At 45.0% G+C, this 966526-nt stretch overlaps 4 protein-coding genes across 11 annotated transcripts; 2 read left to right on the forward strand and 2 right to left on the reverse strand.

The window, feature by feature from the left end:
* Positions 1-74528: 74528 nt before the first annotated feature.
* On the forward strand, positions 74529-331895 carry GIGYF2 (GRB10 interacting GYF protein 2). Of its 5 annotated transcripts, none has more exons than XM_069727756.1 (28): positions 74541-74678; positions 113392-113473; positions 120534-120663; positions 130547-130642; positions 162970-163090; positions 186416-186524; positions 188720-188760; positions 210038-210223; positions 231871-232088; positions 232339-232519; positions 232598-232771; positions 257078-257337; positions 258931-259078; positions 259180-259340; positions 260370-260461; positions 261675-261782; positions 261898-261998; positions 280239-280339; positions 284011-284133; positions 284396-284656; positions 286363-286569; positions 290571-290687; positions 298180-298413; positions 318052-318248; positions 319741-319895; positions 329169-329338; positions 329606-329732; positions 330982-331895. In XM_069727756.1, exons 2-28 carry the CDS (start codon positions 113433-113435, stop codon positions 331047-331049), a joined length of 3927 nt encoding a protein of 1308 aa, XP_069583857.1. In that variant the 5' UTR covers positions 74541-74678; positions 113392-113432; the 3' UTR covers positions 331050-331895. The 5 variants fall into 5 exon arrangements, with proteins under 5 accessions (XP_069583860.1, XP_069583861.1, XP_069583857.1 ...); XM_069727758.1 differs by having other exon boundaries at positions 329169-329329; positions 330982-331189; XM_069727757.1 differs by having other exon boundaries at positions 74639-74659.
* KCNJ13 (potassium inwardly rectifying channel subfamily J member 13) lies at positions 189040-196425 on the reverse strand. Its single transcript, XM_069727761.1, has 4 exons — positions 196019-196425; positions 194198-194340; positions 190631-191122; positions 189040-190501 (listed from the first exon to the last, which is right to left on the reverse strand). Coding segments are annotated over exons 2-4 (1125 nt in total). The 5' UTR covers positions 194199-194340; positions 196019-196425; the 3' UTR covers positions 189040-189869.
* Positions 331896-333753: 1858 nt separating the features above from the next.
* SNORC (secondary ossification center associated regulator of chondrocyte maturation) lies at positions 333754-474526 on the forward strand. Its single transcript, XM_069727767.1, has 3 exons — positions 333754-333956; positions 392132-392305; positions 474389-474526. Exons 1-3 carry the CDS (start codon positions 333881-333883, stop codon positions 474496-474498), a joined length of 360 nt encoding a protein of 119 aa, XP_069583868.1. The 5' UTR covers positions 333754-333880; the 3' UTR covers positions 474499-474526.
* Positions 474527-475648: 1122 nt separating this feature from the next.
* NGEF (neuronal guanine nucleotide exchange factor) lies at positions 475649-724282 on the reverse strand. Of its 4 annotated transcripts, none has more exons than XM_069727764.1 (16): positions 724175-724282; positions 723501-723633; positions 703425-703756; positions 626928-627174; positions 565412-565554; positions 554900-555174; positions 552565-552725; positions 551549-551701; positions 536704-536833; positions 501633-501707; positions 499485-499574; positions 489775-489938; positions 489203-489358; positions 487324-487403; positions 483092-483196; positions 475649-475940 (listed from the first exon to the last, which is right to left on the reverse strand). In XM_069727764.1, the coding sequence occupies exons 3-16, from the start codon at positions 703678-703680 to the stop codon at positions 475756-475758; spliced, it is 2220 nt and encodes a 739-aa protein (XP_069583865.1). In that variant the 5' UTR covers positions 703681-703756; positions 723501-723633; positions 724175-724282; the 3' UTR covers positions 475649-475755. The 4 variants fall into 4 exon arrangements, with proteins under 4 accessions (XP_069583865.1, XP_069583864.1, XP_069583866.1 ...); XM_069727763.1 differs by lacking the exon at positions 724175-724282 and adding an exon at positions 486574-486609; XM_069727765.1 differs by lacking the exons at positions 626928-627174; positions 703425-703756; positions 723501-723633; positions 724175-724282 and adding exons at positions 486574-486609; positions 621218-621553.
* Between the last annotated feature and the right edge of the window lie 242244 nt (positions 724283-966526).

A 966526-nucleotide genomic window follows, 5' to 3' on the forward strand; every position in this document is an offset into this window, starting at 1 on the left:
TGGCCATTAGTCTAAGGATGAAACGCCGAAGAAAAAGACAAATCAATGCCCATCCTAGCACAAAAGGCCCGCCAAAATCTAGAGACAAACTGAGAACCTCTGTCAGACACAATATTCTCCGGAATGCCATGCAAATGAACCACATGCTGAAAAAACAATGGAACCAAATCTGAGGAGGAAGGCAACTTAGGCAAAGGTACCAGATGGACCATTTTAGAGAACCGGTCACAAACAACCCAGATAACAGACATCTTCTGGGAAACAGGAAGATCCGAAATAAAATCCATGGAAATATGCGTCCAGGGCCTCTCAGGGACCGGCCAAGGCAAAAGCAACCCTCTAGCGCGGGAACAGCAAGGCTTGGCCCGGGCGCAAGTCCCACAGGACTGCACAAAAGCACGCACATCGCGCGACAAGGAAGGCCACCAAAAGGACCTAGCAACCAAATCTCTGGTACCAAAAATGAATTAAATGCATCTCAAAAGAAGGAAAAAAAATTCTGAGCCATTTTTTTTTTTTCTGTGCTCTGTTTTGTCTTTTTTTTCCTCTTGATCTCTGGGTGGTTCAGGATTTATGCTCTGGCATGGATGTTCAGGGTTTGTTTTCTCGTGTGGATCAACTTGCTGCAAGAGTACAGAGTATCCAAGATTATGTTGTCCAGACTCCGGCTTTGTAGCCTAAAATTCCTACTCCTGATTTGTGTTTTTGGGGACAGATCCAAGTTTTTGAACTTTAAAAATAACTGCAAATTGTTTTTTGCTTTGAAACCCCGTTCTTCTGGTGATCCCATTCAGCAAGTTAAAATCATCATATCCTTGCTGCGTGGTGACCCTCAGGACTGGGCATTCTCCCTTGAATCAGGGGATCCGGCATTGCTGAATGTAGACGCATTTTTTCAAGCGCTTGGATTTTTGTATGCCAAACCTAATTCTGTGGATCATACAGAAAAAACCCTGTTGGCCTTGTGTCAAGGTCAGGAAGCGGCAGAATTATACTGCCAGAAATTTAGGAAATGGTCTGTGCTCACTAAATGGAATGAGGATGCTCTGGCTGCTATTTTCAGAAAAGGTATTTCTGAAGCCCTTAAAGATGTTATGGTGGGCTTCTCTACGCCTGCTGGTTTGAGCGAATCTATGTCTCTAGCCATTCAGATTGGATCGGCATCTGCGCGAGTGCAAAGCTGTGCACCATATGGTAGTGTCCTCTGAGCAGAGTCCTGAGCCTATGCAATGTGATAGGATTTTGACTAGAACAGAACGGCAGGAATTCAGATGTCAGAATAGGCTGTGTTTTTACTGTGGTGATTCTGCTCATGTTATTTCTGATTGCCCTAAGCGTACTAGGAGGGTCGCTAGGTCTGTTACCATCAGTACTGTACAGCCTAAATTTCTTTTATCTGTGACCCTGATTTGCTCATTGTCGTCCTTTTCTGTCATGGCATTTGTGGATTCAGGTGCTGCCCTGAACTTAATGGACTTAGAATTCGCCAGGCGCTGTGGTTTTTCCTTGCAGCCTTTGCAGAGCCCTATTCCTTTGAGGGGCATTGATGCTACACCATTGGCCAAGGATAAACCTCAGTATTGGACGCAGATGACCATGTACATGGCTCCAGCACATCAGGAAGATTGCCGTTTTCTGGTGTTGCATAACCTGCATGATGTTGTTGTACTGGGTTTTCCATGGTTACAGGAACATAATCCGGTGCTGGATTGGAAAACTATGTCTGTGACTAGTTGGGGTTGTCAAGGGGTTCATAGTGACGTTCCTTTGATGTCAATTTCCTCTTCCCCCTCTTCTGAGGTCCCTGAGTTTTTGTCGGATTTCCAGGATGTATTTGATGAGCCCAAGTCCAGTTCCCTTCCTCCACATAGGGACTGTGATTGTGCTATTAACTTGATTCCAGGTTGTAAGTTCCCTAAGGGCCACTTGTACTGTTATGAACTGGTGGTTTAGGAGCAACATGGGACGAGCTCTGAAGGAGGTGGTACCTGTACTGACCGCAGTCCCTAAGCTCAACACAACACTAGAAGTAGCCGTGGGATGCTCCTATCACTCCCTAGGCACCTCGTCACAGCCTTAGAATTAACTACCCCTAAAGATAGAAACAGGAAAACTATCTTGCCTCAGAGAAAATCCCCAAAGGATAGATAGCCCCCCACAAGTAATGACTGTGAGTGGAGAGGGAAAAGACATACACAGAATGAAACCAGGATGTAGCACAGGAGGCCAGTCTAGCTAGCTAGATAGGACAGGATAGAATACTGTGCGGTCAGTATTAAAAACTACAAAAATCCAGAGTTTACAAAAATCTCCACACCTGACTAAAGGTGTGGAGGGCAAATCTGCTTCCCAGAGCTTCCAGCTTAACTGAATTAATCCATACTGACAAGCTGGACAAAACATAGAATGCACAGAACGAATAAGTCCACAACATGTGGACAGAAAAGAGCAAAGCAAGGACTTAACTTTGCTGAACTGGTCAGGATATCAGGGAAATCCAAGCAAAGATGTGAATCCAACCAGGAACCATTGACAAGTGGCACTGGCTGAAGATAGAGCCAGGCATAAATAGCCGAGCAGAAAGACAATCAGTGGAAGCAGCTGCAGACAGCTAAATCCAAGGAGCAGCCATTCCACTTAAAACCACCGGAGGGAGCCCAAGAGCAGAACTCACAAAAGTGCCACTTACAACCACCGGAGGGAGCCCAAGAGCGGAATTCACAACAGGTTCCTGAAGGGCGGATTCCCTCGCTCGGTGGTGCTGTCATGGGCTCTGAAAAATACCGTTATCGGTAAGTAACTAAGACTTTTCCATACTGAGAACTCTCCAAGCCATATAACTGCAGCATCACGTCTGTTGTAAGGACAAGCTATAGCCACGTGACTACCTCTGGATTCTCAGCACGGACCTAGAATTAGATCACAGCATATCCTTTGCTTTATATCCCTAAATACTGATGAAGGTCCAATGTAGGACCGAAACATTAATTTGATACAGATTGCCTATTAAACATTTTCTATTTTTCACCGCAACCTTTTGAGTGCCAAGTTTTCTCTACTATATTACTGACGGGTTGGAACTCTACTTGGGCACCTCTTCCCACTACAGGAGTGCCATATAGTTAGCAGCAATAAACAGGGATAGAAATCCTTCTTCTGCTCAAATGTACCAAGGGACCTGGAAACTGCTTCTTTCAATTGCATTACTCACCTTATGAGTATATCCATTGTTCTTGAAAGTCATAACAGTGCGTTGTCCTTAACTCTCAAGGGAAATGTCTCTGACCTTTTCATTTAGTTAAAATAATCTTTGGCAGGGAAATCTGCCTTCTGCATCTTTCAACAGTGAGTGACCCACAGGATTCTAACCTACTGTCATCCAGTGCCCCTCTGGGATCTCAACTGGAGCTCAATGTTAATTTTTGAGCCCCTCAGCAGTATCTCTGCTCTACTTGGTCACTTTTCTGATCTCTCCTGTGATGCATCAATGTGCCCAACATCCTAACAAAAGTAATATCACATCAATAAGGTCATTGTCCTCACCTCTTTTTTTGTCTCTCTCCTTTATAATCAAGATAATTTTCCCTTAATAATGTTGGGTTTTTTTGTACTCTGGTGGCAACCAAGTCAATCATCATCTGCTGGAACTTCTCAGCCATTGTTACCGCAAAAAAGGGACCAGGATACTGGGAGTCTTGTGGGCAGTTCAACATCGAGCCTCAGTTTGCAGTTCTGCGGAGCTTTTTCTCTTAGCTCGATGGTTGTGATTATACCCAGTCATGTGATCACCACCTCCTAAAATTGGTGGCATTTCACAATAGAGGTAGTCACCACTAGAGAGTTGCAAGGTGAGTATGTGACAATATTATGTATATTGTGGGTAAAAAGGAAGCAAGACCTAACAGCTTTGACGTGAAAAACTTGTTCTTGTGTTTTGAAAAACACTTCAGTGCGTAATAAATGAAACAAGACGGCAGATCATGCATAGCTAGCAGCACACTGCTGCGAACAGTGTTATAGTAGAGGCTTTTCTTTGCTTTTAAGGATTATTTGAGAACATAAAAGCAGGAAGTAGAACAATGAGTAATGTGCTTCTGGGTCCATTACAGGTTTTATTTTCTAATAGAAGGTAGAGGAAACAGGGAAATCAGCCAAGTGCTTCCTGTAGAACCTTATTGTAACCACAAAAAAAAAAACTATCAAAGACTTCTTTATTAGCCCCAGACCTTTTCTATTACAATAATTTGGATTGATACAGGGGTTAGACTGTTTTTTTTTTGCAGCAATTTTTCAAAATTAAGACCAAAACATTTGTTTCCTTTGGAAAATCACAGCTAAACATCTTAAATCCAGCCTTATATCTCCCATTATCGAGGGATTTGCTCTTTACACAAATAGCATATAAGACACACACACAAAAAAAAATTAACATTCTGCCCCCATACACATTACACGGTTGGCCAAACCAGTCGATATAGGCGAGTTCAGCCAATATTAGTCTAATGTGTGTAGCAGCCTTAATGTCAAAGGGGTAAGGTTTTCTTGTGGAGAGTGATATACCAGCTCTGGCTTGTCAGTGTAAGGAGGCTTATTCCACTGTGCAATGCTCCTCTGGGAAATTTAATATGCAAATTGCCTCTTCAGAGAAAAAGAGGACTTGAACTCTATAGCGCCACCTGTTGACGACACCCCATTATCGAACTACATGAGAGCCATGGAGCCTATCACATGCTATATGGCGAGCTTAATGCCAACCCGGACAAATTCGCGGAATATACCAGGATGTCGCAAGACTCTTTTCGGGATTTGCTTGGTCGTGTCCAAGGAGCCATCCGGACACAGGACACCCAGCTCCGTAGAGCGATTCCACCAGAGGAACGTAGCGATCCTACTTCCAACAGGTGGCGCTATAGAGTTCAAGTCCTCTTTTTCTCTGGAGGCAATTGGCAGCCTTAAGTCATTCTTTATTCTCCTCCCCCCCCAAAAAAAAAAATGTGGACTCTGCAGCAGGAGGATCCCCATTGCAGGATCGTGCAACCACTAGTGTGAGGAGAGGTATTCTGGCACCCATAAAATTTCTTCTGGTACTCAGGCTTAGGCTAGTTTCACATTTGCGTTCGAATCCACAGCATTTAATCCGCAAGTGCAGGAAAAACGTATAGAAACACGTACAAATGCAGCGTTTTTTAGACGCATGCGGTTAATAAAACGCCGCGTTTTCATGCTTTACCATGCGTTTTGTCATGCGTTTGCGGTTTTTGTGCGCATGGTGGAAAATTTTACAGGAGAAAAATCTAGATAACCACACACCGCCAATGGGACTACACAGGGCGTGTATTATGGGATATCTATAAATAGACCCTAGGACTGCTGAAATCTTAACAGTGTGCTACTGGATCCTGTGTCATGATGGATCTTCGTATGGAGAGCTTTTATTTCAACCTGGATTTAAGCATCAAGCTGTTTCTTGCCTGTGCATTTGCTTGGGAGCAACACAGAAATCGCGATGGAGAAGGACACGGCGTAGGCGTTTTTGGCGACACCCCATTATCGAACTACATGAGAGCCATGGAGCCTATCACATGCTATATGGCGAGCTTAATGCCAACCCGGACAAATTCGCGGAATATACCAGGATGTCGCAAGACTCTTTTCGGGATTTGCTTGGTCGTGTCCAAGGAGCCATCCGGACACAGGACACCCAGCTCCGTAGACCGATTCCACCAGAGGAACGTCTGCTGGTTACATTAAGGTACATAACAATTCTAAACAAATGTAAGTCCTAATTTTGGTTGTTCTGACATGTATTCTTTCTATTTTCCTTCATGTCTTTAGCAGAACAACACCATAAATAGAATTATTAGAATAAATTATTTTTTATTTATTTTATTACAGATTTCTGGCAACCGGAGAGAGTTTATCATTCCTCCACTTCCAATACCGGCTTGGAATTTCCACCCTGTCCGGAATAGATGCAGACACCTGCCGGGCTTTGTGGACTGTTCTCCGGGATGAGTTTATACCCCTACCCATCACGGACATGTAGATGGAAATTGCAGAGAAATTCTGGAGTGTGTGTGATTTCCCCAACTGTTTGGGAGCGGTGGATGGAAAGCACATCCGCATTATCAAACCAGCCAAAACTGGATCAGAGTACTTCAACTATAAAAAATATTTTTCTGTTGTGCTCATGGCAATAGCAGATGCGGACTGTCGCTTCCTCGCCTTGGACATTGGAGTTTTTGGCCATGGCAACGATTCCCAAACTTTCAAGAACTCGGATATAGGCCGACATGTGTATGGCAAAAATTTTAATTTTCCACTGCCACGACCTCTCCCCAACACTCAAGGCCCAACTATGCCATTTGTTATGGTTGGGGATGAGGCCTTTCAGATGTGTGAAAACCAACTGAAGCCATATTCCAGTCGGGACTTGAACCACACTAAAAGGATCTTTAACTACAGACTGACCAGGGCCCGAAGAACAGTAGAGTGCACCTTTGGGATTCTAGTCTCAAAATGGTGCATTCTTGCAACAGCCATTAATCTAAAAATGGAGACAGTCGATGAGGTGATCAAAGCCTGTGTGGTTCTCCACAATTACATAATGGCTAAGGAGCGACCCAACATTGAACTAGATGAACCAGTTGCAAACCCATTGCCAGATTACCAGCATCACCCGCTGTGGTCAACTGCTGAAGTTGGCCACATGCGGGACCAATTTGCTGCCTTTTTTGATTCTGATATTGGACGTGTGGCATGGCAGGACAATATTGTGTAAAATGTCCTGTTGGGTTTGGGTCTGCACCAGTTATGTTTTAAATGTAAGTAATATTTGTTGTTAATAAACTTTATTTTTTTGGTATCTTGACCGTGTCTCCTATGTATTGGCAGGAGAAGGGGCAATGAAATTACTTGGGTCTGGCAGATCAGAGATGGAGCTCGACGCATGAGAGGGTGGAGACACACTGGAAGGGTGAGACAAACCTGACATAACAGACACATTGGGAGGTGAGGGGGGAGGAATAAAAATAGTCCGCTTTTTTTTCCCATTTTGAGATCGGCGCTGCGGTCTTGGGAGCCTCAGCGGGCTCATTTCTTGCGGCCTGGTCATAGTGGCCAAACTGTCACTGTCTTTGTCCCGCTGCTGCTGCATGGTTGCAGTAGGAGTTTGGAAGGCCATGCCAGGGTCCTGCTGCATCATGGTGGCAGAGCGGAAGGCCATGCCAGGGTCCTTCTGCATCGTGGTGGCAGAGCGTAAGGGAATGCCAGGGTCCTGCTGCATCGTGGTGGCGGAGCGGAAGGCCATGCCAGGGTCCTGCTGCTGCATGGTGGTGTCAGTGGAGGAGGTCCAAGCAGGAGCAGCAGTTGTCATGGTGGTGGCGGTGGGCTGTCATACAGCACTCGGCATGGTGGTGGTGCCGTAGTGGTGTCCGGCAGTGCTTGGAATGGAGGTGACCATGCAGTGGTATGCAGCAGAGGTCGGCATTGAGGTCAAGAGTGACAGTGTTAGCATAGGTGGATATGCCGCCACTGTCTGCTGAAAATACCGACTCTGCTGCATAGCCTGCACTTAACCCCTTTACCCCCAAGGGTGGTTTGCACGCTAATGACCGGGCCAATTTTTACAATTCTGACCACTGTCCCTTTATGAGGTTATAACTCTGCAATGCTTCAACGGATCCCAGTGATTCTGACAATGTTTTCTTGTGACATATTGTACTTCATGATAGTGGTAAAATTTATTTGATATTACCTGCGTTTATTTGTGAAAAAAACGGAAGTTTGGCAAAAATATAGAAAATTTCACAATTTTCCAACTTTGAATTTTTATGCAATTAAATCACAGAGATATGTCACTATGTCACACAAAATACTTAATAAGTAACATTTCCCACATGTCTACTTTACATCAGCACAATTTTGGAACCAAAATTTTTTTTTGTTAGGGAGTTATAAGGGTTAAAAGTTGACCAGCAATTTCTCATTTTTACAACACCATTTTTTTTAGGGACCACATCTCATTTGAAGTCATTTTGAGGGGTCTATATGATAGAAAATACCCAAGTGTGACACCAATCTAAAAACTGCACCCCTCAAGGTGCTCAAAACCATATTCAAGAAGTTTATTAACCCTTCTGGTGCTTCACAGGAATTTCTGGAATGTTTAAATAAAAATTAACATTTAACTTTTTTTCACAAAAAAATTACTTCAGCTCCAATTTGTTTTATTTTACCAAGGGTAACAGGAGAAAATGGACCCCAAAAGTTGTTGTACAATTTGTCCTGAGTGCAACGATACCCCATATGTGGGGGTAAACCACTGTTTGGGCGCATGACAGAGCTCGGAAGCGAAGGAGCGCCATTTGACTTTTCAATGCAAATTTGACTGGACTCGAGATGGGACACCATGTTGCGTCTGGAGAGCCGCTGATGTGCCTAAACATTGAAACCCCCCACAAGTGACATCATTTTGGAAAGTAGACCCCCTAAGGAACTTATCTAGAGGTGTGGTGAGCACTTTGACCCACCAAGTGCTTCACAGAAGTTTATAATGCAGAACCGTAAAAATAAAAAATCATATTTTTTCACAAAAATTATCTTTTCGCCCCCAATTTTTTATTTTCCCAAGGGTAAGAGAAGAAATTGAACCCCAAAAGTTGTTGTACAATTTGTCCTGAGTACGCTGATACCCCATATGTGGGGGTAAACCACTGTTTGGGCGCATGGGAGAGCTTGGAAGGGAAGGAGAGCCGTTTGACTTTTCAATGCAAAATTGACAGGAATTGAGATGGACGCCATGTTGCGTTTGGAGAGCCACTGATGTACCTAAACATTGAAACCCCCCACAAGTGACACCATTTTGGAAAGTAGACCACTGTTGTGAATTCTGTTATCGAACTACCTCCTGTGGTCATGAATGGTACTTCGGCGAGTTCTGTCCATGGACTCCCTCTGGTGGCTGTGAGTGGAGCTGCTGCTTCTGAGGTTCCTTCCACAGGTGACTTAGTTTATTCTTTGGCTGGCTGCTCTATTTAACTCCACTCAGATCGTTACTCCATGCCAGCTGTCAATGTTCTTGTACTGGTTCAGTTCGCTCTTGGATCTTTCTGGTGACCTGTCTACTCCAGCAGAAGCTAAGTCCCTGCTAGTTAATTATTTGTTCATTGTTTTCTTGTCCAGCTTGCTATCATGATTTTGCCTTGCTAGCTGGAAGCTCTGGGATGCAGAGTGGCACCTCCGCACCGTGAGTCGGTGCGGAGGTCTTTTTGCACACTCTGCGTGGTCTTTTTGTAGTTTTTTGTGCTGACCGCAAAGATACCTTTCCTATCCTCAGTCTGTTTAGTAAGTCTGGCCTCCTTTGCTGAAACCTGTTTCATTTCTGTGTTTGTGACTTTCATCTTAACTCACAGTCAATATATGTGGGGGGCTGCCTTTTCCTTTGGGGAATTTCTCTGAGGCAAGGTAGGCTTTATTTTCTATCTCTAGGGCTAGTTAGCTCTTAGGCTGTGTAGAGGCATCTAGGCAGAGTTAGGTACGCTCTACGGCTATTTCTAATGTGTGTGATAGGATTAGGGGTTGCGGTCAGCAGAGCTCCCACTTCCCAGAGCTTGTCCTGTGTTAGTTTAACCATCAGGTCGTTCCGGGTGCTCCTAACCACCAGGTCCATAACAGTACAGCTGGCCCAAAGTGTTAATGCATCTCAATAGAGGGATAAGAGAAGTTCTGAGACCATTTTTTTTTCTCTGCAGTGTGTTTTATCTTTCTTTTCCCCTTAACCTCTGGGTGGTCCAGGACACAGGTGTAGATATGGACATTCAAGGTCTGTCCTCTTGTGTGGATCATCTCACTGCAAGGGTACAAAACATTCAAGATTTTGTGGTTCAGAATCCGATGTTAGAGCCTAGAATTCCAATTCCTGATTTGTTTTCTGGGGATAGATCTAAGTTCCTGAATTTCAAAAATAATTGTAAACTGTTTCTTGCTTTGAAACCCCGCTCCTCTGGTGACCCCGTTCAACAAGTAAAAATCATTATTTCTTTGCTGCGTGGCGACCCTCAAGACTGGGCATTTTCCCTTGCGCCAGGAGATCCTGCATTGCGTGATGTAGATGCGTTTTTTCTGGCGCTTGGATTGCTTTATGATGAACCAAATTCAGTGGATCAGGCAGGGAAAATCTTGCTGGCTTTGTGTCAGGGTCAGGATGAAGCGGAGGTATATTGTCAGAAGTTTAGAAAGTGGTCTGTGCTTACTCAGTGGAATGAGTGTGCCCTGGCGGCAATTTTCAGAAAGGGTCTTTCTGAAGCCCTTAAGGATGTCATGGTGGGATTTCCCACGCCTGCTGGTCTGAATGAGTCTATGTCCTTGGCCATTCAGATCGATCGGCGCTTGCGTGAGCGCAAAGCTGTGCACCATTTGGCGGTATTCTCTGAGCATAGGCCTGAGCCTATGCAATGTGATAGGACTTTGACCAGAGCTGAACGGCAAGAACACAGACGTCGGAATGGGCTGTGTTTTTACTGTGGTGATTCCACTCATGCTATCTCCGATTGTCCTAAGCGCACTAAGCGGTTCGCTAGGTCTGCCACCATTTGTACGGTACAGTCTAAATTTCTTTTGTCCGTTACTCTGATTTGCTCTTTGTCGTCCTATTCTGTTACGGCATTTGTGGATTCAGGCGCTGCCCTGAATTTGATGGACTTGGAGTTTGCCAGGCGCTGTGGTTTTTTCTTGGAGCCTTTGCAGTATCCTATTCCATTGAGAGGAATTGATGCTACGCCTTTGGCCAAGAATAAGCCTCAGTACTGGACTCAATTGACCATGTGCATGGCTCCTGCACATCAGGAGGATATTCGCTTTTTGGTGTTGCATAATCTGCATGATGTGGTCGTTTTGGGGTTGCCATGGCTACAGGTCCATAATCCAGTATTGGATTGGAAATCTATGTCTGTGTCCAGCTGGGGTTGTCAAGGGGTACATGGTGATGTTCCATTGCTGTCAATTTCGCCTTCCACTCCTTCTGAAGTCCCTGAGTTTTTGTCGGATTACCGGGATGTATTTGATGAGCCCAAATCCAGTGCCCTACCCCCTCATAGGGATTGCAATTGTGCTATTAATTTGATTCCTGGTAGTAAGTTTCCTAAGGGCCGACTGTTCAATTTATCTGTGCCAGAGCACGCCGCTATGCGGAGTTATATAAAGGAATCCTTGGAGAAAGGTCATATTCGCCCGTCGTCATCACCGTTGGGAGCAGGGTTCTTTTTTGTGGCCAAGAAGGATGGTTCTTTGAGACCTTGTATTGATTACCGCCTTCTTAATAAGATCACAGTCAAATTTCAATACCCTTTGCCGCTGCTGTCTGATTTGTTTGCTCAGATTAAGGGGGCTAGTTGGTTCACCAAGATAGATCTTCGAGGGGCGTATAATCTTGTGCGTATTAAACAGGGCGATGAATGGAAAACAGCATTTAATATGCCCGAGGGCCATTTTGAGTACCTGGTTATGCCATTCGGGCTTTCTAATGCTCCAGCTGTGTTTCAGTCCTTTATGCATGACATCTTCCGAAAGTACCTGGATAGATTCATGATTGTATATTTGGATGATATTTTGGTCTTTTCGGATGATTGGGAGTCTCATGTGAAGCAGGTCAGAATGGTGTTCCAGGTTCTTCGTGCGAATTCCTTGTTTGTGAAGGGGTCTAAATGTCTCTTTGGAGTTCAGAAGGTTTCATTTTTGGGTTTCATTTTTTCCCCTTCTACTATCGAGATGGACCCTGTTAAAGTTCAGGCCATTTATGATTGGACTCAGCCGACATCTGTGAAGAGCCTGCAGAAGTTCCTGGGCTTTGCTAATTTTTACCGTCGCTTCATCGCTAATTTTTCTAGTGTTGCTAAACCGTTGACTGATTTGACCAAGAAAGGTGCTGATGTGGTCAATTGGTCCTCTGCGGCTGTAGAGGCTTTTCAGGAGTTGAAGCGTCGTTTTTCTTCTGCCCCTGTGTTGTGCCAGCCAGATGTTTCGCTCCCGTTTCAGGTCGAGGTTGATGCTTCTGAGATTGGAGCAGGGGCTGTTTTGTCGCAAAGAAGTTCTGATGGCTCGGTGATGAAACCATGTGCCTTCTTTTCTAGAAAGTTCTCGCCTGCTGAGCGCAATTATGATGTTGGCAATCGAGAGTTGTTGGCCATGAAGTGGGCATTCGAGGAGTGGCGACATTGGCTTGAAGGAGCCAAGCATCGCGTGGTGGTCTTGACGGATCACAAGAATTTGACTTATCTCGAGTCTGCCAAACGGTTGAATCCTAGACAGGCTCGATGGTCGCTGTTTTTCTCCCGTTTTGATTTTGTGGTTTCGTACCTTCCGGGCTCTAAGAATGTGAAGGCTGATGCCCTGTCAAGGAGTTTTGTGCCTGACTCTCCGGGTGTTCCTGAGCCGGCGGGTATTCTCAAAGAGGTGGTAATTTTGTCTGCCATCTCCCCTGATTTGCGGCGGGTGCTGCAGAAGTTTCAGGCTGATAGACCTGACCGTTGTCCAGCGGAGAAACTGTTTGTCCCTGATAGATGGACTAGTAGAGTTATCTCTGAGGTTCATTGTTCAGTGTTGGCTGGTCATCCTGGAATCTTTGGTACCAGAGATTTGGTGGCTAGATCCTTTTGGTGGCCTTCTTTGTCACGGGATGTGCGTTCTTTTGTGCAGTCCTGTGGGACTTGTGCTCGGGCTAAGCCCTGCTGTTCTCGTGCCAGTGGGTTGCTTTTGCCCTTGCGGGTCCCGAAGAGGCCCTGGACGCATATTTCCATGGATTTTATTTCAGATCTCCCTGTCTCTCAAAAGATGTCGGTCATTTGGGTGGTTTGTGATCACTTTTCTAAGATGGTCCATTTGGTACCCCTGTCTAAATTGCCTTCCTCCTCTGATTTTGTGCCATTGTTTTTCCAGCATGTGGTTCGTTTGCATAGCATTCCGGAGAACATCGTCTCGGACAGAGGTTCCCAGTTTGTTTCGAGGTTTTGGCGGTCCTTTTGTGCTAAGATGGGCATTGATTTGTCTTTTTCTTCGGCTTTCCATCCTCAGACAAATGGCCAAACCGAACGAACTAATCAGACTTTGGAAACATATCTGAGATGCTTTGTTTCTGCTGATCAGGATGATTGGGTGTCCTTCTTGCCTTTGGCTGAGTTCGCCCTTAATAATCGGGCCAGCTCGGCTACTTTGGTTTCACCTTTTTTCTGTAATTCTGGTTTCCATCCTCGTTTCTCTTCAGGGCAGGTTGAGCCTTCGGACTGTCCTGGTGTGGATACTGTGGTGGACAGGTTGCAGCAGATTTGGACTCATGTGGTGGACAATTTGACATTGTCCCAGGAGAAGGCTCAACGTTTCGCTAACCGCCGGCGCTGTGTTGGTCCCCGACTTCGTGTTGGGGATTTGGTTTGGTTGTCGTCTCATTATGTTCCTATGAAGGTTTCCTCTCCTAAGTTTAAGCCTCGTTTCATTGGTCCGTATAAGATTTCTGAAGTTCTCAATCCTGTGTCATTTCGTTTGGCCCTTCCAGCTTCTTTTGCCATCCATAATGTGTTCCATAGGTTGTTATTGCGGAGATACGTGGCGCCTATGGTTCCCTCCGTTGATCCTCCAACTCCGGTGTTGGTCGAGGGGGAGTTGGAGTATGTGGTGGAGAAGATTTTGGATTCTCATATTTCGAGAAGGAAACTCCAGTACCTGGTCAAGTGGAAGGGTTATGGTCAGGAAGATAATTCCTGGGTTTTTGCCTCTGATGTTCATGCTGCCGATCTAGTTCGTGCCTTTCATTTGGCTCGTCCTGATCGGCCTGGGGGCTCTGGTGAGGGTTCGGTGACCCCTCCTCAAGGGGGGGGGGCACTGTTGTGAATTCTGTTATCGAACTCCCTCCTGTGGTCATGAATGGTACTTCGGCGAGTTCTGTCCATGGACTCCCTCTGGTGGCTGTCTTATGATAAGGTAATTCAGTACCACAATGGACATAGAGGTCAGAGCACATACAGTGACCTGACAATAACCCAAAAACATAGAACGAGCTCTGAGACGTGGGAACTCTGCTGACCGCAATCCCTAATCCTCTCCAACCACACTAGAGGCAGCCGTGGATTGCGCCTAACGCTCCCTATGCAACTCGGCACAGCCTGAGAAACTAGCTAGCCTGAAGATAGAAAATAAGCCTACCTTGCCTCAGAGAAATACCCCAAAGGAAAAGGCAGCCCCCACATATAATGACTGTGAGTTAAGATGAAAAGACAAACGTAGAGATGAAATAGATTTAGCAAAGTGAGGCCCAACTTTCTGAACAGAGCGAGGATAGGAAAGGTAACTTTGCGGTCAACACAAAACCCTACAAAAACCACGCAAAGGGGGCAAAAAGACCCTCCGTACCGAACTAACGGCACGGAGGTACACCCTCTGCGTCCCAGAGCTTCCAGCAAGCAGGAAAAAACAAATAGGCAAGCTGGACAGAAAAAACAGCAAACAAAATAGCAAAGCGGAACTTAGCTATGCAGAGCAGCAGGCCACAGGAACGATCCAGGAGGAAACAGGTCCAATACTAGAACATTGACTGGAGGCCAGGATCAAAGCACTAGGTGGAGTTAAATAGAGCAGCACCTAACGACTTCACCACATCACCTGAGGAAGGAAACTTAGAAGCCGCAGTACCACTTTCCTCCACCAACGGAAGCTCACAGAGAGAATCAGCCGAAGTACCACTTGTGACCACAGGAGGGAGCTCTGCCACAGAATTCACAACAGTACCCCCCCCTTGAGGAGGGGTCACCGAACCCTCACCAGAGCCCCCAGGACGACCAGGATGAGCCATATGAAAGGCACGAACAAGATCGGGAGCATGGACATCAGAGGCAAAGACCCAGGAATTATCTTCCTGAGCATAACCCTTCCAATTAACCAGATACTGGCGTTTCCGTCTTGAAACACAAGAATCCAAAATCTTCTCCACAATATACTCCAACTCCCCCTCCACCAAAACCGGGGCAGGAGGATCAACAGATGGAACCATAGGTGCCACGTATCTCCACAACAATGACCTATGGAATACGTTATGTATGGAAAAAGAATCTGGAAGGGTCAGACGAAAAGACACAGGATTAAGAACCTTAGAAATCCTATACGGACCAATGAAACGAGGTTTAAACTTAGGAGAGGAAACCTTCATAGGAATATGACGAGAAGATAACCAAACCAAATCCCCAACACGAAGTCGGGGACCCACACAGCGTCTGCGATTAGCGAAACATTGAGCCTTCTCCTGGGACAAGGTCAAATTGTCTACTACATGAGTCCAAATCTGCTGCAACCTGTCCACCACAGTATCCACACCAGGACAGTCCGAAGACTCAACCTGCCCTGAAGAGAAATGAGGATGGAACCCAGAGTTGCAGAAAAACGGCGAAACCAAGGTAGCCGAGCTGGCCCGATTATTAAGGGCGAACTCAGCCAAAGGCAAAAAGGACACCCAGTCATCCTGATCAGCAGAAACAAAGCATCTCAGATATGTTTCCAAGGTCTGATTGGTTCGTTCGGTCTGGCCATTAGTCTGAGGATGGAAAGCCGAGGAAAAAGACAAGTCAATGCCCATCCTACCACAAAAGGCTCGCCAAAACCTCGAAACAAACTGGGAACCTCTGTCAGAGACGATATTCTCCGGAATGCCATGTAAACGAACCACATGCTGGAAGAACAATGGCACCAAATCAGAGGAGGAAGGTAATTTAGACAAGGGTACCAAATGGACCATCTTAGAGAAGCGATCACAGACCACCCAAATGACTGACATCTTTTGAGAGACGGGAAGATCTGAAATAAAATCCATAGAGATATGTGTCCAAGGCCTCTTTGGGACCGGCAAGGGCAAAAGCAACCCACTGGCACGAGAACAGCAGGGCTTAGCCCGAGCACAAATCCCACAGGACTGCACAAAAGAACGCACATCCCACGACAGAGATGGCCACCAAAAGGATCTAGCCACTAACTCTCTGGTACCAAAGATTCCAGGATGACCAGCCAACACCGAACAATGAACCTCAGAGATAACTTTATTCGTCCACCTATCAGGGACAAACAGTTTCTCCTCTGGGCAACGATCAGGTTTATTAGCCTGAAATTTTTGCAGCACCCGCCGCAAATCAGGGGAGATGGCAGACACAATTACTTACTCTTTTAGGATACCCGCCGGCTCAGATAAACCCGGAGAGCCGGGCACAAAACTCCTAGACAGAGCATCCGCCTTCACATTTTTAGAGCCCGGAAGGTACGAAATCACAAAGTAAAAACGGGCAAAAAACAGCAACCAACGAGCCTGTCTAGGATTCAACCGCTTGGCAGACTCGAGATAAGTCAAGTTCTTATGATCAGTCAAGACCACCACGCGATGCTTAGCTCCTTCAAGCCAATGACGCCACTCCTCGAATGCCCACTTCATGGCCAGCAACTCTCGATTGCCCACATCATAATTTCGCTCAGCAGGCGAAAACTTCCTGGAAAAGAAGGCGCATGGTTTCATCACCGAGCAATCAGAACTTCTCTGCTACAAAACAGCCCCTGCTCCAATCTCAGAAGCATCAACCTCGACCTGGAATGGAAGCGAAACATCTGGTTGACACAACACAGGGGCAGAAGAAAAACAACGCTTCAACTCTTGAAAAGCTTCCACAGCAGCAGAAGACCAATTGACCACATCAGCACCCTTCTTGGTCAAATCGGTCAATGGTTTAGCAATACTAGAAAAATTGCAGATGAAGCGACGATAAAAATTAGCAAAGCCCAGGAACTTTTGCAGACCCTTCAGAGATGTCGGCTGAGTCCAGTCATGGATGGCTTGGACCTTAACAGGGTCCATCTCGATAGTAGAAGGGGAAAAGATGAACCCCAAAAATGAAACCTTCTGAACACCAAAGAGACACTTTGATCCCTTCACAAACAAAGAATTAGCACGCAGGACCTGAAACACCGTTCTGACCTGCTTCACATGAGACTCCCAATCATCCGAGAAGATCAAAATGTCATCCAAGTACACAATCAGGAATTTATTCAGGTACTCTCGGAAGATGTCATGCATAAAGGACTGAAACACTGATGGAGCATTGGCAAGTCCGAATGGCATTACTAAATACTCAAAATGGCCCTCGGGCATATTAAATGCAGTTTTCCACTCATCGCCTCGCTTAATACGCACAAGATTATACACACCACGAAGATCTATCTTGGTGAACCAACTAGCCCCCTTAATCCGAGCAAACAAATCAGATAACAACGGCAAGGGGTACTGAAATTTAACCGTGATCTTATTTAGAAGGCGGTAATCTATACAAGGTCTCAGCGAACCATCCTTCTTGGCTACAAAAAAGAACCCTGCTCCTAATGGCGACGATGACGGGCGAATATGCCCCATCTCCAAGGACTCCTTCACATAACTCCGCATAGCGGGGTGCTCAGGCACAGATAAATTAAACAGTCGACCTTTTGGGAATTTACTACCAGGAATCAAATTGACAGCACAATCACAATCCCTATGCGGAGGTAGGGTATCGGACTTGGGCTCATCAAATACATCCCGGTAATCAGGCAAGAACTCTGGAACCTCAGAAGGGGTGGATGACGAAATAGTCAGAAATGGGACATCACCATGTACCCCCTGACAACCCCAGCTGGACACAGACATAGATTTCCAATCTAATACTGGATTATGGACTTGTAGCCATGGCAACCCCAACACGACCACATCATGCAGATTATGCAACACCAGAAAGCGAATAACCTCCTGATGTGCAGGAGCCATGCACATGGTCAGCTGGGTCCAGTACTGAGGCTTATTCTTGGCCAAAGGCGTAGCATCAATTCCTCTAAATGGAATAGGACACTGCAAGGGCTCCAAGAAAAACCCACAACGCCTAGCATATTCCAAGTCCATCAAATTCAGGGCAGCGCCTGAATCCACAAATGCCATGACAGAATACGATGACAAAGAGCAGATCAAGGTAACGGACAGAAGAAATATTGACTGTACCGTACCAATGGTGGCAGACCTAGCGAACCGCTTAGTGCGCTTAGGACAATCAGAGATAGCATGAGTGGAATCACCACAGTAGAAACACAGCCCATTCAGACGTCTGTGTTCTTGCCGTTCAACTCTGGTCAAAGTCCCATCGCACTGCATAGGCTCAGGTTTAAGCTCAGGTAATACCGCCAAATGGTGCACAGATTTACGCTCACGCAAGCGTCGACCGATCTGAATGGCCAAAGACATAGACTCATTCAGACCAGCAGGCATAGGAAATCCCACCATGACATCCTTAAGGGCTTCAGAGAGACCCTTTCTGAAAATAGCTGCGAGCGCACCTTCATTCCATTGAGTGAGTACGGACCACTTTCTAAATTTCTGACAATATACCTCTATCTCATCCTGACCCTGACACAGAGCCAGCAAATTTTTCTCTGCCTGATCCACTGAATTAGGTTCATCGTACAGCAACCCGAGAGCCAGGAAAAACGCATCGACATTACTTAATGCAGGATCTCCTGACGCAAGAGAAAATGCCCAGTCCTGAGGGTCGCCACGTAAAAAAGAAATAATGATCCTAACTTGTTGAACTGGGTCACCAGAGGAGCGAGGTTTCAAAGCCAGAAATAGTTTACAATTACTTTTGAAACTCAGAAATTTAGTTCTATCTCCAAAAAACAAATCAGGAATAGGAATTCTCGGTTCTAACATAGAATTCTGAACCACAAAGTCTTGAATATTTTGTACTCTTGCCGTGAGCTGATCCACACATGAAGACAGACCTTTAATGTCCATCGCTACACCTGTGTCCTGAACCACCCAAATGTCTAGGGGAAAAAAAAGGCAAAACACAGTGCAGAGAAAAAAAAATCGCCTCAGAACTTCTTTTTTCCCTCTATTGAGAATCATTAGTACTTTGGGCCTCCAGTACTGTTATGATAAGGTAATTCAGTACCACAATGGACATAGAGGTCAGAGCACATACAGTGACCTGACAATAACCCAAAAACATAGAACTCTGAGACGTGGGAACTCTGCTGACCGCAATCCCTAATCCTCTCCAACCACACTAGAGGCAGCCGTGGATTGCGCCTAACGCTCCCTATGCAACTCGGCACAGCCTGAGAAACTAGCTAGCCTGAAGATAGAAAATAAGCCTACCTTGCCTCAGAGAAATACCCCAAAGGAAAAGGCAGCCCCCACATATAATGACTGTGAGTTAAGATGAAAAGACAAACGTAGAGATGAAATAGATTTAGCAAAGTGAGGCCCGACTTTCTGAACAGAGCGAGGATAGGAAAGGTAACTTTGCGGTCAACACAAAACCCTACAAAAACCACACAAAGGGGGCAAAAAGACCCTCCGTGCCGAACTAACGGCACGGAGGTACACCTTCTGCGTCCCAGAGCTTCCAGCAAGCAGGAAAAAAACAAATAGACAAGCTGGACAGAAAAAACAGCAAACAAAATAGCAAAGCGGAACTTAGCTATGCAGAGCAGCAGGCCACAGGAACGATCCAGGAGGAAACAGGTCCAATACTAGAACATTGACTGGAGGCCAGGATCAAAGCACTAGGTGGAGTTAAATAGAGCAGCACCTAACGACTTCACCACATCACCTGAGGAAGGAAACTCAGAAGCCGCAGTACCACTTTCCTCCACCAACGGAAGCTCACAGAGAGAATCAGCCGAAGTACCACTTGTGACCACAGGAGGGAGCTCTGCCACAGAATTCACAACAGGCTGTGAGTGGAGCTGCTGCTTCTGAGGTTCCTTCCACAGGTGACTTAGTTTATTCTTTGGCTGGCTGCTCTATTTAACTCCACTCAGATCGTTACTCCATGCCAGCTGTCAATGTTCTTGTACTGGTTCAGTTCGCTCTTGGATATTTCTGGTGACCTGTCTACTCCAGCAGAAGCTAAGTCCCTGCTAGTTAATTATTTGTTCATTGTTTTCTTGTCCAGCTTGCTATCATGATTTTGCCTTGCTAGCTGGAAGCTCTGGGATGCAGAGTGGCACCTCCGCACCGTGAGTCGGTGCGGAGGTCTTTTCGCACACTCTGCGTGGTCTTTTTGTAGTTTTTTGTGCTGACCACAAAGATACCTTTCCTATCCTCAGTCTGTTTAGTAAGTCTGGCCTCCTTTGCTGAAACCTGTTTCATTTCTGTGTTTTTGACTTTCATCTTAACTCACAGTCAATATATGTGGGGGGCTGCCTTTTCCTTTGGGGAATTTCTCTGAGGCAAGGTAGGCTTTATTTTCTATCTCTAGGGCTAGTTAGCTCTTAGGCTGTGTAGAGGCGTCTAGGCAGAGTTAGGTACGCTCCACGGCTATTTCTAATGTGTGTGATAGGATTAGGGGTTGCGGTCAGCAGAGCTCCCACTTCCCAGAGCTTGTCCTGTGTTAGTTTAACCATCAGGTCGTTCCGGGTGCTCCTAACCACCAGGTCCATAACAGTACAGCTGGCCCAAAGTGTTAATGCATCTCAATAGAGGGATAAGAGAAGTTCTGAGACCATTTTTTTTCTCTGCAGTGTGTTTTGTCTTTCTTTTCCCCTTAACCTCTGGGTGGTCCAGGACACAGGTGTAGATATGGACATTCAAGGTCTGTCCTCTTGTACGGATCATCTCACTGCAAGGGTACAAAACATTCAAGATTTTGTGGTTCAGAATCTGATGTTAGAGCCTAGAATTCCAATTCCTGATTTGTTTTCTGGGGATAGATCTAAGTTCCTGAATTTCAAAAATAATTGTAAACTGTTTCTTGCTTTGAAACCCCGCTCCTCTGGTGACCCCGTTCAACAAGTAAAAATCATTATTTCTTTGCTGCGTGGCGACCCTCAAGACTGGGCATTTTCCCTTGCACCAGGAGATCCTGCATTGCGTGATGTAGATGCGTTTTTTTCTGGCGCTTGGATTGCTTTATGATGAACCAAATTCAGTGGATCAGGCAGAGAAAATCTTGCTGGCTTTGTGTCAGGGTCAGGATGAAGCGGAGGTATATTGTCAGAAGTTTAGAAAGTGGTCTGTGCTTACTCAGTGGAATGAGTGTGCCCTGGCGGCAATTTTCAGAAAGGGTCTTTCTGAAGCCCTTAAGGATGTCATGGTGGGATTTCCCATGCCTGCTGGTCTGAATGAGTCTATGTCCTTGGCCATTCAGATCGATCGGCGCTTGCGTGAGCGCAAAGCTGTGCACCATTTGGCGGTATTCTCTGAGCATAGGCCTGAGCCTATGCAATGTGATAGGACTTTGACCAGAGCTGAACAGCAAGAACACAGACGTCGGAATGGGCTGTGTTTTTACTGTGGTGATTCCACTCATGCTATCTCCGATTGTCCTAAGCGCACTAAGCGGTTCGCTAGGTCTGCCACCATTGGTACGGTACAGTCTAAATTTCTTTTGTCCGTTACTCTGATTTGCTCTTTGTCGTCCTATTCTGTTACGGCATTTGTGGATTCAGGCGCTGCCCTGAATTTGATGGACTTGGAGTTTGCCAGGCGCTGTGGTTTTTTCTTGGAGCCTTTGCAGTATCCTATTCCATTGAGAGGAATTGATGCTACACCTTTGGCCAAGAATAAGCCTCAGTACTGGACTCAATTGACCATGTGCATGGCTCCTGCACATCAGGAGGATATTCGCTTTTTGGTGTTGCATAATCTGCATGATGTGGTCGTTTTGGGGTTGCCATGGCTACAGGTCCATAATCCAGTATTGGATTGGAAATCTATGTCTGTGTCCAGCTGGGGTTGTCAAGGGGTACATGGTGATGTTCCATTGCTGTCAATTTCGCCTTCCACTCCTTCTGAAGTCCCTGAGTTTTTGTCGGATTACCGGGATGTATTTGATGAGCCCAAATCCAGTGCCCTACCCCCTTATGGGGATTGCGATTGTGCTATTAATTTGATTCCTGGTAGTAAGTTTCCTAAGGGCCAACTGTTCAATTTATCTGTGCCAGAGCACGCCGCTATGCGGAGTTATATAAAGGAATCCTTGGAGAAAGGTCATATTCGCCCGTCGTCATCACCGTTGGGAGCAGGGTTCTTTTTTGTGGCCAAGAAGGATGGTTCTTTGAGACCTTTTATTGATTACCGCCTTCTTAATAAGATCACAGTCAAATTTCAATACCCTTTGTCGCTGCTGTCTGATTTGTTTGCTCGGATTAAGGGGGCTAGTTGGTTCACCAAGATAGATCTTCGAGGGGCGTATAATCTTGTGCGTATTAAACAGGGCGATGAATGGAAAACAGCATTTAATACGCCCTATGTTATGAACTGGTGATTCAGAACCACAATGGACCTGGTGGTTACGAGCACAGAAAATGACCTGATAGTTACTAATCACATAGGACGAGCTCTGAGACGTGTGAACTCTGCTGACCGCAATCCCTAATCCTATCACACCACACTAGAGGTAGCCGTGGAGCGCTCCTGACCAGACCTAGGCGCCTCGGGCACAGCCTGAGAAACTAGCTAGCCCTGAAGATAGAAAAATAAGCCTACCTTGCCTCAGAGAAATTCCCCAAAGGAAAAGGCAGCCCCCCACATATAATGACTGTGAGTAAAGATGAAAATACAAACACAGAGATGAAATAGATTTTAGCAAAGTGAGGCCCGACTTACTGAATAGACCGAGGATAGAGAGATAGCTTTGCGGTCAGCACAAAAACCTATAAACAACCACGCAGAGGGCGCAAAAAGACCCTCCGCACCGACTAACGGTACGGAGGTACTTCCTCTGCATCCCAGAGCTTCCAGCAAGCAAGACAAACCAATATAGCAAGCTGGACAGAAAAAATAGCAAACAAAAGTAACACAAGCAGAACTTAGCTTATGCAGGGCAGACAGGCCACAAGAACGATCCAGGAGAGAGCAAGACCAATACTGGAACATTGACTGGAGGCCAGGAACAAAGAACTAGGTGGAGTTAAATAGAGCAGCACCTAACGACTTAACCTCGTCACCTGAGGAAGGAAACTCAGAAGCCGCAGCCCCACTCACATCCACCAAAGGAAGCTCATGGACAGAACCAGCCGAAGTACCACTCATGACCACAGGATGGAGCTTGACCACAGAATTCACAACAGTACCCCCCCCTTGAGGAGGGGTCACCGAACCCTCACCAGAGCCTCCAGGCCGACCAGGATGAGCCAAATGAAAGGCACGAACCAGATCGGCAGCTTGAACATCAGAGGCAAAGACCCAGGAATTATCTTCCTGACCATAACCCTTCCACTTAACCAGGTACTGGAGTTTCTGTCTCGAAATACGAGAATCCAAAATCTTCTCCACTATATACTCCAACTCCCCCTCAACCAAAACCGGGGCAGGAGGATCAACGGATGGAACCACAGGTGCCACGTATCTCCGCAACAATGACCTATGGAATACATTATGGATGGAAAAAGAAGCTGGAAGGGTCAAACGAAAAGACACAGGATTAAGAACCTCAGAAATCCTATACGGACCAATGAAACGAGGCTTAAACTTAGGAGAGGAAACTTTCATAGGAATATAACGAGACGACAACCAAACCAAATCCCCAACACGAAGTTGGGGACCCACACAGCGCCTGCGGTTAGCGAAACGTTGAGCCTTCTCCTGGGACACTGTCAAATTGTCCACCACATGAGTCCAAATCTGCTGCAACCTATCCACCACAGTATCCACACCAGGACAGTCCGAAGACTCAACCTGCCCTGAAGAGAAACGAGGATGGAAACCAGAATTGCAGAAAAACGGCGAAACCAAAGTAGCCGAGCTGGCCCGATTATTAAGGGCGAACTCAGCCAAAGGCAAAAAGGACACCCAATCATCCTGATCAGCAGAAACAAAACATCTCAGATATGTTTCCAAGGTCTGATTAGTTCGTTCAGTTTGGCCATTTGTCTGAGGATGGAAAGCCGAGGAAAAAGACAAATCAATGCCCATCCTAGCACAAAAGGCTCGCCAAAACCTCGAAACAAACTGGGAACCTCTGTCAGAAACGATGTTCTCCGGAATGCCATGTAAACGAACCACATGCTGGAAAAACAATGGCACCAAATCAGAGGAGGAGGGCAATTTAGACAAGGGTACCAAATGGACCATCTTAGAGAAGCGATCACAAACCACCCAAATGACCGACATCTTTTGAGAGATGGGGAGATCCGAAATAAAATCCATAGAGATATGTGTCCAGGGCCTCTTCAGGACCGGCAAGGGCAAAAGCAACCCACTGGCACGAGAACAGCAGGGCTTAGCCCGAGCACAAATCCCACAGGACTGCACAAACTAACGCACATCCCGCGACAGAGACGGCCACTAAATGGATCTAGCCACCAAATCTCTGGTACCAAACATTCCAGGACGACCAGCCAACACCGAACAATGAACCTCAGAGATAACTCTACTCGTCCATTTATCAGGGACAAACAGTTTCTCCGTTGGGCAACGGTCAGGTCTATTAGCCTGAAATTTTTGCAGCATCCGCCGCAAATCAGGGGAGATGGCAGACAAAATTACCCCCTCTTTGAGAATACCCGCCGGCTCAGGCAAACCCGGAGAGTCGGGCACAAAACTCCTAGACAGAGCATCCGCCTTCACATTTTTAGAGCCTGGAAGGTACGAAACCACAAAGTCAAAACGGGAGAAAAACAGCGACCAACGAGCCTGTCTAGGATTCAACCGTTTGGCAGACTCGAGATAAGTTAAGTTCTTGTGATCAGTCAAGACCACCACGCGATGCTTAGCTCCTTCAAGCCAATGACGCCACTCCTCGATTGCCCACTTCATGGCCAGCAACTCTCGATTGCCAACATCATAATTACGCTCAGCAGGCGAAAACTTCCTGGAAAAGAAGGCACATGGTTTCATCACCGAGCCATCAGAACTTCTTTGCGACAAAACAGCCCCTGCTCCAATCTCAGAAGCATCAACCTCGACCTGGAACGGGAATGAAACATCTGGCTGGCACAACACAGGGGCAGAAGAAAAACGACGCTTCAACTCCTGAAAAGCTTCCACAGCAGAAGACCAATTGACCACATCAGCACCCTTCTTGGTTAAATCAGTCAACGGTTTAGCAATACTAGAAAAATTATTGATGAAGCGACGATAAAAATTAGCAAAGCCCAGGAACTTTTGCAGACTCTTCAGAGATGTCGGCTGAGTCCAATCATAAATGGCCTGAACGTTAACAGGGTCCATCTCGATAGTAGAAGGGGAAGAAATGAAACCCAAAAATGAAACCTTCTGAACACCAAAGAGACACTTTGACCCCTTCACAAACAAAGAATTCGCACGCAGGACCTGGAACACCATTCTAACCTGCTTCACGTGCGACTCCCAATCATCCGAGAAGACCAAAATATCATCCAAGTGCACAATCAGGAATTTATCCAGGTATTCTCGGAAGATGTCATGCATAAAGGACTGAAATACTGATGGAGCATTGGAAAGCCCGAATGGCATAACCAGGTACTCAAAATGGCCCTCGGGCGTATTAAATGCTGTTTTCCATTCATCGCCCTGTTTAATACGCACAAGATTATATGCACCACGAAGATCTATCTTGGTGAACCAACTAGCCCCCTTAATCCGAGCAAACAAATCAGACAGCAGCGGCAAGGGGTACTGAAATTTGACTGTGATTTTATTTAGAAGGCGGTAATCAATACAAGGTCTCAACGAACCATCCTTCTTGGCCACAAAAAAGAACCCTGCCCCCAATGGCGAAGACGACGGGCGAATATGACCCTTCTCCAAGGATTCCTTTACGTAACTCCGCATAGCGGCGTGCTCAGGTACAGACAAATTAAACAGTCGACCTTTAGGAAACTTACTACCAGGAATCAAATCGATAGCACAATCGCAATCCCTATGCGGAGGTAAGGCACTGGACTTGGGCTCATCAAATACATCCCGGTAATCTGACAAGAACTCTGCGACCTCAGAAGGGGTGGATGATGAAATAGACAGAAATGGAACATCACCATGTACCCCCTGACAACCCCAGCTGGACACAGACATAGATTTCCAATTCAATACTGGGTTATGGACTTGTAGCCATGGCAACCCCAACACGACCACATCATGCAGATTCTGCAACACCAAAAAGCGAATATCCTCCTGATGCGCAGGAGCCATGCACATGGTCAGTTGGGTCCAATACTGAGGCTTATTCTTGGCCAAAGGCGTAGCATCAATTCCTCTCAATGGAATAGGATGCTGCAAGGGCTCCAAGAAAAACCCACAGCGCCTGGCAAACTCCAAGTCCATCAAATTCAGGGCAGCGCCTGAATCCACAAATGCCATGACAGAATACGATGACAAAGAGCAGATCACAGTAACGGACAAAAGAAATTTTGACTGTACCGTACCAATGGTGGCAGACCTAGCGAAACGCTTAGTGCGCTTAGGACAATCGGAGATAGCATGAGTGGAATCACCACAGTAAAAACACAGCCCATTCCGACGTCTCTGTTCTTGCCGTTCAGCTCTGGTCAAAGTCCTATCACATTGCATAGGCTCAGGTTTATGCTCAGATAATACCGCCAAATAGTGCACAGTTTTACGCTCACGTAAGCATCGATCGATCTGAATGGCCAAAGACATAGACTCATTCAGACCAACAGGCATAGGAAATCCCACCATGACATCCTTAAGGGCTTCAGAGAGACCCTTTCTGAAAATTGCTGCCAGAGCACATTCATTCCATTGAGTGAGCACAGACCACTTCCTAAACTTCTGACAATATATCTCTACCTCATCCTGACCCTGACACAGAGCCAGCAAGATTTTCTCTGCCTGATCCACTGAATTAGGTTCATCATAAAGCAACCCGAGCGCCAGAAAAAACGCATCAATATCACATAATGCAGGATCTCCTGGCGCAAGGGAAAATGCCAAGTCTTGAGTGTCGCCACGTAATAAAGAAATAATGATCTTTACTTGTTGAACTGGGTCACCCAGAGGAGCGGGGTTTCAAAGCCAGAAATAGTTTACAATTATTTTTGAAATTCAGAAACTTAGCTCTATCTCCAGAAAATAACTCAGGAATAGGAATTTTAGGTTCTAACATAGGATTCTGAACCACTAAATCTTGAATGTTCTGTACACTTATAGTGAGATTATCCATCAAAGAGGACAGACCTTGAATGTCCATGTCTACACCTGTGTTCTGAACCACCCTGATGTAAAGGGGAAAAGAAAGACAAAACACAGTGCAAAGAAAAAAAAATGGTCTCAGAACTTCTCTTTTCCCTCTATTGAGAAGCATTAGTACTTTGGGCCTCCAGTACTGTTATGAACTGGTGATTCAGAACCACAATGGACCTGGTGGTTACGAGCACAGAAAATGACCTGATAGTTACTAATCACATAGGACGAGCTCTGAGACGTGGGAACTCTGCTGACCGCAATCCCTAATCCTATCACACCACACTAGAGGTAGCCGTGGAGCGCTCCTGACCAGACCTAGGCGCCTCGGGCACAGCCTGAGAAACTAGCTAGCCCTGAAGATAGAAAAATAAGCCTACCTTGCCTCAGAGAAATTCCCCAAAGGAAAAGGCAGCCCCCCACATATAACGACTGTGAGTAAAGATGAAAATACAAACACAGAGATGAAATAGATTTTAGCAAAGTGAGGCCCGACTTACTGAATAGACCGAGGATAGAAAGATAGCTTTGCGGTCAGCACAAAAACCTACAAACAACCACGCAGAGGGCGCAAAAAGACCCTCCGCACCAACTAACGGTACGGAGGTACTTCCTCTGCGTCCCAGAGCTTCCAGCAAGCAAGACAAACCAATATAGCAAGCTGGACAGAAAAAATAGCAAACAAAAGTAACACAAGCAGAACTTAGCTTATGCAGGGCAGACAGGCCACAAAAACGATCCAGGAGAGAGCAAGACCAATACTGGAACATTGACTGGAGGCCAGGAACAAAGAACTAGGTGGAGTTAAATAGAGCAGCACCTAACGACTTAACCTCGTACCTGAGGAAGGAAACTCAGAAGCTGCAGCCCCACTCACATCCACCAAAGGAAGCTCATGGACAGAACCAGCCGAAGTACCACTCATGACCACAGGAGGGAGCTTGACCACAAAATTCACAACAGCCCGAGGGCCATTTTGAGTACCTGGTTATGCCATTCGGGCTTTCTAATGCTCCAGCTGTGTTTCAGTCCTTTATGCATGACATCTTCCGAAAGTACCTGGATAGATTCATGATTGTATATTTGGATGATATTTTGGTCTTTTCGGATGATTGGGAGTCTCATGTGAAGCAGGTCAGAATGGTGTTCCAGGTTCTTCGTGCGAATTCCTTGTTTGTGAAGGGGTCTAAATGTCTCTTTGGAGTTCAGAAGGTTTCATTTTTGGGTTTCATTTTTTCCCCTTCTACTATCGAGATGGACCCTGGTAAAGTTCAGGCCATTTATGATTGGACTCAGCCGACATCTGTGAAGAGCCTGCAGAAGTTCCTGGGCTTTGCTAATTTTTACCGTCGCTTCATCGCTAATTTTTCAAGTGTTGCTAAACCGTTGACTGATTTGACCAAGAAAGGTGCTGATGTGGTCAATTGGTCCTCTGCGGCTGTAGAGGCTTTTCAGGAGTTGAAGCGTCGTTTTTCTTCTGCCCCTGTGTTGTGCCAGCCAGATGTTTCGCTCCCGTTTCAGGTCAAGGTTGATGCTTCTGAGATTGGAGCAGGGGCTGTTTTGTCGCAAAGAAGTTCTGATGGCTCGGTGATGAAACCATGTGCCTTCTTTTCTAGAAAGTTCTCGCCTGCTGAGCGCAATTATGATGTTGGCACTCGAGAGTTGTTGGCCATGAAGTGGGCATTCGAGGAGTGGCGACATTGGCTTGAAGGAGCCAAGCATCGCGTGGTGGTCTTGACTGATCACAAGAATTTGACTTATCGCGAGTCTGCCAAACGGTTGAATCCTAGACAGGCTCGATGGTCGCTGTTTTTCTCCCGTTTTGATTTTGTGGTTTCGTACCTTCCGGGCTCTAAGAATGTGAAGGCTGATGCCCTGTCAAGGAGTTTTGTGCCTGACTCTCCGAGTGTTCCTGAGCCGGCGGGTATTCTCAAAGAGGGGGTAATTTTGTCTGCCATCTCCCCTGATTTGCGGCGGGTGCTGCAGAAGTTTCAGGCTGATAGACCTGACCGTTGTCCAGCGGAGAAACTGTTTGTCCCTGATAGATGGACTAGTAGAGTTCAGTGTTGGCTGGTTATCCTGGAATCTTTGGTACCAGAGATTTGGTGGCTAGATCCTTTTGGTGGCCTTCTTTGTCACGGGATGTGCGTTCTTTTGTGCAGTCCTGTGGGACTTGTGCTTGGGCTAAGCCCTGCTGTTCTCGTGCCAGTGGGTTGCTTTTGCCCTTGCGGGTCTCGAAAAGGCCCTGGACACATATTTCCATGGATTTTATTTCAGATCTCCCTGTCTCTCAAAAGATGTCGGTCATTTGGGTGGTTTGTGATCACTTTTCTAAAATGGTCCATTTGGTACCCTTGTCTAAATTGCCTTCCTCCTCTGATTTGGTGCCATTGTTTTTCCAGCATGTGGTTCGTTTGCATGGCATTCCGGAGAACATCGTCTCGGACAGAGGTTCCCAGTTTGTTTCGAGGTTTTGGCGGTCCTTTTGTGCTAAGATGGGCATTGATTTGTCTTTTTCTTCGGCTTTCCATCCTCAGACAAATGGCCAAACCGAACGAACTAATCAGACTTTGGAAACATATCTGAGATGCTTTGTTTCTGCTGATCAGGATGATTGGGTGTCCTTCTTGCCTTTGGCTGAGTTCGCCCTTAATAATCGGGCCAGCTCGGCTACTTTGGTTTCGCCTTTTTTCTGTAATTCTGGTTTCCATCCTCGTTTCTCTTCAGGGCAGGTTTAGCCTTCGGACTGTCCTGGTGTGGATACTGTGGTGGACAGGTTGCAGCAGATTTGGACTCATGTGGTGGACAATTTGACATTGTCCCAGGAGAAGGCTCAACGTTTCGCTAAGCGCTGGCGCTGTGTTGGTCCCGGACTTTGTGTTGGGAATTTGGTTTGGTTGTCGTCTCGTTATGTTCCTATGAAGGTTTCCTCTCCTAAGTTTAAGCCTCGTTTCATTGGTCCGTATAAGATTTCTGAAGTTCTCAATCCTGTGTCATTTCGTTTGGCCCTTCCAGCTTCTTTTGCCATCCATAATGTATTCCATAGGTCGTTATTGCTGAGATACGTGGCGCCTATGTTCCCTCCGTTGATCCTCCAGCCCCGGTGTTGGTCGAGGGGGAGTTGGAGTATGTGGTGGAGAAGATTTTGGATTCTCGTATTTCGAGAAGGAAACTCCAGTACCTGGTCAAGTGGAAGGGTTATGGTCAGGAAGATAGTTCCTGGGTTTTTGCCTCTGATGTTCATGCTGCCGATCTAGTTCGTGCCTTTCATTTGGCTCATCCTGATCGGCCTGGGGGCTCTGGTGAGGGTTCGGTGACCCCTCCTCAAGGGGGGGGGTACTGTTGTGAATTCTGTTATCGAACTCCCTCCTGTGGTCATGAATGGTACTTCGGCGAGTTCTGTCCATGGACTCCCTCTGGTGGCTGTGAGTGGAGCTGCTGCTTCTGAGGTTCCTTCCACAGGTGACTTAGTTTATTCTTTGGCTGGCTGCTCTATTTAACTCCACTCAGATCGTTACTCCATGCCAGCTGTCAATGTTCTTGTACTGGTTTAGTTCGCTCTTGGATCTTTCTGGTGACCTGTCTACTCCAGCAGAAGCTAAGTCCCTGCTAGTTAATTATTTGTTCATTGTTTTCTTGTCCAGCTTGCTATCATGATTTTTATTTGCTAGCTGGAAGCTCTGGGATGCAGAGTGGCACCTCCGCACCGTGAGTCGGTGCGGAGGTCTTTTTGCACACTCTGCGTGGTCTTTTTGTAGTTTTTTGCGCTGACCGCAAAGATACCTTTCCTATCCTCAGTCTGTTTAGTAAGTCTGGCCTCCTTTGCTGAAACCTGTTTCATTTCTGTGTTTGTGACTTTCATCTTAACTCACAGTTAATATATGTGGGGGGCTGCCTTTTCCTTTGGGGAATTTCTCTGAGGCAAGGTAGGCTTTATTTTCTATCTCTAGGGCTAGTTAGCTCTTAGGCTGTGTAAAGGCGTCTAGGCAGAGTTAGGTACGCTCCACGGCTATTTCTAGTGTGTGTGATAGGATTAGGGGTTGCGGTCAGCAGAGCTTCCACTTCCCAGAGCTTGTCCTGTGTTAGTTTAACCATCAGGTCGTTCCGGGTGCTCCTAACCACCAGGTCCATAACAACCCCCTAAGGAACTTATCTAGATGTGTGGTGAGCGCTTTAACCCACAAAGTGCTTCACAGAAGTTTATAATGCAGAGCCGTAAAACTAAAACAAACATTTTTTCCCACAAAAATTATTTTTTAGCCCCAGTTTTGTATTTTCCCGAGGGTAACAGGAGAAATTGGACTCCAAAAGTTGTTGTCCAATTTGTCCTGAGTGCGCTGATACCCCACATGTGGGGGGGAACCACCGTTTAGACGCATGGGAGGGCTCGGAAGGGAAGGAGCGCCATTTGGAATGCAGACTTAGATGGAATGGTCTGCAGGTGTCACATTGTGTTTGCAGAGCCCCTAATGTACCTAAACAGTAGAAACCCCCCACAAATGACACCATTTTGGAAAGTAGACCCCCTAAGGAACTAATCTAGATGTGTTATGAGAACTTCGAACCCCCAAGTGTTTCACTACAGTTTATAATGCAGAGCCGTGAAAAAAAAAAAACTTTCCCCCCAAAATTATTTTTTAGCCCCCATTTTTGTATTTTCCCGAGGGTAACAGGAGAAATTCGACCCTAAAAGTTGTTGTCCAATTTGTCCTAAGTACGCTGATACCCCATATGTTGGGGTAAACCCCTGTTTGGACATACGGGAGAGCTCGGAAGGGAAGGAGCACTGTTTTACTTTTTCAACGCAGAATTGGCTGGAATTGAGATCGGACGCCATGTCGCATTTGGAGAGCCCCTGATGTGCCTAAACAGTGGAAAACCCCCAATTATAACTGAAACCCTAATCCAAACACACCCCTAACCCTAATCCCAACAGTAACCCTAACCACACCTCTAACCCTGACACACCTAACCCTAATCCCAACCCTATTCCCAACCGTAAATGTAATCTAAACCCTAACCGTAACTTTAGCCCCAACCCTAACCCTAACTTTAGCCCCAACCCTAACTGTAGCCTTAACCCTAGCCCCAACCCTAGCCCCAACCCTAGCCCTAACCCTAGCCCTAACCCTAACCCTAACCCTAGCCCTAACCCTAGCCCTAGCTCTGACCCTAACCCTGACCCTAGCCCTAACCCTAGCCCTAACCCTAGCCCTAGTGGGAAAATAGAAATAAATACATTTTTTTAATTTTTCCCTAACTAAGGGGGTGATGAAGGGGGGTTTGATTTACTTTTATAGTGGGTTTTTTAGCGGATTTTTATGATTTCTGCCGTCACACACTGAAAGACGCTTTTTATTGCAAAAAATATTTTTTACGTTACCACATTTTGCTTGCTATAATTTTTCCATATTTTGGTCCACAGAGTCATGTGAGGTTTTTTTTTTTTGCAGGACGAGTTTACGTTTTTATTGGTAAAATTTTCGGGCACGTGACATTTTTTGATCGCTTTTTATTCCGATTTTTGTAAGGCAGAATGACCAAAAACCAGCTATTCATGAATTTCTTTTGGGGGAGGCGTTTATACCGTTCCGCGTTTGGTAAAATTGATGAAGCAGTTTTATTCTTCGGGTTAGTACAATTACAGCGATACCTCATTTATATCATTTTTTTTATGTTTTGGCGCTTTTATACAATAAAAACTATTTTATAGAAAAAATAATTATTTTTGCATCACTTTATTCTGAGGACTATAACTTTTTTATTTTTTTGCTGATGATGCTGTATGGCAGCTCGTATTTTGCGGGACAAGATGATGTTTTCAGCGGTACCATTGTTATTTATATCTGTCTTTTTGATCGCGTGTTATTCCACTTTTTGTTCGGCGGTATGATAATAAAGCGTTGTTTTTTGCCTCGTTATTTTTTTTTTTCTTACGGTGTTTACTGAAGGGGTTAACTAGTGGGCCAGTTTTATAGGTCGGGTCGTTACGGACGCGGCGATACTAAATATGTGTACTTTTATTGTTTGTTTTTTTATTTAGATAAAGAAATGTATTTATGGGAATAATATTTATTTATTTTTTTTCATTATTTAGGAATTTTTTTTTTTTTTTACACATTTGGAATTTTTTTTTTTTACCTTTTTACTTTGTTCCAAGGGGGGACATCACAGATCGCTGATCTGACAGTTTGCACAGCACTCTGTCAGATCACCGATCTATCTCAGAGCACTGCAGCCTTACCATGCGCCTGCTCTGAGTAGGCACTTGGTAAGCCACCTCCCTCCCTGCAGGACCCGGATGCCACGGCCATATTGGATCCGGGCCTGCTGCAGGGAGGGAGGTAAGGAGACCCTCGCAGCAACGCGATCACATCGCGTTGCTCCGGGGGTCTCAGGGAAGCACGCAGGGAGCCCCCTCCCTGCGCGATGCTTCCCTGTACCGCTGGCACACCGCGATCATGTTTAATCGCGGTGTGCTGGGGGTTAATGTGCCGGGGGCGGTCGATCGCGATCGTGCCGGGGGCGGTCGATGTCCCCGTGAGCGCGGCCGATCACGTATGACATACTATCCCGTCGGTGGTCATACGGGCCCACCCCACCTCGACGGGACAGTACGTCATATGGCAGAAAGGGGTTAAGCAGCATTGCAGGCCTGTATGACACTAAGCTGGAGATCAGGAGTAAGGTTTTATGACATGCCCTGTTCAATTTGATTAAAAAAATGATGTGCTGGCCTCTGGAGGTTGGCTTTTACTTGGTCAAGGCTTTTGGTGACCTCCTGGATACATGTATTCATTTGGCTAATGGCAGTATCCAGGCGTTCACCCAAAGCCTTGAGTCCATCGTGAAAAACCGAGCTCAAGTGCAAAAACTCGGGCATGAGTGACCTGTCCGATGCCCTCTGCCGTTGCCGGGAGGAGCCCCCAAAAAAGGGGCAGAGGACTGGGAAAGGGGAACACCTGATGGACCAGCTTCCTGGTCTCCAGTTAGTGTGGCAGGCCCACTTGCTGCAGCGCTGCTGGATGGCTGGAATGGGTCCGTGGCTGTCTGATGAAGGACCGTTCCAGAACCTGGGTCAACAGTGCTGCTCCATGTGCTGTGAAAAAAAGAGAAAAAAACTAATACCAAACATTTACAAAACGCCAACTCCTGTGGAATAGAAACATACAGATTATGGCAATACAACACAACCTAATACACCGAAAAAATACTTACGTTCTCTGCGCAAGGACCGGTCTTAAAAATGCCAGAATGCGGTGGTATTTATATTTTTGGATCCTTGCTCCAGAATCACTGGGAACACGGCTCTCTTGACGCAGGTCCTTGTTGAAGCAGTCCTTCATCGAACGCCAATGTGTTTTGACTTTGAGCACTGTTGAAAAAACAAAAAATAATGGTTAGACAATGGACTTTTGGCAGTGCTCACACAACTGTGTGTGATGAGAGAAACTCCTGAGAGTTTATGTCATCACACACAGTTTTGTGAGCACGGCAAAGGTCTCTGCTGCATCACACTGCATTGCAATACTTGCAAAATGCATTTTGGGCCCGAGTTGGGGCGATGTCCCAGCCATCCCACATCGCTTTGGCCACCTCATTTCATAGCTGCCGGATCGTCACGTTGTCCGAGTGCTGGGGAACCCGGGTGTCCCACAACGGGACTCGCTCATGGACCAGGGAGATGAGGATATCTGTTGTGAATTCTGTTGTCGAACTCCCTCCTGTGGTCGTGAATGGTACTTCGGCGAGTTCTGTCCATGGACTCCCTCTGGTGGCTGTGAGTGAAGCTGCTGCTTCTGAGGTTCCTTACACAGGTGACGTGGTTTATCCTTTGGTTGGCTGCTCTATTTAACTCCACTCTGATCGTTACTCCATGCCAGCTGTCAATGTTCCTGCATTGGTTCAGTTCGCTCTTGGATCTTTCTGGTGGCCTGTCTTCTCCAGCAGAAGCTAAGTTCCTGATAGTTATTATTTGTTCATTGTTTCCTTGTCCAGCTGGTTATCATTATTTTGTCTTGCTAGCTGGAAGCTCTGGGATGCAGAGTGGCATCTCCGCACCGTTAGTCGGTGCGGAGGTCTTTTTGCACACTCTGCATGGTCTTTTGTAGTTTTTTGTGCTGACCGCAAAGATACCTTTCCTATCCTCTGTCTGTTTAGTAAGTCTGGCCTCCCTTTGCTGAAACCTGTTTCATTTCTGCGTTTGTGACTTTCATCTTTACTCACAGTCAATATATGTGGGGGGCTGCCTTTTCCTTTGGGGAATTTCTCTGAGGCAAGGTAGGCTTTATTTTCTATCTCTAGGGCTAGCTAGCTCTTAGGCTGTGAAGAGGCGTCTAGGGAGAGTCAGGAACGCTCCACGGCTATTTCTAGTTGTGTGATAGGATTAGGGGTTGCGGTCAGCAGAGCTCCCACATCCCAGAGCTTGTCCTGTGTGAGTTTAACTATCAGGTCGTACCGGGTGCTCCTAACCACCAGGTCATAACAGTACAGCTGGCCCAAAGTATTAATGCATCTCAATTGGTGGGATAAGAGAAGTTCTGAGACCATTTTTTTTCCTTTGCACTGTGTTTTGTCTTTCTTTTCCCCTAAACCTTTGGGTGGTTCAGGACACAGGTGTAGATATGGACATTCAAGGTCTGTCCTCTTGTGTGGATCATCTCACTGCAAGGGTACAAAACATTCAAGATTTTGTGGTTCAGAATCCTATGTTAGAGCCTAGAATTCCTATTCCTGATTTATTTTCTGGGGATAGATCTAAGTTCTTGAATTTCAAAAATAATTGTAAACTGTTTCTAGCTTTGAAACCCCGCTCCTCTGGTGACCCCGTTCAACAAGTAAAAATCATTATTTCTTTATTGCGTGGTGACCCTGAAGACTGGGCATTTTCCCTTGCGCCAGGAGATCCTGCATTGCGTGATGTTGATGCGTTTTTTCTGGCGCTTGGATTGCTTTATGATGAACCAAATTCAGTGGATCAGGCAGAGAAAATCTTGCTGGCTCTGTGTCAGGGTCAGGATGAAGCGGAGGTGTACTGTCAGAAGTTTAGAAAGTGGTCTGTGCTTACTCAGTGGAATGAGTGTGCCCTGGCGGCAATTTTCAGAAAGGGTCTTTCTGAAGCCCTTAAGGATGTCATGGTGGGATTTCCCACGCCTGCTGGTCTGAATGAGTCTATGTCCTTGGCCATTCAGATCGATCGGCGCTTGCGTGAGCGCAAAGCTGTGCACCATCTGGCGGTATTCTCTGAGCATATGCCTGAGCCTATGCAGTGTGATAGGACTTTGACCAGAGCTGAACGGCAAGAACACAGACGTCGGAATGGGCTGTGTTTTTACTGTGGTGAATCCACTCATGCTATCTCCGATTGTCCTAAGCGCACTAAGCGGTTCGCTAGGTCTGCCACCATTGGTACGGTACAGTCTAAATTTCTTTTGTCCGTTACTCTAATTTGCTCTCTGTCGTCCTATTCTGTTATGGCATTTGTGGATTCAGGCGCTGCCCTGAATTTGATGGACTTGGAGTTTGCCAGGCGCTGTGGTTTTTTCTTGGAGCCCTTGCAGTATCCTATTCCATTGAGAGGAATTGATGCTACGCCTTTGGCCAAGAATAAGCCTCAGTACTGGACTCAATTGACTATGTGCATGGCTCCTGCACATCAGGAGGATATTCGCTTTTTTGTGTTGCATAACCTGCATGATGTGGTCGTTTTGGGGTTGCCATGGCTACAGGTCCATAATCCAGTGTTGGATTGGAAATCTATGTCTGTGTCCGGCTGGGGCTGTCAGGGGGTACATGGTGATGTTCCATTGTTGTCAATTTCGCCTTCCACTCCTTCTGAAGTCCCTGAGTTTTTATCAGATTACCGGGATGTATTTGAAGAGCCCAAATCCGGTGCCCTACCCCCTCATAGGGATTGCGATTGTGCTATTAAATTGATTCCTGGTAGTAAGTTTCCTAAGGGCCGTCTGTTTAATTTATCTGTGCCAGAGCACGCCGCTATGCGGAGTTATATAAAGGAATCCTTGGAGAAGGGTCATATTCGCCCGTCGTCATCACCATTGGGAGCAGGGTTCTTTTTTGTGGCCAAGAAGGATGGCTCCTTGAGACCTTGTATTGATTACCGCCTTCTTAATAAGATCACAGTCAAATTTCAGTATCCTTTGCCGCTGCTGTCTGATTTGTTTGCTCGGATTAAGGGGGCTAGTTGGTTCACCAAAATTGATATTCAAGGGGCGTATAATCTTGTGCGAATTAAACAGGGTGATGAATGGAAAACAGCATTTAATACGCCCGAGGGCCATTTTGAGTACCTGGTTATGCCATTCGGGCTTTCTAATGCTCCAGCTGTGTTTCAGTCCTTTATGCATGACATCTTCCGAGAGTACCTGGATAGATTCATGATTGTATATTTGGATGACATTTTGGTCTTTTCGGATGATTGGGAGTCTCATGTGAAGCAGGTCAGAATGGTGTTCCAGGTCCTTCGTGCGAATTCCTTGTTTGTGAAGGGGTCAAAGTGTCTCTTTGGAGTTCAGAAGGTTTAATTTTTGGGTTTCATTTTTTCCCCTTCTACTATCGAGATGGACCCTGTTAAAGTTCAGGCCATTTATGATTGGACTCAGCCGACATCTGTGAAGAGCCTGCAGAAGTTCCTGGGCTTTGCTAATTTTTACCGTCGCTTCATCGCTAATTTTTCTAGTATTGCTAAACCGTTGACTGATTTGACCAAGAAAGGTGCTGATGTGGTCAATTGGTCCTCTGCGGCTGTAGAGGCTTTTCAGGAGTTGAAGTGCCGTTTTTCTTCTGCCCCTGTGTTGTGCCAGCCAGATGTTTTGCTCCCGTTTCAGGTCGAGGTTGATGCTTCTGAGATTGGAGCAGGGGCTGTTTTGTCGCAAAGATGCTCTGATGGCTCGGTGATGAAACCATGTGCCTTCTTTTCTAGAAAATTCTCGCCTGCTGAGCGCAATTATGATGTTGGCAATCGAGAGTTGTTGGCCATGAAGTGGGCATTCGAGGAGTGGCGACATTGGCTTGAAGGAGCTAAACATCGCGTGGTGGTCTTGACGGATCACAAGAATTTGACTTATCTCGAGTCTGCCAAACGGTTCAATCCTAGACAGGCTCGATGGTCGCTGTTTTTCTCCCGTTTTGATTTTGTGGTTTCATACCTTCCGGGCTCTAAGAATGTGAAGGCTGATGCCCTGTCAAGGAGTTTTGTGCCTGACTCTCCGGGTGTTCCGGAGCCGGCGGGTATTCTTAAAGAGGGGGTAATTTTGTCTGCCATCTCCCCTGATTTGCGGCGCGTGCTGCAGAAGTTTCAGGCTGATAGACCTGACCGTTGTCCTACGGAGAAACTGTTTGTCCCTGATAGATGGACTAGTAGAGTTATCTCTGAGGTTCATTGTTCGGTGTTGACTGGTCATCCTGGAATCTTTGGTACCAGAGATTTGGTCGCTAGATCCTTTTGGTGGCCTTCTTTGTCGCGGGATGTGCGTTCTTTAGTGCAGTCCTGTGAGACTTGTGCTCGGGCTAAGCCCTGCTGTTCTCGTGCCAGTGGGTTGCTTTTGCCCTTGCCAGTCCCGAAGAGGCCCTGGACGCATATTTCCATGGATTTTATTTCTGATCTCCCTGTTTCTCAAAGGATGTCGGTCATTTGGGTGGTTTGTGATCGCTTCTCTAAGATGGTCCATTTGGTACCCTTGTCTAAATTGCCTTCCTCCTCTGATTTGGTGCCATTGTTTTTCCAGCATGTGGTTCGTTTGCATGGCATTCCAGAGAACATCGTCTCGGACAGAGGTTCCCAGTTTGTTTCGAGGTTTTGGCAGTCCTTTTGTGCTAAGATGGGTATTGATTTGTCTTTTTCTTCGGCTTTCCATCCTCAGACTAATGGCCAAACCGAACGAACTAATCAGACTTTGGAAACATATCTGAGATGCTTTGTTTCTGCTGATCAGGATGATTGGGTGTCCTTCTTGCCTTTGCCTGAGTTCGCCCTTAATAATCGGGCCAGCTCGGCTACTTTAGTTTCTCCTTTTTTCTGTAATTCTGGTTTCCATCCTCGTTTCTCTTCAGGGCAGGTTGAGCCTTGGGACTGTCCTGGTGTGGATACTGTGGTGGACAGGTTGCAGCAGATTTGGACTCATGTGGTGGACAATTTGACAGTGTCCCAGGAGAAGGCTCAACGTTTCGCTAACCGCCGGCGCTGTGTTGGTCCCCGACTTCGTGTTGGGGATTTGGTTTGGTTGTCATCTCGTCATGTTCCTATGAAGGTTTCCTCTCCTAAGTTTAAGCCTCGTTTCATTGGGCCATATAAGATTTCTGAAGTTCTTAATCCTGTGTCATTTCGTTTGGACCTTCCAGCTTCTTTTGCCATCCATAATGTGTTCCATAGGTCGTTGTTGATCCTCCTGCCACGGTGGTGGTCGAGGGGGAGTTGGAGTATGTGGTGGAGAAGATTTTGGATTCTCGTGTTTCGAGACGGAAACTCCAGTACCTGGTCAAGTGGAAGGGTTATGGTCAGGAAGATAATTCCTGGGTTTTTGCCTCTGATGTTCATGCTGCCGATCTAGTTCGTGCCTTTCATTTGGCTCATCCTGATCGGCCTGGGGGCTCTGGTGAGGGTTCGGTGACCCCTCCTCAAGGGGGGGGTACTGTTGTGAATTCTGTTGTCGAACTCCCTCCTGTGGTCGTGAATGGTACTTCGGCGAGTTCTGTCCATGGACTCCCTCTGGTGGCTGTGAGTGAAGCTGCTGCTTCTGCGGTTCCTTACACAGGTGACTTGGTTTATCCTTTGGTTGGCTGCTCTATTTAACTCCACTCTGATCGTTACTCCATGCCAGCTGTCAATGTTCCTGCATTGGTTCAGTTCGCTCTTGGATCTTTCTGGTGACCTGTCTTCTCCAGCAGAAGCTAAGATCCTGATAGTTATTATTTGTTCATTGTTTCCTTGTCCAGCTGGTTATCATTATTTTGTCTAGCTAGCTGGAAGCTCTGGGATGCAGAGTGGCATCTCCGCACCGTTAGTCGGTGCGGAGGTCTTTTTGCACACTCTGCGTCGGTGCGGAGGTCTTTTTGCACACTCTGCGTGGTCTTTTGTAGTTTTTTGTGCTGACCGCAAAGATACCTTTCCTATCCTCTGTCTGTTTAGTAAGTCTGGCCTCCCTTTGCTGAAACCTGTTTCATTTCTGCGTTTGTGACTTTCATCTTTACTCACAGTCAATATATGTGGGGGGCTGCCTTTTCCTTTGGGGAATTTCTCTGAGGCAAGGTAGGCTTTATTTTCTATCTCTAGGGCTAGCTAGCTCTTAGGCTGTGAAGAGGCGTCTAGGGAGAGTCAGGAACGCTCCACGGCTATTTCTAGTTGTGTGATAGGATTAGGGGTTGCGGTCAGCAGAGCTCCCACATCCCAGAGCTTGTCCTGTGTGAGTTTAACTATCAGGTCGTACCGGGTGCTCCTAACCACCAGGTCATAACAGATATCATTGTCAATGAGGTCCTCATCCCGTTCTGGAACCTAAAAAATAAATTAAGACATTAAGGTTGGAGACATTAACACAAGGAAAAGAAAGAAAACAGAGGCAGAGAAATGGCATGAATAATTAATGAAAGTCAAGATTAAAAAGGAGTCCAGAAAAAAAATGTAAAGAAAGAGGAAAGTAAAGAAAGGAAGATTCAAGAATAATAAAGTGAGGATACAATAAACAGTCAGCCAGATATACTTGCACGCTGCCGCCTTGCTACCCGACCGTGACCCCGCTGCTCCTGCTCACCCTCTGCCGCAGTGGAAGAAGTGCTCTAAAAAAAAAAAATTGTCACGTGTAGATGTGACAGTGAATGCTTACCAATCTGAGGAGTTGAGTACTCACTTCACTGACATGTTAGGCTTGTGAAGGCCCAGGACGTTGCTCCTCATCAGAAGAAGAAGCCATTCTGATGCATGCAGAAAGAAAGAAATGTCTGAAATTAGGACATGTAAAGACAGAAAATAGAAAATAAAGGCATTGGCTAGGATATACTCACATTGTTCAGTCTTGTTTCCTCCAAGGTGCTTTTGTCTTTCTGGTCTGGTTCTCTGTCTGCTGAGTAGTGACCTGCAAATGTCCACTCCCTCCCTTTATCACTCTGTATGTGGGTTGGCTAATTAGTGTCTAGACATGTTTTCCTGTGGTGCAACGCATGCGTTCACAAACGCATGTGCTTGCGGCCACATGCGTTTACATAGACAGCAATGCGTTTTTTGGCCGCATTTCATCCGCTAACAACCACATACATTTCCAGGCGGCAAATTGACGCCTCTAAAATTATTACATGTAGCGTTTACCGCGCCAAACCGCAGACGACGAAACGACGCATGAGTCGTCAAATGCAGCAAAAACGCAATCAAACGCAGACGCATGCGTCCCTAATGTTAAATATAGGAATACACAACACATGCGGATATCTGCGGAAGAAACGCTGCAGACACAACCGCAAATGTGAAACCGGCCTTACTACTGGTTGACTTGGAGCGAGGTCAGAAGGTAGGCTAAAGATCAGAATCGAGAACTACAGGTACAAGGCAGATAAACAACATAGAGAAAAAAAAAACAAAAACAGTTCTGTAGTCTAAAGACAGTTACATTTGTTGTGTATGGAAGAAGCAGTTTACACATTAGAAGAATGCAAAGTAGAAAAATAGTTCCAGTATCTGCAATATTTTGTTTTCCTAAAAGTTATTTTTATTAGACAACTCTTTAAAAAAATCTCAATAAAACATAGAGGAATATTTCTGAAACATAAACTACGCGTTTCTAACTTGGAAGCTCTTAATCATTGGACTATAGCTGTGTGGTATACAAGCTTAAAATTGCTACAGCCGAAGATGACGGCAGCCTAGACATCGCTCATGGCACAACATATAATGATTACACTCAGGCGGGGAAATGGGATGGAAAATAAATGTATCAAATGGTATTAAATATTAGTTACGGTATGTATATTTTTACTACTACAACCCCTGGCAAAAATTATGGAATCACCGGCCTTGGAGGATGTTCATTCTGAAAGTGCCATTCTATTATGAAGGACTACCATAGTTAAATCAAAATGGGAACACGTAGTGATTAACACCTAGTACAAAACTTATCCCTTTCCATGCTGCGGTCTAAAAACTGTGTATCTTGTACAGACAGGTAGCCCTCACATGTTCCAGTGTGTCATCTAATTTTATGTTAGTTTTCTAGAGGTTCGAGTCAGCAGTCTCTTGTTTCTTAGGAACCCAGTGGAGTAGTGATTACTGGCTGCTGGAAACCGAATAATATATTGTCATGAAGTGTGGCCGCATTGTCGGAAATCCTTTATAATGAATTCACTGCCATACACACAAATGAGCAGATGCAGATCAGCAAAACCAGAACACACTGACATGTCTGCTCTCATCATGTTCTCCACTAACAGACCAGTGCACAGCTATATTTTCATCTCTATCTTCCTAAAATGGGTTGTCTGGTACCTAGAATGTCCCTTCTAAATATCTTTACAGCCCAATCACTTTTGCTATGCATTTTATCACACAACACTCGCCTTTCTAATCCTTAACTATTTTTTTTTAAACTTCATTTCTAGTGATGAGCGAATATACTCGTTACTCGAGATTTCTCGAGCACGCTCGGGGGTCCTCCGAGTATTTTTTAGTGCTCGGAGATTTAGTTTTCTTCTACCTTGGGTATATAATCATCTCAGCGATGGTGGACACATACCGGTGCGGGCCCTTTTGTATGAACAGTGTATGGGCCCTTTGGGGTCCAATAATTCTGTCTATGATGGAAGTTGCATTGGATTCAGTAGTGGGCCCCTTACCTCTTGGGCCCCTGCTTTCACTAATGATATCTCTGCTCCTGCATCTCATCACATTTACAATCAGATACAAAGCCTATGTGCACACGTTGCGGATTGGGGTGCAAAATTGTCCGCACAAAATCTGCATCTCCAGGCAGAAAACACAGGTGCAGATTTTATGCGGATTTTGTGCAGATTTTCTGCATTTTTTACCCCTGCTGATTTCTATAATGGAAGGGGTCATAAATGCTGCAGTTCCGCACAAAAGAACTAACATGCTACTTCTTTTGATCCGCAGCGGTTTTCATGCGGAATTTTCCGCACCATTAGCACAGCATTTTTTTTCTATTGATTTACATTGTACTGTAAATCACTTTGTGGAACTGCACCGTTTCTGCGCGGAAAAATCCGCTGCGGATCCGCACTAATTCCGCATCGTGTGCACACAGCCTAAATCTGTGGTGTTTCCAGATTCATCCTGAAGAAGCATACACAAAACATGCGGCAGGGTGGACTGCTGACAAACACATGGCCTTATAACAGGAGGCTGCCATTTCTATTAACCCCTTGTATTCATTTTCGTGTTTTACAATGCTTGCTGCACTGTTGCAATCAGAGTTTCCTTCTCTATGAGATATAATCCATTAATATCCTCTTTTATCTATGATGTGATCACATGTGACACTTGCAGTGATTATTCTCCTCCACTAGACATAATCACTGCATTTTGTATTGTGCCTTACAGACCTGCAGTCAGGGCCGCCATCAGGGCATTACAGGCATCACTGCCGTATGGGGCCCGGTGATGAGGAGCAAAAAGGGGGGCCCGAGCGAGCACGCTGGCAGCCGGTCCGGTCTGCGCTCTGCTCGGGCCCCCCTGACATTTTTATTCAGGCTGCGGCTGCAGTGCCACTGTGCTGTGCCTGCTGTCTCTAAATGAGCCTTGTACCTTTAAGGCGGCGGTGATTCATGGGCCCGCCCGCCGCAAGTTAGTGACGTCACACGCTGCCCTGCTCCACTTCCTCATTCCGGGACCAGAGCAGAACAGCGTGCGGCGGCACACCACGTGGACGGCGGAGGCCGAGGGAGCAGAGAAGAGGCAGCGGGGGACCACCGGACGACGAGGGACCCGGCGGAGGAGAAGAGGCAGGCGGCAGCGGGGGACCGGTCACCGGCAGAGGAGAAGAGGGCAGAGGCAAGCGCCGGCGGCAGCGGGGCCCGGGGGACCGGCAGAGCAGAGGAGAAGAGGCAAGCACCGGCGGCAGCGGGGCCCGGGGGACCGGCAGAGCAGAGGAGAAGAGGCAAGCACCGGCGGCAGCGGGGCCCGGGGGACCGGCAGAGCAGAGGAGAAGAGGCAAGCACCGGCAGCAGCGGGGCCCGGGGGACCGCAGAGCAGAGGAGAAGAGGCAAGCGCCGGCGGCAGCGGGGCCCGGGGGACCTGTCAGTGGGGCAGAAATGCTGGACACAGTGGGGCAGAAATGCTGGACACAGTGGGGCAGAAATGCTGGACACAGTGGGGCAGAAATGCTGGACTCAGTGGGGCAGAAATGCTGGACTCAGTGGGGCAGAAATGCTGGACACACAGTGGGGCAGAAATGCTGGACTCAGTGGGGCAGAAATGCTGGACACAGTGGGGCAGAAATGCTGGACTCAGTGGGGCAGAAATGCTGGACACACAGTGGGGCAGAAATGCTGGACTCAGTGGGGCAGAAATGCTGGACACAGTGGGGCAGAAATGCTGGACTCAGTTGGGCAGAAATGCTGGACTCAGTGGGGCAGAAATGCTGGACACAGTGGGGCAGAAATGCTGGACTCAGTTGGGCAGAAATGCTGGACACAGTGGGGCAGAAATGCTGGACTCAGTGGGGCAGAAATGCTGGACACAGTGGGGCAGAAATGCTGGACTCAGTGGGGCAGAAATGCTGGACTCAGTGGGGCAGAAATGCTGGACTCAGTGGGGCAGAAATGCTGGACACAGTGGGGCAGAAATGCTGGACACAGTGGGGCAGAAATGCTGGACACACAGTGGGGCAGAAATGCTGGACTCAGTGGGGCAGAAATGCTGGACACAGTGGGGCAGAAATGCTGGACTCAGTGGGGCAGAAATGCTGGACACAGTGGGGCAGAAATGCTGGACTCAGTGGGGCAGAAATGCTGGACTCAGTGGGGCAGAAATGCTGGACTCAGTGGGGCAGAAATGCTGGACACAGTGGGGCAGAAATGCTGGACACAGTGGGGCAGAAATGCTGGACACACAGTGGGGCAGAAATGCTGGACTCAGTGGGGCAGAAATGCTGGACACAGTGGGGCAGAAATGCTGGACTCAGTGGGGCAGAAATGCTGGACACAGTGGGGCAGAAATGCTGGACTCAGTTGGGGAGAAATGCTGGACACAGTGGGGCAGAAATGCTGGACACAGTGGGGCAGAAATGCTGGACACAGTGGGGCAGAAATGCTGGACTCAGTGGGGCAGAAATGCTGGACTCAGTGGGGCAGAAATGCTGGACACAGTGGGGCAGAAATGCTGGACTCAGTGGGGCAGAAATGCTGGACTCAGTTGGGCAGAAATGCTGGACACAGTGGGGCAGAAATGCTGGACTCAGTGGGGCAGAAATGCTGGACTCAGTTGGGCAGAAATGCTGGACACAGTGGGGCAGAAATGCTGGACACAGTGGGGCAGAAATGCTGGACTCAGTGGGGCAGAATGCTGGACTCAGTGGGGCAGAAATGCTGGACTCAGTGGGGCAGAAATGCTGGACACAGTGGGGCAGAAATGCTGGACTCAGTGGGGCAGAATGCTGGACACAGTGGGGCAGAAATGCTGGACTCAGTGGGGCAGAAATGCTGGACACAGTGGGGCAGAAATGCTGGACTCAGTGGACAGTGGGGCAGAAATGCTGGACACAGTGGGGCAGAAATGCTGGACTCAGTGGGGCAGAAATGCTGGACACAGTGGGGCAGAAATGCTGGACACAGTGGGGCAGAAATGCTGGACACAGTGACAGGGGCAGAATGCTGGACACAGTGACAGGGGTAGAATGCTGGACACAGTGACAGGGGCAGAATGCTGGACACAGGGGCAGACTGTGAGACCCGGGGGCAGAATGCTGGACATTCGGGCAGAATGCTGGAAATTGGGGCAGAATGCGAGACACGGGGCAGAATGGAGATACAGGGCATGATTGGAGACACGGGGCAGGATGAAAGACATGGGGGCATGACTGGAGACAGATGGGGGAGGATTGGAGACAGATGGGGCAGAATGGAGACACAGGGGGCATGATTGCAGACAAGTGGCTGGATTTCAGACATGGGGGCATGGTTGGAGACATAGGGGGCAGAATGGAGACATGGGGCATGATTGGAGACAGATCGTGCAGGATCATGGGGCAGGATGGATATGATGCAGAAAGATGGGGCAGGATGGAGAGATCACATGGGGCGATCATATGGGGCAGGATGGGGAGATCATATGGGGCAGAATGGATACTCATGAGGGCAGGATGGGAGAACATGTGGCTGACGCCAGGAATGAGACACACGGTGGCCAGGCTGGGGGATATTATTACCATAGGGGCTAATTTAGGGATATTATTACTGCAGTGATGTATTTATTTTATTTTTTGAGGACACGGTTTTAAATGGGGGGGCGGTCCTGTTACTGTGTAGAGTGACACTATGTCGCCTCTTTTTCTTCATGTGGTGTAATGTAGAAGGTGGGAAAAATTAAGTAATGTATTCTACAAGCGGAGCTCGAGATAACTGTGTTATTTCCTGCAGAGAGAAGTCCTGTCTGGATTAAATGATGGCGGTCTGTGCTGGATGAAAGATGAAGGACTTCACCTAGAGACGTCACTGGTGAGTCAGTGTGTTACCTATACACTGACACTATACACTGTATACTGTATACAGAGCTCCTGTGTATAATTTCATCATTGATCACTGTATTATCTGTACACAGACACTGCATACTAAGTACAGATCTCCTGTGTATAATGGCACTTATGGTGATAGTATGGTGCTTTTTTTTAATTACTGATCAGAATTGTAGTATTCAGTCACTATGTGGTGGTAATATATGGTCTGGACATGGTGTTGCGGTATTTGTTCCTTGTATGTGATATTATCCGATCACTGTGGTGGTAATATGTCATCTGGTCATGGTGTAGCGGTATTTGTTCCTTGTATGTGATATTATTGGTCATTTTAAAAATTGAAAAATAAATAAAAATATACCTAAATTGTATTGCATATTTTAACAAATATTTAATAGGTTACAGTAGAGTAGGGCCCGGCCAAAAGTGTCTACCATGTTATGGTGGCGGCTTAAAAAATCTTTTGGCCAAAACAAAAGCAGCCGGCTATATTTATGATCTGGTGATGGGAACTGTTGATGTGTGATAGGTGAGAAGTGGAGTTTTTCCAAGAGAGAGCGGTGGGTCTGTGGACAGTTCGAGGGGTGGAGCGTGGAGGCGGGGCTGGGGTGGAGCCTGGGCGGAGTCTCAAGGGGGCCCCGAAAATTTTGCCAGTATGGGGCCCCGAAATTTCTAGTGGCAGCCCTGCCTGCAGTAGTGTGACCACACACACGCACGCACGCACGCACACACACACACACACACACCATCAGGTTACCCATTATTTCTTTTTAGCTGTCATTTTGTAGAACATGATCAAGCAAAAAAATAAAAAATAAATAAAGATCTGTTTAAATTTTAGGATTTCTCATGTGCATGGTCAGACAGTGTTTCCTGGCCTATTTGGTTGATTACTCAAGAAAGATTCCAAAGAGCCTGAATGCTGCCACCTAGTGGCTATATTATGCATCACCACACTGGCTGTATCATGTGAGAAATGTGCCAGACCCAGTGCCCATAAAATACATATAATCGTCTCTTTCATGGCGTCCTACTGATCACTTCTCTAAGGGCTCATACCCATATGCGAGAAAAAAAAAGGCCCATAATCTGGACCGAACAAACGGATGAGTGCCATGTGAGTGCCATGCGAGTACAGTGCAATTTTTCTCACATAGCATCTGTATGACATCCGTATGACATGCATTTTTTTTCTCTGCAACTATTTTTCTACAATCATTTACAGGACCATTTACAGTGTTCTATGCCACCGAATGGTAAGGTATCTGTAAAAAACGGACGGCGTAAGGATGGTCTGTATGCTGTGCGATTTTTTTCTCGCACCCATTGACTTGCATTGGTGAGTCTTGTCTGAGATACACAGCAAATCGCAGCATGTTGTGATTTTTTCTCAGAGATGAGATTTCACACATTAACCCCTCTGTGACCTTAGACGTACTATCCCGTCGAGGTGCCCTGGGCTTATCTGACCCTGGACGGGATAGTACGTCATAGCCGATCGGCCGCGCTCACGGGGGGAGCGCGGCCGATCGCGGCCGGGTGTCAGCTGCTTATCGCAGCTGACATCCGGCACTATGTGCCAGGAGCGGTCACGGACCGCCCCCGGCACATTAACCCCTGGCACACCGCGATCAAAGATGATCGCGATGTGCCGGCGGTGCAGGGAAGCACCGCGCAGGGAGGGGGCTCCCTGCGGGCTTCCCTGAGACCCCCGGAGCAACGCGATGTGATCGCGTTGCTGCGAGGGTCTCACCTCCCTCCCTGCTCCCTCCAGCCCCGGATCCAAGATGGCCGCGGATCCGGGTCCTGCAGGGAGGGAGGTGGCTTCACAGAGCCTGCTCAGAGCAGGCACTGTGAAGCCTGCAGCGCTGCATGTCAGATCAGTGATCTGACAGAGTGCTGTGCAAACTGTCAGATCACTGATCTGTGATGTCCCCCCCTGGGACAAAGTAAAAAAGTAAAAAAAAAATTTTCCAAATGTGTAAAAAAAAATAAAAAAAAATATTCCAAAATAATGAAAAAAAAAAAAAAATATTATTCCCATAAATACATTTCTTCATCTAAATAAAAAAAAAAAACCAATAAAAGTACACATATTTAGTATCGCCGCGTCCGTAACGACCCGACCTATAAAACTGTCCCACTAGTTAACCCCTTCAGTAAACACCGTAAGGAAAAAAAAAAAAAACGAGGCAAAAAACAACGCTTTATTATCATACCGCCGAACAAAAAGTGGAATAACACGCGATCAAAAGGACAGATATAAATAACCATGGTACCGCTGAAAGCATCATATTGTCCCGCAAAAAAAGAGCCGCCATACAGCATCATCAGCAAAAAAATAAAAAAGTTATAGTCCTGAGAATAAAGCGATGCAAAAATAATTATTTTTTCTGTAAAATAGTTTTTATCGTATAAAAGCGCCAAACCATAAAAAAATGATATAAATGAGGTATCGCTGTAATCGTACTGACCCGAAGAATAAAACTGATTTATCAATTTTACCAAACGCGGAACGGTATAAACGCCTCCCCCAATAGAAATTCATGAATAGCTGGCTTTTGGTCATTCTTCCTCACAAAAATCGGAATAAAAAGCGATCAAAAAAAGTCACGTGCCCAAAAATGTTTTCAATAAAAACGTCAACTCGTCCCGCAAAAAACAAGACCTCACATGACTCTGTGGACCAAAATATGGAAAAATTATAGCTCTCAAAATGTGGTATTGCAAAAAATATTTTTTGCAATAAAAAGGGTCTTTCAGTGTGTGACGGCTGCCAATCATAAAAATCCGCTAAAAAACTCGCTATAAAAGTAAATCAAACCCCCCTTCATCACCCCCTTAGTTAGGGAAAAATAAAAAAAATTGTATTTATTTCCATTTTCCCATTAGGGCTAGGGTTAGGGCTAGGGTTAGGGCTAGGGTTAGGGCTAGGGTTAGGGCTAGGGCTAGGGTTAGGGCTAGGGTTAGGGCTAGGGTTAGGGTTAGGGCTAGGGTTAGGGCTAGGGTTAGGGCTAGGGTTAGGGCTAGGGTTAGGGTTAGGGCTAGGGTTAGGGCTAGGGTTAGGGCTAGGGTTAGGGTTAGGGCTAGGGTTAGGGCTAGGGTTAGGGCTAGGGTTAGGGTTAGGGTTGGGGCTACAGTTAGGGTTGGGGCTAAAGTTAGGGTTAGGGTTTAGATTACATTTACAGTTGGGAATAGGGTTGGGATTAGGGTTAGGGGTGTGTCAGGGTTAGAGGTGTGGTTAGGGTTACCGTTGGAATTAGGGTTAGGGGTGTGTTTAGATTAGGGTTTCAGTTATAATTGGGGGGTTTCCACTGTTTCGGCACATCAGGGGCTCTCCAAACACGACATGGCGTCCGATCTCAATTCCAGCCAATTCTGCGTTGAAAAAGTAAAACAGTGCTCCTTCCCTTCCGAGCTCTCCTGTGTGCCCAAACAGGGGTTTACCCCAACATATGGGGTATCAGCGTACTCAGGACAAATTGGACAACAACTTTTGTGGACCAATTTCTCCTGTTACCCTTGGGAAAATACAAAACTGGGGGCTAAAAAATAATTTTTGTGGGAAAACAAAAAGATTTTTTATTTTCACGGCTCTGCGTTATAAACTGTAGTGAAACACTTGGGGGTTCAAAGTTCTCACAACACATCTAGATAAGTTCATTGAGGGGTCTAGTTTCCAATATCGGGTCACTTGTGGGGGGTTTCTACTGTTTAGGTACATTAGGGGCTCTGCAAACGCAATGTGACGCCTGCAGACCAATCCATCTAAGTCTGCATTCCAAATGATGCTCCTTCCCTTCCGAGCCCTCCCATGCGCCCAAACGGTAGTTCCCCCCCACATATCGGGTATCAGCGTACTCAGGACAAATTGGACAACAACATTTAGGGTCCAATTTCTCCTGCTAACCTTGGAAAAATACAAAACTGGGGGCTAAAATATAATTTTTGTGGAAAAAAAAATATTTTTTATTTGCATGGCTCTGCGTTATAAACTGTAGTGAAATACTTGGGGGTTCAAAGCTCTCACAACACATCAAGATGAGTTCCTTAGGGGGTCTACTTTCCAAAATGGTGTCACTTGTGGGGGGTTTCTACTGTTTAGGTACATTAGGGGCTCTGCAAACGCAATGTGACGCCTGCAGACCATTCCATCTAAGTCTGCATTCCAAATGGCGCTCCTTCCCTTCCGAGCCCTCCCATGCGCCCAAACGGTGGTTCCCCCCCACATATGGGGTATCAGCGTACTCAGAACAAATTGGACAACAACTTTTGGGGTCCAATTTCTCCTGTTACCCTAGGGAAAATACAAAACTGGGGGCTAAAAAATAATTTTTGTGGGAAAAAAATTTTGTTTTATTTTTATGGCTCTGCATTATAAACTTCTGTGAAGCCCTTGGTGGGTCAAAGTGCTCACCACACATCCAGATAAGTTCCTTAGGGGGTCTACTTTCCAAAATGGTGTCACTTGTGGGGGGTTTCAATGTTTAGGCACATCAGTGGCTCTCCAAACGCAACATGGCGTCCCATCTCAATTTCTGTCAATTTTGCATTGAAAAGTCAAACTGCGCTCCTTCCCTTCCGAGCTCTCCCATGCGCCCAAACAGTGGTTTACTGCCACATATGGGGTATCAGCGTACTCAGGACAAATTGGACAACAACTTTTGAGGTCCAATTTCTTCTCTTACCCTTGGAAAAATAAAAAATTGGGGGCAAAAATATAATTTTTGTGAAAAAATATGATTTTTTATTTTTACGGTTCTGCATTATAAACTTCTGTGAAGCACTTGGTGGGTCAAAGTGCTCACCACACATCCAGATAAGTTCCTTAGGGGGTCTACTTTCCAAAATGGTGTCACTTGTGGGGGGTTTCAATGTTTAGGCACATCAGTGGCTCTCCAAACGCAACATGGCGTCCCATCTCAATTCCTGTCAATTTTGCATTGAAAAGTCAAATAGCGCTCCTTCCCTTCCGAGCTCTCCCATGCGCCCAAACAGTGGTTTACTGCCACATATGGGGTATCAGCATACTCAGGACAAATTGGACAACAACTTTTTGGGTCCAATTTCTCCTGTTACCCTTGGTAAAATAAAACAAATTGGAGCTGAAGTAAATTTTTTGTGTAAAAAAGTTAAATGTTCATTTTTATTTAAACATTCCAAAAATTCCTATTAAACACCTGAAGGGTTAATAAACTTCTTGAATGTGGTTTTGAGCACCTTGAGGGGTGCAGTTTTTAGAATGGTGTCACACTTGGGCATTTTCTATCATATAGACCCCTCAAAATGACTTCAAATGAGACGTGGTCCCTAAAAAAAAATGGTGTTGTAAAAATGAGAAATTGCTGGTCAACTTTTAACCCTTATAACTCCCTAACAAAAAAAAAAATTGGTTCCAAAATTATGCTGATGTAAAGGAGACATGTGGGAAATGTTACTTATTAAGTATTTTGTGTGACATATCTCTGTGATTTAATTGCATAAAAATTCAAATTTTGAAAATTGCGAAATTTTCAAAATTTTCGCCAAATTTCCGTTTTTTTCACAAATAAACGCAGGTACTATCAAAGAAATTTTACCACTATCATGAAGTACAATATGTCACGAGAAAACAATGTCAGAATCACCAGGATCCGTTGAAGCGTTTCGGAGTTATAACCTCATAAAGGGACAGTGGTCAGAATTGTAAAAATTGGCCTGGTCATTGACGTGCAAACCACCCTTGGGGGTAAAGGGGTTAAATAACATTGGTCAGAGTGCAATCCGATTTTTTATCAGATTGCACTTGTCCGTTTTTCTAGCATATGGGTATGAGCCCTAATAGTGATTCACGTGTGTACAGCACAGCCATCACTCTCCATATCATTCTGTTCGAACAGCAATGGTGAATCCAGTTATGTAACAGCAATCAATGAGTGATCACTTCTACGAGGACGGATGGGGGTCAGTGCTAAGTGGCCAGAACTGGGGTCTAAGGGGTAACGTTTCTCCTTGTGGAGAGTGACAAGACAAGCCAAGCCTGGCGTTTCAGAGTGAGGAGACCTAAGCACTCTCCTTTGAGAAATTATATATGCAAATTGCCTCTTCAGAGAGGAAGTGGACTAGGACTCTATTGCCACCTATTGCAAGTAGTAACAGTGTCTGCAAATTGAGATTCTGATTTGGCTTTTATTCCAACTCATATGACAAGGCTCGTTAGAGGGTCGATAGTGACATAGGACTGTTACTTCCAATAGGCGTCGGTAGAGTTCAAGTCCTCTTCCTCTCTGAAGAGGCAATTTGCATATTTAATTTCCCAGAGGAGCATGCATGACCTACAAGTCTCCATACACCGATATGCCAGGCTTGTCACTCTCCACAAGGAAAAAAGTTACCGCTTAGATCCTAGATATAGAACAGATGTTTGTTGTGAATACTAGTGGAGATTTTTTTCAAAGTCTATACATTTTCATTACATTATCCAGTGTTGGCCATTTTGGGATCTTCCAGGTGTATTATAGAAGAATACAGTGAAATCCATTGACACTATGGAGAATATAAAAACGACAGTGCCTTGCGAACGTATACGGCTCCCTGGAACTTTTCAACATTTTCCCCACATATCATGCTTCAAACATAAAGATACCAAATGCAAATTTTTGGTGAAGAATCAACAACAAGTGGAACACAATTGTGAAGTTGAACAAAATTTATTGGTTATTTTAAATTTTTGTGGAAATTCAACAACTGAAAAGTGCGGCGTGCAATATTATTCGGCCCCTTTAACTTAATACTTTGTTGCGTCACCTTTTGCTGCTATTACAGCTGCCAAGTCGCTTGGGGTATGTCTCTATCAGTTTTGTACATCGAGAGACTGAAATTCTTGCCCATTCTTCCTAGGCAAAACAGCTCGAGCTCAGTTAGGTTTGATGGAGATCGTGTATGAGCAGCAGTTTTCAGCTCTTTCCACAGATTCTCGATTGGATTGAGGTCTGGACTTTGACTTGGCCATTCTAATACCTGGATACGTTTATTTGTGAACCATTGCATTGTAGATTTTGCTTTACGTTTGGGATCATTGTCTTGTTGGAAGACAAATCTCCATCCCAGTCTCAGGTCTTTTGCAGACTCAAACAGGTTTTCTTCAAGAATTGTCCTGTATTTGGCTCCATCCGTCTTCCCATAAATTTTAACCATCTTCCCTGTCCCTGCTGAAGAAAAGCAGGCCCAAACCATGATGCTGCCACCACGTTTGACAGTGGGGATGGTGTGTTCATGGTGATGAGCTACGTTGCCTTTATGCCAAACATATCGTTTGGCATTGTTGCCAAAAAGTTCGATTTTGGTTTCATCTGACCAGAGCACCTTCTTCAACATTTGGTGTGTCTCCCAGGTGGCTTGTTGCAAACTACTTTAAACGACACTTTTTATGGATATCTTTGAGAAATAGCTTTTTTCTTGCCACTCTTCCATAAAGGCCAGATTTGTGCAGTGTACGACTGATTGTTGTCCTATGGACAGACTGTCCCACCTCAGCTGTAGATCTCTGCAGTTCATCCAGAGTGTTCATGGGCCTCTTGGCTGCATCTCTGATCAGTCTTCTCCTTGTTTGAGATGAAAGTTTAGAGGGACGGCCGGGTCTTGGTAGATTTGCAGTGGTATGATACTCCTTTTATTTCAATATGATCGCTTGCACAGTGCTCCTTGGGATGTTTAAAGCTTTGGAAAGCTGTATCCAAATCTGGCTTTAAGCTTCTCCACAACAGTATCACAGACCTGCCTGTTGTGTTCCTTGGTCTTCATGATGCTCTCTGTGCTTCAAACAGAACCCTGAGACTATCACAGAGCAGGTGCATTTATATGGAGACTTGACTACACACATGTGGATTATATTTATCATCATTAGGCATTTAGGACAACATTGGATCATTCAGAGATCCACAATGAACTTCTGGAGTGAGATTGCTGCACTAAAAAGTAAAGGGGCCGAATAATATTGCACGCCCTACTTTTCAGTTTTTTAATTTCCCCAAAAATGTAAAATAACCAATAAATTTCGTTCAACTTCACAATTGTGTTCCACTTGTGTTAGGGCTGGCGGAACGCACCAAATTATAAGAGAAATGGTATAGGTACGTTCGCAGCCCGGGGTCCACCATGCAGAGATGGAACCTGCTGCTGAGTAATGGCGAACTATATGGCGGTACAATGTGGATACACACACGGGTTAACTTCACCCAGTTTGAAGGAAACAAACCCTGTTGCTTCACAGGGCCATGGTACCGCATCAAGAGCGCAAGGAAGGAGTCTCAGGACTCTATTCCAAGACACAGGATTAGAGTATGTTCAGACCATTTGCGCTCGACACCGCAACTGGGGTGTCAGAGTAACTGAAAATATAACTTAAATGCACAAGAGTGCGTGCTGTGCCGCTCTGGCGGACGCCACTAACCACCCAGACTTGGGATAGGAAAGCGCTCTAATAGCGCACGGCGCCGCACTGGCGGTCACAGCAATTAGACGCTGTTTCGTGTGTTTAATCCTGATAGCTCAGCCGGCCGCGAGATATCAGACATCCACCTTACGCGAGCAGTCATATACAAGGGAGGGGATGATTAAAGAACGACTTGCACTCATCAACACACACACATTTTCAAATGTACACTAGCGCATGGCCGCTCGGCTATGCGAACCTTTTATAGCGGAAGTGGTACAAGACCTTCCAGATGGACCAATAGGAGCTGCAACAGGACCTGAGCATGTGACCCCCAACCTCCAATGGGAGGTCGTCCCGTGGGCATGCTCAGTATGGGAAAAGCAGGACTTAGTCCCAGAAAGACCGCTTGCTGTTGAACATTGCTGGCTACAAGGACAGAGCCTGGAAGGGCAGCAGTAACCAGTCATCCAGTATCAGCCTGAGTCAGACCCTGAGACTGATGTCTCCGCTGAGCAGACTCCATTGCGGCTGGAGAAGAATGGGAGACCGCAGAGGAGATGGTTTGAGATTCCCCCTGTGCAGAGGGGGGAAACTCCACACCTAACAACTTGTTGCTGATTCTTCACCAAAAATTTACATTTGGTATCTTTATCTTTGAAGCATGATATGTGGGAAAAGGTTGAAAAGTTCCAGGGAGCCTAGCACTTTCGCAAGGCACTGTATATAAAATTTATATCATGACAGGCACCCCTCATGTAATCGCCTGCACCATCAGCTCTTCAGAATTTCCCAGGTATAAGAATCATTCCCGGAGCTATAGAAGAGAAGCCTCCTATATTGAGACATAGGTAGAAAAATGAAGATGGAGCGCCCCCAGACACAGGGCCACGAGTTCTCGGTACCGGGCCTCTCTGGTTCGGTTCTGAGGCTGTCACGGTGGCTAGACCCGGTCCGCGACCCTGCTAAGGGGCGTCCAATAAAGGTGGTACAGTCTATCAGGGATTCGTGACGCCACTTGTGGTGTTCGGTCAGGGTGACCGACGCTGCTGTGGGGTCCGCAGGGGTGATGGAATGGTAGCTGGATGGTATACCTTCCCACAGGTGAAGTATGTCCCCAGGGCTTCCCAGTAAGGTAGATGGTAATGGTGTGAGGTACAGTCAATAACGAGGACACAGGGTTGCAGCCTCTTTACTGAAAACTTCAGGATCCACAATCCAGAGCACACTTCCAGAGTTTACTTCGCAGATGGAAATCGTTGCCTACCACTAGCGCCTGTTTGTGTTGTAGTCCTACCCTGCTGAGCATTCGGAATAGTCCTCACAACTGCTGTTCTCGTTCATTCGTTCTCTACAGCTCTCTCTTTCTTTAGTTCCAGATGTTACTAGTTCAACGTCCCCCAGGTATGTTATGGCTAGGACGCACCCGTATGACGGGAAGGCCTGGAGTTCTTCCGGGACCCTAGAGACGCCCCTCTCCCACTGTTGCCCCCTATGTCTTCGTAGGTGTTTAGGTGAGACAGCCAACCTATAATTAACTGTCCTGCGGAGTTCGAAGTAAGGCCTAGAGTCAGTTACTCCCGCGGTGTTCCGGCCACCGGCTTCGCGCCTCAGTAGGATGTTGCCTCGGTCTCACGGCACGACTCCTACTGGTACTCCTTTGTGCTTGATCTCGTTTACACTGTTCCACAATATCCTTCCCTTTGTGTCTCTCTCTTGGATACCGCCGCGGGGTGTGCAGGCGCGGTTCCGTTACGTTCTGTTCGCTAGGCACCTGCCAGGTTCCCACGCCTGACAGGGACCCCTCTGTGTTTTCTCCCTGCAACACCCCCTGCCACGGGATGTTGCCTGAATCCAACCCAGTCAGCTTCTAACTAACTTCCTCCCCGACCCCTAGTTTTACCAGCGTGAGGAGTGGCCCAATAAATAAAGTCCTTTGCTCCCCCTAGTGGCCGGAGTGTGAAGTGTAAAGTGTTCTGGTGATACCTGGTCAGGAGAATTCCATCAGTGCCATCAGACGTACCATCACTCCCCTTAGTGGCAGAGCGTCATACTGCAACAACCAGATCTCTGGGGCGCTGCACTCCCCCCCGGTTAAATCCAGTACTCCTGGACTGGGAAGAAGAACAACAATACATAGCAGCAAAAGACATACAAAATTTTTGAAATGCTAAAACAAGTAAATAGAACAATGCTTCCCTTTATGGGAGGTGAGGACACTTAAACGTTACAAACAAAATTAAATATTTTTAAATAACAGATTGACTATAAATAACTCTCAGTACCCAGCCGGGTATTCTACCAAGTGCAAACTTTGAACAATAATTTAACTTTTTTCCTTTAAGGGCGTATAAGCTGAACCCACTAAAGGCCTACCATACAATACTGTATAAATAACTCAACTTTTCTTTCCATTCTAACTTCCCCAATGCAGGAACGCCTAGCTCCTTGGCTGGGCCTACTGTCATTGTGCCGACCATCTTTCTACAGTTCTCAGGAGGACTCTCTCTTTAACCCCTACAGGTTCACTTTCAAGCTTTCCTGTCCTCAGTCTCTATCAACATTATCAAACTTCCTAAATTTCAACATTATTAACGTTTCAACTTTTATTAAAGCAATCATGTAAACATTCCCTTTAAGAGGGACTCAAGTCTCTAGGAGGTAGTGCAGATTCTCTCTCTGTCTGCAAGTCCACTGAAAGCAAGACCTTCTGCGTCATGTCCAGAAGCATTATCTTCGCAAAGTCTTCTTTCGCTTGTAAGGCTATATTCACACTTAGCGGTTTTTACCGCGGAACCGCCGCGATTTTGATGCTGCGGGTCCGCAGCAGTTTCCATAGCGTTTACAGTAACATGTAAACCCTATGGAAACCGCAAACCGCTGTGCACATGCTGCGGGAAAAACCGCGCGGGAACGCAGCGGTTTACAACCCGCAGCATGTCACTTCTTTGTGCAGAATCGCTGCGATTCTGCACCCATAGGAATACATTGAACCGCTTACTTCCCGCATGGGGCTGTGCCCACGTTGCGGGAAGTAAGCGGATAATGTGCGGGTGGTACCCGGGGTGGAGGAGAGGAGACTCTCCTCCAGGCCCTGGGAACCATATTTGGGGTTAAAAAATAAAAAATCTGGTTATACTCACCCTCTGATGTCCGGAGCTCCTGGGCGCTGCACGCGGCTGTCCGGTCAGAGTTGCTGTGCGACCAGGACCTGCGGTGACGTCGCGGTCACATGACCGTGACGTCACGAAGGGTCCTTCTCGCACAGCATCTCTGGAACCGGACCGCCGGGTGCAGCGCCGAGGAATCGGGACGTCAGAGGGTGAGTATAACCAATTTTTATTATTTATAACATTACTATTGATGCTGCATATTGCTGCATATGCAGCATCAATAGTATAGGCGGAAACCCGCAGCGGAAAACGCGGAACAAACCGCGATAAATCTGCAGGGAGAACCGCAGTTGTTTTGCCCTGCAGATTTATCAAATCCGCTGCGGGAAAACCCGCAGAGGGACGCCGCAAGGTGTGAACATAGCCTTAAACCAGTAGGGAACACCTTTAAGAAGGTGCAAACTATATATACACAAACAGTGTTGAATCATTCACCGTCCATGATCCGGCAGTCTTTTAGGGTATGTGCACACGATGCAGATTTAGTGCAGAATTGGTGCAGAACTGCAGCAGATTTTTCTGCTGCAGAAACGCTGCAGAACTGCACTGTGATTTACAGTACAATGTAAATCAATGAGAAAAGAAAAAAGCTGTACACATGGTGCAGAAAAATCTGCGCAGAAACACTGCAGATTTCAAAGAATTGCACGTCGCTTCTTTTGTGCAGTTCTGTAGCGTTTCTGCGCAGATTTTTCTGCACCATGTGCACAGCTTTTTTCTTTTCTCATTGATTTACATTGTACTGCACAGAAACTGCACAGAAACTGCATAGAATCTGCACAGAAACTGCATAGAAACTGCATAGAAACTGCACAGAAACTGCACAGAAACTGCACAAAAACTGCACAAAAACTGCACAGAAACTGCACAGAAACTGCATAGAAACTGCACAGAAACTGCATAGAAACTGCATAGAAACTGCACAGAAACTGCACAGAAACTGCATCAAATCTGCAGATGCAGATTTAGTGCAGAAAATTCTGCACCACATTTCCTACGTGTGCACATAGCCTTAAACAATGATGAACTTGTGCAAACAAAAATAGAAAAAGAACTATAAACAATAGGGACCCCGGGTAAACAAAGGGACCCCTTTAAGAAATAACCCTGGTCGGGTTTAAAGCAGCAGCAAAAGCAGGAAACAGTCAACTCTTTACATCTTCGGATCTTTGAGGTTTAGTGCTGTAATAGGTGACACGACATCAGCCGGTGGTGACCACGTCCCGGCCGGGGAAGGTCTGGCCCTGTGTCACCGTCCAGCACCGTCTTCATCGGATCAGCAGCGGTCTGGGTACGAGCAGTGATGCCGGTGGCAGACTCCGCAAGCAGGACACCACACGCCGGGGTGGTAGTGCTGGGTCCTGTGGGCTCAGGGGTCAGTGGAAATCGTTGCCTACCACTAGCGCCTGTTTGTGTTGTAGTCCTACCCTGCTGAGCATTCGGAATAGTCCTCACAACTGCTGTTCTCGTTCGTTCGTTCTCTACAGCTCTCTCTTTCTTTAGTTCCAGATGTTACTAGTTCAACGTCCCCCAGGTATGTTATGGCTAGGACGCACCCGTATGACGGGAAGGCCTGGAGTTCTTCCGGGACCCTAGAGACGCCCCTCTCCCACTGTTGCCCCCTATGTCTTCGTAGGTGTTTAGGTGAGACAGCCAACCTATAATTAACTGTCCTGCGGAATTCGAAGTAAGGCCTAGAGTCATTTACTCCCGCGGTGTTCCGGCCACCGGCTTCGCGCCTCAGTAGGATGTTGCCTCGGTCTCACGGCACGACTCCTACTGGTACTCCTTTGTGCTTGATCTCGTTTACACTGTTCCACAATATCCTTCCCTTTGTGTCTCTCTCTTGGATACCGCCGCGGGGTGTGCAGGCGCGGTTCCGTTACGTTCTGTTCGCTAGGCACCTGCCAGGTTCCCACGCCTGACAGGGACCCCTCTGTGTTTTCTCCCTGCAACACCCCCTGCCACGGGATGTTGCCTGAATCCAACCCAGTCAGCTTCTAACTAACTTCCTCCCCGACCCCTAGTTTTACCAGCGTGAGGAGTGGCCCAATAAATAAAGTCCTTTGCTCCCCCTAGTGGCCGGAGTGTGAAGTGTAATGTGTTCTGGTGATACCTGGTCAGGAGAATTCCTTCAGTGCCATCGGACGTACCATCACTCCCCTTAGTGGCAGAGCGCCATACTGCAACGACCAGATCTCTGGGGCGCTGCAAAGACATCACCTAATTGTCAGTAGACAGATTCTGGTTTTCTGCATCTATCTATTGTAAGATTATAGAAAGACAATGATAATTAGTTATGTGACAAATCCACACAATTCCAGAAAAACAAACTATTAAATATCTATAAATCCATATTCAGTAAGAGTCATTTCTTACATACGTAGATCCAGAGGGAGATCAAGAGGATATCACCTCCCAGGATATACATGTACAATGCAATGAATGAATATATGAACTTCAGTATTGCTATAAAAATGTAAGATACTTAGTGTTTTTTTCGATCAAAACCACGTCAAGGTGTACCTTACAATGGATGGTCCCTACTTCTCTATGTTCTAAACAAGACCTCATCTGAATTGGTGAGTGAAAGAAAGCCAGGCGTAGATACTAGCTTGCAGTTAACACCTTATCAGGGAAGGATGTGTAGTTAAGGGTGCTGAGCCATGGAGGGGCTTTTTTTGTAATAAATATTTGGGAGTGTGGCCCCCCTCCACTTAAATTAATAGCACCACTTCCAGTGCTGCAATAAAACAAAAACGGGTTTGTAGTATTGCATCTCAGCCATATTTAAATAGGGATAAACTGCAAAACCAGATATAGCAGATGAACTCTATTAGCGCTGTTTCTGGAAACAAAACAGACCCTTTTTCTAATCCTGGTCACCACTTTTCATTATTGTGCAAATCCAGCTGTTTAGTGACATCTCTTGTGGCCTTATATTACAGAAGAAATATTAGAACACAACTGCTCACCAAGATCTTCCAGCAGTACGGACAGGATCAAAAATTCCCTCAAATTCGAGAGAACACAAAGTAATACACCACAATGTAAAAACGCTTTTACATCTTCTTTACTCAAAAATGAGAACAAATTGGGTGGGATTTAAAGTAATAGACTCCCTGTTTCCCTTTGCACATTTCTCTGCAGATAATGTAAAATCTTCCCTTGCAGTCCTCAAATAACGCATGATGCCTCAGAGTATAGATAATGTAGTAGGTGTTACTTGCAGTCCCATGTAATTCCACAGATAACTTATTGGCAGCAATGTATAGGTGTTATAAGTGTGTCTTGAGGGGACAAAATGTACATACAGCTCTGGCAAAAATTAAGAGACCACCATATCAAAACCCTGTCATGGGCAGCCCAATCTCCAGACCTGAACCCCATTGAAAACCTCTGGAATGTAATCAAGAGGATGATGGATAGTCACAAGCCATCAAACAAAGAAGAACTGCTTACATTTTTGCGCCAGAAGCAGTGTGAAAGACTGGTGGAAAGCATGCCAAGACGCATGAAAGCTGTGATTGAAAATCATGGTTATTCCACAAAATATTGATTTCTGAACTCTTCCTGAGTTAACACATTAGAATTGTTGTTTCTAAATGATTATGAACTTGTTTTTTTTTTGCATTATTTGAGGTCTGAAAGCACTTTTTTTTAAATTTTGACCATTTTTCTTTTTCAGAACAAAAATAAAAAAATTATTGCTTGGAAATTTGGAGACATGTTGTCAGAAGTTTATAGAATAAAAGAACAATTTTCATTTTACTCAAAAATAAACCTATAAAGAGAAAAATCAGACAAACTGAACATTTTGCAGTGGTCTCTTAATTTTTGCTGTAGATGTACAGTCATGGCCAAAAGTATTGACACCCCTGCAATTCTGTCAGATAATACTCAGTTTCTTCCTGAAAATGATTGCAATCACAAATTCTTTGGTATTATTATCTTCATTTAATTTGTCTTAAATGAAAAAAGACAAAAGAGAATGAAGCAAAAAGCAAAACATTGATCATTTCACACAAAACTCCAAAAATGGGCCAGACAAAAGTATTGGCACCCTCAGCCTAATACTTGGTTGCACAACCTTTAGCCAAAATAACTGCGACCAACCGCTTCCGGTAACCATCAATGAGTTTCTTACAATGCTCTGATGGAATTTTAGACCATTCTTCTTTGGCAAACTGCTCCAGGTCCCTGATATTTGAAGGGTGCCTTCTCAAAACTGCCATTTTTAGATCTCTCCACAGGTGTTCTATGGGATTCAGGTCTGGACTCATTGCTGGCCACCTTAGAAGTCTCCAGTGCTTTCTCTCAAACCATTTTCTAGTGCTTTTTGAAGTGTGTTTTGGGTCATTGTCCTGCTGGAAGACCCATGACCTCTGAGGGAGACCCAGCTTTTTCACACTGGGCCCCACATTATGCTGCAAAACTTGTTCGTAGTCTTCAGACTTCACAATGCCATGAACACGGTCAAGCAGTCAAGTGCCAGAGGCAGCAAAGCAACCCCAAAACATCAGGGAACCTCTGCCATGTTTGACTGTAGGGACCGTGTTCTTTTCTTTGAATGCCTCTCTTTTTCTCCTGTAAACTCTATGTTGATGCCTTTACCCAAAAAGCTCTACTTTTGTCTCATCTGACCAGAGAACATTCTTCCAAAACATTTTAGGCTTTTTCAGGTATGTTTTGGCCAACTCCAGCCTGGCTTTTTTATGTCTCGGGGTAAGAAGTGGGGTCTTCCTGGGTCTCCTACCATACAGTCCCTTTTCATTCAGACGCCGACGGATAGTACGGGTTGACACTGTTGTACCCTCGGACTGCAGGGCAGCTTGAACTTGTTTGGATGTTAGTCGAGGTTCTTTATCCAACATCCACACAATCTTACGTTGAAATCTCTTGTCAATTTTTCTTTTCCGTCCACATCTAGGGAGGTTAGCCACAGTGCCATGGGCTTTACACTTCTTGATGACACTGCGCACGGTAGACACAGGAACATTCAGGTCTTTGGAGATGGACTTGTAGCCTTGAGATTGCTCATGCTTCCTCACAATTTGGTTTCTCAAGTACTCAGACAGTTCTTTGGTCTTCTTTCTTTCCTCCATGCTCAATGTGGTACACACAAGGACACAGGACAGAGGTTGAGTCAACTTTAATCCATGTCAACTGGCTGCAAGTGTGATTTTGTTATTGCCAACACCTGTTAGGTGCCACAGGTAAGATACAGGTGCTGTTAATTACACAAATTAGAGAAGCATCACATGATTTTTCGAACAGTGCCAATACTTTTGTCCACCCCCTTTTTTATGTTTGGTGTGGAACTATATCCAATTTGGCTTTAGGGCAATTCTTTTTGTGTTTTTTCATTTAAGACAAATTAAATGAAGAAAATAATACCAAATAATTTGTGTTTGCAATCATTTTCAGGAAGAAACTGAGTATTATCTGACAGAATTGCAGGGGTGTCAATACTTTTGACTATGACTGTATAACACATCTGCTCAGCGTCTGCACACAGAAATAGGCACTTATATTTCTGCCCCACCAAATATAAAGCTTTAATGCTTCCAACATGAATACATATGGAATAATCCTTAAGGGTACCATCACACATAACGATATCGTTAACAATATCGTTGCTTTTTGTGACGTAGCAACGATATCGTTAACGAAATCGTTATGTGTGACAGCGACCAACGATCAGGCCCCTGCTGGGAGATCGTTGGTCGCTGGGGAATGATCAGGACTTTATTTCGTCGCTGGACTTCCCGCTGACATCGCTGAATCGGCGTGTGTGACGTCGATTCAGCGATGTCTTCACTGATAACCAGGGTAAACATCGGGTTACTAAGCACAGGGCCGCGCTTAGTAACCCGATGTTTACCCTGGTTACCATTGTAAAAATAAAAAAAAACAACACTACATACTTACATTCCTGTCACGTTCCTCAGCGTCAGCTTCCCTGCTTCCCCCAGTGTCAGCGCCGGCCGGCTGTAAAGCAGAGCACAGCGGTGACGTCACCGCTCTGTTTTCCGGCCAGCGCTTACACAGTGCATAGAAGCTGAGGCCGGGGGACGAGACAGGAATGTAAGTATGTAGTGTTTTTTTTTTACATTTACAATGGTAACCAGGGTAAACATCGGGTTACTAAGTGCGGCTCTGCGCTTAGTAACCCGATGTTTACCCTGGTTACCCGGGGACTTCGGCAAGGTTGGTCGCTGGAGAGCTGTCTGTGTGACAGCTCTCCAGCGACCAAACAGCGACGCTGCAGCGATCGGCATCGTTGTCTATATCGCTGCAGCGTCGCTTAATGTGACGGTACCTTAACTAGTCAGATGTCACTTCTTTATTAATAGAGTCATGTACAGTGCCATCTGACAAGTTAACAATTGCTACCTCTGTACGTCATAATCAATATGAGTACATCAACAGAAACAAATACAATGACCATAATTATCAATAGAGCACCAGAACCCCTATCAGTAGTACATGAATACTCTGCCTGGGGCCCTGTGTGCTACCTGGGGCCCCTGTGCGCTGCCTTGGGCCCTGCGGACTGCCTGGGGCCCCTATGTGCTGCATGGGTCCCCATGTGCTGACTGGAGCTCCGTGTGCTGCCTGGGGCCTCGTGCGCTGCCTGGGACCTCGTGTGCTGCCTGAGGCCCTGTGCACTGCCCCTGTGGGCTGCCTGGGGCCCCTGTGGGCTGCCTGGGGTCCTGTGCGCTGCCTGGGGCCCCGTACGCTGTTTGGGGAACCGTGCACTTCCTGTGGCCCCTGTGCTCTTCCTGGGGCCCCTCTGTGCTGCTTGTTGCCCTGTGCGCTGCCTGGGGCCCCTGTGCTCATCCTGGGGCCCCTCTGTGCTGCCTGGGGCCTGTGCGCTGCCTGGGGCCCCGTGCACTGCCTGGGGCCCTATCCACTCCCTGGGGCCCCTGTGTGCTGCCTGGGGCCCTGTGCGCTGCCTGAGGTGCCTGTGTGCTGCCTGGGGCCCTGTGCGCTGCCTTGGGCCTTGTGCGCTGCCTGGGGCCCCGTTTGCTGCCTGGGACTCCGTTATTGATTATATCACTCAATGGTTCTCAAAAGGCTGAAAAATCTGATCTACAGCAGCTGGGGTATATTCTGACCTGGAGGGGTATAATCTGGACTAGTCCAATTCATACCCCGGGGTATAGTTTAGGCTAGGCCAGAGCATACCCGGGGTATAATCTGGCCTAGGCCACTTTAACCCCGGGTATATTCTGGGCGGGGGGGGTTGATCTGAAAAAACCACATGAACACATAAAACCATAATAACCACATAGTCAACCATATTGTATTAAAAATGTAAAGGGTTAATCTGGCCTGTTACACCGGCACTGTATATAGGGCATGTGCTGGCACTGTATATGGAGCATGTGCTGGCACTGTATATGGGGCGTGTGCTGGCACCGTATATGGGGCATGTGCTGGCACTGTATATGAGCGTGGGGTTGGCACTGTATATGGGGCATGTGGTGGCACTGTATATGAGCCGTGTGCTGGCACCGTATATGGGGCGTGTGATGGCACCGTATATGGGGCATGTGCTGGCACTGTATATGAGCCGTGTGCTGGCACTGTATATGAGCCGTGTGCTGGCACCGTATATGGGGCATGTGCTGGCACTGTATATGAGCCGTGTGCTGGCACCGTATATGGGGCGTGTAACGGCAGTGTATATGAGCCGTGTGCTGGCACATGTGCTGGCACTGTATATGAGCCGTGTGCTGGCACCGTATATGGGGCATGTGCTGGCACCGTATATGGGGCATGTGCTGGCACTATATATGAGCCGTGTGCCGGCACTGTATATGCGGCGTGTGCCGGCAGTGTATATGCGGCGTGTGGCGGCAGTGTATATGAGCCGTGTGCCGGCAGTGTATATGAGCCGTGTGCTGGCACTGTATATGGGGCATGTGCTGGCACTGTATATGGAGCATGTGCCGGCACTGTATATGCGGCGTGTGCCGGCAGTGTATATGAGCCGTGTGCCGGCAGTGTATATGAGCCGTGTGCCGGCACTGTATATGAGCCATGTGCCGGCACTGTATATGCGGCGTGTGCCGGCACTGTATATGGGGCGTGTGCCGGCAGTGTATATGAGCCGTGTGCTGGCACTGTATATGGGGCATGTGCTGGCACTGTATATGGAGCATGTGCTGGCACTGTATATGGGGCATGTGCCGGCAGTGTATATGAGCCGTGTGCTGGCACCGTATATGGGGCATGTGCCGGCAGTGTATATGAGCCGTGTGCTGGCACTGTATATGGGGCGTGTGCTGGCACTGTAGTAGGGGGCATGTGCTGGCACTGTATATGGGGCGTGTGCTGGCACTGTAGTAGGGGGCATGTGCTGGCACTATATATGAGCCGTGTGCTGGCACTGTATATGAGCCATGTGCTGGCACTGTATATGGGGCGTGTGCTAGCACTGTATATGGGGCGTGTGCTGGCACTGTAGTAGGGGGCATGTGCTGGCACTGTTCATGGGGCATGTGCTGGCACTGTATATGGGGCGTGTGCTAGCACTGTATATGAGCCGTGTGCTGGCACTGTATATGGGGCGTGTGCTGGCACTGTATATGGGGCGTGTGCTGGCACTGTAGTAGGGGGCATGTGCTGGCACTGTATATGGGGCGTGTGCTGGCACCGTAGTAGGGGGCATGTGCTGGCACTGTATATGGGGCGTGTGCTGGCACTGTAGTAGGGGGCATGTGCTAGCACTGTATATGGGGCGTGTGCTGGCACTGTAGTAGGGGGCATGTGCTAGCACTGTATATGGGGCGTGTGCTGGCACTGTATAGGGGGCATGTGCTGGCACTGTATATGGGGCGTGTGCTGGCACTGTAGTAGGGGGCATGTGCTGGCACTGTATATGGGGCGTGTGCTGGCACTGTATATGAGCCATGTGCTGGCACTGTATATGGGGCGTGTGCTGGCACTGTAGTAGGGGGCATGTGCTGGCACTGTATATGGGGCGTGTGCTGGCACTGTATATGGGGCGTGTGCTGGCACTGTAGTAGGGGGCATGTGCTGGCACTATATATGAGCCGTGTGCTGGCACTGTATATGAGCCATGTGCTGGCACTGTATATGGGGCGTGTGCTAGCACTGTATATGGGGCGTGTGCTGGCACTGTATATGGGGCGTGTGCTAGCACTGTATATGAGCCGTGTGCTGGCACTGTATATGAGCCATGTGCTGGCACTGTAGTAGGGGGCATGTGCTGGCACTGTACATGGGGCATGTGCTGGCACTGTATATGGGGCGTGTGCTAGCACTGTATATGAGCCGTGTGCTGGCACTGTATATGGGGCGTGTGCTAGCACTGTATATGAGCCGTGTGCTGGCACTGTATATGAGCCATGTGCTGGCACTGTATATGGGGCGTGTGCTGGCACTGTAGTAGGGGGCATGTGCTGGCACTGTATATGGGGCATGTGCTGGCACTGTATATGGGGCGTGTGCTGGCACTGTATATGGGGCGTGTGCTGGCACTGTATATGGGGCGTGTGCTGGCACTGTATATGGGGCGTGTGCTGGCACTGTATATGGGGCGTGTGCTGGCACTGTAGTAGGGGGCATGTGCTGGCACTATATATGAGCCGTGTGCTGGCACTGTATATGGGGCGTGTGCTAGCACTGTATATGGGGCGTGTGCTGGCACTGTAGTAGGGGGCATGTGCTGGCACTATATATGAGCCATGTGCTGGCACTGTATATGGGGCGTGTGCTAGCACTGTATATGGGGCGTGTGCTGGCACTGTAGTAGGGGGCATGTGCTGGCACTGTACATGGGGCATGTGCTGGCACTGTATATGGGGCGTGTGCTAGCACTGTATATGAGCCGTGTGCTGGCACTGTATATGGGGCGTGTGCTAGCACTGTATATGGGGCGTGTGCTGGCACTGTAGTAGGGGGCATGTGCTGGCACTGTACATGGGGCATGTGCTGGCACTGTATATGGGGCGTGTGCTAGCACTGTATATGAGCCGTGTGCTGGCACTGTATATGGGGCGTGTGCTAGCACTGTATATGAGGCGTGTGCTGGCACTGTATATGAGCCATGTGCTGGCACTGTATATGGGGCGTGTGCTGGCACTGTAGTAGGGGGCATGTGCTGGCACTGTATATGGGGCATGTGCTGGCACTGTATATGGGGCGTGTGCTGGCACTGTATATGGGGCGTGTGCTGGCACTGTATATGGGGCGTGTGCTGGCACTGTATATGGGGCGTGTGCTGGCACTGTAGTAGGGGGCATGTGCTGGCACTGTATATGGGGCGTGTGCTGGCACTGTATATGGGGCGTGTGCTAGCACTGTATATGGGGCGTGTGCTGGCACTGTAGTAGGGGGCATGTGCTGGCACTATATATGAGCCATGTGCTGGCACTGTATATGGGGCGTGTGCTGGCACTGTAGTAGGGGGCATGTGCTGGCACTATATATGAGCCATGTGCTGGCACTGTATATGGGGCGTGTGCTGGCACTGTAGTAGGGGGCATGTGCTGGCACTGTACATGGGGCATGTGCTGGCACTGTATATGGGGCGTGTGCTGGCACTGTATATGAGCCGTGTGCTGGCACTGTATATGGGGCGTGTGCTGGCACTGTATATGGGGCGTTTGCTAGCACTGTATATGGGGCGTGTGCTAGCACTGTATATGAGCCGTGTGCTGGCACTGTATATGGGGCGTGTGCTAGCACTGTATATGAGCCGTGTGCTGGCACTGTATATGGGGCGTGTGCTGGCACTGTATATGAGCCGTGTGCTGGCACTGTATATGGGGCGTGTGCTAGCACTGTATATGAGCCGTGTGCTGGCACTGCATATGGGGTGTGTGCTGGCACTGTATATGAGCCGTGTGCTGGCACTGTATATGGGGCGTGTGCTGGCACTGTATATGAGCCGTGTGCTGGCACTGTATATGGGGCGTGTGCTAGCACTGTATATGAGCCGTGTGCTGGCACTGTACATGGGGCATGTGCTAGCACTGTATATGAGCCGTGTGCTGGCACTGTATATGGGGCGTGTGCTGGCACTGTATATGAGCCGTGTGCTAGCACTGTATATGGGGCGTGTGCTAGCACTGTATATGAGCCGTGTGCTGGCACTGTATATGAGCCGTGTGCTGGCACTGTATATGAGCCGTGTGCTGGCACTGTATATGAGCCGTGTGCTGGCACTGTATATGGGGCGTGTGCTAGCACTGTATATGGGGCGTGTGCTGGCACTGTATATGGGGCATGTGCTGGCACTGTACATGGGGCATGTGCTGGCACTGTATATGGGGCGTGTGCTGGCACTGTATATGAGCCGTGTGCTGGCACTGTATATGGGGCATGTGCTGGCACTGTATATGAGCCGTGTGCTGGCACTGTATATGGGGCGTGTGCTAGCACTGTATATGAGCCGTGTGCTGGCACTGTATATGGGGTGTGTGCTGGCACTGTATATGAGCCGTGTGCTGGCACTGTATATGGGGCGTGTGCTAGCACTGTATATGAGCCGTGTGCTGGCACTGTATATGGGGCGTGTGCTGGCACTGTATATGAGCCGTGTGCTGGCACTGTATATGGGGCGTGTGCTAGCACTGTATATGAGCCGTGTGCTGGCACTGTATATGGGGCATGTGCTGGCACTGTATATGGGGCATGTGCTGGCACTGTACATGGGGCATGTGCTGGCACTGTATATGGGGCGTGTGCTGGCACTGTATATGAGCCGTGTGCTGGCACTGTATATGGGGCATGTGCTGGCACTGTATATGAGCCGTGTGCTGGCACTGTATATGGGGCGTGTGCTGGCACTGTATATGGGGCGTGTGCTGGCACTGTATATGAGCCGTCTGCTGGCACTGTATGAGCCGTGTGCTGGCACTGTATATGAGCCGTGTGCTGGCACTGTATATGGGGCGTGTGCTGGCACTGTATATAGGGGCGTGTGCTAGCACTGTATATGAGCCGTGTGCTGGCACTGTATATGAGCCGTGTGCTGGCACTGTATATGGGGCGTGTGCTGGCACTGTATATGAGCCGTGTGCTGGCACTGTATATGGGGCGTGTGCTGGCACTGTATATGGGACGTGTGCTGGCACTGTATATGAGCCGTGTGCTGGCACTGTATATGGGACGTGTGCTGGCACTGTATATGAGCCGTGTGCTGGCACTGTATATGGGGCGTGTGCTGGCACTGTATATGAGCCGTGTGCTGGCACTGTATATGGGGCGTGTGCTGGCACTGTATATGGGACGTGTGCTGGCACTGTATATGAGCCGTGTGCTGGCACTGTATATGGGACGTGTGCTGGCACTGTATATGAGCCGTGTGCTGGCACTGTATATGGGGCGTGTGCTGGCACTGTATATGAGCCGTGTGCTGGCACTGTATATGAGCCGTGTGCTGGCACTGTATATGGGGCGTGTGCTAGCACTGTATATGGGGCGTGTGCTGGCACTGTATATGGGGCATGTGCTGGCACTGTACATGGGGCATGTGCTGGCACTGTATATGGGGCGTGTGCTGGCACTGTATATGAGCCGTGTGCTGGCACTGTATATGGGGCATGTGCTGGCACTGTATATGAGCCGTGTGCTGGCACTGTATATGGGGCGTGTGCTAGCACTGTATATGAGCCGTGTGCTGGCACTGTATATGGGGTGTGTGCTGGCACTGTATATGAGCCGTGTGCTGGCACTGTATATGGGGCGTGTGCTAGCACTGTATATGAGCCGTGTGCTGGCACTGTATATGGGGCGTGTGCTGGCACTGTATATGAGCCGTGTGCTGGCACTGTATATGGGGCGTGTGCTAGCACTGTATATGAGCCGTGTGCTGGCACTGTATATGGGGCATGTGCTGGCACTGTATATGGGGCATGTGCTGGCACTGTACATGGGGCATGTGCTGGCACTGTATATGGGGCGTGTGCTGGCACTGTATATGAGCCGTGTGCTGGCACTGTATATGGGGCATGTGCTGGCACTGTATATGAGCCGTGTGCTGGCACTGTATATGGGGCGTGTGCTGGCACTGTATATGGGGCGTGTGCTGGCACTGTATATGAGCCGTCTGCTGGCACTGTATGAGCCGTGTGCTGGCACTGTATATGAGCCGTGTGCTGGCACTGTATATGGGGCGTGTGCTGGCACTGTATATGGGGCGTGTGCTAGCACTGTATATGAGCCGTGTGCTGGCACTGTATATGAGCCGTGTGCTGGCACTGTATATGGGGCGTGTGCTGGCACTGTATATGAGCCGTGTGCTGGCACTGTATATGGGGCGTGTGCTGGCACTGTATATGGGACGTGTGCTGGCACTGTATATGAGCCGTGTGCTGGCACTGTATATGGGACGTGTGCTGGCACTGTATATGAGCCGTGTGCTGGCACTGTATATGGGGCGTGTGCTGGCACTGTATATGAGCCGTGTGCTGGCACTGTATATGGGGCGTGTGCTGGCACTGTATATGAGCCGTGTGCTGGCACTGTATATGGGACGTGTGCTGGCACTGTATATGAGCCGTGTGCTGGCACTGTATATGGGGCGTGTGCTGGCACTGTATATGAGCCGTGTGCTGGCACTGTATATGGGGCGTGTGCTGGCACTGTATATGAGCCGTGTGCTGGCACTGTATATGGGGCGTGTGCTGGCACTGTATATGGGGCGTGTGCTGGCACTGTATATGAGCCGTGTGCTGGCACTGTATATGGGGCGTGTGCTGGCACTGTATATGAGCCGTGTGCTGGCACTGTATATGGGGCGTGTGCTGGCACTGTATATGAGCCGTGTGCTGGCACTGTATATGGGGCGTGTGCTGGCACTGTATATGAGCCGTGTGCTGGCACTGTATATGGGGCGTGTGCTGGCACTGTATATGAGCCGTGTGCTGGCACTGTATATGAGCCGTGTGCTGGCACTGTATATGGGACGTGTGCTGGCACTGTATATGGGACGTGTGCTGGCACTGTATATGAGCCGTGTGCTGGCACTGTATATGGGACGTGTGCTGGCACTGTATATGAGCCGTGTGCTGGCACTGTATATGGGGCGTGTGCTGGCACTGTATATGAGCCGTGTGCTGGCACTGTATATGGGGCGTGTGCTGGCACTGTATATGAGCCGTGTGCTGGCACTGTATATGGGACGTGTGCTGGCACTGTATATGAGCCGTGTGCTGGCACTGTATATGGGGCGTGTGCTGGCACTGTATATGAGCCGTGTGCTGGCACTGTATATGGGGCGTGTGCTGGCACTGTATATGAGCCGTGTGCTGGCACTGTATATGGGGCGTGTGCTGGCACTGTATATGGGGCGTGTGCTGGCACTGTATATGAGCCGTGTGCTGGCACTGTATATGGGGCGTGTGCTGGCACTGTATATGAGCCGTGTGCTGGCACTGTATATGGGACGTGTGCTGGCACTGTATATGGGGCGTGTGCTGGCACTGTATATGAGCCGTGTGCTGGCACTGTATATGGGGCGTGTGCTGGCACTGTATATGAGCCGTGTGCTGGCACTGTATATGGGGCGTGTGCTGGCACTGTATATGAGCCGTGTGCTGGCACTGTATATGGGGCGTGTGCTGGCACTGTATATGAGCCGTGTGCTGGCACTGTATATGAGCCGTGTGCTGGCACTGTATATGGGACGTGTGCTGGCACTGTATATGGGACGTGTGCTGGCACTGTATATGAGCCGTGTGCTGGCACTGTATATGAGCCGTGTGCTGGCACTGTATATGGGGCGTGTGCTGGCACTGTATATGAGCCGTGTGCTGGCACTGTATATGGGACGTGTGCTGGCACTGTATATGAGGCATGTGCTGGCACTGTACATGGGGCATGTGCTGGCACTGTATATGGGGCGTGTGCTGGCACTGTATATGGGGCGTGTGCTGGCACTGTATATGAGCCGTGTGCTGGCACTGTATATGGGGCGTGTGCTGGCACTGTATATGAGCCGTGTGCTGGCACTGTATATGGGGCGTGTGCTGGCACTGTATATGAGCCGTGTGCTGGCACTGTATATGAGCCGTGTGCTGGCACTGTATATGGGACGTGTGCTGGCACTGTATATGGGACGTGTGCTGGCACTGTATATGAGCCGTGTGCTGGCACTGTATATGAGCCGTGTGCTGGCACTGTATATGGGGCGTGTGCTGGCACTGTATATGAGCCGTGTGCTGGCACTGTATATGGGACGTGTGCTGGCACTGTATATGAGGCATGTGCTGGCACTGTACATGGGGCATGTGCTGGCACTGTATATGGGGCGTGTGCTGGCACTGTATATGGGGCGTGTGCTGGCACTGTATATGAGCCGTGTGCTGGCACTGTATATGGGGCGTGTGCTGGCACTGTATATGAGCCGTGTGCTGGCACTGTATATGAGCCGTGTGCTGGCACTGTATATGGGGCGTGTGCTGGCACTGTATATGGGGCGTGTGCTGGCACTGTATATGAGCCGTGTGCTGGCACTGTATATGGGACGTGTGCTGGCACTGTATATGGGACGTGTGCTGGCACTGTATATGAGCCGTGTGCTGGCACTGTATATGAGCCGTGTGCTGGCACTGTATATGGGGCGTGTGCTGGCACTGTATATGAGCCGTGTGCTGGCACTGTATATGGGGCATGTGCTGGCACTGTATATGGGGCATGTGCTGGCACTGTACATGGGGCATGTGCTGGCACTGTACATGGGGCATGTGCTGGCACTGTATATGGGGCATGTGCTAGCACTGTATATGAGCCGTGTGCTGGCACTGTATATGGGGCGTGTGCTGGCACTGTATATGGGGGCACACTGGGGTACTTTGCTGCCCGCACAGCCAGCCTCTCACATCAGTCACACACTAGAGTCGTCCCGGGCTATAAGTCTCCCGTCATCTACACATTGTATTACTAGAAAGGAAAAAACCTTTCTGCCACAAGGTGAGAGGAACTGTCCCAACAAAGCAGGAAGTGATGAGTGCGGGCGACTGTGCCCACATCCAACATGGCGCGCTCGGCTGGGTGTCGTCACGCCATTGGCTGCTGACGAGCTGTGCGTGGAGTGTCCCGTCTAGCTGGAAGAACACGGAACTCGCTGGTCGGGCACGCTGCTCTGTCACTGCTGAGGCGAGGCGTGGAGTCGTCAGGTGACGGTGCGTGGCGTCAGCCATCTTGTGTTGTTGGGCTTGTGGATTCGCTTCGGGTGAGAAGCTGAGAGAGAGGTACCGTCATGTTATTACCTGGCGGCTGGCGGGCGGGCGCCGGGTGTGGGCCTCAGTGTGGGGGAGGGGAGATAAGGAGAGACACGGAGGGCGGCGGATAGTGGTCATGTCCACGGAGATGGCAAGAGTGTGGACACATGTGCTGCCTGCACTGCTGCTGACTGGCCGGGAGCATATGGCCGGGCACCGGGGAAACATGGCTGCGGGCAAAGGCGCCCTGCACAGCGACGTGTACAGACAGTGTGTATATGTGTACGTCATGTGCAGTATATGTGTAATATGTCTATGTACAGTGTGTATATGTGTGTACATAATGTGCAGTATATATGTATGTACAGTGTGTATATATGTGTACATAATGTGCAGTATATATGGACAGTGTGTATATGTGTGTACATAATGTGCAGTATATATGTATGTACAGTGTGTATATATGTGTGTACATAATGTGCAGTATATATGGACAGTGTGTATATGTGTGTACATAATGTGCAGTATATATGTATGGACAGTGTGTATATATGTGTGTACGTAATGTGCAGTATATATGGACAGTGTGTATATGTGTGTACATAATGTGCAGTATATATGTATGTACAGTGTGTATATGTGTGTACATAATGTGCAGTATATATGTATGGACAGTGTGTATATATGTGTGTACGTAATGTGCAGTATATATGTATGTACAGTGTGTATATGTGTGTACATAATGTGCAGTATATATGTATGGACAGTGTGTATATATGTGTGTACGTAATGTGCAGTATATATGTATGGACAGTGTGTATATATGTGTGTACGTAATGTGCAGTATATATGTATGTACAGTGTGTATATGTGTACGTCATGTGCAGTATGTATATATGTGTACGTCATGTGCAGTATATATGTATGTACAGTGTGTGTATATATGTGTACGTCATGTGCAGTATATATGTATGTACAGTGTGTGTATATATGTGTACGTAATGTGCAGTATATATGTATGTACAGTGTGTATATATGTGTGTACGTAATGTGCAGTATATATGTATGTACAGTGTGTATATATGTGTGTACGTAATGTGCAGTATATATGTATGTACAGTATGGGTATGTATGTATACATAATGTGCAGTATATATGTATGTACAGTGTGTATATATGTGTGTACGTAACGTGCAGTATATATGTATGTACAATATGTGTATATATGTATACATAATGTGCAGTATATATGTATGTACAGTATGTGCACAGTGTGTATATATGTATACATAATGTGCAGTATATATGTATGTACAGTATGTGCACAGTGTGTATATATGTATACATAATGTGCAGTATATATGTATGTACAGTATGTGCACAGTGTGTACGTAATGTGCAGTATATATGTATGTGTATATGTGTACGTAATGTGCAGTATATGTATGTACAGTATGTGTGTGTATATATGGACATAATGTGTGTGAATACATGTGTACATAATGTGTAGTATATATGTATGTACAGTATGTGTATATATGTACGTAATGTGCAGTATGTATAGTATGTGTGTGTATATATGGACATAATGTGTGTGAATACATGTGTACATAATGTGTAGTATATATGAACGTAGTGTGTACAGTATATACAGTATGTATTTATATTTTGCTCATAGCGCCATTAATTCCAGACATCAGCATGTACATTGAATGTGTATATATGTGTAATGTATGGGTGCAGTGTGTATATTATTTTCTATATGTGTATATACACATTTTGTGTTTGCTCCATTTATAGCATGGATTCTCCGGACGCCATGTTGCACCATGTATGGGATCGGCTGTAGGATTGGGAACATTCTGTGACTTGTGCGGCTTTAGGAAAGTTTTTCTGTGTAGTAACATCCGTCCCATGTAAACATTGCATCTTATACCCCCCAATTCCAATCCTGCCTGAACTTTGTGGCATCCCTACTTGTTGCATGCTGGGGATATCAGCAATCAGTAAAGTTTTGTGATTTTTTTTTTTTTTAAATTTATTTTTTAGATTTGTTATTTTGTGCAGTTATAAATTTGATATTTTCTGCTTGAAATGCCCATACAGATGAATACAGGTGCTTTTCACAAAATTAGAATACTTTTTGATGATATTCTAATTTTGTGCGAAGCACTTGAATGTGCCAAGTGCAGGGAATAGAGTTTCACCTTACGGGCCGGGATTAGCAGGAGATGCTGAGTGCAGTGCAGGTTATGCAGCCACAGATCCACTGATATATTGCAGGAGACCTTGGCGCATTGAACTCGCATGTCATCAAAAATCCATCTTGTTCTGACCCTGTATGACTTGTTACAGTAATTTGCTTTCCTCTGCGATGTAGCAGCGTCATGCAGTCATATATTGCCGCATGACTTGTGTCATGGCCAAAGTTGCAGTACACCACAAGCCAAATGTAAGTTCACTGTGTCTGGAGGAAAAAGGCTACAAAATACGTGCTGCAGATTAAAGGGAACCTGTCACCTCCAAAATCGAAGGTGAGCTAAGCCCACCGGCATCAGGGGCTTATCTATAGCATTCTGTAATGCTGTAGATAAGCCCCCGATGTATCCTGAAAGAGGAGAAAAAGGTTAGATTATACTCACCGAACAGCGATCCCGCTGCTGTCCGGTCAGATGGGCGTCGAGGTCCGGTCCGGGGCCTCCCATCTTCTTATGATGACGTCCTCCTCTTGTCTTCACACTGCGGCTCCGGCGCAGGCGTACTTTGTCTGCCCTGTTGAGGGCCTCTCTGACCTTTCCCTGCGCACTGCAGTACTTTGCTCTGTCCTCAACAGGACAGACAAAGTACGCCGGAACCGCAGCATGAAGATAAGAAGAGGATGTCATCGTAAGAAGATGGGAGGCCCCGGAATGCGACGCCCATTGGATTGGACTGCCCGCCCGCCCGCCCGCCCAGGTGAGTATAATCTAACCTCTTTTTCTCATCTTTCAGGATACATTGGGGGTTTATCTACAGCATTACAAACCAAGAGTTTGTTCGGCATGTAATACTATATTTTGGCCACAAGTGTACGGCTAATTAGGGTTTTTGAGGCTGGACCTGGAGTGATGAGCTGATCACTGTAATAAAAAAATATCTGGGGTTGTGATGAGGGGACTGAAAATCCCTGGGTTCAGAAATCAACTGACTTGACTGCACTCGCCTCATCTCACCAGATTTACAAAGTTTCTGCACCCACAGTCCCCATCAGTCAGCCCATTGTTGGCTTCCTTGCTGTCAGAAGACTTGTAGACTTCTATGTACATAGTAAGTGTAGCAGGTCTGGATCCAGGTGGTTACTGGTATTTTAGAGAATCAGCCAACCAAGATGAACGCTGTGAGCTCAGTCCATTGTGGGATGTATACACTGATGGAGGTAGTAGTTCCCCTCTTCTGTCCTGAGTATGTGATTTGATGGGATGGACATAGAGAACTGAGTGTTTCCGTCCTGTAGATATTACATCCATAGATAAGAAGTATCAACTCTGAGGCCATCTCTGGAGTCTTGTTCATCCCAAGGTGGATACAACTGTATCCGATCTACCAAATATTCTAGGCTGCGTAGTGTGCGCTCAGGCCGCGTAGTGTGCGCTCAGGCCGCGTAGTGTGCGCTCAGGCCGCGTAGTGTGCGCTCAGGCCGCGTAGTGTGCGCTCAGGCCGCTACATTAGCGGACAGCTGGAATGAAATAAACATCTACTGATGCGTGTATCGGACACAGGAAGGCTTGAGTCACAATTGTATCCATCTCTCAGCTGTGATAAGTATTCGTTTAAGGTTCAGGCATATGTCAATAAAAATGTTCTTGTATGTGAGTTTATTAGTGTGTGTATACAGTGCTCAGTATAAATGAGTACACCCCCTTTGAAAAGTAAGATTTTTATCAGTACCCCATTGAATACAAGAATAATTTCCAAAATTTTGACAAGACTGAGTTTTATAGAACATTTTTTAATCCATAGCATGAAAGTAAAATCATATAACTTTCATTATGGAGCTTCAGTGTTACCGCCATTATTTTTAACTAGATGGTGGCCCGATTCTAACGCATCGGGTATTCTAGAATATGCATGTCCACGTAGTATATTGCCCGTCCACGTAGTATATTGCCCGTCCACGTAGTATATTGCCCGTCCACGTAGTATATTGCCCAGCCACGTAGTATATTGCCCACAGCCACGTAGTATATTGCCCACAGCCACGTAGTATATTGCCCACAGCCACGTAGTATATTGCCCACAGCCACGTAGTATATTGCCCACAGCCACGTAGTATATTGCCCACAGCCACGTAGTATATTGCCCACAGCCACGTAGTATATTGCCCACAGCCACGTAGTATATTGCCCACAGCCACGTAGTATATTGCCCACAGTCACGTAGTATATTGCCCACAGTCACGTAGTATATTGCCCACAGTCACGTAGTATATTGCCCACAGTCACGTAGTATATTGCCCACAGTCGCGTAGTATATTGCCCACAGTCGCGTAGTATATTGCCCACAGTCGCGTAGTATATTGCCCACAGTCGCGTAGTATATTGCCCACAGTCGCGTAGTATATTGCCCACAGTCGCGTAGTATATTGCCCAGCCGCGTAGTATATTGCCCAGCCGCGTAGTATATTGCCCAGCCGCGTGGTGTGGTATATTGCCCAGCCGCGTGGTGTGGTATATTGCCCAGCCGCGTGGTGTGGTATATTGCCCAGCCGCGTGGTGTGGTATATTGCCCAGCCGCGTGGTGTGGTATATTGCCCAGCCGCGTGGTGTGGTATATTGCCCAGCCGCGTGGTGTGGTATATTGCCCAGCCGCGTGGTGTGGTATATTGCCCAGCCGCGTGGTGTGGTATATTGCCCAGCCGCGTGGTGTGGTATATTGCACAGCGACGGAGTATACAGCACAGAGCCACGTAGTATAGAAACCTAAAAAAAAATAAAAAATAAACATATACTCACCTTCCGAAGGCCCTTGAAGTCCTGCTATACTCACCCTCCGCCGCCTTTCTCGCTCCTCTCCACGCTCCCGGGATCGCTCCATTGCAAGCGGCAGCTTGCGGTCTGGTGCCGTCCCAGGGCTGGTGTGAGCAGGACCTATCATGACGTCACGGCAGGTCCTTGTCGCACACCAGCCCTGGGACGGCACCGGACCGCAAGCTGCCGCTTGCAATGGAGCGATCCCAGGAGCGTGGAGAGGAGCGAGAAAGGCGGCGAAGGGTGAGTATAGCAGCTTTTTTTTTTTTTTTTAACTATTTTTAACATGACATATTTTTACTATTGATGCTGCATAGGCAGCATCAATAGTAAATAGTTGGGGACACACAGGGTTAATAGCAGCGGTAACGGAGTGCGTTACACCACGGGCCGTTACCGCTGCCATTAACCCCTTCATGACCTTGGGATTTTTCGTTTTTCCGTGTTCGTTTTTCACTCCCCTCCTTCCCAGAGCCATAACTTTTTTATTTTTTTGTCAATATGGCCATGTGAGGGCTTATTTTTTGCGGGACGAGTTGTACTTTTGAACGACATCATTGGTTTTAGCATGACGTGTACTAGAAAATGGGAAAAAAATTCCAAGTGCGGTAAAATTGCAATAAAAGTGCAATCCCACACTTGTTTTTTGTTTGGCTTTTTTGCTAGGTTCACTAAATGCTAAAACTGACTTGCCATTATGATTCTCCAGGTCATTACGAGTTCATAGACACCTAACATGACTAGGTTATTTTTTACCTAAGTGGTGAAAAAAAATTCCAAACTTTGCTAAAAAAAAAAAAATTTGCGCCATTTTCCGATACCCGTAGCGTCTCCATTTTTCGTGATCTGGGGTCGGTTGAGGGCTTATTTTTTGCGTGCCGAGATGACGTTTTTAATGATAGCATTTTGGTGCTGATACGTTCTTTTGATCGCCCGTTATTGCATTTTAATGCAATGTCGCGGCGACAAAAAAACGTAATTCTGGCGTTTCGCATTTTTTTCTCGCTACGCCGTTTAGCGATCAGGTTAATGCTTTTTTTTAATTGATAGATCGGGCGATTCTGAGCGCGGCGATACCAAATATGTGTAGATTTGATTTTTTTTTTTATTGATTTATTTTGATTGGGGCGAAAGGGGGGTGATTTAAACTTTTATATTTTTTTTAACTTTTTTTTTTTACTTTTGCCATGCTTCAATAGCCTCCATGGGAGGCTAGAAGCAGGAACAACTCGATCGCCTCTGCTACATAGCAGCGATCTGCTGATCGCTGCTATGTAGCAGAATTGCAGGTGTGCTGTGAGCGCCGACCACAGGGTGGCGCTCACAGCTGCCGAGGATCAGTAACCATAGAGGTCTCAAGGACCTCTATGGTTACAATTCACAAGCATCGCCGACCCCCGATCATGTGACGGAGGTCGGCGATGACGTCATTTCCGGCCGCCTGGCCGGAAATGATAGTTAAATGCCGCTGTCTGCGATTGACAGCGGCATTTAACTAGTTAATAGGTGCGGGCAGATCGCGATTCTGCCCGCGCCTATTACAGGCACATGTCAGCTGTTCAAAACAGCTGACATGTCCCGGCTTTGATGCGGGCTCACCGCGGAGCCCTGCATCAAAGCAGGGGATCTGACCTCGGACGTACTATCCCGTCCGAGGTCAGAAAGGGGTTAACCCTGTGTGAGCGGGGACTGGAGGGGATTCTGGAGCGGGCGCCGGGCAGTGAGTGTAGGGGAGGGACTAATCGGACTGTGGCTGTCGCTGATTGGTCGCGGCAGCCATGACAGGCAGCTGCCGAGACCAATCAGCGAACGAATAACCGTGACAGAAGGACAGACAGACAGACGGAAGTACCCCTTAGATAATTCTGTATATAGATGACCTCACCAAGTCTTCTAGGCAGGGAAGGAATAAGTTACCGGCATATTGCAGCATCTATCTTTTTCCTTTCTTCAAGTACAAGCTCTTTTAAAGCCCAGTGCTGGATGGGCAGTGATGAAAACTTGTCTCTTCAAAATTCCCCATAGGTGTTTGGTTGGGCTCAGATCAGGAGACACTTGGCCACTGAATCACTGTCACCCTGTTCTTCTTCAGGAATGTGTTGCTGGCCTTAAGGTACCTTCACACTAAACGATGCTGCAGCGATACCGACAACGATCCGGATCGCTGCAGCGTCGCTGTTTGGTCGCTGGAGAGCTGTCACACAGACCGCTCTCCATCGACCAACGATGCCGGTAACCAGGGTAAACATCGGGTTACTAAGCGCAGGGCCGCGCTTAGTAACCCGATGTTTACCCTGGATACCATCCTAAAAGTAAAAAAAAACAAACGCTTCATACTTACCTTCGGCTGTCTGTCCCCGGCACTGTGCTTCTCTGTACTGGCTGTGAGCACAGCGGTGACGTCACTGCTCTGCTTTCCGGCCGCTGTGCTCATAGTGAGTGCAGGAAAGCACAGCGCCGGAGGACAGACAGCCGAAGGTAAGTATGAAGCGTTTGTTTTTTTTACTTTTAGGATGGTATCCAGGGTAAACATCGGGTTACTAAGCGCGGCCCTGCGCTTAGTAACCCGATGTTTACCCTGGTTACCAGCGAAGACATCGCTGAATCGGCGTCACACACGCCGATTCAGCGATGTCAGCGGGAGAGCCAGCGACCAAAGAAAGTTCTGGCCTTTCTGCCCCGACCACCGACATCACAGCAGGATCCTGATCGCTGCTGCCTGTCACACTGAACGATATCGCTAGCCAGGACGCTGCAACGTCACGGATCGCTAGCGATATCGTTTAGTGTGAAGGTACTTAGATGTGTGTTTTGGACCATTGTCATTTTGGAAAATTGCACTTCTACCTTTTTCAAAGAAAGCTGCCAGCAGCGGATCTTAATGATTTGCCAAAGTGCATTCAGTGTGGCCGAACCTTCCTCAGATATCCAGTATTTACCTCATTGATAACAGACAAGGCTGTAAGTGCGGGGGTTTGTGTGTCTGTTGTTCCTCTGAACCATAACTCCATAATTTGATAATTTTTCCCTTCTTGGTATAGCAGTTTCAATGCTGTGTACTTTATATTTGTGTGTGTATATCTTTATTTGTTTGTGAGTGTGAAATCCACATCTAATCTGCCTCTTATACCTGTGGCCTTAAGTCAGACGATATTTATTAGTACTGATTAACTTCACATAGCGCTAACATAGTCTGCAGCATTGCACATATAGTTAAAACAAGCATAAAAAGGGTCCTTCCTGTTCACATGAGCTTACCATGTATGAGACCTCATGTAGTAAAACTCCGTGAGGCAATGTCTTCCTCACACGTAGCAACCAGCCCATGTTTGGCTTGTCTGATGTGTTGGTGGATGAGGCATGTGCCCTGACTTGTAGTAAATGGTGAAGAAATTGGTGCTGCTCATTAATGTCATTTATGAAACATGTCCTCAAATTTATGTTGGGCTTTTTTTTTTTTTTTTGAGGACTGTTCTGGTTTGTGTAAGTAATCGTATATCTAGACAAGTTTCTGTAACCTTACAAGTAAGGCAGTTCCTCTATTATGCAGAACTAAAAATATTTGATAAAGGAACCTGTTGCCCCTTGGACGATTTATCTATTACTATTTGCATACAGATAATTAAATGGTTAAACCAGTCTTAGGCTATGTGCACACGTTGCGGATTAGGCTTAGGAATTTCTGGTGCGGATTCTGCTTCTCCTGGCAGAAAACGCACCTGCGGATTTGTCGCGTTTTTGTGCGGTTCCGCCTCGTTTTTTGTGCATTTTTGCTGTGGTTTTCTTGCAGATTTGCTGCGTGTTTTACCCCTGCAGTTTTCTATAATGGAATGGGTTAAAAAACGCTGCAGATTCACAAAAAAGAAGTGACATGCTACTTCTTTTACACCACAGCGTTTCCGCAGTGGATTTTCCGCAAAGTGTGCACAGCATTTTTTTTTCTCATTGATTTACCTTGTACTGTAAATCAATTGCGGATCTGCAGCGTTTCTGCACTGCAAAAAACGCTGAGGATCCGCAACGTGTGCACATAGCCTTACCTGTATACCTCATAGCTGCGGTGTAGACATTGAGAAATTGATGTATAATCTTTTATGTTAAGGTTTTCTTCCAGGCTCCGGGGCGTGCGGTACTTGGAAGAAATCCCTGCCTCCTCACTGCATTATACGATCACCCTCCTCCCATCAGCGTCACGCTGACCTGGTCGATGCAGTAATCCCGCACATGCGCTGTGTGATCATGCGGTTACGCGATCACTGTCCGCCATGTTACGGGCAGTGTCTGAATTGATCTACTGCGCCGGCTCCGATGTATTGAATTAATTTTTTTTTTTCATCTTGCTAAGGCCGGGTTCACATTAGCGTATGTGTGCGCAACGTATACCTGCATACCGATCCGCATGCATCTTGCGTACATATATTTAACATTGTGTACGAAGGAACATGCGTTTGCATCAGTGCGGATGCGTACGCATGCGTCGTTTAGCAGGGTGCGGCAAACGCAACATGTTGCATTTTTTGAGGCGTCAAATAATTCGATACGCATGCGTAGTTCAGAATGCGCATGTCCAGGAAATGATTTCACCACCACCACCATGCGCATAAACAACGTAAACGCATTTAGACGCATGCACACGCAGCTGTTTTTCTTTTTTTTTTGTGTGTCATGTGTAAGATGATGCGGAGTAAAAACACAGCGTAAGCATGCGTCTTCATGCGTTTTGGCATGCGTTTGCCCATGCGGATGATACGCTGCGCACAGATACGCTGATGTGTACTTAGCCTTACATGGTTTATCCAGCAGATAGGTCACTGTCTGACGCTTCGGGTCTCCCACCCTCATTGTCGAGCTGAGTGTGCATGTTTGAGGATGTGGACCTCCATGATAAAATTCTCGCCCAAGAATGTTGGTTTGCCAAAATAAAACTGTTACTTTTTTGTAGATAGTAGGCTTGTGTTTTCCACCGTCTACATTTTCTGTTTATGGAGCAGTTTTCAGAGTTGGTTTGATGTTTCCATGTTCTGTATTGTGGTCTGAAGCTTACAGTGCAGAATGCCTTGGGTTTATCTCTGTCCTCTGGGACAGATCTCACTAGTGAGGTTCACATCTGTCCTAAATTTTCTATTTTCTGTCTCGTCATAAGAGAAGAAAACCAAAAATGCCTCTGTGCTGTATTTGTCCTTCTGGCATTAATATCGCCATATAGACTATAATTTGGACAGTTGTGGTGCGCTTTATTTCACTCCTGTGCTGCACAGTTTTTACTGCTACATATAATGGAGGCTCTGGAAAGAAAGCCCTTAGGCCGAGTTTAGACGTCTGTGAAGCGGGGTCCGTGTACAGACCTTGCTGTGAATACTGGCCGTGGGTCTCCCAGCCCAAGCTTAATAGCCTATGACACCGTTGAGTTCAGGTTGGGAGACTTGTGGAAAGTCGGTACTTCATGGTCAGCGGACGCAGTGTTTCCCGGATGCCTAATTTAGACATAACGGTGTTGCCGCAAACTCGTCAGACTACTCCGGAGAGTTATTATTTTTATCATTGTTACTATTCTTAGCCCTCCATTCAGATTCCTTACTCCGAAGTCCCACAACTAAACATATGGGACACCTGTCACCCAAGGCACCAGCGTGTTGTGACGTATGAATGAGATTCTCGTTACCACGTTCACTGGGGAGAGGCCGTTGTACTGTAATGTGTGGTCAGGCCTTTCACTAGCAGGTTTGGCCAACGTACGTGTGTAATGTGTATGCCCAGTTTTAGAGCAGTAAAGACTCCCATGCTGATGATAATCGGCCAAAGCAGCCGGACAGATGATGCTGGAGAAGAGAAGGATCTGGCCTGCTGAATTATAATGGCTGAGCCTTTTATTTGGAGGGGAGATGAGCCGCTGTTGTGTGGTAGATCTTCTTAGAGATCACAGGAGAGCTTTCCTGTGTATGTTGGAGGTGGGAGAGGTAGGTGTCGGCGGAAGGGCTTCCCCTATCGTGTATGGCCAGTTCAAGTCTGGATTAATCCTACAGTAAAGTCATAATCTAAAGGTACCATCACAATTAGCGACGCTGCAGCGATCTAGACAACGATCCCGATCGCTGCACCGTCGCTGTGTGGTCGCTGGAGAGCTGTCACACAGACAGCTCTCCAGCGACCAACTATGCGAAGTCCCCTGGTAACCAGGGTAAACATCAGGTTACTAAGCGCAGGGCCGCGCTTAGTAACCCGATGTTTACCCTGGTTACCAGCGTAAACGTAAAAAAAACAAACACTACATACTTACATTCCGGTGTCTGTCCTCAGGCGCTGTGCTTCTCTGCACTGTGTAAGCGCCGGCCGGAAAGCACAGCGGTGACGTCACCGCGGTGCTCTGCTTTATGGCCGGCGCTAGTGCAGAGAAGCAGAGCGCCAGAGGACAGACACCGGAATGTAAGTACGGTATGTATTTTTTTTTTTTTTTTTTTACGTTTACGCTGGTAACCAGGGTAAATATCGGGTTACTAAGAGCGGCCCTGCGCTTAGTAACCCGATGTTTACCCTGGTTACCAGCGAAGACATCTCTGAATCGGCGTCGCCGATTCAGCGATGTCTGTGGGAGATCCAGCGACGAAATAAAGTTCTGGACTTTCTGCTCCGACCAACGATGTCACAGCCGGATCTAGATCGCTGCTGCGTGTCAAACACAACGATATCGCTAGCCAGGACGCTGCAACGTCATGGATCGCTAGCGATATCGTTGTTAAGTTGGCCAGTGTGAAGGTACCTTAAGACCTAATTATCTGCTCTGCTCTTGAAACCGGAAAAGATGAATCTTAAAATACCAGCCTGTATTCAGCGCCAGTGCCGATGCTGGCTCTTCTGAGGCTTGTGTGGTGATATGTCACGTGAGCCCTGCTTGCAATCAGCGGGGCAGCATCACTCTTGCTTCCTTTGGACAAAATGGACATCCAGAAGCATTGAGAGCTGCCGATGGTCTCTGATTTCTTTCAAACGTCGGATTTGTCCTCAGGAAATGAGAGTAAAGTGGCCGCTGCTTGCTGAGCTCACGTGGCATTACAGCTTCATGGAAGTCCGAGCCCCACGTCATTGGGACGGTGCTGGTACTAGAGATGAGTACAGGCTTATAATATTTTACATAAGGGAATATTGTGATTGAGAAGGGTTTGTCAGTGTAGCGTACAACCCCTTTAAAAAGGACGACCTGTCAGAAATGTCCAGTTATGTTCTTATTTTATTCCCACTGCTCCCCTGAATATTTCTTTTTATTCAGTGCACCCAATATGCTAGTTTTATGGTTTTGGTCACAGGATACTTTGGAGGCATGTCTTTAGGCATCATACAATTAGCATATTGTATACACTAAATAAAAAGTCCCATATCTCTGGAAGCATATGGAAGATTTTAAAGCGAATCTGCCACCTGCTTTCTGCTACCCAATCTGAGAGCAGCATAATTTAGGGGCAGAGACCCTGATTCCAGCCATGTAGCACTTACGCCAGCTTTCACCTCCTTGATTGATGGGTCTCTCTCTATGTACACCTTTATAAGGTTTCGTGTACACATACTAAAGCTACGTCCACACAAATGTATTTTGGTTTGAGTGCTTTCCGTGATAAAGACAGCCTTTGGACCAATGATTCACTAGGGCTTCTCAGATGTTCGTTTTTGATATGCAGAATGAACGTCCACATGAAAAGAAAAGTAAATCGTGGGATGCATTAGTCTCCACCATGTTTCAGATGACTTGCCTATTCAAGTCTAAGGGTGTGAAAAAAAAAATCAAATCCCATAGGGATTATACTTATAGCATCCTAGTTTTACAGGTACAGTTCTTCAACATGAGAAACTACTCTTGTAAATTTTAATAACTGCTGATATATAAAAACGTGTTTTTTTTTTTTTTTTGTGGCTGAAAATCGAATGACATATACGGTATACTGCTTAAAAAAAATAAAGGTAACACTTAAAGGGAACCTGTCACCCCCAAAATTCGAGAATGAGCTGCGGCCACCGACATCAGGGGCTTATCTACAGCATTCTCTGTTCGCATCCTTTTTGGATGTTTCTTTAGTCACTTTTGCATTTTGTAATTGCTCTCACCCCAGAGGTACAGTATGAGGCAGTGTCTACTGTACAACCCACAGAAGTTGCTCAGGTAACGGAAATCATCCAGGATGGCACATCAGTGCGAGCTATGGCAAAAAAGGTAGCTGTGTCTGTCCACAACATGGAGCAGATACCGGGAGACGGGCCAGGATCCTAGGAGATGTGGGGGAGGCTGTAAGAGCCCTGCAAAATGACCTCCAAGCAGGCCACTAACATCCATGTGTGTGCTTAAACTAGCAGAAACAGACTCCATGAGAGTGGTCTGAGGGCCCGACGTCCACAAGTGGATGTTGTGCTTACAGCCCAACACCGTTCCGGGGTGATTGGCATTTGCTAGAGAACACCAAGTTTGGCAGATTTGACATTGGCGACCTGTGCTCTTCACGGACGAGAGCAGGTTTACACTGAGCAGATGTGAGTCTGGAGACGCCGTGGAGAGTGATCTGCGCCTGCAACATCCTTCAGCATGACCAGTTTGGCAGTGGGTCAGTAATGGTGTGGTATTACTTTGGAGGGTCGCACAGCCCTCCATGTGCTCTCCAGAGGTAGCTCGACTGCCATTAGGTACCGGGTCTGAGATCCTCAGACTCATTGTGAGACCATATGCTGGTGTAGTGGCCCTGGGTTCTTTGGCCTCATGTGACTGAAGTGTGTCAGCAGTTCCTGCATGATGAAGGCATTGAAGCTATGGACTGTTCCGCCCGTCCCCCAGACCTAAATCCAATCTAGCACATCTGGGACATCATGTCTTGTTCCATCCACCAACGTCACGTTGCACCACAGACTGTTCAGGAGTTGGCGGATTCTTTAGTCCAGGTCTGGGAGGAGATCCCTCAGGACACCATCCACCGCCTCATCAGGAGCATGCTCAGGCGTTGTAGGGAGGTCATACAGGCACGTGGAGGTCACACACACTATTGAGCATCATTTCCTTGTCTTGAGGCATTTCCACTGAAGTTAAATCAGCCTGTAATTTAATTTTCCACTTTGATTTTGAGCATCATTCAGATTTTTGTTTTATTGTTCTCAGCACATTTCTCTATGTAATGAATAGAGTTTTGCAACTGGAATATTTCATTCAGTGATATCTAGGATGTAGTGCTGCTTCAGATGTCCATTTAAATCTGTCCGAACACGGACCGCAATGCACGGTCCCCATTGAAAACACATGAACTCTCAGCCATTTATGAAAAGACCAAACGAGAACTCACACCAGGCCTAAAATAAACCCTAAATCCAATATGGATGATATAGGGGGAAGTAGTTAACCATAGGTCTGGGCAAAAAACAGAGGTACAAAAGGAAATAAAGAACAATAATCTTTATTAGGGTGTCAAATATACACAGAATAATGCTAGAAAATATCAATACAAAGACAAAAAAGGGGCAGCATGAAAAAAGCAGCTAAAAGAATGCATGTACTAGATGGCAGAGTACAATGCTAAGCACAGCATAACGTGCAAAGTCGAGCATCCCACCCTGACTGCAGACCAAAGGGCAGATAGATTATAGATGAAAAATAAATATTATAGTCTCATAGATGCACTAGAGGATACTAAATAGTGCGACTGCAAAAAATTCACAGCAGAATGTCCTAGAGGATACTAAATAGTGCGACTGCAAAAAATTCACAGCAAAATGTCCGGGGACGCAGAAAGTGTGAGACTAGACGAAGGCAGCGTAAGTGGATATGTAAACAATATGTTAAATAGATGAACCGTTACCTTGCGACATGGTAGCAAAAAGAGCCCAGGTACTGCAGGCAGGGAGGGTAACCTCAACGCGCGTTTCACCTAGATGGCTTCGTCAGGAGGCGAAGCCATCTAGGTGAAACGCGCGTTGAGGTTACCCTCCCTGCCTGCAGTACCTGGGCTCTTTTTGCTACCATGTCGCAAGGTAACGGTTCATCTATTTAACATATTGTTTACATATCCACTTACGCTGCCTTCGTCTAGTCTCACACTTTCTGCGTCCCCGGACATTTTGCTGTGAATTTTTTGCAGTCGCACTATTTAGTATCCTCTAGGACATTCTGCTGTGAATTTTTTGCAGTCGCACTATTTAGTATCCTCTAGTGCATCTATGAGACTATAATATTTATTTTTCATCTATAATCTATCTGCCCTTTGGTCTGCAGTCAGGGTGGGATGCTCGACTTTGCACGTTATGCTGTGCTTAGCATTGTACTCTGCCATCTAGTACATGCATTCTTTTAGCTGCTTTTTTCATGCTGCCCCTTTTTTGTCTTTGTATTGATATTTTCTAGCATTATTCTGTGTATATTTGACACCCTAATAAAGATTATTGTTCTTTATTTCCTTTTGTACCTCTGTTTTTTGCCCAGACCTATGGTTAACTACTTCCCCCTATATCATCCATATTGGATTTAGGGTTTATTTTAGGCCTGGTGTGAGTTCTCGTTTGGTCTTTTCAGTTTTGGCTTAGAGGCATGTCCCTCGTTGGCCGCGAGGGCACTGCTATGTAGGTGTTTTTTCTCAGCCATTTATGTATTTGACGGAGTTTGTAAGACAACTGTGTGGCGACAGCTATCATGTATGTAAAGGCACGGATGATTGACCTCGTGGAGACCAAAACATCCAACACCGCGGAGACACCATCACGTGTTTCTCAACGCAGTGATCCAGAACACTGCCCCCAAATATGCAAATGCAAGTAGAGGAGCTGCGGAGACACCATCACGTGTTTCTCAACGCAGGCAGTGAATAGCCAGGCCTTTCACCGGGAAGGAACAACCAAGGGAAGGGCAGCATCCAATAAAGGAAAACATCCAATAAAGGAAAACCACCTATGCCAAGCATGGTATCCATCCACAGACAGCTGTTTCTGGGTTTTTGCCCCTCATCAGTGTGGAGTAGGAAACTGGCTATCAGGAGCAGTGCCTAGTAGAAAGTCTATAAAGGCACGGATGATTGACCTCGTGGAGACCAAAACATCCAACACCGCGGAGACACCATCACGTGTTTCTCAACGCAGTGATCCAGAACACTGCCCCCAAATATGCAAATGCAAGTAGAGGAGCTGCGGAGACACCATCACGTGTTTCTCAACGCAGGCAGTGAATAGCTAGGCCTTTCACCGGGAAGGAACAACCAAGGGAAGGGCAGCATCCAATAAAGGAAAACATCCAATAAAGGAAAACCACCTATGCCAAGCATGGTATCCATCCACAGACAGCTGTTTCGGCGTTTTTGCCCCTCATCAGTGTGGAGTAGGAAACTGGCTATCAGGAGCAGTGCCTAGTAGAAAGTCTATAAAGGCACGGATGATTGACCTCGTGGAGACCAAAACATCCAACACCGCGGAGACACCATCACGTGTTTCTCAACGCAGTGATCGGGAACACTGCCCCCAAATATGCAAATGCATATTCCTACTCCACACTGATGAGGGGCAAAAACCCTGTGACGTGATGGTGTCTCCTCTACTAGCTATCATGTATTATTACTAAAACGTCACTAGAGACAATGTGTATAGTAGCCTAGAGAACAACACCCTCATATAATATACTCAACAAAGCCCATAATGGTGTAATAGCCATAGGACAAAAAAGTGTAAAGGCAAAAAATGAAGTTTAAAAGATAACATCTTTATTATACAATTTTTAAAATAAAATGAAAAAAGGGGGACCAAAACAATAAACAGGGCTGAAAAAAACCTCCGTGGGGAAGGACCAACTGTATAGTGGACGCACCCAATACACTGTAACGTATCTGGCAGTAAATACCAAAATGTAAATATGCAAATGCCACAATAAATATAAATATATAACTGCAAGTGATACAAAAACAAATGTATGGGACAGCGAACACTGAATCTCCACAGCCTATAGCCGGTATAAAGATATGAAACTGCCTGTCTATCTATGCACTTATTAGCCAAAAGATATAATACTGATAAGTCACATCGGATTGATGCCAAAAAAAAAAAAAAAATATATAAATATACAAACAAAAAACTGCTGTATAAGTAAAGGAAAATATACTGACTACAGTGAGTCGAATGGACATAAAACAAACCAGTATAATGTAGGCTGATAAGTATAGTGCAAAAAAACTGTATAGCAAGTGGCCAGGTAAAAGTGCTGATGCCGCAGTGAAAAGATGTCAATATAACAGCATGGCAAGATGCAACAGTGAAGACAGATATCATAGACCAAGCGGTAAACATAACCGGAATACCGGCGTAAAGGCAAAGGTAACGGAGTGCTCACCGCAAAATGCATGGCGTCCAAGAGTCCTTCCCGCCTGCCCGACGGGCGCCGTTTCGCTGCTCGCTTCTTCCGGGGGCGTGTACGGAGAGGGGTGCCGACGCTGTATTTACGTGCAGAGAGAGGATGTGATAGGCTGTTCCACCCAGGTATACGGCGCATGCGTCAGGACAAAATCTCCCCTGCTAAAAAAATGACTTCCGGGAGATGCCTCAGTGGAACGCAGTGAGACGCACTGCGGCCACAAGGTAGACACACTCGGAAGTCATAGGGGATAAGACCCAGCGCATGCGCACCCCGAGTGGGAAAGCAGACCGAGACAATAAAATATAACGTGCAACCACCGGCAAGGATGTATTTATGCAACCAAAAGGATAAAGTAATAGCGAGGCAATATTAATATAACAATATAAGACGAAAAGAATACCTACGGGGAAGGAAATAAAGTGCGGAAAAGTGCCCGATATGAATTAATAATTGTAATTAATAATATATATAAAAAGGAGAACCATAGTTAAAACCAAAAGTGAATCCAATGTGCCATAACCAAAGAATTATATATGAAATAAATAAAAGTGCCAAAAAAGAATATAAATAAATTAAATAAACCTAATTATAACTACCAATAGACCAAAATCATATACATAGGTCCATTAACACGCATAGTGTCATAGTATAAAAAATATTATTTTTATAAATTTTTGTGCATGGAAACTCCAAATATTATATTCTATCCTATTAGTGAAAAATTGTGGAAAAACCACTATAGCATAAAATAAAATAAACACATGGCATACAGCTAACACACAAAAAGATATATACATATATAAACACCCAAAATGTAAAAATATAAAACATTATATAAGACAGTCCAATTGATATGAAGGGCATCATTAATGAAAACTCCAATGGTCCCCGATCATTTTTTCATCTTTAATCCTTAAGATGCTGATTGTAGAGATGCTCAGTATCATCCTTGCCATTAGGAACGGAAATAGATCTGTTAGAATTTCTCATAATATAGCATATTATCCTCAATTCACACTCTCACATAACGAATACTTCTGTAATGATAAAAGAATTGATGTTAAAATCAAGAATAAAAATAACACAAACAACAATTAATTAAAAAGGAACCCCTAACCTAAACTCAGGAAAGTGACCATAAGCGATGACCAACCGTTATCACAAAAATGCATTAAAACCCAAATTCTCATTGAGGCCTTGTGGTGTGAGTGTACCCAGGCGGAAAATCCATCTACTCTCATATTGTGCCAACACTTGGCCTAAATCCCCTCCTTTAATGCCAAGATCAACCTGATCAATCCCCCAAATAACTAGCCCACGTGGATTACATTGGTGGTGGGCCCTGAAGTGCCTGGGGAGAGTTTTCAGGGTGGAGACATCCTCGACTATTGCTGCTTTTTCGATGTCTCTAACATGTTCTCTCACCCTGAGTTTGAGTTCTCGAGTGGTGAGACCAATATAAATCATGTCGCAAGGACACTTGGCATAATAGATAACACCACGAGATGCACAAGTGAGATGTTTTCTAATCCCATAAGTTTTAGATCCATTCCAATTTGAGAACGAGCCTGCTTTACGAAGATTAAGGCAGGCTTTACAGAAGCCACACGGAAAGAACCCATCTTGTAAGGGCCTCTTCTTGATGTTCCGATTTGAGTCATAATGACTATGGACTAACACGTCCTTGATGTTCTGACTTCGCTTGGCCACCATCTGTGGAGATGTCGGAATCACTTCTCGTAAAATGGGATCCGATTTCAAGATATTCCAGTGTTTCGTTAAAATATTTCTGAGTTCATTCCACTGGTTATTATAATTAGAGATAAATCTCACTGGTTCCCCTGTATCAGAGTGACATTTTTTGATAGGGGGATGGATCAATTTAGCACGCGGGGTGTTAATGGCTCTCTTATAACCCCGTCTGATGGATTTTTTACTGTACCCCCTACTGGCAAATCTACATGCCAAATCTACCGCCTGTTCCTCAAAAGTCTCTTGTTGGGAACAAATTCTACGAGCCCGCAGAAATTGGCCGATAGGTATTCCTCTAATCGTGGACGCCGGATGTGAAGAGGAATAATGCAGTAAGGAATTTGTAGAAGTCGGCTTCCTATATAAATCTGTAGTAATGGTTCCATCATCAAGGACCTCAATTTTTAAATCCAAAAAATCTAGTTTCCTTCCGCATTTATAAGTTAAATGGATATTTAGGGAGTTGTCATTAAGTTTCTCCATGAGATGACGTAGTTCATCCATTGTCCCCTCCCACACAAACCATATATCATCGATATAACGCATCCATCCCTGAACTTTGTCCATTTCAGGGATGGTGCCATCTTGGAAAATACTTCTCTCCCAAGCCCCCATAAATAAGTTGGCATAAGAGGGGGCACACGCGGCCCCCATGGCTGTGCCTTGTAATTGGAGGTATGTCTGGTTGTTGAATGTAAAAATATTGTGAGTTAAGACATATTCTAAAAGAATCAAAATCAATTCGGTCAACTCAGGCGAAAAGTTGGTAGATCTTAAATAAAACGCCACTGCCCGGAGGTTCTCCTTTTTATATATATTATTAATTAAAATTATTAATTCATATCGGGCACTTTTCCGCACTTTATTTCCTTCCCCGTAGGTATTCTTTTCGTCTTATATTGTTATATTAATATTGCCTCGCTATTACTTTATCCTTTTGGTTGCATAAATACATCCTTGCCGGTGGTTGCACGTTATATTTTATTGTCTCGGTCTGCTTTCCCACTCGGGGTGCGCATGCGCTGGGTCTTATCCCCTATGACTTCCGAGTGTGTCTACCTTGTGGCCGCAGTGCGTCTCACTGCGTTCCACTGAGGCATCTCCCGGAAGTCATTTTTTTTAGCAGGGGAGATTTTGTCCTGACGCATGCGCCGTATACCTGGGTGGAACAGCCTATCACATCCTCTCTCTGCACGTAAATACAGCGTCGGCACCCCTCTCCGTACACGCCCCCGGAAGAAGCGAGCAGCGAAACGGCGCCCGTCGGGCAGGCGGGAAGGACTCTTGGACGCCACGCATTTTGCGGTGAGCACTCCGTTACCTTTGCCTTATCGCCGGTATTCCGGTTATGTTTACCGCTTGGTCTATGATATCTGTCTTCACTGTTGCATCTTGCCATGCTGTTATATTGACATCTTTTCACTGCGGCATCAGCACTTTTACCTGGCCACTTGCTATACAGTTTTTTTGCACTATACTTATCAGCCTACATTATACTGGTTTGTTTTATGTCCATTCGACTCACTGTAGTCAGTATATTTTCCTTTACTTATACAGCAGTTTTTTGTTTGTATATTTATATATATATTTTTTTTTTTGGCATCAATCCGATGTGACTTATCAGTATTATATCTTTTGGCTAATAAGTGCATAGATAGACAGGCAGTTTCATATCTTTATACCGGCTATAGGCTGTGGAGATTCAGTGTTCGCTGTCCCATACATTTGTTTTTGTATCACTTGCAGTTATATATTTATATTTATTGTGGCATTTGCATATTTACATTTTGGTATTTACTGCCAGATACGTTACAGTGTATTGGGTGCGTCCACTATACAGTTGGTCCTTCCCCACGGAGGTTTTTTTCAGCCCTGTTTATTGTTTTGGTCCCCCTTTTTTCATTTTATTTTAAATTGTATAATAAAGATGTTATCTTTTAAACTTCATTTTTTGCCTTTACACTTTTTTGTCCTATGGCTATTACACCATTATGGGCTTTGTTGAGTATAGCTATCATGTATGCACAGCCTGCTTTAGTTTGGCGAAAAATGTCACCATCCTGACCTCCAGTTTATTTACATGTGATAAGAATATAAACAGCTGCAATTATCATTTTATTCATATTTCGTAAACTGATGGAAGGGGAAAGGGTAGGGGTATGAGAAGGAAAGAAAGGTAATTTTTTTTTTTTTATTGTGTAAAGCTAGGGAAGATGAAAGGAGGCATAGGAAAATAACAAAACAGTGGTTATAAATTAGAAACATACGGTACTTAGAGTTTAACATTTTTGTGAACATAAATTTTAAATGAAATCACAACTTTACAGAGGGGAATACGATCATATTATGAAACAAATATACTGTAATATTAGACATAAAGTGTTGTTGTGCCAGAGCCGCCGCCTCACCATTGCCAGAGCCGCCGCCTCACCATTGCCAGAGCCGCCGCCTCGCCATTGCCAGAGCCATCGCCAGAGCCTCCGCCTCGCCATCGCCAGAGCCTCCGCCTCGCCATCGCCAGAGCCGCCGCCTCGCCATCGCCAGAGCCGCCGCCTCGCCATCGCCAGAGCCGCCGCCTCGCCATCGCCAGAGCCGCCGCCTCGCCATCGCCAGAGCCGCCGCCTCGCCATCGCCAGAGCCGCCGCCTCGCCATCGCCAGAGCCGCCGCCTCGCCATCGCCAGAGCCTCGCCATCGCCAGAGCCGCCGCCTCGCCATCGCCAGAGCCGCCGCCTCGCCATCGCCAGAGCCGCCGCCTCGCCATCGCCAGAGCCGCCGCCTCGCCATCGCCAGAGCCGCCGCCTCGCCATCGCCAGAGCCGCCGCCTCGCCATCGCCGCCGCCTCGCCATCGCCAGAGCTGCCGCCTCGCCTTCTGTCTCTTCCCCACTATCCCATAGAATGTAAGTCCGCAAGGACAGGGTCCTCTCCCCTCTGTACCAGTCTGTCACTGTAAATTTGTGTACTGTAAATGATATCTATAACCCTGTATGTAACCCCTTTCTCATGTACAGCACCATGGAATTAATGGTGCTATATAAATAAATAATAATAATAATAACGATATTAGAAACAATTTCATAAAGTTGTCTAGGTGTTAAATAAAATGTAACTAATTAGAGGAAAAGTTAATCTAGGGCCCCCATCTCTTAGTACGTTGCACAGTAATTATTTCATATAGCATTGGCTCCTCTCGTAAGAATTATGACGTTTTGTCTACAATATCTGCAATGGTGGGAGTGGATGTTTTTTTGCAATTTGCTGTAATGGCATTTTTAGCTACTAGAAAAACATTAGAAAATCAGTTTAAGTTTCAAAGATGGATTTACTAAATCTAAAGATGATAAAGCCATTTGGGGAAGTAAGATAATGTTCTGTCTTGTTGTTTGATTAATAAGTAATGATACAGATTTCCAAAAATGTTCTATGGAAATGTCCTAAACTAGAACGTGTAATAAATCTCCCTTGAGCCTGCATTCACTCCAACAGAGGAGATGCTTTTGGAAAGCCTTTGCTAGTTTATTTAGAGTAAAATACCATTTAAAGATGGTGTTGTAAAGGCCTTATGTTCATCGAGTAAGTGGGTTTTATGTTCGTTTGTCATTGCTCAAGAGAAAAGGTTTTCGTCAAATCTTTCCCAGTTTAACGTAAAGGGAGTTTTTCCAAAAGAGGTACCTTGGTTATTGCAACCCTATATAGTTTTGGTCCAACCTAACAAGTTATTGTTTGAATTGCAAAGAAGTAAGCTTAATGGTTCAGGTACCCGAGTGTTTTTTGTTTTAAGAGGATATTGTTTTCCTTATACTGTTGAGATTTCCAGTACAAAGAAAGACCGCTCTGTGTATAAGCTTCAGGATATTACCACAGTGACCGATGAGATGCGCTGAACCATTTGTGGTAGCAAAGTGCTATGCTAAGGCTGTGTGCACACGATGCGCATTTAGTGCTTATCCGCAGCGTTTTTTTCCGCGCAGAAACGCTGCAGTTCCGCAAAGAGATTTACAGTACAATGTAAATCAATAGAAAAAAAAAAAATGTACTAATGGTGCGGAAAATTCCGCATGAAAACCTCTGCGGATCAAAAGAAGTAGCATGTCACTTCTTTCGTGTGGAACTGCAGCGTTTCTGACCCCTTCCATTATAGAAATCCGCAGGGGTAAAAAACGCAGAAAATCCGTACAAAATCCACATTAAATCCGCAACAAAAACGCACAAAATCCGCATCTGCATTTTCTGCCAGGAGATGCGGATTTTGTGCAGAAAATTCTGCACCCCAATCTACAAGTGTGCACATAGCCTAAGTTGGTATTATGCACATTGTAACAGATCCCACTTGTGCTTACTTTGCATGAAAGAGAAGCTGAGCCTGGAACACGGTGGTTGTATGCCAAAAACTGACTTTAAATGTGTAAATCAACATGCATTCAACATGAATTTATGACTATAGATAGCTATAACCTGTACAACATCCATTTTTTGTTCACATTCAGATGCATGACCTAAAGAAAACAGCTAAACTTCAAGAAACTCTTAGGCTGGGTTCACACTTTGCGGTTTTTACCGCGGAACCGCCGCGATTTTGATGCTGCGGGTCCGCAGTAGTTTCCATAGCGTTTACAGTAACATGTAAACCCTATGGAAACCGCAAACCGCTGTGCACATGTTGCGGGAAAAACCGCGCGGGAACGCAGCGGTTTAAAACCCGCAGCATGTCACTTCTTTGTGCAGAATCGCTGCGATTCTGCACCCATAGGAATACATTGAACCGCTTACTTCCCGCATGGGGCTGTGCCCATGTTGCGGGAAGTAAGCGGATAATGTGCGGTTCCTACCCGGGGTGGAGGAGAGGAGACTCTCCTCCAGGCCCTGGGAACCATATTTGGGGTTAAAAAATAAAAAATCATGTTATACTCACCCTCTGAAGTCTCAGCGCTGCACGCGGCCGTCCGGTCAGAGTTGCTGTGCGACCAGGACCTGCGGTGACGTCGCGGTCACATGACTGTGACGTCACGAAGGGTCCTTCTCGCACAGCATCTTTGGAACCGGACCGCCGGGTGCAGCGCCGAGGAGATCCGGACATCAGAGGGTGAGTATAACCAATTTTTATTATTTTTAACATTACTATTGATGCTGCATATTGCTGCATATGCAGCATCAATAGTATAGGCGGAAACCTGTATAGTTGTTTTGCCCTGCAGATTTATCAAATCCGCTGCGGGAGAACCCGCAGAAGGACAACGCAAAGTGTGAACATAGCCTTAATGTTCACACGTTGCAGTTTTGATGCCTTTTTTTGCTACTTTTTTAATGAAAATTGTAAGCTGCATTTTATAGTACAAGCAAAAGCTATGAGTAGTGTTGAGCGATACCTTCTGATATTTGAAAGTATCGGTATCGGATGGTATCGGCCGATGCCGGCAAAATATCGGATCTCACCGATACCAATGCAAGTCAATAGGACACAAATATCGGAATGTATCCTGGATGGTTCCCAGGGTCTGAAGGAGTCTCCTTCAGGCCCTGGGATCCATATTCATGTAAAAAATAAAGAATAAAAATAAAAAATATGGATATACTCACCCCTCCGAAGAACCCTGGCTGTCACTGCTGCAAGCGTCTGCCTCCGTCCTTAACCCCTTCCCAACATTTGACGCCACGTAGGCGTCATGAAAGTCGGTGCCAATCCGACCCATGACGCCTATGTGGCATCATGGAAAGATCGCGTCCCTGCAGGCCGGGTGAAAGGGTTAACTCCAATTTCACCCGATCTGCAGCGACAGGGGGAGTGGTAGTACAGCCCAGGGGGGGTGGCTTCACCCCCCGTAGCTATGATCGCTCTGATTGGCTGTTGAAAGTGAAACTGCCAATCAGAGCGATTTGTAATATTCCTATTAAAACTGGTGAAATATTACAATCCAGCCATGGCCGATGCTGCAATATCGGCCATGGCTGGAAACACTGGTCTGCCCCCCCACCGCCACCGATTTCCCCCCCCCCCCCCCCCAGTCCTCCAATCAGTCCTGTACACTGACCCGCTCCCCTCCGTCCTCCTGTCCACTACCCCGTGCTCCGATCCACCCCCCCCCCCGTGCTCCAATCCACCCCCCATGCTCCGATCCATCCCCCAGGCTCCGATCCACCCCCCCATACTCTGATCCACCCCCCCGTGCTGCCCCCCACCCCATCATACTTACCGAGCCTCCTGGGGTCCGTCCGTCTTCTCCATGGGCGCCACCATCTTCCAAAATGGCGGGCGAATGCGCAGTGCGCCTGCCGAATCTGCCGGCCGGCAGATTCGTTCCAATGTGCATTTTGATCACGGTGATAGGTTTTATCACAGTGATCAAAATAAAAAAAATAGTAAATGACCCCCCCCCCCTTTGTCACCCCCATAGGTAGGGACAATAATAAAATAAAGATTTTTTTTTTCTACTAAGGTTGGGGTTAGAACTAGGGTTAGGGTTTTGGTATGTGCACACGTAGTGCTAAACCGCTGCGGATTTACCGCTTTTTTTCTGCACATTTCACTGCGGTTTTACAACTGCGATTTTCTATTGGAGCAGTTGTAAAACCGCTGCGGAATCCGCAGAAAGAAGTGACATGCTGCGGAATGTAAACCGCTGCGTTTCCGTGCAGTTTTTCTGCAGCATGTGTATAGCGATTTTTGTTTCCCATAGGTTTACATTGAACTGTAAACTCATGGGAAACTGCTGCGGATCCGCAGCGTTTTCCGCAGCGTGTGCACATACCTTTAGAATTAGGCCATGTGCACACGGTGCGGATTTGGCTGCGGATCCGCAGCGGATTGGCCGCTGCGGATTCGCAGCAGTGTTCCATCAGGTTTACAGTACCATGTAAACCTATGGAAAACCAAATCCGCTGTGCCCATTGTGCGGAAAATACCGCGCGGAAACGCTGCGTTGTATTTTCCTCAGCATGTCAATTCTTTGTGCGGATTCCGCAGCGTTTTACACCTGTTCCTCAATAGGAATCCGCAGGTGAAATCCGCACAAAAAACACTGGAAATCCGCGGTAAATCCGCAGGTAAAACGCAGTGCCTTTTACCCGCGGATTTTTCAAAAATGGTGCTGAAAAATCTCACACGAATCCGCAACGTGGGCACATAGCCTTAGGGTTAGGGTTGGAGTTAGGGTTGTGATTAGGGTTATGGCTACAGTTGGGATTAGGGTTAGGGGTGTGTTGGGGTTAAGGTACCGTCACATTTAGCGACGCTGCAGCGATCTAGACAACGATCCCGATCACTGCAGCGTCGCTGTGTGGTCGCTGGAGAGCTATCACACAGACAGCTCTCCAGCGACCAACTATGCGAAGTCCCCTGGTAACCAGGGTAAACATCGGGTTACTAAGCGCAGGGCCGCGCTTAGTAACCCGATGTTTACCCTGGTTACCAGTGCTAATGTAAAAAAAAAAACCAAACACTACATACTTACATTCCGGTGTCTGTCCCCCGTCGCTGTGCTTTCCTGCACTGACTGTGAGCGCCGGCCGGCCGTAAAGCACAGCGGTGACGTCACCGCTGTAATATGCTTTACGGCTGGCCGGCGCTGACAGTGCAGGGAAGTAGAACGCCGAGGGATGCAACAGACACCGGAATGTAAGTATGAAGTGTTTTTTTTTTTTTTTACATTTACACTGGTAACCAGGGTAAACATCGGGTTACTAAACGCGGCCCTGCGCTTAGTAACCCGATGTTTACCCTGGTTACCAGTGAAGACATCGCTGAATCGGCGTCACACACGCCGATTCAGCGATGTCTGCGGGAGATCCAGCGACAAAATAAAGTTCTGGACTTTCTGCTCCGACCAACGATGGCACAGCAGGATCCTGATCGCTGCTGCCTGTCAAACTCAACGATATCGCTATCCAGGACGCTGCAACGTCATGGATCGCTAGCTATATCGTTCAGTGTGAATGTACCTTTAGTGTTGGAGGTAGAATTGAAGGGTTTCCACTGTTTAGGCACATCAGGGGTCTCCAAACGCAACATGGCGCCACCATTGATTCCAGCCAATCTTGCATTCAAAAGTCAAATGGTGCTCCCTCCATTCCAAGCCCTGACGTGCGCCCAAACAGTGGTTTACCCCCACATATGGGGTACCAGCATACTCAGGACAAACTGGGCAATAATTACTGGGGTCCAATTTCTCCTGTTACCCTTGTGAAAATAAAAAATTGCTTGCTAAAACATCATTTTTGAGGAAAGAAAAATGATTTTTTTGTTTTCACGGCTCTGCGTTGTAAACTTCTGTGAAGCACTTGGGGACTCAAAGTGCTCACCAGATATATAGATTAGTTCCTTTGGGGGGTCTAGTTTCCAAAATGGGGTCACTTGTGGGGGGTTTCTACTGTTTAGCCACATCAGGGGCTCTGCAAACGCAATGTGACGCCCGCAGAGCATTCCATCAAAGTCTGCATTTCAAAACGTCCCTACTTCACTTCCGAGCCCCGGCATGTGCCCAAACAGTGGTTTACCCCCACATATGGGGTATCAGCGTACTCCGGAGAAACTGGGCAACAACTTTTGGGGTCAAATTTCTCCTGTTACCCTTGGGAAAATAAAAAATTGCGGGCTAAAAAATCATTTTTGAGAAAATAATTTTTTATTTTATTTTCATGGCTCTGCGTTTTAAACTTCTGTGAAGCACTTGGGAGTTCAAAGTGCTCACCACACATCTAGATTAGTTCCTTTGGGGGTCTAGTTTCCAAAATGGTGTCATTTGTGGGGGATCTCCAATGTTTAGGCACACAGGGGCTCTCCAAACGTGACGGGTCCGCTAATGATTGGAGCTAATTTTCCATTTAAAAAGCCAAATGGCGCGCCTTCCCTTCCGAGCCCTGCGGTGCGCCCAAACAGTGGTTTACCCCCACATATGGGGTATCACCGTACTCATGACAAACTGGACAACAACATTTGGGGTCCAATTTCTCCTATTACCCTTGGCAAAATAGGAAATTCCAGGCTAAAATATAATTTTTGAGGAAAGAAAAATTATTTTTTATTTTCATGGCTTTGCGTTATAAACTTCTGTGAAGCACCTGAGGGTTTAAAGTGCTTACTAGGCATCTAGAAAAGTTCCTTGGGGGGTCCAGTTTCCAAAATGGGGTCACTTGTGGGGGAGCTCCAATGTTTAGGCACACAGGGGCTCTCCAAACGCGACATGGTGTCCGCTAGCGATGGAGATAATTTTTCATTCAAAAAGTCAAATGTCGCTCCTTCCCTTCCGAGTCTTACCATGTGCCCAAACAGTGGTTTACCCCCACATGTGAGGTATCGGTGTACTCAGGAGAAATTGCCCAACAAATTTTAGGATCCATTTTATCCTGTTGCCCATGTGAAAATGAAAAAATTGAGGCTAAAAGAATTTTTTTGTGAAAAAAAAGTATTTTCATTTTTACGGATCAATTTGTGAAGCACCTGGGGGTTTAAAGTGCTCACTATGCATCTAGATAAGTTCCTTGGGGCGTCTAGTTTCCAAAATGGGGTCACTTGTGGGGGAGCTCCAATGTTTAGGCACACAGGGGCTCTCCAAACGCGACATGGTGTCCGCTAAAGAGTGGAGCCAATTTTTCATTCAAAAAGTCAAATGGCGCTCCTTCCCTTCCAAGCCCTGCCGTGCGCCCAAACAGTGGTTTACCCCCACATATGAGGTATCGGCGTATTCAGGAGAAATTGGACAACAACTTTCGTGGTTCAGTTTCTCCTTTTACCATTGGGAAAATAAAAAAATTGTTGCTAAAAGATCATTTTGGGGACTAAAAAGTTAAATGTTCATTTTTTCCTTCCATGTTGCTTCTGCTGCTGTGAAGCACCTGAAGGGTTAATAAACTTCTTGAATATGGTTTTGATCATCTTGAGGGGTGCAGTTTTTAGAATGGTGTCACTTTTGGGTATTTTCAGCCATATAGACCCCTCAAACTGACTTCAAATGTGAGGTGGTCCCTAAAAAAAATGGTTTTGTAAATTTCGTTGTAAAAATGAGAAATCGCTGGTCAAATTTTAACCCTTATAACTTCCTAGCAAAAATAAATTTTGTTTCCAAAATTGTGCTGATGTAAAGTAAACATGTGGGAAATGTTATTTATTAACTATTTTGTGTCACATAACTCTCTGGTTTAACAGAATAAAAATTCAAAATGTGAAAATTGCGAAATTTTCAAAATTTTCGCCAAATTTCCGTTTTTATCACAAATAAACGCAGAATTTATTGACCTAAATTTACCACTAACATGAAGCCCAATATGTCACGAAAAAAACAATCTCAGAACCGCTAGGATCCGTGGAAGCGTTCCTGAGTTATTACCTCATAAAGGGACACTGGTCAGAATTGCAAAAAACGGCAAGGTCTTTAAGGTCAAAATAGGCTGGGTCATGAAGGGGTTAAGAATGCTGTGAGTGAAGGACCTTCGATGACGTCGCGATCAGGTGACCGGTCACCTGACCGCTCACGTGACCGCTCACCTGACCGCGACGTCATCGAAGGTCCTTCACTCTCTGTATTCTCAGGAACGGAGGCGGACGCTCGCAGTAGTGACAGTCAGGGTTCGCCGGAGGGGTGAGTATATCCATATTTTTTATTTTTATTCTTTATTTTTTACATGAATATGGATCCCAGGGCCTGAAGGAGAGTTTCCTCTCCTCCAGACCCTGGGAACCATAAGCACCGCACACGCCGAAGATGACTGGGAACTTCCGATTCCGATTTCCGATATCACAAAAATATCGGAACTCGGTATTGGAATTCCGATACAACAAATATCGGCCGATACCCGATACTTGCAGTATCGGAATGCTCAACACTAGCTATGAGATTCCAGAATCTCATTAAGGGTATGTGCACACGTTGCGGATTTGCCTCTGGAATTTTTTGTGCGGATTCTGCATCTCTTGGCAGAAAACACAGGTGCGGATTTGATGCGTTTTTTGTGCGGATTTACTGGGGATTTTGAGTGGATTTCATGCTTTTTTACCCCTGCAGATTTCTATAATGGAATGGGTACAAAAACCCTGCAGATCAGCACAAATAATTGACATGCTGCTACTTTTAATCCGCAGAGTTTTCCGTGCAGAGTTTTCCGCACCATTAGCACATATTGATTTATATTGTACTGTAAATCACATGCGGATCTGCAGCGTTTCTGCGCGGAAAAAGACCTGCAGTAAATCCGCAACGTGTGCACATAGCTTAACACAGCTTTTTTCTCCTGACTGAAAACTGCAGCATTTTTTTCACCCATAGAAAGTTATGAGTAAGTGCCAAAAACGCAGCAAAAAAAAAAAAAATGCATGTATCCGGTTTTGCTTCAAAAACCGTGAAGTTGCATCATGATTTCTTGGGCGACACTATCTTTAAAATGCAGCAAAAATGCAGCATCTGAACATAGCCTGATTCCGACTGAATTCAAAGTTGTGCATATCCTGAATACTGCACCTGCAGAGGATTGTGGGCCAATAGGGAGCCCCATGTGCAAGTCCATTGGAAAAAAGTGACATGAAAGTCTTTTTTACCAGTATTATTACTAATACTTAAAAGGAAAGTCCCAGAATCCAAAGTTACCCCCTACTCGAAGTATAAAGAATAGCTTGCTCTTTATGGGACATCTATCCTATGATTCTAAGAATGTGGCTGTGGACCTTTAGCATAGGGAGCACTCTGCAGAGCCCATCTTGACATCTCATACTCCGCCTCCACTCCTTTCATTGTCTGTGAATTGTCGGAAGTTTTTGAGTACAGCTCTCGACTTTCTTTGACAGTCCCATAGACCATGAATGGAGCAGGGTATGTGCCCCACTTGTTCCATTGAAAATGTTGCTCTGCATCTTTTTGTGGGCGATTCGTGCAAAGGCGTTAACATGCACCTTTTTTTGAAGAACAATTTAGGTGGCAAATATTTATAACTTATAAAATAGCCATATTTACTCAGGGCTTGGACTCTATAGTGTGTATGGCAGTAAAAAGTTAACCGAGTGTCTGTCGACATGGGACCATTGGCGGATGTTCATCTAAATCCCGTTTGTGGAGGGAGGGTGTTAAGCGTAATTCCTGAATGCACTGCAGAGATGGCTCTTAGCCAATATTCAGAATGATGTTATTTGCAGAAAATTTACACTGCTGATAACACTGATTTGTTGTTCTAGCATAAAACATTAGATCATCTAATGAACAGGCTTGTTTACATGGTCAGATAATTGCAAATGTATGCTGGTGTAGATGTAAAAAGAGCCTACTGTATGCAGAAATGCGGGGGAAAAAAGCGAGGAGCAGAGTGAGAAAACAAGCAGAGTCAGAGCCAGGCCAATGTGTGCTGATGCGAGTTACTGCTTTAGTACTTCCCACAGTTGGATTCACAGCTACAATTCTCAGGGAACTGAAAATTAGAGCGTCTACAAAAGGGGAAACTGGTGAAAATGCCGTAGATCAGCCTTGAAATGGCCAGATATAGTGCTATAAAAGTGGGATCACAAATTTTATTCTTTCTTTGAGGTACCGTATATACTCAAGTATAAGCCGACCCGAGTATAAGCCGACCCCCCCCCCCCCCCCCCCTAACTTTGCAACAAAAATGGAAAATGCAGCAGCTACGGGTAAATGTTAAAAATAAAAATAGATACCAATAAAAGTAAAATTAATTGAGACATCAGTAGGTTGTGTTTTTGAATATCCATATTGAATCAAGAGCCCCATATAATGCTCCATACAGTTCATTATGGCCCCATAAGTTGCTCCATACAAAATAGGCCCCATATAATGCTCCATACAGTTGATTATGGCCCATAAGATGCTTCATATACAAATATACCCCATATAATGCTACATTCAGTTCTTTATGGCCCCATAAATGTCCCATATAATGCTCCATGCAGTTCTTGATGGCCCCATAGATGTCCATATAATGCTCCATGCAGTTATGGCCCCATAGATACCCCATATAATGCTCCATGCAGTTATGGCCCCATATAATGCTCCATGCAGTTATGGCCCCATAGATGCCCCATATAATGCTCCATGCAGTTATGGCCCAGTAGATGCCCCATATAATGCTCCATGCAGTTATGGCCCCATAGATACCCCATATAATGCTCCATGCAGTTATGGCCCCATATAATGCTCCATGCAGTTATGGCCCCATAGATGCCCCATATAATGCTCCATGCAGTTATGGCCCAGTAGATGCCCCATATAATGCTCCATGCAGTTATGGCCCCATAGATGCCCCATATAATGCTCCATGCAGTTCTTTATGGCTCCATATAGCATTGCGCCACATGTAATGCTGCTGCACTAAAAAAAAAAAAAATGACATACTCGCCTCTCGTCGCTGCCTGCTGCTCCTCAGCATCCCGTCTCTCCGCACTGACTGTTCAGGCAGAGGGCGCCGCGCACACTAATACGTCATCGTGCCCTCTGACCTGAACAGTCACAGCAAGAGGACGCGGAAGATGAGGCGGCGATGGAACGCGGAAAGGTGAATATGACATACTCACCTGCTCCCAGCCCTCCTGACGCCGTCCCTGCATGTCCCACGTCTCCGTGAGCGGCAGCTTCTTCCTGTAGTGAGCGGTCACATGGTACCGCTCATTACAGTAATGAATATGCGGCTCCACCCCTATGGGAGTGGAGTCCATATTCATAACTTTAATGAGCAGTACCAGTGACCGCTGAACAGGGGAAGAAGCTGCCGCTCCCGGAGACCGTGGGACATGCGGGGACCGCGTCAGGAGGGCTGGGAGCAGGTAAGTATTTGACAGGCGTCAAAATTTTCAAAATTTTGGCCTAATTTCCATTTTTTTCATAAATAAACGCAAGTCATATTGAAGAAATGTTACATCTAATTTGAAGTACAATATGTCACAAGAAAACAGTGTCCGAATCGGTGGGATCCATAGAAGCGTTCCAGAGCTATAACCTCATAAAGTGACAGTGGTCAGAGTTGTAAAAATTGGCCCGGTCACTAAGGGGTTATGAGCCGCTGATGACTTTGTACAAACTAATGGCGGACATCATATTCATATTCTATATCCATGTACTATCCCAGCTCTGGCTGAATGTTAGCCATCTGAAAATTTATGGACAAATCTTACCTGCAAATGTCATAATGAAATAATTTTTACCCCCCACAAAGAATAGATAGTTGTGGTTTGCCTTTAGAAGGAGGATACCTGGGTTGGAAAACTATTTACAAAATGTCTTTTTAGGCCATTGTGGATGAATGGAGGAAGCCTGCTGATGTGAATGCAATGCCATGCTGCTCTTGGCTGCTAACAGCTGGGCCACCTCTGTCATCTAGGCCACCGGCCGTCCTGTTCAGGGTCATTGCTCCATACTGTTCAACAGCGACTAAATACAATGCACACAACATAAAAATAAGAAAGCGTTACTCTGCCGTGTACGTGTCTCGTCTTCCTCAGTTCTTGCATAACAGGTCCGCCCTGAACAGACGAGCCTCGGTGACTGAGATACAAAGCCAACAATTGTTTCCTTGATAATAAGTCATGTATATCTCACCCAGGGAATTAATGTACGGTAGTCTGTTTGTTCTTGCACTGCCTCCGATATACGTTTACCATAGAAGAGAATATTCTAGTGTTAGTGAAATCAGGACCTGCTCCTGGCCCTCACCGCTCTGTGTGATGTCCGGTGCTGACCAGAGAAGCCTCGGCGGTGGAGACGCTGGCCAGATGAGGGAAACCATAAGAATGGTCATCCGGGCGCATCTTCACAGCAATGCAACCATCACCTCATCCTCCATCAGGAAGCTTCTCTCTTTGTGCCAGGTTGGGTGGGTGCCCATTGTAGGCTACTCTGGTAATAGATCAGTTGTTACAAGGACATTGCAGAGGATAACCTGTGACATCCTAACATTACTTAAAGGGAATCTGTTAGTAAGGACAACCTCCTCCAGGCCACATGTATACAGCTCTGTGAAATGTAAACCCACTATTCTATCTTCTGTTTATTGATTAATTCCCCAATAAATTAGCAATTGCATTCATATGCAAATTAGGTATTAAATGCTCTGGGCATGACAGAGGGATGAAAGAGAATCTGTCACCAGATTTTTGGCACCTAATCTGAGAGCAGCATAATGTTGAGACGGAGACCCTGATTCCAGTGATGTCACTTATTGGGCTGTAGTTTTCTTAAAATCAGTTTTATCAGCAAGAGATTACCACTAGACGACTAGTAATCCTGCTGCCATGTAGTCCTCCATATTAAGGAGCTCTGTATAATCTCGCCCCCACCATGGATTGGCTTCTTTCTACCTTAACACAGCGTATACAGAAAGCTGCCAATCAGTGGTGTGTGCGAGGTTATACACAGCTCAGCATTCAGAGAACTGCTAGATCTGCAGCAGATTAAATGGTGATTTTATCAAAATTGCAACAATTAGCCCAGTAGGTGATACCTTGCTGGAATCAGGGTCTCTGCCCCTACATCATGCTGACAGATTCTCTTTAAAGTGTGTCTGCCTCACAACAGTGTTTCAGCATCAACCTCTTTAGCTTGATTGATGGTTCGCTGGCCTGTGTGTCAGGAGACAGGCGAGGAAATCTGCCAGTGAGCTGTCAATCAGGCTAATGCAGGCCGTACTGGCTGGGTGAGGGAGGTGCATCCTGGGGAGGCAGCGGCCTGGCCAGTGCTCTCACTCTCAGCACTCTATGCCTTATTTGCATATTAAAATTCTAATTACCGTGGAAAGGAGCAACAGAATAGAGTTAGAATATAAGTTGTCAATGGATTTGCACAGGGACCTGCATGCCGATATATATGATTTGGGGGTGGGATGATGTTACTGGTAAGCTTAAAAGGGCTGCCCAGTTTGGACCAGTTTAATCCCCTGTGGTGTAATTGGATCTGTGCTGCCTGTGATTGGGAGTCATTGGTGGGATGACGTACTCATAATGATGGGACCCTTACTGAGAGCATTTTAAGACTTGTTACAAGTGGTTTATCGACACGAATTAATTCTCCAGCGTTGGACACTGCAGCCCGTTTGTTCTGTAGATTGAGGTGGTGAAGAGGAACAGAGAATATTGCTGTTCCTGCTTCTATAGCGGATATGCTGTGATTCGGGTAACGCTCCGCAGCTCACTGTCTGTTTTGCATGTTCCTTTGTGTACTACAATGGCACAGTTTATGGGGGGAGACGAGTGTTTGTCCTGCAAATGCCAGCAAAGTGAAGAGTTCTCTGTAGGGTGCTGGAGCATCCTGGCAGCGGGGTGACTAGTGAGGACCATGGAGGAACATGCCAGCTCCAGGCCAAGTCCTGCGAATGAAGCACTGACATGTTAGTCATGCCAAACGGCTACTATCCTCTGATTAGAAACTCTCTTGGTGCATGGAAGCCCCTGGATCTCTTCATATTGTCTGTATATATGATAGGGTGCTGGAAACCATAAAAGCTAAAGTGACAGGCAGTGTACATGCAGTATTTATTTATTTATTTATTTTTTTTTACAAACTCTTTCTGCAGCCAAAACCTGCTCTCTTGGCAGTAAAAAAAAATGCTACTTTCAAAACCAGGCTTTGTTGCTTTTTTTGGCGATGTTTTTGTGTGCTGAGTAATTGTGTGATATATTGCAAGTACATGTTTAATAAAGTTAATTTTATTTACCAGAAACACCGTAAAACCTGCAAGTGCTGCATTTTTCTTTGCTTTCTGTGAGTGAAAAAAATTTTACAGCCGCAGATTTCAAAACGCAGTTCTCAAGTTCAGTCAAGAAAAGGTGTGTGCATGAGAATGATGGGATCCGTATGCTGTGTAGTGACTGTCGGGGTATGCTGTGTAGTGACTGTCGGGGTATGCAGTGTAGTGACTGTCGGGGTATGCAGTGTAGTGACTGTCGGGGTATGCTGTGTAGTGACTGTCGGGGTATGCTGTGTAGTGACTGTCGGGGTATGCTGTGTAGTGACTGTCGGGGTATGCTGTGTAGTGACTGTCGGGGTATGCTGTGTAGTGACTGTCGGGGTATGCTGTGTAGTGACTGTCGGGGTATGCTGTGTAGTGACTGTCGGGGTATGCTGTGTAGTGACTGTCGGGGTATGCTGTGTAGTGACTGTCGGGGTATGCTGTGTAGTGACTGTCGGGGTATGCTGTGTAGTGACTGTCGGGGTATGCTGTGTAGTGACTGTCGGGGTATGCTGTGTAGTGACTGTCGGGGTATGCTGTGTAGTGACTGTCCGGGCATCCTGGAGACCGTAGTATACCCTAGCTGTCGCAGGGTGCTGGCACTTTACCTATAGTAATCTCAGCTACATTAGTTGTAACTCATTATTTGCGACTATTACCGTAATCACTTTCCAGTCTGAACACTGTCCTTGTGTGAGTCAGTGTTACCGTACATGTCTCAGCTATGGACCTACATCACTTATAGGTTTTATGAAATATTCTGGTTTTCCGGTGTGTCCATAATAAACGATGGTCAACTGTGATTTCTAGATTGGTTGTCCAGAGCAAATAATCCTGTTCTCCTCCGTCCAGCACCACGTGTTCTGCAGCATTGTACCCATCTGAGGTGCATACATGTGCTAACGAGAGCGTACCCCACCACATACATGTCACGTGCAGAAATTAGTTATACAGTCGGGAGATTTGTCCATATACCTTACTTCTTGCTGTATTAATAAATTGCTACTATGCTTTTTCTTACTTTCTTGCATCCAGTAACATGGGTCTGCTGTATGTCCAGCCTGTACCTCGGGGTCAGAGTCTTTAGGGTATGTGCACATATTAAAGGGAACCTGTCACCCCGTTTTTGAAAGATGAGATATAAATAGTGTGAAATAGGGGCAGAGCTGGGCTTTACATTAGTGTCCTTTTGGTGCCTTTATTCCCCCGGGATGCTGCTGAAATACCTTTGTGAAGTGTCCGTTTTGTCCTGTCAGTCAAGTTGGTCAGGTCGAATGGGCGTTGTAAAATAGCGGTTCCTCCCCCTGATTCTCGGCTTGTCTTTCGTAAACGCGATCTGTGAACAGCACAGATCGCGCTTTTTCTTAGCGCCTGCGCAGTGAATTTGCCTCCGGCGCCTGCGCATTATGTTTTGCCCATCTGTGGGCAAAGCATAATTGACATCATTGCGCATGCGCGGGCCTTCACTTTAGCCGGGGTGCCCCGGAAGTTGTCATATCGGCAAAGTGTTATTCTGGATGCCGTATCTCATCCCACACTGCGAGCGTAAGTTTTGTGCCAAGATCGCTCGCCTGCCTTACGCTCGCAGTGTGGGATGAGATATGGCATCCAGAATAACACTTTGCCGATATGACAACTTCCGGGGCACCCCGGCTAAAGTGAAGGCCCGCGCATGCGCAATGATGTCAATTATGCTTTGCCCACAGATGGGCAAAACATAATGCGCAGGCGCCGGAGGCAAATTCACTGCGCAAGCGCTAAACATAACGCCAACGGCGGAACTAAACTTCGCAGGGAATCGCATGAGGTGGGGGAGGAACCGCTATTTTACAACGCCCATTCGACCTGACCAACTTGACTGACAGGACAAAACGGACACTTCACAAAGGTATTTCAGCAGCATCCCGGGGGAATAAAGGCACCAAAAGGACACTAATGTAAAGCCCAGCTCTGCCCCTATTTCACACTATTTATATCTCATCTTTCAAAAACGGGGTGACAGGTTCCCTTTAAGTGTTTGGTGCAGAAATTTCTGCACCTCTTAGCAGGGAAAATGCAACTTTTTTCTGCCTTTTTTTTTTTTTTTTTTTTTAAACTTGCGTTATTTTTGCACATTTTTCCCCACTTGTTAGTATGGGGGAAATCTGCAGCAAAAACGCTGAAAAAAAAAATCGAAATGTTTCAGCTCTATATCTGAAAGTGACAAATAAGTAACTTGTGCGTGAGACTTCAGGATTCCCATTCACTTTGCTGCCATCAGGACAAATCTGCACTAAAGAAATGCAGCAAAAAAGCAACTTGTGCCTAAAGGAAGAAAAAAAGGAACATTCTCCCCATTGGTAAATGTTTCTCACTTACCCAGAGTTCATTGTGCTGCAGTGAAGCGTGTATTAACTGGACGCCGGTGACTAATAGAGCGGACATCACACTTTTCCCATCAATCCCCGACTACTTATGATTTCTACATCTTTCCAGGCAATTTGTGGTTGTCTGAGTTAATGTTAAAATGCCAATGAATCAGACATGTGCCATAATGGGATCTGCCATCAGATGCGTGCTGACCGGACCACATGCAGCATTAGTAAGGCATCATGGTCCTCCCTCCTTATGTACTCGTGTGCCTTGTTATCTGCTCATGTTTAATGTATTTGTCTATATTTGCCCCGTATTCACATGTAAAGCGCCATGGAATAAATGGCGCTATAAAAATGTATAATAATAATAATAATAATGTATGTTTTATTCTGGACGGGGGACTGTGTCTAACCTTAGGCCGGTCCCAGGCCGGCTTCTCCCAGCCATGAAGCACACAGTCCCCTGCCGGTTTATCACAGTATGTTTTCCCTGAGACTCCTATATGGCTGCAATTGTACAGCATGAAGCTGGTGACCGAGTTCTTTTCAGTCTTTTGTGTGACTGTAACATCACTGTATGGTTAGTGTTGGAAAATGACAGATTTCTCATCAAACACTTTCATTTTTCAGATTTTCATTCTCTTGTATAAACAAAGGAAACAGGAAGCATTATGACAGCCGAGACTCAGACCCTGAATTTTGGTCCTGAGTGGTGAGTACTATTTTACTAGATAATAAACATTCTATTGGAAAGATTTTTTTCCTCTGACATTTTAGGATTCTTTCTTTATTAAAAAAAAAAGCTGCAGGTTAATTGCATTTACTCTGTAAGAAAAATAGTGTTTAGACCACACATGGCTGAATACTGCTCCCCGGCATATTGATTGATGGCCTTCTCTCCAGCACGTCCATCGCAGACTGTCAATCAATGTGCTGCAGAGTGATTACAGCACACTCACACTATAGCGAGCAGTGACTCCTGCACCGCCCCTATGGCTGGATGTGATCAGCTGTATATCTACAGGTAAATGGCATCTCTGGTCCTGACTGGTGGCCTTTAATGACTGCCATCTTTAACCCCTTCATGACCCAGCCTATTTTGACCTTAAAGACCTTGCCGTTTTTTGCAATTCTGACCAGGGTCCCTTTATGAGGTAATAACTCAGGAACGCTTCAACGGATCCTAGCGGTTCTGAGATTGTTTTTTCGTGACATATTGGGCTTCATGTTAGTGGTAAATTTAGGTCAATAAATTCTGCGTTTATTTGTGATAAAAACGGAAATTTGGCTAAAATTTTGAAAATTTCGCAATTTTCACATTTTGAATTTTTATTCTGTTAAACCAGAGCGTTTTGTGACACAAAATAGTTAATAAATAACATTTCCCACATGTCTACTTTACATCAGCACAATTTTGGAAACAAAATTTTTTTTTTGCTAGGAAGTTATAAGGGTTAAAATTTGACCAGCGATTTCTCATTTTTACAACGAAATTTACAAAACCATTTTTTTTAGGGACCACCTCACATTTGAAGTCAGTTTGAGGGGTCTATATGGCTGAAAATACCCAAAAGTGACACCATTCTAAAAACTGCACCCCTCAAGGTACTCAAAACCACATTCAAGAAGTTTATTAACCCTTCAGGTGCTTCACAGCAGCAGAAGCAACATGGAAGGAAAAAATGAACATTTAACTTTTTAGTCCCCAAAATGATCTTTTAGCAACAATTTTTTTATTTTCCCAATGGTAAAAGGAGAAACTGAACCACGAAAGTTGTTGTCCAATTTGTCCTGAGTACACTGATACCTCATATGTAGGGGTAAACCACTGTATGGGCGCACGGCAGGGCTTGGAAGGGAAGGAGCGCCATTTGACTTTTTGAATGAAAAATTGGCTCCACTCTTTAGCGGACACCATGTCACGTTTGGAGAGCCCCCGTGTGCCTAAAATTGGAGCTCCCCCACAAGTGACCCCATTTTGGAAACTAGACGCCCCAAGGAACTTATCTAGATGCATAGTGAGCACTTTGAACCCCCAGGTGCTTCACAAATTGATCCGTAAAAATGAAAAAGTACTTTTTTTTCACAAAAAAATTCTTTTAGCCTCAATTTTTTCATTTTCACATGGGCAACAGGATAAAATGGATCCTAAAATTTGTTGGGCAATTTCTCCTGAGTACACCAATACCTCACATGTGGGGGTAAACCACTGTTTGGGCGCAGGGCTTGGAAGGGAAGGAGCGCCATTTGACTTTTTGAATGAAAAATTGGCTCCACTCTTTAGCGGACACCATGTCACGTTTGGAGAGCCCCCGTGTGCCTAAAAATTGGAGCTCCCCCACAAGTGACCCCATTTTGGAAACTAGACGCCCCAAGGAACTTATCTAGATGCATAGTGAGCACTTTGAACCCCCAGGTGCTTCACAAATTGATCTGTAAAAAATGAAAAAGTACTTTTTTTTCACAAAAAAATTCTTTTCGCCTCAATTTTTTCATTTTCACATGGGCAATAGGATAAAATGGATCATAAAATTTGTTGGGCAATTTCTCCCGAGTACGCCGATACCTCATATGTGGGGGTAAACCACTGTTTGGGCACACGGCAGGGCTCGGAAGGGAAGGCGCGCCATTTGACTTTTTGAATGGAAAATTAGCTCCAATTGTTAGCGGACACCATGTCGCGTTTGGAGAGCCCCTGTGTGCCTAAACATTGGAGCTCCCCCACAAGTGACCCCATTTTGGAAACTAGACCCCCCAAGGAACTTATCTAGATGCATATTGAGCACTTTAAACCCCCAGGTGCTTCACAGAAGTTTATAACGCAGAGCCATGAAAATAAAAAATAATTTTTCTTTCCTCAAAAATGATTTTTTAGCCTGGAATTTCCTATTTTGCCAAGGGTAATTGTTATGATAAGGTAATTCAGTACCACAATGGACATAGAAGTCAGAGCACATACAGTGACCTGACAATAACCCAAAAACATAGAACGAGCTCTGAGACGTGGGAACTCTGCTGACCGCAATCCTTAATCCTCTCCAACCACACTAGAGGCAGCCGTGGATTGCGCCTAACGCTCCCTATGCAACTCGGCACAGCCTGAGAAACTAGCTAGCCTGAAGATAGAAAATAAGCCTACCTTGCCTCAGAGAAATACCCCAAAGGAAAAGGCAGCCCCCACATATAATGACTGTGAGTTAAGATGAAAAGACAAACGTAGAGATGAAATAGATTTAGCAAAGTGAGGCCCGACTTTCTGAACAGAGCGAGGATAGGAAAGGTAACTTTGCGGTCAACACAAAACCCTACAAAAAACCACGCAAAGGGGCAAAAAGACCCTCCGTACCGAACTAACGGCACGGAGGTACACCCTCTGCGTCCCAGAGCTTCCAGCAAGCAAGAAAAAACAAATAAGCAAGCTGGACAGAAAAAACAGCAAACAAAATAGCAAAAGCGGAACTTAGCTATGCAGAGCAGCAGGCCACAGGAACGATCCAGGAGGAAACAGGTCCAATACTAGAACATTGACTGGAGGCCAGGATCAAAGCACTAGGTGGAGTTAAATAGAGCAGCACCCAACGACTTCACCACATCACCTGAGGAAGGAAACTCAGAAGCCGCAGTACCACTCTCCTCCACCAATGGAAGCTCACAGAGAGAATCAGCCGAAGTACCACTTGTGACCACAGGAGGGAGCTCTGCCACAGAATTCACAACAGGTAATAGGAGAAATTGGACCCCAAATGTTCTTGTCCAGTTTGTCCTGAGTATGCTGATACCCCATATGTGGGGGTAAACCACTGTTTAGGCGCACGGCAGGGCTCGGAAGGGAAGGCACGCCATTTGGCTTTTTAAATGGAAAATTAGCTCCAATCATTAGCGGACACCATGTCACGTTTGGAGAGCCCCTGTATGCCTAAACATTGGAGATCCCCCACAAATGACCCCATTTTGGAAACTAGACCCCGAAAGGAACTTATCTAGATGTGTGGTAAGGACTTTGAACCCCCAAGTGCTTCACAGAAGTTTATAACGCAGAGCCATGAAAAAAAAAAATAAAAAATTATTTTCTCAAAAATGATATTTTAGCCTGCAGTTTTTTATTTTCCTAAGGGTGACAGGAGAAATTGGACCCCAAAAGTTGTTGTCCAGTTTCTCCTGAGTACGCTGATACCCCATATGTGGGGGTAAACCACTGTTTGGGCACACGTCGGGGCTCAGAAGGGAAGTAGTGACTTTTGAAATGCAGACTTTGATGGAATGGTCTGCGGGTGTCACATTGCGTTTGCAGAGCCCCTGGTGTGCCTAAACAGTAGAAACCCCCCACAAGTGACCCCATTTTAGAAACTAGACCCCCCAAGGAACTTATCTAGATGTGTGTTGAGCACTTTGAACCCCCAAGTGCTTCACAGACGTTTACAACGCAGAGCCGTGAAAATAAAAAAATCATTTTTCTTTCCTCAAAAATGATGTTTTAGCAAGCATTTTTTTATTTTCACAAGGGTAACAGGAGAAATTGGACCCCAGTAATTGTTGCGCAGTTTGTCCTGAGTATGCTGGTACCCCATATGTGGGGGTAAACCACTGTTTGGGCACACGTCGGGGCTCGGAATTGAGGGAGAACCATTTAACTTTTTGAATACGAGATTGGCTGGAATCAATGGTGGCGCCATGTTGCGTTTGGAGACCCCTGATGTGCCTAAACAGTGGAAACCCCTCAATTCTACCTCCAACACTAACCCCCCCCCACACCCCTAACCCTAATCCCAACTGTAGCCATAACCCTAATCACAACCCTAACCCCAACCCTAACCCTAAGGCTATGTGCCCACGTTGCGGATTCGTTTGAGATTTTTCAGCATCATTTTTGAAAAATCCGCGGGTAAAAGGCACTGCGTTTTACCTGCGGATTTTCCACGGATTTCCAGTGTTTTTTTGTGCGGATTTCATCTGCGGATTCCGCACGGTATTTTCCGCACCATGGGCACAGCGGATTTGGTTTTCCATGGTACTGTAAACCTGATGGAACACTGCTGCGAATCCGCAGCGGCCAATCCGCTGCGGATCCGCAGCCAAATCCGCACCGTGTGCACATGGCCTAATTCTAAAGGTATGTGCACACGCTGCGGAAAACGCTGCGGATCTGCATCAGTTTCCCATGAGTTTACAGTTCAATGTAAACCTATGGGAAACAAAAATCGCTGTACACATGCTGCAGAAAAACTGCACGGAAACGCAGCGGTTTACATTCCGCAGCATGTCTTGTCTTTCTGCGGATTCCACAGCGGTTTTACAACTGCTCCAATAGAAAACCGCAGTTGTAAAACCGCAGTGAAATGCGCAGAAAAAACATGGTAAATCCGCAGCGGTTTAGCACTGCGGATTTATCAAATCCGCAGCGGAAAAATCCGCAGAGAACCAGAATACGTGTGCACATACCAAATCCCTAACCCTAGCCCTAACCCTAGCCTTAACCCTAGCCCTAACCCTAGCTCTAAACCTAGCCCTAACCCTAGCCCTACCCCTAGCCCTAACCCTAGCCCTAACCCTAACCCTACCCCTAACCCTACCCCTAACCCTAACCCTATAATAACATTAGTGGAAAAAAAAAATTCTATATTTTTTTTATTGTCCCTACCTATGGGGGTGACAAAGGGGGGGGGGGGGGGGTGTCATTTATCATTTTTTTATTTTGATCACTGGGATAGATTATATCTCAGTGATCAAAATGCACTTTGAACGAATCTGCGCATGCGCCCGCCATTTTGGAAGATGGCGGCGCCCAGGGAGAAGACGGACGGACCCCGGCAGGATCGGTAAGTATGATGGGATGGGGGGGGGAGCACGGGGGGGGGGAGAATGGGAGCATTGGGGGGGTGGATCGGAACGCGGGAGGGGTGGAACGGAGCACGGGGGGGGGGGGGGGTGGGGTGTGTGGAACGGAGCAGGGGGGGGGGTGTGTGTGGAACGGAGCACGGGGGGGGGGGGGGGGTGTGTGATTGGAGCACGGGGGTGAGCGGACAAGAGCACGGGGGGGGAGCGGAGCACAGGACGGAGGGGAGCAGGGCAGTGTACCGGGCAGATCGGAGGGCTGGGGGGGCGATCGGTGGGGTGGGGGCACATTAGTATTTCCAGCCATGGCCGATGATATTGCAGCTTCGGCCATGGCTGGATTGTAATATTTCACCCGTTATAATAGGTGAAATATTACAAATCGCTTAGATTGGCAGTTTCACTTTCAACAGCCAATCAGAGCGATCGTAGCCACGGGGGGGGGGGGGGGGGGTGAAGCCACCCCCCCTGGGCTAAACTACCACTCCCCCTGTCCCTGCAGATCGGGTGAAATGTGAGTTAACCCTTTCACCCGATCTGCAGGGACGCGATCTTTCCATGACGCCACATAGGCATCACAGGTCGGATTGGCACCGACTTTCATGATGCCTACGTGGCGTCATGGGTCGGGAAGGGGTTAAAGGCCTGGCGAATGTACGAATGCTTGCAATCGGCAGAGGAGAAGCGACATTTATCTACAAGATCATTGCTGTGTAACAGTCTGTTATTTTAGCTGTCCAACTACTGTTTTGGAAAGCGTAACTGATTGACTTGCCAGAAGTTTTGATCAGTGGGGATTTGGATAATGAAAAATTTCACAACCTCATTCACATGAGAAAATCTGCGGTGTAAATTGACCAGTGCTGCGGATTTAAAACCTGTCAATTTTCTGTTACTGGTTTTACAGCGGATTCCTCCCCTTCCGATGCACTTGTTGGAACTCTGTAGATTTTCCACTGCGGAAACTTTCCATTAGGAACAAACTGGGTGCATAGGTCATCAGGGTGCTTTTTCTAATGATGGTGTGCAGTAGTGACTGACACCATTTGTCAGGTGTCTATCAGGAGTAAGCAAGATTACTTTGAATTTTAAAATTTTCTCCCCACTAGGAGGCGCACCATGCAGACATGTGTGATCCTCCGATACTAGTGTGCTGGCAGCATGTGAAAGAGCACAGCTCAGACCAGTGGCACCACCATGTCACTGATTCGACCTATCAGTGTTCAGGAGCGCACTACCCCTGGCAAACAGGAGGACGGCAAGCGCATTGCACAATTTTGCCCCTAAATAGTGTGACCCAGCAGTGTGCGCGCTGACTTATAGACATCCGTCATTAGTAGGGAACCAGTCCTCTAGCATCACTATACGTCATACACCGCTGCCGCCTCTACTGGAAACTGCAACGGAGCAATCAACACAGTTCATAGATGGTTCATGCTGCATTTTAGAAGCAAAAACTGCAATGTCAAATGATTATTGTACTCGCATGCTCTTTGTAGAGTTTGTCTCGCCCTGGGTAAAGTACTGCTGCTTGTCTAATCCTAATGTTATGTAATATGCATACTTTGGTCTCACTTGTCGGTTCGAGAGGTTGTCCCGTGTCCACAAGGTTGTGATTTTCATACTCTGTCACTTTCCGATTCATTCACTGGATTGAATGTTCCATTAAGAGGAGTGGATGAGAATCTAGTCTGGACGTGACTGAGAGAATGCAAAGTGCACACTTGTGGTCACACGACGGCCGCTAGTACAGGCAAGCAGAGTATCCGTATGGTGTGTATGTTACACACTGTTAGGATTCAGCAGCCTGCTGTTCCCATGGCTGGACAATGTAAAATGAACATTCCGTTATCCAGAAGAGTCTTTAACCTTGTGATCATTATTGTTATTTAAAGATGTAGTATCCGGCTTATAACAAGTCTTGTATTTTTACTTTCTAGGCTCAGGGCTTTGTCAAGCGGGGGCTCTGTTATATCCCCACCCCTCTCCCCAGCATTGCCAAAGTATAAACTTGCAGACTATCGGTACGGCCGGGAAGAGATGCTAGCACTTTATGTAAAGGATAATAAGGTAATGTATCAGTGTCTCGCCTTTGTTTCATAGTTCGGGGGTAAGTTGTGCTTTATATTGATCTTCTCAAACCACCTGAAATCAATTGGGTGAAGCAGGTGAGATTGTAGTCGTTATGCGACTTTCATGTTATTCATGAACGTCTTCTTCAGTCCGGTGCTCACAAACCATATACAAGGTATACGAAAGATCAAATCATCCCATTTATGCCAGACCATTAAAATTAACATGTTTGGCATCGCTGTGAGTATAACGGCCTGAATACGTAGACTGCTATAATATTTACACACGTGGTCAAAATTGTTGGTACCCGTTGTTCAATGACAGAAAAACCCACAATGGTCACAGAAATAACTTGAATCTGTGGAAGCATGGTTTAAAAGCAATGTCTGACTTTCATTTGTTCATTTTCATAGATCTTTTATTTACCGTATTATTACTTTTGTCAGATTCAAGTTATTTCTGTGACCATTTTGGGTTTTTCTGTCATTAAACGAGGGGTACCAACAATTTTGACTACGTGTGTATGCCACAGAGTGGATGCCAAAACAAAGTAATCCAAATAGCAGAATCAATGTTTGTGGTCATTTTGCTACCTGAAAATGATACCAAAATGATATCAATATACGCAGGGACTCTAATCAACTATAAGCGCCTAATAGAAGTCCAAAAATATTGGCCAAATAGTTAAAAAAAAAAAAAAAAGTTAAAACTTAAAAGGCAATGTGGAAAAATTAAAAAGTGAAGAGGGGCTCTCTGGGATATTATTACACAGAGGGCTGCATAAAGCGGAAACCAGCCATGTCCTCTGTAGTCCACGGACGTTCCTGCATGTACCGTATTCAAACTACTTGTTTGCAAGGAAGGAGGTGGAAACAGTTGGGGGAGAAATCGGTGGCCATGCCCTAATTCTATCCAATATTGCTTGGATCAGCTAGATTAGCTGGTATTTGGGTTTCGATGTCTTTGCTATTTCTCCCCGGCATTTTCACCTCTTTGACTGCAAACAGGTTGCATTTGCACACTACGCACAGAGTTCCTGATCAGGTAGTTTTAAGCAGGGCTGTGGAGTCAGTAAGCCAAATCTCCAAGTCTGACATCTCAATTTCCATGACATCGGCTCCGACTCCACGACTCCACAGCCCTGACAGGGCTGTGGAGCCAGTAAGCCAAACCTCTGACTCCTACTCCTCAATTTCCATGACACCGACTCCACCAAAATGGGCTCCAACTCCATGACCCGACTCCACAGCCCTGGTTTTAAGAGCAGTAACTTTTTTTCTTGGTTGGATTTTTAGGTTTTTTTTTTTTTTCCTTTTCGTGTTATATGGATCTTAAATTTTTCTGTTATTTTCGTACCTTTATTTCTTCTTCGCCACATTGGGGGACACAGAACCGTGGGTGTTATGCTGGTGTCGCTAGGAGGCTGACACTAAGTTGAGACAAAAAAGTTCGCTCCTCCCCTGCAGAGTACACCCTCATGCTGGCTTCCATAGACCCAGTTCAAGCTTAGTGTCTGTAGGAGGCACACAGGGTCTGCTATTCAGGCCAGAATTTCTCTTATTTTTTGATTTTTTTTTTTACTATTTAATTTTTTACCCGGATGAAGGGGCGACGGAACCTTTCAAGGCTCCGATCTCCCCGAACCAACAACAGGCGAGCACGGAGAGTGTCACCTTTCTGTGTCCTCTCCTGCGATGTGGGATGCCACTGCCTGGGCTGTTTTTAAGGGCGACTGGCCCCTTCAAGGGCACCGATCTCCCCTCCTCCCTTAACAGACGAGCACATGGAGTGTCACCTCCACGTATCCTCTTCTGCAGCCAGGCCTATTGCCGGACATTTTGCCCTGCGCACCAGGTCTTACTCTCGGATGTTCAGAGGCACCCTCCATCGTGGCCTCCGTGCAGCACCCCCCTGCATCACCACTGAAAAAAGCGGATGATGAAAGGAGGCGGACGGTTCCTCTCCACCCCCCTTTTAAGGGGATGGTGAATGGAGGCTCCCCCAACCCTGCACCGTTCTAACTATCCCGGGCACAGCTCTGACCTGCTGCATCTGCAATCCCCTTCATATCAGGGTAAGTGCCACCCAGGAGGGGTCGTTTTCCGGCGCTCATAGGAGGGCTCCATAGCAGCAGGGACTCCACAGGGCTCCGCAGCATCTTTCCCGACGGTCCCTGTCTTCGGCCAAGTGCGGGCCGCATCACGATAGGCCCCGCCCACCGCTCGCATCACTCTTGCGGCTGCGCCCCCAGACCTGGCGTTTCTCGCTCCTTGCAAGACTACCTCCCAGCTCTCGGCAGTCATCTTTCCCCACTGCACAGCAGCTCCGGCCGCCTTCTGCACGTGTCAGCACTCCTGGATGCCGGTCTTCCCCTACTCAGCGCCACTGATCAGATTGCGGAACACAGGACCTTGGTAAGGAGACTGCACTAGGTGCTTCCCTGCAGTTATACCCCACATCGCTTCCACTAGCAGTGTTTTTACTTATATTGGGGTACATCATGTCGCAGTCGAGGGCTAAAAAGACTACAAAGGTACATACCACCTTTTTCACTGCGTGTACCACCTGCCAGGCTCCTCTCCCTTGGCCTCAAAGCTCCCCTCTCTGCTCAGCCTGTGATGCCCAATGTGCCCAGGAGCCCTCCTCCGCTACCGACCCCAGTGTATCTAGCCCCCCCGAGTGGGCCGCATCACTGTCACAATCCATGGCTTCGTTGGACAAAGCGATTGAATCCCTTCATGACCCCTCTGGGGAGCGGGGCACTCGTCTACCTGGGTTAAGAGACCCCCTCCCTTACAGGGGAATCATTGGCCAGCAGGGGCTGCTCTCGCCTGAAGGAGGTACGGACATCCAAAAAACGGATCCGCACTACCTCTCCTGAGCATTCACCATGCCATTCAGCCTCTGGTAGCTCCACTTCTCGCTCACCCTCTCCAAGGGCTCGCAACGAACATGACTCCAAATATGAGCCTGAGGCATCCTTGGACCCGGAGTCTCCGGAGTTTCAATCGACTGTGGACTCCTTAGTTGAAGCCGTCAATCACACGCTAAAGGTTGATGATGATCCTTATTCGGCTCTGGATCATGCGGTATCTTTTAAAAGAACCAAGCGATCCCATAGGGTGTTCGCCTCCCATCCGGATTTTTTAGATATAGTCCGGCGACACAGGGAACGACCGGATAAGCGCTTTACGGGAAAAAAGGCACTGGAAACGAAGTATCCCTTTTCCCACAGATCTTGTCAAAGATTGGACGGAACCTCCTCCGGTATCGCGTTTGGCTACCAAAATGCTTTTATCCGTAACTGATGGGGCTTCGATTAAAAATCCCACAGAACGTCAATAGATTCCCTGGCTCGCTCAGTATATGAAGCCTCAGAATCCTCTCTATCCCCTTCCTTTGCTGCGGCATGGGTCCCAAAAGCAATGGTTTTCTGGGCAGATGCCTTTGCAAAATCCATTCAGGACCAGGCTTTTCTGTCTGAGGCGGCAGATCTCGCCAACCAAATTGCTATGGCTGGAGACTGTGTGATGTATGCGTCTTTAGATGCAGCAAACTGTGCTGCAATTGCTGCCTCAAATGCCGTCACCATTAGGAGAGCACTATGGCTTAGAGAGTGGCGCGCAGATTCCTCTTCTAAAAAAGTCTTTGATTTCTCTGCCTTTTCAGAGCGGACGTCTGTTTGGAGAAAAATTAGACCAGCTTATTTCCGATGCTACGGTAGGGAAAAGCAAATTCCTCCAGCAGCACAGGCCTAAGACTGCTTTTCAGCGTCAGCAACATTTTCGCTTTCAGCCCTTTTGCAGTAGCCCATTCTGGTCCACCTCCACAGCCTTGTCCACACCAGAACGATCTCCACGTACAGAGAGAGACCCTCGGCCCTCATACAGGCCGAATCAGTCCTGGCAAGGTAAGCCTAGGCAACCCAGAACCAGGGCATCCAGGCCCTCCAGATTTCCTTCACAATGACTCTGGGAGTTTTCCGATCGACACCACCAAAGTAGGTGGACGACTACTTCTCTTTCAACATGTCTGGCGTTCATCCACGACGAATGGGTCAGAGACCTGGTGTCTTCTGGTTACAAAATAGAATTCTCCGCCTCCCCTCCGGCACGGTTTTCCCCCCTCTCGTCTCCCAAGTTCAGGAGCTCAGTCTCACGCACTTCACCACGTCATTGAATCTCTCCGCCGAAACGGGGTCATTGTTCCGGTTCCAGAACACGAGCGATTCGGAGGTTGTTACTCAAACCTCTTTGTGGTTCCAAAAAAGGACGGGACGGTGCGCCCTATTTTGGATCTAAAGCTCTTAAACAAGTATGTAAAAGTCCGTCACTTCAGGATGGAATCCCTCTGGTCGGTCATCTCCTCAATGGAGAGAGGAGAGTTTCTAGCATCAATAGACATCAAAGATGCTTATCTCCATATCCCAGTCTTCCCGCCACATCAAAGGTTCCTGCATTTTGCCATCCAGGAGGACCATTTTCAATTCACGACCTTGCCACCGCACCCAGGGTATTCACAAAGGTCATGGCGGCGGTCATGGCCATTCTTCACTCCAGAGGAGTCGTCGTATTGCCATACTTAGACGACCTCCTGATCAAAGGTCCGTCCTATCATGCCTGCGATGCATGCGTCCGCATTACCTTGGAATACTCTTTCACGCTTGGGCTGGCTGATAAACTTGGACAAGTCCTCCCCCGTTCCAGCCCAACGGTTCTCCTTCCTAGGCATGATCCTGGATACATCCAAGGGGATGGTTCTTCTTCCTCGGTCCAAGGCCCAAGCGCTCCATCAGGGAACTCGTACGCTTTGTCGTCCCTTTCCTCATTCCATTCGGTTTGCTATGAGGATCCTGGGGAAAAAGGTGGCCGCAATGGAAGCGGTTCCCTTCTCCCAACTGCATCTCCGCCTCTTACAACAGGCTCTGCTAGACAATTGGGACAGGAGTCCCTTCTCCCTCGATTGGCTATGTCCTCTGTCGCCGCGGATCAAGCAAGCGCTCAAATGGTGGACTTTTGGAATCATCTCTCAGCCAGGGGAGGTCTTTTCTCCCAATTCACTGGCTGGTGGTGACTACCGACGCCAGTCCCCTCTGTTGGGGAGCAGTATTTCGCCACCACACTGCCCAGGGGCGTTGGACGATTCGGGAGTCGAGACTTCCGATAAACATCTTAGAGATTCAAGCGATTAGGTTTGCTCTGAGACGTTTCCATTTCCTTCTTGTGGGTCACCCTATTAGCATTCAATCAGACAACGTCACAGCGGTGGCGTACATAAACCATCAGGGGGGTACCCGCAGCAGGGCGGCGATGTGGGAGGTCTTCCACATTCTTCGTTGGGCCGAGAACAACCGCTCCACCATTCCTGCAGTGCACATTCCAGGCCTCGAGAACTGGGCGGCGGATTTTCTCAGCCATCAGGGTCTCGCCTTCGGGGAGTGGGAACTCCATCTGGAGGTCTTCCAGCAGATTTACCTTCGCTGGGGGACTCCGGACGTGGATCTGATGGCGTCCAGACTGAACGCAAAAGTTCCCAATTTCATAGCACATTCTCGGGATCCCCAGGCCATCGGGGTGGACGCACTGATATCCCCATGGCATCGGTTCCACTTCCCGTACGTGTTTCCACCGCTTCCCTTACTACCAAAGGTTATCCGGAAAATCAAGATGGAAGGGGTTCTTTTGATCCTAGTCGCCCTAGATTGGCCACTTCGCGCCTGGTACGCGGAGCTCGTTCAACTTGTCTCCGATGTTCCCTGGCAGCTACCAGATCACCCAGATCTGCTTCGCCAAGGGCCGATCTACCACCAGAGCTCAGGGGCCCTACGTTTAATGGCTTGGCTGTTGAATCCTGGATCCTAACTCAAGCTGGTTTCTCCCAGCAAGTCATTGCCACCATGATAAGCGCTCGCAAGACGTCTTCTGCTCGCATCTATCACCGCATTTGGAAAGCCTTCTTCTCATGGTGCAGGCTCCGTGGACGTCCTCCTCTCATTTTTTTCAATTCTCTCCATTCTGGAATTTCTCCAGTCAGGCTTGGATTCAGGTCTGGCACTCAGTTCCCTCAAGGGTCAGATCTCGGCATTATCCGTGTTGTTCCAATGTAAGATTGCTGCTAACTTGCAAGTCAGGACTTTTGTTCAGGGGGTCTCCCACGTAGTACCCCCCTATAAAATGCCGTTAGAGACCTGGGATCTCAATTTGGTCCTGAGTGTTCTTCAGGAGTCCCCTTTTGAACCTCTGCAAGATGTCTTGCTGACTGTTCTCTCCAGGAAAGGCCCCCTTCCTTGTGGCAGTAACCTCTATCAGGCGAGTCTCAGAGTTGGCCGCCCTCCCTTCAACCAGGACAAAGTGGTCCTACGTCCATCTCCGTCTTTTCTTCCCAAGGTGGTTTCATCCTTCCACCTTAATGAAGATATCGTTCTTCCCTCCTTCTGCCCACAGCCAAGACATAGGGTTGAAAAGGCCCTTCACACCTTGGACGTGGTAAGGGCTCTCAGGAGGTACATTTCTAGGACTGCCCCCTTCCGCAAATCGGACTCCCTCTTTGTGCTCCCTGAGGGTCACAGAAAGGGTTTAGCCGCTTCTAAAGCCACGATAGCCAGATGGATCCGGTCAGCTATTCATGAATCTTATCGGGTCAGGGGCAGACCTATCCCGGCGGGGATTAGGGCACACTCAACTTGGTCAGTGTGGGCTTCCTGGGCCATTCGGCACCAGGTGTCGGCAGAGCAGGTTTGCAAGGCCGCAATGTGGTCCAGCCTACATACTTTCACGAAGCACTACAATGTCCACACTCAATCTTCTGCGGATGCGGCCCTTGGCAGACGTATTCTGCAAGCGGCCGTTGCGCACTTATAGTCAGTTGGTACACGGAGTTACTTGGTTATATTGTTCCCCACCCAGGGACTGCTTTGGGACGTCCCATGGTCCTGTGTCCCCCAATGTGGCGAAGGAGAAATAAGGATTTTTGTGTACTCACTATAAAATCCTTTTCTCCGAGCCACTCATTGGGGGACACAGCACCCACCCGGTTAGTCGTATGGCTCGTTTTTCTTTTTTTTGGTTTTGGCCTACTCTGACATGTTATACTCTAATATTACGTTATATGTTTGTTAATGATCTCCTACTGCTTTTACACTGAACTGGGTCTCTGGAAGCCAGCATGAAGGTGTATACTGCAGGGGAAGAGCTAACTTTTTTGTCTCAAATTAGTGTCCGCCTCCTAGCGACAGCAGCATAACACCCATGGTTCTGTGTCCCCCAAGAAGTGGCTTGGAGAAAAGGATTTTACGGCGAGTACACAAAAATCCCTATTTTTTTATATATCGGGTGATAAAGGTGGGAAAATAAAGGAAAAGCGACATATTTCCATGTTTTATATTTTTGTGATCACAAAGGATCACATAAAAATTTAAATGTTTCCCTTTCGGTAAGAATTATTTTAAATATTGGGCACTTGTTTTTTAGCCCCTTTTTTAATATTTATTTTACACACTGTGCCCACCATAAAGTTATTAAAAACTTTGTGTGTCTGTGGGGGGTTATTTCAACATTTCAAAAATACTTTTTTTTTTTATAATCCTACTTCTCTTTTAATTAAGGCTGGAATATTAGCCCCAGTTACAGAAAATGAAGCCTCCTGGCTGCATAGCAGAGCTGTCTGATTGAGAAGGCAGAGTCCGTAATAAACCATCTCTGTCTGAACAACCGATTTCCTTCTCCTGCAGATGCACAATCACATGCAGCTGCTCTACAATGCAGGGATGCTTCAGAACATCCGCACACAGCAGAATGCAAATTTCGTAGGCATTTGAAGTCAAATAGTGGAACTACTTTTTTTTTTATTTTTATAAAAATATAAGACCTTCTATTGGGCTACTAAGGACTTGTTTTTGAAAGTATCGAGTAAAACCGCGGCAGTTTGGGTGTCAGTGAGCATCTTACAGACTTCCTTTTAAGAAATATTAAATATCTAAAATATATCCTTTATTTTCTGGGGAGAAATGTAATTATTTTGAAGTCTATAACCTTCATTAACCCATTAATAAAGGGCTTTAATCCTTCCTGATGCTTTTTATGGTACAAACACATGCATTTTGTATTCTGTAAATCTGCAGAGAGCAGGATTTAGGTCATAGGTCCTGGATCTAATAAAATCCAGATCAACTCTGATTGGAACAAATGTGTCAGAGTTTACTCTTGTGCCTGCTAAGAATTCTCCATCATGGGCTATTCTGACTTTTCTGGTGGTACCAGAAAAGGAAGAAGAATGGAAAAATACTAAGGCAGAATTTAATTGAGCACCTGATGGTCTAGAAATCCTTCTAATCTCCCTCGCAGCAAAAAAACGAAAAATAGCCACATGATCAGCTGAATTTTACCTGGCAGTATTTTGAGTCTGCACAATCCAGTGTTCTAGCATTTAACCCTTTAGGGACCTGGGAAGTTTTCTTTTCATGCTTTCCTTTTTTCCTTTCTGCTCCAAGAGTCAGGTTTTTTTATTTTTACGGAATGAGTTGTAAAATTCATTATTACCATTCATTTTCTCAAATAATGTATTGAAAAAATGGAAAATAATTCCAAGTGCAGTACAATTGCAGGGTAAAAAAAACAATTATGCTATTGTTTTTGTGCGTTTTCTTTTATGGCATTCATTTTGCAGTAAAAATGACCTGGCAACATAATTTTCCAGGTCACGCCATCAAACCATTATGAGCACAGTAATACCAAATATATATTTTTTCATAATAAAATCAGTCGCTTATACTTATCACAGAATTGCAGTATATAGTCAAATCGCGGTTCTCCTCTGAAATGCAGCCAATGGCAGGCCATCCACGGGGACCTCATCAGTGACTGCTAGGGCCCCGCTAACCCCCAGAATGGGGCTCTGAAATACCATAAGAGAATAGGGCTTTCCGCTCTTCTCACAGTAGTCAGATGATCCCATGGATAGGCAATAACTGTTAATGATGCGGATAACCCTTTATTGTGCTGTAAAAACGTTGCAGTTCTTGTTCCACTTGAAATAAGATTAATGTAGAAGGACACACTGATCAAGCACATAGTTGAGTGGATAGTTTAGAAAAAGAAAACATTTAGACTTCTCATTTGGTAATTTTGCATTAAAATATTTTGTTTGTATTTTTCCCATTGGTGTCATCATCATTAACTGTCCTTCATATGACAATGGCCCGTAGTTCTCAAAACTGACTTGCGCCAAATCTTTAGAGTACTTCAAATCCGCCACTCGAAATCAGAGATTAGATAAGAATGGGGCACAAAATGTTGAGTTTTGTGCAAATGGTAAACATAAGTATTTGTTCCACTACCTTTGTAAGAGGACTATGACCTGTCTAGAATATGTAACCTTTTTGTGAATAGAAATACAATGTTTTGTTTCATCCCAAGAGGTTAACCATGATCACTCCACTACTTTCTCATCATTGTTCAGTTTTGAAGTGGGTACTAACAATTATGTATTGTATGGGGTAAAACATTGACAAATTTGGTGCACACATTTACAGCACAGAAATTCCTCAAATTGGGCAAATTCTTGGGCGCAAACGCAGTGATATACTTCTCTGTGTTTTATTAAATTTTACAGGATAGGGAGGTTGTGAGGGAAAGGGGGGTGGGACACTGGGTAGAGGGGTTTAGTTCAGGTTAAAGGAAAATATATCAATCTGCTTTGTAATTTTGGTATCTGTCTGGAGTTTGTGTCAGACTATTACATTTTGGATTTATGCCTTAATAAAAATTACTTGATTAAATTTTTTTTTTTTTTTACATGACAGAAATTTGATATTCTTTTACAGTTTGGGCTAGTTGTTAGATCTATGCATTAATAATCCTAAGTAGTATGTTTTGTTCTGTAGGTTCCTTCAGATCTTCTGGACAAAGAGTTTCTGCCTATTTTGAAAGAGGAGCCCCTACTACCTTTGGCACTTGTTCCATTTACTGAGGAGGAGCAGGTAAGGGTCATATAGACTAAAGCGTTCAGTAATTTGTTACTGATCAGTCTTCCTTTCCAACCTATTCTGAATGCAGCAGCCAGGCCCATATTCCTGTGCAGCTGCTAAACTGATGCCTCCACCCTGCCCCAGCCATTGCACTAGTATTCCATCCACTACAGAGTACAGTATGATCTTTATGCTCTTGCTAAAAATTCTCCATTCTATATCACCTATGTTATGTTTACTAATCTAACCTTGCTCTCAGTCCTGTTAATGCATCCAATACTAACTTCCTCCATAATCCAAATCTTTCATTCTCATGTGCAAGATTTTCTTGTGTTCCTCAAGTTCTCTGGAATGCACAACCCCGGAATATTTTGTAAGTTCACAGCCACACGTGCCCTAAAAACACTTCTATTTAGTGTAGCTTCTTACAATCTCTAATTTAATACGTCTCTTGTTTTTTTATTTTACCTTTCTTCTACAGTGTTTCTCAGAAACCTGAACCCTTTATCCAACAATATCCTCCAAACTGAAATCCATTTCCAATCTGTGCATCAATAGATAGCAGCTGGTGACAGGCTCGCTCAGCTGTATGTGTAGCATCTCGTTTTTTTACATATGCATATGTACCTCGTTCTCAAGTCCTCAGCCAGAGTCCTGGAAGTTTGAGGGTTCTGTGCAGGATCTTAGTTGTCCCCAGTACTGAGCTTTTCTGGACAGAGTTCAGATGTTGCTCCTGGGATCTGTTGTAGCCATTCTTCCAACTTAGGGGTCACTGCTCCAAGTGCTCCTATCACCACTGGAATAATTGTATGTATATTTATTACGGTTTTCTATATATTAAAACCTCTCAGCGCTGAATTTAAATCTGGTATTGCTATAATCATTATGACTGAAAGAATAGAGTTGTCTGATCTTTTCCTGCACCGTGAAAATTGCAGAATTTTTTTTTAGTTGGATTCTACCTTTTCTTTTCAATGTTCTTTTTATTGAAAGATAAACACATATACAAACAAAAAGAGAGCATTTGTAGTAACAGATAACAATCATGTCATCATACTCTTTAGATAGTAGTCGATGAATGAGAAGCTCTCTTTAGCAAAGTAAACAGTACAAGCAAGAATGGTAACAATAGGACTAAATTCAAGGTCTCCAACAGTAATTATATGGTGTTATAACTATACCTTGAAGTCCGCTTTATTAACAAGAGAAATTAAGAGATAGAGACGAGAAAGAGGGGGTAAAATAAAAGGAAAAGGATGAGCATTTGGGATAGAGGAGGAGGGTGGGGGGGGGGTCGGGTGTATGCACCGTAGGTCTTACTATTTGGTTCAGTTAGTTTTCAGAAGCTGTCAGCTTGTTGGACGACCTGAATGTGGCCCAGGGAAGCCAAATTCCCTCAAATTTAGATTGAGAATGGTTAACCAAGGCTACCAGTTCAGCCATGTGGTATAATTGGTCTATTTTCTTCAGCACTTGCTGGTATGTTGGGACGCTCGTGGTCTTCCAGAATGTAGGGATTAGCAATTTGGCTACAGCTAGTATGTTTTGAGCTAATATGGTGAGCCATGTGCATCTAGGCCACACAGGGAAATTTAAGCGCCATTTCTGGGGACAATTGTATCCTCTTCCCAGTCACGTCTCTTATGAATTTTTCTATTATTGTCCAGAAACCACGAACCCTCGTACAGGACCACCAAAGGTGAAGATATCCGCCCTCTCCTGTTTCGCATCTCCAGCAGTTGTCATGCGAGATCAGTCTCCAAACCCGAAGCTGTGTTTGTGTGATATACCATCTGGAAATTATCTTATAAGAGTTTTCCTGGGTTTTAACACAGCTTGTGGGACCGTGTGAATATTTATAGATGTGCATTACTTGCGCCTGTGTGAAGGTACATCTTAATTCTTTTTCCCACCCTAAAATATATGCTCTCTTGAGACTTAGCTCGTCTAGTAAAAGTGTTTGGTAGATTATAGAGAGAACTTTAGTGGGTCTGGACGATCTAGTACACAGTGTTTCAAACGAGGTAGGTTTGCGTGTAGTATCCGAGAAATAGTGTATTTTTTTTAGCGTTTCTTTAAGCGTAGAGTATTGTAGGAAATTAAGGTTTGCCAGGTCTGGTCTTTCGCGCAATTCTGTTAATGTAAGAAGCGTTCCTTCACATATCATTTGATCTATTGGGTAGTTTTTAGCTCGTTTTCCAATTGTATTGACCACAATGTCAGAGAGAGTCAACAATGGTGAGGATGGAGGTGAGAGGATGTTGTATGTTTTTGACCATATTTTTATGAGTGTACGGGTGAGGGGGTTTGGGTGTGGAGGGATTAATTTACCCCCCACAAAGGTCAATAGAAATGGTCTGAGCGGGTAGGGTGAGATTTCTCTTTCTATGTCTATTGCTATGCTACTTTGGGATTGTCTGAGTAGGCCAACAGACCTGGATAGTACTGCGGCATAGTAATACAGGTCCTTCTCAAAAAATTAGCATATAGTGTTAAATTTCATTATTTACCATAATGTAATGATTACAATTAAACTTTCATATATTATAGATTCATTATCCACCAACTGAAATTTGTCAGTCTTTTATTGTTTTAATACTGATGATTTTGGCATACAACTCCTGATAACCCAAAAAACCTGTCTCAATAAATTAGCATATCAAGAAAAGGTTCTCTAAACGACCTATTACCCTAATCTTCTGAATCAACTAATCAACTCTAAACACATGCAAAAGATACCTGAGGCTTTTATAAACTCCCTGCCTGGTTCATTACTCAAAACCCCCATCATGGGTAAAGGTACCGTCACACTAGACGATATCGCTAGCGATCCGTGACGTTGCAGCGTCCTCGCTAGCGATATCGTCCAGTGTGACAGGCAGCAGCGATCAGGCCCCTGCTGTGCTGTCGCTGGTCGGGGAAGAAAGTCCAGAACTTTATTTCGTCGCTGGACTCCCCGCAGACATCGCTGAATCGGCGTGTGTGACACCGATTCAGCGATGTCTTCACTGGTAACCAGGGTAAACATCGGGTTACTAAGCGCAGGGCCGCGCTTAGTAACCTGATGTTTACCCTGGTTACCATCCTAAAAGTAAAAAAAACAAACACCACATACTTACCTACAGCCGTCTGTCCTCCAGCGCTGTGCTCTGCACTCCTCCTGTACTGGCTGTGAGCATCGGTCAGCCGGAAAGCAGAGCGGTGACGTCACCGTTCTGCTTTCCGGCCGCTGTGCTCACACAGACAGTACAGGAGGAGAGCAGAGCACAGCGCTGGAGGACAGACGGCTGTAGGTAAGTATGTGGTGTTTGTTTTTTTTACTTTTAGGATGGTAACCAGGGTAAACATCGGGTTACTAAGCGCGGCCCTGCGCTTAGTTACCCGATGTTTACCCTGGTTACCGGCATCGTTGGTCGCTGGAGAACGGTCTGTGTGACAGCTCTCCAGCGACCAAACAGCGACGCTGCAGCGATCCGGATCGTTGTCGGTATCGCTGCAGCGTCGCTAAGTGTGACGGTACCTTAAGACTAGCGACCTGACAGATGTCAAGAAGGCCATCATTGACACCCTCAAGCAAGAGGGTAAGACCCAGAAAGAAATTTCTCAACAAATAGGCTGTTCCCAGAGTGCTGTATCAAGGCACCTCAATGGTAAGTCTGTTGGAAGGAAACAATGTGGCAGAAAACGCTGTACAACGAGAAGAGGAGACCGGACCCTGAGGAAGATTGTGGAGAAGGACCGATTCCAGACCTTGGGGAACCTGAGGAAGCAGTGGACTGAGTCTGGTGTGGAAACATCCAGAACCACCGTGCACAGGCGTGTGCAGGAAATGGGCTACAGGTGCCGCATTCCCCAGGTAAAGCCACTTTTGAACCATAAACAGCGGCAGAGGCGCCTGACCTGGGCTACAGAGAAGCAGCACTGGACTGTTGCTAAGTGGTCCCAAGTACTTTTTTCTGATGAAAGCAAATTTTGCATGTCATTCGGAAATCAAGGTGCCAGAGTCTGGAGGAAGACTGGGGAGAAGGAAATGCCAAAATGCCTGAAGTCCAGTGTCAAGTACCCACAGTCAGTGATGGTGTGGGGTGCCATGTCAGCTGCTGGTGTTGGTCCACTGTGTTTCATCAAGGGCAGGGTCAATGCAGCTAGCTATCAGGAGATTTTGGAGCACTTCATGCTTCCATCGGCTGAAATGCTTTATGGAGATGAAGATTTCATTTTTCAGCACGACCTGGCACCTGCTCACAGTGCCAAAACCACTGGTAAATGGTTTACTGACCATGGTATTACTGTGCTCAATTGGCCTGCCAACTCTCCTGACCTGAACCCCATAGAGAATCTGTGGGATATTGTGAAGAGAAAGTTGAGAGACGCAAGACCCAACACTCTGGATGAGCTTAAGGCCGCTATTGAAGCATCCTGGGCCTCCATAACATCTCAGCAGTGTCACAGGCTGATTGCCTCCATGCCACGCCGCATTGAAGCAGTCATTTCTGCCAAAGGATTCCCGACCAAGTATTGAGTGCATAACTGAACATTATTATTTGTTGTTTTTTTTGTTTGTTATTAACCCCTTCATGACCCAGCCTATTTTGACCTTAATGACCTGGCCGTTTTTTGCAATTCTGACCAGTGTCCTTTTATGAGGTAATAACTCAGGAACGCTTCAACGGATCCTAGCGGTTCTGAGATTGTTTTTTCGTGACATATTGGGCTTCATGTTAGTGGTAAATTTAGGTCAATAAATTCTGCGTTTATTTGTGATAAAAATGGAAATTTGGCGAAAATTTTGAAAATTTCGCAATTTTCACATTTTGAATTTTTATTCTGTTAAACCAGAGAGTTATGTGACACAAAATAGTTAATAAATAACATTTCCCACATGTCTACTTTACACCAGCACAATTTTGGAAACAACATTTTTTTTTGCTAGGAAGTTATAAGAGTTAAAATTTGACCAGCGATTTCTCATTTTTACAACGAAATTTACAAAACCATTTTTTTTAGGGACCACCTCACATTTGAAGTCAGTTTGAGGGGTCTATATGGCTGAAAATACCCAAAAGTGACACCATTCTAAAAAATGCACCCCTCAAGGTGCTCAAAACCACATTCAAGAAGTTTTTTAACCCTTCAGGTGCTTCACAGCAGCAGAAGCAACATGGAAGGAAAAAATGAACATTTAACTTTTTAGTCACAAAAATTATCTTTTAGCAACATTTTTTTTATTTTCCCAATGGTAAAAGGAGAAACTGAACCACGAAAGTTTTTGTCCAATTTGTCCTGAGTACGCTGATACCTCATATGTGGGGGTAAACCACTGTTTGGGCGCACGGCAGGGCTTGGAAGGGAAGGAGCGCCATTTGACTTTTTGAATGAAAAATTGGCTCCACTCTTTAGCGGACACCATGTCACGTTTGGAGAGCCCCCGTGTGCCTAAAAATTGGAGCTCCCCCACACGTGACCCCATTTTGGAAACTAGACGCCCCAAGGAACTTATCTAGATGCATAGTGAGAACTTTGAACCCCCGGGGGCTTCACAAATTGATCCGTAAAAATGAAAAAGTACTTTTTTTTCACAAAAAAATTCTTTTAGCCTCAATTTTTTTCATTTTCACATGGGCAACAGGATAAAATGGATCCTAAAATTTGTTGGGCAATTTCTCATGAGTACACCGATACCTCACATGTGGGGGTAAACCACTGTTTGGGCACATGGTAAGGTTTGGAAGGGAAGGAGCGCCATTTGACTTTTTGAATGAAAAATTATCTCCATCGTTAGCGGACACCATGTCGTGTTTGGAGAGCCCCCGTGTGCCTAAACATTGGAGCTCCCCCACAAATGACCCCATTTTGGAAACTAGACCCCCCAAGGAACTTATCTAGATGCATATTGAGCACTTTAAACCCTCAGGTGCTTCACAAATTGATCTGTAAAAATGAAAAAGTACTTTTTTTTTCACAAAAAAATTCTTTTCGCCTCAGTTTTTCATTTTCACATGGGCAATAGGATAAAATGAATCCTAAAATTTGTTGGGCAATTTCTCCCGAGTACGCCGATACCTCATATGTGGGGGTAAACCACTGTTTGGGCACACGGCAGGGCTCGGAAGGGAAGGCGCGCCATTTGACTTTTTGAATGGAAAATTAGCTCCAATTGTTAGCGGACACCATGTCGCGTTTAGAGAGCCCCTGTGTGCCTATGCATTGGAGCTCCCCCACAAGTGACCCCATTTTGGAAACTAGACCCCCCAAGGAACTTATCTAGATGCATATTGAGCACTTTAAACCCCCAGGTGCTTCACAGAAGTTTATAATGCAGAGCCATGAAAATAAAAAATAATTTTTCTTTCCTCAAAAATGATTTTTAGCCTGGAATTTCCTATTTTGCCAAGGGTAATAGGAGAAATTGGACCGCAAATGTTGTTGTCCAGTTTGTCCTGAGTACGCTGATACCCCATATGTGGGGGTAAACCACTGTTTGGGCGCACGGCAGGGCTCGGAAGGGAAGGCACGCCAATTGGCTTTTTAAATGGAAAATTAGCTCCAATCATTAGCGGACACCATGTCACGTTTGGAGAGCCCCTGTGTGCCTAAACATTGGAGATCCCCCACATATGACCCCATTTTGGAAACTAGACCCCCAAAGGAACTAATCTAGATGTGTGGTGAGGACTTTGAACTTCCAAGTGCTTCACAGAAGTTTATAACGCAGAGCCATGAAAATAAAATAAAAATTTTATTTTCTCTAAAATGATTTTTTAGCCTGCAATTTATTATTTTCCCAAGGGTAACAGGAGAAATTTGACCCCAAAAGTTGTTGTACAGTTTCTCCTGAGTACGCTGATACCCCATATGTGGGGGTAAACCACAGTTTGGGCACATGTCGGGGCTCGGAAGTCAAGTAGTGACATTTTGAAATGCAGACTTTGATGGAATGCTCTGCGGGCGTTACGTTGCGTTTGCAGAGCCCCTGATGTGGCTAAACAGTAGAAACCCCCCACAAGTGACCCCATTTTAGAAACTAGACCCCGAAAGGAACTTATCTAGATGTGAGGTGAGCACTTTGAACCCCCAAGTGCTTCACAGAAGTTTATAACACAGAGCAGTGAAAATAATAAATACGTTTTCTTTCCTCAAAAATAATTTTTTAGCCCAGAATTTTTTATTTTCCCAAGGGTTACAGGAGAAATTGGACCCCAGTAATTGTTGCCCAGTTTGTCCTGAGTACGCTGATACCCCATATGTGGGGGTAAACCACTGTTTGGGCACATGTCGGGGCTCGGAAGTCAAGTAGTGACGTTTTGAAATGCAGACTTTGATGGAATGGTCTGCGGGCGTCACGTTGCGTTTGCAGAGCCCCTGGTGTGCCTAAACAGTAGAAACCCCCCACAAGTGACCCCATTTTGGAAACTAGACCCCCCAAGGAACTTATCTAGATATGTGGTGAGCACTTTGAACCCCCAAGTGCTTCACAGACGTTTACAACGCAGAGCCGTGAAAATAAAAAATCATTTTACTTTCCTCAAAAATGATGTTTTAGCAAGCAATTTTTTATTTTCTCAAGGGTAACAGGAGAAATTGGACCCCAGTAATTGTTGCCCAGTTTGTCCTGAGTACACTGATACCCCATATGTGGGGGTAAACCACTGTTTGGGCACACGTCGGGGCTCGGAAGGGAAGGAGCACCATTTGACTTTTTGAATAAAAGATTGGCTGGAATCAATGGTGGCGCCATGTTGCGTTTGGAGACCCCCTGATGTGCCTAAACAGTGGAAACCCCTCAATTCTAACGCCAACACACCCCTAACCCTTATCCCAACTGTAGCCGTAACCCTAACCACAACCCTAACCGCAACACACCCCTAACCACAACCCTAACCCCAACACACCCCTAACCCTAACCACAACCCTAATTCCAACCCAACCCTAACCCTAAGGCTATGTACCCACGTTGCGGATTCGTGTGAGATTTTTCCGCACCATTTTTGAAAAATCCGCGGGTAAAAGGCACTGCGTTTTACCTGCGGATTTACTGCGGATTTCACCTGCGGATTCCTATTGAGGAATAGGTGTAAAACGCTGCGGAATCCGCACAAAGAATTGACATGCTGCGGAAAATACAACGCAGCGTTTCCGTGCGGTATTTTCCGCACCATGGGCACAGCGGATTTGGTTTTCCATAGGTTTACATGGTACTGTAAACCTGATGGAACACTGCTGCGGATCCGCAGCGGCCAATCCGCTGCGGATCCGCAGCCAAATCCGCACCGTGTGCACATAGCCTAATTCTAAAGGTATGTGCACACGCTTCGGAAAACGCTGCGGATCCGCAGCAGTTTCCCATGAGTTTACATTTCAATGTAAACCTATGGGAAACAAAAATCGCTGTACACATGCTGCGGAAAAACTGCACGGAAACGCAGCGGTTTACATTCCGCAGCATGTCACTTCTTTCTGCGGATTCCACAGCGGTTTTACAACTGCTCCAATAGAAAATCGCAGTTGTAAAACCGCAGTGAAATGCGCAGAAAAACCGCGGTAAATCTGCCATAAATCCGCAGCGGTTTAGCACTGCGGATTTATCAAATCCGCTGCGGAAAAATCCGCAGAGGACCAGAATACGTGTGCACATACCGAAACCCTAACCCTAACCCTACCCCTAACCCTACCCATACCCCTAACCCTACCCCTACCCCTAACCCTACCCCTACCCCTAACCCTAACCCTACCCCTAACCCTAACCCTACCCCTAACCCTACCCCTAACCCTAACCCTAACCCTAGTTCTAACTCCAACCTTAGTGAAAAAAAAAAAAATTCTTTATTTTATTATTGTCCCTATCTATGGGGGACAAATGGGGGGGGTCATTTACTGTTTTTTTATTTTGACCACTGTGATAGATTATATCACAGTGATCAAAATTCACATTGGAACGAATCTGCCGGCCGGCAGATTCGGCGGGCGCACTGCGCATGCGCCCGCCATTTTGGAACATGGCGGCGCTCGGGGAAGAAGACGGACGGACCCCGCCAGGATCGGTAAGTATAAGGGGGGGAGATCAGGGCTCAGGGGGGGGAGATCAGGGCACGGGGGGGCGTCGGAGCACGGGGGGGAGGGATCGGAGCATGGGGGAGAGTGATCGGTGTGCGGGCGGGTGGATCGGTGTGCAGGGGGGGTGGATCGGTGTGCAGGGGGGGGGTGGTTCGGAGCACGGGGGGGGATCGGAGTGCGGGGGGGTTTGATTGGAGCACGGGGGGGTGTGATTGGAGCACGGGGGGAGCGGACAGGAGGACGGGGGAGCGGAGCACAGGACGGAGGGGAGCGGGCCACAGATCGGGGGGCTGGGGGGGCGATCGGTGGGGTGGGGTGGGGGCACATTAGTATTTCCAGCCATGGCCGATGATATTGCAGCATCGGCCATGGCTGGATTGTAATATTTCACCATTTTTTTAGGTGAAATATTACAAATCGCTCTGATTGGCAGTTTCACTTTCAACAGCCAATCAGAGCGATCGTAGCCACGAGGGGGTGAAGCCACCCCCCCTGGGCTAAACTACCACTCCCCCTGTCCCTGCAGATCGGGTGAAATGGGAGTTAACCCTTTCACCCGATCTGCAGGGACGCGATCTTTCTGTGACACAGCATATGCGTCACAGGTCGGATTGGCACCGACTTTCATGACGCATACGCTGTGTCACAGGTCGGGAAGGGGTTAAAAAACACTTTTATTTGATTGGATGGGTGAAATATGCTAATTTGAGACAGGTTTTTTGGGTTATCAGGAGTTGTATGCCAAAATCATCAGTATTAAAACAATAAAAGACCTGACAAATTTCAGTTGGTGGATAATGAATCTATAATATATGAAAGTTTAATTGTAATCATTACATTATGGTAAATAATGAAATTTAACACTATATGCTAATTTTTTGAGAAGGACCTGTATTTCCTTATATCCGGGGCTCCCATCCCCCCCCCTGTTCCTGGGTAACGTCAATGTGCGAAAGGCTATGCGTGGTTTCAAACTTTTCCAGATGTACCCAGAAAACAGGGAATTTACTTTAGTTAAGTAAGAGGACGGTATATGTATGGGCAGTGCTTGGAACATATATGTAAATTTGGGCAATATCAAGCTTTTTATTAAGTTCTTCCTACCCGTCCAAGAGAGATATGGGTCTCTCCATGATTGGATATTTGTGGCTGCTTGTTTGAGCAGAGGGTAATAATTACGTTCCAATAGTTCTTTACCTGTTCTTCCTACCTTAATTCCCAGGTAGTTAATACACCTTTTGGGCCATGTAAATGGGAATGTGTTTTTCGCTTTTTTTTAGAATGTTTTGTGGAATATTTAAGTCCAGTGCCTCGGATTTGGACATGTTAACCTTAAAATTTGACATATCTCCAAATCTATTCAAAATCCCCAAGAGGGCGGCTAAGCTCCCAAGGGGTTTGGTCATCAAGACTAGGAGGTCATCAGCAAAGGCCGCAGTCTTATGATGTGTCCCCCCAATTCTGATGCCTTCTATTTCTTGGCACTGTTGTATAGTAGTTAGCAGCGGTTCCATTGTTAGCACAAATAACAAAGGGGACAGTGGGCACCCCTGTCATGTTCCATTTCTGATGAAAAATCTGTCAGTCACTGAGCAATTAATTTTGATGCGAGCTGAGGGGTCTCTGTACATTTTCATTATGGTGGAGATCAGTTGACTCGGAAAACCAAAGCTCCCCATTGTCTCTTCTAGGTAGGTCCAGTCCACCCTGTCAAAGGCCTTCTCCGCATCTGTTCCCAATAGGACCAGGGGGAGTTTGCTTTTTTTCGCATAGTGCATAAGATGCAATATTTTGTGCGTGTTGTCCTTCCCCTCTCTTCCTCCCACAAAGCCCGTCTGATTTAGAGAAATTATCGTCGGCAAGAATTCAGCTATTCTATGGGCCAATAGACTGGCAAATATCTTCAGATTTACGTTCAATAGTGAGATTGGCCTGTAGCTACTACAGAGCTCCTGATCTTTACCATCTTTGTAGATTAATGAGATTCGTGCTTCCAGCGTTTGTGTAGGGAAACAATCGCCCCCTTGTATATCATTGTACGTTCTCAGCAGATGTGGGAGGAGAGCGGATGAAAAGTATTTATAATAGGCTACCGGGAGTCCATCTGGACCAGGAGCCTTACCTGGCCGGCACCCCGACAGGGTGGACTGGAGTTCCCTCATGCTAATTGGTCTGGTCAATTGGTTCCGCTGTGTTTCTGTCAATTGGGGTAGGTTCAAGCGTGTCAAGAAGGCTCTGATGTCATGTCTCCTTTTTAGATTTTCTGAATCTGACTCAGTTGGGCGTAGATTATACAGTTGTTTGTAGTAGTTTAAAGGTACTGTCACACTAGACGATATCGCTAGCGATCCGTGACGTTGCAGCGTCCTCGCTAGCGATATCGTCCAGTGTGACAGGCAGCAGCGATCAGGCCCCTGCTGGGAGATCGCTGGTCGGGGAAGAAAGTCCAGAACTTTATTTCGTCGCTGGACTCCCCGCAGACATCGCTGAATCGGCGTGTGTGACACCGATTCAGCGATGTCTTTGCTGGTAACCAGGGTAAACATCGGGTAACTAAGCGCAGGGCCGCGCTTAGTAACCCGATGTTTACCCTGGTTACCATCCTAAAAGTAAAAAAACAAACACTACATACTTACCTACAGCCGTCTGTCCTCCAGCGCTGTGCTCTGCTCTCCTCCTGCTCTGGCTGTGAGCGTCGGTCAGCCGGAAAGCAGAGCGGTGACGTCACCGCTCTGCTTTCTGGCTGCCCGGCGCTCACAGCCAGACCAGAGAAGCAGAGCGCCGGGGACAGACAGCAGAAGGTAAGTATGTTGCGTTTGTTTTTTTACTTTTTAGGATGGTAACCAGGGTAAACATCGGGTTACTAAGCGCGGCCCTGCGCTTAGTTACCCGATGTTTACCCTGGTTACCGGGGACCTCGGGATCGTTGGTCGCTGGAGAGCTGTCTGTGTGACAGCTCTCCAGCGACCAAACAGCGACGCTGCAGCGATCCGGATCGTTGTCGGTATCGCTGCAGCGTCGCTATGTGTGACGGTACCTTAAGAACTCTGTTTCTATTTGTGAGTAATTGTGTGTACTTTGTCCGTTGGGTCTTTTAATGGCATGTATATATGTGCGGGCCTGTCGATGTCTTATCCTGGATAGCATGAGTTTTGAGGCCTTATCTCCGTGTACAAACATCCTATTACGCCATGAAGCGTACCATTTTGCTGATTTTTTGTTTAGCATATCTTTCAATTCCTGTCGTTTTATCATTAGTTTAGACATCACCTGTGTATTCGTTTGTTTCTTATGCTGTTTTTCCAGAGAATATATTTCGTTGTAAAGCTCTGTTATTTCCTGCTGTCTTTTTTTGTTTAGGTATGAGGAGACAGAGATAAGCTCCCCCCTCATGACTGATTTATGTGCTTCCCAGACCACCGGAGTTGGCACTTCCCCCGTGTCATTGTGGTCAAAATATTATGTGATGGTTTTGGCAATGCGCGCGCGTATTTTTGGGCAAATTAATATTGATTCATTTAATTGCCATGTTCTGTTTATTTTGAAGGGTTTCGCTAACGTTATTTGTAATGTAATCATTGAATGGTCCGAATGTATGTTAGGGACAATATTAGCAGCATGTGCATTGGAGAAAAGTTGTCTGGGGATAAATATATAGTCCAATCGATGGTACGTTCCGTGAGGATGTGAATAGTAAGAGTAGTCACGGTCTGTCGGATGTAGGTGTCTCCAAACGTCAAGCATCTGCATAGAGCTAAGTTGGATTTTAATTCTAGCGAGGTCTTTAAGGGATATAGCACTTTTTCTCGTCATAGTGTCTAACACTGGCTCCAGCGCGACATTTAGGTCGCCCCCTATGACAAGAGTTCCTTCTCTGAAGTTTTCTATTACCCTTAGCATTCTCAATATCCATTTCAGGTGTTTTTTATTGGGAGCGTATAGGCTACAGATAGTTATTAGATTCCCAGCGAGGAGACCTTTAACTAAGATATAACGACTACAGGGGTCTTGTAGAGTTTTATGGACTTGGAAGGGTATTCCTCTTGCTATTGCAATCTATACTCCTCTAGAGCCCACTTGTGCTGTGGTAGCGTGAAACCATGTATCATAGTAATTTTTTTCAAAGTTGGGTAGCTTTTCGGGTTTAAAGTGAGTTTCTTGTACCATTAAGATGTCAGCTTTCTGCTTTTTAAGATGATCTAGTGTGTGTCGTCTAGGTACTGGCGAGTTAAGCCCATTTACATTAAGAGAGGCAAATGTAATTACCTTATCACGGGCAGCCATTGGAGATGGTTTGGTGTCGCGATTGAAGTCGTCGTCTGGAAGCCAGCCGTAGTTCTAGAAGACCCACGATGCAAGGGGAGATGTGGTGGGGAGAGGGATGGTTAGGAGAAGAGAGGGTATTAAGGTACCGTCACACTAGACGATATCGCTAGCGATCCGTGACGTTGCAGCGTCCTCGCTAGCGATATCGTCCAGTGTGACAGGCAGCAGCGATCAGGCCCCTGCTGTGCTGTCGCTGTTCGGGGAAGAAAGTCCAGAACTTTATTTCGTCGCTGGACTCCCCGCAGACATCGCTGAATCGGCGTGTGTGACACCGATTCAGCGATGTCTTCACTGGTAACCAGGGTAAACATCGGGTTACTAAGCGCAGGGCCGCGCTTAGTAACCCGGTTTACCCTGGTTACCATCCTAAAAGTAAAAAAAAACAAACACCACATACTTACCTACAGCCGTCTGTCCTCCAGCGCTGTGCTCTGCACTCCTCCTGTACTGGCTGTGAGCATCGGTCAGCCGGAAAGCAGAGCGGTGACGTCACCGCTCTGCTTTCCGGCCGCTGTGCTCACACAGACAGTACAGGAGGAGAGCAGAGCACAGCGCTGGAGGACAGACGGCTGTAGGTAAGTATGTGGTGTTTGTTTTTTTTACTTTTAGGATGGTAACCAGGGTAAACATCGGGTTACTAAGCGCGGCCCTGCGCTTAGTTACCCGATGTTTACCCTGGTTACCGGCATCGTTGGTCGCTGGAGAGCGGTCTGTGTGACAGCTCTCCAGCGACCAAACAGCGACGCTGCAGCGATCCGGATCGTTGTCGGTATCGCTGCAGCGTCGCTAAGTGTGACGGTACCTTTAGTCAGGAAGGAATAGAAAAAGAAAGTTTGATTAAGCTTCTTGAAAAACAAGTCTAATACTAAGCATACAGTAAGTGTCATAGTTAAGCACAGTAACTATGCCATTCAGAGAGAGAACATAATGAGGTTATTATTACCTCAAACCAACCCCCCAAAAAAAGAGACTGTAACAAAGGGGTCATATCCGGGGATATGACTCTAACAAAAACTAACTAACAGTCCTTTGATGCTTTCTGGGTTGGTTCAAGACATGTGGAGTCGAGTCTTTCTATAGGATCAACGTAACGTGTTAGGGTCAATGTAGGGTGCCCCTTCATCCAACTTCTTCCTCAGCACCTTTTGAAGATGGGGATTTAGTAGATTTCTTTTCCTGCCTCTGGGATTTTGGGGTTCCAGCTAGTTGCCACGGAGTTGGGTTTATCAGAGGGAGTTGTTGGGAAGCTGCGTGGAAGGATTCCAGGTCTGGGTAGGTCTCCATGGGAATGTCCAGGGCCTTACACACCTCTTTAATCTCCGGGGATGTTCTAGCCTGGAACCTTCTGTCGCCCGCTGTAATAAAGATCCCAAACGGGAACAGCCAACGGAAGCGGTGCCCCTTTTTAGAAAGAGCTTCTGTGAATGGTTTTAGAAGTCTGCGTTTTTTAAGGGTGGTGGCAGATAGGTCTTGGAAAAGTCTAATTTGAGAGTCTTCATATTTGACTTCCTGGGTTTCCCGCGCTCTGCGGAGGATTAAGTCTTTTGTTCTGTAGTCTAGAAAACGGCAGATCACATCCCGTTGGGGGTCTCCCTGTTTGGGTTTGGGTCGGAGAGATCTATGTACTCTGATGATCTCTATATCGTGCGGGTCGTCTTCCAGCAATAATTTGTTAAATATCTCGGTCGAAGCTTTAGTTAGCGCTTCAAACGCCACCGATTCCGGTAGGCCTTTGACCCGAATATTATTCCGCCTCTCCCGATTTTCGTGGTCTTCTAGGGTGGAGTGGATGTAGTGAATTTGGTTTTCATGCTCAGTTAGGCAGCTGAGCAAATTGTTGGTCTGTTGTGATAGGGTTGTTTGAGATGTTTCGACTAATTCTATTCTGTGACCCTGCTGTGTTAGGTCTTGCTTTATTTCCGCCAACTCTCTGCTTACGGGTTCCATAGCCTGTGCTAGGATCCTTTTAATGAAGGAACGGGTCACCAGTTTCTCTTTTATAGTGCTACCTCTGTCAGAATCACTTTCGAGATCTGAGTCCGTGTCTTCCTCCACTTGAGAGTCAAACAGTTTTGTAGCTTTGTTATGGTCTGAATATATTGTTTGCTTTTTTAAAAAGTTGTCTACATCGGCTTGTGTAACCGACTTAGAGACCTTAGATGATCCTTTTGGAGTCTTAGTTCCAGTTTTCCCCATGTCTTTAATGAGGCTTATTGAATTGTAAGAAAAATTTATTGTTCTCCCCCTGTTGGCAGTGCAGCAGGTTCAGCACAGCATTTTGGTTCTCCCACTATCTTGTATGGAAATTATGCTCGTTGTTTCAACTGCAAGTAGTTGTTTAAAGTCTGTCCCAGTCACTGTATAATGATGGAGGTTAAACAAAGTCTGATGCTGGGGTGATGGGGGGGTAGGGGGAGGGGGGTGGGGTGAAGGAGATGTGGTCTGATGTGTGGACTGCACAAGAAAACTGACCCCCAGACCATTTCACCTCTGTGAGTTATGCGGTGCTTATTTAGGTGGTGGAGTCCGGTATTGTTTATGGGGTCCGGTGGGTCAGAGACAGTGTCCGCTCGCAAGCGGCTGTGCCTAGTGCGCTCTGTGCTGCTGCGGGTGGCTGAGATCTAAGATGGCGCCCGCTCCGGGACCTGAGGGAACCCCCGTTTGGCGCCACAACATCGGTCCGGGAGTTCCAATGATGAGCGGCAGGATCGCCCGCTCGGCGTTCGACTCACCGCTGCTGATCGGGATTTCGGCTTTGCTTCTTAGCGGCTCTATCTCCTCCGCGCAGAGTTTTGATCTGGCGCGCTCCGACCGGGTAGGAGCGCTCCCCGGGGTCTCCACTCAGCTGCACAGGGTGGCTCCGGGTCCCAGCAGGCGGTCCCGCTGCGCTCCCGAAGGTAAGCCGGGGCAGGCGGGACAGACCGCAGGAGGGTTCGGGTCGCCGCTGTAGCCTTTACGGGTCAGCCTCTCGTTCGGCTCTGCTGCCAGGAGCGGTCTCACAGCTATTAAAGATGGCGCCCGTTCTCAGCCCCCGCTCCTCTCCGGGTCTCCGGGTCAGCCCAAGCCTCTGTCTCCTCTCCGGCCACACTTGTGTTGCCATTTTTTGAGCAGGCAGCTCTGGGGGGCACCTTAGTGGGCTTTGCCCACCAGTATAAGACCTCCATATCTTAAGATATTAAGCTTTTTGCAGGAGCTCTCTTCTGGTACGTCTTTCTCCTCGTGCAGTTAGGCCACGCCCCAGTTGGATTCTACCACTCAAAATTAAAAATATAAACTGATAAAAAATTACAATCTGTAAGGGTTAGTCAAGCTGGGCAATCCCCCAGGGCCCCCTCTCTTAGCGCCTCATAACGATATCGTTAACGATATCGTTGCTTTTTGTGACGTAGCAACGATATCGTTAAAGAAATCATTCTGTGTGACAGCGACCAACGATCAGGCCCCTGCTGGGAGATCGTTGGTCGCTGAGGAAAGTCCAGAACTTTATTTCGTCGCTGGATCTCCCGTGGACATCGCTGGATCGGCGTGTGTGACACCGATCCAGCAATGTCTTCACTGGTAACCAGGGTAAACATCGGGTTACTAAGCGCAGGGCCGCGCTTAGTAACCCGATGTTTACCCTGGTTACCAGCGTAAAAGTAAAAAAACAAACACTACATACCTACCGCTGTCTGTCCCCGGCGCTCTGCTTCTCTGCACTCCTCCTGCACTGGCTGTGAGCGTCGGTCAGCCGGAAAGCAGAGCGGTGACGTCACCGCTCTGCTTTCCGGCCGCTGTGCTCACAGTCAGTGCAGGAAAGCAGAGCGCCGGGGACAGACAGCGGTAGGTAAGTATGTAGTGTTTGTTTTTTTACTTTTATGCTGGTAACCAGGGTAAACATCGAGTTACTAAGCGCGGCCCTGCGCTTAGTAACCCGATGTTTACCCTGGTTACCGGGGACCTCGGGATCGTTGGTCGCTGGAGAGCTGTCTGTGTGACAGCTCTCCAGCGACCTAACAGCGACGCTGCAGCGATCGCCATCGTTGTCGGACCTTCTCATTTAAAGATTTTTCTGTATTTTCATGACTATGAAAATTGTACATTCACACTGAAGGCATCAAAACTATGAATTAACACATGTGGAATTATATACTTAACAAAAAAAGTGTGAAACAGCTGAAAACATGTCTTATATTCTAGGTCCTTCAAAGTAACCACCTTTTGCTTTGATGACTACTTTGCACACTCTTGGCATTCTCTTGATGAGCTTCAAGAGGTAGTCACTGGGAATTGTCTTCCAACAATCTTGGAGGAGTTCCCAGAGATGCTTAGCACTTGTTGACCCTTTTGCCTTCACTCTGCGGTCCAGCTCATCCCAAACCATCTCGATTGGGTTCAGGTCTGGTGACTGTGGAGGCCAGGTCATCTGGCGTAGCACCCCATCACTCTCCTTCTTGGTCAAATAGCCCTTACACAGCCTGGAGGTGTGTTTGGGGTCATTGTCCTGTTGAAAAATAAATGATGGTCCAACTAAACGCAAACCAGATGGAATAGCATGCCGCTGCAAGATGCTGTGGTAGCCATGCTGGTTCAGTATGCCTTCAATTTTGAATAAATCCCCAACAGTGTCACCAGCAAAGCACCATCACACCTCCTCCTCAATGCTGCACGGTGGGAACCAGGCATGTAGAGTCCATCCGTTCATTTTTTCTGCGTCGCACAAAGACAAGGTGGTTGGACCCAAAGATCTCAAATTTGGACTCATCAGACCAAAGCACAGATTTCCACTGGTCTGATGTCCATTCCTTGTGTTCTTTAGCCCAAACAAGTCTCTTCTGCTGGTTGCCTGTCTTTAGCAGTGGTTTCCTAGCAGCTATTTTGCCATGAAGGCCTGCTGTACAAAGTCTCCTCTTAACAGTTGTTGTAGAGATGTGTCTGCTGCTAGAACTCTGTGTGGCATTGACCTGGTCTCTAATCTGAGCTGCTGTTAACCTGCGATTTCTGAGGTTGGTGACTTGGATAAACTTATCCTCAGAAGCAGAGGTGACTCTTGGTCTTCCTTTCCTGGGGCGGTCCTCATGTGAGCCAGTTTCTTTCTAGCACTTGATGGTTTTTGCCACTGCACTTGGGGACACTTTCTCCTTCGCCTCATTGGGGGACACAGACCGTGGGTGTATGCTGCTGCCAATAGGAGGCTGACACTAAGTGATACAAAAAAAGTGATCTCCTCCCCTGCAGTATACACCCTCCTGCTGGCTCTCAGCTCCTCCCCTGCAGTATACACCCTCCTGCTGGCTCTCAGCTCCTCCCTGCAGTATACACCCTCCTGCTGGCTCTCAGCTCCTCCCCTGCAGTATACACCCTCCTGCTGGCTCTCAGCTCCTCCCCTACAGTATACACCCTCCTGCTGGCTCTCAGCTCCTCCCCTGCAGTATACACCCTCCTGCTGGCTCTCAGCTCCTCCCTGCAGTATACACCCTCCTGCTGGCTCTCGGCTCCTCCCCTGCAGTATACACCCTCCTGCTGGCTCTTGGCTCCTCCCCTGCAGTATACACCCTCCTGCTGGCTCTCAGCTAACCAGTTCTTGCTTAGGGTACGTTCACATTTGCGGTTTGCGCCACAGCGTCGCCGCCGCAACAAAACGCATGCGTCGTGCGGCCCTATCTTTAACATTGGCGCCGCATGGGGCCACATGTGCATGCGTTGTGTTGCGTTTTACGCCGCATGCGGCGTTAGGGCGCACCTGTCTGGGCGCGGCAAATGCAACATGTTGGATTTTTTGTGCGGCGCCGACCTTTTAAAAAACGCATGCGTCGTGCGGCCCTATCTTTAACATTGGGGCCGCATGTGCATGCGTTTTGCTGCATTTTTGTTTGCGTTGTGCGTTGCGGCGACGACGCTGCGGCGCACAACGCAAATGTGAACTTAGACTTAGTGTCTGTAGGAGGCACATGGGTCTGTTTCAGACCCCAACGTTTTTATTTTATTGTTTACTTTTCTGTAAATTTTTATTTTTTAATTAACGGAGTGAAGGGGGCGACGGTTCCTTTCAAGGTTCCGATCTCCCCCGAACCATCAACAGGCGAGCACGGCGAGTATACCTCCCCGTACCCTCTCCTGCGACGTGGGAAGCCATGCCTGAGCTCACTTCAGGGGCGACGGTTCCTTTCATGGTCCCGATCTCCCCACACCAGCAGCAGGCGACCACATGGAGTGTCGCCTCCATGTATCCTCTCCTGGAGCCAGGCCTAATGCCGGACAACTGGCCCTGTCCACCCGGACTGAACTCCGTGGCTGTACAGAGGCCCCTCTCTATGGCGTCCGAGCAGCCCCCACTGTCCCACCACTGTGAAAGCGGATGGCACAAGGAGGCGGACGGTTCCTCTCCACCTCCCTAACAAACGGATGATGGATTGAGGCTTATCCCTGCACCGTCCACGCTGCACAGAACAGCGCTGAAACCCACATCCGCGGCGGCTCCATGCCGGGACGCGCACCAATGGTGAGTGGATCCATCTTCAGTGGGATATCCACATGCTGACAGGCAGCCTCAGCCACTTCCCTGTGGTCCACCTCTCTGAGGTAACGCTCTGGATGGCTGCAAAAATTTAGCACCTGGCTTCGGCCGATTTGTAGGCCGCATCCTGGAAGTCTTGCCTGGAACGACCCACTGGTGACGTCCGCCGGCTACAGAAATTTAGGCCCGTCTTAGGCCTATTCAACATCGTGTCTGTGGCTCCGCCCCCCAAATTGGCGCTTCTCGCTCTCTGCGAGATTTTATCAACTCTGCAGCTCCCGGTGGCCATCTTGGTCCACCCGGCCAGCTCACACTGGGGTGACAGTATTTTTGCATTAAAGGGGCACATCGACGCTACATCAGTACCCGGGTAAGGAAGTTCCTGGTCTTAAAGGCACATGACCAGTATCTCCTGGTCTTAAAGGCGCATGACCAGTATTTCCTGGTCTTAAAAGCACATGACCAGTATTCCCTGGTCTTAAAGGCATATGGCCAGTATTCCCAGTCTTAAAGGCGTATGACATCTATTCCTTGATCTTTTAAAGCGCATGACCAGTATTCCCTGGTCTTAAAGGCATGTGGCCAGGATTCCCAGTTTTAAAGGCGCATGACCAGTATTCCCTGGTCTTAAAGGCGCATGACCAGTATTCCCTGGTCTTAAAGGCGCATGACCAGTATCTCCTGGTCTTAAAGGCGCATGACCAGTATCTCCTGGTCTTAAAGGCGCATGACCAGTATTCCCTGGTTTTAAAGGCACATGACCAGTATCTCCTGGTCTTAAAGGCGCATGACCAGTATTTCCTGGTCTTAAAAGCACATGACCAGTATTCCCTGGTCTTAAAGGCATATGGCCAGTATTCCCAGTCTTAAAGGCGTATGACATGTATTCCTTGATCTTTTAAAGCGCATGACCAGTATTCCCTGGTCTTTAAAGGCATGTGGCCAGGATTCCCAGTTTTAAAGGCGCATGACCAGTATTCCCTGGTCTTAAAGGCGCATGACCAGTATTCCCTGGTCTTAAAGGCGCATGACCAGTATTCCCTGGTCTTAAAGGTGCATGACCAGTATTCTCTGGTCTTAAAGGTGCTTGACCAGTATTCTCTGGTCTTAAAGGTGCATGACCAGTTTTCTCTGGTCTTAAAGGTGCATGACCAGTATTCTCTGGTCTTAAAGGTGCATGACCAGTATTCTCTGGTCTTAAAGGTGAATGACCAGTATTCCCTGGACTTAAAGGTGCATGACCAGTATTCCCTGGTCTTAAAGGTGCATGACCAGTATTCCCTGGTCTTAAAGGTGCATGACCAGTATTCCCTGGTCTTAAAGGTGCTTGACCAGTATTCCCTGGTCTTAAAGGTGCATGACCAGTATTCTCTGGTCTTAAAGGCGAATGACCAGTATTCCCTGGACTTAAAGGTGCATGACCAGTATTCCCTGGTCTTAAAGGTGCATGACCAGTATTCCCTGGTCTTAAAGGCGCATGACCAGTATTCCCTGGTCTTAAAGGCGCTTGATCAGTCCGAGGAGCCCTCCGCCGCCGACCCCAGCTTTATCCTCTAGTTCCCCTCAGTGGACTTCTTCACTGACCAATCCATGGTTCTCGGCCCAAGAGATTGAATCCCTCTGTGTACCCTCTGTGTTTGGAGTGCTCGCAGGACCAATATACATGGTCCCTATCCTACATGGGAGCCGTCGGCTTGCAGGGGCCGCAAGTATTCTAGAAATGTGCAGGCGTCTTGAAACATGCAGGCATCTAGAAAACGGAAGTTTTTCGTTTCCTGCTCCCTCACCAATGATTTGGTGACAACAAGGCTCTGAATATGGATTGGATATTGCCTGAGCTTGCCAGAGCTTCAGAGACTAAACTCCCTCGAGAGCATTTGCCATTCAATTCGGATAAGCGATTCACTGGACAGAAGCCTCTACGTGGGATGCCATGCCTGGCCTGTTTTTTAAGGGCGACGGGTCCTTTAAAGGGCACCGATCTCCCCACACCATCAACAGACGAGCACACGGAGTGTCGTCTCCATGTTTCCTCTTCTGCATCCAGGCCTAACGCCAGACAACCTGTCCTGTCCACCTGGAGACCTGAACTCTGTGGACATATAGAGGCACCCTTTTTGGCGTACGAGCTCCCCCCTCTGCATCACCACTATTTAGTGGATGATGCAAGAGGGCGGACAATTCCTCTCCACTTCCCTGTTAAGAGGTTGATGGATCGAGGGTTCCTAATTTTTATCTCTGCACCGTGAAAAGAGGAGATGGCAAGAGACTATGACCTGCTGGATGCAGCCGCACATTCTGCCATGGTGCAGTTTAACCGGGTAGAATCTCCTGTGGTATACCTACCAGTATCCCTACCTGATGGGTCATCAATTAAAAATACCACGGACTGTCAGATAGCAAATCTGGTTCGTTCCGTCTTGCGGCTTCGGGTCCAGCGCTCTATCCTCCCTAGCGGCCGCATGGATTGCTAGAGCAATGGTCTCCTGGCTGGAGACCTTAACTACCTTGATTCACACCAGCAACAACTGGCCAATCAAATCTTTTGAGCGGGAGACTGACAAAGGATTGTATAAGGATTGTCCAGCACAGTCTAGATCTAAGGGATCTTGGTTCCAAACAGGGGAACGAAAAGTAAGATCGACCCTGGACCTCAAACTTCTAACAACCTTTGACATAGTCCTCCTTCTTTGGATGGAGTCCCTCCGCTCAGCCATTACTTCAACAGAAAAAGGTGCAGTTTCCGGCATCCATCGACATTCGGGTTGCTTGCCCTCTGCAAAAATTCCTACGCCTTTCCATTCGTCAACAGCATTTTCAAGTCACAACCTTGTCCTTCGGCCTTGCTTCCGCACCCAGAGAGTTCGCTTGGGTCATGGCGGATGTCATGTTTCTCTTGCACTCTAGAGGCGTGCTCGTCCTGCACTGTTTGGTCCGTCTAGCCGCCCTTCCAGGACTATGCTGAGTCGTCTATATCTCTTGCGATACCTTCTCTCCTGGGCTGGCAGCTACACTTAAGGTACCGTCACACTAGACGATATCGCTAGCGATCCGTGACGTTGCAGCGTCCTGGCTAGCGATATCGTCCAGTGTGACAGGCAGCAGCGATCAGGCCCCTGCTGTGCTGTCGCTGGTCGGGGAAGAAAGTCCAGAACTTTATTTCGTCGCTGGACTCCCCGCAGACATCGCTGAATCGGCGTGTGTGACACCGATTCAGCTATGTCTTCACTGGTAACCAGGGTAAACATCGGGTAACTAAGCGCAGGGCCGCGCTTAGTAACCCGATGTTTACCCTGGTTACCATCCTAAACGTAAAAAAACAAACACTACATACTTACCTACAGCCGTCTGTCCTCCAGCGCTGTGCTCTGCTCTCCTCCTGTACTGTCTGTGAGCGTCGGTCAGCCGGAAAGCAGAGCGGTGACGTCACCGCTCTGCTTTCCGGCCGCTGTGCTCACACAGACAGTACAGGAGGAGTGCAGAGCACAGCGCTAGAGGACAGACGGCTGTAGGTAAGTATGTAGTGTTTGTTTTTTTTACTTTTAGGATGGTAACCAGGGTAAACATCGGGTTACTATGCGCGGCCCTGCGCTTAGTTACCCGATGTTTACCCTGGTTACCGGCATCGTTGGTCGCTGGAGAGCGGTCTGTGTGACAGCTCTCCAGCGACCAAACAGCGACGCTGCAGCGATCCGGATCGTTGTCGGTATCGCTGCAGCGTCGCTAAGTGTGACGGTACCTTTAGACAAGTTCTCCTCATTTCCAGCCCAGCAGATATCCTTTTTGAGGATGATCCTGCACACTTCTAGAAGGATGGTAATTCTTCCTCGAGACAAGGTCATGGCCCTTCAACAGGGAGCTCGCGCAAGGAGAGTTCTGAGGACTTGATTACTCACCCCCTCATTTCATTCGATTTGCTAAGAGAGTTCTGAGCAAAAATGGTGACGACAATGGAAGCGGTTTCCTTCGCTCCGCTCGTTTTCAGCAAGTCAAGCAGACTTTCAGACAATAGTCTCTGAGCTCCTTCTTCATCCAGGGCCTTTCTCCCGGTTCAATGGTTATTAGTAACTTCCAATGCCAGTCTTCTTCTCCCCATCATTGTTCTGGAGATCCGAACGGTAGTCTTACAGCAGGTCCACTGCCTTCTGGCGGGTCTCCCTATCCGAATTCAATTGACTTACGTCAGTCATCTAGCAGGTACCCACGGTCAGGCGCCATGACCGAGGTACCTCACTTTCTCTGATGGGCCGAAGTCTATTATTCGGTGATCTCGGCAGTATATATCCCAGAAGTAGAACTCTGAACGGCAAACAAATTCAGCCATCAGGGTTCCGCCTCAAGTCAGTGGGAACTTCACCCCCAAGTCTTCCATCAGATCTGTCCTTACTGGAGCTCTCCAGTTGTAGGTGGGATGACATCCAGACTGAAGGCCAATGTACTCGAGTTCGTGGTTCGGCCTCGAGATCCAAGAGCCATCGCTCTCCATGCTCTGGTTCTGCCGTGGTACCAGTTTCCATAACTCCCCTTCCACTGCTTCCGAAAGCCTTTCGGAAGCAGAAAGGGGCCCCAGTGATCCTCAGAGATCCGCACTGACCACGTCCGTTTTTTTGTTTGCGGAGCTAGTATCTTCTCGCCTTATCGCAGCACAACCGCAAGTAGGGACTTTCTCACAGGGAGTTTTCACACGTAGTTCTTCCCTATCGCATACCGTTAGATCATTGGGACCTTATTATTCCTAGGAGCCTTACAGTAGGCTCCTTTTTTCATCCGGGCAGACTTTACTATCAGGGAAAGTCGTCCCGTTCTCCTCTGCGATATTCTCACTCTGACGAGTCTTCGGAGCTAGCTTCTCTGCTCTTTTAGACTTTTTTCCCTTATTTCCTTCGAGGCAAGGTTGTCCTCAGGCCATCTCCATCCCTTGTTACCAAGGTGGTACTGTATTACCACTGTTATGAGGGCATAGTTCTTCCCTCATCTCTTTTGGCTCCAGTCCACAAAATGGAATAAGATCCCCCATATTCTGGACGAAGTGAGTGCTCTGAGTAGGTACGTCTTGAGGACGGCGTCCTTCTGAAGGTTGGACGTTTTATTTGGGCTTCCTGACGGTAGAGGAAGGCTTCCTGACATTTTCAGGAAGGGTTTAGCCGTTTCATCGACCATGATAACATGGTGAATTCTTTTCACCATCCAGGAGTCCTACCGTGCTAGATGTCAGCTTATCTCCCTGTCTATCAAGGGGTTCTAGGCACCAGGCGTCAGCAAGGCACCCCTGCAAGCTTGCGGATTCGTCCAGTCCGCATGCATTCTTGAAGCACTATAATTCCCACACTTCCACAGATGTGAGTCTGGGCAGGCGGACTCTGGAGGCCGCGGTGGCGCGCTTGTAAGTAGCGGTTACACAGGGCCTGATCTGCTGTTGTCCCCACCCAGGGACTGCTTTGGGACGTCCCACGGTCTGTGTCCCCCAATGAGGCGAAGGAGAAATAGGGATTTTTGTGTACTCACCGTAAAATCCTTTTCTCCGAGCCATTCATTGGGGGACACAGCTCCCACCCTGTTATTAGCTGCTGATTGTTTTTTATAATCTGACATGCTATACTCTCATATATAATATGACATGCTATACGCTCATATATTGTTATTGATCTCCTACTGCTTTTGCACCGAACTGGTTAGCTGAGAGCCAGCAGGAGGGTGTATACTGCAGGGGAGGAGCTAACTTTTTTGTATCACTTAGTGTCAGCCTCCTATTGGCAGCAGCATACACCCACGGTCTGTGTCCCCCAATGAATGGCTCGGAGAAAAGGATTTTACGGTGAGTACACAAAAATCCCTATTTCAAAGTTTTCCCAATTTTTCGGACTGACTGACCTTCATTTCTTAAAGTAATGATGGCCACTCTTTTTTTCTTTCCTTAGCTGCTTTTTTCTTGCCATAAAACAAATTCTAACAGACTATTCAGTAAGACTATCAGCTGTGTATCCACCAGACTTCTGCTCAACACAACTGATGGTCCCAACCCCATTTATAAGGTAAAAAATTCCACTTATTAAACCTGACAGGGCACACCTGTGAAGTGAAAATCATTTCCGGTGACTACCTCTTGAAGCTCATCAAGAGAATGCCAAGAGTGTGCAAAGCAGTCATCAAAGCAAAAGGTGGCTACTTTGAAGAACCTAGAATATAAGATATATTTTCAGTTGTTTCACACTTTTTTGTTAAGTATATAATTCCACATGTGTTAATTCACAGTTTTGATGCCTTCAGTGTGAATATACAATTTTCATAGTCATGAAAATACAGAAAAATCTTTAAATGAGGTGTGTCCAAACTTTTGGTCTGTACTGTACATTTGATACATGTGTTCATATGTGCAGTGTGTGTGTATACATGTGTATGTGCAGTGTGGGTGTATATAAACGTGTGAGTGCCCATATACATGTGTATGTATGTGCAGTGCGTGTACATTTCTGCTAGAGGTGCATGGAACTTGTAAGCTTCCTAATTAAGTGGTGTGTGCCTTTCAATGAATTAGGTTGTCTTACCGCAGCAGCCCCATTCATTAAGATTGCCCTGCACAACACCAGTCTTAACCCCTTAATGTCCAATGACGGGCAGAGTCATATGACCGTGGGTCGCCGATGGGGCCATCATGAACTGTATGGAGCATTATATGGGGCTCCTGATTCAATATGGATATTCAAAAACACTTAACCTACTCATGTCTCAATTAATTTTACTTTTATTGGTATCTATTTATTTTTTTTTTACATTTACTGGTAGCTGCTTCATTTCCCACCCTAGGCTTATACTCGAGTCATTAAGTTTTCCCAGTTTTTTGTGGCAAAATTAGGGGTCTCGGCTTATACTAGAGTATATACGGTAAATTTAGCTAGATTTTTTGTTCAACAATAAATGTGGATTGTTGTCCATGGGGAAAAAAATGACCGGTCCTGAAAATATACCCCAATTCATTTTTTGGAGCAAAAAATAAAAAGCCCTGTCTTATATTCAGAGAAACACGATATACTTATATTGCTCAGAACACAGTATGCAAGAACTATATATAAAAATAAATAAAAAAAATTATGTAATACAATAATAGCATGTAGACACACCGTGGTATTGATTATATAAATTTGATGCATCGATCAAAAAGTAATTGTGAGCCTGTATAAAAAAACTATTCTGTTCTGACTCACTCATCCATTACCACCTCGTAAATGTTCGTCCTTTCGATAATTTTTTAAAAAAAAATTCTTAGAAGTAATAATCTGATGGGGCCAAATCAAGACAATATGGCTGTAGATCGACAATTTCGATGCAGGTCTCATTGAGATGTTGCAGGACAATGAGACTTGTGAACGAGCGCATTATAATGAAAAAACAAGACGTATGTTTAAAGTTTTTGCAGAAGTTCCGATCTTCGCCTGACAGGGTTAACTTAGTCGCAATTTCAAAATGACGTAACCTTTTCTACTAAAATTTAAGCATGTGCACTTGTCAAAGCGAATACTTGTTTCCATAGCAACAGGATTTATTTTTGTCTGCTGGAAATATTCAAGGGCAATTATTTATCAATACTTCCCTGTATATATTATATAACGGAGAGAAGTGTTTTTAGGCTATGTGCACACGTTGCGGATTAGGCTTAGGAATTTCTGGTGCGGATTCTGCCTCTCCTGGCAGAAAACGCACCTGCGGATTTGTCGCATTTTTTGTGCGTTTTTGCAGTGGTTTTCTTGCGGATTTGCTGCGTTTTTTACCCCTGCGGTTTTCTATAATAGAATGGGTACAAAAACGCTGCAGATTCACAAAAAAGAAGTGACACGCTACTTCTTTTAAACCGCAGCGTTTCCGCAGCGGATTTTCCGCAAAGTGTGCACAGCATTTTTTTTTCTCATTGATTTACATTGTACTGTACATCAATTGTGGATCTGCAGCGTTTCTGCACCTCAAAAAACGCTGCGGATCCGCAGAGAATCCGCAACGTGTGCACATAGCCTTAGTGTGCAAATTGTAATAAGAAAAAACCCCATATACAATTCAGGTATTGATATTGAATTTGTCTCATCACTAAGACTACTTTCACACATCAGGTTTTTGTCGTCAGGCACAATCCGGCGAGTTTTGAAAAACAAAACAAAACGAATCCTTTTTTTTTTTTTTCCCCCGCCGAATCCGTTTTTTTCTCATATAGTTGTATTAGTGCCGGATTGTGCCTGATGGACACAACGTTTCATCCGTTTTTTTGCCGGATCCGTCTAAAATGTATTTTCCGGCGGACGGAGAAAACATCCATATGAACGTTTTTCTGTCCGTCGAAAAAACGCCCAGCGTCGGTTCCAGCGATAAATGGATGAAACGTATGGTGTATTAACTGGATCCCCCTCTCCAGTTTTTCACAATTTACGCCGGATCCCAAATTTGCCGGATTTAGCCTGAAACCAAAAACATGATGTGTGAAATCAGCCTAAGGTCAGCTTGGTACAGTTTTAGACACACCCCGTGTCCACACAGGCTTAGGGAGGAGTGACAGATTGTGGCCCACGCAGTCACTGACGTGGCACCACACCTCCTACAATCTGGACAGGCTGAGAGACACCAGTGAAACAGCGCCTGGTCAACCTGCTAGGACTGCCACTAGTTCTTCGTTAGACATAAACTTGGTCCGTTAACGGGATTATATCAGACCAGAAACCAACCCAGTAGAATGGAAAGTTAAGCCAAGAATACCCACGTATGGCTCAAGATAAGAGGAGCCCAAGGTTAAATGATATATTTAATCGCCTTAAGTACACACTTGACAATACACTATATACACAATTATTATACATATACAATGGTCAGATATGCAAATATGGGTGAAGTATAAAAGATATGAACAGATGGATCATGTCAATAACCGGTTTGATGTTCGACCATATTTGTGCTGGGCCTTGGGGCATGGGCTGTCAAGTGAATAGCAAGCATAGCCGAGAGAGACCACTTGGCCTTACACAAGCCTTTATCGCCTTGGTTGGTTTCGCCCTTTTCCACCTCCGAGCGTGTTTTTATTCCCCTGCCCTGTAGGGTTTGTAGCTACATCTCCCAGAACCTATGAAAGATCATCACTTCCCATTAGAAGCTCATAGGGCTGCGGTACTGGCGCCATCGGGTCTGTCTGGGCCCCTGTTACGCTTGGGGACCAAACACGACATTGCTATCTGGCTCCTACTAGCCATTCCACATACCTCCCCACCCTGGGCTGCTATAAAGGATCAAGACCCTTGAAGGCATTTGGTCCACTACAGAAATCTCAAAAATGTAACCAGTGTTTGGCTTGGATGTACGATAAGTCAATATTTTCCTCATGTAATCCTAGCTGATTCAACAAAGACCTGTATCACAGGGGGTATTCCTGTGGGAGCTTTGAGACCTGCTGGTTGGGGTGGGAATTTTGCCTCTGAAGCTGAGAAGGCTGGTCCCCCCTGCTGAGCCATATGTCCTGTTACAGCTACACAAGTTTTTAGGAGGGTAGTAAGATGCTATTAAATACCCCCATCCTTCACACTTATATACTCAGTGAATGGCATTATTATCATCCCTATCCTGGTATACATGGCCCCCTCTCATCCTCATCCTGGTATGCATGGCCCCCTCATCCCCCCCATCCTGGTATGCATGGCCCCTCTCATCCCTATCCTGGTATACATGGGCCCCCTCTCATCCTCATCCTGGTATGCATGGCTCCTCATCCCCATCCTGGTATGCATGGCTCCTCATCCCGGTCCTGACATACATGGCCCCCTCATCCCCATCCTGATATGCATCGCCCCTCATCCCCATCTTGGTATGCATGGCCCCTCATTCCCATCCCGGTGTGCATGGCCCCCTCTCATCCCTATCCTGGTATACATGGCCCCCTCTCATCCCTATCCTGGTATGCATGGCCCCCTCATCCCCATCCTGGTATGCATGGCCCCCTCATCCCCATCCTAGTATGCATGGCCCCCTCATCCCCATCCTGGTATGCATGGCCCCCTCATCCCCATCCTGGTATGCATGGCCCCTCTTATCCCTATCCTGGTATACATGGCCCCTCCTCATCCCCATCCTGGTATGCATGGCTCCTCATCCCGGTCCGGTCCTGGCATACATGGCCCCCTCATCCCCATCCTGGTATGCATGGCCCCCTCATCCCCATCCTGGTATGCATGGCCCCTCTTATCCCTATCCTGGTATACATGGCCCCTCCTCATCCCCATCCTGGTATGCATGGCTCCTCATCCCGGTCCGGTCCTGGCATACATGGCCCCCTCATCCCCATCCTGGTATGCACGGCCCCTCATCCCCATCCTGGAATGCATGGTCCCCTCATCCCCATCCTGGTATGCATGGCCCCCTCATCCCCATCCTGGTATGCATGGCCCCCTCATCCCCATCCTGGTATGCATGGCCCCCTCATCACCATCCTGGTATGCGTGGCCCCTCTCATCCCTATGCTGGTATACATGGTCCCCTCTCATCCTCATCCTGGTATGCATGGCCCCCTCATCCCTATCCTGGTATGCATGGCCCCTCTCATCCCTATCCTGGCATAGATGGCCCCCTCATCCCCATCCTGGTTTGCATGGCCCCTCTCATCCCTATCCTGGTGTGCATGGCCCCCCATCTCTGTCCTGGTATGCGGGGCCCCCATCTCTGTCCTGGTATGCGGGGCCCCCCATCTTAGGGCCCCATCAGAAAAACATAATTGTGACATATTGGGCTTCATGTTGGTGGTAAATTTAGGTCGATAATTTTTGCGTTTATTTGTGGAAAAAATGGAAATTTGGCTAAAATTTTGAAAATTTCACAATTTTCAAATTTTGAATTTTTATTCTGTTAAACGAGAGAGTTATGTGACACAAAATAGTTAACAAATAACATTACCCCATGTCTACTTTACATCAGCACAATTTTGGAAACAAAATTTTTATTTGCTAGGACCAGCGATTTCTCATTTTTACAACGAAATTTACAAAACCGTTTTTTTAGGGACCACCTCACATTTGAAGTCAGTTTAAGGGGTCTATATGGCTGAAAATACCCAAAAGTGACACCATTCTAAAAACTGCACCCCTCAAGGTGCTCAAAACCACATTCAAGAAGTTTATTAACCCTTCAGGTGCTTCACAGCAGCAGAAGCAACATGGAAGGAAAAAATGAACATTTAACTTTTTAGTCACAAAAAATTGTTTTAGCAACAATTTTTTTATTTTCCCAAAGGTAAAAATGGAAACTGGACCCCAAAAGTTATTGTACAATTTGTCCTGAGTACGTCGATACCCCATATGTGGGGGGGAACCACTGTTTGGGCGCTCGACAGGGCTCGGAAGGGAAGGAGCGCCATTTGACTTTTTCAATGAAAAATTGGCTCCAATCTTTAGCGGACACCATGTTGCGTTTGGAGAGCACCAGTGTGCCTAAACATTGGAGCTCCCCCACAAGTGACCCCATTTTGGAAACTAGACCCCCCCAAGGAGCTTATCTAGATGCATAGTGAGCACTTTGATCCCCCAGGTGCTTCACAAATTGATCCGTAAAAATGAAAAAGTACTTTTATTCATAAAAAATTTTTTAGCCTCAATTTTTTCATTTTCACATGGGCAACAGGATAAAATGGATCCTAAAATGTGTTGGGCAATTTCTCCTGAGTACACCGATACATCATATGTGGTCACAAACCACTGTTTGTGTACATGGCAAGGCTCGGAAGGGAAGGAGCGCCATTTGACTTTTGAATGAAAAATTAGCTCCAATCGTTAGCGGACACTATGTCGCGTTTGGAGAGCCCCTGTGTGCCTAAACATTGGAGCCACTCCCCCTGTCCCTGCAGATCGGGTGAAATTGGAGTTAACCCTTTCAGCCGATCTGCAGGGACGCGATCATTTTGTGACACCCCATATGCGTCGCAGGTCGGATTGGCACCGACTTTCATGACGCATACGCTGTGTCACAGGTCGGGAAGGGGTTAAAGATTAATATTCATTGCCCTCCAGATAGGCGTGGAATGCAGTGCTTATTCATTTCTCTTTAGCAGCGGGTACAGGAGATAGCCGCGGCTGCCAGCTCCTGCCTCCTATGACCTGCTGCTCCGTCACTGTCGCTCCCCCACCTCCCCATCACAGCCAGAGAAGGTACATCCAGACTATAAGACGCACCCCCATTTTCCTCCCCATATTTGGAAGAAAATCTTCTGGGCTCCTGCTCTGTACCTTGCTGTCCATAATGATTGATTGCACAACATTTTTAAGCTGACAGGTTCCCTTTAAACCATCAACACTAATAGAATATAGTAGAATTTTGCTGCTGATGAAATTATCTGATGATTGTACAGGGAGGATTTCTTTGACGGTGCTGTAAATGCTGATGTTCTTTCCTTATAACCATTTTGTATTTTGATGTTCTAACTTATTTTTTTGTTTTTCTATTTCAACAGAGAAACTTCTCAATGTCCGTGAACAGTGCTGCTGTGCTGCGCCTTATGGGGCGGGGCAGTGGTGGAGGAGGGGGAACAGTAGTAGGGGCTCCTAGAGGTCGGAGTTCCTCCAGAGGTCGAGGTAAGTTATTTTTTACATTCTCTGTACCTTAATGGACATATCTCATTGCCATAAGTACATAGAAGAACAGTGTTACCGTATATGTGAAAGCTCTGGACATGCATTGAACTTTTGGATAATTATTCAGACCCTCATGTGCAGTTTGCTAGTTACAATTGGAGATTTTGCATTCTTACTGACTGCTTACTCACATCTCTCCTCCAGCTTAGATAAGCTCCTAATGGTACACCAGTGAGACACTATATAATAAGGTCCATTTGTACAGAAAATATGAAAAAAAGGGAACCTTACCACAACTTTATTAAACAACTAGCTGAAGAGCCCGGCGTTGCCTGGGCATAGTAAATATCTGTGGTTAGGTATAGCACCTCACTTCTCTTATTTTCCCATCACGCCTCTCATTTTCCCCATCACATCTTTCATTTTCTCCCTCACACCTCTGATTTTCCCCCTCACTCCTCTTATTTTCCTCCTCACTCCTCTCATTCCCCCCTAACACTTGTCATTTCGACCTCACATCTGTCATTTTCCGATCACTCCACTATTTTCCCTCACTACTCTCATTTTGCACTCACACCTTTTCATTTTCACCTCACACCTCTCATTTTCACATCAGTATATACATGTTTGTCATCTACCTTATATATAGTATACACCTGTGTCATCTCCTGTATATAGTATATACCTGTATGTCATCACCCCTGTATATAGTATATACCTGTATGTCATCTCCTCCTATATATAGTATATACTTGTATGTCATCTCCTCCTGTATATAGTATATACCTGTGTGTCATCTCCCCTGTATATAGTATATATCTGTGTCATCTCCTCCTGTATATACCTGTATGTCATCTCCTCCTGTATATAGTATATACCTGTAGGTCATCTGCTCCTGAATATAGTATATACCTGTGAGTCATCTCCTCCTGTATATAGTATATACCTGTATGTCATCTCCTCCTGTATATAGTATGTACCTGTATGTCATCTCCTCCTCTATATAGTATATACCTGTGTGTAATCTCCCCTGTACATAGTATATATCTGTATGTCATTTCCTCCTGTATTAGACCTCGTTCACACGTTATTTGGTCAATATTTTTACCTCAGTATTTGTAAGCTAAATTGGCAGCCTGATAAATCCCCAGCCAACAGGAAGCCCTCCTCCCTGGCAGTATATATTAGCTCACACATACACATAATAGACAGGTCATGTGACTGACAGCTCCCGGATTTCCTATATGGTACATTTGTTGCTCTTGTAGTTTGTCTGCTTATTAATCAGATTTTTATTTTTGAAGGATAATACCAGACTTGTGTGTGTTTTAGGGCGAGTTTCGTGTGTCAAGTTGTGTGTGTTGAGTTGCATGTGGTGACATGCATGTAGCGACTTTTGTGAGATGAGTTTTGTGTGGCGACATGCGTGTAGCAACTTTTTGTGTGTCGAGTTGCATGTGACAGGTTAGTGTAGCAAGTTGTGTGCAGCAAATTTTGCGCATAGCGAGTTTTATGTGTGGTGCCTTTTGAGTATGTGCAAGTTTTGTGTGAGGCAACTTTTGCATGTGTTGCAACTTTTGTGCATGTGGCAATTTTTCCGCGGGTGCAAGTTTTGCGTGTGGCGAGTTTTCCCATGAGGTGAGTTTTGCACGTGTGGTGAGTTTTGCGTGAGCCTAGTTTTGCGCATGGCGAGTTTTGAGCGGCGACTTTTGTGTTTCGACTTTTATGTGGCGAGGTTGGTGTATGTGTGGTGAAATGTGTGCTGAGGGTGATATGTGTTCAAGCACGTGGTAGTGTGTGGCGCATTTTGTGTGTGTTCATATCCCTGTGTGTGGTGAGTATCACATGTCCGGGCCCCACCTTAGCAACTGTACGGTATATACTCTTTGGCGCCATCGCTCTCATTCTTTAAGTCCCCCTTGTTCACATCTGGCAGCTGTCAATTTGCCTCCAACACTTTTCCTTTCACTTTTTCCCCATTATGTAGATAGGGGCAAAATTGTTTGGTGAATTGGAAAGCGCGGGGTTAAAATTTCACCTCACAACATAGCCTATGACGCTCTCGGGGTCCAGACGTGTGACTGTGCAAAATTTTGTGGCTGTAGCTGCGACGGTGCAGATGCCAATCCCGGACATACATACACACACACATTCAGCTTTATATATTAGACTAGCTGAAGAGCCCGGCGTTGCCTGGGCATAGTAAATATCTGTGGTTAGTTATAGCACCTCACTTCTCTTATTTTCCCATCATGCCGCTCATGTTCCCAATCACATCTTTCATTTTCCCCCTCACATCTCTCATTTTCTCCCTCACACCTCTCATTTTCTCCCTCACTCCTCTCATTCCCCCCTAACACTTGTCATTTCGACCCCACATCTGTCATTTTCCGATCACTCCACTATTTTCCCTCACTCCTCTCATTTTGCACTCACACCTTTTCATTTTCACCTCACACCTCTCATTTTCACCTCAGTATATACATGTTTGTCATCTCCCTTATATATAGTATACACCTGTATGTCATCTCCTGTATATAGTATATACCCGTTTGTCATCTCCCCTGTATATAGTATATACCTGCTGTGTGTCATCTCCCCTGTATATAGTATATACGTGTCATCTCCTCCTATATATAGTATATACCTGTATGTCTTCTCCTTCTATATATAGTATATACCTGTATGTCATCTCCTCCTGTATATAGTATATATCTGTGTGTCATCTCCTCCTGTATATAGTATATACCTGTATGTCATCTTCTATATAGCATATACCTGTATGCCATCTCCTCCTGTATATAAGACACAAAAGAGAATAGTAAAACCAAAAACACTCAGTTTGAAAAAATGTTGCAGTAATCCGCAAGTGCTAGTAAAAGATGTAAAAAACAGGGTATTTGGTTGATACGTTTTTTGCAAAAAATGTATACTAAGCTGCTCTACCAATCTTCACGGTATACCCTTATCAGAGCAGTCCTAACTAATGTATGCAATCCCTATCTGATGTATTTAAAAACCTGATCATCTGTATATAACCTGTGTGAACAGGGTTCAGAGAGGAAAAATCCATGTGTGCATACAGGGTAGAACAGCTTTTGTGCAGATAGCCCAAGAGGAGTGGTGGAACTCCCCAGTCTTGTAGACACAAGAGAACAATTATGGAAACAGGAACACATGGGCTACTTGCACAGTGAACAAGTCTGTATGATCATGTTCACACACCACCAAGAAACCTGAAGACACAAAAGAGAATAGTAAAACCAAAAACACTCAGTTTGAAAAAATGTTGCAGTAATCCGCAAGTGCTAGTAAAAGATGTAAAAAACAGGGTATTTGGTTGATACGTTTTTTGCAAAAAATGTATACTAAGCTGCTCTACCAATCTTCACGGTATACCCTTATCAGAGCAGTCCTAACTAATGTATGCAATCCCTATCTGATGTATTTAAAAACCTGATCATCTGTATATAACCTGTGTGAACAGGGTTCAGAGAGGAAAAATCCATGTGTGCATACAGGGTAGAACAGCTTTTGTGCAGATAGCCCAAGAGGAGTGGTGGAACTCCCCAGTCTTGTAGACACAAGAGAACAATTATGGAAACAGGAACACATGGGCTACTTGCACAGTAACATAGTAACATAGTAACATAGTTAGTAAGGCCGAAAAAAGACATTTGTCCATCCAGTTCAGCCTATATTCCATTATAATAAATACCCAGATCTACGTCCTTCTACAGAACCTAATAATTGTATGATACAATATTGTTCTGCTCCAGGAAGACATCCAGGCCTCTCTTGAACCCCTCGACTGAGTTCGCCATCACCACCTCCTCAGGCAAGCAATTCCAGATTCTCACTGCCCTAACAGTAAAGAATCCTCTTCTATGTTGGTGGAAAAACCTTCTCTCCTCCAGACGCAAAGAATGCCCCCTTGTGCCCGTCACCTTCCTTGGTATAAACAGATCCTCAGCGAGATATTTGTATTGTCCCCTTATATACTTATACATGGTTATTAGATCGCCCCTCAGTCGTCTTTTTTCTAGACTAAATAATCCTAATTTCGCTAATCTATCTGGGTATTGTAGTTCTCCCATCCCCTTTATTAATTTTGTTGCCCTCCTTTGTACTCTCTCTATTTCCATTATATCCTTCCTGAGCACCGGTGCCCAAAACTGGACACAGTACTCCATGTGCGGTCTAACTAGGGATTTGTACAGAGGCAGTATAATGCTCTCATCATGTGTATCCAGACCTCTTTTAATGCACCCCATGATCCTGTTTGCCTTGGCAGCTGCTGCCTGGCACTGGCTGCTCCAGGTAAGTTTATCATTAACTAGGATCCCCAAGTCCTTCTCCCTGTCAGATTTACCCAGTGGTTTCCCGTTCAGTGTGTAATGGTGATATTGATTCCCTCTTCCCATGTGTATAACCTTACATTTATCATTGTTAAACCTCATCTGCCACCTTTCAGCCCAAGTTTCCAACTTATCCAGATCCATCTGTAGCAGAATACTATCTTCTCTTGTATTAACTGCTTTACATAGTTTTGTATCATCTGCAAATATCGATATTTTACTGTGTAAACCTTCTACCAGATCATTAATGAATATGTTGAAGAGAACAGGTCCCAATACTGACCCCTGCGGTACCCCACTGGTCACAGCGACCCAGTTAGAGACTATACCATTTATAACCACCCTCTGCTTTCTATCACTAAGCCAGTTACTAACCCATTTACACACATTTTCCCCCAGACCAAGCATTCTCATTTTGTGTACCAACCTCTTGTGCGGCACGGTATCAAACGCTTTGGAAAAATCGAGATATACCACGTCCAATGACTCACCGTGGTCCAGCCTATAGCTTACCTCTTCATAAAAACTGATTAGATTGGTTTGACAGGAGCGATTTCTCATAAACCCATGCTGATATGGAGTTAAACAGTTATTCTCATTGAGATAATCCAGAATAACATCCCTCAGAAACCCTTCAAATATTTTACCAACAATAGAGGTTAGACTTACTGGCCTATAATTTCCAGGTTCACTTTTAGAGCCCTTTTTGAATATTGGCACCACATTTGCTATGCGCCAGTCCTGCGGAACAGACCCTGTCGCTATAGAGTCACTAAAAATAAGAAATAATGGTTTATCTATTACATTACTTAGTTCTCTTAGTACTCGTGGGTGTATGCCATCCGGACCCGGAGATTTATCTATTTTAATCTTATTTAGCCGGTTTCGCACCTCTTCTTGGGTTAGATTGGTGACCCTTAATATAGGGTTTTCATTGTGAACAAGTCTGTATGATCATGTTCACACACCACCAAGAAACCTGAAGACACAAAAGAGAATAGTAAAACCAAAAACACTCAGTTTGAAAAAATGTTGCAGTAATCCGCAAGTGCTAGTAAAAGATGTAAAAAACAGGGTATTTGGTTGATACGTTTTTTGCAAAAAATGTATACTAAGCTGCTCTACCAATCTTCACGGTATACCCTTATCAGAGCAGTCCTAACTAATGTATGCAATCCCTATCTGATGTATTTAAAAACCTGATCATCTGTATATAACCTGTGTGAACAGGGTTCAGAGAGGAAAAATCCATGTGTGCATACAGGGTAGAACAGCTTTTGTGCAGATAGCCCAAGAGGAGTGGTGGAACTCCCCAGTCTTGTAGACACAAGAGAACAATTATGGAAACAGGAACACATGGGCTACTTGCACAGTGAACAAGTCTGTATGATCATGTTCACACACCACCAAGAAACCTGAAGACACAAAAGAGAATAGTAAAACCAAAAACACTCACTTTGAAAAAATGTTGCAGTAATCCGCAAGTGCTAGTAAAAGATGTAAACTCCTCCTGTATATAGTATATACCTGTAGGTCATCTGCTCCTGTATATAGTATATACCTGTGTGTCATCTCCTCATGTATATAGTATATACCTGTGTGTCATCTCCTCATGTATATAGTATATACCTGTAGGTCATCTGCTCCTGTATATAGTATATACCTGTGTGTCATCTCCTGTATATAGTATATACCTGTAGGTCATCTGCTCCTGTATATAGTATATACCTGTATGTCATCTCCCCTGTATATAGTATATACCTGTATGTCATCTCCTCCTGTATATAGTATATATCTGTGTGTCATCTCCTCCTGTATATAGTATATATCTGTGTGTCATCTCCTCCTGTATATAGTATATACCTGTGTGTCATCTCCTCCTGTATTAGACCGCATTCACACGTTATTTGGTCAGTATTTTTACCTCAGTATTTGTAAGCTAAATTGGCAGCCTGATAAATCCCCAGCCCACAGGAAGCCCTCCCCCTGGCAGTATATATTAGCTCACACATACACATAATAGACAGGTCATGTGACTGACAGCTGCCGTATTTCCTATATGGTACATTTATTGCTCTTGTAGTTTGTCTGCTTATTAATCAGATTTTTATTTTTGAAGGATAATACCAGACTTGTGTGTGTTTTAGGGCGAGTTTCGTTTGTCAAGTTGTGTGTGTTGAGTTGCGTGTGGCGACATGCATGTAGCGACTTTTGTGAGATGAGTTTTGTGTGGCAACATGCGTGTAGCAACTTTTTGTGTGTCGAGTTGCATGTGACAGGTTAGTGTAGCAAGTTGTGTGCAGCAAGTTTTGCGCATGACGAGTTTTGCGCGTGGTGAGTTTTATGTGTAGTACCTTTCGAGTATGTGGAAGTTTTGTGTGAGGCAACTTTTGCATGTGTTGCAACTTTTGTGCATGTGGCAATTTTTCCACGTGTGCAAGTTTTGCGTGTGGCGAGTTTTCCATGAGGTGAGTTTTGCACTTGTGGCGAGTTTTGCGTGAGCCTAGTTTTTGCATGTGGCGAGTTTTGAGCGGCGACTTTTGTGTTTCGACTTTTATGTGGCGAGGTTGGTGTATGTGTGGTGAAATGTGTGCTGAGGGTGATATGTGTTGAAGCACATTTTGTGTGTGTTCATATCCCCGTGTGTGGTGAGTATCCCATGTCGGGGCCCCACCTTAGCAACTGTACGGTATATACTCTTTGGCGCCATCGCTCTCATTCTTTAAGTCCCCCTTGTTCACATCTGGCAGCTGTCAATTTACCTCCAACACTTTTCCTTTCACTTTTTCCCAATATGTAGATAGGGGCAAAATTGTTTGGTGAATTGGAAAGCGCGGGGTTAAAATTTCACCTCACAACATAGCCTATGATGCTCTCGGGGTCCAGATGTGTGACTGTGCAAAATTTTGTAGCTGTAGCTGCGACGGTGCAGATGCCAATACCGGACATACATACATAGTAACATAGTTAGTAAGGCCGAAAAAAGACATTTGTCCATCCAGTTCAGCCTATATTCCATCATAATAAATCCCCAGATCTACGTCCTTCTTCAGAAACTAATAATTGTATGATACAATATTGTTCTGCTACACACACACACACACACACACACACACACACACACACACACACACACACACACACACACACACACACACACACACACACACATTCAGCTTTATATATTAGATTAATTTCCATAAAGCCATTAAAAAATAGAGAATGATTTCATTGTAAAGGATAAAAAATGTAAAACTGACGAGTGTTTGCCAGGGGCTATAGTGCTTCAATGGGGTAGTTTATTCAACTAAGTACTACTCAAGCATTTCATGCCAATTTTGGAAAGTGTATACATCCAGAAAAGCACTGTTGCAAAAAAGATTAATATTACCGTATATACTCAAGTATAAGCCGAGAATTTCAACCCATTTTGTTAGGCTGAAAGTGCCCCTCTTGGCTTATACTCGAGTCATTCCCAGGGGTTGTGGGGGGGGGGGGGGGGGATGCAGCTGTGTAATAATACTCACCTGCTCCTGGCGCGGTCCCTGCAAGTCCCTGGTTTCCGGACGCCGGCAGCTTCTAACTATAGTGAGCGGTTACATGGTACCGCTCACTACAGTAATGAACATGGACCCGACTCCACTCCCATAGGGAGCATCAATAGTAAAACAAGTGCAGGAGTAACCCGCAGCGGAAACCGCAAGACAAACAGTGATAAATCTGCAGGGATAACCGCAGCGCTATTGCCCTGCAGATTTATCAAATCCGCTGCTGGAGAACCCGCAGAGGACCCTTCCTACGTGTGCACATAGCCTAATAAATACAGTGGGGCAAAAAAGTATTTAGTCAGTCAGCAATAGTGCAAGTTCCACCACTTAAAAAGATGAGAGGCGTCTGTAATTTACATCATAGGTAGACCTCAACTATGGGAGACAAACTGAGATTTTATTTGCATACTAGCTGAAGAGCCCTGCGTTGCCTGGGCATAGTAAATATCTGTGGTTAGCTATAGCACCTCACTTCTCTTATTTTCCCATCACGCCTCTCATTTTCCCAATCACATATTTCATTTTCCCCCTCACATCTCTCATTTTCTCCCTCACTCCTCTCATTCCCCCCTAACACTTGTCATTTAAACCTCACATCTGTCATTTTCCGATCACTATTTTCCCTCACTCCTCTCATTTTGCACTCACACCTTTTCATTTTCACCTCACACCTCTCATTTTCACCTCAGTATATACATGTTTGTCATCTCCCTTATATATAGTATACACCTGTATGTCATCTCCTGTATATAGTATATACCGGTATGTCATCTCCCCTGTATATAGTATATACCTGCTGTGTGTCATCTCACCTGTATATAGTATATACCTGTATGTCATCTCCTCCTATATATAGTATATACCTGTATATCATCACCTTCTATATATAGTATATACCTGTATATCATCTCCTCCTGTATATAGTATATACCTCTGTGTCATCTCCCTTGTATATATATATATATATATATATATCTGTGTCATCTCCTCCTGTATATAGTATATACCTGTATGTCATCTTCTATATATAGCATATACCTGTATGTCATCCCCTCCTGTATATAGTATATACCTGTAGGTCATCTGCTCCTGTATATAGTATATACCTGTGTGTCATCTCCTCCTGTATATAGTATATACCTGTATGTCATCTCCTCCTGTATATAGTATGTACCTGTATGTCATCTCCTCTATATAGTATATACCTGTGTGTCATCTCTCCTGTATATAGTATATATCTGTGTGTCATCTCCCCTGTATATAGTATATACCTGTGTGTCATCTCCTCCTGTATTAGACCTCGTTCACACGTTATTTGCTCAGTATTTTTACCTCAGTAAGCTAAATTGGCAACCTGATAAATCCCCAGCCAACAGGAAGCCCTCCCCCTGGCAGTATATATTAGCTCACACATACACATAATAGACAGGTCATGTGACTGACAGCAGCCGTATTTCCTATATGGTACATTTGTTGCTCTTGTATTAATCAGATTTTTATTTTTGAAGGATAATACCAGACTTGTGTGTGTTTTAGGGCGAGATTAGTTTGTCAAGTTGTGTGTGTTGAGTTGCGTGTGGCGACATGCATGTAGCGACTTTTGTGAGATGAGTTTTGTGTGGCAACATGCGTGTAGCAACTTTTTGTGTGTCGAGTTGCATGTGACAGGTTAGTGTAGCAAGTTGTGTGCAGCAAGTTTTGCGCATGGCGAGTTTTGCGCGTGGCGAGTTTTATGTGTGGTGCCTTTTGAGTATGTGCAAGTTTTGTGTGAGGCAACTTTTGCATGTGTTGCAACTTTTGTGCATGTGGCAATTTTTCCGCGTGTGCAAGTTTTTCGTGTGGCGAGTTTTCCATGAGGTGAGTTTTGCACTTGTGGCGAGTTTTGCAAGAGCCTAGTTTTTGCATGTGGCGAGTTCTGCGCGTGGCGAGTTTTGAGTGGCGACTTTTGTGTTTCAACTTTTATGTGGCGAGGTTGGTGTATGTGTGGTGAAATGTGTGCTGAGGGTGGTATATGTGTTCAAGCACGTGGTAGTGTGTGGCGCATTTTGTGTGTGTGTTCATATCCCCGTGTGTGGTGAGTATCCCATGTCGGGGCCCCACCTTAGCAACTGTACGGTATATACTCCTTGGCGCCATCGCTCTCACTCTTTAAGTCCCCCTTGTTCACATCTGGCAGCTGTCAATTTGCCTCCAACACTTTTCCTTTCACTTTTCCCCATTATGTAGATAGGGGCAAAATTGTTTGGTGAATTGGAACGCGCGGGGTTAAAATTTCGCCTCACAATATAGCCTATGACGCTCTCGGGGTCCAGACGTGTGACTGTGCAAAATTTTGTGGCTGTAGCTGCGACGGTGCAGATGGCAGATGCCTATCCCGGACATACATACACACATACACACACACATACACACATTCAGCTTTATATAGTAGATTATGGTGGAAAATAAGGCCATGTTCACACGTTCCTGAATTCCCTGCTGTTTTCTCTGCACTAAAAACCGCAGCTCTTGGCAGAAAACGCAGGTGCGTTTTTTGGTGCCTTTTTGGTGCGTTTTTTGATGCGGTTTTTAGTGCGTTTTTTATGCAGTTTTCTCTGCAGAGTCTGTGTATTTTCTAGGAAGTTTTTTTAGGGTTAAAATGGCTGAAAATACCCTAACCCTAACCCTACCCCTAACCCTACCCCTAATCCTACCCCTAATCCTACCCCTAATCCTACCCCTAACCTTAACCCTAGTTCTAACTAGTGGGGGAAAAAAAAAAATAAATAAATTCTTTATTTTATTACTGTTACTACCTATGGGGTGATAAAGGGGGGGGGGAGGTCATTTACTTTTTTTTTTATTTTGATCACTGTGAGGTTATCGCAGTGATCAAAATGTGCCTGGAACGAATCTGCCGGCCGGTAGATTCGGCGGGCGCACTGAGGGGGGGGGGTGGGATTGGGGCACGGGGGGACAGCCACACTCCGCCCACGCACTTCCTGCTGCAGCGGTTCTGCACCACAAACCGCAGAAAACCCGCAGATATTTTTTTCGTCTGCGGGTTTTACTGCGGGTTTGACCCTCACAATGGAGGTCAATGGGTGCATAACCGCTGCAGTTCCGCACAAAGAAGTGACATGGTCCTTCTTTTTTACCGCAGCTATTCAGCGCGGCTTTTTTTAGTGAATCTCCGCATCATGTGCACAGCGGTTCCTGTTTTCCATAGGGTACATTGTACTGTACCCTGCATGGAAAACAGCTGCGGACCCGCAGCGGCAAAATCGCGGCGGTTCCGCAGTAAAAAACGCATTGTGTGAACATGGCCTAAGTATTTGGTCAGAAACAAACAATCAAGATTTCTGGCTCTCACAGACCTGTAACTTCTTCTTTATGAGTCTCCTCTTTCCTCCACTCATTACCTGTAGTAATGGCACCTGTTTAAACTTGTTATCAGTATAAAAAGACACCTGTGCACACCCTCAAACAGTCTGACTCCAAACTCCACTATGGTGAAGACCAAAGAGCTGTCAAAGGACACCAGAAACAAAATTGTAGCCCTGCACCAGGCTGGGAAGACTGAATCTGCAATAGCCAACCAGCTTGGAGTGAAGAAATCAACAGTGGGAGCAATAATTAGAAAATGGAAGACATACAAGACCACTGATAATCTCCCTCGATCTGGGGCTCCACGCAAAATCCCACCCCGTGGGGTCAGAATGATCACAAGAACGGTGAGCAAAAATCCCAGAACCACGCGGGGGGACCTAGTGAATGAACTGCAGAGAGCTGGGACCAATGTAACAAGGCCTACCATAAGTAACACACTACGCCACCATGGACTCAGATCCTGCAGTGCCAGACGTGTCCCACTGCTTAAGCCAGTACATGTCCGGGCCCGTCTGAAGTTTGCTAGAGAGCATTTGGATGATCCAGAGGAGTTTTGGGAGAATGTCCTATGGTCTGATGAAACCAAACTGGAACTGTTTGGTAGAAACACAACTTGTCGTGTTTGGAGGAAAAAGAATACTGAGTTGCATCCATCAAACACCATACCTACTGTAAAGCATGGTGGTGGAAACATCATGCTTTGGGGCTGTTTCTTTGCAAAGGGGCCAGGACGACTGATCCGAGTACATGAAAGAATGAATGGGGCCATGTATCGTGAGATTTTGAGTGCAAACCTCCTTCCATCAGCAAGGGCATTGAAGATGAAACGTGGCTGGGTCTTTCAACATGACAATGATCCAAAGCACACCGCCAGGGCAACGAAGGAGTGGCTTCGTAAGAAGCATTTCAAGGTCCTGGAGTGGCCTAGCCAGTCTCCAGATCTCAACCCTATAGAAAACCTTTGGAGGGAGTTGAAAGTCCGTGTTGCCAAGCGAAAAGCCAAAAACATCACTGCTCTAGAGGAGATCTGCATGGAGGAATGGGCCAACATACCAACAACAGTGTGTGGCAACCTTGTGAAGACTTACAGAAAACGTTTGACCTCTGTCATTGCCAACAAAGGATATATTACAAAGTATTGAGATGAAATTTTGTTTCTGACCAAATACTTATTTTCCACCATAATATGCAACTAAAATGTTAAAAAAACAGACAATGTGATTTTCTGGATTTTTTTTTCTCAGTTTGTCTCCCATAGTTGAGGTCTACCTATGATGTAAATTACAGACGCCTCTCATCTTTTTAAGTGGTGGAACTTGCACTATTGCTGACTGACTAAATACTTTTTTGCCCCACTGTATGTTAATGCATGCACTGTAACTAACAAATGGGGAAATAACACCAGAGTAGTACTTTATAGCTGCTTTTGAAAAGTTTGATATAGTAGTCTATCCTTTTACATAGGTCATGAATATTAGATTGGAGAGTGCCTGGCTCCCACCATTGAACAAGGGCCCACAGGACAGCCCCAGACACTGTGTAGTGGTCATACTTGGATACTGCAGATCAGCTTCTATTTACAGAAGCAGTCCCATTCACATTTTTTCCCCATTAAATATGTGTATATGTGCACATAGTGTAGTGTATTAATCTGCTCACCTACTGCCCCCTTCTCCAGTGTTTAGCGCCATTCTGTTCCTCTTCTCAGTGATGTGACGGGTCATCGGGCTAGCTGACTCGCTCTATACTGAGCCGGAAGTCTCTCTCACACTGTAAGCCTATGGAGGCTCCTTCTGACACTCCATAGACTTGCGTTGTAAAAGCCACTTCCCTGTCACGCAGAGTGCAGTGACCCGAAAAGTCTGCAGAGAGGTGACGTCATTGAGAAGAGGAGCAGAATGGTGCCGTGTCCCGGAGAGAGACGTGGTATTTGAGCATATTCACTGACACTACACACCATACACACACACACACTTTTAATGTAAAAGAAACTATTCATGTGAGAGGTTATTTAAGTGCATGTATCATGAACCTCAGTACTTGGGAGCAGCCACTACACATGGCACAGAGTTATGGCGTCGTGATGGTGCACGTTGTTGGATCCTAGTCTTCGGATGACCTAAATCCTGCACAACTTCTTCAATTTTCACTGGTTGGATTGTATTGCTATTGATTGCATCTGATCGCTGGGGTCCTGACAAGGGGGCACTTTCTGATACTTTATTGCTATCGCTCTTTTTAACAAGGGATTTTCTAAAGTGAAGATATTTTGTGAATGCACATCGCCCATACTTTGTATTTGTGAATATATACTGCATCTTAATAGGATATATCTGCGTGCAGATGCCCATACAAATCAGCCCCTGATAACTTACCTGTGGGACAAAATGTTTCTGGATTTCTAGGTGGTGACCATAGCATTCATGATGGATGCACCCCCAGCTGGCCACATTGGCACTCCTCTTCTGATTATACAGAGACTTTTCAGTGCTGTAATCTGATGAGGCATCTGATATCGTTAACGTTAATTGATGTATTCAGGATTTTTATTACATTTCCTTGACTTTTCCAGCATTGCAGAATGGCAGATTACTTTACTTCACCACGGATAAAAGTGCAATCCCACACTTGCTTTTTGTTTGGCTTTTTTTGCTAGGTTCACTAAATGCTAAAACTGACCTGCCATTATTTTTCTCTAGGTTATTAAGAGTTCATAGACACCAAACATGTCTAGGTTCTCTTTTATTTAGTGTATGTGCACACGTTCAGGATTTGTTGCTGAAATTTCCTGACAAAAAACGGACATTTCTGCCAGAAATCCGCATGCGTTTTTTGCGCGTTTTTGTGTGTTTTTCCTGCTATTTAATGCATTGGGGAAAAAACGCGAAAAATCTGCAAAATTAATGAACATGCTGCTTTTTTTTACCGCCATGCGGTTTTTTTTTTTGCGGGAAAAAAAACACATCATGTGCACAAAAATTGCAGAATGCATTCTAAATGATAGGATGCATATGTATGCGTTTTTATTGCGAAAAAAATGCGAAAAATCCTGAACGTGTGCACATAGCCTTAAGTGGTAAAAAAAAAATTCCAAAGTTTGCTAAAAAAAAATAATAAAAAATTTGCACAATTTTCCGATACTGATAGCGTCTCCATTTTTTGTGATCTGGGGTCGGGTGTGGGCTTATTTTCTGCGTGCTGAGCTGACATTTTTAACCCCTTTACCCCCAAGGGTGGTTTGCACGTTAATGACCAGGCCAATTTTTACAATTCTGACCACTGTCCCTTTATGAGGTTATAACTCTGAAACGCTTCAACGGATCCTGGTGATTCTGACATTGTTTTCTCGTGACATATTGTACTTCATGATAGTGGTAAAATTTCTTTGATAGTACCTGCGTTTATTTGTGAAAAAAACGGAAATTTGGCGAAAATTTTGAAAATTTCGCAATTTTCAAACTTTGAATTTTTATGCAATTAAATCACAGAGATATGTCACACAAAATACTTAATAAGTAACATTTCCCACATGTCTCCTTTACATCAGCATAATTTTGGAACCAATTTTTTTTTTTGTTAGGGAGTTATAAGGGTTAAAAGTTGACCAGCAATTTCTCATTTTTACAACACCATTTTTTTTTAGGGACCACGTCTCATTTGAAGTCATTTTGAGGGGTCTATATGATAGAAAATGCCCAAGTGTGACACCATTCTAAAAACTGCACCCCTCAAGGTGCTCAAAACCACATTCAAGAAGTTTATTAACCCATCAGGTGTTTAATAGGAATTTTTGGAATGTTTAAATAAAAATGAACATTTAACTTTTTTCACAAAAAATTTACTTCAGCTCCAATTTGTTTTATTTTACCAAGGGTAACAGGAGAAATTGGACCCAAAAAGTTGTTGTCCAATTTGTCCTGAGTACGCTGATACCCCATATGTGGCAGTAAACCACTGTTTGGGCGCATGGGAGAGCTCGGAAGGGAAGGAGCGCTATTTGACTTTTCAATGCAAAATTGACAGGAATTGAGATGGGACGCCATGTTGCGTTTGGAGAGCCACTGATGTGCCTAAACATTGAAACCCCCCACAAGTGACACCATTTTGGAAAGTAGACCCCCTAAGGAACTTATCTGGATGTGTGGTGAGCACTTTGACCCACCAAGTGCTTCACAGAAGTTTATAATGCAGAACCGTAAAAATAAAAAATCATATTTTTTCACAAAAATTATATTTTTGCCCCCAATTTTTTATTTTTCCAAGGGTAAGAGAAGAAATTGGACCTCAAAAGTTGTTGTCCAATTTGTCCTGAGTACGCTGATACCCCATATGTGGCAGTAAACCACTGTTTGGGCGCATGGGAGAGCTCGGAAGGGAAGGAGCGCAGTTTGACTTTTCAATGCAAAATTGACAGAAATTGAGATGGGACGCCATGTTGCGTTTGGAGAGCCACTGATGTGCCTAAACATTGAAACCCCCCACAAGTGACACCATTTTGGAAAGTAGACCCTCTAAGGAACTTATCTAGAGGTGTGGTGAGCACTTTGACCCACCAAGTGCTTCACAGAAGTTTATAATGCAGAACCGTAAAAATAAAAAATCATATTTTTTCACAAAAATTATATTTTTGCCCCCAATTTTTTATTTTTCCAAGGGTAAGAGAAGAAATTGAACCTCAAAAGTTGTTGTCCAATTTGTCCCGAGTACGCTGATACCCCATATGTGGCAGTAAACCACTGTTTGGGCGCATGGGAGAGCTCGGAAGGGAAGGAGCGCCGTTTGACTTTTCAATGCAAAATTGACAGGAATTGAGATGGGACGCCATGTTGCGTTTGGAGAGCCACTGATGTGCCTAAACATTGAAACCCCCCACAAGTGACACCATTTTGGAAAGTAGACCCCCTAAGGAACTTATCTGGATGTGTGGTGAGCACTTTGACCCACCAAGGGCTTCACAGAAGTTTATAATGCAGAGCCATAAAAATAAAACAAAATTTTTTTCCCACAAAAATTATTTTTTAGCCCCCAGTTTTGTATTTTCCCTAGGGTAACAGGAGAAATTGGACCCCAAAAGTTGTCCAATTTGTCCTGAGTACGCTGATACCCCATATGTGGGGGGGGGGGGGGGGGGGGGGGGGGGAACCACCGTTTGGGCGCATGGGAGGGTTCGGAAGGGAAGGAGCGCCATTTGGAATGCAGACTTAGATGGAATGGTCTGCAGGCGTCACATTGCGTTTGCAGAGCCCCTAATGTACCTAAACAGTAGAAACCCCCCACAAGTGACACCATTTTGGAAAGTAGACCCCCTAAGGAACTCATCTTGATGTGTTGTGAGAGCTTTGAACCCCCAAGTATTTCACTACAGTTTATAACGCAGAGCCATGCAAATAAAAAATATTTTTTTTCCACAAAAATTATATTTTAGCCCCCAGTTTTGTATTTTTCCAAGGTTAGCAGGAGAAATTGGACCCTAAATGTTGTTGTCCAATTTGTCCTGAGTACGCTGATACCCGATATGTGGGGGGGAACCACCGTTTGGGCGCATGGGAGGGCTCGGAAGGGAAGGAGCATCATTTGGAATGCAGACTTAGATGGATTGGTCTGCAGGCGTCACATTGCGTTTGCAGAGCCCCTAATGGACCTAAACAGAAGAAACCCCCCACAAGTGACCCCATATTGGAAACTAGACCCCTCAATGAACGTATCTAGATGTGTTGTGAGAACTTTGAACCCCCAAGTGTTTCACTACAGTTTATAACGCAGAGCCGTGAAAATAAAAAATCTTTTTGTTTTCCCACAAAAATTATTTTTTAGCCCCCAGTTTTGTATTTTCCCAAGGGTAACAGGAGAAATTGGTCCACAAAAGTTGTTGTCCAATTTGTCCTGAGTACGCTGATACCCCATATGTTGGGGTAAACCCCTGTTTGGGCACACAGGAGAGCTCGGAAGGGAAGGAGCACTGTTTTACTTTTTCAACGCAGAATTGGCTGGAATTGAGATCGGACGCCATGTCGTGTTTGGAGAGCCCCTGATGTGCCGAAACAGTGGAAACCCCCCAATTATAACTGAAACCCTAATCTAAACACACCCCTAACCCTAATTCCAACGGTAACCCTAACCACACCTCTAACCCTGACACACCCCTAACCCTAATCCCAACCCTATTCCCAACTGTAAATGTAATCTAAACCCTAACCCTAACTTTAGCCCCAACCCTAACTGTAGCCCCAACCCTAACCCTAGCCCTAACCCTAGCCCTAGCCCTAACCCTAGCCCTAACCCTAGCCCTAACCCTAGCCCTAACCCTAACCCTAGCCCTAACCCTAGCCCTAACCCTAGCCCTAACCCTAACCCTAGCCCTAACCCTAGCCCTAACCCTAGCCCTAGCCCTAGCCCTAGCCCTAACCCTAGCCCTAACCCTAGCCCTAACCCTAGCCCTAACCCTAGCCCTAGCCCTAACCCTAGCCCTAACCCTAGCCCTAATGGGAAAATGGAAATAAATACATTTTTTTTTATTTTTCCCTAACTAAGGGGGTGATGAAGGGGGGTTTGATTTACTTTTATAGCGAGTTTTTTAGCGGATTTTTATGATTGGCAGCCGTCACACACTGAAAGACACTTTTTATTGCAAAAAATATTTTTTGCAATACCACATTTTGAGAGCTATAATTTTTCCATATTTTGGTCCACAGAGTCATGTGAGGTCTTGTTTTTTGCGGGACGAGTTGACGTTTTTATTGAAAACATTTTTGGGCACGTGACATTTTTTTTATCGCTTTTTATTCCGATTTTTGTGAGGAAGAATGACCAAAAGCCAGCTATTCATGAATTTCTATTGGGGGAGGCGTTTATACCGTTCCGCGTTTGGTAAAATTGATAAATCAGTTTTATTCTTCGGGTCAGTACGATTACAGCGATACCTCATTTATATCATTTTTTTATGGTTTGGTGCTTTTATACGATAAAAACTATTTTACAGAAAAAATAATTATTTTTGCATCGCTTTATTCTCAGGACTATAACTTTTTTATTTTTTTGCTGATGATGCTGTATGGCGGCTCTGTTTTTGCGGGACAATATGACGCTTTCAGCGGTACCATGGTTATTTATATCTGTCCTTTTGATCGCGTGTTATTCCACTTTTTGTTCGGCGGTATGATAATAAAGCGTTGTTTTTTGCCTCGTTTTTTTTTTTTTTTCTTACGGTGTTTACTGAAGGGGTTAACTAGTGGGACAGTTTTATAGGTCGGGTCGTTACGGACGCGGCGATACTAAATATGTGTACTTTTATTGGTTTTTTTTTTTTTATTTAGATGAAGAAATGTATTTATGGGAATAATATTTTTTTTTTTTTTCATTATTTTGGAATATTTTTTTTAATTTTTTTTACACATTTGGAAAATTTTTTTTTTACTTTTTTACTTTGTCCCAGGGGGGGACATCACAGATCAGTGATCTGACAGTTTGCACAGCACTCTGTCAGATCACTGATCTGACATGCAGCGCTGCAGGCTTCACAGTGCCTGCTCTGAGCAGGCTCTGTGAAGCCACCTCCCTCCCTGCAGGACCCGGATCCGCGGCCATCTTGGATCCGGGGCTCGAGCAGGGAGGGAGGTGAGGAGACCCTCGCAGCAACGCGATCACATCGCGTTGCTGCGGGGGGCTCAGGGAAGCCCGCAGGGAGCCCCCTCCCTGCGCGGTGCTTCCCTGCACCGCCGGCACATCGCGATCATCTTCGATCGCGGTGTGCCAGGGGTTAATGTGCCGGGGGCGGTCCGTGACCGCTCCTGGCACATAGTGCCGGATGTCAGCTGCGATAAGCAGCTGACACCCGGCCGCGATCGGCCGCGCTCCCCCCGTGAGCGCGGCCGATCGGCTATGACGTACTTTCCCGTCCAGGGTCAGATAAGCCCAGGGCACCTCGACGGGATAGTACGTCTAAGGTCACAGAGGGGTTAATTATACCACATTTGTGCAGATACGTTTTTTTTTATCGCTCGTTATTGCATTTTAATGCAATGTCGCAGCGACCAAAAAAGCATCATTTTGGTGTTTTGATTTTTTTTTATTGATAGATCTGGCGAATCTGAACGCGGCGATACCAAATATGTGTAGGTTTGATTTTTTTTTTTTTTTTTATTTTGATTGGGGCGAAAGGGGGGTGATTTCAACTCTTTTATTTATTTGTTTATTATATATATATTTTTAAGCACATTTTTTAAAATTTTTTTGGCATGCTTCAATAGCCTCCATGGGAGGCTAGAAGCATCCACTACTCGATCGGCTCTGCTACATGGAGGTGCTGCACACCTCACCTCTATGCAGCAGAATTACAGGCTTGCTATAAGCGTCGACCACAGGGTGGCGCTCACAGCAATCTGCCATCAACAACCATAGAGGTCTCGAGGAGACCTCTGGTTGTGATGGCAACGCACTGATGACCCCCTATTGCGTGACTGGGTACTTCCGGCCGCGCTTGTTAAATGCCACTGTCAGCTTTTGACAGCGGCATTTAACTAGTTAATGGACGCGGGGGGATTGCGATTCCGCTCGTGCCCATTGCGGGCACATGTCAGCTGTTGAAAACAGCTGACATGTCGCTGCTTTGAGGTGGGCTCACCATGGGAGCCCACCTCAAAGCAGGGGATACTGCCAGCTGATGGAATAGCATAATAATTAAGGCACACTGCTTTCATTTTTCTCTGCAGTTTAATCAATTTTGATTTAGCGCCTCTCAATGCATCCACTTTTCATGAAGAAAATGTGTGATGTCTTGTTTTTCAGAAGATGAATATAATAATACTTTTATGTCAACAATCCATTACAACCGTGCAATATCTAAATGTGTAAAAGTGGTTGGAGCATGATTACATTACAGCCTGACACGGATTCCCGTCACTCTGCACGGACATCGGCTTATGTCTGTAGAAGGCGCAGCAGGATAGTAGTCGGCTGGGCTGTTTCCTGAAACTCACAGTATGTGGTGGAAGAAAAAAAAAAAACCACAAAGCCGTACTAAGGCCAAGTTCTCACAGGGCAAATTTGCTGCAGAAAGTTGTTTTTAAGAGTTTTCAAAGTTCAGAATAAAAAATGTGACCAAAGCTGGAGAGTGAAGGTGGGGGAAGGGGTTCTTTACTACAAAGCAAGAAATACTGGACATTTCATGGCTTGCCACCAATATGTGGGACCCTGCCCTCGACATCTCTGTTAATTAGTGCATTAATCAGTATTGTTAGTTAAAGCAGACAGTTATATACAGTACAGTTGTTTTTTATTTTTTTATATAGTGGACATCATCATTCTACTTTGATGTTCAGTACAAGGCTTCTCTTTGGCTGGGAGCTCGCTATCAAGAGCAGGATGAGCTTTTCCAATTGTTGATATTCATGTTAATATTAGCACATTTATTAAGTTATACTCCATTTCCTCATGACCCTCTTCTTTAATCCAAAGTAATATCAATTCTGTTGTGGGACACATCAATTAATCTTATGTGCCAGATTTTAGGGCTCTCTGCACCTTGCACATCAATGATGGTCGGGATTTAGAGACAGGATTTGTAAAGACAACTTTTTTTTTTCCCGCCTTTAAATGTTGAATTTTTTGTTTGTTTTTTTACTCTCAATCCCCCTCAGTAGGTAAAAAGAAAGAAATATCTCTAGGCATACATAAAGATAATTTTATCATACCCTCCTCTCCCTGCAACATTAACCTTAAAAGTACCGCATGGGATACGTTTCCCCTAGTGAATAAGCCGGTAACAACCGTTATGTACCGTATATACTCAAGTATAAGCCAACCCGAGTAAAAGCCGACCCCCCTAATTTTGCCACAAAAACTGGGAAAACTTAATGACTCGAGTATAAGCCTAGGGTGGAAAATGCAGCAGCTACCGGTAAATTTCAAAAATAAAATTGAGACATCAGTAGGTTAAGTGTTTTTAAATATCCATATTGAATCAGGAGCCCCATAAGATGCTCAATACAAAATATGCCCCATATAATGCTCCATAAAGTTCATGATGGGCCCCATAAGATGCTCCATAGAAAGTTTGCCCCATATAATTTTCATCATATCAGTGCAGTTTATGCGGATATGATTGCCGTATATCCTAAATTTCTGCTGCTGCAATAAAAGAAAAAAGACATACCTCTCGTCGCTGCTCCTCTGCGTCGCTGGCTCTATGCAGTGACTGTTCACTAACCACATCGCACCCTCTGACCTGAACGTCACAGCCAGAGGACCCGGAAAAGACAGCGCGGCGGTGGAGCGGGGACAGGTGAATATTGTAAGTGCCGGTGTCCTGAGTAAGTGGCGGCACAGGCACCTGTCCCCCATATTGCGCTGGTGTCCCTGCCTGCTTAGGACAATGCCAACTGCCGGCCCTGTCAGCAGCCACCTTAAGGGTATGTGCACACATAGAAAGCTCCTCTGCGGATTTTTCCGCAGCGGATTTGATAAATCCGCAGGGCAAAACCGCTGCGGTTTTTCCTGCGGATTTATTGCGGATTCCGCTGCGGATTTACATCTGCAGTTTTCTATTGGAGCAGATGTAAAAACGCTACGGATTCCGCACAAAGAATAGACATGCTGCGGAAAATAAAACGTTGCGTTTCCGCACGTTTTTTTCCGCAGCATGGGCACAGCGTTTTTTCTTTCCCATAGGTTTACATTGTACTGTAAACTCATGGGAAACTGCTGCGGATCCGCAGCTGCGGAAACGCCGCGTATCCGCAGCAAAATCCGCAACGTGTGCCCTTACACTTACCGAAGCTGCAGGGGAGCGCGGACATGTCCCGGAGAAGCCGGGGACCTCAGCACTGGGACCATGACTGTATAAGCCGAGGTAGGGGGTCTTTTTCAGCCAAAAAAGGGGGCTGAAAAACTCGGCTTATACACGAGTATATACGGTATATGGATGAAGCGCGCATCTGGTAGAAAGCGCTTCCTTTGACTAAATCAACTCCCATGTCAATATTTCATTATTTGAAAGCCTCAGCAATTAACAATATCTCTGAGATAGATTGGTTACTAGAGGTCAGGGAAAGGGTTGAAAGTAATTTACTTGAAAGTAATATAGATGTTTATAAGGTGTAAATATATAAAACTGTCCAATATACCAGAATTATCAAGCATGTTACTGTCTCCAGATATTGGGGTCAGTCCTGGCAGTGCCCCTCGAGCCACTGCTTAACACAGCAGAACTCTTCTTTCCTTTGTGGGAATGTGTCAGACTTGTTTGCATCTTCATTCTTCAGGTGTGGAAGGCTCCTGAAGGTCGGTAGTAGGCCAGCGACATGGTCCCACTGCTGGTCCGAATGGAGAGCGCTCCCATCCTGCTATCGGGGGTATCATTGCGCCTACAGCATGGGAAAAGCACAGGGACTCTGAAGCTGATCCTGACTGCATCAAGATCTAAACAATCAAGTCTGATAAGCGGCATGCGCTCCTTGCCCAGGTAACTAGCCACTCGACTACAGAGGTGGCCGGTTAGCTGGGCAACAAGCTGTGCACTTTAAAAACTACCCTTTATTCTCAAGAGCATATTTAATTTTGCAAAGTTGCTTGTTTTTTTTACAAGCTTTTTGCAACTTTACTCATTTAAGAACTTGAGACACCCTTTTTAAGAAGAACGTTTCTTCATCATCACTGTTTTACAAGCTGTTATCCTTATGTGCAAGTAGCAACACAGTACTAAATTATAACTTTCATGAGACTTGTTTAGATGTGTTTGAAAGGTAAAAATGTGTAACTCCTTCATGTACCAAGCATTCAGACATCACCAATTCTGATCTGTTTGACACCATGGAGCCTTTTATGTCATCTGTGTTGTGCCATGTATTAGGGGGCTGCTCATTGCTTTTTTTGCCCACCGTTAAGCTATGCCCCTTCTCTATTGGGACAACAGTCCTGACAAAGGGGAGCTGGCTTAGCTACATAATAAGATGTCAGAAGCCCCCTTCACACATGGCTGACCACCTGCTGATATACAACTTGTTGTTTCTTAATTTAATCCTTAAAGTCTAATTGGTTTCCATTTTGTTTCAAAGGCAGAGGAAGAGGAGAGGGTGGTTTTTACCAAAGAAGTTTCGATGAAGTAGAGAGTGGCTTTGGTCGAGGAGCCCGTGAAATGCATAGGTCACAAAGTTGGGAAGAAAGGTGAGTGGCTGAAAAGATGACAGAACGCAGTGTGGGCTCCATCTTCTAGATCAGGGGTTCCCAACTCCAGTCCTCAAGGCCCACCAACAGGTCATGTTTTCAGGATTTCCTTTGCATTGCACAGGTGATGCAATTATTACCTGGGCAAGACTAAGGAAATCCTGAAAACATGACATGTTGGTGGGCCTTGAGGACTGGAGTTGGGGACCCCTGTTCTAGAGCCTTTGTCAGCTCTCGTGACTCGTTTAGTGATTTTATAGCATCTTTAGGATTACTTGGTTAATCTTATTGGAAATGCATGAATGAACTGACAACTGGGTGATCTTTATTATTATTATTATTATTATTATTATTATTATTATTATTATCATTATTCCCTGTGTGTGTCAATACGGTGTGTCCCTTCATTATCTGACTGTCAGCATTGATTTATCTTCGTGTTTCGGGAGACACCCTTTGATATGGGGAATGGTAAAACCTAGCTGTCAGTTTTCTATACATTTCCAGCAAGAACAACAGTAGGACTTTGACTCGAGTTGAGCGAATTTGTTCGGATTCGGTCTCTGAATCTGATTGTGTGTTTTTTGATAGGTTCCAAACATATTCGGTAATTTCTACTCCCATTGATTTTAATGCCGTTCGGCCATGTTCGACGAATATTGCAAAAACAATATTCTCCCCCAATCTTATTCTGAACCGAATCTGAACAAATTCGCTCAACTCTAATTATGACTAGGAGTCCTGAGAAAAACCTCTTCTCCAGCATTGCTAGTATAAGGGTGAAATAGGTATGTCCTAAGTCATGGCGAGGTGAGGAGGATAATTGGTAGGTGCAATATTATGGGTCCATAATTTGGATCCATCCACACCCATAATATTACTGTGTGCCATAAATGAGGTGTGGTAAGTATCAAATACCGGGCACACTCAGGGATTTTTGGTGCAAGATCAAAATTGAATACATACAGTAGCCACTAGTTACAAACGTTTCAGTCGTGATAGACCTTCATCAGTGTACTAGGGTTAATTTTTAGATGCTAGTGTGTCCACCTCTTTGTCTTGCGGAGGACACCGTGACATATGATACTAGTTTGGGTCACAGTATACCTGATTGCAGGTCACTGACCACCCACGCTCTGGGCTACATCCTTTAGCTGATCTTTGGCTACTGTTTGTGTTCTACTCACACTAGCATCTAAAAATGAACCCTAGTACACTGATGAAGGTCTATCACGACCGAAACGTTTGTAACTAGTGGCTACTGTATGTATTAAATTTTGATCTTGCACCAAAAATCCCCGAGTGTGCCCGGTATTTGATACTTAACTATAAGGTTTGGGAACCTACTGTGTGGCACCTCCAAGTTTGGCTGTGCTAACATTTATTCTTATACTATAAATGAGGTGTAGCCTGGAAAACTGTTTTTTTTTTTTTTTCTTTTATGCAGCATTAGGGTGCATGGACACGTCTGTGTGAATGTGGCTGTGCTGTCCAAACCACCGAGTGTATTCGATTCTTATCCTCAATATTGGATCATTATGGGACATGTTCCGAGTTTCACTCATGTCTTTCTCGGATTTGCTATTTTCTTGGATGTATGTACGGATCCGAGAGACTGTTTGTCTGAGTGCTGTTCGATTAAAAGAAAAAAAAAATCTGACATTTCACACGGATGGGTAAATGCTCCGGTGGGGCTCGCTCACGTAGTCGAGTGCTATGTGATGTTTTATCTGCTGTCACTTGGTCCAGTGTTATACTATAGGGCAGTGCTGATCTGCCTTTTTTTTCTCATGCTGATTCGGCATGAGAAATGATTGCAGAATGCTGGGAGTGCATCCGATAATCTGCATACAAGTCTATGGGTGCATGTGACACATCATACTGTACTCGGATGTCATCTGAGTGCAGTCTAATTACTGCGGTCACAGAGAATGGAGAAATAAGTTCTCTGTCTCCTTCACACCTATGCTGCGATTTTCTCACGCGAGAGAATCTGATCACACTCTGCTCCTAACTCTGACCGTGTGATCTGAGTGTCATTAGCGTGATCAGGCCGATTCTCTGGCATCAGAGAATTGATGGACGTGTGACCCAGGCCTCCTAATGCAAAGTAATACTTACACCCCTGCATGACTTTGTGGAGGCGTTTTCACCAGTTGTACATTTCTGAATTTCGTCTCTTTGTACCCTATCAGAGGAGATCGTCGGTTTGAAAAACCAGCACGAAAAGAAGCAGGTAATAATTTTCTCTTACATAAAGTTTTCTTGATCTGCTGTAGGGGACATTAAGATTTTAATTCCAGACATGTAATTTAGTAGCAGTAGGCAAAGTTATCCTTGTTTTATTTTTTTGCAACAATTTTAAAACCGCTTCCCTATTGTGTTCCAGTAATTTGTAATGGCAGATATTAATCCCCTGATCAGAAGAACCCCCTAATAATAAGCTGTGAGGCCACATCACATGTTACTTTCTGCATTCACACATGGAGCCGCAGCAGGGAACTGACTGGAAACACACAGTTTATTCATGTTTATTGTCAGATATAATGAATGGGAGTTGCATGGCCGGCCTCTGTGCAGTCCTGTACACCCTTCCTTCTCCAGAAAAGAGCCCCTCTGGGTCTATGCCTTCCTTCAGCTCCCGTAATCTGCCAGCTAGGAATTGTTAAGGGTTAGTACAGCGATTCTTATAAAAGGCCAAGCGAGTATGTGTGTGCCACATCATATTCCTCACCTGCATGAGTGCATTATATGCATCTCTACAATATACAAATGTGTGATCCTTTACTATTGGGGGACTAGAAAGCATGCACATGTTTCCACTATATCGGTGTACCTGCACTCATCTACTGTGTACCTCTGGCACTTTGCATTACGAGTGGACTCCTGTGTTACATAGAACAGTGCACTCCACATTGAAAGGACAATCTGATAAAACGAACAAACCTTTCCTGTTATATGAACAATCTGGGTTGCTTTTCCCAGTCGTGTCCATTGTATCATTTGCACTTTAGCGTCTGAGTTGGCGTGCTTGCTGTACGTTTCCAAGTGCTAGCCCACAGCCGTCTTTTTGGACTACTCTGCTTTTCATGTTCTGTCACTCCCCTGAGCAATTCTTTATTACAGTTATCCATTATCGGGTGGGCAGAGTCCCACAGACCCCTGTTGTAACATCGGGGACACAGAGCTTGGTGTTCTCTAGTAAGGTATGACAGAACGGTCTTTTGGAGCCTTGATGATGGTGCCCTCATTTCCTGTGTGAATTTCCTTTGGAGAAGCGTCGGCATAGGTATCGGAATGAGGATGGCTGAAGGGACTAAGGAAAGTCATTTGCTTTGAAGTATTTTACTCTCCAAGTCCAGTCTCAGAGATTTGAAAGGTGTCCCCTCTTTGCCCATTGGCACAGACTTCCAGCTCAGTTCTGTAGGTCTGTCTGTGTGAGGCTTGTGGCAATTCAGGGAGTGGATTGCCAAATGTTTCCATACAAACGCGATATCCTCCTTCGGGCCGACGTGTTAGACATGGTGCAAAGCGGTGTCCTTGAAGTATCTCACTTGGTAGATAAGAAGTACGGCTCTGGCAAATTTCCCCCGAGCCTTCCTGAGTAGCAGATAGACACACCACAAGCTCCAAGTGACCTGACAAAGATATAGTTTCACGTTGCGATAAAGCTGCTAGTGGGCTCCCAGGAGAGAGACTGTGAGTGTACGTGAGAGGAAATGAGAAGAATGGGCACTCGCCACTGCCATTTTGACAGTCCAATAAAAAATCCACGCTGCTCTGCTGGATTTGGCCGTCACCTCTTTCTTGGTAGAGAATCCCACTGACTCTGACCATGGTTAATGGACTTGGGCGAGTGTTGGCCACTTGGAACATTAGACATGGCTTTCCTTCCGGACTACCTACCACCGCCAGCCTCGAGAAGAGGATTGACGGAGTGCGATTCTTTGGTCTTGCAATTTTTGCCACAAAAACACCTGTTGAATACAAAATCTGGAATAAGTGAAAACACGCATATGCAAAGCTGGAATAATATATGCATGATATTATTTCTAACCTCTTACAACACATACTGCTTTTGTCACTATAATCTGAGAATATCTGACCTGTAATGAAGGCCTCCAGCATGAGTCCGAGCAGCATTTGCACAGCAAGAAGAGCAATGGCGCTTGGGCAATCTCCACTTGGAAACATAGTGCCGTATCCAATGGTGAGCTGAGTCTCCAGAGAGAATGAGAAGGCAGCAGTGAAGCTAGTGATGTATTTCACACAAATGGTGTGATTCTCAGGTGGGGCATCGTGGTCCAGGGCCAGATCCCCATTCATTTCAGCCAGTAGATACCAAAAAACAGCAAAAAGGAGCCAGTGTGCCAGGAAAGAAGCCGAAAAAGCCAACATCATCCAGCGCCAGCGCATGTCGAGCAGTAGCCCCCAAATGTCACGCAGGTACGACAGTCCCTGCCCCTGGATCCCAGCAGCTTTTATGGTGCTGTGTCCATCTTTAGTTACAAGCCGATGAGAACAAGAGTTGAGCAGGGTGCATCTAGGGGACCTGCTGTGAGATTCCTCCTCTCGATCTGTGCTGACCTGCAGCACCACTGAAACAAAGAACAAGGCTACATCAGGTCCTGCTCATGAGCGGTAATTATATTTTTGCATAAATGCAGTATTAAATCTTTCCCGGTAGTGAACATATTCTAAGTCAACTCGTCCTCCATCACAGTGATGGATTGTAGCTGGACTGACCACATAATTTTTTTATTTTATTATAAATAGTTGGTAATATATCACATTTACAAAGCAGCAATACTCGCCTGTTATTTTCCCTACAACTCGGCATTGACACTTCTGCAGTGCTGATGGTATGACCACTGCAGCAATCATGTGCTGTACTACTGGCATCATCACTCAGGGATTGGAGCCAGCGGTACGTCACATGACTGCTGGCTGGGGCAATGATTGGCTGCAGCGGTCGCATGTAAACAAAGACTAGGTGGACCCCAGGAGAAACTATGCGGTATCACTTTTGGAGATAATACATGAGCTTTCTTGTGTTTTGTTTTTTTACAATACTGCTGGCCTTTTTGTAAAAAAAAAAAAATCTGAATATTGGATATCCCGTTTTTTTTTTGTTTTTTTTTAAATTAATGTGTTGATGTGACAACTCTATAGAGAGGTTAAAAAAAGCGAACAGTACTACAGGAGGGACACTGATGCAAAGGGTCTTACTCTTAAGGTACCGTCACACTAAGCGACGCTGCAGCGATACCGACAACGATCCGGATCGCTGCAGCGTCTCTGTTTGGTCGCTGGAGAGCTGTCACACAGACCGCTCTCCAGCGACCAACGATGCCAGTAACCAGGGTAAACATCGGGTTACTAAGCGCAGGGCCGCGCTTAGTAACCCGATGTTTACCCTGGTTACCATCGTTAAAGTAATAAAACAACCACTACATACTTACCTACCGCTGTCTGTCCCCGGCGCTCTGCTTCTCTGGTCTGGCTGTGAGCACAGCGGCCGGAAAGCAGAGCGGTGACGTCACCGCTCTGTTTTCCGGCTGCCCGGCGCTCACAACCAGAGCAGAGAAGCAGAGCGCCGGGGACAGACAGCGGTAGGTAAGTATGTAGTGGTTGTTTTTTCACTTTAACGATGGTAACCAGGGTAAACATCGGGTTACTAAGCGCGGCCCTGCGCTTAGTAACCCGATGTTTACCCTGGTTACCAGCGAAGACATCGCTGAATCGGCGTCACACACGCCGATTCAGCGATGTCAGCAGGAGAGCCAGCGACGAAATAAAGTTCTTGACTTTCTTCCCCGACCAGCGACATCACAGCAGGGGCCTGATCGCTGCTGCCTGTCACACTGGACGATATCGCTAGCCAGGACGCTGCAACGTCACGCATCGCTAGCGATATCGTCTAGTGTGATGGTACCTTTACATTTACTATTTGCACTTTCAATGTATTATTGGGATTTTCACATGAAAGGCATGAGCTAGGAAAACAGGAGCCCCTGTGTGTGTGATCAGTGGGGTTCCCTTGTATAGGCGATAATGTCATTCCTGAAAACACCTCTCTTAGTATGGATGAGCAGAATAAAATAAATCTATCCACAGCATTAGATGATGGCGAAGTTATTAATCTCTAGCTGACGTCTGACTATGGCAGGGCAAGGCTGCACTGTGTTCTCCTTGCATTCTCCTTTCCCCTTCATACCTGTACGGTTAGCTATGCTGGCCCCCTAATACATTTGTTTTTGTGATGGTGACAAACGTGGTGTGAATGGTTTTTGGGCTGTGTTCCGATTGCATTTTTTGGACAGCTTCTGATTAATGAATGCCTACAGCCATGTTTGTCCTGTGCTCCCTGGTAGTTTTTTTTTTTTTTTTCAGAGCAATCATATAAGACTAAGTTTGCCAGATGCTACATACTCTGCCACAAAATACAAGGGTGCATATATAGTCATACAGCGTGAATTTTTATGGGTGAATTTTATTATGGGTCCGTAGGTGAGGCCTGCTTGGTTATATGGCCAGGATGGTCACCAAGCCTGCTTGGTTATATGGCCAGGTTGGTCACCAGGCCTGCTTGGTTATAAGGCCAGGTTGGTCAACAGGCTTGCTTGGTTATATGACAGGATGGTCACCAAGCCTGCTTGGTTATAAGGCCAGGTTGGTCACCAAGCCTGCTTGGTTGTATGGCCAGGTGCCTGCTTGGTTATATGGCCAGGTTGGTCTCCAGGACTGCTTGGTTATATGGCCAGCTTGGTCACCAGGCCTGCTTAGTTATAAGGCCAGGTTGGTCAACAGGCTTGCTTGGTTATATGACAGGATGGTCACCAAGCCTGCTTGGTTATAAGGCCAGGTTGGTCACCAAGCCTGCTTGGTTGTATGGCCAGGTGCCTGCTTGGTTATATGGCCAGGTTGGTCTCCAGGACTGCTTGGTTATATGGCCAGCTTGGTCACCAGGCCTGCTTAGTTATAAGGCCAGGTTGGTCACCAGGCCTGCTTGGTTATATGGCTAGGTTGGTCTCCAGGACTGCTTGGTTATAAGGCCAGGTTGGTCACCAGGCCTGCTTGGTTATAAGGCTAGGTTGGTCTCCAGGACTGCTTGGCTATATGGCCAGGATGGTCACCAAGCCTGCTTGGTTATAAGGCCAGGATGGTCACCAAGCCTGCTTTGTTATAAGGCCAGGTTTGTCACCAGGCTTGTTTGGTTATATGGCTAGGTTGGTCACCAGGCCTGCTTGGTTATAAGGCCAGGTTTGTCACCAGGCCTGTTTGGTTATATGGCTAGGTTGGTCTCCAGGACTGCTTGGTTATATGGCTACATCGGTCACTAGGTTTGCTTGGTTATATGGCCGCATCGGTCACCAGACCTTACCCAGATGGACGTTTTCTTTTTGGGAGTTATCAAGTTTAGGTATATTCATGGAAACCATGCACAGTTGATAACAGGGTTACCATTTGACTATTCTTTTAACTACAGATTTACTTCTGCCCCCCCCGGTATGTTGTGTCTATAGATAAAGGGAATTAATGATTTTTCCTAGATCTGCTCTTACTGCAGAACAGCGCGGACCCCTGCTTTGCCAGGATACATCAGTATGTGCGCAGCCCGCCGACCTCATCCTAATCCTCGGCTGACCAGGCTGACATTGTCACATACTCACTTTTCAGATGCTCAGAAGCCGGATGTGCCACGTGTCTCCCTGGTCACTGGGATGACCGCATCCAGAGTGAAGGAAGGTAAAGCGTATCCTGCAGCTGTCAGCGATGGCACCTGCTACCTGTGGCGTCCTCCTCTGTGACCGACCTGAGCAAAATGAACAGGGTCATAGACATGGAGATCCCAACAAGTTACTTCTGCTGCCTTGCGTATGGTGTGCAATTTTCACTTATCACGCTGTTTGTTCCCCTCTATTGTCGCCACCTCCCATCCCCTCCATCTCAAGGCACCTGAGCTGACTCTGGCTCTATTCCCTGAAGGCAAGCAGGGGCCTGTGCCTGTATAACCCCGGTGTTCTGAGCCGCTGCCAGACTCTGCAAGGGAGGGGGGAGAAAGTGTTTCTGTTATGATTTCACGCTTGGGGGGGGTAAGCTGCTTTTAGACGCACACATCATAATGTTCATGTGACCTGTCCCGCTGCGGGAAAATATCTCGGCTTTGTTCACTCTGGGATGCATTGGACGGCAGGTAGGATTCACCTGGATGATACCAACGTTCCCGTCCTTGCCATTTGCTCAGTGCGCGGAGCCCAGTCCTTCTCTGTTTGCCTGTGGCACCGGCATTCTTGTCACAGTGTGACGTTTGTTTAAACAGATCTGATGCTCTGTCCCGCTGTGCGAGAGAGGAAGGCTTGTAACATTCGTGAGCTCAAGCAAATCTCTGCGCCTTGCATAAGGATAGTGAAATCTTACGATAGTGCACAGATTAATGTTCACATCTATATCGATTTTATTTTTTGCTAGAAAACTTTTTTCCCCCCACTTTACTTTCACCGAGTTAATAGAGCTCTGATTCAGTAAGAAGTAGTATAAGGTTAGCGCGCGTCGTAAGGCTAGAGCGCGTCGTTAAATTTGCGCGTGTCGTAAGGTTAGGTGTGTTAAGGATAGAGCGTGTTGTAAGGTTAGGTGTCGTAAGGCTAAGGGGCGTCGTAAGGTTAGGGGTCGTAAGGCTAGAGCGTGTCGTAAGGTTAGGTGTTGTAAGGTTACGGGTCGTAAGGCTAGAGCGTGTCGTAAGGTTAGGTGTGTTAAGGTTAGAACGTGTCATTAGGCTAGAGCGCGTCGTAAGGTTAGGTGTCGTAAGGTTAGAGCGTGTTGTAAGGTTAGGTGTTGTAAGGTTAGGATTGTAAGGCTAGAGCGCGTCGTAAGGTTAGGGGTCGTAAGGCTAGAGAGTGTCGTAAGGTTAGGTGTCTAGGTGTCGTAAGGTTAGAGCGTGTTGTAAGGTTAGGGGTCGTAAGGCTAGAGCGTGTCGTAAGGTTAGGTGTCGTAAGGCTAGAGCGCGTCGGAAGGTTAGGGGTCGTAAGGCTAGAGCGTGTCGTAAGGTTAGAGCACAGTTTATTTTTTTGTGCAAGCTATGTGTTTATTCCTAATCGTCAAACTCCTAAATCAAATAGCCAGGGGTTAATCAGAATATTTCCAAAGATTTACCCGGGGTTTTCAGCTTCAATCACAGGGCTTGTACACAAGCTCAATTCATTGGAGGAAGCATCACATGGTCAGCATGTGTTGGCTATCCGTGCTGGCTGAGCGAGGGGCACACGGGCGCTTCACACACACTCGCACTACTGTTACTGGCACTTGCTTTAGGCCCTGCGCGAGTTGACTTGTGCCACCGAGCCCTGTCAGACAACTTCTCATATGATGGGAATTACAGGAAACCAGTGTATGGATCGGCAGTGTATAGCACCTCTGGCCTCATGGAGAAGCGCAATGTGAGAAGTATGGCTCTGTCATATCTTGGACTTTAAACATCAGTCAAGGGTACATACCTGTTGGGTGCCGGGGAGGAGGAAATCCACTAATTGAGTTTTCGTTTGAGAAACCCGTCAGGTAAGTGTCCTTGGTCACTTCAGTTGCCTTATCCAGATTGTATCATGCAAATCCTGTTTAATATAAATTCTTGGGATTTGCAACATGAATGAAGTTCCAGTTTTAGGGGTAGTCTCCAAAAGCTCCTTGTGGGTGCACTTGTGCCCTAGCTGCCACCTTCGCAGTGGTTCCTTGTCTCCGTGACTTGGTGTTCCTGTCCGGTGACACGCTCCTTCTCAGTCTATGGGGGGAGCTCTTGCTGGGTCTGGAGTCATAACCCACATTCCTGCAGTTATAAATCAGGAGGCTGGACGGTTTGGGTGTGACGTGTGATTGGCCATTCCATGGTTAGGGTTAGGGTTATGCCATGATGGGAGTGGTGTGGAGCAGCGCTGCCCCTCCAGTGATTAGTTAGGCACAGTAGGTGCACTTTATTAACAGTCTCATTACTGCCTGCTTGGTAAAGGTGTTAATGGAGCAATGATTTCAGATATGTTGAAACAAAGTGGGGCTTTTACATTTTTGCACATGTAATTAGGGGGCAGGGTGTTCTCCTTGGCAGCGTTGTATAGAGATGCTTCGTGAAAGGGTTTAGGATCAGTACAGTGGAAATAGTTCTACTTATATTCAGTACTTATATTCATGTTTTATGGAAGCCTTTTTTTATTTAACTTTTAACCTAGTTTATGACAATCTTATCACATCTTAGTGAGATGCATGTTAACTATAGCATTATACAAGGTTGGGACAGAAGAGGTCGTGACTCATTCATTACTCCATAGGGTTCATGGTTGAGAGCCAAAACACTCATTTGTTTTGCTGATTCCTTTTTTTTCTTTCTTTTTTTTCGCTGTACTGGACAAAGTGTATAATAGCAGTATATCCTATAAGGACTGGGGGTCCGTCAGGAAAGGGAGCTAGCGCGTCTTCTGTGCATTTCAGAGGGAGTGGGTGCTTGTTTTCCACTGGACTTTGCTCGCCTCTGTCTGGATAAGCCGATTGAAATAAACAGAGCCTTATTGTTCCTGGAGGAGCAAAGCCGTCTTCAGGCCTGCGGTGCTGAATATTAAAGTAATGACCCAAATCCCACTCCCCTCAGGGCTTCTGTTCTACCGTCCTGCCCAAAGTTTGGACCTCCTGCCGTTAGTGGCACGTCAGTGCATGCCCATACCAAACAGCAGAAGGAGAAGCTACGCAAGTATCTCAAACCTTGTCCCTGGATGCAGAATTGTCAGCTCTTTAACCCTTTAAGTGACACTTTTTCCACTTCATAGTGCCAATTCGTGTTTCTTATCTCAAGAAGTTTTTTTTTCCAGCTCCTCTCGTTCTTATTCAGTGGAAAAGTATCTGTCTCCAGATTTCAAAGTCCCTCCCCGTTGAGTGTACAATTTACCATTCCACATGATATCTCCTGCTGCCAAGCCTTCGGATCCCCACCCCCCTATGCCGAAAAGTTATCACTGCGTAATGGAGGGAGGCTGCATAGGACGGATACAGTATTTTTGTGCTTACAAAAATTCTATGAGGCAGAAAAACATTACTGACATAACGGAGGCATTATTTATCCCGCTTCTATTATAAAAAAATAATGAAGTTGTCATTTTTTTTCTGCACTAAAAATAACATTTCAGCATACTTTTAGATATTTTTGAGTCTGACTCACACAAATTTAGTGGTTTCTATTACTGATTGGGTAGCTATAGACAAAAATGTGAACCCTGTATCTGTATAGAATTACCGTATTTTTCAGACTATAAGACCCACCAGACCATAAGACACACCTAGGTTTTAGAGGAGGAAATTAAGGAAAAAAAAAAACTGAAGCAAGAAATATGGTCAGTTCTGTACTTAATATCCCCTATCCTGATATATATGGCCCCCTCATCCCTATCCTGGTAGGCATGGTCCCCCACATCACTACCCTGGCAGGAATAGACGCCCTCATCCCTATCCTGGTATATGGCCCCCTCATCCCTATCCTGGTAGGCATAGTCCCCCACATCCCTATCCTGGCAGGAATGAATGCCCTCATCCCTATCCTGGGATATGGCCCCCTCATCCCTATCCTGGTAGGCAAGGTCCCCAACATCCCTATCCTGGCAGGAATGAACACCCTCATCCCTATCCTGGTATGCAGGAGCCCCATCTCCTCCTAGTATACATGGCCCCATGCCTTTTATGGTATGATTGGCCCCCATCCCGTTTCTGGAATGTATGACCTCATCAGAGAACATTGAAAAACACAACAAAAAAAATTACACTTACCTTTCTGCGCTCCCTCGCAGAATCTTGTTCGGTTGCCAGTAGCTGCTTTATGCTTCTAAGCAGTGCATGGCTGGGATGTCATGCACTGCTCACAAGCAGAGCACAGCTTCTGGAATACTCACTGCTCCCCATGCCAGGATTGTGCGCGCAGAGGGCAGTGAGTATTCATTGCTCTTCAGTAACACGCACAGTGTCAGCCGCTGGCTTCCTGCTGCTGCCTACCTCTACCTCTCTGGGCGTGGAGAGCAGACCATCAAATGTGTAGGGGGCCTCCTGTCTCTTTCCCTGACAGAGCATGTAATGATCCTTTAGTTCTCAGTGGAGATAAGCTGCTGACTTGGTTGTCTGGTGTCAGACTTCTCCGTATCCGCATTGAAAACATACTAATCTGGTTGAAGTGTTCATGTGTATAGGGGAATTGGGAGACCTAGTGGTTGGTCTTTTGACAGCCGAGTTGGAGGAGCACCTTTTAAGATTTATCCGTATTTCACTTTCCTGTCTTGCTCCATATATCTATCTAATCAGACGTATTGTCCTTTGTACACCATAAACTAAAGGGTTATTCACATGTTAGGAAGAGGACGGAAGATGAGGAGAAACTCTTATTGGCATCCTCGGGTGACCGCAGTCTGCCAGCAGCATGGTGATGATGCTGACCAATATTGTTAATCAGTCAGGAAGTCAAAAGGCTGGGGAGCGGTGTGCTCCTGAATACTGTCAGGACAATCCCTGCTCGTTGTGAGTTCCGGTGAGGAGGGGGCGGAGTTTCGGCCGCGCATGCTTGGTCGAAAATGGCGGATCCGACGCACAAAAAAACGTTACATTGAACGTTTTTTGTGCGTCGCAGCCGACAAAAACAAGACGCATCCGTCGCACGACGGATGCAACGTGTGGCAATACGTCGTTAATGCAAGTCTATGGAGAAAAAACGCATCCTGCGGGCAACTTTGCAGGATGCGTTTTTTCTCCAAAACGACGCATTGCGACGTCCGTCACACGACGCTAGTGTCAAAGTAGCCTAAAGCGTCAGAAGAGAATCCTGAGAGCACTGACTGCTTGTAGAGACGATCAAAATTAGAGCCGAATGAAAAGGTCCAGATCTCTGGAATAAAATAACTAGCCTCTTTTAAACAGGTGTCAAGTTCTCCTTAAAGGGGTTTTCTGGGACAATTTTTTTTGAAAATATATGTCTAAAAACTAATCATAGGTAGATGTCAGCCGGGAGCTGGCTGTCAATCAGCATGACGTTGCCAGTTACACCCTGTCAACAGCGGAAGAGAAGCTGCTGCTTTTTCTATGTGACATTAGCAGAAGCTGCAGAGTCGCCAACAGAAGATCTGCGCTGGCAAAGATCTGCATCGGGCAGAACAAAAATACTTAGCAACTACCTGTCTGTTCATTCTCAGGACCATAGTGAAAAAAATAAGGCACCCACAACCCCTTTATAGGGAACCAGTCACCTCCCAAAATCGAAGGTGAGCTAAGCTCACCGGCATCAGGGGCTTATCTACAGCGTTTTGTATCCTGAAAGATGAGAAAAAGAGGTTAGATTTTTTTATTTTGGCATGTTTCAATAGCCTCCATGGGAGGATAGAAGCTGCCATAACTTGATCGCGTCTGCTACATAGAGGCGATGCTCACATCGCCTCTATGTAGTAGAATTACCCCGAAACAGAGTGTCTGCAAATTGAGATCTATTTTGGCTCTTATCCTAAAGGCCCCGTCACACATAGCGACGCTGCAGCGATACCGACAACGATCCGGATCGCTGCAGCGTCGCTGTTTGGTCACTGGAGAGCTGTCACACAGACAGCTCTCCAGCGACCAACGATGCCGAAGTCCCCGGGTAACCAGGGTAAACATCGGGTTACTAAGCGCAGGGCCGCGCTTAGTAACCCGATGTTTACCCTGGTTACCATCGTTAAAGTAAAAAAAACAAACGCTTCATACTTACCTACCGCTGTCTGTCCCCGGCGCTGGGCTTCTCTGCCCTGGCTGTGAGCACAGCGGCCGGAAAGCAGAGTGGTGACGTCACCGCTCTGCTTTCCGGCTGCCCGCCGCTCACAGCCAGAGCAGAGAAGCAGAGCGCCGGGGACAGACAGCGGTAGGTAAGTATGAAGCGTTTGTTTTTTTTACTTTAACGATGGTAACCAGGGTAAACATCGGGTTACTAAGCGCGGCCCTGCGCTTAGTAACCCGATGTTTACCCTGGTTACCAGCGAAGACATCACTGAATCGGCGTCACACACGCCGATTCAGCGATGTCAGCGGGACCTCAACGATCAAAAAATGGCCCAGGCCATTCCGACACGACCAGCGATCTCACAGCAGGGGCCTGATCGCTGGTACGTGTGTCACATAGCGAGATCGCTACTGAGATCGCTGTTGCGTCACAAAACTTGTGACTCAGCAGCGATCTCGCTAGCGATCTCGCTATGTGTGACGGGGCCTTTAGTCATGTGACAAGGCTCCTTAAAGGGAACCTGTCACCCCCAAAATCGAAGGTGAGCTAAGCCCACCAGCATCAGGGGCTTATCTTCAGCATTCTGTAATGCTGTAGATAAGCCCCCCGATGTATCCTGAAAGATGAGAAAGAGAGGTTAGATTATACTCACCCAGGGGCGGTCCCGCTGCTTTCCGATTCTGGTCCGATGGGCGTCGCGGTCCGGGGCCTCCCATCTTCTTACGATGACGTCCTCTTCTTGTCTTCACTCTGCGGCGCAGGCGCACTTTGTCTGCCCTGGTGAGGGCAGAGCAAAAGTACTGCAGTGCACAGGCGCCGGGCCTCTCTGACCTCTCCCTGCGCACTGCAGTACTTTGCTCTGCCCTCAACAGGAGGGCTGCCGGAGCCGCAGCGTGAAGGCAAGAAGAGGACGTCATCGTAAGAAGATGGGAGGCCCCGGACCGCAGCGGGACCGCCCCTGGGTGAGTATAATCTAACCTCTTTTTTCATCTTTCAGGATACGCCGAGGAAGGGGGGGGGAGGCTTATCTACAGCATTCCAGAATGCTGTAGATAAACCTCTGATGCCGGTGGGCTTAGTTCATCTACGATTTTGGGGGGGGGGGGGGGACAGGTTCCCTTTAAGTAAGAACTTCTACACACAAGTACTTAACAAATCAAGTTGTTATAGTTTGAATGAATTAGGTCTTGAATAATGTATATTGTTATTTTGAGTGCTACTGATGTGGCCTCATGTGCTTAGTTATTCCATGTTGAATATATGCCACATTCATAGGATATGCTGTAAATGTCCAATAGATGCATGTCCCACAACTGTCATGAGAACTGCATGGCACGGACATTGCAGGGCTGGCCCCTCTGTTCTTTTTGATTACGGTAGTATGAGAGCTCAGAAACTTGGCACCCACACTTGCACAGCAATTTTTGACACCTCAATACGAAAGAATGTCCTTTCGATTATGGAACTCACTCCATGGGGCCCTGTTTTCAAGACTGATTCAGGTCCCAGCATTGGACCTTTTTAAGGTACGGTGTATCTTGTGGATGTGCCATATTTGTCCAGCACTTATAATCCTCGGCCACTCTAACTTGTTTCCCTGCCCAATATCAACCTCTTTAGCTTGATTGCTATTTCACGGTCTGTCTGACATCTGAAGCCAGACAAGGAAATCAGACCATGAATGATCAAGTCGCAGAGGTTGGTGCTAGGCTATGGAGGCAGTGGCTCCTGAAGTGCTCTGAGCACTTACCACCTCATTTGCATATGAATTAAAATGCAAATTAAGGAATGCAGCAGCAGATTAAAGATGTCAAGGTGTTGATGGTTTTATTTTTCAAAGACTTGCATGCCTTAAGGTACCTTCACACATAACGATATTGTTAACGATATCGTTGCAACGTCACGCTTTTTGTGACGTAGCAACGATCCCGCTAACTATCTTGTTATGTGTGACAGTGACCAACGATCAGGCCCCTGCTGGGAGATCGTTGGTCGTTGGGGAATGATCAGGACCTTTTTTTGATCGTTGAGGTCCCGCTGGGTAGCACACATCGCTGTGTTTGACACCTTACCAACGACCTCGTTGACAGGACGTCCCTCATTGAGGTCTGAATCGTCATGAAATAGCTGCCATGTGACATCGTTGTACAGGTCGCTACAGGTCGCCGCATCGCTGCTGCGTCGTTGAGGAGATCTCACTGTTTGACATCTCACCAGCGACCACACAGCGACGCAGCAACGATCCCTGACAGGTCGTATCGTTGTCGGGATCGCTTTAGCGTCGCTAAGTGTGACGGGGGCCAGATAAATGATGATGGATGGGAATCTATTTTAGAATATGTGACTAAGATCTCTATGAGCGAACCTGGGAGGATGTCTCAATTATATGTGATTCATAGAGCTTACAGAACTCCCGATAGACTGTTCAAGATGGGTTTGAGGTCTGATTCCGAGTGTCCACGATGTTCGCAGGAACAGGCAGACATGTTACACATGCTGTGGCATTGCCCTAGATTGTCTGCCTTCTGGACAGTTGTATTGAATCGGATTGAATTGGTATATAGGTGTGTCATTCCCAGAGACCCTTTGGTCTGTATATTAGGCTGTGGAAGAAATAGCAGCGGTATCTATGGTTAAACTGGCGATTGCTAGACTATTATTCATAGCAAGGAAATTGATAGCTTTGTTCTGGATCAGGGAGGAGCCTCCGACTAGACGAGACTTTCTTACACAGGCGGACCATATAATTTTATTGGAAAAAAGTATATATACTAAGAGAAATAAACTAGATGTATTTCAAAAGATTTGGCAGCCATGGATAGAATGGGATTAGAATTGTGGGGAGGATGCATAATGTTATAGATGATGTTCATACTATACAATTGTATTTGAATTGGGGAAGGAATATCGGATGGGAATTTGGGAAAGCATTAAAGGGGTCTCGAAGGGGGGGGGGGACAGGGAGGGAAAAGGGGGGGGAGTTATGTTCATAAAATATATGATTATCTGTGAATAACAGCTTGATGTCATTTGTTATCATTGATTTTCCTTAATAAAAATTTATCTGATTAAAAAAAAAGTTGTGACGGGGCCTTTACGGTACCTTTATATATGATTTGAGGAGGGGTAATTGTACTGACAGATTCCCTTTAATTGTTTGCCAGTTATTTAATTCACTAATCCACACTAATCTCATGTACGAGTGTCCCAATACTTTGGTTTTTCAAAGATGATAAAAATCGTGATCACCTTTGTCCTGTTGGCACAAATTGCTATCATAAATGGATCATGGATGTGATGCGTTATGGTATTTAACCCCAAGTTGTCTTCGCTCCGTAATAATATCTACTGTTCCGATTAAAGTAGAGACCATTCAATTACTCCAGTATTTTTTTCTCTTGTGTGCCTTGTTATAGGCCAAGCAATGAACAGGTGAGTAGGTCTGCCACAAACAATGTCCAGACTGAGTTCCTGACCCTGTGTTCTCCCCTCCTGCCGACCACTTCACATAGCTGCCGACACACTTCTAGTCTTTTTTTCCTTTTTTTTTTTCTCCCCATAAACAGCACTTTTGGCTTTTGATCAAAAATAATCCACTAATGAGTGCTGGGTGCAATCCAAAGATTTTACTCCTGTTCTTACCGGATCTTGAAGATTTGGTCTGAAAGTAGGCTAAAAGTAAGAATGAATGGTGAAAAATTGGCCGTAATGTAGAGGAATGGTAAGACTGGGTTGTACTTTGGAAGAATAAAACATTTCTAGATAATTGCTATTTATTTTCAGTAAGAGTTTCCTTGTTCGAGAAGGATTTAGCCTCATTTTACAGTAAAAATTTAACTTACAAGCCTTTCTTAAAAGGGGCCTCCAGCAAACAAGTTTTAGCTTGATTACTGTTGCAGGGGAACGTGTCACATTGTATATGAAGTCCGCTCTGTGGACAGCATGGCCACACACGCCGATCCAGCGATGACAGCGGGTGATCAGCGACCAAAAAAAGGTCCTGATCATTCCCCAACGACCAACGATCTCCCAGCAGGGGCCTGATCGTTGGTCGCTGTCACACATAACGAGATCGTTAGCGGGATCGTTGCTACGTCACAAAAAGCGTGACGTTGCAACGATATCGTTCATGAAATCGTTGTGTGAAGGTACCTTTAGGCTAGAGAAATGGAGGATCTGACGGCTGGAGGTCAAAAGATTGCCATCTACCCGGATTATTCTGCTGCAGTTCAGAAACAGAGGATGAAGTTCACTGGGGTCAAGAGACGACTGCGGGAACTGAGAGTGCAATACTCTATGCTGTTCCCCACAAAGTTGAGAGTGGTGGCTTTTGATAAGACCCATTTTTCCTGACTCCAGAGGACGCTACCCAGTGGATTGACACTAAAGGCCCCGTCACACATAGCGACGCTTGAGCGATTCCGACAACGATACGACCTGTCAGGGATCGCTCAAGCGTCGCTATGTGGTCGCTGGTGAGATTTCACACAGTGCGATCTCCCCAACGACGCAGCAGCGATGCGGCGAACTGTAGCGACCTGTAGCGACCTGTAGAACGATGCTATTTCATGATGATTCAATGGGACGTCCTGTCAGCGAGGTCGTTGGTAAGGTGTCAAACACAGCGATGTGTGCTACCCAGCGGGACCTCAACGATCAAAAAATGGCCCAGGCCATTCCGACACGACCAGCGATCTCACAGCAGGGGCCTGATCGCTGCTACGTGTCACACATAGCGAGATCGCTACTGAGATCGCTGTTGCGTCACAAAACTTGTGACTCAGCAGCGATCTCGCTAGCGATCTCGCTGTGTGTGACGGGGGCTTTATGCTAAAAAGCTTAAATAAAAAGGCGATTGACATTTTGGGGAGATCCGGACGGTAGTTATTTCTCTGTTGCTGGAGGAGGAATCTGTGTTTAATAGCACACTGGCTATAGGGTTGAGTAACTGTTGAGGGTTGAGCTGGGCCATATTGAGTGATGGGCCGGAGGGGACAGTACCGGTTAATATGTGTGGGGGAGGAGGGTTATGCGGGGTACTGCAAGTTTGTTTGGTAGTTTCTTTACATGTTTACATAAAATTGTGGGAAATTCTGATAGTCACGGCAGCGGGAGGCGAGTGGAGAGGGTAAAAGCAAGGGAGAGTGTTCGCAATGGGCGGTGGAGCCCTACTATTGATAAGAGGTGGAATGTGTAGTATTGGGTGGGTTAGGGGGGCAAGTTGGGGATTGGTAGGGAGGGTGGGAGGGATTAGACAGCTCATACTTGGGAATAATGTTAATATGCAGGATGACGAGCCACATGATGGGGGGCCACATTAAGATATTGAGTTGGAATGTGAGAGGCCTTGCGGATAAGTCCCAGCGAGAGGCGAGTCTGCAGTATGTTCGAGAACAGAGAGCTTCAATGATATGTCTGTTGGAGACGCATTTGGTGCTGGAAAGGGTGGATGTATTAAATAGGCGCTGGATACAGAGGGCATACCACTCTACCTTCTCTACGTACTCTAGGGGTGTGTCGGTGTTGGTACCTGTTGGAGTGCAGTACGAAGAGGTGAGAACACAGGTGGATGTGAATGGTCAGTATGTGGTGGTGCAATGTAAAATAAACGGAGTGTTGATGTGTATAGCGGCAATGTATATTCCGCCCCCATACTCAAGTAAGAAAATTAGTGAGGTGTTGGAACGGGTAGAACGCTGGTGCCCGATACCATTTCTAATCATTGGCGACCTTAATAAAATATGTGATGACTTTTGGGATAAAAATAAAAACTCTCAGAATAGGACAGTGGGACACATTACTACGTTTGGAACTTATATTCGTGAAATAGGTATGACTGACCTATGGAGAGTTAGACATGTTGGGGAAAGGGGGTATTCCTGTTACTCACCGGCTCATAGTACTCTATCCAGAATTGATCTGGCACTAGACAATCGTCTATTGGACACGATGGTGGGGGAAGTGCAATATTTACCTAGGGCCCTCTCAGACCATAGTGCAATTAAAGTGGAGTTCTGACTGATGGGGACTCAGGCTGCGAACAGGAGAGAATGAAAGATTCATCCTAACTGGCTGCACAGTATAGATTTAGATAAGATATACAGGAGTTGGTGGAGTTTTCTTGTGCTGAATGATGGGAGTGCAGATGCTCTTACGGTATGGGAAGCCATGAAGGCATACTTAAGAGGGCTGTTGCTTAGAGATATTAGTAGATGTAAACCTAAAACTAGAGAGGAAGAGAAGGCAGCGATTGATGGGCTGAGGACAGCAGAGGATGAGATGGTAACAATGGGTACCCCTGAAGCTGGGAACAGATTAAAGGCAGCTCAAAGCCACCCGGGAAAAATTTTGTTGGAAAAGGCTGAAAGGAAGCTGAATTTCTGCAGCTGGCTTATTACCAGGAAGGTGAGACTGTTGGTCACATGTTGTCGCTGGTGGCTTCGGCCCAGAGGAGTACTTCGTTTGTCCATTCTCTGGTTTCCAGGAGTAGTACTAGCGTCTCCGAAAATTCAGAGATTCTGGAGGTCTTTGCAGATTTTTACGTGGACCTATACTCCTCTCGGGTAGACGCGTCGGCGGGAGACACAGTGGCGTTTCTTGAGAGACTGGGGCTCCCGAAGTTGAGTGATGCAGATAGAGAGAGCTTGGAGGCTCCCATCACGGAGGAGGAACTGAGTCGGGCATTACAATCTATGGCTAATGGGAAGGCGCCTGGAGTAGATGGGTTTCCCGCTGAGATCTATAAAAATATGGGGGAGGTGCTGATACCCAGATTAAAGGCGGTTCTAGATGAGGCTAAGAGTAGAGGGTATTTGCCAGCATCCATGAGAGAAGCCATAATAGCGGTGATTCCTAAGGAAGGGAAAGACTTGGGGCAACCTGAGTCATACCGGCCAATCTCATTGCTCACTATAGATGTCAAGCTCCTGGCCAAGGTGTTGGCGACTCGGTTGATAATTGTTATCTCTAACCTGGTGCATTCAAACCAATCTGGCTTTATGCCTGATAGATCCACGGCGGTCAACCTACGGAGGCTGTTTATGAATCTGCCGCTTAGGTCCGACAACTGTGGCCAGAGAGTTATTGCATCCTTAGAAGGCCATAAGGCATTCGACAGCGTGGAATGGGGATATCTCTGGCATGTGTTGCAGTGTATGGGGTTTGGCTCGCAGTTTGTGTCCTGGATTCAGCTGATGTACTCGCGGCCGATGGCCAGAGTCAGGGTGAGCGGGGAGTTATCGCGGACTAATTCATTAGCTAGAGGGACGAGACAGGGGTGTCCACTCTCTCCTCTCTTGTTTGCGCTGGCTGTGGAACCGTTGGCTGCTACACTTCGACAGTCTGATGAGGTGCCTGGGTTTAAATATGGGATGATTGAAGAGAAGGTGGCGCTGTACGCGGACGATATTCTACGCGGGAGGGGGGGGGGCTTATTGAAATATTTGGATCTTTGTCGAGGCTGACAATAAATTGGAGGGACCCGATGGAGTGCTTGCTGGTATATGTGGATGAGATCGGAGTGGATAGCAACCTGAAGACAACTATTGCCAGATTGCTAGCTATGGCCCGAAAGGTCATAGCACGAAACTGGATTAAGGACGAACCGCTTTCAAGAAGACAATTCCTCCAATATGTGAAACAGGGCCTGAGGTTGGAAAAGGGTTTTATAAGAAAAGGGGGAAAATAGAAACGTTTGATAAATTGTGGTCTTCATGGCTTGCTATGGGAGAAGGGGGAGTCAGGGACCTGAATAGATGAGTACATAATATGTGGCCTGCTATTCTAAATGAGATGATAGTCATTTTATGGTTTTGATGGTCGAGCTATTAAAAGAGGTGGGCTGTCTTACTGGGTGGGGGCAGGACAAGTTGTGAATGGGGGGTTTGTTTTGGGGGGAAAAAACTTTGTATCGCAAACAAGAATGTAACATGTAAATTATAATGTTATTCTTAATAAAAATGTATTTGAGTTTAAAAAAAAAAAAAAAAAAAAAATTCGGCATCTTTGTTGTTTGCTTTGGAGCCCGATGAATGAGTACTTTCATTAGGTGTTTGCTTTTCTTACCAGCATTGTGACATGTGCTTTCTGTAGGCTGCACTGAATGGATTGACAGATTGATGCACACGAGCAGCAGCGTTTAGCATCTTCCACAATACATAATGTCATCAGAATTTTGTGTCTTTATCCATTACTGGTAACCAAGCAGCAGGCAACGTGTTCTGGGATATGCAGGTCCACACATGTTTGCCTATCCTGATCTGTAACAAGTATTAGTCCTTAGTACTTGGTAAATGTACTTATACTTCTGACCATAGACTTGCTATGAATTTTGCTGCATGCATGTCCATATTCCACTGGGGAAAAAATCTGCATGCCTGTCCATTCTTGCACCTAAATTCATACAAAAAGTCCACAGTCTTGCCGAATGGAGTAGTGTGGCGTATGGTACGTTCAGTGTCATGGTGCAAAAATTGCCCTTCCAAAAATTCCCTCTTGGCTCCGTCCAGCACTACATGATCTTCTTTTGAATGCCTATTGATCAAGTGAGATTGGCGTAAAAGATCCTAACAGATCACTGTCTAAAAAGCCAGCTTGTTTTATTCTGTGTAGAAGGAGTAACAGCATTTTTCCGTCTGTGCCTTCTTTACCTTCTTTTTTTTGTGTGATATTACTCTGTGCTCAGCTGCCTGTGCTTCAGCTGTGATGCCCATTGATGGCATAAGATTGGCACTCGAATGTGCGTCCGTTGGCCATCACAGTGGGTAGAGTTTTCTGCAAAGTGTTGTATCACTCTTATTATATGGATGGACATCTTTTAGTTCTCACTCACAGGTACCATAGGATAGATGATGAGATAGAGAGTAACTAAACATTCGTATGTATTTATTTTTTATAATCACCTGCATGGAATCTTAATTTCCGTATAAAAAATAGCTTCTAGGAGGCTTTTAAATTCCTGCTTTTCCTGTGTAGTTCTGGCCGTGATGATGGCAGTTATGGGTCAGCACCTACCTCCTCCTCTGAGTGCAGGGCTTATCCCCAGAGTTAGTGGGACACAGGTGCTGAGCGGACACTCACTGCCAGCATCTGTACTCCAAACGAAAGTGTTCTGATATTAATGTAGTGGAAGGCTGGGAAATAGACCTGTGGGACCCCCATCATTCTCAGAACGAAGGGGCTGCAGTGCTGGTTTACCTAGAACTTAAATTATCCCATCCAAATTATGGAAATGAAAAATCCGAACACCACAATCCTTCTGGAGCTGATATATTGGTGAGTGTTGTGTGACAAGAAGTCATTTCAAATCGTGAGTGGGAAACAAAGCCGGGCACTACAAGTGTCAGGAGTTGGTCTGAGTTCATTCCTATGAATGTGCAAGGCTTACACAGCCACAATGGCTGGTCATGTTGTCTGGTGTGCTCATGTGGCCAGACGCACAGGCTTGCTCTTGGCTTTTGGAGTGTTACGATTTTTCTCATGCATGTGTCCGAGTCATTTGAGTCTAGTGGAAGATAAGGTCCTGACTGGTCTCGGGCCACTGGTCTTCTGATGGTGAACCAGGAATGATGCATCTTGGCGGGTCTGCTGGCAATCTGAAGTCCATGGGAGGCTTTAACTTTTGTGTTTGATGTCGATGAGATGTTGCTCAGAAATACGAGTGCTGCTTAGCTGCGGCTTCCTGATCTTAGGAGACGAGCGAGCACATCTGCAGGTGATAGTGTGAGACTAATTCTCTTATAATCACCTCCAGTTCGGCCTGCATTTGAAGAGGGCGGCACAGTACCTGCTGGGAGAAAGTATGAGTTTATCCGCGCGGAGAGTGGGAACTGGCGGAGCCTGAAAGAGGAGGTTAATGGTGAGGAAGAGGAAGGTGGAGGTGTTTGGAGAACTGCAGCACCCAGAAGAGATGGGGAAAGATGGCGGTCTCATAGTCCAGGTGAGCACTGTATACAAATATATAAGCAAAAAGTGACTGATCTGTCGGCGGTGGGTGTTCTGTAATAATGTGCCGATCAGTTTTTAATGTTAGGGCTGTGTTACATAAGGACACAGTTGAGCAACAGCAAACTGCTGTCAGTGCTAACCATGAGATCTCGGCTTCATGAGACCATATGCATGCTGCTGTGGTGCGGTTTTATGTGTATTTGTATTACAAGAGCTTCCTAAAGGGCAGCTGGATATCTTTCTTTGTGGCTGATTGTTCAGGTCAATTGTTTTTACTGTTGTGCTGCCAGTTATAATGCAGACTATTCTGACATGCTGTAAAATATTCCTAATACCTTGATTCATGCATTCGTAATTCCCATTAGAGGGGTTGTTTTATCTTATTAAATGTATAAAGTCCTGGTAAAAACAAGCAGCTCTTGTTAGAAATCCTCTGTTTCTCCAAAACAGAGATTTTTTATTCTATAGTTTACTTTGTGTTGCCTAGGTTACCTACCGGCCACAAATAAATTATCTGTGCTTCCCTTTATGGGAGGTGAGAACACTTGAACGTTGCTAACAAAAACATATTCACATTATGCATATTATAAAAGAGAACAGTTACTAACTTACTATGAAATACAATTACCCATACAAGTATTCTATCTTACTAAGTGCAAGTACCCTCTAAGGGTATACTATCATTAACCCTTAATGTGCAATTTTAACCTTTTCTTTATTCTTCTTCCTAAAATGCAGGACTATCTGTCTACCCCTACGGGCCTACTGCATTTTTCTTCTTCCTAAAACCTTACTTTTATCTAAAGTACGTCATTAACATTCTATCACTTACTAACTTTCTAGCTACATACTATCTACTATGTAAACATTATCAAAGTGCAACAAGTAAACATTCCCTTTAAAGGTACCGTCACACTTAGCGACGCTGCAGCGATACCGACAACGATCCAGATCGCTGCAGCGTCGCTGGAGAGCTGTCACACAGACCGCTCTCCAGCGACCAACGATGCCGGTTACCAGTGAAGACATCGCTGAATCGGTGTCACACACGCCGATTCAGCGATGTCTGCGGGGAGTCCAGCGACCAAATAAAGTTCTGGACTTTCTTCCCCGACCAGCGACAGCACAGCAGGGGCCTGATCGCTGCTGCCTGTCACACTGGACGATATCGCTAGCGAGGACGCTGCAACGTCACGGATCGCTAGCGATATCGTCTAGTGTGACGGTACCTTAAGAGGAAAAATCTGTCTTTTCTGAGGTAGTGCAAACAATCAACAAGTCACTAATAAACTTTAAGACAAGAGAAACTTTCACGTCGTCATCATTAATAGTTTCTTCGCAAAGTCTTCTTTCTTTGTAAAACCAGTAGAGAGCACCTTTAAGAAGGTGCAAACTATATACAGAGGACCGGTCAGGAACCATTCACCGTCCATGATTCCAATGTTCCTTTAAAACCATGATGAACTGGAACAAGATAGGGATCCCGGGTAAACTAAGGGATCCCTTTAATAATTAACCCTGAACGGGTTTAAAGCGGCAAAAAGCAGGAAAACAAACAGTTAACTATGTACATATTCGGTTTTCCAAGGTTTACTCAGATGACGGTAGCGGTTTTACCTTACACACTACCCCTCTCGGCCGAGAAAGGGTAGAACCGAGGATCCTCACCGCGTGATCGTGAGCAGCGGAAGTCACAGTCGTGGTTTCCGCAATGGGTTCGGTTTGCTGATCCGTAGGTGCCGCTAGGAGAGCTGCACACCACTGAACGTCTTGAGCCCACCAGGCATTTCCTTGTTGCCACCGGGTATAGGTCACAGCATCCCCGGGCCGCAGATCCCGCTCTGCTTCATCCTCTCCCCAGCAGGGCTCCACATCGCCCCGAGCGACATGCACCCGGAGTGGTAATCCAATTTCCTGGATGGACCCCCTCCCCTCCTGGGGACTAAAGGTCACGACAACACCCCATTTCGATAGGGGTTCATCTGACAGGGTGATCTGGATTTCACCCTCATCGTCCTTCCTCCATTCCGCCGTCCGATGCCACCGGTATTCCATCCATGGATGGACCCGAAGGTCCGGCCCCCGCACCCCCAGACCAGGTAGCAGGGCGGTCGGGTGTCCCGCAGCCACAGCAGGAGACTGGGCAGATGCCAGATGCAGGTGAATCCGCGCAGTACGGCCAGGACTGGTATCCGCATGAGGTTAAGCTCCCCCATAGTCGGTCTCATCTGCACAGGGGAAGACCGTAGCAGACAGTGACGTGGGTCGCGCCCCTCTCTGAGCGCTTCTTCAGCAGGAGACCAGCCGTCGGACCTCGGCCATGTCCAACCCGCTGCCCAGGGGTTGAACATCGGGCCCCTCTTGCGACAGTGGGCCTGGATCTTCTCCCTCCACTGAGGACTCGCGCTGGGCCGGAGGGTTCCCACGTGGACGCCTGGGGGCCGCCATGTCAGTGACTTCCTCCTCTTCATCTTTTTCTCGCGTCCTCTTCCTGGGGCGGCCCCATCTCCCTGACCCCCGCCCTCCGTAAAGGATCATGAGGCGGACCTCGGCTGCTGACGGGCACGTCCTCAGGACACAGAAACATATAGACTGGGCGGCCATTACTTTTCGCGTTTCTCAATCCGTTCACGCCCACAACTCCACGCCCTTCTTCTCCAGCGCTCCTCGTGGCGCGGCGGTTTTGGCGGGAACTTTTGGCGGTAAATAGCAATACACAATTCTTTCAGCAGAAACAGTTCAAGCACAATTCTGGCACATTTCTAAGGCACATATGACCCGAATTCTCAGGCTTAAGTAGATCCCTTTCGTGACGCCAAGATTTTTATGCTGCGCCCCCCAGGGAAGAGCAGTGGGGTACCCGGTACCGGGTCCTTCAGTTCCCTCTGCTGGGATGTCACGGTGGCCCGACCCGGACCGTGGCCCTTTGAGTGGCGCCCAATAAAAGGGGTTAGAGTTTGCAGATAATGGTAGTGTTCGTGACGCCACCTGTGGTATTCGGTCAGGGTGACCGACGCTGCTTAGGGGTCCGCTGGGGTGATGGAATGGCAGCTAGATGGTATACCTTCCCACAGGTGAAGTATATCCCCAGGGCTTCCCAGAAGTGTAGGTTATGATGGTGGATGGTGCAAGGCGCGGTAACGAGGACACAATGGGTGCAGTCTCTTTACCTTTACCTTTACTGAAGGCTTCAACATCCACAGTCCAGGGTGCCGGATCACAGGGTAGGCAGAGTCCGGCCGGTCTGATGGCAATTCCAGAGTCCCCTTATCCAGGTGGAAATCAGTAGCCTTCCCCTTATGCACAGTAACGTAGTAGGTCCCTACGTGCATTAGCTCCCATAGGGTCCTCACTCTTGTTACTCTTCTCTCTGTCCCCCAGATGGATAGGACAAACCCGTATGACGGTGGTAGCCTGAGGTTATTTTATAGGGACTCTAGTGTCGCCCCTCCTCCGCGTTGCCACCTTGTCTGCTTAGGTTCTTAGGTCGGGCAGCCAACTTGGAGATGACTGTCCTGCCGATCTCTGAAGTAAAGCGTAGAGTCTATTACTCCCTTGGTGTTCCGGCTACCGGATCTGCGCTCAGTGAGAGGCAGCCTGCTTCTAGCTGGTCTCCCACTGGCGTTTTACTCCTGTTGCTACGACTTCGGTGCTCACTCACTACGGCACACTTCCTTTCTTGTCCTTTCCTTGGAAGCTGCCGCATGGGTTGCAGGCGCAGGTCCGTGTCCTTCTTTCCTTCCTGGGCCGAGCCCAGTCTGCTCCTCTCCTCTCCTGCTGACTATCTCCTTCTCCCCCCAGTCAGCTTCTCCTCCAACTCCAACTGACCTCACTTCCTAACCAAACCCCCAGTTTTACCCAAGTGTGAGGAGTGGCCTAATAGATAGAACTTTTTGCTCCCCCTGGTGGCCGGCGTGTGAAGTGTGTGTGTGGCTGTGATACCTGGCAGGGTGAACTCCTTTGGTGCCATCAGACGTAACATCGCTCCCCCAGGTGGAAGAACGACATTACTGCAACGACCAGGACTCTGGGGCGCTGCAAGTACATTATACAAGCACACTACACACCGTACACTTACACGCGCATTTTAATCTAGAAATATTCATCGGAGTGCTTCTTTAAGCTTGAAATGCTTCTCATTGCATCTTATTACGACGGCCCCTGTCCTGCCTCCTCCTGTTGGCTGAAGTAGATTTGCATCAAATTCTGGCTTTTATTCTGGCAGACTCTGCCCATCCATGTATTACATTTATTTAGATGGATGGTATCTAATAAAACATTCTAGTGGGTGCCGTAGGGGAGATGGTAGGAGATTCATTTCCTGAATTGCAGCTGATTCCTTGGCCCTGAGTACAAGGCTTCTCGTGTGACCTCCGCCTCAGTCTGGGAAACTACATTTCCTACAGACACCCTGCGTCTTCTCCTCTTGTGTGCTGCCGGCAATGTTCTTCACCTTCTCTGCATAGAAGCAGTGGCATACATTTAACCAAAAACATTGAAAAAAAATCTTAAAAATCTGCCCTAATATTTATTTACTTAAAAGTCATTGAAACATGCCTGACTCCATTTTCATACTACTCCCAGAAAGTAGGTGGAGATGTAGCAGGAAAAAGTGTGGTAACCACCGCTAGTCAAATTTGTGACGAGTGACGGCGTTCCTTACACTACAAATGTCACTCCAGCCCTGACTGGAGTAATTTTAGGGGCGAGGTGCACACCACTTCTCAGACATGCTGGATTCATTAATAGGGGTGCTCCTCTTATTGAATCAAGGAGCACCTGACTCCATCGTTCCCCCTCATCAGGATCGGCATGGAAAAAACGACAGTCTTTACAAATTTGGGCCAATGATTTTGCTCTTGAGTTGCTTAAATAGTAATTTTATATCGGCCCACGGGTGACCCTGTGAAATGTTGGAGCCCCTGTCCTAAACTTAATCTGACCATTCCACTGAGGCTTGGTAGTTGCACGTACACAATTCTGTATTTTAATAGACTTACAATGAGGTGATTTTTCAAGTTATGTAAGTGGGTTATATGGCAGTCACATTGGGTCTTCATCATCACTTGTTTGAGAATGTAAAGGTTGTTGGTGGGTGACTTCTTATGTTTGGGCTGCTCTCCTTCATTTGTATATCCCTTGGGCCTCTGAAGAAAGATTCATTGTTGTAGAGGGGATGATGGTCAGTTGGTCATGCCTGATGCGTGTGGTGGGGGGGAGGTAGGAGAAGGCATTGCAGGGAAAGGACAATGACTTGTTTGTATAGGAAAAGGTACAAGAGTGTGCATGTGGCTTCTGCCTGGACGTGAGGGTTTTTTGTGATGCAGTCCGATTTTTAGGAATGTGCATTTAGCCAGAGGTCACCCACATGGCGATCATCAGGGAACCACACTTGACCTTTCATGAAGGCAGCCATTTATCTTGCGTCTGTTCCCTCCCTAACTTAATAAATTAGTTTTATGTAAAGCTTTCTTAGAAGTGTCATGTCTGTTTTTTTCCCTTGATTTTAAGTGGTTCTTTCCATTTTTGATAAATTATAGATATTTTTCTCTATTGATGGTAGGCAATTAGTTTTTATAGTAACTTGAATACCTTGCTGTCCTGATACTCAGAAGGAAATTCTTGAACATACCTCTGCAACTTTTCTCATTTTTAAAGGAAATGTGTAAGAGCAGAGTGTGTATGATCTGAAGATCTCCGCCATGGGTGTGCTTTGATGTAATTGAAGTTGGGGCTATTCTCCTCTACAGCATTGCTTCTCCTTAGCAGAAGTACGGTACCTGTCCTTTCAGCAGTAAGGGCGTGAACTTCACGTGCCCCTACTTGTCTTTTTGCAACTTAGCACCGTTATGTTTTCTCTGTGAAGATTAGTAGCCGTAGTGCTACTCTACAGGATACCATTGTACACATATGCAGGTTTGGCCACAGGGAGAAAGTAGCGTTATATTCTCCCTGCAGCCGCTGGCTTCTAGCGAGCTTGCTCCTGCAAACAGTCTGCGATCAGTACATTCTAATCCCATCTGCTGATCTGTGCAGATCCAGCTCTGCAGTGTCAGTGTGCTGAACATGTCGCTCCAGGATCAAAGGGAGTGATTACAGTGCGCTCACTGTGTAGGCGCCGATAGCTCACAGCTCTCTTAATGTGCCTCAAAATTAGCACAAAATAAATAAAATGAACATGGTATACAGTCCAAGTAAGTGGGGCCTATAGGTTTTGATTTCTTCCAAATGGAGATGAAGCATTAGCATGTAATCCCCATCAGTCTGCGTCAACCCCCGGATAATCGATGGTCTTTTGCTTCTTGACAAATTTGTCTTTATTTGCCAGCAGAGACTAAAGTCCTCTGTGACCCGGCTCTAATAGATTTGCTGTTTTCAGCAGCATGTAACTATGTAAATATTTGTAACGATTGCAGGTTTTATTACTGTGGGATTATATCTCTGCCATACACACTACTGGAATTTCAGTTATGTATAAGCACCTTGACAGCCAGGGATTTGGATTATTTGGCATGGTGTGAACGGATGATTAACTCCAGCCTTACTTTGTCCCTTATATAATACAAGGGTTCTGCTCTCCATTATTTGGGGAATTAGCATATTGTTTGTACTCCTTTTACATCATTGCGCCACCATAGTACGTTGCCAACCCGAGCTGACATCTATGCACTATTATAGACATGTGTTTGCTGAAACATGGATGTGATTCGTCTTAGGCCTTAGTCATGAGACAGTGTTTAAGATATTACATCCCCCACAAAAAATGAAGTCATAATGGAAAATACAGAAATGTAAGAAATGGACCAGAGCAAAACGGATCAGGCATATAGATCCAATGGGACTCCATTGCCATGTCAATCCATCTGCTGTCAGCTTGTAACACATACGCCGTATAAATGAGGATGCGGCCAATTAAGGCTAAGGAAGCAATCAGTCAATGTGCGTTGTTATTCACAGGCACAATTTCACAAGGTCTTGTGAATAAAGTCTTAGGCTGAATTTAGAGGAACGTTTAATACTTACCTGTGTTTGACCAGTGGAAACTGGATTAATGTCAACCCCCCCACACTCCTGAGTTAAATCACTTTTGTATCTGAGTGCTTTTCATTTTTCTCTCACTCATTGCCAGTATTGTATGGAAACATCTGAGAAGGAAGGGACACTTAAAGTGCAAGTTGCCCTACAAAGAAAAAAAAAGAAATCACAGAGTATTGTGACAAGAAAAGCAGTGCCCACCAAGGGATGTCTGTATCACAGAATATGTATTTGTATATTAGAAGTAATTTTATTTATCATAAACAAATAAATACAGAATATATATAGAATATATAGAATACAGACATGAAAACACTATGAAAGATATCCTACCAACTGGAAGCATAACCAATGTGGTAAGGGTCATAATAATCTCTCTACCCCCACACCACCTTACAAATGGATAACAAGACCCACTGATAATGCCCCCTAAATAAGAGTGAAAAAAAGCTGTAAAGAATGTTCAAATATGTAGATCAATGTACATAAAATGGACTTGGCAGTGGCCCATGAGAGCAGCGGGGAGGTCCCCCAAGTATATTTTCTGTACCATTGATCTACCTTTTTGAACATATTCTATACATCTGTTTTAATCCACTCTTGTTTAACGGGAACCTGTCAACCCCAAAATGGAAGGTGAGCTAAGCCCACCGGCATCAGGGGCTTATCTACAGCATTCTGTAATGCTGTAGATAAGCCCCCGATGTATCCTAAAAGATGAGAAAAAGAGGTTAGATTATACTCACCCAGGGGAGCTCCCGCTGCGGTCCGGGGACTCCCATCTTCATAGGATGACGTCCTCTTCTTGTCTTCACGCTGCGGCTCCGGCGCAGGCGTAGTTTGTCTGCCCTGTTGAGGGCAGAGCAAAGTACTGCTGTACGCAGGTGCTGGGCCTCTCTGACCTTTCCTAGTTCCTGCGCACTGCAGTACTTTGCTCTGCCCTCAACAGGGCAGATAAAGTACGCCTGCGCCGCAGCGTGAAGACAAGAAAAGGATGTCTTTGCTAGAAGATGAAAGGCCCCGGACCGCGACGCCCATCGGACCGGATCGGACCGCCCGCCCAGGTGAGTATAATCTAACCTTTATTTCTCATCTTTCAGGTTACATCGGGACTTATCTACAGCACTCCAGAATGCTGTAGATAAGCCCCTGATGTCGGTGGGCTTAGCTCACCTTCCATTTTGGAGGTGACAGGTTCCCTTTAAGGGGAATTATACTTACCATTAGTAGTTGTCTCAGGGGGTCTTCTTCAATGTATCTGCTGTGTTAGGGTGTGTGTGGAGGCTTTATGGCCCGTACTGCAGTTTTTGTCTCATGTTAGAATTTCTTTTTGAATGTATTTTTAGGTCCGCATTCCATACATAATTTTATTTATCCAAAACAAATTATATTTCTATTTTATATTATTATATTTTTTATTCGGAGATGTGGACATCCCTTGGTGTTTGCTACTTTTCTCCCACACACTGCTGTTCTAGTTTGTCACATGCTTCTTGGAGTCTTAGCTGCACCCTCACCTGCGTTTGTTGGTTGTGCCAGTCGTCTTTATTTTTTACACTTTTGTCCAAGTTTTGAGAATAAAAAGTTTTTACTGTTTAAAAAAAAATGTAAACAAAAATGATGAAAAGTAAAATTTAGTTTTGTCATCATACTGTGACAGCCATAACATTTTATTTTCCTGCGAAGTGGTTTGAGGACTTGTTTTTTAAGGAACAAGCTGTAATTTTTATTACTACTATTTTGCAGTTCCTTAAAAACAACCCAAACAAACCAGAGACCCCATTATTTTCACCTCCCATACTGGCACATTTCCCGCATTGATGCCTGGTCTCCTGGAGCTTACACAATATTGGTATGCCACGCGAGCGCTGCAGTCAATCAATGGCTGCTTCGCTGAGCTTTCCTTGGATGAAACTCAAACTGGCTGTTGATTTGGCTGCAACACTCTTGTGGCAGAACCATGTTTCGATACCGCCGGGCGACACATCCCAGACATTGCTGGAACGGTACTGGTGTGGAAAGAAAAGATTAGGTTTTTCTTTTTTGACATTTTACATGAGGGGTTGGGGGGGCTACTCATTTAAGAAGGGGACGTCCAAGTAACAGAAAACCTGTTTAATAGGTTGGACTTTTACAAAGACAGCAGTACAAATTACAGTGCCGGCAAAAAAAATCTTTACAAGTTCAATGAAACCACAAAATCTTAATATTCAAGTGGATTCAAGTGTTTTATTGTGGATATTTTATTACAATTAGTATTTTGACATGTCACCCTTACATTTTATCACCATCTGCAGTCGTTTAGGCATGGATTTAGCACCCTACACCATCACAGTGTCAGGGTGTTTAACAGTCTTAACCGTATATTTTGGGTCATACCCAGGGCCGTATTTGCCACTAGGCACTTGAGGGCACGTGCCTAGGGCGGGGACAGGCGAGGGGGCGGCACCTCAGCAAGGTTTTTTTTATTTTTTATATATATACTAGTCCTGTGCGTCCCTTCCTGAAGACAGGGGCGGCAGAGCGGCAGCCAGAACACGTGGTGCTGGTGCCGACTCTCCCTACTTCCCCTGCTGAGAGACAGTGACCCCCTGCTCACAGACTCACTGGTGCCTGGTGGAATGTGACTGCTGAGGTGGAGCAGCGGCGCCCTGTGTCCCGACCCTGGGTCCTGTCCTGGGCTCACATTGCCTGCCTGGAGGACTCGCGGTAGAGCAGTACATACATAGTAAGTAGTGTACTACTGTCTCTAATGATCTCCCTCCTGGCTCCTGCCCGCGCGCTGCCTGCTGCAATGCTCGGCTCTGTCTGTGACTCACCTCACGGTCCTCACTCCTTTCCTCACATTCCTCAGCCTCGTCTCTGACAGTAGTGCCTGAGGCTGGAGGAGCCGTGCAAACACACAGCAGCCCTTGAATGTTCGATCTTTGCTCCCGGCAGACGGAGCCAGAGAGTGAGTGGTGGGGGTGGGGTGTAATACACCCCCACTCACTCTATCTGGGTCCTAGGAGCAAACATTGCCAGTGCTGGTGTGTGTGTGTGTGTGTGTGTGTGTGTGTGTGCGCCTGTGTGTGTGTGTGTGCGGGCAGCAGAGCTGTATGTGTGTGCGTGCACGGGCAGCGGAGCCGTATGTGTGTGTGTGTGCGCGGAGCTGTATGTATGTGTGTATCTGTGCTGTATGTGTGTGTGTGTGTGGGCAGCAGAGCTGTATGTGTGTGCGGGCAGCAGAGCTGTATGTGTGTGCGGGCAGCAGAGCTGTATGTGTGTGCGGGCAGCAGAGCTGTATGTGTGTGCGGGCAGCAGAGCTGTATGTGTGTGCGGGCAGCAGAGCTGTATGTGTGTGCGGGCAGCAGAGCTGTATGTGTGTGCGGGCAGCAGAGCTGTATGTGTGTGCGGGCAGCAGAGCTGTATGTGTGTGCGGGCAGCAGAGCTGTATGTGTGTGCGGGCAGCAGAGCTGTATGTGTGTGCGGGCAGCAGAGCTGTATGTGTGTGCGGGCAGCAGAGCTGTATGTGTGAGTGTGCGCGCGGAGCTGTATGAATGTGTTTCTGTGTGGGGTGCTGTATGTGTGTGCGTGTGCGGGCAGCAGAGCTGTATGTGTGTGCGTGCACGGGCAGCGGAGCCGTATGTGTGTGTGCGCGTGGAGCTATATGTATGTGTGTATCTGTGCGGTGCTGTATGTGTGTGTGTGTGGGCAGCAGAGCTGTATGTGTGTGCGGGCAGCAGAGCTGTATGTGTGTGCGGGCAGCAGAGCTGTATGTGTGTGTGTGCGGGCAGCAGAGCTGTATGTGTCTGCGTGCACGGACAGCAGAGCTGTATGTGTGTGTGCGCGCGCGGAGCTGTATGTATGCGTGTGTCTGTGTGGTGCTGTATGTGTGTGTGTGTGCGGGCAGCATAGCTGTATGTGTGTGCGTGCACGGGCAGCGGAGCTGTGTGTGTGTGCGCGCGCGGAGCTGTATGTATGTGTGTGTCTGTGCGGTGCTGTGTGTGTGTGTGTGCGGGCAGCAGAGCTGTATGTGTGTGCGTGCACGGGCAGCAAAGCTGTATGTGTGTGTGCGCGCGCGGAGCTGTATGACTGTGTGTCTGTGCGGTGCTGTATGTGTGTGTGTGCGGGCAGCAGAGCTGTATGTGTCTGCGTGCACGGGCAGCGAAGCTGTAAGTGTGTGTGCGTGGGCAGCGGAATTGTATGTATGCTTGTGGAGCTGTGTGTGTATGCGGAGCTGTATGTATGTGTGTGTGTGTGTGTGTGGAGCTCTATGTGTGTGCAGAGCTATCAGTGCCAGTGTGTCGCCCCATCCCGGACCAACTTTTTACTATTGATGCTGCCCATGCAGCATCAATAGTAAAAACATAAAATGTTAAAAATAATTACAAAAAATAGTGCTATTCTCACCTTCCTCCGTCCACCGATGCGCGATGCTGCCACCAGCTCCCGTTCCCAGTGATGCATTGCGAAAGTACCCAGATGACTTAGCGGTCTAGACCGCTAAGTCATATGGGTAATTTCGCAATACATCACTGGGAACGGAAGCTGGCGGCAGACCGCTAAGTCATCTGGTTAATTTCGCAATGCATCACTGGGAACGGAATCTGGCGGCAGCATCGCGCGCATCGGTACAGCTTCGGTGGACGCCGGGGGGTGAGTATATAACTATTTTTTATTTTAATTCTTTTTTAACAGGGATATGGTGCCCACACTGCTATATACTACGTGGGCTGTGTTGTATTCAACGTGGGCTGTGTTATATACTGCCTGGCTGCTATATACTACGTGGGCAGTGCTATCTACTGCGTGGGCTGTGTTATATACTGCGTGGGCTGTGTTATATACTGCGTGGGCTGTGTTATATACTGCGTGGGCTGTGTTATATACTGCGTGGGCTGTGTTATATACTGCGTGGGCTGTGTTATATACTGCGTGGGCTGTGTTATATACTGCGTGGGCTGTGTTATATACTGCGTGGGCTGTGTTATATACTGCGTGGGCTGTGTTATATACTGCGTGGGCTGTGTTATATACTGCGTGGGCTGTGTTATATACTGCGTGGGCTGTGTTATATACTGCGTGGGCTGTGTTATATACTGCGTGGGCTGTGTTATATACTGCGTGGGCTGTGTTATATACTGCGTGGGCTGTGTTATATACTGCGTGGGCTGTGTTATATACTGCGTGGGCTGTGTTATATACTGCGTGGGCTGTGTTATATACTGCGTGGGCTGTGTTATATACTGCGTGGGCTGTGTTATATACTGCGTGGGCTGTGTTATATACTGCGTGGGCTGTGTTATATACTGCGTGGGCTGTGTTATATACTGCGTGGGCTGTGTTATATACTGCGTGGGCTGTGTTATATACTGCGTGGGCTGTGCTATATATTACGTGGGCTGAGTTATATACTGCGTGGGCTGTGCTATATACTACGTGGCTGCTGTATACTACGTGGCTGTGCTATGTACTATGTGGCTGTGTTATATACTATATAATATGGTACTGAGGGGGTATAGAGCTGGAGTAACAGATCTACTCCCTCATTTGTATGCAAACCGATTTCAGGTGAATTGACTGAACATGTAAAAATATTGCTGGAATTGTCTTTGAAAGAGCTACATGGGCATATACATAGATTTGGACCCCTTACTGATTCCCTATGTGACTTGCCAACATGTGCAGCACTTGCGGTTTTACTGCTAGCAGCGTTTTTTTTCCCGTTGCTGCAAGTACCGCATTTACCGGATTGCGGCAAAACCGCAAGTGCGGCACATGTCTGCAAGTCCCAAAGGGAATGAATGAGGCCGAACGCAGTGTTGCTGTAAGTGATGCGTTACATGGCAGATGCAGAAAAACTGCCCGATCTGCCGCGAATGGTAAAAATCGCTGATGTGAAAGTAGCCCAAGTCACTGCTGACAGTGTCTGCATTAGGGTACCGTCACACTAAGCGACGCTGCAGCGATACCGACAACGATGACACAGACAGCTCTCCAGCGACCAACGATCCCGAAGTCCCCTGGTAACCAGGGTAAACATTGGGTTACTAAGCGCAGGGCCGCGCTTAGTAACCCGATGTTTACCCTGGTTACCAGCGTAAACGTAAAAAAAACACTACATACTTACCTTCCGTGTCTGTCCTCCGGCGCTCTGCTTTCCTCTGCACTGTCAGCGCCGGTCAGCCGGAAAGCAGAGCGGTGACGTCACCGCTCTGCTTTCCAGCTGGCCGGCGCTCACAGCCAGTGCAGAGAAGCACAGCGCCGGTGGACAGACACGGAAGGTAAGTATGTAGTGTTTGTTTTTTTTACGTTTACGCTGGTAACCAGGGTAAACATCGGGTTACTAAGCGCGGCCCTGCGCTTAGTAACCCGATATTTACCCTGGTTACCAGTGAAGACATCGCTGGATCGGTGTCACACACGCCGATTCAGCGATGTCTGCAGGGAGATCCAGCGACAAAATAAAGTGCTGGACTTTCCCCAGCGACCAACGATCTCCCAGCAGGGGCCTGATCGTTGGTCGCTGTCACACATAACGATTTCCTTAATAATATCGTTATTATTATTATTATACATTTTTATAGCGCCATTTATTCCATTGCGCTTTGCATGTGAATACGGGGCAAATATAGACAAATACATAAAACATGAGCAAAAAACAAGGCAAACGGGTAGATAAGGAGGGAGGACCCTGCCCGCGAGGGCTCAGTCTGCAGGGGGTGGGTGATGAAACACTAGGAGAGGGTAGGGCAGGTTGTGCGGTGGTTCAGTACTGTAAGTTCAGGATCACTGCAGGCTGTAGACTTGTCGGAAGAGGTGAGTCTTCAGGTTCTTTTTGAAGGTTTCTATGGTAGGCGAGAGTCTGATGTGTTGGGGTAGAGAGTTCCAGAGTATGGGGGAAGCACGGGGGAAGCACGGGAGAAGTCTTGGATGCGGTTGTGGGAAGAAGAGATGAGAGAGGAGTAGAGAAGGAGGTCTTGAGAGGATCGGAGGTTGCATGTAGGTATGTACCGGGAGACCATGTCACAGATGTATGGAGGAGACAGGTTGTGGATGGCTTTGTATGTCATTGTGAGGGTTTTGAACTGGAGTCTATGGGCGATAGGAAGCCAGTGAAGGGCTTGACATAGGGGAGAGGCTGGGGAATAGCGGGGAGACAGGTAGATTAGTCGGGCAGCAGAGTGTAGGATGGATTGGAGTGGTGCCAGAGTGCTAGAGGGGAGTCCAGAGAGTAGGAGGTTGCAGTAGTCAAGGCGGGAGACAAGGGTGTGCACTAGCGTTTTTGCCGTGGCGCGGTCAAGGAATGCACGGATCCGGGAAATATTTTTGAGTTTGAGACAGCAGGAGGAGGCAAGGGCTTGGATATGGAAACAGGAACACATGGGCTACTTGCACAGTGAACAAGTCTGTATGATCATGTTCACACACCACCAAGAAACCTGAAAACACAAAAGAGAATAGTAAAACCAAAAACACTCAGTTTGAAAAAATGTTGCAGTAATCCGCAAGTGCTAGTAAAAGATGTAAAAAACAGGGTATTTGGTTGATACGTTTTTTGCAAAAAATGTATACTAAGCTGCTCTACCAATCTTCACGGTATACCCTTATCAGAGCAGTCCTAACTAATGTATGCAATCCCTATCTGATGTATTTAAAAACCTGATCATCTGTATATAACCTGTGTGAACAGGGTTCAGAGAGGAAAAATCCATGTGTGCATACAGGGTAGAACAGCTTTTGTGCAGATAGCCCAAGAGGAGTGGTGGAACTCCCCAGTCTTGTAGACACAAGAGAACAATTATGGAAACAGGAACACATGGGCTACTTGCACAGTGAACAAGTCTGTATGATCATGTTCACACACCACCAAGAAACCTGAAAACACAAAAGAGAATAGTAAAACCAAAAACACTCAGTTTGAAAAAATGTTGCAGTAATCCGCAAGTGCTAGTAAAAGATGTAAAAAACAGGGTATTTGGTTGATACGTTTTTTGCAAAAAATGTATACTAAGCTGCTCTACCAATCTTCACGGTATACCCTTATCAGAGCAGTCCTAACTAATGTATGCAATCCCTATCTGATGTATTTAAAAACCTGATCATCTGTATATAACCTGTGTGAACAGGGTTCAGAGAGGAAAAATCCATGTGTGCATACAGGGTAGAACAGCTTTTGTGCAGATAGCCCAAGAGGAGTGGTGGAACTCCCCAGTCTTGTAGACACAAGAGAACAATTATGGAAACAGGAACACATGGGCTACTTGCACAGTGAACAAGTCTGTATGATCATGTTCACACACCACCAAGAAACCTGAAAACACAAAAGAGAATAGTAAAACCAAAAACACTCAGTTTGAAAAAATGTTGCAGTAATCCGCAAGTGCTAGTAAAAGATGTAAAAAACAGGGTATTTGGTTGATACGTTTTTTGCAAAAAATGTATACTAAGCTGCTCTACCAATCTTCACGGTATACCCTTATCAGAGCAGTCCTAACTAATGTATGCAATCCCTATCTGATGTATTTAAAAACCTGATCATCTGTATATAACCTGTGTGAACAGGGTTCAGAGAGGAAAACTCCATGTGTGCATACAGGGTAGAACAGCTTTTGTGCAGATAGCCCAAGAGGAGTGGTGGAACTCCCCAGTCTTGTAGACACAAGAGAACAATTATGGAAACAGGAACACATGGGCTACTTGCACAGTGAACAAGTCTGTATGATCATGTTCACACACCACCAAGAAACCTGAAAACACAAAAGAGAATAGTAAAACCAAAAACACTCAGTTTGAAAAAATGTTGCAGTAATCCGCAAGTGCTAGTAAAAGATGTAAAAAACAGGGTATTTGGTTGATACGTTTTTTGCAAAAAATGTATACTAAGCTGCTCTACCAATCTTCACGGTATACCCTTATCAGAGCAGTCCTAACTAATGTATGCAATCCCTATCTGATGTATTTAAAAACCTGATCATCTGTATATAACCTGTGTGAACAGGGTTCAGAGAGGAAAAATCCATGTGTGCATACAGGGTAGAACAGCTTGCGGATTACTGCAACATTTTTTCAAACTGAGTGTTTTTGGTTTTACTATTCTCTTTTGTGTTTTCAGGTTTCTTGGTGGTGTGTGAACATGATCATACAGACTTGTTCACTGTGCAAGTAGCCCATGTGTTCCTGTTTCCATAATTGTTCTCTTGTGTCTACAAGACTGGGGAGTTCCACCACTCCTCTTGGGCTATCTGCACAAAAGCTGTTCTGACAAGTAGTGTCACTTGCTCCTGGCAGTTAGTAGGTCATTGGTGACTTTAGTTAGGGCAGTTTCAGTTGAGTGATGGGAACAGAAGCCAGATTGTAACCGATCAAAGAGGGAGAGGTGGGAGGACAGTTCAAGATGGACGTGTTGCTCCAGCAATTTGGAGGCATAAGGTAGAAGAGATATCGGGCGATAGCTAGACACAGAGGATGGGTCCAAGGAGGGCTTTTTGAGGATGGGTGTGATCTTGGCATGCTTGAAGGATGAGGGGAAGACACCTGTTGTGAGTGAGAGGTTGAAGAGGTGCGTTAGAGTTGGGATGAAGACCGTGGAAAGGTTAGGGATGAGGTGGGACAGAAGCGGGTTGAGCGTGCAGGTGGTGAGGTGTGATCTTGACAGGAGGATGGAGAGCTGATCTTCTGTCATGGTGGAGAAGCTGGTTTTGGAGGAGCAGGGTTGAGCAGCTAAGAGGGGCAGTGGGCGCTGTGGGCCAAAGCTTTCTCTGATCGTATCGATCTTCTGTTTAAAGAAAGAGGCGAAGTCTTCAGCAGAAATGAGGGGGGAGGGAGGAGGTGCTGGGGGACGGAGTAGAGAATTGAAAGTGTTGAAATGCTGTTTAGGGTTGTGAGAAATGAGAGATGAGAAGTACGTTTGTTTTGCGGCAGTGAGCGCAGACTTGAAGCTGGTGAGGGACTGCTTGTATGCAGTGAAGTGGTCGGCAGAGCGGGATTGCTTCCATCTCCGCCCAGCGATCCTGGAAGCTCGTCTCAATTCTTTGGTCAGGCTGGTCAGCCAGGGCTGCTTGTTGAGTGTACGAGTTTTGCTATGCATGAGCGGGGCGGCCGAATTGAGTGTTGCTGTTATTGTGGAGTTATAAAAAGTGGCAGCAGCATCTGTGTCATGAAGGGAAGCTATGAGTTGAAGTGAAGGACAGCATCCAGTCCAGGTGAAAGAAATCTCTCTCTATTGTGCCATAAATGCAACGTTTCAACCCAAAGGGTCTTTCTCAACCCTTTGGGTTGAAATGTTGCATTTATGGCACAATAAAGAGAGATTTTTTTCACCTGGACTGGATTCTGTCCTTCACTTCAACTCATGGCATGTACTCTTCCACTTGGGTCCAGTGGAAATAGGACGAACGTCCGTTTTGTCAGTTGTGCTGTCAGCCGCCATTTTTGTATTTATGAAGGGAAGCTATGTCTGTAAGAGGGAGAAGGGACTCCGAGAGTGATTGTAAGTTGAGATGTTTGAGATTTCTGCAAGGGAGTTTGTGGAGTGGGGGTTGCACCCTAGGAGAGGAGAGGGAAGAGAATGTAGGTTGTGGTCAGACAAGGGGAGGGGTGAGTTAGTGAGTTTAGTAAGGGAGCCGAGGCGGGTGAAGATGAGGTCCAGCGTGTGGCCATCTTTGTGAGTGGCCTCAGAGGACCATTGAGTGAGGCCAAAGTAGGCAGTCAGTGATAAAAGTTTAGAGGCAGCTAAGGTGGAAGTGTCAATGGGGATATTGAAATCGCCCATGATGATAGTGGGGATGTCAACAGAGAGGAAATTAAGTAGCCAGGTGGTGAAGGTTTCAGTGATGCCGAGAAAGGAGAGTTTATGGGTGATGAACAGGTCATGGAGAAATGGTAGTTTGTTGCAGACGGAGTGTGCGTTCCATAGTGCTCCAGGTAAGGGGACCGTGGGAGTGGGGGCTGGATGAATGGGTATGAGGTTGTCATGGTTGGGAAAACGTGTTCAGGATCTTGGCAGGGGGTTAGAAATGAGTGTGGGGCTGTGTTGGGGAGGGCCGGGATTTGGGGATATGTCACCAGCAATGAGGAGTAGCAGACAGAGCGTTAGAAGGTGGGAGCAGGATAGGACATGATTCGGCCGTGTGTGTCTGGAGAAAAAGGATTGTATGTGGAGGAACAGTTCTGAGGAGAAGGTGAGATGGCTGGGGAGGATGGAGGAAGAAATGACTAGTTCCTTACTAGGTTGAGGGATTGCAGGAGATTGTAAGAAGGAAAGTAGTATGGGGGTGAAAGAGAAAAGAAACCGAAACATTGTAGTGGTTGGTATTCTGTTACCTTCCAGTCAATTCCAGTCCAATTCAGTCTAATTCAAATTCATAATTAAAAGATGTAATTAAAAAATGGAAGTTAAAAGATGAATGCAGCAGACTGCGTCTGGAGCAGACGCCTGCATGTGAATATATCCCCAGTTAAAGGGCCACTGTCTCCCCCTCCAGCCATTATGAACTAAAAGAGCCACCTTGTGCAGCAGTAATGCTGCATTCTAACAAGGTGGCTCTTTTAGTTTTTGGTGCATTTATTCCCAAAATAAAGCGTTTTACAACTTCTCCCAAATACCTGTCTTTAGACAGGGAGGCAGGTCTTAACCCCCCTGCTTGAAACACCACACTGCCGTCACTCAATTCTTCAGGGGCGCCGCCCCTTCCGCGCTGTTTTCCCATGAAATCCGGCGCCTGCGTTGTGTAGTACTGGCTGGTGCAGGCGCAGTCTGCAAGACTGGATGCGACGTCAGACGGTCAGAGCTCACTGCGCCTGCGCCGCCCCCTCCGCGCTGTTTTCCCATGAATTCCGGCGCCTGCGCTGTGTTGTACTGGCTGGTGCAGGCGCAGTCTGCAAGACTGGATGTGAGGTCAGACGGACAGAGCTCATTGCGCCTGCACCAGCCAGTACTAAACAGCGCAGGCGCCGGATTTCATGGGAAAACAGCGCGGAGGGGGAACCTGTCACCCCGTTTTTTCAGATTGAGATAAAAATACTGTTAAATAGGGCCTGCGCTGTGCGTTACAATAGTGTATGTAGTGTACCCTGATTCCCCACCTATGCTGCGAAATACATTACCAAAGTCGCCGTTTTCGCCTGTCAATCAGGCTGGTCAGGTCAGGTGGGCGTGGTGACATCGCTGTTTCTTCCCCAGCTTTCCGTTGGTGGCGTAGTGGTGTGCGCATGTCCAAGTGCCGAATCCACTGCGCGCAGGTGAAGAAAAAGCGTGCGATCTGCGTTATTACCCTTGTCATCGGTGGGGGCGGCCATGTTCCTGAGGCCGCGTGTGCGCAGATGGAGTGCTCTGCTGCACGGGGCTTCAGGAAAATGGCCGCGGGATGCCGCGCGTGCGCAGATGGAGATCGCAGCGGCCATTTTCCCAAAGCCGAGTTTGCATCTCGGCTTCCAGCGTAAACGTTAAAAAAACAAACACTACATACTTACCTTCAGCTGTCTGTCCTCCGGCGCTCTGCTTTCCTCTGCACTGTCAGCGCCGGTCAGCCGGAAAGCAGAGCTGTGACGTCACCGCTGTGCTTTCCGGCTGGCCGGCGCTGACACAGGATGCAGGAGGAGTGCAGAGAAGCAGAGCGCCAGGGACAGACAGCTGAAGGTAAGTATGTAGTGTTTGTTTTTTTAACGTTTACGCTGGTAACCATGGTAAACATCAGGTTACTAAGCGCGGCCCTGCGCTTAGTAACCCGATGTTTACCCTGGTTATCAGTGAAGACATCGCTGAATCGGCGTCACACACGCCGATCCAGCGATGTCAGCGGGAGATCCAGCGACGAAATAAAGTTCTGGACTTTCCTCAGCGACCAACGATCTCCCAGCAGGGGCCTGATTGTTGGTCGCTGTCACACATAACGATTTCCTTAACGATATCGTTGCTACGTCACAAAAAGCAACGATATCGTTAACGATATCGTTATGTGTGAAGGTACCTTTACAGTTTTACTGCTACACTATACTACAGTTCCACTATTCACCAGAAAGGTAATTCAAGGAGAAGCCGTCCTGCCAGAAACCAGGAAGTGAAGAGACTACATAGCTCTGGGCTACTCAAGACACCTTAAGAAAACTCCTTTAACCCCTTCACGACCTATGACATATAGGTATGTCATAGGTCATGTAACTATCTCTCTCCCTTTTATTCAAGCTTTGGAGCTGAGCCTGCATCTTTTCCGGCACGTGACAGCTGATTTGATCAGCTGCTATATGCCCCAAACTATTCCACCCGTGGCTGTTTTGCTGCTGTCAATTTGTAACAGTGGCATTTAACTTGTGCTTACCAGAAGGACGTCACTAATACCACCTATCGGCGCCCCTGTTAAACAATCGTTGGGCTCCAATGGATTGGCATGACAGCCGGGGGTCTGCAGAAGACCCCCGTGCATGTCACTTCCATGGCCGGCGTTTATAACAGATGATTTTTGCTCAAGCAATCAGAAGATCGCAGCTTTTAAATCTCTTAAGAGGACCATTGAAGCCAAAAAAAAGTAGAAAAAAAGTTTTCAAAATATTTACATTTATAAAATAGGTTCAAATCACCCCCCCCCCTTTGCCCCATTCAAAATAAAACAATACTAAAAAAAATGCCTATATTTGGTGTCGTCACATTCAGAAATGCTTGATCTGTCAAAATATTAAAAGAATTAACCCGATTGATTAACAGCATAACGAGAAAAATTAAATTAAACCGCAGAATTACGTTTTTTGGTCACTGCAGCATTTGCAATAAAATGCAATAACAGACGATCAAAACATCATATCTACCCCAAAATGGTATCAATATAAATATCTGCTCGGCACACAAAAAATAAGCATCCAGCCCCATATCTCAAAAAATGTAGACACTACTTGTCTTGGAAAATGTTTTTTTTTTTTTTTCCTTACAAACTTTAAAAAATGGTTTCACCACATAGATTAAAAAGAACCTATACATGTTTGGTATCTGCATACTCATAATGATCTGGAGAATCATAACTGCAGGTCCGTTTTAACATTTAGTAAACATGGTTAAAAAAAAAAACTATGGAACTGTAGTTTTTGTTTACATTTTCACTTCATTTTTCCCTTTTTCCTGAACATCATATGGTAAAATCAATGGTGTAGTTCAAAAGTACAACTGGTTCTGCAAAAAACGACGGAAACATTTTTTTAAAAAAAGTTACGGCTCTGGGCAGAAGAGGAGCAAAAAAAAAAAATCTGAACATAGAAGCGGAAAATCCCAAGGTCGTGAAGGGGTTAAGCATACTTTTTCTTGCTGGTCCCAAATCTTCCAATTAACGCTGCCCATGTCAAACCTATTTGCCAAAACATGCCTCCTGTTTTCTAAATCGAATGATTATATATTCTTAGGGCCAATCATGTCAGATAAGGTCAATGGGGCTACTCTTGGTTCACAAGCAGTATCAACATGGTAACTGCAGCTGACTATATGATGTATTTATCAGTCACCTACAATCCGCGGCCTGCCTGCATATGTTCTCTGTATTACTTTTTATTTGTAATAAATCGCTATATTGTGAAAGCTTTTAAATTATTTGGAAGACTAATTCGCAATCCTAAAATTTCTCCTTTTATTTAACCAAGATGGCGCTCGAGGACCAGGGTGGAGAGAACATCCAGATCGTCGTAGACGCTTTGACTTTGATTTCCGAGAACGCGATGATGAGCGAGGCTATCGCAGAACTCGTAGTGGCTCAGGAAGTGCTGAAGATGAGCGAGACAGTTTGCCAGAATGGTGTCTGGAGGACGCAGAAGATGAGACGGGCACTTTTGATTCTTCAGGGGCATTCCTACCTTCCAAGGTAATGGTTTTCTTTTTCTTTTAACAGCTCCACGTCTACAGAGGGGTTAATAATTTTAGTACATTTTAGACAAGCAGCTTGGTAGTAAACAGTTGGTTAGATATTAGCTTAGATCTCTTGGTCAGTCGATATACCTCTAATTTTATGCCCCGTGCTTGGTCATTGTTTATCGCCTGTGATTGTGTAGTCCAGCAGTAAATTAGCATTGTTACTTCAGGCGGTCTTACCTCTGAAATTGTTCTTTTCTCAGAAGGTTCAAAAGGAGTGCATTCCCGAGGAGCAGGAGATGGACTTCCGTCCTTCTTTGGATGGGGAGGAGCATTCAGATTCTGATGGAAGCAACTCGGAAGATGCCAAAGAGACAGAAGTGGCACGTGGACGGGAGCAATCGAGTGAAATGAGCAAAAATGAAAATTTTGGCGAAAGAGCAGGTAAAAGACTAAATGTGAATATGATGCATAAGGGGCTTGGATTTCCTTATTTATTTTGGATTTTTAATGTTGTACCAGTGACCACACCTCCAGAGATTGAGCAGCGGACCCCGTCACCTGCAAAGAAAACAGAACCCAAAGCAGATTCCCCTGTCCAGAAGAGTACTACACCCCCCATGGCCAGTAACCACGAGCAGGAAACAAAGTTACATACAAACCCATCAGCAGCAACTGCACCCACATATAAGGAAGGTATGTTATCATATCTGTGCAAAAATATCAGCTTAACTACTATTTATAGTATAGTATGTTTTAACTCCTTAGTGACGGAGCCAAATTTTTTTAAATCTGACCATTGTCACTTTATGCGGTAATAACTCTGGAATGCCTCAACAAATCCTAGTGATTTTGAAATTGTTTTTTCGTGACACATTATACTTTATGGTAATAATAAATTTAGGTCGATATGTTTTGTGTTTATTTATAAACAATATCAGGAATTTGAGAAAAATGTTAAAAAATTTGCAATTTTCAAACTTTGAATGATTATCCCTTTAACCCCTTAATCCCATATGACGTACTATCCCGTCGAGGTGGGGTGGGCTTTAATTCCCACCGACGGGATAGTACGTCATAGGCGATCGGGGCCGGTTGTCAGCTGCCTATCGCAGCTGACATCCGGCACTATGTGCCAGGAGCGGTCACGGACCGCCCCCGGTACATTAACCCCCGGCACACCGCGATCAAACATGATCGCGATGTGCCGGCGGTATAGGGAAGCATCGCGCAGGGAGGGGGCTCCCTGCGGGCTTCCCTGAGCCCCCCGCAGCAACGCGATGTGATCGCGTTGCTGCGAGGGTCTCCTACCTCCTTCCTCCTTGCTGGACCCGGATCCAAGATGGCCGCGGCATCCGGGTCCTGCAGGGAGGGGGGTGGATTACCAAGTGCCTGCTCAAAGCAGGCACTTGGTAACGCTGCACTGCTCTCAGACAGATCGGGACAAAGTGAAAAAGTAAAAAAAAATTTTTTCCAAATGTGTAAAAAATAATAAAAAATATTATTCCCATAAATATATTTCTTTATCTAAATAATAACAAAAAAACAATAAAAGTACACATATTTAGTATCGCCGCGTCCGTAACGACCCGACCTATAAAACTGGCCCACTAGTTAGCCCCTTCAGTAAACACCGTAAGAAAAAAAAAAACGAGGCAAAAAACAACGCTTTATTATCATACCGCCGAACAAAAAGTGGAATAACACACGATCAAAAAGACAGATATAAATAACCATGGTACCGCTGAAAGCATAATCTTGTCCCGCAAAAAGCGAGCCGCCATACAGCATCAGCGAAAAAATTAAAAAGTTATAGTCCTGAGAATAAAGAGATGCAAAAATAATTATTTTTTCTATAAAATAGTTTTTATCGTATAAAAGCGCCAAAACATAAAAAAATGATATAAATGAGGTGTCGCTGTAATCGCACTGACCCGAAGAATAAAACTGCTTTATCAATTTTACCAAACGCGGAACGGTATAAATGCCTCCCCCAAAAGAAATTCATGAATAGCTGGTTTTTGGTCATTCTGCCTCACAAAAATCGTAATAAAAAGCGATCTAAAAATGTCACGTGCCCGAAAATGTTACCAATAAAAACGTCAACTCGTCCCGCAAAAAACAAGACCTCACATGACTTTGTGGACCAAAATATGGAAAAATTATAGCTCTCAAAATGTGGTAACGCAAAAAATATTTTTTGCAATATAAAGCGTCTTTCAGTGTGTGACGGCTGCCAATCATAAAGATCCGCTAAAAAACCCGCTATAAAAGTAAATCAAACCCCCCTTCATCACCCCCATAGTTAGGGAAAAATTAAAAAAATGTATTTATTTCCATTTTCCCATTAGGGTTAGGGCTAGGGTTAGGGCTAGGGTTAGGGCTAGGGTTAGGATTAGGGCTAGGGTTAGGGCCACAGTTAGGGTTGGGGCTAAAGTTAGGGTTAGGGTTGGTGCTAAAGTTAGGGTTAGGGTTGGGGCTAAAGTTACGGTTAGGGTTTAGATTACATTTACAGTTGGGAATAGGGTTGGGATTAGGGTTAGGGGTGTGTCAGGGTTAGAGGTGTGGTTAGGGTTACTGTTGGGATTAGGGTTAGGGGTGTGTTTGGATTAGGGTTTCAGTTATAATTGAGGGGTTTCCACTGTTTAGGCACATCAGGGGCTCTCCAAACGCGACATGGCATCCGATCTCAATTCCAGCCAATTCTGCGTTGAAAAAGTAAAACAGTGCTCCTTCGTTTCCGAGCTCTCCCGTGTGCCCAAACAGGGGTTTACCCCAACATATGGGGTGTGAAGGATTACCCCTTCCTCCCACGTCACCAATCCGTGACGTCACTACACAGGTACAGCTCTCCGGCGCCCCCTTTGTCTCTCAGGTCAGTAAGGGAACTGCACCTAGAGCAAATGGCCGCCGGTGAGACTGCCCTGTTACCCACACTGGGTATTCTAAGATTCGCAATCAGAGTAAAAGGATCAGCCCAAAATTAATTTATGATTTAATTGCCTTAAGGGCGCACTAGATAATTACAAGAAAGATACAATCACAATATATCAAGAGTTACAGTCAGAGTACAATATAACAACAATAATACAAGGCTTAAAGGTATAAAGCTGGAGGTCGATTTACCAGGTTGAAGGTCGCTTGTGGAAGCCGGGGGCGCGCAGCATTCCGCAGGTCCAAAACTTAGTTGCCGGGCAGCCCCCAGAAAGCGTGTGCTTGCTCCCCTCTGGCTGGCATACCCTGTTCATTGAGATATCATCATCATCTTCTTCTGTGGAGTGCGACTCTCCCAGAGACCTTAGCTCTTCTTAAACCTGGCTGAGGCCCCCTGCCTGCAGCTGGGTGGGCTTAGCAATCTCCACCCCCTCTGCCTCCCTGCAAGATTTATTCCAATTTCTAATAAATGGGATAACTTCCCTCAGGATGATCGGATCAGCACACGGGCAGTACCAGCGCCTGGGGTTTGTTCTGCCGGTCGTACTGGGATCAAACCTGGACCCATTCGGTCCCTGTGGGAGGCTGATCTCTATCTCGGGTTTCAGGCCTCCCACCGCCACGGGAGTCGCACTGTTGGATGCACAATTTCTTTAGGGCAAGGAGAATATTTTTTATGAGCCTGTACCTCGGACGATGCGTCCTAATTCACAATTCCATGTTGGAGACGGTTCGACTGGGCTGCCATAATAGATGTGTATCCAGTGGCCACTTGGCATGCATGTTTTAATTAAGCTCCCAAGCATTTCCAAGCCCCCTGCTGGCATGGTTTCCTCATTGAGCTTTGAAATACCGTCTACAGTTTACACTGAGCTCAGCCCGTTAGCATACTAATAGAAACTTTATTCATTAGGAAAGGTGGGGGCCAGAAGCACTCGCTGCAGACCTGTGACCAGGAGACAAAATGGAGTCACGCCAATCTGTTAATATGCCTGTTCCAAGATGGCGGCTGTTCCCTCATCACATGGGGTATCAGCGTACTCAGGACAAATAGGACAACAACTTTTGGGGTCCAATTTCTCCTGTTACCCTTGGGAAAATACAAAACTGGGGGCTAAAAAATAATTTTTGGGGAAAATGTTTTATTTTTTATTTTCACGGCTCTGCGTTACAAACTGTAGTGAAACACTTGGGGGTTCAAAGCTCTCACAACACATCTAGATGAGTTCCTTAGGGGGTCTACTTTCCAAAATGGTGTCACTTGTGGGGGTTTCTACTGTTTAGGTACATTAGGGGCTCTGCAAACGCAATTTGACACCTGCAGACCATTCCATCTAAGTCTGCATTCCAAATGGCGCTCCTTCCCTTCCGAGCCCTCCCATGCGGCCAAACGGTGGTTCCTCCCCCACATATGGGGTATCAGCGCACTCAGGACAAATTGGACAACAACTTTTGGGGTCAAATTTCTCTTCTTACCCTCGGGAAAATACAAAACTGGGGGCTAAAAAATAATTTTTGTGGGAAAAAATTTTTGTTTTATTTTTACGGCTCTGCATTATAAACTTCTGTGAAGCCCTTGGTGGGTCAAAGCGCTCAAAACACATCTAGATAAATTCCTTAGGGGGTCTACTTTCCAAAATGGTGTCACTTGTGGGGGGTTTCAATGTTTAGGCACATCAGTGGCTCTCCAAACGCAACATGGCGTCCCATCTCAATTCCTGTCAATTTTGCATTGAAAAGTCAAACGGCGCTCTTTCCCTTCTGAGCTCTCCCATGCGCCCAAACAGTGGTTTACCCCCACATATGGGGTATCAGCGCACTCACGACAAATTGTACAACCTTTGGGGTCCAATTTCTTCTCTTACCCTTGGGAAAATAAAAAATTGGGGGCGAAAAGATAATTTTTGTGAAAAAATATGATTTTTTTATTTTTACGGTTCTGCATTATAAACTTCTGTGAAGCACTTGGTGGGTCAAAGTGCTCACCACACATCTAGATAAGTTCCTTAGGGGGTCTACTTTCCAAAATGGTGTCACTTGTGGGGGGTTTTAATGTTTAGGCACATCAGGGGCTCTCCAAACGCAACATGGTGTCCCATCTCGATTCCAGTCAATTTTGCATTGAAAAGTCAAATAGCGCTCCTTCGCTTCCGAGCTCTGTCATGCGCCCAAACAGTGGTTTACCCCCACATATGGGGTATCGGTGTACTCAGGACAAATTGTACAACAACTTTTGGGGTCCATTTCTCCTATTACCCTTGGTAAAATATAACAAATTGGAGCTGAAGTAAATTTTTTGTGAAAAAAAGTTAAATGTTCATTTTTATTTAAACATTCCAAAAATTAATGTGAAGCAACAGAAGGGTTAATAAACTTCTTGAATATGGTTTTGAGCACCTTGAGGGGTGCAGTTTTTAGAATGGTGTCACACTTGGGTATTTTCTATCATATAGACCCCTCAAAATGACTTCAAATGAGATGTGGTCCCTAAAAAAAAAAAATGGTGTTGTAAAAATGAGAAATTGCTGGTCAACTTTTAACCCTTATAACTCCCTAACAAAAAAAAATTTTGGTTCCAAAATTGTGCTGATGTGAAGTAAACATGTGGGAAATGTTACTTATTAAGTATTTTGTGTGACATATCTCTGTGATTTAATTGCATAAAAATTCAAAGTTGGAAAATTGCAAAATTTTCATAATTTTCGCCAAATTTCCGTTTTTTTCACAAACAAACGCAGGTAATATCAAAGAAATTTTACCACTATCATGAAGTACAATATGTCCCGAGAAAACAATGTCAGAATCACTGGGATCTGTTGAAGCGTTCCAGAGTTATAACCTCATAAAGGGACAGTGGTCAGAATTGTAAAAATTGGCCCGGTCATTAACGTGCAAACCACCCTCGGGGCTTAAGGGGTAAATCCAGATAGTCATATCACAGCAAAACATTAATAAATAACATTTCCAACATTTCTGCTTTATATCAGCACCATTTGTGAAATGTTATTTTATTTTGTTAGCAGTTTAGGAGGTTTAAAAATGTAACATTAATTTTTTATTTTTTTCAAGGACATTTTCAAAATTTGATTTTTTAGGGACCTATCCATGTTTGAAGTGCCTTTAGGGGTCCTATATATTGGGACCCCCCCCCCCCAGCCACCTAAAGTAATACCATTTTAAAAACAGCACCCCCTGACGTATTGAAAACTGCATTCAGGTAGTTTATTAACCCTTCAGGTGATTTTCAGGAATTAATTCAAAGTATACAGAAATGAAAATGTATTTTTACCACCTAAATTCCTCTAATTTCTGAACAGGTTACAACAGCGATCAGACTCTAAGGTCGCTATTGGGTCATGAATTGCTATGGCAAACATCAGGACCACAAAATCATGATCTGAGTGTATCAACTGGGATAAAGAGGAAGCCCCCACACTCTGTTAACCATTTATATGATATAGTCATTATTGACAGCAGCATCTAAGAGGTTAAATGGATTTGGACGTGCAAACACTAATCGTGGCTAATGCAGCAAGTTGTCAGCTATCGTGTACAGCCGACAGCTGCTGGATTGTCACCTGCATGAGGAGGCTATTCTCTTATATCTCAGGTCAATTAAAACACGTTTTGGTGGTCATTAAGGGGTTAAAATACAGTGCTGTGAAAAAAGTGTTCCAAGAATGCTGTCAAAAATAAGTGTTATTAGTATATTTTTCTCAATTGCCAAGTTGCAAAGGAAATTACCAAATCAAAATGAAAACCTTATTTGGTGCTTTCACTGTTTTGCTTTCTAAACCTCATCCATTCTTCGAGTACACTTGCACAAACAAGTGAAAATGATCATTATTTTCATGTGTTGGTTGAAAATAGTTAACCCCTGCATGACCCTGCAATTTTCCATTTTTGCACTTTTGTTTTCTCCTCCGCTTATTCCAAGAGCCGTAACATTTTTTTTAAAAATCCCCTCCATGACAGCACCACAGGTGGTTGCCTCTCCATCCTAATTAAGGACAAGAAACACAGAGGTTAACTTGCCCCTCCTCACCTTCTATCTTCAGTGTTTTTCCTGTCCCTAAGGGTACCGTCACACAGTGGCATTTTGATCGCTACGATGGCACAATCCGTGACGCTCCAGCATCGTAACATTATCGCTCCAGCGTCGTAGACTGCTGTCACACTTTGCAATGTACGACGCTGGAGCGATAATTTCATGACGTATGTGCGATGTAGAAGCCGTTGGTTACTATGCGCACATCGTATACAATATCGTGCACACCTTTGTTACACCATGCGATCATGCCGCCACAGCGGGACATTAGACGACAAAAGAAAGTTTCAAACGATCTGCTATGACGTACGATTCTCAGCGGGGTCCCTGATCGCAGGAGCGTGTCAGACACTGCGAGATCGTAACTATATCGCTGGAATGACACGAATCGTGCCGTCGTAGCGATCAAAATGCCACTGTGTGACGGTACCCTAAGGGACAGGAAAAACACTGAAGATAGAAGGTGAGGAGGGGCTAGTTAACCTCTGTGTTTCCTGTTCCTAATTAGGATGGAGAGGCAACCACTTGTGGTGCTGTCATGGAGGGGATTTAAAAAAAAATTGTTACGGCTCTTGGAATAAGCGGAGGAGAAAACAAAAGTGCAAAAATGGAAAATTGCAGGGTCATGCAGGGGTTAACTATTTTCAACCAACACATGAAAATAATGATCATTTTCACTTGTTTGTGCAAGTGTACTCGAAGAATGGATGAGGTTTAGAAAGCAAAACAGTGAAAGCACCAAATAAGGTTTTCATTTAGATTTGGTAATTTGCTTTGCTGTGGGGTTTTGTGGCCGGTGAGCAGTCACCTCTGAAAGTTACCTGGGATGAAGCCGAGCTGCAGGGGTCAATCGCTCTCCCTTCCTCCTTCTCAAGCTCCTGCACCTTCTGGAGCCTCACCACTCTTTTGCTCCTCGAGGGTAACTCTGAGTGGTGGTGGGGACTGGGTTCCTCCTGTAGCTCCCTAGCCGCTATCTTCCTCTTTTCCTCCATGTCTGCATACGACTTGCCGGAAGTTCTTGGGATCCTTTGCGCCCCACTTCACTTAAAACAAATATTGTTTCATCTTGTGTAGCAAGGTTCTTGTTCAACTGCTTACATCAGCTGGACAATCATCTTTGTAAGTGTACTCCTAGGGAAAACCTACTTGCTTCCTTGCTGTTACTTAACCCCTTAGTTACCACCAATGTGAATTTTGACTGACCTGCGATAAGAGAATAGCATCTCCTGACGTGTGACAATCGAACAGCAGCTGTCGGCTCTACACTATAGCTGACAACTTGCTGCATCAGCCGTAATCAGTGTTGGCACTAATTATGTGGTAAGGTTTCTCCTTGTGGAGAGTGACATACCAGCTCTGGCTTGTCAAGGTTAGGAGGCTTATTCGCCGGGCAATGCTCCTCTGGGAAATTTAATATGCAAATTGCCTCTTCAGAGAAAAAGAGGACTTGAGCTCCATAGCGCCACCTGTTCTAAGTAGCGATCCTACAGGTCACAATCAGCCCTTTAACGAGTCTTAGGATAAGGGCCAAATCAGTTTCTCATGTGTCTGCGAATTGAGATACTTATCCTAAAGGCCCCTTCACATTAAGCGACGCTGCAGCGATACCAACAACGATCCGGATCGCTGCAGCGTCGCTGTTTGGTCGCTGGAGAGCTGTCACACAGACCTCTCTCCAGCGACCAACGATGCCGGTAACCAGGGTAAACATCAGGTAACTAAGCGCAGGGCCGCGCTTAGTAACCCGATGTTTACCCTGGTTACCTTCCTAAAAGTAAAAAAAACAAACACTATATACTTACCTACCGCTGTCTGTCCCCGGCGCTCTGCACTCCTCCTGTACTGGCTGTGTGAGCACAGCGGCCGGAAAGCAGAGCGGTGACGTCACCGCTCTGCTTTCCGGCTGACCGACGCTCACAGCCAGTACAGGAGGAGTGCAGAGCACAGCGCTGGAGGACAGACCGCGTTAGGTAAGTATATAGTGTTTGTTTTTTTTACTTTTAGGAAGGTAACCAGGGTAAACATCGGGTTACTAAGCGCGGCCCAGCGCTTAGTTACCCGATGTTTACCCTGGTTACCAGTGAAGACATCGCTGGATCGGTGTCACACACGCCGATCCAGCGATGTCCACGGGAGATCCAGAGACGAAATAAAGTTCTGGACTTTGTTCAGCGACCAACGATCTCCCAGCAGGGGCCTGATCGTTGGTCGCTGTCACACATAACGATTTCATTAACGATATCGTTGCTACGTCACAAAAAGCAACGATATCGTTAACAATATCGTTATGTGTGAAGGTACCTTAAGTCATATTGCAAGACTCGTTAAAGGGCTGATTGGGACTTGTAGGATCGCTACTTCCAACAGGTGGTGCTATAGAGTTCAAGTCCTCTTTTTCTCTGAAGAGGCAATTTGCATATGGCACTAATTATGGTCATTTAACCCCTTAAATGCTGCTGTCATTAGTCACTACGGCATCTGTGTGGAGGCTCCCTCTTTAACCCCATCGGCACCCTGAGATCATGTGGTCCTGATGTTTTTCCATGTCAGTTCATGGCCAAATAATGGCCTTAAAGTCTGCCGGCTACAGCAGCCTATTCAGAAGTTAACAAAATTTAGGCGGTAAAAATAATTTTCATTCCCGTCATGCCATTTTGCATTAATTCTTGAAAAGCACCTGAAGGGTTAATGAGCTACCCGAAACTAACTTTGAATACATTGAGGGGTGCAAATTTTAAAATGGTATCCCTTTTGGGTTTTTTCCAATATACAGTACCCCCAAAGTCACTTAAAAACTGAACAGGTCCCTACAAAATTTAAGTTTTGTAAATTTCCTTGAAAAAATGAAAAATTACTGCTACATTTTAAACCTTCTAAAATGCTAACGAAATAAAACAACATTTTAGAAATGGTGCTGATGTAAAGTAGACATGACTTAATGTTTTTGTATGGTGTGACTATCTGGATTAAAGGGCTAACCAATCAATTCTGAAAATTACCGGTAGCTAATTTCTTTAAACGTTTTTGTAAAATTTCTGATACTTTTATAAATAAATGCAAAACATATGAACCGAAGTTTACCATTATCAAGTATTATGTGTCATGAAAAAAACATTCTCAAAATAAATGGGATATGTTGAAGCATTCTATAGTTATTACTACATAAAGTGACACTCTTCAGATTTTTTTTAAAAAATGACCCGGTCACTAAGGGGTTAAGGTTCTTTTAGCGGATGCGTCAGCGGAGTCAGGATAGCAATAAGATCTTCTTCGGTCTTATCTAACTCCGCGAGCAGAGTCCTCTGGTTAAATATGTGGAGCAGCGATATTGTTTCCAAGGCCATGCTTTGTTCCATTCCCTTTAGAGGGGATTGTGTATTCGGACCTCCATTGGATGATCTTTTAGAAAAAGCATCGGATAAGAAGAAATCACTACCTAAACCAAAAATCTTTAAGAAAAGATCCTTACGTCCATCACAGGCCAAAACCCTACATCATAAAGGGAAGGGTAATTCAGGTTTCTGGAGTTATCCTAAAGGAGGAAGAGGAATGAATATTTTCCAGAACCGGCGCCAAGAGAGGCAATGATGCCAGGCGCATAGGAGGTAGAATTGCGAAATTTCTCTCACGAAGGCAAAAAATCTCATTAGACCAAAAGGTTCTACAATCGGTTGGAGTAGGAGCAAAAATCGAGTTTTCATCTTCTGAGGGTAGAAATAACATCTCTGTCATCTCCAAAGTTACAAGGCATCCTGATGTGAGGGCTTCAAGATCTGCATGAATCGGGAGTGAGATCACAAGTTCCACAGATGAAACGGTTCAGAAGCCACTATTCTCATTTATTTTTGGATAAAAAACAACAACATGGGCTTACAGAATAATACTAAATCGGTAACATCTGAATCGTCATGTACAGAAGATTCAAAATGGAATCTATAAAATCTATGATTCCACTGATAGGCAAGAATTTCGTGATTGCAACCATCGATCTTCTAAAGGCGAACTACCATGTGTCCATACATTTATTTTTTTTTTACTGAAAATGTCTGAAATTTGCAGTCAAACAAAGACAAAAGACCCATCATTGTCTATTAAACGTCCTTCCTTTTGGGATTTCGTCATCTCCTCGACTTTTTACAAACTCATGACATACCGTAAGTGCTGGCATTCATAAGAAAACAAGACATCTGTATTATCCCCTACGTAGATTTTTTTTTTTAATAATGGCTCCCTCTGTTCCACAGCTCAAGGAATATCTGCTGTCGATTTTACAGATTCTGGAGTCTTGAGGATGGCTCATGATTCGGGGAAAAATCAGACCGAAGTCCTTTCACTGGAAAGACTTTCCTTGAAATACTGCTAGATTCCCAAAAGCAGACCTCGTCTCTACCAAAAGCGAAATAAATACAGTTAATGGATTCAGAGAGGTTGGGGACCTGAAATCACCCAAGTGGCCTTCGAAGGAAACTGGTCACAAGAGATTGCCAGTTAGTCCTCGAACTTCAGAAAGTTTAAATGCAGACCCTCAAGGCAGCAACATCTTGCTTCAGGGGACCCATGTTAATGCGAACAACATGACAACAGTGGCCCACATGAGACATCAGGGAAGCACAAGATATGAAAATCTGCAGAAAATTTCAGCAAGAATATTCCCCTATGCAGAACATCATCTCCTGTCTTTGTCAGCTCTCCACTTAAAAGACTACAACAACTTCCAGGCGGATTTTCTACGAACTGATATACTTCCCGGAGAATGGAGTCTGAATACAGATATAATCCACATGATTATGGAAAAAAGGAATCATCCAGAGGTAGATTGGTTTGTAAACCATCAAAATGCAAAAGTAAAGCCATTTTCCCTGGATCCTAAGGACACTTCAGAGAGGGTAGATGCATTTGCCCACCTTTGGAAGGTCAGTCTCACCTATGCATACTCTTCAATTCCATTGCTACCAAAAACACTGCAGAAGATCAGAGCAGAAGGTGTCAGGTCGATCCTCCTAGCACCAATATGGCCAAAAAGAGGATGGTTTGGGACACTAAACAGCCTGAATATAGAGGGTCCACTGGTTCTTTTTTCGGTCCACGGCCTGCTGCATCAGGGTCCGATCTATCACCCGACCTCTCAGAACCTACATCTAACTGTTCGGCCTCTAATCCTCAATCATGAGAGCTAAAGACCTCTCGGAGGGGGTGATCCATATCCTCCAGAAGAGCAGGAAGCAAGTTGCTAATTCCATCTATGTTAAAATGTGGAAGACCTTCAGGATATGTTATGGGTCCTTTCCTCTAGACATATTCCATCCGGACATTGCCAAAATATTGGATTTCTTGCAGAAAGGCTTGTCAAAAGGGATAAAACGAAGTACCCTCAAGGTCCAGGTGTTTTCCTTGAGCTTCTGTGTCGATAGAAATCTGGCCGAACACAGATGGATAAAGAGATTTGACAGCTGCCTCCCCAGTAAATCCAAGAAGATCCCATGGAATCCCACCTTGTGATTTGAATATTGTACTTAAGGGTCTCACTATGCTTCCCTTCAAACCAATGTCGGCAATTGTATATGGATAAGCTGTCATGGAAAGTGGCATTTCTAGTTGCCATAAGAGCCAGAAGGGTGAGTGAAATCCAGGTCCCCTCTATCGGGGAACTCTATCTTAAGATCCTGGAAGATAGGATAGTTCTCCAGCTGGATCCATCATTCTTGCCTAAAGTCACAACAGACTTTCATATGTCTCGACAGATAGTCCTCCCTTCTTTTGTCAGAATCCGACAAATTGCAGAGAAGAAGAATTCCATGCTCTGGATGTCGAGGTCTATTCTCTTCTATTTAAAACAGACTGAGGCATGGAGAAAAGATCAGAATCTTTTGTACAATCTGGTGGCCTCAACAAAGGGAAGATCTCCAAAAATATGTTTGCCTTCTTAATTCAGTTTGTTGTCTGCAAAGCATTTAAGAGCCAGAATTCCACCAGAGCCATCTGGGCTGTGAGGGCTAGTGCCTCCATTGAGCAAATCTGCAGAGCTGCTACCTGGTCCTTGGTCCATACCTTTTCATTATAGGCTAGATTTGATGTCAAATAGGGATTTAAAATGCCTTTGGAAGGAAAGTTCTTCAAGCTATATATACGTCAAAGTTCATGAAGGGGTTAACCCCCTTTCTGACATCAGACGTAATAATCCGTCCATGTGACCTGGGTCTATCTGATCAGAGACCGATTATTACGTCCACACGATCGCCTGCGCACACTGGTGGTGTGCGGGTGATCGCTGCTGGGTGTTGGCTGATTCTGACAGTTGACACCTGGCACTAAGTGCCAGGAGATGCAAAAAATGATTGTCATATAGTGGGACTAAGTAAAAAGTAAAAAAAAAAAAAAAAAAAAAGTAATCAACCATAATTAAATAAAAAAATACTGTATCTATAAATAAATATTTGAATGGAAAAAAATATATAAACAATAAAAGTACACATTTGGTATCGCTGCGTCCACAAGGACCTATAAAACTGTTCCACTTGTTAACCCCTTTAGTAAACACAATAAAAAATAATTAAACAAGGCAAAAAACAATGCTTTATCATCATACCGCTGAACAAAAAGTGAAATAAAACACAGTCAAAAAGATGTATATAAATAAACATGGTACTGCTGAAAATGGCATCTTGTCCCGCAAAAAAACAAACTGACATTCAGCTCCATCAGCGGAAAAATAAAAAGGTTATAGCTTTCAGAATCAAGCGATGCATAAATAATTATTTTGTCTATAAATTAGAACAATATTTTCTGGATGATTCAACCAACTCTTCCAATTAAAATTGAAAACTTGTAACGTAATATTTTTGTGTGCTATAATTTTTTTCGAAAGCACAAGTTTTTTTTAATCAATTGTATTATTTTTGTTGGCAGGAATTCCTGGGGACTTCCAATATCTTGTAATCGCTATTTTTGTAGCTAGAAGAATATGTGAGGCAATAACTCTGCCATTGGAGGGAATAGAATGTATATCTAACAAAAGTAGTGCTCAAGGAGAAGGTTTTATTTTTTGATGGAGTAGAGAAGAGATCAGATGAAAAGTAAACAACCAGGTGGCAGTGATTACTGGACACCTCCAAAATGTGTGGATTAAAGAACCTTTTTGGCCACAGTTATGCCAGAGTTGAATAGAAGAGGGGAAGAGATAGTGAAGCCTCATTGGGTTGTAATACCATCTTAACCCCTTCCCGACATGCACCGTACTAATACTGATCTGCAGGAACTGCGTTCCCGCTAACCGCAGTACTAGTACGGCGGCACAATCACACGGTCCCACAGTGAGCACTGTGGCGATCGCATGCGGGTGTCAGCTGTATGTGACAGCTGACACTCCGCAGCAATGCCTACGATCGGTGCTTAGCGCCGATCGTGGGCATTAAACCCTTCTGATGCCGCTGTCAGTAGTGACAGCAACATAGAGAACAATCGCGCAGGGAGGGGGGCTCCCTGCGCTCTCCCACCGGAACAATGCAATGTGATTGCTCTGTTCCGGTGGTCTCCATGGAGACCCCGGGCTCCAAAATGGCCGCGGGGTCCTTCCGGGTCCTTCAGTGAGGTGGCTTGTCAGCACCAGCTGAGAGCAGTCGCTGGCAAGCCTCCTACACTGCCTGTCATATCGCTGTTCTGACACAGTGCCATGCAAAGTGTCAGATCAGCGATCTGACTTTATATAGTACTGTCCCAACCTGGGCCAGTTATAAAGTTTTTTTTAATCAAGTACTTTTTATTAAGGCTGGGTTCACATTGCACTAGAGGCGTCCATTAGGCGGACTACGTTACACCGCGGCATAACGCGGTGTAACGCAGCCCGTTAACGCCGCCATTAAGTCCAATGTCGGATGCATCGCTAGCGCATGCCCACAATGGGCGTGCGCTAGCGATGTGCCGTCATTGAGTGACGGACCCTGGGACGCGGGCTGCAGCATTTCCGGGTCCATCACTGCTAGAGCAGATAGAGCATCTGCTAGCTCAATCTGCGCTAGCGCAATGTTATGTCGGCACTTGCGTTAATAGCAGCCCGGTAACGCATGTGTTGAACGGGCTGCTGTTAACGCAATGTGAACCTAGCTTAAGGCATATATCAAAAATGTAATACAGTCTGACACAAACTTCAGACGCCAAAATTACAAAGCAGATTGATAAATTTTCATTTAACATGAACCAATCCCTTTACCCTGTACCTTACCACCCTCTCCCTCCCCACCTCCACCAAACCCCATCCACAATGTTATAAAGATGATAAAAAAAGCAAAATGTGTAAAAATATTTTTTAACAAAATCCACAAATAATGAAGAAAAAATACATATTTTTCCAATAAATCCATTTATGTAGATAAAAAAAAGCAGTAAAAGTACTCATATTTGGTATTGCCGCGTCCGTAATGACACGCTCTATAAAATTGTCCCACTAGTTAACCCCTTCAGTGAACACCGTAAAAAAAAAAGAAAAAAACAATGCTTTATCATTATATTGCTGAACAAAAAGCGCAAAAAAACGCAGTAAAAGACGGATGTAAATAAAAATGGTAAAGCTGAAAGCGTCATCTTTTCCCGCAAACAACAAGCCCCTCCATGCAACTTCCATCAGCAGAAAAATTAAAAAGTTATAGCTCTCAGAATAAAGCTATGCAAAAATAATTATTTTTTCCTATGAAATAGTTTTTAAAAGCGTCTTTTAGTGTGTGATAGCTGCCAAACATAAAGACCCACTATAAATAGTAAAACAAACCCCCCTTTGTCACCCCCTTAGTTAGAGAAAAATAATAAAATAAAAATTGGTATTACGTTTACGGTTGGGGTTAGGGGTGTGGCTAGGGTTAGGGGTGTGTTGGGGTTAGGGGTGTGGTTAGGGTTATGGTTAGGGTTGGGTTTAGGGTTAGGAGTGTGTTGAGGTTAGGGTTGGAGTTAGAATTGGGGGTTTTCCACTGTTAAGGCACATCAGGGGCTCTCAATTCCAGCCAATTCTGCATTGAAAAAGTCAAATGGTGCTCCTTCCCTTCCGAGCTCTGCCGTGTGCCCAAACAGTGGTGTACCCCCATATGTGGGGTATCCGCTTACTCGGGATAAATTGGACAACAACTTTAGGGTCCAATTTCTCCTTTTACCCTTGTGAAAATAAAAATTTGGGGGTTAAATCATTTTTGTGGAAAAAAATATGATTTTTTATTTTCACGGCTCTGCGTTATAAACTTTAGTGAAACAATTGGGGGTGCAAAGTTCTCACAACACATCTAGATAAGTTCCTTGAGGGGTCTAGTTTCCAATATGGGGTCACTTGTGGGGGGTTTCTACTGTTTAGGTACATCAGGGACTCTTCAAACGCAACATGACGCCCGCCGACCATTCCATCAAAGTCTGCATTCCAAAACGGCGCTCCTTCCCTTCCTATCACTGCAGTCCGCCCAAACGGTGGTTCCCCCCTCATATGGGTTATCAGCTTGCTCAGGACAAATTGTCATGGCATCCCTCTCTTTTTCCGTTCATTCAAAATTCTTCCGATAAGGTGCCATTAGCGTAAACTTGCTGAGGGTGTGGCGTAAAGGGCTTTAATGGCATTTAGTATTGAACCCCCGAACCCCATTCGATCCAACACCTAGAAGGTAAAGGACCAGTTAACCCGGTCGAACGCTTTCTCGGCATCCAAAGCCACTAGGACCCGCAGGAGCCCTCCTTTTGTTTATGACATCAATCAAGTCTATGACCCTCCTTGTGTTATCTGCCGCCTGTCTCCCTTTTATAAAGCCAGTTTGATCTAATGATATTAATGATGGGAGAATGGGGGCTTGGCGTGTCGCTAGGCATTTAAGGTAGATCTTATTGTCTGTGTTTAATAAGGATATGGGTCTAAAATTTTGTGGGATGTCCGGCTGCTTGTCGGGCTTTGGTAATGTTGTTATTGTGGCTGATAACATCTCTTTGGAAAATGAATCCTGGAAAACCGCATACTGAAGGGTCTCTGTCAGATATGGAGTTATCTGATCTATAAAGACTTAAGGTACCTTCACACATAACGATATTGTTAACGATATCGTTGCTTTTTGTGACATAGCAACGATATCGTTAATGAAATCGTTATGTGTGACAGCGACCAACGATCAGGCCCCTGCTGGGCCATCGTTGGTCGCTGAATAAAGTCCAGAACTTTATTTCGTCGCTGGATCTCCCGTGGACATCGCTGGATCGGCGTGTGTGATACCGATCCAGCGATGTCTTCACTGGTAACCAGGGTAAACATCGGGTAACTAAGCGCAGGGCCGCGCTTAGTAACCCGATGTTTACCCTGGTTACCATCCTAAAAGTAAAAAAAAACAAACAGTACATACTTACCTACCGCTGTCTGTCCCCGGCGCTGTGCTCTGCACTCCTCCTGTACTGGCTGTGAGCGTCGGTCAGCCGGAAAGCAGAGCGGTGACGTCACCGCTCTGCTTTCCGGCCGCTGTGCTCACACAGTCAGTACAGGAGGAGAGCAGAGCACAGCGCCGGAGGACAGACAGCTGTAGGTAAGTATGTAGCGTTTGTTTTTTTTTTACTTTTAGGATGGTAACCAGGGTAAACATCGGGTTACTAAGCGCGGCCCTGCGCTTAGTTACCCGATGTTTACCCTGGTTACCGGCATCGTTGGTCGCTGGAGAGCGGTCTGTGTGACAGCTCTCCAGCGACCAAACAGCGACGCTGCAGCGATCCGGATCGTTATCGGTATCGCTGCAGCGTCGCTTAATGTGAAGGGGCCGTTACAATACATCTTTGAAAGACCTTCCAGGCCCAGCGCTTTATGATGGTAGAGATAAGATGGCTTTCTTTATTTCTGCATTAGTAAGAGGGGCACTCAACTGTTCCAACTGATCCTAAAGGTACATTCACACATAACAATATCGTTAAGGATATCGTTGCAACGTCACGCTTTTTTGTGACATAGCAACGATCGCGCTAACGATCACACTTTATGTGTGACAGCGACCAACGATCAGGCCCCTGCTGGGAGATCGTTGGTCATGGGGAATGATCAGGACCTTTTTTTTTTAGCCGCTGATCACCTGCTGTCATTGCTAGATCGGCGCCGATCTAGCGATGTGTTCACCTGTAACCAGGGTAAACATCGGGTTACTAAGTGCAGGGCCGCGCTTAGTAACCCGATATTTACCCTGGTTACCATTGTAAAAGTAAAAAACACATTACATACTTACATTCCACTGTCTGTCACGTCCCCCGGCGTCAGCTTCCCTGCACTGACTGTGAGCGCCGGCCGTAAAGCAGAGCGGTGACGTCACCGCTGTGCTCTGCTTTACGGCTGGCCGGCGCTGATACAGTGCAGGGAAGCTGACGCCGGGGGACGTGACAGACAGCGGAATGTAAGTATGTAATGTTTTTTTTTTTTTTTTTTTACTTTTACAATGGTAACTCGGGTAAATATCGGGTTACTAAGCGCGGCCCTGCACTTAGTAACCCGATGTTTACCCTGGTTACCCGGGGACTTCAGCATCGTTGAAGACAGTTTCAACGATGCCGAAGTCCAGTGGTCCCCAACTCCAGGCCTCGAGGGCCGCCAACAGTGCAGGTTTTCAGAATTTCCTTAGTATTGCACAGGGGTTGGAATCATCACCTGTGCAGATGATCACATTACCACCGATGCAATACTAAAGAAATCCTGAAAACCTGCACTGTTGGCGGCCCTCGAGGCCTGGAGTTGGGGACCTCTGCCAAAGTCTTTCCCCGGATCGTTGGTCGCTGGAGACAGCTGTCTGTGTGACAGCTCCCCAGCGACCACACAATGACTTACCAACGATCACGGCCAGGTCGTATCGCTGGTCGTGATCGCTGGTAAATCGTTTAGTGCCGGGGTCCCCAACTCCAGTCCTCAAGGCCCACCACTTATCCTCTGCTCCTGACCATATCTCTCCCAATTTGTTAGACATTGAGTCCTTCCTATCCAATCTTAGTCTTCCTTCTCTGTCTAAAGGTACCGTTACACTAAACCAGGGGTCCCCAACTCCAGTCCTCACGGCCCACCAACAGGTCATGTTTTCAGGATTTCCTTTGCATTGCACAGGTGATGCAATTATTACCTGGGCAAGAATAAGGAAATCCTGAAAACATGACATGTTGGTGGGCCGTGAGGACTGGAGTTGGGGACCCCTGGTTTAGTGTAACGGTACCTTTAGACAGAGAAGGAAGACTAAGATTGGATAGGAAGGACTCAATGTCTAACAAATTGGGAGAGATATGGTCAGGAGCAGAGGATAAGTTATAAAGTGAGGAATAATATTCCTTATTTTATTTGCAATGTCTTTAGGGCTGTATAATTTCTGTTGTTGAGGGCCATTTTTGAGATGGGGGATTTTTGCGTTTATTTCTCTGGATTTTAGTCTATTCGCTTATAATTTCCCAGCTTTGTCTTGAGAATAATAATGTGCTTTTATTTTTTGAAGCTTTCTCTCATAATTATACAATAAACATTCTTTCAATTGAGTTAGAAGATTACATGGTTTACCAGCTCTTTCTCTGTTGAAGGAACATTTGTTTAAGACTTCTAGATTCTGGATATCAGAGAGAATTTCATTGAATTTTTTATTTTTATCCCTTTCTCGTTTAATTTTATGGCCTATTTTAATAAGAATCCCTTGCATGTATGCCTTGTGTGAGTTCCATAGGGGACAGGACTATCTACTGAATTGGCGTTAATTTGAAAGAATTCTTGTAGATTCTTTTGGAGGTGCTCTACTTTTTGCCTCTCCTCCACATGTAACATTAACGGTTCATGGTCCGACCATGTAATGAGGCCTATGGGCGAGAGTACAATATCATCTAGAAACGATGTGCTCACCAAGAATAACTCTCTTTTGTGAGTATGTGTTATGGACAGATGAGAAGAAGGAATCATCTCTTCAGTCAGATGAATGATTCTCCAAATATCATATAGTTCCTCTTTGTTAATTAACCCCTTCATGTCGTGTAATAGAAAATGGGAAAAAATTCCAAGTACGGTGAAATTGCAAAAAAGTGCATCTTCCATTATGATTCTCCAGGTCATTACAAGTTCACAGACACCAAACATGTCTAGGTTCTTTTTTATCTAAGTGGTGAAAAAAAAATTCCAAACTTTGCTAAAAATAAATTGTGCCATTTTCCGATACCCGTAGCGTCTCCATTTTTTGTGATCTTGGGCTGGGTGAGGGCTTATTTTTTTGTATTTAATGATACATTTTGATGCAGATACATTCTTTTGATCGCCCGTTTTTGCTATTCAATGTCGCGGCGACAAAAAAAACCGTAATTCTGGGGTTCTGACTTTTTTTTTAGCGCTACGCTGTTTATTGATCAGGTTAATCCTTTTTCATACCGATAGATCAGGCGATTCTGAACGCGACGATACCAAATGTGTAGGTTTTATTATTTTTTTATTATTATTTTGAATGGAGAAAAAGGGGGGTGAATTAGACTTTTATATATATTTTTAAAAAGATTTTTTTTTTTTTTAACTTTTGCCATTCTTCAATAAGCTGGCAAAACTCGATCGGCTCTGGTACATACAGGTGATGGTCAGATTGCCTTTATGTAGCTGAATTGCTGATTTACTATGCGCGCCGACCACTGGGTGGTGCTCATAGCAATCCGACCCTGACAACCATATATCTCTGGTTGTCATGCCAACGAACCGATGACCCCCGATCATGTGACGGGGGTCACCAGTGCGCGCATTTCCGGCCGGATGCGCGATTTTATATGCCGCTGTCAGTTTGACAGCAGCATTTAATTAGTTAATAGCCGTGGGTGGATCGCAATTCCACCCACGGCTATTGCGGGCACATGTCAGCTGTTCAAAACAGCTGATATGTGCCGGGAAAGATGTGGGCTCACCGCCGGAGCCCACATGAAAGCGGGGGATACCAACATCAGCGTACTATTACTCCCGATGTCAGTAAAAGGTTAAAGATGCCAACTGGGTGAGTGTCTTTTGGAAATTGATGAACAGTCTAATTCATGATCATGTGTTAAATTGAAATCTCCACAGTAGATGACATGGCCTTGTTTTACTTTGTTTGCATTTTTAATTAACTTACGCAGAATGTTTAACTGAGAAATATTAGGTGCATAAACTACTGCAATGATATATATAACATTATTAATGGAACATACTTGAATTATGTATTTCCCTTGTGAGTCAGAATCCAAGCATATTGGAGAGAGAGCCATAGAGTTGCTCATAGCTAGCATTACACCTCTCTGTTTTTTCTTATAATTGGCCTGTAACACATGTGGAAAAAGGCGGTGTCAGTCTACTAGCATCTCTATGGATAATATGAGTTTCCTGGGCACAAAAGATGTCGCATCTAGAGGAAACCGCCTCCCTCCACATAAAAGATCTTTTCTGTGGACTGTTAAGACCTTTAACATTAATTGAACATATCTTAATCACCATTTTTATACTTAGGAAAATGCTGACGCCAGATAAAATCTATGACCAACCAATTACAGATGGCAACATCAACTCTATATTTACCAAAATCTGTAAACATATAACCCAGGCCCATTCTCCTACACATAGGGTGGGCAACACTCCATCAAATGTTTAAACATACTGACCATTTGGCCGTTAAACCAAATTGAATCAAGAAGTATCTTTTATGTTTTCATTAAAAGATTAAACTTTATTTACATGTTTTTAAAAGAATAACACACAGCAATAAAATAGTGCCTCCGAACCAATGACTATTGTCAGCTGGACCATGTGCATATCAAAACAAGAGAAAAATTGGGACTAAAAACTCTTTTACTTCTCCTACAATCATTACACAATACCAGTTAGCAATGTTATAATCCATATTCATGCAGCTAACTACTTACAATAAACTAACTGTTTTAAACATGATCATGAGAGGCAGAGAAAAGAGGGATCCTGGGAAATGTATTAAATGCATGGAGCAGATACCGTATATACTCGAGTATAAGCCGACCCGAGTATAAGCCGACCCCCCTAATTTTGCCACAAAAAACTGGGAAAACTTAATGACTCGAGTATAAGCCTAGGGTGGGAAATGCAGCAGCTACCGGTAAATGTCAAAAGTAAAAATAGATACCAATAAAAGTAAAATTAATTGAGACATCAGTAGGTTAAGTGTTTTTGAATATCCATATTGAATCAGGAGCCCCATATAATGCTCCATAAAGTTTGATGGGCCCCATTAAATGCTCCATATTAAAATATGCCCCACATAATCCTGCATAAAGGTTAATAAAGGCCCCATAAGATGCTCCATAGACACATTTGCCCCATATAATGCTTCACAAATGCTGATTATGGCCCCATAAGATGCTCTATAAAGATATTTGCCCCATATAGTGCTGCACAAACCTTGATTATGGCCCCATAAGATGCTCCATACAGACACTTGCCCCATATACCGTAATGCTCCACAAACGTTAATTATGGCCCCATACAGACACTTGCCCCATATAGTGCTGCACAAATGTTATGGCCCCATATAGTGCTGCACAAACGTTATGGCCCCATAGATGCTCCATACAGACACTTGCCCCATATACCGTAATGCTCCACAAACGTTAATTATGGCCCCATACAGACACTTGCCCCATATAGTGCTGCACAAACGTTATGGCCCCATAGATGCTCCATACAAACACTTGCCCCATATAGTGCTGCACAAACGTTGTGGCCCCATATAGTGCTGCACAAACGTTATGGCCCCATATAGTGCTGCACAAACGTTATGGCCCCATATAGTGCTGCACAAATGTTATGGCCCCATATAGTGCTGCACAAACGTTATGGCCCCATATAGTGGTGCACAAACGTTATGGCCCCATATAGTGCTGCACAAACGTTATGGCCCCATAGATGCTCCATACAAAACACTTGCCCCATATAGTGCTGCACAAACTTTATGGCCCCATATAGTGCTGCACAAACGTTATGGCCCCATAGATGCTCCATAGAGACACTTGCCCCATTTGCTGTTGCTGCGATAAAAAAAATAAATCACATACTCGCCTCTCCGTCGCTCAGGCCCCCGGAACTTTCAATAGTCACCTGCTCCTCGTTCCGGTGCCACTCCATGTTCAGCACTGACGTTCAGCAGAGGGCGCACACTAACCACGTCACCGCACCCTCTGACCTGAGCATCACTGCTGAAGACAGAGCGGCGCCGGAATGAGGAAAGATGACTATCGCGCAGCGCAGCGCTCCCCTCCCCGATATACTCACCTGGTCCTGGCGCTGTGCAGGTCCCTGCTTCCTTGACGCCGCAGCTTCATCCTGTACTGAGCGGTCACCGTTCTCGCTCTATACAGTAATGAATATGTGGCTCCACCTCTATGGGAGGTGGAGCCGCATATTCATTACTGTAATGAGCGGTACCATGTGACCGCTCAGTACAGGAAGAAGCTGCCGGGGAAGCCAGGGGCCTGCAGGGACCGCGCCTGGAGTAGGTGAGTATTATTAGACAGCACCCGCTCCCCCTCCCCTGCCGACCCCTGGGTACAACTCGAGTATAAGCCGAGAGGGGGACTTTCAGCCCAAAAAAGTGGGCTGAAAATCTCGGCTTATACTCGAGTATATACAGTATATACTAATTGTGACAAAATCATACATGTATGTCGTAACTCCACTACACAAATGAATCTACTCCCAAAATCCTGGATGCACCGCAACCACACCGATCATGAACCATGCCAAATGGTTTACTAAGGTGTAATGACTCCAATCAATCCACTATAAGTTTTAACGGTGCACCATATGGTGAATCGTGAATACTGCTAATCAACTCACCAAAAATAGGAGTCCCAATCTATACATATTACCTTGGTGAATGCACAGCTTCCCTGTTATGGTGCCGAGTGACACGCTGAACCTTCCGATGCCCGACACGCGTTTCACGTTATGCTTCTTCCTAGGAGCGCCCTGATGCATCCGACATAAGACTTAATGGCGGTGTTAACGGACTGCTTATAACGCAATGTGAACCAAGCCTAACCCGTGAGCTTGATATCGGCAGCCATAAAACAGCTGACATGCACCATTTCTGGGGTGGCTGAGGCCTTGATGTTCTTAGTCTGGGAGGGGGCCAATATCCATGGCCCCTTCATAGGCTATTAATATCAGGTTGCAGCTGTCTGTTTAGCCTTTGCTGGTTAGTAATTATAGGTTGGACCCCACATCTCTTTTGGGGGGAGGAGAAAGGGCGGGGGTGGGGGACCTCTCCTGTAATAACCAGTACAGGCAAAACAAACACTGGTGAGCTGATATTGATAGCCTGGGAACCTTTCTGGCTATGGGCTCCTTCCCAGAATCTTCATCAGCGCTCAGCTATTGGCTTTCCCTCATCTGGTTAGATTTACCGGTGACCTCACACCATTTTTTTTTTTTATTATTTAAGCGGGTGCGAACTCCAACGCTCAGCATTGTCGCCTGGTCATGCTGATCCCAGGGAGACCAGGTGACCATTATGAGAGCTGGCTTTAGCACCCAGCGCCTGGGAACAGTGCTATTTCTATTGATTTTCCCAATGATGCGGTACATGTATGTCACGTGATTAACACACAGGCATCTGAAAAAACAGTATCAGTAATATCCCGAGGGGGGTCTAAGGCTGATGAGGAGCTTAGTCAGAAAAGGAGGCAGTCCAAACCATACAGCAGTAATGCAGTCCATAATCTCAGCGCTTACAGAGTGCTGCTGTATTCTTTTGTTGGTACAGCATGTGAACATCCACATGGTTTGTGTGCAGAATATTTGCAGATTTTGTCCCAGCTGTCAGCATGGCTGAATGAAAACGCTGTTATGTCGTAGTCTATTACTGCTCTTCTCGGTTAGAGCATATAAGAGCTGATAGAGTTGATCAGTTTAAGCAGTACATTTCTTCACTCATTTCTTTTCATTTCCCATTCATTTATTTTTTTTAATCAATTTTTTTATTGAACATTTTCCAAATAATCACAATAATAGATTCGGTCTCCTCATTTTGTTTTTGCAGAATCTGTGTCTCACGGTTCCAGAGGATCACTTGAGTCAGCTGCTCCTTTAATACCTCACTCACCGTCTCCTGCATTTAGCCAAAGCACTGTGGCTCAGCAAGTCAAAGATCCTCAGCCAGGAGCAGCCATTGTTTGCCCTCCTCTTCCTCAGACTGACATCTCCTCAGGGCCTTCTCCTCCCTCGGTCTGTGCTGCACCAGGTATGGGCGCGCTCATACCTGAGCCTGATGAAGAGGATGGACTGGAGCACCTAGAGCAGGTGAAAGCCTATTTTGAACATTGACAATAAACACACTGTAATCTTTCCGTTCATAAACAGAAACTGACCTGTTTTGTGTCTGCTCGTAGAAGTTATAGATGGTCCAGCACTCCCTTATTCTAATCTATTTTGCAAGTGGTTAAATCACAAAGGAAAATATAGACTTGCATGTCTACAGGCCATAAGTTATTTCCCTGCAGTAGAGGTTTGTAAGTTGTGTTGCATTGTGCCCTTTTTTTTTTTTAATATCTTTTACAATAATTCCTGGGCATTCATAGTCGTCCAGTTACCTAGTGTCTTCCTTTTATCTCCACAAGCTTTCTCCCCAGCTTTACAAATCTGCTCATGTCCATTATTCATGGTCTCATTCCCATTTTCTGTGCTTGGTCAAATGGAGCACTGGAGCAAGTCGGAGTCTATCCAGATTTTCTCGCTTACACTTCTCTTACCTTGGCTAGTGTAGCTGAGAAAATATATTCTGTCATAGGAATAATTTTTTCATACTGTTCTGTGCCGCCATCTCCTTATCTGTGGACTCCTTAAATTTTGTCCATTGTTCTGGTGAAAGTCTGCAGTCATTCTATATGACTGCAGACTTGTGAATTGGTACAAGGGCGCACACCACATGGTGTTGGGATTCTCCTGTGTCGGCTGCGTGAGCGGATAGTTACGTGACCACAAGTATGAGTTTTGAAAACATGCGGTTACGTGATGACAAGATGTGCTCCGCTTCCTTCAATTCCCTCGTATTGAGAGAGGCCGAGCAATTCGAGTCAGCAATTTGACCCCATGAATGCAAATTCCATACTTGATGTCACCGGCCACCCCGGAGAATCTTGACAGCATGTGGTGTGCACACTGTAAGGATTCAGAAATGCAGACTTTCATCCATCAGAACACCAGACAAGCCCTATATTGATCAACTTTAGGAGAGACATGTAGTGTTATTGCAAGTTTTGTCTTCAAATCTGACCGAAGTAGGATACGTCTCTTTTTCTACTTGTACAGTTGGTCAGCCAACAAAATGCCTGGAATGTGAATAGCCTCATAGAAGGTACATAGAATAAAAACCACTGATGACGCACACACTCTTGGAAAACTGATGTGTGAATGAGCCCTGACAGTGCACATGAGCACTGATCACATGGACGCGAACTAGCAACAGGCTTTCATATTAATATTGCCTCTTGGAATAAGTAAAACATTTACCTTTCTTTGAAGCTTAGAATGTTTATCCAATGCCTCTTGCTTTCACATCAAGAGGTGACTGGCGCAGTTGGCGTTGTATTGACTACTACCTGCCAGGCATCAGCAGGTCTCGTGAACCACCCATAGGTATCGTGCATCCATCCCATTCATAGAAATAGAACATGTGGCTGTGCACCAGACCTGTCCCATAGTGGTCACCATGACCGTAGCAGTGCCCATCACCTCCAGGTACCGAAGCGTGCAGCATAATGGCTTTAATCTGATTAATCAGCTGCATAGTTTATGCATAAATTGTAATAATTATCATGTAGCCGTGCAATTTTGTGAAGCACATAGAATATATGTTGTAATGCTAAAAACATACCCCAAAACATTGATCTCCAGCAAGCACAGCAGATGGTGGCGTACCTGCAGGACGGGGCGCTGGATGATGAGAGATTAACCGGAAAAGCACCAGATCACAGAGTTAAAGGACATTCTCCGGAAAACCAGCAGAAGTGGTACTACAAAGATCCGCAGGGAGAGATCCAAGGTGAGCCTTTCCACAGTGTCTTATTTGATGAGGCAGTCCTTGTACTTGTCCGCTCTCTGCTGTTTAATGGCCTCTTGCTGATACAAATCTTTATCCCCTAGGTCCCTTCAGTAGTAGAGAGATGGCAGAATGGTATCAAGCAGGCTACTTTCCTATGACCTTGTTGTTGAGGAGAGTATGTGATGAGGCCTTTCAGCCGCTAGGAGAAATCATTAAACTATGGGGCAGAGTTCCTTTCATCACACCACCAGCTCCCAGAATAGTAAGTGACCCTACTGTTTTTTGTTGCGAGTTTGAATAGACAGACCCTTTTAGGCCCCTTTCACACCTCAGTTTTTTGCTATTAGTCGCAATCCATCAAATTTTGAAAAAAAAAAAAAACAGATCCGGCGACTGATGCCACCAGATCCATTTTTTTCCTCATAGACTTGTATTAGCGACGGATGGCCTCACGTTTCATCTGTCGTTCGCCGGATCCGTCGAAAATTGTTTGTCCGGCGGCCAGAGACAACGGACAAAGTAACTTCTTTTTGTGTACGCCGAAAAAATGGAAGCCTGTGGGCGAGGGTTTTTTTAAACTGAGCATGCTCCGATTTTTTTTAAAGATCCAATTAGACAGATTTGCTAGTCGGATCCGGTGAAAAAACGGATCCGTCGTATCAGTTTTTCACAATCTGCGACGGATCCGTTGAGCCAACGGATTGTGACTGACGGCAAAAGACTGATGTTTGGAAATGGGCCTGATCCAAATCTATTGAAGTAGTTTAAAGAAATGATGGACTAAATTATTTTTATTTATTTTACTAACTTACATAGCTCCATTAATTTTCTCAGCACTTTACACACATCTTCATCACGGTTCTCATTGTGGCTCACAATCTAAATTCCTTATCAGTATGTCTTTAGACGCCTCATAAATGCACACTGTGGGTGTGTGGGTGCACTCGGAGCGAGGGGCTTACTTTGCACATCCAATAGATTCTTTTACTGAAAGGGTCTGTCCTGGTAAACAGGATTTATGAGGAGCTAAGTACCATTTGCTAAACTTGCCACAATGTATTTTTAATATTAAGATATAATCTTATAAGCTCTAGTTTCTTATAAGTCCACACATTTACCTAAATAGTTTGTAAAATGTGCATTATCCTGGCTAACGTGCCCATAGTCTCAAGCCTAGAGATGCATTTGTTTCCTGGACTCTTCCGTTCTCGTGCCTGTATGTGAGGTTCATTCTACTCTCTACATCTTGTAATGTGTTTGGATTTTTAATCTTTCGCTTACTCTCTTGCAGAGTGAATTGGGTCCAGAGCATATAGGGCGGCACCCGGAGATGACTGCAATATACCAGATGCAACAATTGCATTATCAACAACTTCTTATCCAGTGAGTTTGTGGTATTAGAGAACATACATGCAGTGCTTATTCATCCCAGATACAATTGCAAGAATGGCCTTATGAAGGAAAACTGTGGGGACTTGGGGTATGTTCAGATGTGACAGGAAAAAATCTGTTGCAAATTTGCTGTGGATTTTAAAGCAAGAAATCTGTGGTGAAAGTTCAAAGATATACTGTATTTTGCAGATTATAAGATGCGCTCCCATTTTTTTTTTTTTTGGGGGGGGGGAATAGGAAAAAAATGTTGGGGGCAGTGGTGATGGAGCAGTGTCCCAGGGGAGGCAGGAGATGCTGCGGGCTCCAGGCTAGAAGGACAGGGGCAGGAATTGGGTCATGGCTGCAGGACCCCAGGCTGGTACGATGAGGTGTTCAGTGGTCCGGGGGATCCGCTGTCATTTTGTGACAGCCCAGAGCCCCGCACCTGCCATACTTTCTAATGTGGTGGACTCTTGGAGAATGGCCACCAGAGGCGGTGCATGTGCTATTGAGATTTCGGGAGCCAAGATGTCAATTTGTGCATGCGCTGCCTCTGGCATCCACTTGTCATAGAAGAGTTTGTAAAATGCGGGGCTCTGGGCTTTCACAAAATGTCAGTGGGGCCCTCACACCACTGAACACCTCATCGTACCAGCCCGAAGCTATCAGCCGACTCCTGCCTCCGCCGCCACCAGAAGCTTCCGGCAGCAGCGACCCTGGGACCCCTCTCCACTGCATCCGGTAATCTCAACAGCAGCTACAATTCCGATTATAAGACTCGTCCCCATTTCCTCCCCAAAATTTTTTTGGGGAAAAAAGTGCATCTAATAATCTGAAAAATGCGGTATACTGCCAGGTCAGTTTTTCTATATAGTGAACTTTGTAAACTAAACCCCCCAAAAAACAATTATAAAATTGCACTTTTCTTTGCAATTTTAACGCACTTGGATTTTTTCCCCCTCTTTACATTGCATTACATGATAAAGTGAATGGTGTCATTCACAAGTATTGTTCTGCAAAAAACAAGGCTTCACACATATTGACGGAAAAAAAAAAGTGATGGCTCTTGAAATAAGAGAAAACTACAAAAACGGAAAATTGCAAGGTCAATGCCGGGCTAAACAATGTGCAAATATGTCTTTCAAAGTCCGGTCATAGGGATAATTTGTTTGTTTTTTCCTATTATCATTATTGATATGAATAATTTCTTCTCTTTCCTTTGCAGACAGCAATATGCCCAAGTCATGGCGCAGCAGCAGAAAGCCGCGCTCTCGTCACAGCAGCAGCAGCAGCTGGCTCTTCTGCTGCAGCAGTTTCAGACTCTAAAAATGAGGTAACCTCCCTTCCGATGGCAGCTGAACAAGCTGCCAGCCTCTGATGCCAGCCTAACCTTCACATGCATGACTGAGTTCTATCGTTGTGATTTAATACGTTTTTCCTTATGACAGGATATCGGAGCAGCCTGTTATTCCGACGTTACCAAGAACAATACCTGTGCCAGATAATACGCCGCTGTGGGAACTGCAAACCGCTGCCCCTCCACCCACAAGTAGGTGTGCTGCCCGTGGTCGTCATTGAACAGCCGATGGTTTATGTATCACACCTACAGTCTAATATTTCTGTCTGTGGTATTTCTCTGTGTCCAAATAGTCTGCAGAGGTATTCTGTGCCTGGTGCTAAGGGACAAGCCACTAGAGCCTATGCTCTGGTGTAGCCTTTATACCCCACTTTATTAGGCTACTTTCACACTAGCGTCGTGTGACGGACGTCGCAATGCGTCGTTTTGGAGAAAAAACGCATCCTGCAAAGTTGCCCACAGCATGCGGTTTTTCTCCATAGACTTGCATTAGCGACGTATTGCCACACGTTGCATCCGTCGTGCGACGGATGCGTCGTGTTTTTGGCGGCCGCAACGCACAAAAAAAGTTCAATGTAACTTTTTTTGTGCGTCGGGTCCGCCATTTTCGACCGCGCATGCGCGGCCGGAACTCCGCCCCCTACTCCCCGAAACTCACAATGGGCAGCGGATGCATTGTAAAACTGCATCCGCTGCCCACGTTGTGCTAATCAATCACACTGTCCGTCGGGCCGACGGTTTGCGACGGCCCGTACCGACGGACTAGTTTGAAAGTAGCCTTAGTCAGTAGTCTGGAGTAATTAGGTTGATAATCTCATTAACACCTTCATAAGTCTATTTTTTATTTTCTTTTTAATTGCACCTTCATTTTCCTTTCCGCTTGTTTTTTTTTCCAGGAGCCATATCCTTTTTTTAAATTATTTAGGCTAGGTTCACATTGCGTTAACAGCAGCCCATTCAACACATGCGTTAACGGGCTGCTGTTAACGTAAGTGCCGACATGACATCGTGCTAGCGCAGATAGAGCTAGTAGATGATCTATCTGCGCTAGCAGTGACGGACCCGGAAACGCTGCAGCCCGCGTCCCAGGATCTGTCACTCAGTGACGGCACATCGCTAGCGCACGCCCATTGTGGGTGTGCGCTAGCGATGCGTCAGACATTGGACTCAATGGCGACGTTAATGGACTGCGTTACACCGCATTATGCCACGGTGTAACGTAGTCCGCCTCATGGACGCCTAAAACGCAGTATGAACCCAGCCTAACACACACACATTTTTTGAAGTAACTCGACAAGGAGGTTGTTCCAGACATCTTGGAGAACTAACCACCTATCTTCTCTTGATGTAATCCCAGATCGATTTGAGACTGTAGCTCTGTGGGGCCTTATCACATCCAGGACTTAACTTACTGTTGGTTTGTACCGCTAATGTCCGTTCCAAGTTCCCTGCCCCTCGTATTATACTTACTAGCCACAGTTGTTATCTGTTGCCGACGTCGCTCCAGTCGGTCTTCAGCAGGTTGCGACTTACCGGATCGCTCCAGTGTTTGCTGGCCGAGAGCTTATGATCATTACCTCTAGCTACCAGTCAGTCGGAAGTTTTGTTCACACGATGGCGGTGCGGGACCAAAGCTGATATGGTGACTAGTGAGTGTAACAGTACGGTCAGGGAACTTACATTGGTGGCACCACTCAAGTGCTTAATTTAAAAAAAATATGCTGGAGTGGTGCTCTAAAAAAAAAAAAAATTGTGGAAATTTTTTTTTTTTGTCATTTTCTCATACCAATAACTTTTATTTATCCATTTTTATTTGTGGCACACACAATCCTTTGATCATTTTTTCTCTATCGCCTCATTGGGGGACACAGGAAACCATGGGTGTATGCTGCTGCCACTAGGAGGCTGACACTATGCAAATAAAAAAAGTTAGCTCCTCCTCTGCAGTGTACACCCTATCGACAGGAAGTAGGATATTCAGTTTAGCTTAGTGTCAGTAGGAGGTGGACACGGGTCTTTCATTAGACCCTTATCTACCTCAATGTGCGTCGTTTCTTTTCAGGTTTTCCGGAAGGGATACAGGGTGAACAGTCACACCTGTAGTCCCACAAAGCGGACTATGAGTACGGCGTGTACTGCCACCCCGTATCCTCATAGATCCCTCTCCAGGACCAAGATCCTAGCACACCAGCGTGCTCAGAAGTCCGGTCCTGGCTCCGTCCCCCACCCACTCGCCTTCCAGAGCCTGTCGGTCGGAGGAGACGAGGACGTCCACCAGCTCCAAGGACGTCTAATATCTTCCATGTTTTTTTAAGGTTAGTACGACTGCGTGGGATGTTAGGTGAGTATTGGTGCTCCGAGTCTTGGATTCCCTACCTCCCCTGCTACTTTGTGCGGTGCCTTACTGGCAGCCGCACTACTATTTCTGCGGCCGCACTACTATCCCTGCGGCCGCACCTTTTCTGCACTGGGGCTATTAGGGACAAGAAATCGGGGCCTATCTTTTTGCGCCGCGGCTCTGATGTCCCCACGGCCGCGATCACTCTGCCTTCTGCGGCGCGGCCCCCCTACTGGCAGCCGCGCTGAAATTCCACAGCGGTCGTACCTTTTAGGTGACCCGCGGTCCTTCCCAGCGGCCGCGGTAGTCTCCTGCGGCCGCCGGCTTTTAATATAGGTCCCGGCTCTTCCCGGGGCCTACTTCCGGCACCGGCGCCTCTTTGCATGCGGCAGCTGCCGCGCCTGTCAGCGGGACGCCCGCACCTTTTCCTTTACGCCCGCGCACACCTTTCAGCGGTCACCGGCTTCTAATTTAGGCCCCGGCTTCTCCCGGGGCCTACTTCCGGTGCCGCGCTCCACCCCTTCCTTTTTCATCGGGCGGGCTTTTCTCCCACCCGACCATCTTCGGCAAGCTCCGCCCACCGGCGCCATCTTGGTGCTCCCCTACAGGCGGTTTAGTCTGTACCCATTCCTGTTCAGAGCGGCTAGCTCCGCCCACTACTCCCAGCCGCACCATTCGGCCTGGGATCGCCGCTATCTTGTTGGGAACCGTTCTCCTCCGGAACTGATGGCTATTCGCGCCCCCCTCTTCCGATCTGTGTGCTTGCCACCAGCGTGCATCTGCAATGGCCGGGTTCCCCGCCTCCTTCTTCATACTGGTGCCCTGGACCTGTGTCCTGATGCCTGTCACAGTTACAATCTTGGAGCAGACTACAGGACACAACAACTGCTGTGAGTAGCGCTGCTTAGCAGTTTGGCCCTCCTCTCTGCATCTCTCCTGTTCCCCTAACCTTCTGGCATTCCTTAGTAGGTATGCTTATCATGCCTAATTCTATAAGAAAGTGTTCTCGTCGTCCTTTCATGCAAGCCGGTCAACCGTGCAGCCACTGGCGTAATGCAGTCACTGGTGTGTTACGTATTAGTACTCTAAAGCCGTGCAGTCGATGGTGTATCACTACTCTAGACCCGTGCAGTCACTGGCGCAATACGTAGTAGTACTCTAGACCCGTGCAGTCACCGGCATAATGCGTAATAGTACTCTGGAGCCGCGCAATCACTGGCAAAGTAGCACTCTACAGCCGTACAGTCACTGGCGTAGTAGCAAGAGCCGTGCAGTCACCGGTGTAATAAGTGCCCTAGAGCCATGCAGTTTCCAGCGGGGTATGGCAGTATGCCCCACGCTGCCGTCATCTGGGCCACTGTCCGCCCCTCACCTTCCACGGGGAGATGGACCATTATAAGACCTGCCATATGACGTTCACTTCGTAGAAGGTTTCAGTTGCATATTTCTCAGAGTTCTACGTTTTCACACTGCTGTTGTGATTTCTGCTATTGCAGACCTGTGCCCTGATTTTCAGCGGTGCTCGGCTATTTCTCTACACACAGCGATGCTAGAGCCCTGGCATATCAAATGTTTCCATATCTCCTGCTCTCAGGCACTTGCCCTCCATCTCCCTGCAGCCTCCTCCGGATGCAACCATTAAACTGCTCTAAGCAGAGAAGGGAGCTGCTCCTACTCACTTCACGACTGCAGTGTTCAGACCTGACTTCCAGCCGGTTAAGAGTCTGTATTTCCCAGCAACGTCTGCTGTGGCTCAGTGGATAAAGAATCTGACCACAGATCGCAGGCGCAAAGGTTTGAACTCAGGTGCACAACAGAGAGTAGAGTTTAGGCTCCCTGTTGACAAGCCTACTGTCCTACCTTCAGGAGAATGAGCACGGCAGGACATACTTCAAGACAGACTCCGTGGTGCGGCTTACTACACGGAAGCTGTTATTCTGCCTAATGCCGTCAGGTATCACGACCTAGACCGCAACACAGAATCAACTCTCTCCTATACCCTTCTCCAGGGTTCTCTCCAGGCTGATTAGTCACAGGACACCGAGAGCCGATCGCAGCAGTACTCTATCTGCCATAGTTGCAGGATATCGGGTGCCGAATGCAGCAGTACTCTATCTGCCATAGTCGCAGGATACTGAGCCAATCGCAGCAGTACTCTATCCGCCTTAGTCGCAGGATACCGAGAGCTGATTGCAGCAGTACTCTATCTGCCATAGTCGCAAGATACCGAGAGCTGATCGCACCAGTACTATATCTGCCATAGTTGCAGGATACCGAGAGCCGATTGCAGCAGTACTCTATCCGACACCCAGGTTTCACACGCACCACCTTCCAGGTACAGTACGTTATTTGAAACTGTCGTATCTTCAGCGGATCAGTCATGTCTTGGATTGACCACCGCAGGGGTACCGGCGTTCTGTACTATATTCAGGTAAGTCAGGTGCACTCCCCTATTCCTCCTGTCGATTGCAGCAGCACTGTCTGCTATCCAGGCTTTAGATATCATCTTCCAGACACATTAAGTCAATACCTGCCATCGTTCCAGTGGTTTAGACGTGCCCGAGATCGATTGCTGCACTGGTCCTGCTCTTTTGCTCCAGAGTCAGGTATGTCAGAAACGCCCTCTATCACTCTCCTAAGGTTCTTTTGCAGCATCTGCCTAGGCTACCCTTTAATCACCACTCAGAGAGAGGTGCCTGGTATTTATCACTTCTCGTTGACTGCCGCAGCAGTTACAACCGCATTCAGGTGAGTCAGAGCCGCAACTTTTACCGTGTATTTCACGGTCAATAACGTCTGTGGTCTATTAACAGCTAAACAGAACATCTAGCACGTACCACAAGGCGGATCTCAGTGCCACAGGGTGGACCTCAGTGGCAGCATAAGTGGCCAGTCCACTTTCAGGTAGGTCGAACTCGCCGGTGTCAGGTACCAACTGGTTGCAGTTTTCCTTCAGCCACGCACTGGGCCTTAATTGCGGGTTGCTCCCCAGGAGCCTCTCCACTCTGTTTGGTTATTCGGTCCTACCACTAACTATCCAGTAGGTAAGTTTACAGTGCTGTCCTAGATTTATCTGCACGATCCAGTGCGTTACTCCATCTTATATGATTTACAGTATTATACGTCTGGCTGTCTCTTACGAAGTCAGAGCCCATATAATACCTTGACTCATGATTGTTCACGGCACTATTCTAGGGGCCTTTGAACTACCTCTATACAGAGCTTCCTATTTATGCATCAGTTCTTACCTCTTCTTTCTTACAGACACTGGATTCAACCTCGAGCAGCGCCGGGATTTTATTTCCGACTGTGGCAGGAACAGGTTCTCCCACCTCGGATAGGAATTGGAACTTACTCTGTGCAAGCATCGTCCAGTGTACAGGGCTGCTCCACGCCTGGATCCAATGATGGGTTTTTGGGATAATACGTTCCTTCCTTCAGCAGGATTCGTATCCCTTTCATTGTTATCCTCGTTTGTGTGGTGTCTGATACTTAGGTAAGAAGATCCACACACTACAATCCTCTCCCATTCCAGAGGGTCCGGGACGGATAGGGTCACTCAGGTCGTCATAGGTACGGATCTTCCTTTTGGCAGTCAAGTTTTTTTCCGGGGCCTATGTACTCCTTCATAGGGCCAACTTCCCATGGAATTGACATACTCCAGTTTTTCATGGACTCTTCTCCCTTGACTGCTCATGTCCGATTGTGCTTATCAATGCCCATCTTGTCATGCTTTCTAGCAGGCTCCCAGTACCCTACTCTCAAGCTTTTTCTTGTCATTTCAATTTAATGGTCTTTTCTGGGTTTTTCTCTTAAAATCCTTAGTCCAGCCGTTCCAAAGAGGGAAGCTTCTCGGTTTTCCTATATTCCCTCTCCCCTGAACTTACTACGAGCTGGAACCCTTCTCCGCCTCTGGACCCTCCGGTTTTCCAGCTTTTCCAGTCCTCCTCTTCCACAGAGAGCATCCCTCAAGGATACCAACGACGAACTAATAGTCCACGGCAAAGTCGGCCATTGAAGTGTCCGCCGCTACATTGTGCCCTGCCTTTGTCTCCACCTAGACAGCAAGGTTTATAGACGCATGGGCTAAGCCGCTCCATCAGGGCCCCCTTCATGGAGTCCGATCGGAGAAAATCTCTGTCCTTGCGGACTAATTTAATCCTGCAGGAAGTGCATGGTATCCGTCCCCGCGGATGCCACCGCAGGTGCTACTTGGACATTCAGCAATATGGTGCCCTTCCGAAGGACCACTTGCTTATGGCGTGACAGGACTTATCCTCTAGGAAGTCCCTGACAGCTTGCCTTCCGAGGGTTTCCGTCAGTTTGTCTCCAACGTGAACCAATTATTAAGGAGGTCCTCGGAGGGACAGAGTTCTCCTGGGACCGCGTGTGCTTGCCTTTATTTTATGAAAGCCTTCATCCAGGTCCTCCCTTTCTTCAGACATCGGACACTCCTGCATTTTTGCGAGGGGTGGGTCCATTTTAATTTTATACCTTCCTTTCAGGCTCTCAACCACTTCCAGAGTCTGTGGCAGCAGTTTTGTACATTCTGTGGATCACAGGTTCAGTGCTCTGCTCTTACTTTGCCGAGGTTCTCCATGGTTCTGTTCATCATTCTTGATTCCCTTCCCTTTGTCCTGCTCGGACTCGTCCTTTGTAGCGTTCTCTCATCACGCTACCGGGTCTATCCAGCTAAGGTCCCCTTTTCAGTATAAGGGCTCGGCGTAGAGAGGCCCTCCGGCCTCCTAATCAACGTATGCCCGCAAAATCCGGTCAGCAATGTTTAGATTTGCCAGGTCAGAGCAGTGCTCCTCCTTCCAGGTTTAAGGCGCACTCTACCCGGGCAGTGGGCGTCTCCCGGCGGTGCACATATAAGGCCTCTGCCTTGCACCTCTACAGACCGACGTTCGGTCCTCCACATGTTCGCGAAACTTCGATGCCTAGCTTAAGCGTATGCCGGCTTAGGTAGGAAGACCTTGCAGGCGACGGTGGTGAGTTCCTCTGACCTAGATTGGAGTTGACTGCTGTTCCCGCCCCAGGGACTGCTTTGGGACGTCCCATGGTTTCCTGTGTCCCCCAATGAGGCGATAGAGAAAACAGGATTTTTGGTTGCTTACCGTAAAATCTTTTTCTCTGAGCCTTCATTGGGGGACACAGCACCCTCCCAAGTTGAACAGCTCTGTTTATTGTTATACTGTTAACGTTTGAGTTCTTTGAACACTCTTTGAGCGTTTGAAACTGTTAATCTGTGGAGCGCTGCGGAGTTTGTTGGCGCTATATAAATAAAGATTATTATTATTATTATTATATTGTTCTTTCTCGTTGCTTCTCCTACTGCTTTCTCACTAACTGAATATCCTACTTCCTGTTGGTAGGGTGTACACTGCAGAGGAGGAGCTAACTTTTTTTATTTGCATAGTGTCAGCCTCCTAGTGGCAGCAGCATACACCCATGGTTTCCTGTGTCCCCCAATGAAGGCTCAGAGAAAAAGATTTTACGGTAAGCAACCAAAAATCCTGTTTTATTGGATTTTTTTTGTGGAAGTGTGGCATATAATTTTTTGTTTTTTAGTGTTTGACATACTGATCTATCAATTAAAAAAAAATTATTGGGCGTGTCCTAGCTGGCCATGTGAGCGGACGCAGGGAAGAGCGCTCCCGCTGCCAGAAGGACTAATAATCCTGTTTTAACCCCGACCTGCGGGGATACTTACATTCCTCCGGCTGGCTGAAGGTCCGGAGAGGGCAGCGGTGCAGAGCGGTGGGTCCGGAGTTGGCGGCGATGACCAGGAGGCGGCAGAAAGACGCTGGCACCGGCGATGCAGGAGCCGGCCAAGATGGCGCCGATGTAAGGGAGGACACCGAGAAGGAGAACGCCGCATGTCAGCGGCGCATGGAGGTGGCCGCAAAGCTGCAGCAGTATGCCAGAGTGGAGGCTGCTGAGGAGGCAGGATCCGGAGCTGGATCTGACCAGTAGGTGGAGGAAGCAAGCGCAGTCGAGCAGCATGAGGTACAGAGGGGGAAAGAAGGAGGCAGCATGGCGGGGGCTAGTGGGGGACCTGGAGGCATACCCCAGGGAGAGGAGCCGACCCTTAGGGATGTAATTACCCTGATCTCCTCGTGCCAGCAATCCCTGAATTCCTTGGCCCAGCAGAGGCAGGAAGTTAAAGGGGACACGGCACAGATTAATGCGCTCTGCAGAAAATTGACAAACGTATAGGAGTGGTGGAGGAGAGGGTGAGCACGGCAGAAGATCACATAGTTAAGCTACAAAAAGCTGAAAAGAAGTTCGCCCAAGCAATAGCCGAGCTCGCTGCCAAAAATGAGGATCTGGAAAATAGATCCAGAAGAAATAATATACGTATAGTGGGGCTGCCTGAGAAGACTGGGGGGAGAAATCCCAATGAGTTTGTGGAGAAGATTGGGAGCACAGTGTTGACTAAAGTTTTTGCTGTTGAACGTGCTCATAGAGTCCCGCCGCAGCCCCCTGCCCCAGGAGCGAATCCCCGTACCATGCTTGCTAAAATACTCAATTACAGGGACAGAGACATTATCCTTAGAAAGGCTAGAGAGATGGAGGATCTGACGGCTGGAGGTCAGAAAATTGCCATTTATCCGGATTATTCCGCTGCGGTTCAGAAGCAGCGGATGAAGTTTACTGGAGTCAAGCGGCGACTGAGGGAGCTGGGAGTGCAGTACTCAGTGATGTTTCCCGCCAAGCTGAGACTGGTGGCTTTTAATAAGACCCACTTTTTCCTAACACCGGAGGACGCTACCCAGTGGCTTGACACCAATGAGAAAAAGCTGAAAGGAGTGGGCGACTGACATGTCGACGAGATCTGGCTGGAAATTGTTTTCTCTGTTGTTGGCGGAGAGTTTTGCGCTTGTTAGCGTCGGTTAAATAGTTGAGCAACTGCTGAGGGTTTTGCTGGGCCTTGTTGAGGACTGGCCGAAGGGGACAGTACCGTCTACTAAATGTGGGGGAGGAGGGCTATGGAGGGTACTGTAAACTGGTTTGGTTCTTTTCTTATATGTTATATAAGTGCAATGTTAAGTTATAATAAAGTGGAAAGTTGGGGGAAATTATGTTTGATATGGCAGCGGGACGCGAATGGAGAGGGTTAAGTGAGGGAGAGTGTTCGCAGTGGGCAGTGGAGCCCCACTCTTGCTGAGAGGAAGAATGCGTTACACTGGGGGGGGGGGTTAAAACCCCCAGAATAGGACGGCGGGACATATCACTACGTTTGGGACTTATGTCGGGGAAGTGGGCATGGTAGATTTATGGAGAGTTAGGCATATCGGGGAAAGGGCGTATTCATGCTACTCACCAGCTCATGGTACGTTGTCTAGGATTGATCTGGCACTGGGTAACCGATTATTAGATACGATGGTGGGGGATGTGAGATATTTGCCTAGGGCTCTCTCAGACCATAGTCCAGTTGAAGTGGAATTTCGACCAGTGGGGACGCAGACCGGGAGCAGGAGGGAGTGGAAAATTCACCCTAATTGGCTACACAGTATAGACTTGGAGAAGATTAAGAAGGAGTTGGTGGAATTTTTTGAGATAAATGAGGGAAGTGTAGACGTGCTTACTGTGTGGGAAGCCATGAAAGCGTACTTGAGAGGGCTGTTGTTCAGGGATATTTGTAGGTGTAAGCGGAAATCGAGAGAGGCAGAGAGGTTGGCGATTGATGAGCTGAGGGTGGCTGAGGATGAGATGGTAATAACGGGTACTCTGGAGGCTGGGAGGAGGTTAAAGGCAGCTCAGAGTCAGTTGGAGGCGGTCTTGCTGAGTAAGGCTGAAAGGAAGAGGGAATTCATGAATCTGGCCTACTACCAGGAGGGTGAATCAGTGGGTCATTTGCTATCGCTGGTGGCATCTGCCCAGAGAAATACTTCCTTTGTTCACTCTTTGGTGTCTGGGAGTGGTGTTGCTGTTTCTGAGACTTCAGAGATTTTGGAGATTTTTGCAGAATTTTATGCAGACTTATACTCCTCTCGGGTAGATGGGTCAATGGAGGACACGGTGGCGTTCCTTGAGGAGTTGAAGCTCCCGAGGCTGAGTGACACAGCTAGGGAGGATTTGGAGGCTCCCATTACAGAGGAGGAATTGGGACGGGCATTGCAGTCGATGGCTAATGGGAAGGCGCCTGGCGTAGACGGATTTCCTGCCGAAATTTATAAAAGCTTGGGGGAAGTGTTGATCCCTAAATTGAAGGCGGTCTTGGAGGAGGCTAGGAATGGTGGAAGGCTACCGGCATCTATGCGGGAGGCCACAATAGTGGTGATTCCAAAGGAGGGGAAAGACCCGACACAGCCGGACTCATATCGGCCAATTTCTTTACTTACTATCGACGTTAAACTCCTGGCTAAGGTGTTGGCGATGAGGTTGACAAGTGTTATTTCTGGCCTGATACACTCAGACCAATCTGGCTTTATGCCTGATAGGTCAACTGCGATCAACTTACGAAGGCTGTATATGAACTTGCAACTCAGAGCCGATAACTGTGGCCAGAGAGTTATTGCATCTTTAGACGCTCACAAGGCGTTCGATAGTGTGGAGTGGGGGTATCTCTGGCAGGTGTTGCGAAAAATGGGGTTTGGACCGCAGTTCATATCCTGGATTCAACTAATGTATTCGATGCCGATGGCCAGGGTTAGGGTAAACGGGGAGTTGTCATGGACCATACAATTGGCTAGAGGGACGAGATAGGGGTGTCCGCTCTCCCCCCTTTTGTTTGCTCTGGCTGTGGAACCGCTGGCCGCTACGCTTCGACGGTCTGATGAGATGACGGGGTTTAAATATGGGGTGATTGAAGAAAGGGTGGCGTTGTATGCGGATGACATTTTGTTGTTTCTGGCTGATCCAGTTGCATCCTTGGAGGGAGCCATTGGGATTATTGAACGATTCGGATCAGTGTCGGGGCTTAGGATAAATTGGAGTAAGTCTATCTTGTTTAAGGTGGACGATGAGGGTGGGGAACCATTGGAGGATGGACGACTGGAGGTGACGAGTAAATTTAAATACCTTGGAATATGGGTATCTATGCCGGTCACTGAGTATATACATTAGAATCTGACTCCAATCTTGGGTGCCCTCAAGGCAAAGGCGGATGCTTGGCTTAAGCTGCATTTATCTGTGGTAGGTAGGGTGAATCTTATCAAAATGATTCTGATGCCGAAAATACTGTATATTCTCCACAATGCACCGGTTTGGATACCACGCAGGAAATTTAGACAGATCAACTCTCTGTTTAGGAATTTGATATGGGGGAGGCAGCATCCGCGTATCAAACTGGAGACACTTCAGCGACCCAAGGATGATGGGGGTCTGGCATTGCCTAACCCTGAATTGTACTTTCTTGCAGCCCAGAGTCAACATCTAAGGGGCTGGGCGCATGAAGGGTCATCTGGGGCGGTACAGCGGATGATGGAGGTGGTGACAAAAAGAAGGCCAGTGGTGCAATGTTTGGAGGATGGATCCTTGGAGAGTCTGGGGAAGTTACATCCGACTGTGCTGTTGATACGCAAGCTGTGGAGTAGATTGAGGCACATACGTGGGATCACGGACTTGACTAGATACTCGCCGCTATGGCATAATAATAATCTGAAAGAATTTGAGGCATTGTGGGTACTGATAGAGTGGTTGGGCAAAGGGATTCAGTATGTATACCAAATAATTGAGCAAGGTGAACTGAAATCATTTTCCCAATTGCAGGCGGAATTTGGTATCGGGACTGCAGGGGAGTATCAGTATTTGCAGATGAGGCATGCCTTTGGAGCTCAGAGTAGGAACGGAGGTATTAGGATTCAAAGGGATATAGTACTGGAGTATGTGTGTAATGATGGGACGACTGGAGGAGTCATATCCACGCTGTATAGGGATCTGTTGCACACTTTCCTATTGGGGTTTCCAATAATGGCAAGAGCTAAATGGGAAAGGGATCTGGGTCCAATGGATAATGAGACTTGGGAGTCGGTGTTGGAATGGGTCCCAAGACTGTCGCTGAGTGAACCGTATAGGCTGTCACAGCTTTATGTGATACACAGAGTTTATAAGTCCCCAATGGTGCTATATAAGGCAGGATTGCGTAAAGACTCTGAATGTCCGAGGTGTAGGTCTACGGATGCAGATATTTTCCATATGATGTGGACATGTCCGAGGTTGGCTGCCTTCTGGGTGGTAGTTTTGAGTCGTATGGAAGGTGCGTATGGGTGCACGGTGCCAAGGGATCCAGTTGTCTGTTTGTTGGGATGCGTGGATGAGATTGGAGTGGATAAACACCTAAAGATAGCTATTGCCAGATTGCTTTACATGGCTAGGAAGGTGATAGCTCGAAATTGGATTAGGGAAGAGCCGCCATCAAGAGGAGAGTTCCTCCAGTATGTGAAGCAGGGCCTGACACTGGAAAAAGGGATTTATAAGAAGAGAGGGAAAATTGAAACGTTCAATAAAATGTGGTCTTCATGGATAGCTATGGGATAGTATTGTAAAGTGTGGCTTATACGATCGGTTGAGGGATTAGATACTCTATTGTCTTAATGATGGAAGTAATTAACAAGATGAGCTGCTTTGTGGGGTGGGGGTGGGGGGCCTTGGGATTGAAGGGGGTTGTTTGAAGGGGGAGGGGGGGGAAATATTCTGTATTGAAAATGTGAATGTAACATGTTAATTGTCTTGTTATTCTTAATAAAAATTTATTTGAACAAAAAAAAAAAAATTATTAACCTGATCGCTTAGTGGCTTAGTGAGAAAAAATCAAAACGCCAAAATTACGTTTTTTTGGTCGCCCCAACATTGCATTAAAATGCAATAACCGGCGATCAAAAGAATGTATCTGCACAGAAGTGGTATAATTAAAAACATCAGCTCGGCACGCAAAAAACATGTTTGGTGTCTATGAACTCGAAATGACCTGGAGAATAATAATGGCAGGTCAGTTTTAACATTTAGTGAACCTAGCCAAAAAGCCAAACAAAATACCGGTACAACTGTGGAATTGCACTTTTTTGCAATTTAATCGCACTTGGAATTTTTTTCCCATTTTCTGTTACACGTCATGGTAAAACCAATGGTATAGTTCAAAAGTAAAACTCGTCCCGCAAAAACTAAGCCCTCACATGGCCATATTGACGGAAAAACTAAAAAAAAGTTATGGCTCTGGAAAGAAGGAGAGCGAAAAATGAAAAAAAAAAACAAAAAAAAAAGTTCCGGGGGGCTAAACTTTTTTTTTTTTTTTTTTTTGTGACTTCATTTTTTACCCTCCATAGAGGACTTGGACTTGTGATCACTTGATCAGTTATACTATGGCAGCTCCTGAACCTTCTCATTACAGACACACACCCTATTTGTGGTGTACAGTAATGTGCATGAAGGGGTTAATATATTTACAATAGCATCTTATTGAGTGAACCAGGCAAGTTGCTTTACCACGTATGCTGTAATTGGTAGTAAATAGGGTCGGACTGGCCTGGCTTGCGGTTTTTAGGGGCATGGGCCCTTTGAAAGCGTAGGCAAATGCATGCACGCCTCGTTAACTACTTGCATCGCATGTCACGATGAACGCTGATAATTCTGTGCCTGACGTCACCAGCTTATGACGTCACTGTCATGAGCCACCTGTGACTGGCGCACTCAAGTCAGCCACCAGCCTATGCTAGGTCAGGCCCATTTTATCACGAGCGCGCTAGATCTATAAGAAGACGACGCCACACGGCGCCGGGAGCGCAGGCAAGGTAAGTGGAATTTATTTTTAATTTTTTTTTTCACCTCTGAATGCAGCATGGTATGGGGGCCACGATGAATGTATGATTAGCCAGGACAAGGGACATAGGGCCACCAGGATGGATCTATGGGGGTGGTTGCAGGATGGATATATGTGGCAGGGCAAGATGGATACAGTGCCTTCCGAAAGTATTCAGCCCCCTGAAACTTGTCAACCTTTTCCCACATATCATGCTTCAAACATAAAGATACCAAATGTAAATTTTTGGTGAAGAATCAACAAGTGAAACACAATTGTGAAGTTGAACGAAATTTATTGGTTATTTTAAATTTTTGTGGAAATTTAAAAACTGAAACGTGGGGCGTGTAATATTATTTGGCCCAGCAAATTCACTCCAGAAGTTCATTGTGGATCTCTGAATGATCCAATGTTGTCCTAAATGCCTACTGATGATAAATATAATCCACCTATGTGTAATCAAGTCTCTGTATAAATGCACCTGCTCTGTGATAGTCTCAGGCTATGTGCACACATTGCGGATTTTGCTGCGGGTCCGCAGCAGCTTTCCATGCGTTTACAGTACAATGTAAACCTATGGAAAACGCAATCCGCAGTGCCCATGCTGCGGAAAAAAACAATGCAGAAACGCTGCGGGTTACATTGCACAGCATGTCGTTTCTTTGTGCGGATTCCGCAGCGGTTTACACCTTCTCAATAATAGGCATCCTTAGGTGTAAAACTGCAGGTGGAGTCCACACAAAATCCACATAAAAACCGTGGTAAATCCGCAGGTAAAACGCAGTGCCTTTTGCTTGCGGATTTCTAAAATCCCCTGGGGAAAAATTTGCAAAGCTCCTTTTTACGTGTGCACATACCCTCAGGGTTCTGTTTGAAGCACAGAGATCATCATGAAGACCAAGGAACACAACAGGCAGGTCCGTGATACTGTTGTGGAGAAGTTTAAAGCCGGATTTGGATACAAAATGATCTCCAAAACTTCAAACATCCCAAGGAGCACTGTGCAAGCGATCATATTGAAATGGAAGGAGTATCATACCACTGCAAATCTACCAAGACCCGGCCGTCCCTCTAAACTTTCATCTCAAACAAGGAGAAGACTGATCAGAGATGCAGCCAAGAGGCCCATGATCATTCTTAATGAACTGCAGAGATCTACAGCTGAGGTGGGACAGTCTGTCCATAGGACAACAATCAGTCGTACACTGCACAAATCACGCCTTTATGGAAGAGTGGCAAGAAGAAAGCAATTTCTCAGATGTCCATAAAAAGTGTTATTTAAAGTTTGCTACAAGCTACCTGGGAGACACATCAAACACGTGGAAGAAGGTGCTCTGGTCAGATGAAAACAAAATCGAACTTTTGGGCAACAATGCCAAACGATATGTTTGGCGCAAAAGGCAACACAGCTCATCACCCTGAACACACCATCCCCACTGTCAAACATGGTGGTGTCAGCATCATGCTTTGGGCCTGCTTTTCTTCAGCAGGGACAAGGAAGATGGTTAAAATTGATGGGAAGATGGATGGAGCCAAATACAGGACCATTCTTGAAGAAAACCTGTTGGAGTCTGCAAAAGACCTGAGACTGGGATGGAGATTTGTCTTCCAACAAGACAATGATCCCAAACATAAAGTAAAATCTACAATGGAATGGTTCACAAATAAACGTATCCAGGTGTTAGAATGGCCAAGTCAAAGTCCAGACCTCAATCCAATCGAGAATCTGTGGAAAGAGCTGAAAACTGCTGTTCACAAACGATCTCCATCAAACCTCAGTGAGCTCGAGCTGTTTGCCAAGGAAGAATGGGCAAGAATTTCAGTCCCTCGATGTACAAAACTGATAGAGACATACCCCAAGCGACTTACAGCTGTAATCGCAGCAGAAGGTGGCGCAACAAAGTATTAAGTTAAAGGGGCCGAATAATATTGCACGCCCCATTTTTCAGTTTTTGAATTTCCACAAAAATTTAAAATAACCAATAAATTTCGTTCAACTTCACAATTGTGTTCCACTTGTTGTTGATTTTTCACCAAAAATTTACATTTGGTATCTGTTTGACTCATTATATGTGAGAAAAGGTTGAAAAGTTCAAGGGGGCCGAATACTTTAGCAAGGCACTGTATATGGGGGGTCACTATGCAGAAATGGGGTCCAGGATGGATATATGGTGGGGGGCAGGATGCACATATGGGGAACAGAATGGATATATGGGCGGAGCAAGGTACATGGCTTGACACGCTATTTAATAAAAGGGGCCAAGATGAGGGACATACATTATTAGTTTATGGTGCAAGTGGGGAACATAATTACTGTAGGGTTCAATTAGGGACATTATTACTCCTGTAATATAATTTGTTTTTTAGAAAACTGTTTTCCATGGGAGGGAACAAAAGAGGTGTGCTGTTATTGTGCAGTGCGGCAATACATTGCTTTATTTCTTCTTCTGACGTAGTGTAGAAGTCGGGGGGGAGAGTGGGGAATGTGCTTTAGAAGCAATCCGCTATTGATGACTATGTGTTGTTTCCTGCAGAGACTAGTCCTGCATGGAAGAAGTGTTGGCGGTCTGTTCCAGATGAAGAATAACTTCACCTAGAAACGTCACTGGTGAGTCAGTGTATTTCATGTATACATGCACATTATATACAGAGATCCTGTGTATGTCACTGATGATCACTGCATTACCTGTACACTTACAGTATATACTGTATACAGCGCTCTTGTGTATAATGTCACTTGTGGTAATAAGTGTTGTAAGTATTGTGGTTTGCATTCATGATCATTATTGTAGTATTTGGTGACTATGGGGTGGTAATTTGTCGTCTGGTCACGGTGTCGCTGTATTTGTCCCTTGTATATGGTATTATTCTGTCACTGTGGTCCAGTCATGGTGGGACTCGTGTCTACGCAAGATAAATTGACATGCTGCGGACTGGAAGCATGCACTGCATGTCTGTCTCCACATGTGATCCGCGGGCGTCTGTGTGCGCATTGTAGGCATGGGTTTTCTTGATGTCCCATCCACTATGCTGTAATATCTGGACGCTGCAGGTTGGACGCTCTGGATGTACGCAGCATCCAACCCACAGCGTTTACTGACCTTGGGAACGCACCCCCAATTCTCTGATCCGTGCAGTTTCCAATGGTCGGACCTAAACGATCAATAAGTTATCACCTATCCTTTGGAGCCCATGGATCGGTGTGTTTTATCCAAAGAACCTCTTGAATGCAGTTTGCTGAACTGTACATGCCACTTATGGGGACGCACAGTAGATGTGAAGGGGCTGCCTGTGTTTTACAGTTGATTCTCCACTGTAAGTGGGATAACGGGTATCTGCAGGGTGGTCCGCTAGAGTCAATTCCTCCTATGGGCCCCAGACACCGGAGTCCGACCCTGGTAGTAGGGCTGACTTAGTGGTTGTCAGGTCTTAGGTTACAAGTCTGCAGTCATTCTATGTAACTGCAGTTTTCAGAATCATACATTGCGCACTGTGAGGATTCTCCGGGGGCGGTGGGCATGTGACTGCAAGTATGTGATCTGTATACATGCGGTGACGTGCTGACTAGACGTGCGCAGCCTTGAGTAAGTGATTCTGACGTCTAGTCAGAATGTGTCGGAAAGTATGCAAATGGCATATTTACAGTCACATGACCTCGCTCTCCCAGGATCAGAGAATCCTCAGTGCATCGTGAGGATTCATAAGTCCGCAGTCACTGCAGAATTGTACTCCATGGAAGGACAAAACCTTTAGTTATTATTCATACTTTTTACATAACTTATATTGTTTTCAGCTTAATCAAACAAACCTAACATGGCTCATGGCTGTCACACTGAGCAATGAGAGGCATTTCTTAAAGGGGATATCGGGGTCCTTGCAAAAATCAAAAAATGTACCTTAGCACTAACAGGCAGGTAATTGCAGGTTACCTTCCTGTCGTGCACGGCTCCATTATTCCCCAGCACAGAGCTCCTGCCGTGGATTCAGAAGCTTGACGTTATATCTACAGGGTGGAGGCTTCTTTTCTGACCCGCTCTGTTCACTGGGCGGGATGTCCGAGGTTATTCTGATTGACAGCTGGATCTCTGCTACTTTACCGGGGAGCAGTCTGTCAATCAGAATCTCGGACGTCCCACCCCATCGCATCAGCACAGGCAGTGAGGTCCCCTGCAGCAGTGTCTGTTCCGGGGAAGAACGGCGCCGTGCACAACAGGCAGGTAAGTCGCATACCTGACTCAGTGCTTGGATACATTTTTTGATTTTGGCAAATTCCTCCTTTAAGTATCATGCTTTACAATACGTTTATGTTGTGGTGACATCTCCATTGATAAGTGCCTGCCTTTTCTTCCAGTGTGGGAAGGCAGCAGTGTGTGGGACCTGCCTGCAGAGTCCACATCTCAGGGAGCATCCAGAGAACAGCTGGAACAGCTGGAGAAGGCGAAAGCAGCCAAGGTATTTCAGCCGACTCCATTCTTTATAATGACTTGCAGTTTGGCGATGTGATGGTATAAATTATGAAGCGGTATAATTATTCTCCTATATTCTTTCCAATAAGTTAAAATTTGTAGGATTCTGTTCAGATCTAGTATTTTGTATAGGCATATATTGATATATAACAGCTATGTGTTTTTTTTTGCTTGTTTAAAGTGTTCCCTTGCATAGAAAAACTTAGGAAACTGTGGTTTCATATACATGGGGTGTAGGAATGGAGACAGTCCAACATATACCAGACCAGCGTATGACAAAACGGTGTATAGTGGAGACTCTGTGTTCAGTGTGTGTGTCGGGAGCTTTCTTGTCACACATGCTATATGTAAAGACCCCAGCTAAATGGCAAGTTGTCAGACCTCTGAAGTTTTGTGAAGTTGTGGTATTCCCTCCTATTTTAGTTGGGAGGAGAGTAATTTATAACCTCAGAAGGGCTGCTACTTTTTTGGCTGCTATTGATTTTGTCATCTCATTCAACTAAAATTGAACCTGTTGCCAGACTTTTGCGATCCCTTCTGAGAGTAGTGATTTATCACTCAGGCTGCTTGCTGCAGTTTTAATAAAATCAGTGTTTTCTCTGCTGCAGATTTATCAGTTCTTTGACTATTGAGCTCTGTATAACCTCGCCCACACCACTGATTGGCAGCTTTCTGCTTATGCACAGTGTACCCAGAAAGCAGCCAATCAGTGGTGGGGGCGGGGTTATACAGAGCTCATGAATATGGAGGACTACTTGGCAGCAGGTTAACTAGTCCTCCAGTGATAATCTCATACTGATAAAACATTGATTTGATCACAACTACACCAAGCAGCCCAGTAAGTGACACATCTGTGATATCAGAGTTTATGCTGCCCTAGGCACTTTAAGTGGTCACGCCCCATACTGATAAGTCAGACTATGAGTTTGGGCACACAACACCTGTTTAAGACAGATCTTCTATGTAACCCGCCTAAAAAAGCACTAATTAAACGCTAAAAAGAATGAACATCTGCACCTGCTGATATACCATATATACTCGTGTGTAAGATTTTCAGCACATTTTTTTGGGCTGAAAACGCCCCCTCGGTTTATACACGAGTCATTGTCCAGAAAGCCAGAGGGGAAAGGGGAACGGTGCAGGAGCGTCTGGAGTCGGTGGCGTTGGTTCATGGCCGCATCACCGACACCACCGTCTGTGCATGGCCGCATCACCGACACCACCGTCTGTGCATGGCCGCATCACCGACGCCACCGTCTGTGCATGGACGCATCACCGGCACCACCATCTGTGCATGGCCGCATCACCGGCACCACCGTCTGTGCATGGGCGCATCACCGGCACCACCGTCTGTGCATGGCCGCATCACCGGCACCACCGTCTGTGCATGGACGCATCACCGGCACCACCATCTGTGCATGGCCGCATCACCGGCACCACCGTCTGTGCATGGCCGCATCACCGGCACCACCGTCTCTGCATGACCGCATCACCGGCACCACCGTCTGTGCATGGACGCATCACCGGCAATACCATCTGTGCATGGCCGCATCACCGGCACCACCGTCTGTGCATGGACGCATCACCGGCACCACGTCAGATCCCTCCTTATTCGACTCGCTACTAGAGTGCACGAATAGCTGCAACGGGAACCCGGCTACCTGGAGTACTCCCGATAATCAGGTGCCCATCGCCTCAGCTGCATGTGTCACGGCTGTGTGACAGTCACAACACACATGCTCTCCATGTTTTGTGACAGTGGCACAGCCACGACACATGCAGCTGTGGCGCTGGGCACCTGATTTTCGGGAGTGCTCCAGGTAGCCGGGTTCCCACTGCAGCTATTTGTGAGCTCTATTAGTGAGCCAAATAAGGAGGGATCTGACAATATTTGCTCATGTCTATCCATGACAACATCACCGGAACCACCGTGTGTGCATGACCACATCACCAAGTTTAGTAGAGAGATCAATTGCAATGTCAGGTGATCCAAATATATTAGTTGTATTGCATGAAATTGCAGCTCCCAGTATGTCTTTTAACAATGGTAAAGAGATACTATGAGTTGTTACCAGCCATCAGCAGAGTGCGGACCATGCAGGAGCCACTGTACTGATGAGGTGCAGGCAGTAGCACTATTTTTAACATTTTAAAAATACCTTAACTGTTAGGAGATAGCATATGTTTTAGCTCCGTTAATTCTGAGCACATTGGTGCTGGTCTGAGTCCTTAGATCCCTACCAATTGCACAAAATTCCTCTTGGAAGTGCACAGCACAGGATTCTGACTTTCTATTGCATCCGCTCTGCTTACTTTTCTAAAAAGTCTTTTTAACTGCGGTTCGTAGTCTCAAACATATTCCCCACTTATCTGCTCAGAATTTTTGGACATAAATCATAACAAAATCTCCCAAAAGTTTAGTTACTCTTTGAGGTGCATTTACAATGCTGTCAATAATTGGAAACCAATTGGTCTATCTAAACAGGCAGTCGATCACCCAATGCAGAAGCAATATGTTTGTTGAATGAAATAATTTTTCAACTTGCTTAAAGGGAGTCTGTCACCTCCAAAAATGCCAATTAAACTGCATAAATATTTACGATAATATGGGTATGTGCAGACGATTAGTAATCTCTGCTGTTTGGACACTGCGTACTTGTGCAGCGTCAAACCCACAGCGGCCAGATCTTAGAGCATAGTGGATGGGATGTCCGGAAATCCCATGCCCAGTGTGCGTCCAGAGATGCCTTCGGCTCACCCGTGGAGACTAACATGCGGCGCGTCTCTGCGTTCAATAGACGGCAGTGCTTTGGATGCAGCAGACATGTGCTGCTTCCAAAGCTCTGCCTATTCCTGATCGTGTGCACATACCCTTAATATTTCCATTTTTAATCTCTTGAACATTATCGGTTTTGTCTTCAAATAAAAAATCATCCTGTGTCAGATATTTACATTGTGGCCATAGACTACGTAGGATTAAGCCACTCTACCCAAGCAGCTCACTGCCATAAATAATCCGATATTCAGTTCTCTATCCCTGGAGCACTTTAGCTCTGACCTTTTAATAAATGGAAGCCCAGGCCATGATGGACCATGCGCTGTTAGAAGTTACCTGTAAATGTCATAGTAGATAGATGCTAAAGTATTCTCCGGTCATGCCTTGTAAAAGCAGAGTCCAGCTTTGTTGGCTTTTCTAGGTTAAGGATAGGTTTCTGGATAGCCTCATTATCCGAAGCTGTTCGAGATCTAGTTTTCAGTACTCAGCACATCTGTGCATTATAGGGGATCTCTGTCTTTCTCCGTAATGAACTGGTCCAGATTATGGAAAGATTGTAATGACTGAAGTGTCCATCTCATCTGGTCACATTTTTGAAAAGTCAGTGGTGACCTATAAACCTATAACAAAGGTCTCACCAGCCATGTAGTGATAACTGCAGATCCTTATGGACACAGACTTATATTCAGTAAAATGTGTCCATTTTTTTAATACATGAATACCTGAGACAGTCTTATACATGGTTCCACAGTGAAAGAGCGGTATACTTTGTATAATGATGCTCGTTTTCAGATGCTATGTTGAACTAGTGGTCAACAGTGTAGCGTATTTCATATCGTTCCTTATCAGATACAAGAAAATGCTGCCAAACTGTTTTGTAGATTGAGCAGGAAAGGAGGGAAGCAGAACTGAGGGCAAAGCAAGAGGAGGAAGAACAACGCAGGCGCCTCGAAGAGGAAGAGCGAAAACGGAAAGAAGAGCTAGAACTGGCGCGACGCAAACAGGTATTATATTTAACTGTTGGACATAGAAGTATGTCAGGTATCGATAGGGGCTGTGGCATCTCTTTGCCAACTTCTGACAATATCTAAAGTAAAGTCAGCAGGACATCGTGAACATTAAATCGTGTAAATCTCTGGGATTAAAGGTATAGGGGATTGGCCTTGCCCTTTATACCTAATTGGCTAAGGCATTATTTTATTGTTTTTTAACTGTTGATACACAATCCTTGCCATTATAATGTCATACCGCACATTTAACTTTCAGGAGGAAGCCCTGCGGCGACAGAGAGAGCAGGAGTTGGCGCTCAGGAGGCAGATTGAGGAGGAAGAGCGAAAAAGGGAAGAGGAACGAAGACTCCTGGAGGAGAGGAGGCGGCAGGAAGAGGAAAGGAGAAGACAAGAAGAGGAGAGGAGGAGGCTGGAGGACGAGAGAAAGAGGCTAGAAGAAGAAAAGAGGAGAAAAGAGGAAGAAAAGAAGCGGGAAGAAGAGGAGAAAAGAAAAAGAGAGGAGCTTCAACGGAAACAGGTACAATTGAAGCCCCTGTGTATCCTCCTGGACGTATTCCCACAACACTGCTGAAAGCTGTCCAGATTTTCACACTTGGTGAATGCGCACCTTTGATATGATTTCACTTTTTTGCCTAAAAATGTAATATTTCTTGAATTAAATAAATTTCTAGAAATATTAAAGGGAAACTGTCACCATAAAAATGCAGTTTGTTCTGCAGTCATCATTTTGTATATCAGGGCAAGAATGTAGCACTGCCCACTAGACCTAAAAGCCCAGAGGGTTAAATGCTTAAAACGCAAGTTATATTGAATCTTTTCTCTCAGAGCTATTTATCAATTCTCCTCCGCTTCCCCTGCTATAGCATGGTGCCTGCAGAGTGAACAGCATTTTTATGGTGACAGGTTCCCTTTAAGCCATTAATAGTTGGATTATAGTACATAGTGATGAGCGAGTGTGCAGGTTTCCCCGTGCATGCTCGTGTGTTCTCCGAGTATCTTGGGCGTGCTCGTATATTATGTTTGAGTCCCTGCAGCTGCATGATTTGTGGCTGCTAGACAGCCTGAATACATGTGGGGATTATGTAACAAACAGGCAATCCCAGCATGTGTTCAGGCTGTCTAACAGCCTCAAATCATGCAGCTGTGGAGACAAAAACCTAATCTCTGAGCACGCCCAAGATACTCGGAGAACACCTGGGCATGCTCGGGGAAACCAGAGTAACGAGCACCCTCGCTCATCACTAATAATACATTGTTACCTGAGCTTAATGTTTACACAGTCAGCAGTGTAACTTTACTCTCGGCCTATATAGTTTCTGATTCAGAGATCTCCATCAGAAGATGAATGCTCTGATTGTTATGAGATGTTAAAATGTTAATCAGAACAACATTTTGTGCCTTTTAAAGGTATTGTCCAGAGAAAACCTGTTACCACCTTCGTGTCTGGTAGGTGATAATTTGCTAATTGGTGGGTGTCCCACCGCTAGGACCTGCATCGACTAGCAGATAGGGGAGCTTTTAGCCGTGTTACAACACTGCACAGCAGCAGCTTGTACGTGCCATTCATTCTTTATGGGGTTGCCAAAAAAGCCAAACGCATGCTGCCAGCCCAAGTCGCACTTGTGCACTCCACTCTATTTTAATGGGTATAAAAGTTACCTGTGCTGCTGATTGGTGCAGGTCCAAGCTGTCGTACCCCCACCAATCAACATGTTATATTACCTATCCAGGGAATAGGAGCTAACTTGTTTTAATTGGAAGACCGCTTTAAGCAGGATGGTAAGACTTTAAAGTATGGCCCAATCAGTCTTTCCCAACCAGTGTGTCATAAGGCAGGAAGCCCAGCTGGTCTGATACTCATAGGATGCCCTGTGAGTCTTTGTAGTTGTGTCCCTTTTGGTGTCAAATCAGCCCAGAGAATGTCCCCAGAGTGACGCATAAAACGGCTATTCCTCAATATGTGTCTTTTCACATCATTGGGCCCTGTTTGTGGACATTCGTTGAACATTCATGGCCCTTGCCACTAGTTGTACAGAGCCCTAATCACTTGATTTTACAAGTCCCAGCTATTCCTGAAGGTTGGGAGTGACACTGTATTATCTCGGGGAGGCCCCTACCCCTTTCTTCTTTGAGTTGGCCAAGTCCCAGAGACTTCAGTCCCATATCCCTTAATTTTAATCTCATTTAGCATCCATTTATATTTTAATTTTACACCATAAATAGGAGGAGGCTGCAAGATGGGCACGAGAAGAGGAGGAGGCTGCAAGCCGACTTATGGAAGAAGCGCGCTTACGGCAGGAGGAAGAGGAACGTAAAAAGAAAGAGGAGGCACAGAGGCAAAAAGAACTTCAGAGACAAAGGCAGCAACAGCAGGAAGCTTTAAGGCGTCTACAGCAACAGCAGCAGCAGCAACAACTTGCACAGATGAAGGTACTAGGAAACGTTTTTTCTTTCTCTACACAGACAGATGTTACCATTGTATCACACTGTGTGGTTTTTCCTGCAGTCCTACCCCAAATAAAAATAGAAGAGAGAGTACATGAAAGTTTGAAGGATGGGTTGGAGACAAAAATGGATAAAGAAATGCATTTGTAGACTGCCAAAAAGCTATATTTTTAAACTATAAGATGCACTTTATAGCAAAAAAATATATATTGTTGAAAAGTGCCTGCGTCTTATAGTTGAGAGTCAGCCTCTCTGCCTAGCCCCTGCAATGCAAGTTCTCCCCTACTGCTTCCTCAGTGATTTGGGAGAGCTTTGAGAAAGTCATGCATATATTGCCAGCAATGCTTCATCTCTCTGCCGGACACTGATCTGTCTGATCAGTGTAGGGCAGGACAGCAGAGAGCACATGGTTCAGTCTGCTCCTGCACATACATATGTGCGCCCAGCTGTCTCTTCTGTCTTCTTTTCCTCCGTCACTCAGTGGAGCTGACAAAGAAACTGCAGGGCTAACTATGGTGGCTGCTGCAGAGACAGGGAGGCAGCTGGGGGCGGTGAGAAAGCAAATTGGCATTTGGCTTTGCTACTTACAATCATGGCCGAAAGTGTTGGCACCCTTCAAATTGTTCCAGAAAATGATGTACCATATTTTTCACTTTAGAAGACACGCTTTTTTGGGGGGGGGTGATGGGGCCGTTGTCACATTTAATATACCATATACACTGCGCAAGCACTGTGTCCCCACAGGTCCCCCAGAAGTGTCCCCCATAACTGCGTGTCCCCACAGATCCCACCTAGTATGCTATTTGAGAACAGTGAAGAAAGTGACACCAGTGCCTGTGAGCAACTGAGCTTCTTAAATGATGACAGTAGCGATGACAAATTCCTGGGGTTTCCTGACAACTAGAAGAGTGCACTACATGAGGATAAGGCTATGTGCACATGTCAGGATTTCTTGCAGAAATTTCCTGAACAAAACCAGACATTTTCAGCAAGAAACCCGCATGTGTTTTTGCACGTTTTTTTTTTTGCACGTTTTTTTCCCCGGAGCTTCTCAATGCATTAAATATCTGGAAAAACGCCAAAAAAAAAAAAAAAAACAGCAAAATTAATGAACATGCTGCGTTTTTACCGCGATGTGTTTTTTTTTTTTTTTGCGGAAAAAAAACGCATCATGTGCACAAAAATTGCAGGATGCATTTAAAATGATGGGATGCTTATGTATGCGTTTAAGTGTTTTTCCCACGGAAAGCGGCCGAAAAAACGTGAAAAATCCTGAACGTGTGCACATAGCCTTAAAGTTTCTCCTCACATGTTATTCATAAACATGGTTCATGTTACTTAAAATGCTGCTGTTAAGTCTACATTGTTAAAATAATATTTTGTTATTTTATTAAATGTTTTAGCACTAAGGCCGGTTTCACATTAGCGTTTACCTGATCTGCGGAGGGCTGCAGACTTCCTCCGTGAAGCCCCGTCCTCGGCCGCACCTCCGCCGCTAGCTCCGCCTACTTCTACATGCGGCCTGCGTACCTATCTTTAACATTAGGTACGCAGGTCGTGCGGCTGTATGCGGACGCTGCCGCATGCGTCGTTTTGACGATGCGGCGACCAGTGTAGGACGCAGCCTGTAGCATTTTTTCCCCCCGCATCTTCAAAACGACGCATGCGGCAGCATCCGCATACAGCCGCACGACCTGCGTACCTAATGTTAAAGATAAATACGCAGGCCGCATGCAGAAGTAGGCGGAGCTAGCGGCGGAGGTGACGCCGAGGGCGGGGCTTCACGGAGGAAGTCCACAGCCCGCCGCAGATCAGGTAAACGCTACTGTGAAACTAGCCTTATTTGGCTAAATATATATATTGTTTTTTCCTCTAAATCCTAGGTGCGTATTCCTCCCAGAAAATTATTGCAATGACACATGTTTTGTTATACACGTTTATTTCCTTTGTGTATATTGGAACAACACAAAAAACAGGAAAAAAGCAAATTGGACATAATTTCACACACAACCCCAAAAATGGACCGGACAACATTGTTGGTACTTTTCCAACATTGTGAGTAAACAACTTTGTTTCAAACTTGTGCAAACTCATCTGTAGCAAGTAACATGGGTGGGCAATATGAAACCCACACCTGAAACCAGATAAAAAGAGAAGTGGACTCAGTATTTGCATTGTGTGTCTGTGTGTGCCACACTAAGCATGGAGAACTGAAAGAGAAGAAGAGAACTGTCTGAGGATTTAAGATACAAAAGTATTGAACAATATCAACAATCCCAAGGTTACAAGTCCATCTCCAGAGATCTTGATGTCCCTTTGTCCACGGTGCGCAACAACATCAAGAAGTTTATAACCCATGGCACTGTACTTACTCAACCTAGACGTGGACGACAGAGAACAGTTGATGAAAGTTTGCAACACATAAAAGTCCAGATGGTGGATAAGCAGCCCTAATCAAGTCCCAAAGAAATTCAAGCTGTTCTGCAGGCTCAGTTCCCACTGACATTGATGCACCCTATCTGTAGACATTTGAATGAAATGAAATGCTATGGCAGGAGACACCGGAGGACCCCACTGCTGACACACACATAAAAAGCTAGACTGCAGTTTGTCAAAATGTATGTGAGCAAGACAAAATCCTTCCGGGAAAGCGTCTTGTGGACAGATGAGCCCAAAATATAAATTTTGTTTATATAGCACATGATTCAACTGTGTACCGAAAACAAAATGAGGCCAGCAAAGAAAAGAACATAGTACATGCAGTGAAATATGGTGGAGGTTCAAAGTTGTTTTGGGGTTGTTTTGCTGCCTCTGGTACTGGGTGCCTTGACTGTGCAATAAACAAAGTTGCACTCGGTAGTGCTAAAGCATGTCAGTATGAAATACATATAGCAGTACTGCTTCTGGATACTAGGAAAACATGAGACTCTTAGCACATAATTTGGCCAATTCAATTTTTTTTGTTTATTGCATATGGAGGTAGCTGCTCCTAGTTTGCACCTGTTCTCATTAGCTTAGAAGAGCCCCTCAATCTTTTTGTCATTGGGTGCAAGGCATCGTGAAATCTGACGATTACCAATGGATTTTGGGATGCAATGTAGTGCCCAGCATCAGAAAGCTGTTTGCGTCCTAGGTCATGGGTCTTCCAGCAGGACAATAACCCCAAACATACTTCATGATGCCCCCAGAAATGGATGGAAACAAAGCGCTGGAGAGTTCTGAAGTGGCAGCAATGAGTGCGGATCTAAATCCCATTGAGCACCTGTGGAGAGATCTTAAATTTGCTGATGGGAGAAGGCACCTTCAAATATGAGAGACCTGGAGCAGTTTGCAAAAGAAGAGTGGTCCAGAATTCCAGCTGTGAGATGTAAGAAGCTTTTTGATGGTCATAGGAAGAGACTTATTCCAAAGGGTGTGCAACCAAATACTAAGTTGAGGGTGCCAACTATTTTGTCCAGACCATTTTTGAGATTTTGTGCGAAATTGTGTTCAATTTGCCCTTTTTTTACTCAGTTTTTTTGTGTTGTTCCACACAAAGGAAATAAACATGTGTATACCAAAACATGTGTAATTGCAATCTTCTGGGAGAAATACTTCACTTTCTGGAACAATGTGAAGGCTGCCAACACTTTCGGCCATGGCTATATATAAGTAGGTAATCTGCCTTTTGTCACAAAATGTGGATAGATTGGGATCAGTATGTCATTATGAAAGTTTAATTCTTAAGAGGTATTTTACTGTTTAATTTTGTCTAAGCTTTGGTGAGTCCCATAATCCAGTCCTGCCAGGTTTCCATTGGCTCTGGTGAGCGGAGAAGCAGAATAGAGGAGTCCTGATGGAGTTATAGCTCGTTAGAGATGGGTGGAATGCTTTAGGATTGCTTGCAAAGTGGATGTCTGTAAAGAGATGTGAATTGTGAAGAAATACTGCCATATCGGTGAGGTTTATTGGCTTGCAGAGTACTGCATGTTATTTCTATGTTTCAGTTACCGTCTTCATCCACATGGGGGCAGCAGGTGAATCCAGGAGCATCTCCATCAACTTTGTCTTTGGCAGAGATACAGAAGCTCGAGGAGGAGAGAGAGAGACAAAATCAGGAAGAGGTGCGTGTCCTGTAGTGTGTAGACGGACCATAGTCCTTGTGTAGCTTTCTAATGTAATTTTCAATCCGTTGTACATTTTGGTGGTTAAAGTTATGTTCCCATCATGTTCCCCCTCATCCTGGGCTCTCTGCTCTGAACCCTCCACTGCCCCTTTCACCCTCTCTGGATTGACAGCAGTAGCTTCACCCCCTCCCCCCCCCCCCCCCACCCTGTGCTCTGGCTTCAGCCCCCACCCCTCCCCACCCTGTGCTCTGGCTTCAGCCCCCACCCCCCCACCCTGTGCTCTGGCTTCAGCCCCCACCCCCCCACCCTGTGCTCTGGCTTCAGCCCCCACCCCCCCACCCTGTGCTCTGGCTTCAGCCCCCACCCCCCAACCCTGTGCTCTGGCTTCAGCCCCCACCCTGTGCTCTGGCTTCAGCCCCCCCTTCCCACCCTGTGCTCTGGCTTCAGCCCCCCCCCCCCCTTCCCACCCTGTGCTCTGGCTTCAGCCCCCCCCCTTCCCACCCTGTGCTCTGGCTTCAGCCCCCCCTTCCCACCCTGTGCTCTGGCTTCAGCCCCCCCCCCCCTTCCCACCCTGTGCTCTGGCTTCAGCCCCCCCCCCCCCCTTCCCACCCTGTGCTCTGGCTTCGGCCCCCACCCTGTGCTCTGGCTTCAGCCCCCACCCCCCACCCTGTCCTCTGGCTTCAGCCCCCCCCCCCCACCCTGTCCTCTGGCTTCAGCCCCCCCCCCACTTCCCACCCCGTGCTCTGGCTTCAGCCCCCCCCCCCCACCCTGTGCTTTGGCTTCCACCCTCCCACCCTGTGCTCTGGCTTCAGCCCCCACCCTCCCACCCTGTGCTCTGGCTTCAGCCCCCACCCTCCCACCCTGTGCTCTGGCTTCAGCCCCCACCCTGTGCTCTGGCTTCAGCCCCAGTGCTCTGTTTTCAGCCCCCACCCACCCTGTGCTCTGGCTTCAGCCCCCACCCCCTCCACCCTGTGCTCTGGCTTCAGCCCCCACCCCCCTACCCTGTGCTCTGGCTTCAGCCCCCACCCCCCAACCCTGTGCTCTGGCTTCAGCCCCCACCCTGTGCTCTGGCTTCAGCCCCCCCCTTCCCACCCTGTGCTCTGGCTTCAGCCCCCCCCCCCCTTCCCACCCTGTGCTCTGGCTTCAGCCCCCCCTTCCCACCCTGTGCTCTGGCTTCAGCCCCCCCTTCCCACCCTGTGCTCTGGCTTCAGCCCCCCCTTCCCACCCTGTGCTCTGGCTTCAGCCCCCCCCCTTCCCACCCTGTGCTCTGGCTTCAGCCCCCCCCCTTCCCACCCTGTGCTCTGGCTTCAGCCCCCCCCCCCCCCCCCTTCCCACCCTGTGCTCTGGCTTCGGCCCCCACCCTGTGCTCTGGCTTCAGCCCCCACCCCCCACCCTGTGCTCTGGCTTCAGCCCCCCCCCCTTCCCACCCCGTGCTCTGGCTTCAGCCCCCCCCCCCACCCTGTGCTTTGGCTTCCACCCCCCACCCTGTGCTTTGGCTTCAACCCCCCCCCCCCCCCACCCTGTGCTCTGGCATCAGCCCCCACCCTGTGCTCTGGCTTCAGCCCCCACCCCCCCACCCTGTGCTCTGGCTTCAGCCCCCACCCCCCCACCCTGTGCTCTGGCTTCAGCCCCCACCCCCCCACCCTGTGCTCTGGCTTCAGCCCCCACCCCCCCACCCTGTGCTCTGGCTTCAGCCCCCACCCCCCCACCCTGTGCTCTGGCTTCAGCCCCCACCCCCCCACCCTGTGCTCTGGCTTCAGCCCCCACCCCCCCACCCTGTGCTCTGGCTTCAGCCCCCACCCCCCACCCCCACCCTGTGCTCTGGCTTCAACCCCCCCCCCCCCACCCTGTGCTCTGGCTTCAGCCACCACCCCCCCACCCTGTGCTCTGGCTTCAGCCCCCACCCCCCCACCCTGTTCTCTGGCTTCAGACCCCCCCCCCCCACCCTGTGCTCTGGCTTCAGCCCCCCCCACCCTGTGCTTTGGCTTCAGCCCCCCCCCCACCCTGTGCTCTGGCTTCAGCCACCCCCCCCCCCCCACCCTGTGCTCTGGCTTCAGCCCCCCCCCCGCCCCACCCCCACTCTGTGCTCTGGCTTCAGACCCCCCCCACCCTGTGCTCTGGCTTCAGACCCCCCCCACCCTGTGCTCTGGCTTCAGCCACCCCCCCCCACCCTGTGCTCTGGCTTCAGCCCCCCCCACCCTGTGCTCTGGCTTCAGCCCCCCCCCCCACCCTGTGCTCTGGCTTCAGCCCCCACCCCCCCACCCTGTTCTCTGGCTTCAGACCCCCCACCCTGTGCTCTGGCTTCAGCCCCCCCCCCCCCCACCCTGTGCTTTGGCTTCAGCCCCCCCCACCCTGTGCTCTGGCTTCAGCCACCCCCCCCCCCCCACCCTGTGCTCTGGCTTCAGCCCCCACCCCCCCACCCTGTGCTCTGGCTTCAGCCCCCCCGCCCCACCCCCACCCTGTGCTCTGGCTTCAGACCCCCCCACCCTGTGCTCTGGCTTCAGCCCCCACCCCCCCACCCTGTGCTCTGGCTTCAGCCCCCACCCCCCCACCCTGTGCTCTGGCTTCAGCCCCCACCCCCCCACCCTGTGCTCTGGCTTCAGCCCCCACCCCCCCACCCTGTGCTCTGGCCTCAGCCCCCACCCCCCCCCCCACCCTGTGCTCTGGCTTCAGCCCCCCCCCCCCACCCTGTGCTCTGGCTTCAGCCCCCCCCCCCACCCTGTGCTCTGGCTTCAGCCCCCCCCCCCCCACCCTGTGCTCTGGCTTCAGCCCCCACCCCCCCACCCTGTGCTCTGGCTTCAGCCCCCCCCCCCCACCCTGTGCTCTGGCTTCAGCCCCCACCCCCCCACCCTGTGCTCTGGCTTCAGCCCCCACCCCCCCACCCTGTGCTCTGGCTTCAGCCCCCCCCCCCTCCACCCTGTGCTCTGGCTTCAGCCACCCCCCCCCCCCCCACCCTGTGCTCTGGCTTCAGCCACCCCCCCCCCACCCTGTGCTCTGGCTTCAACCCCCCCGCCCCACCCCCACCCTGTGCTCTGGCTTCAGACCCCCCCCCCCCACCCTGTGCTCTGGCTTCAGCCCCCCACCCTGTGCTGTCATCCCCTCTCATCTTCCAGGGTCAGTCCTTCCTTCCTGTTCACTGGTAGGTGCTGTCGACAGATGCCAGCGTTCTTGGCTTGGGTGTGGTCTTTCACCACTTGACTGTCCAGGGTCTTTGGTCGACAGAGGAAACTTCTCTATCGATCAACATCCTCGAGATGAGGGCCATTCTTCTGTCCCTCCATCACTGGGAAAGGCTTCTCAGAGGTCTGCCGATCCAAGTGCAGATGGACAATGCCACGGTGGAGGTGTATGTCAATCACCAGGGAGGAACTCGGAGTCCCTTGGCAATACAAGATTTTGTTCTGGGCAGAAATGACAGTTCCGGCGATATCTGCAGTACATACACTACCGTTCAAAAGTTTAGGGTCACTTAGAAATGTCCTTATTTTTGAAAGAAAATCAGTTTTTTTTTCCAATGAAGCTAACATTAAATGATTCAGAAATACACTCTATACATTGTTAATGTGGTAAGTGACTTCTAGTCTGGTTTGTAATGCAATATCTTCATAGGTGTATAGAGGCCCATTTCCAACAACCATCACTCCAGTATTCTTATGGTACTTTGTGTTTGCTAACTGTGTAAGAAGGCTAATGGATGGTTAGAATACCCTTGAAAACCCTTGTGCAAGTATGTTAGCACAGCTGAAAACAGTTTTACTGATTAGAGAACCTATAAACCAGACCTTCCTTTGAGCTAGTTGAGAATCTGGAGCATTACATTTGTTGGTTCCATTAAACTCTCAAAATGGCCAGAAAAAAAGAACTTTCATGTGAAACTCGACAGTCTATTTTTGTTCTTAGAAATGAAGGCTATTCCATGCGAGAAATTGCCAAGAAACTGAAGATTTCCTACAACGGTGTGTACTACTCCCTTCAGAGGAGAACGCAAACAGGCTCTAACCAGAGTAGAAAGAGAAGTGGGAGGCCCCGCTGCACAACTGAGCAGCAAGACAAGTACATTAGAGTTTGTAGTTTGAGAAATCGACACCTCACAGGTCCTCAACTGGCAATGTCATTAAATAGTACGCCAGTGTCAATGTGTACAGTGAAGAGGCGACTCTGGGATGCTGGCCTTCAGGGCAGAGTGGCAAAGAGAAAGCCATATCTGAGACTGGCTAATAAAATGAAAAGATTAATATGGGAAAAAGTACACAGACATTGGACAGAGAAAGATTGGAAAAAAGTGTTACGGACAGACGTTTGAGGTGTTTGGATCACACAGAAGAACATTTGTGACACAGAACAACTGAAAACATGCTGGAAGAGTGCCTGACGCCATCTGTCAAGCATTGTGGAGGTAATGTGATGGTCTGGGGTTGCTTTGGTGCTGGTAAAGTGGGAGATTTGTACAAGGTAAAAGGGATATTGAATAAGGAAGACTATCACTCCATTTTGCAACGCCGTGCCATACCCTGTGGACAGCGCTTGATTGGAGCTAATTTCACCCTACAACAGGACAATGACCCAAAGCACACCTTCAAATTATGCAAGAACTATTTAGGGACGAAGCAGGCAGCTGGTATTCATCTGTAATGGAGTGGCCAGTGCAGTCATCAGATCTCAACCCCATTGAGCTGCTGTGGGAGCAGCTTGACTGTATGGCACTCAAAAAGTGCCCATCAAGCCAACCCAGCTTGTGGGAGGGGCTTCTGGAAGCCTGGGGTGAAATGTCTCCTGATTACCTCAGAAAATTAACTGCTAGAATGCCAAAGGTCTGCAATGCTGTAATTACTGCAAAGGGAGCATTATTTGACGAAAGCAAAGCTTGAATGAGAAAATTATTATTTCAAATAAAAATCTTTTTCGAACCTTATCAATTTCTGGACTAGAGTTTCAATTCATTCGGCAACTCATTTGATTAATAAAAGTATGAGTTTTTACACTTCGGCGGACGCCAGCCTAGGTAGAAGGATCTTGCAGGGGGCAGTGGTGAGTTCTCTGACCTGAATGGAGTTTCTGCTCTTACCTCCCCAGGGACTGCTTTGGGACGTCCCATGATTTCCTGTGTCCACCAATAAAGCGATCGAGAAAACAGGATTTTTATTTACTCACCGCACAATCTTTCTTGGAGCCATCATTGGGGGGACACAGCATCCTTCCATGTTTATCGGCTCTGATTACTGTTATATTGTTAAAGTTTGAGTTAAGGTACCTTCACACTAAACGATATCGCTAGCAATCTGTGACATTGCAGCGTCCTCTCTAGCGATATCGTTTAGTTTGACACGCAGCAGCGATCAGAATCCTGCTGTGATGTCGTTGGTCGGGGCTAGAGGGCCAGACCTTTCTTTGGTCGCTGGCTCTCCCGCTGACATCGTTGAATCGGCGTGTGTGACACCGATTCAGCGATGTCTTCGCTGGTAACCAGGGTAAACATCGGGTTACTAAGCGCAGGGCCGCGCTTAGTAACCCGATGTTTACCCTGGTTACCATCCTAAAAGTAAAAAAAACAAACGCTACATACTTACCTACCGCTGTCTGTCCCCGGCGCTCTGCTTCTCTGCTCTGGCTGTGAGCACAGCGGCCGGAAAGCAGAGCGGTGACGTCACCGCTCTGCTTTCCGGCTGCCCGGCGCTCACAGCCAGAGCAGAGAAGCAAAGCGCCGGGGACAGACAGCGGTAGGTAAGTATGTAGCGTTTGTTTTTTTTACTTTTAGGATGGTAACCAGGGTAAACATCGGGTTACTAAGCGCGGCCCTGCGCTTAGTAACCCGATGTTTACCCTGGTTACCGGCATCGTTGGTCGCTGGAGAGCGGTCTGTGTGACAGCTCTCCAGCGACCAAACAGCGACGCTGCAGCGATCCGGATCGTTGTCTGGATCGCTGCAGCGTCGTTTAGTGTGAAGGTACCTTTATTTGTATCTCTTACTTGTTGCTTCCTACTGCTTTCTCACTAACTGATTAACCTAGTGCCGATTGGTGGGGTGTACACTGCAGAGGAGGAGCTAACTTTTTTTGTACATAGTGTTAGCCTCCTAAATGGCAGCAGCATACACCCGTAGTTTCCTGTGTCCCCCAGTGAAGGCTCTGAGAAACAGATTTGACTGTGAGTAACCAAAAATCCTGTTTTTGTGGCTCCAGATATATAAAAACTCATGAAGGACAATGTTTGTGAAACAAAAATGAAAGTGGTTGAGTAAAGGGAATGGGATTTTTTTTTTTTTTTTAAAGAAGTCATGAAGAAATTTCTAGGTGATAAAAAAGATCCAAAATTTAAGTCCATTGTGGAAAACAGGCTGAAATTTTTCAAAGCCTTGGGCTGTCTAGTGAATTTAAAGTTACATTTTTACTTTCTCCTTTGGACTACTTTCCTGAAAACCTTGGTGCTATTAGCGATGAGCAAGGAGAAAGATTTTGTCCGGATAAGGAGATGGAACGATGATGCCAAGGTAGATGGAACGTTAACATGATGACGGTGTTAGGTTGAACAATAAGAAATGTTCACTTAGTTTCCTACTCCTTGCCTAATTGGATATTGATCAGGTGCGCACTAAAGAAATAACATCAGACAACACACAGTCGGATGTAAGCTCTCCTTGACCAATCGATGGCTCAGCTCCAAAGACCTTTATTTAATCCTAAAATAGTAAGGGGGGGCTCGGTTAGCTCTAAAATGGGAGTGATCGGATGTATTCCATTGGTTAGTGGGTTGGGCAATGAGCTAGTCCATGAGCCGATCCATGATGTCATCAGGGTGGGTTGGTCCATGAGGTCATCAGGGTGGGCGTCACCATGGGCAGATCCATGAGGTCACCAAGGTGGGTGTTATCTTGAATATCAGCACATGGTGTGTGGTGAAACAGGAAATGACAGCCATCTTTAGTGTCACACTTCGATCTGAGCAAGCTTATGTAAGGTGAAATAATACACTTGGGTCGGTAGTCTCAATCTCTTATGTCTTGAGGTTAATTATTTGATCTCATGGCTCTCCTCAACAACGGACTACGGCTGGATGCTTCACTGAGAAGATCCGCAGGCCTTCTACAAGAGAAAAGGTATCAAGAGAAGCTTTGAAGAGAAAAAAAAAGGAGCAATAATTAACGTCCAATAAAGTTACAGATTAAATGTTCAATACATTACATAGAATATTGTGTACATTTTGGCTGCAATAAAGATACATCTCACTTATACATAACTTCATGCACATTTTGTGCAAAATCCATACTTGATGGTTCAAAATAGAAGCTTTTTTTTAAATCGGACACAAAGAAACATAAGAAACAGTCATTGGATTTTAAAAAAATTTTGTTAACCCAAATTTTGCATACCTGTTATTAATGCTGACATTTTGATTATGCAACTGATATCCATATTATATATAATTATACATGAGACATCTCATAAGCCAGTCATATAGAGTAATGTTACAATTTTCCTTTTATATAATACAGCAAAGGCGACTACAGCAAGAGTTGAAGTCTATGCAGCAGCAGCAGCAACAGCAGCAGAAGACTCCTGGTTGGGGCAATGCAGTCAAGCCACCCATTAACACCAAATCTCTCCTTGAGATTCAACAGGAAGAGGCCAGGCAAATGAAAAAATTGCAACAGCAGCAGCAACAGGCAGGTCGCAGCAGGCCTGCAAATGTTCCAATTCCCGCTCCTGCACCTGCACCACCTCCAATTGTACGTACTGCAGTATTGTTATCTACTATATATAATCGTCTAATTCTGTCTGTAACGGAAATCTCGCGTCGCTGATTGGTCGCCCCAGCCGTCAGCGACAGGCACAGTCCGGCCGCGAATTGGCGCTGGATTTGAACCATGCTTCGCTGATTGGTCGCGTCTGGCCGGGGGCAACCAATCAGCGATATTGGCGCGGGATTTAACCCCCATTCACAGCGTGAGGTAGTTCACTCACGTTTACTGAACAAGTTCTGTTTGTCACAGTGCCACGTAGTTCAGTCAAGTTTACTGAATAAGTTCTGTCAGTCACAGTGCCACATAGTTCACTCACGTTTACTGAACAAGTTCTTTCAGTCAGTGCCACGTAGTTGTCACGTTTACTCAATAAGTTCTGTCAGTCACAGTGCCACGTAGTTCACTCATGTTTACTGAACAAGTTCTGTCATTCACAGTGCGACATAGTTTACTCATGTTTACTGAATAAGTTCTGTCAGTCACAGTGCCACATAGTTCAGTCACGTTTACTGAACAAGTTGTCAGTCAGTGCCACGTAGTTCAGTCACGTGTACTGAACAAGTTCTGTTTGTCACAGTGCCATGTAGTTCAGTCACGTTTACTGAACAAGTTCTGTCAGTCACAGTGCCACGTAGTTCAGTCACGTTTACTGGACAAGTTCTGTCGGTCACAGTGCCACATAGTTCACTCACGTTTACTGGACAAGTTCTGTCAGTCACAGTGTGATGTAGTTCAATCACTTTTACTGATCAAGTTCTGTTTGTCACAGTGCCACCTAGTTCAGTCACGTTTACTGAATAAGTTCTGTCAGTCACAGTGCCACGTAGTTCAGTCACATTTACTGGACAAGTTCTGTCGGTCACAGTGCCACATAGTTCACTCACGTTTACTGGACAAGTTCTGTCAGTCACAGTGCCACGTAGTTCAGTCACGTTTACTGGACAAGTTCTGTCGGTCACAGTGCCACATAGTTCACTCACGTTTACTGGACGAGTTCTGTCAGTCACAGTGTGATGTAGTTCAGTCACTTTTACTGATCAAGTTCTGTTTGTCACAGTGCCACCTAGTTCAGTCACGTTTACTGAATAAGTTCTGTCAGTCACAGTGCCACGTAGTTCAGTCACATTTACTGGACAAGTTCTGTCGGTCACAGTGCCACATAGTTCACTCACGTTTACTGGACAAGTTCTGTCAGTCACAGCGCCACGTAGTTCAGTCACGTTTACTGAACAAGTTCTGTCAGTCACAGTGTGATGTAGTTCAGTCACTTTTACTGATCAAGTTCTGTTTGTCACAGTGCCACATAGTTCAGTCACGTTCACTGAACACGTTCTGTCAGTCACAGTGCGACATAGTTCACTCACATTTACTGAACACGTTCAGTCAGTCACAGTGCCACGTACAGTGCCTACAAGTAGTATTCAACCCCCTGCAGATTTAGCAGGTTTAATAAGATGCAAATAAGTTAGAGCCTTCAAACTTCAATCAAGAGCAGGATTTATTAACAGATGCATAAATCTTACAAACCAAAAAGTTTTGTTGCTCAGTTAAATTTTTTATAAATTTTAAACATAAAAGTGTGGGTCAATTATTATTCAACCCCTAGGTTTAATATTTTGTGGAATAACCTTTGTTTGCAATTACAGCTAATAATCGTCTTTTATAAGACCTGATCAGGCCGGCACAGGTCTCTGGAGTTATCTTGGCCCACTCCTCCATGCAGATCTTCTCCAAGTTATCTAGGTTCTTTGGGTGTCTCATGTGGACTTTAATCTTGAGCTCCTTCCACAAGTTTTCAATTGGGTTAAGGTCAGGAGACTGACTAAGCCACTGCAACACCTTGATTTTTTGCCTCTTGAACCAGGCCTTGGTTTTCTTGGCTGTGTGCTTTGGGTCGTTGTCTTGTTGGAAGATGAAATGACGACCTATCTTAAGATCCTTGATGGAGGAGCGGAGGTTCTTGGCCAAAATCTCCAGGTAGGCCGTGCTATCCATCTTCCCATGGATGCGGACCAGATGGCCAGGCCCCTTGGCTGAGAAACAGCCCCACAGCATGATGCTGCCACCACCATGCTTGACTGTAGGGATGGTATTCTTGGGGTCGTATGCAGTGCCATCCAGTCTCCAAACGTCACGTGTGTGGTTGGCACCAAAGATCTCGATCTTGGTCTCATCAGACCAGAGAACCTTGAACCAGTCAGTCTCAGAGTCCTCCAAGTGATCATGAGCAAACTGTAGACGAGCCTTGACATGACGCTTTGAAAGTAAAGGTACCTTACGGGCTCGTCTGGAACGGAGACCATTGCGGTGGAGTACGTTACTTATGGTATTGACTGAAACCAATGTCCCCACTGCCATGAGATCTTCCCGGAGCTCCTTCCTTGTTGCCCTTGGGTTAGCCTTGACTCTTCGGACAAGCCTGGCCTCGGCACGGGAGGAAACTTTCAAAGGCTGTCCAGGCCGTGGAAGGCTAACAGTAGTTCCATAAGCCTTCCACTTCCGGATGATGCTCCCAACAGTGGAGACAGGTAGGCCCAACTCCTTGGAAAGGGTTTTGTACACCTTGCCAGCCTTGTGACCCTCCACGATCTTGTCTCTGATGGCCTTGGAATGCTCCTTTGTCTTTCCCATGTTGACCATGTATGAGTGCTGTTCACAAGTTTGGGGAGGGTCTTAAATAGTCAGAAAAGGCTGGAAAAAGAGATAATTAATCCAAACATGTGAAGCTCATTGTTCTTTGTGCCTGAACTACTTCTTAATACTTGAGGGGAACCAAACAGAATTCTGGTGGGTTGAGGGGTTGAATAATAAATGACCCTCTGAAAAGACTTTTCACAATTTAAAAAAAAAAATAAACAAAGAAATAACATTCTTTTTTGCTGCAGTGCATTTCACACTTCCAGGCTGATCTACAGTCCAAATGTCACAATGCCAAGTTAATTCCAAATGTGTAAACCTGCTAAATCTGCAGGGGGTTGAATACTACTTGTAGGCACTGTCGTTCACTCACGTTAACTGAACATGTTCAGTCAGTCACAGTGCCACGTAGTTCAGGCACGTTCACTGAACACGTTCTGTCAGTCACAGCGCGCTGAACAGATACTACTTTACTTACGCTATCACGATTTACGCTTCCTGTCTTCCAATGGGTCGTAAGCGAAAATACGCCAATGAGGATGACAGAAAAGCAGCAGCAGCAAGGCAACGACAACGTCGAGAGCAAGAGACACTTCAACAAACTGCCGCCAGACAAGCCCAGGATGCGGAATCTCACAGACAACGTCGCCAACATGAGACAGCACAACAAACTGCCACACAACAGGTACAAGTAGCTGATTCACAGAGACAACGTCGGGAACAGCAGACACCACAACACACTGCCGCTAGGCAGGAACATGATGCGGAATCCCACAGACCACTTCAGGTGAATGAATCTCCACAATCCAGGGCAAACGGACTACAAATTCATAAAAAACGAATACTCTACCAACTAAGGCAAGCCCAGCAAAATCTTCAACAACTTTTACGTTACGTAACAGACAACGAAACTACAATTATTGAACACTACTGTCAGAATATGAATGCAGTTTTCTCTAAATGCGACTCTGAATTTCATTGATGAAAAACCATCTGACAATCAGTTTACTCAGTGCTGCCAAAAAGGAAAAGTTATGCTACCAAGACCTCACTACTCAGATCTGTTTGAGCAGTTGATAAAAGGAAAGCATCAACACAGTAGAAATTTTATGGAAAATATCAGAAGAATCAACAGTTCTCATGCGTTTGCTTCATTTGGTGCCAACATTGCACCGCCCCCTGGATTCGGACCGTATTGTTTAAAATTCACGGCCAGATCTACCACCGAACTGGAACACTTCACCCAGAAATAGGACAACCATCAAAATTTGCACAATTATCCATCCTTGATACAAATGAGGCTACAGAACAAAGGATGAACCTGAAAGAAAACGAAAAGTGTGATGCTGAACTGATGAACCAAATTGCCGTACATTTACAAAAAATCAGCCCATTTGCTGCCGCATATGGCATGCTAAAAGACGTCAAAGCTGAGGAGGAACAGAGAGCTATACAAAATGGGACTGAATGCCTTCTATTGTCTTGGCCATTAAACAAGAACATAAACAGGATCCCCGTCTTTACAACAAACCACGTGTAAGTGAGGTCGCAGTTATTTTTAAAAACGATGACGGAGAGCCTCCTTTTCAAAGGGATATATTAGTCCATCTTAAGCCAGAGCAAAACAACCCTTTGGTTCCTAAGACTCAACGAATTAGCATTTTTCACAGCAACCTTGATGCTCTTCTGTATCCGCTATTTTTTCCAAGAGGTGATCAAGGGTGGCATGAAAACCTACACCAGCAAGGAACTTCAAGAAGAATTACACAACTGCAGTACTACAGTTTTCTTCTGTTTGTCCTAAATTACTTAAATCCGATTTTAAACGATGGGAAACTGACACAACAATACTTTGTCGATGCATACGTTAAAATTGAAGCTAATCGTCTAAATTTCATACGAATGAACCAAAAACAACTTAAAGTTGAAGACTACTGCTTTCTGCAAGAACATTTGCAAAAACAATTCAAAAGGGAATTCCAATTGGAAAAACAGTAATTCTCCCTTCGTCGTTTGAAGGTAGCTCCCGCAACATGCAACAGCGTTATCAAGATGCAATGGTAACAAAGTATGGAAGACCTGACATTTTTGTTGCCCCATTATGAGAATGCCGTGACGTGGCGGGGTAGCTCAAAGAATTGATCAATTGTTTGCTAAATGTCTCATTTTGAAAATACAGTTAGAAATCAATATGTGCATTTGCACTTTATGTATTGCGTTTTAACCATAGGCAGCGCTGGCTTCTCCCCTCTTTTGCTTTCATTTTTTTTAGTGACCACATCACATTTGAAGTCACTTTGAGGGGCTTATATGATTTAAAATACCCAAAAGTGACACCATTCTAAAAACTACACCCCTCGAGGTACTCAAAACCACAGAGCCCCTGATGTGTCTCAACAATGGAAATCTCCCACAAGTGACCCCATTTTGGAAACTACACCCCTGAAGGAATTTATCTAGAGGCATAGTTTTACAGTATTGATTAATTCTTTTGGTTTTACTGGTGTATGAATTTATAATGTGGCGGTATGTGTAAGATGTGCGGGGTACATCAGATAATAAAAGTGTGTTGTGTCAACAGGGTATAAACTAATTTTATTAATTTGTGGACGTGTGGTATCCTTTGAAGCAATCCTTAATGCAAAGGCCAGGTTTCTTAGGGCAAGTTTCACAATGGTAAATTGTGTCCTTTTGGATTCCCCTCTTGGAACATACTCTGCACCGTTTTTGTGATCGTCCTGTCCTCGATGTTTGGGGAACCTGTCCTGGGAAATGTTGACCTGGGACAATCCGGCACTATCAGATTCAGAAGTACAGGGGCCCTCACCTCCCTGAGTGCCAAACATTAGGGCCTTGATGACTACCTCCTGAAACTGAAGGAAGGTCCCCTCCCTGTAGATCGGAACAGCACAAAAGCATTGTACAGTACCATCTGTACAATGTGCATGGACAATTTTTTGTACCATACGTAAGCTTTTCACATGGCACTGTATGGTTGGAGGACCTGATCTGAGAGATCCACACCCCCCATGTACCGATTGTAATCCAGGATACAATCTGGCTTTGGGACTTCTGTGGTGCTCCCACGAACAGTGACAAGGGTGTTGTTGTCACGGTGTATGGTGGTCAGGATAAGGACATCCCTTTCTTTATCGCCTCTCATTGGGGGACACAGGAACCATGGGTGTATGCTGCTGCCACTAGGAGGCTGACACTTTACAAATAAAAAAGTTAGCTCCTCCTCTGCAGTGTTCACCCCACCGACTGGCATTAAACTCTTCAGTTTAGCTTAGTGTCAGTAGGAGGTGGACACGGGTCTTTCATTAGACCCTTATCTACCTCAATGTGCGTCGTTTCTTTTCAGGTTTTTTCCAGAGGGATACAGGGTGAGCAGTCACACCTGTATTCCCACAATGCGGACTATGAGTACGGCGTGTACTGCCACCCCGTATCCTCATAGATCCCTCACCAGGACCAAGATCCTAGCACAGAAGCGTGCTCAGAAGTCCGGTCCTGGCTCCGTCCCCCACCCACTCGCCTACCAGAGCCTGTCGGTTGGAGGAGACGAGGACGTCCATCACAGCTCCGTGGACGTCTTAATCCCCTCAGGTTAGTAACGGCGTGGGATGTTTAGGTGAGTATTTCCCCTCCATTCCCCCGGGATCTTTTCTCCAGATGTCCCCAGGTCCTCCCTCATGGCGTGTATTTTAGAGGGATCCCAGGGACAGCCACAAGGGCAGTAACTCATTTTCCTCCTAAGCTCTCCTTCATTGGCGGCCGCAGTTCTCTCCCTGCAGCCGCACAGCCACTATGTCTCCCTTGCAAAGTCACAGCCTAGCAGGCTGCCGCGCCGCTTCCCCCTGCGGTCTCACTGCTCGGCGGCCACAATGCGTCCTGTGTCTGCACGGTGTCCTTGGCAGGATGCCGTGCCACTTACTTTCTGCGGCGCTCCGGCGCCGCAATTCTCCGGCGGCGCCGGCCTCTAATTTAGGTCCCGGCTTCTGCCGGGGCCTACTTCTGGCGCCGCGACCCCGCCACTTCCGCTTTCCCGGGCAGCCTTGGCAGGCTGCCGCTCTACTCAGTCCCTGCGGCGCACTGCTCCGGCGCCGCGGTTCCCTTCTCCGGCGGCGCCGGCCTCTAATTTAGGTTCCGGCTTAGGCCGGGGCCTACTTCCAGTTTCTCGGCTCCTCGCTTCCGGTTCTGCGGGCGGGCTTTTTGCCGCCCGACTTACTGTGCCCTGCCTACCGGCGCCCCTGCGTCTGGCTCCGCCCCCTTCCTCCTGGGACACTCGTCTGGTGTGAGCACCCCTTTGTACCAGCAGCAGCACCAGCTCTCGCAAGCGCACCCGCACTTCGCACGCATCTTCTGTGGGCACAGCTCTATCTGCGCTGAATACAGCTCCTCAGGGCACTCCATCGACAAGTGGGACATCTTCCAGGACCGGGTCCGTGAGTAGCTGCACTGCAGACTGACACCCCCCTCTGCCCACTGTCCCCTAACCCACTGGCATCTTCAGGGTCCCTCAAAATGTCTACCTCTAAAGGGGGCCGCTCTCGTCCCCCTACCTCTTCATCTTCTGCCTTAGTCACGTACTTTGCATGTTCGTCCTGTAACAGCAAACTTCCCTCAGGTCAGTCCTCCCCGCTGTGTCAGTCCTGCAGCAACCCGATTGTTCCCACCGCCCAGGATCCCCCGGCTGTTCCGCCCGAGAGTGATCCCCCCATCCCAGGCTGGGCCGCCTCTCTGTCACAATCGGTGGCCGATTTAACACGGGTATCTCAAACCCTAGTGTCCGCGCTGGATCGGTGACCCCTGCAGTGGCCAGCGGGTCGCAGGAACCGCCGCCTGAGCCCTCCTTGATAAGCCACAAAAGGTCCAGACAGGAACGTCAGTCTGAGTCCTCTTCGCGCTCCATCTCGCCGCTCGGCCCTCCCCCGCGGCTGGTGTCCCACCGATCCTCCTCCCCTGAGTCAGGCGAGGCATTATCTGATGCGCCCTCGGAGGATATTTCGGAGCTGGATCCTAACCAAATCGCCACCATGAGTGAGATAGTCCAGAACGTCATTGGGGCAATAAACCAAACCTGTGGCATCAAGGATCCCTCTACGGAACCCGCAGATCAGGCGGTTTCGTTTAGACGGGCCAAACCACCTTCTAAATTTTTCGCTCCTCATCCTGAATTCGAGGAAATCTTGTCCAGAGAGAGAGAGAACCCCACTAGGCGTTTTCAGAGGGGAAAACGCCTGGGTGTGCTATATCCTTTTTCTCCAGAACTTACCGCCAATTGGACGGGCTCTCCCTCGGTGGATCCACCTGTGTCCAGGCTGTCCACCAACACGGTGCTTCCTCTGTCCGGCGGAGCATCTCTGAAGGATTCTAACGATAGAGTTATAGAATCCTTCGCGAAATCTGCTTTTGAAGCAGCTTCAGCGGCTCTATGTCCAGCTTTTGCGTCCACTTGGGCTTCAAAATCCATCTCAAAATGGGCCAAGGATCTTCGGCGAGGTATCCTGGACGGGGCGCCTCCCGCGCAATTAGCGGAACTTGCCAACCAGATTTCCCACGCTGGTGAATACCTGGTTTCCGCCTCCCTGGATGTCGCGTCTTGTGCGGCTCAAACTTCCAGCAATGCCGTTGCCATCCGCCGGACCGTTTGGCTCAAGGCCTGGCAGGCGGACTTGTCCTCCAAAAAGTCCCTCACTAGTCTGCCCTTTCAGGGCTCTCGTCTCTTTGGTTCCCAGCTGGACCAAATAATTAAGGACGCCACCTGGGGTACAAGTTCTCTTCTCCCCCAGGCTAAGCCTCGTCGCCCTCCTCCTAGACGACAGTTTCGTTCTTTTCGGCCTTTTCGTCGCTTTGCTGCGTCAAACTCCTTTTCCCAGCAGCAACAGAGGCCACAGGCACGTCAAGAGAAGAAGGCGGTGTCCTTTAGGCCCATTCCGTCCTGGCGTCCTCGCTTCTCCCAGGGTAGATCCTCCAGGCCCAGGACTGGAAGATCCACCTCGGCATGACTCTCGGCAAGACTCCAGCCCAACTCCCAGATTGGGCGGCCATCTTCTCCTTTTCAGGGACGTCTGGATTTCCGCAGTAGAGGATGCATGGGTCAGGGAAGTTGTATCCTCGGGATACAAAATAGAGTTCGCTTCCCGACCTCGGGATCGTTTCTTCCAATCCCGTCCTCCAAGAGATCCCGCTCTAGTTCCGGGCTTCTTCTCAGCCATCGCTTCTCTGCTCAAATCCGGGGTAATCGTTCCCGTCCCAGAAAAAGAACGCTTCACAGGTTTCTACTCGAATCTTTTTGTGGTACCGAAAAAAGACGGCAAGGTTCGCCCCATTCTGGACCTCAAATTGCTGAACAGGAGAGTTCGCCTGAGACACTTCAGAATGGAATCCCTTCGTTCAGTAATTGCTTCCATGGAGGCTCAGGAGTTTCTATGCTCAATAGATATCCAGGACGCCTACCTCCATGTCCCGATATTTCCCGGACATCACCGTTTCCTGCGCTTCGCAGTGCAACGAGATCATTTTCAGTTCGTCGCCCTGCCGTTCGGTCTCGCAACCGCGCCAAGGGTGTTCACGAAGATCATGGCGGCGCTGATGGCCATCTTGAGAGTCAGAGGCTTGGTCCTATTTCCATATCTCGACGACATCCTCATCAAGGCTCCATCCTTTGCTCAGGCCCACGAAAGCCTGTCCATTGTTCTCGACACCTTAGCCCGTTTCGGGTGGCTGGTCAACCGGAAGAAGTCCTGCCTTATTCCTTCTCAGCGCATCATCTTTCTGGGCATGCTTTTCGACACTCGTCAGAGCAGAGTCTTCCTTCCCAAAGACAAGAGATTCACTCTTTGTCGGGACATACGCTTGCTCCAGGGTCCTCGGCCTCCCTCCCTCCGTTCGGCCATGAAGGTTCTGGGGAGGATGGTAGCTACATTGGAAGCGATTCCCTTCGCCCAATTCCATTCGCGACCCCTTCAGCAAGCCATTCTGTCTCAGTGGGACAGGTCGGTCTTCTCCCTGGATCGGCCGATCAGACTCTCCTTTCGGGTCAAGCGGTCTCTCAACTGGTGGCTGATGTCACCTTTCATCTCCCAGGGCAGGTCCTTCCTTCCGGTTCACTGGCAAGTGGTGACAACGGACGCCAGCCTGATCGGCTGGGGTGCGGTTTTTCGCCACCTGACGGTTCAGGGCCGTTGGTCGCCGCAGGAGTCATCTCTGCCAATCAACGTCCTCGAAATTCGGGCCATCTTTCTGTCCCTCCGCCACTGGGAAAGGATCCTCAGGGGCCTTCCAGTCCGGATCCAGACGGACAACGCCACGGCTGTGGCATATGTCAACCATCAGGGGGGGACTCTGAGCTCCTTGGCCCTTGCCGAGGTATCCAAAATCCTCCTTTGGGCAGAGGCAATGGTTCCGGTGATATCCGCGGTGCATATCCCCGCCGTGGAAAACTGGGCCGCCGACTTCCTCAGCCGCGAGGGCCTCGCGGCAGGGGAATGGTCCTTGCATCCGGAGGTCTTCCATCAGATTTGTCTTCGATGGGGAACTCCGGATGTGGATCTCACGGCGACTCAAATCAACAGGAAGGTTCCGCAGTTCGTCTCCAGGTCCCGCGATCCTCTCGCAGTGGGCGTCGATGCTCTGGCCATTCCTTGGTCACAGTTCGAGCTGCCCTACCTGTTCCCACCCCTTCCATTACTTCCCAAACTATTGAAGAAGATCAAAGCGGAAGGGGTGCCGGTCATCCTGATCGCCCCGGATTGGCCCAGGAGAGCTTGGTTCGCGGAGCTCGTCAACCTTCTCGCGGACGCTCCCTGGCGCCTTCCAGACAGGCCCGATCTGCTGTCCCAGGGTCCGATCTGCCACCCGAATTCTCGGTCGCTCAGTTTAACGGCATGGCTGTTGAGACCGCGGTTCTAAGAGCGTCCGGCCTTTCGGACCGGGTGATTCACACCATGATTCAGGCTCGGAAGCCTTCGTCTTCCAGGATCTACTACCGCACCTGGAAGGCCTACTTCCGTTGGTGCGAGTCCAACCGCGTTCCGCCTATGGTTTTTTCCCTGCCTTCTCTTTTGGCCTTCCTTCAGGCAGGACTGGATTCGGGCCTGGCTCTTAGTTCCCTGAAGGGTCAGGTCTCTGCGCTTTCCATCCTTTTTCAGAAGACCTTGGCCTCTCGGCCACAGGTTAAGACCTTCTTTCAGGGGGTAGCCCACGCCGTCCCGCCGTACAGGGCCCCTGTGGAGGCATGGGACTTAAACCTGGTACTGGACGTTCTGAAGGTTTCTCCCTTTGAACCTCTTAGGGAGATTCCGCTATCAGTTTTATCGTGGAATGTGGCCTTTCTTGTGGCCATCACGTCCATTCGCCGCGTTTCCGAGCTGGCGGCCCTGTCATGCCGTCCTCCGTTTTTGGTCATTCACCAGGACAAGGTGGTCTTCCGGCCCCCACCTTCTTTTCTTCCTAAGGTGGTTTCCACCTTCCACCTCAACGAGGACATCGTTCTACCTTCCTTTTGTCCAGCTCCGACTCATCCTCTGGAGCGATCGTTGAACAAGTTGGACCTTGTCAGGGCAGTGAGGATCTATCTGGACAGAACGTCCACTTTCCGGAAGACGGATTCCTTTTTCGTCATTCCTGATGGCACGCGCAGAGGCCAACCGGCTTCTAAAGCGACTATTGCTCGCTGGATCAGAATGGCAATTTTGGAGGCTTACCGGGTCAAGAACAGAGTGCCCCCTCCTGGGATTAAGGCTCACTCTACCCGGGCAGTCGGCGCCTCCTGGGCGGTGCACCACAGGGCTTCCGCCCTACAGCTTTGCAAAGCGGCAACTTGGTCTTCCATCCACACGTTCGCCAAATTCTACAAGGTCCATACCTACGCTTCGGCGGACGCCAGCCTAGGCAGAAGGATCTTGCAGGCGGCAGTGGTGAGTCCTCTGACCTGATGGAAGTCTGTTTTTCCCACCCGTGGGACTGCTTTGGGACGTCCCATGGTTCCTGTGTCCCCCAATGAGAGGCGATAAAGAAAACAGGATTTTTGGTTGCTTACCGTAAAATCTGTTTCTTGAAGCCTCCATTGGGGGACACAGCTCCCTCCCAATGTTTTTGTTATATGTTTTCTGACTGTTCTCACGTTTACAGTTCTCAAGTTTGTGGTTATGGTTTTTCAACCTTGTTCTTTCTCCTACTGCTTTCTCACTAACAGAAGAGTTTAATGCCAGTCAGTGGGGTGTATACTGCAGAGGAGGAGCTAACTTTTTTATTTGCATAGTGTCAGCCTCCTAGTGGCAGCAGCATACACGCATGGTTCCTGTGTCCCCCAATAGAGGCTTCAAGAAACAGATTTTACGGTAAGCAACCGAAAATCCTGTTTTTGTCCTTATACTTGATTTTTTCGCACGGTGCCACATGCAGCTGTACCTCTGGCAGTGAGGGCCTTGAAGAGTGGGATGCTGGTGTAAAAGTTGTCAATGTAGAGGTGATAACGCCTATCCAGCAGTGGGTGCAGCAATTCCCACACAATTTTCCCACTCACCCCCAGGATGGGGGGGTTATTCTGAGTGTCCTTCCCCTCGTAGACCCTAAATTTGTGGGTGTACCCTGAGGTACTCTCGTACAGTTTGTACAGCTTTATTCCGTACCTGGACCTCTTACTGGGCAGGTATTGTCGGAATTTTAGCCTCCCTTTGAAGTGAACAAGAGATTCATCAATAGCGATGTCCCTCTGGGGTGTGTACGCCTCAGCAAATTTTCTGCTGAAGTGTTCAACCACTGGCCGAATTTTATATAGACGATCAAAGTTTGAATCGTCTCGAGGAGGACACTGTGCATTATCACTAGAATGCAAAAATTTTTGGATCCCTTCAAATCGTGTCCTTTTCATGGCCATGCGGAATACCGGTGTACTGTAGAGAATATCAGTACTCCAGTATTGCCGAAGCTTTGGCTTTTTGATTATGCCCATATGCAGCACAATTCCCCAAAATGTCATCATCTATGCTGCATTTACAAGGGTCCATCTGGAGTGTGATGACGTGGGATTTTGGGTGAAAAATTGTTGGGCATACAGGTTCGTCTGGGCCACCACAAGATTTATTATTTCATCACTGAAAAAGAATTTGAAGAAGTCAATTTCAGTGAGGCCAGTCGTGTCAAACTGGATTCCTGAGCTGCTGCTGAAATCCGGAATGACGGGCTGAAAATTTTCAGGGGGTGCAATCCATACAGGATCGATTGCTGCAGGAGTTGCCTGGGTCCTACGGCGCCTTGTTGGGGGTCCTTCCTCACCAGATGAGGAGGAATAGAGGAATGTGGGATCTTCCTCACTGGCTGTATCCGTGTCGGACGCAAGGATGGCGTAAGCCTCCTTTGGTGAATAGCGCCTTGTTGACGAATGGGCCATTTTTTTCCCCCCAAACCCTGGGGATGTGTGTGTAAGTGGTGCTTTTACACGTGTAATGTGTGGGGCTTGTGTATAGGGTACTCTTTATTATAAGCAATCAGAGAGAAAAAACAAGTAGTGAGAAATAATGTAGAAGAAACAAGAAAAAAAGATGAAAAGAAAAATCAGATGTAAAAAAATAAGTTTGTATAAAAAAAAGTATAAATTTACCCTACGCAACTAAATCTTTTTTTGGAAAAGAAAAAACGAACGCCACTAACAGTGTGATGTACGCTCCCCTAATGTACTCGCTAAAAATTAGACTACGCAACTAATTATTCTTTGTACAAAAGAAAAAACGAACGCCATTAACAGTGTGACGTACGCTCCCCTAATGTACTCGCTAAAAATTAGACTACGCAACTAATTATTCTTTCTACAAAAGAAAAAACGAACGCCATTAACAGTGTGACGTACGCTCCCCTAATGCACTCGCTAAAAATTAGGCAACTCAACTAATTATTCTTTTTACGAAAGAAAAGCGAACGCCACTAACAGTGTGACGTACGCTCCCCTAATGCACTAGAGATTATCCGGCGATAGCAGATTTTTTTTATGCAAAAAAGACGCTACCTCCCTACCTATAAAACTACTCTGTACAATTTTTTTTTTCTAAAAGATGATTGGTCGTCACTAACGCTGTGACGCCGGCTACACTAACACGCTACCACTAAACTACTCTGTACAATTTTTTTTTTCTCTAAAAAAAAAAACAAAAAAAAAAAACGGTCATCACTAACGCTGTGACACCAGCTAATCTATGTCTAAAACTACACTGCACTAACAACTATTATTATTTTTTTGTAAAAAAAAAAACGGACGTCGCTTAGACTGCGAAGTCCGCTACACTAGCTAAAAAAAAGAAAAAGTCCTGTGGCGCAGTCTCTGATCAGCAGCGATACAGATCAGAGCACTGCGGACACAGGAAGAGCACAAATGCTCTGCACGGGACGCCGCGCACAGGAAAAAACGCAAAAAAGTGCGCAAAAATTTCAATTGGAGGGGGAGGGAGGGGGTACTGGAACAGGGATGGGGGGATGGGAAAGGGGTGGGGGAGGTGCTGCTGCTGTGATCACAGGCCTCACACAGCAGGCAGATGGCAGCAGAGAGCACGGAGCTGGAGATCAGCACAGCACAGGAAGACAGGAGATCGCCGGGTTGTTCACACTGGCCACCAATGGATTCCTTCACTCAGGTCAAACAGAGGGGCTTGGACAACTGCTCTGCACGCCAAATCTGAGAGAAAGATGGCGTGCAGGGTGGTGATCGGTATTTTAAATTAACCCCTTTGGCGCTGATTGGCTAGAAGCTATTGTTCAGCCAATCAGCGCCATAGGCGTTAATCAGGTGAGGCGACATGGCGATCACCCCACCTATTGTGACAACTGTGATTGGTGCGACGTCACACAGCACCAACCACAGCCTGTCACATGCTTTTTTTTTTGTTTGTTTTTTTAAACTTTATTGTCATGTAGCTGTGATTTGCTGGTCAGAATTGACCAGCCAATCACAGCGATCGCCGATGCTGGGGGGGGCGGTGCAGCCCCCTGGGGCTACGTGCAGAGATAGTCTGCTGTCAGGGACAACAGCCATCGGAACCCGATCACCGCGCGATGCCACACGGTGACCGGAAAATGGCGGCGCTGTACTAGTACTGCGGCTGTCACAAATACTAGTACGGCGCATGGCACGAAGGGGTTAATGGAATGGATTTTGCTGAACCAACGTCAAGAAAACGCAAGGCAGTATTTGTATCGAGAGATTCCAGAGCATTACGTTTGGAATAAAACTTGGAATCCAAGACAACGAGCACTTAGAAGAATAATTGGACGCATGTAAACTGTTAGGGTATGTGCACACGTATTCTGGAGCACTGCGGATTTTTCCGCAGCGGATTTGGAAAAACTGCTGCGGTTTTTCCTGCGGATTTATTGCGGTTTCTACTGCGGATTCCGCTGCGGCTTTACATTTGCAGTTTTCTATTGGAGCAGGTGTAAAACCACAGCGGAATCCGAATTGACATGCTGCGGAATGTAAACCGCTGCGTTTGCGCGCGTTGTTTTCCGCAGCATGTGCACTGCGGATTTCGTTTCCCATAGGTTAACATGGTACTGTAAACTCATGGGAAACCACTGTGGATCCGCAGCTGCGAAAACGCTGCGGATGCGCAGCAATATCCGCAGCGTGTGCACATACTCTTATTAGTGTCAAGGATCAAGAAAGATATTGCCTTCGGCTGTTACTACTGCATGTCAAAGGAGCTACAAGTTATGACGATTTGAAAACAGTTAACGGAGGATTGCATGATACATTTAAAGCTGCAGCTTTGGCTTTAGGACTTCTATTGGATGATACTGTGTGGAGACTTACTTTAGAAGACGCAGTTACCCTACATATACCTAAGCAACTTCGTGAATTGTTTGCCTACATCTGCGTATTTGGACCGCCTACAAATCCGACTCAACTTTGGGCAAATTTTAAAGAAGATCTAATCGAGGATTACTGCTTACATTTTCACAACAGAACTGGAAATTGTCAAAATTACAAATCTTATGCCATGCAAGATGTCCCAAATGTCTTACTACTGCATGGAAAAACGTTTTCAGACTTTAATTTGCCACAGCCTTCAATTCAAGTTCAACAAGTTCCAGAGTATGACGAAGCTTACAAATTATTGTTGGCAACAGAGAAGAGAAACTCCTTAAATGAACAAAAACGAATTGCATATCACACTATTGTGAGCGCTATAGAAAACCAAGCAGATGCAAGGCCAAAATGTTTCTTTATTGATGGTCCAGGAGGGAGCGGTAAAACATACCTTTATGAAGTTTTAATGCATCACGTTTAGAGGGTTGGGAAAAGTCGTATTGCCATCGGCTACAACAGGCATTGCAGCAAACCTTTTACGAGGAGGTTGCACTATCCATTCACTCTTTGGGATACCAGTGCCAGTCAACGAAATCTCCATTTCCAGGATAAAACAAGACACATTTGCAGGAAGACAGTTAAACAACGCAAATCTTTTGATACTTGACGAGTGCACCATGGCACCCAAATGCGCTTTGAGCTTAATTGACAGACTTCTGTGTGAAGTAATGAATACAAATGTTGCTGAAAAAAATGAAATTCTGTTTGGAGGTAAAGTTTTGTCATTGGAGATTTTAGGCAATGCCTTCCAGTCATACCAAATGGAACAAGAACAGATGTTATCGAGTCCAGCTTAAAAATGGCTGACATTTGGAAACCGTTTAATAAACTCCAACTAATTAACAACATGTGATCTTCTGACCCAGAGTACAGCAACTGACTTCCTAAACTTGGTAACTGTGAACTTGGCAACGAATAGCACCTTGGAGAAGACATTATTGAAATACCAGAAGACATGTTGCACACTGACTGCATAGTAAGTGATGTTTTTGCACAATGCGTTGAAATTGATGTGAACGACCAAACCAGTGTTGAGAGGGCCTCTTCCCATGCAATTCTCTGTCCCAAGAACGATGACGTGGCTCTGCTAAATTCCCGTGTAATGGATAGAATGCCTGGAGAGTATAAGTTGTACAAGAGTGATGATTCAGTGGATGTAGATAATGAAGATGAACGAGAGCATTATTCAGTTTAATTTTTAAATAGTCTTACGCCATTAGGAATGTCATCCCACAGACTACAACTCAAAGTTGGAACAATCGTAATGTTGCTGCGGAATCTAAATACAAAAAATGGGCTATGTAATGGAACTCACCTTATTGTTGCTGGACTCCATTCCCACGTAATTCAAGCAAGAGTGATCACTGGATCAGCAAAAGGAGGCGAAGTGTTCATTCCACGCATCGATTTATGTCCTTTGGACACCGGTTTTCCATTTAGGCTTTGGCGTCGACAGTTTCCAGTAAAACCAGCTTTTGCCATGACAATACACAAGTCTCAAGGTCAAACTCTATACCGTGTTGGCATATATCTACCGGAGCCCGTTTTTGGTCATGGACAACTCTATGTTGCATTTTCAAGAGTTAAAATGAGATCCAACGTCAAGGTGCAAGTTCTTCATACCCCTTTACAAGGAAAGTTGCTTAAAGATAGTCAAAAGGTATTCACAAGAAATGTGGTGTGCAAAAATATTTTGGGTTGATATGGTTAACAAATATATTATAGTGTCGATGTACTTCTTTCGTCAGATGATTTATTTAAATACAGTTAGATATTCATGTAATGGTTTATATATTTTGATGATCTGTTTAATAATTATCGTTCAGTTGTATTAAGTTCTATGAGCAACAAAATTTAATGATAATGTATATATTTTACCTGGAAAATCCTGTGTATTCATTGCATTATTCTTATATCTTCATAAATAAACTACATACATATTCTAGAATACCCGATGCGTTAGAATCGGGCCACCATCTAGTATTTTATATACAGTTATTAGAAGGCACCTGCAGTGTGCTCCGACTTTCTCATTTCTACACACTTGTGTGACCCGCACCATAGTATAGGCAAGTAATTATTCTTTACAATTGTTATAAATCCATAGGTTGTCATTTATTAAAAATTATTCCTGGTAAACACTTTAATATGTTATGTCCACCCACTTGAACTTCTTGAAAATATTGCATTATTCATCTTCCTCTGCTCCAGCAGTTCAGGCTGCAGAGATGAAGTTACAACTATAGTCCGCGAGTGCTGCTGCCAATCAGTGAGCTCAGCGGTGACGATGATGTAGGCCGCTGAGCCCAGCAAAGGAAGAAGGTGAATGATGCGGAGTTTTACTTATGCTAGGTGAAAGTATCATTGTGCATAAAAAAAAAAAATAAGAGTAGGAAGCATTCTAAAATAAATGACTTGCCTCTTGAAGCGTCCACTTCAGTGGTCGCCTCCATCACTGAAAATGACAACATTGTAAATGGCAGCAGTTTCCACTTTTTAGTAAATACAATGGTATGGTAACACAAATGACAGCCCAGTGTGCGATATATAAGGTGCATGGTCTCCTGAAGTTATTCAATGTATATGTTTAGGGAGTGGTGTTTCTTGTAGTTAGACTCTGTTCCTCAGTTCATTATTTGCATTTTTTTTTTAAGTTGCACATGATGGTCCTTAATTTCTGGTAAATTCAGGGCAAATTCAAAATGTTTTTATATATAGAGAGAGAGATATATATATAATTTCCCCCTGTTTAGTGTAAAACATTGCACAGCCGTTTGAGTAAGCTTATGAGTGTTGCACATAATAAAATAAATTAGGGCTCATTTAGATGTCAATCAACAGTGTCATCCGAGTTTGGTCAGTGTACCAGGTTTTACCAGTATTTCTCCAGTTAAGGTACCTTCACACATAACGATATCGTTAACGATATCGTTGCTTTTGGTGACGTAGCAACGATATCGTTAAGGAAATCGTTGTGTGACAGCGACCAACGATCAGGCCCCTGCTGGGAGATTGTTGGTCGCTGAGGAAAGTCCAGAACTTTATTTTGTCGCTGGATCTCCCGCTGACATCGCTGGATCGGCAGGGCCGCACTTAGTAACCCGATGTTTACCCTGGCTACCAGCGTAAACGTTAAAACAATAAACACTACATACTTACCTTCAGCTGTCTGTCACCGGCGCTGTGCTTCTCTGCACTCCTCCTGCATCCTGTGTCTGCGCTGGCCAGCCGGAAAGCACAGCGGTGATGTCACCGCTCTGCTTTCCGGCTGACCGGCGCTGACAGTGCAGAGGAAAGCAGAGCGCCGGAGGACAGACAGCTGAAGGTAAGTATGTAGTGTTTGTTTTTTTAACGTTTACGCTGGTAACCATGGTAAACATCGGGTTACTAAGCGCGGCCCTGCGCTTAGTAACCCGATGTTTACCCTGGTTACTGGGGACCTCGGGATCGTTGGTCGCTGGAGAGCTGTCTGTGTGACAGCTCTCCAGCAACCAAACAGCGACGCTGCAGCGATCGACATCGTTGTCTAGATCGCTGCAGCGTCGCTTAGTGTGAAGGTACCTTTAAGAAAAAAAAACCTGCAGGTTTCTCCAGCTTCTTGTATCAAACAGTGAAAATCGGACAATACACATCCAAGCGCTGTCCGATTTATTTATTTATTTTTCCCACTGACCCTTTGATTGAAACGGGAAAGTTCGATCTGACCCTCTGCTTGATATTAGACATCTCTCACTGCTTTCTGCGAATCACTCAGTCCAAGGGAAAAAAAAGTCAGACATATAAAATAACTCGCTGTCATAGGTGCGAGTGCTGTCCATGAAAACCATGAATAAAACTCGTACGAGAAAAACGGAAGTCTAAGTGAATCTTTAGGTAGATTTTTGTAAAGTACTAGGATATTGGGAAGTACAGTAGTGCTTAAATGTTTGCCTCAATGAATTAGGCTAAACATCTGAAGAAAACCACACACACACAATGTAGAAAAAACAGACAAAACCTGGTAAAAAAGGTGCAAATTAAATCACAATTTTTACTCTAGAAAATAAGCACAAAGGTAATGCTGAATAAGCTCCCTAGTTGTTTTTTACGCTCTTTAAAAAATTTCTTTCTTCCTTTTTAAGCTGAACACGTGCAATAGCAGCTCTGGAAACTCTGTATGGGGCAACTTGAACAACAATCTGAGCCCTCAGTGGTCATCGGACTCTGTAAGTAGCATCTGGAGTAACCCAGAAAGCAAGACATGTAGTGGATTCTGGGACGATGCTGTCAAAGTAGTTGCACCCCGAAATGCTGCCAATAAGAACAAGAGCAATGCTAGGTAAATATTTTACCATCTCTACTAATCTTCAGCTTTTCAGATTGAGTGCTATTTATTGAGAGCACCCACCCCCTTGTGCAAGTGATAGTACTGCTCTCTCCTTTTCTTCAGCGTAAGTCTATGTTTTCACGTTGCACTTACACTGCGTTTTTTTGCTGTGGTTTTATACAATTTTAAGCTGCGTTTTACAGTACTGGCAAAAGCTATAAGATTTCAGAAATCTCATGCACACACTTTTTTTTCTCTCCCTGACTGAATTGGAAAACTGCTCCGTCTTTGAAAACTGCAGCATGTCACTTTTTTCAGCATTTTTGCTGCTTTTTTAGTAGGTTTTTTTTTTTAAACAAGTACAGCAGTATTTGAAAGTGAAATGCATTTATTTTTGTGTTTTTTACCAAATTTAAACCATAATGTCTTGGTTTCCTCACCTGAGAATCACAGTTAAGACCCCGTCACACTTAGCGACGCTAAAGCGATCCCGACAACGATAGGACCTGTCAGGGATCGTTGCTGCGTCGCTATGTGGTCGCTGGTGAGATGTCAAACTGTGAGATCTCCCCAACGACGCAGCAGCGATGCGGCGACCTGTAGCAACCTGTACAACGATGTCACATGGCAGCTATTTCATGACGATTAACAGACCTCAATGAGGGACGTCCTGTCATGAGGTCGTTGGTAAGGTGTCAAACGCAGCGATGTGTGCTACCCAGCGGGACCTCAACGATCAAAAAAAGGTCCAGGCCATTCCGACACGACCAGCGATCTCACAGCAGGGGCCTGATCGCTGCTACGTGTCACACATAGCGAGATCGCTACTGAGGTCGCTGTTGCGTCACAAAACTTGTGACTCAGCAGCGATCTCGCTAGCGATCTCGCTTTGTGTGACGGGGCTTTAGGATTAGTACAGTTTAGTTAAATCAGTGATATGTGTAAAGTAAAGATTGGCCGACCAAGGTGTGAAATTGAGCAATACCTGATCAGCTCAAAGGACAACCAATATAGGTAAACAGCGTCATACAAGCTCAATGTTCCGCCAATGTTAAGTAAACTGTTCCTGACCAGTTCACCTCCCCCCACTGTTGCATTTGTAATTGTGAATTTTTTTCATGAACTCGTGAACTTTTTTGTTCAGAATAGTCACTATCTTTTCAGACTTCAAAAATCTTTTTCCACTAAATAATTTTGACAAATGGCCCTTTTTTTTCAAAATGGTTTTATGGTTTCACATATGTATTGCAATGGTGACCTAACACCTCGCATTGTTCATGCTTCTGTGGTGGAGGCAAAGCTGAACTTTGGGATCCTGAAAAACGCAGCAAAAACCTGTTTTTTGTAAGCCGCTTCTTTACTGCCAAGAGAGCAGGATTTCTAATCCATGTTAGATTGTATAGCTGACTTTTTTATTATTTGTAAATCCAGGTAATCAAACACAAGCAAATGTATACTGTAGTTATTGTAGAAATTACACAACTATTGCTCTTTTTTTCCCCAGCAAATCATCAGGGTTGAATAGCCGACAGAGTAAGAAAGTTGAGCAAGAAGAGAAGCTCGTTAGACTTTTTCAAGGAGCAACGAAGTGTCCCGACAGCTTCACCCAGTGGTGTGAGCAGACGCTGCATGCCCTCAACACCGCCCATAGCCTGGATGGTAAGGAAAGGTGGCTTCGAAAATGAAGTCACGTACCGTTGGAACCACATGTGCATTTTTACGTAGAGATGTTTAGAACTTTTTTGAGCCAAAGCAAAAGTGGATTAAATAAGAATAGGAAATATTATGAAAGAATTTGTACTTTTCTTCCCAAAAAATGCACATCAGACTAACTTACATGTATGTTTGCAGCTTTTTTTTTTGCATTTCATGTAAACCCTTAATGTATAGAAATAGTAAAGTTATATATAGTGTTTGGTTCTGTTCAGACATTTCTTTTGTTCCATTTTGGAAATGGATAAATGGGAAAAGAGACTAGCTGCATTAGTTATGCTAACGAAAGCAGTGGGGTCCCGTTGCTTATTACGGGGTCCTTTTTCGTTTTTTTTTTATGGTGGACAGTCCAGCGTGCAAAACAATTTCTTCCATTCAAAAAAAAAAAAAAAAAGGCCACTAAACCAACCCCATAATAATGAGATTCATCTTCTTTTTGCCTAAGTTGATGCAACAGATCACTTATTTAAGATGTCCCTAAAACGGACCAACAAACAATGTCAGAACGGATGTGTGAACAGAAGAGAACTGTTCTTCTCACTCAAATAAAAACCTGGAACAAATAGCAACTTGTCTATTTTACCCAAGCTTGAAATTGCTGACTGTAACTCCATGTTACTTTTTTTCCTCTTCGTTTGGACTCCAGTTAAAGGGGTTGTCCACTATGTTTATATTGATAACCTATCCCTCAGGATAGGTCATGAATATAAAACTATATTCACACATGCGTTTTTCTCATCTTGCTATTTGCTTTTAAGACAACCAGCACACGTGACCCATAGTTTAATGCAGCCATATACACATTCTTTTAACACATTCTTATGACTTGTCCACTAAACAGTACATGTCCTATTTTGATCTGTGTTTTGTTTGTTTTTTTGCATCGGTTTCTGCCATTTAAGTCTAAGTGGATTTGTAAGAAAAATGGAAGAAATTCATTTTACATAAGCTCCCCATGTGTTTTGCTTCCGTTTTTTTTAAGCTTTACCAGACAAGGCGATTTTTCAGTTTTTTGTGTTTTCGTTTTTCCTCCCCTTCTTTCAAGAGCCATAACTTTTTTTTTTTTTTTTTCCGTTGACCTAGCCGTATGAGAGCTTGTTTTTTTTGCTGGACAAGCTGCAGTTTTAAATGACACCATTCATTGCCATTCAACATACTTTTAAACATGGGGGGAAAAATTACGAATTCTGTCAACTTGTGCAAAAAAAAAAAAATTATTTTTTTTTTAACTTTTTACTGCTTTCATTATATGGTTAAATCACTTGGTAATAGGATTCTCCAGGCCAGTACAATTACAATAGTGACTTAATTAAAAAAAAAAAAAAATGTAAAAACATTTTTTACGTTTTAGTTAGTCTGCTGAGGGGACCTGAACCTGCAATCATTTTATCTCTATTAAATATTGCAAAGCCACAGTACATAGTAAAAGTCTTAGTATTCCTAGGCTGGGCTACATAGGAGACTGTCATGACAGGCACCATGGTCTTCAGCAACCCATCAGCATCGCACGATCACGTTGTGGGATGTTGGACAATGGACATGTGGAACAACACACCCACAGACCATGGGCTGTAAATTCCACTGTTAGATTGTAACTTAACCCGCTGCTAATAGAGCCATATGATGGCTGGATAACACCACCATCATCTGTTGGAAATGGGGCAGGATCAGCCTCTGAGCCTGCTTGAAAGACCGGGTCCCAGCATATGAAGTACCAATATGTTGGCAAGGTGTTATTGATCCATTGCAGAGAAAAGTTCAGAAATCCTTCATTATAAAAAAAATAAGGAAAGAGGATGTTAAAGGTATGACACATGGGAGAAAACATTCAGTTTTTAATTGATATAAAGGTGGAAATTTAGGTGTGAATGCATTAGATTGCTCAGAGGTTCAACATATTACAACCCCACTGATCAGCTGTCATCACCTCTGGTGGTAGCCAGATGTACATGACTCAGTGCGGAATAACACCGCTCTATCACCCTGCTTCATGGGCGCTGCACTCGGCAGCTGCCACTAAGCATTGAATGAAGCTGTGCTGCTCTTGTCTGTGCAATGTGTACACCTGGCCATTATTAGCGGTCATAGCAGCTGATCGTGGGGGTGTCAGTTGTCAGACCCCCCACTAATCTTACACTGATGACTGATGCTGTTGATAGGGCATCAATATAAATAGTAGTGCACAACCCCTCTAACACCGTGGCAGTCAAACCTGTTAAAAATGAGAAAACTGATGTTTGAGGTTACAAGTCTACTTATCCAGGTTGATGCTTATATGCAGAAAACCTACAATGAATATTCACCTCTCTCCACTCCCATGGGCATGGAGAGAGGTGAATATTTCTCCTTCGCCTCATTGAGGGACACAGGACCATGGGTGTTATGCTGCTGCCAGTAGGAGGACGCTAAGTAAACATAGAAAAGAATAACTCCTTCTCTGCAGTATACACCCTCTGCTGGCTCTAACCTGAACCAGTTCTTGCTTAGTGTCTGTAGGAGGCACTTGGGTCTGCTTTCAGACCCCAACTTTCTAATTTTACATTTTTATTTTATTTTTAATTTTTTCCTATGGATGAAGGGGCGATGGGTCCTTTCAAGGCCCCAATCTCCCTAAATCGTCAAGAAGCGGGAACGCGGAGTGTTGCCTCCCCGTACCCCCTCCTGCATCGCTCTTATGTCTGCAGGGGCAACGTGTCTCCAGGACTCGGTTCTCCCCACATCACCAAGAGACGGAAACGCAGGGTGTCGCTCCCACATACCCCCTTCTGGAGCTAAGCCCACAGCCGGACGTGACCCCCACGCACATCCCAAGGGACTGGACCCACAGGATATGCATAAAGCCCCAGCACCGTCCGTGTTTGGGGCTATGGTTAGGGGTGTGTTGGTTAGGGTTATGGTTTGGATTAGGGTTAGGGTTGTGACTAGGATTATGGTTGGGATTAGGGTTAGGGGTGTGTTGGAGTTAGAATTGAGGGGTTTCCACTGTTTAGGCACATCAGGGGGTCTCCAAACGCGACATTGCTCCACCATTGATTCCATCCAATCTTGTGTCAAAAAGTCAAATGGTGCTCCCTCCCTTCCGAGCCCCGACGTGCGCCCAAACAGTGGTTTACCCAAACATATGTGGTATAAGCGTACTATAAGCACTTAGGGGTCTAAAGTGCTCACCACACATCTACAGGTCCTTCTCAAAAAATTAGCATATAGTGTTAAATTTCATTATTTACCATAATGTAATGATTACAATTAAACTTTCATATATTATAGATTCATTATCCACCAACTGAAATTTGTCAGGTCTTTTATTGTTTTAATACTGATGATTTTGGCATACAACTCCTGATAACCCAAAAAACCTGTCTCAATAAATTAGCATATCAAGAAAAGGTTCTCTAAACGACCTATTACCCTAATCTTCTGAATCAACTAATTAACTCTAAACACATGCAAAAGATACCTGAGGCTTTTATAAACTCCCTACCTGGTTCATTACTCAAAACCCCCATCATGGGTAAGACTAGCGACCTGACAGATGTCAAGAAGGCCATCATTGACACCCTCAAGCAAGAGGGTAAGACCCAGAAAGAAATTTCTCAACAAATAGGCTGTTCCCAGAGTGCTGTATCAAGGCACCTCAATGGTAAGTCTGTTGGAAGGAAACAATGTGGCAGAAAACGCTGTACAACGAGAAGAGGAGACCGGACCCTGAGGAAGATTGTGGAGAAGGACCGATTCCAGACCTTGGGGAACCTGAGGAAGCAGTGGACTGAGTCTGGTGTGGAAACATCCAGAGCCACCGTGCACAGGCGTGTGCAGGAAATGGGCTACAGGTGCCGCATTCCCCAGGTAAAGCCACTTTTGAAGAGGCGCCTGACCTGGGCTACAGAGAAGCAGCACTGGACTGTTGCTAAGTGGTCCCAAGTACTTTTTTCTGATGAAAGCAAATTTTGCATGTCATTCGGAAATCAAGGTGCTAAAGTCTGGAGGAAGACTGGGGAGAAGGAAATGCCAAAATGCCTGAAGTCCAGTGTCAAGTACCCACAGTCAGTGATGGTGTGGGGTGCCATGTCAGCTGCTGGTGTTGGTCCACTGTGTTTCATCAAGGGCAGGGTCAATGCAGCTAGCTATCAGGAGATTTTGGAGCACTTCATGCTTCCATCGGCTGAAATGCTTTATGGAGATGAAGATTTCATTTTTCAGCACGACCTGGCACCTGCTCACAGTGCCAAAACCACTGGTAAATGGTTTACTGACCATGGTATTACTGTGCTCAATTGGCCTGCCAACTCTCCTGACCTGAACCCCATAGAGAATCTGTGGGATATTGTGAAGAGAAAGTTGAGAGACGCAAGACCCAACACTCTGGATGAGCTTAAGGCCGCTATTGAAGCATCCTGGGCCTCCATAACATCTCAGCAGTGTCACAGGCTGATTGCCTCCATGCCACGCCGCATTGAAGCAGTCATTTCTGCCAAAGGATTCCCGACCAAGTATTGAGTGCATAACTGAACATTATTATTTGTTGGTTTTTTTGTTTGTTATTAAAAAACACTTTTATTTGATTGGATGGGTGAAATATGCTAATTTATTGAGACAGGTTTTTTGGGTTATCAGGAGTTGTATGCCAAAATCAACAGTATTAAAACAATAAAAGACCTGACAAATTTCAGTTGGTGGATAATGAATCTATAATATATGAAAGTTTAATTGTAATCATTACATTATGGTAAATAATGAAATTTAACACTATATGCTAATTTTTTGAGAAGGACCTGTAGATAAGTTCAATGGGAGGTCTAGTTTCCAAAATGGGGTCACTTGTGGGGGAGCTCTAATGTTTAGACACACAGGGGCTCTCCGAACGCAACATGGTGTTTTCTAACGATTGGAGCTAATTTTCCATTCAAAAGTCAAATGGCGCTCCTTCCCTTCCGAGCCTTGTCGTGTGCCCAAACAGTGGTTTACCCCCACATATGAGGTATCGGTGAACTCAGGAGAAACTGCCCAACAAATTTTAGGATCCATTTTATCCTGTTGCCCATGTGAAAATGAAAAAATTGAGGCTACAAGAAATTTTTTGTGAAAAAAAAAGTACTTTTTCATTTTTACGGATCAATTTGTGAAGCACCTGGGGGTTCAAAGTGCTCTCTATGCATCTAGACGAATTCCTTGGGGGGGGTCTAGTTTCCAAAATGGGGTCACTTGTGGGGGAGCTCCAATCTTTAGGCACACGGGGGCTCTCCAAACGCGACATGGTGTCCACTAAAGATTGGAGCCAATTTTTCATTCAAAAAGTCAAATGGCGCTCCTTCCCTTCTGTGCCCTGCTGTGCGCCCAAACAGTGGTTTCCAATCCCTCCCCCCCCCCCCCCCTCCCCACATATGGGGTTTCAGCGTACTCGGGACAAATTGGACAACAACTTTCGGGGTCCAGTTTCTCCTTTTACCCTTGGGAAAATAAAAAAAAAATTGTTGCTAAAAGATCATTTTTGTGACTAAAAAGTGAAATGTTCATTTTTTCCTTCCATGTTGCTTCTACTGCTGTGAAGCACCTGAAGGGTTAATAAACTTGAATGTGGTTTTGAGCACCTTGAGGGGTGTAATTTTTAGAATGGTGTCACTTTTGGGTATTTTCAGCCATATAGACTCCTCAAACTGACTTCAAACGTGAGGTGATACCTAAAAAAAAAATGGTTTTGTATATTTTGTTGTAAAAATGAGAAATCGCTGGTCAAATTTTAACCTTTACAACTTCCTAGAAAAAAAAAATTTGCTTCCAAAATTGTGCTGATGTAAAGTATACATGTGGGAAATGTTATTTATTAACTATTTTGTGTCACATGACTCTGATTTAACAGAATAAAAATTCAAAATTTGAAAATTGTGAATTTTTCTAAATTTTCACCAAATTTCTGATTTTTTTTTCACAAGTAAACGCAAAAAGTATCGACCTAAATTTACCACTAACATGACGCCCAATATGTCATGAAAAAACACGCTCAGAATCGATAGGATCTGTTGAAGCGTTCTTGACTTATTACCTCATAAAGGGACACTGGTCAGAATTGCAAAAAATGGCCAAGTCATTAAGGTCAAAATAGGCTGGGGTCATGAAGGGGTTAAAGACTCAAATGTGATCCCATGCTGTAATGTCTGTATCCTCTCTTTTGCTTCCTCCCCTACCCAGGAGCTGTGTTATGATTAGACCATGTTTCTGCACGGTCAGACACAGACATTACACAGTACACAGCAGGGACACATTTATAAGATTATCTCCGCACAGGAACATTTTTTTAAACACATCCAATTGTAGAAATGATTATTATTCCAAGATCTATTGATTAAACTATAATGTGTTTGTGGGAAAACCCCTTAACAGGGATTTTCCAGACTCAAGACAAATTATATGTTGAGCGAAGCGGATAAGAATCTAATTGGCTAGTCTTCACATTGCATACCTTAAGTCACATTGGAAATAGAAAACTGAGTGTCTGATAAAACCCTGTACAGATGAGAAATCACACTAACAGATTACCCGGAGGGTAGATGGACCCAATTTAAGGGATAATGTGATTAAAACTTGATTTTTATTGTAATTAATTAATATGCTCTAACAGATAAAGATTTAAATAACTTGGATGGTATTGCTGTGTAGCAATTCTTTGGGACTCCTCTATGGAATATTGCTCTCCTAAAGCAAATATATCTCCTACCTAGATTAATGGCTGCAGTCCACTAGCTAGCCTCAGTCCCTCTGATGAAGCTAGCCATGGCGAAACATGATGGGGAGATTTTGAGTGAATTTTAATCCGCTCTAGTGGTCTTGCAACTGACCTGTATATTTGTTCTGGGGAAAGCTATTCTAGCTAGTGGACGGCAGCCAATTATCTAGGGTGGAGACATGTTAGCTTGAGAAGAGTGATATCCCATAGATAAGTCCTAAAGGAATGCTACACGGCAATACCACCTAAATTATGTTAATTTATCTGTTAGAACATATTAATTACAAGAAAAGTCAAGTTTTATAATAATAATAATAATAATTTTTATTTATATAGCGCCAACATATTCCGCAGCGCTTTACAAATTATAGAAGGGACTTGTACAGACAATAGACATTACAGCATAACAGAAATACAGTTCAAAACAGATACCAGGAGGAATGAGGGCCCTGCTCGCAAGCTTACAAACTATGAGGAAAAGGGGAGACACGAGAGGTGGATGGTAACAATTGCTTTAGTTATTCGGACCGGCCATAGTGTAAGGCTCGGGTGTTCATGTAAAGCTGCATGAACCAGTTAACTGCCTAAGTATGTAGCAGTACTGCATAAAGTGAATGAGAACATAATGCGAGGATCCTGATTTTTTTTTTTTTTTTTAAATAGGCCACACAGGGATCGTTAGGTTAATGCATTGAGGCGGTAGGCCAGTCTGAACAAATGCGTTTTTAGGGTACGCTTAAAGCTGTGGGGATTGGGGATTAATCGTATTAACCTGGGTAGTGCATTCCAAAGAATCGGCGCAGCACGTGTAAAGTCTTGGAGACGGGAGTGGGAGGTTCTGATTATTGAGGATGCTAACCTAAGGTCATTGGCGGAGCGGAGGGCACGGGTAGGGTGGTAGACTGAGACCAGAGAGGAGATGTAGGGAGGTGCTGAGCCATGGAGTGCTTTGTGGATGAGGGTACTAGTTTTGTACTGGATTCTGGAGTGGATGGGTAGCCAGTGTAATGACTGGCACAAGGTAGAGGCATCGGTGTAACGGTTGGTGAGCAATATGATCCTGGCAGCAGCATTCAGGACAGATTGGAGCGGGGAAAGTTTGGTAAGAGGGAGGCCGATTAGAAGAGAGTTACAATAGTTTTAATGACATTATCCCTTAAGTTGGGTTCATTTACCCTCTAAGGGTTTGTGTCCACGGTCCGTAATCACAGCGATTTGGACGGAGCGGAAAACCCGCACCGCCCCTTCTGTATGCACGGTGATTCCAAATGTGTTCATTGAACACATCCAGAATCACCACACCCCATACATAGGGCCCTGTGATTTACCTTGCGGCGATGGTGCGTCGCCGCAAGGTAAACAGACATGCTGCGGTCTAAAAAGACGCGCCGCATGTCCGTTAATGCAGGGCCGCCGGATGCGTGTTCGCACGCTTAGTGGGGATGGGATTTCATAAAATCCCCTCCACTATGCTGTAACATCTGGACGCTGCGGATTGAACGCTGCGGCTGTACGCAGCATTCAATCCGCAGCTAATTCGGATGTAATACTGAACGTGGACACATGCCATAAGGCTATGGCCCCACTATCATTATTTGGTCAGTATTTTAACTCAGTGTTTCTATTACACTTTTCCTCTGATTGTTCATCTCCTGGTTTTGGCTTACAAATACTGATAGTGTGACTGTAGCCTTCACACTAAACGATATTGCTAGCGATCTGTGACGTTGCAGCGTCCTGGCTAGCGATATCGTTCAGTTTGACACGCAGCAGCGATCAGAATCCTGCTGTGATGTCGTTGGTCGGAGCTAGAAGGCCAGAACTTTATTTGGTCGCTGGCTCTCCCGCTGACATCGCTGAATCGGCGTGTGTGACACCGATTCAGCGATGTCTTCACTGGTAACCAGGGTAAACATCGGGTTACTAAGCGCAGGGCTGCGCTTAGTAACCCGATGTTTACCCTGGTTACCATCCTAAAAGTAAAACGCTTCATACTTACCTTCCGCTGTCTGTCCTCCGGCGCTCTGCTTCTCTGTACTCACTGTGAGCACAGCGGCCGGAAAGCAGAGCGGTGACGTCACCGCTGTGCTTTCCGGCCGCTGTGCTCACAGCCAGTGCAGAGAAGCAGAGCGCCGAGGACAGACAGCGGTAGGTAAGTATGAAGCGTTTGTTTTTTTTACTTTTAGGATGGTAACCAGGGTAAACATCGGGTTACTAAGCGCGGCCCTGCGCTTAGTAACCCGATGTTTATCCTGGTTACCGCCATCGTTGGTCACTGGAGAGCTGTCTGTGTGACAGCTCTCCAGCGACAAACAGTGACGCTGCAGCGATCCGGATCGTTGTCTGGATCGCTGCAGCGTCGTTTAGTCTGAAGGTACCTTAAATGTGCACATTGCTCACTGTCACGCCTTAGTAATCTGAAGTCACAGATAGTGTGTGTAGATAAGAACCCTTTCACTCTGAATTTATAGTAATAAAGCATCTTCTCCTTGGTGCAGTGCCCACATTTGTGTCCTTCCTGCGTGAAGTGGAATCTCCTTATGAAGTCCATGATTATGTCCGAGCATATCTTGGGGACACCCCTGAAGCTAAAGATTTCTCCAAGCAATTTTTGGAGCGTCGAAATAAGCAAAAAACTGTTCAGCAGAAACCTCCGCAGGTAACACATGTAAGTAATTGAGGATTGGTGAAGAGTTCAGTGGTGGGGCCACACATTGAGATCTTATATCCTCTTATTTAGTGTCTTTATAAGGAGGATACTTAAAAATGACCCCGTTATACCCTAATTACACTACTGGAGCGGACACAACCTGGGCCTCCACCACTGCACATATTTCAGCTGTGCTAGCACGCGTGGCTCATTTTATTTGATCCCCAGTTGGTGCGTTACATGAAGGCCATGATCTTGAACACCTGCTGTTCTGTATTTTTTCAGGATTCGGGATGGGCGTTGTATCAGACAAGTCAGAGTAATTCACAACAGACAACACTAGAAACTGCACAAAGCGCTGGACGCAAGAAAAAGAAACAGAAGATGGTTCGGGCAGATCCCAGTCTGCTAGGTGGGGCTATATACTGTATTCTAAGCATGTGTCTCCATATACCCTCCGTATCCCACAAGCCTTGGTTGTCTTATCCTTATGTGAAGCAAGTGGGCGTTTAACCCGTGACATTCCCATCAATCAGCAGAATGAAGGGGCAAAGCCTGCAATACCAGGCACCAATGCATGTACAAAACTTGCCCCTGTGCCGGGATAAATAATGTAGGGCCCCCTTTGTACTGCTGATGGATAGGACAAGTTTGTGCTAGACCCTTAGCAGTCGTGACTTGTATTTTTCTCTATTCTTCTTTAAACCCCTCTTCTTTAGGGCTCATGCAGACGAGCTTGTTATACGGATATGGAAAAATCTGTTCAAATTTCCTTTTTTGTTCATGTGAAATAACAGCATGTGCTATACTTTTACATATTTAGGATGTGACATTCAATAATTAAATTCGGGTCTCATACGAATCATTTATCTTGCATCAAATTGTTACAGATACATTGCCATTATTAACAGAGAAGCTGTATTTGATGATGCGTGTAAACGGTTGATGTACAAATAAAATACGGAAACACTGACCAGATAATAATGGCAACAAAGATGAAAATTGTCCAAGTTTTCTGGCTGAAAAACGGATGAGTTTTCCTGTGGCTCGTCTGACTAGGCCTTTAGGAAGATTTACACGACCATATCATGGTTGTATTCTATTTCTTCCCGACCTTATCTCTCCTGACCAACGCTAATAGCATCATATACTGTATGCCCTTTATGCTGTGAGTTTGGGTCTCAAGACTTGTGGTCATACCAGGAATTATAGTGCAGAACCCCACGACACATGTTTAAATAGGTAATAAAGTTTTTTTTATAAGTTAGCATATCAAATAGATAGGATGGCCAACGTTTCAGTCTGTCCCTCCCATACCCTGATCACTCTGTCCAGCCCATGTACCTGCTATAAACCATAGGACATGGACCGTGATCAACTTCTGGAACAGACCGAAAAGTTGTTCATCATTTCTATTTCCACGTGCTGATTCATCATCAAAACTTTAATTGAATATTTAGTTAAGTGCTGGGGTGTTTCGTACTATTGTTTGAAGGAACGTCTCCTACTTCACAACATCACTGTTTCGTAGCTACAGAGGGCCAACCATAAATGTGGTTGGATCAGGAATTATGGCTACAATACTATCATGTGAATTAGCCGATATCAATATTTTCTTGTTTCTTCTTTTACAATGTTTTGATCTGTGTTTTTTCTTTCAGGATTTTCTGTTAATGCTTCCTCTGAGAGGTTGAACATGGGAGAAATAGAGACTTTAGAAGATTACTGATTATTGTGGTGGGGTAGGGGTAATCCGTCCCCCTCCCCTACCTCTGCATCAATGGGAGGGGGAAAGCTGAACATATGACTCCACCTACCCCAGAACACACTCCCCGTGCCCTGCTGGGATCTTCATAGGGCGACCTCCCCCAGAGCATCGAGATCAAGACGATTCAAGGACAACTATCCCCTCTACTATCCTAGATATTCATGGGCATGGTGGAGGGGCCACTCTGGGGGTTGGAGAGTGGGTCATGGGGAAATATTTTTTGTTTTCCATCACAGTACTGTCCGGTCTCGTTTCAGAGGCTTACACAGTCTGTTACTTTTTCCACCGTTATTAGGTGGAGAGAGGAGGCTTTTTGGTTGGACTTTGCACCTCCCCTCACTGCTATCTTGGGGTTCAGTTCTCTGGATTTCAGAGTAATGGCAACATAAGCGTTTGTGGAGCTTTTGTAAGTGTGGACGGTGAATAGGGATCCTTTGCACTAATGGAGTGGTCACACTGCAGAGGTAACAATGGCTTCACTCTTCCATCTCGTGTCCACTTCCCACACCTTATCACAAGTACCTTAAGTGAATTTTGTGTTTCTGCAGGTGGGAGCAGAGGTTCTTAAGACTACTCTAATGAAAGATATAGTCAACTTTTAGTTTGCTGCAAGACATATCCACACTTTGGTGCTGTTGAGTTATTGTGTGCCTGCTCCCCCTGCATTGTTCTATCCTCTGTGGATAGGATGAAACGCACTTATGTTTACACGGCTCCTGGACCACTGTAAGGTTTTGCCCCAGTGTGCAGTGATTTGGGTTGATGCCAGGTCTGACCTTAATAAAGCGCTGGTTGTGTTATAACACATTTCTGATTTGGATGCCTTATTTCTTTGTGAACGTCATGTGGGTGCAGAGGAGCGTCGCATTCATTCATACGTTTGCTATAGTCTTCCTCCATCATCTAAGAATGGCCAGGAGATGGACAATCAAGCATAATCAGCTGCCACCAAAAAGTGATCACAAGGCTTTTATCAGATGAGGCCTCGTCAGGAGCCATGTTTGGTCCTCTGGTTTCCTGCTAATGCTGAGTGTCTTGTTAATGAAGACTACTAGCCTTCTGCTCTAGGCGAGAAGATGCTGCTCAGGAGAGCAATTCTGCAGTGGTGGAAACAAAATTATAACACGGTCTTTTTCATTATATTGTTGGGGTCATTACATGAACAAATGGTTCCTGAGACAAAATCGTATTAAAGCCTAATTTATTTTACAATTTATCACTGAAAAGTTGCTATCTATTTTCCTGCTCAGATTTCGTTGCACTCTGTGAGCTCGCTAATGTCTTATCCATGAAGAAGAAAGAAGTAATGGCTGAAACGTGATCTGGGTATACTTGGTGACACATTTATTCATAGGCATATAACCAATGGGAAAATTAATTTTGTGTTGTTACAAACACTTTGCCTGGTAAAGTACCGTACAGAAATGATGAGCTTAATTTAGGAGAATCGTGAAATGTTCACCAGAAAGTTGAAATATAGACACTCTTCAAAAATAAAGGTTTCATTTGATGTGATTATCATTCTCCATATGTGCAAAATACTATAATAAAAGGTTCTGCGGTCCCAGGCTAACAAATGAGGTCATGTGATACATCTTGTTTTGCATCATATTTAGATATGTCACCATTTTCATTCAAGATTTCTGCGTTCTGTCCTGACCAGGTTGTGCTCTGTACGAGTTTAGGTACCAACCTTGAGTTCAGATCTTGAGAGAATTGTCCTAAGGGCTTATTCACATGACTATGTAGCATCTGTATCTTTTTTTTCTTATATGGCTGAAAATACAATACCACCGGTGTGACTTGACACCTGAATGAACAGTATTGTATTATACTATGCCTATGATGCTTTCAGTTTGGTTCAGGATTATGGCGACGGGGTCAGGAATTGCAGCTTTATTACGCATGAGATAATGCAGAGGCTACAAGGTCATGTAAAGAAGTCCTTCTCACAACTCCCATGTCCTGAATTCTTGGTTGGGATCTAAACTGATAGGAATGAGAAAATAGGGCCTCTATACGGTCCAGACATCTGAATTTATCCCAAGACAATTTTCACATGCTTTTAGTAAAAACAGAGGCCAGTAGCCTCCGTTTGAGCTCCGTCTTCATATCCACACGGTGGACGGGTGCAGGAACTGCTGCAGTCTTTTGCACACTGGGCTTCTGTCTATATGGAGAATAACCCACGTTAAATGGCAAGTGAGTTAATACCGGGTTTGTGCCCTGGGCGTTGAGCACACGGTACAGCACAGTGAACACAAGCTATGGATGGATTCACATATCCATCTTTCATGTTTCATGCCTGGACGGTTAGGTTTAGGACAGGAGACCCACAGTCTGTACAGGAATCAGTCTTGGGCTGTATTTAGCTTGCAAAAGATTGTCTACGTTGGATGGGCTTCCATCCCATTGATGTAGACAACTGTTCTTCGTCTTTTAGTGATCACACTTCATTTCCACCATAAATGAGACAGAATGGTCCTAACTGCTTTAGCTTTCTAAAGTCTTTCTTGTAACTTGGTACTTGTCAGAGGTGGATGATTTTTTTTTTTTTTTTGGGTGGTTTAGAACAGGAATGTTGATGGGTGGTACTGGTCCCTGACGTGATTGAGTAGGAGGGCTATGAGGGGAGTGAGAGGTGTCTGGGGTGTGTGTGCGCCTTCTCTCTTGATCCTCAGCTAAACATTTCCATCCTCTCTGGACAGAGACACCTTTGTTAACCCAGAAGCTGCAAGGTCTCCATAACGTCTCACCTCTCACACTTTACATCTTCCCGGCAGTAGATAAACATGTCTTGCTTGGGGACCCCACAACTCGTGCTGCTCCTGCTTTTTACGGGAATTCTTCTCCCTGCGTTCCTCACAGGTAATATTAAGGGGCGACTTAACTTACTAGGTGAAAGCGTTGGTTATGGACCTGTAGCTGACTAGGTCTTTTCTGGTGTCAACAGCACCAGAAGTTGCTGGGATTACCAGTGTATTACGAAATGATTTGTTGCAATTTTTTTTTCTAGGATGAGGTATATTTTGGTCATGATACACATGTAATTTATCAGATATATTCCATAAATATGTATATATAATCATATGTGTATATATACATATATATATATATATATATATATATATATATATAATATACATACACATATACTTTTATCCCTGTTGTCTACCTATGTGTTACACATTTCTGCTTTTCTGTAAATAAGTTGATGTAAGATTTGTGGTGGACACAGGGCTGGGTCTGCACAGGTCTCTACGAGTGGACAAGGTGCCTTTTGTGTAAGATAACAGGGCGCCTTTCATGCAGCCACTGGCCATTCGCCCGTTGTGACCACTAACTTGAAGCTGACGCCGGCCATGGGTCTGACCAATGGCCTTTATGCTTGTATACATTTACTAAGATGTATTATTAACCCTACATATGCTGAACATGCTTGGAATGTGCCACATTTTAGGTTATATGGTAATAAGAGAATTCACATCGGTATATATCCAGTTTGGGGTAAAACAACAACAACAAAAAATTAGCAAGTTGGTGTCATACTTGAGACAGATGGCTTCGCCCAATGAAGCATTGTGACTAATGTGCTGCTTCCACCGTATATCTTCACACGGGTGTGTAAAGGCACATATTGCCTCATTAACAAGTGCAGTCAGCAGATTTGTCATTACAAAGTACAAACCGTGTTCTGTCAGAAATGCAACATAGAAGGAGAGCACTAAAATCACTCTAGCCATGCCATATGGATAACTAATAGTGATGAGTGAACGTGCTGGGATAAGGGGTTATCCGAGCATGCTCATGTGCTAATAGAATGACTTTGTGCTCGAAAAATATGTTTGAGTCCCTGCGGCTACATGTCTCACAGCTGTTAGACATCCACAACACATGCAAGGATGCCTAACAAACAGGCCATCCCTGCATGTGTTGCAACTAACAGCCACAAGACATGCAGCCGCGGGGGCTAGAAAATATTTTTCTAGCACAAAAATCCAGAGCAGGGACTAAACATATTTTTCGAGCACGAAGTTACTCAATTAGCACATGAACATGCTTGGATAACCCCTTATCCCAGCACGTACACTATTAGTTATCCATATAGCATGGCTTGAGTGATTTTAGTGCTGTCCTTCTACTTTGCATTTCTGACGGAATACAGCACATCAGTCACTCGGTTAGGCCTCTTTCACATTTCAGACGTACCGACGGACGTTGTGTAAATTCGGCACAATGTGGGCAGCGGACGCAGTGTTTCAACGCGTCCGCTGCCCACTGTAAAGTCCCACATGCGCGGTCGGAAATGCAGGACACGACATTCGAAAAAACGTTCCCTTGAACGTTTTTTCGAACCGATGGTCCGCCAATTACCGACGCATCCAGTGCACGACGTATGGATTGTGTGTCCATACGTCGCGATGCGTCGGTAATACAAGTCTATGTGCAAAAAACGCATCCTGCGGGCAACTTTGCAGGATGCGTTTTTTGCACAGAACGACGCATTGCAACGTCTTCAAAAAGACAGAAGTGTGAAAGTAGCCTTACAGCATGTCCGCTCATCACTAATAGCTAAGGGTTGGCATAGATGGAGAATTTACACCCGAACCAACCAGTATTCAGTAGATCTATAGATCCTGTATGTTACTTGTTTCTCCAAACATCCCTATCTGAGGTGACCACTTCAGTTCCCTAGATGTGAACAGTTCATAGATATTAAAGATCATGTTGCTTATGGCCAGCTTAATATTTTTAAGAATGGTATTAAGAACATTAAGGCCAAATTACTAAAATGCTTTATAAGGGTCGTTTATAGTACATGACTCTTGCCGTTATATGACCACTATCAAGCTACCTATTTCAATTGGCGGTCATTTAATGATCTGTTTGGATAGGCAGATCTCATCCCCTATGTGCACAGAGCAATCAGTGATAGATCGTTCTGTGTCTGTACACTCTCATACAAGGTCCATCTGCTATGGAGAATGTTTTTTTTTTTTTCATCCAGGAGATAATTTTACCCAACAAACAAGCCTTTCACTTTGTCGTTGGGTGACTGGCTGCCAGTTTACTCTGCACAATATCTGGAAACGAGCATTCCTGTTAATCTTCCAGTATAAATGGACCCATACTGGGGGTAGCCAGTGGCCATCGGTTCAGCACTAATCGGTAGCTACAAGTCTCTGAAGACCCCAATATGTTATTCTTTGATTCCATCAGGGCCAGGCTTGCACATGTGAAATGGTTCTTGACCAAGTGGCATTGTTTTATAGAATATCAATGAAATGTTATCCAAGAATTGTCGCAAAGAGCAATAACCATTTTTCTCTCGTATTACACTAATGTTTTCCAAAAGTGAAGTGTAAAGCAGAAATGCGCTTTGTTCCAGGTTCCTATGTAAAGCCATTTTGCAAAGACCGTTGCAAATTGTGTGTGTAAAGGACTTCAGTGGGAAAGAGACCAGACTATAAAGGATGGTGTATGAGATTTATTGGAAACGCAGCATGCCCACACATGCTATCCAATGGACAAGATCACATTTAGCTTTTTCTCCAATTCATCTAGTTGATCAATTAGGGCACTATACACGCTGATTTATGCCATATTACAGCTGTACAATTTTGAGGTTTAGGGAGACCGTTACATTTGTGTAAATGAGCCTGAAATGCAGCAGCTTGCAAAGTGGCAAGTGTGAACGTGCATGAGATGTGTGCCAGCTACAAAGCTGTTTTGTCAGTCTGCTACTACTATAAGGGGATTTTACATTTTTTGCATTAGTGTGCTAACCTGGTTTTTCACAGATGGCACTCAGACCTATAATAGTGCATGGGGTCGTTCACATGCCCATGATTTTTCGCAAAAAAGTTCCATGCAAAATTAGTGAGACCTGTCCGATATTGATCAGAGTATCGTAACAAAAGCGGCAGTACAAGTCAATGGGTCCGTGAAAAAAATCGGACAGTGCTAGGATGTCATGTGTGTGCTCCCTGTTTTTCATGGAACGATAAGAAAAGATAGAAACTAGGTTTTTGTTTGATTCTCATTCGAGGAAACTTTGGTAAAAACTGACCCAAACTCTGATTAACAAAAAAAATAAAAATCACTGTTGAAACTTTGACCTTTTTTCTTGTAGAACAAAATCACTATTGTGTGATTGAGGCCTTACTCTCTCATTGGCGTCCTCTTGTGTAGGAATTTTAATAAGTCATTTATAACTGAAGCAATCGGAGTCAGGCAGCCCAGGTCTATGAAGAGGAACATAGATGCAGGAGACCACAGTTCTACCACTTTACAAGTCGCTCGTCGGAACATTTCTAGAATGTTATGTACAGTTATGGTCACTGATGCACACAGGCGGTGAAGCTTGAGTAGATTCATGGGAAGGTACTAGTGTAATACATGGATGGGTGGAGTGCGCAATCTAGAAAAATTATCAAAATTGATTACTTAAAAAACACTTTTAGGCTTGACCTTATTATGTTTGAATATATCAGAGGTCCGTATAGATGTCTGTCGAAATGATTTCTACTAATTGTACACGAGACTAGATGGGGCATATTTTGCTTCCAGTGAAAGGAAGGTTTCAGAGCAACCTACATTTTGATTCTACTTGACTTCTGGTGAGTCCAAAGAAATCCTCACTGGGAAAGGGTGGGAGTAAGCTTTTGAGCCCCCAAATTAGTGCTCTATACAAATATAAAAATAGAACAGGCAGTACTACTTTAAAAAAATAAAAAAAAATGAAAAATTGAAGGTTTCTGTATTGACCCAAAGCACAATCATCACATTTAAACTTCAGTCCAAATCTAGACAATGGCTCAGCACTGGAGCCGAAATGTCGCCTTTGTGAAATGGGTCAATGAAGACCTCTTCATCTTTTCGTCATCATGTTTGGAGTGCTGATTGTGCTATATATTAATACTATTCTGATCTATTTGGAGCCTAGAAGGAATTTTGTGCCGAAGATTAAAAAGAAAAATGTCTTCTCATGGAGGTTCTTGTTTTCTGTGACTCCATAGAAAGATACCCGTTCTTTTTATGTTTTCTATCTTTTTAATTCTCCTTCCTACAGACATGTAACTGGAAGTCTAAAAAAATAAATAAAAGTTCCGTTTTATTCATCTAGCAGCACATGCTATTTTCGGTGTGCAAACAAGTCCGATGTAGGCCCCCGTCTGCTCGGCTGCCTGTGCAACACATTGAGGCACTGTTCATCTCAAATACTTTAATCGCCTCGCAGACTCTATTCTAAGGTCCGTAAATATTAGATTTTTACCTGTTTCAAAAAGTGGTCAACATTGACTCACCAACCAAGTCTTGTGTCAAATGTGTGAGGCGCAGTGTTCACATTTCATTTTTCCAGTAAAATTGAAAGTCATAATGTCCAGCACAGCACTGAACAATTCTAGCAACTTCAACACCGTCTCATTAACCCCTTTACCCCCAAGGGTGGTTTGCACGTTAATGACCGGGCCAATTTTTACAATTCTGACCACTGTCCCTTTATGAGGTTATAACTCTGGAACGCTTCAATGGATCCTGGTGATTCTGACATTGTTTTCTCGTGACATATTGTACTTCATGACAATGGTAAAAATTATTTGATAGTACCTGCGTTTATTTGTGAAAAAAATGGAAATTTGGCGAAAATTATGAAAATTTCGCAATTTTCCAACTTTGAATTTTTATGCAATTAAATCACAGAGATATGTCACACAAAATACTTAATAAGTAACATTTCCCACATGTCTACTTTACATCAGCACAATTTTGGAACCAAAATTTTTTTTTTGTTAGGGAGTTATAAGGGTTAAAAGTTGACCAGCAATTTCTCATTTCTACAACACCATTTTATTTTAGGGACCACATCTCATTTGAAGTCATTTTGAGGGGTCTATATGATAGAAAATACCCAAGTGTGACACCATTCTAAAAACTACACCCCTCAAGGTGCTCAAAACCATATTCAAGAAGTTTATTAACCCTTCTGGTGCTTCACAGGAATTTTTTGAATGTTTAAATAAAAATGAACATTTAACTTTTTTTCACAAAAAATTTAATTCAGCTCCAATTTGTTTTATTTTACCAAGGGTAACAGGAGAAAATGGACCCCAAACATTGTTGTACAATTTGTCCTGAGTATGCCAATACCCCACATGTGGGGGTAAACCACTGTTTGGGCGCATGGCAGAGCTCGGAAGCGAAGGAGTGCCATTTGACTTTTCAATGCAAAATTGACTGGAATTGAGATGGGACGCCATGTTTCGTTTGGAGAGCCCCTGATGTGGCTAAACATTGAAACCCCCCACAAGTGACACCATTTTGGAAATTAGACCCCCTAAGGAACTTATCTAGAGGTGTGGTGAGCACTTTGACCCAACAAGTGCTTCACAGAAGTTTATAATGTAGAACCGTAAAAATAAAAAATCATATTTTTTCACAAAAATTATCTTTTCGCCCCCAATTTTTTATTTTCCCAAGGGTAAGAGAAGAAATTGGACCCCAAAAGTTGTTGTACAATTTGTCCTGAGTACGCTGATAGCCCATATGTGGGGGTAAACCACTGTTTGGGCGGATGGGAGAGCTCGGAAGGGAAGGAGCGCCGTTTGACTTTTCAATGCAAAATTGACAGGAATTGAGATGGGACGCCATGTTGCGTTTGAAGAGCCACTGATGTGCCTAAACATTGAAACCCCCCACAAATGACACCATTTTGGAAAGTAGACCCCCTAAGGAACTTATCTAGAGGTGTGGTGAGCACTTTGACCCACCAAGTGCTTCACAGAAGTTTATAATGCAGAGCCGTAAAAATAAAACAAAATTTTTTTCCCACAAAAATTATTTTTTTAGCCCCCAGTTTTGTATTTTCCTGAGGGTAACAGGAGAAATTGGACCCCAAAATTTGTTGCCCAATTTGTCCTGAGTGCGATGATACACCATATGTGGGGGGAACCACTGTTTGGGCACATGGGAGGGCTCAGAAGGGAAGGAGTGCCATTTGGAATGAGGACTTAGATGGAATGGTCTGCAGGTGTCATTGCATTTGCAGAGCCCCTAATGTACCTAAACAGTAGAAACCTCCCACAAGTGACACCATTTTGGAAACTAGACCCCCTAAGGAACTCATCTAGATGTGTTGTGATAGCTTTGAACCCCCAAGTGTTTCACTACAGTTTGTAACGCAGAGCCGTGAAAATTAAAAAAAAAAATCTTTCCCCCCAAAATTATTTTTTAGCCCCCAGTTTTGTATTTTCCCGAGGGTAAAAGGAGAAATTCGACCCCAAAAGTTGTTGTCCAATTTGTCCTGAGTACGCTGATACCCCGTATGTTGGGGGAAACCAACGTTTGAGCGCATGGCAGAGCTCGGAAGGGAAGGAGCGCCATTTGGAATGAGGACTTAGATGGAATTTATAGGAGTTTATAACGCAGAGCCGTGAAAATAAAAAATCTTTTTTTTTCCCACAAAAAATATGTTTTAGCCCCGAGTTTTGTATTTTCCCAAGGGTAGCAGGAGAAATTGGACCCCAAAAGTTGTTGTCCTATTTGTCCTGAGTACGCTGATACCCCATATGTTGGGGTAAACCCCTGTTTGGGCACACGGGAGAGCTCGGAAGGGAAGAAGCACTGTTTTACTTTTTCAACGCAGAATTGGCTGGAATTGAGATCGGACGCCATGTCGCGTTTGGAGAGCCCCTGATGTGCCTAAACAGTGGAAACCCCCCAATTATAACTGAAACCCTAATCCAAACACATCCCTAACCCTAATCCCAACAGTAACCCTAACCACACCTCTAACCCTGACACACCCCTAACCCTAATCCCAACCCTATTCCCAACCGTAAATGTAATCTAAACCCTAACTGTAACTTTAGCCCCAACCCAAACTGTAGCCCTAGCCCTAATCCTAACTCTAGCCCTAACCCTAGCCCTAGCCCTAACCCTAGCCCTAACCCTAGCCCTAACCCTAGCCCTAACCGTAGCCCTAGCCCTAACCCTAGCCCTAACTCTAACCCTAGCCCTAATGGGACAATGGAAATAAATACATTTTTTTAATTTTTCCCTAACTAAGGGGGTGATGAAGGGGGGTTTGATTTACTTTTATAGCGGGTTTTTTAGCGGATTTTTATGATTGGCAGCCGTCACACACTGAAAGACGCTTTTTATTGCAAAAAATATTTTTTGCGTTACCACATTTTGAGAGCTATAATTTTTCTATATTTTGGTCCACAGAGTCATGTGAGGTCTTGTTTTTTGCGGGACGAGTTGATGTTTTTATTGGTAACATTTTCGGGCACGTGACATTTTTTGATCGCTTTTTATTCCGATTTTTGTGAGGCAGAATGACCAAAAACCAGCTATTCATGAATTTCTTTTGGGGGAGGCGTTTATACCGTTCCGCGTTTGGTAAAATTGATGAAGCAGTTTTATTCTTCGGGTCAGTATGATTACAGCGACACCTCATTTATATCATTTTTTTATGTTTTGGCGCTTTTATACGATAAAAACTATTTTATAGAAAAAATAATTATTTTTGCATCGCTTTATTCTCAGGACTATAACTTTTTTATTTTTTTGCTGATGATGCTGTATGGCGGCTCGTTTTTTGCGGGACAAGATGACGTTTTCAGCGGTACCATGGTTAGTTATATCTGTCTTTTTGATCGCGTGTTATTCCACTTTTTGTTCGGTGGTATGATAATAAAGCGTTGTTTTTTGCCTCTTTTTTTTTTTTTTCTTACGGTGTTTACTGAAGGGGTTAACTAGTGGGCCAGTTTTATAGGTCGGGCCGTTACGGACGCGGCGATACTAAATATGTGTACTTTTATTGTTTTTTTTTATTATTTAGATAAAGAAATGTATTTATGGGAATAATATTTTTATTTTTCATTATTTTGGAATATTTTTTTTTATTTTTTTTTACACATTTGAAATTTTTTTTTTTTAACTTTTTTACTTTGTCCCAGGGGGGACATCACAGATCAGTGATCTGACAGTTTGCACAGCACTCTGTCAGATCACTGATCTGACATGCAGCGCTGCAGCCTTCACAGTGCCTGCTCTGAGCAGGCTCTGTGAAGCCACCTCCCTCCCTGCAGGACCCGGATCCGCGGCCATCTTGGATCCGGGGCTGGAGGGAGCAGGGAGGGAGGTGAGACCCTCGCAGCAACGCGATCACATCGCGTTGCTGCGGGGGGCTCAGGGAAGCCCGCAGGGAGCCCCCTCCCTGCGCGGTGCTTCCCTGTACCGCCGGCACATCGCGATCATCTTTGATCGCGGTGTGCCGGGGGTTAATGTGCCGGGGGCGGTCCGTGACCGCTCCTGGCACATAGTGCCGGATGTCAGCTGCGATAAACAGCTGACACCCGGCCGCGATCGGCGGCGCTCCCCCCGTGAGTGCTGCCGATCGCATATGACGTACTATTGCGTCCTTGGGAAGTAAAGCCCACCCCACATGGACGCAATAGTACGTCTAATGGCAGAAAGGGGTTAATACTCACATAGCGATGCCTGTGAAATGCTTGGATCTACTGTTAGGGATCCTGTCCTGTAAAAAAAAAAAAATTACCCATTACCCTCAGATATGGGGTTAATCTGCAGGTTAATAGCGTTCTGAAGCTGACAGTGCCTGCACTTAAATCCCAGCTGCAGGAAGGAAGAGAACTTTATTCCTCTTAGCAGCCTTGGGCTTTCAGTCATAGAGGGGCGGCTTCAGTCGCCGATGGCTCAGTGCATAGTGAGCAATTCCGGCCCACCTCGATGACTGAAAGCCTGAGTCTGCCGGAGGAGATAACGTTCATTTCCTCCTGGCAGCGGGGCTTTCAGTTCAGGTGTCAGGCAGCATCAGAACGCTATTAATCTGCAGATTAACCCCATATCTGCAGGGGTTTTGTTGCATAACAAGTTCCCTTCAAGCTTCTTTTCAGTTCTAGATTCCCATATATTTCCGCAACTTAAGCTAGAAACCAGCTCATTGTCTAATACTAAACATACACATTCTATGCCAACTTCTACTGCACCTGTTACCAATCGCCTGGAAGTGCAAATTAAAAATTAAAAATTCTGATGTACTTTTCAGGACATTTTTAAATGCTCAGACACCAGGCACAAATCATATATACACGGTATCCTCATATTTATATATTCGATATATATATATTTTGCATAGGGGAACCTCTCTTCACAATAGAGACATTACACTTGGTTCACCCAATCAGACATTTTGCTACTAGAAATGTAGGAATTTTCAGTGGTACTCACTATTGGTACAGTGCTTGTCCGCTGTGTAAAAGTGAATGTTACCAGAAAATTGCCTGTTCAAAAAGTTTGTATCTTCCACCGATTTTGAAGAATATTTGGTGATGGTCTTTTAATTTTTAATCACACTCTTGCTGTTCCGTCAAGTTAATTTTATAGCCATCATCATCACATACTGAATAAAATAATGGTGGAACCAATATGTTGAGAACGCAGGGTCCACCAATCACAATAGGTCGCGGTCACAGGTCCACTCCATGTACAGTGACCTCTGCACAGGTCACAGAGCATGCCTACAGAACCTTGCTATAGATGTCGATGAACCCTAGGAGACGGTAGACCAGGGATGGTCATTTAGAGATCTGGAAAGGTGGTTGTCCATATAATCATACAGAAAATGGATTGGGAAAAATCTATCAGAAAATTGAAATGAATTATAAAAATAATTTCAATATCTGTATTTAACTTGTAATAAATGGTGGAGGTGAGGCACATGGTTAAAGGGGTTGTCAGGTCTCCATAGAAAAGTCTGGTCACTTTGAGACTGCGGACTATCAACAGTATATTATCAGCTTCTGTCGAGAAGAGCGGGTGCGATTAGTCAGCAGTCGAACTTTCCACCACTACCTTCCACATGTGAATTTGTCCCTTGTTTTCAAAAGGGTCTCCAATAACACTTTGGTAAGAGTATACCTTTGATCAATTAGCTATCGTTTGTCAGAATCGGTAAAGGAAATACTCGTTTTTCCCCCCCAGCGCCAACATGGGATATAAAATATATATGGTAATGGTTACTTTTTATATGGCTACGATGCACTAATTGTCCAAGGTATTCTGGGCCCTTTACAGCCATAACAGACAACAGTCAGAATTTACTAATTGGATATCCGAAAATGTTTTCTTAAGCTAGACAATCCCATGACTTTTTTTTTGTGATTCTTCACGTTCTTAGCAGTAAAACAGTGGTGACATTCTTGTAAATGTAGCGTTTTAACCTTCACTTTCATTTCCAGCCCAGCCGGCGCTTTATAGTTTGTTCTCGAAGTTAGGACTGTTCCTTTCCCTAACTAGGCTGCGCTGACAGCCGAGTGCCAGATCTGTCACTTGTGTGTGGAATGTGTGCGCCTATGTGTTCTGCATTCACTGCAGTCCTGCGAAGAAAGGGACATTTTTATAAAGTTAGAATATTAATATTTGGGGTTAATCTATCAGGCCATGATGGGGTTATTAAAAATACTTGTGTAAACTTCAGTGATTTTTTTTTTTATCTTATTTACTGTACAACTGAACCTTTTTTTTTTTTGGAGATGTGAAGGAACTCGGCTGGGAGGTTGTAAATTCTTAATCGATTTTATTATTGAGAAAAATAAAGTAAAGATAAATCAATATTTGCCTTCAAAACAACATCAAAGCATCAGTTCTAGGTACACTGCACCCAGTTTTTGAAGGAACTATGCAGGGAGATTGTTGGAAACATCTTGGAGAACTAACCTCCGATGTGTGGCTGTTGCTTGTACAAGTCCTACTGTCTCTTCGTGTAATCCAAGACATTTTATAATGTTGAGATTAGGGCTCTGTGGGGCTAAATCATCACTTCCAGGACTCCATGTTCTTTACTCTTAAGATAGAGCCAATGTCATTAATGACTATGTTCAGGGTCGTTCTCCTGCTGCAGAATAAATCTGGAACGAATTAGACGTCTCCCGGATGTCATTCCATAGTGGATGAGTATCTGCCTGTATTTGTCGCATTGAGGGCACCATTAATCCTGACAAGATCCCTAAACTCCATTTGATGAATGCAGTCCCAAACATTCTGGGACCGTCCACCACACTTCTGTTCCTGCAGACACTCATTATTATACCTCTGATCCAGCACTTTGCAAATCAACTGCCTTCTGATTCAGCCAAGTACGAGTCATCAGTCCAGAGCAGATGCTGACGTTTTTCTGCATCCCAGTTCCTATGTTTTTGTGCTTAGTTGAGTGGTTTGGCGTTGTCTTCATGTTGCAGGTATGGCTTTGTGGCTGCAATTCTGCCATGAAGACCATTCATGCCATACTTCTCCAAATAGTAGCTGGATTTAGCTGGGTCACACTGCCAATTCCTAACTGGTGGCACTGAAGGACATCTTCCGATTTAGAAGTAAACATCTGCTGCACGGTTTCCTTAGCTGACTACTATGTCTACGGTCCTCAACATTGTCCATTTATTGGAGCATCTTCAAAAGAACTTGACCAGCGCTTCTTCAAATTCCAGTTTGCTATAAAATATTTGCTTGGTAGAGACCTTGCTGATGCAGTATAACTACTTCATGTCCTTTTGCGGTTTACCACTATGACCTGTGACATGAAACTGTCTTCTACAACCTCACCTTTGTAGCATAGTTTGGTTGTTTCTCACGCAGTTTTATGCTTCTTACGCAGCTGTTTCAGTTAATGACTGTATGTCAATCTACATATGAAAATGTTGATCATTACAACCTGTTTGGCATATTTTGTTACTCATACACCCACATACTGTATAATCCTACAAAATCCCTGGTGTACAAGTGTAGGAATAATTCTTGCCATTTTCAAAGGCAAAAGTCACATCAAATACTGGTTTAATTTAATCTCTTTTGTTGATTCACATTTAATTTTGTTAAACTATTGACAGCAAAATTTTATAAGGCATTCTTACTTTTCAGCCTTTTTTTCCACACCTGTCTAAAACTTTTGCACAGTACTATATGTATTGTTTAAAGAGACACTGTGTTTTTTAATATTCTGTGGCGCTACAAGAAGCAGTCTTTTGCTGTCTTGCTAATGTCTTCTCTAAACAACACTGGTGGTTGTTCCAGAAAATAGTGTTTCTCCCAGAAAATGATTGGAATTACACATGTTTTGTTATACATCTGTATATTTCCTTTTTGTGTATTGAAGCAACACAAACAAAACAGACAAAAATAAGGCAAACTGGACACAATTTCGCACAAAACTCCCAAAAATGGGCCAGATAAAATTGCTGGCACCTTTCCAAACCTGTTGTTAAACAACTTTGTTTTAAGCATGTGATGCTCGTTCAAATACAAAACACATCTGTGTGTGACATACTAACCATGGAGCACAGAAAGAGGAGAAGAGAACTGTCTGAGGACTTGAGAACCACAATGCAAAGATTGAGTCCACGTCTCCCCTTTTTATCTGGTTTCAGGTGTGATTTTCATATTTCCCACACCTGTTACTTGCCACAGGGGAGTTTGAAAAAATACAATATGCTTGAAACAAAGTTGTTTACCCACTATTTTAGCAAGGTGGCAAGAATTTATGGGGGTTTTGTGTGAAATTACCGCATGTCCAATTTGCCTTTGTTTTTGTGGTGTTCCAATACACACAAACGAAATAAACGTGTATAACAAAACATGTGTAATTGCAACAATTTTCTGAGACATGTATTTTATTTTCTGGAACCATCCCTGCATATAATCTCCTGGCATGGAGTTGTTTTTTTTTTATATTCAGGGGCACAGTGTGCTTTAGTTTATTTTTATTCACGATTTGTTTTTTCCTGACGAAGGAATTAATTTCCGAAATGCGTCGTGGTATGCGCGCGTCATTAGGACCAGGTGGCACCTAAAGGTACAGATCTCCATTGTTTGTTTTTGCACTTAGCACAATGTACTTTGAGTACTGTATGGAGTTTCTGTTGACACTTGACACTGCTGCACTTTATTTGTTTCTAAAAGAGCATTTCTCCTTATTTATTGATTTAATGATATTCAATATTAATTTATGTTCTTTATTTTTCCAATGTAATTTTTTTTTCCACTTAATCTTTGGAGATTTCTAATACCCTTACTAGGAGCCCACCACATATCTCCATTATGTATTGCTTAAAATATTGTTGTGGTTTCTTTTTATCCTTGGGTCCACCATCTATAATATTGAGTATATTTGCAATTTTCATTTTTTTTTTTTTTACTTTTTTAGCTTGTATAATTTGTCCTGATACGTGCACACAATAGTATAGCTGTTGCTATTATTATTCAAATAAAGACATATATTTTAATGATATCTAATATATAAAGCTGAATGTGTGTGTATGTGTGTATGTCCGGTATTGGCATCGGCACCGTCGCAGCTATAGTCACAAAATTTTGCACAGTCACACGTCTGGACCCCGAGAGCGTCATAGGCTATGTTGTGAGGTGAAATTTTAACCCCGCGCGTTCCAATTCACCAAACAATTTTGCCCCTATCTACATAATGGGGAAAAAGTGAAAGGAAAACTGTTGGAGGCAAATTGACAGCTGCCAGATGTGAACAAGGGGGACTTAACCCCTTTCTGCCATTAGACGTACTATTCTGTCCATGTGGGGTGGGCCCTACTTCCCAAGGACGGAATAGTACGTCATAGACGATCGGCCGCGCTCACGGGGGGAGCGCGGCCGGGTGTCAGCTGCTTATCGCAGCTGACAACCGGCACTATGTGCCAGGAGCGGTCACGGACCGCCCTCGGCACATTAACCCCCGGCACACCGCGATCAAACATGATCGCGATGTGCCGGCGGTGCAGGGAAGTATCGCGCAGGGAGGGGGCGATGCTCCGGGGGTCTCCTACCTTCCTCCCTGCAGCAAGTCCCGGATCCAAGATGGCCGCGGATCCGGGTCCTGTAGGGAGGGAGGTGGCTTCACAGAGCCTGCTCAGAGCAGGCACTTGGTAACGCTGCAGCGCTCTGAGACAGATCGGTGATCTGTCAGAGTGCTGTGCAAACTGGCAGATCACCGATCTGTATTGTACCCCCCTGGGACAAAGTAAAAAAGTAAAAAAAAATTTTTAAAAGTGTGTAAAAAAAAAAAAAAAAAATCCTAAATAATGAAAAAAAACCAAAATATTATTCCCATAAATACATTTCTTTATCTAAATAAAAAAAAAAACAATAAAAGTACACATATTTAGTATCGCCGCGTCCGTAACGACCCGACCTATAAAACTGTCCCACTAGTTAACCCCTTCAGTAAACACCGTAAGAAAAAAAAAAAACGAGACAAAAAACAACGCTTTATTATCATACCGCCGAACAAAAAGTGGAATAACACGCAATCAAAAAGACATATATAAATAACCATGGTACCGCTGAAAGCGTCATCTTGTCCCGCAAAAAAACGAGCCGCCATACAGCAACATCAGCAAAAAAATAAAAAAGTTATAGGCCTCAGAATAAAGCGATGCAAAAATAATTTTTTCTATAAAAGTTTTTATCGTATAAAAGCGCCAAAACATAAAAAAATGATATAAATGAGGTATCGCTGTAATCGTACTGACCCGAAGAATAAAACTGCTTTATCAATTTTACCAAACGCGGAACGGTATAAAGGCCCCCCCCAAAAAAAGAAATTCATGAATAGCTGGTTTTTGGTAACTCTGCCTCACAAAAATCAGAATAAAAAGCGATTAAAAAATGTCACGTGCCCGAAAATGTTACCAATAAAAACGTCAACTCGTCCCGCAAAAAACAAGACCTCACATGATTCTGTGGACTCAAATATGGAAAAATTATAGCTCTCAAAATGTGATAACGCAAAAAATATTTTTTGCAATAAAAAGCGTCTTTCAGTGTGTGACGGCTGCCAATCATAAAAATCCGCTAAAAAACCCGCTATAAAAGTAAATCAAACCCCCCTTCATCACCCCCTTAGTTAGGGAAAAATAAAAAAAATTTAAAAAATGTATTTATTTCCATTTTCCCATTAGGGCTAGGGTTATGGTTAGGGCTAGGGTTAAGGCTACAGTTAGGGTTGGGGCTAAAGTTAAAAGAACCTGAAGACCCACCTCTTCAGACAAGCCTACAACCTGCAGTAACCACCGATCGACCAAACCGCTGCATGACCAGCTCTACCCTCACCTACTGTATTCTCACCCATCCCTTGTAGATTGTGAGCCTTCGCGGGCAGGGTCCTCATTCCTCCTGTACCAGTTATGACTTGTATTGTTTAAAATTATTGTACTTGTTTTTATTATGTATACCCCTCCTCACATGTAAAGCGCCATGGAATAAATGGCGCTATAACAATAAATAATAATAATAATAATAATAAAGTTAGGGTTTGGATTACATTTGCGGTTGGGAATAGGGTTGTGATTAGGGTTAGGGGTGTGTCTGGGTTAGAGGTGTGGTTAGGGTTACCGTTGGAATTAGGGTTAGGGGTGTGTTTGGATTAGGGTTTCAGTTATAATTGACGGGTTTTCACTGTTTAGACACATCAGGGGCTCTCCAAACGCGACATGGCGTCCAATCTCAATTCCAGCCAATTCTGCGTTGAAAAAGTAAAACAGTGCTCCTTCCCATCCGAGCTCTCCCGTGTGTCCAAACAGGAGTTTACCCCAACATATGGGGTATCAGCGTACTCAGGACAAATTGGACAACAACTTTTGGGGTCCAATTTCTCCTGTTACCCTTGGGAAAATACAAAACTGGGGCTAAAAAATAATTTTTGTGGGAAAAAAAAAGATTTTTTATTTTCACGGCTCTGCGTTCTAAACTGTAGTGAAACCATTGGGGGCTCAAAGTTCTCACAACACATCTAGATAAGTTCCTTGGGGGGTCTAGTTTCCAATATGGGGTCACTTGTGGAGGGTTTCTACTGTTTAGGTACATTAGGGGCTCTGCAAACGCAATGTGACGCCTGCAGACCATTCCATCTAAGTCTGCATTCCAAATGGCGCTCCTTCCCTTCCGAGCCCTCCCATGCGCCCAAACGATGGTTCCCCCCCACATATGGGGTATCAGCGCACTCAGGACAAATTGGACAACAACTTTTGGGGTCCAATTTCTCCTGTTACCCTCGAGAAAATACAAAACTGGGTACTAAAAAATAATTTTTGTGGGAAAAAGTTTTGTTTTATTTTTATGGCTCTGCATTATGAACTTCTGTGAAGCTCTTGGTGGGTCAAAGTGCTCACCACACATCTAGATAAGTTCCTTAGGGGGTCTACTTTCTAAAATGGTGTCACTTGTGGGGGGTTTCAATGTTTAGGCACATCAGTGGCTCTCCAAACGCAACATGGCGTCTCATCTCAATTCCTGTGAATTTTGCATTGAAAAGTCAAACGGCGCTCCTTCCCTTCCGAGCTCTCCCATGCGTCCAAACAGTGGTTTACCCCCACATATGGGGTATCAGCATACTCAGGACAAATTGTACAACAACTTTTTGTTTCCAATTTCTTCTCTTACCATTGGGAAAATAAAAAATTGGGGGCGAAAAGATAATTTTTGTGAAAAAAAATGATTTTTTATTTTTACGGTTCTGCATTATAAACTTCTGTGAAGCACTTGATGGGTTAAAGTGCTCACCACACCTCTAGATAAGTTCCTTAGGGAGTCTACTTTCCAAAATAATGTCACTTGTGGGGCGTTTCAATGTTTAGGCACATCAGTGGCTCTCCAAACGCAACATGGCGTCCCATCTCAATTCCAGTCAATTTTGCATTAAAAAGTCAAATGGCGCTCCTTCGCTTCCAAGCTCTGTCATGCGCCAAAACAGTGGTTTACCTCCACTTATGGGGTATCGGCGTACTCAGGACAAATTGTACAACAAGGTTTGGGGTCCATTTTCTCCTGTAACCCTTGGTAAAATAAAACAAATTGGAGCTGAAGTAAATTTTTTGTGAAAAAGTTAAATGTTAATTTTTATTTAAACATTCCAAAAATTCCTGTGAAACACCTGAAGGGTTAATAAACTTCTTGAATGTGGTTTTGAGAACCTTGAGGGGTGCAGTTTTTAGAATGGTGTCACACTTGGGTATTTTCTATCATATAGACCCCTCAAAATGACTTCAAATGAGATGTGGTCCCTAAAATAAAATGGTGTTGTAAAAATGAGAAATTGCTGGTCAACTTTTAACCCTTATAACTCCCTAACAAAAAAAAATGTTGGTTCCAAAATTGTGCTGATGTAAAGTAGACATGTGGGAAATGTTACTTATTAAGTATTTTGTGTGACATATCTCTGTGATTTAATTGCATAAAAAAAGTTGGAAAATTGCGAAATTTTCAAAATTTTCGCCATATTTCTGTTTTTTTCACAAATAAACGCAGGTAATATCAAATAAATTTTACCACTATCATGAAGTACAATATGTCACGAGAAAACAATGTCAGAATCACCGGGATCCGTTGAAGTGTTCCAGAGTTATAACCTCATAAAGGGACAGTGGTCAGAATTGTAAAAATTGGCCCGGTCCATAACGTGCAAACCACCCTTGGGGGTAAAGGGGTTAAAGAGTGAGAGCAATGGCGCCAAAGAGTATATACCGTACAGTTGCTAAGGTGGGGCCCCGACATGGGATACTCACCACACACGGGGATATGAACACACACAAAATGTGCCACACACTACCACATGCTTGAACACATATACCACCCTCAGCATACATTTCACCACACATACACCAACCTCGCCACATAAGTCGAAACACAAAAGTCGCCGCTCAAAACTCGCCACGCGCAAAACTCGCCACATGCAAAAACTAGGCTCACGCAAATCTCGCCACACGTGCAAAACTCACCTCATGGAAAACTCGCCACACGCAAAACTTGCACACACGGAAAAATTGCCACATGCACAAAAGTTGCAACACATGCAAAAGTTGCCTCACACAAAACTTGCACATACTCAAAAGGCACCACACATAAAACTCGCCACGCGCAAAACTTGCTGCACACAACTTGCTACACTAACCTGTCACATGCAACTCGACACACAAAAATTTGCTACACGCATGTCGCCACACAAAACTCATCTCACAAAAGTCGCTACATGCATGTCGCCACATGCAACTCAACACACACAACTTGACACATGAAACTCGGCCTAAAACACACATAAGTCTGGTATTATCCTTCAAAAATAAAAATCTGATTAATAAGCAGACAAACTACAAGAGCAACAAATGTACCATATAGGAAATACGGCAGCTGTCAGTCACATGACCTGTCTATTATGTGTATGTGTGAGCTAATATACCGTATGCTGCCAGGGGGGAGGGCTTCCTGTTGGCTGTGGATTTATCAGGCTGCCAATTTAGCTTACAAATACTGAGGTAAAAATACTGACCAAATAACGTGTGAACGCGGTCTAATACAGTAGGAGATGACATACAGATATATACTATATACAGGGGAGATGACACACAAATATATACTATATACAGGAGAGATGACACACAGGTACAGTCATGGCCAAAAGTATTGACACCCCTGCAATTCTGCCAGATAATACTCATTTTCTTCCTGAAAATGATTGCAAACACAAATTATTTGGTATTATTATCTTCATTTAATTTGTCTTAAATGAAAAAACACAAAAAGAATTGTCCTAAAGCCAAATTTTAGATAATTCCACACCAAACATAAAAAAGGGGTGGACAAAAGTATTGGCACTGTTCAAACAATCTTGTGATGCTTCTCTAATTTGTGTAATTAACAGCCACCTTACCTGTGGCACCTAACTGGTGTTGGCAATAACTAAATCACACTTGCAGCCAGTTGACATGGATTAAAGTTAACTCAACCTCTGTCCTGTGTCCTTGTGTGTACCACATTGAGCATGGAGAAAAGAAAGAAGACCAAAGAACTGTCTGAGGACTTGAGAAACCAAATTGTGAGGAAGCATGAGCAATCTTAAGGCTACAAGTCCATCTCCAAAGACCTGAATGTTCCTGTGTCTACCGTGCGCAGTGTCATCAAGAAGTTTAAAGCCCATGGCATTGTGGCTAACCTCCCTAGATGTGGATGGAAAAGAAAAATTGACGAGATTTCAACGCAAGATTGTGCGGATGTTGGATAAAGAACCTCAACTTAACATCCAAACAAGTTCAAGCTGCCCTGCAGTCCGAGGGTACAACAGTGTCAACCCTTACTATCCGTCGGCATCTGATTGAAAAGGGACTGTATGGTAGGAGACCCAGGAAGACCACACTTCTTACCCCGAGACATTAAAAAAGCCAGGCTCGAGTTTGCCAAAACTTACCTGAAAAAGCCTAAAACATTTTGGAAGAATGTTCTCTGGTCAGATGAGACAAATGTAGAACTTTTTGGGCAACGGCATCAACATAGAGTTTACAGGAGAAAAAAAGAGGCATTCAAAGAAAAGAACACGGTCCCTACAGTCAAACATGGCGGAGGTTCCCTGATGTTTTGGGGTTGCTTTGCTGCCTCTGGCACTGTCTGCTTGACAGTGTGCATGGCATTATGAAGTCTGAAGACTACCAACAAATTTAGCAGCATAATGTAGGGCCCAGTGTGAGAAAGCTGGGTCTCCCTTAGAGGTCATGGGTCTTCTAGCAGGACAATGACCCAAAACACACTTTAAAAAGCACTAGAAAATGGTTTGAGAGAAAGCACTGGAGACTTCTAAGGTGGCCAGCAATGAGCCCAGACCTGAATCCCATAGAACACCTGTGGAGAGATCTAAAAATGGAGAAGGCACCCTTCAAATATCAGGGACCTAGAGCAGTTTGCTGAAGAAGAATAGTCTAAAATTCCAGCAGAGAATTGTAAGAAACTCATTGATGATTACCGGAAGCGGTTAGTCGCAGTTATTTTGGCTAAAGGTTGTGCAACCAAGTATTAGGCTGAGGGTGCCAATACTTTTGTCTGGCCCATTTATTCTCTTTTGTGTTTTTTCATTTAAGACCAATTAAATGAAGATAATAATACCAAAGAATTTGTGTTTGCAATCATTTTCAGGAAGAAAATGAGTATTATCTGACAGAATTGCAGGGGTGTCAATACTTTTGGCCATGACTGTATATACTATACTAGATGTTGGCCCGATTCAAACGCATCGGGTATTCTAGAATAGAATAGACAATTAGACCCTTAGACAACACAATGGCGGCACTTGACAGCAGTGGAGTACAATGATGATTCCAGAATTCGCGGCAGACTGTGCCCGGCGCTGATTGGTCAAGGCCTGGCGGCCTTGACCAATCAGCGACGCGCACAGGCCAGCCGGCCTCGACCAATCAGAGACTGTGCGCATCGCTGATTGGCCGAGGCCTGGCGGCCTCGACCAATCAGCGACGCGGGATTTCCAGGACAGACAGCCAAACCCTTAGACAATTATATATATAGATACAGGAGGATATGACACACAGGTATGTACTATATACAGCAGGAGATGACATACAGGTATATACTATATACAGGAGGAGATGACACACTGGTATATACTATATACTGGGGAGATGACATACAGGTACATGCTATGTACAGGGGAGATGACACACAGGTGTATACTATATACAGGGGAGTTGACACAGGTATATACTATATACAGGGGACATGACACAGGTATATACTATATACAGGGGAGATGACACACAGGAATATACTATCTACAGGAGGAGATGACACACAGGTATATATTATATACAGGAGGAGATGACAGGTATATACTATATACAGGAGGAGATGACATACAGGTATATACTATATGCAGGAGGAGATGACACACAGGTATATACTATATACAGGGAGATGACACACAGGTATATACTATATACAGGAGGAGATGACACACAGGTATATACTATATACAGGAGGAGATGACACACGTATATACTATATACAGGGGAGATGACACGTATATACTATATACAGGAGGAGATGACACACAGGTACATACTATATACAGGAGGAGATGACATACAGGTATATACTATATAAAAGAGGAGATGACACATAAGTATATAGCGGAGGAGATGACATACAGCAGGTATATACTATATACAGGGGAGATGACATACAGGTATATACTATATACAGGAGGAGAACATACAGGTATATACTATATATAGGAGGAGATGACATACAGGTATATAGTATATACAGAAGAGATGACATACAGGTATATACTATATACAGGAGGAAATGACACATATGTATATACAATATACAGGAGAAGATGACATACAGCAGGTATACACAATATACAGGAGGAGATGACATACAGCAGGTATATACTGTTTACAGGGGAGATGACATACAGGTATATGCTATATACAGGAGATGACATACAGGTGTATACTATATATAAGGGAGATGACAAACATGTATATACTGAGAGGAAAATGAGAGGTGTGAGGTGAAAATGAGGGGTGTGAGGTGAAAATGAAAAGATGTGAGTGCAAAATGAGAGGAGTGAGGGAAAATAGTGGAGTGATCGGAAAATGACAGATGTGAGGTCGAAATGACAAGTGTTAGGGGGGAATGAGAGGAGTGAGGGGGAAAATGAGAGATGTGAGGGGGAAAATGAGAGGCGTGATGGGAAAATAAGAGAAGTAAGGTGCTATAATTAACCACAGATATTTACTATGCCCAGACAACGCCAGGCTCTTCAGCTAGTATTATTATATATGACTTTCATGTTTTTTTCCATAGTTTTGGAGGTTGGTTTCTTCCCTCATTTTACGTAGTCGCCACTCTTTTCATATGACACTGGGGAAATTTTATTTTATTTTTACATATAACTTAACTTTTTAAGCTAATTGCTATATGAACATTGATCCCTGAGGTGGTGTTATGCTGTTCTGAGGCACAACGTAAATCTCAGAAATGAATAAGCACCATATTGGAGTTGAGGTTTTGCTAGACTGGTTTGAGGTTGCCATGTCACATTGGTAGAGCCCCATGAAATACCAGAACAGCTAAACACCCCATAGATGACCCAATTTTACAAACTACGCCCCTCAATGAATTAATCTAGGAGTGCAGCGATTGTCTTGACACCACAGGAGTGTCACAAAATTTTATAACATTGGGCAGTAAAGAAAAAGTAATTACGGTACATTTTTACCACCAAAATTGTGTTTCCGCTCCTGATTTTACATTTTCATACCTGGAAATGGATAAAAATGGCACCAAAATTTGTCCCACAATTTCTGCTGAATGAGGAAATACCCAATATGTGGCAGTACAGTACTGCTTAGCCACACAGCGAGACCCAAGAGGGACGAGCATTATTTACAGAGCCCCTAAGTGCTAGAACAGATTACCCTCTGAAGTGACCCCATTTTGGAAATTATACCCATTTGGGTGTTTATCTACAGGTGTAGTGATGATTTTGACTCAATGTGTATTTATTTCCCAGAGACAAGCAGTACTGAAAATTGCAAACTGCCATTGCAGTGCCCACTGCCCAGTACATTGTAGTGACCAGTACGTTGTGGTGCCCAGCTCATGCTTCTGGAGAAATGCACCTGAAAATTAGGCAGGCTCTCATCGCTACAGAAATGTCAAACGTGAATGCTAAATGTGGTTTTGATACTGTGGGGCTCAGAAGTGAGGGGGCATTTGGATTTGGGAGTATAGAATTTGCTGATTTTCTTTTGGGGTGCGAGGAGCTATAGTGATTTTTACAGAGCCTTTGTACTACCAGTAATGTGGAAGCCTGCTATATTTCCATTGACAGATGATAGACTTGCTTTTTTTTGTGGATTGAGTTGAAGCTTTTATTGGGTACATTTTACATAACATTTTGGATCACATCCGGCGCTCTACGCTGAGCACTTTCATCGGGGATTACATCTAAATCTCAGAGTGACATGATTTAGATGAAAGCCCCGAGGGAGGCACTCCCTAAAATGAGGCAGCAAACTTACTTTGGACTCTGTCTGGCCTCTGTTCAGCGATGTCCTTCTTTTCAGAAGTGCACAAAACTGGCGGACCGCACTTTTATGCACACCTAAAAAGACGGTCACTGCTGGATCACCGCTCAGATGGCGTCCGCAGTGCTTCCATCTGCCTCATTATAGAGAATCTAAATCCGTGGGTTCCGTTTGAATTAGTATTTAAGAGATTTACACAAAAACCCCGGTGTAAGCACTCAGTGTAGAGCGCAGGATAAATGTGCGCCGAGCCTTACTGCGATCTTTGGGAGGCAGAATGAAAAAAATCAACAGTAGGTGACACTGTTTTTTTTATTTATTTTTTACGTCATTCCCCTTGCGGTGTAATTAATTAGACTTTATTCTTCAGATCCGTGGGATTACATTGGTACCAGATTTATAATGTTGTTTTCTTTTTGGCTGCTGTTATAGATGAGTGAACTTGTTCGAAAAACATTCGCCAATCTCAAATTCGGCACAAACGTAGCGCATTCATTTTCACAACAATTTTTAATAAAAGTTGGCAAAATTCAGTCACAGTTCGTTAAATCATCGCGTTTCCACTAATGTTTTTGTTATTACTTTGGCTAGGGTAGTGGTTCTGTATGATGAGCAAGTGTAGATGTGTTTGATGGGGGCAATGTGGAGAGGAGCGGTGCACTTTTTTTTCTTCCCCTTAACTTTGTGTGTTGATTCCAGCAGCCAATCAGGGTGCAGAAACCATTCATAACGTCATAACACAAGGTCTTTTGTGATTAACTGCCAGAGTCACATGTCCCTGACCATATAAGAAGCGGAAATCTTATTTTACTGGTGCCATTTTCTCAGTGTTAAGTGGAATTAATATATAGACTGCCATTCTAAATGACTGTTTCCCCTTGTTTTCTCCTCATCCTTTATTCCTTTATTTCCTGTTGTTCCATGCATGAAGGATGTTCCTGTATTGATAAAATAAGTGAGGGTATGTGCACACGTTGCGGATTTTTGCAGTGCAGAAACGCTGCAGATCCGCAATTGATTTACAGTACAATGTAAATCAATGAGAAAAAAAAATGCTGTGCACACTTTGCGGAAAATCCACTGCGGAAATGCTGCGGTTTAAAAGAAGTAGCATGTCACTTCTTTTTTGTGAATCTGCAGCATTTTTGTACCCATTCCATTATAGAAAACTGCAGGGGTAAAAAACGCAGCAAATCCGCAAGGAAACCGCAGCAAAAATGCACAAAAAACGCTGCGGAACCAGGAGAGGCAGAATCCGCACCAGAAATTCCTAAGGCTAATCTGCAACGTGTGCACATAGCCTAATTGTTAACCCCTGCTCTGTGCTTCTGTGTCACGGCATCCGCTTACTTGTGTTACAGCATCTCCTCCTATTCCTCCACAATAACATTACACACAGTACAATCCTCAGAGGTGGCACACCAATCACCTCGTTTCCCCCCCCCGCGTCACAAATTTTCAAATGCCCAACTGAATGTGGGGAACCACAGATGGGCCATTCAGCAGAGCTGTTCACACATCTATTCCATGGACATCAGAGGTCTGCACTGAAGAATCACAGAATCCAGAGGAGGAAAGCAATTGCACCGATGCCCAAAATATTTTCATATTGGATCAGGGGCCGGACAAAGTAGGGTCCGAGCAGAATCCAGACCCTCGTCACCAGACCAGGAGTGGACTTGATCTTGATGAGACTTGGATACGCAGACTGTACTGAGATGTCAGGGCAGAAAGAGGAGGAGGGTGACGCTGTGTGAGGAGTGGGAGGACAGAGAGGATGACGATGAGGTTGAAGATCCCACTTGGTGTGAACCCAGAGGTATGCAGCTGAGTAACTCAGAGGAGGAGGAAGACGAGGAGGTTACATTGCGGCTTCCCACACAGATACGAATTGATGCAACTACGACAAGCACTGCATCCTTAGCTCCAACTCTGGCTGTGGCCAGCATCCGTCGTGAGTGTGCAGTTCGCAGGGGCGGCAAGCATTGCCTAGACTTGGCCTTTTTTTAGATCATAAAGGATGACCCAACTGTTGCATGAGGTATCAGGGCTCCCAGCTGAGAAGGCTTACATGGCCCATGGCTGACTGCTTGTGTGCCATTATAAAAGGTTCTACTGTGGGTCAATTGATGCCACTTTTCATGGTGTCTGTCCCTAATTTTAGCTCTTTGGGAAGCTATTTGTCATCCCTTATGGTGTTGTGCATAAGTTTGGTTTTGCCTCCCATTGAATCTAATGGGGTTCCGGGTACGTTTGTCAAACCGTTCTGGGAACGTCTAAACGTTCTGTGAATCGAACTGAACCGAACCTTGAAAGGTTCGCTTATCTCTAGCTGCTGTCACCCACTAAAAGATGCTTTTTATTGCAAAAACTAGTTTATGCATCCCCATATTTATTTGGCTAAAATTATTCCATATTATTATTATTTATTTAAATAGCACCATTAATTCCATGGTGCTGTACATAAGAAGGGGTTACATCAAAATACAAATATCAGTTACAGGAAACAAAGCTAACAATGACAGACTGATACAGAGGGGAGATGACCCTGCCCTTGCAGGCTTACATTCTACAGGGCCGACAGAGTCATATGAGGTCTTGATTTTTGGCGGGACCAGTTGACGTTTTTATTGGTATAATTTTCGGGCACATGACATTTTTTGATCGCTTTATATTTTGATTTTTGGGGGACAAAATAAACAAACCAGCAATAGGGTTTTTTTTTAAATGCCGTTCCGCATGTTGTAAAACTAATATGGCAGCTTTATTCTTTGGATCAGTACAATTACTGCAATACCACATTTATAAATGTTTGTGTGTGTGTTTTGCCACTTTTATGCAATAAAAACTATTTTATAGAAAAAAATATTATTTTTGCACCGCTTTATTCTGAGAGCTATAACTTTTTTTTTTTACTTTTCTGCTGATGGAGCTGTGAGGTGGCTTGTTCTTTGCAGGACAAGATGACCTTTTCAGCTACACCTTTTTTTTATTCCCATTATCTTTTTGAGTGCGTTTTATTGCTTTGCAGTATGATGAAAAAGCATTTTTTTTTTGCCTTAGTTTTATATTTTTTTACTATATTCACTGAAGGGGTCAACCAGCGGCATAGGTTGTGTCGTTGCTGACATAACGATACCAATTATGGGTACTTATTTGTTTTTCTTAATTTATGGGTACAACATATATACGTGTGTGTGTGTATATATATATATATATATATATATAATATAACGCTGGGAGCGTCACTCTGTCCGAAGCCTTTATAGACTGCGCAGGCGCAAGCGCCGGCGCAGTCTGGCCCCCACAGAGTGACGCTCCCAGGAGATCGCGGTATGCGTAAGCACTGAACGCATACCGCGCTCTCCACCGGAGAGTCAGGGACCGCCAGGAGGGTAAGTATATTCACCTTTCCCCGTTCCAGCGCTGCGTGCGGCTCCGTCTCCTGGCTCCTCTGCTGTGACAGTTCAGAGGGCGCGATGACGCGCTTAATGCGCGCCGGCGCCGCCCTCTGACTTACCAGTCACAGGCAGAGGAGCCGGAGTGTGTCTTCAAGAAAATGGCACCAGAAAGCGCGGACTGCGCAGGCGCCGATTCCTGCTGCCAGAATCGGCGCCTGCGCAGTCCGCGCTTTCCAGCGCCATTTTCTTGAAGACACAGTCCGGCTCCACTGCAGGTGTGTCTTCAAGAAAATGGCGCCGGAAAGCGCGGACTGCGCATGCGCCGATTCCTGCTGCCGGAATCGGCGCCTGCGCAGTCCGCGCTTTCCGGCGCCATTTTCTTGAAGACACACCTGCAGTGGAGCCGGACAATAGGTGAGTATGGTTTTTTTTTTATATGGCAGCAGCATACGGGGGCATACACACTGGAGCGTCTTATGGGGGGCATATAATACAATGGTGGCGCAGGATGGGAGCAGCACATGACAGAACGGGGGCAGGATGGCAGCAGCACATGACAGAACGGGCGCAGGATGGCAGCAGCACATGATAGAACGGGCGCAGGATGGCAGCAGCACATGACAGAACGGGCACAGGTTGGCAGCAGCACATGACAGAAAGGGCGCAGGATGGGAGCAGCACATGACAGAACGGGCGCAGGATGGCAGCAGCACATGACAGAACGGGCGCAGGATGGGAGCAGCACATGACAGAACAGGGGAGCAGGATGGGAGCAGCACATGACAGAACGGGCGCAGGATGGCAGCAGCACATGACAGAACGGGCGCAGGATGGCAGCAGCACATGACAGAACGGGGGAGCAGGATGGGAGCAGCACATGACAGAACGGGGGCGCAGGATGGGAGCAGCACATGACAGGATGGGAGCAGCAAATGACAGAATGGAGGCGCAGGATGGGAGCAGCACATGACAGAACGGGGGCGCAGGATGGGAGCAGCACATGACAGGATGGGGATGCAGGATGGATCAGCACATGACAGGATGGGGGCGCAGGATGGAGCAGGACATGACAGGATGGGGGCGCAGGATGGAGCAGCACATGACAGGATGGGGACGCAGGATGGAGCAGCACATACCAGGATGGAGACCATAAACCAATATAAATGCTCGCCACCCGGGCGTAGAACGGGTTCAATAGCTAGTATATATATATATATATATATATATAGTAGAAAAAAAGGAACAACACAACTCTAGTACTTATCTTCAGGTGCAGGGCCTCAAGCAACCAGTCCAGCGATTGCACCAAGTTACAGATATTCAAAGAAGAGGCAGCACTCCATAGTTTCAGTGAAAAAAATGTGGAAGGTTTAATCGACCCACATAGCCGGGCGACGTTTCAGCTCCATCTGAGCCTTTATCAAGCAGTGAGTAACCATTCCTAGTGTCTATTTATATGTGTCTCAACACATGTTGAATTAAATCCAATTATAATTTACATACAATTAGTGCTCATAATAACATATACATTATTAATTATTCATTTATATTTTCATCTAGTGCTCATTTATATTTGCATCTAGTGCTCATATATAAAGTGCCTTGTGCTCATGTGCATTAAAACCGTATTGCAAATTACCCAGCAGATTATCCTGATTTGATATTCGCGATCACAGTAATAGTAAATATCCTAATATTAATCGTGTTATGATTATATTGCTCTGCACTCACCCCTGTCTCTCATGTAGGCTCATGGAGGACGACATGCCTGCAAGTCGGCGTTCTCAGCCGCTCACTGCGCATGTCACAGACGCGTCATCACAATGTAACGCCATATTAGCCAATGGGGCGCTCCGTGTGACATTTTTCACACGGCGCATGCGCAGTAGCGCCAAAGACCGCCATATTGGTAGTGGCTAATCAATCCATGTAATCAACGCTTATATCGGTGCTCGCGCTGCAGCGCAGAGCAGACACCGCTGGGGTACTCTTTTGTCTGCTCAGTAGCACATAAGAACGCCATATTAATTTGGACTTAGCCATTTAATGTAGAGTGCTGTCCGGCTACATATAGTACCCATAACCAAAATAAAGCGGATCTAACACCCAATTAAATAGGGAGTATATATTCTTTTATGTTCTTTTATTTTTCCAGATCTTTAAAGACCACATATATTCTTCTACGGACTTCTATATTATATATATATATATATATATATATATATATATATATATATATATATATAGTTTTTTTTAATTATTTTGTGGTTTGTTTTTTTTCAATATTTCAATATATTTTTACAATTTTGTAAAATACATTTTAAAAACTTTTTTACTAAGAGTGGTTTCACACTTGCGTTTTTGTCTGCAGCGTTTTTTTTTTCAAAAAAACGCATGCGTTTTTTTTCCCTATATTTAACATTGAAAACGCATGCGTTTTTTTGTGTACGCGTTTGGTCGCGTTTTTTGACGCATGCGTTTTTTTACTGCATGCGTTCATTTTCTGAAATGCTACTTGTAGTATTTTTAGAAGCGTTTTTTGGACCAAAAAAAACGCATGCGTTTTCATGCGTTTTTTTGGGGTCAAAAAATACATTGGAGTCAATGGGGACGCATGCGTTTTTTGGTGCATGCGTTTTTTGCGGTAAAAAACGCATGTGTTTTTTATAAAAAAAACCAGAAAACACACTGATATGCCACCCCCCAACATAAAGGTGATAAAGGGAACCTAACCCTACCCCTAAACCTACCCCTAACCCTACCCCTAACCCTAACCCTAAGGGATCCTAACCCTACCCCTAACCCTAACCCTAACCCTAAGGGATCCTAACCCTAACCCTAACCCTTCCCCTAACCCTATCCCTAACCCTAAGGGATCCTAACCCTACTCCTACCCCTAACCCTATCCCTAACCCTAAGGGATCCTAACCCTAACCCTACCCCTAACCCTAACCCTACCCCTAACCCTAAGGGATCCTAACCCTAACCCTAATCCCTTTATGGTTAGGGGTAGGGTTAGGGTTAGGATCCCTTAGGGTTAGGGTTATGGGTAGAGTTAGGGGTAGGGTTAGGGTTAGGAACCCTTAGGGTTAGGGGTAGGGTTAGGGTTAGGATCCGTTAGGGTTAGGGGTAGGGTTAGGGGTAGGATTCCTTTAGGGTTAGGGTTAGGGTTATGATCCCTACCCCTAACCCTACCCTTACCCCTAACCCTAACTATTTCTGTTTATAGTGGGTTTTTTACTTTGTTTTGTTGATTGGCAGCTGTCACACATTTCTCAGCATGCGTTTAAAAAACGCAAACGCATGTAAAAACACATGTAAACGCGTCAAAACGCCGCGTTTTTTTCACCACATGCAAAAACGCATGCGTCAAAAAAACGCAGCGTTTACACACGTTTACATGCGTTTTTTCACCATGCGTTTTTTTTGCGTTTTTTACCGCAAAAACGCACCCGAAAAGACGCCAATGTGAAACCAGCCTTAGTCCCTCTATGGGATTTTCACTTTTTGCAGTCTGATTGCAGTTCTAATGCATTGCAATGCATTAGAACTGACAGTCTGCTCTCACACAAACTTGTTAGATCATGCACTGAGCATGATCTAACAAGTTTGCAAGAGCTTTGTGACCCGAATGCTGTCATGATGACATCGGGTCACCATGGCAAAGATCGGGCCTCTGCAATGAAGTTGCGAGGGCTCTGATTGGAGGGCATAGGGGGCTCCCTCTACCTGACTTCTAAATGCTGCGATTGCTAGCATTTAAACTGCCAGGCAGGGCCGGCTCCAGGTTTTCATGGGCCCTGGGTGAAAGAGTCCCGGTGGGCCCCTTTAACACATACCACAATTCATAATTCACCGATACAGCAGAGAAATAAAGGTATAGTACAATGCCAAAGATTTCACTTCTTACATTACACGAGTGATATCTATTGTACATTCTACATTAGCTCAGAAACCGGACAGTATAGTCCTCTATACAGAATAATGAGCCCCATATTTTGCCCCATACAGTAAAATGGCCCCATATAGTGCTCCATACAGTATAATTCACACCACATAGTCCTCTATACAGAATAATGAGCCCCATATATTTTTCCAAACAGAATAATGAGCCCCATATAATGCTCCATACAGTATAATGGGCACCACAGAGTGCTCCATACATAATGAGCCGCATATATTGCTCCATACGGAATTGACCCCATATAATGCTCCATACAGTATAGTGAGCCACATATAATTCTCCATACAGTATATGATGGACCCCATCTATTGCTCCATATATAATGGGCCTCAAATAATGCTCCATACAGTATATGATCGGCCCTATACAGTATACTGAGTCCCATATATTGCTCCATACAGAGTGGGCCCATATAATACTCCTTACAGAATGGGCCCCATATAATGCTGCAAAAATAATTGGCCCCATAAGATGCTCCATATATAATTGGCCATATAAAATGCTCCATATATAATTAGTCCCATAAGATGCATCATATATTATTGGCCCCATATACTGATCCATATTGAATTGGCCCCATAAGATGCTCCATATTACATTGGCCCCATATAATGCTCCCTATAGAATTTGCTTCATAAGATGCTCCCTATATTATTGGCTCCATAAGATGCTCCATATAGAATTAGCCCCATATAATGCTCCATATATGGGCCCCTTCTGATGGTCCCCATATATTGCTCAAAATATATAAAAAAAAATGAAATACTCATTTCTCGTTGCTTGACGCTGCTCTGCTCTGGACTCCTCACCGTCGGCGTCTTCCTGCTCTCTGTGCTGCGACTGCTCAGGCAGAGGGCGCACACTGGTGACATCATCGCGTGAACTGGTGAACGTCACAGTCAGAGGATGGAAGACGCTGCAGCAGTGGAACCAGGAGAGGTAAGTATCACAAGTGTCGGGGCACGGGGCAGGCGGGGGGACCACTCGTGGAGGCCGGCACTGTAGCACGCCAGTGTCTCCGACGGCAAGTGGGTGCCCTCACTGCTCAGGGCCCCGGCATTTGCCTTGGTGCGCCGGGTGCTGAGGCCGGCCCTTCTGCCAGGACTTGTGCAGGCACTGCTCCTGGCAGTGAGTGCCAGGTGTCATCTGTCAGAATCAGCTGACACCTTGCCTTGATCAAGCACTCTCAGCCTCCTGTGTGTGGGCGATCACCTTGACGTATATCTACTACATTGGTCGGGAAGTCTTTCCCAACCATGACATAAATACACTACAAATGTGGTGAAGGAGTTAAAGCAAATTTTGTATGTGGTGTGTGAAATTATTAGCAGCCAACTACACCAAATGACAAGGGGGAAGAATATCTGACACTGGCTCATTAGAGATAGTGTTTCATTTTAAGGCATTTTGGAGCCAAGTTAAAGGCATTTTTGTTTCTTATTTTACATTTGGTATTTTTTTATATTCTTCATATCACAATCTGTATTAATAAATAGAATCCTTGCCCTTTTTAACCTGGCCACTAGAACTATTTTAGAGTCACACTTCCTTTTCTTTGCAGAAGACTTTTCAGAAGTCTCATTATCATCACAGCCAGGATTACAATGAGAGGTAATTTCTCTATACACAGCTGAGAACACAGAATCCATCATCCACAATAGGTGATGTTACAGCTGACCCTGCTCCCCTCACTACACAATGGCCTTGCCACATTCTCATTAAATGCTTCAATTCAACAGATCGGGTCTGAGTCAGTCTATTGTTGGTAATATGCGTGTGAATTTACTGAACAAACAGCGAGCATGAGTCTTGAATAGTGTCAAAATTGCAAGATTTTGGGGGGGAGGAGGAGGGTTTTTGCCAATAGGTAATTCTGTTTTGTATTTTCGATGACACCTTTCCTTTTAAAAATTTATTTTTCATGATATAATCAGAAGTTTTAATAGATGTAATTTCATATCTTAGTTGTATACCGAATTACACACAAATTATTATATTTTATACATGTTAATAAATAAACCTCAACATTGAAATTGCAACATTAAGAAGAAAACGTCATGGAATTATAGAAATCACACTATGGATATACGGTACATGTTACTGATATACATATTATGACAAAATGGAAACAAAATTTTCAACACATTTGAATTTATTTAGTATCGCGCATGAGCGCCACTTGAACAAATCCCCGCAATTACAGCCGTGGCTGCCATCCATGGAGTTATTTGTTGTCTTATGAATGTTCTGCTGTGCAGAAAGCGCTTGGGCAAATCATCAAGATCTGCTGCTGGCAGCTCCCTTTGCATTTGCCGACTAATGACATTCTGAATGTGCTCAATGGAAGTTGACCATGCAGCACATTTAGGCTATGTGCACACGTTGCGGATTTGCCTGTGGATTTTTCCACACTGAATCTGCACCTCTTGGCAAAAAACGCAGGTGCGGTTTTGATGTGTTTTTTTTTATGCGGATTTATATGCGTTTTTGAAAGCTTAATAAAGTTATTGAGCAAAAAAAAAAAGATTTGTGATGTCATTTCTTGTCCAACCTCCTGTTTTACATTTGTCCAACCCACACTCCATTACACACAGATAGATAGATAGATAGATAGATAGATAATAGACAGATAATAGATAGATAGCTAGATAGATAGATAGATAGATAGATAGATAGATAGATAGATAGATAGATAGAGGGAACACAATTTTTTAGGAGTTAGACAACTGTTCTTAACTAATTTTTGGATGCTGAATCCAGAAATGATCTCAGTTTTTCTCTATCACGTCAAGTTTTTGAACTATAGGATTTTTGTCTTCTCAAAAATATGTAAACTACTGTACCTAAAAAGTGTTTTGTTTTTTTAAATAGTACAAATAGGCATTTACGACGAGAGGAAGAAGGAGCAGACATGATCTGAAACAAAGGAAATATGTACATATGAAAATAAAACACTGAGATGGAAAGTTACAAGCTTTGAAAACTAACAAAGAAAAAAATCATAAAAGATATATAAATTACAACTAAGCGCCCGATGTAAAGAGAAAAGCTATCACAAATCCTATTTATTCCTACTATGATAAATTTTTTGTGTAAAGATATTGATAATTATGACGTATTGGGAGCTGCACACACCTCTCACCACACTGTCTCAGTTGTGACTACTCTTACAAGTTGCCACGTAGCTCTATATGAGTCGAATTGTAATCAGATAACAAGTCTTATTACAGATATCAGTGCAATTGTGCTTCTCTGGCAGGTAAGTTGTGGAGGAAAAACTTGACGTGCTAGAAAAAAACTGACTACATTTTTGGAATCAGCATGCCAATTTTAGTATAAATCAGCTCAAAAACCTAACTAAACAGAATTTTTCTTTTCAAATTGTTCCCCAGAGGAATGAGATAGATAGATATATGGATAGTTAGATAGATAGATATATGTATAGATATATCTAAGTATCTATATATATATCTGTCTAATCTATAAATATATTTATAGATAGATAGATATATCTATAGATAGATATATCCATATCTATCTCTATAGATATATCCATAGATATATAATAGCAAGGCCTATGTTTATTAATGAACAATGTGTTTCATTTTTGAAAAAAACTGGAAAAAAATGGTGTGGGCTCACGCAAAATTTTCTGCACCAGAGGGGGAAAGCCGACAGCTGGGGGCAGTATATTTGTAGCCTGGGAATGGGGTAATACCCATGGCCCCTTCCCAGGCTATGACTATCAGCCTGCAGCTGACTGAATAGCCTTTATTGGCTATTAAAATAGGGGGACCCCCCAAAAAAAATGACGTGGGGTCCCCCTATATTTTGTAGCCAGAAAGGCTATGCAGACAGCTGAGAGATGAAATTCATAGCCTAGAGAGGGGCCATGGATATTGCTCCCCCCCCCCCTACAAATACCAGCCAGCACCCAGCTGCCCCAGAAATGGCACATCTGTAAGATGCGCCAATTGTGGCACTTAGCACCTCTCTTCCCACTCCCGTGTAAGATGACATTAAGCCCGGTTAATAATAGAGAGGCATCAATAAGATACCTATCGATTATTAATCCTATTGTAGTGGAAGAGTTAAAAAAAGGGCACAGCCAGAATAAAGTATTTTAATATTCTTAATTTCACCAAAATAAAAAATAATAAACCAACCGTATACTCCCTGTCTGATGCAGTCCAATTAATAACAAGTGTCCCATGACGATCTCCCCTATAGAAGAGTGACATCGGGTGATGTCACTGCTCTATAGGGCCTCCAGAGACACACTGACAGGAGACAATGGCTCCTGCAGTGCATCACTGAAGAGGTTACCTGAGTTCAGGCTCTCACTTTATGGCAAAGCTGTGTGGGAATTTTCCCACACAGCAGTGCCGCAAGTGGGAGTACTAACTATTTCTCACAGCGGCGGAGGGATACAGTGCGGAAGGATACCTTCCGTCATTGTATCGTCGGAGCCCCTGGAGAGCGGTCACATCAGCTGATGTGGCAGCTCTCCACGGGAGATCTGTTATGAACTGGTGGTTTAGGAGAAACATGGGACGAGCTCTGAAGGAAGTGGTACCTGTACTGACCGCAGTCCCTAAGCTCATCACAACATTAGAAGTAGCCGTGGGATGCTCCTGACACTCCCTAGGCACCTCGTCACAGCCTGAGAACTAACTACCCCTAAAGATAGAAACAGGAAAACTATCTTGCCTCAGAGAAAATCCCCAAAGGACAGATAGCCCCCCACAAGTAATGACTGTGAGTGGAGAGGGAAAAGACATACACAGAATGAAACCAGGATGTAGCACAGGAGGCCAGTCTAGCTAGATAGATAGGACCGGATGGAATACTGTCCGGCCAGTATAAAAAACTACAAAAAATCCACACAGAGTTTACAAAAATCTCCACACCTGACTAAAGGTGTGAAAGGTGTGGAGGGTAAATCTGCTTCCCAGAGCTTCACTGAATTAATCCATACTGACAAGCTGGACAAAACATAGAAAGCATAGAACGGATAAGTCCACAACCTGAGGACAGAAAAGAGCAAGCAAGGACTTAACTTTGCTGAACTGGTCAGGATAACAGGGAAATCCAAGAGAGATGTGAATCCAACCAGGAACCATTGACAAGTGGCACTGGCTGAAGGAAAGAGCCAGGCATAAATAGCCGAGCAGAAAGACAATCAGTGGAAGCAGCTGCAGACTGCTAAATCCAAGGAGCAGCCACACCACTTAAAACCACCGGAGGGAGCCCAAGAGCAGAACTCACAAAAGTGCCACTTACAACCACCGGAGGGAGCCCAAGAGCGGAATTCACAACAGTACCCCCCCTTGAGGAGGGGTCACCGAACCCTCACCAGAGCCCCCAGGCCGATCAGGATGAGCCAAGTGAAAAGCACGAACCAAATCGGCGGCATGGACATCGGAGGCAACAACCCAAGAATTATCCTCCTGGCCATAACCCTTCCACTTGACAAGATACTGAAGCCTCCGCCTCGAAAAACGAGAATCCAAAATTTTCTCAACCTCATATTCCAACTCTCCCTCAACCAACACCAGGGCAGGAGGATCAACCGAGGGAACAACGGGCACCACATATCTCCGCAACAAAGATCTATGGAAAACATTATGAATGGCAAAAGAGGCTGGAAGAGGTAAACGAAAAGACACCGGATTGATAATTTCAGAAATCTTATAAGGACCAATAAACCGAGGCTTAAACTTAGGGGAAGAAACCTTCATAGGAACATGACGAGAAGACAACCAAACCAAATCCCCCACACGAAGCCGGGGACCAACACACCGACGGCGGTTAGCAAAACGTTGAGCCCTTTCCTGAGACAACGTCAAATTGTCCACCACATGAGTCCAAATCTGCTGCAGCCTGTCCACCACAGAATCCACACCAGGACAATCAGAAGGCTCAACCTGCCCCGAAGAAAAATGAGGATGAAAACCAAAATTACAAAAGAAAGGTGAAACCAAAGTAGCCGAACTAGCCCGATTATTAAGGGCAAACTCGGCCAACGGCAAGAAAGCCACCCAATCATCCTGATCAGCAGACACAAAGCATCTCAAATAGGTTTCCAAGGTCTGATTAGTTCGCTCAGTTTGGCCATTAGTCTGAGGATGAAACGCCGAAGAAAAAGACAAATCAATGCCCATCCTAGCACAAAAGGCCCGCCAGAACCTAGAGACAAACTGAGAACCTCTGTCAGACACAATATTCTTCGGAATGCCATGCAAACGAACCACATGCTGAAAAAACAATGGAACCAAATCTGAGGAGGAAGGCAACTTAGGCAAAGGTACCAGATGGACCATTTTAGAGAACCGGTCACAAACAACCCAGATAACAGACATCTTCTGGGAAACATGAAGATCCGAAATAAAATCCATGGAAATATGCATCCAGGGCCTCTCAGGGATCGGCAAAGGCAAAAGGAACCCACTAGCGCAGGAACAGCAAGGCTTGGCCCGGGCACAAATCCCACAGGACTGCACAAAAGCACGCACATCGCGCAACAAGGAAGGCCACCAAAAGGACCTAGCAACCAAATCTCTGGTACCAAAAATCCCAGGATGACCAGCCAACACTGAACAATGAACCACAGAAATTACCTTACTTGTCCATTTATCAGGAACAAACAGCTTCCCCACTGGACAGCGGTCAGGCCTATCAGCCTGAAATTCCTGAAGCACCCGCCGCAAATCGGGGGAGATGGCAGAAAGAATCACCCCTTCCTTAAGAATGCCAACCGGCTCAAGGACTCCAGGAGAATCAGGCGAAAAACTCCTAGAGAGGGCATCAGCCTTAACATTCTTAGATCCTGGAAGATACGAGACCACAAAATCAAAATGAGAGAAAAACAGGGACCATCGAGCCTGTCTAGGATTCAGCCGCTTGGCCGACTCGAGGTAAATCAGATTCTTATGATCAGTCAAGACCACAACGCGGTGCTTAGCTCCCTCAAGCCAATGTCGCCACTCCTCAAACGCCCACTTCATAGCCAACAACTCCCGATTGCCGACATCATAATTGCGTTCCGCAGGCGAAAACTTTCTGGAAAAAAAAGCACATGGTTTCATCAAAGAACTATCAGAATCCCTCTGAGACAAAACGGCCCCTGCCCCAATCTCAGAAGCGTCAACCTCAACCTGAAAAGGAACATAAACATCCGGCTGACGCAACACAGGGGCAGAAGTAAATCGGCGTTTAAGCTCCCAAAAGGTCTCAACAGCCGCAGAGGACCAATTCGTCACATCAGCGCCTTTCTTCGTCAAATCAGTAAGGGGCTTAACCACACTGGAAAAATTGGCAATGAAACAGCGATAGAAATTAGCAAAGCCCAAAAATTTTTGAAGGCTCTTCACAGATGTGGGTTGAATCCAGTCATGAATAGCTTGGACCTTAACAGGATCCATTTCCATAGACGAGGGAGAAAAAATAAAACCCAAAAAAGAGACCTTCTGAACTCCGAATAGGCACTTAGACCCCTTCACAAATAAAGCATTATCACGAAGGATCTGGAATACCATCCTGACCTGCTTCACATGAGACTCCCTATCATCGGAAAAAATCAAAATATCATCCAAATATACAACCATAAATTTATCAAGATAATTGCGGAAAATATCATGCATGAAAGATTGGAACACAGATGGAGCATTAGAGAGCCCGAATGGCATCACGAGGTATTCAAAATGGCCTTCGGGCGTATTAAATGCAGTTTTCCATTCGTCACCCTGTTTAATACGAACAAGATTATATGCCCCTCGGAGGTCAATCTTAGTAAACCAACTAGCCCCCTTAATCTGAGCAAACAAATCAGAAAACAAAGGCAAGGGGTATTGGAATTTGACCGTGATCTTATTAAGAAGACGATAATCTATACAGGGTCTCAAGGAGCCATCCTTCTTAGCAACAAAAAAGAAACCCGCTCCCAATGGTGACGAAGACGGCCAAATATGCCCCTTCTCCAAAGATTTCTTAACATAGCTCCGCATGGCGGCATGCTCTGGCACAGACAGATTGAAAAGTCGGCCCTTAGGGAACTTACAACCTGGAATCAAGTTAATAGCACAATCACAGTCCCTATGTGGAGGAAGGGAACTGGACTTGGGATCATCAAATACATCCTGGAAATCCGACAAAAACTCAGGGACCTCAGAAGAGGGGCAAGAGGAAATTGACATCAAAGGAACGTCACTATGTACCCCTTGACAACCCCAACTAGTCACAGACATAGTTTTCCAATCCAGCACCGGATTATGTTCCTGTAACCATGGAAAACCCAGTACAACAACATCATGCAGGTTATGCAACACCAGAAAACAGCAATTTTCCTGGTGTGCTGGAGCCATGTACATGGTCATCTGCGTCCAGTACTGAGGTTTATCCTTGGCCAATGGTGTAGCATCAATGCCCCTCAAAGGAATAGGGCTCTGCAAAGGCTGCAAGGAAAAACCGCAGCGCCTGGCGAATTCTAAGTCCATTAAGTTCAGGGCAGCACCTGAATCCACAAATGCCATGACAGAAAAGGACGACAATGAGCAAATCAGGGTCACAGATAAAAGAAATTTAGGCTGTACAGTACAGATGGTAACAGACCTAGCGACCTTCCTAGTACGCTTAGGGCAATCAGAAATAACATGAGCAGAATCACCACAGTAAAAACACAGCCTATTCTGACGTCTGAATTCCTGCCGTTCTGTTCTAGTCAAAATCCTATCACATTGCATAGGCTCAGGACTCTGCTCAGAGGACACTGCCATATGGTGCACAGCTTTGCGGTCGCGCAGACGCCGATCAATCTGAATGGCTAGAGACATAGATTCGCTCAAACCAGTAGGCGTAGGGAAGCACACCATAACATCTTTAAGGGCTTCAGAAAGACCTTTTCTGAAAATAGCAGCCAGAGCATCCTCATTCCATTTAGTGAGCACAGACCATTTCCTAAATTTCTGGCAGCATAATTCTGCCGCTTCCTGACCTTGACACAGGGCCAACAGGGTTTTTTCTGCATGATCCACAGAATTAGGTTCGTCATACAATAATCCGAGCGCTTGAAAAAATGCGTCTACATTTAGCAATGCCGGATCCCCTGATTCAAGGGAGAATGCCCAGTCCTGAGGGTCACCACGCAGCAAGGATATGATGATTTTAACTTGCTGAATGGGATCACCAGAAGAACGGGGTTTCAAAGCAAAAAACAACTTGCAGTTATTTTTAAAGTTCAAAAACTTGGATCTGTCCCCAAAAAACAAATCAGGAGTAGGAATTCTAGGCTCCAAAGCCGGAGTCTGGACAACATAATCTTGGATACTCTGTACTCTTGCAGCAAGTTGATCCACACGAGAAAACAAACCCTGAACATCCATGCCAGAGCATAAATCCTGAACCACCCAGAGATCAAGAGGAAAAAAAAGACAAAACAGAGCACAGATAAAAAAATAGCTCAGAATTTTTTTTTCCTTCTTTTGAGATGCATTTAATTCATTTTTGGCCACTTGTACTGTTATGATCTGGTGGTTTAGGAGCAACATGGAACGAGCTCTGAAGGAAGTGGTACCTGTACTGACTGCAGTCCCTAAGCTCAACACAACACTAGAAGTAGCCGTGGGATGCTCCTGACACTCCCTAGGCACCTCGTCACAGCCTGAGAACTAACTACCCCTAAAGATAGAAACAGGAAAACTATCTTGCCTCAGAGAAAATCCCCAAAGAATAGATAGCTCCCCACAAGTAATGACTGTGAATGGAGAGGGAAAAGACATACACAGAATGAAACCAGGATGTAGCACAGGAGGCCAGTCTAGCTAGATAGATAGGACAGGATGGAATACTGTGCGGTCAGTATAAAAAACTACAAAAAATCCACACAGAGTTTACAAAAATCTCCACACCTGACTAAAGGTGTGGAGGGTAAATCTGCTTCCCAGAGTTTCACTGAATTAATCCATACTGACAAGCTGGACAAAACATAGAAAGCATAGAACGGATAAGTCCACAACCTGAGGACAGAAAAGAGCAAGCAAGGACTTAACTTTGCTGAACTGGTCAGGATAACAGGGAAATCCAAGAGAGATGTGAATCCAACCAGGAACCATTGACAAGTGGCACTGGCTGAAGGAAAGAGCCAGGCATAAATAGCCGAGCAGAAAGACAATCAGTGGAAACAGCTGCAGACTGCTAAATCCAAGGAGCAGCCATACCACTTAAAACCACCGGAGGGAGCCCAAGAGCAGAACTCACAAAAGTGCCACTTACAACCACCGGAGGGAGCCAAAGAGTGGAATACACAACAGAGATCGTCGTGGGACACTTGTATTAATTGAATTTCTGCGAATCAGGGAGTATATTGTTTATTATTTTTAATATTTTTTACAGGCGAGCAATGGCTTCGGGGATCAAGGTGATGGTGAGTATGTACTCTATGTTGTATGTACTGTATGTTGTATGTACTGTATGTACTCTATGTTGTATGTACTGTATGCACTGTATGTTGTATGTACTGTATGTTGTATGTACTGTATGTACTGTATGTTGTATTTGTTTTTTGTACACTTGAACAAAGTAGCCGGATGAAGGGACTATACTGTCCCATCATCCAGCTACCTGTCACTGTAGTAGGCATAGCCAGATGGGACTAGTAGTCCCATCGGACGATGCCTGCCTACATACAGACCCGTACATACACACCCACGCATAGACACACACAGCCCCGCGATCCCCCCACAGCCCCGCGATCCCCGCAGACCCCTGCGATCCTCGCACAGCCCCACGATCCCCGCAGACCCCACACATAGGCACACAGCCCTGCAGACACCTGCAGACCACCGCAGACACATAAACACCTGCACACAGACACGCACATCTTCACTGCACACACAGTCTCCGCCCGCACACAGTCTCAGCCCACACTCCGCCCACACCCTCTTCCCCCTCCCAATCTGCAGCGTTTCTCGCACCAAACTCCGCATCAAAAACGCAGATCTTTTTTAACCCCTTTACCCCCAAGGGTGGTTTGCACGTTAATGACCAGGCCAATTTTTACAATTCTGACCACTGTCCCTTTATGAGGTTATAACTCCGAAACGCTTCAACGGATCCTGGTGATTCTGACATTGTTTTCTCGTGACATATTGTACTTCATGATAGTGGTAAAATTTCTTTGATAGTACCTGCGTTTATTTGTGAAAAAAACGGAAATTTGGCAAAAATTTTGAAAATTTCGCAATTTTCAAACTTTGAATTTTTATGCAATTAAATCACAGAGATATGTCACACAAAATACTTAATAAGTAACATTTCCCACATGTCTCCTTTACATCAGCATAATTTTGGAACCAATTTTTTTTTTTGTTAGGGAGTTATAAGGGTTAAAAGTTGACCAGCAATTTCTCATTTTTACAACACCATTTTTTTTTAGGGACCACGTCTCATTTGAAGTCATTTTGAGGGGTCTATATGATAGAAAATGCCCAAGTGTGACACCATTCTAAAAACTGCACCCCTCAAGGTGCTCAAAACCACATTCAAGAAGTTTATTAACCCTTCAGGTGTTTAATAGGAATTTTTGGAATGTTTAAATAAAAATGAACATTTAACTTTTTTACACAAAAAATTTACTTCAGCTCCAATTTGTTTTATTTTACCAAGGGTAACAGGAGAAATTGGACCCAAAAAGTTGTTGTCCAATTTGTCCTGAGTACGCTGATACCCCATATGTGGCAGTAAACCACTGTTTGGGCGCATGGGAGAGCTCGGAAGGGAAGGAGCGCTATTTGACTTTTCAATGCAAAATTGACAGGAATTGAGATGGGACGCCATGTTGCGTTTGGAGAGCCACTGATGTGCCTAAACATTGAAACCCCCCACAAGTGACACCATTTTGGAAAGTAGACCCCCTAAGGAACTTATCTAGATGTGTGGTGAGCACTTTGACCCACCAAGTGCTTCACAGAAGTTTATAATGCAGAACCGTAAAAATAAAAAATCATATTTTTTCACAAAAATTATATTTTTGCCCCCAATTTTTTATTTTTCCAAGGGTAAGAGAAGAAATTGGACCTCAAAAGTTGTTGTCCAATTTGTCCCGAGTACGCTGATACCCCATATGTGGCAGTAAACCACTGTTTGGGCGCATGGGAGAGCTCGGAAGGGAAGGAGCGCCGTTTGACTTTTCAATGCAAAATTGACAGGAATTGAGATGGGACGCCATGTTGCGTTTGGAGAGCCACTGATGTGCCTAAACATTGAAACCCCCCACAAGTGACACCATTTTGGAAAGTAGACCCCCTAAGGAACTTATCTGGATGTGTGGTGAGCACTTTGACCCACCAAGGGCTTCACAGAAGTTTATAATGCAGAGCCATAAAAATAAAACAAAATTTTTTTCCCACAAAAATTATTTTTTAGCCCCCAGTTTTGTATTTTCCCTAGGGTAACAGGAGAAATTGGACCCCAAAAGTTGTTGTCCAATTTGTCCTGAGTACGCTGATACCCCATATGTGGGGGGAAACCACCGTTTGGGCGCATGGGAGGGTTCGGAAGGGAAGGAGCGCCATTTGGAATGCAGACTTAGATGGAATGGTCTGCAGGCGTCACATTGCGTTTGCAGAGCCCCTAATGTACCTAAACAGTAGAAACCCCCCACAAGTGACACCATTTTGGAAAGTAGACCCCCTAAGGAACTCATCTTGATGTGTTGTGAGAGCTTTGAACCCCCAAGTATTTCACTACAGTTTATAACGCAGAGCCATGCAAATAAAAAATATTTTTTTTCCACAAAAAATATATTTTAGCCCCCAGTTTTGTATTTTTCCAAGGTTAGCAGGAGAAATTGGACCCTAAATGTTGTTGTCCAATTTGTCCTGAGTACGCTGATACCCGATATGTGGGGGGGAACCACCGTTTGGGCGCATGGGAGGGCTCGGAAGGGAAGGAGCATAATTTGGAATGCAGACTTAGATGGATTGGTCTGCAGGCGTCACATTGCATTTGCAGAGCCCCTAATGTACCTAAACAGTAAAAACCCCCCACAAGTGACCCCATATTGGAAACTAGACCCCTCAATGAACTTATCTAGATGTGTTGTGAGAACTTTGAACCCCCAAGTGTTTCACTACAGTTTATAACGCAGAGCCGTGAAAATAAAAAATCTTTTTGTTTTCCCACAAAAATTATTTTTTAGCCCCCAGTTTTGTATTTTCCCAAGGGTAACAGGAGAAATTGGTCCACAAAAGTTGTTGTCCAATTTGTCCTGAGTACGCTGATACCCCATATGTTGGGGTAAACCCCTGTTTGGGCACACAGGAGAGCTCGGAAGGGAAGGAGCACTGTTTTACTTTTTCAACGCAGAATTGGCTGGAATTGAGATCGGACGCCATGTCGTGTTTGGAGAGCCCCTGATGTGCCGAAACAGTGGAAACCCCCCAATTATAACTGAAACCCTAATCTAAACACACCCCTAACCCTAATTCCAACGGTAACCCTAACCACACCTCTAACCCTGACACACCCCTAACCCTAATCCCAACCCTATTCCCAACTGTAAATGTAATCTAAACCCTAACCCTAACTTTAGCCCCAACCCTAACTGTAGCCCCAACCCTAGCCCTAACCCTAGCCCTAACCCTAGCCCTAACCCTAACCCTAACCCTAGCCCTAACTCTAACCCTAGCCCTAACCCTAGCCCTAACCCTAACCCTAGCCCTAACCCTAACCCTAGCCCTAACCCTAGCCCTAACCCTAGCCCTAACCCTAGCCCTAACCCTAACCCTAGCCCTAGCCCTAACCCTAGCCCTAGCCCTAACCCTAACCCTAGCCCTAACCCTAACCCTAATCCTAGCCCTAACCCTAGCCCTAATGGGAAAATGGAAATAAATACATTTTTTTTTATTTTTCCCTAACTAAGGGGGTGATGAAGGGGGGTTTGATTTACTTTTATAGCGAGTTTTTTAGCGGATTTTTATGATTGGCAGCCGTCACACACTGAAAGACCCTTTTTATTGCAAAAAATATTTTTTGCAATACCACATTTTGAGAGCTATAATTTTTCCATATTTTGGTCCACAGAGTCATGTGAGGTCTTGTTTTTTGCGGGACGAGTTGACGTTTTTATTGAAAACATTTTTGGGCACGTGACATTTTTTTATCGCTTTTTATTCCGATTTTTGTGAGGAAGAATGACCAAAAGCCAGCTATTCATGAATTTCTATTGGGGGAGGCGTTTATACCGTTCCGCGTTTGGTAAAATTGATAAATCAGTTTTATTCTTCGGGTCAGTACGATTACAGCGATACCTCATTTATATCATTTTTTTATGGTTTGGTGCTTTTATACGATAAAAACTATTTTACAGAAAAAATAATTATTTTTGCATCGCTTTATTCTCAGGACTATAACTTTTTTACTTTTTTGCTGATGATGCTGTATGGCGGCTCTTTTTTTGCGGGACAATATGATGCTTTCAGCGGTACCATGGTTATTTATATCTGTCCTTTTGATCGCGTGTTATTCCACTTTTTGTTCGGCGGTATGATAATAAAGCGTTGTTTTTTGCCTCGTTTTTTTTTTTTTTTTCTTACGGTGTTTACTGAAGGGGTTAACTAGTGGGACAGTTTTATAGGTCGGGTCGTTACGGACGCGGCGATACTAAATATGTGTACTTTTATTGGTTTTTTTTTTTTATTTAGATGAAGAAATGTATTTATGGGAATAATATTTTTATTTTTTTTTTCATTATTTTGGAATATTTTTTTTTATTTTTTTTACACATTTGGAAAAATTTTTTTTTACTTTTTTACTTTGTCCCAGGGGGGGACATCACAGATCAGTGATCTGACAGTTTGCACAGCACTCTGTCAGATCACTGATCTGACATGCAGCGCTGCAGCCTTCACAGTGCCTGCTCTAAGCAGGCTCTGTGAAGCCACCTCCCTCCCTGCAGGACCCGGATCCGCGGCCATCTTGGAACCGGGGCTCGAGCAGGGAGGGAGGTGAGGAGACCCTCGCAGCAACGCGATCACATCGCGTTGCTGCGGGGGGCTCAGGGAAGCCCGCAGGGAGCCCCCTCCCTGCGCGGTGCTTCCCTGCACCGCCGGCACATCGCGATCATCTTTGATCGCGGTGTGCCAGGGGTTAATGTGCCGGGGGCGGTCCGTGACCGCTCCTGGCACATAGTGCCGGATGTCAGCTGCGATAAGCAGCTGACACCCGGCCGCGATCGGCCGCGCTCCCCCCGTGAGCGCGGCCGATCGGCTATGACGTACTATCCCGTCCAGGGTCAGATAAGCCCAGGGCACCTCGACGGGATAGTACGTCTAAGGTCACAGAGGGGTTAAACCTGCGGTTATGCTGCGGATTGGCCTGACACAATGGAAGTTAATGGGTGCAGAAACGCTGCAGATCCGAACAAAGAATTGACATGCTGCGGAAAAAACAATGCTGCGTTTCCGCATGTTTTTTTCTGCAGCATGTGCACAGCGGATTTGGTTTTCCATAGGTTTACAAGGTACTGTACACCACATGTAAAACTGCTGCAGATCTGCAGCGTCAAAAACGCTGTGGATCCGCAGGCAAATCCGCAACGTGTGGCCTTAGGCCACAAGCACACATTAATTATTTAGTGAGTTTTTTTTAGCTCAGTATTTGTAATTGTAAGCTAAAACCAGGGGGGGGTGAAAAATGCAGAAGTGGTGACATGTTTCTATTATACTTTTCCTCTGATTGTTCCAGTCCTGATTTCAGCTTACAAATACTGAGGTAAAATACTGACCAAATACTGTGAGTGTACCTGTGGCCTAAAGTGTCAACACTCCCTGCAATATCCAAAGTTTTCCTTAGGCCATGATTATATGTGCAGTATTTGGTCAGTATTTGGTCAGTATTTTAGCTCAGTATTTGTAAGACAAAACCAGGAGTGGCTGATAAATACAGAAGTGGTCGTCTTTATTACACTTTTTCTCTGATTGTTCCACTCCTGGTTTTGGCTTATAAATACTGGGGTAAAATACTGACCAAATACTCAATATGTGCACGTGGTCTCAGGCTACACAGGCTGCTCATATTAGTGCAACCAACATGCAGCATCACATTGTTGTGTTAAACTGCTCCTGGGACACTCTGGACAAATGGCCGTACCACTGGTTCCACGTCCAAGTCAACGTAACACTGAGCTGTTAGTGTACTTGGAATGTAGAATAGAGGAGTCCAGCTACAGCACATTATGCCACCAAACACCATAATTCAGGGAGTAGGGCCGCTGTGATGTTCCCTTGTGGAGGTCTCTTCATGGAGTTGCCCAGATGTTCTCCAAACCAATCTGTCTATCCATTGTGTCCAAGACAAAAGCTGGACTCATTGGTGAAGAGAAGAGCAGAGACATCCAGTCTCCATCTGGGGACCCCGTGGGCAACACCATGAAGAGGCCTTCACAAGAAGTCACAGGCAGCTTCTAAACCATTTCCCTGTGTATACAGTGGGGCAAAAAAGTATTTAGTCAGTCAGCAATAGTGATAGTTCCACCACTTAAAAAGATGAGAGGCGTCTGTAATTTACATCATAGGTAGACCTCAACTATGGGAGACAAACTGAGAAAAAAAAATCCAGAAAATCACATTGTCTGTTTTTTTAACATTTTATTTGCATATTATGGTGGAAAATAAGTATTTGGTCAGAAACAAAATTTCATCTCAATACTTTGTAATATATCCTTTGTTGGCAATGACAGAGGTCAAACGTTTTCTGTAAGTCTTCACAAGGTTGCTACACACTGTTGTTGGTATGTTGGCCCATTCCTCCATGCAGATCTCCTCTAGAGCAGTGATGTTTTTGGCTTTTCGCTTGGCAACACGGACTTTCAACTCCCTCCAAAGGTTTTCTATAGGGTTGAGATCTGGAGACTGGCTAGGCCACTCCAGGACATTGAAATGCTTCTTACGAAGCCACTCCTTCGTTGCCCTGGCGGTGTGCTTTGGATCATTGTCATGTTGAAAGACCCAGCCACGTTTCATCTTCAATGCCCTTGCTGATGGAAGGAGGTTTGCACTCAAAATCTCACGATACATGGCCCCATTCATTCTTTCATGTACCCGGATCAGTCGTCCTGGCCCCTTTGCAGAGAAACAGCCCCAAAGCATGATGTTTCCACCACCATGCTTTACAGTAGGTATAGTGTTTGATGGATGCAACTCAGTATTCTTTTTCCTCCAAACACGACAAGTTGTGTTTCTACCAAACAGTTCCAGTTTGGTTTCATCAGACCATAGGACATTCTCCCAAAACTCCTCTGGATCATCCAAATGCTCTCTAGCAAACTTCAGACGGGCCCGGACATGTACTGGCTTAAGCAATGGGACACGTCTGACACTGCAGTATCTGAGTCCATGGTGGCGTAGTGTGTTACTTATGGTAGGCCTTGTTACATTGGTCCCAGCTCTCTGCAGTTCATTCACTAGGTCCCCCAGCGTGGTTCTGAGATTTTTGCTCACCGTTCTTGTGATCATTCTGACCCCACGGGGTGGGAGTTTGCGTGGAGCCCCAGATCGAGGGAGATTATCAGTGGTCTTGTATGTCTTCAATTTTCTAATTATTGCTCCCACTGTTGATTTCTTCACTCCAAGCTGGTTGGCTATTGCAGATTCAGTCTTCCCAGCCTGGTGCAGGGCTACAATTTTGTTTCTGGTGTCCTTTGACAGCTCTTTGGTCTTCACCATAGTGGAGTTTGGAGTCAGACTGTTTGAGGGTGTGCACAGGTGTCTTTTTATACTGATAACAAGTTTAAAAAGGTGCCATTACTACAGGTAATGAGTGGAGGAAAGAGGAGACTCTTAAAGAAGAAGTTACAGGTCTGTGAGAGCCAGAAATCTTGATTGTTTGTTTCTGACCAAATACTTATTTTCCACCATAATATGCAAAAAAAAATGATAAAAAAACAGACAATGTGATTTTCTGGATTTTTTTTTCTCTGTTTGTCTCCCATAGTTGAGGTCTACCTATGATGTAAATTACAGACGCCTCTCATCTTTTTAAGTGGTGGAACTTGCACTATTGCTGACTGACTAAATACTTTTTTGCCCCACTGTAAATGATGCTGAGAACTTACTAGTGAACTACCCTCATTTTTAAAAGTGGAAGGTGGTCTAGAACCAGTGTTAAAAAAACACATAAATGTGTAATATATAAACTTGGACTTGTATAGTATTTTTTACTTATAGAGAACCAGTCCTCAGGATTTTATACCCCAAACTAATATTAATGAAGGACCTTTGCATACATGCCGAGTAAATCCTGAACATTCTTGTAGAAATTCATTTTGCTGTTTTCTAGAAATCAGTAGCTGTACGGCGGGATGGGCCCTGCACTTACACCTCTCCTGCGTCCTTCCTTTATTGGTGCCTGCCTCCAATCTCTGACTGACCTGTCACTCATGCTTCAGTCACCTGTCAATCAGAGGCAGGCAATGGTGATAAAAAACTAGGTGCATTACCAATGATCACACATAGATGGCACTACCCAACCATGTAAGTAACCTGGTGGCCATGTCTGCGGCACATGACGTGTATATATTGACTGTACATTTAGGCAGTTGTATAGTGAATATCATTTTTCTTTAACTAGGTCTATAATTTTATTTAATTCTGGGCTTATTCACAGATGTATTATATACACAAGAGCTATTTATTTATGTGTGAAAATGGGATTAGATCCCATCATAACAATAAAATCCTTTCCCAAAGGACAAAAATGTAAAGATGGAAACAGAACGCTGCTTAGCATGTGCCATTTCTAATATTGGTCTCTTCACTAGGGGCATTTGGGCCTCCTCAGTCTCCAGGTTTGGCTGCTTATTCTACTGTGAATACCGCCTAGAACAACGCTCCCTGGCCTTTACCAAAGCTTTTATGGAGAAAGTTTCCCTGATTACATCTAAAACCCATCCTGTTTTTGTTTTTGCTATGAATTAACAGCAGCCAGGGAAACGTTCAAGTATGTGAATTATAATCTAGGTAAGGGAGAATCCCCCATAATGTAGTGTAGTGGGGTATCGCCTGAGCTTTGCTGTGCCCTATACACGAAGACTTATTACATATTGTAATACGTGTACATTGGCCTCTGTTGGACCAGAACATAGAGGTATTCCCTGCTAGGCGGCTCTGTAAGGAAACATTCACACGTCTGTGTTGCACGTACGAGTTGTTTCCGTTTTTTTTTTCTCAGATACAACACTAACCCATAATAATCCATGGTGCTATTCAAATCTACGTTTTTTCCCGGTAGCATGGAAGAAAAAGGTCAATACAAATCTATATGTCCATGAAAAACACGTACAACACACAGATGACACACGGATTTAACATTGCAAAATATAGGAAAATATTTAGAATTGAGAGTCCTCAGTGGTTGATACCTTTTAATGGCTAACTGAAAAGATGGTAACAAATTGCAAGCTTTCCAGACTACACAGGTCTCTTCATCAGGCAAAGATATGGGATATAAAATAGATAAAATAAGATATAAAATATAGGAAAAGATTTGTAAATTATTTCTTTATCCATCTGTGTAAAACAGTGATGCCCACACTGATGGTAAAAACGGACACATGGATGACACACTGATGGTAAAAAGGGACACACGGATGACACTGATGGTAAAAATGGACACACGGACCATACACTGATGGAAAAAACTGATACACCGACCATACACTGATGGTAAAAACGGACACATGGATGACACTGATGGTAAAAACGGACACAAGAATGACACACTGATGGTAAAAAACTGACACACTGATGACACACTGATGGTAAAAACAGACACATGGATGACACACTGATGGTAAAAATGGACACATGGATGACACACTGATGGTAAAAAACTGACACACCAATGGTAAAAACGGACACACGGATGACACACTGATGGTAAAAAGGGACACACGGATGACAAACTGATGGTAAAAATGGACACATGGATGACCACACTGATGGTAAAAATGGACACATGGATGACCACACTGATGGTAGAAACGGACACACAGATGGTAAAAACGGACACACGGATGACACACTGATTGTAAAAACGGACAAATGGATGACACACTGATGGTAAAAAAAACTGACACAACGATGACACACTGATGGTAAAAATCTTACACACCGATGACCACACTGATACACTAACCCATAATAATCCATGGTGCTATTCAAATGTACGTTTTTTCCCGGTAGCATGGAAGAAAAAGGTCAATACAAATCTATATGTCCATGAAAAACACGTACAACATTCAGATGACACACGGATTTAACATTGTAAAATATAGGAAAATATTTGTAAATTATTTCTTTATCCATCTGTGAAAAACAGTGATGCCCACACTGATGGTAAAAACGGACACATGGATGACACACTGATGGTAAAAAACTGACACACCAATGGTAAAAACGGACACACGGATGACACACTGATGGTAAAAACGGACACACGGATGGCACACTAATCGTAAAAACGGACACATGGATGACCACACTGATGGTAGAAACGGACACACAGATGACACACTGATGGTAAAAACGGACACACGGATGACACACTGATGGTAAAAACAGGCACACAGATGACACACTGATGGTAAAAACAGACACGCAGATGACACACTAATAGTAAAAACGGACACACGGATGACACTGATGGTAAAAAATGGACACACGGATGATACACTGATGGTAAAAAATGGACACACTGATGGAAAAAACGGACACACGGATGACACGCTAATGGTAAAAATGGACACACGGATTTAACACTGATGGTAAAAACGGACACCCGGATGACAAACTAATGGTAAAAACGGACACTCTGTGGAAACGCACATGCTGATGGTATAAACAGACACGTGGATGACACACTGGTAAAAACGGACACTTGGGTGACACACTGATGGCAAAAATGGACACACAGATGGCACATTGATGGTAAAAACATACACACTGATGACACACTGATGGTAACGACGGACACACGGATGACACACTGGTAACAACAGACACAGATGACACACTGATGGTAACAACAGAAACACTGATGGTACCAACGGACACACGGATGACACACTCATGGTAGAAATGGACACACTGATGGTAAAAATGGACACACGGATGACACCCTGATGGTAAAAATGGACGCACTGATGACACACTGATGGTAACGATGGACACACGGATAACACCCTGATGGTAAAAATGGACACACTGATGACACACTGGTAACGACGGACACACGGATGACACACTGATGGTAAAAACGAACACATGGACGACACACTGATCATAAAAACGGACACATGGATGACACACTGATCATAAAAACGGACACATGGATGACCCACTGATGGTATAAACGGAAACGCGGATGACACACTGGTAAAAACGGACACTTGGGTGACACACTGATGGCAAAAATTGACACAGAGATGACACTGATGGTAAAAGCAGACACACTGATAGTAACAACAGACACAGAGATGACACACTGATGGTAAAAATGGACACACGGATGGTAACAACGGACACACGGATGACACACTCATGGTAAAACCAGACACACTGATGACACTGATGGTAAACACGGACACACGGGTGACACATTGATGGTAAAAACAGACACACTGATGGTAAAAATGGACACACGGATGACACCCTGATGGTAAAAATGGACGCACTGATGACACACTGATGGTCACACGGATGACACCCTGATGGTAAAAATGGACACATGGATGACACACTGATTGAAAAAACAGACACACTGATGGTAACAACGGACACATGGATGACACACTCATGGTAAAAACGGACACACTGATGGTAAACATGGACACACGGGTGGCACACTGATGGTAAACATGGACACACAGGTGGCACACTGATGGTAAAAAAACAGACACCCTGATGGTAAAAAATGGACGCACTGATGACACCTTGATGCACAACAATGATGGCACGATAACATTTTTTCATGTAAGTATTTAACCCCTTCCCGACCTGTGACACAGCGTATGCGTCATGAAAGTCGGTGCCAATCCGACCTGTGACGCATATGCTGTGTCACAGAAAGATCGCGTCCCTGCAGATCGGGTGAAAGGGTTAACTCCCATTTCACCCGATCTGCAGGGACAGGGGGAGTGGTAGTTTAGCCCAGGGGGGGTGGCTTCACCCCCTCGTGGCTACGATCGCTCTGATTGGCTGTTGAAAGTGAAACTGCCAATCAGAGCGATTTGTAATATTTCACCTAAAAAAATGGTGAAATATTACAATCCAGCCATGGCCGATGCTGCAATATCATCGGCCATGGCTGGAAATACTAATGTGCCCCCACCCCACCCCACCGATCGCCCCCCCAGCCCCCCGATCTGTGGCCCGCTCCCCTCCGTCCTGTGCTCCGCTCCCCCGTCCTCCTGTCCGCTCCCCCGTGCTCCAATCACACCCCCCCGTGCTCCAATCAAACCCCCCCGCACTCCGATCCCCCCCCGTGCTCCGAACCACCCCCCCTGCACACCGATCCCCCCCCCCTGCACACCGATCCACCCGCCCGCACACCGATCACTCTCCCCCTTGCTCCGATCCCTCCCCCCCCCGTGCTCCGACGCCCCCCCGTGCCCTGATCTCCCCCCCCTGTGCCCTGATCTCCCCCCCTTATACTTACCGATCCTGGCGGGGTCCGTCAGTCTTCTTCCCCGAGCGCCGCCATGTTCCAAAATGGCGGGCGCATGCGCAGTGCGCCCGCCGAATCTGCCGGCCGGCAGATTCGTTCCAATGTGAATTTTGATCACTGTGATATAATCTATCACAGTGGTCAAAATAAAAAAACAGTAAATGACCCCCCCCATTTGTCCCCCATAGATAGGGACAATAATAAAATAAAGAATTTTTTTTTTTTTTCACTAAGGTTGGAGTTAGAACTAGGGTTAGGGTTAGGGGTAGGGGTAGGGGTAGGGTTAGGGTTAGGGGTAGGGTTAGGGTTAGGGTTAGGGTTAGGGTTAGGGTTAGGGGTAGGGTTAGGGGTAGGGGTAGGGGTAGGGTTAGGGGTAGGGTTAGGGTTAGGATTAGGGTTTCGGTATGTGCACACGTATTCTGGTCCTCTGCGGATTTTTCTGCAGCGGATTTGATAAATCCGCAGTGCTAAACCGCTGCGGATTTATGGCAGATTTACCGCGGTTTTTCTGCGCATTTCACTGCGGTTTTACAACTGCGATTTTCTATTGGAGCAGTTGTAAAACCGCTGTGGAATCCGCAGAAAGAAGTGACATGCTGCGGAATGTAAACCGCTGCGTTTCCGTGCAGTTTTTCCGCAGCATGTGTACAGCGATTTTTGTTTCCCATAGGTTTACATTGAAATGTAAACTCATGGGAAACTGCTGCGGATCCGCAGCGTTTTCCAAAGCGTGTGCACATACCTTTAGAATTAGGCTATGTGCACACGGTGCGGATTTGGCTGCGGATCCGCAGCGGATTGGCCGCTGCGGATCCGCAGCAGTGTTCCATCAGGTTTACAGTACCATGTAAACCTATGGAAAACCAAATCCGCTGTGCCCATGGTGCGGAAAATACCGCACGGAAACGCTGCGTTGTATTTTCCGCAGCATGTCAATTCTTTGTGCGGATTCCGCAGCGTTTTACACCTATTCCTCAATAGGAATCCGCAGGTGGAATCCGCAGGTGAAATCCGCAGGTAAAACGCAGTGCCTTTTACCTGCGGATTTTTCAAAAATGGTGCGGAAAAATCTCACACGAATCCGCAACGTGGGCACATAGCCTTAGGGTTAGGGTTGGGTTGGAATTAGGGTTGTGGTTAGGGTTAGGGGTGTGTTGGGGTTAGGGTTGTGGTTAGGGGTGTGTTGCGGTTAGGGTTGTGGTTAGGGTTACGGCTACAGTTGGGATAAGGGTTAGGGGTGTGTTGGCGTAAGAATTGAGGGGTTTCCACTGTTTAGGCACATCAGGGGGTCTCCAAACGCAACATGGCGCCACCATTGATTCCAGCCAATCTTTTATTCAAAAAGTCAAATGGTGCTCCTTCCCTTCCGAGCCCCGACGTGTGCCCAAACAGTGGTTTACCCCCACATATGGGGTATCAGTGTACTCAGGACAAACTGGGCAACAATTACTGGGGTCCAATTTCTCCTGTTACCCTTGAGAAAATAAAAAATTGCTTGCTAAAACATCATTTTTGAGGAAAGTAAAATGATTTTTTATTTTCACGGCTCTGCGTTGTAAACGTCTGTGAAGCACTTGGGGGTTCAAAGTGCTCACCACATATCTAGATAAGTTCCTTGGGGGGTCTAGTTTCCAAAATGGGGTCACTTGTGGGGGGTTTCTACTGTTTAGGCACACCAGGGGCTCTGCAAACGCAACGTGACGCCCGCAGACCATTCCATCAAAGTCTGCATTTCAAAACGTCACTACTTGACTTCCGAGCCCCGACATGTGCCCAAACAGTGGTTTACCCCCACATATGGGGTATCAGCGTACTCAGGACAAACTGGGCAACAATTACTGGGGTCCAATTTCTCCTGTTACCCTTGAGAAAATAAAAAATTGCTTGCTAAAACATCATTTTTGAGGAAAGAAAAATGATTTTTTATTTTCACGGCTCTGCGTTGTAAACGTCTGTGAAGCACTTGGGGGTTCAAAGTGCTCACCACATATCTAGATAAGTTCCTTGGGGGGTCTAGTTTCCAAAATGGGGTCACTTGTGGGGGGTTTCTACTGTTTAGGCACACCAGGGGCTCTGCAAACGCAACGTGACGCCCGCAGACCATTCCATCAAAGTCTGCATTTCAAAAGTCACTACTTCCCTTCTGAGCCCCGACGTGTGCCCAAACAGTGGTTTACCCCCACATATGGGGTATCAGCGTACTCAGGAGAAACTGGACAACAACTTTTGGGGTCCAATTTCTCCTGTAACCCTTGGGAAAATAAAAAATTCTGGGCTAAAAAATTATTTTTGAGGAAAGAAAACGTATTTATTATTTTCACTGCTCTGTGTTATAAACTTCTGTGAAGCACTTGGGGGTTCAAAGTGCTCACCTCACATCTAGATAAGTTCCTTTCGGGGTCTAGTTTCTAAAATGGGGTCACTTGTGGGGGGTTTCTACTGTTTAGCCACATCAGGGGCTCTGCAAACGCAACGTAACGCCCGCAGAGCATTCCATCAAAGTCTGCATTTCAAAATGTCACTACTTGACTTCCGAGCCCCGACATGTGCCCAAACTGTGGTTTACCCCCACATATGGGGTATCAGCGTACTCAGGAGAAACTGTACAACAACTTTTGGGGTCAAATTTCTCCTGTTACCCTTGGGAAAATAATAAATTGCAGGCTAAAAAATCATTTTAGAGAAAATAAAATTTTTATTTTATTTTCATGGCTCTGCGTTATAAACTTCTGTGAAGCACTTGGAAGTTCAAAGTCCTCACCACACATCTAGATTAGTTCCTTTGGGGGTCTAGTTTCCAAAATGGGGTCATATGTGGGGGATCTCCAATGTTTAGGCACACAGGGGCTCTCCAAACGTGACATGGTGTCCGCTAATGATTGGAGCTAATTTTCCATTTAAAAAGCCAATTGGCGTGCCTTCCCTTCCGAGCCCTGCCGTGCGCCCAAACAGTGGTTTACCCCCACATATGGGGTATCAGCGTACTCAGGACAAACTGGACAACAACATTTGCGGTCCAATTTCTCCTATTACCCTTGGCAAAATAGGAAATTCCAGGCTAAAAATCATTTTTGAGGAAAGAAAAATTATTTTTTATTTTCATGGCTCTGCATTATAAACTTCTGTGAAGCACCTGGGGGTTTAAAGTGCTCAATATGCATCTAGATAAGTTCCTTGGGGGGTCTAGTTTCCAAAATGGGGTCACTTGTGGGGGAGATCCAATGCATAGGCACACAGGGGCTCTCTAAACGCGACATGGTGTCCGCTAACAATTGGAGCTAATTTTCCATTCAAAAAGTCAAATGGCGCGCCTTCCCTTCCGAGCCCTGCCGTGTGCCCAAACAGTGGTTTACCCCCACATATGAGGTATCGGCGTACTCGGGAGAAATTGCCCAACAAATTTTAGGATTCATTTTATCCTATTGCCCATGTGAAAATGAAAAACTGAGGCGAAAAGAATTTTTTTGTGAAAAAAAAAGTACTTTTTCATTTTTACAGATCAATTTGTGAAGCACCTGAGGGTTTAAAGTGCTCAATATGCATCTAGATAAGTTCCTTGGGGGGTCTAGTTTCCAAAATGGGGTCACTTGTGGGGGAGCGCCAATGTTTAGGCACACGGGGGCTCTCCAAACACGACATGGTGTCCGCTAACGATGGAGATAATTTTTCATTCAAAGAGTCAAATGGCGCTCCTTCCCTTCCGAACCTTACCATGTGCCCAAACAGTGGTTTACCTCCACATGTGAGGTATCGGTGTACTCATGAGAAATTGCCCAACAAATTTTAGGATCCATTTTATCCTGTTGCCCATGTGAAAATGAAAAAAATTGAGGCTAAAAGAATTTTTTTGTGAAAAAAAAGTACTTTTTCATTTTTACGGATCAATTTGTGAAGCCCCCGGGGGTTCAAAGTTCTCACTATGCATCTAGATAAGTTCCTTGGGGCGTCTAGTTTCCAAAATGGGGTCACGTGTGGGGGAGCTCCAATTTTTAGGCACACGGGGGCTCTCCAAACGTGACATGGTGTCCGCTAAAGAGTGGAGCCAATTTTTCATTCAAAAAGTCAAATGGCGCTCCTTCCCTTCCAAGCCCTGCCGTGCGCCCAAACAGTGGTTTACCCCCACATATGAGGTATCAGCGTACTCAGGACAAATTGGACAACAACTTTCGTGGTTCAGTTTCTCCTTGTACCATTGGGAAAATAAAAAAAATGTTGCTAAAAGATAATTTTTGTGACTAAAAAGTTAAATGTTCATTTTTTCCTTCCATGTTGCTTCTGCTGCTGTGAAGCACCTGAAGGGTTAAAAAACTTCTTGAATGTGGTTTTGAGCACCTTGAGGGGTGCATTTTTTAGAATGGTGTCACTTTTGGGTATTTTCATCCATATAGACCCCTCAAACTGACTTCAAATGTGAGGTGGTCCCTAAAAAAAATGGTTTTGTAAATTTCGTTGTAAAAATGAGAAATCGCTGGTCAAATTTTAACTCTTATAACTTCCTAGCAAAAAAAAATGTTGTTTCCAAAATTGTGCTGGTGTAAAGTAGACATGTGGGAAATGTTATTTATTAACTATTTTGTGTCACATAACTCTCTGGTTTAACAGAATAAAAATTCAAAATGTGAAAATTGCGAAATTTTCAAAATTTTCGCCAAATTTCCGTTTTTATCACAAATAAACGCAGAATTTATTGACCTAAATTTACCACTAACATGAAGCCCAATATGTCACGAAAAAACAATCTCAGAACCGCTAGGATCCGTTGAAGCGTTCCTGAGTTATTACCTCATAAAGGGACACTGGTCAGAATTGCAAAAAACGGCCAGGTCATTAAGGTCAAAATAGGCTGGGTCATGAAGGGGTTAAACAATGACATGTGATTGAGGCTTCATACAGTGCTGAGTGTGGTATGAAGATCCCAATTATGCTTATTTTTATCACTTGATAAAAAATTTATTGGCAAAAAAGTCAATCTGAAAGAGTAATATTAGCAGCCAATAAATAATCTTCGCTCCAGTAAAAAGCCTCTCCATCACTAGTCTTTTTGTCTTACAGTAGGTTACCCTCAAGCAGCAGCACCCACTGTTTGGCAAGAGCCCCCAGAACTTCCTTCTGGAGCAGAACCCATTGAAACCACACCCTCGGTACCGCTCTCTGATGTAACTGGGGTTCCACCTGATGCATCTGAGCCAGACCCTACATATGAAGACCCTTTGGGCAACGGAGATGGTATGTAAATGATGCAGATTACCATGGTGACCGATAATGTTGTGTTGAATGAGTCATTGGTGGGAATTGTTCTGATCCAAACTGCACTATGAAGCTGAAGGCTGTTTTCATGCTCCCAAAAAATAATTTTAAGGCCAAAGCTGCTCACGGATTTTACATTTGAATGGCACATACAAATAGGACATTCTATACTTTGTGCACAATTATGGGACAATTTGTATTTTTGATAAATTTTATTTTTGAACAATAGAGATGAGCAAGCTCTAAGTGCTCGGATGCTCATTACTCGAACCGAGCAATTCCTAATACTGAAATGCTTATTTTGAGTAATGAATATAATGGGAGTCCATGGAAAAGCCAAGCTTTTTCCGGCAGACCCTACAAAAAGGTCTGGGGTGTAGTATTCAAATAGTAGTGGTAAATGTTCAATTGGATGGGAAAAGTGCTGAATGGAAGCAGAATAGGATGAGGGAAGATCCCTGGAAGCATCTCTGACTCCCAGATCACTGCTGAGAACAATGGAGTCATACTTTTACTCCACTTTAAGGACTGACAATAAAATATTCCAAACCAATGAGAAATTTAATTTTACAGGAAAAAAAATGTTAAGAGTATTTTTTTCCTGTGTAATGACCTGCTTATTAGGGCAAGTGTAAAAAGGATTTTAGCAAAACTATAATTTAAGTAAACCAAAATTGTTTTTTTATTTATTAAAAAATAGGAAATTTCACTTTAATTTATGAAGGAAACAAGAACTGGCAAAAGTTAGCAACTCATATTGACTGAGATACACCCTGTATTAGATAAAAAGAAGGGCCTCATACACATTTTGTTCAAATTCTCATTTATTGGTATTCCTAGACTCATAAAGGCTATGCACAAAGTGCAAATCCTGCTAAACATTATAAGCAGTTCATCCATACCCCCTTGAAGGCACCAACTGGATTGCCTCCTTCAAATATTGTGAACAAAGTGTAGTTGTGGTATTTCTATGCTCATAAAGGTTTTGCACAAAGTGCAAAGCCAGGAAAAAAAAATATAAGTATGGTCACCCATAGACCCTAGAAGACAGCAACTGGCAGACCTCATTTAAATATAGAACATTAAAAACACTTTGTGCTGCTATCATCTGTTGGTGTGTAAAAGTCGGGTGTAAGCCAGGCTTTGTTCATTGTTATCAGAGTGAGCCTGTCAGCACTTTCTGTTGACATGCCAAAGAATCTGTCTGTTATGACCCCACTGTGGCACTAAAAATCCATTCAGACAAGACAGCAGCCGCAGGACAACACCACACCTCCAAGGCATAGAGGGACAGCTCATGCCAGATGTTCAGATTTTAAACTCAATAGCTGAAGATCGCATAAGAATTAGTGAATACGTTGGTTTGGTCGGCCAGGTACTGCTTGATAATTTTTTTAAACTTTTCCCTCTTTGTCAAAAATATCCGGTCATGAGGGAATGGATGCTAGGAGGGTGTCAGGAAATTGTCCCAGGCCTTTGGCAGTGTACCCCTGCCTCTGCTGTTCCAGGTGTGTCTTTCCCTCACATCTACTCCTTGATTTGGCCAGGAAACCTACCCCCTGCCGTTGGCGTTGTCCGAAAGGAATTTTTTCAACATATTTTCCACCATGGCCTTCTAGTGTATCACTATTTAAGAAAACCTCTCCTCCTCAGGAAGAAGAGATGCAAAGTTCTTCTTGTAGCGCAGATCTAGCAGGGTGAACAGCCAGTACTCTCTTTTGGCCAAGATGAATGTAACGTGTGGGTCACAGGAAAGGCAGCAGTACATAAAGTCTGCCGTATGTGCCAAGGTCTCTACAGCCAGCACTTCCCTGTCTCCACCATGATAACTAGGGTTGAGCGAAACGGGTCGGCCATTTTCAGAAGTCGCCGACTTTTGGCAAAGTCGGGTTTCATGAAATCCGACCCGACCCCTGTGTGGGGTCGGCCATGAAGTCGGCAATCTTCTGAATCTGGTATCGGAATTCCGATCCCGAGTTCCGATATGTTTGCAATATCAGAAATCGGTATCGGAATCCATATTTAAGTGTAAAATAAAGAATTTTAAACAAAAAATATCGCTATACTTACCCTCTGACGCGCCCTGGTACTAACCGGCAGCCTTTCTTCCTTCGAATCAGCGCTTGCAGGACCTTGCGGTGACGTCACGGCTTGTGATTGGTCGCGCGAGCGGTCACATGGGCGGTCGCGCGACCAATCACAAGCCGTGACGTCACCGCAAGGTCCTGCAAGCGCTGATTCGAAGGAAGAAAGGCTGCCGGTTAGTACCAGGGCGCGTCAGAGGGTGAGTATAGCGATATTTTTTATTTTAATTCTTTATTTTACACTTAAATATGGATCGCAGGGCCTGAAGGAGAGTTTCCTCTCCTTCAGACCCTGGGAACCATTGGAAACCCAATGCACTGCATTGGGTTTCGAGTTTCGGCCAACCCTGACTTTTTTATAGGATCGGCCGATTTCACTCGACCCGACTTTTGAAAAAGTCGGGTTTCGTGAAACCCGACCCGATCCTATAAAAGTAAAAGTCGCTCAACCCTAATGATAACTACTCTCCATTGCCTCTTCCTCATTCATCTCCTCAGCCCATCCACATTTTAGAGACCGGGTGAAGCTTGTGTGGCTAGTAGCCTCTTTTGCGCTCAGCCAGCTCCTGATCCTCCTACTATTCTTCAGCCTCCACCTCCTCATTGTTACCCAATATGTACTGAGCAGCTGAGATGAGGCTGGGCAGTATCTCTCTGTGTCGTGTCTTCCTCCATCTCCACCTGGTCCACATGCAAAGCTTCATGTTTAATTGTCAGCAGCGACTGTTTTAAGTAGGCCTGGAAGCGGGATTGTTGCGCAGATTATGGTGGCTTCGCCGCTCATCATCTTAGTAGAGTCCTCAAAGCCTTGGACAACCACACAAATGTTGGACTTCCATGCCCACTCTTCAGTTGTTATGTGCGGACCCTGACCAGAATACTGAGGGGCAGGCCTGCCACTAGGAATTTCGGGGCCCCATACTGGGAACACTTTCGGAGCCCCCTTGAGACTCCACCCAGGCTCCACCCCAGCTCCGCCTCCATCCCGCGAACCTTCCACAGTCCCATCGCATTTTCTTGGAAAATCTCCACTTATGCACCATGTCCTTACCAATCACACATTAACAGTTCCCGTCACCAGATCACATACATAACCAGCAGCTTTTGTATACCCTTTTGGCCGAGCTCTACTCTACTGTAACTTATTAAACATTTGTTATAATATCCAATACAATTTAGGTATATTTTTATTTATTTTTCAATTTTTAAAATAACCAATAATACAGGTCCTTCTCAAAAAATTAGCATATAGTGTTAAATTTCATTATTTACCATAATGTAATGATTACAATTAAACTTTCATATATTATAGATTCATTATCCACCAACTGAAATTTGTCAGGTCTTTTATTGTTTTAATACTGATGATTTTGGCATACAACTCCTGATAACCCAAAAAACCTGTCTCAATAAATTAGCATATTTCACCCATCCAATCAAATAAAAGTGTTTTTTAATAACAAACAAAAAAACCATCAAATAATAATGTTCAGTTATGCACTCAATACTTGGTCGGGAATCCTTTGGCAGAAATTACTGCTTCAATGCGGCGTGGCATGGAGGCAATCAGCCTGTGACACTGCTGAGATGTTATGGAGGCCCAGGATGCTTCAATAGCGGCCTTAAGCTCATCCAGAGTGTTGGGTCTTGCGTCTCTCAACTTTCTCTTCACAATATCCCACAGATTCTCTATGGGGTTCAGGTCAGGAGAGTTGGCAGGCCAATTGAGCACAGTAATACCATGGTCAGTAAACCATTTACCAGTGGTTTTGGCACTGTGAGCAGGTGCCAGGTCGTGCTGAAAAATGAAATCTTCATCTCCATAAAGCATTTCAGCCGATGGAAGCATGAAGTGCGCCAAAATCTCCTGATAGCTAGCTGCATTGACCCTGCCCTTGATGAAACACAGTGGACCAACACCAGCAGCTGACATGGCACCCCACACCATCACTGACTGTGGGTACTTGACACTGGACTTCAGGCATTTTGGCATTTCCTTCTCCCCAGTCTTCCTCCAGACTCTGGCACCTTGACTTCCGAATGACATGCAAAATTTGCTTTCATCAGAAAAAAGTACTTGGGACCACTTAGCAACAGTCCAGTGCTGCTTCTCTGTAGCTCAAAAGTGGCTTTACCTGGGGAATGCGGCACCTGTAGCCCATTTCCTGCACACGCCTGTGCACGGTGGCTCTGGATGTTTCCACACCAGACTCAGTCCACTGCTTCCTCAGGTTCCCCAAGGTCTGGAATCGGTCCTTCTCCACAATCTTCCTCAGGGTCCGGTCTCCTCTTCTCGTTGTACAGCGTTTTCTGCCACATTGTTTCCTTCCAACAGACTTATCATTGAGGTGCCTTGATACAGCACTCTGGGAACAGCCTATTTGTTGAGAAATTTCTTTCTGGGTCTTACCCTCTTGCTTGAGGGTGTCAATGATGGCCTTCTTGACATCTGTCAGGTCGCTAGTCTTACCCATGATGGGGGTTTTGAGTAATGAACCAGGCAGGGAGTTTATAAAAGCCTCAGGTATCTTTTGCATGTGTTTAGAGTTAATTAGTTGATTCAGAAGATTAGGGTAATAGGTCGTTTAGAGAACCTTTTCTTGATATGCTAATTTATTGAGACAGGTTTTTTGGGTTATCAGGAGTTGTATGCCAAAATCATCAGTATTAAAACAATAAAAGACCTGACAAATTTCAGTTGGTGGATAATGAATCTATAATATATGAAAGTTTAATTGTAATCATTACATTATGGTAAATAATGAAATTTAACACTATATGCTAATTTTTTGAGAAGGACCTGTATTATTATTATTTATTGTTATAGCGCCATTTATTCCATGGCGCTTTACATGTGAGGAGGGGTATACATAATAAAAACAAGTACAATAATCTTAAACAATACAAGTAATAACTGGTACAGGAGGAGTGAGGACCCTGCCCGCGAAGGCTCACAATCTACAAGGGATGGGTGAGAATACAGTAGGTGAGGATAGAGCTGGTCATGCAGCGGTTTGGTCGATCGGTGGCTACAATAATATCACATACAATACAATGTGATATTATAATAATATCACATACAAGGGACAAATACTGTTATGAAAGGTAATTCAGTACCACAATGGACATAGAGGTCAGCGCACATAGAGTGACCTGGCAATAACCCAAAAAACAAAAACGAGCTCTGAGATGTGGGAACTCTGTTGACCGCAATCCCTAATCCTCTCCAACACACTAAAGGCAGCCGTGGATTGCGCCTAACGCTCCCTATGCAACTCGGCACGGCCTGAGAAACTAGCTAGCCTGAAGAAAGAAAATAAGCCTACCTTGCCTCAGAGAAATACCCCAAAGGAAAAGGCAGCCCCCACATATAATGACTGTGAGTTAAGATGAAAAGACAAACGTAGAGATGAAATAGATTTAGCAAAGTGAGGCCCAAATTTCTGAACAGAGCGAGGATAGGAAAGGTAACTTTGCGGTCAACACAAAACCCTACAAAAACCACGCAAAGGGGGCAAAAAGACCCTCCGTACCGAACTAACGGCACGGAGGTACACCCTCTGCGTCCCAGAGCTTCCAGCAAGCAGTAAAAAACAAATTGACAAGCTGGACAGAAAAAAACAGCAAACAAATAGCAAAGAGGAACTTAGCTATGCAGAGCAGCAGGCCACAGGAACGATCCAGGAGGAAACAGGTCCAATACTAGAACATTGACTGGAGGCCAGGATCAAAGCACTAGGTGGAGTGAAATAGAGCAGCACCTAACGACTTCACCACATCACCTGAGGAAGGAAACTCAGAAGCCGCAGTACCACTTTCCTCCACCAACGGAAGCTCACAGAGAGAACCAGCCGAAGTACCACTTGTGACCACAGGAGGGAGCCCTGCCACAGAATTCACAACAAAATACCACCGACCATGACCAGACCACATGTTACCACCACAGTGACCGAATAATAACACACACGAGGAACAAATAGAGCCACACCATGACCAGACCACATATTACCACCACACAGTGACCGATTACTACAATACTTATCATCAATAAAAAAACACAATACTAATATGACCATAAGTGCCATTATACACAGGAGATCTGTACTTAGTATACAGTGTCTGTGTACAGGTAATACAGTGATCACCGGTGATGACATACATAGAAGCTCTATCTATAGTGTCAGTGTACTAGTAATACAGGGATCATCGGTGGATAGTGTATAAGTAATACAGTGATCACTGGTGACATTGTACACAGGAGCTCTGTATATAGTGTCAGTGTACAGGTAATACAGTGATCACTGTTGACATTGTACACAGGAGCTCTGTATATACAGTGTATACTGTGTGTGTACATGTAATACACCGACTCACCAGTGACGTCTCGAGATGAAGTCCTCCATCTTTACTTTTCATCTTCATCCAGTACAAACCACCATCACTTCTTCCAGCCAGGACTCGTCTCTGCAGGAAATAACACAGTTATCTAGAGCACCGCTTGCAGAGCACATTACTTAATTGTTCCCGACTTCTACACTACACCAAGTGTAGACAAAAAGGCGACATATTGTCGCTCAGTACAGTAACAGTACCCCTTCACTGAAAACAGTATCATCCAAAACTAAAATACATCACTGCAGTAATAATATCCCTTAATTAGCCTTTACAGTACTGATATTCCCCAGCCTAGCCCCCTTGTGTCTCATTCTTGGCTCCAGCCATGTTCTTCCATAAACAGAATATACGGCAAAAGCCAGCTCACCGATCATTGCAAGAAGCCCGGAACTTCGTCCTGACAAGACGCAGTAGGATTCCATAAATGAAAAGAGAATGGTTCCAGCTTCAATAAAATCATGAAAATTTATTCCAATTTTTAAAATGGAGAAACAACTCCTGGGACAGCACCATAGCACATGCGAGGTAGGCTACGCGTTTCGACCGACACAGCGGTCTTTATCACAGCTGATCTAATCACTGATTCCTCAGGTATAAAAAGAACCAGGAACCAATAAAATGATAGTGAGTCCTCACATGACCCGAAGGTCCTAAATACTAACAATGAACCTCTATATAAAATGCGTAAATTTGTGCAAAACTAACAATTAAATACACATAAACATATAGAAAAATACACACATACAATATTTCTAAAGTTAATTCAAAAAATACAAAAATAGCAAAAAATAAGATTGAAAAACGAAAAAAAAAAAAAAAAAACTGAATTTTTTTTTTTCTTTCCTTCTTCCCCCTCTTCCCCTTCTTTAAAGGCATGAAAACTTTTTACAATACATGAATAATCAATAATGGAACATTAATTCATTCCTTCTATTTAGACCATTAGGAAACCTAGTGCCAAGGTTAAAAATCCAAAAAGCCTCCCTGTTTAACAACATTCTCTGAATGTCACCTCCTCGTGAAGGTTTTTTTATTTTCTCAATCCCTGTTACTCTCAATGATATTGTACTGCGAGAATGGTAATCAATAAAATGTTTGGCTGCTGCTGAAACAGTGCGACTATTATTTAAAGTACAGGAGATATCGTATAGATGTTCTGATATCCGATTTTTCAGTTTTCTAGTTGTACAGCCAATATATGTTTTATCGCAGTCAACGCAATCAATCTTATATACGACACATTTTGTGTTGCAGTTAATAAAGCTTTGGATTTTGTGCAGGCTATTATTTTCTGCGGTGCCAAATGATTTAGTGGTCACCAGGTGTTTGCACGTAGTGCAATTAGTCACATTACATTTGTAGCTCCCTGTACACTTGAGCCATGTGCTACTGCGTTTTTGAGACAAAAAATTATTGGGAGACAATTTGTTACCAAGAGTAGGTGCTCTTCTGGCTACAATATTACACCCTTCACTCAATATTTGGGAGAGAATGCGATCTTCATATAAGATAGGGATGGCTTTATTTATAATAGTTTTAATTTTATTAAATTGTGGGCTGAATTGTAAACAAACGAATGGTTTATTCATGACACTGTTTTTAATAATTAATTTCTTTGGCGTTGGTTTTAAACAATTGTTTGGGGGATTTGTCCCTGAACACATAGGGTTACTTTGCGATTTTGTATCGTTATTTACTAGATGCAACGCTCTATTCAGCATCCAATTTGGATATCCACGATGATGGAATTTCTTACAGGATTTTACAAGATCGTTTTGAAGTTCAGCATTATTGTTACAATTTCGTTTTAACCTAGTGAATTCACCTACAGGGATGGATTTGACAGTATGTTTGGGATGGCTACTTCGGGCATGTAGGATGGTGTTGCCTGCTAATGGTTTAATATAGGTTCTTGTGGAAATTAATTTGTTGGGAACACCTGTTAATTCTAAATCCAGAAAGGAAATTTTGGTTTCAGCATGGACATATGTAAATTTTAAATTGAAATTATTATTGTTAATGTAAATCAGAAAATCCTGTATGGCAGATACATCGCCTTGCCAAATAATGAGCGTATCGTCGATGTATCTGCCATACCAATGGATGAACGAAGAAAAAACATTGGAGGTGGAAAACAAAAATAAATGTTCCCAGTGCGCCATAACCAGGTTGGCCAATGAAGGTGAGAATTTGGCACCCATTGCTACACCGGTACATTATAATTAATACTCAGAATCAAATGAGAAAAAATTATGAGTTAACAAAAAGAATGTGACTTGTAAAATAAAATTGTAAGATCCAGGGAGTATGAACTGTAGTTGTTTAAGTGGAATTGTAATGCCGACATAGCTACGCTGTGTGGAATACACGTATATAGCGAAACTATGTCGCAGCTAAGCCAGGTATAACCTGATTTCCACTCTTTGTGTGTTAGAATATCAAGAATGTCCTTTGTGTCCCTAATATACCCCGGAATTCTTTGGACCAATGGTTGAAGCAAAGAGTCCAGCCACTGGCCCAAGAATTCTTTTATTGATCTTATACATGAGACTATGGGTCTCATTGGGGGAAATTTTGCTTGCTTATGAATTTTGGGCAATCCGTATAGAATAGGTGTCACAGGGTGAGGGACTTGTAAGAAATTAGCCTGTTTATTGGTTAGAACTCCCAAAGAGACCCCTTCTTCGATCATTTTATCAATTTTTTGTTTAAACACATTAGTAGGGTCTGAAGATAATTTTTTGTAAACATTCCCATCAGAAATTAACTTCAAAATTTCACTTTTATAATCTAGGGAGTTCATGATGACAATCACACCCCCTTTGTCACTATTCTTAATGACTATATCATCCATGTCTTTTATATCTTTAATGGCTTGTCGATGCTTTTTTGATAAATTATTATTGTAATTATTAGATGGAATATTATTCTTAAGAATTTTAAGTTCCCGTTCAACCACTTCCTGAAACCTATTCATGCAATCCGCACGTGATTGAATAGGATAAAAAAACGGATTTTTGGTCTCAACCCCTTAGCGACCGCCGATACGCCTTTTAACGGCGGCCGCTAAGGGTACTTAAACCACAGCGCCGTTAATTAACGGCGCTGTGGAAAAAGTCCATAGCGCCCCCCAGAGGCCGATTTTCTCCGGGGTCTCGGCTGCCGAGGGTAGCCGAGACCCCAGAGAACATGATTCGGGGGTTTTTTAACCCACCCCGCATTTGCGATCGCCGGTAATTAACCGTTTACCGGCGATCGCAAAAAAAAAAAAGCGATCTCTTTTTAATTTCTCTGTCCTCCGATGTGATCGCACATCGGAGGACAGAGAAAAGGGGTCCCAGGTGGCCCCCCAATACTCACCTAGCTCTCCCGATGCTCCTCGTGTCTCCCGGTGGGCGCCGCCATCTTCAAAATGGCGGGCGCATGCGCAGTGCGCCCGCTGGCCGGCACTGGGAGAATCTTTGGGGTCTCGGCTGCCGGGGGTAGCCGAGACCCCAAAGAGCATGATCGGGGTCGGTATTACCGACCCCTGTTTTGCGATCGCCGGTAATTAACTGTTTACCGGCGACCACAAAAAAAAAAAAAGTAAAGTGTAATTCTTTGTCCTCTGATGTGATCGCACATCAGAGGACAGAGAAATAGGGGGATTCGGGGACCCTAGCATACTCACCTAGGTCCCTGGATCCTCTTGCTGCTCCTCCTGGCCACCGGCAGAAGAACATGGCGGACGCATGCCCAGTCCGCCCGCCATCTGCCGGCCGGCAGGAGAACAGCAGTTGGGGCTAAAATTAGGGTTAGGGGTAGGGTTAGGGGTATGGTTAGGGTTAGGGGTAGGGTTAGGGGTAGGGGTAGGGTTAGTGGTAGGGGTAGGGTTAGGGGTAGGGGTAGGGGTAGGGTTAGGGGTAGGGTTAGGGGTAGGGTTAGGGTTAGGGCTAGGGTTAGGGCTAGGGTTGGGGCTAAATTTAGGGTTACGGTTGGGGCTAAATTTAGGGTTAGGGTTGGGGCTAAACTTAGGGTTAGGCTTCTTTCACACTTACGTCGGTACGGGGCCGTCGCAATGCGTCGGCCCGACATACCGACGCACGTTGTGAAAATTGTGCACAACGTGGGCAGCAGCTGTAGTTTTTCAACGCATCCGCTGCCCAATCTATGTCCTGGGGAGGAGGGGGCGGAGTTACGGCCACGCATGCGCGGTCAGAAATGGCGGATGCGACGTACAAAAAAACGTTTCATTGAACGTTTTTTTGTGCCGACGCTCCGCCAAAACACAACTGATCCAGTGCACGACGGACGCGACGTGTGGCCATCCGTCACGATCCGTCGGCAATACAAGTCTATGGGCAAAAAACGCATCCTGCGGGCACATTTGCAGGATCCGTTTCTTGTCCAAAACGACGGATTGCGACGGAATGCCAAACGACGCAAGTGTGAAAGTAGCCTTAGGGCTAGGGTTAGGGTTGGGGCTAAAGTTAGGGCTAGGGTTGGGGCTAAAGTTAGGGTTAGAGCTGGGATTAGGGTTAGGGTTTGGATTAGGGTTGGTATTAGGGTTAGGGTTGGCATTAGGGTTACGCTTGGGATTAGGGTTAGGTTTGGGATTAGGGTTAAGGTTAGGGTTGTGATTAGGGTTGTATTGGGATTAGGGTTAGGTTTGAGGTTAGGGTTGAGATTAGGATTAGGGGTGTGTTGGATTTAGGGTTTTGATTAGGATTATGGTTAGGGTTGACATTAGGGTTGTTTTGGGGTAAGGGTTGTGATTATGGTTAGGGTTAGTGATTAGGATTATGGATCAGGTTGGGATTAGGGTTAGGGGTGTGTTGGGGTTAGGGTTGGAGCTAGAATTGGGGGGTTTCCACTGTTTAGGTACATCAGGGGGTCTCCAAACACGACAGCCAATTTTGCGCTCAAAAAGTCAAATGGTGCTCCCTCCCTTCTGAGCTCTGCAGTGCGCCCAAACAGTGGGTTACCCCCACATATGGGGCATCAGCGTACTCGGGATAAATTGGACAACAACTTCTGGGGTCCAATTTCTCTTGTTACCCTTGTGAAAATAAAAACTTGGGGGCTACAAAATCTTTTTTGTGAAAAAAAAAAATATTTTTTATTTTCACGACTCTGCATTCTAAACTTCTGTGAAGCACTTGGGCATTCAAAGTTCTCACCACACATCTAGATAAGTTCCTTGGGGGGTCTAGTTTCCAAAATGGGGTCACTTGTGGGGGGTTACTACAGTTTAGGTACATCAGGGGCTCTGCAATCGCAACATAATGCCCACAGACCATTCTATCAAAGTCTGCATTCCAAAAAGGCGCTCCTTCCCTTCCGAGCTCTGCCGTGTGCCCAAACAGTGGTTTACCCCCACATATGGTGCATCAGCGTACTCGGGATAAATTGGACAACAACTATTGCAGTCCAATTTCTCCTGTTACCCTTGTGAAAATAAAAACTTGGGGGCTACAATATCTTTTTTGTGGAAAAAAAAAATATTTTTTATTTTCACGACTCTGCATTCTAAACTTCTGTGAAGCACTTGGGCATTCAAGGTTCTCACCACACATCTAGATAAGTTCCATGGGGGGTCTAGTTTCCAAAATGGGGTCACTTGTGGGGGATTTCTACTGTTTAGGCACATCAGGGGCTCTCCAAACGCGACATGGCGTCCGATCTCAATTCCAGCCAATTCTACATTGAAAAAGTAAAACGGCACTCTTTCTCTTCCAAGCTCTGCGGTGCGCCTAAACAGTGGTTTACCCCCACATATTGGGTATCGACGTACTCAGGAGAAATTGCACAACAACTTTAGTGGTCTAATTTCTCCTGTTACCCTTGTGAAAATAAAAATTTGTGGGCAAAAAGATCATTTTTGTAGAAAAAATTTGATTTTTTTTTTCACGGCTCTACGTTATAAACTTCTGTGAAGCACATGGGGGTTCAAAGTGCTCGCCACACATCTAGATAAGTTCCTTAAGGGGTCTAGTTTCCAAAATGGTGTCACTTGTGGGGGGTTTCCACTGTTTAGGCACATCAGGTGCTCTCCAAACGCGACATGGCGTCCAATCTCAATTCCAGCCAATTCAACATTGAAAAAGTAAAACGGCGCTCCTTCACTTCCAAGCTCTGCCGTGCGCCCAAACAGTGGTTTACCCTCACATATGGGGTATCGACGTATTCAGGAGAAATCGCACAACAACTTTTGTGGTCTAATTTCTCCTGTTACCCTTGTGAAAATAAGAATTTGTGGGCGAAAAGATCATTTTTGTGCAAACAAAAGCGATTTTTTATTTTCACGGCTCTACGTTATAAACTTCTGTGAAGCACTTGGGGGTTCAAAGTGCTCACCACACATCTAGATAAGTTCCTTAAGGGGTCTAGTTTCCAAAATGGTGTCACTTGTGGGGAGTTTCCACTGTTTAGGCACATCAGGGGCTCTCTAAACGTGACATGGCGTCCGATCTCAATTCCAGCCAATTCTGCATTGAAAAAGTCAAACGGCGCTCCTTCACTTCTAAGTTCTGCGGTGCGCCCTAACAGTGGTTTACCCACACATATGGGGTATTGGCGTATTCAGGAGAAATTGCATAACAAAATTTATGGTTACATTTCTGTTTTTACACTTGTGAAAATAAAAAAAAGGTTCTGAATTAAGATGTTTGCAAAAAAAAAGTTAAATGTTCATTTTTTCCTTCCACATTGTTTCAGTTCCTGTGAAGCACGTAAAGGGTTAATAAACTTCTTGAATGTGGTTTTGAGAACCTTGAGGGGTGTAGTTTTTAGAATGGTGTCACACTTCATTATTTTCTATCATGTAGACCCCTCAAAATGACTTCAAATGTGATGTGGTCCCTAAAAAAAAATGGTGTTGTAAAAATGAGAAATTGCTGGTCAACTTTTAACCCTTATAACTCCCTAACAAAAAAAAATTTTGTTTCCAAAATTGTGCTGATGTAAAGTAGACATGTGGGAAATGTTATTTATTAACTATTTTTCGTGACATAGCTCTCTGATTTAAGGGCATAAAAATACAAAGTTTGAAAATTGCAAAATTTTAAAAATTTTCGCCATATTTCCGTTTTTTTCATAAATAATCGCAAGTAATATCGAAGAAATGTTACCACTAACATGAAGTACAATATGTCACGAAAAAACAATCTCAGAATCAGCGGGATCCGTTGAAGCGTTCCAGAGTTATAACCTCATAAAGTGACAGTGGTCAGAATTGCAAAAATTGGCCTGGTCATTAAGTACCAAATTGGCTCTGTCACTAAGGGGTTAAAGTTGTCTGATTGATTAATACAAGTATTATTTCCTATGTCAAATCCCTGTAGTTCTTGTAAGGTTATTAAAGAGACCTGCTCATGAAAGTCCAGTGCATGGAACTCATTTTCCACCATATTAACAACCGTATTTTCATTTTCCAAATGATCCGCATGTTCATCTGACCAAAAATGTTTTTTCAATGTAAGATTGTGGATAAATTTATTAATATCTAATATGGTTGAAAATAAATCAAAATTCTGATCAGGTACGAAATTAAGTCCATAAGTCAATAACTGTAATTGTTCCTGTGAAAAAAGTTTTGACGATAAATTAATCACATTAGCACTTATCTCGTCATGCCTTTCCTGCGGCGGGTCTGCATGCCAGAATTGTTTTCTATGCTTCCGCCTGCCGCGCCTTGTGCGTTTTTTGGTTTAGTCAGTTGTCTGGCAGAACTACACCCAGCGGACTCATTGAGGGAATTATCAGAAGCACTGAAGGTATAGTCATCAGATTCCCCTTCTCTTGAGCTGAAACCTACATATCGTTTGTTCTGCCGTTTTTTATAATTGGACTGTCTCAAAATAGATCTTCTAAAAGAACTCTCCCCTTCATTCCAGTTATAAACTTTGTTAGACGTGTAGTCACCTAAATCACGTTGAAATTTGCACTTTTTTCTTTGAATAATTTCATCTTCTAATGCTGTTATATCCTCTTGGATTTTTTTATAAAAGTCGCTTGTCTCAACGGTGATGTTCATAGAATTCAGGGCTTCCTTAGTGCTCTCAATTTCTTTTTGTATGTCCGAGAGTTTTGTTTCTTCATATTTAATAATGAGGCGCATAAGGTTTAGTGAGCAAGTGCTGAGTATTTGATTCCATTCATCAGAGAATAATTGTCCAAAATCTGTGGTTGCTTTCTTCTTAATCCGAAGACCTCTAGGAATCATGTCTTTTGTGACATAGTTCTGGAGGGTGGTAAAATCCCACCATACCTTAGTTTCCTGGGTCATGATTTTTTGCAGCTGAGACCACATGTTGGAGACATCAGGGGTTAAATCAATTCCCTCAGGTGAGCCCGAGAAAACCTTGGCAGCTTTTTGCATGCGGTCTCTGGCCAAGTCTGTCATCTTGCAGTAAAAAGATGTATGGTGTGACAAAAGTAGATCAAAACCTCGATAAATTTTAGGTGCGGTGAGTCCCAATAAGGAGTTAAAATCGGGTGCACGGCAGTCAATATAAGATATAAACAGAATATACGGAAAAAGACATGATTCCTAGAGGTCTTCGGATTAAGAAGAAAGCAACCACAGATTTTGGACAATTATTCTCTGATGAATGGAATCAAATACTCAGCACTTGCTCACTAAACCTTATGCGCCTCATTATTAAATATGAAGAAACAAAACTCTCGGACATACAAAAAGAAATTGAGAGCACTAAGGAAGCCCTGAATTCTATGAACATCACCGTTGAGACAAGCGACTTTTATAAAAAAATCCAAGAGGATATAACAGCATTAGAAGATGAAATTATTCAAAGAAAAAAGCGCAAATTTCAACGTGATTTAGGTGACTACACGTCTAACAAAGTTTATAACTGGAATGAAGGGGAGAGTTCTTTTAGAAGATCTATTTTGAGACAGTCCAATTATAAAAAACGGCAGAACAAACGATATGTAAGTTTCAGCTCAAGAGAAGGGGAATCTGATGACTATACCTTCAGTGCTTCTGATAATTCCCTCAATGAGTCCGCTGGGTGTAGTTCTGCCAGACAACTGACTAAATCAAAAAACGCACAAGGCGCGGCGGGCGGAAGCATAGAAAACAATTCTGGCATGCAGACCCGCCGCAGGAAAGGCATGACGAGATAAGTGCTAATGTGATTAATTTATTGTCAAAACTTTTTTCACAGGAACAATTACAGTTATTGACTTATGGACTTAATTTCGTACCTGATCAGAATTTTGATTTATTTTCAACCATATTAGATATTAATAAATTTATCCGCAATCTTACATTGAAAAAACATTTTTGGTCAGATGAACATGCGGATCATTTGGAAAATGAAAATACGGTTGTTAATATGGTGGAAAATGAGTTCCATGCACTGGACTTTCATGAGCAGGTCTCTTTAATAACCTTACAAGAACTACAGGGATTTGACATAGGAAATAATACTTGTATTAATCAATCAGACAACTTTAAGACCAAAAATCCGTTTTTTTATCCTATTCAATCACGTGCGGATTGCATGAATAGGTTTCAGGAAGTGGTTGAACGGGAACTTAAAATTCTTAAGAATAATATTCCATCTAATAATTACAATAATAATTTATCAAAAAAGCATCGACAAGCCATTAAAGATATAAAAGACATGGATGATATAGTCATTAAGAATAGTGACAAAGGGGGTGTGATTGTCATCATGAACTCCCTAGATTATAAAAGTGAAATTTTGAAGTTAATTTCTGATGGGAATGTTTACAAAAAATTATCTTCGGACCCTACTAATGTGTTTAAACAAAAAATTGATAAAATGATCGAAGAAGGGGTCTCTTTGGGAGTTCTAACCAATAAACAGGCTAATTTCTTACAAGTCCCTCACCCTGTGACACCTATTCTATACGGATTGCCCAAAATTCATAAGCAAGCAAAATTTCCCCCAAAGAGACCCATAGTCTCAAGTATAGGATCAATAAATGAATTCTTGGGCCAGTGGCTGGACTCTTTGCTTCAACCATTGGTCCAAAGAACTCCGGGGTATATTAGGGACACAAAGGACATTCTTGATATTCTAACACACAAAGAGTGGAAATCAGGTTATACCTGGCTTAGCTGCGACATAGTTTCGCTATATACGTGTATTCCACACAGCGTAGCTATGTCGGCATTACAATTCCACTTAAACAACTACAGTTCATACTCCCTGGATCTTATCAATTTTATTTTACAAGTCACATTCTTTTTGTTAACTCATAATTTTTTCTCATTTGATTCTGAGTATTATTTACAATGTACCGGTGTAGCAATGGGTGCCAAATTCTCACCTTCATTGGCCAACCTGGTTATGGCGCACTGGGAACATTTATTTTTGTTTTCCACCTCCAATGTTTTTTCTTCGTTCATCCATTGGTATGGCAGATACATCGACGATACGCTCATTATTTGGCAAGGCGATGTATCTGCCATACAGGATTTTCTGATTTACATTAACAATAATAATTTCAATTTAAAATTTACATATGTCCATGCTGAAACCAAAATTTCCTTTCTGGATTTAGAATTAACAGGTGTTCCCAACAAATTAATTTCCACAAGAACCTATATTAAACCATTAGCAGGCAACACCATCCTACATGCCCGAAGTAGCCATCCCAAACATACTGTCAAATCCATCCCTGTAGGTGAATTCACTAGGTTAAAACGAAATTGTAACAATAATGCTGAACTTCAAAACGATCTTGTAAAATCCTGTAAGAAGTTCCATCATCGTGGATATCCAAATTGGATGCTGAATAGAGCGTTGCATCTAGTAAATAACGATACAAAATCGCAAAGTAACCCTATGTGTTCAGGGACAAATCCCCCAAACAATTGTTTAAAACCAACGCCAAAGAAATTAATTAATAAAAACAGTGTCATGAATAAACCATTCGTTTGTTTACAATTCAGCCCACAATTTAATAAAATTAAAACTATTATAAATAAAGCCATCCCTATCTTATATGAAGATCGCATTCTCTCCCAAATATTGAGTGAAGGGTGTAATATTGTAGCCAGAAGAGCACCTACTCTTGGTAACAAATTGTCTCCCAATAATTTTTTGTCTCAAAAACGCAGTAGCACATGGCTCAAGTGTACAGGGAGCTACAAATGTAATGTGACTAATTGCACTACGTGCAAACACCTGGTGACCACTAAATCATTTGGCACCGCAGAAAATAATAGCCTGCACAAAATCCAAAGCTTTATTAACTACAACACAAAATGTGTCGTATATAAGATTGATTGCGTTGACTGCGATAAAACATATATTGGCTGTACAACTAGAAAACTGAAAAATCGGATATCAGAACATCTATACGATATCTCCTGTACTTTAAATAATAGTCGCACTGTTTCAGCAGCAGCCAAACATTTTATTGATTACCATTCTCGCAGTACAATATCATTGAGAGTAACAGGGATTGAGAAAATAAAAAAACCTTCACGAGGAGGTGACATTCAGAGAATGTTGTTAAACAGGGAGGCTTTTTGGATTTTTAACCTTGGCACTAGGTTTCCTAATGGTCTAAATAGAAGGAATGAATTAATGTTCCATTATTGATAGTCTCTTCATGTATTGTAAAAAGTTTTCATGCATTTAAAGAAGGGGAAGAGGGGGGAAGAAGGAAAGAAAAAAAAAATTCAGGTTTTTTTTTTTTTTTTCGTTTTTCAATCTTATTTTTTGCTATTTTTGTATTTTTTGCATTAACTTTAGAAATATTGTATGTGTGTATTTTTCTATATGTTTATGTGTATTTAATTGTTAGTTTTGCACAAATTTACGCATTTTATATAGAGGTTCATTGTTAGTATTTAGGACCTTCGGGTCATGTGAGGACTCACTATCATTTTATTGGTTCCTGGTTCTTTTTATACCTGAGGAATCAGTGAGTAGATCAGCTGTGATAAAGACCGCTGTGTCGGTCGAAACGCGTAGCCTACCTCGCATGTGCTATGGTGCTGTCCCAGGAGTTGTTTCTCCATTTTAAAAATTGGAATAAATTTTCATGATTTTATTGAAGCTGCAACCATTCTCTTTTCATTCATGTTCTTCCATCCTGCTCCCATATGAGCTCCCATCCTGCCCCCATATGAGCTGCCATCTGTCCCCTCATGAGCTCCCATACTGCCCCATATGAGCTGCCATCCTGCCCCCATATGAGCTGCCATCTTGCCCCATATAAGCTCCCATCCTGCCCCATATAAGCTCTTATCCTATCCCCATATGAGCTCCCATCCTGCCCCCATATGGGCTCCCATCCTGCCCCATATGAGCTCCCATCCTGCCCCATATGAGCTCTCATTCTGCCTCATATGAGCTCCCATCCTGCCCCATATGAGCTCCAATCCTGCCCCATATGAGCTCCCGTCCAGCCCCATATGAGCTCCCATCCTTCCCCTCATATGAGCTCCCATCTTGCCCCCATATGAGCTCCCATCCTGCCCCATATGAGCTCCCATCTTGTGGCTTTCATTACAAAAAGAAAGTTAAAAAAAAATTCTCCTTACCTGACCACGGCCCAGTGGTGCCCTCTCCCTCATTTATTTGAGGTGCGGACGCGCCAACACATGCCAGTGGCATCATACGTCGATGTCAGCTGCTGGCCTGTGATTGGCTGGCAGCTGGTGGCTTTCTGTACCACAATATAGTGCAACTGAATGTGTCTCCTCAGATGCACATTTAGTTGAAAATTGCAGACCAGGAAATCGGATTGCGGAAACGCTTCTTGACGGTTTGGGCTATTTTTACAAGCAGTGTCACTGAACCAGTGAGAGCCCCCTGAATACTACCACGGCAGCCTTTGTCTTAGGGTATGTTCCCACGGTCGTACTGTACTGTACATCCGCAATGTCCAACCCGCAGCAGCCACATGTTACAGCATAGTGGATGGGATTTCAAGAAATCCATATCCATTATGCGTGCACCGACACTCGCGGCTTCCCTGCGGAGATGGACATGCGGTGCATCTTTCCAGACCGCAGCACATCTGTTTATCTTGCGGAGACGCTCAGTCTCCGCAAGATAAATATCACTCATCCAATGTATTGGACGCGATGATTCCGCACGGTTCAATGAACACATGCGGTATCACATGCATTCAAAAGCCGGCAGCGCTTTGTACGGAGCGGACATGTGCTGCGTTCAAAGTGCTGTCGGTTACTGACCGTGGGAACATGCCCATATATATATGCGGTATATAATCTTCTCACCTGTATCTTGCCTCTCTCTTGGGTTTTCTAACGTCTTACTTCTTTCACCTTTTTTCTCTCCCGCTCTTATTTTTATATTTCCTTCTGCATCCTTCTTCCTAGTTGTCTGGTGGCTCCACCCCCAACATTTAGCCCCACCCCTCCATGGCTCCTTCACAGTCTGAGAGCTGTGATGCTGCTGGGGGAGGGATCCGATGCTATGCTGCTGACTGCAGGCGCAGGGGGTGAGTAGTGTGACAGTGTGTGTGCAGGGCCGGCCCAAGGTTTTTGAGGGCCCCGGGAGAAAGAGTCTCAGTGTGCCCCAGCCCCTCTTTAACACAAACCACGATTCATGATGCACAGATACAGCAGAGAAATATAGGTATAGTACAATGCCAGATTTCACTTCTTACATGAGTGATAGCTTGTTATGATCAGGTGGCCTTGGAGCAGCATGACAACCTTCACTGGAGTAGGTGGTAACTTATACTGACCGCAAACCCTGATCTTATCAACGCAACTAGAAGTAGCCGTGGGGTGTGCCTAACAAAACCTAGACACCTCGACACAGCCGGAGGACTAAATACCCCTAAAGATGGAAATAGGAAAACTATCTTGCCTCAGAGTAGACCCCCAAAGGATAGGCAGCCCCCCACAAATATTGACTATGAGTTGGAGAGGAAAAGACACACGCAGGCAGAAAACAGGCTTAGCAAAGGAGGCCACTTCTAGCTAAATAGAAAAGGACAGGACAGGATACTAAGCGGTCAGCATAAAAATACTACAAAAAATATCCACAGCTGAAAATACAAAACTCCACCACCTAACTAAAGATGTGGAGAGTATAACTGCAACTTCAGAGAATCCAACCAGACTGAGAAAAACAACTGACAACTGCATTCCCACCTACAACCACTGGAGGAAACCCAAGAGCAGAATTCACAACAGTACCCCCCTCCCCCCCTTGAGGAGGGGTCACCGAACCCTCACCAGGACCTCCAGGATGATCAGGATGAGCCAGATGAAAGGCACGGACCAAATCAGCAGCATGGACATCAGAGGCAAAAACCCAAGAATTATCCTCCTGACATAACCCTTCCATTTGACAAGGTACTGAAGCTTCCGCCTCGAAAAACGGGAATCCAAAATCTTCTCAACAACATATTCCAACTCCCCATCAACCAACACAGGGGCCGGAGGATCAACAGAGGGAACAACGAGCTCCACATATTTCCGCAACAAAGATCTATGGAAGACATTATGGATAGCAAAAGAGGCCGGAAGCGCCAGTCGAAAAGACACCGGATTAATAATCTCAGAAATCCTATAAGGACCAATAAACCAAGGCTTAAACTTAGGAGAAGAAACCTTCATAGGAACATGACGGGAAGACAACCAGACCAGATCCCCAACCCGAAGCCAGGAACCAACACACCGACGACGGTTAGCAAAATGCTAAGCCTCCTCCTGAGACAACACCAAATTGTCCACCACATGAGCCCAAATCTCATGGTCGTTTGTCTGAGGATGAAATGCAGAGGAAAAAGACAAATCAATGCCCAGCTTGGCACAAAAGGCCCGCCAAAACCTAGAAACAAACTGGGAACCTCTGTCGGACACAACATTCTCCGGAATACCATGCAAACGGACCACATGCTGAAAGAACAAAGGAACCAAATCAGAAGAAGAAGGCAATTTAGGCAAAGGCACCAAATGAACTATCTTAGAGAATCGGTCACAAACAACCCAGATAACCGACATCCTCTGGGAAACAGGAAGATCGGAAATAAACTCCATAGAAATATGCATCCAAGGCCTCTCAGGGACCGGCAATGGCAAAAGCAACCCACTAGCGCGGGAGCAACAAGGCTTGGCCCGCGCACAAGTCCTACAGGACTGCACAAAAGAACGCACATCACGCGACAATGAAGGCCACCAAAAGGACCTACCAACCAAATCTCTGGTACCAAAAATGCCAGGATGACCAGCCAACACGGAACAGTGAACCTCAGAAATCACTCTACTAGTCCATCTGTCAGGAACAAACAGTTTCCCCACAGGACAGCGGTCAGGTTTGTCAGCCTGAAATTCCTGAAGAACCCGTCGTAAATCAGGGGAAATGGCAGAAAGGACCACCCCCTCTTTCAGAATACCGACCGGCTCTAAGACCTCAGGAGAATCAGGCAAAAAACTCCTAGAGAGGGCATCAGCCTTAATATTCTTCGAACCCGGAAGGTACAAGACCACGAAATCTAAAAACGAGAAAAAAACAAGGACCATCCAGACTGTCTAGGATTCAACCGTTTGGCAGACTCGAGGTAAATCAGATTCTTATGATCGGTCAAGACCACAATATGGTGCTTAGCTCCCTCAAGCCAATGTTGCAACTCGTCAAACGCCCACTTCATAGCCAACAACTCCCGATTGCCGACATCATAATTGCGTTCAGCAGGCGAAAACTTACGGGAAAAGAAGGCACACGGTTTCATTAAGGAACCAACAGGATCCCTCTGAGACAAAACAGCCCCTGCCCCAATCTCAGAAGCGTCAACCTCAACCTGAAATGGAAGAGAAACATCCGGTTGACGCAACACTGGAGCAGAAGTAAAATGACGTTTAAGTTCCTGAAAGGCAGAGACAGCCGCAGGGGACCAATTCGCCACATCAGCGCCCTTCTTCGTCAAATCAGTCAAGGGTTTAACCACGCTGGAAAAATTAGCAATGAAACGGCGATAAAAATTAGCAAAACCCAAAAATTTCTGAGGGCTCTTCACGGATGTGGGCTGAATCCAATCATGAATGGCCTGAACCTTAACCGGATCCATCACTATAGACGAGGGAGAAAAAATAAAGCCCAAAAAGGAAACCTTCTGCACCCCAAAAAGACACTTAGACCCTTTCACAAACAAGGCATTGTCACGAAGGATCTGAAATACCATCCTGACCTGCTGCACATGAGACTCCCAATCATCGGAAAAAATCAAAATATCGTCCAAATATACAATCAAGAATTTATCAAGATAATCTCGGAAGATATCATGCATGAAGGACTGAAAAACAGATGGAGCATTAGAGAGTCCGAATGGCATCACAAGGTATTCAAAATGGCCTTCGGGCGTGTTAAATGCAGTTTTCCATTCATCACCCTGTTTAATACGAACAAGATTATAAGCCCCCCGAAGGTCAATCTTAGTAAACCAACTAGCTCCCTTAATCCTAGCAAACAAATCGGAAAGCAAAGGTAAAGGATATTGAAACTTGACCGTGATCTTATTCAAGAGGCGATAATCAATACAGGGTCTTAAGGAACCATCTTTTTTAGCAACAAAAAAGAACCGATGAAGAAGATGGCCGAATATGCCCTTTCTCCAAAGACTCCTTAATATAGCTCCGCATGGCGGCATGTTCAGGTACAGACAGGTTGAAAAGTCGGCCCTTAGGAAACTTACAGCCTGGAATCAAGTCAATAGCACAATCGCAGTCCCTGTGTGGTGGAAGGAAACTGGACTTGGGCTCATCGAATACATCCTGAAAATCAGACAAAAACTCCGGAATTTCAGAAGAGGAAGAAGGGGTGATAGACATCAGAGGAACATCATTATGAACCCCCTGACAACCCCAACTAGTCACAGACATGGACTTCCAATCCAAAACAGGATTATGTACCTGTAACCAGGGAAAACCCAGCACGATAGCATCATGCAAATTATGCAACACCAGAAATCGATAATCTTCCTGATGGGCTGGCGCCATTCGCATGGTCACCTGTGTCCAAAACTGGGGCTTATTTTTAGCCAAGGGTGTAGCATCAGTGCCCCTTAAAGGAATAGGGTTCTGCAAAGGCTGCAAGGGAAAACCACAACGCCTAGCAAAGTCAAAGTCCATTAAGTTCAAGGCATCGCCTAAATCCACAAACGCCATGACAGAAAATGATGATAATGAACAGATCAAGGACACAGATAACAGAAATTTAGGTTGTACAGTACTGATGGTAAATGAACTGGCGATCCTCTTTGTCCGCTTAGGGCAGACAGAAATGACATGGAAAGCGTTGTCACAATAATAACACAACCTACTGAGACGTCTGAAACCTTGTCGTTCTGTTTTAGACAGAATCCTATCACACTGCATAGGCTCAGGAATTTGCTCTGAGGATAACGCCATAGTGCGCACAGTTCTTCGCTCCCGCAAGCGCCGGTCAATCTGAATGGCCAGAGACATAGAATCACTCAGATTGGAGGGTGTGGGAAACCCCACCATAACATCTTTAATGGATTCAGAAAGACCTTTTCTGAAAATTGCCGCCAAAGCATCATCATTCCATGTAGTCAACACAGACCATTTTCTGAATTTCTGACAATACAATTCAGCCGCCTCTTGCCCCTGAGACAGGGCCAACAAGGTCTTCTCAGCTTGATCCACTGAATTAGGTTCATCATACAGTAATCCTAACGCCTGAAAGAAGGAGTCTACATTAAGCAAAGCAGGATCCCCAGATTCCAGGGAAAATGCCCAATCCTGTGGATCACCACGCAGCAGGGAGATGATGATTTTAACTTGTTGAATGGAATCACCGGAGGATCGAGGTTTCAATGCAAAAAACAGTTTACAGTTGTTTTTAAAACTCAAAAATTTGGACCTGTCACCAAAAAACAAATCAGGAGTAGGAATCTTCGGTTCTAAAGCAGGAGTTTGAACAATATAATCAGAAATACCCTGTATCCTAGCAGCAAGCTGGTCTACATGAGAAGCTAATTCCTGAACATTCATGCTAGCACAAGGCTCTTCAGCCACCCAGAGATAAAGAGGGAGGAGAAGACAAAACAGACTGAAGAAAAAAAAATGGCTCAAGACCTTCCCTCCCTTCTTCTGAGATGCATTTAACTCATTGTTGGCCAGTTGTACTGTTATGATCTGGTGGCCTTGGAGCAGCATGAAAACCTTCACTGGAGTAGGTGGTAACTTATACTGACCGCAAACCCTGATCTTATCACCGCAACTAGAAGTAGCCGTGGGGTGTGCCTAACAAAACCTAGACACCTCGACACAGCCGGAGGACTAAATACCCCTAGAGATGGAAATAGGAAAACTATCTTGCCTCAGAGTAGACCCCCAAAGAATAGGCAGCCCCCCACAAATATTGACTGTGAGTTGGAGAGGAAAAGACACGCAGGCAGAAAACAGGCTTAGCAAAGGAGGCCACTTCTAGCTAAATAGAAAAGGACAGGACAGGATACTAAGCGGTCAGCATAAAAATACTACAAAAAATATCCACAGCAGAAAATATAAAACTCCACCACCTAACTAAAGATGTGGAGAGTATAACTGCAACTCCAGAAAATCCAACCAGACTGAGAAAAACAACTGACACAATCTAAGCTGGACAAATAGAAACAAAAGATCAGCACTGAAAATAAGCACACAGCAAGTGTGCTTCAGAAAAAGAAACAGACACTTATCTTTGCTGAACTGGCAGCTAAGCAGGTGAGGCCAGGCAGAGATCCAATACTTCCAAAGAAACATTGCAACTGGCAAGGGCTAATGAATCCAGCACACTTAAATATCCCAGTCAGAACAGCAATTAGCAGATACACCTGGCCAGGACTGTGACTCAGAGACAACTGCATTCCCACCTACAACCACTGGAGGGAACCCAAGAGCAGAATTCACAACATAGCTGTTGTAAATTCTACAATATGAAAACCACAAAAAGAGGAAAAACCTCCAATATTCAAGAAAAAAAACAAAAACAGGCAGAGATGCTTACATGTCTAACTGGGCCTCAATACAATTGCACTAACAGGGTGCAGCGGACCCAAGTGTTTTTTTTGCTTGGGTGTACCACACGGCCAATCCCTGATTGAAGGCTGGCTGTCGCATTAGGTATTGCACCTGAGCAGTTGCCATTTTACTTGGGTCCGCTGCACCCTGTTAGTGCAATTGTATTGAGGCCCAGTTAAACAGGTAAGCATCTCTGCCTGTTTTTGTTCTTTTTCTTAAATTCTACAATACCATACAGCAGAGGGGTTTTATATAAGTCAACCCCTTATATGCCAATTCTTGTGACCTACTCCCTCTTCCTCAGTTACCAGTAGGCATTTTATTGTTAGCTGAACTTGCTGCAAAAGAAAAAAACTGCATACATTAAATATGAAATTTTTTAATGGAAAATCTTTAAAAGTAGAAATTATTAACGTAGAACATTTGTAAAAGTGCAAAATGGGTAGCATATAGCACAGCCACATAGCATATAACAGCCCACGTAATAAATAGTACAACCACGTAGTATATAGCACAGCCACGTAGTATATAGCACAGCCACGTAGCATATAACACAGCCCACGTAGCATATAGCACAGCTATGTAGTATATAGCACAGCCACGTAGCATATAACAGCCCATATAGTATATAACACAGCCTACGCAGCATATAACTCAGCCCACGTAGCATATAGCACAGCTACATAGTATATAGCACAACCATGTAATATATAACACAACCCACGTAGTATATACCACAGCCACGTAGTATATAGCACAGCCATGTAGTATATAACACAGCCCACAGAGTATATAACACAGCCCACATAGCATATAGCACAGCCATGTAGTATATAGCACAGCCATGTAGTATATAGCACAGCCATGTAGTATATAGCACAGCCACGTAGTATATAACAGCCCACATAGCATATAGCACAGCCATGTAGTATATAGCACAGCCATGTAGTATATAGCACAGCCACGTAGTATATAACAGCCCATGTAGCATATAGCACAGCCATGTAGTATATAGCACAGCCATGTAGTATATAGCACAGCCACGTAGTATATAACACAGCCCACGTAGCATATAGCACAGCTATGTAATATATAGCACAGCCACATAGTATATAGCACAGCCCAGGTAGTATATAGCACAGCCATGTAGTATATAGCACAGCCATGTAGTATATAGCACAGCCATGTCATATATAGCACAGCCACGTAGTATATTACACAAACCACGCAGCATATAGCGCAGCTATGTAATATATAGCACAGCCACATAGTATATAACACAGCCCTGTAGTATATAACACAGCCCACGTAGCATATAGCACAGCAATGTAGTATATAGCACAGCCATGTAGTATATAGCACAGCCAAGTAGTATATAACACAGCCCACGTAACATATAGTACAGCCACATAGTATATGGCACAGCCATGTAGTATATGGCACAGCCATGTAGTATATAGCACAGCCATGTAGTATATAGCAAAGCCATGTAGTATATAGCACAGCCACATAGTATATAACACAGCCCACATAGCATATAGCACAGCCATGTAGCATATAACACAGCTCGCATAGTATATAGCACAGCCCACGTAGTATAACACAACCCACTTAGTATATAGCACAGCCATGTAGTATATAGCACAGCCCACATATCCCCCCCCCCGAGAATGGCCCCACAGTCCAGTAGTCACTGTTATGGTAACAAAAAACACAGAAAAAAACCACTCATCACCTCTTCTCGTGCCCGTGCTGCTCCCTGCTTCAGGTTCAGTGGCTGCACTGACTGGCACACAGTGAGTGCGCGATGACATCATCGCGCACCCACAGTGTCAGAGGCAGAGCGGGGAATGATGGGAGAGGGAGCGTCAGGTGACGCTCTTTCCTCCATCATTGCTTTAAACTGTACCGGCAGACACCGGTATAGTTCAATGTGGTAGCGACGGGGGAGTCGCAAGCTGAGGGCCCCTGGGGGAGCGGGGGCCCTAGGCAGCTGCCTGCCCCAAACACCGGCCCTGAATGGGCCCCCCCATCTCGCCAGGGCCCCGGAACTTGCCCGGGTGCAACGGGTGCTGACGTCGACCCTGCATGTGTGACACGCGCACCTACTACACTGCTGCCAGCAACTCTCTGTACAGATGTGCACACCACCTATGCTCTGCTCCATACCTCACTATGCAGATAGGGACGGCGCCGAGAACCATACCTCCCAACTTTTGAAGAAGGGAAAGAGGGACAAAGGAAATTTCAGGCCACGCCCCTGACCACACCCATTTCACAACTAGTCACACCCATATCCACGCCCCAACCACACACATTTAGCACTGCTGATCACACTGTTTCATAAACAATAATTATAAACAGAAAAAAATTATTTACAAGTAATGAATTAAAGCACATGCTATGCCCCCACTACTCAGTTTCTTTTCTGTGCCCACTCACTTTTCTCCCCCATACTGTCTCCTCACACTATTCCCCTCCCTCCTTATACTGTCTTCTTTCACATCCCCCTGTTCACCATACTGTCTCCTAATATATTTACCCCCTCACTTTCTATACTGCCTGCTCATACATACCCCTGACTCCCCATACTGTGTCTGCACACATCCCATCACCCTCACTCCCCATACTCTGCCCACATACATTTTTCACAACACTATTAATACTGTGTCCACATACATTCCCCTTTCGCTCCCCATACTATCTGCACCCCTCCCCAATCACCACTGTTTCTGCACCCATTCCCCGTACTGTTTTCTCATACATGCCCCCCATTCCCTCTTACTGTTTTCTCATACATGCCCCCCATTCCCCCATATTGTTTTCTCGTATATGCCCCCATTTCTCCGTACTGTTTTCTCATACATGCCCCCCACTCCCACTGTACTGTTTTCTTTTACATGCCCCTCATTACCCCATACCTGCTTCCATTCCCCATCAGTGATACATGATAAAACTACTACTACCTGAGTAGTAGTTTTACCATGCTGGGAGTTGTAGTTTTATCATGGATTACAAGCACAGCATGCTGGGAGTAGTAGTTTTACCACAGATTACTGACAAGACATACTGGGAGTAGTAGTTTTACCACAGATTACTAACACTGCATGCTGGGAGTAGTAGTTTTACCATAGATTACTGACACTGCATGCTGGGAGTAGTAGATTTATCACAGCTTGCTGACACTGCATGCTGGGAGTAGTGGTTTTACGACAGATTACTCACACTGCATGCTGGGAGTAGTAGTTTTTCCACAGATTACTGACACTGCATGCTGGGAGTAGTAGATTTACCACAGATTACTGACACTGCATGCTGGGAGTAGTAGTTTTACCACAGATTACTGACACTGCATGCTAGGAGTAGTAGATTTACCACAGATTACTGACACTGCATGCTGGGAGTAGTAGTTTTACCACAGATTACTGACACTGCATGCTGGGAGTAGTAGTTTTACCACAGATTACTGACACTGCATGCTGGGAGTAGTAGATTTATGAATTCAGCAGGAAAAGAGAAAGAAACCAGAACGTATCGTTCCTAATCACGTCTGACCACTTTTAACTAACAAAAAAAAAAAGATATAGGTAGGTGGGGGGGAAGGGTTTGAAGCTATCTTCCCTGTCGTGCCCCGTGTATAAGACTCCCGCCCTAACAAGGGCAGTCCCCAAGTTTGAGCCTACTTAATGAAGCCCTTTGGTTAGTATAACCACCCTGGATGATATGTCCTCTTTCTCTTCCCAACGCGTTTCCCTCCCCGTTACGGGGGTTCATCAGGGGAATAAAATGTCCAGGTTAAATGTCCAGGTTAATGGAGGTATTCTGCAGTGGCAGACATAACCTCATTCAGCGGCGTCCTCCATGTGAGGATAAGGGACTGCCTTATCCTCACATGGAGGACGCCGCTGAATGAGGTTATGTCTGCCACTGCAGAATACCTCCATTAACCTGGACATTTAACCTGGACATTTTATTCCCCTGATGAACCCCCGTAACGGGGAGGGAAACGCGTTGGGAAGAGAAAGAGGACATATCATCCAGGGTGGTTATACTAACCAAAGGGCTTCATTAAGTAGGCTCAAACTTGGGGACTGCCCTTGTTAGGGCGGGAGTCTTATACACGGGGCACGACAGGGAAGATAGCTTCAAACCCTTCCCCCCCACCTACCTATATCTTTTTTTTTTTTTTTTTTTCTTTTCTTCTCCCCCCCATTGGAAAAGGTTTATTGGTCTCCATCCCATGCCGTGCTCTCAATAAGCACAAGAATCTACAACAAGAAGAGAGACAGCAATTGGGTGAGATCATGCCATTTTTCTTGTCTAGTGCACGTTTAAACATGAGCACCTAATTGTTTTTAAAGTACACATAATTTTAGAGGTATACATATTAAATGTTAAGTTTTAGAGTCTAGTGGCTGGCTATGCTGGGTTGTGAGTAGTAGATTTATCACAGATTACTGACACTGCATGCTGGGAGTAGTAGATTTATCACAGATTATGGACACTGCATGCTGGGAGTAGTAGTTTTACCACAGATTACTGACACTGCAAGCTGGGAGTAGTAGTTTTACTATTACTGGGATTCTGCTCCTCACACTTAGCAAGTATCTGCACTGCGGACTATATACCGAAGCATCACACATGTCACCGCTCTGTGCGCAGCAAACCCCCAGTACTTCTGTTTTATACAGTCTGCTCTGCACTCCTCATACACACAGCTCCATTCCGTACACCTTGTACACACATGGCTCCGCTCTGTACACCTTGTACACACGTGGCTCCACTCCGTACATCCCGTACACACGCGGCTCCGCTCCGTACGCCTCATACACACGTGACTCTGCTCTGTACACCTCATACACACGCGGCTCCGCTCCGTACACCTCGAACACATGCGGCTCCACTCCATACACCTCGTACACACGGCTCTGCTCCCTACACCCTGTACACACGCGGCTATGTTCCATACACCTCATACACACACGGCTCTGCTGTGACTGACTGTCATGATATGCAGGTACACTGGGACTCAGAGAGTAGCCACAAGGGAGCACACATAAACTGCTGATTCTGGAGGTCACTGTTCTTCTTGATCTGGCTATACTCAATCCAGGAGTAAGTAAGCAGGACGACGAGCTGAGCCCTCTCTGAACGACGAGAAGAGGGAGAGACAGAGAGGGCATGTCCTTATACAAGAGGGTGCGTGTTCGCTGCTTTTAGTACAGTAGTAAAGAAGATCCCGGCTGGGACAGCGGGACAGAGTCTCAAAATCGTGACTGTCCCGCTGGATCCGGGATGGATGGGAGGTCTGAGTGAATGAGTGCGTGTGGCCGCGCTGATACCTGGCGTTCCAGCACGCCGGCTTAGTACCAGGTGAGCAGAAGTGAGGGGCCTGCTCGGGGCCTCTCTCTGCTCACCGGGCCCCATACGCCAGTAAGGACACTAATGCCCTGATGGTGGCCCTGCTGATAGGTGTGATGGAGCTGGTATTCCACAATTGGTCTCTGCTGATCACAAAGCCATCATGTGCAGTGTGTAGTTCCAATGCGTGGCGACGTCAGACACCAGACGAAGTCGCAGTAGTGCCATATCTTGCCGGTGACTTGCGGAAATGGGTGCTGACGTGGCATACCTTGACCAGAATCTCTGTGAAATCTGAGTATGGTTCCAGAAACTGCTGAACTACTAAGTTGAGCACATGTGCCAAGCATGTTACATGTGTTGCCAAGCTTCACATTCGCCTGGTTGGAGGTTCAGTGTCAAAAAAAAAAATCTGTCTGGTATGTTATTCCTTTAACCCCTTCAAGACCCAGCCTATTTTGACCTTAAAGACCTTGCCGTTTTTTGCAATTCTGACCAGTGTCCCTTTATGAGGTAATAACTCAGGAACGCTTCAACGGATCCTAGCGGTTCTGAGATTGTTTTTTCGTGACATATTGGGCTTCATGTTAGTGGTAAATTTAGGTCAATAAATTCTGCATTTATTTGTGATAAACACGGAAATTTGGCGAAAATTTTGAAAATTTCGCAATTTTCACATTTTGAATTTTTATTCTGTTAAACCAGAGAGATATGTGACACAAAATAGTTAATAAATAACATTTCCCACATGTTTACTTTACATCAGCACAATTTTGGAAACAAAATTTTTTTTTGTTAGGAAGTTATAAGGGTTAAAATTCGACCAGCGATTTGTCATTTTTACAACGAAATTTACAAAACCATTTTTTTTAGGGACCACCTCACATTTGAAGTCAGTTTGAGGGGTCTATTTGGCTGAAAATACCCAAAAGTGACACCATTCTAAAAACTGCACCCCTCAAGGTACTCAAAACCACATTCAAGAAGTTTATTAACCCTTCAGGTGCTTCACAGCAGCAGAAGCAACATGGAAGGAAAAAATGAACATTTAACTTTTTAGTCACAAAAATTATCTTTTAGCAACAATTTTTTTATTTTCCCAATGGTAAAAGGAGAAACTGAACCACGAAAGTTGTTGTCCAATTTGTTCTGAGTACGCTGATACCTCATATGTGGGGGTAAACCACTGTTTTGGCGCACGGCAGGGCTTGGAAGGGAAGGAGCGCCATTTGACTTTTTGAATCAAAAATTGGCTCCACTCTTTAGCGGACACCATGTCACGTTTGGAGAGCCCCCGTGTGCCTAAAAATTGGAGCTCCCCCACAAGTGACCCCATTTTGGAAACTAGACGCCCCAAGGAACTTATCTAGATGCATAGTGAGCACTTTGAACCCCCAGGTGCTTCACAAATTGATCCGTAAAAATGAAAAAGTACTTTTTTTTCACAAAAAAATTCTTTTAGCCTCAATTTTTTCATTTTCACATGGGCAACAGGATAAAATGGATCCTAAAATGTGTTGGGCAATTTCTCCTGAGTACACCAATACCTCACATGTGGAGGTAAACCACTGTTTGGGCACATGGTAAGGCTCGGAAGGGAAGGAGCGCCATTTGACTTTTTGAATGAAAAATTATTTCCATCGTTAGCGGACACCATGTCGCGTTTGGATAGCTCCTGTGTGCCTAAACATTGGCGCTCCCCCACAAGTGACCCCATTTTGGAAACTAGACCCCCCAAGGAACTAATTTAGATGCCTAGTGAGCACTTTAAACCCTCAGGTGCTTCACAAATTGATCTGTAAAAATGAAAAAGTAATTTTTTTTCACAAAAAAATTATTTTCGCCTCAATTTTTTCATTTTCACATGGGCAGTAGGATAAAATGGATCATAAAATTTGTTGGGCAATTTCTCCCGAGTACGCCGATACCTCATATGTGGGGGTAAACCACTGTTTGGGCACTCGGCAGGGCTCGGAAGAGAAGGCGCGCCATTTGACTTTTTGAATGGAAAATTAGCTCCAATTGTTAGCGGACACCATGTCGCGTTTGGAGAGCCCCTGTGTGCCTAAACATTGGAGCTCCCGCACAAGTGACCCCATTTTGGAAACTAGACCCCCCAGGGAACTTATCTAGATGCATATTGAGCACTTTAAACCCCCAGGTGCTTCACAGAAGTTTATAACGCAGAGCCATGAAAATAAAAAATAATTTTTCTTTCCTCAAAAATGATTTTTTAGCCTGGAATTTCCTATTTTGCCAAGGATAATAGGAGAAATTGGACCCCAAATATTGTTGTCCAGTTTGTCCTGAGTACGCTGATACCCCATATGTGGGGGTAAACCACTGTTTGGGCGCACCGCAGGGCTCGGAAGGGATGGCATGCCATTTGGCTTTTTAAATGGAAAATTAGCTCCAATCATTAGCGGACACCATGTCACGTTTGGAGAGCCCCTGTGTGCCTAAACATTGGAGATCCCCCAGAAATGACACCATTTTAGAAACTAGACCCCCAAAGGAACTAATCTAGATGTGTGGTGAGGACTTTGAACCCCCAAGTGCTTCACAGAAGTTTATAACGCAGAGCCATGAAAATAAAAAAAAAAATTATTTTCTCAAAAATGATCTTTTAGCCTGCAATTTTTTATTTTCCCAAGGGTAACAGGAGAAATTTGACCCCAAAAGTTGTTGTCCAGTTTCTCCTGAGTACGCTGATACCCCATATGTGGGGGTAAATCACTGTTTGGGCACATGCCGGGGCTCGGAAGTGAAGTAGTGACGTTTTGAAATGCAGACTTTGATGGAATGCTCTGTGGGCGTCACGTTGCGTTTGCAGAGCCCCTGATGTGGCTTAACAGTAGAAACCCCCCACAAGTGACCCCATTTTGGAAACTAGACCCCCAAAGGAACTTATCTAGATGTGTGGTGAGCACTTTGAACCCCCAAGTGCTTCATAGAAGTTTATAATGCAGAGCCGTGAAAATAATAAATACGTTTTCTTTCCTCAAAAATAATTATTTAGCCCAGAATTTTTTATTTTCCCAAGGGTAACAGGAGAAATTTGACCCCAATATTTGTTGTCCAGTTTCTCCTGAGTACGGTGATACCCCATATGTGGGGGTAAACTACTGTTTGGGCACATGCCGGGGCTTGGAATTGAAGTAGTGACGTTTTGAAATGCAGACTTTGATGGAATGCTCTGCGGGCGTCACGTTGCGTTTGCAGAGCCCCTGATGTGCCTAAACAGTAGAAACCCCCCACAAGTGACCCCATTTTGGAAACTAGACCCTGAAAGGAACTTATCTAGATGTGTGGTGAGCACTTTGAACCCCCAAGTGCTTCATAGAAGTTTATAATGCAGAGCCGTGAAAATAATAAATACGTTTTCTTTCCTCAAAAATAATTATTTAGCCCAGAATTTTTTATTTTCCCAAGGGTTACAGGAGAAATTGGACCCCAAAAGTTGTTGTCCAGTTTCTCCTGAGTACGCTGATACCCCATATGTGGGGGTAAACCACTGTTTGGGCACACGTCGGGGTTCAGAAGGGAAGTAGTGACTTTTGAAATGCAGACTTTGATGGAATGGTCTGCGGGTGTCACGTTGCGTTTGCAGAGCCCCTGGTGTGCCTAAACAGTAGAAACCCCCCACAAGTGAACCCATTTTAGAAACTAGACCCCCCAAGGAACTTATCTAGATATGTGGTGAGCACTTTGAACCCCCAAGTGCTTCTCAGACGTTTACAACGCAGAGCCGTGAAAATAAAAAATCATTTTTCTTTCCTCAAAAATTATGTTTTAGCAAGCATTTTTTTAGATTCACAAGGGTAACAGGAGAAATTGGACCCCAGTAATTGTTGCGCAGTTTGTCCTGAGTATGCTGGTACCCCATATGTGGGGGTAAACCACTGTTTGGGCACACGTCAGGGCTCGGAAGTGAGGGAGCACCATTTGACTTTTTGAATACGAGATTGGCTGGAATCAATGGTGGCGCCATGTTGCGTTTGGAGACCCCTGATGTGCCTAAACAGTGGTAACCCCTCAATTCTAACTCCAACACTAACCCCAACACACCCCTAACCCTAATCCCAACTGTAGCCATAATCCTAATCACAACCCTAACCCCAACACACCCCTAACCACAACACTAACCCCAACACACCCCTAACCCTAACCACAACCCTAATTCCAACCCTAACCCTAAGGCTATGTGCCCACGTTGCGGATTCGTGTGAGATATTTCCGCACCATTTTTGAAAAATCTGCGGGTAAAAGGCACTGTGTTTTACCTGCGGATTTTCCGCGGATTTCCAGTGTTTTTTGTGCGGATTTCACCTGCGGATTCCTATTGAGGAACAGGTGTAAAACGCTGCGGAATCCGCACAAAGAATTGACATGCTGCGGAAAATACAACGCAGCGTTTCAGCGCTGTATTTTCCGCACCATGGGCACAGCGGATTTGGTTTTTCATATGTTTACATGGTACTGTAAACCTGATGGAACACTGCTGCGAATCCGCAGCCAAATCCGCACCGTGTGCACATAGCCTAATTCTAAAGGTATGTGCACACGCTGCGGAAAACGCTGCGGATCCGCAGCAGTTTCCCATGAGTGTACAGTTCAATGTAAACCTATGGGAAACAAAAATCGCTGTACACATGCTGCGGAAAAACTGCACAGAAACGCAGCGGTTTACATTCCGCAGCATGTCACTTCTTTGTGCGGATTCCGCAGCGGTTTTACAACTGCTCCAATAGAAAATCGCAATTGTAAAACCGCAGTGAAATGCGCAGAAAAAAACGCGGTAAATCCGCCATAAATCCGCAGCGGTTTAGCACTGCGGATTTATCAAATCCGCAGCGGAAAAATCCGCAGAGGACCAGAATACGTGTGCACATTCCTAACCCTAACCCTAACCCTAACCCTAGCCCTAACCCTACCCCTAACCCTAACCCTAACCCTAACCCTAGCCCTAACCCTACCCCTAACCCTAACCCTACCCCTAACCCTACCCCTAACCCTACCCCTAACCCTACCCCTAACCCTAACCCTACCCCTAACCCTACCCCTAACCCTAACCCTACCCCTAACCCTAACCCTATTCTAACATTAGTGGAAAAAAAAAAAATTTCTTTATTTTTTTATTGTCCCTACCTATGGGGGTGACAAAGGGGGGGGGGTCATTTATTATTTTTTTTATTTTGATCACTGAGATAGATTATATCTCAGTGATCAAAATGCACTTTGGAACGAATCTGCCGGCCGGCAGATTCGGCGGGCGCACTGCGCATGCGCCCGCCATTTTGGAAGATGGCGGCGCCCGGGAGAAGACGGACGGGACCACGGCTGGATCGGTAAGTATGATAGGGTGGGGGGGGACCACAGGGGGGGGGATCGGAGCACGGGGGGGGGAATCGGAGCGCGGGAGGGGTGGAACGGAGCGCGGGGGGCGTGGAACGGAGCACGGGGGGGCTGGAACGGAGCACGGGGGGGTGGATCGGAGTGCAGGGGGGGTGATTAGAGCACGGGGGGGTGATTGGAGCACGGGGGGAGCGGACACGAGCACGGGGGGGAGCGGAGCACTGGACGGAGGGGAGCCGGAGCAGTGTACCGGCCAGATCGGGGGGGTGGGGGGGCGATCGGAGGGGTGGGGTGGGGGCACACTAGTATTTCCAGCCATGGCCGATGATATTGCAGCATCGGCCATGGCTGGATTGTAATATTTCACCCGTTATAATGGGTGAAATATTACAAATCGCTCTGATTGGCAGTTTCACTTTCAACAGCCAATCAGAGCGATCGTAGCCACGAGGGGGTGAAGCCACCCCCCCTGGGCTGTACTACCACTCCCCCTGTCCCTGCAGATCGGGTGAAATGGGAGTTAACCCTTTCACCCGGTCTGCAGGGACGCGATCTTTCCATGACGCCGCATAGGCGTCATGGGTCGGATTGGCACCGACTTTCATGACGCCTACGTGGCGTCAAAGGTCGGGAAGGGGTTAAGTAACTCTACCATGGTGGGCGGTTTGTCTCCTAGACAAATTAGCTTCAGCTGAGCCTCTTGCCACTTTGCTGTGGCAGTGCTGCATAGCTTCCGGCTGATGTAGAAAACGTGTTCTGAGATAGCACATTTGAGATTGGAGATGAGAAGGAGCAGGAGGAGGTGCAGGAACTGATGTAGGAGGTGGAGGAAGCTCTAATAGAAGTAGGAGCAATAATCCTTGGCGTTGGTAGAACATGTGCCGTGCCAGAGTAGGACTCCGGCCTCCTCAATGTTCACATAGTGTACTGTCAAGATAATGTAGCGTCCCTGGCCACAATCGCTAGTCCACGTGTCAGTCTTTAAGTGGACAATCCCAGTAAGTGGATTGGTAAGGGCGTGGTTTGATGTTCCTGGACATGTATTGGTACAAGGTGAAGATGCCACAACGGGAACAATAGTGGCTGCTAGGGACCGAGTACTCGGGGAACAGATTTTTACACTTGTTTCAGCCTAATGTTTTTTTCCTTTGATTTTGAAATTTCACACGAACCAAGTTTTAGACTATATGTAGCAATAGTAAGTGTTTGAACATCCACATTTTTCCACCTATACCAGTCCAATTTTGGATTTTATTTCAAACCAAAGAAAATTCACACAAACTAAGTTGTAGAGTATATGTGACAATAGTCAATTTTTGGGAAAAAAACCTAATATTATAACTGTACCGAGGGAGTAAAGAGCTCTATGCCGTTACTTCAGAGACTGGCAGGGCAGTTGATTCCAAGTTGGCTGTCCGACCTTTATACCTAAGAAGACACGGTGGAAACTTGTGGGGGTCGGGCGTCTCTAGGGTCCCTATAAATAAGCCTCAGGCCATCAGTCATACGGGCAGGGCCGGCTCCAGGTTTTCGAGGGCCCCGGGCGAAAGAGTCTCAGTGGGTCCCCCCCCCCTTTAACACATACCCCGATTTATGATGCACAGATACGGCAGAGAAATGTATAGTACAATGCCAGATTTCACTTCTTACATGAGTGACAGCTATTGTAAATTCTGCAGTGTATATATACAGGACAGGAGGAGTTGTACTGTGCAGTGTATATATACAGGAGAGGTGCTGTGCAGTGTATACATACAGGAGCAGCGTCGGACTGGAGCACCTTGGGCCCACCAGAGAAAATCATTCTTGGGGCCCACTATGTAGCTACATAGAAATAGATACAAGACCACCAATTGTGCGGTAAAAAGCGCTAATATCAGGGTATAATATAAGGTAGTTCACGTCTTAATAATGTAGCAAGGGTTCGGGTAGCCCCCTCACAGAATATAATGTAGCCCCCTCATAAAATATAATGCAGTCCCCTCTCATAGAATATAATGCAGCACCCCACAAAATATAATGTAACCCTCTCAGGTATGACGCAGTCCCCACCATAGAATATAATGTAGCACCCCATAGGGTATAATGCAGCCCCCCCCATATAGTATAATGCCACCCACCACAGAATATAATGTAGTCCCGAGAGAATGCAGTTCCACCACAGAATATAATGCAGCCCCCCCATAGAGTATACTGTAGCCCTCTCATATAGTATGATGTAGCCCCCATAATATTATGTAGTCCCCTGAGAGAATAATGCAGCCCCACCACAGAATATAATGCAGCCCCCCATATAGTATACTGTAACCCCTCATATAGTATGATGTAGCCCCCCATAATATAATGTAGTACCTTAAGTATAATGCAGTCCCCCCACAGAATATAATGTAGCCCACCAGGGCCGTATTTAGAGTTTCTGCTGCCTGTTACCTACGCCGCTTCTCGGCGTCGTCGCTCTCTCGACGCTCGGTCCCGGCGCCGCGGTCCTCTCCGCTCTGTCCCCGGGTCTGCTCCTGCCCGTCCTGCTCTGGCTCCTCATAGCACAGGATTCTCCTCTGTCTCAGCGCGCTCCCGGCGTTCTACTTCCGGGTCTGCGCGCTCCTGTGCTCCTTCGGTGTCTCTGGTGTCTGGGTCCTCGGCTGGAGCGCTCTCTCTGCGCAGGCGCCCCAGCTTCCCTCTTGGACGCAGGCGCCGGGTCTCCATGACCTCTTCCTGAGGTCAGAGGTCAGTTCTCGCTATTGCCCAATCCTGAGCTTGCCTCTACTATAAGAGGCAAGCTTCCCGGTTCCCTGGTGCCAGATTGTTTTAGCCCTTTAGCTAATGCCTTTGGCTCTCCCAGGTTCTCCCTGCTTCGAGCTCTCCGTTTTTGTCCGTAGCCTCGCCTTCCCTCTGTTTGTGCCCTCTTTTGGTTTGTCCCCTTTCTGCTGGTCTCTCGCCTTTATTGTTTAACCCTTCTTGTTCTTTTGTTTTGTTCCTTAGCGTCCTGGTCATCTCTGTTTCCAAGCGTTGCGGTTTTTCAGCCTTCTCTTTCCCGTCTTCCTGAGCCGTCCCTTCTGGTATCTTCGCCGTGGGTAAGTGACCTCTGGGCCTGCCCCTAGCGGTCCCTGTATAGGGGTCGTTTACCATCTTAGGTCGCTCGCCCAGGGGTAGGTCTGCCCACGGTCCAGAGGGTCCACTCTAGTTTCGTCCCGATCGCTATAGTACCCCTTTTTCGGCTCAGAAGGAGTTAGCACTTTTGCGTGAGAATCAGCAGCGCATAATGGCTTTTTTGAAAACCTTGGAGTCACGCCTAACCTCCATTCAGACCTCTGACCCTGCTAACGCCGCTCAATTGGCTGGTCTCCAACAGGAGCTCTCTCAACAACGGGATACTCAGACCCGCATGTTGAGCTATATGGCCTCTATCGATGACCGCTTGTTCAATCTCCAGTCTGCTCCCGCTGCAGCTGTGCCGGTCCCCTCTCTCGCTTCCACTCCCGTGTCTTCCCCGCCTCCTCGCTTGGGCAAACCTCCCAGATACTCCGGCGACCCTAAACTTTGTCGGGGGTTTCTAAATCAATGCCGTCTCCATTTTGAGCTTCTTCCCCTTCAGTACCCCTCTGACCGGGCTAGGGTGGCCTTTATAGTGTCTCACTTAGAGGGAGAGGCGTTGGCTTGGGTTAATCCCTTGTGGGAGCGTGACGACCCTGTAGTCTGCCACCTGCAGAATTTTCTCGAGACCTTCCGTAAAGTTTTTGATGAGCCCAGTCATCTTGCCTCTACTACTGAGTCTCTCTTTAATTTACGTCAAGGTTCCTCTTCTGTTGGACAATATGCCATTCGCTTCCGTACTCTGTCCTCAGAACTGGGATGGAACAATGAGGCTCTGGTGGGTGCTTTTTGGCGGGGATTGTCCAGCCGGATTAAAGACGAGCTAGCCGGCCGTGACACCCCAACTTCTCTTGAGGATCTGGTCTCCCTCGCTACCCGGATTGATCTCCGCTTTCAGGAGCGGTCTCGTGAGTTGGCTAGAGAAAAAAAGCCTATTCCCGTTCTTTCTACTTTCCGTCAGCCTAGCAGCTCTCGTGCTTTTGTTTCTGTTCCTTCGTCTGTGCCTACCTCCGAACCCATGCAAGTGGATCGAGTAAAAATGGCGGAACAACGCCGCAAGGAGAGGCGCACCCAGGGCCTATGCTTTTACTGTGGCAGTGCTGCTCACTTGCTCCGCAGCTGTCCTGATAGACCGGAAAACTCTTCCACCTAGGACAGGTAAGAGAGGCCTCCCTAGGTGTCCGTGTTTCCTCTCATCCTTTAACTCTTAATGTCCTTTTTGTCTCCAATCAGTTTCGGTCCTCCGAAGTGGCGTATGTGGATTCAGGCGCAGCAGGCAATTTTATCAGCCTTGAGGCGGTTCGGCGGCTTCGCGTTCCGACAATCTCTTTGGACTCCCCCCGCTTGATTGCTTCAGTGGATGGTAGACCTTTACAGGAGGAGATTTCTTTTGTTACAGAGGAGGTGGAGATTCAAATCGGGGCTCTGCATCAAGAAAGGATCGCTTTTTATGTTTTACCTAACCTCTCTCATGCCTTTTTGCTTGGTCTTCCCTGGCTTCGAGTTCACGAGCCTACCTTGAATTGGCACACAGGAGACGTGCTTCGGTGGGGCCCTTCGTGTCATGGTCGCTGTCTTCGGCCTATACGTCCTGTTTGTCCTTCTCAGCCTATTGGAATTCCTGAAGGGTTACCTACTCCCTACTGGTCGTATGCTGATGTCTTCAATAAAAAGGAGGCTGAGAATCTTCCTCCCCATCGTTCCTACGATTGTCCGGTGGATCTTCTTCCCGGTTGCTCTCCACCTAGAGGGAGAATTTATCCACTGTCTTCTGCAGAGACCAAGTCTATGTCTGAGTACATACAAGAGAACCTGGCTAAAGGATTCATCCGCAAGTCCTCTTCTCCTGCTGGTGCTGGGTTTTTCTTTGTGAAGAAGAAGGACGGTTCCTTAAGACCATGTATAGACTACCGAGGATTGAACAGTATCACGGTTAAAAATAGGTATCCTCTGCCCCTTATACCGGAGCTCTTCGACCGCCTTCGAGGCGCTCGTATTTTTACTAAGCTTGATTTACGAGGTGCCTACAATTTGGTCCGGATCCGCGCAGGCGACGAGTGGAAAACTGCCTTTAACACCCGAGATGGACATTACGAGTACCTAGTTATGCCCTTCGGCCTCTGCAATGCTCCCGCGGTATTCCAAGAGTTCGTTAACGATGTGTTCCGGGATCTTCTCTACTCTTGTGTTTTGGTGTATTTGGATGACATTCTTGTTTTATCTTCTGATCTTCCTTCGCATCGCAGAAGTGTTCGTGAGGTCTTACAGCGCCTAAGAGACAACCACTTGTATGCCAAGTTGGAGAAGTGTGCGTTCGAGCAGACCTCTTTGCCATTCCTTGGATACATTGTTTCGGACTCTGGTCTTAAGATGGATCCTGAGAAGTTGAATGCCATAATTAACTGGCCGCAGCCCCGCGGAGTGAAAGCCATTCAACGCTTCATAGGATTTGCAAACTACTACAGGCAATTCATCCCGCACTTCTCTACTGTGATCCGTCCTCTTTCTTCTCTCACTCGCAAGAGTTCCAGTTCCAGGGAGTGGTCTCCTGAGGCAGAGGAGTCCTTTGCTCTTCTTAAGAAGTCTTTTTCTTCCGCACCTGTCCTGCATCACCCGGAGAAGAACAAGCCATTTATTCTGGAAGTTGATGCCTCTTCCACTGGTGCAGGAGCCGTTCTCTCCCAAAAGACCCCTGAGGGTCGAGTGGCTCCCTGCGGCTTCTTCTCTAAAGCCTTTTCGACTTCTGAACGAAATTATACTATTGGAGATCGAGAGTTGTTGGCCATCAAATTGGCCTTAGAGGAATGGAGATACTTGCTTGAAGGATCTGTTCATCCTTTTATTATCTTCTCTGACCACAAGAACCTCACTTACCTACAATCTGCGCAAAGATTGAACCCACGTCAAGCCAGATGGTCTTTGTTTTTTGCTCGTTTCGAGTTTGAACTTCGTTTCCGGCCAGGCAACAAGAACATAAAAGCTGATGGCTTGTCCAGGTCATTTCTTTCGTCTGATGCTGTGGAGGAACCAGCATACATCATCGACCCTACTAAGATTGTAACCGTCGCTCCACTTCAAATGATCCGTCCTCCACCAGGCAAGACGCTAGTCTCGGACGAAGACACTAGAAGGGTTTTATCGTGGGGTCACTCCTCCAAGTTGGCCGGTCATGCAGGTACCAAGAAAACTTACCTTCTCATCTCTCGGTATTATTGGTGGCCTACACTACGTCTAGATGTTAAGGAATTCGTAGCTTCGTGTCCCTCATGTGCCAGGAACAAAGTACCTAGACGACTACCACTTGGGAACCTACTTCCTCTTCCAGTTCCATCTGCCCCGTGGCAGCATATTGCCATGGATTTCATCACCGATCTTCCTTGCTCCTCCGCATGTACAGTCATTCTGGTTGTAGTGGACAGATTCTCTAAGATGGCTCATTTTATTCCGCTGGCTGGGTTACCTTCTGCTCCTGAGTTGGCAAACATCTTCATTCAAAACATTTTTAAATTCCACGGACTACCACAACACATCGTATCAGATAGAGGGGTACAATTTACTTCTCGCTTTTGGAGAGCTTTGTGCAAACTTTTAAAGGTGAACCTGGACTTTTCTTCCGCATATCACCCGCAAACTAACGGTCAAGCGGAACGTACTAACCAAACTCTTGCCATTTATCTCCGGCACTTCTCTAATGCTCATCATAATGACTGGGTCAACTTACTTCCTTGGGCAGAGTTTGCCTACAACAACCACTCCAGCGAGTCCTCTGCAAGGTCTCCGTTTTTCATTGTTTTTGGACAGCACCCTGGTGTTCCTCTTCCAGTCTCTCCCGCCTCTGGTGTTCCAGCAGCTGACTCTATGGTTCTCGAGTTTTCTTCGATTTGGGACGAGGTCAAAGAGACTCTAAAACAAGCTTTGTCTAAAATGAAGAGACATGCAGACAAGAGGCGTTTAGATTCTCCTCCTTTCTCTCCTGGTGATATGGTCTGGCTGTCTTCAAAATTCATCAGACTCAAGATTCCTTCCTACAAACTTGGTCCACGCTTCATTGGTCCTTTTGAGATTCTGCGTCGAGTCAACGATGTCGCTTACAAGCTGAAATTGCCTGCTTCGCTTCGTATACCCAATACGTTTCACGTCTCTCTTCTCAAACCAGCCATCTTTAACCGTTTTCACTCCTCCCCTTGTACTCCTTCTCTACCAGTCAGCACTGACAACGTTTTCGAAGTAAGGGATATTTTGGCTGTTAAGAGAGTTCGGGGGAAGGAGTTTTTCTTGGTTGATTGGAAGGGTTTTGGTCCTGAGGAGAGGTCGTGGGAGCCTTTGGAGAACATCAATGCTCCTCGTATTCTTAATAAATTTTTTGCTGCTTTACGTGGGGGGGGGGGGGGTGTAAGGAGGGGGGTACTGTTACCTACGCCGCTTCTCGGCGTCGTCGCTCTCTCGACGCTCGGTCCCGGCGCCGCGGTTCTCTCCGCTCTGTCCCCGGGTCTGCTCCTGCCCGTCCTGCTCTGGCTCCTCATAGCACAGGATTCTCCTCTGTCTCAGCACGCTCCCGGCGTTCTACTTCCAGGTCTGCGCGCTCCTGTGCTCCTTCGGTGTCTCTGGTGTCTGGGTCCTCGGCTGGAGCGCTCTCTCTGCGCAGGCGCCCCAGCTTCCCTCTTGGACGCAGGCGCCGGGTCTCCATGACCTCTTCCTGAGGTCAGAGGTCAGTTCTCGCTGTTGCCCAATCCTGAGCTTGCCTCTACTATAAGAGGCAAGCTTCCCGGTTCCCTGGTGCCAGATTGTTTTAGCCCTTTAGCTAATGCCTTTGGCTCTCCCAGGTTCTCCCTGCTTCGAGCTCTCCGTTTTTGTCCGTAGCCTCGCCTTCCCTCTGTTTGTGCCCTCTTTTGGTTTGTCCCCTTTCTGCTGGTCTCTCGCCTTTATTGTTTAACCCTTCTTGTTCTTTTGTTTTGTTCCTTAGCGTCCTGGTCATCTCTGTTTCCAAGCGTTGCGGTTTTTCAGCCTTCTCCTTCCCGTCTTCCTGAGCCGTCCCTTCTGGTATCTTCGCCGTGGGTAAGTGACCTCTGGGCCTGCCCCTAGCGGTCCCTGTATAGGGGTCGTTCTCCATCTTAGGTCGCTCGCCCAGGGGTAGGTCTGCCCACGGTCCAGAGGGTCCACTCTAGTTTCGTCCCGATCGCTATACTGCCCTAGGCACTTTTAGTGCTGCCTCCCCCTTTGGTGAGTATGACACTATCAGCAGTGACTTTGGCAAGAATCGCTGATGTGAAAGTCGCCTTTTGCAGCAGATCCGGCAGTTTTTCTGCATCTGCCGCGTAACGGATCACTTACAGCAACACTGCGTTCGGCATCATTCATTCCCTATGGGATTTGCGGCACTTGCCGTGATCTGGCAAATGCGGTACCATACCTCCCAACTTTTGAAGAAGGGAAGGAGGTATAAAGTTTGCGGCGCGCGTAGTGCGCCGCGGCAAATTTTAGGCCACGCCTCTGACCAGACCCATTTCACAACTAGTCACACCCATATCCACGTCCCAACCGCAGCCATTTAGCACTGCTGATCACACTGTTTTATATACAATAATGATAAGCAAACAAAAATATGGCCACGCAGTGCTCCATACTGTATATTGGCCACACATGATGCTCAACACTGTATAACGGCCACCACACATGATGCTCCATACTGTATAATGGCCACACATGATGCTGCATACTGTATAATGGCCACACACAGTTCTCCATACTGTATAATGGCCACACATGATGCTCCATAGTGTATAATGGCCACACATTGCTCCATACTGTATAATGGCCAGACAGTGCTCCATACTGTATAATGGCCACACACACATAGTGCTCCATAGTGTATAACGGCGACACAGTTCTCCATACTGTATAATGATCCCACATAATGCTCAATACTGTATAATGGCGACAAATGATGCTCCATACTGTATAACGGCCACACATGATGCTCCATACTGTATAACGGCCACACATGATGCTCCGTACTGTATATTCCCCCCTGTATGCATGGCTTATATTCCCCCCTGTATGCATGGCTTATATTCCCCCTGTATGCATGGCTTATATTCCCCCCTGTATGCATGGCTTATATTCCCCCCTGCATGGCTTATATTCCCCCCTGCATGGCTTATATTCCCCCCTGCATGGCTTATATTCCCCCTGTATGCATGGCTTATATTCCCCCCTGTATGGCTTATATTCCCCCCTGTATGCATGGCTTGTATTCCCCCCTGTATGGCTTATATTCCCCCCTGCATGGCTTATATTCCCCCCTGCATGGCTCATATTCCCCCCTGCATGGCGGCTTATCTCTCTGCACCAGCACCCGCTCCTGCTCCTGCTCGGCGCGCCGGCTTATGTCCTCCTTCATCCCCTCCGTCCCCCCGTCCCTCCGTCCCTCAGTCCCTCATACTCACCTGTCCCACTGCACGGCCATGCCGACATCCCTCGCGCTCTGTCCCGACTCCAGGCGGCGGCGCCGGCGCAGCACCTTCTTCCTGCTTGAGCGGTCATGTGACACCGTTTATTAAGATCATGAATATGCGCATATTCATGATCTTAATGAGCGGTGTCACATGACCACTCGTTCAGGACGAGCTGCAGTGCAGACGCCGAGACCATCGCTGGAGCAGGGTGAGTATTCAAGGCGGGTGGCCTGGAGCGGGGGGGGGGGGGGGGGCTGGAGCGGGGGGGAGGGCCCCGCCAGCAGGTGACAGTGCCAGGGCCCACCGGAGGATCCCCGGTGGGCCAGTCCGAGCCTGTACAGGAGGAAAGGTGCTGGGCAGTGTATATATAGGACAGGAGGAAAGGTGCAGTGTATATATACAGGAGTGGTACTGTGCAGTGTATATATACAGGAGGAGCGGTACTGTGCAGTGTATATATACAGGTGGAGAGGTGCTGTGCAGTGCATATATACAGGAGAGGTGCTGTGCAGTGCCGTGAGCAGGGCGTTGTTGTATCAGAAAATCTTTTCTGTTTTGAGTTTTTCTATGAAACAAAGACTTTTCTACATAAACAACGTTGTTTGGTTTTGTGGCCCTAACAGATCTGTGCTACAAAGTAACAGGCGGCTCGGGCATTAATGAGGGACCTGATGCTGAATCCTTTCCACAAACCCTAATGACCCAATTAGTGCCCCGTCATTAGAAGCTCATTAAACGCCTCCCTGTCCCGAGCAGTCATGTACAGTATGGGGGGATCCTGCAGCCCACCCCCTGACTGCTCCATACCATACACTGCCCTCTATCGCGCTCACTATTATCCTGTGCATTTCTCCTTCATCGTTACCCCATGTTACACTTGTCACCCCCCACTACAGAGTAGCAGGGCAGCCAATGTCACAGGTCACCCCCTCCCGGACCCTAATGGCAGCAGGAAATGTCTGCTCCTCTATTGGGTTGGAACCTGATTTAATCAAGGAATAATGTGGATTTGTTGCTGGTGGCCGCAGCAGCAGGGGAAGGGTTAAGTGATGCCATATCCTTGGTGGGAGCAGTGGCAGCTGCTGGGACCTGGACAGACACAACCAATGTTGCTGTGACTGCACAGTGTGACCTGGAGGAGAGAAGCTGAGACTCCGGAGCAGAAATCACTCACATGCCAGCACTGGGCAGAGTCCCTCCAGTCACCAGCCTGGGGCCACGGGGCCCCAACGTACAGCCCACAGCTCAGTTTTATCCATGACAGCAGCTCCCCTTCCTCCTGGCATCTGGTTAACCCCATTTATGCGGGTTGGATTGTTATCTTTAAGGTTTAGCAATAACCTTCATACAGATGGGAAGGGGTTAAGCTTCTTCCTACCCCACTGGTGCAGGATTGGTGCAGCATGCATGTATTCTGGGGTTCTGGGTGAGCTGGGCGGCTGCAGGTTGCAGGCTGCACCCCACCAGCTGCTCCTCCAGACATCACCCACATTTTTCGGCAGCAGAGACAGACAGCAGCAGACTGAGCCACATGTCCAACTGCAACCACTGCTGGATACCATAGCACTCACTCAGGCACTGGTAGGACTAGGAGCTCCTCCTGAATCTGCCTGATAAGTTCAGCAGCACTGCAGCCAGCCATGGGCGGAGATCAGAGCAGGAGAACCTGCTCTCTCCACCCACAAACAATGTCACACTGGCTGCCTTCTCTTAACCCCTTTGTGTGCCTGTCTGGCTGCACTGACTGAGTGAGAAGATTCTTGTGTCAGAGCTGGCACATAGGGGTTAAGGCAGCCAGCAGTGACTTTGTGGGCGGAGAGAGCATGTTCTCCTGCTCTCCTCTCCCAGCTGTATCTATGACAGCATGAGTGGGACCCCTCTGTCCCCAGGGCCCCGGCATTTGCCCAGGTGCGCCTGGTGCTGACGCCGGCCCTGCATATGGGTTTTGTCCTATCTGTACCATCTGGGGGACAGAGAGAGAGAAGTAACAACAGTGAGGACCTTATGGTAGCTTATGCAAGTAGGGACCTACTACATTACTGTGCACAAAGGGAAGGCTATTGAATTCCTCCTGGACAAGGGGACTCTGGATTTGCCTTCAGACCGGCCGGACTCTGCCTGCCCTGTGGTCCCTATTCTGGACTGTGGATGCCGAACCTTCAGTAAAAGGTAAAGAGACTGGTACCCTGTGTCCTCGTTATTCACTGCGCCTCACACCATCCACCACCTACACTCTGGGAAGCCCTGGGGACATACTTCACCTGTGGGAAGGTATACCATCTAGCTGCCATAACATCACCCCAGCGGACCCCTAAGCAGCGTCGGTCACCCTGACCAAATACCACAGGTGGCGTCACGAACATTATCCCTTTAAAGACCTTTCCCCATTTCATCAACGGACCTCCCAAGGGCCACGGACCAGGTCAGCCGCCGTGACATCCCCATCGACTACAGAAGGACCTGGTACCGAGTATCCCACTGCCCTACGGGGGCGCTTCATACTCGTTGCTCGGGTTTTCCCGAGCATGTTTGGTGACCTCCGAGTATTTGTTATTGCTCGGAGCAGGGGCGGACATACCGCCGGTTCAACCGGTGCAACCGCACGGGGGCCCAGAGCGGGGAGGGGGCCCGACCCGACGGACATGCACGGCACGTCGGCAATCGGCATTGTTGTGACTGCTGCAGCCTGCCGCTGCGTGGATCATCCTGTAATGAGCGCCGGGCCGGCGCCGCGGTACCCAGCGAGTGACATGACCGCTGGTGAAGAAGCAGCCTCAGAAGCTGCCGTGCCCGGCGCCCGCCACTGCCCGGAGTCTGCGGAGACCATCTGTCCACAGTCCGGGTCTGGGAGAAGGAGCCAGGAGCAGGAAGTGAGTATCATATTTACCTGTCCACGATCCACGCGCCGGGCGCCGCTCCATCTTCCCGTCTCTGCACTCTGACTGTTCAGGTCAGAGGGCACGCGGATGACGTATAGTGTGCGCCGCCCTCTGCCTGATCAGTCAGTGCGGAGAGATGGGACGGTGAGGACCAGCGGGCGGGCAGAGACGAGAGTCGAGCCGAGGTGAGTATGTCTTTTTTTTTTTATTGCAGCAGCATTTATATGTGGCGGCACAGGCGTTATATATGGAGCATGATCAGCATCTATCTATGGGGGCCATAATGAATTGGAGCATTATATCTGGCGGCACAGCTTTATAGGGAGTCCATATAAAGCTGTGCCGCCACATATAATGCTCCATTCAATTCATTATGGCCCCATAGATGCTCCATATTATGGATGGAGCATCTATGGGGTAATAATGAATTGTATGGAGCATTATATGTGGCGGCACAGCATTATATGGAGCATCTATGGGGCCATAATGAATTGTATGGACTATGGAGCATTATATGTGGCGGCACAGGCACAGCGTTATATGGAGCATTATATGTGGCGGCACAGCTTTATAGGGAGTCCATATAAAGCTGTGCCGCCACATATAATGCTCCATACAATTCATTATGGCCACATAGAATCTAGATGCTCCATATTATGGAATGGATGGAGCATCTATGGGGTAATATTGAATTGTATGGACTATGGAGCATTATATGTGGCGGCACAGCGTTATATGGAGCATCTATGGGGCCATAATGAATTGTATGGAGCATTATATGTGGTGGCACAGGCACAGCGTTATATGGAGCATCTATGGGGCCATAATGAATTGTATGGAGCATTATATGTGGCGGCACAGGCACAGCATTATATGGAGCATCTATGGGGCCATAATGAATTGTATGGACTATGGAGCATTATATGTGGCGGCACAGGCACAGGACAGCGTTATATGGAGCATTATATGTGGCGGCACAGCTTTATAGGGAGTCCATATAAAGCTGTGCCGCCACATATAATGCTCCATACAATTCATTATGGCCCCATAGAATCTAGATGCTCCATATTATGGAATGGATGGAGCATCTATGGGGTAATATTGAATTGTATGGAGCATTATATGTGGCGGCACAGCGTTATATGGAGCATCTATGGGGCCATAATGAATTGTATGGAGCATTATATGTGGCGGCACAGGCACAGCGTTATATGGAGCATCTATGGGGCCATAATGAATTGTATGGAGCATTATATGTTGTGGCACAGGCACAGCGTTATATGGAGCATCTATGGGGCCATAATGAATTGTATGGAGCATTATATGTGGTGGCACAGGCACAGCGTTATATGGAGCATCTATGGGGCCATAATGAATTGTATGGAGCATTATATGTGGCGGCACAGGTACAGCATTATATGGAGCATCTATGGGGCCATAATTGTTGTGAATTCTGTGGCAGAGCTCCCTCCTGTGGTCACAAGTGGTACTTCGGCTTGTTCTCTCTGTGAGCTTCCGTTGGTGGAGGAAAGTGGTACTGCGGCTTCTGAGTTTCCTTCCTCAGGTGATGTGGTGAAGTCGTTAGGTGCTTCTCTATTTAACTCCACCTAGTGCTTTGATCCTGGCTTCCAGTCAATGTTCTAGTATTGGACCTGTTTCCTCCTGGATCGTTCCTGTGGCCTGCTGCTCTGCATAGCTAAGTTCCTCTTTGCTATTTGTTTGCTGTTTTTTTCTGTCCAGCTTGTCATTTTGTTTTTTTCTGCTTGCTGGAAGCTCTGGGACGCAGAGGGTGTTCCTCCGTGCCGTTAGTTCGGTACAGAAGGTCTTTTTGCCCCCTTTGCGTGGTTTTTGTAGGGTTTTGTGTTGACCGCAAAGTTACCTTTCCTATCCTCGCTCTGTTCAGAAAGTTGGGCCTCACTTTGCTAGATCTATTTCATTTCTACGTTTGTCTTTTCATCTTAACTCACAGTCATTATATGTGGGGGCTGCCTTTTCCTTTGGGGTATTTCTCTGAGGCAAGGTAGGCTTATTTTCTATCTTCAGGCTAGCTAGTTTCTCAGGCCGTGCCGAGTTGCATAGGCAGCGTTAGGCGCAATCCACGGCTGCCTTTAGTGTGGTTGGAGAGGATTAGGGATTGCGGTCAACAGAGTTCCCATGTCTCAGAGCTCGTTCTTGTTTTTTGGGTTATTGCCAGGTCACTGTATGTGCGCTGACCTCTATGTCCATTGTGGTACTGAATTACCTTTCATAACAGTACTGGAAGCCAAAGTACTAATGATTCTCAATAGAGGGAAAAAAGAAGTTCTGAGACCATTTTTTTTTCTTTGCACTGTGTTTTGCCTTTTTTTTCCCCTAGACATTTGGGTGGTTCAGGACACAGGTGTAGCAATGGACATTAAAGGTCTGTCTTCATGTGTGGATCAGCTCACGGCAAGAGTGCAAAGTATTCAAGACTTTGTGGTTCAGAATTCTATGTTAGAACCGAGAATCCCTATTCCTGATTTGTTTTTTGGAGATAGAACTAAATTTCTGAGTTTCAAAAATAATTGTACACTATTTCTGGCTTTGAAACCTCGCTCCTCCGGTGACCCAGTTCAACAAGTTAGGATCGTTATTTCTTTTTTGCGTGGCGATCCTCAGGACTGGGCATTTTCCCTTGCGCCAGGGGATTCTGCATTAAGTAATATCGATGCATTTTTCCTGGCGCTCGGATTGCTGTACGATGAGCCTAATTCTGTGGATCAGGCAGAGAAGAATTTGCTGGCTCTGTGTCAGGGTCAGGATGAAATAGAGGTATATTGTCAGAAATTTAGAAAGTGGTCCGTACTCACTCAGTGGAATGAAGGTGCGCTCGCAGCTATTTTCAGAAAAGGTCTCTCTGATGCCCTTAAAGATGTCATGGTGGGATTTCCTATGCCTGCTGGTCTGAATGAGTCTATGTCTTTGGCCATTCAGATCGGTCGACGCTTGCGCGAGCGTAAATCTGTGCACCATTTGGCGGTATTACCTGAGCTTAAACCTGAGCCTATGCAGTGCGATAGGACTTTGACCAGAGTTGAACGGCAAGAACACAGACGTCTGAATGGGCTGTGTTTCTACTGTGGTGATTCCACTCATGCTATCTCTGATTGTCCTAAGCGCACTAAGCGGTTCGCTAGGTCTGCCACCATTGGTACGGTACAGTCAAAATTTCTTCTGTCCGTTACCTTGATCTGCTCTTTGTCATCGTATTCTGTCATGGCATTTGTGGACTCAGGCGCTGCTCTGAATTTGATGGACTTGGAGTATGCTAGGCGTTGTGGGTTTTTCTTGGAGTCCTTGCAGTGTCCTATTCCATTGAGAGGAATTGATGCTACGCCTTTGGCCAAGAATAAGCCTCAGTACTGGACCCAGCTGACCATGTGCATGGCTCCTGCACATCAGGAGGTTATTCGCTTTCTGGTGTTGCATAATCTGCATGATGTGGTCGTGTTGGGGTTGCCATGGCTACAAGTCCATAATCCAGTTTTAGATTGGAAATCCATGTCTGTGTCCAGCTGGGGTTGTCAGGGGGTACATGGTGATGTCCCATTTCTGTCTATTTCGTCATCCACCCCTTCTGAGGTTCCTGAGTTCTTGTCTGATTACCGGGATTTATTTGATGAGCCCAAGTCCGATACCCTACCTCCGCATAGGGATTGTAATTGTGCTATCGATTTGATTCCTGGTAGTAAATTCCCAAAAGGTCGACTGTTTAATTTATCTGTGCCTGAGCACGCTGCTATGCGGAGTTATGTGAAGGAGTCTTTGGAGAAGGGGCATATTCGCCCGTCATCGTCGCCATTGGGAGCAGGGTTCTTTTTTGTAGCCAAGAAGGATGGTTCACTGAGACCTTGTATAGATTACCGCCTTCTAATAAAGATCACGGTTAAATTTCAGTACCCCTTGCCATTGTTATCTGATTTGTTTGCTCGGATTAAGGGGGCTAGTTGGTTCACCAAGATAGATCTTCGTGGTGCGTATAATCTTGTGCGTATTAAGCGAGGCGATGAGTGGAAAACTGCATTTAATACGCCCGAGGGCCATTTTGAGTATCTAGTAATGCCATTCGGACTTGCCAATGCTCCATCAGTGTTTCAGTCCTTTATGCATGACATCTTCCGAGAGTACCTGGATAAATTCCTGATTGTGTACTTAGATGACATTTTGATCTTCTCGGATGATTGGGAGTCTCATGTGAAGTAGGTCAGAACGGTGTTTCAGGTCCTGCGTGCTAATTCTTTGTTTGTGAAGGGATCAAAGTATCTCTTTGGTGTTCAGAAGGTTTCATTTTTGGGGTTCATCTTTTCCCCTTCTAATATCGAGATAGATCCTGTTAAGGTCCAAGCCATCCATAATTGGACTCAGCCGACATCTCTGAAAAGTCTGCAAAAGTTCCTGGGCTTTGCTAATTTTTATCATCGCTTCATCTGCAATTTTTCTAGTATTGCTAAACCATTGACCGATTTGACCAAGAAAGGTGCTGATTTGGTCAATTGGTCTTCTGCTGCAGTGGAAGCTTTTCAAGAGTTGAAGCGTCGTTTTTCTTCTGCCCCTGTGTTGTGTCAACCAGATGTTTCGCTTCCGTTCCAGGTCGAGGTTGATGCTTCTGAGATTGGAGCAGGGGCTGTTTTGTCGCAGAGAAGTTCTGATTGCTCGGTGATGAAACCATGCGCCTTCTTTTCCAGGAAGTTTTCGCCTGCTGAGCGAAATTATGATGTTGGCAATCGAGAGTTGCTGGCCATGAAGTGGGCATTCGAGGAGTGGCGTCATTGGCTTGAAGGAGCTAAGCATCGCGTGGTGGTCTTGACTGATCATAAGAACTTGACTTATCTCGAGTCCGCCAAGCGGTTGAATCCTAGACAAGCTCGTTGGTCGTTGTTTTTTGCCCGTTTTGACTTTGTGATTTCATACCTTCCGGGCTCTAAAAATGTGAAGGCGGATGCTCTGTCTAGGAGTTTTGTGCCCGACTCTCCGGGTGTATCTGAGCCGGCGGGTATCCTCAAAGAGGGAGTAATTGTGTCTGCCATCTCCCCTGATTTGCGGCGGGTGCTGCAAAAATTTCAGGCTAATAAACCTGATCGTTGCCCAGCGGAGAAACTGTTTGTCCCTGATAGGTGGACGAATAAAGTTATCTCTGAGGTTCATTGTTCGGTGTTGGCTGGTCATCCTGGAATCTTTGGTACCAGAGAGTTGGTGGCTAGATCCTTTTGGTGGCCATCTCTGTCGCGGGATGTGCGTACTTTCGTGCAGTCCTGTGGGATTTGTGCTCGGGCTAAGCCCTGCTGTTCTCGTGCCAGTGGGTTGCTTTTGCCCTTGCCGGTCCCGAAGAGGCCTTGGACACATATCTCTATGGATTTTATTTCAGATCTTCCCGTCTCTCAAAAGATGTCAGTCATTTGGGTGGTCTGTGATCGCTTCTCTAAGATGGTCCATTTGGTACCCTTGTCTAAATTGCCTTCCTCCTCTGATTTGGTACCATTGTTTTTCCAGCATGTGGTTCGTTTGCATGGCATTCCGGAGAATATCGTTTCTGACAGAGGTTCCCAGTTTGTTTCAAGGTTTTGGCGAGCCTTTTGTGGTAGGATGGGCATTGACTTGTCTTTTTCCTCGGCTTTCCATCCTCAGACTAATGGCCAGACCGAACGAACCAATCAGACCTTGGAAACATATCTGAGATGCTTTGTTTCTGCTGATCAGGATGACTGGGTGTCCTTTTTGCCTTTGGCTGAGTTCGCCCTTAATAATCGGGCCAGCTCGGCTACCTTGGTTTCACCGTTTTTCTGCAACTCTGGGTTCCATCCTCGTTTCTCTTCAGGGCAGGTTGAGTCTTCGGACTGTCCTGGTGTGGATACTGTGGTGGACAGGTTGCAGCAGATTTGGACTCATGTGGTGGACAATTTGACTTTGTCCCAGGAGAAGGCTCAACGTTTCGCTAATCGCAGACGCTGTGTGGGTCCCCGACTTCGGGTTGGGGACTTGGTTTGGTTATCTTCTCGTCATATTCCTATGAAGGTTTCCTCTCCTAAGTTTAAACCTCGTTTTATTGGTCCGTATAGGATTTCTGCGGTTCTTAATCCTGTGTCTTTTCGTCTGACCCTTCCAGATTCATTTTCCATACATAACGTATTCCATAGGTCATTGTTGCGGAGATACGTGGCACCTATGGTTCCATCTGTTGATCCTCCTGCCCCGGTTTTGGTGGAGGGGGAGTTGGAGTATATTGTGGAGAAGATTTTGGATTCTCGTGTTTCAAGGCGGAAACTCCAGTATCTGGTTAAGTGGAAGGGTTATGCTCAGGAAGATAATTCCTGGGTCTTTGCCTCTGATGTCCATGCTCCCGATCTTGTTCGTGCCTTTCATATGGCTCATCCTGGTCGTCCTGGGAGCTCTGGTGAGGGTTCGGTGACCCCTCCTCAAGAGGGGGGTACTGTTGTGAATTCTGTGGCAGAGCTCCCTCCTGTGGTCACAAGTAGTACTTCGGCTGGTTCTCTCTGTGAGCTTCCGTTGGTGGAGGAAAGTGGTACTGCGGCTTCTGAGTTTCCTTCCTCAGGTGATGTGGTGAAGTCGTTAGGTGCTTCTCTATTTAACTCCACCTAGTGCTTTGATCCTGGCTTCCAGTCAATGTTCTAGTATTGGACCTGTTTCCTCCTGGATCGTTCCTGTGGCCTGCTGCTCTGCATAGCTAAGTTCCTCTTTGCTATTTGTTTGCTGTTTTTTTCTGTCCAGCTTGTCATTTTGTTTTTTTCTGCTTGCTGGAAGCTCTGGGACGCAGAGGGTGTACCTCCGTGCCGTTAGTTCGGTACGGAGGGTCTTTTTGCCCCCTTTGCGTGGTTTTTGTAGGGTTTTGTGTTGACCGCAAAGTTACCTTTCCTATCCTCGCTCTGTTCAGAAAGTTGGGCCTCACTTTGCTAGATCTATTTCATCTCTACGTTTGTCTTTTCATCTTAACTCACAGTCATTATATGTGGGGGCTGCCTTTTCCTTTGGGGTATTTCTCTGAGGCAAGGTAGGCTTATTTTCTATCTTCAGGCTAGCTAGTTTCTCAGGCCGTGCCGAGTTGCATAGGCAGCGTTAGGCGCAATCCACGGCTGCCTTTAGTGTGGTTGAAGAGGATTAGGCATTGCGGTCAACAGAGTTCCCACGTCTCAAAGCTCATTCTTGTTTTTTGGGTTATTGCCAGGTCACTGTATGTGCGCTGACCTCTATGTCCATTGTGGTACTGAATTACATAATGAATTGTATGGAGCATTATATGTGGTGGCACAGGCACAGCGTTATATGGAGCATCTATGGGGCCATAATGAATTGTATGGAGCATTATATGTGGCGGCACAGGCACAGTATTATATGGAGCATCTATGGGGCCATAATGAATTGTATGGACTATGGAACATTATATGTGGCGGCACAGGCACAGGACAGCGTTATATGGAGCATTATATGTGGCGGCACAGCTTTATAGGGAGTCCATATAAAGCTGTGCCGCCACATATAATGCTCCATACAGTTCATTATGGTCCCATAGAATCTAGATGCTCCATATTATGGAATGGATGGAGCATCTATGGGGTAATATTGAATTGTATGGAGCATTATATGTGGCGGCACAGTGTTATATGGAGCATCTATGGGGCCATAATGAATTGTATGGAGCATTATATGTGGCGGCACAGGCACAGCGTTATATGGAGCATCTATGGGGCCATAATGAATTGTATGGAGCATTATATGTGGTGGCACAGGCACAGCGTTATATGGAGCATCTATGGGGCCATAATGAATTGTATGGAGCATTATATGTGGCGGCACAGGCACAGCGTTATATGGAGCATCTATGGGGCCATAATGAATTGTATGGAGCATTAAATGTGGCGGCACAGCTTTATAGGGAGCATCTATGGGGCCATAATGAATTGTATGGAGCATTATATGTGGCGGCACAGCTTTATAGGGAGCATCTATGGGGCCATAATGAATTGTATGGAGCATTAAATGTGGCGGCACAGCTTTATAGGGAGCATCTATGGGGCCATAATGAATTGTATGGAGCATTATATGTGGCGGCACAGCTTTATAGGGAGCATCTATGGGGCCATAATGAATTGTATGGAGCATTAAATGTGGCGGCACAGCTTTATAGGGAGCATCTATGGGGCCATAATGAATTGTATGGAGCATTATATGTGGCGGCACAGCTTTATAGGGAGCATCTATGGGGCCATAATGAATTGTATGGAGCATTAAATGTGGCGGCACAGCTTTATAGGGAGCATCTATGGGGCCATAATGAATTGTATGGATTATTATATGTGGCGGCACAGCTTTATAGGGAGCATCTATGGGGCCATAATGAATTGTATGGAGCATTATATGTGGCGGCACAGCTTTATAGCTGTTGATGTGTTGTTTATGCCCCTTTTTTTATTGTTTATAATACAATAATATATCTGTTAATTAGTCTGTAATGTTAACTGAACACATAGTGAACAAGCGAACATACATTTATGTTCCTTTTTTTTTTAGAATGGCATCTGGCCAAAAACCTAAAAGCGGAGCTCAAAAGCGCAGACTAAGAAAAGAAGAGTTAGCACAGACAGCTAAATTACCCAAAATTATTTCATTTTTTAAACAATCTGAGAAAGAACATGGTGAGATAACAGTCCCCTGTAGCAGTAGTACTTCAGGTGACAGTGGCCAGATTACTGCCCGGGCCAGTGCCCATGGTGAGGAGACTGAAAACTTGGCAAGTGTAAATGCTGAAGTTACATATGCGGACACGTCTCACATTCCTTCAAAGAGTCCAGAGAGCACACAGTCAAGTGTAAATAAAGAATTCTGTGCATCAGTTACTATACAGAGCGAAGAACATTGCAGTGAATATCTGGATGAGATAATTGCAGATGATGAAGGCCTTGCTACAGATGCAAATACATTTCCAACAGACCGTGCTAACTTCCCACCAGATATTAAGGACAGTCAAACAAAGAGATTCATAATTTCTCAGGGGTCTTGTAGGCCATTTATAACATTTCCACAAGATGAAAAACAGGGAGGACGTTGTTTTTCGCAGGTATTTTACACCAAGAAAACACAAGCTGGAGTATTGATCCCACGTTCATGGTTGTGTTATTCGCCAATCCTAGACTGTGCCTACTGTGAACCCTGCTGGCTTTTTGTTGATCAAAGCTATGGTGCTTATAATTCAGCATGGGTGAATGGTGTGAGAAATTGGTCTCACCTATCACAGGCAGTGCATTATCATGAAACCTCCATCCAGCACATTAATGCGTGCATGTTGATGCAGCATTGGCGCAGTCATAGTACTGTAGACGAAGAAAATGAGAGGGACATTAGAAAACAAAAAAACTTCTGGAGGCAAGTTCTTGACAGAGTGATTAATGTCACCTTAACACTGGCAATGTGTAATCTTCCTTTTAGAGGTCACACAGAAGTAATAGACCAAGCAAACAGTGGAGTTTTTTTGTCCATGATTCAGTTGCTAGCAAAGTATGACTATACTCTGCAGCAATTAATGGAAATGCCAAGGGGTTCTGTCCGTTATCTGAGCCACAGAATACAGGATTAAATAATTTCTTTATTGTCAAAGAAGATAGAGCAAGAAATTGTTAATGAGATCAAGAACGCTACATTTTTTTCAGTGATCATAGATACAACACAAGACATCTCTAAAACTGACCAACTTAGTCAGATTTTTCGTTATGTAACCATTGAAACTAATGAACAGAATACTGTTAGTGAAGTAAAGGTAAAAGAAGTTTTCCTGGGATTTCATGCCATAACAGACCAAACAGCTGCAAACCTTGAGAAAGAAATTGTTCAAAGTATTAAAAATAAGGGTCTTGACATAAGTAGATGTCGTGGACAAGGGTATGATGGGGCAGCAAACATGAGTGGCATATATACTGGGGTTCAAGCAAGAATTTCAAAAAGGGAACCTAGTGCACAGTATATACATTGTGCAGCTCACAACTTAAACCTTGCTGTAAATGATTCCGTAAGATTCATCCCGGAACTAGGAAAATTTTATGATATCATTGAAAAATTGTACCAGTTTTTTGCCAACAGCATCAAACGATGGGCTTTATTATCAGAGATATCATCAGAGTCTAAAACTGATAACATTACTCTGAAGAGATTGTGTCCAACTAGATGGTCTTCCAGGAATGATTCAATCAGGGCACTGAGGTATCGCTACACTGATATCCTGAAGGCACTGACAAAAATTATCCTGAAGTCTGACAAAAATTCCAGTGACAGCAATGATGCCGCTAGCTTAAAGAAAAACATCAGCACCTTTGAATTTGTGATCACAGTCGTCATGCAGGCTACGATTCTAGATGTTGTTGGACCAGTTTCAAAGTGTCTGCAAGCTAAAGATGCAAATCTTGAAAAAGCAACACTCTTACTTAAAAATGCTGTTGAAGTTCTTCAAGAGTTCAGAGAAAACTACCAGGGAGCAAAAAACAGTGCCATACAATTGTCAGAGAAGTGGGGAATATACGTTGCATTTCAAAGAAAAAGAAATAAACGTGTAAAAAGACAGTATGATGAATTGTGCGAAGATGAACGGCTCTGCGATGCTGAGAAGTACTTCCAGGTCAACATCTTTAACTCCTGCTTGGACACAATTATCATGCAATTAAAGCAAAGATTTCACAGTCTTCATTCAACTGTGAATAAATTTAAATCAATCCTTCCCAGCTCACTGCAATCTGCGTCTGATGAAGAACTTCATAAGGATGGAGAGAACCTTGTGAACCATTTCAAAAAAGACTTGTCACCAACTCTTCCTACACAGCTCATTTCATTCAGAGCTTGCTGCAAATCACAAATTGCACACATGACCACTGTGGAAGAAATTGCCAAGCTATTGATTGTTGACAACAGTGTGCTAGTTCCAAGTTTTCCAGAAGTGTGTACAGCATATATTTTGTTCTTATCCTTGCCAGTAACAGTGGCTAGCGCTGAACGCTCCTTCTCAAAACTAAAGCTAATAAAAAACTACCTGAGGTGTACAATGGGACAAGAAAGGCTAAGTGGACTAGCTATGCTGTCAATTGAAAATGACCGTGCTAGAAAGATTAACTTAAATACAATTATTGATGAATTTGCTGAAAAGAAAGCCAGGAGAATGAGTTTTAAGTAAATTGTTCACACCTCCACACAGTTTTACTGTTTTAAATACATTTTTCAGTGAACATTTCTAAATTCAAACATTTGAATGGCTGACTAAAGCCCAGTTATTTTGATTTGATTTAGTAAATTTAGTAAAATGGTTATTTATTTAGCAATAAAGGGTACAGTTGTTTACTAATTATTATTAAATAGGTTGTCTAAAACCATTACATTTTTTTACTATAGGCCTAAGCTCTAACAGGCAGGTAGTTACTAACTAACTGCCTGTCCTGCCCAGTGCAGACCTGTGCCAGCTCAGGGTAGTCACAGACCACTACTGCTGCTTCCTCTGACATCACATCAACAGAACAGCAGCTTCTCTTCTAGTCTGTTGAAGGGCTGTGACTGCCAGCGTTATGCTGATTGACAGCCATCTCCCCATTGCATAACTACAGGGAGTCGGTTATTGAACAGCATGAGGTCGGCAGTCATGCCCCATAAACAGAGCAGCTTAGAACATGAAAAGCTGCTCTATTGACATGAAGCAGCAGGATTTGTGGCAGGAGCAGTCCTTGACCACTCTAGGCCAGCACAGAACAGGTGGGTAATTAGCAACTACCTGCCTATCAGTTCATAGGTTCATAGTTAAATAATAAAACAGTCCTGGACAACCCATTTACGTTTTGAAAAAAATCAAATCCTCCAAACTACAGTATTATTTCCTCCAGTTTATAAAGTAATAACAGTCTGTGCTGCTTGATAAGTCATAGGCCACAATAAGCACATCCAGATTTGCCAGATATGACATCAATTGCATGACTGCTTTGTGTTATATTCAGTTGTTAAATATTGAACGTAAATTTATTATTTAGAGTTAATAGTTGAGTTCTAAACAGATAATAAATATTACAACCTATATGTTTACATAACTTTGTTGCAGTATGGGGGGGGGGGGGGGGGGCCCAGGAAAATTTCTTGCACAGGGGCCCTCTGCAGTCTGTGTCCGCCCCTGGCTCGGAGATATAGTTTTCATCGCCTCTGTTGCATGATTTACGGCTTCCAGATATGCTGAATACATGTGGGAATTCCCTAACAAACAGGCATTGCCCCATGTATTCAGCATATCTGGAAGCCGTAAATCATGCAACTGAGGTGATGAAAACTATAACTCTGAGTATTAACAAATACTCAGAGGTCACCCGAGCGTGCTCGGGAATTCTCGAGTAACGAGTGTATTCGCTCATCGCTAAAGGTTATATACCAACTAATAATTGGCCCTCACCTCTGCTAAACAGACCTATTTCACAAACCTTGTATCTTCATTATCCTACAACCCAAAATAACTGTTCAGCACATTCAACTCTCTCCTCTGCCCACCACTGCCTCCTCCAACTCCCCTAATCTCTGCCGAGGACTTTGCTACCTACTTCAAAAATAAGATTGACCAAACAAGGCAAACCTTTACTGTTCCACCACCCCAACCACTCCATATACCAGACCTCTGCCCTTCCCTAATAACCTCCCTCTCCAACATCAGTGAAGGAGAGCTTACTCACCTCCTTTCCAAATCACACCTCACCACCTGTGCACTTGACCCCATCCCTTCCCACCTGCTTCCCAACCTTACTAACCCCTCATTCCAGCCCTAACCCATCTCTTGAACCTATCGCTATCTTCTGGTACCTTCCCCTCTGCCTTCAAACCAGCCACCATCACACCCATCCTCAAAAAATCAAACCTTGACCCAACTGCTATGTCTAGCTATTGCCCCATATCACTGCTCCCGTTTGCTTCCAAACTCCTTGAGCAGCATGTCCATGCTCAACTTTCTTCACACCTCTCAGCTAACTCTCTCCTTGACAACCTCCAATCTGGCTTCCGCCCCACCACTCCACCGAAACAACTCTGACTAAAATTACTAATGACTTACTCACAGCCAAACCTAACAGACAGTTCTCCATCCTCCTCCTTCTTGACCTGTTCTCTGCCTTCGACACAGTCGACCACTGCCTACTGCTACAGATTCTTTCTTTCGTTGGCATCAAAGACCTTGCCCTGTCCTGGAATGCCTTATACCTTTCCAACTGCACATTTAGCATTTCCCACTCCCACACTACCTCCTCATCCCGCCCTCTCTCTGTTGGAGTCCCTCAAGGCTCTGTCCTGGGGCTCCTACTCTTTTCATTATATACCCTTGGCCTAGGACAACTCATAAAATCCCATGGCTTCCAGTACCACCTGTATGCGGACAACACTCAGATCTACCTCTCTGGCCTAGATGTCTCCTCTCTGCTGTCCAGAATCCCGGAGCGTCTATCAGCCATATCCTCCTTCTTCACCTTTCGCTTCCTAAAACTCAATGTAGACAAAACCGAACTCATCATCTTTCCTCCATCTCGCGTATCTCCCCTACCCGACCTATCTATTATGGTAAACGACATCACTCTTTTTCCCGCACCTGAAATCCGCTGCCTCGGAGTAACTCTCGACTCTGCCCTCTCCTTCAAACCGCAAGTCCAAACTCTTGCCACTTCCTGTCGCCTCCAACTCAAAAATATTTCCAGAATCTGTTTCTTCCTCAACCCTCAATCTACTAAAACTCTTGTGCATACCCTCATTATCTCCTGCCTTGATTACTGCAACACCCTCCGCTGTGGCCTCCCCACTGACTCTCTTGCACTACTCCAGTCTGTCCTCAACTCTGCTGCCCGACTAATCCACCTCTCTCCACGCTACTCCCCTGTTTCTCCCCTCTGCAAATCCCTCCACTAGCTCCCAATTCCCCAACGAATCCAGTTGAAACCACTAACACTGACGTACAAAGCCATCCATAACCTGCCCCTTCGCTATATCTCTGAACTAATCTCCCATTATCTTCCCTCACGTAATCTTTGATCCTCCCAAGACCCTCTACTCTCCTCCACACTTATTCGTTCCTCACACAACCGCCTCCAAGATTTCTTCCGAATATCCCCCATCCTCTGGAATTCTATGCCTCAACATGTCTGATTATCCACCACCCTCGGATCCTTTAGACGGAACCTGAAAACCCATCTCTTCAGGAAAGCTTACAGCTTGCAATAACCATTCTGCCGCCTCAGCACCACCCTAGCTGCCACCTCACCACCACCAGAGCTGTTGCACCCCAGACCTTCTGTCTCTTCCCCATTATCCCGTAGAATGTATGTTCGTAAGGACAGGGTCCTCTCCCCTTTTTACCAGTCTATCATCGTAAATTTGTTTACTGTAAGCGATATCTATAACTTTGTATGTAACCCCTTCTCATGTACAGCACCATGGAATTAGGCCGGCGTCACACACAGCGTAAAACAATACGGTCCGTATATTACGGCCGTAATACGCTGAAAAGTCCCGAAAAAAGTGGTCCGTAGCTCCTCCGTAGGCAGGGTGTGTCAGCGTTTTTTGCGCATGGCATCCTCCGTATGTAATCCGTATGGCATCCGTACTGCGTGGTTTTCTCGCAGGCTAGCAAAACCAACATACCGCTATAGAAGTGATCCATGTGTCCCAAAAAGAAAAGAAAATATATATATACTGTCTATATATATATATATATATATATATATATATATATATATATATATATATATATGTCAGTAGACACATATATTAGAGAGAAAAGCCGGTAATTCAGTGCGGTGTACAGTAAAATCACACTGACAGCTTACAGTAGAATAGGTAGAATAAATGTGTACACATAGAATAGGTATATATATATATATATGTCAGTGAGACACATATATGTATATATATTAATATTTATTCCAGCGCTAGACAGCTTGAAAGCCGGTAATTCAATTACCGGCTTTTTCCTTCTCCTTCCTAAAACCCGACATGATTTGAGACATGGTTTACATACAGTAAACCATGTCTTCTCTCCATTTTTTTTGCAGATTCCACACTACTAATGTCAGTAGTGTGTATCTGCAAAATTTGGCCGTTCTAGCTCTTAAAATAAAGGGTTAAATGGCGGAAAAAATTGGCGTGGGCTCCCGCGCAATTTTCTCCGCCAGAGTAGTAAAGCCAGTGACTGAGGGCAGATATTAATAGCCTGGAGAGGGTCCACGGTTATTGGCCCCCCCCTGGCTAAAAATATCTGCCCCCAGCCACCCCAGAACAGGCACATCTGGAAGATGCGCCTATTCTGGCACTTGGCCACTCTCTTCCCATTCCCGTGTAGCGGTGGGATATGGGGTAATGAAGGGTTAATGCCACCTTGCTATTGTAAGGTGACATTAAGCCAGATTAATAATGGAGAGGCGTCAATTATGACACCTATCCATTATTAATCCAATTGTAGTGAAGGGTTAAATAAAACACAAACACATTATTTAAAATTATTTTAATGAAATAAAAACAATGGTTGTTGCAGTATTTTATTCAACGCCCAATCCAGTCACTGAAGACCCTCGTTCTGTGAGTAAAAAAACATAATAAACCAGCAATATACTTACCCTCCGCAGATCTGTAACGTTCAACGATGTAAATCCTTCTGAAGGGGTTAAAACATTTTGCAGCAAGGAGCTGTGCTAATGCAGGCTGCTCCTCGCTGCAAAACCCCAGGGAATGAGGCTAAAAATAGATCAATGATCTATATTTAGCTTTATTTGCGGTGAGGCGCCCTCTGCTGGCTGTTCATAGATCGTGGGAAATTAACTAGAAAGCCAGGGAGCTTTCTAGGTAATTTCCCACGATCTATGAACAGCCAGCAGAGGGCGCCTCACCGCAAATAAAGCTAAATATAGATCATTGATCTATTTTTAGCCTCATTCCCTGGGGTTTTGCAGCGAGGAGCAGCCTGCATTAGCACAGCTCCTTGCTGCAAAATGTTTTAACCCCTTCAGAAGGATTTACATCGTTGGACGTTACAGATCTGCGGAGGGTAAGTATATTGTTGGTTTATTATGTTTTTTTACTCACAGAACGAGGGTCTTCAGTGACTGGATTGGGCGTTGAATAAAATACTGCAACAACCATTGTTTTTATTTCATTAAAATAATTTTAAATAATGTGTTTGTGTTTTATTTAACCCTTCACTACAATTGGATTAATAATGGATAGGTGTCATAATTGACGCCTCTCCATTATTAATCTGGCTTAATGTCACCTTACAATAGCAAGGTGGCATTAACCCTTCATTACCCCATATCCCACCGCTACACGGGAATGGGAAGAGAGTGGCCAAGTGCCAGAATAGGCGCATCTTCCAGATGTGCCTGTTCTGGGGTGGCTGGGGGCAGATATTTTTAGCCAGGGGGGGGCCAATAACCGTGGACCCTCTCCAGGCTATTAATATCTGCCCTCAGTCACTGGCTTTACTACTCTGGCGGAGAAAATTGCGCGGGAGCCCACGCCAATTTTTTCCGCCATTTAACCCTTTATTTTAAGAGCTAGAACGGCCAAATTTTGCAGATACACACTACTGACATTAGTAGTGTGGAATCTGCAAAAAAAATGGAGAGAAGACATGGTTTACTGTATGTAAACCATGTCTCAAATCATGTCGGGTTTTAGGAAGGAGAAAGAAAAAGCCGGTATTGGAATTACCGGCTTTCAAGCTGTATAGCGCTGGAATAAATATTAATATATATACATATATGTGTCTCACTGACATATATATATATATATATACCTATTCTATGTGTACACATTTATTCTACCTATTCTACTGTAAGCTGTCAGTGTGATTTTACTGTACACCGCACTGAATTCCCGGCTTTTCTCTCTAACAGCGCTGCGTATTTCTCGCAAGTCACACTGCTTGTCCGTGTGTAATCCGTATTTTTCACACTTCCATAGACTTTCATTGGCGTATTTCTTGCGCAGTACGGTGACAAACGCAGCATGCTGCGATTTTGTACGGCCGTAGAAAGCCGTATAATACTGATCAGTAAAATACGGCAAATAGGAGCAGGGGCATAGAGAATAATTGTGCCGTATTTTTTGCGAGTTTTACGGACGTAGATTCTGCGCTCTTACGTCCGTAAAACTCGCAAGTGTGACGCCGGCCTTAATGGTGCTATATAAATAAATAATAATAATTATAGTAATACTGTATGGATGAGCAATATAATAATGATACATTTTTTTTACAAGTTTTTGGAGGCTTAAATAGCAACTAAATATACCCAAGATCACTTAATACCCTATGAAAAATCAATATATTACAGATACATTTTTAAACAAGTTTTTTGAGGGTTATATACCAACAAAATGTACTCCATGTACTGAATAGTCCATGGGTGAGCAAAACAATAACATTTTGAACAAGTTTTTTGAAGGTTATTAGGGATGAGCGAATATACTTGTTACTCGAGATTTCTCGATCACGCTCGGGTGTCCTCCGAGTATTTTTTTAGTGCTCGGAGATTTAGTTTTCATCGCCGCAGCTGAATGATTTACATCTGTTAGCCAGCATAAGTACATGTGGGGGTGGCCTGGTTGCTAGGGAATCCCCACATGTAATCAAGCTGGCTAAGAGATGTAAATCATTCAGCTGAGGTGAGGAAAACTAAATCTCCGAGCACTAAAAAGGACACCCTAGCGTGCTCAGGAAATCTCGAGTAACGAGTATATTCGCTCATCACTAAAGGTTATATACCAACTAAATGGACGACTGAATAATCTATGGATAAGATATATAGTAACAATAAAATTTTGAACAAGTTTTTTGAGAGTTACAGTATATAATACTGAAAGCTACCCAATAATATGTAAAAGTCTATGGATCAGCAATAAAATACCGATACATTTTTTAAACAGTTTGTAGAGGCACCCAAGACGACATAGTACCCTATGGATGGTCCATAAAATACCGATACATTTTTGAGAAAGTTTTTTGAGGGTTATAAAACAACGAAATATATCCCAGAAGAACAAAATAGTGTATGGCTGAGAAATTTACTCTAGCAAACATTTTTAATGTTTTTTTTATTGGTATATATCATAAAAACTGTACCCCAGAACACAGAATACTCTTTTGATGAGAAATGTAACCCAACAAAATTTTCAACACTTTTTGGGAGTGTTTTATATCATAGAAATGTACACAAGACCACGTAATACTCTATGACTGCAAAATTTAACCCAGCAAAATTTGTTAATGCATTTTTCAAGTGTTATACGTGACAAAAGTGTACCAGACCACAGAATAGTGTATGGATAAGAAATGTAACCCAGCAAAACTTTTAAATGCTTTTTTGGAGTGTTCTATATCCAGGAAATATAGGAGAGGAGGAGGTGCAGGAGGGTGTGCAGGAACTGCTGTAGGAGATGGAGGAAACCCTGATGGAAGCAATCCTCAGCATCGGGAGCACAAGTGCCATGCCAGGGTGTGACTTGGTCCCAGCCTCTTCAGTGTTCACCCAGAGTACCGTCAGGGAAATGTAGCATCCCTGGCCACAAGTGCTTGTCCACATGTCGGTCATTAAGTGGGAAATCCCAGTGAGTGTGGAGGTAAGGGCATGGGTGATGTTCCTGGACACAGGCTGGTACAAGGTAGGGGGGATGCCACACTGGGAGAAAAGTGACGGCTGGGGACCTAGTACCAAGGGACAGCTGTCGCCATGAGTCGGCAGAAATCCTCCATATCAACAAGCTCATTCATTATGAACTCACAGGACCTGTCACACGGCACTGCGAGCAGGAGAATTTTATCACACTCACAGTGCCTTCAGATAGGTAATAGCAGTTTACAGAGAGACACTGAACACATGGTGCTCAGTTCCTCTGCTGGATGACAGGCTGCATGGTCGCACCATGCAGCCTGCCATCTAGATGTATCAGAGCTGGACCATTTGACTTGGGACAAATGGATTTAAAGCATCTCTGCAGAAAGGTGAGGAATACTGTTGTTTGTTTGTTTTTACCTCTTTTCCAGATGACGAGGGCATCAGGTGAATGGGCGAGGTCGTAAGTATGGTTTAATTAAGAATATTAAAGGAGTCTGTGTCATTCTTTCAAGTAAAGGACTTTTTTGTGGGTGTCTGTGTTTTCTTACAATGTGACTATGGGGTTAGTAATGGGAGCATCTTATTGACGCCTCTCCATTACTAACCTCGGGGCTTGATCTCACCTGATAGTACAAAGGTGACATCAACCCCCCTCAACTATCACCCCACTTGCCACCGCTACAGGGCAAGTGGGAAGAGTGAGACTAAGTGCCAGAATTGGTGAATCTTAGAGATGCACCTTTTCTGGGGCGGCTGAGAGCTGATGTTTTTAGCCTGGGGGGCCAGTTTCCATGGTACCTTCATAGGCTATTAATATCAGCCCAAAGCTTTTTTAGGGTCCCCCATTTTAATAGCCAGCAAAGGCTAAGTATACAGCTGTGAGCTGATATTAATAGCCTGGGAAGCTCTATGGGTATTACCCCCTTCCCAGGCTATAAACATCAGCCCCCAATCGTCGGCTTTCTCTCTGCTGGTTATGAAAATTGAGCGAGAACCCACGTTATTTTTTTTCCGAAAAATAATCTTTTATTCATTAAATACATGTACAGTAAGCTGCACACACTGTACTAACTGTATTTGTCACATACATCTATATATCTACCTATTCTATTTGTATTTACTGTGTGTAATCCATCTCTTCTATCCTGTCGGCTCATGCAGTGTTTTTACAGAACAGGGCAGATGAATTGCCGGCTTTTCTTCTATGTATCTATGTAATGTAAATACATATATATACAGGTGCATCTCACAAAATTAGAATATCATCAAAAATTTAATTTATTTAAGTTCTTCAATACAAAAGTGAAACTCATATATTACATAAAGTCATTACATAGTGATGTATTTTAAGTGTTTATTTCTGTTAATGTTGATGATTATGGCTTACAGCCAATGAAAACTCAAAAGGCATAATCTCAGTATATTAGAATACTTTATAACACCAGCTTGAAAAATTATTTTAAAATCTACTGAAATGTATGTTCAGTAAATGCACTCAATACATGGTCGGGGTTCCTTTTGCATCAATTACTGCATCAATGCGGCATGGCATGGAGGTGATTATCCTGTGGCACTGCTGAGGTGTTATGGAGGTCCAGGTTGCATTGATAGCAGCCTTCAGCTCAGCTGCATTGTTGGTTCTGGTGTCTCTCATCTTCCTCTTGACAATACCCTATAGAATCTCTATGGTGTTAAGGTCAGGCAAGTTTGATGGCTAATCAAGCACCGTGATACTGTTGTTTTCAAACCAGGTATTTGTACTTTTGGCAGTGTGGACAGGTGCCAAGTCCTGCTGGAGAATTAAATTTCCATCTTCAAAAAGCTTATCATCAGAGCACTAAGTGCTCTAAAATTTACTGGTAGATGGCTGCGCTGACTTTGGTCTTGATAAATCACAGTGGACCTACACCAGCAGATGACATGGCTCCCCAAACCATCACTGATTGTGGAAACTTCACACTAGACTCCAAGCAGCTTGGATTGTGTGCCTCTCCACTCTTCCTCCAGATTCTGGGATGTTGATTTCCAAATGAAATGCAAAATTGAGTTTCCTTGTGGAGTATGCCAATGACTGCCTTCTGGACATCTGTCAAGTCAGCAGTCTTCCAAATGATTGTGGAGCCTACTGAAACAGACAAAGGGACCTTTTTAAATGCTTAGGGAGCCTTTGCAGGTGTTTTTTGTTAAATAATCTGACTTACTGAGAAAATGACTTCTGGGTTTTCATTTGCTGTAAGCCATAATCATCAACATTAACAGAAATAAACACTTGAAATAGATCACTCTGTTTGTAATGACTATATAATATGAGTTTCAATTTTTGCACTGAAGAACTGAAATAAATTAACTTTTTAATGATATTCTAATTTTGTGAGATGCACCTGTATGTGTGTGTCACTAACATCTATATATCTATGTATATCTATGTATTCTATGTGTATATATCTATTCTATCCTATTCTAAACGGTCACGCTATGATTTTACAGCACTCGGCACATGAACTGCCGGCTTTTCAAAGGACACCGGTGCATAAAAATCGGACAGCACTTGCATGGTCTGAGTGCTTGCGATTTTTTTCTCGTATCCATAGGCTTACATTGGCGAGTCTCGGACAACATACGCGTACAATCGCAGCATGCTGCGATTTTACAAGCACATCGAATACGCCCGAGAAAATAAACGGTGATGTGAGCTGCCCCATAGATTAAAATTGGGCCGAGTGCTATGTGATGTTTTATCGCATAGCACTCACCCGTATTCTACAGTAGTATGACGCCAGCCTTAGTCTGAGAATCTCACTGCGCTAAAATGCGAACTAGCGGGTCTCGCCAACCACCGGACATCCCATCAACCTCATCTGATGCTTTCTCCTTCCACTATCAACTATGCAAGTGATCTCACACAGGTCTCCGGCCACAAAAACTCCACTTCTTTATCCCCTACAGTCGGGGTTAGTGAAAGCCCATCAGCTGTTACGGAAGTGGAAATGCCTGCTGTTTTTGTTTCACCAAGCACACCACATTTTTCTCAATCCACCATAACATCTCCGCCTGCACCTGACTTACAGTCCAGCAGTTTGTAGTGTTCACCCTACTCCACCTTCTCTCAGTGCAGAAGCCAGCCATCAGTCCCACAATTGTGGTCACGTAAAAGAATGTTTCCTCCAACACATGCCAAAGCTAGGAGCTTGAACTCCACCATCTCCAATCTGTTGACCACAAAAATGCTGCCTTTCAACCTGGTGGATACAGACGGTTTCTGAAAGCTGATGGCCATCGCAGTCCCCTAGTATCAGTCACCATTACTTCTCTAAGAAAGCTGTGGCTGCGCTACACCGTCATGTCACAGACATCACCCATTTCCTGAAAAAATATGTCTGCCAGGGAGCATTTCACCACTGACACCTGGACGAGCACACATGGATAGGGGCTGACTAGGCACTAAGTGACTCTGGTGTCTGTGGGAGCAGGGGCGGCTCCACAAGTATTGGAATGCCCAAAGCTTGTGGGCAAACCTCTGTATCTAACACATCCTCCACTGCTTCTGGCTCTTCCACCTCCTCTAGGGTCTGCACCTGCGCCCTCAACCTCTCCCTTAATGAAACACACGTTCCAACAGTGCAGAGAGAATCCCTTACCTCCGTGCTGCGCAGCCAGGTCTCACCGCAGCCAGGCAGTGTTTAAGTTAATATGCATTGGACATTGCAATCACACAGATCTAGAGTTGTGGACAGCTATCAAAACCAAGTTTGTGCAATGGCTGTCTCCACTGAACCTGGAGCCAGGGAAGGCCGTGTGTGGTAATGTTGCAAACCTGGTGGCGGCCCTACGCCGAGGCAACCTCACATATGCCTTGCATGGCTCACATCCTCAACCTGGTGGTACAGCAATTTCTCAACCACTATCCCGGCCTGGATGCGCTGCTGCAGAAAGCTCGGTCGCTGTGTGCACACTTAAACTGTTCGCACCCCGCAGGTTATCGACTTGCATCGCTATAGAGGTCTTTCGGCCTACCGGTTAACCGTTTGATTTGCAATATGCCAACACTTGTTGCAGCAACTATGGCAGCAGCGATGAGCCCTGATGCAGTATGTTCTTTTGCATGGGCAAATGTAGTACGGATGTGGTGCAAATCACGCTTGTGGAATGGGCACAGATGGACCTCTGCACAGTTTTTAAATGGCCTCTAAGATGTTTATCGCTGACGATGCCATCATCAGTATCACTATTCCGGTCATCTACATGCTTTGAATACTCAACGGGAGGAGCTGGTGGTCCCAGAGGAAGAGGTGGAAGCAGAGGAGGATGCAGAAGGGATAACAATATCTCTAAGTTCTAGACTGTCGTTGCATATGGTAGGATGGATTACAGCGATCGAGGGGGCTCATGATACCACACAAACTGGGGTAAACTCCAAATCATAAATAGCAAGATGGGTCAAAATTAAGCAATTACAACCTTGAGAAATATTTGTCCCCTAAAATTATCTATTATTTCTTTATCTAAAAGCAAAAAGGCTAGTAACCAACAGCAAACATAAGTAAAATTAACACTAGGGTGTATTGGGAGGTGTCTGGGATCACCCAAATAATTCCAGGACGTAGATATATGGACCTAGTGGGTTCCTCCCTCTCTCTGAAAATTTTCCCTTCCTGGCAGTAGAGGTTGGCTCCCTACTATCCTTATTGGGTCCTAGCCCAAAGTGAAGACACAATAGATAGAAAGTGGGAAAAAAATTATAGTGAAAATTAATCAAGGTCTCCAACTAGCTCTGTGAGGTATCCTTATAAAGACAATCTGGTTCCAAAGGAATCTCCAGGATATGGTCAGAGGAGTGGTTGAGCTTACCTGTCACCCCTTGGAGGTTTTGTCTTGCCAGGCAGCGCTGCTGGTGTCTACCTGACGGATAAGCACCTCCGGCTGACCTCTGAAAGTGTAGACGGCCTAACTTTCAGCAAAATGAACAAGTTATGGATCTCCAATGACTCTTGCACCCCAGTCGCAGACTGGGCAAACTAGATGATGGTATCGTTTATAGCGTCATACATTGTGCAGTCTGTGCCACCTTTGTCGTGGCTTTTGTGCCTGCTTTTGCTAGTGCCCACATGGCAATAGATTTTAACTGAATGTGCATCCTCAGAAGCACGTTCAGTTACTGAACCGGCAGGATCCTCTTGCCCCTGAGGCCGGGTGAGCAGAGGGGGCCACTATCACACAGAAACCTTTTGGTTGCATTTACAGTACATGCGCTGAGTTCAGGCTGTTAAACTTGCGTGATCGCCAATATTGAAGTGATTCAATGCTCTACACTGGCTTAGGAAGAATGACGGGCACAGAATGATCGCTAGTAGATCAATCTGTCCACATACAGTATCATGTTATCAGCAGCATATCTGCAGTTTTCACCAGGTGATGTGTTGCTAAGAACAATGATATTTGCTCTGGCACAAACAATCCAATCACTCGATGAATAGCAGCATTTTGCTTGTTTTGTATAAAACACCCCATAGTCCTCCACAAAGTATAATGCACACCCCATAGCACTCCATATAGCATAATGTGCCCTATAGTCCTCCATATAGTATAATGTGCCCTATATCCCTCCATATACTTTAAGACACTCCTTATAGTCCAATACACTCCTTATAGTCCTCCATATATTATATGCTCCCCATATCCTCCCTATACCATAATGCACTTCTCATAGTCCTCCGTATATTATAATGCATCCCTTAGTCCTCTATATTGTATAATGCACCCCCCATAGTCATCCATAGAGTACAATGCACTCCTCAATATGATACAACCCATAGTCCTTCATATAGTATAATTCATTCCCCATAGTCCTTGATACAGTATAATGCAGGTCACATACAGCACACATAGTATAATGCACTCCCCATGGTTCTTGATAGAGTATATTGCAACACCCATATAGTATAATGCAGCCCCCATAAAGTACATATAGGTTATTGCACCCCATAGTTCTTAATAGAGTATAATTCTGAGCCAACTCAGAGTATAATGCAGCCATCCCATAGAGTATAAGCCAGCCTCCTCATAGAGTATAATGCAGCCCCATGCACAGTATAATGTAGCCCCCACACACGCAGTAAAATGCAGCCACACACTGTATAATGCAGCCACAATCACACCCAGTATAATGCAGCCACACACACACACAATATAGTGCAGACACACAGTATACTCCAGCCCACACACACAGTGTAATGCAACTTACACACACACAGTATAGTGCAGCCCCCCACACACAGTATATTGCAACCCCTCCACAGACACAGTATAATGCAGCCCTCTACACACACAAGATAAAGCAGCAACACACACAGCATAATGCAGCCATAAACACAGTATTATGCAGACACACACGCACACTGTAATGCAGCCACACAAACACACACAGTATAATGCAGACACACACATTTTAATGCAGCCCCACACAAAGTATAATTCAGCCCACACACACACAGTATAATGTAGCTCCCCCACACAGTATAATACACACACACTATAATGCAGCTCCCCTCCCACACACACAGTATAATGCAGCTCCCCACACACTGTATAATACACACACAGAGTATAATGCAGCTCCCCCCACACAGTATAATACGCACACAGTATAATGCAGCCATACACACACACAGTATAATGCAGCTCTCCTCACACACAGTATGATGCACACACACACACATGCAGTATAATGCAGCCACACATACACACACTCCTTTCTTTACTCCTTGTTCCTTGTGTTCCTTTATGGTTTTGCATCCTTCAGTCTGAATCTACAATGTGCACATTACAATAAGAATAAGAATCATTGCATTAACAGGTGTGTCCAAACTGGTACTATAGCTTCCTGCATTTGACTGGTACTGTATCTTCCTGCAGTGTGGAGAGTACCCAGTGCCTGATGCCTGGCACACTGATGCAATGGTGGGCACATGATTGTGAATGAGGGGGGCTGGTGCCGGCATTACTGCTCCCTCATAGCTGGATAGTCTGCGGTATACCCCCATGATGGTAATTGTAGGGAGGAAACAGGAGAAAGCAGGAGTTGAATAGAATTAACTTTACTTTTAAGGCAGCAATTTGATAACAGCTGAAAGGTGGTACAAAGGTTTGAGGGTCACATGTTTCATCATTATGGAAACAGGAACACATGGGCTACTTGCACAGTGAACAAGTCTGTATGATCATGTTCACACACCACCAAGAAACCTGAAGACACAAAAGAGAATAGTAAAACCAAAAACACTCAGTTTGAAAAAATGTTGCAGTAATCCGCAAGTGCTAGTAAAAGATGTAAAAAACAGGGTATTTGGTTGATACGTTTTTTGCAAAAAATGTATACTAAGCTGCTCTACCAATCTTCACGGTATACCCTTATCAGAGCAGTCCTAACTAATGTATGCAATCCCTATCTGATGTATTTAAAAACCTGATCATCTGTATATAACCTGTGTGAACAGGGTTCAGAGAGGAAAAATCCATGTGTGCATACAGGGTAGAACAGCTTTTGTGCAGATAGCCCAAGAGGAGTGGTGGAACTCCCCAGTCTTGTAGACACAAGAGAACAATTATGGAAACAGGAACACATGGGCTACTTGCACAGTGAACAAGTCTGTATGATCATGTTCACACACCACCAAGAAACCTGAAGACACAAAAGAGAATAGTAAAACCAAAAACACTCAGTTTGAAAAAATGTTGCAGTAATCCGCAAGTGCTAGTAAAAGATGTAAAAAACAGGGTATTTGGTTGATACGTTTTTTGCAAAAAATGTATACTAAGCTGCTCTACCAATCTTCACGGTATACCCTTATCAGAGCAGTCCTAACTAATGTATGCAATCCCTATCTGATGTATTTAAAAACCTGATCATCTGTATATAACCTGTGTGAACAGGGTTCAGAGAGGAAAAATCCATGTGTGCATACAGGGTAGAACAGCTTTTGTGCAGATAGCCCAAGAGGAGTGGTGGAACTCCCCAGTCTTGTAGACACAAGAGAACAATTATGGAAACAGGAACACATGGGCTACTTGCACAGTGAACAAGTCTGTATGATCATGTTCACACACCACCAAGAAACCTGAAGACACAAAAGAGAATAGTAAAACCAAAAACACTCAGTTTGAAAAAATGTTGCAGTAATCCGCAAGTGCTAGTAAAAGATGTAAAAAACAGGGTATTTGGTTGATACATTTTTTGCAAAAAATGTATACTAAGCTGCTCTACCAATCTTCACGGTATACCCTTATCAGAGCAGTCCTAACTAATGTATGCAATCCCTATCTGATGTATTTAAAAACCTGATCATCTGTATATAACCTGTGTGAACAGGGTTCAGAGAGGAAAAATCCATGTGTGCATACAGGGTAGAACAGCTTTTGTGCAGATAGCCCAAGAGCCCTGTTTTTTACATCTTTTACTAGCACTTGCGGATTACTGCAACATTTTTTCAAACTGAGTGTTTTTGGTTTTACTATTCTCTTTTGTGTCTTCAGGTTTCTTGGTGGTGTGTGAACATGATCATACAGACTTGTTCACTGTGCAAGTAGCCCATGTGTTCCTGTTTCCATAATTGTTCTCTTGTGTCTACAAGACTGGGGAGTTCCACCACTCCTCTTGGGCTATCTGCACAAAAGCTGTTCTACCCTGTATGCACACATGGATTTTTCCTCTCTGAACCCTGTTCACACAGGTTATATACAGATGATCAGGTTTTTAAATACATCAGATAGGGATTGCATACATTAGTTAGGACTGCTCTGATAAGGGTATACCGTGAAGATTGGTAGAGCAGCTTAGTATACATTTTTTGCAAAAAACGTATCAACCAAATACCCTGTTTTTTACATCTTTTACTAGCACTTGCGGATTACTGCAACATTTTTTCAAACTGAGTGTTTTTGGTTTTACTATTCTCTTTTGTGTCTTCAGGTTTCTTGGTGGTGTGTGAACATGATCATACAGACTTGTTCACTGTGCAAGTAGCCCATGTGTTCCTGTTTCCATAATTGTTCTCTTGTGTCTACAAGACTGGGGAGTTCCACCACTCCTCTTGGGCTATCTGCACAAAAGCTGTTCTACCCTGTATGCACACATGGATTTTTCCTCTCTGAACCCTGTTCACACAGGTTATATACAGATGATCAGGTTTTTAAATACATCAGATAGGGATTGCATACATTAGTTAGGACTGCTCTGATAAGGGTATACCGTGAAGATTGGTAGAGCAGCTTAGTATACATTTTTTGCAAAAAACGTATCAACCAAATACCCTGTTTTTTACATCTTTTACTAGCACTTGCGGATTACTGCAACATTTTTTCAAACTGAGTGTTTTTGGTTTTACTATTCTCTTTTGTGTCTTCAGGTTTCTTGGTGGTGTGTGAACATGATCATACAGACTTGTTCACTGTGCAAGTAGCCCATGTGTTCCTGTTTCCATAATTGTTCTCTTGTGTCTACAAGACTGGGGAGTTCCACCACTCCTCTTGGGCTATCTGCACAAAAGCTGTTCTACCCTGTATGCACACATGGATTTTTCCTCTCTGAACCCTGTTCACACAGGTTATATACAGATGATCAGGTTTTTAAATACATCAGATAGGGATTGCATACATTAGTTAGGACTGCTCTGATAAGGGTATACCGTGAAGATTGGTAGAGCAGCTTAGTATACATTTTTTGCAAAAAACGTATCAACCAAATACCCTGTTTTTTACATCTTTTACTAGCACTTGCGGATTACTGCAACATTTTTTCAAACTGAGTGTTTTTGGTTTTACTATTCTCTTTTGTGTCTTCAGGTTTCTTGGTGGTGTGTGAACATGATCATACAGACTTGTTCACTGTGCAAGTAGCCCATGTGTTCCTGTTTCCATAATTGTTCTCTTGTGTCTACAAGACTGGGGAGTTCCACCACTCCTCTTGGGCTATCTGCACAAAAGCTGTTCTACCCTGTATGCACACATGGATTTTTCCTCTCTGAACCCTGTTCACACAGGTTATATACAGATGATCAGGTTTTTAAATACATCAGATAGGGATTGCATACATTAGTTAGGACTGCTCTGATAAGGGTATACCGTGAAGATTGGTAGAGCAGCTTAGTATACATTTTTTGCAAAAAACGTATCAACCAAATACCCTGTTTTTTACATCTTTTACTAGCACTTGCGGATTACTGCAACATTTTTTCAAACTGAGTGTTTTTGGTTTTACTATTCTCTTTTGTGTCTTCATGTTTCATCATTACAAACACACAGTGCTTGAGACAAGTTCCAGTGACAGTAGTTAACAGCAGTAAAAACAGGCAAACTGACAATAAATGAAAATGCAGTAGTGTATGTTCCAGGACAGTCCGTAGGAGCTGCTGGTTGACCTGAAAGACTGATCCAAACGCTTATTTTCCTGAATATCTTCCACTCCGTACAGGGTTGCTACACCCTAGTGGGCCTCCAAATCCCAGTACCTTCTATTCTTCATTTTATATATAGGTTGGTAATCAGTTTCATCCTCAGCTTCTTGTCCATCCTTGGCTTCACCACCGGGGCATCTTTGAGTACTGGCACACTTGGATGCATCTGTGGACCTTGAAATTTCTTCTTTTAAGGGGTGAATGCTACACTAGATTTTCTTCAAACACTTCAGGCATGCCAGCCTACTCCTACATCATTATGAGAACATCATACTGTGGGGAGGAACAATGTGGGGGCATCATACTGTTTGGGGACTTTGAGGGCATCATACTGTATGTATGGGAACACTGCAGGAACATCATCCTGTGTGGGGGCTTGGAAGTCTCATACTGTGTGGAGGAATACAGTATGGAGGTATCATATCCTATGGGGGCACCTTTGGGAAATTATACTATGTGGAGAGCTGTGGAGGCATCATACTATGTAAGGGAGACTAGACTATGGTGACATCATACTGTGTATGGAGGAATTGTGGGGGCATCATACTTTTTTTGAGGGTTGTAAAGGCATTATACTGTGTGGGATGCTTGTGTGAGGGCATAATATTGTGTGGAGGAATACTATGGGGGCATCATACTGTACGGAGACTGTGGGGGCATCATACTGTATGGGGAACACTGTAGGAACTTCATTCTATATAAGGGCTTTGCGACTATCATACTGCGTGACCATGTCATACAAAACAATATTCTCCTGTAGAAGCTCTGCTCTACAAACTTGCGAGGAAACACTTTTCCTATGAATCAAAGCAGACTAAGGAAGAGCACAAACCCATTGATCTCTCTGCCCAAAATTTTTTTCTGAAACTTATATGTAGAAATTTCAATGAAGTGAAGAACTATAATCCTTTTTTTATTCTAGGTGTCACTAATTGCAGTCTTAGAAAACAAATCCACCTCCGTGCGGTCTCGATTAAAGGGTTTGTAGGTCCACAACATAATGATGGCGTATCAACAGGAAGAATAGGAGCTGTGTAGTTCCCGGCAGCAACTGCTACACACTGGATGCAGCTGTGCTTTGCAGTTCTGTTTACATCCCGTCAGCGCAAATAACAGCCGATCAATGGAGGTGCCTGTTGTCTGATCCCCACCCATCTCACTGGTGACCTCTCCACTAACATTGCAACTTGGAAATGTCATTTTCCAAAAAGTTTTTTAGACAATTTTCCTGCATAATAATTTTTCCAATATTATCTCTCCTGACTCACTAATGAGAAAAGTAACCTAAAATTTTCTAAAAATAAACTCCATTCATCTGCTTCTTGCAGTTGCTAAAGCCAAATACCAAGTCCCCAATATTGCTCAGTATTTTGCTCATACAGTACAGACCAAAAGTTTGGACACACCTTCTCATTTAAAGATTTTTCTGTATTTTCATGACTATGAAAATTGTACATTCACACTGAAGGCATCAAAACTATGAATTAACACATGTGGAATTATATACTTAACAAAAAAGTGTGAAACAACTGAAATTATGCCTTATATTTTAGGTTCTTCAAAGTAGCCACCTTTTGCTTTGATGACTGCTTTGCACACTCTTGGCATTCTCTTGATGAGCCTCAAAGCTTTGAGAAAGATCTTCGGATCGAAACGCGTCGCCATACACTCCTCTTGCTAGAGGGGCATATACCGGAGGGAGTTTAGTCATTTGCGTGTATTTTTACATTTGGATTTCATTAAACTTGATCGATTTTAAGGAGCTGGAACTCAACCCCCTTTTTTTTCCTCATAGATTGTAAAAAACTGATGCGACGGATCCGTTTTTTTGACGGATCCGACTAGCACATCCATATAAATGGATAAAAAAATGTGGAGCATGCTCAGTTTAAAAAAATGGAATCCGCGCAAATATGTGAATACATATATGTATGTAAACCTGCTCTCTTTCCCCTACTGTTTGGGGTTTATTTTCTTTCCTTATTTCTATTCCCTCCCCTTCCTCCCCTTCCCCCCCTGTTCTTTCCTTACCAGTTAAAGGTAAAAGAAATAATCTCCCAATAAAGATTATTGGAAAAAAAAAACGGAATCCGGCGCCGGAATCCGTCATTTTTCGGATCCGGCACTTCCAGTTGCCGGAGACAAAAAACTTTGCTATGGACGTTTTTTCCAGAAACCGGAAACGGCAAATCCGGCGAAGACTGGACGAAACGCAATGTCATCCAGCGCAATCCGGCACTAATACAAGTCTATGGGGAAAAAACGGATCTGGCTGCAACATTCGCTGGATCTGGTTTTTTGAAATTTAGCCGGATTGAGCGTGACAGCGAAAACCTGACGTGTGAAAGTAGCCTTACCATCAGTGTCATCACTGTTTTGGATCAGTGTGTCATCAGTGTTTGGTCCATGTGTCTGTTTTCACCATCAGCGTCATCAGTGTTTATCACGGACGGATAAATAAATTACAAATCTTCTCCTATATTTTGTACTGTTAAATACGTGCACCACATGTATTGTACACTGATGCCATCTGGGTGGTTTTTTTTTACGGACCAATAAACTTGTATTGGCAGTTTTCATCCGTGATACCAGAAATAACGGACATGTCTCTGGGAGTTTTGCATCGACACACGATCAGATAAAAACCACAGACGTGAATAACACCGTCGTGTGAATGAGGCCTAAGAATGCAATTTATTTTGTGAAATCCAGATCAGATCCACTTTAAGCATCCACAACACTGCTGCAAGTCCCACTTCTAGGATCTGATTCTGCATTTTCTCTACACTTCAATAGAAAAGAAGCTACAATTCATTGATATTTGAGGGCGTTCAGGTGAAGAGGTACACAGTTTTTTCACGCAGCTTCCTCTCCATTAGTGTATAGAGAATATTGGACTGGACAGACATTGATGGTATATACAACGGTTAAGTTCGTAATACCTCTTCAGAGATTCTCCTGAACTACAGTATAGTTTTCATTTCAGTCCGCAGTAAAAGTCATTTATGCCCCCAGGGTTTCAGAAAGCCGTTAGGCCGGGATCACACATGCGAGAAATACGTCTGCGTCTCGCATGGTAATACCCGGCATTGCCGCCGTCACTCAGGAGCGGAGCGTGCGGCTCCATGTATTGCTATGCGGCCAACGCTCCGCTATCTGAGTGACGGCGCAATGCCGGGTATTACCATGCGAGACTTAGACGTATTTCTCGCATGTGTGATCCCGGCCTTACCTGAATACGCACACCTATCTATATACTAACAGAACGCACACATCCAGAAACCATTCCCATCACTATTAATACTTTTTTTTAACTAAGGACTGTCCCTCAAGGCTATGGATACATGATGACAAAAAGATTACGGTGTTGCATCTACGGATTCAAATTAATTGTTCTCAATGGGAAAAACAAATTAATAATCTTGTAATTATTTTAGTTTTGTTAGCCATTAAAAGGTATCATAACTACAAGGTTATCATTTCTTATCTTCCACTGAGAACAATCAATCTTTTTTTCAACTGGCTATAATTAGCTAACACGGTATCAAAACCTTTTTTTTCTTTTAACATCTATGGATAAGGCTACGTTCACATTAGCGTTGCGCGCCGGTGCGTCGGCGATGCAACGGCGACGCAACGCACGACGCACCAAAAACGCGCGCAAAAACGCTGCGTTTTGCGACGCGTGCGTCGTTTTTTGACGAAAATCGGACGCACGAAAAATGCAACTTGTTGCATTTTCTTGCGTCCGACGCTAGCGTTGAAAATGACGCACATGTCGGAAAACGCTACCAAAAAAAACGCACGCGTCCCCCATGTTAAACATAGGGGCGCGTCGCCGCTGCGTCGCCGCTGCGTCGCCGACGCAACAGCGACGCACATTAGCGAAACGCTAATGTGAACGTAGCCTTAGCAACTGGGTTGTAACGTAACCTGTGACTCTGACACGATTGTTTCAAGTTTGTAAGCTGCAGCGAACTTGACCAAATAAACTTCAATGTCAGCGTTGCAGACAATGGCAGACACTGGGAGCAACGTTGGACCTGGGGAGGGTGAGTAAGGTAGTTTGTTTGTTTTTTCCAGCTAGGGCAGAGGTTTCCTCAAGCTGGGAACTCCCTTTAAGGCTACATTCCCACGATGAGATTTTCTGCACCATTTCTTCACTAATTAAGTAAAATATGTTACTTGTTTTTTTGTTTTTAAATCTGCAGAGTAAAAAACTCCACAAAACCCATCGTGGGAATATAACCGTACTCACTTTTTCAAGTGCAGATTATTAGCAGCTTAGTAAATTGTAAACTTTTGGAAGAATGAAATCCCATATACTGTATAAAAGATTTATTTTCAGTATTTTTTCTTCTATTTTTGTCCGCAGGTTCCTTAGGTCCTGGAGCCGTCGCTGCGATCGTCTTGGCAGCTCTACTTGGCACCTCCGTCCTCATCGCTCTGATTGTTATCACACTCAGAAAATTCTCTGCTTCTTAAACCAATAAAGAATCACATTGTGTTTCTACCCTTTATGGTCAGGTTGAAACTGTGAGCTAAAACACGAGCAAGCGAACTGCAAGTAGATCCCATTTTCTCCAAGCAATGGTTTTATCAGTGGCTTTGTACTGGGAACACAGGTTCATAGAACCCAAACTAATCTAATTTACAAGCCTTAACATGGGACCTATACAACCCCCCTCCTCCACCATCAAAAATGCCGCCACATTGCAAGGACCGTGAATATAAAACAAGATAAAAAGAAAATGCTCTCACCACGGTATAAACATTGGATACAGCTGACACCTTCAGTTAGATGATACTGAAATAAAAATATATTGAGGAGCTGATATAAAAGTGTGAGGTGTGGGCACCAGCATAATACAGGCTAAAATTGGAGCAAATACCAGCACTGTGTCCCCAAAAGCCAATTATTTCCTCACAAAATATATTCTGTCGCATCATTGTGTGGCATGTAGACCATAATGAAGCTTGAGGCGGTTATTCGTGTCTCCTCCTCCATATTAGGGAGACATTTTAATCTATATGCCCAAGGTTGAGACATTTTGTAAGACATGATTGAAGTCTAGAATTCGGGCACAGTCAGATGGCCGTATAAACCGGAGCAAGATTGGAACGCAAAGCACTGACTGGTCAGCTGCTCTTCTGACCCGAATGTGTCAGCTGCATAGATATATAAGCTGTCATGCTTGAGTAGGGAGACCCGCTGGCCAGTCCGATCATTGTGTTCCAACCTTGGTCCGATTTTATACATCTGACAGCCCCGAAGACAAATTTCACACGTGACCCCTACCTAATAAATTTGGTAGAAGAATATATGGCAGACTAGAAGATTCTTCCACCATTTTTTTTTGTTATGAGTCAGGCTTCTGTAGTCAGCAGTCCGCCAGCTTCCAGCGCTGGTTGATGGGAGTTGTAGTACCGTTGCCCATTTAGGCAAGCCTGCCTCAATACATTACTAATGTCTATTATACAAGATATAAAGCCAATATACAGTTTTATCTGTCCATAAATCTTCTGTGTGTGTGCCCATCTTTGTGTGCATTATGTGTCCTTGCTTTTGATCCTTAACCTGCTGTGTCCTATTGCCTTATTGTATGGCTGCCTGTAGAACAGTAACACACATCTGTAGATAATATACATATATTTATATAGAATATTTGCATCGCGTCACAGACACACTGCTTCTTTCCCCGTCCCCTCCCCGAGCATGCTGCCCCATGCCATCTCCGGGGGTCACTGCCGCGTTCTGCTTCCCATCTTCCGCCGGTCTTTGTTCTGACTGCCTTCATCGGTTTTGTGCACCCTGAAGCACTCCTTCAGATTCTGCGTCCTGACGTGCTTGTTCAGTATTTCTTCTGTCACTGTGCTGGGGAACCAGCCCCTCTCTTGGTCATGCAGACGTTCACCAAACACCCAACCTGGGAGAAAAAGGGAAAACTGGACTATTATTCTGAATATTATATGATCTGTGGAAGCAACTACTGTGGCTTCAATGTTCTGATCTCATAAAGCCGTTATATTCTACATAAACATTGGTTACCAATAAATATAACACGAAATTTATGGCTGAAACTGAAAGAGATTCTACCACCGTGAAAGAAAGTCCTACATCGTTATCATGTGTGGGTAGAGACACAGCTTCCAATACTAATTATCATCCTATTCACTCCCATGTAGTGAGCCGGCAGGGTCCGAGCTCCGTAGTGCGTCCCCGGGGCTCCTAAGCTCTGACGAACAGAATAGTGAGCCACATTGGTGGATAGCGCATAGACCGTTGGCATTGTCATTGCAATGAGCAGTGCATGCACAGATTATTTTCCTGCCTGATCTACAATAAAATGGCACCATGTGTGCTATATGCACAGTCTCAAAAATGTATATGAGCCAAATTCTCAATCGACACGTGTCACCTACGGTGCCAAACAAGAGGCAGGTCGTGGAAATATCAGTGACCTGTCATTTAAACAATAAAGGCAGGTGGAGGGGCCGGGGCAGGAGGAGAAGACCCATTATACAGTGTGACCCCTGTGCGCCAAAATTTAATTTGCAGAAAACGTCAAATGCTAATTAAAGAAGAACAAAAAGAGCGGATTTCTTCACCAAAGGTATTAAATTCATCTGTGTAACATCACCATTAAAGCCATGACTTTACATTGCAAAATTGTGCTGATATGTTCTCTTTAAAGAGAATCTGTCACTTGCCATAAATATGTAATTTTTTAACCTGGTTTAAATGCTGCTGTTTCTCCATAATCTGGTGTTGTTTTCCTTTTGTTCCTGCGACCGTCCGCTCTTGAGATATTGCCCTCTCTTTCCTCTATATAAATGTAGTCTTGTTAGCCAAGCAGGTGTGGTCCAGAAGAAGAGACCCACAGAGAAATGTTGGAGACAGCATCAAGTTGGTAACAATACTAGATTTACATACAGTTAATCTGACAGATAGAAGCTACACTGTTGATTTAGGATAATCCAGCAACTATAGGGGTTAAAATGGTTGTAGCAGACAGGGAGTGGTTAGTTCAGCCCCAAGGCATATTGGGAAAGTTATTATTGTGCCCAGGAGATCCTAGAGTAAGGTGTGTTAGAGAGTCACCTGACAGGCTGAAATCATTGCTATGAACAAAGAAGCAGTCAGGACACTCAGGGGCATCTTTATTACATCAAGGTAGAAGTGAGAGAGCTACAGCACCAGACTCATCACCCTCGCCCTACCTCACTGACTGAAAGGTACAGGTCTGCTTAGGTTAAGACACTGTGTGTGAAGAGAAGTTATCTGTGAAGAGACTTTCACATATGTTGATGAAGCATTGAATGGAGAGAAGTGATTCTGTGTGATGAAATGGCGCTTGAATAAAACGGTGTTCAACTTCAGATCAGAACTGTGTCATAGCTGTGTGCCTGTAAATTGTTACCTCCCCTCTCCTGTGAAGAATTACAATTAATGGTTGCCCTGAGTAAGATTTCCCCAGGATTCCAAAAAGAACACAAGTTTCCTTTGTATCGCCTTCATATACTGAGTGGTGTACTTGGACATACATACATGCGCCCACTGAACACTGGCGTCACTGTCCCCACCTTCATGCGAATTGAATATGAAGAGGAAGTCAACAGCCCGGACTACTTCTTCATGTTTGAGTCGACAGAAAACGGGGACAGTAACGCCAGCGCTGACTGGGCTCTTGGGTTACGTCATAACAACAGCAAGGAAGCCCCAGAGAGAGCGAGTGCTGACACCACTGGAACAAAGCCGGCACAGGAGGTGAGTATCAGCTTTTTTATTTTATTGGGGCCAAACATTTAGATCAACAAGGGGTCGTCCTTGAATATTTACCCAGGTAAAGAAAACAAAACAAAAAATCCATTTTTATGGCAACTGACAGGTTCTCTTTAAAGGTCGTTATTCATGGTTCCCACGGTAGTCAACTTGTTCTATTGAATCATGTGGATCTGTGGATCTCAGGTATGTTCCTGCTTGCTTAGTGAGATAACAAAAATATACTACTATATTACATATCATGACCAGAAAAAATTACAAAATTCATCCTAGAGCGAGGAATGTTGAAGAAAAAATGCATTGAAACAATGAAAAATGGCCGTTGGGTTCCTGAAATTAAAAGGAATCTGTCACTAGAAAAAAGTCTCTTAACCTGCAGATATGGGGTTAATCTGCAGGTAAATAGCATAATTAAGTGCCCAGTGCCCTCACTTATCACAACTCTGAGGGGAGAAAATTAAAGGGAACCTGTCACCCCCAAAATCGAAGATGAGCTAAGCCCACCGGCATCAGGGACTTATCTACAGCATTCTGTAATGTTGTAGATAAGCCCCCGATGTATCCTGAAAGATGAGAAAACGAGGTTAGATTATACTCACCCAGGGGCGGTCCCGCTGCGGTCCGGTTCGGGTCTGATGAGCGTCGCGGTCCGGGGCCTCCCATCTTCTTACGATGACGTCCTCTTCTTGTCTTCATGCTCCGGCGCAGGCGCACTTTGTCTGCCCTGTTGAGGGCAGAGCAAAGTACTGCAGTGCGCAGGCGCCAAGAAAGGTCAGAGAGGCCCGGCGCCTTCGCACTGCAGTACTTTGCTCTGCCCTCAACAGGTCAGACAAAGTACACCTGCGCTGGAGCCGCGGCATGAAGACAAGAAGAGGACGTCATCCTATGAAGATGGGAGGCCCTGGACTAGACCGTGACGCCCATCGGACCAGACCGCCCCCCCCCAGGTGAGTATAATTTAACCTCGTTTTCACTTCGATTTTGGGGGTGATAGGTTCCCTTTAACTTTATCCCCCGGTAATGTTCCGGTTTCAGTCGTGAGGGCAGTGGTGGTGCAGGTTCAGGCACCGCTCTGTGTATAGAGAGTGGTGGCTGTAATAATGCCCCCTGCACTGACTGACACTCGCTCTGCATTGGGACTCAGCTATCAGTCAGGGCTGGGGGTGCAGTCACAGCCACCACTCTGTATACACAGAGTGTCGCCGCCCCAGTGGCTAAGTGCGGAACAATGCTGGGGGCAATAAAGTTAATTTTCTCCCAGCAGCGTTTGGCTAAGTGCGGACGCTGGGCAGGTTAGTAACGCTATTAACCTGAAAACTAACCCCATATTTGCAGGTTAATTGCATTTTTTCTGGGAACAGATTCCCTTTAAAGAAATAAGTTGTGGGAGTGAATCATGGGATTTCTCTTGAAGGGAATCTGTCAGCAGGCCTTTCTCTTTAATCTGAGAGCGCATGATATAGGGTCTGAGAGCCTGATTCCAGCAATGTGTCACTTACTGGGCTGTGTTGTTATTTCACACAAAAAATCATTATTTTATCAGCAGAAGATTATCACTAGAGTACTAGGTGTCTCGTGCCTCCTTGTCAACTGCTCTGTATAACCTGGCCCGTTGCCACTGATTAGCAGATTTCTGTCAATGTACAGAGTGAGCTGTCAATCAGTGGTGTGGGCGGGTTATACAGAGCTCAGTATTCTAAAACAGGGATTGTATCACAACTGCTGCACCCAGTAAACTAAGTTACACATCACTGGAATCAGGCAGGGTCTCTGTCACTGTCAGATTACATAGCAAAAACATGGTGACAGATTCCCTTTAAGCTCAGTGTCTTGCAGTTGGAACATACAGGTGCTTCTCACAAAATTAGAATATCATCAAAAAGTTAATTTATTTCAGTTCTTCAATACAAAAAGTGAAATTCATCTATTATATATAGTCATTACAGAGTGATCTATTTCAAGTGATTATTTCTGTTAATGTTGATGATTATGGCTTACAGCCAATGAAAACCCAAAAGTCATTATCGCAGTAAATTTAAGCATTTAAAAAGGTCCCTTAGGCTACGTTCAGACTAGCGTTGCGCGCCGCTGCGTCGGCGACGCAATGCACGCCGCACAGAAAAACGCGGCAAAACGCACGCAAAAACGCTGCGTTTTGCGACGCGTGCGTCGTTTTTTGCTGAAAATTGGACGCAAGAAAAATGCAACTTGTTGCGTTTTCTTGGTCCGACGCTAGCGGCAAAAAAGACGCAAGTGTTGCAAAACGCAACACACAAAAACGCATGCGTCCCCCATGTTAAACATAGGGGCGCATGACGCGTGCGTCGTCGCTGCGTCGCCCGACGCTAAGGCGACGCACACTAGCAGAACGCTAGTGTGAACGTAGCCTAAGTCTGTTGCAGTAGCTCCACAATCATTGGAAATACTGCTGACTTGTCCTGTAATCTGAGTGGAACATAGCACGTATGGTGTAAAATACGGCAGTGCCATGGCACAAGGCTCGGTTATAGCTAAGCCTTTTCTAGCATGGAGATATTCCACAAAAGGTCCTTTGTGAAAGTGCTCAGTTTAATAAAGAAAGCTTAACAAATGTATCAGTTTTATTTGTATTGTTCTTTTGAAGATAACATTCTCTCCTGTTCATTAGTACAAACAATACCCCAAATTTTACAATCTGCACTTCTTCATATTAGTTTTTAATGGGAAATTGTCACTAGATTTTCGAAGAGTTAAACCAACACCATGATGTGATAGCAATGATTTATTGTTCTATTACTCTGTTGTGAATGTTTTGGTTTCCCTTACTTTTTCTTACAAACCAATAAAAACCATTGTGAAAGTTTATAGTGCTTAGTCATAACTTTCTAAACATGCCAATTATAAAATTATCCAAATTACTATCCTGGATAGGAATAAATTCTAAGACAGTGCATGCTCTATGCAAACTGCTCACCAACAATCACATGGGCACAGGCAGGATCGTGAAAAGAATCATGTGGGCAGAGGCAGGGTGGTGAAGGGAATCACGTGGGCAGAGGCAGGGTGGTAGGGTGGTGAAGGGTATCACGTGGGCAGAGGCAGGGTGGTGAAGAGAATCACGTAGTCAGAGGCAGGGTGGTGAAGGGAATCACGTGGGCAGAGGCAGGGTGGTGAAGGGAATCACGTGTGCAGAGGCAGGGTGGTGTAGGGAATCACGTGGGCAGAGGCAGGGTGGTGAAGGGAATCACGTGGGCACAGGCAGGGTGGTGTAGGGAATCACGTGGGCAGAGGCAGGGTGGTGAAGGGAATCACGTGTGCAGAGGCGGGGTGGTGAAGGGAATCACGTGTGCAGAGGCGGGATGGTGAAGGGAATCAAGTGTGCAGAGGCGGGGTGGTGAAGGGAATCACGTGTGCAGAGGCGGGGTGGTGAAGGGAATCAAGTGTGCAGAGGCAGGGTGGTGAAGGGAATCACGTGGGCAGAGGCACTGTGGTGAAGGGAATCACGTGGGCAGAGGCAGGGTGGTGAAGGGAATCACGTGGGCAGAGGCAGGGTGGTGAAGGGAATCACGTGGGCAGAGGCAGGGTGGTGAAGGGAATCACGTGGGCAGAGGCAGGGTGGTGAAGGGAATCACGTGTGCAGAGGCAGGGTGGTGAAGGGAATCACGTGGGCAGAGGCACTGTGGTGAAGGGAATCACGTGGGCAGAGGCAGGGTGGTGAAGGGAATCACGTGTGCAGAGGCAGGGTGGTGAAGGGAATCATGTGGGCAGAGGCACTGTGGTGAAGGGAATCATGTGGGCAGAGGCAGGGTGGTGAAGGGAATCATGTGTGCAGAGGCAGGGTGGTGAAGGGAATCACGTGGGCAGTGGCAGGGTGGTGAAGGAAATCACGTGGGCAGAGGCAGGGTGGTGAAGGGAATCACGTGGGCACAGGCAGGGTGGTGTAGGGAATCACGTGGGCAGAGGCAGGGTGGTGAAGGGAATCACGTGTGCAGAGGCGGGGTGGTGAAGGGAATCACGTGTGCAGAGGCGGGATGGTGAAGGGAATCAAGTGTGCAGAGGCAGGGTGGTGAAGGGAATCACGTGTGCAGAGGCGGGGTGGTGAAGGGAATCAAGTGTGCAGAGGCAGGGTGGTGAAGGGAATCACGTGGGCAGAGGCACTGTGGTGAAGGGAATCACGTGGGCAGAGGCAGGGTGGTGAAGGGAATCACGTGGGCAGAGGCAGGGTGGTGAAGGGAATCACGTGGGCAGAGGCAGGGTGGTGAAGGGAATCACGTGTGCAGAGGCAGGGTGGTGAAGGGAATCACGTGGGCAGAGGCACTGTGGTGAAGGGAATCACGTGGGCAGAGGCAGGGTGGTGAAGGGAATCACGTGTGCAGAGGCAGGGTGGTGAAGGGAATCATGTGGGCAGAGGCACTGTGGTGAAGGGAATCATGTGGGCAGAGGCAGGGTGGTGAAGGGAATCATGTGTGCAGAGGCAGGGTGGTGAAGGGAATCACGTGGGCAGAGGCAGGGTGGTGGAGGAAATCATGTGGGCAGAGGCGGGGTGGTGAAGAGTCCTGGCTGTTGGTATGCCTATTCTGAGTAGTTTGATGACTAGAACTGAAGTCAAACTTCCAGCGAGACATCAATACAAGCAGAATGAGTGTGCTAGCAGTGGTCACATGATGTGACTCCTCAGACCTCAAGCCCCGCCTAGATGACTCATGTTTAGTCATTTTCATATAATGAATAGTACCTTTTAGCATTTTTTTAAATAGACAGGCATCACATGTAATGGGGGGTTTAGGGACCCTCATTCTGGAGACCAGTGCGATTGCCACAGTTGGGACCTGCTGCTGTTAGACATTCATGACACTTTCCATGGCTATGCCACAAAGGTTTGTTATGAGACCACCTCTTTAACTCTCTAGCTTGGATTTGTAGTTTAGTAACCGCTAGAGACCCCTAGATTGGAGACCCCTGGTCTACAGCTGCACAGATATGTACACAATTATCTGTATACCGGCTTTCATCGCACATCCCAGCATGGCTGTCATCCTACGCAGCCCTTCTAGGAGACATGTGGAAATGACTGCAGATTAAATGAAATCTCCTCTGCATACTGCAAAGGGTTGATTTTTGAAGCTCCGATAATAGTTGAGTAGATCAAGCTTGTCATTGTGCTACAATTCTTTATTCTTAGCCCGTCACTCAGAGAAGCAATTCTGCCTGCCAGCCTGACACAGGTATTCTGCTGCCGAAATCTGTCACAGTCTGATTATGAATATCATAATGCTAATGCCGTTGGGATCTGACTGTCACTAGTGAGACACGTACCATCATCTGTCTTGTCCAGGACATTGAGAAGGTCTGCCAGATCAAGAGACAGCTCGTCTGGCTCCTGGGCAATGTACGGGTGGACACACTGCACTTGCGGACAGTCTGTAGGGAGAGCAAACCGAGAACAACAAATTATAACCTAAGACATATGATTACATTACAGATCAGCCTACACAGGTCATCAGTCTTATTTCATGGTGTTATATTCTGCAAATTCGAGTGGGTGTGAATCGAGTCCCATTGCGTCGGCCATGAATTCTAGGATTGCTGTACAAGAGGGTGAGAACCAACCCTTACCTGGTGGCATCCGCAACGCTTCTTGCAATTAGCCGGCCTGGTCGGGGTCATTGTTGCATGACACACAGGTGACTTCGAGCCAGACCAGATAATAAAAAGACGATGTCATGTAAGAGGAAGGACGCCCTCTTACATCCAGCGACCACAGACCACCGTTGTGGCAGATGGAATGGGACGTTCAAATAAATTCTAACCAACTCTACTACAAATACAAACTGATTTTTCATAATCTAGATTAGTCTTAGAATATCTATAACACAACAAAAGGGATACAAATATAGAATACCAACATAAAGGGGCTGCCAGTAGAGGAATGCCTACATGTACGGGTTGGTGACCCTTTTGTGTTATGGTGACATTGTCCTTTAAAGAGGCTGTCTGGGGGTTTTCATTTCCAGACTCAGCCACTCTTACTCATAGATTTGCCTGTTATTGTCATTTCTTCCCACAGATAAAAAAAATAAAGATGATCCAGACTGTTTCCTCGCTACATTCAATTGAATTCAATATGGTGCAGAGTAGGGGGTGACTTGCTTTACGGCAGACCTTTTATTTCCTTCCCACTTATCACCTGCACAAGCAGATAATCATTTTACCTAAAAAGGGAATTGAGAACCATTTTTCCGTTGAGCTAGTCCTGTGATCACACCAGCCTCTGCACTTATTTAAGCAGGGTGTATAAGTAGCCTCATGGTATCTGTGACTTTGATAACTTCTGGATAGTATATTAGAAAGGAGAGGTCTGCACCACAAATTACTCTTTTTTTTTTTAATCTCTACTTGGTACTATATATAATATTTAAAGAATACTGTGACATTTTTAGAGGAACATACCTTACAATGGATAGTGTTTAACATACTGAAAATTGGTTAGGACCAGCAGGACCAGGCAGGGTGGCAGGGTTTACTGGCCTTAAATAATAAGGTTGGGACAGTAATTTTCATGTCACTTCCAATGACCGCAACCTCCTTCTGGGTAATCCAGAGTGACACTAGGACCGTGAGACACGATTACATAGTAACATAGTAACATAGTTAGTAAGGCCGAAAAAAGACATTTGTCCATCCAGTTCAGCCTATATTCCATCATAATAAATACCCAGATCTACGTCCTTCTACAGAACCTAATAATTGTATGATACAATATTGTTCTGCTCCAGGAAGACATCCAGGCCTCTCTTGAACCCCTCGACTGAGTTCGCCATCACCACCTCCTCAGGCAAGCAATTCCAGATTCTCACTGCCCTAACAGTAAAGAATCCTCTTCTGTGTTGGTGGAAAAACCTTCTCTCCTCCAGACGCAAAGAATGCCCCCTTGTGCCCGTCACCTTCCTTGGTATAAACAGATCCTCAGCGAGATATTTGTATTGTCCCCTTATATACTTATACATGGTTATTAGATCGCCCCTCAGTCGTCTTTTTTCTAGACTAAATAATCCTAATTTTGCTAATCTATCTGGGTATTGTAGTTCTCCCATCCCCTTTATTAATTTTGTTGCCCTCCTTTGTACTCTCTCTAGTTCCATTATATCCTTCCTGAGCACCGGTGCCCAAAACTGGACACAGTACTCCATGTGCGGTCTAACTAGGGATTTGTACAGAGGCAGTATAATGCTCTCATCATGTGTATCCAGACCTCTTTTAATGCACCCCATGATCCTGTTTGCCTTGGCAGCTGCTGCCTGGCACTGGCTGCTCCAGGTAAGTTTATCATTAACTAGGATCCCCAAGTCCTTCTCCCTGTCAGATTTACCCAGTGGTTTCCCGTTCAGTGTGTAATGGTGATATTGATTCCTTCTTCCCATGTGTATAACCTTACATTTATCATTGTTAAACCTCATCTGCCACCTTTCAGCCCAAGTTTCCAACTTATCCAGATCCATCTGTAGCAGAATACTATCTTCTCTTGTATTAACTGCTTTACATAGTTTTGTATCATCTGCAAATATCGATATTTTACTGTGTAAACCTTCTACCAGATCATTAATGAATATGTTGAAGAGAACAGGTCCCAATACTGACCCCTGCGGTACCCCACTGGTCACAGCGACCCAGTTAGAGACTATACCATTTATAACCACCCTCTGCTTTCTATCACTAAGCCAGTTACTAACCCATTTACACACATTTTCCCCCAGACCAAGCATTCTCATTTTGTGTACCAACCTCTTGTGCGGCACGGTATCAAACGCTTACGGAGAGGTAAGTGGCTTCAGTATCGTCTAGGTGTATCCAGGCCTAATGCTTTCTCCTGAGGTTGAAATCCTCAACTCATGGAGTGAAGAATATGTATTAATAGTGAAAGCCCGTCTGCATTGCTCCTTCCCTAAGGCTAGAAGCTGGCAGCTTTCCACTCACCTACTTGAAATTCATACCGATGCTTCTTTAGGTTTGGTTTTATGTTTAATAAAGGTCTCGTTGGATTAGTTTTTATTTTGGGATTGGTTATCTGGCAAAAAAACATAGTCTGAAATGTCTTGTAAGTACTGAAAATATGACAGCTTGTATCATAAAACTGTCACACGCAGGAATTAGAAGGGTAAGTCCTAACATGTCCTTGATAATTGGGTCAAACATTGATGGATGCAGCCCTGCCGGTAAAATGATGACACAATATAGGTTTGTATCAGCGCAATGCGACGCAACAAGAACTCATTAAAAAGTGACATTGTCAATTTGCGCTATATTTCTCTCCGATGAAACAAAGCTTTTCTCTGCGGTTGCTGATACTGTAAAAAACCCATATTGCTCACACTGTTACTTATATACCACAGACCACCATGTTGTAGTGGGCACTAATATACCTAATAATGTAACCTGTTAGTGATGGGCGAACATACTCGTTACTCGAGATTTCTCGAGCACGCTCGGGTGACCTCCGAGTATTTGTTAGTGCTCGGAGATTTAGTTTTTATTGCCGCAGCTGAATGATTTACATCTGTTAGCCAGCATAAGTACATGTGGGGATTCCCTAGCAACCAGGCAACCCCCACATGTACTTATGTGGGCTAACAGATGTAAATCATTCAGCTGCGGCAATAAAAACAAAATCTCTGAGCACTAAAAAATACTCGGAGGTCACATGAGCGTGCTCGAGAAATCTCGAGTAACGAGTATATTCGCTCATCACTATAGCCTGTCATCCTAATGAGGACTTTCCCCGTGATCAGCTGTCCACTTACATGTCACATTTGTCTGTGCAAAACTCCAATCTGCATCTGTATGGACAGAAGAAGAGGTGAACTGCTGACAGCAACTGATTTTCTAATGGTGTTCTGCAGCAACCATGCCAATCATGATCAGCAGAGGTTGGTCCCGGGACTATCACCATAATGAGGCCCAGCAGAAGAAAACCCCTTCAAGCACTGGTTAGGAGAAGAGCATTTGTTGTCACTATTTTAGGTTGATTATTACATAGTATATTAGTCCTTATTAATGATATGACTTCTGTGTACTTAAAATGTGCAATGCGGTGGAAAGTTGTACCATATATGCTGAACCCTCAGAATAATTTCCTCGAGTGGATCTAAAAGACCCCAAATCAATGTCATCCACTTGTATTTGCTTTGTAAATGGTGCTACTGTTACACACAAAGAACGTAAGATTAATAAGGTCTAAGATGCTCTTTGTGAATTAGTAAGAAACAGACCCTAGAGGTAAGCGATAAGAGGTTGGACCACAGGAGCCCATGAATTAGAGTTTAGGCCCATCGGAGGTTCCTCCTCCTCACAACTACAGTCCGCAGTTACACCAAAGAGGTCAAGCTTTAAAGGGTTATTTCAATCTTAGCAAGTAATAGGGTATGTGATAACTTACTGATCGCTGAGGTTCCGACTAATGCGAGCCCCACCAGTCCCAAGAATGGGACTCTGGGGAGATTAAGTGCATGACAACCGCTCCGTTCATGGTCTGTGGGACTGTTGCAACTTACCGAACACCCTGGCAGTGATGGAAACAAATTTTGTCCTACGATTTGGAACTAGAGATGTCATCCATCGCTTCATTTCACTTCTGAAAAACACAATTTTATCACACATATGTAGAATAAACGCAGAATAGTAGAAGAAATAAGACAACCAGGTAATTCCTCATCTGACAAGAACAGTACTGATATTTGATTAATGCGATTTGCTTATTGATTGGATGTCGTCAAAGCCTGAACGTGGGCAGGATGGAGTTGAGCTGAAATCAGCATTGTAGATCAACAGTCCTTTTATGAGCCTGTTCACCATCTGACATGGATTGCCAAGGCAGATTTTTGCTGCAGATGCGAAGCAGATCGGTACAAGAATTAACGCCATTCCATAAAGGTAACACTGGGCTTTTCCGTGCAGAATCCACAGTAATAAGTAGCATGCTGCATATTTCTGTGGTTGATTGAATTCTGCATTGCAGACATTTCCTATAGCAAGGAACAGGTTGTGTAAAAGCCAAGGATGTAGCGATCATCTGGGAGGGGGGCCTGCCAACTCCAGCGCCTACTTCAGGAGGATACGCATCTGAGGAAGCACATTCAGCTCCAGTGCATTGCCCTCCAGCTCCCTGCGCTGCAATACATGCTGCCGGGTAATCAGAGGCTGGCCGCTGACGTCGGCATGCCAGGTATTAGTGTCACGTGGCAGAGATGTCATGCGTTACCATAGCAGGTACATATATAACAGGATGGGGAGACATACTGGTATATAACAGGAAGGGGGACATATATTCCAGGATGGGGGCCCAGAATGGGGACATATATACCAAGAACATGCACAGGATGGGGGACATATATACTAGGATAGGGGCCCAGAATGGGGGACATATATCTGGAAGAGGCCCAGTATGGGGGACATTAGTACAGGATGGGGGACATTACTATATAATGAAAGGGGGAGGGGTGAATACATGTATTTATAGGATTTAGAACCCATACATCTGAACAAAATGCAGGCAGGGGGGTGCCCAAGTCCATCGGACTCTAGTTACGCCGCTGGTAAAAGCCCATTCACATGCATTGGATGCAAAGTGTTGTTGGTTTTAATGCAAATTTTTGCGCAAAATCTGCATGAAAATCTGTGTGAAATCTATCACTTGTGCATGAGCCCGAAGAGGAATGTCTGCCTTATATTAAGAGTTGTTAACTGGACACCCCTTCTTAATTGCTTACATTACTCTTCATTCACAGGGGTCAAGTGACATTATTATGCAACGTAACTGTTGCAGCCAAGCCATTCAGAGGTAGTTGACTACCTGCAGCTCTCGCAAAAGTATGAAGGCTGCAGCGGTCATGACTGCTGGGAATTGCAGCCCAGACATTACAGGAGTGGCTCTGGTCTGGGTGGTAAGTATATGTTTAAGAACAGGTTGTACAATTGTGCACAACCCCTTTAATAACATGGAGATGGCTGTCATCTCATTATTACATCACTAGAAATAGGAGTGCAGTGAAATTAGCATAGATGTCACCGCTATTCCCCACGCATGCGCAGTAACAGCCGCGTCATTACTGCGCATGCGTGGATACAGCTGGTAGAGCACGCAGTTGTGACTGTTACTGCACATGCGCGGGAATAGTGGAGACGTGTATGTCACTTGCGCCTGCACATGTGACACTGCCGCGGTGCCTTATGGGATTCAGGGACAGCGGCCGGAAGTCCCAACTGGCGATTATATATATATATATATATATATATATATATATATATATATATATATATATAGATTATTGGTCATTCCCTGAATAGAAAAAACTGGTGACAACAGTGGTCGGTAATCATAAGACATCAGGGCCATCTGTACTCGATGCATGTCGGTGCTAGTCATGTACTCACTGGGATGAAGCCTTTAACATGTAAGTAAACTCCCTTTCATGTGCATTTTCCAGGAGTTTCAGGATGAAGACATTGGCCAGGGACTGTCCTTGGTCTTCCAGCTCCTCAACACGCAGGAGGCCACGTGCAGCGACATCAAATACTTGATACCGGTCCCTAAATGTAAAATAAAAGATTTAAACCTTGCACTATTGACATTAGAATATATTATAATATAAGGAATACATTAATGATGCCATCATGCTGGGTCAGTGGGGTTCATCCTCTGCAGGCCATTACTGAGCAGTGCACCATCATGACCCTCACAGGCGGGAATAAAGAACCCAGCTTTTCAGCCAAAGACAGAAACGGAAGGAAAAATATATAAAAAAGACTGAAACTTCTCCCCTCGTATCTAATTCTATGGTTGGGTAAAAACTGTCAAGAAACCCAGAACGTGTGATTCCAGCCCAACTGTGCCCACATTTATGTGTACAATGAACGTATATTTTAGCTCATTTCTTACTAGTGCAGAGTAGCATGCAGGCTCCATGTAGAAATACCCCGGTTATTGCCCGCCATGTTCTACTCACCCGGGCTGACGTTTACACAGGAGCAGCAGATCGTTGAACAGGAACAGATATACAGGGCGGAATAGTTTTTTAGTTCGGAGGGTGCGAGAAGTGCGAGGCCCAGACATCTGCTGCAGTTCTCCCTGCTTTAATAACCAGCGGGAGTGAGAGATGATTGGCACAGACTGTCAAGAAAGCGAAAAAAAGCTATTTAAGACCAAAGAACCCAAGAAAAGAAAAACTATTTGGATACATTGGTAAAGTGATCCAATTAACCCTTTCCAAACATGGTCATTTTCTTTGTTTGCGCTTTCGTTTTTTTTCTTCCCCATCTTCCAAGAGCCATAACTTTTTTATTTTTCTGTCCACACAGCCATATGACAGCTTGATTTTTTTTTTTGCATGACAAGCTGTAGTTTCGAATAACACCATTCATGTTATCATTTTATATAACTGGAAAAAGAAAACGCAATTCCACAATGGTTTTTTTGTTTCGTTTTTACAGCATACATTGTGCTGTAAAAACAACACAACTATATGATTTTACAGATCAGTAAAATTACAATTATAGCAAACATGTTTAGCTTTTCTTAAATTTAAGTGGTGAAAAACAAGTTGCCATTTTCCAAGGCCTGCAGTGTTTTCACTCATTCATCAAGGCTTGCTTTGAGTGGCAAGTTGACATTTTTATTGATATCATTTTCTGTTAGATACGTTTTCATTGCTTCTTATTGCAGCGCTGCGGCGTCCTAAACATAAATTACACTGGTTAACGCAATTTTTCTGGCAAAAGGTTTTAAAACATATTTTAAGTCAATTTTGGCTGCTGATTACGAATATGAACTCCGTATTTGGCTATCACATCAGGATTTCGAGATATTTTAAAATTTGATGAAAATTACTCCTAATGTTTTATGATAAAAACACATGATTTTCGGTACTACATTTTGTATATTTTTAATCAAGGAATAACAAAGATTACAAAGTCTATGTACAGTGTAACGGGGTCTACCAAGCTGGGGTACCTCTTTCAGTACCATACCGTGTGTCAGGAGGTCCACTCTGCTTTGGCTGGAGTCTGAAAGAAGGACGCTGGCTGGAATTCCTTGGTTACCTGGGAGCATATAAAATATCACTGCTTCTCCACGTATTTCCAGTCTGACAACACTTTATTCACAGGACACAGAATATATATCACACAGATACAGAGGGCAGGCCAGACATACATTACAATAGCCACAGGGGGCCGGAGCCTGCCGATATTTACTGTGGGAATTACAAAGGTGGGGGGAGGACAGAAGGGGGATATCTTGTCCCCTCTGCCCAGGGGCGCAGCCTGTGGGCTGATGCATCTCACATGGAACCTATTATACATGCATATAACTGCACAACATATTCTGAGTGCTGAGTGGTTCCGTAACACGTAACACGGCTCCCCTTTTCAGCAACACGATCGGCATACACAGTCTGATCCTTAACAGATCGGTGTGGGGATGACCGAAGTTTATGGGGTTGGTACAAGTTCCGTTTGTTGACTTAGTCCATCGGCATTACCGTTTTCTTTGCCGGGTCTGTAGTGGATGGTGAAGTCCAGAGGTTGTAGGGCTGAACTCCACCGCAGTAATCTGGCGTTGTCTCCGGAGATCCGATTAAGCCAGACTACGGGATTATGATCCGTTAGGAGAGAAAACTGTCGTCCATACAAATATGGTTGCAACTTTTTGAGTGCCCTTACTACCGCCAGGCACTCCTTCTCGATGGCCGCATAGCTTACTTCACAGGGCAGTAGTTTCCGACTCAGGTAAGCTACCGGGTGTTCTTGGCCATCCGCCCCGACTTGGCTCAGTACTGCCCCCAATCCAAACATAGAAGCGTCTGTGTGAACCAGGAAACGTTTAGCTGGATCGGGTGCGGCCAATACAGGGGTATTGGTGAGGGCGTCCTTTAGTTGGCGGAAGGCTTCCTCGCACTCTGGGGCCCAGGTTACCTGGCGGGGTTGGTTCTTACGGGTCAGATCAGTGAGGGGCTTGGCTACGCTGCTGTAATTGGGAACGAATTTCCTGTAATACCCCGCTGTCCCTAGAAACGCCATGACCTGGGTTTTAGTGCGTGGGGTGGGCCATTTGGCTATGGCCTCAATCTTGGCTGGTTCCCACTTCCCACCCAATGCCCTAAATACTGAACCTCTGCTTTGCCCACGTGACACTTGTTTGGGTTCAGGGTGATTCCGGCCTTGTGGATCCTGTCTAATACTGTCTCTATGTGACTTAGATGCTCTTCCCATGTCACACTGTAGATGGTGCTGTCGTCCACGTAGGCACAAGCATAGTCCTGGAGACTATCCAGAAGCCAGTCAGCCAGCCTCTGGAAGGTCACCGGGGCATTCTTCATCCCAAATGGCATAACTTGAAACTGGAATAAGCCAAACGGGGTAACAAATGCCGACTTGGGAATAGCATCAGGACTAAGGGGAATCTGCCAGTAGCCTTTGCATAGATCAATGGTGGTCAAATACTTTGCACCCGCCAGCCGATCTAACATCTCATCCACACGCGGCATGGGATACGCATCCGTCACCGTTTTCTCATTGAGCTTACGATAGGCTACACAAAACCGTGTAGTCCTATCCTTCTTGGGCACTAACACTACGGGAGATGCCCAGGGACTATCTGACTCTTCAATGACCCCTAAACACAACATCTCTTGTATCTCTTGTCGCATCCCTTCTCGTACAGACTCAGGGACGCGGAAGGGGGGTTGTCGCAGGGGGGGTCTGATCCTGGGTCTCAACCTTGTGTTGTGTCAGGGGAGTGTACCCTGGTTTCCCCGAAAACATCCTCTGTCGCTGCCTCAACAACTCCTCCACCTGCTGTCTCTCCTGGGGGCCTAGGTCTTCACCCAAGTGTACTTGGTCCCATGTTTTAGACTGAGTCCTTTCCCCTAAAACATCAGGCAAGGGAAGTCCGGCTAAATCCTCTGCTGCAGGTGCACAGATGTCCCACTACCGCTTCAGGGCGCTCCCGGTAGGGCTTCAGCATATTCACGTGGAACATGTGGATAACCCTGGGGTTGTCACAATCGGCGACATTATAGGTTGTGTCGGCTATTTTCCCCACTACCTGGTAGGGCCCCTGCCATGCAGCTTGGAACGTGTTCTGCCTGGTGGGCTCTAACAACAAGACCTTCTGTCCTATTTCCAAGGTGCGCTCCCTGGCCCTCCGATCGTACCATACGTGCTGGCGCCGCTGGGCCACCTGCATGTTCCCACGTACAGCCTGGGTCAGCTCCTGTAGGCGGTCCCGGAATTCCAGCACATAGGGTACAATAGGTACCCCTTCTATGGTGCCCTCCCCTTCCCAGTGTTCTAGCACTAAGTCTAGGGGTCCCCTTACCTGTCTCCCGTATACCAGTTCAAACGGGGAGAACCCCGTGGATTCTTGGTGCACCTCCCGATAGGCAAACAGGAGGTGAGGCAAGAATTTCTCCCAGTCCCTGTAGGTCCTGGTAAAAGTCCCAATGAGTTGTTTCAATGTCCCGTTAAAGCGTTCACACAACCCATTGGTTTGCGGGTGGTATGGGGCGCTTCTAATGGACTTTACGCCGCACAGCTTCCACAGTTGGTTGGTCACCTCTGCTGTAAACTGGGTACCCTGGTCCGAGACAATCTCCCGGGGAAATCCAACCCGTGAGAAAACCTGGAGCAGGGTAGCTGCCACCGTCTCTGCCAGTATGATAGGTAACACAACTGCCTCTGGATACCGTGTAGCATAATCTACCACTGTCAGTATATACCTTTTCCCTGACGGACTGGGTTTGGCTAACAGCCCTATCAGATCGACCACTACTCAGCTAAATGGTTCCTCCACAATGGGGAGGGGGCGTGATTTGGCCTTGCATCGATCTCCCCTCTTGCCAATGCACTGGCAACTGTCACAGGTCTGGCAGTACTGACAAACATCATAGGTTACCCTCGGCCAAAAGAAGCTTTGTGTCAGACGATGCCTGGTGCGACTGATGCCGAAGTGCCTGGCCAAGGGTATGTCATGAGAGATTCGCAGTAACTCCTGCCTATACTTCTTGGGAACTACCAGATGTCGTTTTATAGTGGGGCTCGTCCCTGTGTGGTGCTGCTCTGTGATCCGGTAGAGGAGTCCCTGCTTCCATATAAACTGTTCCCCTTCCAGTACCCCTCTCCCCTCTTGTGCCTTCCCATGATATCCCTCCAATGAAAGATCCTCAAGTAACTCCCTCTTAAATTCATCTGGGGTGGCCCAAGAAATGTGCCTGGCTATGGGAATACATGTAGGGCTGGGATGTCTTACCTGGGCCTCCTCTGAGTGTGATTCCGCTTCCGCAGCTTGAGCTTGTCTCCGGGTGGTCACAGGATATGTCTCAGCCAGAGGGGCAACCGAGAAGGCAGACAACATGGGCCCCAAGTCATTTCCCAGCAAGACGTCTGCGGGCAAATCCTCCATCAAGCCAACCTCAACAAGGCCATCCCCGACTCCCCAGTTCAGGTGAATCCTGGCAGTGGGCAGTCGATGTATGGCTCCCCCTGCTACACGGACTGCCACTGTCCGGTCCGTCGTCTCTTGGTCCCAGATGAGATGAGGCTTCACAAGGGTCAAAGTTGCCACTGAATCTCTTAGTCCCTGTATATGTTTCCCATTAACCCACACGACCTATCAATGCTGTTGTCGATTATCTGCCCGGGCTGCCTGCACGGGGTCCACTTCATGCAGCACTTCCTCCATCTCTTCCACCCCTTGGTTAGTCGTAGCACCCATGTCGGGTCAGCTTCGCCTTGGTAGCAGTGTACAGTGGCCTGGCTGAAGGCAGCTGTTCCCACTTTTGGCCACTGGACATGCTGAGTCCGGTTGGGACATTGTCTTTACAGGTGGCCCAGCTGACGGTGTGGCATCGCGCCCCAGGGGAACTGTGGTAGGCCGGGTTTCTAGCTGGTCCCCCTACAATCTTCGGTGGTTTGGGGCCCTCCAGGTCCATGGGCGGACCCATAGTGACCATCTTTGATCTGGACAACTGAGGCCTCCTGGCATCATGATGTTCATCAGCCAGACGAGCGGCTTCCTCAAGAGTCGTTGGCCACTTGTCCCGAAGCCATTCCTGTGTCTCGGGGGTTAGTCCACTAAAGAATCGTTCTAACAAGACGAGCTGGAGGACGTCCTCCTTAGTGGCAGTGACCGCCGTAATTTACAGGCCCATTCAGCGTGGGTATCGATTACTCGTTTTATAAGTCCGCGGAACTTTTGGCAGTATGCCTCTGGTGTCAGCGCATACCGGGCCAAGATCACTTCTTTGATCCGCTCATAGTCCATACAGTCCTCATAGGGTACCGTGCGATAGGCGTCCGCTGCCCGGCCTGTCAGCTTGCTGGCCAGAATCTGATCCCGTTCCTCCGGCTTCACTTGATGAAGGGCACACTGCTGCACAAAGTCCTGCAGAAAGCCATCAATGTCTTCCTCTGCCTTCCCCAACTGTCGGAAGGCATTATACTGGATCTTTTTGTGGCTTACTGTTGAAGGTACCTGGTCGGAGGCCAGAGCTCCGCCTGCTCGCTGACTCTCCTCTCTCCGCTCTGCCATCTCCATCTTGGCCAGCTCCACTTTGGTCCGCTCTGCCATCTCCATCTTGGCTAGCTCTATCCTGGTCCGCTCGGCCATCTTTTCCTTCAGATCAGTACGCACATCAGCCATCACCTCTCGTATGATCTCTACTGCAGGGTTTGGGCCATAGAACACCAGTCTGTTCTTTACCTCCCTCTGGAATTCAGTCTCCTCCACATTCACATTGGGGGTGCTGCACTGTCGTGTTCCATGATGGCTGCTATCAAATCCGCTTTTGTTTTGTTGCTGGCGATCAACCCTGGGCTTCCACCAGATCTTTTAATGTAGTCCTCTTTAACTTCTGGTAGTTGTTTTCCATTCATTCCTTTCCTCCTGTAGAAGGGGTATCATATCCCACTGTCTGCCACCAGTGTAACGGGGTCTACCAAGCTGGGGTACCTCACCGTGTTTCAGGAGGTCCACTCTGCTTTGGCTGGAGTCTGAATGAAGGACGCTGGCTGGAATTCCTTGGTTACCTGGGAGCATATAAAATATCACTGCTTCTCCACGTATTTCCAGTCTGACAACACTTTATTCACAGGACACAGAATATATATCACACAGGTGCAGAGGGCAGGCCAGACATACATTACAATAGCCGCAGGGGGCCGGAGCCTGACAATATTTACTGTGGGAATTACAAAGGTGGGGGGAGGACAGAAGGGGGATATCTTGTCCCCTCTGCCCAGGGGCGCAGCCTGTGGGCTGATGCATCTCACATGGAACCTATTATACATGCATATAACTGCACAACATATTCTGAGTGCTGAGTGGTTCCGTAACACGTAACATACAGCAAATCAAATATACTGTACTTACAGAATTAAACTACAAAATATAAAAACACATATATATGGCACACAGATGAATGACAAATGGCAGTTATTTGAACTTTCTTTTCTTGACTGATCTGTGATGTACAGCTTCTGGGTTGTCTCTCATCAAGCTCCAGCAATAGTCAGCCATCATATGTGAGTCCCACCGGCCTTGATACCGTTCTTCCATTGCTTTAATGTCCTGATGAAAACGCTCCCCTTGTTCCTCGCTCACATCCCCAAGGTTCTCTGGAAAAAAGTCCAAATGGCTGTGTAAATAGTGGATCTTGATACTCATTCAACATCCAAGATTTCGCAGACTCATTAGTAGCGCTTCCACAATCTCTTCATAGTTGTCTGCTTTCTTATTCCCTAGAAAATTCTGCACCACATTACAAAATGCATTCCAAGCTCTTTCTTCTGTCTCATTCATTGATGTGATAAAATTTGGTTCTCTCATAAGTGTTCTAATTTGAGGTCGATCAAATATTCCAGCCTTTTTCTTCTCTTCACTAAGACCAGGAAAAGTTGAACATATATAGTTAAAGCATTCTCCACTGTGATGGAGCGCTTTGACGAACTGCTTCATCAATCCAAGTTTTAGGTGTAAGGGAGGAAAGACAATGTTCTTCCTATCCACTAGAAGATCATGGATGACATTCTTATCGCCAGATGCCAAACTCTGTCGCTGAGGCCATTCAGTTTTCACCCAGTGCTCTGCTGTAGCTCTACTGTTCCAGTAGCACAGAAAACAAGGGTGTTATCATAACAAATGGGAATTATGCATGTTCAAAGAAAACAAAGATATTCTCACATTTATTGGGAGACTAAATGAAAACTAAATTTACCTTAGTGAACCGTATAAACCGGCACTTTTCATACACTACTTATATTTATCATGGAATTCATGAAAATGGGCTTTATACCTATAGCGCAAAAACGTAATGTGATAGAGAAATTATAAGATCAGATTTGAATTCAGCACCCTCAAATTAGTCTAAAACTGTTCTAAATGTCCATGCCAGAACATTTTTTTTTTGTAGACCAGTGTTATATTTTGGGTTTTTTTCACGGTATATATTGGAAAACCTCAACAGTGATACTATTTTTAAAACATCATCCCTCAACATATTGAAAACCTCTGTCAGGTAGTTTATTAACCCTTCAGGTGCTGTTCAGGAATGAATGCAAAGTGACATAACAGGAATTAAAAAGTGTATTTTTACCACCTAAATATCGCTAACTTCTGAACAGGTCGCTATAGTCGGCAGACTTTAAGGCCATTATTTTGCCATAAATTACCATGGCAAACATCAGGACCACACAATCATGATCTCAGGGTGCCGATGGGGTTAGAAAGGAAGCCCCCACACTCTGTTAAGAAATTATATGATGTAGTCACTATTGACAGCAGCATCTAAGGGGTTAAACAGATTTGGACGGTGTCAACACTAATCATGGCTGATACAGAAAGTTGTCAGCTGTAGTGTACAGCCGACAGCTGCTGGATTGTTACCTGTATGGGGATGCTATTCTCTTATATCTCAGGTCAGTAAAAAGATGCATTGGCGGTCATTAAGGGGTTAAATGGGGAAAAGGCTAGTATTAAAGCTGGTCCTCAAACTAACACCATAACAGCATGCACAGCAGCCTTCAGCAGACCTGAAGCAGCCATTGGAAACCATCAGCTCCCCGCGATTGCTATGCCATGAGGCTGATAGGTGTGTGGAATGGCATGTCCCCGGTACACAAGCATTAAAGAGGACCTTTCACAAAATTTTGTAAAGTATAATAATTATTTTTTTTATTTCACCTGACCGTTGCAGAGAAATAATTATTCAAAGTATTCGGGACCTAATGAGTTAACTCTTGTTAAGACTAAAGGTACCTTCACACTGAGCAACTTTACAACGAGAACGACAACGATCCGTGACGTTGCAGTGTCCTGGATAGCGATCTCGTTGTGTTTGACACGCAGCAGCGATCAGAATCCTGCTGTGACATCGCTGGTCGGAGCTAGAAGTCCAGAACTTTATTTGGTGATCAGGTCGGCGTGATTCGTCATGTTTGACTGCAAAAGCAACGATGCCAGCAATGTTTTTACATGGAGCTAACAACCAGCGAGAACGATAAGTACGTCACTGGATCGCTCCTGCATCGTTCTGGTGTTGCCGTGTTTGACGTCTCTACAGCGACCTAAACAGCGACGCTGCAGCGATCGGCTCGTTGTCTATATCGCTGCAGCGTCGCTGAGTGTGACGGTACCTTAAGTGAGTGTTATCAGATAGTTTTCATTGGGGGGGTGTACTTGTTCTCCCTGTACAACGCTGACATAAGCAGACAGCAACACTCACTCAAAGCGAAGAAGGAAGCGCCCCACCATAGCTTAAAGCAGGTTTCTCACTGTGTGAGATGTATTGATATAGCTCTGATCTCCTGGTCTAACCTCCTGCATGATTAGAAAGTGCTGGGAGTAGAGCACAAATGACTAATATCTCAGGTAAGGTCTATGTGGGGAAGACTGCACAGATGTTTCACATTACAAACTCTTCTATCAAGGTCTCTACTCTGATAAAACTGTAACCTCTGCTTGACTTCCCCTCCCCCACGCTGCCTATCCTAAAATGATCTGAAAGTGTCACACTTACAAGTGCTTCTCACTAAATTAGAATATCCTCAACATTAACAGAAATAAATACTTGAAATACATCACTTTGTTTGTAATGACTATATAATATTGAGTTTCACTATTTGTATTGAAGAACTGAAATAAATTAACTTTTTAAGAATATTCGAATTTAGTGAGAAGCACTTGTATGTCTGTTGTGTTCACAGCAACTTGTAGTAACTCTGCATTGAGATCAGAACAGCCTACCCCAGCGTGAGGAGCGTGCTCTGCTCCTACATTGACCTTATCTGAAAGGTGCTAGTTATCTGTGCTCTACTCCCAGCACTTTCTAATCATGCAGGAGGTTAGACCAGGAGATCAAAGCTGTATCCTTACATCTCACACACTGAAAATTTTGACATGTCTTCAGGCTGTCGGTATTGTAACAAATAAAATCTAGGTCAGCTATGAACTTGTGTGGATTTATGACCTAATATCTGTTAGTTTTCTGAAGTATGTTATATTAAGTTTGTTAAGAAAATATTTGGGGCAAATAGTCACCCAAAAAATTGTGTAAATGTACAAATTTTTTCAACTTTTGATGTCCAAAAACTGTCAAAGTGGCAATGATAAATCTTTTTCACGGTACAAAGCAAAATAAAAGGAGAATATAACATATTGTACCTTAATCTTAAACTCAAGGGTCTTCTCTATACTGATGAGCTGTTCTGTACGACTCATCTTCCTGACTCCATCATTACAGGCTCGCACCAGCTACACAGCACAAGAGGAAGGCAAAAAGACTCCTTTACAAAAAAGCAATTACCAAGTACTATTTACTGTAAAGACCCCCAAACCAGATAGAAGAAATACAGATTTGACCAAAGAAATAGGATCTGATATTAAAAAAAAAACCCCTACATGTTCACTAGGTCAACAACAAATGCAAAAAAAGCAATGTAACAGATTGTAGTATAAAAGGCTTTCTATATATGAATATAAATAATACACAAACACAGCACACATGAAGTACGGCTTCTGCACCTCACATCCAGCACATCCGCTCTCCCGTACACTAAGTCTTTTTTTGGTCAGAAGGAAGATCAGATCTCAACACAAACACATCACGATGAGAGAAGAAAGTGTGCAATACCAAATACAGCCCGGTTACATCTGCATCTGGACATGTTGTTAGACTCTAAAATCAGCTCTGATCACTCCACATACCTAGAGATAGAATTGTTCTTAAAGGGAAACTGTCATATCCTCAAATGCTATTATCCTGCAGATATGGGGTTAAACTGCAGGTTAATAGGGCTCCAAATATGTGCGGGCATAGTAATGAAAGTGCAGCTACAGGGAGAAAATGAGCTTTCTTCTCTCTGGCAGCCTAAGGCTTTCAGTCATAAAAGCGTGTCGGTGCGACTTCAGTCACTGCTCAGTATAGCGGGTACGGTGGCTCTAACCACGTCGTGGCATATGGACTGACAGCTCACTGTGTACCGATACACTGTAGACATGGCTGGAATTCTTAAAACTCCTTTCCTCCAGGTAGCTATACTTTTAGTACGGCGGCAGCAGAGCTTTGAAATACTATTAACCCGTAGATTAACCTTATATCTGAAAGTTAATAGTGTTTGGAGACCTGACAGGTTCCCTTTAAGGGCTATGCCTTTAAAAGGGATTACATCTACAAATGGTATATATGGAAAGGATATGTTGTTCTTTGAGAACTTATACATCAACATTTAAATTAAAAGGAATATATCATCAGAAACTGGCCAATATTTACATCAGGTTTTAAATGTCTTTAAAAAAAAGTACAATTTTTCCCCATATCACGATCTACATAAAAAATAGTTAGAAATTTTCATACTGGCAACTGCAATTATTTTAGTCTTTTTCAGGAAGAGTTTACAGCAGGTTCCTTATCATCAGAGACAGGAATATAATGACCAGTGACATTTCTATACACAGCTGGTAACACAAAATCAACCAATCACAATAGGTGATATCACAGCTCCCCCTCTCTTCAGAATGACCTTTGCACACACTCATTAGATGCTTCAATGTAAATGATAGGTTAATTATCTTTCAGGCCATTGCTGCTAATGTACGTGTGAATTTCCAAAAGCAACAAACAGGAAGTTAGAATATATATTAGGCCCAGTGGGCAGTGCAAATATTGCAAGATTTCTAGTTTTTATTTTTAGTTCAGATCATGATATGACAAAAAAAATGTCTAAAATGTAATATATATGTAAATAAATATATGTATATAAATGTAAATATTAGGTACGGTAATTTTTAATGATACATTCCCATCATATAAATTATGACTGTGGTCACCCCAAGATCGGCATTTTAACACAACATAAATTATAAAGAACATAACTTGTCTGTCATGATGGCTCTACTGATGTCAGATGGACAGTGCATTTTTGGACTGGTTTGATGTTGTGGCTACCGTTGGGGGAAGGGGCGTGGTGGACCACATTAAACCCCGTCTGATAGCATTCATTGTGCAGGTTTTCCAAATATATTACTAAGTAATATTTTCCATTTGAAAATGAAAAGCCAGAAAGAAAAATCAATGCAGTTATTCAAAGGCACAAATCAGCTGCTATTGTTCCATTAATATCCACTTCTGGGTTTCTATTCGACCCCAGAAGTGACCTATTATTTCTGCAGATCTATTTATAAGGCTCTTGCTCGGTTAGGAGTTCTTTTTCCTTATGAGTCACACTTTATAACATAAGACATTGGGTCTGAAGCTTTTATACATGGCGTTATCAAATACCCTGTACAGCTTTTCTATGGCATAATCCTTACTTTCTCCAGCTCCCGGTGTGCTTGTAGCGCTGAAGCCTCCCGGACTGATCCCTCCTCCACTTTAGTCAGAATATTCTACCAAGAAAAGAAGTCAGACATTCATAGATGTTAACAGGAATGTTCTTGCTCGTCTATTGTAGACCAGTATGTGACTTCAACAAAACATTTTATCTATTTCCAGTCGACCGGTTTAGACTTTTTATGGTCTTACTGCTTTATCCATGGTTAGCTCGGATGAATATTTCGCATCTGGCTTTGGGAGACTTTAGATTTTGCAACTTGTTGGCAGAGACAAGCGTCAGATGTTCCGACTCTAAACTAGCCATGGGCAATGTGATATTACTTGAATAAGGCTTTTCCAAGATACAGCTCATGAGAACACTTTTTCCAGAATTGTATTTTATCTCATAATTCTGATTTAACCCCTGTAAAATGTAATCTCTGTATTTCCCTTCATCTTTCCTTTACTCCTGTGATAAAAGGTAGTTGGGTACACTGATATATCAGTTTACTAAAATGATCTTCCATCCAATGGAATGTTAGACTGGTACGGTTGGCCCTGGGCTCCTCCTAATGCAGTACAATGCCAGTCCTCATGTGGCTGGAGTGTGTCAGCAGTTCCTGCAAGATGAAGGCATTGAAGCTATGGACTGGCCCGCCCGTTCGCCAGACCTGAATCTGATTGGACATATATCTATATATCTATATCTATATATATATATAGATATATATATATCTCTATATATATATCTATATATATATATAGATATATATATATATATAGATATATATATATCTATATATATATATATATATATATATATATATATACACATATGCCAATCTTGTAGACTCACAGCTGGGAGCTTAAATAATTAAAAAAACAGTGTGGGGACCCCTCTACTCTTGATAACCAACATTGCAGAAGCTGACAGCTGAGAGCTGCAGCCCCCAACTGTGAGTTTTGCCTGGTTGGTTCAAGAAAAAAAGGGGAACCCACGTCAGGTTTATCATTCATTTATTTCATTAGATCGCAGGCGGCAGCTTAGGGATACCCCGATCATCTGCTCCTGCTGTCACTGTTATTAGCGGCAGCAGGTGTCAGAAGATGGGGGTAATAGTCCCAAAAGCCCCTACCTGCTGTCATCGCTCGGAATTTATTATAACTCTCATCATTCTCCTCTGCTCGCGCAGATCACCAGCAGAGCAGGGGAGAATGATGAGAGCCGTGTTCAGCACCCGGCCCCGGGGAACAGTGCTTACTTTAACACTTCTTTCCCGGTGCCGATGCATGTCACATGGAGGACAACAATGTGTGTTCTCTGTGTGCATGTGTGCGGAACGTTTTGCCGTCCATACTGACGGTAAAAAACGGACATGTTAGCGTATTTTGCCCACGGACACAGGGTCCCTGGAAACACACTGACGTGCACATACCCATTCATTTGAATGGGTCTACGTGTGTACATGTCTCCGGGATGTGTGAAAACTGTCACCACACGTACCAGAGACACGGACGTGTGAAAGAGGCCTCAGGCCGGCGTCACACTGGCGTATTGCATCCGATGCGAGAGCATCGGATGCGATATGCTAATGACACTCGGTTCCTGCTGGCAGCAGAGCAGGAGCCGAGTGTCATGCATCTGTGCTCCGATTCTCTCGCACAGGGAGGATCGGAGCACAGCTGCGGAGGAGGCGGAGAAATGAATTTCTCCATCTCCCCCATTGCTGGGGTCCGCTTATAACGCACATCACCCTGTATGTAACCCCTTTCTCATGTACAGCACCATGGAATTAATGGTGCTATATAAATTAATAATAATAATAATAATGATATCCGAGTGGTGTGCGCTGTCTCACCCGCACCCATAGGCTTATATGGGTGCGAGTGAGCCAAGAGTTTTCCTCGGTCCGAAACAATCGCAGCATGCTGCGATTGTCTCGGACCAAGGAAAACGGCCGACAAAAAGTCGGCTGGTGGGAGCGGCCCCATAGCTTAACATTGGTCCGACTGCAATGCGATTTTTTTATCGCATTGCACTCGGCCGTTTAAAACGCCAGTGTGACGCCGGCCTTACTGAAGAATCAGTGAGGCATCTTGTTAACTTTTATATATCCATTTTCCTAAAGTAAATTTGATGGACATTCTTGATAAATATGCTAGCAGAAATGCCTACAAAGATTAAAAGCAGAAATATGGTCACAGATTTGTGCCGGAATATCAATAGCATTTTTCAGCATTTTTATTTCTCCAGAGATTAGATGCTCCGGGTTGTTGCAGACTATTTCTGAAATTGTTATTCACCTGATGATAGAAAATCAACGATCGCAACTGATCACGGCATGTACAATCACTGAATATGCTGCGGTTTCTGCATTATTATTAAGTCCTTACAAAGTGAGTTGAGCTAACTAAACTGTCAGAACTGTATCCTGGGGAAACAAATAAGCTGTGAATGTATCAGTAAGTAGACACTGATTAAACACCGGCGTGATAACGATGCTTCTGAGCACTACAAGTCATAATAATGTTATGCTGGAAGCTTCACAGCTTCCGCAGTTGCTGGACCCTCGTTGTGGATGTCAGTCAGCTCCTCATCAAGCCTCCATGACTTCATGCTTATCTCATTCTAAGGGCTCATTCACATGTCAGCTTTGCTCGTACAAGTACTATTCATGCTTTTTTATGGATAGTCCGTGACCTTCAGCAATGGAAGTCTATGGGAGCATGAAAAAAATCTGACCCCACTCGGATGCCATCTGATTGCTGTCTGTTTGTCACGGACTACTGGATAGGAAAAGATAAACTTATTTTTTTCTTCATTTGCTTCTCATTTAAGAAAAACTGTGAAACTTTGATCAAATTCTGATGGCAAAAAGTGACACTGACCAAATTCTGATACACACTAATGAAACGGGGACCGATTTTCTCATACGAGAAAATCACTGAGGTGTGAATGAGGCCTAAAACGTGGATTGCTAGGAATAGTTAGAATTAAGGCTTGGTTCATACAGTTAGAGTAAAACTGGAAAAAATGCTTTCTGTGACAATTTTTCTTAAATGTAACAAAAAAAGCACTGTGGCTGAAACATTTTACACTACCCCAAGTAATTCTATGGGCTTTACACCTTTGGTCCATGTTAAAAACTGAACTTCCGAGATTAAATATGGGACCAGTGCTGCATGGGGAGCAGGGCAGGGTAAAGCTGAACTACAGTACCTGTCCTTAAGATCTCAGATTTGAGGACAAAAATTTTAATGGAAGCAAATTGTACAGTTATATTACATTTACTGATTGTTAACATGGATTCTAAAGGGTAAGGCAGATGGAATGGCCCTGTGGTGGTCGAAAAACATGCTGTGCTCCACAACTTGATTGTTAAAAACAGGTGCATGATCTTGCAGAAGAACAGTTGTTTCACTGGCATAAGCAGGCAAGAATTGCAGTCTTCTCTGTCAAACCTTACTCTAAAGCCACATTCATATGGAGTGTATTTGCTCAGTATTTTACCTCAGTGTTTGTCAGCCAAAACCAGGAGTGGGTGATAAATACAGAAGTGGTGACATGTTTCTATACTTTTCCTTTGATTGTTCCACTCCTGATTTTGGCTTACAAGTACTGAGGTAAAAAACTCACCAAATACTGTGAGTGTACCTGTGGCCTAAAGTGTCAACACTTCCTGCAATATCCAAAGTTTTCCTTAGGCCATGTTCACATGTTCAATATTTGTTCAGTATTTTATCTCAGTATTTGTAAGCCAAAACCAGGAGTGGGTGATAAATACAGAAGTGGTGACGTGTTTCTATTATACTTTTCCTCTGATTGTTCCACTCCTGGTCTTGGCTTATAAATACTCAGGAAAAAAAAGAACAAATACTGAACGTGTGAATGTGGCCTTAGGCTACATTCCCATGGAATGTATTTCCTGTGGACCTCCCACAGCAGGGGTCCCGCGGTATATACTGTTGTGGATATAATTGTGAAGAAAGTGTATAATAAACTATCACGAGATTGGCGCTGTAGTCACTATGCCCGCAGGCACCGAGCACTGCCATGTGACATGAAGGTCCTCCAGTCTTGCATTGACACAATTGTCACATGACTGGAAGGTCCTTGATGTCTTCACATACTACAGAGGAACACGTGAGCGCAATGAACAGACACGTGACTCTAAGGTCCTACAACCTTCTCCACTTTAGAGCATGACCTGGAAGAAGACAATCATTGATCCTCCGATAGCGCCAACATATTAACTGGGCGGATACTGAGGGATTTATTAGTGAAGCATCTAGATTGGCCTGGTAAGATCAGTCTTATATCGGTAGAATCTATAGTTTCATTTCTTGTGATTGACATCTCTATTTGTCTATTGAATGCGGTTATATGATTGTTATTGAGGGTCCTGGAATGGCCAAAGCGTCAACCCCTCTGATTGTATGATCCCCATGCCATCATGAACCAATCTTATATAGGCCGCAAGGTCCCACTCAATGACCATTTGCAGCCTTATTTCCCTGAAGAAGCCAGCAATCGCGAAACACGTCGGGGAGGCAGCAGGTTAATATTTTAGTGCAGTCAGTCTCTATCGGTGGTTACATACGAAATAGTGGTCCTCGACCACTTTATGCAAAGCGTTGCCAAAATGAATACTATGAAGCTAATGTCCGAATATATAATATGCCCACAAACAAAGATAACATATTAGCCTAATCAAAACAATTCTAGTGAAGAATCATTGCCTTGTACACTGATCATAGGACCAGAGTGATTAATTCCACCTATTGGCAATCTTTTAGCCTCATAATGGACAGTGAAATTGCTCACAGTAATTCCACTGAGAGGGAAAGCATAGAATAATACTTACCTCCAAAAAGGCCAATTAATATTAATAGCTAGGACATTAATTAACCAATACAGACACTGATTTTGAAACAAGAACAAGTTAAATAGCACAATTTAATTTAATAAAGTTATATTTTAATCTCATGAATCTTTAATTATGGTCTATTTGCCTTTTGGCAATTTGCAAATTATGAAGGTGTGGGGCAGTCACACATTTCATTCTTTGCGTTGTAAAGGGTGAAATCTTCGGTAACATCTGCGGTATACATTGATATGCTGTGGATATCAAACCCATAGCTCTGGTCAATATATTTTTCAGCATATACATGAGATTTCTTAAATTTTAGGATACGTGCACACGTAAGAATTTCTTGCAGAAAATTCCTGTAGAAAACCGGACATTTTCTGCAAGAAAACCGCATGCGTTTTTTCACGTTTTTTTCTGGAGCTTTCCCAATGCAATATATAGCGGGAAAAACGCGAAAAAATGCAAAATTAATGAACATGCTGCGTTTTTTTTACCGCAATGCGTTTTTTTTGCGGAAAAAAACGCATCATGTGCACAAAAATTGCAGAATGCATTCTAAATGATAGGATGCATATGTATGCGTTTTTATTGCGAAAAAACGTGAAAAAAACGCGAAAACGCAATGTGTGCACACAGCCTTAATGTTCTGCGTTGGTACAGCAAAACACAGCTTATTTTCCTCATGTACACCTAGCCTACCTGGCAAAACAAATGTTAAATATTAAGCAAAATTATATATACACCCCAATTATATAGGTTCAGAGGAGCACAGCCATGGACTTACTAAACCACAAGACTGCAAGAACAAAAAGTAACTTGCAGCCAAATACACAGGGATGTTAAAATGGGAAACTAAAATCCTGTTTTGCACAGTTTAGGCAATGCCTTTTTTACTTCTATGGTTACTGTACTTGCGGTGATTTTTGACTGTATCAAAACCATGTCATCATATGGCCTTACACTAATAGGGTGAGTTCCTATCACCACAAATGCAAGTAAGTGAACAGCAGTATACAGTATTTGAGTCTACTTTGTAATGTGCTACATTTTCTTATACTTTTTCATTTTTTTAAATGGAGAACATGAAATAAGATGCTACAAGAACCCTTTGAGCCCAATCCAAACAAAGAATTGATCATGATGAAATGCAACATGTCCAATCGTTCTTTCCACCGACATATGGGGGAGTCAGTAGAACCTCATACACATTAGTTAGTTTGCTAATCCTACCCAAACAGTTACCGTATTTTTGTATTTAGTAGTACAGCTTAAAGGATATGTAGTAGGTGTAATAATAATATTAGTAAATACCTCCAATTAAAACTGTAGTATATTTGTTCTGATTCCCTATGTTGCTTACCCCATGTTAAGGGCATTGCAATAGCTTAGACATCCATGGTTATCACCATTCATATAGTGACAGTTAACTAGTTAGCCATCTTCTATATAATTGTCTAAGGGTCACTTCCGTCTGTCTGTCTGTAACGGAAATCCCATGTCGCTGATTGGTCGCAGCCGCCAGGTCGCGACCAATCAGCGACGGGCACAGTCCGGCCGAGAATCAGTTCTTTCCTACTTCCGTCCAGTCAGTGCCCGGCGCCCGCTTCCATTTTCCCCTCCAGTCAGCGCTCACACAGGGTTAATGACAGCGTTAACGGACCGCGTTATGCCGCGGGTAACGCACTCCGTTAACGCTGCTATTAACCCTGTATGACCAACTTTTTACTATTGATGCTGCCTATGCGGCATCAATAGTACAAAGATCTAATGTTAAAAATAATTAAAAAAAAACAAAAAACCTGCTATTCTCACCTTCTGTCATCCGCCGATGCGCGCGAGACCGCTAAGTCATCTGGGTAATTTTGCAATGCATCGCTGGGAATGGAAGCTGGCGGCAGCAGCGCGTGCATCAGGACAGCTTCACTGGACAACAGAGGGTGAGTATATAACTATTTTTTATTTTCATTATTTTTTTAACAGGGATATGGTGCCCACACTGCTATATACTACTTAGGCTGTGTTAGATACTACGTGGCTGCTATATACTACGTGGCCAGTGTTATATACTGCATGGGCTGTGTTATATAGTATGTGGGCTGTGTTATATACTGCGTGGGCTGTGCTATATTACATGGGCTGTGTTATATACTGCGTGGGCTGTGTTATATACTGCGTGGCTTCTGTATACTACGTGGGCTGTGTTATATACTATGTGGGCAGTGTTATATACTGCGTGGCTGCTATATACCACGTGGGCAGTGTTATATACTACATGGGCAGTGTTATATACTGCATGGGCTGTGCTATATATTACGTGGGCTGTGTTGTATACTGCGTGGCTGCTATATACTACGTGGGCAGTGTTATATACTACGTGGGCAGTGATATATACTGCGTGGGCTGTGTTATATACTGTGTGGCCACTGTTATATACTGCGTGGCCTGTATTATATACTGCATGGCCTGTGTTATATACTGCATGGCCTGTGTTATATACTGCGTTGGCTGTGCTATATATTACGTGGGCTGTGTTATATACTGTGTGGCTGCTATATACTATGTGGGCAGTGTTATATACTACGTGGGCAGTGATATATACTGCGTGGGCTGTGTTATATACTGTGTGGCCACTGTTATATACTGCGTGGCCTGTATTATATACTGCGTGGCCTGTGTTATATACTGCATGGCCTGTGTTATATACTGCGTTGGCTGTGCTATATATTACGTGGGCTGTGTTATATACTATGTGGCTGTGTTATAGACTGCGTGTCTGCTACAGTTAGGTCTATATATATTTGGACAAAGACAATATTTTTCTAATTTTGGTTATAGACATTACCACAATGAATTTTAAACAAACAATTCAGATGCAGTTGAAGTTCAGACTTTCAGCTTTCATTTGAGGGTATCCACATTAAAATTGGATGAAGGGTTTAGGAGTTTCAGCTCCTTAACATGCGCTTCCCTGTTTTTAAAGGGACCAAAAGTAATTGGACAATTGACTCCAAGGCTATTTCATGGACAGGTGTGGGCAATCCCTTCATCATGTCATTCTCAATTCAGCACATAAAAGGCCTGGAGTGGATTTGAGGTGTGGTGCTTGCATTTGGAAGATTTTGCTGTGAAGTAAACATGCGGTCAAAGGAGCTCTCCATGCAGGTGAAACAAGCCATCCTTAAGCTGCGAAAACAGAAAAAAACCCATCCGAGAAATTGCTACAGTATTAGGAGTGGCAAAATCTACAGTTTGGTACATCCTGAGAAAGAAAAAAGCACTGGTGAACTCATCAATGCAAAAAGACCTGGGCGCCCACGGAAGACAACAGTGGTGGATGATTGCAGAATAATCTCCATGGTGAAGAGAAACCCCTTCACAGCAGCCAACCAAGTGAGCAACACTCTCCAGGAGGTCGGCGTATCAATATCCAAATCTACCATAAAGAGAAGACTGCATGAAAGTAAATACAGAGGGTTCACTGCACGGTGCAAGCCACTCATAAGCTCAAGAAGAAAAAGGCTAGACTGGACTTTGCTAAAAACATCTTTAAAAAGCCAGCACAGTTCTGGAAGAACATTCTTTGGACAGATGAAACCAAGATCAACCTCTACCAGAATGATGGAAAGAGAAAAGTATGGCGAAGGCGTGGTACAGCTCATGATCCAAAGCATTCCAGATCATCTGTAAAACATGGCGGAGGCAGTGTGATGGCTTGGGCATGCATGGCTGCCAGTGGCACTGGGTCACGAGTGTTTATTGATGATGTGACACAGGATAGAAGCAGCCGAATGAATTCTGAGGTATTCAGAGACATACTGTGTGCTCAGATCCAGCCAAATGCAGCAAAACTGATTGGTCGTCGTTTCATACTACAGATGGACAATGACCCAAAACATAAAGCCAAAGCAACCCAGGAGTTTATTAAAGCAAAGAAGTGGAATATACTTGAATGGCCAAGTCAGTCACCTGATCGCAACCCAACTGAGCATGCATTTCACTTGTTAAAGACTAAACTTCAGACAGAAAGGCCCACAAACAAACAGCAACTGAAAACCACCGCAGTGAAGGCCTGGCAGAGCATCAAAAGGGAGGAAACACAGCGTCTGGTGATGTCCATGAGTTCAAGAGTTCAGGCAGTCATTGCCAACAAAGGGTTTTCAACCAAGTACTAAAAATGATCATTTTATTTAAAATTATTCAATCTGTCCAATTACTTTCGGTCCCTTTAAAAACAGGGTGGCACATGTTAGGGAGCTGAAATTCTTAAACCCTTCATCCAATTTTAATGTGGATACCCTCAAATGAAAGCTGAAAGTCTGAACTTCAACTGCATCTGAATTGTTTTGTTTAAAATTCATTGTGGTAATGTCTATGATCAAAATTAGAAAAATGTTGTCTCTGTCCAAATATATTTGGACCTAACTGTATATACTACATGGCTCCTATATACTAAGTGGCCTGTGCTATATACTATGTGGCTGCTATATATATTCATACATATGCTAGAATACCCGATGTGTTAGAATCGGGCCACGATCTAGTTAGTGGTCATAATCATGGATATATAAGCTAGTGCAATGCCCTAGCATATGGGGTAAGCTATGTAGGTTAGCAGAAGAACTATACAACATTTCCAATTGGTGGTATTTGCTAATATTATTAATACACCAACTACATATTAGGCTATGATCTTGAAGATGAGAACACCCCTTTACAGAATACATTTTTCTTAAAGGGTAATGTAACCAAGAACTCATGCTAAAGCATAGACTAGTTTGGTGAACGGTAAATGTGTAATATATGATTGAGCCTTAAATAAGGCCATACTGTTTGCCTCCAATTCTATCCTAATTTGTCAGAAAAAAAAGTTTCAGCACTTTGCTTTCCCCGGAAATCCTTTGCAATGTCCTCCTTTGGATGGGGGCTGAGGGTTGTGAGAGAGAGATGACTGTTGAGATCACTGGTTGGTTGCAGCACCAGAAAGCTGGTGGTCCGGATGTCATCTCTTCTGGTCCAGTGGAAACAGTCAGCACTGGAAATAGGGTTGGATTCCAGTAGTAAATATGGATTTTTTTCTTTTATGGATTATTTTAGGGATGACTTTCACTGGTAACTTTAAAAAACCCCAATAAAGTTATATTACAGATATTTTCCTAATCATCTCTTGGTTTTTCTAAATTGTAGGAAACATGCACCAAATTTTTAAAATGCATGCAACATTTACTAGTCCTGTTCGCATGATGCGCTTGGGATAATTTTTTTTCCTAAAATATGATAAAAGCATGCCAAGTTTACTGTATTTTTGGAAAATTGCAGCAGAAAAGGCATCGGGAACACATATGAAGACAGCCTACTGTCTATACCAGGTGCACAATTTTCAAGTCTTTAGTGAAGTGCGGGACATCCACCATTCACACCGTGCACGTTATAGGAACCAGTCGTGTTTCCAGTGTAGGCCAGAGAATAACAGACATTTCTATGGTTGATATGGATCAGTCACTCAGGTGATCTGATTTTCAGAACTATCCCTTAATGTTACCATCAGTATTGCAGTGAATAATCAATCTTCCTTAGTAACATTTGTAGTCATGGAAACCATGAGCAGGCAATGGTTGTTACCATGGTTACAGATAATTTAAAGAATTCAATTTATTTTAGACTTAAAAACACAATATAATCTTATTAGATCTGGTGGAAGAAAAAGTCATGGTAGTGTTCATGGTAATCTACTGCTGAAAACTTAGAACCAGTACGTTCATGGTGCTTTATTGGGAGCACATCATAGATGCGGAGAGGAAGGAGACTGAATCTTGGTATCTCAGTTTCTTGGAACCATTATGTTCATACCCAGGGCCTGTAATAAGGAGAGCACCGATTCACCACCACAAGTGGTGCACTACAGTTCTCAAACTTTGTTCTCATTCTCAGGGCCTGTAATGAGGAAAGCACTGACTCGCCACCACAAGTAGCGCACTACAGTTCTCAAACTTTGTGTTCATACAAGGGACCTGTAATAAGGAGAGCACTGACTCACCACCACAAGAGGCGCACTTCAGATCTCAAACTTTGTTCTCATACTCAGGGCCTGTAATGAGGAAAGCACTGACTCGCCACCACAAGTGGCGCACTACAGTTCTCAAACTTTGTGTTCATACACGGGGCCTGTAATGAGGAAAGCACCGACTCACCACCACAAGTGGCGCACTACAGTTCTCAAACTTTGTTCTCATACTCAGGGCCTGTAATGAGGAAAGCACTGACTCGCCACCACAAGTGGCACACTACAGTTCTCAAACTTTGTGTTCATACACGGGACCTGTAATAAGGAGAGCACCGACTCACCACCACAAGTGGCGCACTACAGTTCTCAAACTTTGTGTTCATACAAGGGACCTGTAATAAGGAGAGCACTGACTCACCACCACAAGAGGCGCAATTCAGATCTCAAACTTTGTTCTCATACTCAGGGCCTGTAATGAGGAAAGCACTGACTCGCCACCACAAGTGGCGCACTACAGTTCTCAAACTTTGTGTTCATACACGGGGCCTGTAATGAGGAAAGCACCGACTCACCACCACAAGTGGCGCACTACAGTTCTCAAACTTTGTTCTCATACTCAGGGCCTGTAATGAGGAAGGCACTGACTCGCCACCACAAGTGGCGCACTACAGTTCTCAAACTTTGTGTTCATACACGGGACCTGTAATAAGGAGAGCACCGACTCACCACCACAAGAGGCGCACTTCAGATCTCAAACTTTGTTCTCATACTCAGGGCCTGTAATGAGGAAAGCACTGACTCGCCACCACAAGTGGCGCACTACAGTTCTCAAACTTTGTGTTCATACACGGGGCCTGTAATGAGGAAAGCACCGACTCACCACCACAAGTGGCGCACTACAGTTCTCAAACTTTGTTCTCATACTCAGGGCCTGTAATGAGGAAAGCACTGACTCGCCACCACAAGTGGCACACTACAGTTCTCAAACTTTGTGTTCATACACGGGACCTGTAATAAGGAGAGCACCGACTCACCACCACAAGTGGCGCACTACAGTTCTCAAACTTTGTGTTCATACAAGGGACCTGTAATAAGGAGAGCACTAACTCACCACCACAAGAGGCGCAATTCAGATCTCAAACTTTGTTCTCATACTCAGGGCCTGTAATGAGGAAAGCACTGACTCGCCACCACAAGTGGCGCACTACAGTTCTCAAACTTTGTGTTCATACACGGGGCCTGTAATGAGGAAAGCACCGACTCACCACCACAAGTGGCGCACTACAGTTCTCAAACTTTGTTCTCATACTCAGGGCCTGTAATGAGGAAGGCACTGACTCGCCACCACAAGTGGCGCACTACAGTTCTCAAACTTTGTGTTCATACACGGGACCTGTAATAAGGAGAGCACCGACTCACCACCACAAGTGGCGCACTACAGTTCTCAAACTTTGCGTTCATACACGGGGCCTGTAATGAGGAAAGCACCGACTCACCACCACAAGTGGCGCACTACAGTTCTCAAACTTTGTGTTCATACACGGGACCTGTAATAAGGAGATCACCGACTCACCACCACAAGTGGCGCACTACAGTTCTCAAACTTTGTGTCCATACACGGGGCCTGTAATGATGAGAGCACCGACTCACCACCTCTAGAGCTCTAGAGATCCCAACCTTTTGTCATGGCATTAGCTGTAAAATGCTTTTATATGAGCAGTATAAAGAACGCTTATGTACTCTATGGGGGTGTTGTAGGTATTGTAGGGACTATATTAATTGACATGTGTTATTGCAACATGACCTATCCTTTATTCTTTTATATATAATAAGGAGCTCAATCACTTAAAGAGTAACAGTCTTTTTATTTTTATTTCACAAATTAATAGTACACGTGAACAAAAGCAACTCTGTAAAATATCCTATCAGAGAAATCTGCTTCTTTCTCTGTCAGAATTCATCAGTCATTATCAACATTCTCAAATCTGAAGTAAAACCTCTATTCAGTGAAGACAGACTTTCCCATTACTGAGATAGTAGATGGCAGCTGGTGCTGATGAGATTCTATTTAAATAGGAGGAGGAGCTGTCTCTACCTACTCCCATCTACCTAAAATTGTATCCATAGCAACTGCCATTTCCTATCTCAGTAATGGGAAAGTCTGTGGTCCAAAATTCCAGTTGAGAGGTGTAAGAAGCTTGTTGATTGTTATAGCAAGCGATTGATTGCAGCTATTTATTCCAAAGGGTGTGCAACCTTCTCCCACCAGCAATTTCAAGATCTCTGCACCGGTGTTCAATGGGATTTAGATCCAGACTCTTTGCTTGCCAATTCAGAACTCTCCAGTGCTTTGTTTCCATCAATTTCTGGGTGCTTCTTGAAGTATGTTTGGGGTCATGGACCTGCTGGAAAACCCATGACCTAGACCACACACCCAGCTTTCTCACACTGGGCACTACATTGCAAGCTAAAATCCTTGGTAATCTTCAGCTTTTATGATGCCTTGCACACAGTCAAGGCGCTCGGTGCCAAAGGCAGCAAAACAACACCAAAACATCTTTGAACCTCCACCATATTTTACTGCAGGCACTGTGTTCTATTATTTATAGGCCTCATTCTGTTTTTGGTAAACAGTAGAATGATGTGCATTACCAACAAGCTATATCTTGGTCTCATTAGTCCACAATACACTTTCCCAGAAGGATTTAGGCTTACTCGTGTACATTTTGGAAAACTGCAGTATAGCTTTTTTATGTCTCTGTGTCAACAGTGGTTTCCTGCTGGGTCTTCTGCCACAGTGTTAATTTTACTTCCAATGTCGATGGATAGTTCACACTGACACTGATGCACCCTGAGCCTGCAGGACAGCTTGAATTTCTTTGGAACTTGATTGGGGCTGCTTATCCACCACCCAGACTATCCTGTGTTGCAGCCTTTACTCAATTTTTCCCTGCTGTCCACATGCAAGGGGATTCGCTACTGTAAGGCGGCCAGGGTGGTAGTCGTGGCAACTGGCTGTTCTGTTCCCACACCCTGGGTCCCCACAGATAAAATACAGTGTCCCTTCGGCTGCATGTTCAGCGTGCACAGCAGGACACATACATTCACTGTCAGAGTCCTTTCACGTTCTGTCACCTTGGCTCCGCGTTTCCGAGCTCCACAAAACATCTCAAAGACACAGTTCTTTGCAAAATAGTTGACCTTTACTAAACAGCAGGCCATCCATCACACTTGCAGAACAGGTTTCACAAAGGGACATTTTCTGAGCTTTCACTGCCATCCGGGCAGCCTCTATATTCTTTCTGTCAGTTCTGTTTCTCTTCTTCCAGAAATCCCCACCTTATCTCTAGACAATCTCTGTCTCATCCGTGCCTTCAGTGTCACCAGCTCCCTGCCATCCCTTTGACCTGTTCCAATAGGGAAAGGTGCCAGGAAAGCCATCTCAGCTACTCCTGCCCCGGTCGTAGACCCCGGATCCTTCTTGGGACGGTCCTTCCTAAGCTGGTGCCTGCCTGCACGATCCTCAGCCTGGGACCCCTTCCTGCCGTAGCAGCTCTATCCCTACGGCCAGCCAACTGTCTGCTCTCACTGCTGCATGCACCTTGCCCTGGGCAAGGCTGCCCAGGCTCTGCTGCCTATACAGGAAGTGCCTCTCCTATATCCCTATGGCTCTGCCCTGCTCTTCTCTAACTCCTCCCTACTGAACAACCCCCCCCATGCTGCCTATACCTTACTAACACTCCTATTCTATTCCTTATCTCTATGATGCCCCCCTCTATTCTAATTTCCGTACGGTCCTATACTATCTAAGTTCCTATCCTAGCCCTAAACACAACATTTATCAAAGAAATACATATTACAGTACATAAACATTACATTTAACATTAATAAACAATGAGGTGCCGCACATAGTCACGGTGGTTCTGAATGAATGAATTTTGGGGACGTGGTGCCAATAAGGTTTTTTAGGGAAATCTGGAAACAATTTCTCCGCTTGTTTTTGAGACAAAGTGCCCACTTCTACATAAGACCTCAATAAGGAACGCAATTCATTTTTATGTTTGGTCGTGGGGTCAGACTTTGATTTTAAATAGGTTTCAGTTCTGGATAACTTTCTGTAAGCCTCCTTCATGTAATAATCTTTCGATAACAAGATAACAAGACCGTATTGCCCCCTTTATCTGCTGCACGAACCACGGTGTCAGACCAACTTCTGATGTTTGACAATGCACGTTTCTAAGCCGCAGTCACATTACGTGGTAATTTACGATAAATCAGGGCTTCATTGATGACCTATTTTTCAAAGACATCAATGAGATTACCAGGAGCAACTGGGGGTGCATAAGTAGATTTCACTCCCCCTGTGAAGGGTACAGCTGCAGAAATCATAGGCTTTCTCTCTGTCACGTGAGGATCGGTAAGGCTTAGCAATAAATGAATATCATCTTGTAAATCAGTATCAACATTATTGTCAACCATGAACCCAAGTGGGCCCACTGTGCACGGGATCTCACCTGGATGCTTTTCAACAGACATACCTGTAGAGGATGCAAATGATTTATATAATTGGATTTTCCTCACTGCTTTGTATAAATCTATTTTAAAATCCACCATATCAAAATCAACCGGTAGACAAAAATTTAACCCTTTGGACAAAACTGACAAGTGAGTATCACTGAGCTCATGGGTGGACAAATTAATTATTGTTGTGGACGATGCGTTTTGTGGGGAACCGATTTCCAAGACACTTGCTTCCTTTTGAGTTGATTGCCGAGCTCTGTATCTCCTACTCCCTGTACGCGTCCTACGTCTAAAGGGGCCGCAACATCCTGAGAAACACCACCCGCTGACATGCCAGCCACAGTCAAAGGATCCTCACTAACACTGGAATCAGAATCTGTAGTAAGATAGTCTTTTTTATTTTGCTGTGCTGTCTTCTGGAGTTCCTGTTTTTATTAAACCTCATTCTGGAATTTTTTCGGTTACCATACCCGTTTTTATTCTTATTCCACGTAAAGATGTGTCCAGAGTCAAAATCAGCTTTGTCACGAATAAATTATTACGTTTCCTTTGCTTGATCTCTGCCTGAATAGCCACCATTTTACTGTACAATTTTTTATCCAAAAATGTCCACTGGTTATCTGTCAACCGAGATTTTAACTCCTCTTTTGTTTTGCTGAGTTCAGATTTCACCATGTCATAATTGTTCAAATTCTGCTGAAAGACCAACTGGAGAAGATCTTGGGAACATTTCAACAAAATCTTCTCCCACTCCAAGACAAATTGTGTGTTGTCTTTGAATTGGGACATTTCTTTATAAATCCTTAATCCCCGCGGGACCCTCCCGCAATCCATATAGGACTTCAAAGAGTTGTTGGTCCAAAAGAGGTTAACTTCCCTCTCGGCTATATTGAACAACTTGTATTCCAATGTCTTAGTGCTGAGAAAAAAAATATTGTCTCGTTGTTCACATACTGAAAAATAGGAGTCCACGTTCTCCCAACCTGCTAACAAACCACAGGATAAAGGCAACGGCTCAGAATCCATGTTTGGGAAACCAAACGCTGATAATGTCCACATGTGTGTTGTACGATCAAAGCCAGTGGTAGCCCAAAAGCAGTGTGCTAGACTCACCAACAACATAGCAAACAGTTCCTCAAAGAAAAAAGAAAGTGTGCACCAACTACACGTTTCAACCACTATCACACACGATGCTATCCAGCAGGGAATCTGTTGTTGTAGCCTTGATGGAATCTGGGTGCTCATTCAGAAAAACAGTATAATCCAATGAACGAAAAAAGCAGTGGCAGAAGAGCACTCACCATCCGTTAAAATATCCAATCTTTATTATGACATCAAGTCAACAGCAGGACGACAAATGGGGAGAACGTGTATATCCCAAGACAATGGCCGTTTCGCGCTGCCGCGCTTCCATGGGTCTTGATGGTGTGAGAGGTTTCCTTTAAAGGAAACTAGCGTAATCATACCACTCCTCCTCTGATGTCATCAGCAAGGCAAGCCTACTTATCAGATAAAACTTTAAAAACAATACATATTAAAAGTTACATGGTTCTTACAGATAGAGGGCACTGCCATGGGTACGCCCGTCGCTTGTCCCCTGGCAAATTTATTTTTGGCAGTTTTCAAAGAAAAATATATCTATGCAGACAGTAACCCCTTTTTAAAACATCTAAAACTATATGTCAGATTCGTGGATGATGTGTTTATAATATGTGACGGGATCGGGATACATTCCAGTTTTTTGTGGCACATCTAGGGCGGGTCAACACAATGAATATGAATTTCACATCAATATTTGGAGGTATGAGTTTGGAATTTTTAGATGTAAAATTGTGGGTACAGGATGGCTCCATTCAAACCGAGGTATTTCGTAAACCGTCGGCCACCAACTCGTTGTTACACTATGAGAGTGCTCACCCTCAATACACTAAAATATCTCTCCTTTTCAGTCAGTTTTTAAGAGTCAAAAGAATCAATAGTACTCAAGATGGTTTCAATAGACAATGTCAGGAGCTGTATAATAGATTCATTGATCGGGGATATCCGCGTCCCTTATTGGATGACGACTTAGCTAGAGCCGCATCGTACAAAGAGGGGCATCAGGAAAAAACAGGGGCAAAAAATAAAAACATAACTTCAGAAAAACAGTTTAAATTCTGTTTTACTTATGGCCCCATGGATAGCTTTATCAGATCAGCAATCAGGAAAAGCTTGCATATCCTGGAAAAGGACCCTGATTTAGTGGGAATAAGTAGCAGGGATCCATTGTTTGCATGCCGTCGTGGTAATAATTTAAAAGACTTACTAGTACGCAACAACGTTAGTTTTGCACAAGAAAATTGGTTAAAGGCAGGGATCCCAAAAGGCAACTTTAGATGTGCCCACTGCAATTTTTGCACTTACCATATAACTGACAAATCCATTAAGATTGGCCCTATTCATCATATAGTAAAAGATTTTATATCATGTAGAACCACACATGTGGTATATGTACTGTTCTGTCCTTGCAATTTTTACTACAATGGCAATACCATCCGACCCCTATTCATAAGGTTCAGGGAACACTGTAATTCCATTGGTTCTGGTAAAGGGGTTCCTCGGCTTATTAATCACATGCAGTTATGCCATGGAGGTAATGCGACATCAGTGCGGTTTGCCGGCTTAGAGCAAGTTGCCCTGCCAGAACAAGGGGGTGATCACAACAAACTCCTGCTGAGAAGGGAAGGTAGGTGGATTTGCGTACGAACGCCACGGGACCAACAGGCGTAAATGAAAGGACAGATATGTCGGTATTCTTGTGATTACCCTCCATTACATTAGTGCTATATTCTGTTTTTTCTCTAAGTTCACATGTAACTTAAATATGTATTGTTTTTAAAGTTTTATCTGATAAGCAGGCTTTCCTTGCTGATGACGTCAGAGGAGGAGTGGTATGATTACGCTAGTTTCCTTTAAAGGTTCCCTTCTTTCCTCTCACATCTACAAGACCCGTGGAAGTGCGGCAGCGCGAAACGGCCGTCGTCTTGGGATATACACGTTCTTCCTATTTGTCATCCTGCTGTTGACTTGATGTCATAATAAAGATTGGATATTTTAAAGGATGGTGAGTGCTCTTCTGCCACTGCTTTTTTCGTTCATGAGACAATTAAAAAGACAAGGGGAGTGGGACTTTTAACAAATCTCTCTGTTTCAAAAACTTTTTGTAACATGTTTATTCTCCTTTTTGACACAATTGTGTCTGTTTGTCAACTAGACTACTGTTAATAAAACATTATCTGATTAAAAAAAAAGTAATTTCAAATGGCAATTTTCTGGCTTTAAGAAACAATAAAAGAAATCAAAAACAAAAAATGTGGTAGTCAGTAATGGTTACTTTATTTTAACCAAGCAGAGGGTAAAAAATATGGAGTCACTCAATTATGAGGGAAAAAAAATTATGGAATCACCCTGTAAATTTTCATTCCCAAAACACCTGCATCAAATTATATCTGATCATTAGTCTGCATCTAAAAAGGAGTGATCACACCTTGGAGAGCTGTTGCACCAAGTGGACTGACATGAATCATGGCTCCAATACAAGAGATGTCAATTGAAACAAAGGAGAGGATTATCAAACTCTTAAAAGAGGGTAAATCATCATGCAATGTTGCAAAAGATGTTGGTTGTTTAGCAGTGTCTAAAATCTGGACCAAATACAAAGCTATATGTCTCCAAAACAGGAAATGCACAACGAAACAAATGAGGAACGAATGGTTGGAAACTGGAGTCAACGTCTGTGACCGAACTGTAAGAAACCGCCTAAAGGAAATGGGATTTATATATAGAAAAGCTAAATGAGAGCCATCATTAACACCTAAACAGAAAAAAACATGCTTACAATGAGCAAAGGAAAAGCAATCGTGGACTGTGGATGACTGGATGAAAGTCATATTCAGTGATAAATCGCGAATCTGCATTGGGCAAGGTGATGATGCTGGAACTTTTGTTTGGTGCCGTTCCAATGAGATTTATAAAGATGACTGCCTGAAGAGATCATGCAAATTTCCACAGTCATTGATGATATGTTGCTGCATGTCAGGTAAAGGCACTGGGGAGATGGCTGACATTACATCTTCAATAAATGCACAAGTTTATGTTGATATTTTGGACACTTTTTTTATCCCATCAATTGAAAGAATGTTTGGGGATGATGATATCATTTTTCAAAATGAGAAAAGAGAAAGTTGGAAAGTTGCAATCAGAGAAAGTTGGAGCCAGATTGATGAAGAGTACTGTTTGACACTCATTAAGTCCATGCCTCAGAGACTGCAAGCTGATATAAAAGCCAGAGGTGGTGCAACACAATACTAGTGATATGTTGGAGCTTTTTTTGTTTGTTTGTTTTTCATGATTCCAGATTTTTTCCCTCATAATTGAGTAACTCCATAATTTTTACCCTATGCTCGGTTAAAAAAAGTAACCATTACTGACTACCACATTTTTTGTTCTTGATTTCTTTTACTGTTTCTCAAAGCCAGAAAGTTGCCATTTGAAATGACTTTAGTTTTGTGCCATGTCTGTGATCTGCTTTTTTTTTATACAAAATTAAACAACTGAATGAACATCCTCCAAGGCATGTGATTCCATAATTTTTGCCAGGGGTTGTGTATATTACTTAAAAATATACTTATAAAGAGAAACATCAGACAAACGGATAATTTTGCAGTAGTCTCTTAATTATTTGCCAGAGCTGTGTATATATACACTGCTCAAAATATAAAGGGAACACTAAAATCCCACATCCTAGATATTACTGAATTAAATATTCCAGTTGTAAATCTTTATTCATTACATAGTGGAATGTGTTGAGAACAATAAAACATAAAAATGATCAATCTAAATCACAACTAATATCCCACGGAGGTCTGGATTTGGAATGATACTCAAAATCAAAGTGGAAAATCAAATTACAGGCTGATCCAACTTCAGTGGAAATACCTCAAGACAAGGAAATGATGCTCAGTAGTGCGTGTGGCCTCCGTGTGCCTGTATATAGCTTCAACGCCTTCATCTTGTAGGAACTGCTGACACACTCCAGCTACATGAGGTCTGGCATTGTCCTGCATTAGGAGGAACCCAGGGCCAACCGCACCAGCAAATGGTCTCACAAGGGGTCTGAGGATCTCATGTCGGTACCTAATGGCAGTCAAGCTACCTCTGGCGAGAACATGGAGGGCTGTGCAGCCCTCCAAAGAAATGCCACCCCAGACCATTACTGACCCACTGTCAAACTGGTCAAGCTGAAGGCTGTTGCAGGCAGCAGATTGCGCTCCACGGCGTCTCCACACTCTGACACATGCTCAGTGTGAACCTGCTTTCATTTGTGAAGAGCACAGGGCGACAGTGGTGAATGTGCCAATCCTGGTGTTCTGTGTCAAATGCGAAGAGTCCTGCACGGTGTTGGGCTGTGAGCATGACCCCCATTTGTGGACGTCAGGCACTCAGACCATCCTCATGGAGTTGGTTTCTAACCATTTGTGCAGACACATGCACATTTGTGGTCTGCTGGAGGTAATTTTGCAGGGCTCTGGCAGTGCTCCTCCTGTTCCTCCTTGCACAAAGGCGGAGGTAGTGGTCCTGCTGCTGGGTTGTTGCCCTCCTACAGCCCATTCCACATCTCCTGGTGTACTGGTCTGTCTCCTGGTAGCACCTCCAGCCTTTGGACACTACGCTGACAGACACAGCAAACCTTCTTGCGATGCTTGCATTGATGTGCCATCCTGGATGAGCTGCATTACCTGAGCCACTTATGTGTGTGTTGTAGAGTCCATCTCATGCTACCATGCGTGTGAAAGCACAATCAACATTCAAAAGTGACCAAATCATCAGCCAGAAAGCATTGATACTGATATGTGGTCTGTGGTGCCCACCTGCAGAACCACTCCTTTATTGAGTGTATCTTGATAATTGCCAATAATTTCCATCTGTTGTCTATTCCATTTGCACAACAGCATGTGAAATTGATTGTCAAACATGTTGCTTCCTAAGTGGACAGTTTGATTTACTTGGAGTTATATTCTGTTATTTAAGTGTCCCCTTTACTTTTTTGAGCAGTGTGTGTATATATATATATATATATATATATATATATATATGTATACATACATATATCTATACTGTATATATATGTATTGTAGCATGGCTAAAGGGTGTGTAGTCGATGGGAGGTATGTGCCACATAAGTGCCTTGTTGCTGTAATGTAGCCCGGAATATTGCGTTGTTTTATATAACCATATGTTTGTGTTTCAGGACCTGTGGTGATGTCAGACCACATGGCTAATCATGTGATAGATTACTGGGTGTGGTTAGTCCTATATAAGACTGGCTAATCCTTTACACAGCAGATATGTGTGGAGGTGAAACCCTCCTGAATGTGTTCGGCTTCAGGACTGAGCCGGATGAACTGGACACTTGTTTTCCTTTGCCTGAACCAAAGGCTATTTTGATTTCTGTTGTTTTGCCACATGGTTTATGAAGCAATAAACCCAGTGAACTTTAAAGGAACACGTCTCCTGAGTGTCAGCCGTCGCAGCTGAGTGAGTGAAATCGCTACAATTGGTGGAGACCTGCGAGCAGCGTTCCCAGCGGAGACGTGAGTTTATTTTTGAATGTCCTGGGTCAAGGCTGTTGCAAGCCAGCAAGCATTGCCGGAGAAAATGGAGGACCTGCTGAAACACTTGGTCCAGCAGGAGCAAAGGCAGCAAGAGACCAACAGGCTGTTGATGCAGCAGATACAACAGAGCCAGCAGCAGATACAACAGAGCCAGCAGGAGCAACGGCAGCAGATGCAGCAAAGCCAGCAGGAGCAACGGCAGCAGTTACAACAGAGCCAGCAGGAGCATCAGCAGCAGATGCAGCTTCTGGCAACCGCCATCCAGGGCAAGGCGAGCGCCCCAACCCCAGGTTTGGCTGATGACACCCACGTCCGTATAGACGGAAAGTGTTGGACATGGCCCATTCACACATCTTGGGTGGACACCTAGGGGTGGAAAAAACGCAGGAACGGGTTGTGCAGAGGTTCTATTGGCCTGGGTGTCACCGGGAAATAGTGAACTATTGCAGGTCCTGCCCTACATGTCAGCTAACTGCTCCTACTCCTCATTTCCGGAACCCCCTTGTGCCACTGCCCATTATTGAGGTACCGTTCGAGAGAATTGCCATGGACTTGGTCGGTCCCTTAGTTAAATCAGCTCGGGGCCATCAGTATATATTAGTCATCCTGGACTATGCCACACGCTATCCTGAGGCAATTCCCTTGAGGAATTCTTCCTCAAAGAGCATAGCCCACGAGTTGGTCCATGTCTTTTCCCGGACAGGTCTGCCAAAGGAGATCCTGACTGACCAGGGTACACCTTTCATGAGCAAGGTGATGAGGGAGTTATGCAAAGCCCTGAAGATCTCCCAGTTGAGGACCTCGGTGTACCATCCCCAGTCAGATGGTCTTGTTGAGAGGTTTAACAAGACTCTAAAGAGCATGCTGAGAAAAGCTATAGAGAAAGACGGTAGAGACTGGGATTGTCTCTTACCCTATCTGATGTTTTCCATTCGTGAAGTTCCACAGGCCTCCACAGGGTTCTCACCGTTTGAGCTTCTATATGGCCGACATCCACGAGGACTCCTGGATATAGCCAAGGAAACCTGGGAAGCCGAAGTCACGCCCCACAGAAGCGTCATTGAGCATGTGGCCCTGATGCAGCAGAAGATTGCAAAGGTGATGCCTATCGTGAAAGAACACCTTCTCCAAGCACAAGAAGCTCAAGCCAGGGTCTACAACCGGTCTGCAAGAGTGAGGCAGTTCAATTCGGGAGACCGAGTTCTGGTGTTAGTTCCAACGGTGGAAAGCAAGTTCTTGGCCAAATGGCAAGGGCCATATGAGGTTGTCGAGAAACTTGGTGAGGTAAATTATAAAATTCACCAACCAGGAAGACGGAAACCATTCCAAGTTTACCATGTCAACCTCATCAAGCCATGGCAAGATAGAGAGCCGACAGTTACTCCGTCATTGTTAAGCAACCCAGAAGGTGAGGTTGGAGCGGTTACTATAGCAGAGACGCTATCGAAAACCCAGAAACAGCAGTGCCGGGAGTTACTCCAGAAAAACAGGGACCTGTTTTCAGAATTGCCAGGATACACGAAGGTCATAGAGCACGAGGTCCTAACAGAGCCCCATGTGCGGGTGAATGTGAAACCTTATCGTATTCCTGAGGCTCGTCGAGAAGTTATCTCCAAGGAAGTGGAGCGTATGTTGAGGCTTGGAGTCATTGAGGAATCCAAGAGCGGTTGGTCAAGCCCAATTGTCCTGGTCCCAAAACCTGATGGAGAGTGGAGGTTTTGCAACGACTATCGGAAGTTGAATGAGGTCTCCAAGTTCGACGCTTATCCCATGCCCCGTATTGATGAGCTCATCGAAAGGCTTGGGCACGCCAGATATATATCCACCTTGGATCTGACAAAGGGGTATTGGCAGATCCCCATGGCGCAGGAAGCCAAGGAGAAGACAGCCTTTTCGACACCTGATGGATGCTTCCAGTATGCCCGGATGCCGTTTGGCCTACAGGGAGCTCCGGCGACCTTCCAGAGGGCTATGGATAGAGTTCTTGCACCCCATAAGGCCTACGCTGCTGCGTACCTAGATGATATCGTCATCTTTAGCCCGGACTGGGAGAGTCATCTGGAGAAAGTCCAAGCGGTGTTGGATGCTATAAGAGAGGCCGGATTTACTATAAACCCAAAGAAGTGTGCCTTGGGTAAAGAAGAAGCTAAGTACCTTGGATACATAGTGGGTCACGGAGAAATAAAACCCCAAATCAGTAAAGTGGAGGCAATTCAAACGTGGCCAAAACCAGTTTCCAAGAAGCAAGTTAAAGCCTTCCTGGGAATCGTGGGATATTACAGGAGGTTCATCCCAAACTTTGCCACGATGGCTGCGCCTCTGACTGACCTGCTAAAAGGGACAAAACCAGTAATGGTTAAGTGGTCCGAAGAAACAGAGTCAGCCTTCCAAGAAATGAAAAACGCTTTGTGTAAGCAACCCGTTCTGATGGCCCCAAACTTCAAGAAAGAGTTTATTCTTCAGACAGATGCCTCAGATGTTGGGGTGGGAGCAGTCCTTTCCCAAGAACTACATGGGGAGGAGCATCCTGTTCTCTATCTGAGTAGGAAGCTGTCCTCATCTGAAAAGAACTACTCAGTCGTTGAGAAGGAGTGCTTGGCCATAAAATGGGCAGTGGACACATTGCGGTACTATCTGCTGGGACGTAAATTTAGACTGATATCCGACCATGCCCCACTTAGGTGGATGAGGGAAACGAAGGGTAGAAATGCTAGGGTCACCCGTTGGTTCTTATCCCTGCAGGACTTCAGTTTCCATGTGGAACATCGGGCCGGAAAGCTGCACGGTAATGCGGATGCCCTATCAAGAATCCCTTGTTTAGTGGGAGAAAGTGCCAAGCCCCACGGCTTTAGGCAGAGGGGGGAGGTATGTAGCATGGCTAAAGGGTGTGTAGTCGATGGGAGGTATGTGCCACATAAGTGCCTTGTTGCTGTAATGTAGCCCGGAATATTGCGTTGTTTTATATAACCATATGTTTGTGTTTCAGGACCTGTGGTGATGTCAGACCACATGGCTAATCATGTGATAGATTACTGGGTGTGGTTAGTCCTATATAAGACTGGCTAATCCTTTACACAGCAGATATGTGTGGAGGTGAAACCCTCCTGAATGTGTTCGGCTTCAGGACTGAGCCGGATGAACTGGACACTTGTTTTCCTTTGCCTGAACCAAAGGCTATTTTGATTTCTGTTGTTTTGCCACATGGTTTATGAAGCAATAAACCCAGTGAACTTTAAAGGAACACGTCTCCTGAGTGTCAGCCGTCGCAGCTGAGTGAGTGAAATCGCTACAGTATATATACATATTAAAATATTTAGAATTGAGAGTCCTCAGTGGTAGATACGTTTTAATGGCTAACTGAAAAGATGGTAACAAATTGCAAGCTTTCGAGACTACACAGGTCTCTTCATCAGGCATAGACTAAAAGAAATTCTGAAGAATCACATATTTATGCCCAACATAGCACAGAAAAAAAAACAAAAACCAATTTCCAATTCAGTAAGATAAAAAAAACAAGCGTCTACATGAGAGTTCTGAAATCTCATAGCATTTTCTTGTACTGTAAAAAGCAGCTTTTAATTTACCTAAAAATCCACCAAAACAGCAAAAACGCAAAGTGTGAGCATAACCTAGAGGTATGACGGCTGCAGGGTCTCATAGATGGATCGTTAGGATCCTAATAAGGCACATAACGTGCGGACACCAGTTTAATAACAGGGAGTTTTATGACAGGTGTCATTTAAAGTTTATCTGAAACCAGTTTCACAGTACAACACCTACATTCATCATTACATAGATCTGTTCTCCATGTCTGTATGGCTGTATAATCCTGATAATAAAATTAGCATTTTATGAGATAAAAGATATAGAAAGAAAGCGCTCATCAGTCCAAGTGTATTCAGTCTCTGCCCACCCAGCCTGACTGATAACTGCAGCTTGTACTTGTGAAATCTCAGCAGCAGCAGGGAGGAGGGACACTGAGAGCTATCAATCCGGCTGGGTGGTAGGAGATGGAGATATCCTTTCGTGAAAGATTATACAACCATTCTGACATGGATTTTCACAGCAAATATGCCAGCATCATCAGGTTTAAGAGAGCTATTCATTAATTTATTCAGTGTGTACTGTGAAATCTGGTGATATATCAGTTTTAAAATGTGATATATTTTTACCTACTAGTTTATTCCCCACCCCTTCTATCTTATAAAAGTGATTTAAATAAAACTAACTAGCAATAAATATCTTTTAATCCGACCCCCCAGGCTCAGGAGATTGCAGGGCTGAGTGGCTCTCTATGTAATCATTCCTGACACCAGCATTCTTCACTTTTACATGTTTATGCTTCTTGCAGACGAGCATATTGCACAGAAGTTGTTCTCAAGTCTGTTTACAAGGAACAACGCTCCATTTATTCAGCAGCAATCTCTTCAAGTTGGAGACTCTGAAAAGAAGTGTCTGAGAGCGCGACGTGCTTCGAATCCATTCTGGGGATGAAATCTGACTTGGGAGAGTTCTGCTGTGGTTTGTAAATGACTATGCAGCAATAATGTGACCACATCATGAACTACACAGCGAGGATTATTCATCGTCAGTAGACACTAGTAGTGTAGCCGCACTCCTGTGTAATGTTTGCTGCTCGTGGCCGATGCATTTCAAGGATTATGAAAGGGAAATGACAAACATCAGCGACTTGTAGAGTCAATGTCATGGGGAAATCAATTTGATGCTTATTTGAACTCTATCTTCAATTAAATGTATAAAATATCCTTACACTAATTTGACAATAAAGCGAATAATGAGCAAATTACATAATGACATGGCCTGACACAGTCCTATATAACCAAGTATCACTGGACTGCTATTAGTATCTATTTTAGATGAGAAACTGCTCATTTGAGCGCCATTGTCTGACAATCTCTAAGGACTTAAGTAGGAAATATAGGGAGCGTTAATAAATCACAGCTCTTCTTTCAATTTGCTTTGCACAAAAGATAGTCATTCTCAGCATCCTCGTCTCGCGTAAACAGAACAACGCTGGCAGCCTATGCAAAATGAATGATTGTTCAGTGTGCAACTGAATTTTACTTATTATTTATTATACTCAAGTATATAGCGCCATGAATTTCCTTAGCACTTTACAGAGATCATTATCACTGTCCCCAATGGGGCTCACAATCTAAATTCCCTATCAGTATGTCACCTTTGGACTATGGGAGGAAACCCACGGAAACACGGGGAGAAAATATAAAAACTCCTTGCAGATGTTGTCCTTGGTGGGATCCCAGGACTCCAGCGCTGCAAAGCAACAGTGCTAAACACTGAGCATTGTGTCCCTGTGTAAACGAGCTACTAAATAACTGCCGATCAGTAAATATTTACCAAGAGGTTATCAACCAATGCTACAAAATTGGGTAATTTCTGTTTATACCAAGGAAGGTGACGGGCACAAGGGGGCATTCTTTGCGTCTGGAGGAGAGAAGGTTTTTCCACCAACATAGAAGAGGATTCTTTACTGTTAGGGCAGTGAGAATCTGGAATTGCTTGCCTGAGGAGGTGGTGATGGCGAACTCAGTCGAGGGGTTCAAGAGAGGCCTGGATGTCTTCCTGGAGCAGAACAATATTGTATCATACAATTATTAGGTTCTGTAGAAGGACGTAGATCTGGGGATTTATTATGATGGAATATAGGCTGAACTGGATGGACAAATGTCTTTTTTCGGCCTTACTAACTATGTTACTATGTTACTATGTTACTATGTAAATGTCACAACTCATTTCTGGAGTCGTGACAGCACTGGTTCTGCCTTAATTTTAACGTGGTTTTACTTTTGGGCCAGCAAGGATAAATGTCACTTTCCTTGCTGGCAGCTGCTGTGTTGCTGGTCAGCTGATGTGAGTGGTGACCACTCACACCATCCTTTACATAGTCACATGACGCATCACCTGACTGTTGGTAAAAGTTTTTCTCTGGAGACCAACCTAGGAGTTAAGAACACTCTGGTGCCATCAGAGTATCAGCTGCTTGAGGTCCTGGTTCTGTATCCTCTGCTGTGTGGAGCTTGCAGCAGAAGCTTGAGCTAAGTTTTTCATTGTTCCTTTCCTTGTCTGCCTCGTGCTTGTTTCTACCCCCTGTGGTGATATTATCTGCAGTGGTGAGGCTTGCATCCTTGCCGGCCAGTGCACTAGCCATGGTATAGTGAGGTGACAGCTAGGGAGTAGGCACGTGATGGCAGCGGGGAGAAGGACCCGCATAGGGCATTAGGGGAGCATAGGCATAGGCACAGGTTGTTGTTTAGGAGGTGTGCCATCCCTCATTCCCTATTGTTAGGGCCTTCCTCTCCCTTTTTCCATCCCGTTGTGTGCTTGTTGTGCCATCCACTGGACCGACCCCTGTTGGGTCATGACAGCAAACCCACGTTTTTTATGGGTTGTCCATCATTAAGCTACAAGTATACAGTCACTCTATGTGACTGCAGAATGATGAATCCTCATATAATGTGCACTGCGTGCTGCAAGTATTCTCTGGTGTAGGTGTGTGACCACAGGTATATGAGTTGCATACATGCAGTCACGTGCCGACTAGATGGGAGCTGCCCACTCAATGCAAGTGTATTGATTGAGATCAGACATGTCTAGTTGGAATGTGGCGGGAAGTACAGTTAGGGCCAGAAATATTTGGACAGTGACACAAGTTTTGTTATTTTAGCTGTTTACAAAAACATGTTCAGAAATAAAATTATATATGTAATATGGGCTGAAAGTGCACACTCCCAGCTGCAATATGATAGTTTCCACATCCAAATCGGAGAAAGGGTTTAGGAATCATAGCTCTGTAATGCATAGCGTCCTCTTTTTCAAGGGACCAAAAGTAATTGGACAATGGACTCTAAGGGCTGCAATTAACTCTGAAGGCGTCTCCCTCGTTAACCTGTAATCAATGAAGTAGTTAAAAGGTCAGTTGTGGATTCCAGGTGTGTGGTTTTGCATTTGGAAGCTGTTGCTGTGAGCAGACAACATGCGGTCAAAGGAACTCTCAATTGAGGTGAAGCAGAACATCCTGAGGCTGAAAAAAAAGAAAAAATCCATCAGAGAGATAGCAGACATGCTTGGAGTAGCAAAATCAACAGTTGGGTACATTCTGAGAAAAAAGGAATTGACTGGTGAGCTTGGGAACTCAAAAAGGCCTGGGCGTCCACGGATGACAACAGTGGTGGATGATCGCCGCATACTTAATTTGGTGAAGAAGAACCCGTTCACAACATCAACTGAAGTCCAGAACACTCTCAGTGAAGTAGGTGTATCTGTCTCTAAGTCAACAGTAAAGAGAAGACTCCATGACAGTAAATACAAAGGATTCACATCTAGATGCAAACCATTCATCAATACCAAAAATAGACAGGCCAGAGTTAAATTTGCAGAAAAACACCTCAAGAAGCCAGCTCAGTTCTGGAAAAGTATTCTATGGACAGATGAGACAAAGATCAACCTGTACCAGAATGATGGGAAGAAAAAAGTTTGGAGAAGAAAGGGAACGGCACATGATCCAAGGCACCCCACATCCTCTGTAAAACATGGTGGAGGCAACGTGATGGCATGGGCATGCATGGCTTTCAATGGCACTGGGTCACTTGTGTTTATTGATGACATAAGAGCAGACAAGAGTAGCCGGATGAATTCTGAAGTGTACCGGGATATACTTTCAGCCCAGATTCAGCCAAATGCTGCAAAGTTGATTGGACGGCGCTTCATAGTACAGATGGACAATGACCCCAAGCATAAAGCCAAAGCTACCCAGGAGTTCATGAGTGCCAAAAAGTGGAACATTCTGCAATGGCCAAGTCAATCTCCAGATCTAAACCCAATTGAGCATGCATTTCACTTGCTCAAATCCAGACTTAAGACGGAAAGACCCACAAACAAGCAAGACCTGAAGGCTGCGGCTGTAAAGGCTTGGCAAAGCATTAAGAAGGAGGAAACCCAGCGTTTGGTGATGTCCATGGGTTCCAGACTTAAGGCAGTGATTGCCTCCAAAGGATTTGCAACAAAATATTGAAAATAAAAATATTTTGTTTGGGTTATGTTTATTTGTCCAATTACTTTTGACCTCCTAAAATGTGGAGTGTTTGTAAAGAAATGTGTACAATTCCTACATTTTCTATCAGATATTTTTGTTCAACCCTTCAAATTAAACGTTACAATCTGCACTTGAATTCTGTTGTAGAGGTTTCATTTCAAATCCAATGTGGTGGCATGCAGAGCCCAACTCGCGAAAATTGTGTCACTGTCCAAATATTTCTGGCCCTAACTGTATGCAAACCACATACTTGCGGTAACATGACTGTCCTTCCCCGGCACCAAAGAATATGAAATGTGCATGATGGGAGAATTCACAAGTCTGCCGTGGCATAGAGTGGTTGCAGACTTGTAGCCTAAGGCCAGACAACTCCACTAAGGTCCATTTAGAATACAAGCCAATTGTGGGCGACCGATCTTTGGAACACTTGCTTCACAATAATCAAGCAGTTATCAACAGACTGTAGATCACCCTACAAACGAGCAAGGTGTATAATATTTGTCAATTGAAAAGATCTTTTGGTTTGTGCAAAAGATAATCTATCGCTTCGAAATAATCAAGCAGTCTTAAAAAGGCTGCGGATCACTCTTCAAATCAGCAAAACATTTTTTACTTGTCGACTGAAAAGATCTTTTGGTTCGCACAAAAGATAATCTATCTTGGCAGCACATCAATTTATGCAAATAGGATATGTGCTGCAAAGGACAATGGCAGGTTATGCACACGGAAAGATCTATGTCAGATGGTTCAGTGCACACATGAAGCCAGGTTGGCTTATGTAAATAGGAATTAAACAACCGCCAACTGGCAAACAGTGTCCAGATCAAAGGTCAGATAACGCTGAACACTGCAAAGTGTGAATGGATCCTAAAGGTGCATTTACATTACTTGATTTAAGCGACACCAACCAGTAAATAAGTACAAATTTTTAATAATATATGACGTTTTATGACGTTTTAACATACATACCACACTTCTCGAAAACACAAGGTTCTGTTTACACACAATGATGTGCTGCCAACGACTATGATAATTAGTTCAAACCAGAAGATCATTTCACCCAATGAACGAATATATTGCTCATTTGTAGGGTGTAAGGCAGTCTGTTTAGATTGCACGATTATCGTGAACGAGTGTTCATGATAATTGTTCAGTGTAAATGGTCTTTAAAGATGTGATCCAGTATCAACAATATCCTTTCTAAATATCTATCTTTACACCCTACCCACTTTTGTAATTGCCTTTATTATACATTACCCTACACTTCTCCCAACCTAGCTAATCCCTAAACTTTTTTTTTACTAAACCTCCTGTGACGTTTTTTTTTAGAGGAGTAGAGATGGGTGAACCCAAACTGTAAAGTTCGGAGTCTGTACCGAACACCTACTGTTTGGTCACGAACACCGAACACGGACTTCACCATAGACTTTCTCACTGTGCTAGCGGGAACCTCACCGAATTCCCCGCAGTTCAGGGACTGGGAAAGCAGCCTCAGTGACCTGCGGTAAGCTCAATGATGTCCCTGCTAGTCACTGAGGCTGAGATCGCAGCAGCTCATTCACCACTGGTTCTCAGCCTGGGCAGTTGCATCTTGGCACTGTCCAGGTTGAAAACTGTTTATCCTGTTTAAACTATTTATCACCCAGACATGGATTACGGTGTGGGACAAAACTACGGACAAGTGGGGAATATGTTTGTTATTTTTTATTTTTGTTTTATTACAGGAGACAATGGCTTTAATGTAATGGACAATGACGTGAGTAATGTTTAATTTAGAAACATTAAAGGAGTCTCTGTCATTCTTTCAATTAAAGGACTTTATTCTGGCTGTGTGTTTATATATAATATAACTATAGCAGTGTTCCCCAACTCTGGTCCTCAAGAGCCACCAACAGGTCATGTTTTCAGGATTTCCTTAGTATGGCACAGGTGATGGGATTATTGCCTGTGCAGGTGATGCAATTATCACCTGTGCAAAACTAAGGAAATACTGAAAACATGACCTGTTGGTGGCTCTTGAGGACCGGAGTTGGGGAACATTGAACTATAGGATTAGTAATGGAGAGGCATGTTATAGATGCTTCTCCATTACTAGGCTGTCGGCTTGATGTCACCGGACAATACACAGGTGATATCAACCCCACAAATATGAACCCCACTTGCCATTGCTACAGGACAAGTGGGAAGAGCCGGGCAAAGCACCAGAATTGGTGCATCTAATAGATGAGCCTTTACTGGGTGGCTGCAGGCTGCTGTTTTTATGCTTCGGGGAGGCAAATTTCAATGGCCCCTCACCAGCCTGAGAATACTAGCCGCCAGATGTCTGCTTTAGCAAGGCTGGTTTGTTTTAAAAAATAGGGGTACCCCATGTTGTTTTTTTAAATTATTTAAATGATTAAAAAAACAACGTGGGGATCTGTCTATTCTTGATAACCAGTCTAGCTAAAGCTGACAGCTGAGGGTTGCGGCTAACAGCTGGGAGTTTTGCCTGGCTGGTTATCAAAACTACAGGGGAACCCATGATGTTTTTCTAAATTATTTATTTAGAAAGTAGGGGCCGGCTGATGAATACTCCCATCAGCCGCTCCTGCTCTCGCTGTTATGAGCGGCAGCAGGCATAGGCTGATGGGAGCCATTCCCATCAGTCCATGCTATTTGACAGCGTAGGAACCGTGGCTGTCTGACCAGTGGTAATGATTTTACCACCGATCAGAAGCAGTGTTTACCACGCTGTCATGTACATGACAGGTTGGCAAACACTGGATGTTCAGGCCCCCCATTCAAGTAAATTGGGTCTAGGTTCGGGTCTGGGTACAGTTCTGGTACCCGTGACCAAACTTTTTTTTAACTGTTTTTAACTGTTCAGCTGAACCTGCTGGACCCAAACATCCAGAGGTTCGCCTATCCATAGAGAGGAGTCTTAAATGCATCACAAAAGGCTGGGTTTGGACTCATCGCCCACAGCATCTATCACTTCCCCTGAAATAAGTAGTCATCAGGGGGTGTCACTGGTGTCACTCACACTGCTTCTATCACTTCCCCCTTATGACAATTCAGTTGAGGTGCTTGAAGCTGTGGGGCAGTGCTGGTCTTAAGGTACCTTCACACATAACGATATTGTTAACGATATCGTTGCATTTTGTGACGTAGCAACGATATCGTTAATGAAATCGTTGTGTGTGACAGCGACCAACGATCAGGCCCCTGCTGGGAGATCGTTGGTCGCTGAACAAAGTCCAGAACTTTATTTCGTCGCTGGATCTCCCGTGGACATCGCTGGATCGGCGTGTGTGACACCGATCCAGCGATGTCTTCACTGGTAACCAGGGTAAACATCGGGTAACTAAGCGCAGGGCTGCGCTTAGTAACCCGATGTTTACCCTGGTTACCATCCTAAAAGTAAAAAAACAAACACTACATACTTACCTACCGCTGTCTGTCCCCCGGCGCTGTGCTCTGCACTCCTCCTGCACTGGCTGTGAGCGTCGGTCAGCCGGAAAGCAAAGCGGTGACGTCACCGCTCTGCTTTCCGGCCGCTGTGCTCACACAGCCAGTACAGGAGGAGTGCAGAGAAGCAGAGCGCCGGGGACAGACAGCGTTAGGTAAGTATGTACTGTTTGTTTTTTTTACTTTTAGGATGGTAACCAGGGTAAACATCGGGCTACTAAGCGCGGCCCTGCGCTTAGTTACCCGATGTTTACCCTGGTTACCGGCATCGTTGGTCGCTGGAGAGCGGTCTGTGTGACAGCTCTCCAGCGACCAAACAGCGATGCTGCAGCGATCCGGATCGTTGTCGGTATCGCTGCAGCGTCGCTTAATGTGAAGGGGCCTTTACTCTCTGCTTCTATCTCTGCCCCCTGATGAAATCTTCTTTAACAGTTAGGAGCATTGTCGGAGGAGATAGAAGTAGAGTGCCAGCACTGCGCTCACCTCTACCATAACTACTATCACCATGGATCCAGGACGTCTTAGAAGGGTGATGATGCAAGAAACTTTAGTAAGTAACTGCAACGCTGCCAGCTGATATCGTCCTGTTAAAGGAGGGGCGATAGATGCTGCAGGGAAGTGAGTGCAGCCCCAGCTTCCTGTGACATCCTCTTTGAAACTTCTTTCAAACGAAATGTCACGGGAAGGAAAGTAAAAAAAAACATATATAAAGATTAGCTAAATGCAGATAGCTGACTAACCTTTCAGTGATCTGCACATTATCACCTACCTAAAAAAATTTTCATGCAGCATTTGTCTGCTCAATGCTCGCCCCCACAAAATATTGAAAAAAATAAAACTTTTCAACAATTAACTGAACATACAATATATTATTTAACTTAACTGCACTATTAGAAGCTCGCAAAATTCAATGCATAAGGAATCACACAATGGATTTAGAATAACATACACAGGAATAGAAAAGAAAAGGCAGCCACATCGGGAGCATGAAATCTCAAGAGATCTGACTCACAGTACAATAAACTAGCACATTTTTACTCCTTCGCTCACAGTTCCAGTTCCAGTTGAAGCATAGGAACAGAACCAGTCTGTTTCACATCACTGCATACTATGATTGTAAGGGTTTTGATAATTGTACTTGAATCCTGTTCTGTACTTGCATATGAATCCCCCCAAAGTAAAAAAAAAATACTGCATGCTTCCTAAAAACATTTATTCTTTGTGAGCATATCTCTGCACACTCTGACCAACCCTGTACGGCAGAGCATAGATGTTGCATAGCTTAGGTACAGGCTTTGTGCAAGTGTGTAAAGTAAATCCATGTACATAGTACTACAAAGTGCACATCAAGTCCATCTGAATCTCTATTCTTGACTCAAACTGTATGGTGTCTACTCCATGTGACACTGTGCTCTTCCCTAAAAGCAATAATTAAGGGGGAGAGCCTTTCCATAGCATTGCATTCATTGTAAAAACTAAAGACTTTGTAACTTGGTATAGTACCTGCACCAGTAGCTTGAGCCGTGTGATCCTCTGAAATGGCAAGATGAGGAACGAGGAAAAAGGGAGACCTCTGCAAATCGGATTTGTTTCCAAATGTGCCACTGCTTCCCGAAATTCTGTCCTTTCCTGACTGACAGACACAAATAGATACAAAAAGACAAACATTATTATAGGAGACAATATATGACTACAGTAAATCTTTTCAAGGTCTTTGCTTAAGGTCTTGGTGATTTATGTTCAGAAGCCAAAAATATCTGTAACATAGAACTGCTTAATGAGATCAGTTAGGCATTACACAATAATCTGAAAAAAAATGCTGAAATCTTCTTCCTGTAAGATAATGACCATTAGTGGTTTAGGGCTCGTATAGCTGGATTCCTACATTTCCATAGCAGTATGTACTGCCTGTATTAAAGTGAATCTGAGGTCTCCAGCTTCGTTACCAGAGGCAGAGTGCTACACTGTGATATTGAGGTTTCTTTTAGAGAACATTTTAGGTTAATGGTGTCCATTTGAGTAGACGTATTGACATTTCTGCTGGAGAAGAATATGGAAAAAGCTCTTGGTTTAGTGGGACTTGCACACACAATGTATGTGAACACATTGTCTCTTTCAGGTGGATCCAGCCTGAAACTCACCTGAAAAAGCGCAGTGGAACCAAATCTCAAAATGAACATAATGCACAGCAATGTAAAAGCGACATTGCTGTGCACAAGTTCAGTCTTTTGTTACTTCTTTTAACCTCTGCAGGGTTCGGAAACCATGAAAGAATTAAAAATCGGAACACACTGCATGCACAGCAAGTAGTTTTGACATTGCTGTGCATATGTTCATTCTACTTGGAGTTTTTTAGCTCATTTTCAGGTGGGTTCCAGGCAGAATATGCCTGAATTTTTTTTTTTTTATATACACACATCGTTAGGGGTACCCGGCAGTATTTGTCAATAAGTGACTTTGCTTACGCTTCTTTTTTCTGGAATTTGAGCTATAACCAGCTGGCAGGTTCCTGAGAAGCCGCCTGAAGAATGAATATGCTACTTCTTTTAAAGGGAACCTGTCACACCCAAAATCGAAGATGAGCTAAGCCCACCAGCATCAGGGGCTTATCTACAGCATTCTGTAATGCTGTAGATAAGCCCCCGATGTATCCTGAATTATGAGAAAAAGAGGTTAGATTATACTCACCTGGGTGGGCGGTACCGGGCCTCTCTGACCTTTCCCGGCACCTGCGCACTGCAGTACTTTGTTCTGCCCTCAACAGGGCAGACAAAGTACGCCTGCGCCGGAGCTGCAGCATGAAGACAAGAAGAGGACATCATCGTAAGAAGATAGGAGGCCCCAAGACCGGACCGCGACGCCCATCGAACTGGACCGCAGCGGGACCGCCCCTGGGTGATGGGGGCCAATAACCATGGTCCCTCTCCAGGCTATTAATATCTGCCCTCAGTCACTTGCTTTCCCACTCTGGCGGAGAAAATTGCACCGGAGCCCATGCCAATTTTTTCCGCGATTTAACCCTTTAATTTAATAGCTAGAGCCACCAAATTTGACACAAATACACTTCTTACATTACTAAAGAGTAATATGTAATAAAAGAAGGGATATGAGATGGTTTACTGTCGGATTTGGGAAGGAGATAGGAAAAGCCGGCAATTGAATTACCGGCTTTTCTGCTATCTAGCACTGTATGAAATACAGTGTCTCACTGACATATATATATCTATAATATAAGGCTGGGAGCGTCACTCTGTCCGAAGCCTTTATAGACTGCGCAAGCAGGGACGCGCCAGGAGGGTGAGCATGAGCTATATTCACCTGTCCCGTTCCAGCGCTGCCCGCCGCTCTGTCCTCCGGATCCTCTGCCTGTGACGTTCACAGTTCAGAGGGCGCGATGACACGCTTAATGCGCGCCGCCCTCTGACTGAACAGTCACAGCCAGAGGACCCGGAAGAAGCGGCACGCAGCGCTGGATCAGGGCCAGGTGAATATAGCAAGTGTCGGGGGCCTGAGCTAGGGGCGAATCCGGCACCTGACCCCCACAGCGCGCCGGTGTCCCCGCCTGCTCAGGCCCCCAGCACTCGGCGCCCAGCGACGATAGGTGAGTATGGTATTTTTTTCATATATATATCGCAGAAGCATATGGGGCCATCAACCATAATGGAGCGGTGTACGGGGGCATATACTATGGAGCATCTTATGGGGGCCATAAACCTTTATGGAGCAGTGTACGGGGCATATAATATGGAGCATCTTATGGGGGCCATAAACCTTTATGGAGCAGTGTACGGGGCATATACTATGGAGCATCTTATGGGGGCCATAAACCTTTATGGAGCAGCGTATGGGGCATATGGATGGGAGCAGCAAATTACAGAACGGTGGCGCAGCATGGGAGCAGCACATGACAGAATAGGGCAGCACATGACAGAACGGGGGTGCAGGATGGCAGCAGCACATGACAGAATGGGGGTGCAGGATGGAAGCAGCACATGACAGAACGGGGGCGCAGGATGGGAGCAGCACATGACAGAACGGGGGTGCAGGATGGCAGCAGCACATGACAGAACGGGGGTGCAGGATGGAGCAGCTCATGACAGGATGGGGACACAGGATGGCGCAGCACATACCAGGATGGAGACCATATACCAATATAAATGCTCACCACCCGGGCGTAGAACGGGTTCAATAGCTAGTATATATATATATATATATATATATATATATATATATATACACATATAGACAGTATATATGTTTTTTACGATTACTTGAGCCAATGGATCCATTGTATGTTCGTTTTGCAAGCCTGCGAGAAAATTTCGCAGCACGGATGCCATACGGATTACATACGGAGGATGCCATGCGCAAGATACGCTGACACACCCTGCCTACGGATGACATACGGATCACTATTTTGGGGACATTTCTGCATATTACGGCCGTAAAAAACAGGCCGTATTTTCATACGCTGAGTGTGACTCCGGCCTTAGGCCGATATCACCATCTGTAGCCAGAAGCCATGTTCACTCACAGTAATCACCACTTAAGGTATGAGCTACTTTGAGAATCCAAAAAAGATAGCGACATGGTATAAAGAAAATGGACATTAACATTAGTAAATGACGTTTTGACAAGTTAAGGTATTTAAATGAACAATTGTGCATTAGGGGATAATGTTTGTCATATAACATGCTGTGTTATAAAAAGGACGGGTTCACATGAGAATATATAAAAAAAAATTGTCAGTTTGATCCAGAAAACTCAGATGATTTTTTTCACACCTGTCTCCCGTTTTTTTTACAGTAGCACATTTTAATAAATTACCATAAAAGACCATTTACAGTTTTATATGTTACAGAATTGCAATTTTACCATAAAATCTTATGACATCGGGGTTTTTTGTGCACCCATAGACTTGAATGGGTGAGTGTCAACCAATTTAAGGAAGAAACTAGTGCATGCTGCGATTTTTTTCACACACGATATTCAGTACGTAAAAAAAAAATAAAAAAATTTGCTCATCTGCACTGCCCTTTTGAATAACACTGGTCTGGATGCCATCCGTTTTTTCCACTGACAGCATTCGGACTGAAAATAAGGTCACACGAACAAGCCCTTAGGGCAATTCCAAGTAAAAATCAATAGTCAGGTTCATTTATTACAGTCAGTTCTGTGGCCAAATTTTTTGATTATTTGAATTCTCATAACACATTAGAATAAAAAGCCATATATAACGTATTTCTGGTTAAAATGAATTAGAGAAAAAAAGCAAGATGATAGCTGGATTACACAGCTGACTACTATTTAATTACAAAAAAAGGGACACCATAAAAAAGGAAAGATTACAACGGTATATAGGGCATAGCGGGGCATCGCATTCTCAAAATATCATGTTACATCACGTTATGGCAATTGCTACACTATCGCCACTGATTTCCTATGAAAGAATAATCTACCTTGTTATCTTTTGTCACATCATAGATTTGTCTGATACGAGTGTTCTGTAAATGGATACATCCACCAATACCAAGTCCGTTTGACACTAAGGCTGTGTGCACACGATGCAGATTTGGTGCAGAATTTTCAGAATCCGCAGGTGCGTTTTTTGCGCGTTTTTTATGCGTTTTTTTATGCAGATTTTACCAATGGATTTCTATAATGGAGGGGTACAGAAACGCTGCAGAACTGCACAAAAGTAGTGACATGCACTTCCTTGAAATCTGCAGCGTTTCTGCGCAGATTTTTCTGCACCATGTGCACAGCTTTTTTTTTTCACATTGATTTACATTGTACTGTAAATCACAGTGCAGTTCTGCAGCGTTTCTGCTGCAGAAAAATCTGCTGCAGTTCTGCACTAAATCTGCACTAAATCTTCATCGTGTGCACATACCCTTATAAAGATTTCCAGAACTTGGAATCTCAGATATAGTAATTTTTCTTTAAAAAAAAATTGATGAAGATGTACCAACTAAACTCATTGCAAGAAGAGATTGGGCTCATACTCATCTGTGAGAAAAACGTACAAGTGCAATCTGATAAAAAATTGGATTGCACTTTGACTTACGGTATATCTCATCTGCGATTTTTATCTCAGCTGTAATCGGACTGAGAGAAAAAATCGCAGCATGCTACGATTTGCCACGTTTAACGGAGAGACTTCGCCAATGCAAGTCAATGGGTGTGATTAACAAAAATCCCAAGCCAATCGGACCACGCGAGTGAAGTCTGATGTTTACACACACGTCTTTTGAAAAACCGGCAATTCAGCAGCCGCGTACAGTAAAATCACAGCATGACCTGACAGATTAGAATAGATTACATACAGTTTATACACATTGAATAGATATAAAGATGTCAGTCACATATATAATTAGTACAGTGCTTGTGCAGCTTACTGTACATGTATTTCATTAATACATTAATATTTTTCTGAAAAAAATGGCATGGGCTTCAGCATAATTTTCCAAACCTGCACAGGGAAAATTCCCAGCTGGGGGCATATGTTTATAGCTTGGGAAGGGGATAATGCTGATGGAGCTTCCCAGGCTATTAATATCAGCTGACAGCTGTATACTTAACCTTACTGGTTATTAAAATGGGGGAACCCTCCCAAAAAATGACATCGGGTACCCCTATAATTAATAGCCACCAAAGGCTAGGCAGACATCTGTGGGCTGATATTAATAGCCTAGGAAGGGGCCATGGATATTGGACCCCCCAGGCTAAAAATATCAGCTTTCAGCCACCCCAGAAAAGGCGCATCTATAAGCATAGCCATTTTAATAACCAGTGAAGGCTAAGCATACAGTTGTGAGCTGATATTAATAGCCTGGGAATCTCCATGGGTATTACTCCCCTTCCAGGCTATAAACATCTGCCCCTAGATGCTTTCCCCCTGTTGGTTTGTAAAATTACATGGGATCCCACACCTTTTTTTTTTTTTTTAGAAAACTAATATTTATTAATTAAATACATGTACAATAAGCTGCACATGCACTGTACTAATTATATATGTGACTGACATCTTTATATCTATCTATTTTATGTGTATATACTGCATGTAATATATCTATTCTATTCTGTCGGGTCTATCTATTCAATGTGTATAAACTGTATGTAATCTATTCTAATCTGTCAGGTCATGCTGTGATTTTACAATACTTGGCTGCTGAATTACCGTCTTTTCATCTATCTATCTATCTATCTATCTATCTATCTATCTATCTATCTATCTATCTATCTATCTATCTGTGTATTGAAAAATATTTCCCTTGAAAACTATGTGTAAATGACAGAGAATTGTTCTATGTAAAAGCTCATGTTAAAATCACATTTCAATCAGATAGCAATCACATTGCATTCAGATGTAAATCAAATGCTAGGTGTGAAAAATTGGATTTCACTCGCATGAAAATCGCATGTCACTTGCATGACACTAGCCCTCCTTTTCTATACTGAAATCGGAACTTTTTTTCACGGTGAGGTGTATGAGCCCTTTAGGCTCTTCACTGATTGCAGTGGGAAGATGACAAAAGGTTTGCTCCAGCCCTTTCCTTGATAGCACTCACCCCTTTATCAGTGGAGGTCCCAGCGTGGCTCTTTCACCATGTTTGTAAATCAGAATCTGGTGAAAAGTGTGATTTTTCTTCAAACTTTTAGAGATATAGACACATACATATAATTCACCCAACTTCATCATTCTGAGCATGTCATGGCAAATATTTCCCACGTAGATAATTGAAATGCTCGCATCACAGCAATTACATAGCAAATAAAATTGTTGGGATAGCAAGTGTGCAAAGTCTGTGACTAACTATTGAGCCTGGACTAGATCCGAGGAGAACAATAACCCATTTTTTTTCAGTGATGAGAGGCTCTTTGAAGTTGTATTAATAAAATGTTCTCCAGCTCGCTGAGTATAGCAAGTGGAAATATTACTAGACTCATAGTAGACATAACCTTACTAGTAACTCATGTCTTCCTGAGATATGCAGTGTACCATCCTTTTTAAAGAATTTAAAGGTGAATTGTCACCAAGGTTTTTCTGCCTAATCTGAGGGAAGCATAATGTAGAGACAGAGACCCCGTCCATCACTTACTGGGCTTCTTACTGTATATTTGATAAAATCACAGGTAACAGGAAATTATCACTACAGGACTACTAAAACTGCTGACATGTAGTCCTCCATATTCATGAGCTCTTTATAACCCCGCCCCCATCACTGATTGGCAGATTTCAGTTTACTCTGTACATGGGCAGGAAGCTGCCAATCAGTGGTGTGGGCGGGGTTATACAGATTTCCGCATTCAGAAAACTGGTAAATCTGCAGCAAATAAACAGTGATTGCATCAAAATAACAGCAAGCAGCCCAGTAAGTGACACATTGCTGAAGTCAGGATATCTTCCCTTATATTATGCTGCTCTTAGGTGGGGTAGCAAAAACCTGGTTACAGATTCCCTTTAAGAAACATATACACATGTGAGAGGAAGCATAAGAGATGACAAGCACAAGTGCTTGAAAAGGTGATTGAATACTTGGAACATTTAGGAAATGAGATTATTGTGTTTTATGGATAATTACAGTATATAGAATCTCCTGCAATCCCTCCACTCAGCAAAGAACTAGTCATTTCTTCTGCTCCTCCAAAACCAGCTTCTCCACCATGACAGAAGATCAGCTCTCCACCATCCTGTCAAGATCACACCTCACCACCTGCACGCTCGACCCGCTTCCGTCCCACCTCATCCCTAACCTTTCCACAGTCTTCATCCCAACCCTAACGCACCTCTTCAACCTCTCACTCACAACAGGTGTCTTCCCCTCATCCTTCAAGCATGCCAAGATCACACCCATCCTCAAAAAACCCTCCCTCGACCCATCCTCTGTGTCTAGCTATTGCCGGATATCTCTTCTCCCTTATGCCTCCTGTTATGAAAGGCAACTCAGTAACACAATGTACATAGCGATCAGAGCACATACAGTGATCTGACAATAACCCAAAATAATAGAACGAGCTCTGAGACGTGGAAACTCTGTAGACCGCAATTCCTGATCCTCTCCAAACACAACTAGAGGCAGCTGTGGATTGCGCCTAACGCTCCCTATGCAACTCGGCACAGCCTGAGAAACTAACTAGCCTGAAGATAGAAAAATAAGCCTACCTTGCCTCAGAGAAATACCCCAAACGAAAAGGCAGCCCCCCACATATAATGACTGTGAGTAAGATGAAAAGACAAACGTAGGGATGAAATAGATTCAGCAAATTGAGGCCCGATATTCTAGACAGAACGAGGATAGGAAAGATAACTTTGCGGTCTACACAAAACCCTAAAGAAAACCACGCAAAGGGGGCAAAAAGACCCTCCGTGCCGAACTAACGGCACGGAGGTACACCTTTTGCGTCCCAGAGCTTCCAGGAAAACAAATAGACAAGCTGGACAGAAAAAATAGCAACAAATAGCAAAGAAGCACTTAGCTATGCAGAGCAGCAGGCCACAGGAATGATCCAGAGAAACACAAGTCCAACACTGGAACATTGACAGGAAGCATGGATCAAAGCATCAGGTGGAGTTAAGTAGAGAAGCAGCTAACGACCTCACCAGATCACCTGAGGGAGGAAACTCAGAAGCTGCAGTACCACTTTCCTCCACAAACGGAAGCTCCAAGAGAGAATCAGCCGAAGTACCACTTGTGACCACAGGAGTGAACTCTGCCACAGAATTCACAACAGTACCCCCCCCTTGAGGAGGGGTCACCGAACCCTCACCAGAGCCCCCAGGCCGACCAGGATGAGCCACATGAAAGGCACGAACAAGATCGGGAGCATGGACATCAGAGGCAAAAACCCAGGAATTATCTTCCTGAGCATAACCCTTCCATTTAACCAGATACTGGAGTTTCCGTCTTGAAACACGAGAATCCAAAATCTTCTCCACAATATACTCCAATTCCCCCTCCACCAAAACCGGGGCAGGAGGCTCAACAGATGGGACCATAGGTGCCACGTATCTCCGCAACAATGACCTATGGAATACGTTATGTATGGAAAAAGAATCTGGAAGGGTCAGACGAAAAGACACAGGATTAAGAACCTCAGAAATCCTATACGGACCAATAAAACGAGGTTTAAACTTAGGAGAGGAAACCTTCATAGGAATATGACGAGAAGATAACCAAACCAGATCCCCAACACGAAGTCGGGGACCCACACGGCGTCTGCGATTAGCGAAAAGTTGAGCCTTCTCCTGGGACAAGGTCAAATTGTCCACTACCTGAGTCCAAATCTGCTGCAACCTGTCCACCACAGTATCCACACCAGGACAGTCCGAAGACTCAACCTGTCCTGAAGAGAAATGAGGATGGAACCCAGAATTGCAGAAAAACGGCGAAACCAAGGTAGCCGAGCTGGCCCGATTATTAAGGGCGAACTCAGCCAAAGGCAAAAAGGACACCCAGTCATCCTGATCAGCAGAAACAAAGCATCTCAGATATGTTTCCAAGGTCTGATTGGTTCGTTCGGTCTGGCCATTAGTCTGAGGATGGAAAGCCGAGGAAAAAGACAAGTCAATGCCCATCCTACCACAAAAGGCTCGCCAAAACCTCGAAACAAACTGGGAACCTCTGTCAGAAACAATATTCTCTGGAATGCCATGCAAACGAACCACATGCTGGAAGAACAAAGGCACCAAATCAGAGGAGGAAGGCAATTTAGACAAGGGTACCAGATGGACCATCTTAGAAAAGCGATCACAGACCACCCAAATGACTGACATCTTTTGAGAGACGGGAAGGTCAGAAATAAAATCCATAGAGATATGTGTCCAAGGCCTCTTCGGGACCGGCAAGGGCAAAAGCAACCCACTGGCACGAGAACAGCAGGGCTTAGCCCGAGCACAAATCCCACAGGACTGCACAAAAGTACGCACATCCCGCGACAGAGAGGGCCACCAAAAGGATCTAGCCACTAACTCTCTGGTACCAAAGATTCCAGGATGACCAGCCAACACCGAACAATGAAGTTCAGAGATAACTCTATTCGTCCACCTATCAGGGACAAACAGTTTCTCCGCTGGGCAACGATCAGGTTTATTAGCCTGAAATTTTTGCAGCACCCGCCGCAAATCAGGGGAGATGGCAGACACAATTACTCCTTCCTTGAGGATACCCGCTGGCTCAGATAAACCCGGAGAGTCGGGCACAAAACTCCTAGACAGAGCATCCGCCTTCACATTTTTAGAGCCCGGAAGGTACGAAATCACAAAGTCAAAACGGGCAAAAAACAACGACCAACGAGCTTGTCTAGGATTCAAGCGCTTGACAGACTCGAGAAAAGTCAAGTTCTTATGATCAGTCAATACCACCACGCGATGCTTAGCTCCTTCAAGCCAATGACGCCACTCCTCGAATGCCCACTTCATGGCCAACAACTCTCGGTTGCCCATATCATAATTTCGCTCAGCAGGCGAAAACTTCCTGGAAAAGAAAGCGCATGGTTTCATCACTGAGCAACCAGAACCTCTCTGCGACAAAACAGCCCCTGCTTCAATCTCAGAAGCATCAACCTCGACCTGGAACGGAAGAGAAACATCTGGTTGACACAACACAGGGGCAGAAGAAAAACGATGCTTCAACTCTTGAAAAGCTTCCACAGCAGCAGAAGACCAATTGACCAAATCAGCACCCTTCTTGGTCAAATCGGTCAATGGTTTGGCAACACTAGAAAAATTGCAGATGAAGCGACGATAAAAATTAGCAAAGCCCAGGAACTTTTGCAGACTTTTCAGAGATGTCGGCTGAGTCCAATCATGGATGGCTTGGACCTTAACCGGATCCCTCTCGATAGTAGAAGGGGAAAAGATGAACCCCAAAAATGAAACCTTCTGCACACCAAAGAGACACTTTGATCCCTTCACAAACAAAGAATTAGCACGCAGGACCTGAAAAACCGTTCTGACCTGCTTCACATGAGACTCCCAATCATCCGAGAAGATCAAAATGTCATCCAAGTACACAATCAGGAATTTATCCAGGTACTCACGGAAGATGTCATGCATAAAGGATTGAAACACTGATGGAGCATTGGCAAGTCCGAACGGCATCACTAGATACTCAAAATGATCCTCGGGCGTATTAAATGCAGTTTTCCATTCATCGCCTTGCCTGATTCTCACCAGATTATACGCACCACGAAGATCTATCTTAGTGAACCAACTAGCCCCCTTAATCCGAGCAAACAAATCAGATAACAATGGCAAGGGGTACTGAAATTTAACAGTGATCTTATTAAGAAGGCAGTAATCTATACACGGTCTCAGCGAACCATCCTTCTTGGCTACAAAAAAGAACCCTGCTCCTAATGGCGACGATGACGGGCGAATATGCCCCTTCTCCAGGGATTCCTTCACATAACTGCGCATAGCGGTGTGCTCAGGCACGGATAAATTAAATAGTCGACCTTTTGGGAATTTACTACCAGGAATCAAATTGATAGCACAATCACAATCCCTATGCGGAGGCAGGGCATCGGACTTGGGCTCATCAAATACATCCCGGTAATCAGACACCTCAGAAGGGGTGGATGACGAAATTGACAGAAATGGAACATCACCATGTACCCCCTGACAACCCCAGCTGGACACCAACATGGAATTCCAATCTAATACTGGATTATGGGCTTGTAGCCATGGCAACCCCAACACGACCACATCATGCAGATTATGCAACACCAGAAAGCGAATAACCTCCTGATGTGCAGGAGCCATGCACATGGTCAGCTGGGTCCAGTATTGAGGCTTATTCTTGGCCAAAGGTGTAGCATCAATTCCTCTCAATGGAATAGGACACTGCAAGGGCTCCAATAAAAACCCACAACGTTTAGCATAATCCAAGTCCATCAAATTCAGGGCAGCGCCTGAATCCACAAACGCCATGACAGAATACGACGACAAGGAGCATATCAAGGTAACGGACAGAAGAAATTTTGACTGTACAGTACCAATGGCGGCAGACCTAGCGAACCGCTTAGTACGCTTAGGACAATCAGAGATAGCATGAGTGGAATCACCACAGTAGAAACACAGCCCATTCAGACGTCTGTGTTCTTGCCGTTCAACTCTGGTCATAGTCCTATCGCACTGCATAGGCTCAGGTTTAATCTCAGGTAATACCGCCAAATGGTACACAGATTTACGCTCACGCAAGCGTCGACCGATCTGAATGGCCAAAGACATAGACTCATTCAAACCAGCGGGCATAGGAAATCCCACCATGACATCCTTAATGGCTTCAGAGAGACCCTTTCTGAAAATGGCTGCAAGCGCAGATTCATTCCATTGAGTGAGCACGGACCATTTTCTAAATTTCTGGCAATATAGCTCTATCTCATCCTGAGCCTGACAAAGAGCCAGCAAATTTTTTTCTGCCTGATCTACTGAATTAGGCTCATCGTACAGCAATCCAAGCGCCAGGAAAAACGCATCGATATCACTCAATGCAGGATCTCCTGACGCAAGAGAAAATTCCCAGTCCTGAGGGTCGCCACGCAAAAAAGAAATGACGATCCTAACCTGTTGCGCTGGGTCACCAGAGGAGCGAGGTTTCAAAGCCAGAAACAGTTTACAATTATTCTTGAAACTCAGAAATTTAGTTCTATCTCCAAAAAACAAATCTGGAATAGGAATTCTCGGTTCTAACAAAGAATTCTGAACCACAAAATTTTGAATACCTTGAACTCTTGCCGTGAGCTGATCTACACATGAAGACAGACCTTTAATGTCCATTGTAACACCTGTGTCCTGAACCACCCAAATGTCTAGGGGAAAAAAAAGACAAATCACAGTGCAAAGGAAAAAAAATGGTCTCAGAACTTCTTCTTTCCCTCTATTGAGAATCATTAGTACTTTTGGCTTCCTGTACTGTTATGGAAGGCAACTCAGTAACACAATGTACATAGCGATCAGAGCACATACAGTGATCTGACAATAACCCAAAATAATAGAACGAGCTCTGAGACGTGGAAACTCTGTAGACCGCAATTCCTGATCCTCTCCAAACACAACTAGAGGCAGCTGTGGATTGCGCCTAACGCTCCCTATGCAACTCGGCACAGCCTGAGAAACTAACTAGCCTGAAGATAGAAAAATAAGCCTACCTTGCCTCAGAGAAATACCCCAAAGGAAAAGGCAGCCCCCCACATATAATGACTGTGAGTAAGATGAAAAGACAAACGTAGGGATGAAATAGATTCAGCAAATTGAGGCCCGATATTCTAGACAGAACGAGGATAGGAAAGATAACTTTGCGGTCTACACAAAACCCTAAAGAAAACCACGCAAAGGGGGCAAAAAGACCCTCCGTACCGAACTAACGGCACGGAGGTACACCCTTTGCGTCCCAGAGCTTCCAGCAAAACAAATATACAAGCTGGACAGAAAAAATAGCAACAAATAGCAAAGAAGCACTTAGCTATGCAGAGCAGCAGGCCACAGGAATGATCCAGAGAAACACAAGTCCAACACTGGAACATTGACAGGAAGCATGGATCAAAGCATCAGGTGGAGTTAAGTAGAGAAGCAGCTAACGACCTCACCAGATCACCTGAGGGAGGAAACTCAGAAGCTGCAGTACCACTTTCCTCCACAAACGGAAGCTCCAAGAGAGAATCAGCCGAAGTACCACTTGTGACCACAGGAGTGAACTCTGCCACAGAATTCACAACAGCCTCCAAATTACTGGAGCAATACGTCCATCTTGAACTGCCCTCACACCTCTCTTCCTGCTCCCTCTTTGATAGGTTACAATCTGGCTTCCGACCCCATCAATCAACTGAAACTGCCCTAACCAAAGTCACCCACGACCTACCAACTGCCAGGAGCAACCGACACTACTCTGTTGTCCTTCTCCTGGACCTGTCTTCTGCCTTCGACACTGTGGACCACTCTCTTCTGCTACAGATCCTCTCATCTCTTGGCATTACAGACTTGGCGCTATCCTGGATCTCGTCATATCTGACAGACCGAACATTCAGTGTCTCCCTCCCCCACACCACCTCCTCACTTCGCCCCTCGTCTGTCGGTGTTCCTCAAGGCTCTGTTCTAGGACCCCTACTCTTCTCCATCTACACCTTCGGCCTTGGACAGCTCATAGAATCCCACGGTTTGCAGTATCATCTCTCTCTTTCCCCAGTCCCACACGCCCGATGCCTCAGGGTGATCCTCGACTCTGCCCTCTCTGTCAAGCCACATATCCAAGCCCTTGCCTCCTCCTGCCGTCTCAAACTCAAAAATATTTCCCGAATCCGCGCAATCCTTGACCGCGACACCACAAAAACACTAGTGCATGCCCTTATCATCTCCCGCCTTGACTACTGCAACCTCCTACTCACTGGACTCCCCTCTAGCACTCTGGCACCGCTCCAATTCATCCTACACTCTGCTGCCCGACTAATCTACCTGTCTCGCCGCTATTCCCCAGCCTCTCCCCTAGCCCTTCACTGGCTTCCTATCGCCCAGAGACTCCAGTTCAAAACCCTCACAATGACATACAAAGCCATTCACAACCTATCTCCTCCATACATCTGTGACATGGTCTCCCGGTACCTACCTACACACAACCTCCGATCCTCTCAAGATCTCCTTCTCTACACCGCATCCAAGACTTCTCCCGTGCTTCCCCCATACTCTGGAACTCTCTACCCCAACACATCAGACTCTTGCCTACCATAGAAACCTTCAAAAAGAACCTGAAGACTCACCTCTTCCAACAAGCCTACAGCCTGCAGTGATCCTCAACCTACTGAACCACCGCACAACCAGCTCTACCCTCTCCTAGTGTATCCTCACCCATCCCCTGCAGACTGTGAGCCCTCGCGGGCAGGGTCCTCCCTCCTTATATACCTGTGTGTCTTGTTTTTTGCTCATGTTTAATGTATTTGTCTATATTTGCCCCGTATTCACATGTAAGGTGCAATGGAATAAATGGTGCTATAAAAATGTATAATAATAATTATAATAATAATATAGATCAGTCTCGGGAACCAGAAATCTTAAATTCTATTTAATTATATAAGTTTCTAAAAAAGTTTTGCTGACAACCGATATGGGCACCAATACAGGTTTAATGGGTTATTTTTAAGCTGTCTCTGACTCCCGAATGGCAAAACTGACTATTTTTCAGCTATATAGCATCAGAGAACAAACATCTGTCTACCGGGCAGATTTCAGGTTTCAAGACGCCAGGAAATCAGAGAACCTAGAACCCAGATAAGGTCATAGCCGGGAAGAAGCACAGTGATACACAGACAGGTTTCTTGGCTACATTTACATTTCTGTCATTGGTGAACTCACAGCAGCTTCCTGTATGCCCTCTCCTGATATGTCTGGTTGCAGACATAGGTGACATAGACACCAAAGTGAATTTCTGCGTGCTTGAAGACAATGTCACAAACGTCGGAAATCACCAAGTTCTCTTCAAATCTCTGCTCCAGATCCAGAAGGAACCTAGAAAACACAGGTATGAAAAGTGTTAACAAAGCATAAGCCATGATGGCTCAACATGACCTGCCATATATGTGATCATGGAAAGTGCTAAAATTCTCTCTGGAAACATCCAGTATAGCTGTGCATGTATTAAAAAAGGTTGACCAAAAGAACATCAACCTATTTTTTTTTAAGTGCCACACTTGTCTATTGGCTGTGTTTGGTACTGTAGTCCATCCCATTAATTTGAGCACGTATATCTGAGCTGCAATGCCAGACAAAGCCTATGGACAAGAGTGCCACTGGTTATAAGAAAAACAGTATGAACCCGATTCATCAAAGCTCTTACATCAAAATTCTAGTGTCACAAAATGTTGCAACTTATGACATTCTTATGCTATTATTGGCCAGCTTCAACACAGTGGGTGGGGCTGGAACAGGACAGGGGTGCGGTAACCCTCCATATCCAAATCATGATGAGTTCTTTAAAAGAGTTACCCACTACTTGGACAACCCCTCCTGAATCACTCTTTTCCCCATTGTAATAACACTTGTGTTCACCTCTGGTATCAGCACAGAACCAGCAGTGTTGGCAGTGGGTCTCCCAGGGATTTTGTGACATTATTACGTCACACAATCCCTGCAGCTAATTAGGGCTGGCTTCATTCTCCCCTCCTTCGGATGAATCACATACATTCAGAGGAAGTGAGAGCCAGCATTGATTGGATAATAATGTCACATGATCCCTGGCCGAGCCAGTCCCAGTGCCAGAATTTTGGCATTAAAGGTTTGATGAATCGGGGCCTATATCTTTATTTTCTAAATCTTAGACTTTTTAAAGATTTTTCCCATTTGACAGAAGGAGGTCTTTTGTAGCTGTGTACCTTTCACTAGTGGATAGGACTTCAAGTACATTGGAGAATACGAAGTGCATTTCTGAAGAGTGTATGGTGGCTTTCAGTCTATCGCTCTCCATGAAGTGAGACACCAGAAGGCTCAGGCTCTTGTAGTAAGATGCTTCTGAAGTCACCAGTTCAAACATTGCCTAAATATCAGAAAGAAATGTGCATGATGCATTAGTTAGAAGTAACATCCACTAACTGATCACATATGTACTGTGTTTGAGGTTATCCTGAAATTCATTAAAAAATCTGTGATTTGAGTGGGATTTTGGCAGAAGAATGCTGTCATTTTAGGCCCAGTGAGAGCCATTCAGAAAATTTAGTGTTCATCCCTGGGATTCTGGCTCCCATCGTTCCTAGTGTGGAGTGGGCTCTTTGTCTCGGATCGGTTGCGAACGGCTGGCCAGATAAGCAGTGATATCACTGAGAAGATTAGGAGGATGCCGGAGAAGGAGGCGATGGATGAGTATATTACCACACACGCACTACACTACATACACATATACACAGATTTAGTAAAATACAAGAGAGATATTGTACATGGCAGATGAGAGAGGAGGAAAGCATTCTGTTTACTTAGGGTGTACACATGGATGAAAGCACATGATCCTTCATGAGCAGTAAAGGTACCTTCACACTGAACGATATCGCTAGCGATCCGTGACGTTGCAGCGTCCTGGATAGCGATATCGTTGAGTTTGTCAGGCAGCAGCGATCAGGATCCTGCTGTGCCATCGTTGGTCGGCGCAGAAAGTCCAGAACTTTATTTCGTCGCTGGACTTCCGCAGCGTGTGACACCGATTCAGCGATGTCTTCACTGGTAACCAGGGTAAACATCGAGTTGCTAAGTACATGGCCGCGCTTAGTAACCCGATGTTTACCCTGGTTACCAGTGCTAATGTAAAAAAAAAACAAACACTACATACTTACATTCCGGTGTCTGTCCCCCGGCGCTGTGCTTCTTTGCACTGACTGAGCGCCGGCCGGCCGTAAAGCACAGCGGTGACATCACCGCTGTGCTCTGCTTTCCGGCGGTGCTTACACAGTGCAGAGAAGCACAGCGCCGGGGGACAGACACCAGAATGTAAGTATGTAGTGTTTGTTTTTTTTTACATTAGCACTGGTAACCAGGGTAAACATCGGGTTACTAAGCGCGGCCCTGCGCTTAGTAACCCGATGTTTACCCTGGTTACCAGGGGACTTCGCATAGTTGGTCGCTGGAGAGCTGTCTGTGTTACAGCTCTCCAGCGACCCCACAGCGACGCTGCAGCGATCGGGATTGTTGTCTAGATCGCTGCAGCATCGCTTAATGTGACGGTACCTTTACAGAGGAAATTAATCCAGAAATGAAGCTGTGTTGATACATGAGAGCTAGTGAAGGCAGCAGCACCCTGGATGTGCAAACCTCAGATCCAGCATGTTTTACAGGGAGTGTAACATACGTCAGGAGGTCTAAAATGAATGAAGGAATGGTACCGGTGTCATCAGTGTTTTGCAACAGTGTGTTATCCGTGTGCCCGTTTTTGCCATCAGTTAGTCATCAGTGTTTTTCATGGAAGGATAAAGAAATATTACAAAGCTTCTCCTATATTTTGTAATGTTAAACACAGACATCACACAGATGCCATCCTTGTGCTGCACATGTTTTTCACGGACCCACAGACTTGTATTGGACCTTGTCATACGTGCTGCTGAAAAAAATGGACCTGTCTGTGTGTTTTGCAAGGACACATGGTCTGTGAAAAACACATATGAATATCACCATAGGTTACAGTGCCTGACTGAAGAACATTGGGCCCACTGGAGGATTTGATTCTGAGGGCCCACCTTTCTACCCCACTGATAGCGACTACAAGGTTTGCACTATGGGCTCTCCTGAATGAGAAGCCAGGACCCACCGGAGGATTCTCCGGTTCTCTGGTGGCCAGTACAACCCTGATAGATTATAATGGGTACGTGCTGGATCCGTGAGAAAAACGGATACATCACGTACCTGCAACACGGATGTGTGTGTTTATTTATATCAGATATGTTTTTTGTATGTAAATCCTCTTCACATGTGCAGCACCATGCAATCAATGCTGCTTTAAAAATAAATAAATAATAATATGTTAAAATATATTTTTTATACACGTTAAAAAGCTGTCCATAGTGTTTAAGTGCTTTATCAGAACCATACACCCCAGTATCGGACAATGGATATCCAGCTACTTCCCTGTACTAGATCTACCTGGCCAAGGATTTCTGACCATTCTAGAGTTTGGTTTTTATAGATTCTCAGCACCTCTTTCAGACAAATATTCTATAGCATTCTCACCTCTTGAAGCTTTATTTCTTGGGGTTGCAATACAGATAACACACAGCTATTCTTGATTTCTGGAAGATCTTGCCATAGGTTGAATCCAGAGCAAGTGTTTTGGAGGCGGCTGAAGGTTGAGTTAGACCTGGTATGCTCGGTGGGAGGCGATGACTCTTCTTCTGGGGATTTGGGACTATCTGGTGTTTTAGGACTTTGTACATAAATGTCCTGAAGTCTTCGAGCTTCGATCTCATTTTGTGTAGATTTATCTCTGTATTCCTGGTACAGGAACTCTCCAGAAGAAAAACAATATCAATTAGTATCAAAATCACATTGAATTCCATGCAAATATAGTTTACACTTCACAGATTTATGAGCGATAACACAGACTGTTTTATATTGTGCACGAATAAATCCGCTGTCAGATATCTGAGTTGCATTGTAGCCGCCTTAATAACAAATCAATCCAATAAGTTGAAATGTAACATGCCCTACAATTAAAGGGTTGTCTGGTTCAATCATTTTTTTATTCCGCTGGCACTGCTCCAGCACCAGCTCTCTGCTCCTGCCTCCAGTCTTGGCTGATATGGATACTGTGGTCACATCACACAGCCAATATCTTGGCTCAGTGGTCTTGTAAGTCTACATCAGCAGCTCAGTGATTGGCTGTAGCAGTCACATGATGTTGACGTGATGTCACCGCTGGAGCTCCATAAACAAAGACTGGGGCAGGAGCAGAGATTTGGCGCTGAAGCAGTGGTGGGTAACTACAGCTGGATTTGTTATTTTTATGTACAAGAAGCCAATGAACATCTGAAATAGAAAACCCCTTTTAATTAGGCTGAATATATCAGATGTGTAATAAGAAGGGTTTAATATGGAATCTGTATACCTCAATCCTTGAGTCACTTAGACAACACTCACAGGGGCATTGCACAATGCCAAGCATTGGATGAAGTGTTATAAAGCCATCACTGGACTCTGGAGAAGTGGAAAGGTGTTCTATATAATGGCGATCACGCATCTCTGTCTGGCAATTTAACGTAACGGACGAGTCTGGGTTTGGTGAATGTCAAGATAATATTACTTGTCTGACTCCACTGTGTCAGCTGAAAGGTTTGGTGGAAGAGGGATAATGCTATAGTGTTGTTTTTTAGGGGTCGGCCTAGGCCCCATAATTCTAATGTAGAGAAATCGTAGTCCTGCAGCATACCAAGACTTTTTGGACAATTGTAGCTTCAAACTTAGTGGGAGAAGTTGGGGGGTGGCCCTTTTCTGTTCCCCATGAGTGTGCCCCAGTGCATAAAGCATGGTCCATAAAGATATGGTTGGTGAAGTTTAGTGTGGGAAAACAAGACTAGGCACACAGAGTCCAGACCTCAACCACAGCCAACACCTTTGGAATAATCTAGAATGGAGGTTTTGAGCCTCTCATCCCCCCTCCATAAATAGTATGAGTATATTTCACAGTTCTGTACAGCTCTTTTTAGAAAACCATTGCAACCACTGTTTCCAATGTTACATTAGCTGTGCATTAAAGACCAGAATAAAGGCGACTGTGGGGGGAGAACACATTGGAGAGAGAGAGCAATGGTCTCCATCACATTAAAGGGAACCTGTCATGAGAAATGTGCCTATTAAAGTAAAACCAAAACAAACCTTGACTGACGCTCTTTCACACGCTGAGCGGGATGTCAATCATTGATCAGTACCCGTGATTACAGGTTACGTAGTGAGTACAGTCGTGACTGTTCAGTGCTGCCGTCCTACCCAGGTGACTGAAAGTGAGGCACACGCTACGGGAATAGAACTTCATTTTCACTCTACACTCCAACATTCCAATTTTTACAAGAATATGTGTGAAAAGGTTTTTATATGGCACACGAAATAAACATATTTTTAATGAAAGGTTTCCTTTAAGAACATGAGAGGTGTTGAGAGCAGTGGTAAAGCTTGTTCAGACAGGAGTATTCTACGGAAGTGTAAAGTCCGAGCAAAAATCACACTGGCCAATGTAATTCAATAGAGCTGTTCCAATGACACTTTTTCTGTCCATGTGAAAACCATGACAGCATGCACTAGTCTCTTCCATGTCTTGGATGAGACTCACCCATTCAAGTGTGTATCATGTCCTACCTGTCACGAAGTGACTGTCTAGGTGTAACACGACCTGACGGGTCGGTCACAAAACGATGGAACACACAAGGGTACTCCGGGGACACTTTAACAACGGTGGGCCCTGACAGTAGGGAACGGGGAATGGGCACCTCCTGCACTCACCTGAGGCTGTGCCCTGATCTTACTACTGTCCCTATATGGGTTCTTTCAACTCGTCGCCGACCAGGATACCTTGTCCCTCACTTGCCCAGCTCTAATCCCTATGTAGGGAACTGGCAGGTGAGAGCACTGATCCCACCGCTGCACTAATACAACACAAGGAGAGTTACACAACAAAGGGACAACGAAACAATAACAGCACACTTAGCTTCCTCTGCTGCAATGCACCGCGCAGCAGAGTAAGGCACCAGGAATGAGGATTCAGCTCCAGAACCGAAGCACTTAGCAAGCAGCAATTCCAGAAAGGTTGGTATCCAAAGGACCTGTATAACCAACAGTCAACTGATGCACCAGGTGACCTTTTAAAGGAAGGTGGGAGTGGTAACAAACATCAGCTGACCCAACAGCAATGCAATGCAATATCACCAGCGGCCACCGGGGGGAGAAAACTGCATTAACCCCCAATGACCAGAAAGGAAAAAACGTTTTAATCTGAAGGAAACCAGATCTGCCACAGATCCAAACAAAGATCGTGACACTACCACTAGGGAATCATGCAGTATTGTATTGCCATTGTTTTGTTGCTGTTACCTTGCAATGTAAACAGTGTGCCTTTTAGAAGTTTGTCCTGTCTCCCTCCCTGTAGCCCAGGTCTGATGTCAGTAACCCTTCCTTTCTTCCTCCTGTGCCAGTGTTTGTCAGCCATATTCGTCTGAGATTCATCTCTATGCACCTCAGAATTGTATTTTTACCTACTGCAGCCATTAGAGCTACGGCTATTGTGTATAATACAAGAGCTCAGCTTGAAAATAAACCTTCTTCTGGACTCTTCCTACGTGCATCTGCAGTAGAGTTGAAGCTATCTGATTAAATCAGTTTGTGTGAGTACTGGTTCATATAGACATTCATAGAAATTGTGTCTCTAAAGCTCCACACTCACAGCCTAGATATAGAGTCAGAATAGCGTGAGTGCGCAAAAATAAAAATCGGGTCCCATATGGATCACCTGTGTAGCTTCCGATTTTTACGGACACATTGCCATTATGAACTGAAAAAAACTATATTTGATCTTGTACATTTTAAACAGTTGATGCATAAATAAGGATGTTGCATTGGTGTCACTGGGATGTGACATGAGCAAAAATAAGGACACGTGGATGGCACACAAATGGCAATATGGATGAAAATCATCAGTTTTCTGGATGAAAATCGGACAATTTTACATTGAAGAGATGGACATAGACCCTGAATAATCAAAATGCTTACAGCAGAAATCTGGCATAAAACACTATGAAAGGTCACAAGGTTGCGTAAACATTTTGTGACTTTTAGTTTTGGCTAGCTTTGCAGTTCCTGACTAGCTAGACTGGAATAAGCCTTAACGCGAGGTGCATGGAGGTGCACATGACTTTTACGATGCTCCTGATTCATTAAGAGGCTTGTGACTCTTAATGAATCAGATGCTTCTGACGCCCAACATGCCTCCTCAACAAGACTGGTGTGACCGATGGTGGTCTAGATGACATAGAGTGCAGAAAACGGTCTGCACAGCAGGACTAGATGGACATTTGAGCATACAATGGTAAACAACCCATTAAGCCAAATCACAGAATTTAAACCAGCAGGAATTTATAGACCACTGCTATAATTTTGCATTTGCCAGAAATGGCAGGAGTGGTTCCCATGTCAACGATTTCTGAGCTATACTTTGCGATTGGTTGCAGAGGGTGAATACGAGAGCAGACATAATGGCATCTATCTGCACAAAAAAGCCGAAGCACTTAGCCAATCAAGCTCTGCAAACATCTTCAAATTTATCCAGTCAAAATCCACGTCATTGTTTGCCGTCGTTATCATGCTGCGCCCGTGTTCAGCAGTGACTGTGGCTGGCAGCTGCGGAGGAATAATGCACGGGCTGGAACATTTTGTCTTCATCTTAGGCTTAATGAGGCATGAATAGCAGAGCTGACACGTCCGCCGTATTTTTGGCTCTGCGTGTTGTTGGCCCACAAGTAATTTTCGTTCCCCAAAATAAACAGAATGAATGAGACTGCGGAGCAACACGTTACTGGTCGGCCCTAAGCATGGGTCATACTGTATCCCCGCACTATGATTATATTTGTAGGCGCCGCCGGCTTATGTGTCAGAGGACAATGCTTTTGTTCTGAGTTTTGGATTTGATTCATTTGTACAATAATCATTTTTAATGTAGAACGGAACAGTACGCTGCCATAAAAGGAGGCCTCTCAGGCCCCAACATACAGGCTCTTTATTAATCATTTGTATACTAACACGGATTATGCTTAAGGCCCGTCCTAAGGGCCACAAATACATTACATGAAAGTCATCAACCATCCATCTAACATGTTTGGTGACCTCACCATTCTTTTCTGACAGTAGGGAAGAAAGGAATAAGGCTTTATAAATTAAAAACACCCTCTTCTTCGAGACAATCCACCACCAGAAGTGCCTGACAGCGGCTTATTCACCCCTCCTCTTAAAGAACTCATGCACACTCAGCTGAACTAAGCGTGCATGTGTGTAGAGGAAGACGGAGTTGACCTATCACTGATCTCAGAGATATGGGCACCTTTTACCTGGATGATGACATTGTGCAGTACCCTTTATTAACCCTGCTGTTCTGTTGGTCAAAAATGACCGACTTTGAACTTCAATATTCTTTAAAATATTCAAGATGCGGCTCTGAAACCCGTGCCCAACCGACCCATCCTCATTTAAGTCAATCAACCACAAGTTTCAGAACCGCATCTTGAACACCCCAAAAAATACCAAAGTTCAAAATAGGTGTCCCCAGACCGAACAGAACAGCAGGGTTAAAGGGGTTGTCCATAGCTTAGATATTGATGACCTATCTTTAAAATAGGTCAACAATATCAGATCTCAGGGGTCCGCCACCTGCCACCCTCACCAATCAGCTGCTCGCACAGCAGCCAGATCAGGAACAGCACAGTTCTGTACACTGCATAGTGGCCGTTCTCAGGTACTGCAGCATGGGTCCTTTTCACCTCAAGGTTAGATCATCAGTAGTTCAGTCAACCTTTTTAATGATTATGCCGTACCACTTAGTGTTCAAATGACAGGATGATACAGTGCACAAATGAGAATATTAACAGTTGCCTAAATGAGACATAACAGCCCAGGGCATGCAGCTAGATCTAGCACAGCCCACAGGTTTAGACATCAAGTGTGAAGTCGAGGGTGCAAGCTATAGATGCCCTGGTCATCAGGGCCATAGACACCCCTTTCGATAGTGACCAGTGATGTGCCCTGTGCCAGCATGCGTTGTACACCCCTAATCCTAACCATACGTCTGCTTTTTTGGGATTTTCCTTTTTTTTTTGTTTTGCTACTTTATATACCTTATAGATTGTACACTTGCGAGCAGGACCCACACTTCCCCTGTAACTGTTGAAATGTGTTACGGTAATTGTGGAGCTACTGAAACAGACTAAGGGACCTTTTTAAACACTTAGGAAGCCTTTGCAGGTGTTTTTTGTTTATTATTCTAATTTACTGAGATAATGACTTTTGCGTTTTCATTGGCTGTAAGCCATAATCATTAACATTAACAGAAATAAACACTTGAAATAGATCACTCTGTGGACAATTTTCCCACCAGAGCTGTGGATCTCTGCAGCTCCTCCAGAGTGACCACGAACTTCTTGGCTGCTTCTCTACTTAGTGCTCTCCTTGCTTGGGATGTCAGTTTAGGTGGACGGCCAGGTCTTGGATGGTTTACAGTTGTGCCATACGCCTTCCATTTTTGGATGATGGATCGTACAGTGCTCTCTGAGATGTTCAGAGCTTGGGATAGTTTTTATAACCCAACCATGCCTTACTCTTCTCCACATCTTTATCCCTGACCTGTCTGGTGTGTTCCTTGGTTTTCATGATTCTCAAACAAAGCTCAGAGGCCTTCACAAAACAGCTGTATTTATACTGAGAATAAATTACACACAGGTGTACTCAGTGTACTTAGTACCGTACTTTCGGCTATAAGGTGCACTTTTTCCCCAAAAAATTTGAGGGGATAATGAGGATGCGTGTTATAGTCAGAGTGTACTTACCAATAGTGTGGCGACAGCAGGAGTCAGGCGACTCTGCGGTGGTCCGAAGCTGCAATGCTATGATCTCACTCCCATCCCAGGCTTATGCAGCAGTATTCGGCGGTGCTTGGTGGTGCGGCACATGCGCAGATTGCGAGTCCTGACACCACCGAGCATTCCCAAACCTGCCGCACCAGCCTGGGATGGAATTTCCCAGAGGCCACCGCATTGCAGCAATGGATGTGCGAAGGCTCTGGACTTTCACAGAATGTCGGCGGAGCCCCTGCACCACCGAGCAAACCTGCCGCACCAGTCTGGGAGGAGTCATATCATCGCCTGTGACCCTGTTCCACCAGCACTGCTGATACTCCCCCCAGTAAGCTGAATTCGGACTGTAAGACGGAAACCCATTTGACGCATTAATTTTTTTTAACCTATTTTCCCTCTGAAAATTTGAGGTGCGTCTTATGGTCCAGTGCGTCTTATAGTCTGAAAAATACGGTATGTGACTTCTGTAGGCAATTTGTCATTCAGGATTTTACATAGGGTTAACAGACTGCAGAGGGCTGAACATAAATGCACATCACAATTTTTAGATTTATATTTTTAAAACATAATTTCCTTTTTACTTCACAAATAGTTGGTACTTTGTATTTGGTTTATCAGATAAAATTCCAATAAAATACATTTCAGTTTGTTGGTGTTATGTGAAAAATATGGAAAAGTTCATAGGGTACTAGTACTTTTTCAAGAACTGTAATTCAATTGCCAGACGTCTGACAGTGGATTATTCCCCTCTTCCTATTGAAGTCACCTACAGACTCTGCTCAAACTGGGCGCATCTCTACTGGAAAGTCAAGAAAAATTGCTGTCAGTTGAAGAAACATTCAGCTGATGGTTATCTAAGGTGCATGGCCACCTTCAGGCCCAATCACTAACGTCTAGAATTACTCTACCTGTGGCCATCTCAGTGTCTGCTCCACTTTGAAAGGTTTCTTACTCCACTTGCTACTGCAGCATGCTCCATTTTCTACAAACTACAGGTGCTTCTCACAAAATTAGAGTATCATCAAAAAGTTAATTTATTTCAGTTCTTCAATACAAAAAGTGAAACTCATATAGAGTCATTTTAACACAGGATAACTTTTAGTCATGTACTCCATAAATCTGGCTTTTATGGAAGAGGGCAAGAAGACAGCCCATTTTTTAAAACAATCCATAAGAAGTCCCGTTTGCAGTTTACAAAAAGCCATTTTGGAGACACAGCTAGCATGTGGACGAAGGTGCTCTGGTCAGATGAGACTAAAGTAGAACTTTTTGGGCTTGATGCGAAACTATGTGTGGCAGAAAACTAACACTGCACATCGCCCTGAAAACGCCATCCCCATAATCAAACGCGGTGGCAACATCATGCTGTGGGGATGCTTTTCTTTGGCATAGACAATTAAGCTGGTTAGAGTTGATGGGAAGATGGATATACAGGACAAACCTGTAGGAAAACCTGTTAGAAACTGCAAAAGACTTGAGACTGGGGCATAGGCCCACCTTCCAGCAGGACAATGACCCCAAATATACTGCCTGATCTACAATGGAATGGTTTAGAGCAAAACATATGCAAGTGTTTAAATGGGCCAGACACAGTCCAGACCTAAATCCCATTGAAAATATGTGGCAAGACATGAAAAGTGTAATGTGTGGCATGCATTACACTTTTTATTAATCTATTTCTACAAGATACGCTGTCAACATCATTCTATCTGTTTGCTAGATCTACCATTATACAATTTCTATTGTAATTCTGGTGGGTTTATGCTGTGAGTGAGGTGTATTCTGCATTTTATAATTATTTCACATGAATATAGAAGCAAATTGGTGGATTGAGATAGTATTTTTGTTTATAGATTTTGTTTATTATGTTTTACAGTGCACTGATGAAGGTCTAATATAGACCAAAACATCTAATTTTCTTTACTGTACATTAAAATTCTAAGTTAATTTTCAAATTAAATGCCAAGTTCTTTGCTGCTATATCACATAAAGTCCCAATAAAATATGTACAGTGGGGAAAATAAGTATTTGATACACTGCCGTTTTTGCAAGTCTTCCAACCTTCAACTGTGAGAGACAGAATCTAAAAATAAAAACCACACTGCATGATTTTTAAATATTTAAATTGCATTTTATAGCATGAAATAAGTATTTGATCACCTACCAACCAGCAAGAATTCTGTCTCTCACAGACCTGTTAGCTTTTCTTTAAGAATCCCTCCTACTCTGCACTGATTACCTATATGAATTGCACCGCTTTGAACTCATTACCTGTATAAAGTCACCTGTCCACACAATCAATCAGACTTCAACCTGTCCATCATGGCCAAGACCAAAGAGATGTCTAACTACATCGGGGACAAAATTGTTGACCTGCACAAGGCTGGGATGGGCTACAGGATAATAGGGAAGCAGTTTGGTCAGACGCCAACAAATGTTGGCGCAATTATTAGAAAATAGAAGAAGCACATGAAGACTGTCAATCTTACTTGGGCTGGGGCTTCATGCAAGATCTCATATCATGGGGTAAGGATAATTTTGAGAAAGGTCAGGAATCAGCCAAAAACTACACGGGAAGACTTGGTCAATGACCTGAAGAGAGCTGGAACTACAGTCTCAAAGATTACTGCAAGTACCACACTACGCCGTCATGGATTAAAATCTTGCAGGGCATGAAAAGTCCCCCTGCTCACGCCAGCACATGCCCAGGTCTGTTTGAAGTTCGCAAATGACCATCTGGATGAGCCAAAGGAGGTATAGGAGAAGGTCATGTGGTCAGATCAGACCAAAATAAAACTTTTCGGTATCAACTCCACTCGCCGTGTTTGGAGCAAGAAGAGGGATGAGTACAACCCCAAGAACACCGTTCCAACGGTGAAGCATGGCAGGAAAAAAAATCATACTTTGGGAGTGCTTTTCTGCAAAGTGGACAGAAGGACTGCACCGTATTAAAGGGAGGATGGATGGATTCATGTATCGCAAGATTTTGGCCAACAACCTCCTTCCCTCAGTAAGAGCATTGAAGATGGGTCATGGCTGGGTCTTCCAACATGACAATGACCCAAAACACAAAGCCAGGGCAACTAAGGAGTGATTCTGCAAGAAGCATTTTAAAGACCTGGAGTGGCCTAACCAGTCTCCAGACCTGAACCCAATAGAAAATACTTGGAAGGAGCAGAAACTCAATGTTGCTCAGTGACATCCCCGAAACCTGAAAGATTTGGAGATCTGTATGGAGGAGGGGGCCAAAAATCCCCACTGCAGTGTGTGCAAACTTGATCAAGAACTACAGGAAACGTCTGACCTCTGCAATTGCGAACAAAGGTTTCTGTGTCAAATATTAAGTTTTGCTTTTCTATTGTATCAAATACTAATTTCATGCAAGAAAATGCAAATTAATTATGTAAAAAATCCTACAATGTGATTTCTGGATTTATTTTTAGAATCTATCTCTCACAGTTGAAGTGTACCTACGATAAAAATGAAAGACCTCTCTATTCCTTCTGGGTGGAAAAGTTTTCAAAATTGGCAGTGTATCAAATACTTATTTTCCACACTAAATATAACTTTATTGGTGCAACGTGAAAAAAAATTTGGAACAGTTCTTGGGGTATGAATACTTTCCAAGGCACTGTATTTATTGCGGGACAAATGTATTGAGCGATGAAATGCAATTTTGAAGAATAATCAGTGGGTTTGGTCAATTCTTTCCTAATGTGTTTGATGCCTTAAAAAGGTAAGTTCTATTATAGTTCTGTCACTCAAGAGCCCACGTTAGCCAAGTTCCGGCCCTAAATGTATGAAATATTACTGACAAGTAATAATTATCACATGCTGAGGTATAACATGAATCTACAGTGGGTGCAGAGGTTGTGTGGCCCTGGAATTTGGCAGTGGGGGGTGTCCCTTTGGTCCATATAAAAAGATAGTTGGGGACACTACTGTAGATTTTGTATTGGGGCCCATGAACTGCATGTTACACCACTGCCTCTATAGCTGCACCCCTGGCGACTCGCTCACGTGACATTTATCAGTTCAGCACAGCTGATTCCAATATAAAGGTTATAATGATGACATAAAACATTGCGATGTGCACAGATTGGAGCAGGTGAATTACACATTTCTGCATCATTCTTACCTACGTGTCCTATTAAGGTTTTCCATGAGTCTGCAGGTGCAGGGTAAACAGCTGGCAGTGCCTCCGTGCTTGCAGACGTGCTCTCGGGTGGGGAGGGGGTGTCTGCAGGTGGGTTGCTGGAGTCTTCATTGTGACTATATTCTCTGTTGGAAACAAAATGACATCTGTGACTAATCTAATGATTGACAGCACAGTACATGTAAATGCAACTGATATTGTTACTAACAGATTACCAAATTCCCAGTTTTATCGGTTATATTAGGTTGCAGGAGCGTAAATATAATGGGTGCAAGGACTCCTGTTGCACTCGGGCCCTGGAGCCTTTTGGGGCCCAAAAGTTCCCTTTAATTAACATAAGAAAACCAATACTAATAAAACACATAGTGTTCTTTTGGAGATTTTGCATTGCGACCCATGAATTTTGACATACGTTTGACATATTTTGCGGTCTTCTTCACTGCCCAGAGAATATACTCTGGCACAGCAGTCGCTGACCCAACTGGAGGAGGTAAATTGCATTTACATGCCACAATCACATACTTTCTGCAGCGTAAATGGAAATGATCCATAGATTTATTAACCTGATCTTATTGAAAGGGATTGTTCGGCCTTAGGCGCATACTGCGTGCTGTGAGGATTCTAGGATGCCGTCCCTGGAAGTGGACGATCATGGGACCGCAAGTAAGTGATTTTCATACTACCGACCACATTCAGACTAGACGTGTCTGGTCTCACTCCATACACTTGCATTGACATGTGGCCACACACGTCTAGTTGGCATATGACCGCACATATACAAATCACTACTTGGAGTCACACGCCTCCTGCTGCCGGCACCAGAGAATCATCACAGGGCACAGTGCATGTGATGTGAGGATTTACGAGTCTGCAGTCACAAAGAGTGACTGTACAACTGCAGACTTGGGCCAGACAATCCCTTAAAGGGAACCTGTCACCCCAAAAATCGCGGGTGAGGTAAGCCCACCGGCATCAGGGGCTCCGGTCCGCTGCGGCGCCTCCTATCTTCTTTCCATGACGTCCTCTTCTGATCTTCAGCCACGGCTCCGGCGCAGGCGTACAAAGTACTGCAGTGCGCAGGCGCCGGGCCTCTGACCTTTCCGGCGCCTGCGCACTGCAGTACTATCCTCTGCCCTCAACAGGGCAGAGCAAAGTACGCCTGCGCCGGAGCCGTGGCTGAAGATCAGAAGAGGACGTCATGGAAAGAAGATGGGAGGCGCCGCAGCGGACCGGAGACGCCCATCTGACCAGACCAGCAGCGGGACCGCCCCTGGGTGAGTATAATCTAACGTCTTTTTCTCCTTTTTCAGGTAACATCAGGGGCTTATCTACAGCATTACAGAATGCTGTAGATAAGCCCCTGATGCCGGTGGGCTTACTTCACCCGCGATTTTCGGGGTGACAGGTTCCCTTTAAACTCCTTCCCTCCGCAGGCAGTTTTCATTTTTGAGCTTTCAATTTTCCTCCTTTTCTTCCAAAAGTGATATTTTTATTTTTCCGTTGACATCCATATAGGGGCATTTTTTTTGCTTGATGAGTAGAATTTTAAATTATACCATTTATTTTTCCATGATGTACACCATACTGATATGAGAATACCATAACAATCAGAAGTGACCAGAAGAGCAAAGTAAATAAAATCAATATCTTTATTTATTACAATAGTAAAAGGTAACACTAAAAAGACAGGGGAAAAAAGGGGAAAATACCTCCAAAAATTAGTGGAGAGGAGACACCTAACCAGGTTTCAAGTAAAGGCCTGAAGAAAAAAAGGGTTGTCTATTCATATATGCCAAAATAGTGCAAAATTAGAAAGGCCACTTGTCCCAGATTAGAAACACAATAAAGATGTAAAAAATAGCCCTACTAACATGTCCTTAACATATTAATTACCGCCAGCACATAATGATGGAAGGAAAAATCCCATGCATAAATTATTATAAAAAACACGGCCATTACCTGCAGTGACTGATGCGGTATAGTGCGGCTATAGGACGGAGCTGTATCCTGCCCAGCGCCCGACGAGCGCCGTTTCGCAATAATGCTTCTTCTTTTTCTTTAGGCCTTTTTACTTGAAACCTGGTTAATTACATTTCTATTTGTCTCATAAGTCCTTTTGTTCATTCGATTGCCTACACACTGTTTTGTCATGTCCTTCAAATATTAATAATACCATAATTATAGTGTAGGCACTTGTGACTTTTTGGTGTCTCCTCCCCACTAATTTTTGGAGGTATTTTCCCCCTGTCTTTTTTAGTGTTACCTTTCACTATTGTAATAAATAAAGATATTGCTTTTATTTACTTTGCTCTTCTGGTCACTTCCCACTGTTCTGGTATTCTCATATCAGTATGGTGTATATCAAGTATAATGAAGTGCTTTCAGCCAGTTTACAACTAAGGACCATGGGATTTATCATTTATTTTTCCATACAGTGTACTGGAAAATGGAAAACATTGTAAGTTCTGTGAAAGGCTATGTTCCCACGGTGAGCTATTGGTGAGTTTTTGGTGTTGCAGATTTTCTGTACCATTTCTACACCCAATAGATAAAATTGGTCACTTGCATATTTTCGAAAAAAAAGCAGCGCAAAATACTCACGAAAAACTCATCGTGAGAACGTAGCCAAATAGTGAAAACAACCTGCGGCTACGCATCCTTTTTTCCCCTAGGGGACCTAGTTCACCACTATGGCCATTACTTAGCTTCTCTGCTTTCTGATGCCTTGAAACTCCTGCCTCGGGGACTCTCCTTATCTCACATTTCCCTTTTCTGTCTGGCTTGTTACCCCTCTGAGTTATAAACGCAGAGTCGTACTGCTAGGCGTTCTGTCCCAAGACCCATCTCCAGTGCATTACTTAGTCTTTGTTGGTTTTCCTTGTCTCTACTCCAGATCTCTCTATCCACTGCCTCAGTCTCCATTCACGTCAGGGACACCCTCGACACGCGGCTCTGCTGACTAGTCTGTCCTTATGTCTGTCTTCACTGCAGGCTGAGCCCTAAGCGACCTCCTGACAGGACACATTCTCTGTCCTTTCACTTTTTGACCCCCCAACCTGGGCTAGTCCCAGCTATTACATAGTAACATAGTAACATAGTTAGTAAGGCCGAAAAAAGACATTTGTCCATCCAGTTCAGCCTATATTCCATCATAATAAATCCCCAGATCTACGTCCTTCTACAGAACCTAATAATTGTATGATACAATATTGTTCTGCTCCAGGAAGACATCCAGGCCTCTCTTGAACCCCTCGACTGAGTTCGCCATCACCACCTCCTCAGGCAAGCAATTCCAGATTCTCACTGCCCTAACAGTAAAGAATCCTCTTCTATGTTGGTGGAAAAACCTTCTCTCCTCCAGACGCAAAGAATGCCCCCTTGTGCCCGTCACCTTCCTTGGTATAAACAGATCCTCAGCGAGATATTTGTATTGTCCCCTTATATACTTATACATGGTTATTAGATCGCCCCTCAGTCGTCTTTCTTCTAGACTAAATAATCCTAATTTCGCTAATCTATCTGGGTATTGTAGTTCTCCCATCCCCTTTATTAATTTTGTTGCCCTCCTTTGTACTATTAGCTTTAAGGCTCTCTACTGTCGGGCAGAACACAACAGTGTCACCAATAACGCATGCCCCGACACACATCACAGCAATACGCGTGTCTTCAAGGGGGAACGTGGGCAGTATGTCCATCTCTTATAAGCCCACTACTATGACTGAAAGCCCGAGGCTGCCAGGAAGAATAAAGTTAATTTCCTCCTGGCTGCGCGGCTCTCAGGTTCCCTTTGATGTGTAATAGTAGAATGAATCTGGACATCAGAACTGTCATTCAAGGAGAAGAACCCACTCCTCAAGCAATCACGAAGTAAGACGAGACTGCATACCTCTGAACTACTCAAGAGACAAACTGAGAACCCCCTTAAAGAGCAGATATTGATCTTAGAGCCATGCATCCATATCTCCTGTGTTTGCTATGGAAAAGAGTCAGAATTGGAGATATTTCGACAGGAAGATGAAAGACCCCAAACTTCACCTGGCAGTAAGCTATAGTGCTGCTGATATAGGTGAAGCCCATAGATATGATCCAGCAATTACTGGTGTACAGGAACAATGATCATCCAGCAGGTTCATTGAAAGCCTCCATAATTACTCATCATAGGACGTATTTATAGTTCTGGAGCCAATGTGCTATTATTATTTGCTTCACTGAACGTAAGATGCAAAACAAAGATGACAGTTTTATTAAATGTCACAGGATTCATCGCTCCAGGAGAATAGATTCTTCCTCGAATTTCAGGAAATGATTGTGCCTGGAAATGCATGCATTTATCCTGCTAAAATAAAGCACCACTTCTCTTCTACATCAAGTCACGGTATATTATAATAAACAGGATTAATTAAAAAAGGGATAATTTAATGTTATTAGGATCATTCTTGGCATGTGAACAGAACATGATCAGAATCAGGCCTTATGAGTTCCTGAAGACGAGCATTTTACTAGACATCCTCCTTGACAAGTGAAGCCTTCAACACCAAGAATTTTTTTTAGGAGTTATTTTTATGAGGTTTTCCTTTTGATTTATTATGAGAACTGTCACCTGAGCCTGCACCATGCACCAGATTCAACAGTACATTAAGGTGTGGGTGACTACTTTAAAGCTCTACATACAGTTACCTCATGGTGTGGGAATAAGTTAAAGGTATTCTATGGAACCATAACATTTATGGTTTAGCCATAGGGTGCAATGCCAATGAGAACAATGAATGGGCAGTGGCATCCCCCTCAATATGGACATGGGCACAATAGTTCGTCACTTGTACCAGACAAAGCTGCTTATTTGGACGAGACACTGAGCCTATATAAATTGGCTAAATTGGCAGTGGGCCCAAAGGTCAACCCCCTCTGATGACTATAGGCCACTAATGTTATAGTTCCCCAAAACATTTTTTCAGTAGGAATAGGAGTTTAGCTATAGTGTGTTTGCATCGTGTGCATATAAAGGTGTGGCCTGCCTTTCCTTGAGCTGGGCATTAGATTGATGTGGTCTCCCATGGCTGTGTGTCCACTAGTTGGGCCCAGTCCTTATCAGCCCTTATCCACATGCATGTCACTTGACAAACGGTAAGATTTTTAATATTAGAGTTAGGACTGTCCCAATTAGGTTCACTGTGAAGTGGTGGGATGGCTTTTGCATTTTTTTTTAATAAAAAAAAAACGTTAACTAAGTACCCTATATTATTTTCATGCAATATTGCTGTCTATTTACTGTAGGGTATTTAATCATTATGTTTCTGTCTTTGGATTTTTCAGCAGCTAACAACTATGTAGCATGTGGCCACTGCGCTGTCTATTATGTCCTCCTTTATGTAGTCTATCCGAGCTCCCCTATCTCTAAAATTCCATCTTCTTCTACTGCTACTAATGTGGGCTGCTTAGTTGTTTTCTCAGCTGATGGACCCCATAAGAGAGGAAAGCAACCTACAGATTGCTAAACTTCTCAGTTATCCATGCAGTGGAGGGGATCTGTCATAAGATTCATGATGCCTGAGCCACCGGCAGCATCAATCAGACACTGGCAGCACAATTGCAGCCAAGTATATTTTTTTCAGAAATGCTGCAGTATTTCAGAGTAAACATACTTAGAAAAACAAGCTTCTCCCCGCCCCCATCCAGTTGACTGACAGGTCTCTCCTTATTTGAATACATAGGAAGAGACCTATATATCATGGGAATCTGGAGACAGGTTCCCTTTAACTTATCAATGGCGTACAGAAGTTTCAGTGTGATAACTTTAAATACCGTATATACTCGAGTATAAGCCAAGATTTTCAGCCCAAATTTTTGGGCTGAAAGTGCCCCTCTCGGCTTATACTCGAGTCACGGTCGGTGGCAGGGTCGGCGGGTGAGGGGGAGAGAGGTCTGAGGCATACTTACCTGCTCCCGGTGCTCCTGGCGCTCCCCCTGCCCGTCCCACGGTCTTCGGGTGCTGCAGCTCTTCCCCTGTTCAGCGGTCACGTGGGACCGCTCATTAGAGAAATGAATATGGACTCCACTCCCATAGGGGTGGAGCCGCATATTCATTTCTCTAATGAGCGGTAACGGTGACCGCTGATAGAGGAAGAGGCTGCGGCACCCGGAGACCAGCTGTCCGGGGGAAGGAGCGGGACGCCGGGAGCAGGTAAGTATTTCATATTCACCTGTCCACGTTCCACACGCCGGGCGCCGCTCCATCTTCCCGGCGTCTCTGCGCACTGACTGTGCAGGTCAGAGGGCGCAATGACGCATATAGTGTGTGCGCCGCCCTCTGCCTGATCAGTCAGTGCAGAGAGACGCGGGGACGGGACGCTGAGGAACTGGAAGCAAGAGAGGTGAGTATGGCATTTTTTTTTTTTTTATTATTGCAGCAGCAGCAATGGCACAGCTTTCTATGGTACATCTATGGGGCAATAATGAATGGTGCAGAGCACTATATGGCACAGCTATGGGGCAATAATGAACGGTGCAGAGCACTATATGGCATAGCTATGGGGCAATAATGAACGGTGCAGAGCACTATATGGCACAGCTATGGGGCAATAATGAACGGTGCAGAGCACTATATGGCATAGCTATGGGGCAATAATGAACGGTGCAGAGCACTATATGGCACAGCTATGGGGCAATAATGAACGGTGCAGAGCACTATATATACAGCTATGGGGCAAGAATGAATGGTGCAGAGCACTATATGGCACAGCTATGGGGCAAGAATGAACGGTGCAGAGCACTATATGGCACAGCTATGGGGCAATAATGAACGGTGCAGAGCACTATATGGCACAGCTATGGGGCAATAATGAACGGTGCAGAGCACTATATGGCACAGCTATGGGGCAATAATGAACGGTGCAGAGCACTATATGGCATAGCTATGGGGCAATAATGAATGGTGCAGAGCACTATATGGCACAGCTTTCTATGGTACATCTATAGGGCAATAATGAACGGTATGGAGCATCTATTTTTATTTTTGAAATTCACCGGTAGCTGCTGCATTTTCTACCCTAGGCTTATACTCAATAAGTTTTCCCAGTTTTTTGTGGCAAAATTAGGGGGGTCGGCTTATACTCGGGTCGGCTTATACTCGAGTATATACGGTATCTCTAAAATTTAGTGGGCATAAAGGTAAATGCTGGTCATTAGATAATCACATTTCTTTAAAAAAGGCAACTATGGCAAGCTGATCAAAATCAAAGCACATTGTGTACTTTGCACTTTAGGAAACAAGAATTTATTTTTAGGTGTCTGACATATACATGAGAATGAATGTCAACAAAGTCTATATTCCTCAATAATTTCTCTTTCAGCCCCCTAAAAGGAATGTTTCCCGCTGTTCATACAGCCCGATCTATGGACAACGCGGCGTAGACAAGGAGAAGCTGAGCAGTACGATATATAGAGTTGTTGGAAAAGATTCATTATGACTTGTATTTTATTCATTGAATTTGATAAATTTGTATTAATTCATTTTATTAAATTAAATCCCTGCTCAGTGATTGACAGCTATGTCATATAGGCAAGGCTAAAAAACAGAGGAGAGCTAGGAACTAAAGGACACAGGAGTATTAGATGATTCCACAATGCGTTTCGACTGTAACTCCGTGCTCATCAGGTGGAGGTCGAAACACATTGTGGAATCATCTAATACTCTTGTGTCCTTTCGTTCCTAGCGCTCCTCTGACTGTTTTTTCATTCTACTACTGCGCCCATCCTCCGTAGGAGGCACATGGCTGGAGCTACGGTGGACTTTTCATTTCATCCGACCTATCTGCTTCCTCTGCGCTCCCCAGAGACCGCAATACACTTGTCTGTTATATAGGCAAGGCTGTCAGTCATTGAGCAGGACCGCCTACTGGACTCCTAAGCAAACACCAGGGATTTCAATTAAAAAAATGCAGGTTTTGCTGACACTTTTCCCACAGAAATATCTACCAGTCTGATCAGCTCCTCCTGCTCTATAACACCCGCCTGCAGATCAGATCCCATTTTCATACCTTGAACTGGCTCTCCGTTACATTCCTTTTTTGCTATTGTTATAGTGCCTGTAATAAGGAGGCGACTTGTGTCATTGTGAGGGGCTCTATAGAACTTCAGGCCCCATAATAAGTAAAAAGATTTCTACAGATGAGAAGGATGTGAAGTGGACTGAGAATACGCCTATGGCAATCAGGTCATTCCCTGCCAATTTCTATGTAACCTTCATTTACTTCTGAGGATCATAGTTATTTGAGATGAAACTTCCTTTTTAGGTTTCACTGTAGTTTAATAAGAGCAATAATTTAATAGTCCCCAGCAGTAAACTAAACAAAGCCATGAATTATATTATTTTGGCAATTCCCAGCGGCACTATGTAAGTACTGAAAAATAAGAAACGTCAAACAGATTCTCCTAATCTACTGAATAGAATTAATATGGAAAGAGTGAGAAAGAGCAGAAGTCACATAGTCTGCTACTCTGGAAGAAGTGTTTCAGCATTCACATGTCACTACTTTTAGACAGTATTTTTATGGTGTGGATTTCTATTGCGACTGTGTTGTTTTTTTTTTTACTTAAATGTATGTACAGTATGTGAAAAGCAGAGTGTCTCCTAACTAAAATACGGTAATATCCAGTAATTTAAGGCGTCTATTTTGGACTAAGGCATTTTTCTGTAAAAAAATAAAAGCAAAACATTTTTTTAGGTGATTTGGTCTTATTTATTAATAAAAAATAGAACTGTGGGTACAACTCTTTGGCTAAGGATCTGTGCAATTTTGTCGCATTTTTTTCGGCACAGATTTGTCACAAAACTTTAAGGTTACCCTGGTACCAGCCAAAGTAAATGAGAATCTTGAATTCCCATGCACATATTGCTTATTTTTTCCTTGCAGATTTGCAATAGATTTAAATCTGCAGCGTGTCAATTCTTTCACCGGTTTAGCGCAGAATTCAGGCATACTAATGAGTGGGGAAAAAACCTGCAACAAAAGCACATATAGAAAAGGCGTTAAAAATGTAGCAAAAACGTACCTATTTTACGCAGTGTTTCTCCTACCAAGAAATGCAGAAATGGTGTAGAAATTTCTGCACCAAATACTTAATAAGTTATTCAAGTAGTGGACAACTTCTTTGTCATACCCCTCACTTGGCCCCCATAAAATAATAAAGCTTATACTCACCCCCCGTGCTGGCGCCGTTCCCGCGGTGTTGGCACTCTGTTTCCCAGGGCTCTCGTGCTGTTGTTGTAACACATGACGCTGGCACCCAAACAGAGCTGGCGTCACTGTCCCCACCTCTTGTCGAATTGAGCAGGAAGAGGAAGTCCAATATCAGCTGCAGCCTGGACTTCCTCTTCATGTGTGATTTGTAAGAGGGTAGGGACAGTGATGCTGGTGCTGATTGACTGCCGGCGTCACGTGTCAAAACACCACATGAGGGCTCCGGGACCACGAGTGTCAACACCGTGGGAATGGTGCCGGTACAGGAGGTGAGTATAGGCTTTATTATTTTTTGGGGACCAAACATTTTGATCAAGAAGGGGTTGTCATAGTAGTGGACAACCCCTTTAATGTGTGCCCATACCCTGAGAAGGCTAAGAAGAGCTAATCCTATTCAATGCAGGACAAAATCTTTTAGTAGGAATTGATCGATCCACAGACTTGACCCCAGTAGGACATCATAGGCAATGTACTTAATGTGGTTGCCAAAAAATAGGTAATCAATTTCAGGCCAAACATCAGATTGGCGCTAGTGTTGGGTGTCGAACCCCTCATCTGGTATTCATGATCCATTCTAAGTAAAGTTTAAAGGTGGTGACCTGTACTGTTGCGTTCTTGCCAGTAAAGACACCAATCGTGTTGAATTGTATTGCAATATGTATTATGTCATACATCTTTGTATATATCGTGTCATGTGAATTGTGTTGTAATCTACAATGTGTAGTAGTGCCATAAATAATGTGAAATGTAGGATAGGTAGTATTGGATGCAGATAGTTGACTGTAGTATAGGCAGTGATGATAAGGTATTAGAGTTAATGTTTGGGATTAGCCCCCAGGGGATTAGATAGTGCTAGGGAAAGTAACGGAGTTCCTGTTAGTTAGATAAATAGGGTTTGAAGAGTAAAGAGAGCTGAGCTGCATAGGAGGGTGATCCTAAGTGAGAGGAGACTAAGGATGAGGGATAGTGTGATCCTGAAGAGAAGTGACTGACGAGACGGAGTGGCTTCCAGAGAGGTGTCTTTGAATGGAACGCCGTGTCCCAAACCGCAGTGCTTGTAGTGGAAGCAAAAAGTAACAGACATAAGCAGGACTGAGTACGATGGACTAATTCAAGAGTTCCAGGGCACCAGTAGTTGAAAAAATAGGATGCCGAACCGAAGAGCAAGTAAGGAGACTTGCTGATCAGGACTGTAGCGTCAAAGTTGGGTTATGGCACAGTAGTGTAGGGGATCAGTCCTTGCTAGGCACTGAATGACACTGACTTTAAAGAGACCATGCTCCCTCTTGGATTTGTGTGTACTTGGACAAGTCATTTGTCCCCTGTATTTTGCTATGTGTTGGTTTTGGACAAGAAGCAGGAAGTGTGAGAGGTCTCGTGTCTGAGGGAGACTGGGAGGACTGTTTTCTGTGTCCTAACAATGAGAGACTGACAAATGAACTAATGGCTAAAAGGGAGAAAATAGTGCCTGGCTACTGCAGGATTGATCACCAGGATCAAAAGGAAAGAGTCACATCGCACATCCAGACTAGTTCTCCCCGAACACCTGTAATCTGACTGAGAAAATAACACTGTGTTACCAATCATCTCTCAACATTGAAAGTGGGAACAAAACTTGCCCGAACCTGGAAGAAGAGAGATCAGTTAACTGACAAAAGAGCTCAACTCAACAAACTCAGCTCAGTTACAACAGGACCAAGCAGCAGCTATCAGACCTTCTAAGCGCTACAGAACTGTGAGTGACACTGGTGTTAACTGTGTTTGGGTGTAGAGCAAGATTTTTTTTAGCTAGGACACTGTAGCAGCATGGCCCTATTATTGGTAGCCAGGTAATAAGTTAGAAGAGAGTAGTTTGTAAAACTTGTTTATACTGTTTGTATTGAACTTTGCATTGCCATAGCTGGAGCGCAGCTGGTGTGACACACTCCAGCTATCTCTCCTTGCATTTATTATTGCTATTATCATTACAATAACTGTTAGGGAACCGTCACACAGTGCCATTTTGATCGCTAGGACGGTACGATTCGTGACGTTCCAGCGATATCCATACGATATCGCTGTGTCTGACACGCAGCAGCGATCAGGGATCCTGCTGAGAATCGTACGTCGTAGCAGATCGTTTGGAACATTCTTTCGTCGCTGGATCTCCCGCTGTCATCGCTAGATCGGTGTGTGTGACACCGATCTAGCGATGCGTTTGCTTGTAACCAGGGTAAACATCGGGTTACTAAGCGCAGGGCCGCACTTAGTAACCCGATGTTTACCCTGGTTACCAGCGTAAATGTAAAAAAAAACAAACAGTACATACTTACATTCCGGTGTCCGTCAGGTCCCTTGCCGTCTGCTTCCCGCACTCACTGACTGCCGGCCGTAAAGTGAAAGCAGAGCACAGCGGTGACGTCACCGCTGTGCTTTCACTTTACGGCCGGCAGTCAGTGAGTGCGGGAAGCAGACGGCAAGGGACAGACACCGGAATGTAAGTATGTAGTGTTTGTTTTTTTTACGCTGGTAACCAGGGTAAACATCGGGTTACTAAGTGCGGCCCTGCGCTTAGTAACCCGATGTTTACCCTGGTTACCCGGGGACCTCGGCATCGTTGGTCGCTGGAGAGCTGTCTGTGTGACCACACTACGACTTACCAACGATCACGGCCAGGTCATATCGCTGGTCGTGATCGTTGGTAAATCGTATAGTGTGACGGTACCCTTAGTCTTATTTTCCAGCATATAATCCTCTGTTTTCCAATAAAGCCAGTGTTTTGTTTCTGCCTCCTCGTCTACAGTACCTTAATTGAGTCCTGCCTGGAGGAGTCGTTCAGACACCGCTACAGTAGGATGAAACAGTGTGCCTCACTAGCCGTGGAGTAAACTACGGAGGAAAGATATTGAAAGTGAAAAATGCTTATTACTTTCAAGCAATTGTCCATGAGACTTTGTACCTGCTATCCCTTGTATATACCTTTACCAAGTTACCACCCAGTAAAGAGTTTGTGTTGGAACAGAAGTCTCCATCATTAAAATGTAAAAGACACGGTCCTGCCAGCCCACACCACCCACTACAAGTGGCCTGGACGGGCGTGATGCCCTCACAGTACATGTCCATACACCCAGCCAGGACCCACACTTTCATGTAGCGCGTCGGGGCGTAAAAGGAGACAAGCTACCACCCCTCTCCTCCACCACAATAAGACAATCAAGTCTTGAACAACCCCATTATTACAATTACCCTCTAGCCAGGGGGAAACAAACTATTGGTGCAACCTGTTCAACCACACAGGAGCACAATAGGTAAGCGGGCCACTACTACCTCCAGAGCAGGTGGAATTGGGCATTATAATGCACTATTGGGCTGCAAAGTGTACATATATTTAGCTTTGCATAGGGTCCCTCTTCTATCTGTAACCACTCCTGCCTCTAGAGCACTTTGTACACTAGAGACCATGTCACCATAGTATAAAAAGAGCATTAAACATAAACTGTAGTTAACTTCCAGACTGGAAGTATTAGAAAAATAGATACAACCCATAGACCACCATAGAATATATATGAGCTATGAAGTAAAGTCATAAACTACCAGCAATGTTGTTCAGTTTACTTATTGATCACCAGTTAGTTTTTCCAGATTAGAAGTATTAACTCCTAGGCCACCAGGAAACTTTCTAACTAACACATCAGACTATAAGAAAATTATTGTATTAACCTGCTAGATAACAGCGATATTATCCACTAAAGCATAGGCTACCAGATATTATCTACTAATCCACTGGTCCACTAGAAATAGTTTATTCTACAAAATTGTCTATCTTCAAAAATGTTCTCTTAGCTATGGAAGTAATAATGGTGAGTACTGTGGATGAAAAGTAATGGAAGACACAAACTATTCATATCCGTTACTGAACTTAAATTCTCATTTCATCTCTGGTAGTGCAGTTTACTAGTTTTTTCTATTATTTTATTCTTGCTACTCACCTGAGGATTACATATTTTTTTAAACCTGCTATTTGGTTCCAGATATTTTGGGCCTTTTTGCTTTCTTAGTTCAACAAGATTAATTTTTGGTCTTAACAAGGTGATTATGCAAAACAGCGTAAAAAACACCAACCCTCTAAAATCCTCAGAGCAATACGCCCTTGTTGAAGAACACAAAAATTAGCATATAGGGCCCACTAAATAACAAGACATGGAATAAATAATATCTCTGGAACCATATTGAAAATTTAAAGCAGAAAATTCAGGGGAGCAGGGGAAAAAATAGGAGCAAAAATTGGCCACTTTTGACCTGCAGACAGGTTCTCTTTAAGAGATCGGTGTAGGCATCATTGCTACATTTTCTGCTATATGATATTAGTCTGCTACCATAATTTAGCTTTTGCGTGTGTTTTTTACATCCAAAATCTAAAGTGGTTGCTAAACATGGGAAAAATATATGAAAAAGGATTACCGTAACTGTGTAAGGAAGGCTTCACCAGCTATATAAAAAATAATAACTATCCGAGCTAAATATAACAAGCAGTCCAAGAAAATATCTTATCTACCTACAAATTGTCATGCGAGACTGGCAGCTAATGCAGTTGGATTTGGTGATGCAAAAGGAAAGGGCAGCACAAGCATCCAAGGTCAAATCTTTGGATTCTTCGCAGATCAATTTATAAAAAATGTGGAGCAGCTGCCTTGTATCTGTTGGGAGAAGAAAGAGGCGAAGAAAGCAACAATCTTGTTCTCTGATAACAATGGGTCTCATAATGAAATGTCAGTAATCACTATTAGAAAGTGGCAGAGATGAAATTGCACAGTTATATTCTAAGAGATTACATCTAAATTACAGACCTGGCAAAAATCCAAACCTCTGAAGTCTGGGATACAAAAATAAAGAGTGAATGGGAAGAAGTGGAGATGCAAGATTTCCACCTGATGTCGGTAAAGCAAGATGCTGTTTGTTGAGATGAGATCCTTGTCCTTCATCTGATCAACAAGATTACAAACTGACAGAGTCCAATGGATCTGTATCCAGAAAGAGAGTGCTGAATGCTCTAAAGAACCTTCTCACTACAAGAAACAGACTCCATACAGACCAGGGCAGCTACATGAACATTGAGCTGACAAGACCCTGGAGACAAAGGAAATGACTATTCTTGGCATGCTAATCACATTGCCATTTCCTTGGGCGGAGTGGTAACTTTTGAACAACACATAGTTCATGACACTTACATTAACCAATCCCTTGTTTTTTACCTTTACACCTTACATACATGTACAGTACAGATGAGCAAAATGATTCACAGGACCCTGATCCATTGGCCACATCGGAAGTCAGTAGCAAGCAGATGAGAGCCCTGTGAACTATTTCTTACGTGCTGGCATCCCTGGCGTCTCATCTTATTATCAGGTCTGGCGTGTTCCGCTTACGCTTGAAGATATCAGTCTGGTGTGATTCACAAATGATGTTGCAGCGGGCATACTACGGTAATTAGGAGAGGCACCAGGGATGCTGGCAGGTAGACGAAGGTTCCCAGGGCTCTGGTTTGGCAGCCATAAATAACAATTTTGACTGCTGGATCAGGGCACTACAAATGATTTTGCTCTTCTCTACTGTACGGCTTTGGTTACGGTCTCTTGTTGTACTGTCTCTTGTTTCCTCTCAGACACCCTTCTCAAAGACTTTTCATCTTTAACCTAGACCCTCTTCTCAGGCCTTTGCTTCTCTCACCCAGATGCTGTTGTTCTGAGATCCAATCACTCACATGATTCTTCTAAGGATATGTAGTAGGCAATCTCAATACGAGAAAATTAGACCACACTTCAACCCTGACCAGTGACATCAAATTTGTTGCTCTGGGCCTCATGTGACCATCATGTGTATGATCATAGTATAATGGCCCCACACAGACTGATGGCTCTCCCACATCCCCAATACAACATGATGGTCCCACAGTCCTCCCACACATGATAACCCCATAGCACCCACACATAGTATGATGCCTCCACAGCCTCCCTCCTCTATACAAACAGTATTATGGCCCCAACAGAGCTCCACACAGTATAATGCCCTTACAGCCCATCCACACAGTATGATGCCAGCATAGCCCCTGTAAGAAGAGGGCCCGGATTGGTGGTACCATTTTCACGCCGGGGCCCGAACTGTCGGGGCTGTCACCTTTGTTGTCTGGGGAAGGCTTAGAGACCCTGACCAACCTTTGCACTTGACGTCAGGGGGTGGAGTGTGGATAAAAAGGGCAGAGCATGCAAAATGGGGTAGAGACTTGGCAGGAAGACGCACCGTGCAGAAGGGGAATTTGGGTGCTCCGTCCTCTGAGCACCGTGGCAGCACAGGACCGCGCTACATTGTCCCGGCAGCTCCCTACAAAGACTGTGACTGGAGAACCTTTTTCCACCCGTTGGCCCCTGATGTACAAGTACCCACTTGACTCAGGCCACAGTATAATGCGCGCATGCCGCCTAAAAGAAACCGGGTGACTTACTGAGAACTTTACCCTTACTCACCCTCTGACTTCTGCCGGGCTTTGTTCAGCCCCGGTAGTGCACAGTACTTCTTCTCTCCTTGCTACTCCGTACGACATCGAGAACACTCTGCCATCGCCCAGGACCAAACCACCGACGCTTACAAGCCTACATCGTTTCCACCACATGCTGACTGTGCCGGCACCACCGCGCACACCCAAGCTCCTCATTCTGAAGCCATCGGACCGATAAGTTTATTACTGTTGAACATTGTTTATACCCTTTGCCTTTACTAGCTCCGTCAGTGTAACGAGAGTGTAAATACCACTTGTCAATACGGTTCCTTCTCCCTGCACGGAGGATATCCCTGTTATAGTAAACATATGCAAAAAAGAAAAATATAACGGCACTGCTGTGGGGCCAGACAACCATATGCTGAATGGAGTGCTTTCCGGATAGAGACCGCCTCTATGGACTCCAGGTGCTCATGCAAAAACAGGGTGAATGCAGCAAAAAAGAAAAATGCAGATAGCACTCACCGGTCCTTAAAACGTCATCCTTTATTCAAACTTTAAAATGTCATGGCCAGAGGAACAGGTTGCTGGGATGTGCAAGCTGGTGTAAGACATGGTGTTGCTGGGATGTGTGAGCTGGTGTTATAGTCAATTTAATTTTAACCCTTGCTCTGCCTCCTGTCCGTTACTGCATCTCGCTACCTGCTTACATCCCCACACAGTACGATGTCCCATATTTCCAAATACGGTATGATTACCCCCTACAGCCCACCACACAGTATGATGCCCTTACAGCCTCATTCACAGTATGATGTTCTCACAGACCCTCCACACAGAATGCCCCTATAGTCCCCGACACATAGTATGATGACCCATAGTTCCCACACAGTATAGTTGTCCCCCACAGAATACCACACAGTATGATTCTTGCACAGTTCCCCAAATGGTATGATACCACATGGCTCCTCACACAGTATGATGGTTCCCCACAGCCCCCCACACTGTATGATGGTTCTTCACAGCCCCTCACACAGTATGTTGGCCACACAGCTTCCCCACACAGTATAATGGAGAAAAGTAAATTCATATGACAGAGCTACTTTCCCCATTGTAAAGAGAGCATTTTCCTCAACCCTAAATAGACAAAATACTGTATTTCTTTTTCTCGTTTGCTCTATTGGCATTGTAGTATCTTTGCCACCTCCATAATTTGTGTCATCTGCATTATGCATGTTTTTCATGCAAAGGCTTCTTTTTTGCATGCCTCAGCATTAAGTCAGGGCCTCAAACTTATGTCAGGCAATAATCAATGGTCTTAAAATGTGAGGAAAAGTAAGAGTTTTGTTCCATCTTGGAATATTGTTAGGTCATTTGTGTACTACAAAAAGACTAAATATCACCATGCAGCCCTTGGGGTAAGTTTTAATTGACGGAAAAATATACAGAATTGATGGCAGCAAATAATGTAATTTGGTAGTAAGGAGGCTGCAGATTTATAATGGCATTAGATAGTATCCATCAATGTACCGTAAGTAAAATCCATAAATGTATTTGTATGATTCACTGACACCTTTAAAATTCTTGGTAAAGTCAAACAAATATGAATGAACCAATGCGCAATTCTTAGTGCTCGTTTTCCGATATTGAATAAACCTAACAATGGCAGTGTATAGAATGACTAATAAGAAACACTTTATCATTATACTCATATTCTAACACTTGTAGGTGAAGGACATCCTTCCTATCTGTCGCTTTTGTGAATGGTTATTGGTGCGTGACGTCAGCTTAGCTCATTCCTAGAAGATTTAGAAAAACAGTATAAAGTCATAGGCATCAGTCAAGGCTTTCCAGAATCTATCATTGCAATCATAAACTTGGACTTGAATTTAGATGTTGGCTGCATTCAGCATCTGTGCTGTGCCAGACAATGTACTGAGTGGGCACTACAACAATGTAAACAATAGTTAATATAAAAGTAATACGGCTCTCGAAGGCTTAGAGCGCAGAAAAAGTTCTTACTAATATATGCTACAGGCTACAAGAAGAAGGAATTGTAAATGACTGCCATATTGCTGTAAACGCTGCATAATCAAACTACATAGGCTTTATTAGGCAAATGTTACGCATGCTGTTTTCTTCCTATTTGGGTCAGAATTTTGCCTTAACCCACTTAGCTGTTGGAGGAGCATCCAAGAGGCTCGAAAAGAAGATTTACAGACACCAGAGAGAGTAGGGATAAGTAAAGGCGGAGGGACAAAGAGAAAGTTCTGCTTAGAGATCGACATATTATAGACAAACTGAAACTCTTAAAATTTAGCCATCGGCAATCAAAAAAAAACAAAAAACAAGCCAACAGTATCCAGGAGATGTGATCTGTCTTTGAACATCCTTAATTAATTACATAGTAAGGTTCCCTAGGCTCAGAATTTGTATATTGGACAGCACACACAAAGTTTTCTTATTCCTATATATGGCTCACAGTCTCTCCTACTTATAAGATATATGGTCAAATAATGTAAAAGTAAATTCTACACTAACAGAATCCTTTACATAAGCCACTAAACTCTGTGAGCTGAATTGGGTCTCCTGCTATTCCATAAGAGCAGTAGCCATGGGAAAAGGCAGACAGTCCTTAGCGAAAGGCCATGCAACTGCCTATGAGGTCCTTTTGAAAGAGAAGGTCCATCACTGCCTCGATGGGGCAGCCTGGAGTGGCAAGATTGAATGGGTAAATAATGGTTATTTTATTATTTTACAGTTTTTCAACCCTTGGCCAAAAATATAAGACAACCCCTTGAATTACTGTGTAATAAAAATGTATGGAATTTTCATATATAATTTGTGTGCTTATCCCTAACAACCCCTTAAAGGAGGGACAAACATTCCATTGGTGCAGTCGTACAGGGGTCTTAAAGTAAGGGGGCTCACTACTAACTCCAAAGCAGGTGGAATTTTGCATTATTATGAGATATTATACTACACATGGCCCCTATTCTGTTCTTGCACAGGGGCCCTCTTCTGTCTGTCTGCCACACAATAAAAGAAAAAAGAATAGATCTACCGGTGGCCAAACATATTTGTATCCCTGATCACAATGTAAGGAGGTTGCTTTCCCTGCTCCTTTCCTGGAAGCATTTAGGCAGCTGGGTTGTTGGGGGGAAGACTTTCTGCCCTGGACAGAAGGGACCATGTGACTGCTGGGGACAGAGAGGAAGAGAGAGGGGTGTGGTCAGAAAAGAGCGGGAGAGCAGAGCGCGTGGCACAGAGGGGACAGCGCGCCAGAGAGAGAGCAGGCGGCAGCACCACGCTTCCTGAAAGAGAGTGCTCCCCGTGAGGGCACTGAGGCTGAGATACCAGCCGTAGTGAAGGCTGGATGTGAGAGTGTGGACTCGGAAGCCTCCATAATCAGAGAAGACGTATCCCCTTACAGTGACCTGAGCGTGCAGCCCCGGTGACCGCACTGACAAGCCAGGACCCCTGAGTGTGACAAAGTAAACTGCTCAGTGTGTGTGTAGCATTGCTGCTGCAGAGAGAGATTGCCAGCCTAATATACAGAGACTTGCAGCAGAGTGGCTGTGTGACTTCCAGCTTCACTGGGAGAAAAGACTGCAAAGACTTAACCCCGGAGTCTCCAGTTCCCAGGAGACAGAGGAGAGACTTCAGGATCTTCAAGCGCTGCTGGTGACTGTACCCACGTTGGAATAAGGACCCTCCAGTCAGGACCGCCCTGGACTGATATGTTACAAGAACATTCGTTAACCGTTTCGATTCCGCTTAACTGCTTACTGTTTGCTTTATCTCAATTAACCCCTTGTTTACTCCCTGCGAGGAGAATCTTACTCCTCTTAATAAATTCCCTCAACAGTTGGTCTGTCTGTTCCGTGGTGACATACTCAACCCTGCACTCTATTACAACAGCACCATGGACATGAAATAACTAGTATTAAAAGGTAATTTCAAATCTCAGAGAGGCAGAAGAGTCTGAGAGTATAAACATATGAAACATATGACAACCTTTCACACACTCAGTGCAGGAATGAATGTGTAAGTTTCAGTTCTTCAATATAAAAAGTGAAACTCATATATAATATAGAGTCATTACAGAGTGATCTTTTTCAAGTGTTTATTTATGTTAATGTTGATGATTATGGCTTACAGCCAATGAAAACCCAAAAGTCATTATCCCAGTAAATTAGTACTGAGTGAAGTACTTGGGTGAAGATTTTTGTGGTAAGTGCCATGAATATACTGTACCTCTCTTCATCAAGTATTCTAATATGCGAGGAAACCATCATGCTACTGGAAGGCAGAGGGTGCAGTCACCCCTCGCTCAGAGGGGCCACCTAGAGCTATGCTACTCTTAACTGTATTGGCGTGCATGCGTCGGCGCTATGACAGCACAATGGTCCATCCTGGCCCCACCTGTGGAGTCATTAGGATTTTAGTTAAAACTTGTGGGGGCATCATAGACAATGGAGGACCCTCATACATTATAGGGACTACTGTGGGGGGCCCTTATAAAGTGTGGGGCCTACTATTTAGTTTGGGGGCTACAATGGAGCTCACTATATAGTCTAGGAGCTAAAGTGGGACCCATTATACAGTTTGGGGGTATATTGTCTTCAGGGTTATACATATTAAACTAAAGGCATTGCCATAATGGTGCTGGCATACTGATGTAATACATAATTTCAGTGAAGAAATCCGCAGCCTGGTTTTTATAAAATCCTCATTTAATCATAGTTAATCATAGTTTAATATATATAACCCTGATGACAAGTTATCTTTAATGCAGTGGACATTATACAGTTTGGAGGCAAATGAGGGGCAATTATAAAGTTTGAGGGCTAACGTGAGGTTCATTATACAGTTTGTGGCTTACTGTGGGGGCCATTATACGGTGTGGGAGCTAATGCAGGGGTCATTATACAGATAGAGGGCTATTGTGTGGACTACTGTGGGGGCCATTATACAATGTGAGGGCCTTTATACAGTGTGGGTTCTACTGTTGGGTCCATTACACAGATTAAGGAATTTTGTGGGGGTCATTGTATTGTGTTTTGGGGGCGCAGTGGAGACATCATACTGTGTATAGTGGAGCTGTGGACCTCCCATACTGTGTATAGAGGAGCTGTGGGGGTGTCATACTGTGTATAGAGGAGCTTTGTGTGTATCATGCTGTGTATAGTGGAGCTGTGGGCCCACTATACTATGTATAGGGAGCTGTGGGGACATCATACCTTGTATAAAGGAGCTGTGGGACTACCATACTGTGTATAGAAAAGCTGTACCAATGTTAAGTGGGCACTTAAGAACCATTATTATTATTATAGTTATTGTTATAGGGGCAGTAAGAGTATTGTGGACGTCAAAAGGGTAAAATATCGACACTGATTTTTAGGGCATTTGCACATTTCATTAATATATTCTAGGCGGCGATTTTACCATCTAGAGGGCACAAAAGAGGCATTATTATTATGTAAGGGGCACAGTAGTGGGCATTATAAAGTGGGGTAGTAAAAAAAGTGCTGTTATTGTGCTAGACAGCAGGTGCAGTTATAGGGACACATATAGCAGCAGCAGCTCAGTATTGGGGTATCAGAAAGAAGAGGCATTTGGGAAGGTTGGGTATATATATGGGGATGGTCCTGGAAACGTGAGACATCAACTGTGTCCTTGTTGTAATCTTTGCAGATGTGTCATTACTGGAGAAGTCGTGATATCGGTCTGGGCCAGATGGAAAAGATGGGAAAACTGTACGACTCCATCAGAAAGAATGTCAGCTATAAGTTACTTTATATAACTGAGCTGTAATCACTTGTATGTTCTGCAGAACTGATATCTACCACTATGTCACCACATGGCGGTAATATCAGTGTGCTACCATAGCTGTAATCAAGGTTATTAGTTAGAGATCCACTCAGATGTTTTGCTCCCCCCCCCCCCCCCCATCCCGAGCTGAATCCCTAGGTACGCCTCTGGTAGCAAATATGGTGTATGTCAGAAGCTTTCCAAAAGTACGCTATAAAAGTAAGCCAATAATGTGATGTGAACATCCATCCCTGCTTTTTTTCTGGTTTTGGTCCTTAAAGAGATGTCTCATGAGAAGTTATGGTGGCTCAGTGGTTAGCCTTCAAATCCCACCAAGGACAATGTTTGCAAGGAGTTTGTATGTTCTCCATGTGTTTGCGTAGACTGAGCCCCAATGAGGACACAGATGATGATGTCTGTAAAGTGCTGTGAAATTAACGGCGCTATATAAGTGAGTAAAATAAATACATAATGAAAAGTATTATTAAAACAATGTTTTATGTTTTTAAATTTTTATATATAAAATCTTAAATCTTGTGATCTCCCTTGGCTATTAGGGCTCATAGCAGGTCATCACTTATTGTTCTCTAGAGATCAGCAATAGCCTTGCCGTCATCACAGGAAGCATTACAATAAAAAGTGACATATCTACTGTAAGGCTTAGGGCGGATAGTATAGGATCCCTGATTCACAATATGTGATGGATGCAGGGCCGGCGTCAGCACCCGGCACACCGGGCAAATGCCGGGGCCCTGGGGAGAGAGGGGGGCCCACTGTCATAGATACAGCTGGGAGAGCAGAGCAGGAGATAACATGCTCTCTCCCCCCACAAAGTCACTGCTGGCTGCGTTCTCTTAACCCCTATGTGCCAGCTCTGACACAAGCATCTTCTCACTCAGTCAGTGCAGCCAGGCAGGCACACATAGGGGTTAAGAGAAGGCAGCCAGTGTGACATTGTGGGCGGAGAGAGCACATTCTCCTGCTCTCCCCCCTGGGTGGCTGCAGACAGTGCTGAAGTTTATCAGGCAGATTCCGGAGGAGCTCCGTCCTACCAGTGCCTGAGTGAGTGCAAAGGTATCCAGCAGTGGTTGCAGTTGTGGCTCAGTCTGCTGCTGTCTGTCTCCGCTGCCTAAAAATGTGGGTGATGTCTGGAGGAGCAGCTGGTGGGGTGCAGCCTGTAGCCACCCAGCTCTCCCAGAATACATGCATGCTGCACCAAACCTGCACCAGTGGGGTAGGAAGAAGCTTAACCCCTTCCCATTTGTATGAAGGTTATTGCTAAACCTTAACCCCTTAATCCCATATGACGTACTATCCCGTCCAGGTGACCTGGGACTTAATTCCCAGTGACGGGATAGTACGTCATATGCGATCGGCCGCGCTCACGGGGGGAGCGCGGCCGATCGCGGCCGGGTGTCAGCTGCCTATCGCAGCTGACATCCGGCACTATGTGTCAGGAGCGGTCACGGACCGCTCCCGGCACATTAACCCCCGGCACACCGCGATCAAAGATGATCGCGGTGTGCCGGCGGTGCAGGGAAGCATCGCGCAGGGAGGGGGCTCCCTGCGGGCTTCCCTGAGACGATCGGTACACGGTGATGTACTCACCGTGTACCGAGCGTCTTCTCCCTGCAGTCCCCGGATCCAAAATGGCCGCCGGGCTGCATCCGGGTCCTGCAGGGAGCACTTCCGGGTCAGGATCAGGCTGCAGCTGCAGCTCTAATCCTGCCCGGCTGTATGTCAGATCACCGATCTAACAGAGTGCTGTGCACACTGTCAGATCGGTGATCTGTGACAAAGTGAAAAAGTAAAAAAAAAAATTTCCACACTTGTAAAAAAAAAATAAAAAAAAATTCCTAAATAAAGCAGAAAAAAAAAATATTATTCCCATAAATACATTTCTTTACCTAAAAAAACCCCAAAAAAACAATAAAAGTACACATATTTAGTATCGCCGCTTCCGTAACGACCCGACCTATAAAACTGGCCCACTAGTTAACCCCTTCAGTGAACACCGTAAGAAAAAAAAAAAAAAACGAGCCAAAAAACAACGCTTTATTATCATAACGCTGAACAAAAAGTGGAATAACATGCGATCAAAAAGACGGATATAAATAACCATGGTACCTCTGAAAGCGTCATCTTGTCCCGCAAAAAACGAGCCACCATATAGCATCATAACCAAAAAAATAAAAAAGTTATAGTCCTCAGAATAAAGCGATGCCAAAATAATTATTTTTTCTATAAAATAGCTTTTATCGTATAAAAGTGCCAAAACATAAAAAAAATGATATAAATGAGGTGTCGCTGTAATCGTACTGACCCGAAAAATAAAACTGCTTCATCAATTTTACCAAATGCAGAACGGTATAAACGCCTCCCCCAAAAGAAATTCATGAATAGCTGGTTTTTGGTCATTCTGCCTCACAAAAAATCGGAATAAAAAGCGATCAAAAACTGTCACGTGTCCGAAAATATAACCGATAAAAACGTCAACTCGTCCCGCAAAAAACAAGACCTCACATGACTCTGTGGACCAAAATATGGAAAAATTATAGGTCTCAAATGTGGAGACGCAAAAACTTTTTTGCTATAAAAAGCGTCTTTTAGTGTGTGACGGCTGCCAATCATAAAAATCCGATATAAAAAACGCTATAAAAGTAAATCAAACCCCCCTTCATCACCGCCTTAGTTAGGCTAGGTTCACATTGCGTTAATGGGTTAACGCTAACGGACAGCGTTGCACGGCGAAAATGTCACAATTAACGCCGTGCAATGGGTCCGTTAGCACAACCATTGACAGCAATGTGATTTTCGGGTGTAGCGCATCGCTAGAGCGTGCCATTTTCGGCTCGCGCTAGCAAGGTGCCATTCTTTTGTGGCGCGCCTCAGACGCTGCTTGCAGCGTCCGCGGCGCGCCCGAGGTCCGATCCCCGATCTTCCAGAGCGGGGACGTTAACGCGACCACTAAACACGACACCTAAAAAGACATTGCGTTAGAGCAATCCGCTAGTGCTAAACGGATTTCCCTAACGCAATGTGAACCTAGCCTTAGGGAAAAATAATAAAATTAAAAAAAATGTATTTATTTCCATTTTCCCATTAGGGTTAGGGCTAGGGTTAGGGCTAGGGTTAGGGTTTGGATTACATTTACGGTTGGGATTAGGGTTGGGATTAGGGTTAGGGGTGTGTCAGGGTTAGGTGTGTGGTTAGGGTTACAGTTGGGATTAGGGTTAGGAGTGCGTTTGGATTAGGGTTTCATTTATAATTGGGGGGTTTCCACTGTTTAGGCACATCAGGGGCTCTCCAAACGCGACATGGCGTCCGATCTCAATTCCAGCCAATTCTGCATTGAAAAAGTAAAACAGTGCTCCTTCACTTCCGAGCTCTCCCGTGCGCCCAAACAGGGGTTTACCCCAACATATGGGGTATCATCGTACTCGAGACAAATTGGACAACAACTTTTTGGGTCCAAGTTCTCTTGTTATCCTTGGGAAAATAAAAATTTGGGGGGCTAAAAATCATTTTTGTGGGAAAAAAAAGGATTTTTTATTTTCACGGCTCTGCGTTGTAAACTGTAGTGAAACACTTGGGGGTTCAAAGTTTTCACAACACATCTAGATAAGTTCCGTGGGAGGTCTAGTTTTCAATATGAGGTCACTTGTGGGTGGTTTCTACTGTTTGGGTACATCAGGGGCTCTGCAAATGCAACGTGACGCCTGCAGACCAATCCATCTAAGTCTGCATTCCAAATGGCGCTCCTTCCCTTCCGAGCTCTGCCATGCGCCCAAACAGTGGTTCCCCCCCACATACGGGGTATCAGCGTACTCAGGACAAATTGAACAACAACTTTTGGGGTCCAATTTATTCTGTTACCCTTGTAAAAATACAAAGCTGGGGGCTAAAAAATCATTTTTGTGAAAAAAAAAAATTTTTATTTTCAGGGCTCTGCGTTATAAACTGTAGTGAAACACTTAGGGGTTCAAAGTTCTCACAACACATCTAGATAAGTTCCTTGGGAGGTCTAGTTTCTAATATGGGGTCACTTTTGGGGGGTTTGTACTGTTTGGGTACATCAGGGGCTCTGCAAATGCAACGTGACTCCTGCAGACCAATCCATCTAAGTCTGCATTCCAAATGGCGCTCCTTCCCTTCCGAGCTCTGCCATGCGCCCAAACAGTGGTTCCCCCCCACATATGGGGTATCAGTGTACTCAGGACAAATTGTACAACAACTTTTGGGGTCCAATTTATTCTGTTACCCTTGTGAAAATACAAAACTGGGGGCTAAAAAATAATTTTTGCGAAAAAAAAAAAAAATTATTTTAACGGCTCTGCGTTATAAACTGTAGTGAAACACTTGGGGGTTCAAAGCTCTCAAAACACATCTAGATAAGTTCCTTAGGGGGTCTAGTTTCCAAAATGGTGTCACTTGTGGGGGGTTTTAATGTTTAGGCACATCAGGGGCTCTCCAAACCAACATGGCGTCCCATCTTAATTCCAGTCAATTTTGCATTGAAAAGTCAAATGGCGCTCCTTCCCTTCCGAGCTCTGCTATGCACCCAAAAAGTGGTTTACCCCCACATATGGGGTATCGTCGCACTCAGGGCAAATTGCACAACAACTTTTGTGGTCTAATTTCTTCTCTTACCCTTGGGAAAATAAAAAATTGGGGGCGAAAAGATCATTTTTGTGAAAAAATAAGATTTTTTATTTTTACGGCTCTGCATTATAAACTTCTGTGAAGCACTTGTTGGGTCAAAGTGCTCACCACACATCTAGATAAGTTCCTTAAGGGGTCTACTTTTCAAAATGGTGTCACTTGTGAGGGGTTCCAATGTTTAGGCACATCAGGGGCTCTCCAAACGCAACATGGCATCCCATCTCAATTCCAGTCAATTTTGCATTGAAAAGTCAAATGGCGCTTCTTTCCTTCCGAGCTCTGCCATGCGCCCAAACAGTGGTTTACCCCCACATATGGGGTATCGTCGCACTCAGGACAAATTGCACAACAACTTTTGTGGTCTAATTTCTTCTCTTACCCTTGGGAAAATAAAAAATTGGTGGCGAAAAGATTATTTTTGTGAAAAAATATGATTTTATATTTTTACGGCTCTGCATTATAAACTTCTGTGAAGCACGTGTTGGGTCAAAGTGCTCACCACACATCTAGATAAGTTCCTTAAGGGGTCTACTTTCCAAAATGGTGTCACTTGTGGGGATTTCAATGTTTAGGCACATCAGGGGCTCTCCAAACGCAACATGGCATCCCATCTCAATTCCAGTCAATTTTGCATTGAAAAGTAAAATGGCGCTCCTTCCCTTCCGAGCTCTGCCATACGCCCAAACAATGGTTTACACCCATATATGGGGTATCAGCGTACTCAGGACAAATTGGCCAACAATTTTTGAGGTCCAATTTCTTCTCTTACTCTTGGGAAAATAAAAAATTGGGGGCGAAAAGATCATTTTTGTGAAAAAATATGATTTTTTATTTTTACGGCTCTGCATTATAAACTTCTGTGAAGCAATTGGTGGGCCAAAGTGGTCACCACACATCTAGATAAGTTCCTTAGGGGGTCTAGTTTCCAAAATGGTGTCACTTGTGGGGGGTTTTAATGTTTAGGCACATGAGGGGCTCTCCAAACCAACATGGCGTCCCATCTTAATTCCAGTCAATTTTGCATTGAAAAGTCAAATGGCGCTCCTTCCCTTCCGAGCTCTGCTATGCACCCAAAAAGTGGTTTACCCCCACATATGGGGTATCGTCGCACTCAGGACAAATTGCACAACAACTTTTGTGGTCTAATTTCTTCTCCTACCCTTGGGAAAATAAAAAATTGGGGGCAAAAAGATCATTTTTGTGAAAAAATAAGATTTTTTATTTTTACGGCTCTGCATTATAAACTTCTGTGAAGCACTTGTTGGGTCAAAGTGCTCACCACACATCTAGATAAGTTCCTTAAGGGGTCTACTTTTCAAAATGGTGTCACTTGTGAGGGGTTCCAATGTTTAGGCACATCAGGGGCTCTCCAAACGCAACATGGCGTCCCATCTCAATTCCAGTCAATTTTGCATTGAAAAGTCAAATGGCGCTCCTTTCCTTCCGAGCTCTGCCATGCGCCCAAACAGTGGTTTACACCCATATATGGGGTATCAGCGTACTCAGGACAAATTGGCCAACAATGTTTGAGGTCCAATTTCTTCTCTTACTCTTGGGAAAATAAAAAATTGGTGGCGAAAAGATCATTTTTGTGAAAAAATGATTTTTTATTTTTACGGCTCTGCATTATAAACTTCTGTGAAGCAATTGGTGGGCCAAAGTGGTCACCACACATCTAGATAAGTTCCTTAGGGTGTCTACTTTCCAAAATGGTGTCACTTGTGGGGGGTTTCAATGTTTAGGCACATGAGAGGCTCTCCAAACGCAACATGGCGTCCCATCTCAATTCCTGTCAATTTTGCATTGAAAAGTCAAATGGCGCTCCTTTCCTTCCGAGCTCTGCCATGCGCCCAAACAGTGGTTCCCCCCTACATATGGGGTATCAGCGTACTCAGGACAAATTGAACAACAGCTTTTGGGGTCAATTTATTCTGTTACCCTTGTAAAAATACAAAGCTGGGGGCTAAAAAATCATTTTTGTGAAAAAAAAAAAATAATTTTTATTTTCACGGCTCTGCATTATAAACTGTAGTGAAACACTTAGGGGTTCAAAGTTCTCACAACACATCTAGATAAGTTCCTTGGGAGGTCTAGTTTCTAATATGGGGTCACTTGTGGGGGATTTGTACTGTTTGGGTACATCAGGGGCTCTGCAAATGCAACGTGACTCCTGCAGACCAATCCATCTAAGTCTGCATTCCAAATGGCGCTCCTTCCCTTCCGAGCTCTGCCATGCGCCCAAACAGTGGTTCCTCCCCACATATGGGGTATCAGTGTACTCAGGACAAATTGTACAACAACTTTTGGGGTCCAATTTATTCTGTTACCCTTGTGAAAATACAAAACTGGGGGCTAAAAAATAATTTTTGCGAAAAAAAAATAAAATTATTTTAACGGCTCTGCGTTATAAACTGTAGTGAAACACTTGGGGGTTCAAAGCTCTCAAAACACATCTAGATAAGTTCCTTAGGGGGTCTAGTTTCCAAAATGGTGTCACTTGTGGGGGGTTTTAATGTTTAGGCACATCAGGGGCTCTCCAAACCAACATGGCGTCCCATCTTAATTCCAGTCAATTTTGCATTGAAAAGTCAAATGGCGCTCCTTCCCTTCCGAGCTCTGCTATGCACCCAAAAAGTGGTTTACCCCCACATATGGGGTATCGTCGCACTCAGGACAAATTGCACAACAACTTTTGTGGTCGAATTTCTTCTCTTACCCTTGGGAAAATAAAAAATTGGTGGCGAAAAGATTATTTTTGTGAAAAAATATGATTTTTTATTTTTACGGCTCTGCATTATAAACTTCTGTGAAGCACGTGTTGGGTCAAAGTGCTCACCACACCTCTAGATAAGTTCTTTAAGGGGTCTACTTTCCAAAATGGTGTCACTTGTGAGGGGTTCCAATGTTTAGGCACATCAGGGGCACTCCAAACGCAACATGGCGTCCCATCTCAATTCCAGTCAATTTTGCATTGAAAAGTCAAATGGCGCTCCTTTCCTTCCGAGCTCTGCCATGCGCCCAAACAGTGGTTTACACCCATATATGGGGTATCAGCGTACTCAGGACAAATTGGCCAACAATGTTTGAGGTCCAATTTCTTCTCTTACTCTTGGGAAAATAAAAAATTGGGGGCGAAAAGATCATTTTTGTGAAAAAATATGATTTTTTATTTTTACGGCTCTGCATTATAAACTTCTGTGAAGCAATTGGTGGGCTAAAGTGGTCACCACACATCTAGATAAGTTCCTTAGGGTGTCTACTTTCCAAAATGGTGTCACTTGTGGGGGGTTTCAATGTTTAGGCACATGAGGGGCTCTCCAAACGCAACATGGCGTCCCATCTCAATTCCTGTCAATTTTGCATTGAAAAGTCAAATGGCGCTCCTTTCCTTCCAAGCTCTGCCATGCGCCCAAACAGTGGTTTACCCCCACATATGGGATATCAGCGTACTCAGTACAGATTGTACAACAATGTTTGGCATCCATTTTATCCTGTTACCCTTGGTAAAATAAAACAAATTGGAGCTGAAATAAATTTTGTGTGAAAAAAAGTTAAATATTCATTTTTATTTAAACATTCCAAAAATTCCTGTGAAACCCCTGAAGGGTTAATAAACTTCTTGAATGTGGTTTTGAGCACCTTGAGGGGTGCAGTTTTTAGAATGGTTTCACACTTGGGTATTTTCTATCATATAGACCCCTCAAAATGACATCAAATGAGATGTGGTCCCTAAAAAAAAATGGTGTTGTAAAAATGAGAAATTGCTGGTCAACTTTTAACCCTTATAACTCCCTAACAAAAAAAAATTTGGGTTCCAAAATTGTGCTGATGTAAAGTAGACATGTGGGAAAGGTTACTTATTAAGTATTTTGCGTGACATATCTCTGTGATTTAAGGGCATAAAAATTTAAAGTTGGAAAATTGCGAAATTTTCTAAATTTTCGCCAAATTTCCGTTTTTTTCACAAATAAACGCAAGTTATATCGAATAAATGTTACCACTAAAATGAAGTACAATATGTCACGAGAAAACAATGTCAGAATCGCCAAGATCCGTTGAAGCGTTCCAGAGTTATAACCTCATAAAGGGACAGTGGTCAGAATTGTAAACATTGGCCCGGTCATTAACGTGCAAACCACCCTCGGGGCTTAAGGGGTTAAAGATAACAATCCGACCCGCATAAATGGGGTTAACCAGATGCCAGGAAGAAGGGGAGCTGCTGCCATGGATAAATCTGAGCTGTGGGCTGTAGGTTTGGGCCCCGTGGCCCCAGGCTGGTGACTGGAGGGACTCTGCCCAGTGCCGGCATGTGGGTGATTTCTGCTCCGGAGTCTCAGTTTCTCTCCTCCAGGTCACACTGTGCAGTAGTGATGGGTAGTTCGTGAGTGAGTAGTTCAAAATGAACTAATCTATAGAGTGAAGTAGTTCATCTAGTTCACCATCCTGACAGAGATTAGTTCATTATGAACTATACAGCAAGTGGGAGGAGACAGAGAGTGATCCCTCACACAGCTCCTCACACTGAAGATCCCTGCTCTCATACTTGCTCTTTATAGCTCCTGATGCTGGAAAAGAAGGTAGTAAAACACTATACCACACATCAAATAGTAAATACAAATATAATAGTAATAATAAAAACTGAAATTGTACAGTAGACAGACACAGCTCATGTGTGTATGAGAGAGAGTGTTTCTGTGGTGGTTCATGCCCCTCACCAGTGTTTGTGATAAGATCCTCCTCCTGTAGAGGATCAGCCTCCTGTAGAGGATCAGCCTCAATACAGAACATCTAGTTCAGCAGTTCACCTAGTTCAGCAGTTCACCTAGTTCAGCAGTTCATCTAGTTCAGCAGTTCATCTAGTTCAGCAGTTCATCTAGTTCAGCAGTTCACCTAGTTCAGCAGTTCATCTAGTTCAGCAGTTCATCTAGTTCAGCAGTTCACCTAGTTCAGCAGTTCATCTAGTTCAGCAGTTCACCTAGTTCAGCAGTTCATCTAGTTCAGCAGTTCATCTAGTTCAGCAGTTCACCTAGTTCAGCAGTTCACCTAGTTCAGCAGTTCATCTAGTTCAGCAGTTCATCTAGTTCAGCAGTTCATCTAGTTCAGCAGTTCACCTAGTTCAGCAGTTCATCTAGTTCAGCAGTTCACCTAGTTCAGCAGTTCATCTAGTTCAGCAGTTCATCTAGTTCAGCAGTTCACCTAGTTCAGCAGTTCATCTAGTTCAGCAGTTCACCTAGTTCAGCAGTTCATCTAGTTCAGCAGTTCATCTAGTTCAGCAGTTCACCTAGTTCAGCAGTTCACCTAGTTCAGCAGTTCATCTAGTTCAGCAGTTCATCTAGTTCAGCAGTTCATCTAGTTCAGCAGTTCACAGGTCACATGACATGATGCATTTCCTATCAGCTCCTCCCAGGATAGGGCGGAGAATTATCAGGCTGTCTAATAGGAAGATTTTCTTTGCCCCATAGCAACCAATCACAGGTCAGCTTTCTGATACTGCAGTAGTGCAGTGCTCTGCCAAGTGAAATCTGAGCTGTGATTGGTTGCTATGGGCAGCCAAAGAGCCATTTACTGTTCGGCAGCTTGGTAAATCTGTAGTTCTGTGTAGTTTCACCACATCTCTTCTTTTTGCCACCTATTGCAGTGGTGTGAAATGAATCCTGTCTGACTGCTCAGTGCTCAATACCAGAGACTGCAAGTGACCATAATGTGTGCAGATAGTACACTGAAGAGAAAGAGAAGCCAGGTATGGAATCATTTCACACTTAGGCTACGTTCACATTTGCGTTGTGCGCCGCTGCGTCGGCAACGCAACGCACATAAAAACGCACCAAAAAACGCTGCGTTTTGCGACGCATGCGTCCTTTTTTGCCGAAATTTGGACGCAAGAAAAATGCAACTTGTTGCGTTTTCTGCGCCCGACGCTTGCGGCAAAAAAAAACGCATGCGTCGCACAACGCATGTCCATGCATCCCCCATGTTAAATATAGGGGCGCATGACGCATGTGTCGCCGCTGCGTCGCCCGACACAAACATGCAAAACACTAATGTGAACGTAGCCTTAGTGGAAATCAGAAGAAAGCAAAATGTTCCTACTGCTCAAATGTGATAAGTGTAGCTTGCGGTTCTGTGGGTAATCTGTCACGCCATTTAAATAATATTAATAATAATAAATATTTCACAAAGAAAAAAAGAAATTACTAACTTGAATAAATAACTTTAGAATTTTTTTTCTCCAGACTGAGTACCCCTTTAACAAGAGTTTGTTATGTAATGATCAGATGTATTAACTATTTCTGATCATTTTAACAAAACTATAACTCATCCTAGGAGCCACAGCTTCTGTGTAACGTACTAGAACTGATCCATCTCTTCTCAGCAGAATCCAGAGAAATACTGAACTAAATGAACTAATCTTTTGAACTAATCTTTTCAGTGAACTAGTTCATGGTGAACTAATCACCAAAATGAACTAGATTTCCCATCACTACTGTGCAGTCACAGCAACATTGGTTGTCTCTGTCCAGGTCCCAGCAGCTGCCACTGCTCCCACCACGGACATGGCATCACTTAGGCTACGTTCACACTAGCGTTGTGCGCCGCTGCGTTGGCGACGCAACGCACAACGCATGCAAAAACGCGGCAAAACGCACGCAAAAACGCTGCGTTTTGCGACGCATGCGTCGTTTTTTGCCGAAAATCGGACGCAAGAAAAATGCAACTTGTTGCGTTTTCTTGGTCCGACGCTTGCGGCAAAAAAGACGCATGCGGCGCACAACGCAACAAACAAAAACGCATGCGTCCCCCATGTTAAATATAGGGGCGCATGACGCGTGCGTCGCCGCTGCGTCGCCCGACGCTAACCCGACTCACACTAGCATAACGCTAGTGTGAACGTTACCTTAACCCTTCCCCTGCAGCCACCGGCAACAAATCCACATTATTCCTTGATTAAATCAGGTGAATCCAACCCAGTAGAGGAGCAGACATTTCCTGCTGCCTTTAGGGTCCGGGAGGGGGTGACATTGGCTGCCCTGCTACTCTGTAGTGGGGGGTGACAAGTGTAACATGGGGTAACGATGAAGGAGAAATGCACAGGATAATAGTGAGCGCGACAGTGTATGGTATGGAGCAGTCAGGGGGTGGGCTGCAGGATCCCCCCATACTGTACATGACTGCTCGGGACAGGGAGGCGTTTAATGAGCTTCTAATGACAGGGCACTAATTGGGTCAGTAGGGTTTGTGGAAAGGATTCAGCATCAGGTCCCTCATTAATGCCCGAGCCGCCTGTTACTTTGTAGCACAGATCTGTTAGGGCCGCAAAACCAAACAACGTTGTTTATGTAGAAAAGTCTTTGTTTCATAGAAAAACTCAAAACAGAAAAGCACCTCTCCTGTATATATACACTGCACAGCACCTTTCCTCCTGTATATATACACTGCACAGCACCTCTCCTGTATATATACACTGCACAGCACCTTTCCTCCTGTATATATACACTGCACAGCACCTTTCCTCCTGTATATATACACTGCACAGCACCTCTCCTGTATATATACACTGCACAGCACCTTTCCTCCTGTATATATACACTGCAGAATCTACAATAGCTGTCACTCATGTAAGAAGTGAAATCTGGCATTGTACTATACATTTCTCTGCCGTATCTGTGCATCATAAATCGGGGTATGTGTTAAAGGGGGGGGGGGCCCACTGAGACTCTTTCGCCCGGGGCCCTCGAAAACCTGGAGCCGGCCCTGGATGGATGGAGCTCACCTCCTCCTCTTCCCTGCACAATGCCCTCTGCACAGCTTACTGAGTATGCCTATATTTCTCAATAAAGTATGGAAAAAGGGATAAAAACTCTACAATCAGAATATAACACAATTTAGAACAAGGTACAAGTCTTAACCTGTCATAAAAGTCTGCAACCTTTCACTACAGTTAAAGTATACATTCCTATATATGTTATCTCTTATTGGAGCACATAAGAACTCCCAACACAGAGAAAAAGAAATTAAAATGAAAGTGATCCACAGGTTGCTGTCAAATGCTGACATTTTGGATTTTGTAAAAACCAAAGCAAAATACACAATTTGACTGAGCGGTATAAACCCTCACAGACCACAACTACATTTTACTTAATAGTATAAACACAAAAGTTGATATCCATCAACTATGTAACCTAAGCCTGCATTAAAGTGGTGTTACCGCTCTACAGTGCTGCATCTACTAGGCAATATTAGCAAATTAAGGGAAGCCAATATGCAGCGCCCCAGAGATCTGGTCGTTGCAGTATGACACTCTGCCGCTAAGGGGAGTGATGGAACGTCTGATGGCACTGAAGGAATTCTACTGACCAGGTATCACCAGCACACATTACACTTCACACTCCGGCCACTAGGGGCAGCAAAAGGCTTTATTTATTTGGCCACTCCTCACACTGGTAAAACTAGGGGTTGGATAGGAAGTTAGTCAGAAGCTGACTGGGTTGGATTCAGGCAACATCCCGTGGCAGGGAATGTTGTAGGGAGAAGACACAGGGGGGTGCCTGTCAGGCGTGGGAACCTGGCAGGTGCCTTGGCGAACAGAGCAGAACGTAACGGAACCGCGCCTGCACACCCCGCGGCGGTATCCTAAGAAAGAGACATGAAGGGAAGGATATTGTGGAACAGTGAGAAACGAGATCAAGCACAAAGGAGAACCAGTAGGAGTCGTGCCGAGAGACCGAGGCAACATCCTACTGAGGCGCGTAGCCGGTGGCCGGAACACCGCGGGAGTAACTGATTCTAGGCCTTACTTCGAACTCCGCAGGACAGTTAATTATAGGTTGGCTGTCTACCTTAAATTTCGTACGAAGACATAGGGGGCAACGCGTGGAGAGGGGCGTCTTTAGGGTCCCGGAAGAGCTCCGAGCCTTCCCGTCATACGGGTGCGTCCCAGCCATAACATACCTGGGGGACGAGAAACTAGTAACATCTGGAACAAGAGAGAGAGAATTAGAAAGAACAAACAAACGAGAACAGCAGTTGTGAGGACTATTCCGAATGCTCAGCAGGGTAGCTCTACAACACACAGGCGCTAGTGGTAGGCACTGATTTCCACCTGCAAAGGGAACTCTGGATGTGCCCATCGGACCGGCCGGTCTCAGATAGCCCTGTTAAGCGTGCTCTGGATTGAGGATCCTGAAGTCTTCAGTAAAGAGGTAAAGAGACTGCAACCTTGTGTCCTCGTTATTGACTGCACCTGACACCATCACCATCCACCTTACTGGGAAGCCCTGGGGACATACTTCACCTGTGGGAAGGTATGTCATCCAGCTGCCATTCCATCACCCCAGCGGACCCCACAGCAGCGTCGGTCACCCTGACCGAACACCACAGGTGGCGTCACGAATCCCTGATAGACTGTACCACCTTTATTGGACGCCCCTTAGCAAGGTCGCGGACCGGGTCTAGCCACCGTGACAGCCTCAGAACCGAACCAGAGAGGCCCGGTACCGAGAACTCGTGGCCCTGTGTCTGGGGGCGATCCAACTACACCATGCCAGAGAGTGAAGGGACATAAATGACACAATGCATCATGATTAAATGAAAGATTCAAGTTGTAAATCTTTACATAAATTGCCTGATGAAGAGGCCTGAGTAGTCTCGAAAGCTTGCAATTTGTTACCATCTTTTCAATTAGCCATTAAAAGGTATCAACCACTGAGGACTCTGAATTCTAAATATTATTACATAAATTGTGTAACTCATTAAGTACAAAATCAATAGTCAATGGAAACTAAAATCATCATCCAACGGAGGGCTGGTTTCCAAATCACCACAAAAATCAAATCAAATAATTGAAATCACAATTTTTGTAAATTTCATCACAGCAACTCGGAATGTGATTCAGTACTGTGTGTGTAAGCACCCCTGATAACATCTGGGCATGCTCCTGGTAAGATGGCAGATGGTGCCCAGAGCTCTCCCAGATTAGGACCAGGACATCAGTGAGCTCTTGAACAGTCTGTGGTGCTACACGGCATTGTTGGATGCACTAATACATAATGTCACAGAGGTTCTCAATTGGATTCAGGTCTTTGGAACGTGAAGGTCAGTCAATAGCATCAAAGCCTTCTTCATCCAGAAATCATCTAAACATTATGGCCATACGCAGCTGGGTAGTGTCCCGCACCAAGAACTCAGGAGCCACTGCACCAGCGTAACGTCTGACAATGGCTTTGAAGATTGCATCCCATCCCAATAAGGCTAGTTTCACACTAGCGTTCGGCAGGGCTGCGTAGATTCTCCATGAAGCCCCGCCCACTGCTGCGCTTCTTCATTCAGCTCCGCCTACGTCTGCACGCATCCTGCATACCCTATATTTAACATTGGGTACGCATGCCATGCAGATGTATGCAGATGCCTCAGCATGCGTTGTTTTGACGCTGCACATGTTGCATTTTGTTGCGGGCGGCGTGGTGTCAAAACGATGCATGGAGAGGCATCCACATACATCCGCATGGCCTGCATACCCAATGATAAAGATAGGGTATGCAGGACGCATGCAAATGTAGGCGTAGCTGAAAGAAGAGGTGCGGGAGTGGGCGGGGCTTCACGGAGGAGCTATGCAGCCCTCCGCAGCCCTGCCCAACGCTAGTGTGAAACAAGCCTAACAGCAGGGTAAGGCCAGGGTCACACAAGCATTGCATAAATACCCGGCTCTGCTGCCGGCACTCAGAATCGGAGTGTGAGGCTGCATAGAAATACATGCAGTCACACACTCCGGTCCCGAGTGCCGGCAGCAGCACATTTATTGATGCGCGAGTTTCTCGCATCACACTTGCAAGTGTGACGCCGACCTAACGTTGACTATCAAGAGGAAGCCTGTGCACCCTCTACTAAGGATATGCCTCCCCAGGCCATCACTGACCTACTGCCAAATCAGTTGTGCTGGATGGCGTTTCAGACAGCATAATGTTCACTGCTGTGAACACTCATCTATGAGGCAAACAGGGCAGAAATGGCAGAGCTGCTAATTCTGGTGTTCCCTAGTGAATGCCAAATAAGCTGCATGGTTTGCAGCTGTGCACACAGGTCCCATTTTAGAATTTCAGGCCCTCATACCATCCTCCCTCGTGGAGTCGGTTTCTCACAGAGTAGTCTGAAACATACATACCAGAAGCCCAGTGGAGATCATTTTATGGATCTCTGGCTTTGCTTCTCTGTTCTCTACGCTTGGTGTAATTTTCAACATCTCCTGTAATACTGTATATATGCACAGTATGCTGCAGAGTACCACTTCTCCAGTTCTCCAGTCCTCCAGTGCTGTACGTAAATCTCAGTAACTGCTGTTATACCATAAATACTGACGACATTGCACAGTAACACTTTTGTCCTGTAGGCTGATTGTAACGTGGACACTGTACAGCACCCTTAAAACGTACTAAAGGCTTGCTCTCATCTGCGTAAAAAATCCCCCCAATGTTGATCCAGAAAAGTAGGACAAGAGTCATGTGAATACAAGGTGATTTTTCTCAAGTAGCTTCTGCATGACATCTGTATGACATGCACATACAATCCATATGCCAAGCGTTTTTAACATCAGCTTTTACATACTGTAATTTTCTGTCATTTAAAGCTAGTTATCCAACTAATAAAGCAATGTTATATACAGATATAGATAGTGAGATACTGTAGATAGAATAGATAAATACAATAGAAGACTGGGATCATCATGGAACCTCCATATGGACTTCGGTGGACCCTGTGAATTTTTTTTACAGTAATAAATGGGTAAAAGAGGTAATTTGGTGGGGAATTTTTTTTTTACAAATAAAGAACTTTTTGTGTGTGTGTGTGTGAGTTTCTTTCTTTTGACTATGGTGTTAGTAATGGGGTGTCTGATAGACACCTCTCCATTACTAACCCCTGGGATTGATATAGGGAAGAGCTAATGAATGTGCCACTCCTGGGGCAGCTGAGGGTTGGTCTTATTAGGCTGGGAAGGGGACAATATCCATAGACCTTTGGAGCCTATAAATATCAGCCCGCAGCTGTCTGCTTAGCCTTTGCTGGTTGTTAAAAATAGGATGGACCCCTACATCATTTTTTTTAGTGTCCCCCCTCTTTAACAGCCAGTAAAGTCAAAGCAGACAACTTAACTTAACCTTGGACTCAAACAGACATCCTTGAAAATTGGTCCGCTCTCAGACCTGAGGGCAGTTCGTGCATTAGCGGTTCTTGGTTGGACCGATTTGTATTTGTCTGCCTGAGCCCTTGGACAGACTAATTTCAGCCAGCTAAACGAGCACTGATCAGCTATATACAAGTCAGTCACAACTCGTTTACTGGACTGTTTACACAAGCCAACGAACAACGAGGTGAGCAGAACAATTGTTAATAGATTGTTATGTCCCTATATATGGTATCATGTTATTGGCTGCACAATCCTTGTTTACTTGAGGCGATGTGCTGCCGAAAATGTTGCTTTTTATGGCAGCATAAAAGATCCAGTCACCTAGTGAATCAGCATTTTGCTTGTTTGTTTGATAGCCGGCATGTTTATACAGACCGATGGTCAGGAATGAACATTCTAATACTCATTTTCCAACTATCAGCTCGTCAAAATGGGCCTTTACTGTGTCTTGTCCTATATGCTGGGTGCAATTCTCAATCTGCTCTTTTTTGTAATCTGTAGTGCTAAAATATTACATGCACAATGCCAAAAGTTTGCTCAGTCTTTCCTGCCACCAGAAGTCTGAATTCATTTTTGGGTGTTTGAGATTCGAGAACATTTTAAGGCCATGGTATGGGAATGTGGTCTTTATTTTGACCATCCATGAATTTTTGGTCTGGTTGTATAGAAAAAAATTGAAAAGTTGGTTTCAAACCTGTACGATAGATTCTTGCATGAGAAAGGCTTAGTTAGGAGCTGGAATATTGACTGTTATGGTGAAAAAAATGGGAGCAAATTTTTTTTTACTACTTCGAAAATGAAGTTTGCTGAGTCTTTTATGTTCTCTTCCCTGGGTAATTTACATGCAGCACATACTGTTTTATCATTTATTTTTAGACAAAGTGCTAAACGGACAGTTTGGAGCAGGGAATGTTTAGAATGCTAAACCCAAGCAGTATAACGACTTGCTGGTGGTTCAGCATACCTCCCAACTTTTGAAGAATACAAACAGGGACCCGGCAAATTTACACCAAGTATCTCTATGGACATGTATAATCTACTTCTGGGTTCACTACCTGCAATATAGGTAAAGATTACCAAATTCTACTATGTTTATCATTGTGGGCTGTGGCTCATAGATAGAGCTACAGCTTACGAACAGGGATCTTGGGGATTTCCGATCACAGCACGGAGAAAAAGTGAATAATATAATTTAAATGTATGCACTGAGCAGAGAGAAGTATCCGCACCCCTGAGGAAGAGGAGCTACAAAGTGATGAAGACATTGGAAAAAGGTTAGTATCAGAAGCTGAGACAAAGCTCTGATATGACGGGACTGAGCCCTCAAATTGGGACAGTCCTTGAATCCGGGATGGTTGGAAGCTATGGGTTCAGTTCTCTAAAATCTAGTGATAGATTTAATGCTTAGTACAATCTATGGCCAATTTTGGAATGGGTAATATTCTGACTCCATAACTAGGCTGAGTGTGTGGGGCCATTGAGAGACTGTTTCTGTGGCTCTCTATGTACCGTTACTCATGAAGTGATTTCATCAGATAGCTTGAACTCGACTGCAGTAGGCACATGTGCAAATTGCAGAAGAAGGCTTATTTTCTAGCTGAATTCTTGTAGTTTATGCACAATTACAGTATGTAAAAAGAACTTACTCCGACTTAGAGATGCAGACACGTGTGCTTCTTAACATGGCTGACATACAGAATGAGGAAGAAGAAGCGAGGGGTTACTGACGTCAGAACTACATCAGAGTCACATGGAGAGAAAGAGGGCAATCTCTAAAAGGGGCAAAGCCTAATGCAAGGCAGCATAAGAACAACACAATGATAATACAGTACTGTCTGTATAGTTTCTAAATCATAGGTCATGACAGGTGATACACAGGAAAAAAGAAGTAGGCTTCTACAGCTCTGGCAAAAATTAAGAGACCACTGCAAAATGTTCAGTTTGTCCGATTTTTCTCTGTATAGGTATATTTTTGAGTAAAATGTAAATTTTTCTTTTATTCTATAAACTTCTGACAACATGTCTCCAAATTTTCGAACAATAAATTTTTTATTTTTTTTTTCTGACGAAGAAAAACGGTCCAAATTTAAAAAAAAAACAGTGCTTTTTTACCTCAAATAATGCGAAGAAAACAAGTCCATAATCATTTAGAAACAACAATACTGATGTTTTAACTCAGGAAGAGTTCAGAAATCAATATTTTGAGGAATAACCATGATTTTTAATCCCAGCTTTCATGTGTCTTGGCATGCTTTCCACCAGTATTTCACACTGCTACTGGGGCACAAATGTAAGCAGTTCTTCATTGTTTGATGGCTTGTGACTATCCATCATCCTCTTGATTACTATCCAGAGGTTTTCAATGGGGTTCAGGTCTGGAGATTGGGCTGCCCATGACAGGGATTTGATGTGGTGGTCTCTTAATTTTTGCCAGAGCTGTATGAGAGGTCTCAAATAAGTGGAGGATTAGATTGATTTATGGCGTTATCTCTGGTGGGTGGCATGTGTCTGAGGAGGCTCTGTTAGAAGTTTGCACAATAACCATCTATCGAGACCCCACTTCCCAGCAGTGTACACACACATCAAAGTTGAATGTGATATGCTGCAGCACAGATCAATGTGTCTACAAATAGAAAGCCCAGAGATAGGATCTGTGCTAGAAAAATGTTTTATGAGCAAGATGAAGAGATGCCTTCAGAGCGCAAACAGTAGGTACAATAACAAGCATCACCACCCTGCAGCATCGGGCTGAATGACAAGGACATAACAACAAATGTGCAGGCCATGGCACAGAAGAGCCGCTCGTAAATAATCCGCTACCAATGAGAATGTGTGCACACTACTGGAATTCTAATTGAGATATACTCCACAATGCACTAACGAGACGTAACCACAAAACCATGAAAACCGTGCAAGTCAGGACTGAAGGGACAACATCTACTCCAAAATTATCTAAATGTTTGTTTTGTCACGGAGCTATATCTGCAATTTATATTTGTTATTTTTTGCACGATAGTTTATTTCATGTTTTTCTTAAAACAAATACACACTTTTAGCTAATAAGTTTCTAGAAAGCAGTGATGTCTAGTGTCCAATCAATGATCTAATGTGTCACAAGATAACTACTCCCAGCTGTCACAATGTGGTCCAATTGTGCTTTTTGCAGTAATAGTTGCATATTTGCAGCCAGAAAAATGTTCCCAAATTTCCTTTCCTCTTCCAAAATTCCTTTTACTAATTTGATCAATATTTACAAATATCTTCCCAGAGGAGAACTCCCCCATTATAAGGGCATGTATAAAAGAGCATATTTTCGGTCCGACGGTGATCCGACAAAATATTGAATCACACACGGATCAATGTTGTTCTATTGGGTCGTGCACATGTCCGAAAAAAATTGCAGAATTGCAAAAACGCTGATCAGAGTGTCATGTGCATAATGCGTCCCATTCTCTTGGATGAGCGAATCTATGGTTGTCTGCGTCTAGTCTAATAGAGAAAGACTTGTGGAATGCATTTAATAAGGGAGACCTGCTTCAAACTTTAAATTTTTATTGGACAAAACTGCACCCTGGATATTCACACGCTGCTATTTTTTTTCCAGTTCTAAAGGGCAAGAAATATAAAATATATAGCAATACAAGAAAAGTGGATGACAAACAAACCTCATTCACACCCTGTGCTGAAATTCTGCTCAGAATCTGTGCAAAAAATTGACCTGCAGAAAGAAATTTAAATCTGGAGCATATCATTGTATGATGCAGTTCAGCAGAGATTTAACACTTTGCATTGCTGCAAAATCCAACGCAGTATAATCTACTCCAAATTCTCATACGGGACACGTGCATGCGGCTTATTTTTCAGGCAGATTCCGGTTTGAAGCCCCTTACTAGTTACAGTTTAAACAACAGTAAAAAAGCAGCAAAAAACACAGTAAGGCTATGTTCACACTTTGCGGATTCCACTGCGGATTTTTCCGCAGCAGAATTCCAAAATCCGCAGTGAAAACCCGTTGCGGTTTTTACTGCGGATTTATCGCGGTTTTTACTGCGTTTTCTTCTGCGGATTTTCATCTGCAGTTTTCTATTGGAGCAGGTGAAAATCCGCAGAAAAGAAGTGACATGCTGCGGAATGTAATCCGCAGCGTTTCCACGCGGATTTTTCTGCAGCATGTGCACAGCGTTTTTTGTTTCCCATAGGTTTACATTGTAATGTAAACTCATGGGAAACTGCTGCGGATCCGCAGCGGTCAAATCCGCTGCGGATCCGCAGCAAAATCCGCAAAGTGTGAACATAGCCTAAAGCCGCTAGTGAGGCCACATTACGAAAAAGACCTCCGAATTTTTCTTGAAGAGGCCTTGCCTAGGAAATCCATGGCAAGTCTGCCAGCGTCTTGAAGATGCAAATGAGCAGATTCTGACCTGTGTTTTCTACCAAGAAATTCAGAATCTGCACAGGAAATTCCACAGGCAAATCTGCAACGTGTGCACATAGCCAAAATACATAGACATTTTGGATTTTGATGTGGACTTGCTCAGTTTTTTTTCCTGTGTGGACATGTCCTAAAGAATGTTAAAAAAAAGAAGCTCCTTTGCTGAATCTTTTCCTACGAGAATTTAATTTTTTGCTTGTTTTGAGTCTATTTAGGTTCTAATACTTTCTCTTATAGGAGCATTGCTCTCCGAGGTATCATGTGCAACCCAATAAGGAACACAATATGGACTAACAGGGACTCAGTGTGCCACTATAGAAGAACGTGGCAATGCCTTGTGCATAAAGGCTAACATTGTATATATAAGCAGTAGATTTGTTGTCTTGCACACAGGAGCATTTGCTCATCTAGGCCTGAGTTTTCTACGAGAGCCACCACCAGTCACGGTTCCTTAACTCCCCTCACAATCAATTCTCCGAGGCCCCTATACACAATAGACTACTGGCCTAACCCATCGACATATCTGGCCAATATTAGTTTAATGTATATAGGAGGCATAAGAACATCTGCTCAGTGATCTGTAGACCCCATGACGTCCTGCTGCCAGTTGAGCAGGAGATAAAGAGTTATTATAAGCTATATATCAGTCTGACTTACACGTATGTCTAAGGTAATAACCGCAAACAGACTATAATGGATCAGGGACAATTGTGGTTTGTGTAAATCAGTGGAGAAGAGGAAGCTCTTGAGTGCTCTAGTGTTTCCCCTTGTCAGTTTTTGCGTTACTGATTTAGAGCTGCCAATTAGGACTAGAAATGGAAACGCTCTAGTGCTCAAGTGTTTTCCATTGGAAGCTTAACAAGTTGTAAGCACCTTCTTGGCAGCAGGTTGCAGTTGGCTCCCACATCTTGCTCTTAGCGGATCCCAGAATTTTCATGTTCACAAGGATCTAGAATTTATCTTACAAATTTAAATAAATATTGCAAAGAGGATCTGTCATCTCTCGAGTTGGTGTGAATTGATATGACCTAGTTCATCGGTCATGTTTGGAATTTGTGGCCGCTGAACGGGAACCGTGGGAAGCACCTGTTACCTGGCGGCATCTGCGGCTCTTCTTTTGACTGGCCGCCCAGGAGCGGCATCACATGTGTGTCACGCTGCAACAATGACGTCGTACCAAGCTGGTTAGTCAAAAGAAGAATGTAAAAGACGGCACTCCAAATGTGCAATAAAAAGAGTACACCTTTATTAGAACTGCAATCCCAATAAAAGTAACGTTTCATTCTAACAATAAGACCTTCTTCAGATGGATTCCTGAACCACAAGGTAGGCAGTGAGATGGAGAGTAGCGCAAAATAGAAAACAGTACGCAGCCCCCATGATGTGCAAAAGAAGAGCCGTGGATGTCGTCAGGTAAGGGGAGGAACTCCCATTCCTGTCCGGTGGACACAGACCGCTGTTGTGGCTGATGGAATGGGACTTAAGAATAACTTTGTACCAACTCTACTCCATGGCAACACAAGTCTCATTCATACCAGAATAATTACACAACAAAATTTTGTGGAATAAAAATTGGCCGTGATGTTTATTCTTGGGTAACTTTATGACAAAACAGCAAAAATACCAATTGAACGATTCGTATAAATAACCAAACACTCCAAGACTCTATTAACCCCTTAGTGACAGAGCCAATTTGGTACTTAATGACCGAGCCAATTTTTGCAATTCTGACCACTGTCACTTTATGAGGTTATAACTCTGGAACGCTTCAACGGATCCCGCTGATTCTGAGATTGTTTTTTCGTGACATATTGTACTTCATGTTAGTGGTAACATTTCTTCGATATTACTTGCGATTATTTATGAAAAAAACGGAAATATGGCGAAAATTTTTAAAATTTTGCAATTTTCAAACTTTGTATTTTTATGCCCTTAAATCAGAGAGATATGTCACGAAAAATAGTTAATAAATAACATTTCCCACATGTCTACTTTACATCAGCACAATTTTGGAAACAAAATTTTTTTTTGTTATGGAGTTATAAGGGTTAAAAGTTGACCAGCAATTTCTCATTTTTACAACACCATTTTTTTTTAGGGACCACATCACATTTGAAGTCATTTTGAGGGGTCTATATGATAGAAAATAATGAAGTGTGACACCATTCTAAAAACTACACCCCTCAAGGTTCTCAAAACCACATTCAAGAAGTTTATCAACCCTTTACGTGCTTCACAGGAACTGAAACAATGTGGAAGGAAAAAATGAACATTTAACTTTTTTTTGCAAACATCTTAATTCAGAACCATTTTTTTTATTTTCACAAGTGTAAAAACAGAAATGTAACCATAAATTTTGTTATGCAATTTCTCCTGAATACGCCAATACCCCATATGTGGGGGTAAACCACTGTTAGGGCGCACCGCAGAACTTAGAAGTGAAGGAGCGCCGTTTGACTTTTTCAATGCAGAATTGGCTGGAATTGAGATCGGACGCCATGTCACGTTTAGAGAGCCCCTGATGTGCCTAAACAGTGGAAACCCCCCACAAGTGACACCATTTTGGAAACTAGACCCCTTAAGGAACTTATCTAGATGTGTGGCGAGCACTTTGAACCCCCAAGTGCTTCACAGAAGTTTATAACGTAGAGCCGTGAAAATAAAAAAATCGCTTTTGTTTACACAAAAATGATCTTTTTGCCCACAAATTCTTATTTTCACAAGGGTAACAGGAGAAATTAGACCACAAAAGTTGTTGTGCGATTTCTCCTGAATACGTCGATACCCCATATGTGAGGTTAAACCACTGTTTGGGCGCACCGCAGAGCTTGGAAGTGAAGGAGCGCCGTTTTACTTTTTCAATGTAGAATTGGCTGGAATTGAGATTGGACGCCATGTCGCGTTTGGAGAGCCCCTGATGTGCCTAAACAGTGGAAACCCCCCACAAGTGACACCATTTTGGAAACTAGACCCCTTAAGGAACTTATCTAGATGTGTGACGAGCACTTTGAACCCCCATGTGCTTCACAGAAGTTTATAACGTAGAGCCGTGAAAAAAAAAATCGCATTTTTTCTACAAAAATGATCTTTTTGCCCACAAATTTTTATTTTCACAAGGGTAACAGGAGAAATTAGACCACAAAAGTTGTTGTGCAATTTCTCCTGAGTACGCTGATACCCAATATGTGGGGGTAAACCACTGTTAGGGCGCACCGCAGAGCTTGGAAGAGAAGGAGTGCCGTTTTACTTTTTCAATGTAGAATTGGCTGGAATTGAGATCGGACGCCATGTCGCGTTTGGAGAGCCCCTGATGTGCCTAAACAGTAGAAATCCCCCACAAGTGACCCCATTTTGGAAACTAGACCCCACATGGAACTTATCTAGATGTGTGGTGAGAACTTTGAATGCCCAAGTGCTTCACAGAAGTTTAGAATGCAGAGTCGTGAAAATAAAAAATATTTTTTTTTTCACAAAAAAGATTTTGTAGCCCCCAAGTTTTTATTTTCCCAAGGGTAACAGGAGAAATTGGACTGCAATAGTTGTTGTCCAATTTATCCCGAGTACGCTGATGTGCCATATGTGGGGGTAAACCACTGTTTGGGCGCACGGCAGAGCTCGGAAGGGAAGGAGCGCCTTTTTGGAATGCAGACTTTGATAGAATGGTCTGTGGGCATTATGTTGCGATTGCAGAGCCCCTGATATACCTAAACTGTAGTAACCCCCCACAAGTGACCCCATTTTGGAAGCTAGACCCCCCAAGGAACTTATCTAGATGTGTGGTGAGAACTTTGAATGCCCAAGTGCTTCACAGAAGTTTAGAATGCAGAGTCGTGAAAATAAAAAATATTTTTTTTTTTCACAAAAAAGATTTTGTAGCCCCCAAGTTTTTATTTTCACAAGGGTAACAAGAGAAATTGGACCCCAGAAGTTGTTGTCCAATTTATCCCGAGTACGCTGATGCCCCATATGTGGGGGTAACCCACTGTTTGGGCGCACGGCAGAGCTCAGAAGGGAGGGAGCACCATTTGACTTTTTGAGCGCAAAATTGGCTGTCGTGTTTGGAGACCCCCTGATGTACCTAAACAGTGGAAACCCCCCAATTCTAGCTCCAACCCCTAACCCTAATCCCAACCTGATCCATAATCCTAATCACTAACCCTAACCATAATCACAACCCTTACCCCAAAACAACCCTAATGTCAACCCTAACCATAACCCTAATCAAAACCCTAAATCCAACACACCCCTAATCCTAATCTCAACCCTAACCTCAAACCTAACCCTAATCCCAATACACCCCTAATCACAACCCTAACCTTAACCCTAATCCCAAACCTAACCCTAATCCCAAGCGTAACCCTAATGCCAACCCTAACCCTAATACCAACCCTAATCCAAACCCTAAACCTAATCCCAGCTCTAACCCTAACTTTAGCCCCAACCCTAGCCCTAACTTTAGCCCCAACCCTAACCCTAGCCCTAAGGCTACTTTCACACTTGCGTTGTTTGGCATTCCGTCGCAATCCGTCGTTTTGGACAAGAAACGGATCCTGCAAATGTGCCCGCAGGATGCGTTTTTTGCCCATAGTATTGCCGACGGATCGTGACGGATGGCCACACGTCGCGTCCGTCGTGCACTGGATCAGTTGTGTTTTGGCGGAGCGTCGGCACAAAAAAACGTTCAATGAAACGTTTTTTTGTACGTCGCATCCGCCATTTCTGACCGCGCATGCGTGGCCGTAACTCCGCCCCCTCCTCCCCAGGACATAGATTGGGCAGCGGATGCGTTGAAAAACTACAGCTGCTGCCCACGTTGTGCACAATTTTCACAACGTGCGTCGGTATGTCGGGCCGACGCATTGCGACGGCCCCGTACCGACGTAAGTGTGAAAGAAGCCTAACCCTAAATTTAGCCCCAACCCTAACCCTAAATTTAGCCCCAACCCTAACCCTAACCTAACCCTACCCCTAACCTAACCCTACCCCTAACCTAACCCTAGCCGTAACCCTACCCCTAACCTAACCCTACCCCTAACCTAACCCTAGCCGTAACCCTACCCCTAACCTAACCCTACCCCTAACCTAACCCTAGCCCTAACCCTAACCTAACCCTACCCCTAACCTAACCCTAGCCGTAACCCTACCCCTACCCTAACCCTAACCCTAACCCTAACCTAACCCTAGCCCTAACCCTACCCCTACCCTACCCCTAACCCTACCCCTAACCCTACCCCTAACCCTACCCCTAACCCTACTTTTAGCCCTAACCGCTGTTCTCCTGCCGGCCGGCAGATGGAGACAGATGGCGGGCGCACTGGGCATGCGTCCGCCATGTTCTTCTGCCGGCGGCCAGGAGGAGCAGCAAGAGGATCCAGGGACCTAGGTGAGTATGCTAGGGTCCCCGAATCCCCCTATTTCTCTGTCCTCTGATGTGCGATCACATCAGAGGACAGAGAATTACACTTTACTTTTTTTTTTTTTTTGCGGTCGCCGGTAAACAGTTAATTACCGGCGATCGCAAAACAGGGGTCGCTAAAACCGACCCCCGATCATGCTCTTTGGGGTCTCGGCTACCCCAGGCAGCCGAGACCCCAAAGATTCTCCCGGTGCCGGCCGGCGGGCGCACTGCGCATGCGCCCGCCATTTTGAAGATGGCGGCGCCCACCGGGAGACACGAGGAGCATCGGGGGAGCTAGGTGAGTATTGGGGGGCCACCTGGGACCCCTTTTCTCTGTCCTCTGATGTGCGATCACATCGGAGGACAGAGAAATTAAAAAGAGATCGCTTTTTTTTTTTTTTTTGCGATCGCCGGTAAACGGTTAATTACCGGCGATCGCAAATGCGGGGAGGGTTAAAAACCCCCCGAATCATGTTCTCTGGGGTCTCGGCTACCCTCGGCAGCCGAGACCCCGGAGAAAATCGGCCTGTGGGGGGCGCTATACACTTTTTCCACAGCGCCGTTAATTAACGGCGCTGTGGTTTAAGTACCCTTAGCGGCCGCCGTTAAAAGGCGTATCGGCGGTCGCTAAGGGGTTAAACAATCCACCCAGAGACTGGGTGATTTTCCCACAATATAAACATCACGACAAGAAGAATAGCTCAAGGGAAGGAGGGTGGTATCTTCTTTCTTCAGCAATCGCCTCAGAATGACCAAAATCTGCCAGAAACTGGCTTTAAATAATCCAGTAACGGCCCAGCAACACACTGTCCACCAATGAACAGCCGTTAAAAGGGCGCAAAAACAAGCTGGTCTAAACCAGAATATCTAAAAATAGCACAAACTTGACCAGCAGTTTGCCTCAGAATAAACCCTTAATAGAACTATGGCTTCAATAATATTCACAGCCTGTGTGGCCATGTGACCCCCCCCCCCCCTTATTCCCTAATTCTTATGGGGGGGGGGACTGCCATTCTCCTCATATGACGATTCTGGAGCATCTTTTCTCATAGTTCTGCAATTTGCTGTTTCTCTATTATTCCTGGTGAAAATTTTTAAATAACTTAACAATTCTTTGTTACCATGACTGCAGTATTATAGAGGCTTCCCTTTCTGAGAAGTTCCCCTGATTTGCCAAACCCAATATTCCCAGATTCTCTCTAATAAACAAACAAAACACCATTTTGGATTAAGAGGATCTTAGAGCTCCAAAACCTGGAGGAAACCCCCCAAAATTATATATATATATATATATATATATATATATATATATATATATATATATATATATATCCAGCCTTACACCCAGCTGCAACCACAGGTTCGAGGAAACCTCAAGGCCAGAAAACATTTTTCATTCACCGACTCCCAGGGACCATCCATCCCCCTGAGAGCCTCAGGCAATTACTAAAATTCCAAAACCAATAGGAGGTTCCCATCTTCATGATGTACAACCCCCACAAAATACTTTGACACCAACTTCAAGAACCCCATCCCGCCTGCCTGCCGAAATGACACCAAAAACATTAACCATAAACCAATTAAAATCCACCTATTCACCTTTAACAATAATAATAGAAATGGGCTCGGGAGTCGGGACCTTTCTGAATGGTGACTACTGCAGATTAGGAGGCCACCTCCCCCTCCTATGCTTTATAGCCGCTCACTTTCTCCAGTTGTAACCCTCAGCTCCTTTTCCACCCCTCCCCTTAAAATTTTCACTTCCACTTAACCTCCCCACAACCTCGACATTAACCCCATGTTCTGCCCTACATAGCTGAATCATGGGTCACTGCACCCATGGCTCTGCCGGGGCTATATTTTCCCTTTCCCTTTGACAAATGGGTGTGTCCCTACAGAATGAGGCTGCCGTCACACTAGCAGTATTTGGTCAGTATTTTACATCAGTATTTGTAAGCCAAAACCAGGAGTGGAACAATTAGAGGAAAACTATAATAGAAACATATGCACCACTTCTGCATTTATCACCCACTCCTGATTTTGGCTGAGAAATACTGATGTAAAATACTGACCAAATACTGCTAGTGTGACGGCAGCCTGACTCTGTTACAGCTGATTGGATAGTGTCAGACTGTGCAGGGTTACACCTGCAACAGGTAACACCCAGTTGCAGATGTATACAGAACTTTTAACGAAGAGTACCATAGGAAAAGCACAATGCAAAATTCTAAAGGAAGATGCTCCAAAATTATTATTTCATGATGGAGCAAAGATCCCAATAAAGCCTACATGTCAGAGGCGCTGAACGGTCGGCACGTGGGGAGCGACACATCATAGACATACGAGCAACTTAGCTTGGGACATGCTTGAGACCTAGGCGTCAGCACCTTAAAACTAAAAGGAACGCGTGGTGGATAAGGCAGGGACCAGCGGCAGCAGTACAGGTGAGGGGTGAGGTAAGTATAATATTTTATTTTTAACAGTGTTCCCAGTCCTCCATTTTATTATGCTTTAGGTTCTGGGAGAGCACAGAGCATAACAAACATGTTTTACTGGTATTCAGGGCACTTTTGATTCATATCAAATAAGTTGGATGTTAGTCAAATTTCCTGGATGAATTAGAAGGGAACCTGCCACGTGAAAAAAACGCTATTAACCTGCAGATATGGGGTTAATCTACAGGTTAATAGCATTTTGAAACTGCCTGACTGACAGCTCAGCATAATGGCCGGCTGTCAGTCAGTGTGGGGGGCACGGTTACAGCACCACCCCTCTGACTGAAATTGGAATGCTATCAGGAGGAATAAACTTCATTTCCTACCGGCAGCCGAGCAAGTTCACAACGCTAATAACCTGCAGGTTAACCTGATATCTGCAGGTTAATAGCGTTTTTTTACATGACAGGTTCCCTTTCAAGCAACGCACCTGAATTTGAAATATGTGAGATTCGCTTATCTTGGATTTTAAATTAACAACATTTAAAAAACTTGGCTATGGTTTTCTTTTCTTTTAAATTGGCTCCACACCTATCCATTCTTTGGACTGAAATGCAATACTTTACAAATTCTGCGCATGTGGCACTAATTTTGGAAAAAGCCGCCATGTTTCTCTAATTTCACACACCACTTAGTTGATACTTAGCCATAAAACTATAACCTCCAATAAGAGAACTAGAAAAAGCAGGAGCAAATAAAATGCAAGTTCCTTTACCACAGAATATACCGTATACAATTTTTTTGCAGCAAATACAAACTGTGCTGCAGGTGTAATTTCACCATGAAAATCCAGCAACTTTGCTACATGCATGTGTTCTTATGATGATGCTGGGTGACCCTATAATATACATATACATTCATTTTTAGCATAAAAAAATAAAATAAGTGGTTGTCCACCTTTAGGAGCCAATTTTTCTTCAAAGTGCATGTAATTGGTGCTAAAATATTTCTTTTTCATTTAGGGTTCATTAAACATTTTGGACTGTTTGTCTTCTGTAGCTGCAGAATGGTTTTACTGAGAATCCATTAGTCAACACGCTTTTACTGTCTACAACCACGTTCACACATTCAGTATTTGACAACAGTATTTGTACTGACCAAATACTGCAAGCATGAATGTGGCCTAATGAGGAGTTTGTAATACTTATCTGTGTTTTCTGAGCGTCTCTCAGCTGTTTTATGACCACAGACCACATCAAACATGACCTCAGCCCCCCAAATGCCAATTAAACAGCATAAATATTTATATAGGGGAAAGAGCCCCTATAAAAGTCATACCAGGGATATACAGTTTAACTTAATATCTTCTGAAAAATGTACTTTTATTTAATATGGAAATTAGGATGCTTTGTTGCACCCTTGGTGTGGCCTATGGCTTAGTACATCATTGCGCCCTCTGATTTGCATACTAAAGCCAATTCTTTGTCTTGATTGATAGCGCTTTGGGAATGCTGTCTAATATCAGCTCACATGTTGAGCTTGCACACCGACACTGGTGTTGTCTGTAGTTCGGTAGTGCGCTCCAAGTGTCAGTACGGGTGTGCTCTGAAGCCTGGAACCTGTACGTCTGTAAGGAAGGAGACCAGGCTGTGGGTACCTATGAGACACCGGGTCCGGAACTGCCGAGGCCACGTCCAGTGTTGCAGGGGGGAAGGAAATAGGAGCCAGACAGGACCCATGACCTAGAAAGAAGGGGCGTGGTAAGCGAGGGGAAGAGGGAGAGTCAAGTGTGGGAAAAGACAGAGGGTTCCCGCCGAAGGGAAAAGAGAACAGGAACCTGCTGCGTGCTGCAGAGAGAGACAGACTACAGAGCAGAGACCCAGGACGGGCCCAGTGGGGACTCCAGGGTACCAGTGAGTGTGCAGAGAGACAGGTACCAAGGGAAGTGCGGCACCCCAGGGTCCTGGTCGTCACAGTAGTGTCGCTTTCCTCCCAGGGAGAATGATACTACGTTTGGAGGCAAGGAAGGATTACTGCATCCAGGTATCACAAACATGTAACACATTTCATACTCCAGGCCACCAGGGGGAGCCTCTGCTCCTATTTACTAGGTGACTACCCATATATATATAACTGGCAGTCTGTAGGGAAAGTCAGTCAGTCTTTCAGGGAAGCTGTTCCTGGCAGGAGCGAATTCCTGTTAGAGGACAGAGGGTCCACGGAGCTGTGCATGCCCACAGAGCTGCAGCTCCCAGAAAGACATTTGAAGGCCGAATTGTTTGCAGTGAGCATGCAAGAGAGGAAGCACAGGAGAGGAAATCAGAAGGGGACCAGCTCCGAACAGGCTGCCTCCTTCTGAGGTGCAGAACACCGGTAGCCGGGACACCGAGGTAGTAAGGACCTCTATGCCTTACTTTAGAGACCGGCAGGACAGCTAATTGCATGTTACCTGTCTGCACCTACACACAGGAGGCACGGTGACACCCCACAGAGCCAGGTTATCTAAGAGACCCTATAAACAGGCTCAAGTCACCAGTCATACGGGTTTTGTCCTATTCTATATGGGGGACAGAGAGAGATAACATCTGTGAGGACCTTATGAGAGGCTTAGCAGTAAGGGACTACACTACCACGGCGCTAGAGGAAAAGGTTTTTATTCTCCACTTGGACAAGGGGACTCTGGACTTGCCTCCAAACTGGCCGGACCCTGCCTGCTCTGTGGTCTGGTGCTCTGGACTGTGGATGCTGAAGTCTTCAGTAAAGGTAAAGAGACTGCAACCCTGTGTCCTCGTTCTTCTCTGGGCCACTCACCATTGACTATCTATACACCGAGAGCCCTGGGGATACACTTCACCTGTGGGAAGGTATACCATCTAGCTGCCATAACATCACCACAGCAGCGTCGGTCACCCTGACCGAATACCACAGGGGGCGTCACGAACATAAACTTTATCCCTTTAAAGACCTTTCCCTTTTATACGGATGTCCCAGGGCCACGAACAGGGTCAGCCACCGTGACATACCCCTTTGCGAACACCGGACCCGGTACCGAGTACCCCACAGCCCTGAGGGGCGCTCCAGAAGCGTCGCGATGCGGCTATCCAGGTACCAGCGGGTGTGCTGAGAGTCGGGTGCCAAGTGCAGCATTGCGGTGCAGGCATCCAGGTATTGGCGGGTGCACAGGAAAGCACACGCCAAGTAGAAACTTGTGCAGAGCTTGACACACACTCTGCAGTTCAATGGACTAGGGGCTCAGCGGGCAAAACCGGTGACCACCCACTGCCGCCAGAAGCGGGACCGTGTGTTGGGCGGGGAAGCCTGAAGACGCAGTGTCTGAAGACTGCAAGCGGCTAAGGGACAGCGGAGTCACGATAAGTTAAATTTGATAGAAAGACTGATAGGTGGAACCACAATTACACTGCTTAACCTGTTTTCCTCCTTTCTGTTCACTCCCTGCGAGGAGTTCATTATTCCTAATTAAACCACACTCTTGTTAACCCTTGCTCTGTGCCTCTGCGTTACTGTATCTGTTTACCTGCTTTACACGTCTGCGGACGACTCATCAATGCACTAGGAGCTGCATTGAGAGTGGGGCTTCAATGAGGAGGAGAGGGCATTGTGACATGTGACTGCTGTCTGCTGCGCCCCCAGCATGTAGTGTGCGCACCCACACTGACACTTGTAGTGCGCCGCTTCTGTTTTCCAGTGTCAGTGCGCAAACACGGACACACAACCTGTTTGACAAATAGGAGGTCATAACGATGCACTAAAGCAGGGGAGGAGAATCTTTTTTCTACCAAGGGCCATTTGGATATTTATACCATCCTTCGGGGGCCGTACAAACTCCGACCACAAAGTACATCCTGACTCTGGCACTGGTTTCAGGACGTAATCTTTCATTCATGCCCTTCAGTGGTCAGTAGTGAACACTGTGTGTGTGCTAACAGAGCAAGAAGAAATTAATGAGCAGGTGGCAATCAAAATACACCTCCCTGCCCAAGAATGCGGTCCCTGAGAATCTGCCCGGGGGCCTGATAAAAGGTCATTGAGGGCCGTAAATGGCCTGGGGGCCTGAGGTTCCCCACCCCTGCACTAAAGCATCGGCCACGCCAAGGATGCACTGCATTTGTATATTAAAATAAAAATATTATGTTAAACTTTATATTCTCGGCATGACTTTTATAGGGGCTATGTCACCTATATAAATATATCTGCAGTTTAATTGTCATTTTGGCGGTGCCAGACTCCTTTTAATGAAACCGAATAGGAAAAATGACTTTTAATATCAAATATATGCGTTTAAGTAAAAGAAGTAAAAACGTTCCCAAAAGGTGGAGAACCCCCTACACGCTCTTCCATCACTGAGAGTGACAAATTGCCTAAAATGAGGGATTACAGTATGAGCAGCCAACTGGGACAGATCTATATTTGAGCACAGCTACACCGGGCGGCCTCGTGTGCTTGTTTGTTTTCCGCGCACACAAGCAATCCAGACACAATCACATTTAATACAACAGATGCACAGCAAGCAAAGCGACGCTCATCTCAGAAATACGTCTTTATATAGTCACCTCCCACGCATTCGTGTTTAAAGTGTGTCCGAACATTGTGCCCTCGGCTAAATTTAATGAAAAAGTCTTTGATGTGAATCCCAAAAGGTCCTTAGTGAACACAAAAAAAGACGACTTAGTCAATATGGGCCTCTCTGCCTCTTCTAGCTACGGGTTATTATGTGTCACAGCCATGTAGGTGTACGTATACTTGCAGGATGTAACGCACAAATGTGAATAGGCATGTCAAAGATTTCTGTGCACCCACAGGGACCTGGAGATAAAAATGTAACGTGGTTATAGAAAAATGACACATGTACTTTGGCACTCACACCCACTGCTAACTACCTCCGGAGACACCTGTGCATTACACCCGCACTTCTCGGCAAGTAGGGGTGAGTAGCGATACCTCTAAACACCCGCCATAAGGTGCAGAAAAAGGTGATGTAGGAGATACGAGCATGAACGGCCAACGATGGCAATGGCAGAAGGACATGCATTATAATCCACACACAAACACCTACACATGTCGCTGACTGTCAGCAGTGTGCTCGCTTTCTATATTTAGCTGTCAGTATCGTACGCTCTCCTCCCAACCCCATCTCTCTCACCCTTCGATGGGATCTTCCTCGTATGGGCTTGGAGGGTCACAAGTAAGTACATCCCCCTCCTCGGACAGTGCCTGAGGCTCCATGCTGCACTCTCTCAGACAGTCAGAAGTGCGCCGAGAGTGCAGGGATACTGCCTGCCAGCCAAGAGACTGCACTCCCGGAGGTTACCAAGGAAACGGGAAGGAAAAGACTCTACGGATGGAGATTGGGGGGGTCTCTGCGCTGCATTAAGTGGAGAATAATGGAAGAAGAAAGAAAAAAGATAGAAAAAGGAGGGATAGATAAAAGGACAGAAATAGGTTGTCTGGGGAGGAAAGGAAGAAATGAAGAGGGAATGCCAAAATCAGTGAAGAGAGAACAGGAGAGAGGAGGAGAAAAGAGAGGGAGTGCGTGGATTCTGGGAGGAGGGAGCACAACAGAATAGGTGTTTATGGAGCAGACAGAAATAGACTGTAAAACAATGCGGAGTAGAGAGGCTGCCATTCACCAGGACGGTGCCGCACTTCTGCAATCTGAAGGATGGATCTATGACCCGATAACCTAATTTTTTTTGCCAACGGAGGGACGGAAGTCTTACTAAAAATTGGGAAGACAGACAGGTGGATGGACTGGAGGAGGAGGGGGCTGATTGGGAAGTGTACACTGTGTCAGTGACAGAAACCTGGCAGAGGTGGAGTCAGCTGCAGAACGTACTACTCGCAGACCCCTGTGTCCAGAGCCCGCAGAATCTGCAGCAGAAGCTTTCATGCCTTTATTTGACTTTTTCACAGATTCATGTACAGCATTTTGATGCATTTTGATTTTGTCGTGTTGTTTTTTGGTTTATTTTTTAAAGGGAACCGGTCAGGTTGAAAATGGGATCTGATCTGCAGGCAGGATGTTATAGAGCAGGAGATGATCAAAGTGACAGACATTTTTGTGGGAAAAGTTTCAGTAAAACTTGTATTTTATACATTGAAATCCCTGGAGTCTGTGATCATAAGAGTCCAGTGGGCGGTCCCACTCAGTGATCAACAATCCCTGAGTAGGACCACCTACCGGACTTGAATACATACAGGGATTTAAAGAGGTTGTCCACTACTTTAATATTGATACCCTATCATGAGAATGTGTCATAAATGTCTGATATGTGGAGGTGCGACCCCCAGCATTCCCGCAGATCAGCTGTTTTTGGTGTTGGCGAGGGCCAGAACTGCTCAGTTACGGAGCTGCACAGCACAGCGTCACCGACTGTATAGTGTCCACATCCGGGTACTGCACATCCTCCCACTATTCAAATCAATAGGGAGCAGATGTGCAGTATCCGACCGTGGCCACTATTCTGTCGACAGAGCTGTGCGGTGCAGCTCTGTAACTGAGCAATTCTGTCCGCCGCTGACACCAAAAACAGCTGATCAGAATGGTGTCGCACCCACACCCATCAGACATTGTTGACCTAACCTAAGGAAAGTTCATCAAATTAATAAAGTTGAACTGAATATTTAAGAACAATCCTATATAACATTCTGCTCAGCTTCTACTTCTTTACACCATGCTGTCTTGCCTACAGATAAAAAGAGAACCTGTCCGTGCAGTCTAATGTAAAAAATCATAAACACTGTGGTCAATAGGGTGAAATGCTGAAAAGTCTGCAGACAACTGCATTTTTGTTTTTACGTTTGTGCCATTTGCATGTGTAACACCCCATGTTCCTGTTTATTACAGTGGCATTGCTTAACTCACAGGGAGAGTGATGTCACACTTGGAAGCAAGGAAGGATCCCTTCATCAGCTATCACAAACATGCAACATGTTCTTACTCCAGGCCAGAAGGGGAGCTCTGATCCAGTTTGTGGGTGGCTCCCCTATATATATTCTGGCTGTAGGGAAAGTAGTCGGTCAGTCTGTCACAGAGCAGTGAGGAGAGAGGGAGACACAAAGAGAGTCAGCAAGACAGAGGGGCCGTGCAGCCACGTGAGGTGCTGCAGCTCCTGGAAAGGAGAGAGAAAAGGACGGAACAAGCTGTAGAGAGCATGAAGGAGGAAAAGGAGCAAAGGAGAGTGAAGAGCTGGAGAGAGAAGCTGTGACTGAGCTTCCTCCATGCTGAGCGCAGATACTGGTATCCGAAAGACCGAGGTTGTGGGAGTAACTTCATGCCCCACGGCAGAAACCGGTGGACAGCTGGACTTCAAGTCACCTGTCCACCATTAACACCCGAGGACACAGTAGCAGATAGAGCCCAGGTCGTGATAGAGATTCTGTAAAAAGGCTCAAATTACCTGACATACGGGTAGTGTCCTACCAACAAGGGGGACAGAGAGAACGTGAGGACCCTGTGTGAGGCCTAAGGCAGCAAGGGACTACAACACAGCGCGTAGTGGAAGGCTTCCAACCCCACCTGGTAAGGGGGATTCCAGATTCGCTTCCAAGCCGGCCGGACCATACCACAGTACCCTGGACTGTGGCTGCCTGAACTCTACAGTAAAGTGGTAAAGAGACTGCAACCCTGTGTCCTCCGTTTCTTTCTACACCACCTACCACCTGTCGCTACTACACCGGGAGCCCTGGGGACCCAGCTTCACCAGTGGGAAGCCATACCAACCCTGCTGCCATAACATCACCCCAGAGGACCCCTTTATGCAGCATTGGTCATCTCCGACCGAGTACCACAGGTGGCGTCACAAACTTTTATAATTCAACAAACCCCTTTAAAGACTTTTCCCTTAACATGGGCGCCCAGGGCCATGGAGAGGGTCACCGCTGCTGTGACACATTCCTTTAAGTACTGGACCCGTTACTTAGTACCCCACGGCCCTGGCAGGAGTTCCACATGGAGTTTTTTTGTTCTAGTTTTTATTGGCTTCTCTATAGGACTTGAAAAGTCTCAGAATTTTTTTTTTAATGTTATAAAATAAAAAAAACACCAATAATGCTTGTAAAAACAGTAGTAAAAGCATTTCAAATGTGTGGTTTGCTACAAGAGTTCTAAAAAGCTAGTAAAAAAAATAGGAGCACTGAGGCATTGTACACAATGCGTTTTATGTACGCTTTTAATGTATTCACTAGGACGAGGATGTTAAATGGATGCATAGTGGTATTGGTCACCATAGGAATCCATGGTACAGAAGTGTACACATTACCAGATGCTGTTTTTTACTGGTTACCGTTATTTAGAATAGTGCGGTCCAATGCGATTTCCAAACAGAATTATCTAGTAAAATTCATATTTGCCTTTTGTTTTACAATGGATTCCTATCATGACCGCTACCATTCCTCTGAAGCATCCATTGAAAGCTGCACTGAGAATGTTATGGAGCGCTGCTGAATACATTGTCGCTATGTAGGCAAGCATAATATATAACAAAAGGGCCGAGTTCAACTGCATGAATCTTTTTTATATGTGATAAAATGTAAGTGTATTTCCAAGCACTATTTCTTAAAAACACCAATCATTTTTCTGTTAGGCTGATTCTGTTTTTAAAGACTTTTTTGGCTTTTTTCAATGTTCTCTGCTGAACTTTATCTCACAGTAAGGTCTTTAGTGCAATCTGAAATGCAAACATAAAACCAGTGTCTCATACACCAGCCCTAATTCTACATTGATGGATGGGCCAAATATATTAAAAGGTGCTCATCTATTAGTAGATTTGGTGAATTTTGGGCAGCTGTGTACCACAAACCAAAACCTACCTCAGTTTTGAGTTCGCACTGCTGACCCAACAATTAGAGAGTCCTAAACCTTCTCTGGTTTTAATAACAATACAATAACTTTACATCAGCAGCTTCGTGACATGGTTTTCTTGGACTGAGCAGCTGCATGCAAGCCTAACAGTCTGGTTTTGTCAATGTGACGGTGCTCAGGGTGGAAGCCGCAGATGAGTGTCATGTGTCTGACACCCCGACATGTTACAAACAATTGTGTGACCTGGCTAGGTGTTAGTGTTGTCAGGGTCTTGTGCCTGTGCAGGCCGCCGGTAGTCGATGGTATTGGCTGGTCAGGACCATGAGTTCCACAGATTAATAAAGGAGAATTCTGTTCAAACATGAGTACACAGTCTTAAGCACTTTTCTTTCACAGTAAGAAGCCTTTTCACTGACATCATTTCCTTCCACTGTAGTCTACCCCAGGGCCGGTATAGCACACTGTTTCGCCCTACTTAGTCACAGCCTAGCTTGTCACCACAGTACAGTTCAGCGAGGTCCTCTATACCCACTTGGCGGCTCTGCATCCTATCGCTATGAACGCCCTGGACCTACCGCTTGGGACCCTCACTAGTCCCACAGTCACAGTCCTCTTCAGGGTTTACCAAGCTCAGGGTTTCCTGTGACATGTTGTCCTATCCAAGGACCCCTTTAAGGTAGAAGGCCACTCTGTCTCTTCTCTCAGTTCCTAGTTGCACTACCTCATTGTGCCATCGTCACCTTTGTTGTAGTTCACCCAAACGGCAGCACTGCGCACTTGTCACTTCTTCAAACTCTAGCTCCTCTCTCACTAAGGAAGCAAGTTACTTGCCCTAGCACTAATCCCTCCCACTATGGGCTGGTCCCAACATTAACACTCTCCCTGACCCTGCAGCCTGTTGCTGGGAAAACATACCCTTTCACCTACATTATATGCCAACACTACCTTATGTCCTAAGTCCTGACCTATGTCTTTCATGCATCACATCACTATACATTATAATACCTTACATTATAACATTACATAGGCAGTCATTTTACACTTCACATGACACAAGATGTGCACAAGACACAGGACATTATTCAGATTACACATCACATTATACACAGAACTGATGTCTTCAAGGGGGAGCAGGGCAACATGTCCATCTCCTTACATCAATGCCATGAGAGCTGCCTGACCCCATTATGCTGGCTGTGATGATAGGGAGAAGGAGAGTACTGTGGGGTTTGTTTTTCACAGGTTGATCTAGGCTCTCTTGTTCCAGTTAAAGGAAATCTTAAATGTTTCAATATACAAAGACATCTTGGACATTTGTATGCTTCTCACTTTGTGGGAAATCAGTTATGCTGGAACCATTTTCTCAGAACACTAATCAAGGCCCTTAAAGACATGGTTGTGTAAGTTTGGTATGGAAAATCTTCACCAAAGCCTTGATATAATCTCCATTATATACCTGGAATTAACAACAGCTGAGATTATGAGCCCTGCCCTCTTGTCCAATACCAGTGTCTGACCTCACAAGTGCTTTTCTGGATGAATGGCAAATATTCCCGCAGACTGTTAACTGCAAAAGTGGAATCTACTCCATATCAATGGCTAGGGATTTAGAATGGGATATCCTAAATGCAATATAGTGTGTCAGTGTAAGAGTCCACAACCCAAACCTACTAATGTATGAATTTGTGGCATAAAGATGATCATATACACAAAACATGTCACATTGTCACATTATAGCAAGTGCCATATCTGCTACAGGGAAACATTATCATGAGGTCATAACAAATGCTTAATTATGTCATTAATAACAGATTCATGTGTTTTAGTACTGTCTGAAAATACCAATAAAAAGGCCATATGTAGCATATGTGATCCATGAAGAGCTAACAAATAGCTAATGGCCACTACTTCAATAAAAGATGGAAAAAACCTTTAAGGTGTCTAGAGTCTAGACAAATATCCTTCAAAGAATGATGTTTTACAATTCAAGACTGGATCAAGCATCCTTTATCATTCGATTTGGAATTGTCTGGCTTGTGAAGGGACGTACCTGTTTTTAGATGAATTGGACTCTATGAGTCTATTTCTTGAGTCTCTGTATCCTTGTTGTCCTACATTTCCAGCTATGAGACTATTTCTTGGGTCCCTGTTTCTCTGTTGCCCTGAATTTCCGGCTATGAGACTATTTCTTGGGTCCCTGTTTCTCTGTTGCCCTGAATTTCTTGGATCTTCATATCCTTGTTGTCCTGAATTTTCAACTATGAGACTATTTCTTGGCTCTTTATGTTCCGGTTGTCCTGTAAGAGAGGAAAGAATAGCGTTAATAATTATCATAGTTGAAGCTTCCATCCGAAACTACTAAGAGCATCGTCCCTTGTATCGGCCGAACATGCAAGTCAGCACACATTCTCAATTGATTGACTTTTAATAGTCTCAGGGTTTTAAGGTTTATCCACATGGCCATTAACAATCAACTTGGAACGCATTTCTTGGCCATAATGAGAGACGTGACTCTCATGCAGGAATAAAAAAGACCAAAAACAAGCAAAACTAGCGGCTCCTGGTCCAAAAGCAAAATTGCCACCATGCCCTTTTAGGCACCAAGACCTCTTAAGACCACGTTCCCACAATGAGTATTTGGTGAGTTTTTGATGTTGTAGATTTTTTGATTGTGTGTTTCACTGCAGTTTTTTACATTCATTTTTATTGCTCCTTTTAGTATGTCAAGTTTTACATAAAGCTGCTTTGTTTTTGATACATCCTGGAATTTGGCTTTGACAAAAACTTTTTGATACAGTAATGTGCGAATTACCGTACATGCAGTTTTAGCGCAATTCAGAAGTAGAAAGACACTAAAAATGCATATGCATTTTTTTCTTGCAGATTTTCTGCATTTAATATAACTCTATGGGGAAAATCTGTGAATAAAAATCAGTGGTACCCGCAAGAGAAATTGACATGAAAGGCTACAATCCCACAATGAGTTTTTTATGCAGCATATTTTTGGAAAAAAGGAAGTAACCTATTTCACTTAAAGGGTGCAGCAATTGTGCAGAAAATGTGCAACATCAAAAACACATTAAAAGCTCATCGTGGGAACGTAGCCTTACGGATTTCAAGAACGTACCTCAGATCACTTTATGTAACGGAAAAAAAATGAAATTTCTAAAAATCCCATCCACTTTATTGGAACTGAAAGAAGCTGAGTTTTTTCGAGCAGTGAAAATATGCAGCTGTCACCGCACAGTTGCAAGTTATCCCAAGGCTAGGGGCCCTTCCTGATCCCTAAAGCTAGCGGTGTCCTAGCTATCCCTGCTCTCTGGATTACTGCTGATGGTGAAGATGCAGGGGCCACGTGCCTTACTGAGCTCCTGAATCAGCCCTTATCTGTCCTATCCCCCACCCAGGGAAGTGGGTAGTTGTAGTGTATTGGAATACACAAGCCTGACTTACAAGGGAAGAAGTACCGGAATAAATGAAACTACCAATCATACAAATATGCTCTCACAAACAGCAGAGTGCATAAAGGAAGGAAAAAACGATTAGGTGAGGATGAGGACATGCACACAGACAAAACACCAAGCAACAGTCTTTAGAACAACAGTCCAAACATCTCCTCAAACAACCAAACCTCCAACTCCAGAACCAGGCAGTATCAAACTAACTCTGGCAATGCCTGCTTGCCAGAAATTAGTACACATAGAAGAAGGGAGTGGCCAACACTGAACAGCTGAGCTCATCAAAGCAGGAAAGCTTCAGGAGCTCTCAACTGAACAGATTAACCTCTTCACTGCTAGCAGAAACCTGCACTGTTTAATATGAAGATGAAGTGCTTCTAATTTGTGCAGTAGTGCGAGAAATCAGAAAATGTGGTCTTCTGGCGCCTCTGTGTCACTGTAAACCCATGACCGCAGCTTTAAACATTCACTGGAAACTCACTGCGGATACATAACCCCAGACACTCTCTCCTAGACACATAGATAAATAAAGATTTCATAGTGATTTTTACAAGGCAATAATAAAAAAAAGTTTATTCACTGAAAAATAAAATGTGTACCTCACGTTGAATGCAAATCAACCACTCTCAGATACTTTTAATACATTATATTTCTCTCCACTTGGCTGACAATACTTCAATAATAAGAAAAATACTGGATATATGTGTGCACTGGTCATTTAACTATTTCCTTGATAGTATCTCAGAAGTAAACATATCATATCCACTGAGGAAAGACAAGACTGAACAATTCTACAATAATGTACATGTATAAACCATTGATTTATATTAACTAAGGCCTTTCACTGAATTGTTTAAAATTTAAGCTAAGTCTCTTCTCCAGTTGCCGCTGCTACATTGATTCTGGAACAGTCTCTCTTTTTCTTTTGTTGACCCTCCATTGTAAGGTTATCCCCCTTGGAAATCAAGATGCAAATTTTCCCTTCAACTACCTGGGCATATAGCATAGGACTTCTTTGTTGGCGTTGGCATTTTCTCCTCGGATGCTGGCCAATCAAAACATGGCCACGCCCACAGAGAAGTTCTGTAGTACACGCCCAGTTAGCTGAAGGTAAAATGTGCGTCTTTATTTCCAAGGGACATAACTTTGGAACAGAACGGCATAAAAGAAAAAGAATAACTGTTCTGGAATCATCAAAGCATCGACAATTGGATGAAGGGCTCAGTTTAAATTAAAACATTTCAGTGAAAGAAAAGAGGTGTTCACATTTTGGGTATTTTTGCATTTTTCTCTGCAGTAAGAAACCTACAGTTAGGTTTCACCTGTAGGTGCAGATTTTATCCACTACCTTGCTGTTATATCCTCCTGAATCCTCTGAAAATTACATGACAATAAAAACACCTTATTTTTATATGTGGTGCAAAATTTCAGACACAGACTATGTATTGCAAATTAATGGGTAATTTTCTGTGTTTTTTTTATTATACAGTGTGAACCCTTCACTCTCCATTCTTCTCCCAAAATACCCCAATTACTGCACTTCATTCACACATCAGTGATTTTTCTACTATAGGGAAAAAAAACAGGCCAATTTCCATGACTGCTGGATCAGATTTGCATCAGGGTTTGGTCAGCATTGCAATATTTATCATCAGTGTTTCATAATTTTTTCTCATATGCAACCCCGCCCCCCCCCAAAAAAAAAAACAAAAAACCTAATAGCTGTTTCCCAAGCTTATCTTCACAAATAGTGAAAAATGGACAACTCACAGAAGTAACTAAGGTGTATCAAAGTGCTGTCCAAAAAACGTACACCTGAATAAAGTCTTACAGGTTGTATAGCAATGTTTCCTAATATATTTGGTTGGTTGTGTTTAACAAAATTGTGGTTTTTATCATTACTGTAATACAGTGGCAATTTTATTATATTGAGGATTTTGTACATTCTGTACATTAGAACTTCATATGTATAGTACGATCACTGCATAAGGGCTACAAAAAGAAATAAATAAGTAAATAAAATAGAAAAAAGCTAAATTATGCCCCTGCCTTAGAAAACTGGGGTAAAAAGCTCTCAAAAGCACAACACTGTTACACAATGCGAAGCTTGGCAAAAATGATGCGCTTTTTGCCGTTTTCACACCATTTTCGCCCAACTCTGACAGGGTTGAGTGGGGACGAGGGCTTGATAGGGCATGGGGACTTCGCAACTCGCCTGATTCATTAACAAGTGTGCTCCTCTTAATGAATCAGATGCATTACACTCCACCTCGCCTCCTCATAAAGACCACTGCGAAAAACACCGATCTTGATGAATCAGGGCCTTTGCCTCCTAATTCAGGTTATCCACGGCACCGTATCAAGTCAAGTAGCAGTCGATATGTGCCACTGACGATAAAACATCAGACTGCACTCGGCCATGCTGTGAGCGAGCCCTTAGGTCAAGTTCACAGCAATGTATTTCTCAGTAGTATATAGAATTCAGTTCCTGGACTTATTGCTAATTTCTTGACCTGAACTTACACCCACAGAGACATTCGGTAAATGAGGCTGTAAGATCGGGTCATGAGACCTGTCATCAGACCAAGCATTGTGGTCCTTCTAAGGACCACGAAATATGCTCATTTGACCCCGGCCGTAGTTAATGAGACACAGTTCATTAAATAAAAATTGACAAGCATAAATGGTACAGGCTTTAGGAACGTGGCCTAATTTGGGTAATATTACATAGCTCCTGCCTTAGATTGGGAGATGCCCTATGTGACCTTCTGTGATGCACCCTCTTTCCAAAGAGACTAATGAGCTCAATCACACGCCCCAACATTTATTTGTAGAATAAAATAACTGATCAATTTTTAGATACCAGTTCAGACGCTATTAAATGTAAAGCCATGAACTGCGAGAAGGAATTTTATCACCCACATACACCGGTAAATAAACCCCTCGTAACATTTTACAGGTTGACATTCTCGTAATTACAATTTTATCTTCTAGCCTCTGTTTTAAACATTTTACTGGAAGAAGGAAATATTTTTCCTTAATCCTCAGAGATGTGGAAACTTTCTTCCTCTAAACACTTTGCTCACAGAGGTTGCAATATATTCTCCTTTCATCCATTGCTTTGCTTCACATATATATGACAAGCTTCTGTTAACCCTTTAAATTCTAATATCATCTAGCAATAGAACAAATGTCTGGAGGATACTACACTGTCATCTGCTTTCTTGACAAGGACACATCAGTGGTTTAGTCGGCTCAGCAACCCACGTTAACTACTTATGTCTATGTCAGGAAAAAAGTTAAAGGCCATGTACATTCTTATTTTCCATACACCCCCATTTACCAGATGAAGTAAAAAAGTTGTACTTTTAGCTATTGTCTGCTTGGTATACGGATCCATACTGTTTTTTGCACACTGCACATCCTTATACAGAAGGCCACAGCAAAATGCATATACTGTGCAGTATATGTGTTTACAATGAGACCAGTTCGGACACAGACTGAAAAGGCCCCCCGTGCAAGAACAGTATATGGGCCCTTTGAAGTCCAAAGCTTATTATTATGCGTCCATTTGTGTGTCTGTGACAAAAGCTGTTTGCTGCTTGGAAGGGGAAGTGGACCCCATCACCTCTTGGGCCCCTCTGAGGTTGGGTAAAGTGCTGCAGAGCGGTAGTCGCAACTGAGCTGCTGTCCGTTTGTGCTCTGGCACTTAACAGACAATGGGTGTCCCAGTCTTAGTGTGCTGTAGGGTGCATCACACACTTGTAGGCCGCAGGCCTCCGTCGTCTCCAAGTTCCTGTCTTCAGGAGCTGCCGCACACAATACATGGGACACCAGATTCTTTCTAAGACCGGGTCACACTTGCGAGTGCAATGCGAGAAACTCGCGCGAGTCTCTCACATTGCACTCGCAAGTGTGACCCCGGCCTAACAGGCAAACTTGTACTAAACAGTCCAAGTTCCTCAAGTAATTGGATAGGGCACAGCAATCAGAGTTCTTTCCTCCTTAGCACAACTCCTCTTCTGTTCTGTCACATGTTCATTCTGGACTACTCCCAAGCCTGATGACTCCCGTAGGACCAGGTATTCATTGTCCACTCCGGCAGTGCACCCAGGACTGGCCACCTGTGTAACGGGGTCACCACGACTGAACAGAGCCAAAAGACTGCAGCATCTGGTTGCTCCTACTCCAGCGCTGAGAAGAAGCACTTCTGCGGCTTATTAAACATGTTTATTTCTTACCGCAGAGCAGGGGTTAATCGGCCATGTTGGAAATCCCTGTTCTCCGCTGTGCTCGGTTAGCCACTCCTTTTCCCTATATAATCTGGGCTCTATTACTAATCCTTGTCAGAGTTAGCTTTTTGCTGCATGACAAAGGAGGGAGAGAAGTTGGTATGAGAAAGAGTGCCGGAGGAGTTATAAGCGACTGTTGTTTGGTTTGTACGTTTGGCAATTCCTTATCCTTCCGTATTTTGGTTTCTTCCCCTTTCTGCACACTCTAGTGGATTCCTCTGTTATGTATGAGTGAATATTTTGGGTGTGTGGAGTTTTCAGTTACCCCTTGTCTTTGTTGCCCTGTTTGTTGGGTTGGTGTACAGTGGTGCACAGTAGCGCCCCTTTCCTCCTGGGTGGGGGAAGAGAACAGATGGAGGACTATTGTAGGAGATAAGGCAAGGGTGGAGGCCCGCCATCTGAAGTATCCCAGGGAACATGGCGAGCTAGGGTGCCCCTTAGTGGTAAGGCCAGAAAAGGAGCCCCTGGTCCCTGGTCACCCAACAGCTGTGTCATGACAACCTGCCTCCATATGTAACTCCATGTCCACCAACCTCGTGACAGTGGAAGACCAGGCCCACTCCATGGCACTTGTCCATCTGTGATCTTCATATGGCTGCCCACTGCCCTGAACATTTGGCCTATAGTGCCCGTAGCAACCACCCGCCACTTGAACTCCCTCTAACCAGGAAGTTCCTCCACTTCTTATCAGCACTAGTGCCCATCCATTGGGCTAGTCCTAAACTTAACCATTTCCTATCTAAAGGCTAACCAGTCCTATATCCTATGGTGTCCTAAGCTTATCCTGATGCTATATTCCCATTATGCTCTAACACTCTATATACTGTACATCACCATAATGCATTATATTACATTATATTAGACACACGTTACTGCACATATAAACCCGCACAATGGTATTCACATAGTGCGTCTGTTGTCTTCAGAGCAGGAACGGGGTAAGTCTGTCCACATCCCTTCAGCTGCACAGGTTGCACCAATGATATGTCTGCTGTTGTGAATTCTGCTTTTGGGCTCCCTCCGGTGGTTGTAGGTGGTAATGCAGTTGTCCCTGGATTGCAGTCCTGGTCAGGTGTATCTGCTGATTGCAGTTCTGACTGGGGTATTTAGGTGTGCAGGATTCATTAGACCTTGCCAGTTGTCCATGGTTGTCTGGAGGTGTTGGACCTTTGTCTGGTTCCTCCTGCCTTGCTGCCAAATCAGCAAAGATAAGTGTCTGGTTTTGTTTCTGTGGCACACATGCTGTGTGCTTGATAATTCTGTGCTATTCATTTGTTTTTTCTTGTCCAGCTTAGATTGTGTCAGTATTTTCTCAGTCTTGTTGGATTCTCAGGAGTTGCAGATATACGTTCCACGTCTTTAGTTTAGATGGTGGATTTTTTTGTATTATCTGCTGTGGATATTTTTGGAAGGGTTTTAATACTGACCGCTTAGTATTCTGTCCTATCCTTTCCTATTTAGCTAGAGTGGCCTCTCTTGCTAAATCCTGTTTTCTGCCTGCGTGTGTCTTTCCTCTCCAACTCACAGTCAATATTTGTGGGGGGCTGCCTATCCTTTGGGGTTCTGCTCTGAGGCAAGGTAGAATTCCTATTTCCATCTATAGGGGTATTTAGTCCTCCGGCTGTGTCGAGGTGTCTAGGGTTTGTTAGGCACACCCCACGGCTACTTCTAGTTGCGGTGTTAGTTCAGGATTTGCGGTCAGTACAGTTTCCACTTACTCCAGAGAAAGTTTCATGCGGCTCCAAGGTCACCGGATCATAACAGTCTGCCCATGAATGAGACCCTATGGCAGACAAGCGGTGGACACCGCGTCGCATGGACTAATCTGTTCCACAGCTCCTCTCAGGCCACCCACGCTATTCCAGACCCTGTTTTGGTCGGACCCTGTGAGCCTGCTTCTATCTACTTCCTGTTACTGAGGAAGGCCAATATTGGCCGAAACGTTTATCTTCTCTCTTGTTAATAAATCCCAAGAGATTCACCATAAGTTGAGTGCCGGGTTTATTTTATATTGATATATGGTGTGGGATCCTACCCGGGCACCTTCACAGGGTAGTGCTTACGGTTCTTTTTCCCAGGGGTGGGATCCTGTCAGAGATCGAGACAGAAGGACACGGAGCTGTGCATGCCCTGAGAGCTGCAGCTTCTAGAAAGAGACACCTAAGGAGAACTGTATTGTAGAGAGGGTGAAGAAGTCGTAGCAAAGGAGTGGATACCAGGAGGAGTTCTGCCCTACGCAGGCTGCCTCCTTCTGAGGAGCAGGATCCCAGTACCCGGAACACCGAGGGAGCAACGATCCTTTATGCCTTGCTCCAGAGACGGGCAGGACAGCTAATTTCACGTTACCTGCCCGCCCCTACACCCAGGAGGCAAGGTGGCACCCCCTTAGAGGCTGGGGCATGATAGAGTCCCTGTAAAACGCCTCAAGCCACCGGTCATACGGGTTTGTCCTATCCATCTGGGTGACAGATAGACATAACATCTACAAAATCTGTGAGGACTTTATGAGAAGCTTAGCAGTAAGGGACTACACCACGGTGCTAGAGGAAGGCTACTGATTTCTACCTGGACAAGGGGACTCTGGACTTGCCTCCAAAACGGCCAGACTTTGTCTGCCCTGTGATCTGGTGCTCTCGACTGTGGATGCTGAAACCTTCAGTAAAAGGTAAAGAGACTGCAACCTTGTGTCCTTGTTCTTCACTGCGCCTCTCATCATCCACCATCTACACACCGGGAAGCCCTGGGGACATACTTCACCTGTGGGAAGTTATACCATCTAGCTGCCATAACACCACCCCAGCGGACGCCTTAAAGCAGCGTCGGTCACCCTGACCGAATACCACAGGTGGCGTCACAAACATTTCCCCTTTAAAGACTTTTCCCTTTTACACGGAAGTCCCAGGGCCACGGACCGGGTCAGCCACCGTGACATCCCCCTGTGAACCGAAGGACCTAGTACCGAGTACCCCACTGCCCTTGGGGGGCGATCCATTTGGGTACTGTGACAATCATACTGTGGAGTTCATAATTATAAGTTTGGGGACTGGGGGGATCATAGTGTGGTGGGAGGCGTCATAATGTGTTGGGAGTTTCTGAAGGATCATACTGTGAGGGTCATTATTCCGTGTTAGGAGGGTGAAAGGATTCATAACGTGGGGGGGGGGGTCATCATTCTGTGGTGAGAGGCTGTGGGGGGTCATAGTGTGTGTGGGAAATGTACTGAATTGGGGAGGTCATTATTCTGTGTTTCAAAACTGTGGGGGCTTGTAATGTGTGGTGGACATATAGTGTGTTGGAGGGTTGTCGGGGTCATCATTCTGTGTTGGGGCTGTGGGGTATTTTACTGTGAGGAGGACATTATAATGTGTTAGGGGGCTTTGAGGGATCATACTGTGGGGAGCCATCATTCTGTGTTGAGGGGCTTTGGAGGATGATACTTTGTGGATGTCATTATAATGTAATGGGGGCTTTGAAGGATTATTCTGTGTTGGTTGGTTGTGGGTGATCATACTGTGGGGGGTCATCATTCTGTGTTTAGGGGCTATTGGCAATAATACTGTGTTGGGATGTTGTGGGGGCCACCATAATGTGTTGGGTGCTGTGGCGAGTCATACTATGTGGATCATCATCCTGTGTTTGAGGGCTGTGGGGGATCATACTGTATGGGGGACCATACATAACATCATGCTGTATACAATGGACTGTGGAGGCCATCACAAAGTGTTCGGGGCTATCATCGTATACATAGGGAGCTTTAGGTGATCATACTGTATAGCTATCATCATTCTGTGTGTGAGAAAATGCTATTTGGGGAATGTAGGGGCAATCTTACTGTGTTTATAGCTATGGGAGTCATCACACTGTGTTGGGGACAATTGGGGATCATACTGTAGAGGGGTTAGCATACTTTGTGGGGGTCATCATATTGTGTCTAGTATCATATTTTGGGGGGTTGTGGGGTGTGTGTGGGGGGCTGTGGCGGCCATATTGTACTACAGGGCTGGAGGCATTATACTGTGGGGTCCAATATACTGTGTGGGTACTGTGGGGCCATCATACTGTTTTTGGGGAGATGTTCATATTACAGGGCAGAATGACCAGGGCACCAAATTTAAAAATGTTATAAAAACAGTAATTTATATGGCTTTGATCTGCTCAAAAATAAGAAATAAAATTAATATTAATATGAAATAATAATAATAATAATAATAATAATAATAATAATAGGAGCCTTGAACATTTTATGGTGTTATACCTAGTAAGATGAAGTGCAGAAGTTATTATATTTCTCAGGTCTCATTACTGTGAATAGATGGTTTTAACTTTACATTCAATATAGCTTCAGAGAAACAATATGCTGTACATGCCTAGAGCAGAGGAGGTATGCCATATACCATATCATGTTCATTACTGTATAGAACAGGGTTGGACAAACTTTTCTGGTCCAAGGACCACATTGTCATCTTTAATCACTCCCAAAGGCTACAATAAAACTTATAGAGGGATTTAAAATTATATTCCATAAATGCCTAACATATAGTACAAAAGGTGGAACCTGCACCTGGGTGGAATAATAGGGGTCACCTTTACCCCCAGTTAGCATTTAGGAGAGGGGTGTATTGCAATCTATATACCGCCCCATATCACTGCTCCTGTTTGCTTCAATACTCCTTGAGCAGCATGTCCATGCTCAAATTTCCTCCCACCTCTCATCTAACTCTCTCCTTGACAACCTCCAATCTGGCTTCTGCCCCCACCACTCCACCGAAACTGCCCTGACAAAAATTACTAATGACTTACTCACAGCCAAAGCTAACAGACAGTTCTCCATCCTCCTCCTTCTTGACCTGTCCCCTGCTTTCAATACAGTCGACCACTGCCTACTGCTACAGATTCTTTCTTCCCTTGGCATCAAAGTCCTTGCCCTGTCCTGGATTGCCTCATACCTTTCCGACCGCACATTTAGCATTTCCCACTCCCACACTACCTCCTCATCCCGCCCTCTCTCTGTTGGAGTCCCTCAGGGCTCTGTCCTGGGGCCCCTACTTTTTTCCATCTATACTCTTGGCCTACGACAACTCATAAAGTCCCACGGCTTCCAGTACCACCTTTATGCGGACGACACTCAGATCTACCTCTCTGGCCCAGATGTCACCTCTATGCTGTCCAGAATCCCGAAGTGTCTGTCAGCCACATCCTCCTTCTTCACCTCTTGCTTCCTAAAACTCAATGTAGACAAAACTGAACTCATCATCTTTCCCCCATCTCACGTATCCCCCCACCTGACCTATCTATTATGGTAAACGGCATCACGCTCTCTCCCGCACCTGAAATCCGCTGCCTCGGGGTAACTCTCGACTCTGCCCTGTCCTTCAAACCGCACGTCCAAACTCTTGCCACCTCATGTCGGCTCCAACTCAAAAATATTGCCAGAATCCGTTCCTTCCTCAGCCCACAATTTACCAAAACTCTTGTGCATGCCCTCATCATCTCCTGCCTCGACTACTGCAACACCCTCCTCTGTGGCCTCCCCGCTAACTCTCTTGCACCACTCCAGTCTGTCCTCAACTCTGCTGCCCGGCTAATCCACCTCTCTCCTCGCTACTCCCCTGTTTCTCCCCTCTGCAAATCCCTCCACTGGCTCCCAATTCCCCAACAAATCCAGTTCAAACTACTAACACTGATCTACAAAGCCATCCACAACCTGTCCCCTCCCTATATCTCTGAACTAATCTCCCAATATCTTCCCTCACGTAATCTCCGATTCTTCAAAGACCTCCTACTCTCCTCCACACTTATTCGTTCCTCACACAACCGCCTCCAAGATTTCTCCCAAATATCCCCCATCCTCTGGAGTTCCATGCCTCAACACGTCCGACTATCCACCACCCTCGGCTCCTTCAGACGGAATCTGAAAACCCATCTCTTCAGGAAAGCCTACAGCCTGCAATAACCAAGCCACCGCCTCACCCCTGCCAGAGCCGCCGCCTCACCACCGCCAGACCTGCCGCCTCACCCTTACCTTCTGTCTCTTCCCCACTATCCCATAGAATGTAAGTCCACAAGGACAGGGTCCTCTCCCCTCTGTACCAGTCTGTCACTGTAAATTTGTTTACTGTAAACGATATCTATAACTTTATATGTAACCCCTTTCTCATGTAAAGCACCATGTAATTAATGGTGCTATATAAATAAATAATAATAATAATAATCTATTTTAAAAATGATAAACTCCATTGAAGCCTAGCCAGTCTGGGTTAACATAGCAGCCACAAGGGCTTTCAACAGACCCCTGGCTACCAATACAACGTCATGGGCACCCTGACAAACGCATCCACTTTGTTGAAGGAGTCAGTTGGGATGACAGCAGTCCCCGATACAGCGAAATGGGCATTTGGGGCTCCCAATGCTTGGACTCTCACAAATTATCACATAGGAAACCCCTTTAAATCACTGTTCTTTTTTTTTGTATTTTTTGATTAACAAAAAGTTGGTTTAATCTCTGTATTTACATTCATTTTACAAAGGTAGGATCCAGAAACATTACCATTTCTCAGGTAGTCACCAGAAAAGTTTAATTTCTGATTATTAATTTACACACTGTGAACATAGCAATAATTAGAAGGATTCGATCTCCCAATCCAGAATAGTCATTAGCTGTAATTGCTACGTATAAGCCCAGCAGAAACCGACCACTAAGCCTAAAGCACAAACAAACAGATCAATAAATAATAAATAACAGCTACTAATAAGAAATACACATGTATGCATGCAGAGGAGGGGCGGTTATAGAGATTGGTGGCGGGGAGGGAGATGCATTTTTTATCACCTAGCTTTCATGTCCATTAATCCTAATAGAGGATGTGTTGTCCAGAATCATCAGCCTGAAAACACTGAAGTGACTATAAAACACTACGTGCACTATACGCAGCTGAATGCCAGTAAATAGTAAGGCTGTGTCCACACGTTGCATTTTTGGTGTGTTTTTTTGTCTGCAGCAAAACCTGCTCTCTGGGCAGCATGAAACTTGCTGCAAAAAAGCAGGTTTTTCTTACTTGTGTTTTTTTTTGTTGTGTTTTTTTAATGCGTTTTTTTTCCTCCGTTTTTGTCATGATACATTTGTCTCTTGTGTATACTGATAAAGTTTAGTGACGCCCCCCCCAAAAAAAAAAAATCTGATTCTACTTCATCAGGCTTTGTCACAAAAAAGGAGCAAAACCTGACACCTGCGTTTTTTTCAGCTTTTTTCCCCCACCCAATTACGTTCAATGGGTGAAAAATGCTGAAAGAAGTGACATGCTCTATTCTGCAAAAGCCAAGATTTTGCACAAAATACTGAGGACAAAAAAAAACAAACAGTGTGCAAGAGATTTCTGAAATCTTATAGATATGGCCGGTACTGTAAACACAGCTAAAATTAGCATAAAAATGCATTAAAAATGCACCAAAAACGCCCAGTGTGAACATACCCTTAATCTCAGCCTCTAAGGCTGCAAATCCATTACCAGGTGTTACATAGGTATTTCTGATACAAATATACATCCCTATGCGAGGGAACTGACATTTTATATCGTGTGAATTATTAAGTTATCAATTCTAAGGATATTATACAAAGAGGAAGTATAAAAACAGGAATATTCTATTTAAGAGAGCAAGAAGAAACTCAAAGCCCCATTCGTTGTAAGCATTCCTGTACGCCATTACTATTTGATAAGGACGAAGAAGGACAACGAAGAAAACGACCTTGTATCCGATATTAATGTCAGTTTTCCAACCTATCTGCCTGACATGCCAATAGACTAATGCGATGATTAAGGACTTTGTATCTGGACCGCGGATGCTATTCCACATTGGATTTTATTTTAAGGACGCCTCTGCTGGATTTCTACATGTTCCCTGAATAAATGAATGGAATAAGTCACAGGGAGAGAAGTGACACTGGTATCTGAGAGTAGATCATATCATAACTAGTGATGAGCGAGCGTGCTGGGAGAAGGTGTTATCTGAGCATGCTGGTGTGCTAACCGAGTGTCTTCGGCGCGCTCAAAAAATATGTTCAAGTCCCCGCGGCTGCGTGTCTCATGCTGTTCAACATGTAGGGATTACCTAACAAACAGGTAATGACACAAGCTGCTATAGCCAATGATTGGATGCAGCGGTCATGGGCACAGTAGTCATGATGAACACTGCAACCTGTCAATGAAGAGCAGAAGAAGCACTGGAGAGGCAGCGGCGGACCTGGGGAGGGTGCTTATAGCAGTGTCACTGTGTTTGCCACTTTCTACATCTGCAAGCCTATGGGGAAATAGACATTATTCCCAGGCGATCACTATAAGAAAATAATTTCACAAATATGGCACGGACTATATCACGGCATATTACTGGAAGTTTTAGCATCAGAGGATGCTGGGATTTAAAGGGGTTTTCCTAACATGAACAGTTAAGAGATACTACTATCTGGTAAATTGATTCCTGTGGATGTTTGATCCACACTGGAGCCCAACAATCTCCGAGAACATGAATGGCTGATCCCCTGTTCTCTGCAGAAAGTGTGCTGATCATGTGCAGTAACTCTCCGTTCAGACAAGCATATGAAAAATTGTCCGATTATCAACCAAAAAACTTGGATCCATCATCCATGTGCCATCCGTGTGTCTGTATTATACGTCCGTGGACATCCATGTGACATCAAATACAGTTTGCTGTGTTAACAATGACAATGTATACGGAAGAATCGGATGGAAGATCCGCATGGGAGCAGATTATATTTTTCAGCACCCAAAGATGTGAACAGTTGTTTATCATCCGAGATATGGAAAAGAAAAATGCATGGTGCAATTAATTTTTCGCATAGACACTCGGTTTGTGTGAAAAAAACAGTAATCTGAACATCCCTATTGAGTTACATTGGTCAGCATGCTGTACGATTTTTACTTGGATAGCACATGTCCATATAATATACTTGTAAAGTAAGCTGCGGAGACACCATCACATGTTTCTCAACGCAAGCAATGAATAGCCAGGCCTTTCCCCGGGAAGGAATAACCACAGGAAGGGCAGCATCCAATAAAGGAAACATCCAATAAAGGAAAACCACCTATGCTAAGCATGGTATCCATCCACAGACAGCTGTTTCGGGGTTTTTGCCCCTCATCAGTGTGGAGTAGGGCAAAAACCCCCGAAACAGCTGTCTGTGGATGGATACCATGCTTGGCATAGGTGGTTTTCCTTTATTGGATGTTTCCTTTATTGGATGCTGCCCTTCCCGTGGTTGTTCCTTCCCGGGGAAAGGCCTGGCTATTCACTGCTTGCGTCGAGAAACACGTGATGGTGTCTCCGCAGCTTCTTTACATGCATTTGCATATTTCCCATAAGGGATGGGGGCAGTGTTCTGGATCATTGTGTTGAGAAACACGTGATGGTGTCACCGCGGTGTTGGATGTTTTGGTCTCCACAAGGTCATTCATCTGTACCTTCACATATAATATACTTGTCTGAACAAACTCTTAACCCCTTCCCGACCCATGACGCCACGTAGGCGTCATGAAAGTCGGTGCCATTCCGACCCATGACGCCTATGCGGCGTCATGGAAAGATCGCGTCCCTGCAGATCGGGTGAAAGGGTTAACTCCCATTTCACCCGATCTGCAGGGACAGGGGGAGTGGTAGTTTAGCCCAGGGGGGGTGGCTTCACCCCCTCGTGGCTACGATCGCTCTGATTGGCTGTTGAAAGTGAAACTGCCAATCAGAGCGATTTGTAATATTTCACCTATTATAACGGGTGAAATATTACAATCCAGCCATGGCCGATGCTGAAATATCATCGGCCATGGCTGGAAATACTAATGTGCCCCCACCCCACCCCACTGATCGCCCCCCCAGCCCTCCGATCTGGCCGGTACACTGCTCCGGCTCCCCTCCGTCCTGTGCTCCGCTCCCCCCGTGCTCTTGTCCGCTCCCCCCGTGCTCCAATCACCCCCCCGTGCTCCAATCACCCCCCCTGCACTCCGATCCACCCCCCCCCCCCCGGTGCTCCGTTCCACCCCCCCGTGCTCCATTCCAGCCCCCCCGTGCTCCGTTCCACGCCCCCGTGCTCCGTTCCACCCCTCCCGCACTCCGATTCCCCCCCCCCCGTGCTCCGATCCCCCCCCCCGTGGTCTCCCCCCACCCCATCATACTTACCGATCCAGCCGGGGTCCCGTCCGTCTTCTCCCTGGGCGCCGCCATCTTCCAAAATGGCGGGCGCATGCGCAGTGCGCCCGCCGAATCTGCCGGCCGGCAGATTCGTTCCAAAGTGCATTTTGATCACTGAGATAGATTATATCTCAGTGATCAAAATAAAAAAAATAATAAATGACCCCCCCCCCTTTGTCACCCCCATAGGTAGGGACAATAAAAAAAATAAAGAAATTTTTTTTTCCACTAATGTTAGAATATCGTTAGGGTTAGGGTTAGGGGTAGGGTTAGGGCTAGGGGTAGGGTTAGGGGTAGGGTTAGGGGTAGGGTTAGGGTTAGGGGTAGGGTTAGGGGTAGGGGTAGGGGTAGGGTTAGGGGTAGGGTTAGGGTTAGGGCTAGGGGTAGGGCTAGGGTTAGGGTTTCGGTATGTGCACACGTATTCTGGTCCTCTGCGGATTTTTCCGCTGCGGATTTGATAAATCCGCAGTGCTAAACCGCTGCGGATTTATGGCGGATTTACCGCGGTTTTTCTGCGCATTTCACTGCGGTTTTACAACTGCGATTTTCTATTTGAGCAGTTGTAAAACCGCTGCGGAATCCGCACAAAGAAGTGACATGCTGCGGAATGTAAACCGCTGCGTTTCCGTGCCGTTTTTCCGCAGCATGGGCACAGCGATTTTTGTTTCCCGTAGGTTTACATTGAACTGTAAACTCATGGGAAACTGCTGCGGATCCGCAGCGTTTTCCGCACCGTGTGCACATACCTTTAGAATTAGGCTATGTGCACACGGTGCGGATTTGGCTGCGGATCCGCAGCAGTGTTCAATCAGGTTTACAGTACCATGTAAACATATGAAAAACCAAATCCGCTGTGCCCATGGTGCGGAAAATACCGCGCGGAAACGCTGCGTTGTATTTTCCGCAGCATGTCAATTCTTTGTGCGGATTCCGCAGCGTTTTACACCTGTTCCTCAATAGGAATCCGCAGGTGAAATCCGCACAAAAAACACTGGAAATCCGCGGAAAATCCGCAGGTAAATCGCAGTGCCTTTTACCCGCGGATTTTTCAAAAATGGTGCGAAAATATCTCACACGAATCCGCAACGTGGGCACATAGCCTTAGGGTTAGGGTTGGAATTAGGGTTGTGGTTATGGTTAGGGGTGTGTTGGGGTTAGGGTTGTGGTTAGGGGTGTGTTGCGGTTAGGGTTGTGTTTAGGGTTATGGCTACAGTTGGGATTAGGGTTAGGGGTGTGTTGGGGTTAGTGTTGGAGGTAGAATTGAGGGGTTACCACTGTTTAGGCACATCAGGGGTCTCCAAACGCAACATGGCGCCACCATTGATTCCAGCCAATCTCGTATTCAAAAAGTCAAATGGTGCTCCCTCACTTCCGAGCCCTGACGTGTGCCCAAACAGTGGTTTACCCCCACATATGGGGTACCAGCATACTCAGGACAAACTGCGCAACAATTACTGGGGTCCAATTTCTCCTGTTACCCTTGTGAATCAAAAAAAATGCTTGCTAAAACATAATTTTTGAGGAAAGAAAAATGATTTTTTATTTTCACGGCTCTGCGTTGTAAACGTCTGTGAAGCACTTGGGGGTTCTAAGTGCTCACCACATATCTAGATAAGTTCCTTGGGGGGTCTAATTTCTAAAATGGGGTCACTTGTGGGGGTTTCTACTGTTTAGGCACACCAGGGGCTCTGCAAACGCAACGTGACACCCGCAGACCATTCCATCAAAGTCTGCATTTCAAAAGTCACTACTTCCCTTCTGAGCCCCGACGTGTGCCCAAACAGTGGTTTACCCCCACTCATGGGGTATCAGCGTACTCAGGAGAAACTGGACAACAACTTTTGGGGTCCAATTTCTTCTGTAACCCTTGGGAAAATAAAAAATTCTGGGCTAAATAATTATTTTTGAGGAAAGAAAACGTATTTATTATTTTCACGGCTCTGCATTATAAACTTCTATGAAGCACTTGGGGGTTCAAAGTGCTCACCACACATCTAGATAAGTTTCTTTGGGGGTCTAGTTTCCAAAATGGGGTCACTTGTGGGGGGTTTCTACTGTTAAGCCACATCAGGGGCTCTGCAAACGCAACGTGACGCCCACAGAGCATTCCATCAAAGTCTGCATTTCAAAACGTCACTACTTCACTTCCGAGCCCCGGCATGTGCCCAAACAGTGATTTACCCCCACATATGGGGTATCATCGTACTCAGGAGAAACTGGACAACAACTTTTGGGGTCAAATTTCTCCAGTTACCCTTGGGAAAATAAAAAATTGCAGGCTAAAAGATCATTTTTGAGAAAATAATTTTTTTTTTTTTTCATGGCTCTGCGTTATAAACTTCTGTGAAGCACTTGGGGGTTCAAAGTCCTCACCACACATCTAGATTAGTTCCTTTGGGGGTCTAGTTTCCAAAATGGTGTCATTTCTGGGGGATCTCCAATGTTTAGGCACACAGGGGCTCTCCAAACGTGACATGGTGTCCGCTAATGATTGGAGCTAATTTTCCATTTAAAAAGCCAAATGGCGTGCCATCCCTTCCAAGCCCTGCCGTGCGCCCAAACAGTGGTTTACCCCCACATATTGGGTATCTGCGTACTCAGGACAAACAGGACAACAATATTTGGGGTCCAATTTCTCCTATTATCCTTGGCAAAATAGGACATTCCAGGCTAAAAAATCATTTTTGAGGAAAGAAAAATTATTTTTTATTTTCATGGCTCTGCGTTATAAACTTCTGTGAAGCACCTGGGGGTTTAAAGTGCTCAATATGCATCTAGATAAGTTCCTTGGGGGGTCTAGTTTCCAAAATGGGGTCACTTGTGGGGGAGCTCCAATGTTTAGGCACACAGGGGCTCTCCAAACGCGACATGGTGTCCGCTAACAATTGGAGCTAATTTTCCATTCAAAAAGTCAAATGGCGCGCCTTCCCTTCCGAGCCCTGCCGAGTGCCCAAACAGTGGTTTACCCCCACATATGGGGTATTGACGTACTCGGGAGAAATTGCCCAACAAATTTTATGATCCATTTTACCCTACTGCCCATGTGAAAATGAAAAAATTGAGGCGAAAAGAATTTTTTTGTGAAAAAAAAGTACTTTTTCATTTTTACAGATCAATTTGTGAAGCACCTGAGGGTTTAAAGTGCTCACTAGGCATCTAAATAAGTTCCTTGGGGGGTCTAGTTTCCAAAATGGGGTCACTTGTGGGGGAGCGCCAATGTTTAGGCACACAGGAGCTCTCCAAACGCGACATGGTGTCCGCTAACGATGGAAATAATTTTTCATTCAAAAAGTCAAATGGCGCTCCTTCCATTCCGAGCCTTACCATGTGCCCAAACAGTGGTTTACCCCCACATGTGAGGTATTGGTGTACTCAGGAGAAATTGCCCAACACATTTTAGGATCCATTTTATCCTGTTGCCCATGTGAAAATGAAAAAATTGAGGCTAAAAGAATTTTTTTGTGAAAAAAAAGTACTTTTTCATTTTTACGGATTAATTTGTGAAGCACCTGGGGGTTCAAAGTGCTCACTATGCATCTAGATAAGTTCCTTGGGGCGTCTAGTTTCCAAAATGGGGTCACTTGTGGGGGAGCTCCAATTTTTAGGCACACGGGGGCTCTCCAAACGTGACATGGTGTCCGCTAAAGAGTGGAGCCAATTTTTGATTCAAAAAGTCAAATGGCGCTCCTTCCCTTCCAAGCCCTGCCGTGCGCCCAAACAGTGGTTTACCCCCACATATGAGGTATCAGCGTACTCAGGACAAATTGGACAACAACTTTCGTGGTTCAGTTTCTCCTTTTATCCTTGGGAAAATAAAAAAATTGTTGCTAAAAGATAATTTTTGTGACTAAAAAGTTAAATGTTCATTTTTTCCTTCCATGTTGCTTCTGCTGCTGTGAAGCACCTGAAGGGTTAATAAACTTCTTGAATGTGGTTTTGAGTACCTTGAGGGGTGCAGTTTTTAGAATGGTGTCACTTTTGGGTATTTTCAGCCATATAGACCCCTCAAACTGACTTCAAATGTGAGGTGGTCCCTAAAAAAAATGGTTTTGTAAATTTCGTTGTAAAAATGACAAATCGCTGGTCAAATTTTAACCCTTATAACTTCCTAACAAAAAAAAATTTTGTTTCCAAAATTGTGCTGATGTAAAGTAAACATGTGGGAAATGTTATTTATTAACTATTTTGTGTCACATATCTCTCTGGTTTAACAGAATAAAAATTCAAAATGTGAAAATTGCGAAATTTTCAAAATTTTCGCCAAATTTCCGTTTTTATCACAAATAAACGCAGAATTTATTGACCTAAATTTACCACTAACATGAAGCCCAATATGTCACGAAAAAACAATCTCAGAACCGCTAGGATCCGTTGAAGCGTTCCTGAGTTATTACCTCATAAAGGGACACTGGTCAGAATTGCAAAAAACGGCAAGGTCTTTAAGGTCAAAATAGGCTGGGTCATGAAGGGGTTAAAGGGGTTTTCCAAGAATAAAAGTTCATTTTAATCACTAGATCTTGAAATAATAATCATTTCCACAATTGGATGTGATGAAATAAAATGTTCCTATGCTGAGATAATCTTATAAATGTCCCCTGCTGTGTACTGTGTAATGGCCGTGTCTGATCATACAGGAACATAGTCTGATAATACCACAGCTCCTGGGCAGGGGAGGGAGCAAAAGAGTATACAGATAGGACAGCACAGGATCACAGCTGATTCTTTCTGTGAGGTAAAGCATTTCCTGTTTTCAAACAATATTTTACCTCACAGAAAGAATCAGCTGTGATCCCGTGCTGTCCTGTCTGTATCCTGTTTTGCTTCCTCCACTGCCCAGGAGCTGTGATATGATCAGACCATGTTCCTGCACGGTCAGACACAGACATTACACAGTACACAGCAGGGACACATTTATAAGATTATCTCGGCACAGGAACATTTTATTTAAACACATCCAATTGTGGAAATGATTATTATTCCAAGATCTATTGGTTAAAATGAACTTTTGTTCTTGGGAAAACCCCTTCAAGTCTTAAGGTAAGCAGCCAAACATTAATTTGTTTCTGCATTTCCCCTAAACATGTATGAAAGAGTTAATAATAAAGAAACAGTAGCAGAAATCTCTATACTATACTATATTTGTCTGACAAATTTTCTATAAACTATATGTAAGCACAGGAGATTTACAGTTAACCCCTGCACCCCTAAATAATAAATCCGCAGAGCAGAATGCACTGAACTGACAAGTGTTTCTAACAAATGCTATGGCTGAATCCTCAACGCAGACCCCTTCTGGAGAGAATCAGGGTGAATTATAGTATGGAGTGGGGACAGGTCTGCTACATTGGAGCAACTAACAAAATGGCCTATAATGTGCAACATCAACATTTACTATTATTAAAGGTAAAGTGTCTGCTGGTTTACAGGCAGGCATAATCGATGTTGCACTATCACTGCCAGCATTGTCACCCACGTTGTGGGTAAGAGGTATAGTCCTGCCACTCTTTAATCAGATAGGTAACCCTTAAATTAGCTGCATGTCAGACTTTGCTGTACATGGCATCATCACTCATTAATATCAAGTATCATGTTAATACTTATTTTTAGAGGTACACTGAGGTCTTTCTGAAAGAGATGTCTAGGAAGGGCAAAAAGTAAACTGGTGAAAGTGCCAAGGTCGTAAAGGCTTCTATGCTATAGCATCATGCAGCTACTGTGCCTATTGAAGTGAATAGGAGCTGAGCTGCAGTATCCAACGACCATACAGCTCAAGCACCATTCACTGCTTACATACTTCTCCAGGGGTGCTTAGTGGGGGGTACAGTGTGCAAGGTCCAACCCATCTAATATATCATACATCATAGCGGGGTAGTCCACCACTAATTGTGCATAGAATTGCTGGAAGATATCCATGTCCACATTTTTCTAAAAACAAAAAAAATTAAACCCACAAATCACATACCCACAGCATCAACGTTTTAGATCATATTGTGGGTTCTGGTGCAGCTCATGTGAGTTTTGTATGTGCCAGTTAATAAACCCGGTGAGACAGCGCCACACTTCATCTGAGGCTGGAGTCACCCTAGAGCGTAATACGGACGAGTGCTATGCTACAAAAAAAATCTCAAAGTAATCTATGGGGCAGCTCTCATCATCCGTTGTTATCTCGTCCATAATATATGTGCGAGTGAAATCACAGCATGCTGCGATTGTCAGTGTATCTCGGCCGAGACTCGCCAATGAAAGTCTATGGGTGCGAGAAAAACTCGCACAGCACACGGACCATCAGTGTGACTTGCGAGAAATACGCAGCGGTGTACTTAAGAAAAGCCGGCAATTCAGTGCGGTGTACAGTAAAATCACACTGACAGGTTACAATAGAATAGCTAAGATAAATGTCTACACATAGTATAGGTATATATATATATATATATATATATATACATATATATATATGTCATTGACACACATATATATACTGTATATATATATATATATATATCTTTATATTTCATAGAGAGTTAGGTAGCAGAATAGCCGATAATTCAATTGTCGGGTTCTGTAAAATCATTGCAGAACCCGACAGGATATGAGACATGGTTTCCATACAGTAAACCATTTCATAAATAAAACTACAATAATTTGCGCTGGTATAAACGAAAAAGGTTGTACCAAACTAGTTGCACCGATACCGCCGGTAAAGTCGACCAAAATAGAGTCGAAAAAGGTGATTTACAGTCTGCCACTGTATTCAAGATATATAGGTTGAAGAACACCAAAACTCCGAGATGGTTAAAAGGAAAAAACAAAAAAAAAGTAATAATCAAATCCTTACTGGCAGGCGCTGAAACATGCGGCTCCGTGGGTTTCCAAATGTTCCTGGAAGCGGTAAATGCAGCTGCTCCGTCTTTGCGCTTCTACGGGGGGCGGAGATCCTGTGTAGAAGCGCCGTGTGAGGTGCGAGCAGTGAAAGCGGCTCGTCGAGGACTTGCGTGATGCAGTGTATCAGGTGACCACCTGCGTGATTAGGAGCTGGATACGGAACGCGGTAAGGACCAAAACCAACGCGTTTCGGAAACACCTGTTTCCTTCCTCAGGGAACCATTAGTAAACCATTTCATATCCGTTATATTTTTATATGTCCCTCACTAATAATGTGAGTAGTGTGTGTGCAAAATTTTGGAGCTCTAGGTGTTAAATTAAAGGATTAATTCATGGATAAAACTGGCATGGGCTCCCGCACAATTTTCTCCGCCAGAGAGGGAAAGCCAGTGACTGAGGTCAGATATTAATAAACTAGAGAGAGACCATGGTCATTGCCCCCCGGCTAAAAAAAATCTGCCCCCAGCCACCCCAGAAAAGGCGCATCTGTAAGATGTGCCTATTCCAGCACATAGCCCTGTAGCAGTGGCATATGGGGTAATAAGGGGTTAATGTCACCTTTGTATTGCAAGGTGACATTAAGCCTGGCTTAGTAATGGAGAGGTGTCAATAATACCTATCCATTACTAATCCAATAGTTTGTAAAGGGTTAAATAAACACATACAAATGCAGAATAAAGTCTCTTAATGAAATAATTAAACACACACCATCTTTTTTACACTCTCAATCCAAGCGAAGCCCTTGTTCTTTTGTAAAAAATCCAAAATAAAAAAGCAACAATATCCCATACCTGTACAATCAAGTCCCACGTTGCAATCCATCTCAAGGGGTTAAATGGTTCACAACCAGGAGTGGTGCTAATGCTACCGGCCGGGCTGTAAACCACGAAGTTATGAAGGAAAAGCTGCCTGCGCAGCCTCCCCGCCTGACCGGACATAAGCTCATTAACGTGGGAAAGTTTCTGAACATTTTCCCATGCTGTCAAGTTCACCTCAGGTCAGGCGGGGCCGACTACCGCTGATGTCACTGAGCATGCGCAGACTCACAGCCTGATCTGAGGTGAACTTGAACAGGCGGCATGCTGCGATTGTACGCGTATATCGTCCAAGTCTCGCCAATTCAAATCTATGGGTGCGAGAAAAACTCAGACACCACACAGACCATCCATGTAGCTTGGGACAAATACGCACACATTTTCCTCATTTCAGCCCACTGAGCCATTAAATTCAATGGGGAAAATCAGTGAGAAATTAAAGCCATACGCCTGTTATACGGATGTCATATGGATACATAGGTGTGAGGAAATCGCATCATCACTTTACACACGGATGAACATTCAGAGAACACTTGTGCGACTCTCGGCAGGGAGACTTTTCCATAGATTTAATGTGACGCCGTCCTAAGAAGTGGACTCAGGAGAAGGGTGCTAATGGGCTGTCATGGCATGCGGGCCTACTTGCAGATTCCCACAATGCTGCCATATTTGTTCTGGAGGAGCAATGGGGGACAAGAAAAAAAAATGAAAAATTAATTTTAAAATGCTTTTTAAAAAAAAAAAAAAAAAAAAATATGAAGGTTTGAATCAACTACGTTTCCCGATCTGAAAATAAAGAAATGAAGAAAAAAAAACATATGTGGTATAGCCATTTCCGATCAATGAAAATATAAAATAATTAATTCATATTGTAAGGAAAAAGAAATTGAATGGTCATTTATCAGTCACTGCTCTTCGATAATGGCACATACATGTACAGGTACCATTTCGGCTACAGATAGGAATAGCCACACCTAATACCTACGCTGTTAAATAATATGTAATCACCATGGTAACAAACGCTGACACAACAATGATATAACACTGAGGAATATGTCACAGCATTCCCAGAGAAATCCCCATATAAGAACTACAATACCCAGATCTATTGGGCCGTAGTCACATTGGGTGTTAGGTTTTTAGAAGAAAATGTCCAGAGGAGAGACATGAGGCCCAATGTAACACATCTATTCTTAGAAATGCGGGGGCTTTATTGCAGAGGTCCGAATGGGATTCTGATTGCCATTAAGCAACTCGTTAAGTTCCTTTGATTGCATTGCGAGGGTCCAATGGAGGTGTTAAAGGGACTCTGTCACCTGAATTTGGCGGGACTGGTTTTGGGTCATATGGGCGGAGTTTTCGGGTGTTTGATTCACCCTTTCCTTACCCGTTGGCTGCATGCTGGCTGCAATATTGGATTGAAGTTCATTCTCTGTCCTCCATAGTACACGCCTGCGCAAAGCAATCTTGCCTTGTGCAGGCGTGTACTATGGAGGACAGAGAATGAACTTCAATCCAATATTGCAGCCAGCATGCAGCCAGCGGGTAAGGAAAGGGTGAATCAAACACCCAAAAACTCCGCCCATATGACCCAAAACCAGTCCCGCCAAATTCAGGTGACAGGTTCCCTTTAAAGACTCCCCCAACATATACGCTGGATGCCAAGCAGGGGGAGGCATCGCCCTCTCTTCTGCTCTCAGGCTTAACATCGGTCCCACGCCTTCCACCATTCGCGGTATGCCGCTGTGCTCATCCAATGTCATAAGCTTATAGTGTTATAATGCAAAACAACAAAAAACCAAAGGCCTTCATTACAGTTTAGTTGCAAAAAACACTTCAGGAAACCCGACACACTGGGAGAAATTTACTAACCTATAACCACATGTATTACTTGTATGACATTAAAAAGGAATTTGTCAGCAGGTGTTTACTATGAAATTTGAGAGTAGCATGATGTAGGAGCTGGGAGCCCGATTACAGTGATGTATCACTGACTAGCCTGTGTGTTATTATTTCAATAAAATCAGTGGTTTATCAGCAGTGGATTATAACTACAGGAATAGCTTCTGTGTGCCACCTAGTCAACCTGCTCTGTAGAACCTGCCCAAACCACTAGTTAGCAACTTTCTGTCTACATACACTGTACATAGAAAGCTGCTAATCAGTGGAGTGGATGGGGTTATATAGGGCTCAGCATTCAGAGCACTGCTAAATGTGCAGCAGAAAAACTGTGATTTTATCACAATTGCTACTCTCAGTAAACTAAGCGATACCTCGCTGGAATCAAGGTCTCTGGCCCTACATCATGCTGCTCTCAGATGTGTTGGCAGAACCCTGGTGACAGATTTCTTTTAATGTTTTAGACGTATTTTCAATCTCACTTAAGCTATGCTCACTCGTCTGTATTTTCGGTCCAAACGCAGTCCATGGAAAAAAAACGACCTTAGGCTACTTTTACATATCAGGCTTTTTGTTTCAGGCACAAGCCGGCAATTTTTGGCAAAAACGGATCGTGTTTTTTTTAAGCCGGATCCGTTTTTTTCCCCATAGAGTTGTATTAGCGTCGGATTGTCCCGTTTTTTTCCGGATCTGTCCAAATAGTCGTTTCCGGTGGACGGAGAAAACGTCCACTGCAACGTTTTTTTGTCCGGCGGAAAAAAAAACGCACAGTGACGGAATCGGCCAAAAACACATGAAACGGAGGTGTGAAACAATGAATCCGGCGCCCGGATCCGGTTTTCAAACCATTTTACATACAAATCATGCAGATTTTCCGTTCTGGTCTCTCTCTCTCTCTCCTTTTCTCTCTTCCCCGAAACAGGAAGTCAAAAATCCATGCGCATTAAAGAAGGACGGATCCAGCTAAATAACAGATCCGGCGCATCAGTTTTCCACAATTTGCGCCGGATCTGTTTTTTTTTACAAATTGTCCAGATTTAGCCTGAAAACAAAAAACTGATGTGTGAAACTAGCCTTACATGAACAGAACTCAGATGTATGTTATTCAGTTGGGATATTCAAGAGACTGTTTTTATGACACAATTCAACATGGACTAGTATATCGGATGAAACTCACCTACTCAAGTCTATGGTTGGGCAAAGAAAATGTATCCCATACAGATTACACGGGTCTGCAAGAGTAAAATTGTTTCAAAAGAGGTGATTTCCAAAGACATACTGATAGGGAATTTAGATTGTGAGCCCCAACGGGGACAGCGACGATAATGTGTGCAAACTGTAGAGCGCTGTGGAATATGTTAGCGCTATATAAAAATAAAGATTATTATTATTATTTCTATATACTTTTGATCCCTGAACTCAGTAAATATAACGGAAAAATTCCATCACGTACAGTTTTGTCACAAACACTGACTCCATTGTTTTTTTCTTGCACCATACTTTGACTCCTTTGTGTGACCTTTGGAAGATGATTTCGGTGTCATTAGATTGGTTAGAAATGTTTTTTCATGGTAAGGGAGCAGAGAAAGGGAATTCCTTCCATACAAGACGATGATTTAGTGCATTGCAGTGATGTTCCTGGGCTAATGGAAAAATGTAACATTGAGGATAAAGTGAGAGAGTGGAGACTCTATCGATTCATTAAAAAAAGCCTGAAAGCTGTGCTACTGCACAATGGCAGCAAGTATGCTTCAGTGCCTGTAAGGCATTCTGTGCACTTGAAGGAAAACTATGAGAATTTAGACTTTATTCTCAAGAAACGTAACTACAAGAATCAAGAATGGTCAGTATGTGGAGATCTGAAAGTTTTCTCTTTGTGCCTTAAGCAGCAAGGAGGATACACAAAGTACCAAATAAGTTGGCCAGCGAGAACATCTTTGCAACCTGGACTCAAGAACATAATTGTGGAAAATGTATTTGATCTCACTATTAAGCTGGGACTGATGAAGACGATTGTGAAAGCTCTACCGAAAGGAGAGACCTTTAAGTACCCGTGTAACAAGTTTCAGGGAATCTCCGAAGCAAAACTGATGGAAGGCACTTTTGTGGGTCTGGATATTTGGAAACTTATAAATAACGACTTGTTCGAAAATAAAATGAAAGCTGATGATAAAAAAGACTTGGAATTTGTGTACTGATGATGGTACTGGTGTATTTATTTACTGACAGTGGCTCATGTGATGTATTCATGTTCTGATGGAGGTTCTGGTGATGCATTACTGTACTGATAGTGGTTCTGGTGATGCCCCTATCTAATGATGGTGGTTTTGGTGATGTATGCAAGTACTAATGGTTGTTCTAGTGACTTATTTATTTACTGATGATGGTCAGGGTGCTGATGATGATTTTGGCTTCATATTCTTAGGCTGCCGTCACACTAGCAGTATTTGGTCAGTATTTTACATCACTATTTGTTAGCCAAAACCAGGAGTGGAACAATTAGAGGAAAAGTATAATAGAAACATATGCACCACTTCTGTATATATCACCCACTCCTGGTTTTGGCTTACAAATACTGATGTAAAATACTGACCAAATACTGCTAGTGTGACGGCAGCCTTATACTGATGACAGTTCTGTTGAAAAATACAGCATCAAAAGCATTATCACTATGTGAATACATCACCAGAGCCATCAATAGTGCATGAATACAGCAACAGAACAACCATCACTACATGAAGATGTCACCACCACCACCAACAGTACAAGAATACAATACCAGAACCACTATCAGTACATGAATACATCACCAGAACCACTAAACATACAGGAATATGGCACCAGAACCACCATCAGTTGCAAATTGCATTTGTTGCATGGCAAATATAAAAACCATCATACGTATCCCTTTATAATTTGGCCTGTTTAGCTTCCATTGGGGATCTACCAAATGCTGCACACCTTAATTGAAACCAAATGACCCCCATTATAGTTAAGTAATATTAATTTCCATAACTGTCCTTGGGTTTGACATTTAAAATATATGATGTCAGGGATGAATATTGCTATTTTTCCCTGGAATCGTGTAAATGATCTGCAAGAAATCAATTATTCCATATCTAACTATGAAAACAAACTCCCTGTTGAGCCTCGCCTCTAAAGTACAACACTTTGTTTTTACTTTTGTTGGTATTTTTTGGTGAAACAGATTAAAATTTTAGTGGAAGTCGTCATCAGAGCTTGTTACCAGACCCATCGGGGGGATGAGGTGCATTGGGGTCCAGTCATCTCAGGCTATGTGCACACGTTGTGGATTTTGCTGCGGATCCGCAGCAGATTGGCCCCTGCGGATTCACAGCAGTTTTCCATGCATTGTACAGTACCATGTAACTGTATGGAAAATGAAATCCGCAGTGCACATGCTGCGGAAAATACCGCGCGGAAACGCTGCGTTGTATTCTCCGCAGCATGTCAATTCTTTGTGCGGATTCCGCAGCGGTTTACACCTGCTCCACAATAGGAATGCACAGGTGTAAAACCGCAGGTGAAATCCGTGCAAAAACTGCAGGAAATCCACGGTAAATCCGCAGGTAATCCGCAGTGCATTTTACCTGCGGATTTTGCAAAAACGGTACGGAAAATCCGCACACGAATCTGCAACATGGGCACATAGCCTTATTTTTTTACCCATTTTTTTTACATTGGGGCTGAGGGTTTATGTGCGTGGGGAGCTTCATCTGCCTAGGATGCTAAAATACTTTGTCCCGGCCTTGGTGGGAGTCATCATAAAACTGATGTTTACAAATCAAAGTGATGAGTCTGTCTCAAAGCACTTTACTTTTTGGAGAAGAATAAAAACTGATGACATGCAAAAAAAAAATCACCAAAATGCTAAATTATAAACTCAAAATGAGCTGTAAAAAATATCATCACTGATGCCAGTGAACTATAATTACCGTGTTTGGGGTTGGATATCTCTCACTGAGGAAGACCTGTAAGAGGGAGTTGGGGATTTGTTTGTACAAGAAATAAAAAACTTTGCTCCATGATAAAGGTATAGATGTAATAATACAATATTGTTCAGGTAACTCCCAGTAACTCATTAACGTTGTCAGTCATGTGGGTTACCTCCACCAGCCGATCATACGAGTGATAAACTAAAAGCCATGACAGTAAGGCCACACAATGAAATCAGTACAAAACTGAATACATTTTTTGCATAAATAAGTGTGGCTTACTTTTGACCATGCGTTTTTTTTACTCCATATTTACCGTATATACTCGAGTATAAGCCGACCCCCCTAATTTTGCCACAAAAAACTGGGAAAACTTAATGACTGGAGTATAAGCCTAGGGTGGGAAATGCAGCAGCTACCGGTAAATGTCAAAAGTAAAAATAGATACCAATAAAAGTAAAATTAATTGAGACATCAGTAGGTTAAGTGTTTTTGAATATCCATATTGAATCAGAAGCCCCATATAATGATCCATAAAGTTTATGATGGGCCCATAAGATGCTCCATACAAAATAGGCCCCATATAATGCTGCATAAATGTTAATAATGGCCCCATAAGATGTTCCATAGACACATTTGCCCAATATAATACTGCACAAATGTTGATTATGGCCCCATAAGATGCTCCATAAAGCTATTTGCCCCATATAGTGCTGCACAAACGTTGATTATGGCCCTATAAAGACACTTGCCCCATATAATGCTGCAAAAACGTTATGGCCCCATAAGATGCTCTATACAGACACTTGCCCCATTATAGTGCTACACAAATGTTATGGCCCCATAAGATGCTCTATACAGACACTTGCCCCATTATAGTGCTACACAAATGTTATGGCCCCCTAAGATGCTCCATAAAGACACTTGCCCCATTTTCTGTTGCTGCGATAAAAAAAAAAATCACATACTCACCTCTACGTCGCTCAGGCCCCTGGCACTTTCAATATTCACCTGACTTCGTTCCGGCGCCGCTCCATCTTCGGCACTGACGTTGAGGCAGAGGGTGGTCACTAACCACGTCACCGCGCCCTCTGACCTGAGCATCACTGCAGAAGACGCTGAAGAGACAGAGCGGCGGCTGGAATGAGGAGCAGGTGAATATTGCGCAGCGGAGCGCTCCCCTCCCCGTTATACTCACCTGCTCCTGGCGCTGTGCAGTCCCTGCTTCCCCGGCGCTGCTGCTTCTTCCTCTACTGAGCGGTCACCGTTACCGCTCATTACAGTAATGAATATTCATTACTGTAATGAGTGGTACCATGTGACCGCTCAGTACAGGAAGAAGCTGCCGGCGCCGGGGAAAAGACGTGCAGGGACCGCACCAGGAGCAGGTGAGTATAATTAGACAGCCCCCGCACCCCCTCCCCTGCCGACCCCCGGGTATGACTCGAGTATAAGCTGAGAGGCGGACTTTCAGCCCCAAAAAATGGGCTGAAAATCTCGGCTTATACTCGAGTATATACGGTAATTTAATAGGCCAATTTAATCATTATGGAACAGCTGTAGTAATGATCCAGCTAAACAGCATGTCATCAGAAAACATGCTATCTACACCATGCTGGTATATGCAAAGAGTCCATGTGGTCTACTGCTCCGTATCACCTGCTGCAAAGATTGCATGGAGCTGAACATCACAGCTCCGTTCTTTGTGACAGGTTCTCCACTTCAGCGCCAATTCTCTAGAATAACAGCCGCTATTCTCTGAATCTGTTGGATAACAGCTGATCAGTTAGGGAGCATGGTGTCTGATATTAATGAATAAGTCAGCAATATTACATACTTGGATAATGCCTTATCTACTCCAATGACTTTTAAGCACCACTCCAGCGTCCTTTTTTCAGCGCTGGAGTGGTGCTTTCAATCTAAGGTCCCTTACCCTAGTTTTATACTTACCAGCAGCCATCTGCACCTTCTATTGGCGCTATCTAGTAACACGGCGCCATCTTGTGACCACAATATCGGACTGGCTAGAAGTCAGAGGTAACACCCACAAGCTGTCAATGTACGTCTGTAAGAGCCAGAATGAGGCTCTCAGGGACTCACATTGAAAAGTGACCCTCTGCTTGCCCCACCAAACACTGGAGCGATCCGTCAGGTCACAAACTGGTGGAGACCGACAGGAGTGGCAGCAATAGTAGGAGAAGACGGCGGCAGGTAAGTATAGAACTAGGTGCAGGAACCATAGATTAGAAGCACCACTCCAACGTTGCAATAAAAAAACACTGGAGTGGTGCTTTAAATGTATGGGCAGTCCACATATACTGTAGCTCTGTAATGATATTTTAGAATGTCATCACAGAACTAGCAGCTGCATGGTGATCGTGCAGCTGTAGAAGCTGGTAGCTGCCTGTCCGACAAATCCGGACTCCATATAGAGAAGGCAGAGATGATTTATCATGATTTCTGCATTCCTGATTGCTGTACATACAGCACAGAGTGAGCACCGGTATACAGTATAGCATGCTCTCCCAGAGTCTCCTCCTTTGGTTCCAACAAGCTAATGATCACTGTGTGAAGGAAAAGCGCAAAAACCGCCGGGATCTAGCAGACCCCCGATCAGGTCTGCAATCCAAGAAGGAGGCTAAATTTCCCCCCTTGCAACTTGGGCTAATATGACTGCCCAATTTACACTGGAATTCAGCCATAATAAAAATGTTATTTAAATGTTGAAATGCTCCTCAAAAATCTTTTATAACCTTATGCGGGGACAATGTGTGAAATAAATGAAAAGTAGATAAAAAATTAAATAACACATCAAAAATAAATACATACCGTAATTAAAAAGCCACCACCATCTACTATATAATTGTCTAAGGGTCACTTCCGTCTTTCTGTCTGTCTGTCTGTCTGTCTGTCTTTCTATCACAGATATTCATTGGTCGCGGCCTCTGTCTGTCATGGAATCCAAGTCGCTGATTGGTCGCGGCAAAACAGCCACGACCAATCAGCAACGTGCACAGTCCGGAAGAAAATGGCCGCTCCTTCCTCCCCGCAGTCAGTGCCCGGCGCCCGCATACTCCCCTCCAGTCACCGCTCACATAGAGTTAATGCCGGCGGTAACAGACCGTGTTATGCCGCGCGTAACTCACTCTATTACCGCCACTATTAACCCTGTGTTACCAAGTTTTTACTATTGATGCTGCCTAAGCAGCGTCAATAGTAAAAAAGATCTAATGTTAAAAATAATTAAAAAAATTAAAAATCATCATATACTCACCCCCCGGCGCCTTTCCCACTCTTCGCGACGTTCCGGTGCTAAGGATGGTATGCGACAAGGACCTTCCATGACGTCACGGTCATGTGACCGCAACGTCATTACAAGCCCTGCGCGCCTGCGCGAGAAGGACCTGCCATGACGTCACGGTGACCGTGACGTCATGGCAGGTCCTTCTCGCGCAGGCGTGAAGAAGCTGCAGTACCATGGAACAGGCAGGGACAGAGTCAGGAGCAGGTGAGTATTTAATATTCACCTGTCCGCATTCCATCCGCCGGGCGCCGCTCTGTCTTCCCATCCTCTTGCAGTGACTGTGCAGGTCAGAGGGCGCGATGACGTATTAGTGTGCGCACCGCCCTCTGCCTGAACAGTCAGTGCGGAGAGACGGGACGCTGAGGAGCAGCGATGAGAGGTGAGTATGTCATTTTTTTTTATTGCAGCAGCAGCAGCATTACATGTGGCAAAATGCTGTATGGAGCGTCTATGGGGCCATAAAGAACTGCATGGAGCATTAAATGAGGCATCTATGGGGCCATAATGAACTGCATGGAGCATTATTTGGGGCATCTATGGGGCCATAACTGCATGGAGCATTATATGGGGCATCTATGGGGCCATAACTGCATGGAGCATTATATGGGGCATCTATGGGGCCATAACTGCATGGAGCATTATATGGGGCATCTATGGGGCCATAAAGAACTGCATGGAGCATTATATGGGGCATCTATGGGGCCATAATGAACTGCATGGAGCATTATTTGGGGCATCTATGGGGCCATAACTGCATGGAGCATTATATGGGGCATCTATGGGGCCATAACTGCATGGAGCATTATATGGGACATCTATGGGGCCATAACTGTATGGAGCATTATATGGGACATCTATGGGGCCATAACTGCATGGAGCATTATATGGGGCATCTATGGGGCCATAAAGAACTGCATGGAGCATTATATGGGGCATCTATGGGGCCATAATGAACTGCATGGAGCATTATTTGGGGCATCTATGGGGCCATAACTGCATGGAGCATTATATGGGGCATCTATGGGGCCATAATCAACTGCATGGAGCATTATTTGGGGCATCTATGGGACCATAACTGCATGGAGCATTATATGGGGCATCTATGGGGCCATAACTGCATGGAGCATTATATGGGACATCTATGGGGCCATAACTGCATGGAGCATTTTATGGGGCATCTATGGGGCCATAATGAACTGCATGGAGCATTATATGGGACATCTATAGGGCCATAACTGCATGGAGCATTATATGGAGCATCTATGGGCCATAACTGCATGGAGCATTATATGGGGCATCTATGGGGCCATAACTGCATGGAGCATTATACTACGTGACTGGGCAAAATACTACGTGACTGAGCAATATACTACGTAACTGGGCAATATACTACGTGGACATGCATATTCTAGAATACCCGATGCATTAGAATCGGGCCACCATCTAGTTCTAAATAGCTGCCACAAAAATGGTGACACAATGCTTACATTTTACATTTTAGTAATCCCTTGTGTCACTAAAAATATGTGAAAAATATATGATTTTCCTTTTTTCTTTACAGGTTTCTCCGATATCCCCTCCCCTCCCCCCCAAAAAAATAAAATAAATACATATAAATACAGTACAGACCAAAAGTTTGGACACACCTTCTCATTTAAAGATTTTTCTGTATTTTCATGACTATGAAAATTGTACATTCACACTGAAGGCATCAAAACTATGAATTAACACGTGTGGAATTATATACTTAACAAAAAAGTGGGAAACAACTGAAATTATGTCTTATATTCTAGGTTCTTCAAAGTAGCCACCTTTTGCTTTGATGACTGCTTTGCACACTCTTGGCATTCTCTTGTCAAATTCGAAGTAATTGTGAGTGAGGATGAATTTTATAAGTTTGACCAAGGAATCCGCATCAGTCCCTGTGTTTTCCAGGAAGAATTTGCAGGCATTTAATCCATCCTGGTGTGGGATATTAGAGTACAAAGATTCCACATCCATGGTGGCCAGGATGGTTCCTTCTGGTAGAGGACCTTTTGCTGCTAGTTTATTCAATATATCAGTTATGTCCTGAATGTAGCTGGGTGTATCCTTTACCAGTGATTTAAGAATACCCTCTACCAGGGCCGGACTGGCTATCTGGCAAATGCCAGAAGGGCCTGTCTGGTCATGGGCTGCCTTGTCTGCTACGTTGTTAACAGAATCGGTGTTCTCAAGACATCCATACTGTTAAGAATTGTGTTGGAGTACAAAGTTGCTGACTCCGTCACTTACTCCAGCAGGCCACTAGTATCATTAGAAATATTGGTCTTATAGAAAATCTTCCTTTCCTCCATCCAGGTTAATATTAGTAATATCTTCTTCTTCTTCATCTGTATTTTTTTATATAGCACTAACATATTCCGCAGCGCTTTATAGTTTTGCCCACATTATCATCATTGTCCCCGATGGGGCTCACAATCTAAATTCCCTATCAGTATGTCTTTGGAATGTGGGAGGAAACCGGAGTGCCCGGAGGAAACCCACGCAAACACGGAGAGAACATACAAACTCCCTGCAGATGTTGTCCAAGGTGGGATTAGAACCCAGGACTCCAGTGCTGCAAGGCTGCAGTGCTAACCACTGCGCCACCGTGCTGCCCTAGTATATCCCATTTGGTTCATGGGGACGGGGACAACATGGGCCTGTGTGATTTCAAATGCCAGGGCTGAATTTCACCCCAGTCCGTACCTGCCCTCTACCCATCCAGATACCAGCTCAGCAGGGTGCCCACACATGAAATAATTGGTCTTCCTGGATTTCCAGATTTGGGGATTTTGGAATGTAGAATGTCCCTATTCTTGGACTTTTTGGTATCAGGTCATCGGCCCTTGTGCATTCGTCAGGCAGACAAGATACCAACTTGTATCAACCACTGAGGACTCTCAATTCTAAATATTTTTCTCTCTACTGGCTAACACAGTACCAAGATATGTATGTTTCCTATATGGATAACTTCACGTGATTAGGTCTAAGAAGAGGAGTTAACGCAGTTAATGAATATCTATTTTTACAGTACATGCAGCCACACCTGGTAACATCTCCAGTGTGTACAGCAAACACATTCTTCACCAGACACAGTTACGTATGAGTGGATATGGACAATATACATTGACGTGGACATGACCGACATACAATGTGAAAACTATGGAATGAGCTGTGTGTACAAAGAAATAATTGTCATTTAGCATCTGGAAAGGTTGGGAAACTTATGGATACTTTTAATGGCTATACACTAACTAAATGGCTAATCTGTAGCTAAGTGATCTTTAAATAGTAAGGTGGGTAACTTACTGATGTACTTCCAATAGCCCAGATGCGCCCTTCCTCTTCCAGCCTCCCTATTCTGAGGCCTGACCACTTTGCTTCCACTTCTGTGCTCAATATAGGACATTGTTTTCGTCGAAGGCACATGACCGGATCAGTGTGTGAAGGGGGCTGGATGACCTCTAATTTCAATAGCTAAGCCAGCCCCCTTTTCCAATATATAGACATTAATGTGGCTTTTTTATGATTAAAAATTATACTCTAAAGTCTAAACTTCAATCTTCATGATCATTTTAGTTTCGTTTTTTTTTCTCTTTAATATCTTAATAAAAAAAAAGAAAAAAGAAATGTAGTTATTTATTTTGGGTAGAAATAAAATTATTTTACTAAAATGTATTTCTTATTTAGTTGCAAATATCTGATTGTGTATATAATGCTTGGGGGTACCTAGTATGTTACACTGACATGCAGAGTGTGGGGGGACAATTATGGTCACAGAGGGGCCAACCACGACCCGGCCTAGAGGTGCTAACAGGATTTTCAGCTGGATAGGAGTTCTGCTCCACAATCCCTATACACTCCACCAGATTTCGAGGCCAGCATTGCTATTGCTCATTGCTATTTGAAGAAAACTAGATTAGGTGACATAATAACTGTGTAGGCATCTGGTGGCCTTGAGCACAGGAACATTTCATGGTATCACTGACCTATGGACAGACAGAAGGAGACCTCTTACTCTGTTTAAACCCCTGAGATGCTGTAGCTGCCTTTGACCATAGCATCTAATAGGTGAAACATCTGGAACTGGATACGTCTCTGACCCAAACATTGCCATCAGGAACCCATCTGTAAATTACCACCATGCTTCTGAAGTTGATCATGCAGGCACTGCATAGCGCATTAGGCGGTGAATGTGTGGGTGATGGTTTTTTTTTTTACGTGATAACATTTCCTGCAGTTAATTTTCTATTCTCATGGATCACTATTTTAGGAGGTGCTAGCTTGTGTGGAATGGGTTACAGTGCATGTCACACAGGAGAATCCGGCATATCTATGAGTTACTTGGAACATTTTTGACCTCAATGGGCATATTGTCACTATCCAGGCAATGCAAATCCATATTTCCATTAGTCACTATCACTACAGCACGACATTGTGCTGAGAGAGAATGTCTAGCAGTCTCCCGAAAACGAATATATAGTTTACATTTGTGCACACAGAGGATGTCCACTGACGCCTGACATGACATAGTGGCAGACTGGTAGATGGTGAAGTGGAATGGTACTGTACTTTTCTGGTTAAGGGGTTTTCTGGTCTCAAACTACAAGTCTGCAGTCATTCTATGTGACTGCAGACTTGTGAATCCTCACAGCGTGCACACTGCTCACTGTGAAGATTCTCCAGCGCCGTCAGCGAGCGGTTGTGTGACCGCAAGTATGCAATTTGCATACTCCCGTCCCGGGCCACATTTCAACTAGACTGTATCAGGCCTCACTCAATACACTTGCATTGAGCAACGCCGAATATTGACTAGTCAGTACATGAGCGGATGTATGCAAATCACATACTAGTGGTTACACCCCCTCCTCTCCCGGGACCGGCGAATCCTCACAAGACCCAGTGTGCGCAATGTGAGGATTCACAAGTCTGCAGTCCCACAGAGTGATTGTAGTTTAAGACTGGACAACCCTACTACGGTGATAATGCAACTGTGGAGAATATAAAAAATGTATCAGTTATGTATGATAATGACCTATGACACGAGCGCATTAGTAATAATTCATAAATCATAACCAAAGGGCCCCTTGATCGATGGCTGGTAAAGCAGGGTGGAGATAGTGGAAGCTGTCAGAACCCTAAACAGCATTTGGTCCATTTTTCTCCTTAAAGGGAACCTGTCACCCCGAAAATCGCGGGTGAGGTAATCCCACCGGCATCAGGGGCTTATCTGCAGCATTCTATAATGCTGTAGATAAGCCCCCGATGTTACCTGAAAAAGGAGAAAAAGACGTTAGATTATACTCACCCAGGGGCGGTCCCGCTGCTGGTCTGGTCAGATGGGCGTCTCCGGTCCGCTGCGGCGCCTCCTATCTTCTTTCCATGACGTCCTCTTCTGATCTTCGGCCACGGCTCCGGCGCAGGCGTACTTTGCTCTGCCCTGTTGAGGGCAGACAAAGTACTGCAGTGCGCAGGCGCCGAGCCTCTGACCTTTCCGGCGCCTGCGCACTGCTGTACTATCCTCTGCCCTCAACAGGGCAGAGCAAAGTACGCCTGCGCCGGAGCCGTGGCTGAAGATCAGAAGAGGACGTCATGGAAAGAAGATGGGAGGCGCCGCAGCGGACCGGAGGCGCCCATCTGACCAGACCAGCAGCGGGACCGCCCCTGGGTGAGTATAATCTAACGTCTTTTTCTCCTTTTTCAGGTAACATCGGGGGCTTATCTACAGCATTATAGAATGCTGCAGATAAGCCCCTGATGCCGGTGGGATTACCTCACCCCCGATTTTCGGGGTGACAGGTTCCCTTTAAATCCAGCAGTGATGCACTTTGCATAGGACAGACATTCATTGATACTTGCAATAGGCCACTGCATGCAGTAGCGAAATAGAAAGAGACCAATGGCTCTACCTTTCACAGTTAGATGTGTCGGTAACGAGGGGTAGTAGCCCAGTACAGTGTCTGCAAATTGAGATTCTGGTTTTGGCTTTTATCCTAAGTCATGTGACAAGGCTCGTTAGAGGCTCAATATTAACTTTTAGGATTGCTACTTCCTATAGGTGGCGCTAGAGTTCTAGTCCTCTTCCTCTCTGAAGAGTCAATTTACATAGTTAATGAGATGGAGACAGTTACCATATCTGTCAGAGCAGTAATGACAGAGGCAGATATACCGTATTGACTCTTCAAGTGCCAGTATCTACCGGAGATTATGAATTCCGACTATAGGACTATTGCGCTTGTTAATGTGGCACCCCTAGGGGTATTTGCCACAAAAATAGTTACTGACAGTAAGTACAAATACTAAAATAGCAAGACTGCACTACCACCTCCGGCCAGAAGGGGGAGCTCCAGAGACTCCCCTTGATCCATTCTGGTCTGAGAGAAGAAATGGCAGTTGGGCCAAGGAGCTGATAGTGAGAGGTCATACAGCTGAATCTCTAACAGCCCTGTGACTGTTACCAGGCCTAAATCACTGGCCTGAGGAGAAGAGGGATAGAGAAAAAGGACATTGTGAGAACCGGGTAGCATTAATCACTACCCAGAACAGGCGCAAAGACGGATACCGGATCCGTGGCTGTATTCATTATATATAATACAGCAACCGGAAAAACGTGAGGTGATATCAGCTTCACTAGGGCCGGACGCAGCAACAGACACAGAGTTCAGCGGTACTCCCAGAGGGGGTAAACCGATAAAAGGACTCGGGTTGCCCGTCGAACCAGGACCCGGAGGGGACAGATTGGGCCGGCAGCCAGTTCACATACAGCAGCAGGGCCACACAGAAATTGCGCACAATAAGAGGCGAAGACCCCGGCAGGGTCAAAGTAACTCAGAGTTCCCATACAGACTCCGGTGACAGGACTGGTTGTAAATCCTTTTATGTTAAAGTAAACTGGTTAAACGTTTCAGTGCCTCAGTCTTTCATTTGGACAATAGCCATCTATCCAGGATCGGGATCGTCACCGCTGGGAGAACCTGCTGCTGATCAAGTAAGTGCCTGTCCCCTCATGATACCCCTTACACTGTGCATTGCCTGAGGCCACAGCACCGGGTCAAGCCACCCGTGACATCCCCCTCAAGAGACAGACTCCATTGGTCCGGTGCTGGGTATCCCGGTCTCCTGGGCGTCACAATTGGCGTCACGAACAGGATCTAGCCAGCCCGTATACCGGGTATTGTGTGCCGTGATTGGAGCCCAAAACTGTGAAAACTGGGATGAAAAATCTTGAAAATTGACTTTATTAAAGAAAAATCCATTCCCCATTGAAAACTATTGAAAGTGACTTTTCCCCATTGGTTATAATGGAGTAAAGATGGCCGCTATCCCCTGAGGTAATCACTTCATAACCGTTAGGCACGAGACTGTTAATTGAGCTACGCCATCACCTGAGCCCCAGTCTAACTGAAAAACTTCAGAATCCGCCATTACAGAGCGCGGTGGGTGAGAGCAGCAGGGGGCGTGTCATTGTGGGCGGCACCAAGCTGAGCGCTCTGACATCAGAGCAAGGGGAAAATCGATCCTGCTGCACAGCGGAACGAATCTACACTATCCCGACGGAAGCGGAGGACCGGAAGGGTCCGGATTAACTAAGGGGGCACAGTATGTCGCAGCACGGAGACGCCGCAGCACCCGGCAACGCTAATGCAGCTGAAAGACAGAGTGTCAATAGAGAGTCCGGCAGCGCAGCGGTGCAAGGAGTGGCGCCCATCATGCCGGTGCTGATGCCATATACCCCGGGTGGCCCATGGCTTCCAATGTATGAAGGTGAGCCTAATACCCTTGACGATTTCAGAGAAAAGATGCTGGCCCATTTTGACATGTTCCCTGTGGGTGAAGTTCAGCGTGTTAGTCTCCTGATGATGCAGTTAAGTGGCCATGCTAAGCGAGAAGTCACAGCATGGGCAGCTGATCTAAAAGGCACTGTTGAACGCATATTTGCTGGATTAAAAGCTACATTTGAAACCACGGCCAGCAGCAAAGCTAAAATACGATTCTTTAATTGCAAACAAAAAGCTAATGAGGGCGTGAGAGACTTTGCCTTAAACCTGCAGGAAGCCCTTAAATCACTTACACTGGCTGAACCCATTTTTAACACCGGAGCGGATAAACTGCTAAGAGATCAATTTATTGAGGGACTCTACACCCCTTCTCACCGGGGGCATGTGAGCATGCTTGTTTTTAAGAACCCTGAATTGACATTTGCCCAATTAAAGGAGAGCGCTATATGTCTCCAGCTGGCAGAGGCACCTCGGGATCAGGATCCTGCGCAACCCATGGCAGAGGCACCTCAACAACAGGGAGTGCCAGTGACATCAGCTATGTCTGGGGCCATTGCTAAGCCCCTGGGGCCCAGTACTAATGAGGCTCTTCAACAAAAGCTTGACTCTTTAGCTGATGTTGTTGCTTCAATGGCTAAAACCATGCAGGAGATGACACAAGATGGAGTTGGCAAACTGTAGAGAGGATGTTCCATGGATGAGACCCCGGAGATACCCGACATGGAGAGGACGACCCCGCGACCGCTACCAACCGGATGGACAGCCCATTTGCCGCCGTTGCCAGCAGCCGGGCCACTTTGCACGAGATTGTGATTTAAACGGGAATCCCCTGGGAATGCGGGCCGCTTCGCAGGAATGAACTTTCAAGGCCCAACACCCTGGCACGACAGGTACATCGGAGGACGACCCATTATCCCTATCGTGCTGGACGGAATTCCCCTCAACGCTTTGCTGGACACAGGTTCCCAGATTTCATCTATACCGTATATCCTTTATAAGAGGTACTGGGCTGATGCAGATATTGATAAAGGGCCCTCTGATGTTGAACTAGATATATGGGCCAGTAATGGTAAGTTGGTACCGAAACTAGGATTCAGGGAGATGACCATTGGTAAAGTAGAACTGAAGAAACAGGGTATAATTGTTGTTGATGTTGACCGGCGGAACTGTGAACCAACTGTATTGATAGGAATGAATGTGTTAGAGAACTGCTTTTCCGAAGTCATTTCTGTCTTACAGCAAATTGCTGAAACTGCCCAATCCTGCCGGCAGAGAGTTCTCCGGAGGGAAATAAAAGTATTGATGTTAAGGCAACAGGTAGAAGTTGCAGGTGGAGAAATCGGCAGTGTGAGGGTAAGTGATCCAACGTCTATTGTAATCCCACCAAAAACAGAAATGCTGGTATGGTGTAGAGCAGCCATTGGTACTAAGGGACGAGATTATCAAGCCTTAATAGAACCAGTGTACACCGACAGCAGGCCCACTATACTCACAGCACGAGGGATAGTCGAGGTACACCGGGGACGAGTGCCGGTACGACTTTTGAACTGTGGAGAGGAAGAGGTCACTTTGCCAAGGTATGCTACAATGGCAAAGCTATATACTGTTGACAACAATGCCATCACAACCATTGAGCCCTTAGAACCAACCTGTCAGGTGGAAGGCAATGGCTCAGATGGAGAAATGGAGGATTGGTGCCAACAGCTACACGTGGGCATAAATTCAACACCTACCCATCAAAAACAAGGGGTGTATAGGCTAGTGACGGAATATGAACAAGTCTTCAGTAAACACCCATTGGACTTCGGACGGATAGAAGGGGTAGAACACACAATCCCCACAGGTGACCATCCCCCAATAAAAGAAAGATATAGACCCATACCGCCCGCTCACTATCAATGTGCAAAAGATATGCTGAGGGAAATGAAACAGGCCGGGGTAATAAGAGACAGCTGTAGCCCCTGGGCGGCCCCTCTAGTGATTGTCAAAAAAAAGGACGGAACCATGAGAATGTGCGTAGACTACCGGAAGATTAATAACATCACCCATAAAGACGCCTACCCCTTGCCTAGGATAGAAGAGTCCTTAACTGCTTTGAAATCTGCTAATTATTTTTCCACCTTAGACTTAACAAGCGGGTATTGGCAAGTCCCTGTGGCTGAGAGAGATAAGGAAAAGACGGCATTCACCACACCAATGGGTCTATGTGAATTTAATCGCATGCCGTTCGGACTCTGCAACGCATCCGGTACCTTCCAGCGGCTGATGGAATGCTGCCTCGGACACAAGAACTTCGAGACCGTCCTCCTGTACCTAGATGATGTGATCGTCTACTCAAAGACTTACGAACAACACTTAATAGACCTGGCAGAAGTGTTCGAAGCCTTATCCAGGTATGGCATGAAAGTCAAGCCATCCAAATGTCACCTTCTCAAGCCAAAGGTACAGTACCTGGGACACATCGTGAGTTCGGAGGGAGTAGCACCAGATCCCGAGAAAATAAGCGCCATAAGGGATTGGCCAAGACCTACCAGCGCAAAAGAAGTGAGACAATTCCTGGGATTGGTGGGTTACTATCGCAGATTTATAAAAGGATTTACCAAGTTGGCAGCACCCTTGCAAGACACCTTGGTAGGGCAGACGAAGAAACCTTCAAACCGAAACCCTCCTTTTCAGTGGAACGACGAAAGGGAAGACTCCTTTGAACAACTAAAGAAGGCACTAACCGGAGAAGAGGTTCTGGCATACCCAGATTACCATCAACCTTTCATCCTCTACACCGATGCCAGTAATGTGGGACTAGGAGCGGTGCTGTCACAAAAGCAAGAAGGTCGGGAGAAAGTCATCGCCTTTGCAAGTAGAAAGCTCCGGCCTACTGAAAGAAATTCAGAAAATTACAGCTCCTTCAAATTGGAACTACTGGCAGTAGTTTGGGCTGTGACGGAGCGTTTCAAACACTATCTGGCCGCTGCAGAATTTATTGTCTATACTGACAACAATCCGTTGACCCACCTGGACACAGCCAAATTAGGTGCGTTAGAACAGCGATGGATAGCCCGGTTATCTAATTACAACTTCATAATCAAGTATCGAGCAGGTCGCAAGAATGGAAATGCCGATGCCCTATCCCGGATGCCACACTTGAGAGATGTAGAAGAGGAAACGGGGGAGCTTGAAGAAATTGAACTACCAGCCTTCCATCGTCCCAAGGCAAAACATCATCAGTCAAGTACCTATCAGAAACAACAAGAGGTGAATTTTAATCCGTTAGCACACCATAGATGGGCTGACACCCAAGACAGCAATCCGGCTGTGAAGTTGGTGAAGGAACTGTTGACTGAGCAAAGTGCATATCCCGATGAGGATGCCCCAGAAGAGACGCATCAACTCTGGAAAGAGAGAGGCAAAATGTTCCTGTATCAAGGGAAGCTCTGTAGAAGATACACCAATCCGAAAACACATGAATTGGTTTGGCAGATTATTGTGCCTAAACAAGATGTGAAGATGGTCCTCGAAGCTTACCATAATGGTGCTGGTCACTTCGGTTGGAAAAAGTTAGAAGTACTTCTAAGAGAAAGATTTTATTGGGTCGGGATGAGAAAATCAATCGAACAGTGGTGCAGAAATTGTGGCCCGTGCAACCTCAGAAGAAACGATCAAAAGAACCAAAGAGCACCACTGCAGCCCATAATCACCAAACAACCACTTGAACTTGTAGCCATGGACCACGTGAAGTTGACACCAAGCCGGTCCGGCTATGTCTATGCCTTGACCATCGTGGACCATTATTCACGTTTCTTGGTAGTAGTACCCGTAAAAGATCTGACAGCAAAAACAGCAGCCAAAGCGTTCCAAACGTACTTTTGTAGACCCCATGGATATCCGGAACAGGTTCTCACCGACGAAGGTACAGCCTTTGAATCAGAGATCTTCAGAGAATTCTGTAATATGTATGGTTGCAAAAAGATCCGGACGACGGCCTATCATCCACAAACAAACGGCTTATGCGAGAAGATGAACCATATTGTAATAGACCTACTAAAGACTTTACCTGAGACAGAAAGGAATCAATGGCCAGAGAAATTGCCTGACTTGGTGGATCTGTATAATCATGTCCCGGTGAGCTCCACCAACTGCACCCCAGCTTACCTTATGCGTGCAAGACCCGGCCAATTACCAATCGATCTAGAAATGGGAATTCTGAAACCAGACGCAGAAGTTCAAGACTCCAATTGGGATATCATACGGCAAAAGCAGTATCGCCAAGTGCAAGAGAGTGTGGAAAGAAGCCTTCAGCAAACTAGAGAAAGACAAGAGCGAACTTTCAACCAGAATGCTCTAGCGACCCCATTAAGACCGGGTGACCAAGTGCTCAAGAGAAATCGTCGAACCAATAAACTGGACAATCAGTGGGAAGCCGTACCCTACACAGTTTTACCAACTAGAGTGGATAATCCTAAAATGTGTCTCATTAGCAAAAACGGAGGCTTAACATCTGTACTAGTGTCAAGAGACAATCTTAAATTATGTCCGGAAGCATTGAAAGAGCCAGACGTTGTCCAGCCAGAACCAGAAGTTATTCAACCCATACAGGTTCAACCAGTAAAGGAAAAAGAAGAGGAAGTGTATCACACCTGTATAGGAGACTTTCCCAAAACCCTACTAACATACCATGGTGCAGTAGTGGTTCCCATGGTGGCCTTTTACCCAACACCGAACCCAATACCAGAAGTCCCAAGACAGGAAGAGGCTGACCCCGTACTACAGGAGGTTCCAGGCCAGGAAGAACAGATTCCTGGTCAGAGTAATCCCATTCACGGTGGACTTGCCAACTCCATAGTCGTGGAATTATCTTTAGCAGAGCGGGCAGATACTACATCCGCAGTAGACAGTAGTACACCACATGAAGAGACACCGCTATTACGTAGATCACAGCGTAGTACCCAGGGTCAATTACCGGCCAGGTATGCAGATTACCAACTATAAAGCTCATAATGTGAATTGTATATATGTTATGCCGTATATAGTTAAACAGAAAATGTAGTATAGTCATTGTTATCAGTCTGCAACGTTTAAGCCCAGTGCCTACAGAGACTTGTCTGTATGAACTTATTGCATATTCTTGAACTTTTTATCAGCCCGGAGGCACTAAATCAAAGCTCCGGAAAGACTGCTTTTTGAACTTTGCTTTTTGCTCTTTTTGAACTTTCTTTAGACTTTATATTGATAACTCCGTTAAAATGGAAAAATGGAACTAAATTCCTGGACACTAAGTACAGTGCCTTTCCTAATACCTTCAAGGATAGAACTGTATTAATGGACGCTATTTGAAGTGACTTTTTACAGAACTCTATTTTTGTTTCCTTGAGTGGTTTTTGTAACTTTTCATTTTTAAGACTCTGTACATATTAATTGTTATTTCAAAATGTTATTGTCCCACAGTCCCGGAGTACTGTTCTTAACTAAGGGGGAATGTGGCACCCCTAGGGGTATTTGCCACAAAAATAGTTACTGACAGTAAGTACAAATACTAAAATAGCAAGACTGCACTACCACCTCCGGCCAGAAGGGGGAGCTCCAGAGACTCCCCTTGATCCATTCTGGTCTGAGAGAAGAAATGGCAGTTGGGCTAAGGAGCTGAAAGTGAGAGGTCATACAGTTGAATCTCTAACAGCCCTGTGACTGTTACCAGGCCTAAATCACCGGCCTGAGGAGAAGAGGGATAGAGAAAAAGGACATTGTGAGAACCGGGTAGCATTAATCACTACCCAGAACAGGCGCAAAGACGGATACCGGATCCGTGGCTGTATTCATTATATATAATACAGCAACCGGAAAAACGTGAGGTGATATCAGCTTCACTAGGGCCGGACGCAGCAACAGACACAGAGTTCAGCGGTACTCCCAGAGGGGGTAAACCGATAAAAGGACTCGGGTTGCCCGTCGAACCAGGACCCGGAGGGGACAGATTGGGCCGGCAGCCAGTTCACATACAGCAGCAGGGCCACACAGAAATTGCGCACAATAAGAGGCGAAGACCCCGGCAGGGTCAAAGTAACTCAGAGTTCCCATACAGACTCCGGTGACAGGACTGGTTGTAAATCCTTTTATGTTAAAGTAAACTGGTTAAACGTTTCAGTGCCTCAGTCTTTCATTTGGACAATAGCCATCTATCCAAGATCGGGATCGTCACCGCTGGGAGAACCTGCTGCTGATCAAGTAAGTGCCTGTCCCCTCATGATACCCCTTACACTGTGCATTGCCTGAGGCCACAGCACCGGGTCAAGCCACCCGTGACATCCCCCTCAAGAGACAGACTCCATTGGTCAGGTGCTGGGTATCCCGGTCTCCTGGGCGTCACATTTGCATATGAATGTTACGGATTGTAAATTAGTTATTCTTGCTAGATCTGCATTTGCACAAAGATTCTTCAAAGATTTCATCTGATTGACATAAATAGGGTCTGGCAGGACTGTTCCCCTAACACTTAAGCAGCCACTGGGGTTTCTGTTTGGTTTTTGACTGGATCAACACAGTGGAAAATTACAATATTTCTGTCATTATTTTTATCACGTTAGGAAACAAGATTTGTTCTGATACTGGCCTCATATGTCTAGTGATTCCGCTGTATTTAGCGTTCATAAGGTTATGCAACGTCCCAGAGACCTGGTCGTTGCAGTATGGCACTCTGCCGCTAAGGGGAGTAGCGGTACGTCTGATGGCACTAAGGAGTTCTCCTGACCAGGTATCACCAGAACACATTACACTTCACACTCCGGCCACTAGGGGGAGAAAAAGGCTTTATTTATTGGGCCACTCCTCACACTGGTAAAACTAGGGGCTGGGGAGGAAGTTAGTCAGAAGCTGACTGGGTTGGATTCAGGCAACATCCCATGGCAGGGGGGTTGCAGGGAGAAGGCACAGGGGGGCCCCTGTCGGGCATGGGAACCTGGCAGGTGCCTTGCGAACAGAACAGAACGTAACGGAACCGCGCCTGCACACCCTGCGGCGGTATCCTAAGAAAGAGACACGAAGGGAAGGATATTGTGGAACCGTGTAAACGAGATCAAGAACAAAGGAGAGCCAGTAAGAGTTGTGCCGAGAGAGAGAGAGGCAACATCTTACTGAGGCGCGTAGTCGGTGGCCGGAACACCGTAGGAGTAACTGACTTCAGGCCTTACTTCAAACTCCGCTGGACAGTTAGTCATAGGCTGGCTGTCTACCTTACTACACCTACGAAGACATAGGGGGCAACATTGGGAGAGGGGCGTCTCTAGGGTCCCGGAAGACCTCCAAGCCTTCCCGTCATACGGGTGGCGTCCTAGCCATAACATACCTGGGGGACGTAAGAAACTAGTAACATCTGGAACCAAAGAACGAGAGAGAGAGCTGTAGAGAACGAACGAACGAGAATAGCAGTTGTGAGGACTATTCCGAATGCTCAGCAGGATAGGACTACAACACACAGGCGCTATTGGTAGGCAACGATTTCCATCTGTGAAGGAAACTCTGGATGTGCCCATCGGACCGGCCGGTCTCTGAGAGCCCTGTTAAACGTACTCTGGATAGAGGATCCTGAAGCCTTCAGTAAAGAGGTAAAGAGACTGCAACTTTGTGTCCTCATTATTGACTGCACCTCACACCATCGCCACCTACACCACTGGGAAGCCCTGGGGACATACTTCACCTGTGGGAAGTTATACCATGCGGCTGCCATTCCATAACCCCAGTGGAACCCATATCAGCGTCGGTCACCCTGACCGAACACCACAGGTGGCGTCACGAACCCCTGACAGACTGTTCCCTACTTTCATTGGACGCCCCTTAGCAGGGTCGCGGACCGGGTCTAGCCACCGTGACAGCCTCAGAACCGAACCAGAGGGGCCCAGTACCGGAACGCGTGGCCCTGTGTCTGGGGGCGATCCAGTTACACTCTACTGTGCATATGACAGTGGGTACGGAAAGTATTCAGACCCCTTTAAATTTTTCACTCTTTGTTTCATTACAGCCATTTTTGTGAATTCAAAAAGTCTTTTTTTTCTCATTAATTTACACTCTGCATCCCATCTTGACTGAAAAACAGAAATGTAGTCATTTTTGCAAATTTAATAAAAAAAGATAAACTGATATATCACATAGTCATATGTATTCAGTTCAGACCCTACATTTCTGGGTTTTTTTCAGTCAAGATGGGGTGCAGAGTGTAAATTAATGAGAAAAAAAACAAGTTTTTTGAATTTACAAAAATGGCTGCAATGAAACAAAGAGTGAAAAATTTAAAGAGGTCTGAATACTTTCCGTACCCACTGCATATCATATAGACTATTACATCCCTGTAAGTATTTTCTATTTGCTAACTTTGGCATTTACTGACTTATCTCCATTTTTTGCAATTGACAAATTTAGGGCTCGCTCACACTAGTGTATAAATTGGACGAGAGCAGTGCGAGAAACCAATGTTATTCAATGCAGCAGTGCAGATTGGTGTATTTTTTCTCAGCTGTATTTGGAATTAGAAAAAAATTGCAGCATGCTGAGATTTGACTCCAAAATCTGATGGGTGTTAGAAACAAATTGAATGCCATAAGGACTGTCAGTATATGGACGAGCAGTGTACGGACCATCAGTATATGGACCACCAGTATATGGACCATCAGTATACGGACCACCAGTGTACGGACCATCAGTATACGGACCACCAGTATACGGACCATCAGTATACGGATCACCAGTATGCGGACCACCATTGTATGGACCAGCAGTATACAGACCACCAGTATATGGACCAGCAGTATACGGACCACCAGTGTATGGACCAGCAGTATACGGACCACCTGTGCATGCTCCATCAGTATACAGACCACCAGTTACCAATATATGGACCATCAGTATACGGACCACCAGTGTATGTGTAAGGGGTGTACCAAGATCACGTGATGCTCCACCACTCCCTTTACTCATGTTGATATTACCTTGTACATATAATTGTATATATAATTACATGATCTGCTATGTGTATATATATATATAAATATGTGTGTTGTGTAGATAGGGACAGTGCAGTTATAGGATTAGCCACTATAGGGGGCATAGAAGAATAGGAATAGGAGTTTAGTATAACAAGTAGTTTACTTAGGATGAGACTAAGGTGGGTAAGTCAGGAGTATTTCCGGATTATAGTTAGTAGGGCCAGGGAGCCAAGACAGCCCAGTAGGGTTTTAGAGCCCAGGGCAACGCAGTGGACCCTGCAATATTTGCAAGATAGGAGACCAGTCGTCCAGAGCTTGGGAACTGAAGAATACAGTAACAGTGGAATGCAGGGCAGCACAAAGGTGTGGCAGCTTACTACGTGGGTAGATGCCCTTATGTCTGTGCGAAACGGACAGGGGAACTCCTAAAGATAGTAAAGCTGGACAGGAGAAATGCTGTGGTACTGGACAAACTGGTACTACCTGGGAGCATTCTAGAAGAAGTAGGGAAAAGCACAGGAATGGACAAGGATGTGTACTGTGATGTTCCCTATGAAGTTGCTGTAAGTGAGCTGGACGCACTGCGAATGAACTCATGTAAAGTTGTCTGTTATAAGTTGAATCTGGACTCTGTCTCTCTTTATGTGGAACCAGCAGGAGTGAACCCACAGCAGACCAGATGGGAACCTGATGGTGCAGAAGATGCTGCAGAAGGTATGCTGCAAATGGGACAGTGTATGTATGTGGCGGGAGACCAGGGTGTGATTGAGCAATATATGTCAGCCACGACTACAGCCCTGGCTCCCCTCACATATGGACCATCAGTATGGCATCGGAATATTATGGATACATTGCAATTCTGTAATATAGGAAACGTTAAAGGGTCCTGTAATAGGTTAATAACTTCTGAGTAAAAAAAGGATTACATATGGACTGTGCACGGATGACAAGTGAGAAGAAAAATCGTCCCGCTCTAATGGATGAGAATGGGACATATTTTTTAAGTGCTAGTGTGAGTGTGCGCTCAAGGTTAGATTTTCATTATACAGTGATTTTCTCTATGCAATGCATTGGGGTTGTCTAAATCCCAGAAAAAACAGGAATCAGATGAAAACCCCTGATGGAGCCCTAAATATTAATGAGTTAGAAAAAGTAATTTTGCAGTTCTGTTTGGCTTCTGTTCTGATGATGTTTGTCTTTTTAGGAGGACACAATAGCATAATAGCCTACTGTCAGGCCAGAACGATGCTCTCAGAGATGTACTGAGAAGTGACCACTGGTGCTCTCCATGAAACACTGGAGCTGCCGGCAGGTCACTTTTCGCTGTAGACTCGGAGAGAGCGACACTGGAAATGAATGACGGCGGCGGCAGGTGAGTATGATACAGGGGGCAGAGGAATTACATTTAATATCAATTTTTAAAAATTCACAAAAACTCCTTACCAGAAAGGACCTGTGACAGTGATAACTAGGCTCAGTAGTAAGGGATGTAAAACCTGCTAAAACCCTTTAGTTTTAGACAGATGAAACGGTAACCTCAAGGCTAAATTATGAAACAACCCTTCAGATGTGTGGGATGGATTATTCAGTCTCAGAAATATCTGCAGCCAATCTGCCTTGTTATTTCCCTTAGACAACTTAACTCTGTCTTTATAAAATATTTTGTCACTTTTTAGCTTTTTAGCATATACCTTACTGCTGTGCTAATTTATCAATAGCTAGATGTCCCCTTTCTCCTAAATACAAAGGCTTCTGGGATTTCTCATGTTTCCTCTAAACATAATGTTGGTGATGATGACAATCACACATAATCTGCTCTGCATAATGCAAGGCAGCTGAGGAGCAGGGATGAGACGTTCCTCGACTTGTCACACACATAGATGGTAGACCTGACTCACCACCTATGTAACATGTCAGACACACCTCACAGTCTGGGTACATGGAAGACACTGAGGATATGGTGTATTATTGTAAAGGAGAAGACCGGGCTGTGCCTGCTGACATGGCACCGGGTCCGGAACGGCTGAGGCCGAGCCTATTGTTGCAGGGGGGAAGGAAATTGAGGACGGAGGAGACCCATGACCTGCAGAGAGGGTGCGTGGTGAGCCAGAGGAGGAGAAGGGTTTTTGCATGGGAAGCAAGAGGGGGTTCCCACCAGAGAAAGGCAAGAGTGCAGACCGGCATCGCGCTGCAGGTAGCGTTATGCTGTGCAGCAGCGAAAGAGGACAAGTGCAGGGAGGACCGGGGAGCGTCGCCGGGCACACAGAGCAGAGTACGCCGAGCAGGAGATTGTTGTGCGAAATGTTGTGAATTCTGCTCTTGGGCTCCCTACGGTGGTTGTTGATGGTAATGCAGTTATTCCTGAGCAGCAGTCTTGGACAGGTGTTTCTGCTAATTGCAATTCTGACTGGGGTATTTAGCTGTGCAGGACTCATTAGTCCTTGCCAGTAGTCAATGTTCCTTTGGAAGTGTTGGTCCTCTGCCTGGCCTCTCCTGCTTGCTGCCAATTCAGCTAAGATAAGTGTTTGCTTCATTTTTTTAGACATACTGCTGTGTGTTTATTTTCTGTGCTTATCTTGTTTCTATTTTTGTTCCTGCTAGACTGTGCCTGATGTTTTTCTCAGTCTAGTTGGACTCGCTGGAGTCGCAGATATACTCTCCACATCTTTAGTTAGGTGGTGGAGTTTTTGTATTTTTCTGCTGTGGATATTTTGTAGTGTTTTATGCTGACCGCATAGTATCCTGTACTATCCTTTCCTATCTAGGTAGAAGTGGCCTCCTTTGCTTATCCCTGTTTTCTGTCTGCGTGTGTCTTTTCCTCTCCTACTCACAGTCATTATTTGTGGGGGGCTATCTATCCTTTGGGGATCTACTCTGAGGCAAGAGAGTTTTCCTATTTCCATCTTTAGGGATATTTAGTCCTTAGGCTGTGTCGAGGTGTCTAGGTCTGATTAGGCACACCCCACGGCTACTTCTAGTTGCGGTGATAGGATCAGGGTTTGCAGTCAGTAAAGTTACCACTGCTCCAGCAAAGGTCATTTCATGCTGCTCCAAGGCCACCTGATCATAACAGTACTACTGGCCAACAATGAGTTAATTGCATCTCAGAAGAATGGAGGAAAGATCTTGAGCCATTTTTTTTTCTCCAGTCTGTTTTGTCTTCTCCTCCCTCTTTATCTCTGGGTGGCTGAAGAGCCTTGTGCTAGCATGAATGTTCAGGAATTAGTTTCTCGTATAGACCAGCTTGCTACTAGAGTACAGGGTATTTCTGATTACATTGTTCAGACTCCTGCTTTGGAGCCTAAGATACCTACTACTGATTTGTTTTTTGGTGACAGGTCCAAGTTTTTGAGTTTTAAAAACAACTGTAAACTGTTTTCTGCATTGAAACCTCGATCCTCCGGTGATTCCATTCAACAAGTTAAAATCATCATTTCCCTGCTGCGTGGTGATCCACAAGATTGGGCATTTTCCCTGGAATCTGGGGATCCTGCTTTGCTTAATGTAGACTCCTTCTTTCAGGCATTAGGATTACTGTATGATGAACCTAATTCGGTGGATCAAGCTGAGAAGACCTTGTTGGCCCTGTCTCAGGGTCAAGAGGCGGCAGAATTGTATTGGCAGAAATTCAGAAAATGGTCTGTATTGACTAAATGGAATAATGATGCTTTGGCGGCAATTTTCAGAAAGGGTCTTTCTGAATCCGTTAAAGATGTTATGGTGGGGTTTCCCACACCCTCCAATCTGAGTGATTCTATGTCTCTGGCCATTCAGATTGATCGGCGCTTGCGAGAGCGCAGAACTGTGCGCGCTATGGCGTTATCCTCAGAGCAAGTTCTTGAGCCAATGCAATGTGATAGGATTCTGTCTAGAACGGAACGACAAGGTTTCAGACGTCAGAATAGGTTGTGTTATTATTGTGGCGACGCTTCCCATGTCATTTCTGTCTGCCCTAAGCGGACCAAGAGGATCGCCAGTTCATTTACCATCAGTACTGTACAACCTAAATTTCTGTTATCTGTGTCCTTGATCTGTTCATTGTCATCATTTTCTGCCATGGCGTTTGTGGATTCAGGCGCCGCCTTGAACTTAATGGACTTTGAGTTTGCCAGGCGTTGTGGTTTTCCCTTGCAGCCTTTGCTGAACGCTATTCCTTTAAGGGGCATTGATGCTACACCCTTGGCTAAAAATAAGCCCCAGTTTTGGACACAGGTGACCATGCGCATGGCGCCAGCCGATCAGGAAGATTGTCGATTTCTGGTGTTGCATAATTTGCATGATGCTATCGTGCTGGGTTTTCCATGGTTGCAAGTACATAATCCTGTTTTGGATTGGAAGTCCATGTCTGTGACTAGTTGGGGTTGTCAGGGGGTTCATAATGATGTTCCTCTGATGTCTATCGCCCCTTCTCCCTCTTCTGAAATTCCCGAGTTTTTGTCTGATTTTCAGGATGTATTCGATGAGCCCAAGTCCAGTTTCCTTCCACCACACAGCGATTGTGCTATTGACTTGATTCCAGGCTGTAAGTTTCCTAAGGGCCGGCTTTTTAACCTGTCTGTACCTGAACATACCGCCATGCGGAGCTATATTAAGGAGTCTTTGGAGAAAGGGCATATTCGGCCATCTTCTTCACCGTTGGGAGCGGGGTTCTTTTTTGTTGCTAAAAAAGATGGTTCCTTAAGACCCTGTATTGATTATCGCCTCTTGAATAAGATCACGGTCAAGTTTCAATATCCTTTACCTTTGCTTTCCGATTTGTTTGCTAGGATTAAAGGAGCTAGTTGGCTTACTAAGATTGACCTTCGGGGGGCTTATAATCTTGTTCGTATTAAGCAGGGTGATGAATGGAAAACTGCGTTTAACACGCCCGAGGGCCATTTTGAATACCTTGTGATGCCATTCGGACTCTCTAATGCTCCATCTGTTTTTCAGTACTTCATGCATGATATCTTCCGGGATTATCTTGATAAATTCCTGATTGTATATTTGGACGACATTTTGATTTTTTCCGATGATTGGGAGTCTCATGTGCAGCAGGTCAGGATGGTATTTCAGATCCTTCGTGACAATGCCTTGTTTGTGAAAGGGTCTAAGTGTCTTTTTGGGGTGCAGAAGGTTTCCTTTTTGGGCTTTATTTTTTCTCCCTCATCTATAGAGATGGATCCGGTTAAGGTTCAGGCCATTCATGATTGGATTCAGCCCACATCCGTGAAGAGCCTTCAGAAATTTTTGGGTTTTGCAAATTTTTTATCGCCGTTTCATTGCTAATTTTTCCAGCGTGGTTAAACCCTTGACTGATTTGACGAAGAAGGGCGCTGATGTGGCGAATTGATCCCCTGCGGCTGTCTCTGCCTTTCAGGAACTTAAGCATCGTTTTACTTCTGCTCCTGTGTTGCGTCAACCGGATGTTTCTCTTCCGTTTCAGGTTGAGGTTGACGCTTCTGAGATTGGGGCAGGGGCTGTTTTGTCTCAGAGGGATCCTGTTGGTTCCTTAATGAAACCGTGTGCCTTCTTTTCCCGTAAGTTTTCGCCTGCTGAACGCAATTATGATGTCGGCAATCGGGAGTTGTTGGCTATGAAGTGGGCGTTTGAGGAGTGGCGACATTGGCTTGAGGGAGCTAAGCACCGTATTGTGGTCTTGACCGATCATAAGAATCTGATTTACCTCGAGTCTGCCAAACGGTTGAATCCTAGACAGGCTCGATGGTCCTTGTTTTTTTCTCATTTTGATTTCGTGGTCTCGTACCTTCCGGGTTCTAAGAATATTAAGGCTGATGCCCTCTCTAGGAGTTTTCTGCCTGATTCTCCTGAGGTCTTGGAACCAGTCGGTATTTTGAAGGAAGGGGTGGTCCTTTTTGCCATTTCTCCTGATTTACGACGGGTTCTTCAGAAATTTCAGGCTGACAAACCTGATCGTTGTCCTGTGGGGAAGCTGTTTGTTCCTGACAGATGGACTAGTAGAGTGATTTCTGAGGTTCACTGTTCTGTGTTGGCTGGTCATCCTGGCATTTTTGGTACCAGAGACTTGGTTGGTAGGTCATTTTGGTGGCCTTCCTTATCGCGTGATGTGCGGTCTTTTGTGCAGTCCTGTGGGACTTGTGCGCGGGCCAAGCCTTGTTGCTCCCATGCTAGTGGGTTGCTTTTGCCATTGCCGGTCCCTGAGAGGCCCTGGACGCATATTTCTATGGATTTTATTTCCGATCTTCTGGTTTCCCAGAGGATGTCTGTTATCTGGGTTGTTTGTGACCGATTCTCTAAGATGGTTCATTTGGTACCTTTGCCTAAATTGCCTTCTTCTTCTGATTTGGTTCCGTTGTTTTTTCAGCATGTGGTCCGTTTGCATGGTATTCCTGAGAATATTGTGTCCGACAGAGGTTCCCAGTTTGTTTCTAGGTTTTGGCGGGCCTTTTGTGCTAGGCTGGGCATTAATTTGTCTTTTTCTTCTGCATTTCATCCTCAGACAAATGGCCAGACCGAGCGTACTAATCAGACTTTGGAGACTTATTTGAGATGCTTTGTGTCTGCTGATCAGGATGATTGGGTGGCTTTTTTGCAATTGGCCGAGTTTGCCCTTAATAATCGGGCTAGTTCGGCTACTTTGGTTTCGCCTTTTTTTTGTAATTTTGGTTTTCATCCTCGTTTTTCTTCTGGGCAGGTTGAGTCTTCTGACTTTCCTAGTGTGGATACTGTGGTTGACAGGTTGCAGCAGATTTGGGCTCAGGTGGTGGACAATTTGGTGTTGTCTCAGGAGGAGGCTCAACGTTTTGCTAACCGACCTCGCTGTGTTGGTTCCTGGCTTCGGGTTGGGGATCTGGTTTGGTTGTCTTCCCGTCATGTTCCTATGAAGGTTTCTTCTCCTAAGTTTAAGCCTCGGTTTATTGGTCCTTATAGGATTTCTGAGATTATTAATCCGGTGTCTTTTCGTCTGGCGCTTCCGGCCTCTTTTGCTATCCATAATGTCTTCCATAGATCTTTGTTGCGGAAATATGTGGAGCCCGTTGTTCCCTCTGTTGATCCTCCGGCCCCTGTGTTGGTCGATGGGGAGTTGGAATATGTGGTTGAGAAGATTTTGGATTCTCGTTTTTCGAGGCGGAAGCTTCAGTACCTTGTCAAATGGAAGGGTTATGGCCAGGAGGATAATTCTTGGGTTTCGGCTGATGTCCATGCCGCTGATTTGGTTCGTGCCTTTCATCTTGCTCATCCTGACCGGCCTGGGGGCTCTGGTGAGGGTTCGGTGACCCCTCCTCAAGGGGGGGGTACTGTTGTGAATTCTGCTCTTGGGCTCTTTCCGGTGGTTGTTGATGGTAATGCAGTTATTCCTGAGCAGCAGTCTTGGACAGGTGTTTCTGCTAATTGCAATTCTGACTGGGGTATTTAGCTGTGCAGGACTCATTAGTCCTTGCCGGTAGTCAATGTTCCAATTCAGCTAAGATAAATGTTTGCTTCATTTTTTTTAGACACACTGCTGTGTGTTTATTTTCTGTGCTTATCTTGTTTCTATTTTTGTTCCTGCTAGACTGTGCCTGATGTTTTTCTCAGTCTAGTTGGACTCGCTGGAGTCGCAGATATACTCTCCACATCTTTAGTTAGGTGGTGGAGTTTTTGTATTTTTCTGCTGTGGATATTTTGTAGTGTTTTATGCTGACCGCATAGTATCCTGTACTATCCTTTCCTATCTAGGTAGAAGTGGCCTCCTTTGCTTATCCCTGTTTTCTGTCTGCGTGTGTCTTTTCCTCTCCTACTCACAGTCATTATTTGTGGGGGGCTATCTATCCTTTGGGGATCTACTCTGAGGCAAGAGAGTTTTCCTATTTCCATCTTTAGGGATATTTAGTCCTTAGGCTGTGTCGAGGTGTCTAGGTCTGGTTAGGCACACCCCACGGCTACTTCTAGTTGCGGTGATAGGATCAGGGTTTGCGGTCAGTAAAGTTACCATTGCTCCAGCAAAGGTCATTTCATGCTGCTCCAAGGCCACCTGATCATAACAGCGAGAGTCCTGGCTGAAGAGCCCGCCGAGCGGGAATTTATTGTGAAAGACTCCCAGCCACCGGGCAGCTGAATGGACTAGGGGCTCAGTGGGCAGATGAAGGACATTTGTCGCAGGCAGGGAAGCCAGAAGACTCAGAACCAGCCGCATCCAGCAGCCAGACAGCCATCGGACTCTGAGAGAGAAACGGACAATTGAGTTACCATAAGTGAAACTGATAGACTGTTAGTTTTGAAGTACTGTTATTCTGTTTAACCCTCATCCCTTTAACTATATTTTCCTTGTTTTCTCCCTGCAAGGAGTTTATTCCTGTCTTAATAAAGTGAATAATTGTTTAACCCTTACTCTGCGCGTCTGTGTCACTGCATCCGTATACCTGGGTTACATTATCTCCATGTAGTAAACACTTGTTCTGCATTACTGTGCACAGAATATAAGAAATGCATTCATTTACATCAGCCATTACCAGAACTGGAGGAGACCATATGTATATAACTATACAGACAAAAGTGTTGGGACCCATCCATATTACATCTACAAGAGGTTTTATGACATTAAATTTTAAATCCATAGACATTAATAATACAGAGTTTGTTCCCCTTCTGCAGCTGAAACAGCTTCTACTTTTCGGGAAATTTTTTCTACAATTGCATCACAAAGGTGTTGGATGGGTTGAGGTCAGGGCTCTGTGTGGCCAGTCAGGTTCTTCCACCCAACTATGTTTTTACGGACCTTATTTTTTGCAGTAGGGCACAGTCATGGGGAATGGAAAACTTCCTTCCACAAACTGTTAACATAAAGATGGAAGCACAATTTCCCAAAATGTCTTGCTATGCAGAAGCAATAAAGGGAGTCTGTCACCGCCAAAATGCATTTTAAATGGACTTTACAATGTTGTAGGGGACTTAGCTCTAGTGATGGGTAGTCCGGCTCTTTTTGGTAATCTGGACCACTATGCTCCGCTCACCAAAATAAGCTGGCTGTTTTGGATCCTAAATGGATCCTTATTAAATGTGTTCACCACAGGTGGACATACATTTAAGATTAAAATAACGCAGCTGAAAATCCGTGGGGTATTGAACACACATCCTACTGTGAGGATTCTCCAATGTCAGTGCTGGGAATGGCGGTCACGTGACTTCAAGTATGCAATATGCATACTCCCGGCCAAATGTATTGTGCGAGGCTGGAAACAGTCTAGTCAAATTCTGGCCCAGGAGTATGCATATCACATACATGTGGTCACCTGACTGCTGTTCCCGACTCTGACACTGGAGAATCCTCACAGCGCGCAGTGTGTGTGCTGTAAGGATTCACAAGTCAGCAGTCACTCAGAGTGACTGTAGACTTGTCATTTTAGACTGGACAACCCCTTCAAAATTCTCCTGCACTGAAACAAAGGGGTATAGGCGAACACCTGAAAAACAAGTCATAGCATTATCCTTCACTAAACTTTACAGTTGGCACACCACAGTCAGGCAGTTAACGTTCTTCTGGCATTTACCAAACTCAGATTCCCTAATCAGACTGCCAAACAGATTGCAGAATATTTAGGAGGGGAGAATTATACAAACTATTTACACCGTGTCTGCGAATTGAGATACTGATTTGGCTTTTATCCTAAGTCATATTGCACGACTCCTTAGGCTACGTTCACATTAGCGTTGCGCCGCCGTGCGTCGGCGACGCAACGCGCGACGCACGCTAAAACGTGCGCGTTTTGCGACGCGTGCGTCGTTTTCCGACGAAAATCGGACGCACAGAAAATGCTACAAGTAGCGTTTTCTTGCGTCCGACGCTAGCGTCGGAAACGACGCACGTGGCGAAAAACGCCACCAAAACGACGCACGCGTCCCCTATGTTAAACATAGGGGCGCGTCGCCGCTGCGTCGCCGGCGCGTCGCCGGCGCAACAGCGACGCACATTGGCGGAACGCCAATGTGAACGTAGCCTTAGAGGGTTGATTGTGACTTGTAGGATCGCTACTTCCAACAGGTGGCGCTATAGAGTTTAAGTCCTCTTTTTCTCAGAAGAGGCAATTTGCATATTATATTTACACTGGTGGCATCCTAGTACAGAACTGCACTGCTATCAGAATCGGATAGCTCCATAGAATGGGCCAATATTTCACAAATGTCTGTAAAGGCAGACTGCTTGGCGTGTGACTGGATTTTATAAACCTGTGTGAATGGCACTGAGTGAGAAACCTAAATTCAGCGAAGAAGAGATGCTTCCCAATACTTTTGTCTACTGTATAAATGGCCATGCTTCACCTATGCCTTTAACATGGAACATGCCACCAGATTTAGAGACTCCAAAAGCACCTCCATGTTGTTATGCAGCTGGTGTTTAGGTGTCCCAAACATGCTCATGTCAAAATGCCCTATCTGGGCATTAAGGCCTCCATACATGTTAGACTGAAGCCAGCTGAACCTGCCAATATAGACTGGTTGTGCCGACAGTGTACTGTGCTGTACTGTGTAAGGGGTCCTCCCGATTATTCCCCTAACAGATGATGTTCGGGAATATAAGTGTGAAACACCCCAGGTAACCGGTTTTTACAGTGGCATTGCTTTCCTCTCGGGGAGGGTGATGCCATGCTTGGAAGCGAGGAAGGATGCCTTTAACAGGTAACAAGTACATGCAACACTGTTCTGCCTCCAGGCCAGAAGGGGGAGCACGAGACTCGGATTCAGGGGAACTTCCCTATATATTCTGGCTGGAGGAGTAGTTAAGTCAGTCTGTCAGAGGGACAGAGGAGAGAGGCGTCCAACAGAGAGAATCTGAGAGAGGAAGGCTGGGGCCGTGCAGACAAGGGGTTCTGCAGCTCCTGGAGGGATGAAAGAGAAACAGAGCAGTCTGTAGGAGACTGATAGAGGAGGAGAAGTAAAGGAGAGTAAAGAGCTGGAAGGGAGCTTCAACTGAGCTCCCTCCACGCTGAAGCACAGAATACCGGACGCCGGAAGTCCAAGGTTGTGGGGATAACTGTATGCCCCACAGCAAAAACCGGCGAGCAGATTTCAAGTCACCTGTCCACCATTTACACCCAAAGGCACAGCAGCACATAGAGCCCGGAGTCATAATTAGAGACACCTGTAAAAAAGGCTCGAGTTGCCTGCCATGCGGGTAGTGTCCTACCAAATGGGGACAGAGAGAAAGTGGGGACCTTGTGTGAAGCCTTAGGCAGCAAGGAAGGCTTCCAACCTCACCTGGCTAGGGAGATTCCCGAATCGCTTCCAAGCTGGCCGGACCTCACCATCACCTGTGATCCGTACCCTGGACTGTGGCTGATTACTACAGTAAAAGGTAAAGAGACGGCAACTTTGCGTCCTCTGATTCTTTCTGGCATCACACCATCTTTGCCTACTACACCGGGAGCCCTGGGGATCCAGCTTCATCTGTGGGAGGCCATAGTATCCCTGCTGCTCTACCATCATTCCCCAGTGGACCCCTTTAAGCAGCGTCGATCATCACTGACCGAATACCACAGGTGGCGTCACGAACAAACTTTATATCTTATTCACAACAACCCCTTTAAAGACCTTCCCTTTAACTTGGACGCCCAGGGCCACGGACCGCGCCGCTGCCACAATGACCACCCCTTTAATGACCACCGGACCTGGCACGAGTACCCCAGGGTCCTAGCGGGCACTCCAAGTGTCATCCTGTTTGACTATTAACGCTTGACCTATGTTACACAGGTTAAAAAAAGACATAGAAGTCCATCAAGTCCAACCTTCCTCCACCAGTTATAGATTCTCTTGCTTGTTGTGATTCAGGAGATAAGTGGCTGCTATTCCGTCCGATGGCAGAAAGGGGTTAATGGTTGGGAGGGGGTCAAATCTTTATTTCTCACTGTAAAATGCAAATAAATGTATATAATTTATACAATGTGATGTTCTGGATTTTATTTTTGATATTCTATCTCTCAATGTTAAAATTCCCCTACCCTTAAAATTATAGACTGTTCATGTCTTTGCCAGTGGGCAAACTTACAAAATCAGCAAGGGATCAAATACTTATTTCCCCCATTGTATATGGGGCCAGGTACAGAGCAGCGCTCGCCTTACAACCTCCATTGGACTGAGCCCTCCATTATTGAGAATAGAAATGAGTTTTAATAAGTAAATTGCAAGGGTGGTTTTACACCTTGCAATTTTAACCATTTATGCTAATGGCAATAGGCAGGACCATATTTAAAATTAGTAATACAGCACTGTTTTTTTAGTGAAACCAGAATATCTTGCTTTTTTGCTTACTAAACCTTAAAATATTAGGTGATATTTTTAGAAGCAAATGTATCACAAAACGTGTCTTATACCAGAGGTGACATTAGCACCTCCAAAGTGTTAATGATAGTAACTCAGGAGTGTTTTTACACCTTAAGTAGTAATTGTTTTCGGATTTTTAGCATGGCATCATTTATATGCCAGGTTTGATCTAAACTAAGTCACGGTCTGCTGCAGATGTCATTTTCACACTACACCAAAATAGAGAATTTTCTATTCTCTACAGCTAAAAAAAAGAACAATACTGGTTAGGTCAGGTGCAGACGACCGTGTATACTCTCATCTAAGATAATCGGGTCGATTATGTGAAGTGACCGAGGGCAAGGTCGCCCATGTATATCCATGATCTGGCCCAGCAAAACTTCCACACTCAGACTCCATTTTAACAACCGTATCTTTACTGTTATACATTTTCCTTAACACGGCGGAACACAATAATAGACAGTACAAAATATGCCTATTCACGGAAATAACGTGTAATAACAAACTCTCCCTCACTTTCCCTATCCACACGTTACCAGTTCCTTTGCTCCAGGAGGTTATCTTCCCACGTCGCAGGCCTGTCTGTCACTGTAGGGGGACGCTCCAGCCGAAGAGAAAACAACAGGGATCAAACAAAACTCCGTCTCTCAGGTCCAGACTGTAGTCCTTGGGATTCAACAGGTAAGGGTGGAATGTTCGGCCTCTCAACAGAGGACCCGCTTACAGTTCATGGGCTCCAGGATCTGTGAAGATGTCACCGTTGGGTGCTCCGCAGTGTGGGAGCTGGGAACAATCTGGATGTCGGCTTCCAAGAGATAGCGGTCATCCAGGCAATCTTCTATATCGCATCTACAGGAGGACGCCAGCACACACAGACCTCTCTCTGCACACACCAGTTTCCCGGGCTCTCTTATTCCCTCCCCTTCCTGTTCACATGACATCACAGGGGGAAGTTCTGCCAATACAGTTTGTTTCTCTGTAATCACATTCGGCATAGGTATAACTTCTGGCCACATGGGGGCAGTGTCTGTCACAGAGTCTATGTCAATGATAATAGAACAATCACAGCTCACTACATATGCAAATCTCACTCTGATCAAACTCTGATTATGGAGCTCTGAAAATTGCCTCCCACCTGATGGCAGCCTCAGCTCTTCTTTTGATTAGCGTCCCATGTGCATCACACCAGAACGAAGACTTCACGTCAGGCTGGCTAATCAAAAGAAGCGTCAGGGATGTTGTCCAGTACGAGGTGGATCTCAGGACTCCTGTCCAGCAGCCACAGATTACTGAGCGGTGAATCATCTGAGTCCTGTGATTTGATTTGCATAGACTATATTCGCAACTCTTTCCACACTGATATAGCCTTAGCCTAGTAACTGTCTTTACTGTAGTGTAACTAGAGTGTGATGGGCCACGGCGCAAGATTTGGACTGGGGTCCACCACCCTGAATATTTATATATATTGGACTTTACCTTGAGAACGACTATGACTCTTTGAAAGATTGGACTGGTAAAGATCACCCCAAACTCTCAAAGATTACCAAGCAAAGGAAAAAGAAAAAACGTTAAAAATCAGAAGACTGGGTTCTCTGTTATTGATTTTGTTCCATGTATAGCTTGTACTGAAAATCTGCGTCACCCGTCTGAACTATCAGCGCTCTGAATGTACAGAATTACACAACAGTTCACCCTGTACCAATGTAGTCTGTCCACGTCCCTCCGGCCTGATCAGTTCACAGACGATGACCAGAAATTCATACAGCAAAACATGGAAAGCAAAATCTAAACAGTGGGCCTGTAGCTCGCCATTGTAAAAGGACAGGGTTTTTCTCCTAATAATACTGAAACTTATAGTATCAAAAGAGGAAACCTCCTTGCACCTCTAAGGAGGTCCGATATCAACTATTAACGCCAAAATTGACTACTAATACTTAATATCCACTAAATACCACAACATTATCTTTACCTTATACTATATACTAACTGAGACAAAACAGATATATATATATATACTAGATGTTGGCCCGATTCAAACGCATCGGGTATTCTAGAATATGTATGTATGTATGTTGCGCTGTCAGTGGTGTTTAAATCTCGCACTAATATCGCTGATTGGCTGATATCCGAGACAGACAGACAATTAGACCCTTAGAAAACACAATGGCGGCACTTGACAGCAGTGGAGGACAATGATGATTCCAGAATTCGCGGCAGACTGTGCCCATCGCTGATTGGTCGAGGCCGCCAGGCCTTCCAGGATTTCCAGGACAGACAGACAATTAAACCCTTAGACAATTATATATATAGATATGTGGAGCGCCCCCGTAGGGCAGTGGGGTACTCGGTACTGGGCCCTCTCCTGTTCTCAGTGGGGATGTCACGGTGGCTGGCCCGGTCCGTGGCCCTCGGGAGGTCCGTCAGTGATTTGGGGGAAAGGTCTTTAAAGGGATAGTATTCGTGACGCCACCTGTGGTATTCGGGCAGGGTGACCGACGCTGCTTAGGGGTCCACTGGGGTGATGTTATGGCAGCTAGATGGTGTACCTTCCCACAGGTGAAGTATGTCCCCAGGGCTTCCCAGAGAGTAGATGGTGAATGGTGCAAGGCGCAGTGAAGAACGAGGACACAAGGATGCAGTCTCTTTACCTTTACTGAAGGCTTCAGCATCCACAGTCCAGGGTAGGGACCACGGGGTAGGCAGAGTCCGGACGGTCTGAAGGCAATATCCAGAGTCTCCTTATCCAGGAGGAATTCAATAGCCTTCCCCTAGCACACAGTAACTCAGTAGGTCCCTACTTGCACAAGCTACCATAAGGTCCTCACTGTTGTTATTCCTCTCTGTCCCCCAGATGGTACGAATAGGACAAAACCCGTATGACTGATGGCCTGAGGCTTGTTTAAAGGGACCCTAGAGACGCCCTGACCCCCACAAGTTGCCACCGTGTCGGACAGCCAACTTGGAATTAACTGTCCTGCCAGTCTCTGAAGTAATGGCATAGAGCTCTTTACTCCCTCGGTATTCTGGCCACTGGATCTGCGCTTCAGAAGGAGGCAGCCTGCTTCTCGCTGGTCTACCACTGATGTTTCACTCCTGTTGCTATGACTTATTTTCTCACTCACTACAGCACAATTCCTTTCTTGTCCTTTCTTAGGATGCTGCCGCATGGGTTGCAGGTGCAGCTCCGTGTCCTTCTCCCTCCTCAGACTTCAGTCTGGATCTGACTAGAGATCACCCTAGCCAGCTCAGCCGGGAGACCGTTCCTCTTCGGTCCCCAGCCAGGAACTCTCCTCAGACTTCTCCTTCTGATACTGACTAACTTCCTCACCAACCCCCCAGTTTTACCCTAATATGAGGACTGGCCTAATAGATAGAACCCTTAGCTCTCCCTGGTGGACTGGCGTGTGAAGTGTGTATGTGGCTGTGATACCTGGACAGAAGATCTCCTTCATTGCCTTCAGACGTAACATCACTCCCCCTGGTGGAAGAATAACATTACTGCAACGAACCAGGACTCTGGGGCGCTGCACATATATATTATATATATATGTACACAGTACAGACCAAAAGTTTGGACACTCCTTCTCATTTAAAGATTTTTCTGTATTTTCATGACTATGAAAATTGTAAATTCACACTGAAGGCATCAAAACTATGAATTAACACGTGTGGAATTATATTAACAAAAAAGTGTGAAACAACTGAAATTATGTCTTATATTCTGGGTTCTTCAAAGTAGCCACCTTTTGCTTTGATGACTGCTTTGCACACTCTTGGCATTCTCTTGATGAGCTTCAAGAAATAGTCACCGGGAATGGTTTTCACTTCACAGGTGTGCCCTGTAAGGTTTAATAAGTGGTATTTCTTGCCTTATAAATGGGGTTTGGACCATCAGTTGTGTTGTGCAGAGATGGATACACAGCTGATAGTCCAACTGAATAGACTGTTAGAATTTGTATTATGGCAAGAAAAAAGCAGCTAAGTAAAGAAAAACGAGTGGCCATCATTACTTTAAGAAATGAAGGTCAGTCAGTCTGAAAAATTGGGAAAACTTTGAAAGTGTCCCCAAGTGCAGTTGCAAAAACCATCAAGCGCTACGAACAAACTGGCTCACATGAGGACCGCCCCAGGAAAGGAAGACCAAGAGTCACCTCTGCTTCTGAGGATAAGTTTATCTGAGTCACCAGCCTCAGAAATCACAGGTTAAGAGCAGCTCAGATTAGAGACCAGGTCAATGCCGCACAGAGTTCTATCAGCAGACACATCTCTACAGCAACTGTTAAGAGGAGACTTTGTGCAGTAGGCCTTCATGGTAAAATCGGGGCCGGCTACAGATTTTCATGGGCCCTGGGCGAAAGAGTCCCAGTGGGCCCCTTTAACACATACCACAATTCATAATGCACCCATACGGCAGATAAATATAGGTATAGTACAATGCCAAAGATTTCACTTACTTATTACATTACATGAGTGATATCTATTGTACATTCTGCATTAGCTCAGAAACCGGACAGTATAGTCCTCTATACAGAATAATGAGCCCTATATATTGCTCCAAACAGAATAATGAGCCCCAAATATTGCACCATACAGTATAATGGCCCCATATAGTGCTCCATACAGTATAGTTGGCACCACATAGTCCTCTATACAGAATAATGAGCCCCATATATTGCTCCAAACAGAATAATGGGCACCACAGAGTGCTCCATACAGAATGAGCCGCATATATTGCTCCATACGGAATTGACCCCATATAATGCTCCATACAGTATAGTGAGCCACATATAATTCTCCATACAGTATATGATGGGCTCCATCTATTGCTCCATATATAATGGGCCTCATATAATGCTGCATACAGTATATGATTGGCCCCATACAGTATACTGAGTCCCATATATTGCTCCATACAGAATGGGCCCCATATGATGCTCCATACAGAATGGGCCCCATATGATGCTCCATACAGAATGGGCCCCATATAATACTCCTTACAGAATGGGTCCCATATAATGCTCCATATAAAGTTAGTCCCATAAGATGCTTCATATATTATTGGCCCCATATACTGCTCCATATGTAATTGTCCCCATATACTGCTCCATATTGAATTGGCCCCATAAGATGCTCCATATTAAATTGGCTCCATATTAAATTGACCCCATATAATGCGCCCTATAGAATTGGCTTCATAAGATGCTCCCTATATTATTGGCCCCATAAGATATTTCATATAGAATTAGCTCCATATAATGCTCCATATATGGGCCCCTTCTGATGGTCACCATATATTGCTCCAAATATTTAAAAAAAAAAAAGAAATACTCACCTCTCGTTGCTTGTCACTGCTCTGCTCTGAACTCCTCACCGTCGGCGTCTTCCTGCTCTCTGTGCTGTGACTGCTCAGGCAGAGGGCGCGCACTGGTGATGTCATCGCGTCCTCTGACCTGAACGTCACAGTCAGAGGATGGAAGACGCTGCAGCGCGCAACCGGGAGAGGTAAGTATCGCAAGTGTTGGGGCACAGAGCAGGCGAAGGGTCACTCACAGGGGCCGGCACTATAGCGTGCCAGTGTCTCCAACGGCGAGTGGGCCCCCTGCCTGCTCAGGGCCCCGGTACTTGCCCGGGTGCGCCAGGTGCTGATGCCGGCCCTGGGTAAAATAGCTGCTAGGAAACCACTGCTAAGGACAGGCAACAAGCAGAAGAGACTTGTTTGGGCTAAATAACACAAGGAATGGACATTATACCAGTGGAAATCTGTGCTTTAGTCTGATGAGTCCAAATTTGAGATCTTTGGTTCCAACCACCGTGTCTTTGTGCGACGCAGAAAAGGTGAACGGATGGACTCTACATGCCTGGTTCCCACCGTGAAGCATGGAGGAGGAGGTGTGATGGTGTGGGGGTGCTTTGCTGGTGACACTGTTGGGGATTTATTCAAAATTGAAGGCATACTGAACCAGTATAGCTACCACAGCATATTGCAGCGGCATACTATTCCAGCGTTAGTTGGACCATCATTTTTTTTCAACAGGACAATGACCCCAAACACACCTCCAGGCTGTAAGGGCTATTTGACCAAGAAGGAGAGTGATGGGGTGCTACGCCAGATGACCTGGCCTTCACAGTCACCAGATTTGAACCCAATTGAGATGGTTTGGGGTGAGCTGGACGGCAGAGTGAAGGCAAAAGGGCCAACAAGTGCTAAGCATCTCTGGAAACTCCTTCAAGATTGTTGGAAGACCATTCCCGGTAACTACCTCTTGAAGCTCATCAAGAGAATGCCAAGAGTGTGCAAAGCAGTCATTAAAGCAAAAGGTGGCTACTTTGAAGAACTTAGAATATAAGACATATTTTCAGTTGTTTCACACTTTTTTGTTAAGTATATAATTCCACATGTGTTAATTCATAGTTTTGATGCCTTCAGTGTAAATGTACAATTTTCATAGTCATGAAAATACAGAAAAATCTTTAAATGAGAAGGTGTGTCCAAACTTTAGGTCTGCACTGTATATGTCCCTCCATCCTAGTATGTATGTCCCTCATTCTGGCCCCATTCTGGTATATGTCCCCCGTCCTGGTGTATGTTCCCTGTTCTGCTGCTGTTCTTTAAATTTTAGAAAAAAGTAAACCAGGGGCATGCATAGAAGTCATGGGGCTCCATAGCAAAAGTATAAGACACTCCCATACGCATCCATATAGTATAACACACAGTCCATATTCCTCCATATATTATAACGCACAGCCCATATCCTGCCTATAGTATAATGCACACGACATAGTTTTCCATATAGTATAATGTATCCCATAGTTTTCCATATAATATTCTGTCGTAGTTAAGCCCCTGCGTCTTTCAGAGGTTCTCAAGAACTTTTTTTGACTGCTGGGTGACAGCTTATGAGTAGCTTATGTCCACGCACACAGAGACATGTCCATTTTTTTCTGGCAGCATAGATGACAAAGGCCAATACAAGTCCATGGATCTGTGAAAAACACGTACAGAACAAGAATGGCATTGGCGTATCATCTGTGTGCTGTACATGTGATTTGGTGCAGTGTTAGCCAGTTGAAAAGAAAATGCTCTCAGTGGGGAAAAACAAGACAACCTTGTAGTTATGATACCTTTTAATGGCTAACATGACCATAAAAAGGTATCATATCTACAAGATTATCTTGTCTGTCCATGATTAACACTGCAAAGAATAGGATAAACTTTGTAATTTATTTATTTCTTTATCCATCCTTGAAAAACATTGATGCCACACTGATGGCAAAAATGGACACACGGATAACAAAGAGATGGCAAAAACGGACACACGGAAGACACACTGATGGTAAAACGGACACACAGATGACACACTGATGGTAAAATGGATGCACTGATGATTCACTGATAAAAGATGGAAAACACTGATGACACTGGTACGGATTTTCATGTATGGCCATGTTCACGCTATCAGTATTGACCTCAGTATAAGCCAAAACAAAGAGTGGGTAAAGATGCAGAAGTAATTATGTGTTTCTATTATAACTTTCATCAGATCCCAGTCTTTGGCATTCCTTCTACTTTTTAAGAAAATTACGCTGGAGCCTACGGTATTTTTTTCAGAAAAATAATAATAAATTGAATAATTAAATACATGTACAGTAAGCTGCACACACACTGTACTAATTGTATATGTGACTGACATATTTATATCTATCTATTCTATGTGTATATACTGTATGCAATCTATCTCGTCTTTCCTGTCGGGTCCCGTTGTGATTTTACTGTACACGGTAGATGAATTGCCGGCTTTTCAAAGGACATTAGTGTGTAAAAATTGGACAGCACTCACATGGTTCGTTATTGCAGAATGTGATCCAATTTCCAATTACAATTGCAGCATGCTGCAATTTTTTTCCAGTCCGATCGTGATCTGATCGGAGCTGGAAAAAAAATTGCAGATGAACACACAATGATAGAATAACATTGGTCCAAATGCAATCTGATTTTTAATCATATTGCATGCATCCGATTTAATCGCAAGTGGGAATGAGCCCTCAGGAAGCGGGTTCTTATCAGCCACACTTCAGGCCCGTGTTACATGCGCTGGTAGTAATGTGTGCACCATAATCATACATAATATTCAAATAAATTTGATTAGTTTGTTGACTCAACATGGGCTCATCCAGATGAGCGTATTATATGTGTGTCCATATACAAAACAGCCGGCCGGAGTCAGGAGTCAAGGAAATTGAGGACTCGGAGGTTTGTCACCTTATCAAATCCTTTATTTAACAGCATGTTTTTCACAGTTGAGACTGGTGTCATGGCATAGGAAGGTTAATCATTGTTGGAAACAGATAAAATGATAACATTGTAGTGTTGTCTCACGGTTTTGCTGGTTTTGCTATGGATACTATTTATCAGATATTCATTTTCTCATTGGACTGGAATCCTTGCAGGTTACATTTTTTTCACGTCTATCATTGCAGACTGGGCACAGCGATAATGGTGCTGAGATACTGATTAAATTGATAACTTTGGTGAATCAATCCGATCTGTGGTTCATTTTTAATAAGGATTTGAAGTTTTTTTTCTAATAATGTTTCTTTGCACAAGGGCGAGACTGTGGGTAGGGTCTTCTGCTCCGGACCCTTGGCCTGCCTCCTGTATTTCAGTGACTGGTCATTGATTCTTCAGGGACCTGCCTTCTGTTTGAAATTTCACACTGGCGCCACAATCATTCGTGTGGGCAGTGCATGTGCAGTTTCAGTTCACCACTGGTCTTCTGGTATTCAATAAAATTGTGCCAGAGACAGCACATGGACCAGAACCAGGGCCTACTGGATGATTCTTTGTTATTCTCGTAGAATCATAGAATGTTAGAGTTGGAAGGGACCTCAAGAGTCATTAGTCATCAGGATTCACTAAACCAGGGTCTGTTTGATGACTTCCACTGAAGGAGAACTCACCACTAGTGATGAGTATTGTGCTCGTTACTCGAGATTTCCGAGCATGCTCGGGTGTTCTCCGAGTATCTTCGGCATGCTCGTAGATTATGTTCGTGTCGCCACAGCTGCATGATTTATGGCTGCTAGACAGCCTGAATACATGTGGGGATTCCCTAACAAACAGGCAATCCCTGCATGTGTTCAGGTTGCCTAACAGCCACAAATCATGCAGCCAAACAATCTAACAAACAAACAAACAATCTACGAACACGCCCAAGATACTCGGTGAACACCCGAGCATGCTCGTAAATCTCGAGTAACGAGCACACTCGCTCATCACTACTCACAACCTCTCGTTGCAGCCTGTTCCACTCATTGATCACCCTTAGTGTCAAAAAGGGTTTTCTAATATCTAATCTGTATCTTCTCCATTTCACTTTCATTCCATTGCTTCTCGTGTTTCCATGTACAAATGAGAATAAGAATGATCCCTCTACACTGTGATATCCTTTCAGATATTTGTAGACAGCTATTAAGTCTCCTCTTAGCCCTCTTTTTTGCAAGCTAAACATTCCCAGATCCTTTAACCTTTTCTCGTAGGACATACTTTGCAGTCCGCTCACCATCCTGGTAGCTCTACACTGAAATTGATCCAGTTTTTCAATGTCTTTTTTAAAATGTGGTGCCCAGAACTGTACGCAGTATTCCAGATGAGACCTGACCAAGGTGGAGTAGAGGGGGATAATTGCTTCATGTGATCTAGACTCTATGCTTCTCTTAACCCCTTAAGGACCAAGCCACTTTGTAGGTTAATGACCAGGCTTTAATTTTGAAATCTGACCACTGTCACTTTATGTGATTATAACTCTGGAATGCTTTAATGGATCCCACTGATTCTGGGACTGAGATTGTTTATTTGTGACATACTGTACTTTATGATAGTGGTAACATTTCTTCAAAATGTATTGTGTTTACTTGTGAAAAAAATGTAAATTTGCCAAAAATGTTGAAAATTTCACACTTTTCAAACTTTTAATTTTTATGCCCCTAAATCAGAGCGTTATGTCACTCAAAATAATTAATAAATAACATTTCCAACATGTCTACTTTACATCAGCACAATTTTTGAAACATATTTTTTTTTTGTTAGGAAGTTATAAGTGTTAAAAGTTGACCAGTGATTTCTCATTTTTCTAACAAAATTTACAAAACCAGTTTTTAGGGATCATCTCACATTTGAAGTGACTTTGGGGGCCTATATGAGAGAAAATACCCAAAAGTGACAACATTTTAAAAATTGCACCCCTCAAGGTGTTCAAAACAACATTCAAGAAGTTTATTAACTCTTCAGGTGCTTCACAAGAACTGAAGCAATGTGGAAGGAAAAAATGAAAATTTAACTAATTTTTTAAAATTTTACTTCAGACACAATTTTTTTTATTTTCTCAAGGGTATCAGGATAAATTGAACCACAATATTTCTTGTGCACTTTCATCCTGTGTATGCCGATACCCCATGTGTGGAGGAAGACCACTGTTTGGACGCACGGCAGGGCTCGGAAGAGAAGGGGCATCGTTTCGTGTTTTGAACGCAAAATTGTCTGGAATCGAGAGTGGACGCCATGTCTCATTTGGAGAAACCCTGATGTGCCTAAACAGTGGAATCTCCCCACAAGTGACCCCATTTTGGTAACTAGACCCTTCAAGTGACTTATCTAGATGTTTGGTGACAGCCTTGAACCCCCATGTGCTTCACTTAAATTTATAACGTAGAGCCGTGAACATTAATAATCACATTTTTTCCACAAAAATCATCTTCTAGCACCAAATATGTTAGTTTAACAAAGGTACCAGGAGAAAGTGGACCCCAAATATTGTTGTGTGATTTCTCCTGAGTACGCCGATACCCCATGTGTGGAGGAAGACCACCTGGAAGGGAAGGAGCAAGGTTTGACTTTTTCAACACAAAATTGGCTGGAAGCGAGACCAGACACCATGTCACTTTTGGAGGGCCCCTGATGTGTTTAAACAGTGGAATCCCCCCACATGTGATACCATTTTGGAAATCAGACCCCTCAAGGAACTTATCTCGATGTGTTGAGCATCTTGAACCACCAGGTGCTTTACAAAATTTTATAACAGAGCTAAGAAAATAAAAAAATAAAACATTTTCCGCAAAATTTTTCTTTGAGCCCCACATTTTTTTATTTTCTCAAGGGTAACAGGAGAAAATGGACCCCAAAATTAGTTGTGCAATTTCTCCTGAGTATGCCAATACCCCATGTGTGGGTGAAAACTAAATTTGAGGCCCAGTTCAAAGCTCCAAAGGGAAGGAGTGCCATATTATTGTGGAGATGTTACTATTATGGTTTGAGGGTGCCATGGCCCACTCGGACAGCTGCTGAGGTGCCAGAACAGCAGGATTTCTCATAAGTGACTCCATTTTACAAAATACACCTCTTGATGAATTAATGTAGGCGTGCAGTGATCATTTTGACACCATTGTTGGGTCACAGAATTTTATACCATTGGGCAGTGAAGAAAAAATAGTTACATTTTTACCACAAAAATCTTGTTTTAGCCCCAGATTTAACATTTTCACACAAGAAGTGGGTAAAATTGGAACGAGAATTTGTGCCACAATTTCTGCTGAATATAGAAATACAGAATATGTGGCTGTACAGTACTACTTAGTCATAGGGAGAGTCTCGGTAGGGATGGAGCGCTATTTGCCTTCTGGAGCGCAAATTTTCCTAGAATAGTTTGCAGACTCCATATACAGAGCCCCTTAAGTGCTAGAGTGCACAACCCCCCCAAGTGATCCAATTTTGAAAATTATACTCCTACCAAATGTGAACGCTAAAAGTGGTTTATGGGCACTTGGGCTCAGAAGGGAGGGGGCATTTGGATTTGAGAATGGAGAATTTGCTGAATTTCTTTTGGGGGGGCGAGGAGCCATTTAGCTTTTCCAGAGCCTTTGTGCTTCCAGTAACGTGGAAGCCCCTTATATTTCCGTTAACAGATGACAGACCTGATTGGGGACTTTTTTTGTTTTGCTGATTGAGTTGAAGCTTTTATTGGGAACATTTTTCATAACGTTTGGGATCACATTTATCCGGCATTCTATGCTGAGCACATAGTTTGGATTTTCCATATAAATCTCCAAATAACATGACAAATGAAACCCCCAAGGGATCAAATCACTATAATGAGGCAGCAGAGTTACTCTGGACTTCGTCTGGCCTATGTTCAGCGTTGTCCTTACTTTCAGAGGTGCACAAAATTATGGTGGACCGCATTTTTATGCACACCTAAAAAGATGGGCATCGCCGGATCATAGGTCCTATGGTGTTCACAGTTCCTCCATCTGCCTCATTATAGGGAATCTTCCACAGGCGATTCTGTCTGAATCACATATTTCAGAGATTTACACGGAAACCCCGATGTAAGCGCTCAGTGTAGAGTGCAGGATACATGTGTGTGCTGAGTCTTACTGCGATCTTCGGGAGGCAGAATGAACAAATCCACAGCAGGTGACACTTTTATAGATTGGATTGTTCCAGATGTGGCGATACCAAACATGTGTACTTTTTTATTTAATTTTTTTACATAAAAATGTGTATTAGTGGATTATTATTATTATTATTATTATTATTATTTTGTAATATTGCTTTTTACATTTTTTTCCTTTTTTACCTAGTCCATTTATGGGACTTTCACTTATTTTTACTTTGATTGAAGGTATAATGCCTTGCAATGCACTAGCATTGCACTGCATTATACCTGTACTGAAAGCTCCTGACACCATGCTGTGAGCATGGTCTTAGAAGCTTTCTGTAGCGTGGTGACCCGGTGGTCATCATACGACTGTGGGTTACCATGGCAACAGCCGGGCCCCCACGATGACGTCACAGGGACGCCGAACAGAAGGCAGACGGAGCTCCTGTCCCTTTGTCTCCCTCCTGAATTCTGTGATCGCGCTCTGTCACAGCATTTAGGGGGTTAACAGCCAGGGGCAACGCTGACATCATTCCTGGCTCATTGGCAGAGCTGACCTGCTTCACTGATCGGGCGTAAGGTGCTGATATTTCAGCATCTCCTGCGCAATAATGTTGTGATCGGTCAGTCAGATTGACTGACCGATCATGGGGATCTGGGTGCGGGGTTCGACAGCATGGGTCCCCAGACCTCTTCCCGTGGCTCTCAGCTGTCACAAACAGCTGTCGATACTAAACTGTCACTGCGTGTTTACATGCAGAGACAGTTTAAATGGATAACGAACACAGTCCATCCTGGTGCTTGAACTGACACCCGACCATGATGGACTGTGTCCGTCACTGGACATTAAGGGGTTATTACATCCTAGAACTGTTTTCCTTTTTTGCTGCTACATCCCACTATTGGCTCATGTGCAGTCTATGATCTATTTGTATACCCAGGTCTTTTTCACATATGCTGTTGCTTAGTTCTATTCCTCCCATTCTGTAGCTGTAATTCCCTTTTTTCTTGCCCAGATGTAGAATCTTGCATTTCTTCCTGTTAAATACCATTCTATTAGTCACTGCCCATTGTCCAAGCTTATCTAAATCCTTCTGAATCCTTTCTCTGTCTTCTCTAGTGTTAATTATCCCTCCCAGCTTTGGACAGTCTGCAAATTTGATTAAGGTACCTTCACACATTTTTTAATTAACGATATTGTTGCTTTTTGTGATGTAGCAACTATATCGTTAACTAAATCGTTATGCGTGACAGCGACCAACGATCAGGCCCCTGCTGGGAGATCGTTGGTCGCTGGGAATGATCAGGACCTTTCTTTTGGTCGCTGATCACCCGCTGTCATCGCTGAATCGGCGTGTGTGACGCCGATCCAGCGATGTGTTCACTGGTAACCAGGGTAAATATCGGGTTACTAAGCGCAGGGCCGCGCTTAGTAACCCGATATTTACCCTGGTTACCATTGTAAAAGTAAAAAAAAAAAAACAGTACATACTCACATTCCTGTCACGTCCCCCGGCGTCAGCTTCTCGCACTGACTGTGTCAGCGCCGGCCGGACGTAAAGCAGAGCACAGCGGTGATGTCACCGCTCTGCTTTACGGCCGGCGCTTACACAGTGCAGGGAAGCTGACGCTGGGGGACGTGGCAGGAATGTGAGTATGTAGTGTTTTTTTTTTTTACTTTTACAATGGTAACCAGGGTAAACATCGGGTTACTAAGCGCGGCCCTGCACTTAGTAACCTGATGTTTACCCTGGTTACCCAGGGACTTCGGCATCATTGAAGACAGTTTCAACGATGCCGAAGTCGTTCCCCGGATCGTTGGTCGCTGGAGAGCTGTCTGTGTGACAGCTCACCAGCGACCATACAACGACTTACCAACGATCACGGCCAGGTCGTATCGCTGGTCGTGATCGTTGGTAAATCGTTTAGTGTAATGGTACCTTCGTTTAGTGTAACGGTTTACCTTCAGTTCCCTTATCTAGATCATTTACAAAAATATTGAACAAAATTGGGGCCAGGACAGACACTTAAAACACTCTTCCAATTGGATGTGCAACCATTTAATTACCACTCTTAGAGTACGATCACTGAATCCACCTAACCATAGCCTTGCCAATCCCATACTTGGTCATTTTTTCAATAAAGATAGTATTAGATACAGCAGACAGATCCTGGTCTAGATACAATTGAAACCTTTACATCCCTTATTAATACACCACTAAACCTGATTCCATGCCACTTAATCATTCATCAATAACTGGAATTTGTTCAAGTTTTCACTCACCAGAATTCTGTGTCTGTATTTCCATGGAGTCTCTGCCACCCCCTCTGTCTCTTCTAATCTTCCGTGCTCTCATCGAGGTATAAAAACGGGAATGCCTCCGTATAGGGATGTAACGGGGCTGCTCACACCCCTCCATGCTTTCTTCCTCTCCTTCGTCTTCTTCTGACATCTGGTACTGCTTCATTCCAAACGATTGCGTTGATGCTGGTGGGCCAAGTCTCATTACGCTTTCTCCTTCTCTAGTTAAACGCCTCATCTCTACCTTACTTTATTGTGTGGTAAACAGGAGGTCCGTCTTCATTTCATACTATATCATCGCTGTAGGCATAAACCTAAGACAGAAAAACACAACAGTCATATGAGTTGATTCAACTATGTGACACTTTGTAGACTGAAATTTGGCTTCAAGTAGGAAAAGAAGTGAAAGATTACCAGTAAAAAGATGCTTTTACAAAATAAGATAGTGTCACTGATAACGCTAAAGCTACTCTTTCTATTTTTCTCTATAGGAAATCCAGTTTGCTGTTCTTATTAGTTTTTGGAGCTATTTTTGCCATTTTTGAAGCAGATCCTAAAGAAAACCTTTCCAAACTAAGCATGGCCAAATGAAAAAGCTGCAAGAACTTGACAGGAAAATAAACCTCATCCAAGACTCTTCAAAATCTATCTTGGAAATGCTGCAGGAACAGAAAAGCTCCTACAAAAAAACTCTTAAAAAAGAAGCATTTCCTGATGTAATTTAAAGTTGAAAAACTGATGGTTTTTGAACATTTCAAAAAACTCTGTGTGAACATGTTAGACGCCAATAAAAAACTCATTCGACTGACAGCTATGTGTCCCAATAACCCCACACTGAGCATGCATGTGCTTTCAATGGGAGAATGGCGTAAGTCGCTGTTAGACACCTGCAGCAGTGGCTTATCGGGTGGGAATAGGGAAGAACTGGGTGTTTGTAGTGCAATATATCCAATCTTTTTTTCTGTGAAGCCGCTCGTCGAATCAGAGTCTGGTGGCCCTTATACACATTAGATGGATATGTAATCTTACTGATATTGGTGGGTTCAGCCCTTTTTAATGTCTGCTGCAGTTACTACTAGGAATACAACACCTACTAACATTAATTTTTATTTTAACTCAAAGAGGAGTAGATTTGATTCAGGTCCTAGGAAACCTCAACACCCCTACAAGTTTGCCCATGTCACCATAATTTTTAATTATTTTTATTATTATTATATTCTGCTTTATTGACCTTCTTGCAAATGTTTCTCACTGTACACCAGCTCTGGTTCATCTGAATCTCTAGATTAAATAGAATAAAGCCTCTCCAAAAGAACACCTCCTCAAGAAAAGCACCTCTTTAGGGCTCATTCAGGCGAGGGCATAATCAGTTTGTATTTTATCTGTATGAAAAATGGGGAGCATACGAACAGCACACTGACAAATGCAAGTCTGTTCAGTAGTTTGGTGTTTTTACACACGGACCAATGGTCTGTGTGGGAAAAAAAATCTCATCATGTAATGTTCTGAACTGCATTCCAGATCAGACTTGCTAATAATAAGTGAATGTGTGCACAAAAAAACAAATCACATTCAGGTCTACAGAAGACCCCCATGCCTGTAATTGTAAATCTACTATGAACGCCAGCCCAGGGTTATCCGGCCTTGGGGTAGAAGTCTGTAGTTGCTCTATGTGACTGCAGACTTGTGAATTATCCAATGTCGGCAGAAGGAATGCGGTTTGCATATGCTCAGCCACATTCCGACTAGATGTGTCGGGCCTCGCTCTATACACTTGCATTAAGCAAGGCCGTGCAAGTCTAGTCAGCAAGTGTCTTCACGTATGCAAATGACATACTTGCGATCACACGCTGGCACCGAAGTGACCACATAGAGAAACTGCAGACTTGTACCCTGAGGCGGTACAAGCCCTTAACCTTGTGACTGCGATTCAAATTAGAGATCTCAAACTTCTTCCATGTGGTCAAGTAGTTCTTTTCCCAACAAATGCCTATGAGACTCACATCAAGGCTTTCATACAATTACATTGAGAAAATGACTTCTGGTCCACACAGAAGACAATGAGTGAACCGGTTGGCCTGAATTGTGGTTACGTAGTTCAGATGAGGATCGAAACGGCGCTGGTAACCAGAGAAGATGGCATTGGCGATCAGTAGATATTTAAACGCATCCATGGTACACTACATAATATTAATAATGGAGTAAGAAACTGTGAGTTCTTCTCTAAGTAGGGTCAACATCATTCATGCAGACAAAACTAAAGGGTAAAATACTAGGCTATCTGAGGTCAATCAATGGGTTAGTCCAAAGTCAGTCATACTATAAAGGGCACAAACCTACACAGCATACCTACACAGCATAGGGATAGAAATTTATTCAGAGTACAGAGGAGTCGATTTGGTATTATAGTCATTTAAAATCTGGGATCAAACAAAGATAATGGAAAATGTAAAACGGGGTACAGAGCTAGGTACGAGGCATGTGCCCCCACAACTGGTAAAGAGTACAGGCTAGTAGTAGTTTTATAAAAATCTGCATGCTTCTGGAGTAGCACTAAGAGGATTGTATTTGGAGACTATATAATTTCGGGTAATGTCTCCCAGTGTGCTTACTAAACCCGCAGTGTAGGGTATTTATTACTGCATGGAAACAAATTAACAATGTTCCTTTAATCCTGATGAAAGTTTGGGAGAAATCATGTGATAATTTAGCAAAGCATGGAGTTCACCTTTATTTATTCTGCCAAGTGCTGGCAGAGCTTATTATTTGCATGAAATGTGCCAAACATAAGAAACAGGATTAACTTGTTTTCTGTGTTTTACAGACAAATATATAAATGGAGTCTTCCCTGGAACAAATTTCACCAAGTTTTTATAAGTAGAAGTATTAGTTACTCCAGATGCTGATTTACTCTTTTATGTTTTGTGATAAAACTCATGCTGAAAATGAAAGCTATAAAAACGATCACCTTATAAACACTGATTTATAGGACATTCGATTGGACAATAAAGATATAGGCAGTGGGATTGGACAATAAAGGGGCAGCAGCAGTGTGTCGGTGATTACATAACAGCCATATTCCCTTAGGCCAGTCTCACACGTCCAGATAATTCCGGTACATTTGTCCATCCAGTTCAGCCTCTATTCCGTCAGAATAAATCCCCAGATCTACATCCTTCTAAAGAACCTAATAACTGTAAGATACAATATTGTTACGCTCCAGGAAGACATCCAGGTCTTTCTTGAACCCCTCGACTGAGTTCGCCATCACCACCTCCTCAGGCAAGGAATTCTAGATTCTCACTGCCCTAACAGTAAAAAATTAAGGCATCCATGATTTTTTTTTGAGCTAAAGAAACATATACAGATTATTTTGATTGCATTTTTCATTTTCATTTTTCACTTATAATCATAATGTATTATTACAATTTTCCAATGAGTTCATAAAAAATATTGTCTCTCCATCATTTTTTGATACTCTATCCAGAAAAAGTAAAATGTCAAGTTGGCAGCGCTGCTTCTGCACAAGACCATATTATGGTGTTATTCCTTCCTAGAAGTGGTATGTCTAAGGAAAAATACATCCATAATAGAGAATCCAATGGTCTCTCTCTTTGTATCTGTTCAGTCGAGTACGACTCTAGGTCATTCTATCGATCATCGCTTGCCAGGAAGTTATATCCCGCGTTGCTTCTTTCAGTTCACCAACGGTCATTCCCTTGTTGCTCTTGATGGTGTCGATCCAACGAGTTCTAGGCTGTCCTCTTTTTCTTCTGCCACTGACCGATCCAAGTATGACACTAATCTCCAATGACTGACTCCGCTTAATATGGCCAAAATAATAATTTTTGTTTGGTTACTTTCAGTAACAGTTTTGGTTTGACTTGTTCCAAGTCCGTAGGCGTCTATTGAATCGGTAGAAGTCTTTGCCAGCACCAAAGTTCAAATGCGTCAATTTTCTTCTTGTCAGCCATCTTGAGTGTTGTGCTCAATTTATTTATCTGTAGAATTCCTTTTGAATCCAACAGGAAAAAAACTCCACATGCTTCTTCATGAACCTTAGAGTACAGAGCTCTACTAAAGAGCTCCATGAAAATATTGAAAATAATTCATGTACAGTAAAAAAATAGCCAATTAAAACTATTCTATAATGGAAAAGTGTACTGTCTCCTGATGACCATGTAAGGCTGGTTTCACACTAGCGTTCGGCAGGGCTGCGGATGGCAGCCTTCTTCCTCTGTTAAAGGGAACCTGTCACCCCCAAAATCAAAGTTGAGCTAAGCCCACCAGCATCAGGGGCTTATCTACAGCACTCTGGAATGCAGTAGATAAGCCCCCGATGTATCCTGAAAGATGTGAAAAAGAGGTTAGATTATACTCACCCGGGGGGGGCGGTCCCATCCGATGGGTGTCCCGGTCCGGTCAGATGCCTCCTATCTTCATATGATGACGTCCTCTTCTTGTCTTCACGCTGCGCCTCTGGCGCAGGCGTACTTTGTCTGCCCTGTTGAGGGCAGAGCAAAGTACTGCAGTACGCAGGCGCTGGGCATCTCTGACCTTTCCCGGCGCCCGCACACTGCAGTACTTTTCTCTGCCCTCAACAGAGTTGCAGCGTGAATACAAGAGGATGTAATCATAAGAAGATGGGAGGTGCTGGACTGGACCGCGACGCCCATCGGACCGGACCGCAGCGGGACGCCCCTGGGTGAGTATAATCTAACCTCTTTTTCTCATCTTTCAGGATACATTGGGGGCTTATCTACAGCATTACAGAATGCTGTAGATAAGCTCCTGATGCCAGTGGGCTTAGCTCATCTTCGATTTTGGGGGTGACAGGTTCCCTTTAAGCCCCGCCCACTGCCATACCTTTCCTTCAGCTCCGCCTACGTCTGCATGCGTCTTGCATACTCTATCTTTAACATTGGGTATGCAGGCCATGTGGATGTATGGGGATGCCTCCGCATGCGTTGTTTTGACGCTGCGCTGAACTGCGTCGAATGCAACATGTTGCATTTTGTTGCAGTTGGCCTGCGTACCCAATGTTAAAGTCCTATGTCTGCAAAGAAAAATCGGATGCCATATGGAGACACATTATAGCATTTGGTTCTTACGGATACATTGCAATTCTGTAACATAGGAGAATGTAAATGGTCTTATAAATGATTAATAGCTGCTGCTTTAATAAAATGGATTGTACAGTATATAGACCGCACATGGATGACAAGTGAGAAAACAATCATCCCATATTTCTGGATGAAACTCTGATGATTGTTTTATTCGGTCGTCTGAGCCTATCCTAACAGAAACTAAATATTGTAGAATACTAACATGTCCATAAAATGGTTTTGTTTGCACTTGTCGCTGTTCCTAGAGGAATTCTGCTTTTCTGGTTTCTTTTCTCCTGCTTTTTTTTATGCCTAAATTCAGAAGGTCACCTAAATCCCCAGTGAAGGGAGAGCTCCAGTGGCTCGGGGAGCGATCCTTTATGACACACTATTATTTGGGTTTGACTTCAAAGAAATAATCACTGTCATTTGCAGTTTACTTTCCTTTCTATAAAATCTGCCTGCCTCCATTGTCAATGGGTAAATCTCAGGACAAGATTTTTGTTGGTGGTAGATCTTTACATTTTGCCACATGAGACAATGCAAATGTTAAATAGTGTCCTATATAACAGAAAGTCATAGGTAGTTTTAATGGCGTTGAGGAATAAGTACCCTTAACTGCGGCTGTTAAAAGGTGTTTCGGTGGTCATTAAGGGGTTAAAAAAAAGTTGCTTCATTATTAATACTTACTGGTATTTGGCTTTGACAAAACTTTCAGAATCTAATACAATTCTATGAGGAAAATACGCATATAAAATTCAGAGAAAATGACATGTTGCGAATATCAAGCACACACCACAGGTCAATTTACGCTGCGTAATAAAAAAATCACGGCGGCCATGAGATTTCTATAAATCCCATCCACTTTGCATTAACTGTAAGACGCTGCATTTTGTTTTTGCCCAGAAACATGGAGTGTCAAAAATATGGAGTATCAAAACTCATCGTAGGAACTTAACCAAAGCAGCGATATGAGCATAGTAAGTAGCAAAAATCAAGAGATATGAGCAGAGGTAAAGGGTACTAATCTAATAAGTGTGAACATTTCAGATCGAGATCTAATAATAGTCCATAACTTATACCAGTTAAAGCGTTGTCTGATAGTTCAATATTAATTTTTTAAGCATGGATAGTTTTCTCTGAAGGTCTGCGCCGGCACCGGAAGACTTCTGTGCATGATTGTCCTGGAAGTCACAGGACTACTGAATTCTGTGATTAGCTGCAGCGGTAAGGTGACTAAAAAGCGCATCATCCAATGTCTTTCTGATGACATGTTCTTCCAATCATCTTACCACGTCAGCTAGACACGGGCTTCAGCAGTCCAATTACTTGCATACAGGGAAGACATTGTTTCCAGATTCAGCACAGACATCGGGAGTGGATCCATGGACGTGCTGGATGGTGAGTATGCCTTAGTTTATTATATTAAAACCATCCATGCCTGAAAAACAAATATATTTCTCCCTTTAATGATTTGATCAGATAAAAGGCATTTGAGGAATCCGTTGTGTCATATAATTCCCGTCCATCAGGACTTATTCCTTGAGGTTCCACCTAAGTTATTGCATTTTCTGTGCACCTTGGGCTGTTGTAGTATACTCTGTTCTGCCTTGAGGTTTCCATGCCGTGCATCGCCAGCTGCTTTTAGGAACTGCCAGTACCTGACCATACTCGTATTTCTGGCCTTTTGACAACACTCTAATAAGTATGTTCTTTAGCTAACAATGGGAGGCAGGGGTACAATGTTCTCAGACCTGTTGCTCAAGGGCCGCGAGTTCAAAGAATAACAAGATAAAGTAGAACAAAACTAATGTGCATAGGTCTGTAATATCAGGCAGTATAGGATGAGTAATAATGCGGAGGAGAGGCTGTATTTAGCTTTATTCACCTAATTCAACATTCATTTATATGAAAATTCCTCCATGCTCGCCATAGGGAGATTTCCAGAATAACAAAAGTAAGGCTATAGTTTATTATCACCTGAAAAGTGCAGAATCTTACATACACATTTTCACATGTATTGTCCAACTAATCTATAAACAGAAGGTTATTGTGTATATTCTTGAGAATAAAAGAACTACTTTGGTAGCAAACAGCAGCACATAATAAGAGAAGACATTTGTTTAGTCTGAACTTTTATTAGTAATAACACGGCAGACTTATGAGATACAGACCCGCAGTATAACAGCATGGCCAAATCTTTCATTTAAAATGGGATCTATTAAAAGAGAACAAACCTTTTCCTAATGAAGACCCACTAGTGATCAGCTGTGGGCGGCAGGTGGTGATAAGTAAAATATAGTATGCATCAGCAGCCATGTAAGTGTGTAAAATAATAATATATGGACATGCCCAAAGGCATATCTTGAAGTTCCTAGGCCACCATGAAAAACGGATAACTTGATTTCCCATGGAATAATCAGTATAGAACAAATATCCTCTTGATCTATCTGTTAAGGATCATGTAGACGACTGTATTATTGGTCTGAGTGCAATTCGACAAAACATCAGATCGCACCTGGACCAAGGTTAGTCTAAGTGGCCTTACACATGTCCAATATCCGATTCAGTCCCTGTCCGAGGATAAAAAATTGCTGCATGTCCAAGTTTGAGCCAATATTTAGCCAAGTCAATGAGTCGGAGGGAAATGTCAGTCTGTACTTGGTCCATATAATGTGTACGGGGTGCAGAGGCTGAAGTTATATCTAGGAATGGCTAAGATCAGGTCCAAAAGACCATAGATTCTCTCATCTAAAATAATTTGGCCGATTTTGCAAATGAAAATATATAAAGATTATCGTGGTGCGCTGCCAGTGACGTTAGTGAGGATGCAGTAATTAAAATAAGTGCCTTTTATTTGAGATCAAAGTCGTAAACCGGTTATTAGCTCCGGACTTGAGCCTTCATCAGGCATGTCTAGCTAAAATAAGGCGACACCTGATTTGTTTGTGATTTTGATCCTAAATGAAAGGCACTTATTTTTATTACTGAATCCTCACTAAAGTCATTGGCAGCACCACGATCATCTTTATATATTTTCATTTACAAAATCGGCCAAATTATTTTAGATGAGAGAATCTATGGTCTTTTGGACCTGATCTTAGCCATTCCTAGATATAACTTCAGCCTCTGCACCCCGTACACATTATATGGACCAAAGTGTTAGAACATGTATCTTAGGCTGCTTTCACACATCAGTTTTTTGCCATCAGTCGCAATCCGTTGAATTTTGAAAAAAACAAATCCATCGCAGATTGTGAAAAACTAATGCGACAAATACTTTTTTTTTCACCAGATCGACTAGCTGATCCAGCTATTGGATCCTAAAATAATCGGAGCATGCTCAGATTAAAAAAAACGGAATCCGTTGCTGGAATCCATCATTTGACGGATCCGGCGCTATAGGCTTCCATTCTAGCAAACGCCGGATGGCGCCGGATCCATCGCTGTCCGTTTTTTTTGACAGACACAAAAAAGTTATTTTGTTCGTCGTCTCTGGCCGCCGGACCCACAATTTGCGACAGATAGGGCGAACGACGGATGAAACGTGAGGCCATCCATAGCAATCCGTTGCTAATACAAGTCTATGGGGAAAAAACGGAACTGGCGGCATCAGTTGCTGTATCCTTTTTTTTTCAAAATTTGACGGATTACGACTGATGGCAAAAAACTGATGTGTGAAAGGGGCCTTAATCACTAGTTTTAGGTTTTCACTCGTTCCATACAAGTCCCCACACACTTTATGGACAGCAGTATGAAGACATACGTTTTAATAATTTAATTCAGGTTTTTTGTTCATTCCCTTTGATATAATCAGCCCTGTGCCATGCAGTCTGCCTTTACAACCATTTGACAGTTACCCCTCTGTGCTCCACCCCACTGACTGGAAGGTTGCAGGGAGAATATAACTTCATTTTCTCCCTGCATCCATAGCCTGTCTGACATGATATAAAAACTATTGAACTGCCAATTTCCTGTACATCTGCAGGTGAATGGCATTTTTGAAGGCGTCACGTTACCTTTAAGTCTCATGTCCCCCGTTACTCCTTTTATGTTCAGGCAAAAGTGAGGGAAATAATTGGCAACTTTACAAAGTACGCACACAGGAGTCTGTATTGCTTATGCACAGATATCGGTTTCCATACTTTTAAATCTGTTGGAATTACTGAAACATTTGTGAAGCAATGAGTGTCTCCTCTTCTGCTCAGGTGTGGGGCTCAAATGGCAATCATTCAATTTAGATTCAGGTTTGGCTGAAAGTCTTGTTTAACCCCCGAGTGATCAGGCAAAGTGGGGCTGTTCACAGGTCTGTGTTTTTTGCAGACAAAGTGGTCCACAAAAAAATCACAGAGACATGTTCGTTTTTGATCCAAGTCACATATCAAAATTACCCATACAAGTCTCTTGGTCCATGGAAATCACGGACAGTGTGTGTAAGGCATCAGTGCGTAATCTGTGTGCTGCCTGTTATTAACTTTATATTGGATATGAGACACTTGCAGCTTTTTTTTCATCAGTGGAAAATCACTCATGAAACACTGATGGTAAACACTGACACACTGACCAAACACTGATGAAACTCTTATCCAAAACACTAATGAACAACGGTCGGAGAACAGCCCAATAAAATCCATGCACATGTGAATGAGGCCGTGCCATAAATGCCTAAACAATGGAGCCAGGTGCCCAGGACGAAGTGGCGTAGATTTCATTATTAGGGTAATTAAGAAGTTGGCAACACTTTGCAAAGCAAAACATTAAAAATAGAGAGGTTCAGTAATTGATGTTATGTAGTTTATGACTGCCCCCTTGTACTACTGCTCATTATTGCATCCATACCTGGTCCCGGTCTAGGACTACTCTATGGTCAGCACTGGCAATGGAGTTGGTGGGAATGTCAGCATTACTGGGTAATACAAACTGGCTTCCAACTATCAAGAAAATACAATTTAAAATATTAACCATGACCTACAAGGCTGTCCAAAACTTGTCTTCCCAATACATCTCCAAACTAATCTCCCGACAACTCATCAAGGTAATCTGTAGTCTTCATAAGATCTCCTTCTCTCCTCCACCCTTATATGTTCTCCTCACATAACCATCTCCAGGATTTTTATGAAGCATGCCCATCCTCCGGAACTCACATTCACGAATGAAACCTTCAGATGCATCCGGAAACTAATCTCTTCATGAAATCCCACAGTCTGCATTAACCTTGCTGACGTCTCACCACCAAAGGAGAAGTTCCATCCCCTTTACCAACTGTCTCCTTCCCCAATACCTTGTAAATTGTAAGCCCGTGAGGTCAAGATAATCTCTTCCTCTGTACCAGTCTATCACTGTTAGGTTTTTTTCAATTAAACTTGTATTTAATATCTATGTTACATGTATGCAAACCCTCTTCATAGTTGTAACAGCCACAATGTTATCTTTATGTAAGCTTCACTATGAGGTCTTGTTTTTTGGCGAAATGAGCTGTAGTTTATTTAAAGGCCATTTTGGCAAAACTGTATGCAAGCATTACATTTGTATTAGTCTGTTTTTATGGGCTTAATGGAGAAAGAAAAAAAACAATCATGTTATTATTTTCACTCCATTTACAGGTCACTATAAATATAATCTATAAAAAAATCTGTTTTCAGTATTACAAGGATAACAAATATGACCAAGTTATTTACCTTTTGTGATACTTATTTTAAAAAAATGTATTCATAACATGTGATTATTGTATTTGCCATTTTATAGGAAACAAAGTTATTTTACCCCAAAAAGCACATGTGGGCTTTTTGGTTGTGTTTGTGTCATCTGTTTTCCTGTGATTTGTGTGGTTAATGGTTATCCTTTGTCCCTCTTTGGATTTAAATATTAACCTCTATATGATTTTGTTGCACGCAATGTGTGCTAATTTGGTCATGGTATATGACAGGGGTGTCATAATTTTGCTGTTTTCAGTTAACTCCCATGTCATTTACATTCTCTATTTTGTCTACCAAGATGTTGTGATTACAACAAAATGTCTTTTTTTCAGAATTTTAATTTTAACTTTCATTGCCTTCAGCATTAATGGCTCACTACAAAAGCTTCCGCCTGCAAAAAAACACGTGACTGGGTCCCCATCCTCTACGGGCCCCTGTGCAGGTGAACTGACTGCTGATACCTGTTGATGACTCAGGGCTGTCTTGACCTCTTACTTTCCTAATGATTCTGACTCCACCCTCCTGGTTCTGTTAGACAACCTGAAAACATGCAAGGACAGCCTGTTTGTTAGGGAATCCCTGCACATGTATTCAGGTTGTCTAACAGCCGCAAAACATGCAGCTGCGGGGACGCAAACATAATCTACGAGCACGCCCAAAATACTTGGAGAACACCAGAGCATGCTCGGTAAACTCAAGTAACGAGCACACTCGCTCATCACTACTTCTCTTTTCTGGCTCATATAGAAGTCCCAAGTAAGTAATTGTTAACCTTCCTCCCTCTGCACCAGTGTGTTTCTCCTTTGTTTCTTTTTTTTCTATTTGTTTTTCATCTCATGTATTTATGTTATCTATTGTTATACGTATTTTATATAAACCCTATTTGTATCTTTTTTTTTCATATCTATATCCATACAAAAAAATGTAAATAATAAAAATATTACTAGAAATGTTAGAAATATTTCTTATGGTAGATGGTAGAGTAAGTACGCCACTGCCCCGGTCATTTCCCTACACTGTCCACAAAGATTACAGCCTACGTCCATTAACTGATTTGAAGAATTGAACTGGAAATTTAAAAACATGGTTTCTCTCCAGGGTTATTATTGAAGCACAAAGTGAATGATTGTGACCTTCATGCAATTCCTTTATATATTATAGAGTAAAAGTGAGAATGCTCCTGAGTCCTTACAATATAAAGGATGAGCCACGATAAGGACTAACAAAGCTGAATTATTGTGAGGGCAAAGGGGACAATTGCACAATTGCCTGAGGACCATTATTACCTGGTAGATAAGGAAGTCTCCACCATCGCTTACCAATTAATCCATAAAGTAATGTCACCTTTGGCACAATATCACCAGCATGTCTTTAGAATTCCTTTGTATGGCCAACATTGGCAATATCTATCTATCTATCTATCTATCTATCTATCTATCTATCTATCTATCTATCTATCTATCTATCTATCTAGAAAGGCCGTACTGGGGGCCCACGGCACGTAAAGGGAGGCCGCCATGACGGGGTTACGTGGGACCTGGGGAGCTGGAGCAGTTAGAAGGGATACGGTGGTAAGGGGTTAACTGGGAACTTGAGGGGTGGCTTTAGGGGCATTTTTTGAAAATAAGGGGTGGAACTAGGGGACTGTGGGGAGGGGGCACATAAAAAGGGGCACGCTCCTCACGCAGGCATCCATTTTAGGTGCCTGCGTGACAAGTGAGGAATCTCCCGCCCACCCTCCCTTTTTTGGTTAGGGTAATGGGGGGGGTGAAGTCGGCATATGTGGGCTTTTGGAGTATTGTTTTAAGAGGCGTCTAAATGTATTTATTTTGTTATGTGAATGCTGTCAGGGTATTGTCACGGCAGTTGGCGGGGGTGGAGGTCCTCGAAGTCGGTGGAAATGGTAAATCGTGGTTCAATGGGGTGGGGATCTTGAGAGGTCCTGGACACCCCATGAGAGAATTTAACAAGGCGCGGTACGGTTATTCCGCGTGAGGTGGATTTATGGACCCCTGGCATGGGGGTGGGTTCGGTGGACCAGGATTGGTTGTTATCTATCCCTGAGCTGGTGCTTTACGGCTGGGGGTAAGACTCATCCTGGGCTGAACATTGTGGAGTTTTTGGGATACTGAGTTTTTTATAACTTTGGGGCTTCGAGGACCGCCCCTCCTATTCTGGGTTGTCATAAAAGTTCTGTTATCTTTTATTTAATAAAATGGCTGCTGTGGCCAATTAAATCCAACATATGTCTCCGTCTGCTGTTTTGAGTACGTTAGTAGTTTATTCTTTAGATTGTTAAGAGATCTGTTTAAGGGGGTTGGGGTAATTTTTTTCCAGGTCACGGAACTCACGTATACCCTATGTCAATCTCTCTTCTATAGTTTATTGAAAACCACTAAAATAAATTCCAGACAACTGGATTCAAATTCTAATAACTATATTTCCTACTATAAATCTGTGTTTAGATAAATTATATAAAACTCGTCTGTGTTTCAGCAATGATGATAAACGGACAATTTATCATTGTAATCGAATCAGTTTTGTGACTTTTCTGCCATTTTTCACAGACTGTTTGAGTTTGAATGGAGGAGACGCTTCCCACAATCAGACCATTACTGTAATTTTCTCCACCTCCACTCACGGAGAAACATTTGGAGAGCACTCAATTGTGAGCACGGTTCATGTGAACAGATCATATTAATCAGAGAAATTAAGCAATATCTGTCATTTATTTATGAATTATGTCAGTAAAATATAGAGTGATAACATTACAGCACAATAATCCACATCATAAAGGGACATCTACATCATACACACTGATTCACTTCATAGACGGTGAAATCCACCTTGTACACATTCATGTCCACATCATACACAGTCATGAACATACCATACAAAGTCACAATCATCTAGTATCATCCACATCATACACATTCACATGCACATTGCACATCATACACAAGAACATCCATATCATACATAGTCATATATACAAGAACATCCATATCATACACAGTGGCATACACAGGCACATCCATATCATACAAGGTCACATAAACACACCCCATGCACAAGCACATACACATCCCACACAATCACATGCATATCATACAAAGTCATATATGGTCACATCCACATCATACATAGTCACATTCATAATACTGTATACACAGTCACATCCACATAAAACAGTCATGTAAGGTCACATCCACATAATACACTATCACCTGCTTATCATTCACAGTCACATTCACATCATACACTGTCACATCTACATTATACACAGTCATACACTGTTACATCCATATCATACAGAGTCATACACGGTAACATTCACACCATACACTGTCACATCCACATCATGCACAGTCATACAGTGTCACATCCATATTATACACAGTCATACAAGGTCACATCCACATCATACACGGTCACATCCACATCATGCACGGTCACATCCACATTAAACACAGTCATACAGTGTCACATCCATATTATACACAGTCATACAAGGTCACATCCACATCATACACGGTCACATCCACATCATACACGGTCACATCCACATCATGCACGGTCACATCCACATCATGCACGGTCACATCCACATTAAACACAGTCATACAGTGTCACATCCACATTATACACAGTCATACACGGTCACCTCCACATCATACACTGTCACATCCACATTATACACAGTCATACACGGTCACATCCACATCATACATAGTCATACACTGTCACATCCACATCATACACAGTCAGACACGGTCACATCCACATCATACACAGTCACATCCACATTATACACAGTCATACAGTGTCACATCCACATCATACACAGTCATACAGTGTCACATCCACATCATACACAGTCAGACACGGTCACATCCACATCATACACAGTCATACATGGTCACATCCACATCATACACAGTCACATCCACATTATACACAGTCATACATGGTCACATCCACATTATACATAGTCATACACGGTCACATCCACATCATACATAGTCATACACTGTCACATCCACATCATACACAGTCAGACACGGTCACATCCACATCATACACTGTCACATCCACATTATACACAGTCATACACGGTCACATCCACATTATACACAGTCATACACGGTCACATCCACATCATACACAGTCAGACACGGTCACATCCACATTATGCACAGTCAGACACGGTCACATCCACATCATACACTGTCACATCCACATTATACACAGTCAGACACGGTCACATCCACATCATACACTGTCACATCCACATTATACACAGTCATACACGGTCACATCCACATTATACACAGTCAGACACGGTCACATCCACATTATGCACAGTCATACAGTTTCATATCCACATTATACACAGTCATACACAGTCACATCCACATTATGCACAGTTAGACACGGTCACATCCACATCACACAGTGTCACCTGCATATCATACATGATCACATCCATGTGTAACAATCCATTGCATATAGAGACGTAACCAGGATCAGTGACAAATACCAGGATCAAAAAGAAACCACACTGCTGTCAACTAACTGACTGTAATCACTGTGACTAAAGGGATTTCATGCGCCTGATCCGTTTCTGTTTCATGACTCTAAGCAGAGTCTCTCTACTTTCTCTTTGCTTTTTTTCAAGTATTATCAGCTACTATTCACAGACTATTATTCTTTCAGCTGTCAGCCTGTGTGACCAAAGTATTAATACACATTCGGGCAGCATTTCATCCTGCCCTGTAAGGTTATTCGCTAATTCCACTTCACGTCATGGGCTCTATTCCAGTGTGACATCTGTGCATCACGGATCATGTACGGACAAAGATGAATGCACTGGCCAAGGGTCTCAGATCCTCAGAGGCATATATGACCTTCTTGAGTTGGGGTCAAGAGACCCACAATCAGTCCATACATCATGGTCCTTATATGGACCATGTTTTACAGATGTCAGGATTTAGCCTTACCATTATAGCAATAAATTACTATTTTTGAATTATACTTGATCATTTTTCTACAAATTTTAGTCAATAGCTATTTTATTTTTAGTATACTTCTCAGAACATTCTATTTTTTTGTTTTCAACCCTGTATAAGGGCTTGTGCAGACCTTTGTCTCTAGAGTAAAATATGCTATACTACAGCATGCTATAGAGCTTGGGTACATAAATTATGGAACTTGTACCTCCGGGGGTACACAGCATGTCTTTTATTGGTATCACAGTTTTTATAAAATGCTTTAAATAGGTGCAAGCAGGATATATTGGCTTTGCCGTCGGAGGAGTGCTTTGATGTAATTTTTTTGAGTATGGGGTACTGGTTTAGAAATGTTGAGAAAAAAACTGCAATAACTCATACAGCAATATTTTAAGAATATCCTGATGGATCCCCCAGACCATTTTAGAACAACTTCAAAGACCCCCCCAACCGCCACCATGACCTGAAAATGTCTCACATAATCAACAATCAGGAATACCAGAACTTAAGGGTGGGCGGGAATGTCCCTAACTCCTGAGAGCGGGACAACGTGGGACCTCTCCCCTTAGTGGCCATATAAATCTCCTGAATTTGGGCCTGCCCCTCTGCCTAAACACCCCCACTCCCTCCAACCCATTGTCATGTTGGCCTCCACCCACAGCGTTGGAGGTCGGCTGTGCTCCGGCCTTTCCTTTATCTAAGAAACAAGTGGAAGTAGCCATACACTGTAACTTGTGTTTAAAATATGGAGAAAATTTGCCAAAATTTTCATAACACGGGCACGGGCAAGTTTTAGAGAGACAGAGATCACATGTACCCTAAAGTCAGTATATAAGGCAAAAACAATAATATTGTAGCCACTTCCTTGATGGATATTGCACTGCACACAAGGACTTTGGTACCTTGTACGAAGAGCACGGAGGACTGTACCTGGTCTGACTTTATGGCATGTACAATGTGCACCGCTTTGCTCCAATTGTACTATGACACCGCTACCCTGCAAAGCAATTCCACTCACCAAACTACATGCTGTAAAGGCTGACGTTGTTACAAGTTATTTGATTACTAACTAATGTAATTAAAAATGCAATATTAGAGTTTTAATATGACACGTAATTGTTCTCATTACACCATTACACATGGAATGTGATCTGCAGACTGAACATTTCCAGATTACACTGTCCTCACCTGGATGATACTGTGTACCCACCAAAATGAGATATGTCTAGGTTCATTCATACCACAGACGTCGTGGTGTGAGCACAGGGACCATGTGACTGCAGGAGTGTACGCTCACAAAGCATGAGTCACTCACCTCTGCTGCTCCGTCTTATAAATAGTGCAGGTAAAACCGGGGAGTGTCAGGCAATAACCTAAATACTTAGCCATAAGCTAATCTTATACTCAGACACGTTCTCACACCTGGACCTGGTTTATTTATTGACAGGATAAGTGAAACTCTCACCGACCTTAAGAAAGGGGCTCTGCAGAGTTCCATCAGGACTCCTAAGCCGTTTATATGGGCATGGAGGTCATAGGAAGCTGAATAAAACGATACCTTGATATCTGTGATCCGATGTCTTATTCCAGAGAAATGCATGTTTTTCTGTTAAGATCTATGGGTGGGACATAGATCTCCCGGAGAATCTGCCTCCAGAGCTTATTTTAAATGAAAGGGGGCATTCTGCACATGAGTACTGTGTACAGTTTTGGGCACCGGTGCTCAGGAAGGATATAATGGAACTAGAGTGAGTACAAAGGAGGGCAACAAAATTAATAAAGGGGATGGGGCAACTACAATACCCAGAGAGATTAGCAAAATTAGGATTATTTAGTCTAGAAAAAAGACAACTGAGGGACGATCTAATAACCATGTATAAGTATATAAGGGACAATACCAAGATTTCTCTGAGGATCTGTTTATAGCGAGAAAGGTGACGGTCACAAGGGGGCATTCTCTGCGTCTGGGGGAGAGAAGGTTTTTCCACCAACATAGAAGAGGATTCTTTACTGTTAGGGCAGTGAGAATCTGGAATTGCTTGCCTGAGGAGGTGGTGATGGCGAACTCAGTCGAGGGGTTCAAGAGAGGCCTGGATGTCTTCCTGGAGCAGAACAATATTGTATCATACAATTATTAGGTTCTGTAGAAGGACGTAGATCTGGGGATTTATTCTGATGGAATATAGGCTGATGTGGATGGACTAATGTATTTTCTGGGCCTTGCTAACTATGTTACCAGTGTGAGATGTAGATCAGGAGAACAGTTCTGTCAGCCATTACATATCTAACACTGGTAATACCCCCTTTCCTTTAAAATAATTTCAGGAGGTAGAGTCACAGGGAGATCAGTGTCCCACCCATAGCTCTTAATAATAAAAAGGTTGATTTATCTGGAATAAAACACCGGACCGCAATATAAAGGTATCATTTTATCAGCTTCCTATAAGCTTCATGCTCATATAGATGGCTTAGGAAGAATGATCCTACTGACACAATTCCTTTATCTCTTTTCTCAGCATCATTGAGGGCCCCAGACATGAGACCCCAGAAATCAAAAGGCTGTGAGAATACCACTTTAAAAGCAATGTGATTTCTTTTTCCCACCTGAACAAAATAGTTACAGACTACAGTGTCATATATCACTATTTTCTCAAAAAGGGATCGCACTGAAAAATGACCATAAGGGCATTGGCCTTTTCCATGTCATCCTGCAGTCTTGGTCCCATACTAAGAGGTTCCTCACCATCTCCCAATGACTGAAGAAGTTTCTCTATAGAATCCAGTCAGTGCCATTAACTATTTGCATTCTGTCATCAGTATCAGTCATAGTACAGAAACTCCATAGTTATATCTAGTTATATTATCACAGGGCTCAGTATAAGTACGCAGTGTCTACTCTATCTTTACAGAAACCTATAATTGCTCTTATTTATTATCAAATCCAACCACAATATCCGCTTGTATTAGGAGGAGCCCTCTGCGGTACTCAAAATTTACTTTTACTAAAACCCACAGTATAATAGTACCAAGATAAATTATCAAATCCCACCACACCTCTAAGCTATAATTAAATCAATCACAATAATCAGTTATATTATGGACCCACTACAGTACTTAGTATATACTTTACAAAAAAACACAATATTATATTATCTAGTAAGATTATGACAACCCAATACAGTACACAGTAATTATTAGATTGACCCAAGGTACCCAGTTACTCTGCAATGCTAAACCCAAGTTTAACAGGAACCCGTGCGACAGTATAAAACAACAATATGGCATTAAAACAATTCCATCACAACAGTCAGTTCAATTATAAAGCCCTAATACAGTATGCAGGTATGCCGTGAAACATCACGCATCTCATTACCAACATAAATAACATCCATTGGAATATTCAGGGACAATATGAAAATATTAAAGGAGTACTCTCAAGTTTCAAAGTTATTCCATATGATATACCCTATGGAAGGGAAAGGGAATAATTCCCAATCACTGGGCGTCAGACCGCTGAGATCCCGCCAGTCACAAGAAGCATGCGAATAGAGCTGTGGTTGATCATGTGCACTGCCGCCCCATTAGTTTTTAATGAGGTCCGACGAAGATAGCTGACCACTGCACTCGGCTGATCTTTGGTACTTCCCTAAGAATTAATGGAGTGGCAGTGCCCACGATTGACCACCGCTACAATCACATGGAGCTCATCGCTGGGAGAGGTGGTCGGACTCTCAGTGATCAGGATGTTATTCCCTATCCAATGGATAGACTACGACTTCTAAACTTGAGAACACCCCGTTAAGCTCTGCACAGTCATGGCTAGGCTTTCCTCACCTACGGCAAAGATTCAGATTACTGCCATATCCCTATCTCTAAATATCCTCCCTGTCACACAGAGAAAATTGTAGGGGTCCCTCGGGGTACCCTAAGACCCCAATATAGCTGATTACAGCCGAGCATTATACATCACAACAATAACCAATCACAGTCAGATTCTACAGCCGGACCACTATGACTATCCATTACAGGGGGCACAGACACCATTGATGCAATCACAGTGTCTCCAATGTGCTTTTAACAGTTTCAATACCTGTACAGTATGATCAATGTGCTGGTGTGAACAGAGTATTGTCACCTGCCAGACGAGTATCTACCTGTATCTGGGTGGCAGTAAAACATTGGTGGTCCTAGATCATCAGGATTGTGTCCGCAAAATGTACCTACAATGATTAGTCCCCCCAACAATACCTTGTCCAGTGTCTGGGGGCAGCAGCTGGGACTGGCTGTCTCTCCTGTGCTCTTTGTGTGATGATATCCCGCTCTCCGGCAGTACCAAAGGTCTACAGGTATCTTGTGTGCACTGGCTGTGTACAGGCAAATGCTAAATTAAAGAGACAGTGTGACTGGTTAAAGGTGACATTAGGAACAAACCGCTCCCTGCAATATACAAAATGTAATGTCACATTCTTTTGTGCTATTTGCACAGCCACTCCCAGCGCTCATAGTAAGGAATGTCACCGTGCACTAACAAGATGCAGATATAAACAGTCACCAAAACAAATACACATCCAAACAAACCCACAGACCACGTAATACAACAGCTACATGGAATTCCCTGCACATACAAAGACAGATAGGATGTAATAATATTTACAGGATATTTTATGGGTCTAAAAAGGTCATGATTGCTGCAGGGGCAGACACTGAAAGCAAAAGGCTCCTGTGCAAGAATTGTGTATGGACCCCTCCCCCTTTCTTAAAGGGGTCTTCCATTTTCATTTTTTTGTGCTCAATGTCTTACAATTGGGAAAAAATAATAAAGGTAAAGTTACTCATTTTCCTTGGTCCAGTGAGGGAGAGAGAGTGGACCCTCTGGACCGTGGGAAGACCTACCACCAGGGGCAGGTCCAGAGGTCACTTACCCATGGTGGAAGTACCAAGAGGGACGGCTCCAAGAAGGAGAGAAGAAGGCTCCAACGGGGAACCCGGAAGACTGAGAACTGACCGGAGAGCAGGAAATCGGAACGGAGTGAGGCTGTGGAAAAAAACAAAAGGTAACGTTAGAAACAAGACAAGGGGAGGAAAGGAAACAGAAGGGAAATCCTAACGGCAATAAACGGAACTATGAATGGAGGAAGCAAAGCCAAGAACAGAACCAGATGGAACTGTGTATGAGGCGCAAGCACAGGAAGGAAGGGCCAGAAGCACTAGCTAAGCTATGACAATCAGGCACCTAGAAGCAGGGGAGACCGCTTCTTATAGCAGAGGCAGAAGCGGGATTGGCTGTGGGAATTACTGACCTTGGTGACCCCAGGAAGTAGAAATGGGTACAATGTGCCTGCGCCTACTGGAAAATCCAGAGCGCCTGGGAAGACTCAGCATTCCCCAAGAGGAAGAAGACACCGGAAGTGAAGTGGAGTCACTGGCGCGCCCAGACCCGGAAGTAGAGCGCCGGGAACGCGCCGCTGCAGGGAAGGAGAGGGTGACGCGCCCAGACCCAGCAATGGAGCGGCAGGAGCGCGCAGCAGTGGAAGCAGACACCGCAGTACGGGAGGAGGAGCGGAGGCGCCGGGACCCAGCGGCAGGATAGCGGCGAACAGCAGCAGTAACAATCTCTCTGTTCCGGCTCCATCTACGTTTGCAGGCTGCAGTGTTAATGTCGCATGTGACCACTTTAACCAATCATAGGGCTCAGCAGCTTGTGCCGTCTACCTTGGCAAATGAATGTAGAAGAGCCGCGGAGACACCATCACGTGTTTCTCAACGCAAGCTTGCGTTGAGAAACACGTGATGGTGTCTCTGCGGCTTTTCTACATGCATTTGTATATTTCCCATAAGGGATGGGGGCAGCGTTCTGGATCACTGCGTTGAGAAACACGTGATGGTGTCTCTGTGGTGTTGGATGTTTTGATCTTCTCGAGGTCGTTCATCCTTATGTTTATAGTCTACCTTGGCAAGACTGCTGAGTTCAGTCATTAGCTCCATCAGTCACATGTTATGACATCACAACTACAGCCTGAAAACAAAGATAAGGGAAGTAGCAAGTAAATTTGTCCCTCATACCTCGAAATCGCCACGGGGGCAGGTCTTTCCCCCCTAACACAGACGCACCACAGCCTTCACTCATGGCCCCTGTGCGCCGGGCGCTGCCTCCTCTTCCTTCATTAGCGTTCCCAGTGCCTGCGCTGTTATTTTTTTGGGGGGGGCATGCGCAGTCTCACTGCCCTTCGAACTTACAGCGCAAAAAACTTTCTCCACATGATTCCTCTGGTTATATAGAAGTAATGGATGTTGCTCAAGATATAGTTTTCAAGTTTGTCTTTCTATCTTGCCACCTGAGGCTCTATTCTTTGAATAGTCATGCAGACCTGGTTGGAAATTATGGATCTTAATATCTTGTATTTCTTTTTCCCACTTATTTAAATTCGTCTCTAAATCTTTATTCAATTTGCAGCACTTGTCTGCGGTTAATTTGGTTTGTATCTTATTTTTTAGGGTGTCAATTTCCCCTTCAATTGCTTCCAATGATTTGATCAATAGTTCTAATAACGTACATGAGCACTTAGACCGGAGTCACACTAGAGCGTAAAACGGACGAGTAAAAATAAAATATCGCATAGCACTCGGACCAGTATTCTTCTATGGGGCAGCTCACATAACCGTTTTTTTCCTCTGCCGTTTTCAGTGTGCGAGTGAAATCGCAGCATGCTGCGATTGTCACCAACACTAGGCCGAGTCTCTGCTCACTCGCACCCATATAAGCCTATGGGTGCGAGTGAGACAACGCACATCACTCTGATAGGTGGTTAGCACTGTTGCCTTGCAGCACTGGAGTCCTGGGTTCAAACCCCACCAAGGACAACATCTGCAAAGAGTTTGTATGTTCTCTCCGTGTTTGCGTGGGTTTCCTCCGGGTACTCCGGTTTCCTCCCACATTCCAAAAAGACTTACTTACTTACAAGCATGGAGGAGGAGTTGTGATAGTGTAGGGGTGCTTTGCTAGTGATACTGATGGGGATCTATTCAAAATTGAAGGCATACTGAACCACCATGGCTACCACAGCATCTTGCAATGGCATGCTATTCCATCCGGTTTGCGTTTAGTTTGACCATCATTTATTTTTTAACAGGACAATGACGCCAAACACACCTCCAGGCTGTGTAAGGGCTATTTGACCAAGAAGGAGAGTGATGGGGTGCTGCGCCAGATGACCTGACCTCCACAGTCACCAGACCTGAACCCAATTGAGATGGTTTGGGGTGAGCTGGACCGCAGAGTGAAGGCAAAAGGGCCAATAAGTGCTAAGCATCTCTGGGAACTCCTTCAAGATTGTTGGACGACCATTTCCAGTGACTGCCTCTTGAAGCTCATCAAGAGAATGCCATGAGTGTGCAAAGCAGTCATCAAAGCAAATGGTGGCCACTTTGAAGAACCTAGAATATAAGACATATTTTCAGTTGTTTCACACTTTTTTGTTAAGTATATAATTCCACATGTGTTAATTCATAGTTTTGATCGCTTCAGTGTGAATTTACAATTTTCATAGTCATGAAAATACAGAAAAATATTTCAATGAGAAGGTGTGTCCAAACTTTTGGTCTGTACTGTACATCACACAAATAAAGTGCACAAATCATAAACATCACGAGTACAGCGCACACATCGAACGAGTGCAGCACACTTAACACAAGGGTTTAGAGGAGAAGACCGGGCACCATGTCCGGAACTGTTGAGGCCGAACCTCCTGTTGCCAGGGAGAAGGAGATAGAGACGGAACAAACCCTTGATCTGCAGAGAAGGGGCGAGGTGAGCCAGAGGAGTATAAGGGGTTTTGTGCGGGAAAGCAGAGGGATCTCCCGTCAGAGAGCAGTGAGACTGCGGACCTGCGTCGTGCTGTGGGTAGCATTAGTCCGCACAGCAGTAAAAGAGGACAAGTGCAGGAAGGACCGGGGACCATCGCCAGGTGTGCAGGGTAGAGCACACCAAGCGGGAGATTGTTGCGCGATGCTCCTGCCTGCAGAGCACGCCAAGCGGGAGATTGTTGTGCGAGACGCCTGGCTGTAGAGCCCGCCAAGCGGCAGGTTGTTGTGAAGGACTCCCAGCCATCAGGCAGTTGAATGGACCAGAGGCTCAGTGGGCAAAACCGGTGATCGCCCGCTGCCACCTGTTAAAAACCATTTGACGCAGGTGGGGAAGCCAAAAGACTCAGCACCAGCCGCAGGCAACAGCCAGACAGCAATTGGACTCTGAGAGAGAAACAGGCAATCGAGACACGATAATTGAAACTGATAGGCTGTTAACTTGAAGTACTATTATCCTGTTTAACCCTCATCCTTTAACTATATTTCCCTTGTTTTCTCAGTGTGAGGAGTTTATTCTTGTGTTGATAAAGTGAATAACTGTTTAACACTTGCTCTGCGCGTCTGTGTCACTGCATCCGTGTACCTGTGTTACAAAGGCATCACACAAACATCAAAGTGCACAAATCATAAACATTATGAGTACAGCGTACACATCAAATGAGTGCTGTACACACATGAAACAAACGCAGCACACATCACATGAAAGCATCACACAATAAAGTACACAAACCATAAACATCACGAGTAGAGATGGGCAAACCTGAACAGTTCGGGTGTATCTCTCGATTTTATGTGCATGACAGCATGGCAAACACTGCCTCTGATCATGATAATGATTTTAAATTAAACAAAAATAAGGCATGGGCCCCCATTTTTGCAACCAGCCAAGCTAAAGCAGACAACTGGGGGCTGTTATTCTCAGGCTGGCAAGGGGCCTTGAGGGGCCTACATTTCTCCTGCTAAACTGCGGTGAACTCACCTCTGCACCATGAGACTTTTTCGTACTGTGCTAGCAGGGATCTCACTGATGTCCTTGTAGTTCAGAGGCCTGTCTGGGAATGCAGCCCGAGTGACCGGCGGTAACCTCGACGACATCACCACTGGTCACTGATGCTGTGCTCGCAGCAGCTTATTCCCCAGGTTCTCAGCCTGGATGATCGCATTTTGGCACCATCCAGGTTAAAAGCTTTTTATCCCCAGGCATGGATTACAGAGAGGAACAGAACGCCAAATAGGTGAGGAATATTGTTGTTTTTTATTTTTATTTTATTCCAGGAGACAAGGGCATCAATGGAATGGGCGTTAGGTGAGTATAACTGTGTTGCTATTTTTAAATTAAAAAGGTAAAGTGTGTTTTGTTTTATTTGAAATAAAAGACTTTATTCTGACTGTGTCTTTACTTACCAGATAATTATAGGATTAGTAACAGATAGGTGTCTTATAGACACCTCTCCATTACTAATCCGTGGACTTGATGTCACCAGACAATAAAAAGGTGACATCAACCCCACAAATATGAACCCCACTTGCCACCGCTACAGAGCAAGTGGGAAGAGCCAGGCAAAACACCAGAATCTCTAATCAAACAAGCACTGCACACATCACATCAAAGTGCACAAAACATAAACATCACGAGTACAGTGCACACATCAAACGAGCGCAGAGCACACATCACACAAAAAAGTACACATATTATAAACATCACGAATATAGTGCACACATCAAACGAGCGCAGCGCTACATCACGCGAGTGCAAGACACAATGAGCAACACATACATCAGACAAGCACAAAAACACGTGTGCAAAATAATTACTACACAAACATAATGCTGAAGTTGTTTTTTTTATTCGGTAATTTATTTTTTTCTGCATTTTATAGGTTTAACAACAAAAATAAAAAAATACAATAGTAAAATACAATGCAACAAGGTGCCCTGAATACACTTAAAAACAACTACAAAGGTTATAAAAGTAGCACAAAATTTGCATCAAAGTGGGCACTGCAAGGCATTGTTGAAAGGGTTTAATGACATTTGGCCACTGATCTCACACTACAGACTATAGATCAGGCTGCCCCACATCAAATTCAGGTTACTCCTGCCTGTCCCAAATTGGTTCTCGGCATCTGAACTGGCATCAAAGTGGGACAGACAGTTGATTTTGATTATTTCAAAAAGTATCTGGTGTTTTTCAGTGGGTCAAATGTCTTTGGACCACTGATCTCACACCACCAATAAATAGTGATGCCCAACATCAAATTCAGGTAACTACAGCCTGGCCCAAATGTTTTCTGGGCATGAAAACTGCCCACTTTGATGCCAGTTCTCATGCCCAGTACTCATTTGGGCCAGCCTGTAGTGACTTGAATTTGATCACTATGTATGTAATGGCGTTGTAACATCAGTGGCTCAAAGTTATTTGAGCTAAATTACTGCATTGTCCCGACGACAGCCTTGAATATAAACAGTCAAAATCCGTACCTCAGAATTCTCAAATCACAAGAATAAAGAGGGTTCTTGAAGCTACAGATTGTATTGAAAAGCATGCCTACCTCTTTTTCACCTTCCCTCCAGCCACCGTTTCTAGCTCAGAGGAGCCAATTTATTCTGTAAGCATGCGTGGGAAAAAAATGTATGCCACATGTACTGGAAATATGGACATGTGAATGAGGCCCTATGCTTATATGTCTACATAGACATCCTCAAGATCTTTTCTTGTAGTTGACATGCTCTAATTGGCCAAGATGATAATATGATGATCACGCTGGTGTTTAGTTTGCTACTCTTTGATAAATAAATCAGTTCGATTATGGTAATCACATCCTGGATCAGAGAGGAATCTTATTCACTCGGAGATGTAAAAAAAAACCACAGTTTCTCCACCTTCTCTATGAGGTCAGTCCGCGATCTCATCCGAGTGCGGTCTGATTTTTTTTCACTGACCCGTGCACTGGGCCCGTCTTTCTGATGGACCCATCGAGGCTATGTGCACCAGTTGTGTATGCATCTTCGCAGCGGTTTTCCGCTGCAAAAACGCATACACAACACAAACCAGGTTAAAAAAATAATAAAAAATTGCAGTATTCTCACCTACCGGCGTTCCCGCGCAGTGATGCTCCCGGCAGAAGTTGCATTACTATGAACGTTAGCTGCCGGGAGCATCGCTTTGCGAGAACGGCAGTAGGTGAGAATATTGCGATTTTTTTTAATTTTTTTAAAATTATTTTTAACATGATATCTTGTTACTATTGATGCTGCATAGGCAGCATCAATAGTAAAGAGAAAGAGAGCGAGCGAGAGAGAATTTCCCTGACGGGAAATTCTTCCACGTATGCTCAGTTTGAAAACACGGGACCCGTCGCTGGATTCCTGCTTTTCACAGGCAGCGATGTGTTGCTGACCAATTTTCTGACGTGCAGAAAAAACGTTCCTCTGAACGTTTTCTCTGCCCAACGGACCTTTTTTTTATACAGGATCCAGTGAAAGACGGATGAAACGGATGGCCATCCATCACAATCCGTCGCTAATACAAGTCTATGGGATAATTTGTTTCCAGGATACTGCATTCTCAAAAATCGACGGATTGTGACGGAAGCTGAAAGACGGAAGTGTGAAAGAGGCCTAAGATGATATAATTTTTAAATAAATTGATTTTTAAATGGTCCATTCAGCACATCATTTCAGATAAAGTGTATGAAAGTACAGGCATCATTAAAGCCACAAGCGTAGTCTTGTATTAGATGCTGTAGAATGCCTTGCATTAGTTATTATTGACTTTATGGGTTCCATAAAATTGAGCATTCTGGATTATTGAGCATCCAGAGTAAGGTATATGAAATTTATGGTAGAGAACATTGAGGAAACCAGCTCAGTATTCTGCTTATAATGTAAAGATTATCAATCACATTTTTTAATGGAAATAGGAGGTTATCAGACCAATGTGTATAGTACCAATAACAGGAGACATGTATCTATTCCATCTTATCCTATATCATTAAAATGTAATGCAATCAGTAATATTTATCCCATTGGTATCACTCTACTGCACTCAGTTGTATATCAGTTTGGAGTGTGGTAAAAGAGATTGTAACATTGACTTGTAACATGGACTTTAGAAAAAGAGATAAAAATTGGATCACCCAATTAGGGTCTCCATTTGGTAAGAAATCGGTAACTGATACAGAAACTAGAGATAAGGACTTGAAGCTCAGCATTATGGGCCTTTTGAAAAAACTTACTGAATTGTGGTGGAATAAGGCAACATTGGAGAATTACGGTACCTCCAAAAGGATATAGTTTGCCTATGGGATTACGGATCCAAATTCACAGGAGACACTGTGTAAGGCCGGGGTCAGACTAGCATACAGCATCCGATGCGAGAGCATTGTCAGCAGGAGCCGAGTGTCATGCGTCTGTGCTCCGAGCCTCTAGCAGAGAGCGGATCGGAGCACAGCTGTGAAATTAATTTAATAATAAATAGTAATCTTTATTTTTATATAGCGCTAACATATTCTGCAGCACTTTACATTTTTTTGCACACATTATCATCACTGTCCCCGTTGGGGTTCACAATCTAAATTCCCTATCAGTATGTCTTTTTGGAATGTGGGAGGAAACCGGAGTACCCGGAGGAAACCCACGCAAACACGGAGAGAACATACAAACTCTTTGCAGATGTTGTCCTTGGTGGGGTTTGAACCCAGGACTCCAGTGCTGCAAGGCAACAGTGCTAACCACCTATCAGAGTGATGTGCGTTGTCTCACTCGCACCCATAGGCTTATATGGGTGCGAGTGAGCAGAGACTCGGCCTAGTGTTGGTGACAATCGCAGCATGCTGCGATTTCACTCGCACACTGAAAACGGCAGAGGAAAAAAACGGTTATGTGAGCTGCCCCATAGAAGAATACTGGTCCGAGTGCTATGCGATTTTTTATTTTTACTCGTCCGTTTTACGCTCTAGTGTGACTCCGGCCTAAGTGCTCATGTACGTTATTAGAACTATTGATCAAATCATTGGAAGCAATTGAAGGGGAAATTGACACCCTAAAAAATAAGATACAAACCAAATTAACCGCAGACAAGTGCTGCAAATTGAATAAAGATTTAGAGACTAATTTAAATAAGTGGGAAAAAGAAATACAAGATATTAAGATCCATAATTTCCAACCAGGTCTGCATGACTATTCAAAGAATAGAGCCTCAGGTGGCAAGATAGAAAGACAAACTTGAAATCTATATCTTGAGCAACATCCATTACTTCTATATAACCAGAGGAATCATGTGGAGAAAGTTTTTTGCGCTGTAAGTTCGAAGGGCAGTGAGACTGCGCATGCCCCCCCAAAAAAATAACAGCGCAGGCACTGGGAACGCTAATGAAGGAAGAGGAGGCAGCGCCCGGCGCACAGGGGCCATGAGTGAAGGCTGTGGTGCGTCTGTGTTAGGGGGGAAAGACCTGCCCCCGTGGCGATTTCGAGGTATGAGGGACAAATTTCAAACACGATTATTTCAGCAGTGCCAGGGACCCAAACTAAAAGAGCCACTTTGTCAGAATGCAGCATTAGTGCTGCACAAGGTGGCTCTTTTAGTTACAAACGCCTGGGGGCGGTGGGGGGTGGCAGGTTCCCTTTAATCTATCTAAGGGTACCATCACACTATACGATTTACCAACGATCACGACCAACGATACGACCTGGCCGTGATCGTTGGTAAGTCGTAGTGTGGTCGCTGGAGAGCTGTCATACAGACAGCTCTCCAGCGACCAACGATGCCGAGGTCCCCGGGTAACCAGGGTAAACATCGTGTTACTAAGCGCAGGACTGCGCTTAGTAACCCGATGTTTACCCTGGTTACCAGCGTTAAAAAAAAACAAACAGTACATACTTACATTCCGGTGTCTGTCCCTTGCCGTCTGCTTCCCGCACTGACTGACTGCCGGCCGTAAAGTGAAAGCACAGCACAGCGGTGACGTCACCGCTGTGCTCTGCTTTCACTTTACGGCCAGCAGTCAGTGAGTGCGGGAAGCAGACGGCAAGGGACCTGACGGACACCGGAATGTAAGTATGTACTGTTTTTTTTTTTTTACATTTACGCTGGTAACCAGGGTAAACATCGGGTTACTAAGCGCGGCCCTGCGCTTAGTAACCCGATGTTTACCCTGGTTACAAGCGAACGCATCGCTGGATCGGTGTCATACACACCGATCCAGCGATGACAGCGGGAGATCCAGCGACGAAAGAATGTTCCAAACGATCTGCTACGACGTACGATTCTCAGCAGGATCCCTGATCGCTGCTGCGTGTCAGACACAGCGATATCGTATGGATATCGCTGGAACGTCACGAATCGTACCGTCGTAGCGACAAAAGTGCCACTGTGTGACGGTACCCTAAGACAATCTATCTCTCAACTGCACAAATACAAGTGTTAGAGAAAGGACTCACCTTTTCACCTGCAGCTAGATTTTATTACTTTATTATAGTGAAGGATTTAGAGTTATTTTCTGGGAAATTGACTTACAAAACGTTCTTAATAAATTAATCTAAAAATGTTTTTTCGACACATCTGGAGCAACAAGCTGTAGCTGATCTGGAAGCATTACTTGCTGAATAGACAGCTATAGGTGATGAATGATTTTCCCACTCATTTACATAGCCGATCACAACATTTTCCCCTTCCAGGCTTGTGTCCAAACGTAGACATATTTGTAAAACTTGTCACAAAAGACGTAGCACAAGTTTCAGAGGATGTATCATACTTTAATTTTTTGCCGATAAGGGGGAATTTTAGTCTTAAGGCCTATTGAGATGTATGCATGTGAGGCATTTCGAAAGTTAAACATAAAACAGTGCTATCAAAAATGAGACAGTAATCCACTCAATTGATAGAAAACTGAATTAGACTCTATTCTTCATGAAGGTTGTCAACAAGGCATAATCTCTATCAAAATGCTGGAAGGGTCAATGACAGACTATCTTGTAATCCCAACATTTTATCTGACTCCAGAAATCCATGAAGACGTTAGGAACCCAACTGGGAACAGCCTATAGGAACGGCCTATGGTGTCTGGGATCAGGAGTATTTGTGAAGGAATGTGTCAATTTATTGATTTTTATCCTCAGCGATGTGTAGAAACTCTGCCCTCTTTTATCAGGACACCATGGACATATTGGAACGGAAGTGTATATGTCCATTCAACATGACTATGGGATCGCAGCATCAAACTCCTTCCTCAACATGACTAATTTAGATGCTCATTTGATTCACTTTATTATTGATTTACTGCATTTTTCTTAAGCTCACTTTTTTATGTTAAGGATTGATTTTTTCTACAGCTCCAAGGAACGGCTATGTGGGTGACTTGTGCACCATTGTACGCCAATTTGTTCCTGGGGCTGTGGGAGAGAGAATTGGTACAAAATATGGGGGACGACGGTGCTAGATGATATTCTGATGATAGATGATATATCTGGCAAGGTTCTGAAAATTCTTTGAAAAATCCGTATAACATCAGATTGACCTGGAAATACAGTAAGGAGATTGTGGAGCTTCCTGATGTCCTCATTGAAGCTAATTCCAAAAGATTCATCACAACTAATGTCCATCATAAATTAACAGACCCAAACACACTCCTTCACGCTACCTTGTCACATCATCCCAGCAAATTAAAGCCATCCCAGTGGGGCAATTCTTTCGCATGACGCGGATATGTTCAGATAATATTAAGTTTGAACACCAAGCTAGCATTCTAACTCAAAACCTTACACATCAAGACTATAATCATAAGCTAATTAGAGCAGGTTATAGGAGAGCAAAGTTCACCCCAAGAAACTTACTGATGTCACAGTCCAAGAGATTTCCATTGAGACATGAACAAACTGTTAGACCTATTACGACGTTTAATTCAAGATGGACAGACATTATGCAAATACATTATGCAAATATTGAAAAAACATTGGTCAGTTTTAAGGACAGATGAAGATTTAATCAAATACTTAGCAGATCACCCATCAGTCACTTGGAGAAGATCACAAAATCTTAAAGACCTACTAACCCGTAGCCACTTTGTGGCACATCAAAAATCTCTTTTTTTCTCACAGGGTAGGTTCTAAATGGAGATGCTTTCAATGTGGAGATTGCTCAGTGTGCAGATATATTGAGAGATCATTCACCTTTGTAAATAGTGATGCTTCTAAAACATTCACTATAACACATCACATACCTTGTAAAACTGACATGATAGTTTACTTTGTGTATTGTCCTTGCAATCTAATATATATTGGGATTACGACCCGACAATTTAGAATAAGAACATTAGAGGATGTACGGGATGCTAAAAATGCGAAATCTGTACAAGATTTGGAAACCCTAAAAACTATCCCCAGGTAATTCAAGATCCGCCACAAACGCAATCCAAAACTGCTAAAAGTTAAAAGGATGGATAGAGTCCAATTTGGTATTAGGGAAGGCAATTATAAAAAATAACTCTTTAAAAAGAAACTATATTTGTATGTAGTGTATTGTGTTGATTGATTAAAGGGAACCTGTCACCCCTAAAATGGAAGGTGAGCTAAGCCCACCAGCATCAGGGGCTTATGTACAGCATTCTGTAATGCTTATATAACACCAAAATCTGAGCAGCGGATAAACAAGGGACCCAGTCGAGGAGATAGGTGATATTTAAAATTTAAGTTTTATTATAATGAAATATGGTAAGCAATAATCCACAAGAAAAACAAAATAATTCATATAATATACACAAAATGCGCACGTATACTGGACCAAAAAGAACGTGCCAATCACATAAATATATATAGGCAAAAACAAATTAATTAAGAAACCCCTGAAGGTAAAATAAATATAATATATTTCATAAAAAATCCATGTACTGTGTAAAAAACGAAAGGAGAGGGACGACAAGGTAAAAAAGTGTGTAAAAAATATAAAAGGAATAATTTCCAAATATAGGAAAGTGAGGACTAAAAAAATATATATATAAAAAACATTAGCCTCAAAAAGTGCACAGTGTCAGATAATCAATAGATAGTCCAATATAGAGTGGGGGTCCGCTGGCCCAATAAGGTCATTACACCTCTAAAGCACATAAAGTGAACAAGTGCATATAATGGAAAACAGCAGGAATCGTTTACACAATGAATTGGATATACCTTTCAGGAGTTAATAGGTCCAGTAGTATGTGCGCCCCGACGCGCGTTTCGGAGCGAGCCCTTCGTCAGGGGGTCCCTCCCTTGGACCGGGGGGCCTCTCCCGGCACCTGCGTACTGCAGTACTTTGCTCTGCCCTCAACAGGGCAGACAAAGTATGCCTGCAGTGGAGCCTCAGCGTGACTACAAGAAGAGGACGTCATCGTAAGATGGGAGGCCCCGGACCGGACCGCAACGCCTATCGGACCGGACCGCAGCGGGAACGCCACTGGGTGAGTATAATCTAACCTCTTTTTCTCATCTTTCAGGATACATCTGGGGCTTATCTACAGCATTACAGAATGCTGTAGATAAGCCCCTGATGCTGGTGGGCTTAGCTCATCTTCGATTTTGGGGGTGACAGGTTCCCTTTAATATACTTACCTTAGCTTTATTTCTAAGAGTATGAGGTTCTGAGCAATGGACGTCGATCAGATCTGATGTGTGGGTTGAGGGCTGGACATCATTCTCCAGAAGACTAATCTATAACAAACATAATGTTTGAGCATGCATTAGCGCTGTTTCTATATATATACAGTGGGGCAAAAAAGTATTTAGTCAGTCAGCAATAGTGCAAGTTCCACCACTTAAAAAGATGAGAGGCGTCTGTAATTTACATCATAGGTAGACCTCAACTATGGTAGACAAACTGAGAAAAAAAAATCCAGAAAATCACATTGTCTGTTTTTTTAACATTTCATTTGCATATTATGGTGGAAAATAAGTATTTGGTCAGAAACAAAATTTCATCTCAATACTTTGTAATATATCCTTTGTTGGCAATGACAGAGGTCAAATGTTTTCTGTAAGTCTTCACAAGGTTGCCACACACTGTTGTTGGTATGTTGGCCCATTCCTCCATGCAGGTCTCCTCTAGACCAGTGATGTTTTGGCAACACGGACTTTCAACTCCCTCCAAAGGTTTTCTATAGGGTTGAGATCTGGAGACTGGCTAGGCCACTCCAGGACCTTGAAATGTTTCTTACGAAGCCACTCCTTCGTTGCCCTGGCGGTGTGCTTTGGATCATTGTCATGTTGAAAGACCCAGCCACGTTTCATCTTCAATGCCCTTGCTGATGGAAGGAGGTTTGCACTCAAAATCTCACGATACATGGCCCCATTCATTCTTTCATGTACCCGGATCAGTCGTCCTGGCCCCTTTGCAGAGAAACAGCCCCAAAGCATGATGTTTCCACCACCATGCTTTACAGTAGGTATGGTGTTTGATGGATGCAACTCAGTATTCTTTTTCCTCCAAACACGACAAGTTGTGTTTCTACCAAACAGTTCCAGTTTGGTTTCATCAGACCATAGGACATTCTCCCAAAACTCCTCTGGATCATCCAAATGCTCTCTAGCAAACTTCAGACGGGCCCGGACATGTACTGGCTTAAGCAGTGGGACACGTCTGGCACTGCAGGATCTGAGTCCATGGTGGCGTAGTGTGTTACTTATGGTAGGCCTTGTTACATTGGTCCCAGCTCTCTGCAGTTCATTCACTAGGTCCCCCCGCGTGGTTCTGGGATTTTTGCTCACCGTTCTTGTGATCATTCTGACCCCACGGGGTGGGATTTTGCGTGGAGCCCCAGATAGAGGGAGATTATCAGTGGTCTTGTATGTCTTCCATTTTCTAATTATTGCTCCCACTGTTGATTTTTTCACTCCAAGCTGGTTGGCTATTGCAGATTCAGTCTTCCCAGCCTGGTGCAGGGCTACAATTTTGTTTCTGGTGTCCTTTGACAGCTCTTTGGTCTTCACCATAGTGGAGTTTGGAGTCAGACTATTTGAGGATGTGCACAGATGTCTTTTTATACTGATAACAAGTTTAAACAGGTGCCATTACTACAGGTAATGAGTGGAGGAAAGAGGAGACTCTTAAAGAAGAAGTTACAGGTCTGTGAGAGCCAGAAATCTTGATTGTTTGTTTCTGACCAAATACTTATTTTCCACCATAATATGCAAATAAAATGTTAAAAAAAACAGACAATGTGATTTTCTGGATTTTTTTTCTCAGTTTGTCTCCCATAGTTGAGGTCTACCTATGATGTAAATTACAGACGCCTCTCATCTTTTTAAGTGGTGGAACTTGCACTATTGCTGACTGACTAAATAATTTTTTGCCCCACTGTATTTATACTATTTGTACAATGTAAGATTTATATTAAGGTGCTCGGTTACAATTGCCTATCATATGTTGTTCTCTCATCACCAATTATACATCTTTATATTGAACAGTATTTTTAATATGCTTATAGGTGAGATCTCTGGGTCTGTTATATCTACAGGCATACGACCTATTGGTCTGCACATAACTATTTTTACCACAAATCTCATAATCACTTAATTACCACACATTTCAATTACTGTATATTTGTATTGTTATTACAGACACTTATGCTTTTATTTTGAGGTCATATCGCTATTTATTAATGCATGATAGGAGCTTATCGCGTCTTCATGTAATTTTATTTGTCACTATTTCATTTAGAGACATTATAACAGACATCCAAGATTGATGATATATATTTTCATCATAGTGTTGAGTCTATAGAATACTGTGATTTACGTGACATAATATAAGGTACGTGTTGATCTGATGCAACACATTCCTATTTCTATTCCTATTCCTATTTCAGTGGTGTTATCAACACTGGTTATATGTATATATATATACAGTGTATATATATGGTATATATATATATACAGTACAGACCAAAAGTTTGGACACACCTTCTCATTTAAACATTTTTCTGTATTTTCACGACAATGAAAATTGTAAATTCACACTGAAGGCATCAAAACTATGAATTAACACATGTGGAATTATATACTTAACAAAAAAGTGTGAAACAACTGAAAATATGTCTTATATTCTAGGTTCTTCAAAGTAGCCACCTTTTGCTTTGATGACTTCTTTGCACACTCTTGGCATTCTCTTGATGAGCTTCAAGAGGTAGTCACCGGGAATCGTTTTCACTTCACAGGTGTGCCCTGTCAGGTTTAATAAGTGGGATTTCTTGCCTTATAAATGGGGTTGGGACCATCAGTTGTGTTGTGCAGAAGTCTGGTGGATACACAGCTGATAGTCCTACGGAATAGACTGTTAGAATTTGTATTATGGCAAGAAAAAAACAGCTAAGTAATGAAAAACGAGTGGCCATCATTACTTTAAGAAATGAAGGTCAGTCAAGTCCAAAAAATTGGGAGAACTTTGAAAGTGTCCCCAAGTGCAGTTGCAAAACCATTAAGCGCTACAAAGAAACTGGCTCACATGAGGACCGCCCCAGCAAAGGAAGACTAAGAGTCACCTCTGCTTCTGAGGATAAGTTTATCCGAGTCACCAGCCTCAGAAATCGCAGGTTAACAGCAGCTTAGATTAGAGACCAGGTCAATGCCACAAAGAGTTCTAGCAGCAGACATATCTCTACAACAACTGTTAAGAGGAGACTTTGTGCAGCAGGCCTTCATGGTAAAATAGCTGCTAGGAACGGGGGGCGTGGCCTGAACGTCCATGTAAGCGGACGCGTGACAGAGCGCTCCCGCTGCTAACGCTGAGTTTATCCTGATAAGCCGCAGCTGAGCGGCGATTCAAAGCGCTTACCGGCTGCAGGAGAGTCCCGGGAGTGCGGCGGTGAATAGCGGCGGCCCAGAGATCGGCAAACATGACCAGGAGGAGACAAAGAGACGCCGGAGCCGGCGAGGCAGGGACCGGCCAAGATGGCGCCGACGCCAGGGAGAAGGCGGAGAAGGACAACGCGGCATGCCAGAAAAGAATGGCGGTGGCGGCAAAGCTCCAGCAGTTTGCTAGAGTGGAGGCCGCAGGGAACACAGGAAAAGCAGAGGAGGACGCCGGAGGGGACACAGACACAGAAGGAGAGGAGGAAAGCCCAGCAGAGGAGCAGGAGGTACAACAGGAGAGTGGGGATGGTGACATGGCGGTGGTAGCGGGGGGACCTGAAGAGAAGGAGTCAGGAGCAGAGCCCACCCTTAGAAATGTCTTTGCACTGGTATCATCCTGCAAACAATCCCTGACCCAGCAGCTACAGGAGGTTAAAGGGGATACAGCCCAGATAAATGCAGCCCTGCAAAAGATTGACAAACGTGTGGGGGCTGTGGAGGAAAGAGTGAGCACAGCAGAAGACCATATAGTGCAGCTGCAGAAAGCGGAGAGGAAGTTTGCTCAAACAATATCGGAGCTAGCTGCAAAAAATGAGGATCTGGAGAATAGGTCCAGAAGAAATAACATTCGTATAGTGGGTGTCCCTGAAAAAACTGAGGGGAGGAATCCCACGGAGTATATTGAAAGCTGGCTTCTTGAGACCTTTGGTGATGCAGCACTGACAAAAGTATTTGCGGTAGAGAGAGCCCACAGGGTCCCACCGAAACCACCTGTCCCTGGAGCAAGTCCCCGTACCATGCTTGCCAAAATCCTAAACTACAGAGACAGAGACATTATCCTGAGGAAGGCTAGAGACATGACGGATCTGACAATTGGAGGTCAAAGAATTGCTATCTACCCTGACTATTCCGCCCTGGTACAGAAACAACGGATGATGTTCACGGGTATCAAGAGACGGCTGAGAGAACTGGGAGTGCAATACTCCATGATGTTTCCGGCACGACTGAGAGTGGTAGCGTTGGATAAGATTCATTTTTTCCAGACGCCGGAGGACGCTACCCAGTGGATAGATCTTAACGCTAAAAAACTTAAAGGGAAAGGAGATTGAAAATGTGAGGCGGGTTGGTCGGGAGATATCTTAAATCTTTCAAAAAGGGGGGAAAAAAAAGAGATTGATTGACAGTACACTGGTAATTGAAATGTGAAGGTTGGAGGGTGGAGTTGGGTATTACTCAGGGAAAGCACTGGGAGTGCTGATGCAGCGGAGAAGTACGAGGGAGGAAGGGTGTGCAGCGTACTAAGAGTTTATTTAGTTTCTTGCAGTTGTAATACAATACAGGTTCAATTATATTGTTCTTCTAAGAATTGCGCCGAATTCTGTTATAAACGGTAGCGGGAGGCGGAAGGAGAAGGTTACGTTAACAAGAGTGCTCGCAATGGGTGATGGTGCCCCACTCTTGATAAGAGGCAGAATGTATAGTATTGGGGGGTGTGGGGGAGGGGGGAGTGGGGTGAGGGTGGGAAGGGAAGTTAGACAGCTCAGAACCGGGAGTAACGACACAACTAAAGATGATGAGTCACATAATAGGGGACCGCTTTAAGATATTGAGCTGGAATGTGAGAGGCCTGGCGGATAAGTCTAGGAGAGCTGCGAGCTTGCAGTATGCGAAGGATCAACGGGCTTCTATGATATGCTTGCTAGAGACGCACTTGATACAGGAGAAAGTGGACGTACTGAATAGACGTTGGATACAGAAGGGGTATCATTCTACCTTTTCGACGTACTCAAGAGGTGTGTCAGTGTTGGTGCCGGTGGGAGTGCAATATGAAGAGGTGAAAGTATGCGTGGATGCTGAGGGTCAGTATGTGGTGATACAATGTATATTGTATGGAGTGAGATTGTGTGTTGCGGCAATGTATATTCCACCTCCATATTCAAGTAAGAAGATCAGGGAGGTATTGGAGAGGGTGGGACGATGGGAACCACTGCCAATCTTAATTATTGGGGATTTGAACAATATATGTGATGACTTTTGGGATAAAAATAAGAACACCCAGAATAGGTCGGAGGGGCACACTACAACATTTGGAACCTATGTGCGTGAATTAGGCATGATTGATCTATGGAGAGTCAGACATGTTGGGGGAGAGAGGATACTCGTGCTATTCACCGGCTCATGCTACGCTATCCAGAATTGATATGGCACTGGGTAATCGCCTGTTGGACACAATGGTGGGGGAGGTGCGTTATCTGCCGAGGGCCCTTTCGGATCATAGTCCAATTGAGGTAGAGGTTAGGTTGTTGGGGACACGGACCGCAAGCGGGAGAGAATGGAAGATCCATCCTAACTGGTTACAGAGCATTGACTTGGACGGTATAGGGAAGGAGGTGACGGAATTCTTTGCGTTAAATGATGGGAGTACAGATGCTCTAACCGTTTGGGATGCAATGAAAGCGTACCTGAGAGGGTTACTATTTAGAGACATTAGTAGGTGTAAGAGGAAGACGAGGGAAGCGGAGAGAGTGGCGTTGGAGGAGCTGAAAGCCGCGGAGGACGAGATGGTTGTGCTGGGGACTTCCGAGGCAGAGAAAAGATTGAGAACAGCGCAAAATTGTATGGAAAAGATTCTGCTGGGGAAAGCTGAAAGGAAGCGGGAGTTTCAGAGGGTGGCTTATTTTCAGGAGGGAGAGACAGTTGGACACATGCTATCGGTGGTAGCCGCGGCTCAGCGTAGTACCTCGTATGTACACTCGTTGGTTTCGGATGGGGGGAGCAGGGTATCTGAAACACCGGATATTATAAAGGTCTTTGTGGACTTTTACGCGGACTTATATTCCTCCAAGGTCAATGAGTCAGCCGGAGAAACGGAGACTTTCCTTGAGAGTCTGGGTCTTCCGAAATTGAGTGAGGAGGATAGGGTGAGCCTCGATGCCCCTATCACCGTGGAGGAACTGAGTCGGGCGCTGAAGTCTATGGCCAATGGGAAGGCACCTGGGGTTGATGGGTTACCAGCCGAAATCTATAAAAGTTTGGAGGAAGTGCTGATTCCCAGATTAAAGTTAGTACTGGAGGAGGCTGGATGCCAAGGGTTTCTCCCAGCATCTATGAGGGAGGCTAATATAGTGGTTATTCCGAAGGAGGATAAGGATCTGGGGAAGCCTGAGTCATATCGGCCAATCTCTCTGTTAACCATCGATGTCAAGCTCTTGGCCAAGGTGTTAGCTACCCGTTTGTCCAGCGTCATTGCTAACCTTGTACATCCGGATCAATCTGGTTTTATGCCTGACAGATCTACAGCGGTTAATCTGCGGAGGCTGCATATGAACCTGCAGTTGAAGTCTGACAATTGTGGCCGAAGGGTTATTGCATCCTTGGATGCCCATAAGGCGTTTGACAGTGTGGAGTGGGGATATCTCTGGCGGGTGTTGAAATGTATGGGTATTGGCCCGCAATTTGTGGCGTGGACTCAGCTGTTATACTCACTACCAACAGCTAGAATTAGAGTGAATGGGGAGCTTTCTCAGCCTATAAAGCTGGCCAGAGGTACGAGGCAGGGCTGCCCACTGTCGCCCCTTCTGTTTGCCTTAGCTGTGGAGCCACTGGCCGCCAAGATCCGGCAATCGGATGAGGTCCCTGGGTTCAGATATGGGAGTGTGGAGGAGAAGATTGCATTATATGCAGATGACATCTTACTGTTCCTGGCGGACCCGGATGAAGCCTTGAAGGGGGCTATCGAGATCGTTGGGAAATTTGGAGACTTATCGGGATTGAGGATAAACTGGGATAAATCGGTCCTCTTTGAGGTGGATGAGGTGGAGGAGAGTAGAAGTGAGCCATTGGGAGAGGGGCGGCTTAAGGTAGTATCCCTTTTCAAATACCTGGGAATATGGATCTCGATGCCAGTTACAGAGTTTTTATATAGGAATTTGACACCTCTCATGGGCGCTCTTAAAGCAAAAGTGGATGCGTGGAATAAATTACACTTATCGGTGGTAGGTAGGGTTAATCTCATTAAAATGGTTGTGATGCCCAAATTACTCTACGTCCTACATAATGCGCCAGTTTGGATTCCACGTGGGAAATTCCGGCAGATTAATGCTCTATTTAGAAGTCTGATATGGGGGAGGCGGTGCCCACGTATTCGCCTGGAGACGCTTCAGCGACCCAAGGAAGATGGAGGATTGGCTTTACCTAATCCTGAGTTATATTTTCTTGCAGCCCAGAGCCAACATTTGAAGGGCTGGGCGCGGGAGGCGTCTTCCAGTGCGGTACAGCACTTGATGGAGGGGATGACGGACCGACGACCGGTAGCGCAGTGTCTGGAGGATGGTTCCTTGGATGCATTGGGGAAATTATACCCAACTATGTTTTTGATATATAAATTATGGACCAGACTGCGACAGATTCGGGGGGTCACGGGGCTGACTAAATTTACACCGATATGGTTTAATAATAATTTGGTTGAGTTTGCGGCCCTTGGAGTGCTGGCGGAGTGGCAGGCCAAAGGAATCCACTTGGTGGCTCAGATAATTCAACAACAAGGATTAAAGCCCTTTTCGCAGCTGCAAGGGGAGTTTGGACTGAGACCGACTGGGGAATATCAATATGCTCAGATGAAACATGCTTTTAAAGCTCAGAACAAGGGTGGTGGTATTGAGATTCAGGAGGACATAGTTCTGGAATACGTGTGTGGGGAAGGGTCCACAAGGGGAGTCATTACCACCCTTCATAAGGACCTTCTACATGCACATCTGCTAGACTTCCCTTTAAAAGCGAGAGCGAAATGGGAAAGAGATTTAGGCCCAATGGAGGATGAAACCTGGGAGTCGGTGTTGGAGTGGGTTCCACGAGTGTCACTGAGTGAGCAGTACAGACTATCGCAGCTGTACATCTTACACAGAGTCTATAAATCACCGGAAGTGTTGCACAGAGCGGGGTTGCGTGCTGACTCCGAATGTCCGAGATGTGGGACTGAGAATGCAGGAATATACCACATGATGTGGACATGTCCAAGACTGGTTGCTTTCTGGTTGGTGGTAATGAGCCGTGTGGAAGGGGCGTATAAATGCAGAGTGCCGAGGGATCCGATAGTGTGTATACTGGGACATGTAGAGGAAATCAGAGTGGATAACACCTGGAAGATAGCAATAGCTAGGCTATTATATATGGCAAGGAAGGTAATAGCAAGGAACTGGATCAAAGAGGAACCGCCTACAAGGGGTGAATTCCTGAATTATGTTAAATATGGTCTCAATTTGGAAAAGGGGGTCTATAAAAGACGTGGGAAAATAGAAACATTTGACAAAATGTGGTCTCCGTGGCTCGAGCTGGGATGAGTAGTTATGGGAAATGGGAGGATGAGGGCCTCTGAAAGGAAGAGAGTGCTAGAGGAACAAGCGGACATAAGTGAGTCAAATGGCTCAAAGAACCATCAATACTGGTAACAAAAGTATAACTGGGTATGAGCTGTCAGGGGAGGGGGGGGGGTTGGGTTTTGTTGGGATTGTTGGGGGCTTGGAAAATGTTAAAATTTTGCAAAATACTGGAAAATGCATAAATTGTATTGTTCACATTTGCTTTCAATAAAAAACTATTTAAACAAAAAAAAAAATAGCTGCTAGGAAACCACTGCTAAGAACAAGCAAAAGAGACTTGTTTGGGCTAAAGAACACAAGGAATGGACATTAGACCCGTGGAAATCTGTGCTTTGGTCTGATGAGTCCAAATTTGAGATCTTTGGGTCCAACCACCTTGTCTTTGTGCGACGCAGAAAAAATGAACGGATGGACTCTACATGCCTGGTTCCCACCGTGAAGCATGGAGGGGAAGGTATGATGGTGTAGGGCTGCTTTGCTGGTGACACTGTTGGGGATTTATTCAAAATTGAAGGCATACTGAACCAGCATGGCTACCACGGCATCTTGCAGCGGCATGCTATTCCATCCGGTTTGCGTTTAGTTGGACCATCATTTATTTTTCAACAGGACAATGACCCCCAAACACACCTCCAGGCTGTGTAAGGGCTATTTGACCAAGAAGGAGAGTGATGGGGTGCTACGCCAGATGACCTGGCCTCCACAATCACCAGACCTGAACCCAAAAGAGATGGTTTGGGGTGAGCTGGACCGCAGAGTGAAGGCAAAAGGGCCAACAAGTGCTAAGCATCTCTGGGAACTCCTTCAAGATTGTTGGAAGACTATTCCCAGTGACTACGTCTTGAAGCTCATCAAGAGAATGAAAAGAGTCATCAAAGCAAAAGGTGGCCACTTTGAAGAACCTAGAATATAGTAACATAGTAACATAGTAACATAGTTAGTAAGGCCGAAAAAAGACATTTTTCCATCCAGTTCAGCCTATATTCCATCATAATAAATCCCCAGATCTACGTCCTTCTACAGAACCTAATTGTATGATACAATATTGTTCTGCTCCAGGAAGACATCCAGGCCTCTCTTGAACCCCTCGACTGAGTTCGCCATCACCACCTCCTCAGGCAAGCAATTCCAGATTCTCACTGCCCTAACAGTAAAGAATCCTCTTCTATGTTGGTGGAAAAACCTTCTCTCCTCCAGACGCAAAGAATGCCCCCTTGTGCCCGTCACCTTCCTTGGTATAAACAGATCCTCAGCGAGATATTTGTATTGTCCCCTTATATACTTATACATGGTTATTAGATCGCCCCTCAGTCGTCTTTTTTCTAGACTAAATAATCCTAATTTCGCTAATCTATCTGGGTATTGTAGTTCTCCCATCCCCTTTATTAATTTTGTTGCCCTCCTTTGTACTCTCTCTAGTTCCATTATATCCTTCCTGAGCACCGGTGCCCAAAACTGGACACAGTACTCCATGTGCGGTCTAACTAGGGATTTGTACAGAGGCAGTATAATGCTCTCATCATGTGTATCCAGACCTCTTTTAATGCACCCCATGATCCTGTTTGCCTTGGCAGCTGCTGCCTGGCACTGGCTGCTCCAGGTAAGTTTATCATTAACTAGGATCCCCAAGTCCTTCTCCCTGTCAGATTTACCCAGTGGTTTCCCATTCAGTGTGTAATGGTGACATTGATTCCTTCTTCCCATGTGTATAACCTTACATTTATCATTGTTAAACCTCATCTGCCACCTTTCAGCCCAAGTTTCCAACTTATCCAGATCCATCTGTAGCAGAATACTATCTTCTCTTGTATTAACTGCTTTACATAGTTTTGTATCATCTGCAAATATCGATATTTTACTGTGTAAACCTTCTACCAGATCATTAATGAATATGTTGAAGAGAACAGGTCCCAATACTGACCCCTGCGGTACCCCACTGGTCACAGCGACCCAGTTAGAGACTATACCATTTATAACCACCCTCTGCTTTCTATCACTAAGCCAGTTACTAACCCATTTACACACATTTTCCCCCAGACCAAGCATTCTCATTTTGTGTACCAACCTCTTGTGCGGCACGGTATCAAACGCTTTGGAAAAATCGAGATATACCACGTCCAATGACTCACCGTGGTCCAGCCTATAGCTTACCTCTTCATAAAAACTGATTAGATTGGTTTGACAGGAGCGATTTCTCATAAACCCATGCTGATATGGAGTTAAACAGTTATTCTCATTGAGATAATCCAGAATAACATCCCTCAGAAACCCTTCAAATATTTTACCAACAATAGAGGTTAGACTTACTGGCCTATAATTTCCAGGTTCACTTTTAGAGCCCTTTTTGAATATTGGCACCACATTTGCTATGCGCCAATCCTGCGGAACAGACCCTGTCGCTATAGAGTCCGTAAAAATAAGAAATAATGGTTTATCTATTACATTACTTAGTTCTCTTAGTACTCGTGGGTGTATGCCATCCGGACCCGGAGATTTATCTATTTTAATCTTATTTAGCCGGTTTTGCACCTCTTCTTGGGTTAGATTGGTGACCCTTAATATAGGGTTTTCATTGTTTCTTGAGATTTCACCTAGCATTTCATTTTCCACCGTGAATACCGTGGAGAAGAAGGTGTTTAATATGTTAGCTTTTTCCTCGTCATCTACAACCATTCTTTCCTCACTATTTTTTAAGGGGCCTACATTTTCAGTTTTTATTCTTTTACTATTGATATAGTTGAAGAACAGTTTGGGATTAGTTTTACTCTCCTTAGCAATGTGCTTCTCTGTTTCCTTTTTGGCAGCTTTAATTAGTTTTTTAGATAAAGTATTTTTCTCCCTAAAGTTTTTTAGAGCTTCAATGGTGCCATCCTGCTTTAGTAGTGCAAATGCTTTCTTTTTACTGTTAATTGCCTGTCTTACTTCTTTGTTTAGCCACATTGGGTTTTTCCTATTTCTAGTCCTTTTATTCCCACAAGGTATAAACCGCTTACACTGCCTATTTAGGATGTTCTTAAACATTTCCCATTTATTATCTGTATTCTTATTTCTGAGGATATTGTCCCAGTCTACCAGATTAAGGGCATCTCTAAGCTGGTCAAACTTTGCCTTCCTAAAGTTCAGTGTTTTTGTGACTCCCTGACAAGTCCCCCTAGTGAAAGACAGGTGAAACTGTACAATATTGTGGTCGCTATTTCCTAGATGCCCGACCACCTGCAGATTTGTTATTCTGTCAGGTCTATTAGATAGTATTAGGTCTAAAAGTGCTGCTCCTCTGGTTGGATTCTGCACCAATTGTGAAAGATAATTTTTCTTGGTTATTAGCAGAAACCTGTTGCCTTTATGGGTTTCACAGGTTTCTGTTTCCCAGTTAATATCCGGGTAGTTAAAGTCCCCCATAACCAGGACCTCATTATGGGTTGCAGCTTCATCTATCTGCTTTAGAAGTAGACTTTCCATGGTTTCTGTTATATTTGGGGGTTTGTAACAGACCCCAATGAGAATTTTGTTACCATTTTTCCCTCCATGAATTTCGACCCATATGGACTCGACATCCTCATTTCCTTCGCTAATATCCTCCCTTAAAGTGGACTTTAGACAAGACTTTACATAGAGACAAACCCCTCCTCCTCTCCGATTTTTACGATCCTTTCTAAACAGACTGTAACCCTGTAAGTTAACTGCCCAGTCATAGCTTTCATCTAACCATGTCTCAGTTATTCCCACTATGTCAAAGTTACCTGTAGATATTTCTGCTTCTAGTTCTTCCATCTTGTTTGTCAGGCTTCTGGCGTTTGCGAGCATGCAGTTTAGAGGATTTTGTTTTGTTCCAATCTCCTCGCTGTGGATTGTTTTAGAAATGTTCTTACCTCCCTTCTGAGTATGTTTTCCTATAAGACATATTTTCAGTTGTTTCACACTTTTTTGTTAAGTATATAATTCCACATGTGTTAATTCATAGTTTTGATGCCTTCAGTGAGAATTTACAATTTTCATAGTCATGAAAATACAGAAAATTCTTTAACTGAGAAGGTGTGTCCAAACTTTTGGTCTGTACTCTATATATATGTATACAGTTAGGTCCATATATATTTGGACAGAGACAAAAGTTTTCTAATTTTGGTTACAGACATTACCAAAATGAATTTTAAACAAAACAATTCAGATGCAGTTGAAGTTCAGACTTTCAGCTTTCATTTGAGGGTATCCACATTGATATTAGATGAAGGGTTTAGGAGTTTCAGCTCCTTAACATGTGCCACCCTGTTTTTAAAGGGACCAAAAGTACTTGGACAATTGACTCCAAGGCTATTTCATGGACAGGTGTGGGCAATCCCTCCATTATGTCATTCTCAATTAAGCAGATAAAAGGCCTGAACTTGATTTGAGGTGTGGTGCTTGCATTTGGAAGGTTTTGCTGTGAAGTAAACATGCGGTCAAAGGAGCTCTCCATGCAGGTGAAACAAGCTATCCTGAAGCTTCGAAAACAGAAAAAACCCCGTCCGAGAAATTGCTACAATATTAGGAGTGGCAAAATCTACAGTTTGGTACATCCTGAGAAAGAAAGAAAGCACTGGTGAACTCATCAATGCAAAAAGACCTGGGCGCCCACAGAAGACAACAGTGGTGGATGATCGCAGAATAACCTCCATGGTGAAGAGAAACTCCTTCACAACAGCCAACCAAGTGAACAACGCTCTCCAAGAGGTAGGCGTATCAATATCCAAATCTACCATAAAGAGAAGACTGCATGAAAGTAAATACAGAGGGTTCACTGCACGGTGCAAGCCACTCATAAGCATCAAGAATAAAAAGGCTCGACTGGACTTTGCTAAAAAACATCTAAAAAAGCAGCACAGTTCTGGAAGAACATTCTTTGGACAGATGAAACCAAGATCAACCTCTACCAGAATGATGGAAAGAGAAAAGTGTGGCGAAGGCGTGGTACTGCTCATAATCCAAAGTATACCACATCATCTGTAAAACACGGCGGAGGCAGTGTGATGGCTTGGGCATGCATGGCTGCCAGTGGCACTGGGTCACTAGTGTTTGATGATGTGACACAGGACAGAAGCAGCCGAATGAATTCTGAGGTATTCAGAGACATACTGTGTGCTCAGATCCAGCCAAATGCAGCCAAACTGATTGGTCGTCGTTTCATACTACAGATGGACAATGACCCAAAACATAAAGTCAAAGCAACCCAGGAGTTTATTAAAGCAAAGAAGTGGAATATTCTTGAATGGCCAAGTCAGTCACCTGATGTCAACCCAATTGAGCATGCATTTCACTTGTTAAAGACTAAACTTCAGACAGAAAGGCCCACAAACAAACAGCAACTGAAAACCACAGCAGTGAAGGCCTGGCAGAGCATAAAAAAGGAGGAAACACAGCGTCTGGTGATGTCCGTGAGTTCAAGACTTCAGGCAGTCATTGCCAACAAAGGGTTTTCAACCAAGTACTAAAAATGAACATTTTATTTAAAATTATTGAATCTGTCCAATTACTTTTGGTCCCTTTAAAAACAGTGTGGCACATGTTAAGGAGCTGAAACTCCTAAACCCTTCATCCAATTTTAATGTGGATACCTTCAAATGAAAGCTGAAAGTCTGAACTTCCACTGCATCTGAACTGTTTTGTTTAAAATTCATTGTGGTAATATCTTTAACCAAACTTAGAAAAATGTTGTCTCTGTCCAAATATATATGGATCTAACTGTATATACTGTATTCTCCTTGCCCTAATATTTATATAATGTTATCTAATACTATGTTTACTCGTTTACCCTGCAATGTCCCAATTTGTGATCAGGCTCCGTTTATAATTATGTAGCTCTTTCTATATTAGAATTAATAGACACCTAAGACTTGCTAATATAATTATAATACCAAGGTTAGAGGTCCTTACCGCGCTCCGTACACACCTCCGGGTCACAGTAGCGATCACGTGTGTCACTAGGTCACGCAGGTCCTGTAGACGAGCCATACTCACCGCTCGCACCACACGCGCCATCGGCACAGCTGGATCCCGCTCTTACCCGAAGTTTGGTGAGTAGCAGTTGCCACCAGCCGGGGCAGCTACTAGCTATGATAGGAAAATACTTCATTTATTTGGACTGATCCCGCCGCTGAACGGCAAGACAACTTCACCTTCATCTTGCAGAATTCCAGCATCGTGGTTAAGAACCAATTCATCCTTAAGTACATGTAAAGACCTTTTGTGAGGTGGGCGGCACCAGTCAGTTTTCAACCCAGATCTGGGCTTCCTATTGTTTCCAATAACGAATTGTTGTTTCTGCCAATGGCTAACCATATTTGAACCATCTGACATTGGGGTTATTTACTTTGCGGACATTATCTATCCTTTGGACATTTTTTCATCTATTGGCTATTTTTTCAGCGCGAATCTGTATATACATATGTATATGGAGCGCCCCCAGACGCAGGGCCGCGGGTTACTCGGTATCGGTCCTCTCTGGCTCAGTTCTGGGGTTGTCACGGTTCCTGGACCCGGTCCGTGACCCTGCTAAGGGGCGTCCAATAAAAGGGATGATGAAAGTTGGCTAAGGTTTCGTGACGCCACCTGTGGTGTTCGGTCAGGGTGACCGACACTGCTTGGGGTCCACTGGGGTGATGTGATGGCAGCTAGATGGTATACCTTCCCACAGGTGAAGTATGTCCCCAGGGCTTCCCAGTGGTGTAGGTGGCGATGGTGTGAGGTGCAGTCAATATTGAGGACACAGGGTTGCAGTCTCTTTACCTTTTACTGAAGGCTTCAGGATCCGCAATCCAGAGCACTGTTAACAGGGCTGTCTGAGACCGGCCGGTCCGAAGGCACATCCAGAGTTTCCTTTGCAGGTGGAAATCGTTGCCTACCACTAGCGCCTGTGTGTTGTAGTGCTTCCCTGCTGAGCATTCGGGATAGTCCTCACAACTTCTGTTCTTGTTCTTTCTCGTTCTTTCTAGTTCTTTCTCTCTCCGTCCCCCAAGTTTGTTATGGCTAGGACGCACCCATTTGACGGGAAGGCTCGGAGCTCTTCTGGGACCCTAGAGACGCCCCTCTCCACGGTTGCCCCATATGTCTGCTTAGGTGATGTAAGGTAGATAGCCAACCTATAATTAACTGTCCTGCGGTATTTGAATTAAGGCATAGAGTCAGTTACTTCCTCGGTGTTCCGGTCACCGGCTACGCGCCTCAGTAGGATGTTGCCGTTCTCGGGGCAGGACTCCTACTGGCTCTCCTTTGTGCTTGATCTCGTTTCTCACTGTCCACAATATCCTTCGCTTCGTGTCCTTTCTTTAGATGCCGCCGCAAGGTAGTGCAGGCGCGGCTCTGTAACGATCTGTCCTTGTCACTAAGTCTCTGCCAGGTTCCCACGCCTGACAGGGACTCCCCTGAAGTCTCCCCCGCAACACCCCCTGCCACGGGATGTTGCCTGGGCAAAACCCAGTCAGCTTCTCTCCAACTTCCTATCCAACCCCTAGTTTTACCAGTGTGAGGAGTGGCCTAATAAATAAAACCTTTTGCTCCCCCCAGTGGCCAGAGTGTGAAGTGTAATGTGTGCTTGTGATACCTGGTCAGATGAGCTCCTTTAGTGCCATCAGACGTACCATCACTCCCCTTAGTGGCAGAGCGACACTACTGCAATGACCAGGTCTCTGGGGCGCTGCATATATACATTTTATAAATGATCCCTGTGTATTGCATATTCTTTTCTTGTCTTCCCTACTCAAAGGCAAATGGCATAAAGTGGGTGTGGGTTGTTGTCCCTTTGCTACTGCTCTCCTGTCTGTCTCAATGTATAGATACAGGAAAGATCTATATCTTGGTACCGTGTTAGCCAGTGGATAGAAAAATATTTAGAATTGAGAGTCCTCAGCGGTTGATACCTTTTAATGGCTAACTGAAAAGACGGTAACAAAAAGACATTTTTGTCTCCCTGATCATAGCATTATGGACATAAAATTACTTGTATTAAAAGGTAACTTCAAATCTCAGAGATAGAAGAGTCTGGGAATATAAACTGATGATGACCTTTGACACTCTCAGTGCAGGAATGAATGTGTCGCATGGATTTATGTCTTTTTACATCAACTAAGGAATTTGCTCCTCAGACCATGTGGGGTCATCATAACATAGAACCAGACCCCAATCAGAGGACAATAAAACATCCACACTCCTTATCTATGAACTGTTCCAATATTTATGGACATAACTATTCATAATGGTAGTTCTGCTTCACTTCACCTGTCTTATCTATGGCATTTATCTGTGCTGTGTTGGGCATAAATATGTGATTCTTCAGAATTTCTTTTAGTCTATGCCTGATGAAGAGACCTGAGTAGTCTCGAAAGCTTGAAATTTGTTACCATCTTTTCAGTTAGCCATTAAAACGTATCAACCACTGAGGACTCTCTATTCTAAATATTTTTAAATATAGAGGCATAAATAAAACAAAGGATTTTCAGTTCAGGACAAGCCATGAGCAATGCCTGCCAATAAGTAAAGAAAAGTAGTCCTTGCACATAAAGTGCTGTCAGAATTCTAAAGAAATAGATCCACTCTCTCAAAAAGAGTGGATGACAAGAATCAGGACAGTTCCAGCACATATTATACTGGCATGTGCACCAGAAATAGTTTTAACTTGTAATGGGGAACGAGAGCAGCAAGCTTTTCTGCTAAATCACTGCGAAAAAGCACAATTTGAATGCACGTTATGAACATACCCAGAAGGTTAAATCTGAGTTAAATCTGCAACGAAATCTATTGCAAAATACACATATAATACTCCAAAGTAAATCTTCTACATTTCCTACAGCTCCGCTGAGATGCATGGCTCTGCAAAGGAGCAAAAGATACAAATTGATAGAAGACTTTTAATCAAGACTATTTGCATTGCTTCTTCATATTTTATTTTAGATGCAACGGAGCAATAATAAATACTCATTACTCATCTTTCCCCTTGGTTTCTAGAAGGCATAGCAGAGGATTACCTTAAGTAGCTTGTGTGGAGTTTAGTGTTGCAAAGTCAGATATAGAATTTCAACTTCCCAGGGTACAAGCTTGTGTTAAGTTCATTGCCACCTCAAAGAATAAATGTTTCATTAGCGTTCCTACTAAGTAAAGCCTGCATATGCATTTTTCATAAGACCCAAGCACTTCAATATTGATGAGAACACACCCAAAAAATATCCGGAACATAAAAATATTCACAGAATGCTCAGATATTCCAGGAAAAGACAAACATTGACTTTATTAACTCCACCCAAAGTGCCGGGAATGAAAGCACCTGATTTTAATGGTGCAGATGGTTTAAGGTAACCCATTCATGACAGCAGAGTTTTGAGAATTTCATGTACCATTTCAGGGGCTGGCTGGCAAATTTTGGCCTGGGGGGCAAGCACACAGCAGTGGCCCATGAATAGCGGCCCATCCTTAAAGGGGTTGTCGGATCTTAAGCTACATGTCTACAGTCACTATGTGTGAATTTTCATATCGTGCGCACTGAGCGCTGTGAAGATTCTCTGGTGTCGGGAACAGGTGGTCTTGTGACCGCAAGCATGCGATATATATATTCCCAGCCACATTCTGACTAGACTGTTTTTGGCCTTGTTCAATACAGTTGCATTAGGCCATGCAAGTCTAGTCAGCATGTGACCGCATGTATGCAAATCACAAACTTGCAGCCACACACCAGCCGAATAACCACAGAACTGCGAGCAATGTGAGAAGCACAAGTCTGCAGCCACAGAATGACACAGAGTGAATGCACCAATGACTGAAACACGCACAGCCCCACTGTATAACGACACACAGCCCCACTGTATAATGACACGCACAGCCCCACTGTATAATGACACACACACACAGCCCCACTGTATAATGACACACAGCCCCACTGTATAATGACACACACAGCCCCACTGTATAATGACACGCACAGCCCCACTGTATAATGACACACACAGCCCCACTGTATAATGACACACAGCCCCACTGTATAATGACACACACAGCCCCACTGTATAATGACACACAGCCCCACTGTATAATGACGCACAGCCCCACTGTATAATGACACACAGCCCCACTGTATAATGACACACACAGCCCCACTGTATAATGACACACAGCCCCACTGTATAATGACACACACAGCCCCACTGTATAATGACACACAGCCCCACTGTATAATGACACGCACAGCCCCACTGTATAATGACACACACAGCCCTACTGTATAATGACACACACACACAGCCCCACTGTATAATGACACACACACACAGCCCCACTGTATAATGACACACACAGCCCCACTGTATAATGACACGCACAGCCCCACTGTATAATGACACACACAGCCCTACTGTATAATGACACACACACACAGCCCCACTGTATAATGACACACACACACAGCCCCACTGTATAATGACACACACAGCCCCACTGTATAACGACACACAGCCCCACTGTATAATGACACACAGCCTCACTGCATAATGACACACACAGCCCCACTGTATAATGACACACACAGCCCCACTGTATAATGACACGCACAGCCCCACTGTATAATGACACACACAGCCCCACTGTATAATGACACACACAGCCCCACTGTATAATGACACGCACAGCCCCACTGTATAATGACACACACAGCCCTACTGTATAATGACACACACACACAGCCCTACTGTATAATGACACACACACACAGCCCCACTGTATAATGACACGCACAGCCCCACTGTATAATGACACACACAGCCCCACTGTATAATGACACACACAGCCCCACTGTATAATGACACGCACAGCCCCACTGTATAATGACACACACAGCCCTACTGTATAATGACACACACACACAGCCCTACTGTATAATGACACACACACACAGCCCCACTGTATAATGACACGCACAGCCCCACTGTATAATGACACACACAGCCCCACTGTATAATGACACACACAGCCCCACTGTATAATGACACACACAGCCCCACTGTATAATGACACGCACAGCCCCACTGTATAATGACACACACAGCCCTACTGTATAATGACACACACACACAGCCCTACTGTATAATGACACACACACACAGCCCCACTGTATAATGACACGCACAGCCCCACTGTATAATGACACACACAGCCCCACTGTATAACGACACACAGCCTCACTGCACAATGACACACACACACAGCCCCACTGTATAACGACACACAGCCCCACTGTATAATGACACGCACAGCCCCCCTGTATAATGACACGCACAGCCCCACTGTATAATGACACGCACAGCCCTACTGTATAATGACACACACGCACAGCCCTACTGTATAACGACACACAGCCCCACTGTATAATGACACGCACAGCCCCACTGTATAATGACACACACAGCCCCACTGTATAACGACACACAGCCCCACTGTATAATGACACACAGCCTCACTGCACAATGACACACACACACAGCCCCACTGTATAATGACACACACAGCCCCACTGTATAATGACACGCACAGCCCCACTGTATAATGACACACAGCCCCACTGTATAATGACACACACAGCCCCACTGTATAATGACACGCACAGCCCCACTGTATAACGACACACAGCCCCACTGTATAATGACACACACAGCCCCACTGTATAATGACACACACAGCCCCACTGTATAATGACACACACAGCCCCACTGTATAATGACACACACAGCCCCACTGTATAATGACACGCACAGCCCCACTGTATAATGACACACACAGCCCCACTGTATAATGACACACAGCCCCACTGTATAATGACACACACAGCCCCACTGTATAATGACACACAGCCCCACTGTATAATGACACGCACAGCCCCACTGTATAATGACACACACAGCCCTACTGTATAATGACACACACACACAGCCCCACTGTATAATGACACACACACACAGCCCCACTGTATAATGACACACACAGCCCCACTGTATAATGACACGCACAGCCCCACTGTATAATGACACACACAGCCCTACTGTATAATGACACACACACACAGCCCCACTGTATAATGACACACACACACAGCCCCACTGTATAATGACACACACAGCCCCACTGTATAACGACACACAGCCCCACTGTATAATGACACACAGCCTCACTGCATAATGACACACACAGCCCCACTGTATAATGACACACACAGCCCCACTGTATAATGACACGCACAGCCCCACTGTATAATGACACACACAGCCCCACTGTATAATGACACACACAGCCCCACTGTATAATGACACGCACAGCCCCACTGTATAATGACACACACAGCCCTACTGTATAATGACACACACACACAGCCCCACTGTATAATGACACGCACAGCCCCACTGTATAATGACACACACAGCCCCACTGTATAATGACACACACAGCCCCACTGTATAATGACACGCACAGCCCCACTGTATAATGACACACACAGCCCTACTGTATAATGACACACACACACAGCCCTACTGTATAATGACACACACACACAGCCCCACTGTATAATGACACGCACAGCCCCACTGTATAATGACACACACAGCCCCACTGTATAATGACACACACAGCCCCACTGTATAATGACACACACAGCCCCACTGTATAATGACACGCACAGCCCCACTGTATAATGACACACACAGCCCTACTGTATAATGACACACACACACAGCCCTACTGTATAATGACACACACACACAGCCCCACTGTATAATGACACGCACAGCCCCACTGTATAATGACACACACAGCCCCACTGTATAACGACACACAGCCTCACTGCACAATGACACACACACACAGCCCCACTGTATAACGACACACAGCCCCACTGTATAATGACACGCACAGCCCCCCTGTATAATGACACGCACAGCCCCACTGTATAATGACACGCACAGCCCTACTGTATAATGACACACACGCACAGCCCTACTGTATAACGACACACAGCCCCACTGTATAATGACACGCACAGCCCCACTGTATAATGACACACACAGCCCCACTGTATAACGACACACAGCCCCACTGTATAATGACACACAGCCTCACTGCACAATGACACACACACACAGCCCCACTGTATAATGACACACACAGCCCCACTGTATAATGACACGCACAGCCCCACTGTATAATGACACACAGCCCCACTGTATAATGACACACACAGCCCCACTGTATAATGACACGCACAGCCCCACTGTATAACGACACACAGCCCCACTGTATAATGACACACACAGCCCCACTGTATAATGACACACACAGCCCCACTGTATAATGACACACACAGCCCCACTGTATAATGACACGCACAGCCCCACTGTATAATGACACACAGCCCCACTGTATAATGACACACAGCCCCACTGTATAATGACACACACACACAGCCCCACTGTATAATGACACACACACGCACAGCCCCACTGTATAAAGACACACAGCCCCACTGTATAATGACACACACAGCCCCACTGTATAATGACACACAGCCCCACTGTATAATGACACACAGCCTCACTGCACAATGACACACACACACAGCCCCACTGTATAATGACACACACAGCCCCACTGTATAATGACACGCACAGCCCCACTGTATAATGACACGCACAGCCCCACTGTATAATGACACGCACAGCCCCACTGTATAATGACACGCACAGCCCCACTGTATAATGACGCACAGCCCCAGTGTATAATGACACACACAGCCCCACTGTATAATGACACACACAGCCCCACTGTATAATGACACGCACAGCCCCACTGTATAATGACACGCACAGCCCCACTGTATAATGACACGCACAGCCCCACTGTATAATGACGCACAGCCCCAGTGTATAATGACACACACAGCCCCACTGTATAATGACACACACAGCCCCACTGTATAATGACACGCACAGCCCCACTGTATAATGACGCACAGCCCCACTGTATAATGACACACACAGCCCCACTGTATAATGATGCACAGCCCCACTGTATAATGACACGCACAGCCCCACTGTATAATGACACGCACAGCCCCACTGTATAATGACGCACAGCCCCAGTGTATAATGACACACACAGCCCCACTGTATAATGACACACACAGCCCCACTGTATAATGACACGCACAGCCCCCCTGTATAATGACACACACACGCACAGCCCCACTGTATAATGACACGTACAGCCCCACTGTATAATGACACACACACGCACAGCCCTACTGTATAATGACACACAGCCCCACTGTATAATGACACGCACAGCCCCCCTGTATAATGACACACACAGCCCCACTGTATAATGACACACAGCCCCACTGTATAATGACACACAGCTTCACTGCACAATGACACACACACACAGCCCCACTGTATAATGACACACACACAGCCCCACTGTATAATGACGCACAGCCCCACTGTATAATGACACGCACAGCCCCACTGTATAATGACACGCACAGCCCCACTGTATAATGACACACAGCCCCACTGTATAATGACACGCACAGCCCCAGTGTATAATGACACACACAGCCCCACTGTATAATGACACACAGCCCCACTGTATAATGACACGCACAGCCCCAGTGTATAATGACACACACAGCCCCACTGTATAATGACACACAGCCCCACTGTATAATGACACGCACAGCCCCCCTGTATAATGACACGCACAGCCCCCCTGTATAATGACACACACAGCCTCACTGCACAATGACACACAGCCCCACTGTATAATGACACACAGCCCCACTGTATAATGACACACACAGCCCCACTGTATAATGACACACACAGCCCCACTGTATAATGACACACAGCCCCACTGTATAATGACACGCACAGCCCCACTGTATAATGACACGCAGCCTCACTGTATAATGACACACAGCCCCACTGTATGATGACACACAGCCCCACTGTATAATGACACACACAGCCCCACTGTATAATGACGCACAGCCCCACTGTATAATGACACGCAGCCTCACTGTACAATGACACACACACAGCCCCACTGTATAATGACACGCACAGCCCCACTGTATAATGACACACAGCCTCACTGCACAATGACACACACACGCACAGCCCCACTGTATAATGACACACACAGCCCCACTGTATAATGACACACAGCCTCACTGCACAATGACACACACACACAGCCCCACTGTATAACGACACACACACACAGCCCCACTGTATAATGACACACACATGCACAGCCCCACTGTATAATGACACACACAGCCCCACTGTGTAATGACACAGACACGAACATCCCCACTGTATGACACACACGCAGTTCACACACACATGCAGTTCACACACATGCAGCTCACACACACGCAGCTATCACACACACGCAGCTATCACACACAAAAAACGCAGCTCACACAACGAGGCTGAAGTTGGTTTCTTATTCGTTCAGTTTCTTATTCGGAGCTGAAGTTGATTTCTTATTCGTCAGTTTCTTATTCGGCAATTTTTTCTTTTCTGTTTTTTATAGGTTTAACAACTAAAAATAAGCATCACAATAATAACATACAATGCAGTGAGGAGCCCTGATGTGAATACGCTTAAAATGGCTACAAAAATAATAAAACTGGCACAAAAATGGGCATCAAAGTGGGCACCAAAGAGCGCTGAAGAAAGGGTTAAATGCCTTTGGGCCACTGATCTAACACTGCAGACATATAGAACAGGGCGCCCCAAATCAAAACCAGTTATTTCCAGCCTGGCCCAAATGGGTTCTGGGCACCAGAACTGGCATCAAAGTGGGCAGACAGTCAATTCTTGCCATTTTAATAAGTAACTGATGTTTTTAAGGGGTTAAACGCCTTTGGGCCACTGATCTGACACTTAAAATACACAGATAGTGATGCCCTGCATCAAACCCAGGTCCCTTCAGCCTGGCCCAAATGGGTTCTGGGCACCAAAACTGGCATCAAAGTGGGCAAACAGCCCATTTTCACAGATTTGAATAAGTAACTGATGTTTTTAAGCGGTTAAATGCCTTTGGGCCACTGATCTGACACTTAAAATACACAGATAGCAATGCCCTGCATCAAACCCAGGTCCATTCAGCCTGGCCCAAATGGGTTCTGGGCACCAGAACTGGCATCAAAGTGGGCAAACAGCCCATTTTCACAGATTTGAATAAGTAACTGATGTTTTTAAGGGGTTAAATGCCTTTGGGCCACTGATCTGACACTTAAAATACACAGAAAGTGATGCCCTGCATCAAACCCAGGTCCCTTCAGCCTGGCTCAAATGGGTTCTGGGCACCAAAACTGGCATCAAAGTGGGCAAACAGCCCATTTTCACAGATTTGAATAAGTAACTGATGTTTTTAAGGGGTTAAATGCCTTTAAACCACTGATCTGACACTTAAAATACACAGATAGCGATGCCCTGCATCAAACCCAGGTCCATTCAGCCTGGCCGAAATGGGTTCTGGGCACCAAAACTGGCATCAAAGTGGGCAAACAGCCCATTTTCACAGATTTGAATAAGTAACTGATGTTTTTAAGGGGTTAAATGCCTTTGGGCCACTAATACGACACATAACATTCACAGACAGTGATGCCCTGCATCAAACCCAGGTCCCTTCAGCCTGGCCCAAATGGATTCTGGGCACCAAAACTGGCATCAAAGTGGGCAAACAGCCCATTTTCACAGATTTGAATAAGTAACTGATGTTTTTAATGGGTTAAATGCCTTTGGGCCACTAATACGACACATAACATTCACAGACAGTGATGCCCTGCATCAAACCCAGGTCCCTTCAGCCTGGCCCAAATGGGTTCTGGGCACCAAAACTGGCATCAAAGTGGGCAAACAGCCCATTTTCACAGATTTGAATAAGTAACTGATGTTTTTAAGGGGTTAAATGCCTTTGGGCCACTGATCTGACACTTAAAATACACAGAAAGTGATGCCCTGCATCAAACCCAGGTCCCTTCAGCCTGGCTCAAATGGGTTCTGGGCACCAGAACTGGCATCAAAGTGGCCAAATAGCCCATTTTCACAGATTTGAATAAGTAACTGATATTTTTAAGGGGTTAAATGCCTTTGGGCCACTGATTCGACACTAAAAATACACAGAAAGTGATGCCCTGCATCAAACCCAGGTCCATTCAGCCTGGCCCAAATGGGTTCTGGGCACCAAAACTGGCATCAAAGTGGGCAAACAGCCCATTTTCACAGATTTGAATAAGTAACTGATGTTTTTAAAAGGTTAAATGCCTTTGGGCCACTAATACGACAATTAAAATTCACAGACAGTGATGCCCTGCATCAAACCCAGGTCCCTTCAGCCTGGCCCAAATGGGTTCTGGGCACCAAAACTGGCATCAAAGTGGGCAAACAGCCCATTTTCTCAGATTTGAATAAATACCTGATGTTTTTAAGGGGTTAAATGCCTTTGGGCCACTAATACGACACTTAAAATTCTCAGACAGTGATGCCCTGCATCAAACCCAGGTCCCTTCAGCCTTGCCAAAATCGGTTCTGGGCACCAGAACTGGCATCAAAGTGGGCAAACAGCCCATTTTCACAGATTTGAATAAGTAACTGATATTTTTAAGGGGTTAAATGCCTTTGGGCCACTGATCTGACACGTAAAATACACAGATAGTGATGCCCAGCATCAAACCCAGGTCCATTCAGCCTGGCCCAAATGGGTTTTGGGCACCAGAACTGGCATCAAATTGGGCAAACAGCCCATTTTCACAGATTTGAATAAGTAACTGATGTTTTTAAGGGGTTAAATGCCTTTGGGCCACTAATACGACACATAACATTCACAGACAGTGATGCCCTGCATCAAACCCAGGTCCCTTCAGCCTGGCCCAAATGGATTCTGGGCACCAAAACTGGCATCAAAGTGGGCAAACAGCCCATTTTCACAGATTTGAATAAGTAACTGATGTTTTTAATGGGTTAAATGCCTTTGGGCCACTAATACGACACATAACATTCACAGACAGTGATGCCCTGCATCAAACCCAGGTCCCTTCAGCCTGGCCCAAATGGGTTCTGGGCACCAAAACTGGCATCAAAGTGGGCAAACAGCCCATTTTCACAGATTTGAATAAGTAACTGATGTTTTTAAGGGGTTAAATGCCTTTGGGCCACTGATCTGACACTTAAAATACACAGAAAGTGATGCCCTGCATCAAACCCAGGTCCCTTCAGCCTGGCTCAAATGGGTTCTGGGCACCAGAACTGGCATCAAAGTGGCCAAATAGCCCATTTTCACAGATTTGAATAAGTAACTGATATTTTTAAGGGGTTAAATGCCTTTGGGCCACTGATTCGACACTAAAAATACACAGAAAGTGATGCCCTGCATCAAACCCAGGTCCATTCAGCCTGGCCCAAATGGGTTCTGGGCACCAAAACTGGCATCAAAGTGGGCAAACAGCCCATTTTCACAGATTTGAATAAATACCTGATGTTTTTAAGGGGTTAAATGCCTTTGGGCCACTAATACGACACTTAAAATTCTCAGACAGTGATGCCCTGCATCAAACCCAGGTCCCTTCAGCCTTGCCAAAATCGGTTCTGGGCACCAGAACTGGCATCAAAGTGGGCAAACAGCCCATTTTCACAGATTTGAATAAGTAACTGATATTTTTAAGGGGTTAAATGCCTTTGGGCCACTGATCTGACACGTAAAATACACAGATAGTGATGCCCAGCATCAAACCCAGGTCCATTCAGCCTGGCCCAAATGGGTTTTGGGCACCAGAACTGGCATCAAATTGGGCAAACAGCCCATTTTCACAGATTTGAATAAGTAACTGATATTTTTAAGGGGTTAAATGCATTTGGGCCACTAATACGACACATAAAATTCACAGATAGCGATGCCCTGCATCAAACCCAGGTCTATTTAGCCTGGTCCAAATGGGTTCTGGGCACCAGAACTGGCATCAAATTGGGCAAACAGCCCATTTTCACAGATTTGAATAAGTAACTGATATTTTTAAGGGGTTAAATGCCTTTGGGCCACTGATTCGACACTTAAAATATACAGACAGTGATGCCCTGCATCAAACCCAGGTCCATTGAGCCTGGCCCAAATGGGTTTTGGGCACCAGAACTGGCATCAAATTGGGCAAAAAGCCCATTTTCACAGATTTGAATAAGAAACTGATGTTTTTAAGGGGTTGAATGCCTTTGAGCCACTGATCTGACACTTAAAATACACAGATAGCGATGACCTGCATCAAACCCAGGTCCATTCAGCCTGGCCCAAATGGGTTCTGGGCACCAGAACTGGCATCAAAGTGGGCAAACAGCCCATTTTCACAGATTTGAATAAGTAACTGATATTTTTAAGGGGTTAAATGCCTTTGGGCCACTGACCTGACAATTAAAATACACAGATAGTGATGCCATGCATCAAACCCAGGTCCCTCCAGCCTGGCCCAAATGGGTTCTGGGCACCAGTACTGGCATTAAAGTGGGCAAACAGCCTATTTCATTTGAATTAGTAACTGATGTTTTTAAGGGGTTAAATGCCTTTGGGCCACTGATGTCACTCCACGCTTACATCCCCCATAATGGTTTTGTGGTCCATCACCATTGTCATTATGTCACTTTTATTAGTGTTAAAATGTTGCAGCAATTTTTCATTATATTTAATGAAATTTGCAAAACCTTCTTTTTACAGACTTAAACCATTTTTAACGGTCTTTGAAGGCTTGATATATTTTGAAACCCGTAGAATTATACCTTTTCAACTGCACCTGACAGGAAACAGGAAGAAATTCTGATTACTTCAATTACACATACAGGGCTCTCAGCTGCAGTTTCCTCTGCCTGCCAGCACAAGGGTGGAATTCAAAGCCTCTCTTCCTCCCTTCCCCCTGCTATATGGCTGTAATTGAAGACCAGCGTGCAAGCTCCACTGAGAAATTTTTATGGCTCTGTGCTGTGAAAGCCGTCCTCTCCCTAAACCCCTCATCCCCCCTCCCGCCTGATACTAGCTATAACTGGTACAGCCACTTTCAAACCGCATGGGACTTTTTTGTTCTTGAAAATTTATGTACAATGACACAGATCAGGGATTGGGATATAAGGGTTACATATTCCGAATGTCCACCTAGAAATCTATAACTCACTGAAATCGCTAGTATCTACACCCAAAAAAATGCAAGGCAAGGATTTCTCCTTAAGCGGGTTATATATCTACGCCGTGTTTATACTTAAAAGAACCCCCATGACATGGTGAGCATCATGATCATTGTGTCCTTCATCTCCGAGGTTCATACAGCGAGTTATGTATAGAAATGTCTTGTCATAACTCGAAGAAAGGGGAGTATTCAGCCTCTGAGTGAGATCACCACAGGGGCAGTGCCTTGGTTTTGGGCACGGAGATCAGTGAGTTAGACATCAATCTTCACTAGTCTTTTGTCTAGGGTCCAACTGCGAGACCCAACTGTAATGCATCTTGATGTATGCCCATCCCCCACAGCACATGGTCTGCTATGAGATGAAATTACATAACAAACTTTAAGTGTTTTTTCAAATTTAATCCCATTTTAGTTGTAATTGTACTGTACATACGATACTTGTCTATTTTTCGAATATCTTTTTATAATTCTGTTAACGCAGCCTACCTTTTTGTAGTAAAATATATAAAATTACTAGATTTGTTCCTCCTTGCTCTACAACGTACTGTCCTGTCCTCTGAAGAGAATTACTCTACTAATTTGGGTTGCCTCCTGACACATTATGAATTAAAAAAAATCGGAGCTCGTGTGTCATGATATGTACTTTTGCCCTGTCCTGTATTTGAATAATATGCCATTTGATGTATGTAACTAGGATATCCAGAGCAAGAAAAGTAACAGCGCACTCACCGGTGTTGAGCAAAAAGCGATTTATTCACATGCAATCATGCGGTGCAGGGAGGGTGATGAACACATGTGTGAATCCGCATGTGTTCATCACCCTCCCTGCACCGCATGATTGCATGTGAATAAATCGCTTTTTGCTCAACACCGGTGAGTGCGCTGTTACTTTTCTTGCTCTGGATATCCTTATACAAATTGTGTTTTTTCATGAAGCAGCACCCAGGTGGAGCTTGTATAGCGATTACTTTTTTCTAATGTGACTAAAGGCTTATACGGTGTGGCATTCAATAGCCCTGAAGCAGAAAGGGTCTTACGTATAACGGCTGTGCGATTGCAATATTTCTGGACTGTGGACTTGATGTATGTAACTGTTCTCTGGTTTCTATTAGCTGTAATTTATGTATTTTCTTGTGCTGGGAGTTCACCTGTAACAATATGTCTCCTTCCCCCAATTCTTGCAGCCCTAAGCTATAATGTAATTAAGCTTTGTCAACACCACTAGTGGAGGAATAGCCATTCTTCCTCACAGCAGGTGGCTAGTCAAATGTACATACTACATAGACTACCTGGAGCCCACCAGTCTAGAATCTTCTGGTGGACCCAACCATTGAATAGAAGGTGTGACCCCTACCCCCCTTCATGGGCTGATCTCAGGAGCTCAGACAATCCATTCTTATTTTGAGATCAGATGTGAGTGGACTATTGCTTTGTGAGCTGGCACAAGGATTATCGGGAGGTGCCCCCGAATATGTTCCGTTGGACTAATTGTGGACTATTGCTTTGTTACCTGGCACAAGGATTATCGGGAGGTGCCCCGAATATGTTCCGTTGGACTAATTGTGGACTATTGCTTTGTTACCTGGCACAAGGATTATCGGGAGGTGCCCCCGAATATGTTCCGTTGGACTAATTGTGGACTCTGTAGATCTACCTGCATGTGTTGTTCCAGCGTTCTTGATAATAAATCTGTTGAATCATCCCTCGGCCTGTTGTCCCTTCTTGCTCTGCCGTACACCCCGTCACATTGTGGCAGTGGATATGTCCTCTGCATTTGGGAGACCTTGTTGCAATGGACGGCGTTGATAGTTATTGTTCCCGCCTGAGTGGGAGTAGTTATATCGCCCTCGCTGCAGCGTGCCAATTAGCCAGTACAAAGAAGGCAGACTTTCTGGCTACTAATTATCCTAGGTGCTGTACCCTTTCTGACCTGAGGGTAAGGGGGGGTGCCATAGAGCTGCAAGTTCAAAACCGGAACTTTGAAGTGGGACAGAAATAATTCCCCTTCAGAATGAAGTGAGCAACCTAACAAAAAAATGTATAATAATAATAATAATAATAATAATAACCCCGGTTCATGTCCTATTGGTGTTAGTGGCGGGGATCATAAAGTTATCCTCCCTGTCAGGAACATGAGGTATTTGATTGTGTATTATCGCACACACCGAGCTCTGCTACAAACAAGAGCAGAGAACAGACGCTGTGGGTCATTCCGACCCCCCTCTTCTGCTTGCTGCTATGAGTGTAATTCAAAACCCTCACTAGAAGTTATGGCTGTAGCTGCCGTTAGCAGTCTCTGTGAAGGCTGCTCATTTCCCCCCCTCCCACCAAAGACTAGTTTGAACTGGTGTAAAGCCCTGAGTTTCTTTGTACTATTAAAGTTATAGCGCCACTGATTTCAGCTACAAAGATAAGAATTATATATTCCGGACATCCATCGATAGATCTATCACACACTGAAAGCGCTAGCAGCTAAATCCAATGAGGGCAAAGTGCAGATTTTTCCATAAGCGGTTCAGGGAATCAATCCGTGTTTACAATTAAAAGAATCGCCCCGACGTAGTGCACCGCTTGATCCTGGCGTATTTCATATACGAGGTTCATACAGTGAGATATGCATAAAAATGGTTTTAATATTTTCAGTAAAGGGGAGGTTTCAGCCCCAGAGTGATGTCACTACAGGGGGAGTGCCTGGGTTTTTGGGCTAAGAATATTTTTGTGTTTCAGCATTCCAGCAGTCTTGGTGCAGGAAGCAAACTAACAACAGCTCGGTAAAGCTGTGCTCATGCATCTGGATATATGGAAGCCCTTTCTCCTCCTGAGCACAAGGCCGCCATGCTGATATGAAATGACCTGAACGACCTGTAATTGTTCTCTATTCAATGTTAATCCTTTTTTTTGTAATCTTCAATGTACATATGAGTTTGTCTTCTTTAGAACATCTTTTATACTTTGTAAACACTGCCTTCCTTTTTTTATGGAGTAAAATATCTAATTTACTAGCTTGTCTCCTATGCTCTATAAACGAACTGTCGCTTCCTCTTAAAGGGCCACTGTCACCCCCGTCCAGTCGTTATAAACTAAAAGAGCCACCTTGTGCAGCAGTAATGCTGCATTCTAACAAGGTGGCTCTTTTAGTTTTTGGTTCATGTATTCCGAAAATAAAGCGTTTTGAAAGTTATGCAAAATACCTATCTTTGTCCATGGAGGCGGGTCCTCACTCCCCAGCTTGAACCGCTATTCTGCCGTCACTCAAATCTTCAGGGGCTTTCGGCGCCGCCCCCTCTGCGCTGTTTTTGCTTCAAAACCGGAACCTGCGCTGTCTACTACTGTGTTTGCAGGCGCAGTAAGCTCTGGCTGTCTGACGTCCCAGCCAGGCTTGCACACTGCGCCTGTGCGGGCATTGCGGCCACCCACCTTGGGAATCCCTGCCGCGCACTGTGTTATGCATTATGCACAGTGCGGGGCAGGGATTCATAGGCAGGGCGGCCGCACACGCGCAGTCTGCAAGCCTGACTGGGACGTCAGACGGCCAGAGCTTACTGCGCCTGCCCCACACAGTAGTAGACAGCACAGGCGCCGGTTTTGAAGCAAAAACAGCGCAGAGGGGGCGGCACCGAAAATGGGTTGTTTGCCCACTTTGATGCCAGTTCTGGTGCCCAGAACCGATTTTGGCCAGGCTGAAGGGACCTGGGTTTGATGCAGGGCATCACTGTCTGTGAATTTTAAGTGTCGTATTAGTGGCCCAAAGGCATTTAACCCCTTAAAAACATCAGTTACTTATTCAAATCTGAGAAAATGGGCTGTTTGCCCACTTTGATGCCAGTTTTGGTGCCCAGAACCCATTTGGGCCAGGCTGAAGGGACTTGGGTTTGAAGCAGGGCATCGCTATCTGTGTATTTTAAGTGTCAGATCAGTGGCCCAAAGGCATTTAACCCCTTAAAAATATCAGTTACTTATTCAAATCTGTGAAAATGGGCTGTTTGCCCAATTTGATGCCAGTTCTGGTGCCCAAAACCCATTTGGGCCAGGCTGAATGGACCTGGGTTTGATGCAGGGCATCACTTTCTGTGTATTTTAAGTGTCAGATCAGTGGCCCAAAGGCATTTAACCCCTTAAAAACATCAGTTACTTATTCAAATCTGTGAAAATGGGCTGTTTGCCCACTTTGATGCCAGTTTTGGTGCCCAGAACCAATTTGGGCCAGGCTGAAGGGACCTGGGTTTGATGCAGGGCATCGCTGTCTGTGAATTTTAAGTGTCGTATTAGTGGCCCAAAGGCATTTAACCCCTTAAAAACATCAGTTACTTATTCAAATCTGAGAAAATGTGCTGTTTGCCCAATTTGATGACAGTTCTGGTGCCCGAAACCCATTTGGGCCAGGCTGAATGGACCTGGGTTTGATGCAGAGCATCGCTATCTATGTATTTTAAGTGTCAGATCAGTGGCTCAAAGGCATTTAACCCCTTAAAAACATCAGTTACTTATTCAAATCTGAGAAAATGGGCTGTTTGCCCATTTTGATGCCAGTTTTGGTGCCCAGAACCCATTTGGGCCAGGCTGAAGGGACCTGGGTTTGATGCAGGGCATCACTGTCTGTGAATGTTATGTGTCGTATTAGTGGCCCAAAGGCATTTAACCCCTTAAAAACATCAGTTACTTATTCAAATCGTGAAAATGGGCTGTTTGCCCACTTTGATGCCAGTTTTGGTGCCCAGAACCCATTTGGGCCAGGCTGAATGGACCTGTGTTTGATGCAGGGCATCACTTTCTGTGTATTTTAAGTGTCAGATCAGTGGCTCAAAGGCAATTAACTCCTTAAAAACATCAGTTACTTATTCAAATCTGTGAAACTGGGCTATTTGCCCACTTTGATGCCAGTTTAGGTGCCCAGAACCCATTTGAGCCAGGCTGAAGGGACCTGGGTTTGATGCAGGGCATCACTTTCTGTGTATTTTAAGTGTCAGATCAGTGGCCTAAAGGCATTTAACCCCTTAAAAACATCAGTTACTTATTCAAATCTGTGAAAATGGGCTGTTTGCCCACTTTGATGCCAGTTTTGGTGCCCAGAACCCATTTGGGCCAGGCTGAAGGGACCTGGGTTTGATGCAGGACATCACTGTCTATGAATGTTATGTGTCGTATTAGTGGCCCAAAGGCATTTAACCCCTTAAAAACATCAGTTACTTATTCAAATCATGAAAATGGGCTGTTTGTCCAATTTGATGCCAGTTCTGGTGCCCAAAACCCATTTGGGCCAGGCTGAATGGACCTGGGTTTGATGCTGGGCATCACTATCTGTGTATTTTACGTGTCAGATCAGTGGCCCAAAGGCATTTAACCCCTTAAAAACATCAGTTACTTATTCAAATCTGTGAAAATGGGCTGTTTGCCCACTTTGATGCCAGTTTTGGTGCCCAGAACCCATTTGGGCCAGGCTGAAGGGACCTGGGTTTGATGCAGGGCATCACTGTCTGTGAATTTTAATTGTCGTATTAGTGGCCCAAAGGCATTTAACCTTTTAAAAACATCAGTTACTTATTCAAATCTGTGAAAATGGGCTGTTTGCCCACTTTGATGCCAGTTTTGGTGCCCAGAACCCATTTGGGCCAGGCTGAATGGACCTGGGTTTGATGTAGGGCATCACTTTCTGTGTATTTTAAGTGTCAGATCAGTGGCTCAAAGGCAATTAACTCCTTAAAAACATCAGTTACTTATTCAAATCTGTGAAAATGGGCTGTTTGCCCAATTTGATGACAGTTCTGGTGCCCGAAACCCATTTGGGCCAGGCTGAATGGACCTGGGTTTGATGCAGAGCATCGCTATCTGTGTATTTTAAGTGTCAGATCAGTTGCTCAAAGGCATTTAACCCCTTAAAAACATCAGTTACTTATTCAAATCTGAGAAAATGGGCTGTTTGCCCATTTTGATGCCAGTTTTGGTGCCCAGAACCCATTTGGGCCAGGCTGAATGGACCTGGGTTTGATGCAGGGCATCACTTTCTGTGTATTTTAAGTGTTGAATCAGTGGCCCAAAGGCATTTAACCCCTTAAAAATATCAGTTACTTATTCAAATCTGTGAAAATGGGCTATTTGCCCACTTTGATGCCAGTTCTGGTGCCCAGAACCCATTTGGGCCAGGCTGAATGGACCTGGGTTTGATGCAGGGCATCACTGTCTGTGAATTTTGAGTGTCGTATTAGTGTCCCAAAGGCATTTAACCTTTTAAAAACATCAGTTACTTATTCAAATCTGTGAAAATGGGCTGTTTGCCCACTTTGATGCCAGTTTTGGTGCCCAGAACCCATTTGGGCCAGGCTGAAGGGACCTGGGTTTGATGCATGGCATCACTTTCTGTGTATTTTAAGTGTCAGATCAGTGGCCCACAGGCATTTAACCCCTTAAAAACATCAGTTACTTATTCAAATCTGTGAAAATGGGCTGTTTTCCCACTCTGATGCCAGTTTTGGTGCCCAGAACCCATTTGGGCCAGGCTGAAGGGACCTGGGTTTGATGCAGGGCATCACTGTCTGTGAATTTTATGTGTCGTATTAGTGGCCCAAAGGCATTTAACGCCTTAAAAACATCAGTTACTTATTCAAATCTCTGAAATTGGGCTGTTTGCCCAATTTGATGCCAGTTCTGGTGCCCAAAACCCATTTGGGCCAGGCTGAATGGACCTGGGTTTGATGCTGGGCATCACTATCTGTGTACTTGATGTGTCAGATCAGTGGCCCAAAGGCATTTAACCCCTGAAAAACATCAGTTACTTATTCAAATCTGAGAAAATGGGCTGTTTGCCCACTTTGATGCCAGTTCTGGTGCCCAGAACCCATTTGGGCCAGGCTGAGTGGACCTGGGTTTGATGCTGGGCATCACTATCTGTGTATTTTACGTGTCAGATCAGTGGCCCAAAGGCATTTAACCCCTTAAAAACATCAGTTACTTATTCAAATCTGTGAAAATGGGCTGTTTGCCCACTTTGATGCCAGTTTTGGTGCCCAGAACCCATTTGGGCCAGGCTGAAGGGACCTGGGTTTGATGCAGGGCATCACTGTCTGTGAATTTTAATTGTCGTATTAGTGGCCCAAAGGCATTTAACCTTTTAAAAACATCAGTTACTTATTCAAATCTGTGAAAATGGGCTGTTTGCCCACTTTGATGCCAGTTTTGGTGCCCAGAACCCATTTGGGCCAGGCTGAATGGACCTGGGTTTGATGCAGGGCATCACTTTCTGTGTATTTTAAGTGTCAGATCAGTGGCTCAAAGGCAATTAACTCCTTAAAAACATCAGTTACTTATTCAAATCTGTGAAAATGGGCTGTTTGCCCAATTTGATGACAGTTCTGGTGCCCGAAACCCATTTGGGCCAGGCTGAATGGACCTGGGTTTGATGCAGAGCATCGCTATCTGTGTATTTTAAGTGTCAGATCAGTTGCTCAAAGGCATTTAACCCCTTAAAAACATCAGTTACTTATTCAAATCTGAGAAAATGGGCTGTTTGCCCATTTTGATGCCAGTTTTGGTGCCCAGAACCCATTTGGGCCAGGCTGAATGGACCTGGGTTTGATGCAGGGCATCACTTTCTGTGTATTTTAAGTGTCGAATCAGTGGCCCAAAGGCATTTAACCCCTTAAAAATATCAGTTACTTATTCAAATCTGTGAAAATGGGCTATTTGCCCACTTTGATGCCAGTTCTGGTGCCCAGAACCCATTTGGGCCAGGCTGAATGGACCTGGGTTTGATGCAGGGCATCACTGTCTGTGAATTTTGAGTGTCGTATTAGTGTCCCAAAGGCATTTAACCTTTTAAAAACATCAGTTACTTATTCAAATCTGTGAAAATGGGCTGTTTGCCCACTTTGATGCCAGTTTTGGTGCCCAGAACCCATTTGGGCCAGGCTGAAGGGACCTGGGTTTGATGCATGGCATCACTTTCTGTGTATTTTAAGTGTCAGATCAGTGGCCCACAGGCATTTAACCCCTTAAAAACATCAGTTACTTATTCAAATCTGTGAAAATGGGCTGTTTTCCCACTCTGATGCCAGTTTTGGTGCCCAGAACCCATTTGGGCCAGGCTGAAGGGACCTGGGTTTGATGCAGGGCATCACTGTCTGTGAATTTTATGTGTCGTATTAGTGGCCCAAAGGCATTTAACTCCTTAAAAACATCAGTTACTTATTCAAATCTCTGAAATTGGGCTGTTTGCCCAATTTGATGCCAGTTCTGGTGCCCAAAACCCATTTGGGCCAGGCTGAATGGACCTGGGTTTGATGCTGGGCATCACTATCTGTGTACTTGATGTGTCAGATCAGTGGCCCAAAGGCATTTAACCCCTGAAAAAATCAGTTACTTATTCAAATCTGAGAAAATGGGCTGTTTGCCCACTTTGATGCCAGTTCTGGTGCCCAGAACCCATTTGGGCCAGGCTGAGTGGACCTGGGTTTGATGCTGGGCATCACTATCTGTGTATTTTACGTGTCAGATCAGTGGCCCAAAGGCATTTAACCCCTTAAAAACATCAGTTACTTATTCAAATCTGAGAAAATGGGCTGTTTGCCCACTTTGATGCCAGTTTTGGTGCCCAGAACCCATTTGGGCCAGGCTGAAGGGACCTGGGTTTGATGCAGGGCATCACTGTCTGTGAATTTTGAGTGTCGTATTAGTGTCCCAAAGGCATTTAACCTTTTAAAAACATCAGTTACTTATTCAAATCTGTGAAAATGGGCTGTTTGCCCACTTTGATGCCAGTTTTGGTGCCCAGAACCCATTTGGGCCAGGCTGAAGGGACCTGGGTTTGATGCATGGCATCACTTTCTGTGTATTTTAAGTGTCAGATCAGTGGCCCACAGGCATTTAACCCCTTAAAAACATCAGTTACTTATTCAAATCTGTGAAAATGGGCTGTTTTCCCACTCTGATGCCAGTTTTGGTGCCCAGAACCCATTTGGGCCAGGCTGAAGGGACCTGGGTTTGATGCAGGGCATCACTGTCTGTGAATTTTATGTGTCGTATTAGTGGCCCAAAGGCATTTAACTCCTTAAAAACATCAGTTACTTATTCAAATCTCTGAAATTGGGCTGTTTGCCCAATTTGATGCCAGTTCTGGTGCCCAAAACCCATTTGGGCCAGGCTGAATGTACCTGGGTTTGATGCTGGGCATCACTATCTGTGTACTTGATGTGTCAGATCAGTGGCCCAAAGGCATTTAACCCCTGAAAAACATCAGTTACTTATTCAAATCTGAGAAAATGGGCTGTTTGCCCACTTTGATGCCAGTTTTGGTGCCCAGAATCCATTTGGGCCAGGCTGAATGGACCTGGGTTTGATGCAGGGCATCACTTTCTGTGTATTTTAAGTGTCGAATCAGTGGCCCAAAGGCATTTAACCCCTTAAAAATATCAGTTACTTATTCAAATTTGTGAAAATGGGCTGTTTGCCCACTTTGATGCCAGTTTTGGTGCCCAGAACCCATTTGGGCCAGGCTGAAGGGACCTGGGTTTGATGCAGGGCATCACTGTCTGTGAATTTTATGTGTCGTATTAGTGGCCCAAAGGCATTTAACTCCTTAAAAACATCAGTTACTTATTCAAATCTCTGAAATTGGGCTGTTTGCCCAATTTGATGCCAGTTCTGGTGCCCAAAACCCATTTGGGCCAGGCTGAATGGACCTGGGTTTGATGCTGGGCATCACTATCTGTGTACTTTATGTGTCAGATCAGTGGCCCAAAGGCATTTAACCCCTGAAAAACATCAGTTACTTATTCAAATCTGAGAAAATGGGCTGTTTGCCCACTTTGATGCCAGTTCTGGTGGCCAGAACCCATTTGGGCCAGGCTGAATGGACCTGGGTTTGATGCAGGGCATCACTATCTGTGTATTTTAAGTGTCAGATCAGTGGCCCAAAGGCGTTTAACCCCTTAAAAACATCAGTTACTTATTAAAATGGCAAGAATTGACTGTCTGCCCACTTTGATGCCAGTTTTGGTACCCAGAACCCATTTGGGCCAGGCTGGAAATAACTGGTTTTGATTTGGGGCGCCCTGTTCTATGTGTCTGCAGTGTTAGATCAGTGGCCCAAAGGCATTTAACCCTTTCTTCAGCGCTCTTTGGTGCCCACTTTGATGCCCATTTTTGTGCCAGTTTTATTATTTTTGTAGCCGTTTTTAAGCGTATTCACATCAGGGCTCCTCGCTGCATTGTATGTTATTATTGTGATGATCATTTTTAGTTGTTAAACATATAAAAAACAGAAAAGAAAAAATTGCCGAATAAGAAACTGACGAATAAGAAACCAACTTCAGCTCCGAATAAGAAACTGAACGAATAAGAAACCAACTTCAGCCTCGTGCTCACACACATGCAGCTCACACACACATGCAGCATACACACACGCAGCTCACACACACATGCAGCTCACACACACGCATCACACACGAAGCATCTCACACGCAGCATCACACACATGCAGCATCACACACACGCAGCATCACACGCAGCGTCACACGTGCAGCATCACACGCGCAGCATCATACACACGCAGCATCACACACACGCAGCACCAAGTGCAGCATCACATGCGCAGCTCACACACGCAGTTCAAACACACATCACATACATGCAGCTCACACACGCAGTTCACACACACGCATCTAAAACACACACAGTTCACACACGCAGCATCACACACGCAGAATCACACACACACATCACACACACGCAGCTCTCACACACGCATCACACACGCAGCTCTCACACACAAATCTCACATGCGCAGCATCACACACGCATCACACACGCAGCTCTCACACAAACAAATCTCACACACGCAGCTCACACACGCAGTTCACATATACACGCAGCTCTCACGCGCAGCATAACACACACGCAGCATCACAAATGCAGCTCTCACACACGCAGCATCACACACATGCATCACACACGCACAGCATCACACACGCGCGGCATCACACACAAGCATCACACGCAGCTCTCACACACACACACAGCTCTCACACATGCGCAGCATCACACACACAAGCATCACACACACAAGCATCACACCCACGCAGCATCACACACACGCAGCATCACACACATGTAGCATCACACACACACATCACACACGCGCATCACACACACAAGCATCACACACGCAGCATCACGCACACACAGCATCACACTCACATGCAGCAACACACACAAGCATCAAACACACGCATCATCACACACACAGCTCTCACACACACAGCTCTCACACACACAAGCAGCATCACACTCATCAGATACCTCATACTCACATCACACACTCTCCTCTGTGGTGCACGGGCGGCTGATGTCCATGTGCAGCTCTTCGGCTTCTCCTGCTCACAGCTCTGCACTGTCCCAGCACCTCCCCCGGTCTCTCCTCTGCCAGGATAGCAGATAAGAGAAGGAGGAGCTGGGGCTTCTCTCTCCCTGGGAGCTCCACACGCACACACAGGCTGGTATGCTGACCTTTCATCTTGATTGCTGCTGGCTGCACTGTATCCCTCAGAGTGTCAGTGCCGCACAGGAGCTTGCTCATTACATACTGCTGCAGCCTGCATGTTGGGGCGACTGGGGGATGACGCGACCACGCACTACATGTGCGCTATGTATTATAATCACTGCCAGTCCTCCAGCGGCTCTGTGCAGCTGCTCAGGCACCGGCCCGGGGGCATATGCATTCCTGCCACCTGGCCCAGCCCGCCCATGTACCATTTTGAAAGCTACATTTGAGAGATGAATCATTTTTGTACTCCAAAATAGTACTTAATATGTATATATATATATATATATATATATATATATATATATATATATTTATATTTATATATTTATATTCATTTGTTTGTTTTTTTGCAACACACTTAAGGAAATCTTCCAAGCTAAACATATTTTATTTGAAGGTTTTTACATAGAGAAAAAGGGCCCAAAAACATCATAGTTTTAATATTCTGTTTGACTAATGAATATTGTATACTCCAAAAATGAATCCAATACCCAAATTCTCCAAGGTATAATGTCATTACATATGTGAACTGTTGTGAATTCTGTGGCCAAGCTCCCTCCTGTGGTCGTGAATGGTACTTCGGCTGGTTCTGTCTATGAGCTTCCTTTGGTGGATGAGAGTGGTACTGCGGCTTCTGAGTTTCCTTCCTCAGGTGATGAGGTTAAGTCGTTAGGTGCTGCTCTATTTAACTCCACCTAGTGCTTTGATCCTGGCCTCCAGTCAATGTTCTAGTATTGGTCTTGCTTTCTCCTGGATCGTTCCTGTGGCCTGTCTATCCTGCATAAGCTAAGTTTTGCTTGTGTTATTTTTGTTTGCAATTTTTCTGTCCAGCTTGCTATATTGGTTTTTCTTGCTTGCTGGAAGCTCTGGGACGCAGAGGGAGCACCTCCGTACCGTTAGTCGGTGCGGAGGGTCTTTTTGCCCCCTCTGCGTGGTTGTTTGTAGGGTTTTGTGTTGACCGCAAAGCAATCTTTCCTATCTTCGGTCTGTTCAGTAAGTTGGGCCTCACTTTGCTAGATCTATTTCATCTCTGCGTTTGTATTTTCATCTCAACTCACAGTCATTATATGTGGGGGGCTGCCTTTTCCTTTCGGGTATTTCTCTGAGGCAAGGTAGGCTTATTTTTCGATCTTCAGGGCTAGCTAGTTTCTCAGGCTGTGCTCGAGGCGCATAGGACTGGTCAGGAGCGCTCCACGGCTACCTTTAGTGTGGTTGGATAGGATTAGGGATTGGGGTCAGCAGAGTTCCCACGTCTCAGAGCTCGTCCTATGTTTTTGGTAATTGTCAGGTCACTTTGTGTGCTCTGAACTTCAAGGTCCATTGTGGTTCTGATTCATCTGTTCCTAACATTACTGGAGGCCCAAAGTACTAATGCTTCTCAATAGAGGGAAAAGAGAAGTTCTGAGACCATTTTTTTTTCTTTGCACTGTGTTCTGTCTTTCTTTTCCCCTTTACATCAGGGTGGTTCAGAACACAGGTGTGGACATGGACATTCAGGGTCTGTTCTCTTTGATGGATAATCTCGCTATAAATGTACAGAATATTCAAGATTTAGTGGTTCAGAATCCTATGTTAGAACCTAAAATTCCTATTCCTGAGTTATATTCTGGAGATAGAGCTAAGTTTTTGAATTTTAAAAATAATTGTAAACTATTTCTGGCTTTGAAACCCCGCTCCTCTGGTGACCCAGTTCAACAAGTTAAGATCATTATTTCTTTATTACGTGGCGACCCTCAAGACTGGGCATTTTCCCTTGCGCCAGGAGATCCTGCATTATGTAATATTGATGCGTTTTTTCTGGCGCTCGGATTGCTGTACGATGAACCTAATTCAGTGGATCAGGCAGAGAAAAATTTGCTGGCTCTGTGTCAGGGTCAGGATGAGATAGAGATTTATTGTCAGAAGTTTAGAAAGTGGTCCGTGCTCACTCAATGGAATGAATGTGCGCTGGCAGCTATTTTCAGAAAGGGTCTTTCTGAAGCCCTTAAGGATGTCATGGTGGGATTTCCTATGCCTGCTGGTCTGAATGAGTCTATGTCTTTGGCCATTCAGATCGGTCGACGCTTGCGTGAGCGTAAATCTGTGCACCATTTGGCGGTATTATCTGAGCATAAACCTGAGCCTATGCAGTGCGATAGGACTTTGACCAGAGCTGAAAGGCAAGAACACAGACGTCAGAATGGGCTGTGTTTCTACTGTGGTGATTCCACTCATGCTATCTCCGATTGTCCTAAGCGCACTAAGCGGTTCGCTAGGTCTGCCACCATTGGTACGGTACAGTCGAAATTTCTTTTGTCCGTTACTTTGATCTGCTCTTTGTCTTCCTATTCTGTCATGGCATTTGTGGATTCAGGCGCTGCCCTGAATTTGATGGACTTGGAGTTTGCTAGGCGCTGTGGGTTTGTCTTGGAGCCCTTGCAGTGTCCTATTCCATTGAGAGGAATTGATGCTACGCCTTTGGCCAAGAATAAGCCTCAGTATTGGACCCAGCTGACCATGTGCATGGCTCCTGCGCACCAGGAGGATATTCGCTTTCTGGTGTTGCATAATCTGCATGATGTGGTCGTGTTGGGGTTGCCATGGCTACAAGTCCATAACCCAGTATTAGATTGGAAATCAATGTCTGTGTCCAGCTGGGGTTGTCAGGGGGTACATGGTGATGTTCCATTTCTGTCTATCTCATCATCCACCCCTTCTGAGGTCCCAGAGTTCTTGTCTGATTACCGGGATGTATTCGATGAGCCCAAGTTCAATGCCCTACCTCCGCATAGGGATTGTGATTGTGCTATCGATTTGATTCCTGGTAGTAAGTTTCCTAAGGGTCGACTGTTTAATTTATCTGTACCTGAGCATGCCGCTATGCGGAGTTACAATATAGATATAAAACCTGGTGCACAGCCAAAGGACAAGAGGTGCTCAGGTAGGTTCCAACACCATACCATATGTAAACAAAACCTGGCACTCAACTTTATATGTCTGAGGAGATTTTATTGTTCAGCAACAAAACGTTTCGGTCCTTTACAAGTTGGACCTTCATCAGTTACTGCAAATTTAAACAATATACAAAAACAGGGGACTCAAAATCAAAACAGAAAAAAACCCAAATAATATAATAATGAAAACCAAAGTATGTACATAAAAAAACATATCAATCGATGGCGAATAGCTATGAATCTAATAACCAAACAACAATTTGGAACCATCCGCTAGTGGCACAATGCTACTGAGGAAAAATAACAGGATAAGAAGGTGATAACATACCGTGCTATTGAGCATATAGTTGTGGGCAGTGTGCTTCTATGAGTGCGCATTAATCTGTAATAAGAGATTAACCATAAGGGAAGTGGATAGAGAATAGATCAATATAAGGTAAACTGGTACCTACAGAGATGGCTGTCAGAACGCTGACAATGTCAGTGCAACGGCTAAATCCTATGGGGACAGAATACATCTGTGAACAGGGTTGCAGGTCAACACTAATTAAGCCCCATGTGAAGAAGCGTGAAGAAATCTCTTACCAGATGCCGTTGTTAGAGTAGACGCGGTGTCCACCGCTAGTCCTAGCGCTCGTGCTGGGAAGACGCCAAAGTTAGACTCCGGTCTAAGCGGTAAAATACACCGCCGACCGGAAGTGGGCGTGTCGGACGCATCCTAACGCGCGGCCAGCTACGTCACTGCTATGGCAGTGTGCTTCAAGAGGCACCTCATGCGTGTCAAGCTATGGGAGGGTCAAGGCTACGGGGGAGTGTCGGTCACATCCTAACACGCGGCCAGCCACGTCACCGCTATGGCGGTGCGTTGCAAGAGGCACCTAATGCGTGTCAAGCCTTGGGAGGATTCAGGCTAAGGGGGAGTGTCTATCCCGCCGTAGTAGAAGGGCATTACTGCGGCATGAGAAAAGGGGAACCTAATAAGTAATGAACTAGATAGATACCAGAATGGTAACTATTATGGGAAGAACTATGTGAGCCATGAGAGCCTACGGGCGTAATAAGCACCTATATGAATATATAAATGGTACCGGGACATCCTAAATGTTGAAAAACGACCAATGTGACATAAGAGGTGTTAAAACCTTAGGGATATAAAGACATGAGAACCAGAGCAAGATTAGATGCACATACATAGAGACAGTGAGTGCAGCATAGTATATTGGAGATCATGCCTGGAGATGCCGTGGCGTAAGATTAAAGCAGTGCCAGTGAATAATAAGTGAGTCGTCAGGCTATGGTGAGTGCCACGTAGCAGGGTTCTCGATCCCCGAGTCAGTACAGGCGGTTCTAGAATGAATAAACAAAAGGTACAATTAGCATAATGATGTGACAAGTAAAAACCTACACATGAGGCTAATGTATCAATTTAAATAAAAGCCAGTAAATCGTAGTCTCTATTCAGCCCTTTTGGTGTGAGGGTATTCAACGTGTGAATCCAGAATGCCTCACGTTTTTTCAAGAGTGCTACACGGTCCCCCCCTCGACGTTGTGGTGGAATAGAATCGATGACTTGATATTTCAATTGGGAGATAGTATGGCCCTGTGATGAGAAGTGATGGGGAACTGGTAGTAACAGATTGTTGCAACGTATGGTCGATTTGTGTTTTGATATCCTATCACGTACCGGTTGGGTCGTTTCCCCGATGTATAGCAAGCCGCAGGGGCATTTTATGAGATACACTACAAACGAGGATTGACATGTGTAGTAATCTTTGATCTTGAAACTCTTCCCTGTATGTGGATGCTGAAAGGTGTCGCCTTTTTGGACATTCCCACACTGAGCACAGTGTAGGCAAGGGAAGGTACCCATCTTTGGATGGGAAAGGAATCTGGACCTCGTCTTGTGTGTGGACCCAAAGTCAGCTCTCACTAGTGTGTCCCTAATGTTATTGGGTCTCTTGTAGCATGGCAGAAAGGGTAACTTGAATTCGGGTACGGTAGGATATGCTGTTCATAATAAAGACCAATGTTTCCTAATTTGTTTGTGAAGGATGGAGGTGACAGGATGATAGGTATGCACGAATGGGACCCTTTTACCTTGAACGTTTGTCCGGGTTCGAGGGGGTGGATTTTTCTGTTCCTCAAGTATGTGTTTCGGATATCCACGCTGGTGGAATCTGGTGGACATGTCTTGTAGACGTTGTGCACATTTGTCATGGTCTGACACTATGCGGCGTACGCGTTGAAACCCTGCTACGTGGCACTCACCATAGCCTGACGACTCACTTATTATTCACTGGCACTGCTTTAATCTTACGCCACGGCATCTCCAGGCATGATCTCCAATATACTATGCTGCACTCACTGTCTCTATGTATGTGCATCTAATCTTGCTCTGGTTCTCATGTCTTTATATCCCAAAGGTTTTAACACCTCTTATGTCACATTGGTCCTTTTTCAACATTTAGGATGTCCCGGTACCATTTATATATTCATATAGGTGCTTATTACGCCCGTAGGCTCTCATGGCTCACATAGTTCTTCCCATAATAGTTACCATTCTGGTATCTATCTAGTTCATTACTTATTAGGTTCCCCTTTTCTCATGCCGCAGTAATGCCCTTCTACTACGGCGGGATAGACACTCCCCCTTAGCCTGAATCCTCCCAAGGCTTGACACGCATTAGGTGCCTCTTGCAACGCACCGCCATAGCGGTGACGTGGCTGGCCGCGTGTTAGGATGTGACCGACACTCCCCCGCAGCCTTGACCCTCCCATAGCTTGACACGCATGAGGTGCCTCTTGAAGCGCACCGCCATAGCAGTGACGTAGCTGGCCGCGCGTTAGGATGCTTCCGACACGCCCACTTCCGGTCGGCGGTGTATTTTACCGCTTAGACCGGAGTCTAACTTTGGCGTCTTCCCAGCACGAGCGCTAGGACTAGCGGTGGACACCGCGTCTACTCTAACAACGGCATCTGGTAAGAGATTTCTTCACGCTTCTTCACATGGGGCTTAATTAGTGTTGACCTGCAACCCTGTTCACAGATGTATTCTGTCCCCATAGGATTTAGCCGTTGCACTGACATTGTCAGCGTCCTGACAGCCATCTCTGTAGGTACCAGTTTACCTTATATTGATCTATTCTCTATCCACTTCCCTTATGGTTAATCTCTTATTACAGATTAACGCGCACTCATAGAAGCACACTGCCCACAACTATATGCTCAATAGCACGGTATGTTATCACCTTCTTATCCTGTTATTTTTCCTCAGTAGCATTGTGCCACTAGCGGATGGTTCCAAATTGTTGTTTGGTTATTAGATTCATAGCTATTCGCCATCGATTGATATGTTTTTTTATGTACATACTTTGGTTTTCATTATTATATTATTTGGGTTTTTTTCTGTTTTGATTTTGAGTCCCCTGTTTTTGTATATTGTTTAAATTTGCAGTAACTGATGAAGGTCCAACTTGTAAAGGACCGAAACGTTTTGTTGCTGAACAATAAAATCTCCTCAGACATATAAAGTTGAGTGCTATGCGGAGTTACGTGAAGGAGTCTTTGGAGAAGGGTCATATTCGCCCGTCATCGTCGCCATTGGGAGCGGGGTTCTTTTTTGTGGCCAAGAAGGATGGTTCGCTGAGACCTTGTATTGATTACCGCCTTCTAAATAAAATTACGGTCAAATTTCAGTATCCCTTGCCGCTGCTGTCTGATTTGTTTGCTCGGATTAAGGGGGCTAGTTGGTTTACCATGATAGATCTTCGGGGTGCATATAATCTTGTGCGTATTAAGCGGGGTGATGAATGGAAAACAGCATTTAATACGCCCGAAGGCCATTTTGAGTACCTGGTTATGCCATTCGGGCTTTCTAATGCTCCATCAGTGTTTCAGTCTTTTATGCATGACATCTTCCGAGAGTACCTGGATAAATTCCTGATTGTATACTTGGATGATATTTTGGTCTTCTCGGATGATTGGGAGTCTCATGTGAAGCAGGTCAGAATGGTGTTCCAGGTCCTGCGTGCTAATTCTTTGTTTGTGAAGGGGTCAAAGTGTCTCTTTGGTGTTCAGAAGGTTTCATTTTTGGGTTTCATTTTTTCTCCTTCTACTATCGAGATGGACCCTGTTAAAGTTCAGGCCATTTATGATTGGACTCAGCCAACATCTCTGAAGAGTCTGCAGAAGTTCCTGGGCTTTGCTAATTTTTATCGTCGCTTCATCAATAATTTTTCTAGTATTGCTAAACCGTTGACTGATTTAACCAAGAAGGGTGCTGATGTGGTCAATTGGTCTTCTGTTGCTGTGGAAGCTTTTCAGGAGTTGAAGCGTCGTTTTTCTTCTGCCCCTGTGTTGTGCCAACCAGATGTTTCGCTTCCGTTCCAGGTCGAGGTTGATGCTTCTGAAATTGGAGCAGGGGCTGTTTTGTCGCAGAGAAGTTCTGATTGCTCGGTGATGAAACCATGCGCCCTCTTATCCAGGAAATTTTCGCCTGCTGAGCGAAATTATGATGTTGGCAATCGAGAGTTGCTAGCCATGAAGTGGGCATTCGAGCAGTGGCGTCATTGGCTTGAAGGAGCTAAACATCGCGTGGTGGTCTTGACTGATCACAAGAATTTGACTTATCTCGAATCTGCCAAACGGTTGAATCTTAGACAGGCTCGTTGGTCGCTGTTTTTCTCCCGTTTTGACTTTGTGGTTTCGTACCTTCCGGGCTCTAAAAATGTGAAGGTGGATGCCCTGTCTAGGAGTTTTGTGCCAGATTCTCCGGGTTTGCCTGAGCCGGCGGGTATTCTCAAAGAGGTGGTAATTTTGTCTGCCATCTCCCCTGATTTGCGGCGGGTGCTGCAAAAATTTCAGGCTAATAAACCTGACCGTTGCCCAGCGGAGAAACTGTTTGTCCCTGATAGGTGGACGAATAAAGTTATCTTTGAGGTTCATTGTTCGGTGTTGGCTGGTCATCCTGAAATCTTTGGTACCAGAGATTTGGTGGCTAGATCCTTTTGGTGGCCGTCTCTGTCGCGGGATGTGCGTTCTTTTGTGCAGTCCTGTGGGATATGTGCTCGGGCTAAGCCCTGCTGTTCTCGTGCCAGTGGGTTGCTTTTGCCCTTGCCGGTCCCGAAGAGGCCTTGGACACATATCTCTATGGATTTTATTTCGGATCTCCCCGTCTCTCAAAGAATGTCGGTCATTTGGGTGATTTGTGATCGCTTCTCTAAGATGGTCCATTTGGTGCTCTTGTCTAAATTGCCTTCCTCCTCTGATTTGGTGCCATTGTTTTTCCAGCATGTGGTTCGTTTACATGGCATTCCAGATTACATCGTTTCTGACAGAGGTTCCCAGTTTGTTTCGAGGTTTTGGCGAGCCTTTTGTGCTAGGATGGGCATTGATTTGTCTTTTTCCTCGGCTTTCCATCCTCAGACAAATGGCCAGACTGAACGAACCAATCAGACCTTGGAAACATATCTGAGATGTTTTGTTTCTGCTGATCAGGATGATTGGGTGTCCTTTTTGCCTTTGGCTGAGCTCGCCCTTAATAATCGGGCCAGCTCGGCTACTTTGGTTTCGCCGTTTTTCTGCAATTCTGGGTTCCACCCTCGTTTCTCTTCAGGGCAGGTTGAGTCTTCGGACTGTCCTGGTGTGGATACTGTGGTGGATAGGTTGCAGCAGATTTGGACTCATGTAGTGGACAATTTGACTTTGTCCCAGGAGAAGGCTCAACGTTTCGCTAACCGCAGGCGCTGTGTGGGTCCCCGACTTCGTGTTGGGGTTTTGGTTTGGTTGTCATCTCGTTATATTCCTATGAAGGTTTCCTCTCCTAAGTTTAAGCCTCGTTTCATTGGTCCATATAGGATTTCTGAGGTTCTTGATCCTGTGTCTTTTCGTTTGACTCTTCCAGCTTCTTTCTCCATCCATAACGTGTTCCATAGGTCATTGTTGCGGAGATACGTGGCACCTGTGGTTCCATCTATTGATCCTCCTGCTCCGGTTTTGGTTGAAGGGGAGTTGGAGTATATAGTGGAGAAGATTTTGGATTCTCGTGTTTCGAGACGGAAACTCCAGTATCTGGTTAAGTGGAAGGGTTATGGTCAAGAAGATAATTCCTGGGTCTTTGCCTCTGATGTCCATGCTGCCGATCTGGTTCGTGCCTTTCATTTGGCTCATCCTGGTCGGCCTGGGGGCTTTGGTGAGGGTTCGGTGACCCCTCCTCAAGGGGGGGGTACTGTTGTGAATTCTGTGGCCAAGCTCCCTCCTGTGGTCGTGAATGGTACTTCGGCTGGTTCTGTCTATGAGCTTCCTTTGGTGGATGAGAGTGGTACTGCGGCTTCTGAGTTTCCTTCCTCAGGTAATGAGGTTAAGTCGTTAGGTGCTGCTCTATTTAACTCCACGTAGTGCTTTGATCCTGGCCTCCAGTCAATGTTCTAGTATTGGTCGTGCTTTCTCCTGGATCGTTCCTGTGGCCTGTCTGCCCTGCATAAGCTAAGTTTTGCTTGTGTTATTTATGTTTGCTATTTTTTCTGTCCAGCTTGCTATATTGGTTTTTTTCTTTCTTGCTGGAAGCTCTGGGACGCAGAGGGAGCACCTCCGTACCGTTAGTCGGTGCGGAGGGTCTTTTTGCCCCCTCTGCGTGGTTGTTTGTAGGGTTTTGTGTTGACCGCAAAGCAATCTTTCCTATCTTCGGTCTGTTCAGTAAGTTGGGCCTCACTTTGCTAGATCTATTTCATCTCTGCGTTTGTATTTTCATCTCAACTCACAGTCATTATATGTGGGGGGCTGCCTTTTCCTTTGGGGTATTTCTCTGAGGCAAGGTAGGCTTATTTTTCTATCTTCAGGCTGTGCTCGAGGCGCATAGGACTGGTCAGGAGCGCTCCACGGCTACCTTTAGTGTGGTTGGATAGGATTAGGGATTGGGGTCAGCAGAGTTCCCACGTCTCAGAGCTCGTCCTATGTTTTTGGTAATTGTCAGGTCACTTTGTGTGCTCTGAACTTCAAGGTCCATTGTGGTTCTGAATCATCTGTTCATAACAGTGAACATTATAAATAGAGATGGGCGGACATCCGGATGTTCCAGTCTGGCAAGTTTGGCTGAACAGTTATAAAAAGTTTGGGTACAGTACCTGGACCCTAACACGAACCTCGTTCACTTGAATGGGTGGCCTGAACATCCAGTGTTTGCCAAGCTCTCATGTGTATGACAGCGCGGCAAACACGACTTCTGATCAGCAGTGAAATCATCACCATCGGTCAGAGATTTGAGGTTTCCAGTTTGTCAAAAGACAGCGTGAGAGCTCAGCTGTGATCAGAGGTATAAAGTTTACCTCTGGTCACCAGTGTCAGTTGATTGGACTACTGCTCCCATCATCAGATGCCTGCTGCCGCTAATAACAGCAACAGCAGGAGCAGCTCATGGGAGTATTCATTAGCCAGCTCCTGTGCTGTAAATGTGGCGCCCCAGGGTCCTGGTCGTCAACAGTGGCATCGCTTTCCTCTTGGGGAGAGTGATGCTACGTTTGGAGGCAAGGAAGGATAACTGCATCCAGGTACCACAAGCATGCAACACATTCAAACTCCAGGCCACCAGGGGGAGCTTTTGATCCTAGTTACTAGGTGACTCCCCATATATAGATAACTGGTAGCCTGTAGGGAAAGTTAGTTCCAGACATCCGTCTGAGGAGGACAGAGGGTCCACGGAGCTGTGCATGCCCTAAGAGCTGCAGCTCCCAGAAGGAGACATTTCAGAAAGCAGAATATGTTGCAGTGAGCGTGCAGGAAAGAAAAGCACAGGAGAGGATACCAGAAGGGGACCAGCCCTGAGAAGGCTACCTCTTTCAGATAACCGGTAGCCGGAACATCAAGGTAGTAAAGGACCTCTACTCCTTCAGAGACTGGCAGGACAGCTAATTGCACGTTACCTGTCCGCACCTACAACCAGGAGGCACGGTGCCACCCCTCAGAGGCTGGGGCATGCTAGAGTCCCTATAAACCACCTCAAGCCACCAGTTTTGTCCTATCCAACTACGGGGGACAGAGAGAGAAACACAACATCTGTGAGGACCTTATTTGAAGCTTATGAAGTAAGGGACTACACCACTACAGCGCAAGGGAAGGCTATTGATTTCCACCTGGACAAGGGGACTCTGGACTTGCCTCCAAACCGGTCGGACTCTACCTGCCCTGTGATCTAGTGCCTTGGACTGTGGCTGCTGAAGCCAACAGTAAACAAGGTAAAGAAACTGCAATCCCGTGTCCTCGTTCTTCACTGCACTTCTCACCATTCTACCATCTACACAGTGTCAGACTGGGGTGCCAAGGGCCCACCAGTAACAATGACTTTGGGGGGCCCACTTTTCACCTGCATACAAATATTACATTACCCTTGTCACAAATTTACTTCTATCTCTATTTATTAATAAACTGTGTAGTTTGGTTAATGAATGATGAGATGCTGCTTTTTTTCTGTAGAGTGAATCAAGTGAATTATGCCAAGTACTGTCCATATAGTGAGGTTGGGGGCCCAGGTCTGCACAGGGGCCCACCGGGGCATTCCCCTGTCACCCTGTAGGCCAGTCCAAACCTGCATCTAAACACTGGGAAGCCCTGGGGATATACTTCACCTGTGGGAAGGTATACCATCTAGTTGCCATAACATCACCCCAGAGGACCCCTTAAAGCAGCGTCGGTCACCCTGACTAAATATCACAGGTGGCATCACGAACATAAACCTTGTCCCTTTAAAGACCTTTCCCTTTTATACGGACGTCCCAGGGCCACGGACTGGGTCAGCCACCGTGACATCCCCCTGTGAACCGCAGGACCCGGTACCGAGTAACCCCCTTGCCTTGACTGGGCGCTCCATAAATAATTTTTTTTTTTTTAAACAACATGGGGTCCCCTGCATTTTTGATAACCAGCCAGGCAAAATTCACCGCTGGGGACTGCAACCCTCAGCTGTCATTCTACACAAAAAAGGAAAAAGAGCACAAAAAGACCCAGATAAAATCAATATCATGATTTATTCAAAATTACATACTAAGACAAAACAAAATAGAACAATTCACAGACAAAGTAGAATGAATGATCTCACAGGTGTAACACCCAGGAACCACATATATTTGAGTGGATGGGAAGGTAAAAAAAACACTACATCAGGACACACTAATATGGTATAATAAAAAATTGTCTACAAACTTTTTTATATATGTATCTATCACTGGCAGGTAAAATCATTGCAGCCATAAGTAAATATACAAAGAAATATTATTAACAGGTAAATAAAAACGCTGCAATGAGAAAAAATATTAGGAGAGGAGCAGTATAACAATCCAGCCAGACAAAGTAAAAAAATCTACAAATTGGGTGTGTATCACTTTAAAAGCGTAAACATTACTGAGAGTGCCAGATAAGGCTCTTACCCATAAACTCCACTGTGGTAGCCTGAATGAGCAGCCCCAACGTGCGTGGGCTTCCTTTTTTTTGCTTTTTCTCTTGCAGGTTTTAATGTTTTGTGGCCAATGTGAACATGTGTTTAACTTCTGCATGTGTACCAACTCAAGTTAAGCTCAATTTTTGTGTATTTGTCTTTGTATTGTTGCATTCTGTGCAAGCCGGGGTGTGACCTCCCTGTTTCTGAGCTAGAGACTGTATATAGGTCTTCCCCAGTCTGGTGTTCCCTGGTTGGGCCCAGTCCTTTTGTCTGCCCTTATTCACACTGAGGTCAACATTGACATTGGTAAGGTTTTAATTTTAGACAGTGTAGGACTGTCCCGATTAGAGTTACCTTGACGTGGTGGGATGGCTTTTGTGCTATTTTTTTAATCAAAAAACAGTATTACTAAAAGCTCTATGTTATTTAAATGCACCTTTTGCTTTTTTTACTTAGTTACATAAGGTTTTTGCTTACTTTTTCTCTTGTAGGTTTTAATATGAAATATCGAAACCTTCAAAAAGAACCTGAAGACCTACCTCTTCCGGCAAGCCTACAACCTGCAGTAATCACCGATCAACCAAACCACTGCACGACCAGCTCTATCCTCACCTACTGTATTCTCACCCATCCCTTGTAGATTGTGAGCCCTCGCAGGCAGGGTCCTCTCTCCTCCTGTACAAGTTGTGACTTGTATTGTTCAAGATTATTGTACCTGTTTTTATTATGTATACCCCTCCTCACATGTAAAGCGCCATGGAATAAATGGCGCTATAATAATAAATAATAATAATAATAATATGAGGGACACCAGACCCAACAATGCAGTGAGCTGAAGGGTGCTATCAAAGCAACCTGGTCTTCCATAACACATCAGCAGTGCCACAGACTGATCGCCTCCATGACACGCCGCAGTGATGCAGTAATTAATGCCAAAGGAGCCCTGACCAATTATTGAGTGCATTTACTGACCATACATTTCAGTAGGCCAACATTTCGGATTTTAAAATCATTTTTTCAAGCTGGTGTTATAAAGAATTCTAATTTACTGAGATAATGACTTTTGGGTTTTCATTGGCTATAAGCCATAATCATCAACATTAACAGAAAAAAACACTCGAAATAGATCACTCTGTTTGTAATGACTCTGTCTAATATGTGAGTTTCACTTTTTGTATTGAAGAACTGAAATAAATTAACTTTTTGATGATATTCTAATTTTGTGAGATGCACCTGTATATAACTTTTTAATGCCAAAAATCTTTGATAATATGTGTGATATTAGGTGATATTGATGATGTTGCTCGTCACAACAGTAAATTGTTCTGCAAACAAATGTACATTACACTGTGCATCTCCTCAAAGTGAGAAATTCATCAAAATTCATCACTGTTCACATAATATTTATAGAAATTAAGCAGTGGGAGATCTGCAATATGCATCACATAGGAGACACTGCTGTATACATTTTATAAGAGACATTATAACTGCTGTATATATGTCACATAGGAGACACTGATACTGCTGTAAATACATCACATAGAAGACACAGAGACTGTTGTATACATCACAAAAGAGACACTAGAGCAGCAGTATATACATCACATAGGTGTTACTGAGAATGCTGTATTCATCATAAAGAAGACACTGGGCCTTCAAATTAATAAATACATAGGAGACATAGAGAAGGCAATATATAAATTACATAGGAGACATTGAAACTGATGTATACACATCACATAGGAAACATTGAGACTACAGTATCTATCACATTGGAGACACCGAAACTGCAGTATTCGTCACAAAGGAGACACAAAGACTACTGTATACCTCACATTGGAGACACAGAAACAGATACATCACATAGGAGGCACCAAGACTGCTGGATATTCATCACATAGGATATACTGGGGCACTAGTGTATATACATCACATAGGAGACACAGAGACTGCTGAATATACATGAAATAAGATACACTGAGGAAATAATGCATATACATTTCATAGGAGACACTGGGGCTGGAGCATAAACATCACAAAGGAGACACTGGAGCTGGAACAAGTAGATCACATAGAAGACACTGGGGCATATACATCGCATAAGAGATGCCGTGGATGGATGTTGTGAATTCTGTGGCTGAGTTCACTTCTGTGGTCACAAGTGGTATTGCAGTCTCTGGGCTTCCTCCCTCAGGTGTTTTGGTGAGCTCGTTGGCTGCCTTGCTATTTAGCTCCACCTGAGTCTGTCTTCCTTGCTCCTTGTCAATGTTCCAGTGTTGGATCTGAGCTACTGCATCTTTCCTTGGGCCTGCTGCTCTGCTAGATAAGTGCTTCTAGTTTGTTTTCTGTTTTTTTCTGTCCAGCTTGCTATTGTCTTTTGCTGGAAGCTCTGAGAAGCAGAGGGGTGCACCGCCGTGCTGTTAGTTCGGCACGGTGGGTCTTTTTGCCCCTTTGCGTGGTTTTCGTTTTAGGGTTTTTTGTAGACTGCATAGTTCTCTTTGCTATCCTCGCTCTGTCTAGAATATCGGGCCTCACTTTGCTGAATCTATTTCATTCCTACGTTTGTCTTTTCATCTTGCTAACAGTCATTATATGTGGGGGGCTGCCTATTCCTTTGGGGTATTTCTCTGAGGTAAGTCAGGCTTGTATTTCTATCTTCAGGCTAGTCAGCTCCTCAGGCAGTGCCGAGTTGCATAGGTAGTGATAGGCGCAATCCACTGCTGCTTATAGTTGTGTGAGGATAGATCAGGTACTGCAGTCTACAGAGATTCCACGTCTCAGAGCTCGTCCTATTGTTTTTGGTTATTGCCAGATCTCTGTATGTGCGCTGATTATTGCACGCTGTGTTGCCTGATTGCCAGCCATAACAGTACAAGGAGCCACACCAATGATTCCCAATAGAGGGAAAAAAGAAATCCTGACATCATTTTTTTTTCTTAGCTCTGTCTTCAGTCTTTTTTTTCCCCTAGACATTAGAGTGCTTCAGGACACAGCTGTGGACATGGATATTCAGGCTCTGTGCTCCTCAATGGATAATCTCGTTGTAAATGCACAAAAGATTCAAGATACTATTGATCAGAAATCGATGCTAGAACCAAGAATTCCGATTCCTGATTTGTTTTTTGGTGACAGAACTAAGTTCCTGAGCTTCAGAAATAATTGTAAGCTATTTTTGGCCTTGAAACCTCATTCTTCTGGTAATCCTATTCAACAGGTTTTGATTATTATTTCTTTTTTGCGCGGCGACCCACAGGACTGGGCGTTTTCTCTTGCACCAGGAGATTCTGCATTGAGTAATGTTGATGCATTTTTCCTGGCGCTCGGATTGCTTTACGATGAGCCTAATTCAGTGGATCAGGCTGAGAAAAATCTGCTGGCTTTATGCCAGGGTCAGGATGATGTAGAAGTATATTGTCAGAAATTTAGGAAATGGTCAGTACTCACTCTGTGGAATGAATCTGCACTAGCGGCTTTGTTCAGAAAGGGTCTCTCTGAAGCTCTTAAGGATGTAATGGTGGGATTTCCTATGCCTGCTGGTTTGAATGAGTCTATGTCCTTGGCCATTCAGATCGGTCGTCGCTTGCGCGAGCGTAAATCTGTGCACCATCTGGCGGTACTGCCTGAGAGTAAACCTGAGCCTATGCAGTGCGACAGGACTATGACTAAAGTAGAACGGCAAGAACACAGACGTCTGAACAGACTGTGTTTCTATTGTGGTGATTCTACTCATGCTATTTCTAATTGTCCTAAACGCACTAGGCGGTTCGATAGCTCTGCCGTTATTGGTACTGTACAGTCCAAATTCCTTTTGTCCATTACCTTAATGTGCTCTTTGTCATCGTATTCTGTCATGGCGTTTGTGGATTCAGGCGCTGCCCTGAATCTGATGGATTTGGATTATGCTAAACGTTGTGGATTTTTCTTGGAGCCTTTGCGGTGTCCTATTCCGTTGAGAGGAATTGATGCTACACCTTTGGCCAAGAATAAGCCTCAGTACTGGGCCCAGCTGACCATGTGCATGGCTCCTGCACATCAGGAAGTTATTCGCTTTCTGGTACTGCATAATTTGCATGATGTGGTCGTGTTGGGGTTGCCATGGCTACAAACCCATAATCCAGTATTGGATTGGAACTCTATGTCGGTAACCAGCTGGGGTTGTCAGGGAGTACATGGTGATGTTCCATTTTTGTCTATTTCGTCATCCATTCCTTCTGACATCCCAGAGTTCTTGTCGGACTTTCAGGATGTATTTGAAGAGTCCAAGTCTGATGCCCTATCTCCGCATAGGAATTGTGATTGTGCTATCGATTTGATTCCTGGTAGTAAATTCCCTAAGGGTCGTTTATTTAATTTGTCCGTACCTGAACACACCGCTATGCGCAGTTATGTGAAGGAGTCCCTGGAGAAGGGACATATTCGCCCATCGTCGTCACCATTGGGAGCAGGGTTCTTTTTTGTAGCCAAGAAGGATGGTTCGCTAAGACCGTGTATTGATTACCGCCTTCTTAATAAGATCACTGTTAAGTTTCAGTATCCCTTGCCATTGATTTCTGACTTGTTTGCTCGGATTAAGGGGGCTAGTTGGTTTACTAAGATTGATCTTCGTGGTGCGTATAATCTGGTGAGAATCAGGCAGGGAGATGAATGGAAAACGGCATTTAATACGCCCGAGGGTCATTTTGAGTATCTGGTGATGCCGTTTGGACTTGCCAATGCTCCATCTGTTTTTCAGTCTTTTATGCATGACATTTTCCGTGAGTATCTGGATAAATTCTTGATTGTTTACTTGGATGACATTTTGATCTTCTCAGATGATTGGGAGTCTCATGTGAAGCAAGTCAGAATGGTTTTCCAGGTACTGCGTGCTAATTCCTTGTTCGTGAAGGGATCAAAGTGTCTCTTCGGTGTGCAGAAAGTTTCATTTTTGGGGTTCATCTTTTCCCCTTCTACTATCGAGATGGATCCGGTTAAGGTTCAGGCCATCCAGGATTGGACTCAGCCGACATCTCTAAAAAGTCTGCAGAAATTCCTGGGCTTTGCTAATTTTTATCGTCGCTTCATCTGTAATTTTTCTAGCATTGCCAGACCATTGACCGATTTGACCAAGAAGGGTGCTGATTTGGTTAATTGGTCTTCTGCTGCCGTGGAAGCTTTTCAGGAGTTGAAGCGTCGTTTTTGCTGTGCCCCTGTGTTGTGTCAACCTGATGTTTCTCTTCCGTTCCAGGTCGAGGTTGATGCTTCTGAGATTGGTGCAGGGGCGGTTTTGTCACAGAGAGGTTCTGGTTGCTCAGTGTTCAAACCATGTGCTTTCTTTTCCAGGAAATTTTCTGCTGCTGAGCGTAATTATGATGTGGGCAACCGAGAGTTGCTGGCCATGAAGTGGGCATTCGAGGAGTGGCGTCATTGGCTTGAGGGTGCTAAGCATCGCGTGGTGGTATTGACTGATCATAAGAACTTGACTTATCTCGAGTCTGCCAAGCGCTTGAATCCTAGACAGGCCCGTTGGTCGTTATTTTTTGCTCGTTTTGATTTTGTGATTTCATACCTTCCGGGCTCTAAAAATGTGAAGGCGGATGCTCTGTCTAGGAGTTTTGTGCCCGACTCTCCGGGGTTATCTGAGCCGGCGAGTATCCTCAAGGAAGGAGTCATTGTGTCTGCCATCTCCCCTGATTTGCGGAGAGTGTTGCAGAGATTTCAGGCTAATAAACCTGATCGTTGTCCGGCCGAGAAACTGTTCGTCCCTGATAGGTGGACTAGTAAAGTTATCTCTGAACTTCATTGTTCGGTGCTGGCCGGTCATCCAGGAATCTTTGGTACCAGGGAGTTGGTTGCTAGATCCTTCTGGTGGCCATCTCTGTCACGGGATGTGCGTGCTTTTGTGCAGTCCTGTGGAATTTGTGCTAGGGCTAAGCCCTGCTGTTCACGTGCCAGTGGGTTGCTTTTGCCCTTGCCGGTCCCGAAGAGGCCTTGGACACATATTTCGATGGATTTCATTTCTGACCTTCCCGTTTCTCAAAAAATGTCGGTCATTTGGGTGGTCTGTGATCGCTTTTCTAAAATGGTCCATCTGGTGCCCTTGGTTAAATTGCCTTCCTCCTCTGATTTGGTGCCTTTGTTCTTCCAGCATGTGGTTCGTTTACATGGCATTCCTGAGAATATTGTTTCTGACAGAGGTTCCCAGTTTGTCTCGAGGTTCTGGCGAGCCTTTTGTGGTAGGATGGGCATTGACCTATCTTTCTCCTCGGCCTTCCATCCTCAGACTAATGGCCAGACCGAACGAACCAATCAGACCTTGGAAACATATTTGAGATGTTTTGTTTCCGCTGACCAGGATGATTGGGTGTCATTTTTGCCGTTGGCTGAGTTCGCCCTTAATAATCGGGCCAGCTCGGCTACCTTGGTCTCTCCATTTTTCTGCAATTCTGGGTTCCATCCTCGTTTCTCTTCAGGACAGGTTGAGTCTTCGGACTGTCCTGGTGTGGATTCTGTGGTGGACAGGTTGCAGCAGATCTGGACTCAGGTAGTGGACAATTTGACCTTGTCCCAGGAGAAGGCTCAGCTTTTCGCTAATCGCAGACGCCGTGTGGGACCCCGACTTCGTGTTGGGGATTTGGTTTGGTTATCTTCTCGTCATATTCCTATGAAGGTTTCCTCTCCTAAATTTAAACCTCGTTTTATTGGTCCGTATAGGATTTCTGAGATTCTCAATCCGGTGTCTTTTCGTCTGACCCTCCCAGACTCCTTTTCCATACATAATGTATTCCATAGGTCGTTGTTGAGGAGATACGTGGCACCTATGGTTCCATCTGTGGAGCCTCCTGCCCCTGTTTTGGTGGAGGGGGAATTGGAGTATATTGTGGAGAAGATTTTGGATTCTCGTGTCTCTAGACGGAAACTCCAGTATCTGGTCAAATGGAAGGGTTATGCTCAGGAAGATAATTCCTGGGTTTTTGCCTCTGATGTCCATGCCCCAGATCTTGTTCGTGCCTTTCATGTGGCTCATCCTGGTCGGCCTGGGGGTTCTGGTGAGGGTTCGGTGACCCCTCCTCAAGGGGGGGTACTGTTGTGAATTCTGTGGCTGAGTTCACTTCTGTGGTCACAAGTGGTATTGCAGTCTCTGGGCTTCCTCCCTCAGGTGTTTTGGTGAGCTCGTTGGCTGCCTTGCTATTTAGCTCCACCTGAGTCTGTCTTCCTTGCTCCTTGTCAATGTTCCAGTGTTGGATCTGAGCTACTGCATCTTTCCTTGGGCCTGCTGCTCTGCTAGATAAGTGCTTCTAGTTTGTTTTCTGTTTTTTTCTGTCCAGCTTGCTATTGTCTTTTGCTGGAAGCTCTGAGAAGCAGAGGGGTGCACCGCCGTGCTGTTAGTTCGGCACGGTGGGTCTTTTTGCCCCTTTGCGTGGTTTTCGTTTTAGGGTTTTTTGTAGACTGCATAGTTCTCTTTGCTATCCTCGCTCTGTCTAGAATATCGGGCCTCACTTTGCTGAATCTATTTCATTCCTACGTTTGTCTTTTCATCTTGCTAACAGTCATTATATGTGGGGGGCTGCCTATTCCTTTGGGGTATTTCTCTGAGGTAAGTCAGGCTTGTATTTCTATCTTCAGGCTAGTCAGCTCCTCAGGCAGTGCCGAGTTGCATAGGTAGTGATAGGCGCAATCCACTGCTGCTTATAGTTGTGTGAGGATAGATCAGGTACTGCAGTCTACAGAGATTCCACGTCTCAGAGCTCGTCCTATTGTTTTTGGTTATTGCCAGATCTCTGTATGTGCGCTGATTATTGCACGCTGTGTTGCCTGATTGCCAGCCATAACAGATGGAGTAAATAAATCACATAGGATACACTGATGCAGACAAATGGATGGGAGATGCTGGGACTGCAGCATATAATCACATGGGAGATACTAGGGCTGGAGCATATACATCGCATATACAGTTAGGGCCAGAAATATTTGGACAGTGACACAAGTTTTGTTATTTTAGCTGTTTACAAAAACATGTTCAGAAATACAATTATATATATAATATGGGCTGAAAGTGCACACTCCCAGCTGCAATATGATAGTTTCCACATCCAAATCGGAGAAAGGGTTTAGGAATCATAGCTCTGTAATGCATAGCGTCCTCTTTTTCAAGGGACCAAAAGTAATTGGACAATGGACTCTAAGGGCTGCAATTAACTCTGAAGGCGTCTCCCTCGTTAACCTGTAATCAATGAAGTAGTTAAAAGGTCAGGGGTGGATTCCAGGTGTGTGGTTTTGCATTTGGAAGCTGTTGCTGTGAGCAGACAACATGCGGTCAAATGAACTCTCAATTGAGGTGAAGCAGAACATCCTGAGGCTGAAAAAAAAGAAAAAATCCATCAGAGAGATAGCAGACATGCTTGGAGTAGCAAAATCAAAATGTGGGTACATTCTGAGAAAAAAGGAATTGACTGGTGAGCTTGGGAACTCAAAAAGGCCTGGGCGTCCACGGATGACAACAGTGGTGGATGATCGCCGCATACTTAATTGGGGGAAGAAGAACCCGTTCACAACATCAACTGAAGTCCAGAACACTCTCAGTGAAGTAGGTGTATCTGTCTCTAAGTCAACAGTAAAGAGAAGACTCCATGACAGTAAATACAAAGGGTTCACATCTAGATGCAAACCATTCATCAATACCAAAAATAGAGAGGCCAGAGTTAAATTTGCAGAAAAACACCTCAAGAAGCCAGCTCAGTTCTGGAAAAGTATTCTATGGACAGATGAGACAAAGATCAACCTGTACCAGAATGATGGGAAGAAAAAAGTTTGGAGAAGAAAGGGAACGGCACATGATCCAAGGCACACCACATCCTCTGTAAAACATGGTGGAGGCAACGTGATGGCATGGGCATGCATGGCTTTCAATGGCACTGGGTCACTTGTGTTTATTGATGACATAAGAGCAGACAAGAGTAGCCAGATGAATTCTGAAGTGTACCGGGATATACTTTCAGCCCAGATTCAGCCAAATGCTGCAAAGTTGATTGGACGGCGCTTCATAGTACAGATGGACAATGACCCCAAGCATACAGCCAAAGCTACCCAGGAGTTCATGAGTGCCAAAAAGTGGAACATTCTGCAATGGCCAAGTCAATCTCCAGATCTAAACCCAATTGAGCATGCATTTCACTTGCTCAAATCCAGACTTAAGACGGAAAGACCCACAAACAAGCAAGACCTGAAGGCTGCGGCTGTAAAGGCCTGGCAAAGCATTAAGAAGGAGGAAACCCAGCGTTTGGTGATGTCCATGGGTTCCAGACTTAAGGCAGTGATTGCCTCCAAAGGATTTGCAACAAAATATTGAAAATAAAAATATTTTGTTTGGGTTATGTTTATTTGTCCAATTACTTTTGACCTCCTAAAATGTGGAGTGTTTGTAAAGAAATGTGTACAATTCTTACATTTTCTATCAGATATTTTTGTTCAACCCTTCAAATTAAACGTTACAATCTGCACTTGAATTCTGTTGTAGAGGTTTCATTTCAAATCCAATGTGGTGGCATGCAGAGCCCAACTCGCGAAAATTGTGTCACTGTCCAAATATTTCTGGCCCTAACTGTAATACACTGGGGCTGCAGCATGTACATCACATGGGAGACGCTGGGATTGCAACTAATACCTAACATAGAACAGGGGTGTCAAACTGCATTCCTCGAGGGCCGCAAACCATGCGTGTTTTCAAGATTTCCTTAGCATTGCACAAGGTGCTGCAATCATTATGTGTGTAGGTGATTAAATTATCATCTGTGCAGTACAAGGAAATCCTGAAAACATGACCAGGTTGCAGCCCTCGAGGAATGCAGTTTGACACCTCTGATATACTGTAGAAGGTACTGAGGCTGCTGTCTGCAGTGAAGTGGGATTGCCTGTACATCACATGGGAGATGCTTTGGCTGCAGTTTATACATCACATGGAAGAGACTGAGGCTGCTGTCTGCAGTGAAATGGGAATGCCTAGGGCACCAACTCTGCCCACAAGGACCATCCTGACACTTTCAATGAACAGTGTCAGGAAATAATCCTTCATTGCATGTGCCACAATATTTTGTAGTGAACAATGCATGCACATGCTTGGTGTGTAAAGAGGTAAAAAGGACCAGTGGCCAGCAAAATGGGATACCTGGACCAAGCACTGCGGTTCTCAGGAATCTGCCAGTAGGCTGGAGAAAATAATATTATGGGCTATAAACGGCCCGCATGCCGGAGGTTCCAAGAACCTCTTTTAAATTATGGTGTTTTGTTTTTCATAATGGTATTTGGCTTTGGCAAAACTTTATTGATAGCCATGTGTGGATTACATGTGTTTTATATGTGTTTTCTATGTGTAAAATCCGCACATAAAATTCAGCCTATCAGTAAGGGAAATTGACATGATTTAAAAACTACACCACTGGTCATTGACACAGTATAAAGAAAAAAGCAAAATGGACATGAGATTTCTATGAATCCCATCCACAATATTGGAACTGTAAGGGTATGTGTCCACGTGCAGGAAACGCTGCGTGTCTGACGCTGCATAGAGCCGCAGCGTCAGACACGCAGCGTCCAGATGTTACAGCATAGTGGAGGGGATTTAATGAAATCCCGTCTCCACTATGCTGACACTGGCAGCCAGAAGACCAAGGTTGTGAGGGACTCCACGTCTCACAGCAGAAACTGGCAGGGCAGCTGGATTGCAAGTCACCTGTCCACCCTTAAACCTGAGGACACAGTAGCACATAAAGCCCAGGTCATGATAGAGATCCTGTAGAAAGTCTCAAGCTACCTGTCATGCGGGTAGTGTCCTACCAACCTGGAGGACAGAGAGAATGTGAGGCAGCAAGTGACTACACCACAGTGCTAGTGGAGTGCCCCCATGGGGTCGTGGGGTACTCGGTACCAGGTCCTGCGGTTCACAGGGGGATGTCACGGTGGCTCACCCGGCCCGTGGCCCTGGGATGTCCGTGTAAAAGGGAAAGGTCTTTAAGGGGAATGTTCATGACATCACCTGTGGTATTCAGTCAGGGTGACCGACGCTGTTTTAATGGGTCCGCTGGGGTGATATTATGGCAGCTAGATGGTATACCTTCCCACAGGTGAAGTATATCCCCAGGGCTTCCCGGTATGTAGATGGTGGTATGTTGAGAGGTGCATAGAAGAACTAGTACACAAGGTTGCAGTCTCTTAACCTTTACTGAAGATTTCAGCATCCACAGTCCAGGGCACCAGATCACAGGGCAGGCAGAGTCCGGCCGGTTTGGAGGCAAGTCCAGAGTCCCCTTGTCCAGGTGGAAATAAAAGCCTTCCTCTAGCGCCATGGTGTTGTAGTCCCTTACTGCTAAGCTTCTCATAAGGTCCTCACAACTATTGTAGATGTTCTGTCTTTTTCTGTCCCCCAGATAGGATAGGACAAACTCGTATGACTGGTGGCTTGAGGCTGTTTATAGGGACTCTATCATGCCCCAGCCTCTAAGGGGTGCCACCGTGCCTCCTGGGTGTAGGGGCAGACAGGTAACGTGAAATTAGCTGTCCTTCCGGTTTCTGGAGCAAAAGCATAAAGGTCCTTACTACTTCGGTGTTCCGGCTACCGGGATCCTGCGCCTCAGAAGGAGGCAGCCTGTGCAGGGCTGGTCCCCTTCTGGTATCCTCTCCTTTGCTTCCTCTCCTTACATGCTCGCTGCAATACAATTCTGCCTTCAATGTCTCTTTCTGGGAGCTGCAGCTCTGAGGGCATGCACAGCTCCTTTGACCCTCTGTCCTCCTCAGACTCTGGTGTGGAACGTTCTAACTTTCCCTACAGACTACCAGTTATATATATATATGGGGAGTGACCTAATAAATAGGAGCAGAAGCTCCCCCTGGTGGCCTGGAGTGTGAAATGTGTTGCATGTTTGTGATACCTGGATGCAGTTATCCTTCCTTGCCTCCAAACATAGCATCACTCTCCCCGAGAGGAAAGCAATACTACTGCAATGACCAGGACCCTGGGGCACCGCACTTGAAGGAAGGCTTCTAACCCCACCTGGTAAGAGGGACTCCCAACTCGCTTCCAAGCCGGCCGGACCATACCTGCACCTGTGATCCGGTACCCTGGACTGTGGCTTCTTGAATCCTTCAGTAAACCAGGTAAAGAGACTTCAAACCTGTGTCCTCCCTTTCTTGCTATACCACCCACCATCTTCATCTAGACACCGGAAGCCCTGGGGAACCAGCTTCACCTGTGGGAAACCATAATATCTTAGGCTACTTTCACACTAGCGTTTTCTGGAGTACGTCGCAATGCGTCGTTTTGATGAAAAAACGCATCCTGCAAATGTGCCTGCAGGATGCGTTTTTTCTCCATACACTTGTATTACCGACGCATTGCGACGTATAGCCACACGTCGCATCCGTCGTGCGACGGATGCGTCGTGTTTTGGCGGACCGTCGGCACAAAAAAACGTTCCATGTAACTTTTTTTGTGCGTCGAGTCTGCCCCCTCCTCCCCGGACATTACAATGTGGCAGCGGATGCAAAGTAAAACTGCATCCGCTGCCCCCGTTGTTCATTTTTTTCACAGCTTGCGTCGGTACAGGGCCGTCGCCATGCATCCGTACTGACGCTAGTGTGAAAGTAGCCTTAGCTGCCATAACATCACCACAGTGGACCCCTTTAAACAGCGTCGGTCATCCCTGACCGAGAACCACAGGTGGCGTCACAAACAAACTTTATTCACAAAACCCCTTTAAGGACATTCCCGTTTTCTTGGTGCCCAGGGCCATGGACCGGGTCGCCACCACTGTAACCTCCCCTTTAACAACGACCGGACCCTGTAACGAGTACCCCACGGCCCTGGCGGGCTTTCCAATTAAATGCTGTATATGAGCCCTGAAAAGTGATGGCCGTATCTTATATCGGCCAAAACTGCTGACAGGTTCCCTTTCACCTAAATCTGCCACAACCCCAGCACAGCCACAATGGTGCAAATATTCTCTTCCAATCCCACTCTGATTCAAGATGAAAATAAAAAAAGAATTTCACACTGCACTAAACCCAGTTAAGTAGTGATTACTTTCTGGAATCAGAAATATCTTTCTATTTATAACGTTATTCTCATTTATGACCTGGCAAATATTTAGGATACTAATTATTATGATTAGGAATTTTTTATACTCCGCTTGGCTCCATTAAGAACACAGACAAGATGGTAATAACCACAATGATGAGCTGTCTTGCTGGGTAAACACTACACACCTTTGCTGCTCAGCCTTGCAAGGTCAAGTCCTATAATTTAGGTTACATAAATATATAGCAAAATATTGAATATCCTGGCAGTTTGCAGAACAGGGTTGGGGACATTTTTTGGGTGCTATGAGTTGTTTGCCATGGTGCAGTGGTTACTGATAGATAGTATAATCTAACAATTATGGCACTTCTGCACCTGCACATGATTTAACTTCGCTGCTTTGCTTAGGCAACAGGGAAGGTACAGAGTTCAATATGGAAAAATGTGATTTGATTCTGGTGTTTAGGAATAACAGGATCTCAAACAAAATAGGAGTGAAAGTCAAATACAAGGAAAGTACAATGTTAAACCTAAGCTATTCAGAACTGTGGCGATGTCCAGGCATTTAATTACCCACATGTTTCCTTCCCTTCCATGCTCTTCTGAACTAGTGACATCATTGCAAAAGACCCAAGAGGGTCGAAATGTAAACTACTAATTGAATATTGCAATACTTGCATAATATTGGCATTTCTACATGGTGAGTTTCACAATAAAAGAGTTTTATGTCATTTTGCAATGGGCAGTGTGCACTCATTCTCTTCAGTGATACATGAGGGACAACACAACCCACGTCACTGGCCTCCTGAGGACTTTTCGAGTCTCCATCCACTTATACATCTACCTATTTCTGGCATATCCTGTGGTTATAAGTATAGTGGATGTGGGTCCCACCAATGGGTCCTGCATCTATGCCAAGAGCTGGTCCTGTCACTTTAAGGAGGTGGTTTGCAGTGCCAAAAAATGGTATTCCTATTAGGTCTCCACTGGCAGCAGCATGTCCAGATCCTTGTTTTTCAACATGACTGATCTGGTGTCACATTCATCACGTCCTCATTTTGTAAGCTCACTATCTCAATAAGTACATTGAGGTAGGGCTAGGCTTTGCACGCTCAGTGAACATAAACTCATACATTTGCTAAAAAAATGAGTGGGGTTTATCAAATGGGGCATGACCAACCACTCTGCAAAACATCTACTATAATGAACTGCCAGATAATGAAGCTGACATCTACTCCAGCTCATGGGTGGCATAAATTTCATTTTCTGTTGCAACGACAAGCAAAAGATGCACTATATTTTACTCCAGGTTAATGTTGGTTCTTTGTCATTTTTGCATTGATTTTAGCACCAGTATTAATGAGAGAATTAAGTTATATTCCGGCCATATATATTTTTATTTATCTAATCACGAGTAAAAGTAAGTACATCCTCTTTGAGTTGTATGGTTTTGGACTCAGGAAGTTTGATGACCATGGCAAATGCCACATCCCCATGTGTGCTAGTCCCTGGGGAGGGAGTAAGGTGTATCCATGGAAACCCCAAGAACTATCCCATAGTCCAGGTCGGCATATGCACAGACCGTGGTTTCATGTCCTACCAAATGGGAGTGATCAAGACTTGTTGCAAGCTATTGTTATTGGTCGAAGATTTTTCTTTATTCTGGAAATTCGGGAGCCAATTGTCATGAATGTGCTACATTCTGCTGGAACCTATGGAACATCTGAGATTAGAAGAACAAAGGGATCAGCTGAGTACAGGTCCTCTTTTAATCTTCATGGTCATTCATAAGTTAACAGGTTTCTTGCCGAATGGAAAGGGTTTACACTTCCTCCTGGTCTATTGGCTGTGATGCTTATTGGAACCACACCCTTCCATTATATAAACCTGTTTCTGGCTTCCCTTGCTGTGAACAATAGAATTTTCATTCTGTTCCTGGCTTCATTGTAGAAAGTGTTCTGGAAAGTTACTCTTGTCTTGAGATTGTTGTATGTGGTTTGTTGTGAATACCTCTTCCTTCCCTTTCTGGCAGTCATTTGTATTGCTTTTCTCTTTACTGTATACCTCTTTGTATTTCATCCTGTGTGTCTGTTGTTTGATTGTGCCTTGGTTTCCCTTTGTCTGTCCAGCCTGTATTACCCTTTTCCTCCTACCCATTTCCTCTCTGGGGGGAGGGGGAGAGCTGGTAGGATTTCATAGGAACCCAGAGAGGTTCCAGATCTGGGTATCTCCACCTTCAGGAGTAACCCTGGGGTTAGGGATAGACTAGAACCTCTCTAGATTAAGGGATAGTATAGGGTCCTCCTTTCCCCGACTTTCCTATGTGACAACGATAGTTGTTTCCCAGAAAGGGCCAGGCTTAATGATTTGTTGTATCATAGTTACAAAGTTAAGGGACAGGTAAAAGAATGCTAGGCCCAAGAGGAAAAATCCAGGGGGTATAATCGGTTGGCTTGAGTGAGACAACTTAAACCTGGGGATTGGGTACTTGTGTTAGTGCCCACACGGGGGAGAAGAGGTTCCTTAACCAGTGGCAGGGGTCTTACAGAGTGGTAAAAAATGTGGGAGGAGCAAACTGTAGAGTACACCAACCCTGAAAAAGGGTGCCCTTTTCTTTATAGTATGGCAACCTGCTAAAACCCTGGAAGAATATTGACCTCCTAGAAACCACTTGCTTGTTACCCAGTTAGAAGCCAACATTCTGGATGTCAAAGTAGCAGGAAATTTCTGAGCTTCCTAAAGACAATACGGACAGAAATTGGTACCAAAAAATAGACGCAGGGTCTTGGAGATATCAGGTCACACTCGTGTTATCAAACATTAGAATTCCACTAGGGTAAACTTTAAGCCCTGTAGAAATCCTGAGGCCCATTGGGAGGCAGTCTCAGAGTGGGCAATAAAAAACTGGCCAAGACTTCTCACAAAATCAGTTTTAGTAAAGTGGCCCCATGTAGGCACTGGGGGAATGGCAGATGATGCCCAGCCCTCAGATTTGGGCAGATAGGAGGGTATGTAGGTAGACTAGTGTTGAATCCTAGCTCTGCAGGCTTTGATTGGTGCACCTGGCTGGCCCTGCGTATAAACAGGCTAGGTGTTCATGTCAGTCAGTCAGCTTAGGGAAGCTGCCCTGACTGGATGTGTCTTGAAGATGATAAGAGAAGCAAGCCAGAATCCCTCTTTGAGAAGAGTCTGCACAGGCTGTGTGCAGAGCGCTGCAAGTATCGAAGGTTGCTATGGATAATAGCTGTTTTTTATTACTAAGCTGGGGCGAGCTCAGCCATGTATGAGTAGTCAGGGTCTGTTCTGTTTAGTTAGCACTGAAACAATGCTAGGCACTTACAGTGGCTTGCAAAAGTATTCAACCCTTGACATTTTTTATGTTTTGCTACCTCACACCTGGAATTTCACTGTTTTTTTAACGGTTTACATTTGTTCGTGTAAAGAACATGACTACAACTGTGAACATATTGTTTTCTTTTTCTTGTGAAGCAAACAACAAATAGGGTAAAATAACTGTAAACTTCTGTGTGCAAAACTGTTCACCCCATAAAGTCAGCACAATGTAGAGCCTCCTTTTGCAGCAATTACAGCTGCAAGTCGCTTTCGATAAGTCTCTATGAGCTTTCCACATCTTGTCACTGGGATTGTTTCCCATTCACCAAGGCAAAACTGCTGTAGCTCCTTCAAGTTAGATGGTTTCCTCTGGTGAACAGCAATCATCAAGTCTGGGCTTTAAGTAGGCCACTCCAAAACATATGCACATACTAATACTTAGAGCAAAAACCTTTGTTTGTAATGACAGCTTCAAGACACCTCCTGTATGAAGAAACTAGTGGAATGTATTGTTCAAGTGGGATTTTGGCCCATTTTTCCACACACTCTTCAAATCCTGAAGGTTCCATTGGCTCCTTCTATGAATTATGAGCTGCAGTTCCTGACATAAATTTTCTATTGAATTCAGGTCAGGTGATTGGCTGTGCTCTTCTAGCATCTTTATTTTCTTTCTCTGAAACCAATTGAGAGTTTCCTTAGCTGTGTGTTTGGGAGCATTGGCTTGATGAAATGTCCACCCTTGTTTTATCAAGAATGTCTTGGTACATTTGTCCATTTATCCTTTTTTCAATTATATGAAGTTTGCCAGTGCCATATGCTGAGAAACAGCTGTACAACATGAGGTTGCCACCTCCAAACTTCACTGTTGGTATGGTGTTTTGGGGGTGACTTGCAGTGTCTTTTGTCCTACAAACATGGTGTATTATGACATCCAAAGACTTAAATTTTGGCCTCCTCTGACCAAGTTATATTCTCCCAGTTTTTCAGAGGCTTGTGTAAATGTTGTTGAGCAAACTGTAAACGCACTTGAACATGCTTTTTGTTCAACAATGAAGTCTTGCATTGTAAGTGTGCAAACAGGCCATGGAGGTTGAGTGGGTTCCTTACAGTTTTCTTTGAAAGAATTACTTGTACCTGCTAATTCCAGGTCTTTCTGTTGCTCTCCAGTGGTGGTCTTTGATCTCTCTTGGGCAACTCTTCTAATAAATATTTTCACTCCCCTGTAAGAAATTTTGCAGGGAGAACCTGGTCGTGACAAGTTTATGATGAAATTATGTTCTTTCCACTTTCAGATTACAGCTCCAACAGTACTGTCTTGAACCCTCAGTAGTTTATAAAGTCTTCCCAAGACTACCCAAGTAACCAATCCCATTAATATGTTTTGTAACAATAAGGTTGCAAAGGTCTTGAGACAGCTCACTAGTTTCATTTATCATGTTTCTTATGTGGCACCTTTGTAATGAGACACCTTTTTATAGGCCATCAGTTGAAACAGCTGATATTCTTTTCCCTAAGTAGCAGGGTTGCTTTCTCATTACTGATAGATTTCAGCTGGTGTCATGACTTTCCATAGCTTTTTGTATCTCTCTTTCTTCATGTGTTCAATACTTTGTATCTGTGTCATTTCTCATTATTACACACAAATTATGGACATCTATGGTTTGATTTTTTTGCCTGTGTGGATTAGATGGGCTGTACCCGACATCTGGTGAGAATTTCATGTCAACAACACCTTTGCAAATATATTTACTTAGAAAATTGGTGATGTGTTCAATACACAATTCCACCAGCTGTATATATTTTTTTTTCATTTTTTTTTTTTTTATGTTTTTTGCTGAATTTACAATATGCTCCCACTTGGATTAGGAATTCTAGGCAGTAGCTCTTCGGCTATCCCTTTCCCAGCTCCGGGACTATAAATCATCATATTTCAAGCGCAAGTGTGGTACTCCAGGAAGGCTACAGTAAAAACTGAGTTGCATGCTTACATCAGATTTGTAATCCGAAACATGGAATGATTATATCATAACTATTTCCTATTAATATAGTTGCATTAGTTCTGGTGTATGTACGCGAGTAAATAATCAGACCCATCTTCAAATTCACTGTCAAGAATAAAGAACATTTTTATATTTTCAGTGACTGGAATTCAGTTCCTTCTTGCTGATAGTACCTGACTAGATCCATTTTTTTGCTTTTTTTACATGTTTTATTTTTTGGAGTCATGGTTTTCCATCTCAGATAGTGCAGCTATTTCCTAATTTTCTGATTTTACATGCCATTCACAGCATTATGCTTGGCCTTCGCACATCTTTTCACAGGTGGGTACCCTTTCTCCTAGTTTATGTCCACATACTATTTTTGGTAATACACTATGTTGTACCCCATTTCTTGCTTTACAAGCTGAGCAGTAAGGGTATGTGCACACGTTGTTTTGAGCTCTGCGGATTTTTCCGCAGCGGAAATCCGCAGGTAAAAGGCACTGCGTTTTACCTGCGGATTTACTGCGGATTTACCGCGGATTTTATGCGGATTATGTGCGGATTCCACCTGTGGTTTTACACCTGCGGATTCCTATTATGGAGCAGGTGTAAATCGCTGTGGAATCCGCACAAAGAATTGACATGCTGCGGAATGTAAACCGCAGCGTTTCCGCACGTTTTTTCCGCAGCATGGGCACTGCGGATTGCGTTTCCCATAGGTTTACATTGTACTGTAAACACATGGAAAGCTGCTGCGGATCCGCAGCAAAATCCGCAACGTGTGCACATAGCCTAAGAGAGAGCAATCAGGTGTATGGAAGACATCTTTACATTTCTCCAGGGATTGATAAACCTTACTGGTAATGTAATGGTGGCTTTGAGTCAAACTATGAAAAATAAAAGCAAAAATACAAGATTGGCACCTCAAGAGTTTATATTTTGAGACATGTTGGGGAAGGAGGAACATTCGCTGTTTCTCTTTGGATGCCACTGATGAGAACTGCCTAGTCTACCCGAGACATTAGTGTTTTTATAAGACTAATTTTGGTCAGTCAGAAATAGTGAATTTCCTTATGAATCGCCCTTAGATTACACGTAGAGCTAATAAGGGTATGATGGCTTCAGTATTCATCTACAGTAATCATATAAAGTCCAAATAATCATTTTCTGTTTCAGGATCAATGCTCTTTAATTACACGAACATCGTAATCAGGATCTGCACCTTCTTTGATTGTGGTATTGTCAGAATTATGTGATTTTACTTCACGAGCCACAAGATGTTATTCTTAGCTCTGATTATAGTCCTAGGAGCTGTAAAAACACCACGCGGCTGTAACGTTCAATGAGGCCTCAGTTCGTCCAGTCTGGATGTGATTACAATGTGTGAGGCTCAAATTAAATCCCAGATATATTCTGTAAAGGTGACTGAATACAAGCGCTATAAGGCTGGTTTATAAAAGAGTAGCTGGTGTGGACACTGGCAGAACTCAAGCGCTATACACAACATGTCTTGTCCTATTGGTAACATTTTTCATGGTCATATTGGCTGCAAATATATGTTTTCTATTACAGGCCTTATGATAAAAAATATTCTTAGCCATTCTGAACTAAAGGGCTAAAGGTAACTTTTTTAATAATAATAATTTTAAAATTGATCCTTGTTAGTTTACTCCTTCTCGCCCCTCCTGACACAATCAAGTGGTCTGTGGACTTATGTGCATGGTATCATCAAGTAGATCAGACTCAAAGCCAACCCAATAATTTGACAGGTAAGGCTTCTTTCACACTAGCGTCGGAATCTCCCCGTCGCAATGCGTCGGGGAGAGATTCCTACACTAGCGTTTGCTGCATTGCACAATGGAGGCAGCGGATGCATTTTTCCGGCACATCCGCTGCCCTATTGTAAGGTGCGGGGAGGTGGGGGCAGAGTTCCGGCCGCGCATGCGCGGTCGGAGAAAGCGGTCTGTCGGGAGAAAAAAACGTTACATGTAGGGTTTTTTTCTCCTGACGGTCCGCCAAAGCACGACGCATCCGTCGCAAGACGGATGCGAAGTGTGCCAATCCGTCGCAAATGCGTCGTCAATAGAAGTCTATGGGGAAAAAACGCATCCTGCAAGCACTTTTGCAGGATGCGTTTTTTCTGCAAAACGACGCATTGTGACGGATTTAAAAAAACGCTAGTGTGAAAGTACCCTAACTGTCAGGAAACGTCTCTTAATGCCATGAAAATCGGAGAAGTCACAGATAGATACATAGTTAACACAGTTAAAAAAGACAAATGTCCATCAAATTTAACCAACAGATGGGAAAAGACAAAGGGAAGAGGCATGTTTACAACCACAATGCATGATCCAGCCCATTCCAACAGAGCTAATCTTTCCCTTCTGATCCCAATTGTGGATCCACTGGACCAAAAGAAAGCCGTCTCCTCTGGAGACTGAACTTTTCTTTCTCCAGATGGAGGGAGTGCCCTCTTGTCTTTTGAAGGTTTTTTTACATGGAGCCGCTTTTGACAATACTTTTTGTATGGCCATTTATGTGCTTAAGCAATATAATCATGTACCTCATTCTGGGTCCCTTCCTATAATAATGTCCTTCATCTTGGCCACTTTTTTAAATAATGTCTCCAATCCTGAGCCCCATCCTATAATAATGTCCGTCATCCTGGGCCCCTAGCTGGTATAATGTTGCCCATCCTGGGCCCCTTCCTATAATAATCTCCAACCTCCCTATGCATCTTCCAGTGATAATTATCTCTGTTCTTCTCCAACACATTTAAAAAAAAACCCAAAAGATTCTTCTTACCTTCTCCAGCTCCCAACATGTGCGGCATCTTCTTCCAGAGTCTACGCAGAGGCTGGCAGCTGCCACCAGCATGCCCACCATGGGCGGTGCAGCCACCAGCATGCCCACCATGGGCGGTGCATGACATTACTGCAATGCACCGGCCATGATGGGAATGCCGATGTCACTTGCCAGCCTCTGGTTGGCTGGCAACACCTATTGCGATGAATGGAGTCAGCAGATCTCTGCGTCACAATACATTTCTGAAGATGCACATCCAAGGGAAATGGCGATGGGGTCGGTGGGCCCTCCTTTCAAATTGGCCCAGTCAGGATTACACCATCTGTGACTGAGATAATTACATCCCTGCTCCTGGACATCCTTTTTGTGAACTAATGCCCAGAACGTGAACTGTATATTCCAAATGAGGTCGCTGTTTTATGTTCCTGTCCTGCGAGTTATTACCTCTTTTCATACATTACAATATTCTGTTGGCCTTAGAAACTGCTGACTGGCATCGCATGCTGTTATTTAGTCTGTGATCTACAACTACCACCAGATTCTTCTCTACAAGTGACTCTCCTAGTTTTACTCCCCCTAAAACATATGATGCCCACATTATTAGTGTACAAGTGCATGATTTTACATTTCTCCACATTGAACCTCATCTGTGACAAAGCTCGGGGCTCATGTGAGTGTGGGACTAGAGGGCAAGCTGAAGAGACATGATCTGTAACTTCATGGTCAAGTACATTGGTCACTATGCCCTAATGATTCCATGTTATATCTGTTAACAGTGATCTCTATACAGGGGCACAGAGTGAAGACAAAATTGTGTGTTCTCTCCTTTTCTGAGTCCTATAGGTAGATAAAACCTTATTATTGTTCTATATTTAGCTAAACTAAAGGGAAGTCTTTGCGTTGGACGCCATATCAATTATGTTAGACAATGTTCACATATCTGGTATCACTATCTACAAGATTTAAGGGTTTCTTTTTATAGGTGAAAATTATTAATTAAAATATTTAGCACTAAGATAGTATGGAAAACAAAATCCTATTCACATTTTCTTTTTCAGGTTTCAAGTTGTTGCAATTTGGCCAAAATGACCAAAATAACCAATAACCAATGGTCAACAAACACGTTGTGCCTAATTATTGGATGTACCTGACCCTTGTGATGCTGGTGGCGGGGATATAGGATCATTGCCATCATGTACGTAGAGCTCTACTCACATAGGGCCAGTATACACCATCTGCTCTCACCACCTTTTGATTGAAGCTCCTTTAATTCTGAGTTATTACCGTATTTCTTATCATGCAGGCATTTTACATTCTTACATAATCTATTTTTTACCTTTAAGTAAAGTACAATTTTCCAGGGAACTATTATATTTTATTCTAACTCCCATTTATGTTGTCAAACAGCTGGTTCACACCGTGTGCCTTTTACTTTTACATTCCTGCATGATTATTCAAGTCTGAGTCATATGCAGCACATAGAACATGATGGATTGAGAGATCTTATCTAAACATTGGCTTTAAAAACCCTAAATCTACTCTTGTACTGAAGAACAATACAGGAATCTTACATCTAGTTATTATAACGGACACTTTTATTAAACTATTTATAGTCTATGCTAATTAGTCTAAATCTGACCAGATAATGGAATGATCCAGTGCACAATTAGGTCATCCATCTTGACTCCTTATGTTCACATTTTTTGCAGAATGCAGTTTGGCTGTTGTAGGAGACTGGGGTGCCAGTACTTTTCGTGGTGTACTTAGTAGGTGATAGGCAGTGTGCCTGGTCTCACAGAACAGATATGACTAATACGCTGTAAGCCGACTGACACCTTAAGAAATCCTTATATTTGTGCAATTGTGATACTATGCATCCACCCAGTCCTGAATGACGGGGTTTGTGTGGCTGTTCTCTAGAATTTGCACACATTCAGTTTAGCGTGAGGCTGATGAAATCTTTTATGCTGACATAAAAATGATTATTTGTCAGTAGCACTTCCCCTTGAATACACAGGCATGTGCATGCCACCTACAATGAAACTGTATAACAGGGGAGGGCAAAATAGAAGTGACTGCACCCTCTGTAGTGTGTACCAAGCATACACTGGCTCCTCGACAAGAAACCAAACATAAAGAACAGTTTAATGTGGCTTTAATCAGTTTTCCCCCATGGAGATGCAGCACCCCAGGTGACCGTTTGCTGCAGTGATGTTGCTTTCCTTTCGGGGAGGGTAATATCATGCTAAGAGGCAATGGAGTTCTCTTCACCAGGTAAGGCACCCATACACAACATATTCCAAATCCAGGCCAGGAGGGGGAGCTCAGGACCCGGATTCAGGGGAGCTTCCCTAAGCTATATGTATCCTGACCTGGAGGAGGAGCTAGTTATTTGGTCCAGGGAGACTGAAGCAGAAGGAAGTCTGGAACTGAGAGCAGACAGAGAAGCCTGGCAGCCATGAGGGAGCTGCAGCCTCTGGAAAGGACAGATAACCCAAGGGGTTGTATGTGGAGGATCTGGAGAGGAAAGGAGCAGAACTGGAGAACTGTGACCAGGCACTCTCAGAGCCGAAACGCAGTATCGGGTACCGGGAGCCCGAGGCCTTAATGGAACTGTATGATACTTGGCAGAATTGGAGGGCATAAAATCATACACCACACCTGAGATGCAGCAGCACCTGAGGAGCCCAGGGCATGATAGAGTCCCTGTAAAACGTCTCAAGCTGCCTGTCATGCAGGTACCTGTCTCAGGACAGGGGGAATAGAGGACTGTGCAGAAAGTTTCAGGCAGCAGGGACTTCATATACAGCAAGCGCTAGTTGGAAAAGCTCACGGACCTCAACTGGGTAGGAGATCCTCTCATTGCCTCTGAGCCCGCCGGACCACCATCACCCGTGCCTGGTATCCTGGACTGTGGCCTGCCAACTACAGTAAACCAGGTAAAGACTTACAACTTGTGTCTTTTACTCATTTACTGGCAACCGTCATGACCATCATACACCTTAGGACCCCTGGGGACCCCGCTTCACCTGTGGGAAGCGTTACCATCATTGCTGCGACAACATCTTCCAGAGGACCCCTTTAACACATCGTCGGTCCCACTATTGACCGAACACCACAGGTGGTGTCACGACAGACTTATAAACACTTTTTTCTTAAAAGACCTTTCCCCTTTAATTGGACGCCCAGGGTCACAGACCGGGTTGCAGCCACCGTAACATCCCCTTTAAGAGTGACAGGACCTGGTACCGAGTACCCCACTGCCCTGGTTGGGGCACTCCAGAGACACCTGTACTTTTAACATTGCACAAATGCAGAATTTTTCCAAAGTTATGTAGACTCTGGTCTTTCCACCAGGGACGGACATATCATTGGTGCAACCTATGAAGCCGCTCAGGGGCTCAAGTGTTCAAAACATGTGGAGCTGTGCATTGTGTTGAGATATTTGACTGCAACCAGCTAATATATTGTTCTTGCACAGGGGGTCTCCTTCTGTCTGTGTCTGACAGTGCTTGCCAACATTCTTGGCACCTGAGATTGCATCACCATTTTAATACCAGTGGATTTGCAACCACTCCTTCAGTCCACACTCTTAGGATCACATACTTGGTTCTTTTCTCACGGTTCACTCTGCTCTCAGCATTAGTGACTCTCAGAACCCCAGGCTCCTGCCCTCACAGTACACACAACTGGATGGTTCCCTCCTGAATGTGCACTCCAAGTCTTCGTCCTCATAGTGCCACTTGCCAAACCAATTGTTACCCTTCTGGATTAGTAGGCTCTTCCACTTGTCTTTGGCCCACTGGCTACCTCAGGTGCATCTACTTGTTCCTTACTGGTCACATTCACCAGGCTTTGGCTACAGTAACTATTGCACGTAATTGCACTTTTTCAGGTCTGTTCACCCGTACTTTGACTCTTAAGGTACCGTCACACTAGACGATATCGCTAGCGATCCGTGATGTTGGAGCGTCCTCGCTAGCGATATCGTCCAGTGTGACAGGGAGCAGCGATCAGGCCCCTGCTGTGATGTCGCTGGTCGGGGAAGAAAGTCCAGAACTTTGTTTCGTCGCTGGACTCCCCGCAGACATCGCTGAATCGGTGTGTGTGACACCGATTCAGCGATGCCTTCGCTGGTAACCAGGGTAAACATCGGGTAACTAAGCGCAGGGCCACGCTTAGTAACCCGATGTTTACCCTGGTTACCATCGTTAAAGTAAAAAAACAAATGCTACATACTTACCTACCGCTGTCTGTCCCCGGCGCTGTGCTTCTCTGCTCTGGCTGTGAGCACAGCGGCCAGAAAGCAGAGCGGTGACGTCACCGCTCTGCTTTCCGGCTGCCTGGCTGTGAGCACAGCGGCCAGAAAGCAGAGCGGTGACGTCACCGCTCTGCTTTCCGGCTGCCCGGCGCTCACAGCCAGAGCAGAGAAGCACAGCGCCGGGGACAGACAGCGGTAGGTAAGTATGTAGTGGTTGTTTTTTTTACTTTAACGATGGTAACCAGGGTAAACATCGAGTTACTAAGCGCGGCCCTGCGCTTAGTTACCCGATGTTTACCCTGGTTACCGGGGACCTCGGGATCGTTGGTCGCTGGAGAGCGGTCTGTGTGACAGCTCTCCAGCGACCAAACAGCGACGCTGCAGCGATCCGGATCGTTGTCGGTATCGCTGCAGCATCACTTAGTGTGACGGTACCTTTACTTCAGGAAGCATTTATTTGCCCTCCTTCCCCAACACCTATCTCCTCTGAGGGGGACACACCAACTTACACACTGAAAATAAAGTCTCATCTGTAATGCAAATTACAATCATGTCCATTTTCGTGCATTTGTCCTTCTGAGTGGTTTTAGATGTAAAACGTTTTGCCAGCCTGTTACCTCTGCAACCAGGCAGATATAACGACCAGTGCTCGCAGGAGCTGCAATGATGCCTAGAAGCCTGATGCGAGTGGCGGTGGTGTATCGTCCTCCCGGCCCCTCTCATCAGTTCCTGGATCACTTTGCCACCTGGCTTCCACACTTTCTCTCCTGTGACACCCCCACCCTTATCATGGGTGATTTCAACATCCCCATTGCCTCTCCCCTCTCCCCATCTGCTTCTCACCTTTTATCTCTATCCTCCTCTTTTGGCCTCTCGCAGCATACTAACTCTCCAACACATGAAGATGGAAACTCCCTTGACTTGGTCTTCTCCCGACTTTGCTCAGTGGATGATTTCACAAACTCCCCTCTCCCGCTCTCTGACCACAACCTTCTTTCATTCTCTATCAAGAACTGCCATCCTGCTCAGGTCACCCCCACTTTCCACACTTATAGAAACATACAGGCCATTAACACCCAGAAACTTATGAAGAACTTGCAGTCCTCATTGGCCCCTATCTCCTCCATCTCATGTCCTGATTCTGCATTGAAGCATTACAATGAAACCCTGCAAAGTGCTCTGGATGAAGCTGCTCCTCCTATACATAAAACAACTCGGCACAGACGGCAACAACCGTGGCACACGCTGCAAACACGTTTCCTGCAGCGGTGCTCCAGGTGCGCAGAACGTCTGTGGAGAAAATCTAATCTACCCGAAGATTTCATCCATTATAAGTTCATGCTAAAGATATACAATTCTGCCCTTCACCTCTCCAAACAAACCTACTTCAACACCCTCATCACCTCCCTGTCCAATAACCCTAAACGTCTCTTTGACACGTTCCAGTCCCTACTCAACCCAAGAGAGCAGGCCCCAACCACGGATCTCCGTGCTGACGATCTGGCCAATTACTTCAAAGAAAAAATTGACCACATTCGACAGGAAGTCATCTCCCAATCTCTTCATACCATGCACTGTCCTCCCTCCCCCACTGCATCTAGTTCACTCTCTGACTTTGAAGCAGTTACAGAAGAAGAAGTAAGCAGGCTCCTTGCATCTTCTCGCCCGACCACTTGCACCAGTGACCCCATTCCATCACATCTCCTCCAGTCCCTTTCCCCGGCTGTCACCTCTCACCTAACAAAAATATTCAACCTTTCCCTCACTTCCGGTATTTTTCCCTCCTCATTTAAGCATGCCATCATACATCCATTACTTAAACCATCCCTCGATCAAAACTGTGCCGCTAATTATAGACCTGTCTCTAATCTTCCCTTCATCTCTAAACTCCTCGAACGCCTGGTCCACTCCCGTCTTACCCGCTATCTCTCAGATAACTCTCTTCTCGACCCTCTTCAATCTGGCTTCCGCTCTTTACACTCTACTGAAACTGCCCTCACTAAAGTCTCTAATGACCTACTAACAGCTAAATCTAGTGGTCACTACTCCATGCTAATTCTCTTGGATCTCTCTGCAGCATTCGACACTGTGGATCATCAGCTCCTCCTCACTATGCTCCGCTCCATCGGCCTCAAGAACACCATTCTCTCCTGGTTCTCCTCCTATCTCTCTGACCGATCCTTCACTGTATGTTTTGCTGGTTCCTCCTCCTCTCACCTTCCCCTTACTGTTGGGGTTCCTCAAGGATCAGTCCTAGGCCCCCTACTCTTCTCGTTGTATACCGCCCCTATTGGACAAACAATCAGTAGATTTGGTTTCCAGTACCATCTCTATGCTGACGACACCCAATTATACACTTCTGCTCCTGATATCACACCGACCTTTTTAGAAAACACCAGTGATTGTCTTACCGCTGTCTCTAACATCATGTCCTCCCTCTATCTGAAACTAAACCTGTCAAAAACTGAACTCCTCGTGTTCTCTCCCTCTACTAACCTACCTTTGCCTGACATTGCCATCTCCGTGTGCGGTTCCACCATTACTCCAAAGCAACATGCCCGCTGCCTTGGGGTCATCCTTGATTCTGACCTTTCATTCACCCCCTACATCCGATCACTGGCTCGCTCTTCTTACCTGCATCTCAAAAACATTTCTAGAATTCGCCCTTTTCTTACTTTTGACTCTGCAAAAACTCTTACTGTTTCACTTATTCATTCTCGTCTGGACTATTGTAACTCTCTACTAATCGGCCTCCCTCTTGCAAAACTCTCCCCGCTCCAATCTGTCCTGAATGCTGCAGCCATTATCATATTCCTCACCAACCGTTACACCGATGCCTCTACCCTGTGCCAGTCATTACACTGGTTACCCATCCACTCCAGAATCCAGTACAAAACTACTACCCTCATCCACAAAGCACTCCATGGCTCAGCACCACCCTACATCTCCTCCCTGGTATCAGTCTACCACCCTACCCGTGCCCTCCGCTCCGCTAATGACCTCAGGTTAGCATCCTCAATAATCAGAACCTCCCACTCCCGTCTCCAAGACTTTACACGTGCTGCGCCGATTCTTTGGAATGCACTACCTAGGTTAATACGATTAATCCCCAATCCCCACAGTTTTAAGCGTGCCCTAAAAACTCATTTGTTCAGACTGGCCTACCGCCTCAATGCATTAACCTAACGATCCCTGTGTGGCCTATTTATAATTTAAAAAAAAAAAAAAGGGTTCCTCGCATCATGTTCTCATACACTTTATGCAGTATTAGCCCTCTGTGTCTGTACTGCTACATACTTAGGCAGTTAACTGGTTCATGCAGCTTTACATGAACACCTGAGCCTTACACTATAGCTGGTCCGAATAACTAAAGCAATTGTTACCATCCACCTCTCGTGTCTCCCCTTTTCCCCATAGTTTGTAAGCTTGCGAGCAGGGCCCTCACTCCTCCTGGTATCTGTTTTGAACTGTATTTCTGTTATGCTGTAATGTCTATTGTCTGTACAAGTCCCCTCTATAATTTGTAAAGCGCTGCGGAATATGTTGGCGCTATATAAATAAAAATTATTATTATTATTATTATTACAATGGAATACACCATCAGTAGTATGTGAATGGTGGATTGGGAAAACTGATCTCTTCCACAGATCAGACCCTTACTAATTTTAAAGAAAAAGTGTCATCAGGAAATGACTTATTGTGTAAATCAAGCTTTCATGTTAAGTATTTTTTATTTTACATTTTTCAGTTCATTATCTTCATTAACCCCTCCTCACATTACGATGGAAATGAATGTCCTGGGAATGTCCTGTCGTCTGCACGGAGACAATGCCCGGAGAGTTGTTCAATCTGTCCAGCATTCGTTTCGAACCGGCAGAGCGACAAGTGTGTGAAATATCACCCACTTCCACCACATGTGGAAGGGTTAGCGTATAATAAAACCCTGAAAACTATGATAGAACTGGACGGCACGGTGGCCCAGTGGTTTGCTAGAACTGGATTTTTATGTTCTAATCTGACCAAGGACGCCATCTACAAGGAGAGTTTGTATATTCTCCACAAGCTTGTGTGGATTTCCTCTAATTTCTCCCCAAAGACATACTAATATGGAATTTAGATTGTGAGATGCTTTGGGGACAGTGACACTGATACTGTATCTGTAAGGCACTGTGTAATGGCATTTCTTCATGAAAAAGAAAAGCTCCAAGTTTGCTATGGGTTGAACTAGATGGACATATAGTCTTCCTTCAACCTTAATAACTATGTAACTATGTAACTAAGTTTCATCATTGTGTTGATTCCAATTTTTTCAGCCATTTTTCTCAAATGAAAAAAAAAATAATGGAGGTTTTTCAAGCTTTTCCTTGTAACCAGTCGGAGAAAACCAGACAGCACGCGGATTGTGAAACTACATACATGAGCTGTCTGTTTTTATTTTGCTGACCCATTCACTTGAATGGGATAGTTTGTTCCACAAATTTGGACCGTCAGGCAGCAAATAAAATAGAAATAGGAAATAGCCAGTTGTCTGCAAAATGCGCATGCGCTAGCCTTTAGGCTCACACAAGCATATCGTCGGAAAAGTGCTATCCGATGTTTTCATTGGCTAGAGCTGGAACCAATGTTATTCTATGGGGCAGTGCAGATCTGCATTTCTTTCTCACACTGATTTGGCATGAGAAAACATTACAGCAGGGGTGTCAAACTGCATTCCTCAAGGGCTGCAAACAGGTCATGTTTTAATAATAATAATCTTTATATAGCGCTAACATATTCCGCAGCGCTTTACAGGTTGCACACATTATCATCACTGTCCCCGATGGGGCTCACAATCTAAATATCCTATCAGTATGTCTTTGGAATGTGGGAGGAAACCAGAGTACCCAGAGGAAACCCACACAAACACAGGGAGAACATACAAACTCTTTGCAGATGTTGTCCTGGGTGGGATTAGAACCCAGGACTCCAGTGCTGCAAGGCTGCAGTGCTAACCATAGAGCCACTGTGCTGCCTTGTACTGCACAGGTGATAATTTAATCACCTACACACATAATGATTACAGCACCTTCTGCAAAGCTAAGGAAATCTTGAAAACACGCACGGTTTGCGGCCCTCGAGGAATGCAGTTTGACACCCCTGCATTACAGCATTCCATGAGTGGCTCAGATAATCGGACGACCCAAACCCATAGAAGACTATGAGTGTGAGTAAAAAATCGGACTGCACTTGGATGTCATTCGAGTGCAGTCCGATGTACGCTCACAGAGACATGGAGAAGATGGAGAAATAATCATTTTTATTTCTACAGCGCCAACGTATTTCACAGCATTGTACATTGCAGAGACTACTTGTACAGACAATAATTACATAACAGAGTCTGTTATAAATAATTCAACAGATACCAAGAAAAGTGAGGGACCTGCTCGCAAGCTTATAATCCATGCGGAAATAGGGGAGACACAAAAGGTAAATGGTAAGGCTGGGTTCCCATTGCGTTATGGGACCGCGTTAAACGGACAGCGTTGCACGGCGAAATTAACGCCGTGCAACGCGGCCGTTAACGCGCCCATTCACGCTAATGGTAACGCGCTTCACTAGCGCGTGCCATGTTCGGCACGCGCTAGCGACGCGCCGGTGATTCCTGGCGCGCCGCGGACGCTGCTTGCAGCGTCCGAGGCGTGCCCGCGGTCCGTTCCCCGCTCTCGCAGATCGGGGATCTGCGAGAGCGGGGACGTTACCGCGACCCCGACCGCAGCCCCATAAAAAACATTGCGTTAGCGCAATCCACTAGCGCTAGCGCTAAACGGATTGCACTAACGCAATGTGACCCTAGCCTAAAATGTGCTTGCACTCTATGGTCGAGCCATCAGTATAATAAATAGGGTGTTCACATAATGCTGCATGAACCGGTAACTAGACAGTTTCTTTGCCGTACATATACAGAGGGCTACTAAGTGCATGGATGGTATGTAAACAGATGTGTCAAGGATTTGGAAGAAAATTTGGGCAGGGCAAAACAGGAATAGTTACATAAGTGAGATGAGGTGATAGGCCAGTCTAAAGAAATGTGTTTTTAGAGTATGCCTAAAACTGTGGATATTGGGAATTCATCGAATTGTTCTGGGTAGTGCATTCCAAAGAAATGTCACAATTTGAGATGGTAGTGGGAGGTTCAGATTATTGAGGATATTAGTCTTAGATCATTATCGGAACGGAGGACATGGGTAGGGAGATTGACAAAGATGAGGGAGATGTAGGGTGATGCAGAACTGTGCAGAGGTTTGTGTGTAAGGCTGCCTTCACACTAGCAGTATTTGGTCAGTATTTTACATCAGTATTTATAAGCCAAAACCAGGAGTGGAACAATTAGAGGAAAAGTATAAGGCCGGCGTCACACTGGCGAGTTTTACGGACGTATGAGCGCAGAAAATACATCCGTAAAATACGCATAACACACGGCCCAATGATTCTCTATGCCCCTGCTCCTATCAGCCGTATTTAACGGATCCGTATTATACGGTCTTCTACGGCCGTAGAAAATCGCAGCATGCTGCGTTTGTCACCGTATTGCGCAAAAAATACGCCAATGAAAGTCTATGGGGGCGAGAAAAATACGGATTACACACGGACCAGCAGTGTGACTTGCGAGAAATACGCAGCGGTGTTAGAGAGAAAAGCTGGCAATTCAGTGCGGTGTACAGTAAAATCACACAGCTTACAATAGAATAAGTAGAATAAATGTGTACACATAGAATAGGTATATATATATATATGTATATATATATATATATATATAGATATATGTCATTGAGACACATATATGTATATATATTAATATTTCATACAGCGCTAGATAGCTTAAAAGCCAGCAATTCAATTGCCGACTTTTGCTATCTCCTTCCCAAACCCGACATGATATGAGACATAGTTTACATACAGTAAACCATCTCATATCACCATTTTTTTTGCATATTCCACACTACTAATGTTAGTAGTGTGTATGTGCAAAATTTGGGCGCTCTAGCTATTAAATTAAAGGGTTAAATGGCAGATAAAATTGGCGTGGGCTCCCGTGCAATTTTCTCCGCCAGAGTAGTAAAGCCAGTGACTGAGGGCAGATATTAATAGCCTGGAGAGGGTCCATGGTTATTGCCCCCCCGGCTAAAAACATCTGCCCCCAGCCACCCCAGAAAAGGCACATCTGGAAGATGCGCCTATTCTGGCACTTGGCCACTCTCTTTCCATTCCCGTGTAGCGGTGGGATATGGGGTAATGAAGGGTTAATGTCACCTTGCTATTGTAAGGTGACATTAAGCCAGATTAATAATGGAGAGGCGTCAATTATGACACCTATCCATTATTAATCCAAATGTCTGAAATGGTTAAAACACACACACACACACACACACACACACACACACACACACACATTATTACAAAGTCTTTTAATGAAATAAAGACACAGATTGTTGTAATATTTTATTAGACTCTTAATCCACCTGAAGACCCTCGCTCTGTAACAAAGGAAAAATAAAAAAATATCTCATACCTTCCGATGATCTGCCACGTCCCACGATGTAAATCCATCTGAAGGGGTTAAATTATTTTACAGGCAGGAGCTCTGCTATAATGCAGCTGTGCTCCTGCCTGTAAAACCCCAGCGAATGAATGGAAAGTAGGTCAATGACCTGTAGTTACCTTCATTCGCGGTGATGCGCCCTCTGCTGGTTGTCCTCATATGACCTCGAGGCTGGGAAAATATTCTGAAAAGTTCCCACGCTCGAGGTCATTATTAATCTGGCTAGTGTCACCTTACAATAGCAAGGTGACATTAACCCTTCATTACCCCATATCCCAAGTGCCAGAATAGGTGCATCTTCCAGATGTGCCTTTTCTGGGGTGGCTGGGGGCAGATGTTTTTAGCCAGTGGGGGCCAATAACCATGGACCCTCTCCAGGCTATTAATATCTGCCCTCAGTCACTGGCTTTACTACTCTGGCGGAGAAAATTGCGCGGGAGCCCACGCCAATTTTATTCGCCATTTAACCCTTTAATTTTATAGCTAGAGCGCCCAAATTTTGCACATACACACTACTAACATTAGTAGTGTGGAATATGCAAAAAAATGGGGATATGAGATGGTTTACTGTCTGTAACCATGTCTCATATCATGTCGGGTTTAGGAAGGAGATGGCAAAAGCCGGCAATTGCATTACCGGCTTTAAAGCTATCTCGCGCTGAATGAAATATTAATATATATATATATATATATGTGTCTCACTGACAGACATATATATATATATATATATATATATATATACAGTGGGGCAAAAAAGTATTTAGTCAGTCAGCAATAGTGCAAGTTTCACCACTTAAAAAGATGAGAGGCGTCTGTAATTTACATCATAGGTAGACCTCAACTATGGGAGACAAACTGAGAAAAAAAAAATCCAGAAAATCACATTGTCTGTTTTTTTAACAATTTATTTGCATATTATGGTGGAAAATAAGTATTTGGTCAGAAACAAACAATCAAGATTTCTGGCTCTCACAGACCTGTAACTTCTTCTTTAAGAGTCTCCTCTTTCCTCCACTCATTACCTGTAGTAATGGCACCTGTTTAAACTTGTTATCAGTATAAAAAGACACCTGTGCACACCCTCAAACAGTCTGACTCCAAACTCCACTATGGTGAAGACCAAAGAGCTGTCAAAGGACACCAGAAACAAAATTGTAGCCCTGCACAAGGCTGGGAAGACTGAATCTGCAATAGCCAACCAGCTTGGAGTGAAGAAATCAACAGTGGGAGCAATAATTAGAAAATGGAAGACATACAAGACCATTGATAATCTCCCTCGATCTGGGGCTCCACGCAAAATCCCACCCCGTGGGGTCAGAATGATCACAAGAACGGTGAGCAAAAATCCCAGAACCACACGGGGGGACCTAGTGAATGAACTGCAGAGAGCTGGGACCAATGTAACAAGGTCTACCATAAGTAACACACTACGCCACCATGGACTCAGATCCTGCAGTGCCAGACGTGTCCCACTGCTTAAGCCAGTACATGTCCGGGCCCATCTGAAGTTTGCTAGAGAGCATTTGGATGATCCAGAGGAGTTTTGGGAGAATGTCCTATGGTCTGATGAAACCAAACTGGAACTGTTTGGTAGAAACACAACTTGTCGTGTTTGGAGGAAAAAGAATACTGAGTTGCATCCATCAAACACCATACCTACTGTAAAGCATGGTGGTGGAAACATCATGCTTTGGGGCTGTTTCTCTGCAAAGGGGCCAGGACGACTGATCCAGGTACATGAAAGAATGAATGGGGCCATGTATCGTGAGATTTTGAGTGCAAACCTCCTTCCATCAGCAAGGGCATTGAAGATGAAACGTGGCTGGGTCTTTCAACATGACAATGATCCAAAGCACACCGCCAGGGCAACAAAGGAGTGGCTTCGTAAGAAGCATTTCAAAGTCCTGGAGTGGCCTAGCCAGTCTCCAGATCTCAACCCTAAAGAAAACCTTTGGAGGGAGTTGAAAGTCCGTGTTGCCAAGCGAAAAGCCAAAAACATCACTGCTCTAGAGGAGATCTGCATGGAGGAATGGGCCAACATACCAACAACAGTGTGTGGCAACCTTGTGAAGACTTACAGAAAACGTTTGACCTCTGTCATTGCCAACAAAGGATATATTACAAAGTATTGAGATGAAATTTTGTTTCTGACCAAATACTTATTTTCCACCATAATATGCAAATAAATTGTTAAAAAAACAGACAATGTGATTTTCTGGATTTTTTTTTCTCAGTTTGTCTCCCATAGTTGAGGTCTACCTATGATGTAAATTACAGACGCCTCTCATCTTTTTAAGTGGTGGAACTTGCACTACTGCTGACTGACTAAATATTTTTTTGCCCCACTGTATATATATATATAGACAGTATATATGATGTTACGATTTTTTGAGAACATGGATCCATTGTATGTCCGTATGTCGGTTTTGCAAGCCTGCGAGAAAATCTCGCAGTACGGATGCCATACGGATTACATACGGAGGATGCCATGCGCAAAATACGCTGACACACCCTGCCTACGGAGGAGATAAGGACCACTATTTTGGGGACTTTTCTGCGTATTATGGCCGTAAATTACGGACCGTATTTTTATACGCTGAGTGTGACGCTGGTCTAATAGAAACACGTCACCAGTTCGGCATTTATCACCCACTCCTGGTTTTGGCTTACAAATACTGATGTAAAATACTGACCAAGTACTGCTAGTGTGACGGCAGCCTAAGAGTGATAAGTTTACATTGGATTCTGTAGTGGATAGGTAACCAGCGCAATGGCTGGCACAGAGTAAAGGCATCGGTGTAGCAGTTGGAATGGAATATGATCCTGGCTTCTGCATTCAGGCTGGATAGACAAGAATGAATAAGGGCAACAGTAAGAGTCTTTTGTATGAAAATATCAAATTCTAGAGATGTTTTTGAGGTGTAGGTGACATGAACGAGCAAGTGATCAGATGTGATCTGAATCAAATATAACCACAAGACAACGGGCGTGCCGCAGGGAAGTTCTTCATCGCATGTGAGAGAATCGGATCACACTGCTATGTGAACACGTTGCGGATTAGGCTTAGGAATTTCTGGTGCGGATTCTGCCTCTCCCGGCAGAAAACGCACCTGCGGATTTGTTGTGTTTGTTGCATTTTTTGTGCGGTTCCGCAGCATTTTTTGTGCGTCTTTGCTGCGGTTTTCTTGCGGATTTGCTGCGTTTTTTACCCCTGTGGTTTTCTTCGCAAAAAAGAAGTGACATGCTACTTCTTTTAAACGGCAGCATTTCCGCAGCGGATTTTCCGCAAAGTGTGCACAGCATTTTTTTTCTCATTGATTTACATTGTACTGTAAATCAATTGCGGATCTGCAGCATTTCTGCACCGCAAAAAACGCTGCGGATCCGCAGAGAATCCGCAACGTGTGCACATAGCCTTTAAATAACCAGATCAGAGTTTGAGCAAAATGAGCAAAGTGTTATTAACATAATCAGCCTGATTCTCTCACAGAGACAATATACCATCTTTTTAAAAAAAATGTAGAATGCACAAAATGTGAAAATTAGATGTCAGAATGGGGCCTTATACATAGACAGCTATTACAGCTCATTGCAAAAATAGATACAATATTTACATTTTTATATAGTATAAAGTGAAAGGATTGATGTTCAGTTTTTATATATTTCATTATGCCTATAACAAGTGGCACCTAGCGCCAAGAAAATGGCGAAATCCCACGTGTGATTCATTGCTAACATTACCATGTTTGATTCCACAAGTGAAATATGTGCTGGTGAATAATGTCCCACTCAAAATTTAGGTATGCCCTTAAATACCATTTTCAGCCATTTCTATACTATATTTCTTGAGCTTGATCTATTTCACCATAGACCTGAAATACTGGCAAACAGCAATTATGTAATCCTTATGTCTGCAGGACAACAGCTCCCCCACATGGTGATTGCAAAACATTGAATGCAAGTCTACCAGACTCAACATCTTCAGCTCTATATTGCAAAACAGCCAACAACATTAAATGCTTTTCTTTTTCCAAATTATATTACATTATTTATTAGTAAAGAAAAGTATGCTTTCATTACTGTATAAACTACCGAATTCCATTGCCAAGAGTGTACTGAGTTTACTAGCAGGCTCTGAAGGATGGAGCTCCCCATAGAAACATTTTACCAGAGCAGTGTAGCCTTCCACTATCTGCACCATGTGTAGGGATGTGAACTGTCTTACCCCGTCCCTGCCCCTTAAGATGACAGACGCACTATGTGAATACCATCCTGCAGTTTTATATGTAAAAGTAACATGTGTCTAATGTATTGTAATGTATTATGCTGATGTACAGTGAGGAACATAAGTACTTGATCCCTTGCTGATTTTGTAAGTTTGCCCACTGGCAAAGACACGAACAGTCTATAATTTTAAGGGTAGGTTAATTTTAACATTGAGTGATAGAATATCAAAAATAAAATGTAGAAAATCACATTGTATTAATTATATAAATGTATTAGCATTTTGCAGTGAGAAATAAGTATTTGATCTCTCTGGCAAGAAAGACTTAACACTTCGTGGTAAAACCCTTGTTGGCAAGTGCAGCAGTCAGATGTTTTTTGTAGTTGATGATGAGGTTTGTGCACATGTCAGGAGGAATTTTGGTCCACTCCTCTTTGCAGATAATCCTTAAAGCATTAAGATTTTGAGTCTGTCGCTTGGCAACTCAGAGCTTCAACTCCCTCCATAAGTTTTCCATGGGTTTAAGGTCTGGAGACTGGCTAGGCCAGTCCATGACCTTAATGTGCTTTTTGGTTTTTATGAGCCACTCCTTTGTTTACTTGGCTGTATGTTTTGGGTCATTGTCTTGCTGGAAGATGATGGCAGGGCCGGACTGGGACAAAAAAGCAGCCCTGCCACACAAACCCCACCAGCCAAGAGTGTGCAAAGCAGTCATCAAAGCAAAAGGTGGCTACTTTGAAGAACCTAGAATATAAAACATAATTTCAGTTGTTTCACACTCTTTTGTTAAGTATATAATTCCACTTGTTAATTTATAGTTTTGATGCCTTCAGTGTGAAAGTACAATTTTCATAGTCATGAAAATACAGAAAAATCTTTAAATGGGAAGGTGTGTCCAAACTTTTGATTACACACATAATAAGAGCAGATACAAAGTTTGACCAGCTTAGAGATGCCCTTAATCTGGTAGACTGGGACAATATCCTCAGAAATAAGAATACAGATAATAAATGGAAAATGTTTAAGAACATCCTAAATAGGCACTGTAAGCGGTTTATACCTTGTGGGAATAAAAGGACTAGAAATAGGAAAAACCCAATGTGGCTAAACAAAGAAGTAAGACAGGCAATTAACAGTAAAAAGAAAGCATTTGCACTACTAAAGCAGGATGGCACCATTGAAGCTCTAAAAAACTATAGGGAGAAAAATACTTTATCTAAAAAACTAATTAAAGCTGCCAAAAAGGAAACAGAGAAGCACATCGCTAAGGAGAGTAAAACTAATCCCAAACTGTTCTTCAACTATATCAATAGTAAAAGAATAAAAACTGAAAATGTAGGCCCCTTAAAAAAATAGTGAGGAAAGAATGGTTGTAGATGATGAGGAAAAAGCTAACATATTAAACACCTTCTTCTCCACGGTATTCACGGTGGAAAATGAAATGCTAGGTGAAATCCCAAGAAACAATGAAAACCCTATATTAAGGGTCACCAATCTAACCCAAGAAGAGGTGCGAAACCGGCTAAATAAGATTAAAATAGATAAATCTCCGGGTCCGGATGGCATACACCCACGAGTACTAAGAGAACTAAGTAATGTAATAGATAAACCATTATTTCTTATTTTTAGGGACTCTATAGCGACGGGGTCTGTTCCGCAGGACTGGCGCATAGCAAATGTGGTGCCAATATTCAAAAAGGGCTCTAAAAGTGAACCTGGAAATTATAGGCCAGTAAGTCTAACCTCTATTGTTGGTAAAATATTTGAAGGGTTTCTGAAGGATGTTATTCTGGATTATCTCAATGAGAATAACTGTTTAACTCCATATCAGCATGGGTTTATGAGAAATCGCTCCTGTCAAACCAATCTAATCAGTTTTTATGAAGAGGTAAGCTATAGGCTGGACCACGGTGAGTCATTGGACGTGGTATATCTCGATTTTTCCAAAGCGTTTGATACCGTGCCGCACGAGAGGTTGGTACACAAAATGAGAATGCATGGTCTGGGGGAAAATGTGTGTAAATGGGTTAGTAACTGGCTTAGTGATAGAAAGCAGAGGGTGGTTATAAATGGTATAGTCTCTAACTGGGTCGCTGTGACCAGTGGGGTACCGCAGGGGTCGGTATTGGGACCTGTTCTCTTCAACATATTCATTAATGATCTAGTAGAAGGTTTACATGGTAAAATATCGATATTTGCAGATGATACAAAACTATGTAAAGCAGTTAATACAAGAGAAGATAGTATTCTGCTACAGATGGATCTGGATAAGTTGGAAACTTGGGCTGAAAGGTGGCAGATGAGGTTTAACAATGATAAATGTAAGGTTATACACATGGGAAGAAGGAATCAATATCACCATTACACACTGAACGGGAAACCACTGGGTAAATCTGACAGGGAGAAGGACTTGGGGATCCTAGTTAATGATAAACTTACCTGGAGCAGCCAGTGCCAGGCAGCAGCTGCCAAGGCAAACAGGATCATGGGGTGCATTAAAAGAGGTCTGGATACACATGATGAGAGCATTATACTGCCTCTGTACAAATCCCTAGTTAGACCGCACATGGAGTACTGTGTCCAGTTTTGGGCACCGGTGCTCAGGAAGGATATAATGGACCTAGAGAGAGTACAAAGGAGGGCAACAAAATTAATAAAGGGGATGGGAGAACTACAATACCCAGATAGATTAGCGAAATTAGGATTATTTAGTCTAGAAAAAAGACGACTGAGCGGCGATCTAATAACCATGTATAAGTATATAAGGGGACAATACAAATATCTTGCTGAGGATCTGTTTATGCCAAGGAAGGTGACGGGCACAAGGGGGCATTCTTTGCGTCTGGAGGAGAGAAGGTTTTTCCACCAACATAGAAGAGGATTCTTTACTGTTAGGGCAGTGAGAATCTGGAATTGCTTGCCTGAGGAGGTGGATATGGCGAACTCAGTCGAGGGGTTCAAGAGAGGCCTGGATGTCTTCCTGGAGCAGAACAATATTGTATCATACAATTATTAGGCTCTGTAGAAGGATGTAGATCTGGGGATTTATTATGATGGAATATAGGCTGAACTGGATGGACAAATGTCTTTTTTCGGCCTTACTAACTATGTTAATGTGGCACCCCTAGGGGTGTTTGCCACAAAAATAGTTACTGACACTAGACACAAATACTAAAATAGCAAAACTGCACTACCACCTCCGGCCAGAAGGGGGAGCCCCAGAGACTCCCCTTAATCCATTCTGGTCTGAGAGAAGAAATGGCAGTTGGGCTAAGGAGCTGAAAGTGAGAGGTCATACAGCTGAATTTCTAACAGCCCTATGACGGTTTCCAGGCCCAAATCACCGCCCTGAGGAGAAGAGGGACAGAGAAAAGGGACATTGTGAGAACCGGGTAGCATTAATCACTACCCAGAACAGGCGCAAAGACGGATACCGGATCCGTGGCTGTATTCATTATATATAATACAGCAACCGGAAAAACGTGAGGTGATATCAGCTTCACTAGGGCCGGACGCAGCAACAGACACAGAGTTCAGCGGTACTCCCGGAGGGGGTAAGCTGATAAAAGGACTCGGGTTGCCCGTCGAACCAGGACCCGGAGGGGACAGATTGGGCCGGCAGCCAGTTCACATACAGCAGCAGGGCCACACAGAAATTGCGCACAATAAAAGGCGAAGACCCCGGCAGGGTCAAAGTAACTCAGACTTCCCATACAGACTCCGGTGACAGGACTGGTTGTAAATCCTTTTATGTTAAAGTAAACTGGTTAAACGTTTCAGTGCCTCAGTCTTTCATTTGGACAATAGCCATCTATCCAGGATCGGGATCATCGCCGCTGGGAGAACCTGCTGCTGATCAAGTAAGTGCCTGTCCCCTCACGATACCCCTTACACTGTGCATTGCCTGAGGCCACAGCACCGGGTCAAGCCACCCGTGACATCCCCCTCAAGAGACAGACTCCATTGGTCCGGTGCTGGGTATCCCGGTCTCTTGGGCGTCACAATTGGCGTCACGAACAGGATCTAGCCAGCCCGTATACCGGGTATTGTGTGCCGTGATTGGAGCCCAAAACTGTGAAAACTTGGATGAAAAATCTTGAAAATTGACTTTATTAAAGAAAAATCCATTCCCCATTGAAAACTATTGAAATTGACTTTTCCCCATTGGTTATAATGGAGTAAAGATGGCCGCCATCCCCTGAGGTAATCACTTCATAACCGTTAGGCACGAGACTGTTAATTGAGCTACGCCATCACCTGAGCCCCAGTCTAACTGAAAAACTTCAGAATCCGTCATTACAGAGCGCGGTGGGTGAGAGCAGCAGGGGGCGTGTCATTGTGGGCGGCACCAAGCTGAGCGCTCTGACATCAGAGCAAGGGGAAAATCGATCCTGCTGCACAGCAGAACGAATCTACACTATCCCGACGGAAGCGGAGGACCGGAAGGGTCCGGATTAACTAAGGGGGCACAGTATGTCGCAGCACGGAGACGCCGCAGCACCCGGCGATGCTAATGCAGCTGAAAGACAGAGTGTCGATAGAGAGTCCGGTAGCGCAGCGGTGCAAGGAGTGGCGCCCATCATGCCGGTGCTGATGCCATATACCCCGGGTGGCCCATGGCTTCCAATGTATGAAGGTGAGCCTAATACCCTCGACGATTTCAGAGAAAAGATGCTGGCCCATTTTGGCATGTTCCCCGTGGGTGAAGTTCAGCGTGTTAGTCTCCTGATGATGCAGTTAAGTGGCCATGCTAAGCGAGAAGTCACAGCATGGGCAGCTGATCTGAAAAGCACTGTTGAACGCATATTTGCTGGATTAAAAGCTACATTTGAAACCACTGCCAGCAGCAAAGCTAAAGTACGATTCTTTAATTGCAAACAAAAAGTTAATGAGGGCGTGAGAGACTTTGCCTTAAACCTGCAGGAAGCCCTTAAATCACTTACACTGGCTGAACCCATTTTTAACACCGGAGCGGATAAACTGCTAAGAGATCAATTTATTGAGGGACTCTACACCCCTTCTCACCGGGGGCATGTGAGCATGCTTGTTTTTAAGAACCCTGAATTGACATTTGCCCAATTAAAGGAGAGCGCTATACGTCTCCAGCTGGCAGAGGCACCTCGGGATCAGGAGCCTGCGCAACCCATGGCAGAGGCTCCTCAACAACAGGGAGTGCCAGTGACATCAGCTATGTCCGGGGCCATTGCTAAGCCCCTGGGGCCCAGTACTAATGAGGCTCTTCAACAAAAGCTTGACTCTTTAAGAGGACCCAAGATGGAGTTGGCAAACCGTAGAGAAGATGTTCCATGGATGAGACCCCGGAGATACCCGACATGGAGAGGACGACCCCGCGACCGCTACCAACCGGATGGACAGCCCATTTGCCGCCGTTGCCAGCAGCCAGGCCACTTTGCACGAGATTGTGATTTAAACGGGAATCCCCTGGGAATGCGGGCCGCTTCGCAGGAATGAACTTTCAAGGCCCAACACCCTGGCACGACAGGTACATCGGAGGACGACCCATTATCCCTATCGTGCTGGACGGAATGCCCCTCAACGCTTTGCTGGACACAGGTTCCCAGATTTCATCTATACCGTATATCCTTTATAAGAGGTACTGGGCTGATGCAGATATTGATAAAGGGCCCTCTGGTGTTGAACTAGATATATGGGCCAGTAATGGTAAGTTGGTACCGAAACTAGGTTTCAGGGAGATGACCATAAAGATTGGTAAAGTAGAATTGAAGAAACAGGGTATAATTGTTGTTGATGTTGACCGGCGGAACTGTGAACCAACTGTATTGATAGGAATGAATGTGTTAGAGAACTGCTTTTCCGAAGTCATTTCTGTCTTACAGCAAATTGCTGAAACTGCCCAATCCTGCCAGCAGAGAGTTCTCCGGAGGGAAATAAAAGTATTGATGTTAAGGCAACAGGTAGAAGTTGCAGGTGGAGAAATCGGCAGTGTGAGAGTAAGTGATCCAACGTCTATTGTAATCCCACCAAAAACAGAAATGCTGGTATGGTGTATAGCAGCCATTGGTACTAAGGGACGAGATTATCAAGCCTTAATAGAACCAGTGTACACCGACAGCAGGCCCACTATACTCACAGCACGAGGGATAGTCGAGGTACACCGGGGACGAGTGCCGGTACGACTTTTGAACTGTGGAGAGGAAGAGGTCACTTTGCCAAGGTATGCTACAATGGCAAAGCTATATACTGTTGACAACAATGCCATCACAACCATTGAGCCCTTAGAACCAACCTGTCAGGTGGAAGGCAATGGCTCAGATGGAGAAATGGAGGATTGGTGCCAACAGCTACACGTGGGCATAAATTCAACACCTACCCATCAAAAACAAGGGGTGTATAGGCTAGTGACGGAATATGAACAAGTCTTCAGTAAACACCCATTGGACTTCGGACGGATAAAAGGGGTAGAACACACAATCCCCACAGGTGACCATCCCCCAATAAAAGAAAGATATAGACCCATACCGCCCGCTCACTATCAATGTGCAAAAGATATGCTGAGGGAAATGAAACAGGCCGGGGTAATAAGAAACAGCTGTAGCCCCTGGGCGGCCCCTCTAGTGATTGTCAAAAAATAAGATGGAACTATGAGAATGTGCGTAGACTACCGGCAGATTAATAACATCACCCATAAAGATGCCTACCCCTTGCCTAGGATAGAAGAGTCCTTGACTGCTTTGAAATCTGCTAATTATTTTTCCACCTTAGACTTAACAAGCGGGTATTGGCAAGTCCCTGTGGCTGAGAGAGATAAGGAAAAGACGGCATTCACCACACCAATGGGTCTAAGTGAATTTAATCGCATGCCGTTCGGACTCTGCAATGCATCCCGTACCTTCCAGCGGCTGATGGAATGCTGCCTCGGACACAGGAACTTCGAGACCGTCCTCCTGTACCTAGATGATGTGATCGTCTACTCAAAGACTTACGAACAACACTTAAAAGACTTGGCAGAAGTGTTCGAAGCCTTATCCAGGTATGGCATGAAAATCAAGCCATCCAAATGTCACCTTCTCAAGCCAAAGGTACAGTACCTGGGACACATCGTGAGTTCGGAGGGAGTAGCACCGGATCCCGAGAAAATAACCGCCATAAGGGATTGGCCAAGACCTACCAACGCAAAAGAAGTGAGGCAATTCCTGGGATTGGTGGGTTACTATCGCAGATTTATAAAAGGATTTACCAAGTTGGCAGCACCCTTGCAAGACGCCTTGGTAGGGCAGACAAAGAAACCTTCAAACCGAAACCCTCCTTTTCAGTGGAACGATGAAAGGGAAGACTCCTTTGAACAACTAAAAAAGGCACTAACCGGAGAAGAGGTTCTGGCATACCCAGATTACCATCAACCTTTCATCCTCTGCACCGATGCCAGTAATGTGGGACTAGGAGCGGTGCTGTCACAAAAGCAAGAAGGTCGGGAGAAAGTCATCGCCTTTGCAAGTAGAAAGCTCCGGCCTACTGAAAGAAATTCAGAAAATTACAGCTCCTTCAAATTGGAACTACTGGCAGTAGTTTGGGCTGTGACTGAACGTTTCAAACACTATCTGGCCGCTGCAGAATTTATTGTCTATACTGACAACAATCCGTTGATCCACCTGGACACAGCCAAATTAGATGCGTTAGAACAGCGATGGATAGCCCGGTTATCTAATTACAACTTCATAATCAAGTATCGAGCAGGTCGCAAGAATGGAAATGCCGATGCCCTATCCCGGATGCCACACTTGAGAGATGTAGAAGAAGAAACGGGGGAGCTTGAAGAAATTGAACTACCAGCCTTCCATCATCCCAAGGCAAAACATCATCAGTCAAGTACCTATCAGAAACAACAAGAGGTGAATTTTAATCCGTTAGCACACCATAGATGGGCTGACACCCAAGACAGCAATCCGGCTGTGAAGTTGGTGAAGGAACTGCTGACTGAGCAAAGTGCATATCCCGATGAGGATGCCCCAGAAGAGACGCATCAACTCTGGAAAGAGAGAGGCAAAATGTTCCTGTATCAAGAGAAGCTCTGTAGAAGGTACACCAATCCGAAAACACATGAATTGGTTTGGCAGATTATCGTGCCTAAACAAGATGTCAAGATGGTCCTCGAAGCTTACCATAATGGTGCTGGTCACTTCGGTTGGAAAAAGTTAGAAGTACTTCTAAGAGAAAGATTTTATTGGGTCGGGATGAGAAAATCAATCGAACAGTGGTGCAGAAATTGTGGCCCGTGCAACCTCAGAAGAAACGATCAAAAGAACCAAAGAGCACCACTGCAGCCCATAATCACCAAACAACCACTTGAACTTGTAGCCATAGACCACGTGAAGTTAATACCAAGCCGGTCCGGCTATGTCTATGCCTTGACCATCGTGGACCATTATTCACGCTTCTTGGTAGTAGTACCCGTAAAAGATCTGACAGCAAAAACAGCAGCCAAAGCGTTCCAAACGTACTTTTGTAGACCCCATGGATATCCGGAACAGGTTCTCACCGACCAAGGTACAGCCTTTGAATCAGAGATCTTCAGAGAATTCTGTAATATGTATGGTTGCAAAAAGATCCGGACGACGGCCTATCATCCACAAACAAACGGCTTATGCGAGAAGATGAACCATATTGTAATAGAACTACTAAAGACTTTACCTGAGACAGAAAGGAATCAATGGCCAGAGAAATTGCCTGACTTGGTGGATCTGTATAATCATGTCCCGGTGAGCTCCACCAATTGCACCCCAGCTTACCTTATGCGTGCAAGACCCGGCCAATTACCAATCGATCTAGAAATGGGAATTCTGAAACCAGACGCAGAAGTCCAAGACTCCAATTGGGATATCATACGGCAAAAGCAGTATCGCCAAGTGCAAGAGAGTGTGGAAAGAAGCCTTCAGCAAACTAGAGAAAGACAAGAGCGAACTTTCAACCAGAATGCTCTAGCGACCCCATTAAGACCGGGTGACCAAGTGCTCAAGAGAAATCGTCGAACCAATAAACTAGACAATCAGTGGGAAGCCGTACCCTACACAGTTTTACCAACAAGAATGGATAATCCTAAAATGTGCCTCATTAGCAAAAACGGGGGCTTAACATCTGTACTAGTGTCAAGATACAATCTTAAATTATGTCCGGAAGCATTGAAAGAGCCAGAAGTTGTCCAGCCAGAACCAGAAGTTATTCAACCCATACAGGTTCAACCAGTAAAGGAAAAAGAAGAGGAAATGTATCACACCTGTATAGGAGACTTTCCCAAAACCCTACTAACATACCATGGTGCAGTAGTGGTTCCCATGGTGGCCTTTTACCCAACACCGAACCCAATACCAGAAGTCCCAAGACAGGAAGAGGCTGACCCCGTACTACGGGAGGTTCCAGGTCAGGAAGAACAGATTCCTGATCAGAGTAATCCCATTCACGGTGGACTTGCCAATTCCATAGTCGTGGAATTATCTTTAGCAGAGCGGGCAGATACTACATCCGCAGTAGACAGTAGTACTCCACATGAAGAGATACCGCTATTACGTAGATCACAGCGTAGTACCCAGGGTCAATTACCGGCCAGGTATGCAGATTACCAACTATAAAGCTCATAATGTGAATTGTATATATGTTATGCCGTATATAGTTAAACAGAAAATGTAGTATAGTCATTGTTATCATTCTGCAACGTTTAAGCCCAGAACCTACAGAGACTTGTCTGTATGAACTTCTTGCATATTCTTGAACTTTTTATCAGCACGGAGGCACTAAATCAAAGCTCCGGAAAGACTGCTTTTTGAACTTTGCTTTTTGCTCTTTATGAACTTTCTTTAGACTTTATATTGATAACTCCGTTGGAAAAATGGAACTAAATTCCTGGACACAAAGTGCAGTGCCTTTCCTAGTACCTTCAAGGATAGAACTTGTATTAATAGACGCTATTTGAAGTGACTTTTTACAGAACTCTATTTTTGTTTCCTTGAGTGGTTTTTGTAACTTTTCATTTTTAAGACTCTGTACATATTAATTGTTATTTCAAAATGTTATCGTCCCACACTCCCGGAGTACTGTTCTTAACTAAGGGGGAATGTTGCACCCCTAGGGGTATTTGCCACAAAAATAGTTACTGACACTAGACACAAATACTAAAATAGCAAAACTGCACTACCACCTCCGGCCAGAAGAGGGAGCTCCAGAGACTCCCCTTAATCCATTCTGGTCTGAGAGAAGAAATGGCAGTTGGGCTAAGGAGCTGAAAGTGAGAGGTCATACAGCTGAATTTCTAACAGCCCTATGACGGTTTCCAGGCCCAAATCACCGGCCTGAGGAGAAGAGGGACAGAGAAAAGGGACATTGTGAGAACCGGGTAGCATTAATCACTACCCAGAACAGGCGCAAAGACGGATACCGGATCCGTGGCTGTATTCATTATATATAATACAGCAACCGGAAAAACGTGAGGTGATATCAGCTTCACTAGGGCCGGACGCAGCAACAGACACAGAGTTCAGCGGTACTCCCGGAGGGGGTAAGCCGATAAAAGGACTCGGGTTGCCCGTCGAACCTGGACCCGGAGGGGACAGATTGGGCCGGCAGCCAGTTTACATACAGCAGCAGGGCCACACAGAAATTGCGTACAATAAGAGGCGAAGACCCCGGCAGGGTCAAAGTAACTCAGAGTTCCTATACAGACTCCGGTGACAGCACTGGTTGTAAATCCCTTTATGTTGAAGTAAACTGGTTAAACATTTCAGTGCTTCAGACTTTCATTTGGACAATAGCTATCTATCCAGGATCAGGATCATCACCGCTGGGAGAACCTGCTGCTGATCAAGTAAGTGCCTGTTCCCTCATGATACCCCTTACACTGTGCATTGCCTGAGGCCACAGCACCGGGTCAAGCCACCCGTGACATCCCCCTCAAGAGACAGACTCCATTGGTCCGGTGCTGGGTATCCCGGTCTCTTGGGCGTCACATTACTATGTTACTATGTTACTCAGAATTACACCATGTCTACAGGACAGGAGAAGTATACACAGCTCCACAATATATACTACGGTAAGGAATATAGAGTCGAGCTGTGTATATAGTATATAGTATAGAGATGGGCCAGTGTATATAGTGTGGGTTCCACACTATATACTATATACACAGCAACATACTATATAAGCATCTGTACATTTTTTATATGCGGTATATATATATATATATACATATATATATATATATATATATATATATATATACTCTATATGTATATACACACGCACAACTCTACATTATACACTATATTAAGACAGCATTATACTATATTTTGTTGCATACATCATATAGGTGACTGCTCTATATACATTATATAGGTGATACTGTGATGGGTGTATAGTCGTAGTATCACCTATGTAACATAAGTACAGCAGTATCACCCATATATTGTATTTATAAGGCCGGTTTCACACTAGCGTGTGTGATGCGAGAAACTCGCACGAGTCTCTCACATCAACACCCGACGCTGCCACTGGCACTCAGGACCGGAGCGTGGGGCTGCATAGAAATATATGTAACCTCACGATCCAGTCCGAGTGCCGGCGGCAGTGCCAGGTATTGATGCGATAGACTCGTGCGAGTTTCTCGCATCACACATGCTAGTGTGACCCTGGCCTATGTCACAGTATCCCCTATATAATGTATATAGACTGCTGTATATATATTATATAGGTGATACTGTGATTATACACAGACTTAGCAGCCAGTGTCACCTATGTATTTTATACACAGCAGTCTATATACAGTATACAGGTGATAGTGCAAGTTCTGTACATACACAAAGTTTCCATATTGGGACTCCCCCAGGTATAGAGATGGAGAGAGGATGAACAGCTGAGGTGCGTCCATCGTCGGGGGAGCAGAGGAGTGAGTCGCTGGCTAAGACGTGAGTAGAGCAGGAAACAAAAAAGGGGGATATACAGCACTGGGGGGACAGGCATCACCGGGGAGGCACATAGATCACGGGGTGGGGCTCATAGATCACCGGGGGGACACAGAGATCACCATGGGGTGGCATGACGATCACGGAGGGGGTACAGATATCACAGGGGGAGCACAAAGATCACAGTGGGGCACATAGCTGGGGGCACAGAGATCACCGGGGGGTGGCACGAAAATCACAGGAGGGCACATAGCTGGAGGGCACAGAGATCACATGGGAGCACAAATATCACAGGGGGGTACATAGCATGGGGGCACAGGGGGCACATATATCACAAGGGGGCAGAAAGCTGGGCGCCACAGAGATCATAGGAGTGCATATTGCTGGGGGGCACAGATCACAGGGGGCATAAAGTTGGGGGCACAGATCACAGGGGGGCATACAGTTGGGGGCACAGATCACAGGAGGACATATAGCTGGGTGGCACAGATCACAGGGGGGCATATAGTTGGGTGGCACAGATCACAGGGGGCATATAATTGGGGGGCACAGATCATGGGGGGGCATATAACTGGGGGGCACATATCACAGGGGTGCATTTAGTTTGGGGGCACAGACCACAGGGTGGCATATACAGTACAGACCAAAAGTTTGAACACACCTTCTCATTTATAGATTTTTCTGTATTTTCATGACTATGAAAATTGTACATTCACACTGAAGGCATCAAAACTATGAATTAGCACATGTGGAATTATATACATAACAAAAAAATGGGAAACAACTGAAAATATGTCTTATATTCTAGGATCTTCAAAGTAGCCACCTTTTGCTTTGATAACTGCTTTGCATTATCTTGGCATTCTCTTGATGAGCTTCAAGAGGTAGTCACCGGAAATTGTCCTCCAACAATCTTGAAGGAGTTCCCAGAGATGCTTAGCACTTGTTGGCCCTTTTGCCTTCACTCTGCGGTCCAGCTCACCCCAAACCATCTTGATTGGGTTCAGGTCTGGTGACTGTGGAGGTCAGGTCATCTGGGGTAGCACCCCATCACTCTCCTTCTTGGTCAAATAGCCCTTACACAGCCTGGAGGTGTGTTTGGGGTCATTGTCCTGTTTAAAAATAAATGATGGTCCAACTAAGCGCAAACCAGATGGAATAGCATGCCGCTGCAAGATGCTGTGGTAGCCATGCTGGTTCAGTATGCCTTTAATTTTGAATAAATCCCTAACAGTGTCACCAGCAAAGCATCCCCACACCATCACACCTCCTGGTTCCTCCATGCTGGTGGGAACCGGGCATGTAGAGTTCATCCGTTCACCTTTTCTACGTTGCAAAAGACACAGTGGTTGGAACCAAAGATCTCAAATTTGGACTTATCAGACCAAAGCACAGATTTCCACAGGTCTAATGTCCATTCCTTGTGTTCTTTAGCCCAAACAAGTCTCTTCTGCATGTTGCCTGTCCTTAGCAGTGTTTTCCTACCAGCTATTTTACCATGATGGCCTGCTGCACAAAGTCTCCTCTTAACAGTTGTTGTAGAGATGTGTCTGGTGCTAGAACTCTGTGTGGAATTGACCTGGTCACTAATCTGAGCTGCTGTTAACCTGCGATTTCTGAGGCTGGTGACTCGGATAAACTTATCCTCAGAAGCAGAGGTGACTCCTGGTCTTCCTTTCCTGGGGCGGTCCTCATGTGAGCCAGTTTTTTTGTAGCACTTGATGGTTTTTGCAACTGCACTTGGGGACAATTTCAAAGTTTTCCCAATTTTTCGGACTGACTTTCATTTCTTAAAGTAATGATGGCCACTCATTTTTCTTTACTTAGCTGCATTTTTCTTGCCATAAAACAAATTCTAACAGTCTATTCATTAGGACTATCAGCTGTATATCCACCCGACTTGTACTCAACACAACTGATGGTCCCAACCCCATTTATAAGGCAAGAAATCCCACTTATTAAACCTGACAGCGCACACCTGTGAAGTGAAGACCATTTCCGGTGACTACCTCTTCAAGCTCATCAAGAGAATGCCAGCGTATAGCTGGGGGCCACAGATCACAGGGGGTATATAGCTGGGGGGCACAGATCACAGGGGTGCATAGAGCTGTGGGGCACAGATCACAGGGGGGCATATAGTTGAGCACAGATCACAGTGGGCATATAGTTGGGGGCCACAGATCACAGGGTGGCATATAGCTTGGGGGCACAGATCACAGGGGGGCATATAGCTGGGGGCCACAGATCACAGGGGGTATATAGCTGGGGATCACAGATCACAGGGGGCATATAGTTGGGGGCACTGTTATGATCCGGTGACCTAGGAGCTGCATGAGAACTTTCACTGGAGAAAGTGGCCACTGTACTGACCGCAATCCTGAACTTAACACCGCAACTAGAAGTAACCGTGGAGTGTACCTAACACACCTAGACACCTCGTCACAGCCGGAGAACTAAATACCCCTAAAGATGGAAATAGGAATACTATCTTGCCTCAGAGAAAGTCCCCAAAGGATAGACAGCCCCCCACAAATATTGGCGGTGAGTCGGAGAGGAAAAAACGTACACAAGCAGAAAAACAGGATTAGCACAGGAGGCCACTCTAGCTAGATAGGACAGGATAGGACAGAGTTCTGTGCGGTCAGTATAAAAACCCTTCAAAACATCCACAGCAGAATATACAAAAACTTCCTACATCTTACTGAAAGATGTAGGAGCGTAAATCTGCAACTCCAGTGAATCCTACAATCAGAGCAGGAATAAAACTGAAACAAGCATACCGGCAGTGTGCCACAGAAACAAAAACCAAACACTTATCTTTGCTGAAATTGGCAGCGAGCAGGAGAAGCCAGAAAGTGATCCAACACTTCACAAGGAACATTGACTACTGGCAAGGGCTAAAGGATCCTGCCCACTTAAATATCCCAGTCAGATTTGTAATCATCCGATACACCTGGCCAGGTCTGTGACTCAGAGACAACTGCATTCCCACCTACAACCACTGGAGGGAACCCAAGAGCAGAATTCACAACAGTACCCCCTCCTTGAGGAGGGGTCACCGAACCCTCACCAGAGCCCCCAGGACGATCAGGACGAGCCAGATGAAAGGCACGGACCAAATCAGCAGCATGGACATCAGAGGCAAAAACCCAAGAATTATCCTCCTGGCCATAACCCTTCCATTTGACCAGGTACTGGAGCTTCCGCCTCGAAAAACGGGAATCCAAAATCTTCTCAACAACATATTCCAACTCCCCATCAACCAACACAGGGGCCGGAGGATCAACAGAGGGAAAAACGGGCTCCACATATTTCCGCAACAGATCTATGGAAGACATTATGGATAGCAAAAGAGGCCGGAAGCGCCAGTCGAAAAGACACCGGATTAATAATCTCAGAAATCCTATAAGGACCAATAAACCGAGGCTTAAACTTAGGAGAAGAAACCTTCATAGGAACATGACGGGAAGACCACCAGACCAGATCCCCAAGCCGAAGCCGGGAACCAACACACCGACGACGATTAGCAAAACGTTGAGCCTCCTCTTGAGACAACACCAACTTGTCCACCACATGAGCCCAAATCTGCTGCAACCTGTCCACCACAGAATCCACACCAGGACAGTCAGAAGGCTCAACCTGCCCAGAAGAAAAACGAGGATGAAAACCAAAATTACAAAAGAAAGGCGAAACCAAGGTAGCAGAACTAGCCCGATTATTAAGGGCAAACTCGGCCAATGGCAAGAAGGCCACCCAATCATCCTGATCAGCAGACACAAAGCATCTCAAATAAGTCTCCAAGGTCTGATTAGTTCGCTCGGTCTGGCCATTTGTCTGAGGATGAAACGCCGAAGAAAAAGACAAATCAATGCCCAGCCTAGCACAAAAGGCCCGCCAAAACCTAGAAACAAACTGGGAACCTCTGTCGGACACAATATTCTCCGGAATACCATGCAAACAAACCACATGCTGAAAGAACAACGGAACCAAATCTGAAGAGGAAGGCAATTTAGGTAAGGGCACCAAATAAACCATCTTAGAGAACCGGTCACAAACAACCCAGATAACAGACATCTTCTGGGAACCCGGAAGATCAGAAATAAAATCCATCGAAATATGCATCCAGGGCCTCTCAGGGACTGGCAATGGCAAAAGCAACCCACTAGCATGGGAACAACAAGGCTTGGCTCACGCACAAGTCCCACAGGACTGCACAAAAGAACGCACATCACGTGACAATGAAGGCCACCAAAAGGACCTACCAACCAAATCTCTGGTACCAAAAATGCCAGGATGACCGGCCAACACGGAACAGTGAACCTCAGAAATCACTCTACTAGTCCATCTGTCAGGAACAAACAATTTCCCCAGAGGACAGCGGTCAGGTTTGTCAGCCTGAAATTCCTGAAGAACCCGTCGTAAATCAGGGGAAATGGCAGAAAGGACCAACCCCTCTTTCAGAATACCGACCGGCTCTAAGACCTCAGGAGAATCAGGCAAAAAACTCCTAGAGATGGCATCAGCCTTAATATTCTTAGAACCCGGAAGGTACGAGACCACGAAATCAAAACAGGAAAAAAACAAGGACCATCGAGCCTGTCTAGGATTCAGCCGTTTAGCAGACTCGAGGTAAATCAAATTCTTATGATCGGTCAAGACCACAATACGGTGCTTAGCTCCCTCAAGCCAATGTCGCCACTACTCAAACGCCCACTTCATAGCCAACAACTCCCGATTGCCGACATCATAATTGCGGTCAGCAGGCGAAAACTTACGGGAGAAGAAGGCACGCGGTTTAATTAAGGAACCAACAGGATCCCTCTGAGACAAAACGGCCCCTGCCCCAATCTCAGAAGCGTCAACCTCAACCTGAAACGGAAGAGAAACATCCGGTTGGCGTAACACTGGAGCAGAAGTAAATCGACGTTTAAGCTCCTGAAAGGCAGAGACAGCCGCAGAGGACCAATTCGCCACATCAGCGCCTTTCTTCGTCAAATCGGTCAAGGGTTTAACCATGCTGGAAAAATTAGCAATGAAACGGCGATAAAAATTTGCAAAACCCAAACATTTCTGAAGGCTCTTCACGGATGTGGGCTGAATCCAATCATGAATGGCCTGAACCTTAACCGGATCCATCTCTATAGACGAAGGAGAAAAAATGAAGCCCAAAAAAGAGACTTTCTGCACCCCAAAGAGACACATTGTCACGAAGGATCTGAAATACCATCCTGACCTGTTGCACATGAGACTCCCAATCATCGGAAAAAATCAAAATATCATCCAAATATACAATCAAGAATTTATCAAGATAAGTCTGGAAGATATCATGCATGAAGGACTGAAAAACAGATGGAGCATTAGAGTCCGAATGGCATCACAAGGTATTCAAAATGGCCTTTGGGCGTATTAAACGCAGTTTTCCATTCATCACCCTGCTTAATACGAACAAGATTATATGCCCCCCGAAGGTCAATCTTCGTAAACCAACTAGCTCCCTTAATCCTAGCAAACAAATCGGAAAGCAAAGGTAAAGGGTATTGAAACTTGACCGTGATTTTATTCAAGAGGCGATAATCTATACAGGGTCTCAAGGAACCATCTTTTTTAGCAACAAAAAAGAACCCCGCTCCCAACGGTGAAGATGGCCGAATATGCCCTTTCTCCAAAGACTCCTTAATATAGCTCCGCATGGCGGTATGTTCAGGCACAGATAGATTAAAAAGTCGACCCTTAGGAAACTTACAGCCTGGAATCAAGTCAATAGCACAATCGCAGTCCCTGTGCAGTGGAAGGAAACTGGACTTGGGCTCATCGAATACATCCTGAAAATCAGACAAAAACTCTGGAATTTCAGAAGGTGAAGAAGGGGAGATTGACATCAAAGGAACATCATTATGAACTCTGTTGTGAATTCTGCTCTTGGGCTCCCTCCGGTGGTTATGAGTGGTAGTGCTGCTGTCTGTGGATCGCAGCATTTATCAGGTGTGTTCAATTTGGACTCAGCTATTTAGTCCTGCTTGATCCTTTAGTCAGTGCCAGTTGTCCATTGTTTTTGGAGGATTCACATCCCTTCTGGTCTCTCCTGTTTGCTGTGCTTTTCTTCAAAGATAAGTCCTGGCTTTGTTTTTGCTGTCCACCTGCTGTGGACCTTATAGTTCTGTGCATTTTCATGTTTTGTCTTGTCCAGCTTTGTCTGTGAAGGATTTTTTGCAGCCAAGCTGTGTCTCTGGAGATGCAGATATATCCTCCATGTCTTTAGTCAGATGTGGTGATTTGTATTTTCTGTGGTGGATATTTTCTAGTGTTTTAATACTGACCGCATAGTACTCTGTTCTATTCTTTCTTTTTAGCTAGTATGGCCTCCTATGCTAAATCTTGATTTCATGTCTGCGTATGTTATTTCCCTCTCCTCTCACAGTCAATATTTGTGGGGGGCTGTCTATCCTTTGGGGATTTTCTCTGAGGCAAGATAGGTTTCCTGTTTCTGTCTTTAGGGGTAGTTAGTTCTTAGGCTGTGTCGAGGGGTCTAGGGAGTGTTAGGTACCCCCCACGGCTACTTCTAGTTGCGCTGCTAAGTTCAGGGTTTGCGGTCAGTACAGGTACCACCTTCTCCAGAGTACGTCTCACGCTGCTCCAAGGCCACCAGATCATAACAGAACCCCCTGACAACCCCAACCAGTCACAGACATGGACTTCCAGTCCAACACAGGATTATGTACCTGCAACCATGGAAAACCCAGCACGATAGCATCATGCAAGTTATGCAACACCAGAAATCGACAATCTTCCTGATGGGCTGGCGCCATGCGCATGGTCACCTGTGTCCAAAACTGGGGCTTATTTTTAGCCAAGGGTGTAGCATCAATGCCCCTTAAAGGAATAGGGTTCTGCAAAGGCTGCAAGGGAAAACCACAACGCTTGGCAAACTCAAAATCCATTAAATTCAAGGCGGCGCCTGAATCCACAAACGCCATGACAGAAAATGATGACAATGAGCAGATCAAGGACACAGATAACAGAAATTTAGGTTGTACAGTACTGATGGTAATTGAACTGGCGATCCTCTTTGTCCGCTTAGAGCAGACAGAAATGACATGAGAAGCATCGCCACAATAATAACACAACCTATTTTGACGTCTGAAACCTTGTCGTTCCGTTCTAGACAGAATTCTATCACATTGCATAGGCTCAGAAATTTGCTCTGAGGATAACGCCACAGCGCGCACAGTTCTGCGCTCCCGCAGGCGTCGGTCAATCTGAATGGCCAGAGACATAGAATCACTCAGACCGGAAGGCGTGGGAAACCCCACCATAACATCTTTAACGGATTCAGAAAGCCCCCTTCTGAAAATTGCCACCAAAGCATCATTATTCCATTTAGACAACACAGACCATTTTCTGAATTTCTGACAATACAATTCTGCCGCCTCTTGACACTGAGACAGGGCCAACAAGGTTTTCTCAGCTTGATCCACAGAATTAGGTTCATCATATAATAGTCCTAAAGCCTGAAAAAAGGAGTCAATATTAAGCAAAGCCGGATTCCCAGATTCCAGGGAAAACGCCCAATTCTGCGGGTCGCCACGCAGCAGGGACATTACGATTTTTACCTGCTGAATGGAATCACCAGAGGATCGAGGTCTCAGGTCAAAAAACAGTTTACAGTTGTTTTTAAAACTCAAAAATTTAGACCTGTCACCAGAAAACAAATCAGGAGTAGGAATCTTTGGTTCTAAAGCAGGAGTTTGAACAATATAATCAGAAATACCTTGCACCCTAGCAGCAAGCTGGTCTACACGAGAAGCTAATTCCTGAACATTCATGCTTGCACCAGGCTCCTCAGCCACCCAGAGATTAAGAGGGAGGAGAAGACAAAACAGACTGGAGAAAAAAAAATGGCTCAAGAGCTTCCTTCCCTTCTTCTGAGATGCATTTAACTCATTGTTGGCCAGTAGTACTGTTATGATCCGGTGACCTAGGAGCTGCATGAGAACTTTCACTGGAGAAAGTGGCCACTGTACTGACCGCAATCCTGAACTTAACACCGGAACTAGAAGTAGCCGTGGAGTGTACCTAACACACCTAGACACCTCGTCACAGCCGGATAACTAAATACCCCTAAAGATGGAAATAGGAATACTATCTTGCCTCAGAGAAAATCCCCAAAGGATAGACAGCCCCCCACAAATATTGGCGGTGAGTCGGAGAGGGAAAAACATACACAGGCAGAAAAACAGGATTAGCACAGGAGGCCACTCTAGCTAGATAGGACAGGATAGGACAGAGTTCTGTGCGGTCAGTATAAAAACCCTTCAAAACACCCACAGCAGAATATACAAAAACTTCCTACATCTTACTGATGTAGGAGCATAAATCTGCAACTCCAGTGAATCCTACAATCAGAGCAGGAATAAAACTGAAATAAGCACACCGGCAGTGTGCCACAGAAACAAAAAACAAACACTTATCTTTGCTGAAATTGGCAGCGAGCAGGAGAAGCCAGAAAGTAATCCAACACTTCACAAGGAACATTGACTACTGGCAAGGGCTAAAGGATCCTGCCCACTTAAATATCCCAGTCAGAATTGTAATCATCCGATACACCTGGCCAGGTCTGTGACTCAGAGACAACTGCATTCCCACCTACAACCACTGGAGGGAACCCAAGAGCAGAATTCACAACAGGGCACAGAGTTTATATTGGTTCACATAGCTGGGGGGCACATAGCTGAGGGGCACAGATCACCAGGCATGGAAATTACTTGCACACAGGCACTGAGCTGCCAGCACAGAGATCGCTCTGGACTTGCTCTCTCTGGCTGGCAGCAGCTCCTCTTCCGGGACACTACAGGAGAACATTGGGCGTAACCCCACCCACCCGGTGCTAACCCCGCCGACACCGATGAAATCAGCAATGCAGTCTTGTGCAGGCAGAGTTCTGTAATGAATGCTGCATGCACTTGGGGGTTAAACGGCTGTCAGGATGCGGCTGCTGCTGGAGAATTGCAGATTGTGGCGACCTGCCTGCGGGCCGTATGTGGTGCTGGAGGTTCCCCACCCATCTCAAAGGGCCAGTGGCAGCCCACTTAGCCGCCAGCCCACCGGCATCTGCCCGACTGGGCCGATTAGCAATCCAGGCCTGGGTGATGGGGGGTTTGGGTTATAGGGACTAATATAAGGTGAGGGGTTAGCAGGTATCTCCTCTTGAATGCAGCAGAAATTGACACCCCACACACACAACCCTATTTATAAAAAAAATAAAATAATAATATTAAGAAATGATAACAAATACATAAACATAATTGAATGAATATGGATATCTATCTATCTATCTATATAACCTATGGGAAACAAAAAACGCTGTGCACATGCTGCGGAAAAAAATGCGCGGAAACGCAGCGGTTTACATTCCGCAGCATGTCACTTCTTTCTGTGGATTCCGCAGCGGTTTTACAGCTGCTCCAATAGAAAACCACAGTTGTAAAACCGCAGTGAAATTTGCAGAAAAACTGCGATAAATCCGCGATAAATCTACAGCAAAAATGCTGCGTTTTTGCCCTGCAGATTTATCAAATCCGCTGCGGAAAAATCTGCAGTGGCCAAGAATACGTGTGTACATAGCCTCACTGTCACACAGCTGTGACGCATGAAGCTGCGTCGCCGAACAGCTGATTATCGGGAGTGCTCCAGATATCTGGGTTCCCGATGCAGCTTCTTGGTAAGCGCTATAGCTTGCCGAATAAGGAGGGAGCCGAAGATGTTCGCTCATCTCTAGCTACAAGTGCTTTGAAGGCTTTATACGGTGATCATCCACATGGTGGGCTTGTTTACTTGTTTTCCTCTAAACTTTTTGATCCTTTTTCCTATACATTATTTCCAGTGGAAGAAAAACTGCAGCAAACCAGCCAATAATTAATTTTAAGCTGGAAGTATTCTGAATATTTTTGCTGCTTAGTTGTTTGTAAACTTTCATTCTATAGAAAGTCCTGTCTTTAAAAGTTGAGAGATGCGGCATTGTGTGACTTTGCCTTTAGCCCGTGACCCCACTGACAGTTTTTGTTTTGAAAAGAAAAAAAATTGCAGTGAAACGCCCGCCAGGGCAGTGAGGTACTCGGTACCGGGTCCGGTTACTTAAAGGGGATGTGTCACGGCGGCTGCAACCCGACAGTGGTCCTGGACACCCAAGTAAAAGGGAATGTCTTTAAAAGGGTTTTGTGAATAAAGTTTGTTCGTGACGCCATCTGTGGTTCTCGGTCAGGGGTGACCGACACTGCTAAAAGGGGTCCTCTGGGGTGATGTTATGGCAGCTAAGATGGTATGGCTTCCCACTGGTGAAGTGTGCCCCCAGGGCTTCCCGGTGTATAGATAAAGATGATGGGTGGTGTAGCAAGAAACGGAGCACACAGGTTTGCAGTCTCTTTACCTGGTTTACTGATGAATTCAGGCAGCCACAGTCCAGGGCACCAGATCACAGGTACAGGTAGGATCTGGCCGGCTTGGAAGCGAGTTGGGAGTCCCCTTTACCAGGTGGAGTTAGAAGCCTTCCCTCTAGCGCTGTGGTGTAGGTTTTTTTGAAATGCATGTAAACAGGTTAAACTTAGGCTTCCCTTTATGGGAGGTAATTGATACTTTAACATTACATAACTTTAATACAACTTAGTAAGTAATCTTTTCATAAATAGATCTTTCTTATGACATTATATATTAAATAACAATGACCCCTTATGGGAATACTATGTTGAGCATCATTTCTTCTGAAACAGTGCAAAAACATTAAAGGGGTTATCCACTACTTTCAATTAACCCCCCCCCCCCCCAATGTATCCCCCCGGTGCCCCTAATGAATTTTGTAAATACCTTTTGCTGCTGTTTTCGCCTGTGAGCGGCGCTATGGCGGAGGCTGAGTCTGGGTCACGTGACCCCCAGGCTGCAGCCGCCGCTAATTTCCGCCGACGTCACGTCAATTTCCAGACTCTGGAAATTGACGTGACGTCATGAGCAGGCGTGACCAGCCCCCACAGACAGCGGTCACTCATCAAGAGTGACTGGGCTGTGGGCATCGCTGGGGGCTGCAGGCCTGTGCTGGGGGCGGGCGGGGCTAGGCAGGGATGTGTACGATGTGATGTGATGTGATGGGTGGGCGCAGGGGTCTGCGTGCCAGCAGCGGGCGGTGCAGTAGGGCTGCGCTGTGATGTGCCGGCGCCGGGCGGTGCGGTAAGGCTGCGACGTGATGTGCCTGTGCCAGGAGGTGCGATAGGGCTGCGCCGTGATGTGCCAGCACCGGACGGTGCTGGGGTCTGCGGGTGTGTGCGGTGGGTCCGCTGGCTGTGCTTTGGTATGCTTCTGGCTGGCTGGCTGGCTGGCGGGCGGCGGGGGTCATTGGTGTGTGTGTCTCTGTGTGCAGGCATCGTCCGATGGGACTACAAGTCCCATTGGGCTCTGCCTGCTACAGTGACAGTGAGTGACACATTAGCCAATGATGGGACAGTATTAGTCCCATCATCCGGCTAATGTGTTAAAAAAAAACAAAAACATGCATTACACACATACAGTACAACATACATACAACATACATACAGACATACAACAGACATACATACAACACACATACAGACATACATACAACACACATACAGACATACACCATGCGACATGCACCAGGCGACATGCACCATGCGACATGCAGCATGCGACAGGCAAAATGCGACATGCACCATGCAACATGCACCATGCTGTATACGACATGCACCATGCGGCATGCGACATGCACCATGCGACATGCACCATGCGACATGCACCATGCGACATGCGACATGCAACATGCGACATGCAACATGCAACATATAACATGCCACATACAGTACATACATACAGTACATACATATAGACATGCAGTACATATAACAGATTACATACTCACCATCACTTGTCAGCTTGATCCCCGAAGCCAGTGTCACCTGTAAAAAATATTAAAATAATAAACAAACACTATACTAAACCAGGGATTCAAGCTTGAGGAGGCTAATTTGCATATTCCAGGTGCCTTCTGGGAAAAGCGAAGAGTCTCCCTAAGCTAGAAGATCGTTGGGTACAGCCGGGACCAGCTGCTTGGAAAGCATCACCAAACCAGGGATTCAAGCTTGAGGAGGCTAATTTGCATATTCCAGGTGCCTTCTGGGAAAAGCGAAGAGTCTCCCTAAGCTAGAAGATCGTTGGGTACAGCCGGGACCAGCTGCTTGGAAAGCATCACCAAACCAGGGATTCAAGCTTGAGGAGGCTAATTTGCATATTCCAGGTGCCTTCTGGGAAAAGCGAAGAGTCTCCCTAAGCTAGAAGATCGTTGGGTACAACCGGGACCAGCTGCTTGGAAAACATCACCAAACCGCGCGCCTTACGGCGTGCAAATTTTTGCCTGTAGGACATTATTGCAAGAGAGCTTGGCTGAGTAGATTACACAAGAAGGAAAACACACAGCAAGTCAGCAGGATCTAGGAGCAACATGGCAGATGTGACAACCTACATGGTGAGCTGCAGCATGTGCTACATGTTCACAGATCGACCAGAAGAAGAATCAAATTTCACCTGTCAGAAGTGTAGACTAGTGGCCCTTTTAGAAGAAAAGGTGCGGGGTCTGGAAGAAAGAATAGCAACTTTGAAACTCATCAAAGAAAATGAAGACTTTCTAGACAGAACAGAAGCATCTCTACTGGTCACAGAAGGTGAAAAAAGTGTCAGAGAACCTCCAAAACCAGATGAGTGGAAGCATGTGACCAAAAGAAGCAAGAAGACCATGGAGAAATCACCAACCACACAACTGAAGAACCGATATCAAATCTTTGTAGAGGATGAAGATGGCACACCTAAGGATGAAGCAATACCAGCAAGCAAAAAAGAAAAGGGCACACAGCAACAAGTGACAGCAAAAAGTACAGCCAAGAAGCAACGAAGAGTGGTGGTGGTGGGAGACTCACTACTGAGAGGCACAGAAGCAGCCATCTGCAGACCGGACATAACTGCAAGAGAAGTATGCTGCCTTCCAGGTGCGATGATCAAGGATGTGACCGATAGGATACCAAAGCTCTTCAGCTCCAAGGACGTCCACCCATTTCTTCTGATACATGTTGGCACCAATGACACGGCAAGGAAGGACCTACCGACAATCTGCAAAGACTTTGAAGAGTTGGGGAAGAAAGTAAAGGAACTGGATGCACAGGTAGTTTTTTCTTCTATCCTTCCAGTAGACGGGCATGGCACCAGGAGATGGAACAGGATCCTTGATGCAAACAACTGGCTAAGACGATGGTGCAGACAACAAGGATTCGGATTCCTGGACCACGGTGTGAATTACTTGTACGATGGACTCCTCGCCAGAGACGGACTACACCTCAACAAACCTGGGAAACACACATTCACCAGAAGACTCGCTACACTCATCAGGAGGGCGTTAAACTAGAAGAAGAGGGGACGAGAAGAAAAACATTAGACTTGAACAAAGAAGATCCAGGAAAACATACTCAGAAGGGAGGTAAGAACATTTCTAAAACAATCCACAGCGAGGAGATTGGAACAAAACAAAATCCTCTAAACTGCATGCTCGCAAACACCAGAAGCCTGACCAACAAGATGGAAGAACTAGAAGCAGAAATATCTACAGGTAACTTTGACATAGTGGGAATAACCGAGACATGGTTAGATGAAAGCTATGACTGGGCAGTTAACTTACAGGGTTACAGTCTGTTTAGAAAGGATCGTAAAAATCGGAGAGGAGGAGGGGTTTGTCTCTATGTAAAGTCTTGTCTAAAGTCCACTTTAAGGGAGGATATTAGCGAAGGAAATGAGGATGTCGAGTCCATATGGGTCGAAATTCATGGAGGGAAAAATGGTAACAAAATTCTCATTGGGGTCTGTTACAAACCCCCAAATATAACAGAAACCATGGAAAGTCTACTTCTAAAGCAGATAGATGAAGCTGCAACCCATAATGAGGTCCTGGTTATGGGGGACTTTAACTACCCGGATATTAACTGGGAAACAGAAACCTGTGAAACCCATAAAGGCAACAGGTTTCTGCTAATAACCAAGAAAAATTATCTTTCACAATTGGTGCAGAATCCAACCAAAGGAGCAGCACTTTTAGACCTAATACTATCTAATAGACCTGACAGAATAACAAATCTGCAGGTGGTCGGGCATCTAGGAAATAGCGACCACAATATTGTACAGTTTCACCTGTCTTTCACTAGGGGGACTTGTCAGGGAGTCACAAAAACACTGAACTTTAGGAAGGCAAAGTTTGACCAGCTTAGAGATGCCCTTAATCTGGTAGACTGGGACAATATCCTCAGAAATAAGAATACAGATAATAAATGGGAAATGTTTAAGAACATCCTAAATAGGCAGTGTAAGCGGTTTATACCTTGTGGGAATAAAAGGACTAGAAATAGGAAAAACCCAATGTGGCTAAACAAAGAAGTAAGACAGGCAATTAACAGTAAAAAGAAAGCATTTGCACTACTAAAGCAGGATGGCACCATTGAAGCTCTAAAAAACTATAGGGAGAAAAATACTTTATCTAAAAAACTAATTAAAGCTGCCAAAAAGGAAACAGAGAAGCACATTGCTAAGGAGAGTAAAACTAATCCCAAACTGTTCTTCAACTATATCAATAGTAAAAGAATAAAAACTGAAAATGTAGGCCCCTTAAAAAATAGTGAGGAAAGAATGGTTGTGGATGACGAGGCAAAAGCTAACATATTAAACACCTTCTTCTCCACGGTATTCACGGTGGAAAATGAAATGCTAGGTGAAATCCCAAGACACAATGAAAATCCTATATTAAGGGTCACCAATCTAACCCAAGAAGAGGTGCGAAACCGGCTAAATAAGATTAAAATAGATAAATCTCCGGGTCCGGATGGCATACACCCACGAGTACTAAGAGAACTAAGTAATGTAATAGATAAACCATTATTTCTTATTTTTAGGGACTCTATAGCGACGGGGTCTGTTCCGCAGGATTGGCGCATAGCAAATGTGGTGCCAATATTCAAAAAGGGCTCTAAAAGTGAACCTGGAAATTATAGGCCAGTAAGTCTAACCTCAATTGTTGGTAAAATATTTGAAGCGTTTCTGAGGGATGTTATTCTGGATTATCTCAATGAGAACTGTTTAACTCCATATCAGCATGGGTTTATGAGAAATCGCTCCTGTCAAACCAATCTAATAAGTTTTTATGAAGAGGTAAGCTATAGGCTGGACCACGGTGAGTCATTGGACGTGGTATATCTCGATTTTTCCAAAGCGTTTGATACCGTGCCGCACAAGAGGTTGGTACACAAAATGAGAATGCTTGGTCTGGGGGAAAATGTGTGTAAATGGGTTAGTAACTGGCTTAGTGATAGAAAGCAGAGGGTGATTATAAATGGTATAGTCTCTAACTGGGTCGCTGTGACCAGTGGGGTACCGCAGGGGTCAGTATTGGGACCTGTTCTCTTCAACATATTCATCAATGATCTGGTAGAAGGTTTACACAGTAAAATATCGATATTTGCAGATGATACAAAACTATGTATAGCAGTTAATACAAGAGAAGATAGTATTCTGCTACAGATGGATCTGGATAAGTTGGAAACTTGGGCTGAAAGGTGGCAGATGAGGTTTAACAATGATAAATGTAAGGTTATACACATGGGAAGAAGGAATCAATATCACCATTACACACTGAACGGGAAACCACTGGGTAAATCTGACAGGGAGAAGGACTTGGGGATCCTAGTTAATGATAAACTTACCTGGAGCAGCCAGTGCCAGGCAGCAGCTGCCAAGGCAAACAGGATCATGGGGTGCATTAAAAGAGGTCTGGATACACATGATGAGAGCATTATACTGCCTCTGTACAAATCCCTAGTTAGACCGCACATGGAGTACTGTGTCCAGTTTTGGGCACCGGTGCTCAGGAAGGATATAATGGAACTAGGGAGAGTACAAAGGAGGGCAACAAAATTAATAAAGGGGATGGGAGAACTACAATACCCAGATAGATTAGCGAAATTAGGATTATTTAGTCTAGAAAAAAGACGACTGAGGGGCGATCTAATAACCATGTATAAGTATATAAGGGGACAATACAAATATCTCGCTGAGGATCTGTTTATACCAAGGAAGGTGACGGGCACAAGGGGGCATTCTTTGCGTCTGGAGGAGAGAAGGTTTTTCCACCAACATAGAAGAGGATTCTTTACTGTTAGGGCAGTGAGAATCTGGAATTGCTTGCCTGAGGAGGTGGTGATGGTGAACTCAGTCGAGGGGTTCAAGAGAGGCCTGGGTGTCTTCCTGGAGCAGAACAATATTGTATCATACAATTATTAGGTTCTGTAGAATGACGTAGATCTGGGGATTTATTATGATGGAATATAGGCTGAACTGGATGGACAGATGTCTTTTTTCGGCCTTACTATGTTACTATGTTACTCCCTGATCCGTAGAAATCCAATTAAAACGAGTGTCCCTCGACGATCTCCCGTGGAGAGCAGCTGCATCAGCTGATGTGACCACTCTCCAGGGGCTCTAGGAATACAATGATGCAAGGTATCTTTCCACAATGTATTCCCCACAATGTATTCCTACACCCCTATGAGAAAATAGTCCCTAGTCTCACTTCTGGCACTGCTGTGTAAGAAAGTTCCCACGCAGCAATGCCATAAAGTGAGACCCTGAACTGAGGTAACCTCAGTGATACACTGCAGGAGCCAATGTCTCCTGTCAGTGTGTCATTGGAGGTCCTATAGAGCAGTGACATTACCCGATGTCACTGTTCTATAGGGGAGATCGTCGTGGGACACTCGTTATTAATTGGACAGCGTCGGACAGTAGTATACGGTTTATTATTTTAAATTTTTTGCAGGTGATTGAGTATGGTAAGTATGGTTAAATTAAGAATATTAAAATACTGTTTTCTGGCTGTGCCTTTATTTTTTTTAACCCTTTCACTACTATAGGATTAATAATGGATAGGCATCTTATTGACGCCTCTCCATTATTAACCAGGCTTAATGTCACCTTACAATAGCAAGGTGACATTAACCCCTTATTACCCCATATCCCACCGCTACTCGGGAGTGAAGAGAGAGGGGCTAAGTGCCAGAATTGGCGCATCTTACAGATACGCCGTTTCTGGGGCGGCTGCTGGCTGGTATTTGTAGCCGGGGGGATAATATCCATGGCCCCTCTCTAGGCTATGAATATCAGCCCACAGCTGTCTGCGTAGCCTTTCTGGCTATAAAATATAGGGGGAACCCACATCATTTTTTGGGGGGTCCCCTATTTTAATAGCCAGTAAAGGCTACGCAGACAGCTGCAGGCTGATATTCATAGACTGGGAGGGGCCATGGGTATTAACCCCTTCCCAGGCTACAAATATTGGCCCCCGGCCGTCGGCTTTCCCCAGCCCAGCACACACCCATACAGCCCCGCACACACCCGAACAGTCCCGCACACACCTGAACAGCCCCGCACACCCAACAGCCCCGCACACACTTGAAAAGCCCCGCACACACCCGAACAGCCCCGCACACACCCAAACAGTCCCACACACACCCAATCAGTCCCACACACACCCAAACAGCCAGGTACACACCCGCACAGTCCCGCACACACCCGCACAGTCCCGCACACACCCGAACAGCCCTGTACACACTCGAACAGTCCCGCACACACCCGCACAGTCCCGCACATACCCAAACAGCCCCGCACACACCCGAACAGCCCCGCACACACCCGAACAGCCCCGCACACACCCAAACAGCACCGTACACACCCAAACAGCCCCGCACACACCCAAACAGCCCCGCACACACCCAAACAGCCCTGCACACACCCAAACAGCGCCGCACACACCCAAACAGCCCCACACACAGTCCCGCACACACCCACACATCCGAACATCCCGCAGACCCTGCCCGCACATACACGCACACAGTCACCACCCACACACTTCCCTCCTCCCAAACTGCAGCGTTTCTCTGACCCACATCCGCAGCAAAACTGCAGATCTTTTTTACATCTGAGGTTTTTCTACGGATGTGCCTGACTCAATGCAAGTCTAAGGGTGCAGAAACGCTGCAGTTCAGCACAAAAGAAGTGACATGCTGCGGGAAAAAAAGCTGCATTTCGGTGCGGCCTTTTCTGCAGCATATGCACAACAAGTCTGCGGCTCCCATAGACTTACATTGGTCATGCACCAAACTGTGGATTTGATGCAATTCTGTGCGGCAAAAAACGCTGCGGACCTGAAATCAAATCCGCAACATGTGCACACAGCCTTAGCATTTAGTGAACCTAGCAAAAAAGCCAAGCAAAAAAAAAGTGTGGGATTGCACTTTTTTTGCAATTTCATCGCACTTTGATTTTTTTTCACATTTTCTGCTACACGACATGGTAAAACCAATGATGTCGTTCAAAAGTAGAACTTGTCCCGCAAAAGACAAACCCTCACATGGCCATATTGACGGAAAAATTATGGCTCTGGAAAGAAGGGGAGCGATAAACGAAAACGAAAAAAGCTCCAGGGGTGAAGGGGTTTATAAATATGGATATGGACATATCTATGGAAATAGACATAGATATATAGATATATCTGTATCTATCTATCTATCTATCTATCTATCTATCTATCTATCTATCTATCTATCTATCTATCTATCTGTCCCATATCTATCTATCTATCTATCTATCTAATTCCATCTATCTATCTATCTATCTATCTATCTATCTATCTACCTATCTGTGTGTAATGGAGTGTGGGTTGGACAAATGTAAAAGAGGAGGTTGGACAGAAATGACATCACAGATCTTTTTGAAGATAGAGGGTGGGGTTTGGGTGTGTTTTAGAGTGGGTGTGATAGGTTTGGGCTTAGTGGCCAGTGCAATGCATCATGGAACTTGTAGTATTAGAGCACAATAAGTCAGGAGAAAGGAAGTTGTCGATTAACCCCATGAGAGCTGGATCCAGCACTGAAGATGTGCTGCTACAGCATGATAAAATGTAATATTGCTAAAATAAACACAGTGGATGTTTTCAGTGGCACATAATAGGAAGATTAATGAAAAAAGAAAAAAAGTTATTGTAGTTCTTTAACTCTCCTACAAATATACGAAACTCTCTCTGCAGTACACACTATCACTTGTACATACGTTAACTATCTGACACATCTCCTACAGTCCAGAGCGTACCACCCTTTGTCGCCGATATGGCGGGTATATGTCACTCTGTCACCGGAACACAGATCCCGGTCCGGGTGTCCCTCCATTAATTGGGATTCCACATCCCTCCGGTTAACAAAGATCATTCCTGTCCCCTTAGTGAAACCCCAGCCTCTCTGCTGATTGAAGACCACTACTTCTCCCTGCCGCAGTGATTCTCTTTCTGCCCTAGTGATGTAACTTGTTCGGGCCTTTCCTTCCAAGTTCCTTTCCTCAAAGGCTGCTTTCTGGGCCAGGGATTCCTGCCTCTCTTTCTCCTCCCACCGTCTGCAATGCTCCCGCCATGTTATGATGGGGATTTCCCCTTGGAGCACAATAATGTCCTCCTCCGTGGGTCCCTCTGTGAACACCACGGGTTCCTGATAGCTAGCCTGGGGCTCACAGATTGGGATTAGTGGAGCTGACAACTGATTTGAGCTACCATCTCCCTAGTCCCGGTGTAGCTGATGGCGTACTTCTCCAGGCCTCGGCGTTGGCAGGGACGGTACAGGGCCCACCAGGGTATCATGTAGCGCAGGGGTCACTGCGGGACTGGAGGCTGAGGTAACCTGGGCGTACGGTGACATTTCACCAAGGAACCCAAAACCCTGGTCGGGGGTGTACAGCAGTGGTGGCTAGTACATCGGGCCTAGCTGTCGGGCCTTCCGCCGCCAGGGTCAGGGTCATGCCCCTTACCTCTCCTTCCGGAGTGCCAGATCTTCTTTCTGCTCCGGGCCGGACGAGGCTGCCAACGGTCATCCGGTAAGGCTCCCGATGAAGGTCTCCTTCCACCCAGCCACAGCCTCCAGCTGCATCTGCACAAGCTGCCGGGTAAGTTCTTCTACCTCTCTCTGCAGGAGGTCCGGATCTAGCTTCAGTGATGGGTACAGTTCTTGCAGGGGAGTCCTCCTGCTCCACAATACACTCTGGTACTCGCTCCTCGGTCCAATTTCCCGCGGTTTCACTCTACCATGCCTCTTTTCGTGGGCGGTTGCTCTTCTTCTTCCAGCAATACCAAACTATGAGGTGGATTTCACTTGTTGATGGACAGATTTCTTGGACATAGTAGTACTGATGAGGGGCGGCTATAGCTCTCGCGCCATTCCTCCAGGGGCCGCCCACGACAACACGCCCTTCTCCCCCTGCATGCCACATGGTGCTATAATGGCGGCGGTTTTAGTGGCAATTTACAGTTCAACAGTCTCTCAGTACAACACAGTCTCTTAGGCGCACATGACGCACTTCAATGGGTCGGTCCATCCTGTTCGTGACGCCAAGATGGAATGCCCAACAGGGCCATGGGGTACTCGGTACCGGGTCCAGTTAATTAAAGGGGATGTGTTACAGTGGCAGCGACCCGCCTAAGACATTCCCCTAAGTAAAAGGGAATGTCTTTATAGGGGTTTTGTGAATAAAGTTTGTTTGTGACGCCACATGTGGTTCTCAGTCAGGGGTGACTGACGCTGCTAAAAGGGGTCAACTGGGATGATGTTAATGCAGCTAAGATGGTATGCCTTCCCACAGGTGAAGCTGGGTCCCCAGGGCTCCCGGTGTATAGATAAATATGGTGGGTGGTGTAGCAAGAAACGGTGGACACAGGTTTGCAGTCTCTTTACCTGGTTTACTGATGAATTCAGGCAGCCACAGTCCAGGGCACCAGATCACAGGTACAGGTAGGATCCGGCCAGCTTGGAAGCGAGTTGGGAGTCCCCCTTAGCAGGTGGAGTTAGAAGGCTTCCCTCTAAAACTGTGGTGTAGTTCCTTGCTGCCCTAGGCCTCTCACAAGGATTTCACGTGTTCTCTCTGTCCTTCTTGGAAGTAGGACACTATCCCGTATGACAGGTGGCTCGAGTCTTTTTACAGGGTCTCTATCATGACCCAGGCTCTATGCGCCACTGTGTCTCCAGGTGTCAGGGTGGACAGGTGACTTGTAATCCAGCTGTCCTGCCGGTTTCTGCTGTGAGCTGTGGAGTCCCTCACAACCTCGGTCTTCCGGCTACCGGTGTCTGCGCTCTGTAGGGAGGTAGCCCAGTCGCAGCTATTATCCCCAGTTCTCACTCTCCTGCGCTTCACTTCTCCTACAAGCTTTCTGCAATCCATTCGGCTTTCTCTTTCTCTCTTTCAAGGAGCTGCAGCACTTCTCGTGGCTGCACGGCCCCTCTGCTCCCTTCTTGTCTGTCTCTCTGACAGGAACTGACTTTCCCTCCAGACCAGAATATATATATAGGGGAATATAAAAAGCGAAAGCTGACAGCACTCACAATACTGGGGCGCCCGTTCCACATCCAGGGAACCGTCCCGGATATAACCAGACCAATAAATGCAAAAAGAACAGCGCTCCATCCAGGTGTAGAAATCTTGAAAAATAAGCTTTATTCAGCCATGTCACAGCAACGTGCTGTGACATGGCTGAATAAAGCTTATTTTTCAAGATTTCTACACCTGGATGGAGCGCTGTTCTTTTTGCATTTATTGGTCTGTATATATATAGGGGAGCCACCCACAAGCTGAATCAGAGCTCCCCCTTATCTCCTGGAGTGTGAACATGTTGCATGATTGTGTTTACCTGATAAAGAAGATACTTCCTTGCTTCCAAGCGTGACATCACTCTCCCCGTGAGGAAAGCAATGTCACTGGGATGTCACAGCAGCATGCTGCGAGTGGCTCCAAAATTTGGATCACGAGCACCCATACAAGTCTATGGGTGAGTGTGACACACTGGACTACAATCTGATCTAATTAACCAAAATATTCTGGCCTAATAGAGGCACTTCCAATTTTACTAATCCTACAAACACAGCGGAAGTAATGCCATAGTAGAAGATTAAAATGTCATTTTATTACATATATACGTACAATACATAGATAAAAAAGGGGGAACAACACAAAATAGCCGCCAAACACAGTGTATTGCACTCCAAAGTGCTATAAAGTACCTGAGTTGTATATAATCAACTAGCTATTGAACCCGTTCTACGCCCGGGTGGCGAGCATTTATATTGGCATATGGTCTCCATCCTGGTATGTGCTGCTCCATCCTGCGTCCCCATCCTGTCATGTGCTGCTCCATCCTGCGTCCCCATCCTGTCATGTGCTGCACCCATCCTGCGTCCCCATCCTGTCATGTGCTGCACCCATCCTGCGTCCCCATCCTGTCATGTGCTGCACCCATCCTGCGCCCCCATCCTGTCATGTGCTGCACCCATCCTGCGTCCCCATCCTGTCATGTGCTGCACCCATCCTGCGTCCCCATCCTGTCATGTGCTGCACCCATCCTGCATCCCCATCCTGTCATTTGCTGCTCCCATCCTGCGCCCCCATCCTGTCATGTGTTGCTCCCATCCTGCGCCCCGTCCTGTCATGTGCTGCTCCCATCCTGCGCCCCCATTCTGTCATGTGGTGCTCCCATCCTGCGCCACCATTCTTTAATTTGCTGCTCCCATCCATATGCCCCATACACTGCTCCATAAAGGTTTATGGCCCCCATAAAATGCTCCATAGTATATGCCCTGTACACTGCTCCATAAAGGTTGATGGCCTCCATAAGATGCTCCATAGTATATGCCCCCGTACACTGCTCCATAAAGGTTTATGGCTCCCATAAGATGCTCCATAGTGTATGCCCCGTACGCTGTTCCATAAAGGTTTATGGCCCCCATAAGATGCTCCATTCTACATGCCCCCGTACACTGCTCCATTATGGTTGATGGCCCCCTTAACATGTTCCATTCTATATGCCCCCGTACACTGCTCCATTATGGTTGATGGCCCCCTTAACATGCTCCATTCTATATGCCCCCGTACACTGCTCCATTATGGTTGATGGCCCCCTTAACATGCTCCATTCTATATGCCCCGTATGCTGCTGCTGCAATATAAAAAAAAAAAAAAAACATACTCACCTATAGTCGCTGGGCGCCGAGTGCTGGGGGGCCTGAGCAGGCGGGGACACCGGCGCGCTGTGGGGGTCAGGTGCCGGTATCGCCGCCAGCTCAGGCCCCCCAGCACTTACTATATTCACCTGTCCTCCGTTCCACCACTGAGTGCCGCCATCTTCCTCTGGCTGATTGTGTGTATATACGGTATAGTGTGCATATAGCTAGAGTGTGTATGTAGTGTATGTAGAAGTCCCTGTGTGCACACATAGATATACACACTATACAGAGCCGTCGTTGTGTGCACCCTGTCATCCCCCCACTCTTATTATCCGCGGGAGACACATGTGCGCTTGTTGTCCTTTGTGTGGCTCCGTCAGCTGGATCAGTGGCCACAGCCCGCCCCCGCCCCGTACAGCGGCCCTGTGCTGTGATGGGGTGGTGACCGGTTCCCCTGCACACATAGTGCACGTAGGGGCCGCGCTCCTGCACTCGGCACCGTCCCGGGGCCACAGCGGCCGCCGCCATTCCCTCCTCACCTCCTACAGTACCTGCCGTCCTCTACCTCCGGTGACGGTAAACAGGACGCCGAGTGCTGGGGGGCCTGAGCAGGCGGGGACACCGGCGCACTGTGGGGGTCAGGTGCCGGTATCGCCGCCAGCTCAGGCCCCCCAGCACTTACTATATTCACCTGTCCTCCGTTCCACTGCTGAGCACCGCCATCTTCCTCTGGCTGTGACTGGTCAGTCAGAGGGTGGCGCCGGCACGCATTAAGCGCGTCATCGCGCCCTCTGAACTGAAGGTCACAGGCCGAAGACCGGGAAGATGGCGGCGCTCAGCGGTGGAACGGAGGACAGGTGAATATAGGCGATACTCACCCTCCTGGCGGTCCCTGCTTCTCTGTTGGAGATCGTGGTGTGCGTTCAGTGTTTACGCATACCGCGATCTCCCGGGAGCGTCACTCTGTTAGGCCCAGACTGCGCCGGCGCTTGCGCCAGCGCATTCTATAAAGGCTTCGGACACAGTGACGCTCCCAGCGTTATATTAATTATAGATGCTTATTTAGCCCTCTCCAAAAAATCACAGTATACAGCTCCAAGGCTGGGTATATCAATAATAAATACTGCACATTAATAAAGAACAATAAATAATATATAAAATATATATAGTGCACCCAGACCAAAGAAGACAATGCACGAAGCTGTCCCACAGCTTCTTTCTCTTTCTCTCTTTCAAGGAGCTGCTGCACTTCTCATGGCTGCACGGCCCCTCTGCTCCCTTCTTGTCTGTCTCTCTGACAGGAACTGACTTTCCCTCCAGACCAGAATATATATAGGGGAGCCACCCACAAGCTGAATCAGAGCTCCCCCTTATCTCCTGGAGTGTGAACATGTTGCATGATTGTGTTTACCTGATAAAGAAGATCCTTCCTCGCTTCCAAGCGTGACATCACTCTCCCCGTGAGGAAAGCAATGCCACTGGGATGTCAGAGCAGCATGCTGCGAGTGGCTCTAAAATTTGGATCACGAGCACCCATACAAGTATATGGGTGAGTGTGACACACTGGACTACAATCAGATCTAAGCGGACACAAAGAATGGAGAAGATGGAGAAATGACTATATTTTTCAGACTATAAAAAGCACTTTTTGTTCTGTTTGATGAATGCTGTCATAAATCACACTCTGTGAGTATCTCCAGGCTCTTTATTCACATCATGTCTCAACCTCCATTACATGAATTCCGAGTACAACAACATCCAACAAGTTCCAAACAAAGAATATAGAACACACATAAAAGTAGTGAGACCCCTAGAGGCCACATGAACATATAACATATTGCTACATCCTTTCTCTTTTAACTAGAGGAACAATACAAGATACTAAACTAATGTATACTATGACAAAGTTAGAAATTAACCTAGTACGTCCAGTTAGATATAATCTTTGAGGTGCGCCGGCTTTTTGCTAATTCTGCCAGCTCTGGTAATATAAGATGTGTCACTTTCTACATCTGGTACATCTGGTAGTTCTTCTGATATTGTCTGTCTCTGGCCAGAGTCCTCACCCTGATGGTCAGCTGTCACTGTTGGTGCCTGACTTGTACTTGCTGCCTCGTTGTCTTGGGTGTCTGGATACTGTTCAAAAGGCCATGAATCATCTCTTTCTTGCGTTTTCCTCAAATATCTTCGATTCCTCCTTAGTCTTCTTCCGTCATTTGTTAGAATTTCGTAAGACCGCAGTCCCAGTTTCTGGACAACCTTTGCCTTTTGCCAGTGTTTGTCAAATGTGGTGCTTGGCTGCAGCCGAATGTTGTCATTTCTCTGGAGCTCCGGCAGATCCTTTGCAGATTTATTGTAATAGAAAGCTTGCCTAGCTTGATTCTTCTGTAATTTAGCTTCGATGTTTCCCAGCAGCTTTGGCTCTAACAGATGACACGCAGTTGGTACTAGTGTCTTTGTACGCCTACTCATGAGCCTCTGTGCCGGACTGCTGTCTAGGCCTTGGGTGGGTGTGTTTCTATGATCCAGTATAGACAGATATACATCAGCACCCGCCTGGTTTGCTTTCTGCATGAGTCTTTTGGCCGTTTTTACTGCTGACTCTGCTTTCCCATTACTCTGAGGATATCTTGGAGAAGACGTCTGGTGTTCAAATTCCCATTTCTTACTGAAAGTTTTGAATTCTTCCGACGTAAACTGTGCCGCATTGTCAGAGAAAACGATATCTGGAATGCCATACCTGGCAAAATGGGCCTTGAGTTTTTTAATCACTGTTCTCGCCCTTGTGTCCTGCACCAAATCAACCTCCCAGAAGTTAGAGAAATAGTCCACTGTAATCAGGTATTCTTTGTCATTCCATGTGAACAAGTCTGTTCCTATTTTTGACCAAGGCCTATGTGGAATTTCATGAGGTTGCAATGTCTCCTTTGGTTGCTTATCATTGCAGGATGCACATATTTCACATTGTGCTATGTAATTTTTTATGTGGTCATTCATTCTTGGCCAATAAACTGATTCTCGTGCACGCCGTAGGCATCCTTCCATGCCTAAGTGAGAAGAGTGCAATGTCTTCAATATGCCTCTTCTGAGAACTTCAGGTATAACAGCCCTGTCTCCTTTAAAGATGATTCCTTGCTGCACTGACAATTCATCTCTTATGTGGAAGAATGGTGAGACTTCCCTCGGAGCATGCTGCTTGTATTTTGGCCAGCCCTGCAAGATGACAGTCTTTAAACTCTGGAGACTTTTATCCTTCTCTGTACAAGTCTGGATTTGCTTGACCTTTTCTTTTGACACTGCAAGGTAGTTACACATATTGATGGTTTCAATGTCTTCCTCCTCATCATTTGTGATAGGAAGGTAAGCTCTGCTTAGCGTATCTGCAATCAGTAAGTCTCTTCCTGGACAGTACCCGATGTCAACATCATATTTATGAAGTCGCAACAGCATGTGCTGTAGTCTCTTTGGGGCATTTAGTAATGGTTTCTTTGTAATGCTCTCCAATGGTTTGTGATCTGACTGCACTGTTACCCGTCGACCGTAGGTGTACTGGTGAAACTTCTCCATCCCAAATACCACAGCCAGTAGTTCCTTCTCAATCTGCGCATATCCCTGCTCTGTTGTTGTAAGGGCTCTGCTTGCAAATGCAATTGGCTGTTTGTTCTGCATTAATGTGGCTCCAAGGCCTTTTTCCGAGGCATCACATTGTACCACCACTTCTCGATCTGGATCGAAATACTTTAGGGTTGCTGTATCTGCAATGGCATTCTTTACTGCTCGGAAAACAGTCTCCTGGCTTTCTGTCCATTCCCAGCGCACATCTTTGTGGGTTAGCTGTCTCAGTGGCTCACACATGTCTGACAGATGTCTGCAAAATTTTGAGAGATAATTCACCATGCCCAAAAATCGTTGTACTCCAGAAACATCAGTAGGGGTAGGCAAATCTTGTATTGCTCTCACCTTTTCAGGATCCATTTTGACCCCAGTTGAAGTCAGTCGATGACCAATATAGGCTACTTCTGTCATTTTCAATTTGAATTTGTCCAAATTCAGCTTTATGTTTTTTTCTCTGCATCTGTCCAAAAATTGTATCATCTTCTGATCGTGATCCTTGATTGCAGATTCCATATTTTCACCTTCTCCCACTACTAGTATATCATCCGCTATTGTCTTCACTCCAGTAAGTCCTTCCAAAGCCTGCATCAATTTCTGCTGGAATATCTCTGGAGCAGGTTTTAGTCCCATGGGCATTTTCAGCCATTTAAAGCGTCCAAATGGTGAAGAAAATGTTGTCAATAAACTTGAATCTTCAGTCAGGGCCACATGCCAGAATCCATTTTTTACATCACATACAGAAAATATTTTAGCCTTTGATAAATCTGGTAGAACATCATCTAATGTTGGCATTGGGTAATGATTTCGTTTCAGCGCCTTGTTGAGTGGCTTAGGATCAATACATATTCTTAACTTGCCCGATGGTTTCTGAACTATGACCAAACTGCTGATCCAATCTGTGCTCTTATGGACTGGTGCTATCATGCCTCTTCTCTGTAGATCTTGCAGTTCTACTTTCAGCGGTTGAATTAACGCTACAGGCACTCTTCTTGTAGGTAATCTGGTGGGCTGCACTGTATTGTCAATTTCTAGCCTATATTTACCTTCAAAGCATCCATCACCTTCAAATACATCAGCATACTCTGCTTTTATTTTCTGCATGTCCAAGTTGTGCTCTGCATTTAGTTTTGGATTTTGTATATCCTGGGCAACTTCAACAGACATAATGTTCTGAGACTGTACTTTTATTAAGTCCATTGCCTGAACTGCTTTTACTCCCAGTAATGGTACATGGTTACCACCCCGTAACACGGTAAATTCAACTCTATAACTCTTTCTGTTACATGGGTTTCGTATTTTTAGCTTACATGTCCCCATTGGTTTCAGAACACTTTTGTTGTACATCACCAGTACCTTGTCAGTTGGCTCAATAGAAACCTGTTTGTTTAGCAGATCAAATGAAATTACATTGCAGCTTGCTCCACAATCCAGCTGAAATCTAATGGGCTTCTCATCCAACAAGAATGTTGCATAAAGCTGCTTGGCATCCTTCACTACTGACTGCCCAACTACATTGACTTTCTCTGTTGTAGACTGCATTTGTAGCCATGTAATGTCCTCTGCACTGTCAGTGTCTGGTGTCACAGTGTGGAGCTGTCTGTACTGTTTGCCTCTTCCTTGCCTGCAGACAGCAGAGGAATGATTCTTCTTGCCACATGACCTGCAGGTTTCCCCATATGCTGGACACTTGGTTTTGTCTCTCTCATGTCTTTTCCCACAATACTTGCAGTGGACAGTGTTTATAGGGTAGTCTGGTCCTGTCTTCCCTTTCATAGATACTGCATGTACCTTGTCATCATCATTCTCACTGGTGCCTGCCATCATCTTCAGGCTGTGCTTTGTGAGCTCAGCAGCCCTGCAGATTTGCATACATTTCTCTAAAGTCATGCCTTCCTCTCACTGTAATCTTTCTTTGGGATGACTGTCCTTTATGCCACACACCATTCTGTCCTTGATCTCTCCAAAGCCACATGTTTCTGCAAGTCTCCTCAGCTCTGTCAGATATCTGTCCACATTTTCACCATCCTCCTGATGTCTTGTGAAAAACTTATGTCTTTCCACTGTCTCATTCTTCTTTGGGTCACAGTGTTTATCAAATGCCTGCACAATGTCTGCTAGGATGAGGTTGTCTGTGTCTGGGAGCAAGGTGTGGGATAATTCTCTGCCACTTTCCCCAATTAGGTAATAAAACAGCTTTACTTTCCGTTTGTCATCAGTGGGGCCCACAGTCAGATCCACATACAGTGTAAACTCTTCCTTCCAATGTCTCCAAGTCTGGGACAGATTACATGAAGTGACATCCAGTCTCTGAGGGGGCTTCAGACCAGTCTCCATTTTTCTGTACTGTCAGGGAATCTGTACTTACAGTTGCAGTGATCTGTGCAGTTCCAGCCTCATATAAGCTCTAAGAATTTGCAGGTTCTGTGCCCGGCTGCCACCATGTTCTGTTTGATGAATCCTGTCATAAATCACACTCGGTGAGTATCTCCAGGCTCTTTATTCACATCATGTCTCAACCTCCATTACATGAATTCCGAGTACAACAACATCCAACAAGTTCCAAACAAAGAATATAGAACACACATAAAAGTAGTGAGACCCCTAGAGGCCACATGAACATATAACATATTGCTACACTTTTCCCTTCAAAAATGTGGAGTAAAATGGGGTGTGCGTCTTATAGTGCAGATGTACCACCTCTTGCTGTGGTGGGGAGGTGGGGGAGCGGTATTGGTGGAGCAGCGGGTCACAGAGGCAGGAGCTGCGGCTGCGGCTAAAGAGAAATGAATATTCACTGCATTCCACACCAATGGGCATGGAGGGCAATGAATATTCATTTCTCTTTAGCATCCTGGTATGATTGGCCACCATCCCAGTCCTGATACGCGTGGCCCCATTCTCATTCTGGTATGACTGGCCCCCACCACCATCCTGGTATGCATGGCCTCCACCCCTCATCCTGGTATGCATTGCCCCATCAGAAACCATTAAAAAAAAACAACAAACATTACACTTACCTTCCAGCATTCCCTTGCAGTGTCCTGCTCTGTTACCAGCAGCTGCTTTATGCTTGTAAGCAGCACATGGCAGGGACCTCATGCGCTGCTTGCAAGCCGAAGGGCAGCTGCTGGAATACTCACTGCTCTGCATGCCGGGACTGTTTGTGCACACAGCAGTGAGTATTCATTGCTCTTCAGTAGCGTGCACAGTGTCAGCTGGAGCCTTTCCTGCAGCTGCTGGCAATGGAGCAAACTGACACTGATCAGACTCGGATCAGAAAAATGGCCAGTCCTTCACCAGGAGCTTATTTGGCCAAGAAGATCTGATTTCTATAGGGACTGATTGTCCAGCACTTATAGAAATCAGATCTTCTTGGCCAAATAAGCTCCTGGTACAAAACTGTCTGGAGGACTGGAAGAAAACGTAATTCTCATTAGCCCCAAAAGTTAGCCACAAGGCCAGTTTTGGACCAGAGAAGGGACACATTAATATTTAAAGTGGTTGTCCACTACTTTAACACTGATTACCTATGCGACGCCCGCTAGGACCGTGGGGTACTTGGAACCGGGTCAGACAGTTCTCAGGGAGTTGTCACGGCAGCAGTGGCCCAGTCCGTGGCCCTGGGCGCACAATAAAAATGATGAGGGAAAGTTTATAGGGGATTTAACATGACGCCACCTGTGGTGTTCAGCAATAGGTGGTCGACACTGCTTAAGGAGACCTCTGGGGCCGATGGTGATGCAGCTGGGATGGTTCTGCTCCCCACAGGTGGAGAGGGGCCCTAGGGCTACTGGTACTGTTGTAAGGGATTGTGGATGTTGGAGTGCAGGACTGAGGGTGCAGGAAATGACTGGAGGACACAAGGACTGTAGTCTTCTATACCTTTTCTCAATGGTTGAAGGTGCAGTCCGGGGCAGTGGTAACAGATGATAATGGAGATCCAAGCAGCCTGGAAGCAATTTAGGATCCACCTAGCCAGGTAGGTTCGGAGGCCTTCCTACTGCACTTTCCTCTTAGGTCCTTGCTGCTTTAAGCTCTGCTCAAGTTCCTCTCACTGTCTGACAGTTAGAATAAAACGTTACCCACATGGCAGGCCACATGAGCCTATTACAGGTGTCGCTCCTTTGTGGCTGCTCCGGGTTCTGATATGCTGCTGGGACGCTGGGTGTTAGAAGGGGCCAGGAGACCTGCAGTCTCCTGCCCTCCGGATTTAGCTGCCGGGACTTCAGTACCTGTGTAACCACGGACTCCGGTGTCCAGTATCTACCGCTCAGCTCTGGGATGAGCTTGGTTACAGCTCCACTCCCCAGGTTCTCCTCAGCTTCTCTCCTCTCCTATCACTCTCTCCATCAGACTCACTAACTCTGCCTCCAGGCCAGAACTTATAGGGAAGCTCCCCTGATACTGGGTGTTAGAACTCCCCCTTCTGGTCTGGAGTAAGGAAAAAGTGTTGGTTGCTGGTGTTACCTGGTAAGGGGACCCCTCCTTGCTTCCAGGCATAACATCACCCCTCTGAGGGAGGCAATGCCACTGTGGCAACCAGACTCCCGGGGTGCCACATTCCCCCCTAGTAAAATTCAGTACTCCCGGACTGAGAAAATATAAACATATAAACAAGTGAACAATTATAGCTATTTACAAGATTTCAAAAGTAAAAATTATAAAAACCAAAGCTCAAAAACAGTCCTAGTGACGATTAGTTAATTCGTCATTGTCCATTGTTTATTCCTGAGCCAAGTTGGAAACTACACTACTCAAAAAAATAAAGGGAACACTAAAATCCCACATCCTAGATAACACTGAATGAAATATTCCAATTGTAAATCTTTATTCATTACATAGTGGAATGTGTTGAGAACAAAAAAACCTAAAAATGATCAACATGAATCACAACTAATAACCCACGGAGGTCTTGAGTTGGAATGATGCTCAAAATCAAAGTGGAAAATGAAGTTATAGGCTGTTCCAACTTTAGTGGAAATGCCTCAAGACAAGGAAATGATGCATAGTAGTGTGTGGCCTCCATGTGCCTGTATGACCTCCCTAAAATGCCTGGGCATGCTCCTGATGAGGTGGCGGATGGTCTCCTGAGGGATCTCCTCCCAGACCTGCACTAATGCATCCGCCAACTCCTGGACAGTCTGTGGTGCAACGTGACATTGGTGGATGGTGTGAGACATGATGTCCCAGATGTTTTTAATCGGATTCAGGTCTGGGGAACGGGCAGGCCAGTCCATTGCTTCAATACCTTCATCTTGCAGGAATTGCTGACACACTCCAGCGACATGAGTTCTTGCATTGTCCTGCATTAGGAGGAACCGAGGGCCAACCACAGCAGCATATGATCTCACAACAGGTCTGAGGATCTCATCTCAGTATCTAATGACAGTTCAGGCTACCTCTGGAGAGCACATGGAAGGCTGTGCGGCCCTCCAAAGAATGCCACCCCACACCATTACTGACCCACTGCCAAACCGGTCATGCTGAAGGATGTTGCAGGCAGCATATCGCTCTCCATGCCGTCTCCAGACTGTCACATCTGTCACATGTGCTCAGTGTGAACCTGCTTTTATCTGTGAAGAGCAAATGGTGCCATTGGCGAATTTGCCAATCCTGGTGTCCTGTGGCAAATGCCAAGCATCGTGCACGGTGTTGGGTTGTGAGCACAACCCCCATCTGTGGACGTCGGGCACTCAGATCATCCTCATGGAGTCGGTTTCTAACCGTTTGTGCAAACACATGCACATTTGTGGCCTGCTGGAGGTCATTTTCCAGGGTTCTGGCAGTGCTCCTCCTTTTTCTCCTTGCACAAAGGCTGAGGTAACAGTCCTGCTGCTGGGTTGTTGACTTCCTACGGCCCCCTCCATGTCTCCTGGTGTACTGCCCTGTCTCCTAGTAGCACTTCCAGCCTCTGGACACTGCGCTGACAGACACAGCAAACCTTCTTGCCACAGCTCACATTGATGTGCCATCCTGGATGAGCTGCACTACCTGAGCCACTTGTGTGGGTTGTAGATTCCTTCTCATACTACCACGAGTGTGAAAGCACAACCAACATTCAAAAGTGACCAAAACATCAGCCAGAAAGCATTGGTACTGAGATGTGGTCTGTGGTTCCCACCTGCAGAACCACTCTTTAATTGAGGGTGTCTTGATAATTGCCAATAATTTCCATCTGTTGTCTATTCCATTTGCACAACAGCATGTGAAATTGATTGTCAAACCGTGTTGCTTCCTAAGTGGACAGTTTGATTTCACAGAAGTTTAATTTACTTGGAGTTATATTCTGTTGTTTAAATGTTCCCTTTATTTTTTGTAAAGGCACGGATGATTGACCTCGTGGAGACCAAAATATCCAACACCGCGGAGACACCATCACGTGTTTCTCAACGCAGTGATCCAGAACACTGCCCCCAAATATGCAAATGCAAGTAGAGGAGCTGCGGAGACACATCACGTGTTTCTCAACGCAGGCAGTGAATAGCCAGGCCTTTCACCGGGAAGGAACAACCAAGGGAAGGGCAGCATCCAATAAAGGAAAACATCCAATAAAGGAAAACCACCTATGCCAAGCATGGTATCCATCCACAGACAGCTGTTTCGGGGTTTTTGCCCCTCATCAGTGTGGAGTAGGAAACTGGCTATCAGGAGCAGTGCCTAGTAAAAAGTCTATAAAGGCACGGATGATTGACCTCGTGGAGACCAAAACATCCAACACCGCGGAGACACCATCACGTGTTTCTCAACGCAGTGATCCAGAACACTGCCCCCAAATATGCAAATGCAAGTAGAGGAGCTGCGGAGACACCATCACGTGTTTCTCAACGCAGGCAGTGAATAGCCAGGCCTTTCACCGGGAAGGAACAACCAAGGGAAGGGCAGCATCCAATAAAGGAAAACCACCTATGCCAAGCATGGTATCCATCCACAGACAGCTGTTTCGGAGTTTTTGCCCCTCATCAGTGTGGAGTAGGAAACTGGCTATCAAGAGCAGTGCCTAGTAGAAAGTCTATAAAGGCACGGATGATTGACCTCGTGGAGACCAAAACATCCAACACCGCGGAGACACATCACGTGTTTCTCAACGCAGTGATCCAGAACACTGCCCCCAAATATGCAAATGCAAGTAGAGGAGCTGCGGAGACACCATCACGTGTTTCTCAACGCAGGCAGTGAATAGCCAGGCCTTTCACCGGGAAGGAACAACCAAGGGAAGGGCAGCATCCAATAAAGGAAAACATCCAATAAAGGAAAACCACCTATGCCAAGCATGGTATCCATCCACAGACAGATGTTTCTTTTTTTTTTTTTTCTTCCCTCAGATGGGAAAATCCACGGTCCAGAAATCCAAGACCAAAGAAAAATCCCAAACAGCTGCGTCAAATCCAAAACACAAAAGCTGTTCCCATCATCATCGGAAAATTTCAATTTACTACAACATCAGAAAAAACAAGTCAAGACATATTTACAAGGTATCTCCACTTCTTCACCTTCCAAATCCCTTCGGCATCCACCTCCCCCCTTCTTCTTTTATCCCATAGAAAACACACATACATCTTCCCCAAAATCACTTTTAGACTATTCTTTACTACAATTTCCTTTCTCTTAAAAACATACACATTCCTCACATCCCATAATACTTCCTTTATACATGCAACTATTAACCACAACACTCTCTCCTTCACTCCATCACACATTCCCAAGCCAAACATGAACAACTCGAATGATAACAAGCTCACACCACACAATTCTTTACACAACGGTCCCATTCTTCCAATCACCTCCCTAGCATAAAGACAATTCCAAAACACATGTATTACACTTTCCCTTCCACCACACCCACCTCTCAGACACATATCATTTCTCCCCAACCCACGATTCTTCTGAAATTCCCTAACTGGTAACACTCCATGCAAAGACTGCCACACAATCTCACTCTGCCTATTCGTCATACCGTCTAACCGCACTTTCTTCCATACTTTTTCTATATCATTCCCTCTTACCATGTTTATTCCACACTCTGTCTCTCTACATTCAATCATCCTATATACAGCCTTCTTATTACTCAACAACCTAACATCCACATCACATAACTCATACTTCATCAAAAATTTATAAACCCACACATACCATCTAGGCACGTCAAAAGCAACCGGATACCTCAGATCCCTCTCTCGCCACTTCAAACGAAATAAATATGCCCCAAACAAAAACCTACACAGACAAGAAAACTTGCCATCCATCCTAATCACCCTCAACACAAAAACCACAATATTTACACCAAAAAACACCTCAAGGTTTGGAAAACCCAACCCACCTTTTTCTAAACGTTTCACCAAAACCTCTCTCCTAGCCCTCTCCATTCTAGAATTCCACAAAAACACAAACAGAATCCTATTTAACCCCCTCATACACATATACCCCGGCGGAAAGACCACTGCAATATATAAGAAAATAGGCAAAATCACACTTTTAATAACTAAGATTTTTCCAAAAAACGAAAGACTTCTCATCTTCCAAAAACATAACTTCCGCTCAACCTTTCCTTTCGCATCATCCCAACTTTCTTTCCCATCCAAACTCTCTGAAAATTTCACCCCCAAAACCTTAATAGACCCAGTCACCTCATTCACTCCTACATCCTTACTTAAAACCCCTCCCCCAAAAACCTTACACTCACTCTTCTCCCAATTCACCTTAAATGCTGACGCACCACAAAAAATTGACGCTAATAACTTCACCCGCCTCACAGAATACTCTGAATCACACAACACACACACGTTATCCATATAAGCACTAACCTTCCATTCCCTCCCTCCACCTCCTGGCACTTGTACTCCTCTAATCACTATATCTTTCCTCAACATACAAAGCAACGGTTCAATCGCACAAATAAAAACCACAGGAGACAAAGGACAACCTTGTCGCACACCTGAAAAAACATTCACTCTTCTACCCACAGAACCATTCATCAAAACACAACTATAAATGTCTTTATATAAGCTCCTCACCCTCCAAACAAAATCAGGCGGAAACCCCATTCTCAATAATACCCGGAACAAAAAACTATGTGATAACCGATCATACACCTTTTCAAAGTCCAAACTCAAAACAAATACACTCTTCTTCCGACTCATACAGTCCCACAAACAATCTCTCAACATACACACACACTCATGTATACGTCTCCCAGGCACTGCACAACACTGTTCATCCCCAATCACACTCTCTATCACATCACGCATCCTATTCGCCATTACTTTCGCATAGATCTTATAATCGCAATTCAACAACGTTATCGGTCTCCAATTTTTTAAACTCTTCAAATCTCCTTTTTTAGGTATTAACACAACCATCCCTGCACGCATACTCTCAGCCACCTCCATACTAGACCACATATACAGTGGGGCAAAAAAGTATTTAGTCAGTCAGCAATAGTGCAAGTTCCACCACTTAAAAAGATGAGAGGCGTCTGTAATTTACATCATAGGTAGACCTCAACTATGGTAGACAAACTGAGAAAAAAAAAATCCAGAAAATCACATTGTCTGTTTTTTTAACATTTTATTTGCATATTATGGTGGAAAATAAGTATTTGGTCAGAAACAAAATTTCATCTCAATACTTTGTAATATATCCTTTGTTGGCAATGACAGAGGTCAAACGTTTTCTGTAAGTCTTCACAAGGTTGCCACACACTGTTGTTGGTATGTTGGCCCATTCCTCCATGCAGATCTCCTCTAGAGCAGTGATGTTTTGGCAACACGGACTTTCAACTCCCTCCAAAGGTTTTCTATAGGGTTGAGATCTGGAGACTGGCTAGGCCACTCCAGGACCTTGAAATGCTTCTTACGAAGCCACTCCTTCGTTGCCCTGGTGGTGTGCTTTGGATCATTGTCATGTTGAAAGACCCAGCCACGTTTCATCTTCAATGCCCTTGCTGATGGAAGGAGGTTTGCACTCAAAATCTCACGATACATGGCCCCATTCATTCTTTCATGTACCCGGATCAGTCGTCCTGGCCCCTTTGCAGAGAAACAGCCCCAAAGCATGATGTTTCCACCACCATGCTTTACAGTAGGTATGGTGTTTGATGGATGCAACTCAGTATTCTTTTTCCTCCAAACACAACAAGTTGAGTTTCTACCAAACAGTTCCAGTTTGGTTTCATCAGACCATAGGACATTCTCCCAAAACTCCTCTGGATCATCCAAATGCTCTCTAGCAAACTTCAGACGGGCCCGGACATGTACTAGCTTAAGCAGTGGGACACGTCTGGCACTGCAGGATCTGAGTCCATGGTGGCGTAGTGTGTTACTTATGGTAGGCCTTGTTACATTGGTCCCAGCTCTCTGCAGTTCATTCACTAGGTCCCCCCGCGTGGTTCTGGGATTTTTGCTCACCGTTCTTGTGATCATTCTGACCCCACGGGGTGGGATTTTGCGTGGAGCCCCAGATAGAGGGAGATTATCAGTGGTCTTGTATGTCTTCCATTTTCTAATTATTGCTCCCACTGTTGAATTTTTCACTCCAAGCTGGTTGGCTATTGCAGATTCAGTCTTCCCAGCCTGGTGCAGGGCTACAATTTTGTTTCTGGTGTCCTTTGACAGCTCTTTGGTCTTCACCATAGTGGAGTTTGGAGTCAGACTATTTGAGGATGTGCACAGGTGTCTTTTTATACTGATAACAAGTTTAAACAGGTGCCATTACTACAGGTAATGAGTGGAGGAAACAGGAGACTCTTAAAGAAGAAGTTACAGGTCTGTGAGAGCCTGAAATCTTGATTGTTTGTTTCTGACCAAATACTTATTTTCCACCATAATATGCAAATAAAATGTTAAAAAAAAACAGACAATGTGATTTTCTGGATTTTTTTTCTCAGTTTGTCTCCCATAGTTGAGGTCTACCTATGATGTAAATTACAGACGCCTCTCATCTTTTTAAGTGGTGGAACTTGCACTATTGCTGACTGACTAAATACTTTTTTGCCCCACTGTACTTACACATATCCACAAAATCCTTACCAATCACATGCCACATCACCCTATAAAACTCTATAGGAAGTCCATCCTCTCCTGGAGTCTTATTTAACGCCATGCTATTCATTACCTTCCATACCTCATCACCTGTCACCTCACCCATCACTCTCTCTCTCTCCATCTCACTCAATTTATTTTCTAATACACTTAGTACATCCTCCTTCAAAGCCTCATCCCTCCACTTCACTGCATACAGCTCCTCATAAAACTTAGCCACTTGTTCACACATATCCTCCCCACTTACCTCTCTTCCATCCTCTGCATTCAAAACACCCATACTCTGCTTTTTCCCAAAAACCTTTTTAAAGAAAAACCTCGAACACCTTTCATCTTGCTCCATTCTATCAATTTTTGCCCTAAAAATAATACTCTTCCCTTTCTCTTCCAAAAACTCTTTAATTTCTTTTTTAACCTTTTTTATCCCCTCCTCCACCTCCATTCCTACTTCCCTCAATTTATACAATAAACATAAACGGGCATTCAACTTAACAAACTTTTCCCTCTTAATTGCCGCAAATTAATACCCCACACTTTTAAAAAACTTTTTTGTCTGCCTCTTAACCCAATCCCACCACTCACAAACATTCCCAAAACTTTCCTTACTTTTACACCACTGTTCATACTTTCTCACATACTCCTTCCTCACAACTTCATTTTCCAACAATTTCACATTTAATTTCCACAAACCCTTTCCAAACACACCACTAACATTAATATCTAACTCGCACAACACACAAACATGGTCCGAAAAAACGACCCTATCCTGCTTATATCCAACAGGAATAATATTTTTAGAAATAAAACAATAATCCAACCTGGACTGTGCTCTTCCACTATCAGAAAAAAAGGTATCTAACAAAGGGTTAACCTTACACACACGCTGCATATCACTCAAATCAAAGTCAGTAACTAACTCCAGCAAAACTTTTCCAGACACATCCACATTCACTCCCCCCACATCACAATTCATATCACCCACAATCACCACAGGCACTCTTCCTGGAACAAAAAGCTTCACTTTTTCAAATAATAACTTACGCTCATTTTTTTCTACTGGCGCATAAATATTGATAACACAAAACTTAGCATTTTTATATTCAAAATTTGCTAAGATACACCTCCCCACCTCCACCACCAAATAATTATTCAAAACAACCTCCTGCCCCTTAACTAAAATACCCACACCATCATTTCTATTATTTGCACTACCAGACCACACAGACGCACCATAAGACCACTCATCCCCTTTCACACCATCCACAATCCCACATTCTTGCAAACAAAAAATAGATGCACTCTGCATAGCTAAAAAATCCAAAATTGCTGCTCTCCTCCTCGCTTTCTTAAAAACTCTCACATTTTGAGAAACTATAGAAAAACCCATACTATAAAAACAAAAAACAATGCAAAAATTACCACAAAACTACACACATTACACAAAAAGCCCTTGACAAAGGTCAAGACTCACAGAAAGGAGAGAAAAAAAAAACAGATCCACTGAGCTTTCATTTTACCCAGTATCACCATTGTCCTCCTCTGCCATTCGGACTGAACAGCAAGTCTCTGAACCACTAACCCCTTCGTGCTCACTCCATTTTTTTTTAGCTGGCCCAATTTTCCTCTTAGGCATACTACTGCATGCCTCATCACTTTCCCCATCCTCCTCCCTCTGACACTTATTCGCACCCCTGTCCTGATCTGAAGAAAGCCCTCTAATATTCTGAGGATCTGAGGGGTGCACAGGGCTCTCAGCTTCAGAAATACGCACGTCTTCCTCCGTTGCATCCATTGCTTCCTCAAGAGAAAACATTTCAGGCACAGTAGAGTCATCATCTTCTTCCTCATCTTCTTCCTGATCTTCCTTATTAAACCCCTTCTCTACTTTTTTTGCCGCCAACCAAAACTCCTTATCTTCCTTCTGTGCATCACTCATAGTACCACAGGGTGCTAGCACAATGTCATCTGGAGTCACAGAGCGTCTTTCCCTCTCCCTCTCCCTCCTTTCCTCTCTCTCCATTCTTTCAGTTTCCTTCCTGATAGTCGCCAACCTCCTCCTTCTCTCCTCCTCCTCTCTCCATTCACTCTCTGAGCGTCTAGGCGCCCTCCACGGACAATCCTTATACATGTGGTCACTACTACCACACATGTCACAGGTCTTAGCCATCGGGCAATCACCAGCCATATGCCCCTCCTTCTTGCAGTTTCGGCAACACTGCCCCTTCTGGCAGTCTGCCTGGACATGTCCAAAAGAGAAACATCTCCTGCAAAACAGAGGCTGCCCAGGGTACGTGAGGAAACCCCTATGCCCTGCCACAGAGAAGTTCGCCGGAGGGTGTCTGAACCCACCCACACTGCCAGGATCTCTTCTGAACCTTACACGATATTTGTATCGACAATTGAAGATTCATAAACAGTTCACTTGCTTCTCTCCCTTTGAAACAAAGTCACAATACTGTGAGAGGAAGCTCTCCAACAATGCAGGTTCAGTAAAGGGGTTATAGACAGTGATAGTCACCTGCCTTTCCTGAAGACCAAACAGTGGTTCACATTTCACTCCCTTCAAACAGGGATCTCCGGCATGATTCCGAAACCACTCATAGACATTCAGGCAATAATGCTCCGACATAAAAGTAACATCGTAGTTACCTTGATTAGGGAACTCATTGATGCTATAGATGTTCTCCCGCTTTCCTCCAGCCTTTTCCTCAATAAGGTCACGTACAATAAAGACCACGCTGTTCCTTGCCCGGATAGATGGCTCCAACGTCACTCGGATGGTGTTCTTCACATAACTCATCTTCAAAGCTGTCGGTACAAACGACCACAGAAAAAAACAGAATTCTCTGCAAAAGGGTCTGGATTGCTCCAGAAAACCTCACTCCACACAGCTGTTTCGGGGTGTTTGCCCCTCATCAGTGTGGAGTAGGAAACTGGCTATCAGGAGCAGTGCCTAGTAGAAAGTCTATAAAGGCACGGATGATTGACCTCGTGGAGACCAAAACATCCAACACCGCGGAGACACCATCACGTGTTTCTCAACGCAGTGATCCAGAACACTGCCCCCAAATATGCAAATGCAAGTAGAGGAGCTGCGGAGACACCATCACGTGTTTCTCAACGCAGGCAGTGAATAGCCAGGCCTTTCACCGGGAAGGAACAACCAAGGGAAGGGCAGCATCCAATAAAGGAAAACATCCAATAAAGGAAAACCACCTATGCCAAGCATGGTATCCATCCACAGACAGCTGTTTCGGGGTTTTTGCCCCTCATCAGTGTGGAGTAGGAAACTGGCTATCAGGAGCAGTGCCTAGTAGAAAGTCTATAAAGGCACGGATGATTGACCTCGTGGAGACCAAAACATCCAACACCGCGGAGACACCATCACGTGTTTCTCAACGCAGTGATCCAGAACACTGCCCCCAAATATGCAAATGCAAGTAGAGGAGCTGCGGAGACACCATCACGTGTTTCTCAACGCAGGCAGTGAATAGCCAGGCCTTTCACCTGGAAGGAACAACCAAGGGAAGGGCAGCATCCAATAAAGGAAAACATCCAATAAAGGAAAACCACCTATGCCAAGCATGGTATCCATCCACAGACAGCTGTTTCGGGGTTTTTGCCCCTCATCAGTGTGGAGTAGGAAACTGGCTATCAGGAGCAGTGCCTAGTAGAAAGTCTATAAAGGCACGGATGATTGACCTCGTGGAGACCAAAACATCCAACACCGCGGAGACACATCACGTGTTTCTCAACGCAGTGATCCAGAACACTGCCCCCAAATATGCAAATGCAAGTAGAGGAGCTGCGGAGACACCATCACGTGTTTCTCAACGCAGGCAGTGAATAGCCAGGCCTTTCACCGGGAAGGAACAACCAAGGGAAGGGCAGCATCCAATAAAGGAAAACATCCAATAAAGGAAAACCACCTATGCCAAGCATGGTATCCATCCACAGACAGCTGTTTCGGGGTTTTTGCCCCTCATCAGTGTGGAGTAGGAAACTGGCTTTCAGGAGCAGTGCCTAGTAGAAAGTCTATAAAGGCACGGATGATTGACCTCGTGGAGACCAAAACATCCAACACCGCGGAGACACCATCACGTGTTTCTCAACGCAGTGATCCAGAACACTGCCCCCAAATATGCAAATGCAAGTAGAGGAGCTGCGGAGACACCATCACGTGTTTCTCAACGCAGGCAGTGAATAGCCAGGCCTTTCACCGGGAAGGAACAACCAAGGGAAGGGCAGCATCCAATAAAGGAAAACATCCAATAAAGGAAAACCACCTATGCCAAGCATGGTATCCATCCACAGACAGCTGTTTCGGGGTTTTTGCCCCTCATCAGTGTGGAGTAGGAAACTGGCTATCAGGAGCAGGGCCTAGTAGAAAGTCTATAAAGGCACGGATGATTGACCTCGTGGAGACCAAAACATCCAACACCGCGGAGACACCATCACGTGTTTCTCAACGCAGTGATCCAGAACACTGCCCCCAAATATGCAAATGCAAGCAGAGGAGCTGCGGAGACACCATCACGTGTTTCTCAACGCAGGCAGTGAATAGCCAGGCCTTTCACCTGGAAGGAACAACCAAGGGAAGGGCAGCATCCAATAAAGGAAAACATCCAATAAAGGAAAACCACCTATGCCAAGCATGGTATCCATCCACAGACAGCTGTTTCGGGGTTTTTGCCCCTCATCAGTGTGGAGTAGGAAACTGGCTATCAGGAGCAGTGCCTAGTAGAAAGTCTATAAAGGCACGGATGATTGACCTCGTGGAGACCAAAACATCCAACACCGCGGAGACACATCACGTGTTTCTCAACGCAGTGATCCAGAACACTGCCCCCAAATATGCAAATGCAAGTAGAGGAGCTGCGGAGACACCATCACGTGTTTCTCAACGCAGGCAGTGAATAGCCAGGCCTTTCACCGGGAAGGAACAACCAAGGGAAGGGCAGCATCCAATAAAGGAAAACATCCAATAAAGCAAAACCACCTATGCCAAGCATGGTATCCATCCACAGACAGCTGTTTCGGGGTTTTTGCCCCTCATCAGTGTGGAGTAGGAAACTGGCTATCAGGAGCAGTGCCTAGTAGAAAGTCTATAAAGGCACGGATGATTGACCTCGTGGAGACCAAAACATCCAACACCGCGGAGACACCATCACGTGTTTCTCAACGCAGTGATCCAGAACACTGCCCCCAAATATGCAAATGCAAGTAGAGGAGCTGCGGAGACACCATCACGTGTTTCTCAACGCAGGCAGTGAATAGCCAGGCCTTTCACCGGGAAGGAACAACCAAGGGAAGGGCAGCATCCAATAAAGGAAAACATCCAATAAAGGAAAACCACCTATGCCAAGCTAGGCACTGCTCCTGATAGCCAGTTTCCTACTCCACACTGATGAGGGGCAAAAACCCCGAAACAGCTGTCTGTGGATGGATACCATGCTTGGCATAGGTGGTTTTCCTTTATTGGATGTTTTCCTTTATTGGATGCTGCCCTTCCCTTGGTTGTTCCTTCCCGGTGAAAGGCCTGGCTATTCACTGCCTGCGTTGAGAAACACGTGATGGTGTCTCCACAGCTCCTCTACTTCCCTTGATTTTTTGAGCAGTGTATATACAAGTTAGGGTTTGGCCACTCATAGTCCTGTGGCCCAATCATCCTTCAACAGGTTATTATGAATATTTAAAAGTTCATACAGTAAGTCTCTGTAGGCTGTCATGCTTAACGGATGCAGTTACATACATTATTAACTTATTTACATCATCAACACATTTACTTTTTAGTCCTTATACCAGGCTGGGACCTGACCTCTGATACTACGGGTGGTGGTACAGGTATCTCTAATGATCTAGCTTGGTCTGGTGTGTTGGTTGTTGATGTTGTGGACACGCTAGTGTCTGTGCTACTGGTAGGCCTGCATTTTACTGATAAACTGAGCAACAGTCTGTGACTTCTTAGACTCACCATGGGTCTGACAGATTCACCGCTGGCAGGGGATGGATTCTCTTGCTCCGCTGCTGGTGTGGCATCTGCTGCTTGAGCCTACTGGTCTTCAGGCTGGTCTTGAGTCGCATCTCTTTCTGGCACTACTAGCTGAGGAAAGGTCAAAGCGGGCACAACTATGGCCTGGTTCACTCTTGTCCAATTTGGAGGGAACTCGCCAAGTACTGATCTTTTCCTTCACCTCTTCCATTGGCTGAGGAATGTCTTGGTCTTCAATCCTTTTAGTTGATTAGGGCATGGTTTTAAATGATCCCTTGACACTGCCGCTGAGGTTTCTCCTCCATCTTTACTGATAAAGCATACCTTGGTATTATCAAAGTTTGAAGGCATGACGGTGTATGGTTCAGCCTCCCACTGATCGTCCAGTTTGTGAGTGAGTTGCAAGGCTCCTTTTACCTGTCTAAAATACTTGTGGTAATGTGCCAAACTGAAATTTACTATATGTACTCTGAAATAGACATACAAGTTTTTTATAACCTCCATCTGGGGTCTCTCTATCTTACCTTTGCACACTATTACAGATATTTAGACATGCAAACATAATTACATGCATTTAGTCTAATTTTTGTGAGTACATTGACTCCCCTTTTGTAGAATTATCACACTTAGTGGTTTATTCATGTTTTGTGTTTATTGATGTCAGCATTATATGATCTCTCTTTTTCTTGTGGTCATCTTGTGTAACGGGCAGATATACACTTTGTATTGTTAGCATCCTGTTATCACTTTGTGCTTCCCTCTTTTTTGTCTTAAATAAATATTTTTGTACTTCATTCACTTATTGGTTTCTATTTTCATTTATTGGACTTTATAGTTCGGTTTTTCCTCCCTTTTACAATTTAACCTCCTGAATGGTCTGCCATTCACTCCAGAATAAAGCTTCACATTATTCATATTTTTTGGTCATCACTTGATGGGTATTTGCATTCTCATACATTAATCTTTTTTGCTTTGTTCAGTGTGTAATTTTTTCATTCGTCCAGTTTGTGCATCTTCCTCTTTATTTTGAGGAACTCTTCTCCCGGTACCAAAGGAGTAGCTGGAGCTTGTTGGTTGTAGTTCTTTTCCTGTCTCTGCCTGGCCTGGGACAAACTTCGTTCCACGCACTCTTGCACTTTGCAGTATTGCTGCTGCCACTCTGTGTCCCAGTTGCCTTCTGGTGGTGTTGTTTTAGGTGTTAGAACTCCCTTGTCCAAGTCAATGGGTAACTTGTCATGTCTCGCTTTCATCAGGTAGGCCGGAGTACAGTTGATGGAGTTTACCGGGATATGGTTGTATAGCTTTACCAGGTCTGGCAACTTCTCTGGCCACAAGTTTCTCTCTTCCAGGGGCAAGGTCTTCAACAGGTCAATTACCATCTGGTTCATTTTCTCACACATGCCATTTGTCTGTGGATGATACGGCATTGTCCTGATTTTCTTGCATCCGTACAGGTTACAGAACTCCTGGAACACTTCTGCTTCAAAGGCTAGGCCTTGGTCAGTTAGTACCTTTTCAAGGTAACTGTGTGGTAGATAAAAGTGTTGTTGAAATGCCTTGGCTGCCATCTTCTCTGTTTGGTCCTTGACATGCACAAATACTAGGAACCTTGAGTAATAGTTCACTATAGTCAGAGCGTAGGTGTAGCCAGTCCTACTCAGGGTTAACTTGATGAGATCCAAAGCTACCAGTTCAAGTGGTTGTTTGGTGACTATGGGCTGTAGTGGGGCTCGCTGGCTGTTATGGTCTTTCCTGCGCAGGTTGCATGGGCCTCATTCTCGGCACCACGTCTCAATGGCTTTCCTCATGCCAATCCAGTAGAATCTTTCACGTAGTAGGAACTCCAACTTCTTCCACCCAAAATGTCCTGCTCCATCGTGGTATGCTTCCAAGACGATTGGCGCATCCTGCTTCGGGACTACCACTTGCCAGACTATTTTGTGTGCGCGCAGGTTGATGTTCCTCCGACACAATTTACCCTCATAGATGATCAACTTGCCCTTTTCTTTCCACAACTGTTGGGTCTCTTGTGGAGCATCTGGATTAGGGAGTGAATCAGCCTGTGATGGCAATTCCTTTACCAGGCGGACTGCCAGGTCGCTGTCTTGTGTCTCTGCCCATCCATGATGGGGCAACGGGTTCAGCATGGCTTATTGCCTGCCATATTGCTTGTTCCTCATGCAGTGGGAGCACTGGGCCGCCTCGGAGAGATGGAAGGCTGGTAATGTGCTGTTCCATGTATGTTGTTATATATGTTATATTTTACTCTGTATTTTACTCTGCTGCCACCCAATGGCCTTTTTCCATATGGCAACTTGTTATTCATTTATTCTTGTGGGCATGTCTTTCACTTCCGGTTCAGGGGTCAAGTCTCTTCCTCTGCAGCCATTTTCAGTTTACTTTCTGTGTGAGAGGACATGCTCTTGAACCGGGCTTAGGAAGGCATCAGTCTTTTGACCTCTTGCTGCTCTTTGTTGCTCACACTTGCAGTCATACTTAGTGCTACTTCTTACTGTACCTTGTCTACACCTGCATTTCTGGAGAATGTACTGTATTAACAGTTATACGCTGTATGTCCAGATTTCCTTAATAAACAAGTCTGGATTGCACAATCCCTGGTGAGCATCATCTCTCCGGACGCTGAGCAGCATTGGTCCTGTCTGCCTCACATCGAAGAAATACGAAGGTACGACTCTTTCTCTCACAACTCTTATTAGTCAACAACACCTCCATTCGCCTCATGTGGGGACAGAACAGTCGAAAGACTGCCTTGAAGCCCTGCAGCATCACCTCAGACCGCATTGTGCATAAAGACTCTCTGTGTATTATACCACATCACTGCAGATCGTCGGACTGGAGAACCCCACGATTCTCCAAAATCACCTTGGGAATCTTATCAGGGGTTCGCAACTAAGCTGCACCGCGATTTCCAGCCCCCAATTCAAACGTTCAGTTTCTTAACCCCTTTACCGCCAAGGGTGGTTTGCACGTTATGGACCGGGCCAATTTTTACAATTCTGACCACTGTCCCTTTATAAGGTTATAACTCTGGAACGCTTCAACGGATCCCGGTGATTATGACATTGTTTTCTCGTGACATATTGTACTTCATGATAGTGGTAAAAATTTTTGATATTACCTGCGTTTATTTGTGAAAAAAATGGAAATTTGGCGAAAATTTTGAACATTTCGCAATTTTCCAACTTTGAATTTTTATGCAATTAAATCACAGAGATATGTCACACAAAATACTTAATAAGTAACATTTCCCACATGTCTACTTTACAACAGCACAATTTTGGAACCAAAATCTTTTTTTTGTTAGGGAGTTATAAGGGTTAAAAGTTGACCAGCAATTTCTCATTTTTCCAACACCATTTTATTTTAGGGACCACATCTCATTTGAAGTCATTTTGAGGGGGTCTATATGATAGAAAATACCCAAGTGTGACACCATTCTAAAAACTGCACCCCTCAAGGTGCTCAAAACCACATTCAAGAAGTTTATTAACCCTTCAGGTGTTTCACAGGAATTTTTGGAATGTTTAAATAAAAATTAACATTTAACTTTTTTTCACAAAAAAATTTACTTCAGCTCCAATTTGTTTTATTTTACCAAGGGTAACAGGGGAAAATGGACCCCAAACTTTGTTGTACAATTTGTCCTGAGTACGCCGATACCCCATATGTGGAGGTAAACCACTGTTTGGGCGCATGACAGAGCTCGGAAGCGAAGGAGCGCCATTTGACTTTTCAATGCAAAATTGACTGGAATTGAGATGGGACGCCATGTTGCGTTTGGAGAGTCACTGATGTGCCTAAACATTGAAACCCCCCACAAGTGACACCATTTTGGAAATTAGACTCCCTAAGGAACCTATCTAGAGGTGTTGTGAGCACTTTGACCCACCAATTGCTTCACAGAAGTTTATAATGCAGAACCGTAAAAATAAAAAATCATTTTTTTTCACAAAAATTATCTTTTCGCCCCCAATTTTTTATTTTCCCAATGGTGAGAGAAGAAATTGGACCACAATAGTTGTTGTACAATTTGTCCTGAGTATGGTGATACCCCATATGTGGGAGTAAACCACTGTTTGGGCGCAAGGGAGAGCTCGGAAGGGAAGGAGGGCAATTTGACTTTTCAATGCAAAATTGACAGGAATTGAGATGGGACGCCATGTTGCGTTTGTAGAGCCACTGATGTGCCGAAACATTGAAACCCCCCACAAGTGACACCATTTTGGAAAGTAGACCCCCTAAGGAACTTATCTAGATGTGTGGTGAGCACTTTGACCCACCAAGGGCTTCACAGAAGTTTATAATGCAGAGCCGTAAAAATAAAACAAAATTTTTTTCCCACAAATATTATTTTTTAGCCCCAAGTTTTGTATTTTTTCGAGGGTAACAGGAGAAATTGGACCCCAAAAGTTGTTGTCCAATTTGTCCTGAGTGCGCTGATACCCCATATGTTGGGGGGAACCACCGTTTGGCCGCATAGGAGGGCTCGGAAGGGAAAGAGCGCCATTTGGAATGCAGACTTAGATGGAATGGTCTGCAGGTGTCACATTGCGTTTACAGAGCCCCAGAAACCGCCCACAAGTGACCCCATATTGGAAACTAGACCCCCCAAGGAACTTATCTTGATGTGTTGTGAGAACTTTGAGCCCCCAAGTGTTTCACTACAGTTTATAGCGCAGAGCCGTGAAAATAAAAAATCTTTTTTTTCCCACAAAAATTATTTTTTAGCCCCCAGTTTTGTATTTTCCCAAGGGTAACAGGAGAAATTGGACCCCAAACATTGTTGTCCAATTTGTCCTGAGTACGCTGATACCACATACGTTTGGGTAAACTCCTGTTTGGGCACACGGGAGAGCTCGGAAGGGAAGGACCACTGTTTTACTTTTTCAACGCAGAATTGGCTGGAATTGAGATCGGACGCCATGTCGCGTTTGGAGAGCCCCTGATGTGCCTAAACAGTGGAAACCCCCCAATTATAACTGAATCCCTAATCCAAACACACCCCTAACCCTTATCCCAATGGTAACCCTAACCACACCTCTAACCCAGACACACCCCTAACCCTAATCCCAACCCTATTCCCAACCGTAAATGTAATCCAAACCCTAACCCTAACTTTAGCCCCAACCCTAACTGTAGCCTTAACCCTAGCCCCAACCCTAACCCTAGCCCTAGCCCTAACCCTAGCCCTAACCCTAGCCCTAACCCTAGCCCTAACCCTAACCCTAGCCCTAACCCTAGCCCTAACCCTAGCCCTAGCCCTAGCCCTAACCCCAACCCTAACCCTAATGGGAAAATGGAAATAAATACATTTTTTAAAATTTTTTAATATTTCCCTAACTTAGGGGGTGATGAAGGGGGGTTTGATTTACTTTTATAGCAGGTTTTTTAGCGGATTTTTATGATTGGCAGCCGTCACACACTGAAAGACGCTTTTTATTGCAAAAAATATTTTTTTGTGTTACCACATTTTGAGAGCTATAATTTTTCCATATTTGAGTCCACAGAGTCATGTGAGGTCTTGTTTTTTGCGGGACGAGTTGACATTTTTATTGGTATCATTTTCGGGCACATGACATTTTTTGATCACTTTTTATTCCGATTTTTGTGAGGCAGAATGACCAAAAACCAGCTATTCATGAATTTCTTTTGGGGGAGGCGTTTATACCGTTCCGCATTTGGTAAAATTGATAAAGCAGTTTTATTCTTCGGGTCAGTACGATTACAGCGATACCTCATTTATATCATTTTTTTTATGTTTTGGCGCTTTTATACGATAAAAACTATTTTATAGAAAAAATAATTATTTTTGCATCGCTTTATTCTGAGGACTATAACTTTTTTATTTTTTGCTGATGATGCTGTATGGCAGCTCGTTTTTTGCGGGACAAGATGACGCTTTCAGCGGTACCAGCGGTTACCTGCTCTGAGCAGGCACTTGGTAAGCCACCTCCCTCCCTGCAGGACCCAGATGCCGCGCCCATCTTGGATCCGGGCCTGCTACAGGGAGGGAGGTAAGGAGACCCTCGCAGCAACGCGATCACATCGCGTTGCTGCGGGGTCTCAGGGAAGCCTCCAGGGAGCCCCCTCCCTGCGCGACGCTTCCCTATACCGCTGGCACACCGCGATCATGTTTGATCGCGGTGTGTCGGGGGTTAATGTGCCGGGGGTGGTCCGTGACCGCTCCTGGCACATAGCGCAGGATGGCAGCTGCGATAGGCAGCTGACACCCGGCCGATCGCCCTGGACGTACTATTCCGTCCGTGGGAATTTGGCCCACCCCACATGGACGGAATAGCACGTCCAATGACAAAAAGGGGTTAAAGGGACAGCGCACCTTAAATCAAAATGGCCGAAAACGACCTTACGCAGTTCTCCAGTGCTGAAACAGAGCAAATACAACCCGATACTATCCATTATGAAGACCGGGAAGCAGAGCTCGCTTCCGCAGCAGACCCAGATGTATGACCAGTACGCTCCATCAAGCCAACATTAAAGGTCCTCGAGAATTACTTTTCCACAAGGGATGAGTTCAATGACAACCTGGATGACCTAAGGGAACGAGTCGCCTTCCTCATGTCAAGCATCCAACGCCACAAAGATGATGCAGCGAGTTTACAGGACACTATAAGACAGCTAGACGTGGCCCACGGCAGATACAAGAGGCTGTCCACAAAGTATGCTGCCTTCCTAAAAGACTCTAAAATAGACGAAGCACTATCAGAGTTAAAGGGAAGGTGCCACAATTTTGTTTTTGTATTAAAAATAATTGTTTATAAAAACAATTATTTTTAATACAAAATAATTTTTTTTAACTTTAATATATTTTTTATTATTAATTATTTTTGCAGCCACTGGGCACCGCCATTTTGCTTTGCAGCAGTGTAAGAGTCCCAGCACGACACTTACACTGTGCAAATACGGCAGCCCTGGACATAGGAGGCTGCAGTCGGGAGGCGACCCCATAGCTATCATTGTGCTGTGATGTGGCCACGCCCCCTGGGCTGTCTCCACATCACAGCAGAGGCAGGAGATCGGCGCCTTCTTGCTTCAGCCTACAGTGGAGTGTACCTGTGAGCTCCACTGTGACTGAGCTGTGCTGTTGGAGAGGCAGCTACATCTGTCTCCCCTCATACTGTCAGCGGCCGTTCCCTGTCCTCTGCTGCCTGGTGTGTGGCTGTAATCCCTAGAGAGGGTGAAGGAGTGCTGCCGTCTGATGTCCTCTATCAGGAGCTGCAGAGAGGTAACAGAGGGGGATGGGGGAGGCTCTGTGCTGCTCCAACCTCACTGCAGCTCCTCACAGGACATCAGACCGTGCATCTATCACTATACTGTGCTGAGCCATGTATCTAATCCTCTCCTGTGTAATACTGTCTGCTGGCCCCTGTATCTAATCCTCTCATGTGTGATACTATGCTGAACCATGCATCTAATCCTCTCCTGTGTGATACTATGCTGAGCCATGCATTTAATCCTATACTGTGTGATATTATGCTGAGCCGTGTATCTAATCCTCTCCTGTGTGATACTGTCTGCTGAGCCGTGTATCTAATCCTCTCCTGTGTGATACTGTCTGCTGAGCCGTGTATCTAATCCTCTCCTGTGTGATACTGTCTGCTGAGCCGTGTATCTAATCCTCTCCTGTGTGATACTGTCTGCTGAGCCGTGTATCTAATCCTATACTGTGTGATATTATGCTGAGCCGTGTATCTAATCCTCTCTTGTGTGATACTGTCTGGTGAACCGTGTATCTAATCCACTTCTATGCACTCCTCTCCCCCCTGCATATCTTTCCCCATTGCACACACAACTCAATGCGTGCGATAACAGGAGCTGCGGGCGCAATGCTGTATTATGGCATTATGTGAGATCTATATGACGGTATTATGTGATCTGTATGGTGGTATTATGCTTGATCAGTATTGTGAGAATTATATGGTGGTATTGTGTGTGATCTATATGGCGGTATTATGTGAAAACACTGGCAGTATTATGTGTGATCTATATGGCGGTATGTGAGAACACTGGTGGTATTATGTGTGATCTATATGGCGGTATTATGTGAGAACACTATGGCAGTATTGTGTGATCTATATGGCGGTATTATGTGAGAACACTGGCAGTATTGTGTGATCTATATGGCGGTATGTGAGAACACTGGTGGTATTATGTGTGATCTATATGACGGTATTATGTGAGAACACTATGGCAGTATTATGTGTGATCTATATGTCGGTATTATGTGAGAACACTGGCAGTATTGTGTGATCTATATGGTGGTATGTGAGAACACTGGTGGTATTATGTGTGATCTATATGGCGGTATTATGTGAGAACACTATGGCAGTATTATCTTCAGAAAGCGGACCCATTCTATGGTGGTTCTGGCTGAGCACCTGCACGCGGGTCTGGGGTAATAGAGGGGGCAGCATGACCTCCATTTAGGTGTAGTCAGGGGAAGGCTGGTGAGGCAGCTGAAGAGAGGGGTCTCATTTTTATCGTTACTATATGGCTACATTTCCTTCCCAGCGTCACCCCGACTGCGCCTGTCACCTCGTTTTCACACATCGCCAGGACAGGATGGGGAAGACAGGATCTGAGGAGGGGAATGGGGTCTGCATGCAAAGTCTGGATCAGACCAGGCCATCAATCCGCAGAAATGTTTCCTGGATTTCTGTGGAGCAGATGGTCCATCCATGTGTATAAAAGACAGCGCCCTATGTACAATCTCTGGCTGCTCTGTGCACCAAACAGGGGGCCCCTATAGACCAGCACACTGCTCTCCTGAAATACTCTGTGCTGCTGTCACCCTGCTCCCTCCACCACATATCTCCCAGAATCCTTGCTGCCTGCCATCCTCGGTAACTGTCTACTTGTCAGTATAAGGCTGCCTTCACACTAGCGACGGTACGGGCCTGTCGCAGTGCGTCGGGCCGACGTTCCGACGTATGCTGTGAAAGAAATGTCCGACGTGGGCAGCGGAAGCAGTCTTACGACGCTTCCGCTGCCCCATTGTAAGGTCTGGGGAGGATGGGGCGGAGTTTCTGCCGTGCATGCGCGGTCGAAAATGGCGGACTTGACGCACAAACAAACGTTACATGTAACTTTTTTGTGGCGGCGGTCCACCAGAACATGACACAACCGTCGCACGACAGTTGCGACGTGTGGCAATACGTCGGTAATGTTAGTCTATGGGGAAAAAACGCATCCTGCAGACAACTTTGCAGGATGTGCTTTTTCTCCTGAACGACGCATTGCAACGTACAGCCAACAACGCTAGTGTGAAAGTAGCCTAAGGCTGCCGTCCACTATCAGTATTTGGTCAGTATTTTACCTCAGTATTTGTAGCTAAAACCAGGAGTGGGTGATAAATGCAGAAGTGGTGCACATGTTTCTATTATACTTTTCCTCTAATTGTTCCACTCCTGGTTTTGGCTTACAAATACTGAGGTAAAATACTGACCAAATACTGATAGTGTGACGGCAGCCATACTCTGCAGTCACCAACAAAATGGCTGCTCATTTGGTTCCTGAATATCATCCTCTCTAATCTCTTAGCAAACACCCAGAAGGAGAGGAGTGGAGACATCACACAAGTCAGCAGACTCCGCCCATAATTACTGCAGTGCAGTAATGTGATTGTACACTAGGTTTTTCTGAAATTTCAGCAGCTGCTCCCCCTAGTGTTTAAAAGTGGAAATTCCAAAACTTTTCAAATTATTTTTCATATTTTACTAAATTATAAACAAATGATAATATTTTTAAGAAAATGTAATCATTAATTCTTTACATTTTTACAATTTCTGAAAAAAAAATTTTTTGATGGCACCTTCCCTTTAAGCAAGGCAGATTCCACAGACAGAGAAAGGGATGCCGCTGTGCAAGACGCCAAGGATAAAGCAAAGCTTCGTATCGCCCATCTGCAAGAAACTAGATCGCACAGGTCAACCTCATCTAAACACTCTGTTCGGTCATACAAATCATCCTGCTCAAGAACTTCAGCTCTCAGCGACAGAATTCTAGAGGCCCGTTTAAACGCAAAGCGGTCCAAACTAAGACGTTCCTACACAGAAAAGAAAGCTGAAGCAGAAGTTAGGAAAGCAGATGCCAGGAAGGTAGAAGCAGAAGCAGAGGCCCGAACAAAGATTCTTCAAACAGAAATGGAGGAAGAAATCACATTAGCCGAAGTAAAAATACTCGAGCAAGCAGTGAAGCAAAACCTCGACCTAATTTGCCTGCCACCACAAGAAGAAGACGACCCAGCTGTTCGTACGAGAGACTACGTGCAGAAACAGATACCTGCAGCGCACACCTTCTCCAGCGACGTTAACCCAACATTGCGGAAGCGTCCAAGTCGGCCCAACCTATGGTGCCAGTATCACCCACAGCCCCTACAGAGACCCAAGACCAACGCCGTGATGCACCCTCTCAGGAGCAGTCATCACCGCAAGACGACTGCAAGGCACACTCCAGCCCGCCTCCACAGTTCAAGCAGCAGTCATCAGAATCTCCAAAGGTTAAACCACAGCTCAACCCTACAGCAACATCATTTTACCCGGGAACAATTCACCCTTCCATGCCACACACCATATACACCCGAGGGGTACCACAAGCTACTGCGGTAACAAGGAGTGAAGGATCAGACATGTCTGAGTTTGACAGGTTCATGGTGAGCAGGGAGCTAATCAGCACTAGCCTCTCAAAATTCGACGACCGTGCAGAGAACTATAGAGCCTGGAAAGCAACCATCAAGGCCGCCATTGCTGATCTCAACCTATCCACGGAGCAGGAGCTCGACCTCATGGTAAAATGGTTGGGTCCTGAATCCACAAACAGTATCAAGAGTCTTAGGACTGTCTATGTGGGGCAGGCTGAAGCAGGTCTCGCTGCGGCCTGGCAGAGACTTGAAAGAACCTACGGCAGCGCCGAAGCCATAGAAAAGTCCCTATTGAAGAGATTGCAGAACATTCCAAGGATCAACCTTAAGGAAGCCCACAAGCTTCTGGACTTAAGTGACCTGCTTATGGAGCTGGATCTTGCTAAAAGAGACCCTCGTCTGTCTGAACTGTGCTACCTGGACACTGCCCATTGAGTGAACACAATCATCTCAAAGCTGCCACATAGTCTGCAAGAGAAGTGGGCAGTGTGTGTCTCCAGGTATAAAAAGTCACATGACGTCACCTTACCTCCGTTTATTCAGTTCTGCAAGTTCATTGACGAACAAGCCCAAATGAGGAACGACCCTAGCCTCGACTTCCTGGTGTCTAACATTGCAGCTCCAGCAACACCTTCATCAAGGTATGAAAGCGTCGCACATAGACGCAAGGACTCGAGGAACAGTGTAAGCGTCAGAAAGACTAACTTGCCATCACCTGCAGTACCTGCCAATAAGCAGTACACTATTCCATCGAGGGATAAGTCTTTCAATCGTGAGTATCCCATTCACAAAAGACCACACTCACTGAACAAATGTAGAGGCTTCAGGTCGAAAACCATGCAGGAGCGCAAGAAAATCCTCAGCGAACTTGGGGTATGTTTCAAGTGCTGCGCTTCATCAGAACACATGGCCAAGGACTGTAAATCTGCCGTTAAGTGTGAAGAGTGTAAGCCATGAAAGCGTACTTGAGAGGACTGTTGTTCAGGGATATTAGTAGGTGTAAGAGGAAATCGAGAGAGGCAGAGAGGTTGGCGATTGATGGGCTGAGGGTGGCGGAGGATGAGATGGTAATAACGGGTACTCTGGAGCCTGGGAGGAGGTTAAAGGCAGCTCGGAGTCAGTTGGAGGCGGTCTTGCTGAGTAAGGCTGAAAGGAAGAGGGAATTCATGAATCTGGCCTACTACCAGGAGGGTGATTCAGTGGGTCATTTGCTTTCGCTGGTCGCATCTGCCCAGAGAAATACTTCCTTTGTTCACTCTTTGGTGTCGGGGAGTGGTGTTGCTGTTTCTGAGACTTCAGAGATTTTGGAGATTTTTGCAGAATTCTATGCAGACTTATACTCCTCTCGGGTAGATGGGTCAATGGAGGACACGGTGGCGTTCCTTGAGGAATTGGAGCTCCCGAGGCTGAGTGATACAGATAGGGAGGATTTGGAGGCTCCCATTACGGAGGAGGAATTGGGACGGGCATTGCAGTCGATGGCTAATGGGAAGGCGCCTGGCGTAGACGGATTTCCTGCCGAAATTTATAAAAGCTTGGGGGAAGTGTTGATCCCTAAATTGAAGGCGGTCTTGGAGGAGGCTAGGAATGGTGGAAGGCTACCGGCATCTATGCGGGAGGCCACAATAGTGGTGATTCCAAAGGAGGGGAAAGACCCGACACAGCTGGACTCATATCGGCCAATTTCTTTGCTTACTATCGACGTTAAACTCCTGGCTTAGGTGTTGGCGATGAGGTTGACAACTGTTATTTCTGGCCTGATACACTCAGACCAGTCTGGCTTTATGCCTGATAGGTCAACTGCGATTAATTTACGAAGGCTGTATATGAACTTGCAACTCAGAGCCGATAACTGTGGCCAGAGAGTTATTGCATCTTTAGACGCTCACAAGGCGTTCGATAGTGTGGAGTGGGGGTATCTCTGGCAGGTGTTGCGAAAAATGGGGTTTGGGCCGCAGTTCATATCCTGGATTCAACTAATGTATTCGATGCCGATGGCCAGGGTTAGGGTAAACGGGGAGTTGTCACGGACCATACAATTGGCTAGAGGGACGAGACAGGGGTGTCCGCTTTCCCCCCTTCTGTTTGCTCTGGCTGTGGAACCGCTGGCCGCTACACTTCGACGGTCTGATGAGATGACGGGGTTTAAATATGGGGTGATTGAAGAAAGGGTGGCGTTGTATGCGGATGACATTCTGTTGTTTCTGGCTGATCCAGTTGCATCCTTGGAGGGAGCCATAGGGATTATTGAACGATTCGGATCAGTGTCGGGGCTTAGGATAAATTGGAGTAAGTCTATCTTGTTTAAGGTGGACGATAAGGGTGGGGAACCATTGGAGGATGGACGACTGGAGGTGACGAGTAAATTTAAATACCTTGGAATATGGGTATCTATGCCGGTCACTGAGTATATACATGAGAATCTGACTCCAATCTTGGGTGACCTCAAGGCAAAGGCGGATGCTTGGCTTAAGCTGCATTTATCAGTGGTAGGTAGGGTGAATCTTATCAAAATGATTCTGATGCCGAAATTACTGTATATTCTCCACAATGCACCGGTTTGGATACCACGCGGGAAGTTTAGACAGATTAACTCTCTGTTTAGGAACTTGATATGGGGGAGGCAGCATCCGCGTATCAAACTGGAGACACTTCAGCGACCCAAGGATGATGGGGGTCTGGCATTGCCTAACCCGGAATTGTACTTTCTTGCAGTCCAGTGTCAGCATCTAAGGGGCTGGGCGCATGAGGGGTCATCTGGGGCAGTACAGCGGTTGATGGAGGTGGTGACAAAAAGAAGGCCAGTGGTGCAATGTTTGGAGGATGGATCCTTGGAGAGTCTGGGGAAGTTACATCCGACTGTGCTGTTGATACGCAAGCCGTGGAGTAGATTGAGGCATATACGTGGGATCACGGACGTGACTAGATACTCGCCGCTATGGCATAATAACAATCTGAAAGAATTTGAGGCATTGGGGGTACTGATAGAGTGGTTGAGCAAAGGGATTCAGTACGTATACCAAATAATTGAGCAAGGTGAACTGAAATCATTTTCCCAATTGCAGGCGGAATTTGGTATCGGGACTGCAGGGGAGTATCAATATTTGCAGATGAGGCATGCTTTTGGAGCTCAGAATAGGAACGGAGGTATTAGGATTCAAAGGGATATAGTACTGGAGTATGTGTGTAATGACGGGACGACTGGAGGAGTCATATCCACGCTGTATAGGGATCTGTTGCACACTTTCCTATTGGGGTTTCCAATAATGGCGAGAGCTAAATGGGAAAGGGATCTGGGTCCAATGGATAATGAGACTTGGGAGTCGGTGTTGGAATGGGTCCCAAGACTGTCGCTGAGTGAACCGTATAGGCTGTCACAGCTTTATGTGATACACAGAGTTTATAAGTCTCCAATGGTGCTATATAAGGCAGGATTGCGTAATGACTCTGAATGTCCGAGGTGTAGGTCTACGGATGCAGATATTTTCCATATGATGTGGACATGTCCGAGGTTGGCTGCCTTCTGGGTGGTAGTTTTGAGTCGTATGGAAGGTGCGTATGGATGCACGGTGCCAAGGGATCCAGTTGTATGTTTGTTGGGATGCGTGGATGAGATTGGAGTGGATAAACACCTAAAGATAGCTATAGCCAGATTGCTATACATGGCTAGGAAGGTGGTAGCTCGAAATTGGATTAGGGAAGAGCCGCCGTCAAGAGGAGAGTTCCTCCAGTATGTGAAACAGGGCCTGACACTGGAAAAGGGGATTTATAAGAAGAGAGGGAAAATTGAAACGTTCAATAAAATGTGGTCTTCATGGATAGCTATGGGATAGTAATGTAAAGTGTGGCTTATACGATAGGTTGAGGGATTAGATACTCTATTGTCTTAATGATGGAAGTAATTAACAAGATGAGCTGCTTTGTGGGGTAGGGGTGGGGGGCTTTGGGATTGAAGAGGGTTGTTTGGAGGGGGAGGGGAAGGGGAAATACTCTGTATTGAAAATGTAAATGTAACATGTTAATTGTCTTGTTATTCTTAATAAAAATTTATTTGAACAAAAAAAAAAGTGTGAAGAGTGTCACAGCGACAGACACCCATCAGCCTTGCACCCAGCCTCAGCCACCAGCGATCCAGCAGTCGCAGTTACCTCTAGTCCCGCTACAAACCATGGCGGGGAGCCACAGAATCATGCCAAGTTCACCACAGCTGTTTCCTGCTCATGCTCAGAGGTATATGGGGAGAATCAAAATGCTAAATGCTGTGCCAGAATATGCCTAATCAAAGTCTATCCAGAAGGGCAACCAGAGAAGGCAGTAAAAATGTATGCCATCATTGATGATCAGAGCAATCGATCCCTAGCTGGACCTAAGTTCTTTGAAGCCTTTTGAATCAAGGGACCAGCAACACCCTACACTCTGAATACTTGTTCGGGGCGCATAGAGACTAGCGGCAGAAGAGCACAAGGTTTCATCGCTTCTCCTGTCAATGAAGACTTAGAAATACCCCTACCTATGCTAATCGAATGCGATCAAATACCAGATCAAAGGGATGAGATCCCTACCCCGGAAGCTGCTTTCCACCAACCACACTTAAGGCACCTAGCCAGCGTTATCCCACCTTTGGACACAGATGTTGAAATCCTACTTCTGCTCGGCAGAGACAATTTGAGTATACATAAGGTCCGCCAACAGTGTAATGGTCCTGACTATGCCCCCTACACCCAGAGACTTGACTTGGGGTGGGTAGTCATAGGAAATGTATGCTTGGACCGAACAGGAGTCCATTAATTTAAGACCTACGTACGCCGAGACAGGCGCACTACCTTCTGCAAACCATGTCCTCATCACTATGAGGTGAAGGAAAAGCTTCCAGATCCTGTACAGCTGCCCGATGTTATCCCTTCTCCCTATGCAGACGACTTGGGAAGATCGGTGTTTCGTACCACTAAGGATGACAACAAAGTAGCCCCGTCTATGGAAGACAAGGAATTCATTAGAATAATGGACAATGAGTTCCTTAAGGATGAGACCAATCACTGGGTTTTCCCCTTACCCTTCCGAGCTACCAGGGTAAGGCTCCCAAACAATCATGAACAAGCCTTGTCCAGATTCAACTCTCTCCAGCACACACTAAGCAATAAACCGGAGATGAAAGAGCACATCATCACCTTTATGGGCAAAATATTCCGTAACAACCATGCGGAGCCAGCGCCTCCCTTAAAGGAAAACGAGGAGTGCTGGTTCCTACCCTCATTTGGAGTATATCACCCGAAGAAACCTAAACAAATTAGAGTTATCTTTGATTCAAGCGCCAAACATCAAGGCGTATCTCTCAATGATGTCCTCCTCACAGGTCCTAATCTGACAAACAACCTAGTAGGAGTGTTGATGAGGTTCAGGAAAGAGCCCATTGCCATCACCGCCGACATTGAACAGATGTTCCACTGTTTCATAGTCAGAGAGGACCACAGGAAGTTCCTGTGGTACAAGGACAATGACCCCAGCAAAGAGATGGTATAGTATCGCATGCGGGTGCACGTATTCGGGAACAGCCCTTCACCCGCAGTGGCAACATATGGCTTGCGGAGAACCGCACTAGAAGGAGAGTCTGAGTATGGAACAGACGCCAGAGACTTTGTAGAGAAAGACTTCTACGTAGATGATGGACTAAAGTCTCTACCTACAGAAGAAGCGGCAATCGACCTACTTAAAAGGACCCAACATATGCTGTACCGAGCTAAGCTTAGACTGCACAAAATTGCTTCAAACAGCCCGGCTGTCATGAGAGCCTTTGAGTCAAGCAAAGTTGTCTTAGATTACATCTACAACCAAACAAGGTGCTTCTACGTGTATGTCAGTAACCGCATTGAGAGAATAAGAAGGTCTTCCAAACCTGAACAGTGGCACTATATTCCATCTGAACTTAATCCAGCCGACCATGCCACTAGACCTATGTCTATAAATTCCTTTGCTAACTCTTCTTGGCTTTCAGGTCCAAAGTTTCTTCTGGAACAGAAGGGAAGTGAATGTTTCCAGGAAGTCTTCAGCATCCAGGATCCGGATGATGATCCAAAAGTCCGTTCCGAGGTCAGTGCTCTGGCCACGAACGCTAAACCAACCTCCACCCTTGGTTGCCAGTGCTTCAACCACTTCTCCAATTGGATGAAACTTGTCAAGAGTATGGCAAGGTTAGTCCACATTGCGAGATCTTATCACAACTCACATGGAGACAAAGACTGTCACGGATGGCACGTCTGCCAAAAACCACTGTCTACTGAGGACATTCCGGGAGGATAAACCATGAACAGAACACTGCACTAGTACTTAACCATTGGATTACAGTTGGGTCGGAGATAGTTTGGCCTAGTGCGGCTTCTCTCATCCGAAGATGGGTTTTCCTTTGAATTATCTCAGGAACTGACTTAATGTCTTATCTTGTTTAAAGTTGTTGTTATTGCATTGCATGCATGTTTGGTTTCATTTTCTAGGTTGTTGGACATTATTTTAAGGACATTAATATAGTGTAAGATTGCTCTCACTAAGTGTATTGGGGGACACTCGCTTGGCACGGGATTAACGTAGTCAGGCACGATTTTTGAACACAAAACAGTCCATGCGGTTTATTAAAGTGTCATAAACCGGGTTATGCACAGTTCATATTATACATGCCATAGAACACAATAGGCACCAACTGGTGATATTCACTTGCAGCTTTGTCTTAACACTTCATTTACGGCTTTGGCTCACAGACACTAAACATGCTGGACCTCTCACTTCGTCCAGTTCCCATGGGTGTCCGTACGCCGTACTCTTCACTAATGTTCCAAGTCACATACAGCGCATATGACACTGGGTCGCGGTCTCTAAACGCGCCGAACCTCACTCCGTTCAGTCACCGTGGGAGACCACACAGTTCATGGAACATCACAAGCACCAACAGTCTGTATAGGTACCTGACTGGAGCTCCTGCTCCACCTGCTGACTCCTTGTCAGTCCATTCCTCCGGGAAAACTGCCTCACAGGGATCACCAACTTGCCTGGGCGGCATATCTTAGTCAGTCCAGACCCACCGAAGGACGGTAGCTTCCCCACATGAACCGCACATGTGACCTGTCCAGGTGCTATTCAGGACCTCGTCCAACACCCCAGGCCACCCGCAAGTCCAAAGCCCCACCATGTGCTCTTCAGAACTCCTAGTCCCAGGAAATCCAACATAGGTTGTTCAGTGTGCTATTCAGGACTCCTACTCCCAGGAAAATCCAACACTCCAGGCTCACCAGGTCCTAAGCCCCACCATGTGCTATTCAGGACTCCTACTCCCAGGAAATCCAACACAGATGGTCCAGTGTGCTATTCAGGGATCCGGTCCTATTCCCAGGACCTCCCAACACACAGGCTCTCCAGGACCTTCCACTGGAACCACACGGGGCATGTGACCCACACCCTGGTCACATTATATATCCTTAACCACTCCCCTGGGTGGGAGTGTGGATGTGTGGCTAGTTTGTCCCACCCATCTCACACAACTAGCCTAGTAAGTCTCCCTTACACCTACACCATACATATACACACTTGAGGGACTACAGGTCCCAGAACAACAACATTGCATCAGACTTACTACTCAGACTCCCTCTGCAACACATATCGGCCATTCACAACACAGCCAGTCACTGTTTCACCATGACTATCACAATAGATATGCCTCCATGCACATTCCAAGGAGCACTCACAGTGCCCCCTAGCTGTCACAGGGGTCACTGCATCACAATAGTGAAATCCCTTATGGAATTTCAGACGGGGAGTGTGATGTTCCATGTGGATCGCCCCCAGACGCAGGACCGCGGGTTACTCGGTACCGGTCCTCTGCTGGCTCAGTTCTGGGAATGTCACGGTGGCTGGACCTGGTCCGTGACCCTGCTAAGGGGTGTCCAATAAAGGGTGATGGTGCGTAGTGCGAGGAATAACAAGGACACAGGGTTCAGTTTCTTTACCTTTTACTGAAGGTTTCAGGATCCTCAATCCAGGGCACTGTCAACAGGGCTGTCTGAGACCGGCCGGTCCGAAGGCACTTCCAGAGTTCCCTTTGCAGGTGGAAATCAGTGTCTACCCACTAGCGCCTGTGTGTTGTAGTGCTTCCCTGCTGAGAATTCAGGATAGTCCTCACAACTTCTGTTCTCGTTCTTTCTAGATCTTTCTCTTCTCCGTCCCCCCAGGTATGTTATGGCTAGGACGCACCTTTATGACAGGTAGGCCTGGAGTTATTCTGGGACCCCAGAGACGCCCCTCTCCCACGATTGCCTCCTATGTCCTTCTTAGGTGTTGTATGGTAGACAGCCAACCTGTAATTAACTGTCCTGCCGCTGTTTGAAGTAATGCGTGGAGACTGTTACTTCCTCGGTGCTCCGGCCACCGGCTATGCACCTCAGTAGGATGTTGCCATTCTCGGGGCATGACTCCTACTGGTTCTCCTATGTACTTGATTTCGTTTTCTCACTGTCCACAATATCCTTCGCTTTGTGTCCTTTCTTTGGATACCGCCACAAGGTAGTGCAGGCGCGGTTCCATAACAATCTGTCCTTTCGCTAGGTACCTGCCAGATTTCCCAGTTCTGACAGGTCCTCCCTGGAGCTCTCCCAGGCTTCGTTCTGCCTAACTTCCTGTCCAACCCCTAGTTTTGCCAATGTGAGGAGTGGCCCAATAAATAAGCCTTTTACTCCCCCTAGTGGCCGGAGTGTGAAGTGTAATGTGTGCTGGTGATACCTGGTCAAAGAACTCCTTTAGTGCAGTCAGACGTACCATCACTCCCCTTAGTGGCAGAGCGACGTTACTGCAACGACCAGATCTCTGGGGCGCTGCACATGTATGTTGTTATATATGTTATATTTTACTCTGTATTTTACTCTGCTGCCACCCAATGGCCTTTTTCCATATGGCAGCTTGTTATTCATTTATTCTTGTGGGCATGTCTTTCACTTCTGGTTCAGGGGTCAAGTCTTCTCTTCCTCTGCAGCCATTTTCAGTTTACTTTCTGTTGTGAGAGGACATGCTTTTGAACCAGGCTTAGGAAGGCATCAGTCTTTCGACCTCTTGCTGCTCTTTGTTGCTCACACTTGCAGTCATTCTTGGTGCTACTTCTTACTGTACCTTGTCTACACCTGCATTTCTGGAGAAAGTACTGTATTACCAGTTATACGCTGTATGTCCAGATTTCCTTAATAAACAAGTCTGGATTGCACAATCACTGGTGAGCATCATCTCTCCGGAGGCTGAGCAGCATTGGTCCTGTCTGCCTCACATCGAAGAAATACGAAGGTACGACTCTTTCTCTCACAACTCTTATTAGTCAATGACACCTCCATTCGCCTCATGTGGGGACAGAACAGGTAACTCGATTTCTTCTAGCTCTTCCAGTTCTTCTCCCACATCTGGTAAATTGGGCATCCTGGGCAGCGCATCAGCATTATCGTTCTTATGTCCTGCTCGGTAATTGATGGTAAACTCATAGTTGGACAACCGGGCCAACCATCGCTGTTCCAGTGCACCTAGCTTTGTGGTTTCCAGATGAGCCAGTGGATTATTGTCCGTGAAGACAGTAAACTTTGCTGAATCCAGGTAAAGTTTGAATCACTGGGTCACAGCCAAGACTATGGCGAGAAATTCCAGCCTAAAAGAACTATAGTTGTCACGGTTCCTTTCAGTGGGACGAAGCTTCCTGCTGGCGTAGGCAGTCACTCTCGCTCTACCTTTCTGTATTTGTGACAGCACGGCTCCTAATCCCACGTTGCTGGCATCTGTGTAGAGTACAAATGGTTGGTCACAGTCAGGTTAGGCCAGAACTTCATCTCCCATGAGAGCCAACTTCAATCGAGTGAAGGATTCTTCTAGCATGTCGTTCCACTCGAATGGAGGATTCTTGTTCTTAGCCTTCTTGGACTGGCCCACCAGATGATCTTGCAGGGGTGCGTCTATCTTAGTGAAACCCTTGATGAATCTCCGGTAGTAGCCTACCAACTCGAGGAACTGTCGTACTTCATGAATGGTGCTGAATTTTGGCCAGTCCCTGATCACGGTGACTTTCTCAGGGTCTGGTGCCACACCTTCGGCGCTTACCACCTGACCTAGGTATTGCACCTTGGGCTTCAACAGGTTGCACTTAGACGGCTTCACTTTCAGGCCAAAGTTGGACAGGGCTTCAAACACCTCGGCCAGGTGCCTCAAGTGGTCTTTACAGGTTTTGGAGAAGACGATGACGATGACATCATCCAGGTACAGCAGAACGGTTTCAAAGTTCTTGTGCCCGAAGCAACACTCCATCATCCTCTGGAATGTCCCTGGTGCGTTGCAAAGTCCGAACAGCATGTAGTTGAACTCAGAGAGGCCCATTGGTGTTGTGAAGGCAATCTTCTCTTTATCCGCCTCTGCCACGGGAACCTGCCAATACCCACTGGTGCGATCTAAGGTGGGGAAATTGTTTGCGGATTTTAGTGCAGCTAATGATTCCTCTATCCTGGGTAACGGGTAGGCATCCTTATGTGTAGTGCGGTTAATCTGCCTGTAGTCAACACACATCCTCATTGTACCATCTTTCTAACGAGGACTAACGGAGCTGCCCAGGGGCTACAACTGCCTCTGATCACCCAAGCCTCCTTCATCTCCCGTATCATACGCTTGGCTCATTGATAGTGAGCTGGAGGTACAGGCTGGTACCTCTCTTTAATGGGCTGATGATCTCCAGAGTGGGATATGGTGTTGGACCCCTTTTACCTGCCCAAAGTCTAGTGGGTGTTCGCTGAATACCCGCTCATATTCTTGGACCACCTGGTAAGCCTTTTGTTTTTGATGCAAAGGAGTGAAATCAGTGCCTACATAAGGCTGTTGACACCAATCCTCCAGCTGTCCTGCAGAGCCATTGTCCTCCACCTGGTCGGACGGGACCAAGGGTTATGTTGCTTGTATGGCATTGATACTGACAGTGAAGAGTTTGGCAAGGGTGGGGTAAATGGACCTCTTTTGCCCTACAATTCAGGATGCGTATCACTACCCTCCCCTTGTGGACATCGACTACCCCTCTGGCTGTCAGAATGGTGGGCCTACTATCAGAATATATGGGTTCTACTAGAGCCTGGTAATCTTGACCCCTGAGGCCTATTGTTGCCTGACACCAGATTAACATTTCACTCCAAGGGGGTATTGCAATGGGGATTGGATCACTCCCTCTGACTCTGCCGACTTCTCCACCAGACAGTTCTACCTGTTGTCTATGCATCATGGCTTTGATTTCTTTTTGCAGGACCTACTGCTCACCAGAATTGTCAGTTTCGGCTACCTGTTGCAATAAAACAATAACCTCGCCAAGACAATTTTATATCACATTGGTACCTAAGGTCATCATTGGGTTACATTCTTGCCAATCAATATCTACAATTACCAGACCTTGGGCTTTCAACTCTACTCGCCCCACCTTAATGGTCACCTCCTTATACCCCACTTGTGGCAAAGGCTGACATTGCTGGCCACTATTGTCAAATCATTATCTGGGCCATGGGTAATATAAGAGTTGGCCCAGTACCGTTTGTAAAGAATATATGGCATAGTTGTCATCTGGAACCGGTGTCCAGTAAAGCGTTCATTGGGATGCCATCAATCACAATTGGGAGGACCGGTCATCCTCCGACGTACTTGGCTCAGTGTCTGTTACTCCTAACCCATATGGTTGACAGCATGAGCCTTTCATGGGCACTGTCTTCTCACTGGCAGACCCAGGCTCCTGACCTGCTGTTCTGCCTCCAGGTGTCAGATGGGCCAGGAAACCTGCAATCTCTTGCCCTCCGGTTCTACTTGCTGGGCCTTTAGTACCCGTGCAACCATGGACTCCGATGTCCAGTTTCTTGTGCGCATAATCCTGGGAAGAGCTCAGTCACAGCTCCACTCCTAGCCCCTCTCCTCACATGCTTCCTCTCCCTTCACTGTCTCACAGAGAACTCTCTAACCCCACCTCCAGACCAGAACTTATAGGGAAGGTCCCCTGAAAACGGGTTTAGAGCTCCTCCTTCTGACCTGTCAGAGTCAGGAAGGTGTTGTATGTTTGTATCAGCTGCAAAGGGGATCCCTCCGTACCTCCATGCATGATATTTCCCCCCCCCCCCCGTGAGAAAAGCAATGACATTGTGGCAACCGTACTCCTGGGGTGCCACATATGAATGAGTAAAAAAGCCTACTATGTATGTGTAGCAGCCTACTGCCATGTATATCAGCCTGCTACTATGTATGAGTAACAGCCTGCTGCTATGTATGAGTAACAGATCCTACTACTATATATGAGTAACAGCCCGCTACCATCTATAACAGCCTGCAACTATGTATGAGTAACAGCCTGCTGCTATGTATGAGTAACATAGCCTGCTACTGTGTATGAGTAAGTATCAGCCCACTACTATGTATGAGTAACAGAGTCTGCTACTACAGTGGGAAAAACAAGTATTTGATCCCTTGCTGATGTTGTAAGTTTGTCCAGTGACAAAGACATGAACAGTATATAAAGGCACAGATGATTGGCCTCGGGGAGACCAAAACATCCAACACCGCGGAGACACCATCACGTGTTTCTCAACGCAGTGATTCCAGAACACTGCCCCCATCCCTTATGGGAAATATGCAGATGCATGTAAAGAAGCTGCGGAGACACCATCACGTGTTTCTCGACGCAAGCAGTGAATAGCCAGGCCTTTCCCTGGGAAGGAACAACCACGGGAAGGGCAGCATCCTATGAAGGAAAGCCACCTATGCCAAGCATGGTATCCATCCACAGACAGCTGTTTGGGGGTTTTTGCCCCTCATCAGTGTGGAGTAGGAATCTGGCTATTAGGAGCAGTGCCTAGTAAAAAGGCTATAAAGGCACAGATGATTGGCCTCGGGGAGACCAAAACATCCAACACCGCGGAGACACCATCACGTGTTTCTCAACGCAGTGATTCCAGAACACTGCCCCCATCCCTTATGGGAAATATGCAGATGCATGTAAAGAAGCTGCGGAGACACCATCACGTGTTTCTCGACGCAAGCAGTGAATAGCCAGGCCTTTCCCTGGGAAGGAACAACCACGGGAAGGGCAGCATCCTATGAAGGAAAGCCACCTATGCCAAGCATGGTATCCATCCACAGACAGCTGTTTGGGGGTTTTTGCCCCTCATCAGTGTGGAGTAGGAATCTGGCTATTAGGAGCAGTGCCTAGTAAAAAGGCTATAAAGGCACAGATGATTGACCTCGGGGAGACCAAAACATCCAACACCGCGGAGACACCATCACGTGTTTCTCAACGCAGTGATTCCAGAACACTGCCCCCATCCCTTATGGGAAATATGCAGATGCATGTAAAGAAGCTGCGGAGACACATCACGTGTTTCTCGATGCAAGCAGTGAATAGCCAGGCCTTTCCCTGGGAAGGAACAACCACAGGAAGGGCAGCATCCTATGAAGGAAAGCCACCTATGCCAAGCATGGTATCTATCCACAGACAGCTGTTTGGGGGTTTTTGCCCCTCATCAGTGTGGAGTAGGAATCTGGCTATTAGGAGCAGTACCTAGTAAAAAGGCTATAAAGGCACAGATGATTGGCCTCGGGGAGACCAAAACATCCAACACCGCGGAGACACCATCACGTGTTTCTCAACGCAGTGATTCCAGAACACTGCCCCCATACCTTATGGGAAATATGCAGATGCATGTAAAGAAGCTGCGGAGACACCATCACGTGTTTCTCGACGCAAGCAGTGAATAGCCAGACCTTTCCCCGGGAAGGAACAACCACGGGAAGGGCAGCATCCTATGAAGGAAAGCCACCTATGCCAAGCATGGTATCCATCCACAGACAGCTGTTTCAGGGTTTTTGCCCCTCATCAGTGTGGAGTAGGAATCTGGCTATTAGGAGCAGTGTCTAGTAAAAAGGCTATAAAGGCACAGATGATTGGCCTCAGGGAGACCAAAACATCCAACACCGCGGAGACACCATCACGTGTTTCTCAACGCAGTGATTCCAGAACACTGCCCCCATCCCTTATGGGAAATATGCAGATGCATGTAAAGAAGCTGCGGAGACACCATCACGTGTTTCTCGACGCAAGCAGTGAATAGCCAGGCCTTTCCCCGGGAAGGAACAACCACGGGAAGGGCAGCATCCTATGAAGGAAAGCCACCTATGCCAAGCATGGTATCCATCCACAGACAGCTGTTTCGGGGATAGATGACATGAACAGTATATAATTTTAAGGGTAGGTTAATTTTAACATTGAGAGATAGAATATCAAAATTAAAATCCCAAAAATCACATTGTATAAATGATATAAATGTATTTGCATTTTGCAGTGAGAAATAAGTATTTGATCCCCTACCAACCATTAAGAGTTATGGCTCCTACAGACCAGTTAGATGCTGCTAATCAACTCATTACCTGCATTAAAGACAGCTGTCTTACATAGTCACCTTTATAAAAGACTACTTTCCACAGACTCAATTAATTTAACCTCTACAACATGGGCAAGACCAAAGAGCTTTATAAGGATGTCAGGGACGAGATCATAGACCTGCACAAAGCTGGAATGGGCTATAAAACCATAAGTAAGGTGCTGAGTGAGGAGACGACTGTGCAATAGTGAGAAAATGGAAGAAATACAAAATGATTGCCAATCAACATTGATGTGGGGCACCATGCAAAATCTCACCTCGTGGGGTATCCTTGATCATGAGGAAGGTGAGAGATCAGCCTAAAACTACATGGGGAGAACTTGTTAATGATCTCAAGGCAGCTGGGACCACAGTCACCAAGAAAACCATTGGTAACACATTACACTGTAAAGGTTTAAAATCCTGCAGTGCCCGCAAGGTCCCGCTGCTCAAGAAAGCACATGTGCAGGCCCGTCTGTATTTGCCAATGAACACCTGGATGATTCTGTGAGTGATTTGGAGAATGTGATGTGGTTAGAAGAGACAAAAATTGATGTTTTTGGCATTAACTCGCTGTGTTTGGAGGAAGAGAAATGCTGTCTATGACTCAAAGAACACCGTCCCCACAGTCAAGCATGGAGGTGGAAACATTATGTTTTGGGGATGTTTCTTTGCTAAGGGCACAGGACTACTTCACTGCATGAATGGGAGAATGGATGGAGCCATATACCATAAAATCCTGAGCGACAACCTTCTTCCCTCCATCAGGATAATAAAAATGGGTCATGGCTGGGTCTTTCAGCAAGACAATGACCCAAAACATACAGCCATGGCAACAAAGTAGTGGCTCAAAAAGAAGCGCATTAAGGTCATGGAGTGGCCTAGCCAGTCTCCAGACCTTAATCCCATAGAAAACTTATGGAGGGAGTTGACGCTCCGAGTTGCCAAGCGACAGCCTCAAAATCTTAATGATTTAGAGATGGTCTGCAAAGAGGAGTGGACCAAAACTCCTCTTGACATGTGCGCAAACATCATCATCAACTGCAAAAAAAATTTGACTGCTGTGCTTGCCAACAAGGGTTTTTCCACCAAGTATTAAGTCTTGATAGCCAGATTGCTCAAATACTTATTTTTCACTGCAAAATGCAAATAAATTTATATAATTTGTGCAATGTAATTTTCTGGATTTTATTCTTGATATTCTATCTCTCAATGTTAAAATTAACCTACCCTTAAAATTATAGACTGTTCATGTCTTTGTCAGTGGGCAAACTTACAAAATCAGCAAGGGATCAAATACTTATTTCCCCCACTGTATGTATGAGTAACAGCCTGCTACTATGTGAGTACCATAGCCCGCTACTATGTATGAGTAACAGAGTCTGCTACTATGCATGAGTAACATTCATATATGAGTAGCAGCCTGCTACTATGTGTAAGTAACAGCCTGCTACTATATTTTAGTGACAGAACCTGCTACTATACAGGTCCTTCTCAAAAAATTAGCATTTAGTGTTAAATTTCATTATTTACCATAATGTAATGATTACAATTAAACTTTCATATATTATAGATTCATTATCCACCAACTGAAATTTGTCAGGTCTTTTATTGTTTTAATACTGATGATTTTGGCATACAACTCCTGATAACCCCAAAAACCTGTCTCAATAAATTAGCATATTTCACCCATCCAATCAAATAAAAGTGTTTTTTAATAACAAACAAAAAAACCATCAAATAATAATGTAAAATAGTAAAATAGCCTGCTACTATGGCCGGGGTCACACTTGCGAATGCAATATGAGATACTCGCGCGAGTCTCTCGCATCAATACCTGGCATTGCCGCCGGCACTCGGGACCAGAGTGTGCGGCTGCATGTATTTCTATGCAGCTGCACACTCCAGTCCCGAGTGCCAGCGGCAGTGCCGTGTATCGATGCGAGAGACTTGCGCGAGTTTCTCGCATAGCACTCGCAAGTGTGACGCCGGCCTATACTGTATGTGAGTAACAGAGCCTGGTACTATGTATGTATTACAGCTTACCTTGTGAAATGGATCCACTAAGCTCTAGGTCCAGGTTGGCACATGGGCCCCTAGCATCTGCATAGCTGGCAGGATGACACATGGAGAGCGAGGACGAGACACCCTGAGTAATCTTGTGAACAGCAGGATGGATGCAGTGAAGTCAACAGATAAGCAGGGATAGAAGCAAGAGGAGAATAGTAACAAACTAAAGTCTTGAGTAACAAAACAAAGACTGACAGTGGCTTGCAAAAGTATTCAGCCCACTGGGAATTTCTCGAGTTTTACTACCTCACAACCAGAAATTTAGCTATTTTTTATGAGGGTATGCATTAAGCCATGTAAAGATCATGCCTACAACTGTGAACATTTGGTTTTTCTTTTTGTTGTGAAACAATCAACAAGTAGGACAAAATAACTGAAAACTTCAGTGTGCATATCGATTCAGCCCCTAAAGTCAATAATTTGTAGCGCCTCCTTTTGCAGCAATTACAGCTGCAAATCGCTTTGCATAAGTCTCTATGAGCTTTCCACATCTTGCCACTGGGATTTTTGCCCATTCCTTGAGGCAAAACTGCTCCAACTCCTTAAAGTTAGATGGTTTCCTCTATTGAACAGCAATCTGACCACAGATTCTTAATTGAATTAAGGTCTGGGCTTTGACTTTAGGCCTCTCCAAAACATTTACATGTTTCCCCTGAAACCACTAGAGTGTTGCTTTAGCAGTATACTTTGGGTCATTATCTTGTTGGAAGGTGAACATTTGTCCCAATCTCAAATCACTGACAGACTGAAACATATCCATCTTCCCTTCGTCTTGGACCATTTTCCCTGCCCCTGCTGCTGAAAAACACCCCCACAGCATGATGCTGCCACCAATATGTTTCACTGTGGGGATGATGTTCTTGAGGTGATGAGCTGTGTTGGTTTAATGCCCAACATAGCATTTACTTTGGTGGCCAAAACGTTCAATTTTGGTCTCATCTGACCACAGCATCTTCCTCCATACATTTGGGGACTCTCCCTTATGTCTTTTGACAAACCCAAAATGAGCCTTACAATTTTTGTGAGTAAGTAAAGGTTTTTTCTGCCCACCCATCCATAAAGGCCACCTCTATAGAGAGCACGGCTTATTGTGGTCTTATGAACAGATACTCCAGTCTCTGTTTGGGAACTCCGCAGCTCCTTCAGGATTAGCTTTGGTCTTTGTGCTGCCTCTCTGGTTAACGCCCTCCTTGCCTGGGCTGAGAATTTTGGTGGGTGGCCCTCTCTTAGCACATTTGTTGTGGTACTGTGTTTTTTCCATTTGATGATAACAGATTTGATGGTGCTCCAGGGGATCATCAGAGATTGGGATATTTTTCTATAACCCAACCCTGACGTGTACTTCTAAACAACTTTGTCCATGACTTGTATGAGATTACCTTAGTCTTCATGGTGTTGTTTAGTTAGTGGTTTCTCTTGCTTAATGGTGTTGCAGCCTTTGTGACCTTTCAGAAAAGGTATATGAACAGTATACTGACGGACCACATGACACTTAAATTGCACACTTTCTTTCACTAAGTATGTGACTTATGAAGGTAATTGCTTGCACCAGAAATGTTTAGGGGCTTCATAGCAAAAGGGGAGAATGCATATGCACATGCCAGTTTTGAGTTATTTGATTCCATACATTTAATTTATATATTTTTCTCACTTCACTTCACCAACTTAACCTATTTAATGCTGAAGCATCGCACACAAATTGGATTACAAAAACACCGTTACACCGATGCCTCTACCTTGTGCCAGTCATTACACTGGCTACCCATCCACTCCAGAATCCAGTACAAAACTACTACCCTCATCCACAAAGCACTCCATGGCTCAGCACCACCCTACATCTCCTCTCTGGTCTCAGTCTACCACCCTACCCGTGCCCTCCGCTCCGCTAATGACCTCAGGTTAGCATCCTCAATAATCAGAACCTCCCACTCCCGTCTCCAAGACTTTACACGTGCTGCGCCGATTCTTTGGAATGCACTACCTAGGTTAATACGATTAATCCCCAATCCCCACAGTTTTAAGCGTACCCTAAAAACTCATTTGTTCAGACTGGCCTACCGCCTCAATGCATTAACCTAACGATCCCTGTGTGGCCTATTTATATAAAAAATAAAAAAACAATCAGGTTCCTCGCATCATGTTCTCATTCACTTTATGCAGTTAATAGCCCTCTGTGTCATTACTGCTACATACTTAGGCAATTAACTAGTTCATGCAGCTTTACGTGAACACCTGAGCCTTACACTATGGCCGGTCCGAATAACTAAAGCAATTGTTACCATCCACCTCTCGTGTCTCCCCTTTTCCTCATAGTTTGTAAGCTTGCGAGCAGGGCCCTCATTCCTCTTGGTATCTATTTTGAACTGTATTTCTGTTATGCTGTAATGTCTATTGTCTGTACAAGTCCCCTCTATAATTTGTAAAGCGCTGCGGAATATGTTGCCGCTATATAAATAAAAATTATTATTATTATTATTATTACAAAAATATTAAACACAGGTTGTAATGTAATAAAATAGGTAAATAGCCAAGGCGGTAAATACTTTCACAAGCCAATGTATGTGTGTGTTGTCACGGGCCTTGAAAGGCCAAGGGAGATGATGACACACAACGGGCAACCTGCAAAACCCAATGTGGAGCACAGCAGAGGACAGCGGACTGAGGGAAAGGGAGCAGAGCCAGCACCCGAGACAGGTGTGTAACAGTATGAGTAATAGAGCCTGCTGTATGAGTAACAGTGTTTGTTCTCAATTATCATTTTATTACTAAGGGATACTACAAAGTATTTAGTAGGAGAATTTTTTCACATGATCAAATTGAATTCTTGGCGAAGGGCCTAAATTTTGTTCAGAGTCAAAATTTTGATTTATTCAGCACCATTAAAGACATCAATAAATTTACCAGATTATTAACAGTCAAAAAACATTTTTTTCGGAACAAGCCATACTGATAACTACAAACTTAATAACATCCAGGCACGGCAGCATTCTGCATCACTCTCATTTATGAAACAAAATGCACTTCTCACCTTAACATTTCTGCAGGACAAAGGGGATCAAGCCGAATCTATCAGAGATCAGGATATAAATGACACGTACTATCATCTTCAATCCTGAGTACCTTCTTTAGATGTATTTCAAACGGGAGTTGGAAGTTTCGCCCCCAGCATTTCGCCCCCAGCAGTTCGCCCCCAGCAGTTGGCCCCCAGGTACACTTCGCCCCTGAACATTTCGCCCCCAGCATTTCGCCCCCAGGATGTTTCGCCCCCGCACATTTCGCCCCCGCACATTTCGCCCCCAGCAGTTCGCCCCCGGATGTTTCGCCCCCGGATGTTTCGCCCCCAAATGTTTCGCCCCCAGCAGTTCGCCCCCGGATGTTTCACCCCCAACAGTTCGCCCCCGGATGTTTCGCCCCCGGATGTTTCGCCCCCGGATGTTTCGCACCCAGCAGTTCGACCCCGCACATTTCGCCCCCAGCAGTTCGCCCCCGGATGTTTCGCCCCCAGCAGTTCGCCCCCGGATGTTTTGCCCCCGGATGTTTCGCCCCCGGATGTTTCGCACCCAGCAGTTCGCCCCCGGATGTTTCGCCCCCAGCAGTTCGCCCCCGGATGTTTCGCCCCCAGCAGTTCGCCCCCAGATGTTTCGCCCCCGGATGTTTTGCCCCCAGTAGTTCGCCCCTGGATGTTTCAACTCCAGATGCTTCGTCCCCAAGCAGTTCGCCCCCGGATGTTTCCCCCCAGCAGTTCGCCCCCCGGATGTTTTGCCTCCAGCAGTTCGCCCCCAGATGTTTCGCCCCCATCAGTTCGCCCACGGATGTTTCACCCCCAGATGTTTTGCCCCCAGCAGTTCATCCCTGGATGTTTTGCCTCTAGCAATTTGCTCCTGGATCTTTCGCATCCGGGAAAGACCTGCCTGAACTGAACATTGGCAGGTTTGCTTATCACTAATAATACACCATATGAGTCTAAGATATATAATTCTGATCAAATTAGTTTTTTTATTTTAAAACTTTGTTTTCTAGATGAGTCATTTTACAAACAGACAGGAAAATAGTAGGATTTCATTGGTTACTAAGGAGGTCGTGCCCCCTTGGTAGCAGAACGGATCCTGGCTCCCTATGATACATTCAGGGCTGCTTGTTCACAGCCCTATGCAAAGCTCCCTTTCACCCTCCGCTCATGTGCTCTTTCCTGGACAAGAGGAGGGCTCCCCCTGCCTGTGTAAAGCCATTACAGGATGGAACACATAGGGGGGCTTTGCCGAGGGCTGTAAACCAGCAGCCCTTTATACATCATAGGGAATATATTGTTAGTTGCATGCTCCTGTGCAGCCACACCCTCTAGAATCCATCCACAAGTACTGCTACTAAGGAGAAACAACCTCCTTAGCAACCACTGAAATCCTGCAGCACATGGAGCTTTAACTTGGATGAGACTTTTCACACAGAAGTGAAGCTGCTGGAAGGTCTCCTTTGGAAATGAATATCATGGGCACAGGTACTATAACATAACATATTTTTTGTAGAGTTATGCTTTAACTGTATGTATCAAAACTGTTTAAACAAGAAACATAAAAAGGTATAGAGGGGAAGGATTAGAGAAAAAGAGAAAATACAAATTACAGGTTATAATGCTTGAATTATTTTACAGCTAAGAACACTGCTCTCAAAACATACAATATGTGACCATGAACTAAAATTCAAAGCTGTAGGCAATGCCTCTCAGATAATCCATCAAGCTTCTATTATTGAAATTTTGCACGATACGTTTAACCCTTGCTGAAATTGCAGCATACTTTTTGTTTCTTGCAGCAATGGGATTTCCTGCTATTATCTGAATAATTTCAAAACTATGGAGCTCTTGCTGATGTTTCAGACAGTTAATGAACCGGTATACATTTTGGAAAAGAGTACCACATGTTTCTCGAAAGCTACGGTGCCATCCTTCGACATCATTATTTGTTCGCTGTTGATCATTCAATGTTCGCTCATACACATTCCAGAATTGAATTGGAAACAAAGGTGCTTGACGTCCTCTGCAATTCATTCGACCGATATAGCTGTCTTCAAAATAGTTAGCAATAGGTATTGCTTCTTGTGGAAAGTCAGGATCTTCCACCAACTCTTCAAATGATTGCACAACATTCTGTGGTGGTAGAAAGGCCAGGGCAGGTATCATGCGTATCCAACGGGCAAATTCATGGTCACCTTGGTATTGCATCTTGAGTCCTTCATTTTGAACTTTACGCCAAACCGACTGTGATAAGTGGAAAAAGCAACCAGTCTTCACAAGGTTGGGGAACTCACTTTCAAATGCCTGTATTGCAGCTAGTTCAAAATCCAACATCAGGTTGCCTGGCTGCAGTCCAGGCTGCAAGTTCTTCAGCTCTTGCAGCAACCTCTGGTATGTAGAACGGCTCTTGTCTGTCAGCAAGGTGTACACTAGCGGAACAACAAGGCCGCTGTGGACTACATGGATTGTGTAAAGTTGCTTAAACAAGGCTGGTGTAGTGAAAAACATGCCATCAGCAAACCACTCTTTACTTTGTGCCAGTAGATGGAGAGTGTCTCTTGTTCCAAATATCAACATACGGCTGTGTCCATTTCCTAATTTAAAATGAAAGTATTAGTAGAGGAAATAACAGAAAAAGTGTAACAAGCAGCAGACAGAGAATTTTGGGATAAATTCACAAAAAAAAAAAATCCTAATCAGAAGCCTCTGTTCATATCTCACATTAAAAACTCACATTTTGCTCCAGATTTTCGGATTTCATAATAAAAAACCTGAAGCAAAATCTAGTGTGAAGGGGCAAACCAATAGTTTTTTACAACATACAGTGGGGCAAAAAAGTATTTAGTCAGTCAGCAATAGTGCAAGTTCCACCACTTAAAAAGATGACAGGCGTCTGTAATTTACATCATAGGTAGACCTCAACTATGGGAGACAGACTGAGAAAAAAAAATCCAGAAAATCACATTGTCTGTTTTTTTAACATTTTTTTTGCATATTATGGTGGAAAATAAGTATTTGGTCAGAAACAAACAATCAAGATTTCTGGCTCTCACAGACCTGTAACTTCTTCTTTAAGAGTCTCCTCTTTCCTCCACTCATTACCTGTAGTAATGGCACCTGTTTAAACTTGTTATCAGTATAAAAAGACACCTGTGCACACCCTCAAACAGTCTGACTCCAAACTTCACTATGGTGAAGACCAAAGAGCTGTCAAAGGACACCAGAAACAAAATTGTAGCCCTGCACCAGGCTGGGAAGACTGAATCTGCAATAGCCAACCAGCTTGGAGTGAAGAAATCAACAGTGGGAGCAATAATTAGAAAATGGAAGACATACAAGACCACTGATAATCTCCCTCGATCTGGGGCTCCACGCAAAATCCCACTCCGTGGGGTCAGAATGATCACAAGAACGGTGAGCAAAAATCCCAGAACCACGCGGGGGGACCTAGTGAATGAACTGCAGAGAGCTGGGACCAATGTAACAAGGCCTACCATAAGTAACACACTACGCCACCATGGACTCAGATCCTGCAGTGCCAGACGTGTCCCACTGCTTAAGCCAGTACATGTCCGGGCCCGTCTGAAGTTTGCTAGAGAGCATTTGGATGATCCAGAGGAGTTTTGGGAGAATGTCCTATGGTCTGATGAAACCAAACTGGAACTGTTTGGTAGAAACACAACTTGTCGTGTTTGGAGGAAAAAGAATACTGAGTTGCATCCATTAAACACCATACCTACTGTAAAGCATGGTGGTGGAAACATCATGCTTTGGGGCTGTTTCTCTGCAAAGGGGCCAGGACGACTGATCCGGGTACATGAAAGAATGAATGGGGCCATGTATCGTGAGATTTTGAGTGCAAACCTCCTTCCATCAGCAAGGGCATTGAAGATGAAACGTGGATGGGTCTTTCAACATGACAATGATCCAAAGCACACCGCCAGGGCAACGAAGGAGTGGCTTCGTAAGAAGCATTTCAAGGTCCTGGAGTGGCCTAGCCAGTCTCCAGATCTCAACCCTATAGAAAACCTTTGGAGGGAGTTGAAAGTCCGTGTTGCCAACCGAAAAGCCAAAAACATCACTGCTCTAGAGGAGATCTGCATGGAGGAATGGGCCAACATACCAACAACAGTGTGTGGCAACCTTGTGAAGACTTACAGAAAACGTTTGACCTCTGTCATTGCCAACAAAGGATATATTACAAAGTATTGAGATGAAATTTTGTTTCTGAGCAAACACTTATTTTCCACCATAATATGCAAATAAAATGTTAAAAAAACAGACAATGTGATTTTCTGGATTTTTTTTTCTCAGTTTGTCTCCCATTGTTGAGGTCTACCTATGATGTAAATTACAGACGCCTCATATCTTTTAAAGTGGTGGAACTTGCACTATTGCTGACTGACTAAATACTTTTTTGCCCCACTGTATATTGTCCCAGTGGAAAATGATATATTTTTGTTTAAAATTAAAATTGCTTCCAAACTTGAAATAGGTCACATTTTTAGGGTACCTTTATACCCTTCAACTAGACGGCCGTTCAGCACGGCCGATCGCCGCCATGCTGAACAGCTGTCTAGTTGACAGCCGCATCCAGACGCGGCGTGCGGCTAGACGTCTGAATGAACGACTGGGAGGGCCGCCCGCCTGAATGAGGTGTTCCATTCAAGCGGATGGGCGCGCTAGTCGTCGGGTGGGCAGGGCGGACGTTCATGACTATGCTGTCTCATTGAGAGGATTGTGCAGGATGCAAAAAACGCCAGTAAAATCACCAGTGTGCTTTTGCCCTAAAGCATAACTGAATGGTCCATTAGGCTGGGGTCATATGCAGCATTAATGTGTAAATCCCATCCACATGCTGATGAAAAAATTTTGTTTACAAAAAAAACATGCAGTGCAGCATGTCAATGTATGCTGCCATTATACAAAGAAAATTCCAGCCATTTAGATAAGAGGCTGAAATCCTGCACTAAAACCTGCACCTAAATCCATAGAGTTAAGTGAAGATTTTGATACAGAATTAGGGTACCACAATAGTGGCCACAATTGCAGGCACAAATAGATTCCTGTGGGATCTGCAGTTGCTACCGCAATTACAGCCGCTGCAGAGATGCCGCTCCGCAATCCCCTTCCATCAGTGGGCACGAGGCCTCAGGCTTTATCCAGACAAGCTGGATTTACAGGTGTATTCCGTGCTGTGTTTCCTGAATGAAACCTGCCCTTTCATGTCTATGGTGCGGGTTACGGGCAGATTCCGGCTGGGGCCAGAAAACGCCCCGCCGGAAAATAGCTTTAAAGCTATTTTCCGGCGGATCCCGTGCTTAACTTGCCCATTCAAGGGAATGGGCAAGAGGGAAACCTCCTGAAAAATGCCTGCAAACCAATGGAAAAACGCTCGGTTTAGGCAATAGCAAGGCATGGCCACGCCCATAGCAGAGCTTGGCCACGTCCCCTATTTGCAGAAGCGTTTTGCCAAAGCGCTTAAAAAGTGCTTGCAAGCAGCAGGCAAAATGCCTCTGCAAATCATGGCGTATCTCTCACCTGAGCTCCGGAGTTCAGCCCGACCTGTCCACGGATCTGCAGGACTGAACTACGAGAGCCGAGGAATCAGCCGGCGATGGCAGTTCAGCCCGTGCATGCCCCAGACAGGCGAGGCTGAACTCCGGGGCAGCATCCAGGACAGGTATGGCCAGTACAATGCTGCATATTTGGAATTAGTGCTGGCCGATCCGATCACTGAAGATCGTAATTTATTACGATTTTCAGGCTGATCGTTATTTTAAATTACGATCCGATTTGTAGCCAGATCATGATGATGATCAGAATTAGAAATCGGAATCCTCCGTAATCTGAAAACACTGTCCAGGCATACATGCCCGAACAGTGTGCGTATATATATATATATATATATATATATATATACGCACACACTGTACGGGCGTACAGCATGTGTGCATATTTAGCGCTTTAGTAATTGGCACCAGGCTGCGCTGTTAAAAAATAAACAAACCCAGTTACTCACCTCTTTCTCCAGTGTCCAGTACTGGCTCCGGCTCCTAGCCCAGCAGTGCAGGGAATCCCGAAATCCGGGCGGCGCATCGCCGCCTCTGTGCCTGCCGTACTATAACTACAATGGAGAGTGATCCCAGAACCGCTCACTAGACGGTCCTGGGAAAGCACCACATCACGTCACAGAACAGCCCGGCACATGTGCAGAGGAGGTGATGCACAACCCAGAATGCATAGCGTTGGGATTTCGGAATTCCCTGCACTGCCGGAGACAGCGCTGGACACCGGAGAGAGTTGAATAACTGGGTTTGTTTATTTTTTAACAGCGCAGCTTGGAGCCATTATACAGTACAGACCAAAAGTTTGGACACACCTTCTCATTTAAAGACTTTTCTGTATTTTCATGACTATGAAAATTGTACAATCACACTGAAGGCATCAAAGCTATGAATTAACACATGTGGAATTATATACTTAACAAAAAAAAGTGTGAAACAACTGTAAATATGTCTTATATTCTAGGTTCTTCAAAGTAGCCACCTCTTGCTTTGATGACTGCTTTGCACACTCTTGGCATTCTCTTGATGAGCTTCAAGAGATCGTCACCGGGAATGGCCTTCCAATAATCTTGAAGGAGTTCCCAGAGATGCTCAGCACTTGTTGGCCCTTTTGCCTTCACTCTGCGGTCCAGCTAACCCCAAACCATCTCGATTGGGTTCAGGTCTAGCGACTGTGGAGGCCAGGTCATCTGGCATAGCACCCCATCACTCTCCTTCTTGGTCAAATAGCCCTTACACAGCCTGGAGGTGTGTTTGGAGTCATTGTCCTGTTGAAAAATAAATGATAGTCCATCTAAACGCAAACCGGATGGAATAGCATGCCGCTGCAAGATGCTGTGGTAGCCATCCTGGTTCAGTATGCCATCAATTTTGAATAAATCCCCAACAGTGTCACCAGCAAAGCACCCCCACACCATCACACCTCCTCGTCCATGCTTCACGGTGGGAACCAGGCATGTAGAGTCCATCCGTTCACCTTTTCTGCGTCGCACAAAGACACGGTGGTTAGAACCAAAGATCTCAAATTTTGACTCATCAGACCAAAGCACAGATTTCCACTGGTCTAATGTCCATTCCTTGTGTTCTTTAGCCAAAACAAGTGTCTTCTGCTTGTTGCCTGTCCTTAGAAGTGGTTTCCTAGCAGCTATTTTACCATGAAGGCCTGCTGCACAAAGTCTCCTCTTAACAGTTGTTGTAGAGATGTGTCTGCTGCTAGAACTGTGTGTGGCATTGACCTGGTCTCTAATCTGAGCTGCTGTTAACCTGCGATTTCTGAGGCTGGTGACTCAGATAAACTTATCCTCAGAAGCAGAGGTGACTCTTGGTCTTCCTTTCCTGGGGCGGTCCTCATGTGAGCCAGTTTCTTTGTAGCACTTGATGATCTTTGCAACTGCACTTGGGGACACTTTCAAAATGTTCACAATTTTTCAGACTGACTGCCCTTCATTTCTTAAAGTAATGATGGCCACTCGTTTTTCTTTACTTAGCTGCTTTTTTCTTGCCATAATACAAATTCTAACAGTCTATTCAGTAGGACTAACAGCTGTGTATCCACCAGACTTCTGCACAACACAACTAATGGTCCCAACTAGGGTTGAGCGAAACGGGTCGAACATTTTCAAAAGTCGCCGACTTTTGGCTAAGTCGGGGTTTCATGAAACCCGATCCGACCCCTGTGCGGGGTCGGCCATGCGGTACGCGACTTTCGCGCCAAAGTCGCGTTTCAATGACGCGAAAAGCGCCATTTCTCAGCCAATGAAGGTAAACGCAGAGTGTGGGCAGCGTGATGACATAGGTCCTGGTCCCCACCATCTTAGAGAAGGGCATTGCAGTGATTGGCTTGCTGTCTGCGACGTCACAGGGGCTATAAAGAGGCGTTCCCGCCGACCGCCATCTTACTGCTGCTGATCTGAGCTTAGGGAGAGGTTGCTGCCGCTTTGTCAGAAGCAGGGATAGCGTTAGGCAGGGTCCATTAACCACAAAACCGCTTGTGCTGCAGCGATTTGCACTGTCCAACACCACCCTCGGTGTGCAGGGACAGTGGAAGTTTTTTTTTTTTTTTTTTTCCCCTCAGCGCTGTAGCTCATTGGGCTGCCCTAGAAGGCTCCCTGATAGCTGCATTGCTGTGTGTACGCCGCTGTGCAAACCAACTGCTTTTTTCAAAGCACAAATCCTCTTGTTCCTTCCTTTCTGCACAGCTATCTTTTTTGTTTGTCCACACTTTTTATTTCATTTGTGCATCAGTCCACTCCTTATTGCTGCCTGCCATACCTGGCTGAGATTACTGCAGGCAGGGAGATAGTAGCTGCCTGCCATACCTGGCTGAGATTACTGCAGGCAGGGAGATAGTAATTGTAGGACATTCCCTGTTTTTTTTTTTTTTTTTTTTTTTGGTGGGAGATTAAGATTGGCAATTTGGCATTTCTGCTAGAGTGCCATCCCTGTGTGTGCCATCTCTCTCACATAGTGGGCCATAGAAAGCCTTTTCATTTTTCTGTATTTTTTTTTGTGGGGTGTATAAATTCTCCCTGATAAAAATACAGTGGGAGATTAATATTGGCCTTTGGGCTTGTGTGCCAGTCCTGAGTGTGCCATCTCTCTCACAAATAGTGGGCCATAGAAAGCCTATTTTATTTTTTTTGGGGTTTTATAAATTCTCCCTGAAAAAAAGGGAGATTAATATTGGCCTCTGGGCTTGTGTGCCAGTCCTGAGCGTGCCATCTGTGCCAGCCCTGAGCGTGCCATCTCTCTCACAAATAGTGGGCCATAGAAAGCCTATTTATTTTTTTTTTTGGTTTTATAAATTCTCCCTGAAAAAAAGGGAGATTAATATTGGCCTCTGGGCTTGTGTGCCAGTCCTGAGCGTGCCATCTGTGCCAGCCCTGAGCGTGCCATCTCTCTCACAAATAGTGGGCCATAGAAAGCCTATTTAATTTTTTTTTTTGTTTTATAAATTTTCCCTGAAAAAAGGGAGATTAATATTGGCCTCTGGGCTTGTGTGCCAGTTGTGAGCGTGCCATCTGTGCCAGTCCTGAGCGTGCCATCTCTCTCACAAATAGTGGGCCATAGAAAGCCTATTTAAATTTTTTTTTGGTTTTATAAATTCTCCCAGAAAAAAAGGGAGATTAATATTGGCCTCTGGGCTTCTGTGCCAGTCCTGAGCGTGCCATCTGTGCCAGTCCTGAGCGTCCCATCTCTCTCACAAATAGTGGGCCATAGAAAGCCTATTTCATTTTTTTTGGGGGTTTTATAAATTCTCCCTGAAAAAAAGGGAGATTAATATTGGCCTCTGGGCTTGTGTGCCAGTCCTGAGCGTGCCATCTGTGCCAGCCCTGAGCGTGCCATCTCTCTCACAAATAGTGGGCCATAGAAAGCCTATTTATTTTTTTTTTTTGTTTTATAAATTTTCCCTGAAAAAAGGGAGATTAATATTGGCCTCTGGGCTTGTGTGCCAGTTGTGAGCGTGCCATCTGTGCCAGTCCTGAGCGTGCCATCTCTCTCACAAATAGTGGGCCATAGAAAGCCTATTTAAATATTTTTTTGGTTTTATAAATTCTCCCAGAAAAAAAGGGAGATTAATATTGGCCTCTGGGCTTCTGTGCCAGTCCTGAGCGTGCCATCTGTGCCAGTCCTGAGCGTCCCATCTCTCTCACAAATAGTGGGCCATAGAAAGCCTATTTTATTTTTTTTTTGGGTTTTAGAAATTCTCCCTGGAAAAAAAAAGGGAGATTAATATTGCCCTTTGGGCTTGTGTGCCAGTACTAAGCGTTCCATCTCTCTCTCTCTCTCAGTCAGTGGGCCATAGAACGCCTATTTTTGGTTTTATTTGTTTTATAAATTCTCCCTGAAAAAATCATTTTATTTTATTTGGTTTCTAAATTCTTCCTGATAAAATCTTTTTTTTTTTATTATTTTTTTTTCTAAAGTCTCCCTGAAAAAAAAAAAAAAAAACAGTGGGAGATTAATATTGGCCTTTCTGCTTGTGTGCCAGTCTTGACTCCTGGGTGCGTCATCTCTCAGTCAGTGGGCCATAGAACGCCTATTTTTGGTTTTATTTGTTTTCTAAATTCTCCCTGAAAAAATCATTTTATTTTATTTGGTTTCTAAATTCTTCCTGATAAAATCACATTTTTTTTATTATTTTTTTTTCTAAAGTCTCCCTGAAAAAAAAAAAAAAAAACAGTGGGAGATTAATATTGGCCTTTCTGCTTGTGTGCCAGTCTTGACTCCTGGGTGCGTCATCTCTCAGTCAGTGGGCCATAGAACGCCTATTTTTGGTTTTATTTGTTTTCTAAATTCTCCCTGAAAAAATCATTTTATTTTATTTGGTTTCTAAATTCTTCCTGATAAAATCATATTTTTTTTATTATTTTTTTTTTCTAAAGTCTCCCTGAAAAAAAAAAAAAAAAAACAACCAAAAAAACAGTGGGAGATTAATATTGGCCTTTCTGCTTGTGTGCCAGTCTTGACTCCTGGGTGTGCCATCTCTCTCTCTCTCTCTCTCTCTCTCTCTCTCTCTCTCCAATTGTGGTCCATAGAAAGCCTATATTTTTTTTCCTTGATTTGGGTTCTAAAATCTACCAGAGAAAATAACTACATCAATCATTGGTAGAAAAATATTGGCCTCTGGGTTTGTGTGCCACTCCTGACTCCTGTGTGCGTCATCTCTCAGTCAGTGGGCCATAGAACGCCTATTTTTGTTTTTATTTGTTTTATAAATTCTCCCTGAAAAAATCATTTTATTTTATTTGGTTTCTAAATTCTTCCTGATAAAATCATATTTTTTTTATTATTTTTTTTTCTAAAGTCTCCCTGAAAAAAAAAAAAAAAAAAAAAAAACAGTGGGAGATTAATATTGGCCTTTCTGCTTGTGTGCCAGTCTTGACTCCTGGGTGTGCCATCTCTCTCTCTCTCTCTCTCTCTCTCTCCAATTGTGGTCCATAGAAAGCCTACATTTTTTTTCCTTGATTTGGGTTCCAAAATCTACCAGAGAAAATAACTCCATCAATCATTGGTAGAAAAATATTGGCCTCTGGGCTTGTGTGCCACTCCTGATTCCTGTGTGCGTCATCTCTCACTCAGTGGCCCATAGAAAGCATATAGTTTGTTACATTTGTTTTCTAAATTCTCCCTGCAAAAATCTATTTTTTTTTTTTGGGGGGGTTTCTAAAGTGTTCCTGAAAAAAATAAAAATAAAAAAAAAATAATAGTGTGACATTAATATTAACATTTGTGCTTCAGTGACAGTCCTGCGTGTGGGGCATCTCTCTAATTTGCAGCCACCAAAAAAAGAGTGTGTAACATTGGGCCTGATTTTCGCTGTGGTCTCACCAACCTGTAAAGGGGTAGCTAAATCATACTGAAGTTATAGCTCACCGTGTAAGTTGTGTGACTGCAACAAATAACGTTAGTTTGGTTACGTTTTTAAAACAATGAGGAAGTCTAGTGGAAGAGGTCGTGGCCGGGGGCGTTCATTGTCAGCTGGTAATGAGGGTAGTGGTAGTGGTGGAGCATCAGGTGGTCGTGGGGGAAAAAATATTGCACCTAAGTCTGGAGCTGTGGAGCCAGGTTCGTCGTCCGGCTACACAAGGCCTCGAACGCTCCCTTTTCTGGGATTAGGAAAACCGCTTTTAAAGCCGGAGCAGCAAGAGCAAGTTTTGGCTTATCTTGCTGACTCAGCCTCTAGCTCTTTTGCCTCATCTCGTGAAACTGGTAAAAGTAAAAGCAGCGCGTCGTTAGTGGATGTTCACGGTCAGGGACAAGTCACTTCCTTGTCCTCTTCAGCAAAAACAACAACAGAGAAGAATGCAGCAGGCGACACAACGGGTTACTCCATGGAGCTCTTTACACATACCGTCCCTGGCTTAGAAAGTGAAGCAGTTAACAGTCCATGCCCATTACAAATTGAATCTGACATGGAGTGCACTGACGCACAGCCACAGCCAGACTACTATGCTGGTCCTTTGACTCAGACCACAACATTGCCCTCGCAGGGTGCTGATCAAGAATCAGACCCTGATGAGACTATGTTGCCCCATCACGAACGCTATACCACCGAACGACACGGTGACACAGACGAAGTTGCGCAGGAGGTACAAGAAGAGTTATTAGATGACCCAGTTCTTGACCCCGATTGGCAGCCATTGGGGGAACAGGGTGCAGGCGGCAGCAGTTCTGAAGCAGAGGAGGAGGAGGGGCCGCAGCAGGCATCAACATCGCCACAGGTTCCATCTGCCGGGCCCGTATCTTGCCCAAAACGCGTGGCAAAGCCAAAACCTGGTGGAGGACAGCGTGGCCATCCGGTTAAAGCTCAGTCTGCAATGCCTGAAAAGGTATCCGATGCTAGAAAGAGTGCAGTCTGGCATTTTTTTAAACAACATCCAATTGATCAGCGCAAAGTCATCTGTCAAAAATGTTCTACTTCCTTAAGCAGAGGTCAGAATCTGAAAAGTCTCAATACTAGTTGCATGCATAGACATTTAACCACCATGCATTTGAAAGCTTGGACTAACTACCAAACGTCCCTTAAGGTTGTTGCACCCTCGGCCAATGAAGCTAGTCATCAACGCAACATCCCTTCCGGCAGTGTAGGACCACCATTTAGCGCACCACCTGCTGTATCTGTGCAGGTATCTTTGCCAGGCCAAAGCAGTCAGGGTCAGGGAATCACCAGTTTCGTAGTAGGAAACACTGCATCTAGGGCACCGGCGGCAACAATACCATCTCCCACCGTCTCTCAGTCTGCCATGTCCACCGGCACCCCCGCTAGTTCCACGATCTCCAGCTCTCCAGTCCAGCTCACCCTACATGAGACTATGGTTAGAAAAAGGAAATACTTAGCCTCGCATCCGCGTACACAGGGTTTGAACGCCCACATAGCTAGACTAATCTCGTTAGAGATGATGCCCTACCGGTTAGTTGAAAGCGAAGCTTTCAAAGACCTGATGGACTACGCTGTACCACGCTACGAGCTACCCAGTCGACACTTTTTTTCCAGAAAAGCCATCCCAGCCCTCCACCAGCATGTTAAAGAGTGCATCGTCCATGCACTCAGGCAATCTGTGAGCACAAAGGTGCACCTGACAACAGATGCATGGACCAGTAGGCATGGCCAGGGACGTTACGTGTCCATCACGGCACACTGGGTAAATGTGGTGGATTCAGGGTCCACAGGGGACAGCAAGTTTGGGACAGTTCTGCCTAGCCCACGGTCTAGTAAACAGTTGTCTGTAGCCGTTCGCACCCCCTCCTCCTCCTCCTCCTCCTCCTCGTCCTCCTGCAGAAGCAAGAGCTCGTCCACAGACCGCAGTCGCACAAACACTCCATCCGCACCTGCCACTGTTGCACACCAGGTCTCCCATTATGGGGCAGCTACTGGCATACGTCAGCAGGCTGTATTGGCTATGAAGTGTTTGGGCGACAATAGACACACCGCGGAAGTTCTGTCCGAGTTCTTGCAGCAAGAAACGCAGTCGTGGCTGGGCACTGTAGATCTTGAGGCAGGCAAGGTAGTGAGTGATAACGGAAGGAATTTCATGGCTGCCATCTCCCTTTCCCAACTGAAACACATTCCTTGCCTGGCTCACACCTTAAACCTGGTGGTGCAGTCCTTCCTGAAAAGTTATCCGGGGTTATCCGACCTGCTCCTCAAAGTGCGTGGACTTTGCGCACATATCCGCCGTTCGCCTGTACACTCCAGCCGTATGCAGACCTATCAGCGTTCTTTGAACCTTCCCCAGCATCGCCTAATCATAGACGTTGCAACAAGGTGGAACTCAACACTGCACATGCTTCAGAGACTGTGCGAACAGAGGCGGGCTGTTATGTTTTTGTGGGAGGATACACATACACGGGCAGGCAGTAGGATGGCAGACATGGAGTTGTCAGGTGTGCAGTGGTCGAAGATTCAAGACATGTGTCAAGTCCTTCAGTGTTTTGAGGAATGCACACGGCTGGTTAGTGCAGACAACGCCATAATAAGCATGAGCATCCCCCTAATGCGTCTGCTGATGCAAAGTTTGACGCACATAAAGGATCAGGCGTCTGCACCAGAGGAAGAGGAAAGCCTTGATGACAGTCAGCGATTGTCTGGTCAGGGCAGTGTACATGACGAGGTACCGGGCGAAGAGGAGGTGGAGGATGAGGAGGATGATGGGGATGAGTATATTTTTAATGAGGAAGCTTTCCCGGGGGCACGGGAAATTGGTGGCGTGGCAAGGCCGGGTTCTGGTTTTTTGAGGGACACAAGTGACGTAGATTTGCCTGCAACTGCCCCTCAACCAAGCACAACCGCAGATTTGACAACGGGAACTTTGGCCCACATGGCGGATTATGCCTTGCGTATCCTCAAAAGGGACACACGCATTACAAAAATGATGAACGATGACGATTACTGGTTGGCCTGCCTCCTTGATCCTCGCTATAAAGGCAAATTGCAAAATATTATGCCACATGAGAACTTGGAACTAATATTAGCAACAAAACAATCAACTCTTGTTGACCGTTTGCTTCTGGCATTCCCTGCACACAGCGCCCGTGATCGTTCTCACACGAGCTCCAGGGGCCAGCAGACCAGAGGTGTTAGAGGGGCAGAAATCAGAAGTGGCGTTGGCCAGAGGGGTTTTCTGACCAGGTTGTGGAGTGATTTTTCTATGACCGCAGACAGGACAGGTACTGCAGCATCAATTCAAAGTGACAGGAGACAACATTTGTCCAGTATGGTTACAAACTATTTTTCATCCCTTATCGACGTTCTCCCTCAACCGTCATTCCCATTTGATTACTGGGCATCCAAATTAGACACCTGGCCAGAATTGGCAGAATATGCATTGCAGGAGCTTGCTTGCCCGGCAGCTAGTGTCCTATCAGAAAGAGTATTCAGTGCTGCAGGTTCAATACTAACAGAAAAAAGGACTCGTCTGGCTACCCAAAATGTAGATGATCTAACCTTCATTAAAATGAACCACAACTGGATTTCAAAATCTTTTGCCCCACCCTGCCCGGCTGACACCTAGCTTTCCTATGAAAAGGTCTTGCCTGTGGACTATTCTGAATGACTTTTCCAATCTCGTAATTTTCTTCACCTGATTGTCCAGCATACGACATGTTTCCACCTCACGAAATGGCCAAACTCCCCACACGGGGCCGTGCTATCGCCACTTTGCGCTTGGACCCTTGAGAGTGCTGTTTGTCTGAAGAGGTGGGTGTGGCCGCTTTTGGTCGACGGCACTGCCACTGGGTCCCTCATAGTACAATAAAGTGTCTCTGGCGGTGGTGGTGCGCACCCAACGTCAGACACACCGTTGTAATATGAGGGGCCCTGTGCCTGTAACGCCGGCCACAAGACAGTTCCCCCCCCCAGCTCAAACAGTGCTCTACCACTAGCAAAATTATCTCTCACAGCTTCACCAATGTGTAGTCTAGGCGCTGACATCCTTCAATGCCTGGCACTGACAATACCATTGTTTTGACATTTTTGTTATGTTAGGCCTTCGAAGCCTGTCTGCGGTCCCTTCTTTCTACAACTACTACACTGACCAGGCCACTGCTGGCCGTGTTACCCTGGAACCAATTTAAAAGTGCCTACAGTCAGCCCAATTTTGTTATGTTAGGCCTTCGAAGACTGTCTGCCGTCACTCCTTCCACTAGACTTCCACTGACCATACACTGCTGCCCATGTACCCCTGGAACCAATTTAAAGTGCCTACAGCCAGCCCAATTTTGTTATGTTAGGCCTTCGAAGCCTGTCTGCGGTCACTCCTTCCACTAGACTTCCACTGACCAGACCACTGCTGCCCGTGTACCCCTGGAACCAATTAAAGTGCCTACAGCCAGCCCAAGTTTGTTATGTTAGGCCTTGGAAGCCTGTCTGCGGTCACTCCTTCCACTAGACTTCCACTGACCAGACCACTGCTGCCCGTGTACCCCTGGAACCAATTTAAAAGTGCCTACAGCCAGCCCAAGTTTGTTATGTTAGGCCTTGGAAGCCTGTCTGCGGTCACTCCTTCCACTAGACTTCCACTGACCAGACCACTGCTGCCCGTGTACCCCTGGAACCAATTTAAAAGTGCCTACAGCCAGCCCAAGTTTGTTATGTTAGGCCTTCGAAGCCTGTCTGCGGTCCATTCTTTCAACTACTACTACACTGACCAGGTCACTGCTGCCCGTGTACCCCTGGAACCAATTTAAAAGTGCCTACAGCCAGCCCAAGTTTGTTATGTTAGGCCTTGGAAGCCTGTCTGCGGTCACTCCTTCCACTAGACTTCCACTGACCAGACCACTGCTGCCCGTGTACCCCTGGAACCAATTTAAAAGTGCCTACAGCCAGCCCAAGTTTGTTATGTTAGGCCTTGGAAGCCTGTCTGCGGTCACTCCTTCCACTAGACTTCCACTGACCACACCACTGCTGTCCGTGTACCCCTGGAACCAATTTAAAATTGCCTACAGCCATGTGTTATTATTTTAGGCCTTCGATGCCTGTCTGCGGTCCATTCTTTCAACTACTACTACACTGACCAGGTCACTGCTGCCCGTGTACCCCTGGAACCAATTTAAAATTGCCTACAGCCATGTGTTATTATTTTAGGCCTTCGATGCCTGTCTGCGGTCACTCCTTCCACTAGGCCTCCACTGACCACACCACTGCTGCCCGTGTACCCCTGGAACCAATTTAAAATTGCCTACAGCCAGCCCAATTTTATTATGTTAGGCCTTCGAAGCCTGTCTGCGGTCCGTTCTTTCTAATACTACTACACTGACCAGGTCACTGCTGCCCGTGTACCCCTGGAACCAATTTAAAATTGCCTACAGCCAGCCCAATTTTTTTATTTTAGGCCTTCGATGCCTGTCTGCGGTCCATTCTTTCAACTACTACTACACTGACCAGGTCACTGCTGCCCGTGTACCCCTGGAACCAATTTAAAATTGCCTACAGCCATGTGTTATTATTTTAGGCCTTCGATGCCTGTCTGCGGTCACTCCTTCCACTAGGCCTCCACTGACCACACCACTGCTGCCCGTGTACCCCTGGAACCAATTTAAAATTGCCTACAGCCAGCCCAATTTTTTTATTTTAGGCCTTCGATGCCTGTCTGCGGTCCATTCTTTCAACTACTACTACACTGACCAGGTCACTGCTGCCCGTGTACCCCTGGAACCAATTTAAAATTGCCTACAGCCATGTGTTATTATTTTAGGCCTTCGATGCCTGTCTGCGGTCACTCCTTCCACTAGGCCTCCACTGACCACACCACTGCTGTCCGTGTACCCCTGGAACCAATTTAAAATTGCCTACAGCCATGTGTTATTATTTTAGGCCTTCGATGCCTGTCTGCGGTCCATTCTTTCAACTACTACTACACTGACCAGGGCACTGCTGGCCGTGTACCCCTGGAACCAACATCAGAAAATATAAAAATAAGTATTTTGCTTATAAAAAAGAAAATACTGGTGAGATATCAAATGCAGACATTTTAACATTAAAAACAAACACACAACTAAAATCTGGTACAGTACTAAAAATGGCCACCAGCTACAATTACTTTCTCCTGCAAGTAGTTAACTGAAAGTTTTTTTAAATTGAAAACACACATATGGCATCCACCGAGTGTTGTCCTGTCGCGTCTTCTTTATATTATTGCCGAGAAGATGCAAAATAATGAAAATAATAAAATCATTAATTACCAAAATAATAGAGAAAGTCAACACCACATTGCAAATAAACATTCATTCCAAATAAAGAAGCAGGGCGCGTCCGAGGGTGAGTATATACCTAATAAGAATCTAATCACCCTCGGACGCGCAATGCTTATTTCCAACAGCCTTCCTTCCTAAGAATCAGCCCTTCCGTCGTGTAGAGAGACGTTGTGTTACACTCCAAGGTGTTCCCCAGGTTGCCTTTCCTGAGCTTCGATCTACCGGCTCTCGTTTAGTAGTTGTTGGAAACTACGCTGCATTAGGCCTTCAAATTGGGTATGGGGTGTAGCGAGAGGGTGTGTTACACTCCAAGGTGTTCCCCAGGTTGCCTTTCCTGAGCTTCGATCTTCCGGCTCTCGTTTAGTAGTTCTTGGAAACTACTCTGCATTAGGCCTTCAAATTGGGTATGGGGTGTAGAGAGATGGTGTGTTCCACTCCAAGGTGTTCCCCAGGTTGCCTTTCCTGAGCTTCGATCTTCCGGCTCTCGTTTAGTAGTTCTTGGAAACTACACTGCATTAGGCCTTCAAATTGGGTATGGGGTGTAGAGAGAGGGTGTGTTACACTCCAAGGTGTTCCCCAGGTTGCCTTTCCTGAGCTTCGATATTCCGGCTCTCGTTTAGTAGTTGTTGGAAACTACACTGCATTAGGCCTTCAAATTGGGTATGGGGTGTAGAGAGAGGGTGTGTTACACTCCAAGGTGTTCCCCAGGTTGCCTTTCCTGAGCTTCGAAATTCCGGCTCTCGTTTAGTAGTTGTTGGAAACTACACTGCATTAGGCCTACAAATTTGGTATGGGGGAAACATTGGCGCATCTGCGGTCCCTCCTTCCTCTAGGCCTCCACTGACCTGTCTACTGCTGCCCGTGTTCCCCTGGAACCAATTTTAAATTGCCTACAGGCAGCCCAATTTATTATGTTAGGGCTTCGAAGCCTGTCTGCGGTCCCTCCTTCCACTAGGCCTCCACTGACCTGTCTACTGCTGCCCGTGTACCCCTTGAACCAACATCATAAAATAAAAAAAAAAGGATTTTGCTTATAAAAAAGAAAATACTGGTGAGATATCAAATGCAGACATTTTGACATTAAAAACAAACAAACAGCTAAAATCTGGTACAGTACTAAAAATGGCCACCAGCTACAATTACTTTCTCCTGCAAGTAGTTAACTGAAAGGTTTTTTAAATTGAAAACACACATATGGCATCCACCGAGTGTTGTCCTGTCGCGTCTTCTTTATATTATTGCCGAGAAGATGCAAAATAATGAAAATAATAAAATCATTAATTACCAAAATAATAGAGAAAGTCAACACCACATTGCAAATAAACATTCATTCCAAATAAAGAAGCAGGGCGCGTCCGAGGGTGAGTATATACCTAATAAGAATCTAATCACCCTCGGACGCGCAATGCTTATTTCCAACAGCCTTCCTTCCTAAGAATCATCCCTTCCGTGGTGTAGAGAGACGTTGTGTTACACTCCAAGGTGTTCCCCAGGTTGCCTTTCCTGAGCTTCGATCTACCGGCTCTCGTTTAGTAGTTGTTGGAAACTACGCTGCATTAGGCCTTCAAATTGGGTATGGGGTGTAGAGAGATGGTGTGTTCCACTCCAAGGTGTTCCCCAGGTTGCCTTTCCTGAGCTTCGATCTTCATGCTCTCGTTTAGTAGTTGTCGGAAACTACGCTGCATTAGGCCTACAAATTGGGTATGGGGTGTAGAGAGAGGGTTTGTTACACTCCAAGGTGTTCCCCAGGTTGCCTTTCCTGAGCTTCGATCTTCCGGCTCTCGTTTAGTAGTTGTTGGAAACTACGCTGCATTAGGCCTTCAAATTGGGTATGGGGTGTAGCGAGAGGGTGTGTTACACTCCAAGGTGTTCCCCAGGTTGCCTTTCCTGAGCTTCGATCTTCCGGCTCTCGTTTAGTAGTTCTTGGAAACTACACTGCATTAGACCTTCAAATTGGGTATGGGGTGTAGAGAGAGGGTGTGTTACACTCTAAGGTGTTCCCCAGGTTTCCTTGCCATTGCTTCGGTCTTCCGACTCTCGTTTAGTAGTTGTAGAAAAGTACACTGCATTAGGCCATACAAAATGGGTATGGGGTGGAGAGAGATGGTGTGTTACACTCCAAGGTGTTCCCCAGGTTGCCTTTCCTGAGCTTCTATCTTCAGGCTCTCATTAAATTGTGGTTAAATGGAACAACTGCATTTGGCGTACTAGTTGGTTTGGGGCCTACTATCGGTGTCTGCCACTCCTTGCTGTTCTCCTCCACTGAACAAAGCTGTGCCGCCTGTTTACTACGGTTGCCAATTTTGAACTGCATTTCGACTACTTACTGATTTGGCCCTACTCTCTGTGTCAGCCTCTCATTCCAGTTGTCCTCCACTGCAATGCCCCCTGGTTATTCCTGTGTTACCAATTTTGAACTGCATTTAGCCCACTTTCTTCTTTGGGCCTATATCTGTGTTTCCACTTCATCGTGCCCATTGCCCAGCCAGTGATAGATGAGTCTGCTGGTACATTGACCCATAACGCAACATTCCCCGTGCACGCTACACAACAACATTGTGACCCTGCTGAAAGTCAGGTTGCTCTTCCCGCATACCATACCACCTTACACGGGGACAAAGAGGAAGGTGCAGATGAAAGTGCAGGTTCCTTCATCAGGTGGGGGGAGGAATACTAGTTGGCGACGTCACTGGCACAGGGCCTCTCATAGTACGCAAAAGTGTTGCTGCCGGTGGGAGGCGCCCCCGCCGTGCAAACACACCGCTGTACTTTGAGGGGCCCTGTGCCAGTGCCAATGCCAACGAGTGGGCCCCCCCTGCTTGCTCAGGTTCACAGCACTTGCAAAGTTGAAATACTTACCTCTCCCTGCTCCACTGCCGTGACGTGGTCCAGATTTCCTGGGCCCACTAATTACTTGAACCAGCCCTACCCCCCACAACTTTAGCCAAATGACCCCCAATTTCAAATGCCTTCCAATTATTATAAGGTAAATTACGCTTGACAAGCTTCATTAAGAAGAATGGATGGTTTTGACATTAAAATGGGCACTCTAGGTGTTTTCCTGGCCCCCACTCACTGCCGACTATGCTGCCCCATTGACTTGCATTGGGTTTCGTGTTTCGGTCGATCCCGACTTTACGTCATAATCGGCCGATTTCACTCGACCCGACTTTGGACATAGTCGGGTTTCGCAAAACCCGGCTCGACTCTAAAAAGGTCAAGGTCGCTCAACTCTAGTCCCAACACCATTTATAAGGCAATAAATTCCACTTATTAAACCTGACAGGGCACACTCGTGAAGTGAAAACCATTCCCATGACTACCTCATGAAGCTCATCAAGAGAATGCCAAGAGTGTGCAAAGCAGTCATCAAAGCAAAGAACCTGGAATATAAGACATAATTTCAGTTGTTTCACACTTTTTTGTTAAGTATATACAGTTAGGGCCAGAAATATTTGGACAGTGACACAATTTTCGCGAGTTGGGCTCTGCATGCCACCACATTGGATTTGAAATGAAACCTCTACAACAGAATTCAAGTGCAGATTGTAACGTTTAATTTGAAGGGTTGAACAAAAATATCTGATAGAAAATGTAGGAATTGTACACATTTCTTTACATTCACTCCACATTTTAGAAGGTCAAAAGTAATTGGACAAATAAACATAACCCAAGCAAAATATTTTTATTTTCAATATTTTGTTGCAAATCCTTTGGAGGCAATCACTGCCTTAAGTCTGGAACCCATGGACATCACCAAACGCTGGGTTTCCTCCTTCTTAATGCTTTGCCAGGCCTTTACAGCCGCAGCCTTCAGGTCTTGCTTGTTTGTGGGTCTTTCCGTCTTAAGTCTGGATTTGAGCAAGTGAAATGCATGCTCAATTGGGTTTAGATCTGGAGATTGACTTGGCCATTGCAGAATGTTCCACTTTTTGGCACTCATGAACTCCTGGGTAGCTTTGGCTGTATGCTTGGGGTCATTGTCCATCTGTACTATGAAGCGCCGTCCAATCAACTTTGCAGCATTTGGCTGAATCTGGGCTGAAAGTATATCCCGGTACACTTCAGAATTCATCCGGCTACTCTTGTCTGCTCTTATGTCATCAATAAACACAAGTGACCCAGTGCCATTGAAAGCCATGCATGCCCATGCCATCACGTTGCCTCCACCATGTTTTACAGAGGATGTGGTGTGCCTTGGATCATGTGCCGTTCCCTTTCTTCTCCAAACTTTTTTCTTCCCATCATTCTGGTACAGGTTGATCTTTGTCTCATCTGTCCATAGAATACTTTTCCAGAACTGAGCTGGCTTCTTGAGGTGTTTTTCTGCAAATTTAACTCTGGCCTGTCTATTTTTGGTATTGATGAATGGTTTGCATCTAGATGTGAACCCTTTGTATTTACTGTCATGGAGTCTTCTCTTTACTGTTGACTTAGAGACAGATACACCTACTTCACTGAGAGTGTTCTGGACTTCAGTTGATGTTGTGAACGGGTTCTTCTTCACCAAATTAAGTATGCGGCGATCATCCACCACTGTTGTCATCCGTGGACGCCCAGGCCTTTTTGAGTTCCCAAGCTCACCAGTCAATTCCTTTTTTCTCAGAATGTACCCAACTGTTGATTTTGCTACTCCAAGCATGTCTGCTATCTCTCTGATGGATTTTTTCTTTTTTTTCAGCCTCAGGATGTTCTGCTTCACCTCAATTGAGAGTTCCTTTGACCGCATGTTGTCTGCTCACAGCAACAGCTTCCAAATGCAAAACCACACACCTGGAATCCACCCCTGACCTTTTAACTACTTCATTGATTACAGGTTAATGAGGGAGACGCCTTCAGAGTTAATTGCAGCCCTTAGAGTCCATTGTCCAATTACTTTTGGTCCCTTGAAAAAGAGGACGCTATGCATTACAGAGCTATGATTCCTAAACCCTTTCTCCGATTTGGATGTGGAAACTATCATATTGCAGCTGGGAGTGTGCACTTTCAGCCCATATTATATATATAATTGTATTTCTGAACATGTTTTTGTAAACAGCTAAAATAACAAAACTTGTGTCACTGTCCAAATATTTCTGGCCCTAACTGTAATTAAATATGTGTTAATTCATAGTTTTGATGCCTTCAGTGTGAATGTACAAATTTCATAGTCATGAAAATACAGAAAAATCTTTAAATGAGAAGGTGTGTCCAAACTTTTGGTCTGTACTGTATATATGCAAGAAAACTGGAAGAAGAGTGGCTCAACTGAGGACTCAGTGTGCTGCTAGAGCAGGGGTTGGTTTCCGCCCGTACTTAACATGCATCCATGAAGAAATACCTCCGCACTGCTGAAGTCCTATACAAATCCTTTATTGCATTACAAAGTTCCACAAGTGCCAGACCACCATCACCCACCCACATATATACACATATATACACACACACTGTTTGGGCGTACAGTGTGTATATATATATATATATATATATATATATCACCGCAAAAAGTTAAAAAAAGTTAAAAAAAAAAAAGTAAAAAAGTAAAAAACTGAGCGGCACCGACCCTTAATCAACTGTCATAATGAACTCTATTCAGGGATATCAGATGTGACTCCTCGCTATGCCGCTAACAGCGGACCTCAGGTGCTCCTTCATAGAAAAAAGACTTCCATCCATGCGCTCCTTGTAAGTAAAAAATGAGGGCACTCACCAGTCTTCGGTAAAGTGACTTCTTTATTAACAACGACAACTCCAGATAAAAGTCATGGCCGGGGGAGAGGGAGCCGAAGCTCGTGTGAAGGGGTTTCACCGTCAATCAGAAGAGATGAAAGTCAGATTTAGAGAAAGGGGTTACCCAGAGAGGTTGCTCTACTTTGGACAGAGTAAAAAATGAGAGGATAGAAGGGGTTGTTAAAAAACCGCCCTCCCAGAGACAGGAGATTGGGAAAAGATTTACTTTTTGCTTTAAATATAGCAACATGGACCAGCAAATTAGGTTAGCTATTAAAAAGAACTAGCACCTGTTGGAGAGAGATAAGGAGTTAGCCGACGTAGCAGCAAGAGGCCCCTTAATAGCCAATAGAAGAAGTGCAAGGTTAAGAGATAGATTGGTAAGAAACCGCGTCACTAAATCAAATACTAATTGGCTAAATGGGATGTCCCCTAAAGGCAATTTTAGGTGCGGCCATTGCTCGTGCTGTCAGCAGCACCTTACAGAGCGGTTTCTCCGTATAGGTGCAGTGTCACACACGGTTAATGATTTCATCACGTGTAAAACTGATCATGTAGTGTATATTGTATTCTGTCCTTGCAAGCGATATTATATCGGCAAAACTATCCGCCCGATGTATGTCCGTTTTCGAGAGCATTGCAGGTCAGTAGCATCAGGAAAAGGTGTCCCGTGATTCATTTCCCATATGAGGGAGAAACACGGTGGTAGGACTGAATGTCTTACCTTTGCTGGCATCAAAAAGGTGAATTTGCCTGCCCAAGGTGGTGATTTGGACAATCTGCTCTTGAGATGTGAAGCCAGGTGGATCCTGCGCTGTAATGCCATGGGCCCGCTTGGTTTCAATGACAGAGTCGATATGTCCATTTTTCTGTAGTTGTCTTATGGGCGCAGTGTCACGTATAGTGAACACAATTGACAGGTCATAGAGCGATAATTTGGTATAGCATTTGCTGACATCTCTTCAGTAGCGATTTGTGTTCCATGGCATATATGTACTCCATAAGCCATGTATTGTTTTTAACTTTAGTTTTTAATATGTGCTTTTTGTATTTTTATGGTTTGTGGGAGGGATTTGGTGGCGGGGTGTGTCTGGCCGGTGCACTATATCCGCTGTCTGTCCTGAGAACAAATCGACCCGTAGAAGCGCAGGCATAGCGCGAAACGGCCGTCGTCCTCCCCTGCTCACACGAGCTTCGGCTCCCTCTCCCCCGGCCATGACTTTTATCTGGAGTTGTCGTTGTTTATAAAGAAGTCACTTTACCGAAGACTGGTGAGTGCCCTCATTTTTTACTTACAAGGAGCGCATATATATATATATATATATATATATATATATATATAGCTCTGGAGAATTAATTCCAATCTTTTGGTATGATCAGCCCGATCTGATCCTATCTTTCCAGTGATCGGCCAACACTAGTTGGAATCAGTAGGCCTCACTACATTATATTACCCTCAAAGTTTCCCTTGAAGGCAAAAATCACATAGTATTTTATATCAGCACCTTACAGTCTAGCATTTTTCACATTTGTGCAAAATAAACTTTGCAATAATTATGCATAATGGAATTGTTTTAATACAATGTTAAATGGTTAAGTAGCTTACCAGAGTCATGCAGAAGGAACTGCTGCTGGACACCATCAATACTGATCTCCTGGAACTCCAGGGGGATAACAAGTTGATCAAGGGTTTGAGGTAACCTTGGGATATTGCCAAGTTGCCTTGCTAATCGTATTGTCCTCTTCAGTGATGCTTTCCTTGGGAGAAGTGCTGCAACATTAGAATGGGCTCCTGAAACGACGTCTGTGAGAATCTGTTGTGGTGTCTCCTGTGTTGTCCTTGCCCTGGTGACTGCCTCATTAACAAGTCGGATTGCTTCAGGTCTTGCAGCTTGTGCTGCGTGACTGTGAAGATTGACTACTTTCACAACTTCGCCAGATTCTTCATTGGTCCAAACACGTCCCTTGCAAGTCGACCGTTTTTCACATACCCAGATGGAATGGACATCATCAGCGGTTCGTTTGGAAAATAAGTAAATGTGATTCTCATGGACCAACTTCCTCCTTCCACGTTTGGACAGAACTGAATTCATAGTTGTAGAAAGTGAATTGCTGTGGAAGCTGACTGATTTTTTGTGGCAGTACACTTCTCTCTTTGTGGAAATTTCAGACACTGCTATATTCTGATGTACAGGTGGAATAAAAGCTAGTCTAATGTAACTTGCAGGACATGTGACCTGCTACTTGTTACATCTGCAACAAAACTTGCAGCAAAGCAGGTCAGTGCTGGGTCAACTTGCAACAAAGCAGGTCAGTGCTGGGTCAGGTAAAAGTTCAAAATTGTTTAGATTTAAGGCCTCTTGCACACTGTAATTTTAGAGTGGTTTCACACTTGTGTTTGTGGCCGCCAGAGGTCAATCCGCTCTGGATCTGACATCCAGCTGACCCCAGGGCAATGCTGGCGGAATGCTGGCATTCCGCTCGCATTGCCCATATAAGTGAACGGCTCGGTTCCGCGATCTGCAGCCGCCCGTTCGCTTTTATTATGCCGCATTCCGCTATCAGTGTCAGAATAAAAAGAAGAGCTTTTTCTTCTTTTCGTTCCACTGCAGGTTAGCGGAATGCAGCATCACAGAAGCGAACGGGCGGCCTGTAGTGCATATGTAGCGAAAGTGTAAAAGCACCCTTATGCTGCCACTGTTTTAGAACTCCAAAGCACGTGCTTTACTGGCATTTTTCAGAGCGCTTTTGTGAGCGCTCTCGGTAATGACCCATAAGATACAGGCTATTGATGAATGCTAAGTGCTCAAAAATAGCTCCTGTAATAAAATAAAAAGAGCTGGCCGAAACAACACCTCACTTTTCCAACCATTGACTTATTTACTATATAACTGTCTAAGGGTCACTTTCGTCTTTCTGTCTGTAACGTTTTATTCGTATATTCATTTGTCGCGGCGTCTGTCTGTCTGTCAAGTCGCTGATTGGTCATGGCAAAACGCCCACGACCATTGCCACGACCAATCAGCGACGGTCACAGGCTGCCAGAAAAATGGCCGCTGCTTCACTGCCCTGCACTCACCGCTGACCACTCACACAGGGTTAATGCCAGCGTTAATGGATCGCGGTGTACTGCACTCCGTTAATGCTGCTATTAACCCTGTGTGACCAACTTTTCACTATTGATCGTGCCTATGCAGCATCAATAGTGAAAAGATGTAATGTTAAAAATAAAAAAAATTAAAAAAAAGTTATTCTCACCCCCTCCGATGTCGCGCTGTCCTCCGCGCCTCTCTCCAGTGCACGCCGTGCCTTCCGGTCCGAACGATGCTATGCGTCCAGGACCTGCGATGATGTCACAGTCATGTGACCACAACATCATCGCAGGTCCTATGCTCAGACCGGAAGCCACTGCCAGCACTGCAGAGAGGCGCGAGGACTTCAGGGCCCGTGGCTGAGGTGAGTATATCTTTATTATTTTTTTTTTTAACACGAATATAGTGCCCACATTCCTAGACTACGTGGGCAGTGCAATATACTACGTGACAAGTGCAATATACTATGTCGGCTGGCCAATATACTACATGTGCTGTGCAATTTACTACGTGGACTGTGCAATTTACATGCGCTGTCCAAAATACTACTTCGGCTGTCCAATATACTACATGGCCTGTGCAATGTACTATGTGGACTGTCCAATATACTACATAACCTGTGCAACATACCACGTGGCTGCGCCTTCTAGAATACCCAATACGTTAGAATCGGGCCACCATCTAGTATATTCAAAATTGGCAATCTTCTTAGCGATTTTCCAGTGCTTAGCACTTGGGAAAGTGGCTACTGTGAAAGAGGTCTTAGGGCTAAAACACAAGGCCAAAATTCCCTGCCTAATTTGGGGCCAAAACATCTGGGGGGCAAAAAGCTGGGGGTGAAACATCCGGGGGCAAACTGCTGGGCGCGAAACATCCAGGGGCGAAACATCCGGGGCAAAACATCCGGGGGCGAACTGCTAGGTGCGAAACATCTGGGGGCGAACTGCTGGGGGCGAAACATCCGGGGGCGAACTGCTGGGGGCGAAACATCCGGGGGCGAAACATCCGGGGGCGAACTGCTGGGGGCGAACTGCTGGGCGCGAAACATCCGGGGGCGAAACATCCGGGGGCGAACTGTTGGGGGCGAAATATCCGGGGGCGAACTGCTGGGGGCGAAACATCCGGGGGCAAAACATCCGGGGGCGAAATGCTGGGGGCGAAATGTGTGGGGGCGAACTGCTGGGGGCGAAACATCCGGGGGCGAAACATCCGGGTGCGAAACATCCGGGGGCGAAACATCCGGGGGCGAACTGCTGGGGGTGAAATGTGCGGGGGCGAACTGCTGGGGGCGAAACATCCAGGGGCAAAACATCCGGGGGCGAAACATCCTGGGGGCGAACTGCTGGAGGCGAAATGTACAGGGGCGAAATGTGCGGGGGCGAAACATCCTGGGGGCGAAATGCTGGGGGCGAAATGTTCGGGGGCGAAATGTTCGGGGGCGAAGTGTACCTCGGGGCGAACTGCTGGGGGCGAACTGCTGGGGGCGAAATGCTGGGGGCGAACTACTGGGGGCGAAACTTCCTAAAACCATTTCAAACCTTGGTAGGACAAGATTTAAGAAGATTGCATGAATTGAACACATAAAGGACTCCAATCACAGCAAAAATTTAAGCAAGAAGCAATTTCAAGCTATCACTGATTTACAATGCAACCACAATTCGACTATACATCAATGTGACAAAACAGGCTGTATCATTGTTATGGACACATCATTATATTGCCAATTAGATTGCTCCATTTTCAGTGATAGCCACACATATAGACTCCTAACCACTGATCCCACACCCTCCTTCAAAAATATCTTGTCCAAATGTCTACAAGAACATGTGCTTATGGGTATCATTAGTTCCAAATTACACAAATGACTTTTACCTGGTCATCCCATCACACCCATTTTTCATGGGCTTCCCGATACCCGAAAGAATGTATTTATACCTTTGCCATGCCCTATAATTTCTGGTATAGGATCCCTCAATGAGAATCTGACTGAGTAGCTTAATGAGCATCTTCAACCGCTGGTAGTTAAAACTTCAGGCTCTGTGACACCTCCTCAGTTTTCATGGTATTTGAATCATATCATTGGCAATCAGATTTTTCTTTTGTTACAATAGATGTAATCAATTTATATTCTTGAATTCCCCACGCACTAGCCAATACGGTGATACAATAATACCTTGATAGGTACAGTTCCTACTCTCTACAACTGAAACAGTTTATTATTTTATCTTCAGAATATCTTTTGGGTCACAATTTCTATTCTAGAACTTTTTTTTGCTAACACTTGATGCTTCAATGGGATCTAAATTCTCTCTCATGTCAGAAATCTTTTTTATGTCTTGGTGGGAGGAGTTTTTCATTTTTACATAGGATAACCCCTTTTTTCCACTTATCATGTGGTATGGAAGATATGTTGATGATCTTTTTAAGGGAAAGGAGATAGAAACAGGATTCCAGAATTTTTGAATTACATAAACTCCAACACATGTAATTCATGGTTTACATTAAATCATCCATCGATACACATTTCTTTCCTTGATATCATGCTCTTTAGAAATACCCTGGTTTAGGGAAAGAGGGAAAAGAAACAAGTGTGGCGCTTCCTCTGAGCGTAATACGTTTTTACTAACAGTTAAAAAAATTCTTTTAATTGTAGTTATGCTCACCTTTTATCGGTAAGAAATGCACGTTGAGATTCTCAAGGAATCAATTCTTTAGGCAACTCTTCTCCATATGTTGTATAATCCAATAAGGTGTGCAGCTGACTTTGGAGAACTATGTGTTGATCCTACTTGGGATCCACATAGGTGGCGACTTCAAAGGGAAAACAAACTCAATGTGATATGCACCAGTCTGATACAATGTTTAAAGCAGGGTGTGACCAATAATAATAAAAAATAACTTTTAATCAATATACGCTAAAAAGTTGGTATAACCAACTAAATAAGAACATAGAAGACTCAACAAGGAAAAAATTCCCGTTCGAGGGGAATAACACAATAATCTAATCCCCGAGATCTATTGATTCACATGAATGTGTCAGTCTCTAAAGGGAAAAAGCCGGAGCACAATATACACTCACATACATATATCACATATCTCACATATATGTTACATATCGCATGTCACCTGCCCCCACCTGTCACATGGAGATGCAGTAGGTGCGATCAATGTAAAATAATAGTTGGAACGGTCTCACCTCGGAATTTCCTTTTGATGTGGGTAAGACCTCTCGTAATCACAGCATCCAGAGGGGGGGGGCCTATAATTCTGGCCACACTTCTACTCATCCACGCTGTTTTAAACAGATAGTTTAAACCCCAAAGATCAAAACATATTTCCCTACGCGTTTCGTTGTAACCAACTCATCAGGGGAAAGGTAGAGCGGAATCCCTCCAGCTCCGTGGGGGATCCACAAACTAGGGGTATACCGGCAATCACTGTGAATCAGCGTTGCGCATGCTTTAGCACGCGCAACGCTGATTCACAGTGATTGCTGGTATACCCCCTGATGAGTTGGTTACAACATTCTACTTTTTGCATAAAGGGGATTTGTCACATGCCCTTAGAGAAGCCTATCGGATTCTTCAATTAGACACAAAGCATGAACTATAAAAATGATTTATTTTATATTGACTAAACTATGAATAATAAAGTAGTAAATTTGTGTATCATTTTGTCCATGTATCTTTGCCTTTCTGCTGCTATTCTTTATTTGTTTTTTTTCTATTCATATTATACTTCTTTCAGAATTTGAATTAATTTGGAATCACAAAGCTCCTGTGCATGTAATGCAATTACCGTACTCTTAACTTGTAAATGATTGGCTCCTGCCATATACCATCATGCCTCTTTACTCCTGAAACGTATCCAGTGACTAAGAGCGCATTATGCACCTAAACGCGTCAGGTGTTACTTTTAACTTCTTTTAATGGTTTTGTAATAAAATAAGGTTTTTTATTACTTGGTCCTGGATCGGAATCTTCTACTTCTTACCATTACTTCTTTCACCAGCGTGATCGGCACCCTCCAGTTAACTCCAACCGGAATGAACATTGTTTCCTTTGTTGTGTGCTGCACCTACCCTCTTTTTCTCCACACAAAGTATTTATTTTTCATTCATGTTTTGTGCATGATGTTTGAAATTGACAGTAAAATGAACAGCTCAACATAACCTAACCAAAATAACGTGACATTTTGCAACATTAGCATTACAATGCAACAGTTTTTGCTTCCTATTTTTGAATGTAGTGTTGCTTTCCATACTGTAAATTGCAACTGAGTCTACTAAAATGTCAAGTGACCTTAAAAGGAAACTTTTAAATTCTTCCTACCCACCATGGCATCATTGTCGGGATTTTTGTGTTTAAATATAAAAATATCAATTAAGTCAAGTCATTAAGTGTATATGTCCATTACCACCTCATGGTAATCTCTGTAAATGGGTCTAGGTGCAGCACTGCCTGACAACCACCACTTCTGTAAGGCCGGCGTCACACTAGAGGCTTAATACGGACGAGTGCTATGCGATAAAAAAATCACATAGCACTTGACCAGTATTCTTCTATGGGGCAACTCACATAACGTTTTTTTTCCTCGCCCGTTTTCAGTGTGCGAGTGAAATCGCAGCATGCTGCGATTGTCACCGACGCTCGGCCGAGTCTCTGCTCACTCGCACCCATATAGGCGTAAGGGTGTGAGTGAGACAATGCACATTACTCAGATATCATCTGAGTGATGTGTGTTATACGCCGACCCCGGAAATTGATGAGATGGAGAAATTCATTTCTCCGCCACCTCCGCAGCTGTGCTCCGATCCGCTCTCTGCGAGCAGCTCGGAGCACAGACGCATGACACTCGGCTCCTGCTGACAGCAGAGCAGGAGCCAAGTGTCATTGGCATATAGCATCCGATGCTCTCGCATTGGATGCAATACGCTAGTGTGACCCCGGCCTAATACCGATCCTCAGGGAAAGTGAGCCGGGTGGCAGTGCCCAAGAGCACACCTCCTGCCAGGCTTTGGATCACCCCAGCCTACATAAATAGCAACAACACCAAGTAAAGAGATAAACAAAAAGCTTGCCTTTCCATTTGTTCTCAGAAAAAAGACTAAGATTAAATAGATATCTACTAAATTTAAAAAAGATACCTAATGCTGAAATGCTGCAGGGTTTCACAATGAAGCATTAGAGATGAGCTAATTTGATCGGGTAAGGGCTTATTTGAAAAGCTATAGCACCTACCGAATAAGCTGCAGAGGGAACCCGGCTTCCTGGATCAATCCGGCTGATCAGCTCTTCGGCTCCGCAGCTGCATGTGTCACGGCTGTATCACTGTCAGGACACATGCATGGAGAGCCCAACAAACAGGCTGTCCATGCATGTGCTGTGACTGTCACACAGCCGCGACACATGCAGCTGTGGAGCCGAACAGCTAATTATCGGGAGCGCTCCAGGAAGCTGGGTTCCCGTTGTAGCTTATTCGGTAAGTGCTATAGCTTGCCAAATTAGCCCTGACCCGATCAAATTCGCTCATCTCTATAAAGCATGCCGGTGATTAAAGAGCACCTTTCACCAGTTTTAGAATCTTAAACTGGCCACATCAAGGAATACTGTACTACCTGCAAAGCTTAATAAAATGTAGTTTGTTTTTTAATTTGTCATCTCAGCTTTCATCTCAGGGCACTGACAGCCCAAGTCCTCTATACTGCCATAAGATGAAATCAGCAAGAGATGTTTGTAATGACTAGTGTTGAGCATTCCGATACCGCAAGTATCGGGTATCGGCCGATATTTGCGGTATCGGAATTCCGATACCGAGATCCGATATTTTTGTGATATCGGGTATCGGTATCGAATCAATAGGGATGTGTAAAATAAAGAATTAAAATAAAAAATATTGATATGCTCACCTCTCCGGCGGCCCCTGGACTTCACGCTGCTATCCGGGAGGCTTCTTTGTTTAAAAAGCACGCCTTTCGGACCTGTGAATGACGTCCCGGCTTCTGATTGGTCGCGTGCCGCCCATGTGACCGGCACGTGACCAATCAGAGGCCGCGACGTCATTCGCAGGTCCTCAATTCCTAGAATTAGCAGTTTTGTGAATGAGAATGACGTCGCGGCTTCTGATTGGCCGTGTGCCGGTCACATGGGCGGCACGCGGCCAATCAGAAGCCGCGACGTCATTCTCATTCACAAAACTGCTAATTCTAGGAATTGAGGACCTGCGAATGACGTCGCGGCCTCTGATTGGTCGCGTGCCGGTCACATGGGCGGCACACGGCCAATCAGAAGCCGCGACGTCATTCTCATTCACAAAACTGCTAATTCTAGGAATTGAGGACCTGCGAATGACGTTGCGGCCTCTGATTGGTCGCGTGCCGGTCACATGGGCGGCACGCGACCAATCAGAAGCCGGGACGTCATTCACAGGTCCGAAAGGCGCGCTTTTTAAACAAAGAAGCCTCCCGGTTAGCAGCGTGAAGTCCAGGGGCCGCCGGAGAGGTGAGCATATCAATATTTTTTATTTTAATTCTTTATTTTACACATCCCTATGGATCCCAGAACCTGAAGGAGAGTTTCCTCTCCTTCAGACCCTGAGAACCATGAGAATACCTTCCGATACTTGATGTCCCATTGACTTGTATTGGTATCTGATATCGGTATCGGCGATATCCGATATTTTTCGGGTATCGGCCGATACTATCCGATACCGATACTTTCAAGTATCGGACGGTATCGCTCAACACTAGTAATGACACAAAGCTCTGTTCTATTCCTTCACCCCCCACAATGACTGCCATTAAATGAGAACTGCAAGAGGTGTTTGTAAAGACACATAACTCTATTTTACTTTCCTCAAAGCTTGTAATCACAGTAGATGCCTGTAAAGAGCTCAGTGAGGAGAGCAGGGCTCTGTTTCATTACACGTCTCACACAGAGAGGGCCAGGTCTAAGCTTCCATAGGGGAGTGATTTTTATTTTTTTTTTAACTGCATAACCCCACCTGCTTATAAATGGACAATATCATGCAGGAGGGAAAGTACACGCCCCAGAGATGAATCTTTGATAATGCCCCCTTAATTGAAGCAGAAATTAGAATCTAAACTTTACAAGCTAATATCTCTCCAATGGACATGAAAAATTAAAAACATGTTATTCCGTTCTGCAGTCACTATTCTAAGATGTGATCAAATTGTCATGCTCAGACTGGTGAAAGGTCCTCTTGAAATCAGAATGAGTTTGTTGACAGACTCCTTTAATCATAATAAAGTGTCACAGCATAACAATTTTACACCTTTAGCCTCAAATGCTGCAACGAGTTATCTAATCTAGTTATAGAATGGGTCCCCTGTCTGCCACACATTCAGTAGGACAAGCAGCATTTTACAGCATCACCTTGTCTTTCCAAACCAAGTTGGTCCTGAAATCTGCACAGAGTAACCTTCTGAAACCAGTTCTAAAATGCAGCATCGAAGAGATAGAAGTAAAGAGTTGTAGAACCCAAAAAGTTCTAAAATATAATGTTTAAAATATCATAATACTCCAAAAGTGCCCACATTTATCCCTTTTGGCTGAGCAACGTTTAGGTAAATATTTAGAACAATCATATCCAAACAACGAGGCCAATTCCAGGATGTAGTAATTTAAGGGGTTTTCCGAGCTTGAGTTAAATGTCTGCACTCATTCTATGTAAGAAGCAGGAAGGTCAGCTCACCATGTATCCAAATCTTCCAGGTGCGCGAAACCCCATTCTAACTAGACAATGGAGGATATAAAAGAGGTTGTTCCAGCTCCTTTGAATAAAATTCCAAACTCTATTTAATCATGCTTAAAAATTCCAAATCACTCACAGGAAAATAACTAGGGGATAGAAAAAATATTTTTTTTGGAAAGCACACAGACAGACCATTGAATACCGTATATACTCGAGTATAAGCCGTCCCGAGTATAAGCCGACCCCCCTAATTTTGCCACAAAAAACTGGGAAAACTTAATGACTCGAGTATAAGCCTAGGGTGGGAAATGCAGCAGCTACCGGTAAATGTCAGAAGTAAAAATATATACCAATAAAAGTAAAATTAATTGAGACATCAATAGGTTAAGTGCTTTGGAATATCCATATTGAATCAGAAGCCCCATATAATGCGCCATAAAGTTTATGATGGCCCCATAAGATGCTCCATATTAAAAAATGCCCCATATATTCCAGCATAAAGGTTAATAATGGCACCATAAGATGCTCCATAGACACATTTGCCCAATATAATGCTGCACAAATGCTGATTATGGCCCCATAAGATGCTCCATACAGACACTTGCCCCATATACCGTAATGCTCGACAAACGTTAATTATGGTCTCTGTTATGACCTGGTGGTGAGGACAATAATGGACCTGGTGGTTAAGAGCACACGGAATGACCTGATAGTTACTAATAATACAGGACAAGCTCTGAGACGTGGGAACTCTGCTGACCGCAATCCCTAATCCTATCACACACACTAGAAATAGCCGTGGATTGCTCCTAACGCTCCCTATGCAACTCGACACAGCCAAAGGAACTAGCTAGCCCTAGAGATAGAAAAATAAAGCCTACCTTGCCTCAGAGAAATTCCCCAAAGGAACAGGCAGCCCTCCACATATAATGACTGAGAGTTAAGATGAAAATTACAAACACAGAGATGAAATAGATTTAGCAAAGTGAGGCCCGACTTACTGAACAGACAGAGGATAGGAAAGGTAACTTTGCGGTCAGCACAAAAAACTACAAAAAGACCACGCAGAGGGCGCAAAAAGACCCTCCGCACCGACTCACGGTGCGGAGGCGCTCCCTCTGCGTCCCAGAGCTTCCAGCAAGCAAGACAAAAATCAAAATAGCAAGCTGGACAGAAAAAATAGCAAACAGAGAAAAACAAGCAGGAACTTAGCTTCTGCTGGGAAGACAGGTCACAAGAACGATCCAGGAGCGAACTAGACCAATACTGGAACATTGACAGGTGGCATGGAGCAATGATCTAGGTGAAGTTAAATAGAGCAGCCAGCTAACGAATTAACCTCGTCACCTGTGGAAGGAACCTCAGAAGCCGCAGCCCCACTCACAACCACCAGAGGAAGCCCATGGACAGAACCAGCCGAAGTACCATTCATGACCACAGGAGGGAGCTTAACAACAGAATTCACAACAGGCCTCATACAGACACTTGCCCCGTATAGTGCTGCACAAACGTTATGGCCCCATACAGACTCTTGCCCCATATAGTGCTCCACAAACGTTATGGCCCCATACAGACTCTTGCCCCATATAGTGCTCCACAAACGTTAATTATGGCCCCATACAGACACTTGCCCCATATAGTGCTGCACAAACGTTATGGCCCCATAGATGCTCCATACAAACACTTGCCCCATATAATGCTGCACAAACATTGATTATGGCCCCATAAGATGCTCCATACAGACACTTGCCCCATACAGTGCTGCACAAACGTTGATTATGGCCCCATAAGATGCTCCATACAGACACTTGCCCCATACAGTGCTGCACAAATGTTGATTATGGCCCCAAAAGATGCTCCATACAGACACTTGCCCCATACAGTGCTGCACAAACATTGATTATGGCCCCATATAGACACTTGCCCCATACAGTGCTGCACATACATTATGGCCCCATACAGACACTTGCCCCATATAGTGCTGCACAAACGTTGATTATGGCCCCATGTAGACACTTGCCCCATACAGTGCTGCACAAACGTTATGGCCCCATAGATGCTCCATACAAACACTTGCCCCATTTGCTGTTGCTGCGATAAAAAAAAAAAATCACATACTCACCTCTCTCTCACTCAAGCCCCAGCACTTTCAATATTCACCTGCTCCTCGTTACGGCGCCGTTCCATCTTCATCGTCTTCTGCACTGACGTTTAGGCAGAGGGTGCGCACTAACCACGTCACCGCGCCCTCTGACCTGAGCGTCACTGCAGAAGACACTGAAGACGGAGCAGCGCCGGAACGAGGAGCAGGTGAATATCACGCAGTGCAGCGCTCCCCTCCCCATTATACTCACCTGTTCCTCGCGCTGTGCAGTCTCTACTTCCCCGACACCGCAGCTTCATCCTGTACTGAGCGGTCACCGTTACCGCTCATTACAGTAATGAATATGCGGCTCCACTTCCCATAGAGGTGGAGCTGCATATTCATTACTGTAATGAGCGGTACCATGTGACCGCTCAGTACAGGAAGAAGCTGGGGCGTCAGGGAGCCAGGGACCTGCATGGACCACGCCAGAAGCAGGTGAGTATAATTAGACAGCCCCCGCTCATCCTCCCCTTCCGACCCCTGCGTATGACTCGAGTATAAGCCGAGAGGGGGACTTTCAGCCCAAAAAAATGGGCTGAAAATCTCAGCTTATACTCGAGTATATACGGTATGTCCTATTCTGATCCTCAAAATAGTATTAGAAAAGAACATGCTCTGAGTCTCAAGGACCTCATTCTCAAATCTGTGATTTTCACGGATGTGTGCATGGATGTATGAAACTCTACTAATCCATGTGCCATCTGATGAAAAAAAAGGCAGCACACGGACATTTCACTCGAATGTCTGAATGGAGCCTAAAGGAGATTGTTTAATAATCAAGAGCATTACTGCAAGTCATAGTCATAGTCATCAGTGTAGATACCAGAGGCGGACATATCATTGGTGCAACCTGTGCAGCCGCACAGGGGCCCAAGAGGTAAGGGGGCCCATTTCTACCTCCAAAGCAGGTGCAATTTTGCATTTTTAGGAGCTCTTGGGCTGGAAAGGGCCCCTACATTGTTCTTGTTCTTCGGTCTGTGTCCACCAGTGGTAGATACAGAATAAATATTTACATCCAGTGACTTATGGGAGACTTTTCATCCGATTAGAGTTATTTTCTTTTGTTTCTTCTTCATCTGATCAGACCTTCATGTCGACATCTTCCAGTCACAACTTATCTTGCTACACCTGAAAATAACAAGGAAACATATACATTTGTCTCAAGAATAAAAAATCTCCCACACTGCGTCCCTGAATACAAATATGTACCCCACCATTAATATGCAATTAGCCACATACCATTCAAAATATAAATTGATAAGCACTGAGCAGCACTGTGTTCCCCAATAAGCGTAATTTTTTATGCCCAATAAATATAAATTAATCAGTCATTCTCCCCCAATTCTTTTTAAGTCCTTGTCCTGTGTTATTTCCATAATTCATTATAAGTCCCTGTTTCATGTCATCTCTTCCCCAAATTCATTATAAGTTCCTGTCCTGTGTATAGCATCCTTTCCCACTCCTTCCTTCATTATAAGTCCCTGATAGAACCCTCCCCCATCAGTAAATTAATTATAAGTCCCTGGTAGCATACTCCAATTCATTAAGTCCCTGCAAAGTGTCCTCCCCACCCTCCAACTCATAAGTCCTGTGACAGGGTCACTGGCACGGTATATAAAGTGAGATACATGTCACTGCGCATAATGGCGTCAGCAGTGGCATAACTACCGCGGTCGCAGCGGTCGCCACTGCGACGGGGCCCGGCAGGTCAGGGGCCCGCCGCCCGGCAGGTCAGTGGCACCGGCCGACACCATGTTGCAGTGCAGGAGATCCCTCCCGCATGGCAACAGTCCGAGGCGTATCTAGGGGGGGCAGGGCGCAGCCGGCAAGGGGGGGCGCAGTCAGGCCGCCTAATGTGGTGGTCCGCAGCGTCTCCCCCGGCGGCTGCATTCTGCTGCCCCCCGCACTGGGACTCAGCTGTTCTGTGCGCCGACTGTCAAGCTGACAGCCGGCACAGAGAAGCTGCAGAGCGCCGACTCCCAATGTGAGCAGAGGTGGAGGGGAGCCCCTGCAGAGTGGCTGCGGCAGGCAGGGAGAAATCCCTGCAGCGCCGCTGCCCAGCGATCTGTCTTCCTGCTTCCTCTCACACAGACGCGCCGCTGGATGATGTCATCAGCCAGCGGCCGGCTGTGTCAGAGGAAGGCGATGAGATGCTGCGGCAGAGCGTGAGGAGAGGTGAGGTGTGTGTGTATGTTGCGCTCTGCAGGGGAATGTGCAGAGAAGTAAATGGTGTGTGTGTGTGTGTGTGTAGAGGGAGGAGAGGGCAAGGATGGGGATGGTGGTAGAGGAGGAAATGATGGAAGTGGTGGAATGGGCAAGGATGGGGATGGTGGTGGAGGAGGAAATGATGGAAGTGGTGGAATGGGCAAGGATGGGGATGGTGGGGGAGGAGGAAATGATGGAAGTGGTGGAATGGGCAAGGATGGGGATAGTAGTGGAGGAGGAAATGATGGAAGTGGTGGAATGGACAAGGATGGGGATGGTGGTGGAGGAGGAAATGATGGAAGTGGTGGAATAGGCAAGGAGGCGTATCTAGGGCAGTGGCGTATCTAGGGGGGGCAGCCGGGGCATGTAGGGAATTAATTAATAGGGAAGTAATTAATAGGGAAAATGTGAATTTGGGTGGAAAATATTTTGGCATGGTGGGGGGGCCCCATTTGAAAGTTCGCACAGGGGCCCATAACTTTGTAGTTACGCCACTGGGCGTCAGTTATGTAAAACCAGAGTATTTTCCTCCAGCACACTATGTGTTGTGAGGGTTTGATTAAAGTTGCATACATGGGCTAGTTTTAGGTGAGCATCTATAGAGTGGAAAATGTCCACCATATCTCCACCTGCAGAGTCATCAGAGCCGTGCGCTAACAGGACCTGTGAAATGTCACAGTCATGTGATCAGTCACATGGTCTGGGTTTAAATGGCTGGCCTTGAGAGGCAGTGTGTGTGTTGTTTTTGGTGAGAAAAGGCTCTAAACGGTGGCTCCAGGTGGAGCTGAAGACACACGGTGGTCTGAGCGGGCAAATCCCTCAGACAATTGGACTTTGTTAAACCTTATCTTTTTTGTTTTGCCATAATGCCTGAAAGGCTCTGTGTACTTTGCTGAATCCTACTACGATTTATGTTGCTCCCCAATATACCAGCAGGTGTTTTACCACAAGAAAGATTCCTGTCTCTACCTTGGGAAGCAGCTGAGTCAACCCCTCACACGAAGTATTTTGAATGCGGGCAGCGTTCCAAGAACATGCAGAGAGGCTGTGGACAACTATATGTCCTGGGTGAAATCCTCCATCCAGCACGAGAGGTCCAGCAGCACGGAGGAGCTTGTGAAGCATCTGGTCCAGTTCCCTCAGAAGCACCAGCTCGCCAGTCAACAGCAGTAAATGGCACAACAGGAGACAAATAAACTGTTGGCACAACAGCTTCAACAGCAGCAGCAACAACAGCAGGAGGCGCTAACACAGCAAATGGGACTCCTCGAAAAGGAGGTTTGTGGGAGGATGGCGATCTTCTCCCCAACTCTAGGTGATGACTCATACGTCCAGAAAATGATAAGATGAGCCATGTAAAAATGACCCCGGGGGATGATGTGGAAGTGGAGTGCCCCCAGACACAGGGCCACGAGTTCTCGGTACCGGGCCTCTCTGGTTCGGTTCTGAGGCTGTCACGGTGGCTAGACCTGGTCCGCGACCCTGCTAAGGGGCGTCCAATAATGGTGGTACAGTCTGTCAAGGGTTCGTGACGCCACCTGTGGTGTTCGGTCAAAGTGACCGACGCTGCTGTGGGGTCCACTGGGGTGATGGAATGGCAGCTGGATGGTATACCTTCCCACAGGTGAAGTATATCCCCAGGGCTTCCCAGTAAGGTAGATGGTAATGGTGTGAGGTGCAGTCAATAACGAGGACACAGGGTTGCAGTCTCTTTACCTCTTTACTGAAGACTTCAGGATCCTCAATCCAGAGCACGCTTAACAGGGTTATCTGAGACCGGCCGGTCCGATGGGCACATCCAGAGTCTCCTTCGCAGATGGAAATCGTTGCCTACCACTAGCCCCTGTTTGTGTTGTAGTCCTACCCTGCTGAGCATTCGGAATAGTCCTCACAACTGCTGTTCTCATTCGTTCGTTCTCTACAGCTCTCTCTTTCTCTTTAGTTCCAGATGTTACTAGTTCAACGTCCCCCAGGTATGTTATGGCTAGGACGCACCCGTATGATGGGAAGGCCTGGAGTTCTTCCGGGACCCTAGAGACGCCCCTCTCCCACAGTTGCCCCCTATGTCTTCGTAGGTGTTTAGGTGAGACAGCCAACCTATAATTAACTGTCCTGCGGAGTTCGGAGTAAGGCCTAAAGTCAGTTACTCCTGCGGTGTTCCGGCCACTGGCTACACGCCTCAGTACGATGTTGCCTCGGTCTCACGGCACGACTCCTACTGGTACTCCTTTGTGCTTGATCTCGTTTACACTGTTCCACAATATCCTTCCCTTCATGTCTCTCTCTTGGATACCACCGTGGGGTGTGCAGGCGCGGTTCCGTTACGTTCTGTTCTGTTCGCTAGGCACCTGCCAGGTTCCCACGCCCGACAGGGACCCCCCTGTGTCTTCTCCCTGCAACACCCCCTGCCACGGGATGTTGCCCGAATCCAACCCAGTCAGCTTCTAACTAACTTCCTCCCCGACCACTAGTTTTACCAGTGTGAGGAGTGGCCCAATAAATAAAGCCTTTTGCTCCCCCTAGTGGCTGGAGTGTGAAGTGTAAAGTGTTCTGGTGACACCTGGTCAGGAGAACTCCTTTAGTGCCATCAGACGTACCATCACTCCCCTTAGTGGCAGAGTGTCATACTGCAACGACCAGGTCTCTGGGGCGCTGCACTCCCCCCGGTTAAATCCAGTACTCCTGGACTGGGAAGAAGAACAACAATACATTGCAGCAAAAGACATACAAAATCTTTGAAATGCTAAAACAAGTAAATAGAACAATGCTTCCCTTTATGGGAGGTGAGGACACTTGAACGGTACAAACAAAATTAAATATTTTTAAATAACATGTTGACTATAAATAACTCTCAGTACCCAGCTGGGTATTCTACCAAGTGCAAACTCTGAACAATAATTTAACTTTTTCCTTTAAGGGCGTATAAGCTGAACCCACTAAAGGCCTACCATACAATACTATATAAATAACTCAACTTTTCTTTCCATTCTAGCTTCCCCAATGCAGGACCGCCTAGCTCCTTAACTGGGCCTACTGTCATTGTGCCGACCATCTTACTACAGTTCTCAGGAGGACTCTCTCTCTAACCCCTACGGGTTCACTTTCAAGCTTTCCTGTCCTCAGTCTCTATCAACATTATCAAACTTTCTAAATTTCAACATTATTAACGTTTCAACTTTTATTAAAGCAATCATGTAAACATTCCCTTTAAGAGGGACCCAAGTCTCTAGGAGGTAGTGCAGATTCTCTCTCTGTCTGCAAGTCCACTGAAAGCAAGACCTTCTGCGTCATGTCCAGAAGCATTATCTTCGCAAAGTCTTTTTTCGCTTGTAAAACCAGTAGGGAGCACCTTTAAGAAGGTGCAAACTATATACAAAAACAGTTTTGAATCATTCACCGTCCATGATCCTGCTGTCTTTGGAACAATGATAACTGTGCAAAAGTAGAAAAAGAACTATAAACAATAGGGATCCCGGGTAAACAAAGGGACCCCTTTAAGAAATAACCCTGGACGGGTTTAAAGCAGCAGCAAAAGCAGGAAACAGTTAACTATTTACATCTTCGGATCTCCGAGGTTTATTTCCTCGGCGTTAGTGGTCGTGACAACTCCACCGGCAGCAGTGGGCGGGGCCACCCCGCCGGGTACTCGCGGGCACTCGGTGTGGTCACAGGAGATCCCGGGCTCCAGTCAGGGGTCTGTGTGGCAATTGTCCTGGACCTCACAACAACCGAGGCGCCAACCACTCCTGAGGTCGAGCTCTCCACCACCACTGTAGTAGCAGTGTCCACGGTGCAAGTGGTAGTTTTCACAACGGTGCATGTAGGGGTCACCACCGTGGTCTTGGTGACGGTCGTGGTCCGGTCACAAGGGGGCACGCTCGCTATGGGGGACGGCTTCTCCGCCGCTTTGATCGATGATGTCATGGAGACTGGCCGCTTGCGCACATTCAGGGCGAACCACCCCCTCTCCCCGAAGTGCCGGGTGTAGGTGACTTCGTCCCCCTTGTATAGATCGCAGTCCGGGTGGCCTTCCTTGAGATGGGATTCCACATCCCTCCGGTTTACGAAAACCTCAGAATACAGGTCCGGCTCCTTAATGAAGCCCCATCCCCTACGGAGCTTAAAGTCCACTACGGTGCCCTGCCTGCGCGGGGCCTGGTGAGCGGTGCGGTCCTTGCGGGCCCGATCCTTTATCTCAAGATCCCACCGATAGTGAGCTTCCCGCTGGGCCTGGTGCTGTTTCTCCTGCTCCTCCCACTGCCGATCCAGCTGGGACTGGTACTCCTCCCAGCTAAGGGCCTCCACCATCTCCCCTTCTCGTGTCTTCACCCCGGGGAACCCCATAAAGTCAGATCCCGGGTTCACCTAGCGGCACACCGTGCGCTCCGCATATACCTCGCCTGGCATGGTGAGCGGCGAGATCGGGGCCTTTAAGAAGTGCTCCATGCCCGTGGCCTGGTCCCATTGCAGAAGGCGTTGGAGTTTGTGGGTCCCCGGGGAAGGGGGCGCTGCGACCGGGCCTATCAGCAAGTCTTCCGCTGGCAGGGTAGGGTCGGCGGACTCACCGGTCGGCATGGCTTCCTCCGTTGCAGCCGACTCCAAGGGTGGTACAGGATCCGGGGTCGGGAGTTCCTCCGCTGGTGCCTCCTGACACGAGGCCTTGGTCTCAAGCCTCCACTGGAGCAGCTGCTCCGCAAGGTCCTCCATCTCACCCTGCATTAGTCCGGTTCCGGATGTGAGGCTCTGGCTGTTGTACTCGTCCGGGTAGCTGAGGGAGCCCTCTGCTTCAACCCCGCTGTCTGGGTCTGAGCGGCCGGCCATGGCGTCCTCCACGTGGATCGCCTCCTGGTCTCTTTCCCGCTCTCTTCTTCGTGGGCGGTTTCGTTTCATGTTCCTCCACCCCCCATTGAGGATCAGGAGGCGGATCTCAGCTGCTGACGGACACTGTTGTGAATTCTGTTGTCAAGCTCCCTCCTGTGGTCATGAATGGTACTTCGGCTGGTTCTGTCCATGGGCTTCCTCTGGTGGTTGTGAGTGGGGCTGCGGCTTCTGAGTTTCCTTCCACAGGTGACGAGGTTAATTCGTTAGCTGGCTGCTCTATTTAACTCCACTTAGATCATTGCTCCATGCCACCTGTCAATGTTCCAGTATTGGTCTAGTTCGCTCCTGGATCGTTCTTGTGACCTGTCTTCCCAGCAGAAGCTAAGTTCCTGCTTGTTTTTCTCTGGTTTGCTATTTTTCTGTCCAGCTTGCTATTTTTATTGTTGTCTTGCTTGCTGGAAGCTCTGGGACGCAGAGGGAGCGCCTCCGCACCGTGAGTCGGTGCGGAGGGTCTTTTTGCACCCTCTGCGTGGTCTTTTTGTAGTTTTTGTGCTGACCGCAAAGTTACCTTTCCTATCCTCTGTCTGTTCAGTAAGTCGGGCCTCAATTTGCTAAATCTATTTCATCTCTGTGTTTGTAATTTTCATCTTAACTCACAGTCATTATATGTGGGGGGCTGCCTTTTCCTTTGGGGAATTTCTCTGAGGCAAGGTAGGCTTTATTTTTCTATCTTTAGGGCTAGCTAGTTCCTTAGGCTGTGACGAGTTGCATAGGGAGCGTTAGGAGCAATTCACGGCTATTTCTAGTGTGTGTGATAGGATTAGGGATTGCGGTCAGCAGAGTTCCCACGTCTCAGAGCTTGTCCTGTATTATTAGTAACTATCAGGTCATTCCGTGTGCTCTTAACCACCAGGTCCATTATTGTCCTAACCACCAGGTCATAACAGGACATGTCCTCAAGGTGCAGAAATATTTAGACTGGGCGGCCATTATCTTTCGCGCTCTCCAGCTTACTCACGCCCACCTCCACGCCCTTCTTCTTCTCTTGCGCTCCTCGTGGCACTACAATGGCGGCAGTTTTGGCGGGAATCTTGCGGCAGATGGCAATACACAGTCCTTGCAATAAATCACAGTCCAACACCTTTCAATCTCAGTTCCAAGGCACACATGACCTGCTTCTCAGGCTTAAGTAGGATCCTGTTTGTAACGCCAAGTTGGAGCGCCCCCAGACACAGGGCCACGAGTTCTCGGTACCGGGCCTCTCTAGTTCGGTTCTCAGGCTGTCATGGTGGCTAGACCCGGTCCGCGACCCTGCTAAGGGGCGTCCAATAAAGGTGGTACAGTCTGTCAAGGGTTCGTGATGCCACCTGTGGTGTTCGGTCAAGGTGACCGACGCTGCTGTGGGGTCCGCTGGGGTGATGGAATGGCAGCTGGATGGTATACCTTCCCACAGGTGAAGTATATCCCCAGGGCTTCCCAGTAAGGTAGATGGTAATGGTGTGAGGTGCAGTCAATAACGAGGACACAGGGTTGCAGTCTCTTTACCTCTTTACTGAAGACTTCAGGATCCTCAATCCAGAGCACGCTTAACAGGGCTATCTGAGACCGGCCGGTCCGATGGGCACATCCACAGTCTCCTTCGCAGATGGAAATCGTTGCCTACCACTAGCGCCTGTTTGTGTTGTAGTCCTACCCTGCTGAGCATTTGGAATAGTCCTCACAACTGCTGTTCTCGTTCGTTCGTTCTCTACAGCTCTCTCTTTCTCTTTAGTTCCAGATGTTACTAGTTCAACATCCCCCAGGTATGTTATGGCTAGGACGCACCTGTATGACGGGAAGGCCTGGAGTTCTTCCGGGACCCTAGAGACGCCCCTCTCCCACAGTTGCCCCCTATGTCTTCGTAGGTGTTTAGGTGAGACAGCCAACCTATAATTAACTGTCCTGCGGAGTTCGGCGTAAGGCCTAAAGTCAGTTACTCCCGAGGTGTTCCGGCCACCGGCTACACGCCTCAGTAGGATGTTGCCTCGGTCTCACGGCACGACTCCTACTGGTACTCCTTTGTGCTTGATCTCGTTTACACTGTTCCACAATATCCTTCCCTTCGTGTCTCTTTCTTGGATACCGCCACGGGGTGTACAGGCGCGGTTCCGTTACATTCTGTTCTGTTCGCTAGGCACCTGTCAGGTTCCCACGCCCGACAGGGACCCCCCTGTGTCTTCTCCCTGCAACACCCCCTGCCATGGGATGTTGCCTGAATCCAACCCAGTCAGCTTCTAACTAACTTCCTCCCCGACCCCTAGTTTTACCAGTGTGAGGAGTGGCCCAATAAATAAAGCCTTTTGCTCCCCCTAGTGGCCAGAGTGTGAAGTGTAAAGTGTTCTGGTGATACCTGGTCAGGAGAACTCCTTTAGTGCCATCAGACGTACCATCACTCCCCTTAGTGGCAGAGCGTAATACTGCAACGACCAGGTCTCTGGGGCGCTGCAGAAGCCTTTCTGAGTGTTTTCAAGCAGTGGGTGGAGGTACTTGCGAAATATTTGTAGGGAGAACCTCAAAAGGCATATTATGACTTGCCCTTCCAGGAGCCAAAGAATACGCCAAATAAAAACTGAAATCTTGGCATGCCTGGGAGTAACAATGTCCATTAGAGCTCAGCAAGTTCACCACTGGACAAAACCCCATCGCTCGCTAATGTTTGAGTTGTTGCACCTAGACCAAAAGTGGTTGCAGCCAGAGACTTCCACTCCTGCCCAGATGGTCAAGCGGGTGGTGATGGACAGGTTCATCCACTCCTCGGGAAAATACATAGTTACATAGTAACATAGTAACATAGTTAGTAAGGCCGAAAAAAGACATTTGTCCATCCAGTTCAGCCTATATTCCATCATAATAAATCCCCAGATCTACGTCCTTCTACAGAACCTAATAATTGTATGATACAATATTGTTCTGCTCAAGGAAGACATCCAGGCCTCTCTTGAACCCCTCGACTGAGTTCGCCATCACCACCTCCTCAGGCAAGCAATTCCAGATTCTCACTGCCCTAACAGTAAAGAATCCTCTTCTATGTTGGTGGAAAAACCTTCTCTCCTCCAGACGCAAAGAATGCCCCCTTGTGCCCGTCACCTTCCTTGGTATAAACAGATCCTCAGCGAGATATTTGTATTGTCCCCTTATATACTTATACATGGTTATTAGATCGCCCCTCAGTCGTCTTTTTTCTAGACTAAATAATCCTAATTTCGCTAATCTATCTGGGTATTGTAGTTCTCCCATCCCCTTTATTAATTTTGTTGCCCTCCTTTGTACTCTCTCTAGTTCCATTATATCCTTCATGAGCACCGGTGCCCAAAACTGGACACAGTACTCCATGTGCGGTCTAACTAGGGATTTGTACAGAGGCAGTATAATGCTCTCATCATGTGTATCCAGACCTCTTTTAATGCACCCCATGATCCTGTTTGCCTTGGCAGCTGCTGCCTGGCACTGGCTGCTCCAGGTAAGTTTATCATTAACTAGGATCCCCAAGTCCTTCTCCCTGTCAGATTTACCCAGTGGTTTCCCATTCAGTGTGTAATGGTGATATTGATTCCTTCTTCCCATGTGTATAACCTTACATTTATCATTGTTAAATCTCATCTGCCACCTTTCAGCCCAAGTTTCCAACTTATCCAGATCCATCTGTAGCAGAATACTATCTTCTCTTGTATTAACTGCTTTACATAGTTTTGTATCATCTGCAAATATCGATATTTTACTGTGTAAACCTTCTACCAGATCATTAATGAATATGTTGAAGAGAACAGGTCCCAATACTGACCCCTGCGGTACCCCATTGGTCACAGCGACCCAGTTAGAGACTATACCATTTATAACCACCCTCTGCTTTCTATCACTAAGCCAGTTACTAACCCATTTACACACATTTTCCCCCAGACCAAGCATTCTCATTTTGTGTACCAACCTCTTGTGCGGCACGGTATCAAACGCTTTGGAAAAATCGAGATATACCACGTCCAATGACTCACCGTGGTCCAGCCTATAGCTTACCTCTTCATAAAAACTGATTAGATTGGTTTGACAGGAGCGATTTCTCATAAACCCATGCTGATATGGAGTTAAACAGTTATTCTCATTGAGATAATCCAGAATAACATCCCTCAGAAACCCTTCAAATATTTTACCAACAATAGAGGTTAGACTTACTGGCCTATAATTTCCAGGTTCACTTTTAGAGCCCTTTTTGAATATTGGCACCACATTTGCTATGCGCCAGTCCTGCGGAACAGATCCTGTTCCCCATACTTTCCCTCGGTGGAGGGTTTTAAACATAGCCTATTCGCATGTTTTGGGGTGATATCTGGGGATAGAGAAAACTCAGGAGTGAGTAGTGAGGAGGTTCTATTGAACAGGATGTTACCAGGAGATCCTAAATTATTGTAGGTTTTTCCCCACCTCTCAGATAACCGCTCCTTCTTCTCACTTCTGAAGTCCGTTAGTCCCATTGCCGGTGATAGAGGTCCTCTTTAAGATGATTGCCATTTACCTAGTTGGTCCCCTAGTCAAGTCTGCACAAGGCCATCAGTACATCTTAGTGGTCATGGACTATGCAATCCAGTACCTTGAAGCAGTGCCACTAAGGAAATCTTCAGCTAAGAGTATCGCCTGGGAGCTGGTCCATATCTTTGCTAGGACGGGCCTGTCAAAGGAGATTTTGACAGACCAGGGAACCCCCTTCATGAACAAAGTGATGAAGGAGCTGTGCAGAGTCCTCCAGATGGTCCAGCTGTGAACCTTAGTTTGCCATCCACAGACCGATGGCCTGGTGGAGCTCTTTAATAAGACCTTGAAGGCCATGCTCAAGAGGGTCATTGAGAAGTACGGTCAAGACCGGGACTATCTGCTTCCATTTCTTCTTTTTTCCATCAGTCCCTCAAGCCTCCACTAACTTCTCGCCATTCGAGCTCCTGTACGGTCGGCATCCATGAGGGCTCCTGGACATTGGCAAGTAAACCTGGGAAGCCGAGGTCACACCACACCAGAGTGTCATTGAGCATGTCGCTCAGTTGCAGGAGAGGATGTGCTCATGATGCCAACTGTGAAGGAACATCTCCTGGCACAGGAAGCCCAAGCGATGGTATATAATCAATCAGCAAGGCTGAGGCAGTTCAAACCCCAGGACTGCGTGCTAGTACTTATCCCTACTGTGGAGAGCAAATTCCTAGCCAAGTGGCAAGGCCCATAAGAGGTGGTGAATTACAAGGTACACCAGCCTGGTCGCAGAAAGCTGCACCAAGTGTACCATGTGAACTTGCGCAAACCATGGCGAGATCAGGAATCGCTGTAAGCTACTTGTCTGGGGGTCCGTCCTGAAGCCAAAGTGGAGGAGTTCACAATTGCAGAGACACTAATGTTGGCCCAGAAGCAACAGTGTCAAGAACTGCTGCAGTGGAACAGTGACCTATTCTTGAAGTTGCCAGGGCCTACACAGGTGGTGGAACACGATGTGTTAGTAGAGCCGCATTTACCTGACGAACCTGTGCATGACTAACTCATTGAGCGACTTGGGCCCACGAGGTACATCACAACCCACGACCTGATAAAGGTTTTCTGGCAGATCCCGATGTCCCAGAGTCTCAAGGAGAAGACGGCCTTTTTGACACCTGATGGGTGTTTCCAGTACACCAGTACAGTTGTCTGAGCTGGCGAACTTGTCGCACAATTGGACTTTGTTATGCGTTATCTTTTTAGTTTACTGTAATGCCAAAAAGCCTCTGTTTACTTTGCTGAACACTGCTACGATGTGTGTTGTTCCCCAATAAACCAGCAGGTTTTTTTTACCACAAGAAGCATTGCTGTGTCTACCTTGGGAAGCAGCTGAGTGAGCCAAACCCTCACAGTCCCTAATAGGGTCCTCCCCACCACCAATTATAAGTCCCTGTATAGCATCCTCACCCACACTTAATTCATTATAAGTTATTCTATAGCTTCCTTCCCCACTCCTAATTCATAAGACTCTGATAACATCCTCCTTCACTCTTCAGTTCATTAAAAATTCTTTTATAGCGTCCTACAGGAATGGACTGAGACTGAAATTCAGAACTTTCATTTGAAAGCACTCAGGCCCATGCTGTCTCCAGCCACAGAAGAACTTACATCCCAACTTTTCAAGACATGGTTATTTTACCTCTACTGAGGCCCATTAGTGTTCTCATCTCCTTCCACTGACCTCATAGAGTATAGTGAACCTAAAATTTCACTTCCTGCACCTTATGATGGCATCACATACCCCAATGCCTCAAAGCAATAGAGCAAATCATACCCACACAGTATGATATCCGCCCCACAAAGACTATGCTGGTTCCCCCATAATGCATATTGTTCCCTATACAGCCCCATTTTACGTATAGTGGCCCTAACACAGCCCCATATCATATGATGTTTCCCACACAGCGCGCCATAACATATGCTGGTCCCCACACAGCCCCCATATTGTATGACGGCCCTCAGACAGCTCCACAAAATGTATGATGGCCTCCACACAGCTCCCCATTGAGTATGGTGTTCCCCACACAGCTACCAATAAGATATGCTGGTCCTCACACAGTCCGCAATAACATGTGCTGGTCCCTACACAGCCCCCCATAACATATGCAGGTCTCTACACAGCCCCCAATAATGCTTGAAAGTGCTCACACAGTTCCCTATAATGTATGATGGTCCCCACAGAATCCCTAAAAATTATAGTTCCATATTCTGGTGCCAACACAGCTGTTGTTGCCATCTCTTCTTGTACTTTCTCTTGCAGTAAATGCGACGGAGTGACAAAGTGCTTTCATATGGGTATGTTGAATTGATGGAAACATTTTGTTTTAAAGGGTTTCTCCACTACATAGGTCAACAATATCTAATCAGTGGGGGTGTGACAGCTGGCATGGTGGCGATAGGAATTTTTCAGATGTTGTTGGAATACAGCAGCTCTGTCATTTCTGTAGTGGCCACGGCCAGGTACTATAGAATTACCCCCTATAAATTTGGATATAATTTGGATATAGAGGGGATCTATAATACCTGGCCATGACTACTGTAGTTTTAATGGAGCTGCTTTTTTCTTGCAGCATCCGAAAACTTCCAGCCAGCATAGGTAACATCTGATCGATGGGGTGCCCGGTCTCACACCCCCACTGATCAGATATTGATTGCATATCCTAGGGAAATCAATAAAAAAGTAATGGCCAAACCATTTAATTATTTTGCATTAGTATTTGTAAGTCAAAATGAGTATTGGATACAAAAAAAGAGACATTAACATGAATCTTTCTAATATATTCTCCCTCTGTTTAGGATTAGTGATGAGCGAGTGTACTAGTTGCTCAGGTTTTCCCAAGCACGCCAGGGTGATCTTCAAGTATTTGTTAGTGTTCGGAGATTAAGTTTTCATCACCTCAGCTGAATGATTTACAGCTACTAGCCAGCCTGAGTACATGTGGGGATTCCCTAGCAACCAGGCAACCCCCACATGTACTCAGCCTGGCTAGTAGCTGTAAATCATTCAGCTGTGGCGATGAAAACTCAATCTCCGAGCACTAACAAATACTCGGAGATCACCCGAGCGTGCTCTGGAAAACCCGAGCAACGAGTATACTCACTCATCACTATTTAGGATCCATTCCTAGTTTGGCTTAGAAATACTAATGAAAAATACTAAACAAATGTGCAGTGTGTGGATGAGGACATATACCTCCTATACTGTAGCGCAATTTTTTCCATAGAAGACTGTTTGCTGGTGGCAGTTTTAGTGTAAAGTTTCCCATCTCACTAAATTTATCCCGCAGAATTAAATATAACGGCCTCTCACAGTTTACCAATTCTCCTACGCATGAGGATGGGAGTACTCTGGACCTGGTTTTCTCCCATCCCGGCTCGCTGCACGACTTTATTAACTCCCCTCTCCTGCTCTCGGACCACAACCTTCTTTCCTTCTCTGTCAAGAATTGTCTCCTCACCCGGGACACCCCCACTTACCACAATTATCGGAATACACGTACCATTAATACCCAGCAGCTTTTGGACAATCTCCACACATCTCTAGCCCCCATCTCCTACCTCTCCTGTCCAGACTTAGCATTGTCACACTTCAATATTACACTGAAGAATGCCCTGGATGAAGCAGCACCTTCTACACGCAGAAAGACCCGACACAGACAACGGCAGCCCTGGCACACTATGCAAACACGCTTTCTTCAGCGTTACTCAAGGTGTGCAGAGCGGCAGTGGAGAAAATCTCTCCTAGCAGAAGACCTCATCCACTATAAGTTCATGCTCAAAACCTATAACTCTGCCCTTTATCTGGCCAAACAATCCTACTTCACCACCCTCATCACCTCACTATCCAACAACCCCAAACGACTTTTTGAAATCTTAAACTCCCTCCTGAAACCTAAAATACAGGCCCCCATCACCAACCTTAGCGGTGAGGATCTGGCCACTTATATCTTAGAAAAAATCAACCACATCCATCAGAATATCTCAGGCCAATCTCCTCAGTGCCTGGATCCCCTTCCCTGCCGCACCTCAAGCTCACTAGACATCATTGAGCCTGTTTCAGAAAAAGTTTCCAAGCTCCTTGCTTCTGCTCGGCCTACAACCTGCAACAGTGACCCCATTCCTTCACATATCCTGCAGTCTCTCTCACCAGTGGTCACCACTCATCTGACTAAAATATTTCACCTCTCTCTTTCTTCAGGTATCTTTCCCTCCTCATTTAAACATGCCATCATAACCCCTTTACTTAAAAAGCCATCCCTGGACCAGAACTGCACTGCTAACTACAGACCTGTCTCTAACCTTTCCTTCATCTCTAAACTCCTGGAACGCTTGGTCCACTCCCGCCTAATCCGCTATCTCTCGGATAATTATCTTCTTGACCCCTTACAATCTGGTTTCCGCTCTTTACACTCCACTGAAACTGCCCTCACTAAAGTCTCTAATGATCTAATAACAGCTAAATCCAAAGGTCATTGCTCTCTGCTGATTCTCCTGGATCTCTCTGCCGCATTTGACACTGTGGATCACCAGCTCCTCCTCACTATGCTCCGCTCTATAGGCCTCAAGGACACAGCACTCTCCTGGTTCTTCTCCTACCTCTCTGACCGCTCCTTCACTGTATCTTTTGCTGGCTCCTCTTCCTCTCCCCGTCCCCTTACTATCGGGGTTCCGCAAGGCTCAGTCCTCTTCTGTCTTTACACGGCCCCTACTGGACAAACAATCAGCAGATTTGGGTTCCAGTATCATCTCTATGCTGATGACACCCAATTATACACTTCTTCCCCCGACATCACCCCTACCCTAATTCAAAATACCAAGGATGGTCTGTTTGCTGTCTCTAACATCATGTCCTCCCTCTACCTGAAACTAAATCTCTCCAAAACGGAACTTCTTGTCTTTCTCCCTTCTACTAACCTCACTCTACCCAACATCAAAATTACCCTGGAGGGTTCAACCATAGCTCCCAAACAGCATGCCCGCTGTCTTGGGGTCATATTCGACACCGAACTTTCCTTTACTCCCTATATCCGATCACTCACTCACTCTTGTCACCTGCATCTTAAAAACATCTCCAGAATCCGACCTTTTCTCACCGTTGAAACTGCTAAGACTCTTACTGTTGCTCTTATTCATTCCCGTCTGGACTACTGCAACTCTCTTCTGATCAGTCTCCCTCTTACCAAACTTTCTCCTCTCCAATCCATCTTGAATGCTGCAGCCAGAGTCATATTTCTGTCCAGCCGCTTCACCGATGCCTCCATCTTGTGCCAGTCATTACACTGGCTACCCATTCGCTACAGGGTCCAGTATAAACTCATCTCTCTCACCCACAAAGCTCTCCACAGTTCTGCACCGCCTTATACAGTATCTCCTCTCTCATCTCTGTCTTTCGCCCTACACGTGCCCTCCGTTCTACAAATGACCTAAGACTAACATCCCCTGTAATCCAAACCTCACACCTCCGTCTCCAAGGCTTCTCTTGTGCTGCGCCAGCTCTCTGGAAAGCACTTCCCCAGACGATCAGGCTGATACCTAGCCACGACCTATTCAAGCGCGCTTAAAAACCCATCTCTTCAAACAAGCCTACCACCAACTACTCAGTAAACTAACTTTGTCCTGTTCCCTCCTTCCAAATATTATCTGCATGTGAATCTGCACCCTACTATTCATCTGTCTCCACACCCTCCATGCACATAACTGCACTTGATACTTGACTATTGCACTTAAACACACGGGCTGATGACCGGATCATGCAGCTTTATATGAAAATCCCTATTTATTATAATTGCCAGACCTGAAATAACAATCAGTTTTCACCTATTGTGTCCCCCCATTTCCTTGTATATTGTAAGTTTGTGAGCAGGGACCTCACCCCTAATGTCACTATTTAAATTGTCTTAACTCGTACCGAATTTATTGTTTGTACATGTCCCCCCTTAATTGTAAAGTGCTGCGGAATATGTTGGCGCTATATAAAT

Source organism: Ranitomeya imitator, chromosome 5 (assembly GCF_032444005.1).
Source record: "Ranitomeya imitator isolate aRanImi1 chromosome 5, aRanImi1.pri, whole genome shotgun sequence".
NCBI lineage: Eukaryota > Metazoa > Chordata > Amphibia > Anura > Dendrobatidae > Ranitomeya > Ranitomeya imitator.

What these genes read in the sequence shown, in the direction of transcription:
- GIGYF2 (XM_069727756.1), top strand. Translation starts at nt 113,433, where the DNA reads ATGACAGCCGAGACTCAGACCCTGAATTTTGGTCCTGAGTG. An exon ending in TGCACCCACATATAAGGAAG is followed by an intron (nt 232,772 to 257,077) that starts GTATGTTATCAT and finishes TTGTTTTTGCAG; the next exon opens with AATCTGTGTCTCACGGTTCC. An exon ending in CACCGCCCATAGCCTGGATG is followed by an intron (nt 319,896 to 329,168) that starts GTAAGGAAAGGT and finishes TCCTTGGTGCAG; the next exon opens with TGCCCACATTTGTGTCCTTC.
- KCNJ13 (XM_069727761.1), bottom strand. An exon ending in GCTGGAGGCCTTCATTACAG is followed by an intron (nt 190,502 to 190,630) that starts GTCAGATATTCT and finishes TGTATTCAACAG; the next exon opens with GTGTTTTTGTGGCAAAAATT.
- SNORC (XM_069727767.1), top strand. Translation starts at nt 333,881, where the DNA reads ATGTCTTGCTTGGGGACCCCACAACTCGTGCTGCTCCTGCTTTTTACG. An exon ending in TCTCCCTGCGTTCCTCACAG is followed by an intron (nt 333,957 to 392,131) that starts GTAATATTAAGG and finishes TTTGTCTTACAG; the next exon opens with TAGGTTACCCTCAAGCAGCA. An exon ending in CCCTTTGGGCAACGGAGATG is followed by an intron (nt 392,306 to 474,388) that starts GTATGTAAATGA and finishes TTTTGTCCGCAG; the next exon opens with GTTCCTTAGGTCCTGGAGCC.
- NGEF (XM_069727763.1), bottom strand. Translation starts at nt 703,680, where the DNA reads ATGAGGCGTTTAACTAGAGAAGGAGAAAGCGTAATGAGACTTGGCCCA. An exon ending in TCCAATTCATCTAAAAACAG is followed by an intron (nt 565,555 to 626,927) that starts GTACGTCCCTTC and finishes TGTTTCCAACAG; the next exon opens with AGAATATAGTCACAATGAAG. An exon ending in CTGTGTAAACGTCAGCCCGG is followed by an intron (nt 489,359 to 489,774) that starts GTGAGTAGAACA and finishes TTTTACATTTAG; the next exon opens with GGACCGGTATCAAGTATTTG.